General features: G+C 36.6%; 1 protein-coding gene, 2 non-coding genes and 1 pseudogene across 4 annotated transcripts; 2 read left to right on the forward strand and 2 right to left on the reverse strand.

Annotated features, from left to right (window-relative positions):
- Nucleotides 1-189,563: 189,563 nt before the first annotated feature.
- Nucleotides 189,564-912,821, forward strand: CCSER1 (coiled-coil serine rich protein 1). 2 transcript variants are annotated; one of them, XM_036243030.1, is made up of 11 exons: nt 189,564-189,971; nt 358,942-360,303; nt 373,896-374,080; nt 450,850-450,943; nt 497,207-497,327; nt 664,245-664,452; nt 737,784-737,861; nt 819,769-819,852; nt 888,118-888,195; nt 892,317-892,381; nt 911,968-912,010. In XM_036243030.1, the coding sequence occupies exons 2-10, from the start codon at nt 358,983-358,985 to the stop codon at nt 892,356-892,358; spliced, it is 2,211 nt and encodes a 736-aa protein (XP_036098923.1). In that variant the 5' UTR covers nt 189,564-189,971; nt 358,942-358,982; the 3' UTR covers nt 892,359-892,381; nt 911,968-912,010. The 2 variants fall into 2 exon arrangements, with proteins under 2 accessions (XP_036098923.1, XP_036098914.1); XM_036243021.1 differs by lacking the exon at nt 892,317-892,381 and having other exon boundaries at nt 911,968-912,821.
- Nucleotides 848,283-848,389, reverse strand: LOC118621471. Its single transcript, XR_004957700.1, has one exon. It is a non-coding gene; the product is annotated as a U6 spliceosomal RNA (small nuclear RNA).
- Nucleotides 912,822-1,062,631: 149,810 nt separating the features above from the next.
- On the forward strand, nt 1,062,632-1,064,044 carry LOC118628809 (annotated as a pseudogene).
- A 4,177-nt stretch (nt 1,064,045-1,068,221) lies between these two features.
- On the reverse strand, nt 1,068,222-1,068,324 carry LOC118621805. The gene has a single exon (XR_004957798.1). It is a non-coding gene; the product is annotated as a U6 spliceosomal RNA (small nuclear RNA).
- Between the last annotated feature and the right edge of the window lie 22,704 nt (nt 1,068,325-1,091,028).

Raw genomic sequence — 1,091,028 nt, forward strand, 5'->3', positions numbered from 1 at the left:
TACAATGAAAATGCTGCATGGCACAACCTAGAAGTCAGTGGGGTGTTTTTATTTTCAGCGTATTTGAATCTAAATCCAAAAATTTGGATTCAAACACATATCCGAATTTTCAATTTTTTTTAATTCAAATAAATATTGTACCAAGTCCACTCAAGTTAAGAGTGCAAGTGCTATCTGACATGACCAAAGGGTGCATGTTCTTATAAATGCTACTCTATTTTGCTTACTTTTGCAACTAAGAAGATATTGACTCCCTAGACTCTTTTTACCAGAATACAGACAATTACAGATAGTTTCCAAATTTTTTTGTCATTTACTTCCCTTCATTTACCTTGCTGTCACCATCATCACTACCAAAGCATTAATCATGCTGAGTCTGTATAAAGATGACCACATGTCTATTTCTTCATCTACATGAAATTTGTGAATTAGGAATGACAATAATCTGCCAGAAAAACATATGTAGGAAAATTCATTTAGTTACACTACTTAGCCATTTCCAAAATGATTTCATGTGGCTAGATGGATAATTTATAAGAAAAATATTAAACTTTCACAAAGACAGTTGCTACTTATGTACCAAACTTAAGCTAAGAACATGTGCTCTTTTTAATCCTAACTTTACAGATATATTTACATGCTCTAATAGTCATGACCTGTCACAAGTAATCTGCTGTTAACAAATACTCTACAGAGAGGCCACCACCAATAGCCTCAGCCCCTCTTTCAATTTCCCACTGTACTTTGTTTCTTATCTTACCATTGTCAATTTGCTTTTTAACGAACATGTTTAGATCTCTTTAATCCTGCTGAGAAGGCAGCTACTAATAGTATGGAAATACTTCTGTAGATGAAATATAAAAGACCCTCCAGAGATTGCATGTCTTTTTAATGTGACTTTCATTGCCCTTTCTGAATACTGTCATTAGCATTTTTTTGAATTGTGATTCTATTTCATAAGCTCTAATTGTATTTTGTTTAAACGGTTGGCACACTGACTGGTCATCAGTGGGCTTTAGCTTATCACAGAGCTCTATATTCACAGCAAACTATGAACTCTACAGCATACAGTGAACAGAAACAATGAACAAAGACCATCACTGCATTTATCTGTCATTTTGACTTGTCTCTTCCCATGTGGTATATTCCAAGTAGAATATGTTTGAGAAAACAACAACATTGTTATGAATAACACACCTATATATCCTAAAGGCATTCTGGAGAGTTACAAAAGAATATATCCTTTTATACTTAAGAAAGACATTGTAGATATCACTGGAGCAATATTGGTATCTGAAAACTGATCTGTAATCGATTTTAGACAATGGGAAGACTCTGATGCCTGTAGAGTACCTTAGACTTCTATTGGTCCCAATGGCCCAGATAAAGTTCTTGGCACAGCAGCTAGTAGAAGATCACTGAGGTCAGTAAATGCATAAAACATGCAAGGATTGTGAAAATAATTAAATATCTTTGTTATCAGTGGAAGTGGGGTACCCTTTCCGCGCTGAGTGCTAGGGGCGGAGTCCTTACTATATCTCAAGAAAAAGAATTTTTTGAGACTCGCATGGGAGGATGAATAATTTTTATTTATGCTTTCAAAGTCCCATTCCCTTCAGTCCAGTACTGGAAGAAGTGCAACTGGGGATTCAGCAGGGCTAAAAACAAAGCCAGTGTCCAGAATTTCCATTCTATGTTGGAATTGGGTCCGGAGTAGCATTAGGCTAGTTGCAGTCCATTAGTCTATTGTGTGTGGGGTCCATATGTTCGTGAGCCATGTGGGTGAATGCAGGGGAGCCAAGAGAGCATGCCCCCTGCAACAAGAGTCCCAAGAGAACCAAGAGCAACTAAGAGAGACCAAGAAAGTCCAAGCACGAGCAAAAGCAAATCAAGAGAATGCCAAGAGCAGCAAGAGAATGAACTTCTTTGTTTAAGGAATTAAATATTCTACATCATCCCACTTGCAGTGGCCACGCCTACTCTGACCAGTGACCTGTTCCCATGTGACAGGCAAGTACCTTTCCTATGTCACCCAGACTTTACTGGGCGTGTGTCTAGTCTCCCACTATTAAGTACCTTCCCCCAGTGACCTGTGGGGAATAGACTTGAAGCCCCTTGAGGAGTGTTACACTACAGCTTCTGGGCAGAGCTTCACAAATTGCATGCCTATAATATCTGGCCTTCTCCTTGCTCCTTTCCTGCTATTAATAACTAGGTTAATTATAATGGTATCAGCTTGAGTTAATAAATTAAATTTTAGAAAATTTCCTAGTAAAACTTATTTTCCTCACCTTAATGGAGACATAGTTGAATTTATAACCACCAACCCAAAACAACTCTTAATTTCTCATTTTGAATCTGGGAAATAAAACATGACATCTATCTTAGTCTTATATTGTTATCTTTGTCAGAAGTTTTAGACCTTTGATGAACACATCAAAATTTCTTTTTTTTTTTAAATAATTTTTTTATTAATTTATTTTTGTTACAGATGTTTCTCCTTTTTTTCCCCATTAACACCCTCCTCCCCTTCTTCCCCACCCCATACCCGTCTTGTTGTCCGTGTCCATTGGTTATGCGTACATGCACATAAGTTCTGTGGTTTATCCCTTCCCTCCAGCCACTACCCACTCTTCTGAGGGTTGTCAGTCTATACCCTACTTCCATGTCTCTGGGTCTACCCTATTCCTCAGACTGTTATGTTAATTATATTAACCCCTTATCTGATATGTTGTTGGTAATTATGCTCTCTCATACAGTGGGTGGCCTTTCATTTTGGTGGTTGTTTCTTTTGCTGTGCAGAAGCTTTTGAGTTTGATGTAGCCCAATTCCTCAGACTGTTATGTTCATTATATACCACAAATAAGTAAGATCATGTGATATTTGTCTTTCTCTGCTTGGCTTGTTTCACTTAAGATAATACTTTCCAGGTCCCTCCATGTAGTCTCAAAGGATAAGAGATCTTTCTTTCTTATAGCTGCATAGTACTCCATTGTGTATATATACCACAATTTTTTTATCCAATTGTCTACTGATGGACACTTGGGATGTTTCCAGATCTCAGTTATTGTAAATAGTGCTGCTATAAAAATGGGGGTACATATATTCTTTCTGATTGGTGTTTCAGGCTTCTTAGGGTATATTCCTAGAAGTGGGATCACTGGGTCAAATGGCAGTTCAATTTTTAATTTTATGAGGTAACACTGTATTGTTTTCCATAGTGGCTGCACCAGTCTGCATTCCCACCAGTAGTGTACTAGAGTCCCCTTTTCTCCACACCCTCGCCAACACTTGTTGTTTGAGGATTTGTTGATGGCGGCCATTCTGACAGGTGTAAGGTGATACCTCATTGTTGTTGTAAATTGCATCTCTCTGATGATTCATGATGTTGAGCATTTCTTCATATGTCTCTTGGCCATTTATATGTCCTGTTTGGAGAGGTGTCTATTTAGTTCCTCTGCCCATTTTTTAATTGGGTTCTTTGTCTTCCTTTTGTTGAGTTGTATGAGCACGCTATATAATTTGGAAATTAACCCCCTATCTGATTGATATATTGTTGATAATTATGCTCTCCCATACAGTGGGTTGCCTTTCCATTTTGGTGGTTCTTTCTTTTGCTGTGCAGAAGCTTTTGTTTGATGTAGCCCAATGTGTTCATTTTTTCTTTGTATCTGTTGCCTTAGGTGATGTATCAGTGAAAATTCTGCAGTGTATAATGTCCAAAATTTTGATGCCTACATTGTCTTCTAGGATTTTTATGGAGTCATGGGTCACATTTAAGTCTTTTATCCTTTTTTTTTTTTAATTGATTAATTTTTGTTACAGATGATTCTCCTTTTTTCCCCCATGATTCCCCCCTCCCCCTCCCCTCCCTGCCCCTTACCCAGATTGTTGTCCATGTCCACTGTTCATGCATACATGCATATAAGTTCTGTGGTTCATCCCTCCCCCACCTCCCCACTCCTTAGGGGATTGTCAGCCTGTACCCGGCTTCCGCGTCTCTGGGACTACCCCATTCCTCAAACTGTTATGTTCATTATATTCCACAAATCAGTGAGATCATATGAAATTTGTCTTTCTCTGTTTGGCTTGTTTCACTTAGGATGATACTTTCCAGGTCCCTCCATGTAGTCTCAAAGGATAAGAGATCTTTCTTTCTTACCGCTGCGTAGTACTCCATTGTGTATATGTACCACAGTTTTTTGATCCATTCGTCTACTGATGGGCACTTGGGCTGTTTCCAGATCTTAGCGATTATAAATAGTGCTGCTACAAAGATGAGGGTACATATATTCTTTCTTATTGGTGTTTTATGCTTCTTAGGGTATATTCCTAGAAGTGGGATCACTGGGTCAAATGGAAGATCAATTTTTAATTTTTTGAGGTGACACCATATTGTTTTCCATAGAGGCTGCACCAGTCTGCATTCCCATCAGCAGTGTACTAGAGTCCCCTTTTCTCCACACCCTCGCCAACACTTGTTGTTTGATGATTTGTTGATGGCGGCCATTCTGACAGGTGTGAGGTGATACCTCATTGTTGTTTTGATTTGCATCTCTCTGATGATGAGTGATGATGAGCATTTCTTCATATGTCTCTTAGCCATTTGTATGTCCTGTTTGGAGAGGTGTCTATTTAGTTCCTCTGCCCATTTTTTAATTGGATTCTTTGTCTTCCTTTTGTGGAGTTGTATGAGCACTCTATATGTATTGGAAATTAACCCTTTATCTGATATATCATTGGCAATTATGCTCTCCCATACAGTGGGTAGCCTTTCCGTTTTGGTCATTGTATCTTTCGCTGTGCAGAAGCTTTTGAGTTTGATGTAGTCCCATGTGTTCATTTTCTCCTTTGTTTCTATTGCCTTAGGTGATGTGTCAGTAAAAATTCTGCTGCGTATGATGTCTGAGATTTTGTTGCCCACAATCTCCTCTAGGATTTTTATGGATTCATGAGTTACATTTAAGTCTTTTATCCATTTTGAGTTTATTTTGGTGTAGGGTGTAAGTTGATGGTCTAGTTTCATTTTTCGGCAAATAGCTGTCCAATTTGCCCAGCACCATTTATTAAAGTGGCTGCCCTTACTCCACTGTATGCTCTTGTCACCATTGTCAAATATTAATTGAGCAAATTGCCTTGGGTCCATTTCTGGGTTCTCTGTTCTGTTCCACTGGTCTATATACCTGTTTTTGTGCCAGTACCAGGCTGTTTTGATTATGGTGGCTTTGAAGTATAACCTGAAATCTGGTATTGTGATCCCTCCAACTTTGTTCTTCCTTTTCAAGATTGCTGTGGCTATTCGAGGCCTTTTTTGGTTCCATATGAACTTTTGAAGTAATTGTTCTAATTCTGTGAAGTATGCCGTTGGTATTTTGATGGGGATTGCGTTGAATCTATATATTGCTTTGGGTAATATGGACATTTTAATGATGTTAATTCTCCCAATCCATGAACAGGGTATGTGCTTCCACTTTTTTATATCTTGCTCTATTTCTTTTTTCAAAGACCTGTAGTTTTCTGCGAAAGGGTCCTTTATTTCTTTGGTTAAGTTTATTCCTAGGTATCTTAATTTTTTTGCCGCAGTGGTAAAGGGGATTGTTTGCTTAGTTTCTCTTTCTGTGAGTTCATCATTGGTGTATAAGAATGCCATCGATTTCTTGACGTTAATTTTGTTTCCTGCTACTTTGCCAAATTCATTTATTAAGTCTAGTAAGCTTTTGGTGGAGTCTTTGGGGTTTTCTATGTACAGTATCATGTCATCTGCAAATAATGACAATTTCACTTCCTCCTTTCCAATTTGGATCCCTTTTATTTATTTTTTCCTGTCTGATTGCTGTGGCTAAGACTTCCAGTACTATGTTAAATAGGAGTGGCAAAAGTGGGCATCCTTGCCTTGTTACTGTTCTTAAGGGAAATGCTTTTAGTTTTTGCCCATTGAGTATGATGTTGGCTGTAGGTCTTTCATATATGGCCTTTATTATGTCGAGATATGATCCCTCTATTCCCACACTGCTGAGCGTTTTTTCGGTAAAACTCCCCCGTGAGGCCATCCGGGCCTGGGCTTTTGTTTGCTGGAAGAGTCTTGATTACATCTTCAATTTCTTCTGTTGTTATTGTTCTGTTCAAGTTTTCAATCTCTTCCTGATCCAGTTTTGGGAGACTATGTGTTTCTAGAAATTTGTCCATTTTGCTAAGATTTTCGAATTTTTTGCCGTATAATTGTTCATAGTAGTTGTTAACGATCTTTTGTATTTCTGTGGTGTCAGTTGTTATCTCTCCTCTTTCATTTCTGATTTTATGTATTTGGGTTCTCTCTCTTTGTTTCTTGGTGAGTCTAGCTAAGGGTCCATCAATCTTGTTTATCTTTTCGAAAAACCAGCTCTTTGTTTTATTGATCCTCTGAATTGTTTTTTTTGGTCTCTATGTTGTTTATTTCTGCTCTGATCCTTACTATTTCCTTTCTTCTACTTGCTCTGGGGTTTTCTTTTTGTTTACTCTCTAGTTCTTTAAGTTGTGAGGTTAGGTAGTCTATTAGAGATTTTTCTTCTTTTTTGAGGTGGGCCTGTAGTGCTATAAACTTCCCTCTCAGAAGTGCTTTTGCTGCATCCCATAGATTTTGTATTGTTGTGTCCTCATTTTCATTGGTTTCCAGGAAGTTTTTGATTTCTTCCTTGATCTCGTCGGTGACCCATTCATTGTTTAATAACATTCTATTTAGCTTCCATGTGTTAAAATGTCTTTGTATGTTCTTCTTGCAATTGATTTCTAGTTTCATACCATTGTGGTCTGAGAAGATGCTTGTTATAATTTCAATCTTCTTGAACTTGTAGAGACTTAGTTTGTACCCTAACATGTGGTCTATCTTTGAGAATGTTCCATGTGCACTTGAGAAGAATGTGAATTCTGTGGTTTTGGGGTGTAGTTCTCTGTAGATATCTATTAAATCCATTTGGTCTAGTGCTTCATTTAGAGTCTCTGTTTCCTTGCTAATTTTTTGTCTAGAGGATCTATCCAGTGATGTGAGCGGGGTGTTGAAGTCCCCTGCTATGATTGTATTGCTATCGATTTCTTCTTTGAAGTCCTCCAGTAGTTTTTTAATATATTTTGGTGCTCCTATATTGGGTGCATATATGTTTATCAAGGTTATATCTTCCTGTTGGATAGATCCTTTCAATATTATGTAGTGGCCTTCTTTGTCTCTAGTTATGGCCTTCAATCTGAAGTCCATTTTATCAGATATAAGTATTGCTACCCCAGTTTTTTTTCTTTTCCATTTGCTTGAAAGATTTTTTTCCATCCCTTTACTTTCAATCTATGTGAGTCTTTTGTTGTGAGGTGGGTCTTTTGTAAACAGCATATAGATGAGTCATGCTTTCTTATCCAATCAGCTACTCTGTGTCTTTTTATGGGAGCATTCAGTCCATTTACATTTAAGGTGGTTATTGATATGTACTTATTTATTGCCATTTTTGTTTAGTGTGGTTCTATTTTCCTTCCCATTTCTCCTGGTAATTACAGCAGTCCTTTTAACATTTCTTGCAGTGCTGGTTTGGTGCTAATGTATTCCCTTAGCCTTTTTTTGTCTGGGAAGCTCTTTATTTGACCTTCTATTTTGAATGATAGCCTTGCTGGGTAGAGTAGTCTTGGATTCAGATCCTTGTTTTTCATGACCTTGATTACCTCATGCCATTCCCTTCTAGCCTGTAGTGTTTCTTTTGAAAAGTCAGCTGAGAGCCTTATGGGGTTTCCTTTGTAGGTAACCTGTTGCTTGTCTCTTGCTGCTTTTAGGATTCTCTGTTTGTCTTTAATTTTTGGCAGTTTGATTACTATGTGTCTTGGTGTGGGCCTGTTTGGGTTCTTCTTACTTGGGGCTCTCTGAGCTTCTTGAACTTGAATGCCTTCTTCCTTCACCAAATTAGGGAAGTTTTCTGTCACTATTTCTTTGAATATATTCTCTAGCCCTCGCTTACTTTCTTCTTCTTCAGGGACTCCTATGATATGAATATTATTCCGTTTCCAGTTGTCCCACAATTCTCTTAAGCTCTCTTCCTGTTTTTTAATCGTTTTTTCCTTTTGGTTTTCTGATTGGTTGATTTCTTCTAGCCTGTCTTCTAATTCACTGATCCGGTCCTCAGCTACCCCTACTCTGCTTTTTAACCTTCCAGTGTGTTTTTCATTTCTGATATGTCATTCTTCATTTCTTCCTTTTGTGTTTCATTTCCAGCTGGTTTATTTTCAACATCTCTATGTCTTTACTCATTTTGCTCATGTCCTTACACATGCTGTTGAGCTTCCTCAACATCATGGCTCTAAATTCTAGTTCTGTTAACTTGCTTAACTGCACCTCATTTATTTCATCTTCTGTAGAGGTCTCTTGATCTTTCATTTGGCTTTTGTTTCTGTTTCTCACCATTTTGTTATCACAGTGGGCTTTGGAGTCTGCCAAGTTTTCCCAGTGTGTGTTGGTGTTCTGCTGTTTGTGGCTCCCTCTCCTGGGTTTGGATGCACCAGGGAGGACCCACTTTAATCCCGCTAAGTCCCCTGTTCTCCGGGAGTCTGTTTGGCTCCAGCCAAGAGCTTAGCAGGCTACAGCATTCCCAGGGCCCGTGCAGGGTGGCAAGGGAGGTGGTGGGAGTAATTTCCCGCTGTGTTCCCTGGTACGGCCGAGTCCTCTGGTGCCTGCAAGTCTGTGGGCCTCAGCCGAGAGTTTAGCAGGCTACAGAGTTCCCAGGACCCGTGCAGGGTGGCAAGGGAGACGGTAGGATTAACTTCCCGCCGAGTTCCCTGGCCCCTGCCCAGGCCGCTGCGGACCCTGGGCTCTTGGTCCCCTCTCCCGTCCTCGCAAGCCTACCAGGATTGAGTGGGTGTTTCTGGTTAAGTGGTCCTCCAAGATGTCTTTTGGCTGCCCTTTCCTGACGGTTTGCCTTTATTTTCGTTGTAAATCCAGTTTGGTCTTGGGAGATGGTCTGTGTCGCTCTATTCACTTTGCGGCCATTTTTTCACTCTCAAGTCTTTTATCCATTTTAAGTTTATTCTAGTGTAGGGTGTAAGTAGATGGTGTAGTTTCTTTTCTTTTTCTTTTTTTGCATGTAGCTGTCCAATTTTCCCAACATTATTTATTAAAGAGGCTGTCTTTACTCCATTGTATGCTCTTGCCTCCTTTGTCAAATATTAATTGAGCATAATGTCTTGGGTCCATTTCTGGGTTCTCTGTTCTGTTCCACTGGTCTCTATGCCTGCTCCTGTGCCAGTACCAGGCTGTTTTGATTACAGTGGCTTTGTAGTATAACCTGATATCCGGTACAGTGATCCCACCTACTTTGTTCTTCTTTTTCAAGATTGCTGTGGCTATTCGAGGTCTTTTTTGGTTCCATCTGAACTTTTAAAGTATTTGTCCTAGTTCTGTGAAATATGTCATTGGTATTTTGATGGGAATTGCATTGAATCTATAGATTGCTTTGGGTAATATGGACATTTTAATGATGTTAATTCTTCCAATCCATGAATAAGGTATGTGCTTCCAGTTTTTTATATCTTTCTCTATTTCTTTCTTCAATGTCCTGTAGTTTTCTGAAAATAGGTCCTTTACTTCTTTGGTTAAGTTTATTTCTAGGTATCTTAATTTTTTTGCTGCGATGGTAAATGGGATTTTTTTTAGTTTCTCTTTTTGTGACTTCATCATCGGTGTATAAGAATGCCATTGATTTCTTGATGTTAATTTTGTATCCTGCTACTTTGCCAAATTCATCATTAAGTCTAGTATCCTTTCCAATTTGGATCCCTTTTATTTTTTCTTCCTGTGTGATTGCTATGACTAAGACTTCCAGTACTAAGTTAAATAAGAGTGGCAAAAGTGGGCATCCCTGTGTTATTCCTGTTTTTAAGAAAAATGCTCTTAGTTTTTGCCCATTGAGTATGATGTTGGTCTTTCATATATGGCCTTTATTATGTCAAGATACAATCCCACTATTCCCATATTGCTGAATATTTTTATCAGAAACAGGTGCTGGATTTCATCAAATGCTTTTTCAGCATCTATTGATATGATCATGAGGTTTTTATTCTTCATTTTGTATGTGGTGTATCACATTTATTGATTTGCAAATATTGTACCAGCGTTGCATCCCTAGGATGAATCCCACTTGGTTATGGTTAATAATTTTTTTGATGTACTGCTGGATTTGATTTGCTAGTATTTTGTTCAGAAATTTGGCATCTATGTTTATCAGGGCTATTGTCCTGTAGTTTTCTTTCTTTGTAGTGTCTTTTTCTGGTTTTAGAATTAGAATTATGCTGGCCTCGTAAAATGAGTTTGGAAGGCTTTCTTCTTGAATTTTTGAAATAGTTTGAGGAAAATGGGTGTTAATTATTCTTTGAATGTTCGGTAAAATTCCCCCGTGAAGACATCAGGGCCTGGGCTTTTGTTTGCCAGGAGAGCCTTGATTATATCTTCAATTTCCTTAGTTGTTATTGGTCGTTCAAATTTTCCATCTCTTCCTGGTCCAGTTTTGGGAGACTATGTGTTTCTAGAAATTTGTCCATTTTGCTTAGATTGTCGAATTTGTTGCCATATAATTTTTCATAGTATTTGTTAATGATCCTTTGTATTTCTGTGGTGTCAGTTGTTACTTCTTCTCTTTCATTTCTGATTTTGTGTACTTGAATTCTCTCTCTTTTTGTTTCTTGGTGAGTATAGCTAAAAGTCCATCATCAATCTTGTTTATCTTTTTGAAAAACCAGTTCTTTGTTACATTGATCCCTTGAATTGTGTTTTTGGTCTCTATGTCATTTATTTCTGCTCTGATCTTTACTATTTCCTTTCTTCTACTCGCTCTGGGGTTTTCTTTTTGTTTGCTTTCTAGTTCTTTAAGTTGTGAGGTTAGATAGCCTATTAGAGATTTTTCTTATTTCTTGAGGTAGGCCTGTAGTCCTATGAACTTTCCTCTCAGAACTGCTTTCGCTGCATCCCATAGATTTTGTGTTGTTGTGTGTTTATTTTCATTGGTTTCCAAGAAGTTTTTAATCTCTTCCTTAATCTCCTTGGTAACCCATTCATTGTTTAATAACATGCTATTTAGCCTCCAAGTGTTCAAATGCTTTTGCATGTTCTTGTTGCAATTGATTTCTACTTTCATGACATTGTTATCTGAGAAGATGCTTGATATAATTTCAATCTTCTTGAACTTGTAGAGACTTAGTTTGTACCTAACATGTGGTCTATCTTTGAGAATGTCCCATGTGCACTTGAGAAGAATGTGAATTCTGTAGTTTTGGGGGCAATGCTCTGTAGATATCTATTATATTCATTTGATCTATTACTTCATTAGAGTCTCTGTTTTCTTGCTAATTTTTTGTCTAGAGGATCTATCCAGTGATGTCAGCGGGGTGTTGAACTCCCCTGCTATAATTGTATTGCTATCAATTTCTCCTTTGAAGTCTTCCAGAGTATTTTTAATATATGTTGGTGCTCCTATATTGGGTACATATATGTTTATCAAGGTTATATCTTTGTGTTGGATAGATCTTTTCCATATTATGTAGTGGCCTTCTTTGTCTCTAGTTACAGCCTTCATTATGAAATCTACTTTATCAGATGTGAGTATTGCTACCCCAGCTTTTTTTCCTTTCTGTTTGCTTGGAAGATTTTTTTCCATTTCTTCACTTTCAACCTATGTGAACTTTTTGTTGTGAGGTGGGTCTCTTGTAAACAACATATATATGAGTCATGCTTTCTTATCCAATCAGCTATTCTATGTCTTTTTATTGGAGCATTCAATCCATTTACATTTAAGGTGATTATTGATATGTACTTATTGATTGCCATTTTTTTAGTGTGGTTATATTTTTCTTCCTATTTCTTTTACTAATTACAGCAGTCCTTTTTACATTTCTTGCAGTGCTAGTTTGGTGCTAATGTATTCCCTTAGCCTTTTTTTTTTTTTTGTCTGGGCAGCTCTTTATTTGACCTTCTATTTAGAATGATAGCCTTGCTGGATAGAGTAGTCTTGAATTCAGATCCTTGTTTTGTATGACCTTGATTACCTCTTGCCATTCCCTTCTGGCCAGTAGTGTTTCTGTTGAGAAGTCAGCTGAGAGCCTTATGGGGGTTTCTTTGTAAGTAACCTGTTGCTTGTCTCTTGCTGCCTTTAGGATTGTATCTTTGTCTTTAATGTTTGCCATTTTAATTACTATGTGTGTTGGTGTGGGCCTGTTTGGGTTCTTCTTACTTGGGGCTCTCTGTGCTTCTTGAACTTGAATGCCTTCTTCCTTCACCAAATTAGGGAAGTTTTCTGTCACTATTTCTTCAAATATATTCTCTAACCCTTGCCCATTTTCTTCCTCTTTGGGGACTCCTATAATGCAAATCCTATTACATTTCCAGTTGTCCCACAGTTCTCTTAAGCTATCTTCCTGTTTTTTTATTGTTTTTTCCTTTTGGTTTTCTGATTGTTTGATTTTTTTTCTACCCTGTCTTCTAATTCACTGATCTGATCCCCAGCTTTCTCTACTCTGCTGGTTAGTCCTTCCAATATGTTCTTAATTTCTGCTATGTCATTCTTCATTTCCACTTGGTTGGTTTTCAATGTTTCTATACCTTTACTCATGGTGCTGATGTCCTTACTCATGCTGTTGAGGTTTCTCAAGATTATGGCTCTCAACTCTAGGTCTGATAATTTGCTTAGCTGCATTTCATTTGTCTCGTTTTTGGTAAAGGTCTCTTGTTCTTTCATTTGGGATTTGTTTTACCAGTTTCAGCTATCTCAGTGGGTTTTGGAGCCTGCCACATTTTTCCTGTGGGTGTTGGTGTTCTGCTGTTTTTGGCTCCCTCTACTGGGTTTGGGTGAGTGAGGGAGGACCCAGGTTGAACACCACTGTCAAGTCTTACTTTCCTGGGTAGAGTTGCAAGCCCAGGAAAGGTTCTGTTATCCTCTAGGTTTTTGGCTGGAGGCTATTAGTCAAGGTTACTTAAAGAGCCTTGGTTTTTCAGTTGAATGAAAACCTCCCTCAGGTGTTTTGAATAAGGGGATTTCTGGAGGGTGGGGCAGATGGTGGTTATTAATAAGCCTCAATTTGTATTTCAGTCTCAGAGGGAGGGGCTGCTACCTCTCCCCAAAGCCCTGGGAAGGAGTAAGATGGCCACAGTTCTGTGTGGCCGCAACTCAGTAAAAGCTCTGAGCACCCTCCAAATCCCAAGTGTCCACACACAATTCCTGTCCAGTCCACCCTCCCTCTGCTGGAGCCCCAGGTGAGTGGCTGTGGCTATTGTAGTACTCTGTCCCCGCTCTGTGCTGTGGAGGGGGCTTTGGAGTTTAACCCCGAGAGTGCTGCTCACATCTAAGGCCATTGCTGTCTGTGGGCTCCCAGCCCCAATCTCATGCCTCCACAATCCTACCAGGATCGAGTCAGTTTTTCTGGTTATATGGTCCTCACAAGCTGCTTTTCTGTTGCTTTTTCCTGACAAGTTGTCTTTATTTTAGTTGTAATTCCAGTTTGGTCCTGGGAGATGGTCTGTGTAGCTTCCATTCACTCTGCCGCTGTCCCAAATTTCTTAAAATATTCTCATTGCATGTGGCATCTGCACCTCATGGCCATGGTCCCTGCAGCTGCCTAAGGCCACATGGATGGAGAGAGAACAGGTGAATGCATGGGTGAGTACAGATCATGAATCCAGAGAGTACAACTGAGCAATAGAGTGGGAACTCTTTGGGGATTTTAACTTTTCAAGATTTTGCACACTTGCCATAGCTCCACTATTCTAGCCAATCCACTACTCCCCAGGCTAGACTGAAAGACAAGCACCTTTCCTATGTCACCCTGACTTCCCTGTGCACCCATAACCCCTTTTGTTTGATCCCTTCCCCCAGTGATCTCCAGGGAATGGACTGGTGGTTCTCTAGACCATGCTTATAATGTCTGGTCTCCCCCTTACTCTTTTTCTATTATTAATATTAATAAACTAGCTAATTATGATGATCACATACCTAATGGGGTTCTGTAAGAATATAAGACCTGAGGACAGAGGAAGTTAAGGCTCCTATGCCATCTTAAGCTAAAGAGAAAGCAGGGATAGAAGTTTGTGACATAGAAGGGCAGGAAGGCAATTCACATGGAAATAGAAAAGCAAATGTTTGGTAAATAAATGTTTGCTGGGCCATCTTTAACAATTGGACTTTGCTAATTGGGCTTGCTAGGTTCCCCCCCATCTATCACAACTAATTTATATTAAAGTATATTTATCTGTCATAATATCTCCCTTTCTGGAGCAGGCCCTCTATCTAACATTTTTTAGGCAGTTTGGGAAAGGGTGAGAAGAAGGTCAAAGGTTCTTTTTGAGTCTCTCTCTTTTTTTTTTTCTTAAAAATAACCAACTTAGCCCTGGCCGGTTTGGCTCAGCGGTTAGAGCGTCTGCCTGCGGTCCGGAGAGACCCGGGTTCGGTTCCCGCTAAGGGCGCGTGCCTCGGTTGCAGTTTGTCCCCGGCCCTGGTTGGTAGTGCGGGTGGCAGCCACTCGATGTGTCCCTTTCACGTCGATGTTTCCCTCTCTCTCTCTCTCTTCCTCTCTCTCCCTCCCACTCTGTCTGTACAAAAAATGGAAAAATGTCCTCGGATGAGGAAAAAAAATAAATAAATAAATAAATAAAAAATAACCAACTTAAAATAATCAGTATCTTAGAAGATGTCTTTTGGGGTGGAAAACTCTGCTTTCCCTCAGACTTCAAGTACAATTTCATTGATTTCAGCCTGCATCTCTTTTGCAAGAAGAGAATAACATTATTTATTATTATGTAATAGCATATATATTATTATTATTATATGTTATATATGACTGTTGGAGTGAAGTTTAGGAAAAAAAGAGTCTTTCTAAAATCTCAAAATATATATCAGAGGCACATTCTTCTGGTTTTCCCTTCCTATTATTATCAGAGAAATGTGTGGATAGTCTTTCTCCTTTGCTAATGGGAGTGGGATTCTTGGCGTACCACTGGAATAAGAATTTTTGGAGGCCCGCACCGGAGGATGAGTGATTTTTATTTGCATGGAATTACATCTCTGTGTTTCCAAAGTCGCATTTTCCTTAAATAAGTCCTGGAAGAGGTGCAGCTGAGGATTCAGCAGAGCTAGAAACAAAGCCAGTGTCCAAAGTTTTCATTCCATGTTGGAATTGGGTCCAGCACAGTATCCGGCTAGTTGCAGTATCAGGCTAGTCCATTAGTTCATTGTGTGGGGTCCACGTGACTGTGGTCCATGTGAGCGAAGGCAGGAAAGCAGAAGCATGAGAGCCCCAGAGAAACCAGGAGTGTAAGAGGGCAGGAGCACAAGAAGGCAAACTTCTTTGTTTAGGGGATTACGTATCTCAAATCTCCTGGTTCTTGCAGTGGCCGTCCCTACTCTGGCCAATGACCTGTTCCCAGGTGTGACTAACTGGCAAGTACCTTCCCTATGTCACCCAGACTTTACTGGGCATGCATCTATTCTCCCCCGTCCAGTCTCTTCCCCCAGGGAGCCTCAGGGAATAGACCAGTGGCTTCCTGGGGAGAGTAAAACGGGAGCTTCCTGGCAAAGCTGCACAGTGGCAAGCCTTTGCTCCTTCCCCGTCATTCATGACTGGGTTCATTATGACAGTATCACTATCATCCCAGATTAAAATGAAAAAATTTCAGAGTGAGTAGAAAGATACTGTGGAAGGAATACTATAAGGGCAATTCTGTTTTGTTTGGTTTGTTTGTTTTCCCCACTTTATGTCTCACTTTGACCTCTAGATTCACCCTTCCTGTGTTTCTTCACAACTCTCCACATTTCCCCAGAAGGCTCTCGAGCTGCTGTCATTTACTCAGGAACCAAGACCCTTCCGTGTGCAGACAAATGGCGTTTGCAGTACCTGAGAACTAGCCAAGACCTAATTGCTTCTCCCCAGGTCCCATTGGCAAGGAACTTTATTTATTTCTCCCCACACATCCACTCCTTTTCTTTGAAAGCAAATCTCAAGGCAGGATTCACCTTCTCATTACCCAACAGCTTGGTTCTCCACGGGAGCCCCTGGATGTCAGCGGGAAGTGTCTGGCCTGGCGAGTGAAGGGAAAAGCTTTGGTCTTTTAACTTTTACATTCCTGCTCCTCTTTCTGTGTCTCCCTTCTCTTCCCCCCCTTTTCCTCTTCCTTCTCCTTCTCCTTTTCTTTTGCCTCTTCTCCCTTTTCTTCATTTGGTTTTTAACTGCCTGCCTTTCCCTACCTGTTTCTACATTGCTCCTCCTTCAGGTTCTCTGTCTCTTTTGCCCTCCTCTGTCCTGCTCATCCTACCCTCCATTGCTTGCACCTTTCCATGAGCCGTCATTTAAAGACTATTCGGGTCATAAAATCCTATGATTCCTTTCTCCTCTTTTATTTTTAGCCCCATATTTTCTAAGATCAAATAATAATTAAAAACACTGCCTAGGATGGACTATTTTTTCATTAACATTTATTTCCACTGTACATCGTACTGAAGTGGGCCTAAATTATATTTTTTAATAAAAATATTATTGCAAATGTGCTCTTTAATAGGATTCTCTATCTGAATAAATTAGTACATTTCAAAGACATAAGTGAACATCATTACTTACAAATTGCATCTAGTTTAAGCATAGATGACATTTTACTTATTTAGGTGAAATACTTGCCATGTGCAAATAAACGTCAAATGACCAAAAAGTAAATTTTAAAGTGGTCACGTCTATAAAAAAAAAAAATGCCATTCTCATAATCAAGTAATATGAAAATAATAGACAACTAAATAAAAGTATTTATAGTAATGAATGAAGAAATACTTAGGGTAAATTAGCCACTATATGGAGAAAACCACCCAGTCAAACACTTTGTTCTAGGTATCAGTGTCTTTTGAATGTTCAGACCTCACACTGTTGAAAATCAGTACATTTCAATTGATGAAGATTAAGTTTGATGAATGCTTGATTGTCTCAGATGAAATCACATGTGCCGACGGAACATCTGGTACAGCCTCCCTTCTTGTTACTTTATTACAAATTTACAACCTATTGCAATTAAAACAACATGATTAAAATTACAGACATGTTGAATAAAGAATAATTTATAGACCTCTAAATAATCAAAGCTATTTTGCAAATGACTAAGAAATAAAAGATTTCTGAAACTCTATATATTGTGTATTATTATAATGAAACACTGGCATTCAGTATCTGTATTCAGGCATTGCTACTGCAGTGGGAAAAAAAAAAAAGAATTCCAGACTCTGAAACCTACAATATCCACTTATTTGTTATATTTATTAAAGCTATTTCATAAGGACTTGACATTGGTTTTCCTTGTTACTTGCAATGTTTACAAGGTCCAGCAAAATGGCAAACACATAATAAACATTTATTTAGTATTTGTTTACTAATGCTTGACCTGAAGCATGAGTGAAGTGCTCACAGGACATATGTTAGGTCTGCACAAATGCATCATATTGCCTGAGAAAGTAACTAAAATTACTTCAAACAGAACGATACCATAAATAATTGCATAATTCATGCACACAAGGTATGTGAAATAGTAAGAATAACATTAGTTTATAAAAACCACCTCCCTCATATAACTGGGGTTTCCTGTAACCATCTGTCTATTCAGCGTAACAATTAAATTAAATGTATGGAACTGGATCGACACCAAATAGAGAGCTGCAAGAATCGCTTGTAAACTACAGTTTGACTATGTGCGTGTCGCTAAGAATTCTAATACCATTATTCATTTACCTTAAATCAATCTTTCTAACAAGAATTAATCACAGATTTTGGTGCCAAGACAACGAGGGTTTAGCAGGTTTGTTAACAAGGCCTGAAAGCAGCTGTCAGTTGGGGTTCACAGGTATTTTATAACGACAGGCGGCCTATTAAGGGTGGGGGATTTTATTGTAACCCCCCCCCCATTCTCTCAATATTGTTTCTGTTTAAAGTGTTTTCGTAAAAGATGAATCGTCCATTAATATGTAATATAAGCAGCATGTTTGTGTAAGAGTTCTAGGAACTAACTTCAAAGGAAGCTGACTCCAGGAGACTTGCTGACTTTCAACCTTAAAAATGAAACCTCTGCTTGCCCAGTTTTGAGATAATCATTGAAATGTGCTGACCTACACATAGAGAACTGCGACCCCTCCCCCGATTTCTTTGTTCTGCTTTCCCCCACCTCCTAATAAAACCCCTTCACTGAGATGGAGAGATGGGCTTAGGACAGAGTCTGCCAGCTTCTCAGGCTGCTGGCACTTTATAAACTGTCTCTTCTTATATCAGCACCTGTGTTTTGAGTATTGGTTTCCAAGCAGCAGACAATTGAACCTGAGTTGGGCATCATTATGGGCATGTATTGACTGAGTTCAATTTCCAGTCACAAGTTATTTGACTTTCATTTTTCTGTGCTTCATCTTCCTCATCTGTAAATAGGCATAAAAGCTTCCTACTTAGCATTACGATTTTTATTAGATTAAATGTGGCAGTACTTGTAAAACATTAAATGCGATGTTCAGGACTTGGCAAACATGCAATGATTGGCTAGCGCTATTGTGCTGGAAAGAAGACTGTGAAGGGTAAAGGGGGATTCACAGAGGAGGAGTCGTCTCAGTAACTGCTTATTGTTACAGTTGAGTTTTGACAAAGAAAAAAGTGGCAAGAAAATGGACAGAATTAGAACAAAAAGTTATTGAAAATAATGAAACCAAGGGTGCTTTGACTTTCATTAAATTTAGGTTTGAATCCAAGCTCTAGAAATCACACCTCCCTCCCTCCCTCCCTCCCTCTCTCTATCTCCATCCCTCAGATATACATAGCCTTTCCCTTGGGTAATCAGCAAGCCCTGAGGCAGCAGAAAACAATAGCTGAGACCTGACCAATGGTCACAAGGTCTGGACCTCTGGCAGGCTAAAGATAACATCTCCACCTAAGTTATGATTCAGCTCCTGAGCCATAAGCTGAATCTACCTCCTGCTACTTTCCCCTGAGACCAGACAGAGGGATGCAGGAGCTGTCCTCAAGACCTGGAGAAATTATTTATTACCCTTACTCCACCTTCGACCAATCAGCTCCCCAAACGACTCTGAAACCCTAACCCCTGGTGTCTTGTGATATTGCTCAATATAATCTGCAACCGACATGCCATCAGGAAGTCTACAGAACACAAGCTTGCCTGCACCCCGGATTGGCCACTTCTCCAATAAGCCTTTCTGTTCTGAAAACCAGTGCTTGCAAACAGACATACTCAAACACTGGGGTTTGGAAACAATAGGACAAAAGATATCATATTGCCAGAATACACATGCACAGCATCATCTGACAGACTGAAAAACTGAAAAAGGAAAAAAAGATAAAAGGATAATCTTGCACACTGGATTGCACACTTCTAAAATGAAATGTATCCCTAGCATGAGGTGACACATCAGTGTTTGGGGGAAAGACATAGAAAATGAGGACATATAAAGCAGAAATTATTTGTTGAACTTCAGACGATATGTTAATTATTCACTTGTCTTTATATTATAAGTGACACAAAACTTGCCGGGGTGTAAAGAAAGGTTAATTACAAAAGGATATTAAAAAAAATTATTGCTAGGATGAAAAATAATTTCTTACATAAATCAGTTTTAATATATATTTTAGCCTGATTATTGCCTTTTAAAAATCACTGTTACCTTGCCCTGGCTGGTTTGGCTCAGCAGTTAGAGCGTCAGCCTGCAGACCAGAGAGACCCGGGTTTGGTTCCTGCTAAGGGCACGTACCTTGGTTGCAGTTTGTCCCCAGCCCCATGGGGTCATGTGGGTGGTAACCACTCAATGTGTCTCTCTCACATCGATGTTTCTCTTTCTCTTCCTCCCTCTCTCCTTCCAGCTCTATCTGAAGATAAATGCAAAAATAAATAAATAAAATAAAATAAAATAAAATAAAAATCACTGTTACCATAGTATTTATAGATTCTTCGGGTATTGTATTAATCATGCATGTCAAAATAACAGATCACATAGAACAGGCAGAAGTGAAAGCTTTAGAACTTCATAAGCTTTTCTAATGCATCAAAATTGCATGAAAATTAAGAACATCATTTTATATTGCTAAAAAAAATATGTTTAATTCAGTAGTGGTAAGATGCCTCTCTAAAACTTGATTGATCTATCTAAAGTAAGAATTTTCAAATGTTAAAAGTACTTTTTCTCCACCCTAGCACACTGGAAAAGACATTAAAGAAAAAGCAGATTAACTAAAAGGTTTTTTTAAAGAGGTGGACTGCATAATGATTAAAAGTGTTATAAGGGAAGTTGAGGTATCCCTTCCCCCACTGAGTGCTGGAGGTGGAATTCTTATGGTATCACAAGAAAAAGAATTATCTGAGACTCACGTGGATGAGTGATTTTTATTTATTTTTATTTAATTACATCTCTGTGTTTCTAAAGTCCCATTTCCCTTAATCCAGTCCTGGAAGAAGCATAGCTGGGGACTCAGTAGAGCTAAAATCAGAGCCAGTGTCCAGAATTTCCGTTCCGTGTTGCAGCCAGGCCAGCTCATCATCAGGCTAGTTACAGTCCTTTAGCTCATTGTGTGTGGGGTCCGCATGGCCAGGTGAGCGAAAGCAGGGGAGTGCAACACGCCAAGAGCACAAAAGGAGTTTCTTTGTTTAGGGAATTAAATATCCCAAATTCTGTGCCCTGGCAGTGGCCATGCCCGTTCTGGCAATGACCTGTTCCCAGGTGTGACTGACAGCAAGCACCCTCGCTGTCCCCCCAACTTTACTGGGCAGGTGTCTATCTTCCCTCTGTTGGACCCCTGGGGAGTGTAAAGCTGTAGCTTCCTGGCAAAGCTGCCCAAATGATATGCCTACCCGATCTGGCCTTCCCTTCGCTCCTTTCCTGTTATTAATAACTAGGTTAATTACAAAGGTATCACAAGCAAGACTATTTGGCTCAAAACTTGACTTGAACCTGTTTCATTTTTCATAAAATGAGTAATACTGATAATACTTATCTCAAAAGGTTGTTGCAGAGATTACATTAATTAATAGACATACATAATTTACAATACTTGTTGACACATCAGTACTCTTGAAGTATTCACTGGTACTTCTGGAATTCTTCACTTAAAGATTATGGAAACAAATATTTGATAACCCAAAGTTTTAAAAATTGGCTACAAACTTTTTGGGTGTCACCACACGTTGCTCAGAATTGTACACTTTAATATATTATCTCACAAAATACGTGTTCTAATCTCAAAGATTTTACTTATAACAAGGATTTTGAGATTGTTTTTAAAAATCTCCCTTGAAATAAATATAAAGACAAAGCTACAGGAGTTATTTTATTAAGAATCTCTTTAAGCTCAGCCAGTGTGGCTCAATGGATTGAGCATTGTCCCATGGACTGAGAGGTCCAGGTTCAATTCCCAGTTGGGGCACATGCCTGGGTTGTGGGCTCCATCCCCAGTAGGGGGCATGCAGGAGGCAGCTGATCAATGTATCTCCCTCACATCGACGTTTCTATGTCTCTTTCCCTTCCTCTCTCTCTAAAAAAATCAATAAAAACATATTAAGAAAAAAAAAAGAATCTATTTAGTGAGCCAATGTAGAACAAAGCATTCAGATACTAAAATGAATATCCCAGTCATGATTTCCATGTATCTCTACTGCCCTCCTGAAGCTTTCTCACACATGAGGATCCTCATTATGGTGCAGGTAAATCACAGATTTCAAACTTAATCCATAGGATTTCTGTATGCTTAATTTAGTTATGTGTCACTCAAGCACAAGGTCAAAAAGATATGATAAGCTATTTTAGAGTGGTTAAATCCACTTGTACTGTTGTGATATAATAAAATATATATATATATATATATTTTGTCTTTATCCCAGACTTCTGACACAGAGCTCTTAAAATTCTTCTCAATTCCTAAGTGGTAAAGAAGAGAAGAGTGTCTTTTGTTATTCATAAACCCCTTTCAACCCTGCCTGAGTTTATGTTAATTAGATGACTGGTGGTTGGAGCCTCTATGTAGCTGCAGGATGGGGGCTGGTTGCTGGATGAACCAGCCAAGTGAATACAGTTGAAACTCTCAGCCCCATCTGCTGGACCTCCAGGGAAGGAAGAGGGGTGTTGAGGATTAAGCTAATCACTAATGGCCAAACGTTAAACAATCATGCCTAGAAAACGGAACCTCCAGTCTGGCTGGTGTGGCTCAGGGGTTGAGCATCGACCTATGCACCAAGAGGCTGCCAATTCAATTCCCAGTCAGGACACATGCCCTGGTTGTGGGCCCGATCCCCAGTGTGGGTCAAGCAGGAGGTAGCCAATCAATGTTCTCTCTCATCAATGTTTCTAGCTCTCTCTTCCTCTCCCTTCCTCTCTCTCCAAAATCAAGAAAAAAAATTAAAAAAGAAAATGGGACTTCCATAAAAACCTTTAATGAAGAAATTTGAAGAGCTTCTGGTTGTTGAACACATTTGGTATACCCCAAATGTTATGGACCCAGAAGCTCCTGTGTTTTGGACCTTTATATTCCTCTCAACCTATGAACCTCTTCATTTGGCTTTTATCTGTATCCTTTATAATAAACCGGTAATAGTAATTTGTTTTTTCCTGAGTTCTGTGAGCCATTATAGCAAATTATTAAACCTTTTGAGCAGAAGGGAAACCCTCGGTTTGTAGTCAAGTTGGACAGAGGTATGGGTAACCTAGGGACCTCACTACTTGACACATGAAATGGGGGAGAAGGAGTTGTGGCACTGAGCCCTTAACCTGCAGTTTTCCTCTAACCTTCCCGAACTCAAGGGGTTCATCACTACACGGGGTACTCCATTCAAGAAAAGGCATGGTTGTTGCAGGGTAGTTTTATTTACTTGCAGCAAGTAAAGGACACAGGATTTGTGTCCAAACGTCTGCCTCCTCAGGGGAGGCTTAGTCATTGTTATATACACTATTTGTTCAATTTCATTGTTGCGATTGGCTACTTTCATCTGGTTGAGTTCCTGTCAGCTCATCTTATTTACTGCTGAATCTGCAAAATACTGTGCTATATTTTAACATTTAGCAAGAAATAACATTTAGAACAGCCCAGACCTTGAGACCCTTGTCCTATCTAACACTGACTCTGGGTAGTTAGTATCAGAACTGAATTAAGTTGTAGAACACCTAGTTGGTGTCCATAGAGCACTGGAAGATTGCATGGTGTGGAAACTGCACACATTGGATGTTAGACGTGTTCTGTATAAGTAAACACCGGGTCATAGCAGTAGACCACTATGAAGAGCTATTCTGAGTAAAGGAGTATTGAAAGAAGAAGCATATTTAAACAACCCAAAACCAATGAGTGCAATTAGGTGGAGTAAGATGGGGAAAGAACAAGGTCGGACTGACTCAGTTGCGCTGTTAGACTAGTAGTTAGGCAGAGAGAGAAAAGCAACAAGGTGAGAATTGGCAACATAGTAATAAAAGATCATGTTTGTGTGTGTGTGCGTGTGTGTGTGTGTATGTATATACATCTGAAAAACTAAAGGGCTGACACCAACACTGTGAGAAAATGGTTTTGCGCTCTGGATTTCCCATCTACTTCTGAAATGCAAATGTGTCCTTCACCTCTAGTGGAACAGTTAGCTTGTGTTTGGGGAAAAGCCGGACATTTAAAATGGGAGCATAGAGCCCTGGTCGGTTTGGCTCAGCGGTTAGAGCGTCCGCCTGCGGTCCAGAGAGACCCGGGTTCGGTTCCCGCTAAGGGCACGTACCTCGGTTGCAGTTTGTCCCCGGCCCTGGTTGGTCGTGCGGGTGGCAGCCACTTGATGTGTCCCTTCACATCGATGTTTCCCTCTCTCTCTCTTCTTCTCTCTCCCTCCCACTCTGTCTGTACAAAAAATGAAATGGAAAAATGTCCTCGGATGAGGATAAAAAAAAAAAAAAAAAAAACAGAAAATAAAATGGGAGCATAGATAACAAGAGCTATAGTGGGAAATCATTTTTGGAAATTCAGAATTCCACTTCTATGCATTTTGTTGTATAAAGCAAGTAAATATTTTACCCCATTTAAAGTTAAAAATAATAATATCAACATGAATTATAATATGAATATGGATTGGAACTATTTTTATTATATACATATACCTGATTTTGAGAAAAATCACAATGGTTGTATTTTTTATTGTTTTATAATATGCAATTTGGTGCCTTGACTGTGGCAATATATTGGGGAAAATTCAGTTTAACACCTAATATGAGAGAAGCACCAGGTTCCCGTTAGATATAGCAGTATAAATTTAGGCCACAGATGCCGGTTTCAAACAATTTCCTTTTTTCCTAGGAAAGGTTCTCCTCCTCCCCCCGAAGCTAAACCTAACTCCTGAATTCAAGGTTCCATGCAGGGTACACAGGCCTTGGAAAGTGTATTCCGTCGCTCCACTCAACCGCCTGCCCCTCTCCTCCCCTTCTGTGCCTGCTTCTTTCCCTCTTGGCCCACAGCTCGCCCAAGCAGACACGCTTCACTTCATTTGTTCCGGTCATTTGATTTGTCGTGAACTAAGAGACAGTACAAAGAGTAGATATATCAGAGCAGGTGAACAGCTTTGAGATTATTCCAAATCTCCATTTGCATATTGCGATGGGCTATCAGTGCTCTTACGCCACACAGTGGACAGCACAGTTAATTCCATGAGGGGGGAAAAAGGCCCTATCAGTGCATAGTTTTATACTAAAAAAAAAAAAAAAAAAAAAAATCACTCACCTGTTTAATACCAAAAAAAATCACTAAAAAGAAGTTTTTATTTTAATATTTTAAATGATTAATTTGATAATGAAAATTTCTTAAATTATTAAAAATAGGAAGGCGACTAGGTTACGAACTATTTCATAGTCTTCGACCCTCCAGAAATCCTGGGTGCCACTTGATATTCAAAGGGAGCTCAGAAAAGAAAAAAGAAAAAAAAATCCTTGGGTGAGGATTAAAAAAGAAGGGCACTCAGCTTTTACTTATCCACAGGTTTCTGTCCTCTGGGAGGAAACAATCAGTAATTAAATTACATACTGAATGTAGACAATGTGCCAATCTTCCAGTTACATTAGCAGCAGAAATAGAAAGAGGAATATTTCACGGTGGGTGGTCTGGGGATTATCCTGCCATTGGATATTTTATAGGATAGAGGGGGTGGCATTCCGTAATAAGAAGCCGATTCTAAGGCAAATGTATTATTTCTAATACTGAGGTAAAATACATTTGCCTATTATTTTCACAAATGAGTTTAGTTTCGTCATGTAGAGTCATATAGAAAATAACCCTTGTGGACTTGCGGCTGCTTGTCAGTGTGTCCTTGAGTGTCGCATCCGGAAAGGAGTACTGTGATCCAAGGACAGTTCAAACGTCATGTGGAAGCAGGATAAGCTACCCATAACAAGAATTGTCAGGGGGTCAGACTCTTGGCATTGGGATTGCCATGCCCACCCCTAAACACTTCAGTTTCCCTGGACACGTCACTCAAGGATTGTTTGAGATAGGACGGTAGGCATCTTTCCCCACAATTGTAGCAGCTGAGACCGCAGATGAGTCTAAAGCCATTTCACATTATTTAAGACATTCTAGAAACCAAAGTGGAACATTGAAGTTAATCAATGGTGAAACTTAACAAATATAATCAAACTCTATTATTTATGTAGTTACACACATAATTAATATAAAATGTATTGTTATAGGCTGAATTGTTCTGCCCCCCCAACCCCCAACTAATCCATATGTTGGAATTCTAAACCCCACTACCTCGGACTGTGACTATATTTGAGATCAGGTATTTACAAGGTGATTAAGTTAAAATGAAGGTCTTTAGAGTGGGCCATAATCCACTGGCTGGTGTCCTTGTAATAAGAGGAGCACACATTCACAGAAGGACCATGTGGGGACACAGGAAAAAGGTAGCCATCTGTAAGTCAAAGGGAGAGGCCTCAGAAAAAGCCAGCTCTGCCAACATCTTGATCTCTGACTTCTTGACTCCAGATAAAGTACATTTCTGTGTTTTAAGCCACCCAGCATGTAGAATTGCCTTATAACCACCCTAGCAAACTAATACATATATATTATATAATTATTTATATGTATATGTGTATGTATTCATATGTATATGCATTTATACATATATGTATCAATTATATACAATAATATCTTATATATAGTATATTCTATATTAATTTATATGTTAATTTAAATTGATAGCAGTACATCTATGTCTATATTATCTATATCTGTAAATGTTCCAACAGGGTGAATTCCCTTGGAAGAGATGGATATGAAGGTCAATATAACTATTTATATCAGCAAGAAATTTTTTATTTTTCTCTATATTTGGAAACACTAACTGTGGATTTTTTAAAAGTAGCATGCAAACATCATTCCTCATGGATAGCTCGTAGGGAATATATAATTTTACTTTCCTACCAAGCAATTTACCTTCTCTAGCCAAGAGCATTTTTAAAAGTGCTGACAACACACTTAAACAATTGCCTCCACCCTAACAACCTTAATGAGAAAGCTCTATCTGTTTTGATCTTCCCATCACATGCTGGCTACCTCTTTCAGAGTCCGGTACTGACCATTTGGTCCTGTACGCTGATAACAGCATGCTGCCGACTGCCACAGTGTTGGACCTGTCTATTGTATTTGACATAATTGATCATGGGCCCTCACGTTCTTGCAGAGTATATAGTATTGCCTTAAATAAGGCTTATCTTTGTTCATGCAATATATAGAACCTTATTGTTAACATTGCCAAGCGTGTTCCTATTTTTTTAAAACATACCATTAAGACCCATAAAATTCAATGTTTGAATAAAGGTGGCTACAGAATTGTTGAATCTAAAGTTTACTTTTAGTTGACATTGTTATGTTGATGATATGTGAGTTTATTTTCATCTCTCAAAAAGCAATTTAAAAATTAAGGACCTGAGTGTCATCTGGAAAGTGAAATTGTGACTGTCCATCCATCATGTGAATGGTGCCTTATAATTCTCACTTTCATATGAATTGTGTTTATTTCACAGTTACAAGGTCATTTTGATTCATATATTTAGTGACAGCAGGAAATATCACTGGATCTTACTATAGTTCAGGTGGAAAACATTTTGGTCCTTCTTATAAATGCTTACAAAAGTGACATATTAAAATAACATATTAAACCATCTCTTATATAATAACAACTTAAAACTCAAAATTAATCTACCAGGTAGACATTGTTATCCCTGTTATGCATAAGAAGTTACTGAGACTAATACATGTTAGATAATCCACTCATCTGAACTAGACATCAGAGTGAGGCTATGAACCACGTCTGACGCCAAAGCCACTCTCTTAGATGCTATGCTACACTAACACATAACTCTCACTAAAATAACTGTAACTAAATTCTAACTGGGTTCTGCACCTGAAGATTTATTACTTTAAGATTGATGTCATTTGCCCTGGACGGTTTGGCTCAGCCGTTAGAGCGTAGGCCTGCAGTCCAGAGAGACCTGGGTTCAGTTCCCACTAAGGGCATGTACCTCAGTTGCAGTTTGTCCCTGGCCCTGGTTGGGTCGTGCAGGTAGCAACCACTCGATGTGTCCCTTTCACGTCGATATTTCTCTCTCTCTCTCTTCCTCTCTCCCTCCCACTCTATCTGAACAAAAAACAAAAAAATGTTCTCGGGTAAAGATTAAAAAAAGAAACATTGATGTCATTCAATAAACCAGGTGTTTCAAAATAGATATGCAAATGTATATAGCTTGTTGATCATGTGGTTAAAATCAAGCATTGAGAATGGTTGGGTAAGCTCTATTATAATAAAAAATTAGATATTATATTTGATATTAAAATTGGTAATTGGGCCCTGGCCAGTTTGGCTCAGCAGTTTAGCGTCAACCCAGGGACCAAAGAGTCTTGGGTTTCATTCTGGTGAAGGGCATGTACCTTGGTTGCAGATCAGTCTTTGGCCCTGGTTGGGGACGTGCAGTAGGCAACCAGTCGATGTGTTTCTCTCACACTGATGTTTTCCTCTCTATCTCTTCCTGCCACTCTATCTGAAGAGAAATGGAAAAATATCTTCAGGTGAGGATTAAAAAACAACAATAAAAAATAAATAAATAAGTAAATAAATAAACAAATAAGTAAATAAATAAAATTAGTAATTAGTCCATGTACAAAAATAACATAAAGAAAGTGAAAAGAGAATCTTTAGAATAGAAGACATATTCTCAATACATATATCCAATAAAGACATATTTAGAACAGACATATAAAGAACCTCTACGAATCAATAAGGAAAATACAGCTTAAAAGAGAAATGGGCATAAGTTTTTTATAGAAACTTGAAAAAAAAAGAGGATATTCAAGGAGAAAAACAACATTTAAAAATGTGCAAAACATCAGGAAATGCAAATTAGAAGCACAAGAAAATAAGTGTGTACACAACTGAATTGTGAAATATAAAATGATTGAAAATAGCAAGTGTACATAAGGATATAGAGGAGTGAAATTAAGAATTTTTCTCAGTACAGAATCAGGAAACAAGAATCTAATGTGGACTTGTCGAAGCTCATCTTTCAGACAAGGTGTGGTGGGGCTGAACATGTTAATATTTGGAAAAGCTTCCTCAATACATATTCACATATGAGAGTTGCGAACAGCATTAGGTCGGAGCCAATTATACCAATATTATCCCTATATGTAACAGGTTTGAGTGACTGTGGAATAATCAGCTTCAATTTGAATGTTTTTCTCTTACATTTTCTATTTTTTCACCTAAAGATATTGAAAATATGCAATAATGACTGACAACAATTTTAATATACCAACACCCTCTCGGGTATGATTTAATCATCTAAGACAGTGTTCTTAACCTTTTTCTCCCTTTGGCTAGGAGACTTATGCGTGGAGCGTAAACGTGCAAAATGGAACAGAGTGTGCTGATCAGTTTGGAAAATGGTTTGGAAAGTCTGAGAACCCAGGTAGCCTTCCCAGCTCCCTCAACAGGGAGGATCTTGGCCATACAATGCTTCACTCTCTCTCTCCAGATAATAGAGAGGAAATAATATTTAATTATATGACTTACCAACACACTGAAACACTGATCTTATACCACTGTTTCCAAACATTGTTTTGTTAGAAGAAAATTTTCCAGAGCCCGCGGTAAAACTGTCTGCAAATCCCAGTTGATAAACATTTATTGAAGACACTAAACTCTTAGTCTAGAAAAACATTTTAAGTTGTTAATTAGCACTATAAATGAGAAGTTTCATCTGTATAACTTAAAAATAATGTTTAGGGTTATCATAGAAATAAAAACACAGGTTTTTAAAAAGTTTTGATCCTCAGTCTCTGTGATTCATAAATCTCCAGTTTGCGTACACAAAACCAGTTTCAAAAAGCAGAAGAAGCATCGTCCTGCTGCTAGTTTTATGTGAGATTTTAGCAGCAGGGAGGTTGGTACCTGGCTTGGGCCTTGTCTGTTATTAGGTGTGTCTGAGTAGGTTACTTCAATTCCATATCCTTTTCCCTCATCCAGAAATGAAAGTTACGTTAAGTGATCTCTCAGGTCTTGTGGCCAAAAGGATCCCTTCTTCCCCAGATAACTCCTGGAACCTGTGAAAATGACCTAATATGGCAGATGTGATTAAGGTAAAGACCCTGAGGTGGGGAGATCACCCTGCATTATCTGAAGGGCCCTAAACGCCATCACAATGCCTTTGGAAGAGGGAGACGGAGGAATATTTTATATAGAAGAGAAGGCAGTGTGGCCATGGGCCGGTGCAGCCACCAGCCAAGGAATGCCAGTCACAAGACGCTAGAAGAGGCAAGAAACAGGTTCTTCTAAAGCCTCTGGGGGGAGCATGGCCCTGTGACACTGTGTTTGGCCCAGTGACACTGATTTCATTTCTGATCCGCAGAGTAAATTAATTTGCTTTCTAAAGCCACCAAGTTTGTGATAATTCATTACAGCAGCTGTAAGAAACGCACTGAGGACCCTTCCAGCTTTTCAATGGTATGGCTGACAAAAACAAATGAAGATGTGAAGTTCAATAGGCACTGAGAATAACTTGCTTTTATTAAATAAATTTATAAAGTACCAGGTGTTAACAGCTCTGGGCTTCTTTCTTTATTTAAAATAAATTTTTAATCTTCACCTGAGGATATGTTTGTTGATTTTGGAAGAAAGGAATTGAGAGAGAGAGAGAGAGAGAGAGAGAGAAAGAGAGAGAGAGAGAGAGAGAGAGAGAGAGAGAGAGAGAGAGAAATCTATGTGAGAGAGAAAGAGCAATTGGTTGCCTTCCTTATGCACCTGACCAGGGGAAACCTGCAACCTAGGTATGTGTCCTGACCAGAAATTGAACCCACATTCTTTTGGTGTATAGGATGATGCTCCAAACAACTGCACCACCCCACCAGGGCTTTCTTTGCTTTGCTTTTCTTCTTCTTTATTTAAATAGCTCTGGGCTTCTTGGTGTCTCTGATCCTAGTAAAGATATTGTCTCTGAATTTTTTACTTTATGTAAACACTTTATATGTGAAAATAAAACTGATCATTTGTTACTAATATGCAACTGACTTAATAGCTAACTTATGATACTTACACTCAAGTGCCCTGTGACTCAGGCCCTGCCTGACCTTTGTCACTCCCTATCTCACAGCTCATGCTGTGGCCTGATCAACATTTCCCACTTATGGAAAGACCATTTGGTTGTTTGGATATCCAAATCATTCAACAAATATTTCTCAGGAACACCTTTTTTCTGCATTTTTTATTGTTGTCTATAATTCCTTACCTCTCTCACTCCAATCTGTCTTGTTCTGGCTGTGGCCTCGACCATTCCAATAAAACTACTTTCTCAAGGTCACTAATATCCTCCACACTGCCAAGTTCACAGGGCACATTTGTGTTCTCTTCTTAACTTTACCCCCAGCAGCACTGGACATAACTGATTCTTTTTCTTCATCATAAAACGATTTCCTCTTTCGACTTCCACATCACCGTGATCTCGTGTTGGTCTTCTTCGGATCCTTCTTTACTTCCGACACCTAAGTCTTAGAATTACTCAGAACCCAAACATAGTCCTGCTCTTTTCTATCTTTACACTCTCAGCCTGGCTGACCTTATTCCATTCTCATGGCTTTATATGCCTTCTGATTTCTGATGGCTCCCTGAACGGCTTTCTGAACTTCAGATTCACAAATTCAATTATGAGACTAATAGCTCCTCTGAGTGCCTTATGGCATCTGAAACTGAAGTGGTGCAGAAAGGACTCTATGTGTCTACTTGCACACTTCCTTCTGCGGCTGTTCTTTCTCCAGCATTCCCTTCCTTCAGCCACCAGGTTGAATCCATTATCTGATTTTGTTTTGTTTTTTATTCTCACCCAAGGACATTTTTGCATTTATCTTCAGACAGAGCAGGATGGAAAGAGGGAAGAAGAGAGAGACAGAGAGAACCATCATTCTGAGAGAGACACATCGATAGGCTGACACCCACACAACCCCAACCGGGGCCAGAGACAAACTGCATCCGAGGTACGTGCCCTTAGTGGGAACCGAACCCAGGTCTCTCTGGTCTGCGAGCCAACGCTCTAACCCCTGAGCCAAACTGGCCAGGGCCATTATCTGATTTTGTATATGATGGCTGAAATACCTTTGATAATGTCTCTCTTGTTCCGTGGCTGCTGCTGTCTTTAGCCTGGACTTCCTCCAAGGTGGTCTTCTTGACCTCAGTCTTGCCTGTATTCAATTCATTCTCCACATGGCGACCAGGTTGATCATCCATTTATTTGCCTGTCTAAACATTTTAATTTATTCTAAATATTTTTTATAAATAACATCCATGCCTCCTCTAACCTCTTCCTCTTTATCCCAACTCATCTCAAATTATTCATCACCTCCACTATGAATACTCAGGCCTTCCCTCAATTTCTCTAAGACATTAAGTTCTTCCTGCTTCAAGGTCTGTAACTGACATTTCTTTCTGCACGGACATCCCTCCAACGCCAACCCCAGCCATTTCCCCATGCATGACTTTTCATTCTGGTTTAACTTACATTTAACCTCTTTAGAGAAATCCTCCCTGACCACCCAATGCAAAAATATTTTTTAAGTCTCCCCAGTTAGTCTCTATCAGGGTACAGTGTTTCCTTGACAGCGCTTTCCAGAACTTTTCATGATGTTATTTACGTATTTATTACTTGCCTGTTTCCCTTATTACCTGTAAGTCCTATGAGGGATAAAACCTCATAAATCTTTGGTAATGTTTAATTTTTATTATATTTTGCTTTTCATTTTTATTTAAGTTTTACATATACAGAAAAATTTTAAAGACAAATAAATGCAGAAGCTTGGTCACCATAAAAAACCAGTTCCCTGACCCCGTCTGCCACATTTTTTTCCCGTGGGCACTTTGTCAAACATGATTGCTGTGGTACTTACCTCCACGATTCTAAAGAACAGGTAGTATTCCTACGTCTTGCTATTTCAGTGTTAGGAATTATGTGATCATTTGTTAGGTGGAAGATGAGCATTAAACTTTCTTCCCCTGTACCTCGCAGACACACCCCCATCCCACCATCAAGCCTTCGGGTAACAGCTGTATCATTTGTTTGATTAGGTTAATATTTGATTTTTACATTATGATGATTATGCAAATGCTAGTAACAGATAAGTTTTCTCTGGAGTTAAAAATCATCTCTGTGCCGTGGCCAGTGTTGCCCCGTGGAGAGAGCGGCGGCCTGTGTAGCAAAGGTTCTCCCCTTCGATTCCCTGTCAAGGACATGTACCTGGGCTGCAGGTTGGATCTCCAGCCCCAGTTGGAGCCCATGGGGAGGCAACTAATTGATATGTATCTCTCACATTGATGTTTCTCTCTCTCCCTCCTCCTCTCTCTTCCACTCTCTCTAATTCAATGAAAGTATCCTTGGGTGAGGTTTAACAACAACAATAACAACAAAAATCAGTTTTGTTTCTTTACTTAGTTTTCTCTATATTCATCAATTCAATCCCAAACTCTTTTCCAATTGTATCCATCTTTCCCTAAATGATCAGACTCATGAATCATTCTGCCAGTTTCAGTTTCTTTCCCCTCCAATCTGGTTTCCCTGCCCCATCAGCCAGAATCATAGCAGGCATTCAGCCACTCTGCTCTCTCACATTCGGGACTCCCTTCCCGTCTTTCCAAACCATCCCTTCCACGTTCTCCTCTTTCTTGTTTTAGTCCTTTGTTTCAATGGGTCACTTTCTCCAGCTTTTTTACAAAGAGTACAAAGGGCATAATTCTTTGTTCTCCTGTATGATTAAAATATTTTCATTTTATCCTCACCCTCAATGAAGTGCAAATTGATTTCAAATTCTCAACTTAAAATAATTTTATCTTAGCAATCTTGGCAAACTATCTAAGAACTCGTTAGCTTTCAATGTGACTATGGAGAATTTCAAAGTCACTTTGACCCTTCATCCTTTGTTAATGTTGCTCCTTTGTGTATTTTCCCTTTTTCTCTGGAAGCTTATAAAAGTTTCTCTTCATTTGTAGTCTTCTGAATATTCATTATGTGCCTCTGTATGGGTTTGCGTGTGTCTTTTATTTGGAGCAAAGAAAGGGAAAAATCAAAGTAGGAGCAGGTAAGTATATTTGTATTTGAGGTAGCAAAATTGAGGTACTTTTTGGTAGATTTACTTTTCTAATAAATTAAAGTCTTCTACTGAGGCCCATCAGACTTTTTGGAAGATTTTCAGGTCTGTTGTGGAGAACAGAAAAGAGTCCTTATTAGGCAAGTTTATTCTGATCCTTGAATAAGAAAATGAGATTCTCGGCCTCAAGTTTAACTGAGCGTCCAAAGTTCAAGAACCTGTTGCTAGTTTTAGACCATAAAAAATAGGTTACAAGTATTTTCACATCTCATGGTGACATGCTAGATATCTATTCAGGGCATTTGAAGTAGGTAATCAAAACTCAGTTTTGAACTTTCAGCCCAGCACCTCTCTCCATGTCATCCCCCTTTGAGGTCTAAAGGTTTGAAGTTGAATGAGCAGGAGAAAGTTTCTTTGAGGAAAGCTGGTGAGCACTGTAGCACTTTCTCCCCCCAGAGGAATAGAGGATCAGGTTATTGGCCTGTTGCCATGAGTCTGTTGAATGAATAGTCAAGAGGACTATTCAGAGTGTTTGGCCCATATCACGGAGAGCTTTCGGGAGGTACTGAGTACTGCCATTCACACCTGGAAAACTTTAAAAGTGAGAAATTGCAGGTGGCTAGCTTCTCTGAACTCAGAGTAAGTGGAGGTGGCTCTATTGGAAAACGAAAACAAAAACTACATGCAGATGTAACCATCAAAAATCCCTTTAGGTTGGATCTTGTTTCCTTTCGATCTGATCCGCTTCTTTTTCTTTTTTCTAATGTAATTGTACATTCTGTCATCACAAGGTACTCTAAGCTGCTTTTGCATTTTTCTTGCCATGGCCCTGGAATCACAGCTTCTCTGAGGCCTTCTGGTTTCTTCAGTGGAAGAATGTATTTAGAAACCAAGATCTGGATACTAGATGTCCTCTTTGATGAGCTCGTCACTGCTTCTAGACACTCTCAGTGTTCGGAGCCAGGAAATATATGTACGTGCATTGAACCCTTATAGTACTTATGTTATTTATATATCTGTCAATTTGTAGATATATATTTTAATTTGTTCCTACTAATAGCAATCTAATCTAGTAGAACAGGGTCCCTTCCAGGATTCTCTTTTTGCTTATTTGTAAATTCTTTCTCTGACAATAAAAAAAACAACTTTAAAGGGCTTTTCCTTTATCATCAATGGTTGTTGATGCCAATTCAAATGCCAATAGGAGTCCCCAATTTGGAGTGCAGTGAAGAAGGAAAATTCATTTAGTGCAAACAGCTTGATGATAATACAGCATGGCTGTGGAAACAGCACTGTGTGGAACGGCTCCACGGTGCCACGGCGCAGGGCTGCGGAAACAGCACCGCCGTGGATCGGCTCCACGGTGCCACGGCGCAGGGCTGTGGAAACAGCACCGCGTGGAACGGCTCCACGGTGCCACGGCGCAGGGCTGCGGAAACAGCACCGCCGTGGATCGACTCCACGGTGCCACAGCGCAGGGCTGCGGAAACAGCACCGCCGTGGATCAGCTCCACAGAGCCACAGCACAGGGCTGCGGAAACAGCACCGCGTGGAACGGCTCCACAGAGCCACAGCGCAGGGCTGCGGAAACAGCACCGCGTGGAACGGCTCCACAGAGCCACAGCGCAGGGCTGTGGAAACAGCACCGTGTGGAACGGCTCCACAGAGCCACAGCACAGGGCTGCGGAAACAGCACTGTGTGGAACGGCTCCACAGAGCCACAGCGCAGGGCTGTGGAAACAGCACCGCGTGGAACGGCTCCACAGAGCCACAGCGCAGGGCTGCGGAAACAGCACCGCGTGGAACGGCTCCACAGAGCCACAGCACAGGGCTGTGGAAACAGCACCGTGTGGAACGGCTCCACAGAGCCACAGCACAGGGCTGCGGAAACAGCACTGTGTGGAACGGCTCCACAGAGCCACAGCGCAGGGCTGCGGAAACAGCACCGCGTGGAACGGCTCCACGGTGCCACAGCGCAGGGCTGCGGAAACAGCACCGCCGTGGATCGGCTCCACGGTGCCACGGCGCAGGGCTGTGGAAACAGCCGGCCCGAGGCTGCCGTAGAGCAAAGGCCATGGGGCCAGGCCCCTCTTCAGCTAGCAGCTCTGCTCTGGGACAGTCTGACAGTCCGCTCAGTTCTGATGGTCTGCTCTGCTCCCATAAGATGTCTTGGGTGTTTGGGGTGTTTCAGCTCCAGCAGGGGAAATGCAGTCTTCAGTGGAAAATGTGCTCTCCTAGCCAGAGGGGAGCTGGCTTATATAGACAGAAGTCCCTGCCTTTGGTCACTGATTGGTTAAAATAGAGCCGCTCTGATTGGTCAGGGCTGTGCAGCTCCGATTGGTCAGGGCTGTGCAGTTCTGGTTGGATGGGGTAAGTTTCAGTCCCACTGGTTGAAATGGGACCCCAGGAATTCCTCGTAAGGGCTGCCTCAGATGGCAGAAACAGTGCAGGCAGGGGGATCAGTGCGGTTGGAGTGAGAGGCCCCCGTGCAGAAATGGCTGCAAGGCTCTGCTTTTTATATTTATTTGTTTGTTTATTTTATTAGCCCAGTTATCCACTAGGAGCCCTCCTTAGTCCTCAGGGTTCACACCTTAAACTGCGAATAACATTATTCCCATGGGTGACAAGCCCTTTATGATTCATCCTGATTAATCTACTCTTACTGTTGTATAGTCTACTTTGAGCTCATTGGCCTCATTTTTATGTCATAAAATCCTCTCTTCTATTCTATTGAAAATCTAGTTATTTGCTTTTCAGGTGCCTTCCCTGTGTTCTTGGCTTTGCTAGCTGAACTCAAATGTCATCTCTAAGAGGGGGAGGCCTTCCCTGACCACGAGAAAGAGTAGTACTGTCCACATGCCTCTATCATATGATCCTGGTGACTTCACTCTTTGCACTCAACAGTAACTGAAGTTACCTTTTTATATAGGTTCACTTGTTTACACTCTGTCTCCTCAGTTGGAAAGTCAGTGTCATGAGAGAAGGGACCCTTTCCTTTACAACTGTATCACTAGAGCAGTGACTAGCTCCTGGCACATGATACAGATTTAATAAATATTTAGAGAATGACTCAGAGAGTGTCTGGCATTCAGCAATGGGAGTCTGTTCAATTTTGGACACCATAAATTTGCCCTAGTACCAATTTACACAATTGTGAGAATTCAGTATCTCTTGTATGGGAAAAAAATAGGTGGAGTTATGTTGATCTAGGGTTGTCATATTGCTTAGTGGGTGCAATAAAAAGATGAATAGATAAGTATATTATGAGTATTGACAAGACCGAAGCTGGGCAGAAGGGGAGAATGCATGGCATGGAGGATGCTGTGGATATAATTTTTCCACAATTTTTCATCACAGTAGTGTTCTGCTGGTGGGGTGACAGGAAAGAGTGGGAAGGCAGAAGGACTGAAGCCTCCCCAAAGTTACATTTTCTATATTGAATAGTTTGATTGATAGCTAAACCATAACATAGGTGGGCAGCAAGTAATGTCATTTGTAATTTCCTGACCACTACTAAGTTTTGGAAAGTGTAGCCATCTCTGATGCTTACAGAAGACAGATGTCTTGGGACTTCATAGGAGTAAACACTGGTCTTGATAGGGCACCTTAACATATTATCATGCACACAGCCACACTAAACTCAAATTTTGTCTTTTTCCAGGCCCTGTGGAGATTTATATTGTTAGAATGAATTCTTCCTGGTGGCTTCAGTTAGATCAGTGAATACAGTCCTGCCATTTCCTACTGTAATTCACTGTTTTATCTGGTAATTTCCCAAGAATGAGTTTTGAAGTCATATAGTGCTTAGTTGAAGATATAGCTGGCAGCTGATTTGTTAAGGTTATTAGTGAAAAAATAGAAAGAGCGACCAAGAATGGGTCCCTGACCTATCCTGATTGAAATAAAAAAATAAAAACTTAAAAGAACCAAACTGTACAGAATATTAAAACCTAACGAAAAGAATTGAATAAGACATAGATTGTTTTTTATTCTTCTGAATTTCATCATCTCTTTCAAGCCACTAAAGTACAATTTGCTTCCCTAGAAGTAATTTACTAAATGTATTCTGAAGGAATCCCTGAATCAATGTATCACTAAAAATTAACAATTTGTTCCTTTCTTGTAGTAATAAGCCCAACAAATTATATAGAAATAGGGAAACAAGAAATGTCATTAAATATATTGAGCTGGTTGAATTAGTGGTTTTCAAACTGTGTTCTGAGGTGAAAAGCCACTTACAGAAAGGAAGCTTCATATAGATCAGTTCCACTTTTATCTGTTTTATATATTGGGCTTCTATATGAGATTAAATTTAAAGACAGGATTCTGTGCTAAAATAAATGAGAAGATCATTGGTCTTAGGATAGAAAAAAAATGAAATATCTTTAAAATATATCATGCAGCTATGTTCAAATACTATATAACATCATAAATGTAATATTTTAAATCTCCGTAACTACCATTTTAAAAATAATAGTTTCATATATCTAATTTAGTAATGTTAAAATAAAAAAGAGAACACGAGAAGGAAGAAGGAAAACAAGTAGGAATTAGTACATTCACAATATTATGTAACCCCTACCTGTATCCAATTCCCAGATATTTTCACCATCTCGAAAGAAAATCCCTTACTCCATTCTCCTCTCCCCTCAGCCCTGGTCACCAGTTTGCTTTCTGACTTCACGTATTTATCGATTCTGGATATTCCATATAAATGGAATCATTCAATATGTGACTTTTTATCTGACTTACTTCATTTAGCATAATGTTTTCTAGGTTTATCCACATTGTACCATGTATCAGTACTTGGTTCCTTTCTAATACTAAAAATATTCCTTTGTGTGTATATACCCCCTTGTGTTTATTCATCCATCTGTTGATGGCCATTTGGATTGTTTCCATCTTTGGCTATGTAAACAGTGCTGTTCTGAATATACATGCTCAAGTATTTTCTTGAGTACTTGTTTTCAATTTTCCATGGTATACACCTAAAATGGAATTGCTGGGTCATATGGTCACTCTATTTTTAATTTTTTGAGAAATTAAAATGGCTGCACCATTTTACATTCCTCCCTGAAAGGTATGAAGGTTCCAATTTCTCCATATCCTCACCAACACCTGTTGTTTTCTAGCTGGCTCTCTTTTCATCAAAATTTCTGAGCTTAAATACAATTATTGGTTTTATAGGGGAATCACTGTTCAAAAAAGAATTTCCTTTTTCATATAGTTGTTTTGCCCTTTTTCCAAAATTGAATCCCTTACTCCTCTCCATCACTGCATATAAAAGATCAGTTTCTGGCTGTATTAAGGCATAAGTGTGGAACACTGTGTCATTATACTCTAGGGACCTGCTTTTTTTAACTGCAGCACAAGGATTTATTGTGAACTCAGGTAACATTCCTAGTTGTTTCTGTCACTTCCTACTCTAATCTCATAAAGCCATATATTTTGTTTTTTACTAAATACTTTTGATATAGAGTATCTAGGTCAGTTATAGTAAACATTAGGAGACAATAGGGAAGAGAAATACAATGATGAGAATTATAAAACATTTTGAAAAATCATAGTTTAAACAGTTAAATCCATACTATGTATACTAAATGCTGTTTAACATGTATACACAGAATTATTTCATAGCACAAGAAAATGTAAGTCTCAGAACAGTAGAAATATGGGTATTTTGTCCCATCTTTTGCCATTCTATCATTATTTTATATTATTTCACTGGTAATTTTGCTTTTTATTTGTATAATTTTATTTTTCTGCTCTATGACTCCTTTATCACTTAGAATCGGTTGCTTAAGTGACTTTAATGTGGCCACATATCAGTTTAATACATTTCTGTTCAAGCAATGATCAGTCACACGCCACCTGCCAAGCATTGTAACCGATCGCCAAGTAGACAATTTTGACAGGCTGTTCCCAGGAGACTCCTGTGCTGTGTTTTGTAACAGGAGGTCGCCCGGCAGGATCACAGTCTAGGAATGTAAACCCAAAAGTGAAAATGAATAAAGAGGGACTAAAGGCTGAAAGTAACTAAGGACAGGATAAAACCTTTAAAAATTAGAAATAATTGCTGAAAGATTATAAAACCATGAGCATAGGAGAGAAAAACTATAAACTGTTTAGCCCCAGAATTAGAAAGAGAAATCAAAAAGGCATATAGCACGATGAACAATGTACATTAAATAGACAACAAACAGAAATTCAGAAAATCACAAAGGAAAGAAACACATAGCATTTGGCAATGTTTGCCAAATAAATTGGAAGGAGAGAGGACATAAAGCAATGTAGCAGAAATAACCAAGTAAGCACAAGTTGGACACAAACAAAGCAGTAACTGCTTAAGGCTGTAGTTCATCGATAGAACACATGCCTTTCCTGTATGAAGCCTGAGGTTTATGTCTTATCACAATCCACTTATGTGCACTAATAAGAGCTCAATCAGTGTTTGTTGGTTCTATAATAAAAAAAGGCATGCTACACAGGACATTTACATATGTAAAACATAGAGAGAAAAGTTACTATTTTTCCTTCTTCTAACCTGTGGAAACTTATTTTGTATTTATTGATATTTCCTAAATGTGTCTTTCCTCTGAGATGTAATGAGCCTTCATTGCTTCATGTACTTACGGGAAAGTAACATCAGGTAAAGCAAATAAATAGAACCAAAGGAAAAAATTGTTCTTTGAAGATTCCTGTTAAGGGTTGTTCACTGGACTTCAGAAGCCTGATGTGGGCACCCAAGGTTTGTTACCACTCGACTCTGAATGGTGTTGCAGGTGGGAGTATCGCAGACACACTGTATCCTCCCATCATGAAGAATAGCTTGGCGAACTCACAAGCAAAGGAACCAGGGCTGTTGCCTTGAATCCTATTCAAGAGGAAGACAAAAGCACCTTTGTGCTTGCTTTTGCCCAAGGGAGAGTCTTGTGGGCACAGGATCTGTTACAGAAAACCTGCCTAGAAGGAAAGCATATTTGAAACCAGACTTTAGGTAACAGGAGATGCAAGCTTTTGTGATGCTACAACCTACAGGGAACAGCCCTGATTTGATAGGTAAATATCTGTTCTCTCCAAACTGTACAGTAATATCTTCTTTTGGTGAACACACTAAAACCGGTTTTGTGGTAGAAAATTAATGTAGCGTTAAACTTGTTTACTTAATTTTTATGAGTTGTAGAACAAGAGAAAGCCACAAAGATAAAGTCCACACAGGAAAAAAAAAAAAAAAAAAAAAAAGGACTGAGTGGTTTTTTGAAGAGAGAATGGAAGATATTGGTGAGGTGTCCTAGGTGGGGGCGGTGGTTAAGGCAGAAGACTCAAAAGAAGTTTACCTAAGGAGCACCAAATAGCTATTAAGAACACTTCTCAGGGGAAAAAATGTTATAAAAATTTTAAAGGGCATACCTATCCTCTCATTCTAAACACTTTACCATGAATTCTTTATAATTTAAATATAACCTTATATTTACATATCACAAGGGTTCTTTTTTTATGAAGTAGTTATAAAACCTGTCCTCAATTATGTCACAACAAATTTGTCTAGTTGTTATAGAAATATAGCGTGATTAGCTAGTCACACAAAGTAAATTTGACCATAATATGGCTATTAATTGACACCTTCAAAATGACATGTATAAATTTAAGGTATGGCAAAACTAATATAGATCAGATTCAGATCCCCCTCAGGTGAAGGATGCCTGGACAGCCCCCAGTACGTCAGTTTTGTGCTTGTGAATATGAATTTGGCTCATGAGCTCAGATATCTCTCTTAAAGTCAACAGAATAATGTTGATAATCACTGGTGAAGCACTATGGAATGAACAGGTTATATAGTTTACTAGACAGAATAAGTATTTGAAAACAAATTCAAATAATATGCCGGTATAATTACAATAAAGTTCTTGCAAATCACCAACATCTTTTTTCCTAGCCATTGAAGACAACTTCAGTTGACTAATAATTCTGTAGGGATCCTTTTGTTCATCTTCTGTTTCTTTGTTTTATGATAATTTATATTCTTTTTTTTTTTTTTTTTTGTACAGATAGAGTGGGAGGGAGAGAGAGGAAGGGAGAGAGAGAGAGAAACATTGACATGAAGGGACACATCGAGCGGCTGCCACCCGCACGACCAACCAGGGCTGGGGACAAACTGCAACCGAAGTACGTGCCCTTAGCGGGAACCGAACCCGGGTCTCTCGGGACCGCAGGCGGACGCTCTAACCGCTGAGCCAAACCGGTCAGGGCATGATAATTTATATTCTTTATAGAATTTTTTTTTATCCTCACCTGAGGACATTTTTTTCCAGTTTTTGTTCAGATAGAGTGGGAGGGGGAGAGAGAGAGAGAGAAACGTCGACGTGAAAGGGACACATCTAGTGGCTGCCACCCGCACGACAAACCAGGACTGGGGACAAACTGCAACCGAGGTACCTGCCCTTAGCAGGAACCAAACCCAGGTCTCTCTGGACTGCAGGCCGACGCTCTAACCGCTGAACCAAATCGGCCAGGGCTCTTCATAGGATTTTGCTGAAACATATCAGACTTACCATTTTCTTTTATTATAATTGATGAGAAAATTTCAAAACTTCTCAGCAATTGAGAAAACATGGACCTTTAGCAAGATCAGTCTGGGTCTGAATCTTAGTTCTGTGGTCTTGGACAAGTGACATACCTCGCTAACCCTTGGGCTCCCCACAGCAAAATGGGACAATTTACCACTCATTACCATGTGAGGATTTGGAACACCTTGCTCAGGGCCTGTTATAGAGTTGGTACTTGATAAATGGCAGGTTTTGTTTGTTTGTTTCCTTCTTTCTCCCTTCAATGATTGTAGATTCAGTCTCAAAACTGCAATGATTTTCTTTCTCAAGCAAATTTTACAATCTAATTTTATTCCTCCATTTCTTTAATAAATTTCTGACACAAACATCCATGCAAAATGGAATTCTGTGAGTAAGGATCTCTTAGGTGTGTACACACAATTGATATGTCCTGTGTGTACGTTTCTTTCACAAGACGTCCTCTACTGAATCTAAGTTACATGAGAAAGAAAATCCTCTAGGATGGGTGGGGCTTGAACATACTATTAATAAAACTATCCTTCAATAAATATTCAGTGTGTCTTCACTGTATCAGAGGGAGATGAGTTCAAAAACCTGTTTTTTTACTAAATTTTGAATGATCAATATTTCATTGTTTAAGGGGCAGGAAGAGATTAACCAAAGAACTTAATATATATATACACACACACACACATAACCCATGGACATAGATAATAGTGCAATGGAGCCTGGGGAGGCAGGAGCAGGGTGGAGGAGGTAATGGGGGTATAACGGGGGACATCTGTAATATTTTCAACAATAAAAATAAATTTAAAAAAAAACTATATATATTTTCACAAGTATATTTCATGTACCACTGGGAGTTTTATCATCTCTTAAAATCTATTAAGACAGCCCTGGCCGGTTTGGCTCAGCGGTTGGAGTGCCGGCCTGCGGTCCTGAGAGACCCGGGTTCGGTTCCCGCTAAGGGCACGTACTTCGGTTGCAGTTTGTCCCCGGCCCTGGTTGGTCGTGAGGGTGGCAGCCACTCGATGTGTCCCTTCACGTCGATGTTTCTCTCTCTCTCTCTTCCTCTCTCTCCCTCCCGCTCTATCTGAACAAAAAATGGAAAAATGTCCTCGGGTGAGGATAAAAAATATATATATATATATTAAGACAAATTTGAACTGCATTTTATACCCTTGTATAATCTGCTAAGATTTATGAAAGATGTATTTAACAATATTTGCTAAGATTTAATAAAATTCAAATGATCAATTCTGGTTCTGGGTGCCTATTTACACACAGGCTAAGTTAACCCACTCATGAATCTCAGGTTTATATTACAATCTCCATTAAAATCACAGTCCTCGTGCAGGACACATGCCTGAAGAAAACATCAAGACTTTGCTGGGAGTGAAGGAGTTGAGGGAGATTTACACTGAAGCAATACCAACAATTTCCAAACATTAACAACCATATTCCTTAAAATCTTTTTGTCTACCATACAACTTTGGGTTTCTCGTTGGCTCTTTATTCCATTGAGTGACCGTACTGAAACTACCTCACTCCTTCTCATTCCAATGCCATTTTCTCTGCTTTTATTTCTTTCTAATTTAGTTTTATAAAGGAGACATTTCATGCATATATCATAGTAGTATCTAAATCCTTCAGTCGGCAAAAGTAATTAAATTCCCTTACAAAGTATTGGTTTAGCCTTCTTTGATACAAGGCACAGTTGAACCAGTTTGGTCTTTAGAAGACACTCCGATGTGCCACCAAGATCCCCCTTCAGGAGGAAAGGTCTTCCTCAGCTGCTGGTAACCTCTCTGCGAGCCTCCGAATGGGCTTAGGTGAGGAAAGTCTCCTTGACCAGGTCATGCTCCCATTCTAGGGGCAGCTCAGAGGTAACGACTGGTCTACGTGCAGGTATAGAGGTCTCGGCCCCTCGCTTAGGCTCAGGAAATGTTGACAGGCCACGTGAGCCTCAGTGCTCTGTGGGACTAGCTGACTGGGCTGAGGTCTTTGTTGTGACTATGTTGTAGCTCAGCCTCTTCATCTGCTCAGTCTGGCTCCCCACCTTCCCTTCCAACCCAGAGACCACTCTCCAATAAACTCTGAATGAAATTTTCATCTCAAAGTCTCCTTCTCAGCCAACCCAACCTGCGACAGTCACTTATTAACTAAGACTATGTAGTAAGTAAGATAAAGATGTTTGAGAGAAATGGAGAAGATATGAGTGTGAACAAACCTACAAAAGAATTTAGGATAAAAGAACTCTAAAGAGAAATAACTGAGTTTGAACCCTTAGAATAAAAATTTTAGTTGCAACATCTTGGCAGTATTGGTCTGGTAATAAGAGAAGAAGCAGAAACTGATGTAGATAAAATGGTAAGGAAGGAAATGATCCAAACAGAAAAGTCTCATTATACTACAGGAACATTTCTCTATGACAGTCAAATGACATAGCAGGATCTAAATTACCTTTATGCTTCCAGCAGTTCTGAAGTACACAAGGTTGTACTTCCATATTTTTGGCTCATTAATTACATGCCCAAAGATTCTTATTTCTCACTTACTTCTAAATATAGAAACAGAGGATAAATGGTTTAACAATCTATTTGAAAAATTATTCCCAAAGGACATTAGTTGCAAAAACCATTCAAAGATATTTCCTTGGTTTTGGTCACAGTAGGTTCACATCTGGCATTTGGTCATTCACTCATTAAATATTAATTAGCATTATTTATGCAAGTTTAATGCTCTTTTGCCCTCTTAATGGAGTAAAACCTGAAAGAAGGGATCTTGAAAGGATAGTTAGGTTCTTTTGTACTGATCTGCAGATCACTTATCCACTTTAAATAAATTCCTTTTTCTCATGTTCCTTTCTCATAAGCCTGAAATAGAAACAGTGAGCTAAGTGCAAAGAAAAAATCTTTACTTCTAAGCATGGAATTTTCTTCCAAATAAAGAAAAGTTATTCAGTTAATTGCTGTTAGTGTAAAGAAGAAATCACTACCCTATTTAGCATTTCCTGAGTCTACATTTTCCATTTTTTTAAAAAATATGTAGAATAGCCCTGGCCGGTTTGGCTCAGCAGTTGGAGCATCGGCCTGTGGACCAGAGAGTCCCGGGTTCAGTTTCCGCTAGGGGCACGTACCAAAAAAAATGTAGAATAAAAAATAGTAATTTTCAAAGAAGGTATTCTAATTTTGAGGACTTCTATATACAAATGTGGCTCTTAAATGTGCCAAGAATTTAAGAATCATACAGTCCCAACGCAAGGACTTAGAAATATTATTAAGTTTTGGAATAGTAACATGACTTAATAAAGTCACATAGTTCTTTTGTTTTTTTCAGTAGACATTTGAGCCTCTGTTATATGCTAAGCATTGGGTACAAAGGATTTCAGAAGTAAACACAACTTTTCCCTACTCAGCAGTTCACCTTCTAGTGAGGACATCAATAAGAAGTTAGCAATATTATAAGGAGAAATGTACTGTAACAGGTCTACACACAGTACAGAGAGTAGGAAAGACCTAATTTATCCTGAGGAATGGGGCACAATCAAGGAACACTTGCTTAAAGAGGCTAGAAGTATTAAGTAATAGAAGAATTACTATTACTTAATAGGTGTGAAGTGTAATAAGGGAGTAAGACCTGACTAGGGAGAAGGAAGAACATATTCAAAGCTGGAAGTTGTGAGGGATCCTGACATGAGAGTGACAAGTGTGTCTACATCATTAGACAAGAAGGTGTGTGTGTGTGTGTATGTGTGTGCGCACATGCACACTGACACTCATGGCAACAGATGAGACTGAATATGTATCTGTAAGAAACTAATGAAGGGTAGATTTTTTTTTTTTTTTTAAATGTTAACTTTATCCTGAAGCCCATGGAGACTCAATGAAAGATATTCCAAGAATTTTCTTCAGGAAAATAGAAACTGCTAGAGCGTTGAGATTGATGGAGGTTAATCTGTTCTGTACTTGTGGCCCTGGGGCAGTCAGGGATCAAACTGCTCATACTTTCCAGTGCCCTTGGTTACAAACAACAGGAGAGCAGACATCCCCCCACAGCCTACCTCAGAGGTTCTTACCTGAACATCTGCTTTACTTGGCAGGAGGAGGTCTCAGGGTATGAGTGTTTTTAAAAAGCTCTTTAGGTGACTTGAATGGGCAGTAAAGGTTGGAGCTGCTTACTTTCCCTAAGTCATGGAAGGCAATGTGTCAAATAGAATGTTGTGAGGTTTATAAAGAATGGAAGAACATTTAATTGTAATGTTCAGTTATTTGAGATGTACATAGTGCCTAAGAGTCTCGTGCTTAGTAGGTGTGAAATACGGGTTGTAATAATTGAATGCATTGCAAAAGGAGGTTATGAGTTAAAGTAGAACAATTGCACAAGTCAGTGTTGGGGGCTATCACTCTCCAAGGACACTATACACACAGTTCTCCAAGCACCCTCTGCTTTCCACATGTGTGTGCCTTTGCTAACTAGAATGATGCCTCCCAAAGGACTCCTGGGGCAACATCCTGCCTGTGCTTCAAGGCTGCTCTCCCAGCATCACCTCTGTGTCCAGGACAGAATGAATCGTTCCTTTCACCAGGCCCCGCCCCCCAGCCCAGCTTTATTACTTCAATAAAACTGTCCTTGTTGAATTGTGTGCTCCGGGAGGAGTAACTCACCTCAAATCGCCCTGGAGCGCCTAATCGCGGATGCCTGTGAATATCTTTGACTATGGAAATAGGAAAGGCAACGTTGTGGATTATATATTCAAAGACGTGTAGTCGGAAAGGTGGGTGAGCAGAGGGATGAAAGTCAGTCTGAGAAGTATTGCCTGAGAGAAAGACAGAAAGGGAGTTGGAAGAAAGAGAACACATTGTTATGCAATATTGACAGGGAGGAAAACCATCGCGCATTTCCATCTGTGGTGGGTTTGGACTGCTGCTGGAGTACGTGGGAAAGGACAGACGGGCCCACAATCTTGGAGCCATTTGCATGAAGACTGAAACAGGTGGATGAACAGGTCCTCGGGGAAATTCTCAGAGCTATTTGTGATCTAAACAATTACTTGGTGGGACTTGGACTAGTCCAACTACTACTATCTCTGATTGTGTGGCTTCTAAAGAGTATGAAGAATAAATAGTTTATAAAATTGATTGATTGACTTGAGACTTTGGGATGCACAAGTAGGCAAAGGAACACTGAAAACACCTCCTGTACCACCAGGAAAACCAAAGTGCAAACAAAAGCAAAATCCAAACAACTGTGCGTAGTACACCACACCTTTATGTGCCTGAAAGCACGTGCTCAGACTCAGGCGATAATCATGCCCATGTAATTGGGCACATCATGTCACATCCATACCTTTTGCTCCGGATAGTTTGACAGGCTTGTATTAGGCATTCTGCCTTTGATTTTCTTTGCAATTTGTTTCTGGAACTACAATTATCAAGCCAAATCTATTCTTTACTCTTCCTTAATACACATAGTGGTGATGTGGGGGCAGGGGGTGAGTTAGAATATTCTATCCTCATTAGGATATCAGTACCACTACCCTTTGAATATTACTTATATTGGAAATAATACAAAATCGTATCCTACACCTGGCTTGTGTGGCTCGGTTGTTTGGAGCGATGTGCCATGCACCAAAAGTTTTCTGGTTCGATTCCCAGTCAGGGCACATGCCTGGATTGTGGGCTCAATCCCCAGGAGGGGGCATGTGGAAGGCAGTCAATCCATGTTTCTCTCTCTTACCCTCTCCCTCTTTGCTCTCTCTCTCTAAAAAAAAAAAAAAAAAAATCAATAGACTCTTTTTAAATACACACACATACACACACACACACACACACAGAGTACCCTACGCTGTTTATACTGTACTAGAGATTAATAAGCCTCTGGGCTATTATAATATTTGCTAAAAAATGGAAGACATGTAGATCAGATGTATGAAATTTAAAATATACAAAACCAATATGTAGGATACAATCAAACCTAAGTCTTCAGATTTCATTTCCTACAAAGTTTTCATAAAAGACTTTCTCATTAAGGATTAAGTAAAACTGAATAAAGAGCCAGCTTCTTATTTTGTTTCTCTTTCCTGTTGATTTGATTTTAAATTGAAGTTTAGATGCCAAAGCCACTGTTAAGATAAAATAAAGGCTTTGATTTGATTCAGCCACTGATACACTGTTCAACCAAGGAGTGAGCCTTTAACCTTTTTAAAATTTGTTTTCAGTGTGTTAAAAAGGACCTTATTACGAGGTTAATAAGATCATGTCTGCATAGTATTTTGAGTTCTTTTATTTTAAGAATAGTAAGCAAATGTGAGGTTTTATTATCATTATGATTGTTTTCAAAGGGAATTTGGCTTTCCTAGCTCAATGAAATGGCTTTTCATAGCTTTTTTTTTATTAATCAAAAAAGATAAGAACCTGGCTTTGGGTGTTCAAATAGGGGGAAAAAAAACAGAGGGAGAAAAATGTCATTTAATTGATACATCAGTAATGAGAGCCAGTTCAAGCAAGAATAAATAAATAATCCTAAATAAACTATCAGACAAACAATACATATTCTCCCCCTCCCCCATCTCTCACACATGCGAGCACACACACACAGTCTCGATCTTTTTAATTTACTCCTATTATTTATTCATCCTCTATGTTAAATAAAAAGATAAGTAAAATCACTTTAAATGTATTCCTGACTTCTTTTCTTTTCTTTTCTTTTCTTTTCTTTTCTTTTCTTTTCTTTTCTTTTCTTTTCTTTTTTCTTTTCTTTTCTCATCCTCACCCAAGGACGTGCTTAGAGAGAGGAAGGGAGAAAGAGAGAGAGAGAGACAGAAACATCAGCCAGTTGCCTTACGTGCCCTGACCAGAGATCAAACCCACAACACAGGCAGGTGCCCTGACCAGAAGTAAACTGGTCACTTTTCAGTGCACAGGACGGTGCTCAACCAACTGAGTCACTCTGGCTGGGCCTGATTGCTTTTCTGGATGCATATATTAATGGAATTTCCCTACATGTTTAATGTTGCATATTAATGAAAAATGAAGCAAACCACTTTTGTTAGATTAGCCCAAAATGCAGCTATTCGGTCCTAGAAAGTCATATCTGTAATCTCTCATTTGAAATGGATGGTGATATTGAAAGGAAAATCCTGACATTCTACAGTTGCTGGTACTCCTATGGTCGCGAAATGAAAGTGTCACATTTTTCAACATAGTTTAACACTTCCATTTTTTCAGCTCAACTGAGAGCAAAAAGAAAAGCCTGCCTTACCTATTTAACACTGCTCATTGAGATGTAATGCACAGAAAATGACACATGTAGAAATAAGTGGACACATAGCAGAAAAAGTAAAAATGTATTACCTCCATACAGCTATTTGTCTTCTGATAGCGCGAGCAACGCTTAAGTCAGATACAATTAAAGGTACTAAAGCTTTAACAGTGGCTTTTGAACTGCTTGAATTAACAAAATCAATCCTCATAAATTAAGCTATCAGTGATCTATGATACAATTAAGTTCCATAATCAGAAAAAGCTACAGAGCATGCAGCGTCACTTGCACTCTTGCCAGCACTGTATTTTAACGAGTGCTGGCTCACTCTTACTGCAGGGTTGTGTCAAACTCCATCTGGCACACTACACGCTAACATTATGATACACGGTTTCTCTTCCATTCTTCAATTTAGGCTGACATCTGGTGGTCCAGAAAAACGACAAGCATTGCTTCTGAATGTAAACCGATTCACAAATGTGCCTTTTTTCAGTCTTCCCTTTGTCTTTCTGAAGTGCTTGAAATTGCGACCAAACCAGTTAATTACATGGAAATTCACATGGAATGACAATTTAAACGGCAGAACAATAGGGGTGAAGAAAGTGACCTTCATGTGATGAATTATATACATGTAAGTATACCGAGCTCTGTAGTGACTAAAAAGCATCAATAGAAAGCACCATATATTGGCCAATTAGACCCGTTCAGAAAGGGTACTATTTAATGGCACCACACTGGGGATCATAATGAGAAAGTGGTACATGTGAGATTTCCTTCTTTCTCCTTGTCAGGCTAGTTGGAAAGAGGGGAAGGAAAAGAATATGGGGGAGGGGGAGAGAGCTACTGTGTATAGTCAGAAATTGATGTTAAACAGGCATAAGGTAGTGTTCAAAAGCATTTATCTTTCTTTTTTTTTCCTCTGGGAGGAAGGGGATACTTCCAGCACTTAGTGGCAGTCCAGATGGCAAAACACATTGGGCCAGAAGCAGGAGCAATTCAACTCTCCCCATGCCTACGCTAAAAAATGAAAAGAAAAAAACCAACCTCCAATTAATTTACTCTGGTATATTCCACTAATTACTAAATCATGGAGGAACAGGTCGATACACTGTCAGCCATATGACGTTCATACCATTTGTACAATTTACCAGCACAAAAAAAGTGCCCCTGATTTTTCTCATATTCAGCCCTTACTATATCATTCATTGTATTTTGACCATGAAGAATCTTATTAAATAGGCATTTTAGTGATCTGATTTTGATTATTATTCTTTCTGTGTATCTCTGTAAATAGTACAGGAAATAAATAGTACAGGTAATGCTTGATTGAGTTTGTTCTATTTTCATATTCATAAAAGGTTCTAGATTGACAGAATTATGGGCAAAATTCCCTGTTATGAAAAACAACCACAAAATAAAACAAAACATAAAAACAAACAATAAAAGACCTGAACCTTGTCCAAGAAAGACTATGGTGAATGTTTGCTTTGGCCTCTGTTTTCCCTTAACCTTGTGACTCTGAAAAGGTTATTGGAAGGAGTGCCAATTACATTGGTGCTTTTGAAATATGGCCAGGTCCTCTAGGAGGTAGCTTCAAACTGCCAATACCTAAGCTCATAAAGGTCACTGAGAAGTTCAAATAAAATTGCCTTTGGTTACTATAAAACTCACCTGAGCTGAAGTGAATAAGCAAAAGATAAAATGTTTGCATCTGCTCTTCATAGCCCTTTTTCCCCTTTTAAGAGTGAAATTTAGTTCTAACTGTAATCAAAAGTCATTAGATCTTTCAAGAAAGGATGTTATTTTATTTCAATAAACTCATAACTATGAACTAAACTTTAAAGAATGAATACATGTTTCATAAGAAGAATGTCTACAACAGACCAGCCACGGGAAAAGCAAGGTCATTCGAATAGATTTCATGTGACTCTTATTTATTAAGGGTTAGAGTACAGAAAGACAGACTGTGACTTTTGGAATACTCAGAGTCTTTGAATCTCTCCACAAAGATCTTACATTGACTGCTCATGGATGAGAGCTCAAAATTAGACATGGGTTGTTTTAGCATTGTACTTTGTGGCCTCCTTGAGCATAAATATTTTCCAAGGAATCACTTCTAGAATTGTCTAATTTTTATCAGCCTAGTTTTCACTAGAAACAAATTTTTTCATACATGTAACTGTCATTTCTTCTAGCTACTCTGGTCCAGGTGTTCCACGTATAAAAATGGTGCCATGTTCAGAATACATAAAACTATTTCTTCGAAAATATAATATAATATTTTTATCTTCTTCCAAGATTTTTTGTTTCCATATTAGTTAGAGTTCTGAAGAAATCTCTCATGTATGCTCTTGGGTTAGTCTTCCAATCTGAGACCTAATGGCCCAGCAACTCACAGGAGGAAAGTCTCATTGGTTCTACAACACCACTCCCCACCCCCACCTCTTCCGTGAGCTCTGTCATCCTGGCTTCCTGCTGCTGCTGACCTGGCTGGTGCCAACAGACCCCAGTGTCAGCACTAGACCTTCCAGTGAGAACACTTCTGCTGTTACCTACTCAAGATGGTGTGGTTCTGGCACTGGAGACCAATGGCAGAATCCTCTTCCAGTTTCAGATTTAGATTTTTTTTCTCCCTCCCTCTGTCCCTCCCCTTTTAAATTTCAAACTGAGGAAACTGTTGCTCAACTAATATGTATAGATTCTAAGCAACTTACATAGAATAGAAATATATTTACCATGTAATTTTGTAATATGGCCCCAAGCTTTCAAAAACACAGAGCACTCCCAGAAGCAAGCAGGGTTCTGTAAAACGTTATGGACAAGAGCCGAGAATGGATCTTTTCCGTCCTAGTGGAGCAGAACTAGATCATTTTAAGATCAACAGAATCCTTAAATTGGTGCTATTTTTGTTGGGTGATGCTTTGGTAATCCTATTCTAGAATCTGTTTCTTAGAACTATACAGACCCCTTTCTAATCTTATAAACACGTGATAGCATAATAAAATACATGTTAGGCAAAACCTAAAGATTAAATAAAACGCTGTTACATTTATATATATAAATTGTATTAGCGTCCTTACTTTTCTCAGACTGTATGAAGCATGATTTAGATGTTACTGGTTGGGCGACTGGAAGAGAAAGGAGAGAGGGAATCACTGGGACTAGTATGTTCTCCGCTTTTGCACATTGTCCCTTCGAATTTTCATGAGATTATAAGGACAATTATAACAGTTTATTATCCAATAGAACTGTTACTGAAATGGCTTCTCCGCTGTGAGATATCAAAATATTGGTGATGTTACAGGTATATCACTTTACTGTAAAGAAAAACAGTGATAAAAAAAAGATAACTAGTAAAGTGGAATAACATTTTAAAAGTAAATTTAATGTGAATAATACATTTTAAGTTTAAATTTATGCAAAAAACAGGGATTATGTTTAAACATTAGAAGCATCTATAATTTATACACTCATTAATATTTAAAGCCATTATTTTAAAATAACAGTCATTGTTTCATTTTTTTTTAAAAATAAAATGTCACCCTTTAACAAATGAAATTCAGTCTGATATTAACTCATAAGTATAGTGGTCCATTCCAGAAGCTTAGAGAACTTTCTGAAACTCTAGCAGTTGAACGTACTGTATGCTTCCAGTTTTAAGATACAGAGACCCCGATTTTGGTCAGGGCTACTGTTCCAGTCTGAATGTCATGCACGCAAGGTGTCTCATCTGTGCGAGCAGGTTCCATGTCCAGATGGTTAGCTTGAGTAGACATGGAGATTAGATGCTTCTCTTGTCAGGCAGCCAAGAATTCCTGGGATAGTCCAATATTTTTGTTCAAAAGAAAGCAATAGTGGCGTCAAAGCAGCTGCCATGGCTGCTGAAATTTCCTTGGTACACAGGGGGCAATTGCTCTTCTTTGTGGAGAGGCTGGGTTTTTGTTGTTATTGAGGTGTTATCATTTTACCTGCAAGGATTAAAATGGTTGGCCTTTGTGTATCTCCTTCGGGAGCCGAGCCTGTGCTTTTCCTGCCCAACTGTCTGCAGCTCCAGGAGCCATTATGCATGAGATTGTAGAAGCTAAGCAGCAGTTTCCTCCATTCATTCCTGAAAACATTCCCTTCTGTCCTCTTTCTTCCCCAGATGTCCACATGGCCTCATTATTGCAGCCAGAACCCAGAAAATGAGTCAGCTAAATGTAGATTGAGGTTTCCCAAACGTAGCTATTGAATAGCAGTGACTAAGCCTGCCTGAAACTTCTATGGGACACAGTTTGAAAAACATATGTTTTCCCTTCTCACATATATAACTTGGAAGCTTCATCATTAGAAGCATTCTTTGGGTAAAGGTATTATCTCTGCTAAAACAAAGTATGCACCCATCACTATGCTGTGCACTGGAGATAACATGACTAAGAAATTGTCAATTTTTACTGTACAATGAGATAACGCTTCGTTAGAAATACACAGAGAACTGAGAAATGGAAGAGGATGAATCTGCCTAGGCAAGAGAAGCAAGTTGGTGAAGCTAAGACTAAGGAATGAGTGCAGTTAGCAGGTGGAGAGAGCAGCACAGTGTTTCAGAAGAAAAGAATAAAAAAGCACAGTCTGTGAACGTAACAGGAAACAAGCCAAGAAGGGAAGGCGAAGAGAGAACTTGGAGGGGTGTGCATGATCACATAAATAATTTACTCAATATCCTATTATTTTGAGAAACTGCTGATTGATTTTAAGTAAGAAAATGGTGTGATCAGGTTTCCAGCGTCATGGAAGATAAATGTGGGAGCTGGAAAGCAGTTAGAACATTGATGCAAGAGCTGGTCGTGATGGAGAAATGCCAGGGAGACTGGAGAACCACAAATGATAGGTTTTAGGAATATACATATGTTTAGGGTGTGATTACTTTTTGAAGAAGCCAGTGATCATAGTTCAAGGGATATGTACACCTGTCAAATTCCAGATTGAAGAAATAGATATACCACCTGAATAGGTAAGTTCAAGGGGCAAAATAAGAATCTAGGACTTGCTCCGGGAAGAGAAGGGACACTGACTTGAACCTGCAAGAACAGAGCCTAAGAGGGCATCAGATTTACAGTGTGAAGAGAATTCTGCAGCGTGCAGAGTATGAAGAGTATGAACTCTCTAACTGCTCGATTGCGTTGCGGAGCTAATTCCTCTGGTAACAGCAGCTGACATTTCCTTTTTTTTTTGTTAACCCTCATCATCCAAGGATATTTTTTCTTTTCTTTTCTTTCTTTTTTTTTTAGAGAATGTAAAGGGAAAGGAGGGGGAGAGAGAGAGAAACATCTGTGTGAGAGAGATACACCATTTGTTGCCTCCAGCACAAGCCCTGAACCTGCAGCCCAGGTACGTGCCCTTGACTGAGAATTGAACCTGAGACCCTCCAGTGTGTGGGCCGATGTTCGAACCTCTGAGCCATGCCAGCCAGGGCAGCAGCTCACAATTCTCTTATTTAACGTCGAATTAGGAACTCTTTAAACTCACATTTCACCTTACCATGGCCCTTTTGCAACAACAAGAGAAAATAAAAATAATTCTTATCAAGGCAATTCCCCACCCCTCCCTCCCAAATTAAATATGCAGCATGGTTTGGAGGAGACAGCGGTGGTTATAAATACAGTGTCAATGTTTTTAAGAAAGTTTTCCATGAGAATTTAATCAATGGATAATTTTAATGATTATTTTGTCTCAAAATTACACAGGTAAATTATCAATGAGAATACAAAATGCACATAGAACATAGAACTTGGAATCAATTTAATGTAAGAGGTCAATTCTCAAGGTTACATGCTTATTCTTGTCTCCCCCAGAGAACACTTCAGTGAAACATTTTAAATAATTTCCATGAAGATATTTACCAAATAATGTTGCTTTAGGCCTGAAAGTCAAAATATTTAAATATATTCATGGCTAATCAAATCAAAAACATGAAACTGGTAAAGAATGTGTTATTTCGTGTTATTCCAGTATCTCTAATGGGACTCGGCCAATAATTCCCCACCATCTTTCCATAACCAGATGTGTTCATGGTGGCATTGGTAGGGAGAGAGAAAAGATGCTTTCGGATTAAGGTCTAGATGGTTGGTGCATTGAGGTCAAAGCTTTCTCCCTTTAATGCGATGAGGTTATCTCAGCCAACAACATCCCACTGTTTCAAGTTTTATTTTGTTTAAACTAAAAATATACTTTTCTTATTGTGATACTTGATTTCCATTTCAGCGATGCTATCACACTGTAACATAGGAACACTCCTGACAGTATTTGCACATAATGAGATGTAAGGCTTCTTCTCATTCCCCAAACCATGCTTCCAGTTCAGGACCTCATTAATTCTTGTCTTACTTCAGACAATAACCTCCTGACTGGTCTCTTTGCCTTTAATCTTTCCTGACTTGAATCCATCATTCTGCCTGATTAATCTTCCTATAGTTCATTCTATTCTTGCTACTACCTTTTTCAAAAAGCCTCAATAACTCTTAACTTTCTATTTTAAAAAATATATATTTAAAAATTTTTAGATCAATTATTTGTAGCATTTGGGGTTCCTACACCTCCCCAAAAATCTGTTAATCTGCTGAAAATTATGAACCCTGTCCTAATAAAACTGCAATTTTGTTTACATTTACACCAAAGTTTTACAAAATGTCCAGCTAATTCACTGACTCGTTGAAACACCTAGGAATAAAAACCCCTGTCTCTCATTCACTCAACAAATATTAGTGGGCTTTTACTATATGCCAGTTACTGTTTTAGGTGCTGAGGATAAAGTAGTAAAAACAAGATAAAAATTCCTACCCTTATTTGGCTTATATTCCAGTGTGGTGAGGCAGACAACAAAGAAGATAAATAATTAAAGCATATCATACATTGATGGGTGCCAAGGAGAAAATAGAAATGGGAGAAGTGGGATATGAAGGGCTCAGGGCAGCTGAGACATTAAATTGATCAATCCATGTTGAGAAATGGTTTTTGAACAAATACCTGAAAGAAGTGAGTGAACTAATCATATGACTATTTGGAAATAACATGAAGGCATTGGAATCAGCAAGTGCAGAGACCCCGAGGTGAACTTGTTTGGCAAATATGAAGAATAAAAGGAGGCCATTGGAGGAGTAGTGGAGAGAATGAGGGGGAGTATTGACCAACGGAGGATGAGAGTAAGATGCATCCTGATGTGTAGGGCCTATGAGCCACAGTAAGTTCTGCAGTGTTTATTCTAAATGAGATGCCAGCCTACAAGGTATATTCAAATCTCTCCACAGTCGTTTTAAACAACTTTTGTCTTAACTGTGACTATTCTTCAAACCATATAGCAAATTTTATTTAATCCTCACAATGTAAAATGTAACTGTTTGCATACGTACACATAGGTACACACATACTTCCATACATATATTCACATATACATGTATTTTAAGCGAATATGTAGATATATATAAAATATTTTCCTGATACTCATAATAAGTAATTAGATCATGAAAACTGAAATTTTACATTAGCATCATATCAAATTGATATTGGTCTTTATTGGACATTTCCACACAAGTTTAAAAAAATATTTGTCACAGTTACCAAGACAGAAAGAAATCATATCAGATCACTTATGTTATAGTAACTACTGAAGGAAAGTTGTTTCTTATTTAAAACATGTTTTAAACAATTTATCCAACCACATAGTATCCTCAGACTATTAAATAAAGAGTTCAGATTTTTTTTCAAGTGTTTATTGATCATCTGCTATGTTCCGAGCATCCTGCTAGGGATTGAAGATAGAATAATGTGTCAATTAGACATATCAGTTGCAGAATAATAAAGAACTCAGAAACTTAGTGTCCTAAAACAATAAAACTTGATTTTTTTCTCTTGATTTTGTGGATCCATTTTGTGGTTCTTCTGGTCTGAATCAGCTTAGGTCATCTCTGGGGCCAGGTAGTGTCTCAGCTGTGACTGTTTGGACTAGGATGAACTTATGAACATGTCTGGCCCTGGACGTGTGCTTTGCCTTCAGGGCTGCTTCTGAGACTGTTCATCTCAGCTCTATGTAGTCACTCATCCTCCAGGAGGCTAGCCTGGATTTCTTTACAGGGGGTAGTCACAGTGATCCCAGGAGTAGCAAAGAGGGCAAATTCCACAATGCAAGTGCTTTTCAAGCCTCTGCTTAAGTCTTATCTGCTATTGTATTGTCCAAAGTAAGTCATATGACCAAACCCAGAGTCAGTGTGGGAGGGGTCTATGTAAAGGTAAGTATATGAGAAGGCAGAGACAAGTGGGCACTGTTGAAGTTGGCAATTATAGTATATTTTCTTGCTTACAATAGTAGCAACAAGACATTTAATATTGCAACATGCACTGGTGGCATTTTGAAGAAAAGCCAAAATGCAAATCAAACCTAGTAAAACAACTTTTTTTTTTTTTTCTTAAAGTTATTCTTTAGCGAAACATGTAACTAAGAATAGCTTCTTTGTTAACCACAAGGTGCTTGCAATACATTTTCTAATTTAACATTTACAAAAAATCTGCTAGGTAAGAAGTATTTTTTTATATAGAAAATAATTTGAGGGTAACAAAGGTTAAGTTACTTGTTTAAGTCACCCAATCTATGGTATTCTTTTATGGCAGCTCAACAAACTAAGACACACTTTTAAACAGTGTTGCCCAAGTTCAATTATCCTCCATTGGTGATTTACAGCGACTCCTGATATTCATTTGCCATACCATGCTCCAATCATCTCTCTCTCATAGGTTGCTGCTAAGAGACCTTTTAAAGAACCCAGAACTCTACCAGTGAGTAATATAAGACCAGCAAAGTTGAAGAGTTTTCCTAAGGTTCTTCAGCCATCCAGATATCTGCACTACTGGTCTGGGGAACTTGAAAGCCATGATCATAATGGACATTCTTTGGCACAGTGAGGCCACAGTCCCTGACTGCTTTACAAATGCATTCTTTACTAGTAATTTATGAGTTAGGAAGATGAGTTCAAATGCACCTGTAATCACTTTATATTTTAAATGTTCTCAGTGTGAGGAAACTCAAAGGTGGGATTCCATCCTCTAGAAATATAGCAATAATCTCCCACATTGCATTTTGTAGCAATACCTTTTCTTTGAAATCACTTAAAACTGGTGTTTTAAATTTATCTTATGGTTGAAAATATTTTGTAGCTAGAATTCAAATGTGTTCAAAATAAATTACAGACTTTTTCACAACGGCTTTTCTTGTTTTTCTTATATGTATTTTATCTGAAAATAAGATTGTATGAACTACTTTCAGTCCTAAAAATAAAAAGTGTTTTTGTTTGGTTTGGTTTTGAGCTACACTTTGTAAACAGCTTATTATGAATAAACCAAGGTTTTTATTGACATTAAATGTAAATATAAATTATTTTTTGTTTTAGAAACAAAAGTTTAAAAATTATTTTTGCTATTTCAATATACAACTGATTAGCTAAGCATGCAAATAAAACATACATTAATCCATTTATTATTAGAATTATAGATTTTACCTATATCACTAATTGTTAGCACATTAATAATAGCTTCTTTTTATAAGAAAACGCATCTGACTGCATGTTTCATAAGTGTACTGTTTCTCATTGCTAGCCTTTAGAATAACCCCTGATTGGTGTGTAAGCTGACAATGTCCAGATCATTCTTCAGGATTACTAACAATGAACAATCAATTTTTTACCAGTCAGCTCTTACTGAAAATGCAGTTCCCATCATTCAAAATACACATAAATGTATTTTATTCTCATTGTTGTCTTTCTAAGGATATCATTGAAAATCAAAGTATTTCTAATCTATCTTATGTTTAATAGTGACATTACTAAAAAAAACACATATGGAAGATTAATTTTATTAGCCAATGGAAATGTGTTATCGCTATACTTATTGCAGATTAATATCTCTTTAGAGCAATAATTTGCATTTGTTTAGCTCAAATATTATGTTTTCCTAGGTTGCATATTGATCTTGAGGGAAAAATATTTTATCTAGGTTTATCTTTGGGATACATTTACTCTTTCATTTCTAGAAACTTTGATTGTGTCCAAGTCCCTGTGCTAGTGAGAGGAAATGACAAATGTTTGGCTTGCGGATTAGAGAAGAACGAAGTGCGTGTGCTAGGGAAGGGGACATTTTCAACCATCTGAGCGATAAAGAAGGAAATGAGTGGATTGACTCAAATTTAGCAGCAGGAAGCTGAAGGTGAAGACATTTACGTTTTGTAGGCCTTCTCAACATCTTTTCTCTCTTCTTTTACTGTGGGCGACCAAAATTCAATTTAGGAAATCGACACAACTGTCTTGTTTTATGAGCTTTGTGGTCTTAGGAAGACTGTAAGTCAAGCCAAAGCATGAACACTTAACACAAAGAGATGAGTCAGATTCTTGGTGTTGACTACAGCAAGTAAGTATTGAGAGAACCTCAAGAACAGGCAGGAAAAAGCAATCAGTAATCTAGAAGCTGTGAGCCATAGACTGAATTCTTGTGTGCCCCCAAAACGTATGTATTAGAACTTAATCTCCAGTGTGATGGTATTAGGAACTTTTCCGAGTTAATTAGGTCATAATGGTAAAGACTTCATGAATGGAATTAGTGCCCTTATAAAAGAGACCCCAGAGAAATCCCTTGCCTCTTCTGCTGTGTGAGGACACGGCGAGATGATGGCCACACAGGAACCAGAAAGCGAGCCCTCACCAGACGCTGCCTCTGCTGGCCTCCTGAGCTGGGACTCCCCAGCCTCCAAATCTGTGAGAAGTAAATGTTTGCTGTTAAGCCACCCAGTCTAATGGATGTTTTGTTTGTCTGTTTTAGTAGTCTGAACAGACTGCAACAGGTGGATTAATTATAACTGTATGATTCATTACATATCTGGTTAGAGTCTCATTGAGTAAGAGTGGAGTCCAATAGACACTTCATTTTGTCTCTTCCCAAAGCTGTGAAGATTTTTTTTGAATTGCCAGGAAATGGAGCCTCAAATTAAGCCCTGAAAGTCTGGGAGCATCTCTGGCACTGTGCCACCAGTATAAATTGTATCAACCTGAGCCCATTCTGTCACTCATGCTCGTGATACTAACAGCTGAGCGTGAGGAAACACTCAGTCGTTAGGGGACAGGGTGGTGGATACATGGAGAAAGACAGCGCTAGACTAGAGGGAGAGTGTGGTCACATGGCTGTAATGAAACGTGGCAGGGACAATGCAGGAACACATTGGAGGCTTTCAGAAATGATTGGTGCTGTTAATCAAAATCTACAGAACTCTGGTTCTAAAGTTACCCAATACCTTGGGTATTAATATACCAAGAAGAAGTATACAACAAGCCATGACTTTTCCCCCATTACATATGAATTTTTGGTCACATTAATTTAATTAAAAAATTAAAAATCACCTCTGACAATAGAAACTTACCTTACTTGAACACTATATTGTAAAACTTCAATATAATGGACTAAACCGCGCAAAGAAATATCCATTAAAACCAAAAGTCCATTATATAATAAAGTAGGTTTACTGAATGTGTATGTCAAAAAATTGATAAACCAGTTTATCAGTTTTTACTTATATAGACACATTTGTGTAAGTAGAATCATGTATGAAAAGTTTAATTTCACAGAAAAATTTTCAATATGTATTACAGTCACTTTTAAATGCATACAGAATAGGTCTAGTAAATCCGTGCATTCACCTCGAGTAAACAAATGCACAGGCCTGGGGCGTGGCTTAGCACACATGGGAACATCAACACACATGTGTTAAAACTGCTGTGGAAAGTCACACCAGAACAGAACCAACGCAACAGAACCAATTACCATGCAGGATGATAGTGTGGTCATGTGCTAATTATTCTGAACATTGTTTACAAGTGTTGGATTTAAATATGTAGACTATAGTTGTAGATATGTAATATTTATTTATGTCGGCAAAATTAATACAGTGTTTTTTTCCCAACATATGGCCTATTCACTAAAATTTGTTTAAATTAAGAGTGAATTAATAACAAAAAAATAACCTGTTAATTTAATTATAAGCAAATCTTGGTTAAAAGCATTTTTTAAAAACTTATCTTTATTGTTGAATGTATTACAGATGTCCCCCCTTTTCCCCTATTGACCTTCTCCTTCCCAAACACACTCCCTCCTGCCTTCCCCACACTATTGTCGGTGTCCGTCAGTTATGCATATATGCAGAGAAGTTCTTCGGTTTATCTCTTCTTGTCCCTCCTCCCCCTTTCACTTTGAGGTTCATCAGTCTAACAACGAATTTGTACTTCTTAATTCCCTTACCTCTTTCACCTATACCTCCAACCCCCTCCCAACTGGCAACCATCAAAAAGTCCTCTGTATCTATGAATCTGTTTCTGTTCTGCTTGTTCATTTGGTTTGTAGATTCAGTTTAGATAGATAGATAGATAGATAGATAGATAGATAGATAGATAGATAGATATTGCCATTTTATTGTTCATATATTTTATCTTCTTTTTCTTCAAGAAGATCCTTCAACATTTCATATAATACAGATTTGGTGGTGATGAACTTCTTTAGCTTTTTCTTGTCAGGAAACTCTTTATATGGCCATCGATTCTAAATGACAGTTTTACAGGACACAGTAAACTTGCTGGTAGATTCTTGCTTTTCATCACTTTGAATATTTTTTGCCACTCCCTTCTAACCTGCAAAGTTTCTTTTGAGATATCAGTTGGCAGTCTCATGGGAACTCTCTTGTAGATAACTAACTGCCTTTCTCTTGCTGCTTTTAATATTCTCTGTCTTTAAAATTTTGCATTTTGATGATGATGTGTTTTGGTGTGGGTCTCTTTGGGTTCATCTTGTTTGGGACTCTCTGTGCTTCCTAGACTCGTATGTCTGTTTTCTTCACCAAGTTAGGAAAGTTTTCTGTCATTTTTTCAACTTTCAATTTCTTGCTCTCTCTCTTCTCCTTCTGGCACCCCCATGATGTGAATGTTGGCACGCTTGAATTTGTCCCAGAGGCTCCTTACACTATCCTCATTTTTTGGATTCTTTTTTTCTATTCTGATTAGGTGTTTTTTGCTTCCTTATATTCTAAGTCTATGGTTTGCTTCTTGCCTTTACCTACTCTACTATTTATTCCCCGTAAATAATTCTTAATTTCAGTTAGTGCATCCCTCATTTCTGACTGGCCCTATTTTATGCTCTTGAGATCCTTACTAAGTTTATTGAGCGTCCTTATAACCAGTGTTTTGAACTCTGTATCTGTTAGATTGCTTATCTCTGTTTTGTTTAGTTCTTTACCTGGAGTTTTGTTCTGTTCTTTCATTTGGGACATGTTTCTTTGTCTCCTCATTTTGGCTGCTTCCCTGTGATTGTTTCTATGTATTAGGTAGAGCTGCTATATCTCCTAGGCTTCATAGGATGGCCTAATGTTGTAGTTGTCCTATAGCATCCAGTGGCACAGTGTCCCTGATCACCCCAGCTGGGACCTCAAGGTGCACCCCTAGTGTGGACTGTATACCCTTCTGTTGTAATTGAGTCTTAATTGCTGTTGGCACGTCAATGGGAGGGATTTACTCAGGCTATCAGCTGCAAGGAATGGCTGTGCCCACTGACCACTGACCTCTGACTACCTTGGAGGATCAGCTGTGCAGGGGCCCAACACATAGAGCAAGACTTACTTCAGCAGGGCTCTGGTACCCACTGAGTCCACTCCTTGAGTTTGTCCTTGTGGAGGTTGTTGGGTAGTGGTGCTTCGACGTGGTCTGAAGCTGTCCACGGGTGTGCTGGCTCTGGGGCAAGGTCAGCCACTGCCTGTGTTCTATCCAGGGCCACCCAGCATAAGCTACAAAGTGATCTACAGATGGCTGCTTCTTGTGCTGGGCTTGGAGGTGCCCAGACAAAGCCAAGTTGTGAACCAAGGCTGGCTGCTTCTAGTGCCAGGCAGGGGGTCATTTACTGAGAAGTATGGGGCTCACTGAGGCCAGATGTTGTTTGTTTGAGAGAATTTAGGCCCTAAATTTAGGGTAATCTGAAACAGGAGACAAGACAGGCCAATCCTGTGGTAAAGCCACTGGAAACAGCTTAGGTGGGCCTGAAAGTTGGGTGGGGCAGGGTTTCAGGGAATCACCAGGGCGGGGCAAACAGTGTGAGTCAGGTTGCTGGAGTCCCAGATATGGTGCCCATCTGCTGGCCTTGTGGGGGAAGGGCTCACCAAAGGAACAACAGCTTCTGCCAGCACGCCTGTCCAGGAGAAAGCTGCCTCTCAACTCTCGCCCTGATGCCAAACAACTCAGTTCTTACCTGTATGTCTCTGGTGCTTTTTAAGCTGCCTCCCTCACACTGGATCTTGGAGGAGTGAGTCAGAGTAAGTCTTGTGTGTGGGCCCTTTAAGAAGACCTGCCTGAGGTTCCAGCAACCTCAGCCTCCCTCCGCCTCAGTTTCCTGCTGGTTTTTACAGCCAGAAATTATGGGGAATTTTCTTCCTGGCACTGGAACCCTGAGCTGGGGGCCTGGTGTGGGATGGGGACCCCTCACTCCTCAGGGAGGACATTCCCAGCCCAGGTGTCCCTCCGTATTTTTATCTGCCACACGTGGGTGTGGGACCAGCCCATCTGCACCTCCTATCAGTGTTCATGTGGCTGCTTCTTTAATTTTGTAGTTGTAGGACTTCCATTCAGCTCAATTTCAGGTGGTTTTTAAATGATGGTCGTGTTGTAGTTATTTGTAATTTTGGTGTGGTTGTGGGAAGAGGTGATCCCGAGTTTCCTTACCCATCATCTTGGTCGAAAGATGGTTAAGAGCATTTTTAAATTAACAGGTGTTAATTTTCACATATGACATATGGACCAGAAATTTTGTCTGTTAAATCTGAAGTCTGGTAAATTGAGGTCTGCAAATTTGAGGGTTTACTGTAATTTATTTTTAAAAAATATAAAAATTATTAACAGTGAGTATTATGATAACCAACTACTCTGCATCACTTAATTTCATAGGAAGACAAAGTAACCTAAACAATGAAAAAAATGGGAATAAAACCCAGAATCTTTAATCTCAACAAAACATGGAACTTTCAACAATATTCTGGATGTGGGTGGTCAATTGTTTTCCTCCAAAGCACTTCTTGGATATTTACAGTAAGATTAAAAATCAGTCACATTGTCTTACAGAGAAAACTAGAAAGACCTTGTAATGTTGGACATTCACAAGTTTTTTCACTGGAAGTAAGACTTGTCTGCTTCTTCTTTCTGAAAACAGAGTCCTACAGGCATGCCGCCTAGAGAAACGACTGTCTGAAGAGGAAGCCCAGCTCTACTGTAGGAACTTGAACCCTGTATAAATTACTAAGAAGATTTAGAGCGTGTTCGTGTTTTTCAGTTCTACATAGTAGCCATTACTTCCCTTTACTTCAGTGCTCTTTAGATTTTACCACATTTTGTCACCGGTTGCAAATGGCACAGATAGCCTGCAAGTGTGACCTTTCCAACCTCTTCCCAAAGAATGTGGACACCAATAGTTATAACTGTAATTTTCCTTTTTAGGCTTTTCCATCTAATATTAAGTGATCACCCCTTGAGTTCCTAGTCCCTCTATAAGTTACAAAGATCAACTGTGTTTTGTTATATTCCTCAGATCTTAGACTCCTTCTGAACGGTACTTTTTCTGATCTAACTGTGACATACCCCGTGCTGGGTTTTGTCATCTCAAGACTTTCGCATCTTGCAGAACTACCTTTCATTTGGCAAATAGTCCTCTGTGATTTTTTTCTATCAAGAATGGCGTGCTGCATTGTTCTGAATATTTTATTTATTATATGTGTATTTTCCACTTATATTAAAATCATTGCATATCTCTTCAAAATTAATTTTTGGATTTTAATATATTTTTTTGAGGAAACAGAGACATGAAACCTGATAGATTGGTTGTCTTTTAAAGGTGCTAGGTGGTTAAGAAATAAACCCACTGTTAAACATCAGTGTTACTGTCTGATCCATTGACTACCAATGTGACTATATAGTCAACTCACTGTATCCATAAAATACACTCCATTATTCTCTTTAAAAAATTCATCTAATGTTCAAAAATTAACTACAGCTGTGACTAAAAAAGGCTAACTATCCAACACTATTAAGAAAATATATGTGATGTGAAAATGAGAAAAATAAGAATTAAAATATAAGAAATGGATTGTCCAATAATTTCCATTGATTATCCAGGCTGCTAGATGCTAGATATTAAGGTGCTATAGGTTTTCCCCTCTTAAAAGAGAATAAAGAGAATGCTTTGGAATCAAGTCCCTGTTCATCAATTCTATTGTTCCAGCCACAGTAATGAAGAAGCCCTTGTTACCTTCTTAGGGCAAATGTGAATAACAGATTTGAGTTCCACTTCTTTGTCATTTGCCCACTTTTAACTTCAATCCTATCCTTTAACTTTTTCATTTCCTATTTCTTCATATTTAAAAGGAAAGAATTGGAGTATTTTCTATTCTAGTTCTGTGGTGACACGACTTCACCACGTTTCTCCTTTTCTATTTCTTCTCCTTACCCCTGATTCTTCTAACATCTCCAAGTTTCTTTCCAAGCATTTGCTTAGCTTTGTGACTATTCTTTAAATTTATAAACTTTTATGATTTTAAATTAAAAATAACATATCACTGTATTTACTCTCATGTGTAGAGAAAACCCACTTTTAGTAGGTGCCAATGATTGCTTCGTAGTTCATAAGTTAGTAATAATAAGGAATGAACACCTTATTTACCTGCTTATTTTATATATTTAGAAAGTTTGGGTCAGATTAACTGATGAAACTTTTTCACTAATTGGTAGAAGCATAAGGAATCCATTCCCTGGACCTCTATATACATTTCTTACATTGTTTTGCTATACATTTCCTCTCCCTGTTACATTTCCTTCAATCTGTTAATGTTGTTAGGTGTGGGTTTTTTCATTTGTTTGTTTTAAATGCATACTCAACTCTCATCTAATGGTCACCTTGTTATGAATTATGACCCTAAGCCATTTTTTAACCAGATTTATAGGATATTTTTATTTGTTTTAACCCCCAATGTTCAGCTCCGTAGTTTTCTTTATTGAACTACATTCTGTATCTGATTATTTCATTATTCAATATGGTTTCTTCCAATCTATTTGACCTTATTTGATCATTGTGGGACTCAGTTTCCTCATTTTCAAAATAACCAACTTTGGTTAGATTAACTCCTGAGGCACTTTTTACCTCCAAAAAAATAATTTTCTAAGTTGTCACTAAATCAGTCTTTGGCTCCTTAATGTCACTTTCAGATTTAAAGAATATGCTTTGTAATTTATCATCTAGACATTTGATAAGAAGATACAGTAACACCGGGCCCCAAATCAACTCTTTCAGGACATCATTTGTCACATTCTCCTGAGTTGACACTTATGTATTGATTACATCCTTATTACCCATTTATTTTCTCTGTAAGGGTTTTCAGTCTGGGAAATATTTGTTGATGTTTTACAAAATTTCTGGGCTATATTTATTTTATTTGAGAATTTTTATTTTTAAAAATTTTGCTTCTTCATTTGAAGCTCTTAAAATTCATTTTATATATTATTTTCTAAGACTTTAAAAAGATGAAAATGTGAGATCAGTTTAATTTAGATTAATATTCTATTAATTCTAAGAATACCAAATTTATCTAGTATTTAAGACTGAAAGACAATGAACTATATTGTCGGAGATTTACAAAGTGTCATTTAGCTTTGTCTTCTAGGACCTTAATGGAATTAACAAAACAAGATGTTTAAGCTTCATTATTATTATTATCATTATTTTTGGTATGTGCCCCTAGCCGCTAGGGCCCAGTGGGAACTGAACCCGGGACTCTCTGGTCTGCAGGCCAATGCTCCAACAGCTGAGCCAACCTGGTCAGGGCCTAACTTTCATTATTTTTTAAACAAATTAATATAAAATTGTAAAGAGTAAAATATAACATTATTTCCCAATAATTTAAGTTAGCCTTGCTATGAACTGCAATACCAAACGTGTCAGCAGTTCTTTCGTTTACTTCATTAAATCATATCTGTTTTGCTCCTTCTGTAAAATGCTTTTGAATATTATGTGCTGTTCTGTTTCCAGGATTTGGTTTCTATTGTCTCTAGAAAGACACTATGATCTTAACTTTGCCAGCAGAGGGCACATACACATATCTTTCTTTGTGTCTTCTAATCTACAAAGAGGAAATTAAAAGAGAAGCCACATTTGAGGTTTTATCATTTACCACCTTATTTGAACTATGTCTAATTAAAAAAAATAAAATAAAATAACAGCACTTTAATATTTTCTCTTAAAAGTCTAATGCCTGAATGAAATCCAGAAAACACTTAGATACTATTGTCACTGAACCAGAACATCAGAGTAATGTATCTATTTTTGCTCTGCAAAATTTGTTTGAGAATTTTACCACTCATTTTGTCCTAATTATATTTTGATCTGGCCTTTCTGCTTTTGATATTCAATTCTGGACACAAAATTAGCAAAAAGTGGTCAAATAGTATTTACTTATGTGTTTATGTATTTGTACAATTAACAAAAATTCAAACAACTAATAATCTATATTTCAAACAACTAATAATCTATAGTGTAGCCTAAAGTTAATGTGAGTACATATGCAGAATATTGAATTTAGTTGGACAGTTACTTAAATATTTCTGAGGGAAGAGCATTTTTAAAGTCAATAAGTTAGAGTGAAGCCATAAAAATGAACCTGTTGGCCATTTTGGTTAATGTCTTAAGAACAGACATGAACATTTTAATCTTATTCCTACTTCCAACTGATAGAATGATGGCATTTGTTTTTTACTAAATAAACACAGAAGAGCATCTATAATTTCAACATTATGCATACACATCATGTAATTCTATAACTGAAATATGTTGTGCCTGTGCACATAAAAAGTTTATAATTTTAAAACCAAAAGGTAAAGTTGAAAAGCAGAATTCATAGGCTCATGTGCTAATACCTATCTCTAGCAGAATGTATTTTAAATATTTTGTATAAGCCATTTTGCAGTCTGTCCTGCACTAAAACCAATCCAAAAAACTCGCAAATATAAATGTAGATGCAACATCAGCTTTTAAAATATCCGAATGCATTAGGTCAAGATGATTAATAATATTTATAGGTTATTTTTGATTTTAGCCTGTGTGGAACAAAAGCCACCATAAAATATTTGCTCTAGAGATGTATAAAGCAGGAAATGTTGGACTTTAAAAACTGTTATTTGAATCTTAAATACAGAAAAATAGTAATACTGATGTAAGTAAAGAGTTCAGTTCAAGACTTAGATTCTGCTATTTTAAAAATACACTAGCAAAAGAAATGAAAAGTGATTATCATAGGAGGAGGTACACGGTTCTAGACCAAAGAAGCAAAAGCACTCTGAGAATGTGAGACTATTTCCATTCCTAAGTTCTTGTTTTTATTTCCAAATAAAGTCTTTTTCAACAAAGCCCAATCCCAGTTGTAAGGCCCCTGGGTTTAATGACAACAAACATTTTGTCAGGTCTAAAAATGTTAAGTGATTAAAAACTTTGACAGTTCTAAAACTGACATGTTTATGTGCAATGTTAATTAAAATCTATGTATATAATTATAAGTAATAATTATTCATTATTCATTTTTTTAAAAAAACAAAGTGCTCTGCAGCCCATAATATTTTAATGGTTTTGTCCCTTTTTTGATAAAACAGAGAACGTATACCGACTTAAAACATTGAATCTGTATGACATCTAGAGACTGGGCTGTTGGATTGAGAATAAAGAGGAGAGAGAATTGTAAGGACACAGAGGAATCAGGAGGTTGAGCACCTTACAAAGAAGCAGGCTGTACACACTGTAAGTACATAGCATATATCACTCTTTGTTTCCTATTTAGCTGGCCAACATTGGGCTCAAAACAATGCTTCTCTGGTACTATCGTTTGCTTTTTCTCTCTTTGTCCTCCTCTCTTCTTCTTTTTCTACTTTCTCCATTTGATAAATCGGATTCTAGTATCATAGTTTGCTGGGCTTATAACTAATACCTTAAGTATATTTTACTTCACGCTAAAACCTTGTCAGTATCATTGGAAATTAATATGATAATTTTATGGCACACATTGTGCAGCAAGGCCTAAAGGAGAAGGTATAGGATTAAGGTGCAGGGCTCCTATTTTTTTTTTTTTTTTGGTATGTACCCCTAGTGGGAACCGAACCCAGGACTCTCTGGTCGGCAGGCTGACACTCTAACCGCTGAGCCAAACCTGCCAGGACAGGGCTCCTAATTTTTTAAAAATTCATATTATGAAAACAAAAGAACAGAAACAACAATAGCAAAACCAGGCTCGTGTTTCCATGGCCTAGTTTAAATTGGTTGTGTGATATGAATTTTTAAAAATGTATACGACTGTGGCTTATACAGACATTTTCAAATGTGCAGCAATTGACTTCCCCTTCAGGAATAAGGAAGTAGAAAGAAGCTTGTGGTTCCTTAAGGTATATACTTACTGGGGTTTTCCACTGTCTGATTCACCCTGTAATAAAGAAAGAGAAATAGAAAATAACATTGATTACAGCATCAATTAAATGAATGCCTTTATCATTTTTACCGTTAAATTTATTTTCCAAATTATTATAGTCCATGTATTCTATTTGACTTCTCTGGTTGTATGAACCAAAAACCTGAAATGGATAAATCAGCTGAAAGAGCTGAAATAAAGACTACTTTCTTTAGTGACCTAGGCAGCTTTTCTATTATTCATATTATTTTGCGGTTTTGCTCACTTTGAAGAGAGTGGATAATGAGGACGTGTATTTATTTCTGTCCTGTCACAAATCTGCCTTGGTGCAAACTAAACCTGTTACCCTGAAGTGGTTCTTTGGTAGCATCTATGGTAATGATTTTGTGTTAATGATTAAACAGTCCAATATATATGTTATGATTACAAAGTGATAAAAATCTTTACACGAGATCAAATGAATAAATGAGATCAGCTTTCTACTTTCCTTCTAAACAATGATCAAATGAGAAAAATGTGGGTGAGAATGTGTTAGTGATGAATAAGTAAATAAATACTGACTTCCAGCCCCTAATGTCCTCCAGAGTACATGGCATACGTACAGAAGAGGAAAGAAGTGCTGCATCCATTGGCAAAAAATAAATTTTTTTTTTAAACTAATTTATGGGAGTGAAAGTAATGAAGCTGGCTGAAGGCAGACAAAGGCGGAGGGGGCGTCCCCAGGCATAGGTGAACTTTCTGATGGCCACCAGAAGCTTGCAGGTTCACGGAAGTCAGCCCTTTAAAAGATGGAGAGTATGTCTTGGGTTGACAGAAGGGCATTGTGAGTAGTGATGATGGGAGAATCTAATTAGGTAGTTGCTAGCAGGTTGGAAACAAAAGGATGATCATATCTATTCAGCAGCTAAAATGTGCTAATACCAAATTAGATGCTTAGTCAATATAACCACCTCTGCATGTGGTAAGTGCTTATACCTCAGAGAAGCAGTTAATTATCTCTTTTCAATTTACCAGCCTCCACTTGAAACCCAACTTTAGCCATAAATTTAATGCCATATTTGAGGAATATGTGGGTTTTTTTCCCCCTTTATGAAACAGAATCAATCTATTTCTCCCCCAGAGGATGACATTTAATCACCCCTGTGTTATTAGGCTTATGATTGGGCTTATGATTATCATTCTCATTTGCCTGGCAGGCTTTGTGCTTTCAAAGCCTTTATAGCAAATCGCATACCCATGTCGAAAGGTCCACTTCACGGATCACCATCAGTTTTCCAGCGCTCTTTACCAAGTGAATCCTGAAGAAACTTTGTGATAGTTACCAATGCATGGTCTTAAATTGCTTGTATTCTTCCCAGGGTAGATGTTGGCCACACACAAACATGTTTCAATTTTTAATTGTGTATCTAAGTCAACCTGATAAATTTGATATCTAAAAATAACACTGGACACTGGTCAAGATTATCAGTTATTGCCATAACTTCCTGATTTGCTTACTATTTAAAAACTGGCAAAAAATCATTTTAAAAAGATAAATAATATTATCTGATGCCTAAGAATATATGTATATTTTCTTTGAAGGAAATCCAAAGACTTTACAGGTAGTAAAAAGATGTCAATATTATAAGGTTCTTATTTACTGAAACAATGTTGAAAGAATGGTGTATCAAATAAAACACTGATGACATTGTATTACAAAGTTTTATCAGTAAAAACATTTTCTTGAATACATCTAGACATAGTATTAATTTTTTAATGTAACAATTCAATTAAGATTTATTTCATCACCCACACAGCACTGTACTAGTGAAAATAGGCATTTGGGAGTAGTAATATGTCCATTTCCCTTTTCTAAGCATTGTGTCACCTATTTTATATATCTCATTTTTTTCTCAAATAATCCCACAAGATAAGTATTACTATTATCTCCATTTATGGATAGGAAGATTGAGACACAGAAAAGTTAACTGTTTTCCCAAAGTCACACAGCTTATAAATGATTTACCCGAATTTGGATACAAGAGTGGTATAGAGGCTTCAACTCTTTTCAGTTTTAAAAATGAATCTACTTTCTTCTCTTATCTATCCAGATTCAGTGGAAAAGAATGTTCCTATTTCTGTTGACTTAGAACTGTAATAAATCATAGTTGAACCAAATCCGAACAAACACAGAACCTGAAACATATTCACTGCTGATTTAATTTTATTTTCTATTTTATTTTAATTTAATTTACTTTATTTTATGTTTTCCATCATCATTTACCTCTCTATGCCCTCTCCCACCTCCATCCACCCCTGTTCAACCCAGAAATCACCACACTCGTTGTCCATGTCCATGAGTTTTCTCGCTCTCTTTTCCCCCCCATTTTTGCTCAATCCCCCAACAACTCTGACTCCTGAGCTGTCTGCCTGCTCTCCATGAGTCTGCCTCTCTTTTGCTTGGTAGATCAGTTTGTTCATTCAATTCCACATATGAGTGAAATCATATGACACTTGTCTTTTTTTAACTTATTTCACTCAACAAAACAAGTGCTGGTGAGGATGTGGATAAAAGGGAACCCTTGTGCACTTGTGGTGGGAATGCAGACTGGTGCAGCCACTGTGGAAAGCAGTATGGAGTTACCTCAAAATATTAAAAGTAGAACTGCCTTATGACCCAGCAATCCTACTGGGAATTTATTAGAAGAAACCTGAAACACTGATTGGAAAGAATATTTGCATCCCTATGTTCATTGCCGCATTGTTTACAATAGCCAGGATTTGGAAGCAGCCCAAATGTCCAGCAGTACATGAGTGGATAAAAATGTGGGCCTGGCCAGTGTGGCTCAGTGCTTGAGCATTGACCCATGCACCAAAAGGTCACCAGTTCCATTCCCAGTAAGGGCAAATGTCCAGGTTGGGGCCAACTCCTGAGTGGGGAGCCTGCAGGATGCGGCCAATCGATGTTCTCTCATCAATGTTTCTATCTCTCACTCCCTTCCTCTCTCTCTAAAAATCAATAAAGGAAAAAAAAAAAACAAAAAACTGGTACATCTACACAATAAAATACTACTCTGCCTTAAAAAGGAAGAAAATTTTATACTTTTCAACAGCCTGAAAGGACCTGGAGAACATTATGTTAAGTGAAGTAATTCAATTGTTTGCTAGGCTTTCATAAGTAATTGGTTTAAACAGTCAATTCTTGTTTTGAAAAGGAAGCATGCAACCTATACATTCACCACATTATTTGGATAATATAAGAGAGAGCAAAGTTTACATTAGCAAGAACTGGGACCAGCTACATTAATTAATTTCAGGTGACCAGTGCGAAATAAAAATATAGAGTCCTTGCTCAAAATTATTAAGAATATCTTTGAGATAGAGATGGCTGAGCATTAAACCAAATGACACTGCACAGGTCACCTGCCCATAAAGCCAGCCCCGACAAGAAACCAGAACTGATCACTGAAAACCTTCTATTGCATTATTTACATTTGAACTCCTTTCAATGGCCAAGTGACCTGTGAGCCCAAACAAGATTTCTGAGAGACACAAGAGGCTATGAGAATAGACTTTTAAGGTTTTTCCATTCGAAGTAACTTTTTTCATTTTCTTTCTTTCATGTGTCTGTTTTTCATTTTTTGCTTCAAAATCTTTCTTGAAAATAAGGATTTCAAAGGGCAGTGACTACTATAAACATTAGATCTTGTTTCTTGTGCTAACCCTTCCTGCCCCAACAGGATCACGTTGGTCTCTAATATCACAGTTGGAATATTGCACATTTAGGATGGTCAGAGTTTTACGAAGCCTCAGGGATTGTGACTGTATAAACAGAGCAAATATATGCTAACTTTTCTATTATAGGGCTGTTTTATGGGTAATCTACACAAGCTTCCCAATAAAAACAGATAAGATGATATTTGTGGAATTTTGCATTGCAAGGAAGACTAACCTAAATGACTTCTAGGATCCCCACTGCAGTCATAGGATTCTGTGCCCCTGAGTAAGTAGAATGTTTACTCTGAGATGAGAACTGAGAACAGCTCTCGTGTGATGAAAAGGATGTTGAGCACGTGGCAATGCCTTTGATTCTAGGCTTTGAGTGGAAAGACAGACGATTTCCCAGTTTCCTCCAAACTGGGGAGAGAAGTCAGAGATAAAAACATTAGTGATCACTGACAAAACCGAAGTACTAAATGTGCTTTGACTGGCTGTTTGTGCTCCCCTCCCCCAATTAAAACCTCACTCCCAGTCACACTCTGAGCCTTTGAATAAATGCTGCTTTCCCCGAGAGAACAACCTTAGGAAATGGAGCAGGGAAAGATCTCGTGCTTCCTCCAGAGTCCCTGATCTGAAAAACAGAAACCAGAAAGGGCTGAGCAGTTCTTCCCTGGAAAAGTGAGGAAGAACTGCTGGGAGAGGAGTAGAGATTACATTCTAATTATTCTAGGAGGGGGAAGTTCTCACCTTGTTAGTTTCCAAGAATGTTGGAAAAACCCACAAGAACAACCCCTTTCCTTCTCACCCCTGCTATACTAAGGTTTGAATCATTAATTTTTTATTGGACTCGGGATAATCTTCACGGACCTAAACCCACAGTACTTGGCACCAAAAAGCAGTACTGTGCTGTCTCAATAGGCATGTTAGGTGTAGGGGGTTCCATAGCAAGAGGAGAGAGTGCAAGCTTCGGAATTAGATGACCCTGAGCCTGAATCTGCCATTGATCAATAGAATGCTATTTTGTATTTTATGTTACATTTCTTCTCTAGGTCTCAGTGTGTTTATCTTTAATTACAGGATAACATTTTATTGTGCAAATTAAATGTAACAAGTACATGGTCTTTTGTTTGTTTGTTTTTAATACCTCTTCCTTCCTTGATCTCAGTCTAGGTTACCCAGCTTGCAAAATTTAGCTCATATTCTTTCTATTAAGATTACCTTTCGGATTTATCATAAATGCATCTCCAAGATAAATAGTGGGATTTCAATGATGTAAATTATTAAGAAAAAAGGAGGGAAAAATACTGCATCATTTAAACCAGACATGGCTTGCTCCCTTTTCAGGTGGATGATGATGAGGTCTCCAATAAAAATAGATTACAACATTTTTCTGAAAAGGACCAAATAATAAATATTTTAGACTTTGCCAGCCATGTGGTCATTGTTACAAGTATTTAACTCCACCATTTTAGTTCAAAAACTATAATACATAAATGAGTGGATACTATGGTGTTCCAATAAAACTTTATTTACAAATGCATAATGGTCTGATCCATGGTATATCTCTTAAATATATTGAAAATTAGATAATAATGTTTGTTCTATAGCTTGTTTTTCCAACAATGGAAATCTTTTTTTGAATACAGTGTATATGAGACATTATGACAGAGAAAAACTTTTTTTTTGTTTGTTTTAATCCTCTATTTATCTTCAGATAGAATGGGAGGGAGGGAGAGAAAGAGAGAACCATCAATGTGAGAGGGACACATCTACTGGTTTCCTCCTGCATGACCTGACCAGGGACAGGGACAAACAACAACTGAGGTATGTGCCCTTAACTGGAGTTGAACCCGCAAGTCTTTGGTCTGTGGGCCGAGGCTCCAACCGCTGAGCCAAACCGGCCAGGGCTAGAGAGAAAAACTATTAAGCAGCTTGTGAACACTGCACTGAGAGTTGATATGTTCTAAAGAGTATCAAGATTCTTTTTTCTTTTTCATGTATATGATCAGTTATTCCAGCACCATTTGTTAAAAACTATCTTTTCTCCATTGTATTGGCTTGACTTCTTTGCCAAAGATCAGTTGACTAAATTTCTGTTGGTCTCTTTCTTGGTTCCCTATACTGGTCCATGGATCTATTTGTCTGTTCTTTCACCAATACCACACTAGCTTTATAGTAGGTCTTGAATACTGTAGTTTTATACTAAGTTGCAAAGTCTAATAGTGTCAGTCCTCCAAATTTGTCCTTCTCCTTCAATATATTGTGGCTATTTGGGGTCTTGTGCCTTTCCATATGAACTTTAGAATCAATTTATCCATATTCACAAGTAACTTGCTGGGATTTGATTAGGACTGTATTAAACCTATAGATGAAGTTGGGAAAATTGATATTTTAACAATATTTTTTCCTAATCATTAACATGAAATATCTTTCCATTAATTTAGTTCTTTCATTTCTTTTATCAGAGTTTTGCAGATTTCCTTATATAGATTTTATACAAATTTTGTTAGATTTATACCTTAAGTATTTTATGTTTGTGTGTTAATGTATATTATATTGTGTTTTTAATCTTAAATTCCATATGTTTATTGCTGGCATATAAGAAAATGACTGACTTTTAAACTTGTATACTACAACCTTTTTAATTTTCTATGTAGATGATTGCCATCTGTGAAGATAGTTTTATTAATTTCTTACAAATCTGTATACGTTCTGTTTCCTTATTGCATCATATTGCACTAACTAGAACTTTTCAGCATGATTTCAAAAAGCAATGGTGAGGGACGCTATTACTGCCTTTTTTCTAATCTTAGTGGGAAAGCTTTGAGGGTCATACAACTAAGTATAATGTAAGATTCAGGTTTTTTGTAGATATTCTTTATCAATTTGAGAAAGTTCCCCTCTATTTTTAGTTTACATAGTGTTTTTTTAATTAATTTATTTATTTTGTTACAGATGTTTCTCCTTTTTCCCCCACTGATTCCCCCTCCAACACCCTCCACACCCTGTCCCCACTTTTGTTGTCCATGTCCATTGTTCATGCATACATGCATATAAGTTCTGTGGTTTATCTCTTCCACACCACCCCCTCTTCTGGGGATTGTCAGTCTGTACGCCACTTCCATGTCTCTGGGACTACCCCATTCTTCAGACAGTTATGTTCATTATATTCCACAAATAAGTGAGATCATATGATACTTGTCTTTCTCTGTTTGGCTTATTTCGCTTAGGATGATACTTTCCAGTATGATTTCAAAAAGCAATGGTGAGAGACACTATTACTGCGTTTCTTCTAATCTTATTGGGAAAGCTTTGAGTGTCATACAATTAAGTACAGGTTTTTGTAGATATTCTTTATCAAGTTGAGAAAGTTCCCCTCTATTTTTAGTTTATGTTCGTCTCAAAAGATAAGAGATCTTTCTTTCTTACAGCTACATAGTACCCTATTGTGTATATGTATCACTGCTTTTTTATCCATTCATCTACTGATGGACATTTGGGCTGTTTCTGGATCTTAGCTATTGGAAATGGTGCTGCTACAAACATGGGGGTACATATATTCTTTCTGATTGGTGTTTCAGGCTTCTTAGGGTATATTCCTAGAAGTGGGATCACTGGGTCAAATAGAAGTTCAATTTTTAATTTTTTGAGTTAACACCATAGTGTTTTCCATAGTGGCTGCACCAGTCTGCATTCCCATCAGCAGTGTACTAGAGTCCCCTTTTCTCCACACCCTCGCCAACACTTGTTGTTTGATGATTTGTTGATGGCGGCTATTCTTACAGGTGTGAGGTGATACGTCATTGTTGTTTTAATTTGCATCTCTTTGATGATTAGTAATGTTGAACATCTCTTCATATGTCTCTTGGCCATTTGTATGTCCTGTTTGGAGAGGTGTCTATTTAGTTCCTCTGCCCATTTTTACATTGAGTTCTTTGTCCTCCTTTTGTTGAGTTGTATGAGCACTCTCTATATATTGGAAATTAACCCCTTATCTGATATATCATTGGCAACTATACTCTCCCATATAGTGGGTTGCCTTTCCATTTTGATGATTGTATCTTTCGCTGTGCAGAAGCTTTTGAGTTTGATGCAGTCCCATGGGTTCATTTTCTCCTTTGTTTCGGTTACCTTAGATGATGTATCAGTAAAAATTCTGCTGCATGTGATGGCTAAAATTTTGTTGCCTACATTTTCTTCTAGGATTTTTATGGATTCGAGTCACATTTAAGTCTTTTATCCATTTTGAGTTTATTCTTGTGTATGGTGTAAGTTGATGGTCTAGTTTCATTTTTTTGCATGTAGCTGCCCAATTTTCCCAACACCATTTATTAAGAGGCTGCCTTTACTCCACTGTATGTTCTTGCCACCTTTGTAAATATTAATTGAGCATATTGCCTTGGGTCCATTTCTGGGTTCTCTGTTCTGTTCCACTGGTCTATGTGCCTGCTCTTGTGCAAGTACCAGGCAGTTTTGATTACAGTGGCTTTGTAGTGTAACCTAAAATCTGGTAATGTGATCCCTCCAACTTTGTTCTTCTTTTTCAAGATTTCTGTGGCTATTCGAAGTCTTTTTTTCTTTACATATGAACTTTTGAAGTATTTGTTCTTGTTCTGTGAAATATGTCATTGGTATTTTGATGGGGATTGCATTGAATCTACAGATTGCTTTGGGTAATATGGACATTTTAATGATGTTAATCCTTTCAATCCATGAACAAGGTATATGCTTCCACTTTTTATATCTTCCTCTATTTCTTTTTTCAATGTCCTGTAGTTTTCTGTGAAGAGGTCCTTTATTTCTTTGTTTAAGTTTATTTCTAGGTATCTTAATCTTTTGCCACAATGGTAAATGAGATTGTTTTTTTAGTTTCTCTTTCTGTGAGTTCATTATTGGTGTATAAGCATGCTATCGATTTCTTGACGTTAATAGTGTATCCTGCAACTTTGCCAAATTCATTTATTGAGCCTAGTAAATTTTTTATGGAGTCTTTGGAGTTTTCTACATATAGTATCATGTCATCTGCGAATAATGACAGATTCACTTCCTCTTTTTCAATTTGGATCCCTTTTATTTATTTTTTCCTGTCTGATTGCAGTGGCTATGATAAATAACTATGATAAATAAGAGTGGCAAAAGTGGGCATCCTTGTCTTGTTCCTGTTCTTAAGGGAAATGATTTTAGTTTTTGCTCATTGAGTATGATGTTGGCTGTAGGTCTTAAATATATGGCCTTTATTATGTCGAGATATGATCCCTCTTTTTCCCCATTGCTGAGCGTTTTTATCAGAAATGGATGCTGGATTTTGTCGAAGGCTATTTCAGCATCTATTGATATGATCATGTGGTTTTTATTTTTTGTTTTATTTAAGTGGTGTATCACATTTATTGATTTGTGAATATTGTCCCCGCCTTGCATCCCTGGGATGAATCCCACTTGGTCATGGTGAATAATTTTTGTGATGTATTGCTGGATCCGATTTGGTAGTATTTTGTTCAGGATTTTGGCATTTATGTTCATAAGAGATATTGGCCTGTAGTTTTCTTTCTTTGTAGTGTCTTTTTCTGGTTTTGGAATTAGAATTATGCTAGCCTCATAAAATGAGTTTGGAAGTTTTCCTTCTTAAATTTTTAGAAATAGTCTGAGGAGAATGGGTGTTAGTTCCTTTTAGAATGTTCGGTAAAACTCCCCCGTGAAGACATCTGGGCCTGGGCTTTTGTTTGCTGGAAGAGTCTTGATTACATCTTCAATTTCTTGTGTTGTTATTGGTCTGTTCAAGTTTTCTATCTCTTCCCAGTTCAGTTTTGGAAGACTATGTGTTTCTAGAAATTTGTCCATAATGCTTAGATTGTCGAAATTGTTGCTATATAATTGTTCATAGTAGTTGTTAATGATCTTTTGTATTTCTGTGGTGTCAGTTGTTACTTCTCCGCTTTCATTTCTGATTTTGTGTATTTGGGTTCTCTCTCTTTGTTTCTTGGTGAGTCTAGCTAAGGATCCATCAATCTAGTTTATCTTTTCAAAAAACCAGCTCATTGATTCTTTGAAATTTTTTTTTTTTTTTTTTTGGTCTCTATGTCATTTATTTCTGCTCTGATCTTTACTATTTCATTCCTTCTACTTGCTCTGGGGCTTTCTTTTTGTTTGCTTTCTAGTTCTTTATATTGTGAGGTTAGATGGCTTAGTAGAGATTTTTCTTATTTCTTGAGGTAGGCCTGTAGTGCTATGAACTTCCCTCTCAGAACTGCTTTCGCTGCATCCCAGAGATTTTGTGTTGTTGTGTGTTCATTTTCATTGGTTTCCAGGAAGTTTTTTTTTTTTATCCTCACCCGAGGACATTTTTCCATTTTTTGTTCAGGTAGAGTGGGAGGGAGAGAGAGGAACAGAGAGAGAGAGAAAGAAACATCGATGCGAAAGGAACACATCGAGTGGCTGCCACCGGCACAACCAACCAGGGCCGGGGACAAACTGCAACCGAGGTACGTGCCCTTAGCGGGAACCGAACCCGGGTCTCTCAGGACCGCAGGCCAACACTCTAACCACTGAGCCAAACTGGCCAGGGCGGTTTCCAGGAAGTTTTTAATCTCCTCCTTAATCTTCTTGATATCCCATTCATTGTTTAATAACATGCTATTTAGCCTCGTTGTGTTCCAATGTCTTTGCATGTTCTTGTTGCAATTGATTTCTAGTTTCATGCCATTATGATCTGAGAAGATGCTTGATATGATTTCAATCTTCTTGAGCTTGTAGAGACTTAATTTGTGTCCTAATATGTGGTCTATCTTTGAGAATGTCCCATTTGCATTTGAGAAGAATGTGAATTCTGTAGTTGTGGGGTGTAATTCTCTGTAGATACCTATTAAATCCATTTGGTCTAGTGTTTCATTTAGAGTCTCTGTTTCCTTGCTAATTTTTTGTCTAGAGGATCTATCCAGTGATGTCAGTGGGGTGTTGAAGTCCCCAGCTGTGATTGTATTGCTATCGATTTCTCCTTTGAAGTCTTCCAGAAGATTTTTAATATATGTTAGTGCTCCTATATTGGGTGCATAAATGTTTACCAAGGTTATATGTTCGTGTTGGATAGAACCTTTTAATATTATGTAGTGGCCTTCTTTGTCCCTAGTTATGGCTTTCATTTTGAAATCTATTTTATCAGATATGAGTATTGCTACCCCAGCTTTTTTTTTCCTTTCTGTTTGATTGGAAGATTATTTTTCCATCCCTTCACTTTCAACCTATGTGAGTCTTTTGTTGTGAGGTGGGTCTCTTGTAAACAACATATAGATGAGTCATGCTTTCTTATCCAATCAGCTACTCTGTATCTTTTTATAGGAGCATTAAATCCGTTTATATATAAGGTGATTATTGACATGTACTTATTTATTGCCATTTTTTTTAGTGTGGTTCTATTTTTCTTCATATTTCTCCTGCTAATTACAGCAGTCCTTTTAACATTTCTTGCAGTGCTGGTTTGGTGCTAATGTATTCCCTTAGCCTTTTTTTTGTGTGTGTGTGTCTGGGAAGCTCTTTATTTGCCCTTCTATTTTGAATGATAGCCTTGCTGGATATAGTAGTCTTGGATTCAGATCTTTGTTTTTCATGACCTTGATTACCTCATGCCATTCCCTTCTGGCCTGTATTGTTTCTGTTGAGAAGTCAGCCGAGAGCTTTATGGGGGTTCCTTTGTAGGTAACCTGTTGCTTGTCTCTTGCTGTTTTTAGGATTCTCTCTTTGTCTTTAATTTTTGGTATTTTGATTACAATGTGTGTTGGTGTGGGCCTGTTTGCGTTCTTCTTACTTAGGGCTCTCTGTGCTTCTTTAACTTTAATGCTTTCTTCCTTCACCAAGTTAGGCAAGTTTTCTGTCATTATTTCTTTAAATATATTCTCTAACCCTTGCTCATGTCTTTCTGTTTTTCAATTGTTTTTTAATTGTTTTTTTTTCTTTTTGGTTTTCTGATTGGTTGATTTTTTTCTATCCTGTCTTCTTAATTCACTGATCTGGTCTTCCACTTCCTCTACTCTTCCAATGTGTTCTTTATTTCTGATATGTCATTCTTCATTTCTTCTTGGTGGTTTTTAATTTTTAACTGGTTGATTTTCAACATTTCTATGTCTTTACTCATGGTGCTCGTGTCCTTACACATGCTGTTGAGCTTCCTCAAGATCGTGGCTCTGAATTCTAGTTCTGTTAACTTGCTTAACTGCACCTCATTTATCTCATCTTTGGTAGAGGTCTCTTGTTCTTTCATTTGGCATTTATTTCTTTGTTTCACCATTTTGCCTATCTTAGTGGGCTTTGGAGCCTGCTAAATTTTCCCTTTGGGTATTAATGTTCTGCTGTTTGTGGCACCCTTCCTGCGTTTGGATGAGCGTGGGAGGACCCATGTTAAACACCACTGTCAAGTTCTACCTTCCTGGGAAGAGTTGCAAGCCCAGGAATGGTTCAGTTATTCTCTAGCTTTTTGCCTGGAGGCTGTCTGTAGTGGTTACTTGAAGAGCCTTGTCTTCTCAGTTGAATGAAAAACTTCCTCAGGGGTTCAGCATAAGGGGATTTCCCAAAGGTGGGGCAGATGCTGGTTGTTAATGAGCCTCAATTTGGATTTCAATGGCCACCAGGTGGGGTTGAATCTCCAAGGGAGGGGCCACCACCTCTCACCAGAGCCCTGGGAAGAAGTAAGATGACCACTGTCCTGCATGTCCATAACTCAGCAAAAGCTCTGAGCAACCTCCAAATCCCGAGTGTCCCCACACAGTTCCAGTCCTATCCGCCCTCCCTCTGCCGGAGCCCAAGGTGAGTGGCTGTGGCCATTTTAGCGTCTGTCCCAGCTCTGTGCTGTGAAGTCACTTGGGAGTGTAACCCCGATGGCTCTGCTCACAGCTAAGACTGCTGCTGTCTGGGGGCTCCAGCCCCCCTCTGGTGCCTCTGCAATCCTACCAGGATTGAGTCAGTGTTCCTGGTTATATGGTCCTCCAAGTTGCTTTGCTGTTGCTTTTTCATGATGATTTGTCTTTATTTTCATTTTAATTCCAGTTTGGTCCTGGGAGATAATCTGTGTAGCTTCCATTCACACTGCTGCCATTTTGGAATCTCCTCTAGTTTAAATAGTGTTTTAATCATAAATGGGTGTTGAATTTTATTAAGTGCTTTCTGCATCTATTGATATGATTGTGTGATTATTCTTTAGCCTGTTGATGTGATGCATTACATTTATTGATTTTCAAATGTTGAAAGAGCCTTGCACACTAGGGATAAATCTCAGTTGGTTTAGGTCTGTAATTTTTTTCATAATTGTTGAAGTCAATTATCTAATATTTTGTTCAGAATTTTTGCATTTATGTTCATGAATGATATTGATCTGTGTTTTTTTCTTTTATAACGATGTCTCTGTCTGGTTTGAGTTAGGAAATATTCCCTCTATCTCTGTCTTTAATAAAGATCATAGAGAATTGGGCCCTGGCCAGTTTGGCTCAGCGGTTAGAGCGTTGGCCCATGGATCAGTGAGTTCCGAGTTTGGTTCCCACTAAAGGCATGTACCTTGGTTGCAGTTTGTCCTTAGCCCCAGTTCGGATTGTGTTGGTGGCAACCAGTCAATGTGTCTCTCTCACCTCAATATTTCTCTCTCTCTCTTCCCCCCTCTCTGCCTCCTGCTCTATCTGAAGATAAATGCAAAAAAAAAAAAAAAAAAAAAAAATGTCCTCGGGTGAAGATAAAAAAAAAAAAAAAAAAAATGTCCTCGGGTGAAGATAAAAAAAAAAAAAAGATCAGAGAGAATTGGTATAATTTCTTCCTTAAATATTTAGTAAAATTCATTAGTGGATCCATCTGGAACTGACTCTTTCTGTCTTGGAAGATTGTTCATTATTGATTCAATTTCTTTAACAAATATAAGCTTATCCAGACTGTTTCTTCTTATCTGAGTTTTAACAGATTGTCTTTCTAGAAAGCGGTCCGTTTCATCCAGGATATCAAATCTGTGGACATATAGAGTAGTTTATACTATTCCTTTATTATCCTTTCAATGTCCGTGAGATTTGTAGTGATCTCCTTTCTTTTATTTCTGATATTAGTAATGTGTGTCCTCTTTACTTTTTGCTTAGCACAGCTAGAAGCTTATTGGTTTTACTGATATTTTTATAGAACCAGATTTTGGTTTTGTTGTTTTTCTGTTTTCAATTTAATTGATTTATGCTCTAGTTTTTATTATTAATTTTCTTCTGCTTATTTGGATTTAATTTGCTCTTCTTTTTCTTGTTCTCTGAGGTGGAAACTTAGATTACAGATTTTAGATTTTTCTTTTTTCTAATATATGCATGCAAAGCTATATATTTCCTTCTAAGCTCTGCTTTGCTGTACCACACACATTTAGATAACTTGTGTTTTCTTTTTCATTTAGTGAAAACTAATTTTAACTTTTCTTAAACGTTCTTTGATCCATGTGTTATTTAGAAATGTGATGTTTAAACCCTAAGTATTTTGGGATTTTCCAGCTATCTTTATGCAACTGATTTCTATTTTAATTCCATTGTCGCCTAAAAGCAGACATTATGTCATTTCTATTCTTTCAAATTAGTGAAGGTATATTTTATATCCCAGAATGTAGTCTATCTTGGTTAATGTTCTGTGTGAGTTTGAGAAGACTGTATTCTGCTGTTGAGTGAAGTAGTCTACAGATATCAATTATATCCAGGTGAATGATGGTGTTGTTGAGTTGAACTATATCTTTTTTGATTTTCTGATCTCTGGATCTGTCCATTTCTAATAGAGGGGTGTTGAAGTTTCTAACTTCAACATTCTTCTATATGTCTTTGCATGATAATGCATTCTTCTATATCTCCTTGCAATTCTGTGTTTTTCCGTCACATAGTTTAATGTTCTGTTGTTGGGCACATACACATTGAAGACAATGGTGTCTTCTTAGAGAACTGAACCTTTCATTCTTATGTGATGCCTCTGTAACCCTGATCATTTTTCTTGACCTGAGGTCTGCTGTTTCTGAAATCAATATGGCTACTCAGCTTTTTTTTCATTAGTGTTGTCAAGGGTATGTCTTTCTCCACCCCTTTACTTTTAATCTATATGTGTCTATATTTAAAGTAGGTTTCTTGTAAACAACACATAATGGTGTCTTATTTTTGGATCTACTCTGATAACATGGTTATAATTGCTGTATTTAGAACATTTAATGTAATTATTAATACAGTTTGATTAATAGCTGCTACTGTTTTCTATTTGTTGCCCTTGTTCTTTGTTCCCATTTTTGTCTTCTACTCTTTTTCTGCCTGTTGTGGTTTTAACTGAGCATCTTATATGATTCCATTTTCTTCCCTTTCCTAGCATATTGATTATGCTTCTTTTCTGACTTTTTTAGTGATTGCCTTCAGTTTGCAATATTCATTTACAACTAATCCACATTCACTTTTAAGAACACTATACCACTTCATGGGAAGTACACATACCTTTAATAACTAAATCATCCAAATTCCTCATTCTCATTCTTTATATCATTGTTATGACTCATTTCACTTCTATATAAGTATAAATAAACACTTATTATATATAAGATATATAAATATGCATACATCAAATACATTGTTGCTATTATTTTTAATAGTAATCTGTTAGATCAGTTAAGAATGGGAAAAATGGAAGTTTTTATCTTTCCTTCATTTATTCCTTCTTCAATGCTCTTCATTTATTTATGTATATCTGAGTTTCTAACCTATATTATTTTCTTCTCTCTGATGACCTTCTTTTAATATGTCTTGCAGTATAGTTCTGGCAGCAAATTCTGCCAATATTTGTTTGACTAAGAAAGTCTTTATTTCTCTTTCACTTTTGAAGGATAATTTTTCAGAATACAGAATTTTTAAAATTATATTTAATTTTTATTGTTGACATGATTCCAGATGTCCCCCATTTTCTTTTCTTTTTTTTTTTTGGTACATTCCCCTAGTTGGAACCGAACCCAGGACTCTCTGGTCTGCAGACCGAAGCCCAATGGCTGAGCCAACTGGCCAGGGCAGATGTCCCCCATTTTCACCCCCTTTGCCTCCCTTCACCTAGACCCAGCCCTCCCCTCTCTCTGACCCTCACCACATTGTTGTCTGAGTCCATAGGCTATGTATATGTTCTTTGGGTATTTTTTCTACCTTCTTTCATCCCATCTGCTCCACCCATCTCCTCTCTGACATCTGTCAGTCTGTACAATGTATCCATGTCTCTGGTTCTATTTTGTTCATCGGTTTAATTTTCTCATTAGATTCCACATATAAGAGAGATGATGTGGTATTTGTCTTTCTCTGACTGATTTATTTTGCTTAGCATAATATTCTCCAGGTCCATCCACACTATCCCCACAGGTAAAAGTTCCTTCCTTTTTTACAGCTGCATAGTATTCCATTGTGTATATGTACCACAGCTTTTTCATCCACTCCTCTACTGATGGACACTTTGGCTGTTTCCAGATCTAGGCTATTATGAGCATAAGGGTGCATATATTCTTTCTGATTGGTGTTTCGGGATTCTTAGGATGTATTCCCAGAAGTGGGATCACTGGGTCAAAAGATAGTTCCATTTTAAATTTTTTTGAAGAAACTCCATATTGTTTTCCACAGTGGCTGCACCAGTCTGCATTCCCACCAACATCCTCTCCAGCATGTGTTGCTTATTGATTTATTGATGGCAGCCATTCTGACTGGTGTGAGGAGATATCTCTTTGTGGTTTTAATTGGCATTTCTCTAATGACTAGTGACATTGAGCACTTTTTCAGAATTTTTAACTTTAAATATTTCACTCCATTCTCTTCTTACATGGTTTCTGAAGAGAAGTCAAATGTTTTCTTATCTTTGCTCCTCTTGAGGTAAAGTTTGTTTTCTTTGTGGTTTTTTTTTTTTTTTCCAAGATTTTTTACTTTATCTTAGATATTCTAAAGTTGAACATGACATGCCTAGGTATAGTTTATTTGACATTTATCCTACTTGGCACTGTCTATGCTTTCTGTATCTGTGATTTAGTGTTTCACATTAATTTGCAGAAACTCTCAATTATTATTTCTTCAATTATTTCTTCTGTTCTTCTCATTTTACCCTTCCTGTATTTACATTTTGCACATTTTACATTTTTTTGTAGTGATCTGCCATCCTTGAACAGTCTGTTCTATTTATTCAGTCTTTGGTTTTTAATTTTGAAAATTTTTGTTGACATATTATCAAGCTCAGAGAATTATCACATTACATTTGATATAGTAGTAATGAACCCATTAAAGATATTCTTCATTTTTGTTACTATGTTTTTGTCTCAATCATTTCTTTCTGACTCTTATATTTTTATCTCTCTTAAATTACCTATCTGTTCTTGCATGTTGTCCACTTTATGAGAACCCTTAGCATATTAATTATAAATTTTTAAAATTGCTGGTCTGATAATCCCAACTTTTCTGCTATATCTGAATTTGGTTCTGTTGTTTGTTTAGTTGATTAAAACTGTGTTTTTTGCTTTATAGTGTGCCTTGAATTTTTTTCCTGATAGGTAGAAATTATATACCGGGTAAAAGAAACTGCAGTAAATAGGCCTTTATGATGTGGTGGTAAGGTATGGGGGAAAGAAAGCATTCTATACTCCTATGATGAGTTTGTAGTCTTTTATTTAGCCCGGGTCTTTGGTCTGTAAACTTCACAAATGCTTCTCAGTATTTTTTCACCTGCTTAGGTGGGACAGGACATCTAGAAGTGTCTGCTATTAATATATTTTCCTCTACAAGGAAGGCTAGAGAGGGCTAGAGTTCAGTGTTTTCCTTACTCAAAGTCAGCGGGTTTCTGATAAAACCCCAATCAATAAGTTATTTCTACTGAAACAGTTTCTTGAGGGCAGGCCTTACTAAGACAAACACAGTGAGAGAACCCATGAAAGCTCCTGGAGCTAAAACTCACTGAGCGTGAGGACCTTCCTCTGACTGCGTCTCCCTGGAGATCTGAGCTCCCACACTTGTTCACTCTGGTCCCCCAACAGTTTATCAATGACAGTTTAGGGTTTCCTACTCCTGTATTGGGTCGTGCAAAAGTTTTTATTCTAGAATTTCTGCTCAAGTAAGTTGTGATTCTTTGTATCCAGACTGTCTCTCTAACTGGGGGAGGAGGGGCAGCAATCTGCCGTGTCATTACTCCTCTGACAGATATAAATAAAAAGAAATGTTGATTTTTTTTCAGTCTATTTAGCTTTTTAATTATTATTATGGCAGAGTAACAACCTTACATGTGAGAATGGAAATCAGAAACCTAAAAGTAGTTTTCACTCGCAAATAAGGTTTATGATGACCATAAAAACAACATACAGCCCTGGCCAGTTTGGCTCATCGGTTAGAGCATTGGCCTGCCGTCCAGACAGACCCAGGTTCAGTTCCCGCTAAGGGCGTGTACCTCGGTTGCAATTTGTCCTCGGCCCTGGTTGGTCATGTGGGTGGTAGCCACTCAATGTGTCCCTTTCCCGTCGATGTTTCTTTCTCTCTCTCTTTCTCTTCCTCTTTCTCCCTCCTCCTCTATCTGAACAACAACAACAACAACAAAAAAAATGGAAAAATGTCCTCGGGTGAGGATAAAACAAACAAACCAAAAAACATACAATTAAAGAAGTCTGAAAACAAAATTTTTAAATCAAATGGCTCAATATTACCCCAACCCCAAAATCTTAAGGTTTTATCTTCAGTTGAATGTCATGTGCATTTTCTAATTTGCTCTGTACCGGGCTTATTTTGTCAATCAGTATATATACTATACGCCAACGTGGAAGTCTAAAATGTTTTCTCCTGGTTATTTATTCAAACTGATTTTCTTTAACCAAACAATCAAATATATGTTTTTAACTGATTCTAGAGAATATTGGTTAAATTATTTTTAATATTTCTTTTTTAAAAGACTATAATTTCTAAGTTTTCTTTCTCCAACAATTTAATAAACATTTTTACTTCATGTTCAGATTCCAGTTAAGTGTGCTCAACAGCATGGAACAGCATATCTGTCTCTCTGTATAGATATACTAGATAGATACTAATAAACTTTAAAACACCTAGAAGAACATTACTAAATATTTATCAAGATACATTTCTAAATTATGCACTAAAATAAATAAAGATTTACATGATAAAATGTATAATCAACTTAAAATATAGAACCTTATGACTTACAAAAATTAAATTTAAAAAATCAAACTGGTACACAGAGAAGGTGGTCACACTGTGTTTTCCCTTCCCTTAACCCCATTCACTGAACCAGGAAAAAGTGCTGGTGGGAGACAAAAAAGGTAAGGACCTTTTCTCTTTTGTTATCTAAAGAAAAACAAGTTTCCTGTCCTCATGCATATTTAGTTATGCACATGGATACATATGGGCAAAAAAGCAGCAGTGTTTTCTATATTTACTTGTTGTTAAACCATTGGTCTTCATTGCAAGACAATTTTCTTTTTTTAAGTTAAGAGGGTTGGGTCAAGTCAATTCAAGTATTTTCAGTAATAATGTCCAACACCACATGATCCTTTGAAGGAAAGAAATGTATGCCTGCTAGTACCAACACAAAATACATGAAGAAGAGAGTGTGTGTGTCATCACCATCATGGTAAAGCTCTTTGAATGGCGGTGATGAGTCTATGAAATAGGAGCAATGTAGTAACATAGTTGCAGATAACAGGGGCAGTGCTTTAGAAAACCCCTTGATGGTGATCTGGCGTTCTTAATATGAACGGAAGTGTATCTGATAGCTTTGAAAAATGAGAGAACTATAATTTCATTATCTGGAAAAATTCTGTTTAAATTAAGTAGAATCTTGTACCTTGTTTTATGTTTTACTCAGTCATTTTCAGCTTCTGTAGGGTAGGGTGGCAACAGAGGGGTAAACATACACTGGTCTCTTTGTCCACATCTCACTGATCCTTCAGGATGCTCATGATAATGCATATGTCTTTGTCTTGGGCTTCCTACGCATCCACAGAAGCTCCAAGTCTTCCTGGTCATCTTAATAAAGGACTCTTCAAAAACAATCCCCATCTTAATATCCATGCAACTGAAGCCTCTGCTGATAAGTATGTAGACAGAAAATGTACCTAATAAAATATTTCTGTATATGAAAAGAGAAGCACAGTGCATAAAAGGAAAATTGAAAACTATTTCTTGACAGAAGAAAGTTTTATACAAGCTATACTAAGGCAGAAATGTTGACATACTTGGAAAGATGTAGAAAGTTGCTGCATGGAATGGTTTCAGGATGAGTGGAATAAGGAAGTCAGCAAAGAAAAATGAAGCAAAAATAGTTTGTTTTGAAAAAAAAGCAAAGAAAATACATATTTTACAAACAACTGTAAATTAAAAAATCAAGTTTTAAACATACTCAGATTTTTAATTTTGAGTAAGAAAAAATGAGTCTATTACTAATAGAAAGATAGAAAGATAAATGAGATAAATAAATAGATCTATAGATAGATAAATAGACAGGCAGATAAATGGTATGGTCAATCATAGCCAAATGTCCTGCAATGAAAAAAGGAGAAAAAGGGATTGGTGTCTATGCAACATAACATTTCTTATTGGTGACCTACACATACATCCATGCTAGGTTTCCAAGGAGAAAAGTAAGTATTAGTTTGTAATACTAATAAAGTGACAATATTAATAGTGTAATCACCTTACTGGATTGAAATCTTTGCTTCTCTCTTTGATTTGAAACAATGGACATATTACTAAGACTTCTTGCCATATGTTTTCTTCATTATGAAAGTTGATAATGTTGACTTTTTTACAGAGGCTGTGAAAATGAATGAGATAATAATCTTGATAGTAAGTTGGAGATAGATGTCAGAAAAATGTCACATTACTCCCCATTATGAGGAACAAAATGCTGATCCTATAAAGGAAGCAAAATTGCCTTTGCTCAATTAAATACAAGAAAACTAACCTATCATCTAAAGATTTCCCCCACTCTTGTACAATAGTGGAATTATTATTTTTAAGAGAAAGTCCCTATATTATTTATTTCATATTCTCAAAAGATAAAGTGAACTAGAACCAAAGCATATGCAAAGCTGTTTAGTGAGTAATAACCCAAATCCTTCAATAAGCATCCCTTATCACAAAAAGACATTATTACATTATTATGTGCATTCTCATGTGTGACTGATTGTTCTAACACTGTTTTATATACTATTGCCAGTGGTTATTGACAAGTAAATGACCACAATGTCATCATTTTCTTTTGAATAAGGATATCCATGATGATAAAACAGCTAGTACCTGCCCGGCACACAGGGAGCATTCTCAAAGTGATGGCTGTTATACTTGCAAAGCACTAATCTAAGTAACTTGTTAAATTCTAAAAAAGATTTATGTATTATCTTGTTTAATCTTCCAGTAACCCTATATGGGAAAGGTTTTATTATTACCACTTTAAAGATGAGTAAACTAAAACAGAGAGAGGTCCAGTAACTTAACCAAAGTATTAGTCAGGGTTGTCCAGAGAAACAGAGCCAATAGGAGAAATAAATATATGGAGATTTATTATGAGGAATTGACTCACATAATTACAGAAGCTGAGAAGTCCAAAGATGTGAGGTCTGCAAGCTGGAGGTATAAGACAGTTGGCGATATAATTCAGTCCAAGTCTGAAAGCCTGAGGACCAGGAGGGCCAATGGAGTAAATGCCAGTCTGAGGGCAGGAGAAGATGAGATGAGAAGTCCAAGCTCATGCATGCAGGCAGAAAAATAAAGGGGCAGATTTCTTTTTCCTCCACCTTTTGTTCTGTTCTGGCCCTCAAAAGATTGGAGAGGACACCCCCATTGAGGAGGACAGTCTGTGTTAGGGTCCATTGATTCAAATACTAATCTCACTCAGAAACACCCACACAGACACATCCGGAAATAAAGTTTCATCTGGGGACTCCATGGCCCATCATGTTGACATATAAAATTGATCAGTACAGCTAAATTTTCCCTGAGTAACCAGCAGAGCTAAGATTTGAACCCAGGTTCTGTGTATAGAGTTTGGAGTCTTAACCATCATGTTTAACTGTCTTTACCAAATACAACACATAGTTTGATGCAGCATCTTAATGTAATCTTTTAAATTCTAAGACTTAGCAAATGTTGAATATGCAAATTTAGAAACATTTATAATTCACAAACTATGTAATATTTTCAGAAATATCAGGCTCAGTTTGATGTCCATTAAATATTTTTAAAATATTAAATATTTTATTATGCATTCACAAACTGAATAATTCAAAAGATCTTTATATTTGTAAGAGAATTACAATTTACTAAATGTTTAAGAAGATTTAAACAATATGTTTATGGGAAAAACAACACAAAATTGGATTAAAATACTAGCAGCAAAACCTATTTTCAAAAAGCATGATTGGATAGATTTCTACATAAGAAACATTTGAAAAATATATAGAGCTTGATGTTCCTCTCCAAAACTGCCCTCTTGTATGTGTTCCCTTCTGGGTGCTAGGACTCCATGGGACAGTTTGAAACCGTTTCTTAGACTAAAGTAATTATTTTAGAATTTATAAACATTATGTCAAACATTATAAATTATAGATCTATATTATAAAATAATCAAAGGAAGAGATCTTCATATCCAGGAAGAAAATATAAAATGTAGACACAGCTGATGTTTGCCTTGGGGATTTTGGAAGAAGCTGTGACACTTGACCACTGAGGACGACTTCTGTCCAGAGGCAGCCAGCATCTGTGTGATCACATCTGAATGAAAACATGGGTAACATTTGGAGGGGACTTTACATCAGCTTCTCTTGGTATAAAACTACTGAAATCACGAAAACTCATATTTTCCTTACTTTTCCTATTTAAGTCTTCCTTAAGTGGGAGGTGGAGGGGAAGTCGTTTGCTCCTTACCATCTATTATTGTTTCTGCTGGAAGGCCCGACTTCCTCCCTACTCCCTAATAAACTAAGGGGGAATTTTATTGACCCATTCATTTTCAAAGAGACTTAAAAAGGCAGTAAGCAATCAATTCTCACATGGCTGTTCAATTTGGGTCTCTCACTCAGTCTTTTGCCTGAGAAAAACCAGAAGGCAATATTCACATAAGACATGTTCATTAGGCAATAAACAATATAGCTTTATTTGTTCATAATTACCCAGTTAGAATTCTTGAATATTGTGTCCAGTACTTGATGCTTTTCTTTCTTCCCTTCCCCTTCCTTTTTTTTTTTGGTTTCAATATTTTACATTTTAAAATGGTTAAACTTTATTTACTTTTATATGTATTGTCTTAAATTCTTTGGAGAAAAGCAAATTCAAAATCTCACAAAAAATTAAAATGTTTACAGAGGAAAGGGAATAACTTGCTCAGATAGTATTGTTTCTTTTGACAATGTTGTCCTTTCAATAATAATGACATATTTGACAGTCAAGGTCCTTTTTTGCAAGCACCTGAGAGTAAAGTCTATATTGTTATATCTCATTTCTATTTTATGTGAAATGCATTATGTGAGGAAAACACATTTTTCATTACCTTTCCATTTTAGAATATAAACTATTCACTTCAAGGCATCTGTGTGATGGAAGCTAATCACTTATTAAAGATCCAGTCCAAATTCTAATTTCTATACGTTTCAACAAAAATATATCATATTCTTGAATTTTCTCACTTTATTATTTTGTATGAAATCTTGATCAAGGAAACAAATGTACATAGAAGTTGCATCATTAGCTCACTTGAAGAATAAAATAAAATAAAAATAAAATCAATTTTAATTTTGAAGCTATTAATAATAAAACAGCAAGTGACCTCATCTGATTTTCTACACTTTATCCTTCTATTCCATTTTTTTAACATTTTAAAAAATATTTTTCTTTATTGATTCTTAGAGAGAGGAAAGGAGAGAGAGAGATAGAAACATCGATGAGAGAGAACATTGATTGGCTACCTCCTGCATGCCCCCCACTGGGGATTTGGCCCACAACCTGGGCATGTGCCCTAACCAGGAATCAAACCAGTGACCTCTTGGTGCATGGGTCGATGCTCAACCACTGAGCCACACCAGCCAGGCTCTATTCCATATTTAATTTTTTACCAAATTATGTTTTTATTGGCAGTGGTGAGAGTAGCACTAGGTGTTAGACTGGTGGAGTCGGACTGGACTTCAGTTTAGCAACCTTGGTACTTGAGTTCTGGCTATGAAAGAATTCAGATTCAAGACTCAAACTAGAAGAGAAAGGTTACTTAGCAAGTCACAGCGGAAGAATAAGTGAGCAGCAGAAGCAATGGGCTCAGGAAACAAGTTACAGAGGCAAAAGAAGGGCCCTTGGAGCTTAGGGGACAGAAGGGTAAAGGTAGTGAGCCTGACTGATTGGTAGGTGTCAGGGCAGGGTGTCATTAATCAAAGCAGCTGGTCCTGAGGTCAGCTGTGGTGTCTCTTATCTAGTTTTGTTGATTTTCTGGGCCTGGAGCTAAAACACAGCTGAGGCGTACATGTATTTGATGCAGGTCAGAACCTCATTGTCTTGGGGGCTTAATGCTTACAGGCTGTTCTCCAACCCCCTTTGAGGGGTTCTAACCTGCATGATTAGCAACATGCCAGGGACAGAAAGGTCAGAGGAGGTTCTGAACTATATATATGGCTAGTGATATGAAAGGTCAGGGGGTCTGAACTGCGTGACCAGCTATATGCTAGGGGACAAAAGATCACCCCAGGGTCAAGCTCCTTGTTTTCCCAGTTGCTAGGTATCTGGGGCTCTCCAACATGGTGACCTTCTGTACCAGGCCCATGGTCCTTGCTCTACTCATGTTTAACTGCCTACCACATTTTGTTCAAGACCCATAAAAAGCCAATGCATTTCATATTACACTTTGTCTGTAGAGAGAAGCTATATCCACAAAAGCATAGTTTTACTGTTATAACATGTGTGAAGAGTGAGTACTGTATTACCTAAAGAACCAAATTTCATATTATTGACTTCCTTCTAGTCATAATTTACCTCTCAAAAAGTGATGACTTACCCTCTTCTAGATATATATATATGCTAAAGTAAATTATTTTATTGACTTTATTTCTAGTAACTAATAATTGGATATGAAATTGAATTTTTTCAACATGGCATAACATTAGAAAGTCTGAAAACATTGGAATAAATTCAACTTAGATAATATTGGAAAGAAAATATAAATTGAAAGAAATTATTCCAGGTTACCACAACAGGGTTGAGGTTAAATGGTCATGTAAGAAGTATGGTTATCATTAGAAGGAGAAAGACTCAACATCAGACCTATGGCTCTGGCTGTAATAGATGTGTGCACCTTTGGAAAATCAGTTAATTGCTATGATTTCCCAGTTTCAGCATCTGTAGACCTCTATCAGAGTTGTTTTGGGATAAATACTTATATAAAAAAATAAAAGTAAAAGTCTTGAAAATTATAATACATATAGAAAAAATGATTAATTTGTTTATATCATAATATTCTCTTTCTTTGTATTTTTATAAGTAAAATTAAAATTTTAGAAGTTAGCATGAGTAATTTCCTTAGAACAATTGACTAGCTGATATCATCATGTTGTTTTATCTGCTGTCTTTTTGGGATTTTCCTTTACAGAGTTCCATTACTAATCTCTAACATTGTTATTCTGTTATCTAAGTTCTCATTAGTGCATAATTACCCTTACTTCTTCCCCATATTTTCTTTTTCAGGAGAATAATATGAAATTGTAGTTTATTAATTATGCCATTATAAAAATCCTTGTTACTTTGATTATTTCATGCATTTATCTATGAAACTCCCTTTTCTTGATTTCTCCCTGATCTAGTTATACTTATTTCTTATTGCCTTCATTTTTTTATTTTATAATTTTTAATGTATCTAAAATAGATTTATTTTAAAAATGACTTGGCTGCCCTGGCCAGTTTGGCTCAGGAGTTAAACATTGTCCCATGGACTGAAGAGTCATGAGTTCGATTCCAGTCAAGGTCATGTACCTTGGTTGCTGTTCATCCACAGCCCTGGTTGGGGTCATGTGGGAAGCAACAAGTCGATGTGTCTCTCTCACGTCGATGTTTCTCTCTCTCTCTCTCTCCTTCCCTCCCTCCACCTCTCCCACTCTATCTGAAAAAAATCAATGGAAAAATATCCTCAGGTGAAGATTTTAAAAAATAATAATAATAAGTAAAAATAATAATAATAAAAAATAAAAATTGTATTATTATTATGACTGTATTGGTACCTAATCAACTCAGAAAAAAGTTGTTATGCTGCTGCATTTGTTTAGATCAGGAATAATAATGTTAAATAGAATCCACAAAACTCCAAAGGGGATTTAATGACTGAGGGGAGTAAAAAGGAAAGTTTTGAGATATGCATGTACCTAAAACTCAGAAACTGAACTAACATGTTGAGGAAACACCAGAAAGGAAAATCAAGAGAGGGAAAAAAAATCAATAAACCACCTGTTAAGAGTCATGAACACCATAGGACAGATATTTTCCTTTCAAAGAGATTTGTTGTTTTTGCATTGTCTATAGGACTTGGCACTACTTTTATATTTACCAAAGAGAGAGAAAGCCCTACCTAGAGAACTGATGAATTAGGAATAAGACAGAATATAGTTAACACATTAAGTTATTTTACAGACATTAACTGCTCTATTGTGAAAAACAAACAAACAAACAAACAACAACAATAAAAAAAATACAAACACACAAAAACCACCCGACAAAATGATTTATGAAGACTTGTATGTGTGTTTGTCTGTTTTAGGAAAATAAAAGATTACTGAGATGGGTTCTTAGGACTGTTTCATCATATTTAGCCAAATAAGTTGACTTTTGGGGATTCCCAGTCGATGGAAGACTGTGGTGTATATTGACAGCTCCTCTTCCTGACACTTTTGTACGTTTCTTGGCAAACTTCCACTCCCAAGGCTCCAGCCTTCGTATCTGTTGCCAATGACTCTACCAGGTGGTAATATCCAGATTTGTGAGCAAAGTCAAAGGTTTGGGGATAAGTGCTTGCTTTCTACACCAATTGATTTCCCCTGCTTTACTTTACATATACTACAGGGTTTTAAATGTAATAGAAGTCCAACGTGTCTGGCACTGTGAATTCTGTGAAATTAGTTGGTTTAAATGAATTATGGCAGCTGATTCTTTTATATAAGTCTGAAATAAATCTTCTCATTGTTTGAATAGCCATCTTATAATTTGTTTGTTCATATCTTCATATAAGAAGTATTTTCCTAGATCTAGGTGACTATCAACCACAGATGAGTTTTCTACAACATTTTTCTATCAACACTAGACTTTTATTAGGTTTTCTCCTAATTAACCTTTAGTGAATGAAATCACAGTTCATGACATTTATGCTTTGAATCATCCTTGGAAGGAAATGATGATAAGGAAGAGAAAGTGTTGTTATTATTATTATTATTATTATTATTATTATTATCATCATCATCATCATCATAAATAATGACCAGCATTTACATGGCACTGTAGTTTTGAATGGGCTGGCAGGGGAATTTACCTCATTAAATGAGACAAATGAGAAAATTCACAGTGCATAATTTCAACTTATGAATGAGAGAGTTTAATTTTTTCTTCTTATTATCAGACTTGAGGAGCTTGTTTATTAGGTTCATGTTCATTATCTGTGAGGATTCCAAATGCAGTTGGAATGGGAAAGTGAAAAAGAAATGATGTACTTTGAAGCTGTGTAATTAGAAAACAGAAAATGATTTTGGCAACAACATAAGTCGAGAGATTGTAGAACAGCAATAGATACACAAAAGTAAGAACCTAGTAAAACAACTAAACCTTATAAAGAAAATAAAAAGCATTAGAGCATTTGAATAATACATTAAGATATTAAAACGCTTTTCAAACTTGCTCGATATGAAAACATGTCTTGAAATATTTATAGGGATAGATATGAAGATTTGATTTAAGATGCTAGTGCAAAAATGCTTAATGGAAGAAATCACTTTGTTAACTAATATCAGCTAAAATGAATTTGATGCTTCCTGTAACATAAAGCCTATAGTTATATATTTGCCCTAAATCTCTAATTTGAAATGTCCTCTATCATACAATTAAAATTTATTTATAGTATTCCAATACCAATAACTGAGAGATAAATCTTTATGTAAATGAAAAATATGATATCCTCCTTGAATCCTTTTACACCATCCCCAGACCCCCATCTCCAATTGGTGTGGTACCCACTTATCAAAGAATATAAAATGAAAATTTTGGAAATCCTTAGATAAGTTCTCAGACTATGCAAACAAAAAAAAGTTTGCTGAATTTGGAAGCAGTTACCAAAGAGAACTAAATACATAAGAAAATGCTGGATTTGTTTTCATGATTGGGGTGGGGGGTGGAAAAAGGAGAGGACTCTAAGCAAGGCAGAGAAGAAAGGGAAGGAACTTTGAAGAAAAGAGGAGGGGAAAAAATAGAAGAATGAGTCAGGAAGAGAAAAAGATGGAAAGAAAGCCAGAACAACAGTGAAAGAGTCAACAAGAAAGCAAAACAGAATAATGGGAGGTTGAAGCATGACATATATGTAGAGATTTGGAAATATCTAGAGATTTCATAAATATTTTATAGTCAGTTTAGTTTGCATTGTAGTAATGTACAGTTCCAAGTCATAAACCTTCAGTGATTTTTTTTTATACACAAAAAGGCTCCCTGTGTGTGTTCCTGTGCATTTGTGTGTGTAAAGAAAGAAAAAGGGGTAGTAGAAACTGATAGATATGTGTATTTTAAATGAAGAATTTAGAATATTAGTAAAAATAACAAAATTAAGCATATAACTTAATGCTTTCCTGATGCTGCCTCCCTCTAAAAGCCTGCATTGAATTGTGGAGTTGGATTCATATGGGAAAGCCAAATACCATCATAGTGTAGCCCTGGCCATTAAACACTAGGTAGATTGGCTGATATACCAGTTTTATAACGTTTAGAATGCTCAGTAACCTCACCAGAATTTCTCTGCATTTCCAAGGGCCGGAGAGGATAGGTGTCTGTGTATGTGAGGATGTGTCTGCCTGAAGTTCAGGCAGGTGGGGCTGGATATGCTCTCATGGCTACCATGGCACCAAGCTTCACTTTATTATTATTAGTAGTAGTAATAATAATATTATTATTATTTTGTTAATCCTCACCCGAGGATATTTTTCCATTAATTTTTAGATAGAGTGGAAGGAAATGAGGGGCGGGCAGGAGAAAGAGGAGAGAAACATCGATGTGAGAAAGACATATCAATTGGTTGCCTCCTGCATGACCCCTACCCAGGCCAGGGATTGAACCTGCAACCCAGGTCTGTGCCCTTGACTGGGAATCAAACCCACAACTTTTTGGTCCAAGGTCCGATGCTCTAACTGCTGAGTCAAACTGGCCAGGGGCAAACTTCATTTTTAATGATTTAGTTCAGCATCCCTATTGATCCAGACATAGAATCTTGCTCTTCCCCCCTCCCCCATATTATTAAACACTGTGAGCATTAATACAGAGTGGTCAATTCTGTCTGAGCAGTCTTTAAATTCAAGTTAAAAATGCATTTTGACTGAAAGGCGTGAAAAAGCCAAATAGATCATACTTTAATGACAGGATATTTTCCACTTTGACAACTTGAAGCAGAGGGATAATAAAGAGAAAGAAGTTACCAAGATGACAACTCATTTGTTTACCCATAATTCCAACTCCACTGATAACCAAATTATTTTTAAAAATTTTGTCAGCATGAATTGTCACTATGTTTCTACTGAGAAAAAATATTAGATGCCTATTAATAACTTTTGTTCTATGTGTGGATTTGGAAATCATCACCTTTCGGTTACCTTGACTGTGGATTTAATTACAAACAAACGAACAAAAATCTATGGGTTTTCTCTTGACTGCTATTTAGCTCTAATTGTATTCTATGTTGAGTGGAGTTCCATTGTAGAGGACAGGTTCCTTGCCAGCTAGTTTGAACATAAGCAGATTTATTTTTGGCTGTTCAATGGCCTACAGAATTGAGGGGAATGCTAAAGAAACTGACTCAAGGCTGAACATTGAGGAATGAGTCCTAAAGTCCTGCAGCCTCCAGGAAAATGTCCAGAAGCCATACAGTACACCTGGACCATTCAGGAGTCCACTGACGTGAAAGTAATGAGAACCCATGGAATCAGGAAGTTGACTAGTAAATTAGGAAGCTATTACTTCAGTTTCTGGCCCTAAAATTACTCTAGCATGTATGAATAAAATGAATGCCTCCACTAAGTTTATCTTCATAAAAGTCTTTTTTCACAACGGAATACTACAGAGCTGTAAGAAAGAATGATCTCTTACCCTTTGAGATGACATGGAGGGGCCTGGAGAATATTATGTGAAGCGAAATAAGCCAGTCAGAGAAAGATAAGTATCACATGATCTCACTTATTTATGGAATATAATGAACACAATAAGCTGTCAAACAAAGTAGATCCAGAGACATGGAAGTAGGGAACAGACTGACTAACCTCAGAGAGAAGGGGATTTGGGGGGTGGGAAGAGAAAAACCGAAGAACTTACATGCATGTAGGCATAACCAATGAACACAGACAACAGTGTGGTGAAGGCAGCTGGGGCAGGAGCCCGCAGGGGGATGTCAGTGGAGGGAAAAAATAGGAGAGACATCTGTAATACTTTCAACAATCAAGATACATAAAAAAAGTCTTTGTCTCAATTCTAGGTCATAAAGATATGTATATAGGTGGAAATTAAATTTTATAGGGAAAACTTAGCAAGGTTGCTAAGTGTGGCCTTTATTTTCCAGCCTCTGAACACTTACAAGTACATGGAATGCTGCCTGGCCAGGTGGCTTGGCTCAGTTGGCTAGGGCATCATCCCTTACACCAAAAAGGTGTTGGGTCCGATCCCTGGTTGGGGTGCGTACAGGAAGCAATTGATGGATGTTTGTCTCTCACATCAATTCTCTCTCTCTCTCTCTCTCTCTCTCTCTCTCTCTCTCTTTCTCTCTCTCCCCTTCCCCTCTCTCTCAAATCAATATCCTCAGGTAGCAGTTAAAAAAATAAAGTAGATAGAATGCTTATCTGAGTGAGCCAATTCTTTTTTATTGTGGCTTCGGGGAGTTAGTATTGTAATATATTCTATTAATTAAAATATTTAGAATTACCAGTACTTATGAATAAAACATGAGAATAGCTAATTTTAGGGAAGAATAGCATGTAAACTTGAATAACATGGATTTATAATTCTCAATTAGTGTTGTACATTCTCTGCAGGGACGTTTGGAAATGTGTGGGAACATTGTTGGTTATCACAATGACTGAGGAATGTTGCAGGCATTAGGTTAACAAGGACCAGAAGTAGTACACGGGACACTTAATAAAATTTGACACAATGAAGAATTACCCTCTTTAAAAGCCCTCTTCAGAAATATTGGCATAGTCCGGCTGGTATGGCTCAGTGGTTGAGCATCGACCCATGCACCAAGAGGTAGCTGGTTTGATTCCCAGTCAGGACTGATGCCCAGGTTGTGGACCTGATCCCCAGTGGGGGGCATGCAGGAGGTGGCCAATTGATGTTCTCTCTCATCGATGTTTCTCTCTTTCTTTCTCTCTCTCTCTCTTCCCCCCTTCCTCTCTCTCTAAAATCAATAAAGGAAAAAAAAATATTGGCATAGGCAGTATCCAAATAATTTTAAAAACCTACATTATTATCAGGAAAAATTGCTGATTTAATAGCACCTATTTTGATTTTTTCTCTTCTCTCTTATGGAAGGACATATACCCAATTGAATGTTAATATGGAACCGGGTTTCTAAAAGGAGCATGAATAAAAGAGACTAATATTTTATAAACAAAAAAATCATTTGATTTTACTCAATAGTGGGCCTCAAAGTATGTTAACCTAACCAGCAGCACTGACATCACCTGGAAACTTGTTAGAAATGAGAATCTCTGGACCCAGACCTACTGAGTCAGAAACTCCAGGACTGAGGCCCAGCAATGTGTCTATTAACGAGTCCTCCGGGTAGTTTTGATATACTTGAAAATTTGAGAACTGCTGGAATAAAAGCATCAAGGAGCAAATGCTGTAACAGTGTGATGTATTTAGGGAATTTGAGTTTTCATCTACAATAAATGTTTTCAAAGGAAATAATATTTTACATAAATATCATATTAAGTATTTTATATAAAATTGGTCAATGTTGGAAAAAAATCTTTGGTCCCTCTAGGCATAATGCCCAAGATAATAAGGAGGAGAATAGATTTCCTAGAGAATTAGGGAATTAATTCCCACCAAAGAGTTAGGGAATTATACAAGAGAAAACCCAGAAATGGGTGTATTAGTTTCCTATGGCTACTGTAAAAAATGACCACATACTTAAGGGCACAGCTTAACTATCTCACAATTTCTATAGATCAGAAGTCAGAAGTCTGATATGGGCCTCACCAGACTATAATCAATATGTCAGCAGGGCAGCATTCCTTAAACTGGGGTCTGTGAAGTGCAATCAACTTCCAAGCTCATTCATGTTGTTTGCTGAATTCAGTTCCTTGAGGTTGTAGGACTGAGATCTTCGTTTCCTTATTAGCTGTCAGCAGTTGGCCACTCTTGGTTCCTAGAGGTCTCTCTTTAGTCCATACATACATTCACCTACAGCAAATCCTTCTCATTCTTGTAATCTCTGACTTCCCCTATTGTTGCTTCTATTCTGCCTTCCTCTTCTTCTATATCTGACTCCAGCAGTGGACCCCCTAGGATAATCTAGGTTAATTTTTTTTTTAATTTAAAATTCTATAGCCTTAAATACATTTGCAATGTTCCTTTTGTCATGTAACATAATTTTTCACAGTTTCCAGGGATTAGGACATGAATATCTTTGAAGAGCCATGATGCAGTGTATCACATATGGGAATTAACTCATTAATGTACCTTCAGCCACATTAACTGTGTCAAGCTCTGGGGTATAAAAAAACAATTAATGCCATAGTTTCCTATTCCAACAATTTTTATAATCTAGACTATGTAGAAATAGATGAGGGAATCAGAGAGAGGAACTGTATCCTACCAAGGACACAATCTACCCATAATAGTAATTCCTAGGTAGTCTGTAATATTTGTGTTAATAGTGACATTAAATAATAACAAGAATCTCAGGCGGCAGAACTTCAATGGAAGGTATTTTCCTTTTAGAAAGTCTGTGCACTTATCTAGGTCCCAGGCTGGTAACTTGGTAGTAGCTAGGTCTCCAGACCTAATAAAGTGCTGGTGACAGTGACTCCCAGTCATTAAATCAAAACAGAATTCCAGTCCCTCAAAGAGACTGAGGCATCATGGGTGAAACTTGTGAGAACTTAGAAATCAAGATCAAGATGGAAACATAGCGGTAGAACTGAACCACCTAGTAGGACTATGAGCATACACAGGGTGATCCCGCGTGCTGGGTCTGACTAGTACCAAGGAGACTTGGGGAATCAGTGCAGGAGAACAGCGGTGATCACTGGGCCACCAGGAACCCTGTATGTGTAGGAGCAACATAAACTCATATGCAAACACCTGCCTCAGGGCTCTAGAGCGGGAAAGTACTGATCTCGACATTAAGTCAGAAGGTCTTCAACTCACAGGATTTAGCAATCCTTGATTACTTTCTATGTGAATTTGGCAATTCTCTGTCATACTGGAAGTTTTTCTCCATATTTTAGATACAAGGTGTAAAGATGGGCAAAACAACGTGCTGGGTGAAAGTAGAGGCTGAGAGTTTGAATTATGAAACATAGAACATATTTTGTGTGAGAAACAGACTCCTTACATGGGGAAATAGCAATTTGTTGAATTCAGTTTGCTTAAGATGCTGTGGAATTGAATACATTATACAGGGATGGTCAAAAGTAGAGTAATAATAATAATAACAAATAATACAATGATTACTAAATAAGTTAACGATAAAAGAATAAACTGTGTTTTGCATACTACAACTGTAAATCTACTTTTACCAACCCCTGTATTAACCTCCCTCCCCTCCTTTCTCCCTCCTGTCTTTTCTCCTTCCTTTCTTTCCTTCCTTCTTTTCTTTCTAAACCATTTTAATATGGATTGTATTAAGATTTTTCACAATAATCCATGCAAGAGAAAATATGAGTAGAGTTAGTAGTATTTTTTAATGTTTCTAATATTCAGTGAATTGAACAGAGGGTGATATTAGAGTACGCCAAGCCAGACACCTTATTTTTTGCCCTACTCAGCACATTTTGCTCCCTAGAGGGTATTCATTTCTCCCACAGAAATGGCACATTTACTATGAAAACAAATAGAAATTAAGTAAATTTCAAAATTTTTTTTCAGTAAGAAAATAACAGTTAGAATGCCACTGCATAATTCCTAGTCTTCCAATATTGTCTCATTAAAGTCAAAACACAGAGGAAAGATATAAAAGATTTATCATATTTATATAGGCAAGTTTTTACTTTTGAAATCAAGTAAGAGAGAGCCAAAGCAAAGCTTTTGGTAGAGTCTCTGATTCAGGAAACATTTAGCACCCAGAAAGTTTCTGAGAAATAAAAATAAAAGAGATGAGTTGACAGGGGAGACCAAAACATTCTAAGTGGGGGCATGACTTGCCATCAAGATTTTTTAAAGTCACACTTATCAGAATTTTGAGGCTTTTATTCTGATGAATGAGCTTGACTTTCAATAAGCCATAGTCATCTATATAGGCTGATTAACTGCTTCGATTTCAATTTTATATTAGAAATCCCACCAGAGAAGCAGTGTGGAGCTTGTAATAATTGAACCTGACACAGGTGATTGAAAAAGTCAACCCTCAGCTGGGCATTGTCCAACCCTGGAGCTAAGGGTCTGGTTTCCAATGGCCCTTGGGGTTTGAATTTCACTTCCAATTGTATTCATGGCTGCCATGCATTACTTTAAGCTCATAATATCTGGCTCTTTTAATGCTATATTTAATTGTATATGTTCACATTATGGTTTTATTGCCATTTGGATTCTGAATTGGTCATTATTGGGGGGGGGGAGCACAAGACAATGGATAATGGGGACCGAGGTCTATACCTGGATTTCTGGCTCACTCCAGATGTGACTTTGCATAAATGAGTCACCTGTCCTTTGATTCAGCAAGAATTGCAATCTATGTTGGCTTGTGCCAAAGAAAACTGCAGGTGGTTTCAATGTGAGAGGGAGGATCAATATAGTGTGTTACACTTTCCTGTGAATCTTACGTATATTAACTTTTACCTCATGAGACCACAGCGGACAAAAACTTCTAAAAATTGTTACAAAGTACTTGTGCCAAAAAGTGCATATTGTTATGGAAATGCTAACCAATAATAATAGCTATTGGAAAAGAGCTTAATTGAGGGACTAAAAATTGCCCACTCCAGGCAAAATCCACCATGTTCTTTTTTTCCCCCCAGCATGTTCTTTTTAACTGTGCTAATATTATATTGAACAAATAAGCAAAACTTTTAAGATGATATGTTTTATTCAACAACCTCAGTGATATTATTCCCTAGGGTCTTCTCATTTGAGATTGCTTCCGCTAATTGCTGTAACATTTTCAACAAGTATGTTACTGAGCCAAGAATGCCTCGTGTCCAAACCACTGATGCTTAAGGCAGGTGGGCCACAGCTGCGTGAGACATAGAAGCACAGCTGGAAGGCTGCTTTCCTTTGTCTAATTCTAAATATTTTATATTAAAATAGAGTACTCAAGTCTGGAAATATGATGCTGTTAATTCTGCTGGAAAACCGTCCAATATTTCTTCATGTTTTCTGAAATTTAAGTAAAACCCATACAAATTGTGGGATTCTACCTTTCTTTTAAATTCAGTTTATTTGCTTAGTCGATCTCAAGTCATATTAAGTCCACCATTGCATAAACCTGAATACAATAAACTTGGCAAAGAAAAGCTATGGATAACCACACATTGCAAATTTAGTAAGACAGTTCATAACTTTACTACTTTGTTGTTGTTAATCCTCACCAGAGGATATGTTTTTATTATTTTTAGATAGAGTGGAAGAGACGGAGGGGGAGAGAGAGAGAGAGAAACACCATTTTGGGAGACACACATTGGCTGGGGCCGGGGATCGAATTTGCAACCCAGGTACCCAGGTACGTGCCCTTGACCGGTATCGAACCTGTGACCCTTTGGTCAGCGGTCCGACACTCTAACCACTAAACCAAACCAGCCAGGGCTAACTTTGCTACTTTTTGACTTATAAGAAAATTACATAGAAACACGATTAATTAAACCATTTTATTAAATAATAACTTGATAAATAATAATTTTTGCCAAATACACTTCAGAGACCTACCCAGAATTCTATTCTCTGAGGAAAGAATCCAGACAAACAAGTTGACTTTATTTAGCTTTCAAACAAGAAAAAGTAATTATGGATAAGTTCTTTTTCTTGGCATTTGTCTGTTTCCTTCTTCATTCCCACTTGATCTCTTTTCTTCTGTGGACTGTTCTTTTACTGTCCTATTTGACTACTTCTTAACAAGAAAAGGCTCCCAGAAAGGAGTAACATCTTCAAGTACATATAAAGGTCTTAGTTTCCTATTAGAGAAGAAAGGCATTTTATTTCAATATTCTATAAATGAAGCTATGTTTATTTCTACTCAATTGGAAGACTGAAAATAGAAAGGCCATCAGCTCTTGCTAATGACTGTTGCTGCCAATAATCCATTTAGAAATATTGTTTAGCCCTGGCCAGTTTGGCTCAGCGGTTAGAGCGTCTGCCTGCGGTCCGGAGAGACCCGGGTTCGGTTCCCGCTAAGGGCACGTACTTCGGTTGCAGTTTGTCCCCGGCCCTGGTTGGTCGTGTGGGTGGCAGCCACTCGATGTGTCCCTTCACGTCGATGTTTCTCTCTCTCTCTCCCTTCCTCTCTCTCCCTCCCACTCTATCTGTACAAAAAAATGGAAAAATATCCTCGGGTGAGGATTAAAAAAAAAAAAAAGAAATATTGTTTAAAAAATTTGAAAAGCAAGTTTAGATACTTCAAAATATTAATGAGTGCCCTTTACATGGTACAACTGATATATATTTATGAATCTCCTATTTACCAAATCTTCTCACTGTCTTTTCTATAGAATAGATAGTGTCACCTGCTATTACATTGATACTAATGAGAAGTATTAGATGTTTGAAAATATAATCATTCTTTATTATAAAAGGCAAAGATACATCTCTTAATCTCTCTCTGTCTCTTTCACAAATGGTATGTGTCTTTGCTTAACCAGTTTTCTTGGAGTACATCATTGTTATGTTCTGAATGTTTGTCCTTCTCAATGTGTATAATAAAGCCCTAAATCCCAATCCAATGGTATTTTGGAGCGCCCTCTCTGTCTCTGTCTCTCTCTGTCTCTCTCTCTGTCTCTCTCTCTCTCTGTCTCTCTCTCCCCCCCATCCCCCCATGGGAGGACAGGGAGAAGATAGCAGTCTGAAAGCCAGGAAGAGAGCTCTCAATAGAACCAGACCATGCTAATACCCTCATTTTATACTTCCAGCTTCCAGAACAGTAAGAAATAAATATTTGCTGTTTATAAGCCACCCAGTCTGTGGCATTTTGCTACTGTAGCCCAAAAGGACTAAGACACAGGCCAAGCTAACACAATCATAACGTTTATTGATTTTTTTATTCCAAATAGATATGACAAGAATATACTCAACCCAAGCAGCTTTCTTGACCATACCTCCCTCGTTAAGGTCAAATTTACAACAACAATTCAGTGAATGACAGTGCTTTCATTCTTCTGTGTGTTTACTTAGCATTAATATTTTACCAAGGGACAATGGTGCCTTGCAAATATTGCAAATGTTTTAATAATATAAAGTGCAACAAGATACAGGCTCTTGCATTGTTATCTTGAAAGGTGGAAAAGGGCAAACTTTTTAAAGAGTTTGGCGATAAATTCTAGGACTGGAAATTTGCTTCTTATTTCTAGGTAATAAAAGATACCATGGAAAACTACATTTAAAAGTAATTGTGCCTGTATTCTTTTCATTAGTATAAAACTGTTCATTGCTTTGCAAATTGACTATAATATTCATTACTAAGTGAAATAATAAATCAAAACAATGAAAAGAACAATTTGCCCAATAAGGATAATTTATTTGCATCTAGACAATTTAGTATCCTTCTAAGTGTTGCTCTTTTTGAGCTGAGCAGCATTTACCTCCCATAGCTGAGTCAAGCTTATAATTTTTTAATCAGAGGAAACCAGCAATTTTACTATTTCAACTAGATTATAATATATTATCTTGTTGTTTTTTTGCCATATAGCCCTGGCTCCTAAGCTGCACTGTCATTGGCATAGTTGTAGGTGGCAAAAAATAAGAAGAAGAATGTTTTTATATACATGTAACTCTATCTGCATTTTTTAGAACATTGCAATGAATTTCATGTTATTATCCCTGAGAAATTTAACGAGGCTAGTTTACTACATGGAACAAATTAGTGTGAACCTCATCCATTTAATATAGCCATGAAAAAGTAAAATATATTTTTATTTTATTCTTTTCTTTTTTTAAAATTTTATCTTTATTGTGGAAAGTATTACAGATGTCGTCCTTTTTTTGCCCCAATTGACCTCCTCCTGCCCGCTCCCACCCCACCCCCTGTCTTCACAGCACTACTGTCATTTTAAATTATCTGGAGAGTATACTAGAAAGGAAAATATTACTAGGGAATGTTTAATGTGACATATAACCCATTGACATTTTAATTAATGTTAAGTTCATATAGCATATATATGCATATTATATACACACATATGCTAAAATAGAATGTCAACTCATAGCAAATGTTATGAAAAATAAGAACCAGCTTATTAATTATAATTCAATATAATTTACTTCTAAAAGCTAAATATATTTGATATGTTGAATTTTATTTTTCAATAAAAGTGTCTTCATAGGAAATCCTTTGTCAATCCTATGTTTAAATATAACCATTTCTTGATCATGTAATCATGGAAAATAAAATAATTTGCCATGATCTGCCCTGGCCAGTTTGCTCAATGGTTAGAGCATTGGCCTGTGGACCAGAGAGTCCCAGGTTCAGTGTCCACTAAGGGCACGTACTTCAGTTGCAGTTTGTCCCCGGCTCCGGTTTGGGTTGTGTGGGTGCCAACCAGTAGATGTGTTTCTCTCACATTGACGTTTCTCTCAGTCTCTTCCCCCCTCTCTCCCTTCTGCTCTAAATATTAATGCAAAAATGTCCTCGGGTGAGGATTAAAAAATAAAAAATAAATAATTTGCAATGATTTAATAAATACAGAACTCAAATAGTCATCATTGTTTCAGCTTTAATTAATAGTAAAATAACAGTAAAGTCTCACTAATTTACACTGGTGAAAGAGGAAGAGCAATAAATTGATGGAATTCTGAATCATAATAAATATTTTAAAGAATTTCAGGTTTTATGATGTTCGCATAGAAAGCAAAAATAGGACTTCCGGTCAAGATGGCGACGTGGGTAAATGCGCTATCGCATCCTCCCACAACCACATCAAAGTTACAACTAAACTAAAAAACAACCATCATTTAAAACGGCCTGAAATCAAGCTGAATGGAAGTTCTACAACTACGGAATTAAAGCAGCAGCCACATGGAGACTGGTAGGAGGGGCGGAGGCAGACAGGCTAGTCCCATACTCACCTGTGGCAGATAAAAATCAGGAGGATACCTCGGCTGGGAAGGTCCTCCCTGAGGACTGAGGGGTCCCCGTTCCACACCAGGCGCTCACTCAGGGTTCCAGTGCCAGGAAGAGAATCCCCATAACTTCTGACTGGAAAAACCAGCAGGAACTGAGGCTCAGGGAGGCTGAGGTGGCTGGAACCCCAGACAGCTCCTCTTAAAGGTCCTGCACACGGATTTATTGGACTCTCTCCCTCTAAGCTTGGAGGGGAAGCAGCTCGAGGGACGCTAGAGACATACAGGGAAGAACTGAGCTGTTTAGCATTAGAGCAAGGGCTGGAGAGGGGGCTTTCTCCGGGACAAATGTGCTATCAGAAGCCTTTGTTCCTTTGGTGAGCCCTTCCCTGGGGCGGCAGACTGCCGCCATATCTGGGACTCCAGCAACTTGGCTCACACTGGTTGCCCCACACTTGTGATTCCCTGAGGCCCCGCCCCATCCAACTTTCAGGTCCACCCAAGCTGTTGCTAGTTGGTTAACTATAGGATTGGCCTGTCTTGAATCCTGCTTCAGGTTTTCCTAAATTCTTTCAAACAAGCAGCATCTGGTCTCAGCTAGCCCCATACCTCTTATTAAGTAATACATAGGAACAAACACATGGAGGCAGCCAAAATGAGGAGACAAAGAAACAGGTCCCAAATGAAAGAACAGAACAAAACCTCAGGAAAGAAACTAAGCAAAATGGAGATAAGCAACCTAACAGATGCTGCGTTCAAAATACTGCTTATAAAGATGCTCAATGAACTTAGTAAGAACCTCAGCGAACTTAGTGAGGGCCTCAAGAGCATAAAAAAGGACGAGTCAGAAATGAAAGAGGCACTAACTGAAATAAAGAATAATTTACACTGATTCAATAGTAGAGTAGGTAAAGCCAAGAAGCAAACCATTGATTTGGAATATAAGGAAGCAAAAAATACCCAATCAGAACAGCAACAAGAAAAAAGAATCCAAAAAAATGAGGATAGTGTAAGGAGCCTCTGGGACAACTTCAAACGTGCCAACATTTGCATCTTGGGGGTGCCAGAAGGAGAAGAGAGAGAAGAAGAAATAAAAAACCTATTTGAAACAATAATGGCAGAAAATTTTCCTAACTTGGTGAAGGAAACAGACACACAAGTCCAGGAAGCACAGAGAGTCCCAAACAAGATGAACCTAAAGAGGCCCACACCAAGACACATCATCATCAAAATGCAAAAGGTTCAAGACAAAGAGAGAATCTTAAAAGCAGAAAGAGAAAAGCAGTTAGTTACCTACAAGGGAGTTCCCATAAGGCTGTCAGCTGATTTCTCAAAAGAAACTTTGCAGGTCAGAAGGAAGTGGCAAGAAATATTCAGAGTGATGAAAAGCAAGAACCTACAACCAAGATTACTCTATCCTGCAAAGCTGTCATTAGAATCAATGGCCATATAAAGAGTTTCCCAGACAAGGAAAAGGTAAAGGAGTTCATTACCACCAAACCCTTATTATATGAAATCTTGAAGGGTCTTCTTGAAGAAAAAGATAAAAAATATGAACAAACAAAATGGCAATGAATACATAGCTATCAACAATTGACTCTACAAACAAAATGAACAAGCAGAACAGAAACATTCTCATAGATATAGAGAATATTTTGTTGGTTGCCAGACGGGAGCGGGGATGGGAGAATGGGTGAAAAAGGTGAAGGGATTAAGAAGTACAAATTGGTTGCTAGACTGACAAAGGGAAGGGGGTTGGGGGGTGGGAAGAAATAAACCAAAGAATTTATATGCATAACCAATGGACACAGACAACAGTGTGGGAAAAGACAGGAGGGGGATGGGAGTGGGGAGGAGGGGGGTCAATGGGGGAAAAATGAGGAACATCTGTAATACATTCAACAATAAAGATATAATTTAAAAAATGAATAAATAAATAAAAAGAAAGCAAAAATAGGTTAACAAAGAGATATCAAATAAATGTCCTAAAAAAACTTATATGTTAAAAAAAGGATTTATATAATTTTCTATTTATCAATGTTTAGTAATTATTAGTATTATTTTTAATCTTTATTTTCTTAAATAATTTAGATGTCTTGCAGTCACTATTATCAAGGCTTTTTTTTAAAGCTAGCTGTATTGCCAGGGATAGAAATAAGTTCTAAGGGAAGAAAAACACTTTTTAAATTCCACCACCAAAACCAGCTCCTTCTAACACTGTAAATGAAAACATATTATTCCTGCTTCCCTGAGAATAAAAGAAATGTTTGGATAATTTAAAGCAGGAGGTCATAAGTCACATATTTGATACCGGTAAAAGCTATAACTCAGATAATGTGTACAATTTCTGGTCAAGTCCTAGGAAAGTTATTGTGGTTAATCTAAATGATGCCTAGAACATAGAAATGACATCTAACACTTTTGAGGTACATGTTTTCTAATCTCTTTTTAGTTTTGAGGTGGACACAAGGAGGCCTGTATAAGGCCTACCACTGCTTACTATGTATTTCTCCCTAAGACTTGGCTGAGAATGCTTTCATTCATTCACTGTTTTTTAATCCTCAGACAAGGATTTATTTTACTGATTTTAGATAGAAAGAGAGAGAGAGAGAAGGAGAGAGGAAGAGAGAGGGGGAGAGAGCAAGAGAGAGAGAGAGAGACATCTATTGGTTGCTTCTACTATGCACCCAGATGGGGATCAAACTGCAGCCTGGGTATGTGCCCTGACCTGGGGTTGATCCCTCGACCTTTCAGTGTAGGGGAGGATGAGCCAACCAACTGAGCCACAGGGCCATTCATTCATTGTTTTGATAAAAAATTTAATGAAAGTCTATTTTGTGCAGGACACTGAGAGAGGTGCTGAGTATACAATTCCAAACAGACACAGTCCTCATCTGTGTGATACAGAGTTAAATGAAAGAACTGGATGCTACATAATTTACAACACAAATAAATAACAACAATTGTTACTGTGCTATGAAGGAAAAAATAAAGAATGAGACAATGGCAGGGAAGTGTTCCGTAGCGTAGGTGGGAGGGGCTGCAGGAATATTTTGCAATGATCTTGTCTGTTCATCCAACTCTATAGTGATGCTTCATACCACCCTTAACTGTCCCCTCTCTCCTCTCTGTCCACATTTCTTCACTGTTTCTAAACTTTACCCTAGTTCTCATTCTAACCCTGAATTTCTCTCTTGCCTGTGTTACTGCCATGCCTCCTACTTGGTCTTTCATTTTCTTTCTCCTAGCCTTATATTAGGTGTTGTTCACACAACAGCCGGCTCCCTTCACTGTCTTTCCTACCCGCGTCAATGACTACTCTTTTCCACCAGGTGCTGTAATCCCTCATTTAGAATCATAGGTTTTATGAAGGTATTTTTATGCACAGAAAATTGTTCATACTGATGTTTTGTTTTGTTACGTTGAGGCTCTGTGTCATGGTGGTCAATAACTTTTCCCTACATCTGTTTTTTCTTTCTTTCACAAGAAGGGAGCTATACAGAGCAACCCTGCTAGCCTTTCTCTACCCACACATTAACCCTTCTCCTGGGAGAAGTACAGATTTAATTTGATAGGAGTTGGGAATGAGAAACTGGACATGTTGTCCATCTCCTTTCATTCCCCAAAGATTCATCTCTGCCTGTCTAATTATTTATAAAAAATTGATCATTTCTATGTTAGTTGAAAAATTAGCGTCTCAAGAAGAAAATAAACCTGAACTTTGCCATTTGGTGTCTTTCCATATGATACAGAGTATGGTTATATTAATCTTTAGATATCCATCAAAAAGGAAACAAAAGTATATATTTTTAAACAATACCTGACTTTCCTGTACAGCTTCTGGGGATCTATAAACTTAAGTTGGAGTAATGCAGTATTCAATAGTAACACTAATAAAATAAATGATTTATTGTAAAAATGAGTGTTTTTTTTTTTAGATATTTTTGCTATTACACTAAATTTAGGAAGACATTTAAGATATTTGAAATTGGTATATAAATAATTAAACAGATGTATCTTGATTCATAGAGCAGTTTTATTCATTTTAAAACACTTAATATCATCACATATGTTTTGTTAAATGCAAATACATACGTATTGAACTAGCCAAACTGTTGACCAGAGGTGACGCTAGACTTTGCAAAAAAGAAGCTACAAGTGGAAACTTGTGATACTTGTTCAGTTTGCTATTGTGTCTTCCATGTGTTCACTCAGGCGTATTTTTCTCACATGCTCAAGATGTAATTATCTATCTATTACATATCATTATTTAACTTGTTAACTTTGTCTTCTCTTGAACGAAGGTCATGTAAAACTATGTGGACTCTCACATAATTATCTGACAGGCTGTTGGAGGAGGGAGATCACTGTCCTAGATACTGATCAGCTGCCATTGTTTTTGTGCAAATAGGGAGACTCTTGTCATATTATATATTCCTTGGGGAAAGAATAGTCAAAATTCATCCCAAACAATTTTCCATGAATACTGTGTTTGCTTAGCCTGCTTTGTTTTGAAAAATCACAATAGTTTAAACATAAAATGGGTTCTTATGATGCAACAAATTGTTGTTATATGCTTGTCCTTTCTAAAAAGACAGTAGTTTAAAAAACAACAAAAGAAAAAAGAAAGCCTATTTTAAACCAGAAAAACAAGAACAATGCACTTTATATAAACCATCTGCTTAAATAATAGTGTGGATAATAGCAAGAAAATAAAAGCAATAACTTTGTTCCATTTCTTCCTACTCATTCTATTCATTTAAGTCATTGCTCTAGTAGACTCCCTGAAATATTGACTCTTGAGTTTCCAGCCTGAGAAATGGTACCCGAGACCACTACACAAGTCCAAGGGGTGGTGCTGTGTTCCACGCCCTAAATGATGATGCTCCTTAAACTCATCTGTTCCACTTCCTGTTTCATGAAGAGGACAAACTGTTGTGATATGAATTGACCTGCAAAGGACAGACTCACTGGCTTAAAGATATCTCTTCTACAAGTATGCAAACACAATTCCAAGATTCTGAAAAGTCGAAAGTAAGGATTCATTGGTGGATTTCTGAAGATTTGGTTGTTATTTTGTTGTTGTGGCTTTAAAGATGTTTGTTAAAACAGAGATGCCTTTTAGGAAATAAAATACCTTAATTTTCTATCATCTAGTGTATGTTTGTGTGCGTTTGTGTATGCGTGCATACGTTATTTCAATGCTGAATCCTATTAACAAATATTTATATTCCTACAAAAATTACACATAAGTTAAATATCTGAAGGGGAGAGCACCTAGAAAGAAGAAAGAGATGGATTTGCTTTTGTAAATTGGGGATCTAAGATTGTCGTTAAAGGTGAACATTTCTTGCTTTTCATCATCTGAGTTCCTTATAGGTTTGCATTTCCTGTGGCCCAAATAGTTGGATGAATCATATGACTAGTTCTGGTCAAAGAATATGAATGAAAACAAAGTGTGCCAATTTTTATGTCAGAGCATAAAGGGCCCAGTGTTGTCCACTTTCCTTTTGACGTGGTAACATCATGTTCCAGAAGTGACCGCTCTGACTGGGCTCCAGATTTCTCAGACAGTCCTCAAAGTACATGCACCTTGAAAGAAAAATAAACCTTTTGTTTTCAGCCACTATGATTTTGAGTTTATTATGCAACGTAATGTAATCCAACCTGATTAATACTAATCAGTGATTAATATCTAATCACTTCAACATTTTCACAATTTTGTTGCAGGTCTAACTTCTATATAAGACATGAATGTTTAGTCAATCAATATATACATTATTTCATATGGAATTATGGAATGAAGAAGCCACTTTATATTTGTATATCCTTTAACCATTTTAAAAATATTTTCACGTTTCACTTTTTTTTTTTTCCTCACCCGAGGACATTTTTCCATTTTTATTCAGATAGAGTGGGGAGAGAGAAAGAGAGAAACATTGACGTGAAAGGGACACATCGAGTGGCTGCCACCCACATGACACTACGAGGTCCCGGTACAAATTGCAACCAAGGTACGTGTCCTTAGCGGAAACCGAACCCGGGTCTCTCTGGACTGCAGGCCGACGCTCTAACCACTGAGCCAAACTGGCCAGGGCACGTTTCACTTTTTTAAAAATAAAACAGCCACATTAGAAAACATGAGAAAATATTATTATTACCACTGTTTATGAATTAAATAATTGAGGCTAAGAATGGTTAAACAGTTTGCTATTTAGTGGTAGAGCCAAGACTTAAATATTTGGACATATTATAGTTGGTTATTTTTCTCCCTCTACCACTCTTTTTTCACAAAATGATCCTTAAGCATTGTGAAAACCCCAAATGTCTACATCCTGTGCAGTCAGAAAGTTAATAGACCAGATCCTCCATAAGGATGAAATTCATGACCACTGAGGACCTTAATTACAGAGCCAGGATCTGTATACACAGTTGAGATGCATAGTCATTGATTTTGTGCAAGAGGGAACTAGTAACCAATTATTCATATTTCTTTATTAAAAATTATAGGAAAATTACTAACATGTTGGTTAAACAGCCCTGCAAAGATAGAACTATATCTTTTTCCTGAAATTAAGACTATGAAAATCAGTCTATTGCAGTAAAATTGAGGAAGCTAGTTTTATTTTTATTGGGGTCATTGGAATGATCAATCTCACAGAAACTCTGTATTTCTGTGAATCCTAAGAGAAATTATTGAAAACTAGTAAATAATGTCTGATTAGAATGGGAATGGAAGCAAGGGGGCAGTCGGAGAAATAAGAACAGCACAATATATCTATTATCAAGAAGGAAAAAGAGGCAAAAGCCCAAATACAATGAATCCTGGGCATTTCCTTCACATTTATCATGCTGTCAATATTGTATACATTTTACCTGAAGGAGTGCTTGAGACCTGGTGTTCACAAGAAATGCTTCCAGGATTTGAAGAAAAATATTCTGTCCTTTGCCTTAAGAGGGACTCTGTTCAATGGCTGCAGAAATAAAGTGGCATTTCTGAGCTTCCCACCGTCCTCACACCCAGCCAGGTGGGAATCCCAAGCTCGTAGGTCAGCCTCCACTATCATGGAAATCAGGAGCAAATGAGGTTATTAAATAGAAACCCTCCTAAAGAAACCCCTTTCACACTCTTCTTCTCAAAGACAATCCATTTTCGCACTTCTATAGACTATCTCAATTTGAATATCAATTTAAGATTCTGGATAAACTGGTATTTGTTCACCATCTTTTCTAGTAAAGACGAATTATGCACACGAGACATTTTAATATCTGTGTGCTCTCATAGAATTTAGCCTTGTACCAAAAAAGTCACTCGAAAGCCTCTTCAATTTAATTGTTCCATGCCATTACATATATGTATGTATGCAGACTGAGATGCTTTTCCCTCTGAAGGGCTTGAGTAAGAACTATTTTATTAATGCTAGAAAACTAGATGCTAGAAACCAAGGAAAGCCCTGTACCTACATCTATTTCTTAAGAATCAGAAAAGGAATAGCTGATGCTCTCAGGTTTTAAGGGGTAAAGAATAGGGTTTTCCCTACCCCAGCAGGAACAAGCTGTCATAATGTGTAACTCTGATATCAGCCATATGTTTCAATTCCCAGCTCTTCAGGTCTCCTTCAGTACAGCTGATTAATTAGACTTTTTAAGTCAGGCAATTTACACCTGTGATATCATACATCTCTCGAGGCTGATGGGCTTGACATCCTCAGGATGCTAGAGATTGTCTAGGGTTTGGGCAGGAGGAGGGAATGGATCTGGTGCAGGTGCACTTTTTAGTAATGCTTATGGTTTATAAAAACGTTCCATTAAGGGGAATGAGTTCTGGAGTAGAAGTTATCAATAAAGGTCAGAGGCTAATAGGATGTGATTGCAAAAGACAAAATTTCTGAAAGCCTTGCTTGTATAAAGCTTCAGCCAGTCTGCATAGAAATTTTATTCTATCCTAAGAAGATAATTGGTGAACACTAGTGAGAATAGAAAATAGGCCGTACAGGTCTGTTTAAAGGAGGGAGCTTAAGTACATGAATGTCCCAGTAGGATTTCTAGTTTACTTCCCATAGTGTCAGCAATTAAGATTGGGGAGGAGACTGTGGCCTGGGACCCATGAGACTGATGCATGAGTAAGTACATGGAGTAAAGAGAGAGTGTCTTTGCAAATTAAAGAAACCTGCTTGATTCACGTAGACAGTCTCTGACTTACCAAGGTTCAACTTACAATTGCTTTCTTTTTTTGTTTTATCCTCACCTGAGGACACTTTTTCATTTTTTGTTCAGATAGAGTGGGAAGGAGAGAGAGGAAGAAGAGAGACAGAGAAACATCAACGTGAAAGGGACACATGGAGTGGCTGCCACCCACATGACCCAACCAGGGCTGGGGACCAACTGCAACCGAGGTACATGCCTTTAGCAGGAACTGAACCCGGTTCTCTCTGGACCACAGGCTGATGCTCTAACCGCTCAGTCAAACCGGCCAGGGCAACTTACAATTTCTTGACTTTACAATGGTGCAAAAGTGATATACATTCAGTAGAGACCATTCTTTAAATTTTAAGTTGTTGTCTTTCCCTGGGCTAGTGATAGGCAGTCCTAGACTCTCTTGTGACGCTGGGCTGCCATCACGAGGGTAAACAACCGACACTCGTGTTACCAGCATTTGGGGGATATTGTGTTTTGTGTTTTGTGTTTTTACATCCCATCATGTGTACAAAACACCCATCTGTGTTTCCTGTTTCTGGTGAGAAGAGGAAGGCAATTACTCTCAAAATGAACTCTAGATTTAATTGCCCAGTTGTAGGCTAATGTATGTGTTCTTGGCAGAATGCAAGGTAGGCTAGGATAAGAAGTGACGTTGGGTCAGTTAGATGTATGTAAATGCATTTTTTACTTATAATGTTTTCAACTTATGATGGGTTTAGTGGGACATAACCACTCTGTAAATAGAGGAGCATCTGCAATGCAAATGTTTTCATGTGTTTAATTTAATAATTCTAAAACAGTTATTTTCATTGCTTACAAATGGTTTCAGCATGTAATTGTGAAAATTGAACAAATATATCAGAAGTTGTTAGGTTTCACAAAGATTGAATTTGAAATGTCAGCCAGTTTCTTGAATTTGTGATTTATCTTTCTTCCCAAGAAGTGGTAACACCTTAAGTACAGTTATAACATACACAAATTTTTGTGTTTTCTTTTCTTTTCACAATGGATGTGGGCTTTGCTTTGCTTTGTTGATAAAGTTATGCTATTAGAAAACAATAAAATACTGTCAGTGTCCAAAACATCACTGTGGTCAACATTGGCAAAGCTACCATACACTGTCTTAATAAAAAAGAGATAATTCAATTTCCCATATCAGTGAACAAGAACACACACCCAGCAAATGGTATGTATATATAATCTATCCATGTAGATACGATGGCATCTCCATAATAAGGGAAGCTAGAACTCTGGATAAGGAATATGAATAAAGACCTGGGTTTCAGTTCTTCTTTGTCACTTATACAACACGTGGGAGCAGGGGCAGGTGCAGATTCATGGCTTCTTGCCCATATTGTTAGAACTAAGGTCTTTTCTGGTTCTATGCACTATGAGGCTGTGGAGGTATTCTAGTGCTGTGTGATGTAACCTTACTCATCAGAGTTAAGGTTGTTACGGTGGTGGTAAAGCCTTTTATTTGACTCACTTGGACTGAGGGGGAAAACTATTAATTTAAATCTTCCAGGCCCTTTATTAGCATTCCCACCACTCATTCACTGTATACAGTAAATCTAGATCAATACCTAAATCTATGGGACTGGTTCTAAGAAATACTTCAGAGTAAATTTATTCATTCATTGATTTAACCAAACCTTCTACAAGTATTTATTGAGAAACAATTACTGGTGAGACACTATTTTACATAGATTGTACACAAGAAGAAATCACCTGCTCTCACAGAACATGTGTTATAGTAAATGCTAGTATCATAGCAGGGAACCTTAGGGCCAGGTATCAGAGGTCTGATCTGGGTAAGGACCCTGCTCCAAACATTGTTGCCAAAGAGAAGAGAGCCATGGCCTTGACCAGGCATGGTGAAGGGCACAGCTGCTGAGATTCACCAACAACCAAAATTGGATCGTAAGTTTTGCAAACATAAGTTTCCTGATATGTCAGTATTAATTATGTTTATTAAGAACAATTATACCAGGGAAAAGGAATTATACCAGGGAATACCATTAAATCCAGAATGATCATGTTTCAAGTCTAAAAGAGAATCATTGCTTATTTAAGAATTTATCCTTTAATTGTGAGTGTACAAACCACAAATATACAATACTCACACCAGCTAGCTCTTGGCAAGGGAATCCTTTTTGTTTGTTTGTTCCTTTGTTTTTTCTACTCATCCCAGTTCCAATTTTTTTAGCATTCTCTCATTCTTTCTTTTCTGAGACTCTGGTGCCTCGAATAGCCAGTGCCAGGGAAAAAGTCCTGATGAATACATTCACAATGAGATATCAGAGGACTGGCTAAAATATACATAAACATGAATGTGAATTTTAACAAGCAAATGGAGAAGGCAATGCATAACATAATAAGTATATCATTTATTAGTGAACTCCCAGGCCTTCAAGGAGTAGCTGTTTTGGGGAGAAAAACTATGTAGGAGTCCTACTTTGCTTATGAATAAGGACATTACTGGCTCCTCCATAATGGTTTCTTTAATTAACATCACAAACTTTTATTGAACATGTTTTATGCAATGAGTATCTGCTTCATAGCTAGAGACATCCATCACATGTGTGTGTGTGTGCGCGCGTGCACACACACACACACACACATCCCTATCTTTGTGGACCTCATACTGAGTGTAGTAATTGCTTTGGCCTGCCAATACTTTCTCTCCATCATTTACCTATATGAGTTACCCTAGGATAGGCCAATCACAATTATTTGCATTCTAGCCAGCCATTATCACTAGTATAATGAGGGGGTAGGGAAAGCAATGAACTAATTATTTCTTTTTGAGGATTTTTAGAAGGTATTTGAAGTGAAATCACTTTATACCAGCGCCTACAGGAAGTCAGGCAAACCGGGCTGATGTGATCTCCTTAACTCCCCTGGATTCAATCTATCCTGAGGATTACTTGATCAGATCTGTTTGTTCTTGGAAAAATACTGATACTTTATCAGTAATTTTATTTTTTGTATTTTCAACTAAGAAAACTTGAATTTTAACAGTGTGCATAGAACTGAGATGCTAAAGCAAATCATTACAAATATTATGATGTATGCCATGAAAGGGAAATGGGATGGAGCTATGGGCTCCTATAAAGGGAGAGAAAATAATCTGGAGGGTTAGTGAGAGGCATCCTTAAGAAAATTACATTGGATGTGTGTTATGTTCGATGAAAAAAATGGAACTAAAAATTGTCTGTCTTTTATTTCTTTAGAATGTAAACCTAGCTCTGTTAATAAAGCTTCAGAGTCATTTTTTAAAACAAGTCATGAAAAATGTAGGTCTCTGAGACCAGGTACATAGCAAATTGGCATCTTGCAGTTTGCATGACTGCTGCGAGGGGAAATGGAGCATGTCATATGGTACCACCTAAGTTCACCTCACTATAGAGGTAACTCTCCAGGGAAGTAATTCAGAATTTAGAATCAGATGAAGAACACACAGTTTTCTTTGTCCACCTTTTGCCAGTTGGTTTCATCTTAGGGTTGAGTCATAGAAGTCTTATAATCCAATAAATATAAGCTCAGAAGCCACATCGCCTGAGAGAAAAGTACTGAATTGACAGTCTTCTTGTCTGATGGTGGGGGGACAAGAACGGTTCTGTGCAAAGTATTGAAGGTGCATTGATCATGTGCACCTTCTCTGTATCTTCCCTTTGCAATAATCCCAAGCAGTTCAGGTAGTCAAGGAAACAGAGGTATAATTTGGATCTAAAACTTTGGAGAATGCTAGACAGTTGTAATCTTCTAGAACACTTGTTACTCTGGATAAAACACATTTTCTTCTGAGAGAGGAATGGGTCCTAGCATCTGTATTATTTTATCCCCTCTTCAAAAAACATCTTGAGATCAAGAAAATGTCCAGAATGAGGAATGGAAATAAAACATCAGAATTTATGGCTAGAACCATAAAAGTACTTCTTTTCTTTTTTTCCCCCCTCACCTGAAGATATTTTTTTTCCATGGATTTTTAGAGAAATGAAAGGGAGGGAGAGAGGATGGTTGGGGGAGGAACATTGATGTGAGAGAGACACATCGATTATTGCCTCCCACACATGCCCCAACTGTGGCTGAGGATCGAACCTGCAACTCAGGTATGTTCCCTTGACCAGGAGTCAAACTCCAGACCCTTCGGTGCTCAGACCGATGCTTTAACTGCTGAGACACCTTGGCCAGGAAAATACTTTTATTCTCTTTAAAAGCACATATTTTGTTGATGCTTATAGATATTGATTAGTTTGCATTATAATCAGTTCACTTGTAATGAGTAAGAATTCCTATCTATCCAGCATTTACTTTTGTCAGGGAACATTAGCCTTATTTAATCCTAATAACAACTCTGTGAGGCAACCATTTTTACCACTATGCTCAACTTTAGAAATGAAGAAATGGAGATAGTTTAAATAGCCTGTCAAAGGTCGCAGAGTTAATAAGTATTAGATAAAAAAATTCTATCAGATGCTAAAGCTGATACTTCCCTGACATTACTAACCTGCCTTCTAGGGATTGCATATGATTTTTAATATCATACATACATGTTCATTTATTCCTACATTTATGTTGACATTTTCAAATTAAAAAAAATAACTTTCTGTCAACTTGTATTGCTGTGAGGATAATAGAGGTTGTGGTGAGACACTCTCAACCTTTGTAAATAGGATTGTCGTCGAGAGAGTTCAGTTCATCAAATCCAAATCAAACTGCTATGATTCGCCATCTTCATTAGGAATCAAGATACTGTTCATACACTGCAAGTTGATGTTAAGACCATAAGAGATCTGAGAATCACTTCAGAGACAATAGAGTTAATGTATATAAACTACCTCACAGAAATGAACTGGTTGAACCTATTTGGAGGTAAAATAAAACAGCTGTGAGAACAGAGAAGGCAGGCTGAGCCCTGGAAGCAGGAGGGAAGGAAAGTCTCAGGAACAAACAGCTGGGGAGCCTTCACTGGCTGCGCTGGAGGAAGACTCGGCGTGAAGGTCTCCCTGGCAAGTGCATCTCTTTAGCAGGTGAAACAGCTCAGACTTCTAAATACATTCTAAATTCTAACCAGGATAGTTGTGTAGGGTAATGCAGAACTAAAAACATATGCAATGAATTTGTGATTTGCAAACTTATTTTAGGATTTTGTTAATATTCATCATTATACCTCTCTAATATGGTATGGTAAAAAAAAAAAAGTGTTAATCACTGTCTTTGAATGATATAAAAACTCTAGGTATATTGGGGAAGCAGGACTTTGTTGATACTGCTTGTGCTTCTTCACACGGGCATCAACTCTTCTACACCAGCAAGCTCTGCAGAGAAAGCTAATCAAAGGCTGTGCAAACCGAAACAATAGGGACCTGGTCTGAGAGTGGAGGTTTCCTGTAAGTGCTTCCTAAGGGGTTGCATCTTTTTTTTTTAACCATTTTTATTTCTCAATTACAGTGGATATAAAATATTATAATAGTTTCGGATGTACTTCCCAGTGATTAGACATTAAATAAGTGTTCATCCCAATAAATCTCGTACCCATCTGACACCATGCATAGTTATTAGAATTTTATTGACTATATTCCCTCTGCTGTACTTTACATCCCATGACTATTCTGTAACTACCAATTTGTACTTCTTAATCCCTTCACCTTTTTCATCCATCCCCCTAACCTCCCTCCTATCTGGCAACCATTAAAATGTTTTCTGTATATATGAGCCTGTTTCTGTTCTGCTTGTTCCTTTATTCTGCTTTTTAGGTTCAATTATTGATAGATTTGTATCTATTGCCATTTTATTGTTTATTTTTTTAATCTTTTATATCCTTGTTCTTTTGTTATGGGGTTGTCTCCTCCAGCCGGCCTCTGCCGCCCCTCCCATTCTTCATCACTTCACTCACTCACATGAACCACAGATGGAAAAGGCATGGCTCGCTGATGCTCTGTAGTCACTGGCTTGTGTATGCCACATTCAAAGGACCCTTAATTCTATCTTGCTAGCAATGCGCTTAATGTTAACACCACTGTGACTGGTGGTAGCCTACTGCTTCCTGTCCCACTCCCCATGACCTTGTTCTTTATTTGTTGCTCATTGTTCAGTCAGGCAACTCAACATAAATGTCAGTGTGTTCCTACAGGTGCAGAATATGTTATGCTTTTCCACAGTAAATTAGCTCCACTATCTATTGGTAGCTATTTTACTAAAGAGAAAAATAACGTACACACATATACACATGCAAAAAGTGCACCCTTGTGAAACCTCTGAGAGAAATGAAATAAAAAGAGGAAGAAACATGACAGTATTTCTAGAAATGGTACTTGATAAAGAAATAGAAGTGCCAGCTCCACATAATAAAATACTCAATAGGAAGGAAGATGGCTTATTTTAGAATTCTTAAAGCCATGGAATCCTCATTTAGCTTGTCGGCTTGTTGATCAGTAAAGAAAATAACTAGAAATGCGCTTGAGATTGACTAAAACAGATTGCTTCTGGAAGTCAAGAAGTATCCTGCAAGGTAACACAACACAATGTCTCCTGTACTTTCTTTGCCTGGCTTGAATTAATAATGGTAACCAGTAATCCTACACTGGAAAAAAAAAAAAAGTCATTTGGCAATTTACAAGTAATTAGTCAAACTGAAGGCATTTGCAAAATATTTATCAAAAGAAAAATAGTTCTTGCCTGACCAGTGTGGCTCAGTAGTAGAGCATCGACCCATGCGCCAAGAGGTCGCTGGTTTGATTCCTAGTCAGGGCACATTCCCAGATTGTGGGCCAAATCCCCAGTGGCAGCTTATGCAAGAGGCAGCCAATCAATGTTCTCTCTCATCCATGTTTTTATCTCTCTCTCCATCTCCCTTCCTCTCTCTCTAAGATCAATAAAGAAAAAAAATAAAAATAGTTTTTTGCATTTTCCTATTTTGCAAACACATTAGAGAATACTTGTATCTCAAAACATTTCTACCTTTTTAAGAATTTATAAATGTTATTTGGTTTGTCATAATCTTGGATTTTTTTCACATTTATATCACAGTGTCTGACATCTCTTGTATGTTTACTCTTGCAAGAAGCCAAGAAACAAATGAAGAATAAAAAATAAGATTTTATGTATATACACATATTTTATTTGTGTACCAGCAAAAACAAGCAAGCAAAAAAAAAAATCCCTGATTTTATAACATAGTTTTTAAAATATTTAGATTTTTATTTTTAATTTCATAAAAGTTTAAACTTTTATTATTTCACTGTGCAAATGAAAATAACTAAGCAGAAAAATAAAGTGGTTTGGCCATGAACATGGGCTATGCAGTGGATGAGTGGACAAAGCTTCATAGGAAAATCAAACTCCTCTCGCTATACACTAAGTCCTTTGTGTCTCCCTTCCTTTCCTTGAATATAGCAAACCTGCAGTTCTGGTAGCTGATCATAAAAGAGGAGATAAGTTAATGTAAGATGTTTCCTCAGTAAATAGAACTGTGTGCTCACATCACTAAAGATGAAGCTTTTCCTAAAGAATGAAAGGTCTGAGTCTCTCAATTCCATCCGGAGGTTCAGATTAATTACCCTTTTCAGTCAAGGTCACTGACAGCGTAAAGAATTTCCAGGCCCCCTAGAGCCAAGTGTTATCTTTCTCATACAGAAACCATGGATGCTTAAGTAAATCAATACATGACAATTAGCAGGTGATAGGCATGATTTTTAAGTAAAAATAGGATATGATGATCTTGTTATAGTACGCATCTGGCTAGACACGAGTGAGCAACTACTGCTATCTTGTTGGTATAATAAAGGATCCATTTCAATATACAGAGCAAAGGGGGTATCAAAATAAGAAAAAAATCAGGATATAAAATTTTCAAATTTTGCTGCTTTAAAAAAAAAAAATAGTGGGATTTAATGTATCTTGGAATGGCACACCCCTAGAGAAAATTGATTCTGTAATAGTGTATATTTTATAATAAATTTTATTCTATAGAACAGTTTTAAGTTTACAAAATAATTAAGCAGAAAGTATAGTTTTCATATACTCTCTCCGCCTCCTCATATACAGCTTCCCCCTTATTAACATCTTACATTAGTGGGGTACAGTTGTTACAACTGCTGAAACAATATTGATACACTACTATTGCCTAAAGTTCAGAGTTCACATTAGGGCTCACTCTGTGTGTGGTGTAATTCCATTGCTTTGATAAATGCATGATGTCAGGTATCTGCCATTACAATGTCATACGGACCACTTCCACAGCCTGAAAATCCCCTGAGTCTCTAGAAAAGATTCTATGAAATTGTATTTTTATGTCAGAAGCCTTAATATGATTGTATTTTGACCATAAAGTGATATCTTATGAACATTGCAAGATTGATTTAGGAGCTAGAATATTGTGATTTTTCTTCTGAGAACATCTTTGATACTCTTTCATTATACATCATTTCTATTTTTTGTGATTACTACTGTAACAAAATATAAATTTAAGACTTCTGAACTAAAAAAATGTTTGCAATTTAATTGAAATTAAACGAATGGATGAGGTGTTAAATGATACAAGGCATTGTATGGTAGGCTAGAAAGTAGTGGGATTGAGCACTGAATGAGTGACCCAAATAACACTGGGGCGTGTTCAGTGGAGCAATCAGATTCAAGGGATGAGGGCAAGAGAAGGGCTGAGTGGATCAGGGGGGGCTTGGAAAGGGGTGGACTGTGGACAGTCTAGTAGGCCAAAGAGCTTGATCGAGGCTCTAGGAAGGGGGACTTTGCATGTTGTGTCTCTATGCTGTCCTCCAAGCACAGGCAGTGTGTGAGGCTATCGTTAGTCCCACCCCCCAAATGCCCTTGCACACATTCCTCCCTGGGAATTTGCCAATGTCTTGGTGACACTGCAGGGCAGTGCCAGGAAGTCTCCTGACCTCCACCCTGGAGCAGCTCTTCCTAGTTTAAACAAAGCCTTTTCACTTCATATTACTAGGCTCAGGACTTGCAACATGTGCTTAAGCATTCAGGGAAAGAAAGAAAAAAAACCTAAAAAGGGAAGTAAATGAACTCCCACCCCCCGCCTATTTCAAATGCCCTCTAAGAAAAAGAAGCTCAGGGATCCCCATGTTTGGTGTAGGGTAGGGCAAAAGAAAGAAGGGGAAACATAAGAAGAAAACAAAACAAAACAAAATTTAGGTGAATACCTCAAAATCCTGTTTTATCACAGAAATAACCAACTCAAATTTTCAAATCTTGTTTCAAAATTGGTATCAGAACCAGAAGACTGATGTTATGAAGCTACATCTCGTTCCCAGCTCTTAGGGATACTGAGAGCAGTTTCTAATGACAAGAGACAAAGGACGGAGGACTGAATGAATCATATTACTAGCATTCAACCATGGGGCAGCATACACGGCAAACAGGACAGGTTTAGCCAGGAAGCCCCAAGACTGGCGAGTTGGCATCAGGGCGATTCAGCCAGTAATATTTGCAGTTTAAGGAAACTGACTGAAATTCACAGGAAAATCTGGGGCTGTTGATACAAGAAGCAAGTCTTTAAGTCAGGGAATTACATTACATTAGGATAAAAATAAGTATCCTAGGTTCACGTGAGCAATTTGCAACATATGGCACTTTAAGAATTTGGTAAAATAATATGAGGAGATAGTAAAAAGTCTGTGTTGGGATTCAGGACACAAGCTCTGCCCCTTAATAAAACCATCCTCCTATCTCTGTGTAACTGAGTCAGGTACGGGAGCCCCAGAAGCTGGCATTCATCATGCCAGGGCAGAGGACTGAGATGTGTTTGTGGTGAAATTGGGGTAGAAGTGCGGAGGTTAGAGACAGGCTGATTCAAGGGAAACTGTTTCTCTGCTCACAGCACTTTGGACACCCAATGTGTGGGTTTCCCACATCAAACAATTCAATTCTCTGCGGACAGCAACTGGGTGCCCTACAATTTAATTCTTTCTGACATTAGCTACCTAGAGTTAGCACAGACACCCGATGTTAAGGGCTCAGTCTCACGAGACTGCCCCCACCCCTTCAGACAATTGCAAGTAGCAGGTCTCCAGATTACCCACATTTCTGTCTGCCTTGGGTGCAAATGGGGTGTTCCCAAGACCACCTCCTCAGGTTCAATAATTTGCTTATTAAACAACTTGCAAAACCCAAGGAAACATGTACTTATGTTTACTGGTTTGCTATAAAGGATGTTATGAAGGACACAGATGAACAACTGGAGGAAGAGGGACATAGGGTACGGTCCAGAAGGGTGCTAAGCTCAGGAGCTTCTGTCCTTGTGGAATTGAAATGGGAAATGCCCCCAGCACATGGACGTGTTCACCAGCCTGGAGGCTCTCCGGAGTCCTGTTACTTAGGGATTTTTATGGAGATTTTATTGTGTAAGCATGATGGAGTACTGACTCAATCACCAGACTCTCTCTGCTTCCCAAAGGATGGTTGGGGGTGGGGCTGAAAGTTCCAAACTTCTCTTCATGGCTTGGTCTCTCTGGGGGTCCGCCCCCATCCAGGACCTACCAGGAGTCATCTCATTGGAACAAAATATACTCCTATCACCCAGAAAATTCCAAGAGATTTAGGAGCTCTGTGTCAGGAATCAGGACCAAACCCCAAATACTAGAACAAAGGATGTTCCTAGCACTTTTGCTCAGGATATTACAAGAAATTTAGGAGCTCTCTGCCAGGAATTCAGGGAAGAGAACAAATGTATTTTTCTTATGTCACAATAGTGTGCTTATACTGTGTTCGCCTGAAACAGAAGAAATGCTCATTTTTTAAAAAGTTTCCCTTACACTCAGAAATGTAATCTTTAGTATCTGTCACACTGTCTGGTCCTCACACACTGCCTGAAACACAGTGGCCGCTTGATAAATTTCTGGTCATTCAATCCAGGATTTCAATATGGGTATAATTAATGGAGAAATCATAGTTGTAGTTTATTGATAGCTTTGTGTGTGTGTGTATTTTTAGAAGATTAAAACAATACACGTTTACTCACATTTATTATCTCACAGTGTCTGTTGTCAAAAGTCCGGGGTGACAGATGGGTACCTTCTTTTCGGGAACTCGGGGTCTTCTTCCAAGCTCAAGTGGCTTTTGGCAGAATTCAGCTCCCTTTGGTTGGAGGACTGAGGTCCTCCTTTTGTTGCTCTTGTTAGCTGGGGACCCCTCTCATCTCCTAGAAGCTGCCTGCTTCAAGGCTGTCCCATAATTTTTCTGTAAGGCTTTTGTCTGATTAAGCCATGCCCACCTAGGATAATCTCCCTTATAATGGACTCAAAATCAACTAATTTGAGAACTTAATTACCTTTGCAAAATCTTTTCACCTTTGCCATACTCTCATCATGGCATTTTAGAATTCAGCTTGGACCAAGGGAAAATCAATGGTCCAAAGTTTCTCTCTGATGTCAACTTGTAGAAAATACTAAAGTATTATTGTCATCTCTAATATTTTATCTAAATTGAGATTTAAAAAGTATAAATCATTTGCAAGTTTTAATCATATAACCAGGTATCATAGAATCATCTAAATAATAGAAAATAAGTTAAAAAAATACATTAATGCAATTTTTTTCCATTGTTCAAATAAAACTTTCAGAAATATAATTCAGTATTATAGATGTCCTCCCCTTTTCCCCCCATTGACCCCCTCCAATAAAGATAAATTTAAAAAGAAACAGCAGCAGAAGAGACTCCAACGTACATCCCTGGTCCCAAAGCCTCTGCTCTTTACCACTCTTGGGACCAGAGGCCAAGACCAGCTCTCCCTGCCTCGCAGGCTGCCAGAGGAATTCCCCAAGCGGGGAGGTGGAGGGCTAGTGAACCGCAGAGCTGGGCGCTTGCTCAAGTCCGCAGGCCCTGTGTATGAAGACAGAGCAGTGCCAGAAACTGGAGAGGGGCTGGCTCTGTACACAAATGCAGCCGAGATGCTCAGAGATACTGAACCTCTCACCAGATCCTCAGCAACTCCTTCTCTTCCAGTTTCTCAAGATTATTTTTAGTGGACACAAAATAATACTTGATTCTCTCATGAAGACCCTCGCGCAATGCTCAAAAAGGAGATGTTAAAAATGTTCATTAATTTGGAAGCTGCTTTCAGTAACCATTAGGCTGAAATTTAGTGAAATTAAGACCCATTAGGGAGGATTTGTAAAGTTCCAACAACCAAATCCATTAGCACAGTTATAGATCCTTTGCTGATAACAGACCACTGCCCAGAGAGAACTGACCTGTACTATGAGGGTGGAGATATAGGCATGTGTTTAATGTTCTTTTATCATTGTAATTGGTTATTATCCTTATAAACAGGACATGCATATCCTGATGGTTCTTTATATGGTTGTTAAAGACTTCTTCCTGAAATAATTGTCTCCCTTCCAGATAATCAAACAATGCATGTTTCTGCTGAAATACAGACCTGTCAACATGTGGAACAAAGACTCCTTGTGGAGCAGTGTTTGCAATCGTGAGCTGTGGAGTGCGGCAGCCTGGAGTCACCGCGAGCAAATCACTAACCTGGCTTTTCCTTCATCTCTAAGTGGGGGTGATAATACTTGCCCTATAAAGGTCTGGCACACAGTAAGGACTGGATAAGTGTGGGCTACTGACAAATTACAAATGTATCCTTCAGGAATTATTCTGATCTATAAGGGGTACTAGTTGGGACACTGGTTACATATTACCTGGGTCACGGACAAGTCATAGCCCACTGAAGTTGTTATACTCTATTACTAGAAAAAAGTCTCTATTTCTAAACTTAACCTGTTCTGCTGGAATTATTATTTTATGTCATTAAATTTTTATATATTATACATTATATATATTAAATATGTAACTTGTGAAGAAATGGGAAAAAAGAAATACAAGCATTCAGTATTAAATGGAAATATTTTCAATTGCCTGCAACTAGTGATTCATTGAGGTTTATTGACATAAAGTTCAATAAAGAAACAAACTACATCAAGTCAACTAAGCAATTTTACTCATATCACAACCCCTTTTTTCAGATCCAAGAAGAATTGCTAAACATACCATCATTTAGGTCATAGACACTCAGCTGTGTTTCTGCAAATACCACTTGAAGGAGCATTTTGATCTGTGAAAATGCAAGGTTAGCTCTTTTCTTGATTTTTAAAAAATTTTTGAAGTGTTCATATATTAGGTAGAATATATTTCCTGGAAATACTTTTAAACTATTCTTACTGTGGGGTACTATATTTTCCCATGGGGTCAGGGAGGTGGTTTACATAAGTTTTAATACTGTCTCTTTAAATTTGTATATGCTCTAACTGAAAAGAATGAGCTTTCAGCAAATAAAAGTATGTCAGTGGGGAAACTCACAGTGATTGTTCTCTGCTGGAAGGATTCAATAATGTAGAGTTCTAAGCAGGCTTAGGTAGTGAACTGCAAATGACTAATGTGAGGATAAAATAATACCTTCTGTCACCAGCTGATCATGTTCCCAGTGCCATACCCTGGAAGTAGCCATGAGCTTACCTTTCCCTTTCTCCACCTCTCCAGCTCCTGAGAGTTGGAGCCCTCTGTTCCAAAACCTGCCCACAAATCAGGGCACTGCTCGCGGGCAGTAACATGATAAGTCATGTAACCCAAGAGCCTGGCCACTGCCTGCTACCTCTTTCACGTGAGGGTTTCTTATAACTTGTAATACCTGCCTCACGGGTTTGTTACTGAGAATCTAACAAGAGACTAGTCACAGAAGTGTCTTGTAAACAATAATCTATATAAATGTTAGTTATGTATAATACTGTCTCAGAAAGTACACAAACATATATGTGTATATATATACAAATACGTATGTATGCATATACACACCAATTCAATTCTTTCTCTTCATAGCAAAATCACTAAAAAAACTGTTGTCTGACAATAATCTGTGAACTTATATAGTGTCTTTCTTCTTGTGTACCCTGAAAACTTTTTAATAGTAAAATAAAATAAAATTTAAAGTCTGTAACACTCCAGAAACTTAACTAAGAATTTTATCTGAAGAGCAATGAGGAGTCATGAAAGTATTTTAACCAGGAATAAAGTATAAGGTGTTTGTTTGTTTGTTTGTTTTTAATGTGGATTGAAGAGGGAAAAGCGACAGAGCAGATGTAGAGATCCTAGTTTGGAGTTTCTGCCATAGCCTAGGAATGAGGCCAATGCAGTTGGATGACCTTTGATGATAGTAGTAAGAGGAAAAGTTGTTGAAATCATGAGCTCCTTACAAGGGAATACTATTTCGTCTGTGACAGAGAAAATAAGGGCAGAGGAGATGGGAATGGAAGGGATGACGTCAGGGCTCTGACCTGTGCCGTAGAAAACACGAAAACACGGGGATACCAACTCAGGGAGGGAGCAGGGCAGAGGAGCAGGGAGGGGTGGCGTGGATCTCAGCTTCCCCTTTTTATGGGGTATCTCCTGGTCTTAAAAGGTTTGGTAGAGCATAATTATTTATATTTAAAAGCCTGAGGGCTTCCTGGCCAGTGTGGCCTAGTGGTTGGGCTTTGACCCATGCACCAAGAGGTCACCTGTTCCATTCCAGGTCAGGACACATGCCCAGGTTGTGAGCCTAATCCCCAGTGTGGGGCATGCAGGAGGCAGCCAATCGATGTTCTCTCTCATCGATGTTTCTAACTCTCTCTCCCTCTCTCTCTAAAATCAATAAAGAGAAAAAAAAGCCTGAGGGTTTTCAAAGACTATTATGGCAGAGCCCACAACGTAATCCAGGTGCCTTCACTTGAGTACTCTCAGCACATGAACCAACATATTGCTTATTTGAAATAATTATTGTGTTTTGAACTAGAGGAGGTTAGTTACATCCACATGACAATAAATCTTGAACAAATACGGGGAAATTTTTATGTTAGTAAATAAATTCCTACATAAATGTCAAATTCTGATCGTTTTTAACTAGTCTAATCCCAAAGATAAAAAGATACACACCTTTATAAGTTTTTTCTTTTCATTGAAGAACCAAGAATAATATCCCCCAAAATATAGTTAGCTATTTTCATTTTAACACATCTATCGAAACAGTCTGAAGAATTCCAAAGACTAAAGAAGGAACACTGAAAATGGGTAAATAAATATTGGAATAAGAACTACTTAAAATGTGAAAGTAGAATCGGATCTCATCATATAATATAAAAAGGATTAAGACCCCACAGCACAAAGAGGTCGGTGTCTTCCCTTTGATGTGCCCGTGTTGTGGAACTGCAATTACTGGTAATAGGAGTTGCATGTGTAGCTCAAAGGGGCTTGATGCAAGATTGCAGCACGAAACAAAATGGTACAAGCAAAATCCCGCTCCCATTACCAGCATATAATTGTATTGTCTTCTGTAGATAGCATACATTTTTTGGTTGTCAGAATTCCTCCAACCCGTCACATCACAAATGCAATTATAAAGGCATTATTAATTCACCCCCGCTGATAGAATACCCAATGCAGGAAACTGACTTGAAGTGAAGGAGAGGGAAGAAAGTAAATGGTGGTCAAGTTGTATATGGAATGTTACCTCCCCGCTACTCTAATGGTTCCAAAGAGTATATGCTTATTCTTAAAGACAAATACTCTGTTCCAACACAGAGGCATCTTTTTTCCTTTTTTCTCCCTGTAGGTTTGGGTTTTTAATATGCTAGGCAATAGGCAATTCCCTAAATTTTGTAAATTGGCCCTCACTCGTTCATTTCTATAATAATTTCCTCTGTTGATTCAGGCAGTTTTGATTCTCTTCTGCATTTTAATGCCTATTTTCTGCCACAAAATAAAGCAAAAAAAAAAAATTGTTTCTCCCCTCATAAGACTTTTATGTAATACACAATAAACTTTGATTCATGTTAATATTTGTGCTGAGAATATCACGGTGAAAATGGGCATGAACTTGAACATTGCATCTCCTTTTTCCCTCTTATGTATTAAGAAGTTACTTTCTTAAACATAGGAAATGGTTTACTCATGCTACACTTTAAAACTAAGGCAAAATATGTCCCTTTATTTTGTGTACTACCACTATGAACTCACAAGCCCTGAATTACCGGGTAGTAAGGGGGCAAAGTTGTTTAATTGCTTTTAAATTTAATTTGAGCAAAAATTTAAGTGTCTTTATGTAATGTTTACTTTCTTTAGATAAAAATTCTTAAACTTTCAGTCACTCAACCAACCTCTCTTCACTTCTCTAAGATAGCACTTTGTCTAAAGGAAAAGCGGAGCTCCGACCTGCCCTGGTTTCTGGGATCTGTTCTGCTCTGCCCCCGTTTCCCTGATGGTCACATAACCTGTTGTTGAACCCTTTAGCCAGTGATCATGATGACTGGCTCCTTTCCACGTCTCAGTCTTTTTTCCAAAATAGGAGCCAGCTAAAATTCTTACATTTTGCAGGTCAGTGGATTGAGCATGGTTCCATGTACCAAGAGGAGCTCACAGCTTTGATTCCCAGTCAGGGCACATGCCAAGGTTGTGGGCTTGATCCCCAGTAGGGGCCATGTAGGAGGCGGCCAATCTATGTTTCTCTCTCATGAATGTTTCTATCTCTCTCTCCCTTCCTCTCTCTCTAAAAAAAATCTATAAAAGTATATATATATATATATATATATATATATATATATATATATATTTATTTATTTAAAAATCCTTACCTTTTTTATTGCATGTGGAGGGGTACAGAAAGAGGAGATCCTAAAGGTAGAAGCTGCCTAAGAACTGAAAGGTGTGGTAGATGAAAATGGCCAACTTTCCACTACCAAATCTGTGAATCCGCCTTCATCTGTACCTGGCTTTTTTCTTGTCTGTTGTTAGAATTACCTGGAAAATTTGTTAAACCCGGGAATGCTGGGACCCACCACAGGGCTTCTGATTCAGTGGGTGTTGAATGAGGCCAGATAATCTGCATAGCTAACATGCCCTATGATGCTAATGCTGCTGGTCTAGGGACCTCACTTTGAGAATCACTGCAATGAGGAAGTTTAACTGTATCAAAGATATTCTGCATCTCATCCTTTTCCATCTTAGAGATCTTGCATCATCAGTTGTCCCTTCTATTTCTCTAGTTTTCTCTTTTTTTTTTTTTTTTTTTTTTAAAGCAATTTTTTTTATTTTTTATTTTTTATCCTCACCCGAGGACATTTTTCCATTTTTTGTACAGATAGAGTGGGAGGGAGAGAGAGGAAGAGAGAGAGAGGGAAACATCGATGTGAAAGGGACACATCGAGTGGCTGCCACCCGCACAACCGACCAGGGCTGGGGACAAACTGCAACCGAGGTACATGCCCTTAGTGGGAACCGAACCCGGGTCTCTCCGGACCGCAGGCGGACGCTCTAACCGCTGAGCCAAACCAGCCAGGGCTATTTCTCTAGTTTTCAATCTCTTTCTCTCTAGGTAATCCTTTGAATCAGCATGTAGAGCATGGCCTACTCTGCCTATCAAAAACAAAGCACAACAAAAGGCACACATGACTACAAATAGCTTTCATGGATCTAAGATGTATCTCTGATTACCATATGATCTCTAAAATTTCACACTTTTTGGAGAAGTTGTCTACTCATGTGGTAGCTACTTCATTACATTTTATTTGTCCTGACTTTCAACAGTCTGGGTCCTGCTGTCATTACTTCCACTAATATACCGTAACTGCTGGTCTGGTTAACCTAAGTACATTTTATACTTTGTGGCTCTATGTTATATTTATTCTTAACTAGGACAAATTTTATTTTGAGGAGACATAAAAATTTTTAGGAAATTTAAAAATATGTAGATTTGGGCTTCAACTTGTTCTACCACCTATAAATTAGTAGTTATGGGCAAGTGCTTAATCTCTCTGAGATTCGATTCCTGTTAACTAGAGTTAATGACATCTATTTCATAAGACTATTTGCAGGATAGGGCTATGTACATATAATACTTAGAATGATGCTTGGAATTTAAGCCATAACTAATAATAATAATCACAGAAATCCTAATCTAACTTTGACATTTAGAACACAGAAAAACCAAATTATTTTGTGACCGTGCTTTGTCATCACCTATGAGAATGCGAGAAGGTGCTAGTATTAATTTTCTAAGTGTAGTGCTTATTATATGTAAAGTATAATAAATTTTTTTATAAAAAAGGTCTCCTATGAATTAAGTGGATCATTTGTTGGGAAAAAAAAAGCTTTATCATCTAACTATCATCTAACATCTTATCGACAGGTCATGCTGCCTCTTAAGCCATTAGAATTGAAGAACTATCTTCTTAACCAAGAATTCTCCAAAGGTATTCCCTGTGTGCTAAATACATTTATCTCTATAACTTCGCTGCAACCATAACCAAGTCTTCTCATGATCAGTCAATTACCCATCATGGATTTAATGGGCTTGACAGAATCAGTTCACGTTGACGGTTCAATTAAAGACCCATGGTCGGGCATTCCATCTTTACTGATATCCAGAAACACACCAGGAAATGTTTTTCAAAAGTTCAACCAGGACTTCCGGGCAAGATGGCAGCATAAATAAATGCGGTATTACGTCCTCCCACAACCACATCAAAGTTATAACTAAACTACAGAACAACCATCATTCAAGGCCACCTGAAATCAAGCTGAATGAAAGTCCTACAACTAGGAAACTAAAGCAGCCACATCGAGACTGGTAGGAGGGGCAGAGGCCTGACGGGCTGTTCCCACACCCACGTGTGCTAGATAAAAATCAGGAGGACACCTTGGCTGGGAAGGTCCTCCCTGAGCATTGAGGGGTCCTTGTCCCACACCAGGCACCCCACTCAAGGTTGCAGTACCAGGAATAGAAGTCCCCATAACTTCTGGCTGGAAAACCAGTGGAAACTGAGACAGAGGGAGGCTGACGCAGCTGGAGCCCCAGGCAGCTCCTCTTAAAGGACCCGTGCCCAGACTTACTCGGACTTGCACCCTCTAAGTTCAGAGGGGAAGCAGCTTGAGGGGCACCAGAGACGTACGGGGAAGAACTGAGTTGTTGCCCTGGCCGGATTGGCTCAACTGTTAGAGTGTCAGCCTGTGGTCCAGAGAGACCCGGGTTCAGTTCCCGCTAAAGGCACATACCTTGGTTGCAGTTTGTCCCCGGCCCTGGTGAGGTCGTGCGGGAGGCAGCCACTCGATGTGTCTCTTTCACGTCGATGTTTCTCTCTTTCTCTCTCTCTTCCTCTCTCTCCCTCCCACCCTGTCTGAACAAAAAATGGAAAATATCCTCGGGTGAGGATTAAAAAAAAAAAAAAAGAAAAAGAAAAAAAACTGAGCTTTTTGGCATTGGAGCGAGGGCTGGAGAAGGGGCTTTCTCCTGGACAAACATGCTGGCGGAGGCTGATGTTCCTTCGGTGAGCCCTTCCCTGGGGTGGCAGACAGCAGCCATATCGAACTCCAGCAACCTGGCTCACACTATTGCCCCACCCTGGTGATTCCCTGATGCCCACCTAAGCTATTGGCAGTTTCTTTACCATAGGATTGTCCTGTCTTGGATCCTGCTTCAGGTTTTCCTAAATTCTTTCAAACAAGCAGCATCTGGTTTCAGCTAGCCCCATACCTCTTGTTAAGTAATACATAGAAACAAACACAGGAAGGCAGATAAAATGAGGAGACAAAGAAACAGGTCCCAAATGAAAGACCAGTACAAAACTCTAGGAAAAAAACTAAGCAAAATGGAGATAAGCAACCTAACAGATGCTGAGTTCAAAATACTGCTTATAAGGATCCTCAATGAACTTAGTGAGAACCTCAGTGAACTCAATGAGGGCCTCAAGAGCATGAAAAAGGACCAGTCAGAAATGAAGGAGGCACTAACTGAAATAAAGAATAATTTACACAGTTTCAATAGTAGAGTAGGTAAAGCCAAGAAGAAAACCATCGATTTGGAATATAAGGAAGCAAAAAATACCCAATCAGAACAGCAAAAAGAAAAAAGAATCCAAAAAAATGAGGAATCCAAAAAAATATTGTAAGGGGCTTCTGGGACAACTTCAAGCATGCCAACATTTGCATCTTGGGGATGCCAGAAGGAGAAGAGAGAGAACAAGAAATCGAAACCTATTTGAAATAATAATACCAGAAAACTTCCCTAACTTGGCGAAGGAAACAGACACACAAGTCCAGGAAGCATACACAGTCCCAAACAAGATGAACCTAAAGAGGCCCACACCAAGACACATCATCATCAAAATGCAATAGGTTCAAGACAAAGAGAGAATCTTAAAAGCAGAAAGAGAAAAGCAGTTAGTTACCTACAAGGGAGTTCCCATAAGGCTGTCAGCTGATTTCTCAAAAGAAACTTTGCAAGCCAGAAAGGAGTGTCAAGAAATATTCAGAGTGATGAAAAGCAAGAACCTACAACCAAGATTACTCTATCCTGCAAAGCTGTCATTAGAATTGATGGCCATATAAAGAGTTTCCCAGACAAGGAAAAGGTAAAGGAGTTCATTACCACCAAACCCTTATTATATGAAATCTTGAAGGGTCTTCTTGAAGAAAAAGATAAAAATATGAGCAAACAAAATGGCAATGACTACATATCTATTGACAATTGACTCTACAAACAAAGTGAACAAGCAGAACAGAAATATTCTCATAGAATCAGAGAACATTTTGTTGGTTGCCAGATGGGAGGGGGTTTGGGGGAATGGGTGAAAAAGGTGAAGGGATTAAGAAGTACAAATTGGTTGCTACACTGACAAACCTCAAAGGGAAGGGAGGTTGAGGGGTGGGAAGAAATAAAACAAAGAACTTATGTGTATATATGCATAACCAATGGACACAGACAACAGTATGGGGAAAGGCAGGAGGGGGCCGGGATTGGAGAGGAGGTTGCCAATGGGGGGAAAATGAGGAACATCTGTAATACATTCAACAATAAAGGTAAGTTAAAAAAAAAAAAAAAAGATCAACCATTCTCCTCTGAATATGCTTTCAAAATCATAGGAGACTACATTGATTATCCTTTTAAGCTTAAACCCTATTGCCATAAACCAGACATCTCATTGTTTCTCACCTCAGGTACCTACAGAATCATAGGGTCTACTGGGGCATGTGTCCTAAGCAGCCATGATACCTGCACTTCAGCCTGAATCTACTGCTGGATTCTTGTTCTATTCTGTAATCTAATCACACTTGGCACCTTTTTCAGGTCACCCAGTATAGGGGCCAGAGAGTAATAATATTCCGACGCTGCCTCCAAAACCTAAAGAGCCTTTCCTGGTGTTGTAGTGGGAGATGGGAGGTGCAATAACTTGTTCTGCTGTTTGCATAGGTTGGGCTAGCATTCCTGAGACAACAGGGTCTTTAAAATTTGAGGCTGCAGGAGAGCTCTGTGATGTTTGCTTGAGTTTATTTCTCACCCTCTAGAGCACATCTGTCTTACTAAAATCTCCAACACACCTGTCATTCATTTCTTGTTTATTGGGTTGTATTAGCATGATGTCATCAGTGTATGTGCCAGCAGGATGTTCTTCCTGATGTGCAGCCAGTCCTGATTTTTTTAACAGAAGGAGAAAGCATTAACATAGCCCTGGGGCAAGACTGCAATGTATAGTACTGTCACTGCCAGGTGGATGCTAATTGCTCCAGTTCCTCTTTCCTGAAAAGGGTGAAAAACATTTTTTTCTGGAAAGGCTTTATACCATGTACCAAGGGTATATTTATCTGTGTCAATATCCCTAATGAAAATAGATGCAAAATCTTCAAAAAATATTAGAAAAAAATTTTAGCAATACATTCAAAAGATCATATATATGCATAGTCAAGTAGGATTTATTTCTGGGATGCTAGGTTGGTACAACATTTGAAAATCAATTAACATAATACACCACATTAAAAATAAAGGGTAAAAAAAAAAAACCATGATCATATCAATAAGTGCAGAAAACCATTTGATTAAATCTAGCACACATTTATGATAAAAACTCTCAGAAAAGGGTGAATAGAGGAATCATACGTCAACATGATAAAAGCCATATATGACAACCTACAGCTAACACCATAACCAATGAGCAAAAACTAATAGTGTTTCTGTTACGATCAGGAACAAGACAGGGATTTTCACTTTCAGCACTCTTATTCAACATAGACCTGGAAGTCCTAGGCAGCAATCAGATGAGAAGGAAAAATAAAAGGCATCCAAATTGAAAAGGAAGAAGTAAAACTGTCATTAAAAATGCCTGGAAGATGGCAGCGAGCAAGACAGGAGCGAGGGTGAGTGTGTGAGAGAGTGAGCTGGTGTGTGAGAGAGTGTGAGTGGACATGAAGGTGGATGTCCAAACCCCGCCAGTGCAGAGATGCAGAGAAGAAGGTTCCTGTGCTGTAGACAGGAGCAGAGGCTACCAAGGTAAGGGGCTCTCCAGGACACTTCTCCCTGTGCCACAGGCAGGTCCCACCATGTTGAAAGATCCCAGTCTTCCCTGGGAGGAGGCAGTGGGAGTGGTTAGGGCCCAGCAACCTGAGCCACCAGTGCACCTGGCACCATCAGACCTGTGGACACTCTGTGTCAACACAGATCAGTACACAGTAGTGGAGCTCCCAAGGTGCCGGTCACGAAAGCTGCAAACAGCCCGAAGCCCAGCACCATCCCCCACAGTAGCAGCTAGATCAGAGTAGAGATATACCTCCAGCAACAGAGGCTGGGGAGCAGACATCCATACCCAGGCAACAGAAGCACAGACCAGCAGATGAAACCCATCCCCCAAAACTACAGCAAAAGGTGAGCAGGAGTTGAGCCCCACTGGGCAGCACCACTCCCCAGCTACCAGTGGTGGCACCTGGGGCTCCACAGAGGCCTGTGCGGTCCAGCAACTCACAAGAGCAGTAGGAAGCCTGAGCCCGAGAGGGACTGGTGCCATCCAGCTGCCCTTGGGTCCTGTGGGGTGCTGGGGCACCAGAGAAGACTGGGCAACCCAGGAGCCCACAAGAGCGGTGGGAAGCTGGAGCCCAAGAGGGACTGGTGCAATCCAGCTGCCTGCCCGCAGGACCTGCAGGGCGCAGGAGCACCAGAGAGACCTCTGCAACCCAGCAGGAACTGTGCAATCCAGTTATTCCCAGGACCTACAGGGTGCTGAAGCACCAGAGAGGCCTGTGCGACCCAGCAGCCCATAACATAGGCATAGAGCCGGGTCTCCAAAGTGACTGTGCGATCCAGTTACCCGAGGGTCCTGCAGGGTGCGGGGGCACCAGAGAGGCCTGTGCAACCCAGCTGTGCACAAGATAGGCTTAGAGGATGTGAAAATGGAGGTAGAGTGAATGAAAGCTACACAGATGATCTCTTAGGACCAAACAGGAATTAAAACTAAAATAAAGAGAAATCCGTGGGGAAAAAAAGCACCAGAAAAGCAGCAGGACAGGACCATATAACCAGGGACACTCATAAGATCTGCGAAGGGTGGTGGGCTGGGAGCCCACAGAGAGCAGCAATCTTAGCTGTGAGAAGCGCCCTTGGGGAATAAAGACCAAGCCTGCTCCACAGCACAGAGAGCCGGGACAGAGCAATAAAATAGCCACAGCCACTCACCTGGGGGCTACTGCAGAAGGAGGGCAGACTGGGCTGGAACTCTGTGGGGACACCCGGGATTTGGAGGGCACTCAGAGTTTTTGCTGAGTTAGGGCCAGTGTGCTCCTTCCCAGAGCTGTAGGGAAAAGCAGCAGCCACCCCCATTTCAGAGATTCAGTCTTTCCCAGAGGAGGCAAAGAAATGAAAATTGAGGCTCATTAACAACTAGCATCTATTTCCACCCTGTGGAAATCCACTTATGCAGAACACCAGGGATACATTGCAAGGCACTGAGTAACTGAGACTACTTGCCTCCAGGAAAAAGCTAGAGCATAACTAAACCTTTCCTGGGCTTGCAAATCTACCCAGGAAAGTAAGACTTGACAGGAGTGTTTAACATGGGCACACCCAGGCTCATCCAAACCCAGTAAAGGGAGCCATAAACAGCAGAACACCAACACCCACAGGGACTATTTGGCAGGCTCCAAAACCCACTGAGATAGCTAAAATGGTGAAACAAAGAAACAAATGAAAGAACAAGAAAACTCTATCAAAGTGAGATCAATGAAATGCAGCTAAGCAAATTATCAGAGGTAGAGTTCAGAGCCATGATCTTGAGGAAGCTCAACAGCATGAGTAAGGACATCAGCACCATGAGTAAAGATATAGAAACATTGAAAACCAACCAAGTGGAAATGAAGAATGACATAGCAAAAATAAAGAACACATTGGAAGGACTAACCAGCAGAGTAGAGGAAGCTGAGGACCAGAGCAGTGAATTAGAAGACAGGGTAGAAAAAAATGAACGAATCAGAAAACCAAAAATAAAAAACAATTAAAAAACAGGAAGATAGTTTAAGAGTACTATGGGAAAACTAGAAACATAATAACATTCGCATCATTGGAGTCCCCGAAGAAGAAGAAAATGGGTAAGGGTTAGAGAATATATTTGAACAAATAGTAACAGAAAACTTTCCTAACTTGGTGAAGGAAGAAGGCATTCAAGTTCAAGAAGCACAGAGAACCCCAAGTAAGAAGAACTCAAATAGGTCCACACCAAGACACATAGTAATTAAAATGGCAAGCATTAAAGACAAAGATAGAATCCTAAAGGCAGCAAGAGATAAGCAACAGGTTACCCCCATAAATCTCTCAGCTGACTTCTCAATGGAAACACTACAGGCCAGAAGGCAGTGGCATGAAGTAATCAAGGTCATGAAAAACAAGGATCTGAATCCAAGACTACTCTATCCAGCAAGGCTATCATTCAAAATAGAAGGTCAAATAAAGAGCTTTCCAGACAAAAAAAAAAGGCCAAGGGAATATATTAACACCAAATCAGCACTTTAAGATATGCTAAAAAGACTGTTGTAATTAGTAGAAAAAATAGGAAGAAAAATATAACCACATTAAACAAAAATGGCAATAAATTAGTATGTATCAATTATCACCTTAAATATGAATGGTTTGAATGCTCCAATAAAAAAACAGAGTAGCTGACTGGATAAGAAAGCATGACTCACATATATGTTGTTTATAAGAGACCCACATCACAACAAAAGACTCACATAGGTTGAAAGTAAAGGGATGGAAAAAAATCTTCCAAGCAAATGGAAAGAAAAAAAAAAAAAAAAAGATGGGGTAGCAATACTCATTTCTGTTAAAGTACATTTCAAAATGAAGGCCATAACTAGAGACAAAGACGGCCACTACATAATATTGAAAGGATCTATACAACGGGAAGATATAACAAGAAAACAGACTCTAAATGAAGCATTAGATCAAATGGATTTAATAGATATCTACAGAGAATTACACCCCAAAACTGCAAAATTCACATTCTTCTCAAGTGCACATGGGACATTCTCTAAATTGGACCACATGTTAGGGCACAAACTAAGTCTCTACAAGTTCAGGAAGATTGAAATCATATCAAGGATCTTCTCAGATCACAATGGCATGCAATGAGAAATCAGTTGCAACAAGAACATGCAAAGACATTTGAAAACATGGAAGCTAAATAGCATGTTATGGAACAATAAATGGGTTACCATGGAGATCAAGGAAGAAATTAAAAACTTCCTGGAAACCAATGAAAATGAACACACAACAACACAAAATCTATGGGATGCAGCAAAAGCAGTTCTGAGAGGGAATTTCATAGCACTACAGGCTTACCTTAAGAAACAAGAAAAATTTCTGATAGACTATCTAACCTCACAACTTAAAGAACTAGAGAGCAAACAAAAAGAAAACCCCAGAGCAAGTAGAAGAAAGGAAATAGTAAAGATCAGAGCAGAAATAAATGACATAGAGACCAAAAAAACAATTCAAAGGATCAATGAAACAAAGAGCTGGTTTTTTAAAAAGATAAACAAGATTGATGGACCCTTAGCTAGACTCACCAAGAAACAAAGAGAGAGAACTCAAATACACAAAATCAGAAATGAAAGAGGAGAAATAATAACTGACACCACATAAATACAAAGATTGTTAACAAATATTATGAACAATTATACGGCAACAAATTCGACAATCTAAGTGAAATGGACAAATTTCTAGAAACACATAGTCTCCCAAAACTGAACCAGGAAGAGATAGAAAACTTGAACAGAGCAATAACAACAATAGAAATTGAAGATATAATCAAGACTCTCCCGGCAAACAAAAGCCCAGGTCCGAATGACTTCACAAGGGGAATTTTACTGAACAGTCAAAGAACTAATACCCATTCTCCTCAAACTATTTCAAAAATTCAAGAAGAGGAAGACTTCCAAACTCATTTTATGGGGCCAGCACAATTATAATTCCAAAACCAGAAAAAGACACACAAAGAAATTAAACTACAGACCAATATTCCTGAAACATAGAAGCCAAAATCCTGAACAAAACACTACCAAATCGGATCCAGCAATACATCATAAAATTAATCACCATGATCAAGTGGGATTCATCCCAGGATGGAAGGCTGGTACAATATTCACAAATCAATAAATGTGATACACCAAATAAACAAAATGAAAAATAAAAATCATATGATCATGTCAATAGACGCTGAAAAAGCATTTGACAAAATCCAGCACCCTTTTCTGATAAAAACGCTCAGCAATGTGGGAATAGAGGGATCATATCTCAACATAAAAAAGGCCATATATGTAAGACCTACAGCCAATATCATACTCAATGGGCAAAAATTAAAAGCATTTCTTTTAAAAACAGCAACAAGACAAGGATGCCCACTTTCACCATCTTATTTAACATAGTACTGGAAGTCTTAGCCACAGCAATAATATAAAAGGGACCCAAATTGGAAAAGAGGAAATAAAACTGTCATTATTCACACATGACATGATACTATACATAGAAAACACCAAAGACTCCATCAAAAATTTACTAGACTTAATAAATGAATTTGGCAAAGTTGCAGGATATAATATTAATGTCAAGAAATTGATGGCATTCTTATACACCAATGATGAACTCACAGAAAGAGAAACTAAAAAATTCCATTTACCATCGCAGCAAAAAAATTAAGATACCCGGAAATAAACTTAACCAAAGAAATAAAGGACCTATTTTCAGAAATCTACAGGTCATTAAAAAAAAAGAAATAGTGGAAGATATTAAAAAAGTGGAAGCACATACCCTGTTCATGGATTGGAAGAATTACCATCATTAAAATGTCCATACTACCCAAGGCAATTTATAGATCCAATGCAATCCCCATAAAAATACCAACAACATACTTCACAGAACTAGAACAAATACTTCAAAAGTTCATATGGAACCAAAAAAAAAACCCAAATAGCCACAGTAATCTTGAAAAAGAAGAACAAAGTTGCAGGGATCACATTACCAGATTTCAGGTTATACTACAAAGCCACCATAATCAAAACAGCCTGGTATTGGCATGAGAACAAGCATATAGACCAGTGGAACAGAACAGAGAACCCAGAAATGGACCCAAAGCAATATGCTCAATTAATATTTGACAAAGGTTGCAAGAGCATACAGTGGAGTAAAGACAGCATCTTTAATAAATGGTGTTGGGAAAAATGGACAGCTACATGCAAATAAAATGAAACTAAACCAGCAACTTACACCATACACAAGAATAAACTCAAAATGTATAAAAGACTATAAATGTTACTCATGAATCTATAAAAATCCTAGAAGAAACTGTAGGTATCAAAATTTCAGACATCACACGCAGCAGAATTTTCACTGATACATCACCTTAGGCAATAGAAACAAAGGTGAAAATGAACACATGGGACTACATCAAACTCAAAAGCTTCTTCACAACAAAAGAAACAACCATCAAATGGAAAGGCAACCCACTCTATGGGAGAGCATAATTGCCAATGATATATTAGATAAGGGGTTAATTTCCAATATATAGAGAGTACTCATACAACTCAACAAAAGGAAGACAAAGAACCCAATTGAAAAATGGGCAGAGGAACTAAATAGACACCTCTCCAAACAGGGCGTACAAATGGTTAAGAGACATATGAAGAAATGCTCAACATCACTAATTATCAGAGAGATGCAAATTAAAACAACAATGAGGTATCACCTCACACCTGTCAGAATGGCCACCATCAACAAATCATCAAACAACAAGTGTTGGCGAGGGTGTGGAGAATAGAGGACTCTAGTATACTGCTGGTGGGAATGCAGGCTGGTGCAGCCACTATGGAAAACAATATGGTGTTAACTCAAAAAATTATAAATTGAACTGCCATTTGACCCAGTGATCCCACCTCTAGGCATATACCCTAAGAAGCCTGAAACACCAATCAGAAAGAATATTTGTACCCCCATGTTCATAGCAGCACTATTTACAATAGCAAAGATCTGGAAATAGCCCAAATGTCCATCAGTAGACGAATTGATAAAAAAAAAAAAGCAGTGGTACATATACACAATGGAGTACTATGCAGCAGTAAGAAAGAAAGATTTCTTATCCTTTGAGACAATATGGAGGGACCTGGAAAGTATTATCCTAAGCGGAACAAGCCAAATAGAGAAAGACAAGTATCATATGATCTCACTTATTTGTGGAATATAATGAACATAACAGTCTGAGGAATGGCGTAGTCCCAGAGTCGTTGAAGTGTGGTACAAACTGACAATCCCCAGAAGAGGGTGTGGTGGGGGAGAGATAAACCACATAACTTATATGCATGTATGCATGAACAATGGACATGGACCACAAAGCTGGGGACAGGGCAGGGAGGGAGAGTGGGGGAGTGGGGAATCAGTGGGGGGAAAAGGAGAAAGAAAAATAAATAAATCTGTAACAAAAATAAATGAATAACTTAATTTAAAAAATAAAAATAAATAAAACTGTCATTAATTGCAAATGTGTATAGAGAAATATATAGATTCTACCAGAAGACTGCTAGACCTAATAAATGAATTCAGTAAAGTAGCAGGATACAAAATTAATATTCAGATATTTGTTGCATTATTATACACTATTAATAAACTCTCAGAATATCTGACATCTGTCTTAGCAATATTTTTTCTGATACATTTCCTTGGGCAAGGGAAACAAAGGAAGAAATAGAAAAAACAAATGGGACTACATCAGACTAAAAGTTTTTCCACAGTAAAGGAAACTCTCAACAAAATGAAAAGACAGGCTTCTGAGTGAGAGAAGATATTTGCCAATGATATACCTGATAAGGGTTAATATCCAAATTCTATAAAGAACATGTGCAACTCAACAGCAAAAAATCAAAAACAAAACAAAAAGATTATAAAATGAGCAGAGGATCTGAATAGACACTTTCCAAAAGATGACATACACATGACATATGAAAAGATGCTCAGTGTCACTAATCATCAGAAAAATGAAAATTAAAACCATAATGAAATATCACCTCACACCTGTCAGAATGGCTGTTATCAATAAATCAACAAAAAACTAGCATGGTGAGAATGTGGGAAAAGGACACCCTGTGTACTGTTCGTGGGAATGCAGATTGGTACAGCCACTATGGAAACAGTATGGAAAGTTCCTCAAAAAATTTAAAAAGGAACTAGCTACCTAAAAAGGAATATCACTACCCAATGAATCCACTTCTGAGTATATATTTGAAGAAACCCAAAACACTAATTCAAAAGAATATTTATCTTGATATTCATTGCAGCATTATTTACCATAGCCAAAATATGGAAGCAACCCAAGTGCCCATCAATAGACAAGTGGATAAAAAGAGGTGGTACATACATACAGTGAAATATTACATAGCCATAAAAATTAAAATCTTACCATTTGCAATGGCATGGGTGCACCTAGAGGATATTATGCTAAGTGAAATAAATCAGACATAGAAAGACAAGTACCATATTATTTCACTTATATATGGAATCTAAAGCGCAAAATAAATGAACAAAATAGACTCATAGAGAAGAGACTGATAGTTGCCAGTGAGGAGGTGTATTGGGGGGCTGGGAAAAAAGGTAAAGGGATGAAGAATTACAAGTTGGTAGTTATAAAACAGTCATGCGTGTATAAAATACAGAGAAGGAAATGTAATCAATATTATTGTAATAACTATGTACAGTGTCAGGTGGGTGCTTGAAAGAGGGATCGCTTTGTAAAATGTATGATTGTCTAACCACTATGCTGTATACCTGAATCTAATACAAAATAGAATTGAATGTAAAATGTAATTGAAAAATAAAATTTTAAAAATAAAAAGAAGTATGTTCACAATATTGTTCGACCATCACCAGTATGCATTTCCAGAAATTCTTCATCCTAAACAGAAATTCTGTACCAATTAAATAATAACTTCTCATTCTTTCTTTCTCCGGTCCTGGTTTCTTTTATTCTACTTTCTGTCTTTATGACTCTGATGATTATAGATACCTAACACAGTGAAATCATTCAGTATTTATCCTTTTGTGTTTGGCTTATTTCACATACCATAATGCTTTCAATGTTCATCCCGCTTGTAGCATGCATCAAAGTTTCATCCCTTTTAAAGGCTAAATAACATTTCATTGAATGTATGTACCACCTTTTTAAAAAAATATGTTCATTGGTTGATATATCAGACATTTGAGTTGTTTCTACCTTTTGGCTGTTCTCAATACTGCTGCTTTCATCATATGTTTATAACGCTGCTATGAACATTGTAACATCTTTTGAGTCCCTGAGTTTCATTCCTGTGGTTATATACTCAGATGTGTAATTGCTGGTATGTGGCTACTCTGTTTAACATATGAGGAACTAATATTCTGTTTTCCATAATGAAAGCACCATTTTACATTCCAACCAGGAATGCATGATGGTTTTCATTTCTCTGCACTCTTGTCAACACTTGTTATTTTCTGTTTTTGTTTGTTTGTTTTTAATTATAGCCATCATCATGGGTGTGAAGTGCTATGTCACTATGATTTTGATTTGCAGTTCCCTAGTGACTAATAATATCTAGCAACTTGTCATGTCCTTACCAGTCATTTGTATATCTTCTTTGGAGAAATATCTATTAGAATCCTTTGCCGCCCTGGCCGGTTTGGCTCAGCGGTTAGAGCATCGGCCTGAGGTCCAGAGAATCCTTTGCCTATTTTTTAAATTTAATTATAGTTAATATACATTATTATATTAGTTATAAAATTGGTCTTATATGTAGAATATAGTAATTTGATTGTTTTATACTTTGTAATCTGATCACCCCTTTGTTTACTTTTGAATTGCTAGAGAGGTTTTTGTTGTTTAGTTGTAAGAGTTTTATACATACTCTGAATATTAATTAAACTTTTATCAGATATATTATTTGCAAATATTTTCTCTCATTCTGTGTGTTGTCTTCTCACTCTTTTATTTTTAATCCTCACACGAGGATATTTTTTTTTCTTTTATCTTCAGATAGAGTGGGAAGGAGAGAACGAGAGAGAGAAACATTAATATGAGAGAGACACATTGACTGGTTGCCTCCTGCACAACCCTGACCAGGGCTGGGAACCGAACTGGAACCAAGGTACGTGCCCTTGACCAGAATCAAACCTGAGACTCTTTGGTCCATGGGCTGATGCTCTAACTGCTGACTCAAACCAGCCAGGGCTCTTCTCACACTCTTGATAGTGTTCTTGGATGCACACATGTTTTGTTTTGATGAAATCTTAATTATTTTGTTGTTGTTGCTATTGTTGCCCTTGATTTTGGTTTCATATCCAGGATATTCTTGCTGGCCTACATTTGAAAGCAAAATCAATCAATCAATTAATTAATTAATTAATTAATAACTAAATATTAGAGCGATGCTCAATGAACTTTAACAATATTATTTATAACTTTATCTTCACTTTATTATTTAAAATAAGAAAATAAAATGGAGAATAATTACTGAGACTTAGCTAAATATATTTTTCTTATTGCATACAGAATTGTTACTAAAACTATTTAAAGCACTAATAAGGAATATGCCTAATATTGTCACTGTGGCATCCCAAATAACAATTAAACCCTGCCCGTTGCAAATTGAAACAATATATAAATGACTTTCATGAAATGCTACAGTGCCTGGTTTGTTTGTAATGATACATGAAATGGCGATTTTATTGCTGATGGGGAAAATTGGCAAATATTTTGTTTCTTCAGATCTCAGTGTAATTTACAGGTTAATTGTGCATCACAAACATAAACTATTAGGATTGGAGAGTTGTTTTCTCTATATTGCTATTGATCTAAATCCACATGAAGGAAAAAGGCATTAATTTAAGGGCAAATTTGTGTCAGAAATGATTTATGGATTTCATGGAGTGTCTGGAAATGAACATCACTATTTAGTACCTTTTATGAATGCTAAAGATGAAATTCTGAAAGAGCGAGGCTACAGAATGGAAGCAAATATTTCACAGATGCAAATATTGACATAAAACCAGTATATCTTAGTCTTAAATAAATTGTAGAGACAAACCATGGAGATTATTTTATACCACTACAATGAGCAAAATTGTCTCACCAAAGCTGTCTTTCAAAGGATCTTAAAACTTTATTTTATGCTCTGAAAGTACTCTGAATTCCTGAAGCAAGAACTTGAAATGAGCTGGACTCACCCCCAAACAGAATGCCAAAGTCATCCATCTGTTGCCCTGGCCAGTGTGGCTCAGTTGGTAGGATCGTTGTCCTGTACAGTGAAAAGTCATGGATTCAATTTCCGGTTAAGAGCACTTACCTAGGTTTTGGTTTGATTCCTAGCCCCAGGTGGGGTGCATGCAGGAGGCAACCGGTCTCTCTCTCTTTTCCTCCCCTCAACCTTCCACCCCACTCTTACTAAACATCAATGAAAATGTCCTTGTGTGAGAAAAAAAAAAAAGTCACCCATCTGTTGTAGATGAATGACCTCTGTATTTACATACCCAAAAATATCTGCTTAGAAAGCCATCTGGATAGTGTTACACTGTCCTTCTTTGCCAGAATTTATATTAAAAGGGCTAGAATTTGTACTAAGATGGCTAAACTCCACCAGCAAAAAAAACAAATTAGACTGTAGCTGTTGGTCATCATAACAGAGGTAAATATCTGATGCAACAACAGGTAGAGGCAATGATATGAAAGATGGGATTTGGAAGGCAAGGGAAGAAGGTGCAACTATTACATATTTTTTAAAGGCATCAATTTCAGGCTAGCATAGCTCGATAACACACACACACACACATGTTTTGTGGTGCTTCCTCTTTAATACTTGAATGTATGTGATCTCAGTAAAGAAAATTGGATTAAGACCAAATACACAGGAATCTTTATTATTCCTTTCTGCAACTTCATTGAAATTGCTCCTTAAATGAGGAGCAAACTATTTCTTTCAAGCTTTTATTTCTCCAGAAATATTTTCTTCATTCTCTATCAATTAAAAAGAGCCCAGAAGGTCAATCAATTCCAGCCTATCAGTTCCTTTTCCAGAAACATCCAAAAATTCACCTGAAGTAAAAGCGGGTATTTCCCGAAAGCACGATTAGGCATATTTCTTTTACAGGGTTTTTAATTGAGAGAATACTTTTCCAGACCTGTTGGCATGGCTGTGGGTTTTATTTTATTCACAATGACATCTAGTCCCAATCATCCTCTGGACTGCAGCAGGGCCGAGCAGTAGGTGAATGAGATATGAGGATGCTGATTATCCATAACTGCTCTGTTAAGGAACAGAATGAATAAATATATTTCCAGCACTCAAAAAAGTGACACTTTCTTAACTAAAAGTGATGTTACATTTTGAAGTTGTTTTTTCTGTATAAATATGATTTTCTGTTGGCTCATCAAATTTTAGTTTCTATAGTATTTCAGAAATTCAGGTAGATTCCAGAGAACTAACTTTAGACTCTCAAAAAGAAAAGAAAGAAAAAAAATAGATAGATATAAAGGAAATAAAATCATAGCTTAAATTAAAAGCAGTAATGTTTAAGGAGAGAAATGAAAATTCCTAAACAGATACATTATATATGATGTAAAAATATAAAACCAGTGCCATATACCATACTAAAAAGTTCAGTGCAGCTAAGTATAATACACACATATTGTTCCATTTTTATGATCTGAGTTATCTCTGGGCATAGAAAACAGCACCACTATCAACTGTATATGTGATCTAAGCAAAATTATGACTACCTAGGGGGGTCGAGATAAAACAAGGAGTTTACCAAAGTGTTGGAACAAATTGCATCAACATTGCCATTATCTGAAGGAGCAGGACAAGGGTTAATCTACTGCACTGATGACTAATATTCAGCTGTGCAGGCATCAAATAACTCTGCACAGTAATGTTAAAGGTCTTCCTGACTCAAAGACATATTTGTCCTAAAATGGTTTTCATTGATTTGGTTGAGGGTAGAGGGTTTTGTTGTTTACCAGGCTGAGGTCACAGGGTGAGATTAGGTATTTGGAAGGAATGCACATCTTGTTTTCATTATCGAGATGGTATAAAAAAAAAACAAGCTTTAAACAGGAACGAAGACCTGCAAACACATGGTGAGCTTGACTCAGATTCATCCGCCTACATGTTTTCCCTTACCCATTCATTTTCAAAACAAAGCAAAATCTTTGGACTATTTTAGGAAGTCTAATCATGCTTTGCCTAATTACAATCTTTCTGTCTTTACCCACTGGCCAGAGGGTAGTTGGGGCAGAGTGTGAGTTGAGTCTTTCTTTTCCCCATCTTTAAAAGTCAACCAAATTGGTCCGGACGGTGTGGTTCAGAGGTTGAGCATTGACCCATGCACCAAGAGGTTACTAGTTCCATTCCCGGTCAGGACACATGCCCCAGTTGTGGGCCAAATCCCCGGGGGAGGGACATGCAGGAGGTGGCCAATCGATGTTCTTTCTCATCGATGTTTCCATCTTTCTCTTCCTCTCACTTTCTCTCTCTCTAAAATCAATAAAGGAAAAAGAAATTATTAAAAGTCATCCAAATTAGTTTGTCGACTGCCAGTTGGTGGACCTTTGTCTAATAATGTGGTGGTCACAGCTGATTCTCATGTCACACATGAAATCTATGGTAAACTGGAAAATCATTTTGTGTCTTGAGAAACAGGTTAAATTTCAAAGGCATCCGTCACTGCCTTGACATTGACTTACATTTTAGTGTTTAGTATGACACACTGTTTGTTAGTCAAAAACAAATTGACACTGCTGGTGTTCCTTATGTAAAGTTCTTTGGTGTATATTATAATCCATTAAGTAGTTTTAAAGACAGATATTTTTCTGTTAACAGTCTCGACTCTCTGGTGATCTACACTGGAAATCCACTTTATAGAGGAAATGTCCATATTTATTAAACAGAGGTACTCTTTAGGATTAACACTACTAAAGAGGAAATTATTTCTTTCAAAAGGTAAGTTAGTAGTTTGGTGTACAGAAAATGTTATACTCCTCGGTCAGTGTTGAATATTTTATTTCTGTAAAAATAAAATGTATTTGCTATCAAGTATTCACTTTTCATTAATTTGACAATTTTTTGATGTCTATCAAATTCCAGACACTGTTTTAGGTCTGGAATTTATAACAGTGTAAAACAAAAGGAAAAACAAAACTTTTAAGTCCCTTCCCTTGGGATGAGACAACAATAAGAAAGATAAGTAAAATATAATATGTCAGATCGTGGTAAATGGTAAGTAAAAGAGGCAAGAGGGTGTGGAAAGTGCACATGTGTAGGGAGGGTCTCAGAGACTGATGGTAACTCAAGCATGATGCACTGCAAGTTGTCATTGAATAAGTGTCCTTTGAGTCAAGACCTGGAGGAGATGAGCATGATTTCTAGAGGAATAGCATTCCAGACACAAGGACATTCCAAGGACAAATGCCCTGAGCATCAGCAGCTGGAGCAGAGTGAGCTAAAAGGCTAGGAAGAGAGTCAGGGTGGATGAAATCGGAGTTGTGAGAGGGTCCAGATATTGCAGAACTTGTTCATCATTAGGGACATGCTGCAGGGTTTTGAGGAGAAGAGTGATACTACTTGATCTATCTTTTAACATGATTGCTTTTTATGCTTTGTTGTGAATAAAGTGGCAAAGACAGAGCAGCAAAACCAGTTAGGAGATCGTTACAATAATTAATTATATATTTTTAGATGATAAGATTTATACACATACAACTAATAGGAAAGGATGCACTACCAAAGTTGTTTTACACTTTGTTCTTTTCTTTCCATCAGCCGGAAACGTCTATCATACTTCATTGTAAAGGAAACAGAAAAAAAAAAAAACAGTACCTCCAACTTTTAAAAAATGTTCTTTTATTTATTCTTTCAATACAAATTTATTGATCATTAATATGTACCAGCCATAAAGATAGTCACTAGAAATATGAAGATAAATAACAAACTGTCATTTCTTAAAATTCTTACAGCCTCATGAGCAAACAGAAATATAAAAGGATATATGTAATACAATTTAGGAGCACAGTGTCAGAGATATGTCCAGGGTATTACTGAAGCAAAATTAGTACATGCTGGGTAAAGATACATATTTTAACCTAGGAAATCTGGGAAAGTTTCAGAGTATTATTTTGAGTAGATTTCACTCTTCTCAAATTCTTGTCCTCACACCCTTAGACACAGGGAAGCAATGGTCATAGACATATGCAAGTTAGTCAGAAAAGAATTCTAGCCACTTCATGCTGACCCCCTATCTCAGAAACATACAGATGTCAGCATCACATACTTAGTAAATACATATAGAACACTTACGATGTTCTGAGAACAAGGCAAACTCTAAAATTCAAAGAGGAGAAAGCACAGTTCCTGCTCTCACGGAGCTTACTTTCTAATGGGGAGGATAAAAAAGAAAACCCAGAAGTGTCAACAGTATATTTAAAGATAGCACATTGGATACATTGAGAGTATAGAGAAGGAACATCTAACCAACCTTAGAGGAGTCTGGCAGATGCTCTGGATATGGTACATGGTGATCTACAACAAAACGGGGAGCTAGACAGAAGGAGGTGGTGGTGCGTTTGTTTAGCGGTTCGTTTATACTGTGTAGTGAAGTATAGTAGAGCTGAAAGAGAGGGTGGGAAAAGACGGGGAAGAGCAGCATGTGCAAAGTCTTGGAATTAAGAGAAAGGCTATAAGTAGTTGGTGGGATTACAAACTGGTACAATGAGAGTAGAGTAGAGACCACTGGCAGAGCATTGAACAATGAAGCTGCAGTAATAATCAGAGACCAAGTGTGAGGGTCTTCTATGCCATCCTGAGAAGTCTGGACCTCAGACTTAAAAAATTGGGGGCAGGGGGTAATTTATCTTTACTGCTGAAAGTATTACAGATGCCCCTCCTTTAATGATATGATTAGATTTGTAGTTTAAAAAACTAAATAAGCTACAGACTGGAGGAAGGCTTGCATTGGAAAGCAGCCCACTGTGAGAGAGACCAGTTAGGACAATGTGGCAGAAACGTATGCTAGCAGGGATAGTGGCCTCAGCTAAGGTCATCGATTGCCAAGGAAATTGAAAGCAACAAAAATTTTAAAGAGAGATTAAATAGAAATTTAATATTCAGAGAAAATACACTAAAAAGAGAATTATTCGCTCCTGGTAATCAGTTAGATATAGGATCTCAAGAAGAATGAGTCATTAGAGTGATGTTGGGCCTTTTGAATTGGGCAGAGGAGTAGATTATATCAACCTTTCAAATGAGGAGTGTATTTGGAGAAGGAATAGCACATTTTTTTTCAGCTATATTCACTGTGAAATGCCTGAGGGACAAGTAGAGACCAACAAGTTATATATTTGGGTCTGGGATGAAGAAATGGTGGGGGGTACAAAATTAAATCTATGAAAATGAAATGAAATTTCCCAGCCTGAGCAGGATAAGTGATGTGAGGAGAAGGCTGAATGCCACACCTTGGAAAATATTTCAGGATGAGGCAGAATAGAAGCCTACCTTGAGAGGTAGCTATAAACCACATTATGGCATAATAGAAATCAATGAGTTTAAAGAATTACTAGTATAAAATCATAATTTAGTATGAATTAGTTAATATTTGTAAAGTACACAGAATAATGCCTGACCCATGGTAGATTCTCTATAAATGGCATCAAATGCTGCTGAGAAATCAAATAAATGTAACTAAAATATCCCTCGACATTTATCAGACTGACAATACAAATGGAGTCATTTTAGCACTGATATCACATTTCCTTCTCTTGTCTACATCTAGATATAGCTTTCAGAAATACAGGTTCTGAAACATCCCTCTCAAGTACTACTATGTCTTTAAACTCCCGCAACTGTGTGGCCTATTTCTCGCTAGTCAGTCCTCTGTCGTCTCCCTCCTATTAATGTCCCCTACAGAGGAAGATACCTCACTATGACCTCTATTAAGTGGGACAGCTGTGTGAATCCACCACTCTTTTTTTCCAAATGGTCACAGACATCATACTCATTGAAATGGTAGTGTTATTTGGACTCACTGAGAAAGATGGCAGAACTTAGCTAGAAGGAAGGAGCTGGAATCAAGTTCATGATGATATCCATGAATGAAAGCTGGCAACTAGAGGCTGGCAGACAATGGTTAGGAGGAATCAAAGATTGCAGAGGTGGAGGTAGGAGTATCAGTGGCCCAGAGGGTTTGCCATACAGGAGAAGGCAAATTGTCTGGCAGCTATACTGTGAATGAAGAAGAAGATAAGATGACTTCCACCCTCAACATAGTGGTATTTGGGTCATGCAAGAATGTTCATCAGTGGGAAAGGTGTCCTCAGGGATGAACCAGGTTTTGGTCAAGACTGGAGTAAGATGTGCTATAGAGATTTAGCATCCAAAGGCATTTGCTTACCATGAAAAAAACAGAGGGTGCCACAAAAGAGTGTTGTAGGGAGAAGAGAGTAGTGAGAAAATGGACCAGGAATGGGAAGAATAGAGTAGTGTGAAGTTGGAAATAAGAGAAGCTGGGCAAGACTTCTGGTCAAGATGGCAGTGTAGGTAAACATGGTATCACAACCACATCAAAATTACAACTGAACTACAGCACAACCATCATTCAGAATAGCCTGAAATCAGGCTGAATAGAATTCCTACAACTATGAAATTAAAGAAGCCACACCAAGACCGGTAGAAGGGGTGGAGGTTGGTCCCATACCCACATGTGGCAGATAAAAATCGGGAGGACACCTTGGCTGAAAAGATCCTCCCTGAGGAGTGAGGGGTCCCCATCCCACACCAGGTGCCCAGCTCAGGGTTCCACTTGTGCTGACATGTTCATAACCCCATAATTGATGATTGATAAATTATTGTGCTGACTTGTTTATAGCTCCATAACTGATGATTTCTCAAGAAATTAGGCTTGCATTGTGTTTGTGCAGCTCAGGGCTAAATGTGACCCAATGTACCTGGAAATACCTGGGGGTGTGCCTGGGTGTTCCTGTTATCCACAAGGCCAACTAATTCTATACAGCATTGTTGTAGCCCTGGGCATTATATCAAGAATATCCTATTTTCTTATATCATTAAACTTTTGCTGTAAGGTATAAAAGGCATGTAATAAAGCATATTGAGGCTGATCTCCTAAGACTGTCACAGGGGTGTTCAGAAACAGACGCTGGCCGGCTAATAAACGGCTCTTATTTGGACTTCAGTTCTCTAGTGGTCTTTCTTTGACTCTGTCGCACCACAACACAGTGCCAAGAAGAGAAGTCCCCATTACATCTGGCTGGAAAAACTAGCAGAAACAGAGGCTGAGGGAGGCTGAGATTTTGGAGTCCCCGGCAGCTCCTCTTAAAGGGTGCATGCATGGACTTACTCGACTTGCTTCCTCTAAGCTTGGATGGGAGGCAGCTTGAAAGGCCCCAGAGACATACAGGGAAGAACTGAGCTGTTTGGCCTCAGGACAAGGACTGGAGAGGCAGCGTTCTCTTGGACAGACTTGCTGTGAGAGGCCTTTGTTCCTTGGGTGAGCCCTTCCTCGGGGCAGCAGACTGGTTCCATATCTGGTTCTCTAGCAACCTGGCTCACATTATGTGCCCCGCCCTGGTGATTCCCTGAGGCCCCGCCCCACCCAACCTTAGGGCCCACCTCATCTGTTTCCAAAGGCTTTCCATAGGATTGGCCTGTCTTAGATCCTGCTTCAGAGTTACCTAAAATCTCTCAAACAAGCAGCATCTGGTTTCAGTGAGCCCCATACCTCTCATTAAGTGGCCCCAGGCCTGGCACTAGAAGCAGCCAGCCTTGGTTTACAACTTGGCCTTTCCTGGGTACCTCCAAGCCCAGCACAAGAAGCAGCCATTCTTCAGATCACTTTGGGGCTTATGCCAGTGGCCCAGGGTAGAACAGAGGCAGAGGCTGACCTTGCCTCAGAGCCAGCACACCCAGTGGACAGCTTCAGACCACATTGAAGCACCCCACCCAACTACCTCCACAAGAAACACACTCAAGGAGTGGACTCAGTGGGTACAAGATCTCTTCTGAAGTAAGTGTTGCTCTGTGTTTTGGGCCGCTACACTGCTGATCCTCCAAAGGAGTCAGAGGCCGGTGGTCAGTGGGCACAGGCAGTCCTTGCAGCTGATCAGTCTGAGTAAATCCCTCCCATTGACATGCCAACAGCAATCAAAACTCAATTACAACAGAAGGGTGTACAGTGCACACTAGAGGTTCACCTCAAGGACCCAGCTGGGGTAAATAGGGAGGCTGTGCCACTGGATCCTACAGCATACCTACAACAATAGACCACCCTACAAAGCCTAGGAGATATAGCAACTCTACCTAATACATAGAAACAATCACAGGGAAGCAGCTAAAATGAGGAGACAAAGAAACATGTCCCAAATGAAAGAAAAGAACAAAAGTCCAAGAAAAGAACTAAAGGAAATGGAGATAAGCAATCAATCAGATGCTGAGTTCAAAACACAGGTTATAAGGTTGCTCAAGGAACTTGATGAGACCTTCAAGGGACTTAAGAAGACCTCCAAGGAACTTAGTGAGAACATCAACAACATAAAAAAGGACAAGTCAGAAATGAAGGATGCACTAACTGAAATAAAGAATAATTTGCAGGGAATCAATAGTAGAGTAGGTAAAGCCAAGAAGCAAACCATCTATTTGGAATATAAGGAAGTAAAAAACACCCAATCAGAACAGTAAAAAGAAAAAAGAATCCAAAAAAATGAGGATAGTGTAAGGAGCCTCTGGGACTACTTCAAGGATGCCAATATTCACATCCTAGGGGTGCCAGAAGGAGAAGAGAGAGAGCAATAAATTGAAAACCTATTTGAAATAATACTAACAGAAAATTTTCCTAACTTGGTAAAGGAAACAGACATACAAGTCCAGGAAGCACAGAGAGTCCCAAACAATATGAACCACAGAGGTCCACACATCATCATCAAAATGCCAAAGGTTAAAAACAAAGAGAAAATCTTAAAGCAGCAAGAGCCCTGGCCAGTTTGACTCAGCGGTTAGAGTATCAGCCGCAGACCAGAGAGTCCCAGGTTTGGTTCCGCTAAGGGCATATACCTCCGTTGCGGTTTGTCCCTGGCCCCAGTTGGGGTCGTGTGAGTGGCAACCAGTCAATGTGTTTCTCTCACATCAATGTTTCTTTCTCTCTCTTCCTCCTTCTCTTCCTCCCACTCTATCTGAAGATAAATGCAAAAATGTCCTCTGGTGAAAATAAAAAAAAAAAAAGCAGCAAGAGAAAAGCAGTAGTTAGCTACAACGGAGGTCCCTGCCAGCCGGTTTCTCAAAAGAAAGCTTGCAGGCCAGAAAGGAGTGGAAAGAGATATTCAAGGTGATGAAAATCAACGACCTACAACCAAGATTACTCTACCTTGTAAAGCTATCATTTATAATCGATGGACATATCAAGAGTTTTCCAGACAAAAAATAAATAAATAAAGGAGTTCATCACCACCAAATCAGTATTGTATGAAATGTTGAAGGGTCTTCTTGAAGGAGAAGAACAAAAATAAGAACAATAAAATGGCAATTAATACATATCTTTCAACAATTTAATGTACAAACAAAATGAGCAAGCAGAACAGAAACAGACTCATAGATACAGAGAAGTTTTTGTTGCTTGCCAGATGGGCAGGGGCTAGAGGAATGGGTGAAAAAGATGAAGGCATTAAGAAGTACAAATTTGTTGTTAGACTGATGAACCTCAAAGGGAAGGGGGGAGGGACAGCAAAATGAGATAAACCAAAGAACGTCTATGCATATATGCATAACCAATGGACACCAACAATAGTGTGGGGAAGGCAGAAGGGGCCAGGTTTGGGGAGGAGAGGGTCAATGGGGAAAAAAGGGGGAGACATCTGTAATACATACCTTTATACTTTCTATCTTGGAGCGTGCTCCCTGCTTACTCAGGTAGACCCTACCGACCATGGGAGCAACTTTTCACCTATTTTGTTTAATTTTATTTTTGTTTGGTTTCCAATATCTTAGAGCAGGGTTTCTCAGCAACAACATTACAGTATTCACATTTTGGGCTGGATAATTCTTTGTTGAGGTGGTGGGCTGTGTTTGTGCAATGCATGATGTTCTAGCAGCATCTCTGACCTCTAACAGAAATGCTAGGAGCATGCCTTGAGTGCCAATCTTGTTTTCATGGATTCGGTAGTAATTTATTCAATTTATGTACTAAGAAATAATTTATCAATGGGATAAAATAAGAACTTACTAATTTGGGATGAGATTCTTCAGAGATTCTCTGAAATACTAAAGATACTCTTTTTCTTAACATTGGTGTGCAGGATACAAGAGAGTAGAAAAATCAAGATCCTTGAACACTTGTTACTAAGAACAAAAACACCACAAACCAATTAAATTTTTCTATACTTTTTAGACCAACCATTTTTAAAAGGTTTAAAAACAATCAGTTGCATTTCTTTGAAAAATTAGAGTATATTCCTAATTGATTAGAGAATTTCCTAGGGCAAAGATAATAAGCTAATTTATAATTCATCACATCAATAGTTTTGCAACTAAAAACTGCTCCTTTAAATATTAAATAATTAATAAAAAATATTTTTAGTTTGCACTTAAAATTTAACCCCCATGAAACAATTTAGTTTGTTAATTTTTTAAATTTAAAAAATTGGAGATGAAAATGCAAACCCAGATGTTATATATGATAAATTAAAATCTTGTACATTTTTCTCAGCGCATAATTTTTGTCATATGAAGAAGATTTGTGAGAACCAAAAATTATGAAAGCCAAATTTGAAAATGTAAAGAATATCTTTTAAAGATATAGCTTAAAGGAATCCCAAAGTCAACAGAAATACATGCACACACCCAATGATTTTCTTTTTCATTTTAGCCTTATACCTTGTTTATTATTTTTAGTAACTTTCATAGAAAACCATTCCTTGGATTACTTACAATTTTTATGTAGACTCTTCTTTGGTTCAGTTTTTTATAGCCTAATAATGATATTCTTATTAGAGGTGTTAAGAATTAATTTAAGAAAATTATTCACTTTAGTCCCAGAGACGTGGAAGTGGGGTATAGACACAATCCCCTAAAGAGGGGGATTGTGGGGGAGAGATAAACCACAGAACTTATATGCATGTATGTATGAACAGTGGACATGGACAACAAACTGGGGAAAGGGCAGGGAGGAAGGGGGAAGGGGGAATCAGTGGGGGGAAAAGGAGAAACATCTGTAACAAAAATTAATTAATAAAAAAATTATAATATAAAAAAAGAAAATTATTCACTTTGGAGAATGAATGGATTATTCAAAAGGCATTAATGCTTCAACAATATGGAGGTGATAAAGGAAGTGAGACAGAAAGTTAAGCATATAATAGGATTGTAAATCATGCTCCCTTTGTCCTCTGCTTCTAACTCTCTACCAACCATTCCTGGAATAATAGAATAAGTAGACTCTCCAAGTCACAAAGTCTCCCTTGCCTGGCAAAAGTAACTCTTTCATGGCCAATTTCTACTCCTGCTGATTGTTCCACCTCTTGCCAACCTATTGATCTTGACTAGATTCCTTGACAACTCAGAATTAGGACTCCATCATCATGATCTAGGGAGGAAAGTGCTTTTCATCTCAAATGCTTGGATATCTGAACCTCTATCATATAGTAAAACTCTTCTCACTAAAATAAGTTGGTTTCCTAAAACTTATCATTTTCCCACTGCAAATTTTCTTGATTAAATTACAAGCTGCACATTAATTTCTGTTGGTATATCTGATTTAGAATAAATGATGATCATGATTCATCTCTCCTCAAATGTATCTCAAATTTCAAATATTTACATTAATATAGGTTAAAAACAAAACGTGTTCATTTTATTTTCAACATCTTTTCCTTTATATGTATACTTTCATGATAAATTGATTCTATAACATATATCCCTGAATTTAAAAAAGTATGAAATCTGCTTTTAACAAGTAGGAAATACAGTACAGTGATTTAGAGAATACACTTTGGAATAAGGTCTGTATTCAGTTCCATTTATTAGCTGTTGGACTTAAGCAAGTTATTTAAAATGTCTTCCAGTTATAAAATGGAAATAAGATCATATGTACTTCACAGGTTTATGTTCAGATTAAATAAAATCATACAAATAAATGATTAGCCATAGTGCTTGTCAAATAGTAAGCATTCAGTAAATATTAGCTACTTTTATTGTTATGGAAGAATTAGTTGTGTTTTTTTTGTTAATCCTCACCTGAGGATATTTTTCTATTAATTATTTTTAGAGAGAGAGGAAGAGAAAGAGGGAGGGTGGGAGGGAGGAGGATAGAGGGAGAGAGAGAGAGAGAAACATCAGTGTGAGAGAGAAACATTGATGTCTCCCACAAACCACACATGCCCCAACCAGGGCCAGGGATCAAACCTGCAACCCAGGTAATGAACTCTAGATCCTTCAGTGCATGGCCAGACACACTAACCACTGGGCAACACCTGAAGATATGTTTTACAGAAAGAGGAAGAAAAAAAGGTAGGGAGAGAGAGAGATCCCCCAAGATGGTGGTAGGCAGGACTGGAGTGAGGGTGAGTGTGAGAGTGTGAGTATCTGTGAGAGAGAGAGTGTGAGTGGACATGAATGTGGATGAGCAACCTTGAGCAGTGCAGAAAGGTGGGGCAGAGGGTTCCTGTGCTGTGGACATGGAGCAACCAGCTACCATGGTAAGCTGCTTGTCAGGGCACTTCTCCCTGCATGGCTGGAAGGCCCCACTATTTTGGAAGATCCCTGATCTTCCCTGGGAGGAGGAAACAGGAAGTGGATAAGGCCAAGCGACCTGAGTCCACCAGTGCACCTTGCTTCATTGGACCAGGGGACCCCGCTGTGTCAACATGAACCAGCACACAATAGCAGACCTATCAAGGTGCCTGCTGTAGAAGCCACAACTGGCCGAGCACCATCCCCCACAGCAGCAGCCTGATCAGAGCCGAGACACACCCCCAGCAGCAGAGGCTTGGGAGCAGACCTCCACCACAGGTAGCAGCAGCACAGATCAGCAGCTGAGACCCATCCCCAGAAGCATTAGCAGAGACTGATCAGGACCTGAGCCCCACCAGGCAGCAGCACGCCCCAGCTGAGTACTGGTGGACCAGCAGGACCTGCATGCCTCAGCAGCGCGTACCACAACAGACCAATACCAGCCACCAATAGTCAATCCTCCAGGACCCACAGCAGGCAAGAGGCACCATACACCAAAATAGTGTGGGAAGCACAGCAGCCTTATTTGATACACACTGACCTACCTGTACATCCCAACATCTCTCACTGGGTGTAGAACTACCAGACACCTAAAATAGTGAGACAAAGAAACAACACCAAAATGAAAGAAAAGGAGAATCACCACAAAAGGAACTACATGAAATGGAAGAAAAAAAACTTGTCAGATAAAGAATTCAATGCAATGATTTTAAGGGTGCTCAAACAATTCAGTGAGAACTACAAGCAACTTAATGAGAATTATAAAGAGCTCAGTGGGAACTACATCAGCTTCAAAAAAGAGGTAGACACTATGAATAAAAAGCAAGAGGAAATAAAGAATCACAAAGCTGATATAAAAAATACTTAGAAGGGCCCTGGCCGGTTTGGTTCAGTGGTTAGAGCGTCGGCCTGCGGTCCTGAGAGACCTGGGTTCGGTTCCCGCTAAGGGTGCGTACCTCGGTTGCAGTTTGTCCCCGGCCCTGGTCGGTTGTGCAGGTGGCAGCCACTCGATGTGTTCCTTTCACATCGATGTTTCTCTCTCTCTCTCTGTTCCTCTCTTTCCCTCCCACTCTACCTGAACAAAAAATGGAAAAATGTCCTCGGGTGAGAATAAAAAAAAATTAAAAAAAATACTTAGAAGGATTCAATAGTAGATTAGAAGAAGCTGAAGACCGAGTCAGTGAGTTAGAAGACAAGTTAGAAAAAAAATGCCCAAATAGAGCAGCAAATGGGGGAAAAATTAAAAAACAAGAGAAGAGTTTAAGGGAGCTTTGGGGCAATACAAAACATAACAACATTCACATCATAGGGGTAGCAGAAGTAGAAGAATCTGAGAATGGAATGAAGAACGTGTTTGAAGAAATAATGACAGAAAATTTCCCTAATTTGATAAAGGAAAACGTCATACAAGTCCAGGAAATACAGAGAGTACCAAGCAACATGAATTCAAAAAGACCCACAGCTAGACACATCATAATTAAAATGGCAAACATTAAAGACAAAGATAGAATCTTAAAGAAAGCAAGAGAGAGACAGAAAATTACCTACAAGAGAGCTCGCATTAGACTGTCAGCTGATTTCTTAATAGAAACACTGCAGGCCAGAAGAGAGTGGCATGAAGTATACAAAGTAATGCCAGGCAAGGGTCTGAATCCAAGACTACTTTATCCAGCAAGGCTATCATTCACAATTGAAGGTGAAATAAAGAGCTTCACAGACAAAAAAAAACAAAACAAAAGGAATTTACCACCACCAAACCAGCACTGCAAGAAATGCTAAAAGGACTGCTGTAAGAAGAAGAAGAAATAGAGAAAAAGATAGAGGAACACAGGCATAAAATAAAAATGGCAACTAATAAGTATCTATCAATAATAACCTTAAGTGTAAATGGCTTAAATCTTCCAATCAAAAGACATAGGCTAGCTGATTGGATAAGAAAACACGACCCATATATATGCTATCTATGAGCGATGTACTTCACAACAAAAGACTCACACAGGATGAAAGTGAAAAGATAGAAAAAAATTTTTTCAGGCAAATGGTAATTTAAAAAATGCTGGTATAGCAATATTTATATCTGATAAGATAGACTTCAAAACGAGGGCTATAATAAGAGACAGAGAAGGTCACTACATAGTATTAAAAGGATCAATTCAACAAGAGAATAACCCTGGTAACCATATATGCACTGAATACAGGAGCACCAAAATATATGTAAAAACTTCTGGAGGGTCCTGGCCAGTTTGGCTCAGTGGTAGACCAGAGAGTCCCGGGTTCAGTTCCTGCTAGGGGCACGTACCACAAAAAAACAAAACAAAACAAAAAAACCTTCTGGAGAACTTCAAGGGAAAGATCAATAGCAATACAATGATAGTATTAAAAAAAGAGGTAGCATTAACACCCCACTGGATAGATATTCCAGATGAAACTTTAACAAGGACACAGAGTCCTTAAAAGACAAACTAGATTAGTTGGACTTAGTTGATATTTACAGAACATTTCACCCCAAAGCTGCAGAATATACATTCTTCTCAAGTGCACACAAGTGCACATGGGACAATCTCAAAGATAGATCATGTATTAGGATACAAAGTAAGTCTTTATAAATTCAAGAAGATTGAAATCATATCAAGTATCTTCTCAGTCCACAATGGCATGAAACTAGAAATCAATTACAGCAAAAACATTCAAACACATGGAGGCTAAATAGCCTGTTATTAAACAATGAATGGGTTATCAAGGAAATTAAGGAAGAAATTTAAAACTTTCTGCAAACCAATGAAAATGAACACACAACAACACAAAATCTATGGGATGCAGCAAAAGAAGTCCTGAAAGGAAAGTTTATAGCAATACAGGTCTACCTCAAGAAACAAGAAAAATTCCTAATTGACCTTCTAGCCCTACAACTTAAAGAATTAGAAAGTAGACAAAAAGGAAAGCCCAGAGCAAATAGAAGAAAAGAAATAGTAAAGGTCAGAGCAGAAATAAGCAACATAGATACAGTACTAGAAAAACAGTTCAAAAGATCAATGAAACAAAGAGCTGGTTCTTTGAAAAAATAAAATGGATGGACCCTTAGCCATACTCACCAAGAAACAAAAAGAGAAGACCCAAACAAACACAATCAGAAACAAAAGAGGAGAAGTAATAACTGACAACACAGAAATATAAAAGATCATCAAAACATACTATGAACAATTATATGCCAACAAATTGGACTATCTAGGCAAAATGGACAAATATCTAGAAACACACAGTCATCCAAAATGGAACCGGGAAGAGATAGAAAACTTGAACAGACCAATAACAACTAAAGAAATTGAAGATATAATCAAGGAACTTCCAGCGAACAAAAGCCCAGGCCCGGATGGCTTCATGGGGGAGTTTTACTGAACATCCAAAGAAGATCTCACACCCATTATCCTCAAACTATTCCAAAAAAATCCAAGAAGACAAAAGACTTCTAAACTCATTTTATGAGGCCAACATAATTCTAATTCCAAAACCAGATAAAGACACTACAAATAAAGAAAACTACAGGCTAATATCCCTGATGAACAGATAGCAAAATCCTTAACAAAATATTTGCAAATCGAATTCGGCAATACATCAAAAAAAAAAAAAAAAATTTTCATGACCAAGTGGGATTCATCCCAGGGATGCAGGAATGGTACAATATTCGCAAATCAATAAATGTAATACACCACATAAACAAAGTGAAAGAGAGAGAGAGAAACAAGAGAAACATCAATGTGAGAGAGAAACATGGATCAGTGGCCTCCTGTACGCACAGCCTAGGTATGTGCCCTGAGCAGAAATGAACCTGTAGCCTTTTGGTGGATGGGACGATGCTCCAACCAACTGAGCAACCCGCTCAGAAGAATTAGTTATGTAAGTTTATACATATAAGAATTATATAAATTTATAATTTTATACATAGAACAGGAAAAACTGGGCAATGGATACATGAAAATATATGTGATGAATGTACTTACTTTTCTTTTTATTAACCTCAGTTTCTAAATTGTGGAATTTTTTATTGTGAAACAAAGGCTTTCGGAGTCTATAAGTGAAAGGGTTAAATTGCCTCAGATTGAAGTCTTAGGGATTATTTACACTCCTGGCTGTGGAATGGCCTCTGTCTGAATTTAGACCTGAACCTGTAAATATTTTGAGATGGAGAGCATTTTCTTCAGTTTTCCTGAATGTAATCTTTGTCTAAACTATTGAGTAAATAAAAATAATAAAAATGACATTCTTTTATATTAAAACAAGTGCTTATAGGTACTGTACAGATAATATATGCTAAATTCAGAAATGTAATATACAAATGAAACAATAATCATATTGATTTGACATAATCAATGTTAGAAGGTAAAATTAATTTCACTTGGAAGAGATATGAAGAAGATATAATTAATCTAATGGCCTTCTCATTATGAACTTCAGATGAACCATAGGTCAATATGTTATATAGGAAAACAGAAAGATATGGAATGAGCGATGCTTTTTTTCCCCAAACAACAGTCAATGAAACTGATTTAAAAACATGCATGATATAAAATTTTATAGTATTTAATATGGCATATTCTGTATCTTAATATCTCCAAACTTGGGTTCTTACAAACATGATTTCTTATGTTTATTAAGTACCTTGATTCGTTTAATTACACCTATTCAGTAGTTTTAAAAGCTATGTTCATGGGCTGAAATTTAAAGGAAGAAAAGAATAAACATCATTGTAATAGTTGTTGATAAAAGATCATAAACATGTAGAAATAGATCTTGTCTTTTACATTCTTTGATGGATGTTCCCCTTGAAAATATGGTTACCCCAGTATTGACTGCTAACGTTGATGTAGCGTGTCCTAAAGTCTTCATGGAAGGAGAGCCCGGGAGTGCTCTGGTGTGAGGGCACAGGCTGGCTGCACCCCTCGCAGGCTGGGGTCACTAGGAGGGCAGCAGGCCCACCGTTCTGCCCCTTAGGAAATATAAAGCGAGCAAGGTGACGTTCATTTTTCTGGGGGTATAGTTCTGGGGACTGGAGGGCAAATTTTGGCAATTATACCTCGAATCTGCACCTTAGAGCCCAAATTGTGACAAGAGACCGTTAAGTGCTGCTGTCTGACAGAGAGCAGGGGCCCGACGTGCAGAACCGTGGGAACTGGAGAGCCCAGGCCCAGGGAGTCAGAAGGACTAGTGCAATGATTTACTCCTGAACAGGGATCCGGGGCCTAGGTGGCTTTCTGTCCATTCACCAAAAAGCCATCGTGTTGGATCCTAAAGGGAGATAAAAGACCATTTCTCACTGAGGAAAAGCCTGAACATTTTATGAACTGTCATTTATTTAATTTCTCACACTATGCTTTGTTCCCCATTCTTTTGTTTTTATTCATTCACTTACATAATGCATTAAACTCCCATGGGGTTCATTAATAGATCTTCCTGACCGGTCAGAATGCCTTAACCCCACAAGAAGCACAAGTCCATGTAATATCTAGGATAGCAATCTTTTCCCTCTAGGTCTCCTCAAAGGTTTCACAACTCCTATCGTGCCAGCGCGAGTATTACAATTGCTCTGAACTCCCAGTGTTTTCCTCTGGGACTTTGAGTTCTTACAGGACTTAAGAAGGGCCTTGCTGTGCATGCTCATGTGGTAAGCAGTTAGTCAGACAGGAGCAGAGCACGGGAGGTGGGCCAGGTACAGAAAGTCACCAGGGCCGGCAGTCCTGGACACTTAGCAACGAGTGCCTAGCAATCTCCCAAACCTGGAAAACAAGGACCTCACCCCCAGGGTGACCTTCCTCTCCTAGCATATCTCTGGTCATGCAGTTTAGACTTCTTGACCTTTCATGGTGCTGGTCAAGGGGTTTGGACCCGTCCCTGGCATGTCACTAGTCATGCAGGTTAGACTCGCTTAAAAGGGGAATGAACAAGGGTCCTGGAGAATAGCCCGTAAGCATTTAGCCCTCAGGATAGTGAGGTTCTGACCCACATCAAATACATCTAGACCTCAGTTGTGTTTCAGCTCCAGGCCCAGAAAGCAACAAAACCAGACAAGAGACACCATAGCTGACCCCAGGACCGGCAGCATTGACTAATGACCCCCTGCCCTGGCACCTACCAATCAATTAGTGAAGGCCAGGACCCTGAAAGGACACACCTGGAAAGCTGACAAATATTCTATTGAGATCCTCTCCTGGAACCTCCCTAAAATGTCCACCCTTAAAACCCCTTAGGACGGAGGAGGACCCAGTGCACTGTCCCTCAGGAACGCCTCCGCCTTCTCCCGCCCCCTGTCCTTTCCCCAGGCTTGTTACCTTTACCTTCCTTTCTCCTAAATTCCAAGGCCCTTCTCCTGCCTCTGTCACTTGTTTCCTGAGCCCACGCCTAGCCGGCTAGCTATTCCTACTTCTGTGAGTTTCTAAGTAAAGTTTCTCTTATGGTTTGAGTTTTGACTCTGAATTCTTTCCTAGCCAGGACTCAAGTGACTGTACTGAGGCTGCTGAGCCCAGGTCTGGTCTGACTCAGCCGTCCGACCCCTGGTGCCGTTCTCGCCCTGCCAACACTCTGATTTTCCGTATTCATCTAAAAAAGAGTTCAAGAGTAGCTCTAGCGAATAGACGATTCTTCACAAATCTAGCTTACACTTTTACCCAGAAGTAATAACTTTGTGTTCTTATTTGAAAGAGGAGTAGGTTTGGACATAATGTGGGACCAACAGAGGATCAGGAAAGGTGGGGTAACACTAAGGCTGATCTGTGATCTCCCCACAGTGAAACACGACAGCGCACAACAGGGAGGGAGGTACTATACATCCGAGAAACCATCAGGTTACAAGACCTCTGAAAAATAACAACCTATACATTCTCTTGCTACTCTGACCAGGATCCCTAATTTGTAGTGTACCCAGCTCAGACGAATGATGTAGTTAATACTGTTTTTTTTACACCACCTATAAAAAAAAAAAAAAAAAAAAAAAAAACAAGAGAAAAATTTAAGGAAGTTAAAACTAGGAGGAAACTGTGACGTTTTACAGGCCATGTAAGACAGGATGTCTTGATGGTGATTAACACAGAGAGCCAGCACGCCAGGGAGACAGAGAAAAGTCGTCATAGTGAAGGGGCAGCGAGAGACGGGGCTAGAAGAGGGATAAGGAAACTGAGATGTGAAAAACATGGTTATCTGCTTTAAATGCTCTATTTTTTTTTTCCATTCAATATGCACAACCGTACAGTTTCACAAAATTTGTCAAGTTTGGCAAATACTCCAGACAAGGACAGCCAGATCCGGTCCCTTTCCCCAGGCTCTGTTCTCACTGCTGAAAGGCGCTGGACGCTGGACGGCTGATAATAGAAGGAGAGCAGTTTCCAGCATTGGCTAAGGCGCTACAATTACCATTCTTTTCGACAAAGCCCTAATTTCCTGAGGTTCAGACCAGTGGAGGTGGGGTTATCTTTATGTTTATTCTTTTCTAGCTTAAAGGAAGACTGTGCTATTGAATGGAAAAGCAGGTTTCCTTTGTCTTTTAAAAAAAAAAGTATGTTTAAATTACTTCCCTACTTAATATTTATGCTATGCGTACATTTTTCATAAATTACAATACTAAAGAATCAAAAGAGCTTCATGATGTTTACCATTAATACTCATTTAAACAGGAAAAAAAAAAAACCCTGGAAATAGTATTTTTGTTCTAGAGTTAATAAATTCTTCATAAAAACACTTGGTTGCTAACAGTCATATTACTTAAATAGTTAGCCTAAATGAAAGTTCAGGTCTTTGTATTTTTATATAATTTTATGACAACATGATTGAATTTGTCAATGTAAGAAATGTTCAAACCTGTAGAGAATTTTTTTAATTTAATTTAATTTTTGTTACAGATGTTTCTCCTTTTTTACCCCATTGACACCCTCCTCTCCACCTCCTCACCCCCCGCCCCGTCCCCGGCTTTGTTGTCCATGTCCATTAGTTATGCACACATGCATATAAGTTCTGTGGTTTATCTCTTCCCTCACCCACCACCACCTCTTCTGAGGGTTGTCAGTCTGTACCCTACTTCGTGTTTCTGGGTCTACCCTATTCCTCAGACTGTTATATTCATTATATTCCATATATAAGTGAGATCATGTGATATTTGTCTTTCTCTGCTTGGCTTGTTTCACTCAGGACAATACTTTCCAGGTCCCAGTTTATTTGAGCCAAAGTGATGAGAATTACCAGGAAGCAAAATTTCAACTAATAGAGAAAATGCTTCAGAGAATGGCAGTTTTGCACCTTATTTTATGTACTGCAATCGCAGGAGATGTAAGCAGGGTTCCACGAAATCCATCGGTGGTAGATTAAGAGGGTGGGAGAAAGCAAAGTGGAAAATTTCTGGAATTGAATAAAAAGTAAAGTGGAGAGACACACACTTATTTTACCGTGGTGGGTACTGGATAGTTAACAATTAACATTTATAGCACATACAAATGACTTGTGGGAACAAGGTGACAATGAGGGGTTCTGTGGTCTCCTGCTCTGGTATCATGGGTGTGTCCTGAGGCCTCTAGAAAAGGAAATTACTCTGACATTTCAGTTATGTTATCTTAGATGCAAAAACACAATGGACAGGCTCACTTCAGGTCAAGATCGACCTTTGTCAAGTAAGCTACAGGTCTAGGAAGTCACTACCCCCCATGACCTACCTGTGTTTAGGAATTTTTATTTTCAGACCATCCTTGGTGTTACTTTGGTCTGAGTTTGTAAGACCCTCCATGTAGACCTCCCCTGAGCTTCTCAGGTTTCATATGGGGCCCCAGTTTTGTCCACAAAATGATAAATAGTATCGACAATGCTGAGAACTGACCTGTTTCATCTCAGATGTTTCCTTTTCACCTTTAACTTACCTAACTTTAACTTTACTTGAGCCCCATTCAAATTTTCAGGAAACTACATTTTCGGAATTCGAATCTTGATTCTGTACACAGGGTTGGGAACAACTAGGTTTAGAGTTGTGAGTACATGAAATAGAGTTTATTCTTGAATTGTTATTTATTAATTATTGTATTATTTTTTACACAAACAATTATAAACCTATGTTTGCCCCACCATGTATTTCTTTCTTTCTTTCTTTTTTTTTTGTTAATCCTCAGCCGAGGACATTTTTGCTTGAGATAAAGCAGGAGGAAGAGGGAGAGAGAAACATCGATGTGAGAGAGGCAAATTGACTAGTTGCCACCCACACGACTTCAACTGGGGCCAGGGACAAACTGCAACTGAGACACATGCCCCTAGCAGGAACCGAACCCGCTACCTCTCTGGTCCGTGGGCCGACGCTCTAACCGCTGAACCAAACTGGCCAGGGCCCACTGTCTATTTCTTACCTTCTTTGAACCTCCGTGTTTTATCTATGAAGCACAGACAAAGATTTAATGGCATGACATATGCTAGATCTTTTTCTGAATCAAGCACCCTGTTTTGGCTAATGTGTATATTCCCACTATCGTTTCTCAGTTTTTAGCTATACTTCCATGAAGCCCCTCCCTGGGAAAAAGAGGTGAAAAACTTCTAGAAGAAATAATTGTTTCCTTTACAGTGCTTATTTATGCTAGATTATAAATTATGTAAAGCAAATTCTAAGTGACATAAAACAGAAGAAAAAAGCACTTAAATATACCATTTAGATAAAAAGAAAGGCAGAAATAGACATTTATGGAAACTATTAATATTAGCATCATTATAAATAGCTCTCATTATGTTCTGCTGAAGGCAAAAAGTGAGTCAAATGCAGATAATTGGAGCCTTCTTCACACACCCACTCACATAACACACATACTGAGCTGTCTTCACAGGGTGACATCTACCTTGGCTTTTACACATGCCTTCTAGGAACCGAACAAGATGCAGCTGATTGTAAAACAGGTCTGGTTTAAGTTCAACTGAACCATTAGTACTAATGCAAAAAGAGTTTAGACTCTTGATATCAAAGGGAACTCTCTGGTTTTTAGAAATCTGTACACATTTCTACTAGAATGAAAAAGGATGAACTGATATCATATATTTATTGTATCATCATCATCATAATAATAATAGAAACCATTTAAAATCTCACTTGTATTTTCAGTGATATAATTTATTCTGGCATTCAGTGAACTTCATTTATTATAATAGCCACAAATTCACTCTGTTTCATCAAGAACATCTCTTTTTAAGCCTTTATATTTTAAAATGTATTTCAATATTTTAGCTTTAATTGTGATGGAATTTCAACTCAATACTATGATGATTTGTTCACTACAAACTCTTCTTAAGGCAGCTGCTTAGTTCTCTGCATTTTATAGCCTTTTAAACCTACTCAGATCAGATTTGAAATATACAATTAGATAGCTTCAAACTCATTTGTCATAATCATATATAGAAGATAACCTTTTATTTTAGACATGAATGTAGTAACTTTCAGACAATATCACTAATATTATTTGGAGAGGTTTTCAAAAAACTATATTACTCTGTCATTTTTTTACTTTAATATTGTAATCATACAGATCACACAAAGGATTTTTTTCCCCTGGAGGCTAGTCTTTAAATTCAATAGCTAGTAGTATTAAAAGGCTGTTGGAGTTGGGGGAGGGTTGGTGGAGAGAATATAGGACTGAACAGAAGCCCCATCAGAGAGAAAAACACCTTCCGTGTGTAACAAAAACAGTGCACGATCTCATTTGTACCTCAAGACTACTAAGACTTCTACTGAATAGACAATGAAGACTTTAATTGTTATGCTATGAAATTCACTGTGGTTATTTTCATAGTTGTGGCAATTTCATTTGGTATAAATATATGTATGGAAGCTTTTCTGTATGTATTGGGTTAGGATGGGTGAAACAGCTGTCCTTTGAGATAGGAAGGTTTAGCAACATACAGTGATATGTGAAAAGGGAATTATTTTTCTTCTATTGGTTTCTAATAGAGTCAAACGATTTTATCTGTGATAAGCAGATTTTTAAACAAAGAGTTATGAGAATGAAGGCATATGTAGGAAGCGTTTCCTTTTAGATCCGTTTTCACTGTTTCAAATTGGCTTTCATTTCCCAGTCATTTGTATGATATTTACATTCAGGTAGCTGAATCAGCAAAGGGGTTATTAGAACAGACTAGTAATGGAAATGATTTGCTCAGGGACCCCTAGCAGTGAAAGCCACAGTGCAGTGAGCAGTGCAATGTTAAATGATTTGAATGCTGGTGGGGTGAATGTACTCCAGTTCTGTGTTCTTCATTCCCCCTACTTCCTATTTCTGTTACAGATGGAAATGGACTCACTGGAACTTAACACTGGCAGAGAATTACTAGTTTTTACATAAACTCTCCAAATGTCTATGGAATAATATTATCTAGCTTTTATAAAAAAGATCACCTTTCTGCCTCTGACATATGTTGCATTTTTAATTTTGTTAATGCTGTCAGAGTACACGATGGGCATTTTCAGAGAAACTGTAAATATCTTGGATTAAAATGAGATTTTTTGTTCTAACATCAAGAATAAACATGTTGCCCTGGCTGGTTTGGCTCAGCGGTAGAGCGGAGGCCCAAGGACCAAAGAGTTGCGGGTTTGATTCCGGTCCAGGGCATGTACCTCGGTTGCGGTTCAGTCCCTGGCCCTGGTCAGGGTGGTATGGGAGGCAACCAGTCGATGTGTCTCTCTCACATTGATGGTTTTTTTTCTCTCTCTCTCTACCCCTATCTGAAGATAAAAATGGAAAAGAATATCCTCGGGTGAGGATTTAAAAAAAAAAAAAAATAGACATGTCAATTAAACAGAAAGTAGTCAATGGTCCAGGCAAGGAGAAACAAATGAAAGCATAAAATAAAGTGTTTTAACATTACTCTTCCCTTAGTCCATTGATTTTCAACCGGTGCACCACAATAATTTTTAAAACATGTAATACCTGATTATTTAGTCAGGGCACTGACCTCTTTTCCATTAGATTGTCAAATAAAAAAGTGACATGAGATGAAAAAGGTGGAAATCACTGTCCTAGACCACTAAGCACCAGATGCATTGGCTTAGCTTCTGTTCCTTCTACTTAAGAAGATAGTAAACTTGTTCCCACCCTAAACGTCTTTGAACCAACTGTAGCTCTTCCATGTCTTTCATACTTCAATTTATTTATTTTTTAATTTATTTTCTTTATTGATTTTAGTGAGAGCAGAAGGGAGAGGGAGAGATAGAAACACTGATGAGAGAGAACATCGATTGGCCACCTCCTGCATACCCCCCATAGGGGATCGGGCCCACAACCTGGGCATGTGCCCTGACCAGGAATCAAACTGGCAACCTCTTGGTGCATGGGTCAATGCTCAACCACTGAGCTACACAAGCTGGGCTCATACCTCAATTTAAATGTACATTAAAAGAGACTCCTTTGTTTATACTCCAAACCAAGGAAGTCATCCATCACACACTGAACATCATTTTGATTTCTTGTCCTCATAGCATTGTTATTTCATGAAATTATTTTATGTATTTTTTTACCCATTTATTTTTCTACACTTCTGCCCTACTCCCTTCTTCCACCAACTAGAATGTAAATTCCAGGAAAGCAAGAATTCTAACTTCCTTGTACACTCTTTTATCTTTAGTCTGGTCATAGAGTAATAATTGACAAATCCTAGCTGTTCAATAAATATTTTTTGAATACTTGAAAACATATTAATATTTAGTAGATATTATGTTTAGAAAATAAAGCTAGTTACATTCTGGTAAATTAAAAAATACATAATTTTTTTCATCACTTATTTTTATATGTCTTCAGTGGCACAGTAGGTTGGAGGAATTTACATATTCATTGATTTAGCAATTTGGCTTTGGTGCATATTAATAACAATAAATACCGTCTACTGAATACTTGTTCAGGTACTGAGCTACATAATCTCATATCCTCTCATTTAATCCCCTCAAATACCCAATGATAGTAAATACTGTTGATTACTTTCACTTTAAATATGTGGAAACTGAGGGCTAGTGAGGTTAAATAACTTACCCAAAGTTGCTCTGCTGATAAAATGTATAACACATTTTGATGTCAGTCCTGTGGACCCTGCAAAACCAGTGATCTTAATCATGAGATTGTATGGCCTCTTACTCAATCCGCTGTTATGCTTACATCTGTTCTCATGATTTACTCAGAAGGACCACATTCTTCTTTTTCATAAAATACGCCTTCTGTTTAAGCCACAGTCTGCTTTGTAATTTTCACCTCCAGAGTTTTGTGTTTTCAATTGTTTTGCTGTGTTTAAGTAGACATGTGCGCTCTCTACTCACACTTCCCTCTTAGCCAAGGCGAGGGTAGTCTGTGAACACAGAAGACAGTGCAGAGAGAGAATTCAAGTGGTGAACCTTCTCCTGTGATGGCCTTAGCACCTTGCCACACGCACTCCCTGCGAAGCTCTGCAAGGTGCATTATCCTGTGAATTTGGAGGAAGGCTTTCAGACGCTGGAAATAATGTACTCATCACTGGATGCTTAATTCTTGAAAATGGAGTTACATGCTTAACTGAATCAAAGAAATAATAAGTGGAGTCCATTGTGTACCTGGTTTGACTTCAAAATGTGTTCATTCTGATTAAGACATTTGAAGAAGTAGCACAGTATTCATTCACTGTGCGGGTAAGGTCTCAGTTGAAGGTAGTCATGATAAAGAAGTAGAAGTGGGAGGGGCAAGAAGGAGAAAAAAGAGGAAGAGAAGAAAAAGAGTGAAAGCTATTATTATTTTTTTTTTATCCTCACCCGAGGACATTTTTCCATTTTTTGTTCAGATAGAGTGGGAGGGAGAGAGAGGAACAGAGAGAAAGAGAGAAACATCGATGTGAAAGGAACACATCGAGTGGCTGCCACCCGCACAACCAACCAGGGCCGGGGACAAACTGCAACCGAGGTACATGCCCTTAGCGGGAACCAAACCCAGGTCTCTCAGGACCGCAGGCCGACGCTCTAACCGCTGAACCAAACCGGCCAGGGCAAAGAGTGAAAGCTATTAAAGAAAGATACAGAAAAGAAAGGAGAAGTATTTTATTTACCTTTAAAAGCATTTGCTAATTTTTTTAAGTCAAGGGATCCTTTCCTCTGGAAGGTATTATATAGAGGTAAAGTATTATATAGAGGTATTTGCTGTATAGTCTGAAAAAATTAAATACCTGTATTTACCTAAATTAAACACCTTAAACTTTTTTAACAGTTAAGAAAAATTAAAAACTTTAGTGAGAACTATCTCCCCAAAATATTAAGAGTACTAATAAGACTTCATAGACTTTATAGAGTATTGAGTGGGAGAACATTTAGGTCATAAATGCATGAAGACTGTTGAGGCATAATTTACTGTTGCCCTGGAGATCAAAAACGACTCTCATTTTGAATTTATTTTTGTTAATGAGCAGATATTTAATATGGTAGCACATTCTATATGCTTCAGCACTTATGTTTCCCTTAAAAATTTTTTTGGGGGAGATGGTTAATTGTCTAAGCTCCAGGCATACTTTTCCTAGGAGAACATCAAACATTAACACAGAGAAGACAGATGTGCTTTCATTAGAAGAAAAATGCAAATTGGACAAATAACATAAAAATCAGTCTCATGCCCTGAATTGGAAGAGCAGGTGAGTCATGTTATTGCAAGTAATGCAACATTAATCTGGACTTTATAATTACAAGGCAAAGTATCTTTTTATAGATAATCTAATGCTATAGTTGCATGATCTGATCTTATCAAGGTATAGTATTTCTAAAAGATCTAAATTAATGCCTAATCTTTAAAAATTTACATAGAAATCACTTTTAAGCAGAGTCTTATTGTTTACAGTCAGTGTTCAGATGTGTTTACATATAAAAGATATAGACCTTTAGGGATCTTATAATGACATCTAAATATCAAAAAGTCCAACCAGCTATCTCTCTTTAGAGGGATTTTAAGGGAAAGAAATTTCCCAAGTGTGTACTTGCTCTAAGCAGTCAGTAACACCCTGACCTATATTTTGAAGCTGTCTTTTTATGCGGGATATGGATAAAAATAGAACTGCCTGGAAAAATGTATGACATAAAAATACTGAGTGAAATATGCACATTAGAATAACCATTCGAATTCAGGAAGAGTCATGATTTAATTTAAACTTGCTGGTCGATTCTCCATCTATATCTAATTGGTGTTTCTCCTAGGTAGCAGTCAAGCCGCAGGTTTTGCACCAAACATGTGACTTAAACAACTCTTCCAACATACTATGCTTCTGTAAAACAGTGCATTGTCTTCTTAGGCACTTTAATTGATCATAGGATCTCAAAACTAAAATGTTAATATTTTGATGTTAACAACTAAATACAAAATTAACTAAACTTGAAGTTGATTAAAAAATTTTGTGACTTTTTTCCATCTGTTGAATCTCAAAAAATAAAAAAATAAAAGAAATTACAGAACTATAATTTTTCATCATTTTATTCTCAGAAATATGCATCCATTGTGTTATTTTTCATGAACAGAGATTCTGAAATGTATAGATGGCATAAATATTTTCCAATGTCTCCATATGTATCTAGCAAAACCTTTAAGGCCTGAGTTAGCAATCTCACTTTAAATTAGTTATAAAAATAAAAAATAAAATGTGTAGATTAAAGATAAAGATTAAAAATATGTAAAGATTTTTGCCTAGCTGGTATGGCTCAGTGGAATGAGCGTAGTCCCATGGACTGAGAGGTCTCAGTTTGATTCCCAGTCCTGGCACATGCCTGGGTTGTGGGCTCGATCCCCAGTATGGGGCATGCAGGAGGCAGCCTATTGGTGTTTCTTATGTGGATGCTTCTATCTCTTTTCCTTTCTCTCTAAAAAATGAACAAAACCATATTTTTTTATGTGTAAAGTTTTTAAAAATTTAATGTTTATTAAAACTAATACTTCCAAATGTAAACTTATTTGAATACCAAAAAATTAAGAAATATTTATTGAACTCAACAATGGAAAGATTATTTTGCTGCCACTTGTCTAACAAAGTTTATTTAGTCAAGCAAGATACATTTTTTAGAACTCAGGCCAGATAAAGCATTTGATAGGAAACCTTCCCTGATAATCCACCCCTTAAAACAAGATAATTTATACCTCTGACATATAATACAAAACATCCCTATTTATTCATAATTTATATTAGATTTTAAGTGTGCTCTCTCTCTCTCTATATATATATATTTAAATAATGTTTATTTATTGACTTTTAGAGAGAGAGGAAGTGAGAGGGAGAGAGATAGAAACATCAATGACAGAGAACATCAACTGGCCACCTCCTGCATGTCCCCCACTGGGAATTCTGCCCACAACCTGGGCATGTGCCCTGACCAGGAATCAAATCAGCAACCTCTTGGTGCATGGGTCCACGCTCAACCACTGAGCCACACCAGCCGAACAGCATTTCTATTTTAAATATAACAGGTAGAGAAGGCTTTAAGAAGTGACAGTTGAGCAAAATCCGAGAGACCAAGGACTCCTGGAAGAGAATCTACCGAGGGAAATGCAGCAACAGATGGTGGTGGTACCTGGGAGAGTTAAGAAATGAAGGACTTGTAGACAGTTCTGACCACTTTCACTTTTAGTGAGATGGGATGTCATTGCAAGATTTTGAGTAGAAGAGTGGGATGATCTGAGTTTAGATTTTCACTTACTATCTCTGCCTACTGTGTTGATAATACACAGTGAGAGGCAAGAGTGGCTGTAGAGATCAGAAGGCCATGCAATAACCTGGATGAATTATGAGGGTGGTGTAACACAGGTCATAGCAGTGGAAATGGTTGAACACTATGATGTAAAGATAAAGCCAACAGGATTTGCTGACACATAAGATGTACATGATAAAAGACAGAAAAACTAAGAATGACCCAGAAACCTTCAACACAAACACCTGAAAGAATAGAGTTGACATTGACTGAGAAGACCACATACAGAATTTATGAGAGGGATTCAGAAGGTTTTGTGTATTTTAAGCTTGAGATGCTTCCATATACAAGCAGAGATGTCAAGTGGGCAGGTAGACAAGAGTTAGGTGATTAAGGTTGAAGACACAAACTTGGATGTCATCAGGATTCGGATGGTACCAGAACTCTGAGCCTACATGAGCTCGCCAAAAAAGGTGGGTATGAGTAGAAAACATAAGTTTAAATCTTGAGTCTTTGAACAGTACAAATGTAGAGTTCATGAAAGTGAGCTGAGTCCAGCAAAAGAGACTGAGAATGTACAGGAAAAGAATTAGGATTAAAAACAGGACCGTGATGTCTCAGTGTCCCATAAACCAAATGGAAGAAAAGTTTCAAATAGAAAAAAGTGACTAAAAGTATCATGTTAATTAATGACTTAGTCACTTTTGATTCTTTTATTTGCTTACAATCTACATCTAATTCTCAGAACTCCTTCTCTTTCTACAAAATATATCCATGTAAGTGTGTGTTTCATCAGAGAAGCAGAATTAATATGAGTGATAGGACTAAGGAACTTATTATAGGGATTAGACATGTAATTGGGGGAGCTGAGATGAAGTTTATGGAATTTCATTGCCACTACATCTCGTGGTTTAAAGTCACTGAGATCAATAAACTGGCAGTTTAGAAGAAAAGCTATGTGGATTTGGAGTCAGCTGGGACAAACTGGAGTCCTGAGGAACTGGACATTCAAAAGACAGTGTTTACCTACATCAGCTCAGACAGACTGGATAAATTGGACATTGGACACCCTCATAGACAACCTGGGCCTAAATCTGTGTCTCTCCACCTCCAATCTCAAAACAGTACAAGTAATAGGAAGAAGGATCCTTTATAAAAGATCTTCCCATGTGTGCACAGACACACTCTGGGAGGATAAAGGAGAAATTCTGGCAGGAATGGAAGGAGCTATAAATGTAGCTCCTGCCCCAAACTAACTAAATGAGCTAGCAATTCATCAAGAAGCATGAATTGCAACAGTACCTGGTTCCCTACACTAACTTTTAGCATATAATAAACCTGATGCTGCATTTATTTCTCCCAGATCTTACGGAGACCTTTTTTCTGCAACCCCAGGGCAGAACTAGATAGGGAAGGAAATTCTGGGAAGCACAGTTCTAATTTAGCTAGGTCAACTCAGTACATAATCACTCCAATCCAGAATCCAATAAAGTAAAATGAGGACTGAGAGTTAACTATTGTAATCATGGTTGTAGTATACCTATTATTAGATTGCAATTTCCTTGAAGGCAGAGAGTAACTGTCTATGTATCTTTTTTATTGCATTGTATTCTAGTCATTTGTATCCATGACTGAATCAATGGAAATAATTTTTTCCTCATCTTGGTCTCAAGAATATTTGGCTTGTTTAACATCTTCAGTACACATTTTTTGAATGACTTAGATCCTTTAAATTCTATTTTTCTATGATTTTAAATAAAGATGTTTTGTAGGTATTAATAACACAGGATTAGTAAAAAATTAATATAAATCTTGAAATAATTTATATGTATCATGTTTGTAGATATGCTCCTCCAGTATGTTTAGAATGACTCTCAGTCTACCATTTCTATCTCAGTTTTCTAGAAAAAGCATAATTAATATATCAGTTATTTAACTTTTGTTGATTATACACCATAACTACATAAATAATTACACTTTATCCAAGACTACTCTATCCAAGTAGTCTCTATCTAAGATTACTTTCAGAGTTATTTCGTGATAAATGTTGTTTTTCTCACCACTTTTATTTTTGTTAATTTTCTCCCCTCTTTTGTTTTATTACTTCATATTTTCATTCAGTATTTACTTCCTATGATTCATCCCAGTACCAGAAACATCTGATGCACCATTCAACTGGCTGAAACTTTTACCCATAAACATGGCCACCACGATATATGGAAAGGGAGAAGAAAAGAGTTAACAACTATTTATTGAGTCAAAAAATTGAACATGTTAATAATACAAAGTACCATATCTCAATCCCAGTATCAGTTAAAGCTCTTGGAAAACACTGACCTTATTATTCTAAGGTCTTTTATATCTTCTTCAGTCTTGACTGGATGTATGGTCTGAGTGTTTGTGTCGTCCTCCTCTTCTCCACCTCAAAATTCATACGTTGAAATTCTAAAGCCCAGTGTGAAGGTATTAGAAGGTAGGCCTTTTGGGATGTGCTTGGTCATGAGAGTCCAACCTTATGAATGGCATTCATGTTATAAGAGACCTCACAGAGATCCCTTGCCCCTTCTACCATGTGAGGACACAGCTAGAAGGCACTAGCCATGAACCAGGAAGAGGGTTCTCACTAGAACACAACCATGCTGGCAACCTGATCTTAGACTTCCCAGCCTCCAGAACTGTGAGAAAAAAATTATAAGCCTCCTGGTTTATGATCTTTTGTTATAGCAGCCCAAAAGAACTAAGACAACCTGCTGTGCTGTTGGATCAAAGCTCACCACACTCCTTCCTATGACTGAATATCACTTGCTTAGTTACTCTAATAGTGTCTGAAAACTTAATTTTTAAAATAAAAATGCAATTTATTTAAAGTAAAAAAGAAAAAAATAGTTCACCTATTTTCCCCACCCTTCCACTTCCTACCTCTGGCAACCACCAATCTGTTTCTCTACATCTACAAGCTTGGTTTTATTTATTATTATTTTTTTTATATTCCACATATAAAAATACAGTTTTTGTCTTTCTTTTTCTGATTTACTTCATTAACAATGCCCTTGAGAGTGCATTCATCTTGCTACAAATGGCAAAATTTCATTCTTTTTTTAAAGGTGAATGATATTCCATTGCATATACACCATACTTTCTTTATCATTTTATCCACTGATAGACACTTAGGTTGTTTCCATATCTTGACAATTGTAAATAATGCTACAATGAACATGAGGGTGCATATATCTTGCTGAGTTAGTGTTTTTGTTTTCTTTAAATAAATATCAAGAAGTGAAATTGCTGGATTATATGGTAGTTACATTTTTAATTTTTTAAGGAACCTCCATATTGCTTTTTATGGTGCTGGACCAATTTATATTCCCAACAATAGCGCACAATGGTTCCCTTTTCTCCACATCCTTGCCAACAGTTGTTATTGCTTGTCTTATTGATAATAGACCTTCTAACAGATGTGAGTTAATATCTCATTGTGGTTTTGATTTGCATTTCCCTAATGATTAATGAAGTAGAGCATCTTTTTATGTGCCTGTTCGTCATGTGTATGTTTTTGGGAAAATGTCTACTCAGATCTTCTGTACATTTTTAATTAGATTTTTAAAAAGCTATTGAGTTGTATGAGTTCATTGTATATTTTGGATATTAGGCCCTCATCAGATGTATGACTTGAAAATATTTTCTGCTGTTCAGGTTACCTTTTTATTTTGTTGATTGTTTCCTCTGGTGTCCAGAAAATTATGATTTGATGTACTTCTAGTCATTTATTTTTGCTTTTGCTTTTGGTGTCAGAATAAAAAAGTCATTGCCAAGACCTTAGTCAAAAAGCTTACGGTCTGTGTTTTCTTCTAGAAGTTTTATGGTTTCAGGTTTCATGTTCAAGTCATTAATCCATTTTAGTTGATTTTTGTGCATGGTGTAAAATAGTGGTTGAGTTTCATTGTTTTGCAGGTAGCTGACCAGTTTGCCCAATGCTATTTATGGAAGAAACTGTCCTTTTTCCATTGTTGGCTCCTTTGTCATAAGGAAATAAAGCATATATGCAGGCGGCTAGGTTCCAATGGTAATTATGCCAAGAGAACAGAGATGACGGCAATGCCAATTTTATGACCTTGCCTAGGAAATGACATAATGTAATTTTCAGCATATTCATTTGGTGGAGTCAGTGATAAAAGTCTGCAGAGGTTCAAGCAGAAGGGACATAATTTTTAGCCTTCAATCAAAATGGTTTCAACATCTCATTGTAAGCAGTTAATATGAAGTGGGATGTTTTGTGACAGCCATATCTGAAACACACAGTTACATGGAAGCTTAATGATTCACTCCTATCTCAATACCCATTTTGTTTCTAAAATGTTAATATTTAAAGGAAAAGTTGGAAGTGGGACATTGCAAAGAAAAACATCATTACACCTCCATGGTAAGTTAGGATGTGAATGGGTTCAATGTATACACCTGTACATAATATATCCCATAATAACAAATGTCAAAAATACTTACTGACCATAACATTAACTTTAATTTCTAGAAAACATCCAAGATGTTGAAGAAGGGGGGTGAAAATAAAAATTAAGATCTATTTTAATGTAAATGTGTTATTTTAACCACAATTTATATGCCTTTAACTCAAATTACATCACTATTGACTTCTTGAACACTTACTCAATATATAGCAATACATAGTATTAATAATAGTTATATTTCATACATCATGTATTTTTGTTTGTATGGTATGTAAATGCTAAGAAAGCAGAGAAACTTTTATTCACCCAAATATAAAATGTAAGCAACTTTTCCATTACAGGTTTATATATTTCATTTAGGTTTACTTTTTCCAGAAAGTAAATAATACCCAAAATACAATGGCAACGGAATATAAAGCAATAACGCTAGTCCTCAGTAGATCAAGGCTGCATGAAACATACAGATGATTCCTATTCATCTTCTACATTTGGATGATTAAAAATTGAATCTCATTATTGAGTGAACCAGAAATAAGGAAAATACACTTTAATTCATGATAGCACATATATTTATTATTGAAGTTAAAAATTTGGCCAATGTATTGAATTGGCAAAATAAAAATGACTTCCATTTTGCATAACTTCATAAGTCTAGAATTTCACGATATGAGAAAAAAATTTATACAAATGACAAAAACGAGGAAATGCATTTTCTACATTTTAATTACAATTCACATGTCTGTGTCTCCTGCTGTGATGTTTTGTTAAAAAGAGATCTCATTTGTGCAACTGCCAGTATAGAAACTGACAGATGGTAAGACCAGTTTCCAACCTGCTTAAGTACTGGTGTAAATTATTATATTACAATTGTCTACCTTTACTATATATCTAAGTAGCATAGAGTACTATTACTGTTATATTACAATTCTTGTGTTGTTATATTTAGACCTATTTGTATGATTTATACATAAATGTATTATAATTTCAGACTTTATCAATATACTATTTTTAGAGATGATTTAACTGATAATTTCTCTAAAAATATATGTCAAGTTTTATTTATTTCAATGAAATGCCCACAAATACATAAATACCTGGGGACAATAATAACAGAACAACTCAAAATCCCAATTAAAAAATTATCACTTTTGTTAGATGTAATCTATAGACTTCAACAAATGAATCAATATAAATACAGACACACACACATAATCTAAGGGTGTATTTATTGATTTTAGAGAGAGAAAGAAACATCAATCAGTTGCCTCTCATATTTGCCCTGACAAGATGGAAACTGCAACCTGGATATGTGCCCTGACCAGGGATCAAAACTGCAAATTTTGTTGTATGGAATGGTGCTCCAACCAACTGAGCCACCCTGCCAGGGAAGGTTAACTATATTTTAAATATTGCAATCACATAAAACAAGTATTGAGATATGAAAATTACCTCACGTGAAGGTGAGAAAGCCTAAGGTTATTCTCCAAAGACATCATTGATCATGTCTGAAAATAAAAACAAAAATAAGAAAATTTTATTTTATTAACTTACTGGGGATCTACTTATAAAGATGCCATTGGTTTTATGTTGATATACATTATTTTTAGTACAGTTTACTTCTCTTAAAAAACAGAGAGGTGTAAATTCAGAGAACATCAATGTTGTTTTCAGTTCACCTCTTTCCACCACTTCAACTTTTTTTTAGCTCTCAACACTGGATAGTTTCCCCTGGGAATTCAGGTTCACCTCAGTTGCTGGGTAAGCAATGCCTTGCCATGCATTCTGCTTTCCTTTCTCTCATCCCATTACATAGGCTAAGAACTAGATCACTTTGTGAACCTGGAACCTGGCATATGTTCACCTTAATACTCTTGCTACCATGTTTGTCCCATGGGAAGAATCATTGGTGTCTATGTTCCCAGATCAAAGACTGCTGATGCAGTGAGTATTCTGACCCAGTCATGTGGGCTTAGGGTCGGCCAAGGTTTCCTGTTGGAAATCTTAGTCTGTTGACCTGCCTGAACTTTTAGTCTCCTCCACAGAGCAAGAACATAAACAGATCTTACTGTTCGGACATCTGGCATGTTTTTTCCTGCAAAATGACAATTTACCAAATATAGTCACAACTACCAGATTTCTGAAAAACAATTCTATCTAAATTTTTACCTACTGTTTTCTGTCTACCAGTAGGCTACCCCAATAAATGCCATGCTGATTGAGTTTTTCCTGTGCTCTCTGGACCCTGATCTGTAGCTGAGAGATCCTCCTGTCTCCCATCCCACACTTTCTCATTAGTCTTTGATCTTGAACCAAGTGCATGTTTCAGCCTCCATCTCCAATAAAGTCTCCTGCTGCTCTAAGGTACACATGATGCTGTTTATGTGTTACAACAGTTGTTACAAAAGGATAATTTTCATTGTAGTACTATGGAAAAAATCCAGAATGTTAATACCATACTTATATATATATTTTTTCATTTCTTTTTTTTTATTGTTAGGCTAAAGCAAAGAGGAGAAATGGCCTACCTAATGATTAGATAATCATGATAGGGTATGAAGTAAATCAGAAAACTATACAATAGCTAGGATGGAAAAAAAGAAATGCAACTTTTAAATTTATTTTCTGACACTTCGTCTGCAAACATTGTTTGCAAATGTTTTAAAGTTAATTCACTTCCTAAAACACCTTATAAATTTCATTATAGTAATAGGGTTGGAAAGAAAAAAAATATCTCCCTCACCTTCCCTAGGCACTAATTTTATACTTTTTAGGTACCACTACTGAAGAATTTCTAATTTAGCTCATCACTTCAGTGGGAATTCAGTGCACATAAGGGGCACATATGTAATTGGCAACCTAATTTTTCTGCTTTCATCAAATGGTGCAATGCCAAATCTTCATTGAACTTGCCAGTTAAATGCACTCGGGAACCAAACAGCAGCAAGCATGAGAGATGAAAATGAACAAATTGGAAAGAGTCATTAACTTTCTGTTTTCCCATCACAACAAAAATTGTATCATAGGAAGTGTATCAACGTGGGAAATTCTACTTGAAACATTAAGAAATCTTAAAAGAGAATAATTCACTTACTTAACTTCTAAAATGTTGTTTATTGTAATTTATAAATGGGGTTTCTAGTACAGATTTTTTAAAACAGAAATACAAAATAGTAAAAATAAGTCAACATTCTAAAAGCACGTTTAGGTGGTATTTTCATATGTTTTATTTTGTCTAGTGTATATAAATTATAGACCTTATTTGGCAAGCAAAATTGTTAGAAAATTAAGTGAGAAATGTTGGCTTTATTTAATATCTTAATGAATAAAGGCAACTGACAGATTGTCATGGTTCTCACTAATTATGGATGCTGTTGAGAGTGTGAAAATTACAATCAGATGTGGTTACCAAAAATGCCCTTGAAATATCTAGTCTAATGTATAATTTTAAAGTATGCAATATAGTCATTATAAAATTATTATTATTGATCAATCAATTAAATAGAGAAGTAGAACAATAAAAACTCCACAAACTTGGCCAGTATAATTAAGCATCATTCTTAAAGGAGGACAAAACTTTTCAAAAATATCTATTTACAGCTCTTAAATAAACCACATGTTTATTTGCAAAGTGCAAATGTTTAGGAATACCTCTTCCAAAACATTTTTCTTTTGCATTGATAATGGGATTCTTTAATAAGGACTTTGTAGAAAGTGTCCTAAGTTTTTTCATCTATAAGTCTAAGTAGTTAGGACTTCTTAAATCCTTGCCCAACCCTTAGAAATGAACATTTTGTAAACCCCTCTTACAATTGAAAAAGAAAGGAGGTAGGAGGAAAATGCCAAAAGACTGTAGATTAGCTTTTTTTTTATGATTATCAAAAGCTCTAAAGAAACTATTAATATTTTCAATTCAGCCAGGAGTTCTGAATGGCAGTATGAACGGTAGAGTGAGACAGACCACAGTTGAGTTCCAGCTTCGTCACTTGATCTGTGTGTGACCTAAGGATAACTACCTACCCTCCCCAAACCTGACTTTTCTGATCTGTGAAATTGAAGAAATGATCATAGCTTTTTAAAATGTGGGCATGCACACATTAAGTCCCAACATCCTTTGTTAGTGCATCCATTTTTCAATGCTTAATCAAAGAAGCTATAAGGTTCTATATTTATGTTATTGATATGTTTGTCCATTGGTCCCAAATTGCTGCCCTTTCTTGATTATATGCTTAAGCCACTTTTAATGGACTTAAACGGACTCTAAACTCATTTTCTGATGCATAAAGGAATTAGGTGAAAGGTAAATCAATGTGGAAAACCTGAAGACATAGCAATAGTCATGAGCTACTAATAATGACAGAAGATATAATAACTAAGTTGTCAATCTTTCCACCACTTCGCTTGCCTCCTAAATATTCTTAACTTTCTTTCATCACATTTATGAAAATAAAAGGAGTTTCCCACAGTTGTCCCCCCAAAGCAGGGCTGTCCCCAGGCCAAAATGCATATCAACTGCTAACACTCATTCAAAAATACACCCTGATTTTACACCCAATTGATTCACATTTCTGAAGTCAGATCATGGCCAGTTAGATTACGTATTTAGAACACACACACACACACACACACACACACACACACACAACCTTGAAAGAAGTAGAGATTGCTTGATCCCTGGACACAATTTCCCAACAAAGTAATGACCCAGATCACAGACATCCTGTAATCTGTGCTGAAGGCTAGTTAGGGTAAAAGAGAGGTGATCTCAGGTGTACACATTTAACACTGGGGATGTGTTCTCTGTGTAGAAATGGACCTACATACCAACATAATGGGTTAAAAAATGTTTCACATACACACAGTTAAATGTACTCCGTCTGCTGTACTGCCTGCTAAAGACATACATACATAGGAGTAGAGATAAAGAAGGGGATGGATGGGAAGGAGTTCAGGACCTGAAAGGAAATGAGGCAGTGCAATGGGAGAGAGGATCAAGGGAAAACAAATTAGGTAAGCAACAGCACCATGCATCAGAAGTCTTCTCCATCTCTAAAGTGGCAAATTTTCTCCAGGGGGCCATCAGTCAAATGATGTGAACACGGTAACTGATTCTGTTTGTAATTACCAGGTTGTCGAGGGCCTTATGTGCAGGAGCCTAAGTGCCACTCCAGGTCACAGTCCCCGTGCTTCCATGATCCTACAGAAAAATTGATTGCTGTAAATGTTTCCTGGAAGGTGTGACCCGCTTTGAGGAGAGAAGTCAGGTTTCTTTCCTTGCTGCCCTGAAGGAAAGAAACCTGTCAGGCTGTGAATAGGTTGCGTGAGAGGGAAAAGGGGCGAAAGCCTCACGGTTTCCTCCCTGAGCGGAGGGAGAGAAAGGTAACCTGGGTAGTTAGGAGAGAAACGGCACAGTGCCTCTTCAGCACCCTCGGGGTCCCTTCGCTGAGCCTCAGACTCTCCCTCTTATCCTCCCTTGACCTGCCTCTGCACTTGGACTACTTAAGCACGAGGAAGGGCTAAGGAGAAAGCCAAGTCAGCACAGTCGGATAAGGCTTCCCCTAAAATGAAAACTCAGCAGCGGGCCAGCAGTGGGTGTGCACGCGTTAATGTGTGAGTATGTGTGCGTGGAAACCGGCGGCCGCTGTTGGCCCGGCGCCGCCCCAGCCCCTCCCACCCCGCCGCACCCCACCGCACCCCACCCCCCAATCCCTATAAAAGCTGCGCTCGCGGCCGCCCTCCTCGCAGTCGGGACCGAGCCTGTCGGGAGGTGGCCCCCGGGTTCCCCACACAGTCACACTCCGCGCACTCACACACTTGGAAGCGCCTCCCCACGTCCCTCCCCTGCCCTGCTCTAGCTCTGCTCTTCTCTCTCTCACCACAAATAGTCGCCGACCGACTGCCAATCCGCTCGCTCTCCTCTCTCGCTCAACATGACTGACTGGGAAGCGGTGGCTCAGGCGGAGCAGCCCCGCTGGCGCAGGCAAAAGGAGCAGGAGGATTATTAAATAACGCGGCTCGGCGGTGCGCCTGGGAGTGGAGAGAAGGAGCCCAACAGCCGAGAAGGGGAGGGAGGGCAGAGCAGGGGGTCCAGGAAAGACACCCCCGTGCCCTGAAGACCTAAATCCCCGAGTGCCCGGGAGGAGCCTTAACGAGCGGCGTGGAGACCTCAAGGTAGTAACGCCCCTGATGCCCCCGCGCTGGAGGGTGGCGCGTCGGTTCGCCGCCGCGCTGGGGCCAGCCCCGGGCGGACGCCGGGATGACCGCCCGGCAGGTGACCGCGCCGTGCCCGGGCCGCCATGGAGCAGCCCCCGCCCAGGCCCGGGGCGCCAGCCACGGGCCCGGCGTGCGCGGCGCGGAGACCTGGCCTTGCGGGCGGGGTGGGAGGGAGGCGGACAGGCTCGCTTGCTGCTGGCCGGTGACTCCCCGCGCGCTGCGTGGCCTTTCACTCCGTGCCCTGAGCGCGCTGCTCCCCGGGGCCGCGGCCCCTGCTCCGGGGCGATGCGGAGCGTGGCCGGCCGAGGAGACAAGAGTTGGCGCAGGTTCCGGGCCGCTCCCCTCCCTCGCCGCCCGCGTCCCGCAGGTAGGGGTGGCGGGGCTGCGGGCTGCGCGGCGGGGGCGGCGGCGAAGGGGGGAGAAGGGGGGTCGGGGAGCCCGGGCTCCTTGCTGGAGCCGCAGTGCCGGAGCCGGGACCGCCTCTTGCCCCCGCCTGCTTGTCCTCGCGCTGGCTTCCTGGGTTGGAGGCGAGACCCTCCCCAGCGGCGGCAGGAACAGCGGCGACTTAGTGTGAACAAATTGCTTTGTGGTGGCGTGTCTAGGGCTCCAGGGAGAGGTGTGTGTGCGTGTGTGTGTGTTCGATCATTCGTGTGTGTTCGCACTCCTGACTAATCTTTGCGTTGGTTCACCTGAAATGAAAATCAGTCCTGAGCCGAAACCGCAGGTGGCCCCTTGGGCCCTGTTATCTTTTTTAGCTTGTTTCCTTGGGATCACGCGCGGTGCAATCTCCGGGTAGGGGTGCGCGAAGGGGTGACGGAGGGATTTGTGAATGGTGCCTCACTGCGCTTGGAGGCTGAGCCTTGCTGATGTCAAGGAGGAGGTATCCCGAGTGAGAAGAAAGGCTGTTTATGGCAAAGAGTTGTGAAATTTCTCGGGGTTTCTTTCAGTGTATCTTGATCTTCACTCTCTCCACCTCTCCTCTCTGTCATCTCTTCCTTTCTCTTTCTCAAATTTTGAAGCAATTTTGCTTTTCCCCTTCTCTCGTGGGGCCTGGAATATGACATGAAGGAAATAAAAAAACCACTTGTTTTTTGCAGGTGGAAAAATGTTGCTTAAAAGGTCTCTTGCCCTTTGATGTTTTTGTGTACTTCGTCTCCTCTTAACTCCTCAGGCCATCAATAGGATCCACAAAACAGAAAGTACCTACTTCATTTCAAAATCTTTCATTTCTAATATCTTTAGAGTTGAATACCTTCCCACTGAAATGTAACACACACCCTCCACCCCTACACCTAAGAAAGGCTATTAAAAAGGATGTACACACATTTCATTGTGAAGCTGGTTTTATTAAAAGTGTTGGGGAGGAAAAGAGAAGCAGACACCTAGCTGAATTTATATTGATTTCTACTGATTAAAAACTAGCTATTAAGAAAAGACCGAAAATACTATTTAGACTACAACACAGTTTGTTTCTGTTTCTCTTTCTGTTTGCTTTTTAACAGGAACAACTTCCAAAGACATAACTTAAAGCTTAGATAAGTCTTGGGACGGTGTCTACCAACTATGCTTTAGCAAATTTATGTTTGTTCTCAAAAGTTAGCAGCTGGTGCTTTTACAGAACCCATAACTGAGTTGTGACTGAGATGTCAGGGCAGTGTCCTTATTGTTTTAAATTGGTATATCTCTAAGGCCTGCTTGCCAAGCACAGTGTTTTTGAAACATTGAAATTCCTTATTCAACCACCCTTCAATAATTTTACAGAGAAGAAAGGGAAGTAAACTGGCCACACTATTGTCAGAATGATTTGTCTTCCTTTGATATTAATTAAGGAGCTCCTTAGTTTGATCAAAACACACCAACTGTTTTCTTTTTCTTTTTCTCTTCCCCAGTATGAAAGTAGCTTTCCTTACCAGTCTTGTTCATTTTGAAGACAGAGCAGAGTTAAGGATTTCTTTTGATTCGGTTATGTTCATGTTGGTTTAAAATACATTGGAGCAATGCGCAGTTTATATAGTACCTTAGGACGCAGACTGAGAACCCCACTGAGTGTTACATTAACTTGCCTGAATAATTGCAATGGAGAAGAAATAACAGGGACTTTTACAATATACTTGATAAACTATATTATTATAATTATTAAAAAGTCATATTTATGAATATTTTGGTTTTTTGACATTGTCAGAATCAGCATATTTTAATGATGTATGATTTATTGTATTGTATGTAAATTCACAACAAACTCATGAAGTAGAAAGTGAAAAATGTGTAATGTTTTATAGTTGTTCAACTTTTATTGCATTTATTCAACATAGCACTAATGTGCTAGGACTATCTAGCTCTCTGCCCTTCAGGAACTTCCTCTCCATGTGGGAGGAATCTGATGCTCATGCTGTAACAGAGTTAACAACTCATGACAATAAGCGATTGCATGTCTAATGAGGATTGCAGGAGTTCAGAGCATGATAACATTTCATACTGGGTTTTGTTTGAAAAGGCTTCAGGGGCAGGTAGACTTGCCCGGTCTTGATCTTAAAGAATAAATAGGATTAGTGGCTTAAGGATGAGAATGTGAGGTATAAGATGCAAGTCTCTTGGAATTGCAGAAAAGAACAAAAGATATGAGGATAGATAAGTTTGTTTTGAAATAGATTTAGATATTGCAGAGTGGTTGAACTTGTGTCAAATGCAAAGGGAGTCTATTTTTGATGTACAACGTTCTGCACACTATTCTTGGAATGAATTGTTAGTACATATTTGTGTATCTTAGAAGACAAATATTTGACTTTATATTGCCCTTTAATGAAAAAAACAAAACAAAAAAATGCTTGACATGTATTTGTAGACAATACTTACTTTAAGTATTTAAATATACAACATCACACTAAAGTGTTGAATTTGGTATTAATAATATAGCACATACAAACCTTTTTCTAGTCAGGTCTTTGAGATACATTCTTATTTTTTAAATATATTTTTATTGATTTTTTATAGAGAGGAAGGAGAGAGAGATAGAAACATTGATGTGAGAGAGAAACATTGATTGGTTGCCTCCTGCATGCCCCCTACTGGGAATCGAGCCCACAACTCAGGTTGTGCCCTGACCCGATGGAACCTCTCAGTCCATGGGGCAACGCTCAATTCACTAAGCCACACCAGGCAGGCTGAGATACATTCTTTTTTTTTTTTAAATCCTCACCCAAAAATATTTTTCAATTTGTCTTCAGATAGAGTGGGGGTGGGGGGGGGCGAGAGAGAGAAAGAGAGAGAGAGAGACATCGATGTGAAAGAGACACATCGACGCTGCCTCCTGCACGGTCCTGACCAGGGCTGGGGACCAAACCACAACTGAGGTACGTGCCCTTGACCGGAATTGAACCCGAGACTCTTTGGTCCGCTGAGCAAGACTGGCCAGGGCTGAGATATATTCTTTTTTTTTTTTAATCCTCACCCGAGGACATTTTTCCATTTTTGTTCAGGTAGAGTGGGAGGGAGAGAGAACAGAGAGAGAGAAACATCGATGTGAAGGGACACATCGAGTGGTCGACACCCGCACAACCGACCAGGGCCGGGGACAAACTGCAACCGAGGTACGTGCCCTTAGCGGGAACCGAACCCGGGTCTCTCAGGACGGCAGGCCGACGCTCTAACCGCTGAGCCAAACCGGCCAGGGCTGAGATACATTCTAAACCAACCCTCCTTAGATTGCTCTAAAGGAAAAAAACATTAGATATGTAGAAAAACAACTGTATAATAGTAAGCATTCATTGAATGCTTACTATTATAATCTTCATATAAAATGTATAACTCATTAAACAACATATTGTCTATAATATTTTTATTTTGAATATTAGAAGGCATTCACATAATAGTTAATCTATCGTTACGTTATTTTGCATGAAGGGCTTGTGGGGAACAATTTTAGAATTGTAGCAACAATTTTAAAAGTATTTTTACTATTTTCTGGTAAAGAGATTGTATTAGTAATAGAAACATGTCTTCTCTCTCAGCATTCCGAACCTAGTTATTTTTCTTTGTATATATGTTTGTTTTTATGAATACACAACAATGTTTAAAATGCATTCCTTTATTTTAAGACTACAAGGGAAACATCTGAATTGACTTTTAGCCTGTCTTTCAATATGACACCCCAGAAGTATGTTATGGTGACAGTAAAGAAATAGTACAAATATTAGGTATGACTGTCAATAAGTTACAGAATACAATTACTTTCAGGTATTGAATTAAAAGAGTTTCATCATATATATTTTTTTGTTGACAGTGAATAGATAAGAGTTATTACAAAAGTGAAAAACCTGTTAAGTCACCAATTTCATATACGTGCAGGAATGGGATGATTTCCAAGGTAGTCAGAGTACAAACCAGATTATCCGTTAATTGGTCTCCTTTGAGTTTGGTTTTGGACTATATGTTACAAGTGTATCACTTTGATAATGTAATCTCTACTGCTGTATGACTGACAGTTCAGCATGATTTCCCTACTGGACAGTGACAAAATCTGCTGGCTTTATATTGAGAACATATACTTCTATCAGCAACACTATCTTCACTATACATGAGTGTCAGCAATAAAACAAAGTCTGGGATGGAATAAGCAGGAGAAAAGATGGGGAGATTGATGAAAAACACTGTAACAACAACAAAAAAAATACTTCAGTATATAGCTTAAACTAAATATAATATAAAAATGACCAGTCTAAACTGCAGTGGATATAGTACCAAGATATTGTTACCAGTTTTTATTTTAAAATGACCACGTTGCATTTTAAGATGTTTCATGCGGGCCAAATAAAATGCCAGAAAAAAAGTGGGGGTCGAAAATGCATACTGGTTTCTGTCTATGATATCAAAATTGTTTTTTAAAGCTTTCTGTTCATATAACTGACAGATGAAGCATGTTGTTTGGCCACATTGTGGCTCTTTACGTAGACTAATTTAAAATACAGATTTTAGTTTTGCATTATTTACACTGTATTAGCAATTTTTACATTTCAATTAAGCAAACTAAAATTTTGAATATCAAAACTCTGTTATGAAACCAAATAAAATCTAAAGTTCATTTAGGAGGATACATCTTATCTAATGGGAAATTCTTAACCTAGAGTAGTAATTTTCAAAATGTGGTTCCCTGAGCAGTAGCACCAGTGAATTGTTAAAATACCAATCCCACCCCAGACTGACTGAATCAGAAACTCTGGGATTGGTTCTAGGATGTGGTCCTCTATGTGATTCTTATGCCCTCTTAAGTTTGAGAACCACTGACCTATAGTGTTTTACAGTGAAATGTGAAGGCTGTGTCTTCTACCTGTTTCATATCTAAGTACTTTTCCCAACTGGTAGAGATAACTGAGGTTGGATCTGGAAAATACTGTGTTACACTCTCCATCAGAAGATTTTCATCTTAACTGTATTTAAAAAATTTTTAAATGAGTTTGTAATTTCTGTGCACATATGTTGGCTGGGAAAATAATACATAAGCGTAGAATTTAACTGGACAGTAATGACCCCAGCTGGACCTTACTGATAGTCATTTATAAAACCAAAGATATGCACAATGTACAGAGTTTGACCTTTTTTGTGTTTAGTCTTGTTGACTCATATGTGATATTTTTGGTCTTGGAATGTAGTAATCATCTTTGTGTGAGATTACAGGTATTCAGCAGCACAGCAACAGCATCACATGTATGGATCTAGAGTCTACTCTGGAACACAGCTCTATGTTTTAGATCACATCTCCACATTTTTTTGATTAAAGCTAATGTGTTCACATCCTGTATGTCTTTTAGTTTCCCTCGTCCTCTCTGTTTTCTTCTTCTCCCTCTTGCTTCCCTTCTTTCCTCTCTTCACCCTGCCACATCTCTCTGTGTCAGATATGAGCTCAATGATTTCTTCCCTAAGAAAACAGTTTTTGGCCTCCTTTGCTACATCAGTTACCCTGGTATATATTGCTTTAGTTCCATGTTCCCCTACCTTGTAGTACTCACTGCAGTGTTAATCTTACGTTTATTTGTGTCATTGGTTAGAACTGTATCATAGGTGATTAACTGTTCCCACTATATAGTGGATACTCAATACATATTGGTTGAATAATTGTATGCTCTCATTCTATGGCTGTTTTTTTATATTTTTCCAAAGAAAGACACTGTAAGAAAGCTTTTAAAATAGAATCCTAGAACATATGTGAATATAAGTATTGCTTTCCTTTCTGTTTTGCAAATGATGACATGTTTTTCATTAACAACAACAGCAGTGGCCATATTGTGCTGAACACTTTCTACATGATAAGTGGTTTATATGTGTTGTGCCATGTGATTCATCTAAAATTATAGACATATTTTGTGCATATTTTTAAAAAATTATCTTTATTGTTGAAAGTATTAAAGATGCCCCTCCATTCCCCAACCCGACACCCTCTTTCCTGCTCCCTTCCCAACCCCCTTCACTGCAGTATTGTCTGTGTTGATTGGTTGTGAATATGAATATATGCCTATCACTTTAGTTTATCTCTTCCGTACCATCCTTCCCTCTGAGGTTTGTCAGTCTGTTCTCTACTTCCATCTCTCTCGTATTTTTGTGCATATTTTAGAAATGAGGAAACTGAGGATCTGTTCTAGGGCCTGCCAAAGTATTTAAACCACAGTTTGATTTTTTATTACAATAATGAAAAACTATGAAATCAGCAGACAGCAAAGTATGAGGGGATGTATCTTCTCTTTGTTTCCGATGTGACTCAGGACCCAGCACTATCTGTGGGTGACCTGACTGGTTGCCACCATTCTCATTGAGAATGTTCTTCCTGTGTCGCTGGAGCACGTGATGAGGGAATCGCAGGGCCGAAGCCCCCCACCTCCAAGTGCTCTTGTCAGCGCTACCCTTGTGCACCCGCAGGGCCAAGGCACCCTTCCCTCACCTGTCTGTCAGACTCTTCCAACTCACCAGTAGAAATTTAATATGTAGCCAAGTAGTATACTTTTAAGAATAGCTGCTTTTATGTAGAGAATGTTCAAACGTTAGGTATTCTCCATATTTGGAGATGGACAGCTCATCTTCTGGAAAGGTTCACACAGAGCTCTGAGTACTTTGCTTATACAAAGTTGATCGTAGGTGCAGTCTATTAATCCAGCTTGTGTCCCGTGAGAAGGAAATACCATGTGGTAATATCAGTTTAGTTTCTTTTGGGTTTTATTCTTCAATTCATTTATTTCAATTGGGGTTTAATCAATGTTCAAATGGTTGTAGAAAAGGAAATATTTAAAGATGTTCTGTAGAAGTCAATGGACAGTCAGAGAGTTAAAGTTGATTATTCTGAACTCCTCTATTAGACTAAATGTACAGTTATATATTTTATAATGTTTAAAATTTTTTTCTTTATTGATATTTTTTTTTTAGAGAGAGGGGAAGGGAGAGGGAGAGAGAGAGAGGAACATCAATAAGAGAGCACATTGATTGGCCATCTCCTGCATGCCCCCCACTGGAGATTTGGCCCACAACCTGGGCATGTGCCCTGACTGGGAACCGAACCAGAGACCTCTTGGTGCATGGGTTGATGCTCAACCACTGAGCCATACTGGATGCGCAACTTTATAATGTGTTTAAATCAGTCAGTAACACAAATAACAATAAATACATAATATCAAGAAGAAAAATAATAATTAGTTTAACAGTATTTCAGTTTGTTTCTGTTGCTGAAATAATCACTAACTGGAGACTCAGCCATGCACATTATTCAGGATCAGTCTTTCTGTGTAGTGGGAAGACTGACTGGTTTCTTGTCCAACACTTTGAGACTTAACATTAAGCCATCCTTGCTGTCCAACTCTAATATAAAAACATGTATAGTACTCCTTCTTTCTTATAACTTAAAACTGATTTCTCACCTAATATGTTCCACTGCATCTGGATAGATTACCCAATATTACCATTTCTCCTATTGTTTGAGCAAAGCTCTTTAGACGGAGCCTTCTTTATTTCTCTAAAGACTGGGATCATCCCTCTGAAACCACCTCATTTCCTGAGTGCTCTCGTATACCATAAGACTCCCTCCAAAATACCACTTTCCTGGATCTTTAAACATTGCCAGCTCCTAGAGGTATGCTAAATTTCCAGTACTCACTCTTGGACCTCTGTGATGCCAACAACTTATGGCATATTGCCATACCCCAGATACTCAGGCTGGCTGGACTTCTTGGAACTGTTTACAGCTGGGTCCCTACAGTGCTTCCCAGACTATGGTGTCAGTCTATTTCTGGGTTCCAACCATCACCAGAGTGCCTCATTTTGCTACATGTAACCTTCCCTTACATGGTTGTGCCCCACTGTAGAGCCACCTCATTCATCATCATTGACAAGAAATATTCTGTAAATGCTTTTTATGTTTAAGCTATTTTGTTTCAAAAAGAATGCACCTCCTATGGTACCTAGGGTTCCTGAATAGTATAATCTACAATAAATGAAATACACACATTTTCCATGTCTTGTTCGGTACCCAAATGTGATATGTGTATATAAATATTTGCAGAATGTGCATGTGCATTTTTAAGGATTTGCCTGTTTCTCCTTTTCTAGTCAGTTAATTTCTAGATGATCTGGCTCTTCTCTATTCTCCTTCATAATCTTATTTGTGCATGATATGTTTGGAATGTAGAACAGCTGAAGAAACATATTCCAGAAGGTAGAATGACTTCTCTAATTTTTATTATTCATTGATGAAAATGCACAGTATGCCTGTGTTCGAGAAGTGATTTTTAAACAGGTGCACAACCCTAATTCAACTCTTCTGGGAGTCTTAGTGATATACCTTTCTTATCAACCAAATTTAGATTAATATGCCATGTTTCTTATGTGCCTTATTCACTGCAATTAGCTGTTTCCTAGAAATTGGTAAATACTGTGATTCTGTTAATGATGTGTTATTGTTGTGTTTGTGGTTTCTTTGTTTTTTGTTTGTTTTTGACAACAGCAGGAAATATTAATTACAAACCTATATTAGGTTTATAAATAAAACCAAACAAGTAGACATGAATAAAGGCATGGCAAAATTAAGTGCAAATGTAGGTTTAAACATTCTAGGCAATTCTTTTTTTTAGAAACCACCTTTATTTTTTGTTTGTTTGATTGGCTTTTGTTTATATTTAAACAAATTACCAGAGCGTTAAGTCTGAATATATGAAATATGTTTAGCAAGTATTCCTTTCTAACATTCAGTATTCTTTAGGATATTTAAGAAAATCTTGAAGGCAGAAAAGCATATAAATATTGCAGAAACATCAGGTGAGAAGGTTAGGTAAAAGAAGAAAATACCTCTAAACTAAACTCAAATTCAATATTATAAATGTGGACTAATAGAACTTATTTTAGGTAAAGTTTCAAAATATCTTATCAATAACAAAACCAATGGGTCTGTATACATCAAGATTCAACATATTCAAAGGTATGTTACCTATTGGGCAGACAGCTCAAGGATATTTATTAGATTTTGTTTTCAATGTTAAATATTGTATTCATGTATAAACAGACCAAAGAACAGTAAAAGTATTAATTAATAAAGGAGTTACTTACATTAGAAAGCACCTTCTATAGTAGTCATTATTAAAAAAAAAAAAAAAGAGTATAGATTACTATATTGGGCTATCAAAAATAATTACAAATTTGTAGACAACAAGGATATAAACTTATAGCAACACTATGGCTTCAATGAACTTTGAAGGGTATTTTCTACAGCATAGCTCAAGGTGTAAATGTGGCGGTATTGGGGAGCTTCTGAAATGGAAGGGTCCATCAGAGGGAGGGTCTAAGTGGATTGGAGGGAGAGTGTAATATGATGCATGTCTGGGAATTTTCAGGGTCCCAGGTTTCAGTGCTGCCACAAACAGGCAGTGATAAAGACCCTTCAGTGCTGTTTAGTGAAGTAAAAAGTTGCTTCCCAGGATATTTCCAAGGAGCACCAAGCTCATTAGATGATAGTAGAGAAGACACCCAGCCCCAGAGGTCTAATGCAAGAAAAGAATGGATGAAGCATTTTGAACACCAAAGAGTTTTAATTTGAATTTAGGAGAGATTGATAAATTTGTACTTCTGGAGATCCTCTACTCTCTTCCAATCTGCCGGACCTCAGTCTCTCCAATCACCTTTGATGCTAAGGAGCTATCCAGGGTACTAGACTCCTGCTGAAGTTCTCTCTTGCAGAATTGGGAAACAACTTTATTGCTTAGAGTGGGATGGAGGTGGGAGCTAATCCTAGGGCCAGCTGTTGGTAGATACTACACACTTGGAGTGACTAATCTTCTGTCATTTAATTTATTTCAGTGGGTCCTTCATGGCTCAATTCAAATGTAAATTCAAGGAAGCCTACCCCAATCCCATGCAAGAAGCCTATTCTGAGTTCCAGTAACAGCCTGTTTATATCACAGATCTCCATTTTAAGTATTATAATTTACTGCTGGCTTTGTTCTTCATGCCCATTAGATTGTGAGCTCTGTGAGGGCAGGGATTTTGTATTTTATTCTCTCTTTTTCAAGCAGCTGGTATAAATCACTGATGTGTGGATCCTCAGGCATTGATAAAGGAGTGACTAAAGAGTGACTTGAATTTTGTCCATCCTATGTGAGGTACTCTCAGTGCTGCCCACTCTCCTGAATCTTATTTTGGTTAACTTGGAAATTTATGGACTGAAAAATATTTAATTCGGAACTGAGTAACCTGAAATGGCTAAAAATGCTAGCACTGGAGGTACTCCAGGAACTATGGCATATACCATGCCCATGAGAGGCTCTGTAAGGTGTTGGGAAGCAAGGAGCAGCACATGTTGATGTGGAGAATGAGAACCTGATTTTTCACTTCCTTGAACCAGAATTTGGAACATCCACTCCACATTCCCTTTCTAAGGCCTCTGGGATCTGTCATTTTCTCTCATTTTCCAGATTCACATTTTGAAATGTCTACAAGTCTGAGGCCCTGTGAGGCTGGCAGAATTCTTTCATTCAGTAAATAGGTTTTAATAGGCCCTTTGAAACATGTATGGTTCCTGGCCTTCTAAAGCATAAAGCCTGGTTTCCACTCGCAGTACCCATATTATCCACGGTCCTTAGTGAGAATAGAAGTTGGCTGACTTTTTTTCTGTTTCTTTTAGCCATATTAGTGACTTCCTAGACAGCCATAAAGAGTAAGTGTGCTTTTTTTTTTTTTTTAAATCTTCACCTGAGGGCATGCTTAGAGAGAGGAGAGAAAGGGAGAGAGAGAGAGAGAAACATCTATCAGTTGTCTTCAGTATGGCTCCAACTGAGGGTTAATCAAACCCACCACCCAGATTTGTGCCTTTTTGGGGGGTCAAACCCACAACCTTTCAGTGCACAGGATGATACTCAACCAGCTGAGCCACTCAGGCCGGGCAGTGAGCTTCTGTTTCCAGTACCCTATTCCCACACATATCATTGCTCTGAATGTCTAGTGTGGCAACGATTGACTACATCATCATAGGAAAACATTTTACTTACATGTAATACATTCTGTCACTGGTGTGATAGTGACTTATTCATCATTTTTATATGATTTTGGTAGTTTGTGTGCCTGTTTATATCTTCCCTTATTGGGACATTCCTAGGATAGTTTAGATACCATTGTTTATCTTTTGGGCAGAAATTCCATGTATTTCAAGTGCACAAGCTGTAGGAAACGGTTGTGTGGTCTTATGTTGGGAATATGTTCACTTGTAGTTTGATCATTCTCATTTTTGAAGTGTAAATACCATTTATCCTGTGGGTAATATGTTTCTCTTTCTGTGTTTTCTTTCACCTAATGCTAGCAGGAATCTCCCAATTATGAAGTGTAGGAAAAAAAGCTCTAATTCTCAGTGATTTCCCCTTGGGAATCTAGTTATATATCTTAGAGAAATAATTTGGATTCAAAATAACTTAGATGTAAATGAAAGGATTTTTAAAGTATAAAAAAATGAGTGAAGCAAGGTTTTCTGAAACCATTTCAAATAAACTCATTGTTTAGAAAACTACTCATTTTTTTGTTAAATATTTAGGATTTTGCCAAATAATATGATCATCATTTATTTTATGGATTAAAAATGACCAGAGCCACTTTTCTAAGAATACTAGAGATGAAACACTCCTGTAAAAACTGTGTTTAATCCATCTGAAAGAAAAGTTACCTTAAAACTGTTTCAATAGAGAGTGTGATGTATATTCACAGTTTAGGTGTTTTATGCTGAAACTGTTAGGAAGAAGGAGGGATTTCTGCAGTCATGTGAATCATTTGTGTTGTGTAAGCCTCAGGAACCCTCAGCGCCTTGGCACACCTAGGATTCTGGAAATGATGACTGCCTCTGATTGGCGTGTGGTCAGGAAAGCCGGGGTCCTGCAGGGACTATATTCTTCGTTTCTTCTTCAGCAGAAGAATGCAGTGCGGCGTGCACCCCTATCGAAACCTGTACAACGATTACCAAATTAAAATGTTATTATTACAACAGTATTTGACATTAATTCAAAACTTGGATCAATCTTTGTTATATCTGTGTATGTACAAACATGCACATGTGTATACTAATGTAATATGTTATGATGGGACCTGTCTAGTCTACATTTCTTCAATAATGTGGGTATTCTTAGTTCATATTTTGAGGGGGAGGGATGAATCAGTGAGTGCTATCCATAAAAACAGAACTAATAGTATATATATATGATATATACATGATATATATATGATATATATATCATAGCTATTATACTATCTATAAAAAGATTTATTTTAAGGAATTTGGCTCACATGATTATAGAGGCTGGAAATCTGTAGGACAGGCCAGTAGGCTGGAAACTCAGACAAGATTTCTATGTTATAATTTGAGGCAGAATTTCTTCTTCAAGAAACTTCAGTTTTGCTCTTAAGAGCTCTACTGATTGGATGAGACCCACCCCTTTATTGAGGGTAATCTGCTGTACTTAAAGTCAAATTGTAGATATTAATCACATCTACAAAATATTTTCACAGCTACATCTAAACTAATGTTTGACCAAACAACTGAGTAGCATGGATAAGCCAAATTGACATATACAATTTAATCATCACCTTGGGTGAGGTACAATATATCAATACGTCCATTCTGGTTTACAGAAGTTGAAATATATATATTTCACACACACACACACATGCACACTTTTGGCCAGAGATACTTTAACATTATTCAGCTATTGGCATTTGAAGTTATAGGTTATCATTTATTTGTTCTTTATTCATTTTGTAATGATTCATTTATTAAGCATGCACTGTGTGCAAGAGACAAGTGAGACAGACAATTGAGTGATTTACAGAAAAGGAATAACAAAAGGACATATCTTCTAAATTTATTCATTCTAGTGGAAGATCCACAAGTGTATTAGGTAAGTAAATTTGAAGAGTTAAGGGGAGTTTTTCAACCTTGTCTAAATGTCATTTTTCCCATGAGCAACCAAAAAAATCACATGAGTGTTTAATAGGCTAAATTACTCCACTTAGCAGTTTAAGTATAACTCATGTCAAGTTGGATTATGAAAAATATGCTTGTCTACTGCAGGTCAACTTCATTTGTATAGTGTTGGCCATGAATACCTTTAATGTAGCGCTTGGAAGGATTTGTATTTGTATTCAGCCTATGCAAAAATGATTCGGTATATACTCAAACAGGTCTGACAAATGTACTGACGTGTTTTATTGACAGTTTTGTTCTTCATGTAGCATAGAACAGTAAACATTTTCTTTACTGTCTCTAAATGGGTGTTTTCTCATGACACTTCCTCATTCCAAAACTATTTTTTGTTTCTCTTTCCTTATTCAAAGACTATGAACTGTCTGCCTGGCCTTTGAGGCCCTCTGTAAACTCATCACAGAGGATGTGTTAATCCAAACATAGATCTTTCACTTTGTTAAGGTCAAGTAACTTAGAGCACCCTCACACATGCAGTATATGCACTGGATCCTTTCTGTTTATGCAAATTTCAGCTGTCATTCATGCCCAGCTCCAGGAAACCTAGGACAGCTTTAACCTGCCTGGGAGTTTCCTTTGCTGCACTTTGAGTTATGAGCAATACCTAGTTGGCACCAGACAACTAAGTATAGTCTGTTCTGCTACAGTCATTTTTCTGTAATGTGACTTAACTCCAACATGATGGGTCAATAGAGGAATTATGTTAGTAAAACGTGTTAAGTTGGTTAATGTGTAACTTTTTCCCCCAGCATAGTAATATTTAGCTTTACCAAGTAATTATAGCTAAATTGAAAGTATACTATTATAGACAGATGCAAAATACAATAGCGGGGACCCCCTTTTCATCAGCCTACTGTCATTTTTTTATTAAATGAAAGTATTTATTTACTGTATTTCTTCTCTTATTAGAAATTTTACATTTCCTTTTCGGTGTGTAGGATTTTTTTTTTTTTTGTATCCTCACCCAAGGACATTTTCTTTTTGCATTTATCTTCAGATAGAGCAGGAGGGAGAGAGACAGAGAAACATTGAAGTAAGAGAGACACATTGAGTGGTTGCCACCCACATGACCCCAACCGGAGCCAGGGACAAACTACAATGGAGGTACGTGCCCTTAGTGGGAACCAAATATGGGACTCTCTGGTCCACAGGCCAACCTTCTAACTGCTGAGCCAAACCAGCCAGGGCCAGGTGTGTAGGATTTTAATAAAAATTGTTACAGTTTTGTTTAGAAGTTTGTGTTATTAGTTGTATCAATTTTGAGTGTTTCTGCCAGACACTCAACCCCATTTTGGGGAGTATAAGCTCTGTCATATTTATTGTTCAATTCTTTAAATGAAAGAGCACATATTGCAATAGCAGGTATTGAACAAATTTATTTAAAATAACTCAGTATTTATTGAACAACTACTGTGTGCCAGATACTAGTGCTAATTCTGGATGTATGAGAAATGAGCAAGAGAGACGAAGCAAAAATCCTTTATGATCATGGTTCTATTGCTTGGCCCAGTAGACGAAGAGGAAGACAGACAGCAAAAAATAACTGAGACCTTTGTCCATGTTTCTCCATTTCATTCCTGTTTTATTTAGCCAATTTCTTCCCAAACTTCCTCTCTCAGCTCCAGTATCACTTCTTTATACTATTTTAAATTCTCAGAACACCATACTGTTTTCTTTCAGGTAGCTGTGATTTTACAATTATTTGTGAGATTATTTGGATAGTGTTTATATTTTGTGCTAGATTTTAAGCTACATGAGAACAGAGATCATGTTTGTTTTTGTTTTTCCTACCGATGTATTCCCCTTTCCTGGCAAGTACTTAAACTTACACACACACACATACCTACACATGGCAGGAATTAATGTATAATATAAATGTCATGTATATTATATATACAGATATACATACAAACATATATAGCAGGTAATTAGTCAATAATTTTAGTTGCATAAATGGCTGAATGGATAAAATATGTTTTCTTTATAATTAAACTTTGAATATTCTTCCCAGAACAAGTCAGTTTTTTCCCTATCCATATCACTTTTGTTCCCATCACTATTCCTAGTAGTGTATGAGTTTGTGGCTTATATTTTTATTTTATAAATTTTTATTAAATACATTGTAGAAAGTAAAATGTTATAGGCCCCAGAATTTCCCAGAAATTGCAAAATGAAAACAATGCACAAAAATCTAAAAACTTGGAGAAGAAACTATACAATGGTATTTTTATTATGCTTGAATATAGGATAACTGTAACAAGGCCCTAAAAGCAAAATCTCAAGTAATGGACAATTTTTTTTTTTTTAATCCTCACCTGAGGACATTTTTTCATTTCTTTGTTCAGATAGAGCAGGAGGGAGAGAGAGGAAGAGAGAGAGAGAGAGAAACATCGATGTGAAGGGACACATCAAGTGGCTGCCACCCGCACGACCAACCAGGGCCGGGGACAAACTGCAACTGAGGTACACGCCCTTAGCGGGAACCGAACCCGGGTCTCTCTGTACCACAGGCCGACGCTCCAACTGCTGAGCCAAACTGGCCAGGGCCATTTTTTTTTTTTTTATCTTCACCCAAGGACATTTTTCTATTTATCTTCAGATAGAGTGGGAGGGAGAGAAAGAAACATCGATGTGAGAGACACATTGACTGGTTGCCTCCCACTCAACCCTGACCAGAGCCGGGGATGAACCATAACCAAGGTACGTGCCCTTGACCAGAATTGAATCCACGACTCTTTGGTCTTCAGGCCCACACTCTAACCACTGAGCCAAACTGGCCAGGGCAGTAATTGACAATTTTTGAAGGAAACTATTGATATTTTTTATTAAAATTCAAGAACTTATATTCATATATACATAACCAGTGGACCCAGAAACAGTGCTGTGACAGCAGGGGGTGGGGGAGAGTGAGGAGGAGGGTGTCAGTAGAAGACAAAAGGAGGGTCATCTGTAATACTTTCAACACTAAAGATAAATTTTAAAAAAGAAAATAAAGACTACATAAATATCATAAGGCTCCATAAATTAAGTGAGCAGACAAATCACAGACAACAAGTAAACATTTGCAATACATATCATTGGTTAAGCACCCAGAATATATAAGGAAAGCCAACAACCCAACAATAGTGTGACCTACTAGCCAAGAGAAAAAAATGGATTAAAAGATAAGAACTGACAGCTTATAAAAGAGGAAACTCACTGGAAAGTAAACATGCTTGATCTTATTAATCATTAGGGAAATGCAAATGCAAATTCAAACAGTGGCATGCCATTTCAGAGCAGTTACAATGCCAGATACTAAGCTCAGGCACTACTTAGTTTTGGTGGGAATGCCAAGAATTATTAGTATGCATTTCTTGTGAAGGTATAAATCATTATAAACACATTGGGGACACCTTTGGTAATGTATAATAAAGTTATAATGAAGAGTCAGTAATGAAGCAGTTCTATTTTGGGTTTTACAACAAAGTAATTCTTTCACTTATACATCAGAATATATTAAAAAAATGTTTAATGCTGCATTTTGAAGAATAGCGAATAACTGGCAATAATCTTAATGACTATCCCTGGTCAGTATGGCTCAGTGATTGGAGAGTCGGCCTGAGGACCAAAGGGTCTGGGGTTCAATTCTGGTCAAGGGCATGTACCTGGGTTGTAGGTTCAATCCCCAGCCCCAGTCAGGGTCGTACAGGAGGCAACTATTGGATGTTTTTCCCTCACATTGATATTTCTGTCTCTCTCCTTCCCTCCCTCCCTTTCTCTAAAAATCAATGGAAAACTATCTTCGGGTGAGGATTAATAAAAAAACAAAATAAACACACACAAAAATATCAAATGACTATTCATAGATACACATTTATAAGAGTTTAAAATTATTTATTTTAGTCTTAAACTTACAAATCAAAGTTACACATTGTATATGTATAAAAATGCATGTCGTGTACCAAATTTTGGGTAGTGATTTCTTCTGGGGAAGGAGAAAGAATAAAGTTTTGGAAAGAAGTTGTATAGCTGCTAAATTTAATATAGAACAAAATCATATTTGTTCATTTTACAGAGGAATAAACTTGATGCTCAGAGAAGTGTGAATTACAGTCTCTCAACCTGAGCTGTGCCCCAAGTTCCATATTTGATATCAGTTTGCTGACATCCTTAATATATGTGAACTGACATTTTTTTTTCATATTGCATCCTTACAACCACTGCTATTTGTTACCATTGCTTATAAGGTCACTTTAGCACCTAACCTATAAGATAGCTTTAAAAAATAATGAAAGATAGAAACTAATTATTAGTTTAGTTAGTTTGTGTATTCCACCTAGTTCCTTTTCTCCCCAAACGTAATAGTTGGAATTTAACTTAGTCAATGCACATAGTGAAGCATCTGGTTAAAAACTTGTTTAAGTAGTGAGGAAAAATATATGATGAAGTAGTGGAATATAATTACAATGTATCTAGCCATCATTTCAAGCATGGAATGTCAACTGGATTGGTAGGTGACCTTGGTGATTTGGAGTGCTTGAATAGATCACATAGGATGTTTATGCTTTCTATGTAACCCAGTTATGAACCCAATTTCAGATATGCAGACTATTGCGGTCACTAAGTAATATGCCTGTGGAACAATTTTACTTAAAATATTTTATTCTAAGGCTTCGTTCCCTCTTTGAGAATTCAGATGTCCCATTTATTCATTTTGTTCAGTTATATACTATTTTGCATCATTTAATAACCAAAGTTATTATCTAACATTCTAAATGATCAACCAAAAGGATCAACTTATTTCAATTAATTACTGTTTAAGTAATATTTCTGAAAATTTTTGGGAATAATTATTATGTTTATTTTAGTAAATAAAATCTATTTTCTGATTACATATAATTTTGATGAGAAAAGTCTGATGGCCAGTAAACTTCTAGATATCAATATGATAGAAATGTAAAATAATTTATTTCTGTTTGCTCTGTAGATGACATTTGAACTGCTAATCCTATCCTTTTGTTACCTTCTACCTCTAAGATACTCTGATATTGTAGGCCCCAGTTAGATTTCAAATCAAAATATGAGAGTGGAGCATTTTTCCACTTTAACAAACAAAATGCATCATTTTTATGCATATAGTAACCCCAACTTAATGAATGACACTTAAATAATTAAAGAGTTATATTATAAAATAAAACTAGGAAGAGTAAAAGAAATAACAGCAGTAGTTCTGCTTGCCTTTTGTGTATATTATTGCCTTTAAAGTAAAATTTCATGGCTGTATTGATGTTCTCCTCAGCGTTATGCTCTGCATTCATACTTGGACTCACATTGTCCATAGACTTGGGCTAAATATGTATTTAGCGCTTCAATATCTATTCAATGAAAGATGGTTTTATTTTTTAAATTCACAATGTATGGATATAGGAACTGACTACAAATGTTTAAACTGTTAGAGAAATATGATGTTTATGCAATCATTGTTTTAAAGATCATCTTATAGGTATTTCACTATTGTTTTGAGTGTATTAATGCATTTTTTAATCTGTGAAGTGTCTCATAATAAAAATTATATAATTTTTTCTCTACTGTGTCTTCATCCTTTGGAAATCTTTAAAACTGGAGCCAAAACAGCATCCTTGGTTAATATGTATTATACAAACAAAAATAAAATACAATTACAGTAATTCTACAGATGATATAAGTTGAAAATAAGACCAGTCTTCATGTTATGAAGATGCATGCACATATAGGCATTTTCTCAGGATGCATTTTTTTTTCTATGACACTGACAAATGATGAAAAAGGTGATAAATTTCCTGAATTAATCGGCAAACCGCTATTAGCTTTGTAGTTCTCATGTGCTGAAAGCTAACTGGTCTTAGGTATTTAGAAGTGGCAGTCTTATTGCCTAAGACTTAAATAGAAAATTAATTTTAAATGGGAAAAATATGTTTCAAAGTGAAATGTTCAACTAAATTAGTGAAAAAGAACAAGTGATAAGTACTGTTCTTCTTTTGATACATGATTCTGTAATCTCTTTATTTTTTACATTCTTGTATTTCACATTCTTTTGAAAAGTGGGACCAAATTTCTACAGTGGTAGAATTTTAATCTACAGAACAAGAATAGAAGATCAGAGGAATATTTTAATATGTAAAATGTCTTTAAAATTTTATAGCGTTTAATATAATACTTTCCCCAAATTATGCTTTTTTCCCCCTAATGTTTAAATTTAATAAATGTAAGGGTATGATCTTTAGATAATTTTTTTTTTCCTACTGTACTTAGTACCTTTGCTTTTAGCCTGGAAAAACAGTTACCATCATTCTAATTCCTGGCAAATTTGGTCTGTCTGCTTATAATTTGTTCAAAGAATAGATCACAAAAATGATGTGAGTTAAATAATAAAAGAGGAAGATGGGGTTGGAAATTTTAGTTTAGTATTGATAATTTTATTAACTTTCAACTATTATTGAATTTGGCCAGTGTAAATCCGTGTAATATTATACAGTATTAATCAATTTTGATGTGATCATATAATGATCATGAAATATATTAATAGTTGATGATTATTTCTCCAAAGTATAATACGTCTATTAGAACAACATTTGAAAATACTTCACTGGAAGACATCTTTACCTTGATGTGGTACTGCTTTGGCTATGGTCTTATATATTTGACTTTTGTCAAATCAGCATCAGTGCCACTATTAATCTCCGAAAACACACACACATTCATCTCTTTTATGATACTACAGTATCCTTAGAAAAGTATTTAACATATAAGGTTAAATACTCATTTTTATTGAGTACATTCTATGTGCAAGGCACAGCGCTGAACGTGACTTAATTTTATTCTCAGAACAACTCTATAAACTAGGTTGTTTTCAATCTGTTTTTGTTTGAAAAATGGAGGCACAGAAAAATTAACCTATCAATGATTGCATGGCATGCGTGTGGTGGAATAAGTTATTTCCTTTTATCATATATAACTTTATTATATCAAAGAACATATTCCATTATAAAAAGGACTTAACAAATCAGAAGTTATTTCTGGTTTATTAAAATCTATGTCATCTGCCCGGCTGGAGTGGCTCAGTGGTTGAGTGTTGACCCATGCACCAAGAGGTTGCTGGTTCGATTCCCAGTCAGGACACATGCCCATGTTGTGAGCCCAATTCCCAGTGGGGGGCATGCAGGAGGTGGCCAGTTGATGTTCTCTCTCATCGATGTTTCTATCTCTCTGGCCCTCTTATTTCTTCTCTCTGTAAAATCAATAAAGGAAAAATATAATTTTTTAAATAAAAAATAAATAAAATCTATGTCATCTACCTAAAGATATAAAAGTAATATTGGCAATACTCAAACACCTAAGTGGCTACTATAAATTATTCTGAAAAAAAAATTATCAAATACATGCTTTGAACTACTAGTGTTTGAAGATATTAGTGTACTGGAAGCAAGAGGCTTAACATCCTAGAAAATCACCATGACATAATTATTTCAGGTTTGAAAGTGAGATGAATATGTCAATAAACAAAAAAATTAAAATAATTTTCACACTTACATTGAAAAACAGAAATGCTATTCTACTAGTCTAAACAATGTGGTTTCATCACAGGAAACATAGTTCTTCATAAGATTGTAAAGTTCTGTAGGTTAGAATGTGATTAATTTTGAGCAAGATAATTTATTAGAAAGTCACTTCAAAGAGTGAATTTAGTAATTTAAAATTTTAAGTTATAGGCACCTTTTTGGAATTGAGGAAATAAATGGGCCTCCCCTCCCCACCAAATAAGCATGTGTGCATAAACAAAACAAAAAAAATAGTATTTGTAAGTTTTAGTAGTGTGTAGCCCCCCTACAATGTCCATGGCTTTACTTTGAAAAATCTAATATTAGTCTTTTGAAAATATTCACTCAAAAAATAATTATATAGAAATCTTTTACATTGTTAGTACGTTTGGTTTCATCATATCATTAATAAGTGATGTAATAACATGTATTTTAGAATGTGAAAAGTGTCTTGATTTTGACAGAACTTTCCCTTTGCTTCTTATGGCATCTATTTCAGAAATCCAATGATATTTATAATTGAAGGTAATAGGCAATACTGATAACACTTTTAAGATTTACCAGCCACTGTTCTAATGATTTTGCAAATATTAACTCATTGGATCATCACAATAACCTGATGGAGTAGATGATATTTTTCCTCATTTTACAGATGAGGATGTTGAGGATTAGAGATTTTAATTAGGTAAATAGGCCAAGTTCACATAGGAAGTAGTTAAACAGGATCCATATTTTATGCTGTTAATCACTTCACTAGACAAATGGAGCTTAACAAAGATTTCTTCGTAAATATTTGCATATTTTGTTGTTATAAGGCCAAGCTATTTGGCGGCCCTAATATTGGTGAAATAGTAGTTCACTTCTATTTTGTTTGTAGTTAAAGAATATATTTGACTTTTATATTGGAGGCAGTGCTATTCATCCAGCATCAAATGGGAGATAACTTATAGCAAGCAGTTGGACTAGTAAATGTCTGATTTCCTTTTAGTCAAGTCCCATGTTTAGTGATTCTTTAAAGGTGTGTTCATTTTTTAAAATTAATTAATTAATTTTTGTTACAGATGTTTCTCCTTTTCCCCCCACTGATTCCTCCCTCCCACTCCCTCCCTGCCCAGTCCCCAGCTTTGTTGTCCATGTCCATTGTTCATGCATACATGCATACAAATTCTGTAGTTTATCTTCCCTACCACCCCCTCTTCTGGGGATTGTCAGTCTGTACCCCACTTCCACGTCTCTGGGACTGCCCCCTTCTTCAGACTGTTATGTTCATTATATTCCACAAATAAGTGAGATCATGTGATATTTATCTTTTTCTGCTTCGCTTGTTTCGCTTAGGATAATACATTCCAGGTCCCTCCATGTAGTCTCAAAGGATAAGAGATCTTTCTTTCTTACAGCTGCATAGTACTCCATTGTGTATATGTACCACCGCTTTTTTATCCATTCGTCTACTGATGGACACTTGGGTTGTTTCCAGATCTTAGCTATTGAAAATAATGCTGCTACAAACATGGGGGTGCATATATTCTTTCTGATTGGTGTTTCAGGCTTCGTAGGGTATATTCCTAGAAGTGGGATCACTGGGTCAAACGGAAGTTCAATTTTTAATTTTTTGAGGTAACACCATATTGTTTTCCATAGTGGCTGCACCAGTCTGCATTCCCACCAGCAGTGTACTAGAGTCACCTTTTCTTCACACCCTCGCCAACATTTGTTGTTTGATGATTTGTTGATGGTGGCCATTCTGACAGGTGTGAGGTGATACTTCATTGTTGTTTTAATTTGCATCTCTCTGATGATTCATGATGTTGAGCATTTCTTCATATGTCTTTTGGCCATTTGTATGTCCTGTTTCGAGAGGTGTCTATTCAGCTACTCTGCCCATTTTTTAATTGGGTTTTTTGTCTTCCTTTTGTTGAGTTGTATGAGCACTCTCTCTATATATATGAAATTAACCCCTTATCTGATATATCATTGGCAATTACGCTCTCCCATGCAGTGGGTAGCCTTTCTGTTTTGATGATTGTATCTTTTGCTGTGCAAAAGCTTTTGAGTTTGATGTAGTCCTATGGGTTCATTTTCTCCTTTGTTTCTGTTGCCTTAGGTGATGTATCAGTGAAAATTCTGCTGTGTATGATGTCTGAAATTTTGTTGTTGCCTACAGTTTCTTCTAGGATTTTTATGGATTCGTGAGTCATATTTAAGTCTTTTATCCATTTTGAGTTGATTCTTGTGTAGGGTGTAAGTTGATGGTCTAGTTTCAGTTTTTTGCATGTAGCTGTCCAATTTTCCCAACCCCATTTATTAAAGAGGCTGTCCTTATTCCACTGTATGTTCTTGCCACCTTTGTCAAATATTAATTGAGCATATTGCGTTGGGTCCATTTCTGAGTTCTCTATATGCCTGTTCTTGTGCCAGTACCAGGCTGTTTTGATTACAGTGGCTTTGTAATATAACCTGAAATCTGGTAATGTGATCCCTCCAACTTTGTTCTTCTTTTTCAAGATTGCTGTGGCTATTCTAGGTCTTTTTTGGTTCCATATGAACTTTTGAAGTATTTATTCTAATTCTGTGAAATATGCCGTTGGTATTTTGATGGGGATTGCATTGAATCTATAGATTGCTTTGGGTAATATGGACATTTTAATGATGTTAATTCTTCCAATCCATGAACAGGGTATGTTCTTCCTCTTTTTTATATCTTCCTCTATTTCTTTTTTCAATGACCTGTAGTTTTCTGTGAATAGGTCCTTCTTTGGTTAAGTTTATTCCTAGGTATCTTAATTTTTCTGCTGTGATGGTAAATGGGATTGTTTTTTTAGTTTCTCTTTCTGTGAGTTCATCATTGGTGTATAAGAATGCCATCGATTTCTTGACATTAATTTTGTATCCAGCTACTTTTCCAAATTCATTTATTAAGTCTGGTAGATTTTTGATGGAGTCTTTGGGGTTTTCTACATATAGTATCATGTCACCTGCGAATAATGACAGTTTCACTTCCTTCTTTCCAATTTGGATCCCTTTTATTTTTTCTTCCTGTCTGATTGCTGTGGCTAAGTCTTCCAGTACTATGTTAAATAAGAGTGGTGAAAGTGGGCATTCTTGCCTTGTTCCTGTTCTTAAGGGAAATGCTTTTAGTTTTTGCCCATTGAGTATGATGTTGGCTGTAGGTCTTTCATATATGGCCTTTAATATGTCAAGATATGATTCCTCTATTCCCACATTGCTGAGTGTTTTAATCAGAAATGGATGCTGGATTTTGTCGAAGGCTTTTTTGGCATCTATTGATATGATCATGTGGTTTTTATTCTTCATTTTATTTATGTGGTGCATCACGTTTATTGATTTGCAAATATTGTACCAGCGTTGCATCCTTGGGATGAATCCCACTTGGACATGGTGGATAATTTTTTTTATGTATTGCTAAATTCGATTTACTAGTATTTTGTTCAGGATTTTGGCATCTATGTGCATCAGGGATATTGTCCTGTAGTTTTCTTTCTTTGTAGTGTCATTTTCTGGTTTTTGGAATTAGAATTATGCTGGCTTCATTAAACAAGTTTGGAAGTCTTCCTTCTTCTTGACTATTTTGAAATAGTTTGAGGAAAATGGGTGTCAGTTCTTTGAATGTTCGGTAAAACTCCCCTGTGAAGCCATCCGGGCATGGGCTTTTGTTTGCTTGTAGAGTCTTGATTACATCTTCAATTTCTTCTGTTGTTATTGGTCTGTTCAAGTTTTCTATCTCGTCCTGGTCCAGTTTTGGGACATTATGTGTTTCTAGAAATTTGTCCATTTTGCTTATATTGCCGAACTTGTTGCCATATACTTGTTCATAGTAGTTGTTAACGATCTTTTGTATTTCTGTGGTGTCAGTTGTTACTTCTCCACTTTCATTTCTGATTTTGTGTATTTGGGCTCTCTCTCTTTGTTTCTTGGTGAGTCTAGCTAAGGGTCCATCAATCTTGTTTATCTTTTCAAAAAAACAGCTCTGTGTTTCATTGATCCTTTGAATTGTCTTTTTGGACTCTGTGTCATTTATTTCTACTCTGATCTTTACTAATTCCTTCCTTCTGCTTGCTCTGGGGCTTTCTTTTTGTTTGCTCTCTAGTTCTTTAAGTTATGAGGTTAGATAGTCTATTAGAGATTTTTCTTGTTTTTTGAGGTAGGACTGTAATGCTTTGAACTTCCCTCTCAGAAATGATTTCGCTGCATCCCATAGATTTTGTGTTGTTTTGTCTTCATTTTCATTGGTTTCCAGGAATTGTTTAATTTATTCCTTGATCTCTTTGGTATCCCATTCATTGTTTAATAACATGCTATTTAGCTTCCGTGTGTTCCAATGTCTTTGCATGTTCTTGTTGCAATTGATTTCTAGTTGCATGCCTTTGTCATCTGAGAAGATGCTAGATATTTCAGTCTTCTTGAACTTATAGAGACTTAGTTTGTGCCCTAACATGTGGTCCAACTTAGAGAATGTCCCATGTGCACTTGAGAAGAATGTAAATTCTGCAGTTTTGGGGTGTAATTCTCTGTAGATATCTATTAAATTCATTTGGTCTAGTGCTTCATTTAGAGTCTCTGTTTCCTTGCTAATTTTTTGTCTAGAGGATCTATTCAGTGATGTCAGCGGGGTGTTGAATTCTCCTGCTATGATTGTATTGCTATCGATTTCTTCTTTGAAGTCCTCCAGAAGATTTTTAATATAATTTGGTGCTCCTATATTGGATGCATATATGTTTATCAAGGTTATATCTTCCTGTTGAATAGATCTTTTTAATATTATGTTGTGGTCTTCTTTGTCTCTAATTATGGCCTTCATTTTGAAATTTATTTTATTAGCTGTGAGTATTGATACCCCAGCTTTTTTTTTTTTTTCTGTTTGCTTAGAAGATTTTTTTCCATCCATTCACTTTCAACCTATGAGTCTTTTGTTGTGAGGTGGGTCTCTTGTAAACAACATATAGATGAGTCATGCTTTCTTATTCAATCAGCTACTCTGTGTCTTTTTATGGGAGCATTCAATCCATTTACATTTAAGGTGATTATTTATATGTACTTATTTATTGCCATTTTTGTTTAGTGTGGTTATATTTATCTTCGTATTTCTCCTGCTAATTACAGCAGTCCTTTAACATTTCTTGCAGTGCTGGTTTGGTGCTAATGTATTCCCTTAGCCTTTTTTTTTTTGTTTTTTGTCTGGGAAGCTCATTATTTGACCTTCTATTTTGAATGATAGCCTTGCTGGATATAGTAGTCTTGGATTCAGATCCTTGTTTTTCATGACCTTGATTACCTCATACCATTCCCTTCTGGCCTGTAGTGTTTCTGTTGAAAAGTCAGCTGAAAGCCTTATGGGGTTTTCTTTGTAGGTGACCTGTTGCTTCTCTCTTGCTGCTTATAGTATTCTCTGTTTGTCCTTAATTTTTGGCACTTTGATTACTTTGATTTTTGTGTCTTTGTGTGGGTCTGTTTGGGTTCTTCTTACTTGGGGCTCTCTGAGCTTCTTGAACTTGAATGCCTTCTTCCTTCACCAAGTTAGGAAAGTTTTCTGTCACTATTTCTTCAAATATATTCTCTAACCCTTGCTCATTTTCTTCTTCTTCCGGGACTCCTATGATGCGAATGTTATTACGTCAGTTGTCCCACATTTCTCTTAAGCTGTTTTCCTGTTTTTTAATTATTTTTTTCCTTTTGTTTTTCTGCTTGGTTGATTTTTTTGCACCCTAACTTATAATTTACTAATCCGGTCCTCAGCTTCTTCTACTCTGCTATTTAGACTTTCCAATGTGTTTTTTATTTCTAATATGTCATTCTTCATTTCTTCTTGGTGGTTTTTAATTTCCAACTGCTTGATTTTCAACATTTCTTTGTCTTTACTCATGGTGCTCATGTCTTACACATGCCATTGAGCTTTCTCAAGATCATGGCTCTGAATTCTAGTTCTGTTTGCTTGCTTAACTGCACTTCATTTATCTCCTCCTTGGTAGAGGTCTCTTGTTCTTTCATTTGGCTTTTTTTTCTGTGTTTCACCATTTTGGCTATCACAGTGGGCTTTGAAGTCTTCCAAATTTTCCCTGTGAGTGTTTGTGTTCTGCTGTTTGTGGCTCCCTCTCCTGGGTTTGGATGAGGCAGAAAGGACCCACTTTAAACACCACTGTCAAGTCTTAACTTCCCTGGTTAGAGTTGCTAGCCCAAGGAATGGTAGTTATCCTCTAGCTTTTTTGCCTGGAGGCTATTATTAGTGCTCACCTGAAGAACCTTGGTTTCTGAGTTGACTGAGAAACTCCCTCAGGTGCTCAGTGTAAGAGGATTTCCCGAGGGTGGGGCAGATTCTGGTTGTAATGGGCCTCAATTAGCATTTCAATGGCTATCGGGTGGGGTTGAATCTCCGAGGGAGGGGCCACTGCCTTTCCCCAGGGCCCTGAGAAGGAGTAAGATAATCATAGTCTTGAGTGGCTGCAAGTCAGCAAAAGCTCTGAAAGTCCTCCAAATCCCGTGTCCCCACACAGTTCCAGTCCAGTCTGCCCTCCCTCTGCTGGAGCCCAAGGTGAGTGGCTTCTGCTAATTTAGCCTCTGTCCAGGCTCTGCACTGGGGAGCTGCTTGGGACTTTAACCTGAGGGCGCTGCTCCCAACTAAGGGCGCCGCTCCCAGCTAAGGCCATTGCTCCTAGCCGAGGCTGTGGCAGCTCCCAGCCAAGGCCACAGGTCCCAGCCGAGAGGAGGCCGCTATAGCTCTCAGCTCAGGCAGCTGAGGAAAGTGGGCTCCTGACCCCCTCTCGCGTCTTCACAAGCCTACCAGGATTGAGTCAGTGTCCCTGGTTATGTGGTCCTCCAAGCTGCTTTGTGGTTGCCTTTTCCTGATGATTTGTCTTTATTTTCGTTGTAATTCCAGTTTGGTCCTGGGAGATGGTCTGTATAGCTTACATTCACTCCGCCGCCATTTTTTAGAGTCTGGTGTGTTCATTTTTGAGAGAGGGTCATAACTAATTGAAATTAGAAATATACTCATGAATAACTTTGTCCTCTATATGACAATTATAGATATACTGTTTATAGTGAACTAAACCATGAAACTTGATTAAGTTACTTCAAATCAGAAATAGACTTGTTCTTAGCTGAAAATTTTATTTTTGCAACCCTGTTGATCTTGAAATTATTTAGAACTTTGTGTAAAATATTTAGTGATGCTGGAAAAATTGAAATATTAAATAGAGGGGATTGAATAGACCAATATATTTTTCATATTCAAGTTATCCATGTTATAGTTAAAAACAATCACATTATGTTTTTCAATGTAACATACTGGATTTAGAAATTTTATAGATAGGACATACCATAGGAAAATCTGAAGTCACCAATGTTTATGTCGACTTTCTGAGCAGTATTTGATTTTCCAAAGCAATAAAATTTAATATTAATTGGTCTGCATTTTAAATTTACATCTGCGGTTTGCTTTTTTTTTTTTTCCAATAAGAACTCTATAATAATGTCAGTTGCAGATGTGGGGAAAATGGAATTTCACACATTGCTGTTAAGTTCTTGCCTCATCATTAGTGGGAACACATGTCCTCTCTCCTGCCTCTTGCCACTTTAAATGAGATATATGGCTTTTGAACTGTTGTGTATGTGTTCAAACTCACCTTTTAAAAAAAGATTATTATTGGCTTGTGAAGCATTTTGAACATAAAATATATATATATTTGTACTTTTATCTCATTCATCTTCATCACCTTTGTCAGTGTCCTGCATGTAAATAGCTGTATGTTATTGAAAGCAGTAGTGACCACCATGATTTTTTTCATGTATAGAGCACAGTAATTATTAAAAACAAAGACCAATATCTTACTAAGTGAGCCAGCTTTACTTGCTCTAAATATATTTATAGAAAATACATTTGATGTACTATAGAGGTTTAGTATTTATATACAGATGGTTTTAATAACTTGTCTAGTTAGTATCCTAAATAGTTTTTAGTTCAGTGAATAAATATATGTATACACATATATCTTCAATATTTCTCATCTTTTGGGTATTTTATTGTTTTGTGGTTAGAGTTTACTTAAAATATCATCATAAAAATCTTATTGAATGGATTATTATTTGTTTTTTTATTCTCCTCACAAAAGTCAAGCATTTGATTTAATATAAGCTTTCACTACCATGCTCTGGATTGATAAAACTTTCGCTCAGTTGATTAGCATGAATGACAATATGAAAGATTTAAAGCAAAGCTGTCAAAGCAATTAGAACTAAAGTTCTCCTGTTACTGAATAATGAAAATCCATGCCTGAAACACTTCAAATGTATCTAAGAAAATTGTACTTATGCAAAATGAAATGATAGTGGATAAAATAAATGGAATAGTAAAAGCCCAGAGAGGAAAACTTGTTCAGGTAGCATTTTAACATATTCTCATATATTTTGGGTTTAGTAAAACACATGAAGAAAGAGAGTGTCTGCAAAAAGGTATTTATAATGTTTGATATAGGAATTATTTAGATACAGTATGTTCATTATCTAATTGTTTGAAAATGTATTTTAAGGTGATTCTATAGAATTTTAAAAATCTTCCATTTAGGATGTTTTTCTTTATAATTTAAATTTTAAATCACTCTTTTCAAATGGAATACTGATATTGAAGCAGCAAAAGGGATTAACAGTCATTTAATACTTAACATATACTTTTCTCTTAATTCTTTTGAATCTTAAAAATCTAGAATTTTTGTTAGAGTTTCAGAATATTTTGTATGATTAAGAAGACACATAGTGCAAAGAATAAACTGAAGAGAAATCTCAGATAATCATTTTATATTTTTATTAAAATAATTGATTCTAGGAGGTAATTACATAGATTTATTTTTTTATTTGTTCAGTTATTCAGTATTAAAATAGTTATTTATCCTATTTTTACAACATATAAGGCATTGTGAAAGATACCAAGATGAATTAGACATAGATTTGGTATTCTAAGGAAGTAGTTATGACAAATACACTATATATTCTAATGCAATAAGTAGGAAGAATGTAAATGCCATTAAAATGCATATAAAAAAGCTGTATGACTTTAAAGGAGAGATTATCTTCACTTGTAAGTTGTATTTTATTTTAATTTGGTTATGAAGTATGTGTACACATTAATTTGAAATGTTTTGCCTACTGGTAAGCAATTGAAGTTTCTTAAACAACACAGAATGTATTGGGTCATATAACTAAAAGTTCCTACAGAGAGCAGTGAGTGGACAGTTCATCAGAGCTTCTGCTCTGTTTCTCTCTGATGTTATTAGCTCTGCTCTTTTCCTTGACTGGTAGGCGGTGGCAGGAGTGAGTCCGGAGACTCACAGCTTCTACTTGACAATCTCTCTCGAAGAAACATTGCCCCTGTATTTCAAAGAAGCATTCTGAGATCTACAGTGATTGGTGTACTTAGGATATATATTCACTTGTATTTATTTATTTTTAAATCTATGGCTGGGATGCAGGAATGTGCAAATTGTGTAAATGAACCAAGGCTCCTCTCCAGAGTTGGATATGGGGCTTGATATTTCTTGAGTATTCATTTGCATGGGGAGAGTTGGGGGATATTGTACTGAGAATGTAAGAACTGTTGGAGGTGAGAAAGATCTTTAGTAGGCAGCCTGCAAGGTCCAATGAAGTGTGATTTATTTGGGCTTTCAGATATTAGGAGGAGCATTCAGGCAGAGTGGATTGTGTGAACATACGAAGGAAAGAAAATATCATGTATAGAGAGAGAGCACTGATGATTTCAGTTTGGCTGGGTAGAGTGTGCCTGAGGGAAGTTATAGGAAATAACAACAAAAGGGTACATTGGGGTCAGATGGTAGAATAACTTGGAAGCTGGCAGTAGAACTGGGATTTATTCTGTAGATTGTTGTACTCAAACCAGTGCACATTGTTGCTGTCAAAATAAATCCTTTAAATGATATTGTAGCTTAGTGGGGTAGAGGGATTAGACTGTAGATACTTGCATTTGGAAATTGGAAAGCTGAGATTAAAAATTCATCCAGAGATCAGGCCTAACAAGGCTGATGATATAGATACCACAGTAATGTACATTATGATGGGAATTGAAGCTATACGTTTGGGTTGGAGAAATTAGAGGAAGAAAAAAAGAGGGCTAGAGTCAGCATCTGGGACCAAAGAATATGACTGGGCAACTGAAAAATGAGGAGCACCATCAATAATGTTCAGTGACAAAGAATGCAATAGAGATGAGAGTTTCAAAATGAAGATGACCAAAATCTCTAGGGATACAAGAAAATGCTCATTAAGATTGGAGCTCATTGGAGGCCTCTTGGGACACCAGTTTTTATGTTGTAGTTACAGAAGGCACTGGAAATAGAGTTAATGAATAAGTGCAGTGGATATTTATAGTTTGAGAAAGATTCCATTGGAGAGGGAAATCTTCAAGAGTCACAATAGAGGCATGGGTGTGTGTGTGCAAGGGCAGGGGTTTGAGGACATCTGTAATAGTGTAAACAATAAAAATAAATCACAAAAAATATTAATCAGGAAATAGAATCACAAGGGAGATAAAATAGGTGATGTGGTTTGATATTGGAGGCTATGGGAAATAATAGAATGGAAAGCTCTAGTGGAAAAAATAGGTCTAACAGGAAGTTTAGAAAATAAGAGATTGATGAAGATTTAGATAAAAAGACATTCTGCTGTAAAGTGAAACTGAGAATAATCTCATTGATGCGCTCAGTGTTCTCAAGTATGTGACTAAATCATCACTCAGCTTTGGTATGATGCCTTTGCCAAATACCACATATACCATAATTAATAAATTCCCTAGAAACAAAGAATTTTAAAATTCAAATTTAGCTGCCAAAAAGATAAGCTACTGAAAATATAAATCATTTAAAATAAAACTGCCCGCCTGTGCTGATGCTTGATAAAAATGCATAACTAGTGATATTGTATCCTAAGTGAATATAAAGATAAAAATGAATTTATTCTGTAAACTTGTGAAGTCTTCACATTTCCTCTCACACATTTGCTCACTCTATGTGCTTTTCTTTCTCGCTGATGGCCTTTGTTTGAGTTATTACAAGAATTCAGTATCCACCTTCTCTTTATACCCTTTCTCCATGCAGAATAGGAATAGATTGCATAGTCAATTTATAATAACAGTTAACATTTATTTAACTTACTATGTTCCAGGCAGTGTTCTAATGGCTTGGACATAATAAATCATTTATTACTCCTACCAGCTCTGAGTTAGATAATATTTTTATGCAAATGTTGCCAATGTAAAAACTGAAAAATAGAATTTACACTTTATGATGGATTAACTATTGTATTTTGCTATAATTAATTCAAATAAAATCACTATAATAATCACTTTGAAACTTTGAACTGTTAAATTATAACCAAAAAACACAGGTTCAGGATCTGCCACAGTAAAAGCCAAACTGGTAAGGCAGGTGCTGGTACAAAAGGAAAGAAGTTTTATTCAGGTGCTAAGAATTGGGAGAATGGTAGACTCCTGTCTCAAAGACCATCTCCCCTTCCTGCTCAAGCCCAAAGTTCTTATAGGAATAGGGAGGGATTTTTTTTTTTTTTCATATCCAATTATTTTGCTAGCTTTTGGCACCTTCTGGTTCTATCCATTCATCTTTCTAGCTTTTGGACGCTCTGTGTAAGAACCTCTCTGATGCCATCTTGGCCAATGGGGAAGACTCCCTGGTATTCTGACTGACTGTCTACAGTAACAAAATTAAAGAGCTTAGTTTTATAAGATAGAGTTTTATAGTAAGTAGAAAAACGTTGCATTGGATAGAAAGAATATTAATGTTAGGTCTACTCTCTTGGTCAGAAGGTAAAAAACAAACAAACAAAAAATACCCTGAAGTGTCTTGGAAGGTGGAGTGTGGTAGAGTGGAAAGGGATAAATGATTAATTGGTGAAAGTTGTAGTGGTAGAGGGTATAAGGCATGTTCTCTCAGGCTGACCCTCGTTTTGACTTGGCAAGATCATTTTGACTGTTGCCCTCTCACTGGGACATTTGTTGACAAACTGCCTTACCTGCCCTGCCCTGTCTTGCCCTGCCCCCCAACCCAGTGCAAAGAAGAAGGCCTTCCCTTCATTAACTTGCTTTTTTCTTTGTTCCCAAGTTGAAAGATTATTTTATATATTTATGTATTTTATGTGCTCTGGCATAATAAGTTCTCATGTTCCCTTAATATTTAGTAGTTGTAATAGCGTAATTCTTATATATTTCTCCTGTATTATTTCTCATCTGATAATGACATTAAATAATAGGTATTTAATTAAAATTAGTTTTTTTTAAATTAATTAATTTATTTTTGTTACAGATGTTTCTCCTTTTTCCCCCAATGATTCCCCCTCTCCCTCCCTCCCTGCCCTGTCCCCAGCTTTGTTGTCCATGTCTATTGTTCATGCATACATGCATATAAGTTCTGTGGTTTACCTCTCCTCCACCACCCCCTCTTCTGGGACTTGTTAGTCTGTACCCCACTTCTACGTCTCTGGGATTAACCCATTCCTCAGACTGTTATGTTCATTATATTCCACAAAGAAGTGAGATCATATGATACTTGTCTTTCTCTGCTTGGCTTGTTTTGCTTAGGATAATACTTTCCAGGTCCCTCCATGTAGTCTCAAAGAATAAGAGATCTTTCTTTCAGCTGCATAGTACTCCATTGTGTATATGTACCACCGCTTTTTTATCCATTCGTCTACTGATGGACACTTGGGTTGTTTCCAGATCTTAGCTATTGAAAATAGTGCTGCTATAAACATGGGGGTGCATATATTCTTTCTGATTGGTGTTTCAGGATTCTTAGGGTATATTCCTAGAAGTAGGATCACTGGGTCAAATGGAAGTTCAATTTTTAGTTCTTTGGGGTAACATCATATTGTTTTCCATAGTGGCTGCACCAGTCTGCATTCCCACCAGCAGTGTACTAGAGTCCCCTTTTCTCCACATCCTCGCCAACATTTGTTGTTTGATGATTTGTTGATGGTGGCCATTCTGACAGGTTTGAGGTGATACCTCACTATTGTTTTAATTTGCATCTCTCTGACGATTAGTGATGTTGAGCATTTTTTCATATGTCTTTTAGCCATTTGTATGTCCTGTTTGGAGAGGTGTCTATTCAGTTCCTCTGCCCATTTTTTAATTGGGTTCTTTGTCTTCCTTTTGTTGAGTTGTATGAGCACTCTCTCTATATTGGAAATTAACCCCTTATCTGATATATCATTGGCAATTATGCTGTACCATACAGTGGGTAGCCTTTCTGTTTTGATGATTGTATCTTTTGCTGTGCAGAAGCTTTTGAGTTTGATGTAGTCCCATGTGTTCATTTTCTCCTTTGTTTCTGTTGCCTTAGGTTATGTATCAGTGAAAATTCTGCTGTGTATGATGTCTGAAATTTTGTTGCCTACAGTTTCTTCTAGGATTTTTATGGATTCATGAGTCACATTTAAGTCTTTAATTAAATACTTAAATTAAAATTAGTTCTTAATGCTTCTTTTATCTTTTTACTGTTTCTGTTTGTAAAAGTTAACAAAATAGATTATTTATTCAGTTGGAAAATAACTTCTAAAACTTATCCTGAATTTAAATGAGAATGTCAGTACCCTAAACAGTATTCTAGTAGTTTGAAAAAACAAGTTAAGACATCAGAACCCCACCAGTGGTAGAAAGTGACTTGAGCAGTGACAAGAAGAGCATCCAATGAGTCATAAATAAGCTAAATTAATTCAGAAACAGCAGGGTGCTGCAAAGATGTGGTTGCTACCTTTTGATCTGTGACAAAAAACAATTCCTTTTGTTCTTCCATGGTATGTAAGGATAGTCTCGTGAGATTTTTATCCACTGAATTTTCAGTATTCAGTATTTGAATATAAAAGTAAGAAGAACCATGTTTTTAAAAAATGGTGGATCAGACTGTGTCACGAACTGTGGCTTAGATAAGGGTGTTAATATTTCAGGTCACTAGAGAACCACTTAATTGAGTGATCTAAAACATTTATGTCTTTATCCTTGGAGTAAGAAACTGAGGAAATTATTCAGATATGTCACAATTCATGATTATTTTTATTCATGTGTCTGTTTGGGTTTATTATATTTCTATATATTTCAAAAGAAGAGAAGCATGATTATTACTTTGAAACTATTTTGCCATTTAGTTTAGAGGTAAGCTGTTTATCCACATTCAAATAAAATCCTCTTCTAAATTTATGTTTGCTTTCTCATACATTATTATTGAAGAATTTTCTGACATATTTAGTTTATAAATGCAAAAGTTAATTGCATTGTTAAAGGTAGGTAAAGGCCATAAGGTAGTTTTAGTGTGGTAAATAGGAATAACAATACATTTTTAAATTATATTTGGCAGTGGAGTGAATAGCTTATGTGGAAAGAGAACAACATTATTAATTGACTCAGAACTTACACATTTTAACTCCCTAGCCCTTGGATCTGGTATAATTTGTGTATTTGTCTGCTATAATTACTCTTTCTATACTGATAAAAATATAGGTAAATTATATTTTTTCTTCGGATCAAGGAATTTAATAGTTCCTTTTATCAGCAAATGGAGAAATAAAGAGGACTTCAACTTTTAGTTCATATACCCATACTTTTTCTACATGTTATTATTAATTCATCTTGATTAAGTATTTTCTTTTTGCCTAAAACTTTTCTAGATGCTTTATGTTATCTAAGATAATTTGCAACAATGACAAGAAGTATTTTTTATTATTATTTTTATTTAAAAATGAGCAATCTAAAAATTTTTAAAAAAAAAGAGAGAGAGAGACCCCTGACTAGGTGGCTCAGTTGTTGGGAGTGTTGTCCTGTACACCAAAAGGTTAGGGGTTCCATTCCTGGTCAGGGCACATACCTAGGTTGTAGGTTTCGATCCCCAGTTGGGGTGTGTATGGGAGGCAGCCAATCGATATTTCTCTCATATCGATGTTTCTCTCTCTTTCTCTCTCTGTTTCTCTCACATTAATATTTTCCCCTCCCTCTAAAAATCAATAAAAATGTATCCTCAGGCTAGGATTTAAGTGAATGAATGAATGAATGAATGAATGAATGAATGAAAGCAAGCTCCGAGACAGAGGAAGGTTAAGTAACTTTATCAAAGTCCTCTAGAGGACAGGGGAGGTAGGCTTAGATTATTATACATTCTCCAACTTATTCCAGATTTGTTCCCCCAAAGAAGGTTAGTTAGAGGACCTTTGAGAACCTCATTATACCACCTGACTTTCTGGATTTGTCATTAATATAATGGGAATGACAATGAGTGAAAAGTATATTCACTAGGAAAGCTTCCTTTGTTGGCCTTGGCATACTGAAAAGGAAAGCATTTTTTTAATGAAATTTTGGAATTCTGTAGCCATTTCTGCTAAACATCTTCTTTGGCAAAGGGTTGAATATCGATGCACTTTATTGCCGTTTTTGTCTCTGCATATCTGCTGCTGTCATGGTTCACATTTGAGAGAGGCCTAGATCACCTCTGAGATGTCACACTCCTCTAGGTCAACAACAGACTCTGGCACTGTGACTGCTTCCTGAATTACTACCTTCTATCAACCCAATGGCTATCAAACTTCCATGGCTTGGTAGCATTTCAGAAGCTACATGAAGATATTCCATAGTACATAATGAATAAGGACACTTTTTCTTTCAAATTATGAAGGAAAAATAATAGCTACAGTTCCCTAAATTCTTAAGATTTAAATTTATATCTTTAAATATTGGCTTCTGCTATGGCTTGCTGATAGAAGACTATTCTACTGGTTACATTTACACATTGGCATAAAAATTTATATTCAGTTATTGAAGATATGATAAAAGTCACAAAAAGTTCAAGGAATAATTGTTTTTCTTCAGAATCTGTGCATACATTGAGGGGCTCTTGAATGTTTTTTTTGGTTTTGTTTTGTTTTTTGATACTCAGAATATTGGTTAGGGATTCTGAAGTAACAGAGGTGGTATATTGAGTTACATAAGAAAGAATGCACAGCTAACTGATTATTTTTAGTAATGGACTTAAAAAGAATAGACTCAATAAAATAATTTGAACTAATGAAAGGTAGTCTAGAATCTTACAGAAATGTAGAGAGAAAAAACTGATGCACTATTGTGTTTTATGTGACATTGTCCAGCAAGGGTGGGGAATGTCCCAGGCCAAACAACTCAGTCCTTCCCCGTGTATCTCTGGTGCCTTTCAAGCTGCCTCCCCTCCTAGCTCAGAGGGAGCCAGTCTGAGTAAGTCAGTGTGTGGGCTCTTTAAGCGGAGCTGCCTGGGGCTCCAGGAACCTTAGCCTTTCTTCACCTCAGTTCCCCCTGGTTTTTATAGCCAGCCTCATTGGAACTTCTCTTCCTGGCACTGGAACCCTGGGCTGGGTGCCTGGTGTGGGATGGGGACCCCTCACTCCTCAGGGAGGACCTTCCAGCCGAGGTGTCCTCCTGATTTTTATCTGCCACACGTGGGTGTGGGACCATCCCCGCCGCCTCCGCCCCTCCTACCAGTCTTGGTGTGGCTGCTGCTTTAATTCCGTAGCGGTAGGACTTTCATTCAACTCGATTTCAGGGAGTTTTGAATGATGGTTGTTCTGTATTTAGTTGTAATTTTGATGTGGTTGTGGGAGGAGGCGATAACCTTGTTTACCTACGCTATCTTGACCGGAATTCTAAGCTGATAATTTTGTATGGCTCTCAAATAATGTTATAAATATCCAAATTGACCTTGGCAGAAAAATGTTTCCCCACCCTTGGGAGAATTTATTTTTTAAATATTTTACTCTTTGTTGTATAGATATACATATTATCTCATCTACCCACTCTTTTATCCCCACCCGCATTACCCATTACTGTCCTCTTGATGGTAAAATTTGCATGTTTTAGCATTTTCTTTTTTGAATCTTTTAGGTGTACATTGGTGTTTTATGAATATTATAGATAGCATGAAGACATAGACCATAAGACAGAACAATAAGGAAAAAATAGTATTTAATGTGTTTTTTGCCCAAAGCACAGAGACATACAGGTGTTTCATATTTTGACCTGTTGAAAATTACCAGCTATTTAAATTTTTTCCCCTTGCATTGTTTTCTTTTCAATCCTCACCTGAGGACATTTTTCCATTTTTTTAAAATTTTTCAGATAGAGCGGAAAGGAGTGAGAGAGAGAGAAACATCGATGTGAAAGGGACACATGGAGTGGCTGCCTCCCGCACGACCCAACCAGGGCCAGGGACAAACTGCAACCGAGGTACGTGCCCTTAGCGGGAACTGAACCTGGGTCTCTCTGGACCACAGGCCAACGCCCTTAACTGCTGAGCCAAACCGGCCAGGACTCCCCCTGGATTCTAATCCTTGGCTCCCAGGCTAAATCTGTTATCTACTTGGCACTCTTTATGCATATCTAGAATGCTGACAGTTTAATGCCTATGTCTTATAGTTGATAGAATCTTCTCTGATACTAACTGTACCAAAAATTAAGTTTCATTAAACACAATAGCCAGTGTTTTACCTACCCTGGGAGTCAGTAAAGGCCTATTTGTTTAAAATGTACCTAAAAGTAGTCTAAACTCTGTAAAAATAATTAAAAAAAAACAACGACTTCTGTTCTTTACCTCATTATTGATTTGGTTATGCCCAACTTGTTCCTTTTGGGGAATGTGGTGTGAATTGGAACTCCTGAAACTACACTAGTAAACCTTGTTATCGACTCACTCCTTTGAAGATGGCTTAGAATTCAACTAGTTTGGAGAGGAGAAGAAACTCCTGAAAACTCGGTTATTAGAGATGCAACAATGAATAAGAACTCGTTTTGACATCATGGGTCTTACTATATACTGGAGAAGACAGATATGTAAACAGATTAAATTCATCTTTCCATTATAATGATATATGAATGTGATAAATGCTAAAATAGAGAGACTCACAAGGCAATTATCTGAGAGATGTTTTAACTGTAAAGGGCTGGTTAGCATGGCGAAGGGTGCTGAATGATAAGGATTAACTGGGTTGAACATTTTACAGTGGGTGAGGAGAGGTGGGTTCAAGAAGCAGACTTATAATTGAGATGATAAAGTAGGAGTGAGTGAAACCAGTGGATTATTAGTTCAGTATTAAAATTTCTAGGGAGAGTCCGGCTGGTGTGGTTCAGTGGTTGAGCATCGACCCTGTATCAAGAGGTCGCTGGTTTGATTTCCAGTCAGGACACATGCCCAGGTTGTGGGCCCAATCCCCAGGGGGGATATGCAAGAGGTGGCCAATCGATGTTCTCTCTCATCAATGTTTCTATCTCTCTCTCCTTCTCCCTTCCTCTCTCTCTAAAATAAATAAAGAAAAAAAAATTAAATTTCTAGGGAGAGCCAGGATAAAGCTGGAGATACTGATTTTGAGAATTTAAGAATGGTGGTTCAAGATATGAGTTCATGAGTACAACTCATATTACAAATAATAGGAAGATTAAAATAGCTACATATAGGAAAAACAAGTATATGATCTTAGATTATAAAACAGTACACCATATTTTGAACCTTGACACAGGGACTTTGAAAATAGAATTCTCAAGTAGGCATTTTTTATTAAAAGTTTATATCATTTAAAAAAACCAAAGTGAGAATATTTCTCAAATTTTAATTCAATTCCCTGCTAATACTAGTATAAGTGAAATAAGAATGTAAGTTTAAGGAATAGTAATTCAATAAAGGCTTCCATTTGTGATTTCTAAAATAATTTTACAAAAGGAATCATTAGGTCTAAGGCAAAAGGACCTAATTGCAGTACGATAGTCAAAATACAGGTATTTTTCTTGGAAATGTTAAAAGAATTTTACATATAAGCTTTTAAAACTTATTTAAAGGATCACTGTATACCACCCAAATTTAAATAGTATATAATTAACCTATATAGACAATTTAATTAATTTACCAGGGTTTAAGCAATTTAGGATCATGATGTCCTTGGACTGAGGCCATATAACATTTTAACATAGTATTCTTGGTTATATTTTTAATTCCCAAGACAGGTGCTTGCTAGAAATATCAATTTAGTGAAAGTCTTAGACTTTATTCAAACATAACCTTATGTTTAATATTATAATCAATAATCATAAAAATGACCTCATCTTACATAATGAAACCAGATAAAATAAAATTCACCAATATAATTTTGAAGTTTCCATTTTCCTAAGTTAAAAATACAAACTCAAAGAGTTGCAAAACTGTTAAATATTAAAACAGCAATGAAGTTAACCATTTAAAAATATCTGTTTTAAGTATATAGTTACTTCCTAAATACATGTTTCAATCACAGCCATTAGAAATGTGTTAATTTTGCCCTGGCCGGTTTGGCTCAGCGGTTAGAGCGTCCACCTGTGGTCCGTAGAGACCCGGGTTCGGTTCCCGCTAAGGGCATGTACCTTGGTTGCAGTTTGTCCCCGGCCCTGGTTGGTTGTGCGGGTGGCAGCCACTCGATGTGTCCCTTTCACATCGATGTTTCCCTCTCTCTCTCTTCCTCTCTCTCCCTCCTACTCTGTACAAAAAATGGAAAAATGTCCTCGGATGAGGATTAAAAAAAAAAAAGAAATGTGTTAATTTTAAGGATTTTTATTACAAAGATAAGAATACACAGTGAATTTAGGAAATATATAAGAATATTTCAATAAGGTTGTAAATTGTCATTTTTGTCAATAGCTATCCTCACAATAATGAGTATTCATTTATACAAAAAGATTATGAGAAAGAGATTTTTGGATAAGTTTAATTGGATATGAGAAAACCAAGTTACTCTCAGAAAGAAAAAGGATATCATTTGAAAAATTGTGGCATTGCTATAAACCATCATATTTCTGAAATGTATTATTTTTAAGTCTGTCTACACCACAGCAAAAACTTTTATGCAGAGAATAAGAACAGCTTCATCCATTCTCTGTACTCAACATTTCTTCCTTCTTCATTAGGTAACCTTTGCCTATGCTTCTTCTTCTTTTTCTTAATCCTCATTCAAGGATATTTTTCCATTTATCTGCAGATAGAGTAAGGGGGGGAGGGACATCAATGTGAGAGGGACACAGTGCCTCCCACACAACCCCGACCAGGGCGTGGGATGAATCACAATTGAACCCATAACTCATTACTCTAACCACTGAGCCAAATGGGCCTGGGCTGTCTATGCTTCTTTACTTGTTGATTTCTGTGGGTATAAATCACAGGGTTACTGTGTGTATTTATCTAGTGTTCCTTTCATGCTTTATTCTTAGTTCTGAGCATACAGCCTTTTGTTTAATTTTTCAGACTGAGTTTTATATGACAATCCACTTAACCTGGATCTTCTTCCCCTTTCCTGTTCCCTGCTACCTGCCCTCTCTCTCTGTCCTTCTGTTTTTATCTCCCATGAGCGATGACTTGTCTCTATTCTAGTTCATATCATCCAAGGTTTTCTTTGGCTTTTGTTTATTTCCAGGTTCCTTTGAAAGTTTCCAGATTTCCTTATAGTCCCTACATCTTGGCTCATACCTCATCAGCTGCCCAGCTCACTCTACTGTGGTGGTTCTCAACCTTCCTAATGCTGCGACCCTTTCATACAGTTCCTCATGCGGTATGTGGGCGTATCTGCATGTGAGCGAACCCTCCTGGAGATGAATAGAGGTGCGGTGTCTCGCTTCCTAAGACCATCGGAAATAGGTGTTTTCCGATGGTGTTAGGCAACCCCTGTGAAAGGGTCGTTCGACTCCCAAAGGGGTCGTGACCCATAGGTTGAGAACCGCTGCTCTACTGAAACCTGCCAATTTCCAGCCAGAGGTGGCCAGACCTTTTCCTCCGGCAGATAGGCAGTGTATCTACGAACATGCTAGTGTTTGTTTTTAATCAAAAATTAGATTTCTGCAGAAATTGTACTTGGGCATACAAACAGATTCAGTACCTCCTGTTATCTCAAGGATAAGCTTTGCGTTGTTTTTCCCCACAAACGAACTCATTGATGTGTAGCCATGGCTATGTGAAAAGAAACTTGAGATGTTTCTCTATTCTCCAACCCCATACACACCCAACTTAATAATAACTAACATTCCTTTACCACCTGCCTGCACTAAACTCAACAATTTAAAACTATTTTAAAAAATGTTTAGATTAAGAAATTTCCGTTTTGTTTACTCAGATTAAAATTTCAAAAATATTGTTATTAAAAAGTTTCTACTAAAACCTAACCTAAATGTTTATTGTGCCAAACTGCCTCACAAAAACAATATTCACAATGTAAACATTTACTATTAAACATTCAGCTTTATCTTGTCTACTATTTTTTTTCTTAAAATTCTTTTTAATCATACCCTTATTAATTTTTATTTATTTTGCTAATTTCAGTGTAACAATAAAACATCTTTTATTTATACAGATGTTTTAAGTTAAAAATACTTCAGAAGCTTTTCTTCACTTAGAAACAAATTCCACTGCGTAAGTCCCTTGAAGATGTTATAATTATCGCGGCCTGTGGGGATTAGTATATTGTAAGGCGATTACTTGACTTCTTAGCAGCACAATGAGCTAGGGTGCACCGTGAGAATACAGTGCAGTAAATGTTTGACTTGCACAATTAGAAGAGTTCTGAATAAACATGTTATACTCCCGTACCTTCTTTAAAACACAACATCAAACCAACTAATTTTTATTGAGTACTACTCTGTACATATTATTTACTGTATGGGATAGAGAGTATAGAAAAAGATAAGACATGATTCTGTTCTCAAGATTTCTGTAATCAGTTTTTAGGAAGGGATTTGTACATGTTGGTATAGGCATTTTATAGGGTTATCTTATTAATAGCCTTAATAATAAAATTCAAGAAACTGAGAATAAAAGAAGTCAAATAGTTGGCAAAACTTACACAGTGACAAGACTTGGAATTCAAGTTTGGGTGAAAAGGTCATACTCTTTCTTCATGATAAATCAACTAGATAAAAAAAAAAAAGAAAGAAATACTCGTAAAATAACATTGAGTCCTTATGTGATGATGACTTCCATTGTGAGTGTAGCATATAGTTGCTCCGGAAGAACTCAGGGCAGGTTAAAGTAACCTACCAAGGCTTCATGGAGGAGATGAGACCTGAGTTGTATTTTGAAGGGGATTAGGATAAAGATACACACAAAGAAATAAAAATATAAGAGAAATAATTTATGCAAAAGCATGTAAATAGATATAGGTTCCTTGTAGTGTTCAAATGTGGAAGCCAATAAATAGATTTTGTTAATTTATAGCAGAAAGACTCTATTAGGAAGAACTCGGGAATAAGATTGGATAGAATACGATTATATGCTCATGCATTATTTATGAGTACAGTTAAGTACTTTAAATATATTAACTCATTTAATCTGTAGAACAACTATGTCAGAGGGATACTATAATGAACATTTTATGGATGAAGACATGGTTGCATAGAGATTAAACAGCTGTTCTCAAGTTCATACGGCCAGTAAGTAGAGAACTAAGTTCAAAACCAGGCATTCTGGTTCTAGATCATCTACAGTTAACCATTATACTATTCATTGCTCTGGGAAAATGATAAAATATTACCTGCAACCTTGAAAGTCATTCACACCAGTCATACTTAAAACAGGAAAATGGAATGTGGACTAGAAATGACCTGCGTGCCTGGTTTGGTTGGAGTTACATAAAGGATGGTGTGCTATAAGATCAGAGAGTAAGATTGTAAAATCTGATTGGATATAAATATTGGAGGTGAGGTGATATTAACATTTTTATGAAGTTCTGGACTCTAATTTGGAACAGTGCTGGCATCAGTTACAGAAAGGAAGGTTGGTTGTGAGACCTATTTGGAAAAGAAAATTCAGTTTTTTTTATTCTGAGTTGAGCCAGTTGTGAAACAGCAAGAGACTGATACCCAGAAGGCTTATGTTAGAATGCAGAATAGACAGTCCATTAAGGAACAGAAATTGAGATATTCACTTAGACTTGGGCTGTCTAGTACATTTAACATTTATAAGTGTAAGAAGTTTCTAGAAAGTGTATTACTCAGCCTGGATTCAATGGATCTATACTGTACCACAAATTATTACTGGTGAGAATTAAGAGTAATTCATATTTATTTTACTTTACAAAAGTGTTGATCTGCACTTGGCACTGAAATTTGATTCTTTATGACAAATACTTTGAGAAACACTTCTCTGAATGGTTACATCCCAGATATTATAATAACTGGTCAATATCAAAGTCACCCAGACAGTTTGGGGCAATTTCCAGCATTTTAGGATAATGCTCAATTCAATTCTCTTTATTCCCCTGATAAGTAGGAGCCTGGGTCACCAATATCATCCTGAAGTGCAGTGTCTGAGGAGTATCAGACAAGTACTGGAGCAGAGCATTGGTTTTCTGTAATATGTGATTAAAGTGAACACTCCAAGAAGCAGAATCCTTGTGTCAGTCCACAAGGGCAAGGCACAAGGTCAAGGGTTAAAAATAAAGGATAGGAAAGAAAACAGTAATTTTCTCTTGGCTTGAGAAAGCTCAAGTCTTTTCTATAGATCACTTACGGGTTGCTAGGATCAGTTATAGATTTTGTTTAGGAGCATTGATTACACCTGTACAGTTATGATCTGGCAGTCCTCAGCCCTGATTGACTCCACATCAGCATGAGGATGGCTTGTTTCATGTTTCTTAAATTGTACCTGTGCCATTGCTATGCTTCCTGAGAATTCTCAGGCACTTATATAGGCTTTTGTGAGGAGGGCTGACTGAGCCCACTATGCACTGGGATGGCACATGGTATGCATTATTTAAGGCAGTTACAGTGTAGGGTTTTCTACAATAAAAGTGAATTGACATTCATTCTCCTGTAGGCTCTTGTCTCCTCAGATGGAATGGTGGGAGAAAAGTTCTTGTCTCCGAAGACCTTGGGAGTTTTGGGGCTCTTGGGATTCTGAGATAACACCCTCCTTCTGGGGCAGCCTCTGTCCAGTGGCCATTACTCAAGATCTCAAACAAAGCTGCCCACTGCAGGGGCCCCGTGGCACTGGGGCCTACAAAAAAAGCGCAGGCCCCAGGTGAAGGGGCTGTTTCAGCCTGAAAGGCCAGGCAAACACACCAGATTGATTTTTCCTTCCAACCAAATCAAAAACAACACATCTACATTATTAAACTATCTCTTTTGGTCAAAGTAGCTGATAGGTGTGTTTAGTAGCTAAAGATTCTCCATAATTCTGAGCTGGGGGCAAGAAGTGAGAAGAATCAGATTCTTGAAATGTCAAACATATGACCTTGCTATATTTTCAAACGTAAGTATTTATACAAAATAAATGAAAGCCTATATTTCATCCAATGAGGTATACACATGTGTTCTTAAGAGTTTTAATTGTGCCCTGGCCGGTTTGGCTCAGCGGTTAGAGCATCGGCCTGCGGTCCAGAGTAGATCTGGGTTCGGTTCCCACTAAGGGCATGTATCTCGGTTGCAGTTTGTCCCCGGCCCTGGATGGGTCGTGCGGGTGGCAACCGCTCAATGTGTCCTTTTCACGTCAATATTTTTCTCTCTCTCTTTTTCTCTCTCTCCCTCCCACTCTATCTGAACAAAAAATGGAAAAATGTCCTTGGGTGAGGGTAAAAAAAAAAAAAAAGAGTTTTAATTGTAAGACTTAGAATCTGGGAACAAACTGAATGGCCATCAACTAGAGAATGGATAAACAAATGGTGGTATAGCCATGCAATGGAATATCAGTGAGCAATATAAGGAAATGGACCATTGATATAATAATGGGTGAATGTCAAAATAATTATACTGAGCCAGACTTAAAAAGTGTATAGTATATGGTTCAATTTGTATAAAATTCTGGAAGAAGCTAATGAATAGTGATAAAAATCAGTTCATTGGTTCCCTGGTGAAATGGTGGGGTGTGCACTGGCCAGGAGGGGTGGGAAGGAGGGATTGCATGAAGAATAAGGAAACTTTTAGGAGTGGTAGATATGTTTATTTTCTTGATTGTGGTAATGGTTTCACAGGTTCATTCATATGCCAAATCCTAGCAATTACTACAAGTTAAAAAGTGAGCTTTTTATATGGCGGTTATCTCTCAAAAAGCTAAAATAAAAGAATATAAACCAATGATATTTGTCAAATGAAAGGTAGACACAGTAAGTGCAATAGTTATTTGTAAGAATGTGAGACAGAGAGAATATAATCACTCTCAGCTCAGGAAAGCTATACAAAGATGGTGAGTTATGCGTTAGAATTGAAAAAGTAAACATTTTGATAGGGATGGAAGATAAATGGGGAATTTTTCAATATAAACAGTCATCAAAGTGGAAATAATCATGAAATTTTCATGGGTTGAATAGGCTGTGATCTCAATTAGAGGGATGCCAACTGGTATTAAAGAGAAGTAGTGACTTTGATATGAATAATTTTCTTTTACATTCTCATTGTTTTAACCACTAATTAGATCTTCATTAAGTAAATAATTTTTAAGTTTCTGTGCCTGCCTCAGAAACATGAAGAAAATTACATTTATGAAATTAGCCTAATGGGAGGAGAACAAAATGAAAAACTTGGGGGCTTCCCTGTGCTTATGGGAGGCTGATTCCGGAAAATGAATCATCAAGCCCTTCTCACAATAGGAGAATGTTTCCTCAAAACCCAGACTCATCTGAAGACACAGCTTTAAGTGTTAGCCACTGATTTAAAAGATGACTGAGGGTAAGCCTATGATAACTATGCTAACGTTATTGTTAAAGAAAAAGGTATATAATAGTGAAGTCTGACTGAAATACAGAAGCACTATCTGAACTGTGGTTTGAATATGAACAGACATGCATAGTTTCAGCCATGCTGGTAGCACTGGTGTTCTCTGGAACAATTCAAAGATTATTTATACACATTATTTTCAGTACATTATGCTCTGTTATTGCCCATCCTGATGAAACACATACCAAATTTGACTTATGAACACTTAGCTCTACAATGGGAATTCCAATGAAATGCTGTTAAACAATTAAATTTAATTTAGACAAGATATAAAATATATTGATAGAGTTAAACAAAACAATAGAAGATCCTCAAAGCAAATCTTGGTCCTCAGTAGAAAGTGAAATTAATTAAGAATTCTCACCATCTAATGATTTGTTGTAAACTGTTGTTTGCTATAGTGTTAGCAAAAGTTCACAAAAACAGAAATAAACCCCCCCCCACACACACCAAAAAAGAGAAGTAGTAACGTGGGTTGGAACTGTTTTTTTGTGGGTGTGTGAGGAAAGGTCTTTCTTGTTTTAAATTGTTGACAGTAGTATAGATGTCTCCCATTTTTTCACTCTTTACCCCTCCACCCAACCCTGCCTACATCTAGGCCGCCCCATACAATTATGTGTCCATGGCTTATGCGTATATGCATATATGTACTTTAGTTCATCTCTTCTTGTCCCCTCATCCCCACTCCCCACTGAGATCTGTTATTCTGTTCCATGCATCCATAACTCTGGACCTATTTTGTTCATCAGTTTTTTTTGTTAATTAGATTCCACATATAAGTGAGATCATGTGATATTTGTCTTTCTCCAACTGGCTTATTTCTCTTAGCACAGTAGTCTCCATGCCCATCTATGTTGTCTCAGAGGGTAAGAGCTCCTTCTTTTTTGCAGCCACATAAAATTCCAATGTGGAAATGTACCACAGCTTAAATGTAAGTCGCAAAACCATAAAAAACCTAGAAGAAGCCCTGGCCGGTTTGGCTCAGCGGTTGGAGCGTCGGCCTGTGGTACAGAGAGACCTGGGTTCGGTTCCCGCTAAGGGCACGTACCTTGGTTGCAGTTTGTCCCCGGCCCTGGTTGGTCGTGCGGGTGGCAGCCACTCGATGTGTCCCTTCACGTCGATGTTTCTCTCTCTCTCTTTCTTCCTCTCTCTCCCTCCCGCTCTATCTGAACAAAAAATGGAAAAGTGTCCTCGGGTGAGGATAAAAAAAAAAAAAACCTAGAAGAAGACATAGGCAGTAAAATCTCAGACATTTCATATAACAGTGTTTTCACTGATACATTGCCTAGGGCAAAGGAAACAAAGAAAAAAAAAAACAAATGGAACTACACTAAACTAAAAAACGTATGCACAGCAAAAGAAACCATCAACAAAATTAAAAGGGTACCTACTGTATGGGAGAACATATTCACCCATGATACATCTGATAAGGGGTTAATTTCCAAAATATACCAAGAACTCATACAACTCAACACCAGGAAGACAAGCAATCCTATTAAAAAATGGGTGAAGGACCTGAATAGACACATTTCCAAAGAGAACATACAGATGGCATATGACATATGAAAAAAGGCTCAGTGTCACTATCAGAGAGATGCAAATTAAAATTACAATGAGGTATTACTTCATACAAAGGGAACCCGGGTACACTGCTGGTGGGAATGCAGACTGGTGCAGCCACTGTGAAAAACAGTATAGAGTTTCCTCAAAAAAATTAAGAATGGAACTGCTGTTTGAACCAGCAATCCCAGTTGGGGGAATATATCCTAAGAATCCTGAAACACCCATCAGAAAGAATATATGCACCCCTATGTTCATAGCAGCATTATTTACAATAGCTAAGATCTGGAAACAGCCCTAGTGCCTATCAGTAGATGAATGGATTGGAACTTTTGAATGATGGGCTAAGGAGTTTTGGCGGTATCATTAGAGGAAGAATGCTTGGAATTATCAGAATGGACCAGCCCTCTGAGGGAAGGAGCTTTTTGTCAGAAGAGCAGAGGGTACTAAACTGAGTCTTCAGAAGCACTTGAGTTAAGTGAATTTAGGAAAAAGAGTTATAAAAAAATATATTTTTTTTCTAAAGGAGTGGATGTGGAATAGCATGCAGTCATAGTATCAAAGAAGCCAATTTGATAAAAAGAGCTTCAGATTCAGTGAAGCTCTTTTGAGCAGTTTTTGAAACTTTGGAAGAAAAGTCCTAGAGAAAAGGATGAATGAAAGGGTAATTGCCTTATCAGGGAGATGTTAGTTTCTGTAATAAACACAAGGTTATTGATAAACACAGGTCTGGTTATTCTGACTATGCTTATTTACACAGTCAGAGCAGGCATGGAGAGGAATCGTGTAGAACGTACCAGTAGTTAAGAGGTTTTCTATGGGAGTAGATAGTGAAAGGAATCCCCTGTTGAAGTTGGAGATTTCCTATGATGGTTATTTCCAGAGGGCAAATTTGGCTGGATATTATTTTTGCATACCAAGTTGGCTTCCTTTTGAACCTATTGTGGGTGTTAGGAAACTGAGGACTCCTGGAACTATTCCAAATACTGTTAACATTGTGATAGACTTAAAATTATTTTAATATCATCAAACTTCAGAATGAGGAATATCTTGGAGACCTTAAAATTAGGAGTGTCCTGCTAGGGAGGCTGACATTATCCTTTTTGAGTTTCAGTGGGAACCAGGCAATTCTGAAGAGGATAATAAATCAAATGTAGTTTAGGCGCCTGGGTTATTCTCTGGGTACAAATTAGTTAGGCGGCTGTAAGTCACATTCTCTTACTTCATAATAGAACAACCTGCTGTTGATAAATGAGTTAGCATTGCATTAGGAGCAGAACATAAGCAAAGGGTTGCAGAGTTGTGCTGGTACATGAAGCAGTGATACAGAGTTCAAGTGACAGATTGATCAGCAGAATGTTAACAGTGCCCTCTGGTAAAATTTACTATGATTTTCAGATAAACTGTGTGTTCAGGACACACGGATAATGGCAAGATTGTGAACATCATCTCTGAATATGAAAGTCATGACAGATATATACTCAGCTATCAAAGTGCAGTTCATTTTAAAATAAGCCATATTTTCCTGTAGTTGCAGGGCAAGAGGAGAGAAAATAGTTTGTGAAGGGAATGAAGATGTTGATCTCTGACAGCTGATCTTTCAGTCTCAGTGTAAACACCAACTGTAGCCGCAGTGGCAACAAATTTGCCAATTTTCCTTTTTATTTGAAAGGTTTCTTGGTCATTTAAAGTGCTTTTACTAAAGGATGAATGGACTAGGTTTTCAGTTTCCTCTTCAGATCACTAGTCAGGGGTGAGGAAGCCACGATTCAATGACCCAATAATCGTCATCTGAATGTGGAGGATACTGTTGATGGGGTTGACTGCCCTTCTGTGAATACATTGTAGGTCTTTCCAAAGTGACTACCGAGACTCAAGACTCAAGACTCAAGACTCAAGACTCGTCTACTCTTTTAGTCTTTTCAAGTTTCTTCCTCAGATCTCCTCAAAACATCACCCCTTTTCACTCCCCCCCCAAAATCACTGTGATGATGGAGGTTAAAGCCATTGTTGCATTTGTAAGCCTAGAATCAAGGGAGCTCTTACTGCTTTTCTTCACAAGAGTAGCTCTTTTTGTACATTTTTTCATTATTAATTGTGCTAAAACCATAAGGATTGTCATAGCAGGTCATAAAATATGTTACATTTCAAGGAGGAAACATAGGTCTGGTTATTCTGACCATGCTTATTTACACAGGGCAGGCATGGAGAGTGGCAATGATGGAAATGTGACCCAAATGGAAATGTGAAAGTATTAAACTTTTCTTGAACACATTGTTTTATTTTGACAGTAAAAATTGTTGCAGTGTGAATATAAAATACAGCAATTTGGTTTAAAATTTAGAACATAAATAGGAAAGTATTCCAAGGATATTTGCAAAATTGGCATCACCCCCCCCCCTTTTTTTACTTTAATAATGCTTATTGAAATTCTAAGTAAAAATACAGGAAAATTGGACAGCTATAATGAATGGAAACAATTTGTATCTAATGAAAAAACATTTTTTTTTTCTTTATTTCTGCTACCTCCTATTTTAGGGCAGTGTTCTAATCAGGCACTTTATGTTGGCTTTTCTGAAAGAGCAAATATTTGATGTTAATTTTTGTTTGAAGTAGTGAAGGCTTTTCTAGGAAACTATGAGTTTGAAATGTGCCTTTTATTATAGTGTTATGTATCCATAGTGAGGAAAATTGCATATAAATAAGTGTTAATGAGTGTCCTGGGTAGCCTGTAAAGAACAATTTATTTCCACTCACTAAAGGAGAAAAGCTTGGGGTGGCATATGATAAACTATGTCAGATGAGTGTGTTGGATTATGAAATGACAATGGTATGGGCATAATAATACATCCTTGAAAGATAATTGTAATTCTTCCAAGATTTATGGAATGACTGTTTTACTCTTAAGGTGAAAAGTTTGGGTGATTAAATTATGTGCATGGTTTTTAAGAATGCTCATATTTTTCAATGAAACTCTATATGATATGTTTCCAAAATGTGAAATTCTTTTGATATATGGACAAATACTCGTCTTTGGTACTGGCTAAATAAGCATTGATTACTTAGGATTCTTTTTTCTTACAATTTATCCTTTTTTTTTTTTTTTTTTTTTAATTGTTTAAAGTATTATAGATGTCCCCCTCTTTCCTCCATTGACCCCCTTCCTCCTACTCCTACCCCCTGCCACTTCCCCGAACCTAATGTCTGTGTACATTGGTTGTGCATATATGCATATAAAGTCTTTGGCTTATCTCTTCCCACCCCTCCCATCCCCCATCCGTCTGAAGCTTGTTAGTCTGTTTCCTGCTTCCATGACTCTGGATCTCTTGAGGTCAACAGTTTATTTTGTTCATTATATTCCCAAAATGAGTGAGATCATGTGGTACTTGTTTTTCTCTGACTGGCTTATTTTGCTCAACATAATACTCTCCAGGTCCCTCGATGTCATATCAAAAGGTAAGAAATCTCTCTTTCTTACAGCTGCATAGTATTACATTGTGTATATGTACTTTAGCTTTTTTATCCACTCATCTACTGATGGACACTTGGGCAGTTTCCAGATGTTAGTATTGTAAATAGTGCTGCTATGACCATAGGGGTGCATATATTCTTTCTGATTGGTGTTTCAGACTTCTTAGGGTATATTCCTAGAAATGGGATCATTGGATCAAATGGCAGTTCCATTTTTAATTTTTTGAGGTAAAACCATATTGTTTTCCATAGTGGCTGCACCAGTCTGCATTCCCACCAGCAGTGTGCTAGAGAATCCTTTTCTCCATATCCTTGCCAGCACTTGTTGTTTGATGATTTGTTGATGGCTTCCATTCTGGCAGGTGTGAGGTGATATCTCATAGTCATTTTAATTTGCATCTCTGATGATTAGAGATGTTGAGTATTTTTTCATATGTCTCCTGGCCATTTGTATGTACTGTTTGGACAAGTGTCTTTTCAGGTCCTCTGCATTTTTTAATTGGATTGTTTATCTTCCTTTGGTGAAGTTGTATGAGTGCTCTATATATTTTGGATATTAACCTCTTATCCGATGTATCGATGGCAAGTATGTTCTCCCAAAGAGTGGGTTCCCTTTTCATTTTGATGCTGATTTCTTTTGCTGTAGAGAAGCTTCTTAGTTTGATGTAGTCCCATTTATTATTATTTTCCCTTTGTTTCTCTTGTCCTAGGCAATGTATAAGTACAAATTCTGCTACGTGTGATGTCTGAAATTTTTCTGCCTACGTTTTTTTCTAGGATTTTCATGGTTTCACGAGTTACATTTAAGTCTTTTATCCATTTTGAGTTTATTCTTGTGTATAGTTTAAATTGGTGGTCTAGTTTCATTTTTTTTGCATGTAGCTGTCCAATTTTCCCAGTACCATTTATTAAAGAGGCTGTCCTTACTCCATTGTATGCTCTCCCCTTTTTGTCGAATATTAATTGTGCATACTGTCTTGGGTTGATTTCTGGGTTCTCTGTTCTGTTCCATTGATCTACATGCCTGTTCTTGTGCCAGTACCAGGCTGTTTTCATTACGATAGCTTTGTAGTTAGTATAACTTGTCATCTGGTATTGTGATACCTCCCACTTTTTTTTTTTTTTTTTCAAAGTTACTGTGACTATTTGGGGTCTTTTATGGTTCCATATAAACTTTTGGAGTATTTTATTTTCTTTATTGATTTTTAGAGTGAGAGGAAGGGAGAAGGAGAGAGATAGAAACATCAATGAAAGAGAACAATTGGCTGCCTCCTGCATGCCTGGAACTGGGGATTTGGACCACAACCTGGGCATGTGCCCTGACTGGGAATCGAACTGGTAACCTCTTGGTGCATGAGTCTACATTCAACCACTGAGCCATACCAGCTGAGCACTTTTAGGGTATTTGTTCTAGAACTGTGAAATATACATTGAATCTGTAGTTTGCTTTGGGTAGTATGGACATTTTAATGATGCTGATTTTTTCCAATCCATGAACATGGTATATGTTTCCACTTTAAAAAATATTTTTCTTTATTTCTTTTTTAAAAATTCTGTAATTTTCTGAGAACAGATCTTTTACCTCCTTGGTTAAGTTTATTTCTAGGCATTTTATTTTATCTTTTGTTGCAATGGTAAATGAGATTGTTTTTTAATTTCCCTTTCTGAGTGTTCATTATTGGTGTATAAAAATGCCATCAATTTCTGGATATTAATTTTGTATCCTACTTTGCCAAATTCATTTATTAAATCTAGTAGATTTTTGATGTAATATTTAGGGTTTTCTGTGTACAATATCATGTCATGTGTGAATAATGACAGTTTCACTTCCTTCTTTCCAATTTGGTTGCCTTTTATTTTTTTCTTCATGTCTAATTGCTGTGGCTAAGACTTCCAGTACTATGTTAAATAAGAGTGGTGAAAGTGGGCATCCCTATCTTGTTCCTGATCTTAAGGGAAATGCTTTTAGTTTTTGTCCATTGAGTATGATATTGGCTGTAGGTTTTTCTTTTATGACCTTTATTATGTTGAGATATGATCCTCTATTCCCACTTTGTTGAGAATTTTTTTTTATCAGAATTGGGTGCTGATTTTGTCAAATGCTTTTTCAGTGTCTATTGAAATGATCATATGGTTTTTATCTTTCATTTTGTTTATGTGGTGTATCACATTTATTGATTTGTGAATATTATACAAGCCTTGCATCCCTGGGATGAATCTCTCTTGGTCATGGTGAATAATTTTTAAAATATATTTCTGGATCCAATTTGATGATATTTTATTGAGGATTTTGGCATCCATATTCATCAGGGATATTGGCTTATAGTTTTCTTTTCCTTTTTGTTTTAATCTTCTCCTGAGGATGTTTTTCTATTTATCTTCAGATAGAGTGAAAGAGAGGGAAGAAAGGAGGGAGAGAGGGAGGAAGGAAGAGAGATAGAGAGAGAAACATTGATATGAGAGAGACAAATCAATTGGTTACCACCCACACAACCCCAAATGGGCCTGGGGATCAACTGCAACCGAGGTACATGCCCTTGGCTGGAATAGAACCTGGGATTCTGGTCTGCAGACCAACACCCTAACCACTCAGCCAAACTAGCCAGGGATTGGTGTATAGTTTTCTTTCTTTGTAGTGTCTTTATCTGGTTTTGGAATTAGGGTTATGCTGACCTCATAAAAAGAGTTTGGAAGTCTTCCTTCATCTTGAATTTTTTGAAGTAGTTTGAGGAAAATGGGTGTTAGTTCTTCTTTGAATGTTCGCTAAAACTCCCCTGTGAAGCTGTCTGGACCCAGGCTTTCATTTGCTTGGAGTATATTGATTACAGCTTTATTTTTCATAGTTGTTATTCATCTGTTTAAGTGCTCGGTCTCTTCCTGGTTCAGTTTTGGGAACTTGTGTGATTCTAGAATTTTGTCCATTTTGCCTAGGTTGTCCAATTTTATGATGTATAATTTTACATAATATATTTAAACAATCCTTTGTATTTCTATAGTGTCAGCTGTTACTTCTCATTCATTTCTGATTTTGTTTATTTGGATTCTCTCTTTTTGTTTCTTGGTGTCTAGCTAAAGGTTCATCAGTCTTGTTTATCTTTTCAAAGAACCAGCTCTTTGTGTTATTGATCTTTTGAATTGATTTTTTAGTCTCTATGTCATTTATTTCTGCTCTGACCTTTACTATTTCTTTTCTTCTACTTCCTCTGGGTATTTCTTTTTGTTTACTTTCTAGTTCTTTAAGTTTAGAGTTAGATAGTCTATTAGAAATTTTCCTTGTTTCTTGAGGTAAAGCTATGAACTTCCCTCTCAGGACTGCTTTTGGTGTGTCCCATAGATACTGTGTTGTTGTGTGTTTATTTTCATTGATTTCCAGGAAGTTTTTAATTTTTTCCTTGATCTCTTTGGTAACTTATTCATTGTTTAATAACATGCTATTTAGCCTCCATATGTTTGAATGTTTTTATTGTAATTGATTTCTAGTTTTATTTACTGTGATCTGAGAAGATGCTTGATATGCTTTCAGTCTGCTTGCACTTGTAGAGACATAATTTGGGTCCTAACATGTGGTCTTTCTTGGAGAATGTCCCATATGCAGTTGAAAAGCATGTGAATTCTATAGTTTGGTGTAATTCTCTGTAGATATCTATTAAATTCATTTGATCTAGTGTATCATTTAGAGGCTCTGTTTCCTTGTTAATTTTTTTGTCTAGGGGATCTATCCAGTGATGTCAGTGGGGTGTTGAAGTCCCCTGCTATAATTGTATTGCTCCTTATTTATCCTTTGAAGTCCTCCAGAAGTGTGAAATATATTTTTGTGCTTCTATATTGGGTGTGTATATGTTTACCAAGGTCATATCCTCCTGTAGGATAGATCCTTCAATATTATGTAGTGGCCTTCTTTGGCTCTTATTATAGCCCTCATTTCAAAGTGTATCTTATTAGATATGAGTATTGCTACCCCAGCTTTTTTTCATTTTCATTTGCTTGGAAAATTTTTTCCATCTCTTCACTTGCAACCTGTATGACTTTTGGTTTGAGGTGTGTCTCATGTAAACAACATATATGTGAGTCATGCTTTCTTATCCATTCAGTTACTCTGTGTGTTTTGATTAGAGCATTTAATTTGTTTACATTCGAAGTTATTTTTGATATGTACTTATTTATTTAGGCTATGTTTCCCTTTCCATTTCATACAGAAGCACTCTCTCTCCCCCCTCCCCTCTCACTCACACACACACACACACACACATACACACACACACAGACACACACACACCCTCAGGAAGATTGGTTTTTAGTTTCTGTAGATTATAAGACTTCTAGTGATGCTGGTGTAAGCAATTATTCTTGTTAGTTTTATATAACTAATGCTTGGTGTTATGGATAAAATAGTTCTCTTGGACACCTTAGGAACAAACAAAGCAAGGAATCAGTTTTCTTTCCTTGAAGAACATATTTGAGATAAAGCCTTTGACATGGTATGTTTAAAAGGAAAAAAATTTAAAGTTAAAATAAGAGAAAGTAGATATAGCCCAGAGATAAGCTAAGACTAGCATCTAGAGTAAATAGGTAATTTGGCAAGAATGGAAAGTTATCCAGTCCATGTTGGCAACAAGTACAAGACATTTTCTGAGGTATAGTTGAAAGAATTTTAACCATTTCCTATGAGTGGTTCCAATCATGGATGTCCAGTCATTTCCTTTGAATTGTTCTTACATAGCCTAATTGCTGTTTTCATTAGAAATTATTTCCTGATGTTTAGCCCAGTTTTTCTTTATCCAATTAAACTCCATTATTTCTAGCTGGTATAATTATAAACATACTAACATGCCTTTTATGATTTTGTTTTTCCACAAAAGATCTGAAACCTTCATTGGTTTGTGTCTTTGCATTTTTAAAGTAATGTATATCTAAATTAAATAATCAATAACCCTATCCCATCAAGTCAGAAAAGATAAAGGATCTCTAATGTACATTGGGAAAGAAGAGAGAAAGAAAAACATTTATACTAGGCTAAATTTTGTTATGGCTACTAAACAATTTCTCATGAATGTATTGATTTTCTAAATATAAAAGTTGTTGGTATGAAAGATATGTTAATATTATTATATTCTGTTTTTGCTTTTGTTACCCTTTGGCATTATATTATCTTTTTAATTGTTTATATATTTTTTAGAGTTGGAACTCACCTTTAAAGTTCATAAGACAACTCTCAAAATTAAGCCAATGTTAATAGTGTAGAGATAATTGCTTATATCTTTTAGAAAACTTTTTCCTCTGTGTCCTCATTATTATGTGCTAGTCACCCTTTTAAAAGTCCTGTTTTGAATCAATGAGTTAGCATTTTCTCTTTCAGTCACCTATATTTACCATCAGAGACACAAGTATCACTCTCATTAAGACTTGAGAAATGGAGAAAGGAAATATATAAGCATTCAGTAAGTGTTTCATGGATTTGATAATAAATAACACTTGAAAATTAACATCATCATGTAAATGAAGTATAGGTCAAGAGCTAGATTAAATGGGTTTGAATACTCTTTTGTTGCACAAACTATCCTTGTGCAAGTTATTAAGCCTGTCTGTGCCTTAATTTACTTAACAGTATGAATAGTGTAACAATAATCTCTACATCATATGTGGTGAGGATCATGTATGAATACACACAAAACATTTAGAAGATTTTCTAGTACAAAATAAGCACTTAAATAATTAGCTAGTGATGGTAGCAATGATAATTCATACAAAATGTCATTTATTTTTTCATCAAAGGAAAATATATGAGCAATGTGATATAAAAAAATTAATGCACTAGTACACTGCTGGTGGGAATGTAGACTGTTGCAGCCACTATGGAAAACTATGGTGGTAACTCAAAAAATTAAAAATTAAACTGCCATTTGACCCAGTAATCTCACTTCTAGGAATATGCCCTAAAAAGCCTGAAACACCAATCAGAAAGAATATATGTACCCCCATGTTTGTAACAGCACTATTTACAATAGCTAAGATCTGAAAACAGCCTAAATGTCCATCAGTAGACAAATGGATAAAAAAAGCTGTGGTACATATACACAATGGAGTACTTTGCAGCTGTAAGAAAGAAAGATCTCTCTTTTTTTTTATTTTTTTTTATTTTTTTATCCTCACCAGAGAACATTTTTTTTTCCCATTTTTTGTTCAGATAGAGTGGGAGGGAGAGAGAGGAAGAGAGAGAGAGAAACATCGACGTAAAAGGGACACATCGAGTGGCTGCCACCTGCACGACCAACCAGGGCCGGGGACAAACTGCAACCGAGATACATGCCCTTAGTGGGAACCAAACCCGGGTCTCTCTGGACCGCAAGCCAATGCTCTAACTGCTGAACCAAACTGGCCAGGGCAAGAAAGATCTCTTATTCTTTGAGATGACATGGAGGGACCTGGAAAGTATTATTCTAAGCGAAACAAGCCAAACAGAGAAAGACAAGTATCATATAATCTCACTTATTTGTGGAATATAATGAATATAATAGTCTGAGGAATGGGGTAGTCCCAGAGACGTGGAAGTGGGGTATAGACTGACAATCCCCAGAAGAGGGGGTGGGATAAACCACAGAACTTATATGCATGTGTGCATGAACAATGGACATGGACAACAAAGCTGGGGACAGGGCGGGGAGGGAGGGGGAGGGAGAATCAGTTGGGGAAAAAGGAGAAATATCTGTAACAAAAATAAATAAATTTTTATTTTTAATCCTCACCTGAGGATATTTTTCTATTTATCTTCAGATAGAGTGGGAGGGAGGAAGAGAGAGGGAGAGAAAGAGAAACATGAACATGAGAGGGATACATTGACTGGTTGCCTCCTGCGCGATCCCAACCAGGGCCAGGGACTAACCGCAACTGCGGTACTGCCCTTGAATCATTGGTCTGTGGGCCGACACTCTATCCACTGAGCCAAACTGACCAGGGCCATGATGAGTTTTGATACATGCTACAACAGGGATGAAACTTACAGACATTATTCTAAGGAAAATAACCAGACACAAAAGACCTCAATATCTTTACCCCTTTTTTTCCGTCTTTGCTTCCTACTCCTCATCTGCAACCCATTCAGCAGAGAACAATGGACAGAAAGGGATAAGGAGAATATGTGAGAAAGAGGTAGGAGAAAGAAGAAAAAGCCAAAGCAAAATAGTGATGTTATTGGTGGGGGTTTGGGGGTACTCTCTGTGTCCTCACCTGTTGCCAGGGGAAAGTGGGCTTTTTGGGGTGCCAAGGGGAAAATAATTTCCTGAGGCTCCCATGGGAGAATGAGGTATCATTGAAAGCTTTATTTGTGTGGAATTAAACCCTTGAGTTTCCCAAGTCCCTTCTCCCTCCATCCTGCCATGGAAAAGGTCCCCTTTGTCTTCAGCAAGGCTAAGATCAAAGCTGTTGCCCAGAGTTCCTGTTCCGTATTTTCACAGTCCAGTCCAGCATCTGGCTAAGTAAGCTTGTGTTCCCAGCTGCAGTACATAAAATGTGGGGTGCACATGGCTCGGGGTCATGTGGCTTCTTGGGTCACATGTCTAGGGAGGGAGCATGGGCAGATGCAAGGAAGCAGGAGCTAAGCAAAAGTAATGAGAGAGAATTCCTTTGGGGATTATGTATTCCCAAATTTTTGCAGGCTTGCATTGGTGTCTACCCTCCTAACCAATAAATGATCTTTGTTCCCAGGCTAGACTGACAGGCAAGCACCTTGCCTGCATCACCCAACTTCACTGTGCATGCATCCACTTCCTTCCCCCTCAGTGATTTCCAGGGAATGGACCTGTGGTCCCCTATAGGGAGTATGAAACTGCAGCTTGTGGTGAAGCTGCCCATGTGACCCTGCTTATATGTCTGGTCTTCCCTCTGCTTTCTTCCTGTTAACATTAGCTGCCTAGTTATGACGGTAACAGTGAGGCAGAGGAAGAGGTGCAGGGAAGGGGGTTAATCTGCTTTTTAATAAATTCTTCAGTTTTATTTTCCTAGAATGAAACTTCAAAAGATAACTTTTGGATCAAAAACTTAAGTTTCCCAGTAATGTCCATCTTCACCAATCTATGACTTGACCGCCTGTGACAACTTCCAGATTTACTGACAGAGGAAAGATTCTTGACTATATAGCAGACCGAGCTAGGGAGTCAGCTGACTGCCTGCCTTGATCTGTCTTTCTCTACTTCTCCCAATCCTCTGAGTGAAAGAAAGGAGCATTCCATAAAAGAAGTCTTTTGGTGTATGTCTAAAGTTTGGATTGAGATGGAATGGGGGTTTGAGTCACAGGATTTGAAATAAATAAGGGGTCACATGACAATAACCAATTATTTGTATATAGAGTCTATAGGCACAGTATTTCTTAAATAAATGTGTTAATTTGCCTAGAAGAAAAGAATGATGATTTGATACTCAGATATTTTGGAGATAAAAAACCTTTTTATATTAATGTTAAGAAACCCTAAAAATAATTTTAATTATGTGCTACATATAAATTGCTTTGCTTTATGTTTTTCCTTTAAATTTGGGGTGGAATTGAATTGCCTTTGTTTGCCTATGATAAAATTTGACTTCTTGTACATTAGAAAATAATGGTTATAGTTTTAAAACACTAAGAAGATATTTGTCTTTGGTTTGATTCACTTTACTTCACCTAAAAGAGATAGAAATAAGATTATCTATGATTAAGATGAATGAAAGTTTCTAGGAAGCAAAATTGGTTTAATCATTGCAATTATTGTTTTTCATTGTTGTTAGCTCAGAAGAAATAGAACTGGTCTTTCTGCTATTCTTTCCTGACCTTTCTCAGATATTAGAGTCAATTTGCCTTACCAGGTGAAAGAGGCATTTTGGGACAGAACAGGGAGTTACTGTGGATAATGAGAGTCTTGGTAAAAATCATGAGGTCTGAGGCTAATTTTTCATAGAAAGAATTGACTAAGCTTTTTTTAAATTTATTTTTATTAAGGCAATAGCAGATTTTTGAGTATCATTGGATAATTTTTAGTAAAACTGTCTACCTCTACTTTGAAAAAGAAAATTGGAGGAAACAATATCAGCTTAGAGAAAATATTTACTTTTTAAAACATTTTTAAAATACTTTATTTTTTAGAGCAGATTTGGGTTTACAATAAGGTTGAGGGGAAGGTACAGAGATCTCCCATATATCCTCTGACCCTCACATACATAGCCTCCCTTGTTATTAACATGCCTCACTAGAATGGTACACTTTTTACCAAGGATGAACCTGCATTGACATGTCATCATTACCCCAAGTCTGTAGTTCACCAGAGTTCACTCTTGGTGTGTACATTCAGTGGGTTTAGACCAGCTTTTTTTCAACCTTTTCCATCTCATTGCACACATAAACTAATTACAAAAATTCTGTGGCACGCCAAAAAATATATTTCTTACTGATCTGACAAGAAACATATGTATAATTTTGATTCATTCACACTGGACAGCTATTGTGTTGGCTATTATCATTTTTTTATTTGACATTCTAAGAGAAAAGAGGTCAGTGCCCCTGACTAAATAGTCAGGTATTGCATGTTTTAAAAATTCTTGCAGCACACGGGTTGAAAATCGTTGGTTTAGACAAAAGTTTAATGATATATATTCATTAGTATAATATCATACATAGTATGCTCACTGCCCTGAAAATTCTTAGTGCTCTGCCAATTCATCTTGCTCCCCCTCCCTCAGCTACCTTACCCCTCACTGATCTTTTCTATTGTCTATGTAGTTTGGCTGTCTTCAGAATGTCATATAGTTGGAATCAAACAGTGTACAGCCTTCTCAGATTTTCTTCTTGCACTTAATGATAGAAAGATTGACTTTTCAAAAAATAAATATGCTCTTTAATGAAATATGCATCTAATACATTTATCCTGAAAGAAAATTGCATTCATCACTGACATATGAATGGAAGAACATGTTCTAAAAATTGGTTTAATAAGAGAAAGTATTAACTTTTTTACTGATGTTTGCTTTAATAAAAATTATATTTAATTAAATCCTATTTGCTGTTTTATTTAACTTGCTAAAATGAAGTAAGTCCATTCATAATTAAACAGAGAAAAATAATTTATTTTTTCAGAACTCCTCTCTCCTTTCTCCAAGTTTTATATTCTCAGTTTTCTCATTGGTATATAAGAAAAACATAAAAGATACTTTTTTTGTTTTTTGATTTGTAGTATCATTCTGAAAGAGGAAACTTGTGAAAACTTACTGGTCTGTCCTGAGGAAATGCTTAAATTATGACATCGAAGATTATACTGAGTCAAATATTCAGTATTCTCTGTAAGCAAAATTACAAAGTAGATGGTTTATCTTAAATTCCCTTGCTAGATTTCCTTCCCATTTGTATAATCCCTGTATCCCCGTGACCTCCACACACATTTTCTCTCTCTCCCCCTCTCTCTCTCCTTTTCCCCTCCCTCCCTCTCCCACCCTCTCTCCTGTATCCTCTTAACCATCTAATAGAGATAATAACTAATTTCTTACTACATGTGTAAAATGAGAATGGTTTAGGTACTGTCAAAGAAAAACCAGAGCTGGACATTTGTTAAAGTGGTAAAAACAAAATTTATTCAGAACTATTAGAATAGGGGAAAGGAGACTTTGTTATAGAACTAGGTTCAGTTACAAATATAGCCCAGACTTACAGCCAAGGAGCAGTTTGGAGGTCAGTGGATCGAAAATTACTAAACATCAGGGATGAGGGGGTCTGGCTCAACTGACCCAACAAGATTCTTGCTAAAGGCAGGCCAGAATGATCAGATATCACAGGGCATGGGGGATGGTGGAGGATGAGAATCCTGATTAGATAGCAGAGTGTGATTCTATACTGAAGGCGGGGCTTCTCCTTAAATGGCTTGGCAGGGTTCTTGTGAAATTGGATTTTACAAGGAAGAGTACAGATGAACATAGGATAAAACGCAGGAGCCTCACTAAAGTTTGGTCAAGCAAAGAATCTTTGTGAGTACAAAGACTATGATAATTCATTTGCAATTTATAAAAGGAAAAAAGTGGGGGAGTTGGAAAACAAGACTGGAGTGATAATATCATAGTGAGTTTACCTCTGGGTGGAAGCTTGCAACATTTTTCACTTTTCCCACTAAGGTGTGTCAGTGCCATTTGCCTTTCTCCCACAACACACTCACACATGCCCACACAACAAAACACACACACATACAACTACACACACACACACACTCAACCACACACACACAACCACACACATCCCCACAACCACACCCACATCCACAACCAACCCCCCTACACACACACACAACCCCCCCCCCAAGCACATACACAGCCACATACCCCCAACACACACAGTAGTGGAGTGAATAATAAATAATGAACTTCTATTATGATACCTCTGAAAAGGTACTCATCCAGCTAGACAACTATTTTGACCAATTTCTTCACTAGCTAGATTTTTAAACTCAAAGGCAGAATTTGCCAAGTTTTAAATGTTTTCATGGGGACCACGCTAGAATTATGGTACACGAAATTGTCTTTTCTTGTCTCGATGGGGCAGTGTCAAGCACAGTTTCACTTTATTGCAAATACTGTGTTTGCATCGAAGGATGTTTTCACAAACATTTGAATGAGACTTTGTTTTCGGGGTAATTGTTTATTAACTTGAAGAACTTTTCGCTTTTACTTATATGACTTCATGCTGCTGTATGAAGGTGCGAAAATCAATAAAATATACTGTAAAATTGTAGCACTCTGTTGCTCGTGCTTCCCTCTGAAAAAAGAAAACTGCATGTTGAAGAGCGTCATAAAGCACATCTGGATGGAAATGCCTCCCTGGCGGCGGCTGTGTGCCGGAAACACCCAGCACTTGTCTCAGAATAAATTGTGCACATACTTCTTGAAACCAGTAAGACCCTTGAGTCATGGCTATAAAGTAACACATTCATGCATATTTGATGACTACATTAGTTGCTTTTCTTAGTAGAAAGTAGACAACAGTACTGAGGAAGTAACACATGGGATGTGAGGCTTTTATTTGAAGCAAAACACAGTACTGGCCAGTCCTATATGGATCTGTATCAGTAACCCTTGTTGGGAGTCGACAAAAGACTGAGCACCAAGGAATACATTTACAGTTATAGTAAAATCCAAAATGATCTGTGGGGATGGCTCAAGATCTGGCCTTGACTTCTTACAGTTTTTCTTAAGAGACTTAGTACTCTTTGAATTCAGATGTCAATGTTTTTTTAAGATATCATTGATGCATGGAAAACAGGAACTGGCAATAGAACCTACTGCAGGTAATACTGCATAGAGATAATGCAGTAGACTGCAGACATAGGAGTATTTTATTGAAGCTTTTTATTAATTGAATAAGAGTGGAAGTTTTCTATACTTTTAGCACCCAGCTCTAATTAGAGGCTGGAAAAGTCAAAGCTGTAAAATTATTCTGAATTTAAGCAGGTAAAATTCTTGCTCAATCTCCAAGGGTTTTGACACACCTAATGTAATTTCTGCTCCAGGGATGGGAGGTGTAAACACTGCAAAGGAATTACAATACTGTGTGATGTCTGTCTGGTGCAGTTGGGTGGGGCTGTTCCAGGACAGAGGGAGGGAGGAAGCAAGGATTGCCTTGGAAATGTGACCTTAGAAGTCCAAAATTATGTGCTTTACTTACCAGACTGAAATAATACATAGTTATTGAGGAAGTTCTGGATTTTCCACATAGTTTGGGATGAAAGAAAGCAGCAAGTCCTGTCTTTGTGCCACGAAACTTTTATCTCCTAGGGTTTGACAAGAATTTGAGGTTACTTGACCCCAGGTAGTGGGCGTCAGGTGATTCAGCACTGTTTCAGGTGTCTGGGCCAAGGCTGGCAGTCGGCAGTGTTGAGGGAAAGACAGCATGAGAGAACACTGTCACATCATTGCCATTTTTCGGATGAGCAATCTCCAGCTTCTGTGAAGAGAAACTGCTTTTCATGTCTCTGAAGCCTGATTTCAACATGCATTCATTCAGAAAATGTTTTCTGAGGACCTCCTGTGTATTTTTTTATTTAGATATAATTGACTTGTATCACCGTGTAAGTTCAAATTATGCAATATGTTGGTTTGATACATTTATATGTTGCACTATAATTGCCCCCTTAGCCCTAGCTAACACCTCTATCACCTCACATACTTATTTCTTTGTTTTGGTGAGAAAAAGTAAGATCTAGTCTCTTAGCAAACTGGAAGTTTATAATATAGTATTGTTGACTATATTCACTATGCTGTTCATTAGATCTTCCGAATTTATTTATTTATTAGTTGCAAGTTTATACCCTTAAATAACATCTCCCTAATTCCTTCAACCTTCAACTCCTCGTAACTACCACTCTGCTCTTGGTTTTATGAGTTCAACTTGTTTAGATTCCATATATTTGCCTTTCTCTAATTTATCTTACTTAGCATAATGCCCTCAAGGTCCCTTCATGTCCTTGCAAATGGCTGATATTCCTTCTTTCTCATGGCTGATAATATTCAGTATTATGTGTGTATGTGTGTGTGTGTGTGTGTGTGTGTGTGTCCATGTCCATTGTCTTTATCCATTTATTTATTGATGGACACAGGTTGTTTCTGTAACTTGGCTATTGTGAATAATGCTGATATATGTATTTGTATGCAGTTACCTCTTTGAAATACCGATTACATTCTTTGGATATATATACCTAGGAATGATTGCTGGATCATATCGTAGATCAATTTTTAATCATTTTGAGGAGCCTACATACTGTTAACCATAGTAGCTGGACCATTTTGCATTCCTACTAAGAGTGTATGAGTTCCCTTTCTTTGTATCTTCACCAGCATTTATCTCTTGTCTTTTTGATAATAGCCATTCTAACAGGCCTGAGGTGATATCTCGTTGTGATTTTGATTCACATTTCCATGATTAGTGATGTTGAGCAACTTTTCATGTACCTATTGGCCACTTGTATGTCTTCTTTGGAAAAATGTCTACTCAGGTCCTTTGCCTATTTTTCACTTGGATTATTTGCTTTTTTTGCTATTGAGTTATATGAGTTCTTTACATATCAGATTTGTAAATCAGGTTTGTAAATATTTTTTCTCATGTTGTAGGTTGCTTTTCCAGTTTATTGATTGTTTCCTTTGCTGTGCAGAAGTGTTTCAATTTGATGTAGCCCCACTTGTTTATTTTAGCTTTTGTTACCTGTGTTTTTGGTGTCTTATCTAAGAAATCATTGCTAAGGCTAATGTCAATGATCTTTCCCCCTGTGTTTTCCTCTAGAAATGTTATAGTTTATGTTCTTACTTTAACTCTTTGATCATTTAAAGTTAATTTTTGTGAGTGGTATAACATATAGGTCCAGTTTTCTTCTTTTGCAAATGGATGTCCAGTTTTCCCAACAGCATTTGTTGAAGAGATTGTCCTTCCCCATAGTGTGTTCTTGGCACCTTTGTTAAAAATTATTTCACCATGTATGTGTGGGCTTGTATTTGGGGTCTCTATTCTGTTCCACTAGTCTGTGTGCCTGTATATATGCCAGTACTATACTGTTTTGATTACTATAGCTTTATAATATAGCTTTAAATCAGGTGGTGTGATGCTCCAGCTTTGTCCTTTTTTTTTTTTTTTGAGATTGCTTTGGCTCTTTAGGGTCCTTGGTAGTTTCCAATATATTTTAGAATATTTTTTTTTCTGTGAAAAAAAATATGCTATTGATATTTTGATTGGGATTGTATTTAATGTGTAGATTTCAGGTGGGATGAACATTTTCACAGTATCAAAGCTCACAATCCAAGAACATGGGATATCTTTCCATTTATTTGTGTCTTCTTTAGTCTCTCTCATCAATGTCTTACAGTTTTTTGTTGTCCAGATATTTCACTTCCTTGGTCAAATTTATTATTAAGTATTTTATTGATTTAGAAGCTCTTGTAAATGGGATTGCTTTCTTAATTTCTTTCAGGTAGATCACTATTAGTGATTGAAATGCAACTGATTTCTGTATGTTGATTTTGTATCCTGCCACTTTATTGAATTTATTAGTTTGAACAGTTTCTCAGTGGGATCATTAGGATTTTCTATATAAAGGATAAAGATATCTGCAAACAGATAATTTTATTTCTTTTGTTTGTTTGTTTTTTCTTGAAAAGATTTTTTTTTATTAATTAATTTTTGTTACAGATGTTTCTCCTTTTCCCCCCCACTGATTCCCCCCTCCCCCTCCCTCCCTGCCCTTTCCCCAGTTTGTTGTCCATGTCCACTGTTCATGCATACATGCATATAAGTTCTGTGGTCTATCTCTCCCCCACCACCCCCCTCTTTAGGAGATTGTCAGTCTGTACCCCACTTCCGCGTCCCTGGGACTACCCCATTCCTAAGACTGTTATGTTCATGATGATATTCCACCAATAAGTGAGATCATATGAAACTTGTCTTTCTGTTTGGCTTGTTTCACTTAGGATGATACTTTCAAGGTCCCTCCATGTACTCTCAAAGGACAAGAGATCTTTCTTTCTTAAAGCTGCGTAGTATTCCATTGTGTATATGTACCACTGCTTTTTTATCCATTCATCTACTGATGGACACTTGGGCTGTTTTCAGATCTTAGCGATTATAAATAGTGCTGCTACAAACACGGGGGTGCATATATTCTTTCTGATTGGTGTTTTAGGCTTCTTAGGGTATATTCCTAGAAGTGGGATCACTGGGTCAAATGGAAGTTCAATTTTTAATTTTTTGAGGTAACACCATATCGTTTTCCACAGTGGCTGCACCAGTCTGCATTCCCACCAGCAGTGTACTAGAGTCCCCTTTTCTCCACACCCTCGCCAGCACTTGTTGTTTGATGATTTGTTGATGGTGGCCATTCTGACAGGTGTGAGGTGATACCTCATTGTTTTTTAATTTGCATCTCTCTAATGATTGGTGATGATTAGCATTTCGTCATATGTTTCTTAGCCATTTGTATGTCCTGTTTGGAGATGTGTTTATTTAGTTCCTCTGCCCATTTTTTTTAATTCCTCACCGAGGACATTTTTCCATTTTTTTGTTCAGATGGAGTGGGAGGGAGAGAGAGGAACAGAGAGAGATAGAAACATCGATGTGAAAGGGACACATCGAGTGGCTGCCACCCGCACGACCAACCAGGGCCGGGGACAAACTGCAACCGAGGTACGTGCCCTTAGCGGGAACCGAACCCGGGTCTCTCGGGACCGCAGGCCGACGCTCTAACCGCTGAGCCAAACCGGCCAGGGCCCTCTGCCCATTTTTTAATTGGGTTCTTTGTCTTCCTTTTGTGGAGTTGTATGAGCACTCTATATGTATTGGAAATTAACCCCTTATCTGATATATCATTGGCAATTATGCTCTCCATACAGTGGGTAGCCTTTCCGTTTTGGTCATTGTATCTTTCGCTGTGCAGAAGCTTTTGAGTTTGATGTAGTCCCATGTGTTCATTTTCTCCTTTGTTTCTATTGCCTTAGGTGATGTGTCAGTAAAAATTCTGCTGCGTATGACATCTAAAATTTTGTTGCCTACAGTCTCTTCTAGGATTTTTATGGATTCATGAGTTACATTTAAGCCTTCTATCCATTTTGAGTTTATTCTCGTGTAGGGTGTAAGTTGATGGTCTAGTTTCATTTTTCTGCAAGTAGCTGTCCAATTTTCCCAGCACCATTTATTAAAGAGGCTGTCCTTACTCCACTGTATGCTCTTGCCAACTTTGTCAAATATTAATTGAGCATATTGCCTTGGGTCCATTTCTGGGTTCTCTGTTCTGTTCCACTGGTCTATATACCTGTTCTTGTGCCAGTACCAGGCTGTTTTGATTACAGTGGCTTTGTAGTATAACCTGAAATCTGGTATTGTGATCCCTCCAACTTTGTTCTTTCTTTTCAAGATTGCTGTGGCTATTCGAGGCCTTTTTTGGTTTCATATGAACTTTTGAAGTACTTGTTCTAATTCTGTGAAGTATGTCGTTGGTATTTTGATAGGGATTGCGTTGAATCTATAGATTGCTTTGGGTAATATGGACATCTTAATGATGTTAACTCTCCCAATCCATGAACAGGGTATGTGCTTCCACTTTTTTATATCTTCCTCTATTTCTTTTTTCAATGACCTGTAGTTTTCTGCGAATAGGTCCTTTATTTCTTTGGTTAAGTTTATTCCTAGGTATCTTAATTTTTTTTGCTGCAATGGTAAACGGGATTGTTTTCTTAGTTTCTCTTCCTGTGAGTTCATCATTGGTGTATAAGAGTGCCATCAATTTCTTGACGTTAATTTTGTATCCTGCTACTTTGCCAAATTCATTTATTAAGTCTAGTAAACTTTTGATGGAGTCTTGGGATTTTCTATGTATAGTATCATGTCATCTGCAAATAATGACAGTTTCACTTCCTCCTTTCCAATTTGTATCCCTTTTATTTTTTCTTCCTCTCTGACTGCTGTGGCTAAGACTTCCAGTAGTATGTTAAATAGGAGTGGTGAAAGTGGGCATCTTTGTCTTGTTCCTGTTCTTAAGAGAAATGCTTTTAGTTTTTGCCCATTAAGTATGATGTTGGCTGTAGGTCTTTCTTGTATGGCCTTTATTATGTCAAGATATGATCCCTCTATTTTCACACTGCTGAGCGTTTTTATCAGAAATGGATGCTGGATTTTGTCAAAGGCTTTTCCAGCATCTATTGATATGATCATGTGGTTTTTATTCTTCATTTTATTTATGTGGTATATCACATTTATTGATTTGCGAATATTGTACCAGCCTTGCATCCCTGGGATGAATCCCACTTGGTCATGGTGGATAATTTTTTTCATGTATTGCTGGATCCGATTTGCTAGTATTTTGTTTAGGATTTTGGCATCTATATTCATCAGGGATGTTGGCCTGTAGTTTTCTTTCTTTGTTGTTTCTTTTTCTGGTTTTGGAATTAGAATTATTCTGGCTTCATAAAACGAGTTTGGAAGTCTTCTTTCTTCTTGAATTTTTTGAAATAGTTTGAGGAGAATTGGTATTAGTTTTTCTTTGAATGTTCGGTAAAACTCCCCCATGAAGCCATCCGGGCCTGGGCTTTTGTTTGCTGGGAGAGTCTTGATTACATCTTCAGTTTCTTCTGTTGTTATTGGTCTGTTCAAATTTTCTATCTCTTCCTGATCCAGTTTTGGGAGACTATGTGTTTCTATAAATTTGTCCATTTAGCTTATGTTGCCGAATTTGTTGCCATATAATTGTTCATAGTAGTTGTTAACGATCTTTTGTATTTCTGTGGTGTCAGTTGTTATCTCTCCTCTTTCATTTTTGATTTTGTGTATTTGGGTTCCCTCTCTTTGTTTCTTGGTGAGTCTAGCTAAGGGTCCATCAATCTTGTTTATCTTTTCGAAAAACCATCTCTTTGTTTTATTGATCCTTTGAATTGTTTTTTTGGTCTCTATGTCATTTATTTCTGCTCTGATCCTTACTATTACCTTCCTTCTACTTGCTCTGGTGTTTTCTTTTTGTTTGCTCTCTAGTTCTTTAAGTTGTGAGGTTAGATAGTCTATTAGAGATTTTTCTTGTTTTTTGAGGTAGGCCTGTAGTGCTATGAACTTCCCTGTCAGAACTGCTTTTGCTGCATCCCATTGATTTTGTGTTGTTGTGTGTTCATTTTCATTGGTTTCCAGGAAGTTTCTGATTTCTTCCTTGATCTCCTCGGTGACCCATTCATGTTTAATAACATGCTATTTAGCTTCCATGTATTCAAATGTCTTTGTATGTTCTTGTTGGAATTGATTTCCAGTTTCATGCCATTGTAATCGGAGAAGATGCTTGATATAATTGCAAACCTCTTGAACTTGTAGAGACTTAGTTTGTGCCCTAACATGTGGTCTATCTTTGAGAATGTCCCATGTGCACTTGAGAAGAATGTGAATTCTGTAGTTTTGGGGTGTAGTTCTCTGTAGATATCTATTGAATCCATTTGGTGTAGTGCTTCATTTAGAGTCTCTGTTTCCTTGCTAATTTTTTATCTAGAGGATCTATCCAGTGATGAAGTCCCCTGCTATGATTGTATTGCTATCGATTTCTCCTTTGAAGTCCTCCAGAAGTTTTTTAATATATGTTGGTGCTCCTATATTGGGTGCATATTATGTTTATCAAGGTTATATCTTCCTGTTGGATAGATCCTTTCAATATTACGTAGTGGCCTTCTTCTCTCTAATTATGGCCTTTATTCTGAAATCTATTTTATCAGATATGAGTATTGCTACCCCATTTTTTTTTCTTTTTCGTTTGCTTGGAAGATTTTTTTCCATCCCTTCACTTTCAATATATCTGAGTCTTTTGTTGTGAGCTGGGTCTCTTGTAAACAACATATAGAGGAGTCATGCTTTCTTATCCAATCAGCTACTCTGTGTCTTTTTATGGGAGCATTCAGTCCATTTACATTTAAGGTTATTATTCATATATACTTATTTATTGCCATTTTTGTTTAGTGCGGTTCTATTTTTCTTTCCATTTCTCCTGGTAATTACAGTCCTTTTAACATTTCTTGCAGTACTGGTTTGGTGCTAATGTATTCCCTTAGCCTTTTTTTGTCGGGGAAACTCTTTATTTGACCTTCTATTTTGAATGATAACCTTGTGGGTAGAGTAGTCTTGGATTCATATCCTTGTTTTTCATGACCTTGATTACTTCATGCCATTCTCTTCAATCCTGTAGTGTGTCTTGTGAGAACTCAGCTCAGAGCCTTATCGGGTTTCCTTTGTAGGTAACCTGTTGCTTATCTCTTGCTGCTTTTAGGATTCTCTCTTTGTCTTTAATTTTTGGCAGTTTGATTACTATGTGTCTTGGTGTGGGCCTGTTTGGGTTCTTCTTACATGGGGCTCTCTGTGCTCCTTGAACTTGAATGCCTTCTTCCTTCACCAAATTAGGGACGTGTTCTGTCACTATTTCTTTAAATATATTCTCTAACACTTGCTTATTTTCTTCTTCTTCAGGGACTCCTATGATGCGAATATTATTCCGTTTCTAGTTGTCCCACAATTCTCTTAAGCTGTCTTCCTGTTTTTTAATTGTTTTTTCCTTTTGTTTTTCTGATTGGTTAATTTTTTTCTAGCCTGTCTTCTAATTCACTGATCCGGTCCTCAGCTTCCCCTACTCTGCTTTTTAGACCTTCCAATGTGTTTTTCATTTCTGATATGTCATTCTTCATTTCTTCCTGCTGGTTTTAATTTGCAACTGGTTGATATTCAACATTTCTATGTCTTTACTCATGGTGGTCATATCCTTACACATGCTGTTGAGCTTCCTCAACATCATGGCTGTAAATTCTAGTTCTGTTAACTTGCACCTCATTTATCTCATCTTCCGTAGAGGTCTTTTGTTCTTTCATTTGGCTTTTGTTTCTGTTTTTCACCATTTTGGCTATCACAGTGGGCTTTGGAGTCTGCCAAATTTTCCCTGTGGGTGTTGGTGTTCTGCTGTTTGTGGCTCCTTCTCCTGGGTTTGGATGAGCCAGGGAGGACCCACTTTTAACACCACCGTCAAGTCTTAGCTTTTCTGGTTAGTGTTGCTAGCCCAGGGAATGGTAGTTATCCTCTAGCTTTTTTTGCCTGGATGCTATTAGTAGAGGTCACCTGAAGACCCTTGGTTTCTAAGTTGCCTGAAAAACTCCCTCAGGTGCTCAGTGTAAGAGGATTTCCTGAGGGTGGGTCAGCTGCTGGTTGTTAATGGGCCTCAATTAGCATTTCAGTGGCCACCAGGTGGGGTTGAATCTCTGAGGGAGGGGCCGCTGCCTCTTCCCAGGGCCCTGGGAAAGAGTAGAATGACCGTAGTACTGCATGGCTGCACTCAGTGAAAGCTCTTAGCACCCTCCAAACCTTGAGTGTCCCCACACAGTTCCAGTCCAGTCTGCCTTCCCTCTGCCGGAGCCCAAGGTGAGTGGCTGCTGCCAATTTAGCCTCTGTCCGGACTCTGCGTCCTGGAGGCGCCTGGGACTTTTAACCTGAGGGCGCTGCTTCCAGCCAAGGGCGGCCCGGCTCTGGCTCCAGCCAAGGGCGTTGCACTCAGCAGAAGCCTCAGGACTGAGCCGCGGTAGCGGGACACTGCAGAGGTGCCAGCAGCTTCCAGCAGAGTCCCCTGGTCCCTGTGAGTCCGTGCGGCACCAGCCGAGGGCTTAGCACGCAGAGTTCGTGGGTCTCAGCCTTGGTAGCAGCATCCCGCTGAGTCCCCTGGTCCCAGCCAGTCTGTGCCCGTCCGCACGGCACCTGCCGAGGGCTTAGCAGGCAGCAGAGTTCGCAGGACTCGGGTGGGGTCGCAGCCAAGGCGGCAGTAGCATCTTCCAGCCGAGTTCCCTGGTCCCGAGTTCCCTGGTCCCTGCCCAGGCCGCTGCGGACCGTGGGCTCCCGGCCCCCTCTCGCGTCCTCCCAGGGCTACCAGGATTGAGTCGGTTTCCCTGGTTATGTGGACCTCCAAGGTGTCTTTCCGTTGCCCCTTACTGACGATTTGTTGTAAATCCAGTTTGGTCCTGGGCGATGGTCTGTGTAGCTCCATTCACTCCGCCGCCATTTCCTGAACCAGATAATTTTATTTCTGTTTAGGTACCTTTTATTTCTTTTTCTTGCCAATTTCTCTGCCTAGGAATTCCAGTATAATTTGAATAAAAATAGTGAGAAAGGAATCCCTGTCCCACTATTAGGCATTTTCATATTGTGTTGCAGAATTATCCATTTTCAAGGAATGTATTACATTCAACAACTCTCGGTTATCTTAGATATCTAAGACTAGAACAGACCAACAAATATTGGATCTTAACCACCAAGAAATAACCTGTTTTGCCCTGGCCGGTGTGGCTCAGTGGATAGAGTGCTGGCCCTTGAACTGAAGAGTTCGATTTCCAGTCAAGGGCATGTATCTGGGTTTCAGGTTCATCCCCAGCCCAGTTAGTGTATGTGTAGGACGCAGCCAATCAATGTATCTCTCTCACATCGATGTTTCTCTGTCTCTCTCTCTCTCTCTCCCTCTCCCCTACCCTCCCTTTCACTATCTCTAAAATGCAATGGAAAATTAACAAAAATTAAAATTCTCTTGGGTGAAAATTAACAAACAAACAAAATAAATACATAAAAAAAGAATTAACTTGTTTAGAACACTGGTTTTAGGCAGATAATAGTATCTCTACTTTAGAGATGAGGCAGATAAAAAATTAAGGAACTTGCTTGGTTCCTACAGAACATTTTATCTTTTTATATGGTTTCTATCATAAACTAAAAATGTTACTGACTTTCTCAAAGGACATGTCTCATGCAGTTATACTCCTGTGGGGTAAGGTTAAATTATTTCTGCATGTCTTATTTCTACATGTCTATTTTCCACAGGAAGTCAGTGGCATAGCTGTGTATAAAAATCGAAGATATTTGACCCTAGGTGACTTTGAGCTCTGCTCTTAGTATCAAAAGCAAACACTGTGGCTCATTTTAGTATAAATCAGTGTCTTTCTGAAGCCTTAGGGAGAAAAAAGGCGTCTCAGATCATAAAATATGAAATAGTAACCATAAGTGAGTAAACTGTTTTCTAGCCTTGAGAACAGTGGAAGTATTTATTATTTAACAATATAAAAATCACACATGTACATGTAAGTATCATGAGGAAACCCAAATTGTGCCCATTCTTGGAAGCCTTAATTGAAATGTGGTTTCTTCTAGCCTAAGAATCCCTCATTGTCTTCACCTGAGGATGTAGGCAAAACTGTGAAGTTTGCTTTGGGGTGTTTGTTTTGGGCGTTGAGGGGGACATTGTTTTTTTTTTTGCTCCTATCATCTTCTGTGCTTTGTATCTCTATACTTGAGCTTTGCAGGGTCTGTTCCCTCATTTTTTTCCTCATGGTGCAACAGAAGCCTCTTTTGTGGAGTAGCCTAGATTAAGTCTATAAATTGAACACCTTTTCATACTTCGTATTTCTGCATCTTTTTCTCCTCTTTGCTTTGAAAATCTGATAAATTAATATTCCTTATGATTTTCATGACTGGTAATAGATTAATGCATGTTAATGACTGTTAATGGCTTAATCAGCTAGGCCTCCTGGGTAAAATATTTGCATTTTAAAAGGGCTTTTTAGAATTAAAACCTTATTTAAAAAGATGACTCATTGTGAGCATCTAAAACCTGTTGAGAAATCACTAGGGAGAAGTACCATGTTAGATTTTTTTCCCATAATTTAACATCTCTGAGAACAAGGGTACATTCATTTTTTAGAGTATGTTTTTATTGGTTTTAGAGAGGGAGGAAGGGTGGAGGGGAGGAGAGAGAGAGCGCGCGCGCGAAACATACATGTGAGAGAGAAATATTGATTGTCAGCCTCCTTCAGGACCCCTCCGGGGGATCGAGTCTGCAGCCTGTGCATGTGCCCTGACCAGGAATCAATCTACAGAACTTTTGGTGCATGGGACAATGCTTATCCAATTGAGCCACCATGGCAGGGCAGGGATACATTCTTAAAACTGGTGTGCTAATAAAACACTGTGTCATAGTTTAATTGGAAGCAGGCTTTCTTTATTCTTAGTGATGCATAAAATAATAATGTGTCTTAAAATCAATGACATTTGATTTGATGAAATAGAGTAACTGTATTTTACCATCCTTCAAACCATGCCTTGGTGTAGGTGGAAACTACCTCCCTTATCATACTTCACACACACACACACACACACACACACACACAAACTCACTTCTATACAAACTAAACACAGATAAATAAACACATATCCTGGCACCATTGGACCATTGGTATTTCCTAACTGACTGCTGTGGAAACTTTAATTAAAATGTGAGGGTTTTTTTCCATATTAAAGAAGCTCCCCCAAATTGGTTTAAGAACATCTGTATGAAATCTGCACTTGAAATATGCATTTATAGTATCTATTTACTATTTTTAATATCATTGTAATACTTTGATTCCTTTTGTCCTGTCTTTGCTTTGAGAGAGAAATGATCAATATGAGTAAATACCACAGATGAATGTAGTGTCTCAAAGGATTGGCCATCCTTTTTAAGATGAAAAGGCTTTGTATCTGTAATTACTGATCATGTGATACACAATTTCAAATAAAAGAGTTAGTGTCATTCTTTCTTTTAAGAAGACATTAGAAACAATTGTAGAATGAAAGGCAATCTCATCAACAACAAGAAAATCAGTCAGAAAATTGGCTAAAATTCAGCTCTTTGTGCTCTTGAAACTGGAAACTGTAGCTGAAAGAAAGCTCTCCAATTTTCCACCATGCAAATCCATTGCCTCCTTTTAGATTGGTTTACGCTTTTGAAGCCGTTAAGTAGCACCGTTTCTTGACAAGAACATTTATTTAAATAATTCTTTGCAATTTCTGTTTATTTATTCTTCCCGCCTCTCACTCAACTCCAATGCCCAGCCTGCGCCACCAACTTCACACACTGGGTTGTATTATGAAGAATTCACGAATGTCTGTTCCTCTGGGATCTCTTTAATTCTATTAACTTTTAAGTTTAAAATTAGGATTGTAGACTTAAGGGTTTTTTGAAAAATGCACTACCAGTCATATTTTCACTATTGACAATGCTCCTTTTTCTTACCCTATTTTTAAATTATTCTTTGTGAATAAATGGGGTTTTAATTTGACTTTTACTATAATAGTCTTACATTCACAAGTCTTCCAAAGGTTTGAAAACAGTGTTGCTTTTCGTGGAGACACTGCTATGCATATACTCAGTAGGTTACAGAATAAAAGGTGAACTTTGAAAATATTAAGATCCATTATTTTCATGAAATTTTTTGTTTGTTTAGCACTAAGTAAAATTATACGCTCCATTAACTGTGAACTGTTAGTATTAATCTATTAGCTCCTTAATATGTCAGCCAGGATTAGTGTTTTTCAGATCAACAACCTTCACAGACAAGTGACCTGGTGAGTAGAAATAGGACAGGACTGTCCCGAGAGTAGAAGAACCTGGTGAACCTGATTCAGTGTTGATAACCAGTGGCGGGAGGTGGCTGCTGCAGGCAAACAAAGAAGGTTCCAGAGGGTGTGGACTCAGAAAACAACAATTACCTTCTTTATATTCTTCCCTAGGGTTAGCCCAGGGGCTTTCAAATGAATGGCTAGCCCATGGCTGACAGGGGTATTGGAAAAAGTAACATCATTTTTACGTGCACATCTTGACTTTTGAACTCTGACAGCATTTTCATGTGGAGTTAGGTAGATCTTTTAGCTGCCATGTGGTCACAGTCTGGAAGGAGGGGCGGATTTAGAAGGTACCAATGAAAATCTGTTGGACCAAGGATCTGTAAAATGCGGTTTTGTCAAGAAAGGCACCTGTGAGTCTATTACAAGTACAGAACAGTGTACTCTGTGATGACTACATCTCTAGAGAGCTCTAGAATTAGAATGGAGAGCCAGGTCTTTGGATGGTTTAAAGCACTGACCTGCTCAAAGGAAAGGATCTCCTCAGATAACCTCCTTCCCCCCCTTTATTGATTGTAGAGAGAGGAACTGAGAGGGAGAGAGAGATAGAAACATCAATGAGAGAGAACATCAGTTGGCTGCCTCCTCCATGCCCCTCACTGGGGATCGGACCCACAACCTGGGCATGTGTCCTGACATGGAATCAAACAAGCAACCTCTTGGTTCATGGGTCTATGCTCAACCACTGAGCCACACCGGCCAGACTAGATAACCTCTTAATGTCCCTTCCCTCTTTAATTCCAAGTCTGAGATAGTTGACTTATGAAGTGCACTGAGCATATAAGTGTGTGTACAAGTAGGTTTTATTTGTATACATAGATGTGTTTATGTATATATGTGTATATAGATGTATATGTGTAAGCATGTAAACCCTGGTAAAATTATCTGTTTAATATTTTTATGCTTTTTTTTTTTTTTTGCCATGTAACCCTGTTCAAAATTTTCTCTCTCTCTCCTGTTTCTTCTCATGCTCCCTCTTGCCATATATTTTATATGTTTGCTGTATATAAAACATACATAATTTCTTTTGAAGTTCGATTGCAAACATGTATGGTCCTTGAAGATTTAGTTTCCTCATCAGATATTCTTCTACTCTTATCCCTGATATTTTCCTAGCAGAGAACTTTATGTCTGTTTAATTTTAAATGTTGACAGAGAGTGAAAGGCTATTTTCAATAAAGTATGAATTTTATTTATGAAGAGAAAGAAATGTACAACGTATAGTTTAATTTGGTGACACATGATATTTACAATTATCACTAGAGAAGGAGGTTGTGGGATAGAACCAACATCAACTTATATTTTGCATTAAAGGGTCTTCTAATATAGTATTTCTGATAGAGATATGAGATGACAGAAAATTGAACATTTATATATTCTGATTTGGCTTTAGTGCTTAATAACTACAGTTGGTCAAGAAGCCAAAGGACAAAAATGCCATGTGACTTAACAATCTAGAACAATGAAGGGAGTCCTCCCATCTCTGGGTCAGACCCTAACTCCAGAAAGGACTCCTTCCGAAAAAATATGGGTGTTTGCAACAGCATTTGCATTTGTGATGAAAAGCAATCTCCTGGGACAGTCATTGTGGGAAAGGTTTAAAGCCTTGTTTATTTTTATGTTGAGAACCACTTCTGTAGCAGTTGCTTGCTAATGAAAGTATCTACAAGGAGCTGGCCATGGTCAGAAGACAGATTTCATCAGCATGAAGACAATTGCTTTGCTGCTTAAAGGAAAAAGCATTCATTCTCAGCTCTCAAATATCCCTCTTCATATCTTAACCACCATAGGAGCTATTCACAGGTGTGTGTGTGTGTGTGTGTATGAGAGAGAGAGAGAGAGAGAGAGAGAGAGAGAGAGAGAGAGAGAAAGAGAGAGAGAGATTAACAATCACATTCACAAAATTTAAAGGACAGGTGATTTCTTGAACACTTGGCCCCAGACGACAGTGATAGCATTTCACTTATCCCAAACCCGATTTTGTCCTGTCTTTGTTGCTCTTGCCAAACCACCATCTGGTTGCCCTGTTATCTCTCGTCAGCTCTCTTGTCTGATTGGGAAAGAACACTTCTTTGGGCAAGATGCTAGGTGCATCTGTTGACGGAGCCAAGGATTTCTTCCTGGTGCTTGGAACAAGTTGTTATTGTCAGCAGCAACTTGAAAATAGAAAATTTGAAACTCTCTTAATATAACACGTACATTTTACTGGAAATAAAAACTTTGTGTAGCTAATAGATATGATAAAAAAAAAAGCCAGACAATTCTTAAAAATAACAAAAAGAGCCTAATGATAATTGAGTGTCCTGTCTAAACATACTTAATGAACTTTGCTTTGCCTCTAATTTCCGCTTTCTCTTTGGATTAATTTGATTGAGCAATTGTTTATGTTCATAACTTAGTACATGTATAGGAAATGTAGAATATGTGGCTGGCCAAGCCCTTGCAATACAGGGGTTTCTAGAAAAATATTGCCAGATGTTGCTTGAAGTGAAAGATTAGATGAGGACTCTTTCCCCCTGTTTCTCTGCCTATTGCTAAAGAACATTATTGCAATCTGAGTGAGGCTGGGGTATCCATTCCAGTGTGAAGCCTATCTACGAGAATGAGATAGGTGGTCAGAAGAGGTTATTTGCCCCCAATGCCTTATGCCAGGCTAGCCTGGCGTGCCTGGCCCTTTGTGTGCCTTGATCATTAATTCATGGGCAAAAGAGTAGTTAAGTCCAAGTTAGCAAGAAGAAACGGAGAGACTAGAGGGAGGCAGTCATTTTACCACACTAACAGCATGCATAAAGGACATGGTAGAAAGCATGAGAGGGCTTACCATGTGTGGACATTGGCCTTTAACTCATAGTGACCACAATCTCTGATGAAAAGAGTCCCAGAAACACCTTAGGTTCTGGAGAATCAGACTTCTGTTTGGGGAAGGAGCTGGTAAGGAACTAGGGAGAGGTGCTGGAGTATTTCCCCCATTAGTCTCCCCGAGTGAGAAGTGGAAATATCGCCATTCTTCTAAAGTAGAAAAATGAGGAGAGGAGGATTCATCACAATCATTCTTTCTGCCTTCAAGGAATTTACAGTTTCTGTGTTGAGTCCAGACAAAGCACTAATAAATAATACTTTCCAGGATAGAGTAAGGAACTAAATTGTGACTTTTAGAATGTGGTTGTTTTCTACAGTACATTAAAGACACTGCGTTGAGTTAGGTTACATATAAGGCATTGTTCCTCTACCCTGCATTTACCAAAACTAATAGGAAAAAAAGACTACACTAGTTATAAAGGTGTAAAATAACAGAATGCAGAGACTGTGAAGTAAAAATAAAAAGCACATCTGTTTTGAGAAACAATATTGCAGTAGACATTGAGAATTTCAGCTTTGGAGCCTGAAGTCCTGGGTTTGAATTTTGCAGTTGCCACACAATTGACGCATGGCCTTGGAAAAGGCACCTACCCTCACTAAGGCTATTTTCTTATATGACAGATGGGCATACTAATAGCTTACCTATTAAGATTGCAGTGAAGAAAATACGCCGAGCACCTAATGCATGGCTCCTGGCTCATAACAGTTAATAATGAAGATGATTTATATTGCCAGTATTATACTGGATGAAACAGCCGATAAGAATAAAGTCCCTTTTTTGAGTGGGAGGTGGCTTGCTAGATAAGGAAGTTATAAAACTTTTTAAAAGTATAATTCTAAGGATTAGGTCTGAATAGAAAACAGTACGAACAATTTAATAAAGTGAACCACTGATATTTTCTCTCGTGTCATGAAAGAATATAGACATAGTACATCTCTAAAATGACAAGAACAAAACAAGTTTTTCTTTGTAGAGAACAGCTTGTGTACCACAAATAACTAAATCTTAAAATAAATTTTATTAGGATGTCTTTTATTATCTCAGCATACAGATGACACCCTGTTGACGAACCTCAGGAGCAATTCCTATGTATTGAGGCCAGTGGCATATCATTATTTTCTGATGTTCATGATTACTTTTGTTTGTGAGAAAATAAATTTTGGTGTTTTGGAATCTGGACGCATCATTCAGACCACTGAGTCATGAGAGACTGGTTTCCTGAAGCGACTCTGAAGGCAGGACCAGGTCTGTCTTGTTCACAGACAAACCTCAAGTGTATAATGTGTTCTAACACATAGCTGATGTTCAGTAAATATGCAGAGTAGCTGGGTGAGTGAGAAATCAGTGGTCAAATTCATGTATTGTATGGTCTAGAGGGCTATTTCCTAGCACAGTAGTAAGGACGTTGACTTTGGAATTGAGGAGCTAAGTATGAAAACAAGAGAGGGGATCTTGGAGACAGTTTTTTTACTCATGAAGTTGTTTAGTAGATTAAGTCAGATAATTGAGCCAAAATCATTTAGGGAACTGTAAAGTTGCAATATATATGGAAAGTTATTACTCCATTTGATCACCTAATTTACATAGTTTTACCTACTACGTAGTTCTTTAATCTCATTTCTACCTGCACTCCCTTGAATGCAGTCTGAGAAAGCCATTTAACAGTCATTATTGTTGCTTAATTGCAATAATATTCTAGTTAGTTTTAAATATGGGTCATTAAAAAGCTTAGCATACTTCTGCCTGCAGGAAGACATTTGTATTTTTTAACATGTACCTCATCTGATAAAAAGGACGAAAAATAAGAGGAAAAAATGGGTAAGGAGAATGCCCATTGATATCCTCAACAAATTTTATAGGAGTCTAGTTCCTAGGACAAGGAAGCTAATGTTCAAAATATAAACCAAAAATATTTTTTTTTTTTTTTTTTTTAATCCTCATCTGAGGACATTTTCCATTTTTTGTACCGACAGAGTGGGAGGGAGAGAGAGGAAGAGAGAGAGAGAGAGAGAAACATCGATGTGAAGGGACACATCGAGTGGTTGCCACCCGCACAACCAACCAGGGCCGGGGACAAACTGCAACCGAGGTACATGCCCTTAGCGGGAACCGAACCCGGGTCTCTCCGGACTGCAGGCGGATGCTCTAACCGCTGAGCCAAACCGGCCAGGGCATAAACCAAAAATATTAAAACAGGAACTTTTCTTGTTTTCTCTATATATTTTAGCTGGTCAAAACATACATTTTAAATATTTATATGTTTTAATATACTGTACCAACTCTAGATTTAGGAAACAGTCATTCTTTCAAATAAATTCATTAAGTTCTTTTCAAGCATATTGAGGTGTTCATTTGGGTTGTCCAATGGACCAGTCACAGGAGGATGCCTTAGGAAGAAGAGAGCTCCCTGTCTTTTATTCTAGGATATAATATTATGATTAGAAGATTATGGTTTGGAATAAATAGCCTAGATCAGAATTCAGCCCACTTACTTATCAGTAACTTGACGTTATGCAGCTTATTTAACCTAAGCCTCCATTTTCTTATCTATAGAATGGGAAAACTATTGTCTGTGCCATGCAATTTTGTGAAGATTAAGTAAAATTCTGATGGAAGGGCAGTTGACACAGTGTTCAGCTGCATATAAACCTTGCTGTTTAGGTACTTGTTAGTCAGAACTTTATTGGTGGTAGTTATGTATGTCTGCACATCAGTTATATTCACTATATCACATTATACTTCAATGAGAGGGTTAGTCTTCATGGTGTTTTGAATTTTCCCCAGCTTTAAAACCTATGCTTGGTTACAATCTGGTTTGTGCTAAATGACTTATACTGTGTGTATACAAAGTTGACCATGTAAATATGGAATTTATTGAACCATAGATTATTTGATCTCATTTTTGTGGTCTTTATTGGCACTCATACTTTATGACCTGTTACTCCCTTTGAATAGCTGGAGGGCCAAAGTTTAATAGGTTGTTTAAATAAAAACACACAGCTTTTCAAAAACGGAAACCAACAAGGCAGCACAGACCTGACTGGTTAACCAAGAACAGCTCAGAAAACCACTCACATAATGTAAGACGAAGGAATTCTTATTGTCTTAGTGACTGGGTTACTCTTCTGAAGAAAATGTAGAAATATTTTTTTGAAAATGAACTAAATTGTTCTGTGAGTTTCAGGTACATAGGAAATGTTCTCATATAAAGTATGGGAAAGGTTAAAATGGAGAACTTGTGTTGTCTGTGCAACTGCCTTAAGTAAGACACTATCCCCAATTAAGTACCTTTTAGCCAGTTTTTGGGTATCTTTGGTATCTGTGGAAGGCAGGTGGGTTCCAGGACCCCCTGCAAATACAAAAATCCAGGGATGATCAAGTATCTTGTATAAAATGGCATAGGACTATATTGAACTTATGTTTGTATACAGGGCACAGCAGGGCATGTCCACATATCACTTCATTCATGTAGATTCAGTGTAGTACATGGCATGAGTATCAACTTCAAATTTTGCTTTGTGGGTCTTTCTGGAATGAAAAAAAATATTTCCTACCTACAGTTGGTAGAATATGCAGATGTGAAAACCACGGATGTGGAAGGCTGATACATATATTTTAAATGAGCAAATAGGCATGCCTGGCTCTGGCCGGTTTGGCTCAGCAGTTGGAGCATTGGCCTGTGGACCAATGAGTCCTGGGTTCGGTTCTGGTCAAGGGCACGTGCCTTCGTCCCCGCCCTGGTTGGGGTTGTGCCAGAGGCAGCCAGGTGATGTGTCTCTCTCACATCTATGTTTCTGTTTCTCTCTCCCTCCCACTCTATCTGATGATAGATGAAAAAATATCCTTGAGTGAGGAATAAACAAACAAACAAACAAAACAAAACAAATAGGCATGCCTGTTACACTTTAATAAAAGTGAAGCTTTAAAAAAATTAAATAATCTGCCCAACCGGTATGGCTCAGTGGTTGAGCATCAACCCATGTACCAAGAGGTCGCTGGTTCGATTCATGGTCAGGGCACATGCCCAGGTTGTGGACCCAATCCCCAGTGGGGGGCATGCAGGAGGCGGCCAGTCAATGTCTCGCTCATTGATGTTTCTATCTCTCCCTCTCTAAAATCAATAAAGAAAAAAATTTTTAAGTAATCTTAGTCTACTGTCTTATACATTCAGTTTTTCAAGCAATAGGGTAGAAATCACTTGAATGTTTCTGAGGCAACAGTGAAATATGACTTACTATAACATAATAGTTTGATGCTATATCATAAGAGGAGTAGAAACAGATTAGCCTCTGCTGGGTGGCTTAGTTTGTTGGAGCATGGTCCTGTACAACAAAAAGGCTGCAGGTGGATTCTGGGTCAGGGCACATACCTAGGTTGTGTGTTTGATCCCTGGTCAGGGCACCTATGGGAAAATTATAGTTTGGAACAAATATCCTAGACCAGAATTCTAGCCTACTTACTTATCAGTTACTTAATTTTATGCAACTTATTTATCCTGAGCCTCAATTTTCTCCTCTACAAAGTGGGTAAACTACTGTCCACGCCATACAACTATTATGAGGATTAAGTAAAATCAACTAAAAATAATTCTCTCTAACCTCGATGTTTCTCTCTCTTTTTAAAATCAATAAAAAATATTTTCAGGTGAGGATTAAAAAAAAATAAACAGATTAAAAAACAAAACAAAACAACTCTATACCAAGATAAAATGGTTTTTGACTCTTGCTGTTACAATTGGAGACCTTATGTTGGGTCTAACATAAAATTTGATGATCTTCATCTTGATTAATTTCAACTCTAGAAGAATTCAGCTTTTGTAAAAAAAATGTCAATTCACCATCTACAGTCATCACTAAAAGAGATGCATATTGACTTTTAAGCTTCAACAGAACTATTTCAAATCAATCATGTAAGAGACCTTTTGATGATAATGTACAAACCAATCAGTCCAAGAAGAGCTGCTGCTTTGAAAAAAGTGATGATGAATCAATAAAGATTCTTTTCAGAAACATATATCCACACGGCTTTTCATGACAGGATTGTTTTGCTAGCATAAATGCCTTGAAACCTTTTAGATTATTCTGATTTTTCTATTAATTGTGATTATTATTTTATTACCTTTAGTTTGGTTACATCTTTAAGCCCATTTTTCAACAGATTTATCTCTCACTTATGAAAGAACAAATTGTCAGTCTTTTTACTAATCTTTTTATCTAGCTTTAAGTTTTTCAAGAGTGTGCTACACACAAATTCAGAGATTATTTTGACCTTTGCTAAGGAACTTATTGCTGTATCTCTGAAATCATCAATCCTTAGGTTTACAGATACTTATTTTGAAATAGGTTTTAAAATCTGATATTTTATTTGTTTTTCAATGAGATTTCTAAACTTAAAAAGAATTTATATACTTTAAAAAGAACATTATAACAGAAAATTTAATCAGCATATGAACCAAATCCATGAACATTTTGACATTTTATTAATATTGGAACAGAATAATTGATTTACGACTGTATTGGACTTCTTGTTATTTCCCTTCTTTAAATAAAGAACACCTAAAAGTTATGGTGATATTTGCTAAAAAATTCAATTTAATAATTTAATTAGCCCTTTCATTTTCACCTAAAGTATTATCTAATCTTGGTCTAAGAAGTCACTCTTTAGCCCTGGCCGGTTTGGCTCAGTCGTTGTAGCGTCGGCATGCGGTCCAGAGAGACCCGGGTTCAGTTGCCACTAAGGGCACATACCTCGGTTGCTAACGGCATGTACCTCGGTTGCAGTTTGTGCCCGGCCCTGGTTGGTCGTGTGGGTGGCAGCCACTCGATGTGTCCTTTTCACATTGATGTTTCTCTCTCTTCCTCTCTCCCCCTCCTGCTCTGTCTGAACAAAAAAATGGAAAAATGTCCTCAGGTGAGGATAAAAAAAAAAAGAAGTCACTCTTTAATTGCTACCATGGTAATAATTTTGTTGAAATTAAACAATTTTTTCAACTATTGTATTAGAATAAATCATTTTATAAGGAAATGTTTATACAAATGTAACCGGCTTTCCTAGCCCTCTCCTATTCCTCGTTGCTCAGGGAGAGTAAAACTGAATGAGTTAACAAACAAAAAACGTATGAGAAAGATTTTGGGTTATCAGTGCTTAATTTATTTGATATAATACTTTGTCCTAAACACTGAAATAAATTCAGATAAACTAACTGATGATAGGTAAGTCTTTGGTTGCCAAGAATCTTACCCACGTGTATTCTTTGTAAAGCTTAAAGTTTGACCTGGTATAAGACACTACATTTGGTTTTGTTTGGACTATCCTCTAGCTCCTATATAAATGAAAAGCCTCTTCATATTTTTCTATACCTGTGTTGCCTTGCTTCTGCAAACTATTAGAATTAATTGTTCATGTGTTGTTTTTAAAAACCATGGTAATTTTGGAGCACCACACTTTGTGAATTTGTACGTGTGTGTGAGTCACAGAGTGGGCCACTCGTAGAATGTTGCTGTCATTTTCTCGTCATAGACAGGGACATATTTCTTTTGAGTTTGGATTTTAAGAAATTAAGAACAATGGCAAGGCAACATTTTTTTTAGAACCATAGGATCATCAAGTCTTATTGTAAAATTTGTGAACTTGGGTTGCCATTGATTTTTGTGGGGGTTTTTTTCCCCACATTTGTTTATCGTAATAATAACTACAATATGTTGGAAACTTTGATGTGCCAGTTTCCTTACATGTATTAATTCTATTCTTGTATTTTAATCTGGTGTTTAAATTATTTTAAATCTTGGTATTTGCATCTTACAGGAAAAACAATTCAAGATTAATTTAAATAATTTACACAATATCACATAGCAAGTAAGTATAAGAATTAGAGTTCAAATTGATGGTGTCCGACTCCAATGCAGTATTTTTCCCATTATGTTATTAACTCTGCCCCTCCAATTCCACTTTCTCACACACACACACACACACACACACACACACACTCATTTTCTTTCTGACTGCTGGTAGCCTTATTCCTAGACTCAGTCTTCACAGAGCTGAAACCATGATGATATATGTGGTAGCTCCTTCCCACAGTCTATGTCCAGGATCATCTCAGACCTAAAATATTTTCTCAAAGTAAACAGAACCTCCCTACCCCATATTTAAGTCCTCTGACACTGCCCTCTAAATTCTGTTGAGGTTTATATAAATGATAATGACTTACTATATTATTTTTCCTAAATATAACCTCACTATTTTCAAAGGAACCTTTGCTACTTTAACCCAGAATACTAACTGTGTATACAAATATCTTGATACCTACTTGAGATGCTTTCTAAAAAAATTTCAGGATTCTTTCAGCAAGTAGAAAATGATACCAAAAGTGAGAAGTCCATTTGCTAATGAACAAGGGTCATTCTAGAGCCTTCAACACCATTTCTACAAAGTTATGGTAACTCCTTAGGAAACAGAGATGGTTGCTGTTTATCATTAGCTTAAATATTTTAAGTGTATCAATAAAAAGTAATAACTTGGGAAAGTTTTTTAAAAATGTGGTATTATATTATCAAGAGACTATATAAAGTGAACTACTAATCTACTTTAGCATCCTTAGACAGTCAATTTTTGTTGTTGTGGATTATTTCACTATTTATGTAGCTCCTACTATGTGTTGTGTATGATGATGCTTTCCATGAATGTAGAGATGAAAAGGGAATAATCTCTGTTCTCAGGAATTTTACAGTCTATTGGGAAAATCAGCATCAATTGTGATTTAACATTTATGGTGAAATATACTTACTGCTTAAATAAGCACTCACAAGAGATTTAAAATAAAAGTCAGTAACTCCCTCCGTACCCTGTTTGGGAATGTGAAAAGGAGATTTGACAAAAATCTCTCAATTTGTCTCAATATGTGAATTCTTAGAGTGTATGGTACATATACTCATAGAGTTGCAGGAACAGGTTTGGCTATTCAATCCTCTTACCTTTCTTACGGTAAATATGCAAAATTAAACTCTAATTTTAGAAACAGTTCTCTAATTAAAATAACTCTATATGTACTTGATATAATAAATGAAAGTGTATTTATTTGTATTCATACTAACTTTTTTAGGTTCCGTGTAGACCTCTAGCTTCTGTATAGAAAAAGCATGATGTAGAGATAGGAAAATAAATTAGCACAAGTTATTATATAATTAGCACAGAATAGTATATAGATGTAGACCAGATTTGTCAATGCAAACCACTAGTGTGACTTTAAGTTTTCCAGTACTCATACTTTAAAAAGTAAACAGAAACAGTTGCAATTAACTTTAATAATAAATTTATTTAACTACTATACTAAAACATCATTTCAACAGATAATCAATATAAATATTATTGATACAATATTTATATTTTTTATTAAATCTTTGAAATCAATGTGTATTTACAGTATATATTTGCACACTTTAATTTGAACTAGCCACATCTAACATACTAATAGCCATATATGGACATTGCTGGGTAAATTTACATTATAGATGTTCAAAGAAAGTTTTGATGAAACAAAAGTAGAAATGTATAGAATATGTAAAACTTGTTTTGAGACTTGAAATTTTTGCAGACTTTATGTCAATGGAAAGAAAGAATATCTAACTATAAGAAGGGATGCTAGGTTTTAAAAAAAATCATTACAATGAAAATTCATCATAATGGTTCCAGCTGTTGAGCAGATTTCCAATTTATAATGTATTTCATGTTAGTATTAAGGAAGACCAGTATACAGTTTAAGGAATATGTAACAGTCAATTTGTTACTCTTACCATATTTTCTAAGAACGCTAGACAAAACATTTCCAAAAGGGTATGTAGTTGAATAGTAATCTCTCAAGATATGTGGAAATACAACTTTTTAAAATTTAAATAGTGTTCACAAACTAAATAACCCTGCCTGGTTATTCACAGTGAACCCAGCATAATAAGTGTTTTTTAATGTCTTGTAAATAAACCCTTTAAATGTTGTTTAATCCCATCTTCCCAAACTTGCTTGACTAAGGGGTCTTATTTTCACCATGCCACCATAACATTCATGGATCTGGTGCCCTGTGGGACATATGCTTAGGAACATTGTTCTAGGAAAGTATTTCTTGTTTACAGGGCTGCAGAACATGTGTATGGAGAGTGTTTTTTCACTACTTCCAGAATTTAGGAATACTTTAATTATGTCTTTCTAATTACTTGGTTAATTTGTCACATTTAGTTAGATGATGACAGTTATTCATTTATTCACTGAAATTACTCTCTTCTTATCTATGGAAATGCATTTTTCCGTAAACCATAGTTGTTTATATGATTTCTAATGATTCATGTAAATAGATAAATGATCGGCACTTCACTTTGTTTGTACCTTATTAAATATTCTGCAGTTAAAAGTCCTGGACATAGTTGCAATCTGTGTTTGATTATCCACTGATTTTTTTAACTGATTTTCAAAAAAATTTCTGGGGACTCTACATTTTTCATCATTCGTTTTTTAAAAAATGTTTAATTGCATAACATTGTCAAATTACTTGCCTGTAGTTCGCCTCCAGAAACAACCATGATTTCTATAGATATTCTTTTTTTCTTTTTATACTTTATTTTTTAATCCTCATGTGAAGATATTTTTCTGTTTATCTTCAGATAAAGTGGGGGTTGGAGAGGGAGAGAAAGGGAGATAGAGAAACATTGACGTGAGAGGAACACATTAACTGGTTGCCTCCCTCAGGGCCCTGCCCTGGCCAGGGCTGGGGACAAACCACAACAGAATTGCATCCGAGGTTAATGCCCCTGACCAGAACTGAACCTGCGACCCACTGGTCTGCGGGCCAATGCTCTACCAATGAGCCAAACCGGCCAGGGCTATAGATATTCTCTTTTATTTTTTTTATCCTCACCTGAGGACATTTGTCCATTTTTTGTTCAGATAGAGTGAGAAGGAGAGAGAGAGAGAGAAACATCGACATGAAAGGAACACATCGAGTGGTTGCCACTCGCACGACCAGCCAGGGCCGGGGACAAACTGCAACTGAGGTACGTGCCTTTACTGGGAACCGAACCCGAGTCTCTTTGGACCACAGGCCGATGCTCTAACCACTGAGCATACCGGCCAGGGCTAGATAATTTTTAGTAGACACAGAAGACAAAATAATTTGCCATATTCCAAAGTAGTTGATTTTTCTTTATGAGTTGCTTTTATTAGGCTCTATATTGATAATATTTGCCTGATTTGAAAATACTTGCCTGATATCAGTTTCGGGTCTTCTTATTTTTGTCCTTCCAGAAGATGCCCAGAAGCTGACATGTTCATAAGACATGGGGCCCATTACAGTGACCATTTGGGGAGTCTTCTGTTCCTTATTGCCTCCCTGCACTGTATAAAGAAGTTTCAAAGGATGCTCCACTGAAATAGCTGTGTGATTATAGAAAGGAATGAGCACTAAGTGTTCTGGTTGTGGAAACTCAAGTGAGGGGCTGCCAGTCAAACCTGGCACTGAGGTGTGGGTTTACCTTTGGAGGAACCTTCTTCTTTGTAGTACTGGCATACCGGGTAAATGAACAGCAGAGGGGGGCAGATGGTGGGGGGGCAGACTACAAGACTAAGGTTAAATAGAAGAGGCAGCAACCTGACCAACCAGGATCACGTACATGGAACAGAAGTGTAGCCATGCTTCTCTTTGAACTGCATGATGCAACCCCACCCCTCCCTCAACCTTTAGTTAAAATGTTGCTCAAAGTTCATGTGATACTGATTTTCCCGAGCATCAAATCAGTGGGACACTAAGACAGTTCTAATTTTATTTAAGAAGAGTGGTATTACACTTTGCATTTCAGTTTCCTTTACTTTGGGCTGGATTGGCTCCTTAGAACTTCTCCAAACTAAATTTCTCTGAATGATTAAGCTCATAGTGTTTGTTTCTCTAATGTTTTTTACAAAAAGTTTGGTATAATGTTGTTGTTTTTGTTTTTAATCCTCACCCAAGGACATTTTTCCATTTTTTGTTCAGATAGAGTGGGGAGGAGAGAGAGAGAGAGAAACATCAACGTGAAAGGGACACATCGAGTGGCTGCCACCCACACGACGAACCAGGGCTGGGGACAAACTGCAACCGAGGTATGTACCCTTAGCAGAAATCAAACCCGGGTCTCTCTGGACCGCAGGCTGATGCTCTAACCTCTGAGCCAAACCGGCCAGGGCAGTATAGTGTCGTTTTAATTGCATTAAGAATATTTATTGTTTTTAAAGGTCTACCATATTTTATTTTTCCCCTGTAAAGATTGAGTAGAACCAGTAGGTCCATCTCATAGTGTGTGTGTGCATGCATGCACACTGTACTTTACTTAGTTGTAATTTCTCCTAATCAGTTTTTCTGGTATTAAAATTGCTGTAGCCTTTTTCTCTCAGTATCTGACAATTTTTCTGTGCCCTAATCTGAACGTTGTAAAAATTGAACTTGCTGCTTACTGCTGACCAGGAGAATCTCTTCTTTGTTCTTTCTTGGTCTCTGCAGTCTATTTTCAGTAGCCTCAGGAACAGGTATGTAGGGGAAAGGTCTTTTGTTAAAAAGAAGGAAATTGAGCAACCATTTCCCCTTTCCTTCTTTGACCTGCACCTGCAAGCAAGTGGTCTGTGCTTCAATCTCTTCTCTTTACATTGTTTTAGAAGAACTCATAGGTATAGAACAGTATGGTGATTACCAAAGTGGGGGTGGGGGAAGGCAGAAGCGGATAAAGGGGGCTTGACTTTGAGTAGTGAACACAAGACAGTGTACAGCTGATGTAGTATAGAATTGTACACCTGAAACTTATAACCTATATAATTTTATTAACTGATGTCACCTCAATAAAGTCAATAAAAATTTAAAAAATATAAAATGAATCCATCATTGTTTCAGAGAACTGACCTTTAAAAAAATCTACATAAAATGCCCTGGCCAGTTTGGCTCAGCTGTTAGAGCATCGGCCTGTGATCCGTTGGTTGTGTGGGTGGCAGGCACTCAATGTGTCCCTTTTGTGTTGATGTTTCTCTCTCTCTCTTTTTCTCTCTCCCTCCGTCTCTTTTTCTCTCTCCCTCCCACTCTATCTGAACAAAAAATGGAAGAATGTCCTTGGGTGTGGATTAAAAAAAAAAATCTACATAAAATAATGAAAAAATAGCCCTGGCCTGTTTGGCTCAGCAGTTAGAGCCTTGGCCCACAGACCGAGGAGTACTGGGTTTGGTTCCTGCTAAGGGCACGTACCTCAGTTGCAGTTTGTCCCTGGCCCCAGATGGGGTTATGTGGGTGGCAACCACTCGATGTGCCTCTCTCACTTCAATGTTTCTCTCTTTTCCTTCCTTCTCTCCCTCCAGCTCTGTCTGAAGATAAATGCAAGTATACACACACACACACACACACACACACACGTGTGTGTGTGTGTGTGTGTGTGTGTGTGTGTATCTCCTCAGGTGAGGATAAAAAAAATAATGGAAAAATAAATGCTACAAATTTACTGTTCGTAGTATATTGTTTCTTAAAATTAAACTGCAAGGTATAAACAGTTGTCTTCATCTCCATTGGTGATATCTATTTTCTGCATGTAGTATCAGGTATTCTGCTATCATTTCTAATAAAATTAAATGACATGGCAAAACTCAGTGATTATTTTGTTAGGTAGCACTTTTGATAAGTGTTGAATATTTAAAATTATTATTTAAAACATTCCATTATTTATATTAAGCTTTAGCTAATGGTCAAAAAGTAAAGTTAATAAAGTTGTCTTTGTGGAGTTCAGGCACCTACCATGAATTTAGTAGAGAAGTGATATTCAAATCCTGTTAACGCTGTGGAAATAAACATTTGATTTTATATAAACAATATTTAAACAAGCCTTTCAGACTCTTTTATGGTCTTCATAATGAGAGATATTTACAAGCATATATTAACAATGGCATAATTTTTTCAAATTTTATTTTTTTATAATTTTTTTTAAAGATTTTTGTTTTATTATTGATTTTTACAGAGAGAGGAAGGAAGAGAGAGAGACAGATAGAAACATAGATGAGAGAGAAGATTGATTCGCCGCCTCCTGCATGCTCCCCACTGGGGATTGGGCCCACAACCTGGGCATCTGCCCTGGCCAGGAATCAAACCGGTGACCTCTTGGTGCATGGGTCAATGCTCAACCACTGAGTCACACTGGCTGGACCAAATTTTATTTTTATAGATCAAGTGGCCAATAAACATTATTTAAATGTTCTAGAATTGAAATATTTTACTTTAATTTTTAATTCTATCATAGATTACTATTAAAATAATTCTGTTTTTTCATAAGAATGCTTTTATACATGACTGCATTAGCATTATGATAATTACATTGTCTTTTAGGAGAGATGTACTTTATAAATTTAAATTGTCTTGCATGGCCTGACCAGTGTGGCTCAGTGGACTGAGTGTCATACCATGGACTGAGAGGTCCTGGATCGATTCTTGGTCAGGGCGCCCGGCCGGGTTACGAACTCCATCCTCAGTGGTGGGCATGCAGGAGGCAGCTGATCAATGTTTCTCTCTCATATCGATGTTTCTATCTCTCTTTCCCCGTCTCTTAAAAATTCATAACAACATATTAAAAAATAAAAAAATTAAATTGTCTTGTGTGTATTCTCACACATTCAACACTTTACATTTTCCTTAAATGGTCCTCTAAATCTTAAAAAAAAGTTCCATTTCATAGATATTTTATTTTACATAACAATATGACAGTGGCTAGGGATTTGGAAGCTTTTGTGTACATCATTGGGATCAGTGTGAACTTCTTGAGGAATTCTTTTAAACCACTCCTAGAAAGAATAGAGCATCCGAGACCTCCATGTGCCACAAGATCAGCAGATCTTCAATTCTGCCTTCAGTCCTGCAAACCTGGAAATTAGTGGGTCTCTCAAATCCCCCCTGTATTTTTAATCCTTTCTACGAGTCATGTCTCTGTTGTTGATGCCATGCTGTGGCTAGTTCTGCACCATTCCAGCCTCATGGTTCACACTGCAATTCCAGGGAAGGAGAATGGTTACAAAACTGCTACACTAACATTGAAAGTGAGGTCCTTGAGTATTGCTCAGAGAGTTACTGTTTTGGCTATGGCCTCTTCATAGGACTCTCCTGTATCCTATTGGATATAAAAAAGTCACTAAGGCCAGCTCAGATTCAAGAAGTGGCTCTGCCTCCAAATGAGGAGAGTGGCAAAATCATACCGAAGAAGAGATAATGGGATGGGAATGTTCTTACACCCATCTTTGGAAATGTAATCTGCCATAATAGGTTACCCTAAGAATCTTGACTTTCCTTCTATAGGTGATTGAGTGTTATTGAATAATATTAGATAGGGCTAATACTATAATCAGAAATATATTTTGTAAAGTTTACTGATATATTTTTGAGGGAAATGTGATAATCAAGGAAGTTCATTGTGTTTTTTGTTTTTTTCCTTTGCTTTTCTTCAAATAATTCAGGAGTATTTTGAGCATATCTAGAGACCGAATGGAAAGAAGTAGAAATAATCTTAAAGGTAGAAGGAAGCACAGAATAATTCTGTAATGAGTCAGACTCCTTCCAGTAATTTACCAAAATTATCTTGGTGGAATACTGAGTCTAAATTCAGGCATCATGCAGTAGTCAGCTCCTTGGCTACTGAATACAACTCTCATCAAATACCTGCTTTCAGTAAGTAAAATCATTTCAAGATGTATCATCAAATCAGGCATCTTCTTCTGGAGACTCTGATTTATCTATAAAACTCTAATCAAAGTATTTTTTATATAGTGCAGAGATTTTTAAATGACCATAAGGAATTGTCGTTTTGAAGTCCTAAATGTCCACTGCAAAGATACCAGTATTAAAGATAACACACAGTGAAGCTGTACTTGTTTGGGTTGTCAGATATGTCAGCATATAGTTGTATTTATTGATGGAAACTGATACATTTGAATGTTTGATACTTATAACATTTTCATTTGGAGCTATTTTGATTACCATTGAATATTAAACAGTGGATAATTCCATGTTAAGCCACTTTACATTTTCTATTTTGTTTACACTAAGATGACTTTCTTTATGTTGTGTCTCTCAAAATGGGTAGAGACCTCATACAGTTAATTGCATTTGGAGGACTGACTTTATAAAATTTTATAGGAACACAAAAACAAAGTGAAAAATAATTTCAACCCTGAATAAACCATACTAAATATTCAATCATATTAGACAATTGTTTACAAAAAATATTCCATATTTTGTTGAATAATTATCGGAGAGTTTTGAATTCCTAACTCCAAAAGAGTGTATCTAGTATGTCTGACAGGAACACGTGCTAAGCAGAAAAGTAAGTGGGATGATAAGAAATGGCATGCAATAGCAGTTGTGTTTTATATAAGATGTTCAGGGAAGGTCTTTCTGAAAAGGTAACCTTTGCGCACAGATCTTGGGTGGGTGGAAAATTTGTGGGAAGAGTAATTTAATCAACCAGAATATCAAGTACACAATGCTCTTGGCAGGAGAGTATTTGGGTTTTTGGAGACGAGTGAAGAGGAGAATGTGTAGTAGAGTGGCCACATGTATAGAGGGGAGATTAGATTGTGCAGTCCTTTGTAAGGAACTTGGCTTTTATTTTGTATGATATAGGAAAGGTTATGAGCATTTTTAAGGAGCAGTGAGAAGATCCTATTTGACAGGCGATGTGGTGGCGTCAGTGGTGGGAGTACCTTGGTTGCTGGGCGATTGGGAATGGCGATGGTGGCTTTTATGAGTGCAGTAGCAGGTGCAGTGGGGTCATATGGAATTGCTAAAGAGTTAATGTGAGGTGTGCAAGAAAGAGACCTCAGGGATGACTGTTTGTAGGCTGGGCTGCAGAGATGGAATTGCCATTTACTGATATGGAGAGGTTTGTGAGATGAGCAGTTGTTTGAGGAAAACCAGATATTTAGTTTGGGTCATGTTAAGGTTGAGATGTCTATTAGACAGGGAAGTGGAAATTTGAGTAGGCTGCGAATCTGGATTTCCGAGGCTTCGGTCTGGGCTGAAAATACAGATTTGGGAGTACACAGTATGCAACTGGCTTTTAGAATGTAAAACTAGGTGAGATCTCCTGGGGAGGCAGTACACCTGGAACAGATGCAAAACATATTGGATGTAAATTGTAATTGGAAAAAAAAAAAAGAGAGAGGAGCGATCCAAGAATAGAGGAGCGTACACATGTGGGAGTGAGGAGGAAAGACCGGCGAGTACACAGGGCGAAGGAACCAAGGAGGGAGCAGGAGAACTGGGAGTGAGTTGTACCAGGTTTTAACAAAAGAAAAGGGTCAGTCAGGAAGGGGTTACTCAACACGGACAAAGGCTGCTGATACATCTTAAATAAGATGAGAGTTGAATGTAACAGTGGTCTTAGCAATATAAAGATCATTCCTTTTTTTTTTGACAAAAGCTCCTCAATTAAAATGGTGGTGATAAAAAAGAACACTAGACTATGTTTAAGAGAAAGTGGGAGAAGTAGAAAAGGAGACAACATATGAGCAACTCTTTGGAGTAGTTTTGCTATTGAAAAGAGAAGAAAAATGGCGCAATAGCTAGATGGAGGGAGTAATTAGGGAATTATTATTATTTTTTAAGACTGAGTGCATTATACTTGCAGGGAATAATTTAATGCGATAATCCTGAAGAGAATATAAAATTAACCATGCAGTTTGAAAAGAGCACAATTATTTTTGAAGCAGGCTACTGAGTAGCTTTGAGGGCATGGAATGAAGTGCAGATGGGAAAGAATTGGTCTTGTAATGGAAGGGGAGGCAAATTACATGGACACAGGTGTGAGTCGGTTGGAAATATGAGACTGAAAGTCAGGGGAAGTTTTCAAAGTGCTTCTGTGTTGAGTGATAGACAAACCTGAGGGTGAGGGAGCAGGGGAAGACATTGAGGGTTTGAAGGGAGAGGAAAAGGTATGAACAGACTATCTAGGTGAGTTGGAGGGGAATGGATAAATAGGATTGTTGGTGAGCAGCCAGGGACACACTGGAGGTTAAATCCTACGAGTCTAAACTAAACAGAATGATCAATAAAATTTTTTCACAAAAATAAACAAATTGTGTATTTTTCAGTTCTTTTAATAACATCTAGCCTTTTAGTTGCTAGGTCATTATAAGGCAATAGAAAGCAGGTATATGTTCTAAGGAAGAGCATGACATTGGAAGTTCCAGCCAAGTCCATGGGTTTGATAAGTAGCAAAGGCATCATCAGAGTTCTTACTAATTCAGTCTTGGGTGAAATAAATTGATATGTGACCTGATATAGACTTGAATAATGGACTTCAGAGAAAATCTTCAGAACATTTTCCTAGGTTTCTAAGTGAAGAAACTGAGGTCCAGAGAGGTTAGAGGCATTCTTTATCTCCTGTGAAACTTACGGCTTACAGAGAGTTTAGAAGATCACAGTAGGTATGCTCTCCTAGGAATGTTACATTGTATTCTATTTTTATTCCTTCTGATAAAGCATTCCTGTTTGGTTTTTCAGTTTATGTTTGATTGCACAGTTACCTAAATTCTTTTTGACAGATTTAGTATTAAGGGGAGACAGATGAGTAGGAATTTCAGTTTTAAAAGCTCATTAATTTTAAAGAAATGTGTTTTGAATTAATGTTTTGAGTGCTCTATTTTTCTTTTTACACTATTTCTTCTGGATGAATAGAATTCCATCAAAGACATAGGTTATTTAAAAATGATTAGATAGGAGTTATATAAAAATGTGTGTGCAATGTTCTTGAGAAATAGGTTGAATGTAATACTCAGCTAGTGAAGCATTGTCATTAACAATACAAGATTACATTGTAGCTCTTCTTTACAAACCTAGCTATAAAACATGTTTTCTTTTAAAAGCATTTTGAAAGAGTCTTTCACTTGGGTGAGCATTTATTAAATGAAAGTCCTCTCATCAATGTACAGTATGTATTTCTTAAGCATATCGACTGGGAAAAGGATGTTCTTGACATACTCACTTATGAGATATATAAATTGTTACCTTCTACTTGAAGTATAATAGCAAGTTTAATGGTGGGTGAGTAAGCTATCATTGTACACATATCAATATGAGCTGACTGTCCTGAAGTTCAGGAAAAACACTTTTGATTGCATTTGTAAAACATGCAGTGATACTTGTGCATGCCCACTTTTCAAAGTCAATGTTTTTTCTACTTGGATAGCAAATACACATTGTAGAGGTGTGTTTATGTAGTAACATACATCAGATTTTTCTAACTAATACATTTAGAGGTATGATCTAGGTTTGTGTAGGTCATTAGGGTGGCTGAAAACTCTCCCCTTTTCTGTGCTCTATTTGACAGAGAAAATAGTTACAGGACCCTGGCTGTCAAGTGCACATCAAAGTATCCCCTTTAATAATGTCTATGCACTTCCCACAAATATCTCAAATATAGAACTTTGTGGCAATACAATGGAAAATGTAGCTTTTTAAAAAGTGCTTCTATTTTAATGAAACGATTCTAAAAGGAGTACAGTCAGGTTTGGGTTGTGCAGGTCACGAGCATGGAAGCTAAGGTGGAAGAATATAAATCCTGTTCAGGTCTGATCTGTGGGGTCCCTGCCCCGTGGGAGCGCTGGCCAAATGGGAACATGAAGCAGGCTAGAGCTCAGCAGGGGAAGAGATGGGAGCCCTCTAAGGATCAGGGTGCTGCAGGTCCAGAACACAGAATGCTCTGCAGTGCGTGCGTGTGTGTGTGTGTGTGTGTTCTGTATGTGTATGGACAATATTCAGTGAATTATATCCACCCATTTGGGGAAAATTCTGATGGAAAAACCTGTTACCCTTAGTCCCTGAAGAAATACGAATAATTTGGTAGAAAGGAGATCTTTATTTATAACGCAGACCCTTGCTACTCAGATGTGAGGTGGTCCTTGGATCAGCAGCAGCTGCTGAACTAAAAAAAAAAAAAAAAAAAAATTAAAGATAAAAGAAGACATAAAATATTAAACTTACTGTGAGGAGATTTGGCTTTAATTGTCTGGTTATGTGCAATTAGCTACATAATAAGAGCAAGTGATAACCTCACAGGGTCTTGATTTCTCAGAAGTTTACTCCAGACAGTGGCACTGATTATGCAAATAAACATAAGGGAGGAAAGGAAAGGAAACCTGGCAGCTTTGAATAAATGAAAAGCAAGTGTATGCCTGGGTGGAAGGTGTCTGTAAAGATGTTTGTATGATGTTAGTGATGGGGAAAGGGTTATATCAGTGAGACACGAGGTTGTCTTTTTATGCCCTCTGGAAAGGGTTTGGAATTTAGCTTGAGGGTAAGAGAAGTTGTTGTAGGACATAGGAAAAGGAGCGAAGTTGGCATTTTAGATGGTTGATACTGGCAAAGAAGGGGAGTCAACAAGACCACAGACAGAGACACAAGCTAGAAGCTTTTTGAATAATACAGGCAAATATGATGGTGCTTTGAATTAGACATTGGGATGGGGAGAGAGGAACTGCTTAGGAGGAGAAACCTGTGGGCTGCGCTCACTGATTGTTGGGGGTTGGTGAGAAGGAGGAAAATGTCATGGCTAATTCATGTTTTGGGTCTTAAGAACTTGATTTGAAATATATTAGGCGGAGTGGGTTTGGAAGAAATAGATTGATTCTGTTTACACCAAGGGTTCTTTTTAGATTGAAGATGCCTAATAAATAAACATCTGGTATTTATTCCTTAAATATTTAACTATTGAGGTAATTATACTTTCAATATCATTCATTCTCATTATTCAAATTATTATATATGTGAATGCCTTCATATTTACATTCTCAGTCCATATTACTCACTGGAACTCAAATCCTGAATATAACTGAGCTTAAATTTACTTAAAAAAATTATGCCTTGATATTCATTGGAAATAGAAGTGGGGATTTTTTTTAGATGTTGTTACTTTTATATGAGTTATGGAACTTTGTTCTGTTTCAGATTGTGAAAAACAGTTATTTTGGGGCAAGGATTGTGATGGAACTTATTTCTAGTGTCACTTTTGTATCTAAAAGCCACACCTTAGAATATTAGTTGTTTCATGAAACACTGGAAATCTGAGTCTTCAGAATGCTTCTATAAATTAGGAATGAGGAAATGGATGTATGAGAAATGTGCATAATAATGATGAATAAATAAGGAAAATGTTATTCATTAGTTTTACTTTAACACTTGTGAAAACAAAAAACAACAACTGAACTTCTTTAGTACTTGTTTTCCCATCATCTTCTCCCATTTTTGACTTAGTCATCTATGTAACTTTTCCCCTGCACATGAATCTCTGTTTAGATTATTTTCTTTATTTACTTTTGATTTGGGAAGAAAATACAGATAAACGATAAGGATATTAAATATGCTCTGTGTTTTTTAGTGACTGGAGCTATCATTCTTAGAAAGATTTTAATAAAAAGGATTCTGGGCAGCATAACAGAACAGAAATCAGGTTTGATAGACTTCAACATATCTGAAGTGTATATCCTGTCTGAAAAAACAGTTCAAGCATCCAACCCAGCCGGCACCTCTTCTGTTATTGGTGCCCATCTCGATAACCAATCTTGTGTATTTGCAACAGCATCGACATTGACGAATCACTTTAATTTACCAGGCAATAGACAGTTTGCAGAGACTATCCGTAAGAACCAGCTAAAGCTGGTCCTGATCGTTACAGATATATGTATTGTTTCAAAAACATTTAACTGAGCAGAAGCAATGTAGATGTATCCTTGTACCATAAATATGTAGACATTTTTTAGTATCCTCTTGATTTTTATTTTTTTCTCATTACTTTCTCCTTATTGTGGAAAAATAACTACCTACATAAATATATGCTAATTTAGTTATCTATAAATGGTAACATAGATTGTGATATCACTTGGCTCTTTTAAATATTGAAGACAATTTTTACATTTGTACAATCGGGAGATGATTTTTAGAAATAAATATTTTCTGTATGCCACTTCATATGCTTTAATGTAAGAAATCATTACTTTGACAATAGTAAGATGTGTTTTTTTATTTAAATAGATTAGACCTTATGTAAGGAACAGAAATAGAAAACATGAACCCCCAAATTGTAGAATTTTTTTAGTATATGTGCTGCTGAAGCGAGCACTCAAATTGTAGAATTTTAATGAAGATCTGTCTATGCCTAATAGTGGTATAAGAAAATATGATCTTGCCCTGGCCGGTTTGGCTCAACGGTTAGAGCGTCGGCCTGCGGACCAGAGAGTCGCAGGTTGGATTCTGGTCAAGGGCACGTACCTCAATTGCAATTCATCCCCGGTGCTGGTTGGAGTCCTGCGGGAGGCGGCCACTCAATGTGTCCCATTCATGTTGATGTTTCTTTCTCTCTCTCCCTCTCACTGTATCTGAACTAAAATGAAAAAATGTCCTCGGGTGAGAATTAAAAAAGAAAAAGAATCTTGGGAAAACTGTGGAGAGATAATTTAATTACATGTAATATGCAGAGTCATATATTCTTGATGCTTAGTATGTATGTAAGTTATAGCTTTCTGAAATGCATTAGGAGTTACCATTATATTTAGACTACATATCTTGTTCATGATTTTATGGTACTTTTACAAAATTAAAAAATTCAGCATATTTATATAGCATCAGTCACGTGCCGAGCGCTGTGCCAGCCATTCACAGGTAAGCAGTGCATTAGACAGAATATTATAACTCACAGTGGGGTCTGATATCCTCCAAATGCCTCCTAATCGCCACATTTTGGTCCCTGAAATTCTACTGATTAAACTGCAAAACTTAAAACGTTATCACTATCAAAATGCATATATAATGAAATTACTGGGAGGAGTTATTCTTTGAATTCATAAACATCTACCCTTTGGTGTGAATGATGATAACCTCTTCAGTAAGTAGGCTTTAGCCGGCGAAGCAGAACTGATCTTAGAGGCCTTGACTCTTTGAACTGAGCTGGTAGAACACAAGAAGTAAGGGCCAACTGATAAAGAGTTGTTTGTTTTGCCTACATTACATATCAAGTACCACCGACCCTCGCTGCTTTTTCTATGGTTAATTGAGTAAAACAAAGCCGAAGTTATTCTTTGGTTTTTCTGGGGAATATTCCAAGAATGACTCATATATTTTCACTTTAGAACAGCAATGCAAGGCCACCCGAACATCAGGTGAGTCTGAATTTCTCAGGCTAGTGTAGCAAAGTAGGTGGGTACATGGGAATGATTTTTGAGGTGGGGATGTCTATGAGGAATAAATCTGAGTTACAGAGGGAGTTGTGAGTGGCTTCATGAAAGCCCCTAAGTTAGAGAAGTCCGGTTCTCATGATTACTTCTGTGTGCTCTCAGTTTTTTTTGCCATAGCCCTGTGTGGCAAGGTGGAAACTGGTAGTGTCTTTGTGGAAAGAAAAGTAACACACCCGATTTACCTATTTAGGAAAGGGTGTTTTGTGCATTCAGTAAGTTTTTGCCACTTTGTATTTACAAAGCACATTCTAAACCTTGCCTATAAAATCTCAATCATGACTTTTCCTGTCAAATTAAGGAAACATCCTTCCCTGGTGTGTGAACAATCTCTCTAAAGATTCCCTATTATTACTTACGTTTCTGGGCTTGGAACTAGGATGATGCTGATGTTAAGGAGTATATACATTTTTACTTAAAGTAGTATAGTTTTAGTTTATTTTAATAAGTGAATTGGTCCACTGTTTCATCACCCTTGTCTGATTTCTCTTTACTGGGCTCTTTCCCACCAGCTGGGCCAATGCCGAACTCGGATAGTAGAGATCAGGCTTAAAAAGCAGGGCCACAGCCAGGGTATAAATAATATACATAGTAGATGAGGTGACCTACAAAATACGGTCCAAAAGCAACACTTTGAGAGTGAAAGGGGCCTTTGTTAATAATAGTGCTGGACTGACATGTATAAACTAGGAATGTCTCAAGTGAACTGGGACGTATAGTTACCCTAATGAGGTAATTAATGTAATTATTGAGACTAATGGTAGATGATTTGACGAAGGCTTCATTTTATTGAAATTTGGTGGTCAGGTGAATGAATAAGCAACACTGTTTTAAAGGCACAGGGTCAGGAAGACATGTCCTGTATCCAGACAGGGACATATTTAAGGGGGATCTCCCTAGGACCTCCTTTTGCTAAGAGTGTCTTCGTTCTAATTGCATATTAAAAGAGAGACCTGCTTAAAAGTTTTGGAGTTTAAAATGTACTTTGATCCATTGTAATCTTTTGTGCTCCTATAATTAATTTTTCTTCTCTCTTACCTCATAATTCATGGCACCACAGTTACAAATTCCTCCCTGTTGGTAACAGAAATTTTGTGCATAGTTCAGAGGATGAGTTGTTCTAATAGCATTGCTTCTTTTCTTAAAGACAAGTTTGGGCTTGGCTGGATTTTGGAGTTGCTTTGAAAATGTGGCTTAACATATTGTTTTCAAATCAAAATATGAGAATTAGAGCAAGGGAACAGATCATACAAATCTTACATGGCATTTTATGTTGGTACCTACATTTTAAAGTAAAATTAAATTTAAATTAATTTTAAATTATATTTTTGTCTTTTTGTCTCTATAGCATTTTTAAAAACATTAAATTTGCTATTCCTTATGTCTTTTGTATTTACACAAATATCTGTCATACTTATTTCATATTGGTACCCTTATGAACACATGCTCTCTGTGTTACTTTTAATTGAAATTTTATTGAGTTAATTGTAGTCATATGCAGTTGTCACAGAGATTCCATGAATTCTTTGCCTATTTTGTTCCAGTATGAACATCTTGCAAAGTTATAATACAATATTGCAGATAGGATATTTTATTCAATCACTGATCTTTTGAGATTTTACCGGTTTTACATGTACTCATTTTTCTGTGTTGAGTATGTAAGTTCTATATAATTTTCTCATATGCAGAGGTCAGTCAAGATACTGAATAGTTTCTTCACCACAAGGATTCCTCCTATTGCTTTTCCATAATCCCACCGTCTGCCTTCTGCCCCACCCCCTACCCCCCATCCCTAGCCCCAGGCAACCACAGTATGGTTTCCCTTCTAAAATGCTGTCATTTCAAAATAATCCTGTCAATGGAATAATGATGTATATAACCTTTTTGGAGTGACAGTTTCTGTGTTTTAAACAATAGGCACTTTTTTTTCATGGTATATCTTTTGTCATAAGACTGTAAGAATTTAATAAAAGACAATGTTTATTTTACAATGTGTATTAGAGGTTCAGGATAAGTAGTATTTCTCTATATTTTAGCATATATGGAAATCACTAACTTTTCATTATTTGTATTAATGGAGGGAGCTGAGGGCCAATTAAGTGGTTAGAATATTACAAACTATAAACAAGAAATATGTGACTTTGGGTCACAAAAATACTGAGATTCATGTGAACGAGTCACATGGGAGATTCATGTGAACGGTGATCACTGGAGTGTACTATGGAACAGGTATTATCAGGGGTGTCACAAGCAGAGAAGAAAAGGTGGATTTAGAGTCAGAACATCTAGTAATTTATACTATCTTGAGCTTGTTTTATGACCTTGAAGGACTCATGCTGTAGGGAGTTTGTTAAACGTGAAAAATATTAATCTAGTGATTATAGTGACATGATTTTGGATCTAGAAGAAACCACATAACTAAAAAGTTCTGAATTGCATTGAATATGACAGAGAAGCTTGTTCTTCATGTGCCCCAAATTCTGGAATGTTTTTTTATGTGGTTTATCAGTTTATTTGTCTTATGAGAAATGAATTAAACAGTTAGTATTCCTTGACTATTACATAAAAGATAAGAGATAAGTATTGGGGGGGAGGTGGAGAAAAGGCCACTCGTGTGCATTGTTGGAGAGAATGTAACTGGTACAGCAGCTATGGAAAACAGTATGGAGGTTCCTAAAAAAGATTAAACATAGAATTATGATTTAATCCAGCAATCCTACCTCTGGCTATATGTGTAAAGGAAATGGAATCACTGCCTCAAGGAGATATCTGCACCCCTGTGTTCACTGCAACATTATTCATAATAGCCAGGATACGGGAACAACTTGCGTGGCCACCAGTGGAGTACTGATAAAGAAGATGCAATGGGATATCACTCAGCCATAAAAAGAAGAAATACTGCCATTTGTGATGACCTTGAGGGAATTATGCTAAGATAAATAAGTCAGACAAAGACAAATACTGTATAATCTAACTGATATGTAAAATCTAAAAAAGCCAGACTCCTAGGAACAGAGTAGAATGTTAGTTGCCAGGACCTGGGGGTGGGAGACATACAGAGATGTTGGTCAAAGGATACAGACTTTCAGTTAAGATGAATAAGTTCTAAAGATCTAATGCACAGCATGATGATTATAACTACAATACTGTATTATATACTTGGATGTTGCTGAGAGTAAATCTTAATGTTTCATTAAAAATTGTTAATTTTGTGAGGTGATAGCTGTTTTAACTAACCTTTTATGATAATAATTATATAATAATTATATAATATCTTGCGTGTATTGAATCATCACATTATATACTTTAAACTTATATAATGTCACGTGTCAATTTTATCTTTTTTTTTAATCTTCACTCGAGGACATTTTCACATTTATCCTCAGACAGAGCGGGAGGGAGAGAGGGAGGAAGAAAGAGAGAGAAATATCGATGTAAGAGAGACACACCAAGTGGCTGCCACCCACACAACCCCAACCAGGGCTGGGGACCAACTGCAGCCGAGGCACACACCCTCAGTGGGAATCGAACCCGGGTCTGTGGGCCAATGCTCTAACTGCTGAGCCAAACAGGCCAGGGCCGTGTCAATTTTATTTTAATAAGGCTGGAAGAAAAGAAGTACCCTCCCAAAATACAAAATTACTATTCTTGACAGTTAGATATTGATGACTTGATGAAGTTAGATAATGTCTTGTTTGTCTTTGTATCTTAGAAGCTTAGCTAGCTAAAACTGGTTCAATACATCATGAATTGAATACCTGTGTTTTACTAGATTGGAAAGTTGCTCTAAGGAAAGATATATGATTTTAGTACTTTTTAAAAAATCAACATTTTGTTTGTTTGTTTGTTTATTTAGGGATAGATTGTAATTTCTGGGTAGTAGCATCATTCACATCTTACTGGCAAGAGACTTTATATTCAACTGTGTACCTAACCCAGCTAATCAATTTGAGTTCCTAGTTAGACTCTGGCATTCATCAGGAGACAGAAGAAAAAGTAGACTCCTGAGGTTAAGATATTACAAAGGCATCCTCAGTGTTTCCATTCTTGTTCACATTGTTTTTTTCATTGTTCCTTTTCTTTGTGCATTGCTTTATAGGATGTCAGTATCATGTAACAAATATAGAAATGAATTTAAAGATATTATTATAAATCAGTTGGTCATAATGGTTTGCTCAGGTTGCTGAATTATTCAATAAAAACTCACACATACATCACTTCCTTGTGATTATAATACAAGCCCATGTGCTTTGCCAAATTTGGTTCAGTCAATCCTGTCTCCACCCTTCTTCTAACTAGCATTTCCTGAATCCACGGTGGCCCTGTGACACCTCTCCTTGAAGTTAAGAAGAAAACCAAAAAAGGAAAAACCAAACCACAAAACCCCACTCTCGAATAGGACAGATTTCTATGGATTCATCACCTCATTTAATTCTCATATCAACCTAAAGAGATAGATATTGTATTCTCTCTTTGAAAGTTGAGAAAATGAGGTTCATAGAGGCTATGAAACTAGGATAGTGTCAATTACCCACTAAGGCAAAATATTGTCTTATTTCAGTAGAATCTAAAGCTCAAGTGCAAGGTTATTTCTGGATTAGGTGGCCACACTAACATAATTTAATTTTCCTTTACTTCTATTTTTAGTATAGAACCTACTTGTTCTGTTTGGGCCACACCCACTTTTTCCTTTTTCTTTATTCATTTCTGTCTCTTCTGAGTCCATGAGGACTGATGCTTCAAATGTACTACTGGCTTGATAACAGCTTTACCTCATGGGCTGTTAAAGTTGCTGCTTCTCTCATCAAGAGGTGGAGCCTACCTCTTCCTGTCTTGACTCCAGGAGATAACTGCATGACCTGCTTTGCCCACTGCAGTGTGGTTTAAGTAATGCTGTGCCAGGTATAGGCTGAGGCTTTAAAGATGCCTGGCAGCTACCACTTTTACTTGCTTGGACCCCTGAGCCACCATGAAATGCGGTTGACGACCCGGGCAGAGAGCCTGTGAGGAGAGAGTGAGCAAGCATGGTTAACTAGCAGTCCAGCGGAAGCATTGGGAATGTCAGTGAAACCATTTTAGATTTCGGCCCCATCTGAGCTTGCAGGAGAGAGCTGCTATGTGAGTGACCTCAGTGGGACCAGCCGAAACACCCAGCTAACTGAGCCTCGCTCGGATCGTAGACCCGTGAACAAATAAATGCGTGTTGTGTTTTTTTAAGCCACTAAGTTTTGGGGTGTTTTGAGGAATAGAAATAGATATCTAAAATAATCACTAACTTTCAGATTTGCTTTGTCTCCATGTACTGAAGACTCAGTATTATTTTCTATCATCCCTGCCCATCTCAAATACTGAGATTTCAGCCAAGGTGAGGTTCTAATTTCTCTAGGAAAGGGAGTTTGGGGGAATTTAAGGGATTTGGATTGCTAAAACTGGACCAGTGAAAATTCAAGTGGGATAATACAATTATTTTCAACTATCCGAAGGCTGTTTTGATAAGAGGAATGTATTTGGTTTTGAGAATTCAAGGAATGGAAGGATAAAATGATCGGAAGCCATATATGAATAAATATATTTAATTTCAAAGCAATGAAGCTTTCCTCACTTTGGAATTAAGTATGGAACCATCGTAAGTAATGCCCTTTCAGAGAGAGTACCAGTGCTCAGTGAAGGTGGTGCTTTCTCCGTTGCTGGACAGTCAAGGGCCTTTGGCTTACCACTTTTTTGATATGTGGCCATCATGGAGTCATGCTGCTTGGCTTCCTTTCAAGAAAACTGGTTTTTCATTAGTGAAGGATATAGTTAGCAGACACTTAGCTACAGAATCTTTAGAATCCTTTGTAGCTTTCAAACTAAGATAGTGCTCTTTCAGGTCTTCCCCAAGCTAATGGCTGAGGTACTAGGGGCCTGGCCACTTCTGCCAAGGCAGGGCCCTTCTGACAGGCTGTTTTTGCTCTGGAGCTTCCCATTTGATTGGTCAAGACTTTGTGAGATCAAGACTTTGTGAGATCATTATTGATTCCACATATATTTCTCCTTGTCCAATTCTTCTTATCCTTTTTTTTTTTTCTTTCACAAGTGTAGCATCTGCTCTGTGGTTGGAAGTCTTCCCCTGCACAATCTTGTTTCCTTCCGCTTTATCTCTCATAGGTGTTACTCCCCCATAAACATCTTGTACTCTTAATTCTGGCTCAGCATCTGCTTCTGTTAGGTCCCGTGTAAGATGCAGTTGATGGAACTAAACTGACAGGTGGCTCAATTTAGAAGAATTTTAAGGGGCCTTCTAACTCTTCAATCCTGTAACATTATGCTCTGCAGTCTAATTGCTCCTAGTCAGGGTCGGATAATTGCTTTACAAGAGTTCTAAGATGTACGGCAAGAGCTATCTTTTGGGGGTAGAGAGAGACACCTATCTAAAGCACAAACTTTATACTTTGGAAAATCTGTATATTCTTCAAAAATGAAAGGTGCATGTGTTTTGTGGTTTTAAATTTTAATTCATTTATTAATGTTTGTAACCATCTGGAGTCACTTGAATCTGCTAAACTCAGCGTAAAAAAGGTAGAACTATATCCTTGTCTAATAAAAGATGTCTACTTAAGCTTCTTGCAACACATTTTCTGGGCAGATAACACTAACATTGAAGACGATTAAAGAAAGAAGAGTAGAAAAACAATCAATCATAGTGCTATTTATTACAATTTTGAAAAGAATCTTCCATTTTTTTTTATTACTATATGTCATTAATAAGAGCAGTACACCCAGATCCTGCCTAATTGGGACATAACAACTAATAAGTGATAATAATCAGTTTTGAAATATAGATACTATTTAATTATGCATTTCTTAGAATATATGTAGAATTCTAGAAGAAATTAAAATGTATGGAAATAAACATTAATCTTGAGTTGAATAAAGTCCTTTAAAGTTTTATTTTTAATGTTGTGCTTTTGTCATATGAATGGAAAACAAATGTTTCCTTTGAAGGTTTGAAGTTAGAAAATTCAGAAAATATGATTATTAGTCCAGCCTGTGATTCTCGGATCTCCTGTGTTTATACAGGTGGTAAAACTAGGGCAAAAGTAGCCGCCAAAATATAACATTTCTCTGGGACCATGCATACACCACCCTCTCTCATGTGCTTTTGAGACAAACTTTGGAATCCTTGGGTACAGCATGTGAGACTTGGTAATAAGACATAGCCCTCATGACGCACAACACCTTTGATTCCTCTCCTGTTCTTTAAAGCCACCTTCATTGAGCCTGTCTTTATCATCTTCCAGACACTCTATGAAGTTCTTTATCTCATGAATTACCACCACAATTGTGTTAGATAGGAACTGTTGTTACTTCCATGTTACACACAAAAGATCTGAGTTTAGAGAGGTTGAATACTTTGACCAGTGTCACTATGGTTCATAAATGCAGTGCCTTGGACTGAACCCAGCTGTGGCCGATGCAAGGTCTCTGCTGTCCTAACCGCTGTTTCTTGGGCTTTCCTATCCCCCTACTTGATTTGCTGTGCTGTCCATCACTGTGAACCAGCCACTGATTGGCATGGGAAATACTGCTTCTATACTGTTGTCTACCAGTTCTGCTGCCATGGAGACTGGGCTGTGGACGCTCAAGGTGTGGGGAGCTGATGTACAGGGGGAGCTAAAGAAACTCTTTTTGCTGCCAGACTCACTGTTATCACCAGCTACAATGCTGCCCTCATTAGTGCTGCTGCCAACACTGCCCGCCCTGCTGTTGCCAGTGCCAGTGCTGCTGATGCTTTGGGCTCCGCCCAACATCCCAGGGTGATTCTGTAGACAAGCAGCTGCTTTTAGATTTCACTTGCTCGTTACCTGTACATCTTTTGCCTGAGAACTCAGGCTTAAATCCATGGAGCCCGGGATAAGAGGTGATCAGAAGTATGCTTTATCTTCCCTAGCCTCTGGACAACTGGTCTTGAACCAAACATATGCACCTCCAATCTCTGTTTTCTTCCCTGGAGATTTCTTTTCCTTAGGGGCTCTTTCCTCATGCAGTGCCCCACTAGCCCTGGACGCATGAGCATAAACACTTGAACCTTAGAATGAACATTATTTAATCTTATTATGGCAGCCCCCTACATTAGAAATTTTACTTTAAAAAAAATTAATGAAAAGCACTTAAATGTTATAATCATAAAAATATATTTGTGCAAGAATTGAATCATGCGAATTATTAACAATTACTATGTAAGTATATACAACTTTGCTGTGACTCATATTCCATGCAAAAAAGAATAATTACTAGAACTCAGGAAGTCAAATCTCTCTCTCTTTGAAGTGCTTTCAATAATTCATACAACTGATATCAAAAGCCTTCCAGGGAAAAGGTGATTGTGTTGGTGGTGTGATTTCTTTTTACTTTTGCTTCTAACCCTAACTCATCAGGAAGCCAACATTGTCTCAGAACTGGAAGATAAGGAAAGAGCATGAACATTTACACACCTCCACTCTTAAGGACATGTAAAATAAGGAATTTTTAATTGGCAGAAAAGAATGTTACACTGCTGAATTCTTTATCATATTAACTGAAAATAAAAGTTTGTCTGGATATCTGAAATTGAGAAAAGCTTATGGGAGGCGAAGAGCTCTTAGTTTGAAAGAGCTTTTCCTTCTGTGCCAAAAGCTTTACTTTCTCTTTTTTCTTTTATTGGTACAAGTAGCTAGCAAGAAAAAAATAGTTGTACGAAAATCCTTCTTTGTCAAGAACTTTTTTTTCTTTAAGGATAAAGCAATCAATTTTCTTGTTTGAGTACATTGCAAGTTTATATTTCCATTCTTCTTGCAATAATAATTGAGAGTTTTGTGTTTTATTTAAGAAAGTCTGGATTGGTAAATAATACTTAAACACATACATTTCAGACAGGGTGAGCTTTTTAATGAGTCAAACATATGGACTTGTAGAATTAATTTGCATCCGGGACTCCTTTTTCTCCAGAAAATTGCATTAAAAGTAGAATTTTATTTAACATGTGTAAATATGATAATTCTGGAATGTGTTTATTTATTTACTATCCTAATAGACATGTGTGTACTTAATGTACATTTTTTATTTTTGAGTTGTTTTTCTTAATTTTAAAGTTGGAGCGAAAGATAAATAGATTAATATATGATGCATAAAAAACAATCTACTAATAATGTTGTATTTAAATGTTATACCTAAATATGTCTTTTTCTATCTTCTGAGCTACACGGATAACATGAAGCTCAAGCAGCAATGCCGAGACAAATAAATTATAATTGCCTTACGTTTTTGATCCTCCTTATTTTTTAGTTTTTAATGGAAACTTATGCCTCTTAGGTGAATATATTAATGTTCTGATGTGGTTAAAGTTGTGGAGGAAGAGCTTTTAAAAGTTTGTAGGATGACAAATGGAATTTATAAATATTAATGTTTATGAGTATTGAGTATCCTTTCTCTCATCTGTACTTAATATTTTCAGTTTATTTTAACGGTATGTGCTATGCTTAGAGATCCTTTCCTAGACAGTTTGTTTTCTTTTTCTTATGTTCCCAATCTGCTTACACAGATGGGATTTGAAAGGACTTGAACTCAGAGTTAGTTCAGAGTCGGGCAGACTGATGGAAATTTTTCTCTGTAGCTTTTTCAAGGAGGTATTAGCTAGCTCATTAAACAGATTACAGTTCTTTTTTTATATTTACTATTCGCAACCATAGAAAAACTTTAGTTCATAAGTTCTTAACACATTAAAACAAAAAAAGAAGATAATTCATTAAAACTGTGAACGACTCAGGGGGTCTCTGGAAATGGAAACACTGCTGAATGTTATGGCCAAGCTGTTTTTGTTTTTTTTTAACGTATGAATTTATGCACCTGTGAAAGGAAAACTTTTAAATTGAAAATAACGACAGCACCATAATTATGCTGATTTTATGAACAGCTCACTACTGTAATAACTGGATGCACTCTAGGTCTTTGGAGAAGGGGCAGTTATCAAACACCAGCATTTTTCCCTGAGAACAGGTGTAGTGTGTTGTTTTTCAAGGACACGTTGCTTAGCGATTGTCTCAGTGAGCACTGCTAGTTAATATTCCACAGTTTTCTTAATCAAAATTGTGTGTCCTGCTCCCTGGAGTATTTGTTAAAGTGATTGTATGTTTATCAGAGCCTTCAACAGCAGAAACAGTGTATTTCTGTATGAGGTGCTGGTAATGAGAACCTATATTATCCCAGGGTGCTGATAAGAACCAGGAAATGCTGTCAAATACACTGTGGGAAAAAAAAAATTGCTATAGCTCAAAAAGTCAAACCTTTCTTTGTAGCCCTTGTACTTTGTATAACTCTAATGGTTTACGTGGAATAATGGGGCAGCAGGGGTTTGGTGATATCCTACTGTAAACTCCAGGAGTGGCATGCCAGTGATCAAATAGTCTGGGCTCTATTAATCACTGCTTCTGTTGGGTGGCTGATTAAGGTTCTTCACAACCTGTTTCTTTCAGATTACAGAAGTTCTTAATGAAGAAATGCGTGTGAGGAGGGTGGGCGGGGGTGAGCAGGAGAGAGCTTAGTCTGGCATTCTGCAAATGGAATCGGAAGGTCATGTGGGGCAAAGAAGATTTGCCAAAAGTAAAGTAATGCAACAGCTAACATTTGCCAGAAAATAGTGTGCCTAAAATGCAGGTTTTGTTACTGCTTTTATATTTAATCTCTAATTATTTTCTATTGCCTGGTGATATGGCATTATGGCCCTGGAAGTAGACCTATACTGTTAGGTATGAATTTTTGTTTACAAAATATGTCCCTGTAATGCTAAAAAGGACATTTGATTTGAATTTTGTTTTGTCTCTAATGGAGCCCTGTGAGGTATGATGTCTTCTGTAAACACTTAATTTTAATTATTATGATGGTGGATTTTCCTCTAGAATTAGAAACTTTAATAACAAAAACACATTTGGGGGAATTTTTCACATAATAAAAAGCACACTTTGGACATTCATTAGGAAACAGTGCACCTACATCCCATAGGAGTTAATCTTCATAAATAAAAATCTTTTTGTAGGCTATGCCAGGGATATTGATTATTTCAGTGATACTGAGACACGGACTGCACTTTATGCACTGATCTTTGACACAGAAAGATGGACACATTAATATAAAAAATTGATTACTGCTATATATTTGAAATTTATGTTATATCATTTGCTAATATTCAAAATAATTCATTTGCTTATAGTGTAGTCAATTAAATTTTAATTTACCTTTTAAATAAGTTGATCAAGTTTATATTTTTATGTTTTTACTTTTTAAATGTTTGTATTGATTATTTTTTAGAGGGGGAGGAAGAGAGAGAGAGAGAGAGAGAGACATCAAGGTGAGAGAGAAACATTGATTGGTTGCCTCCTGCACACCCCCTACTGGGCATCGAGCCGGCAACCCCGGGCATGTGCCCTGACCAGGTAGCAAACTGGGACCTCTCAATCCATGGGATGGCATTCAATCCACTGAGCCACAACAGCTACACACATTTTTATTTTTTAAACTTTGTTATTGAAAGTATTACAGATATTGCCCCCACCTCATTGCCCACTTCTACCCAGTTCCCATGCCCCCTAAGACTTCACCATCCTATGGTCTGCCTATGGGAAATGCATATATGCATATAAATTCTTTGGTTAATCTCTTCCCATTTCCCCTTTCCCCTTTCCTCTGTGTTTTGTCAGTCTTTTCCATGTTTCCATGCTTCTGGTTCTATTTTATTCATCAGTTTATTTTGTTCATTACATTCCACATCTAAGTGAGGTCATGTGATATTTGTCTTTCTATGACTGGCTTATTTTGCTTAGCAGAATCATCTCTAGGTCCCTTCATGATGTCTCAAAGGTAAGAGATCCTTCTTTTTCACAGCTGCATATTATTCCATTGTGCAGATGCACATCAGCTTTTTTATCTACTCATCTACTGTTGAGCACTTGGGCTGTTTCCAGATCTTAGCTATTGTACATAATGCTGCTATGAACATAGGGGTACATATATTTTTTCTGGTTGGTGCTCAACATAATAAAAGCCATATATGACAAACCTACAGCCAACATCATACTCAGTGGACGAAAACTAAAAGCATTTACCCTAAGAATAGGAACATGACAGGGATGTCCACTTTCACCACTTTTATTCAACACAGTACTGGAAATCCTAGCTACAGCAATCAGACAAGAAGATAAATAAAAGGCATCCAAATTGGAAAGGAGGAAGTAAAACTGTCATTTTCATATATGACATACCATACATAGAAAACCCTAAAGACTCCAGCAAAAGACTATTAGATTTAATAAATGAATTCAGCAATGTAGCAGGATACAAAATTAACATCCAGAAATTGCATTTTTATACACTAATAATGAACCCTCAGAAAGAGAAACTAAAAAAAACAAAAAAAAACCCAAACAACAAAAAAATTTCCATTTACTATTTTTATTTATTCTTAGGTATTTAGGTATAGTTATAATTGTTTCAAGAACTGACTCACAATCAGATTATTTTGATACCAGGTTTGGTAGAATTGTGTATCAGTCAGTCTAGTCAGGAGATGAAAACCATGTTAGGTTAAATAAGTTTACCACAAAAAATTATTACACCATGACAACAGTGTAACTAAGAGATATAGGGAAACCTGTAGGATATCCTGGGGCTGAGGGAGTGTGCTGGGGTAAAACAAACTTAGGTGTTCATATCTTTGGAGAGAAGGTGTTGTAATTCATGCTGTTGGAGAGCAGAGAATTTCAGTTTGGGCCACGCGTTCAGAGATGGTTCGTAGTTGCTGGACAAGCCAGTGGCTGAGAGCAGGTGGGGCACCGGCATTCAAACCAGTGACCGCCCACTACAGGGCTTGGACCCCTTGGCAACAGGAATGGTGGGAAGGCCCCTTTGTCCTGCAGTGTCCCTCCAACTTCCCTGTCTAGAACATTTAACATCGTGCTCATCGTGAAGAAGTTCTTGATGGATTTCCATCTTTGGTCACAAAGCATATGTTTATGAAAGAGTGCAATTGGAGCCGGAGGTTATTCCAATTGACCCTTGAAGAACATGGGTTTGAACTACTTGGGTCCACTTATATGTAGATTTCTTTTTTCAGTAAGCATCCCAGTTGGTCTTCCATTTCCCCAGTTATTCACATCCATGGAATTAACCAACTGTTGATGGAAAACAGTATTTTTGATCTGTGGTTGTGAATCGGGGGATGCATTGTTATACACCATTTTATATAAGTGACTTGAGCATCCGTGTAGTTTGTTATGCAGAGGTCCTGGGACCAGTCCCCTACGGATACCAAGGGATGACTCAAATAAAGTTTTTTGGGAATCAAAATATGTGAATTTTTCCGTGTGGGCGGTGGCACCTCTTACCCCTACATTGTTCAAGGGTCAATTGTAATTCATAACAGGCACATGGTGATTTTTATTTAGATGCTAGTTGTAGCTAATGTTACAACAAAACCGGCAATTTTGATTTCCTTAAGAATGTCATGTTGCGTACTGGTACTTTAATTTTAGCCCCTTGTACTGGTCTATCCTGATTAGTCGCATTATCCTTGCTTTCAGTAGCTGAGCTTAGGACTGTGCTTATTTTTCACTATAGCTTGAAAACACACTACACCTAGTTTTTTGAGGTGGGACAGGAAGACTGTCTGTATATGCTGCTGTATATCTGCTCAAATTCTTTACACTAAGTGTCTGAGCAGCCTTAGTGAAAGAAACCCATGGAGTATCAATAAACTCTATTCTAATTAGAGCCATTCATATCTCCTTTTTAAGCAAGTGGAGACACTGTTTCCCCCTACAGTCTGCACTAGAAATAGCACACAGTTCATTTGGCAAAGCTAAAGAGGAGTATTGACCAAGGCACCCAGGAGCACGTGAGTGCACAGATCAATTTATTACTGGTCAGTACTTTTTTCCTCTCCATTAGTACAGTCATTAGTGTGGCCTAGTGAGAAAAGGTTATCAGTGACTATTTTCTAATGTTCTATAGATGCGATTATTTACATTTATATTTATATACTGTTGTAATAATGAGTTGTCAACTATTCTATATCATGTATATGTAAGACACAGGGGTTCAGGTATACAGGTGTTAAACACAGTGTTTAAAAAGACATGTACTAATTAGTAATTCCTATCCGTTATTGATAAAGCTGGTTTATTATGAACCACTGTGTGTGCTACGACACTCACACTGTTTATGTCTGTTGTTGCTTTAACAGAGGAATTGCCACTAGCAAGCACATGTTTTCTAGCAGCCAGGACATAGAATAGTTTTGTTATAAATGTTTTATTCTTTCATATAGTAAAAGGACAAAAAAGCCTTTGATGGAAATACTATAATTGCTTTGGCAATTTTCTTTGGATTTATAATCTTTCCTCAGGGTGCTTTTTCCCTCCCCTTTAGGTAAAAGAAGGTGGGCAAAGGGGTATTTTATTATAAATGTTTTTAAAAATTTCAACATGAATAAATCCAACTGATAAATTGCTTGCAATTACCTTTTTAAAGAGAGTGTTGCAGGGACATGGGTATTGGAAACTAATATTTAAGCTCAAATGGTTTATTTGTAGTGTAGAAAATAGGTGATGCTATAAAAACTCTTATAAACCACAGCTACAAAATGAGTAGTGGAATAATTTAGGACAAAACATATGCCTTGGATATAAAATAACTTTCAAAAATCTTCTAACATTAAGATAAAATCTACTAATCCTGAATTTAATGCATGATAATAAGTTCTATGAATGAATTCCTTCCCATCTATCATGCATATAGCAAAGCATTACATGTTGTACTGGATGCTATTCCCAACTTTAATGAATTTAAAATAGCTCTTTAACTGTAGATATTTTGTTTCTGCTAGGCAACCAAGAAATGTACCAAATAATGGAGGAAAAAATACATAATTCATTTAGAACAAAAACATGAAAAGGAGATAAAAGAATGGATATGTATATAGAGCTAATAAATGACATGGTAGGTTATCAATTAATAGACATTCATAAAATGCATCATTTCCATGGCTCTGTGAAAATTAAGATTGAAAACATTAAGTTTATTTTTTTTCCTTTTGTATAAAAAGTTAACAAGTAATTATTATGGATAGCATTTTTTGAAGGTACTCTAAGTAGACTACTGATCGGTACAGAATTGGTCGTCTTTACCGCTCCTTATCTAACCTTCTAAGTTGCCCACTGTTCGGGACCTCCTAGTTCTAAATGGAAGTTCAGACACAATAGCAGACTTGTTGCACATGGTTACACAGCCAAAAGGAACAAAGGTACAGATCCTGGATTGCACATCCTCAAAGCCCAGGCTCTTTCCACTGTACATGGTGACTTCTAAAAGTTAAAAAATAATTAAAGCATTTGGTTCTTTAAATGTTAAGTACTTGATGATTTTATGAATTTATGTGTTGAATTTAAAGACTGAAAACTTAGCTGGTAATTTTTATTAGATCTAAAAGTCACTAAACTTTTAGATCTGTTTCCCCTAACGTAGAAACATGGCAGAAACTTACAGTGTGATATGAGTAATCAAGGTGAATATATTATAATTTTAAAAACTAATATCCTTTCTACACTTGGGAAACTTCTTTTTGCTATTGAGGCTTTCACTAGTATTTTCACGTTTCACTCTTGGCTTACGTAACAAAAAATAGTGTGTTGAGTTCCTCTTTGTGGCTTATTTATAGATTCTTATTTTTCTAACATTAATTCTTAAGAATTGCAGTAATGAAGATGATAGCTATCACAGATGTGAATTATCAAATTTCTCTTTTTTCTGTTATCTCATTATACCAATAAATATTTTGTGTATCTTCAGGTTTATTTCTTGCCCCTCCAATTAGAAAAATAAGCTTCTTAAAGATTGTATCATCATTTTCTCTTAATGAGGGAGGCTGAACACAGAGGTGTTTACATAATAAATATTATAGATTGAACACCTGATTATTCTGGGTGTAGAGAGAATTATGAAATAGGGTTTTGCAAATGGTAACAAGGTGCTTGGTAGACCCGGAGTTGCCTAACTTCCTGGCAAGATTAGTCCATTATGATGATATGCATATTTTACATACTTAGAATAAGGAAAATTGCATTCTCATTAGTAAAAGCCCTGAGAAATGGTCTGGCATTAGAAAAATTTATCAATTTTTTTTTTCTTTGCAGTGAGGTGGTGTGATATTTAGGGGCAAAGATTAAATGCTTTGCAGAAAGTCTAAATTCTAAACATTTCTTAGAAAAATGTGCTTAGAGGCATCATGACCAGGTGAATAGAGAATGAACTTTAGAGTCAGATGATCTGGTTTTGAATGCCAGCTCTATCATTAGCTCTATGAATTTAGTTGAGTTGATTAATCTTATTAAGCCATTTTTCTTCACCTGTAAAGTAAGAATAATAGCATTTATTTTGTCAGACTTCTGTGAGGATTAACTACAATAATGAATGAAATGTATCTGGTACAAATAAGATGCTCAACAAATGTAGCTACTTTTAATTTTAAATATCAAAGTCTACTTGTAGATTATTTGAAGTATTTAAGAGCCTTAATATTCTTAATATTGTGCAGAGAAAAATCAAGGGTGTTTTAAATATTACAAAAGGTTGACTATTTAAATCTGTGAATAGCATTTTAAAACACATTTTAAATTATGTTTTTATGATAAACATGTGCAATGACTGTTAGCGCTTGAGAAAAACTAGCCTGATGTTTTTGGTTTCTTCATGGTGTAATTAGTTTCCTCATCTGAAATTGTTAAGCTGCCTGTGGCTGACCCTTTCTCTGGACTAGTGGCTGTGTTAGAATCTTTAATCTGTTCCCTTTTAGCTTTCTTTTTGTAAATCATGGAGTTCAGAGAAAAGACATGTTAATGAGTTGTGTTTGTTACATGCTTTTATAACAACCCATTGCTAGTTGAAAATTAACTCTTGAGTTTTTATTCATATGTATTATAAAAACCAGAGCAGTTATACAAAAAATGAGCATTACACATCAAGGTAATACTTATGCCTCATTTGCAAGTGAGTATATCGCTCTATATGTGAATAATTTTCAGTTGAAATAGTTGTTTAGTGTTACTGATTTGACCGTATAATACTGAGTTATTTCAGGCCAGTTTCATATACTCTCTCCTCTTTCTGGTCTTTGTAAAATGGTCTGTTGCAATGATGATGTTCAACTTTGAAAACCTCTGCATATTTATCTAGCTAAGATGTTCCAGCATACATTGTAAAATATTTGTAACCACAAGGACTCTAGTAGCAATTGAACAGAATAAATAGCTTTCCTTTTTTCTCTCATTAGGGAATAAGTTTAAATAGAAAATATAGAGTAGATAATTTATATTGTTCTCTAAATATTTGGTCATCCCTCTCACAGGAGTGAACATTGTTATTTACTAGGATTACAAACCAGTCGATCAACTGCCAGCTTGTGCCTGGTTGTGGATTGTTAAGCACTGGCAATTAATTTTACAGTTGCATTTCATATATAACTATTTTGATTTTCAGCACTTTTTTATGCTTAAAATAGTATATGCATTTGTATTTTCATTTTGCACATGAGAAAATTAAGGCTTAGAGAAGTCATACTTTTTTTAGGGTCATATAGTTTAAAATTGGCAAATGGAATTTCAACCCAATGTAGTCTGATTTCAGTTCCTAATCTTTGCTGCCATGTGGCTTTATTTCTGTACTTCATTATAATTTTAAGTGTCTTGCTGACTGAAATACTAATTAATATATTTGTTTCTTGTTCTCAATAAAAATGTATTCATTCATTCATGTACACTGTTACCTAGGGCAAAGAACCTAAGTGATCCTGGCGGGTGGGTGATCAGGTTAGAAGGCAGACCTGATTCAGATCACATAGGGGTATATAATTTATGTGCAGTTGGAAGCCACAATAAGGGGTTAATCAGAGGATAGACAAGGTAACTCTTGTGGTTTGTGGTGTGTGTAATGAGGTGGCAACAATGGAAGGAAAGTTTCCTGAGAAGAAATGTGAGCCATTGCCAAGCTTGGAGGTGAAGCCGTGTGACTTCCACTGCAGTGAGTTGGACGTGGATGGTGAGTAGAAGAGGAATCCTGGGTAGCCCCTTGGCTTTTATTGTGGGTGCTGGTGGACGATGGTGCAGTTTGTTGAGAAAAGAGAGCAGTAGGTTGAACAGGTTTAATAGTCAGAGTGAGAAATTCACGGTTTTTTTAGGACCAAGTTAAGTTTAAATGTAAGTTTGAACCAAGTGAAATTGCTTATATTCCATCTTTGACTACCGAAAATGGTACTGTCATGTAGTTCAACCTAATATGTCTTAGACATCCTTGTGGAGATATCAAATAGGTCATTGCACATTAAGTCTGAATCTGGGATGTATACATATATATGAGAATTATCACTTGGGACCAGATAAGATGAGAAAAGAAGTGTGTAGACAGAATAAAGTATAGATCCCAAGATAATCCAAAGTGGAGGCAAGGGGAATTGTATAGGTTGGCAAGATGTGGGAAGTTACCAATGAGTTTGTTTTCTTTGCCGCTGGTATCAGAACTTTGTTACTTGTGTGTGTTATTGTTGGACTCTGATTGTGAAACCTAACCTGTCTGCTCACATATTTTGCATCCTATTGGTTAAGTGAGCCTTGGGCTAGTCTGAAGTTTTTTTTTTTTAAGCCCGTACAGTGAAATCTGAAGAATAAACAGTTGGTAGAGGTGATAAACAGAACTGTCTTAGCTCAAATGGCTGTTACTTTTTTTTGCCAAGAATGTAGCTTTCCAACTTATTGTCAACACGCATGTACATACATACGCATGCACAAATCATCACAAATGTGAATTTAGGATTCTAAATCTTCTGATTGTTTCTTACCAGAGAGTGTATTTCAGAGAATTTCTAAAACTATGTGTGCATTCATCAGAATTAGAAACAAAAGAAATATATTGGATATGGATAAAATGGAAAAGATTTTATGAGCTGTAGTTTGGGTTTACATATAAATGTTTTAACTGCGTAATACCAGACTTATCAGAGGGGGAAAGGTGGAGGGGACTGGAAGAGAATAACCAAATAACATATATGCACACATGCATAACCCATGGATACAGGCACCAATGTGTTGAAGGCTGGGAATGGGGGACATCTGTAATAGTGTCAGTAATAAAAAAATATTTTTACCAAGACATTAACAGACCAAAATCAAACAAACAAAAAGACCATACTGTAGGAAGTCTATTTTTGTTTTAATTTTTTAAAAAATCCCACATTGCTGCCTGGCCAGTGTAGCTCAGTGGATTGAGGGTGTCCCATGGATTGAAAGGTCCCCGATCAATCCTCGGTCAGGGTACATGCTTGAGTTGTGGGATCCATCCCCAGTAGGGGGCATGCAGGAGGCAGCCAATATATGTTTCTCTCTCACATCGATGTTTCTATCTCTATTCCTTCCTCTCTCTCTAAAAAAATCAATAAAAACATATATAAAAAATACCATAAATCCCATGTTGCTAAGCTCAGGAGGATGTGACTAGAAGAGAGGTTCAGAGGAGTTAGCTTTTAGAATAAGAGTCAGCTGTGCATACCTGATGACACTCAGTCTTCCATTACCATTCTGCACAGTCACTACAGAACAGTTCATGTGGCATATATAGTTTAATCTGACATAGTCATTCTTTCATAATGTCTGGGGACTTTAGGGACCACTGTAAAAACCAATGGTATAAAAACAAAAAATAATTAATATGTACCTTAGCAAACTTTGGTAAGAAACTGCTATCAAATTCTGATGTAGTATGGAATTGAGAGGTAAAGAGGAACTGTTTGTAATTGTTCATATGTACTAGTAACTATCTGAATAATAATTCACCACAGTCTCAGTAAAATATAGAGAGAAAATGTAACCTTGAAAAAGTATTAAAATTCTTGCTATAAGAAAGAGTGCTCAGAATAGTAAAGTGATCAACACATTTCACACCCTAAGATTTAATTTTAAAGTATACTTTTCCAAAGAATTAAACTAACTTTTTGTTGTAAAATGGGATTTCAATCTGAAAAAAATATATAGGTAGTTTAAAATTGTCATTACTATTTCTCCAGATTTATGGTGAATTTTTAAAACATCTGTTTTTATACCAAGAGAAGGGAAGTGACCATCTTAGCATAATGTAAATCCAGACTAGATAACCATGTTTAATTAGAAATATATAATAAATGTATTACATATTTATAGGGAGATATCTAGGACATTAAATGAATTGTGCATTTATTTTCATGTGTTTTAAAAATATGATTTTGTATATATGAAGTCTTCTTTTTTCTTCCTTTTTTTCTGAAACCATCTGATTCCTAGTTATGTTTTCCTTGCCTTAAAGGAAAGTATGTTGAGCCTGACTTACAGTAAAGCAGTCTCTCATCATGGAGTAGAGGATATCATTTACTGTAAAATTTCCAATACTGCCCATATATCTTTTTGGGTTAAAAACTATAACAAAGAAAACAAAATATAAAAATTATTTTGATTGTCTACATTTGCCAAGTAAAATACTGACAAGAGTTGTATGTTATATTATAGCTTAGTTTGAATAAATTGGGCAAGTATATTTAGTCATTTCCTTGTCAATTAGATTGGTAGGTTTCAGAATTCTACATGTAAGTGTTGAAAGTGAAAAAGATGGTAAATTGGTGAATGGATTTTAGGAACAGTACATACAGCACTGGCAAAAGGACCTTTTCTCTTGCTTACCATCTTTTCCCCTAGAGCCTGATACATAATAGATTCGTAATAAGTATGTATTGAATGAGTTAAGGTATGAAATTATAACAGTTAAGAGTTAAACATGAAAATCTGAGCATAAACAATTTTTTTTATAAGTCTCAAGTTCCTAATCAAGATACTTTTTTTTGTTGTTGTTCTTGATCCTCACCTAAGAATATTTCCCATTGATTTTTAGATAGAGTGGAATAGAGGGAGAGAGGGAGGGGGAGAGAGAGAGCAATGTGAGAGATACACATCAATTGGTTGCCTCCCGCACAAACCTGACCAGGGCCAGGGATCAAACCTGCAACCCAGGTATGTACCCTTGGCTGGGAATTGAACCTGAGACCTCACGGTCTGCAAGCCAGTGCTCTAACTACTGAGCCAAACTGGCCAGGGCAACAAATGATTCTTGATGGTAATTCTTCAGAATTCTTCAATTCTGCATAGTGGATTCTTCATATTACTTGATTACTTCTTGTTTCCCACTTCCTAATTAGGTTTTGCTTTGCTGGCCCTGCATTACACATTCCACCTCAGGATTATGATATAGTTTGTAATTTACATCAGCAAGCAGAGATCTTAAAAATGTTGGGTGCTTAACACTTATCTTCTGCTCAGATTTGTTCTTAACTCTTGGGCATGTATTGCTACTAAATACCTAGTGACTCTCAGGTCCCACTCCTCTGCTAGATTTTTATAAGTTGCTTGGGTCTGGCAGAGGGTAGGTTCAAGTTGAACTCTCTCCTGTACCATTACCTGACTTACAGAATTTTTAAATTCCTAGTTACTTTTACTGAGCCACTGACTCTGGTAACAAATGTCAAAATTACAATGATAGGGAAATGAAAGCATTGTTCTGTGGCAAATACATGATATATGTTTTCCTAATCCCTCATGATAATCTAGCCCATATTTCACAACTCTGGTCAAATAAGCCATCGGGGGAATTGAAGAGAGAAAGGAACGCTTAGAGGGGAAGTTGATCTTTCTAACCATTGAAACTTCTTACTTGTCATATTCAGTAAAAACAAAACATACCACTGACGTGTGTGTGTGTGTGTGTGTGTGTGTGTATCCCTTAGGATTTTCTAGAGGGCAGATCATGTCATCTGCAAGTATAGATAGATTTACTTTTTCCTTTCCAATCTGGCTTTTTTTTTTTTTTTTTAGTTTTTATTTTTATCTTCAACTTTTTGCCCATTCATCTGGGCTGGAACCTCCAGTATAATGTGGAATAGACATGATGAGAGTGGGCATCCCTATTTGTCCCTAATTTTAGACAGAAGGCACTCAGACTTTCCCCACTAGTGGATGTCTTGTACATGTTCTTTGTCAGGTTGAGGAAGTTCCCTTCTGTTCTTACTTTCTTGGGAGTTTTTATCCTGGAATTTGTCACGTGCTTTGGCTGCATTTATGAGACAGTTGTGTGCTTTTGTTCTTTATTCTCTTGATAGAAGAGTTCAAACTATTACATTGATTGATTGTTGAGATGTTCAACCAATCTTGTATTCTGGAAAAATTCCATTTCATCATGGTGTATGAATTCTTTATTATGATCATTAGGATTTTATTGAGGAGTTTTGCATATAATATCATAAGAGATATTAGTCATTAATTTTCTTTTTCATGTCATTTTCTTGTTTTGGTATCAGGGTAATTCTGGCCTTACAGAAGGAATTGAAAAGCATTGCTTCCTGTATTTTGGAAGCTTGTGAAGGGACAGTATTAATTATTCTGTAAATGTTGGGTAGAATTCTCCAGTGAAACTCTCTTGACATGGTCTTTCCTTGTGGGAAATTTTTAAATGACTAATTAATTATATTTATTTATTGCTGATCTATTCAGATTTTCTATTTATTCTTGAGTCAAATTGGTCATTTGTAGTTTTAAAGAATCTGTATCTCATCTAAGTTTATAGTATTCCTTATAGTTCTTTTTATATCTGTAAGGTTGCTAATGATCTTCTCTATTTCATTTTTCATTTTTTTTTAAATTTTTTATTTATTTATTTGTTACAGATATTTTACCTTTTTTACCCCATTGGCACCCCCCTCCCCACCCCACCCCCGCCCCGCCCCCGGATTAGTTGTCCATGACCATTGATCATGCATACATGCATATAAGTTCTGTGGTTTATCTCTTCCCCCCCACCCCCCACACCCTCTTCTGAGGGATGTCAGTCTGTGCCCTACTTCCATGTTTCTGGGTCTACTCTATTTCATTTTTTATTGTAATAATCTGAGTCTTCCCTCTTTTTTCTTAGTCAAACTTGCTGAAGGTTTGTTTATTTTTTTATTTTGTTGATTTTATGCATTGTTTTTCTGTTGTTTATTTCAGTAATTTCTACATTAATGCTTATTGTTTATTTTATTCTTTTAGATTACATTTGCCTTTCTTTTGCTACTGCTTACAGGTAATAGACAATGCTATTAATTTGAAATATTTCTTCTTTTTTAATGTGTTTACAGCTTTAAATATCCCTCAATGCATTTTATTGCTTATGTTTCATCTCGTAAGTTTTGTTTTCATTCATCTCAAAGGATTTTCTAATTTCCCTTTGACTTTTCTTTCTTTCTTTTTTTTTTCTTTTTTATCCTCACCCAAGGACATTTTTGCACTTATCTTCAGATAGAGCAGGAGGGAGAGAGGGAGGAAGAGAGAGAGAGAAACATCAACGTGAAAGGGACATATTGAGTGGTTGCCACCCACACGACCACAACCAGGGCCGGAGACAAACTGTAACCGAGGTAGGTGCCCTTAGCAGGAACCAAACCCGTGACTCTCTGGTCCATAGGCCGACTCTCTAACCACTGAGCCAAACCAGCCAGGGCTGACTTTTCTTTTGACACATTCATTATTTAGGAATATGCTGCATAGTTTCTACATATTTGTGGATTTTCCAAATTTTCCTTTTTTACTACTTCCTAACTTCATTTCTTTGCTGTTGAAGAACCTACTTTGCATCTTTGAATCCAAAGTGTGTCTCTCTCGTGGAGGGACCTGGAGAGCTTATAGTAAGTGAGATAATATGCCAGTCAGAGAAAGGCAAATGTCACATGATCTCATATGTGGAATCTAATGAACAAAATAAACTGATGAACAAAATAGAGCCAGAGACTTGGAAGCATGGAACAGACTGATGAATCTCAGAGAAAAGAGGGAAGAGGGGGTGAGTGAGAAGAGATAAACCAAAAAATGATATGCATATGTGCATAGCCCCTGGACACAGACAACAGTTCAATGAAGGCCTGGAAGGGGGATGGAGGAGTCAGTGGTGAAAAAGGGGGGACATCTGTAATACTTTCAACAATAAAGATAAATTTTCTTTAAAAAGGTATGTCTCTGCCATAGACAGCATATTTTGGATGTTATTTTGTTGTTTTTATCCAGGCTAAGATTCTCTTTTTGAATGGACTATTTAATGTTTAATGCCTATATAATTTAACATATCTATTTATAATCTTATTGCTGATATGGTTGGATTTATCTTTGCCATTTAATCTTTTCTTTTATAATTATATATATATATGTATATATATAATTATATATATATAATTTTATAATTTACTAGAATCTACCTCAGATTTATGTTAACTAAATTCTGGTGAGTTATAGAAATTTTACTCCTATATGGTTCTATATTTTTATGATATTCTTTTGTGTATATGTGTATGTATGGAGAGAGAAAGACACAGAGATAGTTGCTGTTACAAGACAGAGAATACATTCTTATAATTATTAATTTAAATAATTTTTATCTTTTTTTTTTTTATCCTCACCCGAGGATATTTTTCCATTTTTTGTACAGATAGAGTGGGAGGGAGAGAGAGGAAGAGAGAGAGAGAAACATCGACGTGAAGGGACACATCGAGTGGCTGCCACCCGCACGACCAACCAGGGCCGGGATCAAACTGCAACCGAAGTACGTGCCCTTAGCGGGAACCGAACCCGGGTCTCTCCGGACCGCAGGCCGACGCTCTAACCGCTGAGCCAAACTGGCCAGGGCAATTTTTATCTTTTTTTAAAAATATTTTTTCTTTATTGGTTTTAGAGAGAGAGGAAGGGAGAAGGAGAGATTGAGATAGATACACTGATGAAAGAGAACACTGACTGGCTGCCTCCTGCATGGCCCCCACTGGGGATCAGGCCCACAACCTGGGCATGTGCCCCAACTAAGAATTGAACTGGCGACCCCTTGCTGTCTGGGTTGACGCTCAACCACTGAGCCACACTGGCCGGGTGAATTTTTATCTTTTAAGAAAGCTGAGGTGATGGAAGGAGACTTGACTTGGGGTGGCAAACAATGTACAGATAATGTATTGTAGAACTGCATAACTGAAACCTGCATAATTTTATTAACCAATATTACCCCAGTAAATTCAATTAAAAGAAAGAAGGCTGAAAGGAGAGCCAGTATATATTTATTATATTTATAGAGTTTTGTTATGTCAACCTTTTCATTTACCACTTCATTTCTTCCTGTGGATTCACTTTACCATATGGTGTTATTTTCTTAATTCAGCACAGCTTTTTTCCCACTTGCTTTCTTTGTGCTGTATAAACATGTTGAGTTTCTATATATAATTTCTTTATACTTATATTGTTTTAGGCCCAACAATATAATAATATACATTTTTATGTACAACTATATTGAAATCAGTCAAGAGAAAAATGGAGAAGATACAATTATATTGTGTTTTATAATTATTTGATAATTACCTGTACTGACACTTTATTTTTTAATGTGGGTTCATATTACTGTGGATGTCACTTGATGTAGTAGTTCTTGAAATGAAGATGTGATCAGTAATGAATTCACTTCGTTTTTGTTGATCTAAGAGTGTCTGTATTTGTCTTCATATTTGACAGATTATTATTTTGCTGAACATGAAAATCTTGACTGACATTTTTTTCTTTCAGCACTTTGACTCTATCATTCCAAAGCCATATGCTCTCCATTGCATTTTTATGAAAAACCAGTTATACTTCTGAGGGTTGCTTTATTTATATGTGCCAAATTGTTTCCCTTTTTCTGCTTTCAAGATTTTCTCATGCTCATTGTTGTTTGTTTAGTGATTTACCTGACTGTTTTTAAAACGTCCATGTCCTCCACAGTGTGTAGCTTCTGAGGTTGTTCGTCAGAGGCACCGCCTTGGGCATGTGCACAGTCACCCTGACATCTGTTTTTATCAAGAGATAACAGTAGCTTTAGTCAGTCTCTTTTTTACTATCTCTCACCCTGATTTCCCTGTTAAATTTCTAACTGGTCTATCTTCACTGGTATCATCCCCAGCTGTTAGCCTCTGCTAATTGCTTTCTGATTGCTCTATTGTTTTGAAGAACACCTAGGGAAAAGATTTATCTGCAGTTTGATCCAACTAAATTTGAGCCTGTTTTAGCTGGCTTTCTTTAGAGCAAGACTTTGAGACTTATTCTTACTCTAGGAGTGCTCTCTTTAGCTGCATCTATCTCTGTTAAAACTTACAGCTTCTCTGTTCTTATCCTTGACTCTCATGGAGCTACTAGGCTACTCTTACTTTATCACCATAAAATCTTCAATCTTTTTAAGCATCCTAGACTTGCACTTCCCATACTTTGACCCAAATAAAGTCAATCTCTTCAAAGAGACCTGTGGAACATTCTGTTCCTATGGATTGTCCCTTCTTCTGGGAATAAACCCTGAACCAGTGCTTCAGAACTGGGGGTAGGGCAGTGGTTCACTTCACTAGGAGTGACACTGTTATTATAATGAGTGGGGTACCTGCTCCCTAGGAACTTGGTTACACAAGGGTAACCAGGGCCAAGTACCATTGTTGAGCCACACTTGGGTGGTCTTCCACCCAATGAGAAGGAGTTGAGTGAAAGGAGCCCAGATCATTTGGTTGTTCTTGCTTGGAATAGAGGTTTGGCAATCCTGAGCTGGGCAGGATGAGAAATGCTGGTGAACTGCTCCTCTCGGGGAGAAACCATAGCCCTTGATTAGAATGTTGGGATGGACAGCCTGAGTTCTTGTCTGCACATGCTCATAACAGAGCTTCCATCAGGCTGAGCTGATTAGTGGGAAGTGGGTCATGGCTCAAATGCCATAGACTCTCCCTGTTTTTCAGGGAGATTTATCAACTTTTGTTGAATAGATGTTACTCATATTCCACATCCTTAGGACAATTTCTGGATATATTAAGTGATTGTTTTATATAATTTTTACCTGTTACGGTTGTTTCTTCTGGGAGAGAGCCCAGGGAACTCTTTATCCCTGTTTTAGAAGTGTGACCTCAAATATATTTATTCTTTTCCTCAATGTGTGCTGTCTCCAAATAATCAATGTGAAGTTGAAATATTCTGTAAGTTAGTGGTACTTTAGATGGATGTGAAAAAACCAAGGTATTTCACAGAGATTTAGTGTGGATTATTTATTCTTCGGATTTGTAAAACCCCTTTATTCTAGGGAGCTCAAGTATTGATTGTTGCTTGGTAAAGTTTACAAAGATATGTAGAAAGTGAAAATTTAATCAAAATTGTAGAAAATTCTAATTAACCTAGCCCAACTTTGCTTTTGGAGAATCAAAATTGGACACTTTAATATGAATAATGCCATTTTTAGTGGGTCACTAGCCACAGGAGTCTAACGTGAGGACATTTAACTGTTACTGGTATTTTTATGAAGTTTTGAAATGTAGCTTATAGATGAAATGTGGATGTTTGCAGTTATACTACATTTTAAGCAAAGCAAATATAAAAAAATGAAATTTATAATAGATACTTTTGTGAAATTTTTATTGATTTCTTAAAATAAGGAATCTCTTATTGAATGTCAACTGTAATGGCCAAAAAAGGTTAAAAAAAAAAAAATAAGGAATCCCAAAACAGTTATTTCAAGTAGTTTCTCCTGTAGCATTCTTAACATTTACTTTCTCTTATAAAAACATATGTATGTTTATAAAAAGTATACACTGATACATTTATTTCTTTTTATGAACACATTTTTTAAAATTTATATTTGTTCTGCCTTTACCAGTGTTGTTGTTGTTGTTGTTGTTGTTTTTAGTAAAATAATAGAGTTTTTCAAAGCACATGTCAGGGAAAATTTACTCTAGTGTTTTTCATCACCTCATCACCAAGTAACAATACTTTAATAAACACTATTTCCCAGTCTCATTAAAAATACCACCAGAATGCTAATTTATTAATTTATGAAGATAATTATAATTACTACATAGAAATAACTACTTGAATCAGCATGATCATCATATATTTTTCTCATAAGAGAGATCTACATAGGAAATGAAATTATAATCAGAAGGTTGCTTGGTGACCATGGAATCTGAACAGTAGTTAATCTCTGATAATTGAAATAATTCATAGTATCAAGTGGTTTTGTTTTGACCATATTTTTGCATTTTCACCCTCTTCACTCTACTGTCAATACATTTTATTCAATTTATCAGAATATGGGTAAATAAGTTAGGGCATCTCAAATATAAGTATAGTAATGCTAAAAATTTACTGTACAAATCAAAATGATAAATGCAGAAATTCGACCTTTACAGAAATAGTTTACAACTTTACATTTGGACTTTCCAACAAGATCAGATCTCCATTCCTAGATAATAAGCTTTACAGAATCTACTGTTTACAGAATGGATGTCTCGCCTTTAAATGCGATGTATTACACTGCATTATAATTGTTACCAATTGCCCAAAGAAGAGTAAAAGAGCAAATTTAATCAAGAGATGTCTTTAGAAAACAAATCACCAATAACCACTGTACGAGTATGATAATATCTAATGTTTGCTTTCTGTGTTTCAGATACTGTCCACTTGCGTGTGTATCGTTATTTAGTTGTCACAGTAGATAGGAACTTGTTCATTTTGTAGAAGAGGAAACCAAAACTGTGGGGATTTAAGTAACTTGTCTCAGTTTTGCAGCTAGCTAATGATGGGTACGTGGCATTTACCTTGGCAGCCTGACTCCATCTCTGTCACATTGCATCTGAAATTGCATAAAGACTTTTTTCCTCATTTTTGAAAGTTTATTTTCTTATGTTTCACAGATTTGCAAAGCATGATTATTGACACTCTACCAGATCCAACTGGAGTTCTCTCTGTTCTTTTAACTTGGCTAGTTAGAATACTGAGGAGGCCATTCCTGATAGTCCTGGAAATTTCCAGCAGGCTTTATGACCTGACCTATTCTCTCTTGCAAAAATACACAATTTGCAGGATAGTTAAGATGAAGAATATAAGAGCCAGGCTAAAGCATAATGTTCCAGGCATTATTGTAGTGCCATCTCCACATTATCTCATTTCATCGGTGGTAAAGTTCTGTGGGGTGGGCATGTTGTCCCCAGTTTTACAAAGAGACTTTGCATCAGTGAGGCTAACTAATGTGCTTTGGGCAGCATAGTTTATAAATACTGTATCTGAATTGTGTCCATTTGTTCTGAGGACATTGATCTTTTCTAATGGTCCCTGTCATATCCTCAAATGATTCGTGAGTGTTTAACATTTCAGGCTTTTTGAGTAAGTTATGATCAGAATGTTCCTATGGAGGTAGTTATTATTCACCCTGTATGAACAATGAGAAACTAAGAATCAAAAAAGACTAGATATGAGAAATAAGTTTACATAATTCACCTTGACATTGCGATGGAAGATTAATAAACAGTACAGTTAAAAAGTAGAGTAGTAGTAGTTTTATTATTTATTGTTGTAGAATATAGTGGTGTTATTAATAGATATAAAAGTCTCTTGAACATTAACATGATTTTAACAAATGAAAGAAAAGAGATAGCATTGAAATATTAGTGTTCTTTGTGCTAGAATGTAATCTTTCAATAATGCAGCATTACTATTTAACCAGTTTTCCAGAGAAACTGAACCAATAGGAGGGAGGTAGAAGAGAGAGTGATTATAAGGAACTGGCTCTTGTAATTGTGGAGGCTGAGAAATCCCGAGACCTGCCGTTGGCAAGCTGGGTACTCATTAGAGCCTATGGTGTAAGTCCAAGTCTGAGTCCAAGTACAAAGGCAGGAGAAGACCAATGTCCCAGCTTGAAGAAAGCCAGGCAGAGACAGAACAGATTCTCTCTTACTCAGTTAGTTTCTCTATTCAGACCTTCACCAGATTTGATGAGGTCCACCAAATATCTGGGCAGCCTGTGGCCCAATTAAGTTCACACATAAAGTTATCCTACTTCGCAGTTTCCCATGAACGCTAGTCATTTGAAAGGAGGTGATTTGGCAGCTTAGGTTCCAGCGTGATGGTAAGATGATGCAGAGTTGGTAGCTAGCAAATATTATTATGTTGTTTATAGAATAAAGACTCCAACACTTCAGTCTGTATTTGATGATACTGACATGACATTATAGAAAAATAATTACTAACAAATGATTTTATCTATTTAACACAGTTTATAAAAGTGAAATACAATTTTTTAAATTTAAGGATATGATTAAAAAAAACAAAAGTTCCTCTTTTATAGTTGTATGTCTCAGAAGTAAATAGTTATAATGGTTGATATATTGCTTTCTAGCCTTTTTCTATACAAATGAAATCCCAAGAAGTAGACACAAAATAGAACCATATGTGCAAGAGGTGTATTGGAGGTGACACCTGTGACGGACGCAGGTGTCACATCCGTCACAGAAGTCATCTTGGAGAGTTTTCAGACTGTGATGAAGATTTGACATCTGTACAAAGAGAGGGGAGGGAAAGTTGGGTAGGAAGAACCTCAGACAGAAAAATCATTTGAGGACATTTTTAGCCAGTTCAAAGAGAAGTCCTCAATCGAAAATTGCCCCTAATAGGAATCCCATGTCTGGTAGGAATGACTTGACTCTGGGAGCCCCTTCATGCTCAGTCATTGACTGGGAATAGACTAGGGAAGTGTGACCTCAGCATAACACCATAGTGAGTCCGAAGGTGCAGCAGGTGGAGGCTGTCATTCAGTTATGCTCCCCACAGCTGGTTCTCTTAAAGGAAGATCTGAGCCGAGCAACTCTGTGACTGACACTCATGTGCATACCATGTTTTACACAGTGGGATCATAGTATAAATTTATAAAATATGTATTTAACACTTGAAAAAATGTCGTAAAATACTTCCATAATCTTTCTCAGTGATGGATAGTATTGAGTTGTGTGTCTCCAGAGCAATTTACCCAGCCAGTGTAATATCTGAATTACTTAATTGATAAGTATTTTATATCTACTGTGTAAACTGACATGCTATTATAATATTTGATCTTTAATTCATAAAGTACTTTTTAAATTATAGTAGTATAGCTATGTATTTTGTTATTAAACATTCTCAGACATATTGTGCACCCAGTGTGACTCTGAAATGTCTGAGATACAGTGAACGCCTAATATGCCTTCTCTAGTCTGTAATACTCCGACAGAACCTTATTCCCTGAAACAGGTGTTAGTAGTTGTTCAAAGAATCTGCTGTCATATTCTTCACTCTGGTTTTTATATAGGTTTAATTTAATAGGATATAAATTATTGGGGTGGTACCATTTTTAAATGGATGGGGATTTTTATTTTATCCTTTGTACACCTTTAACATATTTAACATAATGTCCAAATAAATCTGTCTCTTGATGCACTTATATGAAAGAATAAAATCATACTTTAGTATTATTGGAGGACTAAGAAATTTTTGATAATTACTGAGAGTTTCCGAAAAGATTTGCATATAAGAATCATCCTCTGCTTTAAGACATATTTGTAATTTTAATATAATTTGAGCCCCTGGGTCTTTTAGTTACACATATAGGATACGATGAACTCTTAGGAATTTTCAAACTATGATTCATTGTTTCTGTATGAATTTCTTGCCTCTGGAATAATTTTAATTAGGCCATTTTATTATGCTGAAAGTATTTTATCATGTGGACCATACCCTAAAACTAAAACTTTGAACTTGGATGGAATTGCACTTATTTTGTGTTAAGATCATTTGAAATTTAAAAATGTGAATTATAGTAAGTAACCTTCAGATATAGAAACAGCCTTCTTACTAAATGCATTAAGTTGAAATGTTTAGAATTGCAACTTAAAAATATATATATCATGTTTAAATTTATATACATATAAGTTCATTAAAGCTGGATATTATAATTATTCAGATAATTTTAAGGAAATGTTTTGGGGAAAATAAACTTGATGTTTGATAGATCAAAAACAATCGAATGAATTATATAAATATATTCATATTTTGACTAGTACATGCAAGTTATCCTATTTTATAATTGACAGAGCCAAAATCTTTTTTTTCCCCTCTATTTATATGTGTATTTTTTTTAAAATACTTATAGCTGATGGGTCATAGAATATCAGAAAAAATATTTTCATTTCCTCATAAAATTGGATGCTAGAATAAAACTAATGTTAAGCTTGGGATCTTTTCTCTTTGGTTTTAATGTTTATATGATATAATTTCAAATTGTCAGAGATTCTGGGTAACATTAAGCTGAAATCAAATGTTAAGGGCCCACTTTTGACTCTTCTGGATCCTTTTATCACCCTGTTTTGAATTATTTTAAGATAGTGCAGTTTTCTTGGGTTATAGACATTTTGGAGAACATTTCACTCTTGAGAGAGCACAGAAGACTTCTTTAACATTAATTCTGAAATTGTGCAAGCATATAAGGAAAGAAATTGATGTATCTAGGAATTTAATTTGATGGTAGGCACTTAAATGATTCCAAATGAACAAAACAAATTATTAATCGGTGGATAAGAAAATGCATGTAGCTCATAATTGTTTAAACTTTGGAAATGTACCTCTAATAAAACCATTAGAGATTATTTTAAATAATTTTCAATTTCATTCATTCATTTTAAAACAGGTACTTTTAAATGCTTATGATAATCTAGGCATTGTTCTTATGATCGAGTACAGAGAGCAAGAGTTAAGTCACTGCCCACTTGGAACTCACACTCCCACCGGGAGCAGCAGACATAGGCCAGGAAGGAAATAGGTTAACAAGACAGTGTGGGAGGTAAATGAACATAATGAAGCAGGCAAGTGGGGGCTGGAGGGAGATGTGCTTGAACAAAGTGATGAGGTAGGAGAACCAAACAATATGATAGAAAGAGTGATCTGGAAGTCTGTGAGGAGATGAAATTTGAAATAAGACCCTAAAAAGAAGAATGAGGCCTGGCTGGTTTGGCTCAGTGGTTAGAGCGTTGGCCTGCGGTCCAGAGAGACCTGGGTTTGGTTCCCGCTAAGGGCATGTACTTCGGTTGCAGTTTGTCCCCGGCCCTGGTTGGGTTGTGCGGGTGGCAGCCACTCGATGTGTCCCTTTCACATCGATGTTTCTCCCTCTCTCACTTCCTCTCTCTCCCTCTCGTTCTATCTGAATAAAAAATGGAAAATGTCCTCGGGTGAGGATGAAAAACAAACAAAAAAAAATGAACCAGTCATGCACGAATGCAGGAGCAGTGGAAACAAGAGTCAATAAAAAGGCCTTCGCTGTGGTCAATACAGAGGAAAAAAAGGCTGATGTGGCTGAAACAACAAGCCAGGAGGACACACTGCTATAAAGAGCAACGAAGTAGGACTTTGTCCAACGTATATAATTCATTTGGGTTTAAGTTTAAGTATACTGATAAGTCTTTCAGAGACTTTAAGTGAAGGTATGATAAAAATATTTTTTAAAAACATGAAAAAATGTCTTTAGTATGCAGAAGAGATTGTGGAAGGACAGTGATGGAAGCAGCGACTCCGGCTGTAGACTTCTGAGTTGACTTGACGAGAGATAATGGTTACTAAGAGTTTGGCCATGAATTGGAAGATAGTTTCATAAGAAAATGAGATGTGTTCTAACTGTAAGTGATTTCTTTTGGAAATTTATGAAAATGTATCTTATTAAGGAAACACTATGTTATAAAACTGGTTCTGGTGCAAATAGTTATTTCAGAAAAAAAAAATCCACTTTAGATAAATATATAGAAAATGAGGGTGCAAAATTCATAGTAAATACTTTGGATGAAAACGAAAAGTTTAGAACTTACTCTGAAACAAATGAAATAAAAGATAAATTTATTTTAGGTGACAACTGCCATGATGGCTTCAATAATGGGAATGAAAAAAGAATGATCAAGCGTTGCTTTGGTGAAGCAATTTTGCAGACATAAATATGTGATAGAAAGATGCAACGGCTTTTAATTCACACGTGACTTTTAGGGCACCATCATAAAGATACTCTCTAGTTAAAAATATTTAAGGGCTTCATCTATTTTTTTTCAAGAATGTAATCTATGATACTCAAAGAATGCTTTTCTCTTGCACAAATTCTATTGCTGTTTTCTGTTTTCTCTCATAAATCTATATCTTATCATTTGATTCATCAATGGTTTTACATGTGATTTGAGCAGTTTTATACCTCGTTTGCATGAATTTAGTGAAATCCTGCAATTGTTTGCTCTGCAGTTTCACTTTTGAATTTATTGCATTTTATTTGAGTTGAATTTTTGGTATTTTACAATAAAAGCCCAACTCCCAAAGACATTCACGTAATTTAAGACATTGACGTCACTATTATTAACTGAGAAAAGGAATTTTATTGACTGTTAACTTTATAAAAGTTTAGTTTATTTTAGAATGTTTTTATGTTAGGATCATTTTTGTCACCCTATACACCCCATGCGACACCAGCTAACAATATTAGAACTAATAAGAACATCCTTAATACTGTGATACTTTCCTATTTACGGAAATGCTTTTCTTTGGATAGGTTTTCTTTAAATGTTTCAAAGCTTTCTTCTCCACTATCTGATGTTAGTTAACCAATCCACTGTTCAATTCAGTGTATACATAGCTCTGTGGCACACTTAATTTATTTCCTTTTTAAATGAGTTTGGGTGATAATTTGAATGGTTGAGTTGACTGGAACATTTCTCTATCTACATATCTAACTGAACATTTACTGTTTCTCTCCAAAATATTAAGGTTATCTTTACCATTATTAACTGAAGGTTTTTAATATTTAGAACGTTTTTATTTTTGTCCGGCTGGTGTGGGTCAGTGGTTGAGCATCGACCCATGCACTAGGAGGTCACCGGTTTGATTCTTGGTTAGGGCACATGCCCAGGTTGTGGGCTAAATCCCCAGTGGGGGGCATGCAAGAGGCAGCCAGTCAATATCCTCTCTCATCAATGTTTCTATATCTCTTTTCCTTTCCCTTCCTCTCTCTCTAAAATCAATAAAAAGTTTTTTTTATTCTCTAAGTTGGTATATTGATTCTAAATTTATTCCAAAAATAAGTCTATTCATTAAATTTCAAATTATATTTTTCTACTGAACATAACCCATTTTTATGAGATCCCTTGTTTATTCACTTTATTTTAAAGAAAGTGTATAATTTTTGTTTCATCTAAATAAACTACAGGAATAAAAATAACATCTAGTAAAGAATATTCCTGAATTTCTGTCAGCTTGTATATTATAGTTTTTACCTTTGTGCACAGATATGTCTTTGTAGGGTTTATGTTGTAGAGAAAAGGACATGAAATACTTGTAATCTCTTATTTGATCATTTTATAGTTCTTAAAATAGTTATAACAAAATTAGTAATATTTAGTATATAAAAATTATACCAAAATAATTACATATTTATGTTATATAATATAATCAATTTAATCTTTCAAATTTTATTCTTCTTAATGGGTTTCAAGATGGATATTTATATTAAAATATCTTCATTTAAGAAAGGTTATTTTGCCCTGGCTGGGTGGCTCTGTTGGTTGGAGCATAATCCTATACACCAAAAGGTTGTGGGTTCAGTTCCTGGTCAGGGCACATACCTAAGTTTTGGGTTTGATCCCCTGTCAGGGGGCATACAGGAGGCGACCAATGGATGTTTCTCTCTCACATCAATGTTTCTGTCTCTCATTCTCCCCTCTTTCTCTCTCTTTAAAATTAAAAAAATATATATATATATGTGTGTATATATATATGTATATATAAATAAATAAAAAGTTTTTTAAACATTTACAATAATATAGATATGTGCATATATATATATATATATGCATATCAAGTTAGATGACAATCATGACTAATCAAGTATTTAAAAATTAACCTGGTGAATTGGTGGTAAATGTTTAAATTTCACCAGTGTAAAATTAGGATTGGTTAATAGTAATTTTATTATTGAATATAATAATACAGAAATTAAGATGTGTTCATTATTAGGTGATTGCATCAAATTAGTTTGTTTATTTGGGGGGGGGGTACGTGCCCCTAGCGGGAACCGAACCCAGGATTCTCTGGTCCACAGGCCGATGCTCCAACCGCTGAGCCAAACTGGCCAGGGTGCATCAAAATAGTTTAAAGGCATTTCTGCCTATATTGATATATTTTGAAGAATGTCAGTGAAAGAAGTTATCAAAAATTAAAGTCAAATATTTTATATTCTATCATGAGATTATATTCAGGATTAGTTAAAAATCAAATGTAACTTTCTGGGTATAGTGAAGACATGATATTTCATGCTTAGCACTGAATCCAGCTCTTTTACTCAATGAATTATTAATTACATGATCTAACAGATAAGAATCTCTTTTACAGTACTTCTGTTGGAGAAATAATTTGGTCATCATTGTATTTCATTTTCTTGATTGAATAGATACATAGAATAAAATGCACTGCCATCTTCTGACAATCACATCCTGAGGCTCTGATTAAATACTTCTGTTATAGCCTAATGGTATTTTTAGCCTTTCAAATTCAAGCCTAGTTCTGCTGTAGCCTTGCAGCAGCATACTTAAATTCTTTGACCATTCAGTAGCCCTAGGTATGAGGACCCTGAGATTAAATATTCACCTTTAAATTATTTTACTTATGACTTTAGCTAAATATTTAAAACCAAAAGCATCTGATAAAACACAGGTCTAATAAATATAATAAGTATTGCCCTGGCTGTTGTGGCCCAGTTGGTTGAGTATCATTCTGTGTACCAAAACGTTGCCAGTTTGATTCCTGGTCAGGGCACATGCCTGAGTTTTGGGGGTGTGCAAGAGGTAACCAATCTGTTACGTTCTCACATTGATGTTTCTCTTTCTCCCCTCTCTCTCTCTACCGCTCCCTTTCCCTCTCTCTAGCAAACAATAAAACTATTTAAAAAATCAATGTCATAAGTATTATGATAATGGAACAGACAAGGACTACCATCATTCATCTTAAAATTCCAGTATAAAAGTATTAGAATAGATTTTTAAGACATTTTAAAATCAATTTCCTTTCTCTCCCTCCACTCTTTCCTTGATAATTGTTATTAGAGAATTTAATGTTGGTAATTATCATTATAAAACCAAAATTGACTGTCATATGACTTCATAAATTCATCAAATCATTTTCTCTGCATTGTTTGTAAATCATTGTTGATGTCAAGTATTTTCATTTATATATTTCAAAACAGATTTTTAAATTGGGGTTCTTAATCTGATCAAACATTTTTAAAGACATTTTATAGTAATGAATTTTTAGGCTAACTCACAATAACCAATTTGTGCAGCTAATATAACATAGCAAAATCATATTACATTATCTCCTGAATAAACATTAACTTTGACTCTCTACTAAAAAACAGATTCTGAAGGTAAGCCCAAAACATGATGGGAATTCTCCCTAATTACACAATCCAACCTTGAGGAGTAGTGATTTCCTCTTGAGCGCTAAATCAGAGCAACAGATGTAATACTCCCAGGGACAGGCAGTACAAACAAGGAAGAAGGGAAGGAGGCATCTGTGCAATTTGGCATTCTTTAAGGTTGTTGGGTCTTATCAACTGTGTGTGATGGGAGCAGAGAAGATGACGCTTCGTAAGATAGCCTTCCCTTCGTTTTGAAGAGTAATGCAAATTCAAATGATCTGTGGGTGGATACTACCCAAATGGTTTTGAGACATTGAATCCAATGAATTCAAGTCTTCAACATCATTTTGCGTCCAACCTCTTCGCTCTTCCTACCTCCTGCCCCATCTGGCTCTGAATGATAGTTTGTCTTAGAGTAGAACTTTTTTTTTTTTTTTTTTGGTACGTGCCCCTAGCGGGAACCGAACCTGGGACTCTCTGGTCCACAGGCCAACGCTCCAACCGGCCAGGGCTTAGAGTAGAGCTTTATCCAAACTTCAAGAAAGAACATTGGGAGGGCACTTGAGACTTCTCTTAACAATTTGGTAGATTCATGTCATCAAGTATAGAAGTAATGGCAACAAAAAAACCCAGAAAACTACCAGGAACTTGTTAGAGTACTGGGCTTAAAAATAGTAGTTAAGTAAAGGTACATTGAACAATCTTTTCCATGCTATGTATATCTTTTTGTACTATTTTGTTATTGTGTTTGTTTGAACAGTTTTATCACATCAGTATTGCTGTTGAGGAAACTAAGACATGAAAGAGTAAACTAGTGGGGGAAAGGAGGGATGAGTAGGCTGAACACAGAGGAATTTTAGGGCAATGAGCATACATTGTATGATACCATAATGATGGGTATGTGTTATTATACATGTATCCAAACTCAGAGAATTGACAGAAAGCATTAATAGTTTTGGGGGAAATGTGATCTGCCATCAGTGGTCTTTATTAGTATCTTAAACCTAAAACAATATCTTTATTAATCTAGAACATTCTAATTCACAACTTAGCACACCCCAACATTTTTACTGATTGTTATTGGTTTTTGTGTGTGTATCTCTTCCATCTTTGATTCTCTAGTAGAAAATATCTTCAGAAGAGTTTTCTAACTCAGATTTTACTTGAGGAATCATCTTTTATGAATTCAGAACTGAGGAAAAGGAGAAGCTTTAATTGAAAAAGGGAGGTGATAGGATGCAGGTTAAGGAAGTGGAAATTTGATGTTTTTAATTAGTGGTTGAAAAATCAGGTATTTAATAACTTTAATGGGTTTTTCCATAAAAGTAGGTTTATGTCTGGGAGTGTCCAGGTTATGGTTGAAAATACACAGTACGTAGGTTGCCAACTTCCTCTCCATTGCCCATGTCACACATTATATTCTATGATGGCATTTTTTACTGCTGAGCTTGGATACACCTCCCAGGTGTCCTGAGCACGTCATTCAAAATAGGCCCACTAATTAATTTAAATTGAGCTTCAAGATGAAGCCTATTTCCCATTTTGGTTTAGTGTAACCTAGTCATTACTGTAATATATAAAACTTAGGTGAATATAAAGATATATAGATGCTTGTATTCTGCTGGATGCTTGTATTCTGATATTCTCTGGAATAAAAATATATAGACTCGTCTGGCAGGGGTGGCCCAGTGTTTGAGCATCAACCCATGCACCAAGAGGTCACTGGTTTGATTTCTGGTCAGGGCACATGCCCAGGTTGTGGGCCCAATCCCCAGTGGGGGGCATGCAGGAAATAGCCAGTCGATGTTCTCTCTCATTGATGTTTTTATCTCCCTCTCTCTTCCTCTCTAACATCAATAAAGAAAAAAATTTTTTTTTAATATGTAGGCTATATATCAGTAGTTTTTATCAGTGTGGTGTGAATTGGAGACAGATGTAATAAAAAGAGTGTGGTTCATATACTAGTCTACTATGGAAGCTAAAACTAAGGGTTTGTAATATTCATCATATACTGGAAGAAGTAGCCATGTAATAATGATACAGCGTGAAAAACAGAAAATTTTTTAGAAAGATTTAAAGAAATGGAATAGAAATTGAATGGAAGATATAACAACTACCTATGGTATTTCCATGATGATGAAAAATTTTGTTAGACTTTTTTCTGTTTCTTGCTATACTGTTACGTGTGTGTGTGTACACAGAGAATTCATTACGTGTGTATGTGTACACATGTGTGTGTATAAACTCTATGAAAGTAGCTGGAACATATCAGGACACACCAGTAAGGAGAAATGGTTCCTTATATAACTAATATGCAGATGGCCATAATGACCTACCTACTGCTTCCAAGGGTTAGTGTAATCTGTTGGCTGTAATGGGATAAAATGCTTTAGGAACTCACTCTGTAGATGTGACTAGCTCTTTGAAATAACTATGTCTTGTATTAATACGTGTTGTGCATTAAAATGTGATAATGTTTTTAAATGTGGGTATGTGGCTTATGAATGTTAGTCAGATATTAAGAGCTTATTGTAAAATTAATCTTTGATATTTTCTCTGTCAAGACAATCGAAAGAATCTAAGATTCTCATACTATATAAAAATGAGAAGAGTTAAGGGACTTTTTTTCCCAAGTAAATTTGTATTAGAGAGGGGGACAAATACATTTCAGAGGCCGATATTAATGAAATACAAAGTATAAGGAGATTTGCTGAACAACAACACGAAAAAATATTGTAAGGGGTTAGGAAGAGGAGGATTATAAACTCACTAATCTTATTTTCCATGTTTGATTTCAAGAACCTGAGGACTGAAGAAGTAAATTCACTATTCCAAATCTAGTGGACACATTGTAATGATGAATCTTTTGGACTCCATAAAATATTTTCATGAACAAATATAAGTTCATTTGTTTTTAAATTACAAGGAATAATTTACCCAGCACTAAGCAATGCCACAGATTTGCATAGAAGGGGCACAAGTGAATTGGAGGATTCTGCTGTTTCTTCGTATGTGATTGCTGGACTCCCAGTAAATGAGCCTCTGTTTTAAGAGTTAAGGTCTATGGACTCACACAGATAACTAAGAAAGTAGAAATCCAGGGGCTATAAATCAGAACTAACCGAGGTCCTCATTTACATGTGAATATAGATTTCCCAACTATCCTACTCTCTCATTCAATGAGAGTGACAGAGTATCTCCTTGCCAAGTTAGAAATTTAGAGGGAGAAAGCTAGGTTCTTTTGACACCTGAGAATGTCTTTAACCCATTAATCTGAATATTTTATCACACTGGTTGAAGAACCATGGGAAGACTTCCAGTAAAGTAGAGCTAAAGCTCTGGAGTTATGTTTCAGCAGAGATTATCATCTTCACAGTTCCATTCCTGCTGCTTTGCAAATCACAAGTGCACATCACACAGCCCAGTGCTTGTTCATATATAAAGTTATTTGAAATTAAATAGACCAAAAACATTTTAAATCATACTGATATTTAAACACAACAATCTCATTTTGTTTACTAAACAAATTCAGCTATGTGGTAGTATAGATATTCTTAATGTCCTGCATATCTTAAATATGTTTTTGACTATTGCTGATTTGTGTTATGTAGCTTCCCTTGCTCTGCCCACCTAGGTAATGTTATTTTTATTCCTATCTTAATGAGAAAATATAGAAAAATATCATAATCATGCCTAGTAAAGCAATTCATAGGAATGAATCACTGACTTTCTCAAGTCTATTCATATCTATGTTAGCTTTTTGCATTAATGGTGTTGAAAAGTCTGAAAACTATGAATAGCAACTAATCCATTTGAAATATTTGTCTAGCTAGATAAATGCACACCATTTTTAATTACTTCATGATCCTGAACATTTAAACGCGAACATAAGCAGAACTGTATAACTGAGATAGCATTAGTTTATTCACTGAAAAAAATCCAACTTGAGTCACCATGGGGATGCCCATGATTTACTTGATTCTTTGGTTGCATTTCACTCTCATATTTTGATGTGAGAAAAACACTCTATTTTCTAATCCAGATTTTCAAAAGACACTAAGGATGACTAAGCAAAGCATTTTGTTATCAATAGTGCTGTGCTGAGATACCAGTGTATGAAATCCACATTTATGTCTGCGATTTTAGAGAACTAAGAACCATATGGTATCTTGGATTTATATTTCCTGAATCAGCTTAATTGCAGCTGGATACCAGTTAGACTTGAGTAATATGTTTGAGTGCTTTTTAGTTGTTGATATTGTATTATAAAGCTTTTATTCCAGTTTCAATAAAAGCATTTCTAACTATACTTGATTTATTAAATAGATTAACATTTTATATTAATATAAAACATGTCATATTATTTCTTTTTGTTACTAATAAGAGCACTATTTTGGGTGTAGTTATTAATGTCAAAATGATATAAAAAGTAGGCAATCCCTCTATGAACTAGGTTACATTTTATCTATAGAACATAATATATACAATATAAAATACATATGTACATATATATAGTTGCTAATAGTTTATTTCTGTAATGTCTATAATGCAGTCTAGAATGTGAATGGACTTTCAACTTGTTGTCAGTAGTATTTTTAAAGCATTTTAAGTGGTTGAGTAAATATAAGTACAACTATAGAATTGAAACTTGAGACTTATACACATTTGAATAATTGATATTTTAGATGCTCATCTCAATTTATCCAATTTACAGTATCAACAGAGCTCTGTTACAAATCTTCAATATTATCTAATTCACCAAACCTATGTACTGTGAATTGATTAGTTTACTGTAGAGACCATACTCTTTCGAGCTCGTGAAAATGACTATTTAAAGGAGTTGTGTAATTTAGTGAGGGTCACTGCATTTCACAAAGTCAGATTAAAGGTCCATTACTCTATTCAGTCCACTCCTAGATCATACTGACATTAATAAAAGTTTTCTATCCAGAAAAAAGGAAAAGGTAAGTGCTAAGTGATGAAAGTTACATCAAAGCATTTGGTATAAGGCAGTAAAATGATTGCTATACAGAATTACTGTAAGGTTGCTTTCTTCTGTTTTGAAAATAAACTGCTTTGCTTTACCTGGATTTATATTTCTCATATATTTCTTCCTCCATAATTTATTGTATGTAACAGTGGGAGACCATTATCTAGTGATAACATGTTATTCTATTGACGTTATCTTTTAAGTAAACTTTTTAGGGAAGCATCTTTCTCTTAGAAACTCTAATACTTCATGACATGTTGTGATTTAAAAGTATTCCATCATTGGTGTGACTTGAAAGGCAGATTCCAAAACATCCATACATTGCTCACTACTAAGTACTCTCTGATATTTAGCAATTTAATTGTTTGGAAAAGGAAATGAAAGCAGGCTTTATGATTTCAGTAAAGTTGATCATTAAATTTCAATAAAGTCAAAGAATGATTAGTTTGGTTTACTAAAAATAATTATAGCACTCTCTTTTTTATTAAAAAATTTTAATGTTGCCATTATTGCAGGTGCCTTCCTTTTTTCTCCTCCTTTTCCCACCTTCCCACCCCCACACCCCTCCCTTGGCCTTCACCAAACCACTGCCTGTGTCCATGGGGTATGCATATATCTTCTTTAGCTAATCCCTTCACCTTTGTCCTGTGTCACACAAATTCCTTGATAGATGCTTTCTTTATATATATTTTTTTCTGGTGATGAAAGTTACCATAACAAAGAGAAGTAATTGGTTTATAATTAAACAACAGTATTTCTCAGGCAGAGTGAATTTTGAAGGCTTAATTAACTTATGTTCAGTGAGCATTTATTATAGATATATTTCTTTAATCTTGGGCAGAATTATTTTGCCTCAGAGAAAATGTATGCTCATAATATTCAAAGATAGCTGTACTCCAATCTCAAATCTGTTCTTTATTTTATTCTGATTTCACCCCTTTGTAACACTAAACTAGTACAGTACAAAATACCCAGATTCTCTGTGCACAAAGAAAGTGTTTTGTTTGTTGATTGGTTCCTTTATCTAGTGGTGATCAAAGGATGGTCTGGGACCAGCAGCATCAGCAACATCTGGGTACTTGTTAGAAATGCTACACCTATTTTCTCAGACCTATTAATTCAGAAACTGAGAGAGTGAGATCCAATAATCTGTGTGTGAACAAGCCTTCCAAGTGCTTCTCATGAACGCTAAAATTGTGGAAGAACACTAAAAAATAAGGAACACTAAAAAAACGAGTTAAACTCAAAAATGAACTCACAAATATTTGAAGAAATAATAGGTGAACTTTTACCTCCTCTTAGAAAAGATAAAACTTTTTGAAGCATAAAAGATAAAACTGAAAAATAATAAAAGATGTGAATATCTCATATTATGTAAAAGACAAAACATTCAAAATGTAAAAATATAAAAGAATGAAATAGAAAGATATTTACAATGAATATGATAAAGAGCTATACTATTATTATATAAAGAAAATTAAATTAACAAATAAATAAGGACTAAAAAAAAAGGCCCAAAGAAAAATAACATTGAAATAACAGTTTCCTTATTTGTATGATTTTTACTGGGGTTTTACAATAAATCTATTTTACTTGTAAAGTAAAAGAAATATGAAAGAGATTTAATTTATTTTTTAAATATGTTTTTTATTAATTTGGGAGAGAGAAAGAGAAGCACATACCCTATTGGGGATCAAGCCCACAACCCAGGCATGTGCCCTGATCAGGAATTGAACCAGTGACCTTTTGGTGCACAGGACAATGCTCAATCAACTGAGTTACACCAGCCAGGGCATGAAAGACATTTTATATCTAGAGTCTTTGTTTAGTTTATTACCAAGTGAAAAGGAAATACATTTTTTATGAAGTGCACATTATTTATAAGTAGCAGCTAAATTTTCCAAGACTCAAATTTGACAAGGGGAAAAATAAAAAATTACTGGAATCAAGAAAAAATTATCATTCATCTTATAGTAGAATAAAAAAAAAAAAAAAAAAGATCTCTTGTGAGTTAGAAATCATGTTTCTAGTTTTTGTTCTGCAGTTAACTAGCAAATAATTATCTCATATTAGTCTCGAAATTTTTCCTTGATTAGCTTGGAGCAGTGGTGTGTAGTCTCCAGCATCCAAACCATCTGCGGGTCTTGATAATACTTAGATCACTTGGTGAGACACCCACAGTTTCTGGTGGAGCATTTTGGGGGAGTGTGGCCCAACAATTTGCATTTTAATGATTTCCCAGGTGATGCTGATACTGCTGGACTGGGAACTATATCTCAGGTCCTGCAATGATGTCGTATTATTAATATCATTTTATTTTGATGATGAAGAATAAACCAAACAAAGAAACAAAAAAACATTTCCAGGCCAGGACCATTGTCTGTGTGGAGCTGCACATTCTCGCCGTGTCTGCGTGGGTTTTCTCCAGAGATGTTGGTTTCCTCCCACATCCCACAGATGTGCACCTGGGGTGGATTGGTGTGTCTAAATTGCCTTTTCTGAGTGTGGGTGTGGGTGTAAGTGTGCCCTGAGATGGAAGGGTGTCCTGACCTGGGTGGGTTCCCACCTGGTGCCCTGAGCTACCAGGAGCATTGAGACGCTCTAGCCACCCTCAACCCCGAACTGGGATAAGCGGATGAGAAAAGTAAACACGTTTCAGTGTATCATATTAGAAGTGTTCGGGGTCTTCATTAAAAGTTTGGTGATGTTATATGCCATAGGAACTTATCAATTAGCCTATAGTAAAATTGGTTTTGTTATACATTGTTTTGCTTAAAGTCACAGTTTCCAAGAACCTATCACAGACATTAAGTGAGGACTTGCTGTACTTTTGGAAACACTCACTTCTGGGCTCCGATGAGATCAGCCAGCTCTCGCATTCCATGGCCTGATGACAGCTAGAGGAGAGAGAGAAGGGGGACCACCTCGGTGGCCCACCTTACACATAATATACTTCTCAGTGGATATGTATGTAATGAATAAATGAACTCTTCATCTCCTTAAAATCTCAAAAACGTCATGAAAACTCTTTTGTCTCAAATTTTCATGCCTTAGTTTGCTCCTTTCTTGTTTTCTTCTCTAGTGGATATCATTTTCTTTCTTTAAAAAATTTTTTTAAATTTATTTTTAAATTTTCACCTGAGGATATTTTCTATTTATCTTCAGATAGAGTGGGAGGGAGAGAAAGGGAATGAGAGAGAAAAACATTGATGTGAGAGGGACACATGACTGGCTGCCTCTCTGACCAGGGCCAGGACAAACCGCAACCAAGGTACATGCCCTTGACTGGAATTGAACCTGTGACTCTTTGGTCCGAGGGCCAACGCTCTACGGCTGAGCCAAACCGGCCAGGGCAATATTATTTTCTTCTCAGAACTGTAATTGCATTATTAGTCGGTACCACAGTATCATTCACATTTAGCCTGTTTCCTTTGATGTTAGTTTAATTAGATTATAAACTTTTGATGCCAGGGAGCAAGTCTGCATTTCTTTTACATTTACTTTTCTTTGCCTAGTATAGAACCCCCACTTTGTAGGAGATTTTTAAAAATATGCTGAATCATTTCCTTGTAAATTGATTTACATTCTTTGTGAATGCCCTTTCTCAATATCAGTATTCTTCACCTGGTTTCCTGCTTTCTTGACTTGACTTCTCAAATTAAAGTACTGCAGAGAGGTCCTCTTACTCTGTCTACACGACTTCAAGTGAATTAATCATTGCAGAATGGGAGAGAATCGTGAGCACAAATAAATGTAGTGAGATCAGACACTTTTGCCTCCGGTGGCTGCAGCCATAGTGTGTTGCTGTGGTAATTTACTAAATGTTACCCTTGTGGCTGGAAAGAGTTTGTAGGCTTCAGAGCAGCTCCATTTATTACCGAGAAGAGATTTACACATAGGACTTTGGTCCAACTACACTGATAATAGAAGAAATATAGCCATTGGACTGAAATCCAAAACATCACTTAGGGTTCTATCATTAATAAAAATTCCAAAAACTGGGCCAGCCCAAAACAGAGGCATTTAATGATGTCAAATTATTTTTTAGGAATAAAATGATAAAATGGATTCGTTAGTTTTATAATAGTAGAATATAAGATTGCTATTTTTTTTTTTTTTTAACAGAAACACTTTGAAATTACCTACATGTTTTATCTTATGCAATTTATGGTAACTCCCTGTAAGAAATACCATCCAATTGTTAAAACCTCTTTGAAAAGTTAATGATATATGAGAAATTGCTAAAGATACATTATATATGCATTTTATCTCAAAGATGTAAATACAGAAAAAAAGAGGCACTCCTCCCTGATTTGCATTATCGGCTATGCTGAGACTCATGAGATTTAAGTACCACAGAATTATGCAAAGCTAGGATACAGTTTCCATATGCAGGGTTCAGTCAACAGAGTACCATGCAAAACCGAGACTCCTACATTTAAAAATAAACCAATAACCCTGGCTGGTTTGGCTCAGTGGTTAGAGCATCGTCCTGCAGTCCCGAGAGACCCGGGTTCAGTTCCCGCTAAGGGCATGTATCTCGGTTGCAGTTTGTCCCCGGCCTTGGTTGGGTTGTGTGGGTGGCAGCCACTCGATGTGTCCCTTTCACATCGATGTTTCTCTCTCTCTCTCTCTGTTCCTCTCTCTCCCTCCCACTCTACCTGTACAAAAAATGGAAAAATGTCCTCAGGTGAGGATAAAAAAAGTAAATAAATAAACCAATAGTGTACCACTGTCATGATTGGATGCTTTCAGTTTTTAAAGTTTTCCTGTATTCTTTGTGGTTTCCAGATTTTCTAACTTTAAGATCAGACATGAACTTATACTTAAAGGCTGTGTTACAGGAAAAAAAGAGTTATTAATAACTCAGGAGTCAAGCCCTGGCCGGTTTGGCTCAGCGGTTAGAGCGTCGGCCTGCGGTCCCGAGAGACCCGGGTTCGGTTCCTGCTAAGGGCACGTACCTCGGTTGCAGTTTGTCCCCGGCCCTGGCTGGTCGTGCGGGTGGCAGCCACTCGATGTGTCCCTTCACATCGATGTTTCTCTCTCTCTCTCTCTTCCTCTCTCTCCCTCTTACTCTATCTGAACAAAAAATGGAAAAATGTCCTCGGGTGAGGATAAAAAAAAAAAAAATTACTCAGGAGTCAATATTTAGTCATAATTTAAAAATTTGGGTATCTGTTTTTCATTTATCTGTTCTATACTAACTTTATTGTTATGAGGGTAATTTTGAGTAGGACTTCTTCCCCCTGTTAAAGCAAAGAAGAAACAAAAAATCCACAACATTATTAATAAAAAAATCAAAACCTTAGATATTTCCTCTGATTCCTCTCTTTTTCTCACTCCTCACATCCCATTTATCAGCAGTTTCTGTTGGTATCGCCCATGAACTGTGACTACCCCAGTTAGACCAACACTGCCTTCCCTGTGAACTACTGGAGTAGTTTCCTCACTGGCCAGCTACTACTGCAACTCCTCCTGTACAAAGAGGATACCTCTTTTAACTTAGTTCACCAATGGCCTTTTCTAGCAATTGGAATGCTAATATTACAGTGACCTTTGAGGCCCCACAGGACCTGGCCCTCTCCCTTCCGGGTCTGCCTCATCTCATACACTCCTTCCCCTCCCTCATGCTTACCTGCCCAGACCACATGCAGGCCTGTCCCGGGGAGTTTGTACTTGATAATTGCCTCTGTTGGAAATGCTTTTCCCACTGGTCTTCCTTCACCTCAAATAAACCCCCCTCCACATTTCTCCCTTCACTTTTTATCTCATTGCTGTGATTATTTTTTATATGACATATATCACTGTTGGAGGTTATCTATCATATTCATTCGACTTAAAAACATTTTTTTAATTAATTTATTTTTGTTACAGATGTTTCTCACTGACACCCTCCTCCCATACCTGCCCCTCCCCCCAGCATTGTTGTCTGTGTCTATTAGTTATGCTTATATGCAAAAGTTCTTTGGTTTATCTCTTCCCTCTCCCCCTCCCCCACCTTCTCCTCTAAAGTTTGTCAGTCTGAACCCTACTTCTATGTCTCTGGGTTTATTTTGTTCATGTTCATTTGACTTTTATTTATATTATGTCTCCCTCACTGGAATAGATACTCCACCAGGAGAGAGACCTACTGTCTCATACTCTCTTTTGAATCCTCTGTGCTCAGAAGAGAGTATGGTTTTTGTGAATTATTTGAGAGAATCCACTGAGCACTCTGTGTATGCTAGAGCAGTGGTATTCAGATTGTGGTGCAGTAACCCAGGGTCTCAAGGACTCCCCCAGCCTACGTCAACATGCATACCATTAAGCGAATTAATTTCTCAATTCTCAGTTTCCAGTTGTGATTTTTCATGATTTCCTTGATTGAGAAGCTTTTGAGGTTTGTTAGTTCATCTTCCTTATCTTGCCTTTCACAATCTCCCACTTGAAAAAAATATCAAACCTCATCTATTCTGACTCTTTCTAGGATGCATTGATTGTCCAGTCTATACAAATCTCCAAGGTATCAATCATGGGTTTAATTCCTAAGGAAGTCCCTTGAGTGCTTCCTAAAGAAATATTGGAGGAGGTGGTGCCTTATTTCATGGAAGCACTATTTTGAATCAATGTTCTCACTCCTCTTTTCTCCTTCCCTCCTCCTTTTTCTATTAGATTCCAAAAATGACCAAGTGAGAATGTTGACTTGGGGTACTAACAGGTTTATTTAAAGATTTAAATCTTTTTTTGTTCTGAAGACTCTTCATTGGCAGGTCGGTTTGACAGTGAGGATTACTTTTTAAAATTAGATTGTATGGCATACATTTACATACCTTTTCTTAGATGAGTTAATTATGCTGCTAGACAGTATTAATGAAAATTTGTTTAAAGCATATATAGAGTACAGAACATGCCACAAAAATGCATTCTTTGCTGTAGTTAAACAAGTGAAAGAATTGTTAGTGTTAATTTTTAAAGTGTGCTAGGGTATAGATTTTCAGTTATTTTAGTAAAACAAGTTTGAAATTATTGTGTTAGATAATGAGAACAACATAAAATTATCCAAGATGTCAGGATAAAATATACTTGAATAGAAGAAAATAAAAAAGAGAGTTTGTCTTTCACCTAGAATGCTAAGGGTCACGGCCTCCCTCTTTCCTTGTTTCCAGGTTAGCAGCACAGCTTTGTACCCCAAGGGCTTGTGGAGGGATATTATCCTGCTTTATCCAAATAGACACCATCTTGATTGCAGCCCACATAGAAGCAAACCTTATTAAGAGAAAATTCTGGAAAGGGTGCTTCAATCGTTTTTCTCATTCGAGACATTAAATTCTTTACATATTCTCTTTCAGATTCTGAAAATATAAAAGTCGGATACAATTTACATAATTTTCTTCATTTCACACAGTAGCTGTAGCATAACAGAGAGATTTGTTATGAGGATTAAAGGAACTAATGTGTGTTCAGTGCTTAGACCTGTGCCCAACGCAGAGTAAGCACACAACAAATGTTATCTAATTTTATCATTATAAATTATATAGTATAAAGTGTATGCATGGTGTTCCAATACCATTATGTGGTTTCTCCACAAAGCTAACCGGGCACCCTGCATCTTCTTTCAGATTCTGGTGACCTCCTGATTGTTGTTTGATATGCTTTCTTTTACCTGCTTCATTCTTTACAGATTTTATTGTGAATCAAAAAATGTTCTTAGGTTCTTGTTTAATTCTCAGCCTTGGACATGCAGCTGATAGCTTAGTCAAGTCTGTGGGATGGCACAACCATTTCTGTCCTCCCCCCTCCGCCCCATTGAACTCAATGTAAAGTTCTGCACATTCTTTGCTAGCAGGTGCATCTTTTGCTCTGAAGAATTAATATTCCTTGTGTCCTATTATGATTGGAGAATCGTTTAAAACTCCTTTGATTACCTGGCAATAGATCTGATACTGGAATACCGATTTGGAATGCTAAACCACTCTCACCTCTGACCCCAAATTTGTTTATCTGTTAAGAGGAATGTGATAATTATAGTAATATGATAAGAAATATAGTGTTGCAGGAGAGCCCTATAGATACCCTAGACCACAAAAAAAGATGAACAGGTGGGCACTAGAGCAAATTAAACTTGAAACATTGCTGGCAGTGAAAATGACAAACTGAAGGTATTCTACTTGAGGCACATCATGAGAAGGCAGGGTCCTTTGCAAAAGACAGTAGTTCTAGGGAAAATAGAAGGCAACAGGGAAAGATGAAGACCAGATATGAGATGGATCGACTTCTTAAGAGAAGCCATAGGCCTGAGTCTGCAGGAGCTGAGTGGGGCTGCTGAGGACAGACATTGTGGACACACTCACAGCGTCACCGGAAGTGAGAGTTGACTCAATGGCTGATAGCAAAAGAATATTGACAGTTGCCTAAGAAAGTTCTTAGGAAGACTAAAATGAGATAATTTATGTACTCATTAAATATGAGATCACCCTTTCCCATGAATTTGTGCCTAAGTATTTTTTCTAACAAAGGCCCCAAAAAGGGGAAACAAGAGAAAATGTTGTTAATGTGTAGTTCCTTGAAAAATAAATTACATACAAAAGTTATGCAAGAATTGGAACCCTATTTAAATATACAGATATATCAGATGCTTTATTTGTTTCAAGAAAGATGTTTCCTGCAGTGATAATCTCTGCTTTTATTTGATTAGGTTAGAGTTAATTCCATTATCAGGAATACTGAGCTCTATAAATATTAGTGCTGACACTTATTTGTATGTATTTGAATGAGGTACCTAGCCAATCTGTATTTTGATTTATTTATTCTCAAAAAGAAGTACACCTTTTGAGGGGAACACTGCAAATTATGATTTTTTAACCTCTAAACTGTATAACCAAAACCAATACATGAATGATGATGATGATGATGATGATGATAATAATAATAATAAGAAGAAGAAGCAGAAGAAGAAGCAGAAGCAGCAGCAGCAGAAGAAAGTCTACCTTTCAAATGGAAAATTCTGTGTAATAGTTGTTCACCAAGGCAGAACTCCTTAAATGTTTCAAGATGCAAAATCTCCCTCTAGTGGCAACTCAAGTCAGACACATTACCCCTGCTATCAAATGCAGCTAAAATAGCCCATTTGGTCTTTCTCTCATGATTTCATTCTTAATTATTATTCTATCAAATTAACAGTATATGACTCAGTAAAAACTAAGTAACAGTCATTCCTTAGAGTGGTCTTTAATGCAGGTCTGTAGTCTCATAAGAAGACAACTTAATAAATTTATTAATAAAGTTTAAAGGTTTAATTTTTTAAAGAAAGAAATTAACTGAATTTATTATATTCACTTTATTGTAATATATGTAATTCCTCTTAAAAATAAAACTTTAAGATCAAAGAATAATATAGGTAATAAAATATATTTTTTATATTTAGTAAAATATACTTTTAATTATATTTTATGGATCCAGAGTAACTATATTAATCATTGGATTAATATTGGGCTTTTCTACCAATTTAGAAGTTATTTCAATATAATATGAAATAAGTTTAATCTGATACTATATTATATCACAGAACTTTATTTTAAAAAGGTTAGATATCGGCCATGCCTTTTTTTCTAGAGTCTAAAAACTAAACCCTGTTCTATTTCATTAATTATACACCAAAAATTTTTAAATAATAAGGGAAAAGTAAGATATGTTTATGATTTGGTAAAACCTGTCTATTACATAAGCAAATGCAATGTAAGAGAAAGAAAGAAACATACATTTCTAATTTTATCATGTAACATATAGACTGGATTTCCAGATGCACTTTTGTTCTCTTTTCATAAGGTACATCACATCTGTGTTTGTGGTAATATTGTGTTATTAACTATAAACTGGAAAAATGATATTCAGAATGACATTTTATCATCAGACATGTGTATGGGTGTTAGTGTGTATCCTAAATTTCACAGATTGTATGGAAATATTTTAGTGAATTAGAGGAACTCACAAAATTCATCCATACAGTTTTCTAATTTTATAAATGGGGAACCAGAGGTGAAGAAAAATTATATCCTCACTTATATTGTGAAACAATGTCATTGATACATTTGATCGCTATATGTTGAGTTTAAAGACAACAGTTAAATATGACAGATCCAAGATTCTGTTTTTAAAATGACTATGGCAGAATTTGTACTCCATGCCAACACAGTACTAAAGGCAAATTAGTATATTCTTTAACACTGCTATTAGCATTATAAAAGATACAAGTGCAATAGTATTTATAACAAAAGCAAGACAGGAATGATTTTCAGACATACCCATTTCTTTTTTTCCTCTCACCGGACCAATGCTTACTTCCCACTGTATTGACTTACGTTTATATTTATATTGATCCAGTTTATAATTGAACTGGAGCATACATTGAAAATATTGGATTTTATATTGCTGTCTATGCTGATTCGTACTGTCAGGTATTTGTGTTGCTGATTATATAGACACAGACATACATGTACTGTAATTACAAATACTGAGTATAACCACCTTTAAATTGAGTCTCCTAATGTGTATTCTAATTTGTGTTTAAAATTCCTTTCCTCTATGTAGCTGTAAGAAAGAAAGAACTCTTATCCTTTGAGATGGCATGGAAGGACCTGGAGAGTATTACTCTAAGCAAAACAAGCCAAACAGAGAAAGACAAATATCACATGATCTCACTTATTTGTGGAATATAATGAACTAAACAAACTGATGAACAAAATTGACCCAGAGACATAGAGAGGTGGGGTACAGACTGACAAGTCTCAGAGGAGGGTGGGGGGTTGAGGGAGGAAGAGATAAACCACAGAACTTATATGCATGTATGGACATAGACAACAAAGCAGGAGATGGGGCGGGGGGTATGGGGAGGAGGGTGTCTATGGGGGAAAAGAGAAAAATCTGTAACAAAAACAAATTAATAATAAAAAATTCCTTTTCTCTGGTTTTGACATCATTTTATATTGATATATGATAGTATATTTTTTTTCTTATTTATAATTGTGTCTGTGACCATGAGCTGTTCTATGCAATGTTGTAAGTAAAATTTAAAAATTAAGTGACAGATATATACAGCATATAATAGCAACAAGATATACTACTCTCTTTATACACTTTTGCTCTAATATATTTCTTACAAAGCAGCGCATATGTTCAACTGTTCCAAAAACAATGAGAAGAAACTATTGGAAAATAAGTAAAAAATTTGAATTGATATATATGAGTCTGAATTACCTTTTAAATGTAAGCCATGCCCGGCCAGAGTGGCTCAGTTGGTTGAGAGTCGTCTTGCCGGTTTGATTCCCAGTAAAGACACATACCTGGGGTTTGCGTTCTATTCCTGGTGTGGGCGCGTACATGAGGCAAATCATAGGTGTCTCTCTCTCTCTCTCTCTCTCTCTCTTCCTCTCTAAGTATGTCCTCAGGTGAGGATTTTTAAAAAATGATAAAATATATAAGCTTATACATATTTATAAGTTAAATACCAAAACCCTTTTATTTTCACTTTTCCTAATTATTGTTTAAAACTTTCAAGTTAAGAGTTGGAGTCTTCCTTTAATTCTAAAGGCAATTTATTTTTTTAAGATACTAATTGTTTTAATAAACCAAAGATTTAACTTTCAAAAGCATTTGGAGACTTTTCTTTTTCATTTACATCAAGGACTTTGTGATATTTTTGATAATTAACTGCCCAATAAGTCTTAAATTGGCTCCGAAAATTAAAAGAAAAAAATTGACGCGGAGGAAGATCTCCTCCACCCTCTGCTGACAGGTAAATGCAACTGCAGGTTATTTGTTATAAAGTTGGTCCTTTACTTTTTAGTGAAGAAAATGAAATGTAAGTCACATATAGGCATTTTAATATTTAGTAAACAAATAAACTATTATAAATGTCTAAAAGAAGCATGCATTTGGATCAAGAAAATATACAAACGACCTTTCTTTTTAATTTACTAGCCTTGAAAAGAATGGTATAATGACATCAATTTATTATTAATGACAAAAGTCATAGTGCTACGTTTCTAAATCATCATGTGACTCAAATTTATTAGCCAGCTGTATAATGTTATGGTGGTTTAATGTTTGTATTGTGGAAATACCAGAACATTTAAAAGATTGTAAAAAAACTGAAACAAATCATTTGTATCTGACTTATCACTTACAAGATGCAGAGGTGAATTATGTAGTAAAGAAATAATGACAGATTTTTTAAGGCAGAGGAAATGGCTTTTAATAGTGAAACTAAATAGCATTCCAGCTGTTAGAAAAGTAAATCTCGATTCATAAACAGATGAAAGTTAGACTAATAGTCACATAAAATATGAATTTTCGTATTACAAGTGTAGGTTTGTAAAAAATTTAAAATCTTTATATTAGTGTAAGGATTCTTAACACTTTCATAGGTTTTATTTATTTAAATATATTGTATTAAAGTGTAAAACATTGAAAAGATTATTCAAACATTCTGAATTGAGAGTTGTATGTTCAAGTTGGTCAAATTATTTTTAGAAATAGCATTTTCAAGGTGCTATTTCTCCTTCTTCCAAAGACAACAGCTGTTTTACATTTTTTGTGTACCCTTCAAATTTCTTTTAACACATTTACATGCCTATATTCTTCAACATTATGTAATTTTTGATAGGCTATATATTTTCATAAAACCTTGATTTAAATTTTAAGTTTTAATTATGAAAGTAATTTATGAATTTACTTTCATTGTTAAAACTTTATATTACATATAGCACTGTTGTCCCTACCGATGACAACCCCAAATCAAAGGCCCTCTTCAAAGATAGCCACTGTTCACATTACTAAGTACTGTCGGCCCTCGTTTATCACAGTTAATCAGTTCCAGACTCTTCTGCAATAAATGAATTTCCACGAATTAAGATTCTTTATTTATAAATCTCGAATATTTTTGCACTTAGAGCTTAGAAAGCCTGGTTACAACCTTCTAAATAAGTTTTTTAACATTATTAGAGCCTTCTAGACATGAAATAACGCCCTTTAGTCACCTTTACACTCGTATTACCCAATATATTAGACAAAATAAGAAAAAATAAGACATTAGACACAAATGTTATTGCACATTCAGTTACACACACACGCATTTCTTACATACATCCACTAACCTATGAAAATAGTGCAACTTGTTCGGTGATGAAGCGATGAAGATGAAGAGGTGTACTGCACAGCAGAGAAGAGCAAGGTTACTGCTCCTCTGCAGGCACCACCTCAGTAGGAGAGTCTCCAGGTGGTGCAGTATCTTCAGCAGGTGCGTCGTCATCTTCTGCTGAAGGAACACTAGGAATAGGCAGTGGGCATCTGGGTGTGCGGCTGAAGAACATTGTGATAGGCATTTGCTGGCGCTGTCTTTTCATATGTGTGAGGAGGCTTTTGCAGGGTTCTATATTGCTCCATCAAGTGCATTCTGGAACTACAATGCACGCATCATTTGTGGGTCCCATTTGCCAATCATGTCCTGTACTACTTTAATAGTTCTCACGACTTGCGAGAGACGCTCAAGTGTAAGGCCAACTTCCTCCTCCTGACCCCCAGGAACCTCTGGCTGTTCTTTCTCCTCCTCACTCATAGACTTAGTCATCTCCACCAGATCGTCCTCAGTTAAGGACAACTGTTCTGGATGATCCTCGCCCTCCTCAAGGATCTTCTGGAACGTGTTGTTCAAGTAGTCCTCTGCTTCAGGCTGGTCAGCAGAGGCAGGTTCTCCATGGAGAATGACACTCTTCAGATGATACCTCTTCTGGAACTTCTTGAACCAACCCTTGCTCGCTGTGAAATCCATGAACGTTTCAGAAGAGGGTCCAGGTTGAGGTTCATCCACCATAAAGCGCTGATAGAACTGTCTCGCCTTCTCCTGGATGACCAGCGAATCCAACGGAGTGTTTTTCTTGCAGCTGTCACTGATCCAAATGGCTAGGGCAGACTCCGTTTCACTATGAACTTATTATGACTTGTCACGACGCGCTTTGCTTCCTTGTTGAAAGAGATAGTAGCCGTTGCATGGATGTTCTTTTCATCTTTACGGATGGAGCAACCAACCAGTAGACTCATTCAAGTCATAATGGCAGGCAACCTCCACAATTTTATTGCCATTTTTTATCCTATCAAAGAGTTTCACCTTCTCCTGGATGGTAAACATCTTCCTCTGGCGCTTAGTTTCATCATCAGAAGGCTTAGAAGAAGCAGCACGTTTAGGAGCCATCGTGGGGCTTAGATAAAAGTTCTCAGAAATCACAAACACTTACAAGAGCAAAGATGCTTCCAATGCATAGCAATGTGGAAGTGTGTATGAGAGAAATGAACTTGCATGAGGCTGAGCCAATCAGTGGCCAGGATGGGAAGAGGGTAGGATAGCCAATCAATGAACAGCACGCTCTGATTGGCTTGGTTTCACCACACGCGTTTTTTTGGAAAAAAGTTATTGCCCACACACAAGGAGTGGTCCAGCGGTTGCACCTGGCATTGAAGGATTCCTGGGGTGCTCAAATACATAGGTCTGCAGTCCATACGTACAGTAATTTTAATTGTAATTGTAATACAGGGGTGTATAATTGACTCAGACAACCAAGCACACACTGTATCATTTTCACTGTCTCAATCAACTTTTTAATGAATATATTTGAAAAAAAAAAAAAACACCATAGAGTGAAGCTGTGAAAGTCGAAGTGCAAAGTGGTGAGGGACAACTATACCTCCTTCCATATATTTTCCTATGCATCTATATATTGCTTGTTCATGTTCTTCCCTCATTTATTTTTCCTTTTGGATTATTTTTTTCTAATTGATTTATAAAAATTCTTTATATATTCCAGGTATTAATCCTTTGCCTGTTTGATACGTTTCAAATATTTTTTCCCCCATTCCTTAGAGAAGTCTACAAATGGTTGACTGGTATGGGCATGCAAGGACCATTGTCTCAAGATACCGGTTAGTGCTCCAGTTCTGTGGGGTTAGTCTGAAACTAGTGTCCATTTGGGAACACATCTTCAGTTAGCTTTTCCCCTGTCCTATCATGCCTTGTTTCCTCACCTTCTCCTGAGAGTGATCTGTAATAAATTGTTTGAACAGGAATCCTTTGCTCAGGCTCAGCATCCAAGAAACCTAACCAAGGAAAACTGTGAGGAATTTTGTTTTCCAAAATAGTATTTTAAAAAACACACAACAAATTCTCCATTGAGATGAGCATAAAAACTAATACAATTATTTTTTTTTTAACAAACAAATGCACTTTTAGATGTGTGCATCTTCTTTAAAGTGGTATATTTGTTATGTTGACATTGGCATTGCTCAGCAAATTTATCAAAATCATCGTTCGAGAATCATGCTCAGAGTCTTGGAATTTTCATAATATTTTTACTTATTTGCTCTTTGAAGTTTGGATTATCTGGTTGAAAATTTAAAACTAAGACTGAGTTCTAACCAGGTGGCTCAGTTTGTTGGAGTGTTGCCCCGTACACCAAAAGGTTGTGGGTTTGATTCCCAGTAAGGGCATATACTTAGGTTGTGGATTTGATCCCTGGTCAGGTATGTCGAGGAGGCAACTGATTGATGTTTCTCTCTCTTTCTTTAAAGTCAATAAAAACATATTCTTGGGTGAGGATTAAAAAAAACATACTAAGATTACATTGTTAAACTCGATATTTACTTAATGAAAAATTGAACCAAACTTGTAGTCAGGAAGCAGATCAACATGGTCAATAATATTATGGGTCAAAAGCAAGCTATGGTGGAATGAAATCATTTGTAAGAGACAATTTTAAAGGCGTTTGTAATATTGGCTACATCTCTATTTATTCAGTGATAGATAGATCAGATAAACAGATAGATGTATTAGTTCCAAGACCCACTGATATATAGGTACAGTAAACCTTCATATTACAGACTAGTTCAGGTGGGGTGAGGGGAGGAGGAAGGTTCATTAAAGCTGAAAGTCCTTTATAGAATAAAGTAGGTTTTCCAAGTGTGTAAGTTAAAATATTGACAAATGAATTAGTTTACTTGTTTTTACTAAAGTAGACATGTTTGTGTAATTAAAATTAAATATGTTTGAAAAGTTTAATCTCATAGAAAAGTTTTCTATATGTATTATAGTAATTTTAAATGTATGCTGAGTAGGTCTAGTAAATGCCTGCATTCATCAGTCACTATGAGTAAACAGATGCACACGGCTGGGGTGGGGCTTAGCACATGTGGAACACTGGCCAACACATGTTAAAACTGCTGCAGGAAGGCACCCCACTCAACAATAGAACCAATGACCGTGGGCGATGCTGTGTGATCACCTGTTAATCATTTGCTGAACATTATTTACAAGAGGTGACGCTTGGATTTAAATACGTAGACTGTAGTTGCAGATATGTAATATTTATTTATGTCAGTGAAATTACTACAATTTTTTCCCCAACATATGGCCTATTCGCTAAAATTTGTTAAAATTTGTTAAAGATAACAGTGAATTAATAACAAAAAATAGCCCTGGCCGGTTTGGTTCAGCGGTTAGAGCGTCGGCCTGCGGTCCTGAGAGACCCGGGTTCGGTTCCCGCTAAGGGCACGTACCTCGGTTGCACTTTGTCCCCGGCCCTGGTCGGTTGTGTGGGTGGCAGACACTCGATGTGTTCCTTTCACATCGATGTTTCTCTCTCTTTCTCTGTTCCTCTCTCTCCCTCCAACTCTACCTGAACAAAAAATGGAAAAATGTCCTCTGGTGAGGATAAAAAAATAAAAAATAAAAAAAAAATAACCTGTTAATGTAATTATAAGCAAATCTTGGTTTAAAGCATTTTATTTTCTATTTTTTTATTTTTTTCCCTGAGAATCCAAGTGTGAATCTTTTTTATTAATTTATTTTTGTTACAGATGTTTCTCCTTTTTTCCCCATTGACACCCTCACCCAGTCGCCAGCTTTGTTGTCCATGTCCATTGGTTATGCATACATGCATATAAGTTCTTTGGTTTCTCTCTCCCCTCCCCCTCCCCCCTCTTCTGAGGGTTTTCAGTCTGTACCCTAATTCCATATCTCTGGGTCTATCCTGTTCCTCAGACTGTTATGTTCATTATATTCCACAAATAAGTGACATCATGTAATATTTACTTTTTCTGCTTGGCTTGTTTTACTTAGGATAATACTCTACAGGTTCCTCCATGTCATCTCAAAGGATAAGAGATCTTTCTTTCTTACAGCTGCATAGTACTCCATTGTGTATATGTACCACAGCTTTTTTATCCATTTGTCTACTGATGGACACTTGGGCCATTTCCAGATTTTAGCTATTGTAAATAGTGCTGCTATGAACATGGGGATACATATATTCTTTCTGATTGGTGTTTCAGGCTTCTTAGGTATATTCCTAGAAGTGGGATCACTGGGTCAAATGGCAATTCAATTTTTAATTTTTTTGAGGTAACACCATAGTGTTTTCCATAGTGACTACACCAGTCTGCATTCCCACCAGCAGTGTACTAGAGTCCCCTTTTCTCCACACCCTCGCCAACACTTGTTTGATGATTTATTGATGGCGGCCATTCTGACAGGTGTGAGGTGATACCTCATTGTTGTTTTAATTTGCATCTCTCTGATGATTAGTAATGTTGAGCATTTCTTCATATGTCTCTTGGCCATTTGTATGTCCTGTTTGGAGAGGTGTCTATTCAGCTCCTCTGCCCATTTTTTAATTGGGTTCTTTGTCTTCCTTTTTTTGAGTTGTATGAGCACTCTATATATTTTGGAAATTAATCCCTTATCAGGTGTATCATTGGCAATTATGCTCTTCCATACAGGTGGGTTCCCTTTCCATTTTGATGGTTGTTTCTTTTGCTGTGCAGAAGCTTTTTAAGGTTAAAAGCATTTTAAAATCATCAGTATTACTATTCACATATGACATATGGACTGGAAATTTTGTCCATTAAATACAAAGTTCATTAAATTGAGGTCCACAAAATCAAGAGTTTACTGTACTGCTTCTCTAATATTCTTTTATTTTTCATTTTAATCTTTTATTTAAATTTATCTTTAATCTGTTTCAGATTAACTCAGGAAATGACAGTATTATTCTACCAGTAGACAAAATTAGAACTTCCAGCTGAGAGAGGTTGGTGAAATTCTAAACTAAATTAAAATACATATGCTGTGAAACAGCACAAGTATTATTAATTGTTCATCATAAATAAATTATAGTTATTAAGCACTTACCATGGGCTAGATCCTGTTTTAAGTGCCCTTTTTGCATTTACTTATTTGATCCTCATAAAAATTCTTTAAGACAGTGCAATAAAATTCTTTATTCTCAGGCTCAGAGTTTAAGTAACTTTTTAAGCCACTCAGCTCTTATGTGTAAAGATGAATTCAAATTTAGACAGTCTTTCATTAGAATCTGCATCCGTAACAGTTATGCATTCACTTGTGCGTAAATTCCAGAATTTGCAATATTCTTTCCAATACAAATGTAGTCTCATTATTTACTTAAGCCTGGTAACACGGAGATATGGGTTTTAGATGTCTTTCTTCTGTCACTACTAACTTCTGTCTAATCCTGGCCAAAATCTAATCTTTCTTGATTTATGTCTCTTCTTTCTCTGTTGTCTCTTCTGGTCACTAAAGAACTAAGATCATATCTGTCTGGTTCTCAAGATTCCATGTCTTGTTAAATATGTATCACGGCCCATGTTCTTCCATTAATTCAGACAAGGAACTCATTTGCTTCCCTAAATTCTGCTAGTAGAATAATCTCTTTGAAATGAATTCTTCTTTCCTGTGGTAACAGTTCCCATTATCATGCTAATTTGGCATCTCCCTCTCTTTCTCTTTTTGCTTAGGAGATTGATTTATACAGAATCAGGGTAATCCGTCTCTGCTTATATACCATCTTTAGGGTCAAATCATTTTTAGTAGTCACATAAAAGTAGACATTTCTGATGTAATAAATCATTTGTTTGGGCTATTTGCTTGTTTATTTTTAAAAATAACAGTGTACTCAATGTGGTTAAATTATAAGCAAATTTAATAAATATTAATTAAACACACCCAATCAGTTGTATGATTTCTGCTTTAGGCTGACAATCTCATTCTCTTCCCCGTGACCAATCACCCACATGATCATGATCAGTCATCCTTTTAATGTGTCTTATATGCTGTCACGCTCCTAGCTGAGTGGCCCTTGGTCATGTGCAGATGATTTATCTCTTAAACATGCTTTCATTAGTTTCCGATTCATGTAAGGGAAAACAATAAAACATTTTGGAAATACATTTAAGGGTAAATTGCACCATAAAGTATAAGAATGTTGAGGTGAAATTGCATGGCCTTTGTAATATAAAAAGTCTGAAAGGCTTTCCAGCTAAATTCTAACCACATAACAGGTGTGAGCCTCATTTAAATCTGTGACATATTTAGGTTAAGATTGTTTTGGAAATTGCTTCAAGCTGTTATCCTATTTAATTTTGATAAAAATTGATCAGTGCCCTCTGATATGTTTACATAAGATTTATTTCCTGCCACCACTATCTTAATGTTGAAAAATGTTTACCTAAGAGAGTATTTGGTTTCTGTGAGTTTTCTTTTATCATGTGTCATAGGTTTTCTCTTTAGCATGGTCATTTAGGCTTTACTGAGTTATTTTCTGAAATCTTTTCCGAGAAAGAGTAGAACTGGGACAGAATTATCTCATTCAGTATTTCTCACAAATATTTCAAATATTGATCATTGTTTTTAAATTCCAGTAAAAATGTATACTTTGGGGAGGTTCATCATAAGGAATTGGAATACTGACCTCAGTTTATAGATCCCCCCTCCAATATTTTTAGGTGATTTTTTAATAGAGGGTTTGGGACAGGTATGAAGAGTAGTTCACTTTCATACTCTATGTATGTGCTACTCCACCATGCTCCTGCTGTTTGAATGCATTTCATCAAAAAGGAAGAAACTGAAAATATACTCTATACCAGGCAGAGTGTTAAGTTTCTATGTTACACCTTCTCATCCTTAAAAGATATCACTATAAAATAATCGCTACCAATGTTCTGGTTCATGCTACTAGAATGTGGCAGAGCTTAGATTTGAAACTTTCTTTTGGCACATTGCATGTGTGTGTTAGAGGTGTGTTTTGTTTAGTTTTGCTTTTTCATAAAATGCCATCAGTTTTGGGAGACAAACAAAGGATATTTAGGACTCTCTCAGAAATGGACATCAGGTGACTCAGTCACCGTGGGCTCATAGTGAAAAAATATGAGGGTTGTCAGAATTCCAGGGAAATATTTTAAAATGTTGGGAAAGGATAAGGTTTTGCTTCTTTTATCTGCACAGAAAGACATACCTGTTTGTATATATAGTAATCAGTTTCCCAGATGATAGCTCGGAAACCCTGCAAGTTTGTTTTATGTCTTTGGGTGATGCCTTTGGAATCATGGAAGTCTTTTTATCTTTTTTCCCAGTATATATTACTTTCTTAATGGATTTTACTTTTACTGTAATTTTAAACAGGTAACTTATTAGCAATTCATATAACCTCTTTAGCTAGAATCCAGATCTTCCTCAACCATGCCAAACAAGAAATTCCCCTCATTTTATTCAGAATAGATCCACCATATGATGTTGCACTCTGTCAAGGGGAATGATAGTGTTTACTTAGAGATCACTGAATAAAATACTTTCTGGGAGTTTTTTGTTAAATCCTGGTGCTAAAGAACAAAGGATACTGTTTCTTCAGTTGAGATCACTGACTTTCACACCACTTCTAATAGGGTCAGTAGGCATCTGTTTAGTGACATTGCCTACAAGTCAAGTCAGTATTTTTTGCTTATTTATACAGCTTAAAAGGTATAATTAGGAGATTCTCTTCTTGTATAATTAATGTGCTTTTCCGAAGAATATAATATTTATGGTTGTAAAAGCCCCTGGACAAGCCCTGGCTGGTTTGGCTCAGCAGTTACAGCGTCGACCTGCAGTCCAGAGAGACCTGGGTTCAGTTCCGGCTAAGGGCACGTACCTCGGATGCAGTTTGTCCCCGGTCCTGGTTGGTCGTGCAGGTGGCAGCCACTCGATGTGTCCCTTTCACGTCAATGTTTCTTTCTCTCTCTCCCCCTCCCACTCTATCTGAACAAAAAAATGGAAAAAAATGTCCTCGGGTGAGGGAAAAAAAAAAAAAGCCCTGGAGAGTAGGAAGGTCTAGTCCAAACCGTATACTTTTAGGACCTGTTATGTTTGAAGTGACTATGACTTTTGAACCAAGAATCATTAGAGGAAAATTGAGAAAATATTTTTATATTCTCTGATTTGGAAATTTATAAAAAATGCATGGAAATATACACACAGTTTAAAAGTAATTGTTCTACTTATAATAAAATTGTAATAAAAATAAAATTAACATGTTGTAATGTTATATTTGCCTTTCATTAATAATTGAAGTTGATGCGATGATATACTGTTTATTAAACTTGTTCATATATTAGCAGATTTTAGATTATTGAATAATATTGCAGTTCAAAATGCTTTCAATTAACTTATGAATCTCTAAGAGTTATAATTCAGCATTATGAACCTCAGATTATAGGACTTATTTATGGTAGTGAGACAGAAAATATGTTTATGTTTGAAATACTGATGTGTTCAAGTTAAAACTTCATTTTCTGAAATCCATTTATCCTATAGATATTAATTTTGTATTATATTAGGCATTGGGGATCTCAAAGCAAAGCAGTGATGGTCTTCACTACAAAGAAATACACCCTGATGGTGTGGCTCAGTTGGTTGAGCATCATCTCATGCACCAAAAGATCACCAGTTGGATTCCTGGTCAGGGCACATGCCTGGGTCTTGGGCTCAGTCCTTGGTGGGAGACATGCAGGAGGCAGCCAATCTATGTTAAGCTCTCACATCTATGTTTCTCTCTCTCTCTCTCTTCCTTCCTCTCTCAAACCAATTAAAATATATTTAAAAAATTAAGGTACAATAGTAAGTTAGATAAATAAACAGATGTTTTCTATATAAAATAATACTTCAGAATTCATAAAGGAGTATTACATCTAATGTGGAAAGGGGGGTCAAGGCTGGCATCCTGGAAAGGGTGATGTTATACACATAGGAATATTGCCACATCAGAGTTCCAGGAAGGGCATCTCGAGCAAGTGTACCCACATCTGCAAATACCCAGAAGGTGAAAGTGGACAGAAAATGGAAAGTACAATAAATGCAATTAAAGAATGAAATGTGAGGAGGGGAATAATGAATTTGGAGATGTAGAGAGCATCCAGACCTTAAAGGGTCTCTCTAAAAAATATGGATAATTTCAAACTATAGATATTTTATCTGTCTCTTGCTTAGCTGGAAGCTCTTAGTAGGAAATAAAGAACTTCATTTAAAAGACTATCAGCAAAGTAAAATCTAATAGATTTTATATTCATTCCATTCAATATCTCTTAGAATCTCCATGATGTTTTATTTAAAGAAATTATGCAAACATATGAATAGCTTAAATGGAATATTTGTACCCAACTGAAGCCTGGTCATTTTTATTAAGTACTTAGAAAGAAGAGTAATTATTATAATATGTTTTTTGAATTTTTTAATTAATTTAATTTTTTGATACTTAGTAAAGAGATATGGAACCGAGTCAGTCTTATGTTTTTAAATGCTGATCCAAATGCAAGAAATACTAAAAAAAAAGGTCAAGACATATGTCAATACACATAAATTCTGATTTTCAATAAAAATGATAAATATCTTGACTTTAATGTGTTGAAGGCCATAGGTTCACCACCAGCTTCAAATCATTATAGTTGGTAATTCCCTAATTAGAGCCAAATCTTCACTGGGCATTTGATGGAAGTAAATCTTGCATATAAATGAAAAAATCACAGCTGAGGATGATGTTAATTAAAGCATTATCAAGACTGAAATAATGAAAATAAAGTATTATATTTTGTGTCAACTTTGAAAAATTTAAGCTGGGAGGAAAATGAGATATTTTTAATTTGTGAAAGACTTCAAGATCTATAATATCTTTGTTTATATATTAAGCTTTTTTCACCCAAAGCCTTACAAGCATACTAAAATATATTGGTAGTGGTTCATACTTAGTTTGACTTAAATTCCAATTCAATGAGTACAATTAAAAATCATCCAAAAATCATATAATGTTAAAGTGCTACATTTTCCATTATGTGGAACAAAATATTAGATATATATGAATGCATATCCGGAAGAGAAAATATTTTCCATTTTGGTCACACACTTCTTTAAGGACATGAAACTCTTTTACTTTCTCAATCTTATATCAGTAAAGATGATAAAATGGAGGGCTTGTCATTTTATGTAGTATTCGTAATTGTTTAATTTTGGTTGCAAGAAGCAACAAAATGAAACAGAGCCTCAATCAAGTTGATAGAAGGGGTGTGTACATGATAGGTAAGGTATTAGGTAAAATTTAGAAACAAAGCAAAACAAAAGAGGAAACAAATTGTGACATATTATGAAAACAAGTGAAAATAGCAGTCACCAGAATAGCAAGGTTGACCACACAACTAGGAATCCCCTACGTGGAAACATGTCTGGGCCTTGAGCAGCACAGGTTCTCGGCTCTGCCTTCGTTGAAATCAGTGCGTACCATGCTGGTTATGAGCTGACCCTGTGGTTAGATAAGGCTTATTAGCTTCCTACTCCTGCTTGTACCACTTACTGGCTAAGTGACATCAGGCAAGTTACCTTTGTGCTGAAAATATCCATAGTAATATCAATACTCAGAAGCATTAAAAGACATATAATCTGTATAAAAGTCCTCGGTACATCAGCATTGATGAACTATAGCTGCTGCATTCTCCTCTTCCTTGTTCTTCTCCGTCGTCAGTTCCCTGGTATTAATATGGTTCAGAACTTTTCTATGCTTCTGCTCCTCTGTCTATATTTTTGTTTCAACATTACCAGTTGCGTTAGCTTTCAATCAAATCTTGTCTTCAGCTCATAGTAGTGGTTTTATTGTAAATTTATCTTGCTTGTAACTCCACACTGTAAGCTTTGTGGTTTTGTCGTCTCTGCCTATGGACTTATTATCTCTAAACATCTGAAATCAAATTCCAAGGGGAAGAATACATCCTAATTGTTTATTCTTTGAGTGGAGCTTCTAGTATCAGGTCAGACCTCAGGCTGGTCTGTGATTGTGTTAAGTTCAGGTAAATAACTTGTTGAATCCCATGGTCTAGCTAGTGCTGGCTAAGAGAGGCAGGGGTGGGACATTTTACCCAGAGGGCAATGATCATATCTACCACATGCCTACTACGTCTAAACAAACAGACATGAAAAGTTAAGATTAAACAATTTATCAAGTTATAGAACTAGTATGAGTAGTAAGGTTGGATCTTGCATAATGATTTTGTGTCTCCAACTCAACACTCTTTTGAACAGAGACTTTATTCCTTGCAATGGTGTAACTTTTGCACCATTATAAAATCACTATGCAAAATATTCAATAATTCTGCTACTTACAAACTTTGCAATCCTTAAGTATTAGAATTGTATTATTTATTGTTTTAACATAAATCTAATTGCATTCTATATCTGAAGAACAATGATTTACTTTAAAATGTCTTATTTATAATGGAATCCTATTGACTTGTTCTTTTTCTCTTAACTTTTCCCAGGCTGCTAAGTTGGCTATCACAGTGCAAGTTTTGGAGTCCCAATGGGGGACTCTGGATCAAGACGATCTACCCTGGTCTCTCGGTTGCCAATATTCAGAAGAAGTATTAGCAGAAGACATGATTCTCTTCCTTCTTCACCCTCCTCCAGTAATGCAGTTGGTGTCCACAGTTCCTCCCCTTCCAGCACTAACTCAAGCTCAGGTAGTACAGGTAAACGCAGGAGCATATTTCGTACCCCTTCCATTAGCTTCCACCATAAGAAGAGCAGTGAATCTAAGCAAGAACCTACCAACCAGAACCTTAGTATTTCAAATGGTGCTCAACCTGGTCACAGCAGTATGCAAAAACTGAGTTTGGAAGAACATGTTAAAACCAGAGGGAGACATTCTGTTGGTTTTAGTAGTTCACGAAATAAGAAGATAACGAGATCTCTGACAGAGGATTTTGAAAGGGAAAAGGAGCACTCCACTAATAAGAATGTTTTTATAAATTGTCTAAGTTCTGGCAAAAGTGAGGGGGATGATTCTGGATTCACAGAAGAACAAACCCGCCGTTCTGTTAAGCAGTCAACAAAGAAGCTGCTTACTAAATCCTTTTCATCTCACTATAAATTTTCTAAGCCAGTTCCACAGAGCCAGTCCATTTCATTGGTACAGCAGTCTGAATTCTCATTGGAAATTACACAGTACCAAGAGCGAGAACCTGTATTAGTAAGAGCTTCTCCATCTTGTTCTGTGGATGTAACAGAACGGGCAGGAAGCTCTTTACAATCTCCATTGCTTTCTGCTGATCTTACCACAGCTCAGACACCTTCAGAGTTTTTAGCCTTGACTGAAGATTCGGTGTCCGAAGCAGATGTGTTTTCTAAAAGTGGAAGCATGGCATCCCACTGTGACAACGTTGGCCACAATGATTCTACCTCTCAGATCTCTCCCAATCCTGCTGCTGTCACAAAGGCAACAATAGACCGGATGGGAACTGTTCCCTGTGCAGTTATGTCTCCTGGGAAATACAGGTTAGAAGGACGATGTAGCATTGAATCTAATTCCTTACCAGAAACCTCTGCTGCTAATCAGAAGGAAGTGTTATTGCAAATTGCTGAACTCCCTGTTATGAATGGGAGTGACTCAGAGACTCACCTATCAGCAGATGCTAAAGGAGAAGAGCATATGGTGTTACAAAACGGTGATACAATGTTGGTGACAAGCTCCCCAAGGAAACTTGGATTTTATGAGCAGCATAAAGCAATAGCTGAACGTGTTAAAGGGATCCATCCTGTATCTGATTCAAGGATAATACCTTCTTCTGGTGATCGTCATATTTTTAACAAAACATATGGATATGATGCGAATCCTGTCAAAGGTATGCTGATTTTCTTTGTAAGATAAATATAAATTGTAATCTTATTATAGTCATTCAATGTTCTTATTCCATCTCATTAATTGAAACCACATTTTCCTTAGTTTTTACTCTAATATTCTTTCCTGTTTATAATCTGAAAAAAATTTTCTACTTGATAGCTTACATTTTGCTGAAAATGTAGCTCAGCAGTATTACTCATTTTTCTCAGTTCAGTTATCCAGAATATGACCCTCAGAAGAAAGTGGAAGGAAGAAGAATGTGGCTTTATCTAGAACAAGGACTCTTTTTCAGAGTTTATGTAGAGTCCCAGTGTTCCTTAGTTAATGAAATGGATATATTCCACTACTACTACTACTCTTACTAGTTCTACTATGGCTAATTCTCCAAACACGGAATGATTTTTATGTTCCGTTGACTATTCTGTGCTCTTTGGATACATTAAATCATTTAATCCTCAAGTGATTGAAATCATATGATATATCTAACTAGTCCCTCCATGATTATGACAGTTTCAAACTTTTAAATGCATGAATTAATTGTTCAGTGATATTGTATAGCTTAATATTTTTCACATTAGATATAAGATCAGTTTTATGTATCTGCCTACGTTTTTGTTTTGTTTTCTACTTATTTTGTTTATTCTGCATGTTTATAATTATAAAATAAAATTCTCTGACCCAATAAAACTATGCAATAATTATCCTCAATTATTTTCTTTTAAAAAACTTTTTTAAAATGAAAAGAACATAGGAAAGTACAAAGAAGGAAATAAATTACTCCTATTCTGTCAGAATTACCAAATATTAACATTTTGGCATATTTATTTCTGGACTATTAGCTATAGCTACATTTTTAAAATTATATAAATTGTTTATTTTTGATTGAATTTATTGGGATGACATTGGTTAATGAAACCATATGGGTTTTAAGTGTACATCTTTAAGATGTATCCATAAGATACATCTGCATACTGAATAGCGAGCTCACTACCCAAACTCAAGTCTTTCACTGGCACCATTTATCCTCCTTTTGCTCTCCTCCACCTCCCCCACCCCCCTTTCCCTCTCGGAGTCACCATACTGTTGTCTGTGTCTGTGTGTTTTGTTACTTAATCCCATTACATTTTCCATTCAGCCTACCAAACTACCTTCCCTTACAGCTGTCAGTCTGTTTTCTGTATCTATGAGTCTGTTTCTATTTGTTTTTTGTTGTTGTTCATTAGATTTCACATATAAGTGAAATCATATTATATTTGTCTTTCTCTGACTGGCTTATTTCACTTAGCACAATACTCTGCAGGTCCATCCATGCTGTCACAAATGGAAAGATTCCTTTCTTTTTTATTTTTATATATTTTTTTCTTTATTGATTTTAGAGAGAGAGGAAAGAAGAGGGAGAGAGAGATAGAAACATCATGAGAGAGAACATCGACTGGCTGCCTCTTACATGCCCCCCCATTGGGGATTGGGCCCACAACCTGGGCATGTGCCCCCACCAGGAATCAAACTGGCAACCTCCTGGTGCATAGGTCGACACTCAACCACTGAGCCACATCGGCTGATTTCTTTCTTTTTTATGGCCAAATTATATTCCATTGGTTAAATGTACCACAGCTTTTTTGTTCACTCATCTACTGATGGTCACTTTGGCTTCTTCCAAATCTTGGGTATTGTAAATAACACTGCAATGAACATAGGGGTGCATATATTCTTTCAAATTAGTGTTTTGGGTTTCTTAGGATATATTCCCAGAAGTGGAATTGTTGGGTTATAAGACAGTTCCATTTTTTATTTTTTGAGGAAACTCCATACTGCTTTCCACAGCAAATGCACCAATCTGCAACTCCACCTACAATGCACTAGAGTTTCCTTTTCTCTACATCCTTGCCCATAGTTGTTGTTTGTTATTTATTGATGATAGCAATTCTGACAGGTGTGAGGTTATATCTCATGGTAGTTTTAATTTGCATTTTTCTGATGGTTTGACATTTAGTATCTTTTCATATGTCAATTGGCCATGCGTATGTCCTCTTTGGAGAAGTGTCTATTCAGGCACTTTGCTCATTTTTTAATTGGATTGTTTTCTTGGTGTTGAGTTGTGTAAGTTCTTCATAAATTTTGGAGAGTCACCCGTTATCAGATATATCATTGCTGAATATGTTCTCTCATTCAGTTGGTTGTCTTTTCATTTTGTTGATGGTTTCCTTTGCTATGCAAAAGCTTTTTAGTTTTATGTAGACTCATTTTTTTTTCTTTTGTTTCCCTTGGCTGAGGAAATATATCAGAAAAAGTATTACTATGAGGAATGTCTGAGATGTTATGACATGTTTTTATCTAGGATTTTTATGGTGTTGTGACTTATATTTAAGTCTTTAATCCATTTTGAATTTATTTTTGTGTATGGTATAAGGAGGTGGTCTAGTTTCACCTTTTTATACATATCTGTTCAATTTTCTAACACCATTTATTGAATATACTGTCTTTACCCCATTGTATGATCTTGTCTTCTTTGTCAAATATTAATTGATCATAAAGATGTTGGTTTATTTCTACACTCTGTATTCTGTTCCATTGATCTCTATGCATATTTTTATGCCAGTACCATGCTGTTTTGGTTACTATGGGCTTTTAATATAGTTTGATGTCAAGTAGCATGATACCTCTAGCATTGTGCTTCTTTTACAAGATTGCTGAGGCTATTTGGGGTCTTTTGTGGTTCCATATAAATTTTTAGAATGTTTGTTCTAGATCTGTGTAATATGCCATTAGTATTTTAATAGGAATTGTGTTGTATCTATAGGTTGCTTTGGTTAGCATAGACATATTAATGATGTTAATTCTTCCTATCCATGGATATGGTATATGCTTCCACTTATTTTTATCTTCCTACATTTCTTTTTTCAGTATCTTATAATTTTCTGACTATAGGACTTGTACCTCCTTGGTTAAATCTATTCCTGGGTACATTATTTTTTTTATTGTAATTGTAAATAGGATTGTTTTCTTCATTTCTCTTTCTGATTATTCATTTTTGCTGTATAAAAATGCCACCAGTTTCTGAATATTAATGTTGTGTCCTGCTACTTTACTGAATTCATTTATCAATTCTTACAGGTTTTTGGTTGAGTATTTAGAGTTTTCTATATACACTGTCATGTCTGCAAATTATGACAGTTTTACTTCCTTCTTTGCAGTTTAAATGGATTTTATTTCTTCTTCTTGTATAATTGCTGTGGCCAGTACTATGCTGAATAAGAGTGGTGAAAGCAAACTTTCCTATCTGGTTCCTGATCTTAAGGGAAACATTTGTAGTTTTTCTCCATTAAGTATGGTGTTGGTTGTTAATTTATCATATATGGCCTCTTTGTATTGATGTATGCCCCTCTATTCCCACTTTGCTGAGAGTTTCTATCATAAGTGGGTGCTGGATTTTTTCAAATGATTTTTTATATGATCATGTGACTTTTATCCTTTATTATGTTTATGTGATGTGTCACATTTATTGATTTGCAAATATCATACCATATTTGCATCCTTGGAATAAAGCCCACTTGATCATGGTGTATGATCTTTTTAATGTTTCTAGGAATTTGTCCATTTCACTGCCATTATCCAATTTGTTTGCATATTGTTGTTCATAATATTTTCTTACAAACTTTTGTATTTCTGTGGTGTCAGTTGTTACTTCTCCTCTTCTATTTTTTATTTTATTTATTGGAGTCCTTTATCTTTGTTTCTTGATGAGTCTGGTTAAGTCTTTGTCAATCTTGTTTATTTTTCCAAATAAACAGCTCCTAGTTTCATTGAGCTTTTGTATTATTTAATATCTATGCCTTTTATTTCAGCTCTAATCTCTATTATTTCCTTCCTTCTACTTACTCTGGGCTTTGTTTGTTGTTCTTTTACTAGTTCTTTTAGGTGTAGGGTTATATTGTTTACTTGAGATTTTTTTTGTTTCTGGAGTTAGGCTTGTAATGCTATGAATTTCTCTCTTAGGACTGCTTTTGCTGTGTACCATAGATTTGGGGTTGTTGTGTGTTCATTTTCATTTGTTTCAAGGTAACTTTTGATTTCTTTCTTTGTTTTACTGTTAACCCATTCATTGTTCAGTAACATGTTATTTAGCATACATGTGTTTGAGTGTTTTTTAGTTTTTGATTTTGTTTTTTTGTAACTGATTTCTGGTTTCATACTATTGTGGTCAGAGAAGATTTTTGATATAATTTCAATCTTCTGGAATTTATTAAGACTTATTTTATCTACTAACATGTTGTCTGTCCTAGATAATGTTCCATGTGCATTTGAAAAGAATGTATATTCTGCTACTTTGAGGTAAAATGTTCTTTAATATCACTTCTTGGCCTTTTTTGCTAAGAGCAAGTGAAATGTTTTGTCAATATAAAATAAATCCATGTGATCCAGTGTGTCATTGAAAGTTGTTTTCTTGTTGATTTTTTGTTTGGGAGATCTATCCATTTATGTCAATGTGTTGTTAAAATCCCCTACTTTGATTGTATTACTGTTGATTTTTCCCTTAATGTCCACCAGGATTTTCTTTGTATAATTAGGTGCACCTATGTTGTTTGCACATGTTTCCAAGGCTATATCTTCTTGTTGGATCAATCACTTTGTGTTATGTAATGTCCTTCTTTGTCTCTTTATTATGCCCTTTGTTTTGAAGTCAATTTTGTCTTATGTAAGTATTACTACCCCAGCTTTTTTGTTTCAATTTGCACGGAATATTTTTTTCCATTTCTTCACTTTCAGTCTATATTTATCTTTTGTTCTGAGGTGGGTCTCTTGTAGACAGCATAGACAATAAAACTTCAATATAACAGACTAACATGGACAAGGGAGTGTCCATTAAAGCTGAACATCTATTGTATAATCAAGTACGTTTTCTGAATGCATATGTTAAAAAATTGACAAATTAGTTAGTTTACCTGTTTTTATTTATGTAGACATGTTTGTGTAATTAAAATTATGTATGTATAAAAAGTTTTCTATATGTATTATAGTAATTTTGAATTTATACTAAATAGGTGTAGTAAATGTGTGCATTCACCAGTCACCAGTCACTGTGAGTAAACAAATGCACATGGTTGGGGTGTGGCTTAGTTCAAATTGGAAAATTGGCCAGCATGTGTTAAAACTAATGCAGAGCCAATGGGCATGGACAACAAAGCCGGGGACGGGACGGGGCGGGGGTGGGGGGGTGGGGAGGAGGGTGTCAATGGGGTAAAAAAGGAGAAACATCTGTAACAAAAAAAAATAAAAAAGTAAAAAAAAGTAAACATCTTATAACAATGTCTCATCAAATAGAGACAATTAACAAAAAGTTAGAAATTACTGAAGAAAAATAAAAAAGGACCATGTGGAAATGCTGGAGTTCAAAGGTACATAATTAAAAATAAATAAATTATATCACTAGAGGGCCTCAATAGGATATTTGAACTGGCAGGAGAAAGATTTATGAAGTTGGAAACAGACCAATTTGTAAAACAGAGAGAAAAGGGAACAAAGAAAAATAAACAGATCCTCTGAAAAATGTGGGACACCATTAAATACACCAACATATACTTAATGGGACTGCCAAAAAGGAGAAGGAAGAGAAAACAGGAGAACAAGTATTCAAAGAATTAGTGGCTGAATACTTCTGTACTTGATGGAGATCATCAATGTAAGTATTAAGCAGTATTGGTGCCCGGCAACTGTGGCCCAGTGGTTGAGCATCAACCCATGTACCAAGGGGTTGCTAGTTTGATTCCTGGTGAGGGCACATGCCCAGGTTGTGGACCAAATCCTCAGTGGGGGAATGCAGAAGGTGACCAGTGGATGTTCTCTCTCATCGATGTTTCTCTCTCTCTCTCCTTCTCCCTTCCTCTTTCTCTAAAATCAATAAAGAAAAAAAAGAAAAAAGAAAACTAATGCAGAAAATCACACTAATAATAATAGAACCAGTGACCATGTGCCGTGTGGTGTGATCATGTGCTAATCATTCCCCAAACATTGTTTACGAGTAATGGCTCTTGGATTTAATTATGTAGACTATAGTTGTAGTTATGTAATATTTATTTATGTCAGCAAAATTACTACAGTGTTTTGTCCAACATATGGCCTAATCACTAAGATTTGTTAAAAATAACAGTGAATTAATAACAAAAAAATAATGTGTTAATTTTAATTGTAAGCAAATCTTGGTTAAATTAATTTTAAAATTAACAAGGTGTTAATTTTCACATATGACATATGGACCGGAAATTTTGTCCAATAAATCTGAAGTCTGTTAAATCTGAAGTCCATTAAATTGAGGTCTGTAAAATCGAGGGTTTACTGTATATGGGTCGTGTTTTTTTTTTCAATCTATTCAGTTATCCTATGTCTTTTGACTGGGGCATTTAATCCATTTACATTTAAAGTTATTATGATAGGTATTTATTTATTGATATTTTATTCTTCCTACCTATGTTCCTCTCTATATATTCCTTTTTTTTTTCTCTTTTCTTCTTAATGAAGGCCCTTTAACATTTCTTGCAATATTGGTTTGACACTATTAAATTCCTTTAGCTTTTTTTTTTTGTTCAGAGAAGCTCTTTATTTCACCTTCAATTTTAAATGATAGCCTTGCTGGATAGAGTTGTCTTAGTTGCAGGTCCTTGCTTTACATCATTTTGAATATTTAATACCAATTCCTTCTGGACTGAAAGGGTTTTTGTGGAGAAATAAGCTACAGTTTTATGGCTCCCTTGTAGGTAACTATCTTTCTTTTGCTACTTTTAAGATTCTTTTTTTATCTTTAATTATGAAATGTCCTGGTGTGGGCCTTGTGGGGTTCATTTTTATTGGGACTCTCTGTGCTTTCTAGACTTATGTGTCTTTTTCTTTCCTTCACCAAGGTAAGACAGTTTTCAGCCATTATTTCTTCAAACAGGTTCTCCATCCCTTGCTCACTCTCTTTTACTTCTAGTACACTATGCTGCAAATGTAGTTCCACTTGATGTTTTCCCACAGGACCCTTAGACTTTTCTAACATTTAAAAAATTTCTCTCTCTCTTTTTCTTGTTATTTTGTGTGTGTTTGTTTTTGTTGCTCTGCCTGGGTGTTTTCTGTTATCTTCCTTTTTTAAAATCCTCACCTGAGGATATTTTTTCCATTTATCTTTAGATAAAGTGGAAGGGAAGGGCGAGGGGTGGGGAGGGGGAGAGAGAGAGACACATCAATGTGAGAGAGACACATTGATCGGTTGCCTCCGGCACGACCCTGACCAGGGCCGGAGATGAACCACAACCAAGGCACATGCCCCTGGCTGGAATCAAACCTGCAACTCTTTGATCTTCAGACTGATGCTCTAACCATTGAGCAAAATTGGCCAGGGCATTCTGTTATCTTCTTTAAATTGCTCTTTGGATTCTGTGGTTCATTTAGCCTGCTGTAGTGTTTTCTTCATTTAGGACATTGTATTTTCATTTCTGATTGGCTCTATTTTATATTCTATGTCCTTTTTAATGCTTACTATTTTGTTAAGTTCTCACTGAGATCATCTATTCTTTTTCTAAGGTCCTCGAGTATCCTTATTACCATTGTTTTAAACTCTGTACCTGGTATTTTGATTGGTTCTCTCTCATTTAATTCTTTTCCTGGGGATTTTGCTTGTTCTTTTATTTGGGGCATATTTCTTTGTCTCACCACCTTGTCTTCCTTTTTATGTTTGTCTCTGTGTATTAGCTAGATCTCTTATGACTCCCAAACTAGCTATGATGGCTTTGTGGTATAGGTGTCTTATGGGTCTCAGTGGCATAGTCTTCCAGATCATCTCAGCTAGATGCTCCGGGAATGTCTCTTGTATGGGTTATGTGAGTCATGAATGCTGTTGGCTCATTCATGAGTGGAGTTAACCCTCAGACTAGCTGACTATAAGAATAAACCTCATTTATATCTATGAATTGCTGTGTAGGGGTTGCCCTCATTGAAAGGCAGAGTTATTTCTAGCAGGGTCTGGTGCCTGCTGGCATCCCTCTTTGGGTATGCCATTTGTTTGGCTGGTTAGTTTGATCTCTGGTGTGGTCTAAAGTCTACCACTGGTTGTGTGGATCTGTGTCCACTTAGGCAGGGTTCTGGTATAGGTCGATGTCAGAAATTGTGTATAACCAGCCTTGGGTTATTTGTCTGGAGCTATAATGCTATTCACTGTTTGTAGCTGCAGCTATTGGGCCTGGGTATGCATGGGAGGGGCCAATCTGTATATAGGGTCGGCTTTCTGCAGTTCTGAGCTGGAGACAGATTAATAAAAGGTCCAAGGCTTTCTGATATTGGTGTCTACCTGTCAGCTACTCTGCCACTCCTGAGGTTGCCTGGACTTCCTCCATAGCCTTACAAAGAAAAAATATAGAGTGGGCCCCAGCTCGCTGGCCCCCACAGACCCTTCCAAAAGGAGCAGGCTTGGTAGGGCTGGGCAACCAGGATCAAGAGAACAGGGTTCCCTATTTGGGGCCAGTGTGATAAGACACACACAATGGGGAGAAAGTGGCCTCTTCTCCAGAGCCATACCACTCAGTCTCTGTCAGTGTCTCCACCTTTAGCTCTCCAAGGAGAGTGCACTGCAGGTTCAGGTTGGATGTAGCCAGCCGTCTCCACTGCAGGAGTAAGCAGCAGAGCAGAGCCAGTGGCAGGTAAATCAATAGATTCTCAGCACTGGCCGGTTTGGCACAGCGGTTGAGTGTTGGCCTGTGGACCAGAGAGTCCTGGGTTTGGTTCCCGCTAGGGGCACGTACCACTAAACAAACAAACAAACAAAAAGATTATCCCATTGGGGGTAGTGCCACCTGAATCTACAGGAGGGGGGCATGCACTAAGCCTCCCCCCAGCTCCACAGCTGCACTCATCTGAATCATGTCTAGGAGTTTCTGAAGGAGTCACACTCTGAAGGTCCCAGCTCTGAGCAGAAATTCCTTTTCCCCGTGAACTGAGCTCAGCAGGGTGGGACCATGAGGACTTGGGAGGACAAGTCTATCAAAATAGTCTCCAGTTCGGGGTGGCACCAGCAGAGTCTGCAGGCGGAGGACAAGACTGGCCTTTTTCCAAGCCACACGGTTCAATGACTATCTGAGCATCTGCCTAGAGCTTCTCCAGAAAAAGAGCACCAAAGGTCCCAGTTGAGTGCAGCCCACAGACCTTTCTGCAGGACTCGAGCTTTGCAGGGTGGTGTCGCAGTAGTTGGAAATCTGGATTAGTGTACTCACCAGGCTGGCTCTGTAAGAATAGGCGTGCTTGACCCCAGAAAGATGGCTCTGGAGGGCAAGATGGCTCTGGGACCTCAGTGGCTAACCCTCTAGATCTCTGCTCAGGGCCATGCCACCCACAACATCTTCTCTCTTTTTTTTTTAATTATATAAAGTAAGCCAATTTTTTTCTTTATTAATTTTAGAGAGAGGAAGAGAGAGGGAGAGACAGATGGGAACATTGATAAGAGAGAACATCTATTGGCTGCCTCCTGCATGCCCCCCATTGGGGATTTGGCCCACAAGCTAGTCATGTGCCCTGACCGGAAATTGAACCGGCCACCTTTTGGTGCGTGGGTCGACACTCCATCACTGAGCAACACCGGCTGGGCCAGATCTTCTCTTTATGACTCCCATATGCCCTGAATTGCTTTCCCTCTATGGGAGCCCTAGGTGAGTACGCAAGAGCAAGATCCTGTGCGTTGGCCCTTTAAGAGAGCTCCTGGTTTCTAACAGGCTTCCTCTTCTTTCAGGCAGACAGATTCTCCACTGATTTTCACTGCCTGATTTTCAAATGCTATTCAGGCTCCTCTCCTAGCCCTGGTGTTCTGGGTTGGGGGTCCCAGTGTGGGTTTCAGACCCCACGTGGGTGCAGTCGCCAGCCCTTTCTGTGTCTTTGCCCTTTTTCCAGTCTCTATGTAGTTTCTTCTGTAAATCATTGGTCATAGTACTCCTGTGTAGATTTCCTTCATTTGGTTATTGAGGTTGATTGCTCTATAATTTAGCTGTAAATCCAGTTTGGGCTGGGAGGAAGTGAGTGTCTCTTCCACCTACTCCACAGCCATCTTGGAAAGTCTGTGTCTGCCCACTTTATAAATATTGTTTTATCTTGGTAGCCTTGTTTATACTTTTGGCTCTAGTTATACTTGTTTTATTTGTTAATACTAATATAATTACAAGAATGATGATGATGTGGACAATGGTCACCCTTTTTGTATACTTAATGTGTCAAAATGTGCTAAGCAGTTTGCATAGATTGTTTCATTTAATATTAACCAAAATTTTGTGTGGCTATTATTAATAATTAGGGTTTAGGACTAAGTTTAATAACTTTATGAAATCACATTGATAGCAAGTGGCGGATCTCAGCTTGGCATCTAGGCAGATTTTAAAAGGAATAGCACAGAAATGGGCATATAGTTATCCTGATTATCTCTAATTTTTATCTAGAAATGATGACTTGCCTCAATGTAATACTAAATACTGTATATCTATGGAAACTAAAGAATGACCAACAATTATCTTGCTACTGAGATCCTAATTGCAAGTTATTTAACATATTAAAGTAATTTCACTGAATTTGACAATGTGTTGCCTGTTCTTGGACATTAGCTATTTATATATATTATGTACAACCTTTAAAATAGAGATAGACAAATAAGTGGTAACATCAACAAGGAAACTATGATAATATATTATCCTTCATTTTGTGGAGGTGTTCGTCTGTTATTCATAAAGATTTTATAATTTGGAAGCTTAACATTTTAAAACCAGTTAAGTAAATGTATTTTATGTAAGAAAGAGTTGCTATACACACTAAATTTTATAATACTAAATTTATTTTGCATTTGTTATGAAACATATTGAAGCTAGTATTTAGTATACTTAATGGGTATATTAGGTATATAATCAAATCAAAATTAATAATGTAATGTAGCTATCGCTGGCAATTTAATTTTTATCCATGGGCTTAAAAGTTCTTTTAAAAATATACTGTGTTGGACTAATAGGGTCAGGTCAAAAGGCTTTAAGCCAGTGGATGGGCCTATATAGAACTGTTCACTTCTGAACGCACTCGCTCGATCATTCATTCACTAGGATTTGTGTTGGCTCTGTTTTAGGTACCAGGGATATAGCAATGAACAAAATAAGCATAAATTCCTACCTTTATGCAGTAAAAGTAACTGGGGATAGTCAGACAATTAATATACAAATAAATAAATGACATACGGTGATAACTGCGGAGGATAAGTTTAAAGCAGAATGGAGGTGTAGAAAAAGGGGAGGTGGGATTGTAGTTTGTATTTATTTCCAGCTTTGTTAAGGTATAGTTGACAAACAAAATTGTAAAATACTGAAATTGTAGTGTGATGATTTAATATATGTATATAAGACGAAATGACTTTCTACAATTGAATGAACATATCTATTACCTCACATTTTCACCTATTTTTTTGTGAGAATATTTAAGTTTTACTATCTTAGCAAATATCAATTCTATGACAGTTATAAAATACAGCCACCTGTTATACATTAGATCTCAGACCTTATTCACCTTACAACTAAAAGTTTGTACTCTTTTTTTCTAACCTATTCTTATTCTCCCCCACTTCCTAGCCCCTGGCAACCACTCTTTGATTCTATGAGTTTGATTTCTTTTTTTACTTTATTATTTTAAAATTTGACATGTAAATGATACCATACAGTATTTGTCTTTCTCTGTCTAATTTCACTTAACATGATGTCCCCTAGGTTCAACCTTGTTGCACAAATAATAGGATTTCTCTTTTTTACAAGGCTGAGTAATGTTCCATTGTGTATATACCACATCTTCTTTATTCATTCATTCATCCATGTACACTTAGGTAGTTTCCATACCTTGGCTATTGTGGCAATACTGCTATAAACATGATAGTACAGCTATCTCTTTGAGATAATGATTTCATTTCCTTTGCATTTACTGAGAAAGGGGACTGCTGGGTCATATGGTTTCTTGAAGAACTCCATACTGTTTTCCATAGTGGCTTTACCAGTTTACATCCCCACTGACAGTGTATAAGGGTTTCTTTTTCTCCACATTTTCCACAACACTTGTTATCTTTTGACTTTTTTGATAATAGTCATTCTAATGGGTGTGAGGTAATATCTCATTGTGGTTTTGATTTGCATTTTCCTGATGATTGGTGATGTTGAACTCCTTTTACTGTGCCTGTTGATCATTTGTATGTCTTCTTTGGGAAAAAAAATTCTATTAGTTCATTTGCCCATTTTTAATTGGATTATTTTGGGGGATTTGTTGTTTTGCTTTTGAGTTGTATGAGTTCCTTGTATATTTTAGATATTAACCACTTCTCAGGTATGTAACTTGGAAATATTTTCTCCCGTTTCATATGATCTCTTTTAATTTTATCAATTTTTTGTTTAGCTGAACAGAAGCTTTTTAGTTTAAAGTAGTCCCATTTATTTTTGCTTTTGTTTTCTTTACTTTTGGTGTCAAATCCAAAAAAATAATTGCCAAGCCCAGTGTCAAATATCAAGGGGCTTACCTCCTATGTTTTATTTTAGAAGTTTTACAGTTTAAGGCTTATATTTAAGTCTTAATCCCTTTTGAGTTGATTTTAGTGATAGTGTAATATAGGGATTCAGGTTCATTCTTTTGCAAGTTGCACTCCAGTTTTCCCAGTATGTTTATTGAAGATACTTTCTCCACTGTATACTCTTGGCTTCCTTGTCAAAAATTAATTGCTCATTTATGCCTGGGCATTTATTTTGAGATCGCTATTATGTTCCACTAATATATGTATCTCTTTTTAGATCAGTACCATGTTGTTTTGATTATTATAGCTTTGTAATATAGTTTTAAAGCAGAGACTGTGATGCCTCCAGCTTTGTCCTTCTTAAAATTGCTATGCATATTTGGGGTCTTTTGAGGTTCCATAGAAATTTTAGAGTTTTTTTTTTATATATATATATATATTTTTGTGAAAAATGCCATTGTATTTTTTATAAGAATTTTATACACTCTGGAAATCACTTTGGGTAGTATAGACATTATAAAAATACTAATTATTCCAATCCATGGACATGGGTTATCTTTTAACTTATTTGTGTTTTATTCAATTTCTTTTATCAGTGTCTTATAGTTTTTAGTACAAAGATCTTTCACTTAGTTACATTTATTTGTAAACATTTTATTGTTTTTGATGCTATTATAAGTGGGATTACTTTCTTAATTTCAATTTTGATAGTTCATTGTAATTTGCATTTTCAAGTATGAGCAGAGTATTACTTGACGCAACAAATACTTGAAGGTAATTAGGGCTTAATATATACAAATATTCGAGGGAAGTGTATCATTACAAAGACTGCCGTGTGAAAGTCCTCGCTGGAGCATGGCTGCAGTTTTCTAGGGGTACAAGAGATCCATTGTGGCATAAGCACTATTAATTTAAAAAGTTTTCTGTGAGAGGAATTAGTGAATGACACTAATGCGTTCCCATATGCTTTCAATGGAAGGTTTATGAAAACGGCATTTAAGCATTTATGTTAATTTTTTATTTGTTTTCTTTTCTTTTTTTTTTTTTTTTTTTATTAGTTCTTGCCAGTAGCCTCAGTCCCTATCGTGAAGGAAGATTTATAGAGCGGCGACTGCGGTCCTCATCAGAAGGAACTGCAGGGAGTAGCAGAATGATTTTGAAGCCAAAAGATGGAAATGTAGAAGAAGTTAATAGTCTAAGAAAGCAAAGAGCAGGTTCATCGTCTTCAAAAATGAACAGCATGGTAAGTACATACATATGCCTGCATGATGCAATCATTCCATCTATACCTGGCATGTTCTCGCATGCAAAATGAAAACAGACTGAAGACTAGACTCCTTATATTTGAAGGGAAAATTGATCTCCATAGTTGACGTCACAAGTCATAGATGCTAAGTTTTCACTTAAGACTCTCATGACAGATAGGAGTACACCATGACAGCTACCCTTAATTCCTGTCTTCTTTGCTTCCATAGAAAGTTTGAAGTTCTCCATTCTGGAGCAAAACCCTGGAATACACAAGCTAAGGGAAGTTCTGGTCGTGGGGATACCCTCTGACACTATCACTGCACACCATCTCTTCACCCAGCAGCCATTATAAGATATGTCCTTTCGTAAACCACCCTATGACCCCGTAATGGACACCACTCTGCTGGTCATTTTATAGTTGCCCCTCCACACAGAATGAGGAGCCTGTGGATCAAGGCAAAATCCAAAGCCTTCATACTTCTGGGTAACAGAGATTCTAGATTTCTGGTCTAAACCAGGGAGCCTGCTGATGAGAGTGGAGGTGGGATGTGTAGGGGGGCAGTCAGGGCTTGCATTTGTGGACTGGGTGTCTTAGAAGTGTGTGCATGAAGCTTCCTTGTAATGTGAGGTGGAGCCAGAGGTGACCAGAGGGCTGCAGCCCAAGGGGTCAGGAGGCCTCAGGTCTCCCAAAGAGATTGGAGTGGGGTTTGCCTTTTGGAGTTCACTTTATTCAATTTCTCACAAATATGTTCTTTTTTCATCATTGTCTTTGATCCCAAATATTTAACAGTGTTTCTTTCAAATGATCTATCTACCTACCTACCTATCTGTTCATGCATATATATGAAAAATGCACAAAACTATGTAATTTACGACATTTCTATGTATGCTTGATAATTGTTTCAAATGAAAATATGAGCTTATGTACTTCAGACAATAGTGTTGTGAAGAAGAGTGAAATTCCTGAGGCACTATTGAGTGATAGTAAAACCACTGTACTTGAAGTTAGGAGTTCTAACCATCAGGTCAGGCTTGGCTGGATTTTAATCTTGAGCAAATCAGTTACTACAAAACAACAAATGATGATGGGTTCCTTCTTCCTATTATACAAAAAAAAAAAAAATGTGTGTATTTACATGTGTATATACAGAAATATATTTCAGCTTTCTTTTTTTTTGTGTGTGCTTTGAAAAATGTTATTATTTTAGCAATTGATGTTTCTTGTCTACATTTAAGAATATGTTAAGAAAGATTTCCAGTTGATGCATCACTAAAGGTTATGGCTGATGAATTATTATGAAATATTTATTTTCACAAAATTTCCATTCATCTTTTACAGAGCAGTATTTATGTTAATAATTGCATACCCTTGACTAGACTTGCCCAAAGTTGGGCCTTTTATGTATTCTTTATGTCTCATTTTTCATACTATTTTAAAATATTTTCCTTATAATATCTCAAAATCACTTTTTCTTTAAGATATGCTGTCAAGATTTAAAATTTTAAATGTCAAAGCACAAAAATGTAATTTTGTTATTTTATTTGAGGCTTTTTATGCATTTCCAAAAAGTGTCCCTGCAATGATGTAGATTTCCACTGGATGGCAGGATTATACCATTGCCATCGTCAGGGAAAAGCTCTAAGGCTTGCGGATTTTCAATCTTTTTCATCTCCTGGCACACATGAGCTAATTACTGAAATTCTATGACCCACCAAAAAACAAAACAACATTTTTTGCCAATCTGACAAAAAAAAATAGGTATAATTTAGATTCATCCATACCGGACAGCTATAGTTGTGTGGGCTGTTGTCATTTTCTTATTTGACAATCTAAGGGAAAAGAGGTCAGTGCCTCTGACTGTGTAGTCAGATATTGCATGTTTTACAAATTCTTATGGCACATTGGGTGAAAATTGCTGCTTTGAAGTATAAAGTTTGGGACAGAAACTTGGTTAAGATATTATACATTTTCACTGGATTTACAGGTCAAACTTGTTGAAATAAATACTAAAACTCTTGAATTTTCACACAAAACTTATAAAAAGTTGCTTTATGACATTACTGTTCTTCTTTGATTTGCAACTAATATCTCATCCTTTAATTAATTTACAGTATAATAGTTTATTAAAAATGCATAAAAATATATTTTTTAAATCTAAGGAATAAATGCTAGGATTCCTTAGGTAATTTTAGCTATAAACAAGTGACATATATTTAGGGAGTTATAGCTTTTTGTGTGAAAAGTGACATACATTTTCATATTCCTTTTCCAAAATAATTAAAGTTATTCTCTTTTTTATAGCAATAATAATAGTGACATGTATTTTTAAGGCTAATTTCATCCAAGGCACTATTTTTAATGCCTTGTATTATCACATTCAATCTTCACAAAACTATGAACCAAGGGATACTGTTATTGATCACAGTTTGCAAAACAGGAAAAAGAGGCACTAAGGAGCTAAGCAAGTTCTTGCCCAAACACCAACAGTAAGTGGTAGAGACTGGGTTTAGATTTGTACCCTAGCTCTCTAATTTTAAACCATGCATGCTTTTTTTTGGGGGGGGGGGTTTAAATTAATTTATTTTTTAAATTTTTTCTGCATTATTTGTGTGTAATGATCGTAACACATTTAAGGCAAACTGTGCTTACTACACTGAGACCCTTTATAAGGGATACAAAAAAGCAAATAAAATTTAGTACTTTTTCTGGACTTAAAATTTGGTAGTATTTCTTGATATGCCAGTGAGTAGCATCAGTGTCTTTACTGAGAGAGAGCTCATTCGGAAATGAACTTGGGCCCTGGTGATTCCCGGTCAGGGCACCATGCCCAGGTTGCGGGCTCAGTCCTCAAAAGGGGGCATGCGAGAGGCAGCCGATCGATATTTCTCTCTCATTGGTGTTTCTTGCTCTCCCCCTCCCTTCCTCTCTTTCTAAAATAAATAAAAACATATTTTTAAAAAGTAAAAAAAAAAACAAAAACACCATTGTCACAAAACAAGATATTCATGCTTAGAAAGAATGGAACACTTCTTACAGTTCAGGGAGATTTAATCCTACCGACAGGATATGGCTCTGTTTATGAAGTTGCTAAGGGTTCCTGAACAACCCAAAGTATTCTCTAGATAGATTACAGTTCTAGTTTTTTGTGTGTGTATACTTTGGGCATATTTCAGTCTGAAAGGGAAATGGTAGCATGTATTGATTCTTTAAACATCAATGGCTCAGAAGAAATTGGACTTTGCTTAAATATATTACAAGAAACTAAAATATATCTGAAGCAATTTTACAAGCATTCACATTTACTATATATGTGCAAACTGCTTTAAATAAAGACTTTTCTTAATTTTTCTCTAATGAGTAACTTTCTTGATACTTTTCTTAGGAGGGTCCAAATATTTTAAAAAGATAAAAACTTTTCTAGAAATAGGCTTTTTCTTTCTAGTTATATCAATGAATGCATGTAAGGATTTGTCATGGTTTCTCCAACAGCTTTACACAGTGAAGTCTACCTCTGAATAGTTACAAGATCACCCTCGTCTAAAAAAATTATTAATGTGAGGATAGATCATATGTAATGAACAATATAGAGCATCTGCCACTACAGAAAGAAAAATACCTGAGTTTTGAGTAAGGATAAGCTAAGCTATGTGATAGCAAATATCCTCTGAGTCTTAGTGACTTAATAATATGGATTTATTTCTCACTCAGACTACATGTTCACTGTGGAGGGTGGAGTTCTGCTCAACATCTCATTCTGTATTTGGGCTGTTGAAGCAGCTACCTTTGCAAACATTGCCTTTTATCATGGCAAAAAGAGCTCTCTGGAGGTCCTCATCCCAGTAATAAGTGCTCTGGCCCATGAGAGACTCACTTCACTTGTTCTCACAACTCATTGACACATCTAATCACGTGGCCCAAACTCACCACAAAAGGCAGCAGAAAGTACAGTTTCTTTCTTGTGTCTGGAAGTTGTAGACCCAGATGTGCCTTGTCGGCACTGATGACTGTCATATTCTCAAATAATTTATTGTATCTCAGTTCTTTTAATTAACTGAGATTTCCTGCTTGCCCCCTCCTTGCCTTTTGTCCACATTTTTTTTTTTTTAAATCCTCACTTGAGAGGAAGAGAGAGGGAGGGAGAGAGAAACATCAACGTGACAGGGACACATCAACTGGTTGCCTCCCACACAACCCTGACCAAGGCTGGGGAGAACCACAACCGAGGTACATGCCCTTGACCGGAATCAAACCCAAGATTCTCTGGTCCATGGGTTGACATTCTATCCACAGAGCCAAACTGGCCAGGGCTGTCCACAGTTTTTAATGGGCCCTGACTTTAGGGCTCGCACTGAGCTGATTACTTGATTGAAAAAGTTGAAGACATCTTTGAAACTAAAGGATTCATTCATAATTACAAGTTTTATTTGTTTATTATTTTTTTTAAATATGTTTTTATTGATCTTTTTTAGAGAGACTGGAAGGGGCAGAGATATAGAAACATCGATGTGAGAGAGAAACGTAAATTGGCTGCCTCCTACATGCCCTCCACTGGGGATCAAGCCCCAAATCTTCACGTGCCCTGACTGGGACTCGAACTGGGACCTCTCAGTCCGTGGGACGATGCTCAATCCACCGAGCCACACTGGCCGGCTCAAGTTTTATTTTTTGGCATATGCTCTCTTCCTGACTTAAAGGCCTTGCGATGCATATCTAAAAACTATTTGATTTAGTTTCTGGGAATCCTACTATATTTGGAAGTAAAAATTTTTATTACATTAAAAAGCCGATTTGGAAAGTTATGTTATCTTTAGTTGACTCAGCAGATGCAGCCACAAAAGTCACCCTTTACTATTTGTGTTGAGCGATTCTGACAGCATTCATTTATGGCTAGCTCTGCTCTGACACAGTGCAGTTTCATTTAGTTGCAGTTTGGCATCCTGCTGTCTTTGTGTAGAAGCTGTGAATCGCCTGGTGGAAACATAAGCTGTAGGACTTCAGTGGAAGAATAGACCAGATTTATATTTAAGCGAAAGTTGTTACTTGCAGATCATTAGCACCTCATGTCATATTTAAATGTTTTTGTATGTCAGATTCAGAATTTAGATATTACTAATACTGGTTGAATTATTCAAGACTAATTAAACCCTGTGTTAAGTAGCCAAGCACTTTGCTTACGCATTCACTCTTCTGGGGCCTACTATTTTCTCCTTTTTTAACTTATCCTTTATTCATTTACCCATTCATCAATACATTCACAGTTTCTTTCAATAAGTATTTATTGAGAAGCCACTCTGAAGATGCAAAGATGAGACAGCCCTTGAGGAATTTAGAGTCCCATATTGGGAGACATTAATGTGATGTTGGCAATACAACAGGTTTAACCATTATGACCACCTTAAAATTCAAAATGGGTGGGGTTTGATTTGGATTGTTACCTTTGATATCAAAGGTTAAAAGGATTAAAAGGGCAGGTGGACTTCTGTGTCTCTAATTTATATGAGTCCATCTCCCATGCTCAGTTGACACTATTGAATATATATGTAAATTCTGTGTCACTTGCTAATTTCTACCATTGACACCAGCTTCTAACGAGCAGGGACTGTGAGAGATAGTGGGACAGTATAGAAGAAATACAACATTGAGTTTCAAAGAATCAATTTCAAGGGAAAGATGATTAGAAAATCTGATTGAAGAAATTTCTCCTCTTAATCCTGAAATCCTAGATGAGACTTTCAAATATGTAAAAATGTCAATGGCTTTTTGAGGGATAAAATAATAATTGCAGCTTTTGGTTTAACTCATTGACAGTGGAATTAAAGCAAGTATCGTTGCTTGCTCCAAGACATTGAATGAGGAAAAGAGGGCCTTAATATTTTGAGCCACACCAATTATTCTTCTCAATCCTTATATACTTTAAGAAGAAAAATCATAAGTTTCACTCATACAACATGAAATTACAATTGTTGATAACTAGTATATTAATTTTAGATTAATACTCCTCATCCATAATACCTTTATTGATTTTTCTAGTTACTAATACTTTTCCTATTAATGTCCTTTTCAGTTATATCACATATATTGCAGCCACCACTTAGTTTTTTGAGTGTGTCACATTTTACCTGTTAGACTTTCATCTTTTAAATAGAAGAATTTTGTACATATTAACATTTCTTATAGCATTCTATAGTGCCTGGTACACAAAAAGTATGGATGAATTAAAGGTAAAATTGCTGATTAGATTATGATGTATGCCGTTAGGTCAATCATTGTGTGTGGTGTGCTTATGCACATTTTTGACATTTTAATTTATTATACAAATGTGCATATATTTTTATGAAGCATTTTTTGATAAAACTTTGGTTTTGATACTAAGTCCTTGATTATGAGACCATACCAACTAGGACATTCTTCCAGTAGAAATATGACTTATTTTATTTTTATTTATTTTTAATTAAATATATTTGGATGACATTGGTTCTCTAAATCATACCGGTTTCAAGTATGCAACCCAGCAGAACATCATCTGCACACTGCACCATGCACCCATCACCCCAAGCAAAGGCTCTTTCCATCCCTGTCCCCTCCCCTTTGCCCACCTTCACCTGCCTCCTTGCCTCTTCCCTCTGGCCATCACCACACTGTTGTCTGTGTCTGTGTGTGATGTAGATATGGTTTTGGTTAACCCCTTCACCTTCTTTCATCCAATTCCCCAACTCTAGAATAATCAACCTTATGGAATGGTTTATATGATTGTATCATTGCAGTAGTTATGGACTGGCCATACAAAGGAGACAAGAAATAGTTACTTGTTATGTCTATTGGAGAACACATTTAAAAAATATAAGTTCTTGGTCAAGTATTTCTAAGGTGATATTTTAAAACTGCCATGCATATTTTATCTAGTCCAACTCACTTCATTTCTTATAAATATAAAGATTCAGAATTACTTTTAAAGAAGCAGAAATAGATAAAGTATACCATTCTTTCTTTTTAAGCATTTAGGGTATCTTTTTTATTCAGCAGCTATCATAGATAGTATGTTTGGCGCACAAAATTATGACTAGCTTATTTATAGAGCTAACTCACTTCATCTTAAGTGACCTTAAGATTAGTTTGAGTAGCCCTGGCCGGTTTGGCTCAGCGGTTAGAGCGTCGGCCTGCAGTCCTGAGAGACCCGGGTTCAGTTCCCGCTAAGGGCACGTACTTCGGTTGCAGTTTGTCCCTGGTCCTGGTTGGTCGTGTGGGTGGCAGCCACTCGATGTGTCCCTTCACGTCGATGTCTCTCTCTCTCTTCCTCTCTCTCCCTCCCACTCTATCTGTACAAAAAAAAAAAAGATTAGTTTGAGTAAAGTTGCAGTGTCATAATTATTACCTATCTCTTCATACAGTTCGCATGAGAATGCATAGCACCTGATATTTCCCTCTGTGATTACATTCTTAAAACTTAATGTATGTCTCACTCCTTAGGCAGCTATAACAAAACCTCATAGATTGGTTAGCTAGTGTATACATGACAGAAACTTATTTCTCACAGTTCTGGAGGCTGGAAGTCCAGGATCGAGGTGCCAGCATCATTCCTGGTTCACACCCAGCACCTCTCCTGGTGTCTTACATGGTGGACGGGGCTGGGGATTTCTCTGGAGCCTCTTTTATACAGGCACTAAATCCATTCCTGAAGTTTCCACCCTCATGACCTAAGCACCTGAAAGACTCTACCTCCTAGAATCATCATTTCAGGGGATTAGAATTTCAACAGATGAATTTTAGGGGGATGCAGACATTTAGACCATAGCAATAAACAATCATGTTGTAACAATAGCAGTATTAAACAATATATATTAAAAGTTGATTAAGAAAAATAGATATTGCCCTGGCCGGTTTGGCTCAGCGGTTAGAGCGTCGGCCTGCGGTCCGGAGAGACCCGGGTTCGGTTCCCGCTAAGGGCATGTACCTCGGTTGCAGTTTGTCCCCGGCCCTGGTTGGTCGTGTGGGTGGCGACCACTCAATGTGTCCCTTTCACATCGATGTTTCCCTCTCTCTTCCTCTCCCTCCCTCCCACTCTGTCTGTACAAAAAATGGAAAAATGTCCTCGGATGAGGATTAAAAAAAAAAGAAAAATAGATATTTATTATTATTTATCAAGGAAATAATTAAGAACAGTGGTAGAAGAAAATTAAATATTTTTTTCTCTAACCATACTACATTGAGCATATTTTAAACAAAGTTTATTTCCCTAAAGATTAATAAATTAGATAATTAGGGTTGTTTACCTATTATTCTTGGGGTTAGAATGCAAAAATTACAATTTTACTTTTAACTACATCAAGTTATCTCAATTTTTTTTGTGAGATAAGAACTGTTTTATATGCCTGGCTCGTGTGGCTCACTGGTTGAGCATTGACCCGTGCACCAAAAGGTCACTGGTTCGATTTTTGGTTAGGGCACGTGCCAGGTTGTGGGCCAACTCCCCAGTGGGGCGCATGCAGGTGGCAGTCAGTTAATGTTCTCTCTCATCCATGTTCTCTCTCTCTTTCCTTCTCCCTCTCTCTCTAAAATCACTAAAGAAAACAAACAAATAAACAAAAACACCTGTTTTATGCCTTATTTAAGCAACCCTGTGGGCTAGCACAGCTTTCATAGCATGAGAGAAAATATTTATGGATTCAGGATTCATGAAAAATCATTGACCATTTGAACAGCTACACAATCTGTAAGATAGGATTGACCGTGAGTAAAAGAACTACCTTTTCTGAGGGAATTGTCATTGGATTTTGAAGTTTTTGCATTATTCAAGTTAGACAATGAAGCAAAATTTATTCTTAGAGTCTATTAGTCTGAAATTTATTTTAATTTTTTTATTTATTTTTATCCTCACCCGAGGACATTTTTGCATTTTTTGTTCAGACAAAGTGGGAGGGAGAGAGAGGAAGAGAGAGGGAGAGAAACATCGATGTGAAGGGACACATCGAGTGGTTGCCACCCGCACGACCAACCAGGGCCGGGGACAAACTGCAACCGAGGTATGTGCCCTTAGCGGGAACCGAACCCGGGTCTCTCTGTACCGCAGGCTGACGCTCTAACCGCTGAGCCAAACCGGCCAGGGCTATTAGTCTGAAATTTAAATACAATATCCTAAATTAATTTTAGTAAATGGTATAATTTTTTTTTACTTCCAAGGTCAAGAAATATAGTAGTAGAATTCTAATATTAAGCATTACAGTCAGTTTATAGAAAATACACATATTTTAACATTATTGTTTTTGAAGTAATTTTTAAACAGACATTTATAATTGTGTCACAACCATGATATTTGCAAGGTCAGGATTAAAAGGTATGATTTAGAAATGAATCATGCATATACATTTCACACTTTTTCAATGCGATCATGTTTTTAAGTTAATCATTTTTTTTTTTATCCTCACCCAAGGACATTTTTTCATTATTTATTCAGACAGAGTGGGAGGGAGAGAGAGGAAGAGAGAGAGAAACATCAACGTGAAAGGGACACATCGAGTGGCTGCCACCCGCACGACCCAACCAGGGCCGGGGACAAACTGCAACCGAAGTACATGCCCTTAGTGGTAACGGAACCCGTGTCTCTCTGGACTGCAGGCCGACGCTCTAACCGCTGAGCCAAACCATCCAGGGCAAGTTAATCATTTTTAAATTATTAAGTAACAAGCTTTCACTTAATCACCTTTGTAATTTAATTCAGCGAGCATTTCATGCTAGTGTTAAAAGTTGGCTTAGAAATGCCTCCTTGGTTCCATTGTGCTTCGCTTGTTAAGTCCAGCCTCAGTACTGATACTTTTAGTTCCCTCTCTTAGGCTTTTTATTGAATACATTTGTTATTCCTTACAAAATATCAGCTATTGTCTCCAGCACTACCCAATAAAGGGTGTTTGTGTCAGTGAGAAACAAAGAATTTTTTGTTATAAAAGAGACTCACATGAATCAAAGCTTTTATCAGGTGTCAAGAGGCACAGGAGAAGCAAGGCAAGATCTGTAATACCTTCCCTGCACCGGGTCCTTCCTCCCGCAGGGGATTACTGGGTGAGGTTTCCATTGTGCAACATGTGCAATTACCCCATTTACACAGAAGGAGGCACCTCCATACAAAACATCTCCATGCTTTTCAGCTATAGTCGTCATATTCTACATTGCTTACCCAGAACTTATTTATCTCATAGCTGGACGTTTTTGCATTTTGACCATTTGAAACATCTCCGTTTTATGCTCAGATAGTTATGTAGCACACATTGGCATTTTTCAAGGAGTCATAGCTCATAAATCTCTATATTCCAGCTTTATTTTTCATAAGCAATCCTAGATAATTAGACACATTCTATTAAAAGCAATCCGTATATATGCTCTCCTACTAGTGAAATATATTTAGTTGGCTAGTTTGTTTGCTAGGAGGTCTGTCATTAGCACAAGGAGATTGCACGAGGTCACCTGCCTTCTTACTTTCTGGGAAGCATTCTCCATTGGCCCCTGTAACAGGGAAAACGGGTCACAGACCAGCTGCTTAACCCAGGCAGTGAATATAAATGTTGAACATTCTCCTTAAGCTGTCTGTCTTGTTCTTGCCACTCACTCTGAATGCAGTCCTATTTTTACCCATCAGTCCATTTCCTCAGATTTTAGAGATGTGTCCCTGCATTCTTCAAACACTGTTTCCCACCAGTATTCCTGATTCAACCTCTCAATCCCTTTGCACAGCACTTCATCAGTATGTTTCTTGTTTTTATCCCCAATTTCTTCTCCATCTCTTCTTTACTGTTTACAAAACTACCAAGTTTTCCATCATCGAGGAAAACAAACAAGCCGTGTTTCTTTCTATGTCTTACCTGCTCCTAAAGTTCTCCATCCTGTCCCTCTCTTTCCCTGCAAGGCAAGAAGTTCTGAAGGAATGGCATTTTCTTGCCACATTTATTTCCTAACTGTCCTCAAGTCCATGTATTTTAGCTCCAGTAATATACAAGATATTTCTTTTTGTTTTGTTTTAATCCTCACTCGAGGATATTTTTCCATTTATCTTTAGACAGAGTAGGAGGGAGGGAGGGGGAGAGAGAGCGAAAGACAAGTTGCCTCTGGTGTGACCTCCACAGGGGTGGGGAGGAGTCACAAACAAGGTACCCGCCCTTGGTCAGTCAAACCCAGGTTTCATTGGTCCATGGGCCAACACTCTAACTGCTGAGTCAGACCAGCCAGGGCTACAGGATGTTTCTTGGCATTGACACTATTGCTGTTTTTTTCTTTTTCTTTTATTCCCTCGGTCAGAAGGACTTGCCCCCCTTGACACTATTGATATTTTATCCTGGATAGTTCTTTGTGTTTTTATGGTGGTTGGGGGGGGGGGGCAGGGAGCTTGTATCATGCACTGTATAAGATGTTTAATAGCATCCCTGATCCCTATTTATGAAACACCAGTAGAACCCTCTAGTTGTACAACTAAAAATATCTCCAGACATTGCCAAATAAAATCTGCTAGGCAAAAATCACCCCCACTTGAGAGCTACTCCGAAACCATCAGTGACTTTACCAATTTTAAGATGCTTTTTGCCAGTCTTCATTTTTCCTGACCTCTCTTCAGCTTCTAACACTGTGGAAGACCATAAGACTATTTGTATACTTATCATTTCCCCTTTTTGCAGTGCGGACTCTCCTCTAGTTCTTCCTCTTCTTCCTTTCTCCTTCCAGACTCCTCTGTAGGTTGCTTCTTCATGCTAACACTTTAAACACAGCTATTACTTGGCATTTGGTCAGTGACCCTCCAGCCTTTTATTTTTTACCTGTCCTATCTGAAAATGTCAGATGTAGGTAACGTGATATGCATATTCCAAATTAGAAGCCTGGGGATCTCTGTTATATCAGAAATATGATATAAACCAATAGGCATTGAAAACACAATATATTAGGTTTATAGAAATAGCATGAGGGTGTGTGAAAGATTTGTTTGCATATGGAGAGGAGCAGAAACTCAGGACTGAAAATTTGGAGTGCGTGTGGAGAAATAGTCAGTGAGCTCTTTTGCCCTTTTATCGCTTTGTTTTTACCCCCATCTATATTAATGTCTTATTTCTGTTTTAGTACACATATATTTCAGCCTCCTTTTAAGATACTCCAATAATTCTAAATCTCCCCTCTGTTTCTAAAGTTATATTGGAGAAGCAGCAATGATATCACTTGAAATAGGACCTTCCCCGTAGAGTCAGAGTAAATACTTTGCAATACTAAGTCTACCTTCATGGCTCTCGGTCATCACTACATGTTATTTTGTTTTTTTGAGTGAAGGACAGACAATGACAAAAGTTGTGGGCATTGTGTGAGTAGTGTGTATTTGACTTAGAAAATTTGGCAACTATCAGAGAACCACACATTGCCCACTTCTGTCCTACTGTGTGGTCTCTGCACCTGCTCGTTCTGCTTTGTCTCTTGTAGAGCCTCCTGTGGTGTGTCTCAGGCTGGCTCTGGTCCAAGAGGAACTTTGGTGTGCAGGGTGTGTGCATGGTAGGGGGGGGGGGGCGTATTAAACATGATTTCAGAAGGGAAGACAATCTATAAAATCCCTTTAGTTCCTAAAAATACAAAAAAAGTAAAAAATTTAATAAAAATGCAGTAAATTAGTAAGCAGGTTTATGATATTTTCATACTTTTTATATTCTACTTTTTCTCAATTGCCTTTACTGCTTTCTAATCTTTAATATAAGAATATGCATTTTTATTTTGTCTTTGTGACATTTGCCTGGAATAAAAGTGTATCACTGGAAAATGATAGGCAAACTGTTTCTCCTAACATAATCATGACCACGATGGACAAATTTAAAAATTAGGAACTCTTTTACATCAATTAAACATGATTTTAACTTTTTATTTTAAGCAAGCATGGTGTGATAAAAAGACTATGGGGATTTGGAAAAGGACACCATATCTAGTCTCATTTCTTTCACCTCATAAAGTTATAAAGATCAAATAATATATTTTATGTGAAAAAGTTTTATCAATTTTAAAGTATTATACTGATGGAAATGACTCTTATTTTTATTAAATAATATGGAACAGAGCCAGAAACTGAAATACAAATAGTATTGTGTATTAAAGTATTCATTTAGAAATTTACCTATTAATGCATTATAAGAATAATCTTTTTACATGATTTCTCATTTGATTATTTTTTGGATACTCATACAGTTTTCAAAATCAACTTATATTGCTTAGAAAAAATTAATCAAGTACATTTAAGATTTGAACATTTTAATACATTTATGTTATTGTAATTAGAAGACTTACTTGATCTTGTTATTTTCTGATTATGAAATTAAGAATAAAGCATCTGTGCTTGAGACAGGTGTCTTGGCTATTTATAAAGACATTTAATTTGCATTCTTTGTTTTCTTAAATAAAAAGCAAGTTTAACCATTGTGGACATTTATGTGCCCATTAGATAACCATAAATTTATTTGATACTAACTTGAAAAATTACCTCTTTAAAAGTATCTTCCGTTAAATCATAAAATAATGTTATCCAAAATAGAATAGACAGAGACTTTAAATAGAAACATAATGTTGAAGAAAATATATTTATAAAAGATAAATATATTTCCTTTAAAATATATATTTGAGTTATATCCTATTTAGTAACAGTACTGGTCTGTCCTGTGATAATTTGAGAATCGCAAACTTTTGTGAGAGACACATTTATAATAGACTTAAATGTTTTGCTCCTGTCTTTCTTACTTCTTTCTTCATTCTATTGGAAGATTAAGTCTACCAGTAGGGGTTTTAACTTGAATATTTAAACTATATGGATTTGAACAAGGCTGACCAGCTGTTAGATAATTCATACATGTATTAGGTGCTGGTTGGGATGAGACAGTGCATCTCAGCATGCTGTTGCTTTCATTAGATTTATGTTCCAAAGAAATGCAGATACATTAATACAAACAGTGATTTTCAATGAAAAGAGGATGAGCCACCTAGTTATGGTTCATGAATCACAGTGATTCTCTCTTTTATTTTTTAATAATAATAATAACAACAGTATGTAGAAACTATCCCTGAACCAAGCGAGTGTCAGAGTACACTGACCATAAAGATTTAACTTGACCCAGCAGTCCACTGGACGTTGCTATAGCTGAGGAAAAAGAACCGGAGCAGAGATGCTGGGCTTATATTTGGGACTAGAGAAAGGAACTATTAATGCATGCGTCTGTCCAATAGCATTCCTCTCTCTAGGAAGTCCTGCATAACAAAAGGGAGTTGGGACACCATTAAGTTTTATGATACTATGATTTCTTGAAGGGAACTTACTGTTACACAGCTGGAAGTCTGCCAGGTCTGTTAGCTAAAGAAGTTCGAGGAGTGCCCCCATTGTTCCGTGTATAATTTTCTTCTCCATTTTTTGATTCAGTGCAGGGGGGTTGAACATTAATGATGTTAAAATCTTCAGCTTTTCATGGGCCTAGTCCTAGTTATTGTAAGTATTCCAGTAGGTAATTTTTAAGAAATCAGAACAATTGACCCATACACACAATTTTTACAAAAATTGTTTTTGTTCTTGTCAAATAACAACATAAGTAAAGTGATTTCCCAATTTCGACACTATTAATTTGCCAAAAATTTCTATATTCCTTTAAAAATAAGAATCCTTTTGCCATGACATAGTAAATCGTTCTGGTTCAACAAACAAGCTTATTTTGCAAAAGTAACAGACAAAACTTCATTAAAGAATACTTCTTTTTTTTTGACAAAACAAAATTGCATAATAAAAATCACAGAATTGCTTAGATAGAGCAGCCCAAATTGAAGAAAATGCAAAAGATAGTTCTACTAAATGGACTTGATGGCCAAGCAAAGTGAATTCTCAGTTGAACACAGTGTAAGCTATATGTCGAGCATGTGTTAGACATTGATCGGGATGGAGATGGCATGGTAAACAAGAAGAGGAGGTCTACCTACTCACCGCAGCTGAGTAACACACTACTAAAAACAATAAAGTCTGCTCTGGCTTGTTTGGCTCAGCGGTTGGAGTGTCGGCCTGCGAACCAGAGAGTCCCAGGTTTGGTTCCTGCTAGGACTCACGTACAAAAACAATAAAGTCTTGTTTTTTAAAAAAATGTAGGTTTCCTGTGCAGGTCATAGAATTCTTACATTCTAAAAAGAAAGATTCATTATTAGCAAGGGTGACTAACTAGAACATGCAAGAAATTTCTAGTTCTGGAATCTGACTATTACAGATCTAAGTAATGCATCAAACAGTGAGCAGTCCACTAACATCTCTGAAAAATAGTGTGAGGGGATTTATTTGCTTTTAATTATTGGTGAGATAGCAACACGTTTTAAGTAAAATGAATTCTAAGTATCTCTTCAGCAAAGAAGATTGTGAGATGGACCTACAGGGTATTATGCTAAGTGAAATAAGTCACATGGAGAAAGACAAATACTGTATGATTTCACTTATATGTGGAATCTAAACAACACACACACACAAAATAATGGACAAAACTAAACATAAACAGACACATCTATATAAAGAACATGGTGTTGATGGTGGCCAAAGGGAAGGGGGATGAGGGGATGGAAACTTATAAAGCGGTGAAGAGACAAAAAAAACCTAAAAAAAAACAACCCTTAAATATTTTAGACTGTCTACATTGAGTCAGAAAATGGGCTAGGCATTGTGTGTTCAAAGAAATGTATTTTTTTATTTTTAAGGTTACATCATATTTTTGTTCAGGTAATTCTCAAAATAGAACTTGTTTGAAGTGGAACTCAGATAAGGAGAAAGAGCTGTCCTCTCTATTTTATCCTTTCCCCTTCTATCCTGTCTTTTCCTATCTCATCTTGGCTTCAACTCCTTCCTCAAAAAAATAATGAAATATGACTCCAAATAACACAATTCAGTTGGGTATTAATAGTTTCAGTTTCAAAAGAGTAGATAAACTAGGCATTGCTTCTCACCGGTATGCCTTTTTGCTTAAAAACATGGTAACCAGATTTACTATGAGAGTACACAGCACCAGTATCACAGTGGTTACAACATATTACTTTAAATTTACTAAATATATTTTAATTTAATTTTATAATAATTTCATATTTACAACAAAGTTGGAAAAAGTATACAAGAAACTCACATATATCTTCTACATAGATTCACCAATCATTAATTTTTACTTCAAAATCTTTCTGTCTCTCTTCTTTTTTCACAATGATACTTTTGTACATACATTATTTATATCATCTTCTTGAAGTATGTGAGAGTTAGTTGTACACATCACGACACTTTACCCTTAAATATGTTAGCATGTATTTTCTAAGAACAAAGATTTTCTCTTATATCACAATGTAAGTATCAAAATCAGGAAATTTGACCTTAACAAATATCTTATTTAAAATAAATCCATATTCTAGTTTTACTAATTGTTTCAATTTTTTTCAGTCCAGAATCGTATGTTACATTGATTTTAGTCTTGAGTGGGTCCTCACTGTTCTTGATCTCACATGGGATTAACACTCATGACAGTTACTTTGTGGAGAGATACTTTGCAGCTATGTAAATATCATATTTCTCATCAACTTTTATCCAGAAGTTTTAGTATTCATTGATGATTCCCCCCCAAATATTTTTTCCTATGATACTGTACAATAGTGATTTTATAAAAACATCATCCTTTCTATATTTACTAATTGGTGTTCTACAATAGGAAAGTCTTCTCCCTTTTTCTCTGTTTAGGCAAATATGCATGCATGTATATGTATATATGCATATATGCATGCATGATTTATCAGAATTGAATCATGGGTTCATATTTTATTCAGTGGACTATAGTTCGTCGTCATTATTTATTTTGATGCTTAAATTATTCCAGATTTGATTTGAGGGAGCCCCCACCAAAGTAGCTCCTGACTCCCTTTGAAGAATCAACTAATAAATGTTTAGTCTTCAATAGGCTAAAGATGGGTGATAGGTGATATGGGAAGACTGAGTGAAGCTCTTTCAGTAAGTACTATGTGTATGTGTCTAGCCAACCTTCCAGCTCTTGGTACTGGCAGCATTTTAACACTTTCATACTCTACACTGGTATTATAAATTTCATATCCACCCATCCCCAATAGTTTCAAAGAAAAATAATTAGCCATGAAAGGCTTACTATTAAACTCTATATTATATATAATAAATTTTATTTTGGGTTGAGCTATACTTTTCCAATGAAGAAATAAGATACATTAATAAATACATTTTGATTTTAAATTCATTGATGTATTCTTACATTCAATTATTTAATTGACATTTATTTATTTATGTTTAAGTAATGAATTTTGTTAAGCCCTAGAGATTCAGTGAAAATGTCAACAGGGCTTAGGCTACTGGGGCTCTTAGGTGTAGCAAGGGCAGACAGAGAAGTAAATAAATTCATGTATGATAATGTTAAATGTGTTTTAAATCACTATTATCATGGTATAGTAGTGATATGAACAAAACAGAGGTAAAGTTTTTAATATTCATAAAATGTTTTATAGAGTAGCTAGTGTTTTAAAATGACTAGCTACTGTAAAAGTATAATTTTTAAAAGTTAAAAATGATTTTTATACACATGTTAAAGACTTTTTCAAATTAATTAATGGGAGAACCAATAAAACTTAAAGCTGGTTCAAAGAATACTTGAGAACTGGTTATTTATAGGAAGTTTAATAAAGAAATGTTATAATAAGATTGTGAATTTGATTATAAAACTGATTAATGTCTTGCAGGGCAATAAACGAATATTGAGGTTATCTTTTCTAGAAAAAAACACTTGTAATTCTGTTGGGCACACATTTACAAGTTAACATGTAACTTCACTGGGTCTGAACCTTTAATTAACAGCAAATAACAAAAACAAAAGCAGGACAGTCTCCTTGTGAATTAAATTATCCTTCAGAATGACATTGACAAGATGTGCAGTCATCCTCTTGGCCTCATTCCCGATATTTAGATATATGTTCTTAACATTGCTCTCTTTGATTCCAAATACTTTCTAAATGTTACTATAATATTAACATATATTATTATATGACAAATATATGTTATAACATTATTATAACATATTAAAATTGTTATTGCTCTCAGGTAAAAAGGCTGATACTGATTTTTATTATGGACTAATGACTTATATTCGTGTACTGTGAGATGTTAATTAATGGTGTGTGCCTTCTTGATCATGGAGTATTGAGTAACTATTATATTAAATGTCATTAAAAAATACAGAAATAGGTCTTTAAAAAGCTTTATTACTTGCTCATTAATTTTGAGGTTAGGAAACTGCCTCTCCATGAGATATCACTTGCAGTACCTATAATTTTGATGAATTCCATTCTTCAGAGGTCTCCAAAATTTGCTAAGGTTCCTATTCTTCTGGGAAGTAACTATATTTAAGAGTATAGTTCTTCCCACAGAACTCTGAGACTATGTTTTTTCAGAGCCTAATTTCTGGCTTACATATTTCCAGATGTCAAGAGTTGGTCTCCTTTACAGTGAGCACAAAATTTTAATTAATTTGAGCTCCCAACTACACAGACAACAATAAGAGCAGTAACAACAACAGCAAAATCCCTAATAAATCAAATTCTCTATTGTCTCTCACCTGATAAAGAATAGATATCTGTCACCAACACAATAGAGACCATCATATGATCTGACTATTAAATTAGATATCTCACAAATGGGGAATCACTGGTCATGTTAAACCAGACTCATGTATACCCAGGTGCTTTTTTGACCATGTGATTGAAACTAGCTTAGGTCCACTGGCTTAGTCCCACACTTGGCCATGGGAAGGAACACAACTGAAGCCATGACTTACATAGGGTGATTTCTCAACTATACATGTGTAACTGGCTTAATGATTCAAGATGAGACACAGACTCAGCAGCCATGAGACTTGATTGTGCAAAGGATCACAGCCTTAAATCAGGTGTTAGTAAGAAACAGACAGAATTACAGAATTTATCAGAAGCAAAAAATGAACAAGACTAAAACAATCAAATTCATGTAAAATCTGAGGAAAGAACCAAACAGAAGAACAGAAAGTCAGCAAAAGTAAAAGCTGTTGCCAGTCGGAAGTACTTTGGGATCCAAGAAGAGACATGTTTGGATGGAAATAGACAGTGAAGTGACTTCTCGGGCACTGCCGTTTAATGGGCTCTCCTTGAATTTGCAGTCTTCTTTCTGGCTGTGTTCCTAAATTCTGGATAATGGTTCTTTTTTAAAATTAAATTTATTGGAATGACATTGGTTCATAAGGTTATATAAGTTTCAAGTGTACAACTGTGCAGTTCTATAATACATGATCTTTATATTGCATTGTGTGCCCACCACCCAAAGCCAAATCTCCCTCCATCACCATATATTTGACCCCTTTCATCTTTTATTACCCCCACCCTTTTCCCTCTGGTAAATCACTGTACTATTGTCTGTGTCTATTAGTTTTTGTTTGTTTTTCTTGTTTGTTCATTTGTTGCTTTCAGTGTTATATCCTGCATTTGAGTGAAATCATATGGTTCTTAACTTTTTCTGTCTAACTTCTTTTGCTTAATACAGAGATTGTCAATATTTTTATCTCATGGTACACATACACTTATTACTAAATTCTGTGACACACCAAAAAAAAGTATTATATTTTTTGCCAATCTGACAAAAAAAGGTATGATTTTAATTCACACTGGACAAATACTGTTGTGTTGGCTGTTGTCATTGTTTTTATTTGACAAGCTATGGAAAACGAGGTCAGTGCCCCTGACTAAATAATCGGGTACTTCATGTCTTAAACATTTGTGTAGCACACCAGTTGAAAATTGCTGGCTTAGCATGATATTCTCTAGATCCATCCATGTTGTCACAAATGACAGTATTTCATCTCAAAAATTTAAGAATACAGTTATCATATGACCCAGCAACTCCTCTTCTGAGTGTCTACCATAAAAGTTGAAAACATGTATTTGCAAAGATATGTGCACCCCTATGTTCATTGCAGCGTTATTCACAATGGCTGTGGCATGGAAACAACCAAAGTGTCCTTTGATAGATGATTGGATAGAGAAAATGTGGTACATCTATACCATGAGATACTACTCAGCCATGAGAAAAGATGAAATACTGGATAATAATTCTTAACAGCCATTACCCCATGGTGAGCTCAAGAGAACAGCAATTCATGACTGCAGGAGCAATGCATGGGTAATTGCATTAATGCATGAAGTGGTTCTGTAAGACAGAAATGTTGAAATAGAGGTGAGTTCTTAAAATAGGTAGGGGAGCCCTGGCCGGTTTTGCTCAGTGGTTAGAGCATTGGCCTGTGGTCCAGAGAGACCTGGATTCAGTTCCTGCTAAGGGTACGTACCTCGGTTGTGGTTTGTCCCCTGCCCTGGTTGGGTTGTGCGGGTAGCAACCACTCAATGTGTCCCTTTCACATCGATGTTTCTCTCTCTCTCTCTCTCTCCCCCTCCCACTCTATCTGAACAAAATATAAAAAAATGTCCTCGGGTGAGGACTAAAAAAAATAATAAAATAGGTAGGGGAAGAAAGATAGGAAGAGAGGCTATAGAGTTATGCACTATGTAATAAGAATTTTGTAGACAGTCAGGAGCCATTGATGGTTTTAAAGAGGTTGGTGACATAAAAATAGGACTCTTAGAATTATTAGTCACCTCATTTTAAATGGATTACATGAATTTATTAGGAAACTGTCGGTTATAGTGTTAAATATCTTACATGAAAAAACTGCAGTGTTTTTTATTGTGTGAATGTCAAATAACATATTGCTTTTTTGTTAACATTTGAAGTAAACCTTATACTCAAATTTGGTTGAGACAGTTTGCCACTAATTAATTAAAACTATTCCCTCAGCATTTCATGCAAGTTTTATTTTATTTGTTCAATTATGTGTTAAGTTTTACTTTTGCTTGTTTCTAAAAATTGTGAAATTGTGTAGCTAAAAGCTTTTCCATTAGTGCATTATACTGAATAATTACCAACTTATCAATTAAACCTCTATGGAGATTAGCAATACAGATATTTCTAGAAGAAGGAAAGTACTGAATTATGCCTGGTCTGGCTATTTTTTCTCTACTTTGCAATTTGTTTATCTTTCTTACATTATAAAATGTGTGATTACACTCAGTTATAAAGTTTCAGAACTTATTAGCTACTCTAGTCACACAGCCTAATGAATGTGTAACTGATTTTCTAGCCTTGCCATTTTCTTCAGTCTCTCACATAACTGCCAACCTGTAATATGTCCACAGAACTTTGCCCACAGGGTTGTTTGAAAAGTGATATAAGGTACTGGAGGAGTTCATAGAAATACAAAATATTATTTGTAAACAGTGGTGGTTGTGATTGCAAGGACTGATACTCTGCATAATTAATAGTGCTTTTGTTTTTTGTTTACTCTGTGTACTCATTCGGAATCAGCTCTCTTCTTTGTAGGGAATCTTTTTACTAACTGTGGGGGACACAAAGGAACAAGGGGCCAGAGATGCAGTCTGTCTAAGCTGATTACAAGATTCTCTGCTAATCAAAATGATGTGTCGTGATTAAGAAAGTAAAATTCACTGTCACAGAGGAAAAGGAATTGTCATGCTCTCTTCTGTACTGTTTTCTAAACGACTTCAGGGCGTGATATTAAATACCAAAATAATTAATTAATGATCACTGGATTAGAAATGAGAAATACAAATAATCATGTCTGAAAAGAAGGAAGAAGTAGTGATTATATATAGGTTTGCAAGTCATTATTATTTCAAACAATTATTAGATGTTCAGCTCTTACTTTTTACCTGATGCCTAAAAACATATGCTTTTTATGACTTCACTTATAATTTTCATAATTAAATATTGTATAATGTTTATTCCTTTCCCTTATTTTAACCTTTATCAGAGCAAATATTTATTTTGGAAATTAGTTCATATTTAGGAATAGGGAAATTAGGAAGTTGATATTTATTAGAAGTTTATTATGTATCATAGATTGCATAGTCACTTTTCATGTGGGGAATATTTTATATTTATAACCCTTTCTAAGTAGAAAAATTTTTATTAAAGAGTTCTTTACATTTTTGTGAACTGGCTTTAATTATTAAAATTCTCTGTTTATTTTGAGCTGAATTCTGCCATCCTCTAACTTATATTGAGTTCTCTAATGATACATTCAATTCTAGTCCTTCAGATATTTAATGATTTTTAAAAAATACTACGGCATTTAAAAAAAATAAGGAGGCTGGCTTAAAACCTATGTATTTTTTCTATATTTAGTTCCGTAACCATTTTCTTCATTCTATTTATAGTCTGGATTTTAGGGAAAAAAATATAAACATTTATTATCCACTGACAAATAGCATAAATCACATATCTGCACACTGAGTAGAGAGATAATTAAATTCTCTCTTTTTCTGGACACTAGGAACTGGAATATCTTTAAATTTAAAAATTACTTATGTTATTTTTTTCTAAGAGATTTTTCTCTGCCTACTGAAATTTCCAAAGAATGATTAATAGTGGCTTGATTAACTTAACTGACAATTATGTGTCATGGAAAGGACCAACGGGACAATAGCAGAATAATTTGTTATTAGATGTTAAAGATTTCTCCTCAATTTAACTGATAATATGGAATGATATTTTCAGATCTCAAACCTAGGATTCCGCATGTGTCATATAACAAAATGGAAAATGTAAAAAAAAAACACCACTTGAAACCAATTTGAACTAACAAGTTTGTGCTTTTAGTCATAGAATATTGTTTAACCTCAACCAGCTTTCAAAACTCTGTTTTTCTCAGAGCTAATTTGAAAAGATTTGTTTTATGTAAGAATGGGAGCAGCCTGTTAAAAAGACTTTTGTAAATTTCTGATTGCATAGTATCATAAGGCTAGAAGTATTATGTCATCTTCCCTGGTCCCTCTCCTTGAGGACATGTGTCCTAGATTTATGTCTTTGAATAGAGGAGTAATTTCTGATGGTGATGTGCATGTAGGCACTTTGCTAAAGAAAATGCAGTATGTAGAAATTTATATTTATACAACAAGTGAATTTGGAGATTATGATTTTTGTATGAGATTTAATGTAAGTACCCTTAATAACAAATCTCTGTTTTGCATTCATCATCACCAGCAATAATGGAAATTTATTAAGGAAATTTAGTAGGGTGGCTCCAAGTCTAATAATCAAAAGTCCACATACAGTAGATGGTTTACTGATATAATGTTATATAATGCAGGACATGTAATACATGGCCCAGAAAATGAGATCAAGTGGAAAGAAAATAGAACTTGAAATAATAAAATTTGGGTTTAGCAAGGCACTTAGCCTCTTGTATTTTTACATCTCTGAGCTAAAAAGCTATGTTTGAATGTCTACTTCAAGTAGTAGTTGTGAAAATTAAATGGAGTTTAAATTAGAATTGAGGTATTTTTCATGCAAATCGATATCAGCCAAATTAAGTTTCTGTTGTATGTGAATATAAGAGAGAGAACTTTACTGAGAAGTATGAATACAGAAAAAGTAAAATATTGACCTATTGGAGACCTAATAATGCTCCCATTCTTCATAAGGAGCTCAATTATCAGGAATGTAAACTAATCAATTTAAGAAGAATATAACTATGTTTTCAAATGATTTTCTGTTTTTTTCCATTGCTTTACATCTGTTTATACATTTTTCTTCTTGCTTTTTTAAAATCTGCAGTTATGTTAGTGTCTTTTTTATTTTTATTTTTGTTAATACTCACCCAAGGATATTTTTTCATTGATTTTTTAAATTATTTTTAGATAGACTGGAAAGGAGGGAGGGAGGGGGCAAGAGAGTGAGAGAAACATCAATGTGAGAGAGACACTTCAATTGCCTGCCTCCTGTGTGATCCCAACCCAGGCCAGGGATCTAACCTGAAATCCAGGTACATGCCTTTGATTGGGAATCGAACCCAAGACCTTTCAATCCTTGGGCCCACGCTTTAACTGCTGAGCCAAATTAGCCCGGGCTTAGTGTCTTTTTAACACAACTTTCTAGTTGTTTTCATTCTGTTATACCTTTCATAAATAAAAAAGAAGAGCAAAAATATGCCATTATTTGTAAGGAAATAAACATATTTCATATTGATTACCCTATCAGGATTTGAGGCTTATGCATTATCTTATCCCCAGCGAAGTGCCTAAGGATAGTCTTCAGCCAAGGAACATTTGTTGAATTAATTTGTTTGATCACTTTCTGGCTCTGTACTTTTACTAAACTAAGAATACTGAGCATATACTGAAGTACTGAGAAATAGTGAGACTATGTTATTTAAAGCAGGTATTGCTGATTTAAATCAGGTGTGTTATCTGTCTGCTTCAGATAAATTACTGTGTTTTTTGTAATGAGCAGAGATGGTAACAAAAGCTATCTCCTCTACCTATGTACTTTGCTGGCAGATATTCTACCTAATGACTGTATCTTATTTATTCACATCATGACATAATCCAGGCCTGACCACATAATATAATAAAGTAAATTAGTGTAGTCATTTCCAGTTTGTAGACCATGTATATCTGGTAGGCAGTTTCTGCAAGGGGTCCTGATTAAAAGCAGTGTCTGTTGAGTAAATAATATGATATGCACCAATGTGATTCTCTGAAGTTAAAATATTTGTTGTAAGTTTTCATTAAAATTTCCATGTATTTACATAGTCTATAATAAGATCCTTTGGCAAAGAAAAATTGTTTTCTTTGTTTAGAACTCCAGACTACTGAGTCCTATTGCCTACTTCCCTCCTGTTACTCATGCCAAAAATCTTGAGCTCTTCCTTGTCGTCTATTCTGAGAACTTTCATTCACAAATTCTTTTTTCTTTTGCCATAAGATATTCAGAATCTGACCAGTTTTTAGTATCTACACCACTACCATGTTTCCAGCCTGTCTTCTTGGCTGAATTATTGCAATACCCTCTCCACTGTTCTTCCTACTTCTGTTCTATTCTTGCTCACTTATAGCCTATTTTCAATAGAGCTGCCAAGGTGATCCCTTAATATCTAAATGCAGTTGGGTTTTGTGTATTCTAAACATTTTCCAATGTTTTTCCATTTCGACGAAGAAAAAGCAAAGAACTTACAATGGCCTACATTTCCTGAAATGATCCTGCTCCTTTCTTTCACTCTTCAGTTATCTTCTATTTACCTTTGGCTCGCTCTGCTAGCCACTCTAGCCTCCTTGATTTTTCTCAGCTTGTCAAGCAAGCTGCATTTCTTTGATCTCTTCGATAGAGTTCTCATGTTCTTTCATTTGGGATTTGTTTCTTTGTTTCACCATTTTGGTTATCTGTGGGTTTTGGAACCAGCCAGGAAAGGTTCAGTTATCCTCTAGCTTTTTCCTGGTGGCTAGTAGTCTCAGTTACTCAGGGCCTTGGAATGTAGCCCTGGTGATCTGCATAAGAGGATTTCCAGAGGGTGGGATAGATGCTGTTTGTTAATGAGCCTCAATTTTCATTTTTTTGCCTCACCTGGGAAAGGCTGAATCTCTGAGGGAGGGGCTGCTGCTTTTCCCCACAGCTCTAGGAAGGAGCACACTGGCCACCATCCTTTGTGGCCGCAACTCAGCAAAAACTCTGAGTGCCCTCCAAATCCAGGGTGTCCCCAGAGAATTCTAACCCAGTCTGCTCTCCCTCTTCCAGAGCTCCCAGGTGAGTGGCTGCGGCTATTTTAGCACTCTGTCCCTGCTCTCTGAGCTGTGGAGTAGACTTGGTCTTTATTTCCCAAGGGCGCTGCTCATAGCCAAGACTGCTGCCTTCTGTGGGCTCCCAGCCTGCCAGCCTCTCGTGCCTCCGCAGATCCTACCAGTGTCCCTGGTTATATGGTCTTGTATTGCTGATTTTTTGTTGCTTTTTTCCAAGGATTTGTCTTTATTTTAGTTGTAATTCCGTTTGGTCCTGGGCAGCTAGGTCGCACAGGCCTCTCTTGTGCCCCCCGCACCCTGCAGGTCCTGCTGGTTACTGGATTGCACAGTCCCTTTGGGAACCTGGCTCTATGCCTATCTAATGGGCTGCTGGGTAGCACAGGCTTCTGTAGTGCTTCAGCACCCCACAGGTCCCACTGGTAACTGGATGGCACAGTCCCTTCCGGGTTGCACATGCCTCTCTGGTGCTTCAGCTCATCAAGCAAGTTTTTCATCTCATTATTTTTTTACCTGTAGTTTTTGCTGCTTGGAACACCTTTCTTCCTAATTTGTGCATGTGGTCCTCTCTAATTTCCTTTGAGTTATGCCCAAACATCGTAGCTTCATCCCTGACATTCTGTGTAGAACACTCTTCTTATCCTCTGGTATCTCTTCTACCCTTTACTTTTTCTTCATATCACTTATGATCATTTTACATATCACGTATATGTTTACTTATTTATTGTTGACCTTCCTCCATATTGGAATAAAAGATCCTTGAATGCATGGCTCATTTATTTATTTATTTTTCAGTGAAATACTCCTGAGGTCTAGAACAGGGTCGTACACAAAGACGAAATGAAATACATATAAATGAAATACAGAAGACAGGAATAACTGAGGCGATAAAGATTTACCAATTCATAGTAACCCTTTGTTATTTTAGAATTTCTCCATGGCAGTTAAAAAATATTTATGTACTACTACTTTTCCCATATACTTTAAATGTTTTTATGCCACTGGAATGAAAGTTTGCTAAAACAGACTTTTTCTGAGTCACTGAATTACATATTAATTTCTCTCTTGGTCACAGAAAAGGAGAATTACTACAAGTGGTACAAGGAAATTTTTATGTTAAAATATACATGCTAATACATAATTGTAAGACTCCAAGTGTGTTTATTTATTCAGAAACATTGACTTACATTCACTCTCAAGGCCTCAAAGCAAGGGGAATTGGACTCCTCTGTTCTTTCATAGTAAATTTCCTTTGTAAGGAAAGAGACTTTTGTTTAAAAAAAAAGTCCTCAGAGAAAACTCACTATTACTCAAATTGTTTCTGTCAAATTGAATTTCAGTTGTGAATTTGTGGTAGTTTAAGACATTTGGAAATCAGGCATTTGGGCATACTTTATGGATTCAGAGGAAATTATAATTACAGTAGTTAAAAGCAATGGAAAAAAATTAAAAACTGTTGAATCAGCTATTGTACATATTGCATAATTTATAATTTTGGACTGCCAGTAATACAATTAATTTGACATGCCACTTTTCTGTGCTTTACAACTTGGCAATTTCAAGTGATTTAATAGGTCTTTCCTTTTTTATTTCTAACTACTCCCATAAGATTTATGCAAGTCTTGGATATACTAATATCATTCAGGGTACACTTTCTATTAATTTCAAATTTCACTGTTAATTGTAGCTATTCATCCATTTCAGACAAGTTGACAATACAGCCCAGTGACATTTCTCAAAATGAATAGTTGATTTATCTTGGAATAAGGTACCAAGCTATATAGTATTGAAAATTTAGCCAAATGATTGGATATGTTTAATAACAATGAAGTTTTGAACAATTGTACAATAAACAGGATGGGCAAAAGTAGATTTACAGTAGTTTGTATAGAAAAGAATGCAATAATTAATAAATGATAATATAAGAATAACCTGTGTTTTGCATACTCACAACTGTAAACTTACTTTTGCACCACCCTGTATGTATAATATACATTGTAGTATATGGCTTTAAACATGCTTAAGCCTTGAATATCAGTAATGGGCTTTCATTATCCAATTACAATATAATGCAGGAGAAATTGTGCCTATTTCCAAGTAGAATATGATTTGGAGGACCATGGCTGTCATTGTAGGATTGATAATTTTACATTATTTTTGAAAATCTCACTACATTTAAATGATAAGCTGAAATATTGACTTCTTCACATATAAATTTTTAAAACATTTTTACCCTTATGTTTTGAAGTGAAATCAGTGAAAATGTTACTTGATAGAATGCTTAGCATTGAGATCTTATTATGAGTTTAATTAACTTCTTCCTAGATAAAAAATATCTCTTGTTAGTATTTGTCTTTAACATTATCTTGACAAGGTTTAGAAAGTAAATAATCAGAAAATAAATCAGATTTTGATGTGTAAAATATAACAAAACAAGTGACTTTATGACTCTTTGGAGTACATAAATACAAAAGGAACATTTCCTAGTGTAATCTTGTTGAGGTAAAATTATTAAGAGAACAAAAATTTTTACATGATTCGTAAGAAATCCAAATATTATATTTGTCATCATATTTCTTTTTAATAGTTCAGATGAGTTAAATAAAATAGCCAATCTTCCATAATATTTGGGTACCAATTTACTTACATTTTACTGCATTATATCTGACGGCTAGTGAATAAAAAGCTTTAACTCAGTAGCATGACTATAGGTTGTATAGACAATGAATTGAGTTCTTTTTTTTTTTTTTTTCTTTCTAGGCTGAACCTGATTTATTATTACACCAAAGAAAGTTAATAGATACTCTTCTGTTTGAAAATAATTTATTTTACCCAAATCTGCTTTAATTGTGGAGATTAGAGTGTCTTGTAGCGTGTTTATTATGGAATGCTTACCTTGTATGCGTAGATACAGCAATAAAATACTTCTATATCAGTTATAAATATAATTTTAAAATCCAAGGATTTTGGTAGAATAGCAATTACCTGACACTGATCTGTTTTTCTCATGGTCATCTGTCTCTTGAATAACTGGTTCATCTTTATCCAGAAGTAATTATTGGGGAGACCTGCTAACAAAATAAGATAACAGATTGTTTTCTTTTAAATGCATACATTGTGTAACATTTGAATTTAAGAAGAGAGATGAAAGATTGAGTTATAACAAGAGAACCTGTTTATTCTCTACTCTCTTTTGACCAATAAAGATAACTTTGAGCCAGGAACCTAATACTTTGTGGAAACAAAATGAACTGATACCAGGGCATACAGCATATGAGACTCCACACTTGTGTTCTTATCACCACATGGCCAGTGATTTCACGTCTCTTATCATCTTGCTCTCCAGATTCCACTACCATTCTTCCCAACATTGACTACTGCCACTTCAATCCCATTCTCCTTTCTCAGACAGTAAACTTACCTTCCTTTCTTTACACAGAGGAAACAGAAACGATGGGAATTGAACTCACTCAGTTTGCCACACTGGTCCTCACGTATAAATCCATGTTTAGTTACGTTCAGCATTATTTCTTTCATTTCAGTCACGAAGGTAAGTTCATTAGTCAGGAATCCTGTTTGCTACTGAAAGAACATCACTGCTGTCTTGCTGCCCCCCTTCATGGGCAGTCCTGTTCCCTTCACACCCAGTCACCCTTTCACGCTTTGCCATCCAGAGAGCGTTTGACAGACTGCAACACTGTGGAACTGCTTTTGCTGAGGACGCCCGTAGTTTCCTCCTGGTCATGGTCAGCAGACTTTATCATTCTTCTCTCTCAATTTATGTGGTTGGTTATCCCCTCATTTTTAAAAAATTAAATTTATTGGGGCGACATTGGTTAATAAAATAATACAGGCTTCAAATGTGCAATTCTGTGATACATCATCTGTATATCGTTTCATGTGTCCACCACCCAAAGTCAGATCACCTTCTGTCACCATATATTTGACCCCTTTTACCCTTTACTACCCCCACCATTCCCTCTTGTTTGTTCATTTGTTCCTTTCAGTTTTATATCCCACATATGAGGGAAATCATATATTTTTATGTTTTTTCTTTCTAACTTGTTTCACTTAGCATGATAGTCTCAGGATCCATCCATGTGTTGCCAATGGCAGTATTTCATCTTTTCTTATGGCTAAGTAATATTCCAGTATATAAATGTACCACATCTTGCCCTGGCCAGTTTGGCTCAGTGGTTAGAGTGCTGGCCCCATGGACCAGAGAGTTCCGGGTTCGGTTCCTGCTAAGGGCACGTACCTTGAATGTAGTTTGTGAGGTTGTGTGGATGGCAGCCGGTCGATGCGTCTCTCTCACATCGATGTTTCTCTCTCTCTTCCTCCCTCTCTCCTTCCTGCTCTATCTGAAGATAAATGCAAAAATGTCCTCCAGTGAGGATAAAAAAAAGTAAAAAAAAGAAAAAAAAAAAGTACCACATCTTTATCCAATCCTCTATTAAATGACTCTTCAGTTGGTTCTATGTCTTGGCCACGATGGAGAAAAAGGAACCCTCATTCACTGTTGGTGGGAATGGAGACTAGTACAGCCACTGTGAAAACCATTATGGAGGCTCCTCAAAAACTTAAGAATTGAATCACCATATGACCCAGAAACCCTTCTTCTGGATATCTAGCTGGAATATTTGAAAACATTTATTTGAAAAGATATATATACTCGTATGTTCATTGCACTATTCCCTTATTTTATTTTATTTTTTAATTCTTACCTGAGGATATTTTTCCATTTATCTTCAGATAGAGTGGGAGGGCATTGACATAAGAGGGACACATTGACTGGTTGCCTCCCTCATGACCCTGACCAGGGCTGGGGACAAACCACTACCGAGAAACGTGCGCTTTACCAGATTCAAACCCATGACTCATTGGTCTGCAGGCTGACGCTCTAACCGCTGAGCAAACTGGCCAGAGCTATTCTCCTATTCTTAAAACACACTTTTTGGCTTCCAAGGACCATTGTAGTCTTTATTCTTTTCTTATTCTCTTGCTCATTTTTTCTCAATTATGCTAATGATTTTAAAGTGTTGATATTTCCCAGTTATTTGTTCTGGGCCATCATCTCCTTTTTCAGTGCATTTTTTGTGAATGATTTAGTTCACTAAACTCTTACTTGATGACATTAAAATCTTTATCTTCAGATTGGTCTGTTTTACTGGATGATCCACAGACATGTCACTGTTAATAAGTTTAAATTGGACCATCCTTATTGTCTTGCAAACTTACTTTTCTCCTTATCATGTCACTAATCAAAGTAATTTCCCATACCTTTTAAATATTAGTACATATTCTCAATGAACACTTCACATGGTCCTCTCTCCATTCTCATGATCACTACCTGAATTCAGATAATGGAATAAGTAATTATTACCTGTTATTTGCCACCAAGATAACAGCAGTAGCCTTCAAACTGGACTCCATTCTTTAGTTTGATTTGCTCTAATATATTCTCACATTTTTGTCATAAGAAGTTTTCTTTAAGACAGAGTGTGTTGTAGTACTTTTCTGTTATATACAACCAGTCAAAATAAAATCCAAATTTTATTAGCTCCATTAAAACCTGGTGCTTGCCTTCATTTCATCCTCACTTCTAAATATTTTCCCTTTTGCAATATGTGTGAAAATCATACCCAGCCAAATTATCTGAAGCCAAATTAATTTTATTTTTCTTTGCATTCATTTATACTTCTGCCTAAAGTACTCTTAACATACAAACAATTTGTCCGTTTCATATCACATTTCAAGTTTTAACTGAAGGATCTTCTTCCAAGGTTCTGTGTTCTATACACATTTTTAATAGTTATTACCTTACTTATTTTCATTTATTTGTACAATCTTTAATACAAGATTTGTTAATCTTTTTTACTGGCTTCTCAGTACACCATAAATGTAGACATGTTTTATTTATCCACCTGACCTCATGCCAAGCATAGTAACTTGTGCTTAGTAAATGCTCAATAAACATTTGAATGAATATGTATGAACATTCTGATATAACCAAATAAGAACAAAAGGGGTAACTTCAAAGAGAACTTATGTGTATGAGATATGCTGATTTATTTTTGCAGAGTTTTTTTCAATGAGATCACTTTCTTACTGTGTATATAAAATATTAAATATTTACAAATTAAATTTCCACATAATATTTATTTAACAAATGCCAGTCAGACAATTCATGATTCTCATCTCTAACAGTCCATTTATCTGCCAAAGATAAAGAAAGGGAAAATAAAAAGAAGAAAAACCAAAATCATGTTCTCTCTAATCAAAGACTTTGGCACTATCATCTGGTTTATTGTCATAATTAAATATGATTTTAACAATGACAGTTACATTTAAAATGTTGTCTTAGCATGCAAACTGGCCTTTAAAAAGAACAGTTAATAGAAATACATGTGTAGGGATGAATGGCAGAACCATAGAGGTGGGAGTTATTGATTTCCATGTTACTGACAAAGTATCTGAATGGAAGAAAAAGAAGAGATCAGATTGTCTTTTATTTTTTATTTATTTTTATTTTTTTTAATCTTTATTGTTGAATGTAAAATGTATTACAGATGTTCCACATTTTTCCCCCATTGACCCCCTCCTCCCCACTCCCGCCCCCCTCCCACCTTTTCCCACACTATTGTCTGTGTCCATTGGTTATGCATATAAGTTCTTTGGTTTATTTCTTCCCACCCGCCCAACCCCTTTCCCTTTGAGGTTTGTAAGTCTAGCAATGAATATGTATTTCTTAATCCCTTCACCTTTTTCACCCATTCCCCCAACCCCCCTCCCATCTGGCAACCAACAAAATGTTCTCTGTATCTATGAGAATGTTTCTGTTCTACCTGTTCATTTTGTTTGTAATTCCATTGTTGATAGATATGTTTTCATTGCCATTTTATTTGTTCATATATTTTATCTTTTTCTTCAAAAAGACCCTTCATCATTTCATATAATAACGGTTTGGTGGTGATGAACTCCTTTAACTTTTTCTTTTCTGGGAGAGTCTTTATATGGCCATCGATTCTAAATGACAGCTTTGGCCCTGGCCAGTCTGGCTCAGCGGTTAGAGCGTCGGCCTGCGGTCCAGAGAGACCCGGGTTCAGTTCCCGCTAAGGGCACATACCTCGGTTGCAGTTTGTCCCCGGCCCTGGTTGGTCGTGCGGGTGGCAGCCACTCGATGTGTCCCTTTCACATCGATGTTTCTCTCTCTCTCTCTCTCCCTCCCACTCTATCTGAACAAAAAATGGAAAAATGTCCTCGGGTGAGGATAAAAAAAAAAAATTAAAATAGCTTTAAAAAAAATTAAAAAAATAAATGACAGCTTTGCACGATAGAGTAATCTTGGTTGTAGGTTCTTGCTTTTCATCATGCTGAATATTTCTTGACACTCCCTTCTGGCCTGCAAAGTTTCTTTTGAGAAATCAGCTGACAACCTTATGGGAACTCCCTTGTAGGTAACTAGCTGCCTTTCTCTTGCTGCTTTTAAGATTTTCTCTTTGTCTTGAACCTTTTGCATTTTGATGATGATGTGTCTTGGTGTGGGCCTCTTGGGGTTCATCTTGTTTGGGACTCTCTGTGCTTCCTGCACTTGTATGTCTGTTTCCTTCACCAAGTTAAGAAAGTTTTCTGCCATTATTGTTTCAAACAGGTTTTCGATTTCTTGTTCTCGCTCTTCTCCTTCTGGCACCCCCAAGATACGAATGTTGGCACACTTGAAGTTGTCCCAGAGGCTCCTTACACTATCCTCATTTTTTTGGATTCTTTTTTCTTTTTGCTGTTCTGATTGGGCGTTTTTTGCTTCCTTATATTCCAAATCAATGGTTTGCTTCTTGGATTTACGTACTCTACTATTGAATCAGTATAAATTATTCTTTATTTCAGTTAATGCCTCCTTCAATTCTAACTGTGCATCCATAATTTCTGACTGGTCCTTTTTTATGCTCTTGAGGCCCTCACTAAGTTCATTGAGCATTCTTATAAGCAGTATTTTGAACTCAGCATCTGTTAGGTTGCTTATCTGCATTTCACTTAGTTCTTTTCTTGGAGTTTTGTTCTGTTCTTTCATTTGGGACCTGTTTCTTTGTCTTCTCATTTTGGCTGCCTCCCTGTGTTTGTTTCTGTGTATTATTTAATGAGAGGTATGGGGCTAGCTGAGACCAGATGCTGCTCATTTGAAAGAATTTAGGAAAAACCTGAAGCAGGATCCAAGACAGGCCAATCCTATGGTTAAGCAAGTGGCAACAGCTTGGGTGGACCTGAAAGTTGGGTGGGGTGAGGCGGGGCCCTCAGGGAGTCACCAGGGCTGGGCTACCAGTGTGAGCCAGGTTGCTGGAGTCCCAGATATGGCTTCTGTCTGCCGCTCCAGGGAAGGGCTCACCAAAGTAACAAAGGCCTCTGACAGCACGTTTGTCCCGGAAAAAGCCCCCTCTCCAGCCCTCGCTCCAGTCCAAACAGCTCAGTTCTTCCCTGGATGTCTCTGGTGCTCCTTGAGCTGCCTCCCCTCCAGGCTTAGAGGGAGAGAGTCCGATAAGTCCGTGCGCGGGCCCTTTAGGGAGCTGCCTGGGGCTCCAGCCGCTTCAGCTTCCCTGAGCCTCAGTTCCCACTGGTTTTTCCAGCCAGAAGTTATGAGGATTCTCTTCCTGGCACTCGATCCCTGAGCGAGGCACCTGGTGTGGGACTGGGACCCCTCAGTCCTCAGGAAGGACCTTCCCAGCCAAGGTGTCCTCCTGATTTTTATCCGCCACACGTGGGTGTGGGACCAGCTTGTCTCGCCACCGGCCCTCCCACCAGTCTGGATGTGGCTGCTGCTTTAATTCAGTAGCTGTAGGACTTCCATTCAGGATGATTTCAGGTGGTTTTAAATGATGGTTGTTCTGTAGTTTAGTTGTAACTTTGATGTGGTTGTGGGAAGAACGTGATACCGCATTTACCTACCCGCCATCTTGACCAGAAGTCCCAGATTATCTTTTAAACTGTACAGATGCTATGGACTTTTTTTCAGTTTTAATGTTTTGGAATTAAATTTTTTAAGAACCATCTATCAATTTATGGTGGCAAGTGCTATGCGAAGAGTGTGTTGAAAAAACTTTGATGCTGATGCTAATCCTTTCCATTGTGATACTTTATAACACAAATATTATGTTCTTTAGTCATTTTAAGATGAGAAGATGAGAAATTTTTGTGATTGAAAATATTCAGTATGAAACTCTTAAATTAAGAATGTCTAGTGCAGAAGATACAGTTAATTCTGCTTGGGAGAATAACTTTAATTGTGTAATAAACCAAGGAACAAATGAATAAACAAAAACATTTACTGAATTTATGTGAAAGTCACTGAGGGTCCAACCACTAACAACACACATGGCCTTGACTCCATCTAAACCCAGCAGCATCATTTCTCTCTTGGGTTACATGAAAATCATTCCCACAGGATCTCTCCATGTTTCTCTCACCATTTTCAAGCCATATTTTAGATAGAGTAATCATAATAAAATACAGCTTTTATCATATCGTCTCCCTGGTTAAACTGTTCCAGAGATTAATCATTGTTTTAGATTAACGAACAGCCATGTCTTCTTTCTCTAAAGGCTATGATGGATGGGGTTCTGCCTGTCATTGCAGGCTCATTCCATACTACCCTCCCCCCTTCTTCCTCTTGTCTAATCAGACTTTCCTTCCTTAATTTCTTTGAAGATTCTGCTTTCTTCTGACATAGCACCTTTGCACATAGTGTTCTCTCTGTGTGAAATGCTGCTAATGAGGTTAAAAGCAATGTATATAACAAACAGCACTTAGACCAATGGTGATTTAAAGTTACATAAAGAATTCTTTGTAATACTTACAGAAATGTTATACCTTAACAAAGGATTTTTATGCAGAAATATAAATAGATACAATGTGATCATAAAGTACATTTGAAACTCTATACATATACTTAAAATTTAATCCAACTCTTATAAGGTCTAGTCAACAATATATTTCTTATTACCATGTAGATATTTCCTCTTTATCCACCATGGTAAAATTATGAAAATATATATTCATTTTGTTTTGATGCATTCAATATAATTATATTGAATGTGATATATCAATAATAGTTAAAGTACCAGTGAATGCTTAGATACACTCAACATAATTCCACTTGAGATAAAGATTTAATTTGAGTACCAAACCTGAATGCTGTTTAACTCTGAATGCTTGCCATTATCAGGTAATGTTTCATTTTTAATTTGTCTAAATTTGAAAAGAGCTTTGAAATGTCTGATGAAATTTTATTTGAAACTGTCAATATGGTTATGATTTAGTGTTACTAGAAATATCTCTGAGTGTGCATGTCTATTATGATACTTGCATGCGTATAAGTACAAGTTATATTAGAAAACATATCAGTCTCCTAACTAATTTGACCTGGTAATGAAAATACAAGAACCATTGCAATTTTTATATTTATTATTCATAACATTGCATTTTATTACTAAAAAGTAATAATGTAGATGATCAACAACTCTGAAAAGATCATATAAATTCTCCCCCAATAACCTTTAATTTAGGCTATAGTAGACAATTTAATTACTTTAAAAAGTAGAAACAGTAAAAATTCTGTCATGTACTATAGATCAGATTTTATAGGGATGTTTTTATGCCTTACAAAAATGAATATCAAGCTGTTTTGCTCTCCACTTATTTGAAATAATGTAGTTTCTTTCCAGAATACTATAGCTCTGATCTTGTTGAAAAATCTGTGTTTTAGGGTTAAGAGAAAGATTTGTCTAGAACTTTTTTCTTGTTTATCAGGCTGCAAACTTATTAGAAAATAATTTCATTTTGAGAAAAAAAATACTATACAGTTTTTAAAACATTCAGTGACAAGTATTAACATTTTTTAAAAGAAGACTTAGTTTATTGCTTTTTAGAGAGAGAGGAATTGAGAGGGAGAGAGAAACATTGATGTGAGAGTGCAAAGTCCGTAGGCCACCTCCTGCAAGCCGCCAGCAGAGATCGAGCCTGCAACCCGGGCATGTGCCCTGGACCAGGAATCGAACCCGCAACCTCCCAGTGCACTGGATGACGCCCAACTGAGCCACACTGGCCAGGGCTTAACATTTTTTTATTTAACAAATATCTTCATGGGTAGAATAGAGTGAACTTTTTATTCATGTCCCTTGTGAGGACATTAGGATTATTGCATTAGTTTCTTAGCTGGTTGCTTTGTTCAAGATCACCGCCCCCCCTCCCCCCCCCGCGCACACACACACACACACACACACACACAAACTAGGGTACCTATCACTGCCAGGCTAATCTTCCTAATTGTACTCATCATAGCTGTCAACATTTTAACTATCTGGGATGTGAAAAAATATATATATAATCTCTCCTATTTTCCCTGCTAATCTCTTAGTTTATAGAAACTAGATACCAATTTTTACTTATTGATATATTCATTACTGAGCCCGCAGTTTAGTAAATGTGTGATAATGCCTTTTAAAGAATAAGTTCCAGTTTGCATGACATTGTAATAATTTCCCACTAACGTAAAATTGAGGACAAGCTGTGAGAAATTCCCTCTTGTGTATCTAAGAGTCACAAAGCCAGTCCACGTAAATTGGAGTGTAATAAAGGTGACATTTAAATTGTGGAAGTATACTGACATTTTACGTTTAGATTATCACTTATCTAAAAGACAAAAATTATTTTAAAAATCATACACAGTTCTTTATTTAGCAGATGTTAATATATGCAATGCACTAATATAGATATTTGGCAAAGTAAATGTAAAATATAGAAAATCTACATCTAGTCATATAATCTTAGCAATCGAAAGGTGTTAGAAATAATGAAATAGTTAGGTAATTATACAGAGCATATTTATGTAACTGTTTAAGAAATAGAATGGAAACTGTGAAATATGACTCTGGAGCCCACCTTTCTGGCTTATCTCCTGGTGCTGGACTCTGATTTTCCTGAAACACCTCTTGTTTCTCAGCGTGCCATGCACTTACTTATATAGCCCGATCACCTTGTGTGTACTTGTTATTTCTCTATAGTATTTCCTCCTTTAAAATTCTTCCTCTTTATCTTCCAGACAGTCTTCTTTCCTTCTGTTCAGCCCATTTCTTGATGCTTTCTGAAAGACTCCTTCTTGTCTCCTATGACACATGTTGTGAGCCTCTTAGAGTATTTAACTGTTAATTATAACAATGGTTATGGTAATAACAATAACTGACATTCATTGAGATCTCACTGTGTTCTGGTCCTGTGCTCAGAGCTGTTCAATCATCATTGTGTATAATCATAAAAACCTTGAAGAGGCACATCCTTCATTCATGTTGAGGTAAATGAGGCTGAGTGAGCTGAAGTAATTTGTTCAAGTCCCATAGACAGTAAATATTAAAAACCCTCAACTGTCTCAATCCAAAGTCCATAATCGTAAACACTACTTCATACTGTCTCCGAAGATACACAAACAACAAACAAATAGTTCTGCCTTCTCATTCTACTTTTAGTCCTCAAAGACAAGGACTATGACAGTTCAGGTTTTAAAACAAAATTCCCTCATTCAGAACCTGCCACATAGTAGATGATCCATCATTACTGAGTTAATGAGTAAATAAGAGAGTAAGTATATCAAAGAATATACGCTAGAGGGACCACTGTAGGATGAACTGCAGGGTAGAAGGACTGAAGAAAATCTTATAGAAAAGATAAGTTAACTGAGCATTGAAATATGTGTGTGGACAAAAGAGAGGGAGGTGAACACTGTATTATCTGGGAGGGTAATAAAAGAAACATGGGCAAATGCTTGATCAGCAAAATATTGAGAAGTTTTTCCATTACAAAGAGGAACATGGCAAGTTGAGTAATTTCGATCCTCTGAAGGTATGTGCCAATAAGATAAAGAAATGGGTGAATTATTATTATTTACCAGTGATGTGATTGTTTACATAGAAACAGTGAAGAAAGTTATTTGAAAAAAAAGAAAATAAAATAACTTATTTAGTATGTAAATATAAAATATTAATATATATATGTAAATTTAATTGCATTCTTAAATTTCAATAAAAACTACTTGGAAGATATAATGGAAGTAAATACTCCATTTAAAATGGCACCAAAAAAAGGTAACTTAAACTGTTCATGAAATATACAAAATTATTTCAAAGAAACTTTTGAAAGTTGTTCTTGGCACATGGATAAAGGAATAGTACACCATAGTCCTGGATAAAAAGAACCAGTTTCATAAAGATGTTAAGTTTCCTCAAGTTAATCTATAAGTTAACTACCTTTTAATAAATAACAGATGTTTCAAATAATTATAATAGATGATTTATAGCACTTAGGAGAAAACAAACAAATATGATAATCCAGAAAAATTTTGAGAAGGAAGAATAATAATAGGGCACTAATCCTGTCATATATGAAAACATATGTAACTACAGTAATTAAAAGGAATGCTACTCTAACAGATATTAAAATATTCTGCAAAGATACAGAAATTAAAGTTTGTTACTGGTGCATACATAGTCAGGTCAGTTGGAGAAACAAAAATTCAAGTAACAGGTTCAAATATGTAGAGACAGTTACTGTATAATAAGGCAACATTTGTAATCAGTGGGCAAAGAAAAAATATCTAGTAAAGAGTTTTGGTAGTCATCTGGAAAAATATTAAAGTTTCTTGTCTCCTCTATCATGCTTTATACCAAAATAATTCCACAGAGAAGGCAAATATAAAGCCATAAAAGAAAACATACAATATTTATTTTAAAAAATGAGAAGATGGAAAACATTTAAAATTTTTTCTTTTATTAACTTTAAAGAGAGAGGAAAGGAGAGGGAGAGAGAGATAGAAACATTGATGAGAGAGAGCATTGATTGGCCACCTCCTGCATGTCCCCCACTGGGGATTTGGCCCACAACCTGAGCATGTGCCCTGACTGGGATTTGAACCTGTGACCTCTTGGTGCATGAGTCGGTGCTCAGCCACTCTGCCACACCAGCCAGAGAAAACATATTAAATTATATTACATACTTAAAGGCATAAAATGTAATAAACATGAATACATACAATAAAACAGAACTCTGTCTGCAATAACAACAGCAAAATAATTTCCAGAAAGTACTAAACAAACAACGCCCCCCCCCCACCCACACACACACAACAATATAAATTTGTCATTGTGTATGTTCAACTACCTTTTGTGGAAGACAAATAAAATATATATATATATATATATATATATATATATATAATGATATAAAACAAACAAAAAACAGAGATAGCAGAGGTTGATGCTGGAGGAAAAATGAATTACTCATGGGCAAGAGTAGCAAAGAAATATACTTTTTCCTCTATATATATCTTTTTGCATATTCTGAGTTGGGTACTATGTCTGTATATTTTTGCATAAGAAATTATAAATAATTACCACTGAGTTGTAATACATAAAAATGTTCATTTGTACCTTGTGCTAGATATGTGGATGAAAATGAAACCATCCAGATTTCATTTATACCCTCTGCTTTTTATCGTTTTCAATAGTAAGATCCTATTTACTTTACTTTTTAATAATAGTTTCAAAAGATCCTTGTCTTAATTTATGAACATTGACTTATATTTCTAAATGTAGTTTCTCATTAAAAAATAATGGAGATAGCCCTGCCCCGTGTGGCTCAGTGGTTGAGCGTTGTTCCGGGCACCAAGAGGTCACCTTGGATTCCTGGCCAGGGCATGTGCCCGGGTTGCGGTCTTGACCCCCAGTACGGGGCATGAAGGAGGCAGCTGATCTATGTTTCTCACTCCCTCTCCCCTCCTCTTTCTCTAAAATCAATAAAACATTTTAAAGATATGGAGATAATAACAGGCAGCATGATTGGCTAAAATGAACATTGAATCACTCTTCATTTGTAAAATAGGGAAATAATATATGCTTTAAGGATTCAGGAAAACAGTGTTGGTAAGGCACCTAATAAAGTCTAAAGTTTTGAACAGTTAGGTGTTTCTTTATTCATATTCATTTCTGTGTAGATTACAACTCCCACAGAACTAATTTTGCTACTTAACACCATCTGTGATTGTTCAACAGTGATACCCTACAATATGCAGAACTATTCTAGGAACCAAGGAAATATTAACTGTCACCAGACATCCTTTTGATACAAGCAGAGGGTGTTGGGAAAGTAAAGAGGAGGAATACAGAAGATGCTTAATTTCACCATGCAGAGTCAGGAGGTACTTCACTGAGGACTGGACAGCTGAAGCTGTATCTTAAAACTGGAGTACATTGTAAACATATAAGGAATGGTACTTGGACTAATCTGATATTTTAAGTAGCGCAGCATGCAGCTGGACTGAAGCAGGCACAAGAAATGTGTGAGATTCAAAACTATGTGACCTCAAGCACTGTATTTCATGTCAAGAAATTGAGCTTAAATTCTGAAAGGCATTTTAAAAAGTAACTACATTGTCAGATTTGAACATGAAAAAGTCACTCAGAGAGACTGTAAGGCTGGGCAAGAGGGCGTGGACCTGTTTCTTCTCCTCTCTGCTACGTAGAATCGTAAACTCTGGAAATAATGTGAGAAGAAACCAGAGGAAATTTCTGAAAGGTGGTAAAAAGAAGAAACATCGGTTTGATATTTTAGAACTTGAGGAATAGCACAGAGGAATTCCATCTTGCATTCTCTCACCCAACAGAAAGACTTTTTTCCCCCAAGTCTAACAAAAGGGCTACCCAAGTAGACATATGCTTCCTTTGGATCAAGGAGTTCATTGGAAAACTCGTGGCAGTCTCTGTGCCACTTCAGGGGAAATGTTTTCCTTCTCTGCAGCATCTGAAACTTCCTTCTCCATTAGACAGATACAGGTGTCGGCCAAAAGGACCCCAGAGTGACCTCAGCACAACTGGGCCAGCTCTACAAGCCTCTTTGTGCAGGCAGCTGTGAGCCACTCTCCCCCACTGGTAGATATCAGGGTAGCAGGTGTGCTGACAACAGAGACCCATCCGAATAATTGCTGTGGTGGACCTGAGACCTCCTGCCCCAACACAGACACATCTGGGATGTCTAGAGGAACGTCTAGTAGGGATCCGACCACAACCAACACAGGTGCTGGGAAGTGCTTCTGTCTCAAACAGGCAAGGAGGTTGTGCTATAACAAGTGTTTGGCCCAGAAAGCTTCTTCATGCCTGCAGGCCTGAGACTCTCCACCACCAACCATCAGTGAGAAGATAAACTTAAGAAGAAAGAAAATTAACAGCCTCAGAGACTGATAGAATGATAACAGAAGATCTAACATTCAGATTATTGTAGTTCCAAGAGGAAAGGAGAAAAAGTAGAGGTGACAGTAAAAATATCAGTGGTTGCCAGGGGTGCAGTGGTTCTCAACCTGTGGGTCACATCCCCTTTGGGGGTCGAATGACCCTTTCACAGGGGTTGCCTAAGACCATCGGAAAACACATATTTTCAATGGTCTTAGGAACCAAGACACCGCTCCTCTATCCATCTCCAGGCAGGTCCACCCACATGCAGATACGCCCACATACAACATGAGGAAGGAACTGTATGAAAGGGTTGTGGCATTAGGAAGGTTGAGAACCGCTGGGTTAGAGGGAGAGAAAAATGAATTGACAGAGCACATAGGGTCTTCAGAGCAGTAAAATGACTCTGTATGATGCTATAATGATGAATACATGTTATTATACATTTGTACAAGCAAGAGAATATTCAACACTAACACAGTGAATTCTAATGTAAACTTTGGAGTTTGGGTGGTAATGATGTGTCTATGTAGTTTCATTTGTTGGAATGTTTTACCATTTTCATGGGAGATGTTGATAATTGGGGAGGCTGTAATTGTGTAGAGGTTGGGGGTATATGGCAAATGTTTGTACCTTCCTCTCAATTTTTCTGTGAACTTAAAACTACTCTAAAATATAAAGTCTAAAATTAAATGCAATGCAATAGCAATAAATATACCAATAGGTTATCAAAGAGTTAATGTATTAAAAGCCTCAACTCTTCATTTATTTGCATATTTTAGGCTTTGGAATTATTTTTGGTTTGTAGAAAATATAGTTCAACAAATGTGGAAATTACACACAAATAACTTAAGAAAAAGATAGATTAATATAGGAAATTAACAGTAATAAAATATTTTAAGATGAAATCAGGGCAGTGAGTCTCAAAATGTAGTTGTTAACTGAGAGAAATGTCACCTTTCCACCATTGTCAGAATTAGCAGAAGGTAATAATATAGTACATGTTTGGGTTATATCAAGGAAATTAAATCAGATATTTAGCCCTGACTGGTTTGGCTCAGCAGTTGGAGCATTGGCCCGCAGACTAGAGAGTCCCAGGTTTGGTTCCCGCTAAGAGCACATACCTAGGTTGTAGTTTTCCCCCGGCCCCAGTTGGGGTTGTGTGGGTGGCAACCACTCAATGTGTCTCTCTCACACATTGATGCTTCTCGCTCTCTCTCCCTCCCACTCTATCTGAAGATAAATGCAAAGATATCCTCAGGTGAGGATGAAATTTAGTATATAGGTACATGTGACTTAGGTAGAATTCCTCTTCAATTATTCACAGAAATAGAATATTTCAAATATATCCTAGTACATTCTACTGATTATTTCAATTACAAAAAGTGATTCTATTAGATGATTTTTCACAGAGCAACCTTCCTAAGTGATATTTTTGCCTTTCACATTTCTGAATGTCATTAGACACAGGTCAGCTTCACTTTTGTGTGTTCTAATTAATATCCACTTAACACTACGAATGGCTTCTATTCGGAAGTTCTTGTGCTGGGTGTTTTCACAGACTTTGCCATCTTTTTAACTACTAGAACAACCAGGTAGTATTTACCCCCCAAATTTTTCAAATACAATTTAGATTACTTCTGATTTTTTTCTAATCTATTCCACGTCTATTAAAACTTTTGCCATATTGCAAATGTTGGCATTTTTTATTTCCTTGATTCTTCTTTCCAGTTCATTTTGTTATGGTGGTTGCTTACTCTGAAGTAGATTTCTCTCTAAATATAATGTCTAAATACAAAGCTTTGCCCTCTTCAGCACCCTATATCACTCATTTTATTCTCTCTGGTCAGCAATTCTTTCTAGTCATTAACTTTGCTAAAAGAATACCGAGACTCAAACAGATATTTTTTTCCAAGACACATCTAGTTACAAGGCAAACAGACTGAAGGCTTCTGGACAAGAACCAATTCTCTACCAACTACATTAAGCTGTGTCTATAATTTTTAAAAAAATGCTCTTTAAAAAATATATTTATGCTTACACATTGTTTCTTTGGGACAACAGAACAAATCATTTCCATTTATTAATTAGATGCATTTCCCAGAAGAAAGAGGCTAACAATGAATTACAGAATAAGAAAGAAAGATCATCCAGGTAATGGTCTGATATAAATTATTTTAAAAATTAACATTGTCATCGTATTGCTGGCACAGATTTTTATCTTACTTTGTATCAGTTCTCCCATTTTACATGCAATTTGTATAATTATTCTCTTCAATTCTCATAAATCCTGTAGGTAAGGGCTATTAATATCTACATGTAGCATTATATGTAGTGAAATATGAGTTATTTCCCCTATTTTCAGGTGAGGAAAGCCAAGCTTCAGAGAGTATAAATAACTTGTTGAATTTCTCAAACGCTCTGCTGAGTGGGGAAGCTGAGGTAGCTATGATCTGACTCTAAGCTCGCCTTCGTTCTCTGACTCCCTGGCACAGTAGTAGAGGATATGCACAGATATAACATTCTTTTGCTCTGTTAGTATATATTCTGCAAAATTATTGAAAGGAAGATCACCTTGGTTCTTGGCATCGGTTGAGATGCTGATTTAATGGCACTCGCAGTGGGATTTACTAACTTCTGTGCTTGTTAAAACAATGGGGAAGAGGAGGTTTCCAGGCACCTTATGGCTGCCAGAGGGCTGCTGTGGGTTATTATAAGTATAAATCATCTCTTATCTAGGATGCAGAGATTACTTTCATGTTAGAAATAGTTAAATGGGAATTGGCTCATTTGGTAGGCATTGGTGTCAAGTCCGCTGCCTTAATTGGCCAACTGCAAATCATTGTATTTTGAAGTTTTGATAAAATCAACTGTTTGTACAACTTAAAGTATATGGAAGACAACATATACATCTATTCTGTATTTAGACATTTTAGTATTTGTTTGCATAGCTATGCTATTTTATAACATCTAGATTTTTGGGATTTATAATATTTCTTCCATCCCACAACTTGTTCATAGGGTTGAAGTTGCCTTTTAAGAACTAATTATGTATTCATTGACTAATTATTAGTATTAAGAACTAATGCTCTTAATGTAATTGCAATGTTTGCAGTTACTTTAAATGGAGAAATATTGAAATAATTGTATTTATGATATTTCTGAAATGGATATCTATAGAATTTAATGTGAAAATTAATCTAATCTAAGCTCTGTAGTTTACAGTGCTGTGAATTAGTGCTAGTGTTTGGGAGTCAGTCGGCCTTTCCTTAAACATTTATTAGCTATGTGACTTTGAAACATCAAAGTTTTTATCTACTAAGTGAGAATGATATCACCAACCTCATAGGTTTGAAGTGAGGACTGAATTAGATAATTCAAAACCCATAGGAAAACAATGTTTAACTACTATCTTTGTTTTGTTTGAATGAATGTTTTTAACGTATCTATTTATCCAATACAGATACCACATAAACCCATACATTTCTTACAGAATTTCTGGTAATATTTTAGAGGAGAAATTAAATAGTATCTAATCTGCCAGACAAAATAAATGATTCTATGGTATTTGTACTATAACTTTCAGAGATTCCTTCCTTCCTTCCTTCCTTCCTTCCTTCCTTCCTTCCTTCCTTCCTTCCTTCCTTCCTTCCTTCCTCCCTTCCTCCCTTCCTCCCTTCCTCCCTTCCTCCCTTCCTCCCTTCCTCCCTTCCTCCCTTCCTCCCTTCCTCCCTTCCTCCCTTCCTTCCTTCCTTTTCCTCACCCGAGGACATTTTTGCATTTATCTTCAGGTAGAGCGGGAAGGAGAGGGGGGGTAAGAGAGAGAAACATCAATGTGAGAGAGACACATTGACTGGCTGCCACCCACACAACCCCAACTCGGGTGGGGACAAACTGCAACCGAGGTGCATGCCCTTAGCAGGAACCGAACCCGGGATTCTCTGGACCGCAGGCTGACACTCTAACCGCTGGGCCAAACTGGCCAGGGCAACTTTTAGATATTTTTAAAAAATATATATTATAAGGTTTTGATAATTCAGGGCATTTAGGGCAGATAAAAGTGAGCTGCTCTAAATAACTTCATATAGAAATAGACCTGCAGAAACATTTTGATCAATCAATTCTATTTGGAAGATTAACGTAGGTTATAAAATTCCTTTTAAGGGTCTAATAAAAATGATGAGGTCTACCCTTTTTAAATCAATAGTGAGTGATCGGGTGATCAGAGGATTGTGTGTGTGTGTGTGTGTGTGCGCACCTTTTTTATCATCTAAACTTGATTCAGTTGAATACATTTGTTTAGTTGCAGAATTTCAGTGTTATGTTAAAAATAAATATGTAACATATTATTTTAAAGTTACCTCTGATATAGTTTTTAAAACTTATTTTATGTATTCTTATTATAGTTCTCCACATAAGGTACAGACCACCTATTAAAGGTACTTGGCTTCAATATTCTGTACAGATAATCTTATTGTGGTCCACTTGATGGCAGTATTGCACTTGGTTTAGTCAGTCTTGGGTGATATTTATTTATACTTGGTTTCCTGTGTAATAGTGTAGGTAAGCCTTTCAATTAAAACACAAATTATGAGAGACTTATTTTCTTCTAATACCTAAGTGGTTATAATTAAGAAATGTTTTGTGGAGGAACCAAACTCATAGTAAAACGGTTGCATGTCAGAGAAGAGGTGCTCCTGAGAAAAGAGGAAACTAAATGTTTTCCAGGATTTAAAATTGATGGTTATGAAAGATTTTTGTTTTCATCATTCTTAACAGTATTTTCACTTGAAGAAAACGGTAACCAGGGACTGCATTAGAAGAGAATGCACAGTCATTGGATAAGAGGTCAAGTAATAAGCTTAAAATGAGAGGAAACTTGGTGTGTGTCCCAAAAAGAATTAATCACTAATGGCAGGATGGATGTTTCTGCTTTTCTTATTGACATCATGTGGCAGGCATATTAAAACTATCAGATCAGCTCTTTCACTAGCTATTAATAAAAAGTAAAGGGGCATTTTCTGCTTCTCAACTTTTAAAGCTTTATTAAGAGTAACTGTATAATAATGTTCAAAATACTTTAATCTGAAAGAGTAACAAATTCCCTGCCTGTGCCATTTCAAACCATATCCCAGCTATTAAATCACCCTTTTATAAAGTGCTTCAAAAACATATTTGGAGCCCTGGCCGGTTTGGCTTAGCGGTAGAGCATCGGCCCATGGACCAATGAGTCATGAGTTCTATTCCGGCCAAGGGCACGTACCTCAGTTGCAGTTTGTCCACGACCCTGGTCAGGGTCATGTGGGAGACAACCAGTCGATGTGTCCCTCGCATGTCGATGTTTCTCTCTCTCTCCCTTTCTCCCTCTATCTGCCTCCCACTCTATCTGCAGATAAATAGAAAAATATCCTTGGGGAAAGATTAAAAAAACAACAACAAAAAAAACATATTTGGAATCCTTGGGAATAATCTGATTTCAAAATAATAAATAGAACCTTGGTAAGATTTCTCAGTTCTTAGCTGAAGCTTAATTGTGAGCAAGAAAAAAACAACAACAACAGCATTTTAAAATGAGAACATTTAATGAAAGTTGTTTGGGAAATAAATGTAAACAATACATTATGTCAGATAGACCCCTCAATATGGTGATTCTCCCCGCCCACCCATGATTACGTGACCTCAACATGGTTTTAGTAATTTAGATACAAAAATGAAATTACATATGCTGACATCAAAATGCCTGCTAGAGTCAGGTCATCTTCCACCACTTAGGTATGTGACTTTGGCTAGGTTGTTTCACCACATTTTGCTCACCTGAAATTTGAAATTATTGATGTTATTTAATATATGAAAAATTCTTAGAAATAATACCAAGTACCACATAGTTTCCAATACATGTTAGTTACCTTATCTTTTCTAGTAATTTGAAGAGAATGTATCTTAGTAGATATATTTGAAAATACTAAATACTTAAGATAATAAATATATTTAAAATATATTTTTAATTTTAGTAGAAAAAAATTAAATATTATACTTGATGTTGATCTTTATTGTCTAACTCATATTTACAATATATGAATTATATTATTATAATACAGGATATTTGCTTTTTATACAGGAAATTAATTTGGAGGAGAAACAAATTTGAATGTTTTATAACAGAAACATTTTTTAGTGAAATGCCTATAATTTTAGTTAAAAAGTTGAAAACAAGTGACAGAGTCATTATCATTCTTGGCTGGTCAGATGCAAGTTATGAGTGTTTAATCAAAAACAGACATTTATTAATTATATGGCTCTTAGGTCATCATATCATAGTGCATGTTGAAATTCTAAATGATTGCTTCATTTTCAAGATACTAAAAAAGTGTTGGAGAATATTCTCTACAATTTATGAAAGGAAATTTAAATAAAATGAGATTACAGTAATTTGGTGTCACATGGCCTCTTGAGTGCAATGGCCACATAAGCACCCGAAGGCAAGGTGTGTCATGGATTCAGAGAGGGGATGCAGCTGCCTGAACACTGCTGGAAAGGGTGGATGGAAGAGGTGATCTTTGCATTAAGCCTTGAATATTGAGTGGGACTTGGATAGGAGAACGAGAAAGAAAAGGTTATCCAGGGAGAGGAAATGCTGTTAGTAACCATCCAATCACATTTCTCAAAAGAGGGAGTAATGATGATAAAGCCATTTTGAATAAAAATATAAATTGTAAAAAAACACTTTAAAATTGTAGGCCACTACAGAAACTAATTTTGAAAAACAGCATTAAACTCTGTAGAAGATATTTATTTGCTAGAACTGGTAGTTTATATTTATTAAGGACGTCATCTCTAGAGAACATGAGAATATGCTGGTTTGTAGGGTGAGATCCGTGTCTGACTATATTTTCGTGGTAAATTGTGCAATCAATGATCTGTACTTAGTTAATATAAAAGCATCTACCTGTTCAGGATATGTTTTTGTTTGTTTGTTTGTTTTCTGTAAAGCAGGGATCTTGGAAATAGAGAGTTCATCATTCTTTTCTGGCCTTTTGTCTGGTGAGGACCAGGAGTCCTTTGGCAGAAAGAGCTCCTTGGGGCTGTGTTTCTGTGTGTCCATCTAACCCTACCTGGTAATAGTCCATATAATGCACATGCATTACCATGCATGCAACACTGTGTTCTTCAGAGATGAATTATGTGCATTTTGAATATAATACTCAACATTAAGTGTTGACTAAGTTTATCATGTTCTACTTTCATCATCATATTTTTATTTATTCTGAGACCATAATCAAGCTAAACAAAATAGAATAGCTTTCACTATATTAATTTACAGAATTCTACATATTGGTATATACATAGTTAATTTGATGAAGTGACATCTTAAAGAACCTACAGGTGACTTTATCTTCACAGGTGACTTTATCTTCACATACTTGGAATCTAAGTTTCTCAAATCAAAGGTAGTTTTCCTAAAACAAGAAGTTCTGTACTTTTCATTTCTAAGGACAGGCACTCTTCAAACATATAGAAAGAATGCTTTCTTCAGCAGCAGGGAGATACTTTATAATAGTAGTTGAAAAGTACATTATTCCAATTTTGATTTTAAATTCTGGTTTTGCCATGGTACAATACCATAAGTCTCAGTTTCTTCATCTTTAAAGCAGAAATAACACAAATGTGTGTGTGTGTGTGTGTGTGTGTGTGTGTGTGTGAATAGTGTATGTATAATTGTGAGGATTTAATGAGATAATTGTTAATAGCTTTAATGTTACCTCAGGTTTGAGCATATAGTAGGTGTTTGCAAAGCTCTATAACTGCTAGCAACCATCGTGAGTAGTATAGGTTCCATTACTCTCCATTATTTACTCTGTTTGTTCCTCTTTTTCTTTGCCCCACCATCTTTACAATATCTAGCTTAAATATATTTAGAACAGTTTCTTCTGTTTTTCCTCTTTGGCTGCTCTTCTGGGAAATTGGGATTACCTCCACAGCCTAGACCTCAAGATAAATTTAGAATAAACCTGTAAACAGTGTTCTGATGGGCCCAGAGGATGTTGGGAGATACCTCTCCATGGCTCTCTTACGTTTCTTGTAAGCAGACACTGGCCACCTTTGATTTTATACTACCTTTTCAAGGATCTTTATATAATGAACAGTCTGTCTTGGAAGATATATTTAGTGTCCTTCTCCTGAATAAAAAGCAGATCTGTTCACTCTCCACTGTGATAATGTCCCTATCTGGGCACATTCTAGGCAGGCTTACTTCCCAGTTTAAAAGGTTCAGGTTCTCTCTGCTCAACCTTCCTCTCCTGTGTGCACCCCACTGCCTGTGCAAGTATCCCCTGGCTCTCTTCACCTCACCCAGTGAGAATTAGGGCTCAGAGAACCCATGCAAACGCTGACACTCTGGTTACCACCATTGCCGTGAGTGATACAGTCTTTTGTCTCGGATGTAGGGATATCGTGTCTTATGTTAGCATTCATAAAACTAAATTTTTGCCAGATAACATCAACAACATACATTAAAATCTCAGACTTTTCACAATTCTTGACAGGAATTAGGGAAACAGAAGAGGTTTGGTAAAAACAACTAAGAATGGTAAAATGGCACTTGAAAGGTGTTTAACATGAAACTCATCCAGTTAAAATTACATCCACAGTTTAAGAAAACATTTAGTCTTTTTCAGATATTGCACAAAATGTAACAATGATGCTAGTGAAATGGATTAGAAACTCCAATTAGTACATAAATTGCTTTATATATATTTTTTTTCCTTTATTGATTTTTAGATTTTTAGAGAGAGAGGAAGGGAGAGGGAGAGAGAGATAGAAACATAGATGAGAGAGAAAGAACATCAACTGGCCACCTCCAGCATGCCTACCCCCCCCCCCACTGGGGATCTGACCCACAACCTGGGCATGTGCCCTGTCCGGGAATCGAACCAGTGACCTCTTGGTGCATGGGGTGACACTCAACCACTGCGCCACACCAGCTGGGCTAAATTGCTTGATTTAAAGATGCCAGTGGCACCCAGTCCATGTGGCTCAGTGGATTGAGTGTTGTCCCATGGACTGAGAGGTCCAGGTTCCCAGTCAGGGCACATGCCCTGGTTGCGGCTCGATTCCCAGTCGGGGGTGTGCAGAAGGCAGCCGATCGATGTTTCTATTTCTCTCTCTCCCTAAAAAAAAAAAAAAAAAAATCAACAGAAACGTATTTTTTTAAGATGCCAGTGGCTAGGATTTGTTGAAAATGATCACATATTGCTCTTGAGTTCTTAAATAAAATTGTGTTTTTAAGAATATTAGAAAGAGACCTAGTTAGTCATAAAAGACTCTAACCTACATGCTTCCTAAGAATTTAATTCCTTTCCCACTGGCTTCTCCACTCCTCTGCCCTGACTCTGTCAGGAAGTTACCACAGTCTCAGGCATCCCTCTGTGTTCCATGCCTCAGTGGGCTGCTTTTTGGCTTGCCAGGGGCTTCTGGTAACAGAGAGTATCATTCTATGAGCTACAGTCTGATTGCAGTGAACTGGAGTTTATTCCTTTGCAATAAGCACAATGTAACATCAATAGTTTCATGTAGGAGATGTCTTCTGGGTTGTGTGACTAAATTCATTTTGTCTGTGTGGATTTACAGGTTTGCCCTGGGATAATTACAAATTGATTACACATGCATTATCATTTAATGTGAATATGGAACTCAAATATTTATATATTGAACATTTAATATTGCACGACAGTTGTACTGAGTTTACAAGGATTCATTTATTTATCTGCATAATAATTCTGTTATCCTTATTTTACATCTGAGGCACCAGAGATACTAAGATGCCAAATAACTGGCCTTGCATTTCACATCTAATATATAACAAAGCTGGGGCTGAATATAAGTGAGGAAACTTAAATCTGAAATAATCTTAGTCCTTGTTTTCCAGTTTCGGTTTATCAATTTTAGATTACTTCTCTTTTAGCCAATATCTAATCAAACATTTGTCCTAGTACTTTGTGATCATTCGATTTTGTTATCTCTCTGAATGAATGAACAGTGAGCACCCCGAGAACAGCAATATCTTTTGTCTGTTAAATTGTATGGTTTTTAATTTTTTTGTTTGTTTTTGTATTGCATGTCCTGAAGGAATACTAAAAGACTCTTTGTCACATAATAGATGCCCCATAAATGCTTGTTGAGCCGTTTCACTATGGTCCCTAAAGTACACCAGATCTTTGGGGAATTTCTGTTTGTTTTATACTTCCTGACTTTCAGAACACTTATGTGTTTAAGAGCTTTATTCAAAAATAGAACAAAATGAAAAACTGCTCATCTAAATGAAACTTGGCTTGGCTACTGTGTGATTTGACAAACATAGATTTTCAAGTAGAGGAAAAAAGTAAAGATTTGTCAAATTGAACCAAAAAAAAAGTAAAATTATTTTAACATGTAATTTATAGTTATAAACTTGAAATATTTTATAATTTTGTTTTTTAAGTAATTGTCTCCCTGGGATTCCCCAACCACTGACTAAGAGCTGTGCTGTAATTGCAGAAGGATTCTCTTTTAGAAACATGTTTATTCTACAAGGAGATCAGATGATTTTTAATGTAAAGTAAAATCCATGGTCAAGTTATATTTATACTGTTGTGGTATCCCTTGAAAAACTGTTGAAAGGCATACTTTGGTTTGTTATTTTTCAAAATTAGCATTTGTTATTTTATGTTTGTTCTTTATAAACTTTGTTTCCATGTTGGAAAGCAAGTGGAAGAACAAACCTAGGAAGTGATCTTGTTTAATAAATTGGGTTTATAAAGTCTTTCTTTTTCTCTTGTAACTTAAGAGGAAAGAGCTTTGTACCCAAACTAAGGATGATCTCTGTGTGACAACTACATTTTCCCCTTTTAATAGACAATAAAATTGATTCCTTGGGATGGAAGTGGGCTGGAGAGAGCAGAAAATTAAGAGTTCTTGCAAATTATCTGTCTCTTTCTTCCAAATGCAGGTAGTTCTGTATTTCCCTCTAAAGATTTTTCACACAAACTCCAGTCCTCTTTATTACTTACCAAGGAAGAAGTTCACTGTCTTTATTGAGAGAAATTTGAAGACTGAGTTGTCAGAAGAAATTAAAGGATGAGAACCACCAAAATAGATGAGGTTCTGTTATTATCAGATAGAAGAAAATTGCAGTTTAAAAAACTTGACATTTGAGCTATTGGTTATTGAAAATATAGCCTATGGAATAAAATTTATTTTAAGCCATGTTTTTAAACCAAAAATCAGCTCAAACATAATAGAGAGCTTATAAAGAGCATGGAAATGATTTGTTTATCTTTAAAAATATCCAGCTAATTCTGCCCTGGCCACTGTGGCTCAGTGGTTAGAGTGTCAGCCTGCCACTGAAGAGTCATGGGTTTGATTCCCAGTCAAGGGTGTGTACCTGGGTTGCACGTTTGGTGCCCAGCCCTGGTCCAGGTACATGTGGGAGGCAACCAATTGATGTATCTCTCTCACATCAATGTCTCTCTCTCTCCCCCCACATCTTCCCTTCCACTCTCTCCTAAAAGCAACAGAAAAAATATCCTTGGGTGAGGATTAACAAAAAAATATTCAGCTAATTCTACTTTATGTTATATCTTTGTTACTATCTATTCAGCCCTAACTCATGATGTAGGAAGTATTAATATTTTACACCTACCAGATTTGTTGCTATATAGAAAACAGTCAGTGTGAGGATATAAAATACTAAACAAAATTAAATCTAGTTAATGGCTAAAAATGAGATCAACTTTGAATTTACAAAGAGAAGGAGAAAAATACAGTGAAATTTTTTTTAAAGTTTAGTGAAATTTTGATAATATTTATTTATTTTGTAAAGTTACAATTCTGTTTCCAAGTAGAAAGACTACTTCCTATTCAGTTTCCTTTATAAGTACTGAAGATAAAAATGTCAGTAATTTAATCTCTTTGGAATCAATATTATTTATTTTAATCAATGCATTTGAAGTTCTTTATTTTTTTATACCCAGTGCAATGTACCCTAAAATGACATAATCCAGGTTATTTCCTAAATTTTATATGTGACAGTTAAACTGAACAAAACTATATATTCCTGAGACCACATATAGACACCTAGGAGTCTTCGGTGGTAAGACGACTGAATGAAGAAAGATCACCGAATGTCCAAACTACAATACTTAATGAAAAGTATATGTTAGTCAGCAAATCAAAACAAAACACATCTCTTAATCTGTGAGCAATACTGTGTCTTTAAAATGTAGCTTTATGGAAGGCCAATGAAAATTTATACACAGTATTGGAGCAATTATATAGCATTTACAGAATTGTCAACATTAACAAACTGTGAGAGAAAAGTAAATGAGAATTTGGGAATTATCTACTACTGCTAAAGCAAAAAGATGAAGGAAAGAAACAAATAATGAAATAAATAGAAGACAAACATCCAAAAATGCATTCTGGAAGAATGATAAATATTCTGTTGTGGAAAACAACAGCAACAATAAACAGAAGAGAATTTCACACAAGTTGTACCATTTACTTTAGTGAATAAGTGCACAGGCTTCATAATCCAGGCTAATGGGATCAAATGCCAGATTTAGTGTGATGTTGGGCAAGTAACCTAATGTTTCAGTTTTTGGTTTTCTCATATCTAATGTGAGGCTAGTAATAGCATTTTCCTCCAGAATTTTTGTAGAAAAATTAAATATCAAGAACGGTGCCTGGCAGATAGTGCTTATTAAGTTGTAGCTAATCAAATTTTATTTTTAGAGAACTGAAAGAGCAATGAAAAAAATAAATTTGTTTAAAAATAAGGCAACAAAGGTAAAAGAATGTATCAATAGAAAAAAATTCAGAATTTGTGGAGCTAAGTATGTAAAATGAGAAAAATAAAACAGCGAGACCTTCACAGGATTAATGTATTAAACATAACAGTGAATATGGAAGTTAAAGCAGAAAACTTACTTGATTACAGAGATGAAATGTTCCAGAAAATAGTTTAATTGAACACAAAGGGAAATATTAGCAATTAATGTCCTGGCTGGTGTGGTTCAGTCAGATGAGCATTGTCCCATGCACCAAAAATCACCAGTTTGATTCCTGATTAGGTCATACACCCAGGTTTCCGGTTCGATCCCCTATTGTGGTACATGTGGGAGGTAACCTATCGATGTTTCTATCTCACATTGATGTTTATATTCATCTAAGTTGTCATTCAAATAAAGGCATCAAAATATTCAGGGAGGAAGAAACTCAGGCAGGGTGACCTTCATGATCACTTATGGAAAATAAACAACAAACCTAAAAATAAATGAAGTCCTGTCAACCAGGTTATGAATAAATAATATTTTGATTTTAAGAAAGGGGATGGATTAAATTAAAACTTTATATATGTGTGCACATACATGTTTGTGTGTGCAATTATGTGTGAAAATGTTATGTGTTTAAGGCTAATTCATTTCTTTTTTCTTTCTCTTTTTTTAAATATAAAGCCTTATCTCTTCATACCTTGGTTGTCGTGACTTTTTTTTTTTTTTTTTTTAAATAATAATGTAATACAGAAGGTATAAGCCTGGACAATATAACAATGTTAATAGCAGTAATAATAATAACAAATACAAATTCAAAATTATGAGATATAGCAGAGAAGCCAACAAATATATACAGTATTTGATTTTTCATTTTTTATAGAAATCATTACTTGCTACTTAAATTTGACCAGATTTAAAAAGTAACAGTGTGAATTATGTCAATATATATATAGACCAGCATAATTTAAAAATTATACATCATTAAAATTTGATATATCCATTACAACAGTGCCATACTGTTTTAGTTACTATAACTTTGTAATATAGTTTTAAATCAAGAAGTGTGATGCCTCCAGATTTTCTTTTTTCTCAAGATTGCTTTAACTATTTAGGTTCTTTTTTGGCTCTATATGGATTTTAGATTTTTTTTCTATTTCTGTGAAAAAGTGTTATTGGAATTTTGAGGGATTGCATTAAATTCGTAGATCACTTTGGGTAGTATAAACATTTTAACAATATTATTTATTCTAATTTATAACCACAAGGTATATTTCTATTTATTTGTATCTTCAATTTTTTCATCAGTGTTTTACAGTTTTCAATGTAGAGATCTTACACCTCCTTGTTTAAATTTATTTTTAAGTATTTTCTTGCTTTTGATGCCATTGTAAATGGGATTCTCTTCATTATTTTCTTTTTCAGATAGTTTGTTGTTAGTGTATGAAAACTCAACTAATATTTGGATATTGATTTTGTGTCCTGTGACTTTACTGAACTCATTTATTAGTTTTAACAGTTCTGGGGTAGAGTTGTTATATAAGATCATGTCATCTTCAAACAGAGGCAGTTATACTTCTTCCTTTTCAACTTGGATGTTTATAATTTATTTTTCTTGCCTAATTGCTCTGTCTAGGACTACTAGTACTATGTTCAATAGAAGCTGTGAGAATGAGCACCCTTATTTATTTATTTTTTTCTAATTTTAGTGGAAATGGTTTTAGCTTTTTATCATTGAGTATGATGTTAGTTGTGGGTTGTTATATTTGTTTTTTATTATGTTGAGGTATACTTCTTAATCACATGACTTTTTCAGGGAGAAGATTGAGGATTCAGTGAGCTAACATTATTGCTGTTTCATTTGGATTCTTGTGATTGTGTTCTATAATTCTCTCCCCTAAATGTAGTGTTGAATTTTAAAAATGCCCTCCATAATTTTCTGTTCTATGACAAAGATTTTAAAGACTTAGTGTTGACTAATGTTTATACTATATGCATTGTATACTTGAAATTTGCTAAGAGATTGAATTGTAAATGTTCCCATCACACACAAAAAGTGTAACTGAATTGGAGGATATGTTAATTAGCTTGATAGTGGTAATCATCTCACAGTGCATATATATATAAAAACACCCTGTCATACACTTTAAATATGAAGAATTTTTATTTTCAATAAAACATTGAAAGTCTAGCTTTTTCTTTGCCTATAACAGGAAACTAAATCTCTGTTTATGTAATTTCAGGCTCTTTGTGCTATCGAAGAGGATTTTTTTGGCAGGGGGTGGAGGAGGTGGAGAGTAGGAAATATACAATGTGCTTATAATATATATCTGTGTGACTATCACCTACTTTGCCTTCAGATGTTATTTCAAAGTTACCACTTTCAAACTATAAGTATATGATGGATGAGTTTAATCTATAATGTTTATAAGGATGAGTTATTTTACAACATAATCATAAATTTCCCTCCTAATATTTTGGTGATAAATGTGAATAATTTGTGCATTCACTGTTATTCAAGTTAAGAGAAAGAGTTGTATGAAAAATAGGGATTCCTGTGTGTCTTTGACCAAACTCAGGAGCCTGGGAACATGTGGCAAGAGAGCCATTGAAATGTTACATAAAGTTACAGAAAAGTATAGGTTGGGCAAATAATATATGTTATAATTCTTATCTGACCATAGTAACTACCCTGTATGTTACAGAACATTATATGTATGTGTATGTGTGTAAATTCATTACTATTAAGAAATCCTTGGTTACTATTTCTTTGAGATAGTAGAAAGAGAGACATATGGGCAGCACTTTCAAACTTAATATGACTTTACTCCTTTAAAATCTTGAGGACCCTCTGGTATAATGAAAACTTTTCTAGTTTGTTTGATTCAAGTTAAAGAAATGTAACTGCATCATCTTGTGTGTGTGTGTGTGTGTGTGTGTGTGTTACTTAATCTTAGAAGCTTTGCATAACAGATTTATTTATTTATTTATTTATTTATTTATTTATTTATTTATTTATTTAATCCTAACCCGAGGACATTTTTCCATTTTTTGTTCAGGTAGAGTGGGAGGGAGAGAGAGGAACAGAGAGAGAGAGAGAAACATCGATGTGAAAGGAACACATCGAGTGGCTGCCACCCGCACGACTGACCAGAGCCAGGGACAAACTGCAACCGAGGTACATGCCCTTAGCGGGAACCAAACCCGGGTCTCTCAGGACCGCAGGCCCGATGCTTTAACTGCTGAGCCAAACCGGCCAGGGCCAGATTTATTTATAAAACCTTAATCAGAGACAGAATATGTTTGTGTTCATGTTTTTTTTTGTTTAATTTTCAAAAATAAAGAAAGTAACTTGTATTCAAGGAAATGAGCCATCTGGCATAGACATCTGCCACAGCGTTGACCTCCAGGTTGTCTTGGCTGCTGCGCCTGGCCCTGCAGGTACCTGCATCTTTCTTCACAACTCGAAGTTGGTTTTCCACACGGGCAAGTTTCTTCCCATATAGAAGAGAGTGTTTTTGAACTGGGGTTATAGGAATAGGAAGGTAGCATTTTAGAACCTCTAAAATCAGATCTCAAAGACCATAAAGAGTATGTTGATTTTTACTCATTTCCTGAAAATTTGCTATAGATGGTAATTTTTCACATTGTGTAACTAAAGCTTCAAGAAGAGCATGTAGAGACCTTGAATAAAAAATAAATTATTTCACATATTTTATATGTTTTGGCCATCTACATTTCTGTTATAGGAGTAACATTGAAGGTTATTTAAAATTCAACACATTCTGTATTTCTGTTGCAGGGAATTTGAAAAATCACGTAGCTGCATTGCATTCTCTTTTCTAGCTTATTACACACATTTCCTTTCTTTCTTTTCTTTTCTTTTTTTTTTTTTTTTACAAAAGCTTATTTTAAATTATCCTTTTCAAAGAATAAAGCTTTTCAGATTCTTTTTTTTCTTGTAGGAAAGACATTCGAAAGCTTTATCTTATGCACATAGCATTTTAATCATGGTTGCAAAGGATTCTGCAGGTTTAAAGCTTTGGGTTGCTTTTCTTATTGTTATTTTTATTATGTATTTATTTTTCCCTTTGAAGCATTTGAAATTGCAGAAGATGAAACATTTAATTTTGACCATGAATTATTCAGATTTGTTTTTCAAAACAGACATTAGTTTAAATGGCTTCACATTTTCTTTTACTTATTCTTAGATTTTCTAATGCAGCTCATCACACTAGATTTCTTAGCTGGTACAAAGCTTGATGAATTAGCTGCTACAAGCTGTTGCAGGAAGTGAACCCAGTCCTTGACTATAAATAACTGCCTAATTTTAATATGAAATTCTAGCAACATATAAGGTACAGATGCATATAACTTTATAGGATGTGTGATCATCTTGTCTACTTTTTGAGCGAGATGACGGGAGCAAATTAATCCAATTAATCTTCTTAAAATATCCCTATTCCAAGAAATTCATTGTCCTCCCACAAAATAATCTTTATGTTAACTTTTTAAAATAACAAATTTGTGAAGTTTAGAGATAATATGCCCCTTAAGAATGAACCCCTTGGGTTAATTTCTTAATTATACTAGTACCTGTAATTGAATATGTAAATCAAACTTGTTTATAAATAATTGCTAGGCTTTAACACAACACATGATATTTTACACATTTTATATAACTTTAAGTAGTGAGATAACTTCATTATTCTAAGTATGAATGAGAGTCCATACATACTGAAAACTAGTAATTAGCCAAGGAAGAAAGCAATTGTGATATTAATCTAAAAGCAGTTAGACATTAATGAGAACAAAAAATACTGTTGTTTTTATTATCATAATTATGATTGGGAATAATTTAGGATTACGAAAGTTCTCAGAGATCATTTAGTTTAACCTGTTCTTATTATGGATGAACAGGGCTGGTTAGCTTAACAGTACCATAAACTAAAACCAGGGTTAGGATGAGGTCATATCACAGATCGAATGTTACCAAGAAATTCCTTGCTGGTAATTATTTGATGAGAACCATGTGAAAAACCATTCATAGGGAATTGCATGTACCAATTTACTGTAAATTAATGTGGACGACTTAGAAAAAGTGAACATTATTGAAATTAACTTAGAACACTAATGAAAAAACTGTTCACCATGAAGTGTATATCTGAAAGAGAAAAAATAAATTACAAAATAAGTATTTAAGAATTCTTTCACATATATATCCATAAATGTGGGTCTCTGAAGGCTGACAGCTATTGAACGACTGGTCAATATTCATTTTTGAACTCTGTATATGCTTGTACTCTTTAATTGCCATATATTTTCTGGGGTTAAAAGGACTAGAGGACCTGGTTTCTGTCTTTGGGGAGCTCAAAGTCTTCCTGGGAGAAAAACATGTTTACATTGAAAATTAAAATACACAATCTAAGGTTTATACATCCACATAATTCTATGTTCTGGTCTAGGAAATTTGGTCAATAAAAGTTTGAAAGTGGTATAACTCAGCTTAAAAGGAGCAATAAGAAAAGGTTTAAAATTTGAGTAGCAATGAAATAGTAGGTAATGAGAGAAGAAAGCAGTATTTTGAGAAGGATACTATGAATGGGGATACAGAGGGGAGATAGCAAAATGATATTGGAAATGCTGACACCCTAGGCATGGCAATAGCTGTGAGAAATAAAGTCCTTTGTCTCTGACCCAGGAGTCTGATGGCTTCTGTGAGCATCCATGGAACTGTGGCAGGCTAACTTGTTAGATTGCAAGTAATATAAAATCTTAGACTTTTCAAAGTTCTCGACAGATTGGGTATGAGGATGAGATGCTGACAAGCATCTTTCTGGAAGAGGATGGGTGAGAGTCAATGAACAGGAGTTGAAGATAGTCTGCCGTAAATGGTAGCAAACATGTTGACCGGATTATACAGTCAACCAGGCAATGAATGATCCTCTGCTTCACTGCTTTTTAATAAGGAGGCATTGGAAAGATGGTTCCAGATAGAGTACTGGGAAGTTGGTATAAAGAGACTTAAACAGTGCTGGGGTTGTTGCAAGCTCTCCTCTCCACAGGGAGACAGGAAGGTTTTCTTTCCAATCTGGTTGTCAGTCTAAAGACCCCCAGTAAAACAACTAGATCTAAAATGTTTCCTAGGTGGACAGAATTCTATCCCCTTTGAGAAACCAGTTACAGAGTTTTCTTCATACAATGGCAACTTGGTCATTTTAAGACTCAATCCCCTTTGTAGTCTACCAACCTTTGATATATTCAAACATGACAGTAAAATATACCAGAGTATTTTAATGGGTTCTAGAGGCTGTGCAGGTGTTTTGGCTCAGGGATGTCATGGAAACCATGAAGCACTGACTGGAATTCAGGCTGGGACTGCTGTGCATTTACCATGCTAATGAAGATGGCCCGCTAGATAATGACACCCTGACTCAAAAAAATCTAGATAAATTCTTGCTCTTGTTCCTGCTACCAAAGATAATTCTCCTAGCATTTATGATGAAACCAAGTAAGAATTTAGGAGATGTTAGCAACAGGGCAGCACCTTTTAGGGAATAATGTGGACTTCTTAAAGGACTTGAGTCTCTGAGAATCAAGCCCAGGTCTGCCAAAAGAAACAGACCCCTGGCCATTGCATGAAAGTGATGCGGCTGTGACTATTAAAGGATCATTTACTCTGAAATCAGTGGTTTCGGTAGTCATGAACCTGCCACCCAATATTGGGTTTTGGAGTTTGTTCAGTTGACCCACAAGCCACAGCCACAGCACTAAAAACTGAAATTGAGTGAGAAGACATGTTTAATGGTATGGAGACTTGACCCAATCTAAGCAGCTTTAAGGAGAAAGATAATTATGAATGAGACCAAAAATCTCCCTGTTCCCAAGGGAGAACAGAGATCTTGATGCTCCATCTGAGTATTCTGAGGGACATCAAGGAGGGAAGGGACTCCACATTGTATGGTTATATTAGATATAGATATTCAAGTCATCTTTCTTTTCATGATCATGTGGGGAAGGGGCACTGAAATTCAACAGATGGGATTTGGGCAAGGTTCTCAGAGGAGCAAAGAGCTAACGTGATCTTTTAAGTAAGGCCCTTTGGGAATATTCACTATGTTGCTTTTGTGGCTGTTACTACTGAATACATATTAGAAAATTGATTTGCATGTAGTTCCCTGTTCCATAAGTGCCAGGAAAAAGTCTCCCACTAGGAATAGTGCATGCAGAAAAGTGCTCCTCCCTTTGGGGCCCTATAAACTAATTACTCGTCTGAGCTAAAATCTCTTGTTACTAATGATTTTGCCAATGAGAGGATCTGGGAAAGGGAAGCAGCCTCCCCCTGATAGACATTCCTTGGGGTTTTAGCCACCTGATGGGGTTACAAGGTGCTCCTTTGGAAAAGAAGCTACTATTTGGCTACTGAGCTCTTGTGAGTCTTATGACTCTTTGGCCTGATATTTCCATTTTGGGGTGGATCAGCTCAAAAACTAGTTAAATGGGAAGGGCCCAACGAGCCTTGCTTGTCAAATGGAATAGTCAAGAATGCCACTGGTCTGGCCCTAGGGGTACCTCATCTTTAAATGAAACAGTATCACTTAGTCGATTGGGGGAGACTTTCTGCTCTACTCTACTGCTTGAAGCAAATCTGTTGACTTAACAGAGCCTTGATTCAGAGTTTCTCATAAGTGCTTGGGCCTGAAACACTGATGATTAGGCTTAATTGAAACCCAGCAATATCTCCTGGACCGATGAAGCTGTAGAACTCTGCGTCAGCTAAGCAAAACCAAAATGCATGTGGCCATTCTCTTAACTTGGCAGAACTCACCTGCAGTCATAACTCTGGCCAATATTCCCTTTGATGAATATTTTTTATATTTTTACTGACTCTTGGCAGTTGCAAGTGATCTATTTGATCTGCCATTTGGAAAATTAAAGACTGGAACATTAAAGATACCCTTCTCGGGCCCTGAAAAGTAGAGGAACATTGCAGCTTCAGCTCAGACAATCTGTGTCACTCATGTAGATATCTAGGGTAAGGGCCCCTTCTCTGGTAAGACCATCTGGAATCATGCTGTTGTTCCAGCCTAAACTGCCCAGTTTGCCACCATTTCCAGATCCATCATTGTTGTTGTCATGGGAACACATCCCACCATTGTGTACTAGACACAAAATAAAGGACCCTAGGTTTCCTACGCAGAGGCTACCATTTCATGAAAGACTCTCTGTCACTCTTGCCAAAGTTGATGTGCTTTTCTTGCATGATGAAGATAGTCCTTTTACACAGATCATTCTCCCACCCACTACTGGCACATTGACTCCCTTGGACTTTTGAACCCCCTCTGTAGTACCTCACTGCTCTTCATCCTTTTCAGATTACAGTGCTGCTCCTGTTCAATCAGCCCATGTCAGCCATTCCTCTAGGTGCTTTGAAACTAATCTTTGTCGTATGTTCTGCTTTCCAAACTTTTGTAATCTGACACCAGTGCTCCTTTCATTCCAAAAGTCACTAAATAATGGGCTGACAGTCAAGATAATGAAACGTCCATACTCCCTCTCATCTCCAGTTGTCTGTTGTGTTGGAATGGCCTGCTCAATGATTAAATTGAACACATTTACTCCACTCTCTTACCTCTTCCTGGTCAAAAAATCTTAGTAAGAAAGTTTCGTCATTGAGTGCAGCTGGCCCCAGAGACAGACCATTTCCTTTCAGCCACTGCCTGACAAAAGAGTAGAGGTTTTAAAGACCTGTTATGAAAATTTGGGATTTTACCTGACTGTTATTTGCCTTGATGTGTCTTTCTTTTGTTCCCCCAATGGCAACCTCAATTTTGGCCTGATTGGTCCACCCTCGGGGTAGCATCCCAGCCAACATGGGACCTAAAGGATTCAAACATAATTCTAAGTCATCCATCGGGAATCTTTCATTGAATCAACATGCTCCTAGATCAATTGCATGCACTGTTTAGGTATCCCCAGAGTGGTCCACGTGGAGCGTATGAGTGACACGTAGATCTCTATAGTCCTTCCTCATTTATCGTGGTTAATCTGTTCCAGACTCTAGTGGTTGCACCGGCATTGAAGGATTCCTGGGGTGCTTGAATACATAGGTCTACAGTCCATACGTACAGTAATTTTAATTGTAATTGTAGCCCTGGCCGGTTTGGCTCAGTGGTTAGAGCGAAGACCTGCGGTCCTGAGAGACCCGGGATCGGTTCCTGCTAAGGGCACGTACCTCGGTTGCGGTTTGTCCCCGGCCCTGGTCGGTCGTGCGGGTGGCAGCCACTCGATGTGTCCCTTTCACATCGATGTTTCCCTCTCTCTCTCTCTGTTCCTCTCTCTCCCTCCCACTCTACCTTAACAAAAAAAATGGGAAAATGTCCTCGGGTGAGGATGAAAAAAAAAATAATAATAATAATTGTAAAAATTCTAATTGTAATACAGAGGTGTATAATTGACTCAGACAACCGAGTGCATGCTGTACCATTTTCACTGTCTCAATCAGCTTTTTAATGAATATATTTGAAAAAACCATGAAAGAGTGAAGCCACGAAAGTTGAAGTGCGAAGTGGTGAGGGACGACTGTATAGGACTTAAGAAAACGCTTTTGTCATCTTTCACCTTATTCCTTCCAGATGAGAGGGCTGGGAACAGGAAAAGCTAACATTTAATTACTACAATGGGACATGAGAATATTATAGCAGTAGAGGGAGAGCAACCACTCTAGAACCAGGAGAGAGAATACCTTAGACCCAGAGGAGTATGGGGAAAGAGGGATGTAAATCATTCTTTTTCAGAACTGCACCTGTTTCCATACACATGAAGAATAACACCCTGGTGTGGCTCTTTCCAACTATTACGGTCTACTTATATTTAATTGAGTGCTGGGTCAATGGCTTCACCTGATGACCATAACTATGACTTGATAATCATTCCCCTTTAACCTTACTGAGAAGTCTATTGATTACAACAGGGGTGGCTCCAGTTTTTGCACCTCAAATGGAAAGCGCCTGATAAACCTCCTGATGTCTACCACACCCAGATTTTCATAGTTGTCACTCAGTCATTTTTTAGGCCAGACAAATGCCACCTGACTGGAGCCATGGACATCAAGACAGGTTGCATTTATTTCCCTTAGGTAGTCCTTCCAAAAACAAGGACTAGATCCAATTATTTGAACTTAACTGGGTACATAAGACTTTCCAGCTATCTGGGAGGCCACATTGAAGGCGCTGTCTTCCTGTGCCCTCCACCTCCGTATTTGAAGAAGTAACAGTTGTTAAAAACTCTTATTTCAGAAGCACCATATGTAGCCCTGGTATTTTATATTTTTGTGTAGAAGGAAGGAATTAATTTGCCTCCTTTCTGAACACATGTGCATCATTGAGGTGGTCATAATTGACTTTCAGATATTGAAGGAAACATTTGAAAAAATGGCATGAAATTTTCCCTGCCTTCAGCTGCAGGGATCAGTGATACAACCTTACCTCTTGAGGGCATTCAGGTCAGCCTCACTCACTGACCAGGGTCGTTATGGATGACAGATTCGCCACAGACTTTCTCTTTGCCTGTCAAGGCTGCGCTACGATCTTTAGCGTTTCCTGCTGTACCTGGGTTGATGTCTTGGGCCAGGTGGAAAGGTAAGACAGAGAGTCATGGGACTCTTGTGGTAGTCCCTGATGTGTTGTAGGATTTGTTCAACTCTCTGGGTCAGGGACCCTGGGGGACAGGGTTCAGTTTGACTGTGCAAGTCCGCCTCATATTTCAGCTTGGAGTCTTGTTAGTAGCTTTAATTAAATCATCTGTGGGACAAATGGGATAGATTTGGACCCAACCTTTGTCAATCAAGTTAATCAGACTAGACAACAGGGTGTTGTGATGGGAAATTTTTCTGTAAGTTAAGACTCTATAGAGGGGTGGGGTGGGAGAGGTGGAAGGGTAGAACATAAAAGAAAAAAAAAGAGAACTCATGGACATGGACAACTGTGGTGATTTTAGGGGTGAAGGGGGATGAATGGAGGTGGTGGAGGGCATAGATGCTGGAAAAATTAAATTTAATTAAATAAAAAAATAAATTTAAAAAGTGGAAAAAAGAAGACACTATAGAAAAGAGTTGGGTGTTGTTAGGACCCAGATTCTCCATGGATGTCTCACACATCGGTGCCTCTTGTGAGCAGAGGCACTCACTGCGTTGGTGTCAGGGTATTTTTCTAAGGATGTTTAATAGCGGACAGACTTGGAAAATCTAATGTCTTTTCCCAAAATATGTCAGGTATGCTTGCTGCCCATCATCAGAGATTTGCATTCTACTGGCTCCTCCCAAACAAGTTGTTGTTTGTTTTTCTCATCATACAACCCCAGTGCATGTATGCCCATCATCTGGCTCTCTTTGTATTGATTTGTGTGAATTGGTACTTAGGAAATTATCACCCAAAAATGCTGACATTCTCTCTATTGCTTCTATTGCTTTTACTGTGAGTAATAAAGTTCTCTGTGCCTGATCCAAATGTCTTATGTTTTCTTCTAGCAAACATAAAACTGTGGTAGGTTAAACGTTCTCTTGCAAATTGAGTAAAATTTAAGATACTTCTTTATAAATACTTCTTTATAGATACATTATATTTGAAATTATAAAATTATGTCAATGTGTTGTTAACTCTAATTTTCAGAGAGGAGATTATATCCCACTAACATAACTAGGTAAGAAATCTCATTTTTACTGAAATTTAGTGCCATAAAGTGCTTTGCTGTTCAAAATCTGAACACGTACCAAACTATAAGTCAACATATTACAGCAGTAGTCTAGGGTGCTGGATAAACTGTGTGTGATTTGGGTAGCAGAATCCTAAATCGTTCTGATGGAAAAGGTTTCCCACCCCTGTTATAAAGGGATTGGATTCTTAGTTGGACCTTGATGAAAGGGTAAATAAAAGACAGAAATTTTTGGGCTCGATCCCCAGTAGGGGTTGTACGGGAGGCAGCCGATCGATGTTTCTCTCTCATATTGATATTTCAACCCCTCTCTCTAAAAAAATCAATAAAAACATAGTAAAAATAAAATAGCATTTATCAGTGGTTGAAATTATCTTCTTTATTTGTTTGTATATTGATTGTCTAGATTAGGGAACTTTTCTTTCTTTTTTATTGTTCAGAATTTAGTACTTTTCCTGGTAGTTTGTAAGCCTTCATAAATATTGTTGAATAAGGAAATAAATAAATTTTTCTTACCAGAATTGTGAGTCCAATAAAATCTGGGGAAAAGTTGTTTTAAAATAACCAATAAATCTTTTACCCAGACAATATATACAATATTTTGGTATGTATTAGTGAATTACTTGTTTATTTATATTAAAAAATATACATTGATTTCAAAAGAAAAAACAAAAACCTGATAGTGGTAATTCCCGTCTGCAGATATTACTCTGGAATCTGACAAAGCAGAGAAAAAGTCATATGACATCATTTCTTTTTTGTATTTAGGCTAGGGTTAATATAATTTAAGACTAAATCAGATCATGAGCTATGCACTATCTATGGAAACATTTTATTCGTACAGTGAAGAATGCGCCGTGCCCACAAAGAAGCCCGGCCTTTGCCCTCTGCTTCAACATTAATCTGTTATACCTGATGCAATGGTGTTTGTTTAGCGTGGGGGGCTGGCCACACTGAATCTTTACATGAGGCTGCAAACACTTGACAATCTTGGGGTAGGGCTGGCATACCAGAAAGACTAACCATGTGATTTATGGTGGAAGCTTCAAGTCACTTTCTGTCACACAGTCTGGACGTTGAGATCAACCATGGTGGCAATCAATTGATCAATGATACCTATGTAACAAAGTTTATATAAAAACTCTGGAAACAGAAGCTTGCGTGAGCATCCCTTGTTGGCAATACTCTGCATGTATTGTCATGTATCAATGCCAGGAGAGTAATATGTCAAGTGTACACAGGAAACTTTGCATCTGGAACCCTTCCAGACTCTCAACATCTCTTCCTTTGACCTGTACCCTTTTCCTGTAATAAATCGTAATCACGAATATACTTTCCATGAGTTCTGTTCTTCCAGTGAATTATTGCACCAGACCGTGTTTTTATGAACACTCCAAACTTGTGCTTGGTGTCAAAAGGAAGAGCAGTTTTGGGGACTGTGCCCTTAGACTTTAAATTTTGGCTAACTCTGGGTAGTATACTATCATGGGAAAGAAGCTCATAGTTGACTAATAAATTTCAACTTAGATTTGGATGGAATTGCAGAGAGTAACCATTCTAATATTTTATTTCAAGGAAGGACATCAGGCAAGTTACAATTTGCTTCAGTTCACAGAGATGTTTTGGTGGCTGGGTAAGGATTATCAATCCCAATCTTTCAGGTTTCCCACTATACTGTGTCATGTAATGCAAGATTAACATTATAAATATTGGGTATATTTGATTTCCATTTTATAAATAAAATTATGTCAATTTGTAATATATAATTCAGTAAATTATTGATCAATTTTATTGTATCCTATATACAAAGATAAACCTAGAATAAAACCGTAGGCTTAGTTATAGGAGAGCTATTTATGCCTAAAAATTTCTAGTTTTCCCCAGTGGTGTTATCTTCATCTGGAAAGTATCGATTAACTTTGTGATTAATACTATTGTTACTGGTTTAACAAGCTTCATATTAGGTTTTCTTTGGCTAATTCTAATCCAACATATATTAGAATAGCAAAGTGATGGGAGATTCATACAATTTTCAGAATCATATACACTGATAATGATGAAAAATGAGGATTTTCAGTGAGGCTAAAATGACAGCTTTTAAAAAAAAAGCACATGTCAGAAATACAAATGAGTGTAGGGGTAGCAATTAACAGCCCTTAAATATTCTTTGTGTTACACATGAGTGCTTTTATTGGATAATATATTTTCCTCAAAATATCTAATAGTTTTGAAAAAATTGATGTTCTGAAAAGGACACTAATGTTCTTCATCAAAATAATTTAGCAGTAAGACACCCAATTGCCAGATAATGAAGTGAGATGTTATTATAATATATATAAGATATTATGAGGAAAATGAGATATTTTCCATACACTTTAATGGTGCAATACCAGAGACTTTGAAAACACAAGAATGCTCTGCTTAGGATCAGCACAAAGAATGAGACAGTCATGCATGTTTTTCTGGACTTCTTTGGTAAGAAGTACAATGCATAGTCCAAATTATTGCCTAGACAATTATACTCTGCTTACTGTGAATCCAATTAGTGGTCTTCTGTTCCAGGAGAACCAGCACATATTGCATATAAAGGGAGTGTTTTAGAGAAAGGTTTTTAAACGTTCCTAACATTATCAAGAAGCGCTTTTCAGCACCTGCTTGTCAGTAGTGGTGTAAAAAATGCCTGGGATATAATAAAGTATGAATATGTTTCCTGGCATTTGCTCTTTAGATATTTGGAGCAAGGGAATAGATTCAGTGCAATGAAAGGAATGCAAATAGAATTTTTAGAAAACAATCAGTGAGTGAGTTTGGTTATAATAATAAGTTTGCAGGAAGCAATTTTGGAGAGGTTGTTAAAGATCATATAGTAGGGTTTCGATGATAAGAGTATTTATTCTGTAGACACATGCCATGGACATTTTTTGTGTGTGTTGAGACAATGAGGGAATGTATACAAATTAGAGTAATCTCAGAATAGTATGGAGAAAGAATTATAAGTGGAAACTAAAGAATTGGAATGTGTCTTGGAAAATGTTCACAGGGATACCAATTAAGAGAAAATGAAGTATACTTCAGAACTGTGGACTGCTCCATTATCCTAGTACACAAAGGAGAATGAGGCTAGAAGTAATGAATTCTAAAATCCCTCATGTTTATCAAGTTATTTGTACTGCTTTTGAAAGTGACACAAACTGAAGTAGTCAGGTTTGACTCAATATCTGTGACATTGGTTCTACTTTGTTATGAAAATAGAATGCAAAAGACTTTATTTTTCTCCATATTTTAAATGAGAAGAAAAACATGCATTTTTAGACTAACAGCAGTCATTAAATTTTAACTTTGAATGATGAAGTTTGCCAATTATGTAATATATTTACAATCCCTATTTTTCTATTTTTACTACTTAAACACAATAATTAATCTCAGTTTATTCCCTTACATAATTTAAAATGAAAATGTCCAGAGTTTAATTTTAAATTTTGTATGAATCCACATTTGTTTACAATCAATGTAAAATCTATGGTTTTATGAATATATATAAAAATAACTTTTCCTAAAAAGTAAAATATTATAGCATGATGTTTTAGTTTTAGTATTTTAGTACTGTGCTACTTGGAATAACTTACAGGATTGTTTGCCTGTTATTAGTATAAAGGGAGGAATTAGCACCTCACATAGCTTTATGAATATCATCTGCTAAATATTTCACAAATATAAAACATACACAACAACCAAAATACTGTTCATTTTTAAAAATGAATAACACAAGACCACCATTTATATTTGGAAAAATGTATGTTTTTGGACTTGTAGTGGAAATTCTTATGTGTGGGGGTGGATTAATAGTTAAGATACATTTTTGAAAATATTTATTAAAATATATTTTGAGTTATATAAATCATAAGGTAAATCAGTCACTAGCAAAGAACAAGCTGTGTTTGGAAATAGTTTATGGCTCCTGTGTTGAATGGTAAGGATTAAAAAAAAGATGCAATTAATAACATTTTTATAATGCCACAATTTAAACTATTTTAATAGCCCTGGCTGGTGTGCCTCAGTTGATTGAACGTTATCTCATGTTCTGAAAGGTCTCTGGTTCGATTCCCTGTCGGAGCACATGCCCAGGCTACCAGCTTGATCCTCTGTAGGGGTCGTGCAGGAGGCAGCCAATGGATGTTTCTCTCTCTGTCTCTCCCTCTCTCTCTCCAACATTAATACAATCAATAAAAAATATACACTATAAGAAATAAAAATGTTCTAATGATTTAATAAACTCCTTTGAAAGAATTCTTTTTAAAGCAATACTTCCTTGTGCAGTGATATGCTTCAGCTTTCTTTATTTTTAGCAGGATCATAATTATAATTTTTATTGCAATAAAGAGACAAATAAAGCTAAAGGGTTGTTTTACAGTGGGCCTTATGGAATGGTTACCTGTTACTGGGATGACCACAGCTTGTTCATTCAACTTTGTAGCTTCAGAACTTCAAATTTATTATTGCAGCAAATAGCAACCCGGCTCTGGATAATTAATTCACACTAACTAAACACAAGAGATGGACTTATAAATGATAATACTTATTTTATTTATTTATACCAGAGATTGACATTTTTTTTTTTGCCAGAATACAGTTATCTGAAAAGTCTATGAGGAAAGAAAACATGCCTGTTAGGTTCATTTTTATGGCCCTAGAGTTTAGAAAATTAACTCTTAATTATTTAATTAATAATTATTTAGTTTACTATCTGTAAACTTAGATTCAAGAAATGATAAATGCCTTCAATTAATTTAGGAGATTACATGAGTAATCAGTATTGTTAAGAGATTTTTAAAGGTGTTCTTTGAGAATACTTAGTAATAATTGTGCTTGATTTAACACTCAATTTGTTAATCTTATGAATTTAGTATATAATTAATATTACTTTACAAATAATCAATCAATGGTTCTCAAAATATTCATATAAACTTGTATACCAATAAATCAGAATATGTATTACATTTTAAAGATTTTTAAACATTAGTCAAAAATTTATATAATCAAATTCTTCCAATGTTTTCTTAAAATACCAAGTCTAAAATATCAATTTATCTTGAATATTTTAGCCAGTTTTAGAGATGAAAACTGTACATATTGCAGTGATCCCAAAGCAAATCAGTACACTTTCCCTAAATCAATATGCTCATACTAGATTTACATTTCTTATCTTTTTCCTTCGTACAGTTGGCTGATGTGGAACTTTTCATATTTCCTTGAGATTTCAGAAATACCTGAGTCTATTTTTGCACTTCTTTAGGGTTTAGTAACCATACCAGACTTAAAAGAAAACAAAAAAGAAAAAGAAAGTCATCTCTTAAGTTTACAGAGTCTGGGTTGTTAACTAGATAACATTCTGTCTAGTCATTAGAATTTGTTGTCCATTCAGAGGTGATTTAGACTCAAGATATTGGCCATCGGGCTGCACTTCAGTTTTTCAATTCACTTTACTTGTTGTGTGCTGTTAGGCCTGTTTTTAAAGTTCACCCCCAGCTTTTAATGTTGTGCAATATTAGTGTCCTCTCACAAAATCATTTAAGTTCAGTTTGCTTGTGTTACATACCAATATTCCTGTTATTATGATATAGATGCCTGGTATATTAATGTTCTTAAAAACGCATGGACTTTCATTATTATATCTTTATTATGTAGGACGATTAAATTTTTATCTACCAGGAAATGAGAGACTATTTCTGCTTAGTTACCCCTTCTAGCTATATTGCTAATTCATCAAACGTCTGAAACACACAGTTGTGCCCGCTTAGATGCAGGGAATGATTATTAGTGTTAATTAGATGCTGGACTACTTTTCCACTTGGTCATTGTGTGTGACATGAGTGCCAATCATTCTTTTCTGTGACTAATAAGGAACTGCTGTATATGATGCTATTGCTTTTTTTTTTTACCAGTCTTTCTTAATACAGATGGAAATGCATGTCTTCATAGTGTAAATGTACATATAATCAGAAAAAGAACCCCATATACTAAGTATTTATTAAAAGCAATAGAAATTAAAGATAGTCTGCTCTGTTTATAGTTTTTCTGTGTGTATCATTAGAGCCTATTTATATCATTCATACTAACTTTCCTGTTTGAGTGTTATGAACTCCTAGCCTTCACGAGACTCAAATTGTTTTATTTAGCTATAGCAATTTTTATTTTTTTATATGGAAAATGTCAGAAATTAGCCAGGGAGAAGCCATTTTGTTTACTTTCCTTCATCTCGCAGAACTGCCTCCGACTTTTTACGTTAGAGGAACCTTGTTTTCTGACAAGGAAAATGTATCCCAGAGATTTTCTCTGTTTCTTTCACTAATAACCAAGGAGCCTGGTTCTTTTTTTGTTGGAGGATATTGGGCAACAAGTATCTGACTTGCCTATAAGTGCTGACAGAGAGCAAACGTATTTTTGCTGCTATTGGTGTCTTTTAAGGAGAGATCTGGAAAAAAAAAAAAAAAGTGTATATATATATATATATAGTTTTATAAGTTCACATAGATTTTTCTTCTATAACATATCATGTTGCTATGTCTACTTTCCTTTTATTATTAGGTTTCACCGGCTTCAAAGACTCTCTCCCTCATTAATAAGAAAGTTATATGCTTAGTAAGCAAGATATAAGAACAAGGCAATTTAAATGTGCAGATTTAGGAATAGTTCATCTAGACCAGTAGTAATTAGACCCCTGCTATTCTAAATGTCAAGGGTTACCTACAAAAGAAGACTAAAATTGGAACAATATAGTGAGATCTCCAAATTTAAGTTGTTCACTTTGTTGGTGTTAGTTTCCTAAATGTTGGATCCACAGTGGCATGGTTCTTAATTATTTCCTTGTTAACTTTATTATTATTATTTTTTTAATTGTGGGTGAATCTCTTACCTATCAAATTCAAAAGAAGGTTGAACAATCCAACCTTGAAAAGATCACGCATTCCTCTGGACTTGAGGAGCTGCTGGGACCAGGAGCCAGATGACCTACCGCTATGGTAGTTTTCATTTTTCAAGTAGACTTAAATGAAATCCAAGGTCCCTGGTGATGACAGCATTTTGTGTGTTGCAATATCCATCACCAAAAAAAACCCTTATTTCTACAAAAGGGCTCTCTGATCAGCCAGTCTTTTTAAGGTGGCACCCATCTTGGACTCTCCACAGATACATTATATCCAAGCAGGGCTGTGTAAGAACCTGGTGCCTTTTTCTATGTGCAGATGGATTGGGTGGGGTGTTTCCAAATACCAGGGAGAAATGCTGTGCTACCCACGTCACTTACAGTGAGGAAGCTGCTCTGACTTGTCCTAACAAGAAGAGGTGACAGTCATGCGCCAGGCACTCATTCATCTGCGCTCTTCCTTTGTTCCAACCGTCCTTTGTTCTAAATGGTGTTGGCTGTATTAATTTGCGGCGACTGGCAGAACAAAACGTTACAGACTGTGTGGCTTAACCAGAAGAAATTGCTTTTCTTACCGTTCTGGAGGCTAGAAATGCCAGATCACAGTGCAGGCAGTTTGGTTTCTCCTGGAGCCCCCCTCCCTCCTGGGCTGCCGGATGGCGGCCTTTATCCTGTGTCCGCATCCTCATCCCTAGGTCTGTGTCCCAGTATCCTCGCCCCCTGAGAACACGCAGGATTGGATCAGGGCCCGCCCATGTGACCTGGCTTAACTGGAATATCTTCTGGAAAGATCGTGTATCCCTATCTTTAGACATAGCCACATTCGAATCTACTGCGGGTTAGTATTTTAATATGTAGATTTTGGATGAATCCAATTAAGACCATGATATTGGTCATTGAAATTTAATACCCAATATAAACGTATTTAGGCTAATTTGAAGCTGGATAAATATTTATACTTTAATTATAAAAAAATATTTTACCAATATATTCTTGTCTAGAAGATGAAGATGCTCCCATTTGGATAGTGCCTAATAACACTAGTAATAGTATCTTTACAAAATTTTTCTTCTTAAAACTCTGCCTTTTCCCCATTTAACTTCAATTATGTTTTTTGTTGTTTCAAACTCAAACAATTTTTTTTTTTTTTTTTTTTTTTGCATAATGGGGATGGCAGCTTATCTTCTGATGCCTATATCTTACAACATCTTTTTGATACTATATAAATAATCAACTTATTCTTAGAAAATTATATGCTACAGTATATTATATGCTTTCAATAAACAGTTGATTTTATTTAGAGGTTAAATTACTAGTTACCTTGTAACTAATACAGATACACTACAATACAATGCAGTACTATGTAATACAATATAAAATAGTTGTAACTTTCATTTTCAGAAAGAAGCACTTAGATTTGGGTATATTTATCAGCTTTGCAACTACTGTACTGTATACATGAATAACTCATTTCTAAAGTTAAATAATGTTTAATTCTATTTTTTACAGTTAGACTAGTTTATTTATAAATCATAGCATTCTTTAATTCCTAAGAACTAAGGTGTTCAATGTCCATGTAACATTATTAGGCTTTCTTTAGTGAATATTTGCTTCTTTAAATAGGAATTATGGTAGCATTCCAGTCGGAGAAATGATTGGAGATTTGGTCATTTATTATGTGGTTCATTTTCTTGTCTTGTTTTTGTACCCTTGTTATTTCAATCTTAGTTCTTGTTTTTCTTAATATACTTATTACCTGTCTATATACACAAATACACAAATCAATTCTTTATTCCTCTCTCAAGAATTCCTACCTCTGCATATCACTGTTTTTCTTCAAGACTTATCAATATACCCTACCAGTTTACTTTGCTATTTTCCCTCTTAAAAATAAAGAATAATAAGAAAGAAAAAATATCTAGCTCTGTTTGTGGCATTATGAAAATCAATAGTTAATTTTAAATCTAATTTTTTAAAAAATATATTTCTTTGGTTTTTGTTTGTTTGTTTGTTTTTTTATCCTCACCCGAGGACATTTTTCCATTCTATGTTCAGGTAGAGTGGGTGGGAGAGAGAGAGAAACATTGATGTGAAAGGAACACATCGAGTGGCTGCCACCCACACAACCGACTAGGGCCAGGGACAAACTGCAACCGAGGTACATGCCCCTAGCGGGAACCGAGGCCAGGTTCCTCTGGACCGCAAGCCAATGCTCCAACCGCTGAGCCAAACCGACCAGGGCTATTTCTGTGTTTTAAATAGGTTTTTATTGATTTTTTAGAGAAAGAGAGAGGATGGGAGAGAGAGATAGAAACATCAATGTGAGAGAGACAGAAACATCAATATGAGAGAGAAACATTGATCCGCTGCCTCCTGCACAACCCCCACTGGGGATCGAGCCCACAACCTGGGCATGTGCTTTGACTGGGAATCAAACCAGGACTTCTCAATTTATGGGACGATGCTCAATCCACTAAGCTACAGAGATTGGGAATAATTTTAAATCTAATTTACATTTCTTTCTTTTATTTATCCATTTTAGTCTAAAGCAAATGATTGAGAGATGATAACTGGATCCCCAATTCCAAGTACGGTCTAAATTAATGTCTCACTGTTGGCACTGTGTACAAAATTTGTTTGAGAAACAATTTATTAAATGTGTCTGAAGAATGTTACACAGATTTGAAAGATAAATATTAGAAAAATAATTACAAGTTTCAGTTCACAAACTTTTATATATATGAAAAAACCTTATATTTTCTTTGTACATTTTAATAAATACAATCTTATATTTTCTCATGATCATAAAGAACTTTTGATTAAAATAAATACTTTCCTGTACTCTGATATCTTTGATACCTGCTCACATATATATTTCAGTTAAATTATACATGTCATTTTATAAAGCTAACATGTAAATAATTGGAAAAGTTAAGATTTTTAAAATAATTCTTGGAATTTTTATTGGGCTGATAATCTTTTTTTTTTTTAAATTTTTTTTTCTTTATTGATTTTAGAGAGAGAGGAAGGGACAGGAGAGAGAGATAGAAACATCCATGAGAGAGAACATCAGTCAGCCGTCTCCTGCACACCCCTCACTGGGGATTGGGCCCACAACCTGCCCTGACCAGGAATCAAACTGGAACCGCTTGGTGTATGGGTCGACCCTGGGCCACTGAGCCACACCTGCTGGGCAAGGGCTGATAATCTTAAAGATAGTCAAATAATTTCTGGGTATCAGTTAAAACTTTTCAAGTCTAATTTGAGGGTTTTGTTGTTGTTGTTTGTTTTGTTTTGTTTTGTTTTGTTTTGCTTCATGGCATCTGCGTGTGAATATTTTCTCAGTGTTTTGGTTTCTAACTACTGATTTTGCATTTTCTTCAGGATGTTTTGAATAATTTGGGGTCTTGTGAACTGGATGAAGATGATCTAATGCTTGATCTAGAATTATTAGAGGAACAGACTCTTCATCCTTCTGGTAAGTATTGAATAAATGCACAATATTATACAACTCTGATCCAGATCATTTAATTTTCCTTGATAAGCTGAATACTGTTTAGGCTGCATTCAGTCTTTCCAATCCCCGGTTTGTACAAGGCACTTGCTGGGTATCAAGGACTAACGTTTATTATGGAAATATAAACCCTGTTAGAAAGTAATTATAAATTTAAAAAATTTGTAAGACAATATTTGTTTAAAAGAAGGAAATCCTAATTGAACACTTAATGAAATAGTTAATATTTTTTGGAAGAATATAACAATTATAATCCCAATTTTTAATTTACTTTATATAACCAAATGGAAGGCTTGTGAATTTGAATTTACTGTTTTGTCTTAGTCACTTTGATAATAACTGAAGGTTCATGTTGATACAATAAAGTTGACCTCAAAATTAATTACCAATAGCAAGCAACCACAAATACATACACATATATAATTACAGTATGAGATAAATTCTTGTTGAATGAATGAATAAGAGAGCCCATTATATTTGTAATAGTTTTTCATTAAAGCATAAAATATCATGTCTCCAAATACCAAAATTACTCCCTTTGAAGCTGTTATAGGAATAAATTGTTAATTCTTATTTAGATATTTGACTAGAAAGGCAAGCTTTATTTACCTTTTTATTATGACTAACACCTTTCACACAGTAATTTTCAAGTCAAAGTAGAAACAAAATTAAATTGGAGCCAAGAAATTTTGGGTCCTACTGCATACATTTGAGAAAATCAACCTTTTGGATTTTAGTGTCCATATTTATAAATATTATTATTTAGATATGATTTCCAGCTCTAATATTTTGTGATAAATTTTAGTTCATGCAGTATTTTTATATTTTTCAATAATGTCATATTAACAACTGTCAAAAGAAGGTAATAACACACACACATATATATGCATATAAAATTTATTTTTATTTATTTTTTTAATCCTCACCTGAGGACATTTATTTGCCGATAGAGCGGGAGGGAGAGAGAGAGGAAGAGGGAGAGAGAGAAACATCGATGTGAGAGAAAGACATCGACTGGCTGCCACCCACACGACCCCAACCGGGCCGGGGATGAACTGCAATCCAGGTACATGCCCTTAGTGGGAACCAAACCCGGACTCTCTGTCTGGTCCATGGGCTGATGCTCTAACTGCTGAGCCAAACCGGCCAGGGCTATAAATGTGTCTTTATTGTAGAAGGTATTACAGAGGTTTCCCCTTTCCCCACCCATTGACCCCTTCCACTCTGCTTCCCACCCCCCAACCTTCACAGCACTGTTGTCTGTGTCCATGGGCTATGCACGTGTGCATATACGTTCTTTGGTTAATCTCTTCCCTCTGAGATTCATCGGCCGTTCCCCACTTCCATGCCTCTGCGTCTATTTTGTTCATCAGTTTATTTTGTTCATTAGATTACACATATAAATGAGTGTTTATATTTTCCACACATTGTTTTAGGTTAATATCAATAAGAAGCTACTTAAATTATTTTAGTTGAATACAAACACAACCATTTGTTAAGACATTCTTCTTGCAGTTGATTTGAAAGATATTTTTTTACTATAGATTTTTCCCACTTTTATACAGATAACTTATCCAATTTTGTCATTCATTTTTACCATAAAAGAGTTACAAATGGTGAGAATGTACACCATTTGGAGGGAAACTGTCAATCTCTAACAAATTTGTCAATCTCTAGCAAAACTGTACATGCATTAACCTTTAGGTCCAACTATCCAACTTTTAAAAATTTAATCTTAAGTCAGTGGAAATGTGCAAAATAAGGTATGAAAATAACTATTTATTGCAATTGGAAACACCTCAAATGTATTTCCAACAGGACACTTGTTGAATATACCCTGTAGAGTAAGCAGTCGTTACGAGGAATAGTGAAGGTGGCTGTATGTATGCTGTAGCATGTTTATAAGGATGTACTGTTGTTGGAGAATTTTGCAATGATAGATTAGACCAGCAATCCCTACACCTGCTAATCAATCTTAAGGACATGAAAAGTGTAACAACGAGACATTTTGTCCCTCTTCATACTTAGAAAGGTACATAGTCCCACCACTTCTGCCCACAAATACTTGTCCACTCTAGCCTCTTGATTAAAGTATGATTTTATACAAAATATTGGGAGTAGGGGCGAGGGGATATTAAATGGCATAATAAGATCACCAGCAAACAATTATAGAATGCGGGGAATTCTATAGGATAATTGGTCTGGTTTCTTCAACAAAGAAACAGCACTATAAAAGTGGCAAGTGGAGTGTGACATCTTTGTCGGCATACATATGGAAAAACATACATTTATTGTACAAAGATATTTCTCAATTACTCAGAGAAATTTGAGGAATGACTAAATTATTACAGAGTTATTTTTGGGGTGTGTGTGGAATACCTTTGTTTTGTTTTTTAAGGAAAATTCTTTAAAGAGATGCATGGTATGATATCTGACATTTACCTACAAATGTAGAGGTAGGAGTAGCTGAAACAAAACTGGAAAATTATTGAAAATGATCAATGCTGGAAAATAGATACTTGTGATGAAAGGTTTATTCATTAGTTACAATATTTTTTATATCTTATGCATTTTAAAATATTTTCACAATAAAAAATAAAATCACGTCATGATTTAAAAGAATTACAGATAATGGTGGCAATCTCAGTTCTGTTTGATAGGCAATCATGACAGAGAGCAAAAAAATTACTTAAAAATATAGAGTTAGTTGGCCCTGGCTGGTTTGGCTGAGTGGTTAGAGCGTCAGCCTGCAGCCCAGAGAGACCCGGGTTCGGTTCCCACTAAGGGCATGAACCTCAGTTGCAGTTGTCCCAGGCCCTGGTTGGGGTCATGTAGGTGGCAACCAGTCGATGTGTCTCTCTCACATCAATGTTTCTCTCTCTCTCTACCTCCCTCTCTCCCTTCTGCTCTATCTGAAGATAAATGTAAAAATGTCCTCGAGTGAGGATAAAAAAAAAAAAAAGATTAATTCCTATGTTAAATCCTTTAAAACTTATTAACCCCAAATTTTAATATTCCAAGAGAAAGCAGATTGTTACTTTGTATTAAATTTGATCTTAAATTAACAATTTGCAGATAAGTTATTCCATTGAAAATACATGTTACTTACATATTATTCTTTGATAAAATGAACTTAATGGTCATTTAGATGATTGAGTGAAGAAATTTTACATTTTTAAAATTATTAATTTAGGCATTATATCTAAAAATACCTAGAGCAGTATCTTTTGGTATATATCCGGATGCAAATGGGGAAGTAATGGTCCAATGATATCAATTAGAAAGTAATTAGGTAGTTGCTAAATTATTTTGAGTTTGATGAACAAGCAACATAAAATTCTGCACTGAGTTAGGAACTCCTCCTGTGCCTATTAATTAAGGAGGTAATTTTTGTTATTAATTTTTAATGGATTATAACAGAACAGAGCAGAGATGACACCCTAGTGGCTTTGCTAATATGAATGGTAATGCACAAATTACAACATTCACACAGGGAAAATTATAAAAATAAACCATAGGTTTGTACAACTTTGGTATGTCTGGGTCAGAAAAAGTATGTGTCAAGTATCTTCAATTTGACTGTGGGAAACTAAGAAACATATGACACTTAGCTTTAGAAGTCTGATATAGTAGCTAGAAATCTGGACTCTGGATGAATCTCAGCCAACAACCAGGCTATGTAAGCTTGAGCAAATTATTCACTCCCTCTCAGTTTCCCTCTCTTCATTTGAAAAATGGGGGCAACAAAAATATCTACCTTATAAATGTGTTGTGAGAAATAATACATTTAAAAGGTCCAGTAGAAAGTTCTGTCTCATGTCTGGCATATATTATTTTTTAAGAACTATAGCTGGTACCACTTTTTATACTATGCATGAAAAAATATGTACATCTAAGGATTAATAGGAATCCAATCTTGCATATATTGGTGAATGTTCCAGTTTCTATTAATGGAATATCTCAACCACATTTTCAAGTATAGTATTTCTCAAATTTTAACTATAGAAAACCACCACACATGCAATTAATTTTGTGACTCTCATGCATTTTGAAACTTTTACAGTTACAGCATTACTTAAGATACAAAAAAAACCCACAAATAACATTTTTTGTTTGTTTGTTTGTTAAGTGCCAATTCAGTGAGATAAAGAATAACTTTCAGATTTGATAAAATTGAAGCTTTGAGCGATAAAATGTTATAGGCAGTAGTATTCTTACCTGTTCCAAAATTTTTCTAAGTCTGAAAGCTCTGAGTTTAATGATTATGCTTCTTTTGACTAATAAAGTTAATTTATATAAAAATGTAAAAACTACAGTTATACTGAAGCGTTTGTTTCAAATGGGCTCTTCTTTCTAGTAACCTTTTCAATTATCAGCATCACTTATGTATGTTTGCTTTGGACTTCATGCAAGAAGCTAAAATTATATTTATTTACTGAAGCATCTGTGTTGTGCCACTGGACTGATCTAGGCACTAAGTTGTTTGTATTTTTGCTTGTGTTTAAGCAACGATTTATAAGCACTGGATAATCTCTTTAATTCTATCATCAAGTCTCTGGAAAGTACATATATTACTATTTTTGCTCATGGAGGAAGGGATGGAAACACAGAATAGCATTGTAATTGGTCCAGGATTACAATCTAGTTAAGTGGCAGAACCAGAGTTTAAATTATACTGTTGTGACTTGATGCCTGTCTACTATTTTCACTATGCAATGCTCTCAGTGATGTGTAGTTTCTAGATAGAGCAATTATAATAAAGGTGCATAATGTTCTGTTGTAATACACTCTTTGGGTAACAGATGTAGTAAAGATGCAATTGTGGCATTAGTTGTTAAGCTGGTACTACTGGTTTTTCATTTCTACTTTCAGAGTTAGAGTACTTGTTACCTGCTCATCTTTCTGTTAGAGTACTTGTTATCTGCTCAATAGCCACTAGATGGCAATCTTGGTCTGATAATGATGATACTAATCCTCTAAACATTTGTATTGTGCTTTACAGTTTACGGGGGATTTCAAATATGTTATCTTCTCATCAAATTATCACAATAACACTTTGAAATAGGTGTTAATATCCTAAGTACAGTGGAGGAAGCAAATACTGTATGGTTAAAATATTTATTGACATTCACACAGTTAATATTAACCCAGATCTTAACATTAAATGCCAGGTTTTTTTTCACTATCTGTCTAGAAGTTGCTGCTTCTAATTTTACATACAATTCTAATAAATTTGTTCACAAATTTTCCAAAGCCACTGAAAATCATAGTAACAGCTTAGAAGAGGAGAAAAGGTTTGCTTCAAGCAGACATGTTTAATGTGAAGAAAAATAAGAACTGCTAGCCTAAAAGGAAAAGACAAGGCAAAAAGCTTTGAAAAGTAGACAAAGTCATGAAGCAGAACAATATTGCAATATATTACTCCATAGCACTTAAAAAAGTATTACAGCCCCGAATCATCAAGAAAAATGCGATATTCTGTCTACTCTGATAAGATGGAAGGCTGTATAATTCACTTGGAAATGTAGTTATCTAAACTTTTATTTTGCTCTTTAATATGTTAAGGGAAAATAATTTCTAGTTCTTCTTAAACTTTATCCAGAAGTATCAGTTTATAAAGATTCCATATTGCAAAAATTTGAATATATTTTAAAATATATTTAAAATTCATCTATATATTTATATTTTTCCCCATGTTTCTTCCCCCAAGCTCCTACAAATTACTGAATGCGCATAAGGACAGTAGTGTAAAAATGTTCACTAATTATTGTCTTTGAAAAAGCAGTAATTTATTTATGTTTTACTGATAAGGTATGGGATTCATGGTATTACTTAAACGTAAAACTATACAATTGTCAGTAATATCTATTTTTAGTGTAGACATTTCAAGATTTAATGGTTTTGTTCATTTGTGGTTTTTGCTTTGACCAGTTCATTAATTGACTAATTGATCAATTCATTAACTTAATATTGAGTTTTTAATTACAATTTAAAAAAATATTAAACTTGTTCAAAATGTAACATTTGCCTGAGCACATTATTTTCTGTATTCAGTTCACTGTGTTAAGTGCTGTACTTAAATGAAGAAGAACGGATGGAGCTGGAAGAGAATTCTAGATCATGTGAAGTAGCCCCTCTTCCGCTCCTGCACCCTATGAATATTCAGCATCTTAAAGGTCTCTTCCTGGGTTATGCTGTTATTCTGTAGTACAAACAGGTCTGCTAATAAGAAATTGACTAACTCCATTTAGTAAGTACAATTGTAAAATTAATTATTTTATTTTTCATATAATTGCCCACAGAGTAAATCACCCGTATTTGTGAATTTCAAAGAGCCTCTGGCTATTTTGCCTGTCAGACTTTGCTATACTTCAAGAAGATTATTTCTCTAAAAAGAGGGCTCTTAGGTAGAATACTTTTCCAAACCCAATCAACTATAGTTGAAAAATGTTTACACATTCTGACCTAATTTAATATGAAATGACAACAATTTTAATGAAGTCGTAGAATTGACTTGCAACCTGCTACGGCAGCGTTTCCTGCCATTATTAACTCTCCTCTGCTGTGCCAAAGGGCAGTGTGTGGCTCAAGTTCATTAGAGGATACAGTCAAAGGGAAAGATTTCTTTCATCCAGCCTGGTTTTTCTGGAGCAATTAGAAAGAAAATATGTGCCTCGATATAAAATCCCATGGCCTCTTACAATTATGTGGTGACATCGCCACACAGTTGCTTGAATGATGCCAACAACCTCCGCTGTCACTATCAAAATGAACAAGTAATTAAGAAAGCAAATGCTGGTCTTTGTTCTGAATAAGTAGGATAGTTATGTATTTCAAATTGTACACCAACAAGAAAAATAACCACTGAGATGAAACATAATTTTCTGCAGTGCCTGAGGCAGAGAATAGAGAAATAATAATGAACATTTCACACTATTATAACAAATTAAATTATAATGGTACACACTGAAAACAATTACAGAATTTCTATTCCTTGGATTATAAAAAGTTAATCGCACCGTTTTATCAGGTGTTACTATATAGCATGTTGCCCCTTTTATTTATATTTTGATTCTCTATCGTAATTAAAATTTCCAAGAGTCTAGAATTAGGGACCTCTTATTCTTACCAGGACCACCTTTTGTACAACCGGACATCTTAGTATGCGAGGGTGACTTAAATACAGCCATCATTTGTCTGATAATTAGTAGACTTGAGTGATGCCATGTTCATGCCGGCTCCCCAAACTTTTGATAAGACCTCAGGTTATTCCTTACTGAGATAAGGGGAAATGTCACTTCCACTCAACTCTGGTCATTGTTTGCAGGGGGAAGACACGTTAGGATTTGTTGAGATTTTTAAAATTTGGCATAAAGCATGCCTTTCATTATAGGAGCTTGATTGGGGTTAGGTAAAGATCATGATATAACAGTGTAGGAGAGTTGGATTGGAAGCAACAGGGTGAGGATTTTAAGGTGAAAGATTTTAGGATTTTTAGGGCATAAACTATTTGTTGATGACTTTTTTACTGAAGAATTGGTGGGTCTTTGGGGAAATCCTATAATGAACAATAAAATTATTAGGAATAGGTAAATGATTCCAGTGAATACAATGAAATAGTGAATTGATGTTCATGTAGACAGTCATCTACCTGTTTGGGGATTGGTGGTTTAGGGTCTGAATCTACCCATTGAGGGAGACAGAAGGATGGACTGGGGCGTGATCAATCCAGATTTTTACTACTGTTTGAAGTGTCACAGTTACATACCAAGTTGTTCTCTAATCATCCATAAAAGTCAGACTTTTCTCTCCCTCCTGTTGAATGAGCTTTTCTCGCCTGAATCATCTGATGGAGGAGCATCTGAGTGACATCATTTACGACTCCGGAGAGGACACCTCTGAGCTACAACACAAACTGTGAAAGAGGGTTCTGATTGGGGTTTACTGTTCACTCTTAGCTAGAAGTTGAGTGTCCAGATTAAACAAGAGAACAATCCCATCCCTATTCTGAAGAGCCTACAGATATGGGGTTGTTAACCAAACCACCTAATTTTTTGATGTCTTGCTTTTAGGCAGGGTATTTTGGGTAAGAGGACAAAACTGTCTCCCACCTAGGCCTCAAATGAATAGTTGAAAAAGTTTTTTATAGAACAAGAAATCTCTCCCGATCTAAAATATTTTAATACTCTGTCTCAAGAAAACCTGTTCTCAACATCCTAAAAATGGTAAAATATATAAGAACATCATCTGAATGATGGATCAAACCAGCTTGTCATTGTAAATTCAACCATATTAGAAGATGGTTAAGAGACCTAAAAGTCTCTTTTACTGTTTCTGTGAGATGTTGCCTGCTAACTGAACATCACTCATATGCATTGAAACATCCGGGCTCTTTTGGGATATCTTGGCACCAATGATAACTTGGGTCAGCTTCCTCAATTAGAGCACTCATAGATTAGAAAATTATTAAGATACATATTATTTGGGGAAAATAATGATAAAATATTCTAAGGAAAGTGGAAATGGAGTTATCACCAATTTTGCCAGGTGATTCTTTTAAATACCATATTTCAATGATTTCGAGATTCACATTCTTTCACATTTTAATATCTGATGCTGATGTGTTTGTAATGAAGATATTAAGCACTGTGTCCTAGGTGAACAGTAATCTTGTTTTTTCTGAAGAGGTACATAGAAGGTTATGTCTTACAATCAATGGTGTCTTAGATCCAAACAATATATTAGAATTGAAAAATAGAAATCTTAGAAACGCATAGTGAAAGGTGAAATATTAACCTGCGTATCTATGACTTCACATCTCCCCCATTTAAAGAATCCAGAATAGCCTCCAATTCTGAGTGGACACCCTTAACAGGATGTTATTGCCCTTTGCATTGCCTTGTTATGTTTCAAGGTAAAGTATTTATCATCTTCAGTATAGTACAGCTACAATACTCATGTCTCTACTTGCATACATGGATTGTATAGTATATTTTATTGTTTTGTACCTGTTCATGCACTTGTATGTTCATATTTTTCCTAGACCTACGTACTAAGATCTTCATCATTTTTAGATATTAAATCTACTACCTTTGATCCTGGCCAGTGTGGCTCAGTGGTTGAGCATCAACCCATGCACCAAGAGATCGCTGGTTAAATTCCCAGTCAGGACACCTGCCCAGGTTGTGGACCCGATCCCCAGTACGAGGCATGCAGGAGACAGTCAATCGATGTTCTCTCTCATCAATGTTTTCATTTCTCTCTCCCTCTCCCTTCCTCTCTCTAAACAATAAAGAAAAAATTTTTAATTACTTTTCTTTTAAAAATATGTATCAAAACCATTAACTATTGTCCATACCTTTTGACTAAGTAATTCCACTTCTAGAAATATATCCTAAGAAAATGTTATATAGTCAAAGAACTATTTTATGCTGGTTTATGCAATTTTCAGAATACTCCTGCATTTTTCATAAAATGTTTTCATCAACGCAATGCAAAAGATTCCTATTAAGTACTCATCTACAGCCACTTATTCCTTATGTGACATGTGCCACAGCTAGTAAATGATGAGGCGTGTTTTTCCTGTACGTTTTCTCAAAGCACACAATATAACAGCAAATACTTGCAGCTGACCTTCTCTCCGCCTGCTCTCTGCTCTTTCAGTGACAGAGGTTAGCTATAGCTACCTCGTAAATATGTGAAAATGGATTGAGCTAACTATCATGATGATATGTGAAAGAACCGATTCTACTTAACTTATAAAGCATAGTTTAGGGGTAAAAACTAGGGTAATCATTTAACTGCTCTTTTCCTGCAACAAATGCTGCATATAACAAAATAATGCTTACAGAAGGAAAGGATAGACCAGACGGTGTGGCTCAGTGGTTGAGCATTGTCCCAGGCACCAAGAGATCACCAGTTCGATTCCCAGTCAGGGCACATGCCCAGGTTGTGGGCCAAATCCCCAGTGGGGGGCATGCAGGAGGCAGCTGATCAATGTTCTCTCTCATCAATGTTTCTATCTCTCTCTCTCTCACTTCCTCTCTCTCTAAAATCAATAAAGAAAAAAAAAAGAAGTAAAGGATGGATTTAGTTCTCGACACAGAAAAGATACTACTGAATAAAAAGAAGGTGATCGAACACGAGATGTGTTGCAGCATATGGTCTAATGGAACATTTTATTATGAAACGATTGTTAAGGAGAGAAAAGAACAGTGTACAGTCAGTGGAAGGATGTGGCGATTTTGGTGGTACAGACAGACTTCCTGAGAGGGTGACACTTAAGCTTTGCAAAAAGGATAAGTGGGGAATAAATGTGATGTTTTAAGTGCTGTTTCCTCATCCTGAAATGTTTGTTCTTTCATATTTACTGTCAGTGTTCAACAAAGTCTAAAAACCATTGATTTATTGATGTGGATAAAGGTGCTCTTGAAATAATAAGTGTAATACTAAAGCAATGATGATAAGGGCTAAATAAACAAAAGGAATTATATTCAAGGGGAAGAGGTATTTCTGTGTGCTGAAGTAGGTGGGATAGACTAGCAGAGGTTGTACTTGAACTGTATTTAAATAAAGGACAATAAAGTTTGGGGTGAGGAGGCATCCCATGAGCAAGAATCAATATAAAGAAAAGTTTAAAGACATACATTTTTAAGTTTATCTGGAAAATAATAGAGGGTTAGACCAACCTTATGAAACCAACGATTACTTGGGCATTATACATAACATTTTAATCCTGTTATTATTTTTTGTCAAGTGTTTTTAAATAGTCAAAAACACAGTGAACCTTTGCTTCTGACTTTTGCCACAAAATAAAATACTAAATGTATAAACATTTGAATATGGGAATAAGTAGTTATTTTTCAATATATGGCTCTGCTGATATTTGTCAATAAAAATTGTCCTAAAGCATTAATCAGGAGAGATAGTTTTGTGAATTAGATCTAGGCAATATTCTTTCTAAATAACTCTGTACTTCTAATTCTAGCAGAATTGTTTCCAAGTTCTGAACAATGAAATGATCTGGAAAAATTCTAGATAATTCTTTTAGAAATCTTTTAAAATGTGTTTTTATGAGCCAAAAAAGTAATATATCTTCAGGGAAAAAAAAAAAAAAGTGAACTTTACATGCAAACTTTAAAAAGTAATGATGAAAGCCAGTTTTGTTTCTAACCAGCTTAAAATGTGAAGGGCCATTTCAAGTGTCTGATAGCCAAGTATGTGTTCATATTATTTATTCTAGTGGGATGTGATACAGACACTTTTCTTCATTCAGCTGCTTAGTTCTTTGAGGATTCTTTTTCTAACAGTGGACAATTAGGATAAAATTGATTTAACATTATTATACAGAGCATATTATTTTAGAAAAGGAAAGGAACTGATATATTCTACTCTAACAATCTTTATATATGAGGACATCCAAATCCGAGAGTAAAATAACGTACTGTCATCTAACTTGCAAAAAAATAGAATATAGAACATTTGGAATCAATTTTAGATATATGGTTTAGTAAAATTAATGCATGTTATAAATTAAAATTTAAGTTAAAGTTTTAAGTGACTGTGAGTCACTAAATGTACTATAAGGTTCTTCTGTGACACTGTTTAAAAATTTGTGGTTGACTTTGTTCAACAAGTATAATTCAAGTTATAATGATGATTTTTATGAACATCATTCAACACCCAAAGGAAGGAAATTTAAACAATTTAGCAACTCTGTGGTCCTTAGTGTATATGCTTATGATTGGATGTAGATTTGAGATTCCAAGTGTATTTTTAATTTGGTTTTAATTATATTCAGTAATATATATTTATATGTGCTAATTTTGAGCCTAGAGGCATGATGAGATTTTTGTTATTCCAGAATAAAGCAAACTGTACTCTTAATGATTAGAATATAATGTTAATCAGCACCATTTTCAATCTAGCTTTTATTATAGCCACGAGGAACAGAAACTCATTTGTGTAAGAGGCATACCTGTGGTTTTGTTATGTTAGCCAGATCTGTTAGTACTGACGGGTCCTGCCCGACACAGTTCACAGATACGATGCCCACAGGTCCCAAATCGAGCAAGTGTTACAGGTGGATTTGCTACTTTATCTTTTTTCCTTTTCTATTTTATATTTTTAACACTCCTCAGGAGATGAATAAATTTTTAAAAAATACAAAAGCGTTAGCCTGTTATGCAAAATGCAGAGTTATTTTATTAGGAAGAGTTTCACAGCAAAATCTGTTCTTTTTATCTTTACCGTCTGCATTACCACCTTACTCTGACCCATATCTTTCTCTCCAACAACAAAAAAGAAAATAATCCAATACACGTTGTAACAGAACTATATAAAATATATATTTATGTTCAATATACTAAACATTAAGTAAACAACATGAAAATCAGAATGTCAAAATGACTTAAATGAAGATAATTGATAATGGTGAATCAAGGTTAAGCCAAAAAGTGAGTGTCCGCGAAGACATATTCTATGACACATCGCATATGCACTTACTTCAGATGATGCTTTGAGTTTACCTGGTTCATCTATAACTATCTCAATGGTCTTACCTTAGGCCTTTGAACTTATTCACACATGATGGCCCTTTATTAGTAGGAAGTGTAGCCTCAGATGCCTGCACAGGAATTCCTCTTATCCTGTGGTAGATGTTATTTCGCTCAGTGTTTTCAAAATTAGACAGATACTAAATACAGTTTAAATCTTTGTCCTAATATCAAAGTTATCAAGAAACTCCTATCCTATGAGAATTTGAGAATTCATAACAAACGTATACTTTTAAAATTTTGTGGTTATGAAAGAATAGAAAAACCAACCTCTGCGGGTAAATACCTTTTAGAAACATTCACATTGAGCTCGATTTTGCTTCTATTGTAAATCAGTATTTTATTTTGTGCAATGAAATAGAATTCAACAAATAGTTATTTGAAAACATGCACACAGACTGTCATAAAGATGGGTATAACCCTGGCCAGTTTGGCTCAGCGGTTAGAGCGTCGGCCTGCGGTCCTGAGAGACCCGGATTCGGTTCCCACTAAGGGCACGTACCTCAGTTGCAGTTTGTCCCCGGCCCTGGTCGGTTGTGTGGGTGGCAGCCACTCGATGTGTTCCTTTCACGTCGATGTTTCTCTCTCTCTCCCTCCCACTGTACCTGAACAAAAAATGGAAAAATGTCCTCGGGAGACGGGTATATACCGTTTCCATAAACATGCTCTGTGCTTTTTTTGTTTTGAACAGAAATAGTTGAGTGTGTGTGTGTGTGTGTGTGTGTGTGTATCTTGGTGGTAGACAAAAAAGACCAATGAGGGGAGGGGAAAGAAGAGGTGTCAGAGAATTAAGGAATGAATAACTGAATGTGTAAATTCATTATAAAGATAATAATAGAAAGGTGATATAGAAATATTCTCCTTATAAAGAGATTAAGATACAATTCAATGATCCATAACAATATTTGATTGGAAATCTCTGAGAATAGTTACAGATCATATATTCAAATATATTTTATAGAGAAAACTTATCTGTAACTACATATGCTTCTCTTTACCATATTATTTTTATTACAAAACAAATTTTATTTATCAGAAATTTGCTAGAGTATTAATTATTTAGTCAAGGTGCTTTTAGATGAAGAAAATAATGCACTCATTTTCACTTACTCAACTGTTTTAGAGAAATAAAAGTCACATAGAAAATATAGTAAGTAGTATAGCATAAATCAACCTGGAGGATTAGGTTCATAGCACATTCTTCCTTTCTTGTATTGAAAGTAAATATCTTTATTTATTACAAATTGCCATTTACTTCAAATAAATTATGCAGGTACTCTCCCCTAAGAGGGGAGGGCAGAATCTTCACCTCTTATGTGTGGGCTGCGCATAGTGACTTCCTCCCGAGAGTGTGGTGTGCTAGGGTGAAACAAACAACTATTACAGGGAAGACATTTGACAAACACTGTACTGTTGACATGATGTCATGAAAATGGTACTTTGCCTCAATAAACTTTCCCCTAACACCAATAACCTCAGCCTCGCCATGAGGACATATCAGACAAATTCTAATGGAGAAGCATTCTACAATAAACTTCATCAGCACTCATGAAAGCTGGTAAGGTCGTCAAAACAAGGGAAGTCCGAGAAGCTCTCACAGCCGAGAGAAGCCTAAGGAGATGGATTAGGTTTCTGGACCCAATTCCAACATGTGTGTGTGCTCAGACTTCTCCACACCAGCAATGTTCTTGGATACCAGCTGAGTGTTGGTCAGCTCAATTCTGACACCATGTACCTGGAGAGAGAGTCACATTCCACAGGTAAAGGCCTCAGTCCCACAAGCCCACCCTCCACTTCAGACTCCATTTGCAAGCCTGGGTTGTCACCTGTGCTTCTGAGATCCCAGTTACTCGTTGGAGGTTCCAATAACCACCTCCAATGAAGGGTGTCAATTGAAAGCCTAGGTGGTTAGATGTCCTTCTGACTGACTGGCTATAAATCAGAGGTTCCCGGACCCCTACCTTGGTTCTATTAATTTGTTAGAACTGCTCACAGAACTCACTAGGTTACCCATTTGTTACAAAGGATGTTAAAGGATACAGATAACAACCACCTCAAGAGATACACAGGGAGAAATCCCAAACAGAGGAACTTTTCCTCTTGTGGAGATGGGGGCCCAGCACAGTGGCACATGGAAGTGTCCTGGCCCCAACCTGGAAGCTTCCCAAACCCTGTCCTTTTGGGTTCTTATGGAGTCTGAATTACATGGACAGGATTGATTATCAGTTCAACCTCCAAGCCCTGTCCCCTCCCCAGATGTCAGGGGGATGGGACTGAAAGGCTAATCTCTTAATCATACGGCTGGTTCTTCTGGTGACCAGTCCCTTTCCTTAGGTAATCTAGCAGCATTCCAAAGTCACCTTATTAGCAGATCAGAAGACATCTTTTTTTCTTTTTTTTTTTTTTCTTTATTGATTTTAGAGAGAGGAAGGGTGGGGGGGAGATAGAAACATTGATGAGAGAGAACATCAATTAGCTGCCTTCTGCATGCCCCCACTGGGGATCAGGCCCACAACCTGGGCATGTGCCCTGACCGGGAATCGAACTGGCGACCTCTTGGTACATGGGCTGACACTCAACCACTGAGCTACACTGGCCAAGTGCAAAAGACGTCTTTATCACTCTAATCCCTTAAGGAATTCCAGGAGTTTTAGGAACTCTGTGCTAGACATGGGAACTAAGATGCAGTGCATATTTATTATTATAAATAACAATTTTACAGGAGACATGACAAATAAGTGTACTGTGGTGTCCTGGACAGGAAAAAGACATTGGGTGAAAACTAAGGGAACCTGAATACACTATATCCTTTAGTTGATAATATTGTATTAGTCTTAGTTCATTAAATATAACAAATGTATTATACTATCATAAGATGTTAATAATAGGATAAATTGTGTGTAGGAGGGATATATGAATTCTCTGTGCTATCTGCTGTTTTTCTTAAATTTAAAACTGTTCTAAAAATAAGGTCTGTTAACAAAAAGGAAAGAATAGTGCTTTAAAAATGTTCGTTTAATGTACACTTCCAGAGGAATTAGGGTTAAAAGTGAAATATTGATGGAGAAGGATGAAATCACATCATCATTGTGGAAGTCCTTAGCTTATGATAAGGACACAGGATCACTGGTTTTTGTGAAGAACTGTTTTGATGGCACAGGTCCATGGACAAGGTTAATTACAGGGGAACCTTGTTCTCAACCTTAATCTGTTCCGGGATGCTGTTCGAAAACGGAATCATTTTTTTTTCCCTTTAGAAATGATGTGAGTCAAATTAATCCATTCTAGGCCCCGAAATGATTCCCTGTTTTAACATGACTAATGCCCTGTTTAATCTGTAAATAAACACTGTAAAACAAAAAGGACATGAAATGTAAATGAAAATTTCACAATAAGGAAAGGAAATGTACAGTAGCAAAAAGAAAATGAAAATATTCACAGCACAGTTTCTTAAGATGTGAGCAGTGTGAGGTTTAGTGGTAAACTGAGTCTGCTCACCATTTCCCCCTTGGTGGTCTGAGGGGCCCGTGACTGGTCATACAGGTGTCAGCACGGAACCGCCGTCGGGTTGAGAAGCAAATTGTTCAAGATGGGAGATGTTTGAGAACGGAGGTTTGACTGGTAGTGAACTATCTACAGGTATATGTAAACAGTGTGAGTCTTCTCATCTAATCTTTTTTTTTGTTTTGTTATCCTCACCCGAGGACATTTTTCCATTTTTTATAATCAAATGTAATATGAGATTTAAGGGACCAAGGGTATATGTATTTACACTTCTGGAAAATACAGCTTATTTATTGTATTCCTGAGTTTTAAAACAGCCCTTGTGAAGAGGGTTGAAAATAACGCCTGGGATTTGGAAAATATTGTCAGAAAACTATTTGTAAATTTAATCAAGCTGCTCTTGGTGACTTGATGTTGGAGAAAGGAGTTATTTCGGACTGTATATTAAATGACACAAGCAGATGAAGACCTACAGTTCACAAAACGGGGGAGTGAAAATTATTCCAACAGTAAAAGACAAAATATGTTGATAGAGAATATGTGGCTTTATCAGAATTTAAGCAACAAGATTTTTGTTTGTTTGGCAAGTGTGTGATTTAAATGGCTTAGTGTATTAGTTTTCAATTTTTAATTTTTTGGTGGTAGTGGTCAGAGTAAATAAACTTCATCATTTTAGCCTGGCTGGTGTGGCTCAGTGAATTGAGTGTCATCTCGTGAACCGAGAGGTCCAGGTTCCATTCCTGGTCAGGGCACGTGCCTGGGTTGCAGGCTCGATCCCCAGTAGGCGGCGTGCAGGAGGCAGCCAATTGATGTCTCTCCCTCAGATCGATGTTTCTATCTCTCCCTTCCTCTCTAAAAAATATCAATAAAAACATATTTTGAAAAAACCCACAAACATCATCACTTTAGAATTATTGTTTTACATTTCACATTATTTCCACAGATAGTATGTGTTTAGCAAACATCTGTACTGTCTCACATTTAATTCTTTTTTTTTTTTTTACACTCTTTATCCAATGTATTGACGTGACATTGGTTAATAAAGTTATATAATTTTCAAGTATAAAATTTTGTAACACATCATCTGTGTATAGCATGTTTAACACCCGAATGGCCCACTGGGTAAGGCAGTGCAATGAATCAATTATTAAATGAAAACCAAATAATAGACCATGAAAGGAATAAAAAAGGAATAATTAATCTAATGTCCAGGGATGGGAAGTGTCAGGCAAATCTTTCGCCTTTCTGGACCAAGACTTGAACACCAAATAGATACCCAAAGAAAAGCAAGTATGTGAGGCGGGTGCTGCAGATGACTTCCAGGCAGGCCTCGTCCTCCACACATTTCAGAAAAATTGTAAATTTTGGTAGTAGTTGTTTAATTACATTTTCTACCTGGTACACTTCCAAAGAGGGTTTCAATTGGCATTTTTTTTTTGCATAAATTAATAAGATTGCAGTTACAATTTGGACTTATTTTATACATTAAATGAATTTCTGATAAATTATGAAAACGAACATTTAAATATCTAGTTATATCTAACATTTGAATTTCTTTTATTTATTTATTTTTTATCCTCACCCGAGGACATTTTTCCATTTTTTGTTCAGGTAGAGTGGGAGGGAGAGAGAGAGAGAGAAACATCAACGTGAAAGGGACACATAGAGTGGCTGCCACCGACACGACCAAACAGGGCCAGGGACAAACTGCAACTGAGGCACGTGCCCTTTAGCGGGAACCGAACCCAGGTCTCTCAGGACCGCAGGCCGCCGCTCTAACTGCTGAGCCAAACCGGGCAGGGCTGAATTTCTTTTTCTTATGTCTTATTTTTAAGGTAAAAAGGGATCCCTACTATGCAAAAAGATTTTTAAAAAATGTAAAAAGGTGGTAAAAATCATTTGTGACAATGTCAGAATCCTCTTTCAAGGAGATTTCTACCTTTGTGTGTGCAGAGTCCATATGCATTTAAATCTCTAGTAGAAATTCTGAAATTCATCAAAAGGGAAATCAATCCACCTTATCTTAGTACTCCTTAAAAGCATATGTAACTTAAAATATATCGCATAGCGCCGTCCAATTTTATTGACAGTTCTTACTGCTTCTCAGGGATTTGAATATTTAATTATTTTAGCAGCCACGTTGATAAGTGTTTTAAGAATAGCACTGCTTCAGAAGTATAGCAAAACTCACCACTGTTAAAGCGGTGGAGCAAATTTTCTTTAAAAGTTGTGTTCCTACAATAAGGCATGTGGTTCCTAGGTTTATGTGTCAACACTATCTTTTCTCCAGAAGATAATATGTAAAACCCTATGATACCTGTGTCTGTGCGCGCATATACAATAATTGAACAATGAATAACAAAGGGATATTTTGTATCTCACACACTGGTTTTAAAAACTTTCATAGGAAAACATTTGCAATATTGCCTGAGCTAGTAAAGGGTTTGAAGGCATCGCGATACTTCTGTGGTAACAAGTTTCACCAACAGCAGAAATCCAAGTGAGCACTGGAAAACATTAGAAATGGAAATAATATTTTCATGTTTTATTACATTCATAAATCTAAATTTATGCTAAGTAAATTTTTTAAGGAGAAGACAATCTTTTTATAGAAGAAAAGGGATTATAAGTAGAAAAATAGAACTCTTGGAATTTGTTTTAATTTTAAGGAATTATGTTTATGGACTTTTCACTTTATCTCTGTAACACTAGCTTAAAGAAAGGAGGATTTCCTAAATGCTCACATTTTAGTGATTTAAATTTCCTGTAGGGAGTGATGGGTGGAGGATTGGTATAAAAATAGTGATATTGAGGGAAAGCAACCTTGGAGTTCATTTTTCTCAGATCAAACACCAAAGTTCTTAAAAGGTAAAACTGATGGCTTGGTTTTACTTTCACAAGAGGTTCTGTTTACAGAAATGAATGATTTATGTTACTTTTTAGATCTTTACCTAGCCCAAAGGAAGTAATGATTTCCTACAATGTACACACTTTCAACCCACTCAGATATCTAACTCTACTCTCCAGTGAAGTAGATGTAAAAATAGGGGAAGAGCCCTGGCCAGTTTGGCTCAGAAGTTAGAGCATTGGCCCACAGACCAAAGAGTTGTGGGTTTGATTCCGGTCAAGGGCATGTACCTTGGCTGCATTTCGGTCCTGTCCTGGTCAGGGTCATGTGGGAGGCAACCAGTCTGTGTGTCTCTCTCACATTGATGTCTCTCTCTCTCTCTCTCTCTCTCTCTGACTCTATCTGAAGATAAATGGAAAAATATGCATATAAAAAAAGAAAAAAAAATAGAGGAAGAGATGGAATATAATCATAAGAGTCTGAGAAATGTCCAAATGAGTAGACATAACTCATTAGATAGCATAGGAGTAACAGGCAGAGCAGTCTGTGCCCGAGAAATTCAACAGAACAAGTCTCTAAACTGCAGTATCAAGTAGGTGCCATGTAAATTGACAGTGGTGAGTCCTTTGGTGTGGTTTATAAAAAGAAAACCCTTCATTTTCGGAATCGTTGACGTTAACTTGGCTGAACACTCACTTAGACAAACCTGATGGCAGGCCCTGAAATAAGGGTGGTGACAGAAAGCTCTGTCATGACAACGCAGACACAGATGCCTGCTGCCAGCAGCTTAGTTCGGGAAGAAGAGTTGGCCTTGACGTGAGATCTCAGCTGCTCGTGCAGTTCAGGGTTGTACTAACTCTGTAAAGGAACTAGTGTGGCGAGAAAGTGTGCATAAAATAAAGCCACACGAGTCATCTTTAGCCTGCATTGTTCAATCTCGAGAGAAACCGCACACCAGTCTGACTGATAGGGATAGTACACCGGAGAGTTTTACTGTGGGGCGAGTCTCCTGTTCCTGACAGCTCAAGAAATAATCGAGTGATGAAATCCCATGTCAATTTCTTAATCATGTTGAAAGTCTTTGAGTCCCATTGATTTAGTGATACTTAGAGATGGAGATTTAGCAGTCTTTTTTTTTTTTTTTGTACAAAGTGTGTAAGAAATAAAACATTGTCCTGGGCGGTGTGACTCAGTGGTTTAGCATCAACCCATGCATCAAGAGGTTGCTGGTTCGATTCCTGGTCGGGGCACATGCCCAGGTTGTGGGTCAGATCCCCAGTGGAGGGCATGCAGGAGGGGACCAGTCAGTGTTCTCTCTCATCGATGTTTCTATCTCTCCCTCTCCCTCCTCTCTCTCTCTAAAAGAAAAGAAATAAAATACTAGTGCTTTGATTACTTTTATTTGTGTAGCACTCACTCATTGTTCCTCCATCTGGACCCATCTTCTGACTTAGTCTCATGCAATATTGTTGGGTTCATGGTTGCTGCTGTTTCAGTATTGTGATCTAATTGAAATAAAGAAGAATTGCTTTTACCTCAGAGTAACTTTAATAAAGTGCTGATCAAAAACAACAATGAGGTATCACATCACACCTGTCAGAATGGCCGCCATCAACAAATCATCAAACAACAAGTGTTGGCGAGGGTGTGGAGAAAAGGGGACTCTAGTACACTGCTGGTGGGAATGCAGACTGGTGCAGCCACTATGGAAAACACTATGGTGTTACCTCAAAAAATTAAAAATTGAACTTCCATTTGACCCAGTGATTCCACTTCTAGGAATGTACCCTCAGAAGCCTAAAACACCATTCAGAAAGAATATATGTACCCCCGTGTTTGTAGCAGTACTATTTACAATCGCTAAGATCTGGAAACAGTCCAAATGTCCATCAGTAGACGAATGGATAAAAAAGCTGTGGTACATATACACAATGGAGTGCTATGCAGCTGTAAGAAAGAAAGATCTCTTATCCTTTGAGACTACATAGAGGGACATTGAAAGTATCATCCTAAGTGAAACAAGCCAAACAGAGAAAGAAAAGTTTCATATGATTTCACTTATTTGTGGAATATAATGAACATAACAGTCTGAGGAATGGGGTAGTCCCAGAGACGCAGAAGTGGGGTACAGACTGACAATCCCCTAAAGAGGGGGGTGGTGGGGGAGAGATAAACCACAGAACTTATATGCATGTATGTATGAACAGTGGACATGGACAACAAACTGGGGAAAGGGCAGGGAGGGAGGGGGAGGGGGAATCAGTGGGGGGAAAAGGAGAAACATCTGTAACAAAAATAAATTAATTAATTAAATTAAAAAAATAAATAAATTGCTGATCAATGTATATGGCCAATAAAAGACCCTGCCCCTTTCCTCTAAAATATCTTCCTGCTTGACCCTCTTCAGCACAGGACCTGTCATGGACACTCATGCTGGTTGTCCGGACACCTGACCCGAGTGCTTTTGGCCAGCCCACCTTTCTCAGGCTGAAACTCCGCATCCTCCCAGGGGTCTGGTGGTCGTGGCTATTACTGCAGAATAAACGCATTGTGGCACATAATAAGTCCTGAAAAATGCTGTTTTAAAAGAATGAATGAATACAATTTGAATTATTACATGATAGAGCAGTTATTTAAAGTTTGTGGCATTAAACATTTAAAATATTGACCATTATGGTCGGAATCTTCTTTCTCAAAAAAAGTAAAGTTGTAGAGACCATTCTAAAGAAAATGTACTTTTTTGGATTTAAAAAACGAGGGAGAGGCTTAGCTTTAGTCCTGTACAACCACCTGTTTTCTGTCTAGGATTAATCACTCAAATCTGAAGCCAGCCACACCTCTTTCTGAAACCCGTTGGCACCAACTCTGTGAACATACCTTCTTAACGATATTTTAATTATTTTTTAACTTTTTTTTTGTTGAATGTATTACAGATGTCCCCCATTTCTTCCCTAGTGACCTTCTCCTCCCCAATTCCACCCCCCTCCTGCCTTCCCTTTGAGGTTCATCAGTCTAACAACCAATTTGTACTTAATTCTTTCATTTTTTCACCCATCCCCCCAGTCTCTTGCAAGCAACAAAAAGTTCTCTGTATCTGTGAGTCTGTTTCTGTTCTGCTTGCTCATTTGTTTGTAGATTCAATTGTTGATAGATATGTATTAATAGCATATTTTAATTATTTTTTACAGTAAAGTGAGCAAAAAATATATATAAATCATAAGATATATCTAGTATTATATCTAAGGATCATAATATATCTAAATCATAAAGTATATTGAATATTAAAATATTAAGCATTCAGTAAATATGATTTATTATTGCTTCTCTGTGAAATCTTCATTTGATTTCCAGGAATCTACCTTTATTTGTTTTTCTGTCTACCTGAAAATCTCCTCTGCTGGGTGCCTTCCATCTCCATATCCTTTAAATATTTGGTATGTTCTTAGGCTCAGTCCCCGTACCTTTAAAAATTCTGCGTATACCTGTACCTTTGACTATTTCATCCAGTCTCCTAGCTCTGTGTTGGTTAATGCATACAGCTTCCAAGTTTCTATCTCCAGCTCATAAATCTCTCGTGTAGTCTAGACATATATATTAACTATCTACTTGAGATCTTTACTAGGATAACTTGTAGGTTTCTGGAATATGTCCCAAACCATATTTTTACTCTTTAGTCCTTGAAAATTTGCAGTCTCAGCAACTACGTAAGTTCATTTATTTGTTCAGTTGCTAAGAGTTAATAGCTTGGGGCATCCATGTCTCCTTTTTTTTCTTTGTAAACATGTTACACATAATCCCTTGATAAATTCTGTGGGATCTGGCTATTGGGATGAAGTTGCTTATTATTGACCTATCTTCCAAGGAGATAGAATTACCATTATGACCTTCTTAGATCAATAGTTCTTAAAGTATGGTCAGCAGATTCTTGAAGATTCACCGGACCTTGTCTGGACATTCATGATGTCAAAACTATTTTCCCCGATAATACCAAGACATTAAATTTGTTAATGTTTTCTTATCTATAGTGTGATAATAATAGCAATAGTACCAATAGTAGCATAGTGTCTTACATACATTTTACACAATAAATATTATTGAATAATTTATTAAAAGATTATTGAATATTTTAGAATTATTGAAAGAAATCAGTGGAATGCCCATCAAGTTAGATGGCATGATAGCCAGACTCTTTACCATAATGCTGTGGTCTCAAAAATAAAGTACAATCAATTTTTGGAAAATTCACTTGATGTTAGTCTTTTGCTAGTTGCGTATCTTTTCTTCTTGTAACGTCTTCATTTGTACTCTTCTACATAACAATTGCACTCTAATTTAGAGGAGAGAGAAGATAATGGAATTTTGGGATAAAAGAGTGTTCATAATTTTGATTGTCTAGATATATACTGGCAAATTATATGTCAAAAAGATAAGATACAATTATAGTTTAACAGCTATGTATGGGAAACTATTTTTACTGTATAGCCTCTTTATAATTGCTACCATGTTCACATATTTGGTATTTTGATGGTTAAAAAGGTTTATATTTTTTGAATTTGCAACTTTCCACTCACAACTATGGTTGAATCAGTTTTTTTAGTTTTCTATTTGTCTTTGTTTTCTCATTTGAATTTTATTTTTTTTTAATATATTTTTTTTAATGATTGTTTTAGAGAGAGAGGAAGGGAAAGAGAGATAGAAACATCAATGTGAGAAACATTGATCGGCTGCCTCTTGCATGCACCCTATTGGGTATCAAACCCACTACCCTGGGCATGTGTCCTGATGGGGAACTGAACCAGGACCTCTCAGACCATGGGATGGCGCTCAGTCCATTGAGCCACACCAGCTGGACATAGATTCTATAATTACTTCTTCTTGAAGAAACTAACTGAATTAACACCAGCATAGTATTCCTTCTGTTGATGAGTTATGTGAAATGTCTATCTCTTGAATATAAGCGTAATGGGATAATAGATTGCATTATTTTTCTAAGTTACTCAGACCAGTAATAATTATTTCTTTGGCTTGTAATTAAGTTTGAATCTTTGCAAGAGGGTGGGAAAATTAAGTGATGGCAAATTAATAGTGTTTTATTTGTGCTGATTTATGCATATCATAAATATGACATTTTAAGTTGTTAATTGTTTTTCACCTAAGCTGTGTAATATATGGCTGCCACAGATAATGAGACTTAAAATTTCAGTCAACATTAAATTTTTCTTCTGGGCAGGAAGTGATAGAGACTCTTATATAGTTAAAATATTCCTTATTAATGCCTGCTTTAGAAGAGTTGATGAGTGTTTTAGAAACTATAAAACTAGGTAAGAACAAGGGCTATTTTAATTTTGTTAATTTGTTTAATTTTAAATACTTTGTTTAATTTAACTGGATTATAATGTTCCCAATTTAGGTCAAAGTATGAAAATTTCAACATCAGGATTTCATAGATTAGTAGAAAATTATATTTTCATTTAAATATAAGACATACCTGACAGAGATCAAGACTAAATTCAGGTAAGGCTTATAACAACAACAACAAAATTATAGCAGTTCTTACCAACAGGATTGTTTTTGCTTTTGTATACTAGCACAGTTACATTAAGGGAGTTGCCATGCCTTGATTAATGGCATTATTAATCAAGAATGAATGAAAATGTCTCTTTCTAGAAACTAATTTGGATTGCCTTTTTAAGAAAATCTAACAAGCAAAATTCTAAGTAAAAGGCAGATAATTAGCCCCGGACTGTTTGGCTTAGCAGTTAGAGCATCAGCCTACAAACCAAAGGTCACGGGTTCGATTCCTGGTCAAGGGCAGGGACTTGGGTTGCAGGTTTGATCCTCGGCCCAGGTAGGTAATGTGGGAGGTGTAAGAACAAGGTGGAACGAGGTGGTGCAGGGTCTCCAGAAGAGCAGGTTTTTTGGGAATCAGCCTGCCGGACTACCTCTAAGGAGAGAGTAGCAACTGGCTTGTACAGACTAGGGATTTTTAAATTTAGGGCGGCGGGAAGGGGGGGGGTGGTCATTCAGCCCAGGAGACGTGGTTGTCTTTCATTGGTCAGGCCTGGGATCTCCTGAAACTTTTTTTTCTTGTTGAGTGACCTTTTGCAATTTTGAGTAGGTTAGGGTGGTTCTATCATTCTCCTCCTGACTGGAGTGATGGGTCTTGGTTTTCTGGAATGAGAGGCTTAGGGCAAGGTTAAACAATAAGAGTGATGGGTTTTGGTTTCTTGGAATGAGAGGTTTAGGGTAGTAATATGGAAATTAAGAGCTAACAGGAGGCGACCAATGTGTCTCTCTTACATCGATGTTCCTCTTTCTCTTCCTTCCTCCTTCCCTCCCTTCCTCTCCATCTAAAAATCAATGGAAAAAATTTCCTCAAGTGAGAATTAACAAAAAGCAACAAAATAAAATAAAACACAAAGGCAGATAATTATAAATTGTTGTAATGAATCTTCAGGAGAAAACTATGGCTCAAATGTATGGCTCAAGCTAGAAAATACAATTACACAGCCTAGCAATGATGTGAATATTGGGAATCAAGGAACATTTTTGAATACTATTTGCATTTTTTTCTTTAAAAATGAGCTGAAAATAAGAGCTTATAACTAGAAAGGAATTAGAAATCATCTAATTTTTAGTGTTCAGTATATTAGAACAAATAGATTCAGACCTGAAGTCATATAGTTAAAACCAGATCTATTTAAAAGAATCAAATCCTGACTTTCAGTCTAGTATGTTTATATCATAAAAAAAAAATTGTATATCTGTCACTTATAATGCCATATATATTTAGAAAATTGTGTAATAGTAAATATATATTTATACATCTATGCATATTTTATATATAAACAATATACATACTAGCACATATAATATTAGCCTTTCTAATCACAAAAATGTTACTTTATAGGATAAAAAGCCTCAAAATTAGAAATAGGAAGACAATTCTTATTTTTATTTTTATTAGATTTGGAGATAATAATTTATATTCAAACATCTGTTGAATATATGTGAAGATGTATTCATTTGTTTTTATATATAAATAATATACTTACATAAACTTATATCTATATTTTTTCATCTCTTTCTTTTTTCTTTATTGACTTTTTTAGAGAGAGGAAGGGAGAGGGAGAGAGAAACATCGATGTGAGAGAAAACATCCATTGGCTGCCTCCTGCACGCCCCCCACTGGGAACGGAGCCTGCAACCCAGCCATGTGCTCTGACAGGGAATTGAACTGGGACCTCTCAGTCCACGGACAACGCTCAGTCCACTCAGCCACACCAGCCGGCATCAGCAAAAATCTTTAAATTTCCCCTTTTACTTACTAGCTGCCTGTCTTAGGAAAATTGGTTAATATTCCTGAATCCATTTGCTTTCTCTTCTGTAAAATGGGGATAATGAAACCCAATTTGCTGGTTGTAGGGAAGGTTAGAGATAATGCAGCGAATGTGGTCGGCGGTCACTCTATGCTGTTCTGTGTGCACTGGGACACACCCGCACATTCAGGCCCGTTGGCTCTGTTTATTCTCAGTATAATATTTCTAATGTGCTGGCCTGATTTACATCTGAAAAATGTCCTACAGTTACTTGGGAACATAAGTGGCAGAAGTGGAATTATTATGCTCGTGTCACAGGCTCCCTCACAGACACCAGAGAGGTCTCATCCGAGGGCACCGAGTCGGAATGATTCAAACGAGTGACACCAGGGGCATTATGATAAGGCCCCTTATTAAGAAAGTAATTTATAAAAAAAAAAAAGTAATACATACAAATTTGTTAAAGAAGCGAGGCAAGCAAATCTCTCCATCCGGCTGATGAAGCACAGGCAGGGAGCTGGTTGGGGGGTTCCTGCCTTTTCTGTCTATAGGTTTTAAAACTCTTCTGCTGAAATACTTGGTACAAATACATTTTCAAGGTTTCCCTTGTACTTTGTTGTGACTTCTCCAGAATTTGTGAGAAGCACCTGGCAGTTTTACCTTGCCACGCCCCGAGACTGCTGGCTTTTCTGTTTGGGGAGTGGGAGGAGGTGAGGTTGCAGTCTCCCTTCCCTTCCTCCCCTTCTGTGCTGTTTTTGCAGAGACATTAACCATTTGCTCTCAAGAGTCCCTGACGGGGGAAGGTAAGGGCTTGTATTTACAAGCTGGCTGCAGGCTGCAAAACTAGTTGGCCTTGTTTCATTTTCTTGTCTCAGTTTCCCTATTCCTTCTGCCCTGGAATTTTTCTAGCTGTCCCCTATCCTGTAACATTAGTATGCACGAAAATGGTCTTTGGAAATTGAATAGTTGTGATTTAATGTCCATAAATCTTTATTTCTCGTGGCTAATTGTGATCTGAATTTTTATCAACAGTAGGTAAAAACAAGGACTTTGCAATTAGAAAGACTTGGTTTAAAGCTCCGGGTTGGCCACTTGGTAACTGGATGAGCGTTTTACTCACGTCTCCACATTTCTGAAGGAGTGAATGAATAAATCAGTAAAACTTTCCCAAAAAAGTTATTGTGAGGGTTAAATGAAATCACACATTTAAAGAGGTTTTCACAGTGCTTGATACAGAAAACTCAATAAATGTTAACTACTATATGTCATTACCATTGTTATCACTAATGCAGGGGCTCTTTTCACATCTCCCAGAAAACTAAATGTCATCTTCGCACCATTGTAGAAGTAGTCAGTTATGGGAAACTGGATAGATTGCGGTGCTTTTAGAGAAGGATACATAACCAGTGATCCTTTGGTATTAACCTAGGGAGACAAATAAATGGGGTCATTTATTTTAAGGGTAATCATGTCTGGCTTAGTTGGGATAGTTTGAAAATCTGATTTACCCATTGTTCTATAGCTTTTTCTTGTTCTTATACAACCAAATATCGGTATATTTCTGTGGTATTTAGATAATTCTGTTATAAACCACAAACTTATGAATGGCATTGTTAAGGTAAATCAACAATAAAAAAACTAGCTAGTACTATAACAGAGCAATAATGAAAGGTGATTGTAGTAGGAAAGAAAAGAAAGAGCTAATTCACACACTGAGGTAACATAAACTTGTAAAAATAATTTATTTTACTGAAAAAATCATAAAGACTAATCTAAAAACTTAAAATAACTCAATAATAAATGCACATGGATTTATTGAAGGAAATAAGGTGTGTCACAGTAGATTAATATTCCTGACTTTAGTCAAAATTGATACTGTCATTTGAAAAGAGAGTTACAGGGTCCTTCTCTGTTTATCTATTGGTCTATCTGTCATCTATCTATCTATCCATCTTTGTCATTTATCTGTCTACTGTCAAAAACAAATTGATTACACTCAGATCCTAAATTATTGCTAAAATGAAATTCTTGTTTGGTACAATACAGATAATGAAATAATGAATTTATCAATATGAGCATATTTAAAATATAAAACAATTACATTCTTTGTGATTATTTTAACTGATATGCTATTAACAATTAAAAAGTGCCCTGGCCGGTTTGGCTCAGCGGTTAGAGTGTTGGCCTGCAGTCCAGAGAGACCCGGGTTCGGTCCCTGGCCCTGGTTGGGTCTTGTGGAGGGCAGCTGCTTAATGTGTCCCTTTCATGTTGATGTTTCTCTCTCTCTCTCCCCCTCCCACTCTGTCTGAAGAAAAAATGGAAAAATGTCCTCGGGTGAGGATTAAAAAAAAAAAGTAGTAAGACCTGAGTGGTAAAACATTATGTAGTTATAATTTCATTCCTGTGTCGTTTTGGTTACTGTTATTACAACAGAACTTATAAAAGAATATAATTTTAAAAGATGAATTTCTAATAATTGATAAATATTGCTGTACTCTTTTAACTTATTGTATTGCAAAAGGCAATACTTCTCATGTATCTCTACCCCAGTACTTGTTGATTGGAGCTGAGAGAGACTTCATTGTATTTTTAATCTTATTCTGCTCTGTTCAAGTCTTCTTCAAAATGTTTCCTTAGAGACTTTTCTTCTGTATCTCCTAATTCTGGCTTAAGAACATTCATGGAAAAACTAAAATAAAATATAAGGAGAACTGAGGTAACTGGGGGTTCAGGATTTCCTTCTGAGGACTGTCCAAAGGCAGGATCTCTCCCTTTCTAGCTTGCCGGGCGGGATCTGAGTACACTCTATGTGCCGAGGGATGCTTTGGAGTCTCCAAAAGATGATGTTCCACAGTACATATTTTCAAAAGCTTTTTTCCCCTATGCAGTTTGGGATGTTTTATAACATTCTCTCAAACTTTTCTACTTGGTACTCCCATTCTTTTTTTCTTGGGATACTTCCTCACCTCTGCACCAATTGATAAGGACCTAGGAGTACTTGATTATATGTTTTGAGGACTATGTAAAATTTCTCTTAAAATATCCTTGTCTTCTGTCTAGGCTTTGGAAAGTCTTAAATATTTACTCTGAGCTCATACTGAGACCTGGAATTCAAACTCAATCTCTCAAGCCACAGGATTTGCCCGGTTCTCAGGGAGCTTTGGCTGTAAGAGGCAGTCTGGCTCTGAGGGTTTTCCTGTGACCAGAGGAAATGGGTCAGAGAAGACAAGAGCAAAAGTTAACCGGGCAACACGGGAACAGGGAAGAATAGTAGGAAAATGGCAGTTAGTTAGGTTCAGCTGATAGTTTGATGCATCTAAAAGGGAGAGGTTAAAAGATTTTACCTGAATCAAGGAATCCTTTAAGAAGATGATTTTGGGATCTGAGTTTCTCTTTATCCTCACCCAAGGACATTTCCACCATTTTGTTGTTGTTGTTGTTGTTGTTCAGATGGAGCAGGAGGGAGAGAGGAAGAGAGAGAGAGAAACAGTGACGTGAAAGGGACACATTGAGCGGCTGCCACCTGCACGACCGGACCTGGGCTGGGGACAAACTGCAAATGAGGCACATGCCCTCAGCGGGAACGGACCCAGGTCTCTCTGGACTGCAGACCTACGCTCCAACCCCTGAGCCAAACCGGCCAGGGCTAGATCTGAGTTTTTTTTGGAGACTTCCTCCACCAAGAAGAATCTAGACAATTGGATATTTGGGATTTTGCTTCCTTTTTGTTTTAAGGCCCTTTTCATGTAAACAATTTTATTCATATTCAAAATTATCAAACTTTGCCTGTTATGGTCTTAGTTAGCTCAGGCTGCCATAACAAACTACCATAGACTGAGATGTTTAAAGTGAAATTTATTTTCTCACAGTTCTGGAGGCTAGAATTCTTAGATCAAGGTGTCAACATCCTCATTTTCTGGTGAGAGCTCTCTCCCTGGCTTGTAAATACCTCTCTTCTGATAGTGAGCCTCTCACAGTAGAGAGAGAACAAGCTCTGGGGTGTCTTTTTTTTTTATATATACATTATATATATATACATGTATATATATAATGTATATATATATACATTTTTTATCCTCACCCAAGGACATTTTAGCATTTATCTTCAGATAGAGTGGGAGGGAGGGAGGGAGGAAGAGAGAAAGAAACATCGACATGAGAGAGACACATTGACTGGCTGCCATCCACAGGACCCCAGCCAGGGCCGGGACAAACCGCAACCAGGGTACATGCCCTTAGCGGCAACCGGACCCGGGACTCTCTGGTCCATGGGCTGATGCTCTAACTGCTGAGCCAAACCAGCCAGGGCTGTGGTGTCTCTTCTTATAAGGGCACTGGTCCCATCATGAAAACCCTACCCTCCCGACCTCATATAAACTTAATTATCTCCCAAAAGCTCCATCTCCAAATGACATCACATTGGAGGTTAGGGTTTCAACATATGGATGTTGGGGAGACATAATTCAGTCCATAGGAATTATCTATGCCAAAATTATTTTGTTTAGAACAATAATACTGAAATTAGACTTATGAGAATGCATTTGTGAGATACCTGTGAGGGTCTAGCAGTGTTTAGTTCAGGGGCTTATACACCTTGTTTCTATACTCTGGATGGCTGACTGTTTCTAATAGCAGACAGTAGAAAGCCTTAATCTCTGGTGAAAGTGTTTGGAGATAACAGATATATATCTGGAACTAAACTCATGGACCAAATAAGACAAGCCGAGAAAAATTCTCATAAGTTTCTGATAGGTGCTAAAAGGCAAAGTGTGTCCTATATAGCTGTAGATGAAACAAGACATTTGAATTGTTATTTATTTGCATTGACTCAAGTGTCAGTCTTGTTGAACTTATACATCTATTGTCTGCCCTATATATCAACCTCTATATATGCACAAATGAAAAAGGATAAGTCAGGAAGACCAGCAATAGTTTTAGTAGCAAGACAGATTTTCACCAAGTATGAATTTTTAAATCTGATCAAATAACCAAAAGATTCCTAAAAGCCAGAGTTAATCTCTGACATGTTTAGTGTATGGCTAGAGAGAGCGTTCTTCATGCTTCAATAATGTTTAGCTGCCATTTGTTCTTATTCACGATGACAGAGAAAGAAGCAGCAAAGTGAGGGTGAGGTGAAGTGTCACCATGGGAAATACTGACCCTGGGCTACCTCTATAGGAACTTCACAAAGCTCCCATTTTCCTCATCACTTATCAAAACATCACAACTTTTAAATGTCTTTAACAAGTTTATCATCCATTATTTAATAAGGACACTAATCTTGAGTACTGTTTGCTGATATTTATTTGTCATAGTAAATGACAAAGCTTTCATTGCTGTGATGTCATATTCTATGATGGCAGATTGAAACAGTATTATTAATGACATGTTCTGATACTGATAGATTCATGTTGTGTTTTATGTTGTCAGAAATACAGCATTAATAATCCAAGAAATTTATTCAGTTTCTGATATATATGTTAAAACTTTTTATTTTATATATATATTTATACATAATATTTGCAAAATACTTTTATCAGAAGGGTGAAAAATTATTCATGGACCTATACAAATTATATCTCATGTCAAAGGATTTGATTGTGATACTTTCTCTGGGTAGACATCAGCAGACATTCAGAAACGCTTTTTGATGACTATCTAAAAGGAAATTCTGTGATTGCAGTAATTATGTCAAGATTTTATGGGCTGAGAAATTTCAATTTACCCTGGAATATGGACTGAATTATACTGTGTCTTAATTAGATGTACATAACTTCTGTATATTTTAGTGATGTAAAATGTAGCGGTCGACCTGGCCAATTTGGTTCAGTGGTTAGAGCATCAGCCCACAGACCAAAGGGTTGTGGGTTTGATTCCTGGCCAAGGGCATGTACCTGGGTTGCAGATTTCATTCCCCTGCCCTGGTCGGGGGTTGCGTGGGAGGCAACCCATCAATCCATGTGTCTTTCTCACATCGATGTTTCTTTCTCTTTCTCTCTCTCACTCTCTCATTCTCTCTCTCTCTTTTTCTCTCCCCCCTCCCTCTCTCTCTTCCACTATATCTAAAAATCAATGGAAAAATATCCTCGGGTGAGGATTAACAATAAAATAATAAAATAAAATGTAGCCAAGACTTTTATCCATACAGGAAGACTAATGGGGACTGAGGAAAGGCAGTGCTGTAACAAAGAAACTGTTTCTTCAGAATGATGAGATTTGGTAGTACACTGTGAAAGGTTAGTTCTTGCAGATAACTAATTCTTTAGAGGGAGACCTAGAGGAAACTGAGAGGTTAGATATTGCTGCTGCTGTTCCTCTTCTCCTCCCTCCTAAAAGACATGTGCTCCTATGGAAATATTGGGCTGTTGTAGTACTTGTTGTACTTGGTTGAATGTGCAGAATGTTGCTATATATCCTGCGTTATTTGATTAGGTGTCTCTTAGAGTCATTTGTTTTACTCATAGGACTAACAGTGCATATTATTCCTTTTTATCAAACCAAATTGTATGCAAATTAGTTGATAATGCCACTTTCTCTTCTAAGTGGAAATTTAGATATAGAATGAACAGACTCCCAAATATTAGGCAATTACTTCATATGAAACAGATTAGAGAAGGAAAAGGAAAGATATTATTATTACTATTATTTTAAATTCAGAATTTGTTCTGGTGATAGCAAGGCTTGAGCAGCCTAAAACCACTAGCTGCAATATAGTTGAGTATTTTTTTGTTATTTAAATCACCCATTGAAACTATACATCTTATACATTTTTTGTGATTTGTAATTCATATGTAAAATTCTGAAGAGTGGGTGTTTTTTATTTTATTTTATATTTTATTTTATTTATTGGTCTTACAGAGAGAGGAAGGGAAAGGGAGAGAGAGATAGAAACATCAATGAGAGAGAACATCAATTGGCTGCCTCCTGCATGCCCCCCACTGGGGATCTGGCCCACAACCTGGACATGTGCCCTGACCAGGAATCGAACCAGCGACCTCTTGGTGCATGGGTCGACACTCAACCATTGGGCCACACCGGCTGGGTAAGAGTGGGTGTTTTTTAAACAAGATAATTAAATAATTTACTTAACTTCTTAAAAGTGAATACAAACATTATGTAAATTAAATTACCCCTCATGCTTTTGCAAAGTGAAACCCTTTAAATATTGTAGAACTAAATAAAGACTAGTCAATTATGTTTCATAACTTGTGAGAGATCCTTTATATAGTAATGTAATTTCTTCAACAAAGATTAATAATTCATTTGATTAATTCATTTAATTAATAATTTATTTGGTACTTGTTCTTTTATTCTGGTCAGCCAAAAAGTTATTGCAAAAAGAGGACAGAGGGAAGGGAGGGCGGGAGGGAGGAAAGAGAGAGGAGGAAGAGGAAGAACAGGGAGGCGGGCGAGAAGAGAGGGATATTTGTCTTGTGATAACGTTGACTATGTATGTTTGAAGTAAAAGGAGATAAACAAGAAAAAATACAAAGATTTAGCTGTCAGAAAAACTCTTGTTTATTCAGTAACTACTTATTGGTTAATGATATTTAATCTAGTTCAAAAATTAGGGACCAAAGATGTGAGAGAAGATTTACTAAGATCCTTGTAAAAAAAGAAAAAGAAAAAAAAAAAAAAACAGAACAAAACAAAACAAAAATACCTATAATACCCGTCTTACTAGAACATGAGTAGTACAACCACTATATTTCTAATGGTGCCGAAATCAAATAGCACTAATCCCCTACAGACGCAGGGACATTTTTCTGTTTTGTTCACTATTATTTCTTCATACTCTAGAATATGGCTGACAGAAGTATAGATTTAACAAATATTTTTTAAATAAATTATTTAATTCAGGTTCCTTAGGATGCTATATATTTAAAGTGACTACTCAATAACTATTTCAATTTACATTAGATTATCATTTCCAATCAGATTATAAACTATAACTTGCATTATTGCCTTGATTCATATTGTGTTATGTGTAATAATTGTCAGTGTTAAAAACAAACAATCAAACACCTAAGAAAGTACCCAAGGCGAAACAGTTTTGGACTGATAAGAGAAGAAATGTGAGAGACACATTTGAAAATTCAATATAATTTTGTCTAACAAATGGGAACACATCTAGGAAAATTATATTCAACATAGTTTTATTTACATATAATTAGAATATTTTCTTTCTCATTACTTTTGAAATTTTTTTTTACAAGATTCTAAAGTTAATTTATTAGTGGTTTCATTCTTGCTTTTTGACAAATCCAAGTAGAATATATTTTTTAACGGTGTATAATGTTGACACTCTTATCTTGAAAGAATAACTTGGTTTAGCTACCCTTCCCCTGAGGACATTATCTATCACCAAATGGAGTGCTTTGTAAATTCTTTATATTTGACTATATCAAACACCTTCTTTTTTCACCCTTTTAATTTTTTTCTGTGTTTTAGAGTTTAGGATCTTAGATTACAGACATTTGGGTTAAGCATTATTTAAATGATATAGGCCTTATAGGGCATATTTTCCCAGAATGAATAACAACTATGATTTCATCGTATGCTTGGAAAATTCAGAAAGTATCATTTAGAGAGGTAGAACAGACATTTATTTTCTGTATTTGCTATAGCAAAATTGCTCCAAGAATTGCTCCAAGGATCTTTCTAAGTTCAAAATGAAAAACATAACTGGGAAAATCAGCACATTTACCAGACTATCTTTTTCCATATATATAAGGGGGGGAGGGATATATATACATATATATATATCTCCATTCTTTGCTATTTATAGTATTTCTTATTTCTAAAAACAAAAGTTGATGAGAATTTTAACTATTAGTTTCTATAATTTTCATTCATAAATTCCACATACACATGTGGGCAATTCTTTGTGGAAAGAATATTTTTTCCTGTATCATTTAGGTAACAATTTTAATGAAAACCTGTCCTGGGGCATCAAAATCTATTTTTGTCATTAATGACAAATGTTCTATATAAGTGTATTGTTTATCAATTTTTGTGTAACAAATTTTCCAAAAACTTAGTGGCTTAAAACAGCAAACAACATTCATCTTTCTTGATCTTTGTGGGTCAGAGATTCAGACATTCAATGGTTATTGATGGTTATCAATGGAGGGCCTTGATGGGACTGTCCGCCAGACTATCCATTTGGACTTGGCTTCCTCACAACATGGTGGCTGGGTCCCCGAAGCAGAAGTCCCAAGAGACAGCCAGACACTTACTTTTGAAAGTCGGAAAACATCATCACCTCCACATTCTTTTCGCCAAGGTAGCCACAGAGGTTATACAGGTTCAAAGGGAGGGAACTGAGACCCTACCTCTCAAATAGAATGTTAAAAACGAGCAGGATGGGGTATACATTTGTGTGGTCATTTCTGGCAAATGCAGTCTGCCACAGTGTGTATTAACAGTCCTGCACGGTTTTAGCATGGAAAGTTTAATGAACCATGTACCCTCTACTTGAACTATTTAGAAAGCTGTAGGCTACAGGTAAAGGTGTTATTCTCATATTATGTTTGGAAATTGTGCCAGTGACAACAGACTTCTAGTGCTACTGTTGTTACTAAAATAGCCTTCTGTGAAAGCCTGGAAAATGCCTGACCTAGGGTGGCTCTCACTGGTGGCTGTATAGCCCTGGGCAGTGTAGCTCAGTTGGTTGAGCATTGCCCCATGCACCAAGAGGTCACCGGTTAGACTCCCAGTCACAGCCCTTGCCGAGTTTCGGGCTCTATGCCCAGCAGGGGACATGCAGGAGGCAGCTGATCCATGTTACACCCTCACATTGATGTTTCTCTTTCTCATCAATGTTTCTCTCTCCCTCTCCCTTCCTTTCTCTATAAAATCAATAATATCATGTTTAAAAAAATAAAAATAAATAAATGGTGTATGTATGGATGAAGAAATTCTGATAGAGTTTTTAATAAGTAAGTTATCAGAAAGTAATAATAGTTATATGATTATTCTTTCTGTTGCTAAGTGTAAAATGTGTATCTGTATTAAACTATATATATGTAGTATATATTACAAACACACATATACATCTCCATACAATGTATTTTTAAATACACTAACAATCTAAATCACATTTGGAAGAAGACAGTATGACAAGCTAATAAACTTCCCAGCATTAGAACTGAGGCATGAGCTGAATATCCTGAATGGACACCTGTCAGATTTTGAACTGGAAGAGGATAGTAGTAGGAACAATATAGATTCAGGTGGGAGTTTGGACTGAAATTCTTAGAACCTTTTATTTAATTACTTATATTTTATGTATTAATATTAGTAAAAGTAATTTTTTAATCTTTTTATAAAATGACCATTTGTATTAGTTTGGCAGCCTTGGTAGTGCAGCCATAACAAAGGACCACACTTGGGGGCTTCAACAACGAAAATTTATTTTCTCACAGTTCTGGAAGCTAGAAGTTTGAGTTCAAGGTGTCCGCAGGTTTGATTTCTTCCGAGGCTTCTCTCCTTGGGGGGTAGATGACCCTGTTCTCTCTGTGTCTACACATGATCTTCCCTCTGTGTGCATCGGTGCCCTAATTTCTTCTTGTAAGGAAACCAATTACATTGGATTCAGTCCCACCCTACTTTTAATTACTGCCTTAAATGCCATATCTCCAAGTACAGTCACATTCTGAGGTATTAGGGTTTAGGATCTCAACATATAAATGGGAGGGAGCACACTTCAACTAATAATATCTATCAGATAATATTTTTCTGTATATTAAAACAAAACACTTGATCCATAAATGTCTTACTCTGCAGTCATGAGGAATTTAGAAATGCTTGTTTCATGTTTGCTATCCAGAAAGCCATTGGCTATTCCTGCTTGCATTTAATGTGCCAAGGATATATTTTTGCCTGCCCCAAATATAACAGAGTTTGAGTTGCACTAATAAAATTGCTAACCTTACAAACTGAATTCACAATTTTGCATTGTTCTATTTTTATCACTTGAAACGTTTTGATTTTATTTTAAAACACATTTGTACAATGTAAGATTTATAAAAAGAGCTATTCAAAAGCTGAGACAAGAAATACATTGCTGAAAACAAGATGAAATTTGTAAAAAACATGCAATTTTGAGGAACAAAATTTTATAATAAACCTGAGGGCAATGAAAACATATGTCACTAGATGAAGGGTTACTGTTGACACACCACAATAAAAGTACCGGAATTTGAATCATGTGAGATATGGTTTCTTACATTTTATAGTTTTGTTTAAAATGTCCAGAATATACTTATTTTTACTTCTATTTCTGAATTTTTTTCTCAAATCAGTTATTAGTTCAGGATATTAACAATTTCTGTGCAATTCTTCATGTCTTTTAATAAATTTCCCAAGATAGTATTATTCTTACACAATACACTTGCGCAACATATTTTTTTAAATTTAAATTACTATCAAAATTACTATCAAATTAATTAATTTGAAGGTCTTTGCTTCCTGCTTTTGCCAATTTTTCTTTCTCATCCATCCAAACTTTCATCGTATTTTCTGTTTTTGTAGTACTGAGAATATTGTTTCATGTAATAAAGTAAGCAGGTAAATATAAAATGTGAATGTGTTTGAAATAGAAGTGTTACAATGTTTTCTTTCATTTATTTATTTATTATATTGAGTTTATTGTGGTGACATTGGTTAACAAAACTACACAGGTTTCAAGTGTACAACTCAACAAAATGTCATCTGCACACTGCATCATGCACCCTCCGCCCAAAGCAAAGTCTCTTTCTGTTCCTGTTTATCCCTCCTGTGCCCACCCCCCCTGCTCCCACCCTCTTTCCCTCCGGCTGTCACCATGCTGTTGTCTCTGTCTGTGTTACATAGACACCTTTTCTTCACCCTGCACCCCCAGCCACTTTTCCCTCTGGCAGCTGTCAGTCTGCTCTATGTATCCATGCCTCTGTTTCTATTTTGCTTGTTAAATTATTTTGTTCATTAGATTCCACATAAAAGTGAGATCATAGGGTATTTGTTTTTCTCTGACTGATTTATTTCATTTAGCACAATATTCTCCCAGTCCACTGCCTTTCGACCCATCAATTTCATTTCTGGGAATATCGAAGAAACAGGAAATGTTGCAATTTCTGATACTCTGCATTTCTGATATTCCTTCTTTTCACTACACTGCCACTCTCAATGATAAGACGCTCTCACCATCTCTCACCTCATTTATTTTGGTAGTATTGTTAGTGGTCTTTCCGATCATGTTCTTGTATTTAGAAGTTACCCAGGCTTCTTTGTTAAATGATTAATAGCTGATCCACATTAACTTAAGAATCAAATACTGATATTTTAGGGTTGCTTAGAAGGTCCTTCAGATATTGGCAATACTTTGTATCTCCATTCCTCAACTTCTTCTGTTATAATGTGTCAGCGAGGTAACCACAGCCAATTGTAAAGGAGTGCTTTATTCTAGCCAGTGGGCTGCGGGGATCATAGTCTCCCCTCAGATCAGCAACCATGATTCTTCTTGCTTATCCCATTTTAAAGACAGAAGCCCCATCCTTCTTTTGCCCCCTCCTCCTCCACAGAGGACCAGTACAATAGTGGGTGTGACAGTGATTACAGAAGTCAAAATTAGCATTATTATGCCTGCAATTACTGGCACTCAGAAACATCAAATGCCTGCAAATACTAATACTTGAAACTGCAAATGCCACTCAACACATGGGGCAACTATAATCTGAGGCAAAATTCCTTTACTTCTAGGGGTAATTAACCTATTATTGAAAAAATATCAAGGAAGGTCCATTGACGATAAAAAATGGGGTTGTTTAGTTGTCTTAGCCAAGAGGTCTACATAAGAATGGAATCAAGTCACCTTAACCTTGGGCCCAGTTCACTTCCTTCTTCTCTGGGCCCCCAGTCACACGGAATTGTTTTTAAATTTCTCAAGATATGTAATATTTTGTCCTGTCTCATTGCTTTTTAGCTCTCTTTTCTGTGTTTGGCTAGCATCTTTTATTTTCCCTAAAGGCTCAGTTCATTTACGTAAACTCTCTCATCTCATTCATTAAACGAATATTTATTGAGTGCTTCCTTTGTGTCTGGCCCTGTGCTCAGGAAGAGAAGAGAAAAGAGAGCAGCAGTCCTGCTATTTCAGTCCTGCTGATGCTGTGCCTGGCTGACCTATATGGTAGCACTTTCTACATGGTGTTGTTTCTCTAGTTCACCAAGTTGCAGCACAACAAATACTTTATTTTTATCTTCAGCCGTAAAGTACCTATATCACTGTCTGGATATGGTATAGTTTAATGAATGCTACTGATGGAATGAATATGTGTACCTGCTTTTGCTCAATGTGTGATTATTTATAGTTATGATACAATGGCTTGTATTTTATCTGCTTATTTTTTAATTCTGGACTAATATTATTTCATCAGAAAAAAACCTTTTAGAAGCACTGAATTAGAGATGTTAATTCAAAGGAAATATTTAGGGGTTCAACAAAACTAGTATCTAATACCAAAATGTCCTTGTTGATCAGTGTGTATCAACCAGAGAACAGAGCCAGTAGATTGGCTCATGGGATTGAGGACTGGCTTGGCAAGCCCCCAACTCTGTGCAGCACACCATTAGGAGGAGCAGGCTAGAACTTTTGACACAGGCAGGTTTTATCTTCATCCAGAGCCTCAACTGCTCTTAAGATTTTCAACTGACTGAATCAGAACCACCTGGGTTATCTATTACAATCTCCCTTACTTGAGCCCTGGCCGGTTTGGTTCAGCGGTTAGAGCGCCCGCCTCCTGTCCGGAGAGACCCGGGTTCGGTTCCCGCTAAGGGCATGTACCTTGGTTGCAGTTTGTCCCCGTCCCTGGTTGGTCGTGCGGGTGGCAGCCACTCGATGTGTCCCTTTCACATCGATGTTTCTCACTCTCTCTCTTTCTCTCTCTCCCTCCCACTCTGTCTGTACAAAAAATGGAAAAATGTCCTCGGGTGAGGATAAAAAAAAAAAAAAAAAAAATCTCCCTTACTTGAAAGCAACTGTAATGGACTCTAATCATATCTACAAAATATCTTTGCAGCACATCTAGATTAGTATTTGATTGAATAACGGGTATGATATATAAACAAATCAAAAATAGTTATAAATGATAATATATGGTAATATTTTAATACTTCATATCATTTCTGCAGCATTATCCTGAGCACCTCATATTCATTAATTCATTTAATCCTCACAATAACTCAAGAATATAATTTTATTATTCATATTTTACTGATGAGAAAAAACTACAGAGAGGTACATTTGATTTGAGATTCTATGTCATTAGAAGATTTGCATTCCACACAAGTATATATTTTTGTCATTTATATTTACTGATGTATCTCTCATACCTATAATGGTGCTGAGCAAGAAAAGTCAACTGCAATTTATTACAAATAAATTTTAAAATATTGATTTTTCTAAATTATATATCTCCCTGTACCATAGATAAATGTGTCTTAATAGTGGGCTTCATCCTGACACTTGCCACTCATTTTCCAGGGGAGCAATAGTACAATGATTGTTGTAGGTTGTTTTGAAAGAGCTTGTAACTGGAAGCATTTGCATGATGAATCAGTTGTGTTTTATTCGGAGACAAATTGTTTAATGATTATATTGAGTTTATTGTGGTGACATTGGTTAACAATGATTATACAGTTTTATTCGGGCACAAATTTCAGGCTACATCATTGAATTTATTATTTCAGAACCCTTGTATATTATATTAAAGTGAGAATCAACATGAAGTACGCTCAATAGCATAAGGACTAGCGGCAAACTGAGTGAATTCTGGCTTTGTTACCGCCAAGCTGTGTGACCTTGAACAATATGCAGTAGGGATAATAATAGTTTTTACCCCATATAACTTTTCTGAGGTGCAAAGACAATACGGTAACAATAAATGAATAGTTGGTACATAGAACTTTGCCTACCACATAGTGTTATTTAAACATATGTTAAATAAAGGTTACCCTTTTGCTGGGTCAACCTTTACCAGTGGGTTATGTGGTAAATACTTGGACCCTGGAAAGGAAATGGAAAAGTGAACAATTCCAAGTCAAAAAGAAAATTGTTTTCTTTTGAGCTTATAGTTTATTTATTGTAGTAAACTATTCTGGTAAATGGGAGTAGTGACTTCAGATATAGTTGTGCTTGATATTTATAAGTGAACTGTGCTCTTGGCGCCTTCAGTGATGTAAATATGTTAATTTTGCATGAAAGAGAAAAAATGCCTCTCAATAAATCTTTGACATTTTTGTGAACATTAATTAAATATATTGTTTCCTTAGTGCTTTAGAAGTGATTTTATAAATTAAAAGACCAAATGAATATAGAAGTTCAGAACTAAAATGAAATATTTTTGATATTTCAAACTTGTGATACAAAGTAACTTAAAATTTATGTTTTCTGATTTTGCCTCTCAGTTTATTATGAGTGCGAAACAAACATTTTGTAGAACACAGTAATAATGGAGAGTCATTTCATGTAACAGCACATTACTTATGGTGTAATAAAAGGTTACATGACTAAGTCAGACCATTCCATTTTAAAATGAGAAAAGAAATCTTGCCATTTGCGACAACATGAATGGATCTAGAGGGTATTATGCTAAGTGAAATAAATCAGGCAGAGAAAGACAAATACCATATGGTTTTACTTATATGTGAAATCTAAAAACGAAGCAGAAACAGACTCATAGACCAAAAGAATGGTTATCAGAAGGAAGAAGGTGGAAGGATGGGTGAAGAGGGGAAGGAGAATATAGTCAAGAATATTGGGATAAGTTTGCATGGTGATAAATGAGTACTAGAATTAGTGGGGTGAATCACTATATTGTACACATTAAACTAATATAGTTAATCTAAGATTGGATACCAACAGCACCTAAATAAAAATAATTAAATAAATAAATATATAAAATAAAACTAAAAATAATTTCTACTCTGCCCCAATAATTACAGATTGACTTAGAGAGTCTCAGAAGTTTTGATAATTTTGGTGTTCATATAATTATAACTACTAAGAAATATTTTTTGTTTTGAAAAATCTGTACTTTCCTTTAATTATTCCATTCACTTTTTTAAAGCCATGGCTTCTCTATTACTTAATTGCCTAACTTTCATTTATTACACTAATTCTTTTACTCATGATAAATGAAATGTAAAGATATTAAAACTTTAAGGTAATTTAATTTCAGCTAAATATAAAAGCTTAATCATTTACATGAAGCTCCCAACCATCTTCATTAATTATAACTTTTTTCATAGAACAATTAATGGCGGTTATTTTCTTATTGACCTAGGTATTCAGTGTTTCTGATGCCTTATATCTTTGCGTGTATTGTCATTCGTTCTAGCATCTAAATCCTAAAAATTAAGTAGTGATATTCAAATTACCTTGAGTGAACAAATGTTTGTTTTTGATTTTTTTCTGATTTACTGACAGAATTTTTCTCTCTTTTTCTTTTCAAAAATAACTTAGTTCTACTTTCTCTTATAGAAAACTAGGTAGGTGCTTTCAGCTAATCTGATCAGAAGGTGTTGCCCTAATATTTGAGAAATATCTCTAGAACAGCGATTTTCATCCTTTTAAATCAGATTGGCAAAGTTACATGTTTTTTGGTGTGTCACAGAATTTTAGTCATTAGTTTAAATGTGCCATGAGATGAAAAAGGTTGAAAATCACTCTTCTAGAAGAAGAAATCAAAGCTTCATAAAACCCATATTGGGGGATGGGGACACCTCTTTCTTGCCCAGAGTTGAACCCTATCATTTAGCATGTTTCTTAGAACATAGCAGTAGCTCACTAAATATTTATTGAATAGGCAAATGTTATATCACAGAAGCAAATCAAGAATGTTCTTAGTGCCATGGCCAGTTTTCTCAGTGGTTAGAGTGTCAGCCCGCGGATCAGAGAGACCCGGGTTTGGTTCCCGCTAAGGGCATGTACCTCGGTTGCAGTTTGTCCCCGGCCCTGGTTGGGGTCATGTGGGTGGCAGCCAGTCGATATGTCTCTCTCACATCGATGTTTCTCTTTCTCTCTCCTTCCTGCTCTATCTGAAGATAAATGCAAAAAAAAAAAAAATGTCCTCGGGTGAGGATTTAAAAAAAAAGAATGTTATTAGTGTATTTCTTCACTAGCAGTGGTTAGGCAACAATATAAATTTAAAATGTAGTAGAGTTCTCTGCTCCACCTGTGATGGAATTGTTTGTCATAGACCCAAAGCTCATACCAGGAATAAGTAGGGAAAATTATATTTTAGAAAAGAGAGAGAAAGGAAATCTGTTTGATGGAATTGGAGAGACAATGAGGAAACCAGGGCTCCTCCTCCTTGACATATGCTGAACATTAATATTTATCTCTTGAGCATCACAAGATTGTTTCATATTCAGCTCTGCTTAAAATGGCCATCTATTTTTTTATTATTTTAAATCCTCACCTGAGGATATATTTTTTTAATTGGATTTCAGAGAGAGAGGAAGGGAGAGGAAGAAAGAGAGAGAGAGAGAGAGAGAGAGAGAGAAAGGAAGAGAGAGAGAAACAGCCATCGGTTGCCTCCTGCACACACCCCTATGGGGGACAGACCCACAACCTGGGTATGTGCCCTGACCTGACGGGGAATCAAACCTGCGACCTTTTGATGTATGGGATTACACTCCAACAAACTAAGCCACCTGGCCAGGACAGAATGGTCATCTATTTTATACCTCAGACTTTAACCCTGAGCAGATTAATAACTCAGCAAATATTTTACAGGACAATTGGAGGACCTGGGATCATTTTTTAACATGTCTTTCTCTTTCAGATCATGGCCCCATATTTCTTGGCTGACATGTGTGCCCCCATTGTATTTTTGTCTTCTCTCTTTCATTAATGTGTACTGTTGTGTTTAGTATTTCCCTCTTTCTACATTGGGGAGGAAGTTAATTTGTTGTCTAGCTCTTAGTTCTTGAATAATCACTGATTATTGACCTTTCATTTATAATCAACTCATGCATCACTTCCAGATTGAGCAGTTTTTATTTATTTGCTACACCTTTATTTTCACTGACAAATGCCTTCCTCAGATTATCCATTTTTGTAAAGTGTCACATGGGTTTATCACTGGGTGACAAGGGAACAGTGCAACCGCCCACTCTGAGGTCTGTGCTTAAACTGATTAGTAGATGCATAGTGACAATCATTGCCAGACTTTGAAAGAAGCAATATGTGTGTCACTGATCATGATGCACATCTCTTACTTGTGTAGTGATTTGCGGACTGAAGATCTAGTAGAGAGGTTTGCACTTCATACAAGTACAGCTGATATACCATACTAACTAAAATTTGAAATATATTTTTGGTCATGTCTGGTGTTATTTAACTACACCAAGTAACTGAAATTTGTGCATATCAGAATCATGTAAAATTAGAATTTAATACATATACATTCTCATATGAACTGAATGCATATTCATATATATATTCAATGTATTAGTTATCAGGAGAATATACATTAAAACTACAATGTGATATCACAGTACACTTATAGGAATAGCTATGGTAGGCAGAATTCTATGACACATGACTTTAGCTCTTATGTAATTACTTCCACTGGGAAGATTATAGGTCTCCACTACTGCAATTATGTTAGGTTACATGGTAAAAGAGATTTTGCAGATGTAATTAAGATTATTAATCAGTTGACTTCGAAGAAATCACAAAGGAGATAATCTAACTTAGTCACATGAGTCCTTTAAAAACAGAGGAATATTTCCCCCATCGTCTAATTTCAAAAGAAGAAATTAGATTTGAAGCATGAGAGGTCTTCAGTATGAGGGATGTTCTTCATTGCTGGTATCGGCAGGCTATGGGTCACTGGCTGGCAGAAAGCTCAGAGTGGACTTGGCCACTAGCTAGTCTGGCAAAGGAGACCTGTGTCCCACTACTGCAAGAAACTAAATTTTGCGAGCAACCTGAATGAGCTCAGAAGTAGATGCTTGACCCATAGACATTAGATAAGAGCAAAGCCTGTCTGCCAGCTTGACATTGGCCTTTAGGGACCTTAATCAGAGAACACAGTTGAACCCTTCTAGACCTCTAACATAAAGATCTATGATAATAAATGGATATTGTTTTAAGCTGCTAAATTTGTGTTAATTTTTATAGAGCAATAATAATTAATACAATAGTAACAATTTTTAAAGAAAAAATATGACAAAACCAAGTGTTGGAACAGGTTTGTAGTTGTTCACATGGAAAGTAATACAATAATTAATAAATAATAATAAAGCATAAACTCTGTGTTTTGCATACTCACAACTATAAGCCTACTTTGCCCAACCCTGTATGTATGTGTGTATGTGTGTGTGTCTGTGTGTTATGTATAATATATATATCATATATGTATGTATCATTCACTGGAAAGGTGCACAGCTATTAGAATGAACACATTAAAATAAGACACACATAAAAGAATACGCCCACAAAAGAGTATGATGTCATTTATATAAAGATTAGAAATAGACAAACTAATTTATGGTTATACAAGTAATTATAATGGCTAAGTTTGGAGGTTACAATAGTGATTAGAAAGGAGTACTACAGGATTTTTAGGGTGCTTGTAATACCCTATTTATTGATTTTAATGCTGATTAAACAGGTGTACTTATGTTGCAAGGATTAATTTAACTGTGTGTATGATTTGTGTTCTTATTCTTCAATGAAAAGCTCTTTTTTTTTTTTTTTAAATGAAGGACTGTAAAATGTTGGCAACTCCTTTCTCACTGTGTGGTTTGAAAAAAGAAAAATTGCCTGAAGTCATACAACCAGTGAGTGAAGACTTAGTTTAGAAAATGATAATGAAGAATAATTTAATGATAATTAATGTTTTAGTTTAGTTCTCTCTTTAATTTGGCTGAAAATGAAAGAGAGAAAGAGGGAGAGTGAGAACGGTTCATTAATAATTTTGACATTCACAGTGAATTCTTTTAATGAAAACAGTGTGCCGGGAGGAGTCCCTCCACTCCATAGTGCCGTGCGCCGCCGTGGTTCTCGCTCCGGTGGAGCCAACGCTGGAAATGAAGAAAAGAGAAGAGCTGAAGCTTCCTGAACCTTCCAAACAGTAAGTGGCTCATTTGGTTCTCGAGAGCTTTGTAAAACTCAGAGATAACTGATCAGAATTACATTGCTCAGTTGTGTTGCAATGAATGTGTTAATACTCGCCTATGGAGAGCACAGAAGGAAATTTTGTACATTGAAAATGAATCTACTGTCTCATGAATAACTTTGTGTCTTTCAACTTTGTGTGTTTGAGCTCTATCCCATCCAAGGGTCATGTTGTTACCTCATCGTAGGGACATGGGTACGTGGTGTGAAGCATGTTGTATTCTCTATGTGTGTGGACGCACTGTTCTTGGGTTGCTTATTTTTCAGTTGGGGGGTTTAATGCTCTAAGATGTGACAAGATTTTAATGTAACTTTCCTAACCTAAAGTTGGTGTGTATTTTTATAAATGGAAGTTATTATTTTTAACTACTTTGAACCGAAATGAAAACAATGTTTTCCTATTCTTGCTATTTAAACAGATCAAGCCTAATTTATATTTAAGTATTATCTTATGTTGAATAAATAATAGTTTTTTTCTTTTTTTCTTATAATGGCCAGAGGGAGCTGAATTCATGGTAACAAATGTGAGATAGATGGACTTGAAAGATCAAATAAACTAGGATTGTTTCTGGGTATGCATTAAATAAATTAAAAAGAAAAACCTACCAATGAGTTTCCAGTGAAAGTGGTGCTGTACCTGTTTGAAGGGTGGAGACTAGCGGGCGGACGGTGTTTCCGAGCATTGCTGGCGAACCACTTCATCAGTGAGGCAGGAGTTACCTTAAAAACACCTACTGTTTTTTCCCCTACTGATAACACTGTGTCACATGTGTTTGTTTCTTGATGTCTTTCTACTGAGTAAGCTCCTGAAGACAGAGTTCTCTGGAATGAAAATGCCTACTACTCTTTGGGAAATCAATCAGAAAGTCCCTTAAAGTTACATTTAATAATGTTGAGTTCAAATGGAGCAATGTATATATTTGATTGTATGAACATAGTATTATAGAGAAAAAAAATATTAACCAATTGGGAAAGTAATGATTGTAATTCCATTTTAATACAATCTGAAAGTGAAACAATTTAACTGCTCTTAATATAGTCTAATTTTTAGGTTCCAAAAGCCATTTGTTTTTGTCTAACAGGAGGAAGATTACATCTTATATATGCTAATTGAATTATATTTCAAAACACAAATGTATTTTCTTGCAGTATATATGAGTTTACATACATTACCTATATATTTGTAAATTGGATCTTGAACCCTGTTTTTTTCACCCAAGGATATGGTTCTTTTTATGGATTCCAAAAACGAGAAAGGAAGGAGAGAGAGAGAAAAACATATGGGTGTGAAAGAGAAACATCAATTGCTTGAACAGTTGCCTCCCATCGCTGCCCTGACCAGGGATGAAACCCGCAACCTGGGTGTGTGCCCCGACCAGGAATTGAACCCGAGACCCTTCTGTGCATGGGGACAATGCTCTGACCACTGAGCAAACCACCCAGGGTGGATCTTAAATTGTTTACATTACCTTTCAGTTACTGTATTCAAAACTAGTAAATAGTGTTATTTGCTGACATAAAATATCCCCCCCCCCCAGAGTTTAGCTACTTTAGCAATAATCTTTATTCTGAGATACGTATTAAAACAGACAGCATTTGTCAAGTGGCTGTCCCTTTCTTCCTGCTACTCTGCATCTGTTTTATGCTCCTCTGTATTTTCTGAATCTACTTTCTTAGTTAAATATTTTCTCTCAACTAATATTTATTCATTCATTCATTTATGTACATTTATTATTGTTTTTTTTTTTTTTTCTGAGTCAGAGAGGTGAAAATCTTAACTCTGTTACTATTTGATGAAAATTGGAGACATTTTATTTGAACTCTTTGTACTTCTGTTTTCCGATCTGCTAATTGGTGTGATGACACCATCTTTATAGGGTCATTGTAAGTATTACGTAAAGTTATACTGATAAAGGACCTAAAATCTAAAAATCCATAAATGTATTAGTTATGGTGCCCCTTCCACAGCGTCAACTATTGACATTACTGATGATTTACGGATATATATTTTCTCCTGAACGCTCTTCTGAATGCAAGTCTGATATTTAAAGTTATTGACCTGACTTGTCTACTGAAGTGTCCTGCCAGAATCTTATACTGATTATCTCTAAAACTGAAATAGTGACCCCTCCAGCCCCCTTAAATGATTTATTCTTTGACTTTTCTATTTATATAAAACTACCATTATTTTTCTTTGCTTAAAATCTAGATATATTTTCTCCTCTACCTCTCACATTCAATTAGTACTTGATTACTTGATTTATGTCTCTATTATATTTTTCTTACAATTTGAGCTGACCTGGAAGGTGTATACATCTAATACTTGAATTTTTTCTAACATGGATATTCTATGGTGATCTTAATGAAGCCATTCAGATAGTTGTCATGATCAAATGGAGATTACATATGCTCTCAGTGTCTCACATTGCTATTTTGAGAATGAAATGATAGGTGTAACTCTATGGCAAGAACACAATATAATTGTAAAGACATAGTGATTAGTTCATAGTGTTTGCCAATGAGAGAAGCCCTAATGCCAATTGGTTTCAAAAAATTAAGGGTGGCGGTTGTTACTGGCCATGTAATTAAAAATTATAGAAGTCGAAACTTCCTCAAGTATTTTTGTGTCTGGTATTCAGATGACGTCTTAAAGGATCATTTTCTCCATCTGCATCTCTATTCTGCTTTCCTACCTGTAGTTTCCATTTTCAGGGAGGTTCCTCTAATGTAGTGGTTCTCAACCTTCCTAATGCTATGACCCTTTAATACAGTTGCTCATGTTGTGGCCCCAATTATAAAATTATTTTTGTTGCTACTTCATAACCGTAATTTTGCTATTGTTATGAATCGTAATGTAAATATCTGATATGCAGGATGTATTGTTATTGTTACAAATTGAACAGAATTAAAACGAAATGATTAATCACAAAAACAATATGTAATTATATATTGTGAAATAGTTATTTCTAATTACCAATAAATGAAATTTTGTCTTGAAGCATGGTGTAGCACGGGTAACAGTCTTAATATAACAACAGTAAACTACATTGCTACATTTTGCGACAGTATGCGTAAAAAGCCAACATCAGCGTGAAGATTGAGATTGCCTCTTTCTCACCAGATCATAAATTCTCGGGCAGTCTTTGCAAGAGCACAAAAAAGATCATCTTCCACAACAAGTCTACTTCTGTATTTAGACTTGATAACCAACAAGCTGGAAAACCCTGTTTCACAAAGATATGTTGTTGAAAATGGAAGAAGAATGCGCAACACAGTCTCAGACAGAACAGGATATGATGCAAACACTTGATCTAGAATGTTGTAACTGGCATTGTAGAGATATCAGTTCTAACTATATCGCTGTTAATAAGTTCAATGAACTCCTCTTGTGCTGTCTCAGGAACATCTTCAACTTTGACTGTGAATGGGCTTCTGGCAAGTGCAAATGGGATGTCAGGTAGATTTGGAAAGTATGATGAAATTTCTTCTGCAAGCATATGCAAGTGTTCTGTCACAGAAATTATCATTGTAACCCTTTTGTCTGGTTCAATGTCATGTTCCTCAAAGAAAGCACATAAAGTAGGCAACATGTAAATTTTATTTTCATCCAATTTTTTTTTTTTTTTTTTGCCAAAGCTGAAGTTTCATTTGGAATGATTGGATCTTTTCAGACAAATCGAGGCATGTTGCATTTGGTCCTTGCAGTGATAAATTTAACTCAGTCAAGACGGCAAAGATGTCAACCAAGTAAGCTATTTTCTACAGTTCACTTTTATCGCTGAAAAGTGCTTCGAACTGCGGTCTTGCTTTCTTATTAAAAAACGTTTTGAGTTCATCACGAAGCTCAAAAACACGTTTTAAAACTTTTCCTGTTGACAACCTTCTCACTTCAGTGTGAAATAGCAGAGCATTGTTCGGCGCATCCAACTCGTTGCACAGTTGCAAAAACAGTCGACCGTTTCAAGTGCTCACCTTTACAAAATTCACAGAACTTATGATTCTTGTCATTACTTCTTGTAACTCTTGTGGCAGCGTCTTTGTTGTTAATATTTGCCAATGAATCATACAGTGAGTTCCGACGACTTTTGGTGACTCATTCAGTACCAAACGTTGAAATCCAGATCGACATCCTAGCATAGCTGGAGCACCATCTGTGCAAACACCACAAACCTTTTCCCAAGAGATCTTATGCTCTTTCAGAAATGAACCAATTGCATCAAATACATCACATGCAGTAGTTGTCGTTTCAAGAGATTTGCAAAAAAGAAACTCATCTTTAAAGTCTCCATCATTAATATACCTCACGAAAACTAGTAACTGTGAACAGTTTGCAATGTCTGTAGATTCATCAAGCTGGATGCTAAATATTGGAAGTGGAGCAGATTTAATTTCCTGGATTACCTGATCAAGAATATCAGCAGACATGTCATCTATTCTTTTGCGGACAGTGTCATTAGATAAGGAAATTGCACTCAATTCTGTAACAAATTTGTCTTCGATCATAACTCAAACAATGTCTTTGGCCGCTGGCAACAGTAAATCCTCAGCCATTATGTGAGGTTTCATAGCTCTGGCGATTCCGAGTGCTACCAAAGATGAAGCTTTAACTGCTGCTACGTTTTGTTTGTGGTACTTGCCACCAGTGTCAAGTCTGGTTTTCTTGAGTCCATCAGCTTTGCTTCTAAAATAGTTGGTATCCTTGCCAGCAAAGCTCCGATGCTTGCTATCAAAATGGCATTTTAGTTTTTTCGGCTTCATAGATTCGGATGATACAACTTCACAACAAATAACACATTATGGTTTCTCAATTCTTGCTGTAATTATTGAGGTTAAACCATACTATAAAAAAAATCCTCACTTTATTTTCTTTTCTTAATGTTCTTTTCTACATGATCCATTGTCATGGGATGGTTTGCTAATGAAAATAATATATAACAATAGCTTTAATAATACAAAAGATGATACATGGCATAGTTTAGTTAATACAGTTCCTTAAAATTTTCTATGATTTACCATTCTCTGTGTTGTTGTAGTTGTTTTTTACATACCTGTTACTATCACAAGGGGGCAGTATTCACATCAACCACAGCTGAATATTAAAGACGGATCAGCATCCAGGTTAAGTTCCCATGGTACAGATATATATATATATTTTTTTGCAGTAGTTGATGATTTTAAGTACATGATTTTACATTTATCCAGTAATTATAATTCATGAAGTGTCGTTTTACCTCCAATACTACTGCTTTCAACACAATAGCTGCTTTTAACAGAGTAGCTGCTTTCTACACAGTATCTGCTCTCTACACACGTGTGACTGGTCTGCATAAGTACATTTTGGCACCAACACTGTCACATATACCTGTATTTGTACAGGGTGTATGTCATGGGTTTGTCGTGAGGGTGTCATCACGCCGGGTACTCAAATGTGGGCATATCTGCATGTGGGCGGACCCCCTGGAGAAGGATCGAGGACCGGTGTCTCAGTTCCTAAGACCATTGGAAATATGTGTTTTCCGATGGTCTTAGGCGAACCCTGTGAAAGGGTCGTTCGACCCCCAAAGGGGTAGCAACCCACAGGTTGAGAACTGCTTCTCTAATAGTAACAGTACTGCCTTCAACAGCTATTGGGACAGATTCTTATCTTTTCAACAAATTCAGTGTAAGGAGATGGTTTTCTTTCCCTTTAATCAAAACTAAAAAGCCCCGAATTTAAGTGACATTGGCTTTGACAAGCTTAGTTTGTTTGGCATGACTATGCTGAAGCATTTACTGTGCCCGGGAGCCTTTGATGATGTGATTGGCTAGAAGCAGGTTACCTGGCACACTCTGGCACACAAGGTGAAGGTAAGAGGGCAAAGGTGATCCCACACTTGAAATATGGATGATGTTGATAAAAGAAGACAGGGATCGATGCGAGGGAGTGAAAACAGTTGATGTTTAATGTAGGTAGTAATATCATCACTGCTATTTAAAAATTAGAATTTTTTATTTTTAGACATTGAAATATTACATTAAAATACTATTATGTTTATCTTCACGCCTGATTTTAAATGATTTTCACCTGCTTTTATTTACTATGATTCAATCCAGCTGTGCTATTGAGAAACATTATAACTTGGTGGTTTGGAATTCAGACCTTGAGCTAGATTTTTTGAGACTTTCTTAACCATAGTTTCTTTCTTTCTTTCTTTTTTTTCTTTATTGATTTTAAAGAAAGAGGAAGGGAGAGGGAGAGAGGGATACAAACATCGATGAGAGAGAACATCGATTGGCTGCCTCCTGCATGCCCTCCACTGGGGATCAGGCCCACAACATGGTCATGTGCCCTGACCAGGAATCAAACCAGTGACCTCTTGGTGTATGTGCTGATGCTCAACCACTGAGCCACACTGGCCTAACCTTTTTTAAGAGAAGTTACTTTACCTTACGGTGCTACACCTGAAACACAACAGGGAGGCAGGAATATAAACATTTTGTAATTTTTTTTACAAATATCTTATGTAAATAACCGTATCACTTTCTACAGATGGAGACATCAAAGCCCCATGTGGTATTAGTTTTGTGTATTTTGGATTTCCCATTAGGAAAAGTAATAATCCAACAATACTATAGTACTAAGACCTTAGAATGCTGTAAGTTGAGACATTATCTTTGAATACCTAGTATTTTCTTTAAATTCAGGATGGACTTATTTATATACATAAAAAAGTTCCCTTAAATTGTACAGGCTTTATATGATAAATTCATAAAAAAATCCATTGAGTCTTTGACACATAGGGCTTCTAGAGTCATGTAATTCAAAATGTAGCAAATCTTTTGCTAAGAAGAACTACAGTAATCTCAGTATCTGGGCTTCAGAATACAAAAGCAGGTACAAAGGAAGAATATGTAAGATAATGTATTTTTGAGGATATTTTAATCTAGGTGAAGAGGTAAAACGTCCAACTAAAAAATAACTTATGATATAAAGGCAACAGATACTATTTATCCAATGTAAGGTACAGATTTTCTTAGGCATCTGATTGTATAAAGTTAGGTCAGGTTTATTGATATGTTAGAATTAACTTATGAAAATAAACACAGAATATTGGTCTTACTTATACCATTTTATTGATGACATTTTACAATGTAAGACATATTTTTCAACAGAAATATTTATATTATCTTACCAAATTTTAATCATAGTTTAGAGGTAAATACTCTAATTTTGAGAAATTGTTTTTACATATTCTCAAGCATTTACTAATTTTTAGACATTTTCTGAAAGATAGAAATTATGTATTTCTATTAGGAACGAAATATACATTTTTCAGCATAGCAGGTGAAAAGGAGGAAATACCTTAGTCTTTTCGGAAGGAAAGCTGCATTCTAAGCACTATCGTGAGAGAGTCAGCCTTTTCTCCTGTTGATGTATTTAAAGATCATCTTCATTCAGAAAACAGTGGTTTTACTCTACTCTGATACGTAGCTCAGAATACCATGGAAAGGATAAATTTGCTAGAAAAACTAGTATAAATATCTTTGTGATTAAAAAAAAAAGTATACAGTTTTCAGTTACTTTATTATAAGCATAGAATGTTGAGATCAAAAAGCTTTGAGTACAAAGCTTTATACCTATATAAAATATTAATGTTAAAAAAAGTCCATATAGCCAGTCACACTCGGCATGTTACTCAAACCTACATGTTTCTCACATCACAGGTATGTGCTGTGGGTACCTCATGAGATGTACATAAAATTCAAACTCTGAAAAAAATGATAGAAACCACTTCCATGATTAGTTTTGGATTTTATTTTGTGCTTTTATTAGAAATATGTTTGTTGAAATGCATGTCCTCTGTTTATACATACCACAGCTGAGCATCTGAAACAAAGGGATTTTATAGCCATTGTGAATTTTGAAATGTAGAGGTGAATGTAAGAGAATTTGTTCTATTACTTTTGTCAATTTCCATATTTTTATTTTATTTTACATAGAGAAATCTAAGCTTCCTAAGACATTTAATGTTCCAGTTTGTGTAAATGATGCAAAAGCTAAACATGCTGACATTCACTCCAGGTCTTAGGCCTCCTTGTGGGGTGTCCTTGTGTTGACATACAGAAGGTTCATTGAGCTGCTTCTGGAAGGGCACAGATGCCGTAAGTTAGTACAGAATGTCATATTTTTAAGAAGGGCTAAAAGTAACCTATTTTATCCTTAGATGATTCTTAAGAGCACACGTTCAAAATTCTGTCAGCTCATTTTATTTTATCTGAAGGAAAAATGTATATTAAATTTGGAAAAGTTTAAGTCCTTTCTAATGTCATCTATGAAGTTATTACACAAACTCTGTAGCTGTATGAAGACACATCAAAGAATCCTCTTATCAGCTAATCTCCAACTCCTTTACAAACTCCAAGGGAACAGATTATTTATGCTTTCAGGTATACATTTACTCACTCGTTTAATCCATCAAAAATAGGTAATTCTTGAGTATTTGCTTTGCTCTTGGCATTGTGCTCAGGGCTAGGATTTGAAGTTGAAAAATGAGGGCTGTCTCATACTCTACAGAGTATAGTAAGGGACACACACATTAATTGATTAATTGCATCAAGAAATCCAGGACTGTAGATGTGACAATGGCTATAATGTGAGGACAGTATCATGTCATAAGGGCTTTAATATGGGACTTGAACATAACTGAGAAGGTCAGGGAAAACTTCCCTGAGGAAGTAACTCTTGAGCTAAGATCTGAATAATGTTAGTTAACTAAGTGAAAAAGCTGAGAAGGTCAGGGAAAACTTCCCTGAGGAAGTAACTCTTGAGCTAAGATCTGAATAATGTTAGTTAACTAAGTGAAAAAGCAAAGGAAGCATTTACCAGCACAGAGACTAACTTGTTCAAACGCTCTGTGAAGACTGGGAGCAGGGATTAATTAAAAGAAGGTTGGAGAAATAACCAAGGCCCCAGCTGATATCATCTTTGAAAAATTTCATCCCGCATTCTTATAAAGAACAAGTTTGGTGTGGTGAGGGCAGTGGTGTGATGGAGCTGGCTTGGGAGAGCCAATTTGTTACCATTTCTTCCCAATTCCAGGTTCAATGATCTTACATTAGAAACTTGAAAGTAGCCATGGTGGGTGTATTTACACCATAGTAATGGGCAGATCTTAGAAATCAGGGCTGTTCCCTCTCCCAGAGAGCTGGTGGTTAACTGTTGTCCAGCACACCACTAAGTGGAGCATGTGTTGAGTGTCTATAGTGAGACCATTTAGGTGACTGCGGAAAGTAGCTTAAATCAGGGTGCTGATTGGTATTGGAGATGATGAAATGTGAAAAGAGAACTGAGTCAATATGTGTTTCAGAACTTAGGAAAAGTAAATGTGGTTGTTAAACTAAAACTTTCAATGTTACCAAGTAGTTGCATTAAGTTAAAGAAGAAATGTGTATTACTAATTGTAATTATGATAAAATCATGTAATATTGTGACAATTCTAACATGTTATTTTGTATTAGTAATAGCTTAGTCAAGGGAGACTTTTGGTATTCCTTTAATTTGCGTTGAATATTATCAATGTAATGTTGTTCTTTGCACAAAATTCCTTTCAGAATCATTCCCATTGATTATCACTGATAATCCAAATGCATATAAGTAAATTCTGCTTAGGTTCTTATATAAATTCTTACCATTCTTTACTAATTATTTTTTCTTCTTTATTTGGTCTGTAGCCTTTATTTACCCTCTATCACTTGGTGCCTTAAAACTCTTCCATGTTAAAAAAAAAAAAAAAATCAGAAACTGAGGCATGTAATGGAATCAGTTTGTGGCCGCTTGCAAGTCTTCTTTCATGCAGCATGTTTTTGAGACTCCCTCGTGTTGCTGCATGTGGCGGGGTCCATGCCCTTGTTTTAGTATCCATGCTGTATCCTGTGGGTGTGTCATAATTTGTTTATTCATTTGCTCCTGTCCTCTTTGGACCACATTTTGCAAAATCACTGAATCATGGAACCACAGGACCTTTGGGTGTGAAGGAGAGGTCAGAAGGACCATCTTTATCTAACCCCACGCTTACACTCCTGGTATGCAGTGCTGGGAACACTGCCCATGACGTTGCCCAACCCCTGCTTGACACTCCCAATGACAGTTCATTTCCTCAGAAAGAAGCTTCTTCTGATCTTGTCCAGCCTGGTCTGTTAGAAAACTCTTCTTCATTTTCAGCACAAATCGACCTCCCTAGATTATTTCACAAAGGTCCTGGTTCTTGTTCTTGGGCCAGTCAGGCACAGTCAGCTCCTGCCACCCACCACAGGCCACCCAGCAGTGTGTTGATAAATGTTTAGCTTTCAATTCTAGTTTAGTTAATTTTGTTGGTATATAATATTCCATCATATCGATGTATCAAAGTGTATTTATCCAATCTCCTGTTAATAGATAGATACATAGTTTGCAATGCTTGTTTTATAACAGTTCTGCTATCAACATTCGTGATCTCGTAGAGCTGGTATGAGGTTTCTTTGGAAGTGGGATGGCAGGGTTGTAAGGCACATATATCTACTGTTCAGTTCAACAGTCAACGCTAAGTCACTTGCCAGGACTGCTCATGGTCCACACCCTTGCCCACACTTAGCCTTATTAGGGCTTTAGACTTTCCCCAGTCTTAGGGGTGTGAACCAGCACGTCATTGTGGTTTTGATTTGCATCAACTTATTTCTAGTCACGTAGAGTATCTTTGCAAATGTTAATTGGACATTTGTGTCTCCTGATCCATAAACTGCCTCTTCATATCTTTTGTCTGTTTCTTTACTGGGGATTTGTCTTTTCTCGTATTTATTGATGAAGTTCTTTGTACATTCTGATTTCTAAACATCAGTTGCTATGTGCATTGCAAAACTTCCTTCCAGAGTGTGGGATATCTTTTAATAAGTTATGACTTTTAATCAACAGCATTTTATTTGGAAAAAAAAAGAAATGGAGGCATGAATATGATAAATATCAGCATATGTAGTACTATGAATATGAAACAGCTCTCTTCCCATGCAGGTTTTAAAAGAAATGATACTTGTTTTGTGATTCTGGTCAATTCAGGGGTAGAAACAGCCGTCAGAGGAGTTAAGTGAAGAAACTCCTGTGCAGAGAGCCGTTGCCTAAATGTGGGTCCCCTCCACAGCTTTCGGAGGAGGCGTTGGAGCTGGGAAGAGTAACTTTCTAATCTCAAACCTAGTGAAGAGTCTTCAAGGGAACCATTCAGAGTTTCAAATGTGTTCTCTGCAGTTGGACAAAGGACAAAAGATGAGTTATGCCTAGAAAACTGAAGGATACCGTGGACTGAAATCTAGCGGGTGAAGACAAACTGGCCCCCTGTGAAAGCGACTTGAACTCTCAGGTCTGGTCACAGAGCCTGCAGTGTTTTTTTGTGAACCATCTGGAGGACAAAGAGACCCAGGAAATAGAAGCAAAGGATGTCCATCTACCCACATAAAGGAACTGTGGGAGAGGGGTTCAGAAGGAGACCCCTGTAGAAATCTATTACGTGCCCATTTGCTAGGCCCTAGAGCCAACTAAAACCTACTAAGGATTCTTCTGATCATGTACTTCCCCCTCCATCTGTTCCCTGTGGCAGGAGTCTGTTTACTGTGAGGCTGAGGAAGCTTAAATTTCAGGATCCTTAAGTACACTGGGATCTTCCCAAGGCTCTAGAAGGAATCCAGTTATTTTGCTTTTCATTTGCTAGCCAATGTTACTATTTTTTCTTTAATGGCACTTTCAGGCTTTGTAAATGTCAGGCCTCATAAAAGCTGAATCTGTCCCTTAGAGTCAACACCCTTAGATCTAGGCAGTCAGGATTCTGGCCTTAGGTTCTGCACTTGAAGGATTGTGTTATGTCCTTTCCTTGGCTGTGCCTCCTACAAGGCAAGAGTTCCAAAGAGCTAAAGGTTCCCAGTGACCAGAAGCCTAGGGCTCCTGCACCCATCGTGCCAGGAATCCCCTGCCCAAATTACCCTGAGTCCTCCCACCTGTGATGTACTGGCCAGGACCCATGGGGCTGCAAGGAACAGCTGATCACAGTAGTGGTGGGTAGAGCTTAGAGAGTCGGCTGGGCCATTCCGATTGTGCAGAAATGAGCCCAGGGTCCAAAGGAAAGAGGGAAAGGTTAGGTGTTTGATCAATTAAGCTATATCAATTGATATCACTTATGAGAGGATCCTTTCATGTTTCATTTATCTATTTACCTTAATGCAAGATATGGTCTCATCAGTCACTAGTTTGTTAAATTAAAAAAAAAAAAAAGACTCAAGAAGGTTGATTGTTTTCAGACTCCATGTGTTTCTCAAGAACCAAAGGATTTTAATACTAAATAAATAAAAATCTCCAGAGAAACTGCTCCCCTTGATTGACTGTTGTTATTTTATCTCGCTGCTGTTTATTGCTCCTTAGTGAGTCATACTATCTCATCCCTTGTGCAGACAACCTGTCAAGTCAAGAAATCCTGTATTTGCATCTGGTGTGACAATCCTTGTACATCAAACACACTCAGCTGTTTTTCAGATGAGCTGGGACAGCCTTGATAAGATGACTGAAGAGTTTCAGCTCACCAGTGCAGTTCGGCATCGCCATGCCTCCGCAGTGTGGTGCTTGTGGTCTGTCAGGCCACGGAGAGTGACCAGGGCATTGCCATTGTGTAAATGTAGCTCATGGCATGGTGCCCACCCTCAGCTGCCCCTGCTGACAGCATCTCATGGAAGATTTGTTTCCAGATAATTAAAATATTTCATTGAAATTTATTCTATAACAAATGTAGATAAGCTGGCCGGTGTGGCTTAGTGGCCATGGGTCAACGCATGCACCAAGAGGTCACTGGTTCTATTCCTGGTCAGGGCACATGCCCAGGTTGTGGGCCTGATCCCCAGTAGGGGGTATGCAGGAGGCGGCCAATTGATGTTCTTTCTCATCGATGTTTCTATCTCTCTCTCCCTCTCCTTTCCTCTCTCTCTAAAATCAGTAAAGAAAAAAAAATTTTTTTAATTAAGAAAAATGTAGATTAGAGCATAAATTATTTAATGACACTGTAAAAAATGCTGTATCACCCACTATTACATTTTTACTTTTTCCCTTCCACGGGAGATAGACTGATAGAAAAATTAAAAGCTTTGAAATGTAATGTATTTCTATTTAGCAGCTTAAATACAAGATGTGCAGAGCATATTACTAATTTTATTGAAATCAAATAACCTCACTGATAAAATAAGGATAGTAGTACTTGCTTTGTAAGATTGTTTTAAGTTTTGATGTTTAAATGAAAAACAGGTAGAATGATTTTGGCACAAAGAAGAGAAACAATAAAAAGTAACTGATTTCATATCTCTCATATGGATATGTTGGGGAAGGGGTTGGGGAGGAGGTCTATAAAAATAGAGATTGTTCTATGAAATGTAAGGTTTTTGATTTTCCTCACTTTTCCAACTCATAAAGTGAGTAGTATCCTTTTCATCTGCTAGATTTGAGTCTCTTTTACAACAAACATCACCTTGTTTGCTCTTCTGTAATACTTGCATAGTAATTAGTAGGCACTCAGAAAATACTGCGGACTTGATGATTTTTGAAGCGACATACATTATCTTTGATTTAGAAAGTAGAACCGACCATGATAGTTGTTTGACACTATCACATCAAAAATAAAGTTAGATTTGATTAATGCGTAGCCATCATTACTATTTCAATCATCAGACACATTAAGAAAAAAGATCTCTGAACTGGGAATTTGGACACCTGACTCCACATCTGGGACAGGGCAGGGCATTCCTATTTCTAAACCACACTTCTCGATGGAACACGCATTGGCAGCTCAGACTTCACCGAGAGGGTCTAAGTAGTAACTTTCTAGGAAAACGTGTAATGAATTGTGATGGAGCCCACTGTTATTTGTTGCTTTTTAGAGGCGTCTATAATGATGATTCATGAATATTCTCAAATCTGAATTAAAGGGTCATCATGATTGATGGAAGAATCGGGGTACTTGTAGACCGACTCACTCTCATGCACGGCTACAATATTTGAACATCTTTATTATGATACATATTACATAAAAATATAATTGCCTGTGTACTGCACTGTTTCTTACAAGACATGGAAGACAGGTTTGTTTGTTTTCAATCCTCACTGAGGATGTTTTTATTGATTTTTAGAGAGAGAGATTAATGTGAGAGAGAAACATCGATTGGTTGCCTCTCATATGCACCCAGCTGGGGATTGAACCTACCGCCCAGGTATGTGCCCTGACTGGGAATTGAACCCGCAACCTTTTGGTGTATGGGATGACACTCGAACCAATTGTGCTACCCAGCCAGGTTGAGGACAGTTATTATTTGAGGACAGATATTTTCTATCAACCTTTTTGTTTTTGTTTTTCAATTTTTGGTACTTAGCACAAAATTGTATACATCATGGGCATTGTATTATTGTTTGCTGAATTTACAAATATATTGTTTTAATTAATATATTTACTTATTCAATAGCACTTATATAGTTTATATTAAGTGTCATGCACTATTCTAAGCTTTAAAAATATTTATTTATGTATTTAGTTATTTATTACTTTTGTTTATTTGTTAATCCTCACTTGAAGATACCTTTTATACTTTTAGGTGGCATGGAAGGGAGGGAGGGAGAGAGAAACATTGATGTGAGAGAGACACATCAATTGGTCGCCTCCTGCACAACCATGACTGGGGGGGTGGGGATCAAACCTGCAACCCAGTACATGCCCTTGACTGGGATTCGAACTCAGGACCTTTTGGTCCGCAGGCCGACACTCTAACAGCTGAGCCAAGCTGGCCAGGGCAATATTAACTTATTTAATTATCCCAACAGTGTTATGTGGCATTATTATGCTCAGGTTATTATACTTAAGGAAACCAAGTCACACAGAGATTAAGTAACTTGTCCAAGAAGACACTTAAAAAACTTGCTAAATGTTAAACCTGGCACACTAGGCAATCATTCTTTCTTTTTACATTTAGTAATTTTATTAGGCTTTTATAACCTAAAAAATGTGGGTCTCATTATAAACCAATAATACAAAAGATGATTATCATTTTCAGATCAACAGAATAAATAGAAGAACTTAAGCAACAAAATTCTTCACTGATGATTATCACAATCAATCAGTACCTCTTCATTTGTACCTATATTTCAACTCAAATGAGCCAGCAAGGGAAGGAACTATTTCTGTTTTGTTTTTTGATACTGTGTCCTATTTAGTACCATTCATATTAACATCTAGTTCTTAACATTTGTTAAGTTTCTATTTTTTTCACATTTCTTTAAAAATAAGTTTTATTAAATTCATATCATTATGGTTAAAATTGTATGTTTTGTCAAGGAATAAATAGGTACATATAAATTTAGAGAGATGTATAAAATGAAAAAATTCAAAAAGACAGTTTTTTCTTCAACCAATGTATCTATGTAAAATGTCACACTGTGCATTAAGTATTGATTTTAAAAAACTGCATATTTAGATACACTTTTAAAAGTTAGTTATTGAATGATTTTTACTTTGTTATACAATTCAATTTAGTATTTTCTGGTTTTGGGGACCAGAAATAATGTCATGTTCACTCTTCTGTGTGGATCTAAAGGCATAATGAAGATGTACAAGGAAGAGTACAAAGATAGAGTATAGTATAAGGATGGATTTTATAAAAGTCAATGGATGTAGCGGGTTTCTTGTCACTGAAATTTTTATGATTATCTCATATGAATGTATGTGCATTTAGGCATCATAGAGGTAATGGCACCCAGTGATCTTTAAAATTTATTTCAATCTAGAGAATATGTTTCAAACAAGATCATCTGCATTTTTATTGTTATTAAGTCAAATTATCTTATATTGCTTTGATTTAAAATATATATGTGGCTTAAGGTAAGATATAAAATACCTTGGTCAATTACAACAAGATTGTGATTTTTATTTTTTCTTTAAGAAAAAAAAACCCTAAGTTATAAGTAAAGACATTTAAAGGTTGCTGAGTGTTTATATAAATATTTTTATTTGTATTTTCTATGTATTTATAAAATCAATATCAGTTATAATTTCACCACAGGGCTGTTTTTTCCCCCTTACTCTTATTGGAAAGAGTTTTTGCCTTTTGTTTGTATTTGTTTTCAACCTGTATTGAGATGGTTGAATATAAACATTCATATCACATTTCTAGGATTTCTGAAAAATTAGGATGGTGCCAAATTTTACCTACATGCCCTGTAAAATGTATGTGGTACTTTTTACGTAGTAACTGATTATACTTTATTAAATTGAGTTTAATTGTAATTCTTATTTATGTGGGCTGTAAAGAAATTAGGAAACAAAGTTCTAAAATGTCAAGGATTTGACATCTTCAATGTTAAGTAAAGAAACAGCTATACCATATATTAGAAAGAATACAAACTTTGTATACAAATTGGGAACGTGGCCCAAGATCTTTCTTTGATATAAATGTCTGATCTTATATAGAATAATTTCATTTCTGTGTACTTATCTTCTCTTTTTAAAGGTAAGCATGTAAAATGGCTGTTTTTTTCTGACAGGTGTGAGGTGATATCTAATTGTGGTTTATCTGATGATTAGTGACATCTAGCATCTTTTCATATGTCTGTTGGACATCTGTATGTCCTCTTTGGAGAAGTCTCTATTCATTTCTTTTGTCAATTTTTTAATTGGAACTTTTCTTCTTTGGTGTTGAGTTTATAAATTATTTATAAATGTTAGATTAATATTTATCAGATGTATTATTGGTGAATATGTTCTCCCATTCAGTGGGTTGTCTTTTCATTTTGTTGATGGTTTCCTTTGCAAAAACTTTTTAGTTTGATGTGGTCCCATTTGTTTATTTTTTCTTTTGTTTCTCTTGCCCAAGGAGATGTATCAGAAAAAATATTGCTATGAGATATGTCCAAGATTTTACTGCCTATGTTTTTTTCTGGGATTTTTTTGGTTTGGAATCTAACATTTAAGTCTTTAATACATTTTGAATGTATTCTTGTGTGTGGTGTGTGAAGTTGGTCTAGTTTCATTTTTTTTGTGCATGTATCTGCTCAATTTTCCCATCACCATTATTGAATAGACTGTCTTTTGTTCATTATATGTTTTTGCCTCCCTTGTCAAATATTAATTGACTATAAAGACATGGACTTATTTCTAGGCTCTCTATCCTGTCAGAATGGCTATCATCAATAAATCAACAAACAACAAGTGCTGCCAAGGATGTAGAGAAAAGGGAACCCTTGTCACTGTTGGTGGCAATGCAGATTGGTATAGCCATTGTGGAAAACAGTATGGAGTTTACCTCAAAAATTAAAAATGAAACTGCCTTATGACCCAGTAATTCCACTTCTGGGAATTAACCAAAGGGACCCGAAACACTAATTCAAAAGAATATATGCACCACTATGTTCATAGCAGCACAATTTATAATAGCTAAGATCTGGAAACAGCTGAAGTGTCCATTAGTAGATGATGAGTGGACTAAAAAGCTGTGGTACATTTATGTAATGGAATACTATGCAGCTGTAAAAAAGAAGGATCTCTTACCCATAAGACATCATGGATGGACCTAGAGAACATTATACTATGTGAAATAAGTCAGTCAGAGAAAGACAAGTACCATATGTGGAATTTAATGAACAAACTGAACTACTAAGCAAAATAGAGACAACTTCATAGAGAGCAGGCAGACAGCTCTGGTCATGGTGGTGGAGGTGTTGGGGATGTGGAGGTATTGAGCAAAATAGAGAGAGAGAGAACTCATGGACATGAATAACTGTGGTGATTGTGTGGAGTTGGTGGAGGTGGAAGAGGGCATAAAGGGGATAAAGGGAGATAGAAAAAATAAAATAAAATAAATAATTTCTAAGGACCTATAATCTCTTATTCTGATGTTCTAACTTACCATTTTAACATTTCTTTGTGCTATGTAATTTAAAAATTTGTTAAAATATGCACTGAGTATTAAATATTCGTGAATTTATAATAATTTTGTGTTTTTAAACTTTTTTTTCATTTAAAAGCTATTTTATGAAGTTACATAAAGCTATAAACTTTAGGGTCTTCTGAACTAAAACCTGTCACATTCCAAATGGAAATTGAAACATTTTTTTCTCTCTTTAATAACACATTATGCTTCAGAATGCTCTTCATTGATTTTAGAGAGAGAAGAAGTGCAAAGGAGAGAGAGAAACTGATGCGAGAGAGAAACATCATTGGTCTGTTGCCTCCCACCCGCGCCCTGATCGAGGGTCAAACCCACAGCCTGGGTGTGTGCTCTGATCAGGAATCAAACCTGAGACCCTTTAGTGTATGGGAGGACACTCGAACCAACTGAGCAACACTGGCCAGGGCCAGAATGTTCAATTTTGTTTGTCCCATTCTATCATAAGTTAATTTAATGAGTGATGTCAGGAACTAAATTAGATGTGTAAATGCCAGCAGTCAATATTAGACTAGTGACATTCACAGAATTGTATGTCTATAACTCTTTTTTCTCATAAGTATATTATTTCTGTTGTATTATAAGTAACTGAAAATAATCCCATACTTGATCATCCACTCAGAATTGGGTACTATGTTAGAGCTATGGAAGTAGTTTGCCATTTGAAATTCACACGTATATTTAAAAAAGAGTGCTCTTTAACTAAAAACAAAAAAAAAATCTTGAAAATTATTGCATTATATTCAAGTGTACCACATGCTTCATCAGGTAAATGGAATAAACAAATCAGAGGCCCTAACTGGTTAGCTCAGTTGGTTAGAGTGTGATCTGCCTATGCCGAGTTGTTGGGTTTGATCCCCGGTCAGAGCACATACAAGAATCAACCAATGAATGCCTCAAAAAGTGGAACAGCAAATCCATTTTCCTGTCTCTCTCTCTCCCCTCCCCCACTCTTTCTTCCTTTCTCTCTCTAAAATCAATAAGTAAATTAAAAAAAAAGAAAACATTTAAAAAATAAGTGAAAGTTTACTATTGGAAAATTGATAATGCCAAAATATAATGGAAAGCAGCTGGCTGACCGCAATTTTATGATTTAAATATAATGTGTAGTTTCCATATGTTTGACATTATTAATTACCTAACAGTTTAAATTTTCTTTGCATGGTAAATTAATATGTAAGAGGAAATTGTTTTAGGAAGAAAACAACAACAACAAGGAATGGCTTGTTAAATCTACTATATTATTATCCCAACAGTTGATCACATTTTCTTCTACACCTATAGTTGACCTGGAGGGGGAAATAAATTATTATAAGTTTCTTAAAGTTCCCTGAAAGAAACTGAAAATGCATTATTTCACCCATCGCCATAATGAGCTATAACAGATTACAATATCTTTTATAGCTTTTATCTTTTTACAAGGCCGACAGAGCTTTAAATGTGGTTTGTTGACCCAGATACTCTGGAGAGTAACCTTTAACCACTTCAGCGCACCATCTAGAGAGCAAAATGAAAGTTAAAAAGCAAAGTAAATGCATTGGCAGGAGCTATCAAACAGACTGCTCCCTAACCAATTGTTGTCAGACATGTGATTGAATTGATGGACCTGTTTATGGAGGTTGGTCTGTGCTGCCCCAGTAGAGACGAAGTTCCGTTCTGGTTTTACTGACCTTCCATTCCAATGTTAACAGTGCATGGTCCCTGAAACCAGAAAAAATTATTTAAATTTTAAGACAGAGACACTCGTGTGTGTGTCATATTAATGAGTACTTTTTAGATTGTAAGTGACAGATACTCAATTCAAAAGGATCATAAGGATAAAAACAAACAAACAAATTATAGACCCACAGAGATTTACAATATAAATTTCTTGAAGGAAGCTAGCTCATATTTTTCTGCCGTCTGATCAATTTTTTGCCAGTAGAAAGAGCACGGTTGTCAAAATAGTGGTTGTATAAAGTTTGTAAATTCTGTATTCAGTTGGCACAAAATAAGTCATTGTTTCAATTTCAAGGTTCTGAGATTTTACTAGGCTAGTTATATTTACAAATATTTCTCCTGTCCCAAAATATAAAATATCACCCAAAATTGCAATTAAATATTTATATTAAAATGACATTATAATTATATATCAGTAATGATAAAAGTAAATTTATAAATGATAAAATTTTAAATAAAATATTAAAAAAATATAAAAATAAGTTTATAAATGTTATGGTGCTTTGTGTTAAAATTAGTGTTTCTACTTCTGAGGTGCAGCAGTTACCTTAGGTGATAAATAATTTTTCAAAAAAATCAAAACCACCCAGTGGTAATCTGAAAGTAGGACTTTATCAAGCATAAAATATTACTTCTAAGCCATTAAATTGACAAAGTAATGACAGATATAAACTTTCTGTGAAGTCAGATAGCCATTTTAATGTCTAATGGGTCAACAATTTGTAGAATAAGTAATAGGGTTTCACTGTCTTAAAACAAACTTCGTGGAACTCGTAAGAGTGGACCACATATGTGCTGTTTTCTGCACTGCTTACACTCTTAATGGGAAGAGAGTTTTGTTAGGAAGCTTCAAGTTTCAAAGCAAAGCCCTGGCCAGTTTGGCTCAGTAGTTAGAGCATCGGCCCGCGGACCAGAGAGTCCCGGGTTTGGGTCCCACTAAGGGCATGTACCTCAGTTGCAGTTTGTCCCCGGCCCAGTTAGGGTTGTGTGGGTGGCAACCAGTCAGTGTGTCTCTCTCGTATCAATGTTTCTCTCTCTCTCCTCCCCCCTCTCTCCCTCCCGCTCTATTTGAAGATAAATGCAAAAGTGTCCTTGGGTGAGGATTAAAAAAAAAAAAAAAGATTCAGGGCAGAATCAGTCAACATTTTTATTGTTTTTAATGATTTATGTAACTCTTTTTAAAAAAAAAAAGTGTAGAAAAATGATGCAACTGCTGTGTTAAACAAAATGATATTTAAAAAAAATTGAACATAGAATAACCATATGCTCTGGCAATTCCACCTCTGTGCATACACCCGAAAGAATTGCAAAAAGGGACTCTAACAGATATTTGTACACCTATATTCATAACAGCATTATTCACAGTAGACAATAGATGGAAGCAACCCAAATGTCCACTAACATATAAATTGATAAACAAAATAAAGTGTCTACATACAGTGGAATAATATTCAGCCTTTAAAAAAAGGAAATATTGACACTTGCTACAAAGTGTAGGGACCTTGAAGGCATCATGCTGAATGAAATAAGCCAGTCACCAAAGGATACATCCTGTTCAATTCAACATATATGAGGTACTTAGAGTAGTCAAACTCATAGAGACGGAGAGTAAAATGGTGGTTTCCAGGGGGTGGGAAAACATAGAATGGGGAGTTGTTGTTTAGTGGGAATGGAGTTGCATTTCAGGAAGATGAACGAGTTTCAGAGATGGATGGTGGTAATGATTGCACAGCAATGCAACTGTGTAAGGCCACACAACTATGTATTCTAAAATGGCTAGAATTGTAAATTTTAAGTTACTGAATTTTAACACACACACACACACACACACACACACACACTATGGAGAACTCTGAGAAAGATAGTATGTATATTGGTACAGAGGATCCCAAATTCCATCTGTCAAAGACCATTGCCAAGCTGATGGTGTTCACTCCAGCAGTGGTTAAACACACAGATTCCAAGAGCCTATTCTAGGAGATATACCTCCAGCAACAGAGGCTGGGGAGCAGAATCCATCCCCAGGCAACAGAAGCACAGACCAGCAGCTGAGACCCATCCCCAAAAACTACAGCAAAGGCTGAGCAGGAGTTGAGCCCCATGGGGCAGCAGCACTCCCCAGCCACCAGCTGCAGGACCTGGAGCACCACAGAGGCCTGTGCGGTCCAGCAGCTCACAAGAGCAGTGGGAAGCCAGAGCCCCAGAGAGACTGGTGCTATCCAGCTGCCTGCCCACAGAACTGCAGGGAGCAGGGGCACCAGAGTGGCCTGTGCAACCCAGCAGGGACCATGCCATCCAATTACCCATGGAACCTGCGGGGTGCTGAAGCACCAGAGGGGAATGTGTGACCCAGAAGCCCATACCATAGGCATAGAGCCAGGTCTCCAAAGGGACTGTGCGATCTAGTTACCTGCAGGACCTGCAGAGTGCGGGGACACCAGGATGGCCTGTGTGACCCAGCTGCACACAAGATAGGCATAGAGGATGTGAAAATGGAGGCAGAGTTAATAGAAGCTACACAGATGATCTCCCAGGACCAAACGGAAAATACAACTAAAATAAAGACAAATCCTCAGAAAAAAGCAACAGAAAAGCAGCAGGACAGGACCATGTAACCAGGGACACTGGTAGGATCTGCTGAGGCGCGAGAGGGTGGTGGGCTGGGAGCCCACAAACAGTAGTAGTCTTAGCTGTGAGCAGCGCCCTTGGGGAATAAAGACTAAGTCTGCTCCACAGCACAGAGAGCCGGGACAGAGAACTAAAATAGCCATAGCTACTCACCTGGGGGCTATGGCAGTGGGAGGGCAGACTGGGCTGGAACTCTGTGGGGACACCTGGGATTTGGAGGGCACTCAGAGTTTTTGCTGAGTTGAGGCCACAAAGGACGGTGGCCAGTGTGCTCCTTCCCAGAGCTGTGGGGAAAAGCAGCAGCACCTCCCTAGAAGATTCAGCCTTTTCCAGGTGAGGTGAAGAAATGCAAATTGAGGTTCATTAACAACCAGCATCTACCCCACCCTCTGGAAATCCTCTTATGCAGAACACCAGGGCTGCATTCCAAGGCCCTGAGTAACTGAGACTACTAGCCACCAGGAAAAAGCTAGAGGATAACTGAACCTTTCCTGGGCTTGCAAGCTATCCAGGAAAGTTATACTTGACAGTGGTGTTTAACGTGGGCCCATCCAGGCTCATCCAAACCCAGTAGAGGGAGCCACAAACAGCAGAACACCAACACCCACAGAGAAAATTTGGCAGGCTCCAAAACCCACTGAGATAGCCAAAATGATGAAACAAAGAAAGAAATCCCAAATGAAAGAACACAAGAACTCTGTTGAAGACGAGATCAATGAAATGCAGTTAAGCAAATTATCAGAGGTAGAATTCAGAGCCATGATCTTGAAAAGCTCAACAGCATGAGTAAGGACATCAGCACCATGAGTAAAGATATAGAAACATTGAAAAACAACCAAGTGGAAATCAAGAATGACATAGCAGAAATTAAGAACAGGAAGGAATAACCAGCAGAGTAGAGGAAGCTGAGGACTGAATCAGTGACTTAGGGCAGAAAAAATCAACCAATCAGAAAACCAAAAGGAAAAAAACAATTAAAAAAAAAAAACAACAAAAAACAGGAAGACAGCTTAAGAGAACTGTGGGACAACTGGAAACATAATAACATTCGCATCATAGGAGTCCCCAAAAAGGAATAAAATGGGCAAGGGTTAGAGAATATATTTGAAGAAATAGTGACAGAAAACTTCCCTAACTTGGAGAAGGAAGAAGGCATTCAAGTTCAAAAAGCACAGAGAGCTCCAAGTAAGAAGAACCCAAACAGGCCCAAGACACATGGTAATTAAAATGCCAAAAATTAAAGACAAAGAGAGAATCCTAAAGGCAGGAAGAGATAAGCAACTGGTTACCTACAAAGGAAACCCCATAAGGCTCGCAGCTGACTACTCAAGAGAAACACAAGCCAGAAGAGAGTGGCATGAAGTAATGAAAGTCATGAAAAACAAGTATATGAATCCAAGACTACTCTATCCGGCAAGGCCATCATTCAAAATAGAAGGTCAAATAAAGAGCTTTCCAGACAAAAAAAGGCTAAGGGAATATATTAACACCAAACCAGCACTGCAAGGTATGCTAAAAGGACTGCTGTAATTAGTAGAAGAAATAGGAAGAAAAATATAACCACACTAAACAATAATGCCAAGAGCCTATTCTAGGAGATTTATACTTCCAAACCAGTCTTTCTAGTCCTGTCTGTTCAACATTCCAGTCATCCTCTCTCCTGGTATGTCACATAGCATCACAAACTCAGCATCGCCAGCAGTGAATGTTTTGCCTACCAACCATCCCACCAACTTAAATACACAATCAGACAAAGACATTTTCTAAGACCTGTTTCTCCTCAAGTGTTTAGCAATCTACGAGATGTTCATTCCCGAAGCCAGGACTGCTTGATATCAAGTCTCCCCATCAGGTTCTCTCTAGATGCCCTGCTGTCCCCCTTGCAAACTTCTCAGCTAATATCAGAAGCCTGCAAACGGAATCCCACAGTTTTTCCTTGACCGTCCATAAATTTAGTCCGCAATTTAGAGATCTTTCGAAAATGAAATCGCCTCAAAAACATTGCTCTTAGGGTCAAGTTACAAGGTTTTTAACATGTCCTTCAGGACCTTGAACGATCTATCTTCCTTGACCCATCTCGGGCCAGTTTCCCATTCTCTCCCCTCTCACTCTGGCTTTCAGTTCTCAAATACATATTTCCTCGTTTTACTCGGGGCTTGACTATACAGGGGTGTGCAAAAGTAAGTTTAGAGTTGTTTGTATGGAAAATTATAAAATAATTAATAAGTAGTAATATGTTTCACGGACTCACAGCTATAAGCCTACTTTTGCCCATCCCTGTACATGTTTACTTAGCTTAGAAATCTCTTATCTTTTTCCTAGCTGGCCTCCTTGCATCTCCTGTTTCAATACCTCACTTCTTCAAGTACGGGGATTCTGTTATGTGCTCTACATTCTGTAGTTTTCCTGTACCCTATTTACCATGAAATAGTTCAACCCATGAAAATGTTAACAAGTTAGTCGTTGTGCATTGTCACAAGTCATCAATTATTTAAGTCTACTTTTCCTTTATATTCAAATAAAAAGTCATGGAATTTACTCCTAAGAACTGTGTTAAATACCATGTTCCTCGCCCTGACCCCCATATTTCAGACAAGTATTAGTGATTCCTTTCCTCCTGGTCACATCTCTCTCCAGTATTCTGTTTTGCCCAAATTTTTACCCGGTCTCCTGTATTTTTAACCCCTACATTCAGGGTGCAGCATCCTGTGTCCTCTGTTTCCCCTAGAAGTCCTGACACCGACTGCCTCTCTTTTGCTAGTTTTTCCTTTCCTTGGTATTTTTTTCTGTCAAGTTATTTCACCACTTTTCTCTTCTCATATTATGTATGTCTCATACATGCTCCAAAGCTGCCACTTTAAAGCACATTATGGATAATGATATTGGATGTCTGCAGCATCAGTTTTCATCATCTTACAGTAGATCCCTTCTGTTCTGGAATAAGCAATATGCCTGCCACGGATGATGAATTATATCTGGTCCAAGGCTTCCCTGGTCATGACAATCCTATTCCTACTTATTAGGCTTCTGTCTTCTGAGTCAGTTAGAGACAAGGAGACATTATAAAAAATCAGCTAAGGGCTTCTGAAAAATATTTTCTTCTTGATACACACATAAAATCTTTTTGTCCTCTTGTTTCCCTTCCTGCTTCTGGATTTATCAATGGAGACAGTATACTTGGACCTATAACACCCATCTTGAGATTTTAAGACTATACCGAAAAAATATTTAAGGAGCTAAACCAATAAGCAGAGAAGAATGCCAAACCCACCTTTAGCTACCCTCTTTTACATTAGATAAATAATGAATATCCTTATTCTGAAAGACATCTTTATAGGGAATTATTTTATACTACTTTATACATCCAGAATTCCAGTTATTTCCTTAAACAGAGCAACTAAGATTTTGTCTTCCAATGTCTCACTTAGATCATGCCCAGAAGGTCTTTTCATTAAAAAAAGGAACAGTCACCTGAAGTAATTACAGATACCCACTCTCAGACTTTCAAAGTACAAGAGTCATTTTCTCTTTTTGTAAAATGGTAATCTCCATTACATATTTGTTTGTTAAATATTTATCACAGTGTTGTTGTTTTTTAATTTGATGAATGCATGGACCCTTTCTGTTATTCACCACTGTATTTGAAGGCCTCATCATAGTGCCAGATTCATAGTGGGGGCTATACCGTGTATAGAATAAATGGTTGAAACAAGGAATATTTATGTTGTGTTACATGGGTCGCAGTAGAGATGTCAACACATATTAAGAATGGCTTCTCATAAGAAGTAATATTTCAACAGTTGTGAATGTTCATAAGAGTTCACCACATAGAAAATATAGAGAAAATCAGGTCTTCAGAGACAGTATGTTCCCTGTTTCTGAACCATTTGGGAGCAAAATAAGATGAATTGTTGGACTACATAGTCATTTAAATCCTTTGTAGTCCAAGATTTATAAGTAAAGAAAGCCCCATATATCTGAAGATAATATGTATAAGAAAAAGTCCTTTAAATGTGAACCAGTAGATATAAAGTAGTATAAAACTTTGTAATAGTGAGAAAATATTTGAGTAGCTGATAACTAAAACAATGTTATAACAATTTGTTTATTTTATATTTTGTGTTTAAATTATAATTACAATTTGGGGGGAAGGTAGGATATACAAAATATAACGTCCTTTTCTTCAGTTGTGTATTATTATGCTAACAGGATCATGTTCACAAGACTATTCCAGGATTTCACTGGCTTTCCCAAAAGTCTTTTAAAATGATCAATTAATTTAAAATCACCTTTAAAACACTTTGTTCTGAGGATGGGGATAGGAAGGGAAAAGAGCATTTGAGGGAAGATTAAATTTATAAGTAGTCTTTTCACTTGTAAATATTTTATTTATGGCACAATTTACTTCTCTGCACAGAATCATAAATATAGGGACTTTAATAATACCGGAATAATGAGAATGCCTTATGAAGTCCTGGGATTAATAATTAATGATGTGGGTGGATAATTTTCCAAATTCATGATTAAGTTTTCTCTGATAACACATGCCGTTCTTCAATATCTTTTTTTTTTTTTTTTTTTGGAGGATTATGCTCTCTTGATTCATGTTTCAGTATATTATACAGGGTCGTTAACCCTAGTGTTCAGGGGTGATGAAAAGAAAATATGTCCATACAGAGGAATGGAATATGATCTCAAGTGTTCATGAATTTCAGTAACTTCAGGGTTAGTCCTTTAAGTGGACATCCTTTTATTTTGAGCTACAAAGGAGAACTGTATGTTATTTTAAGATCTATACTTTTTAAGGCAGATTTAGAAAATATACAGGACAGTGGTAAAAGCTCAATCTTGGGAGTCAACTTTCTGTAATATTCATTGAGACTTTGCTAACCTTGGTACAGTGGAACATTGTTATCAGTTTAGACTTTCCTTCTAAATGTTTGTTTTGTCTCTTGAAAATGTGGAGAACCTGCTGACTCAGGAATTTACACATTTCAAAAGTTGTACCCAATTTGTAAACTCATTAGATATTTTTTTAAATGGCTGGAAATATCAAGCATATAGTTGGTTCTCAATAAGTAATAGCTAACATTTTTATTGAAGTCTACCTGCTTTTCTTAAATAACAATTAAAATACAAATCTGCCATTTCATCATCTCTGTATACTTTAAACTCATGGTCCCAGCTCCAGTATGCTTTCAGAATGGTTCTTCCATAGATAAGAAGTGGAAGGAATGAGTCTCCTGGGTTACTTAGCCATTGGTTCAAAATCATTCTCTTTTCCAGTTGCTGGGATGGCTTTGTTGCTGCCTATATTCCTCGCTTTGATTTCTGAACCTGGTTCTCCTGTCTGGGCACCTGATTTCTGGAGTCCCCATTCCCGTTTGGCATTCTTTTCAGATGCTCTCATAATTTCTCATTCCTGATCTTAATCTGGTATCAACATTACCCTGTCCACACATTTACCAAATACTGAAATGACTTGGTTCTTCTATATTCTCACATTTTTGGTCCAGTGGTTCCCTGAAGTAAATATTTGTATGAACCCCAATGTGATGTAACCCCCCTCTCTAATTTTAGATGACTGGATTCTATGTTTGAAAAATCACTTAAATTTCTGAGCACTTATTACCTCTCATTGACATGGTTAATATCTATAACCTAGCAAAGGTCGTTATAATTTGATAACAATGCTTTAAAAATGAGGGAAACTCAAAGGCTTACTATTGTTATGAACTAACAATGACTTGAACTAACCCCATGACTATTGTTAATGGCCAGCTTGATGATTTCCCAATTTGTTTAGCTTATTAAGACTTACTGCTTTTGCCTATTTACTTTATAAATGGACATTCATACATCTACTAATTAGATATTTACAACTTGGTTGTCTTGACATTTACTCTACCTTATTCTGATGGGCAATTGTCTAAAATAACAGATATCAATGTATTTCATGACAACAAATATATGACTCATTTTCACAAATAAATAATACCCCATTATGGAATTAATTATTTTTGAGCTAAAGGTTGCCCACTAACTTTTATATGGATACTTTAAAATTAAATAGTTATAACATGTAATTATAGTAATAACACAAGTGAACGATGATTTGTAGCTTATGTCATATTGTTATTTCTTTTTTTGTAATGACAGTTCTAAATTAAGGCAGGGATCATTATTTTACAGATGCAGAGGTTGAAGATCTATGACTTTAAGTAAAAGGCCCCAAAGTTATTCAACGTGGAGTTCTGGATTATAAATAGACATTTCTGCAGTGATCAGGCCCCCAAAGCATTGAAATAGAATGGGGGAAGGAGTGAATCAAAACCCTTTGCTCTTACTGATGAAAGATAGTTTGACATTAAAATTAATTAAGATCAATCTATGTTTTTACTTTCCTCGGGAAGGGGATTCATTCAAATAATATCTCTTGCAAAATAGTTTTAATGGGTTATCTACTCAAAGTATAAAAATAAACAGAAATCTCTCAAAGAATGAATGGGACCTATTTCATGATGTAACTTGAATGATACTGCTGGAAACTAATTTTAATAACATCGATCCAGAGTGACTCAGTGGGAGGATGAGAGATTCCACTTGAAGATGCAGCAGTTAAAAAAGCTTGATAGAATGGACTCAGTTCCTATGGTGATAAGTATAGAGCTTTTGAGAGACAACTTGAAAAGCATCAAAAAATCATTGTGTTCTTTTCAGAAAATGATCTGTGACAGATTTATTTAAAGTATAAAATAGAAAATTCGTCCATGGAATTATTTAACTCAGTAATATTTGTGTTGAGGAGCTGGAATTTAAGACAAATGTTTTCAATATTCAGTGTTTACCCCAGATTCAAATGAATTGAAGACAGTAAATGTATCAATAGGTTTCCTACATTACACTATTTATAAAAAATGAGTAGATTCTATTTCTTAGAATTGATTTGTACTCATAAACTGAGATGTAACTAACTTCCATTTTTACATCTGGTTAAGGTTTGAATAAATGTAGTGGTCATTCTAGTCAAACACCACTAAGTTTTAATCAGCTATGATTAATTTAGCCAATAGGTTCCTTGAAATGGATTGAAACTTACTATAGAAACCTCAGAAAAAGTAAAAGTTATCAAATACATAGAATGGAAGGAAAACAAATATGAATCATTGTTTATTTACTGTGATTTCTAAGGCAATAATTTTGAAATGTTAAAAATTAAAGTAATATTGCAAAGTTATTTTTTGCTCATTGAAAATTGTTTATAAATATCATTGATATTGATATTATTTTGCCATGTTAACTGAAACCCATGCAGATTGGAACTATGCCCTTGCATTGATCAAATTTCAGTTATTGCTGAAGCACTCAAAAGTGAGGTGATGGTTCTGATCATGGATGAGTTTCAGTTAAAATGGTACCGTGCAAGGAAAGAACTGTTTGTATTTAACTGTGAGATAATTCCTGTAGCATACTATGAAGACTAAGTATTCCTAAGCCATCAATATTAATTTATACACACACACACACACACACACACACACACACACACAGAAAAAAAAAGTCCTGGCTGGAGTGCTCAGTAATTAGAACACTGGCCCATGTACCTAAAGGTCACAGGTTCGATTCCTAGTGAAGGGCACGTACCTGGGTTGCAGGATTGTTTCCTGGCCCCAGTCAGGGCACATATAGGAGGCAACTGATCCATGTGTCTCTCTCACATCAATGTTTCTCTCTCTCTCTTTCTCTCTCACTTTTCTCCCTCCCTCCCACTCTCTCTAAAAATCAATGGAAAAAATGTCCTGGGGTGAGGATTAACAAAAAAATATTAATATATTAAGCATTTGAAGAATTATTTTTTTCTTATTACATCATTCTCATAATTAAGAATGAATACAAATTACCTATCGACTCTAGCCACAGAAATTTTTTTCTTTTTTTTTCCTCACCCAAGGACATTTTTCCATTTTTTGTTCAGGTAGAGTGGGAGGGAGAGAGAGGAACAGAGAGAGAGAGAAACATCGATGTGAAAGGGACACATCGAGTGGCTGCCACCCGCACAATCGACCAGGGCCGGGGACAAACTACAACCGAGGTACACGCCCTTAGCGGGAACCGAACCCGGGCCTCTCAGGACCGCAGGCCAACGCTCTAACCGCTGAGCCAAACCAGCCAGGGCCAGAAAATTTTTTCTGATGTTATCTTAAATAATTTTCTTTTATAAAATATTTGGGGGAATTTTTTTTTTTTTTTTTTGTATTTTTGTGGCAATGGATTCTTTTTTAATCATGAAAGGTTAAGTTTAATTTAAAATGTAGCATTTTTCCTTTAACCTTGCTGCATTCCTAACAGATTAAAAGTAACACAACACAAATATGTGTTATGGTATGATAGCTTAGAAATAGAAGAGAAAATCAGTTTAGAACGATGGAAAATACAAATTACTGTATTAGGTTTCCTTCACTAATATTGCAGAACAAACAGTTGCACATATCAGAGCTCATGGGTCTTAGGATCAACTGTGCTTTTGCTTTGCTTTCTGAAATCAGCTAAAGCAGCTTAACTTGGCTTCAGCTAAGAGTTGGATTCAGACCTAGTTCACCGGTCTCTTCATTCTGGCTTCAGCAAGCCACTCAGGAAATGATCTTGTGGGAGTACAGGGGTATCAGAGGGTGAGTTGGAATCATGAAGTCTCTTTTAAAGGCTACATTACAAACTAGCCTTCTGGCACTTCTTCCTACATTCCACTAGTTACATGGCTAAATCCAAACTGAAAATGAGTCATAAACTATAATCTATTCTTAGAAAAGCTACAGCTGGGGTAGGGCATAGTATCTGTGAACAACAGATACAATGTAACACACATACCATCCATTCCTTTTAATGTACTTGCTATACGCCTTGACATGTATTTTGATTACATCAAAAGTTTTTAAAAGGCCAATATTGTTTTCCAAGGTCTTATTGTATCAGAATATTAACATTTTTGCTAAGGTTTATGTGGAAAACGTACCCATAAAACCCAATATAAGGCAGCATTGAAGTAAAACTTATGAAGCTTTTCTGCCTTCATTTCAAATCAGTGTCTTGGTGATATTCTCTCAACAATTGTCAGGTTTAATATTACTTCATTTTAGACAGGTGCAGTAAATGTTATGTGATAAAAATTCTGTCTTGTCTATTCTGTAACATAGGATGAGTTTTCCATAAAACAACAATACCATCTTTCATATTTTTAAAGATAAAAATTCTTTATATATGTTTTAAATATTTACAAGTCTTGTGTCATATTTTGCTTTACAGGACACATGTAATAAATAGTTGTGTCACTTAGGTTTTTAAACTGAGGAAAAAATTGACCCAAAGATTAAATTAGGCATTATTTTGTTCTGAAAGGTTTAATATATTTTTACAATTTACATTTTATTTAAATCAAATGGTAACTTTTCAAGAATTTACTGCAATGATGAGTCAATGATTACTCACTATGCCCTATTTATTAGGAAATCCTTTATCTATGCATAAGTCCTATGTTTCTAAAAATATAATTAGCTATGAAATATATACATTAGTCAGATTTTAAGGCATTATTTCCCTGTGGCTGAATCCATGCTCTAGTTCCACAATGTTAATTTCATAACTATGTTTTAAGTGTCTATTATGCTCAAGACAGACATACTCAACCTATGTCTTCTGAATTCCCTACTGAAAAAGCACCAGGTTCCTACTCAAGAACTAGCTGTAAATTTATTTAATGTCTCTAAAACATAAAATGTTGCCCCCCCACACACACACTGGTCAAATAGCTCCAATTTATATCACTTATTTCAATTTCTTTGTTTGCTTGGAAAAAACTGTGCATGTGTGATGAAATTTGGGACATCTGGTTAATAGCCCTTGAATCAAATTCTTAACTTTTTTTCCCCACAAGCTTATTTCTTGGTGTTTGAACTTAACTCTAGATTCATGGGGATATAGATGTAAATTACTCAGTGGTCTTGCCTTTATTTATTTATTTTTTTCAGCCTATATATTTACCTGTCTTGATAACTACTGCTGACCATAGGAAAACTGTTCCAATCCTTTTTCTAACAAACTAATCAAAATTATATCATAAGCCCAGCAGCAGAATTTTTGTCAGATCTTAAAGACAGATGTAAGTAAGAAAAGGACTAATAAAACTATGACTTTCCATGTTCCATCATACCTTGAGACTTTAGGGCATTCTCTAAAAGGAATATTTGGACTGTTTGAGTACAACCAGGCCATCAGTTGTACCTCCGTTGGGGTTAGTCCAGAAAGCGGCTAAGGACAGGATTATTTTATGCAAAACCAGAAACAGCCATTTATAACAACACTTAAATTTTTTAAATTGCAGTTTTCACAAAGTATAAGGAAAAAAGAATAAAAGCATAGACTCACTGAATGCAACATTCCTGTTAGTGGTTTCTTCGGTTACAGTCACATTTGGGCCCTTTTTTTCGGTTTGTAGTCAATAATGATCCGGTGTTCAAAGGCCACATCAATCCTCCCTTCCCTTTTATCATAGCAGAGAACATCTCTGTGAACCAGTCAGGCAGCAAATCAGTTCTGAATGGCTGCTCTTTCGTATTATTTTGAAGCCCCAGACTCTTGGTCCGTGTTTGAATTACCACCCTGTGTGCTAAAACGAGCATGTATGTATGAGTTGTATAGGAAAAAGTAGAGTAAAGAAGATCTCTGTACTAGCTCCAAATCTTGTTTTAATTAGTGTTGGTGTCACCTGGAAATTGTGTTAGCGTATAGAGAAATGGGATCAACAAGCCAGACTGGCAAACAAACAAAAGAAATCAATAAACACATTTTTTTTTTTTAATCATAAACTGTGAAGACATATTTTGGAGAGAATGTGTTATATGACTTCTAAAATCAGACTAATCATAGTAAATTAATAGCAGCTCTGCATTGTTTCAGAGTTTTATAAATTTATAAGTAAAATATATATTGTGATAATAATTGGGAAACAGAAAAGGATATCAGGTCTTCTTAAAAGCAAACAAACAAAAAAGAAAATATCAGTAGTTTAATATGGCAAAGACAGAATAAATATGTGTGGATCACAGTTAATTAGACTTATCGTGGTGATCATTTCACAGTAACAAATATCAAATCATTATGTCATATACCTGAAACTAATATTGCTATATGTTAAATATATGTACATTTTGGGGAAAAAAAGACTATGAAGCAAGCAAGTACAGTGTTTAACTTTATGAAGTGTTTTTACTTTTTAACATTTTAATAGACATATTAATTTTTCTTTATGAAGGCTAACAAAAAAAAGAAAAAATGTTAAATATTGAGGAGGAATTTATTCCTTTGTACTCCTTCTGATCTTCATTAAAAGTTCATTTTTAAATCATTTTGTTCTTGTTGATAGTGCATTTGATATTCATACAAATTTCACTTGGAAAAGATAAAAGATTTCATAGTAATAGGATGTTGGCTAAGTAGCTAGTTATTACATACTTAAATCTCTGGTCTTTAAAACAACATAAAATCTTTGATACTGGCAATTAATAATATTAATATCTGTTGATATGAAATGAAACTGAGTTAATCCAGGGGTCATAGCACTGTTAAGAGGATTATGTTTTAGCCAGTAAATTATGTCTTTTGATGTAAATTTATTTTATTTTATATTTTTGCTTTGGACTATTTACAACAACCAGGTTACCCTTCAGGTGCATTTTAATACTTTTTATACAGTTGATCTACTACCCTCTATGTTCATAATGGGAAAGTCATAATGGAAAGATTGCTCTAAATATGACTGTGGAAGATGCAAATATATAAGAAATACTAGCTCCATACCTACTTAGCACGTTCCTAAGCTGCAGTGTGCTGTTTGAGAAAACAATACAAATCTTATGTTAAAAATAGCCTAGCAAATGGAATAAACATAGTTAAAAATATCTTTTCCTAAATATATTTTTGATCTTTTCAAATGTTATATTTTATCTATGTATTCTTACAAAACAATACCTCATTAATTTACCCAAACATAATTAAAAAAACAAATCTCCAGTTAAATAGCTTTACAGAAATCAACTTAAATTTACCAAATGTATTAACCTTCAGTTGACTAATATAATTACTGATAGTAGCTAAAAGCACTACATAGATATCCTAGAAAAAGTTTAAGTTTGTTTGAACAGTGTCAAGTATAAGAATCTACCATATACGTTAAGCAGAATATTTCACAACATGTAAAATAATACGAAATATGACAACTTAAGAGCTGAAGATGAATAATGTTAGGTTTTAAAAGTTCACGTTGTCCAAGTAGTACAGCATTTTGCACATAGGAGGAGCTGGACAAACACTCTGCTAAAATGGTTTGAATTTTATTCTTGAATACTCTGTGGTCTAATCTAATAGAATGAAAAGGAAAAAAAATTCTCATCACAAAATTTTTTTCTCGAGTGTAATTTTAAAATTAGACTATAATTGCCTATAGGATGTAAACCTATGCATAGCTTTCCAAGTTTAAGATTTTATTACTTTATACAACTAATTACCTTCCATTGTTGTATGAATACACTAAAATTGTAGTATGAGGCCTAACACATATAGAAGAATTACTCACATGAAATATTATTTGTGCTCAGTCATTACAAAGCAGGCATTTAATTGCCTGTTCAGTGTGAGATAAGTATTATGAAAGCATTGATGGTCAGTCCTTTCCCACCCCCCCTGGCTGCTTTGGATATAAAGGAAAAAAAATTCTCATATTATTCTTAAAATTGGATTTATATCTTTCAATATTTCCACAAATCTTGTTTCTGAATCAAGTCAATTTTCAATGAAATATATATTAAAATTAGCCCTGGCTGGGGAGCTTAATTGGTTAAAGCATTTTCTCAATAGACCAAGGTTGCAAGTCCGATCCCTGTTCAGGGCACATACAAGAGTCAACCAATGAATGCATAAATGGGTGGAACAACAAATTGATGTTTCTCTCCCTCTCTGCTTCTCCTTTCATCTCTCTAAAATAAATTTAAAAATAATATATATGCATATGTATATATATATACATAATGATTATATGATAATTTAATTTTTCTATTTTACTATGAAAATATTTTTGGTCTTGTAATCATATTCAAATCACATTTGTTTCTCTTAATGCAAATGTATTATACTTTATTTTAACAAAAGTCTCCCGCATCTGATATATTGTTGTAATAGCCATGGATCTCTGTGTGAATGACTAGAGAAATATTTTTGAAAGTTTCAGAGTTGGTACTGACATCATAATTTAATGTGTAGTTTTCTGTGAATTAAGTTTCAGAATCTTAGCTCTGGGCATCTGCTGTGTATCATGTAATTGAGCAGAGAACCTTCTAGTTTTAAACAAACTTTTCTTAATCTGTACCTGTCCTTCATGCACACTTAACTTTTAAAATTTCTATTTTTCATTTATTATAAAATTATATCATTAATGTTAAAGTGTCTCTTGATCACTGTTTCTATTATCTGTCTCATTTTCTTCAAGTCTTTACTTAGGAAATTCTTGATGTAGTTGTGAGTGAATGTGCTCCATGGTGATTTGGGGTAGTTTATATGTGTATAACTTTAAAAGAGGCTTTATGTACTTACATATATATATATATATATTTACATATTGATGATAGAGATAGGTTGAGATAGGTTTATAGATATTAAATTAGAAGTGGAAAAAGGACAAAAAAGCAAGATGCATTCATAGTTGTTATAGTATAGTATGGTCAATTTAAACTACACGTTCATATTGAATAGAATGATACATTAAGATACAATAATAATAACTAATGTTGGCTGAATGTATTTTTACGTTAGGCATGATGGAAGTCATTTTAAAAATACGTATGCTAATACTGCAAGGGTAAATGCAGTTTTTATACTTTGACAGCATGCAGTAAATTAAAATCTTTGCATATTTACTTATTTGAACCTCAGTTATCTAAAATGGTGACAAAAAGTGTCACATAAGGGCTATATGCTCCATTTTATTTTTTACTGACAGTTACAATTATCATTCCTTATCATTTCTTAACCCTCTTCATTTCTTAACCCTCTTGGTAGGATTGCTTTCTTTTTTTTTTTTTTTTTTTAATTCTCATCCGAGGACATTTTTCCATTTTTGGTACAGACAGAGTGGGAGGGAGAGAGAGGAAGAGAGAGAGAGAGGGAAACATCGATGTGAAAGGGACACATCGAGTGGCTGCCACCCGCACGACCAACCAGGGCCGGGGACAAACTGCAACCGAGGTACATGCCCTTAGCGGGAACCGAACCCGGGTCTCTCCGGACCGCAGGCGGACGCTCTAACCGCTGAGCCAAACCGGCCAGGGCTTGCTTTCTTTCTCCCTTCCGCAGCACTGATCTTAGCTCTGGAATCCCAGGTACAAGTTGATCTTGTTATCCCACTTGCATGTCTCTTTAGGAACAGAGGGTTGTTTTATTCCAGCTGGACCCTCTGTGCTTTGCTCAGACCTGGCGCCTGTAGTTGCTTAGTAAGTACTGAAGTAGAGTGAGTACATAAAGCAAGTTCCAAACTTTATAATCTTCTCTATAGGTTGCATGTATGTATAGAGATTATTCCTAAAAACATAGCACCAATCTAATGTAAGCCAGGGATCATTAGAAAACATTACTTATCAGAGTATTCTAGTTATTTATTTTATAGACAGCAAAAAGAGAACTTACAAAACACGTTTTATACCATGAAAAAAATTCCAGTGAAAGAGCGTAAGTCAAATATAAATTAATATTTTTCTTATTTGTGATGTTTAGTTGTTTATTAGGCACCGTTGTGCTTGGCTTACATTTTGGTCCACATTTATTTAAGCTCATGTAAACAAAACTTTTTCTCAGTATTTAAATATGAACTTTGAAAATTAACAAACATTGCTAAATTTTCTTCACTCAAATTGCCTCTCATTTTGGACATTAACTATTTTTTATAGTTTGTATACCAATATGTAATTTGGTTCTGTTCCTAACAGGTAGATAGATAGGTTTGTTGATACACTCTCTTTTTGATTCTCTTATCACTGAAATAAAATCTTTAAATAGTTATTTCATGATTTGACTGCCTCTATATTATGCACAATTTTGACATTTAACAAGAAAAATTGAAGAATTAAATGAAGCATAAAGGAATGTGGATTTGTACATAGAAATAAAATCCAAGCATGAAAGAACACACTAGTTTGGTTCTTTACACTGATTGCTATTTGCTAAAATAGTAGCAACAATCTCTTTCACGTATCCCAAAGCAATAAAAGCATAATGATTCAAAACAAAGCTGGGGAAAAAAACAGACACATTGTAAGTTGTACCATTATTCCTTACCTTTTGATTTGTCCCTTAAAAATTGAAAAAAATTAAAGAATAAAAGACATAAATGAAGAAAAGGGGAAAATAAGCAAGAATGTTAGAGAATTTTATGTTCTCCAAACATTATTTAAAGAAAAATGTCCAGCCTGCTGGTGTGGCTCAGTGGTTGAGTGTTGACCCCTGCACCAAGAAGTCACCAGTTTGATTCCTGGTCAGGGCACATGCCCAGGTTGTGAGCCCAGTCCCCAGTGGGAGGCATGCAAGAGGCAGCCAATCAATGTTCTCTCTCATAGATGTTTCTATCTCTCTCTCCCTTCCCCTCTCTCTAAACTCAATAACGAAAAAGAAAAGAAAATCACTATCTAATTTCAAATAGTGATTGTTAATCTCTAAGATTTTTAGTTTATTTTTTCCTGCATAGAGAATTGCTACATATTTCTCTTTCATAAAATATAGAAGAGAGAAAGAGATAAAAGACAGATTTTTATGTGTAGCCATTACCATCTTCTCCTAATCAAGGTATGACCGTTTCTCCATCTGGCCACTTATCTTCAGGGCCTCTAACTGTGGAAGCCAGAAATGACTGTTGTAAAGGCTAATTTTCATTTAGTTAGGATTATCCTTACTTGTGCTAGCTATGTTTTAATAGAAAATCTGCTTTTAAAATATAATTTTCTTTTTTAAATCAAACATTTGACAATACATTGAGTAAAACAAGATAGATAATTTTATTTTATATAGATATAAGGTAACTTTTTAAAGCATAAATATGAAATGAGCCATGAAAAGAATGGAATACATGTTAACAGACAATACATTGTGTCTCTACAGAAACAAATTGGGGCTTATATGTGAACTAATGTGTGAATTTCGTTTTATTTTGTGTTGTTGGTGTTTAATATATTTAATCTATTATCTTTTGGATTGGGTTACTAGAAAAGTAATGGATGCAATACAATTTTTAGGATTTAAAGAAATTATAGTGGAGAATAGTGAAATTCGCTCTTAAAAATGTAGTTGTACTGAGAAATCTACTAAAGGAGGAAGAAGATCTGGCCAGCCTACTGTCTGTCTGTGTGTGTGTGTGTGTATATGTATGTATGTATGTATGTATCTATCTATCTATCTATCTATCTATCATCTATTATCATCTTGTCCTACCTATATCTTACAGATCTATACCTTATAACAACAGTTATTTAACAATCTTGTTTATTAAAATTGAAGTTGTTCTTTTTTATGGATTTTTTTTCTTAGTTAGACCTCATATACTTTTTTATTTTGGTCCTAGATGCAACTCACTGTGCTATTTTGCTTTAGCTCCCTTCTCCTTATATTTGGAATAGTTTAGATTTTTTTTTTTTTTCTGCACAAGAAATCTCTAAACTTCCTCTGTAATGCATCATTTGTGCCTGCCCTCCCTCAAGAAAGGAGCATATGCTAAATGTTTTCTTACATTCTCCTGTTGAAAATTATCTATTCTGAGCTGTAGTATATTGGTGAGACATCTACAGGGTGGTGATTAGATATTGTTGTCAATTATTTTTCGAATGTTTTTCTCCTTAATTAGTTCCACTAGAGTATCAGATATAATGGAGACAATTTAGCACTTTCATTGCGAGTAGCTGGGTGATCTAGCCTTATTATAATTAGTATTCTCATATTTTAAAAAATAGAGGTGATTTTAACATAATTAAATATCTCTGCTCATTGACTGTAGAAATAACTTTATCTTAGCAGTTCATTGTGTTCTGTCAAATGTCATAACTAATTTGGAAGTACATGATTTCTTGATGTTTACTAAGCAATCTTACTAAAATTTTAGCATATATTGATTTAATGTATTGCTTTTTATTTATTTTATTTTATTTTTAATCCTCACCTGAGGACATTTTTGTATTTATCTTGAGATAGAGTGGGAGGGAGAGAGGGAGGAAGAAAGAGAAAGAGAGACATCATATTGATGTCAGAGAGACACATCGACTGGTTGCCACCCACACAACCCCAACCGGGACCGGGGACAAATTGCAACTGAGGTGCGTGCCCTTAGCAGGAACTGAGCTGGGGTCTCTCTGATCCATGGGCCAACGCTCTAACCCCTGAGCCAAATGTATTGCTTTTTAAAGAAAGTTTGCATTTTGTTATATATATCTATATACATATAGGCTGGGCCAAAAGTAGGTTTATGGTAGTGAGTACATGAAACACAGAGTTTGTTCTTATATTCTTATTTATTTTTGTATTATTTATTTGTATTACAACTATAAACATACTTTTGCCAACCCCTGTATGTGTATGTGTGTGTGTGTATATATATATAGATACATATATATATGTATCTATATATATGTATGTATATCATAAATTTAATGAATTAACCTCTCTTAAGGGTCCCAATTGTAGAAGGGTTTGGAAGTTACATATTTTTACCAGTGCATGTTTGCGGATATGTATGTGTGAGTGTATGGGTGGGTATGTATGTGTGAAGAAAGCTGTAATGATATACTTTTGTCACAACATGTAGCAACTAATTATTTCCTTTAACACCTAAACAAAAGGACAACCTTTACCCTACATTGTCTTTCTGGGAAGGTAGATACAGGAAGGGCAGAGATTTTTCTATTATATAACAATATTCCAGGAGAACGTCATCTCTGTGGCACCTGGGTGGAAAAATAAACCTCAAATAATAACAAGAATAATGCATTATAATATATTTTTTTATAAAGAACTGCCTGTCCCTGGCCTGTCTGGCTCAGTGGTAGAGTGTCGGCCCGCCAGCCACTGAGTCCCAGATTCGATTGCAGCCAAGGGCATGTACCTCGGTTGTGGTTCATCCCTGGCCCCAGCCCGGATCGTGTGGGAGGCAACCAGTTGATGTGTCCCTCTCATGTCAATGTTTTTCTCTCTTTCCCTCTCTTTCTAACTGAAGATAAATAGAAAAATATCCATGGGTAAGAATAAAAACAAAACAAAACACTGCCTAAAATTTGCCAAGTCATTCACCAAGTATGACTCAGACGTAATAGAACTTGAGAAAAACAAGGGATTGAATTATCTTTTCCCCTAATTACAACTGCAGGCATTTCTTTATTACCGTAACTATGTATATCTTGATTTGCCTTATGTCAAGCACTATCTTTAACCAAAACCTTTGATTAAGAACAATTTTCGAGCTCAGTCTTTTGTTTTGTCTTCTTCCTGGTTGCTGCTTTCTGGATGAGTGTACTTGAGCATTATCATCATAAGTGTTTTCTGATTTTTCTCACTTATTGGTTCTAGTTTTATTCTAAAATGCAGCAGGCTGCTGACTGGAGATGTAATGGGGGCATTTATGATACTTTCACTGCTGATAGTGGGGCAGGCTAGCCTAACCTAGATTAACATACAGGAACTCCTCACTTACTGTCCTCAATAGGTTCTGCAACTTTAAGCAAAAGGACATAAAATGAAACCGGTTTTACCACAGGCTAATTGATATAAACAGGAGTTAAGTTCCCATGACATCTCATCAACATTATAAGGAAATGACATTGAACAAAATAACTTTAATCAAGGACTTGCTGTGCTTGAATATTTAAAATATATGCATTGTGGAACTAAGTATTAATCTTATGACTATTAATATGTACGTTGAGTATAGAAACAATTTTGTTTTAGCAATTGTCTTGCCATCTCAAAACTCATAACTAAATTTTTATGGGACATAGAGATTAAATCTGTACCTACGGGCAATTAATGCCCTGCATCTGTAGTAACGTCAGATGTTCATGGTTTATTAATCTCACAGTATGTTAGAATTTAAACATTTCTCCTTTAGATGTGCTCATTCACATTGGAACCTAATATGTGATATAAAGGAGTTCTTAAAGGACAAATGCAGGGAAAAAGAAATGAATTGGAATAAATATATCCTACGATAAGCCTCAAAATATTTTATTACCAATAGTGTTGTACATTTTACAACTTTATGCTTACTATATTCCTTTAGGTACTTATCGCTAGTTAGCCTTCCCTGAAATGAAATTGAGATAAATAAAGGTATTAAATGGTTTCTAAAAGCCAAAATAGGTGAAAGTATTTTGTATTCTGGTATGAATTTTTTTTTTGTTTGTTTTTAATGAAATTCTTGATATTTAGTCATTGATATTACTCTCTTCCAAGTTACTCTCACATAAACTAATGATAATTAGAGTACTGACTCTTAATTCTCTATTCCTCTTGTCTTCTTTTTAACCTTTTGAACATACATTTCAGCTGGCATAATTACATGAGACAGATTAATGAGAAATTATAAGAAGGCAAGACCTAGACTTCAGTGTTGTCTTTTCACACTCTACCTGTTGTCATCAAGTGTTATTTTCCTGCCCCCTTGCACCCGCACCCCGGGGAACATTCCTCTTCCAGCACTGAGCACCTGCAGGAGATGAAAGCCTGGCTGTGCTGGAGCCGCAGCCAGGGAGGGAGAAGAAACCCGGGAGTGATGTCCTGGGAGTGAAGCAGGGAAGTGTTTCTAACATGAGAGGATCAGCTGTGTCAAATGTTGCTGAGAGGGAGAGAGAGATGAAGGTGAAAGTCACTGGTAACTCTGACAACAAAGTTGCACAGGCATGGGGAAGACTGAAGTGCGGTTAGAATGAGTTTAGAGAGAATGAACCAAGAGGAATTGGAGTTTGTAAGTTAAGAAAACTCTTTCAACCTTTTTTTTCCCCCCTGTAAAGCAAAGTAGAAATATAGGGCAGTAGCTTGAGGGAGAAATGGGATAAAAGGAATTTTCTAAGCATGTTTGAAAGCTGCTGCAAGTGATAAAATGAAAGGAGAGAAAGTGATGATATGAGAAAGAGAGAGAAAATATTGCTGAGAGAAGAATTCCTTGAGGGAATCCTGTTCTCCAGGGGAGGGGACAGTGGCATTCTGGGAAGAGCCCACAGTTATCCTTAGGACAGCGAGGAAAGCAGATATTTGGGAATGCTCATGTGGGTAAATATGTGGTTGTGGGATTTGTGGAACCTTTTTTGTTGCCTGCTTATTTTATTTTCCAAGTCAGAAGCAAGGTGATGAGCTGAGAGCATGAGCAAGGAGGTATTGGAGATTTGAGAAGGACGAAATGAATATAGTGATCCAGAACAGGGTCTGTGAACTGAGGAATAGGTGCACTTTCCAGTGGGAATGTGGTCACTGATCATTTTTAAAAAATCACTTTCAAAGCCCTGTTTGTGGTGTTCCTCCTGGAAAGTCGTCTGCCAGAGAGTGGAGCTGTTACAGGCTCTCCCTCTGCACCTGTCCATTCCGGGTCCAGCGCAGAGCTCCGGCCCCTTCTGGCGCGTTGCCCCAGTGAACAAACCTCTGACTCAGAACAGGAATGTAAATGTAAAATATTATTGTTTGGGTTGAGGAAGTAAATGACTATCACCCAAGTAACAAGACGTTTTGCAAATCAATTGGTTTTCACATTGTTGGCTTTAATCAAAGGCAAGGACCTAATCAATTTAACTACTGTTAGATCATTAATTCCACTTGGTGATAATATCATTGATTGTTGGTGTTCTTAGGGCTTCATTAAACTGACATGCATTCCTATAATAAAACTCCATTCCCACTTATTTATTCTTACATCTATAAGAAGGATAATAAGAAATTATATTGAACTCAGGCTAATTTAGGCACATTCACATACAAAACCAGAAGAAAAAAAAACTAAAAATCTTTGTATCTTCTAATGTAATACAGTCTAATAAAATGATACATTTATACTTGATAATTAACTAATCAAGATTTAGAATATCTTTATACATTTTGATTAATTGTAAGTAACTAATAATTATAAGAAGTCAATATAGCAGAAATAGTAATACTTAAAGCTTAGTGGTCACAAAAATAATTTGTATACATAAACCATGTTGTGTTTCAGACAAATAATGCATATTTATTGTTGATCAGAAGTGATATCATTTTCAGTGATTTAAATTTATAATAAAGATTTTAAACTTTATCTGAGAGAATAGTGGGGATACAGAATTTTTCAACACTATTTTGTTTTTGTTTTTTTAATCCTCACCCGAGGACATTTTTTTTTTTCATTTTTTGTTCAGATAGAGTGGGAGGGAGAGAGAGGAAGAGAGAGAGAGAGGTAGAAACATCGACACAAAAGAGACACATCGAGTGGCTGCCACCCGCACAACCAATCAGGGCTGGGGACAAACTGCAACTGAGGTACGTGCCCTTAGCGGGAACCGAACCTGGGTCTCTCTGGACCGCAGGCTGATGCTCTAACCGCTGAGCCAAACCGGCCAGGGCAATTCAACACTATTTTGAAGGGTTGCCTGGCTGGTGTGGCTTAGTGGTTGAGTGTTGACCCATGAACCAAGAGGTCGCTGGTACAATTCCTAGTCAGGACCCATGCCCAGGTTGTGTGGTAAATCCCCAGTGAGGGGCATGCAAGAGATGGCCAGTCGATATTTCTCTCTCATAAATGTTTCTATCTCTCTTTAACTCTCCCTTCCTCTCTCTCTAAAAATAAATTTAAAATTTTTTTAAATATATTTTGAAGGGTCACACACAGAGCAACTTGTTGACCACTGGTGGAGGGTGGCAGAGTGAGTGCACCAGAGAGAGTTGCCAGGCAAAACCAACAATAACAAACTCATTTGGTATTACAGTGCATGCATGCAAAGGACCTCACTCAGCATAGTTTTTTTTTTTTTCCTTCCATCACGTTCAGTTGCATAGATGCCAGTAGAAATAGCATTATGTTTTACCAGGGTTGTTTGGCCGAAGGATGCAATAAAATGATATGATGAACCATGGAATTTATGCAGGGTAAGGAGGTGGATGAGGAACACTGAAACAACTGATCTTGTCAGTGGATGGTAGGTCTCTGCAAAGTGAAACATTGTTGCAGTGAGTACTCACAGATAAGGAGTTTTGGAGATTGGAATGTCTGAAATTGTATTATTGAATGAATTACAGTTATAATTAAAGACAAGGTCTAGCTGGCCGGTTTGGCTCAGCTGTTAGAGCGTCGGCCTGCGGTTCGGAGAGACCCGGGTTCAGTTTCCGCTAAGGGCAAGTAAGTACCTAGGTTGCAGTTTGTCCCTGGCCCCCTGGTTGGGTCGAGCGGGTGGCAACCACTCGATGCGTCCCTTTCGCATCAGTATTTCTCTCTCTCTCTCTCTCTCTCTCTCTCTCTCTCTCTCTCTCTCTCTCTCCCCCTCACTCCCTCCCTCCCTCCCTCCCACTCTATCTGAACAAAAAATGGAAAAAATGCCTTCGGGTGAGGATTAAAAAAAAAAAAAAAAAGACAAGGTCTAGGTTTAACTGGTTTTATATTGTTTTGTCTTTTTTCCCCACTCAAGATCCATGAAGGCAGGGGTTTTATTCCCCCTCCCCCACCTACTAAGCCCCTAGTGCCTCTAATATTATCTGATGGATTCAGAGAAGCTGAACAAGAAATCTTTGTTGAAAAGATGAGTGAAAAGTGTATAACTCTGGGAAAGAATGACAGAGATTGGGTGGATAAAAGATCATTTGAGGAGACTGAGCTCAAGAACCAGAGAGGCATAAGAGAAAATTTGAGTAAATCAGGAAACAGGATCTTCAGAAGACGAGGTGTGAGCGGCGTGCTACATGGCTGTGGATGAGGGGCGGCTGCTGGTGTGTTTGTTGACATAAGAGGTACGACTGGGAGTGGTTCCAGAGGCAAAAAAAGGAATGATTCAAAAATATCAAAAAGGAGTAGTCGGAAGGATCCCTACGCTGCCCACCGGCCCCGGGAAGACAGCGCCCTCGGAGGGAAAGCAGCTGTCACTGGAGAAAGCTGGGGGGCGGGGGGGGGGCGGGGTGAGGGGGTGGACCTGCGTCTGCAAGAGACAGGTTTCAGTCAAATCCCATGGAGAAGAAAATTTACAAAAGTGGAAATTTGCAGAAAGCTGCTTGGAATTTCAGAGAAGAGCATGAAAAGGAGAGGGTTTTAGGAGTTGGGTAGCAACTTGGGGTTCTTACATAACGGATTCTTTGTAGTAATACATGTCTCAAATTGGATGAGTTTAATCTGCTACAGGAATGATAGACCAAGATGATATATATTTTCAAATGAAATTTTCTATTCTGTTTTCAGTGATCAGATCAATTTGACAAAGGCATGCCTTTGATCTTTATATTATTTAGGTGAAATTAATCACATTATTTCAATAGTGAGTTTATTTTAATAGTTCATATAACATTTTTAATGGATTAATGCAAAAATTTATATGGAGATATAGTTCAGAAAATATATATATTTTTTATTGTTGAGAGTATTACAGATAACCCCCCATTTCCTACCCTCTCTTCCCCTCTGCCCCCCTCTGGCCCCACCCCAGGCCTTCTCCTCACTATTGTCTGTGTCCATGGGCTCTGCATATATACATATAAGTTCTTGGATTAATCTCTTCCAGCCACAGCCCCTCACCCCTTCTCTCTGAGATCTGTCAGTCTGTATCATACTTCCACGTCTCTGGACCTATTTTGTTTGTCAATTCAGAAAACATTTTCAACTTATGTAATCATACATATATACACATATATAAATATAATTATACATTATATAAATACATAATTTATAATTACTTTATATATTTATTAATATATCTATATAAGAAAAGCAAATACAGAGTATAAAATTTTTAAAAATTAGGTTTATGCAATGATAATTAAATTCTTCTTATTATAATAATTGGTGATACCATAGAGTTCTACCTCATAAATACTGTCTTGCCTGGCTTGTGATGCCCTGTGATTTTTTTATGCGCCATAAAATGAATCATTAAGATTTTCTTAATAGATTTGAATACTTTGAGGGCTCTTTATACCTTTATTTTATGTATTATCAGACCACCACTTGTTTAGTGGTGGTCTAGTGAGTGATGTTGAATTTATTTTCACATATACCTTTATTCACTCACTCAACCGATAACTTTTTATAGACTGACAGTTTTCATTGTATTTCTGTGTTTTATGAACTGTTTACATAAGAAAATGATGATAATAATAATAATTACAATAATACGAGTATAGCACTTATCAATTCCAGGCCAATAAATCTAAGGACTTTCAGATGTGAACTTATTCAAGTCTCACAAGTATATGTGATGGGTTCAATTATTATTAAACAAACGGGAGAAGAACTGAGGCATAGAGTGAGTGAGTCACTTGGTGAGGATAAAACAGGAGTACATGGCAGAATCAGAGTTTATACTCAGGCTCCAGACTCCACGCGTTCACCGCTACACTATGCTGACTCTCTCAGATACATAGCTGATGTATAGTTTCTACACAATAGTTGTCACGGAAAGATCGTTTATTGAATTTATCCCTTTTCTCAATAAATATTTAACAAGTGCCTACAGTGCCAAGCTCTCTGTTTTCAAGTTAATAAAACTGAAATCGCTTCTCCCTTCATGGAGCCTGGAGCAGAGTGATAGATAAACAAATATAAGTTGTGTACACAGTTGCAAAATTATGGGTGCCAAGAACAAAAAGAAAAAGCTATTATAAGATACTATAAACCTAGGACCCTTTTCAGGTTGTGTGGACAAGCTGTTTATTAAGAAATGATATTCAAGTTGAGACTTTAATTATGATGAGGAGCCAGCCAGGTGATTAGACACTGAAGAGTTCCAGGTAGAAGAAAGAGTGAGGCCAGAGTTCCTGAAATTGACCGGGTCCCCTTATTTTGTGTATCACTCAGGTCTAGACAGGAAACAGATGGCACTAAAACTTAGGATGTGCCATTGGCGGTTATTTATGAAGAGACTAATTGTAAAGATGTAGGCTGGATATAGGTAGGGGTCACTTAAGAAATAATGTAGCCTGGCTGGTGTGGCTCAGTGGTTGAGAGTCAACCCATGCACTAGGAGGTCTCCGGTTCAATTCCCAGTCAGGGCACATGCCCAGGTTGTGGGCCCAATCCCCAGTGGAGGGCAGGCAGGAGGTGGCCAATTGATGATCTCTCTCATCAATGTTTCTATCTCTCTCTCCTTCCCTCTCTAAAAATCAATAAAGAAAAAATTTTTTAATGAGATATAAAAACTTGGGGTGAGCAGTAGTGGAGCTATTGCTACCTCAAGATCAAATGGGGGAATAGAGGTTGCCGAAACTGGGAAAAAGAGGATCATGAAGGGTGGCCCTCCTTATGAGGGCCTCCAGTCTCCTAATGCCATTAACTCTTCATTGCCAGCATGCTATCAAGGATTGGGCATGAGAGTCTATTGATTAGTCCATTGAGTTCAGCCTTCTGGGGCAGAATGTATACTGAATAACGTAGAGAGAGGGTTTAGCTATCCATTAATTTTTCAGCAGCTAAACAATCATACTATGTATTTAGGTGGTCTTATAGTATTTATCTTTTATTTAAGACACAATTAAGAATCTTTGCAATGGAGACTTTCACATTTGAATGGGGAGTAGGCTATTGTTAAAGGTTCTGGGACCAGGTTCCAACATAGGAGTGGGTAGATTTCTTTTCACCAACCAAGAAGTCTCTGACACCAGCTGGCTGTCCTACAGTACAACTCAATTTTGACACTATGTCCCTGAAGAATGCATCAGATCTTATAGATTAAGGGCTCAGTTCTACAAGACTCCCCCCACCCCTTCAGATGCCTGTCGCAAGTCCAGGTTGTCACCTCTGTTCTGACCAACCTGCTATAGATCAGAGGTTCCAGTGACCCCCTCCTTGGTTGATGAATTTTCTGGAGTGGCTCACAGAACTCAGAAAAACATTTTACCTGTTAGATCACCAGTTTACTTTAAAGTGATATAACTCAAATGGCCAGGTGGATGAGATGCGTGAAGCAAGGTGTCAGGGAAAGGCGCAGAGTTTCTGTGCCCTCTCTCTAAATGCAGCACTCTCTCTAAATCTCCACGTGTTCACCAATCCAGAAACTCCTGAACCTTGTCCTTTGCGGTTTTTATGGGGTTTTATTATCTAGGCATGATTGATTGAATCATGGCCTCTGGTGACTGAACTCAATCTCAGTGGAGGTCAGTGGGTGGAGCTGAAAGTTATAATCTTTAAATCATAGGGTTGGCTTCACTGGCAACATGCCCTCATCCTTAGGTTACTCAGTGGCTTTCCAAAGGCCACCTGATTAACATAGCAACAGACACTTTTTAGACTCTCATTGCTTAGGAAACTCCAGGTGTCTTAGATGCTCTAGACCAGGGATTTTCAACCTTTTCATCTTAAGGCACACATAATTACTAAGACTCTGTGACACACCAAAAAAATATATGTTTTGCCAATCTGATAAAAAAGAATAGGTGGAATTTTGATTCATTCATACCAGATGCCTATTGTGCTGGCTGGAGTTATTTTTTTTGATTTGACAATCTAAGGGAAAAGAGGCCAGTGCCCCTAACTAAATAGTCAAGTATTACCTGTTTTAAAATTTTTGCAACACACTGGTTGAAAAAATCTCAGCTCTAGAGTTCTGTTTCAGAAATGGGGACTAAGACCAAATATATATTTCTTATTATAAATCACAGTATCACAGTTGTGATTAGGTCCGCATTTATTTATTTATTTAGTTTTTGTTTTTTAATTTTATTTTTGTTAAAGATGTTTCTCCTTTTTTACCACATTGACACTCTCCTCCCCATCACCCCCATCCCATCCCCAGCTTTTTTGTCCATGTCCATTGGTTATGCATACATACATATAAGTTCTGTGGTTTATCTCTTCCCACCCCCCAACAGTCCCCTCTACTGAGGGTTGTCAGTTTGTACCCTACTTCTGTGTTTCTGGGTCTGCCCTATTCCTCAGATTGTTATATTCATTATATTCCATATATAAGTGAGATCATATGGTATTTGTCTCTTTCCGCTTGGCTTGTTTCACTTAGGATAATACTTTCCAGGTCCCTCTATGTCCTCTCAAAGGATAAGAGAGCTTTCTATCTTACAGCTTCATAGTACTCCATTGTGTATATATACCACAGCTTTTTTATCCATTCGTCTACTGATGGACACTTGGGCTGTTTCCAGATCTTAGTTATTGTAAATAGTGCTGCTGTGAACATGGCGCTACCTATATTCTTTCTGATTGGTGTTTCAAGCTTCTTAGGGTATATTCCTAGAAGCGGGATCACTGGGTCAAATGGAAGTTCAATTTTTAATTTTTTGAGATAACACCATATTGTTTCCATAGTGGCTGCACCAGTCTGCATTCCCACCAGCAGTGTACTAGAGCCCCCTTTTCTCCACACCCTCGCCAACACTTGTTTGATGATTTGTTGATGGCGGCCATTCTGACAGGTGTGATGTGATACTTCATTGTTGTTTTAATTTGCATCTCTCTCATGATTAGTGATGTTGTGTATTTCTTCATGTGTCTTGGCCATTTGTATGTCCTGTTTGGAGAGGTGTCTATTTAGTTCCTTTGCCAGTTTTTGGGTTCTTTGTCTTCCTTTTGTTGAGTTGTATGAGTACGCTATATATTTTGGAAATTAACCCCTTATCTGATGTATCATTGGCAATGATGTTCTCCCATACAGTGGGTTGCCTTTCCATTTTGATGGTTGTTTCTTTTGCTGTGCAGAAACTTTTGAGTTTGATCTAGTCCCATGTGTTCATTTCCTCCGTTGTTTCTGTTGCCTTAGGTGATATATCAGTGAAAATTCTGCTGTGTATGATGTCCAAAATTTTGTTGCCTACATTTTCTTTTAGAATTTTTATGGATTCATGGGTCACATTTAAGTCTTTTATCCATTTTTAGTTTATTCTTGTGTATGGTGTAAGTTGATGGTCTAGTTTCATTTTTTTGCATGTAGCTGTCCAATTTTCCCAACACCATTTATTAAAGAGGCTATCTTTACTCCACTGTATGCTCTTGCCACTTTTGTCAAATATTAATTGAGCATATTGCCTTGGGTCTATTTCTGGGGTCTCTATTCTGTTCCAGTGGTCTCTATGCCTGTTCTTGTGCCAGTACCAGGCTGTTTTGATTACAGTCACTTTGTAGTATAACCTGATTTCTGGTATTGTGATCCCATCTACTTTGTCCTTCTTTTTCAAAATTGCTGTGACTATTTGAGGTCTTTTGTGGTTCCATATGAACTTTTGAAGTATTTGTTCTAGTTCTGTGAAGTATGTTGTTGGTATTTTGATGGGGATTGCATTGAATCTATAAATTTCTTTGGATAATATGGACATTTTAATAATAATGTTAATTCTTCAATCCATGAACAAGGTATGTGCTTCCACTTTTTTATATCTTCTTCTATTTCTTTTTTCAATGTCCTGTAGTTTTCTGCAAATAGGTCCTTTACTTCTTTCATTAAGTTTATTCCTAGGTATCTTAATTTTTTTGCCGCGATGGAAAATGGGATTGTTTTTTCAGTTTCTCTTTCTGTGAGTCCATCATTGGTGTATAAGAATGCCATCGATTTCTTGACGTTAATTTTGTATCCTGCTACTTTGCCAAATTCATTTATTAAGTCTAGTAGATTTTTGATGGAGTCTTTCGGGTTTTCTATGTATAATATGTTATCTGCAAATAATGACAGTTTCACTTCCTCCTTTCCAATTTGGATCCCTTTTATTTTTTCTTCATGTCTGAATTCTGTGGCTAAGACTTCCAGTACAATGTTAAATAAGAGTGGCGAAAGTGGACATCCCTGTCTTGTTCCTGTTCTTAAGGGAAATGTTTTTAGTTTCTGCCCATTGAGTATGATGTTGGCTGTAGGTCTTTCATATATGCCCTTTATTATGTCGAGATAAGATCCCTCTATTTCCACATTGCTGAACGTTTTTATCAGAAATGGATGCTGGATTTTGTCAAATGCTTTCTCAGCGTTTATTGATATGATCATGTGGTTTTTATTTTTCATTTTGTTTATGTGGTGTATCACGTTTATTGATTTGCAAATATTGTACCAGCCTTGCATCCCTGGGATAAATCCCACTTGGTCATGGTGAATAATTTTTTTTGATTTGCTAGTATTTTGTTCACGATTTTGGTGTCTATGTTCATCAGGGATATTGGCCTGTAGTTTTCTTTCTTTGCAGTGTCTTTTTTTGGTTTTGGAATTAGAATTATGCTCGCCTCATAGAACATGTTTGGAAGTCTTCTTCTTCTTGAATTTTTAGAAATAGTTTGAGGAAAATGTGCGTTAGTTCTTTTTTGAATGTTCGGTAAACTCCCCCATGAAGCCATCTGGGCCTGGGCTTTTGTTTGCTGGGAGAGTCTTGATTACCTCTTCAATTTCCTTAGTTGTTATTGGTCTATTCAAGTTTTCTGTCTCTTCCCGGTCCAGTTTTGGGAAACTGTGTGTTTCTAGAAATTTGTCCATTTTTGCTTAGATTGTCGAATTTGTTGCCATATAATTGTTCATAGTAGCTGTTAATGATCTTTTCTATTTCTGTGGTGTCAGTTGTTACGTCTCCTCTTTTATTCTGATTTTGTGCATTTGGGTTCTCTCTCTTTGTTTCTTGGTGAGTGTAGCTAAGGGTACATCAATCTTGTTTATCTTTTCAAAAAACCAGCTCTTTGTTTCCTTGATCCTTTGAATTGTTTTTTTGGTCTCTATGTCATTTATTTCTGCTCTGATCTTTAGTATTTCCTTCCTTCTACTTGCTCTGGCATTTTCTTTTAGTTTGCTTTCTAATTCTTTAAGTTGTGAGGTTAGACAGTCGATTAGGAATTTTTCTTGTTTCTTGAGGTAGGCCTGTAGTGCTATGAACTTCCCTCTCAGAACTGCTTTCGCTGCATCCCATAGATTTTGTGTTGTTGTGTGTTCATTTTCATTGGTTTCCAGGAAGTTTTTAATTTCTTCCTTGATTTCTTTGGTAACCCATTCGTTGTTTAATAACATGCTATTTAGCCTCCATGTGTCCAAATGTTTTTGCTGCAATTGATTTCTAGTTTCATGCCATTGTGATCTGAGACGATGCTTGATATGATTTCAGTCTTCTTGAACTTGTAGAGATTTAGTTTGTGTCCTATCATGTGGTCTTTCTTTGAGAATGTCCCATGTGCACTTGAGAAGAATGTGAATTCTGTAGTTATGGGTTGTAATTCTCTATAGATATCTATTAAATCCATTTGGTCTAGTGCTTCATTTAGAGTCTCTGTTTCCTTGCTAATTTTTTGTCTAGAGAATCTGTCCAGTGGTGTCAACGGGGTGTTGAAGTCCCCTGCTATGATTGTATTGCTGTTGATTTCTCCTTTGAATTCCTCCAGAAGATTTTTAATATATGTCGGTGCTCCTATATTGGGTGCATATATGTTTATCAAAGTTATATCTTTCTGTTGGATAGCTCCTTTCAATATTATGTAGTGGCTTTCTTTGTTTCTAGTTCTGGTCTTAATTTTGAAATCTATTTTTTTAGATATGAGGATTGCTACCCCACCTTTTTTTTGTTTTCCATTTGCTTGGAAAATTTTTTCCTATCCCTAGGTCTGCATTAAAAAAAAAAAATCATTCTTGCCCTGGCCAATTTGGCTCAGTGATTAGTACCTTGGCTTGCAGTCCAGAGAGACCTGGGTTCGGTTCCCACTAAGGGCATGTACCTCAGTTGCAGTTTGTCCCCGGCCCTGGTTGGGTCGTGCAGGTGGGAGACAGCCACTCAATGTTTCCCTTTCGTGTCAATGTTTCTTCCTCTCTCTCTCTCCCTCCCACTCGACCTGAACAAAAAATGGAAAAATGTCCTCGGGTGATTATTAGAAAAATAAATAAATTAATTATTCCAGCTGCTGTAGTGGCCTGTTGGAGGACTGACTGGGAGACCATGTAGAAAGGCAAGGTGGAGGCTTGGAGGTGTAAGAGGAGAAACAAGGGCAGGAGAAGCAAAGGCATTTGGTAATCCATCTGGTGGCTCCAGTTAGTATGGTTGCAGATCTTATTTGAAGGTATAATTAACAGAACTTGATAATCATTTGGACCAACAGGTCAGATTATTTTGCCATTTTCTTTCCTGCAGTGTGTTGCTCACTTGTCAGTAGATGCTGGCACCACAGTCTACCATAGGAAAACATCTTTCACCAACAGAATGGGGTAGGGATGCTGACTAAGAATTCAGTGTCTGTAGGCAGTATTCAAGTGGAAGTGTCAACCAATTGAATTTGAGGTTTAAACTAGTCTGTAGTCCTATACAAGTAGACTTGAAGGTGTGCAGTGATGATACCGTTTTAGGAAGAGTGTATGGAGATACCAGAAAGGTGAGAGAACTGAGCCCTCTAAAACTTGGACATATAGAGGAGGTAAGTAAGTGGGGAGCCCGCCACAGAATCCACGCTAGCACTAAGCCAACGCTTCTATGTAAGTCTTATCACTTAGATTATAATGATTTCATGAAGTAGTTGCTATAATATTATGAATGAGGATCTGAAAATCAGCTTAATCAACTTGGCTGTAAGTCAGCTTTGGTTCTTACCTTACTCCAAAACTAATGCCTTTTCCATGACACTAGGCTGTGCATCATATATGATAAATGCTTGTTAAAGTGCAGTCAACATCTTCCTACCGTAATAGACAAGGGGGGGGGGGCGTGTAAATGCGGGATGTCGTTTTAGGTAGGTTATATATCACTTCCGATATGCAAATTATAATTAACTAACCTTCTTTCTCTGGTGGTTGTCCATCTTTTAAATGTGGTTAACTCAGGCAACTAAAACACATTTTTAAATAGATTTTGCCATAGAGTTGCCACAAATTTGGTTTTGCTACTTAATGGATGGAAAATTAATTTAATCCCTAGCTTGATTTATGAGGAGTTTCGGTACTTACTTCTAACAACTCATTTCTAATAACTGAGCATGTAATTTATTAATAGAGCCTAGACAATAGGTGTTTGAAATGTAAAGTTGAAAACAAGTCTTGACATTTAAACCTCATCACATAAAAATATGAAATTCATTATTTTCTATTAGAATATTAAAATAAAGCTTTAAACACCTTTGCTAATGACTGCAGTGTTATAATCAGTCCATTAACCACAAAATAACTGTCATGAACTCCAATTGGTGTTCCAAATGATCAGTAAGTGCTTTGCTAAGGCGTCCTTAATACTTAGGAGGAGAAGTACCTTTTAATTTGTAATAGCACAGTGACTGTAGCAAGTCCTGAGTAGAAAATATTAATGAACATGTGACTTTGACCTGATTTGAGGTGTTAGAATAGAAAATTTTATCTTAATCTTAAACTTTTCATAGTTTGTTACATTTCAAGACACTACATTTTTGCCATGTGAAAAGCATTTATACATTTTTAATATTATATTTACATTTTAACTTATAAAGACCAAATTTTTATATTAAGACGTATAAGTAGGATGCATTTCTACTTGTACATTTTATGATATCAGCTCCAATACAATTACAAAGCAGACACTATTTGAGCTACAATAGAGGAAATTTGTTTCCATGGAATAGCATATAACTATGTACTAAGGGAGGATGATCAGTAGGATAATTGTTGGAAATGTATGTTTGGAGGCATGCATGCAATTTGTCCTTTAAATTTGTGCTGAAAACATTTTTAGCTGCTAATTTTTGAGTGTATAGTATTTTGGGGGGGGGTTGAAGTTGTAATATGGAGGTAACTTTTACAATCTCTATTTAGTCATTCTACCATGAGCCAGCCACTTTCTAGTTTTAGATAATATAAAAACAAAACAAAACATCATCTAGCCTAGCAGTATTGCTCAGTGGGTTGAGCATCATGCCATGCACCTAGAGGTGACTGGTTCATTTCCTGCTCAGGGCACATGCCTGGGTTGCAGGCTGGATCCCCATAGGGGGCATGCAGGAGGCAGCCATCTGATGTTTCTCGTTCATCAATGATTCTGTCTTTCTCCCTCTCCCCTCTCTATCTAAAAATCAGTAAAACATATATATATTTTTAAAAGTCTTCACTTTCATGAAGCTTATACTGAATCAAGGATAGAAAATAATAGTAGTAAATAAATGCATGTTTCTATTTATTGTGCTAATGTTGTTATAAAAAGGTTATTCAGGAAAAAGTCTGAGATAAGTCCAGTTCATTGACAATAAGTTATGTTAAACAGTCTAATAATTTATAACATTTTAGAATATGATCACATTTATACAAGTTGAAATTTGACATTAATAATATAGCCATTTCCAAGTGGTATTAATAAATTTACTATCAAATCTATTACAAATTTTTTAGTTATAAATAAAGTTGATTTTACCAAATAATATTGAGAAAAATAATCTAACCCCACTAATTAGTAATTATGATACTTAGTGTTATTTGTTTTTTTCTTTGTCAGAATCTGACTTATAATATTGATTTTGATAGTGAGGTACTGTTGATAGCAGTTTTATCAAACCATAGCAGATGTTGAGGAGTTACAACTTCTGGACCAATGCTTTCAGACCAAAAGATAATTAACATTTCATAAATGTTTAATTATCTCAGAATACTGTTGTTCTACTAATGACAGATGAATAAAAAAAAAATGAGTATCATCTTAATCTTATGCTATTTAAAAACTAGATTTTATTGGAAATAAAAACTTTGCATTGATTTTTTTTTAAATATATGGTGTCATAGTTATGGCATGATCTTTGAAATTATATCCATTTGGGTGTGAACTTGTGTAACAACATTTATTGTGATTTCAGCATCTCAGTGCTCTTTTTTCCTCCAATATTAATATTGCTATGTTGTAGTTTAAGGTGATATTATATGAGATAACCTTTTTTAACCTGAGATAAGAATGCTGGGCCCTGGCCGATTTGGCTCTGCTGTTAGAACTTTAGCCTGCGGACCAGAGAGTCCTGGGCTTGGTTCCCACTAAGGGTATGTAGTGTGGTTGCAGTTCGTCCCTGGCCCCTGTTGGGGTCATGTGGGTGGCAACCAGTCGATGTGTCTCTGTCACATCAAAGTTTCTCTCTCTCTCTTTCTCCCTCTCTCCTTCCCGCTTTTTCTGAAGATAAATGCAAAAATGTCCTTGGGTGAGGTCAACAAACAAAATAAATTTGTTCTAGATTGTATTATATACATGGCATGGAACCCTTTGTCACCTAAAATGGCTTGTAGATATTAATGTCATCAGAACCTCAGTTAATTGTTTCTCAGATGGTTTTACTGATATTGTGATTGAGCATTATAATTCTAGCTTTTTGTTGGTCTGCATCCTAAACTCCAAGGTCCTCAGGACTCTGTCTTATTGAATGCCCAACATTTAGTATATTTCCTTTTATCCATGAAAGAGTTCATGAAAATTTTATCAAATTGATTTTAACAACATAAAAGAGCCCTTCTCCCTAATGGTGGATCAAAAGTGCTGTCTTTTTTTATTAAGTGTATTGGTATATTATATCTTTAAAGAACATTTGGGTACCATAGAAAAACAAATGGTCTAAAATCAATGTGTATGAAAATAGATGTGAGTGAAAAAGCATGATTAAGTTTTAACTTTGGAGTAGGAGGAGAAATATGGAACCTTAAATCTCGTTTTAGAATAATTACTTAAAATCAGTCACATTTTATAAATCTGAAAAGCACTCTAGAAATTGATTCTTTTCACTTAATAGACTTATATCAGGTGAAAAATACAAGCTCAGTTTTCTCTCTGATTCTCTTTGCTTTTAGCAGAAGAGAAATATTTTGTTCCCCGAATGACCCCCATCTATTGCTATCAATATATAACATATATAAAATGTATATACACCAATAAGAAACTAAAAAAATAACACTCTCAAGCAAATAATAATAATGACCTAATAAACTAGTAATGAAAACGGAACACTGGCAAAAGGTCCAATTCTGAAGAATGTGGTTAAGATAATGCTTGTGTTTGCTGTCCAAGCAGGGTATATAAAGCATTGAGCGTTAACAGTTTACAAAAGAAGCATAGTGACAAAGGAAATTTGGCACAATTTATGTGAGAGAAAGAGTACACATTTTACCTGAATTTTCACCCTTGTTCACCACCCTCAAGCTTTTTCCTCCTCTGAACAGGATAAGCCTCTGAAACATAACTGTCTACAATGTAGCACAATGTAGGAATGGCTTATTGCAGCAAGGGAAATGAAATGGTAACTATAAAACTAAATTGTAGTCATGAAAACAAAATAGATGGAAACTCACTCCTCTCTGCAGGTTAGAGATAGAAATGCTGCAGGATTCATTTTTCAGACCAAGCAGTCTTTTCTTTCTTTGAATATAGTGAACATAATTTGACTTATTTTCTTTATGTTCTCTTTTGCAAGTATTATTTTTCTTTCACATAAGAATTTTGGGGTCACTAATTTAAACCTAAGGGTATGTTGACCAAGATAGCATTTAAAATGGAAATCACTTCCTATTTCTTAAATTTTTCTTATTCAAAATGCAGACCAAGCTGATTGGTCTTCTTCATTGACCCTGTATTTGTTTTATTCCTTAAATGTTAATTGTCTGTAAAGGAATTCTTTTTTGTTTACTCTCTAAGCACTCTTTCTGGGTTACATAATCAATAATTTGGTTAAAATGCTCTCTAGTGAAAACTTCAAAATCTAGGGAAAACTCCAAACTCTAGTTTTATTTCCTATCATTGAGCTTCAGAACCTTATACCAGTTTTCTTTTCTCTTTTTAATCCTCATCTGAGGATATTTTTCCCTTTTTTGTTCAGATGGGGTGGGAGGGAGAAAGAAAGTGAGGGAAACGTTGACGTGAGAGGGACACATTGACTGGTTGCCTCCCACAGGACCCCAATCAGGGTCAGGGACAAACCACAACCGAGGTACATGCCATTGATTGGAATCGAACCCATGACTCATTGGTCCTTGGGGTGACGCTCTAACTGCTGAGCCAAACTGGCCAGGACTATAATCAGTTTGCTACGTGTACAAACCTTAATTGATTCACCTCCATATGGTTCCTCTTGCTCCTGTCTTCCTAGTTGTGGTTAAAAATATCATCCAATCCATCTCCCAAGCTAAAAAATCCTGGTGTAATACAGGTCACTTTTGTACACCCACAGCTTAGCCTATAAGTCAAATCCTGTACATTCTACAGTAGCATTTCTTTTCTAATCAGAGCGTTTCTGTTTCACAGGTTTAAGTCATCCATTCATCATGTTCTTCCGACATTATTGAACAGCCTCCTAACTGAGCTCTGTGCCCCTTTCCTCAGCCAGTACAGTGATGATGAGTTTGTGTAGTCATCCACTGAAATCCAGTTTAGCTCTGTTACCCTTCTGCTGAACTCTCTCTACATGGCTCTACTCACCGTAGTTTCATATCCAACCTCCACTGTATTTCTGAAATAAGCCTAGACCTGAACTTTCTCTCCAGCCTCATTTATGACCGTTCCCCACTGGCAATGCTCCTGTATAGGAATCAATGTCCATTTTCTGAGCCTGCAATCTCAGAGTCTTTGCCTATGCTTTTCCTTTTGTATGAAATGATTTTCCTTCTCAAATGCACGGTAAACCTCCACACATTCTTCAAGATGAAGCATAACTATTATTTCCTCTGTGAAACTTTCCTCGTACCTCTCTTGTTTTTCATGCCCTATATGAGAACATGACACATAAATCATAATTTGTTTATTAATATTCCTTTATAAGAAAATATTTTTTCGGATTATAGAAATTATTTTTTTCCGTATTCCCTATTCTTAATCTAAAGCCTGTTTCAAAGTAGGCATCACTTAAATACAAATTGAATGATTATGTTCTATCATTGCCTTAAATTCATTCTCATTTGGAGTGGTTTACAATCTCTGTGATATTATTGGCTGCCTGTTTGAACATATTCTAATTATTTAGTGCTCACTTTTAGCTTTATTTCCGCTCCAGGCTCTATAGCCAGCCGGTCTTTAGATTGGAAACATTATGAGGATTTCTAGGTTAGCAATGTATTGGTTTGGGATTGAGAATGGCTGAAACTAATCATTATTTACTGCTAGTACCAGCCAGGTACTTTATTAAATATTTTTAAGTACTTGGTAAGTCTTACATTTATACTCTGAAATAACCAATGTGTTCATTTTACTAATTAAAAAGATATGAAGTTGAGGAAATGATTCAAGTTTATGTAGTAGTAACTGATGAATCAGACTCATGTCAGTCTGATAACAGAAGTACCAATATTGTAGACAATTCAACACCAATTTATTTATCTTTTAGTTTTACTGAGAAATAATTGACAAACGTCACTTCTAAGTTTAAACTGTACAGCATGATGGTTTGATTTACATATATTGTAAAATTATTACCAAAATAGGTTTAGTTAACATCTATCATCTCATATAGATTCAATAGCAACAACAAATAAACAAACAAAAAAGAAAAACAATATATTTTTGATAAGAATTATTAGGATCCACTCTCTTAACAACTTTCCATATATCATATAGCAGTTTAAATGGATTTCTCATATTAGTGAATTTATACAGTATTTGTCTTTGTCTTATTTCACTTAGAGTAATGCCTTCAAGGTCCATTCATGTCCAAAATAATAAGATAGCCTCATTATTCATAGCTGACTAACATTTCATATATACTGCAACTTCTTTATCCATTCATCCATGGATAGATACTGAGGTTGTTTCAATGTTTTGGCTATTGTTAATAATTGTACTATAAACATAGGGTTGCAGATATCTTTTGAGTTAGTGATTTTGTTTCCTTTAGGTATGTTCCCAGAGTGGAATTGCTGGATACTGTGGTAGTTCTATTTTTAATTTTTTGATGAAATCTCCTTACTGTTTTCCATAGTGGCTGTGCCAGTTTGCAGTCCAATCAATAGCAGCATTACTTTAAGATTGTTACTGGTCCTATTGTGACTTTATACATAATTAAATCAAGTGGGCTCTTGCTTTTTTTCCCTAGTCATCAACTTTTATTCTACTCTTAGTGTTCCTCTTATAATTAGAATTGATTAGTTGGCAAATAAAGTATGGTATTTCCACATCTTCTTTCGCAGGTATATTAATCGTGTACGATTTGAACTTGGATATCAGGACTTCAAGTTCCAGACTTGATTCTACTGCTTGTAACAGTTTGACCATGGGCAGCTCAGTTTCATGACCCAGAACAGTGATTTTTGTGATTCTGTCACTCTTAAATTATAATTTATCTGGCAAGTCTGAAGACTCCAAATATACAGAAGAATCAAGGAAAAAGGAATTCTAAAAAAAAATCACTATAAAATACAGACATGTCTATACAGACATGTCAACACAAAGCTCATGCTATATATAATATTATGCTAAAGAAGCCAATTTCTGAGTAGTATGGCCTGTGGTCATGACTTTGAAAACCTTAGGTGGAAGACAAGACAAATTTTTAAAGGAAAAGGAAGAGAAAGAACTCACAGACAGAAAACAGTGTGGTGATTGCTCTGTGTGTGTGTGTGTGTGTGTGTGTGTGTGTGTGTATGTAGGGGTGGAAGAGAGGATAGGGGGATAAATGGTGATGGAAAAATAAAATAATTTTTGTTGTTGTTTTGTTAATCCTCACCCAAGGATATTTTTCAGTTGACTTTTTAGATAGAGTGGAAGGGAGTAGGGAAGGAGGAAGGGAGAGAGAGAGAAAAATCGATGTGAGAGAGACACATCAATTGGTTGCCTCCCACAGGACCCTGACTGGGGCCTTTAAGGATCAAATATGCAACCCCGGTACATGCCCTTGACTGGAAATCGAACCCATGACACTTTGGTCTGTGGGCCAAACTGGCCAGGGTTAAAATCATTTTAAAAAGAAGAACAAAAAAAGAAGATACATATAACAATTTAAAATATTGTGTTTAATGTTCTAAGAGATAAGAACTCAACAGGACCAGGTGAAAAGAAATATTTATTTATGTGAGTAGTGGGAGGGCATTTCAGGATGGGCCAAAATAAGGAAGAAATTCTGGGAATGAGTAAACTAGTTCTTATCCTTTTGCCTGCATTTTTTTTTTTTATTGATTAATTTTTGTTACAGATGATTCTCCTTTTTACCCCCACTGATTCCCCCTCCCCCTCCCCTCCCTGCCCCTTCCCCAGATTGTTGTCCATGTCCACTGTTCATGCATACATGCGTATAAGTTCTGTGGTTCATCCCTCCCCCACCTCCCCACTCCTTAGGGGATTGTCAGTCAGTACCCCGCTTCCGCGTCTCTGGGACTACCCCATTCCTCAAACTGTTATGTTCATTATATTCCACAAATCAGTGAGATCATATGAAATTTGTCTTTCTCTGTTTGGCTTGTTTCACTTAGGATGATACTTTCCAGGTCCCTCCATGTCGTCTCAAAGGATAAGAGATCTTTCTTTTTTACCGCTGCGTAGTACTCCATTGTGTATATGTACCACAGCTTTTTGATCCATTCATCTACTGATGGACACTTGGGCTGTTTCCAGATCTTAGCGATTGTAAATAGTGCTGCTACAAAGATGGGGGTACATATATTCTTTCTGATTGGTGTTTTATGCTTCTTAGGGTATATTCCTAGAAGTGGGATCACTGGGTCAAATGGAAGATCAATTTTTAATTTTTAATTTTTTGCCTGAATTTTTTAAAGATAGGGTATTTCTTTATAAAGATACTTTAGGAACTTGATTAGAATTAAACTTTGTTGAGGGAAGCAACATATTTTTGCAGTGATAAGGAAACTTCCGGCCGATTTTCCAGGGAGGTGAGGCTTGGGTATCACGGCAGAAACTGCCTTCTGGTGCCAAGGGACAGCGCAGGGGAAGGCATCTGGGGTGGAGTGTGGGGAAGGCAGCTGGGGCGGAGCGTGGGGAAGGCAGCTGGGGCGGGGCGTGGGGAAGGCAGCTGGAGCGGGGCGTGGGGAAGGCAGCTGGGGCGGGGCGTGGGGAAGGCAGCGGGTGGGGATCATCGGAACAAGCACCTGGTCTGGGTCTGCTTCTTGCATTCTTCGGTAAGAAGAAATTTTTTACTATTATAAAAACCAAACAAATGAAATGCAGCTTCATTTTTATGCTCACATGCTCTTGTTATTTCTGTAAATTTTTTGATACTCTAATTATGTCACTCTTTTTCTTAGTTTTTCCAATCAACCAAATTATAATAACTGCCAATATTAGGGTGTCTAATCGTAGTGACAAAAAGCCGAGAAAAGGTATATGAAACCATCTCACTATATAAAATTGTGCAAATGACTGAAAGATTTTATAGTAAGAACATTGCTCTTTGAAATACTAGGCAGTTAATATTAATACACTATTTTAAATATTTAGATACTTTCTGGCTCTTGAAAAAATATATATATAATTCACAGATATTTTATACCCTGATAAAACAAAAGTAATTAACATTAACTACCTAGATCAAAATTAATATATATATATATATTTTACAGAAATAAAGCTTACCATTAAACACACTATGTCTATTAACTTAAATTCTTTTCAGGTGGAGAAAAAACAAGACAAAATAATTGTGTGTGTGTGTGTGTGTGATTTCATTTCCAAAACCAAAGATGAAAAAAATACTCAATTTCATTTAAAATATATATATAAATTTGTCTATGGAAAACTCATACATAATAGGAAGAAATAATTTTTCTTAAAAATTAAATAAATTGTATCACAGGGGGAAAAGCCTCCAGAAGTTTCATAGCCAAGTAAAAATAGTGTTTAAAATCTTTAATCTGCATGAAACTTATAATTTACATGCTGTTAATATTTTCTAATAGTTTAAAATATTGACTTCCTATTATCTTTTCTAATGAACTAGTGATCAATTTCTAAAAATGTAAATGTTTTTACTAAATATAAAAGATAGTTAAATAGCCCCTGGCCAGTTTGACTCAGTGGTTATAGTGTCAGCCCTTGGACAGAAGGGTCTTGGGTTTGATTTCCAGTCAAGGGTACATACTTGGGTTCGATACCTGGCCCCAGTCTGGGTCATGCAGGAGGCATCTAATTGTTGTGTCTCTCTCACATTGATGTTACTCTCTCTTTTTCTCTCTTCCTCCCTCCCTTCCACTCTATCTAAAAATCAGTGGGAAAATATCCTCAAGTGAAGATTAACAACAACTACAAAAAAGATAGTTAAATGTTTTAGGGAATATTTTCATATATACTTCTTGTATTTTTTAAAATTATGTTTGTAAATTTAGGATTATTTAAGACTACAACCCTCAGAAAAAGTTGATTATAGGAATTATATGTACCAGTATTAGTATTGCCTTAGGTTCATCATAACTTCAAACCAGAAGGAAAAAAAAAAATGCTTTCAAAGTATAATTTTATTGTGTTTCTGTCCTTAATTAAAGCGAGCGTTATTGTACATTTTTCTTGCAACAACCTACATTTTGTCTCATTTCAAACTTTACATGTCTACCATTTTCAGATAGTCTGTTCCGTGTCACTTAATGATTAAATCATAATCAAGCAATATTTACTTTTCATGTTCATTACACCTATATTATTGAATAGCAAGATATAATTATTGTTTAAAGCCTTTCAGTGTTTTAGTTAAGATACCTGCTTAGTATTTTTTTTTATTGTTGACACTATAACATATGTTCCCCTTTCCACCCCTTTGCTAGCCCTGCACCCAACCACCCCCAGCCCCCAACCCTAAGCCTTTAGCCTTTACCACACTGTTGTTTGAGTTCATGGACTATGCTTATATGCATATATGTTCTGCCGCTAATCTCTTCCAGTCCTCTCCATCCCTCTCCCTTCTGAGATCTGTCAGTCCATTCCATGTATCTATGCCTCTAGTCCTGTTTTATTTCTCATTTTATTTTGTTCACTAGATTACAGACATAAGTGAGATCATATGGTATTTGCCTTTCTCTGACTCACTCATGCCCCTTAGCATAATACTCTCCAGGTCCATCATACTGTTGTAAAGGATAAGAGTTCCTTCTTTTTATAGCTGTGTAGTATTCCATTGTGTAAATGTACCGCAGCTTTTTTATTTATTTATTTTTCTCATCCGAGGACATTTTTCGATATTTTGTTCAGATAGAGTGGGAGGGAGGGAGAGGAAGAGAGAGAGAGAAACATCGATGTGAAAGGGACACATCGAGTGGCCACCACCCGCACGACCTGACCAGGGCCGGGGACAAACTGCAGCCGAAGTACATGCCCTTAGCGGGAACCGAACCCGGGTCTCTGTAGACCGCAGGCCAACACTCTAACCGCTGAGCCAAACCGGCCAGGGCTACCACGGCTTTTTTTATTCACTTATCTACTGATGGATACTTGGGCTGTTTCTAGATCTTTTGACAGTTTTTTAAGATACTGGCTATAGTTTTATCACTTCTTTAAAGTCATCTGATATCTGTTTTTAATGAGATATTTTCATTTATACATTGACAAGGTGTGCATAATATAATTTCCATTAACACATGGAGGAGAAAATGCTATTTTGAGCCCTTCCCAGATTCTCTTTTTACTACTTTCTTACACTCTGATTCTATAGCACTACATTTTGGAGTTGTCTTAACCCATTTCAGTGTATTACCAAAAAAAAAATGCACGCAGGTTTTAAAGTCAACTGGGTTTTAATCACAGCTCTCTCAATGGCTCAAAGGCCTGAAGCAATTTTTAACTTCCATGACACTCAACTTTCTCAACTATGACATGTAGGTAACATCAAAAGGCTCTTTGTGAGAATTAAATTGGATGGACAATTAATACAGAAATATTATACCAGTGGACCTTATATATAATAATTTTTACTAAATAAGTTAGGACATTCTCTTATCTGCACAGTTATTTTTGTTGTTGTTGTTCTCTCTCACAAAAATCAGGGCTCATCAAACTTTTGGTATAATAAAATTTATATTAGCTAAAATTAAATCGAAGCTAAAATGATGGATACAAACAATTTCTAAAAGTATATAATTCAAATTACTAACACAAAAGACTTCCTTAACAAATTGGCATCTGTTTATATATTCTTTGACTCTGATATATCCTGAATTCTACTTTGTACAAATTGCAGAATTTAAAATTCTGTTTGGGTATTGTATTTCAATAAATGGATGATATTGTTTAAGTAGAAATTATATATATATATATATATATATATATATATATATATATATATATAATTTAAAGCTCTACATAAAATGTACTAGTCTTGGAAGAACACATGCTATTCTACATTTATTTCTTTATCACCATATTAAATCTCTTTGCTGACAGCATGGAGGAAATTATAATGATTTAAAGAGTAATCTTTATCAGTGTTTGACAGAGAAGCAACATAATGATAACATACAAACAGTTATTTATAACAAAATATAACTTGAAAGAGGCAGTCACTCAGTATTTGATTTATACATTTATTCTAGGCAGACAAGACTTCCACAGTCCATTGGGTTCCCCTTTAAGCTGTCATTTGATATATGAAAATACATATTTTGGGTGTACAGTGATTATAGCCATGCGCATAAGGAAATAGTGGTGTGGCGTGTTTTACGGTTTTGTTTCCTTTTTCCTTCCGCCCTCACTTACAAGGTAGTTCATAGTTTCTGTATTGGCTTGTTTGACCTTGTAGTCAGTAGTGGACACCAACCAGTTTCTCTTTGCTGTTTTATGTTCTACCAAGAAAAAAAAAATGTACACTAACAAAAATTTAATAAAACATAAAATATAATCCAGAAACTCAATTAATAAAGATAATTCTTGATATTTTGTTGTTGTTGTTGGCGTCAGTTTGATTTAGAACTTTGTCTATCTCTGAGCAATTTTAGAAATTTGATTTTTCCCTCCCGGCCAGTGTGTATCAGTGGTTGCCACAAGAGGTTGCTAGTTCGATTCCTGGTCAGAGCACATGCCCAGGTTGTGGGCCCGATCCCCAGAGGGGGGCAGCAGGAGGCAGCCAGTCAGTGTTCTCTCTCATTGATGTTTCTATCTCTCTCTCCCTCTCCCTTCCTCTTTCTCTAAAATCAATGAAGAAAAAAAAAATTTAAAAAAGGAATTTGATTTCTTCCATTGTGAATATTTCTGGGTTAGAATAAATTACACCAAGAAAACTTAAAAGAATTCATAATTTATGTTCACTGAGTCTACCTGAAGAGATGCTATTTAGCTTCTCTATGCTATCCTCTGTAAAACTAACATCTTCCAGCAAGCACACGAATATGTTCTGTTCCTTAGTGATTTTTATTTAGTCACCTGAGAAAGAAAATTTGCTTGAAATTATACTAATGTATCTATTGATGTAAGGAACATCTAAACCTGTAGAGAATTATGACGGTAGCCGGGAAACAAGAACTAAAATGCTCCCAAGAATGGCAGTTTTGTTGTTCCATTTATGTGTTTGAAATTAGGGAGAGAACATAGGAAGATGACGTTAAGGTGGAAGAAAGCAAGGTAGGGATTGGGTTACAGGATAGTTAACAGGTTTCTTTGCTCTCTTGAGTGTGGTTATGCTGATCTCAAAGGTGTGTTAATTTAGGTGCACAAGAAACCATACACAGGGCTTGCTCAAGGCAAAGATAACCTTTCACTGAAGAAGTTATATGCCTAGGGCGTGAGTACCCACCATGACCTGTCCAGATAGAAATGTATGATCAGATCACCCCTGTGAGGTTACTTCCTATAGAACCCCCTTTTTGTCCACAGTCTGATGCTGTGAAATGGAACTCATTCTAAATGGAGAACAGGGGAATTTTAAAGGGATATTAAGTCACCTTTTCTGTTTTTTCTAACATACAATTGGTTTTTATGTTATATTTACAATGCTTTGTTAAATGACTGGCAAAATGGGACAATTAGAAGCATTTAGCCAAATATAGATGTTGTTAAATTTGTCCCATTTTCTGGATATAGTAACATACATTCAATTATTTTGCAGGTCCTATATTAACAGTTCTGACCCCATCATATTCATGCTAGTTGTATTTTATGTTATCAACTTAATTCAGTGGAAATAGATAGTTCTTTAGATGTAGGCAAGATTATTAAAATTACTTTGTGATGATCCACATTTTTGTTTGTTTGTTTGTTAGAAAACGTTGTTCTATCAAGAAAAAGGAAAAGTTATTTTTCCCTGAAGCCATTCTGGAATTTACGTCCACAGGGAGCTCTGAGCGGCCATATCTAGGATAAATGTGTGTGTGTGTGTGTGTGTGTGTGTGTGTGTGTGTATAAAAAACTTCTATGCATAGGTATGTATAGCAATAGGGAAATTCAGAACAGAATTTAATCAAGTCATCTAATCATATTCTTTTCTATATTTCTGCTAAAAAATGTTAACTTTGTATATATACATACTGTTAATGTCAATGAAACTGTGCCCAAATATGTGCTTCTATTCAGGAGAAAAAAATTAAAATACTGTCAAAAGCAAATATTTCACTTAAATCAGACAAATGATTATCCTTAAAAACAGATGTGTATAATTCACCATAATTAGTAATTGGCTGAAAATTAGTCCGAGTTTAGTTTATGTTTGTTTATTAGCCATGTGTAACATCTGTGCATTAATTTTATGTGAATTGAAATTTTAAAAAATTTAGTCTCTCTTTTGTTTTTGTTTGTTTGTTTTTCTTTTTTTCCTGAGAGCTGTAGTAGAAAATGGAAAACAGTTCTGTAAAGGAAATGACATTTTCTAAATACTCTTTTCTCCCTGCATAAACATATTCATTGTTAGTTTGTTAAATTGCTTTGCCTTATAAAGACCTTGAAAATCTCAAAAATGGGTATTTACTTTCTGAAGAATTTTTTATTGAGTTTAATCAAATCCTCAGTGGGATTCGTATGCTGCAGGTTTTCTTTTCTACTTTTGAAATTACAAGCTTTTACCCACCAGGTGTCTTTTTATTAGTTTGTATAGCTCTGACTCTGAATATTTATTTTACAAGTCCATTCAACAAACTATTAAGCTTTTAAATCAGTAAGAAGATGGGAAATAGTTTCATTGAACCTTTGAATATTAATTATTTAGAGGATAATTTTGAACCTTGCATCATATTTAGAGTCAGAATAGGCAGGATACACTTGCCGATGTGGAACTGAGAATGAGTGACTTTAAAGAGAGAGCTACTGTGTATCCAAAAGTAAGATATTGTTACATTGCATCATTGAAAATTCTAAGAAAAAATCAACTGGACTCAGTTCATGTATGCACATTTACATACGAATATGTTTCCCGTTGAGTTTTTCACAAGTCAGTTCTCTATTTTTCTTACTAACTTGTACTCAAACAGGACTAAATGTGGATTCTGTCAGCATGCTCGGTGTGAAAACATGCTTTCACATTCTGTATCACATGAACTCAAGGCATTAACTGGGGTCTGAGTTAGATGGAAAGGCTCTTTACAATAAGGCAATGTAACACTAGATTCTTAGAATCTGATTTTTGAAGAATACATATATATTTCTTAGAAGAATAAATAAAACATATCTCTGAGACCTTTTTTGGCAGACCTTACAATTTGCAGTGGTTATCAACCTGTGGGTTGTGACCCCTTTGGGGGTTGAACCACCCTTACACAGGGGTTGCCTAAGACATAACTGTAACAAAAGTACAGTTATGAAGTGGCAACAAAAATAATTTTATGGTTGGGGGTCACCACAACATGAGGAACTGTATTAAAGGATTGCAGCATTAGGAAGGTTGAGAACCACTGATTTAGAGTAAGTAATAGAGCAAGTGAGAAAACATATAGTAACTTTATAAATCAGAAGTCTTGCCTGGCCAGTGTGGCTCAGTGGTTGAGCATCGACCCACGCACCAATAAGTCACTGGTTTGATTCCCGGTCAGGGCACATCCCCAGTGGGGGACATGCAGGAGGTGGCCAATTTATGTTCTCTCTCACCGATGTTTCCATCTCTCTCTCCCTATCCCTTCCTGTCTCTCTAAAATCAATAAAGAAAAAAAAGGTCTGCTTCTTTGTCTTATGTGACCACTTAACCCCCTGTAGTTCTTGCCCTGTCTCTAAAATTAGAGCTAATGCTGAGAGCTACCACCTCCCTACTATGGATTTCCACCCCTCTAAATCCAGCAGGCACATTTCCATCTTCTTTTCTGTATGCCTCCCATATTTTGAAACAATTAGTGGCATCTGCCAGTCTAAACACTTTTTCTTTGGCTTCCATGATTCCATATTTCTCTTTCTTCTGTTTTCACTCTGACTGCTGTTTCTCAGTTTGCTTTTGTTCTCAGTTTCTACCCTGCTAACCCCTTCTCCTAGTTTTTTCTAAAAGTTGGATGTGATTACAGTTGTCTTCTAGGGCAGGGAAGGCAACACTTTACTGTAAAGGACCAGATAGTAATTATGTTAGGCTTTTCAGAAGCATGGTTTCTGTTGCAACTATTGACTGTTGCCCTCCCAGCAAGAAGGCAGCCATGCACAACACCGGAATGAGCAAGCTGTGTTTCTAGATAGGTTATTTTGCTTCTGAGCTTCTTTTTCATAAAATAAGTATGTGTGGTGTGCTACCAACACCCTTTCCTGCTTCTCATAGTTAAGGCAAATTAGATTTGCCGAAGGGACATTTAGCTAGGATGGTTTATCTAAATTCATAAATCTAGACTTCTGATTCTGTTATTTTCACGAACCAGTCAAAAAGTTAGATCTTTACTGCCTCCTCTGTACTCACCCAAATATTTATCTTTACATCTCCCTGTCTTGGTATCTCTTGATTCTGTTCAGGACAATTTAGATTATACTGCACAGAGTTACTTTTTTAAAAAAAAGATTTTAATTATATATACATATATTTGCTTTATACCTTCACCTTCTTTCATCCAGTTCCCCAAACCCATCCCCTCTGACAGTTGTCAGTCTGTTTTGTGTATCCATGCCTCTGTTTCTGTTGTATTTCTTTTTAGTCTGGGTCTCTGTCCTAGAAAGGAGTTTAGGTTCTTTAGTTTTGAGGTTTCACATGATCCAGACTATTGCCCTGACTTTCTGGCTTTATCGTGGTCCCCTTACATTCACCCACAAACTTGAGTCAGGATTGTTTTCTCCCCGTTTTGGCTGCGGCTCCCTGATTGGCTCACTGTACCTATCCGAGTTGTCTGTTAGTGAGTTGAGTCCCTAAGGCATGAGTGCCATACTGTTGCTTTGTCTTGCACAATTCCTGACACCACGCACCTTTTGAGGCGATCAGTGGTTTTACTAATTCATATTTTGGAGTTCTTAGCATAGTTTATAACTGGAATTTGTAGTAGCTGATCAGGGATTTTTGGTTTTACTATCCTGGGTTTATAGAAGAATTTGGAAATATTAAAAAACTGTTCTTTTTCTGTTTTCCAATAATCTTTTTAATAGAAGTCATTTGATGGATTTATTTTTCTAATTAGAGAAGGTAAATATCTTAAGATTCTGGATTTCAGTATTTGAGAGCGTTTTTGTCTATCACTTTATATACTGATTCTTTTATTCGTTCAAAAATTACATTCATTTATTAAGTTTGTGTGACTTTCCAGAACTTGACTAAATGTCTGTGATTTAGGAAACAATGTTCCAGGTATCATGCCAGGTGCTCTAACAAAGAATAACCACCGACGCCTCAGAATACCGACTTTCATTCTCTGCATCAAAGGCTGACAGCAGTTATGTGTCTGAAGGTCACAGCTCCAGGAAGGGGTCTTTGAATTAAGTGTACAATTGAAGGAAAAATATAGTTTAAGCAGTCATTTATTGTTTATAGTTGCCACTCTCTGGGCACTGGGTATAGGATAATATTCCAGCCCTTTTCATCATATTTGCTTATTTTCTATATTAAAAACTTACTATTGAAAGGAGTCATGATTTCTTTCAGTAGGAATTTAAGTAGATATTGCAAGGCTAAACGAAATAATAATGAATAACTCTTTCACACATTCATATACAGATATAAAAAAATATAGGTGAGATACTGCTGTTTTAACATTAGCCTTTACTTTTAAGCCGTTAAGGATAGATATTCAAATCACGTTTCAATGCAAGGAACAAATGTTAACTGTTCTATAAGCAGGTGTTGCTGTTGCATTACTTTATGCTTAGCTGCTCACCTGAGGTATATAATTTTCTTTCGTGACTACGTCGGATTAACTCAATAGCAGTATTATCAGTCCCTTCTCTAGACATTTCCACACATTGTGTGAATCTTAAATATACCAATTTAAAAAATGTGCATTTATGAAAAGATCTGTTATTATTTCTGTAGATGAGTTTTGGTCACAATTAATGCCTACTAAAATTAATCTATTATTTGGCACAGATCTAGATTTCTTATCCATATGAAGCAGCAAGGTGTTCTCTAATGCCTTGCTACTTCAAAAGTTGTTCCAGGATCACAGCTTCTGTATCACTTAAAAACTGGAAATGAAAAATCTGGGCTCTACTGACTGAATCAGGATCTCATGTTAACAACATCCCAGGTTATTCTTATACAGCTTAAATCTGAACATATTAAATGTTTATATGAAAATTTTATTTGAATATCTTTAAATGCTATGTATCATTTTCTACTTAAGTTCAATTTTTGGGAGGAGATCATTGATTGTAGGTATGGACATTAGATGCTATTTTTTTTATTTTATCCTCACATGAGGACATGCTTAGTGAGAGGAAAGGAGAGAGAAAGAGACAAAGAGAGAAACACACATCTATGAGAGAGAAACATTGATTGTTTGCCTTCTGTCCATGCCATGACAAGGGATTGAACCCGCAAACCAGGTATGTAACCTGACTGGGAATCAAACCAGCAACCTTTTGTTGCACAAAATGATGTTCAATCAACTGAGCTACTTTGGCTGGGAGAGATCATCATTTTACATTATTTTAATAGTAGCAGAGCTCATTTGTTTTTATGAGAATTTCTTTTAAAACTCTATTGATTATGTGAAAAAAATGCTCACCATCACTAATCATGAGAAAGATGCAAATTATGACTATGAGGTATCACCTCACACCTGCCAGAATGGTCGCCATAAACAAATCATCAAACAAGTGTTGGCGAGGGTGTGGAGAAAAGGGGACTCTAGCACACTGCTGGTGGGAATGCAGAGTGGTGCAGCCACTATGGAAAACAATATGGTGTTTCCTCAAAAAATTAAAACTTGAACTGCCATTTGACCCAGTGATCCCACTTCTAGGAATATACCCTAAGAAGCCTGAAACACCAATCAGAAAGAATATATGTACCCCCATATTTATAGAAGAGCTATTTACCATTGCTAAGATCTGGAAACAGCCCAAGTGTCCATCAGTAGATGAGTGGATAAAAAAGCTGTGGTACATGTACACAATAGAATACTATGCAGCTGTAAGAAAGAAAGATCTCTTATTCTTTGAGAAAACATGGAGGGACCTGAAGAGTATTATGCTAAGCGAAATAAGCCAGTCAGAGAAAGACAAATATCACATGATCTTACTCATTTGTGGCATATAATGAACAAAATAAGCAGATGAACAAAGTAGACCCAGAGACATAGAAGTAGGGTTCAGACTGACAAACCTCAGAGGATCGGGGTGAAGGGGAATAGATAAATTAAAGAACTTATGCATCTAAGCATAACCAATGGACATAGACTACAATGCTGGGGTGGTGGGTCAGAAAGAGGGTATCAAGGGGGGGAAATGAGAAATATACGTAACAAAAATAAATCAATTAATAAAAATAAAACTCTATTGATTATGAATTAGCACAGAGACCTGCTAAATAAGATTGCGTGGTGCTCAATCACGGGGACATATGTGAAGTCTTGCCACATATGAATCTACACTGACTCCTAGCTAGAACGTAAGAATCATAAGGGCAGTGGTCACTTTTTTATTTTTATACTGATATGTGGATCAGTACCAGACAAACAGTAGGAGTTCCACAAAAGTGTATCTCCTATGCCAGATACCATATCAGAATATCCCATTTACCCTTCAGAACAAAATTTCCATTTTGTATAGCAAAGGCTGAGAGCAATTATGTTGCTGAAGAGTCACAGATAACATTATAGAATGATACGGAAAGAGAGCACACATTTTCAAAAATAAATCAATGGGAAAAATACTTTGAGTAACTTATATGTTTACTAGTCAGACACTTTGCTTTCAGTTGAGAATTTAACTTAGTCTTTATAAGAACCTGATTAAGTGGAATGAATCACATCTCTTCACAGATGAAGAAATGAAGACTCCAGTTAAATTTCTTGACTACAATATGCCTTGATTAATATAATAATGTGATGAAATATAATATAGCATGTAAAGTATTATATGTTGACACTAATGTCCCATTTTTCAGAAATGCTTTAAGTTCCCTCCCTTATAGTAGTGAGGGTTTGATTATTAGAAATATCTGTGCCTATTTTCAACATAGCTGGAAGAATTAAGTATATATTCTGTACCTGAGCAAAACATACTTATGGCTCACCCTGTGTTATGGATGCTTGAATATGTGGCAGTTGTTGACTGCAACATGTGTCTAGAGTCTCTAGCTTGACCTTGATTAATCCAGAATGAAGAGAAAGCTGTGATTTAATTGAAAGTACACTAACCTGATAATTGAAGATCTGGGTTTAATTACCCTGATAATTGAAGATCTGGGTTAATTCCCAGTTCTGCTACTAATGCTGCTTTGAATTTAATCTCCTCATTTAATCTTGCTCATTATTGTTTCCTTTTTTTTTTTTTTAATAGAATGGGGAAAGTTCTAGCTACCTTATATGCCTATTACTGTCATTAAATTTGTGTCAAATTCACTTGTAGTATGTTATTCTTCAAGGAGGACTGAGTAGAGCAGAATTCCCCAAGTTCTTGTATGTTGAAAACTCTGTCTTTGCTATTCATTGGGTTTTATGTTTGTTGCTGGCTTTGGGTAAGAGTTTTGAAAAGGTTGATGTTAATCTAATTATTTTGCCTTTGTAAATTATTTGCCGCTTTGCCTGGAGGCACTGAGGATTTATTATCCTTGATATTATTCTGGGTCAATTATCCCAGATGAGCCCTTTTAATGTGTAGATTTGGGTCTTTTTCTTTCTTGTAAAGTTTTCTTGGTTTATAGTTTTAATTATTAGCCCTGTTCCATTGTTTTTTTTTTTTTTTTTTTTTAAGAGGGAGACAAACAATCCAATTAAAAAATGAGTAAAGGACCTAAGTAGATACTTCTCTGAAGAGGACATACAAATGGCCAAGAGGCCTATAAAAAATGCTCATTGTCACTAATCATCAAAGAGATGCAAATAAAAATGACAATGAGGTATTACCTCACACCTGCCAGAATGGCTGCCATCAACAAATCAATAAAGGACAAGTGCTGGGAAGGATGTGGACAAAAGGGGACTCTAGTACACTGCTGGTGGGAATGCAGACTGGTGCAGCCACTGTGGAAAACAGTATAGAGTTTCCACAAAAAATTAGAAATGGAACTGCTATTTGACCCAGTGATCCCACTTCTAGGAATATATCCTAAGAAGCTTGAAACAGCATTCAGAAAGAATATATGCATCCCTGTGTTCAAGGGTCCATCAGTAGATGAGTGAATCAAAAAGCTTACACAATGGAATACTATGCAGCTGTAAAAAAAAAAAAAGGAGAAGGATTTCTTACCCTTTCAGACAGCATGGAGGGACCTGGTGAGTATTATGCTGAGCAAAATAAGCCAGTCAAAGAAAGACACGTATCACATTATCTCACTTATATGTGGAATCTAATGAACAAAACAAACTAATGAACAAAATAGATCCAGAGACATAGAAGAAGGGAACAGATTGACAAAGCTCAGAGGGAAGGGAGAGGGATGTCAGAAAGAGAGAAAGCAAAGAATTTATATGCATATATGCATAACCAATGGACACAGACAATAGTGCAGTGAAGGGGGGTTGTGTTTGATCAGGGAGGAGGGTGTCAGTGGGGGGATGAAGGTGAGACATCTATAATACTTTCAATGATAAAGATAAAAAACATTGATATGTGATAATTCAGATGGTACTTATTTGTTGCCTGTCTTTTGTTTACACTAATCTTTTTTCTGACCCTTTTGCTTTTTTATGTCATTTTCTCTCTTTTGGTTATTTTTCTGCCTTCCTTCCATGAACCTTAAAATTTTTTCTGTTGAGGTTTTTCTGCCTTGGATATCTTCTAATGTATTCTCCATTTTAGGGATAATTTTGTATTGTTCACTTGTTTTTTTCTTGAGATTAATCACTTTTTTTTTCCTCCCATTAATCCATTTTTTCCCACTGTGTTTTTCGATTTTGAATTTCTGATTAAAGGTGCTTTTTTATATCATCAGGGCTTTTTATTTGAGTGTATTTAATTCCTTGCTGAGTGTTAACAGTTTCCTTCTGCTTTGTAATTGCTTTGTGTGAGGGAATTCTCTTCAATTCATTTACAAAATTTTGTTTCTAAATTTTCTGCCATAGCTCTGTAAAGACTTCACTTTATTCTTCTTCGGCTTTATGCTATAGGCATTTTACAACACCCTTGTTTAACAGTTTCCTCATCTCTCAGTATAGCAAACCCAGGTACTTTATAGGATAATATTGGGGGGGTGGCGGTTGATCCTCTAATTTTATAGTTTACTTGCCTTTTCTTCTTCATTGTCAAATTACTCAATGGTACTTTCTGACTTTTCTTTTTCCCCTATGTCATCCTTTTCAAAGAATTCCCCTTTAAATTGAGACAACAGACCCCAAATAGAGTCACTTGTGGTAAGCCTATGTTACCAACCAGGAATTAATGTAATTTAATTACAGTTTTAACCTCTCCCAGGAGTGAGATGTTAAATCTATTCATCTTGAATTACCTGGTTAACACTAGTGAGGTAATCTCTCTGATAGATCCCTGCTGATCCCCAAAGAAAGGTGATCTTGCCTACATTAATCCATTCTTGGCCAGTAAGTGCCTTGTTTCATCCCCTTTCTTCCCATTCAAGTCTCACGGTGTACAGCTCTTCAGAGCCACTTGCCATGGGCTACATGGAGCGCTACTCAATTCATGAATTGTTAAATGAACACAGTAAGAGCTTTAAAATACACTCTGTTCAGTTTTTTAAACACTTCAAACACCGGAGCTATATTGTTTTACTACTTGACAGCTTTGCTGTGTTCTTGCTCAGATTTGTTTCTTTCCTAAACGTTACCCGGCAAGCACTGTGCATGATTTTGCAGCACGTACTGCACTTTGTGAGAGCCCCGGTGGTTCAGTTCATGTAATATTTTAGCCTGAATACGAAACAGAATTAATGCACTGTGGAATTATTCACTTGTTCTCTAATTGAAATATTTGAAATATTTACCTTGAAAGCCTCCAGAGTGTCTGTGTAGTTCATATTTCTTTAAAAATAATGAAATTATATCACAGTAATTATAATGTGAATTATAATGGGTGGAGGTGGGCAGAGGGAGGGAAAATGGGGACATCTGTAGTAGTGTCAACAATAAAAATAAAGTTAAAAGAATAAAGATAACTGTCCAACTTCAGAATCTGCTGTTAGGACTAAACAAATGCATAGATAAGATAATTTCCACTTGCCTGGTGTGAGCATTTGTGTGTGTGCATTGTGATGTACATGTCACGATTTATTTTGTGAGATCCTTGTCATTTATCCATCACTGGGCAGGACATAATTTGGATCTAAATCAGAGAAGCTATTTTTTGGAGGAGAGTTGTTTTTGTTTGTTTTTTCAATGAAAAGGATAAAGAGGGTTTTTTTCACTTGAAATGCTTTAAAAAATTATGTTAAATTTCATATATAATTTCACAGTGATGCTTTTTTTTACTTAATCACACAACTATAATTGTAATAAAAATACATTTTGATGTTTGACCTCTGACAGCTTTCAAGCTCTCACCCCTCTTCTCTTACCTTTGGTGAACTTCTGTGCAATCTGATTTTAAAGAGAGAGAGAGCTCAGTGCCCTCCATCCCTTGTGTGGCGCTGGCAGAATTTTCAAACCAGGCTTACTGTCCCTTTAGGTACCCAGATCCTGGCTGAAGTTCCTAAACACCACAGACACACAAGCTCCCATCCCCCATTCTTTTGTCCTGACTGAACGTGAGCCCTTTCTGGGGAATCATTTTTGCTGTTTTTTATGTGAATAATAAACTATTTCATATACAGAAAAAGAAAGAAATATAATGGCAAGGACCCTGTGGAATGGGACAATCAGGTATAAAATATTTTTAAATGTTTAAACCTTTTTTTATTTTTCCATTTTGTCAATTATGTCTTCTTATTTATTTATTTATTTATTTATTTATTTACTTTTTATCCTCACCGGGGGACATTTTTCCATCCTTTGTTCAGATAGAGTGGGAGAGAGAGAGAGGACAAGAGAGAGAGAAACATCGACGTGAAAAGGACACACTGAGTGGTCACCACCCGCACAACCCAACCAGAGCCAGGGACAAACTGCAACCGAGGATCATGCCCTTAGCGGGAACCAAACCTGGGTATCTCCGGACCGCAGGCCGACACTCTTACCACTGAGCAAAACCGGCCAGGGCTATGTCAACTTCTTATATGTTTATAAATGTTAATAAAATGGTAAACATTTTTCTTGCACAAAGTTGCTAAATATATTTTAAACTTATACTTTTTATATTCAGTGTTTATATATTTAGAGGAGTCAGTGAAAGTCACATCAAAATAAAGATTTACAGTATTTTATACCAGCCATAAGGGGTCACAGGACAAGCCTCTGAACCACATAATAGTAGCAGGAATAAAAAGAAGAGATTTAATTTTTTTTTCACTTAAAAAAAAAATGTTTTTATTAAGACAGAGGAAGGGAGAGAGATAGAAACATTGATCATTGATTGGCTGCCTCCTGCACATCCCCCTGGGGATTGTGCCAGCAACCCAGACGTGTCTTGACCAGAAATCAAACCCAGACTTCTCAGTCCATGGGACGATGCTCAGTCCACTGAGCCACACTGGCTGCTTTAGAAGGGATTGAATTTGAGCCTTCTTTTTATTGATATATATAACTGACGTACAACAATATATTAGTGTCGCATGTACAACATAATGATTTGATGTTTGTATATATTGTAAAATGATTACAATAAGTCTAATTAACATCTGTCACCATATATAATGACATATTTTTTCTTATGAAGACAACTTTTAAGATCTACTTTCTTAACTTTCAAATATGCAATACAGTATTATTAACTATAGTCACCATGCTATATACTATATCCCCATGACTTACTTATTTTGTAACTGAAGATTGTACCTTTTCACTTTCTTCCCCTATTTAACCCACTCCCCACCACCTGCCTCTGTCAACCACCTTTCCATTGAGCCTTGTTTTTAAATTTATTTTATTTTTTTCATATTCCATATATAAGTAAGATCCTATGGTATTTGTCTTTCCCTGTTTGATTTATTTCACTTAGCATAATGCTTTCAAGATCTATCAATGCTGTCATAAATGGCAAGATTATATTCTTTATCATGGATAAATTGTGTGTGTGTGTGTGTGTGTGTGTGTGTATTTACTACAGTTTCTTTATCCATTCATCCATGAATAGACACTGAGATTATTTCCATATCTTGGCTGTTGTAAGGAATGCTGAATGAACATAGGGGTGCATATGGTAGTTCTGTTTTTAATTATTTTGAGGAACCTCCACACTGTGTTTTTTGTTTTTTGTTTTTTTGTGTTTTTTTTTTTATAGTGGCTGCACCAACAAAGAACAAGTGTTCTCTTCTCTCCACATTGTCACCGATGGCTGTTATTTCTTGTCTTTTTGATAATAACCATTTCTAACAGATGTGAGGTATATTTTATTGTGGTTTTGATTTGCATTTCTCTGATGATTGATGATATAAAGCATATTTTTGTGTATTTTTGGCCATCTGTGTATCTTCTTTGGAAAAATGTTCACATTTTTTGCCTCTTTTTTAATCAGATCTTTTTAGGCTTTTGAGTTGTGTGAGTTTTTTTTTTTTTAAACATGATTTGGCTTTTAGTCCTTATCAAGATATATGATTTGCAAATATTTTCTTTCATACAGTAGGTAGTCTTTTCATTTTATTGATGGCTTTCTTAGCTGTGCAGAAGCTTTTTAGTTTGATGCAGTCCCACTCATTTTGTGTGTGTGTGTGTGTGTGTGTGTGTGTGTGTGTGCGCGCGCTTTTGGTGTCAGATTAAAAAAATAACCACAAAGACCTGAGTCAAAAATTTACTACCTATGTTTTTGTCTAGGAGTTCTATGATGTCAGGTAATAGGTTAAAGTCTTTAATTCAGTTTGAGCTGAACGTTGTGTATGGTGTAAGCAGTGGAACAGTTTCATTCTTTAGCATGTGGCTGTCCATTTTCCCAACACCATTCACTGAAGAGATTGTTCTTTCTCCACTGTGTATTCTTGGCTCATTGTCATAAGTTAATTGACCATGTATGCATGGGTTTCTTTCTGGTCTCTTTTCTGTTTCATTGATATATGTGTCTATTTTTGTGTGGTTTATGTGAGTAGTGGTAATTTACCTGAATTTTGAAGAGGAGATAGAATTTCCAGGCATTTCTAGAGGAAGGTAAAAACAAAACAAAACAAACAAACAAACAAAACAGCAATAGCATGGAAATGATAAGACAAAGGCAATATCTAACATTTGACCAAAGGTTATTTATAAGGATAGAGTGAATTTGTCTGAGCAGGTGGATTTTGGCTAGGTTTGGAATAGACCTGGATGCTAAGGTAAGGCTTTAGACGAAGTGGATTTGGTAGACAGATCCTTCACTGACAGCCTTTGAAAAGTGACATATTCAAAGCTTAGCACTGGAAAAGCCTAACTTATCTTAGAAAAATAATGCTGTGAAGTATGGTATCTTGATAAATATAAACCCTGTTTTACAGATCTGTAAGCTTTCTTAAATTCAACAACTATATTTTATATTTATCAAGAAAACTAAAATATAATTTGAAGGATAAAGAGACAGAAAAATAGATAAGACTTATTTGTATTTGTTTCATATTTATGTATGTGTGTATTTATTTATAACTCTAAGAGGACAAGTCTGCACTGTTGCTTGTATCAAGTTGGTAATGGGGGTAGTGCTTCACTTATTTCCAAAGAAAAGTCAACATGTCTGTTCAAGGGCATTGTTTCAAAAGCATAATGCACAACTACAGAGCACATGCTTGCAGACTACTTCATTTTTGGTAGCTAAAGTATTGATAACATGGTAGAATATTCCCATGGTGAAAAGACCAAAGAAGCCATTTCCACAGGCTTTAAATAGGCTGTTATTTTTCACCCACTCTCCTAGGAGGAATGCATTTATCCTATTGCAGAACCTCAAAACTAAGGAAATCAAGAATATTTAAATATTCCTTAAGATTCTTTGAATAGCAATGAATAAAGAAGATTACACTATGACAATATAATTATATCAGCATAATATTTTCTAATTCCAAGTATTACTAGTAGATTATATTCACCTTTATCCCACCCCAATTTTTAAATTTGTATTTGTAAGAATTAACAGATACAGCACATGTACAGATGAGATCACATAACATTGTAGCAAAGAGTTTAGAAGGTGTTAGGTTATTGGCTTCAGACAGACAGGTTCCAACACCTCCTTTGCTGCTTCCCAACTCTTAAATTTCAGGCAGGATGCTAACTATTAAGAACCTTAGTTTCTATACTATAAAACAGAAACAACAATAATGGGTTTGCTATAGAATTACTTAACATAATGAATCCATAACCCAGCAACTAAGTTTTTAGTTAATATACAGCAAACATTTCTTGCATCATGATTAAGATATTCTGATCATGGATGATAAGACTGAAACGATGAAAACCTCTTCCCCCAATTTGCCAAAATTCTGCACTTTATTTTTTTTACTAAGTTCACTTCTTGAAATTACTTCTTAACCATTCATTGGGTTAGAAAAAATATCTGCTACCGTAACCATGGGAGAGAGAGTACAAAACTGTGGTTAGGGAAGTGAAGAAGGAAGTGGAGAGGGTGACAAGAAATGAATTTGAAAAAAAGACTGACTTGAACATGGTTGAGGGGCAAAGCGGGAGGCCAGAGAACAGTGTGGGTAAAACAAGACTGGAAGAAAGTCTGAGGATGACAGTGGGAGTGAATGTGAAGAAAGACCTTTCTCTACTCCTTGTTCAAACTATAACTTTGGTTAAGTCCATTTTTTCTCTTTAAAGTCAGTATTTCTCTGCCTTTCTCAAAGGATACTGAACGACTAGAGAGAGCACAGACTGAAGATTTAAATGGCTTGGTTTCAGATCCTATCTCAAACCCTATAAATTGTCTAATCAGTCTGTAAAATGGTGACTGGTAGTAGTATCCAATTCAAAAGGATTGCACATATATTTGGTTTATAAATATTATATTATATAAGTAGCAATTATTTTCAAAACTTGCCTCGCTCTTTACTTTGCTAGATACAAATGAATATTTTTATGTTACCCAAGTACCACAAATCTTTTACCTGTAAATGGTGTATTATATATTCAACAACCATGTTATTTATTTAGTATGCCTACTTTGACATGTGGTGGGTCATCATTTTTTTCCTTTGATACCATTTAGTGAAAGGAAATTTGGAAACCAGATATTTCTCAATTTATCTTTTGGTTTTGTATGATTTTATGAGGTTGCAAAATCTACAAATAATAATAAGGAAATAGTGCTTCATTGGTGATATTCTCCCTCAGCATCTCACTAACCATGTTTGGCAACTATTTGCTTACAGCACTAGTTTCTGAGGAAAGAACTATCTAGAGAGAAACCCAGATTCAAAAGCACATAATTTCAGAAAGCCCTTTGGGAGATCCAATTTTTCTGTTGAAATTGAACGAAAAAGAAGTTATCAAAATGACCAAGGGTTATGTAATTTTAGATTTTTCATTGTTACCTAATGACACCATTTAAGATGGGCTGTCAGATCCCATTAGGTTCACCAGTGTATTCTGTCATCCAGATGAAGAAAGCGTTTCACACAGCAGGAAGACAGCGAGAAGTGCACTTATTCTAGTGAGGCTCAGAGATGTCTTTTTTTTTTCCCTTCCTATTGTTGCTTTGAGATAACAGTTGCACCAATAACAAGAAGGCCAGCAATCTAAGCTGCATGCACCATAATCAAGTTGTTTGGCCCTGGACGGTTTTGCTCAGTGGTTAGAGCATCGGCCTGCAGTCCAGAGAGACCTGGGTTCGGTTCCCACTAAGGGCACATATCTCAGTTGCAGTTTGTCCCCAGCCCTGGTTGGGTCGTGCAGGTAGCAGCCACTCGATGTGTACCTTTCACGTCAATATTTCTCTCTCTCTCTCTCTCTCCTCTCTCTCTCTCTCTCTCTCTCTCTCTCTCTCTCTCTCTCTCTCTCTCACTCTTCCTCTCTCTCCTTCCCACTCTATCTGAACAAAACATGAAAAAATGTCTTGGGTGAGGATTAAATAAATAAATAAATAAATAAATAAATAAATAAAGTTGTTTGGATGCAAATAATCTCAGTCACTGCGGGGTCTCAGTTGCGGCAAACTGCAGGCGCTAACTCCATAAATCAATTCACAACGGAAATGCAAGTGTAAATGCTAGAGAAAAGAAGGGGAAAGCTTGTATCTTTTAGCTGGCGCAATGGTTATTTGCATAAGTATAAACACCTAAACTATTTATCATAAAATAAGTAAGAATGTTGTTGCTAATATTTTTAAAACATCCGTTTTTAATACCACAGAATCTTAATGGAGTTTTTGTTAAAACAGTGTTATGAGGCAGGTGGGCCTGTTATCATATTTGGGGGAGTATATTTTGCTGACTATAGTATTTGGCATTGGGATTGGTCTGAAGAGAACTAAAAGTAATTTATTAAAATTCTTTGCTTTATTTTTTTAATACGCTTATACCTCACACATATTCACATTTACCTTAAAATTCTTACTTCTAAAAGTTTGATTCATGGAAACTTCTGTTTGTTTACCTGACTGACATTCGTTGATAATACATGGCTGTCAACGAAAGCACTAGAGACAGAATCAATTTCATCCTGGGAGTTCAAGAGCAATTGCCCACGTTTCGTCGTCTTGTGTCATTTGTTTACATTTTCCTCAGCGGCTGTCGAATAGAAATTATAACACCTGTATACAGAGAGACTTCCCATGGGGCTAAAAGAATAGATACCAGCCTAAAACACACTGAGTTACTATTAAAATCTTAGCCATGTGTATCGAGTTTCGCAGTCTTCACTGCCAGGTGCAAGTGGAAAAGGATCTTTTCTGTAGGGAACGCGATTGTCAATATGTAGATAGGCACCAAGGTTTGAATTTGGAAAGCAGTCATACTGGGCTAGATTGGAGTCATAAATGTTTCTAGGTGGGAATTCGATTTGGAAAATTTAGCAACCAATGGAAATATGCATTTCAAAACCTTGTTGGTGATTAGGTTTTGTGTGTTCTAAAGTCTGAGGGAAGTGCTCAGGATGTCCCATGGTAAATAGATGCTGTCACTTTAAATGACCAGCCACCCCAAGGCAGTCTGTGGGCCCAGTGCTGTGGACCTTCACACCACAAATGAGTTTGCTCACCAATGCGTGGAGTGAAATGCTTCTGTGTCTCACAAGAAGGTCTGACATATGCTTCTTTAATTCCACCTGTAGGACTCTTCACTGCATTTTAAAGATGCTATCTCATGTAACTGAAACCATTTCCAAAGTGGCCACTAGCTCAATCTTAGAATGGTTTTGTTGTTGTTGTTGTTGTTAAATTTTTCTAAAGGTTAGTCACGGTTAGTGTTACCGGCATGGCGGTTACTGTCCAAGTTTCAAGGAAAGATTTCAATTAAGAGATAAGGTGTAGAAAAGCAAGCAAGAATGTATTGGCCACATGAAAACATACTCAGGACAGTGAAACAAAGACAGTCATAGGAGAAGCCACAGGAGAGCCTGGGGGCTGTGTGGGCTCATTGGGAAGTCAGACAAATGGGGCCTTGGAGACAGGTTCAGCGGGAGCCCGGGATCAGCGACAGCTGCCCACTGCTCTCTGGGTTATAGGTCTGGTGGGGTCCCTTAGAGTTTAGGGGACAGGTGCCTGTGGGGAGGAGAGGGGAAAGGGAAGGGCATGGGTGTGCTCCCGGGGTGGGGGGTGCTTGCTGCTGGGCCTTCATCTTGAGGTGTTTTAAAGGCTGGGCATTTAGGGGAGGCCTTAGGGGAGGATCTCAAGGGAATATTATTCATCAGCTTTATGCTGATGTAGCAAAATGAGGTTTATTCTCTTAACTTTATCTGTCCTTGGGTGTGGTTGGCAAATGGCACTAATTGGATGTCTGGTATCTGTCTCCCTGAGTAGGGTGAGTTAAGCTATGTGCCCTCTGGTTGGGGAGGAGAAATGTAAACCATTTAGTCTTAAGTGTCCCTGGTTTAGGAAGATAGGATTTACTAGATGCCTGCCAACTACTGTTTATCTGCCTCAGTTTCCAAAGTATTCTGCTTGTCAGTATACTAGCCTGCCCTGGCTTACTAACCCTGTTAGTACTAGGGTTAAACTGTCAAGTCAGAAACGGCAAAAGGGTTCAAGGTTTTACCCTGTACTCAAGCATTAACACTGAATTATCCTGTAACAATTTCATAGATATTGCAGAAAAATATGAGTTATTTGTGGGAGAGACAAAAGAATTTATTATTTTTAGCATAAGCAGTATCCACAGTAACATTGTACTGTTGTTCCCTGGGCCCCAGTTCCACCAGGCAGTATGATGAGGGCGGGGTGATGCCTAGTCATGTGGCGGGGGTATACTCCACAAGAGAACCCTGAAATTAGAACTCTGTCTTTTATAGGAGTTTTTGGGAAAGTTGGCCATCCTCCGCCCTAGGGTAAAGATTATCTTTATTATCCCGTGCAAAGTTAGGGAATAACTCACAAGACCACTCTCACTTCTGAATCCGGCATCACCCAAACCAGCTTTAGTTTTGATGATGTGCTGTATGGACTCACAGTACCCCCTGAAAGCTATTATCTTTGAGGTTATGGTTTATTATGTTGAAAGAACACAGATTAATATCAGCCAAAGGAAGAGTCACACGCGGCAAAGCCCAGGAAAGATTCGAGCTGGAGAGTCAGGGAGAGCACCCTTTTCCCAGAAACTCTGCGTGACAATGCTGACAGAGAACGGCCAGGCCAGGAGGCACACCTGAGTCTTGGTGCCTGAGATTTTTGAGCTTCTGTTATTCAAGCATAATTGATTGCCCACATGGCCAGTCTTTCTCTCCAGCTCCTTCCGAGGGCAAGCTGATACTCTGTGACCCAATGTTCCCTTCCCAAATAAAATCTTGTGTGAGCAGATCCCACCAAAATTCCTGTTGTTAGACTATCCAGTGTGACCCAAGACCCCCAGGCAAACAAAGACACTTCTATCAGGCATGACATTACAGGGGTTTAAAAATTACTTTGTAGAAGCTAAGGGCAAAGTTATATGTAGGGAAGGTTGATTTCTTTACTACATACCTTCAAAAGTAAGCAAATCTCACTCTCTCGCTGGGGAGAGCAGGAAGTTATCTTTATCTGCATCTTTCCAAAGCTGTCTGTTTATACAAATATTTCAGAGAAACTAGTCCTAGAGCAAATTGACTATTAAGCCTGCATGTGTGGATGCATGAAGAATCATCTGCTTTTCAATTGATCAAACTTATCTTTTACAGAGAAAGATAAATACCACATGATCTCACGTATTTGTGGAATATGATGAACAGAAAAGGCTGATGAATAAAATAGACCCAGAGACATAGAAAGGAGTATGGTTCAGACTGACAAACCTCAGAGGAGAGGTGCAGGGGGTAGGGATGAGATAAACCAAAGAATTTATATGCATGTATGCGTAACCATGGACATAGACAACAATGTTTGGCAGGGAGCTGGATGCGGAAGAGGGTGTGTGTGTGTGTGGGGGGGGGGGGTGTGTGAGAGAAACATCTGTAACAAAAATAAATAAAAAAATAAAAAAATTATCTTTTCAGATTTCCATTCCCCAATTCCTTACTCTTCAGGTGGTCTACAGCCCTTTATCCAAGTTGAAGTCATTAATGTGCTTACAATGATTGACTTAACTCTTTAAACACTATGGTTAGTAAGAGAAGTCTCTGCATTAGGAGGCGTCTTGCATCTCCCAGGCATAGATACATTGCTTGAGCAAATCACATGCAGGTGATAGCAATAGGTCTCTTCATGAGATGGCATTATTGAAATTAGTTTTAATTTTTTTTTTCCTCCTAAAAAATAATGTGATTCCTCAATGGATATAGAATTAACAAAACCTACACATGATTTAGAATTTAAGGTGCTAATTTTATATGTTTCTTAAAATGCTACCCTAACTTTCATAGTGACTGTCCCCACTCTGCCTCCGAGTCAGGAGGGGGAAGGAGAGGACAGGTACCCTCTTTGCCTTCAGATGCCCCTGCCTGCCAACAGCTTACATCTTGTTCCTATTACTACATATATTTTTAGTTATGACTTCTGCTCCACCACATGTATTGTCCCTTTAGGCACCTCCACGGCTCCAAAAGGGAATCGCATCTGATGCTTCTTTTTCTGTATTTGGCTCAGACATGAATACCTTGCCTTGATATCCCCTAGTAAAGGTTGGAACATTTAGGAAGATTTTCCTAAAATCTATGGGTTAGGTGGAGGTGGATGTGGATGAACAGGGAGCAATAGGGGGTATCTGTAATTGGGGCAGCTATACATATAAATAAATAACCAGATACATAAAAGTGATTGCAGCTGTACTATTTTCACTAAAACATGACTCCCTTAAAAAAAATTGTAAAAAAAAAAAAAAAAAGAGTTTGATTGTCAAATACATTTGGAATGTGCTATGAATGGTATTTCTTCTAGGGAAATTCAAAATACCTGAATACATTATGCATAAAAGGCTGTGACAAAGTCCTGCAGCAAAATCTAGTCAGGAGCATAATAATCCATAAATAAATACAGAGGACAGCAGGCGACTACCATGTTTTCTCGTAAGATACAGTTTGCCCCCACGGCCCTGGAACTGAGTTCCAAGGGCTCCCTTTAATGTGAAAGAGCCCGATTTTAGCCTCCGTGCCCAGGAGCATTAGTTGAACTAGTTTGACTCCATCAGACCTAGACCTAAGAAATGAATCTCACAGAAAGAGGGTATCTCCTCTCCTGCTTGCCTAATGCTTTCCTTCTAAGTGCTTGTTCCCTATGGATACTGGCATGGCTGGTCCTATTAGGGAATGGTAAATCCATCCTCAGGCTGTGACTTTGCTGTCTTACTCCAACAGGATGCCAAATTCAGTGTAACACAGCGCTTCCATAATTCTTACATAAAATGCAGTTCCTAGATCAGGGCTGAGGTGGTGGAGACATCAGTGTTCTCATTATATTGATATTTCTGGATGTAGTTTCTGTATAACTTATGGATCAGGGGATTTTTCTGCCCTGAATAATGGCTGGATCAATTGTTTCTTTTCTAAATATATCTTAGTAGGCTTAGATATTTCTTAGTATATTAATGTTATATGTATAAAACTAATTTTTGAGCCCTGGCCGGTTTGGCTCAATGGTTAGAGCATTGGCCTGTGGTCCCAAGAGACCTGGGTTCAGTTCCCACCAAGGGCAGGTACCTCGGTTGCAGTTTGTCCCTGGCCCTGGTTGGGTCATGTGGGTGGCAGTCACTCAATGTGTCCTTTATATGTCAATGTTTTTGTTTTTTTTTCTCTCTCTCTCCCTCCCACTCTATCTGAACAAAACAATGGAAAAATGTCCTAGGGTAAGGATGAAAAAAAAAAAAAAACAACTAATTTTGAAGCAAGAGAACTTAGTGGAAAACTATTTCAATTCATTATTTTCTACAAAATTGGTTATATATTTTTAGCTAGAAAATGAATGACTTTTAAAGTATATATGTATTTCCTATAAAAGATATAGATCATTTTTAGTGGAAACAAAATACTTCTCAATATTTTGTTTTTTCTTTAAGAGGCTGCAATTCCCCAACTACGAGAATCATGTACTCAAGGAACTTGAATTTCCTGACAAGATTTAGAGGGTATATTTATGAATAGACTACATTATGTCAATTTATAGTCAGTCATGTTCAGGTTTACTTTGTTTTTTATTCCTTTTTGAAGGTACTTTTTTACTTTGTATTGGCTAGGTCACTCTACATTTAACTTTGAAAAGGCTTTCCAAAGTCTGATTTGTAAATCCAGATTTGCATATATGTATATTCCCAATTTAAGGCTTTCAAAATTTGATTGACCATGAGTTTTAATGGATTTGCTGGAAGACTTATTAAAACATTGATTTACATTTCATTCTTGAAAGGTCAAAAGGATAAAACATACATTTGCAGATAAATTTATATGAGATAAGTTTTAAAGACATTAACTTTATAGTATTTATGGCTTATTTGGGTGACATTTTCTTTCTGCCTATGACAATAGAGGTCTGTAATGTGACAGCATTTTATTAGCAAAAGATGAAGGATAGTTGTATATTTGATAAAATTGATTTAATTGTTGATGTACTCTCTTGAAATTATTTCTATTAGGAATGTTTAATTCTATATTTTAGAATAAAATGCCTATTTCTTCACAATTTATATCCAGGAAGACAACATTGTTATTGACTATTGCCAAAGAGAAATATGTTATGTGAACATGTTCATACCTTTTACTTTTATTCGTATATTGGCATTTTATTTTTAGTTGCATAGTTCAATTTCTTTTACCTCAACTATCTTATGGACTAATTGAACTCACACATAACATTTGTGAGAAATAGAACAAATGAAAATATACTTTGTATCTTAGACTTTCAAAAACTTTGGAAGTTGGAATTTTTAATTAGAGAAAGCTTTGGAAAACAAGGACATTCCAAGAAAATATCCCAGTTCTTTCTTTAAGATCCATATCTGATGAAGATTGTCAGATATCAATTTAGAGAATGACTCCAAATTAAAGATGACTTGCTAGATATAAGACAATTTGGTTCCAAACTTTATGTGGCTTTACAAATGGACCTTAATTCAGAGGGAAACAATTTGTGAAAGATCCACTCTGTGCCATTTGATTTATAAAGCAGTATACACTTCACAAGTATGTGATTAGAAATATGCTTGCTAAGTTGTTCTTTGTTAAGTAATTCTTCAACTAAATAAGGCCATCTCCTAGAAAACTTATAATTTGGGTTTTAGCTAAAATTGAGGTCAAAAGAGCTAAAGAAGAAAGCTCAAGCTGGCATTTAATGTACATTCTCATATCTCTGGAAGTAGGGAGGAGACAAGGACAATTACTGTAGGGTGTAATTTGCATTACAGGCTAAACAGCAATTCATAATGGTAGTAAAAAGCCTAAGTCAGGGTCTCTTCTAGGACAAAAACCCTGGTAGTACACCTGACTCTTTCTCGTGTCCCTAAGAAAAAGTAAGTGGCTTACTCTGCTATCCGTCAATGCTGCACTCCAGGCTCAGATTTAATAGTCTTCCCAGTCAGCCCTTTAGAATACCTCTTATCTGTGCACTAATTATTCTCCAGCCCCAAATGTAACCTTTTAGGGTGTGTTTTCATAGCACTATTGTAATTTGAGTGAGGCCATGAAATAGTTAGAATTTGACACAACTGGGAAAGAGGAAAAAAGCGTTGGCAGATGATGAGAAAGTGTAGGGTATGCACATAGAGCTCTGTATTGGATGTGCCCGTCGAACAACTTGGGATACTGCCTGGAACAAGTACAGTCCATGTTGTACAGGCAAGGAAATGCCAGTCAAGGTTACTGGTGGGAGCAGTATTTCAGGATGATATTCCAGGTGAGTGTGTGCAATAGATTAAGGAGGAGAAGATTAAGACTAGGTGAGAGGTTAAAAAAAATACCTGAATTTAAATAAAGAATAAAGGAAAAACAATGTGAGGAAGATTTACATGGATTCAATAATCTTAGTAGCTACTGGACATGGGGGAGAGTAAGGACAAAAAGCCGTCCCTAGAATGTCAAAGTCAGGTGGCTAAGAATAGTGGTGACACAAACAAACAGAAAAGGTACCACATCCTCATCATAGCAATCTACTGGATCCCTTTACTGCATCCTCATCATAACCATCTATTGGATTCCTTTTTAAGTATTCAGATTTTGCTTTTGTTTGTTTGTTTGTTTTGTTTTATTTTAGTGCTCCATTTTGAAATTTGGAAAATGTAGGTTGGAAACCAGAGAAGGTGTAGCCTGTGAGGAGTTGAGGAGAGGAAATAGTATTTATAAGGAAGACCTACTTGATTTCTCTTTCTGTAGCATAGCATGTTCTAAATATATAGATACATTTTCATATATATATTATGTGCATATATACGTACATAGAAAAACTATATAGTATACTCAAAATTAAGTAATTTTTACCTCTAAAGTATGTTATTTACTGATTTTTTTATACTTGCTTAAGAATTCCCTGAGGGGAATAATAATTTAGAAAGGTGTTTGATACTTCAAAAATTTAAAAAATTAAAAATTATGTACTTATTTTATTATTTTCTATTTTATTTGAGGATCTATAATATTGTTTCATTTACCCAAATATTTTCAAGTAACTTTTTGGCAAATAAACTTTTTCTTTTTTATTTGTTTATTTATTTTTGATCCTCACTCTAGGATATTTTCCCATTGATTTTCAGATAGAGTGGGCATGAAGGAACGAGCGAGAGAGAGAGAGACATTGATGTGAGAGAGACACATTCATTGGTTGCCTCCCATATGACTCCAACCAGGGCCAGGGATCAAACCTACAATCAAAGCATGTGCCCTTGACCAGGAATCGAACCTGTGACCCCCTGTGCCTCAGGCTGACACTCTAATCTCTGAGATAAACTGGCCTGGATGCAAATAATTTTTTTAATCATTTACTTTTTTTCCCCCAAAAAATTACATCTTTGAATTCTACAAATTAATCTAGAAAACTACATTTTCAGACCAAGAAATGTTTTGTGAAGCAAATTGAAATTAAAAAGGATGATGAATGTCCATTGCCTTAAAAAAGTGTTCTTCAATGTATCTACATCAAAACTGAAAAAGAAGCAAGAAGGAGAGAGATAACATCCAAACACTTGGAAAGGAGTAAGTTCATTTAGCATCTCAACATAAAGGGAAATGGGGTTGTAGTGCCTATTGTAGTAGTTGAAAGTCACTTCATAGTGAATGCTCACCTTTTTCCAACTGAAAATATTATCTGAATATTGTTATATAAAACACATATGGTTCGACCAGTGTGGCTCAATGGTTCAGCATCGACCCATGCAACAAGTTGATTCCCAGTCAGGGCACATGCCCAGGTTGTGGGCCTGATCCCCAGTGGGGGGCATGCAAGAGGCAGCTAGTCGATGTTCTCTCTCATTGATGTTTCTATCTCTCTCCCTCTCACTCCCTCTCTCTCTAAAAATCAATAAAGGGGCCCTGGCCGATTTGGCTCAGCAGTTAGAGCCTTCGGTCCAGAGAGACCCGGGTTCGGTTCCCGCTAAGGGCACATACCTTGGTTTCAGTTTGTCCCCAACCCTGGTTGGGTTGTGCGGGTGGCAGCTACTCGATGTTTTCTTTTCACATCGATGATATTTCTCTCTTTCTCTCCCTCCCACTCTATCTGAACAAAAAATGGAAAAATGTCTTCGAGTGAGGATAAAAAAAAAAAAAAAATCACTAAAGGGGAAAAAAACCCACATATGATGGGTTAGTTTGTCAGTAGTTTTTAAAAACATATTCTTTAATATACTTTATGCTTGAATTTTAATTTGGGGAAAGGATTAGTTATGTATGGTACTATAATAAACATTCAGGGAGTACATTTACCCTTGAGAATCTAGAAAAAGGCAGCCAAGAGTATGCTGACATTTTAGTATTGCAAAGGTTTTTTTCTTTCCTGTTTATATTTTTACTTTTTTATTTTAGAAAGGGAGGAAGGGAGAGAGAGACACACACGGGGGGAGGGAGGGGAGAGATCTCAATTGACTCTAGTACGTTCCCTGACTAGAGATCACACCTGCAACCTAGGTAACTATCCAGACCTGGAATTGAACCTTTGACCTTCCAGTACATAAGATGATGCTCCAACCAACTGAGCCACACTAGCCAAGGCCTTTTCTGTTTTTTTGTGTTTTTTTTTTTAAAGACAATTGAGAATGTAGATGTGACATGATTCCTCAGCTGATTAGTTTCCTAGTGCTCTGGTACCAAAGTACCACAAAGCGGGTGTTTAGAACAGCAGAAATGTACTCTTGCTTAGTTCTGGAGACTCGAAGTACAAAAGCAAGGTGTCACCGCGCTGGTTCCTCTGAAGGCTCTGAGTGAGAATCTGGTTCATGCCTTTCTTAGCTCTAGTCATGGCTAACATTCGTGGTATTTCTTGGATTCTCCAGTGTCTACCACCATCATCATAGGGCATTTTCCTTGTTTCTGTGCCTTTATGTGGCCATCTTTTTTTTTTTCTTTTATTAATATTTTATTTGATTTTTAGAGAGAGAGGAAGGAAGAGCGATATATAGATAGAAACATCAATGAAAAAGAAGCATTGATAGCCGCCTCCTTCATGCCCCCTACTGGAATTCTAGCCCACAACCTGGACATGTGCCCTGACCGGGAATAGAACCAGCTACCTCTTGGTGCATGGGTTGAAGCTCAACCACTGAGCCACATCGGCCAGTCTACATGGCCATCTTATAATGACATCAGTCTCATTTGATTAGGGACCCACTCTACTGCAGTATGACCTCATCTTCACTAAGTACATCTGCAACAACCTTTATGTCCTTGATAAAGTCACATTTTGAGATTCTAGGGGTTAGCACATCAACATATCCTTTTTGGAGGAGAGACTACAGATCAATCCATGATAGTAAATCTGTTTCAGTCAGAGTTCTCTAAAGAAACAGGGTGTGTGTGTGTGTGTGTGTGTGTGTGTGTGTGTGAAGGTGTGTTTTAAAGATTTATTTTAAGGATTTGGCTTACACAATATTGCTGGCTGGCAAGTCCAAAATCTATAGGGCAGGCTGGCAAGGTAAAAACTGTAATAGGACTTCTATGTTACAGTCTTGAGGCAAAATCCCTTCTTCTCCAAAAACTGCAGACCCAATCCCATCATCGAGAGTTATTTTACTTAAAGTCAACTAATTATAAATATTAATCACTTCTGCAAAACACCTTCTCAGTAACATCTGGACTAGTGTTTGACCAAACAACTGGGTACCATTGACTAGTCAAGTCGACAGATAAAATTAACCATTACTATTAACAAAAATGACATCATGAAAATTGTGGAATAAAAGACAGCATATGTATAAATAAAAATCTCTTTGAGCAAAAGGACTTTCTGGTTTCACATTTGGATATTTTAATAATGTTATTGAAGTTATTGCCTGGTATTTAGGTGAGGTTCTCTAAATATGAAATTCATGCGGCTGTCATCACTCTGGACAGTTATACTTAAGTCTGTTTTCTCAACACGTATAATATTGTTTTCCTGATCATTTACACAACTCACATCATCTCTCTTCCTTATATTCTGTGTAGAATTTTTTTTTTTTGGAAGTGTGTGTGATGTTTCAGAATATTTTACATTTTTTGAATTACTAATTAAGTGAAATTGTATACCATAATTAAAATATACATAATATATATTTAATACATAAGTATATATGGAATAAATATATATTCAATAGCCTAGAATTATAACTGCTGCAGTATTTTTTTAATTCTGGAAATGAGGTTTCTGACAAAGAACTGTGATGATAGCATACATGATATGTATCCCTGTCTCCACATCGATTGTAGTGCAAAGTCCAAATCTCTTAACATGTCTTGCAAGAGCCAGGGAGATCTGGACCCTGCTTTTTATTCATGTGTCACTTTTATCGTCTTTTCATATTTGTACTCTAGTTGTACTGATCTTTGTTTCCTGAAAATGACTTTTGTTCTTGATTTCTAGCCTAAGTACTCTCTTCTCTTAGCCAGAGGACCTCTTCTCTGCCCAGTCTCTCTCCTCTCATGTTTTACTTGGCGCCTAAGCATTTTTTATGTCTCAACAAGTCTAAGCATCCTTTAGTTTTACTTCCTCTGGAGAGCCATATGGATATCCTCCAAATATATTAGATATTCCTCAATGCTATATTCAAAATATCAGTACTTTCCTCTCATTGCCCACTTTCTAATATATAAATTGCCTATTTATTTATATCTTTTCCTCACTGGACTCTAAGCACTATAAGAATAGAGACTATATCCACCTTATTCACCCTTACATCCTCAGCATCTAAACATAGTACAGGTATGTGTTAGTTGCTGAATGTTACATGAATTAATTAATTTCTTTATTATAATTAATTTATGTGTAAAGTGGTAGACCTGTACTCTAATACAAATATTCTGTAGGGATTAAAATATGAAAAATATTAAAAGATAATTGACCTGGCCCTGGCCGGTTCGGCTCAGCGATTAGAGCGTCAGCCTGCAGTCCACAGAGACCCGGGTTCGGTTCCCGCTAAGGGCACGTACCTTGGCTGCAGTTTGTCCCCGGCCTGGTTGGGTCATGTGGGTGGCGGCCACTCGATGTGTCCCTTTCACATCGATGTTTCTCTCTCTTCCTCTCTCTCCTTTCTGCTCTATCTGAGTAAAAGATGGAAAAATGTCCTCGGGTGAGGATTAAAAAAAAAGATAATTGACCTGAAGTGTGTTTATATTTAGCTTAAAGTATAATCTCTGAACCAGAGTATTAACTCTCAACAATACATGAGTGGTCCTTAAATATATTCATATATATATATATATATATGTTTTATATTGATTTTTTAGAGACAGAGGGAAGGGAGAGAGAGATAGAAACATCTGCTTCCTGCACACCCCCTACTGGGGATCGAGCCCAAAACCCTGGCATGCACCCTGACCAGGAATTGAACCGGGGACCTCTCTGTCCATGGGATGACGCTCAATCCACTGAGTCATGCTAGCTAGGCTAAAGTAAACCTTTTTTATTTCAAATATATCTTGAATCAAATATTACATCGTTTGTTTCCTGAAGTTCCCTTTATAAAATGTTAATTGAATTGTGTTCCTAATCATAAAATATTTGCAAATTTCAAACATTCTTATAAAATAAAAAGAAACTAATGTTAGCTTTAAGAAGAAAAGGGGGTTAATACAGACAAAGTTGACTGAATTACTTATCATTTCCTATTACATATGTTTTATGGCTCTTATTTTTAATAATTAAATATGTATTATCAATATTACATTTAGAACTATTAACTGTTTTTTCTGTTGTTGTTAATGCTCACCTGAGGCTATTTTTCCATTGATTTTTAGATAGAGTAGAAGGGAGGGAGGGAGAGAGAGAGAGATGAACATCAATGTGAGAGACACACATTAATCAGTTGCCTTCTGCATGACCCTAACCATGGACCGGGGATCAAACCTGCAACCCAGGTACATTCCCTTGACCAGATATTGAACCTGAGACCCTTCGTCCAATCCTGCCAGGACTACAACTATTAACTGCGAATGTACCCCAAGGGGACAAGGCCTATGTATTGCTCATCACCTAGTGCCCCCAAGTGCTCAATGACATTTATTAAGAAAGGAAGACCAGGTTACTTACAAATTTTGGAAACTGTTAATTCATTTATCTGAACAGATTAAAAAATCCTATTTCACTCTGTTATTTCAATATTTTCACTTGATGCTTACTTTGCAAATCTGGTAATAGAAGATGTGATTAAGGGAAAGGTATTGTATAGTGCAAAGAGGTGGATTCTCAGATTGGAATTTTACCTACTACTTAATTCATTTAATCTCTCTGACGTGCATTTTCTCATAGTTAAATGATAAGACAACTACTGCTTCAAAGAAATGTCCACACATTTACTCTTCAAATAAAAAATAATTTAAAACATATTAAAACCAAAGTACTCTATGTGGACCATGTATTTTTACCAAGTTTTGTGTTTTATGTCTTCTATATATTGTAATGTTTAACCACACTGCAGGTAAAAGCAGAAAATTGGAGAGGACAAAATAGTAATAAAGAAATGTTCAAATTAATCATGGTACTTCTAAAATATGTGATATGTTTTCCATGAAAACAAATAGAGAGGATTTGTATTTGCTGCCTTAGAATGATGTCCGTGACGTATTGTGAAATTAAAAGAATGCTTGGAACATCAGAAGCATAAATGTCAAACTGTTAACACTTATCTCTTCCTTAGAGTGGTGGTAGAGTATCCCAGGGGGGAGTTTCTGCTTTATTTTGTATACACTATTTGTAATTGTTAAATAGTAAAATGGATTATTTTTGCATTAAGGATTCATCCCACCTTTCAATAATAAAAATTTTCAAAAAATTTAAAAAATAACAGAACAATTGGGGGATAGTAATTATCTATGGGCACATCTGGAGACCTGCATTGTTCTGCTGGCTTTATGCATGGGGAGAGCTCACCAATGAGGTGCTGTTGCCATGCACTAGCCAGCTGCTAAAAGCACTCCCCAAAGGACAGAGCCTAAGTAAGATGGAGAATTTCCAAACGGAAGTTCTTGAAAGCATATGAGTTGTTCGGAGGGACTTATATTTCTGTAATTGAATGCAGATTTTACTTGTCTCAGCCCCAAAGTGAAAGGATTTGGCCTATTATCATGTCTAGTTACTAATGGAGATATTTGGTGAGCAAACCATGATGCTGTTTATGCTATGGGGCTCTTCAGCGCCCCGAGACTGAAGAGGGCAGCACCTTGAGTGAGTGAAGAAAAGAGGAGAGCCAGTTCCTAATTAAATATTTCCTTGAATCTGGCAGTAACAGGAGTGTTCTAAAAACTGACAAACACGCCGGTTACATCAAGGACTTTTATATTCCCTTCTCTATTATGCCAGATGTGTGCTGCCAACTTAATAATTACTGTTTTCCCAGTAAGAATTTGCTGCAGTGTATTTTTTTTGCTGAAAAATATACTAACCAAAAAAATCCAGTTACTTCCCCCTTATTGACTTCATTTTTACAAAAGTGAAATAAAGTATAAAGTATTAAAAAAAAAAACTTTGCATAGCAGCATTTATACAGGAACAGTTTTTGATATAGGACATACATAGAACCCAGTGACTTTCCAAGAGAAGGCTTATATTGATAGTATGATCTTAGATAACATAGAAGCGTCAAAAATAAGTAGCCTGGCCGGTATGGCTTAGTGGTTGAGCATCGACCCATCTACCAAGAGGTCTCCAGTTCAATTCCCGGTCAGGACACATGCCCTGGTTGTGGGCCAGATCCCCAGTGGGGGGCATGCAGGAGGCAGCCAGTCCATGTTATGTCTCATGGATGTTTCTGTCTGTTCTCTCTTTCACTCCCTTCCTTTCTCTCTACAATCAATAAAGGGAAAAAAAATAGAAATGTTATAGACTCAAAAATTATTCAGATATGTTTTTGCAGCTGGTGACTTCTACTTATTTCCTATTAAAATATTCAGCTACTTTTATTTTTTTGTATTTAATTTTTCTAGAATGTTTAAACATAATAGGCAGTGATCTACTTTCCATATTGTCTGCAATTGAATCATTAAAGCTCATTATTTTGACCAGCAGTTTTAGCTGTTTGTGATTTACTTTCCATGAGAACGTGCTTGATAAAAGATTGTACTCTCACCAGTTTCAAATAAACCTTTATTTTAATTTAACCTTTGTAAATGTCAAAATGATTTGAATATAAGGCAAAAAGATAGTACAAAAATATGTAAATGTCTTTGTTATTGCTGAATATTACTGTTCCCAAAGAAAATTAATAGTCATCAAATATACTAGTGTCCTATTTAGACTTCAGTTGATAATAGTAACCACTAGCTTAAGCAAGATATTGTTTTAAAAGTATATCAGTACAGCCGGGCTGGTGTGGCTCAGTGGTTGAGAATCAGCCCATGCACCAAGAGGTTGCTGGTTCGATTCCTGGTCAGGGCATATGCCCAGGTTGTGGGTCCAGTCCCCAGTCGGGGGTATGCAGGAGGTGGTCAATCGATGTTCTCTCTCATCGATGTTTCTGTCTCTCTCTTTCACTTGCTCTCTCTCTCTAAAATCAATAAAGGGAAATAAATAAAAGAAAAAGGAGAAAAATTTAAAACGTATATCAATAATGAATGCAGATGAATAAAAAGGAAATGATCTATTTTCAAGGGCATGGATAGTAAACACCTTAGATTTTACAGCAGAGACCATAGCTTATACAGTATTTTACTTCAGACAGCAAATTATTTTACACTGTAATAAAAATGTAAACCTCCAAATGCATTTACTTATACTTTACCCATTGGTATTCATAATGTGCACAGTAGTCAGGACTCAGTCTTTTGAATGGTACATATGCAGTTAAATATAAATGGAAGAAACATAACAATAAGCAGCATCTAATATGCCAGGATGTTTTCTCTTTAGGAGAGAAAAAAATGTATTTTGCTATATTTTGAACTACTCATATGAAGATAGACGAACACTGTGAAAATTTCCACAAATATGTTAAGTGATAGAAATAAAACTTTAACTCTTTAAGAAAACTAAAAAACAGATGAGAGTTTATATTTTCACACAATCTTCTTGGCTCATATATGAAGAATAAAGAATTTATTAAATATATACATAGAAGAATAAGAACAATGAAACATAGAAATCAGATCTTATAAACAGAAGATATAAACTTAGAAAAACTATGTAATTGCCCAGCCAGTGTGGCTCAGTGGTTGAGTGTCAGTCCATGTACCAAGAGGTCGCTGGTTCGATTTCTCATCAGAGCACATGCCCAGGTTGTGGGCCGATCCCCTGTGCGGGGCATGCAGGAGGCAGCCAGTTGATGTTCTCTCTCATCAATGTTTCTATCTCTCTCTCCCTTTCTTTTAAAATCAATAATGAAAAATAAATTTTAAAAAATTTCAAAAAACAAAAACTAGTTAAGCAAGTGGAAAAAGTATATATGTATATGTGTGTATATCTATGAATATATAAATATATATACATTTAAGAATTTCAAGAAGAGAAAATAGAAGACTGCACTTAGGCTAAGAAAAACAAACCTGTAGTCAAGAGAGAGGGATAATTGTATGATTACTGTGTTAAGGATTAGTCTATGTGATACACACACACACACACACACACACTCATGAATAGAACATAAAGAACTATGGTAAAGAAAAATATATAAATAAATTACTATAGCCCATAATATAACAATGATCAGAATAGAGTTTTATTCAGGATTGCATCTGAATATAGTATTAAAGAGAAAATTACACATGTAAAAACTGCAGTTTTAAAATAAGGGAAGACATAAATACACTTGTCTTATTTCCTTAACCATAGAATTCTTATTTTGTATGTAGGACCTCCAGGAATATTCCAGAGGAATCTACGGGAGGCATTAATTAAAATTTCATTTATATTTAATATTTTGAGTCTGCTAATTAAACAATAGTCCATTTTACTGAATCTTTTATGATGTTATTACCGGGGTTTGAATCATAATAGAGAATTGAAATTTAAATTGAAAACATTTGCCAAGAAGTCTCAAGCTCAAACTCTTTATTTAAACTCACATTATGTGACTAATCACATTCATTTCCATTTATTAGCGAGTATAAGTAAGAATGTATACCACAATTCAATAAGAACTTGTTTTTGAAATATGTATCATACCTACAACTTTAATTATTTATTTATTTTTATTAAAAAACATTTTTCTTCCTTTATTGATTTTAGAGAGAGAGGAAGGGACCGATAGAAACATCAATGAGACAGAACATTGACTGTCCACCCCCTGCATGCCTCCTACTGGGGATTAGGCCCACAATCTGGGCATGTGTCCTGACCGGGAATTGAACCTACAACCTCTTGGTGCATGGGTTGATGCTCAACCACTGAGCCACACCGGCCAGACCATATCTACCACTTTAAAAGCATGTACTTTATATGTTCTGTTCTCCTCTTGCTATGTTTATGGTATCCCTTTCCACACAGTAATCTAGATTTACAAATTTTAGGATTTCGAGGAAATAAACCAGAAGGCTTATGAGATTATTTTAGAGTTGGCATGTATGATGTTTAAAAGTAAATTAAGCCCTGGCCGGTTTGGCTCAGCGGTTAGAGCGTTGGCCTGCGGTCTGGAGAGACCCGGGTTCGGTTCCCGCTAAGGGCACGTACTTCAGTTGCAGTTTGTCCCCGGCCCTGGTCGGTCGTGTGGGTGGCAGCCACTCGATGTGTCCCTTTCACGTCGATGTTTCTCTCTCTCTCTCTTCCTCCCACTCTATCTGTACAAAAATTGCAAAAATGTCCTCGGGTGAGGATAAAAAAAGAAAAAGAAAAAAGTAAATTAAAATTACTCAATGACTAATACCTACCTTGAATTTGTATATTACACATTGCCCATAACTTCCCTGAACAATTATCTTGCAACCAGAATAATTGAGGTATACAGCAAAGGTTTTTATAGTGGTCAGGAAACTTCAGAAAATGGAGAGTTAGGAAATTTTAAGATTTTAAATACATCATATTAACAGATGATTATGATTCTACTATCAATCATTATTGCTAGTAGAACAAATTGCTCTAATTTTCTTTTACTTTTGTTAGTTGTTTAAGAACACTAGATTGATGGGTACACTTTTGTTCTCCTAGTACTCACTAAACAAAAACAAAATCTTTACAAGCATTTTATTTCAAATAAATATTTATTTTTGCAAATATTGTAGTTTAAGATAGGATCGGAGGCAACTACTTTGTAGTAAATAGCATTATTGATTTTGTAGACATTTTCTCAAGACATTTTACCTCAATTTCAACAATAGTTTTACTTAACATAAAATGGTTGATATTGTTTAAATAAATAATTCATACAAAATCAAGTGCAGCAAAGAAATCCTACTGTATTTTTATATAGTTTCTTTATTGACAGTATCTTTCAATAGTTTCCCAATACCAATGCAGTTAAAAATGTGTAAACCAATTCAAACATTTTCTGCTATATATAGTTATATAGGAGGTGAGACAGTCACACATTGATATTCATTCTTGCTAATCATTTTTCTTAAACATCCTTTTATTATTATTTTTAATTTTCCAAGTATCGATATAATGTCCATAGCTGTGTTAGTCAGGGTTTCTGCAAGGGAAAATATAAAGTACACAGGCTGGGGAAGTTAAGAAGGGTTTAATAGAGACTATTGCAAACGCTTAGGTGCATGTAGGGAAATCACAAGGCTTATGGCCATATTAGGACTGTTACCTTTATTAAGTCTGAAAAGACAAGTAGAGGAAGAACTTACCTTCATTCAGAAGAAGGAAGTCTTGTACAGAAAGCAAGCTTGAGGCAAATTTTTATCTTAGTGAATCAGATGCATCTAGTTGGACATAATGCACAGGAAGAAACCAAGGGAATAAAACTTTGCCCTTTTCTGTCCTTCTGATCTGCACGGATCCCCCCCTTGGCTAAGCCTAATGGGAAGCCAGTGGTAAAGGGGCTTGCTCATGTGGCCTATGCAGGTTAATCTACCAGAGCAGGTAATAGGCCATAGAGTAGGGAGATGGATCTGGAGGAGCAAATGGAAAACAGCTGATACAGTAGCTATGGTCATGTCTACGCTTCTTCAACATTCTGAGTTTTTTGTGCGTCTTCTGATAGACATTCCCTGCATTTGATGCCTTGAATGAGGAGGAAATGTCAGAACATACTGCGCAGCATTTCAATGGGGCAGCCTCTGAGGGTCGTATCTAAGGTCATGTGAGGTCTCGCAGTCTTCTAAAACCACGCTTAAAGTCGAGTTCATTGTGGTCCTCAAGAAAAGGCTGTTTCTGAGGCCTGGATTTGGGGAAGTATTCTGGTAATGGGCTGTCCTGATGATCATCAAAGATTTCTGACTAGAGAAAGACTGTTTAGATTAACTAATAATTTGTGATGGAGATTCTAGTCATTAATGAGAAATTACAGTCAAAGAAAGGTGTCAGTAGAAATACAGTCTACCAATATCTTGATATTTTGGTGACTTTATCCACCTTCTGAGCAGTGGGCATTTTCTATGTAAATACAGGAAAACATAAGATCATGTTGTTGTTATCATACAATCCTATTGTCCAGTCCCAGCCTTTTTATGGACAAGCTCTGTGACCATGGGGAAGGCTACTTTCCGTGCTGAGCTTCAGTGTCCTCATAGATAAACAGATAATATTTATACCTACTGTTTGGGCTTTTGAGATTACATGAGATAAAATGCAGATTAACAACCCAGCATGCTGTCTGGCATATACTAAGCTGTTTATATGCATTAGCTATTATTTTAGAATAAAAGTGGAGCAATTTGGTTTTATTAGGCAGCAGACTGCCTCAGCAACAAATATCACATCCAAAATCAAAGCAAGAGGATGCATTTCATTTTTTTGCCAGGATGGCAAGAGCTTTCCAAGAAGCCTTTCAAGAAGACGTGCACTTAGGTGTTACTGACAAGAATATGATTAAATGACCATCCTACCTATAACCAAGGCTAGAAAATCAGGGTACAGAATCATCATAACTGCACCAGGCAATCATGACTGATTTATTATGCAGTGTCTGGTACTAAGTATAAACGAACACAAAGTAGGGGTCCTATTAGCAACAATGAAGAACAGAATGGACCGGAAACTAACACCATATAGCAGATCAGATCAGCATTTTTATTTGTCATTATTTCCTTTCTTAGAAGATTAATCTAGCAAATTCTGAAGATGTTTCTTTTGTAAATGTAGCCAAGTGTTTATATAATATTACTTGGCTTTGTTCATTATATTCTCAAGTGTGGACACTTTGAAAATATTTAGTAACACATTCTTAATATGCAATGATTGCATTATGTAGTGTGAAAAAGTATGACAAAGTTGGATTTTAGTTTTTCATTTTTATTTTTATTTTGACAAGTTTTCATTTCTGTTTCTTTTCGAGCACAACTCCAGTTGTGTTATTTAAAACAATGGTAATGTAGAGTTCATTTGCTATTACATAGCAAGTGAAAGATGCATCTAAGAAGATTATAACTTTGATTTCTTTTTTTTTTTTACCACTAAGATAAGCTTGAATTAAAAAAGAATACCTTCTGAACACTAATGATTATTTCAGAAAAAAATTGCCAGCAATTCAGAGTATTCGCTACCAAATGGTAACACTGTGTTACTTTCTCTAGCATGTTTGAATTGCAATGAATGAGACATTCTGAAATGTTCTCTATAAAAACATTATTATTACTATGTAAACAAATTTTTAATGGACACATTTAGAAAAAATTAAATAAAATTAACATATACTTTACAGAAATTACTATAAATAAATTCTAGGATATCACCTCACTTTTAGACTCACCTGTTTCATACCTAGCCTACCTATCCAATGTAAGCTAAACCCTCTGGTGTCTCTTTTTGTAGGACCATTACCCTCATGACCTCCTCTAAACTTAATTATCTTCCAATGACCCAAGTACAAATACCACTGGGAATTAGGACTTCAATGTACAAATTCAGTCTCTTGCAAGTATCTGTTACATACTTGGAACTCTGCTGGCAGATTTATTTGCAATATCTTTGTCTAAAAGGTAGATATCATTACCCAAATATAACTCAAATTGCAAGATAATGTATCAACTATCATAAATGATGGAAATAGCTCTGAAACAATATGAAGTGCTGTGAAGGTGGCAGAACACTCTTCACAGTGAAGATGGGGCAGCTGCCACTCAGCTACAGTGATGGCTATAGTATCATTACAGGAGCTAAGCATTACTCATTCAGGTTTTTATTTTTTTATCCTCACCCGAGGACGTTTTTCCACTTTCATTCAGATACACTGGGAGGGAGAGAGAGGATGAGAGAGAGAGAGAGAGAGAGAGAGAGAGAGAAACATCAATGTGAGAGGGACACATTGACTGATTGCCTCCCGCACGACCCCAACCAGGGCCAGGAACAAACAAACCGCAACTGAGGCACGCGCCTTTGACCAGAATCAAACCCCTGACTCAAACCCCCAACTCATTGGTCCACAGGCCGATGCTCTAATCGCCAAGCCAAACCAGCCAGGGCCAGTTTTAGGTTTTTTAAGAAAATATGAATATATGGACTTTTATGAAATATTCCTATATTTAATGTTAGCAATTCAATCATGTTTTTGACAAATTAAAACCAAATATAGCCCAAGGGCTGCCCAGTGCAAGGTCTGCTCTAAGAGATTCTATAGTCTACTTGCTGCCAACTAGCTACTGCACTGTTTTGCTCTTATCCACACTGTCATCTGAACCCAAAACCTGTATAAACACTGTTTTATGATTTCTATATTTTTCTTTGCAGGCAGCTGAACATTTCTAAATAAAGTTATGAAATTAAACTGAATTCTGTCCAAAAGTTAGCTGCCTCCCTTTTATTAATCACTTCATCCATTCACAGTAATTTCATAGGCTCTGATTCCCTGGAGAGTGAGCAAGGCCTTGGACATGTATCAGGGAGTGGCTTGGAGAGCGCGGATATGGGATGGAGAAGGAAAGGCAGAACGGGTACAGAGAGTAGAGCTGCCATTCAGTTTCAGGGAAGTCCTCGGGGGACCCCATGGGGAGCTCTGCCACTAGGATGGTCCAGGTTGGAGTCAAGGTTTCTGACCTTTATCCTATATTTACATTGACCAGCAATTCAGTCTGGTTGCCCTGGGGATCTCTCTTTAGCGGATTCTGCAAAGGGCTGACATCTAGAGTTTTGTTTTGTTTTGCTTTTTTGCAGGCAACATTTTTTCACTGTAATACCACACATAGCATACAATGATTTGGGGTATAATATAATTGGTGATTTGCTGGACCTCTGTTCTCAGACAGATATGGGCTATGTTTTGTATCATCCATGGGAAAAGGGAGGGGAGGCTCAAAAGGGAAGCAAATGGCCCTCCTCTCTCAGAACCCCAGGAGACCCAGGGTGTCCCTGAATCCAAAAATTAGCTAGCTCCACAGCTCTAAACACCTAGATTACATTGAAAAAATGGGTGACAAATAATCAGAGATTTCTGGAATTGTGGTCACTGCACTGGAAATACCATCTAGATACGGGGCTCAGAATCGCCCTGGCAGTCAGTCTGCACCACGTGACCAGGCGGATCCAGCTCGCCCGGGCCGGACAGCAGGGGCTGGCCGCACACTTTGTTACCAGTTTCGGTTTGTTTCACAGGCATCGTGATCCACATTCTACTGCCCGTGGTTCAGGTGATGTGCTTCATCTACACCTGTGCTATCTTCACGGCCTGTGATGGCACTTCCGAGGGATTTTAAACTGTGATTTATTGAAAATTATTCACCTAATACTCATTCCTTTTATTATCTGAAATGCCTTTCTAATATAATTTTAAGTTATTTAGCACCCTGAGCTTGAAAAATGCCATTATTAATAATGCTTTTCTAAATTCCTAGCTACTTTATTAAAATATTGATACTCTTTTTACAAGGTGATTCTTTATTACTATCACTTATTCAATGACTGGAAATGTTAGTCTTGTTTTTGTCTGACTGTTTCAAATTACTTCTGGTAGTTTAAAAACTCTGAAGAAAATGAAATGAGGCTTAGCTCAAATCATGTGGCAGGTGATTTTATGTGTGACTGGAAATCGGTCAGTTGCTCATTTTAACCCCAATTGTTAATTCAGTTAGTATTAAGCTATTCTCACTGGGTATTTGTTCTCATTTATAATTTTATCATATTGATATAGCAGTAGAGAAAGCATGTTTGTCTGTTTTCAGAAACTCATGGCAATGGGCTTCACAAGATGATATACAATGAACATGTTAAGGTTTACCTTTCATAAATCTGTCCAGAAACACGACACCTCTCATTGTCTTCTGATCTATTCTACCTCCTAACTCACCTCTGCCAGGTAATTTCTATTCCACACAACTCTTAGTGGCCTTCTGAAATTATTAATTTAAAAGCTACTCACCAAGACTCAGCCTGAGAAGGAAATAGCTCATTTATGGATCCTTTCATCGGTTTATGGATCTATGGTGCCCTAGATAGTACCACAAATCTCCATGATGTCTTCAGTGTTAACTTTAATGTTTGTGTCTTTAATTTAGCTGAAAGATGTGTAAAATCTATACTCAAATAGCTCCCTCTTGGCTGAACATAAAAACCTGGGATTAAAGCATATTATCCCAATAAATATCAATCATAACTTATGCCTGGTAATTTATTTTCGAATCTATATTTCCAGAATATACAATGTGAAAGAGGAATTGATTTCCCCCCAGTTTATTTGCAGTCATGTGCTAGTTTTTCAAAGATTGCCGTAGATATCTAAACTTTCTCTGGGTTACCCTGCTGTTTGCAATAGAGTAGCCATTAAATTAAGTTCGTCAAGCAACCTTCTGCCACCACAAATAGCAGAATGACAGTTATAAGTACATGTGTACCTTTAAAAGTAATACTTTCCTTTTTATTGAAGTCATTTAAGGACTGTATTTTTACTTTATTATTTCAAGACTGAAACATGACATTGCAATGATCACCAAACGTGGGAGGGAAATGGCTCAAGATGGGTTTAAAATCATACAGTTTCCCATGTGGCGTCCTCCACACTGGTGCCGGCAGAAGGTCCTACTCGGCATTACTGATGACGGTTTCATTTCCAGTTTGGTTGCTGTTCGTTGAATTGGCTTAATGTTCATCTCTTCAATAAAAAAAAATAAAATGTCATTCTGAATATTTCATATGTTAGGTAGAATTAAAAGTCAAAGGAAAACATACTTTAATGTTGTAAATTCCATTAAAAAGTTATTTGTCTAAAAGAAAATGAGGAAAATTAAAATAATACAAAAATATATTTTTAAAAGGAACAAGCCAACAATAATATTTATTTATTTATTTAAATTATTTTTCAGTACAGTTGACATATAATATTATATTCTTTATTCTAAAGATTGTGAGCATCTTCTTTTTGGTGATATCAATTAAGGCTTTGGAGTGAATGAAGAATAACAAAGCAAAAATAAAATGTTAGCTGAACAAAGTGTTTCATAAGGTAATATTAACTAAATTATTTTGCTCAAACCACACTTACATAAATAAAAATTTAATAATTTTTCTCACTCAACATCATCAACTTGTAATCTTTAATGAGTATTTTTCTCCCTTCTCATGTAAGAATGTACAGAGAGGAGCTGAAAGTGTTCAGTATAGTCTTTTGCGATAACTTTATATCTAGAATTTCAGATCCTTGATTGTACCATTTTCTCCCAAACTGTTATTTATCTCCTGCCTTTAACCTTTTCTCTGGGCTCTGCTCTATGGTTCATCGATTTCTGCTTATTCTTTCCACTTCTGACCCTCTCCCTTATTAAATTGTGATTCAATTTAGCCACCAGTTATCAGTGATACTCCAGCCATTTTGTTAACGTGTCAAATTACACCATTGTAATGAATACCTGACCTGAACTTCAAATGTACTCTTAAAACTACATAAACCTTTTTAAATCTGATCATTTTCTTCTCCTTTCCCTTAGAGAATAATATAAATATTCTCTCTCCTGGAATTCTCTACTCTCTGTTTCCCTTCCCATTTTTAATCCTTGCATGTTTAGAAATGTCTTCCTTCTTCTTTCTCGTTTAATGAGCAGTTTAGCAGGCTATGTCGTTATTATATTTCTGGAGGGAATGGTCCGGTCTCCTTCTTTCGAGTGGGCAGAATGCTGTGGCTCTCTTCTTGGTGGTGATCTCACTCGGCAGGATTTTAGGTTTATAACCTTTTCCACATATTGTCAGTTTCCACTCCTGTATCTGCTTTTCATTTTCCATTCTTTGCCTTATATTGTTTCCTCATTTTCTCTTTATTCTTGTAGGCTAATAGCTTTTCGGATATTCTTTGCAATCATTTCAGTGGGGTTTTAGGAAAGATAGGCAATAAATGCGTTTAGATAATACACCTGATAGAAAGAGCCTAGTTTTTAAAAATTATACTTTATTGTAATAACTCTGTTCTCTGCCATCCAGTATTATAGAGTGAATTTGAGTAAACTGTTGAGACAATGATAATAACCTATACTTATTGATACCCTAATCTATGCATTTTACTTTGACAAAACTCTCTATTGCTTCATTTGCTTTTCCCAATGAAACTTGAAGTGGTATTATTTTCATTTAGAAGACGACAAAACTGAATTCTGTGAGGTTGTTACTTATCCATTTTCACAAAGTGAAAAATGAGAAATGTCTGCCTGGACTTCTTTTGTTAAAAAGTTTATCTTTATTGTTGAAAGTATCCCCTTCTCCCCCCAACATCCCCTTCTCCCCTTCTCCCATACCCCCACCCCGGCCTTCCCAGCACTATATTCTGTGTCAATGAGTTACAAATATATACATATAAATTTTTTGGTTAATCTTTTACTTCCCCCTACCCCTTCCCTGGACTTACTGATTGAAAAATCCAAGAGTTTCATTGCTAAAATATCCTACTTGAGGATATTCTGATGGAGATTTGTTGATGTTATTATGATAAATATTAACTATTTAATTTAACAAATAACTTTTATTTCATGATGTACATATGATATTTCATGACTTACACATCCATGGTTTATATTGAACTATCAGCCTCTCTAATATTGCTACTATGAATAACAATATTAATATTCATTACCTTTGTGTGAAGCTATGTATTTTCAAAACAGTTATTTAATATTTACCCAACCAGGAAGTACTGTGACCTAGAAAAGGAACTAACTTAGCCTTTGTCAAACATGGGTTAGACTTGTCTTGCTTTTTATAAGTAATATAATATCTGAGACTAAATACCCTGTCACAATTTGTGAATTAAAAAAAAATAAATTAATTAGAAAACTCGTAATAATTAAGAGTTAATATATATATAATATATATTATTATTGTGCCGGTGGTTTAAAAAGGCAACCATTTATTATAGGTCGGAAATGCAGTATGGGTCTCACTTGGCTAGAATGAAGGTGTCAGTAGGACTGCTTTCTTTTCTGGGGAATCCGGAGAATAATCAATTTCTTGCATTTTCTAGCTCCTAGAGCCACCTACAGTTTTTGACTTCTGTTCCCCTCCTTCATCTTCAGAGCCAGCAAAGGCAGGTTGAGCCTTGTCGTGCTCATCACTCTGGCTCTGTCTTTTGCCTCTTTTCCTGTGTTGAAGAACTCATGTGGTTACATGGCATCCACCTATATAATCCAGGATAATCTCTCATGTTAAAGCCAGCTGGTTGCCAACCTTAACTGCATCTTCAATCTTTATTCCTTTTTGCCACATAATATAACATATATTCACAAGTTCTGTGTATGAGGATATGGACATCTGTGGGAGGGGAAGACGTGTATCTTGTTCTGCCTACCACAAGTATCTAAGAAAATTCTTAAAATAAATGATCAGTAAACGGTATCTATTATTATTTATCAAACCACATATTTATTAAAATCTAATTTCACATATATTACCAAGATTTCCACTAATTGTCTAATTCTCAAAAAATCTGGAGCTAGACAAAGCAGGTATTTCTCTAGCTTTACAAATATATGATATGATTTAAAACATTGGTACTGGGATATGGAATGTAAACTGTAATCTCTATATACTTTGAATGCTTATAAAAGTTATAAATATTATGTTGACTATGACTGTTCATTTACTGAATGGAAAGCTAATTGACTCAAGTTATTTCTAATCAAGAAAATAACATCTTGCCCTGGCCAGATGGCTCAGCGGTTAGAACACTGAACTGAGGATAGAAGGGTCATGGGTTCAATTCCCAGTCAAGAGCACTACCTGGGATTCAGCTTCGATCCCAGGCCCTAGTCCGGGTCCTGTGGGAGGCAAAACAATCAATGTGTCTTTCTTACATCACTGTATCTCTCTCCCTTCCACTTTATCTAAAAATTAATGGAAAAATATTCATAGGTGAGCATTAACCAAAAAAGAAAATAACATCTTTACTACTCAAAATTATATTTGTGTGTGTGTGTATGTGTTTAAACTTTTATTTTTTTCTTTTAATCCTTACCCAAGGGTTTGCTTAGAGAGAGGAAAGGGGTGTGGGGGGAGGTGGGGGAGAGAGAGAGATATGTGAGAGAGACACATTAATCTGTTGCTTTCCATGGATGGAACCCACAACCAGGATATGCATCCAGACTGGGAATCAAACCTTTAGATGGTCAGCCAACTGAGCCACTCTGGTTGGGCAAAATTATTTATATTTTTAAAGTATAAAACTAAATTAAAATGTTAATGCTTAATTTTCAAGTTAGGTCACAGGGAAGATTACATTTTATGCATGCAAAGTTAGAGTTTACCATTGTTCAAATTATATTATTTTAATAATAAACAGATATTTAAGTATTATTTTCAAAAACTTTATTTACTTGCATTATTGTAGGCCTAGCAGGTCTGCTAATATTCTTGCAATAAACACAGTCATTTTGAGCAATGCAGAGGTTAACAACTCTACTAAGTGTTGTCTCATCTAGAAATTTTTTTTCCCTATGGGAGCAATTATTTTAAAAATGACAAAGTGGCAAGGGCAAAAATCTAGTTACCAAGGGCATAAAATCACTTCTTTATTTCATAGTTGGAATTCTTGAGCTCATTAATAGCCTGAAATTGCATGACAAGCTTTTCCATTTGGACAATTAACATATTAATCTACTTTATGTGATATCCATCTGCTCATATATAATTTTCCAGAAAAACTATTCATACTTCCTTGTACTCATGTCTCATAGTTATTTTCAAAAGCAATATATAATTACTAGATGGTATGAAATACTAATATACAGCACCTGGGGGAGGAACTATTGGCTTTCAGAAATGAAAAATTACAGGTAAATCTTTAAATTTTATCTCTAGCCTTGCCAGTGTGGCTCAGTGATTGAGCATTGACCCATGCATCAAGAGGTTGCTGGTTCGATTCCCGGTCAGGGCACATGCCCAGGTTGTGGGCCCAATCCCCAGTGGGGGGCATGCAGGAGGCTGCCAATTGATGTTCTCTCTCATTGATGTTTCTCTCTCTCTACCACCTTCATTCCTCTCTCTTTAAAATCAATAAGGAAAAAATTTTAAATTTTATCTCTAAAACTCAGATATTGAGGGATAGTATTAGAGCAATTCATTTTTTAACTCAACTCATCTCATACTTGGAATTTTTGTGCAATGTGGAAAATCAAGACTTTTTGTAAGAATTGGATAACATGGGGAAGGAAGATTTTCAAAAAAAAAGATGAGCTGAGTCTTACTTCTGAAAATTGTATTATTACACAGGTTTTCTCTCTTCTTTCCTTTTTATAGCAGAGCAAAAACGCATACTGAAGACTAAGAGAAAATAAAGTGAAGAAAAAGGTCACAGCGGTATATTAAAAATAATGAATTTTATAAAGTCGGGTCTGTTTATACCTCTCTTAGATGTTCTGTTTTGGAGTGCATGGGAAGCAGAATTATACTATTTTACAAAATATATGCATATGTATAAATATATACACACACATAATTGTGGCACTGAATATTATAAATGATGTCACATGTGTGGTTAATGGATTATTTCTGAAGCTGAACTACCTCAGGTCAGTTCCAGGTTGTCCAGCTTACTATGAAACCCCAGTAACATTACTTAACCTTTCCATACCTTGGTTTCCTCATATGAAAAATGTGAAGTGTTGTAAACCAGGGAAACTCACTGAAGCCTTGGTGGACACTGGCCAAGGGCCAGTCCTGAATACATTGCCTTTTTTGAGAATGTTCAAGATTTGAACAAAGAAATCTTGTTAACATTTTCCTTCACAAGGCTCCTACATAAACACCTCTCAACTCCTTATGTTGCAAATTGTATCAAGGAGAGTCAAGAGCAAAGGCATAGATACTTGCTAAAAACTATTTAAATTTGTCACTACATATATAGCTTTTATTAGTGAAAATTGTTCAAGTGTATTATTTATTTCACTTGAAAATGCACTTGATTAAAAAAAAGGAAGCTGACATTTACAGAAAAATACCTAGCTTAACAGAATCTTTGAGGATAAGTGAGTTCTGATTAATTATTTACTTTATTTATAAAAGCTTAACTAGAAAGACACTTTCACTTAAACTTTTTCACTGACAATAATTCTAAAACACGTTAGAGTTATTTTCTAACCTTCAAAAATCAGCTTTAATATTTTACAAACCAAATTATGTGATTTTTTTTTCATGTACCATTGTTTTTATTTAATTTTTTTTTCCTTTATTGATTTTAAAGAGAAAGTGAGAGGGAGAGAGAAATAAAAACACAGATGAGAGAGAACATCGATTGGTCACCTACTGCACACACTCCACTGGGGATCTGGCCCACAACCTGGGCATGTGTCCTGACTGGGAATCGAACCTGTGACCTCTTGGTGCATGGGTCGACGCTCAACCACTGAGGCACACCGGCTGGACCCATCCAAAGTTCTTAATTCAAACAGTTGCAAAATATGAAATAAAAATGGGTTAATATGTACATAATAGCATAAACAATATAATCTGTAATACTATATTACAGATTTGTAGTACTCACAATTTCTTCCATCGACTAACATTAGAAGATGTGTCTGAATCAGTAGTAATCTACAGAAATGGTTAAAGAAAATGCATTAAACAGTTTACGAGCACATGTAAACACTATTTTTTTTCATCCCAGGAAAAGATAAAAAACTTTTAGAAGTTCAATTTAGTACTTCATTTTTGTTATGGACATGCAATAGGAAAATAAAGGATGAGATAATCTTTGAGCAACAGAAAGGAAAGAAGACCTGATTCAGATCCGTTTAGTTAGGTTCTACTTGATGCAGGTTTCATCAAAGATATTGTTAAGTTGGAAAAAGACCTATAGTGTGTGTGTGTGTGTGTGTGTGTGTGTGTGTGTGTGTGTGAAATACATATATTGTGTGATTATGTTTAATTAGCCTGTAAAGACTTGGCAAGAATTATTTTGGGAGAAGTTTCCAGATAACTTATGTTTTGATAACAGAAAATATGGGCCCCGTGTCTCTGGCTTTCTGTGTGACCTTGAACAAATTATTTGCCTCCTTTTGACCAAAGCATTTTCCACCTCAGTTTCCCCGCCTGTAATTTGAGTTGTGTGTAGGTAAGGATGTTTAGTTTAGCGGAAGGCATGCTATGGCTCGGGTCTCAACGGAATACAGTCCTGGAGCGTAGAAATGCTTGGCACCATGCACTGCGGACACGTGCGTGGGGACGGATGGATCCTGTGCGAGAGAGCTTCTAAATGAAGACAGAGTGAGGCAGAACAGCTCCACATGACGACAAAGCCTTGCGATTTGTGGGGAAATGAGTGATTCTCTGCGAAGTGTGGGTAGGAAGGCAGCAGTTCTTCCTGTCCACACAGGTGGTACTTGGGCTGTGTGTGACCCGGAGGTCATTATCATGTGATACACGGTTGGTGAATTTCACAAGCTGAGTAGTTTTGTCTCCTAAGTGGGAATTCCAGATGTTCCTTAAAAAATTTGGGGAGGAAGAGTTTGTTGAATCCAGATTTCTATATTAGTTGGTGGCACAACGGTTGGTTTCATGGGAATAAAACTGTTACTCCACATGATTAGTACAAAAATCAAATTACATAATAAATGTACAAACACTTTATAAGCCATCCAGTGCTAAGTGATGTTAAAATGATCATTATTTATCCACTGGATAACAATAATGTACAATCAAATAAAGGTTCAAACACAGAAGAATTTTTTCTATCAGATGTGTGAGGTGAACTTCAATGATAGGATTTTCTCTCATTCTGTTCTCTTGGCTCTGGACCACCGGATCAAATAAGTATAATTCAAATTTGGCAACAGTCTGCAGGAGACACACATATTTAAAGAAGCTCTTTCAGGTATTATTATGTTGATGATAATGTTCACACTTTAAGACATCAAGAGTGAAGTGGAAAATTGATCTGATTATCTGATTAGTTCATGCTTGAGAAAAATTACAACTTTTCACATAGTCTGTGAAAAATTGACTAATATTACAAACAGCCTACTTTCAACTCATGAGAAGTTACTTAGATTGAGATGCTCATCAGTAATCTTCTGAAGAATCATCATTAATAGCATTTTCCAGTTCTCAAAAACCTTGTTTATTTTATCTGGAGTGAATTTATTTTTCATTATGGTTAATAGATCTTATTTCCTCTTATTGTATTTCACATTAACTCCACCTACTACACCTTATTCCACTCAGTGTCTTTGAATCAGTTTAGTATGTTACACGCTTTCACATTTTTAAAATTCAGAAGTGATGTGCACTTCTGTGAATTCTGTATATGCTCAAAAATACCTTTTATAGATATTAACAAAAGGCAAAAAACTTCCTGTCAAATGTGCTAAAATGTAAACCTAGATTTTAATGACGACTGAACCTTTAATTTTTTTTGCAGTGAAGTATTCTGAGTATTGATTTTCAGCCAACCTTGTCTCTGTCTCAAAGGTCACAATTTTCAAATGAGAACCCTTTTTATGTGATTTTTTAGCACATCTGTTTTTAGTTCCAGCTACATACAAGAGGTTAAAAATCAACCATGTATGAAAATATTCGAGGAAAAAAATCAGATTTCTTTTGACAAATATTGAGGGGGAGTCTTTTAAGTGTTAAATAAAAATATTTTAGGAATAAAATATAATTTATGTTGTCTTTGAAATATGTACCGATTTACTTTCAATTTGAATATGTTTCATCATGAGTACCCAATAATACAGAACATATAATTTAAGAGAAAAAAATTACCAAGATTATAATTATGCCATTTACACCAAATGTCACTGTGATATGCAGAATTCTAAGAGTCTCCAACACCCCCACCTCTTGGTGCATATTCTCTGTGTAATTCTCTAGGACTATGAATGCTCTTACTCTTATGAATTAGGTGAAGTCCAAGGCCAGTGGGAAATTGTACATATAATTAACGCACCAAATCATTGTACCTTAAAAGAGGGCAATTACCCAAGCTTGGTTGATCTAATCGTAGCATACTTTTAAGTCTGGGTCTAGAAGTCAGGGAAGGATGAATTCAGAGATTCCCAGCATAAAAAGGATGTTGATTGCCTTTGCTGGCATGGAGACGAGGTACCTCATGACAGAGACTGAGGGTCGCCTCTAGCTGCTGATTTCCAGCCGAGACCCTGCAAGGAAATAAGGACTTCAGTGACTTCAACCTCAAGGAATTTAACTCTTCCAGGAGAATGAGAATGTGAATGCTTGACAGTGAATCTGTTCCCTGGAAACTCCAGAAAAGAATCCAGCCAGCTGACACATTGATTTCTGCTTTATAATCACTCTGAGCAGAAGCCACCGCTGTATGACAGACTTCTGACCGAGCGACTGTTAGCTAAAGAATGGGTGCTATACTCTGGTTTCTCTTCATACCACATAAATCTTTTGCCTTAACAAAAATGGTTGTTGTTTTAAGGCATTAAATTTGTGGTAACTTGTTTTGTGGTAATAGAAAGCTAAAATGGTTATTGTAGATTTATCCAAGGAAATATGCCATGTAGCACAGTATTTAATAACAGATTTTAATATAAAAATTTTAAATGATCCAAGCAATTTAAACTATGCCTAGAATAATATATCAAACTATGAAGTATGTACTTAACCATATTTTAGATTGGGGGAGGGGGCAGGAAGAGATTAACGAAATAACTTATATGCATATATGCATAACCAGCGGACATAAACCATAGTGCGGTGAACCTCTGGGTGAGGGGTGGGAGGACAATGAAGGGGGTGAAAAAGGAAAAAAATAGATTGATTTATATACAAACTCTAAAACAGATTGTAAGCAGACTCTTCAAACTAAGACAAATCCTCTATGTACAGCAAAACCCCCAATGATTTATTTAGCATTATAGTTAAACTATAAATTACTTTTGTAAATGCAGTGTGACTACCGTGATATTAAAAAAAAAATGAAGAAAGGCTTTTAAAATATGTTTTGTTTTTTTTTTGCCCGGCTGGTGTGGCTCAGTGGTTTAGCATCAACCCATGCACCAAGAAGTTCAATTCCCGGTCAGGGCACATGCCCAGGTTGTAGGCCAGATCCCCAGTGGGGGGACATGCAGGAGGCAGCCAGTCAGTGTTCTCTGTCATCGATGTTTCTATCTCTCTCTCTCTCCTTCTCCATTCCTCTCACTCTAAGCAGTAAAGAAAAATAAGTAAATAAATAAAAAGAAAAGATTAGTTTTTAAAAAATAAAAAAAATGTTTGTTTCTTTAATTACTTATATGAAAATGAATGTTCAAGATATTCTAAAATGCTTTCTTATTCTTATAAGTATTATATTAATGTTATATTAAGAGTAACCATTAATTACTCTATTACTTGAATTTTAAAAATATATTTCAACTTTTATTATCAACATAGAATTATGTTACTATTTTGAATGATTCTTCTATTTAATGCTGACTAATAAGCACAGACATGTCTCAAAAATAGTCATTAAAGTAACAGAAAGATGTTTGACCAATAGTGTGAATAGCAAAGCAGTGGTTTATCAACTCTATTCTATATTTACATGCATCCTAACAATATGTTAATTCTTATTTAAATTCTGATAATGATGTTAATGATATTATATATTTAGGGTTTACTAGGTGTCAGACGCTATGCTAGAAACATTATATCATTTAAATCTCAAAACCATCATGAGGTTCATTATTTTCTTTAATTATCCCATTTTATAAATAAAAAAAATATATATTGATATAAAGCGCATGGAAAATAATGTTTATTTAGATGCTCCAAGGCATCTGAAACAATGATTCATAATTTTTACCAAGCTGAAAAATTACTTAATATCCTACAGGGCAATAGACTATAATGCTTGGTGTTATTCTTTCTACTAGACAGAAGTCAATCATGTCTATGATGACATTCATTTAGATTGTTATGGACAGGAATAATTGCATTGCTTTTAAACAGGTATTGCTTGTATTGCTAATGATTTTTCAAAAATCAATTTCACAAGTTGTTTATGTATAAATATATGTTATGGAATGAGGAACCTTTCCAGGAACCTTATTGATACTGCTAGTGCAATGCTGTGGTAGTCAGAATAATGGTCTCCTACAAATTTTACACCCCAATTCTTGTAATCTGTGAATATGTTACCATACATGGCAAAAGGCACTTTGCAGATGTCATTAAATTAAGGATCTTGAGATAGGGTGGTTATCTTGGATCACCTTGTTAGCCTAGTGCCATCACAGGGTTCTTAAAAGGAAAATGGGGAGGCCAAAGAAAAGTTAGAGCCAGGATGAAGCAATGTGAGTAGGTCCCTACCCTTGATTGGTGGCTTTGAAGATGGAAGGGCACGAGCCAAGGAATGCGGGCAGCTTCCAAAAGGTGGAAAGGCCAAGGAAAGGGAAGAAGCCACTAGGGAAGAATACAGACCTAATTTTAGTCCAGTGAGACTCATGTTAGACTTCTGACCTACAGAAGGTAAAATAATATGCTTGCATAATTTTAAACCACTAAGTTTGAGGTAATTTGTTAACAGCATCATAAAAAAAGAAACTAATGCAAATGCATAACTTAGTACATGCTCAATAAGGACCTGCTGAGTAAACTAATTATTTAATGGTTGAATAAATCTAACTTGTTCAGGACAAACAGCTGGTAAGTGGTGCATTTTGGGTTAAGCCTTTTGTGCCTCTTTCCACACCCCATGCTTTCACCCAGTAAGTTCCTCTCTTTCTTATGTGGTCACAATAGTACCCTTTACATTATTTCCTGAGATTGTTTTTCCCTGAAGAATAACATTAAACGTATACAGAAAGCCATAGATTCTTAAGCATACGTTCTAATTAGAAAACTCTATTTTGTTTTTATTAGATTTTGAAATAGAATTCCAAAACTGAGAACTTAAATATTAAAAACCTAGCCTTCCAAAATTTTTTTACTTTGAAAAAAAAGTTTTTAAATTTGATACCCTTCAGTGTGTGACAGTATGGCAAAGCTTTTAAAGAAAAATGTAAAAGTTACACATGTTTTTATAGTTTCCTTGTAGTAAAACCATGCTCTGAAATTTTATACCTATGTGTAGTAGATGTTCTAAAATATCAGTTTTTAAACAAGAGAATGTTAATAAAAATGAATTGTTCATTCTTCCTACCATATAATATTTTAAGATTTAAATTGTTTTAGAGTATATACGTTAATAATAATTACATAAATAGTAATACGTCATGGTTTGATTGGCAAACCATCTTGGAAATTTTTATTTAAAAATTACAAATATTAGAATTTTTGAGTTTGTTACTGCTTAAGAGCTGTGAACACTAATTCTAGAAATCCAAGGCAAGAAATTCATGAAGCTTGACTGAAGGTCATGACGTTGTACGACTGGATGAGAATAATTGTTGAGCTAATTTGTACCACCAAAATCACATTAATTTTTTGTTCTCTTTCAGTAAGATCTAAGTAGTTCAAAAGAAAGATGCATCCTCTGTTCTTAGGTCACTGGCTGATACATATTAGATATAAAATAAATTCTTGTGAAATGAATGAATAACATAGTTCATGAAAAGGGAACTTTAATTCTGCTGTTTGTAGTAGAGTACATTTTTAGTGATAGTTCTGAATAAGTTAAATTAACTAGCTATTTAAATAGTCATGTTTGCATATAGTCTTATTGCAACAGAGGATAAGTATGTGTGATTGCAGTAACAAAACGTAGTCTTAATTATTCCACATGACTTTTGATATATAGAGATATAAATATAAAGAAAATATATTTATAAGGAAATATGATAATGCTTTTCTGAGTTGTTCCGGTAGTTAAACTCGGAATGAGATGCTGGAGTTAGCTGGACATACTGTATGGCTATTAGTAAGTAATAAATGACTGGTCTGCTCATAAGCAGAATCTGCATCAAGGTGTTCTAATGCAGTTGAACTATACCACAGTTCTACCCATGAGGTAGATTATAATCTAGTAAGGATTGGTGGGATAAGGCAAATATACCAGTAACCAAAATAAAAGAAAATTATGCTAGAGAATAATAACTATACACAGAGACAGGAGAATGAAAGGGAGGAATTATTTAGTTGAATAGACTTGAAAAGCTCTTATTAAAATTAGAATAGGAATCAGGGTGGGAATTAAATGTGAAGGATTTATTGGGTTTTGTTGACTGAGGGTGAATATAATAGAGTTAGGGAGGATTATAGTACTACACATTCAGAAAATGACTTAATTTTATGCTTAATGCAAATTTCAAGGCCACCCAACAGAAATTAGCTCAATTTTTTTCTCCTCAGCACTTCAAGTTTTGGGATTTTTTTTTTTTTTTTTTTTTTTGCCTGCTGTGTTTTCACATTTTCTTTGCAATTAACTCTAAGATAAACCTTATTTCTGGCTGAGAATAACCTGTCCTATTCTGAGCTTGTCTGTTTCTACCTTCTCTATTATCTTCCTTCCCAATTACCTTCTTTAATCTTTTTCATTTGTAGTTTTTACTAGACTTTTAAAAAAATATTTGATCCAGATTTAATTCTTTGGAATCATTTTACCAGATTTTTATAATAACTGAAAATTTCCAATCTGAGTGATTTTGATTTACCTTTTACAGTGGCTCTCACATTCACTCCTTCATATCCATTCACACTAATATTGCCTAATGCCAGGCCCTTTTTGACTGATACCTGGACTAGTGCAATAGCTTCCTAACTGGTATCCTTCCTTAAATATCCACTCCCTTTTATGCATTCGAATTCCTCATCTTAGGACACACCTTTCTCTGGATTGCTCCCTTAAGCACACATTCCAGTAGCTTGCTCATGAAGGGTGTATTGACATTAATTGTGCCAGAACATTTTTGTAATCTATTTTTCTCCAGGTGTCAATAATCAGTCTTTAATATTTATCATGACGTGCTATGTTCTTATTTCTCTTTGCTAGCCACGGACAAAAACAAATGTGATAGCCCTCTTCAAAAATCCTAAAAGAAATTACTTTGAATCACTGCAATTATTCCTGGGCCAAACTGCCACTAGCACTTTTAGCTTATCTCCTTATATTATAATATCAGAAGAGCAAAGACTACAGTGTTAGCACTACTGAAATAGCACCCCACACACTGTAGTTACTCAAGGAAACTAATTCAAGAGTTTAGTTTGTCTTAACTTTACAGGTCTCTAGAAGTCCTGCTTTTGGGTAAGAGTTTCTTTACCATATTTCTGATCATGTGTTTAAATTTAAAGACAATGTATGCATTGCTGTCATCAAATGTTGTGCGTGTGTGTGTTTTCTTTTTTTAATCTATAGATTTATTACATTGAGAAAGAATTCCAAGTACCAAAGAGATGTGACAGTAAAGCATTATTTAAACTATGACAGTTATTGTACTGGAAAACTTAAATTTTAATAGTTTACAAAAATCTAAAGAAAAAAGCAGAACAATTATAGCAGAAATAGGACATATTTTTAATACCAAAATAGTCAAATATATTACATTATGATAAATATTATAATAATTTATCTATACTTATATTAATTGAAATGTTGCTATTCCATGAGTTCCTCATATAAAGCCCTGGTATATTCCTTCCATTATTCATCAAATATCCAATTATGGCAAGCTAGAATGAGATATAATTAAAGTTTTTATTTTTACAAAATATTGTATAGCCAATTTCAGAGTATTCTAAAAATATATTATCACATATTATTTAAACTATAAAATTTCTATAAAAATAAATGATGTGTGGTTAAGGGAGTAGATTTCTTATTATGTTTTATAGTTGTTCATATTTTCTTTATTTCAAAATATCTCAGATTAATAGGATTACTCCATTATGAATTAGCTGGGTTGAATTGCGTTGCCTACTGAAGCTTCTTATATTGTAACTTCTTACTCTATGAAGAAATTGAACTTGAACTCACACATTGTTTACCCCTAATTGCAGGCTGTAGAGTATGTTTCTATTATAAAGGGTGTGTTAACTGGGTCAGTAGTATTTGTTCATTTATTTTTGGTGTATTTCTATGTTCATTCAAAAATTTGTATTGGGATACACAGAGAAACAGTTACAGGTGCATGAGTGTGAGGGTGGACAAGCATGAGAAGTACCTTGCAGCAATTGTGTTTAATTCTGTGACCTCACCTCTGTTGTTATGAATGAAGTGCATATTCTGAGGATATGTACATATATTTTACTTTAACTTTGATATTTAGAGTCCTGGCAACAGTCAGCTATCCACATCTTATGCCCAAAGCACTCCCTTCTCAGTAACTGATTGATGATGACTAATCATCTAATGTCTTGTTTCATATGCTTCCTATTACTTGGTTGTTTTTTTTAGCATCTCCCCCACTCTTTTTCATCTATTGAATTAGAATATGAAAACTTAAAACTCAGAGATAATGTCTTACAGTTCTTATCTGTTAGTTGCTTTGAAGTTTCCAGCACAGCACTCTGTACACACCGGGCTGTGTGAGGCGGCTCACGAAGCCTGCGCTTTGACGTTCGGAAGGTTTGGCTTCAAATTCTTGCTCTCTACAGGTTAACTCAGTGCACTTGGGAAGATCTCTCTCTTGTTGAGCTCCAGTTTTCTCTTCTATTAGGCTGGTAGGTAAGGTCAATAGTAGTCTCTCAAGAACAAATAGAAATATTTCTACAAAATAATGTTATAAATTCCGGACAGGTGAAATTTTCATATTAGGTGAAGAGTATAATTACATATATAGAGATATAGTATTAATGCTTGCAAAAGATTGCTATCTCAATGGAACTTTCTCTGAATTTACTGTTGTATTCTATCTGACCACAGGAAATCTAAATAGGTCCTCACTCATCTAGTTGTTCCAACTTACATTAAAACAATTAGAAAAACAAACACATGAATAAACAAAACCATGTGAATCTAATGCCTTAGTTTAGTCACAGAGGCTCCTTTAATTCTACTGAAATCACTGAGACTTTTACATTTTATATATTATTATATATTCCCCCTTGGTGTTATTTTCATATCACCTTTCTTCACTCCTAAACTCTGCTTAGATGATTATCCTCTGTGGTTCCAAAAAAAAAAAAAAAAAAGATATTTTCTATTATATTGCATATTATAGTTTATTCAAGTCACTTTATATTTGACTATGTAGTCTACAAGACTAAAAGCTCTGTGACAGAGGGATCATGTCTTTCTTCTTCACCAATATATCCAAAATATTTATCTCAGTGTTTAGCACATAGTAGGACTCTGTAAATATGTGTCAAATGCATAAACACAGATTTATAGCATACATAGTCAATGTAATTGTAGCTTATACTTAAATGACTACTTTAGAGGAAGAAAAATCTTTATAATCCAAATGTAAATAAAACCTTTGGAACTTATTCTTTGGGGATATCTCTATTGATATTCACTAAGTAAATTTTCTAAGATTCCTTTTATTTTTAAGGCAAGAAAAAAGAAACACTTCTTCTAGCTTGCTTAAAAAAAAAAAAAAAAGGCGTTTTACTAACTCTTAACTGGCAAGAAAAAGATATAGCATGACTTAAAAGATGTGATCATGGCTCTGACGTGCTCTGCTCTGTTTTGCTCTATGGGTTGTCTCAGATTTCCAGGTAGGCTCTCTCCCCTTAGAGAAAACTATGGATTTTCTTAGGGCCAAATTTGTTTCTTTCCACTCCTAATCCAGTTAGATGCTTGGCCCTTTCTCCCATGGTATGTGTATAAATACTAAGGGATGGATTTAACTAGTTGTTTGATTCTAATGCCTATCCTTTGACCAATCAATCACTGCATGGAAGGTATAGGTAGGGTAATGTTATTTGACACCATGATCACATTCTACTAGAACTTAAATAGATTGGGAAAGGAGTTATTTTTAGAAGGAAGTCTTGTAAGACAGGTAAAAGGGATTTCCCCACTATATGTTGTTTCTTTAGTTTTACCTTTACATAGTAAAAAAATAGAAATGCTTTCACTGAAATTTTTATCTAAACCATTTTACCTTGTCAAACAGTATGTAGGGTTTTACCAACAAAACATAGAATTGCAAACTTTTTCATTTAAGAAATCTGAAAGATAATGAAAATATCAATTGAAATATTAAGAGAGTCTGAAAAATGTTCAGCATTGCCATTTACAAGCTCTCTTTTCAAATCTTGTTTTGATTATACAAATAAAAATTCTAACAAAAAGTAACTTGGGTCTGGTCAACATGTAAATGCTGTGTTCTCATCAAATTTACAACTAAATTATAGAAAACCGCTCTTGAGAACCACCTGAAGACTAACTAAACAAAACTTTTGTAACTAAGGATTTAAGAAGAAGCAAAATCAAGACTGTTGGGAGAAGCAGAGATGCAGCCAGGGCTGGTCTCAAACTTGTCGTGGATGAAAATCGGAGGGATGTCTCGGCTATGAAGGTTCTTCCTGAGGAACGAGGGGCCCCAGCCCCACACTGGGTACCACAGTCCAGAGCAGCAAATGCTAGGAAGAGGAGTCCCCACAACATCAGACCATGAAAATCAGCAAGAATTCCATCCAAGTGAGACGGGGGGCTGCTGGAGATGTTCTCTTAGAAGGCCCATGCCTCAGCTTACTCACTGACGGACTCACACTGAGCTCCAGTACTGGGGCAGCAGCTGGGAAAGCATCAGGGGCATACAGGGAGGAACTGAATCATCTGGCTTCAGAGTAAGGGCTAGTGGGGTGGGGGATGGGGTGGGCAGCTCTGTCCTTGCCTGAAGAGCCTGTGAGTGCCGTTGTTCCTTTGTTGGGCCCTCCTCTCACACAGCTGGTAGGCACAGGCAGATGCCAAGTCTGAGTCTCCAAAACCAGGCTAACACTGCTCTTTACCCACCCTGGTGATTCCCTGAGAACCACCCCTCCCCCAACTTGGCCCAAATGAATTTCAGAGGCTAAATCATACAGGCTGCCAGTCATGGCCTATGCTATGAAAATCACTCAAAGGTCCACACACCCCAAACAAGCAGCAATTTTCCCCAGTGTGCCTTTTACATCTTGTTAAGTGACCCCAAGCCTGGCACTAGTGGCAGCCAGACTCAGTTCTCAGGATACCCACTTCCAGTCACCCCCACGCCAAGCACATCGGCTACCAGCTGCAAATCACTTTGTAGTTCCTGGTAGGTGGCCCCAGTATGGACACAGGCATTGGCCTGTACTGGTTGCCCTCCTAAAGGGCCCCAGAACAAACATACCTCATGGCTGGATTCAAACCAAACCAGAGAACCCCTCAATTATTCCACAAACAACACACCTAAAGGGTGGACTCAGCAGTCACTGGAGCCTCACTAAATTGACTCTAACTCCATGGGGTCAGCCCTAACACAACACTTCATCTGCTGTAGTCATGGACAGTTCTCAGACAGTCAGCCTTAGGGTCAGTCCCATCCAATGACAGTCTAACAGCAATCAAGGCTCAGCTACAGTAGGACCACATAAGGGACACTCCTAGAGTACCTGGCTTAGGTGACCTGGGAAACTGTGCCAATGAGCCCCACAGGACACCTGTTACATAAAGCCATTCTGCCAAACTGGGAGATGTAAGCACCTGTGCCTAATGCATAGAAACAAACACAGGGTGGCAGCCAAAATAAGGACACAAAGAAACATGTGCCAAATAAAATGACAAGGCAAGACTATAGAAAAATAACTAAGCATAATGGAGACCAACAATCTACCAGATGCAGAGTTCAAAACACTGGTTAAAATGATACTCAATGAATTTAGGGGAAGAATGGATTATCTCAGTGAGAACTTCAACAAAGAGAAAATATAGAAAAGGGGATACAAAACATAAAAAAGAACCAGTCAGAAATAAAATATAGAATAATTGAAATGAAGACTACATTAGATGTAATCAACTTAAGGTGGAATCAACATCAGATTAGCCGAAACAGAGGATCAAGTCAGAAAGGGAGCTTCCATAAGACTGTCAGCGGATTTTTGAGTACAAACTTTCCAGGCCAGAAGGGAGTGGCATGAAATATTCTGAGAGATGACAAGTGAGGGTCTGCCAAGATACTCTACCCAGCAAGAATATCATTTAAAATCAGAGAAGAGACAAAGAGCTTCCCACATAAGAGAAAGCTGGTAGAGCTCATCACCAGCAAACTATTATGACAAGAAATGTTAAATGGATTTCTTTAAGAAGACCAAAAAAAAAAAAAACTCCAAAAAATATTATTGAGAAAAATCACAAAGAAAATAATTATCACTGGCAAAGGCTAACATATAATAAAAGCAGTGGATCAACCAATACTAAAGCCAGTACAAAGGTTAAAAGGCAAAAGTAGGAATAGCATGTGTAATTACAACAGTAACTTAAGGGATACACACACATGTGTGCATGTGAAGTAAAAATGAAAAAGAAAAAACATAAATGTAGAGGGAGTGAGTAAAAATGGTATTGATTATAGGTTTTTGTTTTTGTTTTTTTTTAATTAAGCAACTCTCAGCTTAAATAGACTGCTCTAAAAATAGCAATCTTGGTATATATGAGCACATGGTAACTGCAAACCAAAAATCTATAAGAGGTTTGCAAGAATTTAATAGAAAGGAACCCAAACACAACACTACAGAAAATTGTCAACATACAAGATAAGACAGCAAGAGAATAAAAAAGGGAACAGAGAATAACAACAAAAACAATAGAAAACAATTAATAAAATGACAATAACTGCATACCTCTCACTAATTGCTTTAAATGTAAATGAATCCAAAGATGAGCACTGGCTCAGTTAGGTGGAGCATCGTCTCTTACACCATACAAGGTTACAGGTTCAATTCCTGGCAAAGGCAAATACTTTGGGTGTGGGTTTGATCCCTGGAGGCAACCAATCAATGTTTCTCTCTCACATTGATATTACTCTCTCTCTTTTTCTCCTTTCCTTTCTCTAAATTCAATGAAACATATCCTTGGGTGAGGAGTAAAAAAAATACAGATGAATAGATAAAATAGAAGTGGTACATATATACAATGAAATATTACTTGGCCATAAAAATATCGAAGAGTTACCATTTGCGACAACATAGATGAACCTAGTAGGTATTGAGCTAAGTGAAAAAGATTCGAGAAAGACAAGTACCCTATGATTTCACTTATATGTGGAATCTAAAAAACAAAATAAACAATCTAGCATGACAAGAGCAAACTCCAAATACAGACAACAAACTAATGGTGTCCAGATAAGAGGGGGTAGAGGGACTTTGTTTAAAAAAAAAAAAAAAATGAAGCGATTTAAGAAATACAAATTGAGCCCTAGTTGGTTTGGCTCAGCAGCTGAAATGTTGGCCCGAGGACCAGAGAGTCCTGGCTTTGGTTCCAGCTTAGGCCATGTACCTCAGTTGCAGTGTGTCCCCAGCCCTGGTTTGGGTCATGTGGGTGGCAACCAGTTGATGTGTCTCTCACATCGATGTCTCTCTCTCTCTCTTCCTCCCTCTCTCCGTCCCGCTCTATCTGAAGATAAATGCAAAAATGTCCTCGAGTGAGGATAAAAAAAAAAAGAAAGAAATACAAATTAAAAGTTACAAAGTAATCACAAATATGTAAAGCATACTGTATTGTCTGGTGCGTACAGGACAATGGGGGGATCACGATGTAAGTAATATAAATATCTAACCACTATGCTGTATACCTGAAACTAATATAATGCTGAATGTAAACTGTAATTGAAAAAAATTTAAAGTGTTTTAAAAAGTAATTTGATTTTATGGTATAATGTTTGGTAGAAACATAAAATATAAGTTGATTCAAAATAATGATGCTTAATAACTAAAACCTATGTCTGACAGAAGAAGGTGACTTTTATGTCTAAAGGTTGAAAATACAAGAGGGAAATGATCATGCCAGAGTAAAAACTTTCTTTTAGGTTTGTACTAGATATCTAGCCAAGAAGCTCTGTTTTTAGCTGCCTTGAAACAAGAAAAACAATTTTTAGAGCAGCATTTAGAATTTAGATAACTTCAATTTTATTGGTAATGTGCCTATTTTATGTACTTTATATTTTAATATCATAAGTAATGTTTTTTATACCTTAAGTGAAACAAATTCTGATCATGAATTATTTAATCTCATCTATCTATGCCCAAAAGCTTTTAGTCACTTATCAGAGAATTCATCACAAGAAACATGTATTAAACATCTTATCCATAATGTTGTTCTACTGTTATAAATTCTTAAAGTAAACCATCCAGTAGTTCAGATCATGTATTTTTTTTTCTTTATTGACTTTAGAGAGGAAGGCAGAGGGAGAGAGATAGATAGAAACATCAATGAGAGAGAACATCGATTGGCTGCCTCCTGCATGCTGCCCACTGGGGATTTGGCCCACAACCTGGACATGTGCCCTGGACCAGGAATCGAACCAGCGACCTCTTGATGCACGGATCGATGCTCAACCACTGAGCCACACCAGCTGGGCTGATAATGTGATTTTTAATATTATAAAATTTAATTCATACTGAAGTTTCAGAAGTATAGAATGTCTTGGTTGGAATGCATCAGGTAAAATTAAAACCTATAGTGGTTTCATAGTAAGGCAAAGAAAATAGTATCACCTCAAGCAGTTATTTTAACAACTGTTTTATTTTTATTTTTATTGAAATTATACTAGAAATATGGAAAACTTAGTATTTGAAAATAATAGTAGACATCTGAAATATGAAATCAACTCAGGCAAGATTAAATATATTTATAAAACTTTTAGGTACTGGAAGGCATGGCTTTATGATATACTTGAAGTCAGTTGGTCTTAGAAAGTTAGTACTCCTAGTTTGTGCATGATTCAAAATAATTTCACCGAGGAGTAAATTAAGTATACGTATATGTTGGCTTTAAGAATGTGAACTAGATTGTGAAATCAAGTCCTTTCTTGATTCTGATCTTTATTGCAGTTTGAAATATTATGAAATGATAGAGTAATATACTTTAGTTCTTAGTATTTTTACAACTTTCCTTTGTGCTCCTTAGCCAGACCAAGGTGTTTTCTCTTTGAATGGAAACATTCATTTCACAAAAGTTAAGGAATTATAAGAAACCTGGTACTATTACTTAATTAGACTCCGTTGGGCTGAGCATATCTTCCATGGGGGGAGTCCTCTGCAGACTTTATGTAGACAGAGAGGAAGGCCTGCTCACAGTCATGCATGTAGCCCAGTGCTTCACAAAGTTAGTGTTCGTGGGAGTCATCTGAGTTCAGTAAAGCATTGATTTGATTCTTGGACCCACTATTGGGATTCTGCTTCAGTATGTGGGGTCTGAGCCTGTGTACCTCTGATATACTCTCAGACGATGCTGATGCTGATGGCCTGTGGAGCACCCTTAGAATAGCACCCGTGTAGACTCAAATTAGAAAAACCAAACTATTCCCCAGTCCTGCAAGTAAACTAGAAGAATTTAAAAAGCAAATTAAAACATAAACATTGAAAATAAAATAAAATTTATAAATTAAAATTAGCCCTGGCCGGTTTGGCTCAGCGGTTGGAGCGTCGGCCTGCGGGACAGAGAGACCCGGGTTCGTTCCCGCTAAGGGCGCGTACCTTGGTTGCAGTTTGTCCCCGGCCCTGATTGGTTGTGCGGGTGGCAGCCACTCGATGTGTCCCTTCACATCGATGTTTCTCTCTCTCTCTCTCTTCCTCCCGCTCTATCTGAACAAAAAATGGAAAAATGTCCTCGGGTGAGGATAAAAAAAAAAAAAAGTTAAAAGCAAATTAAAATACATGTATATGGATTTATGCTAATTATAATTAGTAAGGAAATTGTTTCTATTCAATTGAGAAAACTATTAAATATTTTTCAGAGTTTAGTTATATCTAAGTTTTTTTATGGTGAATGAAATATAAAGGATATAGATACTATGTGATTTAAAGTTTAAGACAAGCACCAACAGTTTTATATATATACAATATATATATATATAAATAAATTCAGTGTTTAAGCTTATTTCTACAGTGATAATATATAGCTATAAAACACATCATGATCATGAGTCTACTTGATTTTTTCTAGAACATTTTAAAGTGTCAGTTCAATAACTGGCCCAGATACAGAGTTTACTGCTGTAAGTTCCTAGTGATAGTCAGATACAATCAACATGAAGAATAAGAGAAGGGATTCAACGCTCCTGTTACTTGTAAGTGCAAGAATATATTCCCGTAAAAAAAAAAAAAAAAAAAAGTTGTTAACCAGATAATTATTTTACAAAAAAGTGACAGACTTTAAAGCATAAATAATAATTTATGTGCCATATTAAATGATTAAAATTTGTCTTAAGATCATTTCAAAGAAAGTAACAAATTAGAAGAGACCATAATTTTAAGAAATTTCAAGGATATTGAAGTAAGAATTTATGATAAAAAACAGGCTGAAATAATGAATAGTGGACTTATGATATTATCAGGGAAAGGCAATGAAAAGGATAAATAATTTTCTCTAGGACAGTGTTTACATGTCTTATTCGCAAACATTCTCATTCACATGACTGGTTAGTATTGTCCTAAAACCTCAACCTCTTAAGTTACTAATTTTAAACACAGAAGTTTTATGAAATATAATGTCTGTTCCTATAGAAGTATAAATTCTATCTTCTGATTGGTTTACTTAACAAATAAAACCCATGGACTTTAAAAAGTTGAAATTAAGATTTACAGCACTTTTAATCAGCTGGACAAAGAAAGTAAACTGCAGTAGGAATACAAAGATGAACTTGAAATAATCAAATGCTTATCTGTTCTGCCTGATTCATGCCACTTTGGTCATTCCAAACTTGAGTGAAGGGTATTACAACTTTTCAGCTGAACTTATGTTATTCTGTAATTACATTCTTCATGCATTTTGACTTACTGGAGGTGACATATTACTTTTTTATTTATGCAGTTTTATTACGCTATAACTGGCATACAATAAACTGCATATATTTAAAATATGCAGTTTGTTAAGTTTTAACATAGGTATACATGCATGAAACCACCAAGATCAAGATGATAAACATCACCATCTCCTCTCAGAATTTTCTTGTGCCTCTTTGAAACACCTACTTTTGGTCTCTTTCCTGCAGCCCCAGAGAACCACTGATATGCTTTCTGACAGATACATTAGTTTGCATCTCCTAGAATTTGATATAAATGAAAATATACAATATGTACTTTAGGTTGTCTGGCTTCTTTTATTCAACATTATTATTTGGATAGTCATCTATGCCACAATGTGTATCAATAGTTCATTCATTTTAATTGTTGACTAGTATTCTGTTGTATGAAGTATGCCTAGTCCTGGAATCATATGATAGCTTCAGGTTTACATATTTAAGAAACTGTCAAACTGATTTCAAAGTGGTTGTACCGTTTTACATTCCCACTAGCAGTAAATTAAATTTCATAGCCAGCAGTTGATAAACATTCTTTTAATTTTAGCCTCCCTAATTGGTGTGTAAGTATTTCTTTGTGGTTGGAATTTGCATGTTCCTACTGTTGGACATCTTTTTCTGAGCTTATTTGTTATCTCTATATCTTCTTTGGTGGGGTATCTGATTAAATATTAAAAAAATATTTTATTGAGATATTAGTTTTTTATGTATTTTAGACACATGTAATTTATCAGATACATGCTTTGCAAAGATTTTCTTCCAGATTGTGCCTTATCTTTTCATTCTCTGAATAAATGTCTCTTGAAGAAAAATGGTGACTTTTTATAAACTTTATCAACTACAGTTGTTTTCTTCTTCCTATGGATTGAGACTGATTGAGATTTTTTGTGGTATCAGAGAAATATTTCCTTAGCCCAGTGACAGCAAGATTTCTCTTTGAAATGTGAGTTTTAGGCTTTTTCGTCATATCTTAGATTATTTTTTAGGGCAATTTTTGTATACAGTGTGAGGTATAGTTTGAATTCCTTTTCTTTCTTCCTTTATTTATTTATTTATTTTTGTTATATGGCTAGTTCATGGTTGTGGAGAAACACTATCCTTTGCAACTTTTATAAAAATCAGTTGCCCATGTATTTGTTGGTCTTTTTTTTACTCAGTATTCCATCCCATCGATTTACTTACTTATTTTTATGTCAATAAAATACTGTCTTGATTACTATACTTAATAGTATCTTAAAAACAAGTAGTATTTTCCCTTCAAATATGTGGTTTTATTTAAAAAAAAAAAAAAAAAAAGTCATTTTGGCTGCCTGGCTGGTGTGGCACAGTTGATTAAGCATCATCTTATGGACTGCGAGATGCTGGTTCGATTCCCGGTGAGGGCACATGCTTGGGTTGCAGGCAGGATCCCCAGTAGAGGATGTTCAGGAGGCAGCCAATAGACGTTTCTCTCGCTTTCTCCCTTCCTCTTTCTCTAAAAATAATCAATAAAAACATGTTTAAAAAATGTTTTATTTTTAAAATTTATTTTGGCTATTTGATGTTTTTTAAAGCATTTAAGAATATCAATTAGTCAGTTTTCTCTAAAAAGCCAACTGGGGATTTGATTGAGATTACATTTAATTATAGATGAATTGGTAAGAATTGTTATTTTCATAATATCATGTATGAACATAATATATCTATTTAGGTCCTTTTTTTTTAATCTAAGCAATGTTTTGTAGTTTTTGGTTTGCAGGTATTTCACATTTTTGTCAAATTTATTTCTAAGTACTTCATATTTTTGATGCTATTGTAAATGTCATTTTTTAAAAGTTCAAATCTGATTGTTGCCAATATATATAGAACATGATTGAGTTTTATATATTGGTCTTGTGTCCTGCAACCTCATTAAACTCACCTATTCTAATAAATTCAGATTTTCTAACAATTATGTCATATGTAAATAAAGAAGAGTTTTACTTCTTCCTTTCCAATATGGATACATTTTATTCTTGCCTTATTACATAGACTAGAAACGTCACTATAATAATGAACAACAGTATAAAAGCAGACATCTCAGTTGTGTCCCTAATCTTTAGAAAAAAGCATTTATACTTTCATCATTAAGTGTGAGATGTTAACTGTGTATTTTTAATGGATACCTTTCTATAGGTTGTGAAGTGCCTTTATGTTGCTGGTTTCCTGAGTTTTATCAAGAATGGATGTTAGAATATAACAAATATATATTTTTGTCTCTTCCTCTCCCTCTCCATCCCCCTGTCCCTCTCCACCACCATCCCCATAATTCCCAGCTAAAGGTTTACCCATTTTAATAATTCTGTCAAAGAACCAACCTTTGATTGCATTTACTTTCTCTACTTGTTGTCTGCAATCTGTTACATTTATTCTTAGTTTCATCTACCGGATTTTTCTTTAATTCCATTGTATTTCATTTGCTCTTTATTGTTTTTCCTAGTGATATAAGATGGAAGCTAGATATGTTTACTTAGAGTTTATTTAGGTCTTCTTTTTCCCTAATATATGTGTTTATTACTCTAAATTTCCCCCTAAGTATTGCTTTTGAAACATCCAACAAATTTTTATATGTTGTGTTTTTATTTTCATTCAGTTAAACATGCTTTCTGATTTCTCAATGTTTTCTTATTGGGTTCATGGGCTATTTTAAAGAGTGTTATTAATTTTCCCAAAATTTTGGAATTTTCTGCACCATGTACTATTTCAATTATATTTGGTCAGAGAATATACTTATCATGATCTGAATTATTTTAAATTTATTAAGAGTTTTTTATAGTGCTGAGTGAAGTCTCTCTTGGTTAATGTTCCATGTGAACTTGAAAAGATTGAGCATTGTGCTGTTATTGAATGGAGTAGTATATAAATTTCAAGTGTGTCAAGTTGGTTGATTGTGTTGTTCCAATCTTCTACATTATTATTGAATTTATGTCTACTTTTTATATCAGATTGAGAGATGGGTATTGAAATCTCTGATTATAATTATAGATTTTCATTCTGTCATGTTTTGCTTCATGTATTTTGAAGTTGTGCAAAAAACATTTAGGATTTTTTTATTTTTGTTCCCTTAAATCAGTGATCCCTTTATCAATATGAAATAACCTTCCTTATACATGGTGATATTATTTGCTTTCAAGTTTATTTTGGCTAGTATTAATATTGCCTCTCCTGTTTTCTTTTGATTAGTATTTATATGATATATATTCTTTCATTATTTTATTTTAATCTATTTATCTTTTTATATTTGAAATTGGTATTTTGTAGGCAGTATATCATTAGTTCTTGAAGCTTAATTCAATTTGATAATATATACATTTTACTTGGAGGTCTCTCAGCTGCCCAATTTCATCTTCGTATATCAGTCTATTCATTTTAATCACATATGGTATTCTATTATGTTGTCAAGTGGTCATGCAATTTCAAAACAGCCAGCACCTGCTAAACAAGCTTGCCATACTTTATGGATTTGGTCAATAGGAAGCAATGAGAGGGTTATTACTCATGGCACAGCAAACAGCTTGATATTTACGTTTGCATTGGTTCCTCTGGACCCCCCAAGTCCCACGGAGGCAATATAGGAAGAGTCCAGGTGCATACTGTGCACATAGGGTTCTTTGTCACAGAGAAGGAACACCTCTGATTTTACAAGGGAACTGCTAACAAACCTGCCCAACCTTTGCCTCACAAGGAAATATCATCTTTTATTATCCTGGTCAGGAATCAAATCTGCCCTTTCTCCTAAAGAGACACTGGCTTTCACACTCTGTAATGCCTCTGGGGAGGAGAATATACTCTAGCTTTATTACCCTGGGATGTAATTCAATACCTGCCCTGGAGTATCTTTGCAAACATTCTTGCACAAATCTGTTAATGCCCTTTGTTTAGAGGTGATGAAGAAATGGCAGACTCCTGAGGAATTATTTCCCATCATATATATGTATCAGTTCAGTCATAAAAACAGAAGCCATTCTAAATATTTAAAGTAAGAAAATATTTAATGTAAGAAGAAATTAGAGGCTTATGCAATGGTTGAAAGGGTAGGGCAGCAAATGTTAGAGACCCTGTGCTTGCTATCAGGGTATTGGAAGAGCAGGGGAGCTGATGCTGCAGACCAGTTGCTGCCTGTGGTGTAAGTGTTTAACTCTCCCGAGGATGCCTGAAAGCTATTGGCAAAACCTTGAGTCTTCAGCCTGCTCTCTGCCAATGCCCTTGTGCCTGCCCTCCGCAATGCCAGAGAGTAATGGCTTATCTTACTGTTTCACATCCCAAATCTCATTCAACTGATTTTCACTGGCACAATCTACAGGCACTCTGGAAATTTGGGAAGGATAGCTTCTAAGCTCTTCCCCTGCATGTATTATAGCAGAGACTGTGGATGACGAAGAATGATGCTGAATTGACAGCAAATGGTTCATCAAAGTATGTATTAATGTAATTTCTAACAGGTTTTCTCTTGCAAACCATACTCTAGTAAACAGCTTTGTTCATCTACATTTTGGCATATGTGAAAGGATTTCCATTGGATTGAGTCCTAGAAATGGAATGGCTCACAGTGTATGCCTACTTCACATTTTGATAGATGGCACCAAATTACTCTCCAAAAGCAGTTGCTTTCCAGGGAGTAACCACAGGAGAATGGAGGAAGGAAAAGCCTGTTTGCAGACCATGTAGCAACAGAAGTTAGTACTCAAGTCTGTCCTTCCTGGACATTCTATCAGTGCCTTTGAATGGTGACTCCTTGAGGAATGAGAGGGAAGAAAGTCTGCTCTGGAACTTTATTGTAAGACCTAGTATTTATTATCAATGCCTTCACCACTGAGAAAGAAAGACGTGAAGGATTAAATGTCTTCTCTGATAGGCATTATGCCAGCAGCTTTCACATGGATTTTCCAATTTGTTAGTGTTGTTTTATAAATAGTTACATATTATTCTCATAATCATCCCTGATGAGCCTTTGAGCCTCAGCTGCCAACTAGCTTGTTGAAGACCATGCATTTAATAAATGGCAAGGATAAGATTCAAAAGCAGCTGTATAAGATTATAAAACCATGTCATTTTTCTGTTTGCCACAGACATCTTCCTTCTCAATAAACATTCTTGAGCTTCAAGTTACTCTTTTATGACTTCTTTGCTCTCTTCAAGGCTGTCCATGAATATTGGAAAGAGCTCAGACTCTGGAGGTGCAAATATTTTAATTGAAATCAAAGTTTGTGTCCCGTCTTTACCATTTACTACCTGGGATTTTTGAGCAATTCAATGAAGCTCTTAACTTTAGTTTCAACGCCTATAAAACAGAAATAATAGTACATACCTGTCAAGTCTGTTGTGAGAATTGGAGGTAATATATGCAATGCACTTAGCATATTGTGACAGCATTAATATGTGTACCTGTGAGAGTTCAGGATTAGCACATATTGAATTATCATGAAACTAGATGCAAAAGTGTGCATGCTGCTGTAAATTATGTGTATGGTATAACTATGGACACCTAAAGTTATATTTCTAACTCTTAAAAGTCATGCCCTGGTCGGTTTGGCTCAGCAGTTAGAGCGTTGGCCCATGGACCAGAGAGTTCCGGGTTCAGTTCCCGCTAAGGGCACATACCTTGGTTGCAGTTTGTCCCCGGCTCCTGTTGGGGTTGTGTGGGTGGCAACCAGTCGATGTGTCTCTCTCACTTCGATGTTTCTCTCTCTCTTTTCCTACCTCTCTCCTTCCTGCTCTGTCTGAAGATAAATGCAAAAATGTCCTTGTGTAAGGATAAAAACAAAACAAAAAAACAAGACAAAAACAAACAAATAAAAAGTCATATGTTAATTCTGACCTAGCTATCCATTCACATATCAAAACATGCTGAAAAATGGAAAAAATATTTGAAAATAAAAAAATATAAACTGGAAAAGGATGTGTATACAAGACTACAAATCCAATCTAAAATTTAATTATTAACATTTTAAAATTGAATTTGTCGGGGTGACATTGGTTAATAAAATCATATAGGCTTACGGTGTAACATTCTTTAATACATCATCTGTCTTTTGTACTGTGTGTTCACCACCCCAGGTCAAATCTGAAGGAGGCAATAAATGGTAATTAATTTACTTTCATTTTTTTCTTCATAAGGAAAATTGGCTGGTAGCACTCCATCACTATGCCTTTTTGTGCCTTGCCCTAATACAGATGAGATAGAATGTCAGAAACAGCTTGAAAATCTTAGTGATATGTTAGTGGTGTTTATATTAAAATTAAATGTATATCCTCTGATTGCTGAAAATGTAATGCACCTATTAAATTTTCTAGCCTTACTAGTGCCAGTGTGTTTAAACTGGCCAAACATTTTGGTGCAAGTTTTGTGTATTTTCAAAATATTGAGACAGTAAACATAATTTGGTTTCTATAATATATCTTAGCGATATTTTTTATACAATTTAAAGTAAAACTTTTTATTCAGCTAAATTAGGACTTGAACCATTTGAAAAATCAATGTTTTGAAGTAACTGATTGCTTTCTGCAAGACTTGAATCTGGACATACATGGGTCCTGATAACTACCTCTGCCCTCTGGACTTCATCTCCACTCCCTGAATGGGAATAAGTGGTCTTGACCCTCTCAAGGATGAAGTGCAGAATGGGTACCCTTTCTGGGGGAAAGACACTGTGAGTATTATTGGATTAAGGACAGAAACATAAGAGAAGAGCAAAGTCAGGAAGGTAGAGACCAGAGCCCTTTTTATGTGTATAGACCTTGTTTAAACCCTGAGTTCAAGGCATAAAATCAGTGAGGTTCCCAGAGAGAAGATTCTGTTACATCAAGATCAGTCCAGTAATGAGGACCTGGCTCTTGCCTCCTGACACCAGCTCTGTCTTTTCCTCACTCTGATCAGTCTTCTTCTTCTGTCTCTGAATAGAAAAAGGCACAAGAGAAGCCCTTTCATACTGCCTCAGATTTCATGTGTAACTTCTGCATAGTTAAACTTACTTTCTAAAATAGTTATTGTTAAGAGTATTACAGATGTCCCACCCCTCCACCTGATTCCTGCCCCCCAGGCCTTCACCACCTTTCTGTCTGTGTCCATGGACCATGCATATGCGTATATATATTTTGTTTAATAGCACCTACACTTATTTGAATGCAACTATAATTAACACATTATGCTAAATTTAATGTTAAATTACATTGATACCTTTTTCTTTCAGTAATTTTCTTGATTCTGAGGAGTCTTATAAAGGGTTCTATATATATATATATATTTTTTTTCTAGTATATTTACACCTATTTGGTCATAGTTTTTTTTCCCTTGGAAATCTGTCTCTGAAAAAAAAGTAAGTATAATTTTTGGATGAGAATAGAATGCTTCTGAAAATTTTCAATATAGAGAAGATAAATGTATACATTTGGAATATATTATCCAAAAATTATGCCTTAATCTCTTCTTTGCCAGGGGTAATGTTCTATCAGTTGTTATTATACCTACACTGAATGGAGCTTGTATCTCACTTTTTCACTAATTATGAACAAACTAATTTTAATATGTCTATAAATAACTTTTGTTCTTAAAGTACTATGCATCATTTCATAGAAAAATCAATGACATGGATATACAGCATAAAGGGAATAAAAAAATCCTAATTTAATGGTTCATTTCCTGAAATTATGATGTGTCCCAAAGGTAATAATGTTCAGTGGTGTATGTACTGTTCTGCTCTGAAATACCACTGGGGCATCTCAAACTATGAGGGTAAATGTGATACTCAGACAGATAAACTGGGTCATAATGTATTAGTATTAACACTGGCATCAGACTTAGGCTTAGCTTTTCTGTTTACACATTAAATAGTTATCTTTCAAAAAATGGTATAAATAAATTTTGGTATAAAGATATTTATATGACTTTTGTTTTTAGTTTCTTGATAAAATGTACAATTTTAGTAAAGTGTAATAATCATTGCAAGTGAAGGGAACAGAGTAGGATAATTCTGATCTTGTAGAGAGGGAAGATTTTTGCATATGGCTTTAGTTATGCATTTAGTTTTGGGTGCCTCTGATGTTTTAAAATGTACTACATTTTAACCAAAAGGTTAGACTAACATTATTGACTCTGTATCTAAAAATAAAAATAAAACAAGGAAAACATGTGACTGTTTTGGACATTCATGTATATTTTGATGTGTACCTTGATATTTAGTGGACTAAATCTTATCTGAATGTGATAAGATTTGGTCACTCTTGAAAATGATAAATATAAAAGTCTAAGAATGGAAGGTATATTTGTTACGGCTGCTGTAACAAAGTTCCACAAAGAGGGTCACTTAATACAGATTTATTGTCTCACAGTTCTGGACATTAGAAGTCTGAGATCAAGGTGTCAGCAGGGCTGGCTCTTTCTGATCTGTGAGGAAGATTCTGTTCCATGCCTCTCCCTGCGCTTCTCGTGGTTCCTGGCAATCTTTGTCCTCCCTTGGCTTAAAGAAGCTTCACCTTGCTCTCTGCCTTCATCTTAACATGGCATTCTCCCCATGTGCTGTCCTGCCCAAGTTCCCCTGTTTTATAATGATACTAGCTATATTTAGGTAGGGCCCACTCTACCCCATTGTGACTTTACCCTAATACCTGCACTAGCCCTATTTCCAAATAAGGTCACATTTTGAGTTACTGGGGAATAGTACTTCAACATATAAATGTTGGAGAGACATGTCTTCTTATATGTAGATCTTGAATTCAGCTTGCCCTCTCCCTCCCTCTGAACTAAATTTCAATAGAAAATATGGCATAATTTGAGAGAAAGACTGCCCTTAAAACCTTCAGATTTCCAGGCACCAAATAATTCTTAAGCACACTATGTCAAGGAGGAGTCAATACCTACTGTTCACTCCAAAGCAATTTTTAGTAACGTTGACTCTCTGCTTTTTTTTAAAGCAATTTTAAAGCTATCAAAGATGTTTCTTTTCAACATTGCTTTCTGAACATTGACATGTTATTATTAAAGGATCTCGCTAAATGAAAGGAAATAAGGATAGGGTTAGATACATTCAAAGAAGCAAGGGCAGTAGAAGTCCATGTGCACCAATCAGTGACAGCTGTTTGAGAAATAAACAAAAAATTAACCACAGTTAGGTTTTGTTTCATTGAACATCATGGAGCATAAACAAATAGACATTCTTCATTTATGCATCAATATTTTTAATGCACATTATATGTCAGGTATTGTTCTAGGCCAGTGGTTCTAAACCTGTGGGTCACAACCCCTTTGGGGGTTGAACAGCCCTTTCACAGTGGTCGCCTAAGATCATCGGAAAACACATACTTCTGATGGTCTTATGAACCGAGACATCCCTCCTCTATCTGTCTCCAGGAGGGTCCGCCCACATTCAGATCCGCCCACATTCACATACTCCCACATACAAGTACCCAGTGTGATGACATCATTGTGCCATAATGTACTTATGCGGACCAGTCACATGTGTAGAGAGCAGCTACTTTGTAGAAAGCAGCTACTCTGTTAAAAACAGCTACGGTGTTGAAAGCAGCAGTATTGGAGGTAAAACAACACTTCATGAATTATAATTACTGGGTAAATGTAAAATCATGTACTATAAAAGCATCAACTACTGCAAAAAATATATATATATCTGTACCATGGGAACTTAATCTGGATGCTGATCTGTCTTTTTATATTCAGCTGTGGTTGATGTGACTACTGCCCCCTTGTGATAGTAACAGCTATGTAAACAACAACAACAACAACACAGAGAATGGTAAATCATAGAAAACTTTAATGAACTGTATTGACTAAACTATGCCATGTATCATCTTTTGTATTATTAAAGCTATTGTTATATATTATTTTCATTAGCAAACCATCCCATGACAATGGATCGTTTAGACAAGAACATTAAGAAAAGAAAATATAGTGAGGATTTTTTACAGTATGGTTTTACCTCAATAATTACAGTAGGAATTGAGAAACCACAATGTGTTATTTGTTGTGAAGTTCTCTCAGCCAATCTATGAAGCCCAATAAACTAAAACGCCATTTTGATAGCAAGCATCTGAGTTTTGCTGGCAAGGATACCAACTATTTTAGAAGCAAAGCTGATGGACTCAAGAAAGCCAGACTTGACACTGGTGGCAAGTACCACAAACAAAACGTAGCAGCCATTGAAGCTTCATATTTGGTGGCACTCAGAATCACCAGAGCTATGAAACCTCACACCATTGCTGAGGATTTACTGTTGCCAGCAACCAAAGACATTGTTTGAGTTATGATCAGAGATAAATTGTTATGAAATTGAGTGCAATTTCTTTATCTAATGACACTGTTTGCAGAAGAATAGATGACTTGTCTGCTCATATTCTTGATCAGGTCATCCAGGAAATTAAATCTGCTCCACTTCCAATATTTAGCATCCAGCTTGATGAATTTACAGACGTTGCAAACTGTTCACAGTTACTGGTTTACGTGAGGTATATTAATGATGGCAACTTTAAAGATGAGTTTCTTTTCTGCAAACCTCTTGAAATGACAACTACAGCACGTGATGTATTTGACACAGTTGGTTCACTTTTGAAAGAGTATAAGATCTCTTGGGAAAAGGTTTGTGGTGTTTGCACAGATGGTGCTCCAGCTATGCTAGGACGTTGATCTGGATTTCAACGTTTGGTACTAAATGAGTCACCAAAAGTCGTTGGAACTCACTGTTTGATTCATCAGCAAATATTAGCAACGAAGAGGCTGCCACAAAAGTTACAAGAAGTAATGAAAAGCGTCATAAGTTCTGTCAATTTTGTAAAGGCGAGCACTTGAAATAGGCAACTGTTTTCACAACTGTGCAACGAGTTGGATGTGCCGAACATTGCTCTGCTATTTCAAAATGAAGTGAGAAGGTTGTTGACAGGAAAAGTTTTAAAACGTGTTTTTGAGCTTCGTGATGAACTCAAAGTGTTTTTTAATCAGAAAGCTAGACCGCAGTTTGAAGCACTTTTCAGCAATAAAAGTGAACTGCAGAAAATAACTTACTTGGTTGACACCTTTGCCATCTTGAATGAGTTAAATTGATCACCTCAAGGAACAAATGCAACATGCCTCGATTTGTCTGAAAAGATCTGATCATTTCAAATGAAACATCAGCTTTGGCAAAAAAAAAAAAAAAAAAGACGAAAATAAAATGTACTTGTTGCCTACCTTATCTGCTTTCTTGGAGAAACATGACATTGAACCAGACAAAAGGATTACGATGATAATTTCTGTGAAAGAACACTCGCACCTGCTTGCAGACAAAATTTCATCATACTTTCCAAATCTACCTGACACCCCATTTGCACTTGCCAGAAGCCCATTCACAATCAAAGTTGAAGATGTTCCTGAGACAGCACAGAGGAGTTCACTGAACTTATTATGCAGTGAGAATTGATTTCTCTACAATGCCAGTTACAAAATTCTGGATCAAGTGTTTGCAGTCATATCCTGTTCTGTCTGAGACTGTGTTGCGCCTTCTTCTTCCATTTTCAAACATGAGGAACTGTATTAAAGGGTCGCAGCATTAGGAAGGTTGAGAACCACTGTTCTGGGCAATTGTGATAGGTCAGTGAACAGAGCAGACAGAGGACCCTCTCATCTTGTAGTTTACATCTAAAAGAAGGAGGAAGGCCACAAACACTGAACACAGTAAATACATAATCTCAATTTATTTCACCTTGTGTAAAATGGAAGTAATAATTGTTGTAAGAAGTAAATAAGATAATGAATATGTAAAGGTCTTGACTAAGTGTCTGTCAGATGGAAAACACTCAATTAATGTCAGAAATGATAAAGATGCCAATGATAATTGCTAAGCATAATGCATGCTTCTGTCTTTCCACTTTCCGGGTTGAGAAATAATGTGAGACTTCATTGGCAAAGCATGAGCTCCACCCGTAGGATAGCAACTGTGACAAATACTAAACTCAGAGTTAAAAGCAAAATGTGATGGACATTCAAACCAATGGATGGCTCTTACATACATACATGCTAACACACGTGTACCCACAAACAACCGAACCAAATATTTTTGTCTGGTTCGAAAACATTTGTTATAAATAAAACACATTTCTATTTACCAGTGGAATTTCTTGCCAATGTGAATAGGCATTTATTTAATCTTTAATCTAGATTTAAAAACTTGCTTGGCCAGTGTGGCTCAGTAGATTGAGCTTCACCCCATGGACTGAAAGTTCTTGGGTTTGATTTCTGGTCAGGGCACATGCTCAGATTGTGGGCTTGATCCCTAGTAGGGGGTGTGCAGGAGGCAGCCGATTGATGTTTCTCTCTCACATCGATATTTCTATCTCTCTCTTCCTTTCTCTCTCTCTAAAAAATCAAGAAAAACATATTTTAAAAAACTTGATTCATTGAAAGACCATGATTATCTAATATTTAGTATTTAATTTTATTCTATGGAATCCTCTAAAAAAATCACCCATGACCCTTTCTCCTGACCCTTTTTAATGACACATTTTATTCCCTTGCAAATTCAAAGATTATCAATGTGAATAAAGTATAAATTATGTTATTGTTAATCGCTTACTAAATTCCACTTTTCCTTTTCCCTTTTTCCTTCAAAGACTGAAGTATGAAGTATAAAATATGTCCTATTTTCTCTTTTCTTTATTTATATTTAAGCTCAGAATGAAGAATATGATTGGATTTAACTTGATTGCGTACTCAAACAGAATTACTAAGATACCTCATACATATCTATCTTTTAATTATATTATATACTTGATCCCTGAATTTAAAGCCACACACTCTTGACCAAATCTGAAGGTTTGCAATGTTTTTGTTGTTAAAGCACTTTAATTTTGAATATTTCCGTGTAACTCCATTATTTTGATCTATTTCCTCTCTTTAAATTCATCATTTTTTTAATCCTTACCTGAGAATCTGTTTTTATTAATTTTAGAGAGAGAGATTAATTGCCTCCCTTATACACCCTGACTGGGGATCAAACCTGAAACCTAGATATGTACCCTGACGGGAATCAAATCCATAACCTTTTGGTGTATGGGACAACGCTCCAACCAACTGAACACCTGGCCAGGGCTAATTCATCAAATTTCTTACTAACTGAAACTTAAAATATTGCTTTACTTATCGTAACTTTTCCTTTTGACACATAATCCTGAAGAAATAATACATATAATGTGAAAAATATAATTTCCCCTTGTATTTTCCTTTGACAAGACAGTCTCTCTTTTGTATTTCACAAGTCTCTGACACATTTAATGTAAAAAAAAGAAAAAAAAAAACACAAGTCTTTAGGTGTTCTATATTCATTTCATAAACTGTAAATATAGAGATTGAAATTGTACTTTTACTGTAGATTCTATAATTCTGCCACTAAGGAAATGGATAAGATATATTGTAAAAACTGTCCTACAGTTTTATTTTTCTTCATTTTAAAAGAACAAATAAGTCTGAGTGAGACAGTTTGGTGAAACAAAACAGATTTGTTTATGTAGTTATACTCTAAATTTCTCTCCTGGGTCTTTTGTGTTTTGAATGTTGAGGCCATTATTATTTACTGAACTGTTCCAGTTAAAGCTTTTAGTTTTTGTTACACATTTCCCGGTGAAACGGTTATATTTTTTGTGACTGTGAGGATTCCCTGGGCGTTAAGAGCTTCCACAGGTGCTCAGGAATGCATACGGATCATTAAGGGAATATTTCACATGAAGCACATTGAAGAGGGTCTGTCACACAATGGGAATTAAAGAATTGTTAGTTTTTACTCTATTATCGTACTTACAAAATATTTTTCAGATATGGAAAATCCGATTATGTTTTTACTTCATGGAAGTTGTTGGCATTGTAATAAGTAATAGCGACACAAGCTATTTTCCAAAATTATATGATTCCTCAAAACTAAATTATATTTTTGAACATGTAATTTATGTGCATGTATGTATAATCTATATTTTATAGAAATATATATGAAATTAAAATTTATTTTAAAATCTTTTTAAAACATTTTGTTATAAATGGACAAGACTCCTGATTTTCAGACTTTTCGGTTTCTCTTCCACCCTTTAACTTCACTTGTCTGGTGGCAGTTTACTGTTTCAATGAGATCAGTTTCAATTAGCAACAACTTGCGAAAAACATGAAATTCATCTGAAGACTATCTAGTTTATCACAGACTTAAGTTTTGTGGAAAAAAGAGTAAATGTGTCCTTTGGGCTCCTTTCAGTAGTCTACCCAATGAGCCGTAGCCTGTAAAACTTAAAGCATTAGAAACAGAATGTGTTTATTGCTCCCTGATATGCAATTAGACTGCAGAAATGACCACAGTGTAATTTATGAAATTAAATACATGGGTACACTGTAAAATATATTCTCAGAACAATCAGGCATTTACTTAACTTGCATCCTGATGTTTTACAAACTCTTGAAGAATACTCAACATGAAGTGTCTGGAGCAATGCTGCCCAATAGAACTTTCTGTGCTATTGGAAATATTCTCTGTGATGTCACATGTGACTGTGTGCATTTGAAATATGGCAAGTGTGGTTGAGAAAAGAAACTTTTAATTTTATGTAATTGTCATCAGTTTAAACTTAACCACATGTGTTGAGAAGCCATGTTACTGGGCAGCACAGGTCTAAAATATTTATTGTTTTTCTTATGTATTTCCACCAATGCTGTAATCATTGGATTATTTGTGCTTTCACTGTATTTATCCATATCATATACTTATTTGCAAAAATACATTCTAAAGAATGCTCACAGCACTATTAAAGAAAGCAGTAATCAACATCATGATTGTTGAATTTGAAATTTGGAGCCAGTTATATCTTAAAACATTAGATCACAGCTTGTGTTAAAGTGTAATGTTTTATATTATATGTCCAATTGTTGGACACAAAATAATGAAATAATGTATTTTTATATATAATTGTCTTGCTACGTAGACTTGACATTTGTTTTGAGAGCCATATTGACTTGCTGTGATGATTTTCACACATTTAAGAGTAAAGTCGAGGACAACTTTTTAATAAACTGGACCCAGGCACTCCACAGATAACTGATAAACAAGCGAACATGCACATGAAATGTCAACACGAAAACGTTGACAATACTTTATTGGCTATATTAACCCTTATTTCCCAACACAATAGATGAGCATGTAATTAAACCTCAATGTTTGATCCATGCAGGTGCTATTATAGCATTGTGACAGGTTACACAAATTGATATTGTCACACTAAACTCATGGCCCTTTGTTCACAAGTGTGATATGACTTTTTAAAATTTAGTGAGAGAAAGACAGATATTTACTCTGAAAAAAATGTTTTCTATTTTATGTAGACACCAGAAAACTTCCTTATTTACTGTTACTGTTATTAATAATAAGAATATTTATATGGCATATGTTTTATTTCCAAACATGAAAGAAAAGACCCCTGTAATTTTCAAATTTTGAAAAATCTACCACCTGCAAAGCTCCTGAGCCACTGCAAAGTGTCCACAGCTGTCCTTGCTGGGATTTATCCCTGTAAAGCTCTAGCTAATAAATGTTGACACAGGTATCTCAAAATGAACTGGAGCAGCAAAGCTGAAATGAAGCCCTGGCTAATACGTTTGAAAAATAACAAGGAAAACTTAGAGGCTGCAATCAATACCAGAAACAAATTTATAAGACAAACAGCTTAACACTGGGAACAGTGGGAAAAAGTGGACCTCTCCTCTTTTCCTTCTCAGTGAATATGTGATTATATGACAAGTATTGCAACTTATAAAAGTTTGTTGAAAGACAATTTCCCGTGGGTCTAACATGTTTCTGTATGTTTTGTAAGTAGACATACTGACTGCCTTTCTTTTTTAATGTGTTTTCAAGAATGCTTTTTTGTGTACCAACCAGACTTGGAGGAGGTGGTATCTTGTTTATGGCTGATAGTCTTGAAAACTTGAGGTAGTTTCTTTCTCTGCAACAAAAATAGGCATGACAGCTGGTCATTATTAAAGACAGTTGGTCTAAGATCAGACTTCTCCTCTAACATAACCCACTTTGTTTGCAGATGTTATACACATCTTTGAATTACCTTAGGGGAATTGGGCTTAGGGAAGTGCCCCAAGAAAATACTGATTCTCTAGCTACTGTTTTCCTTGTGAGTAATGGAAGTCCCTTGTCTCTGCCCCAGAATTGGGTCTTCTGTTAACATTCATGAATATGACCATTTCACTTGTTACTTAACAAGTAGAGTAAAATCCCATATGGTTCTTGACAAAGTTTATCATTCTTAAAAATGTCCTGTCATTTCAAAATGATGGAAATGTTATTTAGTCATTTTATTTTATTTTATTTTTAATCCTCACCCGAGGATATTTTTCCATTTTTTTGTACAGATAGAGTGGGAGGGAGAGAGAGGAAGGGAGAGAGAGAGAGAGAAACATCGACATGAAGGGACACATCGAGTGGCTGCCACCCGCACGACCAACCAGGGCCGGGGACAAACTGCAACCAAAGTACGTGCCCTTAGCGGGAACCGAACCCGGGTCTCTCCGGACTGCAGGCCGATGCTCTAACCGCTGAGCCAAACCGGCCAGGGCTTATTTAGTCATTTTAAATTGTTAAATTTAGTCTATTTGTATGAATTAAGTCAGAATGTGTATAATATATACAGAAATAATTAGCTGTCAAGTATCTGCATAGAATATATTTATCTATGGAAATAGTAATATTTATTGTTGGCTACAAAAAATTCTTCTAGCTGCAAACATACTGTCTTATGACTATATATTTCTTCACATAAATATCAATTCAACATTATGTTGTTATAATAAATGTATAAAAATGAGGAAACAATAAATACTGTAATAAAAATAAAATAACTAGCATAGTACCTTCAATAATTAGAAAAAAAAAAAAATGAATGCTGTTTCATTTGGAAAACAGAAGGCACTATTAGGAAAATTCAAATCACTAGAATGGTAATAACATAAGTATGTTTAAAATCTAGTATTTTTTTGTCCAAGGTGTTTAGATCGAAGATCATAGATATCTCGGGTTTCTAGGGGTAAGGAGTTTGGACGGGGATTAGCTAGGTCCTCTCTTCAGGGACCCATGGAAGGCTACAGTCACAGTGTGGCCAGCTGGGGTCTCATCGGAGGCTCCTCATCAAAGCTCAGGTGATCATTGGAGAATTGATGTTCTTGGGTCTGTAGAATTCATTGTGGCTTTGACTTCAAGGCCAGCAGGAAAACATGTCTTCTTTTTGTTTCTGTTTTTTGGTTGTTTTTTTTTTTTATTGATTTTAAAAAGGGAGGAAAGGGGAGAGAGAGAAAAAAACAAACAAACACTGATGTGAGAGAGACATATTGATTGGTTGCCTCTTAAACACACCCCAACTGGGGATTGAACCCGCAACCTAGATATGTGCCCTGACCGGAACTCAAACCCACAACATTCCCGTGCAAAAGATGATGCTCCAACCAGCTGAGTCTCACCCACCAGGGTGACATCTCTTCTTTTAAAGCCTTCACTGATTGGCCAGGCCCCTTAGGATAAGCTTTTTAAAAAGCATTATTAACTGAAAGACAACTAATTGTCAGACTAATCACATGATATCCCATCTCATTCGCAGGTTCCACCCACATTCAAAGGGAACAGAATGTGCTGGTGCGGACCCCCAGGGCTGGAATCTTAGATGCCATCTTAGACTTCTACCTACTATGATAACAAATAAATACTTTCTCAATAATATACACATAATTAATAGACAATATTAATAAAAATGAGGTACATATATTATTAAAAGCTACACAAATATTGTATTTCCATTGCAACCACCTTGCAAGCGCCAACGGAGTAAATAAAAGAAACTGAGCGTACTGATTATTAGCTTAATAGCAATTTTAGAGGAAGACGTTTGTGGAATGCCTTTTTAATAACATGAATTTTTAGCTTATTTTATAACGTTTTATTTAGAAAAAAATTAGACTTAAAAAAAATTTCAAAAAGAATACTCATGTTCTCATATACCCTACACCCAGATTCTCTTAATGTTAACATCTTATATACTATAGTAGAATTACCAAAATTAATATATTAATATTGATATACTATATTAATTATACTGCAGACTTTATTTAGATTACCTCTGCTTTTTTAGTGATGTTCTTTTTCTGTTGTAGGATCCAGGCGAGGATCCCACATCCCATGTGGTTGCTTTATGCTTCTTAGCCTTCTCTAATCTCTTTTAATTTTTCCGGCTTTCTTTACCTTCATGCTTTTTGAGGAAAACCGGTCAGGTATTCTGTAGATTACCCTTTAATTAATAAGTCAAATATATTATTTATTTTTTCTCACTAGATTGAGGTTGATTTTTGGCAAGACCACAGGAGTAGTGTAATCTAATATCAGCCATGGTATTGATATGTCTGTTACTGGTGATGTTAACCTTGATCGCTTGGTAAATGTTGCGACCAGGTTCCTCTGCTGCAAAGTTACTGTTGTGCTTTTTAAAGATACTGTACTTCCTGGGGGAGATGATTAACACTATGAAGATAATGTATTTCTCCTCAAACTTTCACCCGCTAACTTTAGCATCTGTGTGTAGATACTGCTTCCGACAATTATTATTGTGCTGTTCTATTGGTGATTTTCTATTTCTCTTATTGGAAATTGGAGGAATTGAAATTATTTTTTAAGGGAGCCCCATCCTTTCTCTCTATTTATATACTTACTCAATTGTATATCTTAGTATGGCCTTATAAATATTTATTTTATTTTATATATACAATCTAAAATTGTCATTATTTATTATGTTGCTTGAATCATTTCAGCTTTGGCCATTGGGAGCTTTTTCAGGTTAGCTTCAGTGCCCGTTGGCATACCACTGTTCTTTTTTATCATTTCTTTACTTTCTGACAGTACAAGATGCTGCTGGCTCATCGTGCATTTTCCCTGACCCAGCCTGTAATCAGCCACTTTTCCCAGCATCCGGTTCCTTTTATATGGAAACGGTTTTAAGAACAAGATCTAGGGGCTAGATGTGCTTATTGCTTTTTGTTTGTCATTGCTTCTAGGTGCTGACATTGGACAGAACTAGGAAAAAATATATATGATACTAACCCTTTATCGCACCTTTTTCAGAGAGAGAGAGAGAGCAGTTTAGCCCCTTGCTGCCCAACTGTGGTCTGTAGAGCCGCAGCACTGGCATCGCCGGAGAGTTTGGTAGAAACTCAGAACATCCACCACACAACCTAGTGCATCAGAACCTCCACTTACTAAGGCTGAGAAGCTCTAATCTAGACAGCAGTGTATCTCTTATTCTTCTCAGTTAAAAATTGTTTGAAGAGCTTGTTAAAAGTTGAACTTACCCACCTCTTACCCAGGAGATAGTGGGTCAGTGGGTTTTGATATTCATAGTTTTAACTAAGCACTCAGGTGATTCTTGTTGTCAGGTAAGATTACAAAGCACTGACCTACAAGGGAATCAGTGGTAGATGCAATGAGAGGAATGTCCTTAATATTTGAAATGGTGCTTTCTCCAACAGAAAGCAACTTATATGTTCCCTTATTTTTTTGTTCTTTATTGATTTTTAGAGAGAGAGGAAGGGAGAGAGAGAGAAACATCGATGAAAGAGAACATCAATTGGCCACCTCCTGCATGCCCCCCACTGGGGATTTGGCCCAAAACCTGGGCATGTGCCCTGACCAGGAATTGAACCGGCGACCTCTTGGTGCATGGGTCAACTCTCAGCCACACTGACTGGGCTATGTGTTCCCCTACTGATTTTTAATACTTTACATTTGGAAATCACTTCATATATTTCAAAGTGCTTCTGGGTCAGTTTAGGTTTGAAAAGTTATTGTTCAAAAATAACCATCATCACTCTAGGCCTCCCTTTATCACTTCCAGAGTTATCTTTCTAATGGAAAAATGAAACCATCTACTTCCTCTCCTCAAAAAACTTTAAACATGTTTCATTAACTCAAAAACCAAAGTTTTGTCTGGCCAAAAATGACCTGCCATGATTTTACTTGATAGCCTCTATTTACTTTTTAGCCTATCTCTCTATATTATCCCCTCACCCCATGATTTTGCTCATTTTTTTCTCTATGGGATTCTTCCCCCTCATGACCCCATTTGTTCTGATAGCATTCTGTCAACACCCAATGCCCACCTCAAATGCTGCTGCTTCCAAGATAGAATCTTGGATTCCTGTACTTACTGTCATAACTGCATTTGGGGTGTTTACCACACTTAGCCTTAATAGAAATGAGATCAGTTTCCTTTATTCTTTCATATGTGTATATATAAATATGTCTTCATGTCTTCTAACTGAATCCCTTGCTAGATAATGGGAACATTGAGGGTAGAAATCAGGCCAGAATGGGATCATATATCTTCCTCTGGGCATTAATAAGGGTTAAATTGTTTCACATGTCTCTCTACTATGGTTGATAGATTGGTTTAAGTAATTGCTTTTATAAGTGAATTAAGATGATTATAACATAATGTTTAAAAAAATCATATGACAGTCATATTTAAATACTAATCTGAATTTTCGTAGTCAGATGACGACTCCGCATTGCTGTGTCAGAAAATAAAAAGCAGCCCTGGCCGGTTTGGCTCAGCGGTTAGAGCATCGACCTGCGGTCCGGAGAGACCCGGGTTCGGTTCCCGCTAAGGGCATGTACCTCGGTTGCAGTTTGTCCCCGGCCCTGGTTGGTCGTGCAGGTGGCAGCCACTCGATGTGTCCCTTTCACGTCGATGTTTCTCTCTCTCTCTCTTCCTCTCCCTCCCACTCTATCTGTACAAAAAATGGAAAAGTGTCCTCGGGTGAGGATAAAAAAAAAAAAGAAAGAAAATAAAAAGCAGTCTAGTTGTCCTTGTTTCTTTCTTTTTAAACTTATCTTTATTGTTGAATGTATTACAGAAGTCCCCCTTTTCTACCCTCATTGACCCCTTCCTGGCCCACTCCTGCCTTTCCCACACAATTGTATGTGTCCATTGGTTATGCACATATGCATGTAAGTTTTTGTTTTATCTCTTCCTGCCCTCCCTCCCCCCTTCCCTTTGAGGTTCATCAATCTAAGAACCAATTTGTACTTCCTAATCCCTTCACCTTTTCCACCCATCCCCCAACTCCCTTCTATCTGACAACCAACAAAAAGTTCTCTGTATCTGTGAGTCTGTTTCTGTTCTGCTTGCTCATTTTGTTTGTATATTCAATTGTTGATATGTATTTATTGCCATTTTATTGTTCATATTTTTTCTTCTTCTTCTTCAAGAAGACCCATCAACATTGCATATAATACTGGTTTGGTGGTGATGAACTCCTTTGGCATTTTCTTGTCTGGGAAACTCTTTATATGTTCATCAGTTCTAAATTATAGCTTTGCAGGATAGAATAATCTTGGTTGTAGGTTGTTGCTTTTCATCCCTTTGAATATCTCTTGCCACTCCTTTCTGGCCTGCAAAGTTTCTTTTTAGAAATTAGCTGACAGTCTTATGGGAGCTCCTTTGTAGGTAACGAACTGCTTTTCTCTTTCTGCTTTGTCTTTAACCTTTTGCATTTTGATAATGTATCTTGGTTTGGACCTTTTTGGGTTGATCTTGTTTGGAGCTCTCTGGGCTTTCTGGACTTGTATGTCTGTTTCCTTCTCCAGGCTAGGGAAGTTTTCTGCCATTATTTTTTCAAATAGGTTTTCAATTTCTTGCGCTCTCTCTTCTTCTGGCACTTCCATGATGCAGATGTTGGTATGCTTGAAGTTGTCCCAGAGGCTTCTTACACTAGTCTCATTGGTTTGGATTCTTTGTTCTGATTGGGTGTTTTTTGCTTTCTTATATTCCAAATCAATGATTTGTTTCTTAGCTTCACCTACTATTGATTCCCTATAAATTGTTCTTTATTTCAGTTAGTGCATCCTTCATTTCTGACTCATCCTTTTTTAGGCTCTTGAGGTTCTCACTAAGTTCCTTGACATTTTCACTAAGTTCTTTGAAATTCTCACTAAGTCCATTGAGCATCCTTATAACCAGTGTTTTGAATTCTGCATCTGATTGATTGTTTATCTCCATTTCCTTTAGTTCTTTTTCTGGAGTTTTGTTCTGTTCTTTCATTTGGGACATGTTTCTTTGTCTCCTCATTTTGGCTGCCTCCCAGTTTTTGTTTCTGTGTATTAGGTAGAGTTGCTATGTCTCCTAGGCTTCATAGAGTGGCCTATTATTGTAGGTATCCTATAGGGTCCAGTGGCACAGCCTCCCTGGTCACCCCAGCTGGGCCTTCGAGGTGCACCCCTTGTGTGGACTTTATACCCTTCTGTTGTAATTGAGTCTTGGTTGCTGTTTGCACATCAATGGGAGGGATTTACTCAGGAAGATCAGCTGCAAGGACTGGCTGTGCCCACTGACCACTGGCCTCTGACTACCTTGGAGGATCAGCTGTGCAGGACCCACAACACAGAGCAAGACTTACTTCATCAGTGCTCTGGTACCCACTGAGTCTGCTCATTGAGTGTGTCACTTGTGGAGGTGGTTGGTTGGTGGTACTTCAGGGTGGTCTGAAGCTGTCCACTGGGTGTGCTGGCTCTGGGGCAAAGTCAGTCTCTGCCTGTGTTCTACTTGGGACCACCAGACAGAAGCTACAAACTGATCTACATATGGCTGCTTCTTGTGCTGGTCTTGGAGGTTCCCGGGCAAAGCCAAGCTGTGAACGAAGGCTGTCTGCTTCTTAGTGCCAGGGCTGGGACCAGTTAGCTAGAGGTGTGGGGCTCGCTGAGGCTAGGTGCTGTTTGTGTGAGAAAATTTAGAAAAATCTGAAGCAAGAGCCAAGACAGGCCAATCCTATGGAAAAGCCTTTGGAAACAGCTTGGGTGGGCTTGAAAGTTGGGTGGGACGGGGCCTCAGAGAATCACCAGGGCGGGGCAACCAGTGTGAGCCAGGTTGCTGGAGTCCAAGATATGGCCGCTGTCTGCTGCCCCAGGAAAGGGCTCACCAAAGGAACAATGGCCTCTGCCAGTACATGTGTCTGGGAGAAAGATGCCTCGCCAGCTCTTGCCTCTATGCCATACAACTCAGTTCTTTCCTGTATGTCTCTGGTGCCTTTCCAGCTGCCTTCCTCATGCTGGAGCCTGGAGGGAGTGGGTCTGTGTAAGTTCATGTGCGGGCCCTTTAAGGGGAACTGCCTGTGGCTCCCCCAGCTGCAGCTTCCCTGAGCCTCAGTTCCTGCGGATTTCCCAGCCAGAAGTTATGGGGATTCTCTTCCTGGCACTGGAACCTGAGCTGGGCACCTGGTGTGGGACGGGAGCCCTCACTCCTCAGGGAGGACCTTCCCAGCCGAGGTGTCCTCCTGATTTTTATCCGCCACACGCGGGTGTGGGGCCAGCCCATCCACGCCTCCACCCCTCCTACCAGTCTCGATGTGGCTGCGTCTTTAATTTCATAGTTGTAGGACTTCCATTCAGCTGGATTTCAGGGTGTTCTGAATGATGGTTGTGATGTAGTTTAGTTGTAACATTGATGTGGTTGTGGGGGAGGCGATACCGCGTTTACCTATGCCACCGTCTTCTAGTTTTCCTTGTGACACAAAGAGAACACATTCTGAAGGAAGTAATAAAACATTCTACTTAAAGACTTTATCCCAGACTTCAAATTGCAATCAGAACACTTGACATGACTATTCTGGAAGGAGAATTGTGCTTGTATCAGTATGTGGTTTCTGGTGCCATAGATTGCCCAATTAGGATACTTACTAGGTATCAGCAGTCTCTATCTGTATTTACCTAGCTAGCTATTTAGCTAACTATCTTAGAGTTACTTCAAGTAGGTGGACTCAGAAACATTTATAAATAGAAGTCGATGAGACTGAATCTAGAATGCATGGGTTCTCAACCTTCTAATGCTGCATCACTTTAATACAGTTCCTCAGGTTGTATGTGGGTGTAGCTGCCTGTGGGCGGACCCGCCTGGAGACAGATAGAGGAGCAGTGTCTTGGTTCCTAAGACCATCGGAAATATATGTTTTCCAATGGTCTTAGGTGACCCCTGTGAAAGGGTCTTTCGACCCCCAAATGGGTCATGACCCACAGGTTGAGAACCGCTGATAAATGCAACCTGTTAGGATGTGTGTTTTAGCAACCACTGGTATATCAGAGTCACTGGTCTTAAAATATTCAACTCATGTTTTATATGATTTTATTTCTCAGTTGAATTACATAAGGTCAATGCTGATTAGTGTGATTTCCGTTGGAAAATGTATGTTTTTTACAGAAGAAAAAAAGGATATTTATTCAAGGAATATCACTTGAAATGTGTCATTTCAAGAAACAGTAATCACAAAAGGCCCCACAGAATCTGCCATTCTGTCTGAGTCAAAAATCCTGCTGCCCTTCTAGTGTCACATTCGACCTTCTCATCTTACACATTTGGGAAGAATATGTGCAACAACTTTAAAGAACTACTTGATAGCTATTGCCTACACATAGCATACATGTATAGATAAATTAATCAGTTTAATATAATATGAATAGTTTAAGTGATTTTGTTTTCTAGGACTGACATCTTGACAGGGAGGCTGTTGATCTACTTCAACTGCTAGAAAGGAAAATGTTATGCTATTTATTGCATGACTTGAGTAGTTTGCTTCTAAAAATGTGAAAATACTTAGAAGTCAAAATAATAATTACCCTAAACCTTATAACAACAAAACTCATCTGCTGTGTTACTGTGAATATGATAGTTGTTGATTTTAAAAGGTATGGCTTATAATATCAAATTTATTAATATGAATTGAGCAAATAAAGCTAGGCTGTGTAGTACAGATGGCACACTTCATAGCAATTATGAGATGAGAAAATATCGAATCTCAGGGCAATGTCATTGGTTAATATTTTAATAAATAAGAAAGACAGTGAATGATGACAAAATTATAGAAAAAATGAAGATATGTCACCTTTCTTTAATGATTGGACTATTTTGGTGACTAATGTTTTCTAGTCACCTTCTTGTGCTATGAGGGAGCTGAGATGTAAATTCAGAGGATTGTTTTTAGCACACAAACCAGCGGTCAAAGGCACAGTGCTTTGTCCCCTTGATGCCTTAACATAGGATCAGTGGGATTTATTCAAGTCTCAGTTGGTTGCACAGAGAGAACAAAATGATCCCAGGAGTGGAAGGTTTGCATCAATCAATGACTGGTCTGCTTGGTGTTTAAAACCCAAAACAGACCTTTTTCAAAATGTATGCTCAGTTCTTATATGTTTGGCATCTATCATTTGTGTGTGTGTTCATTTCTAAACAAAGTCCCATAGGAACATTTTTATAATACCATTTCATGTGAAGAAAACTGAAATATATATACACTCCTTCACTTTTTTCTTTTCTAATTTTCTTTTAAGCAGCAATTACAGATAAGTCAAATAGCAAATGTTTCTATTGCTAGCTCTATAAAAGTGCAATTTTAAATTACTATTGTCATTTACAAATATAATACTTTAAATCTTAAAATGACATCATAACAAAATAATTTGACTCAAGGTAAAGTAAAAATTTAGTTTATGAAAAAATTTTTAGAAGGAGTACAGTGGGGGAGAAAGGGTATACTAAATAGATTACTTTAAAAAATGGTGTGACGCATATCCTAAAGGCCCTGTTGATAATTCAGTAGGGCAATAGACTGGAGAATAGTAGATAGTCTATCATTTAAAAGACAAGATAATCACAGAAAGCAACCATTAATTTTTACCTTTCTAATGAACAAAAAGAGAAGCTGAGTTAAAGTCAATTTATTGGAGTTACCAATGAAAAGAAACTTAGGCAGTATAACATAAAACAAGATTTATAACACATGCAGCTCCATTTTAAAGCAGAGTAATTCCACACTAAACAAAGCCCATCTAATTTTCTAGTGTTGACCTCCAGCCACTTTATTTTCCCTGGTGAAAAGAAGTTAGGAGACACTAGTCTTAGAACCGCATATATTTTTCCTTCTAAATGCAGGAGAAATTGTTATGCAGAATATACGGCTTCCCATGTAGTATGGTTTAAGAAACCTAAAGTCACAAAGTGTCTGTTTTGAGCAGATGATGTGCCCTACATTTTTGCCTGGGATGTCATTCCTTCTGGATTAGGAATGTGTGTTAAAATAAAAATGCTGTACCAGCCCCTTATCAGCCCCCAGCACATTAGCTGGATTAATTACCTAAGAGGGGTCAGGGTGCCGAGGGCTGGGACAGAGCATCAGTGTGTTTTGACAGAGGAGTTACAAGAATTGAATGGCCTCTGACTTAGAAAGTGCAAGATGAAATCAAGCATCTGGATAATGAATTCTGAATATCCAGGGAGCAATAGTACTGTACAGCAAGCCTGGGAAGATTACAGAAAGGGACATGACAGCAATACACCAAAGGCTGTGGGGCCACTAGAAAAACACTCTTACATCTTACCCTTTAGTCTTGGGTCTGCCAAATGTAAAACATAGAGTTCTTTGACACCAGCTCTAGAAACCTACTTTTGCTCACTTTATTTAAAAAACAAGGTATGTATTGTAAGGATATGCAGTAGTTCACAGAAATAAAGGGAAAGAATCCAATAGGCCCCAGGAAGAGCAGAAATAGGGTTATTTCAGGGAACTGAGAGCATAATGTTTAGGGCCCAGTGAAAAATGATGATGACACAGAAGATTAAACCAATTATAGGCCCTTCTAAGAGCAGGTCCTAGGTGACTACACCGGATACAAGGCCATGAATTTGGCCCCGAGTTGCAGGAATGAATGGATAAGCTCTTCAGGGCTCCATTAGAGTACGTCAGCAGCTATTGTTGTCCATCCCTGTGCCGTGTCCCTCAAGACGGGTAGTCTTGGGAACCAGAGTCTGTAGGCCAAGCCCAGTCACATAATGACACAGAAGAAGAGATGGGGGCAATTTGTTTAGCAATCCCTAGAGGACAGCCTGCAATTAAGGAAGAGGGGAGGGACTTTCTCAAAGGTAAATAAAGCCTTTATTTGTAAAGAAAGGAGGAGAATTTCTTCATGAGCAGGAAAAAAACATATCTTTACATAGGAAGAAAAAATAAGAATCCAGTCTAACATTATTATAACCAGCTTCTAAAAGTTGCCTCTAAGGCCATGGGTAGTTAATTTATAATAGCACTCTAGTTACATCTCCCCTGGTTCACAGACACTTAGCCTTAAATATCCCAAAATTTCCCTGGCTGGTTTGGCTCAGAGGTTAGAGCATCGGCCTGTGGACCAAAGAGTCCCGGGTTCAATTCTCAGTTGTGGTTCGTCCCTGGCCCCAGTTGGGGTCGTACGGGAGGCAACCAGTCGATGTGTCTCTCACACATTGATGCTTCTCTCTCCCCCTTCCACTCTGTCTGAAGATAAATGTAAAAATATCCTTGGATGAGGATTAAAATAAATAAATAAATAAATATCCCAAAACTGTTAACTTCAAATTGTTTTCAGTTAAATTTCCCAATATAAATTATGTAATTCCTTATTCTTCTATAAAACTATTGAAGAATAAGATGAAAACATGTTCTAGGTGGAGAAAGAAATAAAAAAGATCACAGAAATTACTCTGAGATAAGATGTGCTTATATTTCCAATCACTTGTGTTTATGACTTGGAGAGTCTGTCTCAGTGAGCTCATTGCGTTTGCCCAGCGGTCATCTCTGGAGGGAGCAGAGGGTTAGGACACAGACTCTGGAGCAAGATTCTTTAGATTTAAAGCCCAGTTTTGCTAGTTTCATCCTGTTCAGTTTCTGTGCCTTAGATTCCTCCCCTGTAAATTATTAATGTCATAATTGATTATGAAAATATCTTAAAAGGTAACACAATTTAGGATCTAATTAAGATTGATAATTAAAAAAATAAATATTATTCTTTTCAGCCATTAAAAATTAGATATAAAACAACCTAATACTGTATTTTGGGAACACTTATTTTAGGAATGAAACTTGATTTCTTTCTCAGGAAAATTTTTTCCTGTTATCCTTCCTAACTGGGTAGTTGTCTCTGGAGAGGAAAGAGCAAAATGGAGGTTTTCTTTTATCAGCTCTTCTTTGGTTGTGTGAAGAAAAGGGTTGAGTGTTTCTTTCTTTCTTTTTTTTTTTTTTTTTTTTATCCTCATCTCTGTTTCAAAGACAATTGAACACTGATACCAATCTGTGTTTCTGCTTCTTCTGTAAAAGAGAAACTGTCCTATGCCACCAGCAAGCACTGTTATCTAGTTTTAAATGTCAAGTACACTTCAGCATAGAAAGAAAGAAACTGAGATAACATTAAAAGAGGAATATATTGGAGCCAAAGATAGAGTCCAACAATCTAAGTGTCTGTTTCATCAAGACTGGAGTTAGAAAGAGATTAGTCAACAGAAACCCAAAGCATTTTGCAGCTTCTAACTTATCTAACCTTGTGATTTATAGCCACATATCATGTTTATATATATGATTGTAGTATTTATCTATGTTGGTGCTATCCTGATGAATAATGGAAAGATAATTCCGCCACTTTAAACAGAATCATTTAAAGCAGTTCCGCTATGGCACTCTGTCTTTATGTCAGTCTTCAAGGTCCAACCTCACATTCTCCTTACTAGCCGCAAGGACTGCAAAAGATACTTATGCTTTGAAGGTTTGGTGGTGTATAATGTAAACCATATGCTGTGCTTTTCATTTATACACATGATCTAGCCTGCTATTCATACCAAGTCCAGTGATTCTTTTTTCAGAGAGAAAAAAAGGTAGACATGCTTTGTCGTCTTTGTCCATTCCTGGTTGAGCTTATTACTGTTTACAAAGTAACTGCATTTAGAATCAGTGCCATTTGATCATTATACACATTGACAGGATGATTTCCACGTCATGACATTTATTATGCAATTTAGCATAGATATTTGAAATAAATTTAATATCTTTTTGAGGCAATTTTGTAATAAGCCATTCAAGCATCTTCTAGGAAGTTATTTACTATAATATTTCACAAGGTTAATTTCTTAGGATATCAATAGGTATTGTCAGTGCTCAAGAAGTATTTATTGAAAGACTTAGAATGAAGGAATACTCAAGTAAGTTTAGGAAATATAAGGTTAAACAAAGTTACCAAGATTATTCAGTTTTTATTATGCTAATACTACACCAGGAGCTTGCAGAGATTTAGCATATTAAGCATATTTGATCATTGATATTTTGTTAAAAATAAAAAGCAATTCTATTTTTTTAGCACCCAAAGACACACCTGTATCTTCTATCACACGGGAGCAGTCTATCATAGGATTGGGTAAACCCGGAAAGCTATTTTATACACCACGCTCTGCTACTGCAGCTCAAACGGCCATCCGCAGTCTGGACCGTGGCCTTGTAATCCAAACTGAGATATTTGTAGGTTTGACTAACTGAGTTAGAGTTAGTATGTTACTAGTATACTGGACTAAAGAGAGGAAACAGTTAGTGTAGCCTGAGGTGGTAGGAAGGATTGGAGAGGACTTCCTGGGAGAAGGGGTATATTCATCCAGGCTTTAAGAAGAATTATAAATTAGCTACACTATATCACAATTCACATATATTGTGGGGAAGATTATGACAGTGAGCACGATGGAATAGATGTAATCTATTGTGCTATTATACGGCATGTTTTGTTTGTCTTGCTAAGGTTAACGAGAAAAGCTTTGACACAGTGGGCTGGAGGTAGAGTCCTGGAATTCCTATATTAAAAAGTTAGTCAGGCCCTGGCCGGTTTGGCTCAGCGGTTAGAGCGTCGGCCTGCGGTCCTGAGAGACCCGGGTTCGGTTCCCACTAAGGGCGCGTACCTCGGTTGCAGTTTGTCCCCGGCCCTGGTTGGTTGTGCAGGTGGCAGCCACTTGATGTGTTCCTTTCACATCAATATTTCTCTCTCTCTCTGTTCCTCTCTCCCCCTCCTACTCTACCTGAACAAAAAATGGAAAAATGTCCTCGGGTGAGGATTAAAAAAAAAAAAAAAGTTAGTGAGGTGGTTTTTGTATGTGTGTGAGTGAGTTTGTCTGTCAGGATATTTAGAAATCCTTGGTTTTTGTAATCTGTGAAAATCTTGTTTTTCTAGTTAAAATAGAATATAATTCATCACCTCAAGAATGGAATCTGGGATATTTGGTGGATAAGATTGAACTAGGTTTTATTAACCTTTCCCAAACTGACAATGTTCTGTGGCTCTAAAGATTTATTCAGAGCCATAATCTCCAACTCTTTCATTTTTGAAAAGTATTGGAATTTTTACAGTTTCCTTTCCGCTATGTATGATGCCAATAATTTTAGGTATTGCCTTTATGCCAAGTTACAGAGTAAGAATTGATTTTCTGTTTGGAAACACTACTTCCTAAATCATACACTCAGAGCTAACACTTATCACACTTAGATTGCCAGTTCCTGAATATTTTAAACAGGCGAAGGGCACACAGCTATCATTTAAAACTGGGCAGTAGTCTATAGGTGGTATACTAAGGATATCATCAGTGGTAGATGTTATATCAGAATCTTTTTGGTAATGGACTCTAGGTGCTTATAGTTTTAAAACATTGGATTTTATAAAGGTTACTTAGAGGCAAATTGAAGACATTGAATAGATTTGTGTTTTTTTAACGAAGTGTTGATATGATGAAAATTGTTGGAAGCAAACATACAGTAGCATATTTTTATAATTTTAAAAAACTTTTAAAAAACATTATGTGCATTCCTTAAGTGGTCATAAAAGGAGAATTTTACATACATGTTCTTAAAAAAATAACATTAGGTTCTAAGTAACTTATGTGATAAAGGAATACAAGGGGTTTATGGTGATAGTTTAGTTCCAAAAAAGAATCAATCAACTTTCCTACATCATATAGATCTGAAACAAGACACTGGACTTTATGTGACTTATTATCCTGACATTGAAGGGGAAAGGGCAGGCAACAATAGCATTGGAAATAAAATTATTTTTTAAAATATCATTTCCAGCTCTACAAATGATGATTCTCACAGGCAGGTGTACCCAATGTTTTGCTCTTCTGTTTTCCCACACCTAAGTCTCTTCCTGTTTTCCAAGCACACCAATATGTCTAAACAGTACATCAAATTAAAGCAACATCTAAAGGAAAGGCAGCTGTCTCTTTCCCATGTCTCTGTTTACCGGAGAGGACATTTTTCACTGAGGACCCCAGAGCCAGTATTTGATCAAATTAAAGAGTTTTTGTTTAAAGAGGCAGGAAGGAGGTGTGAATGAAGAGTAGGCAGGCAGCTAACAATGTCTGCCATATTTTTATTTTTTTTTTGGTCTCGGAAATTATATCAATTAATTCTCGAGTTTTCATTTCTCTAATGAGACCAACCATCTGCTTACTTAGTATGTCTCCTTTTTCTTTTAAGATGTTAAACATGTTTATAATAGCTGCTTAAAATCCTTGTCTGCTAATTCTAATGGATGGGTCACCTCATAGTGTCTATGAATTGTTTTTTGTTTCTTTGCATGTCTAGTCCCTTGACTATTCGTCAGACACTGTGGATGTCATATCTTTGAGGGTGTGCATTGGATATTGTCCTCCTTTAAAGAAAACAGAGTTTTGTTCTAGCAGGCAGTTAATTTACAGATTGATTAGATTAATTTTGAAGCTTTTGAAAAGTTTGGGATGCTCCTGTCTCCTAGCACATGTGTGTTTTTTGCCACTGGCAGATACGCTGTGTATCTGTATAGGCGTAAAAACCACAGACCATAACCGGGTTTACACCCTGAAACCATCACCGTGGCAACTTATGTCATTATTGCTGCCTTCATTTCTGTGCTTTTGGCACCTGGAGATGATTCTGTCTTTCCCTCCTGCACTGTAATATGTTTAAAAATAAATGTGGTTATAAGTTATCCAGTATTTCTCTGCATTTGGAACAGGAGATGGCGTGTAGGTCAGCTCAGTCCATTGTATTCCCAGAGGTCTCCTCAAATTAACGTTTTTCAAACCGCATCTGTGGTAAGTGCTACTAAGAAAGGCTTAGCCTCAAAGAGGCGGTGGTGTGTGCTTGAAGGACGGGTGCAAAGGAGGTTTCCCTGAAGAAGCGATGTATTTCAAGGCTAGATCTGCAGGCAGGGAAGCAATGCTTTTTCATGTCGATAGAACAACAGATGCAAAGTTCCTGCAGCAGGATGGAGCTCGGCACCTTTCAGGGCCTGAATGAAGGCCAGTGAAATTGGAACTCAAAAGACAAGGAGGCAGTTGTTATAAAGTGAGATATGGTGAGGCAGACAGTTGCTGGATTATGGAGGACCTTGTTGGCTAGGTTAAGGTATTAGGATTTTATTTTGCCTTCCCCATACCTTCTCTTTCTTCTACCCATCAGTTCAGGCAGTGTGAAATTCTCATGCGTGGAAATTCCTGTCTACATATAAAATGTTAACAAGTTCTTACAGTCACTGTCTTCTGTGGAGAGATAGGTACTGGCTCTGTCCCTTCTAGAAATACAGCTAAGTATCCATTATAAAACAAGCTGAGGTACAAGGGTTTTTTTTTCCCTAAAATGATACTTTCAGAAAAACAGAATATTTTCATAGAAAATATGAGGAAATAGAATAGATAATTTAGTCATCAACAATAGTCCTTTTGTCATTCCTTTAATAGACAGTTTTATTAGGTTATGAGATGCCAGTTTATTAATACAGATTTATACTTTTGTGCCTGTCTTAGAATTACTTAAGCTGAGATTTAATTGAACATAAATAACCTGGCCCTTTTGAAAATCTGTTTAATGAAACCATTGAAGGCAGGTGGATGCTTATGCTTATTTATTATGCTGGGCAAATAGAGATTATCTTTACTTCCCTCTCCTTGGAAATCTGGTTCAGAAATCATAGCCACATTATAAAGTGTAAATCTTTGAGATCCCTTATGGCCATAGAGTTTACTGTAATGAAAGGTGTCAGTGCACTAAATAAGGATTAGCTCCTATGACAGGTAAGAGAATCAATCTTTTGCAACTAGCATGGTCTTATATTCTGGCCATTGTATTGGGAAGTTTTCAAGTGATTTGAAGAGTATGTGTGGATGGGGTAAAACATGTCTCATTATTAAAATGATAGTGCTAGTTATAGCCAAATGAGGAAAAATATGAAAATACTCTTTTATATTCTCTCCCTTGTAAAGAAAATTTCTTTAATTTCTTCAATTTATGTTAAAATATATACATATATATTTTCCCATATATATATATGTGTGTGTGTGTATATATATATTCCCATTAAATTTGTCTGTTTATTCCACTTAAACATACAATTACTTGTCTGAAAATAGAATTGCAGCAGAGCTTTTTGAACTAGCTTGGTAGAACATTCCTGTCACATAAAGGGTAGGGACTGAAGTACGGAGCCAGTTCACCCGGGTAGTATAAATTATGTATTTTAAGTAATGGTTCAAACTCCTAAGTTTCTTAAGTTACAACTTTCAATAATACATTTAGTGTAAAATTTATGAGTTTTGCTTTTAATCTTACTCAAACCTTTGTTATTTTGATACTTACGGACTGAAAAGGATCCATAAGTGTCAATTTGACTTTATCTAAATGTTACAGAACTTAAAGACTTGGTCAGCATATGCAAGGAGACAAGTGAAAATATCACTGAACAATTCTACTGAAGATTCATGGAGTTAAAATGAGAGGGTGAACTGTATACAACATGAGTTCATAGGCAATTTACATTGTTTTTATTTGCAGTAATTATGATGATTAATGAACCACTGTCTCAGGCCTAGTCTATTACTTTTTTTCCAAGTTAAGAGACTACCTTTTGTGATATAAAGAATATCTGTTCAGTTTCCTGAAACTGTAACAATTCAGAGAGTTGGCAGACAGCCATGTATCCCAAAGTGTACAGTTGTATTACCTGGTGAATCCTGCTAATACCGGAACAAGCAAGACCTGAACCTAGATCTACCCTCTGGGCTTATTAGGAGTTGTCTGTGCTAGAGGAAACCAAGGCTCCACATTAGAGATTTTTCTCCTTTTCTTGTCAACTAAAGGGATGGATTTTTTTTTTTTTTAGGTAAATTTCCCCAGAGACACATGGGTAATTGGCCCAATAAAAGTCTATTGTTAAAAACATCAATATTCAAAATATTTAACAATTGTAAACCCCTGACAATGACCCATCAGAAATACCATGACCGTACAGAGAACAGGATGGCTCTGCTGGCCAATGCAGCTGAATAGCAGCCCTGTTTAACAGCCCATTTTACTACCTCAGCCTAATTAATAACAGTTTTGATTACTGTGATCTTGTAGCCAACTGTTTTTCATGTAGAAGTAAAATGTTTCAAGATTAAAAATTCATGTGAAAAAGTATTAGTTGTACCCTGGCTGGTTTGGCTCAGCAGTTAGTGTCGGCCCTTGGACCAAAGGGTCTCAGGTTCAATTCTGGTCAAGGGCACCTACCTGGGTTGCAGGATCAACCCCCAGCTCCAATCGGGGTCATATAGGAGGCAACCAGTCGTGTTTCTCTTACATAGATGTTTCTCTCTCGTTCTCTTTCTCTTCCGCTCTCTCTAAAAATCAATGGAAAAAAATATTAGTTGTAATTTTTTTGGTATCAATTACTAAAAAGTTAATTCTGAGGAGTCTCTTGAGGTCAGTGACTCAATTCTATTGCTCTCTGAAACTTTAATTGCCATTGCTGTGCTGGACACAAGGACACAGTGTAGATTTCTCCCATCATTTTGGAAACATGGCATCATTTTGTCTTGTTGAAATTAAGAATAGATCCAAATTTTTCAAATGTAAATCAAATGGCTAACTTTATCTTCTGAATGCATTGCTGTATGTAGCCCATCCTTAATTCTCTGACAATGGCAGAGATCTTTAGATTTTTAAGTGTTAAATTATACTTCTCAGAACCTCAGTAAATTCCTAAGTCATAGAACTTCACACTAGCACAGTTCCTGAAAGTTAGCACAGTACTTGGCCTATAGTCAGCCATAAAAAAAATGTTAGCTATGGCTTTTTAAAACTATTTCATAGGTGTAGTTAATACTATGTTTACCAATGATTATACCTAGGAAGAAAAATAAACATTTGAGTGTGATCCAAAATGTGTTTTTTTAACGAATTATTCCAATATTTTATCAATTAAATTATACTATTTGCAAATAATGAAATTTGATTAAATTAACTGAAGATATATTTTTTTTATTTCCATCCTTTGCCTGATCTTGGTGGCAAGTTCCAAGGCAACTTTTGTTGTTTTTTTCTTAATTTAGGTAACTAAGTAATCTTGTCATATAATTTAAGAAATAATATACATAACAGCTATTGAATTAACTTTCCAGGTACTTTTTAAGCTATTTTCGGAAAACCTTTGTATGAAATTTCTCTTTCAGTGATTTCTGTTGACTTTCAACATTTTTAAAGGAGTGAAATAAATGTAGACACACTATTCTCATGTGTAAATGAAATTCTAGCAGGGGGGAGGGATCACTTTTTATAACAGTGATTGTCTTTGAATCTTACCATTTTTAACCTTAAAAATAAAAAATAAAAATAAAACAGCCAGTTATTTTTATCACCAAACAAAAGGGGACTTATTTAGGAAAACAGAGCATTGCAACTTGGGAAAAGCATGCTATAGCAAAAACCATAGGCAAGTCCAGCAAACACAGAAGAGGGACATCACTTTATAGAGAAAAACAGGAAGCTTGGGGGGGTGCTTTGAATGGAAGTCCATTGGAGGAAAATGAGAGTTCAGGGTGGTAATGGCTTTCAGTTGGCTGAGTTGGGGGTTTCCCCCTGGCTAGGCTTGTTGCTGGTCGGGGAGAAATCTTCCTTCCTGCTGCTGAAGTAATTGAGACACTTCTTGTTGGGGAATGCAATGCACCTTTCTTCCTGTTGGGTCTGTAACTGATGCTTCTTCCTTTTGAGGTATGTAATTGACATCCAGTGTTAGTACATGAGGGCTCCTCCTTCTGACCTTCCTAACTTCATTTTAAAAGAGGTTTTCTTGCCCTGGCTGGTTTGGCTCAGCCCTTGGAGCATCAACCTGCAGACCAAAGAATTACGGGTTCAGTTCGGCCAAGGGCATGTACCTCAATTGTAGTTCGATCTCTGGCCCTAGTCGGAGTCAGCCAGTTGATGTGTCTCTTTCACATCAATGTTTCTCTCCCTTGCCCTCCCCCCCCCCCCCCCCCCCGGATCTGAAAACCAACAGAAAAATATCCTTGGGTGATTTATAATAAATAAATAAATAAATAAATAAATAAATAAATAAAGGTTTCTTTATTCAGTTTCATACCACTAAATATTTGATTGACCCACTTCATAATTTTCACAAAAAAGTCTCAGAATTATTAAAGACGAATAGGAAGGCTACAAGGAAATATTTTCTAGCTACCACTGACATTGATGGACAACTTGGAAAATACTGCTGTGAATATGCCACATTGTAATTTTCGTTTATTATTTTTCTCATTAGGAACCTCTCACTGAAATTAACAAAAGACATTGATCAGGAAGCCAGGTGTCCTCACATCAGCCGAATGCCCAGCAGTCCATCTGCAGACTGGCCCCTGCCAGGTGTGGAAGAAAACGGAGGCCTAGATTCTCTGCCGTTCCGACTGATGTTACAGGACTGCACGGCCGTCAAGACATTATTATTAAAGATGAAGAGAGTTCTTCAGGAGGTAATAGCTTACTCTGAGATTAATGTCTTTCAGTGCTGGTAGACAGTAAAGTCTGTAGACCTGGTTAGTCTCTGCTTCTGTCAGTAATTAACTGCATGACACTGGGCAGGGATCAAGGATTTGGAGTTCTGCTTTAGAGGTACTGTTCAGCTCTAAAATATTCATGTTCTGTGAAGGAATTGAAAAAGAATAATTGATACCTGGGAAAACTCAGATCAAGAGAAATAGGTATCAGTAGCAATGTTTATATGTTGTTATAAAGCTAATGAGAAACATAGTAAATGAACTTAACTTTGATGATACTGAGGCTTTATTTATATGATACAATAAAAGTTTAGTCATTTAGCCCCAATATAAATCAATCCAGTAAAATTTAATCTGAATGTTTAACTGATTTTTCCCCTGTTGAATACAGTTGCCCTCCCACAGCCTGTGCTCATTTAGATGATGAGCTAGTCAGGAAAATAGATAATGGATTCTTTCACCTTTCTGTCCAGTATTCAGTTATTCTTTAGATTCAAGTAGGTTACGGTTTTCTATTTATAATTACCCCAGTTATTTTCTTTCAGGGATTTTTATAAAAAGTGGATACATTAGAATTCAAGACAATGGTCTGAGATTTCTGACTTCAAATCCAGTGAACTTTTATTACATCCCTTTATTGTTCACTTCATTTCTCTTCATTGATAGGAGGTACTAATAAATAGTGGGAAAAGAGAAATGAATAGTAGTATGGTTAACCTTACAAGGTGATCATTGAAGATTGCTTTTCTAACACTTTGATAATAATAAGAATAATTCTAGCAGCTACCACTAGAGGCCAGAATGCAATCAGAAAGAAAGAAGGATATTTAAGAGAAATAAATTTGACAGACTGTTGAGGGCACTCAATCGTGTATTCTTATCAGCTGTTAAAGCAAAAACTGGAAAAGATTTCTACATCTGTACCAGTTACTATTGCTTGGTGGTCTTTTTGTGTAGAATGTATGCCGTGGTGTACTTATACGTGATCACTGTTAGAATTTCAGGGATTTTAAGAACTGGCAGTTAAGCATAGGCATAAAAATTCAATTACATGCACCTTCAATGAAACAAATTACATTTTAACAGCATAATCGGAACTCAAAACTTGTGTTTTACTTATTGCACTATATTTTACTATTAACTATAGTTGTGAGCTTATTTATATCTATTGGATCTATATGTAGAAATTCTATATAACAGCTACTGTGCATATTTCCCAACTGTAGCTTCATTTAGGTCATTTTGGCAGCTTGAAATCATTCATATGGGAGTATTGTGCCTCAGAAAATGGCAAACACCATATATTAGGGCTTTTAATTTTGGGTGAGTCTTTTGTGAAACACTTACCGACACAACACTCTCTGAATGACTGTATTGTTTCTACACTGACAACATAAGCATTTCCTGCTCTTGTGGCATCTACCGGACCTTTGGCTTCACATGCAGTCTGAACCTCTTTGAAAAGTCAAACATAATAACAGCTGTTATATTAAAAGGTATTAATCTCAAAGTCAGTAACTTTCAGCTATTGAGCTTCTGTCCTTTCTCTTTGGTCTAGAATTTAATTTAAAAAATTCATACAACTAAAAGGAAGTAGAAGAACTGACACGAAGAGCCAGGAGGATTTCATTGGGTCCTTAGTTTTATCATTTAAAGTTATTTAGTGATATTTGCTGTAAAATCAATGTTCAGGATATACTGAAACTGTTTTTATACTTCTTATCTGTTTGATACTTATCTGTTTTCCTTCATGAAAAAGTGTTAGAAGAAACTGAAGAGAATTGATTCTTAAAGCTGATGTACAATGAGCAATAATTACATCTGTTGGTTAAGCCCATTCAGAGAGCAAGGGTTCTTAATTCTTTGTGGTCAACAAGAAAAACATGATTATGTTTAGTGTAGAAAAGTGTTCTGGTAATTAGATGTTCATAATAGATGCCTTTAAAGAAAATGGTTTATTGAAATGTTTTTTTAAACCAGGAATTTTCAAATGGTAGTTCACATTTCATTTCTGTATTTGAGTTGAATATCAACTATTCATTTTAATTAACAATACCTTTTTGATATAGAACAATCGTGTTTATTCCTCTTTTATGAATTTTTTTATGATGCATAGTAATCTGACATTTTTGTATACAGATTATTTTTTAACTGCAGAAGAACCCAGTTATGTGATTTTTAAGATAAAAAAGTAATTAATGAGTTTAATAAATCACACTAGAAAATGGTGCTCAGTTGATACCTAAAATTTCAATTATTAGGTGGGTCAAATGTGAATGATCTGAATGGACTCTCACACTCCTAATTTTGCCTCCCTTCTTTGAAGATCTGTTAGTATTATTAAAATGCACATACATATTCCCAACAACCCCAACATCAACTTCTTTATTTAAAACAAAAACAAATAATAACTGACTTTGGGCCCTTAGAAATTCGACTGTCACTTTATTCTTTAGTATTAATAATAAAAGAAGTGCCTACAGCAAAGGAGACATTTTTTCCTCTTTGGCTAAATTTTTAAAACATGATTCCATTATCTATATGAAGATGTTTAATATCTACAGAGATAGTATCTATTATAATGTTTCCTTTTAGTTTGCTCTGTTCTTTTATAACCTAGTCTCAGAAGTAACATACCATGACTTTTGTGAAATTTATTTATTGGTGACAACAACTTGACTCAGCAGGGGAAGGCCTATACAAAGTTCCGGCAACCAGGAGGTGGGGGACATGGCCCTTCCTGGAGGCTGGCGACCACATTCTACCCTCTGGCCCCCGCAATGCACCTCTCACGGTGCAAAGGACGCTTATTCCCTCCCACAGAATCATTCCATGACAGCATCAGCTGAAAGTGCAGAATCTTATCTTGAAGCACATGCAGTTGTAGATGAGGCTTAAGTCCAGTGACTCATACAGTTCTTCACTTGAAGACTGTGACTGAATGCCTGGGTCAGCAGTTTCTTGATCAGGACTTAAAGCCTAAGAATAATTCTCTATGGCTTTCACTTCCTTCCTCTGTACTCTCTGTCTACCCTCCCAGTCATTCTTTCTTTTCATGTAAAGTTAGCACATATTTACAGCTGAATAGTTTTCTCATCCTTATCTGTGCTTGTAGATATTGGTGTCCAAGGCCTCTTTCAATTGTGTATTTTCTCCTTCCCTGTAAGTCCAAACTACATGATTCGGTAAATATAATTCACTTAAATTCTTTTGGGATTTCTTGTGAACCTTATCAGGAATTCATTCTGTTAGACAAAAGCCACATCCCCAAATCTCTTCAAGATAAGTCCTTTTTAAACTGGTGGGTACCCTTTAAGAGTTAATACTTTTCTCAGTTGAGAAGATTTGTGAGACATACCCTGAAACCTTTAACTAAAGGCACCCCTGGACTGACTGCACTCGGTACTCTGCAGCAGTTTTCATCTTTCAGGATGGCTCTACATATTCTACATTAATGTCTAAGGCCACACAAAGCATTTATATCTGGGTGGGTGTAGTTGTTGCATAGGTTCCCATTATTTCTTTTATAATTTTTTTCTTTTATTTTATTGATTTCAGAGAGAGAGGAAGAGAGAGGGAGAGAGAGATAGAGACATTGATGAGAGAGAACACTGACTGGCTGCCTCCTGCATGCCCCCCACTGGGGATTGGACCCACAACCTGGGCATGTGTCCTGACTGGGAATCGAACCGGTGACCTCTTGGTGCATAGGTTGACACAACCGTGGAGCCATACCAGCCGGACTAGGTTCCCATTTTTAATATAGCTCACCAAATTATACACTTAACATGATAGCACTTGGAATGTCATCACATCACTGATAGTATTGCTGTTAATGATGTCATTTTGTGAAATGTTTGTTCTTCCCCTGGGAGACCAATAAATGATAGGGCACTATTGTGAATTCTTACAAATGTTGTTAGAGTTTAGACACGTCTCCCTTCCCTGCCCTGTTTTTAGAATAAGTTACAAAAATTTGCAGTGTACCACTGTCTTCATACACAACAATGGATCCCATTGTATACGCCCTGAAGAAACTTGGGGTCTTAGATTTACTGAGAATGTGTAGCTTCTGAATAAGAATATTCTCCCTGCATAAGGCTTGGCTCTTTGTGAAGGGATAAAAGCGGTCTGGAGAATAGATTGGAAGGAGAGGGTAGTATAGATCCATGATTCTTTTGCTATGAAAGCAACCTAAACTTTCAACACTTCCTGGAAGAGATTAGTTGAGAAAAATTTTTCCCAGAACCCCAGCCCCATTTCATTCAGTGCTACTGGAGGAAGTGTAGGAGAGTGGTAAGAATCACAGGTGTTTGGAATTATGGAGATTTAGATGTGATTCTCCCTTCTACCACTTACTCGCTGTTACAAGTTGATTAAGGTTTTTGAGTCTCTGTTTCATCATAGGCAATATGACGATCTCATAGGGCTATTTGGACGAGTAAATCATAAAATGCCTGTAACGGGTTATCACAGTGGGAGTGTGGGGTAAGTATCCGTGAACAGGAGCTGCTGCCATGATCTTGGTAGTGTGATCATTACTGTGTTTAGCTAGGTGGCTATATTTGAGATTTATTAAACCCTTGGATATATGCCAATACATGTTCTTTAATAGAACAGAGTCTTGTATTTATTGAGTAATTGAGTATTAATAATTGTTAATAAAGGCCAAACTAGCTGAAACTCAAAGTAGAAGTATGGCTCTTCCGGGCTTTCAGCTATGGAGCACATTCGACCTGACGTTTTTTTGCCAAAGAACTACTGCATGTCAATTATCAATTAAATTTTCTGTTTACAGTATAAGAAAGGTTTTTTCCGAGTGAGAAATCATGGTGACCGTGGTGGTAGCAGCGGAGAGACAGAATAGGGAAAAGATGTGTGACGTGTTTGGAAGTAAGGTCAACAGTACTTGCTGGTGAATTGGCAATTGGAAGACAGAAAGAGAAGAGTAAATGGATAACCGAGAGTTGCAGTCTAAGCAGTGGGCAGATGTTATTGCCATTTTCCGAGACTGGGAAGACTAGGAAAGAAGCCACCTGTGTGAGGCAGGAAGGAAGCAAGCATTCTGTTTGGCAAGGTTAAAGTTCAGATGCTTACTTAACATGCAAGTGTATGTGTCAAGGAGAAATTTGAATTAATTTGACTGCAAACCCAGAAAGATTCTCTTTGAAGGTATAAAGAGAGATCTTACAGCTAAAACTAGGATGGGATACTGCAATGTTCAATGATCAGATATTCAGGAAAAAGACTATCAATATGATGGGAAGAACACTAAGGGCATAGTGTTAGGAGCTACAAGAAAACATTGCTTCAAGAAAACCAAGTTAAGGCATGGCACTAAGAAGTAAGTATAATAAGGAAAGATAAACAATCATACATTGATCAATTCCAAAAGCATATTACCTAGGCTTTATGAATTTCAGTTTGTAAGAAAACATAAACGAAAACCTAGAATAGAAAGAGTAACCATTTCCAGGTGATTCTTAGTTGTCAAATTATTAATTCATTTCTTTACAAGGCATTGGTCTATGCATTTTAAGGACATGAAAATGGATACTGTATGTCTTAAAAGAATTTTTAAAATATCTTTTCAAGTGAAACATGTTTTTGTTTTGGAAAGAGACTATATATTTTATTAGGTTAATTAACAATGATAACCAAAATTTCATTTTACAGACGAGTACCCTCCATATTGAGGTATTATGTTTCTTTAAAAAAAAAAGGATTTGTATTACTTTAAGGTGATTACTCATACCGCAAAGGCAATCTAGCAGAGTGATCGCTGTATAGTAGCCTGTGCTAGAACATACTGCTCAGATTTAAATTTCAGCTCTCACTAGATGCATGTGACTTTCAGCAAGGCTCTTAATCTCTCCATGAAAATCTGATCTCTTTCAGAAGTGGAATTACTAGGTTGAGTGCATTTTCAGAACTACTAGATATTATCAAGGTTTCTCCAAAGTGTGTACTAAATTACTCTCCCAGCAGGGCATAGTATATTCATTTAATAGAATGCCTTATGTTCATGTGTCACCATTTTCCACAAAGAATATTTTGTTTCCCTCTGTATCTCTCTGACTATAAAAGTTGCAGAAATATTTTGGATACTTCTTTGCTGCCAATGTATCTTCTGATGTTTATTTTATGTGTAAATAAAAACAGAGTGGTATCACCATGAGAAAGCACATGCCTATCAGACAGAGAATTCCTTCCTGGTCAGTGTACTTCCATTATCTACTAGTCATATGTATTATTTTATTGCTTGTTTAAAAGCAAAAAAACCAAAGCAAACAAAAAACTGCAGCCCACAGTATTAACAATAAATGCCACTCTCACTGTACCTGAATGCTGTTGTTATTTGTGTTATAATCATATTCAATAATTTATCAAATAACCACTAAATGGTTTTGCTATGCATGTCTGACTTTCAATTTTCTTCATGAATCCAGCCTTAATGTGTCGGTTTAATACAACTCACATTCTGTTATGTAATTGTCTGAGCTGGTTTTGGCATTGAGATTTCAGGCTGCAAGGTGGCAGATATATAGCAGATGGCACCCTGCAGGCTCTCCAGGGGGTACTTAGTCTGTTAGGGACTCTGGCGGGCGGAGGGCGGGAGCAGAGAGCGCTGAGCCAGTGGTACTGTGGAAAGCCTGCAAGTATGTTCCTCTGAGACACATTTTGACTGGAATGAGTTGTGTTTCTGTTTGAAAATCAGAATCAAAGCAATATGTAACTACAGTGAAAATGCCTATTTTAATCACCAGGTGTATGAAAGATGGTGGTACAGATTCAGATAGCATAATGCAGTTGTTTCAGAGTGATATAAACCTTAAAGTATCTGCATGTTTACAGATGAGGAAGAGTGCTTCAGCATCCTGACCCATGCAGACAGAAGCCAGTTAGTTATTCCTTAACTATTTCACTTTAACCTTGATGAAAATGAAAACTTGACAAAACTATTGACTTTATTTTAGCATACATTTACTAATAGAAATACGGATGTTTACTATTTCAAATGTAGGTTTAAATAGATTATTTTCTGTTATTGTTTTTCAAAGTGAAAGTGGACTCCTTGTTAATAAAAACAAAATGACTCAAATTATATTTACAATAAACACTGGTGAAAACAAATGGATTTACAGTTGACCCTTGAATAATGCTGGGGTTAGGGACCCTGACCCCATGCAGTCTAAAAGCCATGTATAACTCTGACTCCCCCCAAATCTTAACTATAGTCATCCCTCAGTATCCGTGGGAATTGACTCCCGTGGATACCAACATGTGGTGTGCTCAGGTCCCTTATACATAATGGCATAGAAATGCATACACTTTGCCCTGTGCATTCTCAGGCTCCCAACCCTGGATGGAAAAGTCTGTTTTGATCTGCAGTTGGTTGAATCATCGGATGCAAAGCCTGGAAACATTGGCTGACTATATTTATTAAGGAAAAAAAACACAACTGCTTGTTAGTCTGCATATAGCAACTCAACCAAATTGCAATAAGAAAGCAGTGTTATGGCATAAACAAATGAGCATAGCTGGACTCCCATAAAACTTTATGTAAAAAGCAGGCAGCAGGCCAAATGTGTTTCTTGTCCTGGGCCTGTCATCATACCACTTTCATGTTCGGTGATTTGAATATCCTGAGCAGGCTGTTCAGAGCATTCGTTTTGAGAGATAGGATATGCTGCCTAAATCCCCTCTCCTTGCTTATTAGCTGAATGACTCTAGGAGATAATATTAACATATCACTTAGGGTTGTTGAGAATATTAAATGTGTTAACATGCTTAAAATGCATGAAGCAGCCTGCTGGAGTGGCTCAGTTGGTTGGGCACCATCCTGTGCACCAAAGGGTTGCCTGTGCGATTCCTGGTCGGAGCACCTGCAGAGGGGCAGCCGATCGATGTTCCTCTCTCACATCTCTCACATCAATGTTGCTTTCTCTCTCTTTCTCCATTCCTCTCTCTAAGCATGTCCTCGAATGAGGATTAAAATAGATAAAATAAAAAAGATAAAATGCATGAACGGTGTTTGACACATAGCAATATGGAATATGTATTATTTATTATTATCACAAAGCCTGAGGACCACAAATGAAATAAATATCATGGATATTCCACTAGGCAAAAAGCTGAATTCAAATCTTAGGTCTGTAACAATTTAGGAATATTATATTTTTTCATGTTTATTCCATTTCTTTGGGGAATTTTAGGATTCCTCACATATAAGAAGAGGATAAAAATTCTTATACGTTTTATTATGAAGATTACGTTTAAATTGTGTTGGCAAAGGAAAGGTCTACATAAATATTAGCTCCCTTCTCTCCCCTAATGTTTGCTGAAATAAAAGTCTGTTTTAAATTGGTTTTCTTGCAGGGAATTCTATGTTACTGAAGTGATTTTCTTAGCTTCTGTTGGCAGCCTACATACCAACAATTTTAGTGCATCTCCATCTTTCCCTAAACAATTTAGCTTTCCCTCAAAGTGGCACTTTGCTTAAAACGTTATTTTAATAATGTAATCGAAGATGAAATTTGATTATTATTCAGTTACCTTAATTATATTATGATATGTATTTCTTATTTAGGGCTTTGAGAATCGCTCACAGTCAGCATATTGCTTTGTTTCATTTAACTCTTGCATATCTACCATGGCTTGTACACGTGCTTATAGGTAAGTGTGGTTTAATTCAGCATCTACGGAAGGTTCTCATTCAAATATGCTACTATTGCATTGGAACCCCAAGGCTGTTTGAAACCTGATTTTCTAATATCATAAAACTTCTTCATTTACTACACATTATTGGAAAAATGTTACTTAATGATTTTAGAAATTTCTTTGACTGAAGATATGTGCAATTTAACTGTCACTGGACAGATAATTGCAACCTGTAAATATTCTTTAATTGTTTCTTCTGGACATTTCTCCTTATTTAACTATTCATCTTACCGGAAAATTGCTTAGTACCGACCGAAGTTATATTTTCTTTCCTTCACGAAACCTTTGGGGAACAAAACAATTTTTGGTAATGAATAGTGGGCAAAAAGACATTTAATACTACTGTGGATACATATAACTGTGTGGACCATAGGTTAAGAAACTGCTGGCATTGATTTTGGGAGCAAAAATTCTACAGATAACATCTTCATCTCTGTTCATACAGCAAATATAGGAATTTATTGTTGAAACTTAGGCATACAATGTAGTAACTCAAATGTGTATTTGTGAATACTGTAATATTAGAGAACAGAAGAGATACCAGAATTCCAAGTATTTATGTGTGTGTATGTGTGTGTCCATTCATGTGTGTGCAAGTGCTAATGTGGGTTAGGGATTGTTGAGTGTATGTATTTACATGTATTGGGGTTGGGACCCTGGCTGGTTAGCACAGTCAGTTAGACAGTCATCCTTATACATCAAGGTGCTAAGGTTGTGGGTTTGATCCCTAGTCAAGGCACATGCAAGAATCAACCAATGAATGCATAAATAAATTGAATACCCAATCAATGTCTTTTTCTCTCCCCCCCCCCTCAAATTAATCAATATTTTTAAAATATGTCCTACAAGCAATTACCTTGAATGTATAGTAGTTACCTTCCTTCTTGTCGGATTAGATTTAACCCTGTTAAAATCCACACAACCTTTCCAAAAATACCGAGATGCTCCTAGAAGGCAGCCTGCCAGGACATATCACTGCATTTACACTCTTTGCTTGAGTTATTGTCTTACCTGCTTTTCTCTGTTAGATTCACTTAAGTTACTATTTCTGTGGGCTTTTGGTTTTGACTTTCACCTTTGTCTCCTGTGCATTGATCTTTCTCCCCTTTGGTAGTAAAGGAAGGGAGAGATACCTGGTAATGACCCAAGTCTCACTGTCTTTTTTATTAGCCCTAGGACATTTCATTTTTTACTACCTTAAGAGAATTCTTGGTTTGTTTGGCGAACGGAGCAGGAGTGATCTGAACTCCACCTTAAATCTCATAAAGTATCTTCTCACACAGGACTTATAATTTCCTAATAGTCTCCAGTTCCTACCCCATCCCACCACTCACATCCATTTTGTTTAAATCACAGCCCAATATCAATGTTTTTTCCTCCTGATATTTTTCCATCAGCGCTTCTGACATCCATGGTCTCTCAGCTCATCACGCTTCCCTCCGAAATTGAACTCCTGTTCATGGGATAATAAGTAAGCATTTAGCTTTAATTAAGATAACTTATCTTATTTTAATGAGAGTTATTTGCCTTAACACCCACCATTCCTATAGGTATTTTCCTGACTATAAACTTATTTAAGGCTTTTACTAACTGTATATAAAGTGAGTCAAATTAACAACCTGCCACAAGCACCATGGAACTTTATTCTGTATAATTACTGAGTGAGAGAAAGTCAGGAGTGATACTCCTGTTTGTGTTTAAGGAATAGTAAGTATTGATTCTGTACCCCCTCAGATAGATGCATGGGACCATGTTGATTATTTTCATAGGGCCTTGTAGACATCAAGGCAGTTGATCAATTCAGCCACTGACACTATTTCAGACTATTTAGAAGTGCTCTTTATACTCTGCCCTAAACATTGAAACATAAAATATTGGAACACAAAGTAACATAGCTTATTTTTTCCCCCAAAGTATGCTGTGAAATGGAGTAAATATTTAGTTATAATAAATCACTGTGAAAAATGGGGTCCATTTTGACAATTTAAAAAAATAGTATTGATATTTCTAATTGTATATAAACTCTTTCTTTAAAAGTAACATTGATTGTAGGATGGGGCATAGGAAAATAACAAGAAAAATTCAGATAATAGTTTGTTTTACACTTGGATAGGACACGTTCAAATAGACTTATACCATTGTCCTAGGACATTAAGAAGCAAAGTAGAACAAGTTCAAGAAAGTAAGAAATCTGGTTGAAAAAATAAACGTATCAATCAATAAGTAATAACAAATGTTACTTGGTTTATGATAGGTATAATTTTGGTAAAAAAAAAAAAAAAAAAAAAGGATGATACCTGTATTCAGAATCTAAATGGAGAGAGGTAGGCATACTAAAACACTTTTTGAATAAGATACTTTATGTGCTATTTTAATTGTGCCTACATTTCTTAAGATAATTTTTAATTGACTAAATGCTTGAGCTTTATATTTATTTTTTATACTCAATATTAGGTTTATATGTGGCATTTCATTTTGTAGGCCCCTTACTCTATCTTACACGATTCACTGTATACAGAGACTCACAGCCTTCTGTTTAGTTTTCCCACAAATGCTTTTGGATAACAATCTCTGAAGCCACAAAAAGAAAGAATGAGCCCTGGCCGGTTTGGCTCAGCGGTTAGAGCGTCGGCCTGCGGTCCTGAGAGACCCGGGTTCAGTTTCCGCTAAGGGCGCGTACCTCGGTTGCAGTTTGTCCCCGGCCCTGGTCGGTTGTGCGGGTGGCTGCCACTCGATGTGTTCCTTTCACATCGATGTTTCTCTCTCTCTCTCTGTTCCTCTCTCTCCCTCCCACTCTACCTGAACAAAAAATGGAAAAATGTCCTTGGGTGAGGATAAAAAAATAAAAAAAAAAATCAGTAAAATTGATTAAAATTTAGCAAGACTTACCAAGGAAAATAAAGAAGACACAGATTACCTGCAGGGGAACGGAAGAGGGGATATCACTACAAATTCTGCAGAAATTTAAAAAAAAAAAGAAAGAATGAAAAGGTGAAGGAAGGGAAGGATAGAAGGAAAGAGGAAAGACAGGACTTGCTCTCAGGAAAGACATATACAAATTTCTCATATTCAGAAAGTAAAGTCAAGCTTTACTTGACTGAAGTCTCTTTGGGTGTAGGGTATCATGTGATAAATAAATCCCCCAAATTTTATCTATTGAAGTCCTGACCCATAATGCGACTGTATTTGGAGATAAGGCCTTGAGAGGAATAATTCAGGCTATAAGAATGGGGCCCTATCTAATATGACTGGTGTCCTTACACTAAAAGAGATGCACTAGGGATACACCCACCCAGAGGAAATCTGGACACAGACAGGCACAGAGAGAAGACCATGTGAAGGCACAGAAAGAAGATGGTCATATGCAAGCCAAGGAGGGAGACCTCGGGAAAAACCAAACTTCCCAACACCTTCATGTTGGACGTCTGGTGTCCAGCACTGTGACACCACCCAGTTGTTTAAACCACCCAGTCCATGGTATATTATTATAGCAGCTCTAGAAAGCACATATCAACCAGCATCCCAAATAGAAGGAACCAAGTCAAAAGCAGATTTTATACAGGGAGCCTGATGGCTTTGCCTGTTGCACTTGTACACAGAGGACCATCAGGTTGGTCAGAAAGGAGAAGCTAGCTGCTTGCTCTCACACATTCATCCGTGTGTGCACGTGGCAAGAAGCTCGGCGGCTTTGTGCTGGTGGGAGGAAAGGGTCAGTGCTCCCTGAATGGCTTTACTGGTAAATGGCCAAGAGGTTAAGTCAACTTTATGCTCCTATTTTGTACAGAAGCAAGTTGTGGAAGTGGGAGTCCTGTCCAGAAAGCAGTCTGGTTCTGGCAGGCTTTACTGGGGTAAAGATTGCTGGGGGGAATGAAGGTCAGTTTAGAAAGATCCAGGTTTGAGGCAATAAGAGTGTGGAGCGGGGCAGTGTCAGCCAGTATCTGGGAATAAAAAGAGGGGGCTGACCATTGTAACAGAACTGAAAGGAAGATATTAATGACTGATTTTGTAGAGGGATTGAGGAGAAAGCACATCAAAGATTGTTCTTTTAAACTTGGGAAGAATGGTGCTACTTAACATAAAGGAGGAAATTCAAAATTCTAGTTCTGGAGACAAAATCATTAGCTCGATTTTATTTGTGTTGGATTTGAGGTAGTGGTGGCTTATCCAAGTGACTAATGCATAGACATGAATAAGCCATTAACACAGAAGAGGCTAGAATAAAAGGTCATGCATAAAGTCACATGTTTATGATTTTATTTGATTAAATATGGTTAAATATCAGTGTGATTCATTATCCCTCTGTGATTTATGAAGTGGGCAATGATAGGGAAAATTTAAATAAAAGAGGAGAAACAAGTGGGACTGAAGAACGTAAGGTGTGCAAGGAAGCAGAGTAATAAAAAATTAACAAAAACTTATATGGTGCTTACTGTGCGCCAACCTGGGTATAAGTCGTTAACGAATATCATTCCATGTAATCTTCCTAACATCCCTGTGAAAATAGTGTTCTTATTATCACCCCTATTTCATAGGTAAGGACATTCAGATTCAGTGGTTAGGTATTTTGAACATTGGGTTTTTGGTGTTTTTTTTAATGTTTATTTATTTATTTTTGTTACAGATGTTTCTTCTCCCCCCCACCCCCACCCAGCATTATTGTCTATATACTTGTTTACGCATACATGCATATAAGTTCTGTGGTTTATCTCTTCCCTCCCCCGAAGCTAGGATTTTAAATAGCCAAGAACTTCAGACTTATACTCTTAACCACTGTTATGCTACCTCTTCAAAAAAAGAAAAAGTATAGCCCTGGCTGGTATGCTCAGTGGTTAGAGCGACAGCTCTCAGACCAGAGGTTCCGAGGGTTCAATTCCCAGTCAAGGGCTTGTACCTGGGTTTCAGGTTCCATCCCTGGCCCCGTGCGGAAGGCAACCAATTGATGTGACTCTCTCACGCTGATGTCTCTCTCTCTCTCTCTCTCTCTCTCTTTCATCCATCCTCCCTCCCTCCACTCCTCCTTCCACTCTCTCTAAAAAATATAATGGAAAAATATCCTCTTGTGAGGATTAACAAACAAACAAAATAAATAAATAGCCCTGGCTGGTGTTGTTCAGTGGTTAGACCATTGGCCCTCAGACCAAAGGACCACAGGTTTGATTCCCAGTAAAGGGTGCCTACCTGGATTGCAGGTTTGATCCCCAGCCCTGGTCAGGGCATTTGTGGGAGGCAATCAATCCAGTCAGTTTCTCTCTTACAGCTATGTTTCTCTCTCTCTCCCTGCCTCCTCCTCTCCCTTCTACTCTCTCTAAAAATCATTGGAAAAAATACCCTCAGATGAGGATTAAAAATAATAGTAAAAAAATAAAAATTATATTTAAAAAGTATAGATTTGTTAAAAATTAAGGGTCAAAGAGTGAGAAAAGGGAAAGAATATTCTTAAACAAAAAGGAAACTGTTATCATAATCAAATTTTTTACAGAAGTAAGGAGAATAGTTTGTTGGATTAGAGTAAAAATAAAGTCCTTGGTTTAAAAAATGAACATCTCAAAATAATGACATGATAGGTTTGATTTTAGACTTCTAAAGATTTTTGATGAAAATTATGAGGAAAGGAACATTATGAATACAAACAAGTCATTCTTTTTAAAAAACACAGATTTTGAAAGAAAAGAAGGGCATGTAGATAATAGTTGGTGACTGGAAGGCAGCACTGTATCTCTGGTTCAGTCTCTTCACAGGTGATTTCTCCTGTTAAGTACATCACCCCCTTTCCACACAGCATGTTCATGGTTACTGCTTCTGAGTGTTAATGTTCCCTTTCCCCAGATATTTACCTACATGTTATTTCTACCACCATTTTTCTAAATGCCAAAGCTTAAAACTGGGCCCCCACTTTGACACAGCTTGCTTCTTAACCAATATGCATCTAAATCCTATTTTCTCTAAAATTTGTTTTTTCTACCTCATTATTTCCTTTGCACTTTTATAACCAATGTCTCTGTTCAAATTTTCATTGCCTTAACTATATGAAATATTACAGCAGCCTCATAACCAGGAAGCAGTACTGCAAAGTGTTTAGGAGGAGAAGCTGTTAAGTCACACAGACTTCAGACAGAATCTCGTCTGTGGCATTTGCATCCTCGTTCCCTTTGGGGAAGGTATTCAGTGTCTCCACATTTGTTTCCGCAACTGTAGAAGGAAGATTAAATAATAATATGTGAGAAAATCAATAAGTACTGCAGAGTAAAAAGAGAGGGAGGGTGAGAGAAAGAGAGAGAGAATTATGAGAAGGCCAGTAGGTACTGCAGAGTAAAAAACATGATGGAATCACTTTTATCTTTCTCTTTGCTCTTTTTTAATAGTCTTATTTATTTTATCATGCCATTTTTCTTTGAAAAAATTCCAACAACCCCCCATTTTATAGAAGACAATGTCCAACTCCTCATTCTTTATTCTAAGTTCTTCACAGTGTGGTTCTTCAGCCTCATCTCCCGGTTACTGCTCTGCTGGTCTCTGGTCAGTGTGCCCTTGTCCCTGGGTGTGCCACACTGACTTCTTACTGCAGACTCTTGACATTTCATTCCCTGTGCCTTGGTTGCTATGCCCTTCTCCCCCTCCTGTGCCTGGGCAAATTCTTAACCATGAATTGTACCTCTTTAATAAGTCTTTCTTGATAGTCTTATTGCCTCGTACATACATTTAGTCGTTCACATCCCGGCACTATAATTTAGTTGTTGCTAAGATCAGTGTGTGCGTTCTCAGCTAGAGACCACATCTTTGTTTCCCCTGTATTTCCCGGAGCACCTGGCACCACTGTAGATAGAGGGGGGCTGACTAAATGTTCCTCAGGGTACGAAGGGAGTGTATGGATATTGCAGAAAAGGAAAACAATTTTATTGTCAAAATGAATGTCGAATTTATTTACTTTTTTAATTTTAACCGAGGTGATGGTATAGGTTATTATGGTGTACTTGTTGTTATTATAAAATTAAATCCTGATTTCTGGATTTAACAAGATAAAAAACAAAGATTCATTTATTTCTCAATTTTATTTTTTTATGATTTGTTTTAACACTCTCAATAAAAAAGAAAGAAATGTTTTGAAAAAGCCTTAATAAGCATGGGAAAATAAATTGACATATAATGTACATAGACCAAATATTAAAATATTTAATTTTGTATAATTATTTTAGACATTATTAAAGCAGCAGCAAAACCAGCACCCATGGAAGAAGCTATTATGCTAAATAACCTAAATGTGTTATGCTTAGTGACAAACCCGAACTTGGAAGATAGAGATAATATCTCCCTCCAGGGCAGAGGACAAATTCATTTTGATCAGAGTTATAAGTATAATGTCTCCTCTGGGACAATATTTGGACAGTTTGCTAGCACCACCTTTAAAAGATTATAATTTTCTAAATTTGGGGTTCTTTATCTGTGACACAGGGTGTGTGCTTCCTCCCCCTGGGTTGCTCCACACAGCCCCCAGTGGAATTTAGGGGGTTGGCTGGACAAGGGGAGCTAAACAAAACATTAAGCTCATGCTGCCTGCTGTGTCCCCAGAAATAAAGTCTCTATGTCCCTGACCCAAGTCTCCTGCTAGTGAAACTGTTCCCTGCTAATTTATACTGAGTAAAATCTCAGACTTTTCACAGTTCTTTTAAAAGTTTGTATGCCAAATTTTCTTACTTTAGAAATAATTTACAAATGAATTAAAATTATAAATTTATAAGTAAATGTAATGTCTAAATAAATAAATCCAGTAAATTAAATTAAATATATTTAGAAGTATAATTTCCATATTTCCAATGACTAGGCATGCAGCCAATGAGTTAACACTAGTATTAAGACTTTCTCGTCTGGTGGTACCCTTTATAAGAATGTTTTCATGTGACTTTTGAAATATTACTGAGTGAGTTCATCTATCACATTCACCAGTACTTTTTTCCTCTGAAAATATGAGCTATTACTTTTGAGATAAGTAGTGATCTGTTTGTACATTACAAGTCTTTCAATTGGTACATGTTTCTTACCAGACAACCTATTTGTTTTGATAAAATAGAGATCTTTGGGAATACAAGTTCATACTTCTAAAAAAAATCTGGCTTTGAATTTCCAGTTATCAGAATTGTGCATGTTCTTTGTATGCTTGTTTTTATTTTTAATGATAATAGATTACTTATTCTTAAAAGTAAATTGCATAGTCATAAACATGGAATACATTTTTACAAAAAGTATATCTTTGTATCTTTGTATATTGTTCTTTGTTTTTATGCATTTTTTATGTTGTATCTGTCGGTAAAGCGTGGGCACATGAGGAAGGCTGCATGGCAACCCGGGGGCTGACGTCACCTCAGAAGAAATAGGGGTGTAGACAGAGATAGCTGACTTTTCCTTTGCACATCTCAGTGCTCACATTATTTTCTCTTGTGAAGTGAATTTACTGTTTTTATCCTAGAAAGGCAATCCAGTGAAGTAGTTTAATGAAGCAAACATAAGGGTTGAAGAAACAGAAACTGAATTAAATTAAGTTAAAATCATGATAGACACCCATGTCAGAATCCATTGGTTATCGTTCTCTTTCAGCACAAAAGTGAATCAATTCATAAGCCTGAATGCATTTTTGAAATTATTTATTTACATACTTTTAGGAGTTCCCAGTACATTTGACACCATGGTACCTATTTTGTATTTTATATTATTTGAGGCATCTTGATGTTCTACTTTCCACAAATAACTTTTTTCTTATTTTAAAATGTATAGAGTATTACAATTTTATATTTATTTGAAAATATGTAATTCTTTACAGAGATTTTAGTCAATTTGAATCATATATGATTGTAGGATCTCTTAACTTTTATGTTATGATATAAAATTGAAGTCAGATTATTAATTAATTGGGATACTTTATTTAACAATATTTAATTATTTTTTCATGGGCTAATGTTATAATTTTCCAGAGGCTGTATTAAGAGAGAATTTTTATTATGTGAATTTACTTGAAATTTTTCAATTCTTATATTATTTTTATATGCCATATTTTAATTAATTTTTTTTGGTTATTTTAGAGTTTTTTATATATTAAACATTTTTGGACATTTAAATATTAGACATATTGTTAACATATCTGCATTTTATATTCTAAAAATTTATTGTTTCTAAATGCCTTGCTATTTATTTGCACAGCATTGTGTTTTTAAAAAATCTGCATATATGTCTTTATTTTAACTAAAAAAATTTTTTAATCCTCAACTGAGAATATGTTTTTTTATTGATTTTAGAGAGAGAGAAAGGGAGAGCAAGAGAGAAAGAAACATTGATTGGTTGCTTCCCACACCAACCGGGAATGAAATCTGCAACCTAGGTATGTGCCATGACCAGGAATTGATCCCATAGCCTTTTGATGTACAGGACAGCTCTCCAACCAACTGAGCCACCCACCAGGAACATACATTTCTTTTTAAATAGAAGCTAGCTTTCTAGACAATGTTTATTTATTTATTTACCATTTATTTAGCCCGAATTACATGCCTAACCCTGTCTCATTCCCTTGAGATATTCTCTGTTTTGTTTTTCTTTTTTTATTGGATTTATTGGGGTGACATTGGTTAAAAAATTATAAAGGTTTCAGGTATACAATTCTACGAAGCATCATCTATACCTGATATGGTGTGTTCGCCAACTAAATCATCTCCTTCTGTCACTTATCCCTCCTTTACCTCTTCTACCTCTCCCCCCTGCCCTCCTGCTGCCAATCACCATACTGTTGTCTGTGTCCAGGAGTCTGTTTTTCCTTGCTTAATCCCTTTATCCTTCTCATCCAGCCTCCAACCCCCTCCCCTCTGACAGTTGTCAGTCTCTTCTCTTTCCATGAGTCTGTCTCCACTTTGTTAGTGTATTTTGTTCATTAGAGTCCACATATAAGTTAAGTCATATGGTACTCGTCTTTCTCTGGCTGGCTTACTTCACTTAGCATAAGAGTCTCCAGGTTCATCCATGCTGTCGTGAAAGGTAAGGTTATAGTCACATCTCTGTTTTTAAGTAAAGGCATCACATCCAACTTAAACTTCTTTGGGAATCTATTGCCACACAAAATTAGCAAGTATAGGATTGAGTATGGTGCTCTTGCCAGAAAAAAAGAGATTTAGAAGAGATGTTAGGCTGGCTAGATCATACACTTTTACTGATGGGTGAAGTTGGAGAGGAGGAAGATAAAATTGAAAGTGATTGTCTTCAGAAGTATCAATTAATTTCAGCAGATAAGGAAAGCAGCACTGTACTTTATAGTGACTCTTATCCAATGGTAAGCTTGGGTATTTAAATTTGAATTATTCTGCAATTGTTTATATTTTAAAATAAGTGTTAGGCCCTGGCCGGTTTGGCTCAGTGGTTAGAGCATCAGGCTGCGGTCCAGAGAGACCCGGGTTCAGTTCCCGCTAAGGGCATGTACCTGGGTTGCAGTTTGTCCCCGGCCCCAGTTGGGTCCTACGGGAGGCAGCCACTCAATGTGTCCCTTTCACATAGATGTTTCTCTCTCTCTCATCCTCTCTCTCCTTCCCACTCTATCTGAACAAAAAATGGAAAAAATGTCCTCGGGTAAGGATAAAAATATAAAATAAAATAATAAAATACTGTTAGATTTCATACACTCTATTTTGTGCCTATAGATGGCATTAATATTACTATAGTAAAATGGGTGTTTGATTTCTTGCCTGGTGATTTGAGACAGTGTAACCCAATGATTTTTAGTTTTGTGTATCTTGTATCATATCTAATAGGTTCAATAAAAAATACAATGATTCTCTATTTATCATAGTTATGGATAGTTAATCATAATGGAGTTATATAATAGTATCCTCATATCAGGAGCTCTTTCTTAAAGAGTTATGATTTCATGAGGTGAAAGATGTATTTTATGAACACATTTCTGTAGCATATTTTGTGGTGTATTTTATAGCAGGAAAATAACAGTCTAGTGTTTTCATGGCTTTTATGATAGCCTTTTGTTGGTTGGTAAAAGAGAATTTGGAAAGTTTTTATTATCTTTTATTTCACATTAAAACAAAACATTTTAGTTTTTAAACTTTGTTTTTCGGTTTGTCCTATAAAGACAAAATCTTTTCTCTCGTTTTCTAATATTTGAAGTGCATTTGTGGAACTCTGAAGATGAGTATGATCAGACCTTGAAAACAGTGATGTTAATCTGGTCTGACTTAAATCTTTCTGTGAAAATCCACTGTGTTCTCCGATGGGTTCTGATGATGTAGGCAGTTTCTTTATAATTTTCAATTCATAGTTTTTGTGAGTTCCAGTTTGGGCAGTATAAAGAATATTTTTAATAAAACTTTGAGAGTTGCCTAGTATAGCTTGAATAAACATGTATTTGGGTAGTTATTCACTATTTAAATGACCAATTGAGAGATATAATTAAACACTTGGTCCAAACAGAGGCATTATTAATTTTATATTACCTGACAATCTCAAAAAAATTTAAAAAAATGATATGAAAATCAAAGGCATCGAAGAATAGACATAATACAGCATGAACGCACATGACAAGATATTCTAAGAAATTATGCCTTTTTCTTTTATTAATATTCTTCCTCACCAAGTCTAGAATAGCTTGCTTTAATTTATTTTCTTCTCAGTTATTCTTCATTGTTTTGACCACTTCTTTATTTCATCTAGCTCCATTATGAGATAAAAAAATATTCAGTTATTTGACATGTTAGTATTCAAAATTTTCATTTTTAATAGTTTTAAAAATTGTTGTTCAACAAAATAAATTTTTATAAACTCCTTGGAATATCTAAATGCCTTCAATAAAAGATCATTATGTCCCTGGTCATTTGTTTTCTTTTGCACCCTATAAATTTCTGTGTGAGATGTATTAAAACCTTCAACTACGGGCCTGGCCAGTGTGGCTTAGTTGGTTGAGCATTGTCCCATGCACCAAAAGGTTGCCAGTTTGATTCCCTGTCCAGGGAATGCCTGGGTTCCAGGCTCTGTCCCCCGTAGGGGGTGTGCAGGAGGCAGCCAATCATTGTTTCACTATCATATCCATGGTACTCTCTCTTAAAAAAAAAAAAATCAATAAAAATATTAAAAAAAAACAATCTTCAACTATTAATATAATTTTTTTTTATTTCTCTGTCAATTTTTGTTTTATATAATTTGAAACAATGTTATTGGATGGATTGACACTTTTTTTTTAATCCTCACCTGAGGACTTTCCTCCAGTTTTTGTTCAGATAGAGTGAGGGGGAGAAAGAGAGAGAGAAACATTGACGTGAAAGGGACACATCGAGTGGTTGCCACCCACACGACCCACCCAGGGCCGGGGACAAACTGTAATTGAGGTACATGCCCTTAGCGGGAACCGAACCCGGGTCTCTCTGGTCCACAGGCCGACGCTCCAACTGCTGAGCCAAACCGGCCAGGGCTGTATTCTTATATTTCACATGTGTCTCCAGTAAGTAGAATATAGCTGGCTTTTTTCTCAGACTCCAGATTTTAAAAGTCTTATCTTTTCACGACAGTCTGCATTTTGTTTGCCTTTAATTAACTGCTAAAATATTTTAACTGAAATGTATGATCTTAATATTTGTTTTTCTGTTTCTCCCACTTACATGTTTCTTTTTGTATCCCTTTGGATTAATTATTTTTTGATTATCCCATTTCTTATATAACTAATAAAAGAAGAAATAGGATGATTAAAATAATTAATAGATTTATTTTATTATATATATTAGTTTTATATATAACTAATAAAAGAGGAAATGGGATATATATAACTAATATATATACTTTATTGTATATAATATTTTAAAACTTATTTTAGTATTATGCTAAAGATTACAGTATATCTTTGACCACAGGAAAAAGTAATTTAAATGAATAATTCTATAATTTTCTGTGTAATCTTAGCATTTTAAAACACTTTTACCAGATATTTTACTATTTTGTTTGAACTTTAAATGTTTCTACACCTCTGAGCTTCTGAGATTATTGTTCTAATACTTGAAGAACTGTATTAATATTTGTTGTTCTAGTATGCGTATGCTGGTGATATATTTATTCTGTCTCTGTCTGTCTTTCATTTTTTCCCCAAAAATGCCTATTTCAATTTATTTTTAAGCATATATTTTTTAAATATGTTTTTATTGATATTTTTAGAGAGAGAGGAAGGGAGAGACAGAAACATTGATGAGAGAGACAAACATCGATGGGCTGCCTCCTACACTCCCCCTACTTGGAATTAAGGGCGCAACCTGGGCATGTGCCCTGAGCAGGAATCAAACCGGTCTATGGGACAACACTCAATCCATTGAGCCATACTGGCCAAGCTAATTTTAAGCATATTTTGAATGGATGTAGAGTTCTATGATTGCAGTTATTTTTATTTTTATCACTTTTATTTTCTGGCTTTCATGAGGGTGAGATTTTTATTTTTAGAAACTAATGTGTCTTTTCTCTGGCTGCTTTTAACCTTTCTTTTTCTTCGGCTTTTAGTAATGTTATGGGCCTTTTTATGGAATTTTTGGGTTTTTTTCTGTTCGTTTTTCTTGTGGTTCAAATCTGTGGCTAGATTTGAAACAATCTGATCCAATATGTCTTCACATATTGCTTCTTTTGCCTGGCTCCTCTTTTTCACTTCTAGGATTTCAATTACAAATATGTTGTTGCTTCATCATATACCATATGTCTCATCCTTTTCATTGTTGTTTCTCTCCAGGTTTCATTCTAATATTTCATCGGACCCATATTTCACTAATCCTCTCTTCAGCTGTATTGAATTTAGTGCTAACTCTATCTAATGATATTACGTTTCAATTACTGTATCTTCCAATCATTTGATTTTTCTATTATAATTTTTAACTTTCTGCTAAAATTTTTCATCTTGCCATGTATTTTCTTGAACATATTAATTACAATTATGTTACAATCCATGTGTTGTAAGTCTATATCTGGGTCTCTTTTGGGTTTGTTTATATCATCTGGCTATATCCTCATTATTTACTTATTTGGTTCTCTTTCCTGGTAGAGCTGTTAATGTTTAAATGACAGGGTGAATTTAAGGATCTGGGTTTTATTATTTTTGTGCAGAAAGGATTGACTTTTTTTTTTTTAAGATCTTGGTATTTCATCTCAATTCAATCAGGGATTGGAATGATTTCAAGATGGACATGAGTCATTGGAAACTTAGTGGGGTTAGAAATGGAAGGAAACAGTGGAGAGGGAGTCAGTGGGAGGAAATGGGGGATCATCTGTGATGCTTTCAACAATAAGGATAAAAAAAGAAATGGAATTAAAGACAGAAATGTCCCCATGACCTTGGGAGCTAAATTCCAATGTTGTCCTCTTAACAGTCTCACTGTCGATAACTCTGCTTAAGATACCTCCTTCTCAGCCACTGCTTTCTGCTCAGTTTTTCAGGTTTTACTTTCAAATTGCAAATGACTCTGAAAGGACAGACTCTAGCTCTTCCTCTACTCTCTGCGATTACCACCCTCAAAACCACTCGGCACGTCTGCCCCAGAGTGTGAGGATTTTCCCCAGACCAACCAAATTTCCAGTCCTCTTCAGAGACCAGCTGAGTATTCTACAACTCCATTCAGTTCCATCCTGACACAGTCTACCTGGAGTTAACATCAGATGTCACCATTTAAGGGCTCAGTCCCACGAGACTGCCCCCATTTCCGACACTAATCGCAAACACAGGTTGTTACCTATGCTTCTTCTGACTGACTGGCTATAAATTAGCTTTCCCAAACCCCTTTATGTGTTTGATAATTTATTAGAAGGGCTCAAAGGATTCAAGATATAATTGATTTATTGTCAAGGGATACAACTCAGGTATAGCCAGACAAAAGAGGGGCAGAGGGCCAGGTATGGAGGAAAAGGCGTGGCATTTCATGTCCTCTCCAGTTGTGACCTTTCCAGCACCTCTGTGAAGTTCTCCAAATCCCTTTGACTAGGATTTTCAGAGCTGTTTCATTAAGCACTCATTAAGGATTAAGTCATTGCCATTGGTGATTAAGTCAGTCTCTAGCCCCACTCCTGTCTCTGAAGGTTAGGGAACTGGGCTGGATGTCCCAGCCCTCTAATCAGTGGTTGGATCCACCTGCCAGCAGCCCAGCAGCCAGCCATTCATTAGCATACAAAACACATAGCTGGGGGGGTTCCAAGGGTTTAGGAGCTAAATGTCAGGAAACCCTTGGCAGAAACCAAATATAAAATTGTCACAGACTCCAAGGATAAAAGTGGCTCCAAATGTCACATTTATTTCTCTGGCTTCTGTTTTTTCCTGGAAGACAGGTTTCAAGGCTGCATGAGTAGCCTTGAGAGGTTTCTAAACTAATTTGGGTTTTGGTGAGACTTTTCTAGTTTTTCTTAGTGGAAACATTGGTCAACCCGAGTTAGAGAACTGTGGCCTGTGTGCCAAAAATGTCCTGCCTCCTGTTTTTATAAATGAAGTTTTGTTGGAACACAGCCACAGCTATTTGGTTGCGAGTGTCTGTGACTGCTTTCCTGCTGCCAAGGCAGACTCGGGGCAGAATTGGACAGTTTTGACAGACAGTATGGCCTGGAAAGCCAAACAGTCACCATCTTGCTGTTTCCAGGAAAGAAAAAAAAAAAATGCCAACACCTGCTCTAATCCACCATTACCAGATAAAAAGAACTAAAATCATTTATAATCTAATTATGTCTTCTGTTCCTGTTGGGAGAATAGTCTCATTGTCTTGGATTAACATTTTTATAAGATACATTTAAAACATAATTATGGCCCTGGCCAGTTTGGCTCTGAGGTTAGAGTGTCGGCCCATGGATCAATGAGTTGCGGGTTTGATTCCAGTCAAGGGCGTGTACCTCAGTTTCAGTTAGTCCTCAGCCCGTGTCAGGGTCGTGTGGGAGGCAACCAGTCTATGTGTCCCTCTCATATTGATGTTTCTCTTTCTCTCCCCCTCCCACTCTATTTGAAGATAAATACAAAAATATCCTTGGGTGAGGATTAACAAAACTATAAATAAACATAATTATGTGCATTTTTCATATGTAACAAAAAGTCTAATGACAGTTTCTACTTTCATTGCCATTATATTGTTGTTTACTACAGCCCAGATTTATTTTTGCATTATTTGGGAAAATTATTTTAAAATAGAAGAGTCTAGGAAAATATTTCAGCAATGAACAAAATGCCAGTAGACAAATGTCTTATATCTTAAAACTATACTGCTTATTTATATAAGCCAAGCAAAACTAAACATCTGTGCACTGAACTTTCAACTATTTAAATCCTTGGATTGTGAACAGAGTCCTGTAGCGGCTTTGTTATTTCCTGAATTTAGATTAAGCCTCAATTGACTAGTGCATAGGTTATTGTCAACCTATTAGTTTTTCTCTTTCTGAAATTCAGAGTAATATTCTTGGATTAACAGCAGGTTATTCCTACTGTCACCCATATTTATGCAAATAAGTCTCTGTAACTCCCTCTAGGAATAACTGAAAAGAAGATAAATCAACTCAGATTAAAGCTGTGCATTTAGAGAGTCAGTAAATATTCAAATATAATGTGTTTTTCTGTTTTGTTTTGTTTTATTTTTAAAGAAGCCTGGGACCACTGAGCCCGAGCCTTCACAGCACTTCCATGAGTTTAGAAATATTAGCATGTGTTACATAGTCCTAAGTAATTTGAGACCAAATGGCCTTATTAAAAGTTCTTAGTATATGTGTTACATATACACACACATATCATATTTGCCTTCTTCTATTCTTGCCTATGTATGTAGTTTGAGCAATATAACAGAAAGGTTGCATGTATAACCTTTCTGTCGTGAGTTTGACTCTAAATAATGGAAGACGATAGGCTTTTCTCAGAGCTTCAGGAGAAAATGAAGACCTGCTCCTGAATTAATGCTAGAGCAGGACTGATGCCCCACAGAGAATTCCTGGTAGATCATTCTCTGATGCTGCTACCTGGTTAGCACAGCCCACTGAAGAAGCCAACAAGTGGTTGGGCGAATGACCTACCCATCCTTGTGTCCAGTGATTAATTTCATTTCTTGATGGGACTTTGTGAATATGAATCTCAGTTCTACCCCTTAAAAAGTAGATAACCCAGAGCAAGTACATTTTCTTTCTCTCTGTGGGTAAGAATTGTACCTATTTTATAAAATTCAAATTAAATGAGATTATACATGCATAGAACATAGTCATTCAAAAGGAGTTGTGATTGTTTTCATCATTATCACCACCACCTGCACATTAGTACTTCCAAACTATTTTGTGGGCCCAAAGTTATTATAATTAAAATTTTTATTATTTAAACTGTGAGCATAATTTATAAAGCCATATATATGTGTGTGTGTGTATATACATATATATATATATAATTTTTAAAATCCTCATCAAGGATATTTTTCTATTTATCTTCAGATAGAGTGGGAGAGAGGGGAAGAGAGAGAGAAACATCGATGTGAAAGAGATACATCGGCTGGTTACCTCCCGCATTACCCCGACCAGGGCTAGGGACAAACCACATCCGAAGTACATGCCCTTGGCCAGAATTGAACCCGAGACTCATTGGTTCACAGACTGACGCTCTAACCACGTAGCAAACCGGCCAAGGCAAGGTACCTATATTTATAACCAACATTGTGCCTAACTAGCCGTCTTTATATAATCACTACATACTCTTATCAACTCAGATAATATTTGAACTTTTAAAAATTTCCTTTTTAAATATGTTTGTAAGCCACCTGTATAAGATTAACTGTGTATTTTTGCTGTCCTGATTTTTAATGAAAAGTTGGAGAGTATTTGGTTGGTTCACGTAAGACACATATGTTTATTTTACCTAAAAAAACTAAACAAATATTGAGCTCTAGTTAATGATATACATTCTGAAATATTTAAAAGTATGTACTGATATCTAAAATTAACTTTGAAATTGCACCAGAAAATGATACCCAGTGCCTTGTAATATGCAATACTTAGTGTATTAATGTGTTACCACTTGAAAGAAAAAAGAAAATAATTTTGGGGGGTTGACACTTGGCAATATTTTATAATATTAAAAAAAATAGTTCTTAACACTTTTCTAATGAAGTAGGTAACATTAACTTCACTTTATAGAAAACTAAGGAAACTGAAGTCCAATCATGTTCACTATTTTAAGTACCCAGTTAATAAGTGATAAAACCTGGATTAAAACATACCTGCTCATTTCTGAAGCCAAAATATTTCTACCATCTCGCTTTTCTGGCTACACATACATATCACCTGGGGACCTTCGCAATATCAAAGATTTGAATGTTTAGAACCAGTAATAAATCACTAAATCACACTATTCTTCAAAAATTTTTGAAACACTTATTTAAGAATATTTTAAAGACACATAAGTCAAATCTAAAACATAAGATTGCAGATCGTCAATTATGTCATTCCCCATAACAGTGCATTGTTGATGGATAGGTGTTTAGCTATTAATTACATCTGTATGACCAAACAAAATAATAATATTATTATTACTTTTCATCTAAATATGAAGGATGAGTGCTTTCAATTGCAGACACAAAATTTTAATGTTATTTTCTAGTTGCTTGAAAGCAAAACAAAAGCCTGACAAAATAAGTTACCTGTGTACTACTACTGTTATAAAGATAAGAACTGGTTTTCTAGTTTAGAGATAATAAATAAACAAATACAAAAAAGTTCTACTTACTCTATAAGGGATTTATTTAATGCACAAAACTAGTTTGGGACATTCATTTTTGAGATTAACTTTTAAGATTTAAAGGATTGATTTGAAAACAGCGATGCTATGAATATAATAGAAATATGAAGTGAATACAATGTTGTTTATGTCCTTCATTATTTATTAATGAAATAACATGATGATTTTTCATTTCAACTCAAATTTCCAGCTAGATGGCAAGCAATTCAAAACGGGACTCAATGTGATGATTTAATTTTGTGATTAGTATGTTTCCTTTAAGCTTTCAATCATAAGTTATATTTTAATTTGTGAATGTGCTCACATAGCATAAACATGGCATAAATTCATACTGTATACAAATGGAAAAGGATATCGTTTTGCTGAAGGCATAAACAATTTTATTATTACTGGAATTTATTAACACCATATTTTTGTACCTTTATGTGCTACTCTGTGGTTTACATTAATAATTATAATAACAATAAGATAATTTGATTAATTTATACATTTGGGTGATCGATAGGTGTCTATTTACAAAGCTGCCCAAGACATGTTTTTGGTATAAAATAATGCGCTCTTATTGAATTTCAGGTCTGTGGCAAAGTAGATCATTGCAAGATTATTATATTGAAAATGAATCTTGATATATTCATGTCCATGTTCAGTGAATTTCTGTTTTTATTTCTCTTGTCTTTTTGTTGTTATTGTCTAATGTAACATTACCAAATGCCCACTGAGTTCGAGTACTGTGTTCGGTGACTGGGCATAGTGTGGCTATATTCTGTGTATGGCTACTGAAAATATAGAGGGGAAGAAATACAGTAAGCAGATACAAGTGTCAGGCGTTGTAGATCTTCTGGGCTTTGGGACAAAGAGCAATAATCCAGAGAAAGGGAGGGGTCTCAGGACTGAACATGCCCATACTTGAGGGGTCAGAGGAAGTGGCCAAGGGTTCAAGCACTATATTAGTTTTCCATTGCTGTGGTAACAAAGTACCACAAACTTGGGAATTTAAAATAACACACAGTTATCATCTCACAGTTTTGTGGTTCAAAAGTCTGGAGTATAATGATGTATGTCCAATGTAATTGAAAATTTAAAAAAATATTTAAAAAAAAGTCTGGGGTGGAAAGTTTGTCTGGTTTTCCGTGTCCAGGTCTCACGGGGTGTCAGCAGCCTGGGCTCTGCTCTGGTGGTTCTGAGGGTGAGAAGGGCGGGGGGCAGCGAACCCGTTGCCAAGTGTATTCAGGTTGGCGGCAGGTTTCATTTCCCTGTGGCTGGAGGCTGAGGTTTCCATCTCCTCCCTGGCTGTCAGCCAGGAGCTTCCCTCAGCAACTTACACCCTACTTTCCAGTCACAGTGCCTCTTCCAGCAGTTTATGGAGTCTCTCTCACCACAGTGACCCTCTGACTCCCCTTTCTGCCACATCTCTTTCTGAATATCCTTATCTGCCTTCGTGCGGGACAATAAAACCTGCTCTTCAGCACTCCTGGGATCATATGGGGACTATAGTTCTGTTATCTCTCTATCTTAAGTCAACTAATTATCAATTTTAATTACATTGGCAAAGTTCCTTTTGCCCTGTGATGTAACATGTGCACAGGCTTGACACCATGGGCATAGACCACGGGGCGAATTCTGCCTGCCACTGCGGGGCACTTCATTGCAGATGAAGAGGTTAAGGAACTTAATGGATACATTGTTGTTTGGATCATATATCTGGACACAGAAGTCAGCCAAAGGATGACAGGGTTGTGTTGGGGAGAAAAACTGAAGGCAAATACAAAGTCTTCAGTAAAGAAGGGAAATAACCTGGAAGTTGGCACGTAAGAGACACAAAGATGGGTAGAGGGTGGCATGAGCCTAACAGCTTGGAGGAATGTTGCAGACTATGGAGGGCTGGCCATCAGAAAGCTGCCTGGGAGTACCCACTCAAGTGCTGAGGAAAGGGGTACCTCAGCCCTGGCCGGTTAGAGCATCGGCCCACAGACCAATGAGTCACAGGTTTGATTCTGGTCAAGGACACATACCTTGGTTGCAGTTTGTCCCCAGCCCTGATTGGGGTCATGCAGGAGGCAACCAGTCGATGGGTCTCTCTCGCATCGATGTTTCTCTCCCTCCCTTTCTCCCCCCCTCTCTCCCTATCCCTCCCTCCCACTCTATCTGAAGATAAATAGAAAAATATCCTCAGGTGAGGATTAAAAAAAAAGAAAAGAGGTACTTCAGCCCTGGCTAGGTAGCTCTGTTGGTTAGAGCGTCATCCCCATATGCCAAGGTTGTGGGTTCAATCCCCAGTCGGGGCACATACAGGAAGCAAACAATGAATGCATGAGTGGTTGGAACAACAAATCAATGATTCTTTCTCTCAAATCAATAAATAATTTTTTTTAAAAAAGAGCAATATCAATTAGAGAACTCAGAGGAATACAAGTGCTTGGGAGAGGGTGAGATTTCTGACAGGTCAAATGTTGAGCTGAGTGCTCTCATGAATAGTATATGATCTTGAGGAGCTTATTTTTAGTGGAACAGACTTTTTGGGAATAAAGTAGATAATTTGGGAGAAAGAGGAGCAACCAGGGGAATAGATCAAGAAAGAGAGCACAAATTATGTCATGGGGTTGGGAGCACTGGAAAGAGATGACAGAAAGTTGGGGTGAAAGCAAAGACTATTGAGTTGACTCCAGGTTTGCCAAGAAAATAAGAAATCTAATAATCCCTTGGAAGTGAATGTGTTTTTTTCAGTTGTTATGACATGATCTGCAAAGGAAGTCCAGTGTCGGACAACTGAGTGGTCGTCAGTGGTGGGGGGAAGAATCGATACTGACCAGACTTAGGGACTGCGAGGTCTAAAGCACGTGTGATCCTAGTCAGCCGTTTCTTTCCCTCATTATTTGCTATGGCTCCTGGAAGTCAGTATGTCATCATACTTTGGGACACTAACTGTGGCTCTGGGCTCAAGAGTTCTAGTCTTGGCCTTCTAACCAGGAACAGGTTACTTACCTCTGTGCCTCAGATTCTTTACCAGCAAGGTGGAAATGATGCCAATGCCGATTAGTCCACTGGGTAGTTATGAAGATTAAATGAGTACATGTCCCTTTAGAAGCATGTATGACTGTTAGCTGTTATTATTTAATGATTGCTTCTATAATTTTTACCTACTTATATAAGATTTAAAGATTACAGAAGATGCACGACACACATCCACACATACACATGCACAGACGCGCGTGCACACACATACACACACACAGAGTTATTCAGACTGGACACTTGTGCTAAACTTAATAATTTTACGTATGCCGTTAACTCAGCTGTGCTACCTAAGGAACAAAACATTGACCTCAGAGAGTCCATCTTATTTGTGTGTCCTGTGGATCTGTATCCACATAGTTGATGGGAAAATAGGTTACAGCTTAAGTGATTTGGGCAGAGCCAAAGGTGCCAATCAGAGTAAAGTAAAATTGCCTGATGGATTACTTTTATTTATTTATTTTAACCACAAAGAGCCATGATTTTCTAGAAGTAATACTCTTGAGAAATGTATTTGTCATGAAATACAAAGGGGGTCAAATGATTTTCTAGGTGTAGCAGTCTCAATAAATACCTACTGTCATCTATAGGGAGGCAGAAGAAATATAATGTCACTTCTGTTATTGGAAAACTGTCCGACTCTTTTCTAACACTCTTCTCCAAGCACACATCCACTGGGAATTACCCTTGTACAACTCAATTTGCAGCAGAGTAAAAAGTTTTCAAGATAAGGAGCCTGATTCTAAAATGCTAGCCTGTTGTCATTTAGGATTATTTCAAACTATACAGGTGACAATTTGAAACCTCTTAAATGCTTGTTTTTTTTTTTTTTTTTTTTTTTTTGCTTTGTGAGTTGAATAGATCATAGAATTTATTCTAACTTATTATTTTACAAAAATATTGTAAACGCATCAGTGTTAAATGCTGAATCTGATTTTTAAAAAAGGAATGACTTCACAAGGAGGTAAAAAATCATTTACAGGAAATGTGAGATGAAATGTGTTTTCAAATATATCTTGGGCTCTGGCTGGGTGTCTCAGTTGGTTGGAGAGTTACCCCTTACACCAAAAGGGTGTGGGCTTGATCCCCTGTTTTAGCAGGAATGGGAGACAACTGATCGGTATTTCTCTCTTTCTTCTTCTCTCTCTCTCTCTCTTTTTTTTTTTTATCCTCACCTGAGGACATTTTTTTCATTTTTTGTTCTGATACAGTAGGATGGAGAGAGAGAGAGAAACATCAACGTGAAAGGGACACATTGAGTGGTTGCCACCCACATGACCCAACCAGGGCTGGGGACAAATTGCAACCGAGGTACGTGCCCTTAGCAGGAACCGAACCTGGGTCTCTCAGGACTGCGGGCCAACACTCTAACCGCTGAGCCAAACCGGCCTGGACTCTTCTTCTCTCTTTAAAATCAGTAAAAAACACATCCTTGGGTGAGGATGAAAAAAAAATCTTGATTAAAATAGTTAAGTACACTACCTTAAGTGACTTTTGAAGAACGTTGATATCCTATATTAAGTAATTGGTAATTATGATTTTGGTAATTTTGCTTTTAGACCAACTTTTTTCTATTCGTGACTATAAAATCAATACTATCACTAGTATATTTTCATTGGACTCCTTTTTTTAAAATTGCTATGTACCAAGGCATTTAGTTAACCATTTTATGGTATGTAAAAATTATTCAATTTAGTTTCTGCCTTAGGGTACTAATACAACTAAGAGGATGAATTGTGTATTGTCCAAAGCACATTATAGTAAAAATACCATAGGAAAATGCAAAGCAGAACAGAGTATTAGAAGGGAGCCCAGCTAGTGTGGCTCAGTGGTTGAGCATCGACACATGGACCAAGACATTGACAGTTCGATTCCCGGTCAGAGCACATGCCCTGGTTGTGGGCCAGATCCCCAGTGGGGGGCATGGAAGAGGCGGCAAATTAATGTTCTCTCTTGTCGATGTTTCTATGTCTCCTCCCTCCCTCTCTCTCTAAAAAATCAATAAAAATATATTTAAAAAAGAAAAGAAGGGAGAGGTTACCAGAAATTTGCCAATCAAAACTCTCTCTTTATATTGCAGGTAGACAATAGGAATATTAAGTGGAAACATGGGGTACAGAATGTATAATAAAAATCACAGTGTTATCAACCTGAATCAGGCCTATATTGATAAATACATATATACAAAAGTACCAAATATTAGAGGAAAACGCCCTACTTTTAGGCATTTTCCTCTCATATTTTGTTGCTGGTTGTTCTCAATGTGAAAGACCGAGAGAAGTAAGAGCGGGTGGAGAGTCTGCTAGAAGCTAGAGTCGTTCTCATCCCTGGGGACAGGAGGGGCTCTGCCGCCTGACCTTCCCATGTGGTTGGTACCACCCTGAAGCCAAGAGGCTGGTTGGCCTTTTTTAAAATTTAATTTTATTTTTTTTAGAGCGGGAGGGAGAGAGGGAGGAAGAGAGAGAAACATCGATTAAGAGAGACACATTGACTGGTTGCCACCCACCCCACCCCACCCCAACTGGGCCGGGGACAAACTGCAACCCAGGTACGTGCCCTTAGCAGTTCTCAACCTTCCTACTGCCGTGACCCTTTAATACAGTTCCTCATGTTGTGGTGACCCCCAACCATAAAATTATTTTCATTGCTACTTCATAACTATAACTTGGCTACTGTTATGTCTTAGGCAACCCCTGTGAAAGGGTCGTTCGGCCCTCAAAGGGGTTGTGACCCACAGGTTGAGAACCGCTGCTAGCAGGAACCGAACCCGGGACTCTCTGGTCCGTGGGCTGATGCGCTAACCACTGAGCAACTGGCCAGGGCAACAACACACCCTTTTGTGTAGCCAAGCACGTGTGACCCATGGCGTGAATGTTTTCAAAATGCAGCCATACCTCGTTTTATTCTGCTCCCCTCGTTTCCCTTCGCAGCTATTGTGTGTTTTAAAAATGAAGGGTGGTGGCAAGCCTGTGTCAAGGAAGTCCGTCTGTGCCATTCCCCAAGAGCCTTTGCCCACTCATGGCCCTGTCACCTTTCGGTAATTCTCTCCGCATTTCACACTTTCCCATCATTATTATATGTGTTCTGGTGGCCTGTGATCAGGCATTTCTGCTCTTGCTTACTATTGGAACTGTGATCGTGTAACACAGTGAGCTTTATCGGTGAAGGTCGTGCGTTCCGACTGCGCCACCGCTCAGCGGCTACCCTGACTCTCTTCCTCTCCTTGTTGTTCCTATTCCCTGAGACAAAAATGGAAATTGGGCCAGTTAATAAAACCGACAGTGGCCTCTAAGTGCTCAGAATCAAAAGCCAGAAAGCCAAAAGCTTCGTGAGGAAGGCAGATCCGAAGTCACGACAGGCTGAAAGCTGGGTCTCTGGGCCAGTCAGCCAGGCTGTGAATCAAAGACAAGTTCTTGAAGGAAAACACAAGTGCTGCTCCAGTGAACGGAAGCAAAATGGCCTTATTGCTGATGACAGGCAATGCTTTAGTGGTCTGGAGAGAAGATCAAATCAGCTACAACATGCCCTTCAGCCCAAGCCTAGTCAAGAGCAAGGCCCTACCGCTCTTCAGTTCTGGGAATCTGAGATGAAGCTGCCGGTGAGCAGTTTGCAGCTAGCAGACATTGGCCACAGGTTTAAGGAAAGACACTGTCTCCATGCATAAAAATACAAGAGGAAGCAGCTAGCGTTATGTAGGAGCTGCAGTGAATTATCCAGAAGATCCAGCTACAGTGATTAATGAAAGTAGCTACACTAAACAACAGATTTTCATTGTCGTCAAAGCAGCCTTATATTGGAAGAAGTCAATGCCTGGCTTCTTTAAAGCTTCAAAGGACAGGTTGACGGGGGCTAATGCTGCAGTGACTTGAAGTGGACGTCAGTGCTTGTTTACCATTCCCCAAACCCCAGGGCCCTTAGGAATCCTGCTAAGTCTACTCTGCCTGTGCTCTGTAAATGTAACAGCAAAACTTGGGTGTCAGCACATCTGTTTACAACATGCTTTCCTGAGTATTTTAAGCCACTGGGGAGACCTGCTACTCAGAAGAATATTTCTTTCAGGTATTACTGCTCATTGGCAGTGTACCTGGTCACCCAAGAGCTCTGATGGAGAAGTGCAACGAGATTAATGTTGTTTTCATGCCTGTTAAACACAACGTTCATTCTGTAGCCAGTGCATTAGGGAGTAATTTTGACTTTCAAGTCTTATTATTTAAGAAATACATTTTGTAAGGTGATCGTTGCCATAGATAGCGATTGAAAACCGTTCTGGACAAGATTCAACATTCTAAATGCTTTTAAGAACATCCATTTCTCCCTGGCTGGATAGCTCAGATGTTAGAGCTTCGTCCTGATACACAAAGGTTGTGGGTTTGATCTCCGGTCAGGTCATATACAAGAGTCAACCAATGAATGTATCAATAAGTGGAACAACACATTGATGTTCCTCTCCCCCATCCCCAAAACTAAATAAATAAATATAAAAAGAAAACATTTGTGATTCATGGGAAGAGGTCAAAATTAATAGAAATTTGAAAGAAATTGATTCCAACTCTTATGCATGACTTTGGGGAGTTCAAGACTTCTGGGGAGGAAGCAACTGCTGATGTGATAGAAATAGTGAGAGAATGAAAATTAGAGGTGGAATCTGAAGTTGTGACTGAATGGCTGTAATCATTAAAACGTGAACAGATGAGGAGTTGCTTCTTATGGATGAGTGAAGAAAGTGTTTTCTGAAAAGGGAATCTACTCCTGGCAAAGATGCCGTGAAAATTGTTGGAATGGCAACAAAGGATTCAGAATATTGAACATGGTTGATAAAACAGTGGCCGAGTTTGAGAGGACTGAGTAATAAAAAAGTGCCACTGCGGGTAACATGCTATCACACAGCATTGCAAGCTACAGAAAAGTTGTTCATGAAAAGAAAAAATCAATCATTGCAGCAGATTTCATAGTCTGATTTTAAGACATTGCCACAGCCACCCCAGCCTTCAGCAACCGCCCCCCTGATCGGTCAGCAGTTGTCAACACTGAGGCTAGACCAGTACAAGCTGACAGCTCAGTGGAGGCTCAGATGACCGTGAGCCTTTGTAACAATAAAGTATTTTTAAATTCAGCTATGTACATGTTTTTAGACATAATGCTACTACACACGTAATAACTATATTATAGTGTAAACATAACTTTTATATGCGCTGGGAAGCCACATAATTTATGTGACTTGCTTTATTGCGATAATCACTTAATTGTGGTGGTCTGTAACTAAACATCTCCAAGGTCTGCCTGGAAACAATAACTCAAGTAAACAGAACTTGACAGCCTAGTTCATCCTACATTTACTAGGTAATCTGAATGACCATCTGTGCTAAATAATTGGTTTTATCCAGGGGAGAAACAAACTTCTTTTATTCTTGAATCAGGAAGTACTTTTGCAGGTTGGAGCAAGGTGCCCAGAAAGTTGGGCAACCACCCTCCCAGAGAAACTGGGAGTTGGGGTGCGATCTCTCTTGATGTTCCATTTCAAAGGGATGACTTCCAAGTTTTTGAGAAAGATGTCCCTGTGTTTAAAAGCTGACAAAAGGCCTATGTAGCTTTAAAGAGATGCATGTATGTTTCAGAGAGGGTAGGGGGAGTTCTTATAATTACGCATTTTCTGAACTATATATTCTAAGACAGTGGAGGGGAGGGAAATCTCATCTATTACATTCAACAGTGAAAATTAAGCCTCTTATTCTTAATTTGTATTTGTCAGTACAAGTAGTTGGAGCTCCTTAGGCCCCAGGGGAGTCATTGAGTCTTATGTCTGATATAGTTACATAGTTTCAAATCCCACAGCAGATTGTACATTACCTGGGATGCAGGCTTCTTGTTGGAGACAGACATGCTGACTACAGCATTATGAAGGGACAACTGTCAAGTCTGACAGCAAGTGAGGAGATAATACTTATAAAAAGCAGATGGAGGAGTGAGGAAAGGAAGAAAGGAGGTGGGGAGCAAGTACGAAGAAGGAAGAAGTCAGAAACCTTTGGTGGTGGGAAGAGACAGCCCTGGCACTTGGGAAGTCCTGAGAACATCATTTTATTGCCACACAAAAGTTATACTTGACCTTTAAGAATATATCTATGATCAGTAAATTGTTTAATACTTTCAATCCACAGACAGTTTCAGGGTTGCTCTGAGGTCACATTCCCTGATCTCTTGAATGATGCACTATGACCATCTTCTTTCGATTTCTCTCCTTTTCTCTCAGTCTGTAATAAACTGTGCACATTTTCTGTGAGTGCTTATTGGGTTTAATAAGTATTAGGGGTTGTGCACAAATTATTTTGTATGTGAGTAAGTCACCCTCAGGAAACATCAGGGGACCCTGACTCTGGATGAAAGCAAAGAGCAATTGCTTTATTGCAGTTGTAAACAAAATGCTTTTGTCTTGCATTATTCTTGCTGTTTTTCAGTGGGTGGTTCAGTTAAATGAAGCTTATGCTTAACATATAAATGCACAGTCTCTGAAACCAGGCTGCCTGGGTTTAAGTTCCAGCTCTGCCGTGTTCTGTCTATGTGACCTTGAGCAAGTTATTTCGACTTCTCATGTCACAGTTTCCTCATTTTAAAATGGTGATGATTGACAGTATGCACTTCAGAAGATTGTGATGAGGATGATTAAATGAGTTTTCAGAAAGAGAGGGAGGGAGGGTTGGGGGGAGGCAGAGACAAGCTGTTAAAACTAACAAATATGGACTATTTTTATGAACTGTTATTTATAGTACAAGTCTTACTTCAACCTGAAGATAATCGATCATTTATTTTAAAAAAAATGGAGAGAGGGATAATATTTCTTAGAAGAACTTCTAACCAAAATTCATGTTTTTTTAAAACTCACACGTTGAAAGTATGCTCTCTAAACATGCAAGAGAACATTGTGTTATTTATTTTTATATTTTCAGTAAGTGTTGATTAAATAGCTAATTGTAGGTGAATTTATTTTGTGGATTTACAACATACTTGTTTGCAATCATATTGGTGTTTTTTACTTTAATGATGTCAAACTCAGCTTCATGATTTTAAATGTTAGTGTTTATCAGTTAGGTCATTTTTTAAATTTTATTTGCCTTTGATGGCATGTATGCATTTTGATATTAATGATATATTTAAAGACTTTTGTGTTATTATACATACCCATTTCATTATAATATGTATGTTTACATCTGGCCCCGCATGGTAGCACGTGTTTATTTGTAGACTGAATTAAGAAATGAGACTGGCACAAATTTCACAGAACGCAGGAGTATAAAAAATTTTAGAAATTTTCACCCTGGCCGGTTTGGCTCAGCGGTTAGAGCGTCGGCCTGCGGTCTGGAGAGACCCGGGTTCGGTTCCCGCTAAGGGCACGTACCTCGGTTGCAGTTTGTCCCCGGCCCTGGTTGGGTTGTGAGGGTGGCAACCACTCGATGTGTCCCTTTCACATCAATGTCTCTCTCTCTCTCTCTGTACCTCTCTCTCCCTCCCACTCTACCTGAACAAAAAATGGAAAAATGTCCTCGGGTGAGGATAAAAAAAAAGAAAATTTTAGAAATTTTCTTTTGGTGTTGAAGTCTTGAGTAATAAAGGAAAGAGAAGAAATGTGATAATATTTACCGTTTTCAAGCATTGCCTTCAGAAAGCAAAAGTAATCCTCCACTTGTCCATGACTGATGACACTAGACTGAATAAATGTAAATTATTTATTATTGTACTTATACTTGGCTAAACTCCAGTTTTAAAAGCTACCAAGCAACCAGAAAAAGACACTACAAAGAAGGAAAACTACAGGCCAATGTCCCTGATGAACATAGATGCCAAAATCCTGAACAAAATACTAGCAAATCGGATCCAGCAATACATCAAAAAAATTATTCACCATGACCAAGTGGGATTCATCCCAGGGATGCAAGGCTGGTACAATATTTGCAAATCAACATATGTGGTACACCGCATCAACAAAATGAAAGATAAAAATCATATGATCATATCAATAGACACTGAAAAAGCATTCGACAAAATCCAGCACCCATTTCTGATAAAAACACTCAGCAATCTGGAAATAGAGGGATCATATCTCGACATATTAAAGGCCATATATGAAGGACCTACAGTCAACATCATACTCAATGGGCAAAAATTAAAGCCATTTCTCTTAAGAACAGGAACAAAACAAGGATGCCCACTTTTTTGCCACTCTTATTTAACATTATACTGGAAGTCTTGGCCACAGCTATAATATAAAAGGGATCCAAATTGGAAAGGAGGAAGTGAATCTCATTATTTGCAGATGACATGATACTATACGTAGAAAACCCCAAAGACTCCATCAAAAATTTACTAGACTTAATAAATGAATTTGGCAAAGTAGCAGGATACAAAATTAACGTCACAAAATCAATGGCATTTTTATACACCAGTGATGAACTCACAGAAAGAGAAACTAAAAAAAATAATCTCATTTACCATTGCAGCAAAATAATTAAGATACCTAGGAATAAACTTAACCAAAGAAATAAAGGACCTATTTGCAGAAAACTACAGGTCATTGAATGAAGAAATAGAGGAAGATATAAAAAAGTGGAAGCACATACTTTGTTCATGAATTAGAAGAATTAACATCATTAAAATGTCCATACTACCCAAAGCAATCTATAGATTCAATACAATCCCCATCAAAATACCAACAATATACTTCACAGAACTAGAACAAATACTTCAAAAGTTCATATGGAACCATAAAAGACCTCAAATAGCTACAGCAATTTTGAAAAAGAAGAACAAAGTAGGAGGGATCACATTACCAGATTACAGGTTATACTACAAAGCCACTGTAATAAAAACAACCTGGTAGACAGATCAATGGAATAGAACAGAGAACCCAGAAATTGACCCAAGACAGTGGGGCAAAAAGGAGAAACATCTGTAACAACAACAAAAAAAATTAATTAATTAAAAACAAAAATGAGGTATCACCTCACACCTGTCAGAATGGCTGCCATCAACAAATCATCAAACAACAAGTGTTGGTGAGGTTGTGGAGAAAAGGGGACTCTAGTACACTGCTGGTGGGAATGCAGACTGGTGCAGCCACCATGGAAAACAATATGGTGTTACCTCAAAAAATTAAAAATTGAACTGCCATTTGACCCAGTGATTCCACTTCTAGGAATATACCCTAAGAAGCCTGAAACACCAATCAGAAAGAATATATGTACCCCCATGTTTACAGCAGCACTATTTACAAAAGCTAACATCTGGAAACAGCCCAAATGTCCATCAGTAGACAAATGGATAAAAACACTGTGGTACATATACACAATGTTGTACTATGCAGCTACGAGAAAGAAAGATCTCGTATCTTTTGAGATGACATTGAGGGACCTGGAGAGTATTATCCTAAGTGAATCAAGCCAAGCAGAGAAAGACAAATATCCCATGATCTCACTTATTTGTGGAATATAATGAACATAGCAGTCTGAGGAATGGGGTAGTCCCAGAGACGTGTAAGTGGGGTACAGACAGACAATCCCCCGAACAGGGGGTGGGCGGAGAGATAAACCACAGAACTTATATGCATGTATGCATGAACAATGGACATGACAACAAAACTGGGGTCAGGGTCTGGAGGGAGGGGGCAGGGGGTATCAGTGGGGGGAAAAGGAGAAACATCTGTAACAAAAATTAATTAATTAATAATTAAAAAAAAAAAAAGCTACCAAGCAAGTGTGAAACCAACTATTCCTACCTCTTCAATGTTCCAGGAGAGGTGTCAGATAGCCCTCACACTGACTGGGTAAACTTGGGGTAGGCAGATCATCTTGGAGATGACATACATGCATATGCATGTGTATAATTATTATGTACATGTTATGTTTCCGGTTATTATATATACATATCTCTATATAAATAAGTGCATTCCAGAATGGGTTTAAAGAAAATCTCTAAATTTTAATAACTTTATGTATATTGATTTCATCATAACTTGTACCTACACTAAATATGTCATTAGACTTAACATTAATCATCAGTTCAATCGGTATGTAGAATGACAATAGATCCTGTTTCCCAGATATAGTATATCATGGATTGGTGAGTGCTTTCTTCCTTCCCTTTATCTTAACATCATAGAGAAGGGATTCTCCAAGAGATCTGTATTAGGGTAGGCTAGGTTATGTATTAATATTAGATTATTACAAAATATCAGTGGCTTAACATAACAAAAGTTTACTTTCTGCTTTTGCTACATGTCAGTTATGTAGCCAGGGCATTGTCCCATTAAGTCATTCAGTGTCAAAGACAATTAAAGGCACTGTGTGTCCCGTAGCTGCTGCTTTTCAGTCACCACAGCAGCAAAAGGGAGTGTATGGTGAGCTCATGACTGTGCTGGGCTGTATCCCAGGAGAGACATGCTTTGTTTCAGCTCATGCCTTGTAGCCAGAACGAGCCTGGAAGCTCTACCTCGCCGAGGGGAATGGGCAGACGGCAGAAGTGGTTACTGGTGAGCACGAGTAATGTCTACCGACGTCCAATGGCTCACTGTACCTTGAATATGTGTAACAGGTTACGAATATTCTCAGATCTTGGTGAATACATGAGTGTTACTGTACACATCCTGTTTTATTAGTTATTAAATAGCTCTAAATTTGGAATTAATTTTAATTATTAAAATTTGAAAGTATTTCAATTTTTTATACTTTGACAGTCAATTATAATATTTTCAATGTCTGCATTGCCTGATGACAATCATATTACTGTTAGTTAATCCATATTTTCCATACTTCCCTATATATCGCAAAACATGGATTGGCTTTTACTAATCTCCAATTCATTTTAAATTATAATTTTAAAAAATCGCCTAGTTGCTAAATAATCGCATGAAAAACTTACAAGGTAAATTAACAATTTGTGCGGTAGAAATCGTCTTAAAACGGATAAGCTCTTAATTAAATTGATTTGAAACCAACATCTTTTAATTCTCTAAATATATGCATTTTAAAATATTTTCTGCTAACATGTTTAATTATGCTTTTAATTTTAAACTATTGGAAAGAAAATAAGAAACACTGGAATCAAGAAAAAAGAAAAATATCCCTAAAATGGAGAATTTGGGGTTTTACTAAAATTAATAAAAAATGTGTCTCAAGTAATAAATTAATGAGAGATTATATGTTTGATAATGGTCTGAAATTGTCTTGTGAGGCATGTTTCTTTGACTGAAAGAGCAAATGGAACAAAATAATTGCTATCTTCTTTCAGTCTTTTCCTCTAACATATTTCTAAGCTTTCCACAGTTAATAGCAATTATATAAGAAAGGCTTTCCGAAAGCTTCAAACCTGTCATGTTTTGTTGCACTCCAGATAATGCTCTGAGTTTGATTGATCCAGTGATTGTTTTGAAAAAGCTGTTTCACATCATCATCTAAAATTTAAAATAAAGTCTTTATTGTCAAAATTCGAAAAGCAGTGCTCATAGTTACCCTTTTATGTCACAAAGGAATATATCTATGTCGTTTCACTGTATTTTGGCATGAGTCTGTTTCTTCACGAACTTGTGTTGTATCTGGGAACAAAGGTTTGAAATGTGTCCTTTAATTTCATTGAGCTTCCTTATTTCCAAAATCAGGTTACTATATACATACATATGTGTGTGTGTGTGTGTGTATCTATCTGTATCTATCATCTATCTATCTATGTATCTATGTATCTATCTATGTATCTATCTATCTATCTATCTAACTTTTGGGTGTCAAATGATATGAGTAGTGTAATGCCTGCCATGTTATGCTCACTTAAAAAAACAACACATCCTATCCAATGTTTTTGTCCTTGCTGTTTAAACCTGTGTTTATTCAGTTTATAAATTCCCAGGGCCAGAAGGAATTTTTAAAGTTCTGTAGTTTCTTTACACTTTTTAAAAATGTATGCTTTGCCCTGGCTGGTTTGGCTCAGCTGTTAGAGCGTTGGCCTGTGGTCCAGAGAGACCCGGGTTCGGTTCCCACTAAGGGCACATACCTCGGTTGCAGTTTGTGCTGGCCCTGGTTGGGTAGTGCGGGAGGCAACCACTCAAGGTGTCCCTTTCACATCGATGTTTCTCTCTCTCTCTTCCTCCCACTCTATCTGAACAAAAAATGGAAAAATGTCCTCGAGTGAGGATTAAAAAAAAATGTATGCTTTATTATTATTTTTGGTAAATGTATGTTTTCTGGTTTAAAAATTTAAAGTCAAGGAAAAATAGAAAATAATAACATGGGCTTGGGCTTGGGAGGAGTTTTTCACTAATATTATTGCTTTTTTAGACAGTGATAAGTAGTTATGACAGTATTTTAAATCTGGACACAATTCCACCCACTGATAATCTACCATATAGTATAGATTGTTTTGATCTGACAGTCACAGGAAATCTCAGCTCGAGCCTGCTTGAGCAATACCCACAAATGCTAGTCTGAAGGTGTCGGAGAGTCAGGAGTTAGCTGTGTCATCCTGTGACTAGGTACTTTCTGCCTGGTTGCTACTCATAGTATCAACCACAGGCTAGTACATGGCAACAGCATTTTGAGGCCATACCCCCAGATACAGTTACATCCTTATTAGAAGATTAATCAGTAACTTCCTGTTTTTTCAATGAGACTGAAGAGACTGTCCTCCAGACATACCAGTAGAATTTATCAAAAGTTTCCAATTCCTATAAAAAAGTACTGGAAGGCAGAATATAATTAATAGTCATTTCAGAATACAATGGATATTCTGAACTTGACTTGCTTTAGTAACTGTAGGAATCTTTGTGCTGTCTCATTTTTGGTAAGGTGTAAATATATTTCAGACAGACATGGACATTTTTGGAATATCTGTTTAAAGTGCAATTCTTTATATCAAGTTAGAATGTAACTGTTTACAGTTCAGCGAAAGAAACAACTTTTTTTTTTAACTCTCTGCCCCAAGTTGACAACTTCTGATAGTGGAGAATGGGAAATATTACTATCATAAAATCTCCCCTTTAAAAAAAAGGGGGAAACAAAGCACAGTGGTACTGATTCATAGTATGTTTCATATACAGGGAGTACTGTCAGCTCTGGTAGTTGACCAAATATTTCTGTTCCGCAAATCTGACAGCTCTATGTTCTGGGGTGGAAAGTGGTGTTGGCAGCTTCCTTGTCCATGTCTACCTGGGCATTTGGGGGATGGGCATGTGGCAAGTGCTTTGCCTTGGGGCCCCACAGACTTAACGACTCCCTTTCTGTTGAGTGCGTGTGGTGAGCTAAAGACTGGTCTGATTTTAGAAATATACTCATGCTCAGCTGGTGTGGCTCAGTGGATTGAGCACTATCCCTTGGACTGAGAGGTCCCGATTCGATTCCTGGTCGGGGCACATGTCCAGGTTTCGGGCTCCATCCCCAGTGGGGGGCGAGCAGGGGGTGGCCGATTGGTGTTTCTCTCTCATATCAATGTTTCTCTCTCTCTAAAAAATCAACAAAATCCTATTAAAAATAGACTCTTGTTGAGGCTTCAAATCCCTTTGGTAAATGCAGTTCCCTTAAACTTTTAGTTGGCCTCTAACTCATTTCATTCATGTGCATGGCCTGATAACCTAGGCAGGGAGCTATTCATTTTTCCTGGGAAATCTAGTCTTAGCCACAAAGTCTCCTCCATCCCCTCCCTCAAGCCCACAGTCATCACTCTTCCATAGTCTCTGCCGTGAAGAACCTAAGAACAGCCTGATGTGGCAAGGCATACATATAGATTGTCCTTTCCATCTATATTTTAAAAGCAAGATTGTCCCCTTTACCAGGTTAATAATGTTTAACCCAAGACATCTGCTAGAAGACAGGGGTTAGAAAATTTCCTTTTGCTGTGATCAAATACCGTGCGTGCTCGGTCTCCATTCTCCCTGTTCCGGTTTGCATTGCCTACGGCTTGGAGGACAAAGTTTGGCTTTTCACACACCCCAGATTTTCACATTATTGGAGTCTAAATCACTTTGCGTTATAGCCCACAGTCACAAAGAGCCTCTTTAAGCAGAATTGTACTTTATTTCTTCTCTGTTTTTCAATGCATCAACAGTAGCCGAAGCATAACTCTCTCTGAAGGACTTAACTGAGAGTTGTAAGATATAGCCAAAACACCAGCATTCTGAAAATTTTCTAGCAATTTCCCAAATGAGCACACATTTAGTTAAATGCTTCAAAACCACACAGAAAAGGTCGTTTACCACGAAGCTCTGCTTTATCTCCTCTTTTTTGCAAGTTCAACATTTTTGAGTTTGTTGCTTGTGGCAACTCGTTTCTGATGACAGATTTGGGATCAGGATGCTTCTGTCAGCAAGTAACTGCAAACATCAATTAAATCAAGGAAATTATGCCATGTAACTGGAGCAGTGAGGCTCCATGTGCCATATTTCAGGCTTCAACTTGACTATAATTTTCTTGGCCAATGCCTTTCTCCAGGACCAGTAGCAAAATAGCTTCCACTTTTTCAGGCAAGATACTGATAATGACTAGAAGAAAAAGGAATAATTTCTTTCTGAGTCTCTTACGACTGAGTAAATTTTCACAGAAGCACTTCAAAATTCTTCTCTTAATGTCTAATGTAAAATTCGTGAGAACATAGATCTCAAAATCAACAGGTCACCACCACTAAAGAGAAGTAATTACTTTATAATGTAAGGAAATACCTGTCTGGGATTCTGGAAAGCAAGAGACAGAAATATTTTTCAGGAACACCTGGGCTCTGACTCTGCTCTAACTCCTCAGATTATCCCCAACCTCATTTACCTGTGTTAAGCTGGCTTTGTTCAAGCTGAGTTTAGTTCCGAAACCAGGAAAGCTTGACAGTCTTAAACATTTCTTTAAGTGGAAAAGCATGGATTGTCAATGTAGGTTTTTCTGAGATGGTAATATAAACCAAATATAAAATGCAGAGGTACAGCAAATATTAGTCTGTGTTCTCAACTCTGTCTGGAAGCTACCTGCAGGCCATGTGTTAAGGACATCTGTGGCCTCCTTAGGGAACCAGTCAGTGGTCAGGGATGATCACCCAAGACGTGCTGCATTTGCTCACACTCCTGATTCCCTTTTCATTGCCCTGATTATTCCGTATGCTTTGCTAACTAATTTTTTTAAAGTGGGGGTGTGCATACATGTTTGTATGCTCTCTTTTTGCAAATCCACAAACCACAAAAAGCACTGTATACTATACTATGAAACAATTTAATAGTACACACCAACTAGTGCTACAAGTATCCTTTTAAAAAGCTTATTATCGCCCTGGCTGGTTTGGCTCAGCGGTTAGAGCGTCGGCCTGTGGTCCGGAGAGACCCGGGTTCGGTTCCCGCTAAGGGCACGTACTTCGATTGCAGTTTGTCCCCGGCCCTGGTTGGTCGTGCGGGTGGCAGCCACTTGATGTGTCCCTTCACATCGATGTTCCTCTCTCTCCCTCCCTCCCACTCTATCTGTACAAAATATGGAAAAATATCCTCAGGTGAGGATAAAAAAAAAAAAAAGCTTATTATCTAGATTACTCCTTAGATGATTGTCATAGTATTATACACTTGCCATCCCATCTTAAATAAGTACCCAAATAAGCATAATCATATAAAATAAATATATTTGGAATATTTCAGCCTCTCAGAAGAGTAAAGAATACCTAAAATGTTTAGGGAAAGAACCTTGTGTAATCTGCATGCTGGACAATGTTTGATGGTGGCCTTTTGCCTGTCTCCTATGAGGCTGTTCTCACAACATTCAGTTATTTTACCCATGCACTGAGACAGAGAAAAACATGTGAAAACCCACTTAACTGATGCTTCTATGGAACTTATAAACACTTTACATGAAATATCTACTTTGGGCAGGCAAATATCTATAAAATTACCTTTGATAAATCAATTGTGCTTTCAGATTCTTAGGTACCTCAAGACAGTATAAATACATGACATTATTTTTTACTCATATGTATATCTGAAAATATTTTATATTACTAAAAGTGCTTTAGAAAATAGCTAGTGTGCTACATCTGGGCTAAGATGGTTAACAAAAACCCAAGTAATAAGGTTGACTTAAAACTGTCTTACACACACCATATATACTCTGCAAAGATTACACACTTACCTAACCGTTCAGATATGGCAACTCTGAATATGTACTTAATTCTGTTTTCAAGATCTTATGATATTTTAATCTTTCAAAACGTTTAAGGTATATGAATTCAAACTTGAAGACATTTTTTTCTCTCAGTCTTATAGCATTCAAATAAGATAGGCGGCCCTCAATTAGATCTGGAGAAGGGAAGCAAGATCCTTGCCCATAGGAAATGACTGAACAAATCACATGCAATTCTGGGTGCTCACTGGTGTGCAGTAGGTCAAAGTTAAAGCCAGAGTTCAAAGTAAACAATGGTAGGTCAAACTGCCGGAAGCTCTTTCTGTGCAATAAACAATCTTTTATACTATCTAATATATCTGGTTATGATGCATTGTTCAGTGGTTAGAATATTTATTTTTTAATATTTTATTAATATAAGTAAAGTTGAACTGAGAGTCTTAACATTTAAATTTAAATATGATTCACTTATCACATATTCAGTACTTGCTTAATGCCAAGGACAAGCTTTGGTGTTATGCTACCTGGATTCAGGTTAGATGCTCCAGTAAGTAGACCCTGAGCCTAAAGTTCAGATGTGATTAATATCAAGGAAGAGCTCCCAGGACAAAGCAGTAAGGGAGTAGAGAAAAGAGGAACTGGGGGAGAGAGAAGCTATACAATGAAGACATTTCAGTTTAAGTTCCAGGATCAGCCTGATCCTAGGGCAGTTCTGGAGGTTAAACTTCACTTGAGAGTCTGTCCTGCCCCTAGGCAAAGGAGTAAGGCTTTAATGTTGCTGCTGTCCAGGACAAGAAACAGTAGGGCTACGGGAGTGAGCAGTATTGGAGACTCCCAGGTACATCCTGCAACTCCCGCAGGTGGAGAGAATCCAGTGTCCAGGGAGGGGATGTAGGTGGAGCCCTGAGGAGCAGAGCGCACATGGACTTGACAGGTGTGCACAGAGCTGGCCACAGGGATGGAGAGCAATAAGTGTGGGGCCCCTGCAGGGGCTAATACCGGAAGTTCATGTTCTGGAAGAGCATGCTAAGCATTAAAAATATTAATGTGATACAGGCACTCATGTGTCGAAGCGCAGTAACAACTCAGGAAGGAAGTTAGATAAATCTCTTCGTGGTAGAAATAGGAATCAAGGGTGTTTGAGTAGAATGAGGATGAGAACACCAAAGTGTTATTCTGCTTGCCACTATAAACTACACATTAGAAGTGTTAGTCTGGTTTAATTATGAATGCTTCGATATGGGAAAATTAATACTATTTCTCTTACCTCTTAGAGAAAGTTTTTCTGAAGTTAATTTTTTTTTATCCTTACCCAAAGACATTTTTATATTTATCTTCAGATAGAGCGGGAGGGAGAGGGGGGGGAAGAGAGAGAGAGAAAGATTGATGTGAGAGAGACACATCGACTGGTGGCCACCCACATGACCCCAGCTGGGGCTGGGGCCAAACTGCAACCAAGGTACGTGCCTTTAGCGGGAACCGAACCTGGAACTCTCTGGTCCCCTGGCCCATGCTCTAACTGCTGAGCCAAACCAGCCAGGGCTGAAGTTAATGTCTTGTGTCCTCCTCTCAAATCTCACCTTGTCCCACTGAGACCTATTGTCCTTTGAGACCTATTAAAATTCCCTCTTGGAGAAATCTGTTGCCCTGTATGCCAACTGTTCCTAGAGTTTTATGAGTTCAGTTTAGTCTTCTGCTTCTTCTGGCCTAATTTCCTCTTCTTTTGTCTAAATTGTGTTTTTCTTTCTGTGTCAGTGAGACCATCTTCTCCTCATCTCACGCCTGAACTGCGCCCTCCTCAGCAGACCATCCTTCTCCTTAATGCTTCCTTAGGTTTTGCTTATTTGCTTTTCTTTTCTCTCTCCGAAGTCTAGGCTAAATAGGCCATTTAATTCTCTGGAACAATCATTTAGGATTGAAAGTGCAGATTCCTGATAAAATGATACCCCGTAGATTATGATCCCAGATCACAGTTACCGGCTTTCCTCCGGAGCTTCCGTTCTTGAGGAGTCTGACCCACACTCTGAAACCAGACATTTAACCCCACTCCTGCCACTTACTTGGTGTGTAACTGTTAACAATATACTTAACCTCTCCACGTGTCAATTCCTCCACCGGAAAAAATAGAAATAATAGTTGTCCACATCGCATATTGTTGCTGTGTTAAATATATGCTGAATGCAGTGTCTGAGACATGGTAGGTGGTAGCAGCTATTAACAATTACAATAAAAACAGCAGCACAGTAGCCTTCTTCAAGACGATCAGTGAAGTAGAAATGCTTCTTTTAATAAATTTGCTATTAAATTTTATCCTATGTTTATAACTCCTAAGTTTTACTCAAAGGTATGCCTGTCAGTGTCTTATAGGTGCATTTGCTTCCTATAATTTAAATAGTCTTGGTTATCTTATTCCTAAATCCATCACATATTAGACTAGTATTTCTCAAATCATGTTCCAAATAACTCTTATATTAAGGAGGTGTTAATTGGTGTTCTGGGAGAATACACCAAAAAATAACTAAATGAAAAGGTTTTTAATTTAATAATTAATCATTTTATAATTTATTTTCAAGGTATAAAAACTAACAAACATTTATAGGGAGCTTGTGATCATTAGAAATCTGATTTAAGAAAGTATTTTTTACTTTTTTTTTTTTTTTTAATCTTCACCCAAGGATATTTTTGCATTTATCTTCAGATAGAGCAGGAGGGAGAGAGGGGGGAAGAAAGAGAGAGACACACTGAGAGAGACACATCCACTGGCTGCTACCCACACGACCCCAACCGGGGCCAAGAACAAACTACAACTGAGGCATGTGCCCTTAGCAGGAACTGAACCCAGAACTCTGGTCCCCAGGCCGACACTCTAATCCCTGAGCCATACTGGCCAGGGCTAAGAAAGCATTTTCATTTGCAAATTCTATCATAAAATTGACTGCTAAATTACATGAAACATTAAACAATGAGCTTTTTTTCATTCAAAGAATTCAAAGGCAATTTTGGTAACACCTGTTCAATAGCTGACCTTAACTTATAATTTTGTTTTGTTATGTTACTAAAGGTTTTTGTTAAACATGGTAATCGAATGCTGATCATTTCTGACTTCAAATAAATTTTTGGCATCTACTTTAATCCAAGAACACATTTACATCATGATTTTCTTATTGTATTCCATCGATGCATTATAATATGATGAAGTTACATGGTCAAAAAGTTTGGAAAACCCTAGACTAAAAGGAACAGATTAGGAAGGGGATTTGCCAGAGACATAAGGTTGCAGTAATGATGGGACACTTGGCCGAGTGGCAGTATTCAGGCTATGACCTGTATAACAAAACACAGAAGGGTAATTGATGTTCATAATGCTATCCCTAAATCATAAATTAGAATGTACTGTGGTTCATTCAATATACTCAAATTAATAAAGCAGCATTTATATAATGGATTTTAGAATAATGTTTATCTAACATAAAAATTTTAAAATACTTTAATTTTGAAGTATGAATTCTAATTTATAAATGACCATTTTTCATTAACCATTTCAATTAGCTAGCATAATTAGGTTAGTTCAATGCCTTACACACATTAAATTAGCTAATGAAGGTTCTTCAATAAATATGTCTGTACTGTAACATTGTCAATAATAAATTACAATATGAATTTCTTTTCTTGTAGCACTTTATCACCAAACAATATACATTATCAAATACAACAGTATCTGTATAAGCATAAAATTAAAAGATACACTTTATTTTGCTTATTTCTCATTCAAATGCAATAGACGACCTATTGACTCTTAAAGTTACTCCTATTTTTTTATTTATGTGCATATCCTTTATTCCTTCTAAAGATGTTTATCTCTTCTTTTGTGGGAAAAAAAAATTAAAGAAACTAATACGGCCTGGCTGGTTTGGCTCAGTAGTTAGAGCATCGGCCTGTGGACCATAGAGTTGAGGGTTCAATTCAGGTCAAGGGCACATACCTCGGTTGAGATTCGTCCCCAGCCCTGGTTGGGGTCATGCGGGAGACAACCAGTCAATGTGTCTCTCTCATGTTGATGTTTCTCTCTCTCTCTCCCCCTCCCTCCCACTCTATCTGAAAATAAATGGAAAAAAAGTATCCTCAGGTGAGGATTAATAAAAATAATAAAAAAAGAAACTAATACTATCCCAGAAAGATGACTCCAGTTTCATAATATCAGAATCAGTAGAGCTCAGTAGAGTGGATCATCTAGGGATAAGGTTAATGATGAGCTTGGGTTCATTAATTCTTATTCTACTTCACAGTGACCTGGGTCTTCGAACTCTCTTTCAAAACAACTAATATTTAGTGAGTACTTACTACTTGGCAATTGCTGGTATAGGATAAGAGCTTTATATGTGTATGTAAACATATTTAATCTCTACAGATCCCATGAGATAAAAATGATAAGAAAAAATGTTAAAAGTATTTCTATTTCCATTTCATAAATGTGAAAAAACTTTATAGTCATGTTTATAATAATTCTGCACCCAAATTCATATGTTCTCATATACTCTTTCCCAGCTACATGTTAGAGTTGGATTTCCTAGACTATGAAGAAAGAAAATAATTATAAAACTCAGTATTTATTTTATTCAAGAAAGGGAATTTGTTAATAGGAAGAGATCTGTCAAGGTAAATTTTATTGGGGTGATGAGGAGAAGAAGATTGTGAAAATATGATAAAAAAAGGGATACTCTTGATGACTTTGGAAAAGTGTCCATTTATAGTTCACTGTTCAGGTGACAATCAGATCTGAGATTTTTTTTTGTCAAATTTTGCAACTAATTATTTTTTATCTGAAAAACTCTTCAGGCTTTAGTTTCTTATAAAATAAGATTTGTGATCTAAATTATTTCTAAGTTCTCTACTTTTTGTGGTACTCTGAAGTTGTGCTACAAAGATACACCAAAGACAATCAATTCCCTAAGTATCCAATGCATGTCTTCCACCATATTAGCTACTATGGGGACTTAATACTTTCTTTGCTACGAAGGAAGAAAGGGAGGGAGGGAGGGAGGGAGGGAGGGGAAATATTCCTATCTTTCAGTTTATTATTTAGTCATCAGAACAACGGCACACACATGTTAAAAACTGAAAACTTATTTTGTGACAAAGGAAGTGCCATGGCAATCTAGAAATTTATGTTTGCTCTAATAATTTTAATTATGGCAGACCACCTGAGGAGAGTAATGGCTTTTGTGATACGCAAAGAACACTGGACCAGGAGGCAGGAAATTTCAAACAAATCACAAATTTGCAATATCGTCCTAGTTGAATGGAAATAGCAATAATTATGAGCATCTATCTTGAATTAGGTACTTTGCTAACTACTTTTCATATGCTAATAATCCTCAATTCTAATGTATTAAAATTGGAGCATTCATATTTTAGTGATTAAGTGCACAACTTATTTCTTTCTCTGGTAGAAAATTTCTACTTACGAACTTTTTCATGAATCCTTGTGTTCAGAAAGCCATGGAAGTTGAATGAATAGTCATTTAATGTTTGCTAGATAACTAATTTATTTAGTCTGTGGTAGGATGGTAACTTTCCCTGCTTAATTGAGAGAAAAGGTCAATTGAAAATAGAAAAGAAAGTTTCAGTGTAGTTATTTTATGTTCATGCTAGCTTTCGGTTCCAGTGGAATGTTTTGTGCCACAGACAAACCTAATGGTTCAAAATGTTCTATTCTTTTGGGGCATGGAAAATGGCTTCATGTTTGTTTAGTTTTTGTTTCCTCAAGAAAATTTCCAGAGCTGGGAGTAACTCTCAAAATCTTTTTACAATCTTATAAAGAGTCAGAGTGCTTATTAAATGTGGCAACCTCTGCCAAAGTTCTTTTCAGAATAAAAAGCTTCATTAAGCCAGTATATTGGGCATTTTCTCACTGCTGGTGTGTGTGTGTGTGTTTGTGTGTGTGTGTGTGTGTGTGTGTGAGAGAGAGAGAGAGAGAGAGAGAGAGAGAGAGAGAGAATTTCTGAAACCGATTTAAACACCGAATTTTTAAAACACTGGCTACAAACCTCAATTTTATAGAGAAGAAAAGATGTTTGGAAATCAATGAAATAATTTGCTATACTATCAAATCTGAATGCCAATGACTACAATTTACCATTAACATGCACTTTTTTTTTTTTTATTAATGTTGCCTTCTTTTGCTTTCAGAGGGCATATAGGAAGAAGGACAGGATTGGAAAAAAAAAAAAGTGTTTTCAGTTTGTTTTTCTTTTGGTCAATCTAGAATTTCTGTTTTCTATATACTTTGGCAACCGTTACAGAACTAAAAGATGCATAAGTGAAAAAGAAATTAAAATGTTAAATTCAAGGACACAGTAAATACCTCAAATAATATGAATCTGTTAAGTTCATCATTATAAATAAAAGATCTAGCATAAATGAGGAATTCTGTGATTTATGTTATTGGAGAACTGCGTGGTGGAATTTCTCTGTCGCTAATGAGAGTGGGGTTCTTGGGGCGCCACAATTCCAGAGGCATCCATGGGAGGATGAGATGTGGTAAAAGGCTATATTTTCAGGAAGTTATATTCCTCAGTATGCAAAGTTCCATTTCCTTTCCTCAGTCCTGGAAGAGGGGCAGCTGGGGATTCAGCAGAGTTACAAGTAAAGCCAGTGTCCAGAGTTTCTGTTCCCTCGTGGAGTTGAGTCCAGCAGAGCAGCAGGTAATCACAGCTTATTAGTCCATCGTGTGTGGGTCCACATGGTCGTGGCACATGTGGGCGAGAACAGAACCTGGGAGCCCTGCAAGCCAGGAGTCAGGCCAGAGCAGCAAGAGAACAAGCAAAAGGAGGGAACTCCCTTTGTTTAGGAGTTTAAGTATCTTGGATATCACACCTTTGCAGTGGCCATGCCTATTCTAGCCAATTACCTGTTTCCAGGTGTGATTGACAGGCAAGCACCTTCCCCTGTTACCCAGACCTTACTGGGCATGTGTCTATTGTCCAATTCCTTCCCCCAGCAACCTGCGGGGAACAGACGTGGAGAAGGTTAAACTACAGCTTTCTGGCAAGCTGTATAAATGGTATGCCTATAGTGTCTAGTCTCCCTTTTCTTTCCTCCTTTCCTGTCGATTAATAACCAGGTTATTACAATGGTATCTGTGAGGCTAAATAATTTTGTAAATGCATCTAGTATAATAAAGCATTATAGGGAATTGATTTATAAATGCCAATTAATTTATAAGTAAATCATTCACTTGTAGGTATTAGGTAATAACATCTCACTTTTATGCACAATTTATAACACGCTATGTGGGAGTTCTAAAACTTGCAGCTGAAATGGATTTGTGACTATTACTAATTTGTTATTTCCTCTTTATTTTCTTTTGGGGTAGATATTACTTGAAATGTCATACAATGTTAGATCTAGAAAGTAATAAGGAATGGAATTAAACTTCTTATTTACAGAGGAGGAAAGTATAAAGGCAAAGCAGCTGTGATTATCTAGTTACCTGTGGGACTTGTCCATGGTCACACAGCTCATTTAGATGAATCTCAATAGCTTAGGAACTTAAGGACAAACACACTATTTACATTAGTATATTTTGTTTTCTTTTATGTAATGATACTATTAAGCCAAATATTTGTATTTTGATATCCTGATTCTGATATTTATATTTTTTCAGGGAATTCAAAAAATAATATTGTGAAAAATTTTCATCATATTTGATAACAAGCCCTGGTATTATATGATTATAGTATTAAGATTGATTATTTAGAAAACACTATCAGACAAAAGGTATGAGTAATCTAAGACAATATATGAGTAGCTCAGTATTCATTAAATTCATTCAGTTATTAATTTTTAAATTAATTTAAGTGCTGCAATTTTTGTAAATAGTTACGTTTTTAAATAACTCATTGATTACTTTCCCCTAATATAAATCATATATTCAACTGTCAACTTTAATTTATAGGCAGTGAGCATTGAAGTTGGTTAGCATCATGCTGATTTTATTTATTTATTTCATTTTAATTAAAAATTAAGTGTACTACCAGTCAGAGTGAATAATGTCCTCAGATAATGTGCACTGTGTTTTGTGGCTGAATTTGTTTGCATTCATATTAACTGATTTGCTTCTGCCAACCAGTTCCGCATTCAACAATCATTTACACAAATGACTTGTTTTTTCATATATTGATTAATTTGGATAACAAGATGGATCTTCTAACATGCTGAGTATTTTACTGTGGGTAAAATTAATTTAGAAACTGCTAATTTTTCTAAAACTACTAATGTTGTATTACACTGACCTTACCAAAGCAAGATCTTTCAGTTTAACCACTTTTAACCACTAGCTTTGTTTTTTGTTTTTTTAAGATCTAAATTCATAATAATAAACTGTAATAGACCCCCACTAAATAATGATGGTAGTTTCTGTGATCTAAAGATGAACAACACATGAGCTTGTCTTCAAGGTGGTTCACATTTTTAGCAGACAGACACATAAACAGATACTTTCAGTATCACATGAGAGTAGCTGAAAACGAACACTTAGCACTTTATGCTTGCCAGCTCTGATTTCATTAGTTTTACCCCATTTACTCCTCCCAGTAACCCTGAGGAGTGGGTTCTGGTGTCATCTCCATCCGACAGAAGTAAAAAACGCTGCCCAGAGAACATATATAACTGCCTAAGGTCGCATGATTTGCTAAACTGACTTTAAAACCAACCAGCCTGAATCTTGCTAGGAAAAAAAGAGGGATAATACAGGGGCTACAATTGTAACAGAGAGAAGATGCTGAATTGCAGCTTGAGAAGTAAGAATGTGCTGCACAGTGATGAAAAAGAAGATTGGGGCTGGGGAGTGCAAAGAGTTTCTGGGAAAAGAGAAGAGTTTCCTTGGAGGCAAAGAGCTAGGAGAACGATGGGCAGATGAGGTGAACAATAGCAGATTCTTTCTAACACAGCCATGTTTCTCAAAGTGAGGCTGCAAACCATCTGCAGAAAGAAACCCTTGGCTATACAATGAATATACAGATTCCCAGGCTTTGTTATGGTTCTACTGTTCTACTGAGTCTAAATCTCTGGAGGGACCCACATGAGCATTTTAATAGAGCATGGCAGATGATGAACAGCTCTGCATCGTAATTTCTGGGATCCTGTACAAGATTGGAAAGTTCAAGATGAGCAGTGTCAGAAGGTAGATAATAACCAGGTCACACAGTAAGGCTTTTAAATTGTCCTCTTTCTGTTAGATTGTTTAAGAAAATAATAAATGTTATTTCAAAATACACATGAAATGTAGACATAGGTTAAAAACACAGGAGTAAAATAAATAGATCAACAGATAGACATGAAACAAAAACATTTGATTATTCCCTTATTTCATTTATCCTCTAAAGCAGTGGTTCTCAACCTGCGGGTCGCGACCCCTTTGGGGGTTGAACGACCCTTTCACAGGGGTTGCCTAAGACATAACAGTAGCAAAAGTATAGTTATGAAGTAGCAATGAAAATAATTTTATGGTTGGGGTGGGGGTCACCACAACATGAGGAACTGTATTAAAGGGTCACGACATTAGGAAGGTTGAGAACCACTGCAAAGTAATCCATAATATGGATTCTTACCGATTCTTTTATTAAGATACAAATCCCCTCCCCCACCCCAATCATTCCATTTATTTGCTACTTGTACAAATCTTTACCTCTTTAGGAAATCTTTCAAAACATATGACCAAGTTCAACATTCATTCATTTACTCATTCAACCTAATGATTCTTCATCCTGGTGGCAAATAAGAATGACCTGAGGAACTTTTTATAAAAGGAGGACGATTGATTTAATTATTTGTTCTAGTATCTGTTATATGAAAGTCATTTTACTTTGTACTCTGAGGAATACAAGTACACTGCCCACAGGGACCTTGAAATCTAGAAAGGAAATATGTAACAAAATATAGTAAGTGAAAATATTATAAGAACCCCGAAGAGGGTACAGATAGTGTATTACAGGAGTTCAGAGAATTGCAGCAATATTTGCTGTTGAGTAGGCAATTGAGCTTAGTTGTAAATGATGGATCATATTTTGGTATTAAAATTATTGAGGAAGGGCATTTCCAAGTTTCGAAATTATCATTGAAAGGATTGTTGAAAACAGCTAATAATTTGTCCTGAGAACTGAACTTACTTAGGTAAGTAAAAGTGAAGGAATGAAAAGAAAAAGCTATTCTTAGTTTGAGAGACCCAAATACCTGCCTAGAGTATGGAATTCATTCATGTCCCTAAGTAGAATAATATAAACTTTTAGCAAAGAAGAGGCATGAAGAACCATATTTCAGAGAGATCAGTCTGATGTTAGGGTCTGGGAAGGATTGGAGAGGGGGATGAATGAGTACAGACAAGGACTATACTATTTTGAATAGGATCCTCAGTCCAATACAGAAATTGAAACTTGGAAAATAATAGTTTGCAGAATAAACCCCTATTAAGAAGTTGACTTTCCCCCTGTATTTGGTGATTATTTATTTCTATCAATGTGAAGAAATAAAAATAAATATATGTAATTAAAAGCTTCATCTGCTTCTTCTCAAGGTCTTATATAAGTCATTGTATTAGTGACTGACTGTTAGTGTGTTGAATGTGTCCAGTGATGTGCAGGTAAATGGTTATAACAGTCAGCTCTCCAAATAAAAAAGGCCTGATCTGTAATTTGCCAATTTCTGTGGTGTAAATAATATTTTTGTGGCTAATTTTAAACTACCAGTGTGATGTAACTGAACATGAAGTTGGGAATTTGGGGGAGGAAAACTTCTCTAATTTAGGACTGACAGTTCTGGCCTCCTCAAGGTAACTGACCACAGACAGATTAACAGCAGAAAATTTGTTATGTACACAGAGACTCTCTGTAGAGAGTAACTCACTGATCCAGAGATAAAGGTTTCTATGGCTACTTAACAAAAAGGGGTGGGGGCAGTTTAGTTCTCCAGTGGGGAAGTGAGGAAGTTTCTACTGGGCATTTCTATACTAATGGGAACCTGGAATCACACCCTACTCAGTGGGGGCTGTGCTCTGGGGAGGTTCTGCTGAAGTTTAGATAATGTTCCTTTCTGTGGCTCCTGATTGTTCAGAAGTTTTGGTTTAGAACAATTTGTACAAAACTTTGGTGAGCTGTTAATCCCTTTTGGAAGAGATGAACACAGTCAATTCTAGGGAGCCCTGGCATGGTGGCTGCGGGACCCCAGTATAGGTATCAACCCACCTCGGAATTACCTTTTTCATGCAGTGAATTAAATTCTTTAAAAACAAGCAAACAAACAAAAAATCAAACTCTAAAGTTTTCCTTAACAGCTGTGATGTGGGCATGGTAGGAGAGTTGACACCATCAGTCAACAGGATTTAGCTATGAGGACTGGACAGCTTTTGGAGAATATGACATTTTTGATAACTGGAGGGAGTTTAGACAAATTAAGTGTGGAAAAGAAGTAAACTGTATGCTAACCTCCTAAACTTTGGAGTATATAATACAGCAAAAGTAAATGTAGAAAAGTGGTGTAAAGTTGAAGTAAATGCTTTCTCTTTATTCTGCTCATTCCCTCATTCGGTTTTTGTTTGTTGTAAATTGGTTAAGTTGGTCGTAGGTATATATTTGCTAACCTAAGGAAGGTGCTAACCTTCTGTCCTCTTTGGTAGGGTTTGTGAAAGAAAAATTTAGGTAAAATCTTTCCAATTTCCAGGTAGCATAGCTAAGTGCTGCCTGTTTTCCTGAACACACCCCTCATGTTATGGGCCTAGAGAAAATCAGGGTTCCTTCTTGCTCTGCCTCTTACTTTCCTGACTGCTCTCTTTCCTTCCCCCTCATTACACTTGGCTGGAAGCTCATGCCATTCTTCTAAGTGGTCTTTCGGCTCCCACATTGGCCTTTCTGTAGTCTTTTTCTAACCTAGCATTGGCCACATTTTTTTCATTATAAATGAGTTACCAAATCCAGCATGCAATTACACAAGATACAAATGCAAAAGGCGTTAGAGGCCCTTCCAGAAGCTGCCTTCCTCTGGCAACATATCCAATCCTAAGCCCTGGGATGGCACTCAGAATTTAAAGCTAGAATTTTACTAGCTCTGTGTAGCAGACACCAAATTCAACTGTCATTCAGTTTAAAAGCTGCAATATTATCCTGTCTACCAACACCTTAGAAGTCCAAGAATGGAAAGACACCCATTCATTCCGGTTCACTACGACACCAGCCAAGTCTGCTAGTGAAAAGCTGCTCTGTGTTGTTGAAACTCAACCAGCAGCAGCTTGCTGCTCCCCAGGTCTGGCATCTGTGTTTTGGCTGAGACTACACATGGCCTTTGTCTTCTTGAGATTGTTGGGACCCAGAGGCTTTGCTGAGGCCCATTCATCCAACAAAACATCACATACGACTAAGAAGAAAGTAAAAACAGCTTCCTGCCTATGGGAGAAATCTCCAAGAAGCAGCAGACAACCTTGCAGGTTAAACTCGTAGATCTGAAGCTTAAGGCTTACTCAGACCTTAGCAGTAAAAAGCCTGCTGCATGGCTGTTGAAAGGAACACATGTTCTCTGTTTGTGATCTTGCTAGCCAACGAAAGAGGGATGAGCTGAGCCAAGCACACCAAATTCATCTGTGCCAAATGTATCAGCAAGGAAAGCGATCCATTCTTTGCTAGTCAGAGAAACTGAGAATGTACCACTAGCAGAGCTCCTTCTACGTGAAAGGAAACACCAGGAACGAGGGAATACGTGTTCCCACAAACTTGAACATTTTTCAAATATTTCATTTGCTTTATAATACTGGGTTTTTTTTAATATGCATAAAAGTCAACTTAGTCACATATACCACTCTTTGACTTTATGATTTATTCAGGTTTATATTTAGAAAAAAATTCCCCCAGCCTATGATAATTGATATATAATGCTTACTTATATTTTCAAGTGCTTCTTTTGCGTTGCTTATATATTTATTTAGCACAATAATTCAGTTAGAACTTATTTGAATGAAAGTTAAGGATATTTTTTCTCTAATAACTAACCAACAGGTAAATCACAAGCCTATTAAACTCTCAAACTTCTCAAGTATGAGTAAAAATCAGTTCATTAGCCTTGGAGGAAAATTTATTAATATATGTGAAGTTAGCTATTATATACATATTCTATACTAAGGCTTTATGAATGTATTAAAAGAAATAGTGAACTAAATTAATTAAATATTGAATTAAATTAATAAGCTTCTAAATTAATATTAATTATTAAATTAAGTGTTAACTTAATATTAAATTTAAATACTTTTTAAATAATATTTTAAAAATATCATCACAGCATTAATTGTAAAGAAAAAATAGAAATATAAAAATGTCTGAAATTAGGGGCCTGACAAGATGAATAAAGCTATAATTATATGATGGAATTGAATGCATTCATTATAAATTACATTAAAGGAAAATATTTGATGTGAGAAAAATCCTGACAATATAGTTTAAGACAAAAGGTATGATAGATAATATGTATTAATTTCAATCAATTATATCACAGAAGACTGGATAAACACATAGATATTTTATCAATAATTATATTTGAGTATTTGGAAAACATCCAAATCAATGTACCTGTCCCTTTTTTGTTTGTTTGTACTTTCCGTATTTTCTTGTCTCCGCTAATGCACTTCGGTTGATTAGAGGAAGGAACTGTTTTTTTAAACATACAGCGCAGAATCTGGTTTGCGGTGGGTTCCCAGTACGGTTTGTTCAATATTGCTATTAAATGAGATCATAATTTGAACCTGTTCAAAGCAGCATGTTCAAGAAAATATAAACAGACAGAGGAATAATGGAAATTCAAGTTATAGACTGAAACGTACGGAGATTCAGCAGCACTTGGTTTGGATCCAGCCATAGAGATTGGGGATAAGAGACAGCATGTCTCTCCTTGGGAGAAATGGTGGGTTAAAAAGGAACTCTCCTTACAGTATGTGTATAACTCGGAGGAGGGAAGTACGGACTTGAAGGTTCAAATACCATGCACTCCCAGAATTTGGATACAAGAGTAGAAACTGCAGTTTCCTAAAATTGAAGCAAACCAAAAGCAAAACAAAGTTAATTTGCTTAGTCATTACTGAGGTGGCCAATAAAACCATGAACAAAATAATCCGGTTAAAAAAACACATCGCTAATAGGATTAGCTATTTCCCTTCTTAATTATGCTGACGTATGTCTGGCAGGAAGTCATTGTGCTTTTGGTAGTTGATTTTTAAATTTGTTTAAAATGAATGAAATAATATGAATGTTATCACTGTGGTGAAGTTCTAGCACTGTTTAAAGAAAAAAGTACTTAGCCCTGGCCGGTTTGGCTCAGTGTTTAGAGCGTCGGCCTGCGGTCCGGAGAGTCCCGGGTTCGGTTCCCGCTAAGGGCATGTACCTCGGTTGCAGTTTGTCCCCGGCCCTGGTTGGTCGTGCGGGTGGCAGCCACTCGGTGTGTCTCTTTCACATCGATGTTTCTCTCTCCCTCTCTCTTCCTCTCTCTCCCTCCCACTCTATCTGTGCAAAAAATGGAAAAATGTCCTCGGGTGAGGATAAAAAAAAAAAAGAAAAAAGTACTTAGGTTCTGAATGATTCATATTTCTTTATGCATTACCATAGCTTGGCAAAAGAAGCCTTTGAGAGTAACGGTTCTATAATGTGGTTTCTGAATGGTTCTTTTCAGCAGTAAGGAAGAACTCAAATAGGTTGTCACTCTGAGTTCTTACGCCAAGTTCAGTTTTTTGTTCTTGTTTTTTTAATCCTCACCTGAGAATACTTTAGATAGAGTGGGAGGGGTGGGCGGGGGAACAGAAACATTGATGTGAGAAAGACACATCAATTGGTTGCCTCCCGCACGACCCCGACCAGGGCTTGGGAGGAACCGCAACTGAGGTACATGCAGTTGACCAGAATCGAATCCACCACTCTTTGGTCCATGGGTCGATCCTCTAACCACTGAACCAAACCAGCCAGGGCTGCCAAGTTTAGTTTTCATTATTAGTTACTATATCGGCCCATCTGATAAAGTACAACTTGTAATTCATTTAGTTATTTTGAATTATCCCACAAAACTTACTCATTCCTATGTGAATTGATATAATTTAATTTCTGAACCTTCTAAACTAAGAATCAATTTTTGATTTTGTCTATGGGATTCCCCATGAAGAAATGAGTAAGTTTATTTTGTTTGTTTTAAATTTTCATAAAAGGATATATTTTTATTGATTTTAGAGAGAGAGAGGAAGGGAGGGAGAAAGAGAAAGAAACATTGATGTGAGGAGAGAAATAAATAAGTTGCTTCTTGTATGAGCCCTGACAAAAGGGATCAAATCTGCAACCTAAGTGTGTGCCCTGAACAGGAATTGAACTCACAACCTTTTGGTGTACCAGATGACACCCCAACCAACTTAGCCACCCAACCAGAGCTGAGTCAGTTTATTTTGTTGCAATTGCCCAATAATTCAGCCTATTGTGGGGCTTGGTCACAGCTTTGATTTAGATTTAGTTTAGTGACAGACCAGTAAAGTAATCAGATTAGTCATTGGAAGTGATCACAAGATCAGAATAAAGCAAAGAACAAAACTAACTGAACACCAAACCAGGCATCTGTAAGGATATAATTTACCTCAACTAGTTGATGTCATACAGGAGATTTTTAGAAGACATCATTTTTAGAACCTGTATGATTTCAGGAAGTTGAACGTCTCAACGGGAGCTTTTGTTTACCTTGTGGATCTGTACTAAAGGGCTTTTGCAGTAGAGAATATATGATGAGACAGTAGAAAATATTTACTCAGGTGGTTGTATAAATTGATAGAATATCCATACAGGACGATATGGCAATAGCATTCAGAATTACAATTGAATATATCTTTTAGCCCAGTAATTCCACCTCCAAAAATTATCTTATAGATAAACATGATAAACATAGAAATAAGATTATTTCAACTCTGTTTGTGATAGCTGAAGAGTAGGAATGCACCACTGGTCAACTATATTATGACATAGACATAAAATGGGATACTATAAAGCAATATAAAAAATGAAGAAATTCATACAAATACATAAAAATTTGAAAAGGCAAGTTAAAGAACAGTATTATAATGTTCTCCTATATGTATAAATTTTTTTTCTTTATTGATTTCAGAGAAAGAGAAAGGGAGAGGGAGAGAGATAGAAACATCAATGAGAGAGAACCTTGGCCGCCTCCTGCATGCCCCCCACTGGAGATCAGACCCACAACCTGGGCATGTGCCCTGTCCGGGAATCGAACTGGCAACCTCTTGGTGCAAGGGTCGACGCTCAACCACTGTGCCACACCGGGCTGTATGAATTTTTTTAAAATAAATTATTATATATACCTGTGTGTCTATTTCTATACATACATATAACTTCTATGGAAGGTTATACAATAAATTGATAAAATCAGAAGCCTCTCAGTGTCTGGGAACTAGAAGTGGAAGGGGAATGTTTTCCTGGAAAAAGACTGTGTGAATGTCTTTTCTAATCAAAAGGAAAATAAAAAAAATATGTACTAAATTTTAAAAAATATAACTAAATATATTTTTATATCTAGGCATCTTCTGACAAAATCATGAAGCTTCAAATTCAAAAATATATAACTGAGTCTCCCAAATTTTTGAAAATAATTTTGTAAAGTGGCCATCAGTAATATTGATAACTTCGCAGCAGAATAGAGTAGTATCCTGGCTCTCCACTCTACTTGTGTCAGATTTTAGATTCCGTAACTTGCAATTTCCAAGCCATAGTACTTATTCCTATATTAGAGAGGGTGCTTAAATGTTAGGGACACTGTTTTGTTAAAATTATTTGACCGTGTAGAGCTCCTTTATCAATATGTCAAATGTGGACATAAAAGTCAAGTTTTTTTTCTCTCTCTCTCCATTTGTTGGATTGGCTCTGTGCTAGATTTTTTTTTTTTTTTTTTTTTCCGTAGGGATGTTCCATGTACTTGCTTACCTCTGGCAAATCAGATAGGAACACATTCTTCAACCTTAGCAGCATCAGCTTATTGAGAGCATTTCTTTCCAAGATTCCAATACAGTTTCCATATTGGAGCTTCATTTAAATGATTTGGCTCCTGTCCCTTTTTGCATCCAGTAGGAAAGGTTGGCCAGGACTATGCTGTGTGCTCACACCCATTTCAAGTATGTGAGATCAGCACTATTCAAAACAAATGGCTTAAGAGTTTAGGTGAAATCATGTCCCAAAGGAAAACTAAATTTTGTTAACATAGTAAAATGAATTAGATACTAGAAAGGCAAAGCAGCTGATATCAACTACAAGAACATATTATAAAAAAACAACAACAAAAAAAACTTGCATTTTCATCTGGAGAAAACAGGACCAATAAAAGATGTGACAAAAATTGCTAAGGTTGTTGAGTTTGGTCAAAGTACAAAGTGCTAGTCAAGATTTAGAAATTGAATTCAAGTTACTGTCTCTCTCATTTTACTTTATTGCTAAAATAGTAAGCATGTAAGCATGGGATATATAGATCAAGAATGTTTTCTGTGCCGTCCTTAGATTTTCTGCATTCACTTTCTTACCAAGTCCTTGGGACACAACATCTAACAAGTGGGATGAATCATGGAAAAACGTAAAATCTAAGGACAAGAAAGCCTAATGTATACTCAGTAATTATTGAATGGCTGAATGAATAAATGGCCATTTTCACAGAAAATGGACATATCTAAAAAAATAACATTATCAAGAAAAGTAGCCCATTTATATTACAGACATTGAATTAATCTATGTACTTTATTAGTAGTAATGCCATTATTATTAAAACAGCTAATCATATAACACATGGTGCATTTTAATATAATTTTAGAATTATAATAATCCATGTTAAAACTATAGTTAATACATTTAGATGACCATTTTATTGTATTAGACCTAGATGATTATTTTACAAAATTTACCCTAATGGTTTAAAAAACTAAAATATTTTATTTACGCTCAAATCTGTTTATGTATGCAACAGATTTGAGCCCAATTGATCATGTTTCACTTCAAGAAATTCTTATAAATAAACTTTAATCTCATAAGACAGATCCATTAATTATGTTTTCAAGGAAGGTATAATTAATGGGTCTATACTATGAAATTATGGCACTCTGTAAATATTAATAATGCACACTCACTTTACCAAGCACCTGAGGAGTACCCAAACAAATAGATCATCTTATATGGCTGAAGCTTTCCTTCAACATGCTCATATGGAACATAAAAGCATGCGAGAATTTTTAACATCAACTTTTCAGGGAGATCTTCATAGGAGATTAAAGGTTCTTTGGTAGAGAGGTTATGTATTCCAATAAAATGGTGTGTCGAAATTTATTCTTCTGAGGGTTATAAAAGCCCTGATAAAAGCTTAGAAGCGATCAGTAAAATGACAGTCATGTCTTATAATCCCCAAAAACCTAGTTATATTGCTAATGAAAAATATTTTAAAATAAACCTAAAAAGGTTTATTTTAAAATAGTTTCAGGTTTATAGAAAAGTTGCAGAGATCATACAGAGAATGCTCGCATACCCCTCATCCAGTTTTCTCTATTGTGATCATCTTACGTCAGGAGAGTACATTTGTCACAACTAAGAACCAATATTGGTACATTATTATTGACACAACTCAGCCATTTATTTTGATGTCACCAGTGTTCCCTAATGTCCTTTTGGCTATTCCAGGATTTTATTCAAAATGACACATTATATTTAGTTATTATGTCGCTCTAAAAACATAATCTGTAAAAGTTTTCAGACTTTCCATGTCCTTGAGTAACTTGACTTTGGTCAGACTTTTGCAAAAAGTTCCTCAATTTGGGGTTTGTCCAATATTTTTCTCATAATTAGACTGAGGTCATTGGCTTTTGGGAGGAAGACCACGGAAGTGAATGACCCAGCTCATCACATTATATCATGCTGTCTTCCCAATCACTTGGTTGAGATAGTGTTTGCCAGGTCTGCCCTCTGGAAAGTTACCTTTCCCCCGTTTCCATCCACTGCTCTTCGGGGATCAGTCACTAAACACAACCTCGGGGTGAGGGTGGGGTGTTAAGTCCCACTCCTTAAAGAGGGGGAGTAGCTACATAGATTATTTGGAATTCTTCTGGAAGGAAGATTCGTCTCTTCTCCCTAGTTATTTATTTGGTCACATATTTATTTATGCATGAATTCCTGACCTTCTTTTGTTTTATTCTTTGAGTTGTGCTCTAATGCTATGTTATTTATGTTGTTGCCCAAAGTGTTCCATCTTTGGCAATTGAGAGCTCTTTCAAGTTTGCTCCTTTGTGTCTGGTATATCTCATGCTTTTATCTTTGAGCGTTTCCTTACTGTCTGGCACAACAGAATGCTTCAGGATATGATGTATTTTAAAATGCTTCCGAGTGAAAGAAGCTGGACACAAAATAATTCATATTGTATTAAAATTCTATGGAAGGCAAAACTATCAGTGATATAGCATATCAGTGTTGCCTGGGACCAGTGTGGGGGACACCTGAAAGCAAATGAGAATGAGGGAACATTTTCAGGGGATGGAAACATTGTGTGTGTGTGTGTGTGTGTGTGTATTTAATTTTTCAATTACAGATTAACATTCAATATTATTCTGTTTTTAGTTTCAGGTGTACAGTATAGTGGGTAGAAAATCATATACTCTACAGAGTGGTCCTTCCAATGTTTCAAATGTTTCAAGTACCCACCTGGTCCCATACATAGTTATTATAATGTTGTTGACTGTTATTTCTGTGTTGTCATTTGTATCTCTGTGACTATTCTGTAACTACCAATTTATGCTTCAAATCACTTCACCTATTTCACCCAGCCCCCAAACCCTCTCCCCTCTGACAACTGTCAGTCTGTTCTCTGTACCTATGAGTCTGTTTCTGTTCTGTTTGCTTTGTCCTTTAGATTCCACATGTAAGTGAAATAATATGGTACTTGTCTTTCTCTGTCTGACTTATTTCCCTTAGCATAGTACCCTCTAGGTCCATCCACGCTGTCACAAAAGGAAACATTCATTTTTTTCATGGCCCAGTAGTATTTCATTGTGTATATATTCTATATCTTTGTGTTGATGGTACCTATATATGTGGATACATATATCAAAATTCATTTAACTATACATTGTAATAAGTGGCAATTTAGTTTAGGTATGTCATACTTCATTTGAGTTATTTTAAAATAAAATATGGGTTGGAGGTGAAGGATGAAATAGTTTGAAAATTTAGAAAAATTTTATTCTAAAAATAGCAACAACAAAGTAGGTTCTTTAAAACTTAATGCATAGAAAATTCTGAAGAACAATACACATGAGAAGAGGGTGGTATTCACCAGAATATCTCTGATATGCTCAAAAGTAAATACCTATGTAGATTTTATTATTGAATTTAAAAGTAGTACTTAATGTTAAGCTTAATCTGGAGAAAAAAAAATAGCTAAAATAAAATAGAAATAGAAAAGGGGAGAATCTATAATTGGAGGGAAATAGCATTTTATGTGTAGGAAAAATGTGTAGGAAATAGCATTTTATGTGTAGGAAAAATGTGTAGGAAAAATGCTAGAACAAAGGTTTTTTTAAGAACGACATTATATTATTTAATTACCTTGTGTTGGAAAAAAAGCAGTTTATTGAGATGGAAACATAGATGAAAGAGAAACATTAACATTGATATGCTGCCTCCTGAATGCCCCCTGATGGGGATCAAACCTGCAACCTGGGCATGTGCCCTGACCAGGAATTGAACGAATGACCTTTGGTGCTTGGGTTGATGCTCAACCACTGAACCACAGAGGCCAAGCAAGAAGATTCCTTCTTTTATGATGATTTGCTTTAAAGAATAAGTCTTCTATATCCCCATGGGACTGATTTTCACATTGTTGTAAACTGGCCATTTCCACAGTCTCTGAAATATATCAAAAGCAGATAAAACCATATGCTAACAAAATATTTTATGAAGATATTGTAAAAGAACACATACTATTAGCTTTTAAAAGCATAGAATGCAACTTATGAAGGACTTGTTAATTTGCATTTAAATACAGTTATAGTGGAATTGCTATCACTGAATGAAAGGGTAAATGAATTGAAGTATATATAGTAAGAAATATTAATAAGACATATCTGAAAAGTTTACTATAGTATTTTATCTAAAAGGATAAACAAATTGGAGTGACAGCTAAATTACAGATTCCTGAAATGCAAATGGAAAAACAATACAGTAAAATGAAGATTTTTTTAAATTATATTTTTGATATATAATCTCATCTTAATAATTAAGTACAGTTTATAAGATGTTTCCATATAAGACTGATTTGTTTTTTAAGGATTTTTCTCATTATTTCCTAAGAGCAATAGAATCAGTATGTCACACTATATGATAGATTTGAAAGTGAAAGCTAGAACAAAGGTTTTTTTAAGAACGACATTCAAAGAATCAAGGTTACATGATGCAAATTTTAGAGTCTGCTTTCTACAGTCTTAGAATGGCACATTTATTTCTGGAATGTTGTAGGAGACCTCAACCCTAAAAGTTGTTAACCATGAAGCTTGATTTTGAGCTGCTCGGCTTATGGAATTCGGAAAGCCTTCATCTGCATGAATATGATCCAGGATTGTATATTTTCACAACTAAATGTCATCTCTGTCACCTGAATACATTATTTTTAAGGGCAAATACTTTAATATACTATGCAGAATATCATTACTTCAGGAAAATATATAATTCAACTATATATGAACTGTTCTGTCACTTGCTTAAATTCTCCTGAGAACTCTAATGATGAGAGAAACAGCTTAAGAGTCTTTTCTAATTCTGCAAAAAAGTTTTATTCATTTCTTATGTTAGAATCTTGTGGTAAATCATTCAATCAGATAAAAAAAAGTCAGCAATTCAGGTATTTCCTAATTTTGATAACATAAATGACCAAAAAGCTCTGAATACATGTAGAAATTAAAGTAACTACATCAAATTAAAAACTGAAAAGCTTCTGCACAGTGAAAGATACAATCATCAAAATGGAAAGGCAACCCACTGTATGGGAGAGCATAATTGCCAATGATATATCAGATAAGGGGTTAATTTCCAATATATATATATATATAGAGAGAGAGTGCTCATACAACTCAACAAAAGAAAGACAAAGAACCCAATTAAAAAATGGACAGAGGAACCAAATAAACATCTCTCCAAACAGGACATACAAGTGGCTAAGAGACATATGAAGAAATGCTCAATATCACTAATCATCAGCGATGCAAATTAAAATAACAATGAGGTCTCACCTCACACCTGTCAGAAAGGCCGCCATCAACAAATCATCAAACAAGTGTTGGTGAGGGTGTGGAGAAAAGGGGACTCTGGTACACTGCTGGTGGGAATGCAGACTGGTGCAGTCACTATGGAAAACACTATGGTGTTACCTCAAAAAATTAAAAAATTGAACTTCCATTTGACCCAGTGATCCCACTTGTAGGAATATACCCTAAGAAGCCTGAAACACCAATCAGAAAGATTATGTGTAGCCCCATGTTTGTAGCAGCACTATTTACAATAGCTAAGATCTGAAAATAGCCCAAATGTCCATCAGTAGACGAGTGGATAAAAAAGCTGTGGCACATATACACAATGGAGTACTATGCAACTGTAAGAAAGAAAGATCTCTTATCCTTTGAGACGACATGGAGGGACCTGGAGAGTATTATTCTAAGTGAAACAAACCAAACAGAGAAAGACAAGTATCATATGATCTCATTTATTTGTAGAATATAATGAACATAACAGTCTGAGGAATGGGGTAGTCCCAGAGACGTGGAAGTGGGGTACAGACAGACAATCCTCAGAAGAGGGGGTGGTGGGGGAGAAATAAACCACAGAACTTATATGCATGTATGCATGAACAATGGACATGGATAAGAAAGGTGGGGACAGGGAGGGGAGGGAGGGGAATGGGGGAATCAGTGGGGGAAAAAGGAGAAACATCTGTAACAAAAATAAATTAATTTTAATAAGATAAAAAAATTTTTTTTTTAAAGTAAGTAACTAACTCAACTCTGTTATGGGGTATATGCATTTCCCTACTTCCTTTAGTAAATTGTGGTTCATTGTTTATCTAATTTTCTCCTTTAGACTTTTTAACTCAATGTATACTCTTGTATCAATTTTTAAAGTAGGTGCATGTTATATAAAAATTACATTGAGTGTCTTGGTTCCTATAGTTCATACCATTGTTTCTGGACTAAACAGTCAGAAGTAATCCCACTTAATGTATATTTTCAATGTGTCCAGTTTATTGTACACATGGATACAAAGAATTGAAAATAATCTTTTTTTAAAATTCTTACCCAAGGATATGTTTTTTATTGATTTTTAGAGAGAGAGAGAGAGAGAGAGAGAGAGAGAGAGAGAGAACATTGATCAGCTGCCTCCAGTATGTGCCCCAACCAGGGATCGAACCTGCAACCTAGGTATGTGCCGACTGGGATTTGAACCACAACCTTTTGGTACACAGGACAATGCTCCAACCAACCGAGCCACCCAGCCAGGGCAAAAACAATCCTTGACTAGGAAGAAAGTCTAAGAATTTGTAGCAGTTGCAGCATCTGTTCTTTAAATTTGTTGTTTTATTGGTACTTAAGTCAGCCAAACTTGCCTACTTGTTCTCTTACCTCTATCAAGGTTAATATATGTACCTCCATGTTCATAGCAGCACTATTTACAATAGCTAAGATCTGGAAAGAGCCCAAATGTCCATCAGTAGACCAATGGATAAAAAAGCTGTGGTACATATTTTTATCTTTTCTTTGAAAATAATGCGATATCTGTAATGATTCACTATGTTGCTATTTCCATGTCTTTCAACCTGATTTTCAAACATGGATTATTATTTTTCACTTAAGGAGAGTTAAATCACTGTACTGTTTTTATTCATTATAAAAGGCAAGTCTGTATTTACTATGTCATTGTAAAATGAAGAATTATAAAATTTTTAAGATTCACATATTCATAGACCATGATATTTTACATTCTTACATATATTCTGCTAAACAAAAATTTTAAGGACAAAAGATTTGCAAAAACAGAACAGCATTATTGGAAGGTTGCAAATGCTGTTCTTCCAGTCTTTAAAAATATAATCATTTAAAACTTCTTAAATAAGAGATTAGCCTAAAAAATGTGTTAGAAGCTTGTCACTATTTGTCTGAAAGCAAGAAGAGAATAGTGATAACAGGTAGCAACAGAAATTATTTTAGTATAGTCTTAGCTTATTCTCTCAAAAGAATTTTTCATTTATGTAGATAAGCAAACAAAACATTGAAAATAATTCACACCTTCATTTTTCAGCTTGTTTTCCAAATGTACTTTTCCAAAAGTACAAGAAATGTTGCAGGAAAAATTAAAGCAAAAGAATGAATTAACCTTGATAGAGGTAAGTAGACAAGTTTGGCTGACTTAAGTACCAATAAAACAACAAATTTAAAGAACAGATGCTGCAACTGCTACAAATTCTTAGACTTTCTTCCTAGTCAAGGATTGTTTTTGCCCTGGCTGGGTGGCTCGGTTGATTGGAGCATTGTCCTGTGTACCAAAAGGTTGTGGTTCAAATCCCAGTCGGCACATACCTAGGTTGCAGGTTCGATCCCTGGTTGGGGCACATACTGGAGGCAGCTGATCAATGTTTTCTCTCTCTCTCTCTCTCTCTCTCTCTAAAAATCAATAAAAAACATATCCTTGGGTAAGAATTTTAAAAAAAGATTATTTTCAATTCTTTGTATCCATGTGTACAATAAACTGGACACATTGAAAATATACATTAAGTGGGATTACTTCTGACTGTTTAGTCCAGAAACAATGGTATGAACTATAGGAACCAAGACACTCAATATAATTTTTATATAACATGCACCTACTTTAAAAATTGATACAAGAGTATACATTGAGTTAAAAAGTCTAAAGGAGAAAATTAGATAAACACTGAACCACAATTTACTAAAGGAAGTAGGGAAATGCATATACCCCATAACAGAGTTGAGTTAGTTACTTACTTTTAAAAAGAAATCATTTTATCTTATTAAAATTAATTTATTTTTGTTACAGATGTTTCTCCTTTTTCCCCCACTGATTCCCCCATTCCCCTCCCTCCCCTCCCTGTCCCCACCTTTCTTATCCATGTCCATTGTTCATGCATACATGCATATAAGTTCTGTGGTTTATTTCTCCCCCACCACCCCCTCTTCTGAGGATTGTCAGTCTGTACCCCACTTCCACGTCTCTGGGACTACCCCATTCCTCAGACTGTTATGTTCATTATATTCTACAAATAAATGAGATCATATGATACTTGTCTTTCTCTGTTTGGTTTGTTTCACTTAGAATAATACTCTCCAGGTCCCTCCATGTCGTCTCAAAGGATAAGAGATCTTTCTTTCTTATAGTTGCATAGTACTCCATTGTGTATATGTGCCACAGCTTTTTTATCCACTCGTCTACTGATGGACATTTGGGCTATTTTCAGATCTTAGCTATTGTAAATAGTGCTGCTACAAACATGGGGCTACATATAATCTTTCTGATTGGTGTTTCAGGCTTCTTAGGGTATATTCCTACAAGTGGGATCACTGGGTCAAATGGCAGTTCAATTTTTAATTTTTTGAGGTAACACCATAGTGTTTTCCATAGTGACTGCAGCAGTCTGCATTCCCACTAGCTGTGTAGCTAAGATCTGGAAATAGCCCAAATGTCCATCAGTAGACAAATGGATAAAAACACATTGGTACATATACACGATGGAGTACTATGCAGCTGTAAGAAAGAAAGATCTCTTATCCTTTGTGACGACATGGAGGGACCTGAAGAGTATTATCCTAAGTGAAACAGAGAAAGACAAATATCCCATGATCTCACATATTTGTTGAATATAATGAACGTAACAGTCTGAGGAATGAGATAATCCCAGGGACATGGAATTGGGGTACAGACTGACAATCCCCAGAAGAGGGTGTGGGGGGATATAAACCACAGAACTTATATGCATGTATGCTTGAACAATGGACGTGGAGAATAAAGCTGGGGACTGGGCAGGGAGGGAGGGAGGGGGGAATTAGTAGGAGGAAAAGGAGAAACATCTGTAGCAAAAACAAATAAATTAAATAAATAAATAAAAATTAAAAAAGGTAAAAATAGAAAGTAAGTAAATGTAATAGTAAATACTACCCTAATACAAAAGATTATCATTGTATTTAATAAAATGCATTTGAAATGTACATTGTCGTAATTTCACTAATTTCTCAAATAACTGTTTATTTCTAAATAAGCAATAATTCACTATATAATAATAATTAGAATTTTCTACACCCACATTTCATTTATTTATTTTAATAAGAAGGACTGTATTCTAAATTAGGAATAATAAAAATGACTACAAAAAGTATCTTTTCAGCTTGGCTGGTGTTTCTCAGAGGACTGAGTGTTGTCCAATGCACCAAGAGGTCTCAGGTTAGATTTTTGGTCAGGGCACATGCCAAGGTTATGGGCTTGATCTCCAGTAGGGGGCATGCAGGAGGCCACTAATCGATGTTTCTTTTCTGTTCTCTTCCTCTCTCTCTAAAAAATCATAAACGCATTAAAAAAACAAAAAAAACAAAAACAAAGTGTCTCTTCAATTCAATTTGTTTTTTCTTGCAGAGTGCTGATATGAGCCCAGCAAGTAGCACCACGTCCCTCCCTGTGAGTCCTCTTACTGAAGAACCGTTGCCTTTCAAGGTAAAACACAAACAAACAAACATGATTGCTTATCATATTTTAGGATAGTTAATAAATACAGTAGAGCAGGTATTTCATGCATAGGTGGTAAAGTGAACTGTTGTAATCTGTAATAATCTTATATCAGATGTTAAAATCTTTTGTTTTGTTGTCTTTCTAGTTGCTAAATAAAAGTAAGGGTTTGGACTAGAAATTAATACTTTATGGAACACATTGTTTGCTTGGAATGTAAAACATAGTGATTTCATTTTAATAGTTTGATGTTACATGAATTAGAGGTTTCTAATCTTTTGTCTATATTAATTTAAGCAATAAATTTAGAATGAATGTTCAGCCCTCATCAAGTGGTTAAATTTTCATTGATGACTCTAGGTAATAATTAATTATCTAATCTTTACAAAATAATAGTCAAAATCAAGACTTGAAACATGGAACCATTTATCCAAACACATATTTTTAAAATATGTAAGTAAATATGTAAATAAATATTTAAGTAGTGTGATTAATAGAATCCTTCAGTTTGGCAGGCTTTATGCATTAAAAATATGAAGTCAACTTTTTGTTTTGCTATTTAAGATGAGATTTTTCTCTGTATGCCAAAGCTTGTAGATTAACTACTTTATATTTCTGCCAGGGATATTTGGTTTTCATTAGGATTATTATAAATAACAATACTCCTTAAGAGTTAGAATAATACACTTACATGCAATAGTTCCGGTTTAGTTTTGTTTAAAGACAGAGAAATGTACACTTTGGGATTCATTGTGACTTTCATGATTTTTGTATTCATCATAAAATGGTTATTGTTATTGTGGATTTTTATTTTTTATTTTTCATACGAGGTCTATATCTTATTCAACCTCATACTGCTTATACCTAGTGCAGTGGTGGGCATGTATTTACATACATTGAATATTTACTGTAGTGTTAAAATGAAAATAATAGAAGACAATAAATTCCATTGTATATCTTAGTTTTCTAATTATGCATGTTTTCTTGCTTAATGATAGATAGTAATAATAGTTAAAAGCCCATTTTAGCCCAGCTGGTGTGGCTCAGTGGTTGAGTGTTGACCCATGCACCAAGAGGTCGCTGGTTCAATTCCCAGTGAGGGCACATGCCCAGGTTGTGGGCCAAATCCCCAGTGGGGGGCATGCAGGAGGCAGCCAATTGATGTTCTCTCATCGATGTTTCTCTCTCTCTCCCTCCCCTTCCTCTCTCTCTAAAACTCAATAAAGAAAAAAAAAAATTTTAAGTCCACTTTATATCAGAAAATTGTGAAGTACTGAATAGTATTCTGATTATATTATTTATTGAGAAATATATCTTTGTTATTGTATAACAAAAGGAAAAAATAATACAAATGTTTCAAAGCTTAATGTTACTTGATATTTTCACCTTATGGTGCATAAGATAAAATTAACAGAAGAAACATATCTTTCACAATGTTTTAATTGGATTTTAAAAGCATCTTCAGAAGCCATTTTCTCTTTATAATATATTGACAATGCCTACACTCCTTGAAAATTAATATATTTATTTTTTGTTAATCCTCACCCAAGGATATTTTCCCACAGATTTTTAGATAGAGTATGAGAGAAAGAGAGAGACATTGATTGGTTGCCTCCCACATGGCCCCAAACAGGGCTGCGGATTGAAGCTGCAACCTAGGTATGTGCCCTTGACCATGAATCAAACATGCAACCATTAGGTCAGTGAGCCAACACTCTAACCACTTAGCCAAACTGGCCAGGGTAAAATTAATGCATTTTTAACAGAGTTAAAATTAAAGGTGAAGCTACAGTCTAAAATAAGATGACAGAAAGCTAATATAAATATGATTAACTTAGCTAGAGTGTCTGGTTAGTTCTAAGAGCTCAATACTTGTTCCTGTGTTAATGTGTTCAGGGTATTATCAACAATTAAAACTTCCAAGTGCTGCCCTGGCCTGTTTCGCTCAGTGGTAGAGCATTGGCCTGCAGACCAAAGAGTCCCAGGTTTGGTTCCCACGAAGGGAATGTACTTCGGTTGCAGTTTGTCCCCAGCCCTGGTTGGGGTCGTGTGGGTGGCAACCACTTGATGTGTCTGTCTCACATCGATGTTTCTCTCTGTCTTCCTTCCTCTCTCCCTCCCGCTCTATCTGAAGATAAATGCAAAGTTGTCCTTGAGTGAGGATAAAAAAAACAAGCAACAACAAAAAAATTACAAGTGCTTATAATATATAAGTTTGGATTTTGATAGCCAAGGCAGTTATAGTACCACTTAATTTACTTCTTTTGTGAAAGGAATATTATTTATATTTTTTTTGAAATATTTTATCAGGTACAAAAACATCTCACTAGTACTTAAATGTATTTAAAGTTTGAAATTACAAAATGAAATTCCTGTGTTTGCTTCTTTTGTTTTTATATTATAAATTGTTATGTAAATGAGTAATAAATATTCATTTATCTTTATGTAAATAAAAAATATATAGAAATTCTTTTGAGATATACCTTAGTAATATAGTGCAACAAAAATGTGTTGAAAACTATTTAACACATAAAAGACATTTAAGTTGTCTTATAACCATATCTGGAAAAATCCTGATAATTTATTTGCATCTAAAATTTTGTTTAAAATTATATTTGACTAAATGATAATGAAAAGAATTTTTTTTCTCATTCCCCATAAGTGTGGCATTCTCTTTCAAGTAAATATAAAATTGATCCTCTTTAACTCCTTAGCTTCCTTTTCTAAGACCATGATTCCAGCATCCAACACCATGACCATCTGCCCTAATGAGGCCTCTGAAAGATAAGCTTTGATGGCTGATTGAAGGAATTGATTTTATCCTTTTCCTGGGAAGTAATTAGATTACTAAAATAAATGTATTCCATTTTTTTCCTCAGTCTATTCTGGAAGTACTCATGCAACAGTTGGAGGAAAATATCCTGTTTGGGCTCAAAAGTTTGCCAAAGTGAATGCTGTTTTTAATTATCATCTTTAGATAACGTTCAGATTAAATTGGTTTTAACCTTACAATTTCAAATAATGACATATATATCTGAATGTCAGATGATAAATTGGCTAGCAATAGTCTACAGTAGAGTCTATTAAATTAAATGTGGAAGAAAACTGGGTAATATCTGGGAGAATCTCCCAAGGAGTCAAGAAAGGTAGGTTAAACAAGACATTAGAGAACTTGTTTGGGACAAAATGCTTCTTTTCCACAATAAGGCAGTATTTTTCAATACCATTAATATTTTAGCTCATTCTTCAATTTATTTTTTAAACAAAAACCTATCTATACTGAAGAATAATTAAAGCCTCATATACTTACTCACTTTTCTATTTTCTCCACGGAGCAGTTAACCTCCTACTGAACTTAGACTTGCATTTACCACTTAAAACCTATTGCTATAGTGTTTTGTTTGGCTTAGTTAGTCTTTCAAAAAATGAGAATGTTTCCTTCCAATATTCATTGAGTCTTAAATGATTGCAGGGAACTTTGGGCCTTTCTTTCAGATAGAACTGATTGACCAACGATAAGAAGGGCAGGGCCCAGGAAAGCCATTTCACCACCGTCATTACCATCCCCCACTGTATTCATGTCTGGCCATGAAAGCTTTTGAATATATCTTTTCAGAGAAGAAGATGTATAATGCATGATTCTCCACTTTATTGCAAGTAATAAACTCACAGACTTCCCAGTCAGACTCTTGGTGCTGAGAAGTTTCTAGGATTCCAAGTTCATATATTTGTGCAGAATATTGCTATGGACATACTTTTGGAGACAAAGGGCAAATGTATAATAACCTCTATTTTTAAATACAGTATTCAGCATTACATGAACTCTATACACAGCTGGTCTGTCATATGCCACTACATCATTATGGATAACTAATTTGCATGGGTGGGAATAATGTTTTATCATGTAATCATACTAAAATCATAAAAGTTCATGATCATTCATCTAAGGCTTTGATATTTAAAAGAGAGAGAGAGAGAACACACTGCTTAACTATTAATTACATTTTTTCTGTTTTTCTATAGAATAACAATGAACCCAGTTGACATTGTTAAATTTGATTTTCCCGGTTTACTGTATTCAACATTTTCTCTCTGCCATTCTCCCTGATTTTTCTCAACTGTCTAATCACCTGCCTCCTCTCTCCCTATATGTTAGCCTCAGTCAGATGTTCCACACCAAGGATGCCTTGGGGCCACCACATTTTACCGTTCTTTAGTAGGAATACCCTATTAATTTATTTGTATGGAAACAGTCTCATTCCATTCCTAGAACTAACTCTCTTGAAGCTAAAGCTGGTTCATTGTTCCCGACCCCTATAATAATAGATGTTATTTTGGCCATGTTCTTTTTGCCAGCCACTTTCATCACATAGTTTTAAATTCATTTATACTTTAATGAAGCATGGCTTCTAGATATGGTCCCTTTTCCTCCAAAAAGCATCGTTTCTTTGATTAGATATGTTAGAAAAAGGAATTTTTTTCCCCTTATCCTTTTATTCTTATCCTGCGATAAATTGAACAGATAGAAACAAATTCAACTCCATTTTTCTTTGGACTCTGCTTCAAGAGCACAAAAGGCACTGAACTCGACCCTCCATTCACCAATCTTCAAAGTCTAAAAGCAAAAATAATTCGTTGCTTTTCTTGACCCATTCACTGACTGCTGCTTCTCTGTGACATTTAGGTTCCTAGACTAATGAGCTCGAGTGCTTAGGATATGCATTGGAGCCCCTATCTGACGGCCAGCCATCTTCCCAGGAGCTGCCAAAGAGTGGTGCTGGGCTCGTACCCGGGTCTCCTCGTGCAGTCCAAAGTTCTCTTGACTCCTTTTCTCATCCTCAGAAACCATCATTTAGTCTAGACTAGAGAAACTCTTCAAGGTTTCCTCAGATATTGTTTCTCTCTCTTTAATTAGCCAGGGTCTGAAAAATGTATTTTTTGAAATATAATTGAGGAAAAGAATTGTCTGAAGTGTCTGATGATTCTTCTGTCCTGACACAAACGTCACTTTAAGAAGCACAGAGTCACCTGTTGAAGCAAGGGACAAAGAGGTGGAAATAGATATATTAATGTGTCAAAAAAAAAAAAAAATGTATCCTGTCATGCGATGCTAGAATGTTAGGGGGAGAAATGATGATGATGACTCCACTTGACTATGGAGCCTGAACTCAGGACTTAGTAACATCTCAGTTATCTGAAATAAATATTATATAGAAAAAAAAAATCCAGAAATTATACAACTGTCAACCATTAATTATTTGAATGGATATAGTAAATCCTTATTAGAAATAAAGAAGTACATAATTGCCCGGCCGGTGTGGCTCACTGGTTGAGCATCGACCCGTGCAACAAGAGGTTGCTGGTTCGATTCCAGGTCAGGGCATATGCCCAGGTTGTGGGCCAAATCCCCAGTGGGGGGCATGCAGGAAAAAGCCAACAGATGTTCTTTCTCATTGGTGTTTCTATCTCTCTCCCTCTCCCTTCCTCTCTCTCTATAAAACAATCAATAAAGAAATAAAAAGAAAGAAAGAAAGAAATACGTAATCATTTCTGTAACCATAAGGACATCTAGTACCTTTTTATCAGGAATATACCATAGTATATTTTTCTTTAATTTCCCAAACCTCCCCCTGTGAGTTAACCCGGTAACGTCCTAAATGCGAGTTCCACTAAAGGAACATTGTTCAATCACATTAGATACTGGGAGAAACCACACTGTGAACAAAGCAATGTTGATATTTTACTGTTTATGTGTGAAAACACCGGCATACTAAGGAGTGTCAGTTTGGTTTGTCTAACAACACAGTGGAAAAGCGCATCTGGGACCACAGGAGAGAGGAGTAGATATCCACATAACATCCACAACGCCATCTGTTGTCTATCCTGCAGAGATTTAGATAGTTTCGTGTGAGTGTTTATTGTTGTTTTTCATGAATTTAATAGCCTCTCATTATTAAAAATCATTTTTTCGTATGACACAGAAAGAGTCCCAAATGGTATATTGCGCACTTTTGTCCATGTTCTTGACTAGGCTATCTATTCATTCATTCGTATGTTAATGAACAAATTTAATGAATACCTACAATTCACCTGATAATATTTTAGACACTGGTATTTCAACGTAAACAACACAGACCAAATTCCTGCTTTCTTGTATTTGGATTGTAATGAAGAAAGGTAGACAGTAAAAATGCAAACGTACAACATGTCAGGTAGGGATAATAAATGTGATGATGAGAAATGAAGCAGGATTTGGAGGACAGAAAGTAACTCTGAAGTGTGCTACTGTTTCAAAAAGGATGGTCATAGATGGCCACCCGGATGAGGGGATATTTTAGGAGAGACCATAATGAAGAAAGGGAGGAAGCCACATCTGTCTATGGGAAATGGCCTGAGAACCAGAAGTGAAGAACGTATGAGGCAAGAGAAGAGTTGACCTTTGGGACAGTCAAGAGTGCCACTGTGGCTGATCAGGGGAAATGAGGGGGGAGTAATGAGAGAGAAGGTCAGAGAGGAGCCAGGTCAGGAAAGGCCTTGTAGGCCTTTGTGAAGACCAGGGATCTTACTTTACAAGGAATGGGAAACCATGCAGGTGTTTTGGAAAAAACAACTGACAATCAGATTTAACTTTTGAAACCATCATTCAGACTTCTGTGTAGATCCAGGCACAGGGGGCAGGGTAGAGGAAGGAAGCCCGGGCTCCAGTAGCTTAGAGATGATGGCGGCTTAAACTGGAGCAGTAAAAGTTGGGCGGTAAACGTCGGCAGGATTTTGGACTCATTTTGAATTTGAGTCCACAGATGTATTGATGGATTGTATGTCCGATATATATAAAAAAAGAGCAATATCAAAGATTATCCTTAATTCTAACAGTCTCTGTATTTTCCTATTTTTACCTCTTTGATATCTTTCTGATGTTGAAAATATTAGATATCATAATGTAGAGATTAATGAAATCTTATTTTTTGTTGGTTTGGTTTAATTAGTAGTAGGGAGGCAGAGGGACTAACTGTGAGATGGCAGATAATGTCAGTTCTACTAGAGCTAATATTCAGTTCTGCACGGAATACTAATTTCTGGTAATTTGTTTTCTCTCCTAGATAACTGAAAAACACATAGGTAAAACTAGATTTAACTTATAATTTTATGTGGATTTATAGAGATAATAATTATGAGACCAAAACATGACTTCTTAGTGCTTAGTGGAAGAAATGAGCAGGCAGAACAAAAAATCTCCAAGGGATAGCTGATGAATCTTGAATATAAAACCACACTATGATTATTTAAGGAATTGATTTATGATATGAAAATAATTTTAATACAAAATGACATCAATGTGTTTCCCTAATGGTAATAAATTTTAGGTGGTATCTATAAATGTATAGTTTAAGCAATTATTTTTGATGACTTAAAAATAAAATGATTGTTTCAGTAATCTAATAAACCATTTTAAAACTTGATACCCTAAAACAATAACTTCTTATTGTTGTTTATGATTCTTTAGGTTGAGCATATCTGGAGAGTTCTTACTTGAGGTTCACAAATGGGAACAGTAAGATGTAGGCTGAGAATGTACTTATCTGAAGGGTCAAGTGGGGTAGACATCCAAGATGACTCCCTATGGACTAGCTTGAGTTTTCTCACAGTGTGGTGGTTTTAGAGTAATTAGAATTATTACATGGCATCTGTCACCCACCAGAGTGAATGATCCAAAAGGAGAGGATGTAGAAGCTACCCAGCCAATTACGAACTAGACACAGAAATGGACAGCTTTCCCTTCATATCCTTCTATGTTGGTTAAGCAATTATATGGTAGGTTGATGGTCCCCAAGAAAACCCCTATGTTCAAAGATTTGTTGGAAGGACTCACAGAACTCAGCTTGTAGCCATACAGAGCACACACACTCTTCTTTTAGCAATGTATGTGATATTTCTACCCAGTGAAGCCCATTAAAAATTCAACACCCAGGGTTTTTATTGGAGACTGGTCATATAGGAACTCTGACCCTAGAGCACACAGAAATTCCAAACTCCTAGAAAGTAATTAGGTGTGCAGCATAAATGGTGGTGTTTGTACAGATGGTTTTGGGCAGAGTGAACTACTCTCAATCTTAATGGGAAGTTTGATATGTGTGTTAGATACTGTTTATCAGTCAAGTTCTCAAAAGCCAGCCAGTGGCCAACCTTACAAGCAGCCCTTTCTAAGGATAGTGTATTAGTTTGCTAGGACTGCTGTAACAAAACACCACACAGACTAGCTGGCTTAAACAACAAAAAATTATTTTCTCACAATTATGAAGGCTAGAAGTCCAAATTCATGGTTCTGGAAGGGTTGGTTTCTGGTGAACCTCTCTTTTTGGCTTGCAGGTGTTCTTCCAATGTGCTCTTACTTGGCGTTTTCTCTGTGAATGAACATCCCAGGTGTTTCTTCCTCCTCTTATATGGACACAGTCCTGTTGAATTAAAGCCCACCCATATCCTTATTTTAACTTACATTTTTAAAGATCTTATCTTCAAATATGGTTACATTCTGAGGTAATGGGAATTGGAGTTTCAATATATGAATTGGGAGGGGGGGGTCCAATTCAGCCCATAGCAATAGACTCAAGACTACTATGTTATCTCATGTCTGTACATAGGGCCCACCTTGACTCAAGGGAATGTGAAATAAACTGCATCTCTCGATGGAGCATGACAGGGATTTGCTGCAATCTTCAGTCTAACATATTGATATATGGCATTCTTTTATTAATACAACTTTCAGTGCCATTGAATTCTCAGGTGTGAGGAGTTTGGGTTTGAGGACATGTTTAAGGAAATAAGAGATTTCATTAAATGTTTATATTTATTGACCAATATACTCATGTGAGTATATTTTCAATGCTATTTTTATTATATTTGGGAACTTTACTTAAATGTCACCATATTTGAATTAGCTTACAATTCTTAAAATCTTGTGGTTGATAGTATAAAAGAATTATGGCTTTAAATATATTTACCAAATTTTTTATTTTTACCACTGAGAGCAAAATTTAAATTGAAATAAAAACTACCAAACGCTACTTTCTGTATTATTTTATGCTAACTTTTCTTTTTGGTCTGTCAAGATGAATTGTGAATGAACATTATATATATATTATTTGATTTTTGCACATAGCATTACTGATATATGATGAATGCTCACAAAGAAAAATTATAATTTTATATACAGATAAAACAAATAAGATTATTTTTACATAAATTAAAGCCAAAACCAATTTTATTTAATTTGTATTAAAGATATGCAATCTCTCTCAGACCTCAGGGAAAAGGATTTTAATGAAAAAATAAGCAAATATTTATATGTTGCCTACTAGCTTCATATTGCTGTCCAAGTTACTTTCACACACTGTCCAAATGATTTCAGGAAGGCATGTGCAAGATATAGAACTTGTCAACATTAATACATGCTAAATATAATGGCATACCCCTTCCCACTCCTTCTCCAGCTCACACATTCATTTTCTTCCTTAGATTTAAATCTGATGAGTTTCTTTATCTTTTCGTAGATTGATGCCTTAGGAGAATTTAACTTTGTTGCATTCTCCAAGTGGTATTAATAATAAAACTTTCTTTGTTAAACGCCTTATTTTAACATGATTTCAGAACATTGAGTTATACTCTGTTTATTTTTTCTAATCAAAGGGTCCCTTTGTTATACTTAGTGGACAAGATCTGTTAAAAATGATCTCAGAACATTGAATTCAAAGATCCACTTTCTATATCATTGAGTTTAAGAAAGACCTAGAAAATAAGATGTATAGAGATGGATTTTATTTCATAATTTACAAAACTGGGGATTTTGTAGGAAAAGCTTGAATTTAGAATACAGATATAGTACATAGAAGGGTAAAAACCAGGTGTAGAACATGGGAAGATAATTTTGGATACACTTGTACATACAAGACAAGATGTTGAAGTACTGCTATCCAAATCCTAAAGCCAACAAAAGACTTGAAAAATTGGGAAATAAAACTTTATGTATTTATTGAAAAAAATGGATTTTACAGAAATGGAGTCATTATGACCTCGACCTTGGGTTGGGGACCCATTTTAAAGTGGAGTGGCAACACTGAAACATTTGTTTTATCTGCCAACAAGGTGTCGGCATTTTATTGGAATATAGTTGAAGTCAACATGTGTACAGTTGGCTGGTGCTCTGTTCCTGAACTCCTGCTGGCCCCAAGTGTTAAGAAAACCTTGATAAGAGATAGTAAATAGCAGAGCTGGCCCTCATTGCTATGCACATGAATATTAACAAGATCTCTTTTAACATCTAATGCAGACATCAGATGTTGGAATTGGCTTGGGATTAATACTGCATTTGAGAAAACAATATCATTCTCAACATTCTCAATGATAATTTAAGCAGCTGATCTCATGTATAGCACATTCAGTGTTTATTTCTGATCTCAGCGTTACCATTTCATATGCTCTAGACCATATATATTCATTCTTTGTTTTGTTTTGTTTTTTGTTTTTTTGGTACGTGCCCCTACCGGGAACTGAACCCAGAACTCTCCGGTCCACAGGCCAACGCTCCAGCCACTGAGCCAAACTGGCCAGGGCCATTCTTTGTTTTTTAATATAATCTCTAGTATTACTTCAGAATTTACCTGTAAGTGTGAAATATACTGTTATACTTTTTTAAAAAAAATAAGAAATTGGTAATCAAGATAAAATTTAAAGACTTTGATTCATTATTGACATTGCCCATTGGAGATTGACCACGAATATGAGAACCTATCAAAGTGGACTCAGCATGAATTTTGTTTAATCTGGTAATAACTTCCATCTGTTCTATCTTGAAATTGTCTATTTAAATAACACATGAGTTTTAGAAGTCAAATCATATCAATATGCACTTGCAACTTTAAAACATGATGTGCATGGAATCAAACAAAATAAACAAACAAAATCGAAACAGATTTGTAGATACAAACTACAGACTGATAGCTACCAGAGGGATGGGGTGTTGGGAGGCTGTTGAAATAGGTGAAGGGATTAAGCGAAGAACAACAACAAATACTCACACTCAGACAACAGTATGGTGAATGCCAGAGGGAAGGGGTTATGAGGGGGGGTAGAAAACGGTAAAGGGGGGATAAATGATGATGGAAGTAGACTTGACTTTGGGTGGTGAACACAATACAGTATACAGATGATGTATTATAGACTTGTACACCTGAAACCTATATAATTTTGTTGACCTATGTCACCCCTGTAAATTCAATAACAAGCATATTATACACACACACACACACACACATATATGCACACACATGCATATATATATATGTGTATATATATATATATATGTATATATAGTATAGAATTGAGTGTAGTTAATTCTACCATATATCAAGTAATCTAGAAATGGTTATATTATCCTTGGTAACTTCTATAATCTAATAACTTTTAACATAAGCTTAAAGATTATTAAACCTAAAATATTTTACTAAGACATTGGGCATCTATTGTTTTAATTATACAATGTGGATGTATTAAACGGCCGTGGTGAGAGATGCAATAAAAGGAGTAAAATAAGTACATATTCTGTTCTGAAGTCTTTGCATCATACATTTAGAATTTGTCACTGCAGTTTTTATACTACACATAAATAACTGGGCTGCAATTCTGTTATTTATAGTAATACTGCTGGGCAAATTGGCCTACTAATGACACCAATTAAAAGTTGGCTAATAATTATGAAAAATTGGAAAATTCTATTTACTCTTGCCTATAATAAGGATATTCCTAGCAGTGTAGGGAAACTTATGAATATCAACTTCAAAATGCATTCAAAAAGAGATGAGGAAAGGTGCACTGTAGTTTTTAAGAAACTTACTGTTATCCTCTTGGATAGTGGTTGATTCATCACAGAGAACACTGAAGTTAAACAATGCCTGATGGATGTATCAGAATATAAGCAGCAGCCTAATATCAGTAATTGTGAAGATAGATGTAATTTGAATATTCTACATTATTTTTGATGTCAGAGTCTCGGCTTTGGAAATTCAGTTTTCTTTTAAGTTTTTGCAGGTTATCAGCAGTCAGCTTATGTCTGCAACTGGGCATGCCCTTTTCCTCAGGTAATCTCTCTTACTCCAGTAAATCTGATGGTAAACCCTTATGTCAGGAGATGTAACAGACACCAGAGATGTTGCCTAAATCTGTTATACTAGAATTTTATTGCATATAATTCTTATTAAGAATAAAGGTTTATTTAGAGTACTTAGGCCCTCCTAAACAAGACTTTGGCAGCAGTATTTGAGCCTAAATTTTTTTTAAAAGCTGAGCAGAATTATCCAAGAATAATTAATGGTAGAGGAATTAAGTTTTCTTTTCTCCCTTAGTGTCCTTGCCAGGAAATTGGCAACAGAGTCAGTAAAAAAATGGAGTCATGTCAGTTGCTACACTGTGATAAAGGGAATTTGGTCACAATTTCTAGTACTAATGCCTACAGGAATAAAGTCAACAGGGTTCTATTTTCTTGTTAATATAGCCATTTCATTCTCTTTCTTGTTCTTTCCTATGGAATTTAGTCACTACTGTTGTCATTTTTTACTATTTCTGTTACTTTTTTGAATGTGGTAAGTCATTCAGAACAGTTAACAAACATGTATTGAGGTCTTACTATGTAGATAGAGGAAGATACAAACAAGTGGAAGAACATACCATGTTCATGGATTGAAAGAATTAACATCATTAAATGTCTATACTACTCAAAGCAATCTGTAGATTCAATGCAACCCCTATTAAAATACCAACAGCTTATTTCACAGAGCTAGAGCAAATATTCCAAAAATTTATATGGAAACCAAAAAGATCCTGAGTAAACACTGCAATCTTGAGAAAGAAGAACCAAATTGGTTGAGGGGTCACAATACCAGATACAAATTATACTACAAAGCCACTGCAATCAAAACAGCCTGGTAGTGGCACAAGAACAGGCATATAGATCAATGGAACAGAACAGAGAAAACAGAAACTGACCCAAGTCATTATGCTCAATTAATATATGACAAAGAAGGCAAGAGCATACAATGGAGTAAAGTCGGTCTTCTTTAATAAATGGTGTTGGGAAAACTGGATAGCTACATGCAAAAAAAACATGAAACTAGACCACCAATTTACACCATGCACAAGAATAAACTTAAATTTTATTTTTTTCAAATGGATAAAAAGACTTAAATGTAAGCCATGAAACCATAAAAATCCTAGAAGAAAACATAGACAGCAAAATCTCAAGACATCTCATGTAGTAGCAGAATTTTTACTTATACATCGCCTCGGGCAAGAGAAACAAAGGAAAAAATAAACAAATGGGATTACATCAAACTAAAAGATTTCTATATAGCAAAAGATACCAGCATCAAATTGAAAAGGGAACTCACTTTAGTTAAATAGTTAGAATACACATGACTCTTTTTTCCTCTAATTTTTAAGTGACTATCATATTGATACAAAGAAATAAATATCCATTGTGCTGGATTACACATGTATTTCCTTTACCTTTAGTATACTTTCCCATCTTCTCTGTCTGGCCAACATCTAATCCCTACTTCATGCCCAATTAAATGCCACTCCCTCTGTGAAAATTCCTCCCAAAAGTCACCTCAATACTTTAATCCAACTCCTAATATGAAAATATAAAACTTATATTATAAATTATTTATAATCTTTGCCAACAGCTATAGGTATTCAAAGATGTAGAGATTGTATTTCATATTCTTTATGTTTTCCATTTCAGTGCCTAGGATAGAAATAATATACAACACTAGTGATAAATAAATGAGTGAAGTACTGAATGAATGAATAAATGGTGAAAAAAACACTTTCACTTAAGACGTAATGTCTCTTCAGGTGTTTTAGCCTATTAAAATTGAAATGGTCATTTTATTAAATAAGACATTTAGAAACTGAAAAATATAACAAAGTCTACCAAGCTATACAAGTATATCAGCTGACCAGATTTTCTGTAGCTTATTGTATTTTTTGCCTACAACTCTAATGGTAGCTGGACCAATCCTAGGTACAAAGGTTCTGTTATGAGAGTAATTTGGTGCTAGGAAATTTAGTATTCAATGGCCCTTGTTTGTCACGATCTTGTCTTGTGTTCTGAAAATTTGGTGTCTGCTTTAGCTGGTATTTGTTTAATAACCAGTGTCTGAAACAACTGCATTATGTCAACTGCCTATTTGGATACATACACGTTACCTTTCCTGAGATTCTCATAATTAAATGCTGGAAGTTTTAGATACAGACTGATTTTTCCAAATTGGAAATCCTGAAAGCTGTCTCCTTCTTCAGACTATTAATCCTCAACACACATGATTATTGACTCATTTTACAGATAAGGAAATTGAAGCTCAGAATAGTTAAGAACCTGACTAGAGGTCATAGTGCTGGTACATGGCTCAACTGGAATTAAAACTCAAGTTTTAAAATTCTAAAGACTATGGCTTTTAACTACTGTATTTTAGAAAGTCAACAGTCCTTTTATTGTAAACATGATTCTGACTGTTCTACAATTCTGACTGTTCATTGGTTTTATCTAACTAAAAAGAGATAAAAATAAAAACAGGTACAGTACAGATAAAGAGTAGAGAAAACAAGAGAAGAAAAAAAAAGTGGGGGTAGTAAAAAGAAAAGATACAAGAAATCATCCCTCTCTTCTTTAGGTTTGGCGTCTATTGCTATAATCATTCTACTAAAGTTATGTTTGTTTTTCTTTTCTTTTATTGATAGACCTAATAATTTTGAGCTACATTTACAATCCTGGAATGAAAGCCACTGATATATTGGTCAGTTTTCACAGATGCAGAGAATAAAATTTGTTTTGGCTAGTTTAAATAGAAGGAATTTTAGTATTGGGTATTTGGTACATACATTTCTTGGAAAGTCAGAAAACCATGCTTATGTAGTGACAAAAGGCCAGGAGAAATTTCTGCCTGGAAGAAATAGACTATGGTGCCAGATTGACAGCAAGAGAAAAGGGATGGGGATCCAGGTTTTTGGGATTTAATATGTAGTTGGGATTTTTTTGTTGTTGTTCTTTTTTCATTTTTCATTTTTGAAGGAGAGAGAGAGAGGATGATAATTTGAGAGTTAGTGCTGCGTGGTTGGTTTCGGTATTTATAATTAGGAAGAATAAGGTTGTCTGAGAGTTGTGAGATGAGATGATGAAGACAATATTTACCTAGTCATCCCAAACTTTTTTTTTCATTTTGACATGGAATATGTTCTAAAAAAATTTTTTTAAACTTTTGACCTCCTTCACCTATTTCCCCCACCCCCCTAACACTGCTTCTAGAACTACCAATATGTTTTCTGTATCTACGAGCTTGATGTTTTGGGTTTTCTGTTGTTGTTCTTGTTGTTTTTAGATAATATGGTATTAGTTTTTCTCTGTCTGACTTATTTCAGCATGATGCCCTCATAGTTCAACCATGTTGTTTCAAGTGTCAAGATTTCATTCTTTCTTTATGGCTAAATAATATGCCATTTCATATTTATTTGCATATGTACAAAGATTAATTGTAGTTCATATATTAAATAGTTTGTTAAAGTATTTGAATTTTTCTTATTGGATTATTGAGTTATGAGATTGTATTTTCAATTGTTTGCTATTATATGTATATTTATATAATGTATTCAATTAGAATAATCTGGTTTTTAAATTGAAATTTGTTTTTTTTTTCATTATAGAATTCATTTTGAGTTATGTGTACCTCTTTCTGAATAACAAAGCATTATTTTATATCTATGTTTATATTTTGGACTTTAATATAAGAAAGGTAACCCAACATTTTTTTTTTTAAATCCTCACCCGAAGACATTTTTTTTTGTTTTTTGTTCAGATAGAGTGGGAGGGAGAGAGAGAGAGAGAGAGAGAGAGAGAGAGAGAGGAACATCAACATGAAAGGGACACATCGAGTGGTTGCCACCCGCACAACCCAATCAGGACTGGGGACAAACTGCAACCGAGGTACGTGTCCTTAGCGGGAACAGAACCCGGGTCTCTCTGGACTGCAGGCCGACGCTCTGACCGCTGAGCCAAACCGGCCAGAGCAATAACCCAACATTCTTTAATTTAAAAAAATATAAGACAAAATGTGTCTTAAGACCACGTTAAAAGTTATAAGCACATTCAAAATCCTATATGGGCCATGATCCAAATGTTTGCTCAGAAGTTATCTGTTTAGAATGCTGCTCGTGCTAAACTACAAAGCCTCCTGATTTATCTAAAATAGTACAGATTTTAATTTCTTAAGCATTTCTATAGGCTAGACAAATTTTAAGGTATTTTGCATATATTTTTCTTAGGAAAAACTTTATTAATTTAGCTAGATGTTTGTCATCCCATTTTTCATAAGAAAAAACGGAGACTAGCGTCTTTAATATTTTCAATATATCTCTAATAATTGGCAATGCAAAACTGATTCCAAAGCCCATGATTTAAACTACCATACTATGTTACAGATGGTACCTTGACATATAAACATAGTGTCTAATTCAATGTCACCTGCATTAATTGGGATGAAGACAGGGACTAGATCGGAGTACATCTTAGGACCACTCAAAGGATGTGTTGACTAGATAATTCAGTATCACAGAAGAGTGTAACATCATGATTTCAATTAACATAATCAAGTAACAGTCTATTTCAAATACATATCTGAATTTCTTATAGAACGTATGCTGGTTACTATAATTATTCGCATATGTTTATTTTTCCATATGTTCATCATACACTCCACTCTGTATATTACACTATTGTGCCCTCTCTATAATTTACCATCCCATCTAGCACTGTATTTTACATAATCATCACTCAATATTTGTTAAATTTGGATTCAAATGACAAACCAATTAGCTTGGTTTCATTAGCACCTTATCTGGCAGATGCTAAAGAGCTGGAGGAGCCATGTCTCCCATGTTGTCAGCACTTCTGCAGATACTTTAAAAACAAGAAAAATGAACACGTTCTGTTTAGTGCTGTATTCTCATATAAATGGCCAAATGGCCTACTTAAATTAGAAAGAAAATCCAGCTGAAAGTGCAACAGGATTTAAAGGAGAACTATTAGCAATGCAAACACTGTTAACTGTGATTTGTCTTAAATACAATAAAATCTTGAACCTTCTAAAGTCATTTATGAAGGAAAGGGCTATCAGTTACCTTAATGAAGATAAACATAGAAAAATAATCCTATAACAGTTACTCCTTTGGCTAAATTACATACAGTGTGAAACTTACCTAGAGTTTTTGCTCAGAGTGTTTTGATTTCACCTAAAAACCCAGCTTTTAAAATACATAAGAAATTACTAATATGAAATTGTTTACTTTCTGTTCAAATGCCACATAGCATCTTAGCAATTTGTATAACTTGGCAATGATTTCATTAACATAACATTTGTCTCTGTATTTAACTCCTATACACAGAAATACAAGCAACTTTTCAACATTTTTAGGCATGGTTCTTGAAGAATAACATACATAAAAATAATCAATTTCAGTTTTTAAATTGAAGTTAGTTAACATGGCCTTTTTTGGTATTAAATTTCTGAGCAATTTGTAGATTTGCTTTATGATATTATGTAACATTTATAATGACTACTGACAGCTTCATGACATGTGCCAAAGATTTCTTACAAGAATTGAAATTATGAAAAGTATGTTCTCTGTTCTCACAGCAAACTTTGAACTGCTATAGGACAAGAACCACGTTTATTATATATATCTCCTCTGAAATACCTATCAAAGTGCCTTGCATATTTTACATTTTTATTCAGTACTTATTGAATAAAAGTAATTCTTAAATTTCATTAAGTACTTCTTGAAAATATAGCAGAACATTAGTTTAAAAGGATGAAATAACACAGAGGACACATACATATTTTTTCACTGATAAGAAGATATTATTTAAACTAAAATAAATTTATAAAGACTCATATTTAAATCCAGATTAAAACTTTAAGTAATATGAGGGTAACCTTTTATCCCCTCTCATTTAAAAAAATGGCCGGTTTGGCTCAGCAGTTAGAGCATCGACCTGTGGTCCAGAGAGACCCGGGTTCAGTTCCCACTAAGGGCACGTACCTCGGTTGCAGTTTGTCCCTGGCCCTGGTTGGGTCGTGCGAGTGGCAGCCACTCGATGTGTCCCTTTCACGTCGATGTTTCTCTCTCTTTCTCCCCCTCCCACTCTATCTGAACAAAATATCGAAAAATGTCCTCAAGTGAGGATAAAAAAAAAATCCCTTTGTAAAAAGAGAGTGTTGTGCCAGATCCTGTGAAGGTGGAAAAAATGTACATGTAGATCTTGTTCTCCAGGGGATTAAAACAGTGTGTTAAAGAAGAAAACAACACAAATTACTTTAATAGGATGACTGAGATGGTGAGTTGAGGGAATTACACATGCCTCCTGATGGTTAAGAGGGGCAAACTGGAAGGGGAGGGAATTTAATGATCTTTCAGATCATTGTATCTGAATTTCCCTCAATTTGTCATGATTTCTTTTTTTTAATTTTTTTCTTTATTAATTTTAGAGAGAGAGGAAGGGAGAGGGAGAGAGAGAGAGAAACATTGATGAGAGAGAACATTGATTGGCTGCCTCCTACATGCCTCCAACTGGGGATTGGGCCCACAACCTGGGCGTGTGCCCTGACCAGGAATCAAACCAGTGACCTCTTGGTGCATGATTCGATGCTCAACCACTGAGCCGCACTGTCAGGGCTTGTCATGATTTCTTAATGCCATTTAACATGCTCCCTCCAATCCTTTTCTCTTAAACGCTCTTTGTCTCCTCTATTGGAACAGCGTTTGCCTCCTCCTAAACCATTTGTATGACCAAAGCTTAGTCATCTTAAGGTAAAAGATCCATTATCAGATTCTCTAGCAGTGCTTTCAGATACCAACACTGCCTCCCAAGTAGTGGACAGTGTCTTTCTTTTGTGCTTATCCTGTGTTCCTCGCAAAACAAGCTCAATGATATTGCCCCTGACAGTACATAGGGATGATTGCTTATGCGTTTCTCCATTATACTGTAATTGATCTGATGGTAAGTATGATGTATTATTTATCTCAGAATCAGTTGTGCATAATGCATTGTCTACAGTGCCTGGTCAATAATCAACATTCAACAAATCTCACTGCATAGGAAAGATAATTAAAAATCGCATCCAGCTTTCTCAGGATGTTGGAAAAGAGGAAAAACTCAAGCTACCTCAGTAAATATGCATTTGTTTTGGAAATAACACAGGGGATTAAGGAGGAAAATAGCTAGTCCAAAAGCAAAATAGCAAGAACCAGTGGTGTGCTGGTAAGTAATAATAAGTTCTTTAAAACAAAACAAAACAAAAAAACACCATCCAAATTTGTAGCATTTGCCAATTTATTTGGTGTCATTGCTCTACCACACGGACCAGTTTTAAGCTGCTGAGTCAAGTTACTGACCTCAGAGATGGGGAGAGATGAGCACAGTCAGCTCTTGCAAACATGTAGGGCCAATCCAGCAGAGAACGCACGGTGAACCGGAGGATCAGTCATCCTTTTTAGTGTCTCACTGTGGTTCTTGGGCTCTGATACCCAACGACAAACACATCAGCATACCATGCTCCTGACATCTCTTCTGTACTGCTGTTATCTTTCTTTTGTTTTTTTGCTATTGACTACTTCTCTCAATTCCTTTTTGTTTCTAGCAGTTAACTTCTCCTTAGGTTAGCTTCTGTTATCACACAATTCCTATCTTGTCATGTCCTCTGTTCACTGATGTTTATATTCCTCTCTGCTACCTAATGTCGACTTTCCGACATACGTTTGGGATGGTTGATATTCAAACTGTTCAGAGAAATTTTTATTCATTTGGCAGGTTGCTATCTAGTAGAAAATTCCAAAGTTAGTGCCCCTGTTAACACTTTCTTATTTTGTTTCTGCCAAGAAAGCTTTGGGGCCAGGATGCTTCCAAACCCCCATTACTCAGCTGGAGCATCACAGAATCATCTGATTTGATAAAACACAGCCTATAAATAAGAAACTTCTATAAGACAGCTATGGGAGTGGAAAGTTCTCTGATGTGATGCTGTGCATGTATTACCTTTTCTGTGAGAGAGGATCATGAGGTAGGCTATATTTCTCAAGGACGGGGAAGAACATGTGCCACAATTTATATACCTTTTTGATGATAGTGTTTTTGTTTTTAATCCTCACCCAAAGATACTTTTTCTTTTTATCTTTAGATACAGTGGGAGGGAGGGAGGGAGGGAGGGAGGGAGAGAGAGAGAGAGAGAGAGAGAAACATTGACACGAGAGAGACACATAGACTGGCTGCCTGCCACACGACCCTGACCAGGGCCAGGGACCGAACTGCAACCAAGATACGTGCCCTTGACCGGAATTGAACCTGGACTCTGATTCACGGGCCAACACTCTAACCACTGAGTCAAACCTACCAGGGTGATGATAGTGTTTTCTATACTAAAAATACCATTGATATATTCTGATTGCATACAATTATTAGAATTTTCCTATAAACTTATCTTGCGGCCATACGTTGCAATTGCTTTTTCCTTAACTGTCCAGATACTACCTTTAGATACAAGTCAAGCAGAAGACCTGAATTCATATATGTCTGAAACAACTTGAAAAAGGGAAACTATAAGATATATATAAGCATTTTAAAGCTGTTAAATATGAAGTCTTTATTATACTTTATACTCTAAAAGTAAATATATATACATTTAACGTGCTTTATATATATATGGAACACACACACACATACGAATAGAAGGGCTGTTTTATTTGTGTTTTGTTTTTGTTTTTTTTTGATATTTTGTTCATTTAGAGTGGGAGAGAGAGAGAGAGAGAGACATTGATGTGAAAGGGACACATCGAGTGGTTGCCACCCTCACAACCCAACCAGGGCCGGGGACAAACTGCAACCGAGGTACATACCCTTAGCGGGAACCGAACCCCGGTCTCTCTGGACCACAGGCTGACGCTCTAACCGCTGAGCCAAACCAGCCAGGGCAGAAAAGCTGTTTTATATACATGAAACAGATTTAATTATTTTCAACTCTCTCTTCACCACCATCACCACACATACACTACAATTGAGTATCAGTAAAAAAGCAATAATGGCCCTGGCCAGTTAGGCTTAGAGGTTAGAGTGTCAGCCTGCGGATCAAAGAGTCACGGGTTCGATTCCAGTCAAGGGCACGTACCTCGGTTGCGTTTTGTCCCCGCCCTGGTCAGGGTCCTGCAGGAGGCAACCAGTCGATGTGATGTGTCTCTTTCACGTTGATCTTTCTCTCTCTCTCCCCCTCCCTCACACATACACACGTGCACACACATACTCTGTCTGAAACTGAATAGAAAAATATCCTCAGGTGAAGATTTTTTTTTAAAAAAAGCAGTGATGATTAGATCAAGGTCAAATTTATTAACTTCATAAAATTTACAAAATATAAGACATTTCACTTAACAAAGGAACACTCATATGATTAAAAGAACTGTATAATGCATAAAACTACCTAAATATCATAATGTGAATTAAAAAAATATGTTTTAATATTGTAACAGATTATAACCAATATTTTACTAAGAAGCTTTATATATATGGATTGTTTTAGTTTTACTATGAGGAAAATGTGCCAAGTTGAGATAGTCTTTAGAACAATAATTATTGGCTATTTCTTGTAAGACATGCAGGGCATATAACAAATAAATGAGTATTTGAAGTTATAGATGCCATTTTAGGTTGAAAAGTGACTATAATTTCAACCAATAAATTATTTTTAGACTACATTCAAGTTAAGATGTTATGTTCCTTACAATATGAATTTTATTCTTTTTTAATGTTTGAATTAATGCTACTGTTAATATGATCTCACCATTAACATCTAGTAGGAGGAAAGAAAGGAAAACCATCTGATATGAGCTCATTTTTCTTCTCATTAAAATGTGCACTCTTCTTCAGTAATTTGAATTTTATCTTGTCATGTTGGTCTTTTACTGTACTTACTATCATAGTTATATAATTAAAACGTTTTGTATTAATATTTGAAAAGTAAACTTTATAATACTATTTCTACTTTATTTAAGACATTGAAGAAATATTTTTGCCTGACTTGTTAACAAGTTATTGATAATATTCAATTATTGAAAAACTAGCAGACTTTCAATTTATGAAAAGTGATTAGTGTAAACAAATAAAAAAGAAATTCTATCCTATTAAGCAAATGAATATTCTAGTGGTTAAAAATACAAGTTTTGGAAAGAATCTAGGTTGAATCCTTGCTTTGTTTCTTGTTATGTGCTTTTAGTAAGCTGGTTTGATTATTCACTCACTTATGAAGTTCTGTGTTGAGGTTATAAAAATAAATAAGGCAGATAAAGTCTCTGTCCTCATGAAACTTTCTGATTTTTGGCAAATACAAACATTAAACAAATACTTATAGTGTGATAGCGGAGAAGTACAGACAACTACAAGAGTAAAGGCAGAGGGTACTTAATCTGTTTTCAAAATCAGAAAGTCCTAAATAAAGTGGTGTTTAAGCTGACAATTGAAGGGAAAATTTATTTGGATGGACTCAAATGTATGATATGACAACTGATAACACCTAATTTATGGGCTTTGGAAATTAAATTAAAATGACACATGTTAAGATCCTAACACCACCCTGTGTCACATGGTGGATACTGAATAAGTGGTAGGTGCTGCTGTTACTGACTATAATTAGACTCTCTGCCTACACGCTAGTATAGTACCTTATGATTTCACCTATAAAAGCAATTATCACATTGTGCTTTAACTCTTTATAAATCATTGTCTGTACCATAATACTATAAAGTAAACGATACCAGCAATTTCATCTTATTCAACCTTGTATCTGTATTTGGTTATACTGCTTTGGAATTTAATCAGTTCCTGATAAGTATTTTTTAACAAACAAGTACATAAATGAATGGGGAAAATATTGCCTTTGGAATTAATAGAGAATTCAAGTTTTATAATTAGATAGATTATCATCCAGTGAATATATGTAATTATGACCCTGTACTTCCACTCTTCTGGCTGTAAATGTAAGAACGTCCAAAACTGTAGAGAATTTTTATGAGTTTATTTGAGTTTCGTTGAGCCAAACAGAAGATAACGCCTAGAAGTAAGATCTCAACAGACTGAGAAAAATGCCTCCCAAAATGACAGTTTGCAGTTTCTTTTATGAATTTGAAAATAAGGAGGGAATGTAAGGAAGATTAAATGAAGCTGTGGATTAAATTTCTTGATAGTTAATAAGATTATTTCTCCCAGGAGAGTGGTAACTCCTCCAAGGGGTCTGGTGCAGAGGATTACTCTGACATTTCAAGGGTGCATTAACCTAAATGCACAAGAACTATGGACAGGCCTGCCTAAGGCAAAAATAAACCTTTACTAAAAGTTATGTGCCTGGTTGTAACTACCCACCATAGACCTGCCCAGTTTGCAATTTAGGATCAGATCACCCTGTGAGGTCACTTTCCATTACAGAACTTGTCAGTTTTTGTTTTTTTTTCAAGAGCCCCTTTTTCATCCACGTGAACTCCTAGTTATTAGGTGCATCATGCCTAATTTTCAACTAATTATTCAACTCTCCAGGTTCCAGTGTCTTAAAAAAAGATAATTAAAAAGTAATAGTAACAATGCATTAATTTAGCCTGTTTAGTCTGGAGAAGGGTATTTTTATGGCTCAGTATCTATAAATATTATCTCAAATTGGGATTTAATTGGAAAAAAAACTGATGCAGCGCTTCCTTAAAAATAGTGCCTTGACTTTGGTCACTATTAAATAACTGGATTAAAAGGTGAGCTCACTGATTTTCCTTTCAGTTCCCTATAAGAAGAGCAGACTAGAGATGTGAATTCTAGACTGTTTTACACAAAGTGAAATAAGAAGACTCCCACCAAGAGAAGGCACCAAAGCATCAGGCATTTCATAAGGAGACTTACCAGAATGACAAGGAATAGTTATGAAATGGCCAAATTATAGTTAAATAATTGTCCTAGAAGGCTAAGGGATATAAAAACATGTAAAGCGAGTTATCTGAAAAACGACCTACATATGTTTAACATGTTAAGAAATAATCTTTAGTTACTTGAAAAATTCACTGGTGGCTTCTCCCTAGTCTGGATTACTCTCCTTCCTCCTTCAGGACTGCAGTGGCCTCCTACCTGACTGTCTGGTACCCTCTCCTGTATATCTACTCCCCACAGAAACAATTGTCTGCAATATAGCCGTAGTGATCATTTAAAAATAAAGACATGATCACATCTCTCATGTAATGGCTTCCAATAAGTGCTAAGCTAAACTTTTTATTCATACTGCAAATAATCTTATCATTTTAATACATATATTATATATATTTTAATACATGTATATGTGAATATTATATATACGTGTGTGTGTGTGTGTGTATGTATATAGTAGTAACCAGAAAATGGCTCCCCAGAGGTATTGTATCCTAATTCAAAACTGTAATTAAATATTATCTTATTTGAAAAAACGATTCTTTTTTTTTTTTTTTTTTACTTTATGAATTTTTATTTATTTTTTTGTTACAGATATTTTAACTTTTTACCCCATTGGCACCCCCACCCCACCCCCGCCCCGTCCCCGGCTTAGTTGTCCATGTCCATTGGTGATGCATACATGCATATAAGTTCTGTGGTTTATCTCTTCCCACTCCCCCACCCCCCATCCCCTCTTCTGAGGGATGTCAGTCTGTGCCCTACTTCCATGTGTCTGGGTCTACTGTATTCCTCAGACTGTTATGTTCATTATATTCCGTATATAAGTGAGATCATGTGGTATTTGTCTTTTTCTGCTTGGCATCTTTCACTTAGGATAATACTTTCCAGGTCCCTCCATGTCGTCTCAAAGGATAAGAGATCTTTCTTTCTTACTGCTGCATAGTACTCCATTGTGTATATGTACCACAGCTTTTTTATCCATTCGTCTACTGGTGGACACTTGGGCTGTTTCCAGATCTTAGCTATTGTAAATAGTGCTGCTATGAACATGGGGGTACATATCTTCTTCCTGATTGGTGTTTCAGACTTCTTAGGGTATATTCCCAGCAGTGGGATCACTGGGTCAAATGAAAGTTCAATTTTTAATTTTTTGAGGTAGCACCATATTGTTTTCCATAGCGGCTGCACCAGTCTGCATTCCCACCAGCAGTGTACTAGACTCCCCTCTTCTCCACACCCTCGCCAACACTTGTTTGATGATTTGTTGATGGCGGCCATTCTGACAGGTGTGAGGTGATACCTCATTGTTGTTTTAATTTGCATCTCTCTGATGATTAGTGATGTTGAGCATTTCTTCATATGTCTTTTGGCCATTTGTATGTCCTGTTTGGAGAGGTGTCTATTCAGCTCCTCTGCCCATTTTTTAATTGGGTTCTTTGTCTTCCTTTTGTGGAGTGGTATGAGCACTCTATATATATTGGAAATTAACCCCTTATCTGATACATCATTGGCAATGATGTTCTCCCATACAGTGGGTTGCCTTTCCATTTTGATGATTGTTTCTTTTGCTGTGCAGAAGCTTTTTAGTTTGATGTAGTCCCATGTGTTCATTTTCTCCTTTATTTCTGTTGCCTTAGGTGATGTATCAGTGAAAATTCTGCTCCGTATGATGTCCGAAATTTTGTTGCCTACATTTTCTTCTAGAATTTTTATGGATTCACGGGTCACATTTAAGTCTTTTATCCATTTCGAGTTTATTTTTGTGTATGGTGTAAGTTGATGGTCTAGTTTCATTTTTTTGCATGTAGCTGTCCAGTTTTCCCAACACCATTTATTAAAGAGGCTGTCTTTACTCCACTGGATGGTCTTGCCACCTTTGTCAAATATTAATTGAGCATATTGCCTTGGGTCCATTTCTGGGTTTTCAGTTCTGTTCCACTGGTCTATATGCCTGTTCTTGTGCCAGTACCAGGCTGTTTTGGTTACAGTCGCTTTGTAGTATAACCTGATATCTGGTATTGTGATCCCACCTACTTTGTTCTTCTTTTTCAAGATTGCTGTGGCTATTCGGGGTCTTTTTTGGTTCCATATGAACTTTTGAAGTATTTGTTCTAGTTCTATGAAATATGTCGTTGGTATTTTGATGGGGATTGCATTGAGTCTATAGATTGCTTTGGGTAGTATGGACATTTTAATGATGTTAATTCTTCCAATCCATGAACAGGGTATGTGCTTCCACTTTTTTATATCTTCCTCTATTTCTTTTTTCAATGACCTGTAGTTTTCTGCAAATAGGTCCTTTACTTCTTTGGTTAAGTTTATTCCTAGGTATTGTAATTTTTTTGGTGCGATGGTAAATGGGATTGTTTTTCAGTTTCTCTTTCTGTGAGTTCATCATTGGTGTACAAGAATGCCGTCGATTTCTTGACGTTAATTTTGTATCCTGCTACTTTGGCAAATTCATTTATTAAGTCTAGTAGATTTTTGATGGAGTCTTTAGGGTTTTCTATGTACAATATCATGTCATCTGCAAATAATGACAGTTTCACTTCCTCCTTTCCAATTTGGATCCCTTTTATTTTTTCTTCATGTCTGATTGCTGTGGCTAAGACTTCCAGTACAATGTTAAATAAGAGAACATGGACATCCCTGTTTTGTTCCTGTTCTTAATGGAAATGTTTTTAGTTTCTGTCCATTGAGTATGATGTTGGCTGTAGGTCTTTCATATATGGCCTTTATTATGTCGAGATATGATCCCTCTATTCCTACATTGCTGAGCGTTTTTATCAGAAATGGATGCTGGATTTTGTCGAATGCTTTTTCAGCATCTATTGATATGATCATGTGGTTTTTATTCTTCATTTTGTTTATGTGGTGTATCACGTTTCTTGATTTGCGAATATTGTACCAGCCTTGCATCCCTGGAATGAATCCCACTTGGTCATGGTGAATAATTTTTTTGATGTATTTCTGGATCCGATTTGCTAATATTTTGTTCAGGATTTTGGCGTCTATGTTCATCAGGGATATTGGCCTGTAGTTTTCTTTCTTCGTAGTGTCTTTTTCTGGTTTTGGAATTAGAATTATGCTGGCTTCATAGAACGTGTTTGGAAGTCTTCCTTCTTCTTGAATTTTTTGAAAGAGTTTGTGGAGAATAGGTGTTAGTTCTTTTTTGAATGTTGGTAAAACTCCCCTGTGAAGCCATCTGGGCCTGGGCTTTTGTTTGCTGGGAGAGTATTGATTACCTCTTCAATTTTCTTAGCTGTTATTGGTCTGTTCAAGTTTCCTATCTCTTCCTGGAGTAGTTTTGGGAGACTGTGTGTTTCTAGAAATTTGTCCATTTCGCTTAGATTGTCGAATTTGTTGCCATATAGTTGTTCATAGTAGTTGTTAACGATCTTTTGTATTTCCGTGGTGTTGGTTGTTACTTCTCCTCGTTCATTCCTGATTTTGTGTATTTGGGTTCTCTCTCTTTGTTTCTTGGTGAGTGTAGCTAAGGGTCCATCAATCTTGTTTATCTTTTCGAAAAACCAGCTCTTTGTTTCATTGATCCTTTGAATTGTTTTTTTGGTCTCTATGTCATTTATTTCTGCTCTGATCTTTACTATTTCCTTCCTTCTACTTGCTCTGGGGTTTTCTTTTTGTTTGCTTTCTAATTCTTTAAGTTGTGAGGTTAGACAGTCAATTAGAAATTTTTCTTGTTTTTTGAGGTAGGCCTGTAGTGCTATGAACTTCCCTCTCAGAACTGCTTTCGCTGCATCCCATAGATTTTGTGTTGTTGTGTGTTCATTTTCATTGGTTTCCAGGAAGTTTTTAATTTCTTCCTTGAACTCCTCGGTGACCCATTCATTGTTTAATAACATGCTATTTAGCCTCCATGTGTTGAAATGTCTTTGCATGTTCTTGTTGCAATTGATTTCTAGTTTCATGTCATTGTGATCTGAGAAGATGCTTGATATGATTTCAGTCTTCTTGAACTTGTAGAGATTTAGTTTGTGTCCTATCATGTGGTCTATCTTTGAGAATGTCCCATGTGCACTTGAGAAGAATGTGTATTCTGTAGTTTTGGGGTGTAATTCTCTGTAGATATCTATTAAATCCATTTGGTCTAGTGCTTCATTTAGAGTCTCTGTTTCCTTGCTAATTTTTTGCCTAGAGGATCTATCCAGGGCTGTCAACAGGGTGTTGAAGTCCCCTGCTATGATTGTATTGTTGTCGATTTCTCCTTGGAAGTCCTCCAGAAGATTTTTAATATATTTTGGTGCTCCTATATTGGGTGCATATATATTTATCAAGGTTATATCTTCCTGTTGGATAGATCCTTTCAATATTATGTAGTGGCCATCTTTGTCTCTAGTTATGGTCTTCATTTTGAAATCTATTGAAAAAACGATTCTTTGCAGGTATGATTAAATTGACCTTGAGATAGGGAGATGATCCCAGCTTATCTGGGTGGATCCTAAATGCAATCTCAGATAGGACTCTGAAAAAGAGGAAGAGTGAGATTTGACAACAAACCAAAGAGGAGGCAGTGTGAGCACAGAGGACGAGATTGGAGTGATGCAGCAGCCAGCCAAGGCATGTCAGCAACCACCAGGACCTGAAAGAGGCAAGGAATGGCTTCTCTCCTGGGGCCTCCAGGGAAAGCATGGCCTGATATCACCTTGCTATTGATTTTGGACTTCTTGCCTTCATAACTGTGAAAGCATACATTGCCTTCATAACTGTTAAAGCATACATTAATCCATCCAGTTTGTGGTAAATTATTATGGCAGCCAGAGCAAATAAATATATGGAGTTTTTTGTTAAACATGTAATAAAAACAAAAGAATAATGAGTAGTATATTATATGAGTATTCAAATAATTTAATATACTTTCATTCTAAGGTAACCACATACATTGACCCATTTGGTGATTAATGTGTCAGGCATCTCTTTGTGCATACATCCTTAGATGTGTGAATTCTTAGATAAGCATCCCCTTGTATCTTCCCTCCCAAGAACTCAGCAAACTGTGTTTAGTTCAGGGTTTTTTATTTATTATATGGTTACTATTTCTCTTATAGCTCTTGCCTTTGCGCAGGCTGGACTCTTTTTGCAAGTTATGTCTTCTGGATTTCTTTTCCAAACCCCTCCTCTTTTTCTTGTGATTTGCATCTCTCCTTTTTTTTTTTTCTTTTCATTTTCATTTTGCATCTGCTCTGAAGTTTTTTTTTTAACGTTTATTTTTTTATTAATTAATTTTTGTTACAGATGTTTCTCCTTTTTCCCCCACTGATTCCCCCCTCCCTCTCCCTCCCTGCCCTTTCCCCAGTTTGTTGTCCATGTCCACAGTTCATGCATACATGCATATAAGTTCTGTGGTTTCTCTCCCCCCCCCCCCTTCTGGGGATTGTCAGTCTATACACCACGTCCACGTCTCTGGGACTACTCGATTCCTCAGACTGTTATGATATTATATTCCACAAATAAGTGAGATCACATGAAACTTGTCTTTCTCTGTTTGGCTTGTTTCACTTAGGATGATACTTTCCAGGTCCCTCCATGTAGTCTCAAAGGATAAGGGATCTTTCTTTCTTACAGCTGTGTAGTACTCCATTGTGTATATGTACCACAGCTTTTTTATCCATTCATCTACTGATGGACACTTGGGCTGTTTCCAGATCTTAGATATTGTAAATAGTGCTGCTACAAACATGGGGGTACATATATTCCTTCTGATTGGTGTTTCAGGCTTCTTAGGGTATATACTTAGAAGTGGAATCACTGGGTCAAATGGAAGTTCAATTTTTAATTTTTTGAGGTAGCACCATATTGTTTTCCATAGCGGCTGCACCAGTCTGCATTCCCACCAGCAGTGCACTAGGGTCCCCTTTTCTCCACACCCTCGCCAACACTTGTTGTTTGATGATTTGTTGATGGCGGCCATTCTGACAGGTGTGAGGTGATACCTCATTGTTGTTTTAATTTGCATCTCTCTGATGATTAGTGATGATGAGCATTTCTTCATATGTTTCTTAGCCATTTGTATGTACTGTTTGGAGAGGTGTCTATTTAGTTCCTCTGCCCATTTTTTAATTGGATTCTTTGTCTTCCTTTGTGGAGTCATATGACCACTCTATATGTATTAGAAATTAACCCTTTATCTGATATATTATTGGCAATTATGCTGTCCCATACAGTGGGTAGCCTTTCCATTTTGATGATAGTATCTTTCGCTGTGCAGAAGCTTTTGAGTTTGATGTAGTCCCATGTGTTCATTTTCTCCTTTGTTTCTATTGCCTTAGGTGATTTGTCAGTAAAAATTCTGCTGCGTATGATGTCTGAAATTTTGTTGCCTACAGTCTCTTCTAGGATTTTTATGGATTCATGAGTCACATTTAAGTCTTTTATCAATTTTGAGTTTATTCTCGCGTAGGGTGTAAGTTGATGGTCTAGTTTCATTTTTCTGCAAGTGGCTGTCCAATTTTCCCAACACCATTTATTAAAGAGGCTGTCCTTACTCCACTGTATGCTCTTGCCACCTTTGTCAAATATTAATTGAGCATATTGCCTTGGGTCCATTTCTGGGTTCTCTGTTCTGTTCCACTGGTCTATATGCCTGTTCTTGTGACACTACCAGGCTGTTTTGATTACAGTGGCTTTGTAGTATAACCTGAAATCTGGTATTGTAATCCCTCCAACTTTGTTCTTCCTTTTCAAGATTGCTGTGGCTATTTGAGGCCTTTTTTGGTTCCACATGAACTTTTGAAATAATTGTTCTAATTCTGTGAAGTATGCCGTTGGTATTTTGATGGGGATTGCATTGAATCTATAGATTGCTTTGGGTAATATGGACATTTTAATGATGTTAATTCTCCCAATCTATGAACAGGGTATGTGCTTCCACTTTTTTTTTATCTTCCTCTATTTCTTTTTTCAATGACCTGTAGTTTTCTGTGAATAGGTCCTTTATTTCTTTGGTTAAGTTTATTCCTAGGTATCTTAATTTTTTTGCCGCAATGGTAAATGGGATTGTTTTCTTAGTTTCTCTTTCTGTGAGTTCATCCTTGGTGTATAAGAATGCCATCGATTTCTTGACGTTAATTTTGTATCCTGCTACTTTGCCAAATTCATTTATTAAGTCTAGTAAACTTTTGATGGAGTCTTTAGGGTGTTCTATGTATAGTATCATGTCATCTGCAAATAATGACAATTTCACTTCCTCCTTTCCAATTTGGATCCCTTTTATTTTTTCTTCCTGTCTGATTGCTGTGGTTAACACTTCCAGTACTATGTTAAATAAGAGTGGCGAAAATGGGCATCCTTGCCTTGTTCCTGTTCTTAAGGGAAATGCTTTTAGTTTTTGTCCATTGAGTATGATGTTGGCTCTAGGTCTTTCATATATGGCTTTTATTATGTCTAGATATGATCCCTCTATTCCCACACTGCTGAGCATTTTTATCAGAAATGGATACTGGATTTTGTTTAAGTCTTTTTCGGCATCTATTGATATGATCATGTGGTTTTCATTCTTCATTTTATTTACGTGGTGTATCACATTTATTGATTTGCGAATATTGTACCAGCCTTGCATCCTTGGGATGAATCCCACTTGGTCATGGTGGATAATTTTTTTGGTGTATTGCTGGATCCGATTTGCTAGTATTTTGTTCAGGATTTTGGCATCTATGTTCATCAGGGATATTAGTTCGTAGTTTTCTTTCTTTGTAGTGTCTTTTTCTGGTTTTGGAATTAGAATTATGCTGGCTTCATAAAATGAGTTTGGAAGTCTTCCTTCTTGAATTTTTTGAAATAGTTTGAGGAGAATGGGTATTAGTTCTTCTTTGAATGTTCGGTAAAACTCCCCCGTGAAGCCATCCGGGCCTGGGCTTTTGTTTGCTGGGAGAGTCTTGATTACATCTTCAATTTCTTCTGTTGTTATTGGTCTGTTCAAGTTTTCTATCTCTTCCTGATCCAGTTTTGGGAGACTATGTGTTTCTAGAAATTTGTCCATTTTGCTTAGATTGTGGAATTTGTTGCCATCTACTTGTTCATAGTAGTTGTTAACGATCTTTTGTATTTCTGTGGTGTCAGTTGTTACCTCTCCTCTTTCATTTCCGATTTTGTGTATTTGGGTTCTCTCTCTTTGTTTCTTGGTGACTCTAGCTAAGGGTCCATCAATCTTGTTTATCTTTTTGAAAAACCAGCTCTTATGTTTATTGATCCTTTGAATTGTTTTTTTGGTCTGTATGACATTTTATTCTCCTCTGATCTTTACTATTTCCTTCCTTTTTCTTTTCTTTTTTTTTTAAATCTCTGTGCTTTGATTTATTTCCTTTACTTGATAGGTCTAAATAGGTCTCTAAAGAAATATTTTATTTTTCCATTGTCTCACATAAGTTTTTAATTTACAATATATTTATTTAGCTCTACAAACACTGTAGTTGAGCCTCAGCCTCCTTAAATTTTGTTGTTGGTGTTCAAATTGTCATCTATTCTCCAACAGTTGTATTTTGACAAGATGTAACAGGTACGGTCACTTCCCTGCAATCCTGTTCTCTTGCCGTGGGCTCCTATGTTTTATTGTTACTTTCATTGGGGCTTAGGTCCAGCTGTTAGGTACTTCAAGCTATGGCCGTCTAATGGGGAGTGAGAGGTAAAGCAGTGAAATATGAACCTCCTAAGCTGGGACCGCCTGGGAGCAGAGCTATGTGTCCCTCATGCTTTGTGCAGCTCCCCATGATTTATAGGAGCCCTTGAGGCCAACAGATGCACTCGAGGTCCATATTACAATTATTTGTATGTTATTTAGATTAGAGTAATTTTAGCAGCAAGTACCCATCCTTTCTTTAATGACAGTTGGAGTCATAACTTCAGTTATTCTTGGATTGTTCCATTGCAGAGTTCTGCAAATATCCTAAAATTTTTACAAATGTTGTGGCTGTTGGAAAAGCCAGTTAGTTTACACAGCATCATATAAGACATGACTTTCCCCAGGCCACCATTTATGACCCATGGCTTTGCCCATTTCATGTCAGGCTTGAAGCACAGGCTCCTTGGGAGAGAATGGAAACTCCTCTGCCTAGGATGTAGCCATTGAAGTCCAGAGTGAATGAAGCAGCCCTTTCCACCTGTCTTTGTCATCTCCCCAGTGATGTCAGGGACAATAACTTAGTCTCCCCTGTTCATGAGACCAACATAGCTCTCCTTCCATCTACTGTAAGACTCTCCCCTCACTTCCTAGGTATTTCTCAAAAGTTTTCTCATGTTCCTGTTGCTTTCCAGTATCTTCAGCATTATCCTTTCAAGATCTCAAGGATTTTAAGTCATAAGATTTTATAAAGAGCTTCTTTTTCACATTGATTATCCTTTAAATTAAACCTAGGTCCTTACTTAAAATTAGAATAATGGCCCTGGCGGTTTTCTCAGTGGTTAGAGCATCGTCCTGAGGACTGAAGGTTCTGGAGGTTCGATTCCCGGTCAAGGGCATGGACCTGGGTTGCAGGTTTAATCCTGGCCCTGGTCTTGGGTCATGTGGGAGGTACTAATTGATGTGTCTCTCTCACATATTTGTTTCTCTTTCTCGCTCTCTCTCTTCCACTCTATCTAAAAAATCAGTGAAAAAATATCTTAGGCTGAGGATTAACAAAAGAAATATATATATATATATATATATATATATATATATATATATATATATATATTTTTAATGAGAGTTAAGAGAAAAATATATGAGGAAAAAAACAGACATTTCAGTATTTCACTGTTATCCTGGCTCACCAGGTCACATTCTCTTGTCATTTGCTTTCCCTACCACCTGATTCCTATTCTTGTTTCTTTTTGTTTGCTTGTTTTTTACTTCTAGGACTTGTGTGAAATCTAACCTTCCAGGTAGATTGCAGTAATCTAAACTTAATATATATTTACTTAATAGACATTTCAATTGAAATGTTTCAGAACAGTGCTCATGTCTTTTTTTTTTTTAACAGAATTAAGCTTGACCAATAAAATATAAACAGAAGTATAATTCAGGAAGCTGTTCATATGTTATGGAGGAGGACCAAATCTTGGTTTTTAAGTATAAACATCATCACTAATAAAGCTACATTTATGAATCACACTGAAAATACTGATTAGTTTTAATTTTTCACAGGTGTCTGTGACTCTGCATGGGGCATAATGGCAAGCCTTGTTTAAACAGAAAGCAGAGTATCAAGGCCATAGTATTTTCAATGTAAAAATTGAAGTGTTTATTAAAACAAAAATATAAAAATTTAAATATATTAATACTTATATTAATTTTTTCAACTTAACCTATTACTCAGCTATTTAAAAGAATGATGAAATATTTTTTTTATTTAAATTATGCTAAGTTTTGGAAACTTTATTTTTCTCAACTAGAGCGATAGTTCTAAATTCCTAACCTGTAATTTTCTAAAACGTCATTTATAACTTGGATATTAGTAGCAATTTATGCTTTTCTTTTGGCCTGTGTAATGATACTTTAATAATGGCATTGTACTGTTAACTAATATATATTTCTCACTACCTAATAAACTGAGCAATTATTTTGTGAATACAAAATATTTTTTCTTTATTTCACTGTTCTTATTCTTCTTTGGTGGCTTATGATGCTTTCTTTTCCCAAGTGAAAAGTGGAGAAAAAATTATGGCAACCCAGTGTGTCTACCACAGTCTCTATAAAATGACTCTGTGCAGGTTTCCTGGTTATTGTTGTTGTTTTGTTTTGTTTTGTTTTCTCTGTTTCTTTGTCTTTGTTAAGAAGAAATAAATATTAAACTTTGTTGACTGTTATTTCCACAACTATTAAAAATATAATTATATGCTTTACAATTGCTTTTCTTGTTCATTCATGATTTCATTTTCTTTTTCTCTTTTTAAAATGAAAATGAACTAACTAATGGCATGCTAAGGAATCCAAATACAATTATATTTTTGTTTTCCTCTTTCATTTTTACCAGTGTTTGGAATGTCTTTATATTACATTATTTAGAACCTCAAACTTGAGAATTGGTAGGCATTCATTGTTCAAGGTATGTGATCACCCATAATACTGTAACTATAAAATCTACTTTATTTGACATCATGTTTCTTTTACCCCGATGAGAGAATTCAGGTTTCCTTTTAACTGGGAACTTGTTTCTTAGCAAACAAGTTACTAACTCAGTGAACTCTTTCCTATGTTTTTAAAGGTGTCCCTGTATCAAACACGAATTGGCTTAGTATTTAATGTGTATAGTGTTTTGGGAAACACGTTTTTAACAAAAAAATGGCTTCTTATTTAACCTTTGGTCTCCTTAAAGAATTCTGAATCTCTCTTTAAAATCCTAATGCACTTATTAATAATACATATATATGCAGATTTTAAACAGAGTAAGAGAGATATTTCTTTCCTGCCTCATTAATGGGCATCCTAATATTGCATTCCTGTAAACAGTTCTTGACGTAGGAAGACCTAATATACAGATACTTTACTCAAGGCTCACTCCAGAATCTTGCCAATTAAGAAATAAACCTGAAGATGTGCTTAAGATTACTTTACACTCTTCCTCGTTAGAACCTTGGATGCAGAGATTTAAAGGAGAATCATCCCCTCTTTCCATTTCTCCCAGTCATAAAACCTTTTATTTATTTATTTATTTATTTATTTATTTATTTATTTATTTATTATTTATATATTTACTCTTTGCTAGTAACTTCATTTTAGCCAGAGTTGAAAAATCACCCCATTCTCTGAGAAATAGTATTCCAGTGAGGAGTTAAAAAACAAAGTACAATTGTAGGTTAGATTGTTAATGGTTAAAATCAGTTTTTAAGTAAATACAAAAATTAGGCATCTAATTTAAAACAAGAGATTGCAGTTTTCCCTGAAAGGGTAATATTTGCATTGAACTTTTAAGAGTTAGTCGGATTGTGGCAGAATAGGGAAAGGCCTGTCTAAATAGAAGGAAAGACGGTGGAAGGATGGAAGTGAGGCCTTGGAGGAGGTTTGTGACTATCACCTGTGAATTTCTGTGAGGCATGATGGTTGAAGCCAGACTGGTAGACAGGATCATTGAAAGCATTGGAGGATGAAAAGGCAATACACGAATTAGATTTTAATAAACTAGCTTAGGCAGAAACTGTTAGAACATAAATTGTTAGAAGTTTGTAGTATGCCAAAAATCTAAACAACAGACCCATGAATCTCAACTAAACATCCTACCCATATTTGAACATAGCTGATCATTTTTTCTAATGCAGATAGGTACTATATCTATGAAAATAACTTCCTGAAAGTTTTGTTCCCATAATTTCCTCAGTTCGTGTAAAATATTTATATAGAATTTCTATTTACAACTCATATTTTCAGGATCATGCATATTAAGTAATACCATTTACAACTAATTGGGGAGAAGTAAAATATCTGAATGCTCTATTATATTTGAATATATTAGCTATATGCAATACTTTTTATACAAAATATAAAGCAGATCATAATCAAAATAACCTTGTCATTATGTAATAAATGCAAGTCCGTAATAATATTTGCATTCACACATTTCTAAGGGAGTTTAAATATTTCTTTCTGGATCCCTTCTCTGTGTTAACAGGTTCTGACAGTAACTCATATTTATTTTATCTTCATTGATCCAGAATTAGGGACAGTGTAAAGGTATAAAACACTTACGTCGTCTAAGAACACAGCTCAGTGATGTGATCTACACTCTGTGGTTTAGAAGAGCCAAAGCAATTCATCACTACCTTCGCACTCAGTTCAACTTGAGATGCATTACCTGTCAGATGTGATTGTAGTGTTTAGCAACTTGAATGCCATTTACCTGACTAGAGAATGGTGCACAGCCAGTTGCCTCACAGCTGTTCTGTGTATTGATCCAATTTGGAAAAATGCATATGATAGTCATTATCTTAAAAATCACAGTATTTGACCAATAGAGCTTACTGAACTGATTTCATAGGAGGACATTTAAAATATAAGCTAATTAATCTTTTGGCTTTTCTGTGTTCATAGTTTTTTCTTCAAGGTATACTAAATTAATCTGATAAGAATTTAACAAAATATAGTGCAACCATTCACAATTCTGAAAAAGGCAAAAGAGCAAATGTAGATAGAACAAACTTTTTTTTTTTTTTTAGTGCAATAATTTGCGATTTCTTTCATGGTTTAAATAATATGATAGTTTAAACAGTTCTTCTGGATTACAAATTATCTATAAACCCTTATTCTCCATAAAGATAAGTTGAATTCTAGTTTGCTGATACTAAACTACACCAAATGATTGTCCTAACTTAGTGAACTCAAAGGGCTACTTTTTGTGTGTGTGTCATTAACTAGATTATTGAGAAAAATACAATTTTTACAAAGTATTATGACTTCTTAGATCATTCATATCTAGTCCACCTTTCTTGGACACTCTGTCTCATTCTCCCTTGGATCACTTGCCCTGGGAAAGGCTTTCATGTCATGAGGAAGCCCTATGAAGACACCGGCATGAGGAACCCTGGGAGAGAGGACCCTTCTGCTCCAGCCGGTTTATAGTTGAGAAGGCTGCAGCCTGGTTTCATACAGCCTCAAGAGACCTTAAGTCACACACCAGCTAAGCCCCATCCAGATTTCTGAAACCCTGTGAGATAATATTTGTTCCATTTACTTTGTTACATGGCTATATATATTTAATACAACACTTAATAAATGTTTTCTAACTTTGTGAATGGAAGTTTAAAAAACTGCAGTGAGAACTTGGGGCATATAAGGATTACCATTTTTAGACAGGGTCATTTAGATCAAAATCACAACAATAACATATATCAAAAATTAGTTATTAAATAAGGTGTAATAATACCTTAATAGTGTGCTCAAATGTTAGAGAAAATACCAAAAGCAAATTACATTTCTCATTTCTTTTTTTTTTTTTTTTATCCTCACCCGAGGACATTTTTTCCATTTTTTGTACAGATAGAGTGGGAGGGAGAGAGAGGAAAGGAGAGAGAGAGAGAGAAACATCGACGTGAAGGGACACATCGAGTGGCTGCCACCCGCACGACCAACCAGGGCCGGGGACAAACTGCAACTGAAGTACGTGCCCTTAGCGGGAACCGAACCCGGGTCTCTCAGGACCACAGGCCGACGCTCTAACCGCTGAGCCAAACTGGCCAGGGCCATTTCTCATTTCTTATATTAACTATTATTTATTTGTAGTCCTTTCAGTGAGTGTATTCAGTGGTTACCATTTACGGTGCCGACTACTGTGTTCCTTTTTCGTTCACTCATTCACTCCTCCTCCACTGCTCTTGTTCTCCAAATCTCGCTCCCACGCTCAATTACTTAACTTTTCCCTCTCTTACAGCTTGTCTTCTTCTCCTTCACACATGTACACACTCAGAAAAGCACAACCACATGCAAATGGCAAAACAAAATGAGTTGTTGACACAGTTAAAACTCTAGAAATCAAATACAATTTCCTTCTCAGTAGTTTACTAAAAGTCTTAATTGAACAAGTCATTTGAACAACAATGCAAATGAAATCTTCACTTAAGTTGGGGAAATAGCATTTCGGATGTTTTTAATATTATTTAAATAATACTGGAAACAAGAGTTTGTTTTAAATCCATTCAGAAACTTGATTATTCTGCAAGTACAAATATTGTGTTGTGTCTGTGTGTGTGGTGAAGGGGGGGGGGCTGCTTTTGCTATCATAAATACAGCTATGGAATTTTTAATACATTATTGATTATTCAACCTTTTATATAGCTATAATTTTAAAGTGCTAACATGCTGCTAATATTTCCATTAATCATACTCATTTACCCCTGTTGGTTTCTGTCTTAGTTCAGGCTGGCTATCACTATCTACCATACACTGGGTGGCTGAAACAGCAGGTCCTTATTTCTCACAGTTCTGGAGGATGGGTGGTCTAAGGTCAAGGTCCCAACAAACTTGGTTCTTTGTGAGGGCTCCTTTCTGGCTTGCAAACATGGTAAGGGGCAATTCTGTTCTCTCTGCCTCTTTCTTAAGGCCCCGCCCTCATGACTTTATCCAACCCTAATTACATCCCAAAGGCTCCACCTCCAAACACCATCACTTTTGTGGTTAGGACTTGAACACATATATTTGGGGGAATAGAACATTCAGTCTATAAATTGTATCTTTAAGATAAAATCTCTTCATTAGAAATAAAACATAAAATATTTTTCATTTCTAATGATATTTTTGTTCACTTATAAAATGTTATTTTTAGCTAATTAGTTTGATTTACTAAAGTTACCACCCAGATGTTTAAAGGAATAAAATGTATTTTTATTATTTGTTATTCATAGTAAATATTATTATTTTTACTAGTTATTTGATAATTATCTATCTTTCTTTAAATAACATCATTGAGTGGCCAAATTTTTATGCAAAATGGATGTCCTTAATGAAAGTATATTTTCATTGACCCATTTATTCCATCTCACAATTTTATTCTTGAATTGATAGAAATAAAAATCTACTTTTCGTACATCCTGCTTCTTCTGTTTTCTCCTAACGAGAGAGAGATATATTGTTAAAACACTTTTTTTTCAAATAGATTATTGTATTTCAATAATGTCAGGCACTAAGAAACAAAGAAGGGAGCAAAATGGCATTTAAAAAAAAATGAGGTACTATTTTATATATAACAACTTCCAAATATGTTGTGTTGGCCCTTAATGCATGAGGTAGTTTACTTAATTTGAAGGTTTTCAGTTTTGTACCAATTTCATAGATTCTGATATTGACATGGGAATTTGGATATTACTTGGAACCCCAGCAGATAATACTTGTTTTTTGTTGTTTTTACACACAGCTTTCTGTGATGTACCCCCTGGTTTTCTTTTACTGTTTCTACATTGTTGTGATTTAAATTGGTGTCATAGAGTGATCCTTAGGGGTCATCACCAGAGCAGTTAGCAAGAACTAGAACATATAATCAGTATCTGTTTTGCCTGTATGGACCCCTGAGTTGCAATCTTTGTCTAAATCCCAGATGCTGTCAAATTAAGACAAGAAATACAGTCCTACTCATAGGCTTTAGTTCTACAGTGCGTTTTCCCCTGAGAACATCTGGTCTCAAAGGCAAAAAGCTGCTAACATTTTGACATTTTTGTAATAAAAAAATGATTCTGCAAAAAGTTATAAGCACATTCCATTATTTCTTAGAGATTTTCCTGGTATTATTATTCAAAGATATTGTTTTAAGAGGGACATAAGGATTATTGTGGGACAATAAAAATACCCTTTATTCCACCTTTCTTATTTCTGTGGCTGGACTAATAGTCAAATTAATGTGAGACGAATTAACAGGAGAAAATGTCTAAAATGCATTATGGATGTACAGGCAAAGGTGCCCTAAGAATATGATACCTAAAGAAAAACATTGGGCAGTTGAGGCTTCTATGCCACTCTGAAGCTAAGGAGAAAGGATGTTCGGATGCTTTGGGAATTCAAAGGGCAGGGAGGCAATGGAGATGGAAAACCAGGTGTTTGGTAAATGAATGTTTGCCGGTCCATCTTTGCAATGGGACACCGAGAGGACTAAACAGAGGGTCCTGGTGAGGTTTTTCCCTGTGGATCACACCCCTTTTATATTAAACTAGAGTTATCTGTGATGGTGTCTCCTTTCCTGGAGCAGGTCTGTTAGCAGCAAAATGGCACCTGGTGTCAGACCGGTGGCGTCAGAGTGGACCTTGGTTCAGCCACTTTGGTACTTGAGCTCTGGCTAAGAAAAAATTCAGAGCCAAGACTAGAAATATAAGAGAGCGCGTATTTAGAAAGTCACAGAGGTAGAAGAAGTAAGTGGCAGAAGAAACGAGCTCAGGAAACAAGTTACAGAGGCAAAAGAAGGGCCTTGGAGCTCAGGAGAAAGACAGGCAAGGAAAATGCACCTTGGGAGAGGGGGTGGGGCAAGGTGTGTGTGTGCTCCACAGAGAGCCTCCGTGGGTCCTCTGTCTGAAGGGCTTTTAAAGGTGGGGATTTTAGCCCTGGCCGGTTTGGCTCAGCGCTTAGAGCGTCAGCCTGTGGTCCTGAGAGACCCGGGTTCGGTTCCCGCTAAGGGCACGTACCTCGGTTGCAGTTTGTCCCCGGCCCTGGTCGGTTGTGCGGGTGGCAGCCACTCGATGTGTTTCTTTCACATCGATGTTTCTCTCTCTCTCTCTGTTCCTCTCTCTCCCTCCCACTCTACCTGAACAAAAAATGGAAAAATGTCCTCGGGTGAGGATAAAAAAATAAATAAAATAAAAAAATAAAGGTGGGGATTTTAGGGGTGGTCCCAGAGGAGGATTTCACAGCTTTCTAGGTGTGTCCTTTCAGGGTCATGGTCTCCACTGGGCAGGAGGTCATTAGTCGATGCAGTGGATACTGAGGTCAGCCATGGCATCAATTGACTGGTTTTACTGCTTTTCTGGGCCTGGAGCTGAAACATAACTGAGGCCTAGATGCTTTTGATTTGGTCAGAACCTCATTGTGTGGGGCTTAATGCTTACGGGCTCTTCTCTGCCCCCTTATTTATTCCCCCTCTAAAGGGGTCTAACCCTCGTGACTAGCAGCATGCCAGGGGAGGAAAGGTTACTCTGGGGGCCAGGTTCTTGTGTTTCCAGTTTTTCCCATTGTTCTGCTCAGGTCTGTCTAACTGCCTCCCACAGGTCCTCTATCGAAATTTCGTTTTGGCTGTTAGAGAGAAGAAGGTCTAAGATTTTTCCTGAGTCTTTTGTTGCTAAAAATAATATCTCAAAATGCACATTTTGGCGTGACAAACCCTGTCCCCTTTCATTATCATGGGACTTATCCTTTATATCAATTATTATTCATTATCAAAATTAAAACCATTTTTTTTGACAGGTGATATGTGGATGGCAACAAATATATGCTTATTATTTATTGATGATTACTTTATATATGTTAATTGGCAAAATTTCTCATAGGAAATGTCAGCTATAATTTATACTCACTGCTGGAATAAATGCAAATATTTCTATGTCATTTGAATAATTGACAAGGAATTATAACTTTTTTATGGCAGATCAATCAATCAATCACCAGACTGCCTTCATACGTAAAAATGTTTCCATGCTCGGACTTAAGTTATTGTTGTGTTCAAACATTTGAATTGTGGTGCAGCAGATAAAATGAAGCCTCAAATCATCTGCTAATCTCAGGAACACCCTGACAGAATTACCGTGACTTGTCTGTTAAAATTGATTTCCTCTTAAGGTGAAGTCGACTTTTCTTATTGTGTTAAAAAATGATTTTATCTATTAAGTGTCTTTTCTTGTGAAGATCCTTTTCTTTTATGACCCAAAGGGAAAAACGTTGTTTATCCTTCCTACGTTTTATATCCTCTTATACCCACTAATGTATTATCTGTATTGCTAACAGGATGAACTGTAATCCCCAAAGAGTATTTTTCAAATGAATATAAAATGGGCAAACATTTATAAAATTATGGATTGCCCTCATCTTATTTTGAAACATATGCATTGATTAATTTTATGGTGCTTTATGCCTTTAATAAAAGCAATAGGTGGCAGACTTGTGTACTGAATCCATATGTCACAGGATAGGAAATCAGAATATTTACAGTGCAGTTTTGAAAGCTCTTGGTAAACCTTAGGCAAGAAACTTTCTTTAGAATACTAAAAATACATTTTTTTGGGTTTGGAACTGGACTGCTCTATTGTGGCTATCTATTATTGTCCGTGATGCTGGTTAGGTTTGTTTGTAGTTGTTTTAATAAGACTACTCAGGAATAAAAGGATGTAGTTAAATGCCTTTCCACCTTATTTCCAATATTTTTTTAAATTTAGACTTTACCCAACCTGAGGGACATGTCTAGCATCATTAGTGAATGAAAACAAAAACGAAACAACAGTTGTTGGCATTTTTTGCGTTTGTTGCTTAATGATAGATTATTGACCTATAATGCTTTTTAATTAGAATTTTTCCAGTGAAAAAGAAACAACAACAAACATTAGAAGAGAGGTCAGAAATTGCGGTTCCTCATTGTAAATTATAATAGCATTATTTCTGTAATAGAAGAGGTGAAATTAAAATGTCTTGAGTGTATATAACACATATTTGGATGAATAATTCTAAATATTGAAAGTATGTACTCATAAAAGTAAAGGTTAGATTGGATAGTCAGAACATTCAACATGCTGTCAATATATGTAAAAATGATAATATTCATTTATTGGTCAGTGAAAGGAGGATTGTTAGTCTTCACAAACACTACTTAACAAGATGTGGTAAAATAAAATGTGGTAAACAATGAATGGTATGAATGCCCTAGGAGTGAGATAGCATATGAGTAAGTACATAGTTTTTTCTCTGTTTCTTTCTAGTTTGTCCATGAGATTTAACTTCTAATATTTATATGAGGCCAAAGTCTTAATTATGAAAGGACTATAAGGTTAAGTTTTACCTGAGGTTAAAAAAACAAGTATTAAGAAGTGGAAGGGGCACAGGTTGGTAAGAGATAAACCAAAGAACTTATATGCATATATACATAACCAATGGACACAGACAATAGTGTGAAGGTAGAATGAGGGGCAGGAATGGGGAGGAAGGGGTCAATGGGAGAAAAAGGTGGGACATCTGTAATCCTTTCAACAATAAAGATAAATAAAAAAAGAACATTTTTTAAAGAATGTTTTTAATAGTCAGAATTTGCCAAAAGAGCCCTGTCAATTCCTATGAAATATGTTTACATTTTTTTATTTACCTCTAATCTGAAATATGCTTCATATTTGGACTTGCTTCCTTTAGATTGTGACCTGATTTTTCTATTTGATCAGTTGTAGATATATTATTCCTTGGGAGTAGTAATGGTTAAGAAATATCACTTGAAGGATTACTTTTTTCAAAGACATAGCTACTAACATTTTTTGATAATATATGAGCCGTAGGAAATTTGCATTGAGATTTATTGGTTAAACCTGAGATGTTCAAACCTTTTGCCATAATTATGGGTCTAGCACCCTGCGTGGCATAACAGTATTTTGAAGTGCTATGCTTTGCACTCTGCTTCACAAAAATAGTTGATTTGATAAACTCCTTTTTGCCAGATGCTGTCATGTCTGTCCCTTTAATACCCTCCTTGTTCACTGTAAGTGTCTTTAGCCATACAGGCTAATGAAAGGTTCCTCATATAAAGTCTGATGACTTCTCTGATGTTTTCCAGACGTGCTTGGTGATGAGTCTGGCATATGAAACAATTTCCTACAGTAATAAAACTAATTAAAGTAGGCAGTCATCCACATACCGCTTTCTAATGAATTATAATAAGCTCATTAATCTCACCCACTCTTACTCCAAAAAGTCTATTGATAGGACCTGCATATAAGAGTAAAATTCTCGGCCTTAAAAATGGACAGCTATTACAGAATCAAAGATGTTTCGAGTGTAAGTTATAAAATCACAAATAGCTGATCGATGTTTTAAATGAAATGTTTAGCTTCTAAACTCTGCCCAGGGTGCGGAATGACAGGACCCTTGTCTATTTGAGCTGTTCTGTCATTGATTTAACAAAGGAAAACGGATTCATTGTGTAATAATCACTCTTCAGCATCTTGAAGACTAAAATCGAATGAACCCATTCCACATTTCCTCCCAGAGGTCATAGGAGGTTGATGAATTGAGTACTTGAGATCAAGTGATAGAAACACAGCCTGTTTCCTCTCCAGGGCTAGAGTGTCTGTGCAGATGTCAAACATAAAAAACTATTTTTTGTTAACTCATCTCCAAATTTGTGTGGTGCCCGGAAAAACAACATAAGAAATATTATTCCATTCACTTACAAATAGTTTGCAACGTCGACCTATAGTTCTGGAGATAATTTTACTGTGAAGATGATAAAGTTGTTAAATGTAGCACATGGAGAGACAATTTCTGAACTACAAATGTTAACAGTAAGAAAATGTTTACTACTGGCTGGTTTGGCTCAGTGGTTGGAACATTGGCCCTCAGACCAAAGAGTCTCAGGTTCAATTCCGGCCAAGAGCATATACCTTAGTTGCCTTCTGTCCCCGGCCCTGGTCGGCGTCATGTCAGAGGCAGCCAATCATTGTGTCTCTCTCACATCAATGTCTGTGTCTCTCCCTCTCTCCCCCCCTCCTACTCTGTCTGAAGATAAATGGAAATATATTGTTGGGTGGTGGAAATTTAAAAAAAAAAAAGTATTTTGAGGGGTAAGATGGAGGTATATGCTATCTTCATTATAATTTGATGTTTAAAAAATCTGTTTTCATTCTGAAGATTATTACTTCTCTGACATACATGTGGATTTCTCCCTTAAGAAGTTAATTATAAATATACAGTTTTCAAAATTAATACAGAATGGTTTAAATGTAAACAAACAGGCAACTTTTAACTTATTAAAGTAACATTCAAAAGTATTATTTATATTCATAGATTTTTAGCTAATACAGTATCTGATAGTTCTTTAGAAGGCAAGAAGTTGGATATTCTGTACAGAGTATTTTCTTTTGTAAAACAGACATTTACAAGTCTGACAGCTTCGGTAGATAGATAGATGCTTAGTAACTAGTCACTGTCTCCCAAACTGGGATCTGCTCTAACTGTGGTGGTCAGTTGCCATTACATGTGACGATGAGTTGGTTCCATGCTGTGAACAACAGTTTAGGGGAGGGCTTCTGACAGGTTGCTCCATTATCTAGGTGTGTGGTCTTGAGAAAGTAGGTTACACATCTAATCTAGAATTTTTCAGTGTCGAAAGCAGGGTAGCCCAGAGCTGTGCATCCAAAGTGCCGAAGTGCCACTGATAGCAAATTTGGTGTTCAAGTAATTTTTAGTACAACAATTAAAAATAGTGTATTGTATGAAATAAAACAATTTCTCTTTTAATTCCACTTTAGTTCTCCTGAAATCAAGGAGAAACATTTTGTGCTATAACCCTGTAACATTTCTCTAACATTGAGAAATCGCTTTTTTTTTTTACAAAACCAGTGTATCACCTCGTAGATTATAGGAGACAAGAGAATCATGCTTCTAAACAGAAGAGTTTTGCTTGTAAGTCTTATTAAGAGAAGTGAAATTTTTGAAAGTTATCTCCAAGACAATAGAATTAAATGACAGCTTTAGGAAAAAATTCGGAGCTCCAATTGACCTTGTTCCAAAAAGAAATCCTTGTCCAAAATAGACTCGCGCCAATTAGTAGATCTAATTAATGGTGTCTATTAAGAGTTAGCTATACATTGAATAAACTTTGGTAATGTACTTTAATGTTAATAGGAAACATGACTCATCATCATAACATCCAACATAAATTTAATGCTTAATAACTAATATTTGTTCAGTGCTTGGAAGTCAGGCACTCCTTCTAAATGATTTATACATATTGACACATACTAGTCTTCATCATTCATTTTAATGCTTAAAACAACCATATACATTAAGCACTAATAATTTCCTCATTTTACATGTGAGAAAACTGAAATACCATGATCTTAACAAATTTGATAAAGGTCAGACAGCTAAGTAAATGAAAAAGGTTTTTTAAAAAAAAATTCTGTCAGGATCCCAGTACCTCATGTATTTCTAACTCTTGCTGTTCTCCGTTCCATCCCCTCCAGCAAGCCTTAACTTAGTCCTCTCAGCTCTGCACCAGACCTCATTTCTTTCAACATTATATACCCAATGTCTGGACACATGGCAGGCACTCAAAAAATATTTATTGAATAAATGTATTGAAAGATGAATTAATCAATAAATTTCTGTTATAAAAAAACACCTTTGAAAATACCACTTCAGCCCGGCTGGTGTGGTTCAGTGGTTGAGCATTGACCCATACACCAAGAGATCACTGATTCGATTCCTGGTCAGGGCACATGCCCAGGTTGTGGGCCAGATCCCCAGTGTGGGGCATGCAGGTGGTGGCCAGTCAATGTTCTCTCTCATCAATGTTTCTATCTCTCTCTCTCTCTCTTCCTCTCTCTCTAAAACCAATGAAGAAAAATCTTTTTTTTAAATGCCACTACACATAACCTCTTGGACCCTAAGACCTCACCACCAGCACTTTTTAGTCTCTCTATCTTAGTTGGTTTTCTCCTAATAATTTGTCAACATTTCTGTTATTAATCTTGGATTATTTGGAGTGTGCTCTGTAGTCAGAATGTATAGTTCAGATGAAAACTCCATTACTTTTCTCCAACTACTATTTAACTGTGTGACATTGGAAGACGTATTTAAAGATCTAGAGTTTGTTTTCTTATTTGTATGATATAGACATTTGTATCTAGCATATCTGTCCAGCAGGGTTATTTTACTGACTAAATTAAATGTGCTTAAAACCCCTAAGAATGCTTGGCATACTGTAGAATTTTTATGGAAGAGGTGATGTAACATCATAGTGAAACATTGGAGCCAAACAGACCTGTTACAGGTAGTTCTGGAAGATTGAGTCCATTATTTTCACATTTAAAACATTAGTTTTTCAATGTCTAATCACAAAATACAAGTTCCTGACGCAAGGTTATTGTAAGGGATTAATTGAGATAACTTTTCTAGTCTGCCTGACATACAATTAAAACCAATATATGTTAGCTGCTTTTTTTTTTTTTTTCTTTTAGTAATAATTCTCTTTTCCTTTAATTTTTTTTTTATTCTTTTGGTTTAATATCTTGGGGGGAATAAGACGATTCACTGCCTTCTGACTGAATACATTTATTAGACTATTTTCATGTAGTTCTCTCCAAATTATAAGCACCATTTTGCCTGATAACAGTAAAACACAAATTATATTATCTTGAACACTAAGCTGCTTAAGGTTACTACTTTAGGAAGTAGAAAATTTGGGTCTAACTAAAGTTAATTTCTTAAATATGTATTTTACAGACCACCGGCAATTGGGAGACGATGCTAGGGAGAAGATTTATACCGTATCACTGTATTCATAAGTCCCTGAATAGAAAGAACCATAGTTTATGCATTTGAAAACTATTTTGGAGATTAATTTGGAAGTAGGATGTGCATAAGTGCATGAGTAGATGTATCTCTTGTGGGATGATTGCATGGAAGCCTTGCTGTAAAATGTCTAAGAAGCAAAATGTATTGTAATCAAGTTCTCCAATAAATGTCAGTATATTATTAGAAATGCATTCTTCTAGGAAACTAAACCAAACCAATTCACATACATGTTAAAAAGCCAAATCCATCATTCCCGAAACCAACACTCTAGAGATTATGTACTTTTTATTATTTATTTATTTATTTATTTGGTCTTGCATTTGGGAAGGGAACAGTCTCCTGCAGGGAAGACAATGGACTTTGTGTGGGATCCCACGTTTAAGCCAGAGGAAACTCTGCATTCCTCAAGGTCCCTGATCCCTTAGGTTCTTTTGACTTTTAAAAACTCTTTTTTAAACCACATTGAATTAATGCAATTATTTATTTTAAAATCAGGTACACTAATGCCTTGGTAAAGATGATTTCACATAGTAGTAGAACATTTTCTTAGAGGAATTGGGACAAAATCTGTAATTTGGAGCCTCCACTACCAGGTTAGTTAAATACTGTTATCTCCTTCCTCTAATACTAGCCTTCTAATACATCCTCACTTCCTCTCTTACAATTTTGTCCCCTCCTCTTTCCCCAATCAATCAATCTTTCAGCTTTATGCAAAGATTTTATCTTATTCCTACTAAAAACTCTCATCCTTAAATAAAGTCTAAAACCTTCATTCCCCTTGTCCTTAAGTTAAGTCTAAGAAGCACAACTTCTGCAGCTCATTTTACAGCCTTCTTGGTGCCCTTTTGTCCCTTTTTGTTCCTTACTGCATCTGTGCTAGGTATCTTTTATTTTTATTCCTCACCGAGGATATTTTTCCATCTATCATTAGATGGAATGGGAGGGAGGGAGAGAGACAGACAGAGAGAAACATGGACGTGATAGAGCCACATTCACTGGTTGCCTCCCACATGATCCAACCAGGGTGGGGGACAAACCGCAACCGCGGTACATACTCTTGACTGGAATTGAACCCGTGCTCATTGGTTGGTGGGCCAATGCTCTAACCGCTGAGCTAAACCAGCCAGGTTTGTACTAGGTATCTCTTATGCCCTTGAACTTTCTGCATTCCCATTCACCTTAGTTTAGCAGTCCAGGTGTGTTTTGTTTTTTCTTTTCCCACACCAAGACCATACTCATCCTTCAGATCTCAGCGTAAACATTATTTCATCATAAAAGACTCATTATGTTTCCCTAGAACCCAGTAGGTCTCTTCCATAACATCTTCATACTCTAAAAATCTGTCCTGTATGCTAAAGGATACAAGCATCTTTTTTTCTGTCTTGTTTGCTGCTGTATGATCAGATCCTTGCACAGTGGCTGGCATTTAACCTTTATTTATTTCTAAATACCCCGCTGAATAAGAGATGTTTAAAAGAGTACAGGCTCATATGAGACTCTCCTTAAGGGTTATACACATAAGCTTTTAATATCAGATTCTACCTTACTGATTTTCTCCCCACACAGACATCATTCCTTGATATAGAGCCTGCCAGCTGAAAAATACCTGATACTCCCTTGAAGTTAGGGCTTTATTGTATGACCCAATCCTGGCCAATGGTCCAGAGGCAGGGGGAAATGCATTCAGTAAAAAGGATACTTGAGAGAAGAAACTGTTCTTCCCACTATTAAATCTAGTGGACTGAGAACATGCTTTTTGGATCTGTGTTTACCTTCTACAACTGTAAAGGGTCAAACCTGAAAAACAATGCCAACCCTTTGAGGATGAGCGAGTATCTGGGTCTTTGATGATGTTATACCGCTAAATTAACTGAGCCTGGAACCACCTATTTCTGGTCCTCTTGTCATATGAGATAATATCTTTTATGTTTAAGCCACTTTTAGGTATGTATTTGTTTACTTATTTTCAAAAACATCCTAACTGTAACAGAGATGCCCTCAGAACTTGGCTTTCCCTGAGTCTCAGTTACACAGTGAGTCATTATTATCTCTTGGAGTAAGGTAGCCCACGTTTATCTACTACTCAGTGAAAACAAGCTTCTTCTCTAATCTTCGTGTTCTCTTTTTCAAAAGAAAAATGGGCTGGCATTCCCCTCAAAAGCCCAAACATCAGTATCGTGTTCTGCTTCCCTTTTAAATGATCTCTAAGAATATTTTAGATTCATTAATGATCCTCAAATCAATTAAAGTGAAATGCTGAATATTAGAAGCAGTACAAATTCAGTCATTTATTTTCATTGTGTGTGCAAGCTGCATGCTCTAATGAGGCGGGATAGTGAGAAGTTAAGACGATTCCTGGCATGTAGAATGGGGAAACTGAGACAGACAGCTGAACAAACTGGCTGAGCAATTTATAACCAGGTGCAGAAGGTCACCTTCCTAAAGATAACATTTAGGCTGTAGTTGTATTTCAGCTCCAGGCCCAGAAAAGCAGTAAAACCAGGTAGGCAATGCCAGGACCAACTGCAGTGACTAATGACTCCCTGCCCTGGTGCTGACCAATCAGTGAAGACCACTGCCCTGAAACCTGATGAATATTCTGCTGAAATCCTCTCCTAAGACCTCCTGTAAGATTCCTGCCTACAAGAAAGAGAGAAGTACCCTTAAAATAAAGGACACAGTATGTGCTCTCCCTCTGGGGAGCATGTCTATGCCTTTCCTTTCCCCATTCTTCCCCCACAGGCACATGTCCCCCTTGCAGCCAGGGGAGCAGTGGGCAGCAATAGCTCATATGGGGCTAACTCCCTCAACCTGTCTCCAAGGCCCCTTTTCTCTGACTTCCCAGTGAGCTAAAACAGCCCTACCTTGGCTCATTTCTTTCTTACAACTCTTTCAGAGACACAAAGAAGCCCAGCCTGGGCTCTCCTGTGGCTTCTATGCTAAGCAGTTCCTTGTTTAACAGTCCCCGGATTTAATAAATATACCTTCATGGTCACCTGGACTCATGCTGTGAAATCTTTCCTGCGTGAAGTCAAGAACCTACACACTACTGGCCGGCCCTAGGAGACCTGCTAGGGGCACGTCCCCTGTCCAGTAACACTAAGGACATCTGAAAACTTTCCATGACCAATGTCAAATGGAGAGCAGTGGTGAATGAAGTTCAGATGATCTACCATGACTTTTTTTTAATTCAAAAGTTGAAGACGGGAGGCAATAGAGGGAGAACTATTTACATCCAGTTAACTCCATCTGAAGGAAAAAGGCAGGCAAAGGACACTAGGCTATTACATATTGTTGATATTCTTTCAAGTGATTCTCTTAGAATACAGCTATGTAGGCCCTGTAAGCCAGATGATAGATGGTCAGGAAGGTTCCTTGCCCAGGAATTCTGCTTTTTTATTTTATTAACATACAGTGTCAAGGTAACCTAAATTCACTGAAGTACCAACATTTTTACATGTTTGTGATCTTCAAAAGACCTTGAACTCTTGGAATTAAGAATAGAAGAAGTGTGCCTCATGACCCTTTTTGTTCTCTACGGACCAGACTCTGAGCTCAACTCAGAAGTCAGGCACTCATCAAACATGCAATGTGCAAACTTCCTTTTAGTGTAAGTATAACTGTGGAATCTTGGCTACTGGGGCTTCTCGGAGGGGCTCTGCTCTCTTGTCAAGTCTCAGTCATACCACCTAACTCATAGGGCTTTTCTAAAATCCAAACTAGTGAAATGATGGGTAGAAATCCCATGGAAATAAATGGGTAGTGTTTCATATTTTACTAGAAGTTAAATTTGGAAGATTTTTTAAATAAAATATGCAATATAATAATTAGATAAATTGTTTGCTTTTTTTGAGGCTGAAAACAATAGGATGTTTTATAAACATTTTTTTCTGTGTTCTTTAATTTTTTTTTTTATCCTCACCCAAGGACATTTGTCCATTTTTTGTTCAGACAGAGCGGGAGGGAGGTAGAGAGAGAGAGAGAGAGAGAGAGAGAGAGAGAGAGAGAGAGAGAGACATCGACGTGAAAGGGACACATCAAGTGGCTGCCTCCTGAATGACCCAACCAGGGCCAGGGACAAACCTCAACCGAGGCACGCGCCCTTAGCGGAACCAAACACCAGTCTCTCTGGACCACAGGCCAATGCTCTAACCGCTGAGCCAAACCAGCCAGGGCTATAATTGTTTTTATATGTAATATGTAATCTTGGCTTTAGATATTAGGTAAAACAAAAAATTCTGATTTTTTTTCCTCAGTTTTCCATAGCTATTTTCTACAAGTATGAAATCATGGTTTTTCATTTGTTATTGAAATATTGACAGTCTGTTATTTCAGATCTTTTGGTAACTTTTGTGTTTGCCTTGAGCAAGTCACTTATCTTTGCCATTCTATTTTCTGTTTCAATTTATTTATGAAGAAAAATAGAAATAAGTATTGTACTGTGCCTTACAAAAAGATAAAATCATATTAATGAGAATGATGAAAATTAAAACTGTGTTAAATGCTAGATATGGCAACAAAAATAAAACAAATGCACTTCTATTATAAAGTAATATATTAGGAGTAAGTGGTTTTTTAAAGTGTGAAAGGTAGTAAAATTATTTCTTGATACTATATCAAGTATCAATGATAAATCATATATATCAGTTTTAACTTCAAATTTCAGTATAACTTTTTTACTAAAGCACTAATGGCACATAGAACAGTAGATGGTTTGCTCACCCATTCATTTAATTGATGTTTACTAAACTTTTTCTCTGTGAAAGTTACTGAACTAGATGATTTATGATATATAAAGTAAAATATGGTTTCTGTCCTCAAAGAGATGATATTTAATAGGGAATTCAGAAATATAAATAAAAAACTCTTTAAAGGTTCTCTTTCTTAGTGAACACAAGCAAGGAGAAAGATTCGGAGATCAATGAATTCCAACCAGATGATAAGGTCTGATTGAAGGTGGTGACAATGAGAATTGATGAAAAGGACTGGGTTAAAGGAATTTTGGAATCAGAAGGGAGATTGTTGGTCAGTTGGTTATGGAGTGTGAGAGAAGACAAGTCAAGGATAAGGACTTCTTGTTTCGCTTGCAACAGGTCAAGAAAGAGCTTGGAAGTCACTACTTCTGTATTTACAAGGAAAAAGCCAAACAGGCTTAATATCAACAGCTTTTGGGGGGCCTATCAGAGAAATAAGGCCACCGAGCAAATCACCACCCCAGGTAAACGTAGAGAATCACAGCTGAATTTAATTTACCGGGAGCCGAAGTCGCCGAAGCCATAAACTTAAATGGTAATTTTGATGATTTTCTGGACACTATGTGTGGACTAGCCTGGCAGTAGGGAGCTCCTGAGCCATATTCTTGAGGGATATCCACATTTTCATGAGTTTTACCTGTAGGAATCCAACCAAGTTCTCATGGTGAAGAAGAAGAACAACAACAAAATAATCCCCCTTGTGACTTTGGCAGTGAGACAGAAGAGTAATCATATAAAATATGCTGCTCTCTAGGGGAAAAGACTTATAGACAGAGCCTTATCTCCCCTAAGAGAAATGGAATTTAACCAATTCCAGCCCTCCCTACCCTTCCTGTTCCACCTGAAGGTAGAAATAAAGCTAAGAACTTATTGTGATGGTCACACCTAACCTGGAGACACGCACCTACTAGAACACTTGTATTTAAACATGAGATGGTAGAGCGCTTTCCTTCCCCAACTCCTTACCACTGTATCAGCAGGGTTCCCATACAATACCTGGATTGCAGCTGAAAGGGCTACCAGGTACAGACTCTATTCAGAAAGTATTCTTGCGGAGCCCAGAGACATCGGAGGGGACAAAAATAAGGACAACGGAGAAATTTGAAGACTCTGGGTCTTGCAGCTACAGCAAACATTAACCACAGCCCAACTTCTTGCAAGATTAACATGAAAACACAATATTTACCTGTTATTATTACCTAATATAGCACTGTAGCACCTCCTGCTTTTTTTTTTTTTTTTTTTTTAATCCTTACCTGAGGACATTTTTGCATTTATCTTCAGATAGAGTGGGAGGGAGAGAGGGAAAAAGAGGGAGAGAGAAACATCCACGTGAGAGAGACGCATCAAGTGGTCGCCACCCACACGACCCCAAACAGGCCCGGGGACAAACTGCAACCGAGGTACATGCCCTCAGCAGGGACCAAACCCAGGACTCTCTGGTCCATGGGCCAATGCTCTAACCACTGAGCAAAATAGGCCAGGGCATAGCACCTCCTGCTTTAAAAAAAATTTTACAGGGCATGATAAAAGCAGGAAAAATAACACAGTCTGAAGAGATAATGCAAGTAATAGAACCAGACATCTATATGACACAGATTTTAGCATTATCAGACAATGAATTTAAAATTATTATAATTAATATGTTAAGGAATCTAATAGAAAAATAAGCAACATGTAAGAACAAATGGGTAATGAAAGCAGAGAGATGGCCACTCTAAGGAAAAAAATCAAAGAGAAATGCTTCACATCAAAAGCACTTCAACATAACTGAAGAATGCCTTTGATGAGCTCATCGTTAGGTTAGATGCTGCTGAGGAAGGAACCAGTGAGCTTGAAGATATGCCTACTGAAATACAAAGAGAAAACGGGATGAATTAAACAATAACAACATCCAGGAATTCTGAGATAACTTCAAATAATATAACATGTGCATCACTGGGGCACCAGGAGATAAAAGAGAAAATGGAACAGAAGGAATGTATAAAGAAATAATAGCCAAGACCTTTTCAAAACTAATGACAAACATCAAACCACAGATCCAGGAAGCTCAGGGAATTCTAAACAAACAGTAAGCCAAAAAAATCTACATGCCATATTGAAACTGCAGAGAGAGAGAGAGAGAGAGAAGGAGAGAGAGAGAGAGAGAATGAATATTGAATTCAGAGAAAGAAAATACCTTACTGTGGGCTCAGGTGAGGATAAAGCCTGATTTCCTCTCCTACTCAGTTGAGACAGAAGAGTAATCATATAAAATATGTCACAAATAGCAGGGCAGCACAGACTCGGGAGTTTTCCCAAGTCCTTGACAGACAGCAAGTCTTTATTGGTCTTGAGCCTGCGTGCAAACTGTTCCAAGCACGGCACCCTCCCCATCCATATTGCTAGATAAGCCCTCGCCTGACCCTCGGCAAGTGTAGAAACTTACTCGACTTGCCACCATCAGGTCTTCCCCATTTGTAAGTAATAAAGGCTATGTCCTTCCCCTCCTATACCCCGCATGTGGTTTGTTCCAACTAGCAAAGAACTGTGGTGCTCCCAGGACTGGAGCTGTTATGCTACAGTATAACACCTGTATAGGACAGGAATAAGAATTACAATGGACTTCTCATCAGAAACCATGCCAGCAAGATAATGGAGTGAAATACTTAAAGTGCTAAAAGAAGTCAAGGATGAATCAGGGTTCTTGGTCAAATTATAGGAGGAATGATGCTGTTAAGACCAGAAGTGTAGGAGAAATAACACGTTGCCCCCTGGGGCGAGGGTTTTCCATTTGAAACATTGAGTCTGACACATCTGGAATATAACAAGTGCATGTCTTCCAGGGGCAGTTTAGAAAGTTGGCTCGAGGTTACATAAGATGAGGGGGTGAGGGATCAATAATAAATATTGAGAAATACAGTGTTAGTTTATAGATAGTTGTTGAGATAAAACATTTAAAAGAAGATGAGAGAGGGCTTCAGACAGAAACCTGGAAAATATTTTTAAAAAATAACTTTTAAAGAACAAAATGAAAATAAAAACGCTAAAGAGTTTGAAAAAGTAGCCAACACATGTAACAGAAGCAAGTGCCTGTGCAGAATTTCAGGAGGAAGAGATAGTTTAGAGAGGGGATTTTGCATCACCAAACCTAAAGCATAAATCAGGCTGAGGACGAAAAAAGCGTTTCTACTTAACACTGATGAGAGCAATTTTAATGAAGTGACTAGAGTGGAAACCAGCTTTGAGAGGCAGCTTGATCATGTATTAGTTATTCGTGGTGGCTAAATTGCAAAAGAGAGTGTAGATTCTATATGCAGTTCCACTTCTAAGAATCTCATTAATAAAAGGGGGAGAGAGTCAGGAAAAGAAGTCAGGAATCGTAGGATATTTTCTGTTGTTATGTTTGTTTGAGGAAAGGTAGAAACTTAATCTAGTCTAAAAACTAAGAGACTTAGTAGAAAAGATCTAAACTCAGTTACTCTGATTCAGAGGGCTTTCCCCATAGATGAGTCTTCTGAATAGCGTGAACAAGTATGTAACTTTTCCCAGACTGCATATGGCTTTATATACAACCAACTCTAACACTTCAGGGAAAACCTGTCTTTTCCCCATCAGCCTGAATAATGGAAAGTGTTTGCCACATGAGGATAGCTTATGGCACATTGTAATTACCATAAGCAAAATTATACCAGCTATCATAAATGCATATGCTCATTTTATACATATATTCTGGGGAGCATTCCTTTTTTAACTGATTTTCAGTAACAATATGTTTCAAAGAGTGAAGTTAGAAAAATGGAAAAGGTGGGTTTCAATGCACTCATCCTGTTGGGTCTCAAACTTGGAGGGGTGAAATGGGGAGACCGTAAATTTTTGAAAAGCTTCCCATATTATTTTTTAGATAAATCTTCATTCACTCTCTGTTGAAAGCTATCTATTTAGTTTGCTACCCACGTACTTCAGTATTGGCTTCCTTCCAGATATAGTTTTCTTTTCTTTACTTTTTGTTGTTATAACCCTGTGACTTGACTGGCTCCCTTCTTATGATGTTAGCCCTTGCACAGCCAGGCAAATGGAAGAACAGAAATCGTATTTAATTCCACAGCAAAGTGATCATAAAAGTCAATTACTTTCAAGATAGCATAATACCATTAAAGTGCAAATCTCTCCATGAGACAAGGTGAGAATAAAGACCTCATGAACTAAAATGACAATTTCTGTGTTCAAGCAAAATGACTTGACAATTATTGACAGAAATAAGGTTCCATTCACCTTTACAATGCATTGCTTTCTATATAAATCTCAGTCCAATGCCATTTAAAACTGTAAGTTAAAGTTGTACACTTTCATAAATTGCCTTTTTTTTTTTCATAATTCTAACATTTCAGTAGATTTTCAGTAACATCTTTTTTGAACTGACATTCTAATATCTTTCTTAAGCTCAATTAACAAATTGCTTATTGCTTCCTATGTGTAAAGAGTACTTACTATGACCCCAGCTGGTTTGGCTCAGTCGTTGGACCCTTGGCCTGCAGACCAGGGGGTCACGGGTTTGATTTCGGTCAGGGGCACATACCTTAGTTGCGGTTCGATCCCAGGCCCTGGCTGGGGTCCTCAAAGCACAACTAATGTTTCTCTCTCCCTCCCTCCCTCCCTCCCTCCCACTTTATCTGAAAATCAATGAAAAAGTGTCCTAGGGTGAGGATTTAGAAAAAAAGGGTACCTAGTATAACAAGATTCAAAGACACTATTAAATATACACAGGTGCGTATATTTCGCTGCTGTACTCCACGTTTTTGGTGAATATTCAGGCCATTCTAAGTGGGTGGATATTTATGGAGAGGTATTTATGGTAAATTTTTTCCAAATTTTATCTTTTTTCTATCTACTAAGAGACATTTTGGTCCTGAGTACTTAAGAATTTTTTGCCCTCCCTACACTCTGATGGCGGCTGCTTTGCTATCTGATACATCCTTAAGGGTTTTTATAATGCAACATCAGGAAGGGAGGCTGGGCAGGCAGAAGGACGAGTGTCCCATCCTAAGCAAGTTAAGCAAGGGCTGTCGGACTCTTGGGAGAGAGTAGTGGAAGGTTGTCAGGGAAACTGACCAGAGGAGAAGAGCGTAATAATAAAAATTATTGTTGTGAACTGTGTGTTTGTGTCATGTTGTTGAGGACATACCAATGGAGATCTCTGGTTGTTGTGGACTTCTTTTATGAGCCTGAGATAGTTTCTTTTGAACACAGTATTACTCTGAGGCTAGAATGTGTGTGTCATGGATTCAGTAGGATATGTGATTGCTCAGTATCTTTGCATAAATATTTTGTTTTTCATATATATTTTTCTAAGATATAGCAACTTTAATAGTACGAGCACATTACTGAAAATTTATAAATTAAAAATTAAAATCATACGTAAGCCCCAAACCCTAACAATAATTGTCATAATTTTGCATATTTTCAGATTTGTGATACATATATATTTTATTTAGCATTTTATTCACAAAAAAAGTATATTTTCATTTAACCACATAAATCTTGTTACCATCATTAAAAAAAAAAAACTACATAATATTTCATTGACTAGATTTACCATCGTATAATGGTAATTCCTTAATTGTTGTATCTTAGTTTGCTTTCAACATTTAGACATGATAATGCTGGGTAGCTAAGGTATGGCTGCTAATTTTCAGTCTTCAGGGATGTTTTCCTTTTAGCTAGCAGGGCTGGGATGGGATGAGGATAGGGTATGGGTATCAGGGAATTTATTTACATTTTCTCCCATGACTGGAGGTGATCTTTTTCTTAACTACACTTTGATTACATGTGAAAAGGAATCTGAACAGTTGCTGAATGAACTTCATCACATACCGATTAGCAAAGTGAATTTGACTTTGACATGATCGACTTGTCTAGACGTTTTCATGAGTCTCAGATTACAAGCATGTGGTGGTGCTTGCTTACTGGGGTGGTGGCTGCCTTCCTGCCTGCCACAAGTCCACAGGAAGCTCTGGGGTTCCCTGAAATGATTAGAGAGAGTGACGTGAGTGGCACAAACACTGCTTCAGGGACTGATGTCAGTGGATACGTGCACCTCTTCACTTGCTCGAAAATCAGGTAGTGACTAAATGTGCAAAGATAAGGATACGTTATGCTTCTGACTCAAAGAATAAAGAACTGTTATATTGGATATGGTAATGAGCCCATCTAAATCTATTATCACTTTATGCTAGAAATAAGAGTAAGCATTTGGAGAGCTTTAAAGACAAGAGACTTAGTAAAAAATAGGTCATGGTTATATACCCTTTTTTACATTATTCTTTCTTCTTGCTCATTTATTAATTATTGAAAAATCATAGATCAGCTGAATTATTTACATGTAATTTGTATGAATGTGTAGCAGCTGAAATTATGTTGTGTATTAGTTTCTTAGGTCTGCTGTAACAAACCACGCAAACTGAATAGCTTCATCACCAGAGATTCCTGGTCTCACGGTTCTGGAGGCTAGAACTGGGAGAGAGAGGGTCTGCGGGACTGTGCTCCCTTTGAAAGCACTAGGGAAGGATCTGTTCCTGGTCTCTCTCCCAACTTCTGGTAGTTCCTTGGTTAGTGATGACATAGCAGTATTCAGGTGGCATTGCCCCCATGCTTGTTTCTCTGTGTCCAAATGTCTCCTTTTTATAGTCACTAGTCATATTGCATTAGGGACCTACACTATTCCAGTATTTTCTCATCTTAACCAATTACACCTGCAATGACTTTATTTCCAAATAAGATCACATTCTGAGGCACGGGGCACTTGTACTTCAACATATGACTTTTGAGGGGACATATTCTATTCTTAACAGACTGTTACATAGTGCAAGATTTTTAGAAACAGGATAATATAAATTGAAGCACCATCAACAAAAGATGATTTCATTTATTTCTGTTCATGGATATTTCCCTGCCTACTGAAAGCTAATTATTTCTTTTGTGTCCTGGATCTCATCCCTTAACACTTGGAGGATCTCTCTTCTTTAATTATCCCTTCTTTCCACTGTATTTCTAACTTCTCCCTCCTCATTGAATCATTTGCATCAGTCTTTAAACCTGTTCAAGTTTTTCCATCTAAAACATACACACACGTGTACACACACACACTGTCAATCCTATTAGCTACTATTCTTCATTTCTTAGAAAGAACTTGCAATTTGGTAAGTACATAGTTGGTATTTCTCTTTCATTTTTAATTTACTTCTGAGTTTACTACCACCTGGAGTCTGCTTCTAACACTTATCAAAAAGTGACTTTGTTTTTGATAAGCCTTTGTTTTACTTCCTCTGCTTTGCATCTAATACCATCAACCTCACTCTCCTTAAAGTTGTCTCCTGCCGTGGCTATTATAACACCATGCTTTGTTCTCAAACTGTTAATTTTCAGTTTTCTTCACTTTTTTCAACTCTTTATTTTCCACACATCAGTATACTAGTGATTCCCCAAACCCTCGTTTCCTGACCGGATCTGTCTTCTGAGCCCATACCCACAAAGCCAGTGCACACTACCTTCTTCAGCTGGATATCACAGCTAGGCTTTTCTTCATCTCAGATTCCTTCACCTCACATTGCACTTGCTCTCCACAGGGGTGAGCAGTAATTGCATTCACCCACTAGATCTGCCAGGAACTTGGTGTGATTCCTCACTCCACTCTCATTCCTTCCTCCCACTCCACCCACAGCTGGTGGAGTCTACCTTCTACACGGCTTTCAAATCCACTCCCACAGCCCCATTGTCGTTTTAATGCTAATTTTTTCTTACTTGAACTATTAATCCAGCCTCCTACCTATCTCTAGTTTTGATCCCATCTAGTCACTTCTCTCTTCTGTACCCAGAGTAAGCTGCCTAAACTCAAATGTGAAAATAGTCTCCCATGGATTAGCATTCTGTATTGACACACCATAGCCTTCTGAATAGAACGTCATTTATTATGATGGCATAAATGACTTTTATGATTTGGATCTCAGTGGGCTTTCCTTACCGATGTGTAACTCTCCCCACCATTATGCTGAAATACTTGTTCCCCAAACTCCTGTCCTGGTGTCCTCTGCCTCCAGAAACCCCCACTCTTCTGCCTCTGTCTAGAAACACCTGCCTGTCTTTGATCATTTACTAATTCCTTCTGGCCACGGAGATTCTGGTTAGATATTTCTTTCTCAAGAAAGCTTTCTCTGACTGTCCTGTGCATTTGTTTTCTACCACAATGTGACAAGTTAACACAGACATGATGACTTAAATAATACTTCGAAGATTTGTATTCGTCTCCCAAGGCTGCAGTGAAGGTGTCAGCCAGCTGTGTTCTCCTCCAGAGCCCAGGGGCTCTTCCAAGCCCATTTCTGTTATGGAAGAATTCACTTTCTTGGCATTCTGGGTTTACCGTCCCCTGTCCTTGTTGACTGTTAGCTGGAGGCTTCTCTCATCATCTTAAAATCCATCTCCCTTCTCACAGGGACTTTCACAATCCTCAAAACAGCTATGGTGAGTCAAGTCCTTCTCGTGCTTTGAGTGTCTCTGACTTTGTTCTGATGTGACTCATGAGGGCTCATTTGACTAGATGAGACCCACCCAGTTAATCTGCCTATTTGAAGGTCCACTGTACCATGGAACATGATTTAACCATAAGATCAACATCTTGTCCTGTTCACACATTCTGGAGATGAGGGCAGGACAACTTTGGGGTGCTGTTTCACACATCTGCCCATCATAGCCTAATCGTGACTGTTTTCTTAATATGTTCCTGAAGGAATCTCTCTGGAAAAAAACACTATGATCCCCATTTTATGAGGGAAACTGAAACCCTTGATAGTAGTATAACCTACTAAGGATATCCAGTGGTTTTGTGATAATCCCACACTTGAGTGTCTTTCAGTAATAATTGTTCTTTAGTTCAGCTATATAGGAACATTGTTAACACACCGAGAAATGTGGTTAATAACACCTCCCTGGTTAAAGTGTTGTGATTATCCACTGATGATGTCTATGAAGTATTTGGGATTATTTCAGAATTTCAGAAAATGGTATTTTTATTATTAGTCATTGATTTGTTCAAGGTCAATTGGATCAGTTGTGACACAGACCCCAGGGTGGGTCTTCTCTGCCTGGACTGAGAGACAGCTGGCGGCGACATGAAAACATGGCCTGATTTGTAGGGTGTTTTTTCTGTAATAGATTACAGTTTTTAGTTAATATTTCCTAATTATAATCTAAAACTCTGCAGTACTCTTAACTTTAACTTATATAACCTTTAAGACAAAATTTGCAGGCATTCACTATATAAGCAGCCATTCAAAAGTATATCTACGTCATAAGTTGAAAAATCTACTTTTCCCTGATTCATATCCATGCCATCTTAAAAGATTAACAATGTAGGTCTGATGAGTACTTGAAAATATGACTGTGTGTGCCATTGTTACCCATCAATGCTCTACAACTGAGCAAAGCATGACATTCTCCTCTTCTCCTTAATATCGGATACTGGTCTGTGTTTTGTAGCTGTGATCTGCAGCTTCAGCTACTGTTCATTGCTTTTAGGGGCTTAGTTTTCTGACTTCCCAGACTGCCTAAAACCGTTGCTTAAATTTAGTTACATCATCCATAGTTCCCGTACAGCATGATGTTGAGCTCTGTGCTTGATTTCATCCTCAGAATTCTACAATTGTGCCAGAATCCTTGATAAACACTCCTCAGGCATTACTTATTGCTGCATTCTTTATCGTCACATTTCGGCACCCTGTGAAATAGGATACTACACATTTTTTAGGATCTGCTAATATTACAATGTTCCTCCTCTGGAGTTTTTACTCTCCTTTATTAACATAAAACTAGAAGGGCTTTACTCTTCCTTTATTATGCAAAATAAATAAATAAATACATGTGTATTGCCAAGCAGTGCCCAGTACTATTCACATGACCTTCCCTCTGATTGAATTCACATGAATGTCCAGGGCTCCGGAGGGGCTCAGCTCTTGTGTCCCAGAAGGATGGCAGAAGCCAGCTCCAACCAGTGCTGTGTTTTATGCAATTTAAAGATTCTTTCGATGGTGGGATGTACATACTGACACTCAGATGAAAGGCAAATCTCGTTGTTACTTATACCTCCACATGAGAGAAGGCTTCCAGGCAGGGTCATGCAGGACAGAACAACTGCAAACTGGAGGGGGCGGCTTATGTATGGCAAGCAAGACAGAATTAGCTAGGTTTCCCTGGGGCTCCCTGAAGACTGGTCAATTTGAATAATTTCAAGAGCTCGTGGGCATACAGTCTGTCCTCAGTACCTGGTCTGGTGGGGGTGGCACATAATGGGCCTGGAGTGGGAGGGCCCAATGGGGAAGTGTTTGGGATGGGGACTTAATCAGCAGTTCAAGAAGGGGAACTAATTGGCATTTAGCCAGGCTCTTAAAACTGGATAAAGACAACATTTTCAACAAAACAAAATTAAATAACAGTATTATGCACTTCTAGGTGGGGAGTAGGATGTGTTTGATGTCTTTGATAGTTATGTGCAAGCATAATTCTCTTATTTTATTCAGGGTGTTGAGGGATAAGATGTCCCCCACTCCATACTTAAAACATGAAGAGCGAGTAAGCATGCTGTTGTTGGGGCAGCAGGAAGGGCACCAGGTGTTAGGCGAGTGGGGTCAGACCGAACCTGGGTTCAGCAACCTGGGTACTTGAGTTCTGGCTAGGAAAGAATTCAGAGCCAAGACTCAAACTATAAGACAGAGTTAATTTAGAAAAATCACAGAAGGAGAATAAGTAATTTGTAGAAGAAATAGGCTGAGGAAACAAGTTATAGAGGTAAAGGAAGGGCCCTTAGACCTTGGGGGTGAGGAAGGTAATGGTAATGCATCTGGGGCGGGGCAGGGGAAGGCCTGGGCTTGCTCCAAGGAGGGAGAGCGCACTGGGTCCTAAGCGTATTAAGGGTGGAGATTTTAGGGGATGTCCCAGGGGGAAGATCTCCATAGAATATTCAGCAGCTTTCCGGGTGTGTCCTTTCAGGGTCAGAGTCTCCACGGACTGACTGGTCTGTGCCAGGGCAGGGGGTCATTAGTCACTGCAGCAGGTCCTAAGGTCATCCATGGCATTGCTTGTCTGGTTTTGCTGCTTTTCTGAGCCTGGAGCTGAAATATAACTGAGACCTAGATGTTAGCTCTAGGGAGGAAACGTCAGGAGACCCAAACTCCATGACCAGCAATATGCTAGGGGAGGAAAGGTCACCCTGGGAACAAGGTTCTACCCTACAGTTGTCCTCTGCTAGGCAGCCAGGGCTTTCCAGCCTGGTGACCTTCTGTGCCTGGTCCAGTGTCCTTGCTCCCCTCATGGCCGTCTAACTGCCTTCATAACAGGAACTATTTAGAGGATGTTTTTAACCATTTTATATTATTTTTTTTTATACATAGTATATACTGTGGTAAGGGTGACTTAAACAATTTCTTGCTTTGTTTAAGAAATAAGGCATATAAAAAAAGAGAAATAAGGTATAATGTGACAGTTTGGCCTTTCTTCTGGAGAAAAACTAATGCTGGTCTCAGGGAATCTCCAAACCTCTTACGGACATTTCTTTTCTTGTGAACTTTGTATCAAGCAAGTCCAATGGGACAAAATAAATTAATATTGCTTGATCACTTTTGACTTTCTCTATTGGGAAGCTCATTGTTGTTGAGTTTGTAAAGACATTTATGTTTTCAGTGTAGTTTATAATTGATTTTGATGAAACCCATGGGTTTAAGAAATCAGGAAACTAATTTGTCATACCTACTAACTCATTCTGTGATAGCGAGGTGTTTGTTTCATATCCTTCTACCTGAAGAATATGTACCCTCATTTAAAGAAGGCTTTACAAAATAAAATACCAATGTTGGTTTTTAAAGGTTAATTCACACACGATAAAAACTGGGTAACACAAAGAAAAGAACAGTGAAAACTTTGAGTAAATATTTTTTTCTCTTTTTTTATTAATTAATTTATTTATTTTTGTTACAGATGTTTCCCATTTTCCCCCACTGATTCCCCCCTCCCCTCCCTCCCCACCCTGTCCCCAGCTTTGATTTCCATGTCCATTGTTCATGCATACATGCATATAAGTTCTGTGGTTTATCTCTCCCCCACCACCCCCCTCTTCTGAGGATTGTCAGTCTGTACACCACTTCCACATCTCTGGGATTACCCCATTCCTCAGACTGTTATGTTCATTATATTTCACAAGTAATTGAGATCATATGATACTTGTCTTTCTCTGTTTGGCTTGTTTTGCTTAGGATAATACTTTCCAGGTCCCTCCATGTTGTCTCAAAGGATAAGAGATCTTTCTTTCTTACAGCTCCAGAGTACTCCATTGTGCATATGTACCACAGCTTTTTTATCCATTTGTCCACTGATTGACATTTGGGTTGTTTCCAGATCTTAGCTATTGTAAATATTGCTGCTATGAACACGGGGGTACATATATTCTTTCTGATTGGTGTTTCAGGCTTCTTAGGGTAGATTCCTAGAAGTAGGATCACTGGGACAAATGGCAGCTCAATTTTTAATTTTTTGAGGTAACAACATATTGTTTTCCATAGTGGCTGCACCAGTCTGCATTCCCACCAGCAGTGTACTAGAGTCCCCTTTTCTCCACACCCTCGCCAACACTTGTTGTTTGATGATTTGTTGATGGTGGCCATTCTGACAGGTGTGAGGTGATACCTCATCGTTGTTTTAATTTGTTACTCTCTGATGATTAGTGATGTTGAGCATTTATTCACATGTCTCTTAGCCATTTGTATATCCTGTTTGGAGAGGTGTCTATTTAGTTTCTCTGCCCATTTTTTAATTAGGATCTCTGTTTTCATTTTGTTGAGTTGTATGAGCACTCTATATATATTAGAAATTAACCCCTTATCTGATATATCATTGACAATGATGCTCTCTCATACAGTGGGTTGCCTTTCCATTTTGATGATTGTATCTTTTGCTGTGCAGAAGCTTTTCAGTTTTATCAAGTCCTATGTGTTCATTTTCTCCTTTGTTTCTATTGCTTTAGGTGATGTATCAGTGAAAATTCTGCTGTGTATGATGTCTGAAATTTTGTTGCCTACAGTTTCATCTAGGAGTTTTATGGATTCATGAGTCACATTTAAGTCTTTTATCCATTTTGAGTTTACTCTTGTGTATGGTGTAAGTTAATGGTCTAGTTTCATTTTTTTGCATGTAGCTGTCCAATTGTCCCAACACCACTTATTAAAAAGGCTGTCTTTACTCCACTGTATGCTCTTGCCACCTTTGTCAAATATTAGTTGAGCATATTGCCTTGGGTCCATTTCTTGATTCTCTATTCTGTTCCACTGGTATATATGCCTGTCCTTGTGTCAATACCAGGCTGTTTTGATTATAGTGGCTTTGTTGTATAACCTGAAATCTGGTAATGTGATCCCTCCAACTTTGTTCTTCTTTTTCAAGATTGCTGTGGCTATGTGAGGTCTTTCTTGGTTCCATATGAACTTCGGAAGCATTTGTTCTAATTCTGTGAAGTATGCTGTTGGTTTTGGTGGGGATTGCATTGAATCTATAGATTGCTTTGGGTAGTAAGGACATTTTAATGATGTTAATACTTCCAATCCATGAACGAGGTATGTGCTTCCACTTTTTTATATCTTCCTCTATTTTTTTTTTTTTCAATGACCTGTAGTTTTCTGCAAACAGGTCCTTTATTTCTTTGGTTAAGTTTATTTCTAGGTATCTTAATTTTTTTGCCGCAATGGTAAATGGGATTGTTTTTTCAGTTTCTCTTTCTGTAAGTTCATCATTGGTGTATAAGAATGCCATTAATTTCTTGATGTTAACTTTGTATCCTGCTACTTTGCCAAATTCATTTATTAAGTCTAGTAGATTTTTGATGGATTCTTTGGGGTTTTCTATGTATAGTATCATGTCATCTGCGAATAATGACAATTTCACTTCCTCCTTTCCAATTTGGATACCTTTTTTTTTTCCCTGTCTGTTTGCTGTGGCTAAGACTTCCAGTACTATGTTAAATAAGAGTGGTGAAAGTGGGCATCCTTGTCTTGTTCCTGTTCTTAAAGGAAGTGCTTTTAGTTTTTGCCCATTGAGTGTGATGTTGGCTGTAGGTCTTTCATATATGGCCTTTATTATGTTGTGAAATGATCCCTCTATTTCCCGATTGCCGAGCATTTTTATCAGAAATGGGTGCTGGATTTTGTGGAATGTTTTTTCAGCATCTATTAATACAATCATATGATTTTTATCTTTCATTTTGTTTATGTGGCGTATCACATTTATTGATTTGTGAATATTGTACCTGGCTTGCATCCCTGGGATGAATCCCACTTGGTCATGGTGAATAATTTTTTTGATGTATTGCTGGATCCGATTTGCTAGTATTTTGTTCAGGATTTTGGCGTCTATGTTCATGAGTGATATTGGCCTGTAGTTTTCTTTCTTTGTAGTGTCTTTTTTTTTAAATTTTGGAATTAGAATTATGCTGGCCACATAAAACAAGTTGGGACGTCTTTCTTCTTCTTGAATTTTTTAAAATAGTTTGAGGAGAATAGGTATTAGTTCTTCTTTGACTGTTCAGTAAAATTCCCCCGTGAAGCCATCTGGGCCTGGGCTTTTGTTTTATTTCTCCTCTTTCATTTCTGATTTTGTGTATTTTAGTTCTCTCTCTTTGTTTCTTGGTGAGTCTAGCTAATGGTCCATTAATCTTATTTATCTTTTGAAAGAACCAGCTCCTTGTTTCATTAATCCTTTGAATTGTTTTTTTGGTCTCCTTGTCATTGATTTCTGCTCTGATCTTTACTATTTCATTCCTTCTACTTGCTCTGGGGTTTTCTTTCTGTTTGCTTTCTAGTTCTTTAAGTTGTGAGGTGGGATAGTCTATTAGAAATTTTTCTTGCTTCTTGAGGTAGGCCTGGAGTTCTATGAACTTCCCTCTCAAAACTGCTTTTGCTGCATCCCATAGATATTGTGTTGTTGTATATTCGTTTTCATTGTTTTCCAGGAAGTTTTTAATTTGTTCTTTGATCTCCATAATAATCCATTCATTGTTCAATAACATGCTATTTAGCCTGCATGTGTTCAAGTGTTTTTGCATGTGCTTGTTGCAATTGATTTCTAGTTGTATGCCATTGTGATCTGAGAAGATGCTTGATATGATTTCAATCTTCTTGAACTTGTGGAAACTTAGTTTGTGCCCTAACATGTGGTCTATTTTTGAGCATGTCCCATGTGCTCTTGAGAAAAATGTGAATTCTGCAGTTTTGGGGTGTAATTTTCTGTAGATATCTATTAAATCCATTTGATCTAGCGCTTCATTTAGAGTCTGTGTTTCCTTGTTAATTTTTTGTCTAGAAGATGTATCCAGTGATGTCAGCAGGGTATTGAAGTCCCCTGCTATGATTGTATTGCTGTCTATTTCTCCTTTGAAGTCCTCCAAAAGATTTTAATATATGTTGGTGCTCCTAAATTGGTGCATATAAATTTACCAAGGTTATATCTTCCTTTTGGATAGATCTTTTGAATATTATGTAGTGCCCTTCTTTGTCTTTAGTTATGGCCTTCATTTTGAAATCTATTTTATCAGATATGAGTATTGCTACCCCAGCTTTTTTTTTCTTTTTGTTTGCTTGAAAGATTTTTCTCCATCCCTTCACTTTCAACTTATGTGAGTCTTGTTGTGAGGTGGGTCTCTTATAAACAACATATATGTGAGTCATGCTTTCTTATCCAGTCAGCTACTCTGTGTCTTTTTATCGGAACATTCAAACTATTCACATTTAAGGTGATAATTGATATGTATTTATTTATTGCCATTTTTGTTTAGTGTGGTTCTATTTTTTTTTTTTTCCTATTTCTTCTACTAATTGCAGCAGTCCTTTCAGCATATCTTGTAGTACTGGTTTGGTGTTAATATATTCCCTTAGCCTTTTTTTTTTTTTTTTTTTTGGTCTGGAAAGCTCTTTATTTGACCTTCTATTTTGAACGATAGCCTTGCTGGATAGAGTAGTCTTGGATTCATATCCTTGTTTTTTATTAGTTTGATTACCTCATACCACTCCCTTCTGGCCTGTAGTGTTTCTGTTGAGAAGTCATCTGAAAACCTTATGGGGTTTCCTTTGTAGGTAACCTGTTGCTTAGCTCTTGCTGCCTTTAGGATTCTCTCTTTGTCTTTAATTTTTGGCATTTTAATTCCTATGTGTCTTGGTGTGGGCCTGTTTGGGTTCTTCTTACTTGGGGATCTCTGTGCTTCTTGAACTTGAATGCCTTCTTCCTTCACCAAGTTAGGAAATTTTTTTGTCATTGTTTATTCAAGTATATTCTCTAACCTTTGCCCATTTTCTTCCTCTTCAGGGACTCCTATGATGCAAATGTTATTACGTTTCCAGTTGTCCCACAGTTCTCTTAAGCTGTCATCCTGTTTTTTAAGTGTTGTTTTTTTTTTTTCCTTTTGGTTTTCTGATTGGGTGATTTTTTCTACCCTGTCTTCAAATTCATTGATCTGGTCCTCAGCTTCCTCTACTCTGCTGTTTAGTCCTTCCAATGTGTTCTTAATTTCTGCTATGTCATTCTTCATTTCCACCTGGTTGGTTTTCAATATTTGTATATATTTACTCATGGTGCTGATGTCCTTTCTCATGCTGTTGACCTTCCTCAAGATCATGGCTCTGAACTCTACCTCTGATAAATTGCTTAGCTGCATTTCATTGATCTCATCTTCGATAGAGTTCTCTTGTTCTTTCATTAGGGATTTTTTTTGTTTGTTTGTTTGTTTCACCATTTTGGCTATCTCAGTGGGTTATAGAGCTTGCCAAATTTTCCCAGGGGGGTGTTGTTGTTCTGCTGTTTGTGGCTTCCTCTGCTGGGTTCAGATGAGCCTGGGTGGGTGCACATTAAACACTACTGTCAAGTCTTACTTTCTTGGGTAGATTTGCAAGCCCAGGAAAGGTTCAGTTAGTCTCTAGCTTTTTCTGGTGGCTATTAGTCTTAGTTACTCAGTGCCTTGGAATGTAGCCCTGGTGTTTTGCATAAGAGGATTTCCAGAGGGTGGGATAGATGCTGGTTATTAATGAGCCTCAATTTACATTTCTTTGCCTCACCTGGGAAAGGTTGAATCTCTGAGGTGGGGGTGCTGCTCTTTTTTTCCCACAGCTCTGGGAAGGAGCACAGTGGCCATTGTCCTTTGTGGCCGCAAATCGGCAAAAACTCTGAGTACCCTCCAAATTTTAGGTATCCCCACAGCGCAGCCAGCCCTTTCTGTGCCATAGCCCCCAGGTGAGTGGCTATGGCTATTTTAGCATTGTCCTGGCTCTCTACACTGTGGAGCGGGCTTGGTCTTTATTCTCCAAGGGAGCTGCTCACAGCTAAGACTGCTGCTGTTTGTGGGCTCCCAGTCCACCACCATCTCGTGCCTCCACAGATCCTACCAGTGTCCCTGGTTATATGGTCCTGTCCTGCTGCTTTTCTGTTGCTTTTTTCTAAGGATCTGTCTTTATTTTAGTTGCAATTCCAGTTTGGTCCTGGGAGATTGTCTGTGTAGTTTCTATTCACTCCGCCTCCATTTTTCACATCTTCGATGCCTATCTTGTGTGCAGCTGAGTCGCGCAGGCCTCTCTGGTGCTTCAGCACCCAGCAGGTCCTGTGGGTAATTGGATGGCACAGTCCCTGCTGGGTTGTACAGGCTTCTCTGGTGCTTCAGCACTCCACAGGCCCTGCGGGTAACTAGAATGTGCAGTCCCTGCTGGGTCACACAGGCCTCTCTGTTGCTGCAGCACCCCAGAAATCCTTGGGGTAACTATATTGCACAGTCTCTGCTGGGTCACACAGGCCTTTCTGATGCTTCAGCACCCAGTAGGTATCATAGGTAACTGGATGGCACAGTCCCAGCTGGGTCACACAGGCCTCTTTGGTGCCCCACTCCCTGCAGGTCCTGCAGGCAGGCAGCTGGATTGGACCAGTCTCTCGGGCTCTGGCTTCCCACTGCACTTGTGAGCTCCTGGACTTCACAGGCCTCTGTGAAGCCCCAGGTCCTGCAGCTGGCAGCTGGGGAGTGCTGCTGCCTTGTGGGGCTCAACACTTGCTTAGTTTTTGTTGTAGTTTTTGGGGATGGGTCTCAGCTGCTAGTCTGTGCTTCTGTTGGCTGGGGATGGATGTCTGCTCCCCAGCCTCTGTTGCTGGGGGTGTATCTCAACTCTGATTGGACTGCTAATATGGGGGATGGTGCTGGGCTCCGGGCTGTCTGAGGCTTCTGTGACCTGTACCTTGGGAGCTCCACTACTGTGCACAGGTCTGTGTTGCCACAGAGTGTACACTGGTCCAATGGTGTCAGGTTCTCTGGTGGGCTCACATTGCTGGGCCCTACCCACTTCCACTGCCTCCTCCCAGGGAAGACCCAGGATATTCCAAAATGGTGGGACCTCCCCGCGGTGCAGGGAGAAGCACCCTGAAGGGCCGCTTACCATGGTAGCCGGCTGCTCCTGTCCACAGCACAGGAACCTTCTGCTCCACGGCTCTGCACTGCTCAGGTTTGGTTGTCCACCTTCACGTCCACTCACACTCTCTCACACACTCGCTCACTGTCTCACACACTCACCCTTCCTCCAGTCCTGCCCACCACCGTCTTTCTTCTTACTGAGTAAATATTTTTATAAGATTTTGACTTAGGTTAATGTGCTGTTTACTTACTGTACAGAAAAAAATAAGATGGAATATGTTATATTAGAAGAGTTATACAGCACACTTTTTTTCTTATGGAAGAAAGTGAATCTAAGAGGATTCTGATAACATGTAATGACAAACCCATGGTCTCATGGGACTGTTTTCAACATCTTAGCAAATTTCTCAGTATCAGCTGATGTTTTTAACTACCCCCCCCCCCGCCAAATTGTAGGAATACATTGAAAAATGAACACAAGCATTTTAATATTATTAATGGTTTGCTTTTATTCAACTTTTGCTACAATTGTCATCTCTGCTTCATTTTTATACCTACAGCCCTACTTATCCTAGAACTATATCATTTTGTTCAATAATGGGTCAAGAAAGATTCTGATAGAAAAAGTAAATTTTGTACACCGATGTTTTATAAATTAACCCTGATACAAATATAAGGCATTTTTGTCATTATCTTTTGAGTGATGGAAATCAGTAAGAAGTCTTAAGATTTTCTAAGAATAATACTTGCTATTAAAAAATATGCTGAGGTCCAGTCTTGTATTTAATTGCTTGAAGAACATAGCCAATATAACTCTTTGTCAAGGGATAATGCCATGTTTTTAAATTTGATTTATATGCAAAAAAATAAATTTCTAAGATATTTAATTTCTAAATTTCTCACTTTGAACACATTTTGAACGTCAATTATGCCTTTTTTATTTTTATGAAAGGAACATTTAGGGAAAAAAGATACTTGTAAATCACTGGAATGATAATTCATCTCTTGAGTGTATAGTCAAATCTAGAATCCTTTTTTGAAAATTTAATACTTCTAATTTGTATAGCATCACATAACAATTACTGATATTGAAATGCTTTATTTATTTTTCAGTTGTTTTATACTAAATAATAATGAATTGGGGTACTGTTGTTATTGACCTTGTTTTCAGTTTTCGAAAAGCAGTTCTCCTTATGGTCCTGTTCCTGGTCCTATTTAGATGAATATATGCCTGCATTGCTTTATTTCACTAGCTGCCCAGGGGTTGCAGATAGCATACTGTTTTAAAGCTAAGTTAACATAATAATTATGAGGTCCGTTATTTAGATAGAGCTGCAGAATATGGTCAGTGATTAACCTGTGTGTGTATTCTCAACTCTGCCCTGCTATCTTCTTCTACCATATTCCTATTTTCTCACTTGTTCATAACATTCTGTAATTGTTTACTCTGATAGAGTTGTCTGTTTCCATTATTTTTTAATTCTTTGACCTTTTCATTTGTGAAATGAGAGAACATTATGTAAGTCATAAAGTAAAGCCCTCCAGGGAGATGACCAAAAGTCTATAAATAGAGAGTCATGATGACTCAATATCAATTTTGACATGTATTCGTAACCTTGTAGCCAAGAATGATGTTTATAATTTTACCTGAGAAACTAGGTGGAGGTTTGTGAGTTAGAAATTATTTGATTTTGTTAAATCTGCATTTCTAATTTCAGCATATGATAATTTTTAAGATGATTTAAAGATTCTACTTGTCTTTAATTTCATGACACTTGCTTTCTGTTTCTACATGGTCTTAAACAATAAAATGATTCTAATTCCAGGCAAAAATAAATTTTAGAGTATATGGGACTGGAGTCAGCTCCAGGACAAATTACCCAAATATATGGATATCTGGCTCTAACTTTTTAAATTTATAAAAGAACACAAATAAGATAAATTTGTAAGGAATTTTTATATTTGTACTTACAATTCTCTAGTGGTTTATATAATGAGAACATCAATATTCCTTTTATGTCTCTAATGAGCTACTTGAAATTTACACCAAATATAACTTAACTTAAATCATCAAAATTGTAAAGTAAATCACAAAGTATTTTATTTTAAAAATTAGCTGCATATATTTCATATAACTATCATGAGTCAGTTTACATTAATTATAATAATTTAAACTATGTCCATATGTTCCGAAATCTTTATGACAAATCATCTCAAAACTTAGTAGCTTAAAACTATACTTTTATTTTGTTCATAGTTTTGTTTTTCTTCTTTTTTTATCCTCACCCAAGGACAATTTTCCATTTTTTGTTCAGATAGAGTGGAAGACAGAGAGAGGAAAAGAGAGAGAGACACATCAATGTGAAAGGGACACATCGAGTGGCTGCCTCCTGCATGACCCCAACCAGGGCCAGGGACAAATCACAATCGAGGTACATGCCCTTGACTGGAATCGAACCCACAGCTCATTGGTCTGCGGGCCGATGCTTTACTGCTGAGCCAAACCAGCCAGGGCTGTTTATAGTTGTGTAAGTCAGGAATGTGGGTATAGTTCTCGTCAGGCAGTTATGGTGAGATGCTGATGGGAGCTTTGGTCACCTGAAGGATCCACAGGCTGGATGTGCAAGGTGACTGACTCTCATGGCTGGCCACTGATACTGGCTGTCCTTTGGCAGCTCATGTGAGGCTGTCAGTGGAACTGTTGCTGCTAGGTTCTTTCTGCAAGGGAGTAACCTGAGAGACCAGTCATGGAAGTCGAAAGGTCTTTTCCGATTTAGCCCTGAAAGTCATGCAGTTATTTCCACTGTATTCTATTGGTCAAGCAAGTCAATAAGACCAGCCCAGATCCAAATAGAGGGATTAGACTCCATTTTTCAATAGGAATAATAGCAGAGGATTTGTAGCTATCATCAATCAACCATATTATGACATCCATATTTTTTAAATTTATCTTTATTGTTGAAAGTGTTATGGATGCCTCCCTTTTTCCCCCATTGAACCCCGCCACCCTGCTCCTGCCGCCTGCCCCAGGCCTTCATTGCACTATTGTCTGTGTCCATGGGCTATGCATATATGCATATAAGTTCTTTGGTTAATCTCTCCCCACTGCCTCTGCCTTCCTTCTGAGATCTGTCAGTCTGTTCCCTGCCTCCATGACTCTGGATCTATTTTGTCTGTCAGTTTATGTTGTTCATTAGATTCAACATACATGTGAAACCATGTGATACTTGTCTTTCTCTATCTGGCTTATTTCACTTAGCATAATACTCTTGAGTAATTATTGAATTAGGAAGAAATAGAATTGAATTTAAGTCCAAAAATTAATTATCCTTCAATGAAACAGAGGATGTCTTAATTATTAAATTACTACAGGGTATCCGCCCAAGATGAATACACACTTTCAATAATTATAAATTACAATGGGTTAAAATAGACACATCAACTTATCTATCATCTGTTAAGTGTGTATATTTTCCTAATTGTGAATAATATGTATTTAAATAAGCAGAAGGTTAAATTGGTTACATTAGCCTTCATGTTATTGGAATACCTTGATTCTGAAAACCAAGAATATTACAATCCAGTTAAATCTACACATCAATATGATTTCTAACTCTGTACATTATCCTGCCATATATGTCCTAGAATTTTGCAAATACAGTGAGAATATTGAGGGAATATTGCTGTCAGCCTTCATCTCAAGGGCTTTCATTTTTGTGTTAAATGAATACCTCTGTGAATATTGCCACAATATAATGTCTGAAAACAAAACTCTAGGTAACTAAGATTTATTTGTAAAGTCATTCATAGATAAAGCTTTTAAAAATGGCTTCTGATGACATATGATAAATATTTAATGTGTTATTCCATAATTAAATGCAAATGATAGTTTGCACCTACCCGATGTAAAGCTGTGAGATTCTGAACTTCTCAAAAAGTTCCTCAGGAATGAAATCACATAATTGTATGGAGTGAACCTATTTTTGAAGTGTGTTTCTTTCAATTCTTATTAGCCGAAATATAGATAAATATTTCATTTTAAACTAATTAAATAACAAAATGTAAGTGTGTATACAAAAATATTGTTGATACTGCCCGACCAGCGTGGCTCAGTGGTTAAGCATCGACACATGCACCAAGAGGTTGCCGGTTTGATTCCCGGTCAGGGCACATGACCAGGTTGTGGGGGCACGCAGGAGGTGACCAATCAGTGTTCTCTCTCATTTATATTTCTATCTCTCTCTCCCTCTCCCTTCCTCTCACTCTAGAAATCAGTAAATATTGTTGAATTCGTTGCCATATAGTTGTTCATAGTAGTTGCTAACGATCTTTTGTATTTCTGTGGTGTCGGTTGTTACTTCTCCTCTTTCATTTCTGATTTTGTGTATTTGGGTTCTCTCTCTTTGTTTCTTGGTGAGTCTAGCTAAGGGTCGATCAATCTTGTTTATCGATTCGAAAAACCAGCTCTTTGTTTCATTGAATTGTTTTTTTTTTTTGGTCTCTATGTCATTTATTTCTGCTCTGATCTTTACTATTTCCTTCCTTCTACTTGCTCTGGGGTTTTCTTTTTGTTTGCTTTCTAATTCTTTAAGTTGTGAGGTTAGACAGTCAATTAGAATTTTTTTTTGTTTCTTGAGGTAGGCCTGTAGTGCTATGAACTTCCCCCTCAGAACTGCTTTTGATGCATCTAATAGATTTTGTGTTGTTGTGTGTTCATTTTCATTGGTTTCCAGGACCGTTTTAATTTCTTCCTTGATCTCCTTGGTAACCTATTCATTGTTTAATAACATGCTATTTAGCCTCCATGTGTTGAAATGTCTTTGCATATTCTTGTTGCAATTGATTTCTAGTTCCATGCCTTTGTGATTGGACAATCTAAGCAAAATGGACAAATTTCTTGAAACACACAGTCTCCCAAAACTGGACCGGGAAGAGATAGAAAAATTGAACAGACCAATAACAACTAAGGAAATTGAAGAGGAAATCAAAACTCTCCCAGCAAAGAAAAGCCCAGGGCCAGATGGCTTCACGGCGGAGTTTTACCAAACATTCAAAAAACTAATACCCATTCTCCACAAACTATTTCAAAAAATTCAAGAAGAAGGAAGACTTCCAAACTCATTCTATAAGGCCAGCATAATCTAATTCCAAAACCAGAAAAAGACACTATAAAGAAAGAAAATTACAGGCCAATATCCCTGATGAACATAGAAGCCAAAATTCTGAACAAAATACTAGCAAATCGGATCCAGCAAAACATCAAAAAAATTATTCACCATGACCAACTGGGATTCATCCAAGGGATGCAAGGCTGCTACAATATTTGCAAATCAATAAATGTGATACACCACATAAACAAAATAAAGAATAAAAACCACATGATCATATCAATAGATGCTGAAAAAGCATTTGACAAAATCCAGTATCCATTTCTGATGAAAATGCTCAGCAATGTGGGAATAGAGGGATCATATCTCAATATAATAAAGACAATATATGAAAGACCTACAGCCAACATCACACTCAATGGGCAGAAACTAAAAACATTTCCATTAAGAACAGGAACAAGACAGGGATGTCCGCTTTCGCCACTCTTATTTAACATAGTACTGGAAGTCTTAACCACAGCAATCAGACATGAGGAAAAAATAAAAGGGATTCGAACTGGAAAACAGAAATTGAAACTGTCATTATTTGCAGATGACATGATATTATACGTAGAAAACCCTAAAGACTCCATCAAAAATCTACTAGACTTAATAAATGAATTTGGCAAAGTAGCAGGATACAAAATTAATGTCAAGAAATTGACGGCATTCTTATACACCAATGACAAACTCACAGAAAGGGAAACTGAAAAAAAATCCCATTTTCCATTGGGGCAAAAAAAAAAAGATACCTAGGAATAAACGTAACCAAAGAAATAAAGGACCAATTTGCAGAAAACTACAGGACATTGAAAAAAGAAATAGAGGAAGATATTAAAAAGTGGAAACACATGCCTTGTTCATGGATTGGAAGAATTAACATCATTAAAATGTCCATACTACGCAAAGCAATCTATAGATTCAGTGCAATCCCCATCAAAATAACAATGACATATTTCACAGAACTAGAACAAATACTTCAAAAGTTCATATGGAACCAAAAAAGTCCCCGAATAGCCACAGCAATTTTGAAAAAGAAGGACAAACTATGTGGGATCACAATACTAGATATCAGGTTATACTACAAAGTGACTGTAATCAAAACAGCCTGATACTGGCAAAGGAAACAGGCATATAGACCAGTGGAACAGAACTGAGAACCCAGAAATAGACCCAAGGCAATATGCTCAATTAATATTTGACAAAGGTGGCAAGAGCATACAGTGGAGTAAAGATACCTTCTTTAATTAATGGTGTTGAGAAAATTGGACAGCTACATGCAAAATAATGAAACTAGACCATCAACTTACACCATACACAAAAATAAACTCAAAATGGATAAAAGACTTAAATGTGACTCGTGAATCCATAAAAATTCTAGAAGAAAATGTAGGCATCAAAATTTCAGACATCATACACAACAGAATGTTCACTGATACATCACCTAAGGCAACAGAAATAAAGGAGGAAATGAACACATGGGACTACATCAAACTCAAAAGCTTCTGCACAGCAAAAGAAACAGCCATCAAAATGGAAAGGCAACCCATAGTATTGGAGAACATCATTGCCAATGATACATCAGATAAGGGGTTAATTTCCAAAATATATACTCATACAACTCAACAAAAGGAAGACCAAGAACCCAATTAAAAAATGGGCAGAGGAGCTGAATAGACACCTCTCCAAACAGGACATACAAATGGCCAAGAGACATATGAAGAAATGCTCAACAACACTAATCATCAGAGAAATGCAAATTAAAACAACAATGAGGTATCACCTCACACCTGTCAGAATGGCCGCCATCAACAAATCATCAAACAACAAGTGTTGGCAAGGGTGTAGAGAATAGGGGACTCTAGCACACTGCTGGTGGGAATGCAGACTTATGTAGCCACTATTGAAAACAATATGGTGTTACCTCAAAAATTTAAAAATTGAACTTCCATTTGACCCAGTGGTCTCGCTTCTAGGAATATACCCTAAGAAGCCTGAAACACCAATCAGGAAGAATATATGTACCCCCATGTTCATAGCAGCACTATTTACAATAGCTAAGATCTGGAAACAGCCCAAGTGTCCATCAGTAGACGAATGGATAAAAAGCAATGGTACTTATATACAATGGAGTACTATGCAGCTGTAAGAAAGAAAGATCTTTTATCCTTTGAGACAACATGGAAGTATTATCCTAAGTGACATAAGCCAAGCAGAAAAAGACAAATACCACATGATCTCACTTATATACGAAATATAATGAACAGAACAGTCTGAGGAATACAGTAGACCCAGAAACATGGTAGTAGGACACAGACTGACATCCCTCAGAAGAGGGGGTGGGGTGGGGGTGGGAAGAGATAAACCACAGAACTTATATGCATGCATGCATAACCAATGGACATGGACAACAAAGCCGGGGATGGGGCGACGGTGGGGGGATAGGGAGGAGGGTGTCAATGGGGTAAAAAAGGAGCAACATCTGTAACAAAAATAAAATAAAATGAAATGAAATAAAATGGATATTAATGAAAATAAGACAAAATAAAAACATTTTATTCTGAAAAAAATAAAAATAAAAATCAGTAAAGATAAAAAAAATTTTTAATATATATTTTTGATGTCTGATCAACAAAAATCAATTGTAGTAGATACAGGCTGAGGTTCAGATCCCCTTTTAGTAAAGGACTCACCATCCAGCTGCAAGTCCTGTGGTTAGCTGACTGTCTCTAGCTATTAGTGCCTTTAGTTTAGGGGTCTGCCTCAGCTAAAATCAGGCTCATCTCTGGGTGATCTGAGACAGTAAATAGAGTAACAATAGCTGAGGTCTAGTTCTTGTGAGATTTTGACCCACCAATGGCTGAACAGGCGGGAGGTGATAAAAGCTACCCACTCTCCCCCAACAAGGGATTCTTTTTGTTTGTTTGTTTGTTTTTATCCTCACCTGAGGACATTTTTGCTTTTATCTTGAGATAGGGTGGGAGGGAGAGAGGGAGGAAGAGAGAGAAACATCAAAGTGAGAAAGACACAGAGTGGTTGCCACCCACAGGACCCCAACTGGGGCCATGGACAAACTGCAAATGAGGTACCTACCCTTAGTGGGAACCAAACCCGGGACTCTCTGTTCTGAGGATCACATTCCAACCACTAAGCCAAACCGGCCAGGGCAACAAGAGATTCTTCTTGGGTAGCTTTTATCCCCTCCCTCCTGTTCGGATAAGGTTAAGAAATTGAGAAAAAGTGAGATTTCTCCTAATGTTTATGCTGTTTATTTGATCATTTTTATGGAAAGAAAAGGTGGATTTGAGCATTTTACATGTGTCAGTTACAACATTTGCTGCAAATGGTATGTGAATGAAATAAAGGCATACCTCTGAGATACTGCAGGTTTGGTTCCAGGCCGCTGCAATGAAGTGAATATTGAAATATAAAAAATTGTAATCTTTTTGCTGGTGGAGAGTCTTAACCTTCATTTTGTAAGAAACACACCATCTGTATGTGACACGTGCAATAAAGTGGAGTGGACTAAAAATGAGGTATGCCTGTAGTCTAGCCACTCAAGTGTGTGTGTGTGTGGGCGGGGGGGCTAGTCCAGGGAGGCTCCAGAGCAAGCAAATAATACTTGAAGTACTAGTATTGTAGGAAATGAGGTGTGATTTAGACAGCACGAAGCACGTGCTCACCCTCTAGGGCTACATACCTCAGCCAGCCCCCTCCCCTCCCCCCCTGGAATGAGCAGTGATGCCTGAGATGCCTCTGACAGCAAGAGAAATTTGTGGGGGTGAAGGGTTGCAGTAGGTGGATAAATGTACCCCAGAGGTGCGCATGTGTAAGGTAAGGAGCTATGAAACAACATCGTTGCATTTCTGTTTTGTAGGTGAGCAAAAGTGGTAAGAGAGTTGGAAATGAAAAGCGTTGACACTCCACATATAAGAATAGCAGACGAGACACTAGATGCTATGCTGAAGAGTTTGGACTTTTTTTTTTCCCTTCTGAAAGAGGAAGTGATTAACTGTTAAGTTAAGATGTGATATAATTAATTCCCACTTAGGAAAATCTTTCTAGTAGATAGGGAAAGTGATAGAAAACTAGTTTAGAGATGTAATGCAGTAAGTCAGGTAAGAAGCAATGAGTATCTACAAAAAGTTAATGAGTAATAGAGAAGAGTGAGTCCAAGAAATATCAAGAAATAAGAGATCAAAGAGTTTGGTACCTGTCAGAAGGGAGGGGTATTGGGAGTCTGTGTTAAAACGGTGAGGGGATTGAGCAAAGAAACAACTCCTAGACACAGACAAAAGTGATCACCAGAGGGAAGGTGAGTGGGAGGAAGTAGAAGAGGGTAAAGGGGGGATAAATGGTGATGGAAGGAGACTTGATTCAGGGTGGTGAACACACAATACAATATATAGATGATGTGTTAAAGAATTGTACACCTGAAACCTATATAATTGTATTAAGGTCACCCCAATAAATTCAATAATTAAGGAAAAAAAAGAGTTTAGTACCAGATTTAGTTCCTAGTAAATAAGAGCTGAGGGTGTAGGATGATTTCCTGGTTATTTAAAAAAAAATAGGTATTGCCCTGGCCGGTTTGGCTCAGCGGTTGGAGCTTCGGCCTGCGGTCCAGGGAGACCTGGGTTCGTTTCCCGCTAAGGGCATGTACCTTGGTTGCGGTTTGTCCCCGGTCCTGGTTGGGTTGTGAGGGTGCCAACCACTCGATGTGTCCCTTTCACGTTGATGTTTACCTCTCTCTCTCTCTCTCCCACTCTATCTGAACAAAATAGAAAAAAAAAATTAAAAAAAAAAGATATTTTGAGAAATAAGTATGTAGAAGTGAAGCTTTGGGGCTGGCAAAGGTTGTTGAGATGAAGGTTGAGTTTAAATGTCTATAGGACAGTGCTGAGTGTATGCTCCATGAGTAGTTCTATTCCTGGGTTGAAGCTTGGAAGACAGGTCTAAATTAATTATTTGCATCTGAGAGCTACCAGCACAGGGTAAGATAAGCCATAGCTGTGGCACGCACATGCAGAGTATGAAGATTAAGTGCCCACAGATCTCCAGTGAAAGAGCTAAGTATTATATTAATGTCATTAAAGATAAAGACTATAACATGGCCATTGGTTTGGGAACTAATATTTAATTACAGCAGGGGAACAAATGGTGAAATATCTCTCTTAGAGTATAGGTAGTTTTATTCCACTGATATGTATACACGGCAATGGGAGGGAGAATTTAGGATGACTCCTTATGTTTCTGTCTTCGGCAACAAATGGGCAAATGAATCCCCAAAGAAAAGGACTGACAGAAGAAAAAAACAAAAAAAACAAAAAAAAACAACAACACATGTATGTATATCATATGTGGCATCATAGTTTTGGGATGCAGTAGTCTATTTTGCAACTTAGAATATTATGAAAAATGTCAAACTGTAGAGGAAATTACCCTTTCATTAGTCAGATGCAATTATCTCCCACTGTGTGAAGCTGACTTTGCTTATCAAGAGCAAAGTGAAAGGGCTAAGCCTATTATGCTGTCTCTTTGATGTTTTTATAGGATATAATGAAGGAGGAATGTTCAGTGTTGAAGCTGCAGCTGAAAGAGAAGGATGAACTCATTTCCCAACTTCAGGAAGAGCTGGTAAGTGATAACAGTATTTGGCCCACAAGTGTGTTTTTCTTGCAAGGTTATTTGCTATAAATCCTGCAATGACTTATTTGTTAACTCTAATATAAATTACTTATAAATAGTAATTCAGTCTCATTATTAATTTTACAATCCTACAGTAGTAAGGAACTGCCGATGTGAAAATAGCATGTTTTATATTATGTATTGAACTTGATATAATTTAAGAAACAGACACTGAACCAGGCTTAGACATTTCAGTTGAATTTGAAAAATTGTGAAGCATAGGGGCACATTTTATTTTATAAAGTGCATAATTTAACTCACTATATCTAGAGTTACAACCATGTAATATAAAGCAAATTACTTTGTTATCCTGCAAACAAGAACATTTTGATTTTACTTTTTATTTTCATAAACCTATCAAAAATGTATTAGCCTAGTGAGACATTAATACAGATATTATTTTAGATAAATCCAAAGTGTAAATATCATACATAAATATGTATATAGTTCATGTTTTCAGGGTGTTTTTAAAAAATGTGACATCATAAAAATATAATAAACCATACTTTTATAACATGAAAACACATTTGGTAACAAGTACTGGGCATTACTTTTCTCAGTATGTGTTTTCAGTTTATGACTATTTACTATGTTAACAGTAATGTATTAGGTGATTATTAAATATAATTAAATGACAGAACAGATTTTATAGGCCATTAAGCTTCTGAGAACTTTTAGCATGTTAGATGACATACAAATTTAGAGCATATTTTATTGACTCGATGATTGACAGCAAGTTTACTGAGACTTGACCTTTATTTAGACTGTTCTATGGTTTCATCAATGCTGATTATTGATCTCATGAGCATTTATTGTTGCTGATTTCAATTTTTAAAAAAAATCCTTGTATAAGTGAACTTGAGCAGTTCAAGCACATGCTGTTCATGCATCAGCTGTAGTCAGTTTGGGTAATTCAAATGCAAAGTAGAAAGATTCACTTGTGCCTCATTTTACTCAATCAGCCAACAGAGGACTTTATTTCTGGAGGAAGGGGTACTAAATTTCATTAGAGCTATGTAACATTGGATCTGGAAGTGATAACTTCTTTCTCATTTAGTCACCAAATGAAGGACACATCTTCATCCTGTATTAGAATATTACAGTGTCCTAGGGTTGTATAGGTAGCGAGGCAACAACTGGAGAAAGAAAATGTTCTCTTAAGTCAGGAATTGTTTGGTAAACCTGAAGGAACTGGTTTACTCCCACCTGCGATATAAGAGAACAGAATCTCCTGGTCTCATACCTGCTATGAGGTAATGGGGCGGGCACTGGCTAGTTGTACCTATGTGACATCGGATATGCAAATAGCCTTTTGCATGTTGATAATAAATTCTATTTTGTATTGGCCTTATAAAGCGTGTTCACAAAATAGTGGAATAACCCAAATAGTGTTTGAAATGATCAAGTTTAAAACAACTCTCCCATCAAATGAGATCTTTAAAATGTTTTATTCCTCTCTTCTCTCCCCTAGAAACTTATATAAGTTTTGTTGAGCTTGTTGAGGAATTTTAGTAACTTTGGTTTTGTTAGTTGGTTTTTCTTTGAAACATTTCTTCTCTTGTATGAAAATTTATTTGTGACTTATATTTGTGAACCCTTAATCACAGTAATTTTTATTTACATTTCCATTATATTTAGTGTAAGATTTATTTCACATCACTGCTTGCTTTCCTCTTCGTCTTACTCCATCATATAGTCTCGTCTGGCTTATTTATGGTTTGGTTAGAATCCTTTCCCGAGTGTTTCCTTCTGGTGAGGTATTGATGATGTGGTCTCTAAATCTTTGAACATCTCTTTATCTTGAAAAATAAAGGATACTGCTATGGATTGAATTGTGTTCCCCCAAATTCATATGTTGAATGTGTACTCTCCCCCCCCCCACAATGTGACTGTATTGGAGATGGGGCTTTTAGGAGGTAGAGTTAAATGAAGACATAAGTGTGGAGTCCTAATTTGATAGAATTATTGGCCTTGTGAGAGGATGAAAAGAGAGAGAAAGCTCTTCTTTCCATGGCCAGGCACTGGGGAAAGGCCACGAGAGAACACAGAAGACTGCTGTTTGCAAGTCAGGAAGAGAGCACGCAGTAGGACCGACCGTGCTGGAACCCCAGTCTTGGACTTCTACCCTCCAGAACTATGAGAAAATTAACTTTTGTTCTTAAGCCACTTAGTCTATGATATTTATTATGGCAGCCTGAGCTAAGACAGATACCATGTCTAAGCATAGTATTTTTAGGTTCGATTCTTTTTTCTTAGAGAATAACGTTCCATGTTTCTTTATTTTTAATTCAAGTGCTACACATGCTATTTTTCCATGGTTCACCTAGGTGTGTGACTTTTTTTCCCTGAATTATGAGTTGTATCAGTAATTCTATTTACTCCATTGAAGTCTTCCTTCAAAATATAATTTTTTTTCTTAAAGTCTTCCCTTAAAGTTATAGAATATTTTTTCTCCTGAAACTCCTAATTCCATTTTTGGTCTCATTGATCTATCTTTCACATTTCCTTATATTCTTCTCTTAGCATTGAACTATTTTATCTTTAACCGAAAAAATTTTCCTACCAATATTCTAAGCCACTAATTTGGTTCTCAACAATGACTACCCGTTTATAGTCCAATATATATTAAAATTCTGAAATCTAGAAAATAACTTTAATGTCTTAATTACATACTGTTAAATATTCTTTTTATTTTGACATTAAATTGACATTTGTGTGGTCAGCATTTCTATTGCACTTGAAGTGGCCTGTCCTTAATATTTGTTTTGCTCTTTCTTCTTAGGATCTTTGTTCCTCTTAAGATCCACAGTTACATTCTTTTGCTTGTTTTTTTTTTGTTTTGTTTTTTTTGTTTTTTTTTTCTCTCTATTCATCCTCAGTACTCAGATTTTTAAAAAATTGGAATATTTAAACCAGATATGGTCACAGGCTCGGTACAACCTGCTTTTGTTGACCAGTAATAATGAATACACTTGAAGGATATTGGTCATTGGCCTTTTTTCTTTTGATTTTAGAGAGAGGAAGTGAGAGGGAGAGAGAGAGAAACATTGATGAGAGAGAACATCAATTGGCTGCCTCCTGCGTGCCCCCCACTGGGCATATGCCCTGACCAGGAATCGAACTGGCGACCTCTTGGTGAATGGATTGACACTCAACCACTGAGCCATACTGCCCAGGCATGTCGTTGGCGTGACATCCTGAGATCTTTTCAGTTACAAATGTTAGACATCACTGGCCAGTGGCTGCTTTGCAATTTTCCCACCCCAAAAGATCCTCCTTGGATAAGAAATTTGGAAAGTATCACCCTTCTTGCAAGGGTGGGTACATTCCATCAGGAGTTTTCTCTCCAGAACCTTGATTTCTCATTCTTAACCCAGGCTTTTCCCGTGGCTTCAGTTAAGCCCCAAGGAGAGCGAAGTCTTGAGCCTGCTCTCCTCTCTGCACACCCATCAGAACTCGAACTCTTTCACACATGCCTTCGAGCCTTGCCTTTGTGCCCTGGACTCTCTTCCAACCCGCAAGAAGTTAGTGTCAGCTTAGAAGGGAGTAGTGTCAGGAAATTTCATTCGGGATACCATCTTTTTTGAGACTCTTTTCTCTTGCACCCTCTGATGAGTAAATTCAAAATGGTAACTGTACTGTGCATTCTCCCCCTGCACAGTTTCTTTAGCACAGCTTTGGTGGTGGCCCATTACAGAAAGCCCCAAGGCGTATACCAGGTTTGGTCAACTTTGCGTTGGGTTAGAAGATTCAATAAGAAATAGAGCAAGGTAGGCATTTATTCCCTTCATGTTCCTGTGGCCGTATCTTTCTCTTACTTAAAGAGCAGAAGGAGTGACTATACTGAAATAAAAAATCAGGGTATGAGTGTGACTATGTGACTGTATTTAGTCATTTTTCTTCTGACCTCAGTTTTTCAGTTATCAAATAATATTAACATAATACTAAAAATATAGAAAAATATTAAATATTACTCAGTAATGAATTTGATAAATTATATATGGTATATATTATAACATATTTATATAGCTGTGCATTTATAAAATTAATGGGAAAACTGCATATAGTATAACATTTTATGAAAATATACATTATATGAAAATATACATGCATAGAAAGTTTAGTGTAATTAAGTAATATGATAATGTTTAGATTCTATTTTATGTAATTTGGTAGTGATTCACTTTTAATAACAAGTATATATTCTTTTACAATAAAAATCAGACATCTCTTTGGAATATAAATGAAGAATATAGATTGAGTTTAGTGGTTTTCATTCTGTGATGTGTGTATGTGTGTGTGTGTGCGCGCGCGTGTGTTGGGGACATGTCTTTGTGGAGACTACTATAACAAAATACTGTAAACTAAATGGCTTAAACAGCAGACATTTATTACCATTCTGGAGGCAGAAAGTCCAAGATGTTGGCAGATTCAGTGTCTGTGAGAGCCTTCTTTCTGACTTCTGACAGCTGTTTTCTCCATATGTCCTGAAAAGTCCTTTTTTGGTGCGTGTGCACAGGGAGAAAGATTGAGAGCTCTCATGACTATTCCTCTTCTCATAAAAACACCAATTCTGTCATGAGGATCTCACCTTCATGACCTGATCTAACCCTAATTCTCTACAAAGTCCTCACCTCCAAATACCATTACACTGGGGCGGTGGACTTGAACATGAAATTTTGGGGGACACAGTGTTTAGTTTGTAACAGGGAAAAAGAAGTGTCAGAGAGGTCTTATGAAATTATACCCCTTTACAACGACTTGAAGGTAGCAGTTATGATTCTACTGTTTTTCCATATTATAATTCTCTGTAACATTGTAATTGACAAAAAGTGACATCTAAGAATAAAAATTAATCAAACGGCCTGACCTGGTGTGGCTCAGGGGATTGAGCATTGTCCCATGGACTGAGAGGTCCTGGTTCAATTCCTGGTCAGGGTGCATGCCCAAGTTGCAGTCTCAATCCCTGATGATGTGTGTGCAGGAGGCAGCTGATCAATGTTTCTCTCTCACATCGATGTTCCTATCTCTCTCTTAAAAAAATAAATAAATAAATAAAATGTATTTTAAAAATTAATCAAACCAAAAATCTAGACAAAATGTTTGCCAAGTTCTATGTATTTTTGGATCACAATAGGAAGTAATATCATGTTGATCAAGCAAGATCTTAAAGGCATGGAAAGAAACCCACATTTAAAGTCAGGAATGATAGGAAGTTTTAAATAAGTAATATTTAAATATATTCAAGTATAAGTTTGTTTATTTTATAGAATATTGAAGTTTTTAAATATTAGAAATAACTCTCCCACGCAGAACAAAGATTTGGGGATTCTATGGATTTACTTTATTAAGTTATTTAATGGATAGGTGTAAGTTTAGACCAAAAGACTAAACAAAATGGCTAAAAGTAAGAACACTTAATCAGAATCAATCATAATAATAAAAGGTATTTAAAGTAATCACATTTTTAACCTTAGATTTAACTTTAATTATTAAATTTAATTATATGACACAGAATATTTTTCTCATTTATGAGAAAGTTTTAGATTTTTTTCTCAGAGATTTAATGAAGATCATATTAAAGCATACTGTGGAATTTTATTGTTAGTATGAAATTGAGAGTCATTGAAGTATTTTCTTGTGCTTAAATAAATCCAGGAGATTTATCACAAATGTTCCTGGTGAAGTGTTTTTGGGGGCAAGGTATTTTCTTGCAAATGATTATTAACCTTATAAATGGTTTTATCCTATGGATGAAAAGTATTCTCCACATGATGTCAAAAATTGAAGAAAGTGTATTTGATATTTATGGCTTAATGAAAAATATTTTTAAATAAGTTAAAGGTAACATAAATAAAAACAACTTTGGTTCGATCTAAGATTGTGAAGTGAAATTTAATTGCCCAAATTAAGATCGGTACACCATGCTATGGATTGACCGTTTTGTTATACCAGTAGTTTGGATGCCTGTTATACTCTGTAAAAAGATTTAATTAATTTTTTTTTAATCCTCACCCGAGGACATTTTTTCCATTTTTTTTGTTCAGATAGAGTGGGAGGGAGGAAGAGAGAGAGAGAGAGAAACGTCGTCGTGAAAGGGACACATCGAGTGGTTGTCACCTGGACAGCCAACCAGGGCCAGGGACAAACTGCAACCGAGGTACATGCCCTTAGCAGGAACCTACCCCACTACGCTCTAACCGATGAGCCAAACTGGCCAGGGCAGATTTAATCAATTTATATTGATAACTACATTAGAAAAGTGATTATCAGTAATTCTAAGCTTTTATTTCTACCATTTCAGACTCTTAACTTTGGAAACTTTTATTCATTTTCTAGCATACCTGAGTAAAAAGTTATCAGATGTTGCTTTTTACAGTATAATTTTTGAAGACAATATATTTCTATTTAAAAGGCCAATTTTAATGGGTCACCAAAAACAAATTTCCTGGGCATAAAAATTATTTACCCCTGTCTAAGAATAAATATACATTTTAATACAGTCCTTATTAAAACAATAAGGGAAAATAGAACAAAGCAAAACAAAAATACTTCCTGTGTTTGCTTTCATAATCTTCCTCTGTTTACCAACTTGACGATATGTATACTTGTAAGAAGGTAGTGGAAACTGTTACCCTAACTACTGCATGTACGTAGGCTAAGAAATAAGGGAATACCTTGACTGTCAGGCATTTAAATCAATACTGAAAAATGACTGAAAAGTCATCTGTACTTACTATTATCATAGGCCACCAATTCTAAAAATGTTAGTGATTAGACTCCTCCATAAAAGATTTTTTTATGGGCCTAAATTCTAATTTAGTAACTCCAGGTTTTGACTGAGTTTTACATTCTACAAACATTTTAATTATTACAGTTTTAATACTCATCCCTTAATAAACATTCTATTTTTAAATAAAAGATCATTGAGGGAACTTCCAGGTGGAGTTGAAACATACACAGAGATTAACAGTTCAGAATTATCTAGTAAGCTGTAAGATATTTGTGTTTCTAACTTTTGTGATACTACATATGAATGTATTCAACAATCAATTCAAGCCCTGGCCAGTTTGGCTCAGTGATTAGAGAATTGGCCCATGGACCAGAGAGTCCTGGGTTCGGTTCCCGCTAAGGGCACGGACCTCGGTTGCAGTTTGTCCTCGGCCCCATTTGAGGTTGTGTGGGTGGCAGCCAGTCAAGGTGTTTCTCTCACATCAATGTTTCTCTCTCTCTCTCTCTCTCTCTCTCTCTCTCTCTCTCTCTCTCTCTCTCCCACTCTCTCCCTCCTGCTTTATCTGAAGATAAATGCAGAAGTGTCCTTGGGTGAGGATTAAAAAACAAAACAAAAATCAACAAATTCAGAATAAGCGGTGAGAACATTGTCATTGTAAAGGTGAAAGGAGGAGCCTTGAGTTACTTCAGTTCTGTCATTGGAAGTAAACATTTGGAGTGCTTATTTTTATTTAAGATGTAAAGAAATGGAGTGAGAACTGTGAGGCATACCTTTTTGGGGATTCTTGTGTATTCTTCTGAATGGACTAATCAAATTGACATGAGGTACATTAGCAAGATAAAATGACCAAGTTAATGTCATATGTACACACAGAGCCACCAGAAGGGTATGAGCCTGGAGGACAAAGCTGTCCTTGAGGCTTTTGTTACATCTCGAGCTAAGGAGAAGGTGGGGGTTATGTGGTTTGGAACTTCAGTGGTTAGGAAGGCAATTCACAGGGAGATGGAAAAGAAAATGCTCAATGAACAAATGTTTGCGGGGCCGTCTAATAATGGGACAGGAGGACTTGAAGCAGATGGGCCTTGCTAGGTTCCTCTCTAGCACACTTCTATATCAAACTGATGAGATAAGATAGCCCTTCCTTGAGCAGGCCCTCTATCTAAATTTCTTTTAGACAGTCAGGGAGAAGGTCAGAGGTTTCTGAATCTTTTTCTTACAAATAACCAGTTTAACATAATCAGTGTTCCAAAGAGGCAAACTTTGGTATAGTAAACTCTGTTCCCTCTAACATACAAATTTCAGTATGTACATTTTATTATCTTCAGTTTTGAACTTAATTTTTTTTTTTACACTAAACTGTATGTTTTCAAACTAATGCACTAATAAAAAAATGTTACATCAAGGTATAATTTAGTAGTTACCTAAATTGTATCTTTTGTAGACTCTTAATAAACAATGTTTATTAAAACATTACTTTTGATATAATCATAGTTACAAAGTTTAATGCAACAAAGGCTTAACTAGCTACATTTCTTTTGGGGCCATTACTAATATTTATATTATGTCATGATTATTATTTTTAAAAAGTCATTTTTATAGAAGAGGAGGATTTTTAAATGATCTGTTCCAGGATCCAACATAACAGTTACATCACTGAGTTGAGCACTTCCTCCTGCAGTGTAAAGACTAACTGGAGAAAAATCACATAAAAGAAGTGAAAAAAAATTTTTTGTGATATTAAACCTTTTTTTATTTTCATTTAAAGCAAATATTGAAAATTATATTGTTACTTGAGTCTAAGCAAGCATATAAACAATAATTTCTCCCCATCCTTTTAAAATGCTGTGCATTGTAGACCAGCCGGTGTGGCTCAGTGGTTGAGCATCAACCCATACACCAAGAGGTTGCTGGTTCGATTCCCAGTCAGGGCATATGCCCAGGTTGCGGGCCAAACCCCCAGTTGGGGGCATGCAGGAGGCAGCCAATCAATGTTTCTATCTCTCTCTCCCTCTCCCTTCCTCTCTCTCTAAAAATAAATAAATAAGTAAAAATGCCATGCTTTATTTAAATGTAAGCCAAGTTCTTAAGAGCTCATGTGTTAATGTTTGGGTAGGAAACTATGGGGCTGCATAAAGACACTTGTAGAGCTGATGAATTTTGAAAAATGAAGGCCGTTGAAGAACAGAAAGTATAACATTATGTGTAATCAGGTTACTATTCATAATATGAAAGGGGAGTTAAAAATAAAAAAAACTCATAAGAAATATATATGGATAAATAGCACTTTATCAAGAATCTGGAAAGGAGTAATTTTGGTTTGATTTAAACATATATGTAGAATTTAAATGGAATAAAATTGTATGCCCTTGAAGCTTTAATAACAGAATAATTTCTTCTTGATAAGAGAAATATTCTTTTTGCATGAAGACCATATCCTGAATTAATCTTAAAAGCAGTTCCCCACTTGCTCTACATTTTATTATAATTCATGATATTATTTCATGCCAGTCATTTTAAGAGAATAATGCAGGTCCATGCATGATTTACATAAGAACAGACTGCTGTAAGTATTTCCAAATCCTCTCTTATGTTTAGAAAACATTAGGAACAGAAAATAAATAGATTAGGTCTACTTAAACATCATTCAAATGGCAGGCTATTTTCCTTTTCGCAGGCAAATTAATTGCATATATTCCAAAAAAGGCTTATCTGGGCAGTAATTACTCTCCTAGGGAGACGGATGTACAGTGTGGATGCAACACTGTCCTCTGGTACCTAATGGGATTAGCCTCCAATCCTTGCACAGTCCAGAACCCTGAAGAAGAGCTGCCAAAAGATACAATCTTTACCGTTCTGTGGCACCTGCCTTGGCAATCCTATGTATTTGTTTGTCTTTATCAGTGTTGTCAGATTACAGTACTGCATGGATATAGGGACACAACTGTGGTATAAATTCAATGGCATTATGTGTTTTACCTTTCAGACAAATATGTTTTAAAGTGACATGCAGCCATATTATTACCAAATTAGGCATGTTGCTGAAATTAATTTACACCTAAAGTTTCTGGCAATTTTGTATATTTTTATTTCTTTTATGAGGTATGCCATTTAATTAAGTTGTTTTCCATTTATTTATTTACAATCCTCACCTGAGGATATTTTTCCATTTATCTTCAGATAGAGTGGGAGGGAGGGAGGGAGAGAGAGAAGGAAACATCGATGAGAGAGGGCTACATCGACTGGCTGCCTCCCACAAGACCCTGACCAGGGCCGGGGACCGACCACAACTGACTTAAGTGCCCTTGACTGGAATCAAACCTGTGATTCTTTGGTCCTCGGGCCAACACTCTATCCACTGAGCCAAACTGTCCAGGGCTCCATTTATTTTTTTATTTTATTTTACCCATGGAGATTCCAAATAAAACTATTTTAGTAGTCAACAAGACCAAAGATAGCCAAACACTTAAAATTGGGGGTGGGGGTGGTGGAACAAAAACAAATTATGTTCCTGAATTACTGTGTGTGAGCACTGTATATTTTATACACATATCCACATACATACTAATAAATTATGTATAAAACATCATATATGAAATGTTCCAGTGTTCTATTTCACAATAAAGTATCTTTAAAAACTCTGATGCCAGCCTAAGCTGGACTGCAGCGAGGGTCAGCAGGACCGCCCTGGTCTCCCTAGAGAGGCCCGCATTCAAATGAGGGAGACAGACAGGAACAGATCATTTTAATAACAATAGCCATTGTTTACTCAGTCCCTACTCTTTGACAAGTGGTGATTGCTTGAGGTTTATTATTGGCTTTAATTTTTATAATAAAATCGAGAAGTGCATGTTAATACTTCTAGCTCATCTATAATAAAACTGAAGTTCAGAAGAATCGAGTGATTTGTTCAAGTCTGCCTCATAAGGGATAGAGTTAGGATGTGAAGCCAAGTCTGTCTGATTGCATGAACATATTTTTTCCCCCTAGTACATCAAACAGATTTAGAAATTCCAAAGCTGTGAAGTTGGTAATATACAACAGGACAACACAGTTCTTTGCTCAGTATCAATGCCGGAGGACAAACAACAGCTCCTGTTTATTGACTGTTTAGCTGGTAGTAGCAGGCGGGCTTGCAGCCAGGGCAGCAAGGGGTGTCACACAGAGCACGGAGGTGGACCAGCGCTTCACCTGCGGCGCCTTCTCACAGCCACGGAGGTGAGCACAGTGGGCCTCAGAAAGGGCATGGGACAGCACAGACCGCCTCATGTCACCTATGTTACCATGTCTGTTTTTTCCATAAACAGCTAAGGATGCTACATGAATCTTATTTTTTAGGAGTGTTGTTGGAGAAATGCATGGGAAGTCTTTCTGCATTGCCAGTGGGAGTAGGGTATTTCTTTCCCTACTCAGTGCTAGGGGTTGGGTCCTTACAATAGCTTGAGAAAAAGAACTTTCTGAGACTCACATGGGAGGATGAGTGTTATTTATTTGTGTGAAATTATATCCCCACGTTTGCAGAGTCCCATTTCCCTTAATCCATTCCTGGAAGAGGTGCAGTGGGGTATTCAACAGAGCTGGGAGGAAAGCCAGTGTCTGAAGTTTCCTTTCCATGGTGGAGCTGGGTCCAGTTTAGCATCAGGCTAATTACAGTCCATTAGTCCATTGGGAGTAGGATCTGCATGGCTGTGGGCCACGTAGGCACATGTAGGGGAGCCACAAGAGCACATACCTTGAAATAAGAACCCCAAGAGTCCCATGCAACCCAAGAGAGAGAGACTTCTTTGTAGGAAATTAAGTATCCCCTGTCTTTGCATGTTTGCAGTGGCCACGCCTACTCTTGCCAATGACCATTTCCCAGGTGTGATTGACAGACAAGTCCCTTCCCTATTTCCCGGAGACTGCCGGGCAGGGGTCTGTTCCTGGCTTCCTTGCAGAGCTGCGCGTGGCATGCCTGTGTTATGTGGCCTTCCCTTTGCTCCTTTCCTGTCATTAATCACTGGGTTTCTTACCACGGTATCAAAAGTACTTGAAAAATTAGGGCTTATTGTTGTAAGAGTAAAGAGGAGATAAAGAGGGAAAAATCTAAGAATCTTATCTAAAAGCTAAGGAAACAAATATTTTCTAATCTTAAATACAGGGGTGGGCAATAGTAGGTTTGAATTTAACCTCAGGAGGCGGTGGGGTTAACCCAAGCAGGTCATTGAAATTCAGATTTGTTTCCTGATTTTCAAATACTACAAGAATTTGTAAATAATGAAGGCCAGCAATAACAACTTTTGCCCACCTCTCTGTATCTGTGTTGATAAAAGGTGTGTGAATACTATTTACATACTTAACACACATATATTTCATATCACTAATAAATCTACCACAGTCAGTCTAATATTGGCTGTCGGAATTGTGAAAAGAGGAAATCCACTAAACCAAACAAATATCACTAAGTATCTGACATCATCTGAAAAAATTATTTTACTCAGTTGATGAAAAAAACATTAATGAATGGGCTAGAGATGCTTTTAAATAATTTCACACCATCTCACTTTCCAACTACTAGAGCTATTTCTAGGACTATTTTAAGATCTATAAGGAATAAAATTGAGGATTCGGAGTTTATCCAGGCCTCGTTCCCACCTAGAAGCTTGGGCTGAAGTGCCCTTCTGGTTCGCTCCCCTCTCTCACTCCAGTGTGGCTTAACCTTGACTTCTCTCCTTGCTGATTCACGAGCTCCTTAAGGATAGGGCCTTGTCATCCTTACAGGCTCAGAACCCAGCAACGTGGGTGGGCATTCAGTGCATGTTTGAGGGAATGAGTAAAATTTATATAATAGTTCTTACTCCTGCATTTATTAAGGCAACCTTTAGAGAATAAAGCAAGATAATATCACATTATTGAATTGTATAATGTGACAGATGCAAGATTGGAAGAAAGGGGAGGAAGGGTGTGGATTTTGGTGTGGAATTTGATGGAGGAGGTTCTAGAGACCAAACAAAGCAGGTGTGGAGATGTGAGACAGGGGACTTAAGTACACGGTGGGTGCCACAGTAAACAGTGATGACAAAACAGAGAAGAAAATAGAACTATATTATCTGAAGACGAGGAATCAAAAGAAATTATAGAAACAAAAAGTAAAGGCCCAAGTTAAAATTGATTAGACTATAAATTATTCTAGGAATTTTTTTAAAAAAGAAAAAGCATTTACAAAACAATGAAAAAATTTTTTAATTTAAGTAGTGCTTATGTAGTCTCATTTTTACAAGGAAAACCATTTGCTGAAATAACACAATTGGACGGTTCTCTTAAAATGATTTTTTAGAAGAAATGGTCTATAATGTAAAATATTAGTAATAGAAAGTAGCTATGGGTGGGAAGTTAATGATATAGGAGAAAAAGCAATTGCTATAAAACCTAAGTATACATGGAAGCGTAAAAGTAATAAAAAATGATAAACATTTATAACCTATATTTGTGAAAGTACAAAAAGACTGAGAAGTATGAGGCAAATAAGTGCACACAGTAGGTATCAATATTATGCTAGGAAATTTGTTTATGTATCACATACCACTCTCAAACATCCATGTTCTTTTCTTTATATTCAAGGGACTTGAGGCTTAAAGATATTAAATAAATTGCTCAAAGTTATGAAACTACATGATGTCATTCAAAGAATCTATTCACATGTAAATTAAATTTGACTGTTTGCTGTGGAGAAGCAAGAAGTGTTCCACCGTAATGCTCCTTAAATCAATTTATTGCTCGCTGTTTGTAGCATGCCCAGATTGGTGGAGTGTCAGGCTGAGGGAACAGAGAAAACAGACCATGTCAACTCAGTGGTTACAGACAGGGCTTTTGGAGCTATTGAAGTTTATGGAACTTGGTTGCTTGGAAATGAGAGTTCCTTAAAATTCTTACAGCATTCCAGATATAATTGCCAATTTTCCTTTTATTAAATTCTCAATCCCTAGCACATTTCACAGTTCTTGGTTTATTTGACAGCCAGTGAGGGTTAAGTTGATTCAGTATTTCAAGGCTCCCAAGGTTTGAGGCTGCTTGCTGTCCCACCCTCCCTTTGTTTTCAATCGCATAACTTCTGCCAATTGTTCTCTACCTGTGAGCAAACGAGTTTGGTTGCAACTCTAAATAAATTACTATTTTAAAAAGGATATGGCTTTTAGTAAGAAATGCTGAGGAGTCAAACTCATCTGATCCCAATACAACAGGTGTCCAATGCAAGGGTTTCCTCCCATTGTCCTTTGTTTATTTTAGTTTTTATTCATTTACGCAGCCTGTGTTCCATTAACGTTTCTAGCCAGTCTGTCAATTATGTTGGTTTTGTTATCCTCACTGCGTTGCAAGCAGGAAAACAGGTTCAGCACAGTGAACGGACTTTCCCATCAGCTAATGAGCCGCAGATGAGAGACTGAGGTGTGCTTTAGGGTTGCTACCTGCCTCGCTTTTGCTGAAGACTGACTTCTTCACGCTGGATATGTATTTTGAAGGGGTGGAGATAGGATAGAATCAATTGAAACTATGATTGCTCATTTTTACTTCCCAGCTAATCTGATCTTTTGAATTAAAAATAATAAGTATTATTTATAGGTCTCTGTCATTTTGTACACTAAGATCTTGGACTGCACAGTGTGTTTTGTTATAATCTTGTCACTTAGGAAAAATATCAGTATTATTTTGTTTATGGATGACAGTCTATATATTTTTTTGCTCCTCTGAATTCTGTCACAATACAAATATTTGTTTTAGTACAAACAGCCAAGCTGCTAGAAAGATAACACCATGCCTGTCACCCTGCTCAAGATTGGCTACATAATTTGATTTATCCCCAATATGTTGGACAAGGCAGACACTTGGAAAGTTTAATGTTATCCATCTGATGTAATTGAACTCAAGGTTGGATGAATAACACTTCACTGCATCCTTGAAACTTCACAAAGACAACCGTCATTATGTCGACAACAAATGATGCTTTTTTAAAAAATATGTTTTTTTTTTTTACTTTTTAGAGATAGAGGAAGAGAGATAGATAGAAACATCGATGTGAGAGAGAAACATCAATTGGTTGCCTCCTGCACACCCCCTACTGGGGATCAAGCCCACAACCTGTCATGTGCCCTGGCTGGAAATTGAACCGGGACCTCTCAGTCCATGGGGTGATGCGCTATCCACTGAAGCACACCAGCTGGGCAACAAATGATGCTTCTTAAAGAAGTCTCACTATTTGTTTATTGCAATGGAGGGTACTTTTTACATAAAATAATAACATTGAGTAAATGTTAGTTAAAACATATTTTAGATTATATATTTTTAATCTTTTTTTTTTTAATGAACTATCCAGTGGCAGAAGAAAAAAAAAATGGTTACTCATTATCCCATTACTCCAAAATAATTATTTTGGATAAATTCAGATATCACTACCATGTTTATATAGTTGAAATGATAATAACTATATACTTTGTACTCTTATTTTTTCTTAATTATAAATCAAATAAATTTTACATTTATTTACATGTCTACTTAATTTCTTAAATTCTCAAAATTAACATTACTGGAGTAAATGTCAAGAGATCCTTTTTCACAAGCATTAGGTATTACCAGTTAATGGTTCAACTTTTTTCTAATTCAGTGGTACAAGTATGTGCTCACTAGTAATATTTCTTAAAGTGTTCTGTCTGTACTGGAAATGTCTGCAAATGCATAGAAAATTATTGATTTTAGTTGCATATATTCAGCTAGAATAATAGGTATAGACACAGATAGACACTATGATAGTCTTTTTCTGGGCCATAGCAAATGGGAAAAATATATAAAATAAGAAGCTTCAGTGTTTCCTGATGTGTAAACAACTGTCTGATTCTTAGAAAACTGTAGAACTTAAGTATGTTGATTGCTTTGAGTTGACTTTTTTCCTCTATGATGATTCTTCTCTTACCATGTGTACTGCAGTACAGTGACCAGAGTACCATCTTAGAGATGTCTCAAGAAAAGTACTGCTTTCTGGAAATATGTCACACCTACCATTAGGCAAAAGAGCATTATTCCTTTTGTCAGTTCCAAAATCTGCAAAAAATGTTTTATATTCATATTTTACACGGAAGCATGTAACTACCATAAACTCACATCAGAGAACACTGATGAGGCCAGTCTCTCCCAGCTCTACATATTTTTTCTTCAAGAACTGAAGGGTATGCACTTGAACAAAATAGTATGGAACAGTGAAATTGCAACTTAGTTACAGTGTTCATCCATAATAAAATGTTAACTCTACATTTTTTTTTTTATCCTCACCTCGAGGATATTTTTCCATTTTTTGTACAGATAGAGTGGGAGGGAGAGAAAGGAAGGGGGAGAGAGAGAGAAACATCGACGTGAAGGGACACATCGAGTGGCTGCCACCCGCACGACCAACCAGGGCCGGGGACAAACTGCAACCGAAGTACGTGCCCTTAGCGGGAACCGAACCTGGGTCTCTCCAGACCGCAGGCCGACGCTCTAACCGCTGAGCCAAACTGGCCAGGGCTAACTTTACATTTTGTAAGAATACATTTCCTGTATGTAAATGAGACGATCCACTTCAACTAATAAACTAAGTACATGTTACCTGTTCATACTCCATCTTGGAGAAGCACTCGTTGTAATGCATAATGAATCTCTCATTATTTAGTACTTTTCCAATGACCTTAGGGGCTAGCCCCATCTCTTTCACACAAGGGCGTTGTAAGAGTCTCTGAAGCTAATGGAGACTACTAATAATCCTTTCATTATGGCAATATCTTGGCAGCAAGGAAAGACTTATGGTAAGGGATTTGTGTATTACTATAAACACATTCCATTTGTTTACTGCCACCCAAGCCCCAGTATTAAGAACCCATGCATAAAACAATACATGACCCATAGCTCTCAAATATTTATTTAATGAATAAATGAATATATTATTCTAAGTTGACAAAATACATTTGTAATTCTGCAACGGAAATAAAAATGTAAACCCTTCAGTATGTTATACATGGAACTCAAAGTAAATTTTCCTGTATTTTCAAGTTTAAAGGAAGTTCTCTGTAAGACCCCTGCTGGCCCTCATAAAAATCACATGCCTTTTCTCCGTCCTAGTTATTCACCAGGTGATTGTTAATGATTAGATAAATTAAAAAAGTAAATTAAATAATTTACTTTTAAAATCATTAGGATCTCATGCAGGATTCTCAAAGGGTAAGGAATATTAGTACCTCAGTAAGCTGAATGAATTATTGATGTTAAACACCATGCTGATGTTAGATGCTACTTGAATTAATAGCTTCAATACAATCTTATATAACTATTAAGATTCCTTGGCTAATGACAGTACAGAGAAAAATAGTCAGTTCCATTCTGGAGGTATTAGCGGATCATTTCCATGTGTTTATTATTAGTGCAAATTAAGAACTGTGTCTCTATATCTAGCATGATATGCAATTTTTTTCTATTGCTTGTGATATTTAACTAAAGTACCTCTTTCATTTGCACCTACCACATTTTTTTCTTGGGGCTTTAATTTCACCTTTTTCCAAACTAATACAACCAATTACAACTTTATGTTGAACTTGTAAGTGCAGTGATATTAGATATATTACTGCTTCATGTCTGAGGCCTCTCTTATGATGTGAAGTGTTTATTACTGTGGAACCCTGAGACCACCCTGCAAGACAGTAATCCCAGCTCAGTGATATGCTTCGAATCACTGTGTGTTGTTACATGGAATTTGCCCCCTGAGCATATGTTATTTAAATCTGGTGTAAGACATTTTCTTTTCTTTCTCCATACATCACTGATAACATCTAATGCTTTTCAGCAGTCCCCGGAACTCTCATCAAAGATGACAGTTTAGGAAAACGGAATTTTCCCCGAGAGACATATTCAACCAGAATATAGTTTTAATTTTGTCAAGTTGAAATAGATTATACCAGATTGTTTTAATTGTATGCAAGACATCTGGGAGAATTTTGCTGCAGTCTAGAGAATCATATGCCATTGCTAAATGTTTGCCTTATTATAGGCAATGCAACGTCTGGGACATAATGGTACATGCTTCCTAATTTTCTAATGACTCTACTTTCCCGAATGAAACTAGAATGCAGTGATAGAAACTCGGCCTTTTAAAAACAGGTGCTTTCATATATGGCTTAAAGGTAGAACATGATTTGGGAAAAGTACTCTTACTTTGATCACCTTTCCAATATTCTGAGATAGTTAGAACTGTGTCCTGACTTGGCATGAGATTTCTGTTATTCTTATTTGTGCAAAATATATGGTACTATCGAACTATTGGGTAGAACAGTATATTTCAGGAAATGCAAGGTTGGCAGAGTTTCATTTATCCTCACCCATGCTCCTGGTTCCTTTCCTTTCAGACACTGGTGACCAGAAACACGGTCAGCAGGCACAGATCAGAAATTTAGATTGAGCTCCTCTTTGGATCTGTCATCCTAATGAAGGATTACTAGTCAAACATCAGAAACTGTAGAAAATCTTTTGTTCATAACTCAATATGGATGAGCGGATGCATGTTCTGCCGAACCTCTTCAACTCAGGAGCCTTGCCATTGGTCCTCCTTCCTTTCCCAGCCTCCGGCTTACTGATTCCTAGAGTACCTGGCGCACAGTCTAGTCATTTCAGTTGACCAAAACTGTAATGAAGATTTCCAAATTTCAACATAGGTTGTATAGAGTATATATATCTATATAGGAAATATATATCAGCTAGTATATTTTTAAAATTCACGACGATGAATTTTCTAGTTAGTGTCCCATGGAGTACTTATTTTTAGAATATAACTGACATTATAAACCTTGTAATTATTTTAAAATTCTACAGTTGTCCTATTTAATTTAGTTGTCCAATAATTAAAATCAATTATTAAAATATGGTATTAAGTGAACTCTGTTCTGCCATTAGGTATACATTTGGATTTATTTTTTGTGAAATGCTCAATCACTTTTAACCTGTGAACCAGCAAGTGCTTTGTGTGTCTTCTGTATTGCTAATTGCCCTGAGAAACATTATGGTCTTCATCCAGGAAGGAATCTATAATCTAGATAAGGAATCTAAAAAAAAGTACAATGTAGATATAAGCAATTAATATCACATAGCAATTATCTTAGTAAAGCTTATAACACAACAAAAATATCAGTTTATTAAACACATGTGAAATAGATTTAATTAAGCAGAGCATGTTTAAATAAATGTGAATGACCTATTCATATAGCTCCCAATTGCAGGTTCTGAAACAGTTGGGATATGAACATGGGATAGGGCAGCACTTACCTGTGCCCTCCAGTGTCGACATTGTTTGGACACTACAACAGAATACATAGGCTGGGTGGCTTATAAACAATAAGCATCCATTTCTCACAGTTCTGGAGGCTGATATTTCCAGATCACGGCGCCTGCATGGTTGGGTTCAAGTAAGGGCTCTCTTCCAGCTTGCAGACTGCGGACTTCTAGTCATATGCTCAGAAGGCAGGAAGACAGCAAGCAAATTCTCTGGCTTCTTCTTAAAAATCTCACTCATTCCCAAGGGTTCTAAAGTGATGAGCTAATTACCTCCCCGAGGCTCCACCTCCAAATGCTGTCACATTGGGGATTAGATTTTAATGTATGAACTACGGGGGGACACAAGCATTTAGTACATTACTGATCAGTAGAGCACGTGCTTTCGAAGCTGGCTGCCAGCACATTGCTGCATCACACTAGTCAAGGCCCAACAGTGGGACAAAGAAAGATGACTTGCTTCTCTAGAAGCTGGAGCTGAGCCCGGGTCCAGGCATGTTTATACGGGCAAAGAGGAAGAGAAAGCCCGCATCTATAGATCAGATTATCTCAAAAGAGAAACTGTTGGAGAGGTTAAACTCCCCATATTTTATTCTTTTGCCCAATCTCACTAATTGATAGGATATTTCTTTTCTGGTTTTGCATAACTCAGGAGGCTAGAACAAAGACTGGAAACCCTTCTCTCGTTCTTCCAAAGAGATAGAAGTTCGTACTTTAAAAACTAAGATAGGAACACGAGAAGAGATGATTTCCCTGAAGGGAAGTGTAAGGAAAAGACTGATACATGAATTATCTGTTTATTTTTTTTGTAATCATTAGCCAGTACTCTGGCCTTTGAGTTGGTAATTTGGGTTAAAATTAATTATAATAAATTATATAATATGCAATATAATAAATTGTAAAACATACTATAACAATATGCTATAAAATATACATATAAAAATGTATATGATATATGTTCTATAAAGCATCTTTTGGTTTCTTCTGCTTTAATACTTTGAAGATTTATTATTTTTTAAAATCTGCTATTGAAATGAGAATCATTTATTTAGTTTAGTAGAAGAGAGAATCCTTTATTTTACTTGAAAGAGAAAAATTTAAATCAGTTCCACAAATACCCAGTATTAAATATGTGTAGGTAGAGAAGAATGGGGAGAAAGGTTCTAATCTAACTTAATTTAGAATTAGAAAAAAGACAAAATAATCATTTTCTATTACAGAAGAGGTTGACTCTCAAGCATTAACTTCACCATGGGAAATTCATGATCTTCATTTTAAAGAAATTAATTGGTAGCGATACTATTTATGAGGTGCTGTGTGCTCACATTCTTGAAGGAATACTCTGCCTTATGATTAGCCCAAGAAGTCTAACCTGGAGTGTTTCCCCAGCTTTGCGATTACACCCTCCTACTAGGTATCCGATGAGCTGGATGAAATAGACAGCTCTACATCTCACCAAACTCAGGGGTAAGGTTTTAGGAGTATTTAAAAAAATAATTTAAAATGTTAATATTCAAAATATTTCACAATTGATCTGTTTTATGCCTTCACTGACCGCAGTACTTACACGTGCAAGGCTTCAAGCCGATCAACAAAGGGACACCATTACACTGCAAAAGAAGGCATCCTCAGCTATGAAATGGCACTCATCATTTTTTGTAACAAATAATTGAAACCCTGTCTCCAAGTTACTCTGAATTTCAATGGCAGTTTTGGCATTTCTCATCAGAGAGTAAATTCTTTTGTTTTTTCGTTGGTGAAGTGGCCTTTGGGTTAAAAAGAAAGAATTTTTTTCAACTGCTTAAAAAACTTCTCAGAATGACAGTGAGTAGCATGCTATCCTGTGATTGTTACATAAATTAGGCAGATTGCCTGATTCTTCACAGCTTCAAAATACTATACCTCTGACATGCCCTTCTTGAAATTTCTCCTGACTCCTACTACTAGTGGGTCAGCAGCTAGAGTCAGTTGTCACTAAATGATGCTTGTCCTCCCCTTTGGAAGAGGTTAACTTAAAAATGAAAGGATAGCCCTGGCCCATGCACTGAAGGGTCGTGGGTTCAATTCCCAGTCAAAGGCGCATGCCTGGGTTGCAGGTTCGATCCCTGGCCCTGATTGGAGTGTGTGAGGGAGACAACAGATCCATGTGTCTCTCTCACATATTCTCAGGGGAGGGCTAACCAAAAATAAACAAAAAAATAAAAATAAAAGGCAAAGTGTGAGGCTACCAGCATTTATTTGAGATAAAAAAAAGAATAGCTATTTGGGAAGCACTGATTCAGGCAGAAACCCAAACAGCATTCTGATTAGGGGACGATGCTATAAATCTGAAGAATGCCTTTAACTTTGAGTCTGGTGATAGTCAGGATGTCCTGTTCGTTTTGCAAACAGTGGTTTGAAATGCAATGTCGCCGTAGCCCAGTCCAAAGGTTATGTCCCCAGATCAAGCATCCCAAAGGTTTGAGGAGTAAGTGCGCAAGTAAGTAAGTCTGGAATAGACGACTTCGCTCTGTTTTAAAATGGCTCTGCTTATGTCAGCTTTTCATGTTGATAAGTCCAATGTCTAAAATCCCCCATAGCTAATGTAGAAACAAAATGACACATGCCTCCTCAAAAGTAACCTTCATTATCAAAACAATACTTTGTGACTTAGGTAACTCATTTCTAAGACAGGAAATCAAGTATGTGTTTGGGGCCAGGATGAGAACAAACATAAAATATCAACATTTAATGAAGAAACGTTTTCTGCACATATTCCCTGTTATAGTCTAGTTCGGGATGCATTTAGTATTAGAACTACTTATGATCTAAGTTTTCTCCTTTGCCCAGGTTTCTGGCTACTCTGTAGAATTTTAAAATCTGGATTGAATTCTACTGCATTATAAATCAAGTAGAAACTGCATTATCCCTATTTTGAGGGTTGTATTTCTGGCTCTCATTTGTCCTCACAAAACCCCAAACTGTAAGTAGAAAGAATGTCGTTTTGTTGCCGGTTAATCCATATGACGTGTCCACTGAATGAGAATTTAGGTAGGAGTCACAAATAGGAATTTGTATAATCTGCATGACTGCAGTCCTTTTTGTATTTCCTCTCTCCTGGTTATTAGCCTAATTAGTGTTGTCTCTCCTGTTTTCCCCTTTAAATGATAGTGAGTGCTCAGTAAATGTTAATTACTCTACCTCACTAGCCTTCGTTGGACTAATGTGTTAGTCCATACAGTTTATTTCTTCTCACCAGCTTCTTATTTAAAACATCTTTAGCCTGGCTGGTGTGGCTCAGTGGTTGAGCATTGACCCATGCACTAAGAGGTGGCCAGTTCGATTCCCAGTCAGGGTACATGCCCAGGTTGTGGGCCCGTTCCCCAGTGGAGGGCATGCAGGAGGCGGCCAATCAATGTTTCTCTCTCTCTCTCCCTCTCCCTTCCTCTCTCTAAAATCAATAAAGAAAAATAATAAATAAATAAAACATCTTTAAACAAACTGTAATTTGAAATCAAAATTATAATTTTTCTTCTGGTTAAAAAAATCATCAGTAGTTAAAATAATAATGTTATTAAAACTCTTATTTTTACTCTGCCAGGAACAGGTTATACGGGAAACATGAGGGCTTTGTTTTGTATGCATGCTCTCTCATTCTGACTTGATAGAGCCACCTCTGTTCAGATTCACTGGCTTTCTCTGGGAGAGAGGAGTAAATGGGGAGCTAGCAGGAACGGGGAGGCAAAGAAGGTGCAGAAACGATACCTCAGGGATGAGCCAACATCCGGATGGTACAGGGAACCAGTCTGTTTCAGGTAAGACATTGAGTGTGAAAGGGAAGGGGGAGAACTTGGGGTGCTTGTGGGGTATCGCTTTGGATATATAGAGAAGAGACAGTGGGAACTAGTCTAAGGTGTCAGCAGAAAATGAAGTAGGAAATAGCAATAAATGGGCTTAGCTTCAGAGAAAACAGCTCCTGCAGGATAGAGATGGCCACAAGGGGCAGTGCTCCCCAACAGGGTAAGGACAGGGATTCTTAGGGAATGAGTGCCCAAAGGGAACGGGTCATTCGGAGCACCCCCATGTCTAATGTGACTACATTCTGGTTTACCTAAGACAATGCCTGATCACAAAGTCATTATTTTCCATTTATTAATAGTTACCTTTCCCATGTTCAAAAATAATAACAGTTTTCATAATAAATTATATGCTCACTCTATATAATACCCAAGAGAGAGAGACTTCTGCTTAATAGGCTATGAAATTGCTCGAGTCAAAATAATAATAATGATGATGATACCCTGAAGTAAGATATGTTAGGGGTTGGGTGAACATATGAAGACTCTTTCTAGACTTTGTAAGTTCAATGTAGGGGAGGAACAGACTTTCCTCTACCTCGAGGTTCTTTGGGCTGGTCTAATAATCAAATAGACATGAGACAGATTAATAAGAGAAAATAATCAAATCTTCTTTTGAATCCACATGCATGCGAAATTCAGAGACAGTGAGGGACAATGGGTATATGAGATGTTCAGAGCTAGGGATGAGGTAAGGTACATTCACTGGGTTTCAGAGGTGCTTGTAGGGAAAGCACTTGTTCTGCAATTACAGCTTGCTCTGCCATATCCTCAGGTACAAGGCTTTCTGATTTTAACTATTATCATGGGCCAAGCTCCTAATTTAAATTCTTCTAGATAGTTAAGGGAGGGGGAGCAGAAACTTCTCTTATGCCTGCAGAGTCTCAGATGCCTTTAGCTCAAAACAGTCTGCCTACCATTGAGGCACATCTTGGGCTAGCTCATTCTGAACCCCTACAGTGGCAGCTCTAAAGACGTCAGCATAGGTTAAAAATTAAGTGTGGGTTTTTTGGACAGTTTAAGGCCTAATTTTCCACCATTTATTATTTTATGACCTTCAGCAAATTACATAATATCTCAATTTTCTCATCTGTGATAGAGAAGTAATAATAGTATCTATTTCATACAGTTTTGGCATCAATTAAATGAGCCACTGAAAAAAGGCTGCTTATAGCAATGTGACTGTTCACTGCCAAAGTGGTCCCCCTCGGGCTCAAGGAAATTGGCTCCCTACAGATTTCCAGGTGTTCTTTGATCTGCTGCATTCAAGTTTGTCTTCAGGAGAAATTGGTCATAGACCCAGAGTTGAGCCTTTTACCAATGTTGCCTAAGAAGGTCTAAAGCACTTTTAAAGTGGTATTAACCTCCGTTCATATTTCTAGTTTTTCATATAACTTAATAATTTAGAATATTATTTTAAAATTTGATCCATTCTTAAGAATAATTCCTTTTCTCTTTCAACATCAAAATATTTTCTAGAGGACCATCTTTAATGATGAAATGTGGAACTTTTCTCATATTTTAGTTTACCCAACATAAAATCATCTTTTCTTTCTTTCTTTCTTTCTTTTTTCCCATATGCCCTTTGTTATGTCTTGGTACAAGTCACTTGGTACAAATCTTTTTAAAAACAAATCTTTTAAATTTTCTTGACTATGAATCTACAAAAGTATATATTATATTTCTTTTATTTTTTTAAACAAATTTTCTCATTCTGTTATTATTTCTGCAATCCATCAGGAAAACTTAACTTCCTGATGAGTCTAAGCATTGCTTAGTCTCTTGAAGCTTAAAGATAGTAATATAAAATGTATTCTTTAATGTGTTCAGTATTCTTGAGCCCTAGCCAAACCTTTCAAGATTTTGTGAAATTTTCAAGCACTCTATGACCTCATATATTATTACATTTAGATGTTCTCCAAGATATTGTTGTAAATCATGTCACCATTCCAATCTCCTTTCCAATAATATATAATATATATTGAGATATATGTAGCAACTAGATTTTACTAAACTAGCACTAGACTTCAGAGTTCTTAAATTACTCTTGCTTAATCACACATGATAAAATAATCTCTAAGCTTATATTTTATAGCAATGAATGGCAGTCACAAGTGCTGGTACCACTCAAGACATCCTTTATTAGAACTACTCTTTATGTATTCTTACACACCAGCCTCCTTATTTTTCCTTGAAAACACAGAGCATGCTTCTTCCTTTGGGTTATTTGCTTTAACTGCCTAACCAGAACATTATTCCCCCAGTTCGTATGATTCGTATTTCCTGACCTTCAAAAATGGATTCAGCCCTGGCCGGTTTGGCTCAGCAGTTAGAGCGTCGGCCTGCGGTCCAGAGAGACCCGGGTTCGGTTCCCACTAAGGGCATGTACCTTGGTTGTAGTTTGTCCCCCGCCCTGGTTGGGTCGTGCGGGTGGCAGCCGCTCGATGTTTCCTTTTCACGTCGATGTTTCTCTCTCTCTCTCTCTCCTTCCCACTCCATCTGAACAAAAAATGAAAAGGTGTCCACGGGTGAGGATAAAAAAAAAAAAAATGAATTCAAATGTTACTTTCTCTTTTTTTTTTTCCTCCAATTTTTATTAATTTATTTTTGTTACAGAAGTTTCTCCTGTTTCCTCCCTGGACCCCTTCCTCCCCACCTCATCCCCCCCCCTTCCCAGCACTGTTGTCTACGTCCATTGGTTATACTTATTACATGCATCTAAAGTTCAAATGTTACTTTCTTAAATCCCTATTTAAAATGGCAACCTGACCCCCACATCACATACTCTATTCCCGTGACTCAGCTCTTTTTTTCTCATAGCATCTATCACTTTCTAATATACAATATTATTTACCTCTTAAGTAATTAGTATCTGTCCACCCCAGCCAATAGGTATATGCCAGGAAGCAGAGATGTTTGTTTCATTCATCAATGTATTCCTAGTTTCTAGGTAAAGAATCAGCACATTGTTTTTGTAAAAGGCCAAACAATAGAGATTTAGGCATTGTGGGTCATACAGTTTTTTGTGTTTTTTTTTTTTTTTTTTTTTTGTCTCAACTAAACTGTCACTGTGGCCTGAAAGCAGCTATAGGAATATATAAACAATGGGAATGGCTGTGCTCCAATAAGATGTGTTCACCAAAAGAGAATGTAGGCTGTATTTGGCTATAGTTTGCTGTTAATGTTTGGTACATGGAAGCTTTTAATAAGCATGTGTTGAATGAATTAAATACATGTATTGAAACTAAACATATTAACATGTGATCATACATTACTTAACAAGTGTGCCTCTTCTTTCACTCTAAAATGGATAGTCATTTCTTCTCAGCTAAAATATTTAATCTGGCCTTGCTCCCCATCTTAAACAATAGAGTTCCTCATTCCATTAAAACTAAAATGTGTTCTTATATATGACATAGTAACGAGGGTACAATAGGGTAATTAGAATCGTAATAAGCAGTAGTCAATGGCTGTCCTGGGTCAGAGGACAGTGAAACCTTCAGTACAAGATTAGACTTAAGTAGCTTCATTAGTATTTATTTTTTTTTAATTTAATTCCGAACAACAAAGCATTTCTTCAGCATTTTAATAAATCATAATTTCTAAGGTGTATAATTTTTTTTTTACTTAAACTGTGAAAATTAGAGATTTTCTTATTTCTTGAGTTAGATGTAAACCAGAAATTGTGGCAGTGGACTTGCAGGTATTATCTCCTTACTCTGGAGCACATTTTTAGGCAGCAACACAAAATGGGGAGCAGTTAGTGTTATAGTGCTATATGGCTATTTAAAGGTGTTATTTATGAGTGTTGTTGATGCTAAGGTCCTAAGTGTTCAACATAAAAAAGGAAGGGGGGTAGCTTTGTCTAATCATAGAAGAACACTGAGTTTATTCTATAACAAACTGAAAGGTGGCTTGGTGACCAAAAATGAATTCATTATGTCATATAAATTTTTTTTTGAAATCCACTGGGTCGTTGTTGCTCATACCTTCAGGAGATTTCTGCATTGCCCAAGAACTCTAAGATGATTGTGTGTGCTAATTCTAAATAGGAGTATGTGTGTTTATGTGTAGAAACTCTTCAGAATAAGAGGGAAGTGTTTCCATCTTGAAGAAAGAGGCATCAATTATAGATGTGGGAAAAGTTTAGGAATGACATCTATCCTCTCAGAACCTAACAGTTTACTATCTTTGGAATACTATGCAGCTGTGAAAAAAAGGATCTCTTGCCCCTTGAGACGGCAGGGATGGACTTGGAGATTATTATGCTAAGCAAAATAAGCCAGTCAGAGAAAGGCAAATCTCATATGATCTCACTTATATGTAAAATCGAATGAACAAAATAAATCGATGAACAAAATACACGAAAGCATGGAACAGATTGACAGATCTCAGAGGGAAGGGAGGTGGGAAGAAAAGAGATTAAACAAAGATATTACAGGCAAATATGCATAACCCATGGACACAGAAAATAGATGGAGGCCTGGAGTGGGGCAGGAGCTGAGTAGAGGGGGGCAAGGGGGGGAAATGGGGTACATTTGTAATACTGCCAAAAATAAAAATAAATTTTAAAAGAACTATAAAAGGTAGTATAAATATATTCTAAGGAAATGTCCATTTTCCCCACAGGATAAAAAATGCAATGAATGAAATCCCTTCTTTTTCCAAGCTTGCCTGATACCTCAAAAATTCTAAAGTAAACTATTTTGTTTTTCTAGTTACTATCAGATAAATGTGCAAACTTATTTAAAGTGACTTCAATTTACTTACAATTTATACTTGCTAGTATGAATTAACTCCCAACAGAAGACCTAATCATGGTCAATTAATAGATCATGATAGTTTATGGTTATATGGATGGCGAACATTTTTTGGAAAACATCTCTGAGAAACACTGGGGTAAGTAGCACAAGTAAAACAAAGGAAAGCTACATTTTAAAAATCTTTTTCTTGATTTTAGAGAAGGAAGAGAGAGAGAGAGAGCACATCAACTGGTTGCTTCCCATATGTACCCCAGTGAGAGATCAAACCTGCAACCTGGGCATGTACCCTAACGGGAATGGAACCAGCAACCTTCTGGTGCACAGGACAACGCTCAACCAGCTGAGCCACACCGGCCAGGGCCAGGCACATGTTTCAGTCCTCAAGATTTTGCCACTAATTGCAAACACAGAATCAGAATTTTAGGTTCTTACCAAGGATGAGCACTTTGACCTTTTTTCGCCAACCATGGCTTACTTATCCTTGTAAGAGCTTTGCCTGAAGTGCATGGAAGTCTTTCTGGTCCTCTAAATGGTCAGAATTTTACCCTTGATCCAATTTAGCATGAAATAATCTATGTACTTGTACTCCATTATTTTGGCTACTTATGGAACTTTTTTCTCTGACTCGACATTCACTACCATGTTATTTACACACTGAGCTAGATGGCTCCTTAACTTCGGGCCACTATGAATCTTCAAGTTGAACATGTTTCTTTTTATTTATTAATTTTTTAAAATATGGAACGCTTCACGAATTTGTGCTTCATCCTTGCGCAGGGACCCTGCTAATCTTCCCTGTATGATTCCACTTTTAGTACATGTGCTGTCGAAGCGAACACCATGTTTTTCTTTTAGATTTTGATCACTAGTTCAAGTGTGCAGCTCGTCTACTGATTGTACATAACCATCTGGCATGCTGTTCTGTGCAGTAATCTTGTTCCTCCCCTTTTGATTTTCCTGTTGCTTTGTTTCTCTAAGCATTCAGAAATTTAAAAATTTAAACCATCCTATTTATGAATCACTCTGGAATAATATCAGTTTCTATTTTGTACATAAAGTCTTTGTGGATTATTCTGTTAATTATATATAGCAGGTTTTCAAATCCTTTGTGGATGACTGTATCAGCCATGGTCCTCAATAGGTAGACATTGCAGTGTAATTTGAACAGAAGTTAATATAAAGAATTATTAACTGTGTTTGTAGCTCCAGGTAATGTAGCATTAGCTAGTATATGGAAGAGAACTCTAAGGAGTATAGAAATAGCAGATATAAGGAGCAGCCACTGTTCCTAAGACTGAGATAAAACAGCTACAGAAGAGTCCCCCCACCTCTAGGTGAGATGTAGACCTTGCTGGAGAAAGCACAGCTCTGGCTCACTGAATGGCAGGGAAGTCAGCATGGTGCTGCCCTGGCAGAACTGACTGGAAGTCTGTCCTCTGGTCCTTATGGAACTTCACCTGTAGAATGCTGGGCAGAGCTGTTCCTGGGGACTAGACTGGTGGAGACACTCTTCTACAAGACTAGCTAGGCAGGTTGCTGGGGGCAGCTTCTGGCCACTGAGTGTCGTGGGCAGTCATGCACTGGGGGCAGGGCAGTAGGGCACCCTGGCACTGCAGGAGCCGGGGCCTCAGAGACGCCTCAGCTCTCGGAGCCTTGCTCTCAAGGAGTTTCTCACATTACAGAAGCCTGTTGGAAGAGCACATTAGAACCAGGAAAGAAAACATCTTTCTCCAGCAATGTAGCACCTCCACTGGTCAAGATTAACATGCTAGTTGGCAGAGGAAGATTTGAAGTTCCAACTGAATATTTACACAACAGGCAATGACAGTGAAATTTGAGGCTGAGAGACTCCAAATGAACTGACAACTGGCACAAAGTTTCTGTCATGAACAAATAATTACTTGTATCTTTGCCTTAAATTGATTACACAGAAAACCCTCAATAGGTTCTGCAACTTGAAGCAAAACTAGGAATAACGAAACCAATTTTACCTTAGGCTTATAGACATAAACAACTTCCTATGGCATCTCATCAACATGATGACAAAATGACTTTATTCAAGGACCTGCTGTAAGTGATTTGCTGAATAATCTACAAAGACTTTATGTATTAAAAAGAAACATAATTTTATTGTAGATCAATTAATAGATGTGATAGTTTAGAGCTCTCTCTAGGTTCTGGCAAATGTAGTTATTTCCCCAAAGCTAGTAATTTGAGAGGACCCTGAACTGCTTTCAAGATCAAACACCTGCGGTTGCACCTTCATTCGGGACCCTTCATTCAGGATGGCTTTGGGCGTGAGCCAGAGGGAATGCAAACAGAGCATGAAATAAAAAAGTCCAAGCTTTCATCATATAAACAATAAAAACCAACAACAAAACAGAAAAACAACAAAACCTTGAGGCCCTTCTCCTGTCTCTGATCCTCTCTCACTTCTTTACTGGCTTTTTCTCTGTAAGGTTTGCATTTTTCAGGATTGGAGCGATGAAAGTGTGTACGTGGAATGGGTGATTTTCCTATAAAGCAGTACCTTTCAGAAATGGTCATTTTCAAGAATTTTAAAATACAAATCTTAGAAAACAAAGAAACTCTGAACCAAAGCAGTGCTGCTATAATTTGTTTTACTAATAAATAAGTTCAAGAAAACCAGACAAGATGTAGGTATAAACCAAAATCATAATTAAAAATCCAATTTAACATTTAAGCTAAGAATGAATTATTTCTGCTAAATTATTGATTCATTTCATATGGCTACCCTGTGTTTTCTCTTTGCTTTTGCTTTAACCTTTACATCTGAAAAACACATATTTAGCTATATAAGCCAATACCTATAAAGATCACATTTCATTAAGTAAAGATTTTATGTATTAAAATAAAAACAACTGGGAAATGAACATATTGGTTTAAACTAAAAGTGTGTGAAAGAACAAGCCTATAGTTTGGATAGTTCTGAGAAATAATGCATAGGGTTTCTAATTTCTTGTCTTTTATCTCACATTTCACAAACATCAGTGTCCGTATTAGTATGGCATTGATGGTTGTTGAGGTGATAAAACGAATCCAAATTGGCTTAGGGAAAATGTATTTGCTCATGAAATCCAAGGAAAGGTACAGTGATAAGCGATAGTGGGGAGGGGATGCAACCCAATTATTCCAAGTATACAAATCAATAAACCCTTCCATCCATGAGATATTTTTTAGCACTCACCGTCAGTACTCTCTCTCTCAAAAGAGAGCCCTGAAGAGTACAGAGCATAGCACCTGACCTCCAGACCTCACTGAATTGTAAATATCATACTTCAGTTTAACAGATGTGCAGTGAGCTCCTGATGTATTCCAGTGACTCTTCAAGGAGCTGGAGATACAAAAATCAGTAAGATAGTATCCAGTTTCCTACGGAAATAGTTGTTGATTTCCAGATACAATGGTTTTGAAATACTTCATGGATCTATTGGGATTTAATTAGGATCTTGAAGAAGAAATCATCTCTACTTCCATGATTAGATGAAGATTCATCATATTGCATTGATAGTGTAAACTGACATACAGTTCAGAAGAGAGGTTAAGCAATCTGCAGTGAATGGGAGTGGCTGGAATGTGCAAAGTTTAGGTATAGGTAGAGAGCTGAGGGTGCATCTTCCATGCATTAGAAGAGTATGTTTATTCAAAGTAGTTGCTTCACTCATATGCTAAACGGGAATATTTAAGTAGCTATTGCTTTGTTATCACTCAGATCATGTCTTATAAGCAATTACCCACTTTATGCTAAGGCCATTGTTTATGTTCCTCTTTTGCTTCAGGAAAACATGTACTGCCTACTGCCCAGGAACAGCAATACGCTTTTTAAAAAGTTCACTACATAGTCCTTCCGCCTGGAACAGTTCCCTGATTCTCTTGGAGACATAGGGCAGCTTTCACACTCAGTGGTGTAGGCGAACACAGCCTCGTTCTCCTGACCTTGTTGCTGGCTGAAAATCACATTCAGAATTTGTTTTTAATGGACAACTTATTGATATTCATTAGGGATTATTCCTCTGTTTCTAGGGTTACTACATTTGCGTTCTTTCCCTTGAGACCTCACAGCACCACTTTGCCTTTTCCTACTCACTCAGCCTCCAGTGAACCCGGAGGGCCAGGCCGAGCTGGGCACCCCACTGCTCTCTGCCCAATCATTTAGTTTTTAATTTTAATTTTTAGAATTAGTCTACTGGGCTGAATGTAAAGTTATTAAATGTAAATATTTTGTTTCTTATGTCACTTACTATAGTAAGAATTAAAGCCAAAGGACAAATCTGACCATTAATAAATCTTATAGCTGGTTTCCACGGTAACGCTTTTTAAAAATATTTTTATGTAGTGCAATTATTCAGAGTTCTTCAGTCATTTTTAAGTCATTTTTAAGTTTTCATTTACAGTTGACATACAATACAGTCGTCCCTCGTTTATCGTGGTTAATCCATTCCAGGCTCTAGCAGTTGCACCTGTCGTTGAAGGATTTGCAGGGGTACTTGAATACATAGGCCTACGGTCCCTACATACAGTAATTTTAATTGTAATACAGGGGTGTATAATTGACTCAGACAACCATGTTATATCATTTTTACTGTCTCAATCAACTTTTTAATGAATATATTTGAAAAAAACCGCGATATGGTGAAGCCACGAAAGTTGAAGTGCAAAGTGGTGAGGGACAACTGTATTATGTTAGTTTTAGGTGTTTAGCCCAGTGATTAGATATAACAGAACTTACTAAGTGTTTATCCAAAAAAATCTCATACCCATCTGCACCATACATAGGTATTACAAATATTATATATATATATATATATATATATATATATATATATATATTTATTTATCCTTACCCAAGGATATTTTTCCACTTTTTGTTCAGACAGAGTGGGAGGGAGAGAGAGGAAGAGAGAAAGAAACATCAACGTGAAAGGGACACATCGAGTGGCTGCCACCTGCACGACCAACCAGGGCTGGGGACAAACTGCAACCGAGGTACATGCCCTTAGTGGGAACCGAACCCGGGTCTCTCTGGACTACAGGCCAACGCTCTAACTGCTGAGCCAAACCAGCCAGGGCTGATATAACAATATTATTGACTATATTCCCTATGCTGTACATTACCTCCCCGTGATCTTCTGTTCAATAATTTTCACTAAAATAATTTTCTGTCTGCTTTTTACACCTAAATATGCAAGAAAAATGAGTGTGACAATTAGGATGAGTTTTGTGGAGAATAAAGTATTTTATAACTTTATCCATTTCTCTGGGGTAGCATGGCATGTTTTATAACATGTTATAATATTACTTATATGTTAGTGTGACTTTTCCAGCTTAAAGTGATATCTGTATAGGAAAATAATGCATAGAAAATAATGCATAAAATTGCATTTCTTATGTTGAGCACATAAAAGTTGCAGTAGCAAGAACGTATAATCTGATATCGGTATATAATTTAAATGTATTTTGTTACTGCATTTAATCCATGCAAATACTATCCGGAACTGATAAAACAGATACATTTTTCTTAGGGAATGATTCTGCCCTATACAATTGTTTATCATCCTTGCCTGCTATGGAGTGAAGGGAGACAGGGAGAGAAGGAGGAAGATCTGTAAGAAATAGTGGCTGTATCAGACTCACGTAAAAGGCAACCATATACAGCTCTTGAGAAATAACTAAGATATCAAAAGAAATGAGAAACCACTTGACACCCACTAGGATGACTATAATTTTGAAAAAAAGATGGACAATAACTAATTCTGACAAGGATGTGGATACATTAGAATCCTCATACATTGCTAGTGGGAATGTAAAATGCTGCAACCATTTGGAAACACTTTGGCAGTTCCTTGGAAATTAGGTTATAGAGTTAACATGTGAGCCGGTAATCTACTTTTAAATGTATACCCAAGAGAATTGAAAATATATACCCATCTTAAAACCTGTACATGACTTTCATAGCAGCATCATTCATAGTAGCTAAAAATGGAAATAACCCAAGTGTCCATCAACTGATGAATGGACAAACAAGTGTAGAATATCTGTGTAGTGGAATATTATGCGGCCATAAAAATTAATGAAGTATTGATTCAGGCTATACCATGAATGAAGCTTGAAAACAGCTTGGTAAATGAAGGCAGAAAGAAAAGGCCATATGTTGTATGATTCCACTTATATAAAAGATCCAGAATAGCAAATTCATACAAACAGAACATGGATTCGTGTTTGCCAGAGGATGTGGGACTGGCCATGGAAAGTGAGAGCTGATGGGTACAGAATGTTTCTTCAGGGTGAGAAAGATTTTTTGAACTTACACAGTGATGAGAGTTGGACAACTCCGTGATTATGCTAAAATGCACTGAACTGTACACTTTGAAAAGGTGACTTTTATGGTTATCTGAATTATAACTTAATAAAATGGTTATACAATAAAAACAGTTATAAAATAATAGTAAATTAAACACATGGCAATGTTCGAATTGGAATATGTGTGCCATTTAAGAAACAGACAGGATGCAGAGATAGAAAATAATTCTGGGAGCTAATACTTAAAAAAATAATTAGGTTATATTTTTGAGAAGCAGGAAAAAATGCAAAACTCTGTGCTTTCAGATTTATTATTGAATGCAGGGTTGTCTACTAATGGTATGAGAAATTACAAAATTTGAACTCGGTAAGAAATCCGAATGCTAAGCACTGAGGGATGTAATGTGGATCTAAATCAGTTCCTGAAGGGCTTGTAGCTTATGAGTCTAATGAATAGATTTCAAAAGCAATAACAGAATATTATCATGCATAATGATTAATGTTCCAGTGTTAGAGATATGCAGCTATAGAGTTATACTTATTCTACTTATTTAAATAGCTGAGAGACTATATTTTGAGATAAAAAAGTAATCTTATAAGTGCACACTTTTAAGAAGCTTTGAAGTTTTCATAATTTAAAAACACACCATTGTAGCAGAATGGTTTGGTACTTAGCTTTTATTGAAATTGTCAGTATCACTGAAGTTGGAGAAGGTACAAAAAAAGTAACCATTAAGCAAGTGTTGGTGAGAAAATATAACACACAGTTTTATAGGTGTCACAATTCAGTTTATAATTACCAATAATCATTAAATATGAGTAGTTTTTAACTTTCCAGTATACCTTATGAATGCCATGTCTAATTTGACCCTCACAAAATATGTGAGATAGAGCATATAGTTATTTGTCCTCATTTTTTACCAATAATGAAACAGAGAAAGTGATAATAAATATAATATTGCAAAGCTGGGCGATTTATTACATATGATAAAAACAAATCTACTAATATAGTGCCCCATCCACATTTTATTTCTGGTAGAATAGTGTGGATTGAGCAGTGGTGTTAGTGGGATGAGAGAAGAGTGGGATGATGAGAGATAGTCAAGAATAATGATTTCATAAAGAATAGAGTGAGAGCCCTGGCCAGTTTGGCTCAGCAGTTAGAGTGTTGGCCCGCGGACCAGAGAGCCCCGGATTCAGTTCCCGCTAAGGGCACGTGCCTTGGTTGCAGTTTGTCCCCAGTCCCGGTTGGGGTCATGTGGGTGGCAACCACTTGATGTGTCTCTCTCACATTGATGTTTCTCTCTCTTCCTCCCTCTTTTCCTCCCACTCTATCTGAAGATAAATGCAAAAATGTCCTCGGGTGAAAATAACAAGAATAGAGTGGGAGCAGGTAGTTCAGAATCAAACAAATAAAAATATTAAAATATAAATAATTTATTGAGCAATTATTAGACACATTTCTAAGCACATTACCTTATAAGATTCTGTGAAATAGGATTTGTCTATTTATTAAAGGAGACTCGAGGTTCTCAGTATAAAAATATGCTATCAATTAGACTGTGTACTTATATGTACATGATACATACTTAAAAATGTCTGGGCTGCTGCTATGTCTCCAAGACTAACAATTATGTAAATTAGAAACATACTCCATGGTTCCTCTTCTGCAATGAAAATCAACTACTCTCTAATGGAGCATTTCAGTGAAGCATTTTGACTGTTTCCCTAATAAATCGAAATTTGTCATTTATTTTTAGGAATGACAGCTGACTTAATGGTGGCCCTAGTTTCGGATGCTGCTTCTCATGCCTCTGTAACTGTGACTTTCATTCTACCTTTTAAGACAACAGAATGTCACTGTGCTCATAACCAGGTCTACCGAGCTCGAGGCATCCCTTACCATCTGACGGTGACACCATGGCACCTTTACATAACACCAGCCACTGAGTTTTTCCCTGATCTCGTCTTACTTCAAGAGGGAAATTGGACAGTGTAAGATAGTGACAGATGTTGTTTCATGACTAAAGTTTCATAATAGAAACGATCCTTCGTTCTGTGATATGTTGCTGGACTCCTGAGAAGCAGTTAGTATTCAACAGACTGGTCTGGTTTGGAATTGAGGCCACTGCAGTAAAATCTGGATTTAAGGGACTAATTTGGGCAAAGGGGTGTTCATTAAAATAGGTTTTCTGAACGCATATGTTAAAAAAATTGACAAATTAGTTTGCCTATTTTTACTTATGGAGAAACATTTGTGTAATTAAAATTAAGTATGTATGAATAGTTTAATCTCACAGAAAAGTTTTCTATGTATACTTCGCTAGTTATAAATTCATACTGAAAGATCTAGTAAATGTGTGCATTCACCAGTCACGCGAGCAAACAAATGCACATGGCCTGGGTGTGGCTTAGTGGTGGGAACATCAGGTCACTGGCATTAAAACAGCTGCAGAAAGTCACACCACAGACCACAGAACCAGCTACCCTGCGTGACACCGTGCCATCACATGCTAATCATTCCCCGAACATTGCTTATGGATGGTGAGTCTTAGATTTAAATATGTAGACTATAGTTGCAGATATATACTATTTAGTAATGTTGGCGAAATTATTAGTGTTTTTATTCCAAAATATGGCCTATTCACTAAAAGGTGTTAGAAATAACAATGAATTAATAACACCAAAATAACCTGTTAATTTAATTATAAGCAAATCTTGATTAAAAGCATTTTTAAATTAACAGGGTGTTAATTTTCACATTTGACATGTTTAACAAGAAATGTCCGTTAAATCTGAAGTCTGTTACATGGAGGTCTGCAAAATTGAGGGTTTCCTGTGTTTGCTACATCGGTGGGTTGTCACTCCTTTTATTATTAAAATGTATTATTACTGGAGTGCAACAGTTTTGCCTTTTAGGGAATACCTGGATGTAACACTTTATTATATTTCCCTTCAAAATTATTTTAACATTTTATTATTATGAAGGACAAATAGTTTCTGAAATGTTTACACATATATATATTATTCACAGAAATCATTATTCTGCATCACTGGTTCAATAACTATTTTCTTTTCCAATCAGGTTATACTTTTAGACATCATATCTCATTAACTGAATATATAAGAATAAATGTGATCATATACATTCTTATTATAGATCCTTTTTCCTTCCCTCATCCCTCATTTTTCTCTGCATTACATTTTTTATTATAGCAAACTATGTTTTTTACTTAGTCATCCTTAGCAATTTAGTATATTTGTAATTTTTTTTTTTTTGTATATTAGCTATTGTGACTATCCCAAGTAATGCTGTGCATTTAAAAGTTGTAACGTAGAGAATCAGAAAATAGAAAGAATGAATGCAAGGTCAGAAGAAAGGAAAGGAAGGGAGGAAAATCATTTTGTGAAATTTTCATTTCCTGAAATTTGATGAATACATTTTGCTTACTCGGAGTAGCAGAATTGTAGTTCGATGTAGTATCACTTTGTCATTGAAGTCCCTTTACCACTTAGATGACCAAGAAGATTTTTTCTGGACCAGGCTTCTTTCTGTCCTGTCCATCTCTGCTTATCATCTTTTAACGAGTTTTTCTCTACCACAGTGATCTGTGTTGGGATGTCACTTTTTTGTGTCAGGGCCTTAGTCTTCATTTTCTCCACGTGAACTTGCCCACTAATGTCTTACAGGCTTGCTTCTTCCCATGTTCCCACCAACTATCCTTTGCTTATCATGTAAACACTTTAGCCTTGATTGTGGTGTGCTTGCTTAATGCTACCTCCTGTCTACTAACCGAGTCTCTGTGCCTGCTTTCTGTGTCCCTGTGATAGATTCTTTTATCCTGTAAGTTTTGTCAGAGGAAGAAGAATTCGGATTTGGGTTCCAGATGAAAAACAGATCTATAGCTGCAGTAACATTCCCAGAAAGGCTGTAAGAGCAGTACTACTTCTTTCCTGATCATTGCTATTCACAGAACCAAGGCACACTACCTGGACCAATCAGTGCTTGGGCCTAGTCTAGAGCAGGTCAGATGGGATACTGTTTGTGGCATGTCTACCATTCCTGTAGGCTACAAACATCACCAGCGTCTTCACATAGACTACGTTACACAGTCCTTGTCATTAATGACGAGTCTATGACCTGGGCTGGGTAGAGTCAAATGGTTTTCCCTATTAAATATTGAGAGGTTTTTTGTTCTTGTTTCATATGCTTCAAACATTTTAAAGTTATAAGATACACTTTTATTATTTTTAAGCAGCAGTTTCTCATTTTGAAGGATGCAATATATCCCTTCCTTTGTGAAATCGTGTAAAATGCATGTTGTTCATAGACATAGTGATTGTAATACTGACAAGTCAGTTGCCCAAGGGCACAGGGGCATGCTAAAGGAGTCGGCTGGACTCTGTCTTCTGATGCTCACTCAAACACCAAATGCTATTGCAATAGTTAAAATGAAGGGTAGAGAAAGAAGATCATATCAAAAGTGTCTCTAGAATTTCTTTAAGGTTATTCATTTCAATAAGACATAGTCTATTAGTCAGAGTTGACCTTTTGAGCAGTGAAAAGACAATTTCACCTCCAATTAAATGTGAATTCATACTAATTAGATGTTAGAAAGTCATGTGACTACCAATAGCTGAGCACACATGACATATCTGAGGAAATTTTAAAATGAGGGCCTTCAAACGTGGATATCTCTGATACCTTTGCCGGCAATTTGTTGTCTGTTATGAAAACACTATTGTTACCACCTAGTGTCTCAGACACTAACCTAGGCAGCTAGTAGATGCATGGCACATCAATCATAGAATGATTCATATTGCATCTCTCACATCATACCCAACTCTTTTTTTTTTTGTCTCTTTACATAGGCCTTATAATCATTTGTTATGAAAGACATTGTAAGGTATATATTCAATTAAACATCTAGGGGACAATTTAAAAAACAACAGTGCAACTTTATCTTCTCTTTATTTTTTATTTCCTCATCTTTCCTCCATAGACACATACTTACATTCTCACTGTCCCATTTTTCCTTAGTCCGTCCTTTCCTCTTTTGCTTTCCAAAAGCTAATGTTGCTAACCTTACAAAACTGCCGATCATTAGAAATTATTTACTAATGTGACTAATTTGGTTTGAGAAAATATTTGAGCATGTTATAAATGAGTTAGTAGTAAAGTAATGGGGCAAATTACAAAGGCAAGGAAGCATTAATCATATTTTACAATTATACAAAAGGTCTTTCTGTTACTTCCCAGAACAGGATATCTGCATATGAAAGACAATTGGCACAGAAGAGCTGAGATGCTGTTTGTACAGGCATCAGCAAAAATCTGTGTCCGCAATTTGTAATCGAATTATTGATTTCCTCCCATCTTTTCAAATATTTTATTTTTGCTAAGATAACCCTCAAACTTAGGCTTCAGTTTTAGGATACAAGTTGAATCTGTAGCATAAGAAATGTCCTAATAAGTGAACAGGCTAGGAAGATACAATTGTTAAAGGTGCCATGTAGCCAATCAGAGTTTACATAGGATAATTGCCGCTCTCACTTCCCAGTGTGTTCTCACCTTGGACGCTTAATTATCCAGGTTCCTTTCATTCACATGCTGTTCCCCTCCTACTGTATTCTATACCATACCCAAGCCAGAAGATGTTTTGTTGTTGTTGTTAATCCTCACCTGAGGATATTTTTTTCGTTGATTTTTATGTAGAGAGGAAGGGAGAGAAGGAGGGAGGGATGGAGAGAGAAAGAGGAACATCAATGTGAGAGACACATGGATTGGTTGCTTTTCACACAATCCCCTGCTCAGGGCCCAGGATCAAACCTGCAACCCGGGTAGGTACCCTTGACCCGGAATCGAATCCACGGGCCAATGCTCCAACCACTGAGCCAAACCGGCCAGGGCCAGAAGACTTTCGATGGCTTACTATTGCCAATATGTGAGAGGCTTAAGAGGCAATTTATAACCAAGCCTTAGAATACCTTAGTCACTTCATTTCCTGCCACTCTAGGCTCTTACAAGTCCACAACAGTCAGCAAAGAAGCTGAATTAAGCCCTGGCTGGTATAGCTCAATTGGTTGGGCATTGTCCATGTACCAGGAGGTTACTGATTTGATTTTATTTATATGTGGAGTCTAATGAACAAAATAAACACAATAAAAACACTCATAGATATAGGGAACAGACTGACAGCTGTCAGAGGTGAGGGGTGTTGGGGTATTGGTTGAAATAGATGAAGGGATTAAGGAAAACAAAAAACAAACTGATAGGCACAGACAACAGTATGGCGATTATCAGAAGGAAATGGGGTTGAGGGCAGGGATTACATGGTCAAGGGAGTATAAGTGGTGGCAGAAGGAGACTTGACTTGGAGTGGTGAACACACAGTACAATATACAGATGATGTATCATAGAATTGTACACCTGAAACCTATATAATTGTATTAACCAATGTCACCCCAATAAATTCAATAAAAATTTAAATATATATATATATATATATATATATATATATATATATGTTAGCAAGCAAATAAAAGCATGCATCTTCATATGGTGAATTAATTAGTAGCAAAGAATGTTAGAATGAGCAACTTTCACATGTAAATTTTTATGCCTATGTTAGAGCGATGTTGGTTGAAGATGCGTAACTGAGCATGCACTTCATTTGTAAATTTTTATTATTTATGTAATCTATATATACTCTCAGACCAAATACCGAGAGTTATCTTTATTAAAAAATAATAAAATTACTGTTTTAGGTATCAGTTTCTGTGGTTATATGTTCTTTTAATGGATGAAAAGTTTAATCGGTATGATCCTCCCTCTATGAAACCTTAAGTGATTATTGCATTCCTCATTGATCTTTTCCTCTTGTAATTTAGCAACTAATTTTATGCTTGTATAGTTATAGTAATCATTATTATATTACATGTTATCTTTACCTCTTTAACTAGATTTCACACCTCTGAAGTACAGATACATATTTATGTTTTTCTCTTTCCCACAGGGCTGAAATAAATCCTCTGCACATAGATGTTCAGTAATTTCTGTTTAACTTTTTCTAACTGTAAAAGCAGCTCTTGATTGTAAACTTCTTTGTAGCCAGACCCTCACCATAGCTCTTCAGTGCACCATAGTTAGTTAGGTGTAAAATTTTAGCAAATGTTAAAACGGGTATTCCTTGTTAAATATTTTTTGTGATTTTCAAATTTTTCAATTAGGATTCAGATTTCCTTAAAAGCTCTTATCAAATTGATGTCTTTGATTTTTATTTTTGGTGTTCAATTCATGTTACTACCAACCTAAACCTTTAAAATGATGTTTACCTTCAATATCCCCTTCAAATATCTAATCATAACAAATATTCTGGTTGCCAGATCATAATTTTTAAAAGTTTTATTAAACCCTCCATAACTTATTATACTTTTTGACCAATAGTTATGTTGCCCATTCAGTTTGTGTTAAGTACTAAGATTAAGCAAAATGAACATTACCTGCTGAAATGTTTATATATAAGTACGTTTTTTGAGAAGAAACATATGGCCATGGAATTGTTACAGCCATCATTTGGAGACAAAAAGAAAATATTACGCTAAAAACTGAAGTCGCCTTGACTTTCCTATATTGGTTCTATTCTCTTTGCCGTTAATAGGAACAGATGGCAGTCAGAGTGAATAGGCTGCTCCCATATTTTAGATGTATCATGATGCACTATTGAATAACTGGATTTATTTTCATTCAATTTTCAAAAATGCAAGCAAACAATTAGATATAGCGCTGTACTACTAAGTATGTTAATAATTTTGTTTTCAACCTTTCCTTCTCTAATCTGTTTGCAAGATGAAAGAAAATGCTGGTGTGGGGAAAAGTGAATGATTCCTTCACGTTCGGATTTCCTTTCATTTTCAACTTAAAAGTTAGCTATGTACCCAGTCAGAGGTATTGAATAATGTTTCTTTCCTTCTACCTGAAAATTGCTGTTAAAGCATTTTTTTTGTTTCCTCGTACACTTTGTTATCTCTAGACACAGCTTTAGGTAATATTTTAAAAGTCATAAAAATATTTTCTATGATATGATTACATAAATCTTTTATCTGCAAACACAAGTCATCTAAGAGTTTGCATTCGAAGTTTTTAAAATAAGCAAATAAAGCTAGTGGCTATGTAGCTAACCTCTGAACTTATATAAAATGTTCCTGTTCCCCCTTATTCTTGTAAAAGTATTTTATATCTTTCAACCTTAGAAGTTTTTTCTTTCTATAAGGAAATCATGCCATGAGGTTTCTATTCTGACATCAGTGTTGTGGAGGAGGCATTTGGCCATGTCATCAAGTGATCCACCTCTCACCAACTGCTGCTTTTCCCCTGCCCCACCTCTTACCTCCGGGAGCTTCAGAAAGTTACTTAACTTTCTTTGGTACCTCTTCCTGTCTATATCTAAAAATGCCATAAAAATAAATTCAACAAATGCTTATAGCCAACTTTGGTATTTATAGCTTGATGTTCTTTAAAGGAAATATATCATCTCTTTGTTTTTTCTTTGCTTATAATATTTAACAAATATGACTTGAAAACCCAATGCCCAACATAGGGGGGAAAAATACATATTACATTTTTTCAAGATCTTGAGTTCTCTAATGATCTATGTTATGGGGCAGCCTGTCTCAGCTGGGCTACTTGAACAACCGTGTTGTGTATCATGTCGAACAAAGTAAAGCGAGCATGATAAATGAATATCCTTTTGTTTGGGGGTTATTAAATAAATGCCTTCACTTTTATGCAATGAGAAATATGACAGAGTTGAGCCTCATGGTTAATGGCATTCCTAAATTCTAGAATTTCTATAAATAATGGAGGAATTTCATTATAAAAATGCAGGATAGAACAAAGAACCTCTCTTCTGACACATGAAAATAAATTACTTCATATCTCATCTACACTTAGAGAATGATGTTGAGTCTCTTCATTTATCCTCTGATACACATTTTGGATAGATGATGGCGTTCTTTCAAACCTGAGGTCCAAGTGGCTTAATATGATAAAATATGTGACATTTTATAGACATTTTGTAACACATCTTGCATGTCACTGTAGTGCAGTTACATACAATATCAGTTATTACCTACAGTATTATATAGTTGTAGCTCATAAACTTTTCACTTAAACATCACAGCTGGTTGCTTTAATTTGTTCATTATACCACAAATGTTTCAACAGCTTGAATAAAATGAGCCATACTACAGATTCAAAAGAAGGGCGAAGGTCAATGCACAAGAAGCCTAGTCATTTGCAAATTTTCTTTGGGCATATTTAAAAACACTCTGCAGAATGTACTTTAATGGAATGTAACCAAACAAAAAACAAGAAAATGGAGTAGAATATTGCAGTGGCGTTCCGCTTCTGGAAAGCAATACTACAAATTCTTAATTTCATGACACAATAGCACATTTAAAAAATCATGAATATTGTGCTTTGAGAGTGTTGTTTACTTCTTCCATTGTGGTCGTCCTGCCTTCTTCTTTTCAAACCTTTAAAACATCATTAAATCTGCAAGGGAAAGCAGTTAGCAGAAAACAAAAACCAAAATGATTGGCCTTCTTCTCACCCTCCACCCAGGAAGTTTTTTCCTCCTCAATTCAAAGACCACAAAACCTGTCTTTTCACTTATTCTATTTGCACTCCAAAAGTCATTAGCTAAAAGCATTGATAATAATAAGATTATCATTCATTACAACATAAACCCAATTTTAGAGCAGTTGTATCTCCAGGGGTGTTCATAGCAATTAGCCCTAAATATTACTGCTAAAGCAATTCATAAGCTGGAATAATTTCATCACTAGTGATCAGAAAAGAAAGTCTCCCAAATTATGTGTTGGCAACACAGCAGACATGAAAGAATTTAGTGCAATAGGTTAATACAGTGATATTTCAGTATATTAAAAACATTGTAACTGAGTTGCTTTCTGTATAGTCATAAAATCATAGAATTTTAAAGCTGAATGAAAACCAAAAGATCTCTGAGAGAGTTGGTTCTCAACAAGAGAGCATCTATCTATTTATCCTCCATTCAGAGATATTTGCCGTACCTGAAGCATAATGCCCTTACTTTGACATTTGGAGTCTAATACAATCCCATCCATGCATTACTAGAGTATGCTCAGTCACACACTCTGATCTAGTCAGTATATGCATGTGTTTTCTTAACCAATACTTTAAACACATTCTTCCTTTCAACACGACTCAATCACTGTCTTCTCCTAGAGTTATCCTAAAACTTTTTAATCACAATAAATTCTCCCCTTAATTGGTATATGGAATTCTTTGTCTCATATTATAATTATTTTAACAGAGTGTAAACTTCTTTGGTTTGTGTATCATTCATCTCTTCTTCAGCTTTCCATTTATCGATGTACTTAATTAATGTACACTGAGGTGAATTGCATCATCATCCATCAAACAGTGTCCCTGAAACTCAATGGAAGAAGTTGAGTCTCAGGGACATTGTTTTCTAAACAAAATAAATTAGTATTATTTCCAGGATCAAAAACTCATTTCTGGCTTGCCTCATGACATAAGGGAGAAAAGATTCCTTTGCTTAAAATTAGTGCCATAATCAAAGTTTGGTAGTATCTTTTGATTTGCTCAGTGCAGCCTTCATTGTATTTAGCAGAACACATGCCCTGACCTTCTTATCTCTGGTCTTTTCCCAAATCTCCTCGGCACCAGTATTTCTGGAGCTGCTTTCAGCAGCAGTAGTAACCTGCCTCACCTCTCCTTGCTCTTAGCTGGAGGAAAGCATAATCAGTTGAGAAGAATATGACATGTATAGTAGAGAAACCCAAGGGTGGTCATATTTCCTAACTTTGCATTTGCATTTTAGTTATTTTTGGTCCCTCTTAGTCCCAGATAAACTAAGGGCTCTCTCCAGATGTTAGTATTTTCTCAAAGGAGAGGCATGTGTACTCTGGAGATGGATATTCTGGGTTTGAATCTCAGCAATGCCACTTACTTGCTCTCTGACCTTGAATAAGATATTAAAGTCACCTGTACTGCAGATTTCTAATGTAAAAATGAATGATACACAATAGTTGTGAGAATTAAGTGAATTAAGAATTGTGAAGCATTTAGAATACCGTATATGTTTCTATTAGTATTGGCATTTTTGTTGAACTAATTAATATGGCCACTTTATTTCCTTCGTGACATAACCAAAAAGTATACTTTCAAAATGGTATTGCTCTTCCAAGTATCCTCGATATCGTTACCTCCAGAGGTTTTGCTTTCTAACGCGTTTTCCCGCTGAGAATTCAGTGTGTTTGCATGTGTATCCCCTCACACGGCGTCACTGCCTGAAGTCCTTCGTTGGCATAGCACTGTGAATTCCCAGGTGTGTGAGCATTCCAGTGTAAAAGAGTTAAAATGTTATGTCATATTTTTTATTTCAATAGACTCTTCACTGCCTAAATAAAATGACTAGTGTGGGCACTTCAGGTCTGATAAAGGTGATGGTTTGAGGGAGTTTCAGTAGCTGGCAGGGAACTTCCACATCACAATATTTTGCCCTTCATTAAGGTCAGGTCTGGTCTTAAATATGCAACAGAAGACACTGATGACACAAGCTAAGCTCTTTGTACTATTAGCCAGAGGGGCTAATTCCAACATTTACTGGTTTCCTTTCAAGCATGAAAATTGCTTTTATCATTAATATTGTCTAATCACATCATAATCTTTCACAGTCCTTTATTGTTTTTCCCAGTAACAGCCAAGCAAAATGTGGGTGAAAGTATATTGGGTATAATTCCTAGTCATAAAAAGAAGCTAGAGTCATTGACACAAATTTACCAAAAGACAGGGATATATCTGTCCACGTACACCTGCTCATACACGAACACACACATCCATCCAACATGGACGAAGCATAAAACTGTGAATAAAAGCATTGCTACTTAGCAGAATGTGGACATTCTAGACATATTTAAACTGTTACTAAGTATTTTATATTCAGCATTTTTTCTGAACTTAACATTTTATTTATAATGAACAGAGTGCCGGAACCTCCTATATCACAGAGTTGTGTGAGGATCAGTGAGCTAGTATATGCAAAAATGCTTTAAAAACTAGAAATTAAGAAGAAATTAGAGAGGTTATTTTAAAAAAGTGAAAAGAGCCAGTGCTTTTGCAGAAAGAGCCAAATGTGATCATTAAAGAATGAATGCTTCTTATTTTACTTGTTTATTCTATACCATAGAAAGCACTGAAGGGTTTTTTCTAATTTACTCTAAAACTCTAGCCTAGCTTTAAGTCTGAAAATAACAAAGTCAGCCTCCCAATATATAGATAATGTATATATTTTATATATTACATTTATATAATACTTTTACTTAATAAGATATATAGTTTATCAGTGAAGTATTTGCACATAAGGTCTAGCCCTGAATTAAAAAGTATCACACACAAATTGTAGGCAAAGTTTTACTGAATGCTTACTGTGGTTCTCAACCTTTGGGTCGTGACCCGTGTGGGGTCGAACAACCCTTTCACAGGGATCACCTAAGACATAACAGTAGCAAAATTATAGTTATGAAGTAGCAACAAAAATAATTTTATGGTTGGGGGTCACCACGACATGAGGAACTGTATTAAATAAGGTTGAGAACCACTGATCACTTCTTGATTATAACAACTTGACAATATACTTTCTATTATAACCCAGTTTGATGGGTAATAAAACTAAGGCCCTGCAAGGTAAAGTAATCTCTTCGCATAAATGGTGTAAATAGTAAAGCTAGATTTTGAAGCCCTGCAGTCTAAGTCCTAAGCTCATGGTCTTAGCAACATACTCTCCTGTTTTGCTGATCATGTAAGATTCAAGGATAGTTAAGTGTTCAGTAAATCTATCAATGTGATTCATGACAGCAGTGAATTAAAGGAGACAAATATAAATGGTTTCTGCATGTCAGTAGGGATGATGTTATCATCAATGACAAACTATAAACTTTGTATTAAAAAACCCATAAAACTTTGTTTTATTTCCCAAATAGGCACGCTCGTTAAAGGCAGAACATTTACATTCAGTTCAGTTCCCACTAATACTGATTTGGGCATCTGCCCTGTACCAGGAATAGTGTGCTTGGGATACATCAGGCGTGGTAAGATGGGGGGAGATGGAATTCTGCCTACCCGAAGAACAGAGGATCCCTGAAGGATGAGGGAAAGATAGGCGAGTGACGAATGTCTAAGGGGTTTTTCAGGCAGACGGAACAGCAGACGTATGTAGTTCTAAAATAGCCAGCTCTATATGGGAACTAAAAATAAGCCCGCGTTAATCGAGAGCACTGTGAGGTGCAGGGCGGCAGAGATGAAGCTGGGCTAGAGGCAGGTGCCACTTAGCGGAGAGCCTTCTGTCATCCTGTCATGGTGAGGTGCTCTGACTTCATGCTATGAGAACTATTTAAAGCTGCTTCTCCTTTCAGATGGGTTATATCTGAAGGCGATAGAGTGAAAGTAAACCTGGAAAGATTGAAATAATACAGAAAGCTGACAAGTGCCTTAAAAGGACCGTCGGAGAGAAGATGCATTTAGGAATTGTTTAGGAGTTCAGATCATCAGAGATTGGTGACTCAATAGAGAGGAATATAAGGTGACCTCTAATGTATGAAGTGACTGGGTGACATGTGAAGATATTTATGACAGTCAGAAATTAGCCAGTAGAAGCAGTGAGGGGGTGGAGGAGGCTGATGTAGCCTCCAGGGAGCCATATCCAAATGCAGAGACACACACATGACTGGAGCTCGGGGGAGAGGTCAGTGCAATGGGCTGGGGTGTTGTAAACTCACCGGTGGTACCAAAACATGCCAAGAGCATTCAAAAGGATTTTGTATGACATAGTGTTTGACATATAGTAAGTTCTCCAAGTTACTTATTGAAAAACTAAATAAAGCAAGGTGTAATGAGTCAAGAAAAGGATATGGTGGAAGAATAGCACCATTTAGGGGCAAGAGAGGAAGACCTACATAATGTATGATGTAATTTATGTAAACTGTGGCTGTGGTCATAAACATATGTAGTAAAATTATAAAAGGATCCAGGGGAAATAAGCATCAATTACACTGTGATTAACTCCAGGTAGAGAGGCAGGTGAAGCCCTTTGGACAACTGTACATAGGACTGTAATAGTCTCTCTATTTCTATTTAAGGAAAAACTCACCCTGACCAGCGGTTAGAGCATTGGCCCCCCTGACCAGAGAGACCTGGGTTCAGTTCCCGCTAAGGGCACGTACCTCAGTTGCAGTTTGTCCCCGCCGTTGGTTGGGGTCATGTGGGGTGGCAGCCAGTTGATGTGTCCCTCTCACATCAATGTGTTTCTCATCCCCACCTCCCTCCTGCTCTATCTGAAGATAAATGCAAAAATGTCCTCAGGTGAGGATAAAAAAAAAAGATAAAGGAAAAATTCAAGAAACAGAAAAACATGCTAAAATTTGATAGAATGCTTAGTGAGTCCATAAGTATATGCTATTTTGTAACATACTTAAATATGCTCAAAAGCTTTCCTGATAACTTTTATTCAAGAGTAACTGGAGAATTTTGAATAGAAGAATCATTAAATGCGAACTAGACTTTGTATAAACTGAACTTGAAAGTAAAAAGATGAGAGGAAGTTAGAGTGGACACAAGACAAGGAAAGATTTTTATTTTTTTCAAAGATAGGAGAGACTTCAGCATTTCATAGATTGAAGAGAAGGACAGATGGAGGACAGTTTTTGAAATATAGACGATGTCTCAACAATACAGTTATGAAATCAAAAATGACAAAATGTATGTCATCCAGTATGTTTGCCCTTCAAATTCCATTAGAGTAGAGTCAGAACTTTTATAGTTTTAATATATGCCTTAGAGTATTAAAAGCATAAACTCATTTTGTCTAGTTCCGCATTATAATAAAGAACTAAGGGAAAAATGCTATACTTCTTAGATGACATCATTCAAGAAATTATAGTAAGAAAGTCACCTAATCTGTTTCTCTCAAAGGAAATTAGTGACGGTCACACATTGCAGTGCGTTTATATTTTAAAGTGCGGTCAGTACTCTCACTAACACAGCATCATACCCAAAGAAACCAAAGAGAGACCACCTGCTGGGGGAAAGGGCAGGAAAATGTGTTAGCCAACATATAATTTTATGTTTCTGAATATTGAGAACTATTGAAAAGAGAATATAATTGACGTTCTGTAAATGTCATAGGATCGGTAGTGGAGAATTTATTTAAGATATAAAATGTCTCAGTGACTACAGGAATTTATATCCCAGGTGAAATATAATTGCCTTTGGCCTGCCCTGTATAATAGCGCCTTCTGTGATTGTGTGAATCAGAAATTCTTTTAGGATTTGGGGCAATTTAGTTGGAAGTACCTTTTATTTTTATTTTTTGCCAAATCAATCTTACATTTTGAGTGTTATTTTGTTTGGTCTTTAAAGAATATGGAATATTTTCCTGAGAAGCACTTTGTTGTTTTTTTTTTTTTTTTAGCTCTATAGGCGCTGTTTGGTTGTGTTAGAACAAGTAGAGTTGAGAAGAAGATGGCGATAGTAGGAGATGGTATTTGAGAAAAGTTATGATTGCGGTAAAAGACGGCATTACAACCCTCTCCTGGGCAGCAGCAAGTCTCTTAAAGAAATGCCAAATTTACTGAATGCCTAAAGCACGTGGAGTGTTAGTGTGAATATGTCACATGATGTGGAATTCAGCTGCCATTACCACTAGTTCTGTTACCACAAACCCTTTGTTCTTTTCATTCAATTTTCTCTTGCTGATTCTTTTACTCATTTTATTTTCTCCATCTGATCACTGAAATCTCTGCATCTTCATGTCAGTTCACCGTTTTGGGCAAGTTGCCTTGGATTTCTCTCCCCTCCTGACTCCCAGCAGCTGCTCTCCACCGCTGTTCTCCAGTGACCTCTGTCCCTCTTCATTAGCCACAGTCCCTGGTGAGCGGACAGCCATCCTAGCCAGACAGTGTGTCTTCAGTGTGCTGGCTGCTGTCCAGCAGCACAGGGATTCCAATCGCAAGGAGAGGTGTGTCGGTGCCCTTCACCTTTTGAGAAAGCTGGAGATATCCTTGGCAGAATTATGGCAAAATTAACTCATGATACTTTCTAACTTGCAGATATGGGCTCTTTTTTTTCCTTCTTAATCCTCACCCAAGGATATTTTTCCATTGATTTTTAGGCAGAATGGGAGAGGAGGGGAGGGAGGGAGGGAGGGAGGGAGGGAGAGAGAGAGAGAGAGAGAGAGAGAGAGAGAGAGAGAGAGAGAGAAAGAGAAAGAGAAAGAGAAAGAGAAAGAGAGATGTGAGAGACATACATCGATCGGTTGCCTCCTGCACAACCCCAACCAGAGTACGGATCAAACCTGCAACCAAGGTACATGTCCTTGACAGGGAATTGAACCCACAACTCTTCAGTCTTCAGACTGATACTCTAATCACTGAGCAAAGATGTCCAGGGTGATGTGGGCGCTTTTGAATCCTCTTAAGTAGTTCTGAGGTAGGCGATGCCTAAAAGCACAAGCCTTCAGTCTTTTTAAAAACTATCTTCGGACATCAGTTTTCCAGTTCAGCCTCCGTATATCTTGTCCTGGAAGAAATTCATATCATGCTCTCAAATACAATAATGATCATTCGAAGTGGGCTACCACCCCCAATAAATGTGTCAATTTCACTGAAGAATTTTAAACATCAGGTCAGGGAGATATTTTTGTTTGGCAGACTTTTAGATATTTCTGATATGATACAGACAGTTTCTATGTTAACTTATAAGATATTTACTCCTAAATGATAATCTTTGAGTTCGGTAATATTTGCTAATTATTGGTAAGAATGTTAATAACATATATTGACATTTTCTTGTCCATATTTTATTCTCATTTAATCCTCAGATTAACTCTAGGATGCAATATATGATTATCCTCATTTTACTGATTAAACAGTTGAGATGCTGCCTGGCTGGTGTGGTTCAGTGGACTGAGCATTGTCCCAATGGACTGAGAGGTCTCAGTGTAATTCCCAGTCAGGGCACGTGCCCAGGTTTGGGCTCAACCCCGAGTAGGGGCCATGCAGGAGGTAGCTGATTAATGTTTCTCTCTCACATCGATGTTTCTATCTCTCCCTTCCTCTTTCTAAAAAAAATCAATAAGAACTTATTTTTAAAAAGTTGAGAGGCAGAAATGTTTATAAAGTTAAAAATGACCTGGCGCCAAAAAAAGACAGTGCTGCTGAGCTTTCACTCCTGTTACTGAAGCTACCGTTATGAACAGTAGTGCTTAAAACCACGTCTACTTAGCTGAAAAAGAGAAATTTAGGGCTGCTACCGAACTCATTGTAATACTCACGTGGTCAGAAATTTCAAAGCAGCCTCCAGTTGAATTGTTTCTACTTTTCGGTGTCACCTACATTAGAACTTAGAATAATGAGGCCAATACACCTAACAAATCAAAACATTTAAATTAGGAGGTTTATAAAAGAGGAACTATACACACAGAGATAGACATAACCTTTAACAATGAAGGATATAAAACTTACAGCAATGCTTTTTGTGGGTTACAGTGAAGATACTCTCAGCTAGAGATCGGACTTCCAAATGCAGGCCACCCAGAAGGATTAGAGTGGTCAAGGTTGCCATCAACAGGACTGAATGCTCAAAGCATGTCGGCCCCACCTACTCAATTTCATGTAGTTCGATTGTTGGCAGCATAGACACCCACAGCAGTGGTCTGAGGAAGTGGGTAGGCAATGGTTGTCCAAAGGCAAGGCAGTAGAAGAGTGGGCTGAGGAGACACAAGCAGAATGTGAACCGGTTTTCCACTGGTGGGTTTAGCCAGGCTCCGCCCAAGCCGTGGCCAGCCACTTCTCACACAGAGCAGCTTAAAAGACAGCCGTGGTTAGATCTTGGATTTCGTCTCTCCCTATTGTGTGTGCAGATTGACTTTTAGAAGTGGTAATCAGCAGCCCATGCAAGTTGGACATCTTGTGAATATATGAGTATGAGTGTGTGTGTGTGTGGTGAATTTGTATTTGTATTCAACGTGCATTATTTATGTAAAAATTTTCTATTCATTGGTGTAAAATCTGTCCCATTCTCACTTTCCTCTTTTGTATTGCTCACATATTTTTAGTTTTATAATTTTCCAACTATTAACTTTATACCTATAAGTTGTAGAGATAATATCTGTGTTTATTTCACAATAAAAAAAATCTCTATTTACCATGAAAATATATATATAGAATTCTGACCTTATAAGTATTCCTTTAAAAGGACACTTAAATAAAGTATGAAAATGCCAAGTATCAGCTAATAAATCTTTGTGAAAATTTTCTGTTTATATGCAATTTTTTAACACATCGGTTACTCAGAAATATATAACCATAGATGAGAGAACATGTGATGAGACTTCTCTAATCTTATCTAAAATTTTGTTCTTGTATGGATATAATTGAATACTGCTACATATTACCTCTCCTATAGATTAAATAACCTCCACACGTTATTTTAATGGATTAAATTACCTTATTGTCTTTTTTAAGCTGAAGCAGTATTTAATCAAAGGGAAAAGCTGGTATGTTTGTTTCTATGCACATGCTTACTTACGTGAAAGCATCGACATGAATGCATGGCCTCGTATTGGAAGTGCCAAGGCAGCAAATACTGTGAGATGCTAATATTTGTTTACATTCCAGTTCATTTCATTGGTTTCATGAACTTACCCTCTCCAAGAAAGCCAGTTGCTTTGGTCCAGGAAACTGGCTGTACTATCCAGTAGCTCCATCTCTCCCTGAATCCTTTCTCTACCCCAATTCCCAGTTTTCCTCTTCTTCCTTTCCTTTCTAATTAGATTAAAATTAGCAGACTAATAAATTTAGATTGGAAATGGTAAACTCTGGAGTAGTGTGTGTATATGTGTGTGTATATATACTTTTAATTCAGTATATAGTCTATGTATACTTTTTCTTAACTAAAAATTAAGCAAATATACAGTACTTAAGGTATAAATATTTAAAGAAAGTTGAGAATAAAATAACATAAAGATTAAATTGTCCATGAATTTTTTTAATGAATTGTTTTTTAAATATTCTGGCTATATTCTTTGCTTTGCATTAGAATACCAACCAAAAAATAAATAATACTTCTTAATAAGCTCAGTAGATATTATACGCAACAATGATATTTAGGGATGCCTAAAAATTGCCCTTTTGGATTACTAACTTCTGTATTAGATTGTTTTACAAGAGGTTGGTAACATTAGACTGAACCAAAACTAAGTTGATCTTTCTAAGAATAAATGCAAGTTGCAAGGTTTGCTTTGCTCAGCTCTTTCAAAAATTATTAAAAATATGTAAATCTATTTACATTGTAATTGCAGGAATAAAATTAGGTTCACCTTATATATTCAAAAAAGAAGTGAAATGTATAAAATATTTGCATTTTAAATCACAAGAATCCTGAGCTAAGTGAAGAAAAAGGTGAAGGAAACATACTTCAGGCTTTGGGTAAAGTATAACAAAAAACAAAGACGTCTTAGAGAGCTTATCAGATTTCTCGAGCAGAAAGTCTTCTGAGGGCCGGGTGTAGACACTAACAGTGGAAGAAGTGAGGGGCACATCTGAATCATATTTCAGAAGATGCTTGCTGTGATTTGGGATGGGTGAGTGAGGGAAGCGAGCAACCAGGATGACCCCCAGGGTCGTTACTAAGAGATTCTTTGATAGGAACTTTCACTGGTACAGGGGATCCAAAGAGAAAGAAGAATGTTAGATGACAAATTGTATTTAGAATATGGTGAGATTGTGATGCATCAAGGGTGGCTGCATTGACATGCCTCGTGGGCAGTTTGACATGGAACACACAGTGTTCAAAGAAGTGCATATATTTTATTAATAAAACTAATGGAAAGATCTTTCATAATTTTGTATTGCTGAGTTGTAGCTTTTATTATTAATAATAGTTTTATTTCAAGTCAACTTAGTTCTCAAACCTCTGGACTTGCATAATCTCAAAACTGACTATTTTGTATTAATTGGTGTGAAGCAAAATAAATATAGTGGACAAAGCAGAAGAGGGGAAGTTAGTGTACATACGCCTATTAACATACATTTTCCCTGGTTAGTGAGCAAACTCCAAATCACATGTGATATTCACCAGTTTAGCCAGGAGTTTCTAGATATGGATTCAATGCTGGAGCATTGATAGAAAACTGGCACATTATTTATTTCTAGTGACATTTGCTTGTTACAATCTTTTGGAACTCAATTTAGCAGTATGTAGCATAAGCCATAAAGATATCCGTACTATTTGATTAATTCTACTCTCACAATTTATCCCTAAGAAATGATTAAAAATAAAAAATAGTGTATGTACAAAATATCCAGTATAGTTCTTAAGTTATGTAAACATCCCGAAGATTTAACAAATAATGTAATATCAGCAAAATGCAACAGGATATGCCCATTACAAATTCATATGTAAGGAATAGAGGATGAAATTTAAAGATGCTCCATTAGACCTTGAATCTTAAAGGATTTTTCTTTTAACTCAGAAAAATTTTAGTCAATTAGAATTACATTTTCTTTTTCCCTGGACTAATTACACAACTTGTTTTAAACTTAAATAATCCTTGCATATTGACATCATAAACATATTTTTTCAATATTTATAATACAAATTGAAGAAAATACTGTAATTTTAAAACAATCTAATTATACCCAACAATGTAAATGTCAATAATAAAGCATACTAATGCTGTGATCTTTCATAACACAGGACTACTAGATACTATCTAAATTTGACTTGTCAGAAAATAGGTTTAAATATATTACTTAAAATATGTGTGGTTATTAGAATGAACAATATTATTAATAATTATGTAACCAATGGAAATTGCAAGGTTAAAGAGAAACTGGAGAATAAAGAAATTGTTAAACCCTGGCCAGTGTAGTTCAATTGGTTGAGCCTTGTCCAGTGTACTGAAAGGTTGCCAGTTCTATTCCCAGTTCTATTTCCGGTCAGGGCACATGCCCAGGTTGTGGCTTCGGTCCCAGGTAGCGGTGCATGCAGGACGCAACCAATTATTGTTTCTCTCACATTGATGTTTCTCTCTCTCTCTCTCTCTCTCTCTCTCTCTCTCTCTCTCTCTCCCCCTTCCTCCCTCCCTCCCCTTCCTCTTTCTCTCAAATCAATAAAAACATTAACAAAAAAGAAATTATGTTAATGTCTGGTTGTGACAAATCAAGTATTAGAGGAAATTATATTTTAAGTTATTATTGTGACCTCAAAAATAAATAAAAACATTTACAATTAAGAGTGTTTAAATCTGCCCAGGCCAGTTTGGTTCAGTGGTTAGACCATGGGGTCTCGGGTTTGATTCCCCGGCAAAGGCATGTATCTGGGTTGTAGGTTTGCTCTCCGCCCAGTTGTGCACGTGTGGGAGGCAGCCAGTTGATGTATGTCTCTAATATCAATGTTTGTTTCTCCTTTCTCCCTTCCACTCTCTCTAAAAAAAAGCAATGGAAAAAAAAAAGCTCTAATGAGGATTAACAACAAAAAAAGAGTATTTACATCTATAAGGGGGACCAGGTTGATAAGAGAAGGATATTTTCACCATAAACTTGACCCACTGTAACTCTCAGACTTAACCACTTTGATCCAAGCACCACAAAAAGATTAACTTATTTTTCGTACGTACTGTACCAAAATTGCCTGAAAAGGTCTCTACCCAGCTTGGGAGTTGGGTCCATCCCCACGCTCTGCAATCCCTGGACTGTGACAGGGTGATCAGATTGCACTCCCCAGCTCCTCGAGCCATAACACGGGGCTGCAGTGGAGGATGGTGAGGTTTCTGGGAAAGCATGGCTGTGTGAAGGGCGCCCTGAGGGGTGCTGGTTAGAAAACATGGGTGCCTGCTACCGTCTGAAAGAGGAATGCATCCATTGAAAGGTCCTTGGTGTCCTTGGCCCTCTTGCTAGCACCATTTATAGCTTTTAGCAACCTATTTCTTACAACTCCTATCACCTCATGCTTGCTCGAATGTGTTAAAGTAATCTCACTTTTTAATATGCTCAATATGTTCCATTTACCTTTCTTCTCAATTCTTCCCGCTTCTGATCTCCCACTCTGCTGTTTCGAGCTAAACCTGCTTCTCCTGCGGTGTTCCCTGCATTAGAAATGCTGCCGCCATTCGGTCTTCCTTGCTAAGAACAGAGACCTGGGAGTTATTCTGGGCTGTTTCCTTCACCTACCTGTGCAATAAATTACTAGTTCTTAAATCCAGCTCTTATTACGAGTGTGGAAAGTATGTAAGACTGTATTCCTTTTACCTAAAGCAGGTCTTCTAGACGGCTGCGTTATCTGGACCATCCTAAATTCCAAATTGATGTTGGCTAAAGACAACTGAAACCTACCTCAAACATCTTCGTGGCTTCCCACTCAACCTAACGTAAAACCAATGCTTAGCAGAGCCAGTCTTCTTAGGCCAATATTCAGCTTGCTCAGTGGATTGTACTTACACTGTACTTTTTTTTTCAGTTTCTAAAAAGAAAAGCATACGAGTTCGCCCACCCCCACCCCGAGAGCTTTCTCCAATCTCTGTCTCTCCAACAGTCCCCTGCCTGTCTGTGTCCTTGTCCTGTAGGTTTAACATAAAGGACCATTTCCTCAGCAAAGCACACTCTGGGTCACATATAAAGGGTGTCCTTCATGCTCTCCTCTTTCCTAGGTGCGCATTGCTTCTCTGTGTCTCACTCACCGAAATGTGTAATTTCATACCTATTGGTGTCCATATTGGAAGTTTATTTTCCTTATGAACTATAAGTAGTGTAACAGCAAGGGCAGCATTTTGTTCCGCCTCCCTATGGACCGAGAGCATTGGGTTTCGCATTCTTTTTTTTTTTAATCCTCATCCAAGGACATTTTTCCATTTTTTGTACAGAGTGGGAGGGAGAGAGAGGAGGAGAAAGAGAGGGAAACATCGACGTGAAAGGGACACATCGAGTGGCTGCCGCCCGCACGACCAACCAGGGCCGGGGACAAACTGCAACGAGGTACGCGCCCTTAGCGGGAACCGAACCCGGGTCTCTCCGGACCGCAGGCGGACGCTCTAACCGCTGAGCCAAACCGGCCAGGGCTAGGTTTCGCATTCTGACCACCTCTACCAGCCGCAGGGACAACCGAGCTGTGTCTTCCTCAGGAGCTGGGCCCTAAAACGTCTCCCAGTGAACAACTAGCCAAACATTTTATAGAAGCAGTTTTATTTGTAAATATAAAATATGTAAAGTACAACACATATTAAACGAAATACATTTCATTGTATTTCTAACTACACAGAGAAAAAAGTGAAATCATAGCTTAATTTACATAAATATACTATCATTACTGACAGACGAATTAATAAACTTTAGATACACATTAAATAGTTGTTGGAATCACTTGAGTCCAGCTTTAAATGTTGTTGCCTAACAGTTATTTAAAAGATCGATAAAGACATCCAAAGGAACCAAGTGATTCTTTTCGTCACCTTTAAGCCCTTCAGATGCTGTTTTATTATGTTCTGCTCTTCAGAGGGAGATACGGGATTTTATTTTATTTTTTACTTTTGCTTATGGGTGTGCTGAAGGAAATTTGAAGGATAATGCATTTTATGGCATTCAGAATTTCTTGAGTTTGACAGTGAAGTTTGATCTGTGTGGACAATTTGTTCGGGGGAGTTTGATTCACGACATGGTTGTTTTCTAGCTGATTGTCAACCTGTAATGCTGTGCTGACTTTGCAAGTCTGCAGTGATCTTTCTCCTGTCTCCTTTATACTTGTATTTCCGTAATGCTGTCAGCAGCAGATGGCTGTTAATGAATGAAGGCCTTGATGAGCTGTCATACAGCTTATTGTGAGAATTTTTATATACATTAAAATTAAATCAATACAATAAAAGAAATGTTTGCGAGCCGCTAAAGTGCATCTTTTCTTCAAAAGGGGAATCTCATTTTTAATCATCATAATTAAGGGAGCAGGGTATAATATCCTGACCTTCCTGAATAAAACTATCAAACAATAAAAGCTAGAGGAATCTTTGCTATACTTGCAAGGTGCCAATCTCAGTATAGTAGGTAGGTTTCTGTTTTTAGTAATAACAGATTTTTTTTATAGAAATAATTTTCAAGGTTGAATTAAGGTTCTGTGGTCGTATTGGAAAATACTATATAACTCTCCTAGAAATTCCCAATGACTATATTTCAACTCAGGTTTTTCCAAATTGATTGTATGTATGTGTATATTTTTGAGGTTTAAAGGGGACAATAAACAATATCTTCCTTGCTTTCCTAAATTCAGAACTAATTTTAAAATAGAAGGTTCAGAGGGATTTAATTATAATAGAATGCTGTCCAACCCTGGATTGGATGGCAGCCAGATAAACTTCCAAGACATCTCCCCTGAACTGAAGTGACCCACCAGAGTTGCTGACACAAGGGAAAATAGCATCCACTCTCACAGGGCAAGTGTGTAAGCTTATGTCTGGACAAAAAGCTGAGATTTCAGACTGTGGACAGGTTATGCCCGTAAAAAGCAGAGCGTGTTTGTTGACCCCAAGGTCACCTGCCAGTTTACAGAAGAAGAGGAGGGAGTGAGAGGTAGGGAGAGGAACCGGAGGTGTACTTCTAACAGAAGTCCCCTTGTGAAAATATGGGACAGGGGGATGAAGCGTCCCCTGACTAACAGAAAATACATTTTATTGACCCAGATGTTGTTAATACTTGAATGTTTGGAAGTTGTATCAAACAATTATTTGGGGCCCTATTACCTGTAAAAGACATTTCTCCATTCATTTTCTCCCCTAATTACCTTTATTGGATATATCACTTCATTAATTTTTCACCTACAACATAAAATTCAGGCAAGAGTGAGGATGGAGTACATAAGCTTTTTATTTTTATTTATTATTATTATTTTTTATTTTTTATTTTTTTATCCTCACCCGAGGATATTTTTCCATTTTTCGTACAGATAGAGTGGGAGGGAGAGAGAGGAAGAGAGAGAGAGAGAGGAACATCGACGTGAAGGGATACGTCGAGTGGCTGCCACCCGCACGACCAACCAGGCCAGGGACAAACTGCAACCGAAGTACGTGCCCTTAGCGGGAACCGAACCCGGTCTCTCCGGACCGCAGGCCGACGCTCTAACCGCTGAGCCAAACCGGCCAGGGCAGCTTTTTATTTTTTAACAAACTTTTTATGAAAACAGTTCTAATTTCCCCATGAAAATGTTTCTCATTTGATGTGACAGCGTCATATCCTCAGACACGTTTGATTTGTACTTATTCTTCAGTGCCCTCACTTTTGTCTCTCTGCGGTGTTCTCCTCCCTTTCTTCTGTTTGCTCTTCAAGCATTTGTGCAGCCTGGAATTACTAGAATAACCCCACAGTGAATAAGTCATTCCCAGGATGTCCCTACTAATGGCCAAAATTGTCTGGACTAGTCATGTTGCCAATATTAAATTCCCTGAGGCAAATGCTTCTGTAGTATCTCAGGTTCACCAGCTGGTCTCTGATGAGTCCTCTCAAGCCTCACGCATCATCTCTCATACACCTACTTCCTAATTTATATTTTAAATGTATGGGTTGCCCAGCCAGTGTGGCTCAGTGCTTGAGTGTCGACCCCTGCACCAAGAGGTCGCCAGTTCAATTCCTTGTCATAGCACATGCCCAGGTTGTGGGCCTGATCCCCTGTGGGAGGCATGCAGGAGGCTGCCAGTCGATGTTCACTCCCATTGATGTGTCTATCTCTCTCTCCCTCTCCGTTCCTTTCTCTCTAAAAATCAATAAAAAAGCAAAAAATAAAAGTATGAAGCACCTAGAACATACCAGAAACTACATTAGGCAATGTGGAGTCCTTGTGGCTCTGAATAGACAGGATCCTTGTGAGAAACTTACCATGTAGCTAGGGCCGAGGACAGCAAATATAGGCGAACAGCAACATAAAAGAATTGTCACTTGAAATTGTCAGTTAAAAAATAAACAGAGAGAACCACCTGGAGATGGGACTCTAATTTAAAGAGAATAACTTGAAGGCGGTGACACTTAATATAAAGAACATTCCAGATTCAGGAAAGGACATGTTAAAAGTTTAAGTGCAAAAAATTTGGGTGCACTCAAGCAACTGAAAGAAGATGAATGATAGTCACTTTTGCAAGGGAAAGATTGGTATGAGAGGGAATTAGTATAATAAAGAAGGGCCAAGAGAGGCAGGGACTGTACAATCATGGTAAAGGTTACTTTAAAAAAAAATTCTTTATTGATTTTTAGAGAGAGGGAGAGAGAAATAGAAACATCTATGAGAGAACATCGATTGGCCGCCTCCTGCATGCCCCCCACTGGGTATTGGGCCCACACCCTGGGCCTGTGCCCTGATCAGGAATCGAACTGGTGAGCTCTTGGTGCATGGGTTGATGCTCAATCACTGAGCCACACCAGCCGGACAAGATTTACTTTTTATTATATAGACTAGAACTGTTCAATAGAAATATAAAACAAGCAATAAATGGTGGTCATTTATGCCATTAATTCAGGTGGATTTTATTTATCTTAACATATTCAAAATAGTAACATTGAACATGCAGTACATATAAACTTATTCATGAAATATTTTGTGTGGGGGCTTGTATGGCCATCGTCAAAATCCAGTATGTATTTTACACTTAAGCACATCTCCATTTGGACAAGCCACATTTTAGTGCTCATTTGCCATGCATGGCTACTGACTACCATTGTAGAATGGCATATTATTAACAGGATATAAGCAGAAGAATGATGTGATCCAAATCACATTTTCAGGTCACTCTGCTGTTGTTTACAGGTAAGATGGAGTACAGAAAGTATGGGTGAAGACTGGACACCAGTGTGGAGGCTGTATTGGTTTGGTTTGGCTGCTATATATATAAAAAAAAGTACAAATCACCCGACTTAAAACAACAAAGATGCACTGCCTGGTTTGGCTCAGCGGTTAGAGTGTTTGCTTCGCAGACCAAAGAGTCGTGTGTTTGATTCCAGTCAAGGGAATGTACTTGTACTTGGTTGCTGTTTGTGTTCAGCCCTGGTCAGGATCGTGCGGGAGGCAACCAGTAGATGTGTCTCTCTCACATTGATGTTTCTTTCTCTCTCTCTCCTTCCCTCCTTCCATCTCAGTCTACCTGAAGATAAATAGAAAAATGTCCTCGGGTGATTAAACAAAAACACAAAAAACAAAAACAACAAAGAGGTCTGCTCTCAGTTCTGGAACCCAGAATTCTGACGTCAAGGCGTCCTCATGATCTCGTTTCCTCTGAGGTCCGGGGGAAGGATCCTGCACTGCCTCCCCCATGGCTGGTGGTCGCTGGCAATCCTTGTTGTTGTGTGGCTTTTAGATACATTACTCTAATTTCTGCTTCTCTCTTCAGATGGCCTTCTCTTCTGCATATCTGTGTTACTGTATCCAAATATCCCTCTTCTTATGATAAGACCAGTTTTATTGGATGTATGATTTATTCTAACCCAGCACAACCTCATCTTAACTTGATTACAGTTGCAGATCCTATTTCCTGAAAAGGTCACATTGACAAATTCTAGGTAGGTGAGAGTTGAAGAGGGACGCTATTCCACCCGGTACAGAGGCTGCTGGAGTAACAGATGGTGGCTTGTGCACACCCAGCACCCATTGATCCCCTGCTCCCCTGCTTGCCCGCAGGGAGTAGATCCAGGTGGCGACGGTAGATGAAAAGGGAAGAAGGGGTGGGAATGACGTGTGAAATGTAATTGATAGATATCTTGCATTGTGGAGAGGCAAAGCCCAAACAATATAGGTAATATTTCTCTCTTTTTTTTAAATGTAGTTTCAATATCTGTTGACATACAATATTGTATTAGTTTCAGGTGTACAGCAAAGTGATTAGACATTTATATGCCTTACAAAGCGGTGGGTAATATTTCTCAGTCGCCACTTCTCTCATGCTTTTCCTGATTAGTCACTAAATGCTTCTTATTCTTAACCCAGGGAATTCATATCCCTAGCCTCTAAAGCGGTGGTTCTCAACCTTCCTAATGCTGCGACCCTTTAATATAGTTCCTCATGTTGTGGTGACCCCCCCACCATAAAATTATTTTTGTTGCTACTTCATAGCTATAATTTTGCTACTGTTATGTCTTAGGCGACCCCTGTGAAAGGGTCATTCGATCCCCAAAGGGGTCGGGACCCACAGGTTGAGAACCGCTGCAAGGATCCAGCTCAAAGACCTCTCCTTCGTGTCCTTTATGAGGTCTTTCTTTATTAGCTTCTCCTTACTGAAAAGAGTATTAAACTACAAAAAATGGGTTAGTCTGTCATAAGCACGAAAGTAATCAAATATATATGTTTAGTGATAGTTATATATAGTACAATGTGCTTTTGGAGGGGGGAATTGCAGAAGCAGCACAGTAATTTAAAAATTGAAATGGAAAGCATCATTCGAGTCTTTTTGAGGGGGAAAAAGTTCTTATGTGTACCTCTAGAATATTGCAGTACTTAAAAATAGGTATATTTTCAGTTTGTATAATCTCTTATGAATAACACGTTCCATAAATTTAATCTGTGCTGTATAATGATACATCCTCTTTTTTTTATTGGAAAACAACAACAACAACAAACATCATTTCCAGTGCTGACTCAAAGTGTTGGATTGTGGAGATTGTCAGGTACTTTCCCAGTTCAGGTTTCATAAGTTTAGATGAAGATAAGTATGTCATCCAGATGTTTGTTTATTGATTTACTGACATTTCCTCCAGTGGAGCTATTCAAGTGTATAGCTAATACTAATACTTCTTATTCAAATTCCAGTGTCTGTTGCTGAAATCGAGTGAAGTGTGCATTGAGATTCCTCGAATGATTCTATTTTTTGTTTCATGTTAACAATTTTCCTTAACAGAAGGTAACGGAGTAATATTAATACATTTTACCATCCAAGGAATGTTGTATTCTATGTGAGGAGGTCAGATTTGCTTGGTCACTGTTGTGCTTGTTTATAATTTTACTGGCGTCGTTGGTGAGATGCCCTCATTAAGGTAGGTGAAGATACTGTGATCTCTGTACTGTTACTGCCTTTTCATTCCTGAGCTCGTCCTTGGACTCAACATCGTTAAAAATCCCAATTATTTTCTCTTCGGTTTTTTGCTTTTGTTTTTAAGTGATCTTTTACTATTGACATTAAAGTGCATTATACGAAATGTTCTAATTCTTTTTTTTTTTATTTTTTTATCCTCACCCGAGGACATTTTTCCATTTTTTGTTCAGGTAGAGTGGGAGGGAGAGAGAGGAACAGAGAGAGAGAGAGAAACATCGATGTGAAAGGGACACATCGAGTGGTTGCCACCCGCACAACAGACCAGGGCCGGGGACAAACTGCAACCAAGGTATGTGCCCTTAGGGGGAACCGAACCCGGGTCTCTCAGGACCGCAGGCCGATGCTCTAACCGCTGAGCCAAACCGGCCAGGGCTCTAATTCTTTTTGACCCACCAAATTTGTAGTTAAAACTTGACTCAGCACACTTTGTGAATGTTCTTGTGTTGAATTATATTAGTTTTTTATTTTAAAAGTTAGGTTTTCTCTTCTTTCAGAGTGTCAATCTTTTAATATTATTTTTCTTTCTATAAATTGAACCATTAGATTCATGATTTAGGATCAAAATTTACAATTACACTATTTAAGTGATCTTTGTGTTCTTCTTACATGTTTAAGATCTTCCTTTTTTCCTAATTCAAACCTACTTTTTACAAAACTTTCTTTTGCATATTTTGGATTACAATGCAGATGATTTTTGTTTTTTCCCCTTCAAGGTACATATTCCTATGGTAGTATTGTAATCACTATTGCATACATTTTCTTTGTCAGATTCCTGTTAATTTTATTAATAGGAGTATGTTTTTTTTTTTATTATAGATTCTAAAGCTAAGTATTGCAAGTAGGCCCTCAAGTTCTATTGTTTTAAAGTTTATCTTCTTTTCATCTTATATGTGAGTGTCAGCAAATTCTGTGTAATTAACCTAATAGTTTAAGACAAAATGGAATTATATCTTGAGATTACTGAATATTTTTCTTTCAGCTTTGTTTATTGCACTTAGTGAACATACATAAAATGTTTATACTGTTGCCCTGGCTGGTTTGGTGCAGTGGTTAGAGCATTGGTCCTCGGGTCAAAGAGTCACAAGTTTGATTCTGGACAAGGGCACATACCTTGGTTGCGATGTGTTCCCCGGCTCTGGTGGTATGGGAGACAACCAGTTGATGTGTCTCTCTCACATCTATGTTTCTCTCTCTCCCTCTCCCTCTCCCTCCTTCTGTCCCTCCCACTCTATCTGAAGATAAATGGGAAAAGAGCCTCTCATGAGCATTAAAAATTTTTTTTTTACATTACTGGAGTAGATGATAATAGATATTAATATCTAAAGTAACAATCATGTCAATTAATAAACTGTTAGAATTTCAAATGTTCATAATTGTTTTCATTAGGAGAGTATCTAATAATGTAAATAAATACAAATATATTCTAAAATAAGAATAAATGATTCTAACAGCATAAGCAGAAATATATCTTTGTATTACTGCGCTTAATTGATCATGTCATTGCTATCAAAAGGATTTCACTCCTATTTGAGGCACTATGTTTTATAATTATAAATGAGGAGGTAAGGTGTGTTTTGTCAAGGGTTAATATTGTCACTACATGGAAAGGAAAACTTAAAGACAATGGGATATTTTATCCAGGGTATAAATTTATTTATAAAATGTGTCTACCAGAGTTGAGTTGTTTCAATTCTCCCCTATCCCTCTGACAGAGGTTAAAAGGAGTTATAATCTTTGAATATATAAAATAATACCGAAAGACAGCTGCATTCAATCACCTTGTAAATTCATTGGCGTCTAGAAAAATAAAGACCAACATACGTCACCTGTTTGTCTTCTCCATGCTGCTTCCCTTTCATTGTCTTTCTGATATACAAGGTGACGTGAGGTATTTAAATAAGTTCTGTTGTAATTTTGTTAAAATTTCCTTTGGCTTTTAATTGTAAAGTACTATTTTAAAATTTAAGAAAACTCTAAATATATATAATCATTTCTTACATAGAAATAAATGTTATCTGCAATTTCAGTACCCAGTAATAGCTGTTTTTGTGGTATATTTTCTATTTGATTATCTATAATTCTCTCTCTCTCTCTCTCTCTCTCTCTCTCTCTCTTTTTTGGCTATAGTGTATTTTTTATTATTTAAATTTATTTTTTATTGTTGGCATTACAGATGTTCCTATATTTTTCCTCCACTTTCCCCCTCTACCCAGCCCTGTCCCCACCTCAGGCCTTCACCACACTCTTGTCTATGTCTTTGGGTTATGCATATATGCATATATTTTCTTTAGCTAATCTCTTCCCCTCCCCTCCACTGCCCCTCTGCTCTAAGATCTGTCAATTTGTTTCATGCATCCATGCCTCTGGACCCATATTGTTCATAAGCTTATTTTCTTCATTAGATTCCATATATAAGTGAGTTCATGTGATATTTGTCTTTCTCTGACTGGCTTATTTCCCTTAGCAGAATGGTCTCTATGTTGTCTCAAAGGGTAAAAGATCCTTCTCTTTTACAGCCGCATGGTGTTCCATTGTGTACATGTACCACAGCTTTTTAATCTACTCATCTGGATGGACACTTGGGCTGTCTCCAGATCTTAGCTATTGTAAATAATACTGCTATGGACATAGGGGTGCATATATTCTTTCTGAACAGTGTTTCAGGCTTCTTAGAATGTATTCCCAGAAGTGAGATCACTGGGTCAAAGGGCAGTTCTATTTTTAATATTTGAGGAAACTACATACTGTTTCTCACTGTGGCTGCACCAGTCTGCATTCCCACTAGCTGTGTACTACTCTTTTTATTATATATTAAATTTTTCGATCCATAAATACCCATTTAACAGAAATGCAAGAGACCCATGGATAAGTATTTCCCAACATCTAGTCTTTATTTAATCTTCTAATTATATGTTGTAGACATATATTATGAACTGTTGTATATTTTCTTCCTACTATTGCACTAAATAAAATATATCATTCTTATTTATGTGCACCTAAGTTTATTGGAACCAGAATTTACTCTCCACATTTGAAATTGGTGTATAAGTGCATACATAATAAATAATTAAAATGTATTTGTTGTTGTGAAAATGCCTGCACAAGGGAGTAGTAATGAATTTTGTTAGAACTGTTTATCCTTAAAAAGTTTTTAAAGATAACTATTCTTGATTTAGGGTTTGTTTACTTGCTTTGCTCTGATTAGAATATTGGTTAATGAAGCTGTTTGAATATTTCATTTATCTTTACTTGGATCTCTAAGTCTTAGAGCTCACACCAGTGAGATGGGGTTTATCCATCCTTCCCCACTTCTGTCCTCACAGTGGAAGTCCTTGCAAACAGAAACGTAAGCTGAAGCATAATGAACTATCCATTCTTCCCTAAGGTCATGGTCTCTAATTCATATACAAATCTATATATACCTACAGATTCATAACAAAACCTACTTTTCTGATACTTATGACCTCAATCTCTTTCAAAAGTATGTAAGCTTTTCTGAACAACCCCTCAATGATAGCAAATGTCATTGTTTTCTTTACCTTTTACTACTTCTTCTTTGTTCCCCGACCCCAGTATAAGAGTGAACAGATAGCTTGTTATGTCTCACTTTAATTTAGTTTGGAAAATGTAGACAAGGTTTTCACTTATCCTTTTCAAACCATTCACATCTTACCCCACTCAAATTGCATCTTCCCGAATTGTCTGATATCCCTCTCATTTTTGTCTGAATAGCAGTGCCAGAAATTTTGTGATAGGGAAGTTAGCAGGCATGAGACATTAATAGTATATAAAATATTTTCTGTATTTCAAAGAGTCAAAATAAATTATGTTTACCTAAATTATGAAGTTACTTTGTTAAACAACTCAGAGACCAGACCATGCAGATCTCAGGCAGAGTTGAGGGGAACAGAGAGGGGTATGGAGGGGAGGGTAGAGGAGGAGGGAGAGAAAGGGGAGGATGAGTTGTGAGTAACCAGAGCTCTTGATATGAGATTCTTGATGAGCAGCCCTGTCCCTTCTTGGAAAAAGATGAATTAAATAATGTGTTTTTTGTTTTTGTTTTTCATTAAGATATTATACGACTATTTTATTAGGCATATCAAAGTAAACAAAACAAAGGAAGCTCTTCTTTAAGTTAAAGCAAAAGGAGAGTCTAGTGGAATCATGTGGACTTCTACAGAAACTCTTTCTTGTTAGATTTTCTGAACTGTGTTGTTCTCATTGAAAATGATTGGTGTTAGTAGTAAAAATGCAAAAATGAGATGTGATCATAAGATGTGTCTCAGCTGTGCCAGGCACACAGTAGACACATTACATAATGACCAAATTCAAGTTCCCCTTCTGTTTTAGGTGAAAAAGTTACGACTGAGAAATGATTTTTATTAAGTTCAAAGAGGATTTACCATAAGTGTTTCAATATTATCTCTTTTGAAGGAGTTGTTTTTTCCTGTTTAAAATTTTTAAGACATATCATTTTATAACTAGCTAAGGGAAGTAATGCATTTGAGATATGAACTCTCTAACTTTCTTCATGCATTACTTCCCTTACCTAGTTATAGAGTGATTGGGTTAGTGTTGAATCCCTTGAAGTAGATTCCTACATGTACAAATTTCAGGAGAGAATTGAGAAGGTATAAAAAAACCTAAATGGAATTCACCGGGTAGTATTATTTATTTTAAATGTTTTGGATTTTAAATGTAAACGCTTTGATACAAGAGCAGTCAAATCCTATGATTTAGTTTATTAAAAAAAAACAACAGAAAAATGACTAACGAGAAGCATAGCACAGACATTTGGTCTTAGATATAAGCAAATCATGTCTCTCTAGGATTCAACTGTTTTTCTGGCTCAGTAGTTTTAATATTTAAAAAAAAGATGGCAAAGGTGGGGTAGTTATGACTTGAAAACTAAAGCTCCGAATATATAAGCTGACACACAAAGCACCGACAGAGCAAAGCGTGTACCCGGAGTATCATGAATTGCACAGTAATCGAATGTTAATGAGTGGCACGTTAGTATGGAAATAATGACTCACCACTGTGCATTTTGTTTGTTTGTTTTTATTCTGCAGGATAAAGTAAAGCATTTACAGAAGGCTTTTGCTTCAAGAGTAGATAAATCCACACAGACTGAAGTTCTAGGCTATGATGTAAGTAGCTATATAACATCATTTTTCTCTTCTTTATTGGTATTCCAACTTCCATGACTTATTTGCCTCTGCTGCTAATGTGTCCATGCATTGATTTAAAAGAATTTAGTGGTGTACCATTCATCTTTTGCTCTTAAATAATCCCCAAATACCCTCTGGAACTGAAAAAGATAATTACAGTCACTGACTAGCATACCAGTGTTTTATTATTATTATTTTTAAACCAACATCTCTAATGTAGTCTTTTGAGTTAGTTCATTTGCAGACATGGGGATGATACATATTACAATACTAGGCCAATTTATTTTTAAGAAAGCACTAATTTATTTATTAACAGTTTAATAAAGTTTGCAGTCACCAAAGCCAAGCACATCATTTTTATAATCTGGCACATAAAAGGAAACACGACTTAGCAGAGGCATTTACAATAATATTTTAGCTCCTGGGCTTTAGTGCAGGCTGCAGAAAGTAATTTAATTGAAAGTTAACATTTTTTTCTTAGTGTCAAATACTTGTTGACTGTCAAAATACGATTGTAAAACATGTTTGAATAGAAGATTGCTTCTAGTAACACTGGATGATTTTGGATAACTTTGATTCAAATACCAATTTTTTCTTGAATGCAGCTCTGAAATTTTCATTTTGATGAAAAAAATAGTGGAATTAACGATCTTATAGGTAACATTTGTTAGAACTCTCTCTTCTATTTAAAAACATTTATTATAGAATTTTTAGTACTTCATGACAAGTATAAATAGAATAGAGATAATTTTAAGTTATTTTTATGAAGGTATATAATGGTAAAATGTTTAATTGTATTGTCCTCATTATATTAAACAACATAAATGTGGATATGACTTTTGTGCTGCCTTGCAAACTATATTAATACATTTATTATAAAATTACTTATCTGTATTAGGAAATAAACTAAAGTTTTGAATTTCAGCACAAATTGTTTTTCAATATTTATATGCAGTAGTTTTTAATTTAAAAACATCAAAAGCTATGCTTTTATTTTGAATTTTTGTTACATTTAATGTTTTCTAGAAACCTGAATCTTCTAGATATCAATAGTGTGACTATAATACTTCTTAAATACCAATGTTAAGTATTATTTACGCGATAATGTTTCATATTTTAAGAAAGAAAGGATTTCTATTAAGTTCAAAGAAGATTTTCCATAAGTATTTCAATAGTATTATTTTCCTTTGGAGGAGTTCTTTGTTCCTGTTTAAAAGTTTTAAATACATATTATTTTTATATCAGTCCCTAAGATATAAATCTATTATGTATTTTACCAATAATAACCTATATATTTTAAATCTTCAAGCCAGAGAATTATCCAGTAAGTAATAAATCCAGAGTTGGCATTACATCTTATTACAATGTAACAATATCATACAACACAGAAACAATACGTTAACTTAGAATCCTACTCCAGAGCCCTACATTTTTGAGTAAGTTGACTGAGTCCCAGAAAAGTGAAGTCATTTGTTTGCTAACATGTGATCTTTGTGGAAGTGGTAAAAGTCTAAAAGTAATGTATTCTCAAAAAGGGGGGAAAGTGGTAAAAGTCTAGGTTTTTATTAAAAACAATGTGTTCTTTAAAAACATGAAAACACTTTTTAATTTGGACAAATATTTCATTTTACCTGCTATAAGGAAACTATTTTTGGGAGACTGAACTCTAAATGTGGAAAGGACTGAACATAAGCATAGCATGTAAGAGATCTGTAACACTGTTAGGACTGCTTGTGTGGAAGAGTTGCTAAGAAATGAATGGCACCTGGCGGGGTCGGGGGGTTAACTAAGCTGAAGCTACTAACAGCCTCTTATGTACTTGCCCATCTATGCCTCATAATTTTCTTTTTTCTACATACATTGTTTATATCAGTGCTATTTAGTTCTCTAACCATATAAACAAAAATTAAAATTAAAGCCACGGACATAGTTAATCTTTATTAGTAAATCCTCATTGTCCCTAGCTTTTTTTCATATCTGACAGTGAGAGCTTAATGTATTTTACTGAATTGAATTATGTTAAAGAATAATGATTTCTTGGTAGTGAGTCCCTCAAGGATCCCCTTGTACAAATGTCTGTGATTATTTTGTAGTTGTTAACATAGAATAATAATCTTTTTAAAAGACTTCATGTTCACAATTGTTGGTGATATATTCTAAGATATAATCATCACAATCAGAAAATTAAGTACCAAATATATACATATAGAACTTTATGCCAGTAATGAGAGGTAACTATAGTAATGAACTTTAGAGCATTTTGTATGGAAAAACCTGGGGAGGAAAAATTTTAAATAAATTAGAAATAAAGAATCATTTTAAAAGTGATGGCATGTGACTATTTGGAGTGTATGATTCATTAGTAGTGTAATTTTTCCATGACTAGGATATATTTTCTATGCTTTTCAATATCTATTTATAAATACTTTCTTATATTTTTATATGCAATAAGAATCATCTCTCGTTTAATGTGTAATATTTTGCTTGCATTATTCCTTAGGAAATATAGTTTGACATCATTTTTCACAAATATATTATACATACCTACATAGAACATTATATACCGCTTTATAATTTGCAATATAATATTTGTCAGAAAAAATAATGAAAAATCTTGTAGAAATCGTGCATGTTATGGATGATTCTTATACTACTTTTTTCCTTCCTAAAGCTGCCAAAACAAGCTACCAATTTTTCTTTATGGATCATTACGAATCATGTTTCAGTGATATGAGTGTCAGAATCTAAAAGACTACAAGTATGCATCAATATAATTTCCTTGGGAAGACACTGTTGGCTACACATTTTGCTTCGGGTAGAAAACAGAATCCCTCTAAGACATTAATTATAGTGAAAACTATTAAAAGACATTTCTAAAAACTCACTACAGTGAGTAAGTTCAAAGATTTGTACAATAAACTACTCTATCCTGTAACAGGTTTATCAGGAGACTTGAAACTGATGTTAGCATACAGTGTGCTCCAATTTGAAATGCACATGGCAAGAATTATTGAAAAATAAATTCAGAGCATCTCAGCAAAGGCCTGTAAACACAATAGTTCTTGTGATGAAGGAGATTGTTAAATAAATGATGAATGTGTCTTAAATAATCAATGCCAATTTAACCTCTTTCACCTTCCTCTGTCTGCACAGGCTTAGTTTATTGAAAGATCAAAGAATAATTTCTTAGGTGTCACTTCTGTTATTAAAACAGGGTAGAAGATGAATAGATGTAGTCAAGTAGCAATGTTGCCGATTGTAAGATTACATCAAGAGGTAGGGAAGATTTTTCTGATTACATCAACTATATAAATAGATGCTTCAACATAGTACATACACTGTCTGTAAATATTTTATAGTCTAAACTACAGCAAACAACATTTTGGTTAAAATCATTGTGAATGAGTAACCAAATACTGCAGTGAAGATTTTATAGTCTGACACTGAGAAAACTCAGGTAACTTGGCATCTTCACGGAGAGTTTTTTTTTTTTACTTTGATGTTTACTTTGATGTTCTGCAGAATATTGTCTTTGTAAATTTGGCTAATTGACTAGGAGTCCATGTTCTTTTAGTCCCTGAACATAGAACAGTTACAGGGTCTCTAAGTTGCTCTTTTAGGCAAAAGTACTAACAGTTTAAATGGGTTCTTCTTTTCATTAGTGAATGTTTTACACTTACATGGAATAAGTGTTTACTAGTTTTGAATTTGCAATGTTTTGTTTATATTTTCTTTGAGTTTTAAAGTTATTGGGTATATCATCAAATATTAACTTATTAAGCACTGTTAGTCTAAATACCATGAGTGGTTTTCATTTGCCTCTTTAAAATGGACTGAATTGCGGCATCACCCATATTTTGTCTCAATCACGTATGCATGAAGCATAAGTCAGTTTGGAAATGTATGATCTAAACAGTGTGTGTTTTTCAAATATTTTAGCACATTTTCTAATAGGTGGGGTTTGCTTTATAAGTGCAGTTTTCTTCCTATATGCTAGGAAAATAATAATACTGATATTCTGAATACACATTTTGAAAAACTGATCAAAGCAGATATCTGTGTATTCTCAATCTATGCTTTTTTTCTTGTATTTAATTTAGGACATCCTCCTGGTACAGTTAGTAGTGTGCAGGGAGTTCTAGCTAACATGAAAATAGTTTATCATGTAAGTAATAAAAATTATTTGTTTTTACTGTAATTATTTTATTAGCTATTAGACAAAGCTACTTTCTGTTATGCTAATGTATGGTTTCAGCCTATGGCTTAAGTCCAATTCTGAGAGTTGAATAAACTATCAGTTAAGCTCTATCTACCTGCTAATAAACTGTAGTTTCCATTGGGAATCATTTGTTCCTATCATCTCCTTTCAATACTTCTGATCATGCATCAACGTGCCCCAGCATTTAGTAGATGACTGCATCCCCCACATGCTTGATTCATGTTTGTTTATCTCACGTGTTTCTGTTTATTTTCCACAAATTAAAAAGTTGGTCTAAACACTGAATGACATAATTCAAGTTTTATTTTGAACTGCAGTTTTTCATATTACATTTAGGACAAGTTCAGACAAGAGTATTGATTAAAAACAAGTGCAGGAAACATGACCATTTGCTCCAGGTGCTTGTTAACATTAATGGAGAGTCGCAGCTCCTCCAGTATTGCCGTTCTTGGGGCATCACTCGCAAAATCCTTCCATGCATTTATTCAACAAATGTTACTAAGTGCCCCTGGAAGCCAGACCTCACTCTTTGTACTTGGGATGCATCCTTTAGTCACACAACAAATAATTTCCACACAAAGCTTGCATTTTGTGAGGGGTGACTTACAATAAAAAATAAGTAAATTATTCAGTGCATTAGAAGGTGCTAAGTGCCATGTAGAAAAGAAAAATAGCACCGTGAATGTAGGGATGGGCGTCAGGACCCTGATCAGAAATTGTAAACAGGATGATCTGGGCCGGTCTGAGGATGAGATGTGAGATGTGACACATGAAGGTGATATGAAAACCACTTTTATTCAGAAATCGTTTTTGATAAGTGTGGCATGAAAACCATCAGTCAGCAGGAACAAATTGCTTTGTTTGCTGCAGCCCTAGGTAAGAATAGTTGGCTTCATTTAGAGGCTGAACAGTACGGGGGAAAAATGCGTTCAGTACCACTAAGCCCTAGACCCAGACCCAGTTCACTCAGAGATTGACCCCAGGAAGCACGGGCCACGGAGGGCACAGCCTGCAGGCCTCAGGCCTGCTCACTGGAGTAAGGCCTGTGAGGAGGGCGGGGCTGACCACCCACATGGGGGAAATTACATTTGCTTTTCCTCTTTTTTGCATTCTACCCCCTTCTCTCTCTCCGTGTGTGCCCCTCTTCTCCTGCAGTCGAATTTATATACTTTCAACGTACAGTTATGTCGATATAAGAAATATCCACACCAGTAAGAATTATTGTGAGTTTATTTGAGCCAAACTGAGGACAGTTGCAGGGAAGCAAAACCTCAATGGATTGAGAACATGGCAGCTCTGCACCTTGTTTTCTACATTACAATCAAAGGAGGAGGCCGAAGTAGGCTACATGAAACCCATTGGTGATAGATTGAGGAGGTGGGAGAAAGCAAAGAGAGGACATCTCTGGGATTGATAAAAAGGAAATTGATAGACATACTTCTTTTACGTGGGCGGGTACAAGACAGTGAACAGTCAGCAGTTACCACCATAACAATGACAGTGAGGGGTTCTGCGCTCTCTGCTCTGGTGAGGTGGTTGTGCATTGACAGGTCTGGAACAAAGGAAATTATTTTTTATTCCAAACGCATGTTATCAAGTGTGTTAGCCTAGACGCAAGAAGATGACAGGCTCAGTTAACGTGAAGATTGACCCGTGTTGGGGAAAAATACTGCCTGAAGGCATGACTGCCAGCCATGAACTGCTTTTATTTTTATTTATTTTATATATTTTAAAATGCTGTTCATTCATTATAGTATCTTCCAATTCTTGCATGACCTGCTTTTAGTTAGGAAGTTTAAATTCAGACCATCCTGTGTGGTTACGTTAGGTCTTTGAGTTTGTAAAGTCCCCGTGCAGGCCTTCCCTGAGCTTGTCATGTTTAGTATGTGGTCTCTTTGTCCACATCGGACTTCACTGTATATTAGTGCACCCCATTTATCAGAGGTGTGCCAGAAAACAGATTTGAAAGCACTCATTAATTACTTGGTGAAAAATAAACACATTCACTAAAAGGCTCTAATGTCACCTTTATGATACTAAAAATCTGTAACAAGTCAGTATCTGTTATTTTACTTTATTCACAGTAAAAGCTACAGAAGTGTGTATTGCTATCCTACATTTTGTTTTGTATTATGTTGTGGTATCTAACACATTTTGGAATGACTACTTTGTGCCTTTTAGAACAAAGCATTCAATGCAGATCAGCTTAGACAACCAGTACATCTAAAACATAAGTGTGGACATGCAGTTGGCTTTACAGTATTGCATTGAATGTTTCTTATAAAATCCTGAATCTTTATCTAGGAGCCAGATCATTCCTGGAATGCCTCCAGGTCTTTAATTCAATTTTGACTACAAACACTTAGGTAACTGATAATCCTTTTGTTTAGAGAATTTGTGGTTAAAATCTTTATGGGAAGAAAAACAAGGCTAGGTGTTGACTATAAAAGCTCTTGTAATTATAAAAATATTCATTAAAATGAAACAGTAAGCCCTGGCCGGTTTGGCTCAGCAGTTAGAGCCTCGGCCTGTGGACCAATGAATTGTGGTTTTAATTCTGGTCAAGGGCGCATGCCTCGGTTGTGAGTCATCGCTGGCCCTAGTTGGGGTCCTGCAGGAGACAGCCACTCGGTGTGTCTCTTTCACGTTGATGTTTCTCTCTCTCTCTTTTCCTCTCTCCCTCCCAGTCTGTCTGAACAAAAATGGAAAAATGTCCTCAAGTGAGGATAAAAAAATAAGATAAAACAGTAAAAGAACAAACACAAAATATTTTGTACAGTTTAAATTATCTAGAGAAGGAAAAATCTTTCCCTCTACCCTTCTAGGTTCTTGACTGAGCACCCCCACCCCCAATAAGAGACAAATTAATGGGAGAAAAACAGAAATTTTATAACATTTTTACACATGGGAGATACCCAGGAGAACTGAGTAACTCCCCAGATGGCCTAAGCCACCACCCTAAATAACATCACAACCAAAGACAAAAGAAAGATGTGGGGAGGTAGATCAGTATGGAAGGTTATCAGAAAAAAACATGATAAACAAGGTTATAGTTGTAATGCAGATTAAAGTGGGTGCCTTCTGAAACCAAAGGTCAGTCAAGTCCAAAGTTCCTGCTACCTGTCACCACCCAGCCAAAAAGCAGTGACAGGGATTCAATTTTAAGTGCACATTTAATAATATCAGATGCTGGAAATCTGGGAAGGTGACATGTAAAAATCCTAATATCCATCTTCTCCTTAAACTTGTGAGGAGTAAGCTTACATAGGGGAATGGGGAAGGGAATATGGGTAAGGAGGACAAAGGGGATTCTGGTGATGTGCAGTCCTAGGATCTGAGTCTCTGGGGGGGTCTTGGGTCTTCATGAATGCCTTCCTTACTGCTTCCAGGAACAGTATGGTCAGTGCTCTGAAACTGGTCAAAGGTTGATCTGGTCTGCATCATCCCAGTGTTTTTGAGACTTAATGGATCAGCCTCCACATTCCTGGTGGCCAGGTGTGTAAGTTCAGGGCTGGGTTAAACGTTTCTTTGTTCTTACCTGGTCAACTGACAACTGCAACAAATCTTAGCCAGTGCATAAGGTGAAATATAACATTTGATTAATTAATTAATCATCCTGTTAATAAAAAAGGCAGGAAAGGAAAGAGCAAGGAAGAGAAGAGAGAAGAAAAAAATAATAAAAATTGTATTTTTATTCTATCCTTGTGTCCTAATCAATAAGAGTTTGTAGACATTAGTTATCCTATCCTTCCTGGTACTGAAAGGAAGACACCCTTAAACATGGGGATTTCGCTTATAAATGTAAATATCTGTTACAAAAGGTAACTTTTACTTTTTAAAGCTTATCCTATATCTGCAGTTTTTTAACCAGCTGAAGATAATTTATATGTCAAAGACGCATATTTTGGGGTAACGAATTCTGTTTCCCATTCGCTAGCTTATATCTTCTGCCAGTAAAAGAACTGTTAATGATTTTAGGGGTAGGAAAGACATCAAAATATTAGATGATTAGTGTGTTAATAAACAAATTCAACCAAATAAATTTGAAAATCTCCTTACTTTATGAAGCAATTCATGATTCTTGCATCATTCCATCTAACAAATAGAAAGGCGGTGCAAGTGCTATTGATGGGGAGAGGTTCTCATCTCCACCTGTGGCTCATGGGAGTGGGCTTCTTGAGATATCGTAAGAAAAGGAATTTTCTGAGACTCTCATGAGAGTATGTGATATTGTACAAAGCTTTATTTCTGTGGAATTAGACCCCTGAGTGTCCCTGGTCCCATTTCCCTCTGTCCCGCTAGTGTCCAGAGTGTTCATTCGTGTTATGACAGAGTCCTATGCAGCATCAGGCTAGCTTTGTTTGCGTTTCCTGCTGCAGCCCATCAGTGCATTGTGTGTGGGGTCTGCATGGCCACATGGCTATGGGGTTTTGGAGGGAACATGGCAGGAGTAAAGTCAAAGAAACCAGAGAGGTGAGAGAGTCCTCAAGCCAAGAGCCAATAGAGAGCACACTCCTTTGTTTGGGGGATTATATATCCCCAAATTTTCATGGGTTTGCAGTGGCCCCACCCATTCTGGCCATTGATCTCTGTTCCCAGGATTGACTGACAGGCACCTTCCCTAGTCACCCCAACTTTCCTGCACATGGGTCTATCTCCCCTTTGCTGTACTCCTTCCCCCAGTGATCTGTAGGGGATGGGCTGGTGGTTCCCTAGATAGTGCAAAGTTGCGGCGTTGGTGCAGCTGCCCAAATGACATGTCTGTAAGGTCTGGCTTTCCCTTTGCTCCTTTCCTATTATTAATAACAGCTGATTACAATGGCATCACAAGAGATTTTACAAGTAGAAGGACTTTTTAAAATTATTTTTAGACCAGGGCACCATCTTTTGGGACAAAGGAAATAGCAAGGAATATTATCATTCAGATTGCCTCTTCTTACTTAGGGTGATGGAGAAGGACCGCATGACAGATTACCTAATTCGTGTTGACCAGAAAATTTCAAATGAAGTGATTAAGATTATGTTTCTGGGAGAGGTTGGAACAGCAGTTAGGTGAGGTATTAAATCTATGTTTGTTTATCCTGGGCTTTAGCCCAAGAGATACCATTTTGGGTCTGTGGGGTTCTATAACAAGTATTGCAAAATATAGATGTAAAATGTTTTCATAACGAATAACTGTAAAGAGCTAAAGGGAAAGAAAAGTTTTTATAAATGTTTGGCTTCATACTAAACAGGTGATGGAAAGGGAATGTTCACAATATTTCATTACAGAAAGTTTATAAAAGTGAGCCATATGTAACATTAACCTCATGCTCTATAAAGTAAGAATACCAGGAAATGATACTTTTATGTGATACCTCTTTGTTAAGATGATAATTAGTACTTTAAATTTATGGAGCTGAATTACTCTAGAGAAAATTTATACCAAAGGGAGTGTAATTTGCAATTCAGAATACTTTAAGATTCCATTATTAACATATCAGAATTACTTCATATTTACCGTTATTTTAACCATTTTGTGCTTATAAATGAACTTATAGTTTTAGATTTAATTAATCAAATTAAAGAAAAATTTATTTAAGGTATAGTCTAACATAGAGTAATTTTTAGAAAGAATAGTATTCCAAACAGGTTTATCATTTTCTTGCATTGCAAGTGTATAACCTAATAATTGATTAATTGTTCATTTTTTAAGCCTAAGATAAGACAAGTGTAGAACTGGAAATATAATGTTTTTTTTAGCTTTTCAAAAAAATTTTTTTTATCCTCACCCGAGGACAGTTTTGCATTAATCTTCAGATAGAGAGGGAGGGACAAGGAGGAAGAAAGAGAAAAACATCAATGTGGGAGAGACACATTGAGTGGTTGCCACCCACATGACACTAACTGGGGCCGGAGACAAACTGCAACCAAGGTACGTGCCCTTAGCAGGAATCAAACCCAGGTCTCTCTGGTCCACAGGCCGATGCTCTAGCCACTAAGCAAAACTGGCCAGGGCTAGCTTTTCAAATTTTAAGAAACACTTAATATTGTTCCAAAAATGTCACTTAGAAGTCTTTTTTAATTTATGGGAAGGTTCCTACAAATCCTAATTGAGTGTGAAAGGATTAACTTCTTCTTTGAGGAAACATCCGTAATCACTCACTCTTAGACCTTAAGCAATATAAAACCAACAGGAGCTTAACAAAAATAATAAAAATGTACAAAATTACTTGTTTTGAGTATGTGTTATTTTCTACTGTTCTAAAAGTATTTTTCTCCTTCTTGATTTTTAGTGTGTTAAACACAAACATGAATCATTATCTAGAAATATATTACATGTATGTAAACATATATATATTTACTTATATTTTTGCCATGGAGTAATCTCTAGACTACATTAAGTGAAACAATTGGGGTGTGAAGCAGTTATGTAGTATTTCATTTTTGTAGTATTTTGTATATGTACAGATAATAGAAAAAAAATCAGCCCTGGCTGGTTTGGCTCAGCCATTGAAGCTTTGACCTGCAGACCAGAGAGGCTCAGGTTTGGTGTCCACTAGGGTCACATACCAAAAAGAAAAAAAAAAGTCAGAATAATAAAAATGTTTACCCATAGGGGAAGCAAGAGGGAAGTATAGAATAGTGCAGAAGAGATGACAATGAATTGAAAACTTTTGAGTGTGTATTTTAATATTGTTTTCATGAGAAAAAGTAAACAAAAAGTTTAAAATCCCCTTGAAATAGATAAACTTAATTGTACATCAAACTGAGCTCATAACCACAGGGAAAAGACATTTTTAAAGTAGTTTGGAACCCTTTCTCTTGTTGTATACCTTTAGCTGGCTATTGTTTAAAAACAAAGACACCCTGGCCGGTTTGGCTCCATGGTTAGAGCGTCGGCCTGCGGTCCAGAGAGACCCGGGTTCGGTTCCCACTAAGGGCACGTACCTCAGTTGCAGTTTGTCCCTGGTCCTATTAGGGTTGTGTCAGTCGCAGCCACTTGATGTGTCCCTTTCACGTCGATGTTTCTCTCTCTCTCTCTCTCTCTCCCTCCCACTCTATCTGAACAAAAAATGGAAAATGTCCTCGGGTGAGGATAATAAATAAATAAATAAATACATACATACATACTACAAAAAAAATCTAAAACTTGATTTAGTAGTGAAATTATATTGCTACTGTAATAATAATTTTGAAGCTATTTATGTACAGTGTATGATTCAACTAATAATTCAATCAAATTTTACTAGTACCCAAGGTATTTCAGGATGAGAGAAAAGAAATATGACTATGAAAAAACCTTTATATAATATTCAAATAGAAACTATCAATATGAACTCATAATTTACTAAAAATATATTTTAGCTCTGTCCACTAAAAGAGTATAAAGCAATAGTCAGAAAAATCTAACCTGAAATAATTCAGGCTTATAGGTCTGACTTTCTGTATACAGTAAACACAGGAGGTAGATGGATATGTAAAACCATTCCACAAGTCAACAAGACAAATTCCAAATGAGCAGTATTCTGAGATAATGGACATACATCCCTAAAAAATAAAATGTCATTTAAAAAATGGGGAATGACTTGTCTGGTGCAGCTCAGTTGATTGGGCATCATCCCTGTGCACCAAAAGGTTGGATTCCCCGTCAGGGCCCATGCCCAGATGCAGGCTCCATTCCCAGGAGGGGCTGTGCAGGAGGCAGCCGATGATGTTCCACTTTCACATCAGTGTTTCTCCTTCTCCTTCTTTCTTCCTCTCTCTCTAAAAATCAATAAAAATATTTTAAAAAATAAGAATTGGGGGGATTATCATTAGTAAAGAGACGAAAGAGATATAATGACAAATGCAATGTGTGTGTGTGTGTGTGTGTGTGTGTGTAGGGAGAGAGAAGAAAGAAACAACAAAAAAACAGCTACGGCAACTCTTAATTATGACTTTAGGTAATAACCTATTCAGGTGTTAATGGTACCAGTTTTTCTATTTTTTGACATGCTTACAATTTTTCCCAGTAAAATTAGAAGCAAGGTTTATACAGCATGTAAATGCATGTGATGATGGTACAGCACTCAGCCGTGGGTTGGGCAATTTAGCAGTCACATTTATGTGAAGGACATTGAAGGAAATTTGAATAAGGCAGCTATTCGAGAACATAAAAATATATCAACATAGAAAGATAGAAGTCATTGATGGGAGGAAAAAGCAGCAAGTATAGTAACTTAAAAAAAAAACATAATATAGCCCTGGCCAGTGTGGCTCAGGGGTAAGAGCATTTCCCATGGGCTGAGGGGTCCCAGGTTTGATTCTGGTCAAGGGCACGTACGTCAGTTGCAGTTCGTCTCTGGTCCCGGTTGGGGTTGTGCAAGTGGCAACCAATCTCTCTCTCTCTCTCTCTCTCTCTCCCTCCCTCCTTCCCTCCCTCCCTCCCACTCTCCCTCCAGGTCTATCTGAAAATTAATGTAAAAAATATCCTCGGATAAGGATTAAAAAACAAACCACAATGTACTGTATGTGGTCTCATTTTGGTAAGAAAATGTAAACATGAATAAATAAAACTTGATGGGATTACATCTGGTTGTTAGGGATATGGAATTTTACGTTTATTTCTGCTTATCTCTTTTTCTCACATTTTGTAATGAATATATGTGCCTTTATATTAATGTTTGTGATATTTCAGTGTAGAAATATATTATTTTAAAAAGCAAACTCCCCAACACTGCCATAAAGATATGAAATGATATTTATACATTGTACTTAATTTCAAGTGCTACTTTCATACAAAATAAAATAATTTGAAAAATTTGGGGGAAACAAAGTTAAAACTTTTATTCTGAAATAAAATTATTAAAAAGTGAATATTCAATATTGAAGTTTTCATTTTTCTAATTTGATAATACATTGAATGCATTATATATTTAAAGCCCAAGACAATCTAATTGTAACTGATTTTCTTAGTTTACAATATTCCCAGAGTGGTTAATCATAAAAGAGAATTGTATTTTTCAAATTATTGTTGTCTCTCCAGAGTTGTCATGGGGAACCGTTTATTCTCATTAGTTGAGATTTAATATTTCTTTGTAGTTGTCTCTGTTCTACCAGCTAAACATTAGCAAAATAGTGGGGTTTTTGTAAAACCTCGCTGTATGACAAGTCCTAGAATATTATAAACTTTTATGTGAGAGAAAGGTTAGTATTACATATTTTAGTGACATTTATGTCTCTGAACATCTTCAAGCTATTATATTTCCCCCTTCATTTCACTAACATTTTCTAAAATATTAAAAGACAGTAAAAACACTACCTAGGGATTTTGGACAAAAGCACATTTTGTAGAGCATTAAAACAATCAGCAACAGGACATGCTTGGCTAGGAGGTCAGGATTTCCTGGTAAGGCTAACAAGTCATAGGCCCTGCTCTCTAGTGTAAAGCGGCCTAGCTGAAGCTGAGTTGGAGGATTGTGGTTGGTGTATGTTAGGTTTCCTAAACAGTGAGGTGTTTCCGCAAGTGTGGGTTGACTTAGATTTAGATTTGTAAGGCAGCTAAGGCCACTGGGGCAACCTCCATTTCATGGGTCCTGATACACACATATCCTTTATCAATCGCCCCTTTCTTATCAATGCTGTCAGTTGTACTGAGAGTTGTACTTAGAATATTCGTCAAAATGTAAGGTATTAGTGCCATTCCGAACTACCACTTTCGGCTGATGTGGGAGTCAGGTTGTTTCTCGGACTGGAATTCATAGGTCAGGATATTGATGTCTCTGTCCCCGAGCTGACCATTTTCTCCATCCCTCTGGGCATTCCAGGCAAAGGGAGATTACTGTCTGTTGCCAGCACTGCTTGCATGCATTTAAAGCCTTTGAGAGAACACGGTGCACCAGGAAACCTATTAGAGAATGACACACAGGCTAATCCCTTACATTTGGAGGGTACGCTGAAGCCACAGTTCCCATGATCCAAACCAACTAGAATCAAATCGATCCAAGAAAGACTCCATTGAAGGAGTCACTTTCTTTTTTTGTTATCCTCACCTGAGGACTGTTTTTTCCATTTTTTGTTCAGATAGAGTGGGAGTGAGAGAGAGGAAGAGAGAGAGAGAGAGAGAAGCATGACGTGAAAGGGACACATCGAGTGGCTGCCACCCGCTTGACCAACCAGGGCTGGGGACAAACTGCAACCGAGGTACATGCCCTTAGCGGGAACCAAACCCAGGTCTCTCTGGACCACAGGCCGATGCTCCAACCGCTGAGCCAAACTGGCCAGGGCAGGAGTCAGTTTCTGAAGCCAAATGGCTTGTTCTGAGATCTTCTGTAGCTGAATCTCAACTTTCCCAGAAGTGATCATCTAAGTGCAACAAATGGTGTTGGTCAGAGAACAGACACTTCTTTCCTCAGCTAAAAGATAATCAGGGGCGATCCTACTATCAAGAACAGCTAGACTAAGAGAGTCCAGGGATTTTTGTGGGCAGCTGTTGCTTTAGCAGTACGTTCTGCAATATCTTCAAGGATTAGGGAGAGGGTCCTGATCATAGCCTCATTTGCACTTACAGCCTACCTGGCCAGGGGAGTAGGAGTCCGCCAAAGGAAGAGAATCTGGAGTCATGAATGCCTCCTGGTAATTCCTGTTTGGCTCAATAATACAAATTGAGGGGCATTGGCCACTGAGAAGTCTCAGTTTGATAGTAGACTGTTAAGAGTACAGTTCCATAATGCAAATGACACTCCCTGGTTAAGCATCAGCCATCTGGGCATTCATAGATAGACCCAAGAAGAATATTTTTCCTTAAAACGACTACCAAAAACAAAAACAAACAATAAAAAAAAAACCCTTCTGGGGAACAAACTACTCCTATTAAAGCAGTGTTGTTATTCATTATTCATGGATTCATTGCCTGGGAATTTTTCATTTATCCAGATGAGTATGGATCGCATTTGGGAAGATAATTTTCTGTTCTAAAATATAAACACTTAACTGTGCAGGAAAGTACTTGTAGAAAAACATACAGTTCTGGGCCAGGAGCAGTTTGTATGTAGAGAATCATAAGAACATGGTGGTGAGAATGTTTTTAAAGGTATTTCTGTCTGAGCTTGTACGGTTATGACAAGACAGGTTACTGCAAGGCCCGGGGTGTTCGGACTATAAAAGTCAGACTTGGTAAGGAACTTCTAGGGGAGCTGATTGCAGTTCATGGTGACATTGGGAATGGAGGAAAAACTGGTCAGAGGGAGGACCCGGTGTATTCATCATCATGGACAGATCAGAGTTATTGATGGCAAATCCTGCAGTCTAGAAGGACATCCCCATTAGCAGTGTCCTGGGAGACGTACAGATGACAGTACGATCCTTCCAGGCCAGTGCCAGCATAAAGGTAACAAGGACAGGTTTTATGTTTGAGGTTCAAGTATGAAGTCTTGACTTGCCACTTGGTTGGACATAGTTTACTTGAGACAAAGGCTAATGGCGGGAATATGAGCCCTGGAATCGAGTCATGCCCTCTTCATTTGAGGGATGTGGAGCCAGGGTCCCATGCCTTGAATCCTGGCTGCGGTGCTGGTGATGAGGAGCACTTGATAGAGTCTCTACTGGAGGTACAAAGGCAGATTATTTTTTTTATGTCTCTTCAATGAGACTCGAGTTTCAGGTTGCGAGGAAGGAAGTTAATAGAATCTGGGTTTGGAACGGCTTCCTCCACCTGTTGGAAATATACCTTAGTGTAATACATGAGAGACTTGCAATATTGTATCATTTCAGGACAAATGAGAGACATGTCAATATGAGGTTGGACCATAAGGGACATGAGTCTTCCTGTGAAAATCTCATAAGGAGTTAATTTGTATTTTCCGTTTGGTGTGCTCCCTGCAGTAAATGGGGCTAAAGGTACATTTTTAGGGCATGGGAGTTCTGTGGATTCTGAACACTTTGACAGTTCAAGTTTGAGCATGTCTTTGGGTCTTTCAACTTTTCTCTGATGATTGAGGATGGGTGGGACCATGGCAATGCCACCTGGTATGGAGACTCTTATTGAGGGACTGTACAGTTTGTCCAGTGAAATAGGTCCTTTAGTCATTGGAAATTTCTCTAGGTATATCTCAAGTTGAGATAACATGTTCTAAAGGGTTCTTATTGTTGCTGCTGTTTTTTGGCAACAGAAAAGGAATTGATCTTTCTACACGGGAAGGCTTCAACCCATCTAAAAAATAAGCAAACAATTACTGGTCTATATTGAAAAACCTTGTGCCAGAGCAATCGAATGACATCCAGTTGCAAATGTTCAAATGCTTTCTTCAGGGTCAGAGTTATTCCCACTGAAACATGGATGGTTTACCAGGATTATGATTTTGACAGGTCTTGCAACAATTAAATAGTTGCAGTAAATTTCCTACCAATATCATCCCTTAATTTGCATTATTTTTTTTTTTTCCTGTTCTTTAGTGTGACATGGGATGTAATGTATGGAGTAGGAGCACCTCATCAGACTCTGGGAGAATCAGGTGGCCTTCCTGACTCTGCAGAGCTGGGAGGTCTCATTGAATTTATAGCCTTTCGCTTTCTAGTATTGTTGTGCCCCTGCAGGCAAAGTAATTTGTTGTGAAATGCTGACCTGTGGTGTGAGAAGTTGAGTTAAAAAAGCAATAGGGCTTTGGACCATGCAGTGTATTTCATCAACCTCGGGATGCAGCAGCTTTGGCATGAAAATATGCCAATACATTTTTTGGTACTTGGACTTAGTTCCTTTAGTGCGAGTCTCCATCTTAATTATATTAAATTTTAGAGGGAAGTAGAATGGCAGAGAGAAGTTATTCTACTTGCACCTATTTTCAATAGTAGTGCCACTTGAAATTAGAAAATTTCTGTTTTCATAACATTCCAAAATCACGTACTGCACCAACGGTGTAGTGGCTGTCTTTGTCAGTGTTAATTGGTTTTTTCTTAATGGTTGTGCATGCTCTGGTCAAGGCAAATAATTTTGCCTGTTATGCTAAATTACATTGTGGAAGCGGTCTTCATTCAATGAACTCATATTCAGCAGTGACTGTATAACCAACTTAATATTTTCCCTGCTTCTTTTTGGTATAGGACCTGTCCACATATAGAATTTAATTTGGGTTATATGCTTTAAATCCAGACATAGGTAATTAATTGGAAAATATGTCTCAGTCACATTCTTCTCTCTTATCTGATAAGAGAAATAAAGTAGTAGGATTAGGATTTTAAGATGCACGTTAAATGAAGATAAAAGCAGGCCATGAGTAAAGAGAAGAGTCTACTTGAGGAAAGATGTTGAGCTGGAGCTGAGTTTAGAAGACTCTGAACAGCATAAGGTGTTTGGAGATAAACATAATTTCCTCAGGTCAGATATGCTGAGGCTTGTACTAATTTAGCTCAGCTGTGACCTCTGTAAGCCAGTTTGTGTAAGCTGTAGCTAGTGAGTCTAACTTTTTAAAAAATTATTTAATTAACATCTATTCACTGGTATATTTACATAGAAAGCAAAGCCATGCATGACACTATAATATGCCATAGGTCTCATTCTTTCTCCTTTGTCTTGAGTTAAAACTCCTAAAGGCTGATTCTCCTTGCATTAGCAATAAGGTACAAGACTGGTCCAGTACTGGGGGATTTGGGTCAATATATGGAGGAGTAAGGTAGAGGACTGGTCACAGTTGGGTAGGTCCAATGCTGGGGTAATTGGAAGGGCTGTTTTAAGGTCAATAAATACTTGTCCATGCTGGTCTTTCCATAGTAAGAGCTCGGTGTGGAGGTCTTGGTGTTCCATAGAAAGGGGAAGCTGCCAAGAAAAAATTAAGAACCCAAAGCCAGCAATATTCCACCTGGCCTAAAGGCCTTCTAAGATTTTTTTTTTTTTTTTAATTTTGATTTTGGAAAGTTTTGTGTCAATTACATACACTTTGGAAAGAGTGAAATTTCCTGAGTATTTAAGTTATGTCCTAAACTGTGAACAACCTGTTTGCAAAACTGGTTTTTCCTTTGAGGCCTTGTGACCTTTGTTTGCCAACTGTTGGAATAAATACAGGGTGGGGCAAAGGTAGTATTACAGTAATTTGTATGGAAAATAATGCAATAATTAATAAGTAATAATATAAGAATAAGCTCTGTTTTTTGCTTACTCACAACTATAAATCTGCTTTTACCCCACTCTGTATATTAAGTCTAATTTAGAGGCTTCCTAATGGGAGAACATAGCATCAGATCATCACATATTATAGAGTAAGATGCCTGTGGGAATTATAGGATCCTATTGATAGAGGGCTGGGAAAAATAGGTGGGAACTTCCATAAATCCCTGAGGCATTACAATCTAAGTATATTGCTGGTTTTTCATTTAAAAGCAAATAAATTTTGTCTCCTCGGGACCACAGGGATGCTAAAGAAAAGTGAACATAAGTTTGCCACTGTAAATCATTTAGAATTTGTTGGGACCTGTGATAATAATGTGTTTGGATTGGGATTTGACAGTGGGGGTGAGCCCTTGCATAGCATCCAGTTTTAATGGATAGTTAGTCAATTTAGGCAAAGGTTTGGTAGATTCTGTTTGGACTTTGATGGGTTCAGCCCTCTTGATTCTTCACTGTCTGTTAATGAAGTTGCCAGAAAGACTAGGGAGCTTCAGTTAACTCTAGAGTGTCATAGGGGGACTCATCTTCAATGTCATCTATGGCAAATTGTAGAGCACATAATAATTCTTATTCAGGTTGGTCAGGATTCGAGGATTATTTCTCCCCGGGAGTGAAATGTGTGCCCTTGTAATTTAGATAAAAGATCTTGGCTGGTTAAATTCAAAGGGCTTGAGTTACAAAGTCAAAAAGTTAATTGTAGGAGACTGGTCCTAGGGTCAGTCATCTGGGCTGATTTTGATGGATAGTCTCTTTGTGTCTTATTGAAACCCTCACTATTTTATATTGTTTTTCACTTGGAGGGGTGCTTGCTTTAAAAAGCTGAAACTCAACATAGGTAGGGTCACTCCTGTATCTGCTAAAGCTGTATCTGTTTCTCCATTTATTTTTATTTGAATTTCACTGTGTTTATTTTAGAGGGACTATAGAAAGCAGTTCTGTTCATTTCCCTAGGGGCCCTGTCACTGTGGTCATTTTGGAGGTATGGAAGATAAGTCCAGCATATGTTGCTCTGGGGACAGTTTCTTTTCCACTGTCCTGTCTGTTCAGAGATGTGACATGGGCCTGGGGGCCAGGACTGTTTAGGTCAGGTCCCTTGAAGTTTAAAATGATAAGGCGGCTTGTTTGTTGGCTGAGACCCATAGAGTTGCATGGTCATGGGTTTGATGGGTTTTCTTTTCTAATACTAAAGGACAGTGAAAATATTCAGCCAGAATACAAACGTCATCAATATTCATGGTTTCTCCTTCTGGTCTGTTGTGTCAGTCATACTGGAAAGATCTAGGAAGAAACCACTCATAAAAAAGGTACTTGAGGGCAAATTGATTTGGGGAAGTTGTATCAGTAAAACCTGAGTATCTCAGAAATAAAGATTTGAATCTAGTTTTACAATCTGCTATTGATTCATCCTTGGTTTTTTGTTTGTTTGTTTGTTTATAAGATTGAACAAGAGTCCAGTTTATTCTTAGTGGAAATTCTCTGGGAACAGCCCTTAGAAAATCTTGAGCCATTTTATGAGCTCATCTAGCATCTCTGGCAGTGGCTTGAACTTCTGATCTAAGTTCCTCTTTAGGTTTCATCCCGCCTGACTCTCTAACCAGTTTTGGGGCCCACCAGAATGTATATCATTTGAGCTAGATCAGGGAGTCCTGGCTCATGAGCATTCATCAGGATTCTAAATTCCTCGGTAAATTTTTTGAGGATTCTCCTTTGGTTCAGGGCTTTTACTACAACTCAGAGTTCAGCCTTGGACCATGGTGTAAAATTGAAAGTGGTTTAGTTTGGGGAATAAATTTAAGGCATCCTTGTCTTTATTAGGATTTTCTATTGGCTGAGTTAAAAAAGGAATCGAGTGATAAGATCTTCAGAATGGAAAGGGAGCTCCAACTATGACTTAAGCATCTCAGGGTAGTTAGGAAGAAGGAAGGGGGAAGACCAGGTACAGTCCAGACTAGAGTCAATGAGTGGATTGTCTTTTCTGATTTTTTAGATTACTATTGTTTTAACTGTGTGGTGGCTTTTTGCTATGAATCTTTAAGTGACAAATTTTTTATTCAGAAGTTTACACATTAGCATAGCTATCAAAGAAAGTATCCGGTTCTTTTTGTTTATTGTTTAAAACTCTACTTTCAAGGCTCTTTATAAGTATATAACTTTGTCTAGATTATAAGAGCCTCTGAATTGTCACTGTAATTCTAAATTATCTTTGGTTATTTGTTGCCGATGTATTAGGAATAGACAGTTGTTTGCACCTAATTTCTTTAGCATAAAAAGGGCAGGAGTCCTTAAAGGTGCGCTATTGCTTTCTGATTGGGAAGTGGCCATGCGTTTTTCTTGTTGAACTTATTTTTTCTAATATAAGCAAATTTCCTGTTTCTGGCTGCCAGTGCATAATTCCCAATACCTATAAGTCTTATTGTAGAAATCTGGAGTCTCATACCCTCCTTTTCAACCTGTGAAAAATCTGTAGTCTCTCAAACGCTGATTTTCTAGCGGGAAGGTTTAGAACAAACAACATCATGGAAGAGCTCAGAATGCAAAATAAATGGAGCTTAATCTGAGAGAAGCTTATGGCAGATCCTGGAGGGGCAGCGAACTAACCGGCTCTGTGGGTACCTCCGTCTGTGTCTGGGAGGCAGCCTTGGAATCTTCAGCGGGTTTCTTCAGATGGCATCCTCATCTCCAATCTGTCAAATGACAAAAGTTTATAATTTAGTAATGAGTTTGATGTCCTTTATTCAAGGGAAGGAACCATGAATTGGGGAGCCAGTGCCTCACAAGCAGTGGGGCCTTCTTTCCAAGAGATTTGGGGCAAGAGTGAGTTTTATGGAGCATTGGAAGCAGCATCACAAAAGGGAATGTGATTGACCGGGAGGGCAGGGATCGCCTGGTCAGGCTGCCAGGGCCTGTGTGCTAGGGGAGGATGAGCTAGTTAAAGCTGAGTTGGAGGAATGTGATTGGGTATGCTCAGTTTCCTAAACAATGAGGCATTTCCCACAAGTGTGGATGGACTTAAGTTTAGATTTGTTGTGGGTCAGGCCACTGGGACATCCTCCAATTTTGGAGAGCAGAATTCCACATTTCTAAAATACATAATATATAAAAAATATATTTCCTCTGTTTTTTTCACATTTATTCAACTAGCATTTGGGGAACAGATACTGAACATTGGGCTTCTTTTAAATCTTTATCTTGATGATTCTGCCGACTTTTATTTTATAAATGTGTTTGGTTGGCAAATACATATTGCACCTCTATATGATGTACAGTAGCCCTGTGGTTACTTTTTTCATGAGGTATTTCACTGTTTTCATGTAGACAGTCATTTTTTTTTTTTTAAATTAAGGGTACTCCAGGCACTGAGATTATAGCAGTGAGGGAGAGACAAGTTCCCTTTCTTCATAAATTTTATATTCTAGTAGATGAAGACACACAATAAATTATAAATGATAGAACTACACAAGAGAATTTCACAGTAATAAGGTTCATGGTGGAAATAAGCAGAAAGATGAAACTAAGAGATGAATCAGGTGAAGAGGAGATCTTATACCTAGAAAAGACTCATCAGGAAAGACCGTCTGAGGATGTTGCCCTTGAGCTATAACTGGAGTGATGGGTCAAATGTTAGCAAAACCGGAACAAGAATTTCAACAGGGGAAATCATATTATGAAGAATAGTTGCCTTTCAATATTGCTTGCTGCTTTAGGACTGCTTTACGTTGGTTTTGATCTTTTCCTCCTACTTACAGGCTCTATACATTCTAATCTATATAGTAACACAAATAAATATGCAAATATAAAGCAAAAGAAAAACCCCACACAGCTTACATTGTGTTATAATTAAAATTCTCTCTCTCTTAATGGCTCATTAGGCTTAAATGATAAAATTCTCATTCCTCAAACAAGCATCCATAGCAGCTAAAATTATACCCTTCCCTGTTTATGCAATTTTAGCTCCTACTGTTCCTAAACATAAACCTTTTATCCCACTTAAACTGCTCCAACATAAATTGCTATGTTTTGTCTCTGCTGTTATAGTTTTGGTTTGTTTGTTTGTTGTTTTTAACCATTGCATCTGGAATGACCCTCCCCTATAATATATCTCTTATTTGTGGCTAGGCTCTAATCCCATATCTTTGATTTGAGTACCCAAACTGAGAGTGATCTCTCATATCACAGAACTTCTTTTTTTTTTTTTTTAAATCCTCACCCGAGGACATTTTTCTATTTTTTGTTCAGATAGAGTGGGAGGGAGAGAGAGAGAGAAACATCAACTTAAAAGGGACACATCGAGTGGTCGCCACCCACTCAACCTAATCAGGGGCAGGGACAAACTGCAACCAAGGTACGAGCCCTTAGCGGAACAGAACCTGGGTCTCTCCAGACCGCGGCCAACGCTCTAACTGCTGAGCCAAACCAGCCAGGGCTCACAGAACTTCTTTTGAAGTTATCAGTCATGTATAACCTACTATCCTGTAGTTGTCAGTACTACATAGTATCAGTTCTCTCTCTCCCTCCCTGCCAACTCTCTAGGCCTGCCAGGGGTTGTCACAGTGCAACGAACTACAAGCAGACACTGCTTGGAGTGAGGGGGAGTATTTCAAGGGATCAAATGCTCCAGATCTCTGGATGCAGCCCAATCTACTTGCAAAGTGGTTCTCGAGGTTACATGGTGTTTTAAGTAATTAAGTCCTCAAGATTGCTTCCTTGCTGACCTTACAGCCAAGCCCAGCATACTTCCTGTTTCAGCTGTCTCTCCCTGTTTTTAGCAAAGATACATAACAAATACATTCACGCTCAGGTGCTAAGCCCATTGGGTGCTTTCAGGGCAGAGTTCCAGCCCATCATGCGTACCTTATCTATTCACATGTATACTTTGATCCCTGGCTGGCCAGGCCATGAGAATGCATACCTCAAGGTTACAGTTTATTCATCCACCAAACCCCCAACCCTACATATTTAGTGGATTGCCACTAAATATGGTTTACAACAATATCAGGAGAGCCATGTGACACTTATGTGTTACCTAATTATTTAACTTTTCTGAAGTTTTTTACTTGAAGAATATAAAGATTAAAGAGTTGAGTAAAACTGTTATTTTTTATTCCACTTTACAAAACCAAGGAAATAATAAAATTTAGTACATTAATTTTCTTTCTTTCATATTGTGTTAAATAGTAAAGTGTCTTTAGTTGGAAATTGGGAACCTGTAAGCATTACTGATATAAATATTTTTAGTAAAATTTAATAGCAATATTGACTTCGAATATCATAAATAGAACAGTTTTATGTTGGTCTGTGTTTTTTTTTTATTTAAGTGTTTAAGCATTTTATATGTTTGTATTAAATTTTATTTTATTTTGTTTTATTAATTTGATGTCATTCATTTATTTATTTTTGTTTTCTTCTTTTCAAGGCCCTGTGGAATCCTACATGCACTGAAGGTTTATTTAAACCAGTATATATTTCAACCTAGGTTAAATCATTATTTGACCATAAGGACTCTATCACGCATCGGTGACATATTAAATGTTGAATAAAATCAATTTTCTATTATTCTATATATTAGCTATATCTCAGAGTATGTAAATCAGAAATGCTTCCCTTCCAAATATATCACACATTTGCTTTCGTACAGAATTTCATAAAATGTTGAGGAAAGTTATAACTAACATATTTCTACCTTATTCTTGTACTTTTAAAACAAAACAGACTTTTATTTTACACTTCTTTCTATGTGCAACTATTCTAGAATGTAACATTCCACTTGGCAGTACATATTTTTTGTTCAAATTTCTTATCCATACCATTTGTCTCTGTGGTTTTTGTCTTCATTTAATTTCACCACATATTCTACGTATATTGGATTAGTTTGGAAACAGTGCTTCTAGTTTCCCCCATCCTAGTGGAACAGTTTCTACTGAAGAACTAAGTTATCTCTAATTTTTTTTTTCTTGCATTGAGATAAAAAGATGAAAGCAGGATGTCTTCAAATGGAATAATGAAGAATCTTATTCTGACTGTAGAAGGTCAAAAACTGTATCACTAAACAAGTGAAGAAAGTTTATTAGATAGGGAGCTTATATGGTGGGAAATTTCTTGAATGTGTCAGAAATGAAAGCCTATCTCCTAGACTTGGCATCGCCACTTGACTTTGGTTTGTCCCTTATAAATTGACTTTCTGTTATAGTTCACTTTAATTATCAAATAGCTAGGAAGCAACAAGGTACTCTTTGTTTTTGTTTTTTTTAAATCCTCACCCGAGGACATTTTTGCATTTATATTCAGATAGAGCAGGAGGGAGAGAGGGAGGAAGAGAGAGAGAGAAACATTGATGTGAGAGAGACACATTGAGTGGTTGCCACCCACATGACCCCAACCGGGGCGGGGATGAACCGCACCCAAGGTAGGTGCCCTTAGCAGGAACCAAACCTGGGACTTTGTGGTCCATGGGCTGACACTCCAACCAATGAGCTAAACTGGCCAGGGCGCAACAAAGTACTCTTTAAGGTTGTAGTTTATTGCAAGGATAAGTGACGAGCCCAGAGAATGGCTCACTGTTGTAGGCAGGGTGCAGGGAAACAAAACAGCCAGAGTGAAGGGGAAGAAAGCAGGTTGCACTGAGTTCTCTGTTTTGCAGTGAAGCAATGAAATAATCATGGTTAATGGTGGTAACATTCAGAATTATGTTATTAAAATATTTTAAATTATTTGAATTATTATGTAACATATAATATGCATGATCGAAGGCTGGGTTTAAACCACGTTATTAAAATAAAACTATAAATATATTTATTTACATGAAAACACTATGTCTCCTTGTTGACTTTGTCACTTAAAGCATCCTTTTATGATTTAAGATGCAAAAATCTCTGTTCTCTAACAGTTTTCTAGAGTTCATTCTTATATCCTATTTGTATCTTTCTTTTTATTGTATCATTTTGTATTTGAAACCTTTCAATGTAGATAATGTAAGAAACTTCATCACCTAAATAAAGCAAGTCCTTGATAAAGATTTTTATCAACTTGAATGGTCAATATCATTTTGAAGAAGACGAAATGATTCAATTAAATATATTTTGACTAGGATGCAAAGGAAAAACAATTTTGTATTAGCAACTAGCTTAAGTCAATAAAAAAAAGTACTTGTTGCCTTAAAAGCAATATAGCAGAAGCTGTCAATACAGACTAAAAAAAATGACACCTATCTTAAAAGGTACAATTTCATGATTTCTCTTTAACATCAGTAAGACATTTCAGTGGTGCTTACTCGGAACATTTTTTCCCCTCATTTTATTTATGTTTTGCTGGAACTTGGGCATCTATCGGTGAACATGTAAATTACAGGTTAATTTTACTTTTTTTAAATATGTTTTTTATTGATTTGATAGAGAGAGAGGAAGGGAGAGGGAGAGAAAGATAGAAACATTGATGTGAGAAACATTGATCAGCTGCCTCCTGCACACCCCCTACTGGAGATCAATTCCGCAACCCCCACATGTGCCCTGACCAAGACTCAACGGGAACCTCTTAGTCCATGGGGTGACACTATCCACTGAGCCACACTGGCTGGGCAGGTTAATTTTACTTTGGAGAAATACATTCAGATTTTCTCACAATGTTTATTATATAAAATGTCTATTTATAAAATGTTTTGTATTTATTTGGTTACATTAAAAGTGAATTAAAAATAGGTGAACATGGGGGTGGTGGTGGTGTTAGAAAAATGTATAGGAACCATTGTAATTACTGTACTATATCCCAGGGTGCAATAAAACCAAGGTTGATAATTACTCCCCAAAGAAGAGGTATCAAAGCGCATCTGACTGTTGCAAATGGTGCAACATTAGCATTTCCTGATGAAAGGAAATATTATGCTTTACTATTATGCCTGCACATGTATCTAAAATACTCAGACAGTCACTAACTAAAAATAAGAGATGGACAAGCCTGATTATATTCATTTGCCAAATAAGAATAGTGGAATTTGAAGGATTTTGTTTTGTTTTGTTTTCAAATGTCAGGATTTTGTTTTGTTTTCCTGATTTCAGAATGCCGGTGGATTGCATGAATGCTAAACTCATACAAGTTATACATGTATTACATATGCAAATATATAAATAATTGTATTCGCTATGTGTGTCATGTATTATTAAAAATTAAATTTTTCTAAAATCTGCATTACGGACCAGAGAGAATTGTGATGAGGAAGATTTGCTCTCTTAATCTCTGTCTAAGATATATAATATGTGAACTAAGGAAATAATTTTATGATAGAATTGTTTTTTTAAATATAGAGAAGTACTTAGAAGAAAAACCATGTATTTTGCTAGATATTTGCATAGTTATTAACTCATATCTAATTTATATTTTAAATAATTCTGAAAGTTTAATATATAGTGCCCTGAAATATATGTAAATATTTTTATTTATCATATTTTGAAATATAAGTAACTTATCCTTCTTGGTTAGATTTATGACATATCATTGTTTTAAAAATTTTTTAAAACACTTGTTTCCATGCGTGTCATATTAATATCATATGTACATAATAATGTTTATTTTAAAGGTACTAAAAATCTTTTAAAACAACTATATGTCATAGATCTATTTACAATCGCTAAGATCTGGAAACAACCCAAGTGTTCATCAATAGATGAGTGGATTAAAAAGCAGTGGTACATATGCACAATAGAATACTATGCAGCTGTAAGAAAGAAAGATCTCTTATCCTCTGAGACAACATGGAGGGACCTCAAGAGTATTATGCTGAGTGAAATAAGCCAAGTCAGACAAAGACAAATACCTTATTTGTGTAATATAATGAGCAAAATAAGCTGATGAACAAAATAGAGCCAGAGAAATAAAGGAGTATAGTTCAGACTGACAAACCTCAGAGAACGGGGGAGAGCTCGGGAATGGATGAGATAAACCACAGAACTTATATGCATGTATGCGTAACCAACGGACATAGACAACAATGCTTGGGGGTGGGGCGAGATGGGGAGGAGGGTGTCTAGGGGGGAAAAAGGAGAACTATCTGTAATAAAAATAAATTACTAAAAATTGGAAAAATAAAATAAAATAATATAATATTGCATAATTACCTAAATTTGATGTTTTAAGTAATATCAATTAAGAAAACAAAATGTACTTGTTTTTCCACATTAAACTTGCTCCTAGAGGCAGGAATGTCCAAATTTAACAAAGGGATGCTATTAGTGTTGTGTTTTATGCCTTTTTTTCTTTACAGGACTCTAAATATTGTTCCAGCAATATTAATTTTTTATGTATAATTACATTTTCTAAAATCTCTGTCTTGCTAGTTCTTTTTTTTTGTAATAATAATAACCATTATGATATGCTGGAACCTTTTAAACAATCTGGAACAATATCATATATTTTTAAACATACCAATTTTATTTGCTATATATAGATGAAAGATTTCTACATGTCAAGGATTGACGTATGTGTCCTCCATTGGAAAAAAACGGATATTCTTGACATTAATAAGCATTAAGAACTGTTAGATTGTCCTATACCTTCCAAGTGATGTCTGTTGAATATCTGAATTTACATAATACATTTATAGCATTGATTGCAATGGAGGAGAGAGAGTAAGGTAGGCTGTGAAATGGGGGGGGGGGGATGTAATCATCTGTTTTATTTTTTACCCCAAATCAAACATTGAATATATCTATTACCTTCTATTTTATGAATGCTTTATTCTGATTTTCTATTGTCCTGTTTTAATGCTGTGTATTGATGCACATACAGGAGTTTTATGACCAAAAGGCTCAAATAATAATAAAATATTTTTAGTGACTGTTTCCAACATCTAAAAGCTATTCATTGCATCCTTAATTTATAAACATTATGTTCAGATTACACACACGTGTACGAAATGAGGAAAACCCTCATTTTAAAGTTATGTTTTTTTAAAAGGAACTTGGTAAGGAGGAGGAAATTTGTAAGTAACAAGCATTGCTAGGGAAGAAAGGGAAAGAACTTCCTGATTTCTGGGAAGAATGATGCCAAATGAATGCTAAGTAAATTTTGGTGGAGAAAATCAAGTATTGCAGCAAGGGTAAAATAATTGCTGCCACACTTCCCTCTAAGATTTAGTTTCGTTTGTGTTTTGTTTTGTTTTTTTAAATTTAAGTTTTTAATCAAAATAAATGTATATATATGATTCAAGAAATGAAGGAAGTGTGCCTTCACCCCTTCAAGACGAATTATCTTGAAGGCTTACCTACTAATATATTTTGATTATAATGATCAGGGTAAGTGAATAAATGTATTGCCTTTTTCTTACTTAGGCTCTTCATAAACATTTCTTTTTTTCATAAGGCTGGCAGGATTTCTAACCTGGAAAAAGATTTACTTGTACTTTTTTTTCCCCACTAAGAAGAGCAGAGTGAACTTGAAAGAACAGGTAACTTCATTTGGCAATAAATATGCTACACAGATTTTAATTTATTCATATAATGGTGTGTATATGTTTTAAGAAATTATTGTGTTAATGTAGATTTATAGATTAATTTTTATTAATACAATTTTTATACAATTTGCTTTATGGTTTATGTTTCTGGATATCTCTGTCATCTGACTGCTATTTGGGTATAGCCACATGAATTTTAAGAACGGTTTCCTGAAAATCAGTGACTAGTCTTTTGAAAACTATCTTTTACACTGCAGTAATGCAAATACATTATAAGTAATATTGTATATGCATAAACAACATAGTATTATTTTTGTTTTTCTAATGTTTCATCATAATGTAATCTTCAGAAAAAAACAAAAAAACCCTCCTGCTTTTGGCATTAATTTGATTTAAAAAGTAAAAAAGCATCTAGTAGCAAACTGTCATCGATACATTGGAAATTTATTGTTTGTTTTTAATGAAAAAAAGAATATTCAGTATGTGATGAGATAACAGAAATGATCAGATTGTCAGATCCGACTCCCACAAATCGTAGATCTCACCACAGTGCCAAGCTTTACTAATTTCTCAAAGTTCTGGCAGTCAAGCTCAGGTGAAGGCGGGACAGGTGCAGTGTCCAGGGCAGCTCTTCCAGCTCTTTTACCCTCACTGAACATCTGTTTTCTGGTCCAGAGTTATAAATCATATCTCCAAGTGAGGTTTTGGGGGTGGCCTCACGCAGGAGGAGGAATGTTTCATGCAGGAAACACTTCAACTTGATATCCGACCAGTGTGGCATTTTTCACAGATTGTAAGTGCCTTGAGTTAAATCAGTCCTTATCCAGGGACTTGCTATTAAAATTTCCATAGATGAGGACTCTTCTTTAACAAAATATCATTAGTTTAATTTCCTGGAGATCCAGTTTTCATCTTGATATGATCAGACGAGGTTTACCTTCCTCCTTTTCTTTGTCGTGGAGAAGCCAGTTGCTTGAACTACTCCCTCCCTGCTTCATTTCACCATTCATTCTGCGAATGATAGTGTATTGCAATGGAATGGGAAACCTAATGTCTGGTTTTTCATTTTTCTTTCATTGTAAATGATGCTGTATAAGAAAAAGCTTATCTGACCCAAGATTGCAGTTATATTTTTTTTTCTCCTGTGTGTTTCAAATCTTTGAAAACAGAATTTGAGACCAGATATAGAATATTGCTTTTCTTGGAGATTCTTTATGTTTCCTTTTAAAATATTTTTCACTTAAGGCAAACTTTCAGAAATTGCAGTTTTTGAAGGTCAAGGATGTTCTGAGTCAATTGGGGAAAGATTTTCTGGATGTATACTATAATATAATACATTGGAGAGAAGCCAGTTATTTAAATGTTATCTTTTTTAAAGAAGGAACTTGATAATATTTAAAACTATATAATATTTAAAATTATAAATATTTGTTTTGTTTCCATTTGCTATTTATACAAAATTACTCCTACTTGGGAAACAGTTTATTCAGCTAAATGGAATAAAGTATATTCCTTCTTTATTTTCTTCTTTCAATTATACTACATGCACTGTTGTATATTTTATTTAATGTAAAATGCCTAGTCATATGATATTTTGGATGTAGATTTATGTATGTAAAATATCTGTTCTTTGCTATTTCATTTTTTCTACTTGGGTATGTATCAGATGTACAGTAGAAAAATTCCATAAAACATACAAGAAAAGCTGATTGTGCAGCCTGATTTACCTGTTCAGCTGTTCCGCAGACTGATGTTTCTACCCTCTAGTCTCAGTGTCTTTCCTCACGTCAGTCCCCTAGTTTACAGAGCCATTTCTTCTCGTATCGTGTTCATATGAAGAAGTAACCAGTTTCATGTTCCCTGCTCCACGCCTAACTTATTCCCTGGCTTCTCCAGGCCAAGAAAGGGTGACAGATTACATAACGGGTCTTAAATGTTCACCCAGAATTGGCATATAACACTTCTTCTCCCATTTCTTCTTCTTTTTTATCCTCACCCGAGGACATTTTTCTATTTTTGTTCAGATAGAGTGGGAGGGAGAGAGAGAGAGAGAGAAACATCGACGTGAAAGAGACACAACAAGTGGCTGCGACTGACACAACCCAAATAGGACCAGGGACAAACTGCAACTGAGGTACGTGCCCTTAGTGGGAACCAAACCAGGGTCTCTCTGGACCGCAGGCCAACGCTCTAACCACTTAGCAAACTGGCCAGGGCTCTTCTCCCATTTCATTGGTCAAATAAAGTAAGTCAAATGGTTATACCTAACACACGCCAAGGAGCCAGGGAGGAACCAACCAGCCATATGCCCGGAAGTAGGAAAAAACACAAAAAATGAGCAAGTGGCACCAAATAGCTACAATTGTATGACTTTAAAAAAAATTTTTTTTTATTAATTTTTAGAGAAAGAGGAAGGAAGAAGGAGAGAGAGATAGAAACATAGATGAGAGAGAACATCGATTGGCCACCTCCTGCATGCACCCAACTGGGGATCAGGCCCACAACCTGGGCATGTGTCCTGACCAGGAATTGAACCAGTGACCTCTTGGTGCATGGGTCAACGCAACCACTGAGCCACACCAGCGAGGCTGTATCACTTTTTGTCTCTAAATTAACCTGGTTTTAACTAAAATGAGAAAAATCATCATGTGGTAAATATGCTGATATAAAAATCGTTTAATTCCATCACAATTTTTCAGAAAAACCTGATTTAATTTTTTGATAGTAGAAGTAAAATTTATGGATCACTTGCTTTATGCCAGACACTGTTCCAAGAGCTTTGGAGGTATGATCTAACTTAATTCTCACAAATTACATGAGCAGATTGCTCAAAGTCAAACAGCTGGTACATGGCAGAGCCAGGACATTTTAAAAAATTTATTATTAAATTTTTTTAATTACAGTCGTACAATATTTTATTAGTTGCAGATGTATAATATAATGATTAGACATTTATAACGTATGAAGTGATCATCCCAATACATTTAGGACACATCTAATAGCATGCATAGTTATTACAGTATTATTGACTACCTGCCCTTTTCTGAACTTAATATCCCAGCGCTGTTTTTATAACTGGTAATTTGCACTTCTTAATCCCTTCACCTTTTTCATGGATACCGCAACCCTTCTCCCATCTGGTAATCATCAGTTTATTCTCTATATTTATGGGTTTGTTTCTGGTTTGTTTCTTAGATTCCACAAAAGTGAAATCATATGATATTTGGCTTTTTCTGTCTGACTTATTTTACTTTGTATAATACCCTCTAGGTTTATCTATAATGTCACAAATGGCAAGATTTCAATTTTTTAATGGCTGAATAACATTCCATTGTGTGTGTGTGTGTGTATACACACACACACACACACACACACACATATATATACACACTACTATACTACATTGCCTTTTTAAATTCATCTATCAAAGGACACTTATGTTGCTTCTATATATGGGCTATCTTAAATAATGCTGCAAAGAACATATGGTTGTACATATTTTGTAATGGATGTTTTGGTTTTTTGAATAAATTCTCAGAACAAATAACTGGGTTCTATTTTTAATTTTTTTCAGGAACCTCCATATTGTTTTCCACATGGCTGCACCAATTTACAATCCCAAAAACAGTACATGAGGTTTAACTTTTTTTTTTTCACATCCTTGCCATCACTTGTTTGTTGATTATAGTCACACTCACAGGTGCAAAGTGATATCTCACTGGTTCTAATTTGTATATCTCTCATAATTGGTGATGCTGAGCATCTTTTTATATGTCTTTTGGCCATCTATATGTCATCTTTAGAGAACTGTCTATTCAGGTTGTCTGTCCACTTTTTAATCAGATGTTGTTATTTGTTTTGTTTTTTGGTGTTGAGTTGTATGTGTTCTTTTTTTCTTTTTTTTTTTTTACTTTAGAAATACAGTTTAGTTTATTTTCTGGTTATAACCCAAATATATGCTCTTTGGAAAAAAAAAATTGGCAAGTATATAAAAGTTAGAAGAAAATTAAAATAATATATAATTCCACTTCTTGAGATTACCAAAGTTACTATTAAATTTGATTGTCTTTTTTTTTCTTTCTTAATTTAATTTATTTATTTTTGTTACAAATGCTTCCCTTTTTCCCCCACTGATACACCCCTCCCCAACTCTCCCTGCCCTGTCCCCAGCTTTGTTGTCCATGTCCATTGTTCATGCATACATGCATATAAGTTCTATGGTTTATCTCTCCCCTACCCTCTCTTTTGGGGATTGTCAGTCTGTACCCCACTTCCACATCTCTGGGAATATCCCATTCCTCAGACAGTTATGTTCATTATATTCCACAAATAAGTGAGATCATGTGATATTTGTCTTTCTCTGCTTGGCTTATTTCACTGAGGATAATACTCTCCAGGTCCCTCCATGTCGTCTCAAAGGATAAGAGAACGTTCTTTCTTACAGTTGCATAGTACTCCATTGTGTATATGTAACACTGCTTTTTTAACCATTCATCTACTGATGGACATTTGGGCTGTTTCCAGATCTTAGCTATTGTAAATAGTGCTGCTGTGAACATGGGGGTACATATATTCTTTCAGATTGGTGTTTTAGGCTTTTTAGGGTATATTCCTAGAAGCGGGATCACTGGGTCAAATGGAAGTTCAATTTTTAATTTTTTGAAGTAACATCATATTGTTTTCCATAGTGGCTGCACCGGTTTGCATTCCCACCAGCAGTGCACTAGAGTCCCCTTTTCTCCACACCCTCGCCAACACTTGTTGTTTGATGATTTGTTGATGCGGCCATTCTGACAGGTGTGAGGTGATACCTCAATGTTGTTTTAATTTGCATCTCTCTGATGATTAGTGATGTTGAACATTTTTTCAAATGTCTCTTGGCCATTTGTATGTCCTGTTTGGAGAGGTGTCTATTTAGGTCTTTTGTCTATTTTTTAATTGGGTTCTTTGTCTTCCTTTTGTTGAGTTATATGAGCACTCTCTATATTGGAAATTAACCACTTATCTGACGTATTATTGGCAATTATGCTTTACTAGACTTAATAAATGAATTTGGCAAAGTAGCAGGGTACAAAATTAACGTCAAGAAATCAACGGCATTCCTTTACACCAATGATGAACTCATAGAAAGAGAAACTAAAAAAAACTATCCCATTTACCATCGCGGCAAAAAAATTAAGATACCTAGGAATAAACTTAACCAACGAAATGAAGGACCTATTTGCAGGAAACTACAGGTCATTAAAAAAAGAAATAGAGGAAGGTATAAAAAAGTGGCAGCACATACCTTGTTTGTGGATTGGAAGAATTAACATCATTAAAATGTCCATACTATCCAAAGCAATCTATAGATTCAATGCATTCCCCATCAAAATACCAACAACATACTTTACAGAAAAAGAACAAATACTTCAAAAGTTCTTATGGAACCAAAAACAAAACAAAAAAACAAAAAAAAACCCTGAATAGCCACAGCAATCTTGTAAAAGAAGAACAAAGATGGAGGGATCACATTACCAGATTCCAGGTTATACTACAAAGTCACTGTAATCAAAACAACCTGCTACTGGCACAAAAACAGGCAGATAGATCAATGGAACAGAATAAAGAACCCAGAAATGGACCCAAGACAATATGTCAATTAATATTTGACAAAGGTGGCAAGAGCATACAGTGGAATAAAGACAATCTCTTTAGTAAATGGTGTTGGGAAAATTGGACAGCTACTTGCAAAAAAAAAAAAAAAAAAAAAAAATGAAACTAGACTATCAACTTACACCATACACAAGAATAAACTCAAAATGGATAAAAGACTTAAATGTGACTCATGAATTCATAAAAATCCTAGAAGAAAATGTAGGCAACAAAATTTCAGACATCATATGCAGCAGAATTTTCACTGATATATCACCTAAGGCAACAGAAACAAAAGAAAAAATGAAAACATGGGACTACATCAAACTCAAAAGCTTCTGCACAGCAAAAGAAACAACCACCAAAATGTAGGAGCTCTTTATATATTTTTGGATTTTAACCCTTACCGGATGTATCACTAGTGAATATCTTCTCCCATTCAGTAGGTTGTCTTTCCTTTTTGTGATGGTTTCCTTTGCTATGCACTTATTAATTTGATGTAGCCCCATTTATTTATTTTTCTTTTGTTCCTATTCTCCTGGGAGACACATTTAAAAATATATCTATATTATGGCCTAGCCAGTGTGGCTCAGTGGATTGAGCATTGTCCCATAGACTCAGAGGTCCCAGTTTGATCTTGGTCAGGGCAAATACCCAGATTGTGGACTCTATCCCCAGAAGGGGGAATGCAAGATGAGCCCATTGATGTTTCTCTCTCACATGGATGTTTCTATTGCTCTCTTCTCTCTCTAAAAGAAGCAATAAATCATAGTTAAAATATATATTCCCAAGAGTGATATCAAAGAGTTTACTGTGTATATTTTTTCAAGGAGTTTTATGGTTTCAGATTTTCCATTTGAGTATTTAATCCATTTTGATTCTTTTTTTTAATTTTATTTTTATTTTTTATTAATTTATTTTTTTACAGATTTCTCCCTTATCCCCCATTGACACCCTCCTGTTCCCCAGCTTTGTTGTCTATGTCCATTGGTTATGTATACATGCATATAAGTTCTGTGGTTTAACTCTTCCCCTCTGCCACTACCTGTTCTGAGGTTTGTCAGTCTGTATCCTACCTCTATGTCTCTGGGTCTATTTTTTTTCATCAGTTTCTTTAGTGCATTATATTCTATAAATAAGTGAGATAATGTGATATTTGTCTTTTACTGCTTGGCTTGTTTCACTTAGCATAATACTCTCCAGGTCTCTCCATGTCTATTCAAAGGATAAGAGCTCTTTCTTTCTAACTGCTGCATAGTATTCCATTGTGTATATTTACCACAGCTTTTTTATTCACTCATCTACTGATGTACTGTTTCCAGATCTTAACTATTGTAAATAGTCCTGCTATGAACATAGGGGTACATATATTCTTTCTGATTGGTGTTTCAGGCTTCTTGGGGTATATTCCTAGAAGTGGGATCACTGGGTCAAATGGCAGTTCAAATTTTAATTATTTAAGGTAACACCATATTGTTTTTCATAGTGGCTGCACCAGTCTGCATTCCCACCAGCAGTGTACTAGAGTCCCCTTTTCTCCACACTCTCGCCAGAACTTGTTCGATGATTTGTTGATGGCGGCCATTCTGACAGGTGTGAGGTTATACCTCATTGTCGTTTTAATTTTCATCTCTCTCATGATTAGTGATGTTGAACATTTTTTCAAATGTCTCTTGGCCATTTGTATGTCCTCTTTGGAGAGGTGTCTCTTTAGGTTTCTGCCCATTTTTTAATTGGGTTCTTTGTCTTCCTTTTGTTGAGTTGTATGAGTACTCTGTATATTTTTGAAATTAACCCCTCATCTGATGTATTGTTGGCAATTATGGCCTCCCTTATAGTGGGTTCCCTTTCCATTTTGATGATTGTTTCTTTTGCTGTGCAGAAGCTTTTTAGTGTGATGTGGTTCCATGTGTTCATTTTTTTCTTTGTTTCTCTTGCCTTAGGAGTGGTATCAGTTAAAATTCTGCTGCATATGATGTCTGAAATTTTGTTGCCTACAGTACCTTTTAGAATTTTTATGGATTCATGAATCACATTTAATTTAAGTTTTTTATTTATTTTGAGTTTATTCTTGTGTAAGTGTAGGTTGGTTGTCTAGCTTCATTTTTTTTTTTTTTTTGCATGTAGCTGTCCAATTTTCCCAACATCATTTATTGAAGAGACTGTCTTGACTCCACTGTATGCTCTTGCCACTGTTGTCAAATATTAATTGAGCATATTGTCTTGGGTCAATTTCTGGGTTCTCTGTTCTGTTTTATTGATCTATCTACCTGTTCTTATGCTAATACCAAGTTGTTTTGATTACAGTGGCTTTGTATTATACCCTGATATGTGGTATTGTGATCCTTCATACTTTGTTCTTATATTGCAAGATTGCTGTGGCTATTTGGGGTCTTTTTTGGTTCCATGTGAACTTTTGAAATATTTGTTCTAGTTCTGTGAAGTATGTCATTGGTATTTTGATGGGGATTGCATTGAATCTATAGATTGCTTTGGGTAGTATGGATATTTTAATGATGTTAATTCTTCCAATTCACGAACATGGTATATGCTTCCACTTTTTTATATTTTCCTCTGTTTCTTTTTTCAATGACCTGTGGTTTTCTATGAAAAGTTTTTACTTCTTTGGTTAAGTTTATTCCTAGGTATCTTAATTTTTTTTTACCACGATGGTAAATGATATTTTTTTTAGTTTCTCTTTCTCTGAGTTCATTGTTGGTGTATAAGAATGCTGTTGATTTCTTGACATTAATTTTGTATCCTGCTACTTTGCCAAATTCATTTATTAAGTCTAGTAGATATTTGATGAAGTCTTTAGGGTTTTCTATGTACAATATCATGTCATCTGCAAATAATGACAGTTTCACTTGTTTCTTTTCAATTTGGATCCCTTTCATTTTTTCTTCATGTCTAATTGCTGTGGCTAAGACTTCCAGTACTTTGTTAAATAAGAGTGGCGAAAGTGGGAATCCCTGTCTTGTTCCTGTTCTTAAGGGAAATGCTTTTAGTGTTTGCCCATTGAGTATGATGTTGGCTGTAGGTTTTTAATATATTGCCTTTATTACATTGAGATATGATCCCTCTATTCCCACATTGCTTAGCATTTTTATCATAAATGGATACTGGATTTTGTTGAATGATTTTTCAGCATCTATTGATAAGATCATATGATTTTTATCTTTTATTTTGTTTATGTGTTGTATCACATTTATTGATTTGTGAATATTGTACTGTCCTTGAATTTCTGGAATAAATCCTACTTGGTCATGATGAATAATTTTTTTTTTTTTTTTTATCCTCACCCGAGGATATTTTTCCATTTTTTGTACAGATAGAATGGGAGGGAGAGAGAGGAAGGGAGAGAGAGTGAGAAACATCGACGTGAAGGGACACATCGAGTGGTTGCCACCCTCACGACCAACCAGGGCCGGGGACAAACTGCAACCGAAGTATGTGCCCTTAGCGGGAACCGAACCCGGGTCTCTCCGGACTGCAGGCCGACGCTCTAACCACTGAGCCAAACTGGCCAGGGCATGATGAATAATTTTTTTGATGTATTGCTGGATCCAATTTGCTAATATTTTGTTAATGACTTTGGCACCTGTGTTCATCAGGGATACTGGCCTGTAGTGTTTTTTCTTTGTAGTGTCTTTATTCGATTTTGGAATTAAGAATACGTTGGCCTCATAAAATGAGTTTGGAAAGGTTTCATTTTCTTGGATATCTTGGAATAGTTTATGGAGAATGGGTATTAGATCTTCTTTGAATGTTTGGTAAAACTCCTCCATGAAGCCATCTGGGCCTGGGCTTTTGTTTGCTGGGAATTTCTTAATTACATCTTCAATTTTCTTTGTTGTTATTGGTCTGTTCAAGTTTTCTGTCTCTTACCGGTTCAATTTTGAGAGACTGTGTGTTTCTAGAAATTTGTCCATTTCTCCTAGATTATCCAAGTTGTTAGCATATGATTGTTCATAGTATGTTTCAATGATCCTTTGTATTTCTGTGGCGTAAGTTGTTACTTCTCTTTCATTTCTGATTTTGTTCATTTGGGTCCTCTATTTTTGTTTCTTGGTGAGTCTGGCTAAAGGTCCATCAATCTTGTTTATCTTCTCAAAGAACCAGCTTTTTGTTTCATTGATCTTTTGAATTGTTTTTTTTTTTTTTTTGGTCTCTATGTCGTTTATTTCTGCTCTGACCTTTACTATTTTTTTTTCTTCTACTTGCTCTGGGATTTTCTTATTGTGTACTTTCTAGTTCTTTAAGTTGTAGTGTTAGAAAGTAAATTAGGAATCTTCCTTGTTTCTTGAGGTAGGCCTGTAGAGCTATGAACTTCTCTCTCAGGACTGCATCCCATAGATTTTGTGTTGTTGTATGTTCATTTTCATTGGTTTTCAGGAAGTTTTTAATTTCTTCCTTGATCTCCATGGTAACCTATTCATTGTTCTATAACATGCTATTTAGACTTCAAGTGTTTGAGTGATTTTGTTGTAATTGAGTTCTAGTTTTATTCCATTGTTATCCAAGAAGATGCTTGACATGATTTCAATCTTTTTGAATTTCTAGAGACTTACTGTCCTAACATGTGGTCTACCTTTGAGAATGTCCTGTGTGCACTTGAGAAGAATGTATATTCTGTAGCTTAAGGGTGAAGTGTTCTATAAATATCAAATGAGTCCAACTGATCTAGTTCATCATTTAAGGACTTTATGATCTTGTTAATTTTTGTCTAGAAGATCTATCTAGTGATATTAGTGTGGTGTTAAAGTCACCCACTATGATTGTATTACAATTGATCTCTTCCTTGAAGTCCTCCAGAAGTTTTTAAATATATTTTAGGCATCCCATATTTGGTGCATATACATTTACGAGGGTTATATCCTCTTGTTGAATTGATTCTTTTAATATTATGTAGTGACCTTCTTTGTCTCTCATTATGGCCCTCATTTTGAAGTCTGTCTTGTCAGATATGAGTATTGCTACACCAAGGTTTTTTCATTTTTATTTGGAAATTTTTTCCCATCCCTTTACTTTCATCCTTTGTGAGTCTTTTGTTGTGAGGTGGGTCTCTTGTAGGCAGCATATGCATGGGTCATGTTTTCTTTTCCAAACAGCTACCTTATGTCTTTTGATTGGGGCATTTAATCCATTTACATTTAAGGTTATTATCGGTAGATACTTATTAGTTGCCATTTTTATTTTATGCCTGTGTTCCTCTCTCTCTCTCTCTCTCTGTTTCTTCTTCTTCCTACAACAGTCCTTTCAGCATATCTTATAGTGCTGGTTTGGTGGTGGCAAATTTCTTTAGGTTTTTTTTGTTGTTGTTTTGTTTTGTTTTGATCTGTGAAGCTCTTTATTTGTCTTTCAATTTTGAATGATAGCCTTGCTGGATAGAGTAGTCTTGGATTCAGACCCTTGCCTTTTACACTACATGCCACTCCCTTCTGGCTTGCAGTGTCTCTATTGAGAAATCAGCTGGCAGTTTAATGGGAGCTCCCTTGTAGATAACTGTCTGTCTCTCTTCTGCTTCCTTTAAGATTCGTTCTTTGTCTCTAATGTTTGCCATTTTTATTATGATGTGTCTAGCTGTGGGTCTTCTGGGGTTCATCTTGCTTGGAACTCTCTGTGTTTTCTGGACTTGTTTGACTTTTTCCTTCACCAGTTTAGGAAAGATTTCTGTCATTATTTATTTAAACAGGTTCTCTATTTCTTCCTCTGATTCTTCTCCTTCTGGTACCCCTATAATGTAAATGTTGTTTTGTTTTGTATTGTCCCACAGCTCCCTTAAACTCTCCTTTTGCTTTTAATCCCCCCCCCCACCACCACCACCATTGGCTGCTCTATTTGGGTGTTTTTTTTCTACCTTGTCTTCTAAGTCACTGATTCAGTCTTCAGCTTCTTCTAATCTACTGTTGAAACCTTCTAAGGTATTTTTCATAATAGCTATGTTATTCTTTATTTCCTCTTGATTTTTATGCACAGCTTCTACCTCCTTTTTAAAGCTGAAGTAGTTCTCATTGAGCTCTTTGTAATTCTTATTAAATTGCTTGTGGTTCTCACCAAATTGTTTGAGCATCCTTAAAACCATCACTTTGAATTCTTTATCTGACAGGCTGCTTTCTTCCATTTCCTATAGTTCCTTTTCTGGTGATTCCTCTTTTTCTTTCCTTTGGGTGTTGTTTCTTTGTCTCCCCCATTTTAGCTGTCTGGTAGCTCTAGACCTGGTGAGGAATGTTTGGATTGTGGGCAGCTCACTGTGTGTCAAATAAGGCTGCTGTGCTTCCTAGATTGTTCTGTTGTGTATTGCCTCTTGCCTGCTGTGAGACCTGGAGGGTTGACTACTGGGGGCTGGTATTGATCTGTACTGGTAGGTGCTACTGCTGTGTCAAATGGGCCCCTCTGAAATTGTGTTCCCCACTGGTCACTGGTGCCACCTACAGCTGTATTGCTCAGGCCCTGCTGGAGCCTCACTCCCTACCAGCACCATGGGCAGCTGTGTCACACAGGCCTTACTGGAACCCTGGCTGCCTGCCTATCTTGTGGGTAGCTGGGCTGAACTGGTCCCTCTGGAGCCCCAACTCCTCGCAGATCTTGTGGACAGCTAGATCGTGCTGGTCTCTCTGGAGCCCTGGCTTCCCGGATCTCCTGTGGGCAGCTGTGTCACACAGGCCCTGTTGGAGCCCCATGTACCACCGCTGGCAGCTGGGGAGCTCTGCTGCCTGGTAGGGCTCAGCTCCTGCTCAGCCTCTGTTAAAGCTTTTTGGCATGGGTCTTTGCCTCTGTTGCCTGGGGATGGATGTCTGCTCCCCAGCCTTTGTTGCTGGGGGTATATCTCAACTCTGATAGGGCTGCCACTGCAAGGGATGGTGCCAGGGGCTGTTTGCAGTTTCTGTAGCAGGCACCTTGACAGCTCCACTACTGTGAACTGGTCCGACGGTGCCAGGTGCACTTGTGGGCTCAAGTTGCTGGGCCCTAGCCTCTCCCACTGCCTCCTCTCAGGGAAGACCCGGGATCTTCCAAAATGGTGGGACCTCCCCAGGGAGCAGGGAGAAGAGCTGCTTCCCAAGGAGTCAGCTGCTCCCCGTCCACAGCACAGGAACCTTCTGCTCCACATTTCTGCACTGCACAAGTTTGGTTGTCCACATTCATGTCCACTCACACATTCTCTTACACTCTCTCACGCACTCACCCTTCCTCCGGTCCTACTCATTGCCATCTTCCTGTTTTTGTTCCGTTTTGATTCTTTGTTAATCCATTTTTAATTAATTCTTTGTTAATTTTTTTTATCCATGAGCATGGTATATGCTTCCATTTCTTTGTAGCATCTTTAATTTCTTCAATGTCTGTAGTTCACTGAGTACAGTTGTTTTTTTTTTACATCTTTGGTTAAATTTATTTCTAAGTATTTTATTATTTTTAATGCAATTATAAATAGGATTGTTTTCCTAATTTTAAAGTCTTTCTGATAGTTCAGTATTGGTGTACAACCAATTTCTGAATGTTAATTTTCTATCCTGTTGCTTTACTGAATTTATTTATCAATTCTAATAGTGAAATCTTTAGGGTATTCTGTGTATAGTTTTACATCATCTGCTAATAATGACAATTTTACCTCTTTCTTTTCTTTTAGATGCCTTTTCTTGTCTGATTGCTATGACTAAGACTTCTAATACAATTTTGAATAAAAGTGGTGAAAGTGGACATCCCTGTCTTGTTCCTGATCTTAAAGACATAGCTTTCAGCTTTAGTATGATTTAGCTGTGGGTTTGTCATATATGGCCTTTATTATGTTGAAGTATGTTCCCTCTATCCCCACTTTGCTGAAAATGTTTTTATAAATGAATGTTGGATTTTGTCAAATGCTTTTGCTTTATCTATTGATATGATCATATTATTTTTATCCTTCATTTTGTTTATGTGGTATATCATGTAATTGTTTTACAGAATAGAACGAACTTCAAATCCCAGAAATAAATCCCACTTGATTATGGTAATAACTTTTTTAATGTATTGCTGAATTTATTTTGGTAATATTTTGTTGAGGGTTTTTGCAACTCTTTTCATCAGGGATATTGACATATATTTTTCTTTTTGCAATTTTTTTTCTGGTTTTGGTATCAGGGTAATGCTGGCCTTATAAAATGAACTTGGGAGACTTCCTTTTTAAAATTTTTTTTTTTTTGAATTAGTTTTAGAAGCATAGGTATTATTTGTCTTTGAATGTTTGGTAACATTCACATGTGAAGTCACCTAGACCAGGATTATGGTTTATTTATAGTTTTTTTATTGCTTATTTGATTTTGTTAGTAGTTAATATGTCTGTTCAGATTTTCTGTTTCTTCTTTATTCAGTCTTGGAAGATTCTATGTTTCTTGAAATTCATTTATTTCTTCCATGTTGTTCAATTTGTTGGCGTATAAGTGTTTGTATTATTTTCTTATACTACTTTGTATTTCTGTGATGTCAGTTGTCTCTTCTCATCTTTTATTTCTGATTTTATTTTGGCACTTTCTTTTTTTTTCTTGATGAGTCTGGTTATAGGTTCATCAACTTGGTTTATATTTTCAAAGAACCAGCAGCTCTTGGTTTTATTAGTCTATTGATTCTATTTTTGTTAATTTTGCTCTAATGATTATTATTTTCTTCCTTTTACATATGAGCTTTATATGTTCTTTTTCTAATTCCTTTAGGTATAAGGTTAGACTGTTTATTTGAGATTTTTTCTTTTCTTCAAGTAGGCCTATATTGCTGTGAATTTCCCTTTTAGGACTGCTTTTGCTATGTTTCATAGATTTTGTGTCATTGTGTTTTTTTTTTAATCCTCACCCGAGGACATTTTTCCATTTTTTGTTCAGATAGAATGGGAGGGAGAGAGAGGATGAGAGAGAGAGAGAGAAACATCGATGTGAAAGGGACACATCGAGTGGCTGCCACCCGCACGACCAACCAGGGCTGGGGACAAACTGCAACCGAGGTACATGCCCTTAGCGGGAACTGAACCCGGGTCTCTCTGGACCGCAGGCTGACGCTCTAACCGCTGAGCCAAACCGGCCAGGGCTGTCATTGTGTTTTTTTTTTTCATTTGTCTCAGGTTTCTTTTGAATTCCCTGATCTCGTTAATCTATTCATTATTTAGTAGCACTTTATTTAGCCTCCATGGTTTTTTTTTCAGTTTTTTTCTTGTAATTGATTTCTAGTTTCATGCCGTTGTGATCTGAAAAGATACTTGATTAATTTCAATATTAAATTTATTGATACTTGTTTTGTGATTTAACATGTAGTTTATCCTGGAAAATGTTTAATGTGCACTTGAAAGGAATCTATATTGTATATTTGGGTGAAATGTTCTAAAAATATCAATTGATTTTATAGTCTTATTTGTTATTTAAGGCCAATGTTACCTTGTTTATTTTCTGTCTAGATGATCTATCCATTGATGGTAGTGGTGTGTTAATGTCCCCTATTCTTATTGTCTAACTGGCGATTTCTCCCTTTATGTCTGTCAATATTACCTTTATATATTTAAGTGCTCCTACATTGGGTGTGTAAATATTTACAATAGTTATATTCTTTTGTTGGATTGATCCTGTTAACATTTTGAAATGTCCTTCTTTCTTGCTTCTTATAGCCTTTGTTCTGATGTCTATTTTGTCTGATATCAGTATTACCCCAGCTTTTTTGTTTATTTTAATTTGTATGAAATACTGTTTTGTATTCCTTTACTTTTAGTCTGTGTGTCTCTTTTTATCTAAATTAGGTCTCTTGTAGGCAGCATATGTATGTGTCTTGTTTTTAAATCAATTTAACCACTCTATGTCTTTTGGTTGGAGAATTTAGTCTACTTACAATTAAAGTAATTATCGATATATATGTAGCCATTGCAATTTTATTGTTTCCTGATTGATTTTGTAGTTCTTTGTCTTGCTCTCTTCTGTGTATGTAAATAACTTTCTACAGTTTTATGTTTGGATTCCTTTCTCTTAATTTCTTATAAATCTCTTGTAGATTTTTGGTTTGTGGTTACCATATGCTTCGCATTACCAAACTATGTTTATAGCTGTCTGTTTAAGTTGATGGTTGCTTAAGTTTGAACACATTTTATAATAACTACAATTTACTGTATCACTCCATATTTGTGTTTTTGTCATATTTTTACTTCATTTATAAGTAGGTGTATTCCTCAATTTATTGTTGTAATTGCACATGATCTCCTACTTTTGTCTTTTAACCTTTGTACTAACTTTATAGTTGGTCGATTTACTGCCTTTACTAAGAATTGTTTTCTTTCCTATATTTTTATATTCATATTTTTATCTTCTTAAAGTTGCTTTAATATTTCTTATATACTAGTTTATTTATGATGAATTCCTTCAGCCTTTTCTTGTCTGATACACTCTTTATCTCTTTTTCAATTCTAAATGTTTGAATTGTTCTGTGGAATAATCTTGGTTGTAGGTCTTTACTTTTTATCATGTTGAATATTTTGTGCTAATCCCTTCTGGCCTGCAAAGCTTCTGTTGAAAAATAAGCTGATAGTCTTGTGGGAGCCTTCTTACATATACTATTTTTTTCTTGTTGCTTTTCAGATTCTTTGTCTTTAACCTTTGATTTTTTTTTTTTTTTTTTATATGCCACTAGTGGGAACTGAACTCGGGACTCTCTGGTCCACAGGCCAATGCTCCAACTGCTGAGCCAAACCGGCCAGGGCAACCTTTGGCATTGTAATTATGACGTGTCTTACTGTGGTCATATTGTTTGAACCAATAAACAAGGTAACATTGGTTTGAAAATAAACAAGGTAACATTGGCCTTAAATGACAAATTAGACTATAAAATTAATTGATATTTTTAGAACATTTCACCCAAAAATACAATACAGATTACTGACATGTTCATATTGTTTGGGACTTTGCATTTCCTGGACTTGTATGTCTATTTGCCACGTTAGAGTAGTTTTCCATCATTATTTCTTCAAACAGGTTTTTATTACTCTCTCTATTTCCTCCTTCCGGTATCTCTATGATGTAAATGCTGGTACACTTGTTCCAGAGGACAATAAACTATCCTCATTTTTAAAAATTATTGTTTTCTTTTTGATGTTCTAATTTAATATTTTCTACTACCTTGTATTCTAGACCACTGGTTTGATCCTCTGTTTCATCTAATTGCTATTGATTCTCTTTAGTGCAGCAGTTCTCAACCTGTGGCTCGCGACTTCTTTGGGGGTTGAACAACCCTTTCACAGGGGTTGCCTGACATAACAGTAGCAAAATTACAGTTATGAAGTAGCAATGGAATAATTTTATGGTTGGGGGGTCACCACAACATGAGGAATTTTATTAAAGGGTTGCAGCATTAGGAAGGTTGAGAACCACTGCTCTAGTGTTTTCTTTCAGTTATTGTATTCTTCATTTCTGACTGATATCTTTTATGTTTTATATCTCTTTGTTGAGGTTCTCACTGAGTACATCTATTTTTTCCCCTATTATTGAGCAGCCTCAAACTAGTATATTGAATTCTATATTGGTTATCTTCATTTTGTTTAGGCTTTTTTTTTTTTTGGAAGTTCTGTTCTTTTATTTGGGACATATTTCTTTTTCTCCTCATTTTATCTGACCCCCCACCCCCATCCCTCCCTACCGTGCGTTAGGTAGATCTGCTACATCCCACAGCCCTGTAGAGTGGCCTATGTAGTAGGTGTCCTGTGAGGCCCAGTGGCACAGTTTTCCTGGTCACCCGAGCTAGGTGCTTCAGGGCTGTCCCTTTGGAAGGTTGTATATGCCTTTTAGTTGTATTTGGGCCTCAGATTATCCTGGCATGTTTCGGTGAGCTTGACTCTCAAGCTGGCTGTGTGAGGGCTTACCATAAATACAGCCATGTCCTGTTGAGTGGGGGCTGTTCACATAGAGTGGGAGTCACTTTACTGGGGCTCTGATGCTAGTGAGTCCTCCCTTTTCATGTGTCAATTGTGAAGCTGGTTGGGTACTGCTCTGGTGTGGTCTGAAACCAGCTACTGGGTGTGTTGATTATACAGCCTCTTGGGAGGGGTTCTAGTGCAGGCCAAGGTTAGTTGCCACTTATGGTGGGCCTGGGGCATCTTGGTAGGAGTTACAAAGTGATCTGTGGTCAGTTCCTAGTGTGCTGGGCTTAGAGGCACTTGTGAGAAGCTACACTGCAAACTTAGGCTACCTGCCAATAATGCCAGGCCTGGAATAACTGCCAATAATGCCACTTTGGTGGGCACCATTATGTGAGGTAAGGCCAGTCACAGCTTATGCTGGGCTTTTGGTCACTTATTTGAAGCTGCATTCTATGCCAAGGTAGCAATAGCTAATGCCAGGCTTGGGGACACCTGGTGGGTGTTACAGTGCAAGTTGTTTCCTGTCACCACTTGTGCTGGGCTTGGGGCGGCATAGCAAGAGCTACAAGGTATTCCGAGACAAGCCACTGCCTGTTTGTGAAGCTTTGAGAGATTTTGAAAAACTTATGTAGCACCAGCCGAGGCAGGCCACCTGTGTGGGGGAGCTGCTGTAAGAGACTAGGACCAGATTGTAAGATTGTAAGAGTCTCAGGGAATCATGGGGTGGGATGAATAAGGTTAGCCAGGTTAACGGAGAGCACAGATTTGTCACTCTGCCAGCTGGGAGGGAGGAGCTCTCAACAAAAGAATAATGGTACCTGCCAGCACTTCTGTTGCTGGAGAGAGCTGCCAGACCCCTGCCCCTCCAGCATTCACCCTGGGGGTAGTCACATTAATTCCTCTCCATATGTCCTTGATGCTTTTTGAGCTGCTGCGCCTGCATTGGATGTTAGAACAAGTGAGTTTGTGAGTATACATGCAACCCCCTTAAGAGAAGCACCTAGGTCTCCAAGCAGCCCTCCGTCTCACTCAGATGCAATCCCCACTGGGTTTCACAGCCAGATTTTATGGGGACTCCTCTTCCCAGCATTGGTGCCTCAAGCCTGTGGGCCTAGTGTAGGGCTGGGACCTTTCACTCCTCAGGGGGAACCTCTGCAGGGACACAACCCTCCCAATTCTAATTGCCATACCATAGACTTGAGACGTGCCTGTTCCATGTCTCTGCCCCTCCTTCAAGCCCCACGTGGCATCTTCTTTATATCCTTAGCTATAGGATTTTTGTTCTACTAGCCTTCAGGTTATGCTCAATGATGGCTGTTCTATAATTTAGTTGTAATTTTGATGGGGTCATAGGAGAAGGTGTAATTCAAAAAATTTAAACCTGTGAATACCCCCTCCTTAAAATGGCATGTGTATATAACGCTTATCTCCATTTTTGGCAAATGACAAACATATTATTTCCACCATATTCTCCAGTTATATTTCAGTCAATCCACTAGATTTTTCAACATTTATATTTTTATAAAATCATTTCCAATTAAAATCAACAAACTATCTACTGATTGGCCTAGAATTTGTCAATGTTACCACAGTCCTATTCAAGCTTGTTTTAACTATTTTAAAATAAATGATCATACCCATATGCACAAGAGAGGGATGTTTTCCAGAGCTACTTGATGATTTTTTTCTATCAATGCTGTACTTGTCAGAATAATTCAAGGTGACAGTGTTTTTCTTACATTTTTTAGTCATGTACTTCCATACAAGCACATTTTTCCTCTGTAGTATCTCTAGAGCTTTAAAGTGACAGATATAATATTTTTAATGTGTGAACAAAAATAGCTTTCTTATTTTCAAACTATATGCTATACTTGATCCAGTAAAATAGCTAATTTGCATCAACAAATGGTTCCATGTTAAGTTTTGCTTTCCTTTAATTTAATGTTAAAGCCTTCTCATATTATCTCTTAAATTATATATTATATTTTAACCTTTATGATATAAAAATATGAACATCTTCAATTCCCACAATATAACAATTTATATTTTTATTTAATAAGAAACTTGTCTATTAATTTTTTAGTTTGTAAGCAAATTAAAGTGCATCTATCTGCTTGCGTTTTGCCTTGTGAATGTCATGTGAAATCTTCTACATTATTTCCTTTTAATCCATAATTAATTTGATGATTCTTTCTATACTAATTAATTTAGACTAATTTTTTTGTAAACAAAATAAATAGTTAGCTCAGAATTCAGTATGTTAGTATGGTAGTTAATATTACCAAAACTATTATTTACTTGAACTTTAGTCTAAATATAGTTATATGTTTGTTGTTTTCCCACATATATAAAGTACACACACACACACACACACACACACACACACACACAATTAGGGTTCTTGTTCCTTTAGACCGATTTTTCCATATTCATTTTAATTTATTTGAATTGAACTTATTGGGGTGAAATTGGTACACAGAATCATATAGGTTACAGGTGTACTACTCAACAAAACATCTACACATTGCATGGTGTGCTCAATGCCCAAAGCAAAGTATTTTTCCATCCCCATTTATCCCGTCTTTGCCCACTCTCACCTACCCACCCTCTTTTCCCCTGGCTATCACTACACAGTTTTCTGTGTCTATGTGTTATACACACACACACACACACACACACACACACACACATACACGTGTGAGTTTTTGCATACTCCCTTCACCTTTCATCCAGCCCCCCAACCTCCCTCCCCTCACAACTATCAGTTTATTCCATGTATCCATGCCTCTGTTTCTATTTTGTTCATCAGTTTATTTTATTCATTATATTTCCCATATTAGTGAGATCATATAATATTTGTCTTTCTCTGACTGGTTTATTTCAGTTAGCATAATAATCTCCATGTCAATTTATGCTGTCACAAAGGATAAGAGTTCCTTCCTTTTTATAGCCAAGTAGTGTTCCATTGGTAAATGTACCATAGCTTATTTATCCATTCATCTACTGATGGGCACTTGGGTTGTTTACAGATCTTGGCTGTTGAAAATAACACTTCAGTGAACATAAGGATGCATATATTATTTCAATTTAATGTTGTAGATTTGTTTGGATATATTTCCAGAATTAGGAACTCTGGGTCAAAAGGGAGTTCCATTTTTAAGGAAACTGCATACCTTTTCCCACAGTGGATGCACCAGTCTGCATGCCCACAAACAGTGCATGAGGGTTCCCTTTTCTCCACATCCTTGGCAGAACTTGTTTGTTGATTTATTGATAGTAGCCATTCTGACAAGCATGGGGGTAATATCTCATTGTGGTTGTAATTTGCATTTTTCTGATTGTCAGCGATGTTGAGCATTTTTTTCATGTCTACTGGCTATCTGTATGTCCTCTTTAGAGACTTGTCTGTTCAGGTCATTTGCTTATTTTTCAATTAGGTTGTTTGTCTTCTTGGTGTTGAGTTGTATAAGTTCTTTATATATTTTGGAGATATTGGCAAACATGTGGCAATGAGAGATGTCTGAGATTTAATTGCCTAAGTTTACTTCTGGGATTTTTATGGTTTCATGACTTACATTTAAGTCTTTAATTCATTTTGAGTTTATTCTTGTGTATAGTGTAAGTTGGTGGTCTAATGTCACTTTTTTGCATGTATCTGTCCACTTTTTCCAACACCATCTATTGAAGACACTGTCCGCATTTATTGAAGAAATCTCTATATTCCATTGTATATTCTTGCCTCCTTTGTCAAATATTAATTGACTCTAAAGGTATCAGCTTATTTCTGTGCTCTCTATTCTGTTCATTGAGATATATGCCTGTTCTTGTGCCAATATGATGCTGTTTTTATGACTATAGTTTGATATCAGGTAGTGTGATACCTCCAACTTTGTGTTGTTGTTTTTTTCCCCTCAAGATTGCTGAGGCTATTTGGGGTCTTTTGTGGTACTATATAATGTTTTGGAATATTTGGTCTAGATTTGTGAGATATGCCATTGGTATTTTAATAGGAATTGCAATGAATCTGTATATTGCTTTGGCTAATATGGACATTTTAATGATGTCAATTCTTTCTATCTATGAACACTGTATATACTTCTACTTAGTTGTATCTTTCTCTGTTTCTTTCTTTAGTATCTTATAATTTTCCAAACACAGGTCCACTACCTCCTTGGTTAAATTTATTCTTAGGCACCTTATTTTTTTTTGTTGCAATAGTAAATAGTATTGTTTTCTTAATTTCTCTTTTTTATAGTTCATTATTGGTGTATAAAAATGCAACTGTTTTCTGAATATTAATTTTGTATCCTGCTACTTTTCCAAATTTATTAGATTTAGTAATTTTTTTGGTGGAGTCTTTGGGGTTTTCTATACACAATATCATCTCATCTGCAAAGAATGACTGTTTTACTTCCCCCTTTCTAATTTGGATGCCTTTTATTTCTTCTTGTCTGATTGCTGTGGCTAGTACTTCCAAGACTATGTTGAATAAGAGTGATTGCTGTCTTGTTCCTGATCTTAAGGGAAGCACTTTTAGTTTTTGTCCATTGAGTAGATTTTGGCTGTGGGTTTTGTCATATATTGCTTTTATTATGTAGGTATTATTCCTCTATTCCCACTTTGCTGAGATTTTTTATCATAAATGGGTGCTAGATTTTATCAAATGCTTTTTCTGGTGATACCTTGTTATTTTTATCCTTTATTTTGTTTATATGGTGTATCACATTTATTGATCTGAAAATATTGTACTAACCTGCATCCCCAGAATAAATCCCACTTGGTCATTATGTATGATTTTTTTAATGTATTGCTCAATCTGGTTTGCTAATATTTTGTTGAGGATTTTATCATCTATGTTCATCAGGGTTTTTGGCTTATAGTTTTCTTTCTTTGTAATGTCTTTATCTGGTTTTGGACTTAGGATAAAACTAGCCTCATAAAAAGAACTTAGAAGTCTTGGCTGCTCTTGAATTTTTTTGAAATAGTTTGAGAAGGATAGGTGTTAGTTCTTCTTCAAATGTTTGGTAAAATTCACCTTTGATACAATCCAGTCTAGGACTTTTGTTTGCTGGGCGTTTTGTTGTTGTTGTTGTTGTTTTGTTGTTTTTTATTACTGCTTCAATTTCATTAGTAGTGATTAGTCTATTCATATTCTCTGATTCTTCTGGGTTCAGTTTTGGAAGATTGTATGTTTATAGGAGCTTATCCATTTTACCCAAGTTGTTCAATTTGTTGGCATACATTTGTTCATAGTATTTTCTTACAATCCTTTGTATTTTTGTGCTGTCAGTTGTTACTTCTCCTCTCTCATTTTTTATTTTATTTATTTGGGTCCTCTCTTTTTGTTTCTTGATAAACCTGGTTAAAGGTTTGTCAATCTTGTGTATCTTTTCAGAGAACCAGTTCTGGGTTTCATTGATCTTTTGTATATTATTTTTTAGTATCTATGTCATTTATTTCTGCTTTAATCTTTCCTGTCTCCTTCCTTCTACTTACTCTGGGTTTTGTTTGTTGTTATTTTCTTACTTCTGGGTGAAGGTTTAGATTGTTTATTGGATTTTTTTTTTAAATCTTGAGGTTGGCGTATAATGCCCTGAACTTCCCTCTCAAGGCTGCTTTAACTCTGTCCCATAGATTTTGTTGTGTGCTCATTTCATTTGCCTCCAGGTAACTTAGATTTCTTCCTTGATCTAATTTTTAACCCTTTAATTTTTTAATAATGTTATTTAGCCTACATGTCTTTAAATGTTTTTCAGTGTTTTATTGTAATTGATTTCTAGTTTCATACCATTGTGGTCAGAGAATATGTTTGCTATGATTTTAATCCTTTTGAATTTATTGACTTATTTGTACCCTAAAATGTTTATCATTCACAATGTTCCATGTCCACTTAAGAAGTAAGTATATTCTGCTGCTCTGCAATAAAATGTTCTGTATATATCAATTATATCCATCCAGTGCAGTGTCATTTAAGGTCCCAGTTGCCTTGTTGATATTTTTTCTGGAAGATCTACCCATTGATGTCCGTGGGGTGTTAAAATCCACTACTATGACTATATTGCTGTCAATCTCTCCCTTAATGTCCATGATGATTTTCTTTATATATTAGGTGCTCTTATATTAAGTGCATATATTTAGAAGGGTTATATCCTCTTGTTGGATCAATCCCTCTTGTAGTATGTCATGACCTTTTTGTCTCTTGTTATGGCCTTTGTTTTGATGTCTATTTTGTCTGATATAAATTGCTACTCCAGCTTTTTTTTTTTTTTTTTTTTGCATGTGGGTATATTTTGTTCTGAGGAGGACCTCTTATAGACAGCATATATAGGGGTCATGTTTTCTTTCCATTTAGCTATTCTATGTCTTTTAATTTGAACATGTACACTGTTTCCATTTAAGCTTAACATTGATTGAACTGTATTTCTTGCCATTTTATTCTTTATACCTTTATTCTTTATTATTACCATTACATTATTTATATCTATTTTTTAAAATTTTTTCTTCTTCTTAATGCAGGCCCTTTAACATTTCTTGCAATACTGGTTTGGTGATAATGAACTCTTTCTTTATTTCCTTTTTTCTTTTCTTTCATCTGGGAAGCTCTTTATTTTACCTTCAATTTTAAATGGTGATCTTGCTGGTAGAATAGTATTGATTATAGGTCCTTACTTTTCATCACTTTTAATATTTCATGCCAATCACTTCTATCCTGAAGTGTTTTTGTAGAGAAATTAGATGACAGCCTTAGAGAGCTTCCTTGTAGGTAACTAAAGGTCTCTCTCTCACTGGCTGCTTTGAAGACTTTCTCCTTCCCTTTAACCTTTGCCATTTTAATTGTGATGTGTCTTGGTGTGGGCCTCTTTTGACTGATCTTTTTTGGGACTTTTTGTGCTTTCTGAACTTGTGTGACTTTTTTTATTCACCAGGTTAGGGATATTTTCAGCCATTGTATTTTAAAACAGGTTCAAGATTCTTTGCTCACACTTTTCTCCTTCTCATACCCCTATAATGCAGAGGTTGTTATGTTCTATATTGTCCCATCGGTCCCTTAAACTTTCCTTATTTTTTATTTTTAATTAAAAAAAATTTTTTATCCTCACTCGAGGATATTTTTATGATTATCTTCAGATACAGCAGGAGGGAGAGAAGGAGGAAGAGAGAGAGAAAAAAAAAACATCAGTGTGATAGAGCCACATAGACTGGTTGCCACTTGTACGACCCCAACTGAACCCGGGGATGAACTACAACCAAGGTACATGCCCTTGGCTGGAATTGAACTCGGGACTCTTTGGTCCACAGGCCAACGCTCCAACCACTGAGCCAACCTAGCCAGGGCTTTCCTCATGTTTTAAATTCTCTTTTCTTTGTGTTGCTCTGCTTGGGTGCTTACTGTTATCTTGTCCTTTAAATTGCTGATTTGATCCCTTGCTTCATTTTACCTACTGTTGATTACTTCTAATATATTCTTTATTTCAGACATTGTATTCTGTATGTGTGACTGGCTCATTTTTTATGGAATGTATGTCCTTTTTAAATCTTACTATTTCTTTAAGTTCTCACTGTGATTATCATTCTTCCTCTAAGGTCCCTAAACATCCTTATAACCATTGTTTTAAACTCTGCATCTGGTATTTTTGGTTGCTTCTATTTTATTTAATTTTTTTTCTGGGTATTTCTCTTTTTCTTTCATTTGGGGCATATTCCTTTATCTCCCCATTTTGTCTCTGTGTATTGGGTACATTTTCTATGACTCCCAGATTTTTTATGATGACTTTATGGTTTCCTGTTGGGCTCAGTGATATAGTTATTTAGGTCATTTGACCTCTGTGCTCTAGAAATGTTTCTTGTGGGTTATGTGCACCCTCATATTGTAGTTCATCCTTGAATCCTGCTTGTCCTTTCATGGATAGAGTTAACCCTTCAGGCTGGTTGACACTAAGGGTAAACCTCTTTCACCATGTATGAGTCACTGTGGAGGGATTGTTCGTCAAGGTGGAGTTGTTTCCAGCAGGGTCTGGTGCCTGCCTGAATCCCCCTTTGGGTGTGCTGCTTATGTGACTAGTTGAGTGTAGCTCTGGTGTGATCTGAATCCCACCACTGGTTTTGTTGGTTCTGGGTCTGCTTGGGTGGGATTCAGATACAGGTCAATGTCAGATGTTGTATGTAATGGGTCTTGGGCTACTCTCCTGGAGCTATCATGCTATCCATTCTTTTTGTGGCTGTGTTTACTGTACCTGGGTTTGTGTGGGAGAGGCCAATCTGTGTACAAGGCTTGGCTTCCTCCAGTTAAAGCTGGGGAACATCTATTAAAGCTCCAGGGTCCCCTGTGGTCCATCTTCACCTTTCAGCTACTCCATCTCCCTTTGAGGTTGCCTGGTCTTCCTCCAGAGCCTTCCAAAGAAAGAGTGTAAAGTAGGCACCAGGTGGCTATAATCCACAGACGCAAAAGTCATGAGCTCAGTAGGGCAGGGCAACCAGGGTCATGAGGATAGGGATAATATGTCCTCTACTAGTGATCTGTGCAGTGAGGCACTCAATGTGGGAAAAGTGGCCCTTACTTCAGAGCCATACCACTCAGTCTCTGCCAGAATCTGAACTCTAGCTTTCCCAGGAGGAGTGCACTGCAGGTTCAGATTGGGTGCAGCCAGCCATCCCCTTTGGAGAAGCAAGCTTAGCAGGACAGAGCCACCAGGGGCTCAGGAGGATAGATCAAAAGAGTATTCCATTAGGGTGATATTGGCTGAGTCTTCAGGAGAGGGCCTAGTTCTCTTCCAGTCCCAGACAATGGCCATTATGGAAGACACACTCCAAATGTCCTAGCTCTGAGCTGCCACTTTGTTTCCACACCTCCCCACCCCACAGAGCTAAGCTCTGCATGGCGGCACCCCTGGGACTTGGGAGGGCATATCCAAACAGTTTACTGTTGGGTGTGTGGCAGGCAAACCTATACAGATACTACTTACCCTCCTGGGTAGAGCCTCCAAGGGAGAATGTGGACTATTCACCAAAGGTTCCATCTCTGAGCAGCCCTCAGATTCCTCTCTGGGATTGAGTTTAGCAGAGCGTTGCCCCTGACGACTGGAAAGGCAGGTCAAGTGAGTCTTCTTTTGGGGGAATAACATGGGCTGAGCTTGCAGAGGAGACACCCATGATGTAACCAAACAACCCAGCACCTGCCTATCTGATTCCTGGACAGAAGTCTCCCCAGGAGATGTACTTCAAAGTTCTGCATGGCACTTTCATTTCTTGCTGGACTGAACTCAGCAGGGTGGGGCCACAGGTATGGAAGGGCAGGCTATCTAGGTCTATAGCAGACTCTCTTCTCTCCCAGATAGACTGAATCCCCACTGACTTTTCTCACTTCTTCCTGTCTCTGTTGCTCTGGGTTGGGGATTCTTGTGTGAGATCTCAACCCTATGCACCTGTGGGAAAGGAGTTTTTCAGCCAAGATATCCCTCTGGGTTCTCAACTGCCACACATAGCATGTGGGGGCCAACCCTTTACACATCTCTGCCCTTCTTTCCAATCTCTATGGGGTTTCTTCTGTAAATTTGTGGTTATAATATTTTAGTTCAACTGGTCTTCAGTTAGTTATTTAGGTTGATTGCTCTATAATGTATCAGTAAATCTGGTTTGGTTCTGGGAACAGGTGAGTATAGCTTCCACCTACTCTTGGATGAAAAGAAAATTTGTAAATACTAGAAATATTATCAGCTTATGTTTTACTATCACAATTTTAAATTATATCAATAGAGTTTTTAAATGCACAAATAATAAAAAAAAATGGCACAGGATTGGTACAAAGTGATTATATCATATCATTTTAGGAATATGACTTAAGTTTTATTTACGATTGTCAGAGGAATTTATAAGAAATAACCTAATTAAGTTTTTCCTATGTTCATGAATTAAGATTGATTTAGTTTTGCTTACATGGCTTAAATGGTTTTGTCTGCTTAGGGAATTCTCAAGTTAGGTCTCCATTTTATATTTAATTTTAATAAAAAATATGAAAGTAGGTGAATTACTCAAAATATTAGGTTGAGTGTAAGTTTTATTTGTTAATGCAACTCTACTAGGAAATCATGATTTGCATGGATTCACATTATTTTTGTTTAATTATTTAGGAAATGTTTTCTAAATGCAGTGTATTAGACCCTGGGGCATAAAACCATGTAACACCATGCACCAACCAACCACAGAGGAGTAGAAACTATCAGACTATATAGGTATAATCACAATGTTTTTAATACTAGTATAATTACCATAATAAAAATGTCTGGTGTGAAATGTGTTAATTTCAGGAACAAAGCATTTTAACATAATTTCAGAACCTCTATGATCTTATTGATCATAGAATTATTTTATAGATTTGTATGGAGAAGGAGAAGAAATACTAACATATTAAGTACCTCTGAGTGTCAGACATACCCACTTAGTGCTTTTCCATATGTTCTTATTACCTTTCTGCTTTTTAAATTAATTTCTGTATGAAAAAATATATTTGATGTCTGTTTATATGTGCAGCCATGCTTCATAAGAATTCAGTTTATTCCTTTCAGTTCCATCAAATATTTAAGAATGACTTAAACTTTAATAACTTTAAAGCAATGATAAACTATGACTGGATGACAAAAAACACATAAATAAGGAACTCTTTAACTTGAAAGAACATCACATTCTTGAGCTATTAAAATATTGCAACTACTAAAAAATCAACACAATGTGGTAACTAAGAAAAGGTGGCATGTGGTCTCAATTATTGTCACTACAGGGGTCCGGGGCAGCACTGTTATACCAATGTACTCAATTAATAATTAAGTATCGATCAGTAGTTGTGTTTTGTTCTCATGCAATGTATTAAAGAAAATAAATCATTCTAATGTAGTAAATTCAATTCTATATCATTCATACATTTATTCATTTGACCAAATGTATATTGAGTATCTATTATATGCCAGGTACTCATATATCAGGTGCTGGACATATATAGTATAGAAAAAAATATAATTCTCACTTTATAGAGTTTTCATCCCATTTGGTACCCATAACAATGGTAAGTTGCAAGTCTCTGTTGTTATTCATACACTACAGATGAAAACATGGAGGTTTAAAGAGGGCAAACAACTGGCCTGATGTCACAATAAGTAGTGTCTTCCAAGTGAGTCTGGCAACAGAGACCGAGCCCTTTCCATTATACCACCCTCTCTACTAGGTACAGTGTTAGGAGAGATTATCTCTATCTGAAAGATGCAAGTAGGCAGTGCTACTTTCTTTTCATTTTGAGGTAGATGGGGATAGAGATGTGTGGAAGGAACCACACTTATTTAATATCAACTTTCTGACCCAGACTATTTGCTAGGATCCCAATTAAAACTCAATTTTAATAAAAAGAGAAAGTACAGTACAATAGACAAAAGACAATCTTGAAAACATTTTGATTGCTGTATTATGTTATGGATTAGTGCCTTAGAGAACGACTGAGTTTGAATTTCATTTTATCATATTGCCTCTACATTTCTGAACTGTCACATTGATGTCTTTAAATTTAATTTTTTTTTTTTCTCAGAGATTAACTAAACTTGATGGAGACTGGAATGTATTTTTATTACCAATATATCTGCTGGTGAAGACCCAAATAAACAAAGAACAAAACTGAATTATATTGCTGCATTCTAATATCATCACCTACTAATCAAATACAGAATCTCTTTAAAAAGGAAACCATTGAATTAGCAGAGATCTAGCCGTCTGATTCAGAAAGGCAAAGTTGAGCTCATCTCTGTTTTCTACACAGACTTTTGTAGAATTATAGAGCAAGGTGGTATATTTATAGCCCTCCAACAAGCATACATGGTTATTAAAAACAGCAAGGTTGCCGACTGCATGGTCAGATTACCTTGGGTATGAAGATAACCACTTCAGCTGACGCCAGGGTATTGAAAAAAATGTGACTGCACTGTGAAATCCCTCTCTGTTTTTTCTACATGTAATTGAAGCCCAGCTGACAATCTATTCTTGTGCTGTCTTCTGCCCTACACTCTCAGGGAACCAACCATATGTTACATGTCCAAGTTTCCCAGAGATATTTAGCATCATTAATCACAAAAAAGTGTGAGATCTCTCATTATCACCGACTTTCTTTAAAGAATGTTTTTTGGGTATCTCCTATGCACGCAGGATAGGCAGTTTTGTTCTTGTTTTTTTTTTTTCTATCCTCACTTACGGACATTTTTCCATTCTTTGTTCAGATGGAGCGGGAGGGAGAGAGAGGAAGAGAGAGAGAGAGAGAAACATCCATGTGAAGGGACATATCAAGTGGCTGCCACCCGCACGACCAACCAGGGCCGGGGACAAACTGCAACCGAGGTACGTGCCCTTAGCGGGAACCGAACCCAGGTCTCTCTGTACTGCAGGCTGACGCTCCAACCGCTGAGCCAAACCGGCCAGAGCAAGATAGGCAGTTTTGTAAGCAGAGTTATAGGGAATATAAAACTAAAACTATCATTCAGAATTGGTAGAGATTACCAGCATAAGTTTATTTATTTCATCTTCTTCTAAGTCCCTGGGTATGATTTCTTGGGAATATTGATGTCATGAATCCTAATGGCTTACCATCTTATGTCAAAGGGTTAATGAACTAATGTCTCATTTCTCAATAGTTCTAAATGTGTTTCCTTTAGTAACTTAGCAAAGCATAGAAGAAAATGACATTGTTCCCTTAACACATAACTTTTGGTCTAGCACTCTTGTCCAAGAAGAGGCATAACAGGTAATTTGAGGGGGGGACCTTAGAAAATGAACTCCATAGAGAAGGGAAATCTTTGGGCTTAAAAGGGAAGAAAATGCTGTGAAGGGCATTTCCCTGAACAAGTTTTTTAAAGTAGAGGGAGGGTTTGTTGTTATTTTTTATATAAAATGTCTCATGAGACGAGAGTACTGAAATTGCGGGTAAAGTATTCTTCTATGTAAGTTTTCATAAAACCTACTAACAACATTCTGTAGAAGGTTCACAAGCTTTGCTAGAAATCCCATTCAATAAACGAGTAAACTAATGTAAATAATGAAGCAATATGATTAAAAGCCACATTTGATCAACTCTTAGAATATCCTGCAATGAGAAATAGAATGTGATATCTGGCTTCCTATAGACACATTTCAAGACTTTCATTGAGCATGGATAATTGAAATGTGTTTTTTTTTAATGCTTCTAGATTCTTTATTCTGGCTTTCATTATTATAAGTAGAAAGTTAGATTTTTTTGCATGGCTAGTTTGGCTCAGTGGTTGAGGGTCTACCACGCACCAAGAAGTCGCAGGTTAGATTCCTGGTCAGGGCACATACCCAGGTTGTGGGCCCAATTCCCAGTGGGGGGCATGCAGGCAGTGGCCAATCAATGTTCTCTTTCATTGATGTATGTATCTCTCTCCCTCTCCCTTTCTCTCTCTCTCAAATCAATAAATAATCTTTTTAAAAAAAGAAAGATTTTTCAAAGGGGAGATATTGAGGTAATTATTGTTCGTGAGCTCTGATGATTAGGCTAACTTTTCTAGTCACAGTAGGAGAACTCTAAATAGGGATTTTCTGAATGTTAATTTTACATATGCACCCCTCCCCCCCTTTTTTTAACCTCACTTTACTATAATGAAAAGGGATTAAGAACTCTTGTCTGTTTTTGGAAGAATATTAAGAAAGACTAAAATTTAAATCACACTGCAGAAAAAGTCACTGGTAAAGGAGCCTTTCCTGGAGGCATAGATCAATCACAGACAATTAAAGGAATTTTCTTTTTGTTGATTCAGTATAAAAATATTTATTAAAATGTGACAAAGCAAATGTACGAAAAGAAAATATTGTCAAACAATAAGAGAGGAGAGCTGAAAATAAAATCTTTATGTAAACCCTGTTAATTCTTTTTAATACCCCTCTTCCCCTCCCAGGGAATACTGGGCAAAGTCTGGAGACTTTTTTGGTTGTCATAATTGGGGGATGCTACTGGTATCTTGTGGGTAGAGGCCCAGGATGCTGTTTGATATCCCACAATGCACAAGGCAGCTCCCCACAGCAAAAAATTACCCAGCTCAATATGTCAACAGAGCCAAGACTGGGAAACCCTGCTCTAGGTGGTGGTTGTAAACATTGCTGAAATATTTGTTGGTATCTAAGATGTTTTATAGCACTTTTCAGGAACATAATAAGGGGATTTGTTTACTAACTCATGATGGCAATGCTACATTTTGCCTGGGGAAGCATGATAAAGTCACACTTTTAGATACTTCATTGCTCTAGTCCCTTTCTTACATCTGACTCAGAACTCAGTCTCTAGCTCAAGGTAGCCTATCGTATTCCCTGCGGCTACCTGTGACTTTTATATTTGTTCTTTCTCTTGGAACTATATTTCATTCTAGTAAAGACATTTAGTAGCTAACATTTTAATTTTTATTGCATTTCAACAATAATTTACCCAATTTATAATTTAATTAATATATTTTTTATTTATACCCGGCATTTCACTGGCTATTTATCTTTTTATTTATTTATTTATTTATTTATTTATTTATTAATTATTTTTATTAATTTGTTTTTGTTACAGATGTTTCTCCTTTTTTCCCATTTGACACCCTCCTCCCCCTCCTTCCCACCTTTTCTCCAGCTTTGTTGTCTATGTTCATTGGTTATGCATACATGCATATAAGTTCTGTGGTTTATCTCTTACCACCAAACCCTTGTCTTCTGGGTTTTGTCAGTCTGTACCCTGTCAAATTAGTACCCTACCTCTATGTCTCTGGGTCAGTTTTGTTCATTAATTTGTTTAGTGCATTATATTCCACAAATAAGTGAGATCATGTGGTATTTGTCTTTCTCTGCTTGGCTTGTTTCACTTAGCACAATACTCTCTAGGTCCCTCCAGGTCACCTCAAATGATAAGAGGTCTTCCTTTCTTACAGCTCCATAGTATTCCGCTGTGTACATGTACCACGGCTTGTATATCCACTGACCTATTGATGAACACTTGGGCTGTTTCCAGATCTTAACAATTGTAAATAGTGCTGCTATGAACATGGGGGTACATATATTCTTTCTGATTGGTGTTTCAGTTTCTTAGGGTATATTCCTAGAAGTGGGATCACTGGGTCAAACGGAAGTTCAATTTTTAATTTTTTGAGGTAACACCATAGTGTTTTCAATAGTGGTTGCACCAGTCTGCATTCCCACCAGCGGTGTACTAGAGTCCCCTTTTCTCCACACCCTTGCCAACACTTGTTGTTTGATGATTTGTTGATGGCAGCCATACTGACAGGTGTGAAGTGATACCTCATAGTTGTTTTAATTTTCATCTCTCTGATGATTAGTGCCATTGAGCATTTTTTCATATGTCTCTTGGCCATTTGCATGTTCTGCTTGGTGAGGTGTCTATTTAGGTCCTCTGCCCATTTTTTAATTGGGTTCTTTGTCTTCCTTTTGTTGAGCTGTATGCGTACTTCATATATTTTGGAAATTAATCCCTTATCTGATGCATCACTGGCAATTATGGTCTCCCATACGGTCGGTTCCCTTTCCATTTTAATGATTGTTTCTTTTGCTGTGCAGAACCTTTTTAGTCTGATGTAGTCCTATGTGTGCATTTTTTTTTCTTTGTTTCTGTTGCCTTAGGTGATGTATCAGTGAAAATTCTGCTGCATATGATGTCAGAAATTTTGTTGCCTCATTTTCTTCTAGAATTTTTATGGATTCATGAGTCACATTTAAGTCTTTTATCCATTTTGAGTTTATTCTTGTGTATAGTATAAGGTGGTGGTCTAGCTTCATTGTTTTGCAAGTAGCTGTCCAATTTTCCCAACACCATTTATTGAAGAGGCTGTCTTGACTCCACTGTATGCTCTTGCCACCTTTGTCAAATATTAATTGAGCATATTATCTTGGGTCCATTTCTGGGTTGTCTGTTCTGTTCCATTGATCTATCTGTCTGTTCTTGCACCAGTACCGGGCTGTTTTGATTACAGTGGCTTTGTAGTATAACTTGATATCTGGTAATGTGATCTCTCCAACTTTATTCTTCATTTTCAAGATTGCTGTGGCTATTCGAGGTTTTATTGGTTCCATATGAACTTTTGAAGTATTTGTTCTAGTTTTGTGAAGTATGTCGTTGGTATTTTGATGGGGATTGCATTGAATCTATAGATTGGTTTGGGTAGTATGGACATTTTAATGATGTCAATTCTTACAATCCATGAACAAGGTATGTGCTTCCACTTTTTTATATCTTCCTCTACTTCTTTTTTTTTTTCCAGTGGCCTGTAGTTTACTTTGAAGGGGTTCTTTACTTCTTTGGTTAAGTTTATTTCTAGGTATTTTAAATTTTTTCTATGATGGTAAATGGGATTTTTCTTTTAGTTTCTCTTTCTGTGAGTTCATCATTGGTGTATAAGAATGCCATCGATTTCTTGACATTAATTTTGTATCCTGCTACTTTGCAAATTTATTAATTAATTTTAGTAGATTTTTGATGGAGTCATTGGGGTTTTCTATGTACAATACCATGTCATCTGCAAATAATGACAGTTTCAGTTCCTTCTTTCCATTTTGGATCCCTTATATTTTTTCTTCATGTCAAATTGCTGTGGCTCAGACTTCCAGTAGTATGTTGAGTAAGTGGCAAAAGTGGAAATCCCTGTCTTGTCCCCTGTCTTAAGGGGAATGCTTTTAGTTTTTTCTCATTGAGTATGCTGTAGGCTTTAGGTTTTCATATATGACCTTTATTATGTCGAGATACGATCCCTCTATTCCCACATTGCTGAGTGTTTTTATCAGAAATGGGTGCTGGATTTTGTCAAATGGTTTTTCAGCATCTATTGACATGATTATATGGTTTTTATCTTTCATTTTGTTTATGTGGTATATCACATTTATTGATTTGTGAATATTGTACCCTCCTTGCATCTCTGAGATGAATAATTTTTTTGATGTATTGCTGGATCCAATTTGCTAATATTTTGTTAAAGATTTTGGCATCTGTGTTCATCAGGGATATTGGTCTGTAGTTTTCTTTGTTTGTAGTGTCTTTATCTGGTTTTGGAATTAGGATTATACTGACCTTATAAAATGAGTTTGGAGGTGTTCCATCTTCTTGTATTTTTTGGAATTGTTTGAGGAGAATGGGTATTAGATCTTCTTTGAATGTTCATTAAAACTCCCCTGTGAAGCCGTCGAGGCCTGGACTTTTGTTTGCTGGGAGTTTCTTAATTACATCTTCAATTTCCTTTGTTGTTATTGATCTGTTAAAATTTTTTATTTCTTCCTGATTCTGTTTTTGGAGACTGTGTGCTTCTAGAAATTTGTCCATTTTACCTAGATTGTCCAACTTGTTAGTGTGTAATTGTTCATAGGGTGTTTCGATGATCCTTTGTATTTCTGTGGTGTCAGTTGTTATTTCTCCTCTTTTGTTTCTGATTTTGTTTATTTGGTTTCTCTCTCTCTCTCTCTTTTTTTTTAATCCTCACCCGAGGACACTTCTCCATACCTTATTCAGATAGAGTGGGAGGGAAAGAGAAAGAGAGAAACATCGACGCAAAAGGGACACATCGAGTGGCCGCCACCCACACGACCCAACCAGGGCCAGGGACAAACTGCAACCGAGGCTTGTGCCCTTAGCGGGAACCAAACCCGGGTCTCTCTGGACCGCAGGCTGACGCTCTAACCACTGAGCAAAACTGGCCAGGGAGGTTTCTCTTTTTTTTATTGGTGAGTCTGGCTAAAGGTCCATTGATCCTCTTTATCTTTTCAAAAAACCAGCTTTTTGTTTCATTGATCTTTTGAATTTTTTTTATTTTTTATTTTTGGTCTCTATGTTGTTTATTTCTGCTCTTACCTTTACTATTTCCTTCCTTCTACTAGCTCTGTGTTTTTTCTTTTTGTTTGCTTTCTAGTTGTTTAAGTTATAGGGTTAGAAAGTGAAGTAGGAATTTTTTTTGTTTCTTGTTTCTTGAGGTAGGCCTGCAGTTCTATGAACTGTCCTCTCAGGACTGCTTTTGCTGTGTCCCATAGATTTTGTGTTGTTGTGTGTTCATTTTCATTGGTTTTCAGGAAGTTTTTAATTTCTTCCTTGATCTCATTAGTAACTCGTTTGTTGTTTAATAACATGCTATTTAGACTCCAAGTGTTTGAATGTTTTTGTGTGTTTTTATTGTAATTGAGTTCTAGTTTCATGGCACTGTGATCTGTGAAGATGCTTGATAGGATTTCAATCTTCTTGAATTTGTAGAGACTTGCTTTGTGTCCTAACCTGTTGTCTATCTTTGAGAATGTCTCATGTGCACTTGAGAAGAATGTATATTCTGCAGCTTGGGGCGACATGTTCTGTAAATATCAGTAAAGTCCAACTGATCTAGTTTGTCTTGTAAGGACTCTATGTCCTTGTTAATTTTTTTGTCTAGAAGATCTATTCAGTGGTGTCAGTGGCGTGTTAAAGTCACCCACTATGATTGTATTGCTATTGATCTCTCCCTTGAAGTCCTCCAGAAGTTTTTAAATATATTTTAGTGCTCCCATATTTTGTGCATATGTGTTTACCAGGGTTATACTCTCTTGTTGGATTGATCCTTTTAATATTATGTAGTGACTTTCTCTGTCTCTTATTATGGCCCTTGTTTTGAAGTCTATCTCGTCAGATATGAGTATTGCTACACCAGTTTTTTGTTGTTGTTGTTTTGTTTCCAGTTGCTTGGAAATTTTTTTTTCATTTCTTCACTTTCAGCCTGTGTGAGTCTTTTGTTGTGAGGTAGGTCTCTTGTAGAGAGCACATATATGGGTCATGTTTTCTCATCCAATCAGCTACCCTATGTCTTTTGTTTGGAGCATTTAAGCTATTTACATTTAAGGTTATTTTTGATAGATACTTATTAATTGCCATTTAAATTTTATGCCTGTGTTCCTCTCTCTCTCTTTGTTTCTTCTTCTTACAACAGTCCCTTCAGCATATCTTGCAGTGCTGGTTGGTGGTGGTAACTTTTTTTATTTTTATTATTTTTATCTGTGAAGTTCTTTATTTGTCCTTCAATTTTGAATGATAGCCTTTCTGGATAGAGTAGTCTTGGATTCAGACCCTTGCCTTGTACACTACATGCCACTCCTTTCTTGCTTGCAGTGTTTCTATTGAGAAATCAGCTGACAGTCTAATGGGAGCTCCCTTGTAGATAACTGTCTGTCTTTCTTTTGCTTCTTTTAAGATTCTTTCTTTGTCTCTAATGTTTGCCATTTTTATTATGATGTGTCTAGCTGTGAGTCCTCTGGGGTTCATCTTGCTTGGAACTCACTGATTTTTCTGGACTTGTGTGACTTCTTCCTTTATCAGTTTAGGGAAGTTTCCTGTCATTATTTCTTCAAACAGTTTCTCTATTCCTTTCTCTGAATCTTCTCCTTCCATTACCCCTATAATGCAAATGTTGTTATGTTTTGTATTGTCCCACAGCTTCCTTAAACTCTCCTTTTGCTTTTTAAACTTTTTTTTTTCTATTTGCTGCTCTTTTGGGGTGTTTTTCCCTACCTTGTCTTCTAAGTCGCTGATTCAGTCTTCAGCTTCTTCTAATCTACTGTTGAACCCTTCTAAGGTGTTTTCATAACGGCTACGTCACTCTTTATTTCCTCTTGTTTTTTATGCATAGCTTCTACCTCTTTTTTTTAAGCTGAAGTAGTTCCCAGTAAGTTATTCATAATTCTTATTAAGTTGCTTGTAGGTCTCACCAAATTGTTTGAGCACCCTTAAAATCATTGCTTTGAATTCTTTATCTGACAAGTTGCATTCTTCCATTTTCTGTAGTTCTCTTTCTGGTGATTCCTCTTTTTCTTTTTTTTGGGGGGGGGGTGTTGTTTCTTTGTCTTCCCATTTTAGCCATGTGGTAGTTCTATACCTGATGAGGGATGTTTAGATGTGTAGGCAACTCACTGTATACCAAATAAGACTGCTGTGCCTCCCAGACTGTTCTGTTGTATGTAGCCTCTTGCCTGCTTTGAATCCTGGAGGATTGACTACTGGGGGCTGGTATTGGTGTGTCCTGGTAGGTGCTGCTGCTGGATTGGATGGACCCCTCTTAAGCTGTGTTTTTCACTGGTTGCTGGTGCCACCTGTAGCTGTATTGCGCAGGCCAGGCTGAACCTGCACTTTCTGTCTGCACCTTGGGCTGCTGGGTCACACAGGTTCGTCTGGCTCCCTGGTTCCACACTGTTTTTGTGGGCCACTGGGTCACACAGATCTCTCTGGATTGCTGGCTTCCCACTACTCCTGTGGGCCTCTAGGTCACACAGGTCCTTCTAGATCCCCAGATTCCCACTACTTTTATGGGTAGCAATGTTTCACAGGCCCACATGGAGCCCCAGGTCCCACCGCTGGTGGCTGGGAAGTGCTGCTGCCCTGAGGGGCTCAGCTCCTGCTCAGCCTTTGCTGTAGTTTTGGGTGATGGTTCTCTGCTACTGATCTGTGCTTCTATTGCCTGGGGATGGATATCTGCTTCCCAGCCTCTGTTGCTGGGGGTATATCTTGACTCTGATTGGGCTGCTACTGTGGGGATGGTGCTGAGCTCCTGACCATTCAAGGTTTCCACAACCAGCACCTTGACAGCTCTGCTATTGTTCACTGGTCCATGTTGACACAGAGTGTCCACTGGTCCGATGGTGCCAGGTGCACTGGTGACTCAGGTGCTGGGCCCTAGCTGCTCCCACTGCCTCCTCCCAGGGGAGACCAGGGATCTTCCAAAATGGTGGGACCTCCCTGAGGCATAGGGAGAAGCACCCTGAAGAGCTGCTTTCGGAGGCTGCTCCGTCCACAGCCCAGGAACCTTCTGCTCCTCATCTCTGCACTGCACAAGTTTGGTCATCCACTTTCACATCCACTCACACTCTCTGACACACTAGCTCACTCTCTCATGCACTCACCCTCCCTCCAGTCCTGCCCACCACCATCTCAATAATTTTTATTTTTTCTGGGTATTTATCTTATGAAAGATGATTGCATTAGTATATCACAAGAAGTTAAAGGCATTCTTCACATAGTTCTCATCCCAAGTATCTCAGAAAATTGGTAATGTTAGTTTAATATTATTGTTTCATGTTAGTTCACACAAACAGTGTTTTCATCTTCCACTTACTGTGGAACTGAATAAAAACATAAACCTAATGAAAAACTAATAATGCATAGGTAGCCTCAATCTTTTTATAAATATTTATTTGTAAGTCCTAGTAAAATGAGTTTCACTTAGTGAAATGTGGAAACATTTTTAATCTATTGTGATGGCTTTGAAATTAGTTTTTGTGTATAGATGGCAAGCAGCAGCTGAAGAGTTATTACTAAGTGATGAAATGATTAATTTTGGTCAAAGCTACTACTTTGCAGAGTTAGCCAGTGACTGATGTAACAATATCATTCAGAATAAACACTTCTGTGAAGGCATAGTTAGTATGAGTGCCTGCATTTTTAAAGTAAAAAGATCAGCACACACACACACACACACACACACACACATGGGAGTATGGAGAGAGAAAGGACTGGGAGGGTGTATTCTGGTATATCTTAACTGTTTTTTCTGTTTGTGTTGTGATTACGTGATTTCTCTGGTTTTGTTTGTTTGTTTTTTTATAACTAGTATTTTTTCCCATAATGAATACATACATTTGTTAATAATGGAGTAAAATTTATTTTTTAACATCATATGTGAAGGAGAACTAGTTTGAAACATAAAATGTTAATAGTTTGTGTCCTTGACAATCCTAATGTATCTGGTGCTTCATCCTCCCCACCTCGAATTCATCTTTTACTGTTCTCAACAGAACAGCTAGAGGCTGCTGCTCAGAACCCTCCAGTGACTTTAGTTTTTACTGTGGGTGAAACTTAAAATCCCTAGTAGTCTGACCCACCTACCATTCCCACCCCATTCACTTCTCTCACCTCTTTGTTTTCTCTCTCTGCGTATCTTGTCTGTCATGGCCTAAATAATATTGTAACTATCCAGTTCATATTTTTCATTCTTGCTTAATTTTTATTCTTAGGAATTGTCACCATCTAGTGTGTTAGTATTTTATGTATTTGTTTTCTATCTCCCCATTTGAATATCAACTCAGGGAAGGCAGAAATTTACTCTTTTATTGCTCTACCCCGGCACTTAGAAGACTAGCTGTTCACAGGCAGACACTCAGTATGTGTCCGGTGAACGAAGGAGGCCAAGGGCTTGTAAAGCACACGGCTGGTGTCACTTTTCAAGAGTGCCGCATTTGGATTGGTTTAAATCCTCGGTGCAGGATTTGGAAAATCACTCCTAAGAGAGTGCAGCAGGGAAACATTAGCTCACATAAAAAGGCAAATTGATCGAAGGAAATTAAGCCAACAAGTATAGTCATCCTGCAAATCCAAGCCTCATTAAATCGAAGTCCCAACAGTAAACACTCTCTCACAGAGTGTCCTAACCTTTCTGTATTGTGGTGCTCATAGAAAATTATATTTGAATAGTTTATTGGGGTAAATGGATGAAGCTATCTGTGCCCAGAAGATACTGCCCCAAGACATCTCATTCCCCTGGGTGTCTCTTCACACTTATTATAAAATCGGAAATCCTTAACGTGATATATAACCTTATATAATCTGGCTCCTGATTGCCTTTGGAATCAGTCCTTACTCTTCTTGCCCTCGTATGATGGCCCCACTTCTGTTGTTGGAAAAAATTAAACCCCATCCTAGGACATTTGTATTAGGTGTTTCCTCACTCTGAAAGACAAGTCCCCCTTTTTGCCATTCTGACTCTCGCAATTCAGATCGCAGCTTAAATATGACCTGCTCAGAAAGGCGGTTTCTTATTATTCAGTTTAAAGACGCTACATAGTTAATCTTGGATCACCATATTTAACATTGTGCACGGGGTTCATCAACATCCAACATTTTTCTGTGTATATATATTACCAACTTTGTTCTCTGACGCTTGTGGCCTGAGCAAGAAGTCTCTTCATTCATGGCAAGATAGGCAGTGCCCAGGACGGGGCCTGGGCTGCCACAGGTGTTCTGTAAATATTTAACATGAATAGATGAATATAAACAAAAAAGTGTTTAATGATACAGGCAACTATTTCATACATTTGTCCACAGCTAAAATATGATTTCCTTATTTACTTGCAATGAAATGAAAACCCACAGAAGCATCATTATGGGAGCGGTTTCAGGCCAGATATCGGTTTAAGAAAGACCCAGTAGCTATGGTCTGGGACAGCGTCCTTAATATGCCAAAATTTCCATGTCACCATATATGTCTTAAAATGAATAACATCTAATCCACAGGATTTTTCTAAGGGTAAAATTATATATTGTTTAGGAAATACTTTGTGAGTAATAGGAGTAGCTAAGGAAACCTCTTCAAAAAGTCCCCAGCAATGGAGAGAGGATTGTCAGGCCATTTCTAAAATAATTTATTCCTTTCCTTATTCAGTTATCTATTCATTGATTTATTTAATAAAAGCTGAACAGTCTCTATATTTCTATTTATGCTATATGTGAGCCATAAAAATTAATTTTTACCAGTCTTCAAAATTACTTTTTTTATTGAAGAAGCACATAAATGGGCAACTAACATAAATTTTAAGACGTGATCAGTGATCAGTTTCTGCAAGCATTTCCTGGGCAGCTTGGAATCAGAACTTCATCTCATATTTCTAATTGAGGGTAAATCTAAAAAGAGAACAGCAGTTAGCAAGGTGAAAAAGGGAAGTAATGGCAGGCACATAACGTAGCTGAGGCTCGGAGAGAAGGGAGGATATGGGGAATGGAAAATATTGGGAACAGCAAGAGGAATTAATATAAGTATGACCCAAAAAAGGTGGTGTTTAGAAATTTTTTAGACCGACAATGTCCCTGGTGGAGAACTATTGTGTCCCTTCAGGTTAACGTAACACCCCAGCCTAACAGATCAGACTAAAACCTCTGCTGTGGCTCTCAAAAATAATAAGTTAACTTAAACTGGCACCTGCAGGGAGCTTGAAACGTCATAGTCACTCAAATGGAAAAAATATAGAGTAAAGTCTTGCAGTTTGAAGAGGTGTTTTGCGTTACTTGAGAGAGCTTCTAGATTAGCTATTGAATAAAAACTCCAGTACCTAATTAAGTGCACGTGGATATTTTTGTGAAGTCCTCTTGGGATGTCTAAAAAATGTGTCTGTGGTATGGATCAAGTTTTATTAAATGATTAAGATCCCCTGAATTGTCTCTGAATAAAAAATACCCCCCCCCCAAAAGCTGTGATCACTTACTTTCCAAATGGTGGTCATGGACAAAGTAACTGTAGCTCTCTGCTATACCAGCTTGTTGTGATAAACTATATAAGTAACCAATTCTGCTGATTTCCATCTCCTTTCTAACTTTGCAAAATAAAACAAAACAAAAATCAAAGTAGCAGCAGGGTAACAGGTCTCAGCTCTCACCCTTCAAAATGCCGTAGCTATTGTCTGTATTCCAGGTGGTCTCTCTACGTACCCCTTGGGCAAGATCTCCTGTATAGAAACATTAGCTGGCATGTGTCTACACGTGTCTACTTGAGTTTATAGTAAACTTTTTTTTCTCTCCTGTATTTCTGCTCTGGGGAGGGTGTGTATTCTTGGAAGGGGGATGCTGCCCTAGAGTTTAGTTAGGTGGCCCTGGCTACAGTTCAGCTTTAGAGGTAGGCTCCAACCTTTTGTCCCAATTTGTGTTTAAGTTGTTAAAGTATAATTTTTGAAAGGTTAAAAACATGACTTTTATACAAATGTGAAGAATGTCTATCAGATTTTAGTCAACACAGTACTTATATTATCAGTGAGATGTTAATCTTTTTTTCAAATTGCTTTTGAGTAACTAGATATTGATAGGCAATGAAGAATGTAGAAGAAGATTGGTGGAGTTTTCTGTTCATCAGAAATTATTTGCATTTCTACTATAAATTATATATGGTAACATCTGCTGTCACAGAATTATCTAATAGCCTCGTCCCTAGGAAGGCATCGCATCATCTCTGTAGAGCATCACGCTGACATGAGACCCAGTCATCTCTGCCTGTTCCCAACACTTATACTGAATTTCTGAAGCCAGGTACTCAATATGCTCTCTCAAATCGTTTTTTGAAGAATACAGACATTTAAATTATTAGCACCTTGTTTGGAGTTGACCTTTAACATTTGCAGTTCTCTTTGTTTATTTTTTTATTGCTCATTTCTTGATAGTATCCCCAGAGTTAGTTCTTTGTTACTCCTAACGATCCTGGGGACTAATCCTGACAATAACAGATACATACCCCAGACTCAAATGGCCAACCCTGAGGGCCTCAACCAGGTACACTCCACGATGGGTTGTCAGAGAGATTCTGAGGAATACATCACGCCATATCTGCCCCTACTTGAACACTCCATTAGTCTTTTCATTAGGCATCGTATTCATCTTCTTGTCACAATAATGCTGCATAATAAACTTCCCCCAAACCCAGTGGCAACAAACTTTTATTTCTTTGCTCATGGGACTGTGGTTAGATACGGCTCTGCTGGGTTTTATTGGGATTTTCTGGATTTGATTCCAGACTGAGACTACACGTGTTTCTCCATTTTCCTTGAATGGGGGGCCATCCAGTGTATATATTTCTTGTGCTAGATCACCAAAGGGCAGAACCATGTCAAACTGCATGATTATTGTCTCACATTGGATTATATCCCCTTATCTACATACAACTAGTTTCAGAGAACAGCCCGATCTCCATGGAGCAGGAAGTATATCCCTTGTGAAGTGGGAGGAGGAGGGAAGTTAATATTTGACTAACAAAAACCCAAGCTATCACGTACATATTTTATGAGACCTATTTCTAATATACCAATTTCTAGGTAGTGCATCTTAGCTAAGGTAAGCATCCCCTGAGGTAAATATTTGCCAAAAAGGGATTCTTTAAGAATCTAGGAGGATATACAGTGGTCAATAGTAATGATTGTTCTATTTTTTGAGCATTTACTCCATGCCAGGCAATTGGTCAGATGTTAGGACCCATTATCTCTGATGCTAAAAATAACCCAACAAGTAAATTATTATAGATATACAGAGACTCAGAGGGTAAGTGGCCCAGAGTTCACACCATTAGTAAGTGGCAGACATGACCTCTTTTTCTTTTATTTATAACTTATGCCAGGCACTGTATTAAAAAATTTATAGGTTTTCCACCATTTAATTCTAAAAAGTTATTAGAAAAATAGGTTTAATAGGATTAAATGATATGCCAAAGATGAATTAAATACTGTTACCTGTCGCCTCAGTATACAGACTTGAGTAAAAGTAGGTTTACTGTTGTGAGTGCATGAAGCACAGTTTATTCTTGTATTATTTATTAATTATTGTATTATTTTCCATAGGAACAACTGTAAACCTACCTTTGCCCCACCCTCTATAATACACAGTCAGGTGAAGGAATCGACCTCAAATTTCTGGTTAAATTCTGCCTCTGGGGCTTTTTTTATTTCCTCTCTGACAGCAATCCATCTTGTTACCCACTTCAGTCAGTCCATAACTTGACCTTAATTCTCTTTTATTCTCACCTGTAACCTCTGAACTTCTCACCCCAACTTTGCCTTTTGATACAGACCCTTTGCACTGGACCTCAAGGCCACTCATCTGTGTCTACTTCAGACTAGTAACCCTGTCCAGGCTGTTAATCAAACCTTTGCTTCAGCATTAGATGTGCCTGAGCCTCTTGGAATCATGCTGCAGGAGCACCGCTCAGCAGAACGGGCCTAAATGCCAGCCCTTGAAGATAAGGGAATAGCTTTCCTTTGTAATAATTGGACACTTAATGCTCTGAGTTACCTGAAATTATATTTCGCAGAACATATCTGTTCACAATGTTTTCATTAATCATTCTTTTAAAAAAGATTTCGTTTAATGCTTTCATAGGTAAAACACTGAGAAGCACAGTTCATGCATGCAGAGATGAATATCAGACATTACTCTGAAATGGATTCACCCATTGAGAAAAATTATACTCACTAGAGAAACTACATGGTAAAATAAAACACCTTGTTTCTAACTTTGGCATCTCTCCTTTCACAGTTGTAGAGACATTTGATCCCTCACCCACATTCTGATATCTTATCAGTCTTTAGTGGCTGCCCCTACCCCAGCTACATCATTAGGTTCAATTGCACTTCGATTCCTCAGCCGATTTGGACTGAAGTGGGAAACAGATTTGTCTTAACTGCAACCCTCTCAGCCAACCCCCAGTCTAGAGGGATTTAGTATTGTTTCCTCCTCTGCCATCTTCCTGTGAACAAATGCCTCTCTGCTGACCTGTGGCCTTTTGTTTTGATTTGGTGTCAAAGCTCCAATTACCTTGCCCCCGGAGTTCTAACTCTGGTTATGGAAGCACTGCACTTGGAGTCCTGCTTCTTGACTCCTAGCTACAGAAGTTGGAACTATGTTCCTATTCTTATCATTCAGACTAGAGTGAGACTAGAGGTTTCTATGAAGTTACAAAATACCTATTTAGCACCTTAATATAGTTACACATTGCTCTAAATCAGTGGTTCTCAACCAGTGGGTCGCAACCCCTTTGGGGGTCCGACGACCCTTTCACGGGGGTTGCCTAAGACCATCGGAAAACACATATTTCCGATGGTGATTCATAACGGTAGCAAAATTACAGTTATGAAGTAGCAACGAAAATGATTTTTTGTTGGGAGTCACCACAACATGAGGAACTGTATTAAAGGGTCACGGCATTAGGAAGGTTGAGAACCACTACCTAAATATTTTACACATATTATAGGGGGGGTAGTATTGTTATCCCCATTTTATAGGTAAAGTAACCCAGGCAATATGGCTCAGAGTCCATATACTACCCACCATCCAACCTGCTTCTCAAGTTTTGCTTTCATCTACAGCTGTGCCTTCGTTGCCAGCACCCCTGACTCGAACCTCGTCTCTAGAGCCTGCACCCTCGTAGGAGACAGAGCCGGTGGTGACTTGCAGCCCTCCGTGCCATCCGTTCTCTTGGTCATAGTGCCATGACACACTTGGGGTTTTTCCAGTAGTATCCATTCCTAGGTTCTCCTTTACCCCGTTTATTTTGTTGTATTCCTGGGCCTCCTAAGTTCAGATTGCTTACCAACCACCTTCTCTCCCTATTCAGAGTTCACTTTCCTGGTAGCTACCTTCTGATGCTCCTCTACCTATCTAGTACCTGTTAAATGATTCTAATTCCAGTATAGGCCTTCTAGCTCACTCCTTGTATATCTATAGATAGCTATATGGATATATATATATATATCTATCTCATATATATATATCTATCTCATATATATATATATATATATATATATATCTCACATACATATCATGGGGTAACAACACTTTGGCTCAATTCACTGACCATAGAAGATCAATCATTATATCATTTGATCCACCTTTTAGTTTTTTAACCTTATGAATGGGGAATGTATTACATGTCTATACTTATATTAGATGTGCTAATAAAATATATGTATCTATATAAATAAAATATTTTAAAAATAAAAATATATGTACTATATGAATATATATAAAATATTAAAAAATACATTTATATAAATATATAAATATAAATATATATAAAATGTGTTTATAGTCCGGCTGGTGTGACTCAGTGGTTGAGCTTCAATTCATACACCAAGAATTTGTCAGTTCGATTCCCAGTCAAGACACATACCCAGGTTGTGGGCCTGGTCCCCAGTGGGGGGCATGCAGGAGGTGGCCAATTAATGTTCTCTCTCATCAATGTTTCCAGCTTTCTCTTCCTCTCACTTTCTTTCTCTATAAAATCAATAAAGGAAAAAAAAATGTATTTATATAAATATATATAAATATATGAAACAAAATATAACAATCTGGTCAAACAAAAACATCTGTTTCAAATGGATATCAGAATATTATTACAAGGTTTATACCTTAATTAGTGACAACTTAAAGACGGATTAGAAATTATTGACAGATTATGCAAATTTGACTTCAAAACAGTATTTATTAAATTTCCATTTAAATTATAAATTAAAATGTTTGCATTCATAAACATAAAAATCTAACATGTGTATTTGTTGAATTACTACTAAGCATAGTATAAAAATGTTATCATTACAAAAGGTTAGAATGTGCATAATAAGCTTTATTTATTTATTTTTTGTTAATCTTCACCTGAGGATAAAACTATCCATATTCATTGATTTTTAGAGAGAATGAAAGGGAGGGAGGGTCGGGGATCAAACCTGCAATCCAGTTATGTGCCCATGACTGGGAATTGAACCTGTGGTTTGCAGGGACTGATGCTCTTACCACTAAGCTACACTGGCCGGGCTAATAGGTTTTAATATCAATATAATATGGAATTATCTTAATTAGTTCAGTTGACTGATGTGAAAGTTGACAATTGATTTCTTAAATTAATTAATTTGGATTGATTTTTCCCCCCTGTGTTAGCCTGATGGTACTAACAGGAAAAACAAGTAAGAGCAGAAAAGATTCAGTGCAGTTATCTGCTGCTTAATGACAGAGAAACGTTTTGAGAAATGTGTCATCAGGCAATTTCATTGTGTGAACATCATAGAATGCAGTCACACACACCTAGATGCTATAGCCTACTGCGCCGAGGCTACACACCTGTACAGCATGTTAATGTACAAAGCAATCCAAGATTAAAAACAAACGCAAAAGGAAATGATTCAATTAAGAGACGCAAGCATGAGATACATGAGGCAGCTGCTGGTGTAACATGGCATACCATTTTATAGAAAACTTTTCTATAAGTAGAGAAATTACACTCTGAAATAACAATAAAATGTATGGTATAGTAAATATGTAAACCAGTGACAGAGTTGTTTATTATCATTATTATGCACTGTCCAGAGGTGTCTGTGCTCTGCTTTTATACAACAGGCAGTGTGGTAGGTGTGTTCATACCAGCATCACCCCAGACACGTGAGTCAAGCACTGTGCTACATTATGATGGCTATGCCATCACTAGGCAACAGGACATTTTCAGTTTCATTCTCTTATGGGACTGCTGTTGTATGTGTCGTCCCTAGTTGACCAAAACGTCGTTATGCGATGCACGCCTGTGCTTACAATGCTTAGATCATCTCTTTTTGGAAAAATCATTGTTTAAAGCCCTTATTCATTGAGCAGTTTTTCTGTACTAAGAATTAGCATTCAGTTCTCACAACCGAATGAGAAAGGCTTTATTATCATTTGAGAAGAAGCTGGGATCTAGACTGCTTCAGTAATGTGCCCATGATAATGCAGCTTGTAAGCACTGGAGCCAGAAATATGACCGAGGTCTCGTTAAATCACTGAGCATCCCGCAGCATTTACATTCCCTCAACCTCGCAGTTATGCTGCCAGTGTAAAAAAAAATCTTTTCTCATGATAAAAGATAAAAATACTAAGATATAAGTAAGCATGAGAAATGGATGAGGGCACAATTATCGATTTCTCCTTTGTTGTAAAGCTGAAATGATGGCTGTTGCCAAATCATAGGCAAAACCATGAATAAGAGCTTATTGCTTCAGTATTTAATGTACTTTTTAAACAAAGAAATGAAAGAATGTTATGTTGACTGCAGTGGCTTAATTTTTAAATTGGAATATTTTAAATTTAAATTTAATATAACAGTAAAATAAAGGAGTAGTTGAAATTATGAATATTTATATGCCCTTGAACTTGGCTCTCAGAATGTACCTCATTGGGTCACAGAGCTAATATTTCAAACTGAATATAAACAAATTATATCTGGAATAAATGTAGGGCTTGGTAATGAGCAGTTGAAAAATGTAATGTTTAAGCAAGCAATCTATAGTAAAGGAATGTACTTTACAGATGAGAGAATATAAAGTGATGGCAAAGACAGTATACCTTGGGGATCTTAACTTTCCCTTTCCAGGTATATTACAGGAATACCAGGGTTGCTTTTCTATACTCAATGTAACATGTTTTTAATATCAGGCTATTTTCAAATTCATGTATTCACTTTTGGATAAGGAAAAATTCCACTAGTCACTGAAGGCAGTTTATTAGCATTAATGATATTACAATCAAAATAACATGACAAAAACAACTTATAACATGAATGTAGGTAATTATATATTATTTTGTTTTAGAGAAAGAACAATCAAAATCACCTTTTAAATTTGAATACTATTATTTTTTAGTAAGGTGATAAATCATATTGGATTTTAATACATTGTTAATTATTCAGATATTTTTATTTAAACAAGTAATTTTTAACAAGTAAACATTATTGGATATTTATAGTTGTATTGTAAACCTTTTACCAATATATTTTCATATATTGGTCTATTTGAAGGCATTTGTGGAAACTAACATTGGCTTTAAAATTATGAAATAAATTTGATCTGAATATCTGTTGAATGGCATCTTGAATCTCTGAGGATTTGATCTAATAGAACCCTGGAAATAGGTTTCCTAAGTACCAGGATTTTCAGAGTCTGTGAATTATGGAAATTGATGTAAAGATGATAAATAGATATAGACTTAGACATAATTTTTTAAGTGTCTGTTATGGACTGAATTGTGTTTCCTCCAAAATTTATATGTTGAAGTTCTAACTCACAGTTCCTTAGAATTGGGATAGTATTTGGAGGTAGGGCCTTTAAAAAGATCATCAAGGTTAACCAAAGTCTTTTAAATGAGGGTGGACCCTAATCTATTATGACTGATGTCCTTATAAAAAGAGGGAGAGAGACCAGGGATGTGCATGCACAGAGAAGAGCCCATGTGAGGACACAGCAAGAAGGCAACCCAGCCATCAGCAAGCCGAGGGGAGAAGCCTCAGGGGAATCCAAACTAACTAACAGCTTGATCTTGGACTTCTGTCGTCCTGAACTGAGAAAATTAATTTGTGGTTTTTAAGCCACAGTCTGTGTCTTTTATCAGGCCTAGCAAACTCATACAGTGTCTTATCACCTATTGAAAGACACACACACACACACACACACACACACACACACACACACTCTTTCAATAGGGCTTCAAAAAGTTAGGAATCTGTCAAATATTTTATCTCCTCCTTTTTCTCCTTTTTTTTTTTTGGTAAAGATCTGATTCACTGTATAGCTGTTAATTTCACATTTAACTCCCCTTGTACTTGTACTTCATCTTAAAATGCCAAAGCGTTATCTCTGAAATTGATTCATTTTGCTTGAAAATTTTTCACTTTTACTATTGAAAATATAATAAGTATTTAAAAAGCCATTAACCGGAGGAAAATATTTGCCACCAATTTTGGCAGGCAGTGTTAATGTCTTAGTTTATATCACAAAAGTACATACTGTTAAGAAAGATATTAAGAATCAAATTAATCAATTGAAAAGGGAAATGCATATATTATTTAAGGAAAAATAAATTTAAAAAATGAAAAAAATATTCAGTCACCAAATGCAGATAACACAAAGCTTCTTGCTTCATACACAGAACTCAAAAGGGTTTAGAATTATACTATCTAATGAGGTTGTAGATCAGATCATATATTTGCTGTTGTTGTAAGAAAAACTGGCAATAATTTGTTGTTAAGTAATTGGGCAGTAAGAATCAAGATTTAAAAATTATAAAGAGCCTTTAACCCAGTAATTCTATTTCTGGAAATCTACCTTAAATGTAAATAAAAATAGTACAAATGAAACCAAGCTTAGGTGGTCAGATCTGGGTTTGTTGTCACACAAAATTGAAGAATGAGTTCACAGACAAAGGGGCAAGTGAAAGCAAAGTTTATTTGAAAGATAGACTGCCTGATTGAGGGAGGGGACCCAAATGGATTACTGGTGAGGCTCCTTTGTCTAGGGCAGATATATGCCTCACTGGCCTCAAATTGGTCTTTCAAGGAATTCTGCCTTAGCAACATCCATACATTATAAAGCTTCTGCCTTAGCAACATCCATACATTATAAAGCTTGTGTTTTCCCGCCTAACTGGGTTTAGCCCTAAGTCATCTAGCTCTAAATTCTCATTACCCTTCTGTAAAAAGCATATGTGGGCATCACTGATTTAAAGCTCATCCTATCAGGTGAATTGGGGCAGATTTGATTAGCAAAGATATATATTGTCCCATAACATTCCCTAGTTGGAAGTGCACAGATTTTGATATGAAAACACATTGGTTGGCTCTCTGACATTTGTACATCTGACATGTCTACTCCCAGGAAGGAGACAACTTAGTTGGGTGTAGTTAAGAGCAAATAAAGTAGCTCCAGGTATCTATAGGGACCTTAGTGGCTTCCCTTTTTATAATTTCAACTTCTCCCAGATTACTAGTGAAGAGGAGGGGAAATGCTTTTGGAGCAACCTTATGTTTGCTTTTGATTTCTCTTCTAAATCCAATTTTGGTTTCCTGTAATCCTTTTTAAGGTAACCTGGCTTTCTGCAATAGAAACACACTCTATAGTTTCTCAGTAGAACTCATTCAACAGTCTTGTTGCCTTGCTCCCAGAAACCAGTAGTTCTATTAATTGGAATAGGTCACACTTGGCAGCACTGTATTCTTTAACAGTAAATAAAATTAATTTGCAAACCCATCAGGGTCCCAGAGAAAGGAACTATACAATAGCTGTTCTCCTCTTTCCTGAGACCAGCCTTTCTGGGTTTTTGTTGTTGTTGTTATGTAACTAACCTGTGCTCCTTCCAGAAGCTTCTGATTTTCCATCAAGATAAGCTTTTCTTTTCTATAATTCAGGAGTGTTAATGGGGGCTGGGAGCTGCTGGCCCTGGAAGCACAATTTTCCATGTTGATTTTAGCTTTATTTTGAGGTCTCTAGAGTCCGAATAAACCTCCAGATCTACTGTGTACTGTGTTACAGTGTGCTGCCTGTGTGCTGAACTCCATGTTGTCTCAACCTCCTTTTCCCATGGTCCCGTCCCTTAGAGCCTAACCTTCCTTTATCTCCTCATAAACACTTGAAGATTAAAATAATGATTGTAGCATTATTTATAATAATAAAAAATAGAAATAATCCAAGGACCAAACAATATGTGAATATCTAAATAAAATATATTAAGGACATTTTGTAAATTAGTCAAAGCAGGTGAGCCAAGGAAAATACTGCTGTGGAATCCATACTATTTTGTTAGCAGCAGTTGCAGGTGATAAAAATAGAAATGTTTATTTTCTTCAAATCATTTTAAACATTTTTAATTTTTCTTTGACCATCCCTTATTGTGGGAAACACACTGAATTTCGTACCCCAAACCATTTTCCATTTCTTTCTTACTAATAGAATCCTACGTTTTTTAGACAGGCATTCTGCTCAGCTTAAAATATGAATTTTCCTTGGAGATGATAGTGCCATAAAACAGTTGTTCTTAATAAATAGAAGCAAAAAAGATTGAGTGATGTTTCTAAGAAATTTCTCTAAAATGGGTTAAATGGGTTAGAATTTTAGGGCAGCCATCGTTTTTTGTTCTTTTGTCCCCATTTCATGCCTGGTATGAAAATACAATGCTGGAGGTGAAACAATCAATTTGTGGCTACAAGACCCACATGTGCAGCTAAAACCCTGTGCTAAGGAAGGCTGAGCAAAAAGAGACACATCTGGATTTGTGATATTATAGTAGAGACTGTATCAGCCCTGAGCTACCCACCTCCAGATTTCTTAAGGGATAAAAATCAAATTCCTAATTTGTTTAAGCCACTGTTTAGTTACATTTTATGATACTTGCCACTGAAAGCAGACCCTGACCCATAAGCACACATAGAGCTTGTCCTCAAATAACATCATTTCATTCAAAGTCATTTTGTTATAACATTGATGAAATGGCATAGGAACTTAACTCTTGTTTATATCAATTAGTCTATGGTAAAATCAGTGTCCTTATACCGTGTTTTGCTTAAAGTTATAGAACCTATCGACAACTTTAAGTGAGGACTCTGCCAGTTATATACATATAAATTGAATAGATATATATGCATATGTCTATCTACTTATAGATAAATATGAAGAAATGTATACTGGACAGAGAAAGAACTAAAAAAGGAAAAAAAAAAAAAAAAAGGAGGACTAGGACCCTCAGAGCCTTGTGCTACAAATGATCACACAGCTTCTAAACCAAACTCTATGGGTACAGTCCTGACCCCACCAGTTACTAGCTCTTGCAAATATCTACAGAAATAATGAGGAAAAGTGGAGGCTATGAGGCCAGAGAGTGCTCCCTCCATGTGAAGAGCATAGAACCCACGTGCCTGAAGTGGACTGAGCAGGAGGAGATGTGTAGGAGGTAAACATTTAGAGGTTAAATGAGCATACAGAACAATAAGCCTTGATAATAAGTGAGAGAAGAACATTTTGAGTACAGAAATGATATGATTAGACTTATGATTTCCAAAGATCACTTTGACTTCTTGGCAAATAGAACATCAGAGGGCCAAGAGCGGAAGCAGAGAGACTGATTAGCGTGCTGTTGAAGGGCTGGACAATTGGAATAGAGGTGACACCAAGTGTCAAAATAAGAATGTTTGGAGATCGAGCCAATAACGTGTGCTCTGACATTGTGGTTATAAGATGAAGGGAGTATGGCAGGGACAGGAAAGAAGCAGAGAGGAGGGGATATAGGGACAGATTAGGGAGAAAGGCTGAAATCATATACTAACTAGAAGGAGAAAATGCTAGGATGAATTCCTGGAACAAATAGAATGAGAAGTCAGATCTCATTCTAAAACCCCAGAGCAGATTTGACCTTGATCTATATTAAGGAGCTAATACTCTATCACAGTTATTCTTTCCTTACAAGATTATCTAGGATTCATGTAGCACACACTGTTGGTAGCCTGCCCAGATTCCCTTGATAAATTACCATTTCTCTGCTTGTAGTTCCAAGTCCCAGTCAGTCAGCACCTTTGCCTGGGGGCTCTACAGGTAGATGCAAAGTGCCAGGGAATTAATTCCCTCTGTGGGAAGCCCTCAAACAATTACTTACAGAAGCTGGTGGGTAAAGAATTTAGCTTTGAGGTGGGCACTCCATACGGGCATCCAGAGTTTCCTGATGAGATTAAACTTCACTTGTCCAGAGTGGTCATATGTTTGATCATTTACTCTGAATGTGTGTCTTGTTCTTTCCTGGCTCACCTCTGTTCTCCCTGATGTTTCCTAGTATCAGCTCCTCAAATAAACTATTGTATTGAAATCCTTTTCTCCACAACCTCGCCAACACTTGTCTGATGATTTGTTGATGGCGGCCATTCTGACAGGTGTGAGGCGATACCTTATTGTTGTTTTAATTTGCATCTCTCTGATGATTAGTGATGTTGAGCACTTCTTCTTCTTCATATGTCTCTTGGCCATTTGTATGTCCTTTTTGGAGAGGTGTCTGTTTAGTTCCTCTGCCCATTTTTTAATTGGGTTCTTTGTCTTCCTTTTGTTGAGCTGAATGAGCACTCTCTATATATTGAAAATTAACCTCTTATCTGATGTATCAGTAGTAGTTATGCTCTTCCATACAGTGGATTGCCTTTCCATTTTGATGGTTGTTTCCTTTGCTGTACAAAAGCTTTTGAGTTTGATGTATGCTTTGAGACGACCTGGAGGGACCTGGAGAGTATTATCCTAAGTGAAACAAGCCAAGCAGAGAAAGACAAATATCACGTGATCTTGCTTATTTGTGGAATATAATGAGCATAACAGTCTGAGGAATGGGGTAGTCCCAGAGATGTGGAAGTGGGGTACAGACTGACAATCCCCAGAAGGGGGTGGTGGGGGAGAGATAAACCACAGCACTTATATGCATGTATGCATGAATAATGGACATGGACTACAAAGCTGGGGATGGGGTGGGGAGGGTGGGGGAGGGGGTATCAGTGGGCGAAAAAGGAGAAACATCTGAAACAAAAATAAATAAATTAATTAAATAACAAAAAATAATAATAAAATATATAATTATATTTTAAAAATCTTTCTGTTAGGATCTGCTTCTGAGGAAACCCAAATGAAGACAGTCCATTCACAGATAACTATTTTTTGAAGTTGAATAATTTTTAAAATAAAACTTGTGGTTTTACATAGCAAAAGTGAGTCAACATTTACTGATGATGGTTCATAGGTACGATATTGCAAAGATTATCACATTTAATCCTTAAAGCAATCGTATAAGATTTGTAGTTGGGAGCTGCTAGATGAAGTAACTAAGTATAAGATTGACACATGACAAGGGCAGGGGTTCTCTTTTTCTTCTTTAATTTTATTTACTGATGAATCCCAACGACCTGAAGAGTCCTTGTCACATACAGGTACTCCATGAGTATTTTAAAGAACACTTAAACTAAAAATAGTTCACCTCTACCTGGGAAGGATGTTGTTTTAATGGGAACTCAGACTCAAGGGAAGATCTCCCTGAGTTATGAAGAAGGGGACATTCAAGCAAGCCAGGGAGGTAAACTGACAGTGATTACTGGCACAGCACATATAAGGTCCCCTCAACTTTGTGGATGTTATAAACAAGATTTAGAGATGCATTAAATAAGACTCAGAGAAGTAAAACAATTTATTCAGTGTCCTAAAACTCATAAATAATAGAGACTAGATTTGAGCTCAGGCTTTTTTCTGTCTTCCTTTACCTTCGAGTATTTTTGAACTCAAGAACTGGCCCGAGATTAGGCAGTTATGCTTTAGAGAGACTTTATGTATATGTTGTTGTTTTTTCCAAGCAAATACTTTTTTTTCCCCTAATGAGTGCCTTAGTCAACTTGAACTGCTATAATAGAATATTATAAACTGGTGGCTTAGACAAGAGACATTTATTTCTCATGGTATTGGAGGCTAGGAAGTCTACGATCTTGGTTCTGGCAGATTTGGTGTTTGGTAAGGGCCCTCTTCCTGGCTTGCAGACGGTGGAGACAGAAAGAGGTCTGATCACTTGTCTGCTCATAGGACACTAATTCCATCTGAAGAGACCTCATTTAAACCTACTTCTCTCAAAGGCCCCACCTCCAAATACCGTTACACTGTGCATTAAAATCTCAGTGTATGAATTTGTGGGGGATACAGACATTCATTTTATAGCAGTTAGCATACATTTACAGGGTAGTTTTAACATTACTTCTCAGCTGTAATTGGAGATTTTAACCAAGGCTTAACCTGGCACCAGAATGGGAAATATATTACAGAATCCTAACCTGAATCGAATGGGATAGTGAGGAAGAGAAGGATGGCATTTTCTCTTTCAGATTTGAACAAGAAAATGGCAACATACAAAAGGTCCTGCAGCCCTGGCCGGTTTCGCTCAGTGGTTAGAGCATCAGCCTGCGGTCCAGAGAGACCTGGGTTCGGTTCCCACTAAGGGCGCGTACCTTGGTGGCAGTTTATTCCTGGCCCTGATTGGTCGTGCTGGTGGCAGCCACTCAATGTGTCCCTTTCACGTGGATATTTCTCTCTCTCTCTATCTTCCTCTTTCCTCCTCCCACTCTACAAAGACAAACAAAAAACCCAAAAAGTTCTGCAACATTGTATAAATTATAACACGCTTAAGTAAAAGTACCTAAAATAAAGTGCTATCAGGAAGGAAAGTAAATTTCAACTAAAAGATGCTCCCAGAAAGGAGAAAAGAGGGTCATTATTTTGAAACTAAGAGGCTGAAAAGAGTAAGAAAAAAGTCTTCTTTAATAAGACTTCTATAATAGGTTCCTGAGGCTTGAGACCCTAGAGCCAAAACAAAGCAAAATGAAAAACAAAAGATGGGCAAAGCCCTTGGAAGCAGACCAATGGACCCATGTCCATTCCCACCCTCAGGCTGAGAGCACAATTCATACTCACAGAAGTGTATCTAAGTGCATCTCCTGAGGTTTTCTGTGCCCTCCATCCGTCAACCTCCCCTCATTCCCTGTCCTTTACCTATCTGTCAGCAGGTTGACTTAGGTTATGCATATTTATTCAACTCTCATCTCCAGCACAGGAGTCCAAGCATATTCTTTCATGAATCACTTTGATAACCTTTTAATTTTGGGGAATAATTTTTAAATAAAAGCAAGAAAGATGTAGAGTTTGCCCTTGGATAAAAGTAATCTGTTATTAAGGTATCAAATGTTGATAGTGGCATCTCATGTCATTTTTTAAAGGTTATTGACACATTAATCTGTCTACAAAACATGTTTCCATAACTCTAATTCCAAAGTCTAATCTTATTTTTTCTCTACATACTAAATAAATTGTTTTCAATAACTGTACCTGTTATTTTGTGAAATTCACTGTAAATAATAATCCAGAGAACAAGATATATGTCCTCCAAGGTCTCTTCAATCACAGAAATTCTGTAACCCTTCATAAATCTTCCTTGAACTATTTTCTGAAGTGTTTATTGTTAGAAATACTTGGATTCCTATTTTAATACTGTTTGCTGATAACGCAGAGTCCCAAGAACCCTTGTATAGCAAAGCATCGACGTATTCAAGCAAGACTAACAACTCAAAAGAATTTAAGAAAAGAAATAATGACTATCATAAAACAAAACAGGAAAACACTAAAGGGAAGGGAATAGAAATTGTGTATTTGGGCTATTAGACATTCTTTTCTCACATAGTCTTTAATATGTTATCTAATAAAATTTAATACCCAAGAATTTTTTCTCTAGAGTATATTTCATTTTACTATGTACTATTCTTTAGTGGATCATCTATGGTGTTCATTTGCCTACATACTACACAGTTTGGCACATTATCACACACTGTTTATACAGTTTTTGAAATCCTTGTCTCCCTGGGAGAGTACAAGTAATTCAATTCACTAAAGTAGTGGTTTCTTTCATTATCAGCTATAGTACTAAAGTAACCATTATTATACTTTTCAGTATAACAGACAGTCCTAGACATAATGCCTTACTTGTAATAAATTCCCTAATTTCAATTGAGTTAATGAATAAATGAATAAGTACTTGCTGAGTTGAATCAAAATTAAATGCATGCCGGAGAAGAATTACTGTTGGTGGAAATCACTGAAACTTTTTTTTGTTGTCTAAGCTGTTCACATGCTGGCTATCCTTAGATGTGTATTATTGAGAACGTGCTATGTGCCAAGTACTCTTAAGTGCTTTATTGACATCATCTCACGTAATCTTCACGATAACCCTAAGAAAATAATTGGTCTTATATCCTTCTTTTGCAATTGATAGAAAAGATAAATTAGCTTAAACAAGGGGGTTGAGGCATAACTTCATTCTGGGTCCACATGAGCCAGGGCATGTCCTTGGCTCTACATCATCTAGGCAGGCTCCTGGCAGTGGCTGTCGTTAGCTTTACCTTCTCCCCTCTTGGTTGAAAGATGGTTGTAGTTACAGAGCAAACAACCGCATACCTTCAAAATATTGGAAATGCAGAAGGACTTCATTTCAGGAAGTCTCAGCAAATGTCTTTCCAGATGATCTATGTCCCTCTCCTGAGCCAGTCATTAATGGGTAAGGTGGTGCTAGTCTTTTAACCAAATCAGGATTTCCTGGAATGGAGTAATGTCAAATCACTTGGAATCACATAGACTAAGAGGCGGAAATACATGGACAGTACAATCAAAGTATGTTTATGAAAGAATGTAGAAATGGACACTAGAATGCAAGATTCAACAGAAGAAAACCACAATATCCATTACCTCTCTTTTAAAGGTAAAGGAACAAATGCAAAGGGTTTTGTGTCTCTTTCTTAGGATTACATAGCTAATACTGGCAGAAATGCAATTCAAAATCATGTCTGTCTCCAACACCAGTGTATTATGTGACCACCCTTAAACATTTATTCACTATCCTTAGCTCTCCAATCTTCCATTTCCTGCCAATGAAAGAGTATCTTGTAGACATCATTACTAGCAGTAAATATATTTTCTTTTTATAATATAACTTTATCTGAATGACACATTTTTATTCTACCATTCATTTTTATTTAACTAATAAACTTTTTATTCACTTCCTTCTTCCAGAGGCTAATGCCCACCCACATATATTTTAGAGAATTACTTATCCAATAAACAGTGACAGGAAATTGGTAGAATCCATATTTATATTTATGACAGCAAAAATATTAGGGTATTAACCAATGCATTTAGTGTAGGAATTATTTTTTATTCAAAGGTTTTTGTGATAAATCCACAGTAGTAGTTTAAGATAATCAGTAAACCCATTCTGAGTGAATATTAAAAAAAAAAGAGCCAACAAGTATTTATTAACTGCAGCCCTGGCCAGTTTGGCTCAACAGTTAGAGTGTCCACCCATGGAATGAAGGGTCTCAGGTTTGATTCCTGGTGAAGGGCACATACCTGGGTTGCAGTTTGGATCCCTGGCCTTGGTTGGGTCATGTGTGAGGCAGCCAATAGATGTGTCTTGCTCACATTGATGTTTCTTTCTCTCTGTCTCCCTCTCTCCCTTCCACCCTATTTAAAAAAAAAAAAAAAAGAAATCACTGGAAAAATATCCTTGGGTGAGGATTAACAAAAACAAACAAACAACAACAACAAATGAAACCCCTGCAATTTTGGGAAGCATTGATATAGGCAGAAACCCAGAAAGTATTTCAATTATGAGTGGAAGGCAAGGGGTATTTATAGAAAGAGAAGGGAGATAATTGCATGACTAAAAGGAAGGAATTTCTGTTGGCGCTAATAAGCTAAGGAAGGCATTTCTATAGGTGCAAATAAACTAAATTATTTTTTAGCTCTGCATGGTGGTGCTAATTTTAAAGAATGTCCTCAATTTTCAGCCTCATAGTCAGGATGTCTGCTTTCCTGTTAGTTTTACAAACAGCTATTGGAATATAGTGTGGGTTTGGCCCAGTACAAGGGTTATTTTTCCTAGTTCAAACATTTCAAAGGTTTGAGGAGTAAGCTGTATAGGGCAATTTCTCTGGGATGGTGACTCTAACTCCATTTTGAAATGGCTTCGTTTATGTCATTTTTCACAATTCTGATATCCTATTACTGAAAAATAAATTACTCACTAGCAGAGGTCATCACACCTAGAATGGAGCCTAGTTAGTCACCAAACCACATGGGCTGAAACACATTGTAAAGTCTGAGGAATTGAGTCAACTATCAAGTTTGGGTTGGTCTTGGATAGGAACTTGGCCATAGAGAGACTAGACTAGCACTTCGACATGAGAAGTGTTGTGTACTGAGTGTTATATTAGCTCAAGAGGACTGGTGTTAACCAATACCTGAAAGTATGAAAGTAGCCTAGGAACTGGGTGATGGGTAGAGAGGTTGGAGGAGTCTCCATGTGTGTGCTAGACAAAGCCTAGATTGTCATAATAGGAGTGTTGCTAGAAATATGGTCAGGAACTATGATTCTAGTGAAGGCTTAAGAAAGAAAGAGGAAAGCTATAAGGAAAGCTGCTGTCTTCAAAGACAACACACAAATAACCATGAACAAAATGTTTGTAGAAAAAAGGATGTTATAGGCCATTTTGGCGTGTTCTTAGACAGCAGTGAAAAACATATTATTGGACAATGAAGAAAAGGTGGTCCATGTTATCAAGTGTCAAAGAACTTGGCTAAATTGTGTTCTTGTTTTTGTGGAAGATGAAATAATGAAATTGGAGATTTAGCTGAAGTGATTTCTAAACAAAATGTTGAAGGTGCAGCCTCTGTTTTCCTGACTTCTTATAGTAAAATGTGAGAGGAGAGAGATAAAGATGAAATTGTTAAGCAAAAAAGAAACCAGAACACAAAGATTTGGAAAGTTTTCAACTACTCCATATTGCAAGAAAAGAAAAGAAAAAAAAAAAAAAAATGAGAAAGTATGTTCTGAGAACACCAAAGGTGTGGCTCAGCTACCGCTTGATAATGAGGTCTCGGGATTATACCAGCAGAGAGATTTCGGTTGGAGCTGAAGCAGTAGGACATGGGCAAAATGAAGGAAGGCTGTCCAACATTTTAGGTTCTGTAGGACCAGACAATTGAGCTGTTTGGCTATGAAATGTCTTGTTCTTCAACAAAAAAGGGAAGAAGGGCTCCAAGGCGATTCAGAGATCTGCAGACCTGCCGCTTCCACCCACAGGCCTGAGAGCAAGGGCTGGTTCCTCTTGGCTTCAAAGGCTGGGGTATCACGTGCCAATATGTTACCACCTAGTGACTATTTGTCTTGTTCTAGACTTACCTTTTTTTAATAGGGCTTAACTTGAAGAATTGAGATGGTAAATACTGGCCAGTTTTTAAAATATATATGCTTTTACCAGTGTGTGCACTGACCGGGAATGAAAGCTACAACTTTTTGGTATATGGGATGATACTCCAACCAACTACACCACCCAGCCAGGGCTAATTTGTTAAGGTTTTAAAAATGTTTAGGTGGATTATTTTGAGGCAGATCCTAAAATTCTGAGTATATGAAATAATCTCTATAACCAGAAAACCTTTTTCTATTGCTTCAAGGGAGATTGCTCTACCTGGTGACAGGGAAGGATCCTGGAATGTGCACTGTGTCTGTGCAGGTGCACGTGCTCACACCCTCCCAGCTGGGTTCCAGTGTCCTGTGGGCCATTCCAGCCAACGTAAACTGAAGCCCCCTCATCATGGAATAGTTAGAATTGCCAGGAAATATAGTCCCTATGGATATTTGTGAATCCTTATCATTTACATGTTCTTGATCTAAATGATGAAAAACATGTTTTGAAGGACAACAAAAAAAGATCTGTTCAGCACCAATCAAAATGTACTCTGTCTCCAGCAGAGCATTTGGAAAGATGGGGAAACTAACTATGCCATCTGGAAAAGTTTGTGAGAATTGTTGTTTCATTTGAATGGGTGAATTATTGAGGGGAGTTTTAATCTAAAGGTAAAAGAAGGACTGACTTTAAGGGGGAAGTCATGTTTTAGAGTAAGATGTGTGCATTCCCTCAGAGGCATAGCAGGAAGAATGGCTAAAAATTTCAGATGCTTAAGAGTCAAAATGAAGGTGTTTCCCAATCTTATATCTTGGGCTGTTGTTTCCAGTCTCAGATGTTTGATGTCTTAAAAGCTCCCAAGGTAAATCTGATCTCTAGCTATACTGAAAATTACTAAACTGATAAAAAACAGCTTATAGATTTGGCAGGAGTGAGGGATAGAGCTGAGATAGGGAAACAGAGAATGAAAAGAAAGGGAGAAAGAGAGATTGGTGGAAGGAGAATGATCTGAAAATGTATAAAGCATTAATATCAGAAATCTTATGTTTCTAGCACTTGGTTATTAATTTCTCTGGACTTAAAGTGGTCCAGGATACCCAAAGATGTCTCATCACTGAGAATTTTAGATCCAGGTAAGATCTTGAAACATAAATGGGCTTAAAGATACTGGGGGACATACAAAGACAGCCATTGTTTCAAAGAGATCTGCGTTCCCATGTTCATTGCAGCATTATTCACAATAGCCAAGATATGGAAACAACAGTGTGTTTGTCAATGGATAAATGGGTCAAGAAAATGTTACACACACACACACACACACTTTCTCTCTCTCATATTAATCAGCATTAAAAATAAGAAAATCTAGACATTTAAGAAAACAGATAAACAGATAAACCTGGTAAGCATTATGCTAAGTGAAGTAAGTCAGACAGAGAAAAACAACTACTATATGATAACTTATATGTGAAATTAAAAAAAAAAAATCAAACTCACAGAAACAGAAAGTGAATAGTGGTTGCCAGGGCTGGTGGGTAGGGGAAATAAAAAGAGGTTGGTAAAGTGGAACAGAATTTCAGTTATAAGATGAATAAGGACTGAGAATCTAATTATATAACATGGTGACTATAGTTAATAGTGCTGCATTTGGATAATTGAAATTTGCTAAGAGAGTAGAACTTAAATACCAATACTCCAAAGAAAAGGTAAATAAATATGTGAGGTAATGAATCTATTAACCAATTTGATGGATGAATCCTTTCACAATGTATAGATATAGCAAATTATTCACATTGCACACTTTATCTTACAGTTTTGTCAATTATGCCTTAATAAAGCTGAAAAAAAGATTGTGGGACATTATGAGATGGATCCTTAGTTGTCTTATTATCCCTGTTACAGATTGAATGCATCAATTATTCCTTCTTAAAAATTAAGCAACTCTGACAATATGGTGTAAGTAGAGCTTGCAGGTAGAGAGCAGAGGGCAGTGTTCCCCAAGTTTCTGGAAAATGACTTCAGCTACGAGATGAGATGTAGGAACACCACCTTGACAAGGACCTGACCTCTGTACCCCAGTGGTATGAGTTGTACTCTCTGAGCCAAATGGCACCACACAGTAACACATTCTTTTCAGAATATGGCATGTATACCCAATCACAATATTTCAATCTCAATTGTAAGGTAAAGACATTTACCTTTCTTCATCTGGATATTACATAGCTCTTAATGCTGCCAAAGATTTCATTAGAATCTCTGGCTGCTTTGTCAGACTCTTCAGTCCTTTCGGGGTGCAGGGAGTATGCCTCACTTTGGGGAGTGTTTCTGGGAAGCATGTGCCTGTTGCTGCTAATTCAGAATTACATGAAGTGCTCCCTGCAGATCCAGGCTCCTGGACCCAGATAATTCAGTCAGAATCTCCACGGGCAGAGCCCAGGAGTATACAAGTTCTGTGTACTCCCGAGTTCTTTCTAATACACTTTTGAGAACAGGTCTTAGGTTCTCCTGGGAGAGTTGGAGGGACTATTACCACCTATAAATATGTAGACTTGAGATGAATTTGGCATATATGAGGAACAACAAGAAGATTAATCAACAACAGACCTGCGGTTGAGTCTGAGCCTATGTTGTTGAAGGGCTGAGGCAAGAAGAACAAAAATAACAAATGGAAAAGCTTTACTTGGAGCCAGAGGAAAACAAATATAAGGCAGGTATTGTACCATATACAAGAGGAAAATAAGAAAATGGTAGTTAGAAATCGATATTTAAGAACAGAAATATTTCAAGACGGTGACTCGTACTACAACTGTTGTGCTGCTGTAGAAAAAAGCACAGAGACATCACTATTTTCAATAATTCATGGGGCCAAATCACCTCTGGTTCCTAATGCTTTATAATTCCAATACTAATCTAGGATTAGTTCCCATTCCCATGTGCTAGCACTCTTATTTTAAAATTTTAAATTCTGTATATCATGATTTAACTACCTACACTATCAATGTGTTTCTTTTTAATTACATTAAATTTATTTTTTAAAATGGAGGTATACTTGGTATACGATATTATATTAGTTTCCGGGCAACATAATAATTCAATATTTATGTATGTTGAGGAGTGATCACCACAGTAAGCCTAGCTCACCTCTGTCACTGTACAAAGCTACATGTTCTTTTTTAATGATAACTTTTAAATCTACTCTCATGCAATACAGTATTATTAACTATTGTCCCCATCCTGTATGTTATATATTCACAGCTTACTTATTTTCTAAGTGGACGTTTGTATCTATTGACCCGTTTACTGATTTTATCCACTTACCCCAACTCCCTCATCTTGGCCTCTGGTAGCCACCAAATTGTTTTCTATATCTATATAAGCTTCGTGTGTGTGTTTTTAGTTTTTAGTTTTAGCTTGCACGTAGAAGTGGATAGATTGATGTTTCTTAAAATTGAGTGAGATCATATCACAGTAATTGCAGAGTCCTAGGCTCCATACTCGGGGATTGCATTTTTAGGCATTGTTTATGTGGCCAGGAATATGCCTTTTAAACAAACACTCAGGTGGTTTTGCGAGGAAGTGATGAACCCATTGAACACTCCTCTTGATCCCGTCCCTTGTCTCTCCCAGGATAGTCCTCTTTTTAAGTTTTCCCTTGGAAACAGAATCTTTAACCTCTCTATTACCTTGGGTTCTTCTCCTCAGTAAGACAATTGTATCACAAGATTACTGCCTTTAAAACTTGCATTTATTTTCTAATGCTGCTGTAATAAATTACCTACCAACTGAGTGCCTTAAAACAACAGAAATGTATTGTGTCACAATTCTGAAGCCTAGATGCCCGAAATCAAGCCATGCTCCCTCTAGAGAAGGGCTCTTCCAACTCTGGTGGCCCACATCACTTGGTTTGCTGCAGTAGAACTCCAGTCTCTGCCTCGATCTTCACATGACTGTCTATGTACTGTGTCTGTATGTCTGTGTCTTCACATCACATTCTCCTTTTGTTTCCATTTCCTTCTTCTAAGGACAATCATTTTGGACTAAGGCCCACCTTAATGTAGTATGACCTCATCCTAACCTGATTACATCTGCAAGGATTTTATTTCCTAATACAGTTTATGCTCAGCATAATGTTCGGTCAGCCATGGCCCATGTATCCGATGGTGGTCCCATAAGATTATAATGGAGTTAATAATTTCCTATCACATAGTGACTTCTAGCCATTGTAACATCACATATCCCTCACTGTTTGTGGTGATGCTGATGTGAAGAAACCTACTGCTGCTGCCAAATATACGTAGAGCACATACAATTACAGCACTAGGCTGTACCACTTGGGTTTGTGTAAGTGTCTCTACGATGTTCACACAATGACTTAGTCACCTAACGGTGCATTGCCCAGAATATGTCCTTGTCATTAAGTGGTGCATGACTGTCAGCTCACAGTCACAGCTACCAGGGGTTAGGATTTCAATATATCTTTTGGTGGACACATCCAACCTATAACAAAACTGCATGTTACATTCTAGCTATCACCATCTGAATTTATTATGCTCCTTGATCACCTTATTCTTTTTCTGTCTCTCTCTTAGAATGTAAGATCCTCGAAAGCTTGTTCACTACTATATGACATAATATACATATATATATAAGTATATATGTATTAGTGTGTGTGTGTGTGTATCTATATCAATGTTTGTCATATAGTAGTTATTCAATAACATACTTACTGGAAGATTAAGAAATATCACTTACTGGTCAGCATTATGATAAGTGCTTTATTTACATTATTTCATTGATCTTAACAAAACTCTTATGAGTCTATTTTCATTTCTCTTATTTTTCTCTTATGGATTAGGTAAGTGTGGCAAAGTATTTTACCCAAGGTCACATGTAGAGTAGCTGAGATTGAAACCAGGGCTGCATAACTACAAAGCTCATGGTTTTGACCAATATGCTGTATAGTTGATTTCCAATGGTACATGTTTCTCAAATCACTGTGTGTTTGAGTATGGTATTACTTTATGGATTAGTCTCTTTCTTTGGTGATGTATTAATCTGTTATGGTAGGATTAGAAGTCAGATAATTTATCTCCACCTGAATGTAGTTGTTTCTTCATTTTGTTTAACATCCTTACATATTCTGTTTTATGACTCTGATGGTTATTCAAAATGCAGTTATTATCAAGCATCAACATACTGCTTCACCCACGATGTTCTAGGCAAAGAGCACAAATGTACCATCTTGTGTGCTTCCCATTCCGTAATTTGATCTGTAACTTTTATCCTCAAATCTCTTTGCATTTTACAATCATGAATTCCTCAAACATCCCATGAGATAAGTGAATATTTATTATCTCCACTTCACAGATGCATAAAGTTAGACAGAAACTAATTAAATAAGTTCTTCAAGGGCAGACAGTGAGTTGATTGGGAAATCGTGGTTAGGATTGAACATTCCAGATTACTGCTTCTAAAGAGAATGAATGGTATCTTAAGTTGGTTTTATTATACATAGTTGAAAAATGTTTATTTCAAGCTTTCTCAATATATCCTTCATTAGTTTTTGGACATTGCCCAGAAGAATTCCCAGTAAATTGATATTCAGTCCTTAGATATGAATGCAGTTTGCATCTTTTGGCTTCTGTGGGAGATGCAAAAATGAAACTGAAGAAAGAATTTAGCCCATAGTAATTATATCTTCCTGTAGAGATTCTGGTAATTATGTTTGGAGATTTTTTTCACTATATAATTTAAAGGTTTTTATTTTTTAATGTAGCTCTAATTTAACATATATAAGTAAGCAGCTAATTAAGCTGAGATTACTTTCTACTCACAGCCAACATTTAGAACATGATCAGAGTTATTATTATAAAATTGTTTAAAGTTATATTGCTGTTTATGAATATGAACTCAAACCAAAATGCATAGCTTAATAACATAATTAAGAAAGACTACATTATTTTAGTGCGTTGACATTCAAATAACCAAATTAAAACTATACGTCCTTCATTTCACCAGTAGTAGATTGTTACACTCAGAAAAGATCCTTAGTTGATTTGTAACCTCTTATTATTTGGCTCTTAAACAAGATGATAAAATTTTCTGATACTTTTTTCTTCATTTTTTAAATGTAAAATTGATTTAACGTCATACATATATATATAGTATATTACCTTTGCATGTAATTTTTAATTTTTTCAGATTTTGTTGAATCAATATTTAAATTTAGATGCATGGTCAAAATCATTGTAATTGAAATGATCTTTTAGAAACTCCAACAATACTATCAATAAGAAAATAAATTAATATTCAAAAGGAAAATTGTTTAAGGTTAAACAGGATTTTATTTTAATCTGCATATGTCATTTTAATCACTGATGAATATATGCACTAACATAGTATTTCCTGATAACATGACAAATATGTTTTCAGATGTCTATCTTAGAAATATGAGCATTAGATATAAATCATTGTTTTGAATAATGTTTTTAATCAGGGACTCTTCAACTATTTTTTCCTCGACCTTCTACAGAGAATTAGTTGTGACCATTTCAGGGTATCTTAACATATATTCTGGGTTTTACAGTTTAAATATTAACTTCCTAAGATAGCTGTCCCATTAATAGGCCACTAGATGATATTTCAAATTTCTGAAGGTTTTTCACTAATTTACTTGTTTCAGAGGATCTTATATTGAAGAAGAAAATAAAGATAGATTGAATCATTATAAAGTAGCAATGTGACTATTTGGGACTCTAATTTAATACCTAAGGAAGATTTCTATCACATTCACCAGTTAGACTAAAACTTCAGTCATTCTATCAGTCAAATCCCTTTTACTGATTTACCAAAATTCTTACCACCAAATTTCATGCTAACCATCCCCACCTCCTCTACTATCCCATTGGCAAACACTAGCAAGTTCTCCATTCTAAAAATTTGACATTTCAAAAATGTTATATAAATGAAGTCATTCATTATATAATGTTCTGAAATTGCTTTTTTGACTCAGTATAATCCCATGAAGAAAAATGAAATTGTATTTATCATTAGTTTGTTCCTTTTCATTACAGAGTTGTATTCCATGGAAGTCACATACCACAATTTGTTTAACCGTTGACCCATTGAAGGACATCTTGGCAGTCTCTAGTTGTAATGATAAAGTTGATGTAAAATTCATGCTCAAGTTTTTGTCTGAATTTGTTTAATTTCTCTGGAACTAACATTCAAGAGTACAATTACTTGGTTGTATTATTAGTTTATTTTTGCTAATATAATAAATGACCATAAACTTAGTGGGTTAAACAATACAAACCTTGTTATTTTACAGTCGTAGAGGTTAGAAATCTCAATGGCCAACATAAAGGTGACTTCAGGAGTGTTCCCTCTGGAAGCCCTGGTGAAGAATAGACTTTCCAGCATTTCCAAATTCTAGAAACTGTTCATTTTCTTTGACCATTCTGCACTTCCACCCCATCTTCAAAGCCAGCAGCACAGTATCTTCAAATCTCTCTTCACCCCTTTTCTCTTTATTTCGCCTCTTTCTGTGATCACATCTATTTCTCTGACTGACTGTCCTGTTTCCCTCTGTCCTGTATAAGGATCTGGGTACATGTATTTACTGGACCCAGATGGATAATCTAACTCAATCTTCCCATCTCAAGATCCTTAATTTAATCATCTCTGCAAAGTCTCTTTTGACAAGTAAAGTAACTTATTCGCAGGTTCTTGGTATAAGACTATAGATATCTTTAATTTGGGCAGAAACAATGTGTCATTATTCTGCCTACCATGTATGGTCATTACATGTTTAATATCATGAGAAATTGCCAAACCTTTTTAGAGTGGCATTACCATTTTACATTCCCACTTCCAATATAGGCATGACCCATATTCTCTGCATCTTGACCAGCATTGGGTGTTGGCACTATTTTTTATTTTATTCTTTCTGATATATATTTAGTAATATCTCTATGTGATACTTATTTACATTTTCCTCATGGCTAATGTTGAACTTTTTATCCTGTGATTATTTGCTATTGACATACAGTAAAATCTCCATATAATGGACTAATTGGGTGAGGGGGTATCTGGTTAAAGCCAAAAGTCTATTATATAATAAAGTAGGTTTTCCAGATGCCTATGTTTAAAAATTGATAAATTAGTTAGTCTCCTATTCTTAATTATGTGGACATATTTGTATAATTAAAATTAAGAATGAAAAGTTTAATTCCACAGAAATGTTTTCTGTATATATTACTGTAACTTTAAATTTATACAGAGTAGGTTTAATAAATGTGTGCATTCATGAGTCACCACTAATAAACAAATGCACATGGCTGAGCTGTGGCTTAGTGCACGTGGGAGCATTGGCCACATGTTAAAACTGCTGCAAAAAGTCATGTCACGTGATGACAGAACTAATTATCACATGCGATGTGGTGTGATCACCTGCTAACAATTTGCCAATATTGTTTATCAGTGGTTACTCTTGAATTTAAATATGTAGACTAGAGATTCCAAAATGGTGGCAGAGTGAATGGAAGCGACACAGACAATCTTCCAGGACCAAACTGGAATTACAACTAAAATAGAGACAAATCGACAGGAAAAAGCAACAGAAAAGAAGCTTGAGAGGATCATATAACCAGGGACACTGACTCGATCCTGGTAGAATTGCGGAGGTGTGAGAGGGGGGCTGGGAGTCCACAGACAGCAATGGCCTTAGCTGTGAGCAGCATCCTCGGGTTAAATACCCAAGCATCTCCACAGTGCAGAGCCGGGACAGACACTAAATTAGGCACAGCCACTCACCTTGGGCTCTGGCAGAGGGAGGGCAGACTGGACTGGGAATGTGTGGGGACACTTGGGATTTGGAGGGGGCTCAGAGCTTTTGCTGAATTGCAGCCATGCAGGACAATGGTCATTTTACTCCTTCCCAGGGCTCTGGGGAGAGGATGCAGCACCTTCCTCAGAGATTCAACCCCACCCAGGTGGGCCATTGAAATGCAAATTGAGGCTCACTAACAACCAGCATCTGATCCAACCTCAGGAAATCCCCTTACATTGAGCACCTGAGTGAGTTTTTCATTCAACTGAGAATCCAAGGCTCTTCAGGTGACCGCTACTGATAGCTCTAGGCAAAGAGCTACAGGATAACTATGCCATTCCTGGGCTAGAAACTCTAACCAGGAAGGTAAGACTTGACAGTGGTGTTTAACGTGGGTCCTCCCTGGCTCATCCAAACCCAGGAGAGGGAGTCACAGACAGCAGAACAGGGACAGGGAAAATTTGGCAGGCTCCAAAGCCCACTGTGGTAGCCAAAATGGTAAAACACAGAAACAAAATCCAAATGAAAGAACAAGAGACCTCTACCAAATATGAGATAAATGAGGTGCAGTTAAGCAAGTTAACAGAACTAGAATTCAGAGCCATGACCTTGAGGAAGCTCAACAGCATGTGTAAGGACATGAGCACCATGAGTAAAGACATAGAAATGTTGAAAATCAACTAGTTGGAAATTAAAAACCACCAAGAAGAAATGAAGAATGACATATCAGAAATAAAGAACACATTGGAAGGTCTAAATTGTAGAGAAGAGGAAGCTGAGGACCAGATCAATGAATTAGAAGATAGGGTAGAAAAAATCAACCAATCAGAAAACCAAAAGAAAAAAAAAAAACAATAAAAAACAGGAAGACAGCTTAAGAAAACTGTGGGACAACTGGAAACGTAATAACATTCACATCATAGAAGTGCCTGACGAAAAAGAAAATGAGCAAGGGTTAGATAATATATTTGAAAAAATAGTGACAGAAAACTTCCCTAATTTGGTGAAAGAAGGAGGCATTCAAGTTCAAGAAGCACAGAGAGCCCCAAGTAAGAAGAACCCAAACAGGCCCACACCAAGACACATAGTAATCAAAATGCCAAAAATTAAAGACAAAGAGAGAATCCTAAATCAGCAAGAGATAAACAACAGGTTACCTACAAAGGAAACCCCATAAGGCTCTCAGCTGACTTCTCAACAGAAACACTACAGGCCAGAAGGGAATGGCATGAGGTAATCAAGGTCATGAAAAACAAAGATCTGAATCCAAGATTACTCTACCCAGCAAGGCTATCATTCAAAATAGAAGGTCAAATAAAGAGCTTCCCAGAAAAAAAAAAAAAAAAAAAATGCTAAGGGAATATAGCACGATATCAGCATTGCAGGAAACATTTAAAGGGACAGCTGTAATTAGCAGGAGAAATAGGACGAAAAATATAACCACACTAAACAAAAATGGCAATAAATAAATACATATCAATAATCATCTTAAATGTAAATGGATTGAATGCTCCCATAAAAAGACAGAGAGTAGCTGATTAGATAAAGCATGACTCATCTATATGTTGTTTACAAGAGACCCACCTCTCAACAAAAGACTCACATAGGTTGAAAGTGAAGGGATGGAAAATATCTTACAAGCAAACAGAAAGGAACAAAAAGCTGGGGTAGCAATACTCATATCTGATAAATTAGATTTCAAAATGAAGACCATAACTAGAGACAAAGAAGGCCACTACATAATATTGAAAGGATCTATCCAACAGGAAGATATAACCTTGATAAACATATGTGCACCCAATATAGGAGCAACAAAATATATCAAAAATCTTTTGGAAGACTTCAAAGGAAAAATTGATAGCAATACAATCATAGCAGGGGACTTCAACACCCCGCTGACATCACTGGATAGATCCTCTAGACAAAAAATTAGCAAGGAAACAGAGACTCTAAATGAAGCACTAGACCAAATGGATTTAATAGGTATCTACAGAGAATTACACCACAAAACTGCAGAATTCACATTCTTCTCAAGGCACATAGGACATTCTCAAAGATAGACCACATGATAGGACACAAACTAAGTCTCTTCAAGTTCAAGAAGATTGAAAGCATTTCAAGCATTTTTTCAGATCACAATGGCATGAAACTAGAAATCAATTGCAACAAGAACACGCAAAGACATTTGAACACATGGAAGCTAAATAGTATGTTATTAAATACGAATCGGTCAATGAGGAGATCAGGGAAGAAATTTAAAAATTCCTGAAATCCAATGAAAATGAATACACAACAACACAAAACCTATGGGATACAGCGAAAGCAGTTCTGAGAGGGAAGTTCATAGCACTATAGGCCTACCTCAAGAAACAAGAAAAATCTCCAATAGACTACCTAACCTCAGAAGTTAAAGAACTAGAAAGCAAACAAAAAGAAAACCCCAGAGCAAGTAGAAGGAAGAAAATAGTAAATATCAGAGCAGAAATAAATGACATAGAGTCCAAAACAACAATTCAAAGGATCAATAAAACAAAGAGCTGGTTTTTAAAAAAGATAAACTAGATTGATGGACCATTAGCTAGACTCACCAAGAAACAAAGAGAGAGAACCAAATACAGAAAATCAGAAATGAAAGAGGAGAAGTAACAACTGACACCACAGAAATACAAAAGATCATCAACAACTACTATGAACAATTATATGGCAACAAATTAGACAATCTAAGCAAAATGGACAACTTTCTAGAAACACACAGTCTCCCAAAACTGGACTGGGAAGAGATAGAAAATTTGAACACACCAATGACAACAGAATAAATTGAAGATGTAATCAAGACTCTCCCAGCAAACAAAAGCCCAGGCCCGGATGGCTTCATGGGCAAGTTTCACCGAACATTCAAACAAGAACTAAAACCCATTCTCCTCAAACTATTTCAAAAAATTCAAGAAGAGGGAAGACTTCCAAACTCGTTTTATGAGGCCAGCATAATTCTAATTTCAAAACCAGGAAAACACATTGCAAAGAAAGAAAACTACAGGCCAATATCCCTGATGAACATAGACGCCAAAATCCTGAACGAAATACTAGCAAATCAGATCCATCAACGCATCAAAAAAATTATTCACCATGACCAAGTGGGATTCATTCCAGGGATGCAAGGCTGGTACTATATTCACAAATCAATAAATGTGATACACCACATAAACAAAATGAAGAATAAAAACCACATGATCATATCAATATGCCAAAAAAGCCTTCGAGAAAATCCAGCATCTATTTCTGATAAAAACACTATGCAGTGTGGGATCATATCTCGACATAATAAAGGCCATATATAAAAGACCTACAGCCAACATCATACTCAATGGACAGAAACAAAAAGCATTTCCCTTAAGAACAGGAACAAGACAGGGATGCCCACTTTTGCCACTCTTATTTAACATAGTACTGGAAGTCCTAGCCAAAGCAATCAGACATAAAGAAAAATAAAAGGGTTCCAAATAGGAAAGGAAAAAGTTAAACTGTCATTATTCGCAGATGACATGATACTATACGTAGAAAACCCCAAAGACTCTATCAAAAATTTACTCAACTTAATAAATGAATTTGGCAAAGTAGCAGGATACACAATTAACGTAAATAAATCGATGGCATTCTTATACACCAATGATGAATTCACAGAAAGAGAAACTAAAAAAAAAACCAATCCCATTTACCATTGCAGGAAAAAAATAAGATACCTAGGAATAAACTTAAGCAAAGAAATAAAGGACCTATTAACAGAAAACTACAGGTCATTGGAAAAGAAATAGAGGAAGATATAAAAAAGTGGAAGCACATACCTTATTCATGGATTGGAAGAATTAACATCATTAAAATGTCCATACTACCCAAAGCAATCTATAGGTTCAATGTAATCCCCATAAAAATACCAACGACATATTTCACAGAACTAGAACAGATACTTCAGAAGTTCATATGAAACCAAAAAAGACCTCGAATAGCCACAGCAATCTTGAAAAAAAAGAACAAAGTAGGAGGGATCACATTACCAGATTTTAGGTTATACTACAAAGCCACTGTAACCAAAATAGCCTGGTACTGGCACAAGAACAGGCATATAGACCAGTGGAACAGAACAGAGAACCTAGAAATGAACCCAAGGCAATATGCTCAATTAATATTTTACAAAGGTGGCAAGAACATACAGTGGAGTAAAGACAGCCTTTTTAATAAATGGTTTTGGGAAAATTGGACAGCTACATGTAGAAAAATGAAACTAGACCATCAACTTATACTATACACAAGAGTAAACTGAAAATGGATAAAAGACTTAAATGTGACTCATGAATTCATAAAAATCCTAGAAGAAACTGTAGGCAACAAAATTTTAGACATCATATGCAGCATAATTTTCACTGACCCATAACCTAAGGCAACAGAAACAAAGGAGAAAATGAACACATGGGACTACATCAAACTCAAAAGCTTCTGTACAGCAAAAGATACAATCATGAAAATGGAAAGGCTACCTACTGTATGGGAGAGCATAATTGCCAATGATATATCAGATAAGGGGTTAATTTCCAATACATATAGAGTGCTCATACAACTCAACAAAAAGAAGTCAAGGAACCCAATTACAAAATGGGCAGAGGAACTAAATAGACACCTCTCCAAACAGGACATACAAATGGCCAAGAGACATATGAAGAAATGCTCAACATCACTAATCATCAGAGAAGATGCAAATTAAAACAACAATGAGTATCACCTCACACTTGTCAAAATGGCCACCATCAACAAATCATCATACGATAAGTGTTGGCGAGGCTGTGGTGTAAGGGGTCTCTAGTACACTGCAGACTGGTGCAGCTACTATGGAAAACAATATGGTGTGTTACCTCAAAAAATTAAAAATTGAACTTCCATTTGACCCAGTGATCCCAGTTCTAGGAATATAACCTAAGAAGCCCGATACATCAATCAGAAAGAATATATGTACCCCCATGTTTGTAGCAGCGCTATTTACAATAACTAAAGTCTGGAAACAGCCCAAATGCCCATCAGTAGACGAATGGATAAAAAAGCAGTGGTACATATACACAATGGAGTACTATGCAGCTGTAAGAAAGAAAGATCTCTTATCCTTTGAGAAGACATGGTGGGACCTGGAAAGTGTCATCCTAAGCGAAACAAGCCAAAGAGAGAAAGAAAAGTGTCATATGATCTCCCTTATTTGTAAAATATAATAAACATAACACTCTGAGTAATGGGGTAGTCCCAGAGACGTGGAAGTGGGGTACAGACTGACTATCCCCAGAAGAGGGGGTAGGGGGGAGATAAACCACAGAACTTATATGCCTGTGTGCATGAACAATGGACAGGGACAACAAAGCTGGGGAGAGGGTGGAAAGGGAGGCGGAGGGGGGATCAGTGGGGAAAAAGGAGAAACATCTGTAACAAATTAATTAATTAATTAAGAAAAGAAAAAAAAAAAAAACCCTACCTCTTGCCTAGGTAGGTAAAAGTAAAGGTAACCTATTGTGAAATATTAATACATGCTGGCCTAGTGTTCAAGTTAAAAAAAAGAAAAAGAAAATCAAGTTACATGATTAAATCTTCCATATTGTTTGCTTGACTTTGAAATATAAGCCAACGTATTCTGCATAAGCCTCTTGGGGATTTTGAGAACACCAGCGAATTTCACAGCCAGTCAGAGAGGAAGAGAGAAATAGAAACAATGATGAGAGAGAACATCAATTGACCACCTCCTGCATGACCCCCACTGGAGATTGTGCTCAAAATTTGGGCATGTGTCTTGGCCGAGAATCAAACTGGCAACCTCTTGGTTCATGGGTTGATGCTCAACTACTGAGCCACATCAGCCAGGTGATATTTTTAAAACAATACTAAAACAATACTCCAAGTATTTTTTTTATTGTACAGAACACAATCTACCTAAATAAAAAACAAAGTCATTTTTAATATTAGATGGATGGATACTGTGGTTTGGAATAAGAATTTCAATGACTGTGTTGGAAGTTTTATATCTCAAATTACTTAGAAGGGTTACGTAAAAAATAAAATGAACAACAACAACAAAAAAAACCAGCATCATAAAACTGGGCTTTAGTGATGGTAGAGTACCTTGTGTGTAACATGCAAGTGAACACCTGAAATACCCAACAGCGAACACCTATGCATGCTTACTGTTTGCCACGCACTGCTCTGAGCACTTTGCACCTTTTTCCTCAAGTGCCTTTCCTAACAATGCAATAAGGAAGGTGCTGTATATTCGACACATGGTGAACCTGAGAACAGAGTGGTTCAATAACTTGTTGAACATCATGAGGCTAGGAAACAGTAGACCTGAGGTTTGAACCTATCTGGTAAACCATTAGAGTGTATTATTATTGTGTTACATAATGTGAATGCAGAAAAAGGCATATACTAATGAATATACAACCTTACCTAACATCTGATTATATTGTATTATATGTCTTATAGATACTAAAATTTAATGAATACATTACTTTAACATGTTTCTATATATATAATGTATATATTTTATATATGTATACACACTAAAATCGCAGTTAGACGGTTGATAATTGTACATTTGTCCCCAAATGTGTACACATTCAAGTTCATAAAAAATTTTTCTGTAATCTTTTTACTGGGCACATGAAAATCACCTAATGTTCAAGTTTACCTTATGTTAGTCATGTAATTTAAATAACAATGTATAGTGATTACCAGTCCATGTTTTGGAGCCATGGACTGGATTTACATTTTACCACTAATTAGCCTTGGATCTTCAGTAAGTTACTTCAAGTCTTTGTGCCTCACTTTTCTCATGTGTAAGATAATGACAGTATTCAACTCATGTGGTTTCCGGGAGCAGTGTATGAGATAATGCATGTAAGTCTCAATGCCCAAGTATAAAGAGTTCAACGAATTCAATGAATGTTTGCAGTTGTTATCAGTAGTGAATCTATATGGATACAAGAGCAATATGATTTCGTCAGCAACCAAATGGACTTTTAAAAAACTGTAATGATTGAACTTGAACAGCCTGTATATTTCTGAGATCAGTTGTACACATTCACTCTGATGCTTCCCTGCAGAATCTGTATTATTCTATTATTTGACTTTTGGTGCTGTGGAGTGTATGAAAACATGTTTTCTTCAAAAAAATAAATAAATATGTAGACTAGTTGTAGATATGTTATATGTATTTATATCAATGAAATTACTAGTGTTTTTTTTCAACATACAGCCTATTCACTATAATTTGTTTAAAAAAACACAGTAAATTAATGACAAAAAATAACCTGTTAATTTAATTATAGGCAAATCTTGGTTAAAAGCATTTTAAAATGAACAAGGTGTTAATTTTCATATATGACATATGGACCAGAATTTTTGTCTGTTAAATCCAAAGTCTTTGAAATTGAGGTCTGCAAAATTGAGGGTTTACTGTATTTTCTTTAGTGAAATGTTTGTTTATCTTTTGCCTATTTCTAACTGGATGTAATATTATTTTTTTTAGTGTTGAGCTTTCTTTATATATTCTAGATAGTAGTCCTTAATCTGCTATGTGGTTTGCAAATCTTGTCTTCCAGTCTGCAACTTGTCTTTTAATCTCTTTACAGGATCTTTCATAGAGCAAAAGTTATTTGTTTTGATGAGCCATATGGCTTCTGATTTAGTAAATTATTCTTGCTAATTCTCAAAGCTGTTGAAATTTTCAAAAAGACTATTAAGGGAATTACAGGATAATTGACAAATCATATTCATAAATTGGTGCATTCAAATAAATAGGATCCCACAAACATTTACTCTTGGGCATTCTAATGATTATATTTTTCTGCAACTCTGTTGCCACATATTAGAGTTATATAATTTATCTTTATTAAACACTTTGACACTTTGGTAAATTTCCTCATGACATAGGAAGGGAAATTTTACTAATCAATTTATATAATTGATCAGTTTAGCGAAGATTACGAGATATGTATATATTTTTCTTAAATGTTCTTATCAATCAAATGATTATTTATACTTATGTTAGATAACAAGTGGATTGGGTGGGCTGTGAGAGCCTCTGAAAAAACTAGTATACGTTAAAATGTTATAGGACTTACATTTCTTTTTCTGTAACAATCTACCCGCATATGATTTTTCATTTGTCTTTTTTTTTACAAGGAAGCCTGACAAAATTTGAGGACATATTAAAGTATGGCTCTAAGAAGACATTTCTGCTAATATGATCTCAGTATTAAGCTGTAAAGAGTAGAACATTAATGTTATTAAACATTAAGAAGAAAACCTTGCTTTAATCTACTATTTAAACACTTGCATCTCTAATTTTTCAGTCACTCTTTTTCTTGATGCATATTAAAGATAAGCCCTGGCTGGTTTGGCTCAGCAGGTAGAGCGTAAGCCTGCGGTCCATAGAAACCCGGGTTTGGTTCCTGCTAAGGGCATGTACCTCGGTTGCAGTTTGTCCCCGGCCCTGGTTGGTTGTGTGGGTGGCAGCCACTCGATGTGTCCCTTTCATGTCGATATTTCTCTCTCTCTCCACCCCCCTCCCTCCCACTCTATCTGAACAAAAAGTGGAAAAATGTCCTCGAGTGAGGATAAAAAAAAAAGTGTTGTAAGATTTAAATTGTATTGGCCAAAGCATAGCTGATTACTTTTATTAAGTGGTTTTTGAAAATCTAAATTATTTCACAAAACTACTTCTAGAGATAATATTTAAAATAAATAACATCCTTTAAAAATAATGACATCAAGGTATAATTTTTAAAAATTTTACTTAAATAAAAAGTTACATGAGTGGATTCTAATTTAGATAATTTCATTCTTGTCTTGAAATTGCTAAAGTCCTGACACTAAAAAAATATGTTTTATAATGTTTTTGTTTGTTTGTTTGTTTGTTTTTTGTTTTATGAAGATTAGGAGGTTGAGGAATTCTGGTATAATTCATTGTAGTTCTATAAAGGAAATTCTGATTAAGTTGGCCATTTAATCCCATTGGTTCTGTTCTCACACTGTCAGTCTTGTGCAAACTAAAGGCCTTCTTGAAGTATGAATATGATTTCAGTTATCACTCTGAAAAACTCAACAAATGTAACTGCTGTGATGGTTGATTGTTAAAATGATCAAATCTAAGAAAAACTCAAGATTTATTCTCAGAAAAACTGACAATATTTTTCTTTACTTTTGATGATAGAGGTTAAATTCAATTTAATTTATAGTTGTGTATTTGGGTCCCAAGTTAACTTTTATCATTTAATGGACTAAAAAGAAATATATTCTTTTGATACCAAGAATTTCATTTACTTAAATTATTCATCTACTCCAGAATCAGAAACTTGCACATTGAATAAAAAGGTCATAATGTAACTTTTAATAAACAGGTTTACTTTTTAATTTTTCTAAAGGAATTTATGCTTTATTTTATACTAATTATTCTACTTTGCAAAGATACAAACGATTAGTATACAATCCATAAAAATCTCTTGTTAATTGCTCTGAACATAAACAATTTTCATAAACAGTGTTATTATTTACACATATTTTAAAAGCTAAGTCAGTTTATATACATATTCATATACAAATATAAATTCAATATTTTATGGAATATTCTTTCCCTTCTCCCCCCTCCCTACTTTGACAAAATCTTGTTTTCTGCATCTCAATTTTAAAATAAGTTCTTCAGCCCTGGCCGGTTTGGCTCAGTGGTTAGAGCGTCGGCCTGCGGTCCAGAGAGACCCGGGTTCGGTTCCCGCTAAGGGCGCGTACCTCGGTTGCAGTTTGTCCCCGGCCCTGGTTGGTTGTGCGGGTGGCAACCACTCGATGTGTCCCTTTCACGTCGATGTTTCTCTCTCTCTCTCTCTATTCCTCTCTCTCCCTCCCACTCTACCTGAACAAAAAAATGGAAAAATGTCCTCGGGTGAGGATAAAAATAAATAAATAAATAAATAAATAAATAAATAAATAAATAAATAAATAAAATAAGTTCTTCAGGAGACCTTCCTACTCTAGAATAGTTCTCCCTGCTAAATAGCACCTGTGATATCACTAGCTTCAATAGTACCCTGTACTGCCAATATTATAGGAATTAAAATAGTGTATTTAACTTGGGCTTTTAATATTTGTTTTTGCATTAATAGTTTAGGCTCTGTGATGTCAGAATTCCAATATATCTTCTACTCGCTATCTCAGGGTTTAGACCCAGGGACCAACACATAATGGATATGTAATAAATAGTTGTTGATTATATACATGAATACAATTATTACTCTCTAGTAAGAATGATTATGATATCATTGGTGCACGATAACCAAAAAAAAAGGAAATTTTTAAGAAGAGCCCTTCAGGAGCACATTTATAAACCATTTCTTTTCTTACTCATTCTCCAAATATTTATGTCGTTTCTAGATTTTCTTAAAACATTGTGAGAGCTAGTGGACATATCAACATGAGTAAAAGCCAGTCTGAGACTTAAAAGACTCAGCATTCTATTCATGGAGGCACACACCTGTTCAGATAGCTTTTTAACACAGTCATAAATCCTATAACAGACACATAAGCTCTGTTGAGGGAGCAAGACCTCAAAGAGGAGGTGATGTAGAACTGAAAATTGACTTGAAATATTTTACTTTTTTTTCCCCACACTAAATAGAAAATAGAGCCAAATCTTCAGCTCCTGATCCTTGTTGCCATAGAATAATTTGGGGCAGATTTTTCTGTTCTTTAAGGGGTGTTTTATTATTATTATTGATTTTGAGGATGTTTATGCAGTAAGAGTTACTATTCCTTCTGCTTTTCTTATGGCAATACAAATCATGACTGAAAATGGATAAGTGAATAATTTCTTGGAATATTATTTTTCTAAATTTTAATCTGTTTCCATAGTCTTTAGCTACTTATGTCTTTTCAAATCACCTATCTTCCATATTACACTTGGCATTGATTACAGATACAAGTAAGAAAGCTCTCACAAAGTAGGTACATTTATTATAATATGTTAGAGTCTCCAAGAGTCACTGCTCCTGGAAGTACTGGCGTGCTGCTCACCTCCAGGATGATTTGCCTCAGAGATGCAGTGTGCAGCCAGCACAGTGGTAGGTGGTAGTCGCTGCCACAATGGAACAAGCCTAAAGACAATGTAACCAGTATAGTAAGCATTGGCCCTTTTGCTTTGGGTCTAAACTTAGCCTCAGTAATCACAATTCTTTATCTCCCTTCTTTTTTCCCTATTGATTTTCTTTAAAACAAATTATTCTTATGGGATGTTTGTATTTGACATCACTGAATTGGTTGATAGGCAGGGCTAGTGATGATATGTGGAGCAGAGATTATGGACCCTGCTGTGAATTTCAGTGAGAAATAAATGTAGCTTGAGACATTGCACATTGTTGACAACTGCTAGTACTAAGATCAAGTTTCTGGCTTTAATAATTTTGTAATCAGTTTCCATGTTTGTAGGACTATATTCTTAACCTCAGAAAATTAGCACAAAAATAGCATTAGTTATGGTATTGACATTGTTTAATGTGAGGGTGATTTAGTAGAGAAAAGGTCCATTGCCACTATGAGGTAAAACATTTTTAAAGCAACATTTTTGTGAATAATAGATCAGAAGTATATAGATGATGTTATATTTTAAAGCCACTTTAAAGTATATAGTGGTCTTTTTTCAACTAAAAATTTAGGAGTATAATAATAGATTATTTCCTTTGTAAAGATGCAAACATGTATAGTTGGGTTATCCTTCTGTTGTCCATTTAATGTACTTCCCGACTTAATGAGTTTACATCTTTTCAGTCACCTAAACTTCCCAATGAGAATAATAATGAACTTTGTCTAATTAATATCCAATCCCCTTTCCATAAAGATAGCAGGCCAAGATGCTTGGAGAGTACTTGAACATGTGATTCTCAATCATAAATGCCAGGAATCTTTTCTGATAGTATGAGAAGTACTAATTTGTGACTATAAATATATTTTTAATCAATCTAATTATATAACTTAATACCTACTAAAATACTTATGTTCATTAATCTGTTTTTATTAAGGTTTTAGCTTTCAGAATATTAATTTTATGGACACAATTTTGTCATTTTGCAAAATTTTATGTCATTTTGCAGCTTTAACAGGATGCTGCAAAACTGACTTTAAACTATTGTTTAAAATAGCCTTTTTTAGTAAAAAGGTAAAAAATTAATAAACAATTTCAACTTTTCCACAATGAAATCAAGTGTACATGCACAAAACTGTTGGTCAGGGTAATTACTTTCTTGAGTTCTATGTGCCTGGAAAATTAAAAAATAATGTTTTAGACTCATGAATTTTTTAAAAAGGGAATCTGAATATATTATTTCCTTTTTAACACTGAGCTGTCATACTTATAGGTGTTAGACAAATATAATCTAAATAGAAAGCAACTTAATACGATCTTTCAAACACTTAGAACCTCTATTGTTGAAGCTTCTTTAATATGCCTAGATTTAATGTTTAAATAGTGTATGATTTTCTCCTGAATAAAAATATTTTGTTTTTGGAATTAACATTTCATATATTTCTGAGTAATGTATTTCTACAGTAGTAAGCATTATTTCTAAGTTCTTCATTCACAGCTTTATTCTGGTTGACGAAACAAGGTCACAGAGACACTATTTGGTCTTGGCTGTGTTCTGTAATAGCACAGGTGGGAATGAATGGGAGCACATTTACGTTTTTCACCAATTAGGACTTTGAGACAAAAGCATGAAGTGAATACGAAAAGGGTTATCCTGGGTACCTCCTTCTATATTCAGACTGAACGTTGTACATCTGACGTCTTAGTATGTTTCAACTCTGGACTCGCCCTAGGAAATAATTCTTGTCCATCTCGATCCACCTTTCACGTGACTAGCTTTGGAAGCCACTCTGCCTCCACTGTGGCGGTAGAGTTAACACAGCTTCCCTTCTACCCAACGACTGCCTGCTGCTGCTGAGGGCTGGTGCTCTGTGGATGAGAGAAGATCGTTGGGTCCAGTGCGAAGCTGTGGCTGTTTAGTCTTCAGTGAAGACTGTGGTTTTCCCATTTGGCTTATGACTTCCCATTTCATTTTTTACATATCACAAAGCAAATTCACACATAAGCATTCTCAAAATTGATTTCATTGTTCTGTGAGATGGGAAGGAACATTCAGGTTGTTAAGTTTCCAAGACACCCCTCAGGACTGCCTGCAGTCCAGGGTCTTTCCAAAGGAAGGCGATACTCTAAGATTACAGTTAAGGGCTTCCTTCTGGAGAGGTAACTGGAGTTTATCTCCAAGAGCTTAAATTGCCTAAGATCAGACAAGCTATAGGCACCTGGGGAGAAAAAGGAGTCAGGTTAATAGAATTTGAAATAAGTAATTTAAAATATTTGTTTGACTTTTACAAACTCTCACCCTACTCCAGAACCACTTACATACAGTCTCTAGGAGGGTTTTCTTCCACCAAGGCTTCTTATCTGTCCTGTGCTGTTCCTTATTTTCCTTCTTTCTTTTTCCAGCTCCTTTATGACAGTCGGGCAGAAGGTCATGACTTCAGCCTAGAATTCGGGCTGTTGGTATAGGGGCGGTAGCTTCATTCCTGAGATCCTGTGGGCCCCTGGGCTTTCTCTGCCCTCCCTTCTCCCAAGAGGATCCAAGGCCCTCTGCTGACCAGGACTTGCCTGTGCTCTGCTCAGGGCTACTGTCCCATGCCTCCAAAGAACCATTTCTTCTTGCCCGTTTATTTTCTACTACCCCAGGCAGAGCCTCCCTATGACTTTATTTGACCTGGACCGTGTTGCTTTTATTCTCTCTCCCTTTCACGAACCCTAGGTTTGAACTAGGACCAAGACTCTGTCATCCAGTATTGGTAGTCAAGGTCAGACTACTCAGGGCAGCCTGGATTTAGTAAGCCTGCATGGCTTCCCTGAATTCTTTATTAGAACTAGGCCACATAGCTCATTGGTTAGAACATTGTCCCCATTCATCAAGGTTGTGGGTTCAATCCCTGGTCAGGGTACATATAAGAATCAATCAATGAATGCATAAATATGTGGAACAACAAATTGTTGTCCCCTCTCTCTCTCTGTCTCCCTTTCTCTTGCTCTCAAATTATTAAATAAAAAAATTAAAATGCCTCTAGATTATTTCAGCCTACAAATGTTGAGGAGCCTCCTTGTCTGATAGATTCAAATCTCATTGTCTTTTCAGGCTGAGGCTCTGTCATCTCTACCCAACTTTTCTTCACTTTTTGTTCTTTGGAGGAGAGAAGAACCTACCAATGCTGTATCATTAATCCTAGGTAAATATATGGTCAGGACTAATTAGTTGTAGTCATTCACTTCAAAAGTTCAAAATTCATTGCAGACTACACTATCCTTGAACAGTTCACCCCTGTGATACTAGCTGAGTCAGTTTCATCCCATTTCAGAAAGCTTTTGGGAAATAAATTTTCCTTTGATGTAGCAAAAGTGGGTGTCTGTTTTCTCAGTTAAAGTGAGGTTTCCAGAACCATATTTTCCTTGCTCCATGTGCATGACCACTGTAAGCACACCCAGCTCCCTGGGGTCATCCGGAACCACACTCTTCCACTGTGGACACCAGTCCTTGCTGCCCCCCAGAGAAGTGTACCACAAGCACCAAGAGAAGTGATTTTGTTAACTTTGTTTGCCTTTAGAAGACTCATAAGTGGGATCTACATGAAAGGTTTGGGGATCACATGCCACAGAATGGAGTTTAATTGTTTCTTTACCTCCCTTGAATGAGCAATTTGGAATAGCAAAGATGGATTTTTAGCAGAGCGTCAGTCAACATGTTTTATATGCCACATTCTCCCACCGTTTGCCTTTCTCTGTCCTGTAGGCATTTCCTGGGTGTCCGTCCATAGGATGTGAATTTTTATTGAATCTAATTTTTTATTATGAATTGAACAGTATATGTTAACATTTTAATCTGTGTCTTGCTTTATATTGAATCTATATCTCTATATACTATATATGTATATAGAGATAGATAGATAGATATAGATATAGATATAGATATAGATATAGATATAGATATAGATAGATATAGATATAGATGATAGAGACAGACAGAGAGAGAGAGGACAAGGTTGTGGAGCCCGGACGCTTAACCTAATCACAGACTATCCTGCTGAGAGAGAGGGTCTGGCACATAGGAATCTGCCTTTCTTTTCTGTGAGTGCCTGTGTACTGAACGATGCTCTAACCAGCTGAGCTACCTGACCAGGGCTTCAGCGCCGCTCTTTTCACTTGTCCTGCTCCCAGCACCGTGGCTCATGAGAGACGGGGGAGGGGCAGGCCTGAAGGAGCAGAGCCGGACGAAGCCCACAGTCACTAGGGAGGTGGAGGCTATGGCAGACTCCTTCCATCTCACGCTTGATCTCCACCTCAGTACACATTATGTTTAGTGTGGGCAACTGCTTATATATGTGTGAGATTTTAAGTTAATAAATTATTTCCATGGCTATTATAAAAATATATATATATCTATGCTGTTGGTTTAAAAACCAAGCATGTAACAATCCATCCTATTATAGCTTTTATGAATGTATAAATCAGGATGTCTTTTACTACTTATGAGAGTGAGATTTTAAACCTTTTGGCAAACTTTTCATTTTTGTTTCTGGGGATTTCTCATACTTGCTGTACATGGGGCATGGATTTAGTGGCCATTATTATTTGCTCATCTATTTTAAGTCCCAGGAATCTATAGAGATGTTTGTTTAATGTACAGTAAACCTTTCAAATAGTGCCATGCTAAAATAATAAAAGAAAAACGTATAGGACCAATTCTAATACGTTTGATATGAGCCTGTTCTGTGTTACTGACCTTCTGTGTCTTCTACCCCATGACGACCCTTGATCACTTTCACTGTTCCTACTGCCCCACCATGTGCGCTATAAAAGCTGCTGTATTCTCTAAACATTATATTCTGTAAAAGTTAAGTTCTGTGACCTTTAACATTTTCTTTTTTGTTTATTTATTTTTAATTTTTTTCTCTCTATTGATTTTAGAGAGAGAGGAAAGGAGAAGGAGAGAGAGATAGAAACATTGATGAGAGAGAACATCGATTGGCGGCCTCCTGCATGCCCCCTGACGAGGATCTGGCCCATAACCTGGGCATGTGTCCTGACAGGGAATTGAACTGGTGACTTCTTGGTGCATGGGTCAGTGCTCAAACACTGAGCCACACTGGCCGGACACCTTTAACAGTTTATTACCTAATGAATTCTTCTGAGTACTAAGCAACTAATTTTCTTATAATACCCTTACAGTTATACTCACTATACAATCCAAAATTTTTGCTGTTTTTTTTTTTTTTTTTTAATAAAGCCAGATTTCTGTTTGTTATTCAAAATGAAATTAAAAATATTGGTCTGTATCTACCTCACACATAATCCTGAATGAGAGAATAAAAGTTAATTATGTAAGTGAATGTATACAAAAATATGTACTATAAAGACATAACATTGGTTATTTATTTATTTTTTACCTGCACAGTGGAATTTGGATCACCAGACCAAAGATCATTAAACTCTGTTTATGTAGGACTGGAAGGTGGCAACATTTAACTTAGGAAAGTTTAAGTTAGGAGAGAATTAAATTCACAGTTTATCTTAGTGGAAATTTTGGCAATAAATACTCTCAAAGCTTTGTATTATTATTTTTTTAATCCTTACTGAAGGACATTTTTGCATTTACCTTCAGATAGAGTGGGAGGGAGAGAGGGAGAGAGAGAGAGAAACATCAGCATGAGAGACACATTGACTGGCTGCCACCCACAGGACCCCAACCGGGGCAGGGGACAAACTGCAACCGAAGTACGTGCCCTTAGCGGGAACCGAACCTGGGAATCTCTGGATGCGGGCCGATGCTCTAACCACTGAGCAAAACTAGCCAGGGCGCTTTGTGTTGTTTTTAAAGAAAAAGTACAATATACATACAGGCGTACTGTATAGCTCACTGGCCCAAAGTGAAAAGTATTTTCTGAGGAAATTTAACAGACTGTACTTGTCTCCCTGCTATATTTATCAAATAATGCAGGTCTACACATATGTTTTATTATTTAATAATGCATTTTTATTATGTATTAGAGTATAAAATTAAAGTCATATTTTATTATAAGTTTATAAGTTTTCTATGTTTATAATTTTTCAGAAAATTATAAACATAATTTGTATTGTTTATATGATAAAAATTATAAACATAATTTATATTATCAAACTGAATTGGCTTATATGCCATCAAAGTTCTATCTATCTGTGCTGTTAAATGAGTATAAGTAAGATATATGAAAAAAAATGCCTGTTCAGTTTTTTAATCAGACCTGCTTTTCAAATATTTATTTTCCACTACTTTGTTTGAACTAATTTGCTACTGTGATTAGGTATTATCTCTGTTCATCACAAGGAATTAAAGTCAAAGTTCTGGTTCTTTAAATGAACATAAGCAAGGGAGGGAGAAGGAAGAAGGAAAGGAGGTGAGACAAGGGATTTAACAAAGGGCCTAAATAACCCATAAAGCAGATGCTTTGTAGTATAAATTTATAAAAGTCGTATCAATATTTTAATGTAAATGATGCTTTTATTTAGCTGTAGGGGTTTATTTTTCTCAGGTGTTATTTTATATAGTTGAATATTATTTCCAGAATTTATTTCTGTGTTTGAGAGAATACAATATTGAAATCTATGTTAAAATGTGTCTGTTATAAAGTCTATGCAAATATTAGTAGTTATTTTGCTATGTAAAAGATTGTTTTTACTCATGCAAAATATAATCTTTTAGTTTCATATCAAAGGTATTAAAAGCCTTTCAATAATAATTAGAAAATAAACTTCAATTTTAGTATCTAAAAATGTTCTTATTCAGTTCATATATTTGTCTTTTATGCTATTAAAATATTTCAAATTCCACATTTGTAGAAACCTTAGAGATATTCAAATATAAAACATATGGGATTAATTTTTTAAGATATGTTTTAATTGACTGATTCTTATGGAGTGGAAGGAAGGGATAGAGAGATAGAAACATTTATGTGAGAGAAATACATCAATCAGCTGCCTCCTGCATGCCCCTGACTGGGGATGGAGCCTGAAACCCAGGCATGTGCCCTGGCCAATAATTAAATCAGGACCTCTCAGTCCATGGGACTATGTTCAATCCACTGAGCCATACTAGCTGGGCAATACAGAACAATTTTTAATAGCATTTTGGTAAATATGGAACAAAAATATATACAGTCATGGTTCTAGATTTATGAACATTTCATATAAAATAGCTTGTTTGCCCTGGCCAGGTTGGCTCAGTGATTAGAATGTCAACCCACGGACCAAAGAGTCATGAGTTTGTTTCTGGTCCAGGATGCGTACCTTGGTTGCAGTTTGTCTCCAGCCCTGGTCGAGGTCGTGTGGGAGGCAACCAGTGGGTGTGTCTCTCTCACATGGATGTTTTTCTCTCTCTCTCTCCCTCTCTCTTCCTCCCACTCTATCTGAAAATAAATGGAAAAATATCCTCAGGTGAGGATTAAAAAATAAGTAAATAAATAAAATAGCTTATGTTCATTTCTCTAAGGATACTTATTACTGAACAGATTTTGTATTAGGATCATGAGTTTTCCTCTGTCTACATTTATGCAACTTACACAAGTTATTGACTTGAAGCAGCAGGAAATATTTATATAAAATAACAGTAAGTATAGTCTTAATGTCTTCATTTTCACTTGAAGTTGATTGGATGAGGTTGAAGAGCTCTGTTTTAAACATATACTTTTATTTTTCTTCAAATATGTGATTAACAAAATAAATTTGATCTCAGAAAAATAATGTCTAAATACTTTTATGCTGTTTTGTGTCTTTAAAAGCTTTTGGAATTTATTCTTAATGTATCAGCAGAATAAATACAATTGTACACGATTATTTGTTCTGATTTGAATAAGTAATGGACAATTACTGCTTGAACATTTTAAATATATTGCAAACGTTATGCATATATTTAAAATAATGACAGTATTATCAGTCAACACCATCAACATCATCATCATTTAGACTAGCATTTCTACCATGATTATGACCTTGATAGTTATTGTACATTCGAGGCCAGGGAATACATAAAACTAATCTCTTCCTGTTCCATTTACTTATCATTGCTAATTAGCTCTCTGATGTTGATATTCTAAAAAAAAGTGCATATATGTGTGTATACTGTTATATGTAGTATTTATAATATACATGCTATTTAAAAATAAAAGAAGTAAAATTTTGATCACATAAAGTACAGTCCCTTGCTAAGTAAGTCCTGCCTACTGTATATGGGGGAAGATATGGGGGAGGATATGGGTTTAGAAGTATTATTGTTGTTGTTTTATGTTAGTTAGGTAAGAACTTAGTTTTGTTTTTAAAGTGTGAGTGATTAGCCTGGCCAGTGTGGCTCAGTGGTTGAGTGTCGACCCATGCATCAAGTGGTCGCTGATTCGATTCCCAGTCAGGGCACATGCCCAGGTTGTGGGCCTGATCTCATTGATGTTTCTATCTCTCTCTCCATCTCCCTTCCTCTCTATCTAAAAGAAAGAAAGAAAGAAAGAAAGAAAGAAAGAAAGAAAGAAAGAAAGAAAGAGAGAGAGAGAGAGAGAAAGGGAAGGGAAGGGAAGGGAAGGGAAGGGAAGGGAAGGGAAGGGAAGGGAAGGGAAGGGGAAAAGGGAAAAAGGAAGGAAGGAAGGAAGGAAGGAAGGAAGGAAGGAAGGAAGGAAGGAAGGAAGGAAGGAAAGAAAAAGAAAGAACAGAGTAAGAAGAAGAGAGAGAGAGAGAGATAGAGAGAAAGGGAAGGGAAGGGAAGGGAAGGAAGGTAAGGAGGGAAGAAGGAAAGGAAGGAAAAGTGAAAAGCAAGGAAGGAATGAGGAAGGAAAGGAAGGAAGGAAGGAAGGAATGAAGGAAAGAAGAAAGAAAGAAAGAAAGAAAGAAGAAGAAAGAAAGAAGAAAAGAAGGAAAGAAAGAGAGAGAAGAGAGAAATGGAAGGGAAGGGAAAGAAAGAAAGAAAGCAAGAAAGAACCAAAGAAACAGAAAGAAAGAAAGAAAGGAAGGAAGAAAGGAAGAAAGAAAGAAAGAAAAGTGAGTGATTCTAACATTATGTATTAAGGGTGACGTGGGACCAAGGAGGGAGTTTGAATACTGGAGAGAGATAGTAGAAAGGATGGACAGGGTAGGCGACAGGAAGGAATCATCACTCAGAGCTGAGGAACTCATCTGTGTCCGCGTACCTATCTCCAAAGAGACTCCACATAGGGGTAAAAAAATAAATGAATAAACGAATAAGACTATTGGGGCAGAGTGTGGTTGGTAGTCGGGAGGGCAGAAAAGTGAGGAAGCTGACATCTAATGGCCTTTATTTTTTTAGTGAAAGCAGAGGTAATGTCGGCTCTTGAAACTTCTTACTCTTTCCCTCCATCTCCTAAAGAAGGAGCAGTAGAAGCCCAAGAAAAATGAGCAAGTTTTGAAACAAAAGCAATGGAGAATGATGGGAAAGGGAAGAGAATGAGATGTCGAAGGAGTAGGAAACATCATGAAGGATGGTTACATTAGGCCCTAACCTTCTCCTGCTGTTGTTTTCTATTGCTTGTCCTTGTGGGTTAAATTTAAGCAGTAACTTCACTCACCATATGAACATGTCAGCGTGTTAGAGTTTAGATCGTCCAACCTGCTTGATATTTCTTATTTCCAGGGTGTTGGAGATGAGGAATGAGTATTAAATAAGGGAAGCCTAGGAAAGCCAGGGAAGTACATTCTGGAACGTCAATGAAGCCACATCAACCAGGGATTTATCTCCGTGAAGTTTGCCACATATTTTGGAATCTGCCATTTGCTGTGTTCTAAGGCCAGCCCCAATTTAGCTTTCTTCTTCATTTAAAAAAAAAAATACGTACTCAGATCATAGGTATAATAAGGAAGCCATGAAGAAGAAATTTTGTTCTATGATTTTGTAAGATTCTGGGTCACAAAGAACTGAGGGGTTTGATAACGTTTCATGAGAACATTTTAAAGAACCGTTATGGTGGTGATTTGACTCTAGATTTGGATGAGAAAGAGGTGAAATAACTAGTCTCATTTAAAACGTCCTCAGTACATAAAACTTATAGAGCTATCAAGTAGCTCTGTCTTTTTTTTCCCTGGGAAATCTCATTTGCAGCCATAGTTTTAGTGACAAATCAGTATTTCTCACAGTGCTTCCATCCATTTCTTCAGCTCAGCCCTCTATCATGCTTCGCATATCCTAAACCAGACTTGCCTTTCCCAGAACAAAACCATACTTTCTAGACTATTTTCTTTCTGAATCAATGGTACCAGTAAAGCCAGAAAGTCAATGTCCTCCCTGTTCTTCATTCCCTGCTTCATATCAATTATCAGCTCCTATTGCTTTTATCTTCAAATATGCAGTTTTTCCTTATCTCTCATTTAAAATACTGGCCTCCTAAGTTATCTCTTTATCTTGAATTTCGAAGCCATTCTCCTGCCTCTTCCACTGAGAGTCATCTTGTTAAAACATATATTTGATCTGATTATTTCCTGGTTCAAAGCCCTTCATGACTTTTCATTACCCTTAGGATAAGGATCTTTCTCTTTAACAGGTCCTCCTAATCTGGCATCTGCTTGCTTCTTTGGTTTAATTTCTTGTCACACCTCCAGGGTATGCTAAATTCTTACTTTACTGATTATAATTATTATTATTTTTTATCCTCACCCAAGGACATTTTTGCATTTATCTTCAGATAGAGTGGGGGGGGGGGGCGGGGAGAGAGAAACATCCATGTGAGAGAGACACATCAACTGGTTGCCACCCACATGACCCCAACGGGGGCCGGGGACAAACTGCAACCACGGTACGTGCCCTTAGTGGGAACCAAACCCGAGACTCTGGTTATTTTTAAGTTCAGTGCCACAGTGTCTCAGGCCTCTGAGTCCTTACTCTTGCTGCCACCCTCACCCCTCCCCTGCCCCACCCCATCTGGTATGTTACCTCCTGAGCCCCATTTTTGCCTGGACCAATCCTTACCCTACAGATACACATTTACTTTCTTCTGAAGATCTCCTTGATTGAAGAGACATTGTTCGATGCCCCACTCTGCTCCTATAGCATCCTTCACTTCCCCTAGGAATGTGCTCACCCCATATCACTGTGATAGTGACTTACGTGACTGACTTTCCGCCTATACTGCTTTGTGTGAGTGCACAGAGCAAGTCTACCTGCTTCATCTCCAGCAGGCAGTGCAATGTCTGACAGCCTCTCAAATAGTTATTAATGAATGACTAGAATGCTGTGAGTTCAAATATGGTATGATAGTCTATCTCCCTGTTTTTACTATTCAAAATTTCAGTTTCTCTCTCAATCTGATATTTTAAGATACGTCCTTTCAATATCCATTCCCATTTTTAAAACAAGGTCTGTGCGACTCTATAAGTAAATGTATTTATAAATTGATTTCCTAAATATGTATTTTAGATTAATCCTCTCACTCAAAATGCTCCATTTTGGCTATCTCCAAAGCGCAAACTTAATATCTGTGGGTATTGTATAAAACCATTTAGAATTTATTTTGTTTTACTGTTTCATTTTCTAATACAAAAGACATACTTATGCCTTAATGAGTCTAAAAACACAAATTATTTTAGCTTAATTATAAGATATTCCTCTTTAGAGTTTGTCTTAGTGGCTGCTAAATTTGATTAATATTGAGAGCATCAAAAGGCAGCATTAGCAGCTTTAAATCACATGATGATTTAAAGGACAAAGAAGGTGAACCTGGGCCTCCAGTTACATTTAATCACGCACGTACATACCCTTTCTTCTTCTTCATAAGCATATTTGCATTTGTTGCTTACCACCAGAGAAAATAATCAATAATGATGAATAATAATGGTATGGACCTTACTCAGAAGAGGCTTATTACATGGATTTTAGAAGTAAATTGCATGAAAATCCCTCTTGAAATGCCACAGAAGTCATTGATGAATGGAATCCTTAGAGCGGGTACATGCCACACTAGCTTTCGACAGCACAGTGGTTTTGCCCATAAGTAAATAAGTAAATCTTTGTCATTACATGCTGCTATTTTTTTTAAGTTTGTTCTCCAATTATGGGCAAATGTGAAAAATATGGTATATTAACCAAATAGCCTTCAAAGAAGAAAGAATATATATAATTTCAAACTAATGATACCTTATAAAAATAGAAACTGCTACAGATTTTAATTGAAGAATATTTTATTGGAGTTAGCATTTATCAAGAGTAAAAAACATAATGCACCTACAATCGCTTTAGGGAGGAAAAAAGGAATTAAAAAGTCAAGATTAAAAGCTTATAATAAGAAAAGATTCACTTTGAAAATAAATGCTTACTTATGATATAGTTTTATTTGTATTTAGAGTTCAAATTTAAATCTGCATGTAACACCAGAAGTAATCTCTATACCATGGGTGTTGGTATATAGATTCACACACCTTACAGATTTGTATGTATTTATTTCTTAAAGGATGTGTATGTAGCCTTTGATAATAATTCTCTAAGTATTGCTAATTTACTTTAATAAAAATATTACTCTTTAAAAGTACATACCTTGAGCCCTGGCCGGTTTGGCTCAGCGGTTAGAGCGTCGGCCTGCGGTCCGGAGAGACCCGGGTTCAATTCCCGCTAAGGGCAAGTAATTTTGTTGCAGTTTGTTCTTGGCCCAGGTCGGTCATGCGGGTGGCATCCACTCAATATGTCCCTTCACGTTGATGTTTCCCTCTCTCTCTCTCTTCCTCTCTCTCCCTCCCACTCTATCTGTACAAAAAATGGAAAAAGGTCTTTGGGTGAGGATAAAAAAAAAAAAAGTACATACCTTGACAACTTTACTAGAGGAAAAAAATACCAGGAAATCTGGAGTTTGTGTATATAACCAAATATATCTGATTTTAAATCATGTCTGTTTTCCAATTTGTCATTAGAAAAAGTATCTAAGGTGCTTAGGGTTTGTTTTGTTTGTTTGTTTTTTTGGTTCTTTGTTTTTCTGTCTACTTAGAAACTAAGACTCAAGGTCCTTGAGCCTTATAAAAATGTGATCTATTCTATATTCTGTCATATGAAAAGTTTAACCCACTTGTGGTTATAGGTAACTCAAACTTTTTGCTGTATTTCTTTACATCTTTAAATAGATGAGCTACTTTGAAGTTAATGTCTTAAAAAAAAAAAAAAGTCTTAAAGGGACCACCTTTTCATTAAGAGAGTGTGCCAAAAGAAACAACTGAATTTTAAAATTAAATTCCTATGAGTATAAGGATGAATTGGCAAGATTTGCTTTTAATTGGTACTATGTAGCTATAAGAAAGAAAGATCTTTTATTCTTTGAGATGACATGGAGGGACCTGGAGAGTATTATGCTAAGTGAAACAAGTCAAGCAGAGAAAGATAAATATCACATGATCTTACTTATTTGTGGAATATAATGAACTAAACAAACTGATGAACAAAATTGACCCAGAGACATAGAGGTAGGGTACAGACTGACCCCAGAAAAGAGGGTGTTGGGGGGGGGGGAAGAGATAAACCACAGAACTTATATGCATATATGAATAACCAATATACACAGACAACAAAGCTGGGGATGAGGAGGATGGTGTCAATGGGGGGAAAAGGAGAAACATCTGTAACAAAAACAAATTAATAAAAATAATTTTAAAAAAAGATTTGCTTTTAAACTCATAACACAATTTAAAAATTTTTCATATATTTTTACTCAAATCTCTACCTTTGCCTCTTTTCTTTTTCTCTTTTCCTTTCTTCCCAAATGACTTCCAAGTCACTGTTAGAAGAAAAGAGAAATTATGGTGTACATTCTGCCAAGAGCCTGAAAAGCTGTTTTTCATGAAATAGTACATGTGATGAGAAGCGAAAGCTATTCCAACAGATTATTTTTATATAGCCAATATTAGAAACGACAGACTTTGAGAGAACACAATCATGAATCTTAGGTTGATATATAAATCATAAACATTTCAAATTGATTTAAGCACTAATTCTAATAAAAAATAATTTTCAATGACAAAGTGTAATTGTTCAGTGTGTATATTTTTGTGAAAAACAAGATGAGTCAAAACATTATTCTTCCCTTTTTATTCAGAAACACATTTTTGCATCTTCTTTGTGAGTAGAAGCATTTTATCATTTCCTCCTAGCTTAATACAGCTTATACTGGATGATTCAGTTACTCAACAATTTTGTATTAATCATCTACTATGTCCCACAAACTGTAAAAGATACAGGATAATATTGTGTACAATAAGTCTTCTCTAAACCAGTAACCACAAATTCAATCTCATGAGACATCTCCTGTGATGGGAGCAATGACAGTATTTTATAAGGCACACTTCAATGTTGACTGGGTTTTTAAAGTTCTAATAATATGAATCATCATTCATTTGGATTCAGTTAATATGTGTGAACTCACACAGATACAGACAGAAATACAACATGTAGGCATATTTAAAATAGTTAAATTTTTCTATATCTTGTAATTGTGAGTACTCTCAAAATCAATATATATTGAGTCATTTCATGCATTGCTTCTCAAAGTGAAATCCACAAAATGTTTATTGCTGATACAAACTAAGTATAGAAATTGAAAGTACAAACTTTTATAGAAATTTCAAAATTAATTTCATGTCTGTTACATCTAATAGAAAAAAGAAGGGGTTTCCATTTTGTGTGTGAAAAATTGATTGGTTATCTCCTGCAGGCATCTGGACTGGGGCCGGGTATCATACCTGCAACCCAGGTACGTGCCCTTGACCAGGAATCAAACCAATGACCCTTTAGAGCACTGGCCAACGCACTAAACACTGAGACACACTGGTCAAGGGCATGTACCTGGGATGCAGGTTTGACCTCAGCCCCAGTCAGCAGTGGGGGTGGGGGTGGTGAGGGTGCCTGTAGGAGGCAATCAATTTATGTCTTTCTCTCTCTCTCTCCCCCTCCCTCACTCCTCCTCCCTCCTTCCCTTCCACTCTCTACCTAAAAATCAATAGAGGAAATTTCCTTGGGTGAGCATCAACAACAAAAAAATGGTTCTTCACCATACGTCATCTGAGAAGTACTGATTTAAGTTGTTAATAAGAATTCTAATAATACAGTTTTGTCTTTTATTAGTCAAACTCTTTAAAAACTGTGAATATGAAAATCCTTTGTTAACCCCTGTCAAAATTTGCACAAAGGAAGTGTTTTTATTCTTAAATATTGTTCAGTTGGTTGAGATAATCAACACTAGAAAGAAAATAAATGAGATAACTGACATATTTCAATTCTGTTATCCAAAATAATGCTAATATATTCAAATTATGTGAGTTGTACCTCTTATTCCTATTTACACTTAGAGATGCAATGAAAAGTTGTAGATACTTGAAAACAGGAGCTATTAGTAGTTACATATTTTAAAATGACTACACAACATATAAGAAAGTTTATGGTAGAAGAACGCACGCGTATTTTTGTCAGTGCAATATTTTACAAAGAAATAATATTTAATATATATTTGCAAGAACAAAAGTGTTAAAGATGAAATGTTGCTATCTAGCTTTTACAACTGTATAATTTTTTTAAATAAAAAATTGTGCAGGAACATGTGCATTCCAAATATTTTACAGCCTTGATTAGACACAAATATTTTCAGAATATGTATATTTGAGATATATTTTCTATAGTGTCTAGCCAGGGAGTTTAAAAAAAAAAATAGAAAGTTAGAATAATAGTTGAAGAAAAAGTATTCCTCTACCTGTGCGTCAACAACTGTTATGAGGCCTTCAGCTCTTCAAAGCCACCTTATTTCTCAGGGTCTTCAGGGAGAATCGCTTATATGCTTAGAAAAACATGTAGTATTTTCCATTTCCCTTTCATTCATTCATTCTTCGGTTTCTGCGCTGGTACTTTGAGAGGCTGTGAGGTGCAAGGCTTCAGAAACCCTGGACAGTCAGGAATCCCTGAGAAGGTGCCTGTCTGTTCAGCAGTTGCTGCTTCGCCTGACTGTAGGTGCCAGTAGGATGTCCGGTCAACACAAGGCATTCTAGGGCCGCTGAAATGTCTCTCTTCTGCAAGAACTAGCACACTGTGCCAAGGACAGAGGGTGTGTAGCAAACATGATGGTGACTCTGGAAACATTCAGAACTCTGAGCTAAGAAAGGGACAGTTCTTTTTTCTGACCTTCCTGTTACATTGTCATGGCAGGACCCCACACTCTATATACTTTCTACTCTTGGCAGCTCATTGCTTGTATGAAATCAGCCCCTTTCAGTTTTTAGGGGGCACGCGCACGCGCGTATGTTCATTGTGTATGCCTGTGGTTTCTTATTTTGATTGTTTGTCTGTTTATTTTTAACTCACAGCTTTTGTCATTCTAGGAGCCCAACATGGGCTCTTTGAGGACCGGGCTAGGGGAAGTGATATGAACAGTCTGTATAACAAACAGGATAGTATACCTGGCTGGGGCAATATCAGTGCACCAAGCTTGTGCTTTGACTTCCACTGGTGTCCTCGTTATCCTCGTGTAAATTGTCAAACACATTCTGCCTTTTAGAGTGTTCACAGATTAGGCAGAAGTTGGAATTGTTACATAAGCAGGCATTTGTCAGAGCATCATTTGCTGAATGGGATGTACATAAACCTTAAGCTTGTTTTATACACAGATATAAAATTGTAGGTCACCGTAAATTTTTCCATTTCTCATTTTCTTTTTTTCTGTAGTCTACCCCCTACCCTGATGTCCATTGTTTGGGTCCCCTATAGTTTCCCCTTACTGAAGAATGAGAAAGGAAGCTTAAATATTTTGTCTTAATGAATTAAAAAAGGAGTTGAAATTGAAAATCATGTTTTAATTAATTTTTTAGAAAATATTTTTACTGTTTATCTAAGTGCCAATGAATTTTCAACATTGTATAAAGCTTTTTTTTCTCATTGTCCTGGTAGCATTGATGGTCTTGTGGTCTGTCCTGGTACTAAATTAACTTTAAATATGTGATTAGAAATGCAATTTAAGTCATGAGATGTTCCAAATCCATGAGGACTTATTTTTTCCATTGTGAAAATAAAATAAAATCTAGTTTTATATATACAGAATAGTAGATTGAGCCAATTTGATTATTCTTCAATTAAACTTCACTATGTACCATTTTAACACTTACTCTGTAAGTACTTTCTGAGGTAATAACTTAGTGTAAAGTTTAAAAAGCTATAAAGCAAATTTAAACAAGCTTGTTTAAAGGAAGAAGCCATGTTTTTGCACACCATTAGCTGAAAGGTATTAATAAAAGGTATCACTTTTTAGGCAATAAAGATGAAAACTGGAGACTTTCAATTTGCCAGGAATAGTCTGAGGTTGGCATGAAGCCTGTGGACAAATCATAGTTTTAAGTTAAATTTTAAAAAAATTTTATTACTCTGTCAATTTTTAAAACTAAATTATGATTGAGAGATTATTTTTTCTAAGCATTATTTCATAAGATAAGTATTTAAACAAAGCTAGTATAAATCACTCATGTAAAATGTTCTAAGATTTAAAGGGAGTTGACAAATAAAACAGAGGACACCTACTTTAAATTTGAACTTGAGATAAACAAGTATCTTTTTAGAGTATGTCCCAAATACACTAGATATATTTATGATTATTTAAAAATGCATTATGTAGCCCCAACCAGGTGTCCTAGTTTGCTGGAGCATCATACCGTACACCAAAAATGTTGTGGGTTTGATTCCCAGTCAGGGCACATATCTATGTTGCAGGTTTAGTCCTTGATTGGGTGCATAAGGGAGGCAATTGATCAATGTTTCTCTCTCACATAGATGTTGCTCTCTCTCTCTTTCACCAAAACATCAATAAACATATACTCAGGTGATATAGTAACTGCTTATCCTTCTTTTTTATTTGCTAAATATATAGCCTTAAACTAGGAACCAAGGAAGATAATCACAAAAGTGATGACCAGTGAACCTAGTTAATTAGCTTAGTCAATTCTAAACTTTATTCATTGAGAACATAGAAATTATCTTGAAGATATCTTAAAAGGTCATGCATATGTAAGAAATACATGCTTAACTATCTTTTTGCTTTAGTTATTAATAGATCAGTATAGACAATAATATATCTATTTGAAAAGATTCATTTGCAGCTAAACTTATAAAATGTCTTTTTATGGTGATAAAATGCATAATTTGAGTTGCCTATCCTGCTCACAGCCTCCTGCTTTGTTGTAAAAGGTGGAATATGTGTACATGGTAATGTTAATAGTATTTATAATTCTTCTCCCTTTCTCCTCCATTCTCATTTAGCTACTGCTGGTTGATCAAGGTGCATGTTTAATTTCAGTGAGGGCATATTGCCATGTGGATTTCAGATGGGGTTGATGGGAGCCAGAGCAAATTTTCTTTGGAGAGCAGAGCTTAGAGTGTATTGAGTCCTGGCAGGAGTAGTTAATACGTATGTGAAAACGACGTACAAGCCACAGCAGTGAAGATGCAGATGCAACAGATGCATTGTAAGGTGCATAATTCTGACACACACATACACACATTTATATATATACATAAATATATATTTATATATACATAAATATATATTTATGTGTGTGTATATATATATATATATATAGTTTATTTTAATCCTCACCCAAGGTTATGTTTATTTACTTTAGAGAGAGAGGAAGGAGGGGGAGGGAAAGAGAGATGAGAGAGCCTCCAGTACAAGCCCCAGTGGGGATCAAACCTGCAACTGTTTGTTGTACGGGACAAGATCATGCTCAACCAACTGAGCCACCTGCCTGGGCTCACTATATTCTAATCATTATAATTCCAGTTATAACATCAAAAAGGGCAAAGAAGGGTGTATAAAGGAAACTATTACATATAAAAATTCAGATGCAGAACACTATTGATTTATTAGGATAAACCCTATCATTATAATTAAACATACTTGGATTTATAATAAGTAAGTAAAAATATTCAACTGTATATTAGTATATTTATAATTTAATAATAATATTATATATTTAAAATAAAGCAAGTATTTGGCATGTTTATCAGCATGGAATGCTTTTCTTCTCCATTAATCAGGAAAAAAATACCCTGCCTTTATGCTTAGGAGTTCTAAGTTGGCTACAGTATGGAGTTGATAGAATAGAATTGTAAGTAGTATACACAAGTGCTACCTTTGAAATGATTGAGTTTAGGAGGAAAATATTGCTAGATTAACACACTTTGCTATTAATGCAAAAATAACTAAAGGACACGTCTAATGCCATTTCACCAGGCGTTATTTGCTGACAAAATATATATATATATATATAGTTGTTTTATTATCTGAACAGAATAATATGTAATACTTACCAAGCTTGGCAATAAGTAACACTTGGAGTAAAAGAGAGCATGAATATTAGCAAACAATCTTACTGGGTCACATAATCCTCCACTAATGCATACAAGTAATCTACTTGTTTCTTTGGTGGTGGTGAAGTTTCCTGATTATTCATGTGTCCAGAAGTAAATTCATGCTTGGAGCCCTAAACCTGGTGAATATAACGAGCATGGTTCCCCATGGATATGAAAAAATTAGATTGTTGGTTTGAGACAGATGCAGCTATAACCAGAGGGAATGCTTTTGCATTCACATCACAGTGTAGCAGAAGTATAATTTAGAAGCTTTAATACATATTAATACTGTGTTCAAGACAATTACAAGCTCCAACAAACAAAAAATAAAGATCCAGGAGAAGAATGGAATTACTCAGTATTAGAAGCTCCACTAGTTACAGTCATATGGTAATTTCATAATTATTTTAGTATACAAACTAGAATAAATCTTACATAAATGCACTAGAAATATATTCAGAACAAGGTCATGAAGAGGAATACAGAGTGAAATTCTCAGCATAAAGCCAATGGAATGACCATGAATCCACTAGTTGTAGTTTTTCTATTTGTTTTTATTACGTAGATTCATATATGTGCTCTCAAACCAGAATTGTTACCTTAGAATTTTATTTCATCCATTTAACTAAATATTAGTAGAATATTTATCATATAGGCTTTTCCATAGCATAAAAGTATGTAAAGTGCTGAAGATACTTGTTAAGGAAATCATGTACTAAAGGCAAAACTATGCTCCGAGAGATTCAACCTTTATTTTTAGAACAAGTAAATATTAGACATTAAAGATAATGTGCCCCGATACTTTGAGAAGCAAGAGAAAAAGGTTCATGGTTTTTTGAGTACTTACTACATGCTAGTAGTATGTTATAGAATCATCTAAGTTATACCCATTTTAAAAACAGGTGTGTATGCTCTGGCCTGTTTGGCTCAGTGGTAAGAGCATTGGACCACAGACCAAAGGGTAGTGGGTTCTATTCCTAGTCAAGGGCATGTACCTCAGCTGCAGGTTTGATCCCCAGCCCTGGTGGGGGTTGTGAGGGAGGCAACCAACTGATGTGTCTCTCTCACATAGATGCTTCTCTCTCTCTCTCCCACCCTCTCTTTCCCTCTCCCTCCCTCCCTTCCACTCTATCTAAAAATCAATGGAAAAATATCCTCAGGTGAGGATTAACAATAACAAAAAAATAAAAAGAAAAGAAAAAAAAAAAACAGGTGCGTAGCCTTAAAGGAAATACATGACTTATTCAAAGTCACAGAAGTAATAATCTTAAAGGCAGGGTTAGAACTTCCCAATCTTTTACCTAGTAGTTTAACAAATTTAGGTAAATTTGTTCATTTCTGCCTCGGTTTTCTATTCTATAAAATAAAAATAATACATGTACCTGCCATAATGGGTTATTGTGATAAGTTAGTTAATTAATAAAAAGCACTTAGAACATAGTAATAGCACATAACAAATTATATTTAAGTGTATGGTCTCTAGCCCTGGGTTTTCTTCACTGCATCACAGAAGAAATGGACATTGAATTCAGACTAAAAATACACTAGTATTTTTACCACTGAAATATTTTTTGTTTTCCTTAGATTTATTCATTGCCTGCTGCAAGATTGACTATATTATTGCCTTTAATATTTCTTGGCTATTAATTTAATCATTTAGAAGATAATGAATGCACAAGTCATATGTGGTACAATAATTATGATTATTGCTACCTGGATTTTCCAACACTGAACACAAGCACGAAGCCTTCTAAGAAATGTGCTGGAGAACCCACAGAAAATCACAAGACAGGAAATTGATGTATATGAATTTTTTTTAAAAGACAGAAAGCCACATTCCATTATCAATGTGTTAAGAGAATCCAAAGAAATACGTTTCTAAATTAGTTGAAGAATTGAGACACCAGCACTGTCCAAATAAACACTTGGCAAGAGTGGACATGTCCTGTACCTGCTCCATCTGCGACAGGAGCCAAATGTCATATCTAGCGACTGAGCCCTTGACATGAGGACATTGTGACTGAGGCACTGCATTTTGTATCTTACTGTAATTTAATTAATTTATATCAAATAACTGCATGCAGATGTTGGACAGCACGACTCTAGACAGGCAGCCAGCGGGAGCCAATGCCACCCCGGAGGCCAGGGGAGCTGTGGAGGCATTTCTATGGGAAGGAAGTGACCTTCTGAACCTAAGAAAGAAAGGGGTTAGCAGGTTGGGTAAATGAAATCAAAGAAAATTTTGCAGATGTCTCAAACTGTTAGTCTTTGGGTGTGTTAAAAGGTAGAAAATTTACATAAAAGCCTCAAATTGCAGCTTCTCTGAGGAAAAAAACCAGGAATATAGGGAGCAAATTAATTAACCTCTCTGAGGCATATTTTTTCCAGCTGTCAAATGCAAAAGCTGGGTTGAGATGTCATTTCATCCCAAAAGTCGACTTTATGATTACACATTATTCTGTTAGATAGATTACTGGTTTTATCAGATTGGCTTAACACAGTTGTTTATAGCTGTTGTCTGTATCTCCAAGGTCACACCTGCCGTCCTCAGAAAGTTTACTTATTTTCAGATTGTTGACTAGTCAACATCTCATAAATATTTGCCTTGCTTATGGGGAAAACCAGAAGTGTAAATATTTGTTTCTGCTGAGAAAAGTAAGCAGCAGATCCTTGCACCGTGGCTCCTGCTTGCGATCTTCGCCTATAAACAGTATACAGAGTAAGCTGGACTATTGCAGATGCCACTGCCTGGGTGAGCTTGACTTTGTCATAAAATGTGCGAGTAATTTACACAGAACTGTGTACAGACATGAGCTGCACAAGTATATTAGGGTATCTTGAAATAAATCCTTCTTCTGACATAGTGCCCTAGAGTATTCGCTTTGTCCTACATGGATGAGCACTTTACCCCCAGACGGTGCTTTATGTACTGGGCCTACTGTAGCACCAGGAAGACGTGTTTGACCATAAATATATGTATATAATAAATGGATTTTATTTACAAGGTGTTATTCCTCCTTGTTACTGATATATAGCAAAGATTTACAAATGGTTACTCAATAAGAGCTCCATGGAACATAGAAATAATACCTGCAAAAGACACAATAAATGGCAAACCTCTGTGTGTGTGTGTGTGTGCACGTGCGCACCTAAGTTTTATGTTGTTTGCTTTAACTATCATTTTCTGTTAGGCTTTTTAAAATTTAGAGTTGTTAAAATCTTTTTGACCACTTATTTATTTTGGATAATTTCAGCCTTTTTAAAAATCTCTTAAGGAAATTACTTGGGTTTTTTTTGAGAATTAAATCTTCCTTTGGAGTTACATAAATTCTGTGTGGATTTAAAATACCACAGATTGTTTACAACATTATTTTTAAATGATTACATTGCAACATAGATGTATTTTGATAATATATAGTATCGTGTAAATGAAATGAATCATTAAAATATACAAATCTGTGCTGCAAACATTTATCTCTTACTACAAATTCATTCTTCTGTCACATAGATCATTTGCTCCTGATATTATTTAATCTTGATAAATGATGTATTCTAAGTAACACCGATTATTTCTGAACCATAAATATTTTAGATGCTAAGTAATTTTGTCACTTCAATCAGTTCTAACTTCATACTTGTATGTTTATACATTATATTTTGAGACAGCACTTTTAATGAAGTAATTGTCAGGCATCGGGAAAAAAAAGAAAATGTGTGCTACTTCTGCATTGCTCCTCATCTTGTTTTAACACTAATTCCATGAATTCCACAGCCTTTATTTATATTGTTTACATATTATATATTTCTTCAAAGAACTTTACCTTGGGAGTGAGTGTTCAATGTGCACTTTCAAGTATTAATATTTTTAATAAGTCTCAATCATAATCTAGAAGACACTAAGAAAACAAATGGAAGAGTAAGACAAGGAGAAAGAGAAAACTGAACACACTGCAGTGTTATAAGGCAGCATGAGCAACACACAAAACCACCAGGAAAAAAGGTTCTTCCAACTTGAAAAGCAGGAAAAGTTTTGGGAGCAAGTGGTGTTCATGTCAAGTTTAAATAACAAATAGAATTGTGTTAGATAAAGAAGAGATGTAGACCAAGAGGGTAGGTTGGAGTTCTAGATGTTTTAAATAATAGCTGCATTTCATTGCAGGAAACAGAGAGATACTGAATTTTTAATCTACAGAAACATAGATTACTTGGCAGTATTTCTGATTTAGGACATTTTCAGGGGGCTTGAGAATTTGCTTTTCTAACTAGTTCCCAGGCGATGCTGACGTTGGTGGTTTGGGACCCCTCTTGGTGAACCCGCTGCTCTAGAGGAAACTTTCCCTCAGTACTTCCCTTCCGCCTTCCAGGTAAGGGACGCAAATTATATTAAACTATGTTTTTATTAGCAGCTAACTCATCTATTGAAACTCTCTAGAGAGAGACAACCCCTAGAAAAAATATAACAAATACAGAAAATTAAACCTCGAGTCAAGTGAATGATAGTGAGTAGAGTAAGAAATGCTGGAAACCAGACTCCTGTTCGGCTGTATAGTTCGAGTCCTGGCAGAGAACAGGATTCACGCAGGTAGTGTAAACGAAGAGTATTTAATGAACAGATCGTTACAGACATATGGATGTATTGAGGTGGCTGGAAGCCAATGCTACCACTGGGTGTCAAGGGAAAAGTAGAAACATATTACCAGAGGTCATGGAGAGCTACAGCCATGAGGCAGAGGCTGGACCTGGACAGGAGATGCGTTTTCTTAGAAGGCTGCAGCATCTGCCAGAGAAGTATTGAAATAGGGAAGAGGGTAGAAAGAAATACCACGGCATCTCTGTCCCCTTGTTCTCCAGTCTTCTGCCATCTCCTCCCTTTGGCTGAAACGGACCTGAAGCCAGTGTGCGAAGGTACACCTGGGGGAGGCAGCTGGCGTGACCAGTTTCTGGGAGCACAAGTAAGTTCTCTGAAGTCTGAAGACTGTAAGTCAGGGACCTGGTTCTCTTTCCCTTGAGTTAATTTTAAGCCCCATTCCCAGTTCTCTTTTATTCCTTTGTCTTAGGGAGCAACAGGCTGAGCATCCAGCAACATGGAGATGAGATAAGCAGTCTAATTGCTGGCTTACTAGGGACTTACAGGATTTTAGAGCCTCTTTATCAATGGACCAAAATTTCAAACAATACTACCACAGCAGAACCTTAAGCATGACCACTCCTAACTCAGAAATACTGCTAAAAGACCGCTGTTTGCTCTGAACATAGGGAGATCAATGGTTGTCCAACTCAGGCTGCACTGGGACCATTTGCTCTTTCTTTCTGAGTTGACTTCTATGGCTCTGAGGCTGTTGTATAAACACCAAGAAGCAGTAAGGGCTTAGTTGTTTCACCATCAGAGGCAGAACCTTTCGGAACCAGTTTAGTACCTAAAAGTAGTTCAATGTGATAAATGGCAGCACTATTTTATAATTCTCAGTCACAAAACAAGAGATGGTCTTTATTGTCTGCATTCTTTTCAGATCTCTTTCTGTCGTCTCTCCAGAATTCCTGAAGCAAGGGCAGAGGCAGAATCATTGCCTGGTGGTAGCACTAAGACAACAAGTAATAGTCAAAATGATAAAAAAAAAAATCCCAATTGTCTCCTTATTCGTAAATCCTATAACTTTTCTGTATGCATCATAAGGTAAAGGAAATCAATTATTTTTCACCAAAAATACCACATGGTTAACTCATTCTGTATTTTTGCTCATGCAGTTTATTCTGCTGAAACCACTTTTTCTTATTCTGTGTCTGTTTGCTAAAATATGTAACATTTTACCTTAAATATTTGTCTTTCTTTTGATTCTTTCTTTGTCCTCCTTTGATTCTTTCAACATGAAGCTTGAATACCTAGAGCACAATGTGTTACTTTTAAGTCACCTTTATTCTACATTATATTATAGTTTAAAATAACTAAATATTTTATACCCTCAGTTTGAAGCAGGTTCTACCACTTACTGAGGTGATTTGTAGAGAAATATTTGTATGGACCTTAAACATAGTATATATTAATAGCTATATGATGGTCTATAAATCACTTAATTTCTAGTCATTTAATCTCTCCACTCTCATCTGTAAAATGATTACTGTCTAGCTCTGGCTGGCTTGGCTCAGTGGTTAGAGAGTCAGCCTATGGAACAAAGGGTCACAGGTTCGATTCCCGGTCAAGGGAATGTACCTGGGTTACAGGTTCAATCCCTGGCCCCAGTTGGGGTTGTGCGGGAGTCAACCAATCTATGTGTCTTTATCACATAGATGTTTCTCTCTCTCTCTCTCTCTCTCTCTCTCTCTCTCTCTTTCTCTCTCTCTCTCCCTTTCTATCTTTCCCTCCCTTTCAGTCTATCTAAAAGTCAGTGAAAAAATGCCCTCGGGTGAAGATTAACAAAAATAATTATAAGATTACTATCTAACTTACTTCAAGGTATTATGTTGAGGTCAAGTTGAATAAACAATGGTTAAAATTAGCAAATGGAATAGTAGACTAGAAATGTTAATTCAATTACTTATTATTTTTAGTGTCTTTTATGTGGCAGGAAACCAGAAAGTTTGTATTAAACGGAACAAAATTGGGAGTTCACAGAAAACTATCCTGGAATTTAAAATTTTTATTTCTGCTGAGTGCACGGAGGAAGAGAGAAGAAAAGAATATTTTGACATTTTCTTCATGATGAGAAAGGCAGGGAAAACATGCATGTACATATGTGCGTGAATCTTGTTTCAGAAAATGGATTGAAGGTGAATACAAAACCTCAAGGTGTCCCCACAGTATAATAAGGCAAAAGAGGGGAGGCACCGACGTCAAAGTCAAATCAGGGATGGAAAGTGAGATGAAATTGATATTCCAATATTATGAGTCAAACATCACGGGAGTGGGGCGATGAATTGGTCAGGAGAAGCACACTATTTTTGGACTGAATTCAAAGAAAACTTCATCCTTTCACCTCTTTTAAGAAGATGATGTATCCGAGAACAGTGGCATTTTTAGAGTAAATGTACAATTTGGTTGACTATTTCCCTCATTACAAGTGAAGGGCACAGAGCCAACCGTAGCTCTGCAGGTGCACACTGCAGGGGTCATTCTCATTGACATGTGTGACTTTCTCAGGGTGGCTTAGTCAAGAGACACTTACAAATATTCAAGAAAAAGGGACTGTGTATTTTTTTTTTTAAATCTACTCTAAATTTTGTTGCTCTAAATGGAGATTTGGTTACTGCTCTCAAGTGGTTCATGTGATGGCGAGGACCCTTTCCCTCATATAAGGCCATTAATTTAACAGTCAGTCATGCTGCGGCTCTACATGTTAGATTCTGACAGATGCCTGAATTGAAGGCCATAAGATCTCTTAGGATCCAGTGGAAGGTTGATCTCAAAACAGGTAAAGAAGGATTCTGTAAATATCTGGAAAAATTAACATCCAACTGCTAAGAGTATTATTTCTGTGATGGGAGATTGTGGAGAGGGCTATAGGATATTTTCTTCCTTATTTAAATATTTCATACTTTTACAAGTTTTTTACAGTATAATACATTGCACTAATATTTTTAAAAGGATTATAGAACCCCAGAACAAGTTAAAACTGAATAGTAAGTCGTTCTGGGTTCTCTGCACAGCCAAGTCAATGTCTGATCAAGGGCTTCCTGTTCTCAGCATAAATCGGTGTTTTCCAAATTGTTAATTACAATTCACAGTAGAATGCCACAAAACAGGTTTCCCTGATAAATACATTTTTAAAATTCAACCTATATACCGTCCTCTTGATGATTCACAGTACACATGACTATATTAAACTTTCAGTCTTGTATTAAAGAATCACTTTGGACTTTAATCCACAAGTGTTGAAAGTGGGCAGGAAACCCCTTCTAAGGGGCACTTGAAAATGTGTGTGAGAAGGGGATGTTGGTGGTCACAGATTGGATGGACCTTTAGTGAGCTGGGATCATGGATGCTAAAAATGCTACGATATATAAGACAACTTCACAAAACAAAAGCATCAGAGTTCTCCAAGTATGCAAAGTTCCCTCTTAGAGAAGTATTCTGTAAACAAACTGATTTGACATGAACTTTATTTTGTAGCACTTTTACTACATAATGCAGAATGTTGATTTTTCTGCAATTTATATTTTAATCTAAATCTTAGATTACAATGTACACCCCGCTTCTTGATATTACATTTGATTGTCTTAAAGATGACTCTAAGTTTATATGTCTAATATAAAACATCAGGTTTCTGCTCCCCACCAAAATTTCTACTTTTCCAAATCAGAATGTTTTCACGTTGGTAAATTGAACTATCAGCCATTCATTTGTTTAAGACAGAAGCACGAGCCTAAGATTTTGCGCATACTGCATAGCTTCTTTAGTCCATTCCACCTGTAAAATATGTTTTTTAACTCTTTATTTCCAAAACCATAAAAGGTAAAAACCTGAAGGGAGGGTATGATTTAAAACATGAAACCAGAAATATTAAAATATAGAATAAATTGTTTTTCTTTTAAAGGAGAAGATACATTTTGGAATATATATATGAAAAATAATGAGTTAGAAAAATGAAACCCCAAATGTAAAGAAGTAAAAGTAAACATGATCTCACATATATGTGGAATCTAATCAACCAAGTAACCTGATGAATAAAGTAGAAGCAGAGTCATGGAAACATGGAGCAGGCTGCCGAATCTCAGCGGGAAGCAGGGATGGGCTGGGGGGATCGACCAAAGAACTTAGATGCAGGTGTGCATAGCCCACGGACACAGACAATAGTGTGGTGAAGGCCTGGGGTGGGGAGGGGTGGGACTCAGGAGGAGGGGGCAAGTTGGGGAAAAAAGGGGGAGACATATGTAATACTCTCAACAATAAGGATTTTTTAAAAAAAGTGAAGTTGGAAAATAAACAATTGACTGAACTACCAGAATCGCCATCCAAGTGTAATTAATGTCTCTGTATTTCACACACACACACACACTCACACACACACTCATTCACTCCCACACTCATTCACTCCTCCGCTCAGACCAGACTACTAGCCTTTCCCGTGATTTGGAAATGCAGAGTTTTGTCTGGTAAGTGGTAGTCATCAGAGAAGACTTTTTCCTGCTCTCTCCCTCCAAAAAATTTCAGATGTAGCTGGAGAAAACTAAACTTCAGGGAGTAGAGGAAAAAAAAAATCTATGTACTGAGTTTTCATTTTATTTTATTTTTTTTGGTACGTGCCCCTAGCAGGAACCGAACCCGGGAGTCTCTGGTCCGCAGGCCGATATTCCAACGGCTGAGCCAAACCGGCCAGGGCTCATTATATTTATTTTTAATTGTTTCAATTTTACTGTCATTTTCACACAAATTGTTTCTTAATCAATTACCTTGATCTGTATGCTTGTCCCTTTTCTTCCTCTGATTTCCTATCTAATCCCCCACATTTTGTAAACTTACTTTACCACTTCTGTGATTCTTTGCTCTTTTTTCCATGAAAATGGAAAGAAGGAGGGCTGATGGAGCAAGATTTATGTACATATCTTAAAATGTGCGTATTTGTAAATACCTTAATTATTTCCTTTTTTAAAAATTTTAATTTGGTGGAAATAAAAGTTATCCATTTTTAAGCTTTATTGAAACACAGTTGACATATAACATTGTGTGAGTTTAAGGTGTACTGTAAAACAATCACCACCAAAACGTTAGCTAACACTTCCATCCCGTCACATAAAGGGCATTTATTTTTTTTATGGTGAGAACATTTAAGATCTCTCCTAATGTTCTTAGCTCTACCTTATATCCTCAGAACTTGTTAATCTTATAATTAGAAGTTTGTACCCTTTGACCAATATCTCTCCATTTTCACACACCCTTCAACTCCAGGTAACCACCACTCTACTTGGTGTTTCTGAGTTTGGCTTTTTTAGATTTCCAATATAAGTGATAGCATATCTTAGTTGTTAAAAGTTACCATTTTTATTAATAAATAATTACTGAATGCCTATGTTAAATGAAAATATGGAAATTTTAGAATGTTATCTTTATAATAAACCAATTTTTATTAGATATGTATACATATGCAATAGCCATACCTCTGGAGAGTGAAAATATAAAAATATTATATATTTTTTCTTAAACCATCAGTATGCATATCATATTTACAATGCACATATGTTACTTTTGGGACTAGGAAAAAATAAATATATTTCAATGCTTCAGTTTTTTTATTTGGGGACCCGATGACAACCATGTCATAGAGATAATGTCAATTAAAAAGTAGTCTGTCCATAGGAAGTTCTCAGCTAGACAGAGAGATCCAGGTGCAAGTTGTGTGTGTGTGTGTGTGTGTGTGTGTGTGTGTGTTACATGGAAGAAGCAAAACTTATTTAACTGTAATACTCTTTATAGGCATTTATGTTGACTAACATAAATTCTACCATCACAATTTCTGAATGAATATCCTTATATACATATCTTTGTGCACATAATACAGGTAAATGTCAGGGATGAATTCCTAGAGGTGAAATTGCTGGGTCAAAGGGATATAATTTTTGAGATATTGCCAAATCGATTTTCAAAGTTGTACTGATTTCCAATCCCACTAATTATTAAACCAATTCTTTTTTCTTTTAAAAAAGTAATTACAGTTGACATAAAATATTGTATTAGTTTCAGGTGTGCCATATATTGATTACACATATAACTTACAAAGTGATCTTCCTGATTAGTCCACATCTGACACCATACATAGTTATTACAATATTGTTGACTGTATTCCCTATGCTGTATTATGAATTCACATGACTGTTTTTATAACTGGAAAATTTGTACTTCTTAATTTCTTCACTTTTTTCACCCATCGCCAAATCCCCCTCTCATCTAGCGACCATCAGTTTGTTCTCTGTATATATGAGTTTATTTCTGTTTTCTTTGTTCATTTTCTTTTTAGAGTCAACATATAAGTGACATCATATGATATATGTCTTACTCTGACTTATTTCATTTAGCATAATGCCCTGTGGGTGCATGCCTACTGTCGCAAATGGTAAGATTTATTTCTTTTTTATGGTTGAGTACAATTTCATTGTATATAAGTACCACCACTGTTTTACCCACTGGTCACCTGATGGGTACTTGGGTTGCTTTCATAGCTTTACTATTGTAAATAATGCTGCAATGAATTTAGGGGTGTATATACTCTTTCAAATTAGGGTTTTTGGGTTTCTTCAGATATATACCCAGAAATGGAATTGATGGGTCATAAGGCTGTTCCATTTTTAATTTTTTGAGGAACCTTCATACTGTTTCCCATAGTGGCTGCAACCATTTATAATCCCACCAACAGTGCAGGAGGGTTCCCTTTACATCCTTGCCAACACTTGCTGTTTGCTGATTTATTGATGATAGCTATGCTCACAGGTATGAGGTGACGTCTCATTGTGTTTTTTAAATTTTTTATTTGCATTTCTCTGATAACTAATGACACTGAGTATCTTTTCATAGGTCCGTTGGTCATCGGTATCTTTCTTTGGAGAAATGCCTTTTCAGGTCCTCTGCCTATTTTTTAAATTAATTTTTTTTTTGTTGTAAGTTGTATGTGTTCTTTATATATTTTGGATATTCTTATCACATGTATTAGTGGCAAATATCTTCTTCCTTTTAGTAGGTTGTTTTTTGTTTTGCTGATAGCTTACTTAACTGTGTAAAGTCTTTTTATTTAATTATTTTTAATGTATTTTCTTTATTGCTTTCAAAGAGAGAGGAAGGGAGAGGGATAAAGATAGAAACATTGATGAGAAAGGACACTCACTGGCCACCACCTGTATGCCCCCAACTTGAGCATGTGCCCTGACCAGGAATCGAACCAGAGACCTCTTGGTGCATGGGTTGACGCTCAACCACCGAGCCACACCGGTCAGGTTTATTTTACTTTTTATTATTTGTTTTGTGTAAAAGCATTTTAGTTTGATGTAGTCCTGTTTGCTTATTTTTTCTTTTGTTTCCCTTGCCCAAGGAGATATAGCAAAAAAAAAAATATTACTGAGAGTGACATCAAGAAGTTTATCGCCTATAATTTCTTCTAGGATTTCATTTCAGTCATTGTATTCTTTATTTTTGACTGGTTCTTTTTTTTATGGTTTCTAACTCTTTGTTGAGGTTTTCACTGAGTTCATCTTTTCTTCCTCTGAGTTTATTGAGCATTCTTGTAACCAGTGTTTTGAACTCTGTACCTGGTTGACTGCTTGCCTCTGTTTTGTTGAGATCCTTTTCTGAAATGTCTTTCATCTGGGACACGTTTCTTTGTCACCTTATTTTGGGGGCTCCCTGTGTTTGTGACCGTGTTTTCGGTAGGTCTGCCACATCTCCTAATCTTGGCAGAGTGGCCTATGTAGTAGGTGCTCTGTAAGGCTCAGTGACATAATCTCCCTGGTCACCTGAGCCAGGTGCTTCAGGGGTGTCGCTGTATGGGTAGTGTGTGCCCCCCTGTTGTAGTTGATTCTTCATTTGTATCAGCGATTAGTGGGTGGGGTTGACGCTCAGGCTAGCAGGTAGTGAGGAATGGTTGTGACTATAACAGACAAGCTATTTTGTGGGGTTGACCCTCCAGAGCCCTTTGTCCATGTTTGTGGAGCTGGTTGGTGGTGTTCTGGTACGGTCTGAAGCTGCCTACTGGGTTTGTTGGTTCTGGAGCCTGTTGGGAGGAGCTCCAGGCTGGCCCAGGTCAGCTGCCATTTGTGCCCAGCTAGGGGCTGCCTGGTGGGAGCTACAAAGCGATCTGTGGTTGATTGTCTCTTGTGCTGGACTTGGAGGGCTTGGGAGAAACTGTGCTGCAGTCTGAGGCTGGCTGCCCCTAGTACCAGGCTTGGGACCCTCTGGTAAGCACCTTGTCAGCTGAGGCCCAGGGCAACTTGCTTTGGGTTTGTGGCCACTTAGGTGAAACTACATTTCAAGTCAACAGTGGCTTCCACTTATGCCAGACTTGTAGCCACCTGATGGGAGTTTCAGTACATGTTGAGACTGGTTGCTGCTTGTCCTGGAATCTGGGGCCATTTATCAAGAGATGCATGGCATTCTGAGGACAGCTGCTGCTTGTTTGGGGTTCGCGGGTTTTGAGAGATTTTAGGAAAGCTGACAGCACAAGCTGAGGCAGGCCACTTGTGTGGAGAAGCTGCTAGAAGCAGCTGGGGCCAGGCACGTGAGTTGGGTGAGATGGAGTCTCAGGCCATCACCAGGGCCTGGTGAATGGTTTTTGCCAGCTTAATGGAGAGCTTAGATTTGGTGCCTCTGTGTGCCTACGTGCTGGGGGGTGGAAGGCTCAACACAGGAGCAATGGTACCTGCCAGTGCTTCTCTCCCTGTGAACAGCTGCCCTGACTTCTGTCCCTCTAGCTCTCTCTGTGAAGCTAGTCAGTTCCTCTCCTCCCGGTAAGTCTCTGGCACTTTTATAGCTGCTGCCCTGCACTGGAACCTAGAACGAGTGAGTTTGTGAGCAAATGAGGACAGGCCCCTCAGGAGGAATTCTTGGGACACCAGCAGCACGCTGTCCCACTCGGATGCAATCCCCACTGGTTTTCACAGCTCGATGTTATGAACATTTCCTTTTCTGGCACTGGTGCCCTGGGCTGGAGAGCTGGGTTTGGGACTGAAGCCCTCTCTCCTCAGGGGTTCCTCTGCAGCTGAGATATCACTGCAGATTTTCAATCACAGCACCTTGGGTATGGGACCTGCCTTGTCCAGTCTGCACCCTCCTACCACTCTCTTCATGGCTTCGTTATAGCCTTAGTTATAGGACTTCTGTTCAGCTAGTCTTCAGGTGGTCTCAAGGATGGTTGTTGTATAATTGAGTTGTAATTTTGATTTGGTTGGGAAAGGTGAGCACAGCCTTTACCTACTGCACCATCTGACCAGGGGTCTAACCCAGGTGCAAGTATTAGCACAAGGAGAATTCATTGCTTCCATGTGTGTGAACAGTACTGCGTGTTCTTGTTAAACATCTGAAGTTCATTGCTATTGTGATAAGTTTTTATTACATTTCATTTACAGTAAATAAATACATAGTAAAGAAATAAAATATTACTCATTTGAATCTTCTATAAATGAAAGATGGTATTCTGTTTTCTGAGGTTCTTGTAAAGAGTATATAATGAAAGGAGTTTATGTTTTAAATGAGGTTTAAAATAATAGTTAATATTTCTTAGTCAAGACTACAAATGTATAATTAGCTGAAAGTTAAAAAAGTACAAAGCAATTAAAAAAAAACTTATGTGAAAAGAGTAAAACTCTTAAAACTAGACCTTTATTTCAGATGTAGTTGAAATAATTTATTGTCCTTATTAAGTAGGATGATAAAAAACTAAATATTATGGACAACAATTATACTGGAATAAAGGTGATCGTGAATCCTTGACTTGATTTTCTAGCCTCAGTCTTTCTTTTAATCATGGATTAGTGTTTGATTTAACGAATACATTGTTGAATTGGCAAACATAAAGTAAGACAAATTCAACCTTGAATATTTTCCTGCTTTTTTAGTTTATCATATAGATTGTATCTTATGTCTGTTAAAATAGCACTGTGAAATGAAAATGTAGATGATTAGGGATATGTTTCATTAAGGGAATGAGCAGAAAGATAGGATTTATATATCTTTCTGTGGTCAGGAAGAGGACATAGTGAGACCAAAATCACTGTTAGCCAAAAGGCGACTTCAAACACTAGATTGATCAGTGAACCCTAAACAGGCTAATTTTAGGAACACCTGTAGTTTTAAATATTATAATTTCCTATTTCTACTTTATAATCTTTTCTATATATTTTATGCCCAAAATGGGATTCAGTACTTTATAATAAAGTTCTGTTTTTTGTTTTTTGTTTTCTTATTTGGACATTTCTCCAATGTTAGCACATTAAGTTTTCCTCATTCTTTTTTTCCCCCTTAACATTTTTAGGGCTGAGTCATAGAAATGAGCAGTAGGTGAACACGTGGCGAGAAGGGGGCGGGGCTGACGCACCCAGTTGTCCAGGGTGAGCACTGCTCCTGTGCTGGCCCAGGGCCCTGTGGGTGATGAAGTCCAGCCTGTGCTCTGCTCCTGGCAGCCACCCAGAGGGGCTTCCTCCTAGTCTGCATGCAGACAGTGTGTGGATGGCAGCCCTGCGTGAACAGTGGAGACCTGACAGGCTTGAGCTGTGCAAGGAGCTCACGGGTGCTCACGATACTTTATCTCACTGCCTCTCCTCAAATCCTCAAGGTGCTTAATAATATCCCATTGTGCAGGGAGGAGAGTGAGACTTAGAGTCAAGGGCCTTCCCAAGCCTCGGAGACAAGCTGGGTCTGGCCACTCTGACTCCTGCCACCCTCAGGGGCACAGTGGGCCTTTCTCATGGAGAGTTCTGTTCTGTGTTGTCCTGGGTTCTGCCCTGACCCTGGCCCACTTAATTAGTCCACACATATATAAAATGGAAAGCTGCTGTGTGGCTAGTATGAATCACTCGTGCTTACTGAGCAGTTACTATGTGCCAGGCATTGTTCTGGACACTGCACCCATGCTGACTCATGAAATCCTCTCAGCAACGTGAGAGGGGCGTGCAGTCTCGTCCTCACTGGACAGCTGGCAAGCACCCTAGGGCTTCCATGAGAAAATGGGTATGGAAAAGTGTGACGAGCTAGGCAGACCCTACAAGACAAAGTGATATGACAAATCAGTTCACTTAGTTAAGAAATAGTTCTATGACTGAACCCAGGGACAGGAGATGCCAGACACGGTGGCAGCTTGGTGAGGGCCTGGGTGATTTGGAGGAGGGTCTTTACAAGGCAGACACGCAAAACAGACTCAGAAGGACTCTCCCCATATTAGAGAGGGTTGCTCGTTCTTACTAATACCTGTATCATAGTCTGGTGCAGAGAGGTGATGAAATTATAATTCACTGTTTTCTTATTGTTAGGAATTTAGGTTATTCCATTTGGTTGCTGTTTTTATTTTTTTTTAAATTCAGACACACATATACACAGATACATACAGACATGTATACATACTGTGTATATATAGATGTGTACATATATAATATGTATATATAACTTGAGTGACTGTATCTGCAAAAAATTGTAAATGTAGAATTATAAATGTGTGTGTGTATATATGTAATATGCATAATGTGTATGTATGTAATGTATGTTTATACACTTATTTGAGCAATTATATCTATAAGGATAATTAATGATAGAATTTTTATGCTGAGGGGTATACATACTTTAAGTTTTGGAAACTATTTACATAGTCAAATTTCTTTATCTCCTATGTTTGTTGTCATGCATAGAAAGGCCCAGTTCACTCCAAGATTAAATAAACCAAAACCAAAACAAACAAACAAACAAAAAACAAACTACAGTTTTGTTCTAATATTTTATGGTTTCAACTTTTATGTTTGATTCTTTGATGAAGGTTGAATTTATTGTGAGAAAGGAATACAAATGAACAGTGATAAAAAGAGCTTAAATACTGCATCTTACTTGCTCAGGAGAAATATCCCCAGACATCAGAGTCTCAAATGGATTAGAAAGAGGGATCAGGAAAGCAAGGGGATTTGTTAAGGAATTTTATTTTTCCATTATAGATATATATAATCCATGCTATGGGTCTAAGGCTCTCATTTCTACCTTACATGAATTTCATGCTTATCATTTGAATTTTATTTAAAGAGTTGCTTCATCATTTGTGTATATCGTTCTCCCACACATGATTCATTTTGGTCAGTGACAATTTAGCAGCCTTAGAAATGATAGCAGCCCAGCTAGTGTGGCTCAGTGGATTGAACATTGTCCCATGGACTCAGAGGTCCTGGTGTGATTCCCTGTCAGAGCTCACGCCCAGGTTGTGGGCTCCGTCCCCAGGAGGGGGCATGCGAGAGGCAACTAATCAATGTTTCTCTCCCACACGGATGTTTCTCTCTCTCTCCCTTTCTCTTTCTCTACAAAATCAATAAAAACATATTTTAAAAAGAAACGATAAATTTATGTGAAAAATCATTGCTCTAGATTCTTCCATATCACTTTTTTTCCCCACTAGCATTGCTTTGTGGATTACATTGGACAAAGAAACTCTGAAAAACATTCTCCTCATTTCTGTTACTCAGTGCTAACTCTGGAACAGACATGCATCGCTTGATGATAATTAGAAGCAAAGAATCCCCATGACTTTGTGCAACAGATCCCCAGATATGCACAATGCCATCACTTGCAGTACTTGACAAGACAGGTGCCAGGTGTTACGGGTTTACTTGTTTTTAAAGTAATAGAAAAAAAAAATGCAAGCAGCTTCACAAATGAAGCAGAACAGATTTGCCAGCATAAAATGCCTGGCATACATTTCAAGTAAGTAAATTCCAGCTGTTTTAACTAAGGACCCTATTTTAGTACACATGAGTTATAATATTCCCAAACTTATTGTCCTCAAAAATCACTCACGTGCACCTCAGATACTTGAGAAGCAGTGTAGATTCTTGTCAAGCTCCAGAAGATGAACTGACATTGTTTGACAGGTTGAAATGATCACATCTAAGGTCCACTTCTTAGTTCTTTGTTAATTAAAAATATAATTCTGAAACTATCAGTGATCTTCCTTTTCATGTTATTTGACATTTTTCATTCAGTTATGAAATCTAAACTGGAAGAAAAAGACATTCCTTCAATTTTCATGGTATTTTTTGTTTGCTTTTGTGAAAAGCTTGTTTGTAAAGGCAAAATTAATTAGCTGTTTCCCTATTTGGTTTATTAAAGCATATCTGTGTGTGCACTGTTGAGGATAGAAAGGTAACCTCGACGGTTCACTAATTTTCTGTGTGTAATCTCCCATCTAAAATATGCTCCTCTTCCTGTTTTCCCAACATTAGTACAGGTTACCATTATCCAATCAACTGTCCTACAAGAAACTTGGAATTATGGAAAGTTTTGCTTGATCATACAATTTTTCAAGATTTGTTCACTCTCATAAGGCCCCACTAAAATGGCAGTGAAATAATTTTTTAAAGGATATCTCAAAACCACAATAAAGTAATTGAGTGTCCTTTGCAGATGTGGGATTTTAATATTTCTAGAAGATGGAAGAAGGATGGAAGAGTGGTAACTGAAATATCAGTGAAGAATATTGGCAGCTTCTTTTAGAGGCAGAGGGACATGCAGCTTGAGAAAGAAATAACCTGTCCTGTAGACCCCCAGAGAAACATGTCACTTAGAAAGTATGAATTTATTTATTTACTTACTTACGTACTTATCTATTTTTTAATCGTCACCTGAGGACATTTTTGCATTTATCTTCAGATAGAGCAGGAGGGAGAAAGGGAGGAAGAGAGAGATAGAAACATCCATGTGAGAGAGACACATTGAGTGGTTGCCACCCACATACCACCAACAGGGGCAGGGACAAACTGCAACTGAGGTACCTGCCCTTAGCAAAAATTGAACCTGGGACTCTCTGGTCCGCAGGCCAACACTCTAACTGCTGAGCCAAACCAGCCAGGGCGAAAGTATGGGTTTAAAGGAGACCAGTAACAAGATATGAAACTATAAACAAGGGTGTTAATTAAAATGCTAATTTTGGAACCATTGATCCTGTCACTATGAGGACAGAATCTACAATATCCAGAAATCTAACACACTAGAAGAAAAAAATGTAGGTGATAGTTGGTGGGAGAGAGGTTACTTTTTTTTAAAGAAAAATAAATCATCTGAGTAGATCTAAAAATAACAACAAAAGTAAAGCTAATTACTAAAAAACTTGTATTTACTTTTTTGTGACAACTTTAGAAGATAAGATACTCATTAAAAAAAGAAACACTATGAAATTAAAACAATCATAGAAAAAAATATCTGAAAAAAAAAAACGCCTCAAATTATTCTTTAGAGCTCTAGAAGTGGAAAAATTGTCCTTCTAGAAAATAGAACAAAAAATGAAAAACAATAAGAGAGAGTACAAAATAAGATAACCCAGCAGATTCAATATCATATGCATAGGATACAGTGTTCAGATTGAGAGGTCCCACCAAATACACAGTCACCAAATAAATTTATGATTGTAAAATTATCAGAAACAAAACATAAGGGCGTTCCACAGGAAGGAAAACTTAGTCCCCTGAAAAAGAACAAAGAAAATTCTAGGATCAGAATGCTAGATTAGAAAATAATGGATACAATATTTAAAGCTCTAAGGGAGTATTATAATTAACCTAGAATTCTGTACCCAGATAAACTATCAGTGGGAGGGTAAAATAAAGATTCCTTTACATATGCAAAGGGCCCAGGACATTTATCTCCAAAATACCTTTACTAAGAAAATCACTAGTGAAATGAAGGCTACAACCAATACATAGAAGGATATGTGATCTAGCAAACAGTGAAACCATGTGTTCAGGGGGGAAGTTCTGTCCCAAGATGAAATCCCAGCTGTTGGCCCAGGGACCATCCAACTCAAAATGGAGCCAAACACAGTCCTCTGTAAAGGAGGGCTCCAGGAAATAAACAGAATTGACATACTTGTTAAAAGATGAAGGTATATAGAAAGAAAAAAAAAAAAGGAGAAATAATTCAACTCTGCTTTAGGAACAGAACATTATTCTTTGGTGTAGTAGTCACAAGAGTAATATAAAGTAGACAATATAAACCTAGCAGATTTTTGGCTTCATAGTGAACAAAATTTTCATGATCATACATTTTGCAACTCATAATTAATTTATAGACATAGCAGTAAGGGTTGGCCTAGCTGTTCCTGCATTTAGTGGCCCTCCCTTCATCTCAGCCTCCTCTTATACAACCTCCATCATCTTAATCCACTTCATCTCAGACTGGTTTGTCACTCTCTCATACACACTAAGGTCTTCTCTACCACAGGACCTTTAAACAAGCTTTTCCATCACTCTCCTCCCAATCTACTTCTATTCTCTTGTAGATTTCTCAGATAAATGTGATCTAATTCTCTTCACCCGGTTACTTCTATCTGTACCTTTCCTTCTTCATAGCACCTGACATATAAGTGTTCAAGAAATCTTTGTTCATCGTATGAATAAATGGTATTTCTCTTGCATAAAATTCTCCCTTTTGGAATGCTGTTTTGCATCTCTTTGTTAAAGGCTTTATTATTTATATACTTGCTTAGGTGACAGGTCTTTTTTTGCAATCTTTAGTATCTTGCTCAGAAAATAACTTATTACATATGCTGCCTTATATTATTCTTTACTGGACATACCTAAATTGTCATCAGGGAAACAGAGGGCTGGGTCTTATGTACACAAACCTAGAATGGCCCTGGCTGGTTTGGCTCAGTGGTTGGAGCGTCAGCCTGCGAACCAGATAGTCCCAGGTTCGGTTCCCGCTAGAGGCATGTGCCAAACAAACCAAAAAAAAAACAACCTGAAATGGTGCCATATAGTCAGAAGATAACCCACCATCATTGATAGCATACCTATAGGAAGGGCACTCACATGCATCTTGAAGCTATTTTTATCACTTGTAAATTCTGCAGTCACTGAGCTAACATTTTTGAACTTCTAAATCAGTCCAGTAGAATCCCTGAATTTAAAAAATTTAAATAAAAATTTAAAATTTAGTTGTGAAGGGTTCTTATGCTCTTAATTTAATATTACATAATTTATAAAATAAGTATAAATGCTTTTTGTTTGCTATAACCTCAAGTATTTTTCTTTTAATTTAATAACCTTTGTAGATTTCATACATTTTAACTATTGGGTTCCTCATACTTACACAGTTTTTCAAAATTCCTTCAAAATACTTTAATTCATTTTTTATTCATATACACTGTAAAATAAAAACTTTATTACTATAGCAATATTTGTATGCTGAAATCCTACATAGTATCCAAAACTATAGTGGGATTCTTTGATATCTTTTCTTTAAAAAGTTTGTTTCTGTTATAGAATTACATAAGAAAATAACATATAATTTGGGGGTACAATATAAATGACACGTGTGGAGAGATGACTACTATATATATACTGTCATTTTTATTTATCTACTCTTTTATTTTTAATTACAGCCTCAAATTAATTTTCTCTCTCATGTGTATTCAAATTCTGTAGGCTATAACCAAGATAGAGTATCTTGAAAGTAACAAATCAAATGTTCTTGTGTATGTATGTTTTTCTGTTTTTACAGAATTATTTCAATTTCTGCAGCTTTACTTTTTCTTTTTAGCAATTATCAGAAGTTACATTTTAAAATGTTCAGCTTTTATCATTTAATCAGAACTGCTTTTCATTGATATTTTTCAAGCACTACTTATTTTCCTTTTTATAGTTTCTTTTCCCAGATAGTAGCATCCAGATCTAAAAATCACGTTCCTGGGCTCCGGCAGGAAAGGCCTGTTTCTCCTGAGTTAAACAGGAATTCTGAACAAGATCATTGTATCGTATCAGTGGCCACAGTCTAGCTGTCATAGTATACTATAGTTTTGTAAAATGTTACCATTGGTGGAGACTGAGGAAGGAATACATGCCATCTCTTTGCAATATTTCTTCCAACCACAAATGAGTCTAGAATTACCTCAAAATAAAAAAGTTTAATTAAAAAAATAAAGAAAAAGTGCCTATTTCTCATTCACACTAAACCCAGTACATTTAAGCCAGCTCTCCATTGTGTAGCAATGACGGTGGGACATGGAGCTTTCAAAGTTGTGTAGTAACAGAAGAGGAATAAATGTTACGTTTGTAAGGGTAAACATAGTTTTTATTATTTCTATCCTAATCCTGGTGACCAGAACTTAGTCACATGGCCCCCAAACTGCAAGGTATATGGGATTCGTGGGAAAGCAGAAGCCTTCCATTGAGCCATAAAGAGAGTCACAGTGAGCTGATTTTTAGCTTTTGGTTTTAAGTCCCAGTTTGATATTAATTATATTCACTTCAAAATTATATCTATGTAGTTTCTAACTCCCCCATTTCAATACCTATCTGTGTAGTTATATGTGTAAAAAGAAAAAAAATAATGTGAACCCTGAAAAATAAGGTTTCAGCTCTGTAACCCAGAATAACCAAGACAATAGCTTGTCTCAGCTTGCCCACAAAAACCAGTTACAGGTCCACTTTGTGTCAAAAGGCCTATTTCCTGTCCCATTTATGTCTGACATTATGCCAAGTAGATCTCATCTCTGATTGCATTTAATGTTTGGCTTTGTTTTCCATCTGCGATGCTCCTCCTGCTCCTCCATAGGTGGTGTTGAGCCTTAGACTTCAGAGTTCCCCTATGAGCTTGAATTTGGTTCACTGCTGAGATTATATGTGAGACTACAGTTTTGGATAGAAAAATCACTTACTGATTCTAATCTCTCACAGGCCATTTTGGACCAGTAAAAGTAGTGTTCAGATATCTATTGTATGGGTAGCTGAGGTTTATTTAAGCCACACGTGAATATTGTCTATAAAATCAGTTCAAGTCTTTAGGAACCTTAAAGTAATACATAGCAAATATTTTCTCAGTTTATCCAAATCCAACTTTTAGCAAGCAAAATGTATGTGTTAGTTTCTACTAAGTAAACAGTAAGCCCTCGTTTTCACTCTTTGAGGGTACATTTATTATTTTATTGGCTTCTATATAAAAATATTATTTAAAAAATTCTATTGTTCACTGACTTCTTATTGAAAAAGGACTCATAAAACTTTATTAATGGTATAATGCCAAATATTTACTGTGTAGCTATTAAAGAGGTTTTATTAAATTTTCATGAATATTAACCTCCTATTAATTCATATAATTACCAGAATGACTTAGAGAGCTAGATTACAGTGATTAAACCATGTTATAATTATTAAATAGGCATCATATAAGATTTTAAAAAATATATTTCTAATCACTAAACATTCAAATTCCTCCTCCTCCATTTCTTTTCCTTAGACATTTAAAATATATTTGCCTTCTTTCCTTTGTGTTCCTCAATTTGCTAGAATTGCCACACATACAAAAAAGAATAACAAAATAAAAATCACCTTCTAATTTAGAAAAAAAAAAAAGTGATATTCAACCACCAAATAATGTGTGTGTGTGTTTTTAAATGATTTCAAAAGAGGGGACTTCAATATAATAATAGGAATTTAAATACAATTTATATTATTTTATGGTAGGGAGTATTTATTTTCATGGATAGGCTATAGTAAGAAAGAAAGATTAGAATGATTTAATGGGTACAATTGTACATAATTGCTCGATAACCTAATAACTCCCTACAGAGCATGCTTATACACTCTCCTTCACTTTTGTGATGAGTAAATGATTTCCAGAAATCCTATTCATGATGAAATCTTTCTGCATTACTAAAATTTACTGGCAGTTCAAAATGGAATCATTTGTGAAATGAGCTTATATTGGTGGAACAACAATTCTTCATAGTAATTATGCATTCCAAAATTTTCTAAAATGAGTTTCAAGTACACATTGCACTGTGTTCATAGGAAGATCAAATAATGGGATTACTTACAAGCTCTCTGTCAGTTTATCCCGTGCTTAATGATTCGTTACTGGTACAATATGAGCTTAAAGAAAAACTGTTGAGATAAAATTCTAATAAGCTAAAGTCTAGAATATCTAAGACCCCTAACATACTTAAAAAATAATTTTTAAAGACTAACAATTGACCTTACAGCACACAAGATTAAAGACATGGACATCTTAATAGCTTTTCTTAAAATTAACTAGGAGTGACTGACACTCGAATTGGTTCATTTAATGCAGTTTTTAAATGAGAGAGAAGGTCAATACACTAAGGAATGAAGATATATTTTGTTCATCATAAGACTAACCAGTTTCCAGAGTTAAACCAAAAAGAAAGCATGATAAATTCTACCAACAATAATATTTTTTTTTCTGAGAATAATGCAACTAATATTCAGTGCACCAATTTGATTCCTTTATATGGCATATCCTGTGAATTTTTGCCAATGACGCAACCAAAAATTACAGGATTAAATAATTTACCCAATATCACATTACAAAAATATGATGAAATCATGAATTTAGCCTGGCCATCAAATTCCAGAAACTGAATGTAGTTAAAACTGGAGGAAATAGAGGGTAATAAACACAAAAAGAAAAAGGGTTTTCCAGTTTCATAGTCATGGTAACTTTCTTGCTGGTATTTCTCTCTCTCTCTCTCCTTGTGCAAAGTGAAATCCTCCAATAAGTCCTTCACCTACCTGACTCCCTACATAGTTATTACAACATTATTGACTAGATTCTCTAAGCTATACTTTACATCCATGATGATTTTGTAATTGCCAATCTGTATTTTTTAATCCCTTCACCTTTTTACCCATCCCCCCAACCTCCCTCTCATCTGGTAACCATCAGTTTTTTCCTCTGTATTTATTAGTTTTTTTGTTTTGTTTGTTAAATTACTTTACTTTAAAAAATATTATTTTTTCTATATTGATTTTAGAGAGAGAGGAAGGGAGAGGGAGAGAGAGATAAAAACACTGATGAGAGAGAACATAGACTGGCCACCTCCTACATGGCCCCCACTGGGGATTGGGCCCACAACCTGGCATGTGCCCTGATCGGGAACTGAACCAGTGATCTCTTGGTGCATGAGTTGACACTCAACCACTGAGCCACACTGGCTGGGCCAATTACTTTACTTATTAGATTTTGCTTATAAGTGAAATATATAGTATTTGTATTCCTCTGTCTGAGTTACTTCACTTAACACAATATCCTCTAGGTCCATCTAGGTTGTTGCAAATGGTAAGATTTCATTATTTTTTATGGCCAAGTAATATTCCATTTTATATATGTATCATTTTATCCATTCATCTTTTGGTTAGATTATTTAATTCATTTCCATTTAAAGTAATTATCGATAGGTATGTAGTTCTCTCTTTTGTAAATTGTTTTCTGATTGTGTTCATAGTTTTTTGTTCCTTTGTTATTTTCTTGCTCTCTTTTCTTGTATGTTGGTGACTTTCTGTAGGGTTATTTTTGGATTCATTTCTCTCTGTTCCTTGTATATCTCTTGTAGATTTTTGGTTCGTGGTTACCATGTGTTCATGTATACCAGGCTATGTTTATAGAAGGCTATTTTAAGTTGATGGCCACTTAAACTGGAACACATTCTAAAATCACTACTATTTTTACTCACCACCTCCATGTTTATGTTTCTGTCATTATTTTTAATTCCTTTGTGTGTTCTTGTGTGTATCCCATAATTTACTATTGTAATGACAAATGATCTTTCTACTTTTGCCTTTTAACCTTTGTACTAGCTTTAGTGTTGGTTGATCCAATGTTCTTATTATGTGGCTTGTCTTTTTATTTTATTTTTAATTTTTTTTTCTTTATTGATTTTAGAGAGAGAGGAAGGGAGAGGGAGGGAGAGATAAAAACATCATTGAGAGAGAACATCAGTTGGCTGCCTCCTGCATGACCCTCAATGGGGATCTGGCCCACTATCTGGGCATGTGCCATGACCAGAAATCGAATCAGTGACCTCTTAGTACATGGGTCGATGCTCAACTACTGAGCCACACCAGCTGGGAGTGGTTTGCCTTTTCCGGTGAGAAAATATTTCTTTCCTATATTTTTTTATTCATATTTTTTTTATCTTGTCTTCTTAAAGAAGTCCTTTTACATTTCTAGTAAGACTGGTTTGGTGTTTATGAACTAACTCCTTTAGATTTTTCTTGTCTTGGAAGCTCTTTATCTGTTCTCCAATTCTAAATGATAGCAAAGCTGGGTAGAGTGATTTTGGTTGCAGCTTCTTGCTTTTAATTGCTATGGAGATTTTGTGCCAATCCGTTTTGGCCTGCAAAGCTTCTATTGAGAAATCAGCTAACAATCTTATGGGTACTTCCTTGTAGGTAGCCAGCTGATTTTCTCTTAGCTGCTTTTAAGATTGTCTTTGTCTTTAACCTTAGGAATTTTATTATTATTTTTTCCTTTTTTTGGTACATGCCCCTAGCGAGAACCGAACCCAGAACTCTCTGGTCCGCAGGACTACGCTCCAATCGCTGAGCCAAACCGGCGAGGGCTAAACTTAGGAATTTTAATTATGATGTGTCTCGGTGTGGGCCTCTTTGGATTCAACTTGTTTGTAACTCTGCACTTTCTAGACTTGTATGTATATTTCCTTTACCAGGTTAGGGAAGTTTTCAGTCATTATTTATTAAAATAGGTTTTCAATTCCTTGCTCTGTCTCTGCTCCTTTTGGTATCCCTATGATGTGAATATTGTTATGCTTGATATTGTCCTAGAGGTCTCTTAAATTAGCCTTATCTTTAAAATTAGTTTTTCTTTTTATGGTTCTCATTGGGTATTTTCCACTACCTTGACTTCCAGATTGCTGATTTGATCCTCTGCTCCATCTAGTCTGCTGTTTATACAATCTAATATGTTCTTCATTTTATTTATTGTATTCTTCATTTCTGACTGTTATTTTTATTTATATTTTAATCTCCTTTTTGATGTTTTCTATCTTTTTTTGAAGTTCTTCCTGAGTTCATCTATTATTTTCTAACTTCACTGAACATCTTTATAACCAGTGTTTTAAGCTCTGTATCTGATAGATTGTTTGCTTTGATTTTGTCTATTTTTTTTTTAATGGTATTTTGTCCTGTTCTTTCATTTGAGACATGTTTCTTTATCTCCTCTTTTTGGTTGCCTCTCCCAGTCTTGGCAGAATAGCCTTATGTAGTTGGTTTTCTGTGGGCCCAGCTGCACAGTCTCCCTGTTCACCTGTGCTAGGTGCTCCAAGTGTGTCCCTTGTATGTGTCCTCCTATTTTTGTTGAACCTTGATTGCTGTTGGCACATCAGTGGGTGGGATTGACCCTTAGGTGGACTGGCTATGAGGACTGGCCATGGCTAGAAGGTAGTCTGTAGTTCAGGGGCTGACCCCACAAGGTGGAATTTGCTTTAGCAGGGCTCATGTATCTTGCAAGTTCACTCTTTGGGTATATCATTTGTGGCACTAATTGAGTGATGCTCTGAAGTTGGCCTCCAGATTTGTTGGTTCTGGAACCTCTTGGGAAGGGTTCCAGTGCAGATCAGAGTCAGTTACTGCCAGTGTGTGGTATGGGGCCACATGGTAGAAGCTACAAGGTTATTTTCAGTTAGCTGTTGCTTATGCTGTTCTTGGAGGTGCCGAGGAATGGTTATGCTATGAACAGAGTCCAGGTGCTACTAGTGCCAAAATTGAAGCCGCTTAGCAAGAGGTATGGGCATTCTGAGGCCAGCCACTGCTTGTTTGGGGGTTGTGAATCTTTGAGAGATTTCAGGAAATTCTGCAGTACTTGCCAAGGCTGGCCAATACCACCATAACTTGTATTTATATTCTGAATCTCTGTGTTTCCCCTCTGATTTCTACTTGCTTTTCTAGCACAGATGACTATTAGTCTCTTTTTTCAAGGTTTTGTGTTTCCTTTTTAGAGCAGCTATCTCCTGAAAACAAATAAGAAATTTGAAAGATCCTCTGCACTGTTATTTCATTTCTTTTTTATAATAATATTTTCAAACAAAAGGAAAAACAACAACAACAAAAACATGAGCTTTTTCTTGATTGATGATATTCTCTCTCTCCTGTTTTTGGAATTTTGTGTCAGATAGGGGTATTCTGTTTGTAGTGTACTGCTGAATGCTAGATTTATAAATAAACAGAAAAAAGTAAAGACTTAGAGGTGTTATTTCACATATCTGTTTTGAGAATAGAAGTTCTTGAAAGAATATTTGAAACACAAAAGACAGAAGGTAGGTTAATATCTGTAATTACAAAGAGCTCTTAACAAATACCAAAAGAAGATAAAACACCCAATGCATATCATATAAAAAAACAGATAATAGAGAATGCTTTCAAGTGGAAAATACATATGAAAAAAATATTTAAACTTACTAGTTATCAGAATGAAACTTATAGTGAATTAACAATATATATTCCTCAGATTTATAAAAACATTTAAAAACCTATAACTATAATTGCTGACTGGAATGTAGCAAAAAAAAATGCATCTGGTAAAATTTTGCAATACTGGAAAAATGAAATACTGGTGGAAATGTAAATTTTCACAACCATTTTTTTTTAGCTTTATTGAGATGTAGTTGCCATATAAAATTGTAAGATATTTAAAGTGTACATCATAGTAATTTGATAAACATGCATTGTGAAAGAACCCCCCCTCCCTGCAATCTAGTTAATTAACACATCCGTTACCATACATATTTATTTGTTCTTTCTTTTTTTGTGAGAACATTTAGCATTTTGGTGAGAACAACCATTTTTAAAACATTCTGGCAACATCTATTAAAATGTATGTAACTTTTGATCCAGCAACCTGTTTCTTGAAATCCATTGCACAGACAAAAGACCACCAATACTTAATTATATATGTATAATTATTTATTTGAAGCACTGTCGATAGTGGGAAAATACTTAAAAATGCATTCATGGTCCAATATGAAAATAGCTGGATAAATTGTAGGCCATTCACACATGAGATAAAATGCAGCCTTGGAAGAAAGGAAGGAGAGAAGGAAGGAAGGAAGGAAGGAAGGAAGGAAGGAAGGAAGGAAGGAAGGAAGGAAGGAAGGGCAGGAAGGGCAGGAGGGAAGGCAGGAAGGGCAGGAGGGAAGGTGGGAGGGAGGGAAGGCGGGAGGGAGGGAATGAGGGAGGGAGGGAAGGCAGAAAGGAGGAAGGGAAGGCAAAGATAGGGAGGGAGAAGGAGAGAGAGAGTAGGGAGGAAAGGAGGGAGGAAGGAAGAAAGATTTATGAAGAAAAGACTTTTTCAGTGGGATTGTATACATTTCCAAGATAATATTTCTTGATTGATAGCACGTCATAACTTTTGATTAAATAACTTGATTTGTGCGTTATTTCATACATTTTGCTTCATTCTGTGAAAATATTGGATCAGTTTCTACAAATTTAAAACACAGTAAAACAACTGTTAACACTAGTAATATTTTATTAGAAATGCTGTCTTCTAAATTAATATTACAGCTAGATAAGCACACTTAAAAATCTACCTTAGAGAGAGATCAGTTCATAGAAAAAGACCTGAAATCCTATTTTCCTCTTGCTTGATCTGAAACTACAAAACTAATTTTAAAGAGCTGTTGTCTAGGAGAAAATGCAGGATAATTATTTGAAATAACTTATTGATATAATTGTTATAGAAGGCTAATTTTGGAATTTTTTGTGAAAAAAATTTTATGATTGTAATTCTGAGATTTATATAGAGCAGGAATATCATACTTAATTTTAACAATTTATATACTACCATTGTTATAAAATAAACATCTAGAAAGAACAATTTGGCAGGATTGATTAAAATATATATATATTTTTTACTATTTTCCACCCAAATTATTGCATTATCTTTAAAGGCTGGTAACAGGGATTCCAAGACAGAAATTATGCACTTCAGAGAATACTTTGTATCATATAGAAATATTATATGACAAAAAAGCTTAACTTACTCATATTTTCTATGAAAACCTTCATTCTGGTAATATAGAAGTAAGTTTTACAATGTAAACATACCTAAAGAATGCTAAAACAACAGAGGTATAAACTAAATTAGAAAAAATAAAAAGTATTTTAAAATTGTGTATTTTAGTACTCAAAGCAACCATGTATATTTAATGCCACAGGCAAGATTTCGCACACGTTCTAAGCCTTGTATAATTATAAATTTTTGGAAGTTATTATCATAATGATACCTTTTTATTCTCAAAGCAAATTTTAAAATGCTATGTATATCCTATTTGTACTTAAAATTTTGGTTAAGCATTCTCACTTAGTTAAATATTATAATTTTATTATTTCCAAAAAGCATTTAAATTGGCTTACAGCAATACATTTTTAATCATATATGTTATAGCTCATAAAGTAGAAATCTAGAACAAGTAGTAAAAAATAGACATACTATCTCTTAGTGTCCAGAATATACATACACACAAATAAACAAGTTATTCAAAAGAAAGAAATGTTTTCAAGTGAATGAATTCTAAATCACCTAATTATGTGAATGATAAAGATAAAAGCAATGAATAAATGCAGTTACACATTCATTATGCTCCTGACAATGTACTAGTTTCTGAAAAGTATTCTTTCACTACCACTTACACAACTTTTAGAACTTTATTTTATGTAAGAATTACTTCTGTAAGTTTCAATTTTAAAAATTCTCTATATTAAACTTAAAATTGATAAAAAAAAACATTCTTCAAAGGTATGAGTTATTGAGGTCTAGATATATAATGTTTAAAATATGTTTTCATTGATTTTTTTTTTCTAGAGAGAGAGGAAGGGAGAAACATCCATTGGCTGCCTCCTGCACGCCCCCTATTGGGGATGGAGACCACAACCCGGGCATGTGCCCTGACCGGGAATTGAACCAAGACCTCTCAGTCCATGGGAGGACATTCAGTCCGCTGAACCACACCGGCTGGGCTATATTTAAACATATAATGTTTAAATGATCCCAATTCAAATAGAGAAATAGTAATACCTCAAGGAGCAGATGGAAAGCATGTTCATTGGGTATGTTTCTGTATATACTTTCTCTCACTCAGACTTTTAAAACAAGCTGGAAAGCAAATTAATCAAAATTAAGATTTTTAGTTACAGCCTTACACCCTCATATTTTATGTGGACTTGGATAATTACACAAGCAGCTGTTGATCACTTGAAGGCCTCAAATCCTTTTCCGAAACACTTTGGTAGTAAAGGGTGCAGTAGACTTTTAGAGATAAATATAAAGGAAATAAACTTTTCATCCATTTCACCTAAGTATGTGAGATATATATATATATTAATCTGTTCATCTGTGTCTATCTATCTATAGATGAAGATAGATAACTAATATATTGCAAGATGTGTTGTTAATATTTTCTCTTTTCTATGTAAATGATTAAAACTTCTTGATTATTTACTCCCTAAAGACAGTATTAAAAAACATAATTTTGAGGCTCTAGCTGACTAGCTCAGTTGGTTAGAGCATCACCCCAATGCACCAAGGTTGCAGGTTCAATCCCCAGTAAGGGCACATACATGAATCAACCAATGAATGCATAAATAAGTAGAATGATAAATTGATGTTTCTCTCTCTCTCTCTCTCTCTGCCCACTCCATTCCTCTGAAATCAATAAATAAAAAATAAAAATAAAAACAATTTTGATTGTCAAGCTTTCAAATCTCCTATAAATGCCTGAGATTATATCTTTACTATAATAAGTCGTGCTTTTTAAAATCTATGAAACTTAATAAGATAACAATTGCTTGTTTAGATATAAAGCTTAAAGTATTTAAACTATATTAAATTGGTGGTTGAGTTCTGTGGGTGTTCTCCTCTGGCAAGGTTGTTTAGTAAATATAAATCAATAAAACAATGGAAAATAACCCAAGCTCAGATGGAATAGGAAATTACTACTTAAAAATCATTTTAAAAGTAGTTTGAGAATAAATTTAGAAAATAAAAAAATACCCTTGAAGAAACCATAAACCTTTGTAAAAAGTTTTTCCTCAATGTGTATATGACTAAGCATTGTGAACTCTCATAAGTTAAAATGGACAAAATTTCTCCACACACCACCTGTCACTGTCAGCAATAGGGAACTCTCTCCAGTTTGGCTTCCTTAGATTTAGACATATGGAAGAAAGAAGCAATTACAAACTGTTATCTTCTCAAACCTTGCTATCCCGCTTTGAAATGAGAATTCCATGAGGTGAGATTTTATAGATTTGACAAATAATAATAGGGAATGGCATCAGAATCACAGATATTCTCCAAGCCTAGGGATTCCTGGCAGGTACTAGGCTGACTTCATAGTGATTTTTTTTTTCCTTCCCTAAATCGATGTTTGCAATATTTGGTCTTTTGCCTTTCTATTTATGGGAAACACCAAGTACTTTTTAAGCTGTAATCCTGTGCTAACAAATCTCCAGAAGATACAGTATTCCTAACTTCCCTCTGCTCTTTTTAAATAGAAAGGTTTATTGCTAGTTATATCAGGGAAACAGAAAAGAGGCAAAGATAATTGGAAAGTTACAGAGTTATCACAACAACACACACTTGCAGAAATCGTTGTTTGTGGTCTTCCTTTAAAGGCAATTGGAGATTGAAAGGCTAAAAGCTGCTCTTCTTAATGTTTATATAAGTAATTCTTCAGTCTTGCTCTTGCTCGAAGAACAAATTTACCTATTCTCTGGATTGATATCGCCCAGGGCTGTCCCAAGGGTAAATAGATTCAGATTGAGAGTGACTGTCAGTATGAGAATGTCTATAAAATGAGTATTGTTTCATTCAATCAACATTAGACCATCATTATTCATGAGTGTGAATTTATGTATTTTTGGTTCTTCAAAACAAACTCGTATGGATAGTTCAGCAGGTAAACTGAGTGGCATGCAGCCTATATAAGTAGCATTCATGCCAAGTCTCTCTGATTATAACCTCCCCATCCCATTTCTGCTTCATGGTAAATAAGACCTAAAATTCTTTCTCTTCCTAAGCCCAGGATCTTCTGTCTTATACTATTTTCTGTTACACAGCTTTCATAGTCTGGTGTTCAGGCAGGTATCTCTCATATCCAGATGAGTTTTAATTTTTTTTTTCCTCAATCATAATGGTACTTGTTTTAGTCAGCCTTCTAATCTGGTATGCTCATTCTTATCAACTCAAATACTACTTCACCACGTTCCCCCAGAAGGCTTACCCTCCTGAATTACTCTCTCCTCTCTCTTGCACGCTGCAGAAAGCACATTTTTCTTCCTTTCAAGAAGTCTGCGTTGCCTTAGGAGGCCTTAGAAGTCTTAGAAGCCCTACACTGAGCATATTAGTTTGTGGAACAATATTCAGTATATTTTTTTTCCCCATCTTGTAGATGAGAAAACTGTAGCTTATAAAGTTTAAGTAACTTGCTCAGGCTTACAAAGCTCTTAAGTGGGGGATGTGGGATTGCACTGTCTCTATTTAACCAGTATGCAATATTCCTTCCCCCGAATGACGAACTGAACAGGTTGATGTATTACACTTTGCATCTTGCTCTGTAATAGTTCTTACAGTTACTTTTCCTCCCAATACAGGAAACCAGTCTGTCCCCTATATAAAAATAAGAAATATTTACTAGTGATAGAAAGTGATATGTGGTTTTTAAAAGAAAAATGTTGTTGAATTTAAAAGAATACTATATTGCTTTGGTAGTATTTTAAGATTGCCAAAGAACTGCCTTTGGGAACAGTAGTATGTTTTGTCACGTCCTAGTATGGTTTATATTCTCTGTATATTATTCATAGCAATTTCGTAAACCTCACCAGTTCTCGAAGTTGTTTATATGTGAGGAGAAAAAGATTCTTTTTTTTTAAATTAAGACATTTAAGTTGGAGTGTGTATATATGTTAATAAATGATTTGATATGTGTTAATTTATTGAGGTGATGTGTATATATCTTCAAAGTACAATCTTAACTTTGAGTACTGAATTTCTTTCTGTTATGGCAATAATTTAGTAATAACTCAGTAGTTTGAATAAAATGGTTTGAGTACAAAATATAATTGATAAGATGGATGTTCTTTGTTTTTAAAATGAAAGCACCATAAGAGAAATTCTATTAGCAAGACAGAGAAAAAAATATACTCAGAAGTCATAATTAAAAACCAAAAACACCAAGAATTCAAAATTTTATTAGAGGCCCATCAGTCACTGTTTTATGAGACTACTTTTCAGTTTTTAGAAAACTAATCCAGCCTAGCATGAGTCTATAGTTGGCAATATTTTTTCCTTCAAGACATTCAATAAGATATGATTAGTCCTACATTAAACATGTTTTATATGCTTTTAGAAAATCATGATTTGAAAAAAGGCCGTGTTACAAAACCTCTAAAAAGCTTCTCATTACTCTGACTAGTGACAGGTTCACACAGACCACTATCACTACTGAAATGCCAAAAACAGTAATTGCTTTTTTGTCCAGGATCAATTTTTTGGCCATAGTTCAGGCTGCTAAACAATCATTCAATCAATCTTTTAGTTGTGGTTTTTAAAGAAACTCCTTTTCCCTCCTCCCTAGGCTGAAGTCAGTATTTGATACGGGAAGATTTAGTAACATACTGGTAGCTCTGAAACTTTTCTCCTTTTATCTAATATTTTAAAAAATTTCTCATGAACTATTATAATACTAATAAAAATATTTAGTCAGCTATACAGGGTGAGGCAGAAGTAGGTTTACAGCTGGGAGTGCATAAAACAGTTTATTCTTGTATTATGATTTATTTAATGATTGTGTTATTTTCCATATGAACAACAGTAAACCTAATTTTGCGTCCACCCCCCAACTTATGATGTTAAAACCAATATCCTTTCCTGCAATTTGGTTGAGAAGCATTGGGCATTATCAAGTGTTGACAAGTTAAAAAAAAAAAAAAAGTATTGGGAAATACTGAGAATTTTAATAAATAATAGCATTATTTATCAGGTTAACCTTATAATAATACTCTTATTATCTAATAAATAAGCCTTAATAAATAAAAAGATACAATTGTTATTTCTTTTTGAAAACCTAATTCTATTGTTTTTCTCATGGCAACATTGAGATACTTTAATGATCAATATAAATAGAATGTGCCTTAAAGTAGAAGAGTGCATTTTCAAAGTCATGAAGCTAAAATGCAAACTTGACATTAGAAGTTATGTATCCACTGGATAACATTCTGAAGCAAGTTCTTTAAAAATGTCATTGAAAAAGTTCTTAACCTCTCAAGCTTTTTCCACACCCCGTTTTTCTGCTGCATCTATCCTTGATGCTCACCTCGCATATATGCTTGTCGTCCTTTAGGCTGGTCTCAGGTCTGCTTTTCTGTACCCAGCCTCGGTACTAGCCCCTGTGTTCTCCAAATATATCATGTGTTTTCCAGTTCAACAATCTAAATGGGGCTGATGATGGCATGAATAGTTATAAACGCTCACAGCTCATGCATTTTAAAGGGCAAATATTCATGTTTATTTACTGATCATATTTCATGTTTTTACATATTCTCCCTCAGGGACTTTGTATTCATTGTGTAAAGTAAATGTGGAAATGCTTTAAAATACTAAATTTTTATAAAATGTCCAGTTATATTTTGGTAGTTGCTATTAAAAAATAAAACCTGTTTTTTGGTTTTTTTTTCTGAATTCTTCTATATGAAAAACAGTATCAAGGCATATTTTTACCATTTTAGTTTGTATAGGCATGATTCTTAGAATGAACTTTAATCTGATTACTTTTCTTTTCTCATATCCTAAATAATGACTTTAAAATGTATTTGAGTTTATAGATTGCAATACACAGCAACAAACATCATCTCATTAGATATTTATAATAAGCTTCTAACATCTTTAGGGCTCATATTGTAAATGAAAAAAAAAAATTATGAGGTTAAATGACTTGTGTAAGGCTGTACCAGTGCAGATACTTCCAACTGCAAATAACAAAAACCCAATTCAAACTCACATACAGAGTAAAGAAATTTATTGTCATATAAGAGAGAAGGCAATTCTCTAGGCTGTCTTAATCCCTGGATACAGCTATGAATCCACTTCCCTGAATTTTTTCCCCCCTTTTCTCCATGTGTTTTGTGTCATCATTAGGCTGGGAATGAAATAGCTAGAGGAAATATTAGTCTCAGATTTCTCGAAGTAAAAGTCCAACAAGGAGAGAGATGATCTCTTTCTATGGCTAAATTGAAATTAAATTCAAATTTCCCAGAAGCTATATAACAAGCTTTATTTCACCCCATGGCCCAAATTTGGTTTTATGCTCACTTCTGATCTAATTTATGTTGACAGAGGTACGTTATTCATTGATAAGTTTTTGTTTTTTTTTATATAATTTCTCCCTCATAAAAATGATTATAATTAGAAGAACAAGCAAGCATATTTGTGTGTGCAATTAACTGTTCAATTTCTCTCATCTGTGGTAGAATTTAAACTCCTCTGGGTAGGATTTCTGTGTCTCACAGCAGCACCAACTCCCTTGAATATAGTACATATCTGATAAATATTTGGCTATTCAGTTAATAGAAGGTGATGGAAGTTCTTGTGATTACTTTTGCATGGCATTTAGTGTTTTCGTTAGGTTGAGTGGGAGGCCATCAACTCTTCTTTGGGGAAAAGTATACTATGGGAAATATTTCAGCTATTATCCTTGTTGTACAGGATCTTAGTACATTTATGTACTTTCTAGTCTTTTACTGTCAATATAACGGATACCAACACACCATTTTTACTCATTAACAAAAGTAGGCTGCAAAAATGATCTCACACCTCTTTCTTACATTAACTGCAGTTAGCAGAATTTCAATAACTCTTGGTGAACTTTTAGCTTCCCTTTTGTTATTTAGGCTAATCCAGAGTTTACAGCCCCCAAGGGATCGGAATTTATTTCTTTACCCAGGCAGAAGTCCTAGAACACTAGAGTTCCTCCTTGCTTCCTTGCATCGATTCCTGCTGTCCTGCAGTCAGTCTTTGGTGCCTGGGCACATACAGCCCAGGGAATCCGTGATGTCGCCTTACTGATTTGGCTCATTGTACAGGCTTACTCCATCGTTCCAGGGGATACTGAACTTCAGGGCTCATCTTGGACAAAGAGTTCTCAGACTTTGTCCTCTAATATTGCAACTCTTGGTGCCAACCTCCATGAGTGCCTACACAACCATCTCTCTGGCACCAGGTGGTCCTCGAAGTACTGATTTGCCTCACACACAAGTCTACCACATCAAAGCACTTTGCTCCTTTTCTTGAGCTGACTCATATCTAATAGCTAAGACTAATTATGATTTTGGTCCTCAAAACATAAAAAATCCACATATAGCTGTTATCTTCCAAGGTTGCTCATATAAGAGCAAACAGTACTCATAGTTTGAAGACATGCTGTCTTCAGTAATTTTGAGATGATTCTTGTTCTCTCACTCACTAACAAAGACAAAAGGAAAATCCATGAATATAATTACTACTAGGATTTCCTACAATATTAAGTAGCTCTCGTCTTGGACTGTGTTTATGTTTTTGGATACACACTGATTTATGTTAATTGGCAAAGCAAACCTGAAAAGCAAAAATTCCAGGAATACCAATGATGTCATTAGGTCCAGTTCAGCACTCTATTGGACTGTAATGAGATATCAAATAATAATCACATTTATGTTGTGAAAAATGTGATATTTTTGAAATGAAAAACTGGTATCTAGCTATGACGTGAATAGTTACATTCATACGAAATAGAAAAGCACGGAGTTTTGTGTCCCAAGCCAAAGCAGAGTAATAGGAAAATGCTGTCGAGTTAATCAAGAGGAATTGTGCTACAACACAATACACCTACTCTGCTGGGTTCTCAGTAGCTGTGGGCACGTCCTAATAGCTCAAAATCTGGAATGCTTCATCTGCAAATTTATGATAATAATAATACCCAATCTCTAAGGTGAAATGTAGGATTACATGAGATACAGCATGTGATGCAGTTAGCAGTTTAGTGCCTGGTTCACAATAAATATTTGATAGACTGTTAAAGAGATCCTTGCATGGTAATTATCAAACTTTTTTTTTTTTTTGTTGAATTAGATGCATCCTGGAGGCTTGGGGTGTATTTAAGAAAAAGAATTATTAGAAATGTATTTTCTTACCCCTGAGCACTGCTGTTTATCTTAACTCCTTTTCATGTTCCTTATCTGTCTTGTTTTTCCCCAAATGAAGGCACAGGCCTGTATAGTTTGAGCTTTGTATGCAGAGGTCGGAATTGAATGAAATTACACCTTCCTGATTATTTTTTCAGGTTTAAGCCTAAAATCTTGAATTATAGAGAAAAGAAATCCTAATTAAATATAACAATGTTTAGCCGTATTTAACACATTTTATCTTGTTTAGTTTTCTTAGCATCCCTACAAGAGTGGCAGGAAAGTCTTATCCCATTTTATATATTCATAATTGGTTTCCAATGAGGTTAAATAATTTCCCTAAGGTCTCATGTCTGGGAATTGGCTGGATGGTGCCTCAATTATAAAACCCGGTCATGTTTTCTTTCTACTGTAGTATCCGCTCATTATCTTTGAAAATACAACTTCATCTTTAGAAAAATACATTTTAATTATCTTCTCTTTCACTCTCCCAACATTTTGTTGTTGTTACTCCTCACCCGAGAATATTTTTCCATTTATTTATTTATTTATTTATTTAGACAGAGAGAGAGTAGAGGGAGAGAGAGAGATGGAGACATTGATGTGAGAGAGACACATCGATTGGTTGCCTCCTGCACGACCCGGAGAGAGGCCAGGGATCAAACCCACAACCCAGGTACATACCCTTAATTGGAATTGAACCCTCAAGCCTTCCATCTGAGGGCGATGCTCTAACCACTGAGCAAACCATCAGGGCCACTCTTTCAAATTTTAGCGAGGCAAAGCCATGCTTGAACGAAGTGCTATTGCTGTGAGCAGGTAGGAATTGCGGATAGAAGAATTAGCAGGTTTAAGGCACAATTAATTCTGTTTCTGTGTAACACTGGGTTATTCATCTTTTGTAATGAGAATGTCCCAGCAACTGGAAGAAGTTTGCTAAGAGAAGTAACATGCCAGTATCTCGTTAATTCTTCCCTTCGTCATGATTCCCAAGAACGCTTGGTCATTTGCTGGAAGGACTCACGGGACTGCGAGGCGGTTGTGCTCACTGCTGGGGTTGATTACAATGAGAGGCCGCACAGCCGGCTCAGCGAGGGGAGCCGCGCAGGGCAGAGTGTGGAGGAGTCCTCGCTCGGGATGGAAGTCTTTCCTCTCAGGGGCTGCCAGCAGCCAAATACAGGAACACGTGCACCGTGTTTCTGCCCAGGAAAGCCTGCTGGACACACAGTCTAAGGTCGCTGTTGGGAACTGGGCATACAGGCACTCTCTGCCTGCGTGATCAGCCACAATCATAGACATTCCAGATTCCCAGAAGGAAAACAGGTGTTCACCGTACATCAGGCTACTACAGTGAATTCAGTGCCCCGGGCAAAAAGCAGCCTTATTAGTGCAGAATATTTCAAAAGCCAAGTTCAAGGGCACCAGCCCAGCGCCAGTCCCTCAGCAGGTCCATCTAAAGAGCAATATTAGACATATATGTTAACTCTCTCCTCTACACTTTACAGTGGTGATGTGTGAAGGCAGTGAGACACAGCGGAACTTTGAATCAAAATATACAATTTAATATCAGAAAGAACCCCGAATAATGGCAGTATCCTTCTGTCCTCAGAAGAAGAATAATCCTAATGAATTAAGCCTGGGTTTTCAAAACTTTCTTCAGAATTTTACCCTTCATTGTAAAGACCAATTAAAGTGGTTAAATATAACTAGGAATAATATTTGGTTGCCTGTTCTCTGCCACACTGTTCATAAATAATAAGCACAGTACTTTGGTAGACCCAAGACCATGGTGATTGAGAGACATACACATGGACATTTCACCCAGAGGACAGAGCATGGCAGGAACTTTAATAAGTGTTCAAAGGATTAAGGAAGTGTAAGAAAAGGGACTATAAATTCCCTTGAAAAGATTTTTAAAAGCTTCAAGAGACAGTGACATTTGAGCTCTAATGTCCTTAAAGATTTCTGTGGCAAAGGTAGTCCAGTGACACTCTTATATAGGGAACAAATATGGAGAGCTATGGATGTACAGCACCATATACTTTGTTTTACTACAATGTGACAGAAGAATATGCATTGTTATATAATTAATATCATGATAACTATCATGATATTAATTATAAATGTGACCAGAAGTGTGAACTGGACCAAGCTTGCAAGGATTTTGAATTCTATACCAAAAGAATTGGTTTCTGTCAAAAAAAGGAGAACTATCACTTTGTCTATTAGTAGCATGTTATTTCCTACAACATTGAAAAATCATGTGATAACACTACGTTAATATGTATCACTTAGGAAACGAGAAGAGTTTTAGCTATTCTGTGCCAGAAATTGTGGATGAAGAAAAAAAATGTATATTTATTGTAAATCACACTATTAAAACTTGTTTATTTTTTGATGATCCATAGGGCTTTGATTTTTGTCTCAATACCTATACAAAAAGAAGAATAAAGAAAATTTAGCAAGACCTGGTCTGATTGTTCTGGCATATTTAAACAAATTTCCTTGAGGCATTACATTACATTTATTAATAAATATTTCAACTTCATTGGACTTAAATTATTAGCTGATGCACATATATGTGTAGAAATTATAAATGATTCTTTACCTAATCATACTGAGAAATTTTTATTCATATTTTTAGAATTCATATTTGAATATGGCTTCCTACATTAGTATGATTGAGTTAAGATGTTAGGAAAATACTGAGAGATTCAGTATGTAGTAATTTATTCTAATTGCTAGGTGCAAAATGTACTTATGTCTATAAAAATGAAATTACTGTATATAAAGTGTATAACTAAGGTATTAAACATTATTCATTCACTTTAACTAAGTTTTTATTTTATACTTAATTTGTCCTTTTTTATGCTTTTTCATGAAGTTTTTTTTTTTAGCTTCTCTTCAATTGGGACAAGATAGGCTTGGGACGATATTAAACATAATTTAGAAGTAAGACATAAGGAGACGGCTTGATCGAGAATATTATTCATGTAAACTGTTTTCAAAAATATCAGAGAGCCACTAAAATGGGTCATATTCTACAAATGATAGACTTGGGTTTTGAAACAAATGTTGCATACTTTCCTCCTTAAAAACCATGCCATTCTGAGGAAGAACTAATTATCTTAAGGCTCTAAGTCTACTGTTGCCAAATGGCCTCACAGTTAGCAACTGAAGAGAAATGAAGCACAGAGCAGTAAACCTTGGGGATTCACCTGGCCGCCTTCGCAGCCAAGATTGTTCCTATGGTGTCAGACGACAATTAAGGAACCTGAAATTGAAGGTGATTCAGAAAAGGGCAAACTGAAAAGTGTAACTCTCTCAATCAGGTCATCCACGTCACAGTGAAAGAATAACCAGAACATAGTGAAAGAATAAGAAGAGGGAAGGGACATTTTAAAAAGCAGAAGTGAATGGGTAATTAATTATCCTTATGGATATGTGGAGAAATAGAGCAACTACTGGTATCATATAAGCACCATAAGAAATATACCTTGTCTGTCTCATCCCAGCACATAGTGGGCACTCAAAGTATTTGTTGAATGAATGAATATAAGACAGAAAATAGAAGTAAGGGGTCGATGGTGGGTTAAGTGACTCTCAGCAGAAGGATACATATGCTCACAGACACGGTTGCACTGAGACTCAGTCCCTTCGACCTCTTCTGTGTAAACTGCACCCTCTGTGACGGTGGGTAAGAAGGGACTCCTAGGGAATTTCAGAGTTTCTCACAGGTGTGCACACCCCTGGTTAGAAAAGCTGCAACGTGGTTTTAAATCTTTAAGACTAAAGAATACCATTTCTGACAAGTTCTCTGCCATACAAATATCCCTAGACCTTCCAGCTGTGGCCAGATTGCTATTTCATGGGGAACAATGCCTACGGTTGCCATGGCTACACATTCAAGTTAAATAAATCAGAGAACAATATCATTAGAGTTAACTAACACACACATATTTTATTTCAAAATATATTTTCCCAACTGGTAGGTCCTGCCTGCCTAACCCTTGTCAAATGTGGCCATATAATTTTCTACATTCACTTCTCCTTACTACAGCAAATCACTGGATTCGTTTGAAAGGACATCTGTATCACCTGATTTTTCAAAGATGTTATATTATTATCACATTGGGAGGATAAAAGTATACCCCTAAATAGCTCTGCTTAATGTTCATACATTTCTAAGAGAGATCCAATATCCAAAAATTCATGATGCAAATTCAGTTAAATTAGAGCAGATACTAAGGGGGAATGGAAATTGTCATTTTATTTTTAGTAGGTCTTTGAATTTGAGAGGACATTAAATTACATTATGGAACATTGGCCTCTCAGATGGAAGTTTAAGCTATGGTGAGTTTTCTGACTTGAAGTCTGACACTGCACGTTTATTTTTCTGTTCTATTTTGCTGTTCCTACAAATTAATAATGACAGAAATAAACACACTTAATAAAGTAAGTTCTCCAGTGGTGGATTTTGACACATTCTGATTTATTTGTTTAATATCAAGCCTTCAGTAGAGTTGCTCAGACAGTATAGTTATACATTATGAGTACCATATTTAAAAGTGGAAATGTTACATGGATATGCTAAAGCTGTGCTGATTTACAAGGTAAAAATTACTAGGAATAGTACGTATCTACAGCCACATTTAAATGATGCTCTTGTACTGGCACTGTGACTTGTTTAATATTTTTGGAAAACTCTTAAAATAGTAGAGGGAGATTTCTAAAGAAAAGCATTGTGACATTAATTTAATGTAAGCAAAGGCCACAACAATTTATAAAATTAAAAATTTATATATTTTTTAAAAACCTTAAAACAGTATACTAAAAAAATAGTTTATTGATTTTTAGAGAAGAAAGGAGAAGAAGAGAGAGCGATGTGAGAGCAGAACATTGATTGGCTGCCTCCAGCAGGCCCCCTACCTGGAATTGAGCTCACAACCCAGGCACGTGCCCTTGACTGGGAACTAAACTGGCAACCTCCTGGTACAGGAGACAACACCCAACCAACTGGCCAGGGCAAAGGCTGCAATTATTATGCAGTACTTGAGTTAGAATTGATTAAATAGCAAAGCTGCGATATTAAAATGGAGAGATTTAAAATGTAATTTTCACAAAGGAAAGAAAATATCAGTATTTTAGAGCCAAAAAAGATATTTAAGACTATCTAGTTCAATTGTCTAATTTTCCTGAGAAGAAATGTGATCTCAGAGGTTTAGATTACTGCCTAAGGTCAGTGAGAAAAAGGAACCAATTAGTTCATTTCACTTTACTTCTGAATCAATTTGAATTGCAAGTATTAGAGTTTATGGGTTAATATCATGTTTGTGGAAAGCAGTAAAAGAACTATAGAGGCTTATTCATATTCATATCTGTTCATGCAACAAATATTTGTTTGGAACCTACTAAGTGCCAGACCCTGTTCTAAGTATTGGGGATATAAAATTTTACAGGACAGAAATGTCATTTACTGTCATGGACTTTACATTCTAGTGAGAGGAAATAGCCAACACACAAGATAATAATAAATAAGTGAGGAAAATAGTTTTTAGTGGTAAGTCTTAAGCAGAAAATTAGAATTGGGTGAGATGATAGTAGGCAATTTGATGTCTATTTTAGATTCAGTGTTCAGGGAAGCCTCTGACACAGTACCTTTTTACTGAGGTTTGAATGACAAGGATATAATCCTATGACCCTATGAAGATTGTGGGGGAGATAATTATAAGTGAGCAGCTGGTACACAATCTCTAAAGTAGGAAGGATGCAGCTTTTGAGGGCTGATGAGAGCAGTTTTCAAGTTTGTGATCATAAATTTGAATGAAACTCTCCATTTTTCTCCAGAAACACATGTAAGTTAGGTGTATCCCTCATGCAGGTAATTCCCAATGTCTGGACTCTGCTGGGGAAGCAGAGCAGAGGAAGAAACAATTCGGAAGGTGGAAAGGCTGGTATATCATCCCGACGACTATCGTGAACCTTGGACTCTAAGCTGAAAAAAAGAAAACTGAAGGAGCAAGTGGTAGGCTCAAGTGATTGACAGTCCCCTCGAGTCTGAAAAAAGTTTAGATTAATAGTGAGAAGCCCCCAAAAGCATGTGAGCATTTGTGTGAGCTTTATAAATAGCAACTCTCAGTGACACCTGCAAGACATTCTTAACAATACAGATTCAAAAAAAGCTTTGGGAAAGATAAGCTGTCTTAGAAAATGTTATCAGTTATGTGCTATAGGCACTTGACATGGAAAACCTTTATTCAAAGTATTTAATTATGTATCTTAGGGCTGTTTCTTATAACTATATGGACTAATGGTTCTCATTATAAGCATGATTGTCCTGCCCTGGCTGGTTTGGCTCAGCTGTTAGAGCATCGGCCTGAGGACCAAAGAGTTGCAGGTTCAGTTCTGGTCAAGGGTACGTACCTCCATTGTGGTTTGATCCCTGGCAGTGGTTGAATCATGTAGGAGGCAACCAATCAGTGTGTCTCTCTCATATCAATGTTTCTCTCTCTCTCTCTCTCTCTCTCTCTCTCTCTCTCTCTCTCCCTCTCCCTCTCCCCCTTCCTCCCTCCCTTTCTGTCTATCTAAAAAAAATCAATGAAAAAATATCCTTGGGTGAGGATTAAAAAAAATAAAGAATTATGGTCCTTACAATTCTCCAAATCCAATGTATTTAGAGTTCCTTAAACTTTACTTTCTAAAGTACCGGAAGTTACCCAAATCTCTTTGTGTACAAATATGTGTAATCCAATGTGTCAGCACCAGAGCCAGCAGAGAGTCTGGCACAAGGTTGATGCTCATGCACTTGTAACCCACACAGTGACTGTGAAATACACAGAGTTAAAACCCATAAGCTGTAGCAATGCTCAATGATGTTTAATTGTGGTAAACACTGGATAAAATAGAATTGGTGCTTGTATACAGTGGTGGTTTCTTTTTTTACTTTTTTACTCTCTCCAAAGAGTAAAATTCTTTTTACAGAAGCAAGAAGCACATAAATTCCTCTTATCACTCCGTCGAAGCAAAGAACATGAGGTAGATTTCAGAGACAGTTGGCCAGAGAACCTGTAGACACAGCAACAAAAGGGGGGGGGGCAGCATCCAGAGATTCCCCTAATGAGTAGAGTAATAAGTAACTAGCAGTAAGCATTTTGCAAAGCCTTTTTAACAATATAATTCATAAAGGGTCATTACTTAAAGAGAACTTTGAGGAAATGAGATATTGAGATTTCTACAAATAATAGCAAACCTGATACAATGAAAATACATCCTACTGCGGACTATCGTGAGTGGAGAAGTGTTTGCGACAATGGAAAGAGGGTGAACAGAGTGTAGACTGGTCACAGAGAAAGAAAAGTTTACATAGAAGCATTGTCTATCTTTTCTCTTGAATTTTCATCCAGCTTCTACTTAACAAGAAGGAATTGACAGGCTCAGCATCAGTACTGGAAACCAATTGATAGCAGTTAGAATCCACTACAGGTATATAATTGTATGTAGCTTTACTATCAGTCCTTCTAAACAAACCTTTTTAATTTTTAAAATTATGATAAAACTGAATAATTAAGTATTACGATAGATCCCTATAATTCATGTTATTTATTTTAATTGAATTCAGTTTATTTTTCTAAACTTGCATACATTAGTTTACTTTTTGTGCTGAAATGATTATTGGCATCTTGGTAGAAAGGAGACGCTGACCAGTGAGAATATATTCTAAGGGATATTCTGAAATCAACAATCATTTTCTTATAAAGTCTTTATCATTGATTATTGCTTAGACATTTAAAAGAAAGACGTGATGACGCACTTGGGAGTTTTCAAAAATACAGTGTTATAAGAAAATGCTGAAACTCTTAAAGTTATAAATGAAATTTTAAATTTTTTGTGATTTCTTGAACAGGAATAAATAAATTTATTTTATCTGATCATTGCGAAAGCCAGAGCCACTTGTACAGTTTACAAATATAAATTAATACCGCACAGATTGGGTAGAGCTCTTTGGATACATGGATGAATAGAAAAGTAAATAAGAGCAGCTGTTTGCAGCCTGAGCAGGTGGTGCATTATGGCCGACATGCGAGATCTGGTAGAAGGACTGGACAGGGCCGTGGCCGCCTGGAGGCAGCATCCCATGCCCCGACGTGCACTATGGGTATGGAGATTGCTCCAAAGCAGGAGCTGTTCTCTATGTAGAAGCATCTGACTCACTGCCGGCTGGTCCTGTGGTGGTGCCTGAAGGTCAAGGTCAGTGAAGAGATGGAGCACACGTGCAGGAGCGTGCAGAAATGGTCCACACAGTCTCAAGTTGGAGTGAGCTCTCTAGGCTACAGCCTCTCAGTGTCAGCAGCCAGCGGGGAGTAAGCTTTCCGATATGTTGGCTCCCAGTTCAGAGCAGGTCCAAGAAGTGATCACCTTTCTGGAGAAGAACCGAGGCAGCGAGTGGTTCAGTCCCCTGTCGGTGAATGTGGCCCAACCCTGAGCTGGGTGGCTATGGCTCCTTATCCTGGTCCTTAAGTGAAAGAAATGAATGATGCTTCCATGTTTCATACAAACGGAGTCATTGAGGAGTACAGAGATGTGGATAAGGCCTGGGTCAAAACGTACTTGAGAATGTGGACAGAGCTGCAGACTTACATGAAAGAGTTCCATACCACTGGTCTGGCCTGGAGCAACATGGGCCTGTGACGAAGTTCTCTCTCCCCCTGCACCAGGCCCACCTCCCTCACCAACGCCTACAGTTCAGGTCAGATGACTGCTTCACACTCAGCACTGTTTATGCAGATTAACCAGAGCAGATTTTGCAGATTAACTAAGCATTTTACATGCCCTAAGACATGTGTCTAAGGACATGGAGACTCACAAGAACCCTGCCCCGCAGGCTCAGAGTGGTCCAGCACGAAATGGCCCCAAACCATTCTCTTCACCTACACCAGGGGTCAGCCCATCCCCTCAACCAGCCACAAAGCAGCAACCAGCTCTACGTGAACCAGAGAGCAAGAAGCAGAGAGTAGAAAATCAGGAGACAGTTTCCAACCTGGTGATTGATGACACAGAGCTGAAACAGGTGACTTACATATACAAGTGTGTCAACACGACCTTGCACATCAAGGGCAGAATTCACTCCATTACAGCAGATAACTGTAAGAAACTCAGCCTGGTGTTTGATGACACGGTGGGCCCTATAGAGATAATCAGTTGTAGGGATGTCAAAGGTCAGGTAATGGGTAAAGTGCCAACGATTTCGATCAACAAAACAGATGGCTGCGACGCTGACCTGAGCAGGAATACCCTGGAATGTGAGACAGTCTGCTAAATCTTGAGATGAGTGTCCTCATTGCTACAGAAGGCGGTGACTGTAGTGAGTTCCACGTCTCTGAGCAGTTCAAGACCCGAGGGATTGGTTGCCACAGTGACAGAAGTTGCTGGATACGTGAAGTGCCAGTGGGTTTGTTGCCTGCTTCCTTACACGTTGGGATAAATATTTATCAAAAGAGTTCTATGCTCGATTTCCTTTACCTTTCTGCTCTTATACTGCTTCTCTTCTTTGAGAAACACAGGCACCTGCCTTCACTGGAACACACCGCGGGCCGCGATTTGGATGGGTTGCAGGTCAGTTGACCATCTGCAGGGAGGTGTAGCTTTTCCTTATCAGCTCACCCGCACTCCAGCCCGTGCTTAAGGAACTGCAGGCCGGACCGGTGCGTTCCGGCTTTCAGCCTTTGGGATTATTCTACCAGCAAAGAGCCTTTTGGGAAGAGTAAAGCAGTCCCTAGGAATTAACAGCTCAGAAAAGTTCACACAAATTAGTATTTTCCAAGCAATGAGCATAAAGGTAGCAGAAGCGGGTGTGATTCTAGCTGGTTCTTCTAAACAGACTGGTTTTTCTCTGTTGACCAGTGAGGCAAGGTTTGCCCTGGACCGAAGACTGTTGCTTGGCCATCTGGCAAAGTTGTCTCGTACAAGCATTGCTTTCTGCATTCCGTCCTGGCTCTGCCTGAGCCTGTGCTAGTCGGTTCTCCTGTACCTGCTGCTGTGGCGGTGCCCGGTACCCAGGCCAGTTTCAGGGGTCTCAGCCCTTTTCTGTCACTGGGATCCCTGCCCAGCACCTTCCTACAGATGTCTTACGTAGATAAAAAAGGAGAAACACCTCACAATTCCAAGGAACCTAGCCTTCCTTCCTCCTTCCAGTCTAGGTGCCTACGACCCATCCTCACTGTCTCCTTTGCCCCGTCGTGCTCAACAGGTTTTGGCTTCTGTCTGGGCACCTGAACGAAGGACTGAAACCTCCACGGCAGGCTGGCTGTAGGTCTTATGTAAGAGTCTTGCCCAGCGCTGCTAATGTAAACTTCAGTTTTCCCCTCTAGGACAAACACATACCAAAATATGCAACTTTGCTTTTTTTTGGGGGGGGGGGGTGTTGTCCCTTGTCTTCTACCCATTTCCTGAAGCCTGTAGAAATAAATCCTTATGTACTTAAAGTTACACAGAAAATAGAATGAAGTTAATAGAGAGAGAGAGAGAGAGAGAAAGAGAGAGAGAAGTGAATATTTCATTCATCAAATAAACTTAATACTGATATAGCATTTACCATGCTCTAGGTAGTATTTGGGATTTTGGGACACTTCAGCAAAAAACCCTGTTTGTGACACTTGAGTACAAATGTGGAAAGGTAGATAATATACAATAATAGTAAATTTATACAGTATGTTAAAAGATTTTAATGTCCCCAGAGGTGAAGTGGGAAGCCGACTATACTATTAAATAGGTGATAAAAGTAGACCTCACTGAGTAGATAAGAAGTAGGCAAAGATTTGAGCGGCTGTGGGAGTTGGTCATGCTGATATCTAGATGAAGAGAGTTCCAGCTGGGTTAGCACCTAGTCCAAGAGCCCATGGGAGGAGAATGCCTAGCAGGTTCAAGGACTCTCAAGAGAGCCAGGCTCTGTAATGGAATGTTGGGGATCGAGTTTTTCAAAGAGCCGGGGTTGAAGTTTTAGACAGATAGATTGATTGATAGATAACCAGCTATGGCTCTTCTCTCGAACTACTCTAGTGTATTTTTTCCCTTTTGGATTCATGGTAAGACTATAAAAGACAGCTTACTAGGCAGATTAATGATTTAATTAGCTTAGTATAACCGAGGAATAATCTTTCAAATATTTTAAAATGCCACATTCCACACATTAGGTGCTCTGCCTGTCTGGTCTGTTTAAATTCTCAGTTGGACGGATGATTACCACCATGAAAGAATTCTAAAGGGATACACATTTCATCGACAATATTTAGGGTCACTTGTTTTCAGAAACTGGGTCTTTAATTTTAAGAAATAGATCAACAACGAGAGGTTGCCAGAAATAATATGACATAAAGTCTAAGTAGAAGTTCTGCATTGTTGATTAGTTTTATATCTGAAATAGATACACACCTTTGTCACGAAGGATCTCCGAGCTATGAACATAAGAAAAACTGGAAATACTCCAGTTTTAAGGCAAACTCCATTTTTTTTTTTTTGATATTTTGTTCAGATAGAGTGGGAGAGAGAGAGTGAAAAAAAAACATCGATGGGAAAGGGACACATCAAGTGGTTGCCACCCTCACAACCCAACCAGGGCCGGGGACAAACTGCAACTGAGGTACATGCCCTTAGGGGGAACCGAACCCAGGTCTCTCTGGACCGCAGGTCGACACTCTAACCACTGAACCAAACCTGCCAGGGCAAACACCATTGTTTTGAAGCTCATAAAATATGAGGACCCAAGTCCCCCAAACTGGCCAGAACAAACTCCATTGTTTTGAAGCTCATAAGATATGAGGACCCCTGGAGCAGAAGGAATTGAACTTACTCAGCACACGGAGAGGAGAATGCTCGAGAGCTGGAGGCGTGGACAGCGATGCTGGTTTAATACTTTATTCACCTGGAGCAATGATAACCACAGACGAATTCTCTGATAGGCTATTGGTGCCCACCTACTTACATTACTTTTCTTTTAATCTTCGTATGCCCTGGGAAATACTTCAATTGAATTTTACATTTTTCCCCAAGAAACCAGAAACTCTGAAATCTAATCTTATTTACTTTAACTTTTTTCCCTACAGTTATTTTCAAATCCTAAATGAATTTAAAAGCAAGACTTTAACTTACATTTACTTCTTCAGTATATAAAAATGACATGGTTTAGGTAACATGAATGTAGTTCTGGAATTAGGCTGTCTCATCTAATGGGTTACTCAATCATTCATTTATTAGATACATATTTACTAATTCATATTAGACATCCATTTCAATACACATAAATAATAGTTACTATTGGAGGTAGTAAGTGTAGCAGCTGCAAAAGTTCTGTAATCAGATACTTTGGGTTCAATACTCACCTCTACCCCCTTCTAGCTGTGTCTCCTTAAGCAAGTTAATTAACCTCTCTTTGCCTCAATTATTGTGACAAAAATGAGAATCAATAACCATACCTGCAACACTGTGTAATTGTGAGGAATAAAAAAGTAAGCCATGTAAAAGGCTTAGCATAGTACCAGTCATCTGATAGCAATTTAACAAATGTACACTATTTTTATTATATGGATATGTGTACATTTAAAAGTATACTGTGGTATAGTTACTTAGGAAATGCAGTATGATTTTTTTTCATTTTTATTTTTTTAATCCTCACCCAAGGATATTTTGCTATTTATCTTCAAATAGAGTGGGAGGGAGGGAGAGAGAGAAAGAAAGAAACGTTGATGTGAGAGGAACACATTGACTGGTTGCCTCCCGCATGACCCCTACCAGAGCCTGGGACGAACCTCAACCAAGACACATGCCCTTGACCAGAATCAAACCCACAACTCATTGGTCCATGGGCCGATGCTCTACCTGCTGAGCCAAACCAGCCAGGGCTGATTTTTTCATTTTTAAAGTGCAAGAACTTTAGCAGTGAAAAATGGTGAAGTCTCTGAAATAATGACTTATCTCGGTTTTTGAAAAGGAAGAACATTTCAAAGCTCCCAGTGAACTGATTATAGATATTATGGTATAGAGTTTCAAAGACAATTAGAATAATTAAATATGTAAACAAAGTTTGATAATACTGTCATTTGGCTGGGGTTTTTTGTTTGTTTGTTTGTTTGTTTCGTCCTTGGGTAGATTTTAGCCTAGACCCCGATGAACTCCAAAATTTTCAAACGAGTGAACTACAGATGTCTCTGTGACATTGTTTCAACATACTATAAGAAGAAAAATATATATTTTCCAATATAATGACTAAAAAGAGATAAAAGATTTACAAAATATTTAAACTATGTTTATTAACTTTAAAGGAAAATGGGAAATTATATGTAAGAATGAATTCTTACAGTTTTTCAGTAGGTTTAGCAGCTGTGGAGGTTCTGAATTTCTAAGTATGTTCTCTAAACCTATGTTTAGTCACAAATCTAATACTAAACAAGGCTGAGGTTAGAAATCCATACATACAGCTAAAAAATTTTTTTATCAGCAATGTAACCAAAACTTGACACTGAAATTAAAGTGTGTGCTGCAAGCTGATAGATGAAAAAGCAGATATCCAAGTTAAGAAAACCAAATTTAGGAACCAAATAAGGTTGACCGTAGGTGTATCAAACTGCGTTTAAACTCATTGGAGTTTCCATCTTTTTTTCTTTTTTTTAAATATGGAACACTTCACAAATTTGCATGTCATTCTTGCACGGGGGCCCTGCTAATCTTCCCTGTATTGTTCATTGGAGTTTCTTAACTTCTGGAGTAGTTTCATCAGTCTCACTGAGAAGCCATACAAGGTAGAAAGAACCAGTCAGAGAACCAGTCTTCCTGTTTTAAAATTAAAACATACCACAGATAATAGATTTTAAAGCTCTACAGAGATTATCCAGTACAACTCTCTATAACTCCCCCCCCCACACACACACACACATACACACCATTTTCTTGATAGGTAAACCAAAACCCAGAGTTGAACATTGTCTTCATCCTCCACGAGTGTGCTTTTCTCCCTCAGATGATGCCCCTGTTTAAGAAGAAATGCAGTGGTAAGAAGCAGGGAGGCCAGAACTGTTTTACACTCTTATTATTCTTTTGGGTCATATACTAGAGCTGCCAAATAATCTTACAATAGCAGAACTGAGGTGGCACATCTTCATGTGTCTAAAAAAATAGGTTAAAAACATAGAGCAGAACAGTTAAAAGATCATTTTCATTTCAGCTCCATGTGGGAAGAACTATTTGGTTTTAGTATGTAATAAGATTATTGTCAGATTTGAATTAATCCAGGTAAAACATTTAGTGATATCCTTGACACACAGAGAACAGCCACCAAATACAAATTAATTTTATAATTGTAGTTGAATAATATCAACAAAAGCAGCAACATCTTAAGCTACTCTTAAAAATTAGTGTGTACTGCGCCCGGCTGGTGTGGCTCAGTGGTTGAGTGTTGAACCATGCACCAAGAGGTTGCTGGTGTGATTCCTGGTCAGGGCACATGCCCAGGTTGTGGGCCCAGCCCCCAGTGGGGGGCATGAGGAGGTGGCCAATCAATGTTCTCTCTCATAGATGTTTCTATCTCTCTCTCTTTCTCTCCCTTCCTCTCTCTCTAAAATCAATAAAAAATATATATTTTTTAAATTTAGTGTGTATTGAGGTTAACTATGAACTAGGCACTGAGCTGTGTTTTATATAGATTCTCATATTTATTTCTATGGATTATCTCAATTCTACAGCTAAGAAACCTGGGGCATAAAATGGTTAAGGAATACTGCAAAAGTTACACAGGTTCTAAGACAGTGATTTGTAGCAGAACTACTAAAACAGTTTGCTAAAAGAAAGGTAGGCTTGGATTGCAGACCCACTGATGTGAGTTCGAGCCCTGAATCTGCCACTTGGAAGTCAGGCTCCCTGCTGCAAGCCCACTAGTCTGTCAAATTGAGAGGTTGAACTACAAGTTATTTAAAGTTCCTTCTAGTTTTTTCTTGTGCCTCCATAACTACAGCAAAATGTGGACAGTCCCACAGTTATTTGAAGACTTTTAAAAATTAATTTTTGGCCCTGGCCAGTTTGGCTCAGCGGTTGGAGCATTGGCCTGCGGTGCAGAGAGACCCAGGTTCGGTTCCCACTAAGGGCATGTGCCTCAGTTGCAGTTTGTCCCCGGCCCTGGTTGGTTGTGAGGGTGGCAGCCACTCGATGTGTCCCTTCACATCGATGTTTCTCTCTCTCTCTCTCTTCCTCTCTCTCCCTCCCACTCGATCTGAACAACAACAACAAAAAAAAATGGAAAAATGTCCTCGGGTGAGGATAAAAAAAAATAATAATAATTTTTGGTTTTATGCAGTTAAATCATGACTATTTTCTACATTTAAAAAAAAAAAAAAGTATCACAATGACATCTCTACCGTACTTGAAATGAAATACCTAGTCCATGTATTCATTCTATAGTTTTCCATATTGGGCAAATAAATCCACCAAGTCTAGGGCCACCAGAGACTATATCTCTGACTTTTTGTTCACAAGGAGGCAAGGGAAATCGTTATGACATGATAGCTATTTGGTAGGAGATTGTAATCAATATGGAAGAGAAGATCTCCCCGCTCTGTGTACTTTAGACAGATGATCTCGTGCCCTGGCCTTCTTACTGGAGGTGTTCACACAGATGCTTGGATGCTGTACTGCAAGAGAGTTATGGTAGGAAATTCAATTTTTTCCAGTTAATAGCTTTTCCCCCTCATGCCTTACTAAACTATTTTAATTTAGCACACTGCAGAACATTTGCTTTGGTGTAATTTTTTTTTATATCTACAATTTACAGCATTTTTGTTTGGTCTCATGTGCTTAATTTCAGTCCACACAAACCATTTATACTCTCTGGTGAGAAAATATGTATAGTAAGAGAAATACATTTTCCTCAGCCATATCCCCCAGTGTAATTTTAAACACGATTTTCTCAGGACTCGCTAGATAAATACTGTAGTCTTAAATATTTTAGAATAATGAAGTGGTTTTTCATATCAGTTAAAATTTTGTAAATCTTGCATTGATTTTAACAGTCAACAAGTACATATACATACTTATATATGCATAAATAAGGTTACTGTTCCTGTCTACTTCAAGTCTTGCTTAGAGTCACATTGTCTCAATGAATGGAATTAAAACAATCACTTTCTTCTGAATCTTTTCAGTACATGTTTTAGTGGCTATTAGACAAAGATAAAAATGCCAATTATTTTTGTTTTCCATTAAAAAAATGTGAAAATTCTGTGGTATTTATGTAAGTGAACACAAAGAAGGGGTTGGGTTTCTTTGAGATTAATATGACTTTTGAAAATATTCCTTGTCTTAACTGTTATTGCTTAATTAGGGTAATGTTATGATCTGATCTTTCTGTACCGCAGGCCGACGCTCTAACCACTGAGCCAAACCGGCCAGGGCTGATCTGATCTTTCAAAGCAAGTTAACCAAGTTACTATCAGTAAGAGTCATCAAAAATACTAATTGCTGTTGTTTTCCTGATAGAAACTGGAAGTCACAGTTGGTAATTCCCCCTAACAATTTTCTTCACTCGCACCAGCTGACCTTCCAACCAGAAAGCTTAGTCTGACTCTAGTACTCAGAGTGATTTTTTGCTATCAGTTAGGGATACACATCTCCCAGGTCATACCTCAATAATTCTTAGTGAGCCTCATTATACACAGGATCATTTGACTTCTCCATTGAGACATGCTCTTGCCCGAGGCCCTGTTAGCATATAGAGAATCCTCTTCCATTATTATTCTTTGCTCACATGGCTCCCAAATCCCTGTCGTCAGATTCACTGACTCAGTTCTTCAACTTCACGATTGGTTTTTCAATGATTTGGTGCCCAAATTATGCCCAAGCTTTTTATGTAGTTTATACAATACATTAGCTCTACCCTGACAAGCTTACCTTCCAGCCCCTATTTCATCCAAGGGGGTATGCTTTATTCTCAAAATGCTGACATCCAGCACTTCTTGATTGCTGTTGTCATGAAGAAACATCCTGACTCATGCATAAGTTCCATATTATAATTCATATGTGTCCATAAGTATAAAACACATGAAATATTTTCACTGCTATAAATTTAAAGAGCCCTGTCCAAGGATGAGTGAATGAACTTGGCAGCCAGGCTCTTAAAATATTGGTTTAAGGTTTACTTTGGTACTTACTAGCTCTGGTACTCGGATCACATACTTTAACTTTTGTACAGTTTAATTTTATCCTTTGGAAAGATAAGTTTAAAATACTTACTTTGCCCTGGCCGGTTTGGTTAGAGTGTCAGCCCGTAGATCAGAGAGACCCTGGCTCGGTTCCCACTAAGGACACGAAGCTCAGTTGCAGTTTGTCCTCAGCCCCGGTTGGGGTCATGTGGGGTCAATGTGTCTCTCTCACATTGATGTTTCTCTTTCTCTTCCTCCCTCCCTCCCTCCTGCTCTTTCTTAAGATAAATGCAAAAATGTCCTTGGGTGAGGATAAAAACAAAAACAACAAAACAAAACAAAAAGAATAAATAAAAAAATAAAACACCAATCAGAAAGAATATATGTACCCACATGTTCATAGCAGCACTATTTACAATAGCTAAGATCTGAAAACAGCCCAAGTGTCCATCAGTAGACGAATGGATCAAAAAGCAGTGGTACATATATACAACGGAGTACTATGCAGCTGTAAGAAAGACAGATCTCTTATCCTTTGAGATGACATGGAGGGAACTGGAAAGTATTATCCTAAGTGAAATAATCCAAGCAGAAAAAAGACAAATACTACATTATCTCACTTATACATGGAATATAATGAATATAACAGTCTGAGGAATAGGGTAGACCCAGAAACACGGAAGTAGGGTGTAGACTGACAACCCTCAGAAGAGGGGTGATGGGGGGTGAGAAGAGATAAACCATAGAACTTATATGCATGTATGCATAACCAATGGACATGGACAACAAAGTCAGGGGCAGGGCGGGGGGATGGAGAAGGGGGGATGTCATTGGGGTAAAAAAGGAGAAACATCTGTAACAATAAAATTTTAAAAAAAATGACAACAGCCAAATAAATAAATAAATAAATGTACTGAGTTATATTTATGGCTCAGAAGATGAAAAAATAAAAAAATAAAAATAAATAAAAAAAATAAAATGAAATACTTACCTTTACTTCTGCTCCTATTCCTGAAGGACTAGTGTCCATAAGACTTCCTCTGCTGTAATAATTAGAAAACTGGACAAAACATATAAAACAATTATCACACATTAAAAAACACACAAGGAAGTCTTTGCGAAAAGAGAAAGAGAGCCATACAATACCTGGATATCTGCCTCAAGACTGTTTTTGGATCATGGTGCATGGAGGGACAGTACAAACAGAACATCAGGGTCTTTCTGTTTTGTAGTTGAGAAGGCAAAGATCTGAGTTCAGATAGACCAAGAAGGTAGAATTTGGGGGGGTAGATTACTAGAAATACACAGAAAAAGAGCTCTAGAAATCTGTATAGGTGTTCCCCTGAGGATTTTGCTTGAATAGTCATCATCCCAGAAGAGAGAGAAAAAACCCTTTCTTGTGCCTCAAGCCCTTTTTACAATAGGCTTGCTAAGAAAGAGTTGAAATCTCCTTCCCTTTAAATAAAGCATCATGCTCACTGGGAACTGTTAGTGGAGTAAGCAGTTATGATAACAGAAGAGGAAGGAAGTCCTTTGACAGGAAATAATATCCTGAAAGTTTCCTAGATAATGACCAGTGCTGCCAAGGATGCTGCTGCTTTTTTTTTTTTTTTTTATCCTCACCCGAGGATATTTTTCCATTTTTTGTACAGATAGAGTGGGAGGGAGAGAGAGGAAGAGAGAGAGAGAGAGAAACATCGACGTGAAGGGACACATTGAGTGGCTGCCACCCGCACGACCAACCAGGGCAGGGGACAAACTGCAACTGAAGTACGTGCCCTTAGCGGGAACCGAACCCGGGTCTCTCTGGACCGCAGGCCGACGCTCTAACCGCTGAGCGGATGCTCAAACTGGCCAGGGCGGATGCTGCTGCTTTTATCCACCTTCCTTTCTGGGCCCCGATGGGCCAGACCCAGTGCAGGAGAGAAGTGCTTACTATCGTAGACTGTCCTGTGCACACTGCTCCAATTTTAAACAGCAGCTTTTAGACTGTGGTTTCACCAAGGGACAAGCAATCATTACTAAAACAACTGATTTATATTGTGCTTTTACTTATGGGCTTAAGATTTAGCAAGAAATGCATTGGTACCGCCTTGGAAGACGTATGCAGGTGTAGATATCGGCGTATGTGTGAGGCACTCATCTATATTCATTTCTTCTTTGTTGAATTACTTTCTTTTACTTCAAAATGTTTGCACTGGTCATAATTATCAGTTAACTTCTTTGTCAACAACTTTATATGTATATAAATATGTTTTTGTTTGTTTTATTTCAGGGTTTGAACCTGAAAAGACTGGAGGCGGTGCAAGGAGGGAGAGAGGTAAGAAAGTCTAGGCGAGAGGGTAGAGGAAGAGAAAGTGGTTCCAGTGATGTGGTTGGTGAAGGTGATGACGATGATGATGATGGTGGTGATGATGAAGATGATGATGATGACGATGATGATGGGGATGATGATGATGGAGATGGGGACGTGGTGAGAGGAAATTTGTGTACATATATCCCATTTACTCTGGCTAAACCACATTTCACACATATTTAGGTAAATGTGTTATGTGGGCTTGTTTCTCTGAAGAAAAGACCGTTTCTTTGGTTAGATAGGCTCTTTCTGTTAAAGTGGACTTTTATAGCAGTGAGGCCTGCTAGAGAGGGCAGTAAAAAACAAAAACAAAACAAACAACAAACCAACCTATTACATATAATATTTAAAATGATTTACGAAGAAATTAGAAAAATTCTCACAGTGGAGACTTTTTATGACCCCTGGAATTCTTCACTCTCCTATCCAAGGCTGTTGGCATGTGCAATGAGGCTGGTCTACATAATTGATAGTGTGAAGTTGCTCTGGTAAGAATAGTGATTTTAAATCTTTAATTATTGTCTATCTCAGATGCTGTATACAGAAAGGTAACTTTTAATAGTACCAGACATAGCACCATATTGTATGCATGACATATATTGTTATTTTCTAATTCTAATGTGCAGACTTAGCCATGAAAAAATTCCTTTCTTGCTAAAGGTATAAATGTTGCACTTTACTTCATGATGTAGGTTGTTGGAAGTGGGGGGAATTGTGGCATATTTAATTCAGTAAATCAAGGTTTTCTTGTTGCCCAAAAGGTAATTTTGCTTTTTGGTTATATTTATATAACCGTTTTGTGTGTGTGTGTGTGTGTGGGAGGGGCTAATGTAAAGATACTTTGTCTTTCAAAATGAGAAAATAACTCTTACCCCCTTCCCCATCTGTGACTTCTCTTTTTGTAAAAAGGTTCCTTCTGTATTAAATATGTAGTATTTTCCTCTTCTTTCCTGGCTGTTGTAATTTCCAGTTGTGTGTTTTTTTTGTTTCTTTCTTTCTTTTCTTTTCTTTTGTTTTTTTTTTTTTTAATATTTGGCATTTTAGTTCCTAGGAAACTTGTCCTTCAGGGCCTCTTCCCATTTATTTGGTCTTTTCCGTCCAGATGAATCTGTTCCTTTTGAGGGACACAGAGTAGTTGGCTCACATTTGCAGAAGAGCTAAGGAAGATACATCTTTGGGTACTTTTCTCATTGTCAGAGAGCAAAGAAGTCAGGGTGTGGCACCAGTGCAGCAGAAGGGGGAAAATGGACTGTGTAAGGAAGACCTCAGAGCCATTCACAGTTTTGTGATGGTAACTACTTTTGCTCAGACGTGACCAAATGCGTTTACTTAGAGAAATAACTCAATTCATCACCCACTAAGAGAAAGTTTACAGCTAGGCAGTACTGCCACGATTTATCTCTGCTGATTCAGTGCTTTTCAGGCCATACTGTTAGTGATCCAGCTTCTCGCTACTGCATCCTTGCTCAATAGCAATATGTGTCCAAAGAAGGAAAACTTACATCCATATATCTGTGTAAAGGCATTGCTAGTTGATACAAATATTCTTGATCTGTTTTATTAAGATTGTTATTTGTTTTATTAAGAGTGTTACATTTTATTGCTTATTTTTTCAATGCCTCTGATTTTATTTTTATTTCAAATGCACTTATGGGTAAGGAACATGCTGAGAATGTGTTTTAAATCTTAAAAATAGTTTTGTCTTGAAACTATTTTATGGTTTGTGTGAAGGTCAAAATTTTAATAACCTACAGTTTAATGGGTACATCTACATTGAAGGGACAACCTTGATTCAGGCCTTCTCTCTGTGGTTAGTGGAATAATTGTAAAGAAGGTAAGATAATCAAATTAATGATATCCCAGTAATGTATTTTCCACTTAACACACTCAATTCAGGAATAAAAAGTAGATGTCAGCTATTAGAATTCAAACAAACAAACAAATAAACAAACACTTCACTTCCTCTCTGGGCAACACTGGGTTACTTGGGCATATTTTCTTTCTAACACTCACCTTAGTTTTTCTCATGATTATAAAGCCTAATCTGTTCTATGGTAAGAAACTTTAGGGACATATCAGACAATTGGGTGAAATATGTTGTGAAAACTGTTATGCCTACTCTCAGTGGTACGTGATATGTAAGTAAATAGCACAATTACTATCCTAAGAGCCTCCTGATCTCTCTTGTTTATGAGATTGACATGTTTCTTTATGGTTCCTATTTGCTGGGTCGCATTATATGTGTGCATTACAAATATGAATAACATACCTATGATTATGTTAAACTGAAATGTATGGATTTAGATAACTCTTACTCAAAACATTCTCTCAGAATTTCCCATCCTACTGTGATTGATGACGATTTAATGGCAATGATTGCATCTTAAGATGAATTAATTTGTCTTAGTTCAAATGGCAGATATTCCCAACAGGTGTTGATGAATGTAATACTAAAGGCCTATTACCAAGTATTTATAAAAGGTTTAAGAAGTGTCATTTAAAGCATTCTATTTACTTTTGAGATAATGACAACAGTTAGAATATGCATAGAAAACTGAAGCAGGCCATCATATGCTATTTAGCTAGAAATTAAATACTATTAAAAAGCTAATTGCTAGAGAGGAAGGCCAGATTTGAACACTACACGCTGTATAAAATGTATATTAAGAAGTGATTAAAATAGAAGTTAACTTTTCTGAAGGAAATAGAGATGGGTAGCATTAAATTTCTTGTATCATTGTGGAATATTTGAAAACAGATATTGTAGTTAAAAGATTATATTAGTATTTTTACATACTTATACATGTATACCATGTATAAATTGAGGGGATTGATCATAATGTGTAATAAGAAGGTTGTTTAAAATGGGAAATTAGTGGAATGCTGTGCAAAATGTGATTAACTAATATTTCTATCTGATTAGAAACACACTTCCTGCCTACAGTGGGATCTTGTAGCTCATAGAAGAATCTCAGTGAAAATTCATTAGGTCTGACCCATAGATAAATTATTCTTTTGTTCTCAAGGAATTTCTATTTTTCCATATAGTGCTTTTATATAGTTAGATTTGATTAAAACCAAGTTACTATAAATTTTCTTAAAATATTATAAAGTTTACTTTTTTAAAAGAGTATTTTATTTTACAAAGCAGTTTTTGTTAACTTAAGATCCATCTGTGTGCATGTGTTTGTACGTGTGTGTATGTGTGCATGTGTGTGTGTACACACATGGATTTTGAATGGCAAATTGTCATTACTTCCACCCTGCCTCAATAATATGCAACCATTCGTACTCTTGATATTTTATATTGCAAGTCTAAGTACACATGATATGTGATTTTATAGCATGGATGAAGAGCACTAATTATTATTGTTAGGTATATAGATCAGGGTTAAACATTTAATTTCAGAAATTGTACTGATATGGTAAGCTAATGTGAGAGACAATGGTTAATGGAACGTTTGGATTCGGACTGTGCTGTTGGAAGTTACACAGATGCCAGAACAATAAAGGCAATGGAAATACAGTGCATGTGTGTAGTGATCAGGAATCACTTTATAGAGTTGTAAAGCTTAAGTCTCCCACAGTTATGAGCAAAATAAGCAGAGATCGTGTTGGAACTCTTCACCTGGAATTCTAAAGGCAAGATGAATATTGGTACATTTGAATGTTTTAGATAAACCATTTTATACTCTTCTAAAACAGATTATGGATGTGCTTCTCAAAAATCTGAAATGAAATGAACACTTTAGATATTTTCCAGAAGCGTTACGTAGAAATACGACCAACAGTGTTATACTATAGATACATTCATCTCTTTACTAAAAAGTTCTCTATTCTGGTTTGGAAGATTTTAGTTGATTATATTTGGCTATTCCAGTGATATAAAAAAATCTCACTTTTACTTGGGGGATTGCAAATACAAACAGATGAATTTGAATAGCCACATAGTTTTAAAAATGATCGAAAGGGATGATTTATGGATGTGTCATTCTCAAGGAAATTGTGAAAATGCCTTGTAGTCTGGTTTGTAGTCCAGAAGGTTTCACTAGCTCTGTTGGACTGCAGTGTTCCAAATCTTCTGTTTTCTTTGCTACATACCATACACAGGAAATTATAAATTATCTGAACTCTAATACTTAAAGAAACATATTTAGAGACATTTGAAAAAAGGTAGATGGAAAATCACATTTAGCGCAATACTACTTTCCCAATCCTACTTTATAATTAAATGCATTTATCTTTGAAAATAAGATGTCAAGATTTTTATTTATGTAAAGCATCTCTTGAGCATCTCATATTCCTAAAGAGAATGATTACTTTATTTTGACAAATAGTTGTGTCTTTGCTAATATAGTTGGATAGATTTTTTTATTGTTTATTCCTTGACAAATTATTTATATATGCTTTTGAAGTTGAATAGTCATTTTTAAATATGGTCTCCAAAAGAGAGAAAATTGAAAGAATGATATATTATATTTTTTATTTTAAAATAACTTGTCTTCATGGAATATTAGCATAAGCATATTTCTAGTGAAACAAAATAAAAATTGCCATTGATCTCTCTCTATAACTTAATTAGAATTATTAAACAAATTATTTTTGGTCTAGATTATTGCTTAAGTTATGAAAACTCTCTATTACTTCTCCCAAGTCCAACAAATCACTGGAGAGAATTACTTTTTAAAGTTATAAAAGAAGAAAAATATGTGAGTTCTAAGAATAGAACCAAAATTGAAGAAAATGTCTTGTTCTTGGAAATAAGAGAGAAGAGCAAAGAGTGTTGATGTACTATTGTTCTTTTAAAATCTAATATTTTACATAATTTTGAAATTATAGAAGATAACTATACTTCTTTTATAACTTTGTGCATCAAATATAATACCTTCACCAAGAAACATGATTTTCAGTTATCTTTAATAATTTTTCTGCTAACTTACTTCTATTTGTGTGTTTCCTTTATTATTCAATATTAAGAATAGACTGAATGTTTTTACTTCTGTTAAAATTTAGCTATCCCATTCTTGCTTGCTGTGAAGTTTTGTAAAATAACGATATTTTATAACCTCAGTACTAATACAGTTTGGGGAGGAAATATATACTGGCTAATATTATATTATCTTTTGAGATTCTTCTTTTTATATATAGGATAATTCAGTGGTTTAATGCCTATGGTTTTCCACTAAGATGAATATGATTTATAGTTTGATTTTTAAATCAAGAGACCTTTTAAGGATTTAGTAAAAATAAAACATATCCCTATTTTTTTCCCCTTCTCGGGATTGATAGGCAATAAAGAAAGTGAAAGATTGTTATGATTATGAATTAATATTTAACTGAAAGAATTACTCATTACAAGACCATAATAATTATTCTTGTTTCAAAAAGTTGTTGAGAGGATAAAATGAGTTAATATATATAAAGTTCTCTGGACAGTGCCTGCCACATAAGAAGTACCCAGTAAGTGGCAGCAATTGCTATTACTCTTTTTTTTTTAATATCATCTGCTCTCCCTTTTATGTTTTCTTCTGTTAGAGACAGTTTGAATGTCACGTTGTTGGAAGATTTTACAGTCTACACAGACTAGCCAATATCATGGTAATCAATGATATCCAAGGCCTAGTCTGATTCTTTAAGAATTTTATATTCTAAATTGGTTCTGGATGACAAATTCCAAATAGGACAATACAATCTATTTGAAATACATCATTGAATCTTAAAAAATTTTAAGTTCATATTTCACATTACAAATGAGAGAAATACTTTACCTATTCTACTTATGTTGTTTACAGAGAGCTGTGCCTGAAACCTATAGGTTTTATAAGCTATTTTTCACATCCTTCAGATGTTCTGGGTGACCTTCAAATTCAATTTTGAATATCTCTTCTATGCTTTTAGACCACTGGCATTCTAACTAGTTGATTAAAGCTTATTAGAGCTGCTTAAGCAAAAAAGAATAAATTCTTAGTAGTATCTCAAATGAGGGGGTGAAATCCAAAAGAAATGCACACCATTTCATTTTTTTTCTCTTTATTTTGGAAATATTTGACAGATTATGAAGAACAGATGTTTCTAGAGTATACACATAGTGACAGAACAAAAATTTTCAAGAAAAGTAGAAAAAAGAGAGAAGAAAACAAATAAGTAAGAGGGAACCAGCTTTGGACGCATTGCATAAGAGATCACTGTTGAACATAAAAGAAGCCTTAGATATGGGAAACCAATTACAAACATGCATGCACACACACACACACACACACACATACACAGAGCCACACAAAAGAATGTTTACAATAGGTTTAAAAAATAATTTAACCCTGGCGAATCCATCAAGCAACAATTTAACAGTCATGTTGATGACAAACTTCCCCAAAATGGACTCTGCAGTTTAGATTGTACTAGGTGGAATTATGCCAATTAGAGAGATAGACACAAGAGTTAAAATATAAATTGGATAAAGAAGATGTGGTACATAGACACTATGGAATACTACTCACCCATAAGAAAAAAATAAATACTGCCATTTGCAACAACATGGATGGACCTTGAGAATATTATGCTAAGCAAAATAGGTCATTCCAGACAAGCTATGAACCCTATGATTTTACTCACATGTGGGATATAAAACTGAAACTTATAGACACAGACACCAGTATGGTGGTTACCAGAGAGAAGAGGATAGTAAAGGGTAAAGGCGACCAAATATATGGTAATGTAAGATGATTTGACTTTGGTTGGTGGGCACACAATGCAATATACAGATCATGTGTCATAGAACTATACGCTTGAAACCTATATGATCTTGTTAACCAATGTCACTTCAATATATTTAATTAAAAATAATATAGATGGAGAAGTTCAAATAGATTAAGAAGACCACATACAAATTTTGCCTGGGCGACATGCTATCATAAGAACCTGGCCTAAGACCAAGTTGGGGAGGGGCCAGGGAGGAGACTGACAAACTCCACCTCCAAGCAAAATGAGACTAAATGGAATCAACAACAACACAAAAGACTGAGGAAAGTCCTTATAAGGTTTTCAAAGACTACTTGAGGTAAAGTTTGTCTAAGGGAAATCAGGCTGACAAAACCTTCTGAACTCATGGGTGCTTGGAGTTAGACCTCTTACTGACTCACAATGGGAAATTAGGAAAACTGACCAACAGGAATGTTGCAAATAAAAGTACGGTGTTTTTCCAACTAGGATAAGTTTTCAAATTTGATTAGAATTACTGAGAAAACGTTGCCATTCCCAGGAGGCAGGAACTCTGTATTTGGGAGGTTAACACAAATAATTTCAAGTTTAGACCCAGTGCAGGGCTTACCTCAGTGCTGCTGTGAGATCGACGCCTGAAGGGGAGACTGCGGCAGCCTCAGAAGGACATGCTTCAAGTAGAATAGCTTAAGTAGGTGTGCATAGGGTTTTGATGAAACCTCTAATATCTCTCCATAATTTTTCACTATTGACCTCACAAAAGACCACAAATAAAACATATTGATCAAGCAAAACTGAGTTTGTTAGATCTACTGGAATAAAAATAAGCAAGCAAACAAATAACACTACACTGACAAAATTTTAGTAGGTCTCTAAATTGGGAAATTAGGGAAGAATATTTAAAGGATGCTAAGGTCTAGGCAGGATGAATTAAGGCAAGTCTGATAAGGTAGGCCATAGGTAGAGATTAGGCAGAGTTTATTACAGTATCGCTGTTTTGTTTGTTTGTTTGTTTTTGTATATGCCCCTAGCAGGAACTGAACCCAGGACTCTGTGGTCCGCAGGCCGATGCTCCAACCGCTGAGCCAAACTGGAAAGGGCATTACAGTATAGCTTTGCATTGATGTGCACAGCAGGAAAAATGAATGAAGATTCTGAATGTTGAGTTCTGAAATACTACATGTTTTCCTGGTTTATGAGTTTTTTCCAAAATATTTTAATATAAGTAAGGATTTTTTTTTTTATTTTAGAGTGGATTTTACAAAGAGATAAAGACTAAGAAAGATTTTGACGTTCTAGTCAATATAAATTTAGACAACTGTTTTTATGAGGAATATTTAGTATTGGTTTTAGAATCAATTAAACTTCAGAGATATTTTCTCTTGAATAGGGAAAATTACAATTTTTATCCCATGGCCTTATATTTTTATTTGAAAGCTTTTGGGGTTCATTTTCTGTTTTGTTTTCTTTTGTTGTTTTGTGTTTTGCCATTGTTGTTTTATTTGTGTATGCAACTGATTATGCAGTTATTTCCTGCCCTTTACCTATGTCAATGAAAATATTTTTAAAAATACTGCTTCAGTTGGTTGAATTGATTCAGCCTGTTTTCAACAGAGAAGTATTTATTCATATAAAAAATGAGATCAGTTATGACTCCTTTTTAAATTACAAACAGAAGCCAATTTCCACCTCAAAAATATACAAAAGAAAATAGACATTTTTATGGTTTTAATGCTTATTCATAATTTAGTAAGATATTTCCTTTTTTGTTCAGATTCATATTTTCATGTAGAATAAAAATCCACCATATAAATGTTCAATTACCGGCTTTGCTGATTAACGCAAAATCCTGGGAATCTGTAGAAAGCAGTAGGAATGCAAGGCTTCTCTTTTCGTGCCTTCTTTGTTGAAAATAGATCCCCAAGCTCTTTGGTCATCCCTCCAGCTGAGGACAATTATTTGACATTCTATCTTTTTTATCTTCACATACTGTCTTCACACCTACTTTGAGACAATTCTCTGGACGTCAACATGCAGTGAGCCCAATGGACTAGGAGCAACCCAGACTTTCATTGCTGCCCTTCAGTTATCTCACAGGACAGTCAGTCCCTTTTCTGTGATCACACTGCTACTTAGAATATAATCTAAAACCTTCAATACATTTCTTAATAACAGAAAAAATAATGTCTTTATGATCCTGTAGCGCCTAGAAAACATTGTACCGTCAAAATATTATATAAATGATTGTTTTAATTAGATTATACATATAAAGAGAATTTTACTTCCACACAAATAATAGCTGTATTCAAAATAACAGCTTTATGTGAAATTGCTATTACACACTATATTAGGTAGCTATATCTACCATAACAAAGTACCATTGACTAGGAAGCTTTAACCATAGAAATTTATTTTCTCACTGTTCTGGAGCTAGAAGTTCAAGGTCAAGGTATCAGCAGTTTTGGTTTCTTCTGAGGTTTCCCTGTTGGCTTGCAAAAGGTTGTCTTCTTGCTGTGTCTCACATGGTCTCTCCTTTGGTTACTCATATCTCCGTGTCTGCCTGTGTGTCAAATTTCCTTTTATAAGGACACCAGTCTGATTGGTTTGGGCCTGCCCTAATGACCTCATTTCACCTTTATTACCCCTTTAAAGGCTCTATCTCCAAATACAGTAACATTCTGAGGTACTGGGGATTAGCGTTTCAAGATATAAATTTTGGAGAGACACCAATTCAGCCCATAACACACACTATAAGTAATGCACTTTCACCATCCATTTTCCTCAAAGAGAAGCTTTCTCTTTGCTCTTAAATATTGATTGAGATGCATCTTGTTCTCTTCAATAACCTTGAAATTTGTTACATTTGAATTCCAACAATCAACAGTAAATAAAATCATAAAATAGCACATGTAAACATTTCCTAATCTGTAATTCTAATATCTCAAATGATCTGAAAACTGATGTTTTCTCCCCAAAGGGAGGCATAAACTCACTTGGTGACCTATCCCTGACTTAAACTAATATAAACCTATTTATATTCTTTCTTTTCCCCACTTAGCATGAACATTTATAGGTTTTGCTATGAAAATATAAATGTGCTTATACAGGCTGCTGCTCCATATTCAACTGGGTATATTCAAAGGATTTGTTATATGTTATATATTGTTGTTTTTAAATTAGGTTAATTCTGAATTGCCAGATACATTTGATATAAAGAATTTTGGATAAGAAATTGTACATCTGTAGTAGAATACATTTCACTCAAAACAGCTAGGAAAAAAAAAAAAAGTCCTGTGTCTTTACCATACAATTTTTTAATTAACACTAGGTAATTGCTTGTCATTGTAAGCACTTTATACATAGTCACTTATTTAATTCTCACAACAAACTTTTGATTTTTTCTGTCTATTGTGTGTTCACCTCCCCAAGTCTCCTTCCATCACCATTTATCCTCTTTACCCTCTTCTACCCTGCCCCCACCACTTTTTTTCCTCTGGCAATCACCATACTATTGTCTGCGTCTGTGAGGTGTGTGTATGTGTGTGTGTGTTGGCTTAATCCCTTCATCTTTATCACCAGCCTCCCAAACCTCGCCCCTCTGACAGCTACCAGTCTGTTCTCTGTATCTATGAGTCTGTTTATATCCTGTTTGTCCATTAATTTTTTTCATTAGATGCCACATGTAAGTGAAATCGTATGGTATTTGTCTTTCTCTGACTGGCTTATTTCACTTAGTATAATATTCTCCAGGTCCATCCATGCTGTAACAAAAAGTAAGAGTCTCTTCTTTTTTATTTTTAATGGCTGAGTAGTATTCAATTGTGTATATGTACCACAGATTTTTTATCCACTCATCTACTGATGGGCACTTGGGCTGCTTCCGAATCTTGGCTATTGTAAATAATGTCACAACAAATTTTTGAATTATTTTCTTTAATGATTTTAGAGAGAAAGGAAAGGAGAGGGAGAGAGAGAGAGATAGAAACATCAATGAGAGAGAACATCGGTTGGCGGCCTCCTGAATGCCCCACCTGGGGATTTGACCCACAACCTGGGCTTGTGCCCTGACCAGGAATTGAACCAGCGACCTCTCGGTCCATGGGTCGAAGCTCAACAACTGAACCACACTGGCCAGGCAACACAACAAATTTTTTAAATAGCCACTATCGCCCTGGCCAGTTTGGCTCAGTGGTAGAGCATCGGCCTGTGGTCCAGAGAGACCCGGGTTCGGTTCCCGCTAAGGGCACGTACCTCGGTTGCAGTTTGTCCCCGGCCCTGGTCGGTCCTGAGGGTGGCAGCCACTCGATGTGTTCCTTTCACGTCGATGTTTCTCTCTCTCTCTCTGTTCCTCTCTCTCCCTCCCAGTCTACCTGAACAAAAAATGGAAAAATGTCCTCGGGTGAGGATAAAAAAATAAAAATAAATAAAAATATAAATAGCCACTATCAAAAAAGCAAAATCAAAAAAGAGTTTAAATAATTTTCCCAAAGTCTTTAATTAGTTAAGTGGTGAAGCCAGGATTTAAACTTAGAAAATGCAACTCCAGAATAAAACTACAACGTTACACGATAACTTATAAATCATAGAGAAATGAATAGATGTACCACAACTGGATATTTAGACTCCTTGTGTTCCTCGGGAGAATTATATTATCTCAGTAATCTTTACTTGCTAAGCATTCATATTCTCTTTCTCTCCCCCTTGGCCCAGCTACCTTCCTGCCTACCTATACCTATATGTTACATGCAGGTATTAACTCATCCAAGACCATGACCACAGCTACTATTTGGTTTTGGTTAGAGATTGCTTGATTACAAAGCATAGAAACCTACTTAAAACTTATGTTACATTGAACAGTGTCAGGTGCATCATTTACAGGAATATTCTAGATCTTTGAGAAAATAGACAATGATCAATTCTTTTTCTCTATGTATCTGTTTTCTAGTTCTATGTTATTCTTCTCTCTATGTAAAATAGCTCCTTTACTTTTTATTTTTACCTACACTTGATCCCCCATGACTATCCCCAATGATGGTCTCAGCTACCTTCTCTACAGTTGGACAATTACTTCTAATTAAAGAGTGTGGTATAATTTCCCCTAGCTCATCTCCATGGTTCAGTCAAATAAATATACTTTAGCAACAGGAACTATGGTTTAAAAAAAGGTTATTTTGCCCAGTTGGTGTGGCACAGAGATTGTCAACCCATGCACCAAGAGGTCGCTGGTTCAATTCCTGGTCAGGGCATATGCCCAGCTTGTGGGCCTGATTCCCATTGGGGGACATGCAGGAGGTGGCCAATCCATGTTCTCTCTCATCGATGTTTCTATCTTTCTCTCCCTCTCCCTTCCTGTCTCTCTAAAATCAGTAAAGAAAAAAAAAATAAGGTTTTTCCTATGTCTTTCCTTTTTTTCTCTTCTCTCCTTCTCTCCCTCTTTTCTTGGATGCTGTGCAGTGGTAAAGCATCACTGCACTCATCTGTGTGCTGTGGCAGAGGGTTCTCATGACCTGGATGTTCTCGTTAAGACAGTTGTGTTTGGGGAAGTTATACTGTTTGGGACTTTTCTGCAGTGAAGACTGGGCCACCATTTTCACTTTCTTTTGTTATTTTTAAATGAATAGGGTTTGAGTTAGGAAAATTCAAAATTTATTTGTGTGATTTGCCTATCTATTGATACTCAGCCTGCTTAATTAGGTCCTAATCACCACTGCATAGTCTATTTCTCAGCCGTATCCTCTCCTCTGACCTGTTACATCTGGAGTGGGGTGTGTGGAGGTCTTATCTTTCTGTGATTAAAAACGACATACTATAAAGGGAGACAAATGTTGGCAATACAGAAAATTAAAGTCGTTCTCCCCGTAGGTATCACTGACCCAATGGATATCTGATCCATTGTATTTCTTAAACCAAACCATTGTCAATATGTTAACATGGCCTTTATTTTTATTTTTTGGTAAACCAAGAGGAAAGGAATCAGACAATATTCTACACAGAAAAATTCACAGAATGTATGTCTATTTCAGGAGTAGCCAATCACAAACAGGGCCCAGGGGAATATCCTCTAAAACAGTTGAGAGGAAATATAAGGCCTATTTAAATTTCTAGTCTTTTGTAAGTACTTAAAAAAATGTTAGATTCAAAATGAGTGGATTAATGATATTTGGCAATTTTAACGTATCCACTAGTTATAACTGATGGCATTGTCAAAAAAAAATCATGAGAGTTGGTATGTAAAAAATTAATTGAACTATAGATTTACTTAATATTCTAGAAGTCTGGAATTTTAGGAATGAAATACATTGTTGAAACACAACAAAAGGGTCAAATATATGGTCACTTTTTACAAAAAACGGAGAAAGAGTTCACCACATTCTTGCTTCTACTTGTAGCCTATCGAAGATGTTGTTGCTTTCTCCTCTAACAAGTTACATTTAAAAGGCATTAGCTCTGGTTCACTTCTGGAAGTAAAGGTCACAAAGAATATTGAGAATAAGTAGTACCTGGTACAGAAATGTCAAAAGTGTACAGAGGTCAAAAGCATCAGGGAAAACAAATAATCTTCTAATTCTGCCTTGAAAAATATATTACTAATCATAGCGAATGATTTTTGATGGAATAAAGGAGGCGATAGCCATGTGGACAATAATTCAAGAGCTGACAGCAAGGAAATTAGTATGAAAAGCATATCTAAGAACCTGGTAAGTGAAAGGAATTTAAAAGAACAAGGAGGCGCTGCCTAGAGAACAGAATAACTCCAGCATTCTCCTTTTTTTTTTTTTTTTTTTTGAGAATGGAGTAATTCACAGATGCTTTCATACAGAATTCAGGTAATTTGAGGTCAAAGAAAACTGCAAATGATATAGGTGTTAAGGGAGCCATTGTTCAGTAGGATCATAAAATTAGTTGTAAGCATTTTTTTATATGTGGTGCAGACCAATTTTTATGTCTGTGGCATAAAAATTCATTACATTTTTCCTAAACAAGAAATTGCTATATAATAAGAAGCAGTGTAAGATAGTAAGCTTTTTAGACAGCATGTGTTTTGGAGCTTTTAATACCAATTCTGCACATGGCCCAGCAGCGTGATACTGAGCAAGTTGCATAACATATCTGTCTCTCAGATTCTTCATTTTAAATTTTAAACATGTAGGTATGCCTTACCTCATAGGATTGTCCTGAATAGAGAAAATGAAATTGCCTATGAAAAATAATGATCTCAATGTCTGATGCCAATGTGGATGTTTTTTCATTTTATTTCTTTTTATTCTTTATTTTAATTAAATGTATTAGGGTAACATTGGTTAATAATGTTATATACATTTCAGATGTATAGCATTTAATAGCACATCTGTATACTCACTTGTGTGCTCACCATCTGAATTAGTTTCCTTCTTTTACCATATTGAGCCCCTTCACCATCTCCTTTGACAATTTTTAATGGGATTGTTTAAGGTTTTGTTAGAGTTGTAAGAGTTCTTTATATATACTTAATATATGATTTGTAAATATTTTCTCCCATTTTGTCAGTTGTCTTTTCACTTTCTTGTAATGTTTTCTTCTAATTTTTCCATTACAGTTAATATACAATATTATTTTCAAGTCTACAACATAGTGATTAGACATTTATATAACTATAAAGTATAGTCACCCCGATAAGTCTAGTACCCATCTAACATCACATATAATTATTACAGTATTTTATACTATATTCCCTATGCTGTACCTTATATTTTTGTTTTTATAACTGGCAATTTGTATATCTTAATCCCTCTTCCTTTTTTACCCATCTCTCCAATGCCGCCAATCAAAATGTTCTCTGAATTAATGAGTTTGCTGCTATTTTATTTTTTGTATTCCACATATAACTGAAATCATATGGTATTTGTCTTTCTCTGTCAGACTTATTTGACTTAGCATAATACTTTCTAGGTCCATTATGTTGTTACAGATGGCAACAGTTCATTATTTTTAATGGCTGAGTAATATTCCATTGTATATATGTACAACCCCTCCTTTATCCAATCATCTATCAGTGGATACTTAAGATTATTTTTATATCTTGGCTATTGTAAATAATGCTGCAATGAACTTAGGGGTTCATATATATTTTCAAATTAGTGTTTTGAATTTCTTCAGAATATTACCCAGAAGTGGAATTGCTGTAGTTCAATATTTTAAAATTTTTGGTGAACCTCCATCCTATTTTTCAGAATGGCTGTGCCAATCTACAATGCTGCCAACAGTGCACAAGGGTTCTCCTTTTCTGCATGCTCGCCAATACTTGTTTATTGCCCCATATGGAAATTTTTAATGCTGTTATTGTTTGTGATTGTTACTATGACCTTAAATTAATAAAGGACAGTGGACATTCTACTCTCTGAATATAAATCCACTTTCTCAGTACATCTCAGACTAAATTTTGCCAATCCCAGGGATTCCTATGTGCAAAAATAATACTTTGATGCATACTTCTATTATGTTATTATTATACTTGTGACTCTTATTTGTGATATTACTGTTATTGTACTGTGACTCTTTTTGTGTGTTTCTCTACCCATCTGTCACATAGACTGAATTTCTGGAGAACAGTGTTATTCAGTGCACACCCATAAACCCTTGTATAGTTTCCGGTATATGTAGTAAGCACCCAATACATGTCTGTTGAGTTAAATCTTGTTCCATTTTAGAATCAGTAGAGTTGGGTTTACAACATCTATCCCAGTTCTTTTCTACATAGATCATTCATGCATTCCTTTTCCTTTAGTGTATTTAATAAATATATTTTGGTTTCATTTATAATTAAATATTAAAGAATAAGCATATTAATTTTATTGATTTCCATTGTATCTTATTTAAAGAGATAGATGCTGATAATGGTCGATCACATTTTAGTTGAATTTGAGGTATACAAATTTGAAATAGAGAGAAATATAAATATTTATAATGCCTCAATTGTGGAAAAACTTTTTAATGTAGTTATTTTTTAAAAAAATGGCTAACTTTTGTAGTTTCAAAGCTGGTGGTGCAAGTGACTTTTAAAGTGTCTTTATGCTCTAATATGATGGAGCTTATTCACTGGTTAAACAGCTCATTATTCTTTGTCAGGATTAAATTATGCAAGGTCTTCAAGACTTCTTGCTGTTATCTAATATGACCACCCTGAACTCTAATTTCCTTTTGAACAAATAAAGGTGATTCAGGTGCAGAGTAGATTTGCCAATCGCCCAAAGTTAGACAGTTTGAAGTGACATAGTGAAATGGTGTTTAAACTGATCTGTGATAATCAAGGACAGAGTGTCTTTCAAATGACACATAAATATTCTTTAGCACATTGGAATTGGTCATGAGGCAATCAAATTATTGGTAAAACAGACATTTAAAAATAATTTCTAATAACATGATACAAGATGAAACATAAGGGAAGATTTTGAATTTTAACAATTAAATGGAGATTATATATATATTTTAGAAGACCATAATTTGTAGGTGTTTAACTGACAAAACAGCAGGAACAGCTTTTCCTTTGCAACCTGCCAGGGCTGCAAGTGTGAGTTAATATCCTACATGTGTGAGGTGGTCTGTAATAATAGAGCATTAAACTAACTGGGCTGTTTTCCCAGAAAATCACTGAAGCAAGAAATGCATGCGTCAGGAGAGAAGAAAAGAGAAAGAGAGGAAAAAAAGAAGACACTGAAACAAACAAAAAAGAAAGAAAACGAGATGGCCAAATTTAATGGGATAAGTAGAAAAGGTGGGCATTTTATAGGCAAATAAAATTTCCCTTCTAACCTAGGAAGGACCACCCTGAAAGCATCAACCATAGCTGTTGGTTATAAGAGGAAAATTAAAATATGACTTATGTCATAAAATGGCATGGGAAGAACTTTATAGCATTGCTTTTTCAGCCTAAATGTATTTTTTAAGGTTATGTTCTGGTATATCTGAGATATTCTTATCATCAACCTATTTTTAAAGCCACTTTGTGCTTAAGCATGGGTCCATAACTTACTAAGGAACAGTTCTGAACAAATTAAGGGTGAGTCCAGTTCTTGTCTGGGGTCTACTTATTCAATGATGATCTTCCCTGAGATCCTGAGTCCTTTCTCTTTTGTGTTTTAGCCCTTTCTCTTTTGACAAAATTTTTCTAGGTAACCCACTCTGGTACCGTAACGTTGACTCCATGCTGATAGTTCCTGAGTCTCTCTAGTCCAGATC

Source organism: Molossus molossus, unplaced genomic scaffold (genome assembly GCF_014108415.1).
Source record: "Molossus molossus isolate mMolMol1 unplaced genomic scaffold, mMolMol1.p scaffold_m16_p_1, whole genome shotgun sequence".
In the NCBI taxonomy this organism is placed as follows: Eukaryota; Metazoa; Chordata; class Mammalia; order Chiroptera; family Molossidae; genus Molossus; species Molossus molossus.

What these genes read in the sequence shown, in the direction of transcription:
- CCSER1 (XM_036243021.1), top strand. Translation starts at nt 358,983, where the DNA reads ATGGGGGACTCTGGATCAAGACGATCTACCCTGGTCTCTCGGTTGCCA. An exon ending in AAGAACCGTTGCCTTTCAAG is followed by an intron (nt 737,862 to 819,768) that starts GTAAAACACAAA and finishes ATGTTTTTATAG; the next exon opens with GATATAATGAAGGAGGAATG. An exon ending in CTGAAGTTCTAGGCTATGAT is followed by an intron (nt 888,196 to 911,967) that starts GTAAGTAGCTAT and finishes CTTCTTTTCAAG; the next exon opens with GCCCTGTGGAATCCTACATG.